Raw genomic sequence first — 1153433 nt, forward strand, 5'->3', positions numbered from 1 at the left:
GTTTGTGTTTTGTTTTTGGGTCACACCTGGCAGCACTCAGGAGGCACTCCTGGCTCTATGCTCATAAATTACTCCTGGCAGGCTTGGGGGACCATATGGGATGCCAGGATTTGAACCACGTCCTTCTGCATGCAAGGCAAATGCCTTACCTCCACGCTATCTCTCCAACCCCAGTCTAATTTATTTTTAATTTATTTTAATTTAAACATGGTGGTTACAAGATTGTTCATACTACAGGTTTTTCCCCCACAGATAAAATTGTTCATCATTGGGTTACAGTCATACAATGTACCACACCTTCACCAATGCAAGTTTTTCTACCATGTTTCCCAAAGTTCCCCTCTCAAGCTCTATCTGTCTCTCCTCTCTTCTCTTTCTCTCCTCTTCTATCCCCTCTTCCCTCTATTTCTCCTCTCTATTTCCTGAATCAAAGCCACTTGAAAAGTTTTGAGTACAGTTCCAGAATAGAATAATAACTTGATATATGGTCTTTAGAATATTGGGCTCCCTCTCTTCCATTATTGAAGAAATAAATAACACAATTTTTTCTGGATATATAAATTAGACTAGATAATCAGATTACTATAAATTAGTTTTCTCTCTTCTTTTATGACACTGTGGTTTACACTACTACTGTTAATGAAGGGGTCCCATACATGTCACTTTATACCCTTTTAGCAAATGGTTTTTGTCCAGTGTGATCAGTTCCAACTATCACTTTTATAATAGACCCTTCTCTACTTTTTTTTTTTTTTTGGTCACATCTGGCATCGCTCAGGGGTTCCTCCTGGCTCTATACTCAGAAATCACTCCTGGCAGGCTCTGGGGGACCATATGGGATGCCAGGATTCGAACCACCATCCTTCTGAATGCAAGGGAAACACCTTACCTCCATGCTATCTCTCTGGCCTTCTCTACTTTAACTGTACTCTCAGTCCTAAAAGTTCTGGCAAGCTTTTACCATGGAATGGTCCTCCTAATCCTCATCTCTATTTTCTCTGGATATCATCCCCAAACTGTCTTACTTTCCTTCTATCCCACTGATGAGTGAGATTATTCTGTTTATCCTTCTCCCTTCTCCCTCTGATAGTCTAATTTCTGTAGACTCCATTGATATCTTTTTTTCCCACAGAAATAATATAAATTTAACAGCATAATTACTATTAGAACATTATTTTTCTGTTTTCCATATGACTATAAATCACTGATGGTCAGAGAACATGTTTATTTGTATCTTCTACTATTATTTAAAATTGAGCTCTCTAAGTGGCATATTGATGAATTGTCTCCATAAGGAAATAAATAAATGATGGAATTATAGGTTTGTATATTATCAAGCCAGAAGCTGTTTTATTTCTTTGATGCAGATGAGAACACTAAAGCACAAAAATATTATTAATGATCCCTATTGTATATTCTGTTCAAGGAAGTGTTGGGGTTACTAATTAGATTTCATAGCAGTTTGTGATTCTTTTTATGGTGCCACACTCTTATTAGAGTTATAATCCATTCTTTTAGCCTTTTTGGTTCAAGGGAGTAATTGCGGAGGAAGTGAAAAACACCCTTTGTTTTGCCCTTAGGGGCCATAGCCAGTGTGTTCAGGGTATACTCCAGCCTTGGGAGACTATCAGGGTGACAGGAGACTGAACCCAGGTCTGCCTTGTGTAAGTTAAGCACTAATTCTGCTATACTAACACTCTGGCTCAGTTAAAAAACAAAAACAAAAAAAAAAAATCTTTTTACCCAACTTGGCAATTAAGACTTGTAGGCATGGTAGCAGCACCAGGTGGCTCCTCAAGAAGAATTTAGTTACTATTGGGATATTGAAATACCAGCCATCTCTATGATCTGAAATTCCTAGAAGCAAATCATAACCACATAAAGAAAGGGATTAAACGAGATGGACTCTTCTAGTCTAGGAGCTTCTGACTCAATACTGATGAATCATTCAGAATAGAAGTAACTTCTCATCTTCCTCTCGATCTGTTAAAGGTGCAGTTCTGACTGGATAAAAATCAGAACTACTGCTGTAAAATCAGGATGCTGGCAGAAAACACTGAAAGGTGTCTTTAAAGTTATGTAAGGATTTTTCCAAATGGTAGAGTTAAAGAAAATAATCATCAAATAATTTCCCATTCAGCTTTTCTTCCCAATCACAAATCCAAAGGAAATTAAAATGATAAAATTATAACCACAGTTAAAATTTTAGCTGCAAAAGCAACATTTAATGTCCAGTCTGTAGACTTAAACTGGGATTTTTCAAAGCAGGCTAACTATTAAAATCACCAGGAAAACTTGGTGTACCAGCCAGGAATTCTTATTTACTAATTTTAAGGCAGGACTCTAAAAATATTTTATAATAAAGACCGCTGGATTATTATGATGTTGTGTAATATAAAAATATATTTTGTAGCTCTTAACAACAGTATGGTTTCCCTTGCACGTTGCCCACTCAGGTTTGACTCCCAGCATCCCAAATGAAAACCCAAGACCAACAGGAGTAATTCTAAAATACGTAGCCAGGAGCAACCCCTAAGCATCATCAGGTATGCCCCCACACTACAAAAAGAAATACTATTTCTAGAAGATCTCACAGAACTTTGTATGACAAGTTCTACTTTTGAAACCACTATTATAAATCAAAGTCATGCTCTTAATTCTATTTTAAAAATAAAAATCCCACTTCTTTGTAGACTATTAGCAAAGTTCTCAAGAAAATATTCATCTTTGGGCCAGGGATGTAACTCAAGTGGTAGAGCATTTATAACATATATGTGAGACATTGAGTTTGATTGTTGGTTCTTGATTCCATGCACTTCTGGGTGTTATACTAAAGCTCAATATTTATTAAAGTGTATCTTTTAAATATTTTTCTGTTATCAGACCAATGTGGGATAAAATATTGTCTATATAGTAAGAGGAATCTTGGACACATTTGCAATTTTTTTTTTTGTGGTTTTTGGATCACACCCGGCAGTGCTCAGGGTTTTTTTCTGGCTCTATACTCAGAAATTGCTCCTGGAAGGCACGGGGGCCCATATGGGACGCCGGGATTTGAACCGATGACCTTCTGCATGAAAGGTAAACACCTTACCTCCATGCTATCTCTCCGGCCCCACATTTGCAATTTTTTAGCAGATTTTTATGATCTTGGAATTTCATTAGCTGTACTTAGACTACTCCTTTATGAAGAGAATGTCTGGAGTCAGGATCTTCAACTTTGTTTCAACAATGCTTTGATATTGTTTATATAATATTAACCTTTACTATAGACTAACATACCTGTAGAATCCATGACATGAAAACATACAGTATATTAAAACTGAACAAGGACCTGATGTAATATAATAATGTTTTTATTTCAGAAGCGGATTCTAGGAATGTGTTCAACCTTTCATGCCTACCCTTGTGTATTGACATAAACCAATACATCATAATTATATTGAGAGGAAAAAAAAGGTACTAGCTAGTTGGCTATGTAAGCCAACAAATAATAATTGGCTTAATAAAATTTTAATCTATTTTAGTGACAGTAGAAAGTTGTATAACTTGTGGTGTCCAGTAATAAAGATACTTTTATAGCTTTGGAATCTTGTAAACATTTTTAATTTTCTCATCTGGAAAATAAAAATCAAATTTGTATTTTTCTTCAAGGATTTCTTTATAAGCAAAGTGGTCTTAATGTTAAAACAACAAAAGTTAATGAATTCAGAGAGATAATAGAGGACATAGAAATTCATATGAAGTCAGTCTTAATTTACTCAGAAAGTTATGAAAGAAATGCTGGATTTTCATATTTCTTCATGCCAGGTATGGACATTGGCAGAAATACCCTGAATTGGTGCCAGATGACTGTGGAGTTTATGTTTAATGCTTTTTTTAAAGAATCATCTAAAAATATTATCACATGCTCAGATTTTTTTGCCATTTGAAGTGGAAATCATGCTAATCTTCAGCAATATTTCTATTTCTTTTTATAATTTTTATTGAGACCAATATGAATTACAAGTCTTTTACAGTTATATTTAAGATACGTAGTGACAATGAATTGAGGCCATTCCCACCATCAATGTTGAACTCCCTCTGCCACTGTTCCCAGCATGCATCCCATACCTCCACCCTTTGCCCTCTGGACTGCTAGTATAACAGGTCCTTTTTGTGTATAGCTTGTTGTAGTTTGGGTCTCTTGATTCTCTTGTCGTTGACTTTGGGTCTGATCAATTTTAATTTACACTTAGTGCTCATGATACTGCTTTGTTCCTGTTATCTTCCACTTTTTTTTTTCTCAATTTGTAGGAAGGTATAGAAATATGAGGCAGAACAGGGAGCCCCTGTCTAGAAGCTATAAATGTAAATTTAAAAGAAGAAAGAGAAAAAGAAAAAAAAGGTGGGTCTGATGTGACAAGATTTGGGGGGGGGGAGTGTTTTGTTTTTGCAGAGGCATAGTAAGTATTTGGGAAATAAAGAAGAAAATTTCCTTGGCCTAAGAGATAAAGGTTTTCTCCACCCTTGAAGCATATTGTCATGAGACAAACTACAGGCTCTGTACATGTTCATTGTCAAACCGCAAGTTCTTTCTTTATGGTGCCAGTAAAAATTCTGCTCATTTGTGGTTGTCAAAGTCAGTCCTCTGTAATTAGAGATCTTGGTTTTTGAATAAATCCTAGGACGAAGTCTAGGGTAGAGTCTTTTTTATGGTTCCAGAAGTTCTGCTCAGTCATGGTTGTTGTAGTCAGTCTTCTGTTATTAGTGATCTTAGTTTTTTACAGAAATCAAGGACAAAGTTTCTTCTGATTTCATCTCACTCTTAGGTGATGAGGTAGGCCAACATGCTCTTAGATCAAGTTATTGCTATTTCCTTGTCATCAGAATGTTGTATGAACCTACCCTGGTGCAAGTTGGTGCCAGAGTATTATTAGAGATTCCCCAAGGGAAATTTTGATTCCTAGTTTCCTAGGAAACTGTGCCAGTTCTAAGGTTGGGATCCAGGTTTTGGGGTTGGATGGTTGATATATGATAACATGAGGTCTAAGTTGAGTTCCCATGACAAATGTTCAGGGTGGAAGGTGGCCCTGTATTATAAAATTTATGGATTCTTATCTCTTGTAGATAAGAACTTTTTTCTATACATTTCTATATTTCTATACATGTATAACTCTCTCTTTAATACTCAAAGACATAATTTGTACCCTCTTGAAAAAATTCATAAATCAAATAATGTCATGGACATAAAGGAACAAAAATGTACACAGAAGTTATAAATGAAGAAAGGAAATCATTAGAAAAAAATCATAGGTCATAATCAGTGCAAAGACTTTACAATCTTAATTTTATATGGGTGGACAGAGGGCAGTTTTGTAATTTTATCATTAGAAACTATTTTAACATGGGTTTTCTGAAGACAGAACATTAGAGATAGAAATAAGTAGTAAGTTTGAAAGCAATCTCAAGAATTGATAGTTGAGAACAAGCAGTTCAAAAAAAGAAGGGGTTTGACTATTGATTTAGCCTATATTATTGAAAACAGGTTGCTAGTCTGACTGGAATCTTTTGTGAAAAGGAACTACATATTTCAGGATTTGGAGGACCAACACCAGCCCTATGTTATCAGCTTCCACATTTAGCTTTAGCATTATTGAAGCTCCAGAACAAAACACTGATGAAACAGTTTATCAAAAGAAAGAACTAGTGTGACTCATTGGTATATCTTTAATGAATAACACTTGCCCACTGAGTCAAATATAGCCAAAAATAATCCTTACACTGGATATTGAGAGTGTTTATTAGGGCAAGAAAGAAAAAAAACAACTTTACGAGGACCTGAATGTTACATCTACCTAGACTTTCCTTAGTGCTAGCCCTTCTACTTTTCACCATTTGTCCAAATGTTAATCAATCCAAAGCCACATCCTCTATTCTTTTTCAAGTGTTCCTTTTTTAAAAGTTGTATATATTTTATTACCATCAAAATATGTTACTAATTCTCTAGTTTTTAATACTTGATTCTTTTTTATATGTCTAAGCTTTTTTAATAATTTTTATTGTGACCAAAAGTGAATAACAAATCTTTCACAGTAATATTTGAGGTACATAGTGACAATTAAACAGAGTCATTCTCACCACCAGGGCTGTCCTCCCTCTGTCCCCCTTCCCAGCATGTGTCCCATATCTTCCTCCTTCCCACGTCCCGGAGTACTAATGTAACGTTTCCTTCTGTGTGTAGCTTGTTGTATATGGGGTATCGATTCTATTGTTGTTGACCTTGGGTTTGGTGTTTGAGTTTGATCATTTTTTATTTTCACTTAATGTTCATAGGACTGTTTGGTCCTGGTATCTTTTATTGTTATTTTCCCCCTCAATTCATGAGGCAGAACAAGAAGATTCAAGTTATGTGGTTCTGCTCAGAGAAGACAAAAAAAAAAAAAAGAAGAAGAAGAAAAGAAAAAAAGAAAAACATCACATAAAAAACAACAAACAACAGTAAAGAAAAAAAGACAGTAATTTCCCCCAACAATAAAAAACACCCAGAAACAACAACAAAAACCACCAAATAATAATCACAAGAGTGAAAAAAAAAAGAACAGAAAAGGAAAGAAGGAAAAAGAGAAAAAGAAAAAAGAAATGAAAAGAAAAACAAAACAGAACAAAAAAGTGTGCTGGTATGGCAAGGTTTTGTGCTTCTCTCCCCCATTCTTTTTTTTTTTTTTTTTTTTTTTTGCATAGGCACATTAAGTATTGGGGAAGTAATTTAATACTTGATTCTGTTATTTTTCTCATTGTAGAGAACTGTGACTCTTATAATAACACAAACTAAGTTTATTATTATTATTACAATTGATAGTGGTTATTTCATGTTGTCTTAGAAAAGTCATTTGATAACTTTATCAGCAAAAGTGATATAATAGTAATTACATAGAAGCCATAGAAATAATACAGCAGATAAAGTGCTTGCTTTATGTACAACCAACTCAGATTCAATTTCAGATTCCACTATGGTTCCCTAAACCCAGCCAGGATTGATCCCTGAGCACAGAGCCAGCAGGAACACATAACTGGGTATGACTCCAAAACCAAACAGTATTGAAAGAATTCACATGGGCTATATTAAAGTGAATTAATTACATAAGAAAAGTAACTGAGGGGCTGAGCAATAGTACATCAGATAAGGTGCCTTGTAAGCAGTCAATCCCATTCAAATCCCAGCATTCTATATGGTTACCTGGGTCCACCAATAGTGATCATTAAACATAACCAAGTTGAGGGGCAGGAGCAATATAGCACAGTGGTAGAATGTTTGCCTTGCATGCAGTCAATCTAGGATGGACCTTGGTTCGATCCTCCAGTGTCCCATATGGTCCCCTAAGCCAGGAGTGATTTCTGAGTGCATAACCAGGAGTCACTCCTGAGCATCATGGGGTGTGGCCCAAAAAGAAAAGAAAAATTAAGTTGAATCCACTGAGTTAGCTGTGTGCAAGGCTCTACCTGCTGTGCTATAGCTTCGATGCATGGGTGCTTTCTAATAAGGGATTACTAGCATAAATTCTAATCTCACATCTAGTTATGATGGAAAACTGGTCAGAAAGAGAAGAGGCAATTGACACAACATTAGCAGCAACCATCTAATTGATTTAAGTACTTTATATTTGAAGATACAGGAAATCAGATGCATTTTCCTAAAATATTAATTCATAATATAAAAATCAATGTTCATTTTCAGAGCACGACACATAATCAGTTTGAATGTGAATAGTCTAAAGATGAATAGCTCTAGTTAAATATTTTAAAATACCATTTTACCTGCTATTTTTTTCTTTTGCTCATTGGCTCTGGGTCCTCAAAGATGATATGAAGTGTAAATTAGAAATATAGAGAATAGCTTCATTATTAAGTAATGAAGGCACAAAAGGTAGCAAATAGGGATATCATGTTCTGTTTGATGACTTCTTTGCTATTGATATGTACTCAGGAAACTGAATAATGTGGTCAGTAGAAGCTGCAGTCTAAATTCACTGGCACGAGCCTTTCCGTTGTGAGAGCATCTGAGTTAAGTGAAATGATATTAAAAGTGCCTTAAGAGCTAAGAATGTATACTATATAATTGAAATTTTTCAATTATTTAAATGTCTCTTTTTCTGTAGTAATTAATTCCCAGTAAAAGATGAAAGAGAATCCTGACTTTTTATTTCATTCTAGACCCTGTTTTGTTTACACCAAATGTCAGAATGGAAGGACTCCATTGATAGTGCATTTTTATTCTGAGGAAATATTGTCAGGACTCAAAATCTTCTGATTAAAGTAAAGTTTAGCTTTATATCTGACTGGTTTCAAATAATGCATAGGCAATGAGGTTAGAAATTCCAGGAGTAAAATAAATGATGAAAGACCTTTCTAGTTTGATGTCTCCTGTTAGGCATAACACAAAATTGCTGTGTTGCTGCTTTGCTTTTTGGATTATTTTTTTCATTTGTTTTATCTTGAGTCAAATAGGCAAGAGACAGTTAGCTCTTGGATTGAGGCATAAATCTTCCCATTTCTAGACTCTGATAAATTGAATGCATATGTAAGATTACCTAGAAATATGATAAAGGAATACTGATGCCTTTAGTCATTGTGATGAATCATACCCATCATGTCTCTTTTGAAAGACAGGCTGAGATAGTGCTGTTTGGTCCAAATGCTTCCAGTGTTTATGTTAGATTACTTGAACCAACATTTTTGTACATCTGTTGAAAGCATGGATAAAACTCATTGTAGAAAATTTAAAAAATGTCACTGAGGAAGTCCAAACAAAGAAAAGTTATGATATGTAGGACAAAATACATGTAATATAGCATAAAAGGAGAGTTTGCCTTCTTTATTGATTCAGCACGTCTTCCTTTCTTTAGTACTTAATTTTTTTTTACCCACATACATTTGAAAACAAGAATAAAGGATCATAAGACCTAAGTTTGCTCTTAATATATGATGAGGCTAATGCTTATGTAAATAGCTTAACTGAAGTAAGTGCTTTCCCAAAAATTTTAGTCAAATTCTAGAGAAGCAGAAAGGACAATGTGTCTGAATATGTGTACAAATATAGTTATGTATAGTTATGAGTATATATATGCACATATCAGGAAAGTTGCAAGAGGAAAATATATTTATCTACCAACTAAAGAAAGATGTTTAGAAACTGATTTAGATTTCTGAATTTAAGTGGATTTAAATCTTTAATCCATTGCCAGTATGAGGATTCTAGAAAATTTGTGTTTAAATCCATAATCTGTTGCCAGTATCAAAGAGTCAGAAAAATTTGCTTACAAATCCTGAGCTCTGAGTTCTTTTGAAAAAATAAAATAAAAGACCTAATGTGTCCATCAATAGCCTCAGGTAGATAATAGACAGATGCTAAATAGTTAGAGATTTCTCCTCAAATAGAACTCAAAAAAAAGTACAGTAATTCAGAAAAGTAAGTAAAGTACAGGAAACTATAGTAAAATGTAGTTCTGATTTAATGTACTTGGTTATTTTAGGAGAAGAAAGTAATTTTGCCTAAACAAAGTCTGCTAAATCAGGCAAGAAGAGGAAACTGAGTTTACCTGTTTTCCAAATCTATTTTACCTATAGCCTCCTTTTCAGAAAAAGATTGGCTTATTACCCCCCTCAAAATGTACTTTCAGTAGAAATTGCTTCCCTGGATTATTTCAATACCCTCCAGCAGACAGTATTGTCTGCTTAAAGAAGCTCTGACTAGATCTTAAAATATGTACAGTTAAAGACTTAGTTGTTATAAGTCAGCAGTTTTTAAAGTTTAGTCTCCCCAAACACACACACACACACACACACACACACACACACACACACACTCACACTAACTCATTCATTCACTTTCTTTCTTATTCTCTAACTCACTCACACAAACACATAAGCTTTGTATTTTAAATAAGTTCATTTAGGAAAAATAAGCAGTATTGGTGGTATAGTGATGAGCATAGCTGCCTTCTATTTAGAAAAAAATAAGGAATATTAAAACATTATTCATAAAACCTAAAGATTGACAACCTCAAACTTTATGGGCTGTATAGTGGAAGAGAAACTTAAAAAAGATAGAATGAGTAATAATAAATTATGAAATAAAGTACTATAAAAATGCATGGAGATACTCAACATGTAATTATTTAGAAAAATAAAATGGAATTCCAGTGTTTTATAACAAGCTCATTTATTATGAAGCTCAAGGCATTAAAATTAAAGTTATAAATGAATGATATGAATTTGAAAGTAATGCTTCATACTATAATGTTATCAGCAGAATTTTAAAGTATATAAATTATGTATGTGTTACAAGTGTGCAATAACATACCAAAATTGAATTAATTTATTAACATTAGAGTTAGACCATTGACATCAAGAAACTATGGCTGACTATCACTGCTTAGAATGTTTTATGTTCTAATATTGCAATTGCATTTAGAAGTTTACTCAATTGAATTTCCCAGTGTGTATTGTATACACAAAGTAAAAATGAAGAAAAATAAATAAACTTGCTGCCAATTGTCATTTCAAATAAGAACATAACTAACAGCATTAGTACTAACAGTATGAGTCTTAAGAAAGATAAGTTGAAGAGAAATGTAGATAAAACATATCACATACTAAATATTGGAAAAAGATCAAGAGAGATAACGTTTTCATGAATACTGGTCTCATTACCATGATTTGAGTCCCTTACTACAAGCTTTCACAAGCCCCTCCCAGATTTTTACTCCTGATTTAACATCTGGCGATGGATCTAGCAATATATAAGTGCATTCCAAAGCATACTCTATGAAATAACTAAATAGAGAAAATTTCATTTTCAAGTCATGAGGATTAACCTGTGAGCCAGAACCAAGTCATCAAATGTGTTGTATATAGGACATTTTGTTTGCTTCATCTTTCAACATAGCATTGGGAATGCTAAGTTTTGTGGAACTTTATTAAAGGTACCATCAGTAAAGGGAGGGAATGCATTGAAAAAGGAATATTACTGCAATAAAAAGACCTTTCCATTAAAATCAAACAGTAATACAAGTTAATAAATAAAAATGAATTAATAAATAATCTTACAACTGAATTATTAGATATAACAATTAATAAATTGATAATCCTACCATAATTCTCAAACAATTGATTGTTAATTTTAGTATCTTTTGAAGGAGAGGGCAAATGAGGTATTTGAACATTACTATTATTGATAGGGCTTCAAAATAACCGACGGATGATAAAAATGTGAGTGTATATAGTGTGATTGGAAGAAGTGTGGAAAGAAGCAGAAAAGACAGGGTCCAAATTTTTCTGTTGTTGATGACTATCCATCCTACATTTTAAGGAAGATAGGGCATGGGTTGGAGGCCCAAAGATCTGGATCAGTATACTTCCATTTCTTTGATACAGGTTTTGACCAACACTATCTTTATTACAGTGATTTACCTCAATGGTTGTAGAAAAAATTAAATGAAATAATGAACAAAATGTATTGCTCATTACAGAGTATTATGCAAATACATTCACAATTTTATAGTTGTTGACTTGAATTTAACATTAGCTTGTTTGATACAGATTTTCTGTCTCCTTGCTCACAATAAATTGTTAAACTTGTTTCAGGACTCTTGAAGTTTTCATGTAAATACCAGATGGGTAAAGTCTGGTATGAGGAGGGTCTTTTTGGGAACGAGAAGCAATACTGAGTCAAGAGTGCCATTTTTCAGTCCTTTACATGGCACAGCTAAGCTGAAGTCCCCTAAATGTGTTCAATGGAATGCTCACAAAAAACTATGGTTATTAGAATCAAGAGATTGGATGATAAACTATTGGATTATAGTCATTGCTATCATAGCTGATGCATGACTCTGAAGGTAAACTAAATTATTTAATCAATTGAAAAAAAACTTACAAAAGCTTTTACATATTTAAACATTGTCATATAAATCAAGATAAAAACATACTACCTAAGAATAGAGGAGTACTGCCATGTACAATATTAATTTATCTTTTTAAGTCAGAACAAACATTTCATATAGAAGAATATTGTCTAGGAGATGAAAGAAATATTTTTTTAATTTTTTAACATTTTTCTTTATTTTAAATTATGTGAACAATGATGCAAAGAAAGAGTACAAGGTAAAGTTACAGTGGAAGGACAATCACCCAAAAACAGAGTTCTCAGAAGAAATCCCCCTGCTGACACCTTAATTTTGAACTTACAAAGAACATTAAGAAAAATAAAACAGAACCTATGTACAATTACTTTCTCCCTCAAGACCCCAAATTGTAGTACATTATAATATTTTAGCAGTACACAAAGCAATCTAAAACCATAAAATGTATGTAATTCCTTAAACTTGAAGGCATAGTAGTTTTTTACATTTCCATACACATGCATATTAGTTTAAGTTAACCTCAAAAGTTTAAGTGGCTTTTTTTTTCAGGTTAAGAGTCAAAGGAGCACAGTAAAAACAGTGTTAGAGTGGCAATTATCGTTTGCATAGGCCCACCAAAGTATGAGGGACATGGAAAGGAAATCCTTGGCCTAACCTTGACCCTAACCCTGAAGTTTCCTGGCATAAGACCAATTCTAGGCTCCAGGCAAACTAGTTTATCCAATCCAGGTCATTGTCTGTAGTGCCAATACAGTTGTATTTTTCACATAGTCTCTGTTGTTGGCATCAGGTTTCTGTATTAAAATCCTGGAATCTGCATATCCTACATTGAAGTCAGGATGGTGCGAAGCGTCCTCTAATTTCAACTCACAATTAAAGGGCAATGCAGAAAGCCTTGTCCAGTAAGCAGGTCGTTGTTGTTGTTAAGTCTTCTCAGTGTTAAGGGAAGACTCTTTTGACTAGATTGATGTCAGAGCAGCAGTAGGGTCTTCCCTAAAGAGACATTTTTAAATATAAAATAAACTCATTTTATTGATGTTGGATGCCCACTTAAGTTATCATGTCTTTGGGAATTTAATTCTAAAAACTAAGGGCTCATAAATGCTGACATGGAGATCCAGTACATTTATTTAAAGCTAATTTATTGTCTTTAATATATCTATCACAAAACTAATTCCAATTATTATAAACTCATCTAAAACTGAACAAGTGATTTAGTCTGAGTTTAGTATATATGTTCTTAGAATCACAGAGGAATTTTGTAATACTCTAATGAAGTAATATTGGACTTCAAATATAATTTTCAAAAATAATTAATAGTGAATTACAAAAGGGAAAAATATCAACTACATAGCCGTTTCTTCATTTTCTATAATATACATGCATCTGGAATAATACTGAAGCCAGCCTGGAAGACTGCCAGGAGGGAACTATATGATTAGCAAAGTTAAAATCTGATTTGCATCTAAAACTGTAGTGTGTGCTCATTTATGTGCAAATGTAATGGAAAAAGGCTGTAGGTAAAGTGGCTAAAGCCTAAACAAAATAAACACTTAATTTTCTTTTATTGTACCCTGTGACTATTAATAATATTATGGTACCACGTCAGAAATATTAAGTCTAGCAGGGGAGCAATAAATGTTTCTAGACTGTGCACCACTGTTGATATTAGCAACTAATCGCTCCAGAGTTCACATAAAATGCATATGGAAGAACAAAGAAGATATTCCATGAAGTCAGCAGTGGCAGTGAACTGTTCACAGGTGAAACCAATAACTAGAGGACCAGCTCAGCAGGAGTAGGGACTGTGAAAGATATCAAGAAAAGAGCTTTGGAATCATTGCTTTTAAACTTGACTGTTACATGTGTTCTTAGGCTTGTAAGATTCTGGGTCTAAATTCCAACTGGTAATATTGTATGAGAATTTGAAAAATTCTTTATCATCTAATTATCATCATAACTCACCAGAAAGGATAAAATGGCTAATTTCCTTTCCATTTTAAGATGAAAAATCAGAATTCTGAATATGATCACATAAAAGATAAGACTCAAACTTAAATTCTGTTTATTTCAAATCTAATCTATTTTATTATCTCTCAAATCATTCCGCACATATACATATTGGTATATTTATAAATACACACTCAAAATTATCTATTATACTTATATATATTATAAATTATAATCTATTTATGTAATGTCTCATAAAATGATTTTGGGACTATCACTTCGGCTAGAAACTCTGTCATCTTTCAAAAAAGAATATTAAAAAACACCTGTTAATAAATACAAAATATACAAAAACCTCATAATATTAAATGCACTGTAAAACTAACTACAAAAGCAAGGAATGTGTAGGAAACAAACATTAACAACAATAACCTAGAAGGTCATCAGGCATCAAGATGCCCGCAAAATCCATTGATTTTGATGACTTTTTAACATGATGTTACCCATGAACAGAGCCCAAGAACCACTCAAGAAGAATCCAAAAAAAGTGCAAAATCAGAGTTGAGAAAGCTGGTAATAGGTGCACTGCCTAGAGATGATTGATAACGAAACTCACCAGAAAGGGCCACCAGCATTTAAATAATTTCTTGTCCCAATGAAAATCTTGTTTTTTGTAAAATTCAATTTTATTTATGTGGATGTGGTCTCTATTAATTAAGGTAAAATATTTTATGTTACGACTTATAATTTGTAGGTGATAATTATAGGTAATGGGTAAGTGACTTTTCTCTCATACTTTCATGACATATACATTTGCTCATGATGAATATTATTCTAGTAAGTAGCTCAATAATTCTATATTTCAAAGTTAGAATTAAATTTTAAGTTCATTTAAAGTTGTGATATAAACTATTGGTAGAAATTTCTCAGCTCCCTTTGTGATTTATAGTAGTGATAGGATATTTGCAGAAAAACAAATTTTAGAATATATTGCTAAAATAGCAGTATAAGGACTTCCTTTTCATATTTATTCCACCTTTACTCATAAAATTGGTTAACTCAGTTAATCTTATGAAATATAATACCTATATACTCAACTATAAGTTGACCCCCTAATTTTACCCTAAAAACTGGGAAACTTAGTACTTGAGTATAACTTGAGGTGAAAAAATGTCTAAAGAAACTGTGGTACATATACACAATGGAATATTATGCAGCTGTCAGGAGAGATGAAGTCATGAAATTTTCCTATACATGGATGTACATGGAATCTATCATGCTGAGTGAAATAAGTCAGAGACAGAGAGAGAGAGAGAGAGAGAGAGAGAGAGAGAGAGAGAGAGACACGCAGAATAGTCTCACTCACCTATGAGTTTTAAGAAAAATAAAAGTCATTTTTGCAACAATCCTCAGAGACAATGAGAGGAGGGCTGGAACTTCCAGCTCACTTCATGAAGCTCACCACAAAGACTGGTGAGTGCAGTTATAGAAGTAACTACACAGAGAACTACCATAATCATGTGAATGAATGAGGGAACTGGAAAGCCTGTCTAGAGTACAGGTGGGGGTGGGGTGGGATGGAGGGAGATTTGGGACATTGGCGGTGGGAATGTTGCACTGGTGAAGGGGGTGTTCTTTACATGACTGAAACCTAATCACAATCATATATGTAATCAAGATGTTTAAATAAAGAAAAAAAAGTTTCAAAAAAAAAGAAAAGAAAAAATGCAGCAGCCATTGGCAAATTTCAAAAATAAAAATATATACCCAAAACAATTACAATAATTCAGGAATCAGTAAGTAAGTAAATAAATAAATACATAATTACATTTCCAAGACATGATTGTTTGTTATACTGTATACCATTAACATACTATATTAACACATAGTATTCAATGGCGACTTTAATAAAGTGATTAAACTATTTAAGACAGTAAAACATTGTAAATAAATGGTTAAGCATCCTGAATCCTTATACTATTAAACCCCTGATTATAAGAATTTATAAACATTTATTTACAATACTTTACTGCCTTAAATGGGTTCTTCACTTAATTAAATGTGCCATTGAATACTGTGGGATAAATAGTTCAATGGCATACAGTTCAGTTCAGCCACCTACCTTTTCAGTATAGCTGCAACTTGTGGACTGAGCTGATGCACAGCCCCCTCCAGCTGATGGCAGAAGACAACTGGAGACTCGTGCATTTGATTCAGCCTGCGTGCAACCAAATCCAATAACTTGTATGACTCGAGTATAAGCTGAGTTCGGATTTTCTGGCACAAATTTTGTGCTGGAAAAACTCAGCTTATGCTTGAGTATATACGGCAATTCAAGACAAATTTATTTGAGATTTATATTTGATTCATCTCAGTAAGTGAACAATTTAGTTCTTTTATTAAATACCAAGGCTTCTTTTATTAAATACCAAGGCTTATATTAGAAAAAATCTTAAGTTATTAATATGTGTGAGTTAATTTCCCTGTTAGTTTTGAAAAGGTAAAAACAGGAAATTTAGTTCATGAATTCTTATTTATCCATCCAATGGGGACAGAGAGAGTACACAATCTAAAATATATAAAAACTAAGAATTAACCAAAAATAACACATTTCCTAACAATTAACTGGTAATGTCAAAATGAACCAATGTTTTAGTTTTCCTTTTTTGAAGATTTTATTCATGGGCTATGAGGATTATTAATTACCAAATAAATATAAAAAATGAAGTCTGTATTTAAAATTTTAGTTTTTATGAACTTTATGTTATACAAACCTCTTGCAGTCAGCCCTTGATGGGGTTGACTGATGGAGGGATGGAGGATGAGGTCTTTCTCCTCCAGCTCCAACCACGTGTCTGCTACCCTGTTCTGAGGTGAATGTAGTAGGTATAAAGCTAACAAGGCAGTCAGACTTCTGAAGATATCATCTTTATTACATGTATAAGACTGAAGCCAAAAGCCCCAGAATCAGCCCCAGAAGGAAGCCCCTGCCTTCCACAGACCCTTGCTTTTATACCTCAGAATTGGGTACCATCCTAGGGTGGGTGGGAGCAGAATCAGGAGCTACCCTAGGATGGGAGCAGAATGCCAGGTCACACCCTAGGGTAGTGTACAATCACAGATAAGGGTAGGATCTGTAACATAATAATCCCATGGAAATGTTTACATATATAACACAAACCTATGTCTATTTTAGTAATATTTCATGTTTCCTGATTCAGGCATCAGCTTCACACTCCTCACCATACTAGTGAAATGCACATTACTCATGTTTTCATTCATCTTTAGACCTTGAGTGGGGCAACAAAATTTAGAATATTATAATTTCTAAGTCATATAAAATAACAGGAATTTTTAACAAAAAACTGTAACAAATGCTATCCTTGAACAAATGAAGCTAAATCATCACTCATTCTTTTAATTCTTAAAGTGTATCTCCCATTTTTAGCTAATTTTTCTTGGAGGTAACAACTAAATCTAGATTTGAGACTATTAGTGAACATTAGATCTATATGCAAGATGATCCCTCATCTCCCTTCTGATAAATCCCTGAGCGTAACAAACATAATCTGTTCACATAGGGCAGATAGAAATTTCAGTTAGCACTTATGGAGTCCTGAGATCCATCCCTGAAACTACATAGTTCACCAAACACTGCTGGGTATAACTATAATGGCCTCCAAATACTGTCAGGCCTGAACAGAGCAATGTCAAACCTGTATCACAAGGCAGAAAATCTCTGGTAATATCCACCTAGAGCATTCCTAGATGTGGAGCATTTCTGGATGTGACATATAAAAAAATTTAAAAAGAGTTTGATGTGTTTACATAAAAAAGAAATAGAAAAATATTAAAGAAAAATAAATTATTAATTGATAAACCTATAGACTTGTTTACAGACCTATCTCAATTTGTTAGTAACAGTGTTCAGGGGCTGTGGAGTGGTGGTGCAAGCGGTAGGGCGTTTGCCTTGCATGTGCTAACCTAGAACAGACCATGGTTTGATCCTCTAGCATCCTATATGGTCCCCCAATCCAGGAGCAATTTCTGAGCGCATAGCCAGGAGTAACATGAACACCACTGGATGTGGCTCAAGAAGAAGAGAAGAGAAGAGAAGAGAAGAGAAGAGAAGAGAAGAGAAGAGAAGAGAAGAGAAGAGAAGAGAAGAGAAGAGAAGAGAAAGAAAAGAAAAAGAAAAAGAAAGAAATTGTTCAACTGTTTATGGAGTCTAGGTTTTGTGTGGAAAAATATGAGAATTCTTTCTTAACCATATGTCAATGGCTATTGCTTATGTCAACTAGGGCTTTATGTTAGCTTTTCTCTTAAACTCAGTGTTAATGAGGCAAGAACCCAGGAGCAAGTTGGAGAGATCCTACAGCATGCATAGCACTTGCTTTGCACACACCTAACCTGGTTCGATCCCTAGCACTGTATATTATCACTTAGCACAACCAAAATTGATCCCTGATCAGAACCAGGAATAAGCACTAATCACAGCTGGAAATGGCTCAAAAGCAAAATAATAAATGAATAAATAAATAAACAACCCATGCTGTCTAGATTTCAACAAAACTGAAACATATATACAAAGCAAAGATGGAGCATATATTTATGACTCAGTTTTACCTTTGGAAAAGTTTATCATAGTTATGTGTTTATACATATTATACATATTTATACATAGTTGTATATATACAACTATATATCATAGTTGTATATTTATCATAGTGGTATTCCCCATTTGGTGGGGGGAATGTGGGATTGAGGCCATACCTGGAAATGCTCAGGGTTTACTGAGTAACTGGAAATATTCAAGGCTTACTCTAAGTAACCGGAATACTCGGATTTACTCTGAGTAACTCAGTAATTCTCTTAGTCCTGCCTTTGTACTCAGGAGATATTCCTGGCGGTGCTTTGGGTACCATACTGAGATGCAGGGTATCAAACTTGGGTAAATCATGTGGAAGGAAAGCACCTGACTTGCTTTATTATCACTCTAGGCCCCTAGAAAGCATTTTCAAGGTTTTTTTTTTAATTTGGCATCAATGTGAAGATGGAATTATGTATAGGCTAGTCAATAGTTTCAGTTTAATAACATGAGTGAACCATCTATTTTGAACACATGATATCCAAATTTTAAAATCCGGAAGATACTTTATCAGTTCTTTCTTGAACCTCCCCTTACAGTCATCTTAATTCAGGAGTTACCCATAAATGTTCCAAAGGAGTATGAAACAACAATGAAAAAGAATCTTTCTTGCTGTGGGTTTATTCCCAATAGTATTTGTGTGTGTGTGTGTGTGTGTGTGTGTGTGTTTTCAGTTTTTGGACGCTCAGGGATTATTCCTGGCTATCAGCTCAGAAATCGCTCCTGACTTGGGGGACCATATGGAATGCTGGGGTTCCATATGGGGTTCATCCATCCTAGGCTAGCGTGGGCAAGGCAGATGCCTTATTGCTTGTGCCACCTCTCTGGCCCCTCAATAGTATTTCTACCAAAACTAAATTTTAATAGAGTATAAAGAGTTTGAGGTCACATTGTGAATTTAGAAGGTATATGTGATAGTATATGTTAGTGTGTGGCTAAGGCATGATGACACTGCTCATTTCGTGTCTTCTAGGATTTTGTTTGGATGTTGGTTAAGGATATGATGTAGATCTTCACAGGTTTCACTGAATCTACACATCTAAAATATGTAGCTCCCTGATATATAATATCTCTTATGTTTTAAGGTCACCTTTGATGGTCCATGGGGGATAATATAGTGTGGTAAGATGCATGTTTTGCATGCAGCTGACCAGTGTTAAATCTTCAGCATCACATATGTTCTGCTGGACCCACCAGGAGTGATTCTTGAGCAAACAGTCAGGAGTAAACCCTGAGTTCTACTGGGTGAGGACCCAAAACAAACCAAAAAAATAGTCCTTTGGAAAGGGAGAATGCATAGAAGGGAGATCGGAACTTTCAAGGGAAGATTATTTTTCCTGGTTGAAAGAATTTACTTAGATTGAGTTCCTGTCACCTTCTCCCATGCCCTAGCAACTAATAGATTTTCATTAATCCAACAAATGTGATTTTAGCTAATACCTGTCAGTATCCATTCCAGTGGCAATGGGTTGACCCAAACTCAATAAAGTTCCTCTTTGACTCTAATTATTTGACATAGACTGAACGCATCTTTGTTGATGTTCAGGTTAGTCAGAATACTAAACATAACATTAGGCACTGTTGCATATGACAACTGAACTTAAAACAGACTTATTGGTTACAGTGTGAAGGAACAGAGTCCTGAGACTAAGCCTAAGCACAAGACATGGTAGAGAGATGTATGCTCAAAGCACACTAATGTAAGCAAAATAAATAGGAAATATCATGATTAGGGGCCGGAGAGATAGCACAGCGGCGTTTGATTTGCAAGCAGCCGATCCAGGACCTAAGATGGTTGGTTCAAATCCTAGCGTCCCATATGGTCCCCCGTGCCTACCAGGAATTATTTCTGAGCAGAGACCCTGAGCACTGCCGAATGTGGCCCAAAAATTAAAAAAAAAAAAAAGAAAAAAAAAGAAAGAAAGAAAAATAACATGATTAATAAATGTCACATTTGAATTGTCAGAAATTTCAAACTATATATATAACCTTATTGCTTTAACCAATTATTTTGTGTAGCATAAAAATTGGAAAAATAATTTAGATTTACTCTCTTAAAAAATAAAGCAGGAGGGGAATAAAATGCCTATTTAACTATAGATTTGTGTATTTTCCTTTTCAAATTACACTAATGAGTGCTATTAAACCTCTGCCTGCTTGGTATTTTATATGTGTTATTTTTGATGTATAGTATTGATTTTTGTGAATCAGATCATTTCCATAAGTTTTATTTCTTTAAGGTAACTAAAATAATTACTTTCAAATTTATCTTTGAACCTTAAATATTTTATACTTGTCTTTAAGACAACTGTCAGGTCTTTAGAGAACATCCTGTTTTAAATCTGAAAATTGAGGTTGCATTGACTGGGACATCCCACAAACTTTCCTGTATTTTTCTCTTCAGATCATAGGTCAAAAGATTCTCAATGATAGTATTTGAGATCTTAACCAGACACAGAGTGACTCTTGAAGGTCATATTTAACTTTGGCTGTACAGACCCAGGTGCTATTATCTTTAAATGATAAATTTAGTTACGAAATGGAAAGATTATTACATGATTAATGGAGGTTAATAAAGATCATTGAAATCTAAGCCAAAATTAGGCCATCAGAAGCTATTTAATCCAAATTCCCCTGAACCCAAATATGCTACATGGAAACTGCCTTCTCAGATAGAATCTCTCTCCTCCTACAATACCTCTCTAGGGAAGTCAAGTTCCCCTTTTGTATAAAATATGATGCATCCTTGCCCTGGCGAAATACCTACTCTTACCTAGAGCCTTTTTGCTATCACTGTATTCATTAAGCTTATGGCCAGGAAATAATTCGAGGAGGCAACTATTTTAGAGGATTAAGAATTGAAATATAAAGATAACATTACTCTAATTGCATGGTTAGCAGTTCCAAATATTTCTGTGACTGCTGAAAGTAAGATGGCTAATTGGTGAAAGTAAGATGGCTAATTTGTGAGAATAACATTGACTTGGGGTGGTAGTTGGTACTCTCAGAATATCTAGGAAATATGTACATCCTTTTAAAATAAAAGAGACCAATAGAAAAATTATATTTATAACTTAAGATTAATGCACTGTTGTAGTCAGTAACACCCTAAAAGTTCATTAACAATACTGCAAAGTCCATAAAGAATTGTATACCTATCCATTAGTCTTAGTCATTTTTGATTATTTGATTTACATAAAATTAAGTAAAAATATCTTTTTCCCAGATACAAGGCTGGGGGGGAAAAGTTATTTTGTGTTTTTGACTTGACTAATTTTTATGTTTATTTATATATGATCATGCTAGATATAAAATAATTATTTTGAAGTTTTAACTTGGCAGCTAGTTGATTGTCAGGATTTCAGAAATCACAAATTCAATCATATATTCAAAGACTCTGAATTTGGGGATGTGGCTCCATGGTAGAAGAGTTTCCTTGCATGTGAGGCTCTGAATTTTACCCTGGGCCCCACAAAAATATTTCAAAATAAAAAGAGGCTATGTTCTATTTATATCTAAGGAAAAACACTTAATTTCTCAAAGGACAAGGACTTTTTCCTTTAAGGTCATTTTAGCTTGTCTTTTTTTTTTTAAATGATGTTAGTAGGGGCCGGAGAGAGCATGGAGGTAAGGCGTTTGTCTTTCATGCAGAAGGTCATCGGTTCGAATCCCGGCGTCCCATATGGTCCCTCGTGCTTGCCAGGAGCAATTTCTGAGCATGGAGCCAGGAGTAACCCCTGAGCACAGCTGGGTGAGACCCCAAAAAACAAACAAACAAAAAAAAACAAAAAAAATGATGTTAGTAGTGATAGTGGGTACAATATTTGTATCTGAAGACATATTAACTTTTTATTAGAACTTAAACAAGTGGGAAAATTAATGAAATAAAAAAGAAACCAATTGAAATTAAAAATGGCTAATAATCATTGTATATCATGATATGTGTAAGATTTGATTGGTTAGAACAATGGGTATAATATAAACTTCAGTATAAAATGGTGAATTTGAAACAACAATGAAGACAGTGGAAATTTTGTTCTATGAATATGAGCTTTCCTAGAGAAGGAGAAACTAATTTAGTAATCCTAGGAAAATATAAAACAATACATCTTAAATTTAAAGAGATAAAAATTGTATGTACTAGAGTGGAATGTTATTTTAAAGTTTCAAAAAATATCCTGTCAAAATCATACCTGGAAAAATTGTGGTGTCTTTGCCTTTGGTCTATCTCCCTTAGAAGTACCCTGGATTTTGTTTTATTTTGCTTTGTTTTTCTATTTCTCAATAAGAATCAGCTTTATAATTTTGGGACCAGTAGAAATCTGAATTTCTTCCAGTACTGGTATAACTCATCATGAATAATTTGGGGCAGGAAGTTTGAAGTACACCCTGTGGTGGTCAGGATTTATTTCTAGCTCTGTGCTCAGTGATCACTTGCAGTAGTGCTCAGGGGAAGAATATGTGATACTGCAGATTGAACCAGGTTCATCTACATTCAAAGAAGTGCTTATCCTTAGTACTATCTTTTCAGTCCCACCAAATAAATTTTGAAAAAGACTTTAGAATTAACATAATTTGATCAGAAAAATGTCTTGAGAATAAAGTAACTACTGCTGTAACTTTGCTTTTGTAGTCACCTTAAAGACATGGTATTAGATTTATGACCTCAGTACCTCCTTTGATTGTTTTAAAGCATAGATGGTCTCCTTACCCAATGCAGGTCAATAGTCACAAGTATTTTAGTGATCATATTTTTCAAAGAAAACATACTTGCAACTATTTGAACATCTTAAAAATTATCCCTTTAAAATTAAAATTTAGCCTCTATCTTTCTAAATGGAAACTTTACTGCATTTCCAATCTGAAAGTATTTTCTCTATACTACATGTTTCCTACAATCTGAAATAAAATACATAAAAAAAACGATCTTGTATACAGATCTGTTGCCATCTTAACATATCTCATGTTTATGTGACAGGTAACATCCCTTTTTATTTTATATTGATCAGTAGAAACAAAATAGTATCTTGAGACCTATATTTCAAAATAGTATCTTGTAAATACTTTTAGAAATTCTAGATAAAATAACTTTATCTAATAAAAAAAGGAAAGAAAAAAATCTTGAAAACGTGTAGGTCCACATAACTTGTTTAGCCAGACACTCTTGAAAATTTAAATTATTAGACTGCAGAAATGTTTATACTTAACTTTATTGGAATGATAGGCGTGATTACTTAAAAATCTCAGCCATGTCAAAAGCACTTCAATGCCTGCAGTGGCTGAGAACTTAAATGCTGAAGAGACTGTTTTCTTGGGTAGAAGAGAACTTGAGTTTACAAGTGTGTGGCCTGATCTACATTGTTGATAGCCAGGGTTAATGCAAATAAATGTTAAATAAATACTACATGTTTTGATGTGATGGTACTGATATGTCCATCTCAAGGGCACATTCAAAGTGTTCCTCCACTTTTGAAATCCAGTCAAATGACTAAATTTAAGTAGCATAAAACTTACGAAGTTTTAATTTGCTGTATTCTAAACCAGTTACTGACTACAAAATAAGTCAATACCTCCAAAGTACCCTCCACAATTTTTTCTTTTTCCTTATTAATGTAGAAGTTTATTAACGTGAGAAATTTGAACATTATCAGTGTCATGTCTTGGTTTCTACTCAGATGTGCCTAACTTCTTAATTTTTATAATTTTATTTAAAATAAATATGCAATATATTTTGTATAGATAAAACTTCGAATTGACAAGTAAATTTAATGAAAAGAAAATGTTGCTGTTTTTCAGAATATTATTAAATCAAATTATAAATGTATGGCAAATTCTAGCATGTGTCAGTTTTGAGAGGAATTAGAGGTTGGTTTTCAAAACTTGACCTGTTCTCTGGTGTCACTTAAGTATTTTCAAATAAACTTGTCAACTAATAATTTTTATTAAAACTGATACATTTTTAATTTAAATTTTTATTGAAATCATTGTGAATTACAAGTTCTGGCATGTAGTGACAGTGAATTAGGGCCATTCCCACCACCAGTGTTGACCTCCCTCCACCAGAGTTCCCAGCATACTGTCACCCGTAAGCCCCTGGACTACTAGTGTAATAGGTCTATTTTGTATTTAGCTTGTTATATTTTGGGTCTCTTATTCTATTGGCATTGAACATTTAGATCTGACCATTTTTTCCCATTCAATGCTCCTGAGACCACTTGGCCCCTGGGTACAATCTACTTTTTCTTTTCTCAATTTATAAGAAGAAATAGAAATATGAGGCAGAACAAAATGATTCAAGTTCTAAGGTTCTATGAAAAAGGTGGAGGCCCCTATCTAGAAGATATAAGTAAAATTAAAATAAAAAAAAAAGAAAGTGCTGGAGAGATAACACAGCAATAGGGCATTTGTTTCGCACACAGCCGACCCTGACAGACCTGAGTTTGATTCTCAGCATCCCCTGAACCTGCCAGGAACGATTTCTAAGCAGAGAGCCAGGAGTAATTCCTCATCATTGCCGGGTGTGGCCCCCCCCAAACAAAAAACAAACAAAAAAACAAAATTTAAAAAAGAAAAAAAGGGGGGGTATAGATGTGGCAAGTTTTCTTAATTATTGAATTTTGTTTCAGAAACAAAATTTCTGGAAATGTGGTGGTGTAACTCCTGATGCTTAAGGATTTTTTAATTCAATATGTAGACTGATAGATTGATATCACATTGCTTCCTTTGATAGTTTATTTGGTCCTGGCATCTTGGCATTTTAATACTTGTTAAAGAACAAGGGACAGATAGAGAGAACACTCATTCAGGAAGTCTATCACATGGGCCCCTTATTTCCACCTCTCAGCCTCTGTAACTCTCAAATGCATGTGTATGACTATTTCCCTTTAAGTTTCAATGACAGTTTGCCCATTCTATATTATTAGTCATGGGTCTAAATTTATAGCATGTACACTCTGCAGAAATATATTTCTTCATGGGCACATACTCTTAATCAGAGCTTCCCCTGATCCCATATCACCCTTCACTGGCACTGCCTACAGAACTAGTGGTTGTTTTCTAAGCCTCTCCTCGTAGACTGCATTTCACGCTTTGGTTCGTCAAATGGTCCCTTGTCTTGGGAACAGGGATTCCCTTCAGTGTGCCCTTAACTTTCATAAATGGGAAACAGTTCTCTAAAGGAGAGGAGGTTGCATTTGACATGGTGTTGTTTTTGAGCCAAGCATTATTATTTTTGGCCAGTTAGTCATTTTCTTCTCCATCTCAGAGAATTGAAATACTAATGTAGTGGACTGAATTGAAGAGCTGTTTGCTAGATCACCTGTACTAAAGAATGTAAAATGGGATCCTTTCTTTTCTATGAAGTTTCTTCTATAATGTACTGTAGCATGAACATATTGTCTCCAAGGTCCAGTATGCATGCATTGTGTATGTATAGAGATATTGCAAATCTCTTTTAGAAGAGAAACATTTAAAGCTTCCCTTATCACTTCTTTTAGTTGTGGAGACATGTCCTTAAAATATCTCTAAGTCAAGTACCAATTGGAAAAATAATACAAATGTTTATATAAAAAGATTTATTTTTAGATTGGAATCTCTGAGTTTGTTGAATTACCTGGCATCATTCAACAAAACTAACTTGGTTATTTGTTGATAGTAACAAAAACGATCATTTTACATCCTGCTATGGAAAGCGAAGGTTTAGCTCAAAAATCAAGAGTACTGAGTCATGACTATTTTCTCGAAGTGGCAAAATAAATGTTCTTTTGAATTATTTAACCTTACCTGCCTATGTGACATTCCAGAGAAAAGATCCAGATGATAGATAATAATACCATCTTTCAATGATAAAGTTGAATGGCAAAATAGATACTTTTGTTCAATGAATGCGAAGCTTTATGATATCCACATTATGGACCCAGATCATAGAATTTTGGCTTTCATTTCACATGAATGTAGAAAAGATGAGCAAAGTGCTGGTTCTCAGAGTGCCATTTAATGTGTTCAATTGTGTTTAATGAATAAAGTGAAATGCAAAAGAAGCAGGGAAAGTCAGTGAGCAAGATATCACAATAATAAGGGTTTTTCTGTCCCCAAAATACGCTCTCTCTTTCAGGTCAGAGCTTCTGTAGGGTTATAAGGGATTTAGTGTGTAGAAAAAGCCTTTTTTTTATATAAAATCTAATTCAGCAATTGAATATAGACTAATTAGTCCTTGGGGCACCAAGAAGAGGGTCATAGAGGTACAAGAAGTTACTAATCAAGATCATGATAAAAATGTTTTTCTAAGGCATGCAAGCAAAAATATGTCAATAAGTTATTAAATATATTATCTTGTTAATATGGGGTATCATATGAACCCACTCTGGTGCAAGTCGATATCAGAGCAGTATTAAGGCCTTCCCTGGTAGAAGTCCAATTCCTGGTGCAGGTACAGAAAACTGTGCTGGTTCCGAAGATGAGATCCAAGGTTCAGGATGAATGGCCAATGTTCAATATTCTGAAGCCTAAGCCAAGTCACTATGACAAATGTTCAGCATGTAAGGCCCCAGTGCAATATAAAATTTATGTCTTCCTATACATAGTAGTTAAGAACTTGCTTGTACATGTAAAATTTCCTCATTTTAATGTACCTATGCATAAAGAAACAATACTGAATAGTACTATTGATATATACGGGGGTAAAAAAATAACAAGCTAAACCATCCTGATAACCTGTTTCTAACATGAACTCAGAACACTAGAGAAACTTATCTACTAGAATTTTCTACTAAATAGATCCAAAAAATGAAATGAGGAAAACTGCTGCTACATAAGAAGACAGAAAATCAGAGTTATACTTATTAAGGAATACATCTGAATAAATATTCAAAAGGAGATATACGTGTTCCCTTTAAGTCTTTTCATTTTTATTATTTTTTTTTGTTTGCTTGGGCCACACCAGCTGTGCTCAACCTGGGATTACTCCTGGCTTGGGGGACCTTAAGAAATGCTGGAGATCGATCCCATGTCCACTTGGGTCAGCTGCATGCAAGGCAGATGCCCTATCACTGTGCTATCACTAACCCTAACATTAAAACTTCTTATAGCAGGCACTGTAGTAAAAATTCATAGCTTCCAAACGCATTTTGCACCCATTTCTGTGGATAAAAGCATAAGAACATTATTAAAGGCATCTATAAAGAGTAGCTGATTGGACACCTGCTCAATCTAAATAGCTGTATCTGTTGCTGAAGGTCTATTTGAAATATAAAAGAGAATACAAGTTTCTGTGTTTCTCCTCTTCTATTCAGTTGCTTTTATTCTTCTTGCTATGCTCTGGGGATAATGCTGTTCAGGACAACTACCAATTAGATCCTTGTGTTGCTTCATGCAGTTATTCTAAATACCACACATAAGTGATATCATACTGTATTTACCCTCCTTTTTCTGGCTTACTTAATTTAGTATAATATCTTCAAGTTTTATCCATGTTGCTGCAAAGTGCATGTTTGCATCATTCCTTACAGTTATGTATTATCCCATTGTACATAGGTACCACATCTTCATGATCTACTCTTCTGTTGTTGGGCATCTAGGTTGATTGTAAGTCTTAGTTATTGTACTGAGTGCCGCTATGAATAGCAGTGCGCATGCATTCTTTTGGATAATTGTGGTTTTGTTTTGTTTTGTTTTGTTTTTGTCCTGAGAATAGATACCCAAAACAGGGATTGCTGGGTCTTATGGCAGATAGATTTTGTTTAGTGAGAACCCTCCATACTGTTTTCCATAAGGGTTGGAAGAGGCAGCATTCCTATCAGCAATGGAGGAGAGTTCCCTGTCACCACAACCTCGCTAGCAGAGACTGTTTTCAGTATTTTAAATATGTGCCACCCTCACTGGTGTAAAATGATATCTCATTGTTGTCTTGATTTGGATTTCCCTAAGGATAAGTGATGATAAACAATTTTTTGTGTGTGTGTTGGCCATCTGTTGGTCATCTTCAGAGAAGTGCCAGTTCATCTCCTCTCCCCACTTTTTTTTTAATGTTCGAGCAGGTGAATTGTTAGAATTTTTACTAGGTAAAAAATCAATAGCCATACAAGAAACTTGCCATTATTTGGGGCCAAAACACCTCGATAGGACTCTGCCCACTCACAATTGTCATGTTATTTTTTGTTGTTGTTGCAAGTGCTGTTTTTTTTTAATATATAATTTTTATTTTGGCTTACATATCTTTCACAGTGATATTTTGGGTACATATTAACATTGAGTCAGGGGGAATTCCCATCATCATATTTGTCCTCCCTCCACCCCCATTCCCATCCTGCATCCCATATCTCCCACTGTCACCCCCTGGGCTGCTAAAATAAGTGGTCCCTTCTGTATCTAGCTTCCTACTTAGTGATTGTATATTTGTTTGGTCCTGGCACCCTCCCTTATTGGCCCCTCTATTTGAGAGGCAGAATTAGTGCATTTAACTTTTGAAAGTACTTTGTTTATCCTAGAAATCAAACCTTTATACAGATAGATGTTTTGATATAATATTCATATACAGTTAAGATTAAGATAAAGCATCTTGGAAAGAGGAAATAAGAAAAATATCTGTAAGATTAGAGCAAGTGTTAAGAATAAAGTAATCACCTTACCAATGTTCTATACCTGGCACAACCCTGAGGTCTGCCATGATTACCTTTGAGCACGGAACCAAGAGTACCAACTTAGCAAAGCTCAGTTTAGCCAACAAAATTTCCTAAAAAAATTAAACTGCACTATATATTGTCTCCAATAAATGGGCTTAATTTTAAATGGTACCTTAGTGAAATTCTTTAAAATGTATAATTTCATTTCATTTCCCCTGTTTATTATTTTATTGTAATATATTTCTTATGGTACTATAAAAACTCGATTTTTACTAAGATAGACTTGCCTATAATTTTAACAGTTAGTTGTTCGACTGTTAGGTATATGTGTGCATTGAGGTAATTTGTATGGAGTCTGTGTTAAACTGAGTTTTGGTATTATAAGGTATTAAAAATATGCCATTCTTATTTTACTAACATTCTAATCTAATTGAAAGTATAAGCATTACTCAAGGAATAAAAACATTGCAATGATTTTATTATTAGGTACTAGTTGTGTAGTTGTTATAGCTGAAGTTCTTCATCTCATATTTTCCCTCCATGTCTATACTATTCAAATCTCTGCTTGTTTGTTAGGATCCCAGTCATGAAATCTAAGGCTAGTATGAATTTTTCTTATCTTGGTACATATGCAAAGGTCCTCTCTCTAAATAGCATTATGGTTTAGGTGAACGTGAATTTGAGAGAGACATAGGTTGAGTAATAAAATAATAACTTTTTCTCTGTCTTGTTTTTTGGCAAAACATTCTTTTGGTTTTAGCATGTGGAAACTGTTCACAAGGTTTCTCTTTCTTCCCTGTGGAAAAAGGTGGAGTAATGTGGTCTGGATGCTCATACCATGTGGTGGATTAGACCTTGTTTGAATTATTACTCCCAAATGGAGATTGATGTTAACCAGAAAAGATTTTTGTGGCAAGCTAATGCTTCTTTTCAAGGCCCTGCGGCTGTTAAAGTTTTGGGTTGGTGATGTGAATGAAGATAATAGTGGCTGTGTATGCCTCCTCTGAAGACATCACATGGTTGAATTTGGTTAAGTTTTAGTCAAAGAAGGATGTTAGCAGATAAAGAAATATGAAAGAAGATATTTGATCAAAATAAACATAAAGTTTGTCATGGTTATCAAAGAAGCACGCCCATTTGAGAAATAGGGAGGAGTCAGACTCAATAAATAAGCTTCTTTAATATATTAAGAGTTTGTGTGTGTATGTTTCAGCTCTTCCCTGTTACTCAGATTTATAGCCATCCTCAAATAATATTATGTGTGTATGTGCAAGAGAGAGAGACAGAATAAGAGAATAAGAAGTGTCAATTTAACCTGTATTGACAGATAGACTAGATATGAATAAATCAATTATTCTTTCTGGAGGGTATATTGTTGATATCTTACTCTTTTTATTTTCCTTTTTGGTTTTTGGATTTTGGCACACCTGCAGCGCTCAGGGGTTACTCCTGGGAGCTCCTCAGGGGTTACTCACTCAGAAATTGCTCCTGGCAGGATCATAAGGGTTGGTTATGTGCAAGGCAAGTGCCCTACTGTTGTGCTATCTCTCCAGCCCCTGATACCTTCCTTGCAGTTAGACTTCTTTGTAGAGACCCACAAAATTTATTTGTTGTCATTGTATTGGATTTTGTTTGTTTGGGAATAATACTTGTCAGTACTCAGGGGTTACTCTGGCTCTGCATCATGAATTACTCTGGCAGTGCTCAGAGACCAGTTAAGATGCCTTAGATCGAACCCAGGTCAACCACACACCTGGTGTACTATCTCTTGATCCTAGATCCAAAAATTTCTTGAAAGACAGTGAGTTACTGGATCTTGAACTGCTCATACAATTGCAGTATATTCATTTGAGAGAATTGTCACAGTGATTTAAGCAAGCAATGGGAAATTGTATATTCTGCCTCTAAGAGTCCTGTGTCTCTGAGGTTCATAATGTATGTTAGGAGAAAATTCTGTAAAAATCTGTTAGGCTTGGATGAGTTATAATCATTTTAATTATTTATGTAAAAGTAGGTGTGACAAGGTCATTGTATATGCATTTTTATGTATGTATTTGTATCCTTGAATGCATCACTCCTGGTGGTACTTGGAGCTTCTTCCAGCTCTGTTCTTGGGAATTGCTCCTAAATGTGCTTGGCAGTCAGTGAAGTAAAACAGTTTGATCCCTCTCTCCTGAGTGTATGATACTGCAACACTGTGCTCATTTCTACTGAACTAACTCTCTGACCCCTGATTATATACTTAGATGGTAAAAGCAAGATGATACAATATAATTTCAAATTTGACGTAAAGTCCAGTTCAGATGAACCTATGTCTTGGAAAAAAATATTTTGTTTTTATTTTATTTATATTAGTATTTTATTTTATTTATATTAGTATTTAGGGAAATACTCAGTAGTTCTCAGAGGCTGCTTGAAAGGACATTTTAAATTTTGAAAACACATATGATCCAAAGGTACTCCTATGCTTTAAGTCAAACTAATATTTTCTTGTTTAGATAATTCTTAAAACTGGAAATTATCAAAAAATCATATATTGGGGCCGGAGCAATAGCACAGTGGTAGGGTGTTTGCCTTGCACACAGCTGCCCTGGATGGACCTGGGTTCGATCCCGGCATCCCATTATGGTCCCCCAAGCCAGGAGCGATTTCTGAGTGCATAGCCAGGAGTAACTTCTGAGTATCACCAGGTGACCCAAAAAACAAAACAAAAAATAATTACCTCTTTCAAATTTAAGGAATATCTGAGTTTAGGATTTTTTTCAGGAAAATGTACATCTACTAAACATTACCATATTTTGATAATTTCTTACTATTACAATGTTTTATAAAATTCCTTTACATAGTTTAGCATTAAAATATATTAATTCTAATAATTTTTGTCCAGGACATGAGGGTTGAGTAAACAGAGTAAGGCTAAAAAAAAAAACAAGGGCAAGAATTAGTGTGCAAAATTTCAATTTTAATATACTAAGCAGTATATTAAAATGTTAACAACAATTTAAGGGACATTATTTTCTTTGCCAAAGATTTATTATTGTATATATGAAATTGGTCATTATTCTTCTAAATATATCATAAAAATGAATTTTATTAATGTTTTTATATTGCTAAATTAAAATTGAATTTTTACAAATAAATTCTTTAATTGAATACTGTGTGATACACAGTTACAAAGTTATTCATAGTTGTTTTTCAGTTATATAATGTACAACACCCTTCACCAGTTGCACATTTCCTACAACCAATATCCCCTGTTTTCCTCCTGCCTTCCCCACTATTCTCCTCCTGCATGACTCTATCTAGACATTTCTCTCTTTTTCTCTCTCTCCCTTTTTTATCTTAGACAATGAGGTTTGAAATATTGCTACTGAAAAGGCATCATGCATATCACCATATCTCCTTTCAGCATCTTTTTCTTTTTTTTTCTTTTTTTTTTTTTTTTTTTTTGGTTTTTGGGCCACACCCTGTGACGCTCAGGGGTTACTCCTGGCTATGTGCTCAGAAGTTGCTCCTGGCTTCTTGGGGGACCATATGGGACACCGGGGGATCGAACCGCGGTCCGTCCTAGGCTAGCGCAGGCAAGGCAGGCACCTTACCTCCAGCGCCACCGCCCGGCCCCTCCTTTCAGCATCTTATACTTGTCCAGAGTAATGATTTCCAACTATCATTGTCATATTTTAAGGAACATTCTTTCATTTATTAATTACTTGACTGATTGAGGACAGACAGACCAGCTATTCTGCAATAAGTAAGATGAATGTAAAGTGAAACAGAAGGCATTTTTTGATCTTACACTTTCAACCTAGTAAGGACAAATATATATATATATATATATATATATGTATATATGTATATATAATGTATATGTATATATATAATATATATGTATATATAAACACACACATACACAGAGCTCATTCCATTTTGTATATAGTTGCAGAAAATTGACAAAGAATTCCAGATCTTCTGTGGGAGAAAAGGCTACCTAAGAATAGACTATAAATGTGCTTATGTATCAGTGTCATTTATGTTCACATAGCATCTTACCTATTATCTTATACAAAGGAGAAATATAGCTGGGGATATTCAGAAGCATATGAATGAAAGAGTAAACCAGGTACTAAAATTTGGATTCCTGTTTTGTCAGTAGGCTTTCTTAGTGGATAAAACATGCTTAAAGAAAAAGCTGTCCAAACATGAATTCATAGATAAAGTTCAGTTTGTAACCTTTGAAGAAATCTTGACGGAAACTAAATCAAGTATTTTCATGTGCTACTTTTGTTTTTGATATAACAAGTTTTTCCTCTTGACTGCTCAAGATAAACAATTGAATTACTTGAAATGAATCTATACTGAAAGGATTAGATAAATTTGGGCTTGGGTTTTTTCTTCCAAATCAAAGAAACACATGCTCCTCCCCAGTGTCAGTGGGGTTCAAAGGTTTGATTTGTGGTGTCTACCAGAAGCTTACAAATTGTGACCTTTTATTTTTCCAGAGTAAATACCAAATTTTCCTATTGGTAATTATATAAGCAAATAGAAGCATAGTACTTTCATTCAGTAGAAACACACTGTTCTTGGGCACCAAGTTATGTGGCACAGGTGGAATTGCAAGATAAAACTCTTGGAGACTGTAAATTTTCCACCATTAAAAAACAAAAGTGTGCAAAATAGCTTATTAAGAAGATTAATTTGTTAATTTTGGCTATATTCTTTACATAAAACAAATTTTACTAAATAAATACTTGTTAATAAATAAATACTTGTCATATATTTGAATTTTTACATCAACTTCTCTTAAAGTTGCAAATTTAGTTTTTCTTGTAGTATTGCATCTTGTATTATTGGACTATTGGGCCTTAGAATGATTTATTTACATGCTAACTGCTTAACTGGAGGAAAAGCAGCAGGCATAAGGTAAGTGGAGCTGAGGTTTTGGAATGTGAGATTTGTCCATATCATACATTTTTGCCATGAAGCATGAACTTTAGTTATATCTGATGTAGAATTAGTAACACAGCCTTATTAGACCTTTACTTAGCTAGTCTTTTTCCTAGCCAAACTTCCAAGTTCTATATTACTGACATTGTATCCAACACTGACCTAGAGTTCTTCCTTCATTGATTAAACTCTTATGAGTTCCTTCTCTGGTTCTTTCTCATTTATTAGTGTGTACATCTCTAAGTAATATTTTTCATATTTTCCTTCTCCTGTTTTCCCTTTCTTCTGTAATCTTGGTTCTCACCCTCCTCCCTACCACTTGTCATCATTTCCTTCACAACTTTAGCTGCCATCTCCAGAGATAACTTCTAGATGTGTGCTCTTAATTTTAGTTAGTTTTCCAAGAGTTAGCCTGATTCTGGACGTTTTAAATGGTTGTTCCGGAACACTCAAGAACCAGCAATTGGAAAAACAATGCATCTCAATTAAGCCACTCAAATATGATGGTCAAGGGTACAGATTCAAAAGCCAGCTTTTCTGGGGTCACTTCCTTTCTGCATTGCTCATTTACTACATGATAACCTTGGATTGTTTCAATTTAATTTTCTCTGCTTTTTTTTGTCTTATCTTTGTCTTGAAAATAGGTGTCAAAATACCACCTAAAACAGTTGTAATGAAAATTAAATTAATTATTACATATAAAGGGTTAGAGATAATATATGTAAAGCATGGAAGTATATAAACTATCTTTATTTTTCTTTATCCTTAGAAACCTATGGGCTCCTAAATATTTCATTATCTTTATATATATATATATGTATATATACATATATATAAAGATATATATATATATAATTTTGGTTTTGGGGGTCACATTTTATGATTTCCAGGGTTTATTCCTGGATTTGACTTCTGAGATCACTCCTGGCAGTGCTCAGAGAATCATGTTGCATACCAGAAATTGAACTTAGATGAGCCACTTGCAATACAAGAACCCTACCTACTGTGCATATCTTTAGCCTTAGATTACTTTCTTTAAAGTCGTATATGTTTATGCACTCATCATTCTTTAGTGGGTCAAATGAAGCTATAAGATTTCCATTAAGTGGTGCTAGAGATAAGGTGTCTGCCTTGCAAGCACTAACCAAGGAAGGACCGCAGTTTGACACCCCCCCCCCTGTGTCCCTTATGATCCCCCCAAGCCAGGGGCAATTTCTGAGCGCTTAGCCAGGAGTACCCCTGAGCACCAAACGGGCGTGGCTGAAAAACAAAACAAAACAAAACAAAAAAGATTTCCTTTCACTCATCTCATTCTTCAATTAACAGACAAAAATTATATTTCATATTCTGTTTCTATATATCTGTTCTTTTCTTACTATCACTACATTCTTCTTTGGGTCATTAGTATAATTTATTTTCTGCATTTTTATAGTGGTTCAATCCTTTCTCTCTTTTTGCATGTTTTATATCTGAGGTTTATTTTCTTGATACACAGCATAAGCTTGTCATCTTCACAGAACAGTATCCTATCACATCACCTCCTCCCTCAGTCAGTAGACTCTGAAAGGTGTCTAAGTAACTTAGCTCAATGATATGGTCCTTCCCCTCCCCTTTTATTAGACTTCCTGCTCATTTATAGCTGTTGTTATTTTCTCCAGAGTTCCCACCTGATAGCAATCTGTTCCAATTGTTACTTTCCCAAATGAATTAGTCTTCCTTTTATTTCTTTGCTTTTGTTTACCCAACTCTTTTTTCTTTTTTTGTGAACTCTTTGGTCCTCACACTCACTATCCTGTCAAAATTCTGTTTTCACAAGGATCAACTTTGATAAAAAGCAAAACAAAACAAAACAAAAAAGCCACACCCCACTAACCCTTTTTCGTTTTTTTTTTTTTTTTTTTTTGTGGGTTTTGGGTCATACCCGGCGGTGCTCAGGGGTTATTCCTGGCTCCAGGCTCAGAAATTGCTCCTGGCAGGCATGGGGTACCATATGGGACGCCGGGATTCGAACCGATGACCTCCTGCATGAAAGGCAAACACCTTACCTCCATGCTATCTCTCCGGCCCCCCACTAACCCTTTTTCAATCACTCTGGCAAGAAATTATTCTGGAAAAAACAAGTAGCACTTTGTGTTTACTTCTCCAAAGGAAAACTATTTGCTGCAAACCAAAGCTAACAAAGATTTGTAGTGAGAAATTAGATGGTCTGAGACTAACCCAAGATCTGACTAAGAGAGTTTCATTTCTCATTATCTAATGAAGGGTTCAGAGGAGGTGTGTGAAATCCAACCCCATTGGGTCCAAGCTGTGGGGTGGTAAAAAGAATTTACCAAGAGTAAGACAGTTAAAGTAGAACACAGTCAGTTAGTTTATTGAAATAAAGAAATAACTGCATTGGTCAGCCTCACACAGGCTCCAAAAGAGAAAACCATCAAGCAACCTTAGGAACCCTTTTTATCAGAGCTGCTTCCAGTGGGAAATTTCTGCTTTCTATAGAATTAGGTAAACCTGGGGGGAGTTAAGAAGGAGACAAGTACCCAATTTGGGAGTATATTTTAAACATAACTATTCTAATCCAATCACATAAAAGGGATATGTAATATAAAATATAGTAATTTGGATCAACTATAAAATGTTTAAACAATTATATAAAGATAATAAAATAATTTAGCCTTTTCAAGGAAAGGGATAGTATGATCAATTCTAGGAATTTCATGACAAAGGCATAGAATATATTCTTGCTGGGCCATATTGGTAATGGTGGGGAGCTTAGGCCAAGCTATAAGAACCGTGGCATACATAGAATGGAGCAACGATGGGGACTTTAGAAGCTCCTGGTCATAATTGATTACTTAGCAGAGCGTCTCAGTCTGCCAGGCCTTTAAAATAGAACTTAAACTAGGCATCATTTTAAGGGGCTTTGGTAGACCACTTCAATAGCAAGCATTATTTTATAGATTTTTATGAAACTCAAGTCAAGTGCATATGAACAAATATTTAAATCCAGTACACCTTTTAACTTGTTTTAGTTTGGGGCTAAATCCAGCTATGTTCAGGGCTTACTTCTGGCTCTACACTCAGAGATCACTCCTTGCAAGTGCTCAAGGGACCATATGAGGTGTCAGGAATCAACTCGGGTCAGCTGCATGCAAGGCAAGTGCTCTACCCATTGTATTATCTCTGGCCTTAAGTGCACTTTTTGAAAATTCAGTTTTATTTAAAAACTCGTTTGTGTGTTTTATATTTAATATTTTATTCTCAAAAGACCTAATAACAGTTGCCTTTTCAGAATAGCATGTGATTAAATTCATGAAATTCTTGCAAAATAGTCTTAGCATGCCTTAAAAAGCATGCATTTGATGAAACTATTTCAAATCAATCAAATATAAAAGAGAAAGTTAATTATCTAACTTTTTTTAAACTTGGTTGATTGATTGGTTGATTGGTTGATTGATTGGTTTTGGGCCCACACCCAGCAGTGCTCATGGGTTACTCCTGGCTTTGCACTCAGAAATCGCCCCTGGCAGTCTGGGGGACCATATGTGAAGCCAGGAATTGAATTGGGTCCCTCTCCATTTGGGCACATGCAAGGCAAATGCTCTACTGCTGTGCTCTCTGGCCCCTATCTACCCTTTTTTTTTAACTTGCCTTCTTTAATGAGAGAATGGCCTCTTAGTGAATTATTTGTTTGCCAAAATGAATCATTGAAAATGCTTATGTCCTTGCATGAAAATTGCTTCGGTGATTTAAAAGATTCTTTATCATAAAATAGTATCAAGTATAGCCCTTCAACTGTCAAAAAACAAAGAGTTAGAGTTGATTGTGTTCTCCTCACTTAGTGAACACAATCCTGGGAGAATGGAGTGGGGATCATAATCAGGGAAGATTCAAGAAGTGAGATGAGCAGAGTACTTTGGAGAATAGCTGGATATAAAGGAGCAGTGAGGTCATCACCTTGTCAGGACATATTCTGAAAGGGAGATAAGTAATCAAGGGAGAGGGGATAATTCTGCCTCTTGTTTTACTTGAGCCAATAAAGCAGAGCAACAAAGTATAGAGCGCAATGAAGAAAAACACAAAACATAGCCAGTATTGTCAGGTAATACTCAGCAGGACTGATACTAATCTCCTGACTTTAGATTAGTATCTTATACCTATCGGTTATCTCACTTGATCCTTTAACACCCACAGGAATAAGAAGGGCAGGGTTCATCAGCCTGTTTGACAAGAAAGAGAAAGGACAATGAGTCTCAATTATCCTGGATTAAGGAGTTTTCAAGCAAGCTAAGTGATACTTAACTTGTATGAAAAACCTTTAATGTTTGCCTTTAAATGTTCCTTACATTTTAGTAAAAGTGGCATGCCCTTGTGTCCTTATGTTAGCATTTCTATTATGCTTAAACAGAGATTATTAATAATAATATATAACATAATAATAATAATAATTAATCCCAAAACAGTTGTGGAACCTTCTCTAAATCATGTGACCAAAACTGAAGTACTTTCCTCATCTGATGAACCAATAGATTCCTTGACACCAAGCCAATTTATTTCGAGTTCTTTTATAGGTCAATCATAAAGATGAGACAATTTTGGATAATAATGTAAAAAAAGTACATGACTATTCTCTTTTTTTTTCCTCCCTCCTTCCCTCTACATTATCTCTCTCCTCTCTCCTCTTTCTCTACCTCTCTGTCTTTCACTCTCTTTCAATCTCTCTAGTTGTCTGGAACATCTAATTCATAAGCTCACCAGAATCTAGAAGGTTGAAAAGTCAGCTGCCAAGGTAAAAGACAGGACCGATCACTAGGCAAATGGGAATAGACTCAATGGTCATCTGAAGTGCTTTTTCCCAAACTTCCTTCCTTGCCTTTTGGAATTGGGAGGAGTAGGAAACTTAAAGGTGAGGTGCTGCAGCAGATAAAGAAAGCATATTTTAAGTTTGGGGATTAGGAAAGATCTGTGGTTGGTTGAATAGGGTGCCTCTAGCATGGGCAGCAGCAACTTCAGGGTACATCTCAGGGAGGTGTCGTCGTACAATGCACAAGGTGATTCATGTTTCAGACGTGCCAAAAAGTTCTCGAAGAGTCCAGTGGGGAAATGGACAGTGAGAGAGTTTAAGAAAGAGGCTAGTTAATAGAGGTGCTTCAATTGATGTTACTGCTAAGAAAGACTGCATTGCTGTGTTTTATAACATGAGCTGGCTGGGAGCTCTGGGAACCTGCAGAGTAGCTATAGTCATCACTGGAGGAAGGCAGTTATTTGCTTTTTGTTCTAGTCCAAGGAAGAGATACATCTAGAATGAATAGTATCGAGTGGAGAAAGGGCTGAACTAGGTAGGCTGTGGACTCTATTTGTTGCTATCTCTAGTTACTTGTACAGTGCATTTTGAACTTAAGTAGTAGAGCAAGAGGAAACAAAGGAGAGCATTTTTTATTTTATTTTTGCTGGAGTGACACACTTAGTATGGCATAGTCTTACTCCTAGACCTGTGTTTTGTGAGCAATCCTGACAATACTCAGAGGATCATATGCTCTGACAGGAATCAAACCAGGGTTGTCCAGCCTGCAAAACAGTTAACCCAAACTTCTATGTAATATCTGTGATTCAATGGCAAGCATTTAAATGCTAAATGTGGAGGAGTGATAGAAAGTTAGGAAGGTATTGCCTAGCTAGTTTCTATCCCCAACATTCCATATGAAGCCCTGGGCAGTGCAGAGCCAGGAGTAAACCCCTGTGAGGTTTGCCAGATGTGATTCAGAATAAGCCCCCAACTTGCCCCCAAAATAATAAATAAATAAATAAATAAATAAATATTAAATATGGCAGTTCTTGAAATTTCCTCTCTGAGGAAAGTCTTTAAAAGTCTTCAATGACTAGCTTCCATTTATTTGTTGGCTGCTATCAGACTGACTAAATCGAGAAAGAAAATTTTTAGCTTGGCAATGTGAGATTGGTAGAATTCAATTCCTTTCACTTCAAACACTTAACATCTAGGAGTTAGGAGTATGATCAAAAAAATAGAATACATGTTTTGTCTGGGTAAGGGCTTCAGAGTGGCCCTGGGTTTAAAACCCTTCTTCATGTGGCCCCCAAAGCATCATTAGTGTAGACCAGTTGTGCCCATCATTAAGCACAAGAAGAAAAAATGACAGGGAAGGAAGGTACATTAAGTAGTAGAGATAATATGTGTCCAGCCTAGGTCTGACCACCAGTACCACATGTACCCTGCTAAAACCTTCAGGATATAAACCCAAAAACTGAAACGTAGGATCTAAGGACCCCTAGAATAGCATATATAGAAAAAAATCTAGAGGCAGCTTCAAATACCTTTCAACTTAATTAGAAATAAGCACTTACTTGGTTAACAGGAACATTTGAGATAAAAACTTTGTGGCTGCCTCTTTTCTCTAGGAAATGCCTTGGTCATTTGAGCAACTGAGACAGTCTTAGAGCAGATTTCTAAATTCTTGTGCTATGCTGGTTGAGAATTCTCTGACCCTCATTTAAAGGGTCACCAAACTTCTTTCAGTAGTTCAACCACATGTATTGAGCATGTGATAAATAGCATGGTCAGTAGAAAGTTTATAAAGCAGCAGTTTAACCTGAGGCCCATTGTGAGGAAAAGGCCAGTAACATGGATTGTTGGAAGATTGAAGGTAAAGCTGATACCTGTGCATTGACTAAGTTAATCATCTGTGCATTTCCTGTGCAGATTTGAAAGGAAAGAAGCATTCAGATCAGATCACATGGAGGAAGAAAGAGGAGAGCAGAATGAAAAGAGAGATGGAAGAGATAGAGGGAGTGAGACGATCCATCTTCTTTCTCTTCAGCAGGCATATCTACCAACAGTAGCACACAAAGAACCAGTAGTATGCAGCAGTACTGTGACTAAGCAAGTTTTACCTGCTTTATTTAGCATTTGCACTTTTCTCTAAAAAAAATCTTTTTTTTTTGTTTGTTTTTTTTTTGAGTCACATCCGGCAGTGCTCAGGGGTTACTCCTGGCAGGCACGGGCGACCATATGGAATGGTGGGATTTGAACCAATGACCTTCTGCATGAAAGGCAAATGACTCACCTCCATGCTATCTCTCTGGCCCTTCTCTAAAAAATCTTTAAAAGCAAGTGGGATTTAAAGGGTAAGCACACTCACACATGTGTGAGTGCTGTATTTGATCCTCAGAACCACACAGTCCCAGAAATATGGATGGAACCATCTCCCTATTATTAAAAGGTACAGCCTACAAACAAGCATGACACAAATAAAGACAAAATATCCATTTTTCATGGTTTTTTTTCCCTGGTTCTAGAATGTGCTGCTGCCCTCTCACATCACTATGCCCCTCTCATTCTTAGATGATTTCTTTCCAGTATCTTTCAGCTGAGCTGTTGCCACTTGCACTTGTTTAGCTGAGGCTGATGTTTTTCTGACTTGCTGTTCTTCCAGTTCAGACACACAGAAAAAAAATTCATATCGTGCCTTTCTCTTCTCTTTCTACTCTATCTCCTTACCACATGTGAGACAACCTATTAGACTTTGGAACTGTGACATTAAATGTTCCTTCAGTTCCACACCTTAGTGTGTTTAGAAGATGGACAGAGAAACAAAATACACAACCAGGAAAAGGAAATGACATTCAAAAAAGGGACATTGAAAACAGAATTGATGTCTATAACTTTGAGAATGAAATCTGGATTGCAGTGGTGCAGGCCTAGAGAATTTTTTATCAGATGTCAGGCCCTATGCACTTAGGATGTATATAGCAGCATCCCTGTTCCTCCTCCCTACATGTCAGGAGCACTATTTCAGCTTTAATAACCACACATGACTCTACTTTTGCTACATGTTCCCTGAAAGGAAAACTCCCCCTGTTGAGTTATACAAGTACCAACAGTGCATCCTATGACATAGGGCAGCTATTAGGTGACTTACAATGCAGTTTTCATAAGGTTGCAAGATTTAAGCAAATGATTTAATGATGAAGATTTTAATAGGTACACAGGATGGGGAGTCTTTCCAAGGAATTTCTCTTTACTATAACTTCACCTGCTTCCTCTTTTTGTACTTCTACATGTAGCCTCTCTGTATTTGAAGTCTCTCACCATACTCAGTCTTGAGGGTTTATTTGCCATCTTCCAGCAGAGAGCTGTGGTTCAGTTCTCTTAATCTGCTTTCCTCTGTTCTCCATTCAGCTTTTCCTATAAAATTGCTACCCATGTTTCTTGAGTAGGTTATTACCTTTTTTGCTATTACATTTTGTTCCATGCTGTATATGTGAGCATAGTTCTTATTTCCTCAACTTAAACTACACTGGGATCATATATAAATGTTATCACAACAAAAACTCTCCCAATTAACATTGTGGAAAAGGAAGAGAAAGAACGATAACTGGGAGAGTATTTCTTTAAATTGTTGCAAGATTAGCAGAGAGATGGAAAGAGCATAATTAATATGAAGATGCATAAGTTGAAAATCATATATAGAGTATTATTTTCTCTTGAGCTCACCTGGGAAATGCCATAGCAAACTAGAATATCTTATGGAAGGTACATTTACAAGAATAGGTGTATATAAGAAAAGGGGAGACAGTAACAACAACAACAAACTGTGTGAGTTGGTGGTTGCAGAAGAGGTCTGTCTTTAAATTTTTCAATACTTTTGTTTGTTTGGGGGCCACACCTGGCTATCTGTACACAGGGTTAACTACAGGCTCTGTACTTGAGGAACCATATGAAAAGCTGAGGATCAGAGCCTGGTCAGCTTCATGTAAGGTAAATTCCCCACCCCTTACACATATAAACACACACACACACATTGCTATTGATCTGCTTCTTCAATTTTAATACTAAGTAGGACACAAAAATTGAGAATCATGTGTTTTCTCAGTTCATTTTTCATTGTGATGTTGTGCTTATTCTAATATCCTCTTGGGGAACCCTACATTATTTTTCAAACTGCATATTCACCAGTGTGAGCTATTTGTACTTTGTCTATGTTGGCAAGTGTCTTTTATAGAAATCCTGTCAAGATTTCCAACTAGTTCAGTAATGTACTTAGTGCTGGCCAACCCCATCTGTTGGAAGAACCTTAATTTTAACATTTATTAATTTTAACATTTATCTGTTCAACTGAGAGGTCTGAATCCAGACATTTTTAGACATTTATTTCAAACAATTTCTTTATGGCTCTCCCCAATCAGAACATCTTTAAAGAAGACTGGTTTTCTAATAAACAATCTGTCAAACTGAATGTCAGGTTCGGCTTCAATTCCCTTTTCTAAGTCCAGCTTCCTGGGTAATTATGGCAGATTATAAATTGGTTGGGTTTTCAGATTCTGCAGGTAGCAGATGTGCAATCTATAGTAGTGGAAGAAAAACAATAAAACTTAGACCACTCTAGTGTAAGTGTACAGGAGTTGTGTTTAGGGAGAGTGGTAACTGTCTCAGTAAGAGAGCTACAGACTCTTTTTTTTTTTTTTTTTTTTTTTGGTTTTTGGGCCACACCCGGTGACGCTCAGGGGTTACTCCTGGCTATGCGCTCAGAAGTTGCTCCTGGCTTGGGGGACCATATGGGACACCGGGGGATCGAACCGCGGTCCGTCCAAGGCTAGCGCAGGGAAGGCAGGCACCTTACCTTTAGCGCCACCGCCCGGCCCCGAGCTACAGACTCTTTATATGGATATTTATTTTCCCCTTTTATATAAATATTTTAATATATATATGAATATTTATATGAATATATATACTTATATATGTTTTCACATTTATAAAATGTTTTATATATAAGCAGTTTTATATATAAATATATATATAACTTTATATATACTTTTATGTGAATATTTAAAATGAAAGAGCATATAATGTTTTCTTCTTAGAATTATAGGTCCAGAAATTAAGTGACCTTTAAAATCATCTATCTAGTTCTATAGATCTCATATATGTTCAATATCGCTCTATGTCAGGCACTCATACGGGATATACATATGTTATCTCCTATTTCTTAGATAGAAACCAGTAATGTGTCTATTTTGCAGATAGAAAAACTGATGAACATAATTGTTAAATTATTTAGTACAAATACTACAGCCAGAAGGTTTAGAAAGGGTTTGAAATTAGGAGGTGTAGTTTCAGAGTCCATGCTCATAAACATCAAATTCCATTCCTTCTCATATTCTGAAACCTCTTTTAAATCAGTGTTTCTGTAAAGCAAGGGGATCACAATGTGTTTAGTTTCTACCAGATGCCACATATGGTAAATATATCTTATCGTTATCTATTAACATGACCACTCTGAAGAAATTCTACAAATACTACCATTTAGGTGGAAAACTGGTTTCTGTCTCCAAATTTGAACTTGCTTATCCACCCAATAAGCAAAAGATCCCATGCTTGGTGCATTTAGAGACATATAAATTAAGCTTATGTTCATGTTTTATACTATGCATGCACCTGAGTAAAAAAAATCATACAGTTTGACCTATAAGCATTAGTATCAACATTTTAAAGGTAATATACAAATGGAGGCATAAGGCATTAACTGTTATGGTAAAATGCAGTTGTTTAATACATAGAACAATCTCCCATGCCCAGTGGTTCTCAAATAGTGGGGAACGCCCCCCCGGGGGGGCGAGGCTCCATAAAAAGGGGCATGTTTGACCTCGGCAAACACTGTCATAACAAGCTAAGCCCCATGTTTATGTCTCTGTATGTCTCTGGAGCTGAGAGTTGCTGTGTCCTGCTTCAAACCCTGCTTCGAAAAGCTATGCATTGCAAAATGTGCTCATTGTAGCCATTAATTCAGACATCACCTCTGATTAAAAAATCAGCTCAAATTATTTTATATATTTTTGTTTTGCAGATTAAATTTTTTTCTTAATAAAGATACTATTTACAGACATGCAGGGGGTGGCGCAAAAAATGTTTTCTTCTTCCTAGGGGAGCATGACAGAAAATAATTGAGAAGCACTGCCCTAGTCCTATATAAATACAACATGCAAAAATTTATAGAATAGGGGTCAGAGAGATAGCACAGCAATAAGGCATTTGCCTTACACACAGCCAATCCAGGAGATGGTGGTTCATGTTCCGGCATCCCATATGGTCCTCCGAGCCTGCCAAAGGCGATTTCTAAATGCAAAGCCAGAAATAACTCCTGAGCACTGCCAGGTGTGACCCACCCAAAATCTCCCCCAAAAAAACATTTATAGAAGGAAGTTTTATGGATAGTAATGTTTGAATTGTACTTCTGGGAAATCCCAATTTAAAAATATTGAGTATAGGGGCTGGAGAGATAGCATGGAGGTAAGGCATTTGCCTTTCATGCAGAAGGTCATTGGTTCGAATCCTGCCATCCCATATGGTCCCCCGAGCCTTCCAGGAGTGATTTCTGAGCATAGAGTTAGGAGTAACCCCTGAGCGCTGGCGGGTGTGATCCAAAAACCAAAAAAGATATTGATAATAATTTACTAATTTACTTACCATATATTTTCCACCTTTGTAAATCTTATTTGCTTCTGAAAAGAGTAACAGATCCAAGTACAATTGTTAATTGAATATTTTCAATCTGATCCCATTTTTAAGAGGAATCCAAAGAAGGAAATTAAATTATATTTACCCTTTTCATTTTAAGTCCTCCCCTTTCACAGTTCAAAATTATGAAAGATTATCTTCTTAGTTGAAGGCTACAGAAATATTTGGATGCCTGTCAAATATTTAGTGTAATATCCCAGGATAGGGATTAATAAAGCCTTTCAGCAGCTTGCTCTGAATTTCTGTAGATGCAATCTCTTCTTTGGAAGCTTTTGTATAAAAAGAATTCTATGTATGAGTCAAAGTATTCAGCAGAAATGGTAACAAGATCAAACAGTTTTAGGACAAGTTAATATGCCTTCTGGACATAAAAATGCAGACACCTCAATTCATTTTCATAGTTCAGTGTTGATCTGCTAACTCTTCAGACAAAATTAAAATCATCAGAGTCTGGAATTTAGTTGTATGAATATTTTGCAGCTAATCTAAAATCATAGAAACAGTAGCAGTGAAAAATATAGGAAACATACAACACAATCACTCTTCATAGATGATATCAAAGTCCCCTAGAGAATTGTATATTAATACTATTATTATTTCTATCAGAGCTAAACTTGACTGCATCTATTTTAAATTCTAGTCACTATAGGTGCTTGATTTTTTTTTCAGGTTAATGTTGTTCTGAGTCTAAAGGCCTTGACTGTAACCCCCAAATTCTGATACCTCCTCACATTAAGTTATACTGCTTTATTAGCCTAGATGATAGACCAATTTTTACCAACATGAAGGCTATTATTTAAATGTATCTATAAATTGAATTGAGAAACAGAATTATATGTAAATTACTAAGATCCTTTTGTCTTCCCCTGCTTTCTTTTGCAGTCTGATGGTAAAGAGTTGTACAAGTATAATCATGAACATGTTTATTTATAAAGAGCTTTCCATGTCATTTCAATGAGTTATGCCTCAAAGCACTATTCAAACAGAAACCCTAGTGTCCCCTGGTATTCCAGCTAAAAAGGTAAATATTTGTAATAGGTACAGTTATATTCCTAAAACTGGCAAGAGCGTTCATTTTTTTCTATGCCATGCTGCCAAAAGCTGGCACCCATCACCTGTGGCTCACACAGAAATTTGAGATCAGAGTTGGTGTTTTCTTTTCCACTAGTGGGTTCTAGTGAACAGGCAAGGTGTGGACTTCAGCATCTGAGTGGCAGAGTAAAGGCACACACAGCCTCCATTAGTAACTCAAGTTTCTAGGATCCTGGGCCTGTCCTGACTTGGCATCTCTTCAGGCTTAGTGTTCTAGAACAGTGCTTTCCCCCAAGTATTTTAAAATGAAAGCAAATTCCTTCTTCAAGTAAAGTATTATTTGTAAGTCCACAAGTTAAAAAAAATAATAAGATCTACTTTTTTAACTTGGGATTTGCTCTGCTATAGGTACTGCAGAAAAATTCCTGCATTTCTTATTTGATTCTCAGGACAACTATGCAAGGTCTGTAAACAATCTCCATTTATAAAGCAACTTTAGAGGATTTAACCAGCTTACCAAAGTCATGGATCCTAATGGTGTAGGAACACAATTCAAATGCTTGAAGTCGAACACCAGAGCATGAATCATTGACCACAAAAGTTTACCTGTCCTTGGGAGAACACACCTGCCTGAGGCTGTGGGTCTATTGACATTCCCCAAAACCACAGATGTACTCAACCCTCCGGTATAATTTTCTCATTCAACATTGTTTATCCTATTGATGTTATTGAACTAAAGAGCAGAGATCCTGACTTTCTTATATCATCTTGCATAAAGCTAAAATTTCAAGAACTCATCCATGTTCTTAAGTGGGAATTTACTGTACTTTTGTTTTCACCCACATCCGCACCCACGAGACTTTATTTTACCAGCATCTCAAAGGCCCCAGAGAATTACAGAAACTGCGACTGAACTGAGAGAGGTGCCAAAACTCACTCTCTAGAATCATAATTTTAGGAAATGACTATGTTCTGATTTGTTTTCTTTGCTTAGATTTTTAAATGATATTATTCAAATCCTATTTCAAGCAGTATTGAGAAATAATGGAGAAACACAAGTTGTGCCTATTTACTAAATATAGTGTGTTAATTTGTTATAAATATGCATTCTTAAATTCATGTGGATGCTTATGATGACATTTATTTGTCATAATATTTAGTTAATAGTTTTCAACTAAAATCCTCTAGTTTTGGTCAGGGGGAAGGTCAGACTTCCTTTGGCCAATCCTGGTTCAAAGTCTGATACTTCATAGGGTCCCTGCAGCAGCATCAGGATCGACACATGAGTACAGAGACATAAAGAAGTCATGAGCACTGCTAGGTATAGACCCCCCAAACAAATAAAAAACAACATAAAATTGTATAAGTCAACACCTCAAAATTTATTATTTTTTCATATTGAATCATTCACGCATTGTCTCATTCACTTACGTTTACTCTTACCCCGCTATTGTCTACCTGAAGAAACTGGTGATGCCACACTCAGAATATAGTGAATATGGGAGAGACTGGCTATGCTCTAACTTAGTAAAAACAGTTTGTCTCCAGTATATGAGCTATAGCTATCACACTATTATTTTGTGGTAGCTACTGAAAACATTTCTCTTTTTTTACTCTAGAAAAGAAAATGACATTCTAGTGGTAAGTGATGTTATTATTAAATATATAGATTTAGAAAAAAATTAAAATGAGCCTGAGATTTTTCCAGGATAAGATGCTGCTAGACATTGTGTTGTTTCAGATGTTTTGGAAATTAAATAGGCCTACGTAAGATTTTGAGCAGTTTATTAAAGAATCTGTGTCATTTTAATTTTTTCTCCTAAAACTTTCCCACCCACTCTCCAACCCCCACTTGAATAAAAGAGTAATTTGGAATGAGATCAGAATGTCTACTTCATCTTGACCCATCCCAGATGATCTAATAATAACAGTTTTATCAAAAAGAAGGGATGGGCAAGCTAGGGCTATGCCAAGAAACTTGTACCTGCCTTAATTCAGAATCCCGAGGATTTGTGTTAAGACTCTTCACTTTGATATAATATTGCTCATTGCTGTCTCATTCTGAATATGAATACAAGTACTCTGGATATCATCCCTACATTGTCCCTTAGTTTCCTTATATCCCACAGATGAGTGAGATTATTTTATGCTTACCCCTCTCCCTCTGACTCAATTCATTCTTTTATCCAGGTATAAGCAAATTCCATGGCTTCATTTTCCATAACAGCTGCATAGTATTCCATTGTGTGTGTATGTGTGTGTGTGTCTGTGTGTGTGTGTGTGTGTGTGTGTGTGTGTGTGTGTGTGTGTGTGTGTGTGTGTGTGTGTAAGATCACAGTTTCTTTACTCATTTATCTATTGTAGGGCACCTTGATTTGTTCCAGATTTTGGCTACTGTAAATAGTGCTGCAATGAATATAGTAGTGCGGAGAACATTTTTTTATCATTTTTTTTTGTTTGTTTGTTCCTAGGGTATTTCTCTAGTAGTGGTATTGCTGGCTTATAAGGAAGCTCAATTTTCTTTTTTTTTTTTTTTTTTAAGAAATATCCTTATTGTTTTCCAGAAAGGCTGGGTTAAATGGCATTCCCACCAGCAAAGAATGAGAGTTCCTTTCTCCCATTTCTAGGCCTGCAGTAGAGGTTCTTGTTCTTTGTGATGAGTGCCAGTTTCTGTGGTGTGAGATGTTTTGATTTGCATTTCCCTGATGATTAGTGATGTGAAACAATTTTTCATATGCTTTTGGCATCTGTATTTCTTCTTTGAGGAAGTGTCTGTTCATTTATTCTCCCCATATTTTGATGGGGTTAGATATTTGTTGTTTTTGTTAAGTTCTGCCAGAATCTTTCATTTCTGAGACAATATTAGCCCTTTATCAGATGGATATTGGGTGAACGGTTTCTCCCATTCATACTCTAACTCTGTGCCAGGGCTCTCTCTTCGCCTTTGGAGGAACCTGTGCTCTTCCTTGAGCATGTAACTTTCTTTCTTATCCTTTCCTTCCTCTTCTTCAGTCTCTTCAAATAGAAACTGTTTCTACTTCAAAAAAAGTAATTTTTAATAATATTAATTTTCCAAAGTTATAAGTAATGACTATCTAGAACAATGAGGGAATACCTTGTTCTGGAATTTATATATAAATACCAGTATTTTTAAAAATATTAATTTTCCAAAGTTATAAGTAATGACTATCTAGAACAATGAGGGAATACCTTGCTCTGGAATTTATATATAAATACCAGTATTTACACAATGACTACATAAAATAGGTTCCATCATGGGTTCCATTAAATTTTCCCAATTTGTCTATATATCTTTTAATTAGACCCATTATTATTACCAAACACCCTTGCTCCTTGGGAATATATAGAAATTAGATAGACCAGTAGCCCTGGAATATTTACTGAATATATTTTTAGAGTCGGGTTTCTGGGAAAGTTTTATTTTATCTTGAATCTACCATTCATTCAAAGGTTTTTGTTGACCTTAATTCAATTTTCTATAGCCGAGGCTATCAGTGTTCTGATAGCACTTTTCTACTCAGACAGATAACAGGATTTGGTGACAGCTTTCTATTGTATTGCCACTGAAATCTTTGTAAATTTAGTATTTCTTTGTGGTTCCTGATTATGATTCTCACAGGCTATTACTTCTTTGTCTATAAAATAGGCCTGACTTTGCCAAATCAGTGAGTAACTAACTGCCAGAGTGAAAACTGGTAAAGCTATTTATCAATATAAATGTAAATGATCTAGATAAACATCAGAGGGGCTCTTGGACTCCCACAAAGTCCACTTAATTAAGGAAGTACAGACAACATAAGTAACAACTAAACTCTAGTTTTGAAGCCTTCTATTACATTCTAAATCTAAAGCATGAGAATTCAAAGTAAAATGAATCACTTTGGCAGATAAGTGACGGTGCCCTTTTCATTAAATATCAGAAAGGTTTAGAATACAGAGTGGCTGGTTATTCCTTGGTTGATATATAGAGAAAAATATACAATTAATGACAAAAGTGGTCAATTTGATGAATTAATGTCACCCAGTTGTAGCAGATAATTTGATAGTATTCTACATTTTCTTTACTTTATCCAGTCTTCTAAAAGACTTTAATAGTTTATCTTCATGAACAAGAGATACCCCATTTTCCCCCCATAATTTATTGTTCATCCAAAAGTAATTTGGAAATACTTCAAGAGCCATAAATATATTCAGATACTTAAGTCTATTAGTTTTACTTTTGTGGGGGTAGAGAGATAGTACAGTAGACTATATACTTCCCTTGGAAGTAGCTTACCTGACTTCTATCTCTGATATCCCCTATGGCCCCCTGAGCCCTGCTAGATTACAGTGATCTTTAACTTTACAGAGCCAGGTGGAAGTCCTGAGCAGATAGATGTGACTTTCTTCTAGCAAAGAAAAAAATAAAATACTTTTTGGGACAACGAAATATAGACATTTTGAAGTAACAAAAGCATTTTATTAAAGATTACTACATAGGGGCTGGAGAGATGGCATGGAGGTAGGGTGTTTGCCTTGCATGCAGAAGGTTGGTGGTTCAAGTCCCTGCATCCCATATGGTCCCCTGAGCCTGCCATGAGCAATTTCTGAGCATAGAGCCAGGAGTGACCCCTAAGCACTACTGGGTGTGACCCCCCCAAAAAAGATTACTGCATAAAGAATAAAATAATAAATAAATAAAATAATAAATCCCAACAGTGTGTAATACACAATATAAGGAAGAATTGAAATGGATGCCATGTCATATTATATATAAATAAATGTAGAAGTTAAATGATATCCCCATTTTATAGATTTCTACAGTAGAGAGACTTTCATTATGTGAGCCGTTCAGTACACTCATATATTATCTGCTTTGTGCCAGGCACTGTTCTGGATTCCAAGACTACATTGATGAGAAAAGTAATTACCATTTGTTAGCAACTACATGGCATAACTTATAATTCATGAGGGAAATTAAAAATTAGTGAAAAATTATATGGTTGGGTATTTTTGAAAGCTAGTTTATGTCAAGATTGATTTTGAACATACTTCTTGGCAGATAGTATACACAAGATGGATAATTTAATAGTGCATTCAAATGTGACTTAATAAGAACAATAGGCTTAAGAATACTTGTAGGAAGGGAGATGTGAAATTCTTAAGTACTCAAGCAATTTATGCAAGTTGATCTGAAATTCAATGTTTTAGGCTCAGTTGAGTTCTCTTTCTACCTAAACAAATATTTAGGGTAGCAACACATTTTTTTCCTCTTAGATATTTTTCTCTTTAATCATATGTATTATAAAATATGAATAATTAATAAGACAATTGTATTGTATCTCATGCTATTTGCTTTTGAGGATTTTTTTTCAGTAAGCTGAGATCTTGTCAAATAATTTCATATTTGTTCCTATGGTATTTGGGCATTTTATCAGAGATGTATACCTGAATCTTTTCTAAAATAGTAACACCATATCCTATTTCCATCATGAATCTGAAACTTTATTGAGATAAGTTCTGTCTCCAACTCTCTCAAAAAATTTTAAATTATAAATTTACTTCTTATATCATAAACATATTTTATATTTATTTGATTTTCAGATGTCTTATTTTATACTTAAAATTTTTAAATCATTTGTTTATATTTGTAAACTATTAAATTACTATTTATTATTGTTCAATATGTTATCTATTTTAATTTTCATATCTTAGAATATCAGCTAGTTATTCTAAACAATGGGAAAAGTATGCCAAAACATAAAACATTCTTTCTTATTATTTTAATAGAAATATATACTGCTTGAGTTTCTAATAAATTTCTTCTTACACCTAGGAAACTTTGATGTTTATTTCATTAAAGTCAAGTTTTCACAAAAATTTTTAAATTTAACTTTATTATTATTTTGAGTTTTAAATCACACTAAGTCCTTAGGGCTTACTCTTGGTTCTGAAATCAGAGGTTACTCCTGATAGGCACAGAGACTATTTAAGGTACTAAGACTGAACCCATATTTGCATGTGCAAAGCAATTGCCCTATTTGTTGTAATAGCACAACTTCTCCAAGTTTTCATTAAATTTTAGCAAAAAGTTTTCAAGTTATAATGATATAATCATATTTTACTCTTGTGTGCTAATTATCCAAGTGAATTTTTAAAAATAGTATATATATATATATATATATGAAAACTATGCATGATTGGAGCTAATCTTGCAATTTTTCTCATATGTATTTAAGGTATTTGCATTTAATTTTATAAGTTGAACTGAATTTTCTTTTTCTTATCAGATTTAATACAATTAAAACCTTATCAGGCTTATCAGATTTAATACAATTTTAATAAAGTTATAATAAACCATTGTCTTCACTGGGGAAATTTAAATTATGAAAGAATTAGCTATTAAGTTACATAAAATTTTACTGTAATACAATAAACAGTAGCTCCACAGTATTATTTTTATTTTCTTTTATCTTCTTACCTTATATTTCTTGTATTAAGCACTTATATTTGTTTAAAAATATTCATGCCCTAATGCAATATCTGTGGATTATATACATAACCTCTTTTTCATTCTTTTGGTTTTTGGGCCACACCTGTGACACTCAGGGATTACTCCTGGCTATGCGCTCAGAAATCACTCCTAGCTTGGGGGACCATATGGGACACCCGGGAGATCGAACCGTGGTCTGTCCTAGGCTATTACACACAAGGCAGAAACCTTACTGCTTGCGCCACCGCTCCAGCCCTCAATTTTTAAATTCTTAAAATTAAAAACTTAATTATAATAGTTTTAGTTTGACAGAAAAAATAAAAGATAGTATGGAGAGTTACCATTTAGTTGATTTATAGGTTCCTCTAATTTTAGTGGCATATTTCATAGAGCACATTAGTAATAATGACTGATTAATAATTTTTTATTTGGGGTCACATTTACTAGTGTTCAGGGCATACTAATCCTGATTCTACTCAGGGATCACTTCTGGAAATGCTCGAGGATCATATGCAGTGTTTCCTGGAATCAAACTGGGCATCACATGGGTTTGTTCTTGTACATAGTAAGTGCCTTTACCTGTTGTACTATCTCTCTGGTCCCAGATACATTAGTATTAACTAAAGATATTTTCCATGATTATATGAAATGTCTGCATTATGAAAAATTGAACTTTTTCATTATGACAGTTTACTACATGTTGTTATTATTATCCATTTATATTTAGTTGTAACTATTAGTTATTTTTTTATATTTTTGTTATATTTCCTCCCTCCTTTTTGCTGTTGAATATTAATTATATTGTACGCTAGACTAAAAATAAGAAAATAAACCAAAACCCATATTCTCATTTGTTTGATACCATCCATATGCTGAGTAAATTATCAACTATTCTAAAAAAAGAAAATCATATTTATGATAATTTGTAATTTGCTTCTCTCCAGACCAGTATGCCCCTATATCTCCACAAGAATGTTTACTTCACACTTCACAGCTCTCCTTCTACATAGAGGTTGAAACTTGGCATTCCTCTATTTTATTCCTGCATAATGGTGGTTTCATTAAAAACACACAATCTAGGTGTCTTCTCAGGTTAGATGCCTTACTTAGGGCGCGGTCAGAAACAGAAGATGGAAACTGTGTCCACAGATGGGATCTCCAGTTCTTTAGATATGCACTTTGAAGTGGGTCCTGGCATCCTCAAGACTTCCTGTGGGAGAACCATCCAATTATGAGCCTCTATAAGAATTTATATTTTATGACTTCCTCATCTATGTGGTTAAAATTCACATGGTTCTCCAAACATAAATTACAATAATGCCTTTCATTTTCTTGGTCAAAATGCCTTGAATACCTGGAATTTTTAAATTATTTTTATTTAACCAACTTTATTACATACATGATTGTATTTGGGTTTCAGTCATGTAGAGAACACCACCCATCACCAGTGCAACATTCCCATCACCAATGTCCCAAATCTCCCTCCTCCCCACCCAAACCCCGCCTGTACTCTAGACAGGTTTTCTATTTCCCTCATACATTCTCATTATTAGGATAGTTCAAAACGTAGTTATTTCTCTAACTAAACTCACCTCTGTTCGCGGTAAGCTTCATGAGGTGAGCTGTAACTTCCAGCTCTTTTCTCTTTTGTGTCTGAAAATTATTATTGCAAGAATGACTTTCATTTTTCTTAAAACCCATAGATGAGTGAGACCATTCTGCATCTCTCTCTGACTTATTTCACTCAGCATAATAGATTCCATGAACATCCATTTTTGGAAAATTTCATGACTTCATCTCTCCTGACAGGAATTTTGAAATTTTTATAACTATCAAATGTTTTTATAAGAGTTTGTTCCCCCTTGCCTCAGGATTAAGCAAATTATTACATACAGCTTCTCAAACAGCCATGTGCCTCCTAGAAGACTCCCAGGTATTTTCTAGAACCCAGATTCTGATTCAGGAGTTCAAGGCTGAGTCAGATTTGTATATACTACCAAATTCTCTGAAATGCTAATATCACCGGCTCTTTTGATATTTTATTTCTATTTTGAATTTTTTGAGATTCTTCAGATTATAGTGTTATTAATTGTTATAGCAAGAGTTCAGTATGTTGCATGAGTATGTTTGTGTTTCAGTATCACCTATGCTACTCTTGCTTTGAAATTCAAGTACATGTGGAAAAAGCCTTTTTAAATGAAACTATATACTTGTACAAACAGTTAAGATTTGGTTTACTAAAAATCAGTTTTTGGAACCCCTAAAGTAAATATATTGTTGATAATAGTTAAATTTTTTACCCTCCTTGAAAAATTTTATTAATGCATCTTGCTATAATTAATATGTGGGTTTTGTTGTTGCTGCTGTTTTGAAGGAATAGATAGGGGCCATGCCTGGTGGTGCTCAGGTCTTAGTCCTGGCTCTTTGTGCAGAAATCCCTCCTAGAAGTTCTGGGGAGACCATACAGTTTAAGGGATTGAAATTATTCTCATAGAGGCATGTGCCTTAAACTCTATACTATCTCTCTAACATATAACATAAAATATTTGTCAATTTGTAATTTTAAGAACACAAATCTAAAGATCAAATTTGATTATCTGTATTTTTTGGTAGCTCACAAAATACAAAGTAGTTTATTAAATAATATGAAGTCATTTTCTAAGATAGTGTTCTAATCTTGCTATGTGAGTAATAAATAACAAGTTGAGGACCCAGTGATCAGCCTAGAACTAACCTGAGTTTACTACTAAAGAAATTCTTTGTCCTGGAACAACTGGGATGAATAGGAAGATTAGAAGGAGTTTTCTATGATCATGGATACATTTATGCCACCAAGTTTTCAACAGTTTCAATATATATAATATTGAAAAGGTATTGCAGCATATAAAGCTCTTTCCTGGCAAGCATCTAATATTTTGTGTTTGATACTCAGTATGTCATATGGTCCTCTGAGTCCCTGAAGTAATCTCTGCATGCAGAACAGGACGAAGACAAGTGTGGCCTTTAAACAAAACACAACAATTAAAAGTACATAGCTATGTGACACAGGAGAGCTTGGATGATACCCTTCACAATCCCTTTGCTTTTTCTTAATTGCTTCTTCTCTAAATTCATATACCCTATTTTCCAGCGTATAAGATGACTTTTGAAACCAAAAAAAAAAAAAAAAGTCAACCAAAAATCAGGTGTCATCTTATAGTTGTCTTATATGCCGAGTATATCCCGAAAAATGTTTCAATATGCCGCTAAACGAAACAAACAAACAAAAAAAAAATCAGGCTGCAGAGTTCCCAAATCTCTTTCTTGGGGGCTCCCAAATAGTACTCAGGAGATCTGGGGGCCACTTCTGGTAAAACCCAGCTAACTGTGTTGGTGGTTCAGTGCTAGGGTCCGAGGATGGGGTGTTGTTTGGTTCATGTAGCGGGGGAGACTGACGCCACCAGGGAATTGCCAGAAAAGGTGCCTATGATAAGGGACCAACCACTACAAGGCTGCTCCGAAGCCTCTCTAACTCAGCCAATCCAAGCAGGCTTTTTATGCATGCAAATTAGACAATAGACCCGAATCTACACTGTAAAAAGCCTGCTCAGATTGGCCAGAGTCAGAGAAGAAGTCTATTACAGTAGAACCTTTGAACCTTTGCTTGTTGTGATTGGCTCACTGTAGTACATACAGTTGCGACACAGGAACGTTCTGTCTGATACAGCGAATATAGGCCTAAATCTATGTTTTAACTGAAAAATTAGGGGTCGTCTTATACGCCCAGTCGTCTTAGATGCTGAAAAATATGGTAGATTAGTTTCTTTATGGGCAGAAAGTGACTTGAGCAGAGTCACAAAATAGTAACTGAGACTTCAAGTTCTTTAACTTTTCCCTTCATTACAAATATACAATGTCACTTGCTTTCTAAAATAAAAGAATGAGTCAATTGACTTTTTTGGCAGTTGATTCTGCTTCAAAATTTCTCTTTAAGATGACTTAAAAACAAACAAATAAGGGGTCACGACTTGATGACCAGATATACTAATAGACAGCAATTAGAGCACATGCTCACATGTCCCTGATCTAGATTTAATCTTAGCACCCAGAGTCACACACACATCTCCAGGTGTAACCCTGAGGCTCATATGTACCATTAAAGTTAATTGGTGTCCCAAGCACTGCAGGAAAAACTAACTTCACAGTCCCAGGCCCTTATATTAATCCACTGACCCAGTTATTCTAGAATCAATAACTAGTGCCAATGCCTTCTGAGTACCACTTAGGAGTAGCACTTAGGAGCCTTCAATAAAAGAATTTTAAAAACCTTTTATTTTTCTATTTTGTAAAGTTGGATACAGAGATAAGAGGCATATAGATTAAACTATCTTGAAAACTCATTTTTTATTGTTGTTGGGACACATCTAATGGTGTTGAAGGCTTACTCCTGACTCTGTGCTTTAGGATTTTTCCTGGCAAAGCTCAGAAACCATATGGAACAAGGCAAATGTTCTACCTACTGTAAGATAGCTGTGGTTTCAGAATACTAAAGTTCTTCATGGTTTGTGCCTGGAAATGTAAATCATAAATGCTAGTTACTTTCCCAATTTGTTAAGCTACTGCCATGATACTAAGAAGATTATTTGAAAATTTCACCTCAAATTGTCTAAAGTTTATTAATATTTTCCTTAAGGAAAAAGATAGAAGTTTCTGCACTATTTTATCTTTCTAGTAGGATTGCATGATAAATGATAAAAATTTATTCTAATTGGATTCATAAATCCCTGGGCATTTGGCAATCTGTACTAGCAATTGTTTCATTAATAATGTATACTATTTTTGCTGCTAATATGTTATAGATATTAAGCAAAAACACTTCTTCAGAAGTTTAAAGAGATCAAACTTGAATGATAAAATTTCTCTGCAGTTGAGTTTTGTGATGGGTTCTTAGGCAGGGCAGATTTTTAAAGACTGAAATCCAAGAGTGCTTCTAGGGTGATTCCAGGATAATACTGGCCGACTAAAATATGTCCTCAGCCACTGCCAAGTGGTAAGCATTAGACACGGGTCATCAGTTTTCTCTGGAATGGTGGCAATGTCAGTTAGTATTTGTCAAAACCCTAAATGCCTTGTAGTAAAACATTGCAGCAGACTATAAATGTTCACCTTAAAAATACTTGATGGTGTGTGCATGAAGAGCTGGAAAATTGCTTGAGAAACTAAAGCGGCTGCTTCCATGCAGAAATACTCTTGCTCTTGTAACATATCACAAATTAGATCCATTGTGATCCCTGGCCTGTGTTTTGCCATTCAGATATTCTAGCACTTTCCTTGACATTGGTGATGTCCACTGAATTGTCACACATAAGTGAGGGTCTTTGTTCTCAGTAGCATATGAAGTAAGCCTTGAGAGAAAGGGATTGAGTAGGCACAATGGAGAGCCAGGCTTGAGTGATAAACTCAAACTTAAAAAAAAAAAAATCCCAGAGGGAGTAGCTGTTGAATCCTCTGATCCCAGCTAGTGTTAATAACCAGAGTTCAATATTGCCCAGGGGTTCTGTATGACTGGCTATTATTATTCAAAAGAGACTTCAACCCTTCATTAAGGGCTAAGAAGTCAAGGAGACATCAACCTTTTATAATGGCTGGGACCCTTTATTAAGGGATAAAAAGTCCTGGAGAGGTTAAAAGGGCATGTCATTTAAAATTTACCAGGGACAAGTCATTTTGTTGCAAATTAATTCCTCTAACCTGGGTAGAAAGAACTTTACATGAATTTTCCCTTGGTCTTGAAAATGGTCTATAGCAATCTCTTACTCACCAAATTTATCTGTGATTTCATATATCAAAGAAGCACCAATATTTATAAACCCAAGAATTTATCATCTATACTCTAAAGTCAGCTTTCACTGATATCAGGAGAAATAGTCACCTTTGTTACAAAAAATTTTTCGTTAACCAGTGTCATTTACTTATGTAACCCTGCTGATGTATAGCCTGATAGAGAACCCTGAGGAGAGTTTTAAACTCTTGAAAATAGAGACCAGGTACCCACCATCCTTGAGTCTTCTCAGGATAGAGAAATCACCATGTTTGGGAACATTCCATCTCATTTGCAGAGACTTGTTGAGACTTATCTCATTTCCATCTCTCAGCAGTCAGCCAGGAATGGGGAACTCCCCTGCACCCTGCTCTAGCACCCTAGCACCCACATATTGCTTATCTCCATGGCCTCTGGGGAACAGCTTTTATTCCTCTAACATTGGTGCAAAATTTTCTGAGCTTGCTGAAAGAACCTGTATGAATGGAAGTCACTCCATAAGGCTAGTTGAGTTGAATTGAATAGAGCAGGCACACCCTTAAGCTATCACTGGGGTGGGATTTAGAGAAGGTGATGTAATGTCTCTTGACAGCGTAGTTAAATATTGACAGCAGAAGGAAACCTACTGGCCTTGTTCAGGAGGAAAGCAGAGTCTGACTGTGGCTGTCAGATCAGAAAGCTGAGATTGTCAGGGGCCAAACAGTGTCTGTCGTGGTTCTGATGACCCAGTAAGGTCATGAGTTGGTGCACTTGACTTCTACTTCAATAGAGGTAAGGTCTGGAGTCTGGGTGGGAAAATAATGGACTGTGATGAGAATAAATGCAGGCTCCTCCATGCCTGTGACTTGGAGATGGCTAGCATTATCAGACTCTGCTGGCTGTCCATTCAGATATAGCTCAGGCTGATTCTCATTTAAGGCAAGGATCCTGACTTCCATTTGAATCTGTCTTCCCTCCACATCATCTTGCCACACTCCCAAATGATTTGGTCTTTAATATAATCTCTGTAAGTGATTGTGTTTGGATGCTGGTACATGCAATTTAAATGCTAGTAGTGAGATGGTCTATATGAATTCATTTGTAAGTACTCTTTGATGCTAATGATTAGAGACAGGTTTTAAGCTAGAATTAGGAGGTTATAAACATGATCACTGTTACCTGGATGGTGCTTTCTTTAAGCAGGAGTGGAATAGGGAGGCAGAAGGACATTAGGCAGTTTCTCTAATTTAATATTAAATTGGAGAGCCAGCTGAGGTGAATTCAAGGAGAACATTGGGTAAGCAAGAAAATGCCGACAGACAGCAGACAGAAATGGTTCAGGCAGGTCTAGCTCTGAATTTAGAAAAGGAATCAATGTCATATTGAGGGGGAAACAGAAGGCACCATTTGACTTTAGAAAGACTTTTAATCTTTAAAGACAGTTTAATCAACTGACATATTTCAGATTAGCTTTAACGAGTCATATGCAACAATAAGAGACTGCCAAGGGAATGTAGTGTGTATATATCTTTTATTTATATTTTAAAGAGGAAGAAAATTTAGGTTGACTGAGTTGAAATGAATTTAAATCTTGCTTCCACAAGTTATCCATTAAAGCAGTATAATTTAAGAGTCAAAATTTCTTTATCTGAGAAATGGGCAGGAAGAAAACTACTGGCAGGTTGTCATGAGGTTGGGACACAATTACACATGTGTATGCATGCTCTCTCTCTTACACACACACACAAATAAGAATATCTTTCTTGTCTATATAAATTTCTCCAAAATGTACTCCCTCCCAAATTTAAAAAGTTTATTTATTTTGTTTTAAAAGCCTTTTAAAATATGTAATTTATATAGCCTGATAGCTATTCACTTAAAATGTACTATTCAAGTTTTTAGTTCGGTGAGAACTTAAGGAATATCCATGTTCTAAGCTGGAGAGTGACTTTGACTTTGAACTAAATATTTTTGGTTTGGGATTTTTTTTTTTGAGGGAGAGTTGGCATACCTAGTGGTACTCAGGGCTAACTCCTACTTTGTGCTCAGGAATCACTATTGGTGGTACTTGTTGTACCATATGGGATGCCAGGGATCGAACCCATGTTGACCTTGTGCAAGGTGAGCATCCTCCCCACTGTACTGTCACTCTGTCCCAGATTTGTTTTGTTCCTTTCACTTTTGTTGCCATGAAGGGCTTGAGCAGCCACAGAGTGATTCTTAGGCTACAGGAAAATAGAAATAACCAGATTGGTGGCCTTAATTTTCTGTCTATATCAGTGCCTTTGTGATGGCTAATAAACTTGCAAAGAACAAACTTGGTAGAGTTTTATCTTCTAACTCTCCTTCAAATGCTATTCATTTGATTGTTACAGCCATTAGTAGTGAAATCATCCAAAATATGTGAGATACAACTGATTTCTGACAGAAAATGTAATAATATTAGACCCTTCCTGTAACTAGTTGACTGCCAGCTTATAAACAATATTTTTATGAAAAGAATCAAGTTAAGGGAGCTGAAGTGATAGCACAGTAGGTAGGGTATTTGCACATGGATGACCCAGGTTCTATCTCTAGTATCTCATATGGTCCCCTAGGCCTGCCAAGAATAAATTTCTGAGCACAGAGCCAGAAGTAACCCCTGAGCACTGCCAAGTATGCCCCCCATAAAACAACAAAAAATAATAAAGATTGGTGGCTTCATTCTCAGTGGGTAAATATATATACATATGTACTTCATCTTTTCCCTAAAATCAATTGTGCTTGATGAAATGATAGGAGAAATGAATCACATGTATGAAATCAATATTCACAATTACTGGTTACCTTATTTATTTAAAAATAATTAAATCCCCTTTTCCAGCACTCATCATGTTTATGAACTAAGATGTCTTGCTTTCAACTCAATTTTCTGTTAAAAATAAATTTATTGGGGGCCGGGCGGTGGCGCTAAAGGTAAGGTGCCTGCCTTGCCTGCGCTAGCCTTGGACGGACCGCGGTTCGATCCCCCGGTGTCCCATATGGTCCCCCAAGCCAGGAGCAACTTCTGAGCACATAGCCAGGAGTAACCCCTGAGCGTTACCGGGTGTGGCCCAAAAACCAAAATAAATAAATAAATAAATAAATTTATTTCCCTTTTTTCTCAATTCAATTCTGTGGATATAGGTTAATAAGTTATACTCAACAACAAAAAAATAAAGCATGTTTTAGAGAAAAAAAATACTCTCCGTAATGTATGCATCAAATTTTGTTTTGAGGGTTCTTAGGGTCTAGTCATTTCTTCAGAAGTTGCTCCTAGTGGATACAGGATCAAGCCCAGGCCTTCGAAATATAAAGCTTGATAATCCTATGAGTATCTATCTAATTGAGCCAATAAGTATCAGTTTTTAAAACGTTTTAATTAATAGAAAAAGGAAACTTAAAAAGAAACATCATTTTCAAAGAAACATCATTTCCCTAAAAAATTATTTTCCTTTTCATCCAGTGTCCCAGTCAGAGGCAATATAAATTTACTTTACTTCAGCAGATATGCCTATTTTGTGTAGTTTATATTAATGTCATTTTGGGGCTGGAACCATAGCACAGCAATAGGGCATTTGCCTTGCACGCAGCTGATCCAGGATGAATCACAGTTCGATCCCCAGAGTCCCATAGGGTCCCCCAAGCCAGGAGCGATTTCTGAGTGCATAGTCAGGAGTAATCCCTGAGCTTCACCGGGTGTGGCCCCAAAATAGAAATATATATATATGTATGTATATATACATATATATACATACATATATATATACATACATATATATATATATATAATTTTGCAACATGTCATCTCTGGCAAATGCCTTCTTCATTTACCATATCGTTTATATGATCCTGTGTGTTCTAGTACTTCATCTTTTCTAGATGCCAAATAAAATATGAACAAAAATAATACAATACTTGATACAATAATACAAATATTTGATGCAAATTTAGGCTATTTTTTACTTTATGACTATTATGAATAAGACCAATTTGAAATTACATGCAAGTTTTCTTTCTTTCTTTCTTTCTTTTTTTTTTTGGTTTTTGGGTCACACCCGGCAGTGCTCAGGGGTTACTCCTGGCTGTCTGCTCAGAAATAGCTCCTGGCAGGCACGGGGGACCATATGGGACACCGGGATTCGAACCAACCACCTTTGGTCCTGGATCAGCTGCTTGCAAGGCAAACGCCACTGTGCTATCTCTCCGGCCCAAGTTTTCTTTATTTTATATTATTATTGTTATTATTATTATCATTATTCTTTGTTGCCACACCAGGCAGTGCTCTGGGATTACACCCAGCCCTCCACTCAAGGATCATTCCTGTCAGGTTCAGGAAACCGTATGAGGTGGGGGGTTACTGGGATTCAAACCCAGGTCTGCAGATTGATAGTCAAGTATCATACCTATTGAACTATCTCTCAGCCCTGTATACAAGGTTTATTTTTATTTTTTTACCACACCCAATGGTGCTTAGTGTTAACTCCTGCCTCTGCACTCAGGGATTAGTCCAGGCAGGTCTTGAGACACCATAGGGGATGCTAGGGATTGAACTTGGGTTGAGTGCATACAAGGCAAGTGTATGACCTGCTATACTATTGTTCCATCCAATCCCATATACAAGTTTTTATGTGGACAAGTGCTTGCCATATAATTTTAAAATCTAGAAAGCCATACATTTTTAATTCTATTGCCTTATAAAGTTATGGATGTACTAAGTGTAGAAAATTCTAGTCACTGTTTCGAAGCAGATACTGACAAAATGTAACCAAAAAATCACCTTTCTTCCTTATAATATTATGAAACAATGAGACCTCTGGCAATGTTGAAATTACTTTATGAAAGTGAATAAAATCAGCCTTCTACATTACTTCATAAATTAATATGTAACTTAAGCTCTTAGGTACATGATTTCTGTAGGATCCAGGTGTGTCTTGTAGATAAGTTGATACTATAGTGTATTTATATTTTTTTCAGAAATAATCATGGATGGTTTAACTAATGAATAAAATTGAAGCAGTATATAGAATGAAAAGAATTACAAAAGTGAATGTTCTTATACCTCAGGAAAATCATGATTAACAAAGTGTAAGAACATTGTGGAAATGTTCAATATCACCCTTTGCATTCTTGTACTGGAGACATTAGCAACAGGTGTTGACAATTGCAAACTAGAGAATACAATTCACATTTAAGATGGACAAAAATAAGCAAACCAAAAACATCACTGAGAACTTATTGTGGTCATAAGTGGTCATAACGTGGCAATGATAAATTTTTTCAAGGCAATTCATTTTGAATTAAGGAAACATCAACTTTTGGTGGATAAATAAAATATATCTCTTATCTCACTGGAAATCAGTTTGTAGGTTGTATGAAGGATAAATCCTATTACTTGAGGGCCAGAACAATTGGGGACACATTAAGATATAGTTTATAATCACATTATTCTTGATTTATACCCATTTCTCTCTCTCTCTCTCTCTCTCTCTCTCTCTCTCTCTCTCTCTCTCTCTCTCTCTCTTTTATGTGGGTCACACCTAGCAGTGCTCAGGGGTTACTCGTGGCTCAGAAATCGCTCCTGGCAGGCTCTAGGGACCATATGGGATGCCGGAATTCGAACCACCGTCCTTTTGCATGCAAAGCAAATGCCCTACCTCTATGCTATCTCTCTGGCCCCTATACTCATTTCTCAAATTCTTTTTCCTTTTTTAGGAAATAAGAGGAGCTGATGAAATGCATGTTTCATGTGTGTCCTTTTGTCTCTAACTTTCCAGAGTTGCATTTGGAGTGTCCAGTTCCCACTCTGAGAGCAGCAGTGTGGAATGCATTATGACAGAAACAGAATTTTTCAACCCATGATGTCCTCCAAAGGCAGTCTTGTTCACATTTGTTTACCAGCACAGATCTGCAAGTGACATAATTTCTGTTTTTGGGCCAAAAAGGTCTGTTATGCCTTCATTTTTTGTTTTATTTTTGTGCTAAACCCTGAAATACTCAGGGATTGTGTCTGGCTCTGAATTTATACTCCTGGTGTTACTTAAGGGATGAAATGAGATGCCAAGGTTCCAGGTCATCCCCATGCAAGGCAAGTGCCCTACCCACTGTACTATCTTTGTAGCTCCTCATCCTCATTTTTATAGGGTATGACTTCCATATATGTACTCTACATGTCACTCTACATGGACATGTTTCTTTTTTCCCTTTCATTGTGACTGAATATATTTTATTCAAAACCCTTCAAACTATCAACAAATAATAGAAAAAGATAAAATCAAACAACAAACACTACCATTACTTTATTGCTATGTTAAAATGCTTCTATTCTTATAACTTATAAAAGAAGATTATTTAAAGCTTACTTATGTTTAAGCATAGGCTATGTTTAATCAAATGTAAGCTTTTTTTTTTTTTTTTTTTTTTTTGGTTTTTGGACCTCACCCGGTAACACTCAGGGGTTACTCCTGGCTATGCGCTCAGAAGTTGCTCCTGGCTTGGGGGACCATATGGGACACCGGGGGATCGAACCGCGATCCGTCCAAGGCTAGCGCAGGCAAGGCAGGCGCACCTTACTTTTAGCACCACCGCCCGGCCCCTAATCAAATGTAAGCTTTACCATGGTTCATGATGTTCTCTAGTTTTGCTATTTGGGGATTTTTTCAGTTGTTCAAATGCAGCAGAGACCAAAGCCCCATAATAAAAGCACTGTATTTTCCTTCTAGCAGTGAGTTTGCCACCAACTTGTGCCCAATGTTGGGCAAGAAATCTAGGGGTTCTTTATTTATTATTTTTCTTTTGTTTTCCTTCCTGAGAGGCTGATTTAGGAGTAAACTCATCATAACAATATTCAGAGAACCACATATTTTTCTATTTGGGAATAGCCTTGGGGTCTGAACAGTTTAATTACTACATTGCATGGGTTGTGTATCCTTTTCATTCCACTTATAATTTGTTCCTCTAAGAAGTCATATGAGGTAGAACACAGCTATTGTCTCTGTCTGACAGCTAAGGAAATTGAGGTTCAGTGCTTGTTGAAATTCCAGGATTTCAGCACCACTGAAATCAGGATGCCTGTCACCCAAGGTCAATCACTTGGCCCCCAAGATGATTATCATGAAAGTAAGGTTTAAGAAATTCCGTGCAGCAGCTTCTACTCTATCCTCAAAGAAATTATCAACTGTAATAGACTGTAAACAAAGACTGAAATCTTACAGGGTACATATATAAGTAAAGTAGGACTCTAATTTCTTCTACTCTGCTCTGTATTCAGGCATGTTTGCTTGTAAAACTCTTGGCTGAAAAAAGGTCTCCATTTTAGAGTAAGATATATATTCCCCTGTCATCAATTTTAATGTTAAACAGTCTTCATTGTTCAAATTGGTTTACAAATTTCAAACAAATTTTTCACATTGCTGTTTACAATCATTTTCTCTTACCTCTTTTCTTCTCACTCCAAATGTTGAGCAGCTGGTTATATTCACAACAAAATGGCTCTTCTACAATTATGGTCTATGACCCCCTTCCACCTTCAGCTTTCCTTTCTCTCTGCAAAATAATACCAAGGCTATTAGCCTTTGCTCCCTGGTCCTATTTTGCTATCTTTTGATCTACATTGTGGTTCTCCTCTGAATTCTCCCTTGGAGGTCCAGGAGGCAATATCTCCATCCTATAAAACAGTGCACTGGTGTTAAAAAAAAAGAGGGGGGGGACCTCTCAAATGTGAGGTCACAAAGCCTGGGGCTCCACTTGCAACCTCTCAGATTAGCATATTTCCCACATTGTGCTGCCCTGTGAGCTCTTTGCTGGGAAGGACACCTGCTACTGCTCAGGCAGTTTGCCTTCTGGATGGCAGACTGACCTACTCTGCTCATAAAACCAACCTGAGAAAGTGGGTCAGAGGCAGATGAAGTGCTGCGATCTCTTTCGTTAGCAGTGCTGCAGGCTTATCTTATGGGTGAGAAGTGTGTGCCTTCAGGTGATGGTTAATGAGGTTGTTAATGGGAAACTTCCATTTGAGGGTGTCACATATCCGAGCTGGGAGAACTAACCCTTCTGGATCCCTGAAACTGATGTGAGCAAAGTGCCCAGAGATGGAGACCAAATGAGTCAAATGGAAGAAGTTGGCCATGTTAAAAGAAACAGATAGCCAAGATGTACATTTTCATCTTGAAATGTACCTTTTAAGAAAAAAAATAAGAACTGTGTGTTTCATTTTTAGTAATATTTAAACCTTTTTCTGATGCTCAGGATATAGTACTGATCTCTGGAATGACTTTGGCAGGGACTGGGGAAGCAAGGACCTTATTTATTGAACTGTTGCTCTGGTTACATTTAAGCATTTTTTGAAGGTGTAATAGTAAGCTTTATTAATTAATAAGTCATTTGTATCTAGTCAATTCAATACAATTAAAGCAACAAATATAACAACAGTTTTAGCATTCTAATGTAATCAAGCATCTTTTTACATTTAAGCATTTTTTTACACTTAGGGGATTAGGCAATTCAGTTTGAGGGCATGTATTCTTATTTTAGGTGCTGTGCCCTTGATGCATTGAAAAGCCAAATACTTGACATGGAAAGAAGTTTTAGAAATAAGCAGTTATATTTAGGCACATCTTTTTCTTAAACTTGAAATGCTTCACATTTAGCGAGGGAATATAGATTTCTCCATTTTAAAATTTTTGAACAGAGACTTCATTCAGTTCATTGCCACGTAAAATTTATTTATTTATCTATTTTAGTATTTTTATTTAAGCACCATGTTTACAAACATGTTTATAGTTGGGTCATGCAAAATTTAGAATGGTGAGACTGAGCTAAGATAAAAAAAATCATTGACTAATAATAGAAAAAATTGCCTAAATATTCTATAGGATGTGATCATTTAACTATAACATCAGCCTAATTTTTTGATAAGCACAAAAATTGCTTTTTAGGCTAAGCTGGATTTAGCCCACAAGTCCTCAGATATAGTAAAGGCATACTTAAGAAGCTCTTGAATTTCACTTGTCATGATCCTTCTTGCCAATACAGTAGGGAGAACAGCTCCTTTTATATTAAAGAGGACCTTAATGACAGAAATCATGAGACTTTTAAATGTGAAAAGTTATTTTATCCAATGAAAGAAGAACGCCAGTCTGGGCCTCTATCGGATGCACAATCCTGCAGGACTTAATTCTTTTTTATAGCATGGCAACCTGCCATAGTATGAAAAGTAGAAGTAACTTGAGGTTTATCATGGCCAGACAGAAACTTGAGATTACTTAGTCATAGATACAACAGGCATTAAATTAAATATTAAGATAAAATATCTCACTAAGTTTATCTGTTGGTCTGATTCACCTATTTTCTCAAAATCAAATCTGAAATTTACCGCTCATGATATTTTACTTTTTCTCAGATAAACTTATTTCTGGGATTAAAAACTGTATTTGATCCTTATACTTGAACACCCAACAAGTAATTAGGAATAAAGGGAAATAATATTTTAAAGCCTCAACAGGAGAATACTTTCTGTATATAGAGTTGTGATAAACATTAAATATTTGAATAAAAAATCAAAGTGTCAATGAAGGTGAAGCTCTTTTTTCAGGATTGGCATTTATCTTAATGAAGGAAGCTGCAAATTATTTGCTACCCAGTGGTCAATGGAACCCTAGTGACCAGACACACTTTTTCAAAGTGAGAGCACGGCCCCCTTTGACCTTCCAGTGTATTGTCTGAAGGAGCAATGGTCATCTGGCCCCCAAAATGAGTTGGGCCTGCAGCTGCTCTGCCAGCTGGCCATCATACACACACAGCAAAAAAAAAAAAAAAAAAAAAAAAAAAAAAAAAAAAACTGGAAAGGCCTCCTGGCCTCACCAGATGCCATATTGCAGAGTCCAGCTGATGCCCCACACAGCCATTTCATGTGTCATATAAAATGACTTGGATTTAAAACTAAGGTCCATTACATTCAATTCTCTAGAAGGTGCTTCTCATGTTTATAATTTCGTTTACTAAATATAAATACTCTGGTCAGCCCATTAGCCCATTAAGACAACCAAAGCAAAGATGGCGGGTATTTTGAACAATAAAGGAGCAAGTATATAATCTCTTTGACTATGACCCAGTGCCAATGGCAACATTAATGACCCAGTTCTGTCAATATGAACTGGCAAAACATCAGTGGAATTTATAGGGTTGAATGCAACTGTGTAACCAGATAATAAGTCCAAGAGCATAATAGAAAGAAGTAGCGTGGTGTGTGTTTACTGACTTGAAAAACAAGTAAGCAGAAAATGAGCATATTGGAGGTCAAAGTTCAGCAACAGAGAGGAAGGAGAATCTGGTGAATACAGGAAGGACACAAAGGGCCACTTAAGAGACCATTTGCCTGAACCTAAAACTGTCCCTGGAGTCTAAGTACAATTAATTGCTCTGATAAGTTAACATGTGTTAAAGAATATGCAAAATATCTCGCCTTCTTTTTGTTTAACTGTGTGATAATATTGCACTCCTAATAGAACATCATATGTGAGATTATCATTTTCATGGCTGAAACTATTTCAAAACATCAATTCTAGGATGTCTGAGCAGGATGTGCATTGTGATATAAAGGCAGCAGGTAGAGTAAATCTTATACTTCACAGGCTAAGGGTTGTACAAAGTATCTTCTAATAAACACAAAGATGAGCCGAAATACTTACGTTGATTTCCTGCAGTTTTGGTGCAACAAGGAATGACCCGACTCAGCTTGATTCTGTTTTCCAGGCTTTCTTGGTTTTCTGCTTAGTGGTCTTGGGCAAATTGCATTGCCGCTGGGGTAAAAGATTCCATTTGAACAGCGTTCCCTGAGGGAACCAAAGGGTAACTGTTTCTTAAAGTGGAAAATGTTTAAACCTGAGGGAACCAAAATGTGTGACTCTCTGGTTTTGAATCACAGAGTATGCAACTATGAAGTGTTCCAATCAATTTTGGTGAATTAGGACTTATATAAATATTTTATAAATAATTTTATAACGTTTGTGACTTTAAGGACTTGCTAAATATTATAGTATTCCCAAATTATGGTCAAATTTCTGTAGCCCAATATTTAGTATGTTATTGATTTTTCTTGGAAACTATCTTAAGTGGTTGTGAGAGTACAGAACACTATAATGAGATATATTATCTTCATAGCCATAAAGGGAACAGGGGAGATGTCTTTCTCTCTTCGCTTATGAAACTGCTAAATTCTAAATTGTGTGAAGTCTGGTAATCTCTTAGACAACCTTCAAATTCATTGTTCTCCAGAGAAAAATGGAAAAATCTAGTGTCCATTAAACCATAAAAATTACCTAAGTAATACTGACTGATTAAAGCATAACAGGTTAAATATTTTTATGTTTATTTCAGAAAATCCTCTCCCTCCTCTAATAAAATAGTATACAATTTTTGTGATGAATGCCTGAAAATAGCTGAGGGACACAAAAGGTTCCAGATCAGGTACCCATGGAGTAGAAAATCTGAGTAAACATGTCTACAATGCAATTTTATCATAGAAACAGCATATGGGTCCCTTGTCAAATGTCCCAAAATTTTAAAAGCAACTGGTACATATTACATATTTTTAAAAAAGAATAAATCTTCTGGGCCAGAGTGGTAGTTCAGTGGAAGGATGTTTGCCTTGCATACTGCCTACCCATGATGGACCCAGGTTTGATCCCCAGCATCCCCATGTGCTCTCCTGAGGCTGCCAGGAGCAATTTCTGAGTGCAGAGTCAGGAGTAACCCTTGAGTGCCGTTGGTGGTGGCTCAAACTATCCCCAACCCAAAATAAAGAATAAATCTTCTAATTTATAAAGTATATCTCATTTAAAACTTTTTTGTTTTGAAGTAATTACTGCTTTGTATGAAGTCTTGAAATATATTGAACCTATCTAAATATCCTTACTGATTTCCTTAATGTTGCATTTTGTATTGTGGTAGCATTGATAGCAGGAAATCCATGTTGATACAATACATTGACATTATTGAGACATTAGTCTTGTTTATATTTTGAGGAGGAAGCCCAGTGGTACTAGTATTGGGGAGGGGAACTGCTCAGTATTTGAGAGTTGCTCCCAGCAGTTTTTAGGAGACTATATGGTAATTATATATATACATATATATATGTATATATATATGTATATATATCCTATATATTCTATATATCTTATGTATATCCCATATATTATATATACACACACTATATATTATATATACTATATGGGTTGAATTCATACCTTTTCATGCAAAGTATACACTCAACCTTTTGAACTATATTCTTGTAGTCCATTATAGCATGTTCTTTGAAAACTCTGCATAATATCTTCTTACTTAATGACTAATTTTTTAGAAACTGTCTCTTAAAGCAAGCAACACACACACACACACACACACACACACACACACACATACACACACATAATGAGACCAGTTACTTGAAAAATGCTGTTCTGTTTAATGTCTGTTGGGAATCTCTTTTATCATGTAAGTCAGTTCTAATAACAAAATTTTGAATGAGATGTTATTCACCAATATGTTGTGCAGACTAATCATTGAAATATATTTTCCATTTCTGGATGGCCAGTGTGTCTTGACACTTCTGTTTGCAATCTCTGTGTCACCACCTTGCAACATATCATGACCTATCCGTGCCCTGGTTCTAATTACTAAAGCTAGAAAAACTGCTTAGAACTATGCTAGAAGATGGACCTCTCTTAATTCCTTTTTCCTGAATTCTTTTAAAGCCTCCTGCCCTGAATTCCATTCCTTCTTTTTTCTTAGTGTGTGAACAACATGAACTGTAGAGATATGTCCTCACCTTGCATTATCTCATGTTGATCATTGTTAAACAGATCTGCAGGAGTCCTTCAGCTAGGCCCACCCCCTAACACTCTGGCCTCAGATATGCTTTTTTGACTTACAGGCTTCTCATATTTGCTTTCTTCAAATTCCTCTGTCCCCACTGAAAGCAAGTACTTTAGGGTGATGGAAACCCAAAGTATTTATTTGTTTATACTTGCATTTTGAAATATCAAATATTTAGTAAGTAAAGCACATTATAACTTAGAAATTGAAAAAATGGAGCTGTTTTGTTTTTATGATCTCTATTATAAACAGGCATTTTCAACTATAAATTTCTTTAAATACCTACACCTGACAATTCTCAGGGGAAACTTTTTTTTTTTTGTATTAAGGAATTAGTACTGGTGTACTCTATGAATTATATAGGATTCAGGAATTGCACACAAATCTGCTGTGAACAGGGAATGTGCCATAACTACTGTGCCATTGCTCTAGTATATGATATTATTAGTTTATTTGTTTGCTTTTGGGCCAACATGGTGGTGCTTATAGCTTACTACTGGCTTTTCTCAGGGACCTCTCTTAGTAAACTTAGGGGACTATATGGGATGCCTGGGACTAAACCCTCTTTGTCTGTATGCGAAGCTAATATACCTGTTGAATATCTGCTCTGGTAATTGATTTTTAAAACCAGTAACATTTTTAATTGTTTGAGGGTAGAAATGTACTGCTATCTACCCTTCTGTTTTTCTGTCTTTTTTGTAGATTTCTTTGTTTTTTGGTTTGGGGGCCACATCTGGTGACTCTCAGGGATTACTCCTGCCTATGTACTCAGAAATCACCCCTGACTTGGGGGAACCACATGGGACACCAGGTGCTAAAACCGCTGTTTGGCCAAGGTTAGCCAAGTACAAGGCAAATGCCCTTCCACTTGAACTACAGCTCTAGCCCCTCTTTTTCTGTCTTAAATATAGAAATGAAAGATAATTTCTTGTCACAGTCTCATCATTGCTGCCATCATGACAGAGGAAGAGGGATTGAAGGAAGACCTAATCTTATTTAATATGCAGATCAATGTCATATTAAGAGCTTCAGAATCAAGAAGAAAATGTTAGAAAGGAAGCAAACAAAATCTTGTGTTCATAGCACCACTTGGAATCCTTATTAATACTGATTATAAGGTAAATGCTAAAAACCTAAACAAAGGTGTTTCCCTAATTACAGGACCTTCCCCCACCCTGGTGGACATGATTCCTGCTTTGGTGGTTTACAGAAAGAGCATATGGCAGAGAGGCCACGAGGCAAAAAGCAGGCTAACTCCCATGAATAACTTTCCTTACTGGCTTGGTATTATTTTTCCGCTGCTACCCTGCTTCATCAGACCTGTTCCCCTAAGGTGTTAGAAACATAGTACCTAGGGCAGTCTTACCTCTCATGGATATTTTTATTTTACAAGTGATCAGTATAATTTGAGATCAGTGATGGTCACACTCCAGAATCTGCTGTATACACACCATTGGTTTGTAATATTATGTTGATGTGCATGATAGAGAAAGAGCAGTTGATGAGCTCAGACAAAGACCCAAGAATGCAAAATACAGAGGCAGTTTATTTGCTTAGCTAGCTAAGTACTTCCACCTGAGAGCAGGTTTCCAGTCAAGGACCTCAAGTCACTATTCTACTCAGGTTATATAGATGTATATCATCAATCTAGACCCACTCAGTTACTTTCCAATTAGCATCTACACATTTCAAAGAATACATATTCTATTCCATTGTGTCCTACTTAATGTTAAAATTCAGACAGTCTGATTCTATGGTAATAGACAATGATGTAGGCATCCCTTTTTATCTATATCTCCCATCCTACTCCCACAAGGTACATCCTGGCCATCTGGACCTGACCTGTGGTCCCCCTTCATCTCCAACTCTTATTTGAAGATCACATTCCTATAGGCATACAAACTAACAAAGGGAGTATACAGAAGCTAATAAGCAGTTTTAAGCAGTTTAGCCAAACAGCAGAAACTTCTATGGGAAAAGGAGAAATCTCAGTGTCCCACAATGCGTGTACCAGAGATAGAACAGCAAAAGTTGGCATCAGGAAAAAACAAAACTTAGTTTTCATCTTGTTCTCTGATCACAGTATTTCACCTGCCAGAAATGGTGATTCTGTGTTTTGTTTTCTGGGTTGTTTTTTTTCTTTTTTCTTTTTTTGGATTACAACTAACTCTGTGCTGAACTTATCCGTGGCTCTGTGCTCGCCACAGTGTGTGTTTCACAGAGGTTGAAAAAAAGAGTGTCTGGGGTGATGTGGGGAGGAGAGATCATTGTTTCCATAACCTAAAGTTGAATTATACTAGAGTTAATTATCATATTTCTGGTCTACCAAGGTGTTAAATAAATCAACTGCTGCGATTTGGGGGTTTATATTTTCCTTACCAAGTAAGAAAAGTAGAATTTAGAAATGAGCTAGATGTCTTTGAGACACCCAAGTCCACAGAAAGATATTTTTCCATTCTCAATTCTCCTATCTTGCCCTCAAATTGACTATGAAATCCCAGTCTCTTGAGGTTCTAACCAAAGATACTTGCAATTCCACTCTCTGTGAAAATGAGTGTTGCATTCATTCTTTAAATACTGTTCCCTCCCTCTCTGGTGCTGAGTCCCCACACGTCACCCCATGCACACATATCTCTCAGAGAAAGTTCCATAGTTACTTTTCCTGGTGATTTACTTCCAAAAATAACTGGGTGCCTTCCTTTCAATGTTTAAACCAACACTATCATAGAGTCTACCCAAATCTTCTCTATGGGTATTTTCCTTCCCTACTCTATTGACATAAGCTTTTGGTTTAAGATAATGTAACAAAGGCTTTTCCCTTTGACTTTCAATTATACCAAATAAAGTGACAAAGTTTCACAATTTTTCACTTTTGAAAATAAACTGATGCTATTGAGATAGTTATTTATTTTTTAAGTGAAGAAACTGTAATTTTATAATCTCTGTGAAAAAAACTTACCCTAATTCCCATGGCTGGTAACAGTTGTGGTAGTTACATGAGGAGAGAAATTAGTATCAAGATGGTGTCAAGTATCTCAAGTTTCCAACCCAGACTGCCAAAGGAGAACTAGGAAGAGGCCCTTGACATCAAATCATTTAAATTCTAAAGGCTAAAACAAACTGTTGAATGGTCAATGCCTGAGATTCTGATTTGGCCTGAGGTAAATTTGAATAACCATGATTCTAAAATCATAGGCGTTTTAAATGTAGTGTCTTATGGTTAATACTTTATCTATAGCACCAGCATAATTATCTTTCAGAATAGAATGGAGGGTTTGGCAATACATTCTCCTTCTCCCAGTTTGACTATCTGTATATCTGAGTTGGTCTGATAATTTGCATTTCTAACAACTAGTCATTGTTATTGCTGTATTTGTACTTTGAACACAAATCCAGTATTACTGCTTGGGAGAGGAGCCAAACTTGTAAGGGGGGTATACAACTGCAAGAAAGGCTGGATTAGAGGAATCACTTACTAAAAACCGAAGAACCTGCTCGCTTCTAGGTAGAATGACTATATTGTTTGTTTTTGTTTTAGAGATACACCTGGCAGTGCTCAGGGGTTACTCCTGGCTCTATGCTCTGAAATCACTCCTGGAAGGCTCAGTAGACTATATGGGATGTGGGGATCGAACCCAGGTTGGCCACATGAATGACAATCACCCTACACACTGTGCTATCACTTCAGTCTCTAGAAGGACTATATTATATGATTTTGTCAGTAGTGACATTTAATCTTCCCAAGAAACTTTCAGTATAACTATATAACTACCATATAATATCTGCAACAAATATAACCCCAGAAAGATTAACTCTGTGCTTCTCAAACTGAAATATATGAGGATTTACCTGCATTATGAAAACTGTACATGAGTATCACCTAACTTTTTAGGTAATGAATCCCATTGATATCACTATGCTATTTGCTTAACTAACTTGAACAGTTGAAGTGGGGAAACATCCCAATTACCTAAGTATTGAATACCTTAAGTCTGATATATATATAAGTATATATATATTATATATCATAACCAGTGAAGCCAACAAGGAACAGTTGAGAATTAAATTATGGCTATAAATTCTCATTCCTTTTCATATATAGTATAAAGATTAATATAAGAAATAAGATTTGGGAGCTGTTACTTTTTTGGGGGGCCACACTCAGTGACACTCAGGGATTACTCTTGGCTATGCACTCAGAAATCATCCCTGGCTTGGGGGACCATATGGGATGCCAGGGGATTGAACCACAGTCCATCCTACGCTAGCATGCTCAAGGCAGATGCCTCATGCCCGGCCCCATGGGAGCTGTTACTTCTTACATGTGAGTATAATAATTTATCAAAGCAATCTTGACCTTACCTTACTGAGTCTATATCTGACTTATAGTGCAGAGGATGGATTTTCCTTCAGTATAACTCTCAAGTTCCATTTTACTTAGTACCATTTTATGTGCTATTAGTTCTTTGACATTGACTTTATTAGATATGATTTTTATTGTACCAATTATTATATTGAATGGTTCTTTGAACATTTTAACAAAAGACTTTTATATTTATTCTACATTTTTTTCTTCCATAGGATAATCTGAGTAAATATATTTACTCTAAAGTCTTCTCGTAGGTTTTCTCATAAATGCTCATTTATTTTTAAGTCAAGGCTTGTGTCTTGTCCAAATAGATAGCTTAAGAAGTGGATTTGAGGACTCTATTTAATGTAATGTAGGCTTAAATGTTGTGTTTATAATAAAGTGTCATAACATAACGGGTATGAAAGGACATTCTAGCACTTCTGTGGGCCACACAGCAGGTCTAGAGGGACCATCCCTTCTGAGGATGATTTTTGACGTTTTTACATGTTAAAGTTTTCTGGAGTCTGATACTGTTTGCACAATCTGAAGTATTGCCTTGTATTTCTTCTGCTAAATCAAGTTCTTCTAGCTTAGGATTTTGGAATAGGCTTGTAATATGTCATTTTTATTTTATGCTGTGTTGTGCTTTGCTTTTTACTTGCTTGAGTGAGTCTCTGAGCTCATATAGGTTACCATATTTAACCTATCATTGCTAAAGTAAATATCTTATCCTGCATAAATATGGCCAGGTATATTAGGGAATGACAAAGGAAGCAGCATTTTTCTTATTAAAAAGCCTAATATTTGTTTCAAAGTATTTGGGGGATATTGTGGTTTTAACTGAAACTTAAATTTTAATTTAGGGGACTATGAGATTCTTTAATAATCTCTTATTCAGGCCTAATCAACTCCAGTGGAAATTTGTACAAGTTTCTTTATCCATTAAAACGGCAAATCTCAAAGTCTTTGGTAGAGGCACTCATTAGGAATGGGAGGACAAGGAGAATTGTGAGCAGATAATATCTAATAAGGTTTTCCACTTAAATGACCAGTGTTTTATAATTTCAGTCAGCTCCTGAACTATTAACAAGTACTTGTTAAGGAGCTGGAGAGAATTCAGAAGGCTCTTGCCTTCCTGGAAGCTAATCCTAGTTCACTTCATGACTCCATCAGTATCTCCAGAACCAGTGATCACTTTGCACAGAGCCTGGTGATATCCCACACTCTGTCTGGTGTGGTCCTCAAACCAAAATAAATAATTAGCCAAGCATAAATATATATGCAATATATATATGCATATGAAATATATACATATACTATTTACAAAAAACTAAAGAGTACTTTGTACTATGTTGGAGAATGTGAATAAGTCACAAAAATAGAAGGTGTAAGTCAACTTTGAGTAGCTTAAATTTTAAGAGAAATTATTTTCACTCTAGTAAATATATAGCCTTATCATGGATAATATTTAGACAGAATTGGAAAAAAATTATCTACACACAAAAAAGATATACAAAAAACATAAAAGCATGCTATCTAAATGTCTATTTTATCATCAAAGATAATAGTTTGTTCATTGTTTTATGTTAGCACAGCAATGCTCTACAATTCTAGAATGGAGGTAATTGAACCGAAGGCTCAGAGAAATCTCACCTGCAATTGAATGTTTCTTGCCTACTCAGCAGTGAGAAGGGAGGATAATACATTAGAAGGACAGACTTAGATTCTAAACCCCAGTGGACTGTAAAATTCTAAGTTTTCAGTCTTCACATACATCATCTGTACAATAAAGTCTTCTTATGAAGACTTGAATGCTTAGAGAGTTATGATCTGCCTTTGGGTTCCCTTTACCTTAAGATCCTTCCCATTAGGGCACCTAAATATTCTGAGATTGTTACTAATAATATGGTAACTAATACAGGCTTACTCAGCCTTATTTTTTTTCCCCTTCCAAACCACAACTACAAAATCAGCCTCACTTTTGTATATTTGCAGTGTATTTGTATTAATTTATAGTCCAACAGCAGACTTGATCTTTATTGTTATGTTGATGAATTTTTCCCTTTATTTGTCAAGTTTTCTGTTTTAGGCTGTCAGGAATGACATTTACTTGGTATCTTGCTCAAAATAGTCATAAATATGACTCAGATTTTAAAGCAACCAGCTTGGGAGTTCATTCTTGATTCGTCTAAATAGTTCCAGGGGTTTTTAAGGCTAAGAGGATGGCCCAGAAATCTGGCTTTGTGGGTGGTGGGTGTAACAATGATTCATCTTCTCCCCACCTAAGCCCACCCAGTCACTGCTTTCACCAGTCCCCTAGCTCAGCCCTCTGCTAGTATACTGCAGCTTGCTAAATTATTTTGAATGCGTTAGTAAATTGATTACTCTTAAATAGAGATGGGGGAAATCTAGTTTGGAATGAAAACCAGTCAGTTTTTAAAGAAGTCAGGCAGAGAAGCTAAGATTAGTTTGGTTTCTCTGTTTTCATGGTGTACAGACAAGCCCTAAAAGAAAACAACATAGTTATCCTAGTTATCCCCAGAGCAAACACTCACGTTTCTAAGAAAACTTGAAAATCTACACTGATCAGCACAAAGGAATCTCCTATCCTACCTTGCAAGTTAAGACAAAATTCTTGGAGTCCTTATTTCATCTTTCACGGCTGGCAGATAAGCTTTTCTTATCACAGGCTCAGGCTCTTATGTGTTTCAGATGCTTAGGTATGAGTTCACTTTATTGACAAAACAAACATGGCTGTAGTCTAGTATAAACCCATGATACTGCAATGCCTTCCCTTTCCTATTTGAGGATATAGTCTTTAAGTGTTCTCTATGTTGGGTATGAGATACAGGAAATACAGAAATATTATATAGGGGTGCGGGGAAAAAAAAGAAATATTATGTAAAAATTTGAGCTCATTTTCTTAAAAAATTTGGGCTCATGTAAAAAGTATTTTTGTTAATTTGTTTTGTTTTTAAGAAATCGTGAGTTCATATAAAAGCTTAGGCCCAGAAGTCTGAAAGAAATATCTTCCCATTTCCAGAGGACAAAGAAGAGTTTGGACTGGCTTTGGAAATTAGAGCCAAGTGGAGTTTGATATGGATGGACTTTGCTGTTTACATTAAGGAACTACATTGAGACCTAGGTCATTGTCTTGGGATTGGAACAATGCAGTAAGTGTCTGCCCAAGTCAGAGTGTAGTGAGTTTACACAAAGGCCAGAGCTGCATTCCTGCCAAAAATAGATTCCTAACTTTGATCTCTTGCTAACATAATTAATCATTAAGCTTTTTTTTTCATTAAACTCCTTTTCTCTTTTGTCTTTTGTCTTCTGACCCCTGACCCCCCCACTTTTTTTCTGATTATTCTCAATAAGAGTTTTCTCTGTTTTAATTGATGTCATAACAAGATGAGTCCCAAGCTTGAACAAAATTATGAGATAGGCAGATGAAATTCTGAAGGCCTCTCCCTTCTTTTATCCAACTTTAGGTATTGTGTTTCTTTTTCTCTATAAGAACGCTGGGGCTTCATGCTAAATTCCAGTTTTTTGAAGTGACCCATCCCTACTCCTGTTTATTTTTTTCTCAAGTTTTGATTTCCTCCAAAAATATTACCTGAAAAAAATTTCCCCTCATTAGTGAAGTCACATTTTATTAATTTATTTGGAAAATAAAACACAATATATAATAATATTAAGGTTGACTAACCTAAAACCCTCTTCTTCCAACAACTTTAGGACTGCTTTTAATTGTGTTGCTCTTGATTTATTAATGACATGTAATTAAACAAAATCCCAACACAATGGAAAAAGCCTATTATATCTTTAAATGCAGGGAGGGGGCTACTTTTAGACTTGTATATTGTTTCTAATGTACTGGGCATTTATAAAACTGTCAACTGTTGTAGATACTGGAGATAGTCTATGAAGAACAGAGACAATTTCTTGCTGCCATGGATAGTAGTGGATGAGAACAAAGGTGGGCTATGAGGAAAAATTAAGAAGGGTCAAAGGAAAACTACAGATAGTAAGATGATTACCTGTACAAAGCTAACCAGGGTTGGATTCTTAGAATCCTATATGGTCTTCTAATCATGACAGAGTCAAGAGTAAGCCTAGATGAAGGTTGTTGTACATTGTTTGACTGTAACTCAATCATGAGACTAACTCAATCGTGAACAACTTTGTGAAAAAATAAAACAACAGTATTATGAACAACCTTGCAACCAGCCAAAAAAAAATTAAGAGTTAAAAGGAAGAAGGAGCGAGCAAGAGACAAGAAAAATGCCTCAGAGGCAGGCAGGGGAGAGAGCAGGGGATTAGGTCAGGAGGGTAACTGGGGATATTGATGGCAAGAAAAGTGCACTGATGTAGGAATGGGTGTTGGACATTGTATGACTGAAACATGAACAACTTTGTAATTGTGTAGCCCATGGTGATTATATTAAATTATTTATTTATTTTTCATTCATTTTTTGTTTGTTTGTTTTTTCGGGCCACACCCATTTGATGCTCAGGGGTTAGTCCTGGCTAAGCGTTCAGAAATTGTCCCTGGCTTGGGGGACCATATGGGATGCCGGGGAATCGAACTGTGGTCCTTCTTTGGCTAGCACTTGCAAGGCAGACACCTTATCTCTAGCGCCACCTCGGCCCCTAAATAATCTATTTATTAACATTTTTTAAAAAGGATAAAACCTGAACACTTTGGTTAGTGACTCAAAAGAAAGAAAAGTAAGGTAAGGGAAGAGAAGGAAAGGAAATTTTATTAAGTAAAGGAATAAAATTATGTTGGACCTAGGACCCTGAGAGATAGCACAGCGGTGTTTGCCTTGCAAGCAGCTGATCCAGGACCAAAGGTGGTTGGTTCTAATCCAGGTGTCCCATATGGTCCCCCGTGCCTGCAGGAGCTATTTCTGAGCAGACAGCTAGGAGTAACCCCTGAGCAACGCCAGGTGTGGCCCAAAAACCAAAAAAAAAAAAAAAAAGAAATTATGTTGGACCTGAAGAGCTCTGTTGATTTATATAGTAAGGCCATTATGGTATGTAGAAAAACAAAAGAAATAAAGAAATTCATGTAATAAGGACTTTCTTATATTTTATATAATAGTTTATGTAATAATAAATTATTAATACATAATAAAATTACGTGATAAGGACCTTCAAAGACTGGAAGGCACTATTTAGACTGAGGTAATAACAATAGCAAAGGACTTGCAATTACGCTTGACTGAAATATCATATATTACTATATATTACTATTTAATAATAATTACTTATGTAATCATAATAAATACTAATTTATTATTACATAATACATTTATGTAATAAAGAAATACTCTTCAGAATGACATAACAATAGAGAAAGCCTTAGATTTGGCTTGACTAAGAAACAGATATTAATATGGCTGGAGCATAACTAAATTCATAGATACTCATAGATAAAATATATAGGTGGTGTTCAGGTTGTATTTGGCCTTTTAGGACATACCAGATGTCAGATGTCAGAATCAAGTTGCTACCTACATGGGAAGCCTGGACATGTGATAAATCCCAAAATAATTTTATTCATATATTCTAATGATATATAAATTGATATATCTCAGGACCAGCAGTAAAACCTGAGTACTGCTACATATGGCTGTATTCCCCCCACCAAGTAAACAAAACAAAATCTATGTTATTTCTTAAAATAGAAGAATATTTTCTGACTAATTTTATGAGGTCAATATTATTTCAATATCAAAGCCAGACAAATATTACTAGGAAATAAAATTCTAAACCAATATCCTTAATATCCCTAGATGCCAAATATTTATCCTTGAAACAAGACATCATAGGATTTACTTTTAATAACTTTCAATATACTAGAGAGATAATGTTAGCCATAATCACCTGTGTATTTTATTCTCAGTACAGTCATGCTTCATTTGGAAATATTTCAGCCAACAAATAATCCTGTGGGCTTTGAAGTTCCCAATAGACTGCACCATATAGCTGAGGTGTGAAGAGGGTGTGCCATTTAGTTTTGTGGAATGACATTTACATAATTACATGATTATCTAATAAAACTTTTCTCAGAATGTGCCCTTCATCAATAAAGAGCACCTGGTTGTACATTTCTAATCAATTGTAAGTGTGTCCCTTTTGATCTCCTTTAATCATGCTATATTTCAGTTTAATTGTAAATTTGCCCCTTTTGATCTATTTTATTTAATCATGCTATATCTCATTCTTTTTATTAGCTAACTACAAATATGATCTCTCTGTATTTGATTGTTTTAAATTCTACAGAGTGAAGTCATATGAGTATTTTTTATAGTTTGACTTATTTCACTTAGTTCTAATACATCAAGTTCCATTTATATTGCCACAAGCAACAGGAAATTCATCTCTTATGATTGAATAATATTTATTGTCTGCGTGTTTATCATAACTTTTTATCCATTGTTGTACATGTAACTTTCCCCTATCTTTGCTGTTAGAAATAAAGCTGATATGAAGGGGTTTACTGATATATCTTTGACATAATATTTTCCTTTAAGAGAGGAGATAATAATATCACAGAAGTCAAAAGAAATGGATAGTTTTTTTGTAAGGTTAAAAAAAAAACTTTGGATCTGGACCGATAGAACAGAAGGTATAACATTTGCATTGTAAGAGGTTGACCTGGATTTGATCCCCTCATTCCATATGGTACTCTGAGCTTTCCAGGAGTGATTCCTGAGCACAGAGCTAGGGGTAACCCCTGAATACCATTGGGAGTTTACCAAAAAAAAAAAAAAAAAAAAGCAGAGGGGGATATAGACATTCATATTCCTCTTACTCACAGTTAAAATGTAGTTTCAGGGGTTGGAGAGATAGTACAGAAGATAGAGTCCCTTATCTTCCAGGCGGCCTATCCATGTCTGATACTCAACTGCCCATATGGTCCCCAAATCCTGCCTGGAGTAACTACTGAGCACTGCCAGATGTGTCCTCTATTCCAACCCAAGGTAATTAATTTCAGTTAAGTATATTGACAAAACTAAGTCATTTTCTAAATTTAATACTGAATATTTAGAAAAACTTGATGAAGAGAACTAAAATCAATAATAGAGGTAAGGTGTCTGCCTTGCAAGCGCTAGGCTAGTACAGACTGCAGTGGTTCAATCCCCTGGAATCCTATATGGTCCCTCCAAGCCAGGAGTAACCTCTGAGTGTCAAATGGATGTGGCCAAAAAAAAAAAAAAAATGGTGATTACTGAACCAGGAGAAAGTAAACAGCATACCTCTGGTGGTGCATAGCCAGGCCTGAGGAAATGAGGCCATGACTCAGTACAGGAGTAAACAGATTCCCACATCCCCTTACACACTGATCTGGCTCTTGGCCTACTGTGAAGCCCCGGGAATTGAGCTAAAATCGCCTCTAAGAACACCTTGTTGAAGTGTTTTTAGCCGAGGCACTCTCCGAAAGGTAGCTTCAGGGTGAACTGGAATGATGTGCATGTGTTCAAATGTTCCTTGTTAGTGAGATGAGAATCTGTGGCTGGGGGGTGGGGAGGGAATAAGGTTAAAGAGTATCAGCACACATGAAGAATACAGGGCAGTATTTTACAAAGAGGGGCAGGAAGGTCTGGGTGAAAAGCAGTTGCCTCTATCCACTGAGAACATAAATATCAGCCTAGAATACTTATAATGACACCAGTATGAACTCTGAAAATAAAACACATTTCACATGTATGTAAAATATAGCCATTGCTAACCAAGTGTTTGGCATTAAACACTACACATTCAGATTTTAAAAAATTCAATAAAATGCCAATGGCTAGACTAAATACTTAACAGCGATGCTATAAGAAGTAATTTACAGCACCATGTGGTCCTACATAGCCATCACTGGCCATTTACTTTTATTCTTATGAGGTGCCTGCTGAAATAAACTTTAATTAAATTAATTTATGTATTATTTAACACTGTAGAAATTTCAACTGTTTAATATTCAGTAATGTGCGGCATTTTAATGATCTGTTCATTATTTTCATGGTATAATAAAGTCTGAATGTTAATGTAATTGGATTTGTATTATTTGTCCTAGGAATGAAATTTTACAGATGTACCTTGCAAGTGCTAGCCTAGAACTTAGCTATGTGAAGTATATCCACAAATCTCATTGCTTTTTTTTCTTTCTGAGGGATAATTTTATTCTTTCAACTCTTAGAAGTTAATGATTGACCAATTTAGGCATGGAACTCTTTCTCTACTAAAATATAAAAAAATGTTAAATAATTACTCCACCATTAAAATAATTTTTTTATTGTTAAGCTCATTAGAAACTCTTGCACAGGGGCCATGCTAATCTTCTCTATATTGTTCCAATTTTAGTAGATGTGCTGCCGAAGCAAGCACTCTTTAGAAACTCTTAATAGGAAAATTTGTATGGCCAAGAAAATAAATGAGGAGACCTTGGAGAAAAGAGATTTGTCTTCTGTTTTTAAGTTGCTACTAAGTTATTCCAAGTTACCTCCAGCTCTTCTAGCATATTGTAGTTGTTCTCTGTCTATAACTTAAAAGTGATCCATTTTCTCCATCAGTTACCTCATTTAGCATTCTAATGCCTACATTTCCCACCCATGTTTCCTTTATAGTCTCCCACTTCTGAATAACCAGTAATTAAGGTCAACATCTCATAAGTTTTTTCTAGATCAGTTTTCCTTCTTGTTCTTTGTCAAAATTGTAGATGGGTCATTCTTCAGAACCAGGAGTTTCCATCTTGTCTACCTTCCTCCATTCATCAGAAATAAACACCTGTAACATATTCTAACCCAAATGTTTTCATATGATTTATTTGAAAGTTACAAGGCTTTAAAAGATCCTTTACAAATCATATTGGAGATAGACAGAATAGTATTCCTTGAAGGGTATAAATGATTTTAGTCTTATTCCGGTTACTCAATGAAAGAGCATAGAAAACAAGTCAGGAAGACACACAAAAATAAAACTGAAATATAAGAGAGTTAACAAGGCCTTTTCTGCCATGCTAAAACATTTAATAGCTCTGGACAATAGAAGTTAATAAAAGTGGAAAGGAAAGATCTCATAGGAACTCTGAAAAACTAACAAAATACACCAAAGGCAGGGAGTATCACTCTTACCACGCAAGAGTCCTCACTTTTTAAACAGAGAGCCTGTTCACTGTCCCCCAAACCATTGGACGGCCTAACTATACTTTAAAAAAAGCAAAAAGTTAACAAATTCCTATGCATATTAAACAAATTTTATTTTGAAATAAAAAAATGGGAACAAATCCAATATTTATAATACAGAACAAGTAAAGTTAAATAAACAAACTTAGCAGTATTTCAAAGGGAACTATGGGCCTACCTTTGACACGCTATAGTTTGAGGACCCCTGCCCCAGACTGAGAAGAGGAGTCGAGAGGCAGAGTGAAAGAGGGGAATCCGAGTGTGTAGCACACATCCCACACATGTGCTCTGAGTCAGCTGCTAAGCAGGACAGGCAGTGGTGACAAAAACAATGTGCCTGCTGGATAAATAAATGTCTTGGCAGGCTACATGTGGCCTGTGGGCCATAGTGTGAGGACCCTGGTTTATAGATTCAATGCAATGCTTCCTCTGCTCAGAGCTGCCTATTTCTTCCTTGAGAGAAATGTCTGCCAACTAATACTACTGTTCAATGTCTTCCCAGTCATTTGCCTCTTCAACTTGTGCCTTGTCAAATATTTATTTCCTAGTCTCCAATTTTCATTCTCAGTCCCCATCTCTTATTCTAGGCTGTATTTTCTAGAAAGTATTTTGGAGTGTATTCTGCACATAGATCAAATTCATTTTCAAATCATTTTGCTTTTCATAATTTTTATTACTTAGTTCTATATAGAGCAAGCAAATGGGTGTTTGTCTCACCTATTATACAGCTGTGTTACCCAAGTTCAAAATTAAGAAAGAGGTATCAAATGTTCAGATGTGCCAGAAGCAAACAAACAGAAATTGGGTTAAAAACTTGGTGGAACGCAACTGGTCAAGTCTATCACCTTCCAGATCAGAGGAACTCTCTAGTGCCTTTTTATTTTATTTGGAGACAAAGATTCAGCTCTAATAATGAAACATATGCATTTTAAAATAATATAACTAAAAGCTCAAGATATATTACTGTGGATATAGCTATATAACCTTTTTAGGATTCCCTTGCCTACCTATTATCCATCTCCTTTACTCCCTTTCTTTTTTAGGTGTACTGGAATTTAAACCAAGGGCCTCACACCTGGGAAACATGCATTGTACCAGTATCCCAAGCCTCTGTAATGTTTTTATTTGAAAAATCATAAAATATCATTATGTAAGAAGGTTGATATACAAAACAAAAAACAAATGAACCCTGGGGAGTGGGGCATATCTGACAATGCTCAGAACTTACTCCTACCTGGCTCTGCACTCAGAAATCACTATTGTGAGTTCTCTGGAGAATATAGAGATGATGTGGCTAAAATCCGGGTTGACTGCATGCAAGTCAAATGTCCTACCTACTGTGCTATCTCTTTAGTACTGATGGATTTTGAGAGCCTGAAAATTGTGATCTTTGGCAGACAAGGATGAAAAGTAAAAGTCAGATAAGGGTGGTAGAATGAGGGCATTGGGTCAGACTAAGATACTTAGAACTCAAAGTGATTTTAAAATATTTAAGAATAATACATGAGGAAGATTGAGATTAAAATGGAAAGACTTTTGTTTGCCAAAAACTTGTTTTTGCAGACATATAGCATTACAGACCTGCTTTATATATTTATATAGCAATTTAATAGGAGCCAAAAATGTGGTCAATATCAATGGACGTTTCTGTTGTAAATTGGCATGACTTTATGTGTAAACTGACCGGTTTTCACAGTTACTTAAGCATATTTAAATTGGGAGAACTACTGAGGCCCCTAAATCCCCCGCTGTTTTTTTTATTTTTTCATTAATTTTGATACACAAAAGTCTATCTGTAGTATGCTATATGGTCAGAAATGAAACCTGCACTGGTAACTTGAAAATGTGATGAATGAAGCAAGTTTGTTCTCCTGCAAGTATTTCTAAATATTATTGAAGGTTTCACACTGTCTCTTTTAATAATCTGAAATAAAGTGTTCTTATTGAAGGAGAGTCTATTCAGTAGAAACATTAAGGGAGGGAATTAAAAAACTCTTACAAAAATCTAAAAAATAAAACCTGATGTAAGCTTTCTCAGTTTGAATTTGTACCCAACAATTTGTGCAGAATCATAAAGAACATTTTCTCCTTGAGGGAGTCTCCTCAGCATCCGACCCCACCACCTTGCTCTACACTTGTTAGCTGGTGTTTCAATATTAGGGTAAATTAGTTGTTATTTGTGAAAAAATAAATACATTGAGCACATTACAATTTGGAATCATAGTACTCCAACTTGAGGTATGTAATTTTTTTCTATACTTAACAGGTTATCCTATTGTCTCACTCCTCTTTTTCATACTTTCTAAACAAAATAATTTTGCTTAGGAAAAATACTCTGGAAATAAGAAGAGACAGACTAGAAAGAACTGGAGGAAAGGGTCAAGGGCCTTGTCATATACTCGTGGAGAGCACTAGGTTAATTATATATCCAAGCTACAGTCAATGACACTGAAAGCAAGCCACTGCTACCAAATCACAGATACCAAATTTAAGAACATGCCCATCACAATTGGAAAACCATATGTAAGAAATTAAAGCTTGTATACATACCTCACACCTTACACAAAAGTCAACTGAAAGTGAATAAAAGACATTGAAATTAAACTTAAATACATAAAGTATATTGAGAAAAACAGGTAGACCACCCCTCAAAGGAGTTTTCAACAATAGGAAAGTAAGGCTATAGAACCAAACCTAAATAAATGGGACTACAACAAACAAAAAAAATTCTGTACAGCAAAAGAATCATAGGTTGAAACTAAGAAAGGAACTGACCAAGTGAGAGAAAATATTTTCACTCAACAAGTCAGATAAAGTTGATAAAATTGACAAAGTATGGAACCTGATCCCCACCACACACTTTTCAATATTACTACCCTCCAAAAATTACGGTTTTCAGTGCTGGAACCAACCCCTCCCAGGAGAGATGTGAAAGCCATGTCAATATAGGTAAGATAGCCATGAAAACAAAGGGTGAAGCCAGAGGAGTCAGGCTGCTCTGATTCACTCTGCTACCACACATATAAACTGGTCTATAAAGGTCTACTAACTCAAGCACAGCTTGCAGAAAATATCATACTGCAAGCAAAGCATTGGGGAAACAACACAGGCAAACACCATGCACAGAGAATGAACATGGCAGCTCTGATGACCTGAAAAGTGCCAAACCCGTTTCTAGACCCTAAGATAAAGAGTTTAGAGAAGAAATGTTGAGGATGTTCTTTGAACTCAGAAAACATGGATCGGGCTGAAGGAACCACAAATAAAAATCAAGAGCATATGAAAATAGAAATGAAAAACTCCAAACAAAAGTAACAGGACTGAAAAATTAGGTAGGTAAAATGAAAACATCACTGGAAAACCTCTCCAAAGCAGCTGAAGACCAAATCAGTGAACTGGAAGATGAGATGCATAATAACTCCATACAACAGAAGAGATTGGAAAAAAAACTAAAAACAAATGATTCATACAATGAAACAAATCCTCAAAGAATGTGAACAGATGAAAATAGAAGTCTTTTATAAAATAAACAGAAACAACATAAGACTCTTTGGAGTCCCAGAGACCAAGGAAGAAAACCGCCAGGAAGAATCAGCAATCAAGGACATCATTGCAGAGAAACTCCCAGAGCTAAAGAGTGCATGCAACCAAATCCTACATGCTCAAAGAGGACCAGAGAGATTGAATAAAAGCACCCAAGACACATCTTAGACACAATGACAAATTTCATAGATAGGGATAGAATACTGCAACATCAAAAAGCAGCAAGATCAAAAAGGGAAACTACATTCAAAGGAGTGTCCTTAAGATTTGAAGCAGGTATGTTCCAAGAGACCCTCTGTTGTATCAAATAATTATTTGATACAACAACCCTCAAGGTCAGAAAGCAGTGGTGGGATATAATGACAAAACTCGCCAAAATGTATGCTTTGTTTAAAAAATTTTACTCAGCCAGACTCACATTCAGGTTTGAAGGAAGCATACATAACTTCATGGATAAAAAACAGCTCAGAAATTTTACAGACTCAAAACCAGACTTAAAAGGCAAACTGAGGGGCCAGTGAGGTGGTGCTAGAGGTAAGATGTCTGCCTTGCAAGCACTAGCCAAAGAAGGACCGCAGTTTGATCCCCCAGTGACCCATATGGTCCCCCCAAGCCAGGGGCGATTTCTGAGTGCTTAGCCAAGAGTAAACCCTGAGCATCAAATAGGTGTGGCCCAAAAAACTAAAATATATATAAAATATATATAAAAAAGGCAAACTATTTTAAGACAAGACAGACCAACAAACACACCAAACTCCTACACAAAGAAGACACTAAATACCAACTACTCTCTATATTGTCAATGGACAAAATGCACCAGTTAAGAGACACCAAGTGGCAAAATAGATTAACATTCTGCAGCCTACAAGAGACACACATGAATAGTCAGAACAGACATAGACTCAAATTCAAAGGTTGGAGGACAATCATCCAACAAAACCATTTCCTTAAAAATGCTCGAGTGGCCATATTAATATGAGATGCCACAAACTTTAGACTTAAAAAAGTTATAAGGGACAAAGATGGACATTTTGTAATAATTAAGGGGTATGTTAACAGGAAGAAATCACACTCCTAAACATATACATACTCAATGAGGGACCAGCACAATATTAAAAAAATTATTGACAAATTTGAAAGAAGACATCAATAGCAACACAATAATAATGAGAGAATTCAACACTACCCTATTATCCCTTAACAGATCAACCATGATGAAACCTAACAAGAATATACTAGCTCTAAAACTCTCCATATTTTTTTTTATACAAGTTGGACCAGCCAGCATTTCTACCAGTAGTTGATGAAAGTTCCTCTTTCACCACATGCCTGTCAAAACGAATTGTTTCTAATATTTTCAATATGTGCCATCCTCACTGATGCAAGATGATATCTCACTATCTTGATTTGAATTTCCCTAATGATAAGTGATGATAAGCATTTTTTATTTTAGGTTTTGGGCCATGCCCAGTGATGCTCAAGGGTTACTTCTGGCTATGTGCTCAGGAATTTCTCCTGGCTTGGGGGACTATATAGGACACTGGGAATCAAATCAAGTTCTGTACTAGGTCAGATGCGTGCAAGGCAAATGTCCTACCACTACACAATCGCTCTGGCCCTAATGATGAATATTTTTTATGTGCTGTTGGCCATCTGTTTGTCTATGAATATTTCCTTCAAACTTGAACATGAGTCTGACTGGGTACAATATACTAGACAAAGCATTCTTTTCATTAAGTTTTGACGCTATAATCCACCACTGACTTCAGTTGTGAGGGTTTCCTGCGACAGGTCTGTTTTAAATCTTAAAGATGCTCCTTTGAATATAGTTTCCCTTTCTGACTTTGCTGCTTTCAGTGTTCTATCCCTAACTATGGGATTCATCATTGTGTCTAAGATGTGTCTTGGGGCGCTTTTATTCGATTTCTTTCAGCTGGTCCTCTTCGAGCATGCAGAATTTGCTTCATGCACTCTTTAGCTCTAGGAGTTTCTCTGCAATGATGTCCTTGATTGCTGATTCTTCCTGGTGATTTTCTTCCTTGTTCTGGGACTCCAATGAGTATTATGTCTATTTTCATTTGTTCACATTCTTTTTTTTTTTTTTTTTTTTTAGTTTTTGGGTCACACCCAGCGGTGCTCAGGGGTTACTCCTGGCTGTCTGCTCAGAAATAGCTCCTGGCAGGCACGGGGGACCATATGGGACACCGGGATTCGAACCAACCACCTTTGGTCCTGGATCGGCTGCTTGCAAGGCAAACGCCGCTGTGCTATCTCTCTGGGCCCTTCATTTGTTCACATTCTTTTAGAATTTGTTTTATTGTCTGATCATTTGTTTTAAGGCTTTTTTCCAATCTCCTCTGTTGTATGGAGTTTTATGCATCTCATCTTCCAGCTCACTGATTTGGTCTTCAGCTGCTGTTATTCCATTGAGAGGCTTTCCAGTGATGTTTTCATTTTGCCTATCAACTTTTTCAGTCCTGTTACTTTTGTTTGGAGTTTTTTTCATTTCTATTTTTATATCCTCTTGATTCTTATCAGCTCAATCCAAGCTTTCTTTGAGTTCTATGTGGATCATCCATTTTTCTTCTCTAAACTCTTTATCTGAGGATCTCAAGGGTGGTTGGCACTTTTTAGGCCATCAGAGGTGCCATGTTCATTCTTTATGCCTGGTGTTGGTCTGTGTTGTTTCCCCTCGTTGCACTTTAGTGTGATGTTTTCTGTGTGTTGTGCTAGGGTTCATTGAGTAGGGGATATGCAATGTTATGAAGTGAAGCTGAGTGGCCAGGCTCCTTTGGTTCAGCCTTTCTTGTTCAGGGCCAGCTCTTGTCCAATCATGCAGCTTCTCCAGTCTCCTTTAGGTAGGATTGATTCCAAAAAGGCAGCATCAGGTCTTGGACCACTGCTGCATTGAAAAGCATAAAGCAGCAATCAGGTTCCATAGTCTTGGGCCAGGCCAGCTGACCTTTGATCATGTGGCTTCCATAGTCTCCTATGGGCGGAGTTGGTCTGAGATGTTATTTTACCATAATTCCTAACAGGCAATGGAGCATAAGTCAAAAGAGGAAGGAAATGAAATAGAGAAATAGATTTAAGTAATATCATGTATGACCAAAGAGATAGTACCATAAATAGGTCTAATAACTTGCATGTAACAGACCTGGACTCGATCTTTGGCACCCATTATGTCTCTGTATTTACCAGACATAATCTATGAATGTAGAGATCACTGAATATCACAAAAAGTTACACAGGCATGGAGACACTTTTTTTTCTCATTTAACAGTTGTTTTTGGAGTTCTTTAGTTGTTTGTAGAAGATAACTTGATGAAAATAGGATCATTTTCATTCCTTCTGGACAAATAAGTTGCTATCTAGTTCCTTATTAATGATAGTACCCAAAATATAGTAGCTAATGAATATTTAGGCATTTTATCACATTTATTTTTTAAGGGGAAGAATGGAAATGAGGCCTTGCATTATTTAAATACTGGCCAAATAAAGTATATTCAATACTTCTGTCCACTATAGCACAATAGAGCCTAGTCATTTTAACCTATGATGTAAAGCCTTGATTCTATTACCCTCAACTTGCATTGGGGACTAAGTTTGATCTACTTTTATTTTTGTGTTTTTGTTTTGTTTTTGGCCACACCGGGTGACACTCAGGGGTTACTCCTGACTATGCCCTCAGAAGTGGTTCCTAACATGGGGGACCATATGGGACACTAGGGCATCGAACTACAGTCTTTCCTTGGCTAGAGCAGACACCTTACTACTTGTGCCACTGCTCAGGCCCCAAAGTTTGATCTACTTTTAACTTAAACCAGTCTTGTAATTATGAATTGAGTTGCCATTATAACTTTTATGAACTAATTCTAATATATATTTTTTGAGGTTTATTAGTCAAAATTGTGCTTCAGGCTTCTATCAAGGAGAGTTACCTTTAGTCACACTTGCAAATCTTGTTTTTATATAATTTTATTGTGACCAGTGTGAATTACAAATCTTTCAATTACATTTAAAGTAAATAGTGACATTGAATTAGGGCCATTCCTACCACCAGTGTTCCTCCACCCCTGTTCCCAGCATGAATCTAATACCTCCCCACTTTTCCCCCTGGACTGCTAGTGTAACAGGTCACCTTTGTGCATAGCTTATAGATTGGGAATCTTGATCCTATTGTCACTGACTTTGGGTTTGGTGATTAGTTCTGATCATATTTTATTTCCACTCAAATTTCAAATGACTGTTGATCCAGGTATCATCCACTTCTTATCTTCACTCAATTTATGAGGCAGAACAAGATGATTCAAGTTCTGTCATTTTGCTGGAAAACAAAACAACAACAAACTACCAGCAAAGGCAAAGAACACAACAGCAACAGAAAACAACAACAACAACAACAACAACAAAAAGACAATAATAAGAAAGAAAAAAAGAAAAAGTACAGAAAAGAAAAATAAAGGGAGGGCTAGTGTGGGCAAGCTTTTTTTTTTTTCTTTTTTTGCATAGGCACAGTAAGTATTGGGGATTTAGAAAGGAAATTCCGTTGGCCTAAGAGATACAGGGTTTCTCCACTCCTGAAACATACTGTCATGGGTACAACTACAGGCTCCAATATGCTCATTATCAAACCCCAAGGTTTTTTTATGGTGCCAGGAAACATTCTTCTCAGTTGTGTCTGACAAAATCAGTCCTCTGTAATTAGAGATCTTGGTATTTGCACAGGTTATAGGACAAAGTATAGGACAGAGTCTTTCTTTATGGTTCTAGAAGTTCTGCTCCATCATGGTTGTTGTAGTCAATCTTCTGTAATTAGTGATCTTGGTTTTACCCTTGCAAATTTTTATTTGCAAGATTTGGGGTAATACTTTACCAAGACCATTCTAAAAGTCCATCTTGTTTTCCTGGCAACCCAGAACTTTCTGAGATGTATACTATATTTCAAACTAAGTGTTTACACCATTATAATATCTGTCCTAGTTGATTTCCAGATCCCTTGCCTTGCATCTCTTAGACTCTGAATTACCTCCATTCCAGAAATTTATGTTTTTTCTTCCCTCTGACTTCATATTACGAGTGTATATTCATACTTTGTTTTGGATTGGGAGGTATCCAGGGACAAGAGAGATGAGGATTAGGAGGACCTGTCCATGGTCTGAAACTTGCCACAAAGAGTGAAGAGCGCAGTTGGAGTACAGAAGGAGCTATATGAAAGTTATATGCATGGTATCCCTTCATCAGAAGTAGTACAAACAACAGTGTTAAAAGAGAGAGACAGACAGAAAGAGGAATAAATAGAGAGTAATGGGGCTGGCGAGGTGGCGCTGGAGGTAAGGTGCCTTGTAAGCACTAGCCAAGGAACTGACCGCAGTTCAATCCCTGGGCGTCCCATATGGTCCCCCCAAGCCAGGAGTAACCCCTGGGCATCAATCAGATGAGGCCCCCCCCCAAAAAAAACCAACAAAAAAAGAGAGAGTGAAATAAAATGCCTGCCCCAGACGCAGGTGAGTGGGAGGAAGAAAGCAACAGGGAGGGTGAGAGGAAAACTATTATCATTGGGGGTGGGAAATGTGCACTGGTGAAGGTATGACTGTAACAAATTATGAACAACTTGATCTGTGGAAAAAAACTAGTATGTACAATCTTATAACCATGTGTTTAAATAAAAACGTTTTAAAAGACATTTCTTTTTATTTTCTAACACTTCTACTCATAAGTTAGGGAATCTTGTCAGATGCTTTCAGACCTCTGCTTACTATAGTAGTAAATTTACTGTGTGAACATGTACGAACAATTTATAAGCATTAAATGGACTTACTTAACTAGTGTTGAATGCAGTATCTGAGCTCTACTACTCAACACAGAACTTTTATTAAAATAATGAATTCATAATTTCTGTCTCTATCATCACATCTCTTTATGGCTTATAAAAATTATCCATTATATCGTTCATTTATCTGGAAGGCAGGGCTCACCTAACTTGTAATTGTAGCTGAGGACCCAGCTTGATAACAAATAAAGGAAAGATGAAGTAGTATGCAAATGGCACCTAACATACCTGGCAATACTTTCTTTCTTTATCTTTTCATTTCTTAGATATTTTGAGTTCTGAGTTGCTTCTTGAAATATTTCTAACATTAGTGATCTTTAAATAAAATATAACATCTCTTCCATCCCAATAGTCTTATCCCAAGATTCTTAGTAGTTATCTTATCCCAAGAGAAGCTAATGCCATAGATGTGTGTCTCCAGGAACTGGGGATTTACACTGGACAGCTCAATGACAGACATGCCCACTTCTCCATGAGTACCAGAACAAGCCAAAGCCTACTTTGTCAGTTGATGATGCACTTTTATGAATGTAGCTTCTATCACTGTTTTTGCCTTTTCATATCATTACATGTAAGGTCTTGTACTTGTACTTGTCTTGTACTTGTTAATTTACATCTCAGATCATACTTGATGATTTTATAAATATCAACTCTAGACTGTTATAGGTGATGGGTGCCTCTAGAGAAGAGAAAATGAAAGCAACTGGTTCATCCCAAGATTCCTAGTTGTTCGTTGTTTTATTTAAAGATAAAAATATTACTAGAGAATAAAAATTCCCTTTGAAAGAAAAGAAGCTAATAAAGTTATTTATTGGTTTAATTATTTGTTGGCTGAGTGACATAGGATTTCTGAAATGAATGATAGAACTAATATTTTTATAAATATTAGAGAAAACTGACTATGCACCTATCTGTGATGCTGCACTAATTGTGCATAAAAGATTAATGTAATTTATTTGTATTTATATACAGCAGCAGTTCTCTGTTTCATAAGTTAAAACACGTTAGTTTTTATTTATACTCAAGGTTTTAAGAATTTGTTAACTATTGCTCATTCTTAAATGGTTCTTTGAATAATTCCAGAACCTCTGGTGATGACTGCTAAGCAGGTGCCCATGAACATGAAGTAATGTGCATAAATAGGCAAATTTTTGATAAAATTTTTGTTCGCTCATTTAAAGTTCAAACAGCTTGGAATATTAAGGTGAGACCAGTAAGTTATCAGAATGCTGCTTGAAGGGAAGATTTTGGTAAGATCAAATTGTTGGTTTTCTTTTTTCTTTTTATTGTTTTTTGCTTTAGGCCATGCTTGGAAATGCTCAGGGATTACTTCTGGCTCTGTACTCAGGAATAACTCTTGAAAGGGTTCAAGGGACCATATGGGATGCCTGGGATTGAACCTAGGTTGGCCACATAAAAAATAGCTTCTTGACCTCTACTATCTCTTTGGAACCATTCAATTTCTAATAGTAGCTTCCTTTCAAATCTTTTTTGTTTGCTTTTGTTTATTGGGCCACACCTTACAATGCTCAGAACAGTCCTGGCCCCGTGCTCAGGGATTGTGGAACTTGGGGCCATATATGGTGTCAGGAATTGAACCTAGATAGGCCACATAAAAGGTAAGTACCCTACCCTGTTACTATACTGTTATATACTATACTGTTACTCTGGATTTCCTCTAAATAATAATAAATTAAGCATCATGCATAATTCCTATTATAGTAAATATGTCTCACACCCCCATATCTTTTGTATAGCATTAAAAAGTCTAGTAAACCAAGAGTAGACTGATTTAAATTGTGATATATAAAGTATATAAACTTTGAAGCCAGCAAATTATTATTGCTATTTATATGCTTAAATGATCTAATTTCTGTACTGAGATGAGTCTAGATTCAGTTGTTTACTGAATTTGTTTGGTTTTCACTTGAAAAATACATCTAGAATTGCTCAAGGTTTATACCTACTTGGTCCTCAAAGGTTGCTTATTGGAGACCAATTAAACCCTGGCCTCTTGCTTGCACATTCACTTATGAGTTATCTTCCTTGCATTGATCTTATTTTCCCCCATTTTTACTGAGGTAGTAGATCCACATTCCAGTTAATGATAGTTTCATGTATATATCAGAGTGCCAGATTCCTTCCACTAATGCTCTAGGAACAGTTTGCATTTGTATTGTCCTGTTGTTTCCCCACCAGGTAAACACATTTCTGTTGATCAACTCTCCAGTTCTATTGCCTTTTGCAATTTGTTGTTCCGTTGTGAGAACTTAAAAAATAAAACCAATCAAGTTATGGGAACTTTAAGGTTAAGTGATAGGTTTTGTAACTTTCTAAAACTGTCATTTTACTTTATCTCTACAATTCTTTTTTTGTGGGGGGACTGGGTAAACTATAATTTAATAATTTATATATTATTTTCATATATTTGGAACATGATAGTAAGTTAAGGTATCTTAATTCCTAATTAACTTGTTCTTATTTAAGAAAAATTTTGGGAAAATAACTATTTCTGGGTATTGATAAAATATATAAATACTAAAATAAACTAAATTTTAATTTTATTTAGAGGAAGTAATGGGGCTTCTGTTTATTCATGTCATTGAGATATAACCACCTTTGTGACAAGTTATAAAGAAAAACAACAGAAGTCAATAACAATGAGCCATAATAACTATTTTAGATAGTTCACCATTTAAAGGAGTAAACAAAGACAGATAGAAAAAACTGTACCTTTTTTGTCTGTGATAATACTTGCATTGTGCATTCAATATAATAACAACATACTTGTGTTTGCATGTGTATTGAGGGGCATGTTTTATGGGGAGAGAATGTGAACAAAGAATGCTATAAAAGAGAAGCTATAAAGTGTTCCATATGCTGTAAACTTAATAATGGGTTAATAATCCTTTGTAGTTAATGCTGAAGAGCTACTTAGGGTCAAATTTTAGACAGCATTGTGTTCTCAGTTAATGACCTTAAATTTTACTAGTAAGATAATGAAATGTAATGTCATGAGTCATTTTCTTCTTCAAACAACTTATTCTGACCTTTCTACAAAAGGAGGGACTATAGCTAACACAATTGAGGCATCGATACCCAACAGTAGCCTTACTAAGAAGTAATGAGGGCCTAAATTAAAGCATGGGACACTGACTGTGTTAATGGTTGCAATATTTTGGAAAACAACAGCATATTTTGAGATAATGATTAGAACTGCATGAGAGAAGGATATAAAGCAAGATTTCCAAGTTTGAAACCTGGATGATCATAGTTGATAGGGCTGCCTACTATGATGTTAGAGATAAAAAAACTAAGTAAATATCAGATAGTAGAAACTTTATTTTATATACATTTGATTTAACTTGTTCATTGGGTCACTAATGTGCCATATGTAATTAGATAAGCTAGACTACATAAAAGGATGACTATCTGGGCTGAATATTTAGTCTTGGAGGCTCTCCAGAAGTGGATGGTAGTTAGCACTACAATTGAGCAAAAGAATGATTTGGGAGAAGAAGATAGACAAAATGATGAGAATAAAATGAATAAATGAGAATCAATAAACGAGAATAAAGTATTCAGAACAGCAACCTAGGGGGCAGAATGATGATGCAGAGGTTAATATACATGTTGTGCACTGCATTGAACCTGGTTCAATTTCCTGGACTACAAGTAGTCCTCTGTAATTCACAAATCTAAAAGTATACACTGAACACTAATGGGTGTACCCCTAACCTCCCACCTCCCCAAAGAAACAGCAACAAAAACAACAAAACTCAGAACCTTATGTCAGGGAATCTTATGTCAGGGAATTCTCGGAATTCAACATAATTCTTGGTGCCTGTAAAATGTTCCATTGGTGAAAAGGAATAAAGTATATAAAACTCTTAACATTAAAGGCATTATTATAAAAGCAATTTCCACGATGATGGTCTTTAAGCTTGAGTCTATGCTGTCATCAGTGAAGAAATTTAAAATTGTGTCAGTGAATAAGACTTAATTTCTAGAAATTGGATCTGTGTATTTTTTGTTTGCTTATATTTGGGAGCCATAGCCAGAAATGCTCAGAAGTTGCTCTTGGTTCTGCAAGCAGGAATTACTCCTGGTCATGCTTGCAGGACTCTGGGAGGCCAGAGATAGAACCTAAGTCAGCCATGTGTAAGGAAAATGCCCTAACTGCTGTATTATTTTTTTCTTCCCCATGATCTGTTTTTTAAGTTGTAAAATATTCCAGTATGAAACAAGTTATGAACCACTATGCCCATAGAAATAATAGAAAGGATAACAAGGAGGTAGAAGACATTGCTAGAAGAATGAGAAAGAGGAAAAAACAAGGACTGTAGTTTTTGGAAAAATTATGACAAAATAGAATATTTTATTGAAAGCAGGTAAAATCCTTGGCCTAAGAAAGAATTTAGAGAACAAGAGAGCTTGATTTAAAAAAAAAAGGGACATACAGGGAAAGAAGTCCAGGTAACTACAATGATGGGGCTGAGTGTACAGACCTTATACCCTCTTTGTTAAAATCAAAAAAGTTTATTAAACCTGGAAATTAAGAAGCTAGCCATCTCTACATGTTACTTTCATCATTGGCAGCAGGCAGGCATGATAAGATAACCACAATTTGTAAAACAGAAGCCACTGCAAGTAGTGTTCCACACTTGTGTGCCTAAAGATTTCCAACAGAATTGCTCATGAGATACAGAAACCGTACATATTCAAAAACAGCAGAAAACCTAGAGTCTTGACTTGCTCACAGGAAGCAACTTGCTTCCTGCTTTCTCAACATGCTTTTCTTGACAAGTGCATGTGACTAGGTAACTATCTCTCTATTCTTAGACCTGGGCATTCTGGAGATCAGGGCAAGTGCAACTTCAGTGCTGATGAATTGATCATGATGCTTTATGTATTCATCAAACAAGAGAATGATCCAAATCAAATCATGACTCAGGTGATCCAGAAACCTTGCTGTTGGCTCAGTTTATTTTAAAGGCTCACCTTACTTTCTAAATTCTATAGTTAATGGAATAAAACTAGATGATCACTCTGAAAATAAGTGGTTTGGAGGTTTGGGGAAAATGCCTCATGGGGCTGAAGTGCATGGTTGACCATGAATTATCCAGTGTTGAATCTTGATATAATCTCAGTGGCCTCCTAGAAGCTCTAAGTCACCTAAGTCACTCTAAGCTTTGAACAATTCAGCTTGCCCAGTGGGGAAGATTATTGCAGAGTAGTTTCACACGCACTTATTCAGATACCCGAAACACTTTTGTGGGAAAATAATTTAATTCATGGCTTAAAGTTAAGTTTTGTAGTAATTGAGAGTGAAATGGAGAAAGATGGAAGGAGGAAAAAATATGAGGGAATGGGTTGGAGAGAGAATTTGCACAGGAATATATGAACTGGACTATACACTCTGCATATGATATGGTCATTTTAACTCCTTTAAAAACACTGTGATCCAGTTGGTTGAAGCTTACTTCAGAAATATGCATCATTCAATGTAGTTAATATCACAGCTTTGGATGTTAAAAACTGCTTCAAGGTTAAGATATGAGGCAGAAGAACCTTGTGATCTCTATTGTCCTTAATCTTGAATCTAATAAATACCAGAGCATAGGAGACTGCCTTCTGGTGTGTTCTATTGCCAACAGTTCTTCTATAATGACTATCCTATACCCAGGATTAATTTTGGTGTCTATGTAGTTGGCTTTTTATATCTAAATTATAAGACTGGTGTCTAGATGAGAGAAATAGCCTAGGATTATAAGACATAAGGCATCAGACTTATAAGTTTGAACTAAGGAATAACTTGGCTTACACATGCTTGACTTCCAAGAACAGGCCATTTTTTACAATGTGCTGTTGAACTTTATGAATGACTAATAGAGCTTTCTGTCAGAAGTGCTAAAACGCAGTACTCTCATATGTGCCTGGAAGTTATAAGTAATTATGATTCTAGTTACTTTACAAGAAGTGACATAAGCTTAAACATAGCCTTTTCCCCCCCTATCCTCCTTTCTTCCTTTTATAAGTATTAGATGTCTGTTGTGTGTCAGCTTTTGGTTTGTGAGTTAAAGCGCACTGGGTTTCTTTCTTGTGAAGTTTATACATCAGTGAGAGCAGGTCAGTGAGGTGATAGATATTCACCAAGAAATGCCCTCATAAATGCAAATTTATGCAGGTCTTCTGAAAGAAACAAATACTGATGACAGTAGGGTACACAAAAGATTCAGGGACCTGCACTGAAATATCTGAAAGACTTCTTTGAGGAAATTAATCCAGAGCTGAGAGAGGTTAAGGATGGAAAAGGATCCAGAAAAAAAAGAGGTCATATGGGTAAAAATCAAATGGAAGAAAGAATAATGAAGAGTCAGGGAGCTGAGAGAAAGCCAATGTTCTGGAGAGACAGGAGTAATGGATCAAATCAGATTTTTTAGAATTTGAGGTCTTGTTGCAATGTGAAACAAGGTGATGAAAGGTTTTAAATTGAAGTGATAATAACCACTATTTTAATCACAAAAGTCACCATATGTTGAAGACTGAAGATGGAGAAGTAGTAAATTTGAGGAAATCACTAAATTACTGCAGAAATATTGGCCAGAGATGACAATATTTAAGTTATGTATGGCAATGGGGAATATACAGAGAAGTGCATAATTCCCAAAGTATTGTGAAGGAAAGTGTCATATTGTTAATTAAAATATAGATTGAGAAAGTATGAGGAATGACTGCCTAAAACTCAGTTTTTTCTAAAGGTCTGATTTTATGTTAGAATTACTAGAAGAAAAGGATGAGGCTTATTGTGATTGTTTTCATGTGGGTGCAACGTAACTCATGAATTTAATTTTGAAGGAATATCTCTGGCAAATCTAAGACTATATTATCTAGGGCCGGAGACATAGCATGGTGGTGTTTGCCTTTCAAGCAGCCAATGAAGGACCTAAGGTGGTTGATTCAAATCCTGGTGTCCCATATGATCCCCCGTACCTGCCAGGAGCTATTTCTTAGCAGATAGCCAAGAGTAACCCCTGAGCACAGCCGGGTTTGGCCCAAAAAACAAAACAAACAAACAAACAAACAAAGACTATATTATCTGCAAATATAATTCAAAATTTTCCACTGATACCTTTTAACACAGACAACTGGAAGTAGCTGTACAGTGGCCATGGATAAACTTTCCCATTTGTAACTTACCTTCCATCTACCTAAGAACTGTGTATTATCTTGTACATAAACTGGAGGCATGCATTTTTTTTCTACAACTAGAGCTGTACGAGGTTTTTGTCTGCAAATTCATATGCATATATATTACCAGTTTATTCTACTAGTGCATTTTCTGCTTTAGAGAACATGTGGAACAGTGAAAGAAATCCTGTTTAGTCAGAATTTAATCCCAGGTCTCTATTATAACTAGCTGTGTGATTTGGCCATGGTCATTTTTCTAGCATAGTATTTTCTTCTATGTGAAGAATAACTACTTCTGGTTAAATAGAGAATATATGAGAATCTTCCCGCTAATGTTTAATTAATTATTCTAATTTCAAATCCCCTTCACTAATCAGATAGTTTGGAAAACTGTGATCATAATTTCTAGATCTAATGAGTAATTGTTGCTCATGTCAGAATAGCATTTTCTTTTCTCTCTCAATGGGGCCTTAATCAGGCTACTAATTTGAAATAGGAATAAAGAGGACTGGAGAGAAAGTACACTGGGTAAGTATATTTGTACTTATATACAATAAATGCATTTGTCTGGCTCATGGCTAAATCTTGTTCAACCCTTGACATTTCAAATGATATCCCAGACCCACCAGAAGTGATTCCTGTGTATAGTGTCAGGAGTAAGCTCTTAACACTGCTGCTTGTGTCCCTTCCACCAAGACATAGGTATTTATAAGCCTTCTTCTTAAACGTTAATATGGACTTGCAGGCCCTAGTTACCATTGTTGACCTATTGAAGATTCTGGTGCAGTGTCTTGTCTGGGTTAAGAAATAATTGATTGTTGATGTCACTTGTGAGAATAGGATGGGAAGTAGGAGCAACTTAGGTATCTTGTTCTGTACTTCTAAGATCTGATATTTGGTTTACCTTTTATGGAAAGAGCCATATTTAGTACTTAAAGCAATTAATTGAGAATCATACCTTCCCAAACTTCAAAGTTGAAATTCTCTACCATCTTTTGATATAGACATGATTTCTGATACCATTTTCAAAATTTTGTAGAATATTGACTACAAAAGAAATTGTTACAGGTCTAATTTGTTTACTGGTCAACACTATTCAGTGTTTCCTGCAGAAAATGCCAAATACCCACTTTCATTTTTTTCATAACGGCCTCCCCAGCAACACTGGAAAAGCAGAGAAGGGATAACTCCTGGTAATGTTGAGCCACTTTTCTGTTTTAAAAAGTCAATCTGTTATAATCTATTTCTTTGTAGGCTAAGAATCATGCTAGAATTCAGGGATAGAATTGTAAAGATGTGCTGCAATTTTAGTGTATGCATGTATTATCTGGGGATTTTGTTAAAACCTAGATTATTGTATTCCATAATATTCTTAACCGGGCCTGGGATTCTGCAAGATGCATATGTTTTAACTGAGATAGAATGGAAAATGTCTCAACAGCACTGATCGTACTATATAAACAAAAATGGAGGTGGGAAATTCAAATGGTTGGCAATTAGGCCATAGTCTAAAACATCTTACTTTTGTTACATAATAATGTTCTCTATGCCTGTGATATGAGTTTAATGTTATATGATTTGCTTTTTCTGGAGTAGAAAGTAGAACAAGAAGTGCTAGTTGATTGGGAACTTTGTTTAATTGCATTCCAGATAATTAAACTTTTATTGAGCTCCTGGAATGTTCAATCTAGTATAATGCAAAATGTAGTCACTTAATTATAACTTTCTTTTTAAAATTAGTTATTATTTGTTTTATTTGCAAAACCAATATTTGTTCTCTGTTAAAAATTCAGACAGTGCAGAAATGTGTAAAATGGAAAGTAAAAAAAAAAAAAAAACTTCTTTCTCCAAGCCCTACTCTTCTGATTTAATAACATTTTAAAACCATTTTAAAACCATTCTCCTGTGCTTGTATAAATCATCTCTGTCTGCTAGTTTATTTATTCACACAAATATGTAAGTAAACAGTTTGGAAAGAAAATTATGCTCCTAGCTTTTTTACTTTTCACTTAGCTATTTTAGTTTATAGTCTCACAGAGTGGTGAAAAAAGTTTTTCTACCCCTCATATTTCTGAACTTTGCATTGTGATATTTAATATATAGTTTTAAACATCATTCCAAACAAATACATTGGTTTATTTCCTGCCAATGATTCAGTTATATTAGGCTGATATTTTTCCTCTCACTATAAATCACTATAAATTTTTATCTTTTTTCAAAATCTATTTTACAGGGTTAGGTATACAAGGTCTCTGGTAAATAATGGCAGACACATTTGTTTTAAAATGGGCTGCTATCTGGGGCAGAGGGATAGCACAGCAATAGGGCATTAGTATTGCATGTGGCTGACCCGGAAGAGACCCAGTTCGATTCCTGGGATCCCATATGGTCCCCCAGCCTGACAGGAGCGATTTCTGAGTGCAGAGCTAGGAATGATCCCTGAGTGCCACTGAGTGTGGGCCCAAAACAAATTAATCAGCCAATAAATAACGTTTGAAAAAAAATGTCCTGCTATCATAGTGGGTCATTTCTCAGATCTTAATTACATAACTGAAATTTCTTATCTAGTCCCTTGGCATTCACTAAGCTCAGGGATGAGCTTCTACTTGTGCTATACATGGGGACAAAAATATATCCGTGAGTGGTCATGGTCTCTGAGCATAGAGTTGACAATGCAATAGAGATAAGAATTAGGGATTATTTCACCATTATTTTACTCGTAATTGGACTTTGTAGTTTGTGGGATTTGGAAGAGAATAAGAAATTATAGGTCATTTTCTTTTCTTCATTGAACTTAAAAGAAATGAAAGCATCACTAGCTCGGAGATTTCTTCCCCTCTTTGGCCAGAACCCATGTTTTGTGATACTGATATTCATCTGGAGATAAGATGTCAGGGTAGGTAGTTCAGAAAATAATTCTTTCACCAGGATAATGTAAAGGACATGAAAGAACAAAAACAAAGAATTTATTCTGATCTCATAGAGATACACACATTGGGATTTACAAGAAAAGTGATCAGCTTTATTAAGTCAGTGGCATGTAACATAATGTTTTTGGCATTAAAAGGGTGGAATGTGAATGCATTTGCATGCTGCAAATTCAACTACACTATAAAAAGATACAATTTGTCATTAGGTACCATTGATGTATGATGAAAATGGAGTTCTATCGGTATTCAAAGACAACCATACTGTTGTTGACGTGATAGCTCTTAATAGCCTAGTTACATTATCTGACTATTGATACCACTAGGATTTATTCTTCTGTGACATAAGTTACATTATTATTAGGATTCTTTATAATGCTCATTTGTTGAAATAATTAGAAACAAATTGCACACATCTACATTGATAGGATAAGCTCTTTAAATCACCATTCCACAATTATTCCAAATTGAGCTTCTGGATAAATAGCCTTACAACTTTTATCAGGATACATGAAGATTATATTATATAGGGTTTCAATTTAATACTTGATAATCTTCTGACAACAGTAGAGCAGCACTTAATGAGCTTAATTCTCTCACAATTAAGATGGTCTGAATTGGATGAGAGAGAATGCAGAGACGTTTGTTCTTTCCAATTAATTTCCTAGCTGGTACATGCAGTTTTCCCCCTGCACTTCTTCTGGGCTATGCTGTACTCTACATGGAAGAGGAGGCCTAGAAAGGAAGGTTGCATAGCTACTGATACCTTTTGTTCTTTATTTTATACTCTGAGCCTGTGATTTGCACAGGCTGAAAGCCTGTTGAAAGCCAACCGTTCCATTTTAACTTAAGGCAATTACTTGCAAACAAAATGACAGAATAGAGCTCAGAAGTTGGATCTAGAGTCTCCAGATTGGTTAGTTACGTGAAAAGCAGGAAAACAATCTCTTTGAGACTATTGTGTTAATGCTAGCACTTTTTGTTTTTCAATTTATTCGCATTCGTTATATTTTTTCCTACCTTAGATATTAAGGTACAATATTTATATCTTCAGTCATGTGTGTAACCATATTTTACATATCCTTAAGACCTACCTTATCATTTACTCATAATTTTTCTTCACATAACTAATATATTATTTTTATTGATTTATTGGTTTGGGGGCCACACCAGGTGGTTTTCAAGACTTAAACCTGACTCTATGTTCATGGCTCACTCCTGGCAGGCTCAGGGGCTGGCTGAGATTAAATCCAGCTCAGTCGCCTGCAAAGCAAGCACCCTATTCATTGTATTATTGCTCCAGACCTAATCTTTCCTTTTCAAGTTAGCAAAAACAGAACAAGATTGTAGATTAAAGTAAAGGGTTATTTTTATTATAGAAGTTAAGTTTTGGGTCCGAAGCGGTGGCACAAGTGGTAGGGCATTTGTCTTGCACACACTAATCTAGGATGGACCTTGGTTCGATCCCCCGGTGCCCCATCTGGTCCCCCAAGTCAGGAGCGATTTCTGAGCACATAGCCAGGAGTAACCCCTGAGTGTCACTGGGTGTGGCTCTTCCCCCCCCCCAAATAAGTTGTTTTAATTTTTTCAATGTATTGGAAAATGCTAAGCTATTAGGGTATATGCAAACATATGTTTCTCCCCTGTGAGATTTTAATAATCATTCCTTAAAATGTACACATACCAGACCTTTGAATACTTACTGTTATAAAGTCTTAGTCTTTCTTTGCTGACGATTCACTTAAACAGTGAAGGAAGCTTGACCCACTGACCAAAAACCCTACTCACTGCCCAGTTCAGAGCCTTCACTTAACTCTTGATATTAAGACCAAGTTGAGATGTACAACCTGGCTGACTCCACCTTCTTCTATTTGGTGTCATTTTCTATCTTACAATAGCTGAACTGTTCTCCTGTGTCATGATTAATAGAATACTGGAACAACTGCCTTTACTCTAAACTTCACAGTGCTTTATACTAATACTACATGGTCTGTAAATTATTTCTGGGTAAATCTGTGAGAGGTTGTGACCCAGATGCAGGAACTACCTGCTTCTATTTTCTTTTTCTTTCTTTCTTTCTCTTTCTTTCTTTCTTTCTTTCTTTCTTTCTTTCTTTCTTTCTTTCTTTCTTTCTTTCTTTCTTTCTTTCTTTCTTTCTTTCTTTCTTTCTTCTTTCTTTCTTTCTTTCTTTCTTTCTTTCTTTTTCTTTCTTTCTTTCTTTCTTCTTTCTTTCTTTTTCTTCTCTTCTTTCTTCTTTCTTTCTTTCTCTCTTTTCTTTCTTTCTTTCTTTCTTCTTCTTTCTTTCTTTTCTTTCTTCTTCCTTTTCTTTCTTTCTTTCTATCTTTCTTTTCTTTCTTTCTCTTTCTTTTTTCTTTCTTTCTTTCTTTCTTTCTTTCTTTCTTTCTTTCTTTCTTTATTTCTTTCTTTCTTTCTTTCTTTCTTTCTTCTTTCTTCCTTTCCTTTCTTCTTCTCTTCCTTCCTTCCTCTCCTTCCTTCCTTCCTTCCTTCCTTCCTTCCTTCCTTCCTTCCTTCTTCCTTCCTTCCTTCCTTCCTTCCTTCCTTCCTTCTTCCTTCCTTCCTTTCCTTCCTTCTTCCTTCCTTTCCTTCCTTCCTTCCTTTCTTTCTTTCCTTTTCTTTCTTTTTTTGCTTTTTGGGCTCTGCCCATATGGGATACCAGGGTATCCAACCTCGGTTCATCCTAGGTTAGCCTGTGCAAGGCAAATGCCTTACCGCTTGGGCCACCGCTTCAGCCCCAACCTGCTTCTATTTTCTAGCTTCATTTTGCTTTACCTAAGAAATTATTAAGTGAAAGTGAAATGGTTTTGATTTGGGATTGGAGCTATAGCACAGCGGTAGGGTGTTTTCCTCGCATGTGGCTGCCCAGGACAGACCTGGGTTTAATCCCCAGCATCCCATATGGTTCCCGGCCAGGAACTATTTGTCCGTGCATATCCAGGAATAACCCCTGAGTGTCACCAGGTGTGGCCAAAAAAAAAAATAAGAAAAAAAATTATTCAATGTTTTCTCTTCAGCTTTTGATCCCATCGAAGGATAGTAAAATAATGCTTAGAGAATTTTAAGTTGTGTAGTTAGTGGCAAAATTTACTACTAAAACATCGGGTAAGAATTTAATAAGATTTTGTATAATATTTTTACTGTATTTATTTGAATTTTTATACTCAATAATTTAAGTTTTGGCTAAACCAAACTAATTTATTTTGACTTTGAAATTTAGAGCCAGAGTGGTTTTATGTGGCAGATATTATACTTTGATTTTGTGTTATTTGACAGCATTACACTAAAGTGAGTATAATAAAGGTTTAGGGACTTCCAGTAGACAATAGTTTGTGAGTGGGAGAGGGCAATGAGTAAGAACATATTTTTATAAGTCTAAAATACAGAATAAGTCAATCAACTATAGGATTAAAATTTTTTCCAAAGGAGCAAGAAAGACAGAGAGAAAGAAAAATGTATGCCCCAGAGGCTGGCAGGGGGAAAATGTGCACTGGTAAAGAATGTTGTACACCTTTAGGTTGAAACTCAATCATGAGCAACTTTGTAATTATGGGAAAAAACTGTATTATGAACAACCTTGTGAACACAGTACTTAAATAAAGTTATCTTTAAAACTAAAAAACTTTTTCTTTTCATTGTTTTTCCTTTTATTCTTTTTTATTCTGGAACCTTTTAAAAATTACATTATATGCTAGGTAATTCTGCCAGTCCTACTAGGTAAACACTATCCCTAGAGCTGACAGTCCATGTGTGCTTTTCTAAAAAGAAATAAAAAAGAAATCTAAGTTTCTTTTTGAGAAGGATGTTTATAAATGACTTAACATTTTTTTTACATAAGTATCACCAGAAATATATTGCTGCTACCAATCAGTGCTTAACAGTTGTGTATTCTGTATTTGATATGTGTAGTTTTAGTGGGATCAAGATAGTATATGACAAAAGATGAAAGTAGAAATATACATATGCCCTAAACACTCCATACTTTATTTTGTAGACAGTGGGAAAACATTTGTAGTTTTAATAAGAAAGTAAGACAATCAATGGAGTCTTTGAGAAAGACCAGCAGTGTGGAAGTTGGTTGGGCAGAGTAATCAGATTGGCAGCCTCATTAGCACATCATTGAAGTAGTCTTGGTGAATCTTGATAAAATTGAATGACAGTGACTGTAAAGGTGGATATACTGAAAATGCATTTTAAATATAAAATCAAGAGAGCTTGGTGTCATCTTGTTTTGATAAATGGTGGAGCAGAAGGACTTAAGGATAGTTTCCAGTTTTCTGGTTTATGTAAGTATATGATGATGCCATGTCTCACATAGCTTGAGTCAATATTTGAACTGATTTTCATGTAAATGGCCTCTGATAAATTTTGTTTCTGATTGTCAAGTTCAATATCTTTATTAACCACCAGTGTCTCTATGTTTAAATTACTGAATTTAAGATATTACCTATTATGTAACAATGAATCATCTGATAACTGCCTATTTATGTATTCATTTATCTATTCATCAGATATGTGGTGACTGTGTATCAATGCAATGAACCAGACATGTTGAGAATAAGGTTATGACTTTTCTTTTCATTTCTTTCTATTCCGACTGGCTCCATTGCTACACATGCTTAGTGGAATCATCAAAATCCATGAATAACTAGCCAGGGAGTTGGTCTTGGGAAGCCAAAGTTCCTGACTTAGTCTAAAGGCCACACACAAAGCTCTGTTTTTTTTTATTTGTGCTGCTATTCAGGCAGTAGGTTGACCTATTTTCCTTTTCAGACTTCTTGTATCCTTGTATTTTTTTGTATATCTACTCTGAAAACTATTGGCTTTCATAGTATTATACAATTTCAGAGATATAAACATAGATTAAATTTATTTGATCTTGTAGATCTCACAGTTTCTAGTCAACTTTGATCTCCTTTTTGTTTTCTTATATTACTAATTCCCAAAAATAATGCCAATATGATTTTTGCAAAAGCAAAAATGATTATTGAATAAGCAAATACCCACTTCAAATGACATTGAAATATTTTTAGGGCAATATTCTACCTCAGAAGGGGTTCCTTGTAGGTATTTGTTTTGTTCTCATATACACAGCACCTCTCTCTTTCTTCAAGGGCTTTGGCAGTACATTGCTCTCCAATTATCAGTTGTAAGAATGGCAAAATATATGTCCTTAATTTATGAATTAGAGGCCTACCACTTAAGACAGTTTGAAATGTAATTGTTGGCCTTGGTAGTTTGTCCTTAAAAGAATTTCATGATCCCTCTGAATATTTCAGAGGAAAAACAGTTAATTTGGCCTTAAAGAGAAAGTTGAATGAGTGTTTTCCTGAGAATAATTGTTTCTCCAGTTGTGTAGCTCCTACTGTGATGTAGTATAGGAATTATTTTCCTTTCCAGAAAGACCCACAGCACAGACAAAATTAGGATTCATGTTTATTATGATTGGTTTACCATCTGTAATGGAGATAGGTAATGATGGTAGGAGGGAGCAAGAAATATGGCAAATAAAGAAAAAAGTGATCAACCATTGAAAAGCTACTGTAGTGCTCTCAGTGAGGAAAAGTTGAGTGTAGAGAAGCTCTTGAGAAGAATTGATCTAATTAGGAAGGATCTAAGAAAAACGGGAAGCTGAAAGAATTTTAGGATTGCTTCTCTATGAAGGTACAAATCTGTGTATTTTTTAAAGGAAATTTCATACTGCAACAGAAAAGGCAATGTATTTGTAATGTAGCAAAACATTTTCTTTTATTTATTTGTTTGTTTGTTTGTTTTGACCCCCTTTGGTAGTGCTCAGGGCTTACTCCTAGTTCTGCACATAAGAATTTCTCCTTGTGTAACATATGGATGTCAGGAGTTGAACCCAAGTTGGCCAAATGCAAAGCAAGCTTCCTACCCACAGTACCCTTGCTCCAGTTATAATAAAAACATTCTTATGCTACTCTGATTAAAGAAAAGTGAGAATATCATTCAAGATGATCTAAGTGGCCCTTTCTAGCATAATTAGCTCAAGTGGATATAGTTTGTAGAAGTAAATCTGTCTGGGAATAGGTTATGCTTAAAGGATTCCTCAATAGTGTTTGAAGAAAGGCATGCCAAAAAATGGGAAGGTGGAGCCAGAATGGTGGTGCAAGTGGTAGGGAGTTTGCCTGCACTCTCTAACCTAGGACAGACTGTGGTTAGATCTCTGGCATCCCATATGGTCCCCCAAGCCAGGAACAATTTCTAAGTGCATAGCCAGGAGTAACCCCTGAGTGTCACCGGCTGTGGCCCAAATCCCCCTCCCCAAAGAGGAAGGTATCACAAGAGAAAAATTAATATGTAACATAGAAAAGAAAAGAATAATCTCCTTTACTTAGGAAAGAAAAATGATAGCCACTAGGCAATCTTCTCCCTGACCATAGAAAGAAAAGGAGCAAACTGTCTCAAAACTCAATTCTTTTATTCCATATCTCTTGTCAGGATCATATCTGTACAGTAGTAATATAGAGGACAGTGAATGGGAAGATTGAGGTTTCCAAAAGAAATAAGGAGAAAATACAGCCAATAGTGCAAAAGGGCTAGTACTATATTTCAGTGATGCTTTTCAATCACCACTCCAGGAAATTGTGATAGTAAGATGTGTAGAAAGATGTGTTACAGTAGTCAGATCTTCTGATATGGAGTAAATCAGTCATTCTGGTTCATGTAGGTTGTTTACTCAATGTTACATCCACTGTCCTTTGCATTGGATGAGAAACTCCAAAATATTAACATTAAAAATATTAAGATTATTGGATTAGGCATTGATGCTCAGGTATGTCATCTGAATTCTTCCTTTTGATAAAAAAATAAGGACAAGAGGAGTCTTACAGTAATAAATTTCTATAATCTGATGAATCTAAGATTAAAGTAATTTCTTCTTAACATAGATCTCTTGTTTTTATAAAAGTAATGCTAGCACATGGGACTGGAGCAGTGGCATAAGTGATAAGGCATCTGCCTTGCCCACGCTAGCCTAGGATGAACCGCGGGTCAATCCCCCCAGTATCCCGTTTGGTCCCCCAAGCCAGGAGCGATTTCTGAATGCATAGCCAGGAGTAACCCCTGAGCTTCATCAGGTGTGGCCCCCAAACCAAAAGAAACAAACAACAGCAACAACAACAAAGTAATGCCAGCACATTTGCTAATCATAAGTGACTAGGAAGAAATATGTGCCAGTTAGTGGTATAATAGGGAGGAATAAAAGGATATTCAGGGGCTGGAGAAACAGCACAGTGGGTAGGGCATTTGCTTTACACACAACTCACCAAGTTTGATCCCCGGCACCCCAAATGGTCATCTGAGCCTGCCAGGAATGAGTCCTGAGTGCAGAGATAGGAGAAACCCCTAAGCACTGTAGTGTGTGGCCCCCAAACAAAAAAGGTTGTAAAAAGGGCAGCCAGTGCAAATAAAAGAAAGTTATCACTCGTTTTATTTGGAACTTTAAAAAGTTGCCTAATTTTTACTATTTACATGTATCTGATTATACTTTTACCTCATAGATACTATATCTTTTCAATATTTGAAACTTTGGTGGTTAATAATCAGTATATTAATTTTCATTATTTATCTACAAGGCAAAAGTGGCTTGACTAATTTTTCCTTTTTTAATGGGAGAGGCAGTTTTAGTCATGCACAGGTCTAACTTCTTGTTTTATACTCAGGGATCATTCCTGGCAGCACTTGGGAGCTTATATGGTACCAGAAATAAACCTAGGCCATCTACATTCAAGGCAATATCCTTACCTGCTGATTTTCTGTAAAATATTTAACCCTGCCTAGTTATGAGTTTCCCTCAACTTGGTGTTCTTCAGTTAATCTGTCTATAATACATACTGAATATAAACATTTTGTTTACTAATCTTTTGTATTATTTAGCTCCTTGATGATAAGTAATTAGTGGTATTGCTAAGTGCACTACATTTTGCAACTCCTACAATAATTCATAAGTTTTTTCTTAGGTTAAGGAGACAGCTCAGAGGGCTACATATTCTTTATGCAGGAACCTAAGTTTGGTTGTCTCTAACACCACACAATCATTAAAGTATAGTGGAGAGCTCCCCTGAATGTGACCATGTTTGAAGTATCTCCAAAGCATGGCCAAGAATTGACTACAGTCTGCACCCTCTTTGTATTCTATAAATAATGAAGAGATTCTAAAAATAATGAAGAGATTCTATGTTATCCAGAATAATTCTTAGACTGATACAGAAAAGCCTCCCCTGTCAGTATCTTCTCAACCTGACTGTATTACTCTTTCTCAGAAAGTTTGAACTTTTACTTTCCCTTTGTTTTATCCGATGTGCTGATTTGTAAACCCTTTCTCTTTCTCCCTCCCTCCTTCCCTCTCTTCTTCCCTCCCTTTCTCCCTTCCTCCCACCTTCCTGTGCTCCCTCCCTCCCTCCCTCCCTTTCTCCCTCCCTCCCTCCCTCCCTCCCTCCCTCCCTCCCTCCCTCCCTCCCTCCCTCCCTCCTCCCTTCCTTCCTTCCTTCCTTCCTTCCTTCCTTCCTTCCTGCCTTCCTTCCTTCCTTCCTTCCTTCCTTCCTTCTTCCTTCCTTCTTCCTTCCTAGTTGGCTTGTGTTTTGTCACATATTACTGCACCAAGGGCTTACTCTTGACTCTCTTTTCAGGGATTACACCTGGTGGACTTGTGGGAATAATATAGAATGTCAGGGATCAAACCAAGGCAACCACCCTACCCATTGTACAATTGCCCCTGACCCCTTTATAAATTTTCTTATCATACATTATCAATAACTAGGTTTACAATCATTTACGGTTTCTTGAGTGCCTTTATATAATCATGCCATCTGTTGTCTGTCTTTCACTTCATCTAATATCTTAACAATAAATTGTCAGTGGTCCTCTAGCACTAGTATATGTTAGGGCTAATCTATGAACAACTATCCAAAAGTGAACACTGCCAAGTACAGGTCAAAAATTACCTCCCCAAAAAGTGATTTACCATAATATATAAACATATATAAACCAAATAACTAGGGCTGGAACTTTCTATAAACTTTACTTTTAATTATAATATGAATAATATTATCTTAAAGCACTATGAAAAAGGTGCTTAGGTAAAGGAACTTCCTTTTGAGAGTTGTAGGCATATCTGTTAATGATCCCAATTCTGACTTCAGGTAGTATATAAGGCAAGCATCCTATCCACTGTAATGTCTCTCCAGCCCATAGTGAAAGCAACTTTTTATATCACTTGAAAAAATAGCTCACTTTGAGCTTGTAAGCACAGTACTTAAATAAAATTATCTTCGAAAGTAAAAAACTTTTTTCTTTTCATTGTTTTTTCTTCTTTTTATTCTTGAACCTTTTAAACATTATGTTATATGCTAGGTAATTCTGCCAATGCTACTAGGTAAACACTATCCCTAGAGATGACTTTAAATGATTGTGGCAGACCATATAGGTAGAAAGATTAAAAACCACTGTCTCCTACCTACCTTTATTATAACTGCTGCTCAGTGGATCAGTACTCATGAAAGGTAGGCATACAATTTCCCATCACCCCTCTCAACTTCCCTCCACCAATGTCTACAGATTCTCTCCCACTACTCCACCTACTTCCTTGACGGGTGCTAGTCCACAAATTAGGGCCATAGAAATAGCAGGGAGTTCACAATGCATGCTAGTTTGATCTCTGTTACCCCATATGGTCCACTGAGCATTCTAGGGGTAATTCCCAAATGCAGGGCAAAGAACCCCTAAGAACTTCTGCATCTGTCCCAAACACCATTAAAATGGTCTAATAGGATACAGTATTACATAATCATTTAAAACATCCCCGAGTTGATTTTGGTCATTGAATCTTCAAGTGGTATTACAGTTGGAGAAAAACAGCAAGGATATGGCATATCACTCTTTTCATTGAATAAAAAAATGCTGCCATTGATAGGAATGTTAACCTTTGACCATGCGGAAAGCATCATAAGGTTTATGGCAAAAACACTGAATGATAAGATTTTATGAAAATATCTTGTAGTTTATAGTAGTAGGAGCTACTATTATCTCTTACTTAAAATCCAATTTTAAGTTGGTATTTGAATGTAGCTTTCTGTCTGTGTCATAAATTCCTTTATTCCTATAGAAAAACGTTTGTGGCACAGTCAGCCATCTTCTCAGTGAGCCCACGCAGCTGCCTTTTCTTCCAACCTACCATCTTTGCTCCTTGTAGTTGATTCTTCAGACCATCCACTCCTTGAAGGACCACCTCAAATATTATTTCTATGACTATAAACATGATTTCCTTTTCTCTATAACATATGATTCTTCTAACTATGCTCACTAAGAGCATGACTTTAACCTTGGAAATCACACTTTAACCTTGAATGCATTCTTTTCTTACTAAATAGTATTATCAAGACCTCAGATCAATTTTTTTATTCCTTCTAGAACTTAGTCTGATTGCAAGTCTGTAAATATTTAACGTGAGAATTGCTTAGAGGCTTTAGTTGTAACTTGATAAATTTGGTGGAAATGAGCAACTGAATTGCTGAAAAGAGGGAACCCATTAAGAAGGTTTGGAGGCAAAACCAGGAGAGGGCAGTATATTAGCAGCCTAGAAGAAACATTTTTTTAGGTGAGATTGACTCAATCTTTATTGATGCAGAGTTGAAAGCAGATGTGTATGAGAACATATATTATTTTTATAGTGAGGAAATTAAAACTTTCTGTAGCAGATTGTATATAAAATATTTTATTCTTCTATTTATATTTAAAGAAGTATTTATTATTTACTATGTCAGTCACTATGCATATTAACTAATAATATTATTGGCAAGTTTTTCCTAACTTTTGATGTGAACATCATTGCAGCCAATTTTTTGCCCCTTGGTTCCATCGGAAAACTGTGAGTTATTTCATTATGAGTTAGGAGCACATGACATTTTTTTTTTTTCATGGAAATCTAACTAAGCACAGATGTCTAATTGTGCCTTTTCGCCTAGGGATTTAACTACAAAACAGAGGCTACCTTTTTTCTCATCTCCCACAAGCTTTGATTATAAGCATGAGTATTAAGATTCTTTTTTTAAGTTATCACTTAAATTAACCATAATGGCAAGGAGTGGCACACTGATTTCTAACTCACGACTGATGGTATATTATACAAATATTTATTGATACAAAACTAGTCATTATTTTTTTGGTGAAGGCTCAGAAGTCTTTCTTAGTTGACTAGAGACAGCCATTTATATTTTGAATCAAGTACCAATGTTTTCAGAGCTGGTCTCTAGTTCCCTATCTATTTTGAGACTTTATTGAGAAGAAAAAGACTTTTGTGTTATGAGTCTACTGTTGAGAATCTGTGTGCCAGTAGTTTCCATTTGGTTAAAAATGTTTTGTGACTTGGAAAATTCATTTGAATGAATCTCATTTGTTACTTTCAGGTCAACAAGCATCTTAAGCATGTTGCAACATTCTCTTTGTTGCATCTCTTCAATTTTAAGCAGGGATCTCCCTGGAGAAGAGTTCAGTGAAAGAAATGTAATTCATTCAGTTTTTAGACAGGACATACTTGAATAAAAATTGGAAGCAAAAGCCAAAGAATGAATTCATTTTGATGACTAGGCTTTTTTATGCTTAAAATACATTAGCCAAACTTTTTTAACTTGACTTCATTAACAACCTGAAATTGCCTGCACATTAATAGGATTTTTATTATTAATCCTTCTAATTTGTTTATGCTGGGTTCTCAAAGGGGTCTTATTATATTCTTGAGCCTAGCTATGCATTGATGAGACTCATTAAGCATAATGGAATCTGGCAATTTATCACCCAGATTAAAAGCCCTTTCCTGTAACCTCCATTCACCCTTTATATTTAGAGGCACCTTTTTGGCATCAATCAAGGGCTCAGTGTAATATCCAGATTTCTCAGTAACAGAATCTCTGTGGAGCAAGGCATGTTCTTCCTGTCCTGCACTGCCTTTCCTCTTACCCACATTTACAAGAAGACTCAATTCTTTTCATTCAAGTGAAATTGTAAAAAAGTAGACAGGAGTTAAGTTGTTTGGATAAATGCAATCTTGCCTTTTCTATCATTTCTTTCCCAAGCCTTCTCTGGTTCTATTTCTCCATGTGAGCCTTGTTCTTCTGGGAACTATCAGTAATCAGCGCCCTTTACAAATTCCAAATGTCTTTCTTGTTATGAATGGAACATTAACCACCTAACCACCTAAGGTCTCCCATCTTTCTTTCCCCTTTGTGACTAATAGGATTGTAATTTCATCAAGGGCTCTGATGACATCAGAACCATACTGGAGAAACATTAAATGGATTTGGATGTCACCTGATCTCTGAGATTTCAAAGCACTGTCTATTTAGTGTTTCAGAATCTGTAAGGTTTCAGCTCCACTGTGATGGGGTTGAGGTATCCCTAATGTGGGAATTCCATGAAGATAGCAAAAAATTTTTTGAAAAATATTTTTAGTGTAGTATAGATTAAGCAAGTACAGGGAAGACATGCCCACTAAGATTTTAGTCCATCTTTTCTCTTACAAATAAAACATTTATATACTATATAAGCCATATTAATTTTCTTTAAATATACAAAGTACCATTTATTTTATGTTTATATTTTGAGGATTTTTGTTGTATTTTTTAAATGAGTTTTTAGTTGGTATTGACTTGTTTATCTTCTATAATATTTTGCCTAGTTCTACATCTGTTATACTGTATACAATGAGTGTGATTAAAGATTTGGAGCAGAATAAAGCGATCTAGAAAAATGAAGCTCTAAACTGGTCTCTTGTTTTCAGTGCTCAGATCAACAAAGCTTAAATTTATAGTATAATTTATATATTCTTCAGATAAATGCCCAGAAATTTCCACTGAATTATATGCATTTTCCAATCCTGATTATCTTTCCCAAAAAATTGCAAGAAAATATTTTTCAAATGACCACACAGTATTCCAACTGACAGTTTTTAATGATTCCTGTTTGTCAACATCCTTACTAATGTTACTTGAACAATTTAATACAGCATAACTTTAAATAAAAAGGAGAGCTTCATTTTTTCCTCTATATTCCCCCTTTTGATATGCCTTGCTTAAGCCATCTGTTTCTGTTAAGGACTCACTTTTTAGTGGCATTCATTTATAAATTTGAGATTTTTTTGACTTATCTCTTTACTTCTGCTTGTAATTTTGATTTCATTTCAAGTTAGACATCCACCAGGCTTCCATAACCCTGGACCTGGCCTCTTGGACTTTAATCTCGAACTGTCAATCTATTCTACACAACTGGAAGTCTTACACCAATTAAGTGATTGTTGTCTTATGATTTCCTTGATTAAAGTTGTCCAAGTTTTCTTGGTGAAAGTTGCCTAAAAAGGGAAACACATTTTTCTTGTTTTAAAAGTCCTATATAATGTATCCTCACTACCATGTGTAGTCCCATTCCTTCCATTCTCCAGCTCAGACTATCAGTCATTGAATATGTCTTTGGAGATGTCTTTGAGGAAAGCATCACCTTATTCTTGGTATACATGTTTTTACTCTCCAGCTGTCTCCAATCCTTGTAAATCTTATCTTCTTTTCTTCCATACTCATAATGACTTATAATATGAATAGCTTCATGTTGTACTTTATTCTATTTTATTTGATGATTTAAATGAGTCCAGCTCTACTTCCAAAATAATTTGCAGCAATTAGTTAAAGCATCTTGTAATATATGACTATTGCATTCTACCATCATTACTTATCTTCTCAACTCAGTCATTAGTCCTTCCAAGGTAGGGACCATACCTCATCATTCATTTTGAAATATAGCATAGAAAAATAAAGAATACACAGGGTAAGGTATCAGAGGACTTGAGTAAAAATATAGTTTATCTACAAATTTTAGCACTATGACTAGAAATAAATTATTTGATTCCTGAGGCACTAAATTATATATAAACTGACGAGTGCTTTTAAGGTAAATATTTATGTTTATCAAACCAATAGTTTCTCATGTAAAATAAAAACAAATAAGAAATAAGATTCAAAATGAATTTTTACTATCCTGGGATAAATATTGTGGTATTCATCACTTCACATAGATCTTTCACAAATGAATTCATATAGTAAGAAAACTAATAATGAAAATGTTATCTCTTAGTGCTTTCCCCTTAGCAATATGAAGTGGAAACATTCTTAGCTCATCAGAATTGTCACAATCTCATAGGTATTTCAAAGTATATATATAACCTCTTAGAGCATATTTTAGAAAATGATTTATAGGTAGACATATATTTTAGATACTGTCAGAGGATATTGAATATACAATTTGTTATCTTTGATGAGCTAGTTTTATTTTTATAGAGGATCTGGTCTTTATATCATTCTTTCATGATTGAACATTCATTTATTGGTTTTGTCAATAAAAGGATCTCACAGTTAGGGTTTTTTATTTATTGCTCTAGATATGAGAGCCAAACTAAAATTTTTAAGTTTGCTTTATTTTTATGAGCCAAGGATATGCAAATAATTCCAACTGAACCATTAGTTCTAAAGTGGAATTTTCAAAAATAGTACCACTTCAAAGATTTATATCATCTCCTAATTCAAGATGATCCAGCATCAACATGACCTTAACGTGACATTTTCTGGTCCTATGGATTGAGCCCAAAGAGAAGATAGAGATTAATGGAAACAGTATAAGGTTGGGGACTTGTGAGAGTGGCTAACAATTTAAACACTTACCTTTCATCTTTGTCTGACACTAAAAATTGGCCTAAACTGGCAAGAAGTAATGAGAGTAGTACCTGTGTAACTATATAAGAAATATCAAAATATATTAACAACTGTAGCAAAAATAATGTAAGAAGTTGAAATAATATAATAATAATATTAATAATATTACCAGCTTGTTTAGTTGGTCAGAGACCTCCAATTCTACCTCTTCAAAACTCTGTAGGTTTTGTTTGTTTGGTGGGGCACACCTGGTGACAATCAGGAGTACTCCTGGCTTGGGGGACCATATGGGATGCTGGGGGATAGAACCACAGTCCGTCCTACATCCCTAGGTCAGCCACATGCAAGGCAAACACCCTACCACTGGCCACCGCTCTAGTGATAATAAACAGAAGGGAAATCTTTGTATGTTCTCTATAAATATATCAGTCTAAGTGGAGGGTTGGGTAGTCAGTGGGTTAAAAACAAGATTTTCTTGTATTTAGTTGAAGCTTTGAAGTTGACTCAGCTGAACAGGAGGTGAGAAAATAAAACTCCCTTTGTCTTCTACTGAATTATGTATTTCAATATAAAAATAAAACTTCTCTTTAGAACACCAAGTTTACTATATAGAGGATTCTGGAAAAATTCTTTCTAGTAATCATCATTCAATAAGCTTAGATCTTAAATGGGAGCGGCATCTAGGGGTGGCATTTCATAGACCAGGTATTGAATGGATATTTGGAGAATGGCCCATACCTGTCTCTGGGGTTCTAATATAGCAGGGCCCATTTTTGTCAGTCAACATATTTTGCCATGCGCTAGTAATACATTGAAGATTGTGAAATAAACCTGGATATTTGAAGTCTGTCACTCTAACACTAATCATGTGTTTATTATTAGAAGTTTAGAACTGATGGTACTTTTGTTGTGCCTTTTAAAAGAGGAAAATATTTCTCAAAAATAGGTTCTCTCACTCTTGTTTTATTTAATTTTGGAGCCACATCCAGAGGTTCTCATAGGTTTCTTCTGTCTCTTTGCTTAGAAATCACTTCTCACAGTGTTCAGAGGACCATATCGGTGCTAGAGATTAAATCCAGGCTCGTTGTATACAATACCTGCCCCATAATAGGTTCTTATAGTGTCCAGTATTACCGTGATGCTGTATGAGTATGTGAGTTTGTAGCAATATATTAGCTTAAGGAGATTGTAGCCTGTTGAAAGAAATAAAACATACTAACACTGTAAATATCCTACTTCTGACAATGAAAAGAAATATTATGCCTGTGGTATTATCCAAAATGCAAAGCCTGGGGCTAGAGAGATAGCACTGGGGTAAGACATTTGACAAGCATGCTGCAGACCTGGAATGGGCCCGGGTTTGCTTCCCTGCATCCAATATAGACCCCCAGCCTGCCAGGAGTGATTTTTGAGCACACGTACAGGAATAACTCCTGAGAGCCACTGGGTGTGCACCCCCGCCAAAAGAAAAAGAAAAAGAAAAAAAGAAATCCCAAAGCCTTAATCCAATCATGAGTAGGGAAACTTATACAAATACAAAATGGAAGGCAGGCAACAAAATAATATTTTTTTTTACAAAGTGCCCAGAAACTGAAAAACAGAGAAAGACTAAAAAACCTCTTACTTTCTGGAAAAGCTAAAGGTGTAACAGTTAATTGCAAAGTTCGATTCTAGATAGACCATTAGTAAAAGGACACTAGTGAGAAAACTCAAAAATTCAAGCAAACTCTTTATTGTACCCACGTTAATTTCCTGGTTCTCACAATTGTCCTATATTTATACATTATGTTAACGTGAGGGGAAGCTCCATAAGGGACATAATAGGGATTCTGTACTATTTTTGTAGTTTTTAAACTGGAAGTGTTCAAAGTAAGTTTTTTATAAAACATTTCTCACAGGGATTGATATTAGTTTCCTTCAGACCTTTCAGGCAGTTCATTTTCAGTTATTCTAATATGACTTACATGCATCCTTATTAAGTTTAGTTATACTTATTAAGTTATATATCAGTTGCTTTACTTTATGATCATTAGAAAAACAGTCAGGAATTTCCACTCTGCCACTGAACAGATATGTTCAGATATATGAAAAAAATACCTTGCTTTTTTTGGGTCTCAATTTCTAAACAAAAATAGTATATAGTGATTAGGAATGATGATGACAGTGATGATGATCATTTTGTTGATATTAATTATTATATTATTAATGAAACAATAAAAATCTTAATACAATGGTAATACCTAGTGTTTATTATGTACTAACTGTTATTTCTGATATTTTAATTGTTTTAATGTTTCCTTGTTCTATAGATGTTAAGTTTTATACAAGGATGAAATGTGCTATTACCTCTAAAATTATAGTACATTTTCTTTGGAAAACAAAGTGGAATTACTATCACTCCTCATATCCATTCATTTATTCACCTCTACATTCATTCATCCAAATGACCATGTAGCACACTTAAATTTCTTATTTATATGGGAGGTTGACAAACTTATAGCATAGAAAATGTTGCTATTAATTTTTGAGCAGATAGAGTGATATTTATAAAATATATATTATATGTGTACAGCACATTAAAATACATAAAGAGAATTATGACTTCATTTCATTTACGACTTTTTAAAACATTTACAATAGTACCTATTAATATGGATTATAAAAATGAGTATCGAAGAGGTTGAATTGCAGTTTACTCTAGTTAGACAATTTGTTTTTTGGTAAGATATCAAGTAGAATATTGTAACTTCATAGAATATTGTAGCTCAGTGGCAACTATTTAACTCTGATGCTGAAATATTAAAGCAGTCATGAACAATAATCAAATGTGAAGAACTATGTTTCAATAAAACTTGATTTACAGAAGCAAGCAGTGAGCTAGATTTGTGGAACATTTAATAATATAGTCAGTGGCAAAGCAATTACTCTGCTTTAAATTTTCAACGCTGAGTCCAGAAATCTCATGATCCTCTGTTCTTGGTCATCAGTAAAAGAGTAAAGAATGCTAACTACAAACATGCTTGTAATCATGATGCTTAAATAAAGATATTTACTAAAAAAATGTAAAGAATGCCTTTGCAATCTCACCTAAAATGATTTTCTAATTCATACTTTATATCCTTCTTCTTGGTTCTCAATAAATAATTTATCACTGTGAAACAAAAATCCAGAACTGAGTGAGTAAGAAATGGCTGACTGTGGGACTGCCAGGTGAAGTGCTGATTGCTTCACCTGCGGTGTCTCTGCCCTGCTGTGCTTCTTCTGAAGAAACTGAGGACCTCAAGGAAGCCCTGTCCTATGCTTCTCTGTCTTTTCTGAATCCTTGAAGCTCTCCTCAGAGCCCTGGGAAGCGAACCCCCCCCAAAAAAACTGCATTCTGAAGCTACATCGCAAGGAAGTAAGAAATGGCTGAGTGTGGGGACTGCCAAGTAAAGTGCTGATTGCTTCACTTGTGGAGGCTCTGCCCTGCTGTGCTTATTCTGAGGAAATTGAGGACCTCAAGGGAGCCCTGTCCTGTGCTCTCTCTTTTCTGAATCCTTGAAGCTCTCCTCAAAGCCCTGGAAGCAAACCTCCAAAAAACTGCATTCTGAAGCTACCCAGCAAGCGAGTGAGGGAGTAAGAAATAGCTGACTGTGAGGACTGCCAGGTGAAGTGCTGATTGCTTCACCTGTGGAGTCTCTGCCCTTCTTTGCTTCTTCTGAGGAAACTGAGGACCTCAAGGGAGCCCTGCTCTGTGCTTCTCCGTTTTTTCTGAATCCTTGAAGCTCTCCTCAGAGCCCTGGAAAGCGAACCCCCAAAAAACTACATTCTGAAGCTACACAGCAAGCAAGTGAGTGAGTAAGAAATGGCTGACTTTACAAGCCCAGAAAGGGGAAGTCACTGAACTCTGCTGGAACTCAAGTGCCAGCACCCCTATCTGCCTGTCTTCTCTGCTGTGCTTCATTTTTGGCCTGATTTCATCCTGTGTGTTGCTCATCTGCAGATGGCTCGCCTTCCCTGGAGCCTTCCCTGGAAGTGAGTTTGAAAGCCCAGAAGGGGGAAGCCAGTGAACTCTGCTGGAACTCAGATGCCAGCACCCCTATCTGCCTGTCTTCTGTACTGTGCTGCATCTTCGGCCTGATTTCATCCTGTGTTTGTCCCATCTGCGGACGGCTCGCCTTCCCTGGAGCCTTCCCTGGAGGTGAGCTTACACACCCAGAAAGGGGAAACCACTGAACTCTGCTGGAACTCAATGCCAGCACCCATATCTGCCTATCTTCTGTGCTGTGCTCCATTTTCTGCCTGATTTCATCCTGTGTGTGGCTCATCTGCCAACGGCTCGCCTTCCCTGGAGCCTTCCCTGGAGGTGAGTTAACAAGCCCAGAAAGGGTGGAGTCAGGGGAGCATGGATGCTCCACTTCGCTTCCCGGCCATGCACATCATTTAGCAAATGAATACAACCACAACACGTAGAAAAACCCACAATACAAGTGTGACAATGGGGAAACAACGCAGGCCAGCGCCAGACATAGAGAATGACGATGGCAACTCTGATGACTTGAACATGACCAACCAACTAGTCAGTCTCTCAGATAAGGAGTTTAGAGTTGCAATATGGAAGATGTTCAAAGAAATCAAAGAAAGTATAGAAGAGAACACTAATAAGAATCAAGAGAATATGAAGATAGAAATCAGAAAACTCCAAACTGAAATTTCAGGTCAAATAACAGGTCTGAAAAACTCAGTAGATGAATTGAAGAAAAACATGGTTGAGCTTTCCCAGGGGTTAACAGCAGATGAGGACAGAATTAGTACACTGGAAGATGAGATGAATAACAATTCCATACAGCAGAAGAAATTGGAAAAAAAATGATCAAACAATGAAAAAATTACTCAAAGAATGGGAACAGATGAATATAGAAGTCTATGATAAGCAAAACAGAAACAACTTAAGAATCATTGGAGTCCCAGAGACCCAGGAAGAAAATCTCCAGGAAGAATCAATGGTCAAGAACATCATTAAAGAGAAACTACCAGTGCTAATGAATACATGCAATCAAATCCTGCATGCCCGAAGAGTACCAACTAAAAGAGACCCCAGAAAAAACACACCACGGCACATCCTAGTCACAATGATGAATCCCACAGATAGAGACAGAATTCTGAAAGCAGCAAGATCAAAAAGAGAAATTACATTCAAGGGAACATCTTTGAGATTTACTGCAGAAATGTCACTGGAAACACTCAAGGCCAGAAGGCAATGGTGGGTCATAGTGACAAAACTCAATGAAATAAATGCTTCACCTAGAACACTGTACCCAGCAAAACTCACTTTCAGGTTTGAAGGAACAATACATGGTTTCACAGACAAACAACAGCTCAGAAACTTTACAGACTCAAAGCCATTCTTAAAAGAAAAACCTGAATGGCCTACTTTAAGATAAGACTGACCAACAGACACACCAAACTCTGATATAAAGATGGCACCAACTCCCAGGACAATTCTTTCTCTCAGTATCAATGGACTAAATGCACCAGTTAAGAGACACAGAGTGGCTAAATGGATCAAAAAACTCAATCCAACCTTCTGCTGCCTACAAGAAATGCACCTGAATAGTCAGAACAAACATAGACTCAAAATAAAAGGCTGGAGAAAATTATCCAAGCAAACAACACCCATAAAAAAGCTAGAGTGGCCATACTAATATCCGATGATGCAAACTTTATACTTAGGAAAGTTGTAAGGGACAAAGATGGACATTTTGTATTAATCAAGAGATATGTACAGCAGGAAAAAATCACTCTCCTAAACATATATGCACCAAATGAGGGGCCAGCAAAATTTTAAATAAAATTGTTGACAAATCTGAAAAGTAATATTAATAACAAAACAATAATTGTGGGAGACCTCAACATGGCATTGTCAACACTTGCAGGTCAACGAGACTGAAACCCAACAAGAATATACTAGACTTAAAAAGAGAAATGGAAGGAAGAGACCTAGTAGATATATACAGGACACTCCACCCCCAGAAGCCCGGATACACATTCTTCTCTAATGTACTTGGGACATTCTCCAGGATAGACTACATGCTAGCATATAAAACATACCTCCATAATATCAAGAGGATAGAAATTTTCAGGCTACCTTCGCTGACCACAAGGCCCTGAAATTATATGTAAACTACAAAGGGACACAGAAGAAAAACTTTAATACCTGGAAGTTAAACAGCATAATACTGAATAACCAGTGGGTCCGAGATGAAATCAAAGAGAAAATCAAAACCTTCCTAGAAACAAATGACAATGGAGACACAAAATAGCAGAACCTATGGGACACAGCAAAATCGTTACTGAGAGGAAAATTTATAGCTTTGCAAGCATACATCAGAAAAGAAGAAGGGGCATACCTGAACAGCTTAATGACGCAGCTCATAAAATTAGAAAGAACTCAACAAAAAGACCCAAAAATAGGGAGACAGAAGGAGATAACAAAGCTGAGAGCATAAATCAATGAAGTGGAAACATGAAAAACAATCCAAAATATCAACAAAAGTAGAAGTTGTTTCTTTGAAAATATAAACATGATTGATAGACCACTGGCAAAGTTAACAAAGAAAGAGAGAGAGAAACTTGATATCTCATATTAGGAATGAAAAAAGAGAGATCACTACTGATATGGTAGAGATCCAAAGGGTAATCAGAAACTACTTTGAGAAACTCTATGCCACTAAAAATGAAAACCTGAAAGAAATGGATAAATTTTTGGACTCCTATAATCTTCCATGGTTGAATGAAGAGGATGTAGCATATCTAAACACACCCATTACTATTAAGGAAATTAAGACAGTAATCAAATGTCTGCTCAAAAACAAAAGTTCAGGCCCAGATAGATTTACTAATGAATCCATTCAAATCTTTCAAGAGGAACTTCTACCAATCCTGGCAAGACTGTTTCATGAAAGTGAAAAAACAGGAACACTTCCAAATAACTTTTATGAAGCCAACATCATTAGGGAGATGCAAATCAAAACAACTATGAGGTACCACCTCACACCCCAGAGATTGGCACACATCCGAAAGGATGAGAACAAGCAGTGTTGGCGGAGATGTGGAGATAAAGGAACTCTTATTCACTGCTGGTGGGAATGCCTTCTAGTTCAATATTTATGGAAAGAAAGCACTATGGAGATTTCTCCAAAAACTGGAAATCGAGCTCCCATATGACCCAGCTATACCACTCCTAGGAATATACCTTAGGAACACAAAAATACAATACAAAAATCCCTTACTTACACCTATATTCATTGCAGCACTATTTACCATAGCAAGACTCTGGAAACAGCCAAGATACCCTCCAACAGATGAATGGCTAAAGAAACTGTGGTACATATACACATATTATGCTGAGTGAAATAAGTCAGAGAGAGAGAGAGAAAGACACAGAATGGTCTCACTCATCTATGGGTTTTAAGAAAAATGAAAGACATTCTTGCAATAATAACTTTCAGACACAAAAGATAAAAGAGCTGGAAGTTACAGCTCACCTCAGGAAGCTCACCACAAACAGGGATGAGTTTAGTTAGAGAAATAACTATATTTCGAACTATCCTAATAATGAGAATGTACGAGGGAAATAGAAAGCCTGTCTAGAGTACAGGCCGGGGGTTGGGTGGGGAGGAGGGAGATTTGGGACATTGGTGATGGGAATGTTGCACTGGTGATGGGTGGTATTCTTTACATGACTGAAACCCAAGCACAACCATGTATGTAACAAATTTGTTTAAATAAAAAATTTAAAAAAAAATTCAGACATGATTGATGCTACCTTGGTTTCAACTTGAGTTAGCTGTCACTGGTATAAGTACTTTATTTACTATATTAGCTTGGGTTCTTAAAACACACACATTCTCTAAGTATGCTAATGCTGTGATGCCAAGGACAGTAATAAATTAATATTTAAGAGAAAAAAAAAAGATCCAGAACCACTTGACCTTTGAGGCTAGTTACCTTTATCCTTTGTATTTTCTATCTGAATAGAAGTTATTGTTATCTTGTAATTTTTCTTTTTTTTTTTTGAAATTTTATTCCTAAAACTTTTCTAGCAACATTAATTTATATATAATTGTCATATACCCTAATAAAATAATACATTCTAAATTATTTTTGTTGCAGTTACTGCTGTTGTTTTGTTTTGCAATGGGCTGGGAAAAGATTGGCTTTAAAAACAGATTTTAGCTACAAACTAAAAATTTTTCTTTTTATTTTTATGTTTGATTTTGGGCCACACCTGGTGACACTCAAGGTGGCTATGAGCTCAGAAATCACTCCTGGCTTGGGGAGACCATATGGGATGCTGGGGAATCAAATCCAGGTCCATTCTCGGTCAATCGTGTGCAAGTCAAATGCCCTACAACTGTGCCATCACTCTGGCCCCAATTTTTTCATATTTCATATTACAAAATGTTCTTGAAAAAATTAATGCATTCTTCTGGTTTTAATATAGCCATCACTTTTATTCATCTGAATTTTATAAAGATTGATTTCACAGTCCTATCTGAAGACATTTTATTCCCAAAGGGTATTTTTCTTTCTTTCTTTCTTCCTTTCTTCCTTCCTTCCTTTCTTCCTTCCTTCCTTCCTTCCTTCCTTCCTTCCTTCCTTCCTTCCTTCCTTCCTTCCTTCCTTCCTTCCTTCCTTCCTTCCTTCCTCCTTCCTTCCTTCCTTCCTTCCTTCCTTCCTTCCTTCCTTCCTTCCTTCTTTCCTTCCTTCCTTCCTTCCTTCCTTCCTTCCTTCCTTCCTTCCTTCCTTCCTTCCTTCCTTCCTTCCTTCCTTCCTTCCTTTCTTCCTCCTTCCTTCCTTCCTTCCTTCCTTCCTTCCTTCCTTCCTTCCTTCCTTCCTTCCTTCCTTCCTTCCTTCCTTCCTTCCTTCCTTCCTTCCTTCCTTCCTTCCTTCCTTTCTTTTCTTTCTTTCTTTCGCTCAGGGTTTACTCCTGGCTCCATGCTCAGAAATCGCTCCTGGCATGCTCAGGGGACCATATGGGACATGGGATTCGAATCACTGACCTTCTACATGAAAGGCAAACGCCTTACCTTCATCTCTCCGGCCCCTCTTTTATTTCTTTTAACAGTTTTGTAAAAGCAAAACAACTTGTAGATATGTCTTGGAAGTTCTTTTCACTTATCTGGGACTCAATGTCTTCTTTATAACATAGAGATTGGTTGCCTTCATGATAAAGATAGTAGCATTCTAAAAATTGAATGGATTCAGCTTTCCTTTAGCTTCTATAAGCATCTGCATCATGCAAAAGTCAGTCTTAACCTTGTTTCAATCTAACCAATTTTAATCTAACTCCTTTGTAGGTTTCATCAGTTTTGTAAGTGTAGCTCAACATTTGGACACTATTATAGATTTATTTTTCTCTTTCTTCCACTTGATTTTTTGTTCTCTTCCCATCATACTACTGCTTATCATTCATAGTTACAGAAAAAATCAACTTATCAATTAAACATCATAAAAACATAAAATTTAAATATAATAAAAATGAATTAAGAGACAGTGATGTTTTGCTTGAAAATTTGTTAAACATGAAAATTTTAAGTGTGATATTCAAAAATCTTGTCTAATAGGGAGTAGGTCATGTTTAATTTGGCTGCTCACTACAGTCTTTCCAATAGTTGCCCTTCAAGTTGCACAATGTTAGTTTAGTATTTGAGTCTATCATTTTTGCCCTTATTTCTGGCAGGCATATATCATTTATCCATTAAGACTACCTCTGATCTCTTTTTATTAGCTTTTAACAAGAACATCATGAACAAGAGTACAAAAAGAACACTGGACCACGTGGTAGTATTTGGTTGAGAGTTATTCTTTTATACTTTCAGAATATACTTTTATACTTTCAGAATATACTTAATGTTCATTTTTATGCAACTGAAATGAAACTAAAAGTTTAAGGTACTTTTAAAATATTTTTAGATCCATAGATATCAAACTTTGCTATTGAAACAAAGTCTTGAGCTATATCTGCTTCTCTGCTATAGAAATATTAACTGAAATAACCAAATACTTTTGGCCTTTGCTATAAATCAACATAGGTTCATGAATTATCTTCCTTATTACTAGCAGCTTTAAAATTCTTGATGTTTTAGTGCATAATTTCAAAACTATTGAAATCCTCACATTCTCCCCTCAATTATATATGTATTCAATTTATGTCCTTTCTGAGATTTATAAGTTATCTCTGCGGCAGTGAGATGCAACTTTTCTATCTCAGAGACATGCGTCAAGAAAAGACCAAGCTCTCCGGTAATTCAATTGGTAGGATTTGATTTTCCATTATAGTCTACTCACTAGTTTTTCAATTCTAGTTTTATTTTCTATTCAAATCTTTACTAATTTATTCTCCAAGTTTCCTTAATGATCAAACTTCTTTTGTTTCTGTGAATACCCATCTTCATCAATTGGAGCATGAAGAACGATTCTCCAACACTCATAATCTGGTCTAATACTAGTCACAATATTGGGCATTCCTTATATACACCTTTCTCAGACCTGTAGGAAGGTATTTTATTGTATTGTCATCTGCACAATAAAAGGACTACCTTGTTGTGTTGATTTATGTACTTTTATGCAGATCTTGAAGGCACTTAAGTCATTTGTCAGTCTCCCTAGAATTCCTATGGAACTTTTGAGTATAGACTTCCTCTTTGGCCAATTCTTTGTGTGAGAACTTCCTTTATCACTAGCCTGGGAAGAGCTATTGTCATCATGTCTCTCCTTCCCTCTTTATTCCTGTCGCTTGTTTCTGTTCTTTCTCCTCTTTGCCTCAATTTTTTTTTTAAACAGGTTACTTGTTTATCTAAAGGAATTTTGGTTAAAATACCTACAATTATCCAGGAGAATTGTAGTTAAAAAGAAGCATACGTGTGTGTGTGGGGGGGGGGAGTAACAGAAAGAAACAGAAACAAAGACTGGTTTTTCTCTTTTTATGGGCCAGAATGAATAAGGATGGTGAGTAGGGTGTTTGCCTGTTATGTGAATGACCTGGGTTTGATCCCTGGCATTTCCTATGGCTCCTCATGTATTGCCATGTATAATTTCTAAGTGCAGAACCAGAATTAATTCCTGACCACTGATGGGTGTGGCCCCAAACAAAAAACAAACCAGAATCTTATTTACTCCTTTTCTACTCAACTTGCCTTTCTTTTTATTCACTATTAAGTTTGGATTCTTTCTTGAGTACCCACAATAACAAATCATCACGAGTGAAAAACATATACTAAGTCCAAAATTTGTTTTGGGAAAAAGACTAATTCACTATGTTTTCAAAGTTTTGTTTCTGATTTGAATGTATTTTCTACCTTTGATTGGTAATTTGACTTAACTTCTGTATTTATCTTTTGTGCCATACTCCTGATGACCACCTGTTGGATTCATGAAAATTCTCTTCTGTTTATAACTGATTTTAAAAACAAAGTATATTTCTCTCCAAATTTTCCAGTCATTATTCATGGTCTTAAAATCAGTTTTTGCAATCTAGGAGTCAAAAAATATCATGTAAATTATATCATGATGGATTTTCTAATTAATGTGAAATTGATGTCAAAATGTATAATTAGTGTTTCCCTATCTTACAAAGACTTTGGGGGGAGTCTAACAAGAACAATGGCCTTATTTGTGAGGTTTGCTTTTTCTTGTTCACTTCACTTTCTTTAGTGTAAACTACCTTTAAATAATACTAAATAATCAATCTCAACCTTAGTTTATACCTCTAAAATCTATATCCAGAAAAGAAAACAAATATATTTAATAGTGTTTACATATTTATCCTTAATTTTATGAAATAATCTGATGAAAATTACATTTCTAGTTTTCACAGTCAAAATAACCTATATTTATTTCATCATACATTCATCATAGACTATCTGGCAAAATTTTCACCAAAATATTATTATGTAAAGTTTTCCTTTTTTAAATTGTGTTTGCATTGTATTACTTTGAAAATAATTATTTCAAATGGCCTATAATTATTCAGTGGAGGATTCTTAGGGCAGGAAAAATAAAGGGTCTAATAATGATGAGGTATATGCCGGTATCAATCATATAATTGGTGGTAGAATTTTAAGAGTGTAATTGTAGAACCTTAAAGTCTATTGCTAAAGAATGTAGGCAAGAGTTCAGCTGGTATATTAAAAAGTGTTGCATTAGATTTTCTTTCTAAATCATAAGAAATTAAACTAGCCTCATTAAAGTGTTTTATCTTAGTGAAGAATTCAGCAACATGTTTTGTTGTGTTATAAAATTTTTTGCTTATATATATTCAAATATATGCAGTTGATTATAAACACAAAAAAAAATAAAGGGGAAGGGTAAATTCCTGAGTCATTAGTATGGAGAATTATCTCAAACACAATAGATTTTCCTCATGACAAATCACACAGAATCTCCATAGCAACTTCACATAATTATGCATAAGATTTCAGTGTAGTGACAAAAGTAAGCCCAGAAGAAATTGTAAAGAATAGTGATATAGGGTGAGACAGATGTGGGGGTAGGGAGCAAACAGGAAGATTGAAGGAGCACAGTTTTAAGATGTGAAACATTCACAAAAGACAAGAAAAGATGGCCAGCTTTGTGCTTTGGAAAGTATTGATTAAGTCACTGCATTGTCTAGGAACTGGAGACTGGGGGCTGTGATATCTTCGATAATATAGAAGTTCCTGACAGAACCCTTGTTGTTAAAGGAATGTCAGCATATATTATTTATTTTCCCTGACCTTATAGTAATTATATAAGAAAGTCCTTGTAAACAGGGAGTTTTCATACTGTTTTGAAAAAGGAATTATTTTCCTATTATTTTTGAATTTATATGACCTCTTAAATTTTAAAGAAACTTGCAAAAAAACTTTGTATAAATCGGATCCAGTTTTTTTTAGTATTGAACAGAACTAAGATGATTTAGCACATTCCTTGAAATTAAAATAATTGTTTATTTGAAAATATTAGCACACGAAGCTATTTGATGCTTGAGTGTCTTTCTCATATGAATTCCACGATAAATTAGTATTTTTTTCATGAATATAACAGTGTCAGTAATATGGCCTTTGTTAACAGCCATTTATAGAGTTTCTGCCATGTAATTATTGAAAATATTAGTAACTTAATTCAGCAAGAATTTTTCAAGTAAGAGGATAATGATTTTTATAAACTCTCAGACCAGAACATTGAGAGATTAGAAGGCTTTATGGATTAACACGATAACTTGACTCAATGCATAATAATTACATTGGTATTATTTCTCTGTTATTAAAATAAGTGCTACATGCCATAAAGACAACTTTGATATATTTTGTACAAATATATAGTGCATAGAATCTAGAGTAGGAAACAGATGTGTATGTAATTTTAAGGTACTAATTTAATTTTATAAGCATAGTAGAAACTGGAGTAGCTGGGTTTATATTTAACTATATATATACCATTATATAACCAAATACCTAGAGGAGATTTAGTAAACTTTAAGGGGCGGCAATGTCAACAAGGTGAAAGTGTAGAAGTTGCATACAAAGAAAAGATCATAGACAGATTTATTATTTTGTATAATGTGTTCATCAAGGTTATACTGATTTTTTGATATTTGAAGAGTTTCAGACAAAATTGGGAATTTATGGTAGGAAGAGTTCACTTTAGATTTTTTTATGCCAAATAGCTGACAAGAAATGTTGCTTCTAAGTGAAAGGAACTACAGAAATGCTTTAATGTTATAAGCAAGAAAACTGGAGAGAACTTCACTTTGTATAGGCTTAATTTTGGAGAGTGAAATTAGGATCAAGATTATAAACAAGGTGAGAAAGAGGTTACTCTTAAAACATAAAGCTTTCCAGTGGACAATTCCTTTGTATTAAATAATCCCTTTGTAAATACAAACTCCCTGCAAGTCCATCTCTTATCATAAAGATCTTTATTTAACTGAATTATTTCTAGAGTAGTCTTAGCTATTTCCTTTAACCATAAAATGTTAATTAAATTGTCTTAATTTTATCTTAAAGAAACTTCTCATTTTCAGGATGAATCCAGTTCATTTCTTTACTTCTAAGGACAGCTAAGTGATTATGAGCTCATAAGAATTTATTTTACAGACTATAAGAAAAAAGGTCTTTACACTTTAGTGTGTGTGTGTGTGTGTGTATGTGTGTGTATGTGTGTGTTAGTGGAGTGTTGCTGTATTTATCACCTAAAAATTTAGTAATAGGTGCGGGGTCATTATAATTTTAAAAAAATTGACAAGCAATAGTTTAATTTCTAAGACAGAAAATATATGCCCTTATTTATTATTCACCCTTGTACCTAGTAATTTTGTGGGTCTGCTAATTGACAGAAACTGTGCTGAACAAGAACAAAGCAGTGAAATGAAAAACAGACATGGCTTTGCCCTTGTGGAAATTACAGTCTAACAGAAAATTACAGTGTTGTAGGGATTCATTTACTTTAATAAAATAGATATGTGTTTCTTTAAATTATTAATGTAAATTAATCTCATGAACCTGTTCACTCCAGTATTGCTTTTCAAGTTGATTGAGAGTATACGCAGAATAGTTACCAGAGAAAAGAATCAGGGAGGTTACAGAGTCTTAGGAGGTCTGAGGTAGATATGCACTCACCTCAGTACCTCAAGAAATCTATGGGAGGACCCCAATACATTCCTGTTTAGCACATGCTATTCTCTGACAGACTCACAAATCTTCCAGCAGCACATATTTTTGTTTGCGTGGCCTGGGATGAACCTCTGCCAGGATAAATAATTAAGGGGGCAAAATAACTTAGGATAAGACTGAACTTTTTCCGGTTTAGAAGTTGATGGACAAGTGGCCTCTATCCCAAGAAATCAGTTTGTTTGTTTTTTGAAAGAAATATATTCTATCAGTAGACTAAATCTTGTCTCCATCAGAGCACTGAAAAATATTACTCAGATAAGCCATGCAGAGCAGAGCTTCTCTGTACTTTGATTTTTTGTGTTTGTGAAAGGAAGAATTCAAGGACTAGGTGGAGAACATAACAGTAGAGAGATCTATTAAGGAGATAGTGCCCCTCTAAGGCATGAGTGTGGTTCTTTCAAAGAAGAGTCTCAGACTTAAATTTGGGGTAAAATTTTTTTAAGAACTAAGCAAAGTAAGGGGAGGAATCTGCACTGAGAGTTGCACTAAGTAGTATGATTGGGCCATGTAAAGGTTGCACAGATCTATAAATACTATATGCTTGCTTATACACTGTATATGTCGTTGTCATCTAGCTATGCAGCTAAGGACTATGTAAATTAATATCAATTTGGAGATTAATGAGGAGGAAAGGAAATCAGGTTAGGATTCTGTTGTTCGAGAGTGTTCTAGGAGTTGCCTGGTATTTAGATTTTTTTCCTTTGTGTGTGTGTGTGAGGGTATCGTTATAAAGTTATACCCAGTTTTATCAGGAAATTTACATGCATATGACCATCTGGTTTGAAGTCCCCAAAATTTTGATTTTCTGTAGACACATGAGAGAGTCCTTTTTGTGTCATACAGTAGTTTTTTATATATTGCTCTACCAATATTATAGATTTCACATCTTTAAAAAATTATAGGAAAAAATATCTCTGGCATGTGATTGACATTGTCATTTTATAAAAAGAAAATGTTGACAACAAACCTATCACTGAATTTTCTTGAAACAGTTTTAAAATGTCCATATTTACTAATAACCTAATATAAATATTTACAATAATGCAAACATTAACCATATATTTATTATGCAATAAAGTCTAATTAAAATGTATAGTACTAAAACTCATGCTTAAATTATAGTGTTGTTTCTTCAAGATATTTTAATCTTTGGTATGACTCCTACCTGAATACTTCTAGTTCTTTGTGTTTTGGATATTTTGAAAATTTTAACCTAAAGAATTCAGTTTCCAAACTGCAATTATATATTCATGTATAGCCCAACTATGCCCTCACTTACTTCTTATACTTTAGTTTTCCGTCAGTTATACATTACTTTAATTCTGGAAATAAATGAAAGTCAGAGTTTGTCTTAAATATTCTAGTTTCAAACTCTCTTATTTTCCCCTAACAATTCCAAGTAAGGAAAACAAAACTTCAGGGATGAAAATATTTTGTTTCTTCATATATTAGCATGTATCACATTATTAACTCAACACAGATATAGACAAGTCATACAATTTTATTGAAGGAGTATGTTGGGGTAGGCTAGAATCATCTTGGCAGTACTTGAGACTTGTGGCTTTGTGCTCAGAGGTTGGGTGACTCTATGTGGAATCCTGAGATAGAACCAGAGTTTGCAGCTTGCAAGGCAATTGCCTTACCCCATGTAGTATCTATTTCCTATTATTTTTTGTTTGTTTGTTATTTGTGGGATATCCCTGGTAGTACTCAGGGGTTACTCCTGATTTTGCAATTAAAAATCACTTCTGGAGAAGCTGGATCAGTGGTTCAAGCAGTAGGACATGTGCCTTGCATGAGCTAACCTAAGAGTGTGTAGTTTGATCCCTGGCATTCCATATAGTCCCCCAGGCCAGGTGTGATTTCTGAGCACATAGCTAGGAGTAACCCATGAGTGTCAATGGGAGTGGCCCAAAAAGCAAAAAAAAAAAAAAGAATCCTGGAGAGCTTAGGGGAGACCATATGGTTACTGGGAATTGATCAAACCTAGATCAGTCTCATTCAAGGCAAATTGTACTCTCTGGCCCCTCCTATAGTATTTTTTAAAAATTATTTGTTTCAAAGTACCATGAGAGTTAAAAATGAAAGACATCTATCTGTCTTATATGGGTTTTGAGACATAGGAGCATTGCTTCTTCCAAAGAAAACTTAAAGACATGAGTGTATTAGTTTAGTACATTGACTTAAAGATAGGTAGACTATTCTGTTCAGTGAAATAAATCAGAGGGAGAGAGATAAATGCAGAATAGTCTCATTCATCTGTGGAATTTAGGGAAAATAAAATACAATATAGTAATAATACTCAGAGACAATGGAGATTAGGGCCAGAAAGACCAGCCCATGATTTGAAGCTTACTACAAAGAGTGATAATAGAGTTAGAGAAATAGCTACACTAACAACTACCATGATAATAATAGTGAGAGAGAGAACTAATAGAATACTTGTCTTGACAATAGGCAGGGGGAGGGGGCAGAGGGGTTTGGGGAGCATTGTTGGTGGGAAAGTTGCACTGGTGAAGGGGGGATGTGCATTTTTATGGCTGAAACCCAATTTCAGACATGTTTATTACCATGGTGCTTAAATAAAGAGATGGTTATTTTAAATAATAATAAAATATATTTTGCAATGAAAGAAAACGCAGATATGTGACATGTGATTGTGTTTCAAGTACATGTTTATGTAAGTCCTCTGCTATGTTAGGTGCCACTTAAGAACACTTCTCTTGGGAAGCTGGACTCTGAGTCTCTTGTATAGAGTATCTAGGAGGAACTAGAGATTTCCAGCTGTGTGGTATTATAGGAAGAACTTGAAGAAAGCATGCTAAGAAAGAAAAAACCATTCGATTATCCGTCCTCACAGTACGGTGAAATCTTCCAACTCAAAATTAACTCAGAATGCAAAGCTGTTATAATTATGTGAAAGAAATTTATTTTGTTGTGTATGGACATTTTGAAAATAAAACTTCAAGGAAAGAATTGACCCTCATGTGTACTATTAGTATCTCATATCTTGAAAAATTCTGTCCATTAATATGAATCATAATTAGATGATTTGATAGTAGAGATATACAGAACTTATTCAAATCTCAATACATTTTATTTGCATATAAAACGGCACATTTATACTCCACAATAACTAGCCCTGAAGAAATGATATTTAATAAGAGAATACAATTATCCTTGTCAGGCAATACACATTTTCTTTAGAGCAATTGCTGCAGTTTAAGATTGCCTCATAATCATTCATGTAAAGCATCAAGCTATTACCATCACTGAGCCTGAAAAACATGTAAACCACAAAAATATTGTGATTTCAATGAGCTGAAAGAAATGTTTCCACTAATCTACCATCTTAGGAGTTAAAAACATAAAGGTCAATGAACTGTTACATTTTTATTTTCAGTTATGGGTGAAAATAATTGTTGCAACAATTATTTTAAGCAAAAGTGTTAAAAACTAAAATTTATTTTCTTCTACACAATTTTTACTACATAAACTTAATTTTTCCAACTTAGATTTAGTGATGATACATAGAAACTAGTTAGCCTACATCTAGTCAATAGTTTTGGTCCTTTAAAGTGGTCTCTTAAGTTCTCTTTTCTCATCCTTCACCTATATTTCCAGAAGAAGGGTACAAAAGCAGGACTGAGGGTTCTGGAAATAATTTTCACAGTGATATTTGGCTGAAAGGTGTGGGTCTAAAGTTGCAGAGCTTAGCCTCACCCTGGTGGTACAGCAGTAATTGGTCTTGGGATTCTGGGGGTCACAGGACCATACCTGACAAATGTCAGGGAGTGATTAGTGTCAGAGATAAAGCTCAGAGCATGTAAGTCTTGTGCTCCAGGTGTTGGAGGTGTCTTTTCAGCCTCATTTAGCACTCTTCAGATTGTTTGCAGAATCTTAGGATTTTTGCTTCCTAAATAGCTCTATTTCAATATTTTAGAAGTTGCAAATGGCCTTACCCAGAGTCCATTGCTTTCAGCTGCTCCTGTCTGGCCAACTTGAGACATAGCATATTTAAAAGTCCAGAGAAAGGCTTTCCCTTAAAAACCTGTACCCAAAATTCTCTGATGACAGAAGAATGTAAATACTTTTCAGTCTGTCTTCTTTGTTAGGATACTAAGTAATAATTTGTAGGAACAATTTGTTCCTTCTGCATGTGTTTCCTGTCTTTTGATGAGTACAGTGCATACTTTGGGCTTCAAATTTCAGATTTTGTTACTTTTATGAGTACCTATTCTGCTGAGATAGTTTTCTTATCAAGGTTCACAATCTAGGAGCCAGAGAGTTAGTATAGAGGATAAGACACATGTCTTGCACATGACCAACCCAAGTTTGATCCTTGGCTCTCATCTCATTTTCTGTGCCCACCAGGAGTGATTTCTGAGTGCATAATCAGCAAAGAAAGTCTTGAAAACTGCCAGGTATGGCCCCAAAAGAAAAAAAATATTCATAGTCTATTCAAGTTCTGAATAACTACATTCTAAGCAAGAATCTCTAGTTTTTGCCCATATCAGGTATATTTATATAGATCCCCAAGGAATTCCCAGGCTCATTCTCTCAGAGCCTTAGCTCAGTCTTCAGCTTCTAACAAGACAAGTTTGTTTGGCACAAACATATAGTAAAATCCCAAGAGAGACAGCCAACTTTAAATAGTTCTTTCACTTTGCCAACATCTGGAAAAGAAATGGATCTAGAGCCTGTTTCCAGTATATGGTCTTCTGGAAATTTCATTCACATTGACAATGAGAAATGAATTTGGCTAATCTGAAAGCTGCCTCATTTTGGGCTCCACACCAGTGAAATTTCTGGTCAAAGTTGTCAGTCGCAGATATCACCTGAGCTTAGGCAGTCTGTGCACATCTTTGGCTGGCCAGCCCATGAGCTCATTCTCTGAATGTGAACACATGATCTCTTTTTATGTGCACAAAGAACACTCTCCATCATCCTGCCAGATACACAACAGTCATCAAGTTCTGAGACTACCACAAACAATACCAGGGTAGATTTAGTGTCTGCTAAGATAGATTGAGCTACAGGGAGGATACCTTGCTTGCATTAGCATGTGTGGGAGTTGTGCCCTAGTAAATCCTTCCTCCTCTTTCCAGGCACCTATCTAATACACTCCTGATGTAGGTTTGGTGCTACCACCCTTACCTTAGGAACTGTGGACTGTGCTGATTTAGTCATCCATGCATTCATTCAAGATATGTTTATTGAGCTCCTAATACATGTCAGATGCAGTTTCAGCTGTCTGGAGGACTGAAGTGACTCACACAATACATACCCATACATCCCTGCCCTCATAAAGCTTTTATTCTAATGGAGAAGACAAACTATAAGAAATATAATAAGTAAAACGTATAAAAGGTAAAGAGTGCCATGGACAAAGAAAGTTGAAAACGGTACAGAAGTTGAAATTAACAGTTTTAAACAAGGCTGAAGGAGGAAGTAACTCAATGGGGAGAAATCTAAAGGAAGAAAATGAACTAAGAGAATATGATTGTGAAAGGACGTTAGACTGTCACCATTTCAGAAGCTCACTAGATTTTGTTGGGTACAGTCAGCCTGGCAGAATTGAAAGAAAAAGCAATCTGACATGACATACATCTTCAGAGCATCCTTTCATTTACTACGAAGGCTAAGGCAGAAGCAGGGAGACATTTTAGAAAGCTAATACAATAACATGGATCAGGAAGGTCAAAGTGAATGGGGTGTGATGCCGCAAGATTCTAAATATAAGTTGCAGAGAAAAAGACAAGATTTCCTGAAGGACGTGATATGTGGTAGAAAAAAGGCAAAAACCAATGAGGAAATACAAGAGAAGGGGATGCATTGCAAGAAGAGCATTAAGTTGTCTCTGTTGTCTTCTATGAAACAAGAAAATTATTTCTCTGACAAAGGAAATCATACTTCTGGAGCACAAGTCAGATAAAAAATGAATATCCAACTGTGGGGTATAGATAACATATTTGTTAGCATTTATCATAATCTTATAAGGCAGTTGACTTTTGACTTTATTATGCGTTTGATCTCTAGTAAAAATATTTAGAATGAAAATATAAGAACTATTTAGGATCAGAGAAGTTAACTTACTGGTGTTAGATGTGCCAGGATTACTTTGCTCAAAGTTGGTTTTAAATTTGGGTTTATTATAAATATGATCTCTGGTAGAACTACATATGAAAAATATTTAGAATGAGAGAAGTTAAATTACAAATGTTATATGTGCCAGGTCTGTCTATCTCACTTAAAGTTGGGTTTTGAATGAGTGCATAACCCCCATAGACAGTGATCTGCAAAGGTTATGCAATAGAAGTTTTGCTTATGCTTTTTTTTTTAATGCTATTAGCCACTTTGCTCATGAAATTGTTACTCAATGAGCATTCTCTTCGATCTATTCATTACACCAGTCTAGAATAATGCTGTGTAGCCAGTATCCTGCTGACTCTGGGATTCTGATGCTATGAAAACATGAATATGTCCCCTTGTCTTCCAAAATCTTCCTCTTTATAACAACAGATATAAGTTTACAAATGTAAGAAACATATCAAGAAAGAGGTTCAGGGTATGGTAAAGAAATTTAATAAAGGACTGTGACTGAATTTGGGAAGAAATGGTGATCTAGCTAAACCCAGTGGGTACTAAGATGGCAAATGAGGATAAAGAGGACACTGGAGTAGGTAGTTAGGCAAAGGAGAAAAGGGAAGGCCAGTGTGTGTAGTAGGTAGTGTAAGAATGTGTAAAATGTGATTTGTATTGACCTAAAAAGAATGAGGATCACAAGATTTTAGGCTAGCTTAAATGATTTGGGTTCCATAAAGCTATTAACACATCTGAATAGAAGAGGAAGTTTATCTTGATCATATTTGTAGAGGGTACCTATGAGTTTATTTAACATCCATTTCCTACATGTTCTGCTTATAGTGAACATAAAATGTTTCCATTGAGATACTGCGTTAAAGGTTACAAAAAGAGCTCTCTGTTCTAAGTTTGCAATTTCTTGTGAAGATAAATTAATTTCTAATAAACCAAATTTTGATTTGGCTTTTGAGAATCCACATTAACTGAAGATATGAGAGGAACAGATGTAAGCTGAAAACACAAAATGACAAAACAGAAATAAACTGGAAACAGAATTTAGAGAGAAAGTAGACATTGCCAGAATTCAGACATTGCCAGAATTCAGGGCAAATAACAAAACCAACTCATAAGTATCAGGGATGGGGCACAAGGAGTAAGGCATATACTTTCCTCTCCCCTTTCAGTCTTTGGACCAATACAACATACCTCCATGTATATACCTGGCTCTGTGCGCAGGGTGCTGGTGCTGGAACCTGGATTGTCTATATGAAAGACAAGGACCTTACCTGTATTACCTGTTTGAGCCTCCAGTACACACACCTTCAGGCCCAGGGTTTGATCCCTAAAACCTTATGATTTCAAAGCACTGTCAGGAGTGACCTTAGCAACCTTATAGCAACAACAAAATAATAATTATGACACTTGAGTCTTTAAATGGATTTGATAGTTTGTTTTGGCCACACCCAGCAGTGCTCAGGAGTTACTCCTAACAAACTCAGGGGACTATAGGTTATGTTGGGGATTGAACTGGATCAGCCATAAGCAACACAAGCTCCCTACCTTTTGTGATATTGTTCCAGTCCCTTAAAATGGATTTTATGAAGATTCATAATTTGAAGTACAGTTTTCATATGTGTTTGAATTTTTCCATGGGAACATTGGGAACCACTCTCATAATCCTACCATTTGTAATAAACTTGGTGAACCATCTGTGTGTTGTGGGATATGTTGACAGTTTGGGATACTTTAGGCACAATTGCAAAAGCAGTAACCTAGTACTCTTTCCCCAAGGCTTGTTAAATGGTTGGGCTTCATTTTACAAGACAAAGTCACATTGTGGACTTGTCTATTCTATTCTGATACCTATTTCAGGCTTTATATTCTAGGAGTAAGATAATATATAATAATTGTTTTTGTTTGATTTGTGACCACACCTGGTGACACTCAGGAGTTACTTCTGGCTATGCACTCAGAAATCGCGCCTGGCTTGGGGGACCATATAGGACGCTGGGGGATCGAAACTTGGTCCGTCCTAGGCTAGTGCGTGCAAAGGCAGATAAATGCCTTACCGCTTGCACCACCACTTCAGCCCCATATATAATTATTTTTAATTATGATTGCCTGATATCTTTTATAGAATATGGACATAATATTTAGCCAATTCTTGTTGGAGAATAGAAAACAATTATGGATGAAATTGTGAATGAATATAGGTGTGAATTAATGAGCAACAGGTTTTTGCTCTTCTCCCTTTCTTCCTTTAATCCCTTTCTTTTTTCTTTTCTTCCATCATCCTTTCCTTTCATTCTTCCATTCTTTCTTCTGTCAATTCTTTCTATTTTTCTTTTTGTCTTTCTTTTTCTTTTGATTTTTTTGTACATGTTGTATTTAATATTTTCTGTTAATATTTTTTCTTTCAGGGATTTCTCTAAATCAAACTTATTTTTGTTGATAAATTTTTAAAATAAACTTAACATTTTCATGGCAACATTCAGGGTAGCCATGAAGTCTGGTAACCCCAGCAAACACACATAAGCAAAAACTTTTTGATATTATGTCACATTGCATGGGGTGTTCAGTGACATGACAAATGACTAATATACAGTCCCATATGAGCTATACCCAGTTGACATTTTGTGCAGATTGAAGGGTGTAGACATAATGCAGCATGTCCCTCAATTACCACACCAGCATTTGTGATGTGTCACCTCAGAGAGTTGTGTTCCTGAGTTTTTCTAAAGAAAGAATCACCTTTAGTATCCTGGAAGAGATGAAACAATCAGATTCAGATACGCTTAGCCTGTGGCTTGTTTCAGAGGGTCATGTCCTTCCATTTTGTTGTGAAGGTTGTTTCACATGGCCCTCACTGTTCTGACATGAAGAGGCAGTGTTTCATCCTGTGGGAACCACTTGGTGAACTCTGAGCCTGTCAGGTATGGGCTCTAATTAATCACAGCACAGTGAAATCTGTCAAGAAGACCCCTATGGTTCAGACTTTGAATTCACTTGCAGGAAGAATAGTGCTCTCTGGATGCTTTCGTCTCTAAGCATATTAGAGTATCCTTTCCAAGAAGGTAGATCATATACCTCCCCACTCTGCTTGTACAGGGCAGACTAGGAAAGGGGAGGACACAAATGAGAGCCACAAAATCAGCAAAGTTGCTAGGCAGTTTTTTGTTGTAGATTTTGGCACAGAGGGGCAGGAATAGTGGGGTTAAGGGTCGGTTGGATACACCTGGTTGTGCTCAGGATTACGCCTGGTGATACATAAAATTTGAGGTGCCAGAGATTGAATCCATCCGAGCTCCAACAGGAATGATCCCAGAGTGCAGAGCCAGTACTGAGTCCTGGACAACCCTGAGTATGGATCTAAACAAATAAAAAAAGAAAAATACTCAAACCCAAACACACACAACCCAAATTGATGAACAGAAAATATTTATTTTGAGACGTTCGATAAAGATAAAAATTTCAGGAGATAGGATAGAAATTGTCTTTCTAACTTCAGAGAGCTAACTAAAATACTCCATGGTTTGTCAGAAACAGTCATTAAATTAGTTCTGAAATCAAATATTTAAAACCAAAGACTACATCAAAATTTCTATATTCATAGTTGGTGTACACTGATACTTTGTTTTCTACAAAGTATGTGATCTACTTATGGATAGAAGAGAAATGACAAATGTCAGTGAAAAGCTAGTTTAAAGGAAATATTGGTGTTTTAATTAAATAGCTATCCCCTCAAAAATGCACAGCACTTTATTGTTAAATTTTGTGAGTATAAAACTGCATATTTCTTTCACTAAAACTTCATATTTTCCAAATATTTCCTTCCACAGATATCAAGTAGAAGTTCATCTGGTTTGCTTGAAATAATCAGTGGCTTCCACTGAACTTGTTATACTTTGTTAAAAAGCTATGCCACAATCACCCATTCTACTTGTTCTATTAGCTCTCTTTTACACACATATAGATTCTTAAATGTCAAAGGTCCATGCAGTCCATGTAATGCTTTATTCCTCTTTGTTCTGAAGTTCAGGCATTTAATTCTCTGTTTATATAGTTTATCAAAAATAGCCAAAGACATGGATTCACAGCCCAGGGGACCTGCTTTGTACAATTTCTTTTCCAATGACTTAACATTATGTTATTTTAGAAGAGTAAAGAGAAACATTTTTATAAGCTCATTTCTAGCAGACTTTTGGAAAGTCTTAGAAAGTAGGAATGTTTAGTTGAAGTAACACCGGCATTTTCTTGAAGTATAGTCTTCAAAGGCAACACTAATTTTTTAAATTAATAGTAACATATTTTTATTTTATGTTATAATTTTTATATAATTAATATAAACACTATGTTTTACAAGTTTCTTCACAATACACAATTTTTACCATTACTTAAGCTTTATTGTACTTACTAATTATCAAAATACTGTTAAATTTAAATATACCGATAGAATAAAAAGAAATCTTAAAACACTTAGCATAATACAAGTCACAGTATTCATATATAATCTGAAAAATAAATGACTAGATTTGGCAAAAATTAGTTTGCTGATAAAATTGCTTAAGCATGTAAATTTTTTGCTACTAATGAAATTCATCATAAAATGAATGAAATCCATCATAAAATGGTCTGTCTTATTCCTGAAGTTTGATAATTGGCACAATGAGTATATTAGTTTGATGGGATTATGATTTAGAGATAATTAAGCATTAATGTGCAATTCCAGTTCATTATTGATTCCCCTCACCTACATTTTTAGAAGCTGTCTAGCTTTGGGATATCCAACACATAAAAAAATATCATGCTAACTTCCAAGGCTAGAGAAGTTTTGATAATGTTCAAGAAGTATGATGGAACAGTGGCAGAACAAAGTCTCACTGTGAACTAAGTATGCCACATTAAAATATCAAAATAAATCTAAAATAATCACAGAGTTGTTGATTTATGACTGAAGCCTGTAAGTGTCCTTAAACGGATAATGTTAGTTGTTGACAATGTTAGTTGTTGGATATTTATTATAACAATAACAATAACAATGAAGTCTAATAGACACCTGGCTGATAGGAGCAAATCAAAATCACACTGTTTAATTAATGTTTGATCTATTTCCAAACCTGCAATATACAGTAGGATGACTATACCACTGCATAACAGTGTCATTAGAGAAAGAAATAAGAGAGATAGATCTCTGCCAGAGCTAGCAGTACTAGCAGTGCTACCATTCTTCTTTGTCCATAATGATATTGCTGTCCAGGAATGTCAGGACTCATAAAAGCCCACATAAGCCCCTACACGACTTGGACATCTACACAGGTTTCCCAAGATTATTGATCATTATTATTTTTTATATTTTTTATTTATTTAATCATCTTGATTACAAATATGATTATAATTAGGTTACAGTCATGAAAAGAGGGCCCGGAGAGATAGCACAGCGGTGTTTGCCTTGCAAGCAGCCGATCCAGAACCTAAGGTGGTTGCTTCGAATCCCGGTGTCCCATATGGTCCCCCATGCCTGCCAGGAGCTATTTCTGAGCAGATAGCCAGGAGTAACCCCTGAGCACCGCCGGCTGTGGCCCAAAAAACAAACAAAAAAAAAAAAAAAGAAAGAAAAGAACACCCCCCTTCACCAGTGCAACATTCCCACCACCAATGTCCCAAATCTCCATCCATCTCCATCCTATTGATCATTATTGTAGGAAAGAATTTCTAGGGAGAGCTGGAGTGGTGACACTAGAGGTAAGGTGTCTGCCTTGTCCGCGTAGCCTAGGATGGAGTGCGGTTCGACCCCCCTATATGGTCTCCCCAAGCCAGGAGTGTTTTCTGAGTGAATAGCCAGGAGTAACCCTGAGTGTCAACAGGTATGCCTCCCCCCAAAAAAAGAATTTCTAGGGAAACCATTTACATACAGTACTTTTATTTAGGAATATGAGTGAAGCAGTAGAGAACAGGAAACTCATAACAGAGAGAACATAGGCTTCCCTGAAGAGTAAGAGGGGGAAATTTCATAAAATAAACTAAATGCATTATACAGACTACAAGTTGGGATTCAGACAATCCTCCTAAATGATGTCCACCTCATAAAGTAAAAGGATATTGAACAACTTGACTAGAAGAAGTAAGCCTACTTGCTTTTACATAGCTAGTTATATAGAGTTTTCCAAGCTGGCCTATCCTGGGGTCTGTTGATAGAGCATTTTCAAAAAAGAGCTGCTGAATTGTCCCTCAATAGCTCCTGTCTGTGTACTGGCCTTAGACCCAGGGCTGCTGGTGAAGAAACTCTTTTCCAGATCACAGCTTGCTTTGACTTCCTGAAATTCACTGCCAAGCACACCTCACCCCCTCCTGCCTGCTTCAGAATCAAACTCATATAGCATTTCTCTTGGAAAAAAGAACTTGTTGCCTCAAAAAACATATGAATCACTCTGCAAATGAGAAATTTGAAGCTGAACTAATGGAATTCTTATTACGATCTCCCAATTTTGTTCTAGCTAATCTGGAATTACGATCAACATTCTGCCATTATAAGTGGCTCCCCCTTTCGCTTCAATTTCTAACTCCCACCTCTTCGATTTACTAAATTCATTGATACAAATTAAAATAGGTAGCTTTGTATCTTCATATAGTGTATCATCAATCCATATTTTTATGTGTTTTCATGTGTAATTAAACTGAGTAATTCACTTTAATTTGATATATTATTATGACAATTGTGCCAAAGGACAAAATCATCATGAAATTTATTATATCGGATATAATCAAATCAGGGCCCAGAGAGATAGAATGGTGGTAAGGTGTTTACCTTGGATGCAGAAGGAGCACTGCCAGGTGTGACCCAAAAGCAAAAAAAAAAAAAAAAAATCAAATCAACTATTTGCACTTACAGAAGTCCAAGGAAAGAAAGAAGTTTGGTCGCTTGTGCTAGGCTATCTGGCTTTGATTCTGAGCTCAATCTCATTTCAAAGAATACAACTACACTTTTGTCTGAGCCTATTTTCTTATCTGATAAAATAATAACTACAATAATAATGTAGCTAGACAATTTTAAGTAATAGTGAAAATGTGTTGTTTACTGAATTTAATGTTAGGCAATCAAGATTTTCAGTAAATGGTCTTTTTGTCTACTCTGCTTCCCTTTAAATTCTAAGTAATAATAGCTACAGAAGGTTTAGTTTTCTAACACTACATATTAGTTGAAAACCTTCGCCTCTTTATTCTTCATTCTTATTAAACACTTGAGGCTAGAAATAGAGAAATTTCCACCTAGTTCAGTGTCAGCAAATGCAATAATCAACAGTGTTTTCTCAAAAGCAAAATACCTTGAAAAACACCAAATACTATCTACGAAGTGTCAAATGAAAATCATGACCAACCATTCATTTTGCTCTATAGAAATTTATGTCCTAATTTTATATTCTCATTAGCATATAAAATCAATTTTTGGCACTCAAGTAGAAAATAAGATATCAGTTTTAATGACTTCACTTAGAAAGTACTTCTTAAAAACAGCAATAATTTTCAAAATAAGCGATTGATTGCAATACTAATGTGAAAGTGAATACTTACTTAACTCAGTTTTTAATAGATATTTTTATGACAATAAAGAATATATTTGTGTACAATCAGTATATCATTAGTCCAAAATTTGTCTTTAATTTTTTATGTTTTCTTATCTATGCATTTTTATAGAACTAGTGACAGATTTAAGATAAATAATATTTACAATATAGGAAAATATACACAGGACTTAGAAACTTTGGTAATTAATTTTCTTTTGGTGACATACCCAAATCCCAAACTAATTTCTCACTCCCCCATGCATGAATTAAAGTATCCAATTATTTTTTCAATGTCTTTGTTCAATTAAGGGTGGGGTGAATATGTATTCACCACAGTTGAAAAGAAAATAGTGGTTGAATAAAAGAAGTTACTTGCACTCTAGGAAATAGAGCTTGCCTTATATCTTTCATGGTGAAGCATAACAACTTTTGTTGGAAATTTTAGTTTTAAGAGTTAGAGGGGAAGGAACTAGAACTAAGTGGGTAATAGTATAGCAAATACTTTTCCTATGCTTGTATTCTCACTCTACTGCGATATTTGATAAAATAAAAGAGAAAGAAATAGTGATTTTTCTACTTTGCCTCTGTAAAATGATGACAACAAAACATACACTACTGGGCCATGTAAAAATAGTATGTTCAGATCATGTAACTGGTGATCATAAAATATTTGCCATTAATAAATATTTAGTAATCAGATAAGCATGTATTGAGATTTCTATATATCTGGAAATTTTTGTTTGTTTTTTGGACTCCACCTAAAGTGCTGAGGACTTACTCCTGGATTTGAGCACAGGTGTCACTCTTTGTGGGCTTAAGGGTTCATATGGGGTGCTGGGGTTAAACCTGGATTGGCCATGTACAATGCAAGCAATGTATTTATCACTCAGTCCCTAGAATTCTATACATCTGGAATTTTCGGTACAACCCAGTTAAGTTGGCATCTAAAGGAGCTGCTCCCTCTTATCAGGATAAAAAATCTAACACTAGTTAGTTCTTTTCTACACTGAGGGGTACCCTAATTCAGGAATTTTTCTAATTATGTTTTAGCATGGCATCTGGAGCTCCACACTTTAATTAGCCTCGCTGTTATTTTGCCTTTAAGACACACAGCAGCACTACTCTTGAAGAAGACAGTTATGAATAGGAGACAGCTTGAGAATAAAGCCAAATCTACAAGCACTCAAGTGAAAGAAATTCTTTTGTTTGGTTTAGTTTGACTTGGTTTAGGAGCCATACTTAGTGCTGCTCTGGGTTTAGGCCTGGTTATGTGTTCAAGGATAAGTTCTAGTAAGACTGGAGTATAATAGGTGGAATTGAGGATCAAAACCTTGTGGGCTGCAGGCAAGGCAAGCCCTTACCAGCTGTACTGACTGCAGGCTTGAGGAAATTCTTTTTATGTCTCTAGATGGAGAAATTTGAAAGGCAATGGAGACTTATAAAAAAAAAACAAACCTGGGGCATAGAACAGCTGCTGGCTTGAGTTGCTACTGTGCTGCTTACTATCTATGTTACCTAAAACAAGTTATTCAACTCAAATAAGTCATTATAAAATAAAGATAGTGAAACAGAAACAGTCACAGTATTTGCCTGAAAGTTTCAATAAAATAAAATAGTTAATCATATCTTATTGAAATTGGCTTTTGTTACATTTTATAACTGCCATGGCAAACACTTTTAACCACCACTTTTACTTTGAGAAATGCTGAGTAGGATGTGGTCATCAGGCAACTTGGTCATCAGAGGAATGGACAATCTTTATATCGAACCAGTTTTACAAAGATAAATTCATTTGAGCATCTGGAAAATCACATGAACTAAGAATCATTATTAGCGTTCTCCTTATTTTATAGATGAGGAATTAGAGACACAAAATTACTGAGAGAATTAGCCAAGGTCAATTGTAGTTGTATGACCAAACTAGAACCCCAAACAAGTAAATTCTCCATCTGTGTTTATTTCACTGAAATAAACTGTCTCTTAAAGGATTACCAGCTAGCTTTCCCATCTCAGGGTAAGTAGGCCCATTCTAGAGCACGACAACACAGCCTTGAGGAACACTTAAAATTGTCTCTGTCTGCTAGGACACAACAAGTTCTTTCCTTGCTTTTTAATGGCTTATAATTTCTTCATGTACCTCACTAAGCAGATGAGCAGGAAAGAATAAAAATTGAGGCTAAGAATTGAGAAGTTTTCTTTAATTGGACAGTTCTCTCTGTGATGTTTAGCAATGCTGTCCAGTGATACCAAGGTCTTTGTCCAATCAGATTATGGAAAGTCTTGAAGGAAATTTAGGAAGATGGTAGATTGACATTTCTGATTTTCTCAGTAGTCTCATGATGCTGGAAAGGTAACAGTATATGATTAATATGGATAGTCATCATAGAAATGAGTGCTGAATATTTTTGTGTGACATCACATCTTCACCCTGTTTTTTGAGTTAAGTCTATGTCTTTTTGTTAGTCATGATAGAAGGGGAGAACATTGGTACTCTCTGGCTAATAGAAGTTATTAGACTATGTAAGGGTATCAGGCTCAGACTGAGAGATTCTCTGGTCTCTGTTACTACAGAATGTCATATGCTCATGAACAACCACTTCAAACTCTAGGACCCAGGTTTTATTTTTATTTTTTTTCTAGAGTGAGTGGGATGTGTTGAGCCCATAGGCTACTCCTGGTGGTACTTGTCCAACTTGAACAGATGCTAGGATCGAGAATACAATACCAGGGTCCATGTTTTATCTAAGGAAAGATATATAACTAGAACCATGTGTTATCATCTCCTGCCTATATTTTTCTTGTCTGCAGCAACTCTAACTACTTATTGCCTTTAAAACTCTCAGAGCTTCTAGTCAGAGTAATAGAAATGGCACGTTTTGAACCAACTCCGGGAAAATTTAATTAGTAGAGACATGTGTTCATTGTGCCAGTGAACATTAAGGGAAAATTCAGAGAACCAGTGGCAAATTTTAGGTTCATAATTAAGTATTCCCACCCACTGCTGCCACCCAGAGCGAGTCTCATTTTTAGATAATAGAAACTCCATTTTTTGAAAATATATTTTTCTCTCAAAAGCAAACCCTTTGAGACATGCTGGTAAATAGCATGCCTCTACTGATGGATTTACTCATGAGATGCTCAGCCCCTGCTCAGGTGCACGAAGTATTGACATGCTGTATTACTCCAAATAAGTCATTTTGACTCCCCTCTTGATTCACCTATCAGTGAAAGAAAGGAAAGATTACAGCCTTCTCCCAGAAAAAAAAAGCCAAAATGATGGGGAACAAAAACACTTAAAATTCTGAACTATTAGAGTATGCAAAATAATTTCTATGTACCTTAGCATTAATCTTACATATTTCTAAAACAATACTTTTTAATGGCAGTAGCAAATTTCTTGAAATTGTTCAAATCTTAAACATAACATGCTGATTATCATCACTTTTCTGATAAAAAAGCATTTTCTCTTTCAATATTCTAATGCCCTTTCTGTTTCAAACTGTATGAAGATTGAACCACTGACCTCACTCCTGGAAAAGAACTAAAAATGTATTTCATTGATGAATTTGGCCAAACTTGGCTATACTCTGCTCTGTGCTCAGGGATCACTTTGGGTACCAAACAGGCAGTGCTCAGGGACCATAAGAGGTGGTAAGAGTCAAACCTGGGTGTTTGATGTGCACACTGGACCATATCTCTGTCTTAAAAATGTTTCCTTGAGCATTGCTTCTTCTCATAATAATGTATTATAACCTGATCCTGATTAATTGGTTACAACAGGTCATTAAACTCCAATTAATAGAGGCTTGGTATATTTATTAAGAATTAAATAGCTCATTTTTTACTTAGTAGTGATTACAAGATAATTTTCTTTTGGGGGGAGTGCGAGTGAGGAATAACTCCTGGAAGTGCTTGGGTGATCATATAAAATGTTGGGGACCAAACCCAGGTCAGCTGTGTGCAAGACAATTGCCTACCCTATTATACTATCTCTCCAGCCCCAACAGAAAATTGCTTTTTTGTTTGATTTGGGTTTGTGTGTTTATTTTCTTTCTTTGTTTTTCTTTTCCTTTTGTTCTTGTTGTGAAGAGGGGCACATGGAGAGGTGTTTAGGACTTACTGCTGTCCACTCAGGAATTACTCCTAGCAATGCTCAAGTGCCATATAGGATGCCAGGATCAAACTTGGGTCAGCCATATGCACAGCCACATGCACAGCTGTACAATCTCTTGAGCTCCATGGCAAATTCTTTAATCATAGAAAAAGAAAATTTAAAGACCGAATCAGGAGAAATTGTATTATTGGTCATGCTTGATAAAGGCATTTGTTCCTGGAACTTATAACAGTTTTCCCATTAGATGCAAAACTCTTAAAGTAACACTGAAGTTTCCCTTAAGGTACACATTTAAAAAAAAGCACCAGGGAACTGGGAGCTTATAGAAGTTGATACATATATTGAGAGGGGAGGGAGTAGAGATAGAAATAGAGAGATGATGAGCCAGAGAAGGGAGGAGAAGAGAAGGGAAAGGAAAGAAAGAAGAAGGTAGGAAAGGGAAGAGAATTAAGGGGCGGAGATGGAGGTGAGGGTGAAAGGAAGGAAAAGAAGGAAAAAAGAAAAGAAGGCAATGAAAAAAAGAGATCCTTTAGAGTTGTATAAATAACAATCACTCTCCCAAAAAATATAAAAAATAGAAATAAAACCATATGTGCTCACATAAATATATAAAAAATGAAATAACAAGGTAATTAAAGAAACAAAATGATGCAATAGGTTATCTTATATTTGGGGAAAAGCAGGTAAAAAGGTACTGTGTACAGGTCTTATACTTATGATGGAAGTATAGGTTTCCCATTGTCTTTTGGGTTTTTCTTGTGGTGTGTGGGTTCCCAAGCGCCTTTTCATCACTCACCCTGACCTTCTTCGGATTAGTAAGAAAATCGCGTCAGGAAGGTCTTGGGAAGAGTTCTTGCTTTGGGGGTACTTTTAGAGCTAAGTCCGTTTTCAAGTAACAGTCCATATTAGGAAGATTTGGTAAGGAGGGATGCACAGCATGAGTCAGCAAGGGGATTGTTTGGCTCTTCTTGCCTGGGATGAGGTGTGGATTTGACTGGGTGTCCCTTCATTTGGGTGCTGGGTCTTCTTCGTTGGTGTAGAAGGTCAGTCTTGATGCCTAATGGAATAAGAACTGAGGGTGAAGAGTTTTAATAAGGTGGGAAATCTGGATGGGGTTGAGGGGTGCAGGAATAGTCTGATATCCAAACTGGCAATATAATGTAGCACCATTTCCCCCTGCAAAGACACACTAAAAAAAGGAGAAATCTTACTTATAAAAACGAGCTCTTGGGGCCGGGCGGTGGCGCTAAAGGTAAGGTGCACCTGCCTTGCCTGTGCTAGCCTTGGACGGACCGCGGTTCGATCCCCCGGTGTCCCATATGGTCCCCCAAGCCAGGAGCAACTTCTGAGTGCATAGCCAGGAGTAACCCCTGAGCGTCACCGGGTGTGGCCCAAAAACCAAAAAAAAAAAAAAAAAAAAAAAAACGAGCTCTTATCTACTAGGGATAAGAACTCATACTTGTTTACAATACAAGGACATCTCCCACCCTAAAAATATGTCACGTGGACCCAACTTAGACTCCAGGTGATTAGACATCATCCGTCCAGCCTTGAACCCTGGATCCCAGACATAGAAATGACACAGTTCTTCACAATAGCTACAGGAAACAAATCCCGTCTGGGACATCCTTAATACTGTGGGACACCATCAAGTGCCAGCTCTAATATGATATCCTGACAATAAGGAAAATGAGAAAAACTTGACCTAAGAGCAGTTATCCTACCCCACCAGCTAACGGTAAGACAAAATCAGAAGACTTGTAACCCTTTGATCTGTCCAAAAGCCAAGATTGCAATCTACAGATGACTGGCTGATAGAACCATGACCAGACTGAATGTATCCTGGGACCAATAAAAAAGCCCTAGTCTAGACATTGAGCTATGGCCTTCACAACAACCATAATCTCCAGTTCCAAAGGTCTGTCTGAGACAATCGCAACAGAATGGGTCTTCTGAAAACATCCTAGGATCAACGCAAAGACCAAGACCACCAACCACAGAAGACGGATTAAAATGACACTGAGGAAGCAGAGAACTTCTAGAACCACAAAGAAAGACTTCATCATAAGTTCCACCCAGTGACTTGTGTAGATACCGAGACCCTTACATACAGAGGTCTGACTTTATCACCCAGGATGGAGCAGAAGTCTTCCAAACAGCACGAAAGCACCAAGGGGAGAGTAAATGAACCTGCACGAGTCTATAGTGGTGGAGAAACCCTGTATCTTTTAGGCCAAGGGAATTCCTTTTCGAATGACCCCAATATTTACTGTGCCTGTGCAGGAGGGGAAAAAAAAGCACAAAACAATTTTCTCCTTTTTTTTATTTATCTATCTAGTTTTTGTCGATTTCATTGTTTTGATGTGGTTATTGAAGTTGTTGTCTCCATTTATATTTATATATTTATTTTCTTCCTTTCTTTTCTTTCTTTATGTGCTCTGCCATGTTTTTATCTCAAGATTATGGCTTTTATGTGGTGCTTACCTTTATTGTCAGAGTGCTCACTGGATATTTTATTTGACACCTCTTTTTGTACTGTTGGGGTGATTCACCTTCTTCCCCTTTGTCTCTCAAACTGATGATGAGAGCCTCTAGAAGGACTCTGCTCATTTTCAGTGTATTTGATTTTTACCCCAGTTTATTACTTTTCTCTTCTTCAAACAAAACCATGTAACTTTATCTATCTAAGCCCACCTCCCAGTGGAAATAAGGGAGCTACCAAGACCAAACAGGTGTTAAGACCACTAAGTAGCAAGTTAGGCACAGAGGAGACCACATACGTATTCTGGCAGCCCCAGGGGTGAGGGAGGAAGACATTGGAGGTAGTAGGGAGAACAATTTGGTGATGGGAATCCCCCTGACATTAAGTTAACATGTACCTAAACTATTATTGTCGACATTATGTAAGCCACTATGATCAAAATAAAATTATATTATTAAAAAAATAAAAACTATATAGCAATCACTCCCAGTAGCTGGAAACCCATCTGATAAACAGCCCAACCCTTCACTCCAGAAGTTCTATTCTCAAACCAGAAGAATAAGAAAGGAGAATCAATATATTCTCCTTCCAATTACAGTTTACCACTTGGTGTGAAGAACTGTGGCTCTGGTGAGAGGTGAATGACAGTTCTTGGAAAGGTACTCTTGTTTGGCTGCTTTCCACACCCTTAATGTGCACCTCAGGTGACATAAACCTGCAGCCCAGCTGCCATGGTCAGATTCAGCCACTTATAATAGGCTGACTCTTTATGTGCTAAAGTGGGAAAGCAGGGCCCAAGTCTTCCCTGAGAGCCATGGAGAACACAGTAATTGCTTTCCTTTCAACAACAGGTGATGCATTTGCCACCATGGACCAGAACACGTGGCTGGTCTCAGTCATAACAGGAGCGATGGGAGAGAAACACAAGAGGAAATAGAAAATGTCAAAGAGCTTAGGGCTGGAATTGATTTTGTAGATGCCATTAAACTCCGTCAGGAGAAAAGATGAAAATGCTAATTGGCATATTTATTTATATTTTCTTGTCTGAGAGTTGCTGAGTAAGTCATCAGATGGTGCTGTTTAATCATTCATGTAAAACTTTAGGGAAAGCTGTCAATTGCTTACTATTTTATTTATATTTTACCCTCTGTATAAAAGGTCTACACCTTTCCAGCAAGAAAGGTAGAAAATACATATTGTTATATTTAGCCAAAAAACATATAAAAATTAATATGTCCATCACCAGAATATTAATTTTATTATAAAATTTGTTAGCACCCAAGGACCTTTAGATAGCATTTATATTTAATCTAAAACTACATATAAATCCAGAGAGTATATATCTGTAATATAGAAAATAAACCCCCTCCCCCAAAAAAACCCAATTTACACAGTGCCTTTGACACATCTTAGCCACTTCCTAAAGAACTATTAATTTCTTTAGAAAGGCTATATCTTCAGAAACATTACATTTTAATATGAGGATTAAGATTTCAATATGTGGATTTTTTAGGGATACAATTTAGCCCATAACTTCCCTATGTATTATTCTATGTTTTCAAATTTTGAAGTTTTCAGCAGGTACTAAAGGTAGATGATAAACTCTAGTATTAGTTCTGATTAAAAAATAGAGTAAGCATTTAATATCTCATATACAAATATTCTCCCTTTTCCCTAATCTAATTTTACTGTTCTTTCCCATTTCTTTCCAAATGCCTTGCTATCTCCCACCTTTTCTGTTACATTTGTTATTTTTTACTTTAATAAAAATTATTTAATTTTAAATTAAATTAATGTCTTTGGTAAATGAATTTTACCTTAAATTACTCTAAATACCTCTTAAATTTTTTATGGAAAGGTAGTTTTTATTAAATACAATTTACTTAGAAAGACATGAAAGAAACCCCAGAATAAAGGGAGAAAGACAGAGAGGAAAAAAAATAAGAAGAGGAGGAAAAATAAGTAATGGAAATAATTGGGGAACAGAGGTCAGAGCTTCAAGAATACTGATGATATGAGAATGTAGTATAGCTCTATACCTAAAGCCAAGACTCAGCAACACTGAAAACATGGTATTTTAGATGCAACTGCTATACTTTGTAATGTGCCTGTCATGGCTTGTTCCTGGAAGCAGAAGAACAGAGGCGAAGAGGTCATGGGAACACTCGTGGAAGAAAGTTGACACTACTGGTAGGATTGGTGTTGAAATATTGTATGTCTAAAACTCAACTATAAAATTTTTTTCATACTAGTCAGGTCAAATGAAAAACTGTAAGATTTGTGGCATATCTTAGACATCGTCTTTGTTGAATTTTTGGTTGTTTGTTGTGTTTTTTTTTTGTTGTTGTTGTTGTTGTTGGAGAGCTACACCAGAGGTGTTCAAGGCCTACCTTGGCAGTACTCAGGAACAATATGTCTATCAAAAATTAGAACTAGGGTTGGACACATGCAAGATAAGCACTTTACCTCCAGTTCTATCTCTCTTGTTCTATCTCTCACCCCATTTTTCTTTTGAAGTGTTGTGCCTGGACTCTTCCATTTTCATACTAGCTATATCCTTCCACCTGCCCACAATCCCCTGTTCTGGGCCTGGACCTGGGCCTAAACTATGAAGAGGGAGAAATGAATAGGCAAGGCAGGAAAGAAGATTTAGTCCCTGTCTCTCCAAAGTATCTAGTTTGGAACTGCTAAACAACATTCTTTGTGGGCTTTCTTATTTTTTTAGCAACAGCTTTGCAAAGAAGTGATTCTACTTTCTGAAAGTTTAATAAAGAAAATTTGGTACTTGATATATGTGAATATAAAAAACTCTAAATACTTCCCTAAAAATGATTCATTTTTATTGCCTTTGCTTTATAAGAGGTTCATAGTAGCCGCAGGGCATTTCCACATAAAGGCTATATTTAATCATTCATCCTAAGATTATGGATTCCCTAGGGGAATAAAATTCTAATATTATTATTGCTGTAAGTTATTTTGCCAGAAATGTTCCCAACATTTAATGACATTTCAGTTCTATACAAGAGTTTAAAATGCAAATTCATTTTAAGTTAGATATGGGGAGATGCATTTGCTACCCTTGAAATAAAAATCTGTATATAGACTTTTTTTCTATTTGTAGACAGATCTCTTGGTCTCTCTGAATATGTAGCTTGCTTTTACTCATTATTATCAGCATATTGCTATTGAGTTCACTGTATTTCATCTCCTCTATGTTTCTATGATGTGTTCTTTATTTAATGCCTTTAGATGTTCACACCTTGGTTATAAAAATATGCAAAGCACAGTTCAGACTATGGAGCTATAGAAGGAGGTATTTAGGTATAGAACCTGCATAGCAGTTATAATGTACATTTTGTATTGGAAACATTAATACATTAGCCAGCAATGCCACTGGGCTGTGGCTGTTATTTATTATTATCCCTTTTCCTAGAATTAAAATTTGCATGCTACTGAGGCTTCTTTTCATAATAATATAGAACACAGATTAAAAAAATAACTCCAACTACTAAAGATGCAACATTTTCTAGCAAGCCTTCAGGAAGTTAAATAAAAAAAAATAGCCCAAGTGAGAGTAGAAGAATATTTAGTCTGCTAAGGTAGGCAAGATTAGAACAAGCAGCTGAGGGAATGGTCTGAAACATGAAACTAAATTCCCAATGTTCTCATGTTTGCCTGCAATGAAAAATTAGTTGGGTTTCCTGATAGATACTCCAGTCTCTCTTGGAAATTCTGATTCAGATTGTAGTTGCTGTGCCCAGAAATGAGTACTTTGAAGCAACTCTCCAGGTGCACTTTATGACAAAGTAGGATAAGGAACAAACAAAATAAATGGATACAAGCTTCCCCACATAAATTTTAGACTATAATACAAATTAGTTGTTACTGGTGGGGGAAGGGGAGGTTTATAAAAGGAATGAATGAATGGGGACAGTCGCATGGTGAAAAATAGAATTCAATTTTCTTAGTGATGAATTTAAAGTTATATATGATTGTCATTTTATCATGATATAACTTAAAACTTGTATAGTATAAAATTACCTTAATAAATTTTGATAGAATAAAAAATGTGTAAACATAAATTATAACCTTGCAGCAATATTGTATTAATTACAATTTAAAAGTATTTTTAATCACACTGTTTCAAATTAGCTATAATTTAGTTAATGATGCATAAAAGATTACATCAAACTTGTAAATTTTATTTGGGAAAGTATTATAGTTAATTGAAAGTGAGGAAATGTAATTGAATTGTTATTCGATATTTAATGTTTTATTGCCTATCAAAATTAATGATGCCACAAACACAAAAATATAACAAGCTTTTCTAACTAAGTTGTGGCTCAATGACCAATACCAGTAGTAACAGGCAGTGAATTAGAATGAGATTCTTATTTCATAGGTTGAGATGCTTCTCTGCACTCTGAATTTCTTACAAGCCCCCAAAGGACACTAATTGCTCAGGTTTGTGCACTCCACTCAGAGCAATAAAAATTCTGGGATTTCAGACATGAAAAAGAATGAAGGATGATTCAGTGCTAAATCCTAGCCTATGGATTATACCACATTTGCCGAGGTTAGAAATGGGGTTTCTGGTTATGAAGATAGGGGCAGTGGAATGATAGGATTCTTTATATAAAATTCCAGATCTCCATTTTGAATGTATCTCAAATAAAGAGTTAGAAAATATTAAAAGAAAATAGAATTATTATCTTCCCTTCCCAGGAATTTTTTAAAATTCAGATTATCCAAATTATTCAGATTAGAGAAAAATTGATAGTTACCATAGCCTATCCTCAAGAACAAGGACAAATATGATCTACATAATAGTGTTTGTTTATTAATGATGAGTGCTCAGAGCTGGCACCATCACCAAGTTTCATAGGATCATTTCTCCTTTGTTCAGTCTAGTACACATCAGCAGCAGCTTCTTATTAATGAAACAGTTAAAAGTGACCATAGCAAGGGGCCAGAGCGATAACACAATGGGGAAGGCATTTTTCTTGCATGCAGCTAACCCAGGTCTAAACCCTGGCATCCTATATAGTTCTCTGAGCCTGCCAGGAGTAATTTCCGAGTGCAGAACAAGAAGTAACCCTTGAGCTCCACTAAATATGGCCCCAAAACCAACCAACCAAACAAAAACAAAAGGACATGACAGGTTATGTGAAAGGAAGAAGAAGGTAGCCAAAAGGCAAGATGTGTTAGGCCTTAATGGTACTGGTGGCTGGAAGAAATGCTGAAGCTGGACATGAGACTTCAAATAGAGAAGAAAGTGTTCTTTCTAGCAGAACCTTGATAGTTCAGATTGGTGATAGTGCCTATTTTCAAACCAACTTTAATGTTTAGGGGAGTTTGATTACCAACTCTATGTTTTTGGCACACGTTCCATACTGAGTAAAGGGATAGAAAGAGAAGGAGGACGATTTCCAAAGATGGTGTCTTCATGGTTTCCAAAATTACAGATGTCTTCTGCTTACACCTATACTAGCACTGATACAATGTCACTTAATTTAATGGAGAGATGAGTTTTAGAATACAGTAATACAAGTGCTTAGGGTATAGATTAAGGTGGGTTTTTTTGTTTGTTTGTTATGAAGAAGATTCATATCCTATAGTGCTCAGTTACTACCCTCAGCTTTGTACCTGTGGGTCACTTGGGGACCATTCAATAAAAGGATATAAATGGGTTTGCCTATCTGCAATGTGAGTGCCTTAAACCTGTACTATTTCTCCAGATCCTAAGGTTGAAATAATAAAAATTAATTGTAATCTGTAACAATCCCTCAGGAAACATCATCTCAAATGTTATTACTAAGAAAGCCAATTTGTGTTAGAAGAGTACCTTATTTTCAGGTTTATGTAGACTCACTGGGGATTATATAAATGTAATTTATGTAAATGTAGATGTATCATTTTTATAAAATGTTTGCATCCATTCTCCACAAAGGTTGAAGCACATACTTTGGAGACACAAAATTCCAACTTCAATTTCTTTGACCTTCTGTATATGATCAGAGACATGGTTTTAACATATTAAAGTTAGGGTTTATACGGAATCCTTTCTTTCTCTATCTCCCTGCTAGTTGTAAAGATTCTACCTGGGTTTGATTTGATTAAAGATTCTACCTGGGTTTGATTGTTCACAATCTATGTTTTTATTTGGACCATACTAGGCACTGATCAGAGCTTAATCCTAGCTCTACACTCAGGGACCACTCCTGGCAGTTTCTTGGCGAACCATATGGGGAACATAGGTTACTCCATATGGTCCATGTTAGTCACATGCAAGGCAAGTCCTGCATTTTAGTTCAGTCCTGTGGATTTTTTTCATTATATTTCATAGCAACTTCACTATAAAGAGCCAAATGAATTGAGGTAATGCATACATTTGTTTAGCAGTGCTTGACATAATATTGGGAACTATGATAGAGGGAGGTCAATACTGGTGGTGGGAATGGCCCTGATTCACCATCCCTATATGCCTAAAATACAACTATGAAGGACTTGTAATTCACAGTGGTCTCAATGAAAATTTTAAAAAAGCACTTTGCATACAGCATATGCTTTAATCTATGTATATTTATTTCATAATCAGTACTTCACTCGTGTGTGACTATAGAACACATTTCTTTTCCAAAACCTTCTTTGCTAATATCAAGTAAAAATCTTAAAATTTCTTCTTGCTTAAGAAGCACCTCTTCATGCCTGCATAAGAAAGGAAGTTAGAATGATCGAAAGTTCCCAAAAGTCTTTCTGGAAGGTCATTCTGACTCAGCAGCTATGAAACACAGTTTCCTACTCTGACAAAGTTTTCTTTTTTCCCCTTTGTAATGCCAAGTAAATATTTTTTAAAGGATATTCTAAGTGAGTCAGTTTTGCTGTCACAAATAAGCTCAGAGAAACTTGGCCCCTGAACTCTCCACCTCTTCGCGTAAAAAGTTTCTTTCATATTTTCCCAAAACTCCCTGAGGGTAGAATCAGTCTTTTTGGATAGTAGTTTAATTCATTCCTCACCCATTTTTGATTTGTGCAGAGATAGGCACATTTGATAAAATGCTCTTTGGCCTTTAAAAAGTTTTCATTTCAAACCTTGATTGTAGCTTCTGCCCTTAGAGGGTGAAGGATGTAGTCAAGGGATGCAAATTTGGAGTTAAATACTAGTTTCAGTGTGTGACACTCGGGGTCTAGCTCAAGGAAGACTGTTCCTCTCAGAGTCCTTGTTTCTTTTATCATAATTTCCAATTGCCTAGCCAGGCCTTGGCTAGGACATGTCTTTAGTAAGAGGTTATGAACAGGCTCAGGTTGTGTAGGTATGAGAAAGAAAAGAAAAAGAAATAAATAAAAGGAGTTTAAAGGACTGGAGAGATAGCATGGAGGTAAAGCATTTGCCTTGCATGCAGAAGGACAGTGGTTCAAATTCTGACATCCCATATGGTCCCCCGAGCCTGCCGGGGGCGATTCTTGAGGGTAGAGCCAGGAGAAACACCCCCCCCCAAGAATTTAATCATGTAGCTATAAAATTTCAACTCTTTAAAATATAAGCTGGGCCTGGATGAACATAACTGAAACAATTCATGACAGGAGAAGAAGGTGGCTTATTCACTGATGGGCTGAGGTGTCTGAGAATATCCCTAGAAATATCATTAGTGATAACATGTACCAACCATATTATAGGCCATTTCTACAAAGTCATCTTTGATTTTTTGCTCAGTATTACACAGTGTTAGCATTGTAGGGCTGTGCACCATGGCATCAAGTACAGCAAGGACATTGGGGCAGCAGCACAGAGAAAATCTAAGTACACTATGTTATTATATTTTTTTATTCTATAAGATGCACCTGACCATAAGATTTTTTTAATATAATTTTTATTTTGATCATAGTGGCTTACATATTGTTGACAATAATATTTTAGGTACATATTTACATAAAATCAGGGGGGATTCCCATCCCCAAATTGTCCTCCCTACACCCCCGTTTCTGTCTTACCTCCCATTTCCTCTTCCCTCACCCCCAGGGCGGCTAGAATATGTGGTCCCCTCTGTCTCTAACCAACTACTTAGTAGTCTTGCATCAGTTTGGTCTTGATGCCTCCCTTATTTCCCCCTCTAAGTAGGGGCAGGGGTAGCTAGTTCAAGTTGCGTGGTTTTGCCTGAAGAAGAGAAAATAAATAAACCGGGGTAAGAGTTTAATACCCCGAAAATGGGCAGAATCCTTCTAGAGGTTCTCATCATCGATTTGGGAAATGAAGGAGAAAAAGAAGTTGAAACACTCCACCAGTACCAAAAGAAGTGTCAAATATCCAGTGAGGACTCCAGCTATAACGATAAGCACCACAAAAAAACAGATAAAAAACAAACCAAAACAAACTAAAAACAAACACAAACAAACAAAAAACACGCCGTGGTCTTGAAATAAGAAACATGGCGTAGCACATAATGAAAGAAAAGAAAGGAAGAGAAAGAAAAGAAAAAAAAAAAAGAATAATTGGGGCCAACAATTTCAATAATCACATCCAAACTGAGGAATCGACCAAAATAGCTAGGTAAATAAAAATAATAATAACAATAATAAATGAAGGTAAGATATATATATATATATATATATATATATATATATATATATATATATATATACATAACCAAGGTTTTGTGTTTTTTGTATTTTTTTTTCCCTCCTGCCCTGGCACAGTAAATATTGGGGTCATTCGAAAAGGAATTCACTTGCCCTATAAGATATGGGGTTTCTCCATCCTTGGAGTATACTGTCATGGAATCAGCTCTAGTCTTTGCTCAGGATCATTACTCTCCAGGTTGTGGGTTTTTTTTTTTTTTTTTTTTTGGTGTGTGGAAGGCTTCTGCTCTGTCCAGTGTGATACCGTCAGAGCTCTGTGTTTAGCAGTCCCAGTATCTGTACATATCCTGAGGTGGGACTTATGGTGAAGTCAGTCTTTGTGAATCTAGAGGTTCTGTTACCTCAGTGCCATTTTAATCCATCTTCTGTGGTTGGTGATCTTGGTCTTTGCGCTGAACCTAGGAAGGCATCTAGGATAGCGTCTTTCTTTGTTCTTCCAGAAGCCCCTTTCCGTTACAATTGTCTCTGCCGGACCTTTGGGACTGGGGATCATGCTTATTGTGCAGGTCTTAGTTCAAACCCTAGACTAGGGCTTTTTTATTGGTCCCAAGATGTATACAGTCTGGTCGTGGTTCTAGTATCCAGTCATCTGTAAATCACGATCTTGGCTTTTGGACCTACCAAAGGGTGCCGCCTCTTCTGGTTTTGTCTTGTCGTTAGCTGGTGAGGTAGGCTAAACTGCTCTAAGGTCAAGTTGTTCACATTTTCCTCATTGTCGAGATATCATGTTAGAGCTGGCCCTTGTTGTTGACCCTGCAGTAATAAGGCTGTCCCAGATGGAGATTGTTTCTTACAGCTGTTGTGAGGAGCTGTGCCGTTTCTATGTCTGGGATCCAGGGTTCAAGGCTGGTTGAATGGTATCTAATCACCTGAGGTCTAAGTTGATTCCACTTGACATATTTTCAAGGTAGGAGATAACCCTGTATTGTAAACAACTATGAGTTCCTATCTCTAGTAGATAAGAGCTCTTTTTTTTTTTAAATATGTAAGATTTCCCCTTTATTTAGTGTGCCTTTGCAGGGGGAAGTGGTGCTCCATTATATGTCGGAGTATTTGGGGTGGACAGAGTGGGTAACAGAGATAGGTCACATACCCAAAGACGATAAAAAAAAAAAAAAAAAAAAAGGAAATAAAAGTGTATGTGCCCACAAATGTATATGTAAGGCAAACATTTAAATAAATAAGTTAATTAAAAAAATAAAAAAAATAAAATGAGTTAGCGAAGTTTTTAAAGGACCAACGTGGTGCAAAAGACTACTTTGCATTTGGGAGAGAACAGGTAAAGAGTTGGTGTATTACAGGTCTTATGCCTATGTTGGAAGTACAGTTTTCCCATTGTCTTTTGGATTTTTCTTGTGGTGTGTGGGTTCCCAGGCATCTTCCAATCACACACCCTGCCCCCCTTCAGTTTGGTAAAAATTTGCAGCTGGGAGGTCTTGGAAGAGTTCTTGCATTGGGGATACTATTGGACCTAAGTCCGGTTTCAAGAAACAGTCCATGTTAGGGGGAGTTGGTAGGGAGGGTCTCGCAGCATGTGTCCACAGGGGAGTTAGCTGTCTTTTCTTGCAGGAGACGATGTGTGGGTTCGGTTGGGTGTCCCCTCGCCTGGGTGCTGGGTACTGGTTCATTGGGTAGGAGGTCGATCTTGATGCCTAAAAGATTAAGGACTGAGGGTGGAGAGTTTTAATATGGTGGGAGATCTGGATGGGATTGAGGGGTGAAGGGATAGTTGGATTTCCGGGGGGGAGAAAGGGGAAGGTATATGGGAGGGGTATGAAGGAAGAGAAAAGAGAAAATACCGTAGAAAGGGAGAAGAGAAAGGGAAAAAAGTAAAGAGAAGAGTAGAAGAGAAAAAGAAAAGAGAAGAGAAAAAAAATAGAGAGAAGAAAGGAGAGAATAGCAAGGGAATGCTGGTTTGGTTGAATGTGTTCGATGACTAGAGCCTGTAGTTTAGGTCTGTACATCGCAGGTACTGCTTTGGTGGTCTGACTGGTCACGTGCTTCGATTCCTAAAAGAAGGTTTAACCTAGAGATAAAGTGTATGTTAAAGAGTTTTCTCGTGGCCGTCTCATAGTGCAAGCAAGGTATGGTATCTCGTGTGGTATCCCGAATTGCCATCTTAGTTTGTCCGCCCTTTGTATCTAAGGGCGCCTGTGGAAAGAAAAGCTGAGAGGTTATTTTTAAAATATAGTAAGGTAAAGGGATTAAAACGTAGTGTTATGGTATGTTGCCATTGCATTACGTGATTTCCCGCGGTGTTCTATACTTGTGTTCCTGTTTACGATCTCTAAGGGATTATTGTGGGCCTTTGTTGTAGGAGTCTGGTTACATACCTGTTCTCTCCATGTTGCTGTTTCTGTTGTTGCTGTTTTCCTTGTGGTATAATGTGCAGTCAAGAGTTTGCATTGTTCCTTTTTCATGTATTTTGGACACTGCTCCCACGTATATGTTGACTATTACAGTGATCGGAGTTTCTACCCTGTTAAACCCTGTTATATGATTGTTAGGTATTAGTTGTGTATAAAATATATGTTCTAGGTGTTTCACAATAGTGCTACCATTCTGTGTTTATCTTTTGTCTTCTGGCTTACTTCGTTTAACATAACATGATCTAGGTCCATCCACGTTGCTGCAAAGTCTGTGATTGTATCATTTCTAACTGCCATGTAATATTCCATTGTGTATATGTACCACATCTTAATGATCCATTCATCCATTGTTGGACACCTAGGTTGGTTCCAAGATTTGGCTATTATACTGAGTGCTGCGATAAATAGTGGGGTGCATACGTATTTTGGAATGAATGTCCTTCCATCTTGTGGGTATATGCCTAGGAGGGCAATTGCTGGGTCAAATGGCAGCTCAATTCTGAGTTCTTTGAGCACTCTCCAGACTTTTCTCCATAGGTGTTGGACTAGGGGACATTCCCACCAGCAGTGGATGAGAGTTCCTTTCATACCGCATCCCCGCCAACAAAGGTTGTTTCCATTATTTTTGATGTGGGCCATCCTCACTGGTGTAAGGTGGTATCTCATTGTTGTCTTGATTTGGATCTCCCTGATGATGAGTGAAGGTGAGCATGTTTTCATGTGTTTGTTGGCCATCCTTCTGTCTTCCTCAGAGAAGTGTCTATTCATTTCGTCTCCCCATTTTTTTATAGCTTTGTTTGGTTTTGGGGGGCTCAGCTTTCTGAGTGCTTTGTATGTTCTAGATATCAGCCCTTTATCTGATATGTCGAGTGAAAAGATATTTTCCCATTCTGTTAGCTGTCTTCTTGCGTTAAGCAGGGTTTCTTTTGCCATGCAGAAGCTTTTTAGTTTGATGTAGTCCCATTTGTTTATATTTGATGCTAACGTTCTTGCCATTGGTGCTCCATTCTCAAAGACCTTTTTGATATATAGGTCTTTGAGTGTTCTGCCTATTTTATTCTCAATAAACTTTATGGATTCGGGTCTGATTTCAAGGTCTTTGATCCACTTTGAGTTGATTTTTGTATAAGGAGTAAGGTATGGGTTGATTTTCACTTTCGTACATGTGGTTTTCCAGTTGTACCAACACCATTTGTTGAATAGGCTTTCTTTGTTCCATTTCAGATTCTTGCCTCTTTTATCAAATATTAGTTGGCTATATACCTGGGGGTTTATGTCTGGGAATTCTGTTCTGACCCACTGGTCTGATGTCCTGTCTCTGTTCCAGTACCATGCTGTTTTGATTACTATGGCTTTATAGTATAGTTTCAAGTTAGGTAAGGAGATGCCTCCCAGCTTCTTGTTTTTCAGTATTTGTTTGGCTATCCTGGGTCTTTTGTGGTTCCAGATGAATTTTGTGAATGCTTGTTCTAATTCTTTAAAGAATTGTGTCTGGATTTGGATAGGGATTGCATTAAATCTATATAGGAGTTTGGGTAGGATAGTCATTTTGATTATGTTAATTCTACCTATCCATGAGCATGGGATGTTCTTCCATTTCTTTAGATCATCTTCAATTTCTTTCTGGAGTGTTTTGAAGTTTCCCTGGTATAGGTCTTTCACTTCTCTTGTAAGGTTGATTCCTAGATACTTGATATTTTTTGATACTATCTTAAATGGAATTGTATTTTTAATCTCTCTCTCCTCAACTTCATTGTTTGTATATAGAAACACTACTGTCTTTTGTGTATTGACTTTGTAACCAGCCACTTTGCTGTATTGGTTAATTGTTTCTAGGAGTTTTACTGTGGACTCTTTAGGGTTTTCGATGTATATCATCATATCGTCGGCAAAGACAGATAGCTTGTGTTCCTCTTTCCCAATTTGAATTCCTTTGATTTCCTTCTCTTGTCGGATTGCTATTGCTAGGACTTCTAAGGTTATATTGAATAAGAGTGGAGAGAGTGGACAGCCTTGCCTAGTTCCTGATCTTAGTGGGAATGCTTCTAGTTTCTCACCATTGAGTATAATGTTGGCTGTAGGCTTTTCATAGATAGCTGTAACTATCTTGAGGAAGGTTCCTTCTAACCCTATTTTGCTGAGTGTCTTTAACATGAAAGGATGTTGGATTTTGTCAAATGCCTTCTCTGCATCGATTGATATGATCATGTGGTTTTTGTCTTTCATGTTGTTGATGTGGTGTATAATGTTGATTGATTTGCGTATGTTGAACCAACCTTGCATTCCTGGGATGAATCCCACTTGATCGTGATGTATGATCTTTTTGATGAAGTGCTGGATTCGGTTTGCTAATATTTTATTGAGTATCTTTGCATCTATGTTCATTAGTGAGATTGGTCTGTAGTTTTCTTTTTTGGTAGTGTCTTTGCCTTCTTTGGGAATGAGTGTGATATTAGCCTCATAAAAGGAGTTGGGGAGGATTCCTGTTTTTTCTATGGTTTGGAAGAGCCTATGGAAAAGTGGTAGTAAGTCTTCTTGAAATGTTTGATAGAATTCACCTGTAAATCCATCTGGGCCTGGGCTTTTGTTCTTAGGGAGTTTTTTAATTACATCTTCAATTTCCTCTGAGGTGATTGGTCTGTTTAGGATTTCTAGATCTTCCTTTTCCAGTCTTGGAAGAGGGTGTTTTTCCAAGAATCTATCGATTTCTACTGGGTTCTCTAGCCTAGTTGAGTATAGTTGTTCATAATATGATCTCATGATATGTTGTATTTCTTGGGGTTCTGTTGTAATCTCTCCCCTTTCATTTGTGATCCTACTGATTTGGGTGTTTTCTCTCTTTTTTTTTGGTGAGTTTTGCCAGTGGTTTGTCTATCTTGTTTATTTTTTCGAAAAACCAACTCCTGGTCTCATTGATTTTTTGTATTGTTTTCTTGGTTTCTATGTTGTTTATTTCTGCTCTGGTTTTTATTATTTCTTGCCTTCTGGATGTGGTTGGACTTCTCTGTTGCTGATGTTCCAATTCTTTGAGGTGATCTTTTAAACTGTTGGTTTTGTTATTTTCCTGATTCTTGACATAGGCCTGTATTGCTATGAGTTTCCCCCTAATTACTGCTTTTGCTGTGTCCCATAAATTTTGACATGTTGTCTCTTCATTGTCATTTGTCTCAAGGAATCTTTTTATTTCTTCCTTGAGTTGTTCTTTGATCCAGCTGTTGTTGAGCAGCATGTTGTTTAATCTCCAGGTATTAGTTTTTCTCCATTGCTTCTTCTTGACCTCAATTTTGAGCTCTGTGGCATAGTGATCTGAGAGGGTACTTCTAATGATCCTTACCTTTGTGGTCTTATATAGGTTGGCTTTGTATCCTAATATATGGTCTATTCTGGAGAAGGTTCCATGTGGGCTTGAGAAGAATGTGTATTCTGCTTTCTGGGGGTGGAGGGCTCTATATAAGTCTATTAGCCCTAAATCTTCTAATTTTTCATTCAGAGCTCTTATTTCTTTGCTATTTTTCTGTTTGGTGGATCTGTCCAGTGGTGATAGTGGAGTATTGAGGTCCCCTGCTATTATCACATTTCCCTTCATGTGTTTCTCCAGGTTTGCCAGTAGTTGCCTCACATATTTTGCTGGCTCTACATTAGGTGCATAGATATTGACCAGGGTTAGTGTTTCTTGATCTAATGTTCCCCTGATCAGTAAGTAGTGACCCTCTTTGTCTCTGATCACTTTCTTGAGGTTGAATGCAATTTGGTCTGATATAAGAATTGCTGTCCCTGCTCTTTTTTGTTTTCCATTGGCCTGAATAATTACTTTCCATCCTTTTATTCTAAGCCTGTGCTTATCCTGCATCTGTAGGTGTGTTTCTTGCAGACAGCAGAAGTCCGGTTTATTTTTCCTAATCCAGTTCTCTACTATGTGTCTTTTAATTGGAGAGTTTAGTCCGTTAACATTTAGGGAGATTATTGAGAGAGAGGATTGTTGTGTAGTTGTGTTGTGTAGGGTGGTTTTTGTTACAATCGGGGGTTTGGATTGTGTAATTCGTCTTTGAGTAAGTCGTTTAGGATCGGTTTTGTTTGCACAAATAGTTCAAATTCGTTCTTGTTTGAGAATGTTTTTAGTCTATCCTCCCATATGAATGTAAGTTTTGCTGGGTATTGGACCCTAGGTTGGAAATTTCTTTCATTCAGTCGTTTAAATATGTCATTCCATTGTCTTCTTGCTTGAATTATTTCAAATGGGAGATCTGGTTTGATTCTTATGTCCCTACCTTGGTACTTGAGGTTTCTTTTCTTCCTTATTGCTTTAAGGAGTTCTTCTTTCTCTTTGTTTTTTGCCAATTGGATTACCATGTGTCTTGGTGTTTGTTTATTGGGGTCTATCTTATTGGGAACTCTTTTTATTTCCTGTATTGGCATTGCAGTATCCTTCCAGAGGGTGGGGAAGTTCTCCGCTATTATCTCTCTGACTACTTGTTCTTCCCCTTTCCCTACTTCCTCCCCTTCTGGTATACCCACAATTCTTAGGTTGTTTCTTTTGTCCTTGTTCATTAGATATTGGACCTTTCCTTCCAGTGCTTTGCCTTTTATTTCTTTGTTGGTTTCTTGATCATTTTTTGTTTGCAGTTTTCCTTCGAGTTCTTCAATGTGTTTCTCCAATTCTGTGTTTCTGCTTGTAAGGCTTGTTACTTTGTCTGTTAATTCCTTCACTTCTTTTTGTATGGAATCTCTCATGTTCTTTAACATTTCTTCTTTAATTTGGCTGATTTGTTCATCCATAGATTTCTTATACTCGATAGCTAGGGTTTCTCTCATTCCTTTTATTAATTCTTGCATTTCCTTCCTCATGGCTGCTTTTAGGTCTTCATCGCGTGTATCTGTGCGTTTTGGTGGACTTGGAAGCTTGCAAGAGTTTGTCACCATATCTCCAGATATTAGTGATCTCCTTGATTTACGCATACTTCTTTGTATTTAATGGTGTGTTTTAGAGTGCTGTGCTTCTAATTTTCACCTGTTTTGATCCCCTGTGGTGTGGGAGTTGGTTCCCTCCCTGAGGGTGGTTCTAGAGGGACTTTTGGGTGAACTCGCTGAGGTTTTGATCCTCCTGTACTCTTTATGTGGCCTGGTTAGTTGTTTTCCCCTTTTGTTGGCAGCTAGTACTGGCCCTTTCCTGACCACAGTGGTGGGGGGCACTGTTTCTCCTCTCCTTTTTCTCCTCTCCTCTACTACTTGGAAGTCAGTCTTCCTCTTAATTTCTGTCAGCAGGTGTAGTTCCGCTTCTGGCCACACTGGTTGCGGGCGCTCTTGAGCCTGACTCTCTGTTCCCTCCCTTATCTGGGGGTCAATGAAGCTCTGCTCCTCCGAGTTACCGCGGAAGAAATTCCCCCAGTCAAGCCCTCCCGGTAGCTGCTCTCAGCCCTAGGGGGGGTCTCCGGTCCACTCTGGGGCTCGGGGCTAGGTTGCTCTAGGTTACCTAAAGGTCCAGGGGGCAGGCCCAAGCTCACCTAGTCTATTCATCCCACCTGTCCCAGCTGGGCAGGTGACTCCGGCCCACTAGGTACTAGGGAATGTCCTCCCCAGTCTACGCTCGGGTCAGGTGGGATGAACTCTGGGGCCTGGAAGTTGAGGCAACGGGTGGTGTGGTCTCTGTGCCAACCAGCTGGCCAGGGCTCAAACCTGAGTTGATTACATGCACGCTCTCCCTACTCTGCTATTGCTCTGGTTTCAAGACCATTTTTATTAATCACTGTTACTTTCCCTCTTTCTTTCGGTAGAGATAATAATGTAAGACTAATATTTGGAAGAACTGTCCTACTATCTTTATTTTCTGAAAGCAGTGAGTGACATATTGCCCAAATAGCAAGCGATTACTCTTAACTATCTAATGTCTTAGTTCATCCATGTATTTTCCTGATTATAAATAATTTTAGGAAAATGATAAATGTCAACCACAAGTTCATATGTGACAGTCATATACCAGTACTTTTTTTGATATAGAGAATCTTATTGAATTGCTGAAATAAATGTTCTTCACAAAGCAAAAGTTCTTTCTGTTGACTGACTTATTAAAGATGTTATGTGAGTTCAAGTATATTGAGCTCTAAGATTACCTAAACTGATAAAAATAACCCAGGGATTCTCAAAATACTTTAGAAGTCTCTCCAAGCTGACTGTCCAGACTGAGAGGACTATTCTACAGAGTTGAACTAAAAAGTATCCAATCAATTCCCTCCTTGGAACTACCATACCCAGACTGAAGCCAATACTCAAAATTTGGCCTTATGCTACCTCATCAAGTAAAATTATATTCAGTAGAGGAAGATTTTTTTTCATGTCCTGCATTCTGCTACTGACTTTTAGCACATGAGTGAGGAGAACACTGTGTATAAATTAGAATACTTTATTCTAGTACTGTCATATGACATAGAATACTGTGTTTGATTTAATTATGTAAACTGTGGCCCATGAGGCTGTTTGTATACTGTTTAATCTGAGACTAAAGTGATTATATCCTGGGAGTGTTAAGGACTATATTTTTGTATGATTTATCAATTATTTTAAAATTTTTGATTTCTAGAAACTCTCACAACTTTTTTGCTTTCTAATATTTTGCACTGGCTGTATAGCATTTGTGGGCAGGTGAATACAACCTCTGCAGAACTTGAAAAACGTGTTCATTGGGTACAGTATATAATTTCAGGATCGACAGCTTGAGAAGTTTGTTGGGGTATCATCAATATTCTCCCCTAAAATAACATTTGATAAATATAGAGAGAAAAAATTAAGGATATTAGAAAAACACAGTATTCAAGATCAGAAATCTATATGTTCTTATGCCTTTTTGTTTCTGAAAATGCAAAATACCAAACTACTATTTCTCTTTATCAAAGTAAGTATAACTGTCGAAATACATATATAAGATGATAACCTGAAGCTGGATGTGAGTGAGGAACATTCAAGATCAGGTCCATTACTTTCTACACTTTTACGGTGAAAATATAGATGTTAGTGTGCACTGGACCTCCGTGGTATATACCTTTACACTGAAGAATTAAGAGAGAGTTATTGAGACACCTTGCCCCAAGAGAAATACAGTCAGTCACCTGGTGTGCTTTGTGAGCATTACCCACAAATGAGAAATGAAGTTCAATAGGCAACACTCTCAATTCCTGGAATATACAAATCCTCTCAGGCTAAAAAAATAAAATCCAAACAAGGTTTATGTGTTAATGCATAAATGCATAATCTCTTTGCCCAGTAGGAAACAACAGGAAGCTTCCCTCAAGAAATAGGCCAAGGATGAATGTGAAACCAAATTATTTTTAATGCTCTCTTGTGTGGAAAAGGGGATATTCCTAGAAAAGGCAAGTCTGGTTCTGTCATAGAAAGGTGTATCTGTTCTTTGTGTAAAACATATTTATATTCAGTTGGATTCTCGAATAATGTGGGATTGTCAATAGATTCTGAGTCCCAAATTCAGCTTGTAATCTAGCTGATCTGGATGTTTTGGGGGGAAAACGTGTGGTTATTTGTTTGATTGTTGTTGCACTATTTTTTTTTTTTTTGGTTTTTTGGTCCACATCCATTTGATGCTCAGGGGTTACTTCTGGCTGAGCTCTCAGAAATTGCCCCTGGCTTGGGGGAACCTTATGGGATGCCGGGGGATCGAACCACGGTACTTCCTTGGCTAGCGCTTGCAAGGCAGACACCTTACCTCTAGCGACACCTCACCGGCCCCATAATTGTTGCACTATTTCTAATAGATTACTAAAAACATCCATTTGGTACATTATTCTTCAAAGATATGTAAGAATAACAGTTAATAATACTTCCTCCTGATAAAATTAGATCTCTGCACTTCAATGGAGTCTCAGATTTACAGAATCAAGATTTCTGTATAAAACCTGGAATACACCAATTTTTTCAAGTGCATCTAAGTTTATTAAAGGCACTTAACCTTAAGATCCACAAAATAGATTCTAGAAAGGTTTTATTTGTACTTGCCACTACAGAAATTGAATTTTCTCTTTTTTATCTCTCTACTGAAAAATTGGGTTCACCCACTTCAATAAAATTTGTCTTATCAGAACTATTTTTGGATCATGTTTTAGTTGCTCATTATATTTGGTGCTACCTTCTTGAAACTGTAATCTAAGGCACAAGTCTCTCCTTCCTCTCCACTATACACTTTTTCTTTCTTGGCTTATGCTCAACCCTATATAAAGAGAACTACAAAACACTGCATCAAGAAATAAAAGAGAACACAAGGAAATGGAGATACATACCTTGTTCATGTACTGGGAGGAATAACATAATTAAAATGGCAACACTCCCCAAAGCACTGTTTAGATTTAATGTAGTTCCTCTAAGGATACCCATGGCATCCTTCAAAGAAGTGGATCAAATACTCATGAAATTCATTTGGATCAATAAATACCCACGAATAGCTAAACTGACCCTTAGAGGAAAAAAAGGTGGAGGCATCACTTTACCCAAATTTAAACTGTACTACAAAGCAACAGTCATTAAAACATCATAGTATTGGAATAAAGAAAGACCTTCATATCAATGGAATAGACTTGAGTATTCACAGGATGACCACCATATATACAATCGATTAATCTTTGATAAATGGTCAAGAAAAGCAAAATGGAGCAAAAAAAGCCTCTTTAACAAGTGCTGTTTGGACAACTGGTCAGAGGGAACAATTGCTTTAAACATCAAAACTTCACTAAACCTCAAAATTTACCTTGTGTATTTGGCAGCTTCCATGCCTTCTCCCCCTGCCTGCCTCTTTGATGGGCATTTTCTTCTCTTTCTTTTATCCTTTAGATACTGTGGTTTTAACCCCCTTTTTAAAACAAATGCTATATCAGTTTGTTATATTATTGTAATTCAGTTATAATGAGCTTTACTTAGAAATTTAACTAGATCAAACGATAGGAGATTGACATTAAATAGGCATATGTTTTAGATACGCAGTTTTCAATATCTGTGAGTCTTTGATTGTCTTAAAAGTTTCATATTAATTGTCCTAAAATCATGCATTAAATAAGTGAAAGTCAAGTTCCCTTAAATCTCAAAAATGATATCTATTTGCAGAAATTTGGTCAAGAAACAGGGTCTTTTCAATGCTGAAACTTTGTAAAATTTTAAAAACACAAATATGTTTTTGTGTAACGATATGTTTTGGTTTACTGCGTCAGTTTTAACTTAAATTAAATGCTATTAACAAAACAAAAACAAATGAAAAAAGGTTAGGGAGGAAAAAATTAGGAGAGAAATAACTTTACCACAGCTCCAGTTTAACTTTAGAATTATATAAGGGCAAAAGGACCTCTTGCATTATATATAGTTTTTCAAAAACATAAATATAATTTTACTCTCTGGTCCTGAGCTTTTGTAGATAACCATCTTGAATTTGTAGGATTAGCATGAAGTATTAAAATTATGAAAGAAATATATATAGAAGAAATTAAAAACCCATAATATAGTAACAAACTCTTTTTACCTTTCTTGAGTTTTATATTTGCAAAAATATTTTAAAATATTATATAGTTTTATGTTTAACATTATAGTGTTTTCAAGTTTTATAGATCAATATGAAAAAAACAACTTCAGGGGCTGGAGCGATAGCTCAGCAGTAGGGCATTTGCCTTGCAGTGGCTGTTCCATGATGGAATTCGGTTGGATCCTGGGCGTCCCATATGGTCCCCCAAGCCAGGAGCGATTTCTGGTACATACCTAGGAGTAACCCCTGAGTGTCACTAGGTGTGGCTCAAAAACAAAACAAACAAAAAAAGCCAAACCAAAAACAACAGAATAAATTTATAAAGTGATTTATTTTAAATTTTTAAAGCTAATATATACCCTTTTACATATTATAATAAATATTTTTATTCATCACTTGCTTTTAATTTGATTTTTATCAGGAATGACACCTAAACATGGACTTTCTAGATCACTGATATTCCAAATTTTATGGCATTATAAAATTATTTACTTAAGCTTTAATATGGAAAATAATTTTTCTCCTTTGGTATAAATCATTTTTAATTTATTGATTTCCTTTTTTATTCCTTTCCTCTGTCAGCTACGAAGTTATGTAACACCCTCTGTATAAAATCAGCCTTCATAATTTTTATTTATAATCAACATATATATTTTAAAGAAAATTTCACACTTGTAAAGTATTTTAAATTTTATTACATAATATCGTGTGTGTAGTAATTATGAATAAAATCACATGCATATTTAATATATTATTCATCTTTATATATAAGCACATACATCTAGATACATTTATATTTTATGCATATGCTAAGTATTAAAACACATTTTAACATAACTAAATAATATTCTGAATTTAGTCATATCTGATAATGGTTTTCTGTTGCTCTGTTACATATCAGCTACTTGATAGGGATATTTATAGGTGAACAGTCAAATATCTGTCTATCTATGTCATCTCAATAGACATATGGGGAGGCTGGAAACTATAGAAGAACTATTTTTAGCTCTTTAGTAGGAAGCCTATTTGATTCTTTGGATGCTTGTAGTCTCACCCTTCCAATTCCCATACTATTTTTATTCTTTTCTATAACAGCAAGTTTATGAACAAATCTGAATAAACTTTCTCTGGAATATGATTAACCATTTAATGTGCATAAACAATTCTCCATTCTAAAATGTTTTAGAAATCATCTTTTCAATAATTGTATATATTTCAAATCTTGTCAAATACTCAAAGCTACAATCGTGAGACAGGCCTAAATATTTTAACCAAATATCCATCATGTGTGCTTTAAATTTTTTCTTAATTCTTTGTCTTCCACAGGCTAGTTTATGTGTTCATTATCACTTCTATTTTATCATCAGTTTGATTGAATGTAATGTGGTTATTGTCATAAGAAAACAAATTGTTCAACTTAATAACTTTTGTTTCAATAAAATCTTTGTGCTGAGTGATATGGAAAGTACATGCTGAGATAAGCAAGACCTGGGAACCTGACAGATTTAATAAATAATATGCTACAGTCAGTGAACATTAACACCAAGGGAAATGGAGATGTGGGTAGTTTTATAGGTTACAGCAGTTTTAGTCTTTACTAACTATATTGCATACACTAAATGAATCATACCAAAGAAATGACAAGACTACTGAATTTGTATCTGACAGGCTGGGAGAATTGTGTTTCTTGGTGTGATACTGAGAAGTAAACGTTAGTATGACAGATTCAATGGCAGTACACAAAATGCTATTGCTTGCTCTTCTTTAAAGCATTATTTCCTGAGAGGAAGTTATTGTACAATAAAGCTTAACATGTAGATATAAACAGTTTTCAACAGTGCTTTTGTATTTTATATTTTCCTGAAAAAAAATAATTTACCTGCTTACTTTTACTTAATTTCATAGACTATTCAGCCCACCCAGGTTATTCACTAAAACAAACAAACAAAAAACCCTGGTCACTTCATATTCTACTCACTTGTTAAATACATTCCAGAGAAACCCTGCACTAATGCCACTGAAAATGTCAAAGCTCATTCTAAAATGCCTTCATGTTTTCTTGTGAATCAGTCCAGAGTTCTCATGTCTCATCTAGTTTTATTCTTCCTTTTTTTGTTTTGTTCTGTTTTTGTTTTGTTTTGTTCTTTTTTTTTTTTTGGCTACACCTGGTGACTCCTGGCTAGGTGCTCAGAAATTGCTCCTGGCTTGGGGACCATTTGGGATGCCAGGATCCATCCTAGGCTAGAGTATGCAAGGCAGATGCCATATTGCTTGCACCACCGCTCTGGCCCCTATTGTTCCTTGTTTTATGTTTGCAATTTACTCAATTGCAATGGAGCCATCCATACTCTGCAGTAAGAAGTAAGCCATTGGTTCTACTGTCTATGCATTTACATTTGTAGAACTCAAGTTCTTCAAATAATTAGTGCCTTTAAGGTAATTTGCACTTAGGTGAAATCTTGCCATTCTTTTTTTTTTTTTGCCTGCATCTTTCATACTTTAGAATATTGACATACTTTTATAATGCCACCTATTGTCTTCATTATACCCAACAGAATAATCTAAAACTGTATTTTATTCTTTATTCTAATGCTTCTAGCAGCACTGGTGACACTGGTCACCTTTAGACAGTAAATATGAGTCCCATTGTAGATAGCTGTGAAAGTCAGTTATTTCTGTGAATAAATATATTTTATGTGGACTTTAGAGAAGCTCAGTTTTTATCACTGCTGTTTATAGAAAGATCACAGGAGATGAGGAAATTATTACTCACATTCAAATTGACTGCATGGAAGAATGAACTCTCTGAACAGGGAGGAGCTAAGGGATCATCCTTTCAAAAATCTTCCTTGTAGTCAGTCTTAACATTTTGGTCATTGTTGTAATGATTTCATTTGTCTTTGTTTCTTTATATGCAGGAACACATGGACTCTAATAAATATATTGAGCATCTGTTAACTCAACTCGAGGAGCAACACAAAAGTCTCTGGAGGTGAGTTAAATCCATGTACCTCACTACTAACAGCAACCTCTGTAGCTTTGGTCTTGATCACAGAAGCAGGGAGTTGGAAAATGATCTCTTCTTCACTTGGTGCCAAAAGCACCTTTGGGGGCAAATATTACCAGCAGTTAACCACAAAATTATGTTCATTTAATTAAAGTTTAGCAACAGTGTTGTAATTTGTCCTTGAGTCAAGGACCTGTGCTGAGCAAGAATAATAGAAATTGGGCTTTAATGCAAGGTCATGGAACTAATTGTCCAAGGCTACAAAGCAAACTTTAAGAAACTAAAACTGAAATTTTGAATAATTTAGAATAATCAGGCTTAGAACTCCTATTGTTTTAATAATAATATTATTATTGCACAATAATACCAAAGACTTTTATGCATTGCCTCGTTGAAGATCACATCTCTATAATTGTAGGCATAATGATGGTATGTTTTCTGTACGTAAAGAAACTGATGCATTGTGTTGCTTTATATTGGACAAAAATGTCTCCTTTTGACATCTTAGTACTCAATAATTTCCAGGATCAAAGTACAGTACATTGATAGAAATTAATTATAATTTATTTCCACAAATAGAAATATGAATGTGGTCTAAATAATTTAATTCTTAACTTCTCATAACACAGAGGAGAATATCCTCTGGATATAGGGCTAACAAGTGAGTATTTGCTGACACTGTAAATTTCTTCACTTCTCATCTATATTCATCACTACTGGTGTCTGAATCTACTTCTAATCTACCTTTATGCAGCCTTGTTGCAAATTATAATAATCTTGAGATTTGATTTCTTAATTATCATTATCAAATAAAGTATTCGATAGCTCTTGGTAGTGTTTTTCCTACTAGAAAATAAGTTTATGGTTATAGTAAAGAATAACAATCTATTTCATTACATAGAAAAATGGCTTCTAGGATATATTGAAAGTGCATTTGAGTCTGTCAGCTAACTTTCTAAATTTATTTCATGTTAATTTATTATAAGTCTTTCAGGTAATTTTTTAATACAGGAGTTTAGATTCATACATTTTTCACTAGGTAGGAAATTAATATATTCTGTATTGACTTAATTGAAATATTTTTAAACATACTAGTTATATAACTTGGTGAACATTTGTTAGATTTAAGGGCTCTAATCGGATATTGCTAATTGTTTTTGCTGATCAGTATAGTAAGTGACAGGAACCAGCTACAATACAGTTATGATTGTATCTGTCTTCAATTATATTATTCATAGGTCTATTATCAAGTATGTTGAAATGTTCATTTTAACATTTTGACTATTACTGTAGAATTTTTGTCTTTTATATCTCATGCATTAAAATATGCAAAAATGTTGAAAACCTTCTGATGAAAAAATGAAGAGATTAATTTGTATAGAAAGTTTATTATATGCATCTGAGAGAGTCATATGGTCTGAGGTCTTTTAACCAAAACCTGTGTAGAAAAGGATACTTTTCCTTTTTGTAAAAGTTGTAATCACAATCTTTTGGTCTCTTCTGTTATGATTAAATTAATATTCCTCTTGTGGCATAGACTTACAAGAGCTCAGAACTTTTTGTGAAGTCCCTTCCATTTCCTTCATAAATTGAATTATTGCTGAGGTGAAAAAACAAATTGCATCAAGTGTCAGTGGATCTACTAAAACTTCATTTAAATAACAATGGAAGGCAATAATAGCATTTGAATAGTCAGAGTAACTACCAGAAGAAAATGAAAATAGGTAGTATTGAAATGAAAATTCAAACCAATAATAGCAAATTTATATTCTATTTACTGAATAATGAAATTATACCTGATTATATTGTGCAAATAGATCTTCACTGCCTTAAAAGGATCAGCTTTTATAAAGGTTCTACAATATCATAACTGCAACTATAGTGAAATTGCTTTTGGCGACTGATATGTGAGTGACAGTGAACAGTGTGGGAACTTATTTCTGGTTATGATTAAATTTTTAAATGCTTTTTCTAGTTAGAAAAGAATATATGAGGTACAGAGGATCATGGGAATAGCATGTTATAAAATCAAGTACAACTGAATTGTCTGAAGTTAAACAGATATGCGCAATAAACTATATAAACTTTTCCTCTGGTCTCATAAAGTCTTTGTAGGTGCTACAGTTCTTTTTTTATTTATTTTTTTTTTTTTGGTTTTTGGGCCACACCCGGTAACGCTCAGGGGTTACTCCTGGCTATGCGCTCAGAAGTCGCTCCTGGCTTGGGGGACCATATGGGACGCTGGGGGATCGAACCGCGGTCCGTCTCCTAGGCTAGCGCAGGTAAGGCAGGCACCTTACCTCCAGCGCCACCGCCCGGCCCCAGGTGCTACAGTTCTTATGGAGTAAGTTATATGCCATTGCTGCCAATACCAACTCATGGTTTTTCATTTGAATATCTAGATGTTATGATTAATGTGATTATCACTAATTTATAGCCACAGACTTTGAGGACTGACTTAAAATTTTGGTAGACACATGTCATTCTGTTTTTGTTCTTAGTGAAGAATAAAATAATTGGACAGATAATAGCAAAAGAATGGGTAAAAAGCATTAAAATTTTATTTTTGTGCCGGAGAGATAGCACAGCGGTAAGGCATTTGCCTTGCTTGCAGTGGGATGGTGGTTCAAATCCTGGCATCCCATATGGTCCCCCGAGCCTGCCGGAGCCGATTTCTGAGCATAGAACCAGGAATAAACCCTGAGCATTGCCGGGTGTGACCCAAAAAACAAAAACAAAAAAATTATTTTTGTGAAATGGACTAGTGTTTTTATAAGTTTAATAATTTCATAGTGTACTATCTGCTTATTATAAATTGCTATATTCAGACTCCCAAGATAACTGGTTATTTGGGGAATCCTGTTTAATAATCTACAAAAATAGGCCTCTCATCTGATTTTTTAAATTACAAGGAAATTTATGAAGTTCCAGGATAGCTCTCTAGCAATGACAGCCAATGAACTTAACTGTTTTTTATTAACTCTAATAGAGAAAACTTTTGTGAAATAATTTGAATAGTAGTGTGCAATAAAGATTTATAACACAGTAAAATATTTAATATTAATACTGGAGAGTTTAATTTGCTCTATATTTTGTTTGATGTTTAAAATAAAGCAAAATAAACATGATGACAATATATTTATTATTTGATATAAAATAAAAACACATAAACAAAAAATAAAAACAAATGTCTACACATTGGTTTTAACATAGAGAGTTTAGACTATGAAAAAATATTCTACTTGATCTACATAGATTTTTTTGTCTGATTTCCAAGTGCATTACTTGTTCCCAGTGCATTTTTTTGTTATCAAATATATATATATATAAAAGTATACTTCTGAGCTATGATTATTTCTGATTTTACAAACTATATTTTTATTAGAATGATTGTAAGCAAATAATAAAAAGGCCAGTGAGATTATACAAGGGACAATTTATTTCCTTTGCATGTAACTTAGCCAAGTTTGATCCCTGGTACCACATATTATGTTCTAAGAACCCTTATTAGTATGATTAATTTCTGAGCACAGCTTAGTATGATCTAAAAACAAACAAAACACACGAAAAAGAAAAGCAAAGAAAAATTAAAATTACTGAAGGTATTTTCTCATTTTATTTCAAATCAATTTTGAACAAGTACAGATAATTGGAAAATACAATTTTGAATTCAGGAATATTTATAATGTAAATTACACTTCCACTTTACATATGTGAAATTATGTATAAAAATTGAAAACTGCAAATACTATTAGTACTGGATTAGAGATTTTAACATACTGTTACTTATTCTCTTTTTTATTTTTTATTTTTTTATTTTTTTTGGTTTTTTGGTCACACCCGTCAGTGCTCAGGGGTTATTCCTGGCTTTATGCTCAGAAATCACTCCTGGCAGGCTCAGTGGACCATATGGAATGCCGGGATTCGAACCACCAACCTTCTGCATGGAAGGCATATGCCTTACCTCCATGCTATCTCTCTGACCCCTCTTATTCTCTTTTAATCAAATTGGTTATTGGTTAATATTTCTGAAATTGAGATTCTTACCTGAAAAAGAATGTATTGCTTATATTTACTATTATGGGGTACATAAAGTATATGAAACCTAATCTCTAAAATATTTATAGAAAATAATTAATATTATAATATGTATACATTATAAGGCTAGGTTATATAGTATCTGTCATAGAAAATTGTAGCAGAACTATGTAAGAAGTTGAAATAACTAAATATAACAAAACCCAACTTCTAACATATAACAAAAATGTTACCAATAACTCAACCAGATGATGTCAAAGTATTTACTTTAGATTTTCATAACTCAGTTTGGAGACAGTGTTATCAATAGCCCTTAAGTTTGTATAGAACCAATGGTCTGTCTGTCTGGCAAAAACCAAATGACAAATTCTTGAAAGCACAAAGATGGCTATCTATTTACAGACTCTGATTCACAAAACTTTCATTATAATAAGTTTGATATAGCATAGTAGTTTTTAATTAAGGCACTCTTGGCATTTAGTAGATCATCCATTATTTTGTAGAGGGAGAAGGGACTGTACCAATGTATTGAAAAAGTTTAACATCATCTCTTACTACTGCTTACTAGATGCCACAATAATCCACCATCAAGACAACCCCAAAAACCACAGAAATCTGTCAGATATTTATTCTCCTCAAAAGAATTCCTATCCATTGAGAACTAGTAATCTAAAATTCAGCCACACAAACATTTTTCAAAGCAACACTAAAATTGTAGCTTATTATGTTACAGATCATTAAAGAAAATATAAAGGTTATTGTAGTGAAATTTAACTATACTAAAATTATGTCTTAAAGATCTGCTTTAAGAGTAATTATCTCATTAATTTCCCCTTCCTTTTCCCTTCTCTGTTGCTTCTCTGATGACCAAGGTTCAACACTCCTGATTATTTTTTAAACCCTGCCATAGACTCCTGATTACATGCTTGCTTATGTTGCCCACCAGTGGTTGCATACTTGATTGTGGTGCAACAGAGAGCAGGCACTTCATTAAGCCACTGGGGATTCCAAAGAGCTGGGACTGCTCTGGCATGTGAGACGGACAGTTCTTGGAAAGTAAGACAATCAAACTCATAGCCTCTTGTTTGTAAGAGAGGCACTCCTCTTCTGAATGGAATTCTACTATGCCTAAAAACTTTTAATGACAGAATTCCTCAACTATTTAAGTTACAAATATGTATTACATGTGACAACTATAGGCTACAGATATGATTATTTTAAAAGTTAAACCTCATTATTTGTGTGTTATGAATGATTAAGCTCCCAAAGACTGTGCTTTGGTAAATGGTGTCTCCACTTTCCATCACCTCACTTTGGGTTTCACTAATGCTGGAATTAATGAATTGGTGAGGAATGAAGAATCCAGATAATTGGTAAAACAGGAAAGTAGTTACATGGAAATAATAATTCAAAGTTAGTCACCATTGTCCTGAGGAGCAACCTCACTCAGATTCAAAAAATCTGAATTGTATTTTTTTTTTTGGTTTTTGGGTCACAGCTGGCAGTGCTCAGGGGTTACTCCTGGCTCCACGCTCAGAAATTGCTCCTGGCATGCTCAGGGCACCATATGGGATGCCAGGGTTTGAACCAATGACCTTCTGCATGAAAGGCAAACGCCTTACCTCTATGCTATCTCTCCGGCCCCCTGAATTATATTTTTATTTACTTCTCTGGAAGAGAATTTATGATTACTTTTGTTTTGTTTTGAGGCCACACCCGGCAGTTTTTAGGAGTTATTTCTGGCTCTGCACTCAGAAATCACTCTTGGAAAGCTGGGGGGAACCATATAGGATGCCAAGGATTGAATTTGGGCTGTCCTGGGTCATCCACATGCAAGGCAAGTCCCTGACCACTTTGCTATCGCTCCAGCCCTGAATTTATGATTTCTTTATATCATCAAGGTGACTAGAATAGTTAGTTGGAAAATTTATATTCCTAATTGAAATAAGGTTCACTAAGGCTCATTCTTTTCAATAAATTATGATAGTATATAAAACTTAAAGATGTTCAGTTTTACTTTCTGATTATGTATCTCATTCTAAAGAAAGATAGGGGAAGAAAATGGGGCAGACAAATTCCCCATAATTTTGCAAAGGGTTTAAATGAACTAATTATTGACTTTGAATATACCACATGACAAATACTTATATTATTCATAAATTGTATATATTTTAGATTTTGAGTACAGATAATAGGCACCAGTACCTAAAGCTTATTTGAGCTCTAATCTTATATGCTTATAAAAGATTAGTGATTTGAAAATTACATTATTTGGAAATTGTTATGCAATTAAATATAAAGGTTAAAAAAAACACCAAAACACAGGCACTCCACATCAAGCCCAGAAATGTCTATCCATCTTGGAACTTAGGATCAAATTATCCAGGCATCTTGCAAACTAGAACGTCTTGATCCTCATGGGGTTAATTTATGTAGACTAAAGAGATGCCAAGTATTAAACAGGTTGCCTTTACTGTAATCATAGATTTCCACTGGGAGATCTTAATTGGCAACTAGTAAAATGTCTCTGCATGAATTCTTAATGGTGGACACCAGATAAAATAAGAAATGTGATTTGTTTTGTAAATCCCTTCAAGAAAAAAAAGAGGCTATCTCAGGCGGGGGTGGGGTGAAATGTATAGCAAACAAAGAGTGTTTGGTGCTCTGTAATAGCAATAAAAGCTCTGAAAGCTAAACCTCATGCTATGCCAACTCAATAACGCAGCACATGGTTCTCTGCTCTGCTGAGGTCAAAGGAGATGAAGGCTCGCAAGCTTTCCATTATCTTCCCTTCCTCTCAACCCTTGGGATGGATTTCTGAATCATAGCTGTATTCTCAGGCAAGTGTAAACAGAAGGGCCACCCTGGATACCCATTAATGTCACTTCTCAATTACCCACCAGGGGTTATTTCAGAAAAGCAGACAGTCCCAGACCCCTGCCAAGATGAGAGTCTTGCCTCCAAGTCATGCCCTCTTCCAGCACAAGAGAGAATAAATCAGGGCTCTGGAAATTGGGTACTGCCACATGCTTCAATGGTTATGTCATCCCTGGTTGGTGGTAGGGAGGGCTGTGGGCTAAGCTGTTGCCCAAAGAAAACTTATTATAGACTGGGGTGTTGCTTTAGAGAAGTAAGAAAACTCTAAAGTTTCCTCTTGTAACTCTGATGTCTCTGTTGAAGAAACATCATTGTCTTTAGGTGACCTTGGTCAGCAACTGAGGGGCTAGTGAAACTAAATACAGAATAACTGATTTGACTTAACAATAGAATCTTCCTGCTTCATAGTTGATTTCATATACAAGGTTGATCAATTTTCTAGATTATATTGATGATTTATATGGTCATTATATTTATTTTTATTTATTTATTTATTTATTTATTTATTTATTTATTTGGGTAATTGTTTAATGCTTAAACCCAGGTCTTGCAGGAGAATAAAACCAAAATATCAATGAAACGTTCTACCTACTTTATATATTTACCTGTGATCAAACATTTCTACATTTTTCTTTGAAGATATATAATCTATTACATTAATCTAGATTTGTCTAGATTCTAGACAAATGTAACAATACTACATGTTTAGGTCAGTAGATTGTTTAAAGCTATATGGCTTTACCTCCTCTTTAAGTTATTGAATAAAGTTAGATACATTTATCAAAATAACTCCACCTGGGTTGAGTAGAAGAGTTTGTAAAGCACCATTTAGTTACCTGTCCTTTAGGAGCCCAAATGCTTCTTCTAGGAGATATTTTTATTTGAGTTCTCAATAGAAACTGACCTCAGAGTGTCTGGTCTGATCAGAGACAAATTATTGCATTTTATTTTCTTTAGTGAATTTTAGTATAGCTATTTGTGAAATAAAAAATTTACTTCTAGAGCTTCTTCAATAGTTAAATTAAGAAACCCACAAAATAATTATTGGACTGATGTACAAAGATATAGACCACTTTCTTCCAAGATAGCTGTAGCAATTCCCCCCTACTGATCAATGAGTTCACAGCAGCCATGTGAAGCTTAAATTGAATAAAGTAGTGCAAGGAGATCAATAGATGATTTCAAATTATTTGTACTTCCATTTAAACAGGTTTGTATTCTTCAAGAAATCCTCTCAAAGTACCAAAAAATGTATCAACATCAATAGGATTTGGAGGTCACCTAGAGAAAGTTACCACTGTTTAATCTGAAAACATGTGGCTTAAAACACATCTGTTATTTTTAGATCCATGCTTATCTTAATATGACAGCTTGGAACCTAATGTGATTTATTTTTTAGAAATTAAAATATAGAGCCTCAAGCAAAATGCATTCTGTAGATTTATTTGGAGTCATAAAGATCACAAATATTCCCTACTAAGTTGAAGGAAGAAAAACTCCAGTAGGCAATAATACAAATGACCCACTCAATATAAATGAGTGTGTTGAGACTGAAGTGTAACAACATTTGGAAATGACAAAATTTTCTTTTTTTCTGAAGGAGGAATGAAATGGGTAATTTATCATGGACCTTTAGCTAAAATTATTGTGTAATTTTTATTTTGGTTGAGGGCCACACCTGGCTAAACTTTGGGCTTGCTACTGTCTGTTCAGGGTGCAAAGAGTACTGAACAAAATAGACCCTAACAGGGTCAACACAAACACATATAGTAATCCAAAAGGCAAAAAACATTTCTTTTTGATTATGTCTTCTAATATGACCTAAATCTTATGACCATATAGACCACTGAAATAGGCAACTGTACACCACATATTTTTGTTACAGGACCCACTTGTTGAGTATGCTTGTGCAAATTACTGTTATCCTTTTTCTTTTGTTTTCCTTTCTCTTTTTTTTCATCTTTTTTTTTTTTTTTTTTGGTTTTTGGGTCATACCTGGTGGCACTCAGGGGTTACTCCTAGCTCTCTGCTCAGAAATTGCTCTTGGCAGACATGGGGGACCATATGGGATGCCAGGATTCGAACCACTGTTGGGCCTGAGTCTGGCACTTGCAAGGCAAATGCCCTGCTATCTCCCCGACCATTTTTTCATCTTTTTCAATTAAACCTATGTTACTATTATATGATAATGCCCAAACTGTCACTTTTCTTTCAGGAAAGGTAACTAGATTTAATAAGGTTAGTTGAGGTTGGTCACTATGGCTGAGAAGCACTTGTTATTTTATGGGAATAGGCTGACTCATTACTCAGGGTTTATTCTCTATTCACTAAGAATTCATCATAGATTATTTCAAAGAAATTTTTCTCAAGATACAGGTATAGCTACTGAAGCTCTCAAATCTATATTCTACATTAATCAAATCTTGCTGTTTTAGAAAATCTCTATTATAGACCCTCTGGATGCTCTGGTTCCTGTTGTATCTCTTCTCTATCCAGTTGAGGATAATACTACCACAAAATATTCTAACATATACATACAGTCAGTGGTTTTATCTTTTCTTTGAGTTGCCTACAACCAATTCTAATTATAGAGTTCTCAATCATGTATTAATTACTTGTTAATTATCTCATAAGAGCAGAATTATGTATCCTAGGATCTTGGACCTTTATGACCAATGATTGTCCACTTCCATTGCATTGTTTATATCTAAATGATTTAACCCATTAAGATGCTTAAGACAGATCTATTGAACTATAGGTTTGATGATAATTTTTTAAAAAGAAATTTATACGTACTCACTTGTTTAGGAATGAACCCATCTTTCTAAAAATATGCAAAAAACTCCAAAGTACAAGTAATTTGTTTCTGTGACATTTCATTATGGAAGGGATTCAAAATAGCAAGATAGTCTCTCTTAAAAAGTTAAAAATATGGACATTTAAAGAGGTTGTGAATAAGTTGTTAGTGATATATCAAGACAGAATGGATGTTAGTTTTATTGTATTTTATTTCACAATATTTTCAAAATTTTATCATAATTATTTAAAAACATGTTAGCAACATAAAAATTGCATGTTAAATGGACTTTTATTAGAGCTAGAAAGATATCTGCTGTAAGAAAGGTCTTGAGATCTGTCTTCTACACTGCATACCTTCCTTCCTAGCATCTTAGGTGTGGCCCTAGTATTCACTGGCATTCATTCCCAAGTTATGTCATTTCTGTGGTCTTAGTAAAGTAATTATTAAAACTGCACAGTTGGGCCAAGTATCACTTGGAGTCATTCTGGCAATAAAAATCAAATGTTATTTCTGCCTCCATTTTGTTCCATATGCTTTCAAATCTATCTTTTACTGTAAGCAATCTTGTGGGCTTAATCCCTGCACCATATAAGGTGCCTGAATCGCACCAATATCTGAGTACTGATAAGTATAACCCAGACTACTCTTCCTCTGGGAAAACTGTTAAAAATTAAGGTCTAGGGACCAGAGCAGTGGCACAAGTAGTAGGGCCTCTGCCTTGCATGCACTAACCTAGAATGGACTGCAGTTCACCCCCAGCGTCCCGTATAGTCCCCCAATGCAGGAGTGATTTCTGAGTACATAGCAAGGAGTAACCTCTGAAAGTCACCAGTGTGGTTCAAAAATAGACAAACAAAAACAAAAACAAAAAACAAAAATTAAGGTCTAAAATATTACATGATTTTAGTTTTTGTTTGTCTGGGGGCCACACCCAGTGGTTTTCTGAGATTATTCTTGGTTCTGCTCTCAAAAATCACTTCTGGCACATACCATGAGGACAATATGGTATGTCAGGAATAGAACCTGATCAGCTGAGTGAAAGGCAAATGTCCTACTGGTGTGCTATCACTCTGGTCCTAAAACATGACATTTGTGGTTCTTTTTTTATCTATCCAAAGTAAAAATAAAATTGTAGACTTACAGATAAAACTTAACAGCCAACAGAAAAAGGGATCAACTATAAAAGTTCAAAGAGGACAGACAAAAAAGACAGTTTTGAGAATTTGTTAAGATATGCATAGAACTGAAATCAGTATATGTCTATTCCTCTCCTTCTGACTCATTTGCTCAGTATCTTTCTGTTTTTTTGTTTTGTTTTGTTTTGTTTTGGCCATACCCGGCGTTGCTCAGGGGTTACTCCTGGCTGTCTGCTCAGAAATAGCTCCTGGCAGGCACGGGGGACCATATGGGACACCGGGATTCGAACCAACCACCTTTGGTCCTGGATCGGCTGCTTGCAAGGCAAACGCCGCTGTGCTATCTCTCCGGGCCCTGCTCGGTATCTTTCTATATCCATTTATGTATAAACAATTTACACGACTTCATTTTTCAAAACAGTTGCATAGTATTCCATTGTGTAGATGTTCCATAGTTTAGTAAGAGTATTGCAAACTACAGTGCCTAATAAAAGGAATATAAATATAAAGAGTAGAGAAAAATATCTCCCATATGGGCAGGTATAGGACAAGTCAGGTGGGAGAGTGGTAAAGATTTGGGGACATTGTTGTTAGGAAACATACATTAGTAAGGAATAGGTCTGCACATTGTATGACAAACTCAATTATGTAATACTTTGTAACTATATCTCATAGTGATTCAATTAAAGAGCTTATTTTATTAAAAATTGATATCAGGGGCTAGAGCCATAGCACAGTGGAAGGCATTTGTCTTGCACATGATCAACACAGGACGGACCAAGATTGCAGCATCCCATATGGTCCCCCGAGCCTGCCAGGAATGACTTCTGAGTGCAGAACCAGGAGTAAACCCTGAGCATCACTGGGTGTGACCCAACCTTTCACTCAAATAGATTCAAGTAAGAGTTCAACATGAATAATAATGACAAACACTACAAAAATGGAGAGTAAATTTTGGAAGGACTTTTAAAGTGGTTCCAATGCAAATAAACTAAAAACGATGGAAAAGAGAAAATAGAGAAGGAATATCTCATTAGCTAAAATTGCTTTTTATTTTGATCTTAGTGGCTTACATATCTTTCACATTAGTATTCTAGGTACATATTAACATTGAATCAGGGGAATACCCACCACCAAATTTGACCTCCCCCCTTCCCTGTTCCCTTTCTGCAACCCATATCCCCCACCATCAGCCCCACCCCCCAGGCTGCTAGATTAGATGGTACCCTTTGTCTAGCTTACTATCAGTGATCATACATCTGTTTGGTCCTGGTGCCCTCCCTTGTTTCTCCCTCTATTTGACTTTGCTTTATTGATTAAGTGTTTCTAGTAGTTATACTGTGGACTCTTTAGGGTTTTTTATGTATATCATCATATCGTCTGTAAAAAGAGATAGTTTGATTTCCTCTTTCCCAATTTGGATTCCTTTGATTCCCTTCTCTTGCCAGATTGCTATTGCTAGGACTTCTAAGATTATATTGAATAAGAGTGGAAAGAGTGGACAGCCTTGCCTAGTTCCTGCCTTAATGGAAATGCTTCTAGTTTTTCACCATTAAAGGAAGGTTCCTTCTAACCCTATTTTACTGAGTGTCTTCAACGTGAAAGGTATTGGATTTTGTCAAATGCCTTCTTTGCATCGATTGATATGATCATGTGGTTTTTGTCTTTCTTGTTGTTGATGTGATGTATGATGTTGATTGATTTGCATATGTTGAACCAACCTTGTATTCCTGGAATAAAACCCACTTGGTCATGGTGTATGATCTTTTTGATGAAGTGCTGGATTCAGTTTGCTAAGATTTTGTTGAGTATCTTTGCATCTATGTTCATTAGTGAGATTGCTCTGTAGTTTTCTTTCTTGGTGGTGTCTGTTCCATCTATGGGAATGAGTGTGATATTAGCCTCATAAAAGGAGCTGGGGAGAATTCCTGGTTTTTTTTTTTTTTTTTTTTGATGGTTTGGAAGAGCCTGTGGAAAAGTGGTAGTAAGTCTTCTTGGAATGTTTGATAGAATTCAACTGTAAATCCATCTGGGCCTGGACTTTTATTCTTAGGAAGTTTCTTAATTACATCTTCAATTTCCTCTGAAGTGATTGGTCTATTTAGGCTTTCTAAGTCTTCCTTTTCCAGTATCGGAAGATGGTATTTTTCCAAGAATCTGTTGATTTCTACTGGGTTCTCTAGTCTAACTGAGTATAGTTGTTCATAATATGATCTCATGATATGTTGTATTTCTTGGGATTCTGTTGTAATCTCTTCCCTTTTATTTGTGATCCTAGTGATTTGGGTGTTTTCCTTCTTTTTTTTTTTTGGTGAGTTTTGCCAGTAGTTTGTATATCTGTTAATTTTTTCGAAAAACCAACTCCTGCTCTCATTTATTTTTTTGTATTGTTTTCTTAGTTTCTATGTTGTTTATTTCTGCTCTGGTTTTTTATTATTTCTTGCCTTCTGGTTGTGGTTGGATTTCTTTGCTGCTGTTGTTCCAATTCCTTGAGATGATCCTTTAAACAGTTGATTTTGTCATTTTCCTCTTTCTTGATATAGGCCTGTATTGCTGTGAGTTTCCCCAATTACTACTTTTGCTGTGGCCCACAAATTTTGAAAAGTTGTCTCTTCATTATTGTTTGTCTCAAGGAATCTTTTAATTTTATCCTTGTGCTGCTCTTTGACCCAGCTGTTATTGAGCAGCATGTTGTTTAATCTTTGGGTAATAGTTTTTCTCCATTACTTCTTGCAATCAATTTTGACCTCTGTTGCATAGTGATCTGATAGGGTACTTCTAATGATCCTTACACTTGTGGTCTTATATAGGTTAGATTTGTATCCTAAGACATGGTCTATTCTGGAGAAGGTTCCATGTGGCCTTGAGAAGAATGTGTTCTGTTTTCTGGGGGTGGAGGGCCATATATAAGTCTATTAACTCTAGATTTTCTAATTTTTTATTTAGGGCTCTTATTTCTTTGCTACTGTTCTGTTTGGTGGATCTGTCCAGTGGTGACAGTGGATTATTGAGATTTCCTACTATTATCACATTTCCCTTCATGTGTTTCTCCAGGTTAGTGAGCAAGTGCCTCACATATTTTGCTGACTTTAGGTGCATAAATATTGATCAGGGACAGTATTTCTTGATCTAGTATTCCCCTGATTAGTATGTAATGACCCTCTTTGTCTCTGATCACTTTCTTGAGGTTGAATGGAATTTTGTCTGATATAAGAATGGCTGTCCCTGCTTTTTTGTTTTCCATTGGCCTGAAAGTTTGATTTTTATCCTTTTATTATAACCCTATGCCTGTCCTGTACTTGTAGGTGTGTTTCTTGCAAGCAGCAGAAGTCCAGTTTATGTTTTCTAATCCATTTCTCTACTATGTGTCTTTTAATGGGAAAGTTTAGTCCATTAACATTTAGGGAGATTATCGACAGAGAGGGCTGTTGTGCAATTGTGTTCTGTAGGGTGGTTGTTGTTACAATCGGGGGTTTGGACTGTGTAGTTCATCTCTGAGTAGGTCATTGAGAATCGGTTTTGTTTGCACAAATAATGTAAGATCATTTTTGTTTGAGACTGTTTTTAGGCTATCATCCCATACAAATGATAGTTTTGCTGGGTATTGTACCCTAGGCTGGAAATTTCATTCAGTCGTTTAAATATTTAATTCCACTGTCTTCTTGCTTGAATTGTTTCAAACGGGATATGGCTTGATTCTAATGTCCCTTCCTTTGTATTTGAGGGTTCCCCCCCTTATTGCTTTAAGGAGTTCATTTTTTTCTTTGATTTTTGCCATTTGGATTACTATATGTCTTGTTATTGATTTATTAGGGTTTATTTTATTGAGGACTCTTTTGACTTCCTGGATGTGCAGAGAGTCCTTTTTCCAAAGTGTGGGGAAGTTTTCTGCTATTATTTTCCTAACTACATGTTCTTCCCCTTTCCCTGTTTCCTCCCCTTCTGGTATATGTACAATTCTTAGATTATTCTTTTGCCTTTGTTCATTATGTACTGGACTTTTCCTTCCAGTACCTTGTCTCTTATTTTCTTGTAGGTTTCCTGATCGTTTTTTTGGTTTGCAATTTTCCTTCAAGTACTTCTATGTGCTTCTCCAACTTTGTGATTCTGTTCATATAGCTTTTAACTGTGTCTTTTAATTCCTTTTGTATGGAGTCTCTCATGTTCTGTATCAGATCTTCTTTAATTTGGCTAATTTTTTCCTCCATGGATTTCTTGTACTCAGTGGCTAGCGATTCTCTCATTGTCTTTACCATGGCTTGCATTTCCTTTCTCATGGCTGCTTTAAAATCTTCATCTCTTAGATCTGTGCATTTTTGTGGACTTGGGAACTTACTAGGACTTCTCTCAGTATCTCCAGCTGTTAAGGTCCTCCTCAGTCTACCCATGTTTTTTTGCATTTATTAGTGTGGTTTGGAGATCAGTGCCTTCTGATTTTGGCCTGCTTTTGCTCCCTGTGGTGTGGGGTTGGGTCCCTTCTCTGGATTGGTGGGACTGTTGGGTGGGCTGGCTGAGGTTTGGCCTCTAGAGTGTCCCCTTGTGGAGCCTGATTAGTTGCTACCCCCCTACCCCCTCTTGTTGCCAGCCAGTGCAGTACTGCTCCTGGCCACAATGGTGGAGGGTGCTGTTGAGCCAGTCTCCCTTGTCCTCCTCCCATATGTGGAAGTCTGCAGAGCTCCGCCCCATCCAGGCCTCTGCGGGAAGCCCCTCCAGTCTGTAGTTCCTATCCCATCCCAGGGATGCAGAGACGCAGTGGGGCCGGGGTAGAGACAGAGGAAGGTCCCTACTGTCTGCCAGCCCCAGAAGCCTCAGGATACGATGGCAGAGGGGCAGAGGCGGAAGAAGGTTCCCTACCTTCAGAAGACGCCAGAAGCCTCAGGACGCGATGGGGGAGGGGGGGGGGGGCGGAGGGGGGGAAGGTCCCCTACCATCTGCATGCACTGGAGGCCTCAGGGTCGTGATCGGGGGAGGGGCGTGGCCTACCGTCTGCACGCAAGCCTGGGAGACGCGATTGGGGGAGCAGGTGAAGGCAAGGCGAGGGAAGGTCCCTATTGTCTGCACATGCCAGAAGCCTCGGAGACGCAATTGGGGAAGGGGCAGAGGCAGCGAAAGTCCCCTACTGCCTGCACATGCCGGAAGCCTTGGAGACACAATCGCTAGCTAAACTTTTGATTAATAGCATAATGACAAATAAGAGTCACATTCTATCTTCTGAAATATTCTTCTTTCTTTTTGTTCAAGACTACTTGGTTAGTATTTGGTGGTGCATGAATAAAATCAGAGTCTTTGTTTTAATCGGTTGGTGACTCCACTGTACTATTTCCAAGTTTGAAGAATATTCCAGATTATTCATTTATTGAAATGTGGAACTCAGATCCTGACTTTGACACTCATTGTATGGTTTTGGAAATGTCATATAGACATTCTGGAACTCAATTTTCCCACTGTTAGGAGAAAGAGTCAGGAGATGTGATTTTAGCAGTACATTTTTTAAAGTAACCTATATAAATCTATGTGAGAATCAAAGGTTTTATAATTCGTACCAATTGTCTCATGCCCTAGTTGAATGATTGGGAGGTGAACATATAGAAGTGTGGAAAACTTATTATCTTTATATGTAAATATAATTTATTTAAGCACAAAATTATTCATAGCTGAGTTTCAGTCATAAAATAGACACCACTCCTTGGCAATGAACACTTCTGACACCAGTATCCCATTTTTTTCCTCTTCTAAACCATCCTTCCCCTCTTAGGCAGACATTTTACTTCTGTCTCTTTCTATCTTTCTCTTTCTTTCTTTCTTTCTTTCTTTCTTTCTTTCTTTCTTTCTTTCTTTCTTTCTTTCTTTCTTTCTTTCTTTCTTTCTTTCTTTCTTTCTTTCTTTCTTTCTTTCTTCTTCTTTCTTTCTTTCTTTCTTTCTTTTTCTTTCTTTCTTTCTTTCTCTTTGTTCTCATTTTCATATGTTTTATTTGTTTTCATTTTAATTACATTAAAAGCCTTTCAAAATTTACTGTTTCTCTCTCTCACTGATTTGCACTATTGCTAATGAAGGGGTACTGTGCCTTTTTTCAGCACCCAGTTCTTGTACAAAATTTCAACTACCATTGTCAGAGTAAACTGTTCACTGCCCCTAATTGCATTCATTCTCTGTGGCAAGCTTCCTACCATGAACTGATTCGTCTGGTAAAAAAATCAAAGAACAAAATTAGTTTGTGACCCTAATTTTCCTTAAGTTCTATTTGTTAATTTTTATCTTGGCTTTAAAACTTTAAAGAGGTAAAAACAGTATCCTGGCAGATTCAGTTATCAGAACTCAAATCAAGTTTGACCATCTTCAAAAGATTTTCCAGGAAATGTATTTATTGATTAGTATTTGTTTCAATAGAATGTTGAGCATAATATGCTATTAAACAGAAAAATATATCAGTTGCAGAAATATAATAATATAAAACTCTGGAGTCATGGCCCCTTTTAACATAAATTGCATCATCTCAAATTGCATTCCCAAACTCAGAGGTAATTAAAAGTCAAAAGTGAATGTACCTGAATTTATTCAGTTTTATTATAGCATTAATTTTTCCTTATCTCTGATTTAGAAATAAAGTTATGAATGTGATCAGTTTCAGGAAGTCATTCTAAGTGATCAATTCTCTTGAAACAGATATAAAATTAAAAAATTTAGCCTTTCACGACATTTATTTCTAAGATGATATGATCTGAAATGTTCTTAAAGTTGTATATATCCAAAAATACTTCTTCCACTTAAAACTGCCTTTAATTATCATGGTTGACATAAACTATATTGGATGTCAAGGGACCTGAGAAATAATAAAGCCTAGTACATGGCCATCTACAGGTTCAATTCGTGGCATTCCATAGAGTCCCTGGATTCATTTGATGCATAATAGACTAAAGAATAACCTGATAATTTGGCAGTTGGAGACTCTGAAATAGTGCTTGGAAATCCACTGTTTTTTAGTTTGACATTTCATTGCTCAGGGTCAGTGCTATTGGAAAAACATGTTTTGCTCAAGATTTGACATAGGTACTCATGTGCGCTTCTAACCTAATTTTTTTCTAACTCTTCATTCTCTGATAGTTATTTTTGTTTTGCATTGATATGTCTTTTAGTAGAATTCTAATACACTGATTAAGACATAATGAGGAATCAGTTATCTGACCCAGAATGTAAGAGATGGTAAATCACTACTTGAAAGGAATATTCTAACACTACCTTCTGATGTGAGGAGATTGTTCTAGTGTCAATGAGCTAATTTTCATTGCATTGTGAAAGCAAAATGTGGTGCCATCATTCAGATGTTGAAGAGGCATGCCCGTTATCATCAAACTTGCCTCCTCTAGGTCTAATTCTGCTATGAGTAGCTCTGCTTGCAAGAAATTTGACTACTTTCCTTTTAAATATGGGAGACAGTAACTGGATTGTTACCAGTCTTCACTTTTCTTAGGGAATCAATATAAGTTCTTCCAAAACTCTTTTTATAATATAATTATTTGATACTTTGACTCCTTTGTTACTTAATCATGACATATTTATTAAGATACCAATTAATCACGAATACCTACTAAACTTATCCTACCATGTCACTCTTCCTTTTAACACATGCACTCTAGTATAAACATATTTTATTATGACCAGTGTATAGTTCTAGTTTTAGTTAGCCATTGAGAAAGAGATGTTATTCTAACTTAATGATTTTTCCCTGAGTGGTACTTACTAATTGTTAATAATCTCCAGGCAAAATACCTAAAATTGAAGCATTGCATCATGCATATCCTGTTACTCTCTAGTATACTTGAAGAATATATATTATTTCAAGAAAAGGCCAGAATTATTTTCATTCAAAAGATTGGTTATCTTTTTATCTACTACTGAGTTATTCCTTGACTTCATACTTCATTTGCTTTTATTTCAATTTTATCTTTTTTATCCAATGTCAATATTCTATCAATCAGCAAGATTACAAGTAAATTAGGGAATTCTTGACTTTAGTAAAACATTGGATAATTTTGATAGAATTACTGGACAGTTTTCATCTTCAGAAGACAGTCAGTTTTGTACCATCATTGACTTGAATAATTAATATAACACAATTCTAAGGTCAAAGAATATTAGGGAGGTTAATGTTAGAATATAAAAACAGGTGAAAATTATTTAGAGTATTGCCAAAGTGAATGAAATGATTGAATATTATGCTGATGACAGATTAAATGTGGTCATCATAGTTGTTTATCATGATTTATTTTTCTTTTTTTTTTTTTTTTTTTTGTGGTTTTTGGGTCACACCCGGCAGTGCTCAGGGGTTACTCCTGGCTCCATGCTCAGAAATTGCTCCTGGCAGGCACGGGGGACCATATGGGACGCTGGGATTCGAACCGATGACCTCTTGCATGAAAGGCAAACGCCTTACCTCCATGCTATCTCTCCAGCCCCATGATTTATTTTTCAATTTTTATAATTTCACCATAATTTTAGAGGTATAGATTCATTTTACAAAAGATATCACTTTTGAAGATACACTATGTTAAGAGTTTTAGATTACTTATTTTTTAAAATTAAATTTTATTGTCCTTTCTCCAATGTCTGAGAGGATATTTTCTAACCCATTTACCAAATGTTAACAAGAAAGTTGATTTTTCTATCTCAGTGCTAAATCATTATGATATTTTAAAAGTTCTCTTTCAGCCAGTTTTATATTAGAATCATCTTCCTTGTAATTTTAAGTTAGCATTTGAAACTAAATTTCAACTTTAAATAACTGAAAAATGGTCCTGTGAAGTTTCCATTTATCTTTGTCACACTAGTGAAGATTCTACAATAAATATAGTATTATTTTTCCTGTCAAGTTACTGCTAGACTTGAAGTAAATTAATTAGCTGAGACAGTTGTCAGATGTGGATATCTTGATACTGTCATACAGAAGACATGAACTTAGAAGGACAAAAGGCAAAAACTGATTATTTGTCACTCAGAAGCATTCTCAGAGGGTCATTTAGAATGATTTTAGAAGATCATATTGAAGACCAGATAGATATCCCTGACAGTGGATTTCTGAAACTCCTCTGACAAGATCTGTTTTGATGAAGAGTGTACAATTACATTTATATTATAAAGTGAATTTAAAATGGGAATTCTCTCTATATAGGTATAAAACAAGATTATGGTATAATGCAGTGAGAAGAGAATTTTAAATTTCTACATGGATGTTTTGATATGCTGATGGGAAAACCACAAAAAGTTCAAAGGTTCAGGGTGTCTGGAAGGTTTCCTGCTTCTCATTTTAGCAAACGAAAGAAGAAAGTGTGAATAAATCTTTATAAAAATTTTCCCATGGGATTTGTATGACCAGATACTTTATGTAAAGTTACAATATGTATATTCCCTTATGTTTATGTTTGGAAATAAAAAATCTTAGATATAGTTGTCTTGATTAAAACGTGTGTATTCAGAGATTAGCTTATTAAATATCCATCTTCACAAATGCAGCAGATGAGCAGTTAGTTTCTCAAGGAATCAAAACTGCAGCATTTGTAGACATTTACAAATGGAAGCAATAACTTTTAGAGGATCCTAGTCTGCCATCCTTGCCCATGAGAATCTTGACAAGACAGTGCTCTAAAATTTTGTTCAAATATTCATAACATGACCCTGAAATGGTATCTTTTATTATTTACTGTGATGAATCTGTCACTAATTTATATAAGGCCTTCAAAATATAATTTCTATTATTTTTTTTGTTTGTTTTTTTGACCACACCCAGTAACGCTCAGGAGTTACTCCTAACTATGCACTTAGAAATCGCTTCTGGCTTGGGGGACCATATGGGACACCTGGGGATGGAACCAAGATCCCTTATAGGCTAGCTCTCGGAAGGCAGATGCCTTATTGCTTGCTCCACCATTTCAATTTCTAATTTTCATTTCTTATGTAACAAGTGCCTTGAACATAGGCTTAAGCTAGTCTATTCATATGAATTAGGCACTTACAGTATGATATTTTGCTTCCAACATAGGAAATGTACAGAAATAAAAAAACTACTTTCGATTGTTTTATTGTTTTCATTTTTAAAACAATATATGCACTCATTTTTATGATAGGTATTTTAGTTTTGAGTGACCATGGTTAATTAAGTTCTTTGGTAAATTGACCATACATGTATAAAACAAACATTTTAATTAAATCTTCTTTAAAATTTCTGACCATCTGGGAATATATCAGCTATGATGCTTACAGTTGGAATTAAAAAATCAAATAAAAAATCAAATCAAATGTCATTTAAAATAACGTTAAATATTTTAGAGTAAGAATTCCAAGGAGTTTTATAAATACAAATAAATTGTACACTAAGACAGCTGAATGTATATTGCTGAATTATATGAAGTACTAAAAAGAAAAATTTTGGCCTACCTTAAAAAATGGTAATCATCCAGTCATACCATTATTGAATCTTTTATCTTTCATCTAATACTGAGAGTAAGTTGTTATTCTCAAAAATAAATTTTCTTCTCCTTTGAAAATGAATCTCTATATAAACCCAGATTAAAAAAACAAAATTCTTCTTTAGGCCAATAAACTTTGGGATGTATATACAGTACAGATCTTATTCCATTGTGCTTTGTGTTGTAAATGGGATAACGGCTTCTCTTTTTCTCTAGTTAGCCTGTTAGTTGCAGTAAGAGAAAATCTCTCTGCTTATCTCCTCAGTCCCTTGCATGATGCATAATAGTCTATGGCTATTTGTAATTAATCAAAGTTATGTTGACACTTTAAGTTGAATTAATCATTAAGCAAAGCAACTTTATATAAAGTTTCAGAGTACAATCAAGTTCTTTTAGTTTCCTTAGTAATTTCTTTATTTAATCTTAATGGTTACAAACGTATTATAACTGGATTTCAGCCATAAAATGCACACCCTCCTTCACCAGTTCAATTTTCATGTCACCATCACCATTGTCTCCCCATTTCCTGCCTCCCCACAACCCTGCTTGTCTTCAACAGACATAGTATTTCTTTATCTTGGTCATATTAGCTGTTAGTGTCTTTTTTTATCTGACTGCACTCACCACTCTTTGTGGTAAGCCTGTTATCGTGGGCTGGTCCTTTCAGTCCTCATCTCTATTGTCTCTGGGTATTATTATTATACTATCTTTTATTTTTCTTAAACTCCACATACAAGTGAGACTAATCCGTGCTTATTTCTTTCCCTCTGACTTATTTCACTTAGCATAATAGTTTCAAAATTTATCTATTTATAAGCAAATTTTGTGACTTCATTTTTTCTAACAGCTGCATAGTATTCCATTGTATAGATGTGCAGTTTCTTTAGCCACACATCTGTTTTGGGGCATCAAATTTGTTTCAGATTCTGGCTATTATAAATAGTGCTATGAACATAGGAGTTCAGAGGGTATTTTTATATTGTGATTTTTGTGTTTTCCTAGTATATTTTTCTAGGAGTGGTATCACTGGATCATTTGGGAGCTCAACGTCCAGTTTTTTAAGGAATGTACATATTGTTTCCCAGAAAGGCTGGATTAGACTGCATTCCCACCAGCAATAAATAAGAGTTCCTTTCTCCCCACATCCATGCCAGCAGTGGTTGTTGTTGTTCTTTGTGATGTGTACCAGTCTCTGTGGATGGGGCAATATCTCATTCTTGTTTTCGTTCTCATATCCCTGATGACTAGTGATGTGGAGCATTTTTCATGTGTCTTTTGGCCGTCTATATTTCTTCTTTGAGGAAAGTTCTGTTCATTTCATCTCTCTATTTTTTAATGGGGTTAGATGATTTTTCTTGTTAAGTTCTGTCAGTACCTTGTAGATCTTATATATTAGCCCCTTAACTGATAGGTGGTGTGTGAATAGTTTACTTTATTCCATGGGTGACCTTTTTAGCCTAGTCACGAATTCCTTTGAATTGCAGAAGATTTTCAGTTTAATGTAATCCCATTTGTTTATTTCTGCTTCCACCTATTTGGAGAGTACTGTTTCTGCCTTGAAGATGCCTTTAGTTTCAATGTCATGGAGTGTTTTGCTTACTTTTTCTTCTATATACCCTATAGTTTCAGGTCTGATATCAAGGTCTGAAATCAATTTTGAACTGACCTTTGTGTGTGGTGTTAGGAAGAGGTCCGAGTTTACTTTATGTGCATGTGACTGACCAGTTGTCCCAACACTACTTGTTGAGTGGTTTTCCTTACTCCATTTTGTGTTCCTTGCCTCTTTATTTAAGATTAATTGACTGTATGTCCGAGGGCTATTCTCTGAATGAATATTCTATATATTCAAGTCTATTCCATTGGTCTGAGGATTTGCTTTTATTTCAGTATCATGCTGTTTTAATTATTATTGCTTTGTAGTACAATTTAAAGTTGGGGATAATATTTCCTCTCATCTTCTTTTTCTTGAGGGTAGCTTCAGATATTCTTGGCCATTTTTATAGCTACTTGAATATATGTAATGCATTGTGTTCATGGAAGTATGATCATGCATTCACAGTAATCAAATTTGCTACCAGTTCTTAAGCAACAGGAGACTAATGAGAATGAACAATGAGATCAGCTCACAACTTCAGGTGATTCTACAGAAAATCATTGAGTGTTCTTTTATAGTCTTTTATTTTTAGGTAATTGTCTCTTATTAGCATTTGCTTTCTCTCTTCTTTGAGTCTTTTACTTTTGCTCTCTTTATTTGTTTGTTTATTTACTTATAGTTTTGGTATTTGGATCATACCTGGTGGCTCTCAGGGATTATTCCTTGCTCAGACCTCAGAAATCACTCCTGGCAGGCTCAAGGAACCATGTGGAATGCTTGGGATTGAACCCGAGTCCATCCCTGGTCAGTCGCATGCAAGGCAAATGTCCTACCACTGTACTCTCACTCCGGCCCATGCCTTCTTTTTTTTTTTTTTTTTTTGGTTTTTGCGCCACACCTGGCTCAGGGGTTACTCCTGGCTGTCTGCTCAGAAATAGCTCCTGGTAGGCACAGGGGACCATATGGGACACCGGGATTCGAACCAACCACCTTTGGTCCTGGATTGGCTGCTTGCAAGGCAAACGCCGCTGTGCTATCTCTCTGGGCCCCCATGCTTTCTTTTTTAATCTTCCTATGTACATCATGTTTTAAGGAATTCATTTATATACTATATTTCCCCCATACATATAACATATACTAGTCCTACCTATCTTCCTCTTTCACTCTGAACATGTTATATGTTCATATCTTAAATTTAACCTCTGATTTTCATTTAATAAAAACAATTTTCAGTTTAATTACCCCCTTTGACCTCTTAGTTTCTGTTAAACTGGGTCATGACCCATTTCTTACAGGTGTATGTCTTGTCTCCTAAAACAATTTTATTTAGATGATTCTTTAATTTAGTCATAAATCTTTCCTTGAGATTATAGGTATTCCACTGAACTCTGTTTAGCTTTCTTAAACTATTACCCTCTCTGTTTTTTACACTGTAACATTACAATAATGAAGTTTGAAATGAAATAACATTTCTAGAACTCTACTAAGCACTTTACAAGTGTTAACTCATTTAATCCCACAATTAAATAGTTTGTTATTTTAGTTATGAATATATGAAAATAGACAGCTATATAGTTTGATAGATGCTATTAATATTTCCAGATCTGTTTTACACACACACACACACACACACTATTAAAACAATAGGATTCAGAGTCACTCCTTTTGGTTAAGATAGATCAAGTGATCATTCTGGTCAAATAGTTGTTTAGCAAAAATTATGTTTCTAATTGAAACATTTAACTTTTCAAGAATAAGCATTCACTTTTCTGACTTCTCTCACAAAGCAACTATCAATCCTCAAAACACTGATTTTTCTAAGATTAGAGTCACTGAGTAAGTACCATAGGCAAGGACTCTCCCAACATGTGTAGTGTAAAAAAAAAAAAAAAACAAAAAAACAAAAAAAACAATCAAACAAATTTAATAGAAAGCCTCGGTAACTGGGGCATTTTATTAACATAGTATAGCCTGATTTGCCCTAGCCCTATATTTAGGCTAAGATATTAACACAACAGATAGAAAATATTTAGTAAAATTTAATGTTACTAGATTGCTACCATATTACAAGCCATCAAAATGTATAGTTTTTTTTTTGGGGGGGGGGGTTCACAACCGGCAGCGCTCAGGGGTTACTCCTGACTCTATGCTCAGAAATCGCTCCTGGCAGGCCCGGGGACCATATGGGATGCCGGGATTTGAACCACCATCCTTCTGCATCAAAGGCAAATGTTTACTGTTGTGTTATATCTCTGGATCCAGTGTCTAGTTTTTTTAATGGTTAAATATAATTTTATTTTATTTATTTAAAATTGATTTTTCATTATTATTATTTTAAATATTAAGGAATTTTGGTCTTAAAATACAGTGGATATAATACTTGCCTCTGCACATAGCTGACCTGGTATCAATGTCCAGCAGCACAAATGGTCTTCCAAACCCCTATCAGTGATTGTTTAGCATAGAGAAACGAATAGGTCTGGAACAAAGCCAGGTGTGGTGCATGCGCACACCTGCGCGTGCATACACTCACACACCAAAAGAAACATTTATATTTAGCAAGTTAATTAAAACTTAAGTCAGTTAATAGAGTTAGTTTTATACCTCTATATATTAAAATTTCCTATGTTAGTGCTAGTTCCAACTTTAGTTTTACCTTTATTATCTTCCTACTGCATCTGTAAAACTTGTCTCAGTGTTGTTTTCTTAATAGGAAACTCTAGGCCTTTTCTTATCAGCATTTCTTTAAATGTACAATAGTAAACCAAATAATAGATTAGCAATTTAATATTTGTACAGATTATCTTATAAAATTAATATATATTTTATTCTTAATTAAAAAATAAATATTCTGAAATCACATGCTTTGGGAGAATATAAAAATCTTAAATGTACTAGGACAAAATGAAACTATTAGAAACTATAATTGTCTTTGTAAAGAAAGCAATAGTGAATATTTAATTATCTAGAAGAAATTAGCTACAATTATTGCTGGCTATAAAAAGTTAATTTAGGTTGGTTTAATTTTTAAAGTTAATTAGCTAAAATAACTTCTTATTTCTTACTGTTAAAAATATAATGTTTCTCACATTCTATAGGAGTTTATATGCTGTCAAGTAACATTTCTAAAACTGGAGGGCTTATTAAAATTTCTAACATGTATTTAATTATCATAGTTGTTTCAAAATGAATCCCAAATTATAATCATTAGTATTTTAAAAGTCTATTTAGGAATGTTTATAATAATTTGTATGAGAAAAATACCATGATGCAAGAATCACCAAACTTCTTCTGTTAATGGTCAGGTAGTACAAATTTTTTAAACTTTAGGATTGCTGTCATAACAATTCAGTTCTTTAACTGGAGACAGCCTATGTGTGGTCATACTGTATTCCAGAAAAATTTTATTTAGAAAAATGGGCAACTCCATTCCAAGTAAATTAGAAAGATAGGCAACATCCATTCCAAGTAAAGAATGAGGTCTTTTATTTTTAATTGTGGTGTTTTTTGGCAACTTCTTATGAATCAATTTCTGACTAAGTAAATTATCATTTGTATAATCACAAATGATTATCTGCCTCTGCATTCTACAATAGCATCTTATCTCTGTTCATCTCTGGGGCACTAAGCAGTCTTCCAGTTTTTGAGTCTAAAAGGCTGAAAAACAGATGATAAAATATGATTACCCTTTAACCCTCAGCATGCTATGAATTCCTTATGTAGACATAAATATTAATTATTATCAATTTGCCTATTTATAAAACAAGCAGGAAGAGTAATATTACATACCTTACAATGATCAGATTAATTCTGCCACTCTGTTGTTACCTAAAACATGTAAAATGTCCTGACAAGAGGACTGCAACATATTCCTTACATATATAAAATCCTGAGTTCAATTCCTGACAGCATGCTGAACACTTCCAGATGTAGCTTCAGGCATTGTTCAAGAGTATCTCCCAAAAGAAAACCAATGCAGAATTTAAATATCTAATTTTGCCAACAAGCATAGTGATTAAAGTTAAAGATAAAATCAGCGAGATCAAACAGATGAAAGAAAATTATAAAAAATTAGCAAATAGAATTTTAGAAAATAAATATAATTTTGACATTATGTAGAATATTATTCATATTAGTGGTTCCAGAAGGTCATTAGAAAGATATATGTGTATATATTTGTGTACCATACTCTGTAGTTCTCAGGTATGACTCATTGCTCTGCACTCAGGAATCACTCCTGGTCATGATCAAGGGACCATATAGGATATTGGCAATCAAACCTGGATCAGTTGCATGAAAGGCAAACATCTTACCTGCTGCACTGTCTTTTCAGCCACAGATTAAGAATTATCATTTGAAGAAATAATGCTTTATAATGTCTTCAATCTAATTAAGGAGACAGACAAGCAGATTCCAGGAGTTCAGAGTTCAAAAATAAATTAACTCAAATAAATCCACACCCGAACTCAAATTAAATGGAAATAATACCAAAGCTTGAGATACTCCAAAATGCATAAGAGGAAAGCAAAGAGTCACATAAAACAATTTCCTATAAGATAATTATAAGCAGATTTTATAAAATGCTATGTTATAGTCAGTGTTAAATAGAAAAACACTCTGTAACAGAAATTCTCTTAGCTCCAAACTTGAGATCTGCCTCACAAAGACCAGCAAAGACAAAGTAATTCAAAAGGAAAGGGAGTTTACGGTTACCAGCAAGCAGACCACACCTCTCATGAGAAGGGACCACGAATGGACTTGCAAGCCCTTTTTATAGGTTTGCTGGGACTTCAAGGTAGGGGTAAAACTATAGGTTCTTAGTCCATGTTGCATCAGCCAGGTTTAAACTGGTTGCTGAAGTAGTACAGGAGGGGCTTGGGCACCCACTGGATGCCCGGGACATTCAGATGTAGTTTGATAAGATTTATCACACACAGGCCCCTGGGTGTTGCTAATTGATCCAACTGTCCTGGTACATGCCCTTGAAGTTCCTGAAACTGGCTGCCTTTCTTGGTTTAGCTCCTTCTGTCACATATCTGAGAACTGTAATGGCAATGATTGTGTCTATAACAAAACTAAGTTACAGAAGCAAACCAAGAAATTATTATTCTAAACCTATATTCCCTTTTAACAGTTCTACCTATATACAAAATTGAAGAAATGGAAGAAAACAATAACAGTTGGAGTGATAGCACAGCAGTAGGGCATTTGCCATGTACGTGGACTATCTGGGTACAGTCCCTGGCATGCCATATGGTCCCCTGAACCTGCCAGGAGGGATTTCTGAGCAGAGAGTCAGGAGTAACTTCGAGAGCTGCCAGATGTGGTCCAAAAACAGAATAAAATAAAACAAAATTAAATAATGATTTAAAAAATTAGATAAATAGGGGCCGGGCAGTGGCGCTGGAGGTAAGGTGCCTGCCTTGCCTGCGCTAGCCTAGGACGGACCGCGGTTCGATCCCCCGGCGTCCCATATGGTCCCCCAAGAAGCCAGGAGCAACTTCTGAGCGCATAGCCAGGAGTAACCCCTGAGCGTCAAATGGGTGTGGCCCAAAAACCAAAAAAAAAAAAAAATTAGATAAATAAGTGTTAAAGGAATTGATTTCAGTTAAACACAAATTTATTTCAGTCCAACACAAAATGCTAATTATTTCTAGAAGGTAGACCAAACTATTTGGAAATTTCAAGGTACTTAACTGTGTCAGAGAAATCATATTAAATCTTAAAATTTTTCTATTTATAATCTATCTATAAGCTTAAAAATCTAAATGTAAATTCCATGGTAACTTCAAAATAATATTATATAGGAGATATAAAAAAGGAAAAGGCAAGTGGAATGCATTGGTATTTTAAAAAACTATATAGCAATTTGTAAACAGCAAGAACAGGAATGTAAGAGAGGTAGGAATTAAGGTGCTTGCTTTGCATAGAACTGACCCTGGTTGTATCCTGCTTATCACATTTGGTTCACTGAGGACTTCAGAAGTGATTTCTGTACACATAGGTAGGAGTAAGCCACTTTCAGTGGCTCACACAACGGAGAGTGATCAAAATGAAAACAAACTAAAGCAAAAACAACAATGGTGAAATAGAACAGGATTGACCTTTTAAATAGTCAAATTGTAATAAAAGCCAAAGCTCCTAAAAATAATGACAATACAGACTTTTACATAATCTATTTCCTGAAAATTATTGACCAGAACTCAAATTATATAATAGAATGGATCAAGAAACAAACACCAACTTCCTCCTAGTTTTATATCTATTTGAGCTCTTATAAAAAACTGGAAAAAATATAAAAAAACTGGAAAACAATCAAATTGGCAAATGGTATCCTATAAAAGGGAAAGAATAGTCATACTTGTATTGGAAAATTGGACTGTAAACAAAAATTGATAATAAAAATAGTTGAAGAGCTAGTTCCTGGGCTAAGGTACATGATTTGCATTGTTAGGTACATAAACATGCATGTATAGGCTTTTGTTTTCAATTTATTTGGATAAATATAAAGAATGCAATTTCTTGATTACACAGTAAAATCATGTTTAGTTTTATAAGATATTTTCCAGCTGTTTTTACAATGTGACTGTATAAATTTTAACTTCTGCTAGAAAGTATGTGAGTTTATTTTACCATCAGACCATATTCTGGATTTTTACAGTTTTCGCGAGATGTGCGATTGTTATTTTGCTATTTAATTTATAGTTCCTTGATGACAAAATGTAGATGACTTATTTGTACGTTTATCTGATGTGATGTAGATTAATTTTAGATGTTTAAGACTTATTTGTTTTGTGTAAAACTTATTTTAATTGATTTTCTTAATGTCAAGTTTTAAGAATTGTTTCTGTATTTTGGATAACAGTTTTTCATAGGCTGTCATCTATAACTTTATGCTCACAGTTTTTAGTTTGTTCTCTTGATACTGTTTTTCACAAGTAGGATTTGTTGTTGTTGTTGTTGTTGTTGTTTTGTGGGGGCGGGGGCAAACCCGGTGACGCTCAGGGGTTACTCCTGGCTATGAGCTCAGAAATCGCTCCTGGCTCAGGGGACCATATGGGACACCAGGAATCGAACCCAGGCCTGTCCTGGGCAGTTGTATGCAAGGCAAATGCCCTACTGCTGTGCTATTGCTCTATAGAAACTTTTTTCATAGTAAACAGCTTATCTTTTTTCATGGATAATGTCATTGGTGTTGTAACTAAAAAGGCATTACTATAGAATATTTCATATTGATATTCTGTGTTCTATCTTTTCAAAGTGTTATAGTTTATGTTTCATATGTCTATTACTCAGTTAGGTATAACTTTAGTGAAGGATTGAGGTCTATGTTTTAATTTTACTTTTGTAATTTTCTAAAAATTATGTGGCTCTCGAGTTATTGTTGTACCATTTGTTAAAGAGTTCATTTTTGTTCTATTGTATTGCTTTTGTCCCTTTTCTAAAGATCAGCTGATTGTATTTATAGGGTTTATTTCTGGTCTCTCCAGATGGTTTCAATACTTTAATGTCTTGATTATTGTAACTTTATAGAAAGTCTTCAAATTGAGTATTATTGGGCCTCTGTTTTGTTGTTCTTCAAATATTTATTGTTGAATTTGAGTTTATCTTAGAAGTAATCTGAAATAGTTTTCTCATGTGAATTTTTGAATTCAGATTGCTAGTAAACCTTTCTCCTTTTTTTAAATTGTCAGCCCTTTCCCCACAATTTATTGGTGCATTCTCATCCTATTACTTTATTCCAGAAACTAACCTCCATTTGTAGGCCCTCTTTTGGCATATGACTCATATGGTTAATTGTACATATTAATATTAAGGTGCTTGATACTTAGGAGGATACTAAAAGTTATCTTTTTCATAAGTAAGTTTTTCCTTTTTAATAAGAATTTCAATGTCATTTGATAAAGTTCAGCAAATGAAATATAATTTTATTTTTGTTTCACATTTAAAAATTAGTTGAGATTATTTGATTATAATTATCTGTTACATTTTTCTAATTAGCTAGCTATTATGCCCTTCAATAAATTAAGATTGAGACAGGTGTTTTACATCTTATACTGATTTCTTTATAACCTCTAATTATTTTGTTTTTACTTTTCTGAAAAACTTAATACCTTAAAATACTCATTTATTTTTTAATTTTTAATCACTCTAAATTATAAAGTTATTCATGATTTTGTTTCAGGCATACAGTGGTCCAGCAACATTTGTTTTCATCCTTGTTCCCTTCCCTCTACTATTATCCTAAGTTTCCCTCTCAACCAGTACCTGCTTTTATGACTGAAAATTAAACTTCTGGCACCACTATTTACAGAACTGTTCCTGATAGGGCTTCATGCACAACAACCTCATCTTTCAGCATTCCCTCAACCTCCTGATTGACCACTTCCCTCCATCATTGCTTGTAGTTTTTTTTGTTTGTTTTGTTTTGTTTTTCAGACCACACCCGTTTGATGCTCAGGGATTACTCTTGGCTAAGCACTCAGAAATTGCCCCTGGCTTGCGGGGGACCATATGGGATGCTGGGGGATCGAACTGCCGTCCTTCCTTGGCTAGCAATTATGAGGCAGACACCTTACCTCTAGTGCCACCTTGCCCGCCCCAGTTATTTTTTATTCTTTTTTAATTATTTTTTTACCTGCCCAATTCACCCCTATAGAACTTTCCAATTAAAGACCACTTAGTTTTTATGTTCTCGATTTCTGTTATCTGGGCCTTTTATATTCTGTATATCAGTATATGTAGATGTTATCTTATGGATGAATAACATTGTACTGTGTAAATGTACCATAGTATCTAGTCAAATGTTATGGTGCACTTCACTTATTTCCAGATTTTAGCTACCAGGAATAGTGTTGTGAAAAATTGAATGTCAATATTTTTTCTCCATTTTTTTGGACCCTTGTCTTATATTCCAAAAATTGTAACTGCTGGATAAAATGGGAATTTAATTTGTAATTTTCTGAGGAATGTACATATTATTTTTAGTAAGGCTGCACCAATCAACATTGCTACCAGCAATGACTAAGGGTCACCTTTCCCTGCATCCATACCAAAACTGGTTGTTTGTTTCTTTTTGATGTTCCAGTCTCTGTGATGTGAGATGATAATTCTTTGTTATTTTTTTTAATTTGAATTTCAATAATGAGGATATTTTTTTATTTTTAAATGGGCTTCTAAAAATGCTATGTTTTTGATTATTTGTTTTCTCTGACACTATCAGCTTTAGTGTGATGCTCAATTTTCTCTATTAAACACTCCATAATAAAATGGCCATCTCTCTCTATTTTAAATTTTCTATAGATATAATAATGCCATTAGTAAATAATCACCTTCATGAAAATTACTTTCTAGTTTTAGATATTTTTCTTTATTAAACAATGTCAATGAGAAAAATAATAAGAGCAGTTATAATAATACTATTTAATAATCACATAGTATGGCCAGTATTGTTTCCTGCAATTCATGATCCTTTGGTTCAAAAATATATTATTTACCTTCAAAAGTGATTTCTAAAATATAAAATTAAGTTGATAAATATTTTAATGCTGAAAATATTTTTAACATTCAATCATGATATTTAATGACATAAAAGGCTCTAGAGAAGTATATTTTAAATTCTAATACATATATGATTATTTCCTATCAAATTTTCTTGAACATGATCTAACAGAAATTTAGTGTGAGACCAGGTATTGGACTAGAATCTACTGTCAATTGACATAACTTAATTAAAAAAATCACATCAGACCTCCCAGTTGTATTGCCTATCATAAATTACTTCCAATCAGTATGTCTTGAATTTGAAAAAAAGACCTCTCAAAAATTATCCATAAGACATTTAGTCCTTTCACTATGCCCTAGTTCATTCTGCACAAATTAAAACCTATTATGAATTTGATCATCACTTTTGTGGCCAGTTATCCTAAATTTTATATTATAAAGAATCCATAGATAATTGAGCTGTATAGTAGCTTTGATAAACTCAACATTTTTCTCTATATTATCTTATAAGTTTTCTCTGGGTAATTTTTGGCAAGAGACAATTGTTAACTTATACTATTTGAAATACTGTGGTTTAATGGTGGCACCCACATTTCTGGATAATTTTCTCCCTCAATATCTGCCACTTAGGAGCTCATCTTTTTTTAATTTTACAGTTGTAGGGCCTTTTAAAATTCAGTCTTTAAATGTATTATTTAACTGTACTTACAACCTTTACCCACATAGACTTAATTTACTCATTATCCTCTATACAACTCCCAAATTTATATTTCTGGGGATAGTGATAGTCAGCAGGTAGAGCTCTAGACTTGCATGTAGCCAAGTTGGGTTTGATCCCAGGCACCATATCAATCCCCTGAGTCTGCCAGGAGTGCTCTCTGAGCACAAACCAGGAATAAGCCTTAAGCACTGCTGGGTGTGGCTTTAAGTCCCCCCCCCCCAATGTATATTTCTGCCAAGACTTGTGTTCAGAATACATGTTCATGCATTAATTTCCTTTTGACTTTTCATAAAGTCAAGGAAATTTATTTCCTGAAGTCATGACACAGGAAGTGGACTGGGCCACAGTGGCGCCCCTGTGTAGTATGGAGGCAGGCCTGGCAGACATGCTGGGTGGAACCAGTACCAAGAGGGCGTGTGTATGGTAGTATGGCCAGACCATTAGTGTTCACACAGCCAGTGCTGGCCTAGAGCCTGGCGGCTTCATATGAGACCTCGGGGAGAGACTTCAACAATTTTCAGGGGGCAGACTTATGGGGCTGTGTCAACAGCTGAGAAATCCACGTTCTAATCATTATCATGATTATTTTTCAATTTTTTACTCAGTATTTAATGTTGGTTGACAGAACAATCAGCAATGACAATAGCAATCACCAACACTAACCCTGATTACATGATTTCAACTACCACAGACATTTATATGATCTCTAATAACAAAAGTTTGAAAATATTCTAAAAGCTATACATACATTGACTTTATTTTTTTAAATATCTTTATTTAAACATATTGATTACAAATACAATTGTAGTTGGGTTTTAGTCATGTAAAGAACACCCTCCTTCACCAGTGCAACATTCCCATCACCAATGTCCCAAACCTCCCTTCTTCCCACCCCACCCCCATTTGCACTAGAGACAGTCTTTCTACTTCCCTCATTCATTCACATTGTTATGATAGTTCTTAGTGTAGTTATTTCTCTAACTGTACTCATCACTCTTTTTGGTGAGCATCATGTTGTGAGCTGGACCTTCCAACCCTCCTCTCTTTTGTCTCTGGGAATTATTGTAAGAAATGTCTTTTATTTTTCTTAAAACCCATTTATTTTTAAGGTTTAACTTAAGTCACTCTGATCTTAAATATCCAAAAACTAAATCCCCAGTCTTCCACCAAATTTGCTTGCCCATTTTCTTCCTTATTGCGATTACTACCAATTCCATCCATTGAGCAGTTAAATTCAAATACTTGGGAATGCCTTTTGTCCACTTATTTTTCTTTTTCTTTTTTCTTTGGGGGGGGCATACCTAGTGATGCTCAGGGATTACGTCTCCCGATGCACTCAGAAATTGCTCCTAGCTTGGGGGACCATATGGGATGCTGGGATCTAGCCAAGGTCCATCCTGGATCAGCGCATGTAAGGCAAATGCCCTTCCACACCCATTTATTTTTCATTTTTCATTGCACCTGTTCTGAGAAAAACTACTGGCTTTAAATTAAAAACAATATAATTTTCCAACAGTTTCTATTATATTTTTCTTATTATGTCTGCTCATTCTTGACCTTCTATGTCTTTCATTTCCTCCTTTAACTAAATGACACTGGTAGCTAGAATCACCACCAGGCAAAAGTTAAATCATAAAGCCCTGTGCATAAAACCCTTTGTCCTTTTGTCTCACTTAAAATACAAAGCAAAATTCTTAAATTTGTATGATAGGTCCCTCTTAGTAATCTCTCTCCTTTCACTCAATTATTTTACTGTTGCCCAGATCCCATAAGAAGGTCACCTTTAAAAGTCACTCAAATTACTTTTCCACTGTACTGGGACTATCCTCCCTCAAAGTCATTAATGTGCTTTCCTACTCAACACCTTCATTCACTTACTCATTCTTAAAATTTGTCTGAGTCTTTAGCCAGTCTCTATTTAAATTTGCAAGCTACATAGCCATGCCAACTTTATTTTTGTTCTTGACATGAACTGTCTCCTAAAAGTGATGATTTCTTTATGTATTTCTCTGATGGTTTCATTATGTATTCTTCAATGTCTGTCTTCCCTTCTAAGTTCTACAAGATTACAATTTTTATTTGAATGTTCATATATTTCACCACTGACAAATAGAAAGCAGTTGAAATAACGGAACAGGATATATTTTAAAGCTCCAATCAAGGATTTCATAAATTCATACTGGGATCACTATCTTAGCCTAACATTTGGCCTTGATCAATCTGAAACTGCCAAATGACAAAAGATTATAGTGGAAAACAGGATAATGCCTGAAGCTCAGTTGTAATTCATATTTTGCTCAAGGACAATCCCAATTTCCTAGACATGGTTCTTTACATTAGTCAGTAGCATGAGAATTCATTATGCTGAAGAGCGCCCATTTTAAAATATTAATTTCTAACTACCATGTCGCTGAAACTTTTGAGAAAAAATTATTTAATATTCATAAACATGTTAAGTAAATTGACAGTAAAATCCACATTCTTAAAATATTAATAGGCACAATGGTGGAGGGAAGCAGTTACTGATTGAGAGTATGGTGTTAGAATGTTTTGTGCATGAAACCCTATTATTAAGAGTACTGTATATTGTGGTGGCTCAGGCAAAATTAGTAAAAAAAATAATTAAAAATATTAGTATTGGATCAATAGTTGCTCTTTAGTTATATATTGACTGGGAAGACTAACATATGAATCTCAATTTATTTTCCCTATCAAGTCACAGCGATGTATATGATTATTAATATGTAAAATAAAAGTCTAAGCCATCAGTATTCACACAGTGCCCATAGTACTGTAAGCAGTTCTGGAAGCAGCACTGGGCTTACAATAAGTAGAAGGTAGTCTACAGTATCTGCCTACAATACTGGGTGTTTAATGTGGATTGTCCACATTTCTCAACTATAGCCAAAAGCAAAAGAATGATTTTGCACACTAACTTAAGACTATTCATTTTCAAACAAATAAAGTATATAAATAAATATATAAAGTATATTTATTTTTGCTTAGCTCATACTTTTCTGTTTTACTTTCAACTTTTTAACTGAAAGCCAACAAATTATTTCTCCAATAAATACTGTCATTAGGGGTGATTGAACTCTTCCCAACGTGCCTGAAAACTTTAGAAAATTAAGCATAATTCCGCTGGTTATATCTCTTATGCTTTAAAAGATAAGTTATGCCTATATAGGTCTTTTATTTTTATTATTATAAGAACATCTTTGCCATAATTTTTGTGTGTCACCATTAGATATATTTTTGCTTCAGAGCAGAGTGGCCCATTAACCTAGTTCACAGTATATAATTGAAAGAATCAACTTCTTTTGAAATATTTCTACCTAGAAAAATCTTAGTTTTAGAAGTTATTGTTTACTTATGAAATAACATTTCTTTAAAGAAGGATTTGCACAAGAATTTTTTGATGTAAAGTACAGTGTTAGAGGAAGACAGAATCCTTCAAAGGCAAAAATGAAGCCAAACTGAGCCAAACCTTTTCTTCTTATCCAAAGCAGGTTTTCCTTTCATCGTCCAAAATGCCAACAGGAGGCACTAAGCTGAGCTGCTTAGCCAGATGCAGCTGGCTCTGGGTCCACAAGACCATTTTCAAGTGTACTTGAGAACTAACTTCTGACCCCAGACAAATGACTGTTCGTTACAGCTCTTACCTACCAATTGTAATACTTGGGCTATCTCTGCCAGTCTCCTGGTCCTCTTTGATGATAAGAGTTAGGGACCTGCTTGTTTACTTCATTAGCCAAATTTCATTCCAACCCAGACACAGCAGGCTGCGAGCGGTCTGGGGCTGGGGTGGTTTCCCCCAGGCCTGCCAGGATAGATTGATTTTTTTTTTTTTTTCACTGCGATAGTAAAAAAAAAAAAAAGCACTATTTCCCCTTCGGGGATCCCCGTTTCCCTTTTCAGTTCTCTGTCTTTGGGGCAGACAATAGAAGCCTTTGGGCTCTCCTCTCCAGACTGTTCCTATCCCTGTCTCCCCCCCCCTCCCTCAAGCCTTCCCCCTCCTCCCACCTCCAACTCTCCAATCTCTCCACTCGGGCTCCCCGGCGCAGATTTGTCAGAACCGTTGGGTTGAGACTGATTGTGATTGCAGCAGATGGGCTGGATTTGACAGCTCGATCCTAAGCAGCTTCGGATCGAGAAGCAGCGGCTGGGGAGGAGAGGGGAGGAGAGGGGAGGCGGTAGGGGGCGGGAATCTAGGGTCTGAGCGCACCGCTCTGCCTGGGGCAGCTCTTTAACGTGCGCAATCCGGGAGGAAAGTGGCTCTCGGACCCGAGGGGTCGCCCGGGAGACGGGGGGGAGGAAAACATCCCAAGGAGGAGTGGGCTCTAAACCTCAGCGACTCTTGGGGAGGGAGGCCCGAGGAGCACAACAAAGCCGAAGAGTGTGAGAAGCGCTCCCTGCCCGGCGGTCCGGGGTTGTGCAGCACGCGCTTGGGGCCCGCGCGCAGCATTTGTGCGCTCCAAGACATGGCAAGTTTGTCAACTCCAGCCACTGCAGCCAAGGCTTGGCAGCCCCTCAAGTGACAGCCCTGCCTGCAGAATCTTTCCCCCGGGCGAGAGGGGGCCAGCAACCACCCTCTCCCGCCCCTGACCCCGCTGCAAAAATGTTCCATCGCAGGCCAGGTAAGGAGATACCAGCAGCTTCCCCAACCTGGGCAGGGTCCCCAGAGAAGAGACGCAGAGGGTTTGGGGGGGGGGAGCTCGGCCCTTGTCCTGAGGTTCCCAGGAGTTGCTGCCTGAGAATTCCCTGCTCCTAGGACTTCCCTAGCTGTGGCTGTGGTGTTTCTCTGCCCTCTACCGCCCTCCCTCCGGCAGTCTTCCCCTCCACCTTCCCAGAGCCCAACAGCAGGGGGAGAAGTTTGGAGAGGTGTTGGTGGGGTGGGGTGGAGTGGGGGACCTTTTCCTTCCATGGGCGTGGGGGGCAGGATCTTGGGGCCTCCAATGTGCTCCCACCCACCTTTGTGCACATACTCCCCTCGCCGAACAGGCCTGCGCGCCTTGCACCACGCCCCTGCACCCTATAAGCTTCCTTCCCACCTGTAGTGCCAGGCTTTTGTGCTGTGAGCATGGATGCAAACAAGCACACGTGCACGCGCAAATCCACGGTGTTGTCTACCAGTCTCATCATCCACTGACAGAATACCAGGCATGCAAAGGTTGTGGGGGCCAGAATGGCCCCAGACGGGGTGCTTCTTGAATCCTTGTTGGTGTTCTCCTTCCCCACTGGCAAGGACCTTCCCCAGGGAGCCTGGACCCTCCTGACTTTGGCACTGGCTTTGCTGTGCCACCAGAAATAAGACTATGTCTCACTTCCCGGTGGGGGGCCTTGGGGCCGGAGTCATTGCCTGGCTAGAGTCCAGAAGTGCTCTCCAGTCTTCACCACCACGTTGCCTCCCTAGAATCCACTTCATCAGGTTCCCTGACCCTGTCTATCCAGCAGCTCCTCCTACCAATCTCCTCAGGAGCAGAGTGTGTGCCCTGTTGCTACTGGCAACTGCCAGTGCCTAAAGCTCAGCCCCCAAAGTAGCTTAATGCAGATTGATGGGCAGAAAAACAGTATTTTCTGGAGCAACGGGGCAGCGGGCAGAGTAGCTCTTCTTGCCACTGGGACCCCCTGGACTGCCCAGATAGCGGCCAATCTGTCTGAGTTCATTTGTCTAAACCCCACCCTACCCAAGCCCTTAGAAAACCTCCTGGCTCTTAGCATATCTTCTTCCCCTAGGGTGAATGGGGTGCTAGTGTTTGCTTTGTCCTGCAACCAAGAGGACTTTCCAGTAGTTTGGAGCCTGCCATTGAAACAGGTTCCTGTTTGTAGGCACTGCCTTCTTTTTTTTTTTCTTCCCTTTTTTCATCCCTAGACTCCTCACCTCCCCCTTCTTACTCTTAGATGCTTAAAATAGATCATCCTTAATGACTGCAAGTATTTCTGCAAAAATAGCACAGGAAAGCATTTTCCAAACAGAATTCACTTCATATCAAAACCTCTTCCTCTGTTCATTCTTCCACTCTCAGCCTTTTGCCCTTTCCCCTGGTTATCTGACTATTTCCTACTGGAGTAAGCACAATCAGGTGAGGGCAAGGAGCTAGGTGTCTAGAATGCTTGTGCTGGGGATAATCTTGGTTGCTTTCTGGGCGTAATTATTTGGACCCCCTCAAAATCTTTCATTCCCTTCCCTTTTCCCTTTTCTTAACTTTATTCTTTAAGTCTTGATAAACTAAGACAAATTTTTCTGGACTAATTTTCTCTTCTAATGTCTTCCAAGGCCCAGATTTTAATTATCAAGGAAAAGTCTCTTTTTTTTATTTCTTAGTTTGTCATCTTAGCACCCCGGTATTTTCCAATGTGTGTTCGTTATTCCAATTGTGATTTCTAGAGTTTGTAGTGTTTTTATTTTTGTTTGTGTGTGGGGTTTACTTTGGAAAGCTTGTGTTATACTTACTCATTGATTTATGGCAAATGAAACTTTTCATTGGATCCCGCTGTATTGGTACCCTGTAGGTCCTGGTTTCAAATAGAGCAGAGATAGATCCTGCTGTTTATCTGCAGTTTAAGGCCCATATTATGACTGGATTGTGATTATTGCTATAATGTTATATATATATTAATATATATATTATTGCTATAATGTTATAATATTATAACAGCACACTACATTTGACCAGGACATTACAGTTTACAAAAGACATTATCTCCTTTAATCCCAACAGCAGTAATTTTAAATAGCAGAGATTCCACCAAAAGGCTCAATAATGCTCACCAATCCTTCTTAACCAAAAAGAAAAAGAATCCTTGCAAATTATCCAAACAGCTGATAGAGCTTTAAGACACAGAATAAACAATTCAGAAGCTTATGAAGCTTAGTTACTGGAATATAGCTTAGAGAAGATCAGTGAAATGCATGAAGCTTGCACATTACCAAGAATTCATCCTGGGAAGTGATACTTTGTCTAAAGACCCAGGTGGCTCTGGGAAGCCTTGGCTAAGGGAGGAGGAGAATTGGGATGGGGGATGGGAATGCTTTTAGGCTGATGCCTGATCCTAGGATCTTAAATGGGATCGAAAGTGTTACTCTTCTGTTGCTGGGAGACTAGCAAATTGAGGAGACCCTGATGTTACTTTGTTTAGCTAGAAGCTATTTTGAGTTAACCCAAGTTTCTAATATATATCTACTTTTGAAATGAGGCAGCTTTTTCTACTCAAGAGTTTGACAGTCTTTTTTGTAACTTTTTTTTGGTAAGAAGACAAAGTTCGATTGTTTATACTTATATCTTGAAAAACAGGAATATCTCAAGTGAACTAATGATACTTTCTGTTGAGAGAGGTGAGAGAAAGAGAGAGAGAGCATGTGCTGGGGTCTTCATATACATATACTGTTCTTTAAGTTGTAGAGAAGTTTCTTCTCATCTCAAAATATATATTATATATATATATCAATATAATTATTTTTATTCATAACTGATTTCTAGAGTACTAGCTGATAGTTAGCAAGATTGGAATTTGAGATATCATGCCAATACTAATGTTTATCATTTTGAAAAATTTTATTCAAATAAATTTAGCAGGTTATATATAGTAAGGAGTTTAACTACAGAGATGGCTGTAGGTAAGATGAGATAGTACATAAGCCAAGAAGTCAATCTCAGACCAAGTACTATTAAGAGGAAACATGTAGATACCAAAAGGCACTTTATGATTTAGTATCATGAGACTTTGTAAGAATTTCAGAATTTATTTTGTTTATTTAGAGGGCCTGGGAAATGTGATAAGTCAAGTCTATGATTATATACTTGACCTTTGTGTGTAATGTTTTCAATTTTTGACAGTGTAGTGTAATGATCCTCAAACTACAGTCCGAGGGCCACATATTGTATTTATTCCCATTTTGTTTTTTCACTTCTAAATAAGATATATGCAGTGTGCATAGAAATTTGTTCATAATTTTTGTTGTTACTATAATCTGGCCCTCCAACACTCTGAAGGACAGTGAACTGGCCCCCCTGTTTAAAAGTTTGAGAAGCGTATTAGTTTAGGGCTGAGTTTAGATCTTTAGGTTAGTGGATATGATAGTGAAAACATGCTGTTAGGAATATAAAGAGAGAGTCCCTATTATCTTCTTGGAGTCTCAGCAGTATCTGCTGGGATCCCCAAAAGTTTTTTTTTTGGGGGGATTGGGTCACACCCAGCTGCACTCAGGGGTTCTTCCTGACTCTTCTGCTCAGTATTGCTCCTGGGCAGGCTCAGGGTACCACATGGGATGCTGGGATTCGAACCACCTTCTTTCCTCATGCAAGGCAAAAACCCCACCTCCATGCCATTTCTCCGGCTCCTAGATCCCCAAAGTTTTTAAGTAAAGTTGAGAGATGCTATTGATTTTGACCTTAGAAATACTCCTTTAATTCTTCTAATTTATCAGGAAAGATTTAAGCAAAAGAAGTTGTGGGCTCTTTAATGCTGGCTAAATGCCATTCTGATCAGGATTGTCAGAGAGCCCCATGACTGTCTAATCCAGGATGCTATTATTTTCATCCTTTCAACAAATATTTACTAAGAAGTATTTTGAAAGAACAAGTCCTGAGCCCCAAAGCCTACTTTTTTCCTGGAAAACTTTGGCAGTTTTTGCTTAACCAAGGGCGTGGCTCATTTCAAATATCTCTTAGTTTCATCTTTGGGTTGTTTCTCCAGGCTTAGTTCAAAGGAAAAGCACACAAACAGTTAGGTTGCTTAGGGTGAGGATTGCTTTCAGGATTTGAAACTGTCCACCCTTTCTCTCTCCACCAACCACAGTAAACTCTGTGTGCCTCCTTACCAACCACAAACTCAAAGTGTTTTCAGCTCCAGTATTCTCAGAGTAGATAACAATGGATTAGGTAAGTAGTTTCTGGGAATATGTTACTCTTGTGAGAGAGCATATTACTTGATATTACTATACATGACCATAAATGACCAAAATGCCTTTGGAGGGCTGCAGCCAGATTCTCAGACATCTAGGGAGAGTAAGGAAAAGAAAGAAAGCCAATCATTTTATGTTGTGTTGGATATATTTTGAGGTAGATACAGATTTTCTTCTGTAGGGAAAGGCTGTTACCTCTCAGTAGATTGTAGATTCAGTGTTTCAAAACCGTGGTGTGTTACCCAGAAGGTGGATTGAGTTCAAACTTGCAAGTCTTAATAGAATTGGACTCAAACTCTACTATTTTTGTTTTAGTTGATATGATATGGAGCAAGGTTATTTACTCTTTAAGTACAGTTACCATAATTCTTTAAAACTAGATGAATAAATGCATTAAATTTATATGCATGGTTTAATTTACTGGGTGCAATTTAATGAGTATAAACTATGTTAAAGTCTAACTTTAACTATTCAGAATAATATCTAATACACAGCAAGATTAACTTATGAACTATGTTCTGCATTACATTTATTTTTGTATTACTTGGATCCTAATAAATATTTTTTTATTTTAACATTATTAAATTTAACCTTATTAACTATCTCCAGATCCACAGAGAATAACTAGTTTGAGAAAGTTACAGTTTAAAACAATTATAGCTACTTTTAGAAGGGAGCTTCTACAAAGTTTGAGGCAGGTGATATCTACTTGTAGTACAAATATTGTAGTCATTACATTTCATTCAACTGCACTAGACAGGACTAGGACTGCCAAGGATAAAGAGATGGAAAATACAGCTCGTTATTTCAAGCTGAGATGGATGGGTATGATAGAGAAATAATATTATGATAATGACAATATAAAGGAGCATTATCATCATAAAAACAGCTTTTACTTACTAAACCATGGCATGTGTTAGATTCCCTACTCAAGACAGCAGTACTTAATAACTGTGAGTTAGATGTAATTTTTCTCTATTATAGAGATACTAAATAATATGCTGAACTTTTAGTGTCATCAGTATTTAACAAAATTACTGTGAAGAGTGTTCTGCTGACTTTCAGGTGGTTTTTTTTTTTCTGGTGCTGGAAGATTGGGTTTTCAGATGTTGAATGTATTGTATTTAATAATTACAGTTTTTTGTTTTAATTTATTAATTTTCTTAGTTTTATAAACGAAAAAAACTAAGTGACTAGAATGATAGCTCCAGTTGCTGGAGCAAATGCTTTTGTACACCAAGAGGCTTGGATTTTATTCTTAGCATCCCTGAGCACTGCCAGTGGATTCAAGCATTAGAGTCAGAATGTAGACCCATAACACGTTTAAGTGTGACACAACCACAAAACAAAATTTTTTTAAAGTGGTTTCAAGTTCCAATAGTTGAAACATAGTGTGCCCTACAATTAATAATTTAACACGTAAAAGCTAACAATCTCTGATCCCCTATACTCAGTTCAAAATATTCTAGAAAAGAGAGAGAAGTTAGGTTTTATTAGCCAGCCCACAAGGAATGTATTCTCTTTTCTTCACTTATTTGTTCTTTTCATTGCAAATGCCTTCAGGGAAAATAGCTTATTCACCTCTCCTTGCAAGGTTCATCCTAAATATAAAAATCAATAATTTTATGTATTATTTGTATTTTTTACTTTCTTGAAAATTGGGTTACTAAAATTATCTGTATTTATTTTTTTGTGTCAAGTTTTATATACATGACACATGGCAAGTATTGCCATTGCAAAAATAACATAATAATCAGCCTATTGGCATCATTGTCGGATTATTATTCATGAATTCTCCAGACTCCTTCTTTTGATTTCCTCTATCACTTGTTTTATTTCTTTAATTATTTGATTTAAAAATTGTTTTATAGCTTTTTTTATTTGTTTGTTTGTTTGTTTGGTTGTTTTTGGGTCACACCCAGCAGCGCTCAGGGTTGCTCCTGGCTCTATGCTCACAAATCACTCCTGACAGTGTTGGGGGAACATATAGGATGCTGGAATTCAAACCACTGTCCTCTGCATGCCAAGCCAAATACCCTACCTTTATGCTATCTCTCTGCTCCTGTTTTATAGTGTTATTTTAAGTTCTCACCTCTTCTCATGAGACAAGTATATTCTAAATAAAATTGTCAGGTAGGAGCAGTATTACAATGGTTAGGGTACGTGGCCTTGCACATGACCAACCTAAGTTGGATCACTGGCAACCTATATGGGCCTTAAGCCACACAGGCACGAGCTCTGGGCACAGAGCCTGAATAAACTCAGCACCTCTATGTGAAGACCCTAAACAAAACAAAGAACAAACATTTAAGGTTGCACTCTTAATTTATTTTCCCGAAGAGACCTTATCAAATGGACAGTGTTAACAAGTTTCTGGAGTGGTTCTTTTTGTCTTAGAAACAAATATGTCTGTCACTATAAAGTGAAAATGAGACATTATTTTAGAATGCATACTTTTATTATATATGACTTCTGATATTTTTAAATATTTTAAAGAAACACATATGTACTCAAGACATATATTGGGCTTATTTTATTTATTCTCTTTTGGTATTGTAGCCATACTTGGTGTGTCTCAGGGATTATTCTGCCCTTTTGCTCAGGGATCACTGCTGGTAGTGCTCCCTAATACATGCCAAAAATCAAAGTTAGGTCAGTTGTGTGCAAGGCAGACACCGTATCTGCTATACTATCTTTCCGGCCATTGATTGACTTTAAAACTCACCACCTAATGTGTTGATGTGTAAAAGAATTAAAATTAAAATTAAAAACAACATTCCTGGAACAGGAGTTGGAGTTGAAGGAGGGAATGTACAGTGGAGTGCGGAGTATGAAGGCATGGTTAGTGATTTGTACTTTTTTTCTTTGGACTATCTTTTCTCAAGATATAGCTGCCTAGAAGAGTCATTTTTTTGTTTTTCCTGGATGTTTAAAGTATAAAAAAAGTAGAAAAATAAAAATACCCAGCAATAGGAATTTATGGAAGAAAGTTAACATTTCTTCTCTTGAGGGATACTCAGAAAATCTATCATACTTTATCTGCATTAATAGACTCTAGAATCTTCCCAAAATAATTTTGTTCACTGAATCCAATTTTAATGAAACATCTTAGGAAGGGGCAGTTGTTTGTGAGCCCTATTTAGGGAAAGTAATATTGAAAACTCTTTATGTTTTTGATTCAGAGACTATCTGGGTTAAAGGTAAACAAATATTTAGGAAGAGAAATTTGAAAATAACTCCTTATAGGAGTTAATGGGAGCTTTGAATGATTTAGAAAGTGACTTTAATAATTAAACATGATGATGGGCTGGATTTGATAGGAGTAACACGAGAATAAGAAGTAAGAATAAATTTTACAAGTTATCATTAAAATGTAACAACAAAGTTTTTTTTGTTTGTTTGATTTTTCTTGGAATTAGAAGACACCTAGAAAGGCTCATAAATTACTCCAAGACATTGCTCCAGGGTCACTTCTTGTAAATACACTATATTTCTTTGAGTTATCTTCTCAACCTCTGGTGCATTTTCTCTCTCTCTCACTTTCTCTCTCTCTCTCTATGTGATCTCTTTGTAATCTGAATGTTTTCTCAACTAAAAAACCACTTCTAATATAGCACCACTATTTTAAGACACATGCCAAGTATAATAATCCCTGACTTACAGAAATGACTCTGTAAGTCTTAGAGCTTCCTGCACTGAGATGTAGTCTGTATATGAGAAAGAATTATCTGTAGCAAAAGAGACACCTCACTATTGGGAATTTTGCTCTTCTGGCCTCATGGCTTCTTTGTTGGTTTTTCTTCATTATGGGGAATTTTATCAGAAACAACATTGCCACATAGTAGAAATTAGATAGAATAGAGGCTGTTGCCAGCTTAAAGGTACAGATTTTACTGTACAATATTGAGTCTCATCACTTATTTCATTTCAGGACTAAGTTTTTTCAACAGTTCACCATATTCAATGCTGTCTCTGTGAAAACAATTATGCCTCTGACTTTAGGCCTTTACATAGGGTTACACAAAATAATGATTTTTTCTTTTTCTATCATTTTTTGAGAAAATTTTTGAGAAATATTTTTAAAACTTTACAAAAATAATGCTAAGGCTTGATCTTTAAGTCCTCATTCTCCCTTGAACATGCATTTCATTTGCTTATCTCTAAGCAACTCTTTGCTTATTTGTTCTTTTGTACACACATTCCTTTCCTTCTCTCCCTCTCACATCATTCTATCTCATTCAGTAAAAGCTATCTTGATTCACTAAAAACGAAACAAAATAGGAGTATAAACCATAGCATAAAATGCAAACATTTTTGACCTTCCGCTAGACTTATTCATCAACATAGTTCATTCCTGAAAGCTCCAAATTTTTCTTACATATTTATAAAATAACTTGCATTTAAGTTTGTGACAACTCATTCATTCTCTTAGATTATTTCTTCCCTTTTAAACTCATTATAAATATGTTAATATATTTGAGAACATGAAATTTTGAGGTCTGGAAACAACTTCAAAGCAGTTGTAGGTCATTTAGTGAGAATATTTCTATTACTCTCTTTATTATTTAATATTACACAAACAAATCTTTTCATCTATCTGTCATCTTACTTATTTGTAAATTCTCCTGACTGAAAACCCTCAGTTTTATTTGAGGTGCTTTTGACTTGAAAGGTCTCTAGTCACCTGTGTTTGTATTGCTAAATTAATTTACCATATAGATAGTTCACTGTCCTTGGACATAGTAACAACTTCAGCTAAGTTGAATATTGACTTATTAATCATTTTAGCAGATTTTATTGAATAAATATACAACGTAATCTCCAATGTTCCTTTTTTACTTTTGTGAGTAGTGTTTATGTATTCTGCATAATAATGTTCATAGATTGAGGGACTATAGAGGGTAAAGATGCGGCTATAATGATATGTGCAGCCTTGTTCTTAATTAACATTGCTTTATATAGGAGAAAACTATCTGGCCAACGTTTCCTAATGTGCTAGATTTAAGTAGAAACCTTTTTTTTTTTTGACCGCAGAATAGGCTTTTACTTTCATTTCATGAGTTTAAATGATAATCAACATGAAATTATGCATAGCTATTGGTTCATGTGGTCACATTTAATTTCTAATTAGAAATTTAATGTCTAATTAGATGATTACCTTAGATGATTAGAATGTAATCAAGAATTTTAAGGTTGGAGCTAATCGTGCAGCAGGTAGGGCACATGCTGTGCAGAGTGCCATCTCTGGTTCCATCTCTAGCTCTCTGCCTTGCTGTGGGCAGTGAGCTGAACCAAGGACAAGCAGACTTGGATCTTCTGAAGCCAGTACTAGGAGAAGCAGGACTGCAGCTGTTGCTGAGCATGATCTGCTTGAGGGAAAAAGCCAAAATGGAGATGAATCTTGTAGATATTGTGCTGGCAGCGAGCAGAGAAAACTGGAAGACCAAGCCCATAACCAATGCTTCTCCTTCAGCTCCTCCTTGCTGCCATGTTGTCTTGCCAGGAGCTGGTGCCTTGTCACCTTTCACTTGTGGGCTGGCTCTGGACCCATGTTCCCTTAGTGACCTGGAGCATTATGACTTTAAAGACAGATCATGGCAGGAGGAGAAACAAGAGGAAGAAGAAGTGGAAAAGGAGGAAGATGATGAGGAAGATTGTGATAGCTATGTGTCCTTAGAGGACTCCACTTCTCAAACACAATCAAAAGGGCAGGCAACACAGAAAGCAGATAATTATGGCAAAGTAGGAAAAGATGAACAGTGAGGAGGACCGTATTGAGACCCCAAGGAAAAGAGTCTGTGAAAAAAAGAACAAAGCTCTGCTCGAGTCGAAAGAAGGCATCGGTTTAAAAAATGCGGAATTAGGAGTGACCTTCATATAGTCCCCATAGCCCATCATATAGTCCCCATAGCCCATCAGGAATAAGCTCTGAACATTGTCATGCATGTCCTCAAAATAAACAAACAAAATCCAGAAATAATTTTAAGTGTATCTTTAAAAAAAAACACACACAATTAAATGTTGTGTGACTCTAGATCTACATTTTTTAGATATATATTTACTAGGAGTTTTCAAATTTCATCAATGATACTTAATAAAAATGGTAAATATATATTAAATATTTGCACTTATAAAACAGGAACCCTCTGAACACAAACTAATGTCAATTTAAAAACAATTCTTCACATGATTTCTTTCTGTTTAGGTTTGCAAATTCCCCACAATAACTTTTATATATATATTTGTTTGTTTTTGGATCAATACCCAGCAGCGCTCAGGGGTTACTCCCTGGCTCTATGCTCAGAAATTGCTCCTGGCAGGCTCGGGGGATATATGGGATGCCAGGATTTGAACCACCACCATCCTTCTGCATGCAAGCAAACACCTTACCTCCATGCTATCTCTTCAGCCCCTAACGACTATTATTTTTTTAAAAAAGGGCTTTCTACTTGGGGTTACTCCAACACACCTCTACCTCCTTCCTCCGGAAGCTCCAGGGCTTCCCCTGGGCCACATGTCTGGGCAAGCCAGCAAAGTGGGTCCCTTAGAGGAGCTTATGGGGTACCCTAGGCTTTCCCCATTCCCAAGCCAGCCTCCAGAGGGGAGGCTTAGGGTTGCGGACTTTGAACTTCCAGCCTTCTGGCTCAGGAAGGATCTCCTTCCTTCCTGGGAGCCGGGAGTCTCTGCCAGCATGGGTTTTGGCAGACCTCCATTGTGCCAAATGAATTTTTTACACTTGTAGGAGCTTAACTGGGGGTAGTTGATAGTTGCTCGGCTGTACTAAGGCAGTCACTGGTAATTTCATCCAGTCTACATGTTCCAAACTGTGCAATATATATAATAGTACTCCATATCCTTAAGATGTGTTTTTATGTATTTCCAGTTTGTATTCTGCACTTTTATCACACCCCTACAAAACTCATTTTTTATTCTTTAACTCTCTCACCCCAAAACCATCATTATCCCACAATTTTACCCTTTTTAACTTTAGTTACTGCACCATCCAAAATCACAGACCTACATGGTGCACTGGATTTCACACCCACCCAATTATTTCAAAAGCATAAAAAACAAACAGTATGCCCTTTGAATATTTTCTATTTATTTTCTTTGACAGCTATATCTCTTACTAATTATTCTTTATTATAGTGACGATTTCCCTACTTTTTATCTTTTCTTCTCTTTGTTAAACTGATCAATAAGGAATTGGTGAAAGAATTCCCTCAGTTTATCGCTTCTGTATGAACCAAAGTCACGGGGATTGTTGGACCTATTCTTGCAGCCCCATATGTACCAATAATGCCATGTGGCATTATTCCTTGTTTGCATAAGCCCATTAAAATGGTGAAATTCTATACATACAAATAAGTTCTTATCTAATAGAGATGGGAACACACAAAACTTGTAGTGCAATTGGACCTTACACCCTGAACATTGACATAATGACGTGGCGCATGGCCTCAGAAGAATGGGCATTCTCATTCACCCTGAACTAGGGAAGCCACCTACGAAACATCCAACATTGTCTATATATTCAGCTGGAAGCAATCCTCTACCAGGGAAGGACCCTCCTCTGACATTCGACCTACTCAAAAGAGACTTCCCTTAACACTGAGAAGACAACAACAATAATGTCCTGCTTACTGGACAGGGCTCTCTGCATTGCCCTTTAATTGTGAGGTGAAACTGGAGGACGCTCGACACCAGTCTGACTTCAATGTAGAATATGCAAATTCCAGGATCTTTTTGCCAACAACAGCAGACTGTTTGAAAAATAAAACTGTATTGGCACTACAGACAAGGACTTGGATTAGACTAAGTATTTTGCCTGAACCTAGAGCTGGTCTTATGCCAGGAATCTTCAGGGGTAGGATCTCCTTGTATTTAGGCCAAGGCTTTTCCTTTCCATGTCACCATATTTTGGTGGGCCTGTTCGCAAACAATAATTGCCACTCTAAACATGTTTTACTTTTGCTCCATGACTCCTAAACCTTAAATAAAAAATAAAAAAAACCTTAAACTTTTGAGGTTACACATAAACTAATATGCATATGCATGGAAAATGTAAAAATAATACTATGCCTTCAATGTATTCAGGAGTTACACAAATATTATGGCTTTAAATTGCTTTGTATACAACTAAGAAATGTTATAATGTACATCTGGAGACTTGAGGGATAAAGTAATTGTACATGGGTTCAGTTTTATTTCTTCTTAATGTTCCTTGACTGTATGTTCAAATTAGGTGTCAGCAATGAGAACTCTGTTTATTGGTGATTATCCTTCAATGGTACTTTGCCTTGTCCTCTTCCTTTGCATCATTGTTTTCATAATTAAAAAAGAAAAAAAAATAAGTGCTTCTACACATTTCAGGGGGGAGGGTTTTTGTTTTCCTCTTGGGTTTTTTTTTTTATTTTTGGACTTAGGAGTGCCTAGGGCCTGCACCTGGCTTACACTCCAGGGTCAACTCCTTAGCATAGTTTGGCAAACTATTCTGGGCTTAATCCTAGGAAGGCAGGCAGCATGCAAAGCAAGCACCTTCACCACTCTACTATCTCTCTGGCTCTCAAAGGGATATTTTTTTGGGGGAAGATAATTTTAAAATAATAAAATTACTTATATAAATTTTACACAGCTAAAGATTAAATCAGATGTCAATTTCAAGTTTTCAGACTACTGATTGAAAGCTGTTACACTGTTATACTAACACAAGATTGCATTTATATACTTAAAATAAATGTCATAGTTAGCATTTTCAGCCAATTGTTCAGCAAATTTCTCCCAATTCTTTCTGAAAATGGTATAATTATGATACATTTTGTTTAAGTTCTCACATGAGTATTGCAATCACAGCTAGATTTTAAATCTAGGGTAGTATATCACTAAATTTACCCCATCCAGTTTCACATGTAAATTGGTATCATAATGGCAATTTCAAAATATTATAGTTATGATGTGATGATAGTGTATGTAAAGAATGGTGATATGTGATGTATAAAAAGGGTGAGGTAGCTAGGGAAAGTTAAGGTGATATAGCTTTCCCTTGTTTTTCCTCCTTGTTGTTGTCATTATCTGTTATGCATAACAATCATAAATTTAATCATTTACAGCAGGGGTCTCAAACTCAATTTACCTGGGGGTCTCAGGAGGCAAAGTCCGGGGTGAGGCAGGGCCACATAAGGATTTTGCTTACCAAATATTCGCAATAAAAATCGCATAGTAAAAAAAAAATTAGCATTAAACATTTGCATACCCTGAACGGAACTGCTTGGGGTTTGCGAATGTTTAATGCTATTTTTTTCTTACTAATGCGACTTTTTTTTTTATTTTTGGGCCACACCCATTTGACGCTCAGGGGTTACTCCTAGCTATGCGCTCAGAAATCGCTCCTGGCGTGGGGGACCATATGGGACACTGGGGGATCGAGCAGCTGTCTGTTCTATGCTAGTGCTTGCAAGGCAGACACCTTACCTCTAGCGCCACCTCTCTAGCCCCACTAATGCGATTTTTATTGTGATTATTCAGTAAGTGAATAATCGCGGAATACTGCAATATTTGAAGGCCGGCCTCTGGCCACAAAATGTTGTACCGAGAGCCACAAACGGCCTACGAGCTGCGAGTTTGAGACCCCTGATTTACAGCTACCATTGTGTCCTCTCACAATTATGTGAAATTAATGAGTTCACCAGTGTGGTTTAGCATTCATAATATTTTTCTTTTAAAGATCACTTTAAACTCCAGCATTTTTCTTTTGCCAAGGCATTGTCTTGTTAAAGGAAATGGTACAGTATCCCTGCTGTTATTTTGTGATAATACCACCTTACATTTTATTTTATCATTTTAAATGACTTCTGTGTTTTACTTCCATGAGTTTTTCTCTGTTATTCGTGCAGGTTTACTGTCCATCTCTGGTTTTATAGATGAAGAAACAAAAATAAGTTTAAGTGACCTTTTTAATCTCAGAATACTTCAAAGGTAAAAATAGATTTCCAACTTAGTTTCTTTTGGTTAGGATATTGTCTTCTCATTTGGGTATAACCTGGAAATAAAAATGATGAAACAGTGTCTGATAGTAGTGGGAAATTGACACGCATGAATGTCAAATTTTGTTAGAGTTTGAACGAATATCTGGGTAGTAATTAGGGAAGTGACTCAACAGATTTCCTCTTTCTGCCGTTTTCTATTTTGTGTGTTTCCAGACTTTTACTTCTCTGTTCTGTTGCCTTCATTTCCCTTATTTGTGGGATATATGGCATATTCCACAGAGTAAATACATTGCTTTTCTAACTTCTTTGTAATATGTGTTAAATGGAAAATCTCTCTCACATACACACAATCAGGAATGCTTAATTGATTCAACTTTATAAACATATTTCTTAAGGGATCTTCTTTCTAAAAACACAATTATGAATACTTATTATATTTTTAAATAGTGATCATGGTTAGTATATATTCATTTCATAAATAAATGGTAAATTTAGAATTGATTGCCTTTTGTTTCCCTTCAATAATTATCTTGTGCTTTTTCATTTAGAAAAAGGACAATTTTGGAAAAAAGCTAAATTACCCTGAAACACAGGAATGTATTTGGTGAGGGGATTGGTTATGTGAATATACCTTCTGTCCAGAACACAGAACACAAAGTATTTACTGCACTGGCTAAAGAATTTTATTTCTGTAGATCTGGTCTAAGCTCACCATTTCCTTACAGAGAATGATTAGTAAAGAGTTATGCCTTTTTTAAGTGACTTCTTCAAAAGATTATTTTGCATGGATTCTACCAAGTAGTAAATAAGAGATATATTAAAATTTGTGAGCCTAATTTTTAAGGACTTTTTTATTTGAGCCTTTCTTAGTTGCATTAAAGTGAAGCTTTCTTCACTTGTATGTGGGGATGCTCATGAGCAGTCTTACTCTGGCTTTAGGAGATTTGGGTTCATAAAGGGAAGGTTTGAACTCATCCCAGAGAATTAGGAAAATGTCAGTGTAAATTTATTTTCCTAAATCAGTGACAGGCTACAAGAAATGTCTCTTTGGATTTTAAAAGTGACTATTTCATTTGGCATTGCAGCTTAAAGATCTCATGGTCTGATCTCATAGTGCTCTATAGCAGGGAAAGAAACCTTCAGCCAGTTATCTGTGAGTTTTATTATTGTTGGGAAGTTGTGCATGCGTATGTCTTCTTGGCCATGACTAGAATGACAACCCTGGGCTGAGAATGGAAGCTCAAAGAGTCTTTTTGTCTTCAAGTACTTCTTAACGTTAGAGCAAGACCAACATGAAGAGAAGCATTTATTTCTTCTTTCTAAAGACTGTTGGAAAAAATGATTTTATAGTTTCATGAAGTAATCTTTACTGCCAAGAAGGCTCTCCTCTTTGCTAATAAACATCTCTCCAGTTTGAAAACCAAGCTTCTGTTCTCTTGTTTGTTTAGTCAGGAGATGTGGGAGTTATGCTGTCAACATTGTCTGAATAATGAGGTACACGTATTGGAAGGACATGAACACTTATTGCATCGACTTCCCTCTCCATCATAGTTCCAATTCTCCACATCTGAAATAAATTATTAAAAATAAAATAATATTTTACTGGATTATAACCAAGATCAGATGAGATTTTCTCATAATTTTTGGGCCTAAGTCTGCTTCAGAAAACCCCTAAAACATATTTGTTCACAGCAGAAATAGGCATCTGTGTCATGTCTGATCTTTTCTGCTATTAAAAATAAGCTTTGAAAGAAATTCACTTTCTTTGAAGACATGATTTTATTTCTTAAAGTTACATTTAAAGTATTGTTTTAGGCTAAAATTTGGATACAATGCCTTGGTTGTCAATAACAAATAATTTATGTGCTTTGTCTCAGGCATCTGTTATGCCCTAGGTGATGTGCTCATACTACCAAATAAGGGCTTACACAATGTGTTTAAGGTTTTACCTATCCTGGGAAAACCAGAGCAGTCTTTGTAATAGCATAATTACATTTTAGTCCCCACAACAATATTTGTGCATTCTTTTTTTCTGTTCTATTGCTCTTGATGGTGAATAACAACTGAATATCTTTATAAAGCATAAATATGAGAGAATTTATTTCCAATGCCGATTTTTTCTACAAGTTAATTTAGCAATAGTAATATACAGCTTCAGAAGCACAGAGCCTCCTCTCTGCTTCCTTCTAAGATTTTAGGAGTAAACTAGCATGGCTTTCTTGTGCCCTTTATAGGTGATTTATACCCAGGTTTCATTGTGCTGTTAGTCTGTAAACCTTAGTAAGGGTAATATGGTGTCCATTCCTGAAGTGAGAGATATAGATGACGGTGGTTGATTCTTCAACTATCTACTAAAGAAAAGGAAGTGGGGTTGGCTGAAATGTCTCATCCTGCTCCTCAGGACCAGGACAGGGACCCCCAAGATGCCCAATTGTAGATCAGGTTGGTCCACTCTGGGATCATCCTGAAGAAATTTATCTCCTCTCATTTCCATGAAGGGTAGTTTCTCTCTTTCTCCCACTTTCTTGAGACCCACATTTAATGGCAACACAAAAGAGGGAAAATGGAAGAGTGAGAAGCAAGACAGCAAAAAGAACGAGAGAGAGATGTTTCTGATAAAGATTCATCAGATGGCTGTCAATTAACCTATTTATAAACCTGGAAAATATTCCAAATTTTACCAAATTTCAAAGGTTCAGATACAGTGTATTTTCTTGTGGTTATTCAATTGATTCTATGGCATTCTGTTAGTAAACAGATGTTTTCAGAGTTTTTCTGTCATTCATATACTTATATTGAAGTAAAAAAGAAGGCAAAACATAAAGAAATTTGTTTTTCTGTGGTCTATCAATTGTGACTTACTTAACTAATCTCTTGGTTTTACCTGTGAAGTACATGCTCTTTGCCAATCTCCCTTTTCATTTCATCTTTTAGAACTTAACCAAAAACTTTCTCCATAGATTTGATTAGTGTCAGTTCTTTCACTATGCAGTTTCAAAGAAATTTTATATTGCATATATAAGACATCCAATAACACATACAACTCAATAAAATATGGGCAAAATACCTGGAGAGACATTTCTACAATGGGCCACAGATACATGACAAATTACTCAATATTATATATCAACTGGGAAAATCAAATTAAAACCATAATGCTATATTATCTCATACCCATGAAATGTCCTATCTAAAAAAAAATTAAAAACACTTCTGGCTTAGTGAGGTATGGATAGGACTTCTAGTATACAAGAATAGTATATAAATTTCATTTTTTGCTCACATTTGTCCCCACCCAGAAATTGTCTGCCTTTACACTTAGGAAGCAATACTTCTGGGGCTCCAGGCAATATATAATGTGACAGGTTAGCTGCATGCAAAGAACACTTTACAGTCTTTGATTTATATTTTAAAAAGAATATCTAAGAAGGTCAGAGGGATAGTAAAGCAGGCAGGATGCTTTTCAAGCACTTCACTGAACTAGGTTCAACACCCTGCACAGTATTATCCCTTTGTGTCCCAGAAGTAATGGCTCCTGAGTGGAGTCATAAGTTATCCCTATACATCAAAGTGTGGCCTCAAACTTCTCTCTACCAAAAAAAAAAAAAAAAGAAAGAAAGAAAGAAATAGGATATTTCATATGATCCAGTATTACCACTTTTTATTTCATTTATCTGAGGGTTAGTAGAAACACTAATTTGAAAAGTTACTTGCTCTTTTATGTTCTTAGCAGCATTATTTACAGAATCTAAAGCCTAATCCCTTAATCTGTCCACCAGAAATGTTTTTCTGATAGCTTTATTAGCAGATATGTGATGGATGCATTTTATTCCATTCTAATATTCCAATTAAATAACTGCCTTTATGCTTTTCTCTACATTAGTGTGAATATAAAATCTTAAACAGATCTCCTTTTCTAGCCAAGAGGAGAGTTGCTAGATGTACAGGTTGTGATAGGAAGATTGATATTATTTTCCTTTAGAGAATCAAAGATAAGGATTTTAATATTGACTCCTTTATTTGTTTCCTACTAGTAGTATAAAAATTTACTTTAAATTTAGGAATTTATACATACTTGTTATCCTTCAACTCTGAAAGTTAGAAGTCCATCATTGTAGCACTTTAGAAAAGCTACATTTGTTTTCTGGAGCATCTAGGGAAAATCTAGTTCTTGGCTATGAAATTCTAAAGGCTCACATATATTATGAATTATGTCCCTTGGCCATCCTTACCTCCCAGCATGATGGTCTCTCAGAACTCTGTTTTTGTTAGTCTCTGATTCAGAAAATTTTTCTTCATTTTAATCATTTTTTGTTATATTATCTTGGGATTATGACCACATCATGAGCTCAAGGATGCTCAAGAGATATTCGTGGTTCCATGGTCATGAAGTGCTTCCTATAGTGCTCATTTAGCCTACTGAACTATCTCTTTGCACTTTTTGTTTCACTTTTAAAAGAACTCTTATTTTTATATTGATTCTACCTCAATTATACTGATTGGTATTCTTGTTTCAAAATTTTTAGATTTTTAACTGTTAAATTGCTTTTGCATATGGATGATCAAATTCAAACAATTGATTATAAAGCTTGTATCTTAGGGGTGTAGGTAGAAGAATTATGCATATGCAAAGCATAATTACTTAAATAGAGATGAAAGCTTCAAGAATGTGATAGTTTGCACTTTGGGTAATAAAAACTTACTAAAGGAGCATCTGAAGTTCTGGACAAATGAATATAGGAACATCCAGGGAGAATCAGAGGAAGGAAAAGCAAGAAAAAGAAAAATACTGAGAAGTACTCTAGAGTAGTGTTGATTTAAAACAATAGTGAGGAGACAACTTTTGGAAGTGAGGATATACAAATTGAAATTTTGGAAGGAAAAATCAAACTTTTTTCAATAACCAGGTTGTTTGACCTAACAAACAACAAATTGGGAGTATTGTATACTTATTTATTGTATATTCTATATTGGGTCAGTCTTAGCAGAGGAATCCACTGTAAATGTGTGAACTGCTCAACTTTATAAAAGACTATTTTAACATGGAAATGTAGTTCAACATTGTTTAGTCTTACTCCTATAGTTTATGTTAGAAATTTGACAGGTTGGCCAATGACACATGGTATGTTGGTGTCAGAATTCGGCTTCCATCTGACACTTCTTCAGTGCAACAGTGAAGTGAAAGCCTCATTTCCCAAATCCAGGGCATTGAAGAGACACAGATCTGGAAGCAAATCATGACACAGGAAATAATCCACATAGGGGATAAAACAGGTTTAGAAACACACACACACCCTTCTGCTCCTAAGAAGTAGATAGCTCAGTAGTGGAAATCTGAAACTGCAAGCAGTTTTTCCCTGAGACTTTGGATCTTTATTAGGAAGAGCCAGACCACACCTTGGGTGGATAATAGGTAGTCTAAGGTGTCAATCCAAAGGATGATTCCATCAAAAGGTACTTCCAACCAATGAGTAACAAACATACCCTGAATACGATGAAACCAGGTTAATCCACATATCAGAACACTTCTCTTCTTATCACATAGGTTCTATGTAGCAGAGATACGTACTGTATAGGAAAGACATGGAGAGGGACTAGAACATATATCTACTATCTAAATTCAAAAATCAGGTTGCTTTGTTTTGATGGAATTTGAAGTGATTATATTCAGCAAAAGGAGACAATAGAGAATTCTTGTCTCAATAGCATATTAGAGGAGGTTGAATAATGCTTTGATGGGATTATGTACAGGGAGATGTAGAAATCTCAAAAAAAAGCAAGACAGATCAATGTATCACACCCACTCTGTCAACATAGCGTTATTATCTCATTTTTTTAAAATTTTTATTGAGACCGAAGGGAATTATAAGTCTTCCAAGTTATATTTCAGGTACATAGTGACAGTGAATTAGGGCCATTCCCACCACCAGTGTTTACCTCCCTCCTCCATAGTTCCCAGCATGCATCCCATATGTCCACCCTTGGCCCCCTGGACTTCTAGTGTAACATACACTTTTTGTGTATAGCTTGTTATAGTTTGGGTCTCTTGATTCTTTTGTCATAGACTCTGGTTTAGGTATATAGGTCTGATCATTTTTTATTTCCACTCAGTGCTTCTGAGACCCCTTGGCCCCTAGGTCGCATCACTTTTTTTTTTATAATTTATAAGAAGACATAGAAATATGAGGCAGAATATGATGATTTATATACTATGGTTCTGTAACAAATATGGGAGTTTTATCTAGAAACTATAAATATTAATAAAATTGAAACAAGAAAAAAAGAAAGAAAAATGGGGTGGCAGAGGTGTAAATTTTTTTATAGGTGCAGTGAATGTCTGAGAAATTAAGAAATTCTCTTGGTTCTAGAGAGATACCGGGTGTCTCTTCCTTGAAGCATACTGTCCATGAGACCTACTACAGGATTCAGACATGTTAGTTTTCAAATTCCAAGGTCTTTTTTTATGGTGCTAGGAATCATTCTGTTCAGTCACAGTTCTCAAAGGCAGTCCTCTGTAATTAGAGATCTTGGTTTTCTCACAGATCCTAGGACAAAGCCTAGGACAATCTTTTTTTATGATCCCAGGAAAATTTCTGCTCATTTATGGTTGTTGTAGACAGTTTTCTTTAATTAGTGATCTTGGTTTTTGAACAGATCCCAGGATGTTAGAGTCATATATTTCATCTATCCAGTGATGAAGTAGGGCAACCTTCCCTTAGATCAAGTTGTTTCTGTTTCCTCTTCATCAGGGTGTCATATGAACCAACCCTGGCTCAAGTTGGTGCCAGAGCTGCATTAGGGCCTCCCCCAGGGGGAGTTTGATTCCCTGGGGTGGTGGTGCAAAGAACTGGGGTTCAAGGTTGGATGGTTGTTGTTTGATCGTATGAGGTCTAAATCAAGTCCCCATATCAAATGTTTAGGGTGGAAGGCCCCCCTGCATTATAAAATTTTTGGATTCTTATCCCAATTAGATAAGAACTTGTTTCTATACATAAGATGTCTCCATTTTAGTATGTCTATACAAAAAGGAATGATGCCATAATATACTGTTGATGTATTTGGGGGTAAAAATAACAAGCTATACAATATCTGTGCCCTGATCTCTTATACTAAGCAAGACTTTTAAACTAGAATCTCTTTTGTTTGTTTTTTGTTTGTTTTTGTTTTGGGGCCACACCCTGCGGTGCTCAGGGGTTACTCCTGGCTGTCTGCTCAGAAATAGCTCCTGGCAGGCACGGAGGACCATATGGGACACCGGGATTTGAACCAACCACCTTAGGTCCTGGATCGGCCTCTTGCAAGGCAAACACTGCTGTGCTAAATCTCCGGGCCCCTAAACTAGAATATCTTATTAAGCAGAACCCAAAACAAGCAAAAACAAAAAGTAAGGATGGAGGAGGCTCCCTCTACATAAACACATTAAGAGTTATAACTATTTTACTTTTGGATCACACCTGGCAGCGCTCAGGGGTTACTTCTCACCGGGCTCTCAGAAGTCACTCCTGGCAGGCTCAGGAAACCATATGGGATGTCAGGATTTGAACCACCTTCTATCCTGAAGCAATTGGATGCAAGGCAAAAGTCCTACCATGTGCTATCCCTCTGGCCCAAGATTTATAACTATTAAGGAAATAAAAATACAAAGAAATTATAGATATCCCCATTAAGTCTTTTGAGATAGTCTGAGTGGGGGGTGTAAGGACCAGGGCACATTTTCATCCCATACTCTGGTCTTTTGGAGTTTGAGAAATAGTTTTCAATAAAAAGAGATTAGGTAGTGTCCTCGAGTAGGAGGTCCCTTTGGAGTTTCATCTGGTAGCAAGCAACAGTCCACAATGAGGAGAGGGCAGGAAAAGGGGCCACATAGAATGCATCAGCAGGAGCAGTAATTGCAGCTTCTTGCTTGGGTGAGATGGAGAGCTGAGAGCATGATCTTTCACTTTGGGAGCCGCATTGCAGCTTACTGGGGCAGGGAGATAGTCTCGGTTTTGAGGAGTTAAGAATTGAAGGAAAGTGGGTTAAATAGGGAGAGATAATGGTTCAGGATTGAGAGAGTAAAGCATAGAAGGCGTTTTGTAAGGTGATGAATTGATATGTATCATATATACAGAGGCTATATACAATATAAGCATGGATTGTTTGCAATACAGATTAGGCAAACATAGAGGAGTCCACTACATTCACACTCATTCCCACTTATAGACAAACATTAGAGATCTATTTTTAGGTTATAGTTAGAGGCCTGCCCCTTATGGGATGGGTCAGAGAGCTTAAAAAAATGGGGCCAGCACTTTGCAGGGGAAAGGTTTTCCAATTTCTAGGCATTTCAACAATGGCGGGGTGAACTTTGCTAAATGAAGCCTTTGGGGTTAGATTATGCATGTGGCATTTTTGGATAAACAAAATTTTCATATCAAGAGTATTAAGCAATATGGTAGTGAGAACCATAAGAGGAGTCTACCCCATGTAGTATCATCCACCATGTCTTGTACATCATGTTTTCTTTCTGAAAGGAAAATGTCAGCATGGGCATTATGATATAATTGTAATGTAGCTCTAATTGAAAAAAGAAGAAAAAAGGGGAAAGAAAAATGAATAGTATTTTGCAAAAAAATACTCAATGAATGGTGCCTGTAATAAAAGTCTATGATGTGTAGTCACCTATTTGGGTGGTCCCTATGGACATAAACATTAGATCATAATATCAGATGTAATCAAAAGGAATTGGATAAATTGAAATGTTTTGTCAAGATATTGACATAATGAGCACTGTATTTGAAATCTATTGATACAGCATGTAATTGAAAATGTAGAGTGTCCAACCCATATCTCCAAGAACCTCTGTGGACAACGAAGTTGAAAACTTACTTTATATATAATAAAATTGAGGCACTAAAACATACTGATAGTGAGCACTGCAGTGGGAGTCTCTGGCTTCCAATCATATTCTGCAACCTGTTTCTATGGATTAAAAGCATTAGCACATGTTTAAAGGCCTTTTTATTGAGAGGTTGATTGGACATCTGTTCAATATAAACAGCTGTTTTTATTGTTATATGTTTCTTTGTAGTATAAAGAGAGTAAAGGCTTTGTGTTTCTCTTCTTCCACTTGATTTGTTCCCTTCTCCTCAATATACCCTGGCACCTACAGTGTTTGTAGTATCTATTATTTAGACCACTGTGTTTCTTTCAAAGAATTATTCTATGAACCACATATAAGTGATATTATTCTGTTTCTAACCTTCTTCTGGCTTACTTCATTTAACATAGTAAATTTATTTTATTGCTGCAAATTGCATGATAGTATTATTTCTAACAACTATGTAGTATTTCATTGTGTATATGTACCACATTTTATGATCCACTCATTTGTTATTGGACTTCTAGGTTGATTCCTAGTCTTAACTATTGTACCGAGTGCTGCAATGAATAGTGGTGTGCATACATACTTTTGGATGAATGTCTTTTTATCCTGAGGATAGATACCCAAGAGAGGGATTTCTGGGTCTTATGGCAGCTCAATTTTGAGTTTACTGAGAACTCTCCATACTGTTTTCAATAGAGGTTGGACCAGGCAGCTTTTCCACCAGCAGTTGGATGAGAGTTCCTTCCTTACAACATCCTTGTTAACAGATATTGGTCAACAGATATTGTCAACAGATATTGGATGTGAGGATGTGCCATCCTCACTGGTGTAAAATGGTACCTCATTGTTGTCTTGATATGGATTTTCCTAATGATAAGTGACAATGACCATGTTTTCATGTGTCTGTTGGACATCGTTAATCTTGCTCAGATCCATTAATTTCTTCTTCCCGTTTTTTATTTTTTTAAGGTTTTGTGGAGCTAACCTTTGTGAGTGCTTTGTATATTCTAGATATCAAACTTTTATCTAATATGTTGAGTTAAATTTTCCCCCCATTTTGTTAGCCATTTTCTAGTTTTAGCCCATGTTTCTTTTGCCATACAGAAACCTTTTAATTTGATGTAGTCCCATTTAGTTAGGTGTGATGCTATAGCTCTTGCTATTGGCATCCTATCATCAAAGACTTTTTTTGAGATATAAGTCTTGGAGTGTTCTGCCTATGTTTTCCTCAGTAAACTTTTTAGTTTCAGGTCTGATTTCAAGGTTTTTAATCCATTTTGAGTTGACTTTGTTTAAGGTGTGAGATATGGATCAATCTTTAACTTATTACAGGTGGTTATCCAGTTGTTCCAACAGCTTTTGTTGAAGAGACTGTCTTTGTTCTATTTCAGGTTTTTGGCTCTTCTGTCAAATATTATTTGATTGTATATTTGGGGGTTATACTTCCATTCTTTGCTTAAACTGGCTTCAAAAATGTCAGGGGAGGTCCTATGACAGGTTGATATAAAAGCAAGTGCAAGATGATAAGTTCAATACTGTTTCTCCTTTTAGCATCTAGCCCATTTTCTTCCCCAAGCAGAAAGAGTAGTTTAACCAAAATATTCTTGCAACTTTGGGGAAAGAATTCTTCAATTGCTTTGAACACTTCATCAGTAATGCAATTGGTCAAATAGTAAGCAGTCAGCACATGGTCTTTATTGGCAGAGAAACTGCAGAAGTCTAACAGGACTTTAAAAGTTTCAATTCCCTTTTCCAAATATAGTAACATATTTAGAGATTTTTTTTTTAGAATAATTCTGGAACATGTAAAGTGAGACAAACATGACTTCAAGTAGCCTTAACAGAAAATAGGATGTGAGTGGGAAAAGAATCACAGCTCTATAGGACTTGGAGAACAACAGAACTGTGCAGAAGAGGAAGTGACTATGCAATTGAGATATTTCATACCTGCTTTTTCTAGGTCACCAGGTTTCAAAATGAATGAAGGCCTCTATACTTACTGTATTGTCTTCCCTAAAGAAAACATAGATTCGTGTATTGAAGTTGGTCTTTAATGATACTTGAGCATTGTTCCACAGTAAATGCTTTTTGCAGTTGATTGAAATGCTTTTATAGCATCAGACCTAGGGTTACTACTGATTATTTTTTTTAATTTAAAATGATGAGGGGTGATTGTCTGGGTGGAGGCTGATTATGGGATTTTAATTTAATGCTATAAAATTTGAGTGGGTTGGGAAAGTTTTATGTGATCCTAATTGAATACAGCAAAGTTTTAAGGGAGTAGAAAATTAATATAGATTAAAGTCTCTGTATGAAAAAATATTTTCATCATTTGTTACAGTTTATATCAACATCATTAATGGAATTATAAAACAACCATTAGCTTTGTTCTAGCTATATATATACACAAAATGATTTAGAAACATGATAATTATTAAGATATTATATGAGATAATAAGCTATATCCCTGCCTCAAATTGCAAGTCATTTAATCCTTCTTAAACTAGGCTAGTTATAGTAGATATTTCCAAGTGTATTCTAGGAATACAAGCCAAAATGATATTAAATAGTATTTTTTTTGTTTTTATTTTATTTAATTATTTTTTGGGGGGTCATACCCAGCAGCGCTCAGGGATTATGCCTGGGCTCTATTCTCAGAAATCGCTCCTGGCAGGATTGGGGGACCATATGGGATGCCGGGATTTGAACCACTGTCCTTCTGCATTGAAGGCAACCGTCTTACCTTCATGCTATCTCTCCAGCCCCAAATAGTATTTTTTATACAAATATTTTTACTCGTATGTTCTCAATGATTTTTCCTGTATCTTCAGGTGAGAAGAATTGAAAGTAGGATATAGCTAAATTTCAGATTTATTTGGGATTATTTTTCTTAAAGAGTGCTCATTTAAGAACTCCCATTATCTTCTCTTTTCTGCTGCCATGTCCCCCTGGCCACTTCGTTCCACAGAGAGGACTTACAGGAAGGAGTGAATAGACCTATACTCTAGGTTCTTTTTTATTTTTTCTTCAATACTATTTATTCTGACCAAAGTGAATTACAGATCTTTCACAGTAATGTTTTAGGTCATAGTGATATTGAATCAAGGAATTACCACCAGTGTAGCCCTCCCTCCACCCTTGTACTCTAGGTTCTTTTTAATATTCTTGCTTAACACTAACTACTCTTCCTTTTACAAGTATCACTTCATTAAAGTTATTTAGCTCAGATTACAGCCTTTCTCTGTTCATATTTTCTTACTTGGACCTCTATTTTAAAAGTAACTTTTCCAATATTTTTTACTATTTCAACACAGTACATATATGCATTTAATACATGTAAATTATCAGTGAAACAAATTTGACTGAGCAACTATATTCATCAAACCAAAATGAAGGGGAACTTGAGCCACTGCTATAGCCAACATGTAAAATTCATGTATTTTTATATCTTTATTTAAACATCTTGATTATAAATATGATTGTAGTTGGGTTTCAGTCATGTAAAGAATCTCCCCTTCACCAGTGCAACATTCCCAATCACCAATGTCCCAAATCTCCCTCCTCCCCACCCAACCCCTCACCCGCCCATACTTGAGACAGGATTTCTACTTCCCTCATTCATTCACATTGTTATGATAGTTCTCAATTTTAGTTATTTCTGTAACTGCACTTATCATTCTTTGTGGTGAGCTTCTTGTCATGAGCTGGACCTTCCAGCTCTCCTCTCTTTTTATCTCTAAGAATTATAGCAAAAATGACTTTTATTTTTTTTAAACCCATAGATAAGTGAGATTATTTTGTGTGTGTCTCTTTCCTGCTGACTTATTTCAGTCAGCATAATAGTTTTCATGTCCATCCATGTATAGGAAAATTTCATGACTTCATTTCTCCTGATGGCTGCATAATATTCCATTGTGTAAACGTACCACAGTTTCTTTAGCTATTCATCTGTTGAAGGGCATCTTGATTGTTTCCAGAGTCTGGCTATTGTAAATAACACTGCAATGAATATTGGTGTGAGGAGGAAGGAATTTTTGTATTGTATATTTGTGTTCCTGGGATATGTCCCTAGGAGTGGTATAGCTGGATCATATGGGAGCTCAATTTCCAGTTTTTGGAGGAATCTCCATATTGCTTTTTATAGTGATTGAACTAGATAGCATTCCCATCAGCAGTGCAAAAGAGTTCCTTGCTCTTCACATCCCCGCTAGCACTCCTTGTTCTCATTCTTTGTGATGTGCGCCAATGTCTGTGGCATGAGGTAATACCTCATAGTTGTTTTGATTTGCATCTCCCTGATGATTAGCGATGTGGAACATTTATTCATGTGCCTTTTGGTCATTTGTATTTCTACTTTGACAAAATGTCTGTTCATTTCTTCTTCTCATTTTTTTATGGGATTAGATTTTTTTTCTTGTTAAGTTCTGTCAGTGCCTTGTATATTTTGGATATTAGCCCCTTATCTGATGGGTATTGGGTGAATAGTTTCTCCTACTCAGTGGGTGGCTCTCGTATTTCCTTTGAGGTGCAGAGTTTCTCAGCTTAATATTGTCCCATCTGTTTATCTCTTTTTATACTTGTTTGGAAAGTGCTGTTTCCTCCTTGAAAATGCCTTTAGACTCAATTTCACATAGTGTTTTACCTACATGTTGCTCTATATACCTTCTGGCTTCAGATATAATATCAAGATCTTTAAACCATTTGGGTTTTACCTACATACATGGTGTTAGCTGGGTGTCTGAGGTCACTTTTTTGCAAGAGACCAACCAGTTGTGCCAACAACCACTTGTTGAAGATTTAAGATTTCTTGCTCCTTTATCAAAAATTAGGTGACTGTATATCTGGAGAACATTCTTTGAGTACTCAAGCATGTTCCACTGATCTGCAGGTCTGTCTTTATTCCAATACCATGCTTTTTTGATAATAGTTATTTATTATGCTTTGTAATACAGTTTAAAGTTGAAGAAATTAATGCTTCCCATATTCCTTTCCCCAAGGATTGCTTTAGCTATTTGAGGGTGTTCATTGTTCCAAATGAATTTCAAAAGTGTTTGATCCACGTCTATGAAAAATGGCATAGGTATCTTTAAAGGAATCACATCAAATATGTACAATGATATAGTGAGAATTTGACATTTTAATGATGTTAATCCTGCCAATCCATGATCAGGTATGTGTTTCCATTTTCACATATCCTCTCTTATTTCCAAGAGGAGCAGGGTTTTATAGTTTTTTTTTTTTTTATAGGTCCTTCACGTCTCTAGTCAAGTTGACTCTTTTAATTTCTAATCCAGGTTATTAGGTTTCTTTCTCTATTTCTTTGTGAGTTTTGCCAAAGGTCTAACAATCTTGTTTATTTTTTCAAAGAACCAACTTCTGCTTTCATTGATCTTTCAGATTGTTATTTTTGGGTTTCCACTTCATTGAATTCTGCTCTTAGCTTTGTTATTTCCTTCTGTCTCCCTATTTTTGGGTCCTTTTATTTTGATTATTATTTAATTTTATAAGCTGCATCATTAGGCTATTGAGGTATGCCCCTTCTTTCTTCTTGATGTGTGTTGCAAAGCTATAAATTTTTCTCTCAGTACCGCTTTTGCTGTGTCCCATAGGTTCTGATAGTTTATGTCTTCATTGTCATTTGTTTCCAGGAAAGTTTTGATTTCCTCTTTGATTTCATCTCAGACCCACTGGTTGTTCAGTAGCAGGCCGTTTAATTTTCAGTTGTTAAGGTTCTTCTTCTTTGTGCCTTTGTTAATCACATCTAATTTCAGAGCCTTGTGGTCAGTGAAGGTAGCCTGCAAAATTTCTATCCTCTTGATTTTATGGAGGTATGTTTTATGTGTTATCACATGGTCTATCCTGGAGAATGACCCATGTATATTGGATGTCATATACATGACATCTATCCCCAGAAACCAGGATACACATGAGTCATTCTCCAGGATACTAGGTCTCTAGTATCTATACTAGTATCTCTAGCATCTATACTATGTCTTTTTATTCCATTTCTCTTTTCAGGGCTAGTATATTTTTGTTGGGTTTCAGTCTGGTTGACCTAAGTGTTGACAGGGCCGTGTTGAGGTCGCCACAATTATTGTGTTACTATTAATATCCTCTTTCAAATTTGTCAATAATTGTATTAGATATTTTGCTGGTCTTTCATTGGGTGCATGTATGTTCGGTAGTGTGATTTCTTCCTGTTGCATATGTCTCTTGTTTGGTACAAAGTGCACTTCTTTGTTCCTTACAACTTTTCTGAATCTAAAGTTTGTGTTATCTGATATTGATATGGCCACCCAAGCTTTTTTAAGGATGTTGTTTGCTTGGATGACTTTCCTCCAGCATTTTATTTTGAGTCTATATTTGTTCTGAGCATTCAGCTGTGTTGCTTTTAGGCAGTAGAAGGTTGAATTCATCTTTTTGATCCATTTAGCCACTCTGTGTCTCTTAATTTAGTCCATTGACATTGAGGGAGATGATTGTAATGAGATTTAATGTCATCTTCGTGTATAAGTTTGGTGTGTCTGTTGGTCTGTCTTGTCTTAAAGTACACCTTTCAGTTTTTCCTTTAAGGATAGTTTTGCATCTGTGAAGTTTCTGAGCTGTTGCTTATCCATGATGCTATATAGTATCCTTCCTTCAAATCTGAACGTGAGTCGGGCTGGGTGCAGTATTCGGGTGACACATCCATTTCATTCAGTCTTGTCACAATATCCCACCACTGTCTTCTGTTCTTGAGAGTTTCTTGTAACATGTCTGCTGTAAATCTTAAAAATGCTCCTTTGGGGGCCGGGCGGTGGCGCTAAAGGTAAGGTGCCTGCCTTGCCTGCGCTAGCCTTGGACGGACCGCGGTTCAATCCCCCGGTGTCCCATATGGTCCCCCCAAGCCAGGAGCAACTTCTGAGCACATAGCCAGGAGTAACCCCTGAGCATTACCGGGTGTGGCCCAAAAATAAAAAAAAATAAAAATAAAAAGAATGCTCCTTTGAATGTAATTTCCCTTTTTTATTCTGCTGCTTTCAATATTCTATCTTTATCTGTGACTAGGATGTGTCTTGGGTGTTTTTCTTCAGGTCTCCTTTAGCTGGTACTCTTCGGACATGCAGGATTTGATTGTATGCAGTCTTTAGCTCTGGGAGTTTCTCTGTGATGATGTCTTTGATTGTTGATTCTTCCTTGGGATCCTTTTCCTGGGCCTCTGGGACTCTAAAGATTCTTATGTTGTTTCTGTTGAGTTTATCAAAGACTTCTATTTTCATCTGTTCAAATTCTTTGGGTACTTTTTCATTGTTTGATCATTTGCCTTAAGGTTCTTTTCCAGCCTCTTCTGCTGTATAGAGTCATTCTGCATTTCATCTTCCAGTTCACTGATTCTGTTCTTGGCTGCTGTTACTTTGTTGGAGAGGCTTTCCATTGAGGTTTTCAGTTCAGCTACCACGTTTTGAGATCTGTTATTTCAATTTGAAGTTTTCTGATTTCTATCTTTGTGTTCTGTTCAGCTAGAGATTTTTTTTATTTCAGTGAGGATCCTCCATATTTCTATTCTAAACTCCTTATCTGAGAGATTAATCAAATGGTTGGTATTTTTTGTGTCATCCAAGCTATCATCTTTATTCTCTGTGCATGGTTTTTGCCTGCAAGGTTTCCCCATTGTTACACTTGTAGTGTGGTTTTTTTCCTGCATGTTGTGGTGGTGTTCATTAGTTAGAAAGAGCATGTGGCTGTGAAGTGAAACAGGGTAGCTGTGCTCTTCTGGAACCTCTAGGAGAGAGACTTCGCTGGGCCCTTCTCGGCACTCTCAGGAGAGTTTCAGGAGACAGAAGAGTAAAGAAACATACAAAGGCAACAGGTCCCCTCCATCTCTCCCAGTTTGTAATTTCAGAGCAGGGGCAGACCCCTCCCACCTGCCTTCAAAGACAAAGGATCTGCCTTTCTGTCAGAGCAAACTTGGTAGCTGGTTTTCACTCACTCACTCACTCACTCACTCACTCACTCACTCACTCACTCACTCACTCACTCACTCAGTCTTTCTTGGCCTTTCAGCTTGGGTGCCTCTAAGAGAAAATTTTTGCTGGGCCCTTCTTGGCCCTCTAAAAAGAGGTTCAGGAGACAGAAGAGTAGAGAAACAGTAATAGGTGACAGGTCCCCTCAGTTTCTCCCAGTTGGTAATCTGACTGGTATCATTTCAATTCCATAGTGATCTCGCAATAAAAAACTGGAGAGCCTGGAGGCTGAAGATCTTATGTCTCAGTGTCACATTAGAAAATTACCTGACCTCATCCTATGAGGAAAGTTCTGGCTCAGGAGCCTCTCTGTGGGTGGGTGCTGGTGGAAAAATAAGTCAGGAATGGAAACTGCCATAGGAAGGAAGGGTTAATTCATGTCTTACCTATTGATATCAGGAGTTGGCAACAGGTTAATTTAACAATAAAATCATTGTTTACATTTATAAAAATATTTTGATCTTTTATCATTTTATTGTTAACTAATTAATGTTATTCAAAATTATATATGTAATTATAACTTAATTGTAACACAAAATTATGTTCTAGTAAAAACCTCATGAAATTTAGCAAATTGTCATTACTACATTTTTACATTTTTTTATATATGAACATGTGTTCTCAACTTTAAATAATAAAGCCATTATTAGTTTAATCACTGAAAATGCATATATTGCATTTTCTAAATAGTTGCTTCTGTTTAGAAAAATTCACACAACTTTAAAAATGGAACTGGTTATAGTTATTTTAATATTCTTACTAAGGATCTTTACATTGAGTGTAATGCTATTTATTAATTCATCCCAATTTTTTCCTTAAAAAATTAGTTGGGGCTAGAGCAGTAGTATGGTGTAAAGGTTGATTGCCTTCATGTGGATGACCCAGGTTTGAATCCTGACAACCTATATAGTCCCCTGAGCCAGCTAGCTGTGATTCCTGAGCTCAGAGCTAGATATAAACTAAATGTGAGCACCACTGGGTATGGACACACTCTTATGCCCCCAAATAAAATTATATAATAAAGAAAAATTATTTGATGCGACACACTTAAATATTTTATTTTTATTCACTATGTATTATAAACCACAATTTGAAATAATTCCTAGAAAATTGATTTACTATGTAAGTTTTGGTATTGATGGCCTTTCTTGCTATTTTATTTATGGTAACTATCCTAATTTTTTGTACAGCTATGAATTAATTTTGTTCCAGTGTATACTTAGATTAGTTGAAGACCCTAATTTATTTATGTATTGACTGTTAATGGATATTGGGGTTTTCTAAATTTGTTTAAAGTTTTCTAAATTTTTACAAAATTAGAACTGTCATTATTAATGGTCCCCCTACTTATTTTTAGTGAACACTGTTATTTATTTCCTAACAATAACTCTTTTTTGCAATCATTTGGCTGATTCCTTCTTTACTTTATTTCAAATTATTATCTTCTCTGTAGGTTAATAATAAATATTATTTTTACTTGCATTTCTTCATAACCTTTGAAGTTTAGTTGCTTTTCACAAATTTATTATTATTTAGTTATCCTCCTTTATAGTATGGTCTATTCAAGTCATTGGCTTAATTTTCTATTGAATATAGGTCATGCAAACAGATTTGTTACTCTACCTTTACTTTATGTTAAGTTGGTCTTGAAGAAGAATTCTATTTAATATCAATAAAGCCAGTTTATTAGCATCATCTTTATTCTTTGTTATTGTTAGAAAAAATTTCCTATTTCAAAGTCCTAAAATATGTTTCTTGGGTTTTGGTCTTTGTTTTTAAAGATAGTTTTTGAAATAGCTTTTATCTTTACTTTAGTTTTTGTCTTTATATGTATTTACTGTCCCTATAAACTGACAAGTTGATTTTAGTTTATGACACAAGTGAGTCTTTTTATATCCCTCTATGGATATTCAGCTTTTTAAGAATCATATAATAAGTAATACAAAATAATTTCTCTTGTCCTCTTTGCCATGTATCAAGTGACTCTTTATGTCTATTTCTTTCTCTTTTTCCTAATTCTGATGCTATTTTATACTATGGATATACCTGTTTGTTCATTAATTTGTTTTTTGTTTGTTTGTTTGTTTTTGGGGCCACACCTGTTTGATGCTCAGGGGTTAGTCCTGATTATGCACTCAGAAATCACTCCTGGCTTGGGGGGGGGGCCATATGGGACGTCAGGGTATCGAACCACGGTCTTCCTACGCTAGCGTTTGCAAGGCAGACACCTTACCTCTAGCACCACCTCTCCGGCCCCCATTTATTTGTTTTATTTTTTTGCTACATTCGCTATGCTCAGGACTTAACCTTGGCTCTCTGCTCACAGGTCACTTCCAAAGATGTTTGGGGCATTATGAGTCCTGGAGATGGAACTTGGGTCAGCTGCATGCAATGCAAGCACTCTAGCCACAATACTCTCTTTCCAGCTCTCTATTTTTATTCTTTACTTCTAGCACACAGTCATAGTTCTCAAGTTTATAATAGTTCTTAGTGCAATTTTAGTCCTCTAGCTTTGTTGCCATCCCTTAAAGTTGATTGTCATAGGTATAATACCCTTCTATATTTTAAGTATCATGCTAATTGAACAAGTAGGATTATACAATAGACTTTAAATGAATGTTATGGTAATGTTGGAGGTTAAATAGAAAGATAATGCTGAGGAGAGCCAATGAGAGAATTCCATGCCTACTGGACAATAATAGTTTCTCCTTTTTTGGTTTTGAAAATTTCAAAATTGAGATTGTTGTTAATGGCTTTATAAAGAAAGATAAATTATAGTGGATATGATTGAATAATACAGGGGCAATAAAGTTGAATTTGTATAACTCAAGGAATATACAGTTTGATAAATTTGTGCTCTAAATATGAATAAGATAACATAGGAAACCTAAATAAACTCAATAAATTAATATAGATACTGCTTTATGAAGAAAGTATCATTTTGAATATTTTTATGATTAAAATATATTTATGAAAAAACTTCAGGCTTGAAACTTTATTTTTTAGCATGTCATCATTTTCTTGCTGAGGAAGTCTCAAAAGAAAAATCTTAAATAGAAGGAAATTTTGACCTTGACTTGCCATTTTCAATCTAGGATGGTCTGTGTACCAGCATAGAAAATATAGTATGTGGACAGATGACATTAAAAGTGATGAGAATTTAAATGCATTTTTACCCCCAGGAAGATATAAAGAAGAGAAGTTAAAAGACTGAAATGCTTTATTTATTGGAGCATATCAAGTGTATTTAACAAATGTTTACTTCTTCTTATTTGGACATTATAACTCTTTGCAGTCTTATTTAGAAACGCCTTCATGGGTTTTCTAATTTAAATCTGTAGTATCAATCAAATATGATAGCTTCAGCTTGCAAGTACTTGAGCTAAAACTAGAAAGAGTTCAAATAAGTGGAACACATTGAAAAATGAAGCCTTAAACCATGGAATCAGTGAGGGTAAGAAACAGTTTTATTTTATATGATTTGCAGGGGAAAGAACCATTTGGCCTTTAAAAGATAGTTTCTATAGCTACTGGGCTGAATCAAAAGAATATGCTGTCACAGCATACCTCTACTTCCCCTTGATACCTCTACTGCTTTGTGGTACTTACCAAGGCAAAGAGTTTTCAGAAGCCTACTTACTTATTCTATAGCTGATGTGCTTCAGAAAACTGTAAGAAGTAGACTTGCCTTGTAAGAATCTCCTCACATTCCCAAGAGTTAAAAAGACTTACAGAAAGGGTTCTTGCCAGGTAGAACATGTTGAATAACATCAGCCTACAACTAAAATTTCATATGTGATTTTAAAAATTGAGGCTGACCTGAAATTGTAAAACATTCAGACTTTATACTTGATTTCTTTTTAAAAAAGATGGGCTAAAAGAATGATTTTAGAAATAATCCTGAAGTGATTGCTTTTAACTCGTATATAATGTCATCCAAATAGCACTAAGCAATTAAAATCTAAAAGAATCATGATGAAATTTTCATTTTTGGAACAATATATACATTTAAATGTTATTTTACTCTAGTTTTATTGTTATGCAACATTTGTACAAATGATACTCTGATTTTTTATACAAAATTCTCCATTGTATGGACTTTCTATAGCAATAGTCTCAAGTGGCAAGAGGGGAGAAATTCAGTCTTGCTTTAATATTTTATATATTAATTTTTTATTTCATAAATTTTTTTATTTCATAATTTTTTTATTTCATAAATAACTAATATATCCTATATAATTTCAGGATTATAATCGTGGGAGATCATCTCTCTAATAAAAACCCATTTCCAATATTAGAATAGTTCCCTGGTCAAAAAAGCCTAGATATTAGAATAATGTACCTAACAAATAATTGAAAATAAAAAACAGGGGCCAGAGCTTTATAGCAAGTAGGGTGTTTGTTTTGTACTTGACCGACCTGGTGTCCTATAATGTCCCCCCAAGCTTACATGGAGTGATTTCTGAGTGCAGAGCCAGGAGTAACCCTGAACACAGCCGAGTGTAGCCCCAAAACTAACAAACAACTAGAAGAACTGAATGAAACAGTCTAGGGTTTTATAGATGGAAAGGGCTGCATAGCGTGGGAATTGGAAATGCTCATAGCCTTATATTTTAAGGCTGCCTGCTGATATGCCAAGTCTCTGCTTTTAAAGTACCCATTGAACTCTATTGTTTGTTTGTTTGGGGAACACCTGGTTTTGCTCTAGGGTTATTTCTGGCTCTGCTCAGGAATCACTCCTGGTGGATGTGGGGGACCATATGGGATGTAAGCATTGAATCTGAGTATGCTGCATGCAAGGCAAGCATCTACTCATTGTACTATCTTTTTCTCAGGTCTACCTACTGAATATGTGTTTACTAACTATTCTTATTATCTCTGTCAATGTAAATAATGAATTACCTTTTCAGAACTAGGGTGGATGATCAACACTGTGGTAAATAAATGGCCAGCCTGTGAGCTCACTTGGTGCAGCCCAGGTGACTCTAAAGTTTGGACAATCTATCCAAGTATGTCCTTAGGCGACTGTTTAATTCTCTGTCCCTGACACCTAGCAGGACAGACTTCAATGTGCTAATCCAGTTGACTTTATATAGTATGATAGTTGCATTAAAATCTTTAAAAATGATATCTTCATTAGCCACCTACACTAACTACCTTCATGAACCACAATCAAAAAAGCACGAGCCAGCTCTGAAGCTATCTTTTCAGAATAAATATCTCAGATCCTCAAACAGGTTGTTTTATATTTGAAAATTCTTTTAGAAATTTTATTACCATGACTATATTTGAGTATTAGAATCAGCATAGTCTTACTTTTTTGTTTGTTTTGTTTTGTTCTTGGGTCACACCCAGCTCTATTCAGGTGTTACTCCTGTCCCTATGCTCAGAAATCATCCCTGGCAAGTACAAGGGACCTTATGAAATGCTGGGAATCTGTCCTGGGTTGGCAATATGCAAGGCAAATGTTCACAGAGATAACTCTGTGCTATCTCTCTTGACCCCAAAATGAGCATGTTTTCTTCAAGAAACATACACAAGATAATTTTCTTTTTCATAGTAAACTGATTACATGAAAAAGTCATGGTTGTTTTTTTCGCAATACACTACAAGTTTTTTTCATTATTTAAAAAGTAAAAGTAAGGATGGTAGCATGTATCTTAAGTTTGGTCTTAAGAGCAATGGTCATTTTAAAAAATGGCTGAGTACGACTCAGGGCGGATGATGGTTCAAATCCCGGCATACCATATGGCCCCCCATGCCTGTCAGAAGTGATTTCTGAGGGCAGAGCCAGGAGTAATCCCTGAGCATCTCTGGGTGTGACACAAAAACAAAAAACAAACAAAAACAAAAGAAAAATTTGGCTGAGTAATCCATGATAGAGATTCATATTTTCTTACTTGATTATGTTTATGTCTAATCATCAAAATATCCCTAATTTCTTTTCACTCATTTTACCCTGAAATTCAATTTTCTGCTAACAAGCCCAAGGAAGATCAATTGGACCAAAAATAAAAAATAAAAAAGGTTATTTCTGATACATCTCTAGGACAGAATGTTTTCAGCTCCTATGTAGATATGGGGAATAAACAAAGAATCTTGAGGCAAAATAGATAAAAGGAGATAAATGGGGGAAAAATCAATTAAAAGGAGTTTAAAAATACCTTATGAATAGTCATATCTTCTTTTTTTTCCAAAATTAGCATTGTTTTATTAAATCAATTTTAAAAATGTTCACTGTATAAAAGTCAACAAGGGTTTTAACAAAGGCAAAATATAAGTATTTTACAATATTTATATATTAGCAGAAAATTTTGTCTAAGATTAACTCTGATGTTCCTTTCGTTATATTAAAGAAAATAAAATAAAAGTATATTAGTATTGGAATGTCAGTTAATCCACTCTCTGTGATTTGGGCCATCCAGTACAATTGTAATTAATATTAAGAACCAGTTTGACTAAAAAGTAGAGAAACAGTGGCAATTAGAATGTCTTACTACTTCACAGTCACACTCCAATGAGCACCATAGAGAGGTATAGAATAGTCATATCTTCTATTTTGGGGAACTTCTATTAGAAATACATGTCAGCCCCAGGATATGACTTGTTGCCTTTAATGCTGAGTAGTGGACAGATGCCAATATTTATAAATATAAATTGTATTTTACAAATTTGAGTTAAATAAATCTTTTTAAGAAAAATCACAAAGCAGACTGGAGGGCTAGAAGTGATTTTGACATATTTGTAGAATACTTGGAGATCTTTGTATACAGTAAAAATATTAATGTATCTAAACATGTACTTTTGCTTATTGCTGAGTAATATTTGAATTGCTAATTCTGAAATAAAATGCACAAGAGGAAAGAGAAATAATTCTTTGACATTTGAAAGCAAGTGACTTTTAAGAATTTAATCTCAGAAAATATCAATAATTTTTATAGGCATGGTGTGAGAATGTTGTATAAAAACTTAGACCCCTATATTATTATTATCTAAAAGGCAGTTTTCTTTGCTAGCTGGTCATGGACTTGAAACAAAGTTAAGCTTATGATGAGAATTCAGTTCTATCATAAGAACATGATAGTAAGAAAGTTTAGAAAATTGTGACTGTTTCTAGACAAACCAACATTTTAGCTAGTGGTATTATTGGGAGAGTGGCTGCAAAAAAACAAAGCATAATATAACATTTCTATTTGTAGTAAGATTAATCTTCCACCCTGAGTGAAAGTAGAAGCAAGCAGCAGTCTTCCTCTGCATGCTTTGTAAATCACAGTAGAAGGGTTTGCTTAAAGCAGTCACCTAGTTTTCTCTATGGTGGTGGTTGGTAGGACCACCATATGCTGGCTTGGGCCTGAGCCAGGGCAACACAGGAAAGCTTTTGCATTCCAACTATCCACTCTTGCTTGGAAAAAAGCTTGTTTTGTATGTGGTGTGAGTGTCCAACTTATTTGTACACAAAGGGAAGCTGAAATTTCACTTCCACATGAAATTAGTGAATAATGGCTTTCAAGATTCACTGAATAAGCATGCCTAAAACACAGTCAGCATTTTAAATCTATATAGGATGCCAGCCATCTGGATGAAAAATAAATCAGTTATGCTTCTACTTAGTGAGCATCAGAGGTAAGGCAGGGTACAAGCAAAGTGGATGGATGTTACAATGAAGCTTTTGCTCTCACTGGACTTTTGGTATGATCTACTTTTGTCACTTCCATGAATGTATGTTACTGGCATAACTGATCAAGCCACAGTGTATATACCTTGTTGTCTAATTGTATTTCCTTATTGTATCTGTTTAATACTTGAAACCATTCTATTTTATTTTTATATTTTCTGCTCAAAATGTACCCATACATTTATCTTGGAGGTTAGATGTTAGGAAGTAGATGTCTGTATGACTAAGTTTATAACTATCTACAATACTAAAATAATATAATACTGGATAAAATAGGTTTACCTAGATGTTGTGATTATAAGATCTAATTTTATGTAATTTAAGATTAAGTCATTAATATATGATTTGATAAAATTTTATTTAATGTTTTTTAAATACTGTAATTAGAGCAATTAAGATGAAGTTTACTCTTTTTAGGTAGTAAGACAGTTCTTTCTGTGTAATTAGAGTTGAAATGTGAGAACTAAAATGAGGAAAACAGATGGAATCATACCCTAGGTAAGTATGAACATTTTTTAGAAAGTGGAACAAGTGCCAGCAAGGTATATAATAGGTTTTCCCTAATTATACCTCATTTTGTTCTGTAAAATGTTGGCAAAGCAGTATTTTAGCTTTTTGCCTAAGTTTTTTTTTTTTTTTTTTCAAAAAATGATTTGGAATTGAACTCAAGAGCAGTCTGTTTTAAAAGAAGTAATGTTAGAAGGAAATCAGTAAAGAACTACAAAATAACTTCATGGTTTGAGAATTTGGTGGCATATGAAAAAAGCACAATGTAATCGGTACAAACAAATATCTTAATTTTTACTATGTTTGATTCTTTAACTATGAAGGTAAGAGTATATGCAAAGAAATTAAGTATATATATATGTATGTAATATATATATATATATATTTTTTTTTTTACCTCAAATACTAGAGTTTCATGGTTTGGTATTTGAACAAAATATAGTATTTAAACATGCATCACAGGGATGTTTTTGATGCATATTTGAGTTTTCTTATGCTCTTGTAGATTTTTTATTCAAACAGATATAAACAAATGATCCATCAGATAGATTTTTACTACTTCGCATTTTGAGCTATCCACAAAAATTGTATTAGTTATAATAGGATTTGGCTTGTAACATTATGGTATGAACTGTACACATTAATTAAGTTTGAGACAGCTGCTCATTAAAAATTCTTTCTGGTAAACATAATATGTGAACATATTTTGGAAGATGCCAGAACATAACATATTAAATAGATTTTGATAAATGCACTTTATTGACTTGATTGGCAGCTATGGAAAAATACTATATATGAAATCAACATTTTTACTATAAAGTATTATTATAAAATAAGTTTTATATATAGACTATTAAATTAATATGTTTGAACTGGGTATTAACCACAACATAACAAAGTACTAAATAAATAGAGCTAGGTAGGAACTTAGAAAAACTCTTACTCATTTTTCTTGTTTTGTAGCGAAACTGTGACCAGAGAGTTTATAATTTATTTGGAATATACAAGTTGTATGACAGAAAAAACTAAAAGCAAAAGTTTTTCAACAAACATTTTTTTGTACCTAACATTTTAAATACTTTTCTAGTTTTTCTGGTCAACAAACTTACTATTAGAGAATCTTATAGAGATAAGAATGAAAGTTGGTAATGAGTTATAGAGAATAATTGTATTTCAAATAATATTTTTCTTTCTTGAGAGGAAACTTGGTTGAAATCTTAGAAAATCAATTTAGTGTCATGATTTGTCTTAGGAAAGGCTAAAAAAATAGCAGTATTTGATGGTAGAAATATTTGTATGACTGAAGGAAAAGGAATTTTTTGTGATACATTCTCAGCTTTACGAGTTCCAGATTACTTCATGTTACATAGTTGTTCCATCCAATTTGATGGACTATATAAAATTGCACATTAAATTATTTTTTCTGGAACCTGTGCTAAGCATGTTGCAGTAGTTATTTGAAGCACTCAGTTTTCTAGGCCTGTTTCTTCATTCACTGTCCATTCCCACTACCACCCCTCAGTGAGCAGAAGGAAGTGAAACACAATTACCTTAAGAGCGCTAGAAATAGTCTGGCTCATTGTTTTTGCTTTCTATTTTCTTTCTTTCTATTTATCATTTTATTTCATATGTAAAATAAGGGCATAATTATCTGAATCTATTTGGGAGAATTAAGAGTGTCAGTATTTTCACAGGAAAGGCAGATGCAATGCTAACAAAAGTCTTATCAAATTGCCTCAATGAACTCTTTTGGTCATATCTTTATAAAAAGAGAAAAAGACAGACAAGCACAGATATAAAATAGATGTGGATAGTGCTCGCTTCGGCAGCACATATACTAAAATTGGAACGATACAGAGAAGATTAGCATGGCCCCTGCGCAAGAATGACACGCAAATTCGTGAAGCGTTCCATATTTAAAAAAAAAATAGATGTGGATAAAGTGTACTGAAAACATGTTAGAATTTATTAAAGTGCTCTAATTTGAAAAGATGTTTTAATCCCTATATTTATGGATGCATGATACCTAATAGCAAAACCCTGGAATTGGCCTAATGCCCATTAGCAGATGACTGAATAAAGAAACTATGGTGTATATATAATCAATGTAATATTAAACTGTTAGGGGATAAAAAATTAAAACTTAAAGTTACTATGCTAAGAAAAATAAGCAATGATGTGAAAATTACATGGTTTCACTCCGCTGTGAAATATAAGCAATTAAAGCAAAATCATAAAAATTGACCAAAATCATAAAAATATTAATTTCTAAAATGGGTGAAAACTATGAATATTACCAGAGGTAAAGGAAATATGTGTGTGTGTGTGTGCACTTGAACGTGCATGCACACGTGTGAATAAAGAATGGTGAGAGACATCCCTTTAGTGGTGGAAGTCTCATTATAAATTGAGATTCATATCTGAGCTGATGCCCATAGCCAGTCCTGTAGTATTGCTTACTGATGATGAATTAATAAAAGAAATTTAGTAACAGTAAAATCCACCCTGCTGTTAGTCATGAAGTGAGGAACTTTAGCTTTAGGTTATAGAGAGGATAGTCTTAGCTATAAATAAACATTAATATCTTTATTTTTGGCTTCTGGCCCACACCCGGTGATGCTCAGGGGTCACTCCTGGCTATGTGCTCAGAAATCACTCCTGACTTGGGGGACCATGTGGGACACTGGGAGTTCGAACAGAGGTACGTCTTAGCAAGCATGGGCAAGGTAGATGCTATACGGCTTGCGCCACCACTCTAGCCCCCCTATTTGTAATTCAACAGAACCTGGTATTCAGATTAGTGGGAAATCCTCTTACATGATTGAGCCACTTAAGGGTACAAGCTGTGATTTCAAGGGGTTTCTATAGGTTCTACAGCCTGGAAGATTAATTGCATCGTATTTTAGAAATTTAGTTATTTCTGAGCCTAGGTGAAGAACAAGAGGATATGAGTATATAGTAATTATGGTTGTGTGTATGATATTAATAATATTGATTTTTATACTATGTTTAAATTACTTTCATAGTTAAGTATTATGGTTATATGTACACATTTGTGTTTTTGTAAGTGTGCTATATATTTTATATAATGTATATAATAGGTACAAAAATTAATATTTTGTTCTATCTATTGTTTATGCACTATATTCCCAATCTTTCTTTATTCAAGGATCACATGTGATGGTTCTCAGAGGTCTATATAAAGTGTCAGGGATTTAACCTGGTTCAGCTATCACAGCAAGAAATGTCCTTTAACCTCTGTATCATATCTTTGACCTCAACTTTTTTAAAATACAGCCTGAGAACGAATTTGTTTTCTGAGAGTTTCTTGCTGGTGATTGGCCTGAATGGGGGGTGGTGGGATTTGAGTTCTACTTATAATTTTCCAGCAGCCTCAAATAATTGAACTCTTTAGATCTACAATCTAGGAAAAAGACAAAACCACTTACATATTCTATCTAAAAAAATGGAGTTGAATTAAGATAGAATGCCAATCAATATGAGTCAGTTTTTAAAGTGACTCAAGCATTTTGTAAATGGCCTAGGATAGGTCTTTGCTAAGCCACTTAACTTCAAGATTGTATAAATCAAGTTCCCTCTTTCTCTTCAGTTCATGAAAAGTTTTTTATTGGCAAAAGAAGAGAGGGTTCCTGCCTTCCAGTTCTTCCAGCAAGAAATTCTCCAGCAAGACCAGAAACCCACCTTTAGCTAACATGGCATTTTTGATCAACTGTAGTCTGTTGATCTAAATAGCAAATGTGTCTTGAGAGTAAAGGTGAGAAGTGATAGTTTTAGCCTGGGTAAGTTTTACTTGTGAGTAGAGTGTAAAGTGCTAGTTTCAGCCTCCCCTACTCGAGTCACTGTGGGATTATATTTGCATGAGTTTTCAAGGATTTCTGTTGACTTGCTTGCACAGATAAAATGCCAATAAAGTGGTAACTGCTTTCATAGGTGACTACTCTTTTTTAAAAAAATTTGGTTTTCCAATGGTACTGAGGCATTACTCTTGGCTTTGTGATAAGGAATCACTTTCGGTAAGGCTCGGGGGATATCTGGTGCAGGGATCCAACCTGGGCTGGCTGTGTGCAAGGCAGCAAGCACCCTACCCACTGATCCCAATTTTTAAATGTGGAGTTGAGACATTTTATATGGACAGTTTTTGTAGAATTAGTTTCAAAGTACCACCCTCTGCTCAATAATATTCTTCTTTTAAAAATATACATTCAGGGGCTGGCCGAGGTGGCGCTAGAGGTAAGGTGTCTGCCTTGCAAGTGCTAGCCAAGGAAAGATTATGACCGCGGTTCGATCCCCCCTGCGTCCCATATGGTCCCCCAAGCCAGGGGCAATTTCTGAGCGCTTAGCCAGGAGTAACCCCTGAGCATCAAACGGGTGTGGCCCGAAAAAAAACACAAAAAAACAAAACAAAACAAAAAATATATACATTCAGTTATATCTACCAACATGCAATGAACTTGTTAATAATTGTCTCACCTACTATATTAGGAACTTCTAGAAGAGTGTGTTGTATTGTGCTATCCTGTTAGGTAGGTCAGGACTCAGAGTGTATAGAATTAAGTCATGTTGAATAAATAAATAGCTTGTATGTAAGAAGATGTTTTCAAAATCTTGAAACTTTGATAAAATTCCCTAGTATAGTATTCTGTATCTTTAGTCTAATTCAAGAAAAATTTATCATTTTTATCCATCTAACATTTTTACAGAACCAAGAAATACCTTCTTAGGCTCTTGATTCTGAGTTAATTAAATCTGAATTAATCTTACATCTAACAATTTTATGTATATTTGTGTGTTCTTTTTTTCGGTGTATTATCATTTGTTTCATTGTCATACTATCAGGATATTTTTGTATTTTACTAAAGAAAATATTTATGATTTAAAAGGTAAGCATTCTGAAAATTTGTTCAATATGAGCATTTCTTGTTGGCAATTTTTTGCTCTCTTATGAGTTTTGTTGAAACATGTTTGTTACTGTTATTGAAAAATACAGATACAAACTGATATGCTCAATTTTGAATTGTCATCTAATTGGACTTACTTGATAGTTTATATATCAATGGCTATTATTTTCTTTAAAAAGTAGCGTTGATACCACATTTCCTGAAAAATATACCTTAACCTAAAATTTAGAGGCCATTTTATTGATTTCATACATAAATTAATATATTACATATTAATAATACCTACTTATATTAATTTTTATATCAAATTTTTATCAATAAGATACAATACATCTAAGTTTTATTTTTCAATTGTGTTGTTTGTAGATTTCTAAGAAAATATTGGCTTTTGATATCACTATAAAAGCTCATTTTAAGTAGATAAAATTCTTTAAGTCAACTAATTGGTGGATCAAATATAGTTGCTTCTTACAATAGGCATTATTTATATTTATAAAGTTTATACAAAGCTAAATAAGTAGTGCTAAAACAGTGCTCCAGGGAAAATACAGAGCAAAGTTCTTATAAGCCTTTGGTTTTAATATTTTCATAAGCCAGTTACCTTACATAAATACAACTTCAAGAATGGCCAATAGCTAATTCGGCTTCATAGAACTCTTCTCTGGAGGTGATATGGCTAGGAGTAGAATACAGAGCTTTAAAGTGTAGACTGCTCATAGAGAAGATATAATTATTATCTGTGGAAAATATATAAAAATTCAATAAGGCATACATGCAGGAACATTTAACGTAGTAGTTTCCATATATGAATGCTTAATTAGTACAAACTGATTATATTATAGATATTTTTCTCTTTCTAAGCTCTAGTGAATTATCACAATGATCTGTAAGTTCATAATCAGATTGCACTTAGCTTATGGAATTGTCACATTTAATGTAGGAAAGTGTATATACACTCTGTATATAAAGTTATTGAAATAAGAAGAAAAACTTGCATTTAGGAAATTTGGGGAGGATTTATTGGGTCACACCGAGAGACGTTTAGGGGTTACTCCTGACTATGCATTCAGAAATCGCTCTTGACTTGAGGGACCATATAGGACATCGGAATCTGGGATCAAACAAAGGTCCATCTTGGATCTGCTGCATGCAAGGGAAATGCCCTACCACTGTGCTATTGCTGCGGCCCCTGCATTTAAGAAAATTTTATAGATATTTTTAAAAATAATTTATTTTTACTTGTGATTATAATATACTGTATCATCAAAGTAATACTAATATGGAGCCATGAAGATAGCGCAATGGTAGGGTGTCTGCCTTGCACACAACCAATCTAGGACAAACACTGGTTCGAATCCAGGCTTCCTTTATGGTCCCTCATGCCTGCCAGGAGTGATTTCTGAGCACAGAGCCAGAAGAAGTAACCCCTGAGCGATGCAGGTTGTGACCTAAAAATCAAAAACCAAACCAAACTAAAAGAAAATAACTATATGGAGATCTTGTAATATACTATTAAAAATAGCAATATATAGTTGTACACATTACTTGAAAGAAGTGGGCATTGGTAAGATCATAAGCCAAGCTAATAATTTGTAAACTCTGATTTGCAAGGCAAGGAATATATATATATATATATATATATATATGTATATATATGTACATATATATATATATATGTACATATATTTGTATATATACGGATATTGCATGCAGTTCAAAACCTCTTGTCATTACATTGACTTTTATGTAACAGGTCAATTAAAAAGATATTTCATGATGAGTCACATGGAGTTAGATTGTCAGCATTGACTTGGTTTTGTCCTTAAACATTTTTCTTTTTCTTTCCTGTAATATTTTCATCTCCCCAGCTGCCCTTGACACTTGGCATTGGTTGATTTTTACAGCACTGAAGATTTTCCTATTGAGTAGCAGTCATGCATTCTTGGACTCATGTAACAGAAAATCTGGTCTGTTGATTCAATGTGGCTCCTTCTGCTAGTGCTTATCAGGCTCACTGGCTGCTTTGTAATTGTTTTAAAAAAACCTTTCTATTTCATCTGCACTCATTACATAGGACACTTCTACTGTTGAGGTATATTCTTATCAGGATGCTTTTCTTCCATTTTATAAATAATAGTTTAAGACATAAGATGTGTTTGCTTATAGTCTGTGCCAAAGAAAACAACACAAAAGGCACATGCAGTGGGGGTTCAGCTAGATATAGTAGCTATCTTGTTTTCCTTGCTTGCCTTTTATCAATGCCTCTATTCTCCTAAAACTTTCTTATCCATCTCTTATGGGTACTGTTGTGAATTTCCTTCCTTTCTTCCTTTTCTCTTTGTGACAGTTTCTGTTTCCTTCATTTATCAAGGTGTCACATACAATAGTTTTATTGTTTAGTATCAAAGACATTCTCCATTTTCATGAGTCTTGTTTGTTGTGGGGTTTGCTTTTTTTTCTTTTGGGCTAACTGTAACATTGTTGGTTATTTTGTCTCAGATCTTTTCTATCTATTTCAGCTCCAAAGTTTGTCTTTCAGTAAATTGTTTTTAATAGATAGAGCCCTTCACCAAAGCAGATAGATTTTCACGGATTTAATAGAATTCCTGCCTATGACAATTTGTTTTTATTGTGATTTTTCAACTATTGCATCCTTCTTGTATAAGGCTGCTTTCCAAACTCTTTCTTGTCTCCTCTTTCATCTTTTAGACATTAGAACTAACTAGAGAATAGAGAAAACTCAAAAAGCTCTGGTGGTAAAGGATGTTTTTAGCCACAAATTATACTTTTATCATTATCTTTTGAAATATATATTTGCTCTACTTATTAGTGGTAGCCAGCATGCTTTTTTTCTTTTAGAAATTATACAAAGCTTTACAGAATAAGGAATGACTTCAGGCTTGGGAAAAGGACTAAAGTAAAAGTAAATTTACTTTGACCCTCAGAAATATAAATATTTTATTTTATTTTCAGAGAACTTTTTTCAGAGAAATATTTAGTCTACATTATATTTCTTTTAGAGAAGCACATTTAGAAATCATTTAAGTAACAAATGTTGTAAATAAATCTTATTTGAGGTTAGAACAATAGTAAATAGCATTTGTCTTGCCACAGAGTCAACCTTGGTTCCATCCCCAGGATCCCATATAATTAATTACCTGAGCATTGTCAGGATTAATTTTTGAGTGCAGAATCCCCAGAGCATCATTGAGTATGAACTCAAAACAAAACAAAAAAACAAAACAAAAATCAACATATAAATAAGTCTTGTTTTTATTTCCTAATCAGTGAGAGGTTGTTTCAGTATTTTTACTTTCTGAAGATTGATCCCTTCAGTATTGTCTGTTTCCCCCTTTTATTCTGGAGATGATAACCATTGTAATCAGTATCATTTCAGAGAAAAATAGGTGGTAACTTATAATAATCACAATGGCTATTTAATCAGATTTTTGATAAATGAATAACAATTTTTTTATATCTTAGTTTAGTTCAGATTTGATACAGACTCAATCTACTAACCTGCTTCACAACTGCACTTTGTGAAATGGACTTTGCATCTTTCTAAGAGAACTCTTTTTGCTGATTAAAATCCACTAAGATTTGGGGCTGGCGAGGTGGTGCTAGATGTAAGGTGTTTGCCTTGCAAGGGCTAGCCAAGGAAAGACCTCGGTTCCATCCCCCAGCGTCCCATATGGTCGCCCCAAGCCAGGGGCAATTTCTGAGTGCTTAGCCAGGAGTAACCCCTGAACATCAAATGGGTGTGGCCCGAAAAACCAAAAAAAAAAAAAAAAATCCACTAAGATTCTATGTGTCATGAAGTTGAAGATTCTGCTTTAGTTTTCAACATGATTTTTAGTCTATCCAGTTATACTCAGGTTTTCTTTCTTTCTTTCTTCTTTCTTTTCTTTTCTTTCTTTCTTTTTCTTTCTTTTCTTTCTTTCTTTCTTTCTTTCTTTCTTTTCTTTCTTTCTTTCTTTTCTTTCTTCTTTCTTCCTTCCTTCCTTCCTTCCTTCCTTCCTTCCTTCCTTCCTTCTTCCTTCCTTCCTTCCTTCCTTCCTTCCTTCCTCCTTTCTTCTTCCTTCCTTCCTTCCTTCCTCCCTCCCTCCCTTCCTTTTCCTTCCTTCCTTCCTTCCTTCCTTCTTTCTTTCTTTCTTTCTTTCTTTCTTTCTTTCTTTCTTTCTTTCTTTGTTTCTTTCTTTTTCTTTCTTTCTTCCTTCCTTCCTTCCTTCCTCTCTCTCTTTTTTCTCTTTCTTTCTCTCTTTCTTTCTTTCTTTCTTTCTTTCTTTCTTTCTTTCTTTCTTTCTTTCTTTCTTTCTTCTTTCTTTCTTTCTTTCTTTCTTTCTTTCTTTCTTTCGAATTGTTTTTTCTTTCTTTTTTTCTTCCTTCCTTCCTTTTCCTTCCTTCCCCTCCTTCCTTCCCTCTCCTTCCTTCCTTCCTTCCTTCCTTTCCTTCTTTCCTCCCTCTCTCCCTCCCCTCCCCTCCCCTCCCTCTCTCCCTCTTTCTTTCTTTCTTTCTTTCCTTTCTTTCATTCTTCTTTCTTTCATTCTTCTTTCTTTCTTTCTTTTCTTTCTTTCTTTCTTTCTTTCTTTCTTTCTTTCTTTCTTTCTTTCTTTCTTCCTTCCTTCCTTCCTTCCTTCCTCCTCCCTCCCTCCCCTCCCTCCCTCCCATCCCTCCCTCCCTCCCTCCCTCTCTCTCTCTCTCTCTCTCTTCTCCTCTTTCTTTCTTTCTTTCTTTCTTTCTTTCTTTCTTTCTTTCTTTCTTTCTTTCTTTCTTCCTTCCTTCCTTCTTTTCTTTCTTTCTTTCTTTCTTTCTTTCTTTCTTTCTTTCTTTCTTTCTTTCTTTCTTTCTTTCTTTCTTTCTTTCTTTCTTTCTTTCTTTCTTTCTTTCTTTCTTTCTTTCTTTCTTTCTTTCTTTCTTTCTTTCTTTTCTTTTCTTTTCTTTTCTTTCGGTTTTTGGGCCACACCTGGCATTGCTCAGGGGTTACTCCTGGCTCTCAGCTCAGAAAAAGCTCCTGGCAGGCACAGGGGATCATATGGGATGCCGGGATTCTAACCAACCACCTTAGGTCCTGGATTGGCTGCTTGCAAGGCAAACGCCCCTGTGCTATCACTCTGGCACCTATACTCAGGTTTTCAAGTTGTTTTCTTTTAAGTACATTCCTGAAAATAGCATGTCTAACCCTAGTGTAAAATATAACTTTATTGTAAAATTTTGCTTTTCAACTATTTTGGGGAGGTGCTCCTAATTAACATAAAGTTGGGGAGAGTTTACTTAGGCAAAGAGGCCAGGTGGCTTTAATGATTTGATTTAGTAGTAATGTGCATCACAAGGACAAGGATCAGGCCAAAAGTGTTTGTGGGCAATCAAAGTTACCTTTAAAAAGCTCAGGGATCACCATGGTCACAATTTTAGGTGTTCGGGGAGGAATGCAGTGTTGGGAACTGAATTTGGGGACTCAAGCATGTAAATCATATGTCCCATTCATTCGAGTTATCTTTCTTTAAAGCCCCTGATATATATTAGTGATTAACTTTTTAAATATTCATTTCTTCATACATAAAACTATGCAGTATAATTAGTGACCTTTTTGGGACCCCACCTTAGTAGTCATATATCTAGGATAGATAAGAGGAAACTTACAATGTATTTCTCCAAAGGTATAAAAGATCTCTATTATATGCTTATCATAACATCTTTAGGGGTCATTAAAGTGTTTCCTAAAAGCAAATTGAGTGGAATATTAATTGACCAGAGCTTTTCATAAAATTTTTATGTTGACTTGGGGCCGGAGTAGTGGCCTAGTGGTAAGGCATCTGCCTTGCAAGCACTAGCCTAAGACAGATGGGGTTCCATCCCCCAGCGTCCCATATGGTCTCCCCCAAGCCAGGAGTGATTTCTCAGTGCATAGCCAGGAGTAACCCTGAGTATCAAATGGGTGTACCCCCGAATTTTTTTATGTTGACAAACCAAAAACCTATTAAAACATAAAAGAAAAAAATACTTGTCCCAGTGGTTTAATTTTTCATCTTTAAAAACAAGAAAGAGCTATAATTATCTCACTAAATTTGTAATCAGCAAAAGAGAACACTAGTTAATATGTTTCAAAAGAGTTCTCTGTGAGGAATGGGAGAAATCAATCTTAAGACCAATATAACTTTTAAATATTGTAAAATAAAAAAGGTTTTTGGAGCCCTTGGGTCAACAATATTAAAGTCTTAAATTGTCTACAAATAGATGGTATTGCTAGGTTGATAAGAGAGCAAGAGGGAAAAAAGAGAAGTTTGCAAAAAGCCCAAAGGGCAGCCCTGATAACATTAGACTGAGTTAAAAGGATTTGAGAACCAGAAAAGCATTTGATTTGATTAGTAGCAAATCTGTTTCCTCTAGCATTCTTTGCCCTAGTTGTATTTTTTTCAGCTAAGTATCTAAACTAAATGAATATCTGTGAATTTTCTACAAGTGAATCATGTACCCGTTCATGTGTTATTGAAAAATACTGCTCTTTGGTGCTTTTTATGAGCCAGTAATCTATATGCTTTACACAAATACCTTCTTTAATAGCTATGATATAACTTTCGAATCTAGTAAATCATTGAGATTAAGAGTATATGAATCGAAATATGCTGTTTTGTCTTAGTTACAAACTTATCTGAATTCCAAGAAAGATTTAACCATTATTATCCCCAGTGTACAGATAATAAAATAAGGTAAAGAGAAATTAAATATTTTCCCTAAGGTTTCAGAACTAATAAGTGATGAGTTGAGGATTCAAATGTAGGTGTTTTGAGCTTTATGTTCCTTAATCCCAAAACTATGCCACATATGTGAGTCTAGCTAGAGCTATTATTTTTACATAATATGTAGTTTCTTAGTTATGTAGACACTGAAAACAATTATACATATTTTATTATTTATTCTTAACCCTTAGCTTTAGAGATGAAGTTAAGGTGAATGGAATAGCAGAATGAGCGGATATGTTTTTCCAACGCTTGTTAATGATTCAGTTGCGTAGAGACTTGAGTTAAAGAGGGGTTGGTGATGATTTCTGTCTCTAAAACCACCAGTTCCCAGACCATAGGTCATAACTTTTAAGTGGCTAGTACACATGCCCTGTCATGAGGATGAATGTGAGAGAGTTAAGTGTATTGCAAATCATCCTCACTCTGGAAAACCAAACTAAATCAATACTTTTGTAACAGCACCGAGGCAGCATCTGGTCTTATGTTTAGCATTACACTATGATTTGTAAAAGGAAGATAAAGATGTAAATGTAAAAAAAAACAAAAACAAAAACACAATGCTGCTGTAGATATGTGTACTTATAAGAAGTTTGTTGTTAAGTGATCTCTCAGAAACATCCCAGAGTCTTCTTAGATTCATGAGAAATGGCATATAAGTGAGTTACTTAGATTTAATCATAAAGATTTTTAGTAATTTAAATTCTTATTTGACTTTTGACTTTTTATAGGTAATAAATACAATTGCTTCTTTGTTAAATCTCTTTCTGTGGAACAAGAGTACTAGATTGCTTGCCTTGCATGAGGCTCTGGGTCCATCTCCAGTGAAACATGGCACCTTGAGGACCACTGAGTGTGGTGCCTCATCCCCAAGAGATTAAAAAAAACTTAAAATGGCTGTTTTTTTGGTTTTTTTTGCATCTCATGGTCAAATGTAAACATTCTTTCTGCTAAAAACATATTAAGATTTGTTTAGGGTTTTTCATTATGCATGTGTTTATATACAAAGAGGATGGCCATGACCAAATTTAGAGTTGATAGATTTCATACTATAATGTAAGCACGTGCTACTGGAGTGACAATATAGAAGGTAGGGTGCTTGGCTTACACATAGTTGATCCAGGTTCAATCTCGGGCCCCCCATATAAACCCCCTAAATGTACTAGGAGTGATTTGTGAAGTGCTGAGCCAGGAATAACCCTGAGTACTGCTGAGTGTGGCCTAAAACAAAAAACTAAAAACAGTAACAAAATAAATAAAATAAAATGTTCACTTGTTAGGGCTTCCGTAACAAAGTACTAATAACTGGGTAGTTTCAATAATGTAAATGGATTGTTTCATTATTTGGGGGCATATTTGTTATTTTATAGTTATAGAATACAGAAATCTAAGGTCTTTTGTTTATTATGCTTCCTTCTATAATCAGTTAGGAAATTTCTATTCCATATCTTTAGTCTGTGTGGCTGGGGAGTTTCTGGCAGTTTTTGCCATCATTTTGCCAATAAGAACTTTCTTCTAATAACTGCCTTCATTTTTACATGATTTTCTTTATATATGTTTGTCAGTTTTTAAACTTTACTTTTTTGTAAATAGTTTTTATTGTGACCAAAGTGGTTTACAAATCTTTCACAGTAATATTTAAGGTATAAAGTGACATGAATCAGGGACATTCCTACAACCAGTGTTGTCCTCCCTCCACCTCTGTTCCCAGCATGCATCCCATATCTCCCTCTGTTGCCCTCCCCCCCCTCTGCCACGGAATGCTAGTGTAACTGGTCTTTTCTTGTACAGCTTGTTGTAGATTGGGCATTTTGTTGTTGTTGCCTTTGGGTTTGGTGTTCAAGTCTGATTATTTTTATTTCCACTCAATGTTCATATTGTATACTTTTTAAAGTACTTCAGACATATATTATGTACCATAATAATGACTACATTTTAACTTTATCAAAAAGACTAACCCCAAATAAACATACATTCTAAAGTTCTAGGAGTTAAAAAATGAATCATAAGAGACATTTTCTGAGAGACAATATCTCCTGACTTTAGATAGTGAACATCAATGGCCATCTTTGATTTTTCGATAGAGCTTAGTGAAGTATGTCCAACAATAATGGACAATAATAGACAGTAGATAGCGTAATATTTATATTATGTGTAGAATTGATTGATTATATTGGCAATATAACTGAAAAGCCACCATTTTGTTAGTCAGAAGTTTCGTTATCTGTGACTTATTGCACAAAGGGGGCAGATAGAATACACACTGTGCTATCCTACAATTTTTCAAGGCTTTTTTTCATTACCTGTTTCAATATCTTTTAGGAAATCACAAATCTTATTTTTGGAAGCCTAGACAGATGGCTTGAATCTGCTCACAGATCCTATCTTGGGATCTTCATGAAAATAAAAACATAATGTGATATCAGGGCCAAGGGTAATTGAAAGTAATGGAAACTAAATTAATTGTCACATAAGGTCCATTGTTGCACAAACCTATAGGTATATAGTGCTCTTTAGGAGTTAGCATGTGCTTCTTTTCCTTTTGTATTCCTCCTACAAAAGGAATTATTTGTAGGCCATTGCTTTCTAAATTTACCAGAATTTATGTGAAAAATCAATAATGAATCATGAAATTAAAGTCTTTCACACTTTTATGTAATTGAGAACAATCTAACATTTAATCATGAGTTTTTTTGTAGGGCTTTACTACTAAAGACATATGGGGCAATGGATGGGAACATGAAGCATTACAAGTTTCTAAGAACACCGAAACATGGCAGTCATCATTCAAAAGTTTAGGTTATTTAGAAGTAAAAATAAGTTAAAGAAATTAAATTTTTCTTTACTCTATTAAAATTATGTTTCCAAAAGTATGTTAAAATCCTTGAAAGACATTTATGCTACAGAAGATGCAAAAATTGAGATTAGAAATCTGTATCACAGGTTAGAACTTATCTGCTTGAAAAGATTCTAGAAAAAAGAGGCGTTTAAGGGGTTTTCTTAACAGTATCATGTTAAATTTGTTAGTAGTGTCTGCATTTAATACCATTATAGTAATGGAACTTATTTTTCTAATGAAAAGTACAGTTCCTAGAAGAAACAAATGGAGGAAACAAAGAAAGACAAGTGTATTCTTTCACTGGCTTGTTAACTAATATGTGATGTAACACTTACTCATGCATAGAAAAACTTGCTACCTGTGTGAAAATAGTAGGAGTGATGCATTTGGCTTGATTTAATTGGTATGATTTGTTAAGCTTTGGTGAAAGGAGATACCCTCAAATATTAATATGGCTGAAAGAATTACGGTAGTTTGCAAAAAAGAACTTGATGCTCTTAAACATGATTCATTAAGGATGTGTTTTGCCCTGTACATGAGTTTTGTTTCAGAGGAAAGATCAAGGTAAAGAGGCAATTGCAGTATCATGGTCAGCATGAGTGGCTGTGGTTGACAATGAATCAATAAGACAAAATATGGGTGCACTTTAAAGTGCTGCTCTTGAGAGGGGAAAAGAATTTACTATAGGACAATTATAAAAAATAAATTATAGAATGTAAACAATCTTGGAATGCTTAGTAACAGTATCTTTAGACATTTCAGAAAACTGAATACCAAAAGAGATATTGGTAGAAAACTTTCTCCCCAAACAGGAAATTAAAACAAGGGTGGATGTTTATTTTTGACTAATTATATCTACATGTAAATATAACAAATTCTGAAAGTCCTGATTTTTAAAAATAATTGTGGGATTTGGGCTAAGGGGAGAGAGAAATTCTTTAATCAACTCAGTCCAAAATCTTTATTTTACTCCCTCTCTCCTAAAATTAGTACATGTGCATATTGACCCTGATGATTTCTTTTTGTTCTTTTCCCTAATTATTGCTACACACATTATGTTTAGGTCACTCATGTAGAATACTCTCAATTCACTGACTTTAAATTTGTGAATGCTATATCCCCCTAAAGTCGGATATATTGTGCATTGTGATGTATTGGAAAAGGCATTTGAAGACTTTTCTTTCCTCTTGCTTGTAGCTTTGAAAGTTCCTATCAAATCTGCTCCCACTCTGAATGTCTGAGTGGATGAGTAATTAAATGATCTGCTTTGGAAAGGCTAATTAATTTAGCCATTACTCAGAGACTTCGGCCATGGGTCTCCCCATCTGCCCACTCGACAGGCACACCTGGCACTCGACATTGTCATGCCTGCATGGCGGACTGCACCCCAGGAAGCTTCTGTGTGTGTAGAGAATGGTCATAGACCTCCTGGGGGAAGCCGACCTGCTCTTCTCAAATACATACCAGGTCGCCACCATGCGCTCACACTCCAGGGCAGGGAGGCCCAGAGATGGAAAATGCTCATGATTTATTGAAACTTTTCTTCAGGATTTTAAAGTGTGACACTCTGCCCCCAGGTATAAATGAGACCAATCTATCTCTCTGATTTGCTCTTATGTATTCAGTGATACTTTTGTAGGATAAAAGTATACAGATTGGTATTATTTGTAGTAGCATAGATTTGAATTGGGAGTTTTTAATAATTAATTTTCTTATTTTTAAACCTGGACAGAAATGTAGGTTGGAATTTATTGTTCTCCCAAAAAGTTATATAGATGATTTTCTAATGGTTTTGGCATTAAAATGGCTAAGAATGTGTTTTATCCTTAGATGAATTCATCCCCAATTATTTTCTTTCATTATTTCAGCTTATTTCCCTAGTAGCATAGATTTGTAACAAGTGATGGTAGATATTAAGGCATATTTTAGTCTAAATAAAACATTGGATTTTAAAATATATGTTTGTTGCAATTTTAAAAATTTGAAATAAAACATAATGGTTGTAAGTTAAGACCGATTTAGTTATGGGAAAAAAATTCAACCTTCATGACCTTCTGTTTCCCCTTAAAGAATAGGAATTAATGTACATCAACAGTGCTTAAACTGTGGATCAGAGGTCTGTAAGTGTCTGACCCTTTAGGAACTAAAAAGGTCAAGACTATTTGTTATAAGCTTATTGATATATTATATATTTTCTTTGTTCTCATTCTCTTATGGAACTCTAGTTTTTAGATGTGACAAAAGAAATCTTTTTCCAGTTTTGTTTTGGAATCTATGGTAAAAATGTTTAATGATATGTTGTTCATTTTAATGTGTAGGAAATTATTGTTTAGTTTTTATATGTTACATATAAGTAATATAAATATTGATAGACATTACCCTCATAATCAAAAGTTTTTGTGATTTTCCTCCCAGAATATACACAGGTTATGATTCCAAAATAGTTGATAACAATTGCAGAATATCAGGAATAAAGATAATAACACCAATTTCATTGGTATATTTAAGGTTTAAATATTTACATGTAAAACATTTAGGACAGTGTTTGACTTAACATTATTTCATAAATATTACCTATTACCATTATATTTTTAAATTTGCATGAAGTGATAATTGGTTCTTAAAAGGATAAAATTTGGTTGAAGAATCTCTGAAAGGGCAGACCTGAATAAACTCATCCAAAAAGGCAGAACATGGAGTTAAAGTCCAGAACTTGAAGAATATTTGAAGTAAAAGAATGCTAAGAACCATGACCTTTAAAAATAAATTTATCTTATAAATAGTAGAATATATTTTTCATTTAAAAGAAAATAAAATCCAATCTTTTGTTAAAACTGTCTTCTACTATTTATCCTAAGATCTAGCTTTGAATTTAGTGTACCTATTGTGCTTATTGCATTTTATGATAAGGTTTTATTTAGGTAAGCTCATGGTCTATGGGACTCTGGGTTCTTTGATATTGGAATCACTTATACCTTTATTACCTAGAGTTTAGATTTCGACCAAACTTAAATGGGTAAGCTTAGTCATCACTGATTTGCTAATTTATTTCTGGTAATAGATTACATCAAGCAATTTAAATATATATATATATATATATATATATATATATATATACACATACATAAACAATGAAATTTCCCCATAGTTTTAAATGTTTGACTATGGGAGGTTAAATTAATAACCAAACTTTACATGACTGTAGACTTTTGGTGAGGAAGCAATATCAGAAAATTTCTTAATACTGTAGTATCTTTATATCTATATGCAAGATTTAAAAATACATATGCTAACATGTGTGTCCTTTATGCTTATATTATTTTGTTTATTGTATTTTATTTATTTAATATTTTAGAAAAATCAAACAGATTATACAAAGAATTCAGCAGTTTCATCAAAGTCCAATATATTTACTCTACTGACAGCTTGCTTGTTATGTCTTGTTTGTGTACAGCAATTTTGGATAGTAAGACTCACAATAAGTAGAAATAATTCTTCACAGTATAAACAAATGAGTGCCAGTGCTCCTTGTCCTTCTGGGCATCCTAAAGGGGGCACCATCTGCCAGGTGGAGACCAGGGTTGCATACTGGTTTCCTTTTTATCCATTCAGTATGGGTGTTGGTCTTCTCTTAGAGTGGCAGTAGAACATTGATTTGTCACTAGATGAACCATTCTTCAACACTAATGCAACAGATGGCTCTGTACTGCCTTTAAGTTAAGGTTTCCACACATTACAACTGAATTTATTTACCCTTTTTAGACACTTGCTTTCTCATTGGGAATTGTTTTTCAGCACAAAAACCTTGTAGGTTTGTTTCGGGATTTTAAAATGCCAATATCCTATTGGTTTCACTGAAGATAATATCAGTACTTAAAATGCAATGGATCAGTTTTATTCTGAAGATCTATATTTATGTAAATTATATGTTTAGTGTTGATTATTTCTTTAGATTGGGACTATATTGAAGGACTTTGGAAATAGGGTGATGTTTCACTGCTTAAATTTTAACAATTGAGTCAGAAAAAATGTATTTTAAATCTGCCATGTTTGGAAAGATTCTTTTACATTTAATTGAAAAAGAGTATTGTGTTTTCTTTTGTTTTATTGTTTGTATGTTCTTTGTATTCACCTTTTATTTCTGTTCACTATATAAGAACCCTTACCTCTCTACAAAATATCTCTGGGAAATATTTCTTTGTAATAAAGTCAATTGCCCCTTCATAATAAGCTACTGGATATTGTACACATACAAAAAAACTGTGAAGCATTGCAGAAACGCAGTTGTTAGTTTTCAGCAGACAAGTAAAGGCTTTTAAATAGAAGCAAGCAAGAAGTCTGTGTGTGTGTGTGTGTGTGTGTGTGTGTGTGTGTGTATGTAATTTGCCTTTGGTTGCATGGATGTCAAAGATTCTTTATTTTTGACACAAAACCATTTTGAAAAATCCTGAATACTCATGAAAAAGATGTTGGTCTCAGTTAGTTTCACATATATTCTGAGTCATGGGAGTTTGAAGATACAGTTTGCCAAAGATCTAGAAAATCAAAGAGTAGATGACATGACTGTAAACACAAGAGCGCATGCACAAAAACACATACCTCTATTTATTTTGCTTACTTTGGTTGAGTTCTTCATTTGCGGCTCCAAATGTTAGCAGCTAGGAACCCTGAAGATTTTATTATATCTGTTTATCAGTCATTCAACAACTCCTTACTCATTCAACTTCCTAACTTTTAGTAAATAAAAACAACTCTTCTTTCATATACAAATAAAGTATAATTTTTAGTAAAAGGACACAAAGAAAATTGAATTCCTGGAATAAAATGGACTTGAACGATTTTGGAAATAGAAACATTTTTTATTTTAGAAAAGCTCTATTTTTGTAAACCAGCTTTGAGACATGCCCCCAATTTTTTTAAAGTAAAATAGGATTCATAATTCTACTAGTTAAAATAGCTCAAAATTGAATACGTGCCATAGTGAGGCTCTGGTCTTGAACATTTGCTCCACAAAAAGCCCTCGACCAATACTCAGAAACTTTAGGGGTCTTTACTTTATGATATTTTATATGTGCTAAATAAAATACCTAAAAGAATTATAGATTGTGGTCCCAAGGAATACACATTTATTCTTAAAATTAGTGCTGCTACTTAGATTCATTAGCCTCCCAAATAGCTTGACTTAAGCAAATTTCCATTTGAAAATGAGGACTAATTCGCAGAGTTAGGAATGGAGTTGTAATTTCTGTGACCTTGACTACTTGATATTCTATGTGTTTGCATCAGATAGTTCCACTGAAGTGTTAAAATTGTGGTAGGTCAAAAGCAATTTGTATTTCTGATTTCTACACATTTCAGTCTGTTTCATTTACCGAGTAAATCTCTATGTTTGATTCACTCATGCTTTTTTTTTTTTTTTTTTTGGTTTTACATTCACATCTGATCATGCTCAGGGGTTACTCCTAGCTATGTGCTCAGAAATCGCTCCTGGCTTGGGGGGACCATATGGGACTTTGGGGGATTGAACTGCTGTCTGTCTTAGACTAGCGCTGGCAAGGCAGATGCCTTACTGCTTGCACCGCTGCTCTGGCCCCTCCCTCATGCTTTCTTGAATGTTTTAAAATATAATTTGTGGGCAGACATTTAAGGTATGTTAATATTTTACTTTTAAAAACTAAAAGAATGGCTTAAATTTTAAAGTTTTTGTCAAACAATATTTAATAAATTTTGACAAGTATATACATCACAAGAATTCCCAATTTTATTATGAAGAAAAATTCTTTTAAGAATAAAATAGTTATAGTCTTGACTTTTTCACTGTGTTACAAGCTCATTTTTAGTAGGATGCTGTTTTAGATTTCCTATAGTTCCTTTTTATGCTAAACTGCTCTTGTAAAAAAAATTGACATGCAATTAGCATTTATATTAAATATTTCTCTGATAATTTAGCAGTCAAAAATGATGACTCCAGAAATATTGACCAGAGTGAACCTTCATTCTAGTTTTCAACAATTCTTCTCGGTGATGCATAAAAATAAACTCCAAAGATTATATCAAGAAATCTAAAAAGTCAAAACTACCATCATACTAACATTTATATGATTTTGTCTTTTTACTTATATTTTTTCCTGGGTGTAAGTGGAATTTCTTAAGAGCTATGTAATGTTTGCTATCCTGCATTAAGAAACAAATTACAGAATACAACTCTATCTTCTTAAGTTGGACATTAGACATTTTAATAAAATTTTAACATTGTCACTCTTCTCTAGAAGTTATATATTATTTGGTTAGTGTGCTTGGGTCATACCTCTTGATGCTTAGGGCTTGCTCAAGAATCACTTCTAATGACCTTGGAGACCACTTGGCTATGCAGAAATTGAACCCAGGTTCGCCAGGGAAGCACCCACCCATTGTACTATTTCTTCAGCCCCTTAAGTATCTTCCTTCCTTCCTTCCTTCCTTCCTTCCTTCCTTCCTTCCTTCCTTCCTTCCTTCCTTCCTTCCTTCCTTCCTTCCTTCTTGCCAATTTTATTTTAATCACTGTGATTTACAATACTACAAATTATAGTGTTTCATGCTTATAGTATTACAATCCCTTTCCCTATACCAGAATAACCGTTTTATTTTCATAGAGTCTATGCCCACCCATCTCCCCCCTTGCCTTAGTGAACTCCATTGTGTAGACTAGGTCTCAGGTTTTGTTATTTTACCACTTTTGTTATTTCTTCATTATGATTCTTTATGTGCCATATATGAGAGTGAGAAAGCTCATTATATATCTGCCCCCACATCTGGCTGACTTTACTCAGTTTTATAAACTTTCAGTTATATCCATGTGGCAGTAAATTGCATATTGATTTTTCTTATAGTAGAATAGTATGCCATTTTGTATTGTTTCATTATTCAATCATCTATTCTCTAACAATTTGGGTGTTGAATGGTGCTACAATGAACATAGAGTGTAAATGTTAGGGCCAGAGCGGTGGCACAAGCCGTAAGGTGTCTGCCTTGCCTGCTCTAGCCTAGTGCTTCGATTCCCTGGTATCCCATATGGTCCTCCAAGCCAGGAGCTATTTCTGAGCGCATAGCCAGGAGTACCAAAATAAACCAAAAAAAGGAGTGCAATGTCTTCTAATTGCAAATTTTAGTTTTTTGGAGTAGATAACCAGAAATAAGATTTATTTGTATTTACATAGATATAACATAAATTAGTAGATATTAAAAACTATTATCATATGTAGCAAATATTAGTCTGTATTTATAATTTGTATAAAATGAATTGAGGAATATTTCATGATATTTTTGAATGCAAAGTAGTTCTACAATACCAACTATTCTATTCCTTACTTCAGCACTGACAACTTTATTTAATTGTTTGATTTTGGGCTATGCCCAGCAATAGTCTGGTTACTCCTATTACCTTCAGGTGTATAAGAAACCCTATGGGATTTGGGGAATTGAACCTGGGTTTGTTGTGCGTCCTAACTGTTGTACTATCTTTCCAGCCCCAGTACTCAGAATTTTAATTTGCTGTTGCTTGCTTAGATAGTTATCTGCTGCTTTAATCATTTTGGAATGTGTATAAACAAGCTTTGTAGCTAACCAAAATCTGAAAGTGGACAATGGGAATCATTTTGTGTAAAAGTGTGTGTATTATATACTTATCAATGCAAATTGAGCCTTTATAGAAATTCTACTTAGGTATGTTAGTATTAAAGACTGATTCTTCAGTGAGTTGTCACTAACATTAATTTTGGTCTTACTCTTTGTTGGTAGGGATTAAATACAGATTATCTCAACATTTAGGAAATCCTATGGTATAGTGTTATCTATACTACAAATGGTCATCAATTAGCATTTTTGACAGCCACTATTTATAGGTAGGGAGGAATATTTGGTTTTGAAATTACATGTCTCCTTGTTCTGCATACAAAGAGAACAATGAGACAACTGAGTTCAGGAATGTGAACTATTAACTTAATTATCATCTTTAGCTACACAGTAGCTTCTAAGACTCTAGTATGGCATCATTTTATATAAATATTAGTAACAAGGATAGGCTCATTTGGTGACTAACAAATTACATAGGTCATGGATTCTTTATTTTTCTACATATACTATGCTTTATAAAAGCTAAGAATTTACATTCATATTATCTCTGCAAAACGTTAAATTTTTGCAGTATGTACTTTAAGAGATTTTATTCAGATATAAACCATATTTTTCCTTTCAAAGATTTTTAGTGTTCTTTTTCTAAAATATTGAGAGATAACACCATGTGTTATCATTAATGAAGCACAACAGCAAATCTTTCAAGAACACATATTTTTAAAAAGTTATCAATCAGATACTGAGAGATAGCTTTGTTTGCTGAGCACTAGAGTCCTAAATTCTGCCTTAAGAATCTCCCCAAGCCTTGCTGGGAGAGATTCTGAGCACAGAGCCTGGATTATATACAAATTAACTACAGGAGTGACCCCAAATGACAATCTATGCAAACAAAAAGTAATTAGAGAGCAAGTACAATTGTAAGTGCTTTAGATGCAAATCATAACAGCAGGTCTTACTGTTCTTATGGAGTCCTGTTATCTAAAGCAATGCTTTACTTCTATTTTACATCTATTGCAGCCTTCATAAATTGGCTCTCTATAATAGAAGGATTTTGTATTCTGATTCTGCATTCATAGTTTTATTTCTCCCAAACTTTTTACATTAAGATAAAAAGAGCAAATTTAAATATTGTCAACAGCAAAATTTAGAGGAGTTTTAGAATTGTAATCTAGAATAAATTAACTTTTTCTTGTAGTTAATAATTACTATTTCTGCAATTAGCTTAGTGTGCTAGTAACAAATTAATAAGCATTCAGCTAAAAATCCAAAATTCCTCTCATTATTTTCAGACACATAGGTAACTTTTTTTGGATCAATTTTGTGTTGATGTAAGTTTCAGAATCTCTCCATCCTCTTATAGCCTGAATTAATTGTTCTCTGGATTCTTACATGGCTGCTTTCTAAGGTTTTCTGTCTTTATAGGGGACACTTAATAAAAGCACTTGCTTTACTTGTGGCCAACCCAGGCTTGCTCCTTCCACCACATAAGGTCTCTTGAGCACTAATAAGACTGGTCACTGAACATAGAGCCAGGTGTAAGCACCAAAACACCACTGAATGTGCCTCTAAAACAAAGACAAACAAGGTAATCCCAGTGTTGCTTGAGAAAAGGGAGTCTGAGGCCACTCCCAGTTTTGCTTATACTCAGGTTGTGTGTGTCTGACAGTTTAGTGCTTGGGCATTTCAATGCTGTATTGTTCTGTCAAATGGCACAGGAGCTATCAGGAACACAGCTAAGAGTTAGGAACCATAAGTTTTAGGGGATCATATTCAAGCCTCTTCCATATTAGGCTTGTGATTTACCCCTTAATCTATTTCCCAAGAACCCAGAGTCTTTATTTAAAAAAAAAAAAAACTTATTTATTCCTGTTATTTCCTTTGTTCCTTTTTCTAGCTATTTCCTTCCTGCTATCTTTCCTCCTTTGTTTCCTGTTATTCAAATATTACTCATTAACAGTTTGTGAAGTTGTATATCCCAGTGAAAATTAATTTATAGATTAATTTTGTACAAATTTATATAGCCAATGAAACCGATAAAAACGTAAATGTGCATATTTGCATTCTTTACTTTTTTTAAACTGTGTTTTTTTTTGCTTTCAGTCTAGCAAATATTTAACTGTATTCCCTAAGTATTTTATGGGGTTTGTAGATGACATAGATTTTTGAAGTACTTCAAAGTTGCTTATGTTAGTACATTAAAATGCAATTGATTTTTAAATATTGTTTTGTAATCTTTGACCTTGCTAAACCTACTTATTAGTTATATACTTGTTTTACAAATTAATAAGGATCTTTGAGATTAGAAAAATGTCATGTGGGTAAATGGTGGTTTTTCTCTCATATTGCTATTGTATGACTTTCACACACTAGTACCTGTGTGCCACATGGTGCTCTGGATAGATTACAGGATTTTACATATTCAAAACATGTGCACTACTCTTGGCTTACTGGTCCCACCCTAATCAATATTCATACACCACACTATGGTGTGATCTGGTAATGGGGTTATTGGATTATGCCCTACTTTTTATTCTTCTCCCACCCTGGGGTGTGGCCTGGTTCTTGTCAATAAAAGCAAGGTTCTAAGGAAGGCACTCATTCTTTTATCTTTCTCCACCAAGCTGCATTCCTTCTTAGGAACTGAAAGCTTGTGTGGTTGAATTCCTTGCTTGAGTACTGCATTTCCTGAACCCGTTCTTGTACCTTTTCACTGTGTGTATTATTTTCTGTGTCAACAACTGCTTCCCAACCTCTATCTCACCAGATCCTTCTTTTGGAGCCCTGGGTTCCACTTGTACTCTACAACTTGAGCCATGTTCCCAGTCTATTCCCTTCTCTTTTTGCACTATTATTTAGATTTAATTTATTCTTTTCTCTTTTTTCTCGCCTCTTCTTTTTATTATTTTTTATTTCTAATATACTTTGTAATTTGGCAGAATTTATTCCTTTCTAGAATATTATTATATTTTATTGTAAGACTGAGAAGTTTACTTCATAGAGCTTTTGATTTAAATTCTTTTTCATTTTAAATCATTTAAATTTTGTTCCTATGAACATTCTATAAAATATCTTTAGTTAAATGTGCATATATGCATTTCTGATGAGTTTATTCACAGTAAATTTGTTGGATAATATAGTATAAAATATGTTGTCTTCCTGCTTGTTAATTTTTTGTATGCTTACTTGCTTGTTTTGGTCTTTCTGAGTAATTCAGATCCTTGAGTAAATTTATTTCATTCATTGTCATTTAAGATAACTGAAGAAGGGGCCGGGTAGGTGGCGCTGGAGGTAAGGTGTCTGCCTTGCAAGCGCTAGCCAAGGAAGGACCGCGGTTCGATCCCCCGGCGTCCCATATGGTCCCCCCATGCCAGGGGCGATTTCTGAGCACATAGCCAGGAATAACCCCTGAGCATCAAACGGGTGTGGCCCAAAAACCAAAAAAAAAAAAAAAAAAAGTGAAGAAAAAAGCCATTCTTGCAAAGATCAGTGTTTGGAATTTGCATGTTCTTTTGTGTCTATTTAGGTTTTCCTGGAGAAGTCTCTCATACAAAAGATGCAGACTTTATTTAGTCTGATGGAAGTGTGTGTGTGTGTGTGTGTGTGTGTGTGTGTGTGTGTGTGTGTGTGAGTAGGGGGTGTGGGAGAGACAGAGAGAGATACTGCAAAGGACTCTGAAAGAGTATACTGTGTTCAAGGTTTACTTCTTTCTTGTTTCCAAGTTGTAGGAACAAGCTCTAACCACCTACCATCCTGAACTGTCAATAAGACATGGAGGGCTAAGATATTGAATGAATGAATAAACAAAGACAATTGATTGTTTTCATTAAACTTATTTGGATATTTATTTAGAAATTTTATAATATTTCTGTGACCAGACATTCTATAGGGACCTAATTTTGTAATATTTAGCTAAGGTAAAAATTCTTTTCCTTATGCATTATTTTGTTCAAACTTACAGTTGGCAAGGATCTGTAACTAACAGAATTTTCAGTGCTGCTGGTTTAATTTGCATATTAAACCAAAGCCATTCACATTTTTCTCAATATTTTTATCCTTTCATTTGCTCATCAGGACTAGAGTCAAAGATTAAACAGACTCCCTTTCTTGCACTTAACTAAAAATGAAGTTCATTTTGAGGCACATTATGAATGAGATCTTACTTTTATTTCTCTCTTTTATGTTTCATTGTTTGCATATAGCAGTGTCATAAATTTCTGTGTGTTTATTTTGTAGCTCTCATCATTGCTTGTATAGCCTTTATTTTTCTATGAGTTTATTTAAAGAATTCTTAGGGTTTTGTAAGTTTAGTATTATTGACCATCAAATAGTGAAACAACTTTTTTTCCAATCTAGATGATCTTAACAATTTTTCTTACCAAATTTCTTAGATAGCAAGACTTAATATTGTCAAATGGTAATCCTACCCAAAGCAATTTGCAGATTCAATGCAGTTCCTATAAAAATACCAACAGCATTTTACAAACACATTGTGTCAATGCTGCTGAAATTTATATAGATTTAGAAAATCTCCAAATAGCCTAAGCAAGCCTATGAAAAGGTTGATTGAGATTTTTCTTTTTCAATTTTAAGTTATAATGTAAAGGTATAGTAACGACGACAGTGTGGTACTGGAATAAAGACAGACTCTCAGACCAATGGAATAAAATTGAGATCCCAGAAATTGATGTAGAGGTATATCAACTAGTGAAACTTTGTCAAAAGAGCTATATGGGTATGATGTAAAGCAATGAAAGCTGGGGCCACATGTAATAAAAGCTGGAACCAGAGTAATAGTATGAAGGGTAAAGCATTTACATTGCACTTGACAAACCAGAATTTGATACTCTGAATCCCATATTTTTCCCGAGCCCACATGGTGTAATTCTTAAACCTAAGCGCCAGTAGGTGTGGCCCAAAAGCATACAAGCAACAACAACAATAAGCCAACAAAACTCAAATTTAAAATGCATTAAAAAGGGGCCGGAGAGATAGCATGGAGATAAGGCATTTGCCTTGCATGCAGAAGGACAGTGGTTCAAATTCTGGCATCCCATATGGTCCCCGAGTCTGCCAGGAGCGATTTCTGAGCATGGAGCCAGGAGCAACCCCTGAGCGCTGCCAGGTGTGACTCAAAAACCAAAATATAAAAAAATAATAAAATAGGGGGCCGGAGAGATAGTATGGAGGTAAGGCGTTTCAAATCCTAGCATCCCATATGGTCCCCTAAGCCTGCCAGGAGCAATTTCTGAGCTTAGAGCCAGTAGTAACCCATGAGCGCTGCCGGGTGTGACCCAAAAACCAAAAATAAATAAATAAATAAATATATAAATAAATAAATAAATAAAATAATAATAATAAAATGAATTAGGAAACAGAATGTCAGTTCTAAATTGCTAATAATATTAAGTAAAAGATAGGCAGAACTCTTCATTACATTGAATCTAGAAACATCTTCAACAATTCAAAGCCATTTTGCAAGCAAATAGAAGCAAAGATAAACAAATGTGATTACATCAAATCAAAAGGCTTCCAAACCACTGAAGAAACAATTAGTATACCAGATGAGAATAAAAGTACATTCCATATATTTGGAGAAAATATTTGCCTGCCTTTCATTTGACAAAGGATAAAACACAAAGGAATATAAAGCACTTAATACAAAGCGTTGCAAAGCTTAATAACAACAAAACAGTCAACTCTATTGAAAAATGGGTAGAAAAGATGAATAAAAACTTCCTCAAGACAGATAAATGCAAATCAGAACAACAATGAGATAAAACTTCACATCAGTGATACTTATGCTCATCTCAAAGAACAAAACTACCCATATTAATGTCAAAGTTGGCAAAAGAAACCCAAGCCATTTGTGGAGGGAGGTAGTTTTACTCTGGTAGAAAATTAGATGCTTCCTTAATGCATATTTGGGATAAAGGTAGGGGGTGAAATGGGACTCAGATAGTTTACATATTTTTATTTTTTTGGCAGGGAGTTGGGCTATGCTCTGAGCTACTCAGAGCTTACTCTTACCTCTGACCTCAGGCAACACTTCTGATAGTGCTCAGGATATTATATGTGGTGCCAGGGATTGAGCCTATGCAAGTGCCTTAATTCCTGTACTATTTTCTAGTCCCTCAAAAATTTCACTTCTTAAGAGCAGTAAAAATCCTAAAAAAAATAATTCTTGCTAAAATTAAGATTTAGGTATTATTAGAAAAATGTATATAATCCTACTTATCAACCTTTAAATAATTATTACCCTATTATAGGAACTGAAAAATGTGGGGTAGATACTAAATTTTGTGGTATCTGTAATAAGAACTACAGTGATATAAAATAAGAATATTTATATAAATATCTGATTTTCAAACCTACATTTTTATATTTCTTAGACCCTAAACTATTCTGTTCAGAATTTTTGTTCTTGTTTTGGGATGCCACAGTAGTCAGTTCTCAGGAATCTCTCCTAGCAGTGCTTGGGGGACCACATGCAATTATGAGTTGAATCAAGATGGTCTCTATGCAATGCAAGTACCTTAACCACTGTACTATCTCTCTAACACCATAGAATATTTATTCAGGCTTTTGAAAAGGAGACTCTAAATTTTGATCATAATAATTCTGTAGATAGCTGACATTTTTATGTTACATTGCTTCTCTAAGCCTTAGTTACCCATCTATAAAATGAGGATATTGAAACATATTTTAGGAGATAAAGTGAATTGCTCAATATAGTTCCCATTATGTAGTATGCCTGTAAATTATTTTTTATTATTATTTTAGGAATTCTACTATTATTTCATTTGTGTAACAACATTCAGTGTTGTCAGAGCGCAATGAATTACATAAAATAAAAATTTATGCGAACACAATTGATATACAAAGGACAACTGAAATATTTTGGAAATTAACTTATAAGTAGTAAATATAATGAATTTAAAGTAAATCTGTCACTTAACTTTCAACATTTATTAAATATTTATTGTAATATCCATGGTAAGATATTTTTGATAGCTCTCAATGAAAATAACACAGTAATGATCAATGATTTTACATATTTATAGAAAGTTTAGTATAGGAAGTGAGCTAACCCAAGGAAGGATTTTCTCTGGAGTCCTCAAAAGAATGTTTTAGTTATGCCAGTGTACCTCGACCCTGGAAGAATGATCAACTAATCATGTGCTTTTGTTTTTTCAGGGAGAAGTTGGCAGTGGCCCGTCTGCAGCGTGAAGTTGCCCAAAGAAGGAATGAGGGGGCCATGGTAAGTCCTGACTATAAACTCTCCTGATGACAAATATCTCTTCTAGAGATTTCTGGTTTAGGGGACATTTTTGTCATTAATGATATTTAAGGAAAATATTTGTTTGCAGCAAACTTTATGATGAATTGGTACATAATACGTTATGTTGTGTTTATAATGCAGTTTACACTGTGAAGAGGAGACAGAAGGGAAAGAAAGGGAGATAGATATTTAAAAAATAATTATTTGTCCTTTGAAGAGGATGATCATATATATACTCATAGAATTAAAATATTTTATTTCTTAAAGATCCACTGGCTTTCCAGCTTCCAACTATTGCATACAGCAACAGCATTAAATTTTCAGATAAGAACAGTTCTACATAATTTAGCCACTCAATTCTTTGACAACCAAGAAGAACAACTTAAAATGTTAAAAGAATGGCCTAATAATTTGTCTTCTCTCCACTAGTTGCCATGTGTTTCTCATTGTATGCTGTGTAGAAAACTTATGTTTCTGTGTGTTTTGAATTGTTGTAAAGATCAATATGATTATTTGGATCCACACTAACTTCATTTTATATACCGTCTTTGCCATAATATCTGTCTATGTGTCCCTATACAATCAGAGACAGCTGTCTGGGGACTAAGCGAATGTGCATGTTTGGATTAACTGCTTTGTTAACTCCAAGAAGAAAATAATATACCAATTCTTTTTCTTGCTTATGACAAAACAATGACAATATGTGCAATTTTTCAGCAAAGTAATTGTTTTTTTTTGTTTTGAAAGAAAAGATATATGACACATCTCTAGGCCCTGAAGGTTGCTTTCCATTTGATTTCATGAGTATTAAATGACAATCCATCTCTTGTAAAGAATAAGAAATGTGCAAAACATATTGGCCTTGTATTTCTTTCAACAAGGAAATAAAAGGGCTAAAGTAAGAGGCTTTAATGTTGAGTGGATTCCGGAAGGTATAGTGGCACTTGAGCATACTAAAATATTCGGGAAGTCATCATATTATTTGTTCAGCCAGTGATCTTAATGAAAAGAGAATCTTGACTGTTCAAACAATCTAAAGTACCCAATCACAAGAATCTTGGTGTAATGAAATGGAAACAAGTTGGTGATCATGAAGGGATAGTCAAATGGTGAACTGAAAATATTCAGTCTGGACTTGCAAAATGTTGATTACAAAATGTTTATGTATAGAAGCAATTCCATAATTTATTTAATGTCTAATCTCTCATTTAACTCTTAATCATCTGTGGCCTGATTGAATGTGAAGTCACTTAAAGTTGTCTCGGTTGCTTCATCTTCTTATTAGCTTCTTTTTAAAATTTTTTTTTTTACTTTTCATTTTGGGGCCATGTCCACTGGTACTCTAGTCTTATTTCTGTCTTAGTGCTAAGGGTCATTCCAGGATTTCTACAAGTAAAGAATATGCTGCAGCCATTTGAACTCTCTCAGCCTAGAGTAAGTAAATTTACAATTTTATTAGCTTAGTGGATCAAGCTACTGAACCACTTTTCTTGTAATGCTGTTTTGAAGGAGAGAGATTTTTAGCAATAATGCATTGCTACTTAAATTTATCAGAAAAACAGGCCAGTGGAGAATTTTATTTTGTATATCGATATTAAATGATCAGCTGGCCATATCAGTAAATATTTGTTTTTGAAAACTTAATAGAAGCTATTTTATAGTACATAGAAAATACTCAGAAACACGGGATAGTATTGACTGCTTAGTATGCAATGACATATTTATCAGTATTTCAATACTTTTATTGATATTAATGAAAAAATCATAGATGATTTAGAATGACTACATGATAAATATTGATTGAACATCTATACTATGTGGCTAGTCACTATTCTTGTTAGTAGGAAAACATCAGTTAGTAGGAATACAAATAATAGAAAATATAGAAGCTTACATTAAAACAGGTAGGCAGCTTAAATTTTCTTAGGGTATATAAAATCAAGGCAGTAGATCTTGTAAATGGTAATAGAGTGTACAGAGTAGAAAGTCATTAAAAACATATTATTAGAGCAAACTTGGAAGAGAAGGATTGAACCATGGTGATATTGACCAAGGAGTGAGGAGATAAGCAAATACAAAAGCCTTTAAAAACTGAGGTTGAGTATGGAGATAGTGCCTACAGGGAGTGAGGAGAAGAGCTGAAGAAAAAAGTCAGAAGTGTAATGGGAGCAGAAACGTATGTCATCAAGTTCTTTAGAGACCTATAGTTTATATTCTGGGTGATAAAATCATTGAAGTCTTTCAGCTAGGTGGGGGAGTTGGATATGAATTAAATAATTTAAAATATTCTTTCCTTAAGGGGGAAGAGCAGAGGGAGGGGCTGGGCAGATAGCTGGCTTCTGGTGCCTTGATCCTGGAGGCCAGCTCTTCCCAGGTATGGGGTTAGGGGACACCCCATTCCAGAGGCTTACTTCCTAGCTTGGGGGGTGCAGGGAAGCTTGGCAGGCCCCCAGCCATTCCCCTATTTCTCCCCTACTCCAGGCCTTCCCTCGCCCAGGTGGACTCTATCGTGGTCCTCAGGCTTTCCCCTTTCTCTCCCGATACACATGGGGTGGATGGCAGGCCGATGCAGCACTGGTGTATGTTGGGACATTATGTCGTGACATTCACTGGTATTTTTTTTTTCCTCATTGGTCTCCATTTCAAAAACCGCACGGGGTTAGTGCCCCCGCGCGTACCATATACATTTAAAATAAAAATGGGAGAATGGACTCTCAGGTTGGGAAGAGACCAGTTTGGATGGGGGTTCCATATATTTTCAAAATAAAAATGAGAGGATGGACCCTCAGGCTGGGAAGAAGCCAGTACTCTTTACCTACTTGTTTACTCTCAGCGGCCTCTTGGCCTCTTCCTTCTTTCATTGTGTAACTGTGGTTGCTACCATACTAGGTTTCTGATTAGTTCCCATAAATGGTAACAATTGAGTCCACTGTCTTAAGTTAGATTGTTTATTTTCCCCACTTTTTATCTTTTCTCCTTTTTGTGAACTGTTAAATAGGGTATTTTGGTGAAAGAGTACCTCTCTATCTTTCCTTCCCTTTGTTATTTGTTAAATAAGGAAGTTTGTAGAAGTGTCCCTCCATTTAACGTTTATATAAGAACCAAGTCAATTGGATTGTTGGACTTGTTCTAGCATCCCCATAGGCACCAATCTCGCCATGTGATACTGTTCTTCCTTTGCATAGGCACATCAAAATGGGAAATTATATACAAATATGTTCTTATAGAGATGGGAACACACAAATTTTCTTAAACGGTGACAATTGTGTCCACTGTCTTAAATTAGATTGTTTATTTTCCCCACTTTCAATAAGGAATTTTGGTGAAAGAGTCCCTCAGTTTAATGCTTATGTTTGAACCAGGTCATAGGGATTGTTGGACTTGTTCTTCTGGCCCCCTTATGTGCTGATAATGCCAGGTGGCATTATTACTTGTTTGCATGGGCATATTAAAATGGAAAATACTATACATACAAATAAGTTCTTATCTAATAGAGATGGGAACACACAAATCTTGTGGTGCAATGGAACCTTACACCCTGAACATTGACATGATGACCTGGCACAGGCCTCAGAGGTTTGGGCATTCTCCATTCACCCCTAAACCAGGGAAGCCATCTATGAAACATCCAAAGTTGTCTATGACATCACCTGGAAGCAATCCTCTGCCAGGGAAGAACCTACTGCTGTTCTGACATTGATTTACTCAAAAGAGTCTTCCCTTAACACTGAGAAGATTTAAACAACAACAACAACAACAACAACAACAACAACTTGTGTACTGGACAGGGCTTTCTGCATTGCCCTTTAATTCTGAGTTAAAATTAGACGCTGCTCCACACCATCCTGACTTCAATGTAGGATATACAGATTCTAGGATCTTCAATACAGAAACATGATTCCAACAACAGAGACTGTGAAAAATATAACTGTATGGTCACTATAGACAATGACCTGGATTGGACAAACTAGTTTGCCAGGAGCCTAGAAATGGTCTTATCAGGAAACTTTAGGGGTAGGGTCTCCTTGTACTTAGGCCCAAGTTTTTCCTTTCCATGACCCCCATACTTTGGTGGGCCCATGCAAATGATAATTGTGCCACTCTAACATTGTTTTTACAGTGCTCCTTTGGCTCTAAACCTTTAAGAAACCACTAGTAAAAATATCTGGAACTGCAAAAAAAAAAAAAAAGGATTACATTAGTGTTAACATATATGATTTTAGTTACACTAGCATTCTGGGGGATAAAGGAAGGAGATAAGGGATATATGCTTGGGAACAGAGATGAAGGGAGGACAACACTGGTGGTAGAAAGGCCCTCATTTATTGTCACTGTGTACCTTAAATATCACTATGTAAGATTTGTAATTCACTTTGGCCACAATAAAAATTAAAAAAATATTCTCTCATTTTGTAATTTATTAGATGAGTTCCATAGAGATGTTATAAGCTCTAAATTTCAATAATGTCCCCTTTCTCTCTATATAATCATTTTTCGTTCTTTTCTGATGCACTCGTCTAGATTTTATTTAATTAAATGCTTCAACTTTCCTTATCCTATAATTCATTATATCCAAAGCACTGATTTTTTTCTGGATCTGTTGGCTTCTTAATGATAATGACAGAAATAACAACAACTTGTAACTTTTAAGTAAACACAAGATTTTGTGAGAATTCCATGCTTTTTCTAACATTTCCTTTTTGATCATGGTTTCATTCAAGCTGCTATGTCATGTTAACATGTGATGAGAGTTGTTATCAATGAATAATGGAAAAATATGTGTGAGCAAAAAAAATTTGAGCGTGAGAATGAGGTGGGAATGAATGGTTTCTAAGTTAATCTCTAGAAGAAGATAGCTGTGTAATCTTGGACACAATATTGTTTTTGTTTTCTTTTTAAAAATCTATTCCATTATTTTTTTCTCTGTTAATTCAAGCCTTTGAGAATACATTATGCCAGCCTATCAAATATTTTGTTTGTGTTCTTTTTATTCCTAATTCTTCTTCCATAACATAACTATTACTCTTTTTATACTTACCTTTAAAATTATTACAATGATTATTATACTATAAATTGGTAGATCATACACAGCTGTGCTCAGAGCTTACTTCAGACTCTGTGCTCAGGGCTAATTCTGGCAGGATTTGAGAGATAATATGTAGTGCTGAGGATAAAATCCAGATTATCCTCCATATAATCATTATTAGAAAGGAAATAGCAAAGTTTAACCCACATTTAAATCATGAAGAGTTTGTTTTCTCTCTGCGCTGTGAGTGCATGAGTTATTTTGAAATTTTTACTTCATCAGATAATTAACTCAGCATTCTCATTTATTCAGTTGTCTACTTATATACCAACGGATATAATGATATCTATTGTATACTTGAATTATACATTTATTTAAACGCCAAATTTGTTGCTTAGCTTTTTCCAGTTTTGTCTGATAGCAGCTCTTTTATGTTGACTCTCATAGTCCTCTAACTTATTCCCATCATTATTTGTTTCTTCCTTTTATTTATATTTTTCACAGTACTTTCTTACTTTGTAGAATTCAAAAATGTCTTAGGTTTATTTTGTACATTATTTTGCCACAATCAAAACATCCATCATTTTTTTAATCCATCATTTTTTAAGGATCCATAGTTTATTTATTTTACGTCTAAGAGTCTTTGAAATAAAGATTTCAGTGCTGAGTGTCAACATTTATGAGACACTGATATTATTCAGTACTTTTGGTAAACTTTTCAAAATTAGTTTTTGTCTACAGAAATAGTTTAAATAGATAAACTCAACAGAAAGAGGTATGGAATAAAATATTTTATGAAAAGTAATTTAACCATTTGAATTTAACATTCGTACATGATGTTAGCTGGGATCCAAGTTCAATTTTTTGCAAGTGGCTAGCCAGTTGTGCCAACACCACTTGTTGAAGAGGCTTTCTTTGCTCCATTTAGGATTTCTTGCTCCTTTATCAAAAATTAGGTGATTGTATGTCTGGGGAACATTCTCTGAGTATTCAAGCCTATTCCACTGATCTGAGGCCCTGTCTTTATTCCAATAGCATGCTGTTTTGATAACTATTGCTTTGTAGTAAAGTTTAAAGTTGGGGAAAGTAATTCCTCCCATATTCTTTTTCCCAATGATTGCTTTAGCTATTCGAGGGTGTTTATTGTTCCAAATAAATTTCAAAAGTGCCTGATCCACTTCTTTGAAGAATGTCATGATATCTTTAGAGGGATCACATTAAATCTGTACAATGCTTTGGGGAGTATTGCCATTTTGATGATGTTAATTCTGCCAATCCATGAGCAGGGTATGTGCTTCCATTTCTGCGTTTCCTCTCTTATTTCTTTGAGCAGAGTTTTATAGTTTTCTTTGTATAGGTCCTTCACATTATTAGTCAAGTTGATTCCAAGATATTTGAGTTTGTGTGGCATTGTGTGAATGGGGTTGTTTTCTTAATGTCTATTTCTTCCTTATTACTATTGGTGTATAGAAAGGCCATTGATTTTTGTGTGTTAATTTTGTAGCCTGCCACCTTGTTATATGAGTCTATTGTTTCTAGAAGCCTTTTCATAGAGACTTTAGGGTTTTCTAGGTAGAGTATCATGTCATCTGCAAACAGCGAGAGCTTGACGTCTTCCTTTCTTATCTGGATTCCCTTGATATCTTTTTCTTGCCTAATTGCTATAGCAAATACTTGTAGTGCTAAGTTGAATAGGAGTGGTGAGAGAGGACAGCCTTGTCTTGTGCCAGAATTTAGAGGAAAGGCTTTTAGTTTTTCTCCATTGAGAACAATATTTGCCTCTGGCTTGTGGTAGATGGCCTTAACTGTATTGAGAAAGGTTCCTTCCATTCCATTCTTGCTGAGAGTTTTGATCAAGAATGGGTGTTGGACCTTATCAAATGATTTCTCTGCATCTATTGATATAATCATGTGATTTTTATTTTTCTTGTTGTTGATGTTGTGTATTATGTTGATACATTTATGGATGTTAAATCATCCTTGCATTCCTGGGATGAAACCTACTTGATCGTAGTGGATAATCTTCTTAATGAGGCACTGAATCCTATTTTCCAGGATTTTGTTGAGGATCTTTGCATCTGCATTCATCAGGAATATTGGCCTGTAATTTTCTTTTTTGTAGCATCTCTGTCTGGTTTAGGTATCAAAGTGATGTTGGCTTCATAAAAGCTATTTGGAAGTGTTTCCATTTGTTCAGTTTCATGAAAGAGTCTTGCCAGGATTGGTAGTAGTTCCTCTTGGAAAGTTTGAAAGAATTCATTAGCGAATCCATCTGGGCCTGGGCTTTTGTTTTTGGGCAGACATTTGATTACCGTTTTAATTTCATCAATAGTGATGGGGTTGTTTAGATATGCTACATCCTCTTCATTCAACCCTGGAAGATTATAAGAGTTCAAAAATTTATCCATTTCTTCCAGGTTTTCATTTTTAGTGGCATAGAGTTTCTCAAAGTAGTTTCTGATTACCCTTTCAATCTCTGCCATCAGTATATCAGACCTGAAATCATAAAATATATAGAACAACATGTAGGTAAAACACTCCATGGCATTAAGACTAAAGGTATCCTCAAAGAGGAAACTGCATTCTCCAAGCAAGTGAAAGCAGAGATTAACAGATGGGAATATATTAAGCTGAGAAGCTTCTGCACCTCAAAGGAAATAGTGGCCAGGATACAAGAGCCCCCCACTGAGTGGGAGAAACTATTCACCCAATACCCATCAGACAAGGGGCTAATCTCCAAAATATACAGGCACTGACAGAAATTTACAAGAAAAAAACATCTAATCACATGAAAAAATGGGGAGAAGAAATGGACAGACACTTTGACAAAGAAGAAATACAAATGGCCAAAAGACACATGAAAAAATGCTCCACATCACTAATCATCAGAGAGATGCAAATCAAAACAATGATGAGATACCACCTCACACCCTAGAGATTGGCACACATCACAAAGATGAGAACAAGCAGTGTTTGCGGGAATGTGGAGAGAAAGGAACTCTTATCCACTGCTGGTGGGAATGCCGTCTAGTTCAACTTTATGGAAAGCAATATGGAGATTCCTCCAAAAACTGGAAATCGAGCTCCCATATGATCCAGCTATACCACTCCTAGGAATATACCCTAGGAACACAAACATACAATACAAAAACCCCTTCCTTACTCCTATATTCATTGCAGCACTATTTACTATAGCAAGACTCTGGAAACAGCCAAAATACCCTTCAACAGATGAATGACTAAGGAAACTGTGGTACATATACACAATGGATTATTATGCAGCCGTCAGGAGAGATGAAGTCATGAAATTTTCCTATACATGGATGTACATGAAATCTATTATGCTGAGTGAAATAAGTCAGAGAGAGAGAGAAAGACGCAGAATGGTCTCACTCATCTATGGGTTTTAAGAAAAATGAAAGACATTCTTGCAATAATAACTTTCAACACAAAAGAGAAAAGAGCTGGAAGTTACAGCTCACCTCATGAAGCTCACCACAAACAGGGATGAGTTTAGTTAGAGAAATAATTACGTTTTGAACTATCCTAATAAAGAGAATGTACAAGGCAATTAGAAAGCCTGTCTAGAGTACAGGCGGGGGTTGGGTGGGGAGGAGGGATATTTGGGACCTTGGTGATGGGAATGTTGCACTGGTGATGGGTGGTGTTCTTTACATGACTGAAACCCAAACACAATCATGTATGTAATAAAGTTGTTTAAATAAAAAAATAAATAAATAAAAGAAAAGTAATTTAACAATATATTTAAAACTGTATTTCTCCCATTCTAAAATCTTGAATACTTTTTTTCAATACTGTCTGCTTCTATTCACCATTATCTCTGGTTCCTCTTCCATTCACTAACCCTCAGTACTACCCCCTGTCTTTGGTAAGCTCTGTTCTGTAGGCCAGCTCTTAGATTCTATTTTCCTTTTTTTTTTTTCTATTTTGTTTTTTGTTATATCCCACATATGAGAAAGATCAAAGCATCTGGTTTTCTCTCAGCTTACTTCATTCAGGATGATACCCTCCACTTCCATTCAAGTAGTAGAAAGGCATGATTTCCGAATAGTATTATGAAATTTCCTAGTATTTCTATATCCAGTTCTTGAATTTTAAGTTTTTGTGAATAGTGCTACAATCAACAGAAGAATGCAAATGTCTTTTCAGAATAGCATTTTTGGACCCATGGGGTAGATGCTAAGAAGTGGATCTGCTGGGTTCTATGGAACCTGAATTCTTTCTTTTTTTTGGGCGGTGGTGTTGGGCCACATCTGGTTCCCAGGCATTAAACCAGGGGTTACTCATGGCTCTGATCTCAGAAGTGGTTCCCTGTGGCTCAGAGGACCATATAGGATGCTGAGAATTGAACCCAGGTTAGCTGCATGCAAGGCAAATGCCCTCCTCATTGTGCTATCATTTGGTCCCCTGGAAGTATAATTCTTAGATTTATTTTCAAAATTCCAAAATATTCCAATATTTTTCAAAGTAATTGAACAGTTCAAAGACAGGTAAACCTTTCTACCTAAAGGGGTTCAACATTTTTCCATACAGGTAAGATAGCCAACCTTATTTTTTTTTGTTAATATATTAAGCACCATGATTACAAACATGTTTGTAGTTGGGTATCAGTCATAAAAATGTACACCCCCCTTCACCAGTGCATCCTGCCCACCACCAATCCACTCATTTTCCTCCTCCCCTACCCTCTGCCAGTCTTTGAAACAGGCATTTCTCTCAGTCGCTACCATTATTATGATAGTTGTTGACATAATTATTTTTCTAATTGCACTCACCAAATCTTTGTGGTAAGCTTTATATCATAGCCTGGTCCTTTCAAACCTCATCTGTATTGTCTCTGGGTATTTTACCATACTACCTTTTATTTTTTTTTAATTTCCACAGATGACTGAGACTATGATGTGTCTATATTTCTCCCTCTGAGTCATTTCACTCAGCATAATGTTTCCATGTACATTCATGGATAGGAAAATTGTGTGACTTCATTTTTTCCTGAGAGCTGCATAGTATTCTGTTGTATAGATGTACCACAGTTTCATTTCATTTCTTTTCTTTATGTATTGGGCCAAAGCCAGCAGCACTCGGGGTGCTCTATTCTCTGGTTCTGGTTCTGGCTCTGGCTTTGGCTCTGTGCTCAGAACTCACTCTTGGCTCGAGGGACGATATGTGATATTGGGATGGAAACTGTGTCAGTCCTGAGACAGCGGCATACAAGGAAAATGCCCTACCAATGTGCTACCACTCCAGCCCCAAGTGCCAGCTTCTTTAGTCACTCATCTATTGTTGGGCATTTGGGTTGTTTTCATATATTGGCTATTGTAAATAGAACTACAATAGGCCTGCAGAGGGCATTTTTGTATTGTGTTCTTAGGGTATAACCCTAGGAGTGGTACAGCTGGATCACGTGGGAGCTCAATTTCCAGGGTTTTTTGAGGAATCTCCATATTGTTTTCCATAAAGTCTTGACTAGACGGCATTCCAATCAGCAATGAATGAGAGTTCCTTTCTCCCCACATCTCCACCAGCATTGATTGATATTGTTCTTTGTGATGAGCGCCACTCTCTGTGGCGAGATGGTACCTCATTGTTGTTTTGATTTGTATCTCCCCGATGATTAATTATATAGAGCATTTTTTTCATGTGCTTTTTTTGGCCATCTGTATTTCTTCTTTGAGGAAATGTCTTCTCATTTCTTCTCCCCATTTTTTTTTGATGGGATTAGGTATTTTTGTCCTTGTTATTAAGTTCTGTCATTACCTTGTGTATCTTAGAATTTAGCTCCTTATCTGATGGGTATTGGGTGAATAGTTTCTCCCATTCTGTGGGTGACCTTTAGTATTGTACTCATTGTTTCCTTTGAGGTTCAGAGGCTTCATTCAGAGGCTACATTAAACAGAGGTTTAATGTAGTCCCATTTGTTTATCTCTGCTTTCACTTGTTTCCTCCTTGAGATGCCTTCAGTCACAACACAGAATCTATGTGTTCTTCTATATACCTAATGGTTCAAAGTCTGATAGCAAGGTCTTTAATCCATTTGAGTTTTGGTCTTTTTAATACCACTCACTCATAAATGGCCTCTGTATCCCCAGAAGTCACTTACTTTCTACGTCTATTTCTTTTATTTTTGTCACACACTTGATTTTGGAGATTGTACACACTCTCTCTGGCAGTCTACCACTTTAGCTATGTACTGTTGCACATTTTGCACATTTTGATTGCAGTGTTTGCAGGAGGCATCACATTTTGTGTGACATCAAGTATTTGAAACAACCTTTCTATTTCTCTCACTTACTACCATTGTCATGATAGGATAACTGTCACTTTTGGTCAGTGTCATTTTGTTAAAATATTTATGAGAGGGAAAAAAGATCCTTGTGGAGACAACTATATTTATGGAAAAATGGAAGTTCTGCTTTCTCTGTAGTTTTTTTTTTTCCAATATTCATACCTTTCCTATCATAGCAGGTTCTTTGGCATGATGTAGTCTCCCCAGAAGAACATTCTGTTCAGAGATGGTTGACTTCTGTCCTGTACCTTGTGTAGCTGGAACAAGTTCTTGGTATTTGCACTCCTGGGCTGGAATACGAGGATTGGCAATTGAATGAATAAATATAAATTATTGCTTAATATTAAAAGTATTTGTAGATTTTATTTAAAACTTAGGTGATTTATCTTTGTGCTAAAAAGTGCTGTCTGTGGTAAGGCATTTGTCTTGCACATGGATGACCCAGGACAGACCTGGGTTCGATTTCCAGCATCCTATATGACCCCTGAGCCAGGAGCAATTTCTAGGTACAGAGCCAGGAGTAACCTTGAGCACCGCTGGCTATAGCCCCAAAACCAAAAATAAAATAAATAAAATAAAATAAAAATGTGCTGTCTGAAAGTATCCTCTTATTCAGAAGTATGATAAAACTGATGTTAGCCTATGATAAAACTGATGTTGTTTTGTGCCATTTCTGTAATAGTAACCGTATATTAAAATCTATCTTTGATGTTTAATATCAACTTGTTATATATAATAAATAGGAGCACACCAGGTATAAACTTTTAATAAATTCATTTTGCATTACTGAATAAAAATGACAGCCTGTAATATAGCAATTCTACTTCAATATTTTAATTTTATATAAATATCTATATATGTGTAGAACCTATGTAAAGGGGCTTATATAAAGAGATCACATTAGCATTATTTTGAATGTTAAAAAAGTTTAAGCAATCTCAAAGTGTTTTAGAGAATAGACAAATCAAATCATACCTTTCAAATACTAAAGACAAATTTGTCAAATATATAAGTAAAATGGCCAAAGCATTAAAAAAGCCTAATAATTGCATCTCACAAGAAACCATGGAAGCCAGAGAAATAGAAATACTGTTTTAAAACAATTAAAACAAATTAGAAGAGACATTATTATTTTCTTTAGTTTTCTCAAATGTAATTATGATGTTGTTGGAAATAAAATTCTTTGAAACAATCATGGTTGGGTGCAAGGATACTATTTATTAAATAAGTTTGTATATTTATACATTTTTGTGTCTTTATACAGACTTTCTATGACAATGAATGACAGTGATGACATTTGTTAATAGTATCACACAAGACACTGAATTTCATCCTTTTTACCGGATGATTTATATTAAGAAATTGTTAGATTCATTGGGTTTTTATATGCTATCTCTCTACTCTTCTTCATTAATGATAGAAAATTTTTAGTTTCCTATTTTTAAAATTTTCAACATTTTCTTTATCATTTGCAACTTTTATTTATTGTAATTTTCCTATGCCTCAAATTTGTCCTTTTTAATATATCAGTTATATCTTCTTCTTAAAGGTCTTTAAACACCATTATTACATCTAGTGTTTTGTTAGTATTTTATTCCTGAGTAGAAATTTTTCAAATTCTTTGTATGCCAAGTGTTTTTTATTGTCTCCTCAACATTTTGAATGTTATATAATGAGACTCCTGGGACTTGTTTTAATATAAAAGGAGATCATTGATGTTCTTGTACTTGACTTGGAAATTTCCCAGATTGGATTGAAGCCTCAAGGTCTGACCTGCCTTCTAAGGCTATGATTCTAATGTTAGTTCACTATTCATAGTGTTCCCAGTACTTGGCTGTGTTCCAGGCTTTTTCTGCCCAGAGGTCAATAATGCTTCATTTCTATTACAAAATATATTACTGAAATAGAATTGTGAAGCTCAAAGTTAGGCATAGGAATTATAAACAACTTGGTGAGTTTGTTCATTTTTCTTCCCTCTGTAATCTCCCTAATATAATTTTGCCTTCATGAAACCTTCATATGATCTTTCTTCCATAAGACAGATGTTTTTATTATCTGTCTTTGCTTTATGATTTGTATAATTTCATTTGTTTCTGGATTTAAGCAGTCTATATAGACAGAGGAATGCAACAGGAATTTCTCTCTTGTCATTATGGCTCCCCTGCAAAGAAAGACAATTCTCCTTCCTCATAGTTCAATATATTATTTTATCATCTGAGTGCTATCCATTGACACATCTGTGAATAATTGCCTTGGGTTGTGGAAATAAAGAAGATAAACTAGATTTTTTTCCTAATAGTATATATTTCTATTTTATCAAAATACTTATGAACTCCTTTTCTTGTTGGGGAACCCCCCCCCCAAATGACAGATATGCAGTTGGAACATTCACTATAGCCTTACATGCACATGTGTTTCTGACTTTTAGGTCATCTTTGAATACAGGTCAGATGACACCATCTGAGGTAGAAAATCTCATATAAACTCACTGCTGTTTTGGTAGACTAACTGAAATTCTAATTTCTTCCCACACACTTTTAGAGAAATGGCTAATTTTATGCATCATTTCAGGGTTTCCCATTAGTGGGAAAGATAGGTTGCCTTCTTTTTTTTTTTCTAGTTTTCTTGCTCCATATTTTCTGAAGCTAATGCTGGAGTGATTGGAGTGGGTAAGGGTGGAGGAGCAAAATCAGCAGGAATTGGAATATTCACATTATAGTACCCTGGGAATCTCAATTGTTCTGTTCCAACTATCAATGTTGGAGGGTGTGACTAGAGAAATAGGACCACTGGTAGAAAGTTTCCTTGCATGTGAACAACAAGGGTTCTAAATCCGGTACCTCATATGATTCCCAAGCCCCATCTGAAGTTAGTCAGGAGTAAGCTCTCAACCCAGGTGTGGCAAAAAAACGAAACTCAGTGTCTGGGACCATGGTTGAACTGAGATATCCCTTTCATAAACATACTGAAATTGTTTTGAAAATTGGAAGAATGCTCTTTGCTCCAATGTGCCATTTTACTGTATGGCACTATGTATGTGTATGTAGCCTTAATTGTTATTTTCTATTTTGCTGTCATGCATACCATATTTTCTTTATTTTTTATATTTAATTTTGTTGCTGTTTTGTTTTGTTATTGAGCCACACCCAGCGACATTCAGGCTCTTTTGCTCAGAAATTGCTCCTGGCAGGTTCGGGGACTATATGGAATACCAAGGATTGAACACGGATCAGTTCTGGGTTGGCTGAGTGCAAGATAAATGCCCTACCGCTGTGCTATCCATTGCTCCAGCCATAATAATCATTATGACAAGGCTAAGCAATATATTCATAAAAGCCTGAAAGGTCTGCTCATTTCCATTCTGGTGCTTTTATCCACAGTTGTAGAAATTTCTATACATATACTCCTCGGGAAATTAAAAAAGGATTGTGAAAGGGACGATGATGACATCTTTTTTTTGAGGATAATCATATTGTATTTTTATATTGTTTAATTCCTTTGTTGTTGTTCTTGAGCCACATATAGCAATGCTCATGGGTTACTCCTTTCTCTGCACTCAGGACTACTTACTTGTGTTTGGGAAGTCATATGGAAACTAATTTGGGTTGGTCATGTGCAAAGTGGCCAATAAGGATGACAAAGTACAAATGCAAGGTTACCCCTTACTTACTATCTCTCCAGCCCCATCACAGTGTTTCTTACAAATATTTTATTCATTTCTTAATAATCCAAATATGGAAAATAACATGTTATTGCTTTTGAAGAATTTTTATTTGAACATCTTTTTTGTAATTAATAGTAATTCAGATAGAAAGAAACACAAATTAAAAATGAAACAAGTTTATTTCACCTTTGTTTTATAATTTTTAAATTATAGTTTTGATAACAGTAGTGTTACAAGAGTGTTTTCACTGATGGTTAAAATAGCATTTACATGGTTTTGATGTGTGAGTTTACTATACCTCTCACTACCAAAATAATTAAGAGCATTCACCCTTTTCCTATATCACCTCTAATCTACCACTTCATTCTTCCTACTGCTTTCCACACTGCTTGCTAACCTGAGTTTTGTAACCCAAGATCAAGAGTGGTATCATTTTTTTATAGTTTTGGTTCATATCAGGTGAGCTCAGAAATTAGTCCTGGATCTGCACTCAGGAATCATTCTTGAAGGTACTCATGAGATCATATGGGATGCTGGGGATTGAATTGGTTTGGCTGCTTGTAAGGCAAAAGCTCTACCTACTGTACTTTTGCTCTAGCCTCAGGTTGGCACCTTTCAATGCTATTTATTACCTTATTTTGTGTCTATGCCACAGTTGAGTAACATCATCCAGTATTTGTCCTTATATTTCTGACTTATTTCATTTTATCTGGCACCTCTGAGGTCAACTGCATTGCAGCAAATGCTAATATTTTGGTTTCTTTTTTTTTTACAGAGCATCCCATTGCATATATTTACTACAGCTTCCCTATTATTCATATTATGCATATTTTGTTCCAAATCCTGTTTGTTGTACTAAGCATTGCAATGAACATAGATAGGTATGCAAAAATATTTTGAAAACATTTTTATGTTGTGAGTAGATGCCAATAAAATGAATAACTATCATATTGTAATTTTCTTCTTTGTTGAGAAATCTCCATACTATTTTCTATACATGCCCAACCAAAGGATATTACCAATAACAGTGAATGAGTGATCCTTTATCAACACATCTCTTCCAACACTTGTTCTTGTCAATCTTGTGTTATATATGTTTTTTACTGCTGTGAGAAGATACAACATATTTGTTTTGATTTGTATTTCTCTGACAATATGCCAGGGAACAACTTTCCAGATTCCCACTGGCCTTCCATATGTATTTTTTCAGACATGTTTCAATTAATATCATCACCTTTTGATAGGTCTATTATTTTCTTATTGCTCTTGATCTTAGAAAGTGCTGTGTGTATCTTGGATAATAGTCATTTATGTGAATGATAACTGTTTCTCTTATTCTACAAGGTATCTTTTAATTTAATCCTTACTATCTTTTAGTGTATCAAAACTTTTGATTTAGTTTCATTTGCTTGTTTATATTATTTTGTAATGGAGGCAAATCATTGAAGATATCTCTGAAATGTGTATACTGAGATTTCTAATTAAATTTTCCTTAATTCTAATTTAATATCAAGGTCTTTAATACATTTAATTAGCTTTTCTTAGTGGTGTGAGATATAGATTTGATATTATTTATTTATATTTTTATGCACCTATCTATTGTTTCCAGTATAATTTGTTGAAAAAGGTTTTCTTGTTTCTATTAGTAACCCATCTCCTCTGTTATAGATTAAGTACTGTAACCCTAAATCTAAGTTTATCTCTTGTCCATCAATTTTGATAAATTGGTCTTAGTTCTTTTATATAACAATGGATGTGAAAGAAGTATACATTCAAAACTGTAAATAACTATTGAAATAAATGAAGAGGATTCCAGAAATATGAAAATATTACATGTTCATGGAATGGATGAATTAGCAATGTCAGAATGACCATCAGTATTATACAGAAATCCCTATTAAAATACATATGACATTCTTCAAGAATTTAGAACAAATTTTACTAAAAATTGTACAAATTTATAAGATGCCCCTCAAATAGCCAAAGAAACTCTGTAAAACAAAATTGGGAGGTATTTCGTTTACTGGCCTTAAAATATAATGTAAAACTCTAATTACTTTTAGAATATTTCTGTACTATCATATTTTATACTAATTCTGTTGTCTTCAGTCACCAAGAAGGGGCAATATTGGATGATCATTAAAGTGAAGCTTAATTCCAAAATTCCAACTGCTCAGATTTCAGATAGAGGATGGCCATATTCAAGCTTTTTTCATAAAGCTAATGCTCTCATTAGTTCACATTAATTTTTTATGGAGATATGTTTTTAATTGGAAAATAAGTACATAATAATACCACCATATAAACATGATATAGACTTTAGAAAACTTTGTATTTGCATACATATAAAATTTAAAAGTAGTGAATATATTATGTTACAGTTAGCAACTTCGACCTAGAAATCTGGCTAATTTATAAAGTATCATATAGTCACTATATTTGTCTTTTAATTAGATTGATATTCTTTGGAAACTCTCCTAAGTATATTTTGGAATTAAATCATATGATTAATTTTATAATAAAGTACATTACCTACGTTTTACTCAAAGTTCACAAGTAATTGATTAACATATTTAATGTTCTTGTAAATGTTTAAAATTTAGAAAACCCTATCACTACAACATTAAATTACAGTGCTTGCAAAGAACATAAAGCATATTCATAGAAAACTTAATAATTTTTCTATGTGTATATTTGTGCAAGTGCCAGGGACATTCACGTTTATTTGGCTTCATTCTTGCATTTCCCACATCACAGCTGGTCAGCTTCTTGGCTTGTGTATCTTATTCTCCCTTATTTTATTTATTTTTTGTGTGTGGAAGTGTTGGGCTGCACAGTGGTGCTTGAGTCTACTTCTAGCTTGGTCATTTGGGGTTGTGCATAATGTTCTCAAGGAATGCTACAGATCTATTTCATTTAACCTTGCATAAACCTTGACCTGTTGCATTTAAAACATGTACTCGAACCTTATGAGAAAGCTGTGCACTCCTAATTATATTAAGTATTATTTTGGTAGAAAGTACAGAGTTGAGTCATCCAGTCTACAAATTTTTGTATTTTAACTGGTCTACTTCAACCTTTATGGTTGGTTCGTTGGTTGGTTGGCTTCATTTGATTGTGTTCAGGACACATTCTTAGCTCTGTGTTAGAGGTCATTCCTCCTTGGGTTGATAATTTTCTTTTAATGGAATTATTGAAATGTTATGTTTTAAATTTGCTTAGTTCTGATTTTATTTTTATTTCTTTAAATATTTGTACTTTGCCTCCTCTGAATTAGATATTTATAGAATTCTGGTTTATTTATTTATGGTTACTATATTAATATAATTTTATGAGTTAAGGTAAATTGCAAAATGTCTTTTACTTATGTCCTTTTACTATCAACCAAGTGTTTATAAAGTAATTTCTCAATATATACTTGAAACCACATTACAAAGTATTGTTATCTTTCCTTAATGTCAAACATTAATAGGAAAGTCATGAAAATATAGTATTTTATTAAATCACTGTTTCTTACATATTTTATTCCTTTTGATATTACTACATATTTAAAATTATATGTTTTATGTTTAGTACAATTAGTCATGTTTTTTAGTGTAGTCCTACTAGCAACACATTTTCTTTCATTTTTCTTCATCTTATATAGTGTTTAATTTCTTCTTCATCCCTGGAGATATTTTCAGCTGGTAGACTTTGGAGTTGAAATGTATTTTCTCTCACCACTCAAACCCTTATATTCACTGTGATTTCTGGTGAGAAAACTGCTGCAATCATAACCTTATTTCCCTATACATACCGTTAACATTCTATCTTTCTTACGATATCAAGATATTTTTTTCATGATTTTTATATGTATTTTAATGTAGAGTATATGGATTTATTTATTTCTGGTTGCTTAGCTTTAACAATCTATAGGGGAGCTGATAAAATAGTACAAAGGTTAAGTAAGTCAATTAACTTGTCAGCAAACAACCTCATTTTGAAACCTGGAACTGCATGGTCTCTTGGACTTCGTTCGCAGGGGTCTCAAACTCGCAGCCTGCCCTAGAGGAATCTTTTTTTATTTTGTTTTGTTTTAGTTGTTTGGGTCACACTCCCCAATGTTTAAGGCTTACTACTGACTTTGCACTCAAGGATCACCCCAACTTTGCCTCCTGTGCCCCCCAGGTAAATTGAGTTTGAGATCCCTGGTAGAGTGACCTCTATGTACAAAACGGGGTTAGTACCAGAAAAATTTTAGTGTGGACAGAAAAAGAAAAAGAAATATATAAATAATTATGGGGGAAATGAGGTGGAAAACACTTTTATGGAGTCAGAGAGATAGTATATGTATTATGGCCCTTTCATGGCATGCAGCCAATCCCAATTAGATCTCCAACATTTAATATGGTCCTAGGAGCACAACCACTGAACATAGTCTAGCAATGAATTCTGAGGAACTTATTCTACATGTGGTCTAAACATAAATTTATATATATATATATTATATATACATATATATAATAAAATTTAAGTAAATTCTACACATCATCTTTATTCTCAGTGCCCTAACTTCTCACTTCTTCCAGAGCACTCTAGACATTTGAAAAGCATACCTTGGTTAAAGTCTCATACATCCTTGTACCCCCTGTTCAATCAATTTTTTTCAGTTCATTTCTTTTATTAGTTTAATTTTCAATTTCTTTTCTGTAATCCTATGTTCAGATTCATTGACTATTTTCTCTGCTCTCCCTCAGTGTTGCTATATAGATTATTTGCTTATATTAATTTTCACTATTGAAGTTCTAAGTACCAAAAGTTTTGTTTATTTTTGAAGGGTGTATAGTCTCAAATCTGTGCTCATGGATCATTTCTAGAAGAAGTTGGAGAGGGGGCATGTGCACATCAGGAATAGAACTGGTGTCAGTTGTGTGCAAGGCAAATTTCTGTGCTCTATCTTTAGCTCCTAAAAGTTTCATTTGGTTTTTATTGGTTCTTATTTTTAATTTATTACAACTATTTTTCTTTTCTTTCTTCTTGTTTTTTTTGGGGGTGGGCCACACTGGTGATGCTCAGGGGTTACTCCTGGCTATGTGCTCAGAAATCGCTCCTGGCTTGAGGGGACCATATGGGACGACAGGGGATCAAACCGATGTTCGTCCTAGATTACTGCATGTAAGGCAAGTGCCCTACCGATTGCACCACTACTCGCGCCCCATCTTTTTCTTTTCTTTTCTTTTTCTTTTTCTTTCTTTTTTTTTTTTTTTTTTTTTTGCTAGTTTTTCATTGTTTCGAAACTCGTTGCTTTTTTGCCATTTGGATTATTATGTGTCTTGGTGTTGGCTTATTAGGGTCTTTTTTATTAGGGACTCTCTAGACTTCCTGTATTTGTCCTGAAGTGCCTTTCCAGAGGGTGGGGAAGTTCTCAGTTATTATCTCCCTAACTACCTGTTCTTCCCCCTTCCCTATTTCCTCCCCTTCTGGTATACCCACAATTCTTAGATTGTTTCTTTTGTCCTTGTTCATTAGATATTGGATTTTTCCTTCCAGTGCTTTGCCTTTTATTTCTTTGTTGGTTTCTTGATCATTTTTTGATTGTAGTTTTCCTTCGAGTTCTTCGATGTGCTTCTCCAACTCTGTGTTTCTGCTCGTAAGGCTTGTTACTTTGTCTTTTAAGTCCTTCACTTCTTTTTGTATGGAATCTCTCATGTTCTTTGACATTTCTTCTTTAATTTGGCTGATTCGTTCATCCATGGCTTTCTTATACTCGGTTGTTAGGGTTTCTTTCAAATCTTTTAGTAATTCTTGCACTTTCTTCCTCATGACCACTTTTAGGTTTTCTTCCCATGGATCTGTGCATTTTGCTGGACTTGGAAACTTGATAGGATTTGTCATGTTGTCTCCAGTTATTAGGGATCTCCTTGATTTACACATAATTCTTTGTTTTTAATGGTGTGTTTTGGAGTGCTGTGGTTTCTAATTTCGGCCTCCTTTGGTCTCCTTCCTGAAGGTGATTCTAGAGGGTGCTGTTGGGTGAGCTTGTTGAACCTAGCTCTTTCTCCTCCCCTTTGCTACCTAGAGTTCAGTCTTCCTGTAATAGGTATTGATGCTTTTCTATTCCTTATTTCTGTCAGCGGTGCAGTTCCTCTCCTGGCCACAATGGTTGCTGGCGCTGTTGAGCCTAGTTCTCAATCCCCCCTCCTTTCCCTGGGAGTCAGTGGAGCTCCGCCCCCTCCAAGCCTCTTGAAGGGGTTCCCTCAAACCGGCCCTTAAGGCTCTGCCCTCACCCTTGGGGAGTCCCTGGTCGGCTCCAGGGCCCAAGGGGGTGGACAGCTCTAGGTCACCTGAAGGTCCAGATGGCTGGCCCTACCTCCCTGGTCTATTCGGGTCACTCAACTTACCTTCCAGGCGTCCACCGGGGGGGAGGGACTCACCCGCTCTTGGCGGTGCGCAGGGGTCCTGACGCCGGGCAAAGAAAGAGACTCACCCGAGTCTCTCTTAATGGCAAGCAGGGGTCCTGACGCCGGGCAAAGAGGAGACTCACCCGAGTCTCTCTTAACAGCGCACAGGGGTCCTGACACCGGGCAAAGAAAGAGACTCACCCGAGTCTCTCTTAACGGCGCTGGGGTCCTGTCGCTGGGCAAAGAGAGAGACACACCCGAGTCTCTCGCTGGGGTCCTGTTGCCGGGCAGAGAGAGAGACTCACTCGGATCTCTCGCTGGGGTCCTGTTGCCGGGCAAAGAGAGAGACTCACTCAGGTCTCTCGCTGGGGTCCTGTTGCCGGGCAAAGAGAGAGACTCCTCTTATTTTACTGTTCTACTCACCATGTGGTAGAACAAATTTAAGGTTACAATTAATTTCATATACTTTGATACATAACTCTTTCTTTCTTTCTCTCTTTCTCCTTTCTTTCTCTTTTTCTTTCTTCTTTCTCTTTCTTTCTTCTTTCTTTCTTTCTCTTTCTTTTCTTTCTTTCTTTCTTTCTTTTCTTTCTTTTCTTTTCTTTTCTTTTCTTTCTTTCTTTCTTTCTTTCTTTCTTTCTTTCTTTCTTTCCTTCTTTCTTTCTTTCTTTCCTTCTTTCTTTCTCTTCCTCTCTTTTTCTCTCTTCCTCTCTCTTTCTCTCTCCTTCCTTCCTTTCGTCCTTCCTTCCTTCCTTCCTTCCTTCCTTTCGTCCTTCCTTCCTTCCTTCCTTCCTTCCTTCCTTCCTTCCTTCCTTCCTTCCTTCCTTCCTTCCTTCCTTCCTTTCCATGACAATGAGATATATAAAGACTGAATCATTGTCAATGTAACCGAATGCTATTATCATGTATAGGTAGAAAGCTTATTTAATAGAGACTGGTTTGATGTATATTTTTTATAAAGAAATGGAAAGCAAACGTTTATGCTAACAAAAATTTTCACAGATTGAATCCTTTGGCTCAAATTTAAAACATCTATAGTCTGAATTATTTAGCCTAATTCTACAATAAGTTTTCAGATTTTATTTTTACTGGGTGTTACTGATAATCATATATTTAACATACTATTTTATCACCTATTATTAAGAGCTATTTTTATCTGTACATGCTTTGATCTCCAAAATGTATTTAATGTAGAATATTTTTTATGTAGACAAATATATTTGCTTCAAGTATGAGGACTTCATATCCTTATGTTTGTGGAAAGAAAGTAGGGTCCAAACAATCTAGAAATATAAATAATAAATATAATGAAAACATAGTATAAATAAATATTTAAACAAAATTTAAATGTTTCTATACATATATTCATTGTTTTTAATCTAGATTTATTGCATATAGTTTTAAACATTGTGACAAATTAAACACAACTTACATGTTTACAAATGAATCTATATTAAAATATTTTTCATAAATATATCTCATATGTATATATCTTTGATTTGTCAAATGAGACACATCATTTAAAAGTGAACCTGAAATGCATGAGTTTTTCTAATTAAATAATATAAAAGATGTATTAAATTATATAAAAGATATATTAAATGATATATAAAAGATATGATATATAAAAAGATATGATATATAAAAGATATGATATATAAAATATATGATATAAAAGATATATTAAATGATATAAAAGTGACATTTTTCTCACTTTGAAATATTAAAATTAGAAAATTTTTGTCATACAATTTTTAAGTTGATACACAACCATATCCTTCATATTTTAACTCTGTATAAAACATCTATCTATGAACAGACTGTGAGAGCAAACCTTAATGTAAATATATTTAATAAAGGGCACTGGCAATTTTAAAGGTTTTTAAAGTGATGTTCAGTACATTAAAAGAAAAAGAAAACGGAAGAAAGAAGTGATGTGGTTCCATCTGTTACTTTCTATTCCTAACAAAGACGGGGGGATGGCAGTGGGAGGAGGGAGATCATTTTGATCAATGTCTTTTTAATTCTTGAACTTGATATCAAATAAATCACAGTGTTGTGGCAATTTATTTACAGAGGTTAAAGTGATATGATGGGGCTTTTCATGGTAACATGGGTTTCACTTGCTGAGCGCCTTGGACTTTGATTCACCATATTACCTGCTGTGGTTTAAGTGATGCAAAGTAATTATTGGGTCTTCCTTGTCACAGTGGCCTATTCCACACCTGCACCCTTTTGTTGGAATCCCGACAGGGATGCCAAATTTGAGGTCTCCACTGAATAGACATCCTCTTTCCCTAGTCCTCCTACACCAGATTGATTTATGGATGTATCAGGCTCTTTGTTAGCATGTAAACCCCTAATTAATTTAAAGCCCTCTGTAGAGAAATTAAAGTCCAAGTAAAGATTTTAACAGAGTCAGATGGTTCTAATAATGGGTAAGCAAGTCCCATTAATGGATTTACCATGGTCGTTGGCATTTATACTTCACAATGATGGTTGGTATATGGAGCTCAGATTGTACCCTCAAATAAAGAATGGGCTGTCAGGAAATCATTCCGTTGTTGTCCCTAACCCAATTAGGCTATCATTTGAGTCTTAGTTTTCCATCTGCAGGGTAAGGGAAGGGAGGGCAGCAGAGACAGACACAAACCATATGAGACAGGATAAGAGAAAGAGGAAAGCCAATTTGGATAACACTGAGTTTCGATAAAATGTTTTTCTCCTTCTAGTGACTCCAGGTTAAATACTACTGCTAGAAATTAACCTTATATGTCAAAGTAAAAAATCAAGACTATTCTCTGAGGTTATGTGACTAAACTTTAAATCAGATTTTTTTTAACTTATTCCTTTATTATGAACAAAAGTGAATTCTAAATGGATAATATATCCTAATGTGTAACAGATGACTATAAACTTTCTAAAAAATTATGTAGACTATTGTTTAATCTTGCTTTAAGGGAAGTCTAAATTATTCAAATTCTAAAAACAATTATTGAATATTTTACATAATTTCTTGCATGATCAACTATACTAAAAGAAAAACAAGCAGATACAAAATATTAGCAACATATATCATAGCAAAGGGCTAATAATACCTAACTTCCCAAGATTTTAAAACTTAATGTTAAAGGAAAATGACAGTCACTTATAGTCCATAAAATGTATAGAGAAATTTAATATTTAAAAATGCTTATATGCAATTTTAATTAGAGGAATGAAAACCAATCAGAATAGTAAAATCTAAATTCTTTGAAACTACTTTTGGTTGGTGATGCTTTGAAGGAAAAAACACACTGTTGTAAATTGCTAGTGAGAGTTCCATGGGATACTATCATCCAATGGGAAGCTTTGTTATCTAACAAAATCTCATAAAATTTTACCTTTACTTCCCATAGGGAGATATGGGATGCATGCTGGGAAGAGGGGTAGAGGGAAGACAACACTAGTGGTGGGAATGCCTCTCATTCATTGTCACTATGTGCCTTAAATATTTCTGTGAAATAATTGTAATTCATTTTGACCACAATAAAAATTAAAACAAAAACAAAAAACAAAATAAAACAAAAAAAGAGACTTTATCTATAGAACCGGCAGTCACATATATAGGAATTGACATTTATGATTTACCTGGAACAATATAAAACTACACAAACACAAGTTAGGAATTTCAGAATTTTTTCAATTGCTGATTTGAAATCGGAAACCATTTAATTGAAAGCCATTTAAATACCATCCTAGGAGATTGAAGAAACTTCAGTATAGCTACATGATAATAAAAATATGTAGCTGTGGTCGGAAAACAAGGAAGATAGATGACCTTGAAGTGGCTAGGAGTGAATATTAGGACATTCTTATAATAAAACCCGAAGGATAAATGAGTATCAGTAGCCTGATGAATGAAAAGTATATGGGTCCATAGAGATATAGCAGGTAAAGTGCTGGTTTTGCAGGGAACAAAGCCTGATTGATCCCCTCATGCATATGCCCCCCCAACTCGACCATGAGTGATCCCTAAGTACAGAGGAAGAAATAAGTCCAGAGAATTCCTGGGTGTGACTAAAAAACAGAACAAAAATTATACATATTTGTTTATTTTTTTAAATATATTAATATATAATAAACCAGAAGTAAGTTCTTCCTCTCTCCCTCCCTCTTTCCCTTTCTCTTTCGTTTTCTTTTTTCTTTTCGCTTTTGTTTTTCTCCTTCCCTCCCCTCGCACCCCTCCCCTCCTCTCTGCTCTTTTCCTCTCTTGGTTCGAACTCTTTAATAGCAAAACAGGATTTTGATCAGTTTGAGCCAGCTTTATCTTGTGACCCTTGGAGCGCATATAGGTTTTGTGTGGCATTCCACACATATAGCTGTGTGGCATTCCAGGGGCCTTGCCAAAATGTCTGTACACCTCCTGGTATTTGCGGGATCCTGAAAGAATGGTGCCGCAGCTTTTGGGGGAGTCTGGGGCCAGCTGGTCAAAGGTAAGGATTTTGCCTCTGGCCTTGAGAATGCGAGTGTGGGCACAGCTGGTCACATTCAGGGCACACACCTTCAGTTTGGGCACCTCCTGGACACGCACGTCGTCTGTAATGGTCCCCATCACCTCCGCAGTTTTGTCTTCCCGTCCGGGAAGCTTCATCTTGCGGATCATCCACCACCGGGACAGAGGGGGCCGGTTGGTTCAACTCTTGAACAGCCTCTTCAGCATGACTTGTTTGAACGTCGGAAGTTGGTGCATTTGTCCAGAAACTGGTGTAGCTTGACCAGCTTATTGAATGTAGTTTTTTATGAGTTTATTTTGATGGATACCTAAAAGCAATGGAAAGAAGTTTGGTGGAAGTAATTTCAAAGCTTATCATTCAGACTATATAATGAACAACATCAACAACAACAACAATAACAAAAAGGTCTTTATAGTTGAGAAACCTATAGATATCATCAACTTAGTAGACCTCAACTTAGGGATTGAAATAAAATCACCCTTTTAAGATAGAGGCTCCCTCTCCAGCAAGAAATATAGATGTATCCTGAACCTCTTGATATAATGCTTTGACATCCCATTGTTTGGGATGTGGGTAAAGTTTATTCATTACCTTAATATTCAGACTTAGTTCAATAATTGAAAAGCATGAGGGAATCTCATAAAATGATTCTCATTCTATAAAATAACTGTCTAATACCATGATTATCAAAGTTGCAAAAATCAAGGAAAGACTGAGGAATTTATAGTGATGTATAAGCTGAAAAGAACAAAGGGAAAATAATGATAAATGTTAACATGGGCTTCTGGGTAGTGTGATCTGAAAAGGAGAATTTTTAAAACTCATAACATTCATATATATTCTTCAATTAATGATTCTTTTCCAATATTAATCACATGCAATTTTGATCACTAAAGAAAAATATTCACCTTTTCTTCTTTTTTTGATTCCTTTTGTGGTTTCTAAATTTTTAATAAATATTTAATATAGGGGATATAAATGATACTTGCTACTTTGCTATCTATTTCCTTTCTTTCAGCTCCCCCCAGAGTTGCAGTACACTTCTTGAAAAGACTAAATAGAAAATCTGACATCTAGCCAAATTGTCTTTTGCAGTATCCTGTTCCTAAACTCCTGACATCCCCAGATAAAGTATTCTTTCTTTTTTTTTTGGGGGGGTGCACACCTGGTGTCACTCAGTAGTTATTTCTGGCTCAAGGGTAATTTATTATGAGTAATTTCTCAGAAATTAATCCTGGCAGGCTTGGGGGACCATATGAGAAGCCAGGGATCAAACCCAGGTTGGCCCCATGCAAGGCAAATACTCTACCTGCTGTGCTATCTCTCTGGCCCCAAATAAAGTTTTCTTAATCTTTATTGGAAATAGATGTAAAAGATAAGCTATCACCAATAAAAAAATAGAACCCAGGACATTGCAGTTGCCTCTTATGTGAAGATGTATCTCTTTACCCCTTTAAATTTGAGTCTTCTGCATGGAAGCACAGTTAATTCATTCCTACACTGAAACTCATTATAAAGATATGATAAATCTGGTTTGTACCCTCTAGAAAGTGTCAGAATTTATGACACAGAAATATTGGGATCATTCAAGGATAACTATAATTTAGTAACCAGTGAAGTGTTAAGTGTTTAGTTGTATGTGTGTGTATATGACAGAGGAGAGTCTAAATGAACTTACATTTTGAATGTAGCGTTATATTATTTTTGCTTTATTTTTATTTGTGATTAACCACATCCTGAGACTTCTCTAGTATTCAGATTATTAGGATTTATTTTGGAAATGGCATATTTATGTATTCTCAGTATATAATTCTAAATTGCTGGTAATGTTCTCAAGTATAGATAATTGATACCACTTTTAAGTAGACTTTCTATGTATTTATTAAAGAATTATGTAAGTTGGGCGTAAATATTTATTTAAAATATTTTATTTTTAAATCTGCTTAAAAGAATTAAATACAGATGCATTATGAAAAACTTTTTCAGTGTAAGATTGACCTCATGAAAAATCAAGATGTCAAATAGATACTTGGCCATTAATGCAATTATTTGACTCCCATAACATTCAGTGGTAATATTTCTGTATATTATTTAGATATCTCAACTTCCATATCTTCATATAGTTTTTATAAAAATTGGCTTTATTGATAAAATTAAAAATATAAAGCCTGGCTCTTATAAAGAAAAACACAGCTATTTTAATTCCAAATTTCCCCTTTACATAGCCCTTGGTGAATTTCTGTTAGTTCCTCATTTTGCTTTATTTCAGAGCAAGATTTTTTTTTCTTTTCTCTTTTATTAAATGAACATCTTTTTTGGATCATTGTGCCATATCATTTATCATTAATTTTAGGATCAAAGAACAATAATACGTTTATTTATTGTCATACCAAATGTTTATTAGGAGCATTGTGTTGACAAATATTTCTGTTTTTTTCCAGAGAAGAAACTCATTCTCTTTTTCAGATTATTATTGATTTAGGTTTTTTTGCCAGAAGAGGGAGCCACATTCATTTAAAACAGCCTCTATAATCCAAACGGAGTTCCTTTCCTCAAGTCAGTTGCAGATGGAGTGTATTTGCCATGACACAGAACATTATGACACCAGACCTAACCCTGTACTGTGGTAGAGTACTTTCATGGGCTCAATTTTACAGTGTGAAGAAGAGTTTTTGGCTTTATTATTTTATTTTACTTTGGCAGTGCCAGGATCAAGTTCAGGGATTGTTCATGCAAGGCAAATCCTCTACTACTTAGCTGTATCCTCACCTCCAAGATTGTTGCCTTTTTTGTATTATAAGGCATGCTTTCAAAATGCTTTACATCCAAATGTTTCCAATATCTCTCTACCAACCTGCTCAAGTACTAATATTCATGCATTATAAATTAATTTGTTTTGATGATTTCATTTTTCTGCATTGTTAAATTTATAAATATATTTAACTTGATAATATATTAATCTATTAAAGTATAATTTGACTTTTGCATACTAAATTTAGTTTGTTAGTCTTAGAAAGTTTTTTATATGAGAGACTAAACAAAGAGATATATGTGTGTGTGTTTTTAAAAAATTATCTATTTTTGCTAAAATCACTTAGATATCTATTATCCTATGAGTTTTTTTTAGGTATAATTAAATAATTAACTGTAGACACAATGTATTTTACATTTAACAGGAACATTAATCTCATTTGTTAGTAACTTTCTATTCTCCCTTGGCAACTACCAATCCATATTTTGATTCTATTAATTTGATTATTTTGATACTTAAAATAAGTAGAAAAATAATATGTGGAATATTTTTACTTAACATAGTTTAATGTACTCAAAGCTCTTTCTTATTTTAAGAATAAATTATTTTCAGTGCATTTATATAAATATTCTTTTTTTTTCGGCCACACCCATTTGACACTCAGGGTTTACTCCTGGCTAAGTGCTCAGAAATTGCCCCTGGCTTGGGGGGACCATATGGAACACCTGGGGATCGAACCGCAGTCCTTCCTTGGCTAGCACTTGCAAGGCAGACACCTTACCTCTAGTGCTACCTCACTGGCCCCTATAAATATTATGTATATATATATGTATATATATATATATATATAATATTCTTTACCCCATTTATAGGGAGATAGATATTGAAATTGTTCACCCATCCTTACTAATGTGAAAAGTATTAGAATAAACATCACTGTTAATGAAATAGTAAAATTTTGCATAATCTAACTAGAGACAGGCTCTTCCTATTTTAGGAAATGTCTCAGAGCCAAAATGAAAACAAAAACTAAAGTGAGACCTAAATAAAGACTATAAAGAAAAGAAGTTTAGAAGAGAAGATTACAGATGGCTTCAGAATACTCATTTACTTCATCATTGCCTGAGTGGTAACCTTTCAGTAGCCTTCAAAACCCTACTCTGAATATTCTCAAAGATATTAGAATATTAAGGGGATTGTTTTTAGATTGAGGCATTAGTTGTACTTTTTCTTTTATTCTTTCTATTGCAAAAATATGAACACAGCATTGAATAAGAGAGTTATAAAGGAACTAGTGATGTCTGAAGGCACTGGGAAAGGGTCTTTGTTATGTATATTTAGGGGTGCTCACAATGATAGAAAAAACAATATACAGTAGATAATGATTATAAGGCTAATTATAGATTACTTTTTCTGCATGAGTACTATACAAGGTTCATATCTATCAAGGTAACAATTATTGATATATCCTTGTTCTACTCAGACAAATTAAATAACTTTCTCAAGTTCTTCAGATAGGAAGTGGCAGAGCTGCCTTTCTTTTTTTAACGTTTTTTGACCCCAAAGCCCAAGTTTCAAACTACTGTTACACTCTACTTCTCTCTCTTTTTGTGAAAAGCTTCCAAAGGCAAATAAAATATATAGTTGACCTATGGTTTTTCTTTTGAAAATTCCCATTTTTGGGCTACTTTACAATGAGTTGTGTGAATCATCCAGAGTTATTGTGTGTTGTTATAGTCCAGACCATACTATAATAATTTAAAACAAAGAAAAAAATGTTCTAAAAACCCAGTGTCCAGTGATTGCAGATTCTTCGTACTATAAGTTGAGGATAATACAAAGATTATTGTGAATTTGTTAGTTTGTTCACTGCTTTACAAACAATCCTGAATTTCTGAGTAATACTTTATGTTTGGTAACCCCTGCAATGCCTCACTGTGTCAGCCACATCTAAGTATTAGCTATTACCTCTAAACCCTGCATGTCCATTTCATATCTGATTAGTTTTACAAAGGCTCCAAAGGGATCCTATTTTTTGAACTGGAAATAGATTTTTACCTCTTATGGTAGTACCCTTTGGTGAGATGAATAGATGCGTATGAGATATAGACTACACCACACTAACATACACACACCCCTACATATGCACTCATGCATGCAACACACATAAATAACTAAGTGGCAACTGCTTCAGGCTCAGCAGTCATAATAAACTTCTATCAGAAGTCCTGCAGGCAGCAAACACAGTGGATTCTTGCAGCAACAGTCCTGGGTTAATGTCACAAAAGGATAGCTGTGTATAACTGCAGATAAAAGATGGCAGAATGTGCCTCAGGAAGAAGAGATAGATTGTTAAATCTAGTTGTTAAGTCAGTAAACTCTATAATCCCCTGGGCAAGTCTTTTTGAAAAGCAAACAGATGCACTGCTTCATCTGTGCAATTGGACCTAATTGGGAAAGAAAAGATTTCCTTCTTGATTAGTGAGAATGAGATTTACTGGAACACATTTTGATGGAAGTTTCAAGATCAAAGCGGTGTTGGAATTTTAGAAACGGAACAGAATTCAGAGCATTTAACATGCTATGTTTCTGTTTATTGCAGTGAACCTTGACACTTAAAGTTCAGAGTAGTTACACAAGATGGCTAAAATTTGTTCAGAGGTCTTTGTCTCAATTTTATGCTGTTTAAACTATTGTATGCATGTACTGCTGTGACAGATGATGGTACATTTTTCTTATTTGCCAGGATACTGGTTCTAGAACTAGGTTCTATATATAGTTTTATGAGATTAACAATGAAGAACAGAAAGAAGAATTACTAGTATGGCTCTTTAGCTTCAGGGCTTCTGGGGGCAGCTTTCTCAGTTGTTGGACAATGTTTGATATATGTGACTACTCTGCAGGGGAAAAAACAGTATTGGTACTGAGTACAAATTTTTGACCCATACATTGAGAAATCCATTCTTTTGGAGGAGTGCCTCTTTGTTATGAAAGGAACAGATTATCAGCAAAACAAAGCTGCTATAAAAATGCAAATTAATAGCTCTGAGTGAATAGCTGAACATAGATATTTTAAAGGCATATATTAGGACTGGAGAGTAAGTATAAGGGCTAGGGTACTTGCTTGCAGTTGACCTTAATTATGTCCCTGATACACCACATGGTTCTCAAGAAATACTAGGAGTGATCCTGAGCACACGGATTAAATCAGGGATAAACTTTAAATATTGCCAGGGGTAGCCCCCGCAAAAAATAAAGATGGAAACTTCTAAGGAGTGAAATTGCTAGATCATATGATAGTTTTGTTTTTAATTTTTAGAGAACTCTCCATACATACATTTTCCATAATGTATGAACTAGTTTTGTTAAGTCCAGAATCAAGCTTCCCCCACATCATGAAACTCAAAAACCAACCTTGATAATTTAATTGCAATAGAAACTTTTAAATTTCAGCTAACTGGGATGCATGCCTGTCCAATGCAGTGGACCTTAGACAAGGACCTCAATCAAATATTCAAGATATATACCAAATTGATATTGATATCAAATATCAAATATTCAAGATGTATATATAATCAAAATATATATATATGATTACAGTCTTAACATTCTCTTAACATTTCAAGCAGCCTAAGAGATACAGGGTTTCTCTACCCTTGGTATATATTGTCATGGGATTATCTATAGACTCCTTTCACATTCATTTACTCGCCCCTTGGTGTTTTTGTGCCTTATGGAAGACTTCTGCTCCGATCTGGATGTTAAAAACAGACCTCTATCTAGAGTTCTCAGTCTGTGCACAGGTCAAGGAGTGGAACTTATGATGAAAACTTTCTTTTTAGATTTTTAGATTTTAGAAGTTCTGTTTCCTCAATGTCATATTAATCTGTCTTCTGTGGTTAGTGGTCTTGGTCCTTGCGCTAAAACTCAGATGGAACCTGGGATTCCCGTTTCGGATTACCCCAATATTTACTGTGCCTATGCAGAGGGCAGGGGAGAAGAGACAAAAAACACTAAATAATCCTTCTTTTTTTAATTTTTAATTTTTAAATTTATTATTATTTTTATCTAGTTTTTGTTGATTTCTTTGTTTTGGGGTAGATATTGAAGTAGTTGTCCTTTTTTTAGTTATATATTTACTTTTTCTTTCTTCTTTTCTTTTTTCCTCTTTGCGCCTTGTCATATTTTCTATCTCAAGACCATGACAACTATGTGGTGCATATTTTTATTGCTGCAGTGCTCACTGGATATCTTATTTGATTCCTCTTTTTGAACTGTTGTGGTGTTTCACCTTCTTTTCCCCTTCGTCCCTCAAACCAAGGATGAGAGCCTCTAGAATGACTCTGCTCATAGTCCGCGTAGTTGATTTTTACCCCATTATATTACCTTTCTCTTCCTCAAACAAAACCACATAACTTGAACTTTCTAGTCCCGCCTCCCAATTAGAGGGGGCAGTAATGGAGGCACCAAGACCAAACAGTTATAAGACCACTAAGTAATAAACTAGACACAGAAGGGACCATGCATTCTAGCACCCCCTCGGGGGGAGAGTGGAGGATATGGGAGGCAGGATGGGAGCGGTTGTGGGAGGACAATTCGGTGGTGGGAATTCCCCTGATTTAATGTAAATATGTACCTGGAATATTACTGTGAATGATATGTAAGCCACTATAATTAAAATAAAAATTATATTAAAAAAACATTGCAAGCAGCCACCTGGTATCTATTCTAAGCACACTTTGTAGTTTTTCTTCTAGAACCTAAGTCATGACCTTAACCTCTTATTGTTTAACTATTTTTGCCATCTCTGGCCATATTGGTGGGAACATCCTCCCCTAGGTGTTTCTGAGAGGCATTAGCCCACATCTTGGGCCCATCTTGATGAGAACATCCTGTGCTTATAGCCTTCTTCAAGGTGAGGGGGGTAGTTGACAACTGCTTATTCTTTTTTTTTTTTTTTTTTTTTGGTTTTTGGGCCACACCCGTTTGACGCTCAGGGGTTACTCCTGGCTATGCGCTCAGAAGTCGCTCCTGGCTTGGGGGACCATATGGGACACCGGGGGATCGAACCGCGGTCCGTCCTAGGCTAGTGCTGGCAAGGCAGACACCTTACCTTTAGCGCCACCGCCCGGCCCCGACAACTGCTTATTCTTATAGTTTAAAATCCCAGTGAAAGAAAAATGATCATTTTACTACTTATGATGTTTTTAATATGCTCATTGCCACTGGGAATAGGTGATGACTTATTGTACTTTTGATTTGCATTTCACTGATATAAGTGTCATATAACTATTTTTCTTTGCCACTTTGATCAGTTTATTCAATCAGTTAATTTTATTGTTGAATTTTAGAGGTGTTTTATACATATAAGATATTGGCAATTTGTCAGATATTTGGCATGCAAATATTTTTTTTCCAATTCAGTAGGATATCTTCTTATTTTAGCCATGTGTTTTTATCATAGTACAGACACATTTCAGTTTGATAGGGTCCCAGTAGTTGGTTTTGGCTTCTCTTGCAAATAAATCACTGAAGATACTGCTGAGTTTAAAATCACTGAGTTCCACTTATGCTCTCCTCAACTTAATTTTCAGGTTTAGAAGTACATCAAGATCAAGGCCTTTGGTTTTTTTTGAGTTATCATTTTGTATGATGATTCAATTTTAAATATATTTTAATATGATTTTTCCCTATATCATTTGTTGAAGAGCTCTTTATTTCTCCACTATATTCTCATAACTCCTTCATCAAAATTTAACTGCCATTAAATACCCCAGGGTTTACATATGGACTCTTAATCTAAATGATTATTCTGAGTGTCTGCTTTCTTTTAATTTGCTTTATGTTCTCTCTCATATGTTTTATCTTTTTCAGTCAGAGAATGTTATCTCTTACATCTTTGTCTTCCTTTAGATTTCTGTGGCTATTTGCAATGTTTTCAAGTTCCATACAAATTTTTGTAATATTTATTCTATGGCCTTGAAGAATTTTATTTGAGTGGCTGGAGCGATAGCGCAGCTTTAGGGCATTTGCCTTGCACACAGCTGACCCAGTATGGACCTGGGTTCAATCCCTGCCCTGGTGTACCATATGGTTCCCCCAAGCCAGGAGCTATTTCTGAGTGCATAACCAGGTCTAACTCCTGAGGGTCATCAGGTGTGGCCCCAAAACCAAAAAAAAATTTTTTTTGTATGAATTGTAGTGGGGATTGCATTAAATCTGAATTGCTTTGGATAAATATTTATTTTATAAATGCTAATCATTCTAAGTCATAACAGTGAAATTTTTTATATTTTTACATTTCTTTTTTTTTCAATTTTTCTTGATAGTGACTTACAGTTTTCATGTCTTTCATGAGTTTTATTAATTCGTTATCTTAATATTTATTTACTTTATGGCACAGATACATATTGAATAGTTTTTTAATCATTTTGTGTTGTTTTATTTTTTGTTTGTTTGTTTTGAGCCACACCTGGCTGTTCTCAGGAGTTACTTCTAGCTCTGCACTCAGAAATAGCTCCTCTCAGGCTCAGGGTAATATGGAACATTGGGAATCAAACCCAGCTCTGTCCTGGGTTAGTCACATGCAAGGCAAAGCCTATTGCTGTGCTATCACATATAAAATGCCACACAAATTTTTATCATCCAATGACTCGATTGCTTTTATGTATTTTCCCCTATATTGTTAAGATAATTATATCAACTTTAATTCTGTTATATCACTGTATAGTTTAAAAATAAATATCACTGCATAGTTTAAAAATAATGGTTTGACTTATGTATATTTTGAAATGATGCCCATAATAAGTTTATCAGTTTATCTTTTATCTTTAATAAATACAATAAAAGAAAAATGAAGGAAAGCTTCTTCCTCTAGATTAGGACATTTTAACAGATTTCACATGCCTTATAATAATAAGGCAGTGTTACATTGCATCTCTATTATGCAAGAGGATTTCTGAGAGAGGCCAGAGTTTAGGGTAGTTTGTTTTTTTGCTGAAACTTGAGGAACTCCTCCTGGCAATTCTTGTCAATAGGGCTAGTGGTTGAATGTGATGTTCCCCAAAATATAATACTACATGGCCATGTAGTACTGGGGAAAAAATCCTTGTGTTGTTCTGGGACATTCCTTGGCAGTACCTTGCTATTGATTCTCATAGGACCATATGGTGTTGGGAATTGGATAGGACCAATTATAAGCAAAGTAGGTGCCTAAAGTTTTGTGCTATCAATCCCCTGGGCAGTGTGGGTTCTCTCTATAATCTGTGACTTTCAAAACAGAGTAAAAGTTCTAGAGAGCCACCGAAAAAACTTTTGAAATAAAATTATGAGTTAGCTTATGACTCAAGTTATTCATATTTTATTTGCAGACATTTCCAGGTAATCTTGCTACATATAATATGACCTGGTGATTATAAACCCTTTCAGAAAGGATATATGAGAAATTGACTGGCAGAAGCCGCAAAATGAAAAAAAAACATATTTTATATCATAAGCTGGAGAAATGTCAGCTTCTTAAAACCAGATTTCAATTTTTAAAGTTTTCTGATAGCTGTAACTCAGTTCTTCAGGTTATATATGTGATGAATTTTGAAAAGGGTTCAAGGCTATGGTGACATAAAAGACATTTTTATATCTTGAGTAATGTGAGCTGTTTCGAAATGTAAAGATTTTAAATGTAAAAAGTGATTTCAATGAATGAATCAAAAATGAAACTGTCTTTAGTATCCTTGGATGAATATTTGTGTTTGATTTTAAGATATGGGAAATATACCTAGGACAATACATAATTCAAAGACCTAGGGAAAATTATGTAAGTTAATAATAATTTTGTAAGTCTAAATCAAGAAATCTAGATTGTATTATAATAATGCTTTTATTATATCATGTGCAATGAAATTCTGTATTTCTGTGTTCCTGTTTTCCCAGTGCTTGGCATGGTTATTGCCTTCTTTAATTATTATTTAATTATTGCTTTCTCAGCAAATCATTCTTGATGCAGACCATCTTATTACTTCTATTATGCAGCACCTTATTTAGTATTGCCAGAGAATACTCCTTAATTCATCAGACAGCCTAGAAAGCAAAGACCACAGTCCTTCTGTAGTTTTTTTTATAGCACCAAGCAAGGCATCCAGTCTAATGTAGACACTTGCATATGTGGTGAGTGATGAGTAAAAACAAAATTCAACCCCTAAATATGTAGTTTCAAATAAGTAGAACTGAAAAAAAAAGACTAAGAACCTAGTTTAAAAATCATTATAATGGAAAGACTTTCCTTTCTGGAAAAATAAATGGCTTTGAAATTCCTAATATGAGTTTGTCTCTTCAGGATGCAAAATGCAAAGCATATGAATATTAGTAATAGAAAGTAATTGAGGAAAGAAATTTGTTTTGAAGATGTTTATTATCTGATTGTTATTTCAATCTTTGTGACACAAGAGAGAAACCTTCTGTATTTTATGATCCAACCTCATATATATCATGTAATCTCTTTTTCTCTCTACCTATTTATCTGCAAGCAAGTAATCATTTCATCTTCACAGCTGTTTAATATCATTTGCTTACTTCATCTTATACATTCAACTACTGATAGAAATTTGATCAGCTGTATAAATAACATTGAATGTGAGTCCTATAAGTTTCTTGAAGGTATCTCTTAAAGTAGAATCTCTGAGTCATAGGCTATGAACAGATTGAATATTATCATATAAAATGCTAAATTGCCTTCCAAAAGTGTTGTGTAATATTAGTTTAATCAGCACTGCCTTAGAGTTACTGCTACTGTATATCATAAAGTTTTATTTCCTTTGCTATTATTGATATTTTGATTTTGATTTTGGGGGGACAGACTACATTGTATATTTTGAGGCACTTCATTTACTTCTTCGATGCATGTGTCACTCTTCAGCTGTGATAACCATATACATCTCTAGACTTTGCTTCTCCTAATGGATGGAAATAAAACCACAATAAATTGACAAATGTTGCTCTGTCCTTTCTAATACTTTGTATCATCTAGTTTTATTTTGTACCATTAATATCCAAGTCCTAGCATATTGATATAGACAATGTCTCAGAGAAAGATATTTTACACTCTTTCTTTGGGGCATTGTCTATATTATATATAAATATATAGTTATTTGATAAAAGGACATAAGATATAATGTATACATAATGATGTATTTATACATACATGTATAATAAATGCATATATATTTTTCAATTTTTACCTTTACAATTTTGTTCTTTTATTTTCAGCACCATGACTTGTAATTCCATTAATGGTTGGTTGTTATATATGGTAGCTTTTTTTTTTTTTTGGTTTTTGGGCCACACCCGGCGGTGCTCAGGGGTTACTCCTGGCTGTCTGCTCAGAAATAGCTCCTGACAGGCACGGGAGACCATGTGGGACACCGGAATTCGAACCAACCACCTCTGGTCCTGTATCGGCTGCTTGCAAAGGCAAACGCCGCTGTGCTATCTTTCCGGGCCCTATATATGGTAGCTTTTTATAAATTTCTCTATAATATCCTTCTCCCTGCCTGTTGTTTCACCTCTGACCTTCAGGTGGGGGCGCTATTGAGAGCCCAATAAATAGTTTTTGAGCGAGGTGCTCAGGGTCTTTTGGCCAGCTAACTGGCAGGCTCTGGAGTTTTGGAGCAGCTAGCAGACTGACAAAGGATTCTGCATCCGACTTCTTGCCTTTTTACCCTCCTGTCTTTGTGGATTAGTTGCCACGGATAAATATTACCAAGATCCCTTCCCCTTCCTAGGGGAATCAATTTTTTATTCTGGGAGCTCTTTGAGGATCCATAGATAACCAGTTTAAGAGTAAACCTGTCACAGCAGTTGGTCTCATACACAAAATGTCCCAGCACCACACCCTTTTCCAGAGTGTTCCTCCATCACTGTTCAGATGCTATCTTCCCATCCCCAAATCTCCCAGTCATTGTAAGCTTCCTACTGAACACCAAATTTCAGTTTCTACTGTCCTTGGGCTCTTGTTATTAAGCCATTATATTTCTTTATATCTTACATATGAGAGAGGTCATTCTGTCATTCTGTGTCTATCTGTCTTCTTATGAGTAACTTCACTCAGCATGATATTCCCTAGATCTATCCATGTAGCATCAAATTGAACTATTTCATCTTTTTTTTTCTGAGTAATAGTCCATTGCTTACATGTGTTATAGTTTCTTTATGAAGGCATCTGTTCTTAGACACTTGGGTTGATTACAAGACTTGGAATTGTGAATTGTGCTGATAAACCATGGGAAACCAGAGTAATGTATTTTCTGAATATAATTTTTTGGCTCTTTGTGTTTGTTTGGTCATATGAAAACTCAATTCCAAATTTTTGTAAAGTATCCTTTTTGAGGGAGGTGATACACCAAAGAGTGATTAAGGACTACCCTAAGCACATTGCTTGGGAGTTGTTCCTGTAATGTTCATAGGCCTGGTGGTGTCTGGTATCAGAGCTAGTAATCCTCTTCGCAAAGCATGCACTCCCAATTCTTTGAGCTATCTCAATAGGTCTAGGCACCAACCATTACATATTAAGTTATTTTCCCATAGTTTTCCTCTAAAAGAACTTAGTTAATTTCCAGTTGTCAATGCCACCCTGTTCTATAGCTCATGCTTTAAATTTTTATTTGGGCAAATTCATCAAAGTATTTATTCCACTGTTAATGCACCATCCAGATCAGTGCAGGCAGTAAAATAGACTGCAAGTCTTTGGGAACTTCAGAAACTTGCTAGGAATGGGCTTGATTTGCAGTGAGTATGGTAATAGAAAATATTAGAAGCAAACTCTGACTTAAACACTAACAACTCTATGCTTTGGTTTCTATATTATAAAGAATAATCATAATTTGGGTTTTCCTAGTGATTTATTATTATTCACTTTTTAGCACAGGCTAAAAAGGAGAGAACTTGCATGAAAAGGAAAAGACTTCTCATATCTTCCTTTTCCTATAGATATATTTAAAATGAAAAATAAAAATAAGGCAGCAGTTTAGAGGAAGTTTTAAACCCTTTAGCATTAGAGTTGTTTTTGTGGATAGGTGGCATATCTTGTTTTAAGGAATTAATTTATTCTTCATGAAAACATATTTACCTGCTTCCACAAATATCTTTTCCTAGCTTTGCTTTCTCACAGCTTTGATCTGTACACAATGAACCCCTTGAAATTGGATTTTTGCCTCCAGGCTGAGAATTGTTCTCTCTTTGTTTGTTCTACTTGACTTTCTTTATATTGTCTGTTTTCTTAGGCATCACTATGCTTAATGTAGGTGTTCAACTGATGCTTGTTTTGCTCAGTTGAGGTTTGTCTATATTCAAGGCATAAAAGTTTTGAGAATCCCAGTTTACAAAACAAATAAATTATTCAGTCTAGAAACATAAGAAAAGGTTCTACTTTTTAAGGCTGCTTCTAAATAACAGGTTCTTTCAAATTAAATTTATTGAATGTAATGACTACTTGAGGAAAAAAATGAAAATTCAAGGTATTTACGTAAGTGATAAATGATACTCACAATACCTTTGAAATAAAAATGAAGGTTAACAAAAATGTAAAATATTTAAATGAAACTAACAATGTTAACAAACTGCTCTTAAATCTTTTCAGGCACACATGGATAAATATCAAAGTTATCTCAGTATCACTATCAAAAATGTTTGCACAAATTTTATTCAAGCCAAAATACAAACTTGACTTAATGTTGATCAATAACTATTAGTATTAAGCAGATATACTAATACGTTTTTGAAAAATATATAAGAATTAAAAAACTGGGGTTGGGAGCCATCCATGACAATGCTCAGAGGTATCTCCTGGCTCAGGAACTACTCCTGGTAGTGCTCTGGAAATCATATGGAGTGCAGGAAATCAAGCCTGGATCACTGTACTACAAGGCAAGATCTATACATACTGTAATATTATTATAGCCCCAATATCTGAGAATTTTTGTTAAGTTATTTATTTGAGTCACTTTCTTCTGGATCTCTGTCATTGCTTACTTTCATGCTGCTCAGGTATACAGGAAATTCCTGTGAATTAAGACAGTTCAGAGTCTTTGAACTATGAGGATTTGGGCTCAGTTCCCCAGTGGCTCTGTTCACATTTAAAGTCAAAGTAACTGTTTTTGCTTTGAGGGCAACAATACATATATGACCATTAAGATCAAGGCAGGGGTAATGGAAATTCTGGACCTGGTCTTCTGGATAATTCCTCAACTCTCTTGAATTTTCAAAGTGCTGTTTGGGGTGCTTTCTTTTGAACTTTTAAGGGTTGTGAAACTTAATTTATGGCTTTTTTTTTTTTTAATGTAAGATAGTCGACCACTTTAGAAAATTTTCTGCTTCTCAGTGGTGCAGCAGTTGGGTGTTTGCCTTGCATGAGGCTGACCTAGGAAAGACCACTTTAGATCCTGGGCAACATATATAGCCCCCCAAGCCAGGAGTGATTTCTGAGAGCATAGCCAGGAGTAACACCTGAGTGTCACTGTTTGTGGCCCAAAACCAAAAAAAAAAAATGTTTTCTTCTGCTTCTGTTGAGATACAGCATAATAACCAAATTCCTAGGAAAGGAACTCTTTTTATATTTCTCCTTTTGTGGAGGTAAAAAAAAAATATCACCTTAGCTCTCTAGTAATGTCATTATTTCACAGTACCATCACAATAATGAATTTTCTTACATGGGAGCAATAATATATTACTGTTTGGGGCCTCATAATTATTGCAAAACCCTTGGTTTATATATATGTGTATATATATATATATGTATATATATGTATATATATACAGATATATATACATATATATATGTATGTATATATATATATAAAATAATTGTGTGTGTGTGTATATATATACACACACACACAATTATTTTAACTAAAGAAAATAATTTAAGGAGAACAGAGTGACTTTAAAGTTCTTGATTTCCTGGCTTGTCTTCTCAAAGACTTTATATTGTGAAGATATAATATTTCAATAGAATATTATTCCTAAACTGCTGAAAAATATTTCATCAAGAAAATCAATTTAACATTTTCTTAAGAGTAACATGGGTTATTTAATGGTGAATTTGATCAGTATTAAATTACAGCCCCTAAGGTGTTTAGACATAACTTAGGGCTTTTATAGATCATTTTGATACTTTTCTTCTCATAATAGCACTATATTTACAAAGATAAATAAATGTTCTACTTCTTTTTCAAAAATTGTGAATCTATGGCTTAAAGTATTATATTTATACTTCTACTTTCCATAGGGCAATTTCTTTTCAACATAGATGCCATAACTCTTGTAAATGTGGATACAGTGCTTTTTTAAATTCAAAATGTTTTCATACAGATCTTTAATCTTTAGCACAGTGCTTTATGTGAATTTTCAGTACAGTAATTAAATGACTTTTTTTTAAAAAAGTCTCTGTAAACAATAATTCTTGACTATGACAAAAGTAATATAAAACTTCAAAAATAAGTTTCTTGGAATTTTTTTTCTATTTCTGCAGAACATTGTTCTGCAAAAAAAATTAGTATTATAATGATGAGAAACATATACTTTTGAAAATAACAAATTCCTAATTATAATTTATGTATATGAGCTATGGAAAAAAGGACAAATTAAGTAGAAAAAGATACAGGTTAAAATCAGATCCAAGTCTTCCATTGGAGGAAGACTCCAATTGAAGGAAGACATTGGAGGAGACTGCCCTGGAAAGAACAGTGCATTTTTCTTAGCTGCTTCTTGGTACCTAAAACTGCCATATAAATTCTAGGTAGCAGTTTTCCAGTTTCTTTTGGTTGGAAGTCAGTTCTCAGAACATTAATTCAAGTTACGTGTTGTGTTCTCATGGTAGTTTTTAATGAGGTCTTTGGTGTGAACCCATTTCCTTAAATTAAAACGTACTAGAAATATAATTCTATGGAGATAAGTCTTCATTTAACTTTAAATTTACGGTTTTACTCAAATGGAGTTTTGAATTTTAGATATGCTAATATAGGTATTATCATGATGTGTGGTAGGTTTCTCCATTCACGATGATTAAGATGTGTCATGGATACTGGGTTCAAGCTCATACTGCTGTTAATACTGTTGTTACTAAGCAGTTTGATAACTACAACAAAAATGCCAATATAATATTTAATATATTAAAATCTGCTTACAAGAAATAGAGTGTCATATGGATTTTTCCTGAAGGAGGAAGAATTGTCAACCAAGTCTTATTAGGAAATTGTATGTATGGATTTAATGTGTGGACCCATTCAAAAAGGTAAGCTATTGATTTAATTTTCAGTGCAGATCAGAATTACTGTTTACTTCAATAAATCTTCAAACTTACATTTAGTATAGTAATGAATTTAATAATACTGTCCATGAATAAGTTGATGCTTTAAATATCAAGATGTGACCTTATTTAGGGGCTCGAGCGATAGCATTGCGGTAAGGCATTTGCCTTGCATGCAGCCTACCCTGGGATGGACCCAGGTTCGATCCCTGCCATCCCATATATTTCAGTGAGCCTTCCAAGAGCAATTTCTGAGTGCAGAGTCAGTAGAAAACCCTGAGCACTGCCGGGTTGTTGTTTAATTATAAAATATACAGTTCTAGGGTTAGTAGGGTGAGACCTATCTCCTGGGCACCTGTAGCCCCTAGCTGCCATGTGCATTTTCCTCAAATGACTTCTATGCTAAGCCTTTTCCCAGCAGCTTTTTTTCCTCTGTTCCCTCCATAATTCCTTGCTGCTTCTCCTTTTTCTCTCCCTTACCCCCAGGCAACACCTTAATTATCAACCACAGACCCCTCCCAGCTGTGGGTGGGTTTGACCATCCAGGTGAGATTAGCATATGGATCTGGGAAAGTGATAACACAGGGGATGACCTTCCCCTCAAATAAAGTGACTTTATATGAAAATACAGTCATTGAAGAAACATTTTGCTAAGGAGACATCATGCTGCAGTAGGTGAAGCTCTAATCTAAGAACTGGAATTGTTGGCAGAGGTCTTTGGATTGGTCCTCATATTGCCCTCTAATGAGATGTCTCTCAATTGGTTCCTTTAGTTTTCTTGTTAAAAAGATGTTTCCTCATTGCCTCCACATCTGGCTCTTTCCCCTCCCCTTGAGAGTGGGCTTTGTTCATCACAATAAAGGCTACTCAGGAGGCCTGGAGGAGGAGCTGACATCTTAGTTTTAGGTTCCAAGTGGTGGAGCAAGTAGCTTTGTGAATGAACACCTTGCTGTTAGTTTTCTGGCCTGCTGTCCCTTCCCAGCTGTGTGTGGATTATTTCCTGTGTTGGAATTGCTGCCAGAACTGCATCTCTTGTCCTACCCGGACAGGGGATATGGAAATCCCTTTTCCTCTCTGGAGATTGTGGAACACACAACCATTCATTTCACAGGAATTCTAAAGGGATTTGAGCATGGGCATGCACTAAACATATAACAACATATAGAGAATGGCAGTATGTTCTCATGTGCCAAAGCTCTATAATAGAAGTTAGGAGAGAAAATCTGAAAAGGATCTTTTCCTGGTCCTTTCAGAGGAACACAACTGTTACTACTTTTATTTCAGACCTCCAATCTTGAGAACTATACAAGGATAATATGTTGTTTTAAGTGATCAGTTTTGTTTTCTTTTGTTACACTCACTGTCATGGATTCTCAGTTCAGAAAAAATGCTTTACAGAACTTCAGTTTCTGAATTCAAACTATTAAATAGAAATGTTCTGATTAAAGAAGGGACATTGACCTGGCACTCTCCTCCTGTGCATATACACCTCTCTCTCTTTGCATATACATCTCTCTGCCCATCAAGTTTGTCTAAGAACACTTTCAAAACACAGTGTGGCATAAGCCTTATTAGTACTAACCAACATTCTTTGCTCTGTTCTTTTCACAGTGTCCTACCTGCCCCAGATGTGTTGTTTACCTTTTTTGAGATGTTAACATTGTCATTCAATTTTTATATAGACAATTCAAATTCAATTTTCTGCATAAAATGCCAGTAAGACTCTTAGGATTTCTGTAAGGTTCAGTCTTTTCTCCAAGTCTCTCAAAGACTCAATATCTTCTCTCTAAATTCTTTCAAAACTTTACCAAACTAGTCATTGTTTTCAGATACTGCCTCTCTTAATTATGAGATGTATTCCTTTACAGACTATATTACCCTCCATGGAAATCTATCATAGGCACATTGTCTTAACTTTTTTTTTGTTTGTTTTTTTGTTTTGTTTTGTTTTTGGGTCACATCTGGCAGTGCTCAAGTGTTACTTCTGGCTCTATGCTCAGAAATCACTCCTGGCAGGCTCAGGGGACCATATGGGATGCCGGGATTCGAACCACTGTCTTTCTGCATGCAAGGCAAATGCCTTACCTCCATGCTATCTCTCTGGCCCCACATTGTCTTACTTTTTACATAGTAAATTATATTAATTTAGTATATTCTAGCAACTCACATAGTATTTTCTATGGGTCAAGGAATCAAAAGTCCAAAGTTTTGATAAAGCCCAAATTTAATCAGCTTGACTCTTACTGGAGTCAAAAGGAACAATTCACTTTGAGACTTGTAAAAGTAATTGGCAGAATCTGGATTCTTTTAATTCTAGGATGAAAAGCTTCATTTTGACTTAACTGGGTACTACCCAAAATTCCTAGAGATCTCTTAATAGATTTAGGATATAAAATTATATATCTCAGAGCTGGCAGCGTTATATTGAAATATTTTCTCAGTTTAAATACCCTGACTTCTTCCTGTTGGAATAAAATCTGGTGGAAATTTCCTAGTGGAAAATATTTCTGTGCTTCCATCAAAGAGTAATTCTTTGAGTTTATGGAATTAGATCATTCCTCTTGTAATTCAGGATAATGTGCTATATTTAGAAAGATGAGCAGAGAGAGAATGAGAGAAGGTCTCTGTCTAATACAAACTTCTCCAGAGTGGAAATAAGCAAGCAAAAAAACACAGAGATGAGACAAACAAGCAAGATTCATATTCAAGAAGAGCAAGCCTAATCTACCTATTTTAACACCTGGACCTTATAATTTACATCTGCATAATCTCTTTTGCCAATCACAGATTCAAAGTATTAGGTTTTAGACATCTTTGAAGGCTCATTATCCAGTCTACAACAGTATTTAAGAGCCAAGTCATGTGTTTATATTTATTCTTTTTTGTTTCATATTACTTCTATCACCAATGCCTAAAAGAATAAAGCATTCTCATTGAGTTTAGTAGACTAATTTAATTAAATAACTCATATCTGAGAGGTATCATTTTGTCTTTGATGCAATGACTGGCATTCAAAATTGTATTTGGGAAGATGGTTTTGTTGATTGACTTTGACATGGATTGAGACCACAAAATTATGAAGAGATGTGGATTGGCTAGTGATAAACTTAATCAAGGAAAGAGATGATATGTTATCTAATAATGCATTGGTTATGAAAGTTGAGTAGTGATGCCACATATATCAGAGTTGTGACTAGAACACCTGACTTAAGTTATGGTTTTAGTAGGTGATTCAATAGCTTATTTTTATATGTATGGCAAAAAAATTTTAATGTTTGTAAGTGAGAAAATGAGTGAATACAGCACAATAAGTTTTATTAACTCATAATTTAAAGTAAGTTTAAAAGGCGAAGGAAACCTCCATTCAGAAGATTGAGTGCTTATTGCTATTCATGTTCTTAAAAAATAAATGAGGGAAAATGTGTAATCATCTTATATTTCCCTTAAAATACCAGGAAAAATTATCTTCAGGCAGCAGTTTGTTTTCTCTTGCTGTATTACCTATTTCTACAGAAGCGTCCAATATACTGAGATCAAAGAACACAATGATAGCAAATATACTCAGCACTTGCTTCAAATAGGTTCCACTGAAATCCTTCCTGAGAGCAACTAAAAAGATATGAAATATTTTAAAATTCCTAAAGGATAGCTAAAGTGATTTCTACTTCACTTTAAATTTACTGAGAAATATTCCTCTCTCTGGCTATCTATGCTCCTTTTTATTTACAGGAGCATCCACCTCTAGTTAAATTGTACAAAGTGTTTTATATCAATTATCAAAAAAATTACTAGCTCTCAGTGCTACATAAGAAAAAGAATTATTACCTAGAATATTTTGAGTTCGATGGGACAGTTTGTAAGATAAATGGATAATTGTTTGCTCAGCTGGAAAATGAATTACATACATGCATCTTTTAAGGAAAAAATCCTAGTTAATTGAATATACATTTTTATTAATGAACATATTTAATAGTGTTATTTATAACTGTTTCATTGGTGTGCACCGATTTCTCTCTTTTATTATTTTCTTATTTTATATTCTATCCGATTGCTAGGAAATGCATCTGATACTTCTTGAAGTGCATGCCTCCCCCAAAGGAAAAAGCATCAACAAGTAATAAACTAAATATTTTCAAACAAATCGCAAAGCTTGTAATATATTCGTCCTTTTTGAGGTTCTATAAACCCCTGTGGTTGGGAGTCCTTTTGCATATGTATTGTTAATTTTTCAAAGGGGGGGAAAAGTTCCTAGTAATTCTTTATAAGGCATATCTTTTAACAGGCAATGTGTTTGAATGTTTAAGAAAGATGAAGTAAATATCATCACATCATCATAATGATATGATTGAGGTTTCTGGTAATCTAACAAATAAGAATACCATTTTAAAGGCTCTATAGTTATAAGACCTATAATAAATTTAAAAGATTATGCATATATATATTTACAAGCAATGAAATTGGAAGGTTGAAGGTATGAGGTCTAGACAATAACTATTGAAAAAATTTAAAGTATGGTAAAATGGATAATGACTGGGACAGGACAAAACATATATTTGTTAGATGTACATGAATAGCAAATATTTTCAAGAGTTGAAGTTATTTTAAATGTGTTTATGATACAGTCTCAAGTGGAAATTCTTTAAAGAATGTTGAAATTAATTTTAATTTTTTCTGGGCCACCAATAGCTGTACATAGCGTTTACTCCTGGCCCTGTGCTCAATGTCATTCTTGGTGCATTTCAGAGAATCATATAGGGTTATTGGTATAGAGTCCAGGTTGGTTACATGAAAGACAAGTGCCCTATCATCTGTATTATTTTTTCATCCCATTACATTTATTTGAGTATTAAGTTTGGATCAGTTTATGAAGAACCATCTATATCCGAATTAAAAAGTGGATAACTTTAGTGGGGTAATACAATATTTTCATACACTGAAAAAAGCTATGATTACAGAGTTAAGATATAAAAGTTGATTATAAAAATATGAGATTGGAGGCAAGTTAAAAGACTAGTCAGGGCACAATAATTGAAACATCAAGCTATGATGTAGAAATGGTAAAGGAGAAAATATGGATATAATTGAGAAAGAAAAACCAATACTCTGTATGTTAATGATATATTTTAGTTATGGGAACAGTATATTGGAGATGAAAATTGGGATCTGAAGTATGGGAAAACATATTAAAGGCATATTCACTTGTAAACTTTTGTGTAATCTCAATGTAGTAATTTTATCACATAATTTCTGGATACCTGGAAGATGGCTGCTACACATTGTGTAGGGACTCTGACAATATGAAAAAAGACGTGGTTCTTCTAAGGGGCTTTTAATTTTAGAGAATGCACAAAGTTGAACCAAGAATGTTTGAAGTGAAAAATTGATACTGATTCTAAAACTTTGAGTGCCAGAGAGGAAATGAGCAGTGTTATTCATCCACAAAAATGGAACACAGTAGGAAAAGCAGACTTAAATAAAAACTGGTCAAGTTTTGACTTTTCTGTGTTTAGATTAAGATGAATTAGACCAATTGAGATTCTAGGAGCAAAGAAAGAGCACATTTGAAATTTGACAATTCAAGAAAGTTTCTTGGAAATCAAGAAACAGTAGACACATGAGATATTGAAGTTATTTTCAATCTGTCTGAATAGACAGTAGGAAACTGTAGAAAATGATGTCAAGAGCCTAGAGGAGATAGATTTCTTATAACCCCCCAAATACCCTAACCAACAAGATATTTGTGCTACGTGTGACTATAAATATGGGTATGTATATATATATATATATATATATATATGTGTGTATGTATTTGTATACACACACATATGTGTGTGTGTGTGTGTGTATTCATCCAGGTAGCCATCCACTTATCTATTCTCTTCTTTGTCTATTACCCTCTTATATAAATGAATGATCTATCCTCTTATATAATTGAACTGCATTTTCATGAATTGATCTACAGTATTATAGAGGCATAGCAAGTCTAAAATCTAAAGGGTAGACCAAAAGATTTGAGATCTGAAGACTTACCATTAGAATGCAAAGTTAGGCATGGGCTTTGTTGATAGAAAAGATTCATAGGCAATCATTTCATTTTGTTTTGGTTTGGTTTTGGTTTTTGGGCCACCTGGTATCATTCAGGGGTTATTCCTGGCTATGGGCTCAGAAATTGCTCCTGGCTTTGGGTACCATATGGTATGCTAGGGGATCAAACCACGGTCTTAGGTAAGCTGTGTGCAAAGCAAACACCCTACCGCTGCACCACTGCTCCGGCTCCAAATTTTTATATAAAATATATGTCTCTCCAACTTATTACACAGAGGTTTTCTATTATTGTAAAAAAAAATCAGAGAATTCCAGACTTTAACAAGTTTTAGGAGTCTACATTTTACAGGCTAATTTAAAGTCTATTGACTTAGTATTTACTTCTAAACACTAACTTCACATCACTCTATAATAATATTTCATACACTTACCTATGTAGGTTCAATGACGTAGGCAAGTTGACATAAGAGTTTTGCTAATATAGCAAAACTTTAAAAGAGCCATTTTGAGAGGAACACTTGTTGGAAGACCATTAATGGTTCAAAATTTACTGAGAGGTGGTCTAACCAGCAGCAAGAGCTTTACCTGGAAATTGTTTAATGAGATGGATGACATTTCAACACCACTAAATCAGAAGTATTAGGACTTGGACATAAGAGACTGCATGATTGAATAATTCCTCCTCTGTGTGACTTTATGTATTATCAACAAATTTTTGATCTTGGTAAATGAAGAAATTGTTCGACCCCCTTACTTCTTCCTTTTATCTCTTACTTGGGCATTTTGTGAGCTTGGCCTGCAGGATGCCAGAAAGAACAAAGCCATTAATGAGGAATGAAGAGCAATTCAGAATTTAGGGTATATGCAACTACCATAATGAAGATGTTTAAAGAAAGAACTATATCTTAAATGTAGATTTTAAGCCCAATATGCCTTGTGAATTAAAGGGAAAGTGTCTGTGACATTTTTTTTTCCCTAGAATTACATTTCACTTTGAATTCTCACTGCTGGACTGAATTGGGATTTTGCATAATCAAGCAATAATTCCTAATCCTTCATTTCTGAAACAAATACTATTTCTGACTTCTGCATGTCTGACTTGTAAAGTATATGCATCTCTAATACAGCACACATTGTCTGTTGTTGTGGTATTTGTCAAGTGAATTAAACACAAATTGAATGTAGGCCAGAACTTATGAAAGTCTTGCTTCAGAAACTTGTCTTTGAGATAATATATCTATCCTCTGGATAAGTCATTCTACTGTCACTCTTACATGTTGAGTTATATAATAGGAATGTCAGATACCTAGTTCATATTATTTTGGATCTTCTAGGAATTACTGTTCAGCTTATTTAATGTTATATATGCTCAGGGATTGAAGCAATAATATGAATAATTAAAAATACTTTAGAGTCATGTCTTAGTATATTAAATCTTATAACTAATCCTGATGTCAAAAATCCTAAACAAGAAAACAGTTAAGTTATATAAGAAACATTTGTTAATTGTCCAACTTGTTTAAAAATGTTTGTGACAAGGCCAGAGCGATAGTGCAGTGGTATGACATTTGCCTTGCATAATTCCCAGCATCCCATATGGTCCCCAAGCTAGGAGGAATTTCTGAGTGCAGAGTCAGAAGTAACCCCTGAGCGTCACCAGGTGTGGCCCCAAAACAAAACAATATAACAATAATAATCATAATTTTATGGACCTCTCACTGGATCACATTTATTAGAAGAGATCATTAAAAATGTTTGTGACAATATGCATTTTTACTGACAACAAATGATAGTTCTTATTGCTTTACATTTTCACCTGGATTTGGTGTTAATAGTGTGTTTTATTTTAGCCATTCTAAGGTGTGTACTGGTATCTCAGCACTTTTTTTTGATTTTCAGTTCCCAATGATACATAATGTTGAGCAACTTTTAGATAATTTTTCTCTTCTTATTCAGTGACATATCGAATTACATGGTTAAAACAGATTGTTTGCTTTCTTATTGCGGTTTTGAGTGTTCATTAAATAATTTGGATGCTACACCACAGTGCTTTAAATAATACTTGTTTTGCAGAGATTTCCCCCAGTTTTCCCAAACTTTAAACAGAGTCTCTCTTATAGCATTATTTTTAATGTTAATGGAGTTTAATTTTTTGACCTAATTTATTGAATAAAATTGATGGATACAGTTCTTTGTATTATATCTAAGATCTCTAGATTTTTCTCCTGTATTTTTCATGTATTATACCATGATATATATGAAACTATATATATGTATATATATAAATGGAAAGTGAACATAATTGTAGAGCTCACTAAATTTTCACATATAGGACCTCTGAATAAGTGCTCAAATCAACAAATAAAATATTATTGAAAGCTCAGTACTTAGGTGTTAAATAGTTAAGCAATTGTTAAAAAGCTAATTATTTGATAAAAGCTGCATGATATCAGCATTAAGAAAATAAATCAGAACAATCAGTGCTGGCAGGGATATGGAGAGAAAGGAATTCTCATCCATTGGTGGGAGTGCTATTTAGTTAAGCCTCTCTGGAAAACAATCTTTTTTTGTTTTGTTTTGTTTGTTTGTTGTTGTTGTTGTTGTTTGGGTCACACCTATATTCATTGAAGTGTATTTAAAATAGCCAGAATCAGGAAGTAATCCAAATGTCTGACAATATATGAGTAGATAAAGAAACTGTGGTAAATATACACAATGAAATACTATGCAGCTATCAGGAAAAATGAAGTAATAAAATTTTTCTATACATGGATGGACATGGAAACTATTATGCTGAGTGAAATAAGTCAGAGGGAGAGAGATAGACACAGAATAGTTTCACTCATCTGTGGGATTTAAGAAAAAATAAAAGACTGTATGGTAAATATACCCAGAGACAATAGAGACAAGGGCTGGAGGGACCAGCCCATGTTATGATGCTTACCACAACTAGTGATGAGTGCAGTTAGAGAAATAACTACTATCATGGCAATGATAGTGAGTGAGAGAAAAAGAATGCCTGTCTGGAAGGATAGCAGGGGGTAAGGGAGGAGGAAGATGTGGGGCACAATGGTGGTGAGAAAGTTGCACTGGTGAAGGGGGTGTACTTTTTTTTTAATTTAATTTTTATTTTGATCATAGTGGTTTACATCTTGTTGACAATAATATTTTAGGTACATATTTACTTAAAATCAGGGGGGATTTCCATCACCAATTTGTCCTCCCTACACCTCCGTTTTTGTCCTGCCTTCCATATGCTCTTCCCTCACCCCTAGGGCTGCCAGAATATGTTGTTCCCTCTGTATCTAGCCTAATACTTAGTAGTCTTGCACCTGTTTGGTCCTGTGCCTCCCTTATTTCCCCCTCTAACTGGGGGCAGGACTAGCTAGTTCAATTTACGTGGTTTTGTTTGAAGAAGGGAACAGTAGTAAACTGGGGTAAAGGTCTAATACTCAGAAAATGAGCGGAATTCTTCTAGAGGATCTCCTCCTCAGAGAGACGAAGGAGAAAAAGGTGAAACGCTCCACCAGTACAAAAAGAAGTGTCAAATATCCAGTGAGGACTCCAACAATAACGCTAAGAGGGTGTACTTTTTTATTACCAAAATTCAAATACAAACATGTTTGTAACCATAGTTCTTAAATAAATTATTTAAAACAAGAAAATACAATGACAACAGAATCGATATCCAATTTATAACAAGCTGTACAAGGGGGGAACAGTTGCACTAGCATTAGGTGGGGTAAAGGAGGGAGACGTGGGATGCATGCTGGGAATAGGGGTGGATGGAGGACAACACTGGTGGTGGGAAGTTCCCTCATTCATTGTCACTAGGTGCCTTAAATATTACTGTGAAGATTTGTAATTCACTTGGACCACAATAAAATTTTAAAAAAAAGGAAATACATCACCCAAAATAAATGGAATTGAAATCAGTGAAAAACAATAACTTGATAGTTTTACTTTTATTTTACATATGAATAACTAAAAAAAACTAACAGATAACAACAAAACTAGCTTTTAAGTAAGTGAAACCTGCAGTGAAGCTAGGAGAGGAATGAGTAGAGCTGTGGTTTGGGTAGTTAGAAGGCATTAACTTTGGTGATAGAAATGGTGAATATTATGCACATTTAGAAGTATGAAGGTAGATTGAAATTCAATAATATTAAAATTTCATGACCAGTAACTTAAAATTAACAAGACATAACAAGAAATAGTACTCTGAATATATCACATCTGGCAGCAACTTCTTGAGAAATTAATATTTGTATTTTTAAGTAAGTTTTTAACTTGAATCACTGTGACATGTAAAAATTGTTCTTGTTTGAGTTTCACTTGTACAATGTCCAACACCCTTCCCTTCACCAGTGCACATTTCCCACCACCAATATAATATCCCAGTTTCCCTCCCACTCCCTCCCTCCTTGCCTGCCTCTATCTATGGCAGACATTTTTCTTCTCTTTTTTCTCTCTAAATCTGTCTCTGTCTTGGTCTCTTTCTCAGAATTCCCCCCTCTTATTTTCTTTTTAGACACTGTGGTTTTCAATAATGTTATTGATGGAGTATTATAGTATCACTTTGCCTCCTTCAGCAGCCAATTCTTATTCAGAATGATCATTTCGAACAATTATTGTCATAGTAGTTCCTTTGTGAAGCTTCCTATCATGGATTAGTCCTCCTGGCTCTCATTTTTATTGTCTTTTGATATTATTAACATTTATTATCATACTATATTTTATATATTTATATATTTTATATCCCACAAATGAGTATAATCATCTTATATCTTTTTTCATCAGCTTACTTTGCTCAGCATATGTATATTCTCATATATAAGCACATTTTATGACTTCATTTTTCCTAAAGTTTAATATTATTTCATTTGTAGATATACCACTGTTGCTGTGATGCAATAATAAAATGTAATTTTTAAAATAACAGTTTATTGGTAATAAATAGGGATGTTTTTGGACCACATGATATATGAACTTAAACATGCAAAGAGAGGAGCTCTCATTAGAAAGGGACATTTTGTATTTCAGCTAGGGGCATTAATTGTATAGGGAAGTGACAGTATCAAGTATTGTTAATTGACTGAGTTTAATATTAACCTAACTTTAGCTACAAATTTGTATCTGATTTTAGTGACTTTAAAAATGGAATGTGAACTATTAATGTGCCCAAAAACAATTTAAAAAAATCTCAATTGATATAAACCACAGAATCCTATAATATGTAATAGCAGACAAACATTAAGATAAAAAGATAATAAGTTGAATATCTTATTAATATAATACTAAAATCTAACCTAATTATTTTTCTTGAGAACAACGCATTTATTATGAAGAGTTTCAAAACAAATTGCTTCTTAGCTTCTTACAAGTTACATTAAAAAAGAAATTAAATTAAGACAGAACGTTTTGATGAGACATAAAGGAAAGCTTCTTGACAACCAAGATGATAAACCGCTGTTAAAGGGAGACTGAATTTTTTTGTCAAAAGCCATAAAAAATGGGAAGCAGAGATTAATTTTAAACAGTTCATTTCTCTGATAGAAATGAGAATAAGCAAATGTGACAGTCAGTATGCCCCCCAAAATTCTATTTTCATTTGAGGAATGGACAAAAGTAATGTAGAAATGAAACATTGGTTGTGTGAAACACAGAAGTCTCACAGAGGGCATTCTGGCCACATTTAATTCCACAATAAACTCTTAAAGAAAGATGTTTTTATTTTACCCATTTTCATTGTGATCCCATGATTTATGAAGCTATTAATGATATGTTTCATGCATACACCATTTCAACAATACATCCACCACCAGCAGCCTATTTGCTTCCTCCACCAAAATCTCAAGGATGCTTTCTTTCTATCCCTCCACCAAACTACCACCAAGGTAAGCTCAGTTCTGTAGACCAGCTCTCCAGTTTTACTGTGTTTGGCCATTTCTCACTTACTTATTTTTTTCTTTATATCTGACATATGAGGGATCATTCTATTTCTGTTACTTTCCTTAAAAGAAAGAAATTTAATGTATCTATTTAATTTTCACAAACTGCAATGTGAAAGAGGTCAGTATGCAGCCTTTCTTATTGGTTGTCACGCAATGAAGATTATTTTGATATCATGGAAATGATATCCTCATTGCCCTTAACTTATATGGCATTGGCTTTTGTTGGCTATGGAAGTAAGTGTCACAGTAAACTTCAGAAAACTACTTTCAGAAACAAATTATATCATCCTAGTGACATTTTCTAGTTTTATTTGATCTTGAAAAACATTTCATTATGTTTAACTTAGGGAAATGAGATTTTCTTAATTACTATCAGTAGCAGCTATTAGAAACTCAATTACATTTGCAAAATTATCTTTAAAAGCTTTATGGTTTTCAGATAAAAATGTCCAGCTCTAACTGTGCCCACTAAAAGTTTCTCTCTGTGCCCATATTTTCAAGAGAAAAAAAAAAGATCCATTTTATATAGTTCACAATAAATTATGTAGGAAGCTAAGGATTACTTTAAATAGGATTAGAATTACTAATTTTGGTATTTCATTAAATAGATTGGATCACCAAATGTGTCAATAATATCACCTTCCATGTGGTTTCTGGAGTGTGAATGATCAGTGGCAGGAGAGTTTCATTACTAGCTGGGGAACTGGATGCTTCTCCACCATGCCTAATCCTACTTATTATCTCACTTTAAATTGTGTATCATCACTGGCACTTCCATGAAAGATTACAGAAGAGGGTTCATATAACCTCTGATTAGTGAGTTTGAAGTGATTCCAATTTTAAGTGTTCAGGAGCTTCTTGTTAATATTATTTAACAGCTATGACAGGTTATAGGAAGCTAAAATAGGTCTTGTTCTTGCTCTTAATCACAATAGATTTAGATGTAGATTATACAATGGATCAACAATTATTATATAAATAAAATAATTTATATACTGAGGGCTAGAGAAATTATACTTAAGCAACGTTTACATTATGGTTCTAGTGTACTCATTCATAACTAGGATATATTTCATCTGTATAAAATAATCTAGAATATATGGTTGTAGCATATATTTAGTAAATGCTAATGAATGTGATTTATCCAACTGGTCTGAAGTCAGAAGCTGCTATTTCCTGCATGGCTGCAGCCAGAACAACATTTGTATATCCACTTGGTGGCAATTTTGAGTTAGGGCAAAGAGGTTCTTTCTTAAAATAAGAAATTAGAAGAAAGAGAACTTTCAAGTTAGTTCATTGAATTACATCATTATAATGCAAAATTCATCTCTGTTGGCAAAAAAATCAACTGCTACTAATAGGAATTACCAATATTTTCACAGTTATTTATAAGATACAAGTAATTTAAAATGTTTTAAAACCACTGTTCCTTGAATTCTTTTTTTACTAATGAACATGAAGACAAACATGTACCTTATTTAAGTGGTCTGTATTTGAAGGTCTTATTTTTTCTGTCTATTGTTTTGATAAGTTCTTGGTGGTTTTTTTCCAACTGGTATTCCTTTTCCCACACTACTACAGTCTTATCAATTGAACATAGGACATAAGGTGTAGAAATTTACAGGGATTTATATTGGAGAAAGACATTTATATGAATTGTGTATCATTGGCATCTCACTCACTAAATATATTGCTTGCAACCTCACTCAATGTTGAATTAAAAGAGTAAATCATGGGATGAACAAATTATTGGAAATTGAACGTTTACTCTGTCAAACTGAACAGATTACAGTGTGTACAAGTCCTATATAAAATTGTACACTGGGTTCTAAGTATAAAACAAACTTATTGTTTTTGGTTGTTGCTGTTTGGGTCTTTTGTTTGTTTTTTGGGTCACACCCAGAATTGCTCAGGGGTTACTCTTGGCTCTATGCTCAGAAATCCTCACTCCTGGCAGGTACCAGGGACCATAGGTGATGCCAGAATTCAAACCACTGCCTGTCATGGATCAGCTGTGTGCAAAGCAAATGCCCTACCACTGTGCTATCTCTCTGGCCTCTTATTCTTTTTTAAAAATAATAATTTCATTTAGTATTATACTAGATCAGTAGTTTTAATAAAATTAAACCTATAGTTGTTTACATTTTGTACCACCATTTTATCTTACCTGCTACTATTCTGTATTATATTTGACACAAGAGAAAGTATAAAAATAAACAGGAGTTGTATGCTTGCAGTAGTTTGAAAAAGTAATAAAGGGCAAAGTCTTATTAATTGTTATTCTCAGAAACCTTACAATTCAATAGCTGTCTAATTTAATAAAGTCTTGTTACAGTGGAATGATCCAGCTATAAGAAACTTGTAAAAATTGTATTAAGCACTGGAGTCATTGCAATGTTTTTTAATTCTTGGGGGTAGTAGTTTTTCATGCTGTCTACTCACAGGAATGCTGCAATATGCTTCGGAGTTGTTTGTCAATGCCTAGCTCTATTTTTGTTAGAAAGTATTGATTACAGAGTGAAAAACATTTAGCTTAACAACAATCAATGGGTACAGACAAAAGAACGTTTGAAGTTTTGAAGTCTTTAAAATATGAACTAAACATACAATTCAAGGAGTTAAATTACTGGTGAAAAAGGCATGACCCAAGGGCTACACAAATTCTAGACTGGAAACTTGTTTTCTAAGCCAACTTAACTGTCGTGAAGTAAGAGACTGGAATATTTGCTATGCGGGCAAGTTCATTTATTTGGTCCATCTTGTAAATAAACCATTTTTGCACTCCACTTTTATAAGAAGAGGCAAGGAGAAAATAAAATTTTGTTGCTGCAACCTGTTATCTACAATAGTGCTTCTTAACATTTTTTTTTAAGACTGTACTCCTGCCTCTTGTTGATCTAGTTTCTTTCTTTCTTTCTTTCAGAACCCCTACTAGTTCACCTCTATTTTTGTGCCATGGCTCCCTTTTAGGAAAATTTTCTGTTGTGCTGCCTTAGAGTAGCTGGGAGACTCACAGGAAGCCACATAGCTGCATTTTTTTTTTTTTTTTTTTGGTTTTTGGGCCACACCTGGTGACACTCAGGGGTTACCCGGCTATGTGCTCTGAAATTGCTCCTGGCTTGGGAGACGATATGGGACTCCGGGAGATAGAACCACAGTCCATCCTAGGTGAGTGTGGACAAGGCAGAAGAAGCCTTACTGCTTGCGTCACCTCGCTCTGGCCCCCTGTAGCTGCATATTTTTTAAAAACTTTATCCACACACACGGGTTCTAACACTATTCGTTAACGTATTTGATTTTAATGAATGTTTAGAGTTAGATTTTTATTTCAATGTTCTAGAAGTGAAATAGAATTTCATTGCAGTACCTGAAGATATATGACAGAAATAATAAGAAAATATCACTCCTCTCAAAAATAAACCTACTGGTTTTTAGAATAAATACATGCAAGGTTTTCTTCTACAGTCTGGAGACACTTTCCTTCACTCTGCTCACCAGAGTTTGATCCCTAGAGCCCCATTAGGTAACCCCTAATCACTGGGAATTATCCCTGAGCACAGAGCAAGGAGTCAGTCTTAGCATAGTCAGGTATGGACCAACCATCTTCAAAGTATTTATCTGTATGACTAATCACTTACCTGAGTACATTTTATAACTATTCAATTTTTTATAACTCTAATATTAATTTGCTTTAAAGTAGGGTCGTTATATATTATAGTTTAATTAAAATAATTAAAATATTTTGTAACTTCAGAAAGTTACTAAAGATTATTTTCTCTCCAATGGGAGGCAATATCTATGCTTAATGGATGATTAGAACAGACATAGGCTAATGATGTGACACTAAATAGTAAGACATATTTTTGCATATAATATAAAATTGATCTCAGCAACAAAATGTGATTACAGAGTTATTTATAAATATTTTTCTAGGACATTGATAAGCATATATAACATCATTTTCAGAATTGCTAATATATTTTTATCCTTTTTGGAAAAAGCAAACAATACTTTTTGGAGACAGAAGCTATCATTTTATTAAATTTGGGCCAAAAATGCACCAAATTATGTCTTCAACAAGAAGACATAACCCACACCAAATGGTTTCTGGGAAACAGGAATTTTATAGTGAATAAATACTCCATTCTAAAATAATTAATGAATATAATTGATTCATTTTAAGATGGCAATCTTGGTTAAGAAGACACCACTATGGCTAACTTGGTCCACTTCTCAGCTATTTTTGTAAATAGTTCATTGAAGCATGTCCACTCCACTTTTACTAATATATTGTATTTTCCTAATTTTCTGATATAAGGGCAAACATTATTTGTAATAAAGACTACATAGACCATAAATATTAAAATAATAAGCTAGTTCTGTAAAGAAATCATTTGCCAACCCTTCTTTAGGCAATTCTGTTTTTGCTATTAGCTGTTCAAATTGTGATTATAATGGTCTTAAAGACCTCTGTTTTCAATACTGCCTCTTCAATCCTTTTGTATCCCACAGACAAACACTGATTCTGGAAGGAGAGTATTTTTATATTTGTTGTTTCATTGATTATGGTGGAAATTTACTAGACCATAAAAAATAACTCTTTGGTACTTCTAAGGCAAGGCAGCTAGACATCCTGTTCTGGCATGAGATGCTAAACTTAAACTCTATGTTGCTTTGCTTCCTATAGCCTTAACTTCTAGTTAAAAAAATTTGCTTTGAAAGATATCAAGATTTGATGCCTAGATTTAGTAATGGGTAGACACAATAAATGCTTAGAACACATAATCAGAATTCTTCACTAACATACTTTTTTTGGTGTGTTTAGAAATATCCCTTTAAAAATCCATTCTGCAATTAATTTGAAAATTTCTCCACGTCTGGGCACATGTCATTAAAATTTGGATGCATATTTCCTAGTCTTACACAATCTCTTTGATACTCCCAGTATTTATGGGTCACACTTAATGCCAGGGAACACAATCTTGTTGATGAGATAGGTGATTTTCACGATAATTAAAGTAAAATAAAGCCAGAGACTCATAGCAATTGTGCAGTTATGTTGTTAGTGCTTATAAGTAATGTATAGTTTTCTAAACTTTTGGTAACTAATTTCTTTTATTCTAAGATATGAAAGCTCCTGGTCAGGCATTGTAATAATGATAAAGCCATGTAATGACCAATGTGTTTTGCTTGACCCTAGTAATTGTAAAGTTGACTAATTTTTTCATTTGTTTGTTTTTGGGCTACACCTGGTAGCACTCAGGGGTTGCTTCTGTCTCTGTACTCAGGAATCACAAATGCCAGTGCACAGAGGACTATATAGGATGCCAAGATTCTAACCTGGGTTGGCTGTGCAAGGGAAACACTCTTATTATTGTGCTATCATTCTAGCCCCTGGTATTGTGTGTGTGTATTGTGTATATGTGTGTGTGTGTGTGTGTGTGTGTGTGTGTGTGTGTGTGTGAGAGAGAGAGAGAGAGAGAGAGAGAGAGAGAGAGAAAGGGGCTACATGTTAAATCTTTCCTTTAGCTAAATATTCTAGGAGTCCTAAAAAGTATTTTTAAAGCATGTCTATATACATCACCCTTCACCAGTACACATTTCTCATTTCTCTCCATCAATTTTCATAGATCCCTGCCTACCACTTGGAAAAACATTTTAACACCCCCTTACAGAGATTCTCTCTCTCCCTCTCCCTCTCCCTCTCCCTCTCCCTCTCCCTCCCTCTCTCTCTCTCTCTCTCTCTCTCTCTCTCTCTCTCTCTCTCTCTCTCTCTCTCTCTCTCTCTCACATACAGACACATACATACTCTCATTTTCCCTTTTTTTTTTTTTTGTTTTTGGGCCACACCCTGTGACGCTCAGGGGTTACTCCTGGCTATGCGCTCAGAAGTTGCTCCTGGCTTCTTGGGGGACCATATGGGATGCCGGGGGATCGAACCGCGGTCCATCCTTGGCTAGCGCAGGCAAGGCAGGCACCTTACCTCCAGCGCCACCGCCCGGCCCCCTCATTTTCCCTTTTTTAACATGGTGGTTTCACTATTGTTAATGCAGGGGTACCAATCATCTCACGCTCTATGACTGAATTAAAGCATGAATAATTTTGTAACCAAAGTAATTATTTTAAAAATAGTTATACTTCAACAAAAAATATACTTATAGAGTAATGTGCTAATATTTTCTGCTGTAAAAATGAAGGGACTATTTGATAACATTTAAGAACTAGTAAAAATCTCTTTTTAACATTGTTTTACTTAACGAATGAGAACATATTTCCTAATAGGGTTTTACATATACTTAGAAATATAAAATGCTTTATTATCATCTTAATTACTTTTCAGCTTAATATAGATTTTTTAATTTATTTTTTAAATTAACATCTTTAAGCATCATGATTACAAGCATGTTTGTAGTTGGGTTGCGGTTATAAATTCATATAGATTTTTATATTGAGTTTATAAGATTTTTATTGTAAAATAATATATTGATAAATATAAATAAAATGTTTAATTATAAATCCAAATATCCAAATGCAAATTTCTTCCCAGCACTTGGAAATTTGTTCTGCTCTCAACTACTTTGAAAGGAGGCTTTCTAATAACGCTTTCTGGCTCCTATGTATTAATAAAGATAGTGTGGATTATATCTATCACCCTGATGGTTAGCACACTTTTGGGCTTCTACTAGATTCTGCTATTTAAACTGCTCTTTTAATTAATAAACACTTTCTTTTTCCTTTTTTTCCTTTCCTTTTTTCCTTTGATAATAGGACTTAAAGAGGGGAAAGATAGTAATGTGTACCTGTAGAAACAGAGGAACAACTAGGCTATGTTCAATCTAATCTAAGACCTTGACCAGAGACCAGTTCAGAATGAGAGAGCACTAAACTTTGAAGCAAGAATCGAAACTGAAAAAAAAAAAAAAAAAAGAATCGAAACTGAGGTGAAGCCAGTGTTACTGTGCGGGCACATGGGATCACATTATCTGACATTTTATTATTTGCGCTATGTTAATGTCTTTGAAATTTCCACTGAGTTTTTCTATAGCCCAACAACTGTCATACCCATTTAGTTAGTGGCAATTAAAGTCTCTATCAGTGTTTCTCAGTCAAAGATCAGAAACAGAGATTATCTGCTATAGTCTTATCATCCAGGTGATTAGCCAAGAGATAAATGCATTTTCTATAGACATACTTACATTGCCTTTTAGGTATATGCTTATTTTCTAGTCTACAGATAAACTGTATTCAGTCCTCTCATGTATAGACTTTTAATAATTTCCTATAAAAATGGCATTTTGGGGCTAGAGAGGTGGCACTAGAGTTACACGCATTTGCCTTGCAAGCGCTAGCCTAGGATGGACTGTGTTTTGATCCCCAGACATCCCAAATTGTCCCCCCAAGCCAGGGGCGATTTCTGAGTGCATAGCCAGGAGTAACCCTGTCAAATGGGTGTGGCCCAAAAAAGCCAAACCAAACCAAAACAAAACAAATGGCATTTTAACTTAACCTAACAGTCACTGAACTCATATAGACTTTTAATCATTTTTATCAAAATGATATTTTAGTTTAATCTCACTTTTTGACATAATACAAAATCTATTTATTCAATATAGCATATTTTCAGTTTCTTCTAACTTTGGTAATTTTATGAAATTGAATATCAAAGCATTCAACCACAACTGGCGATTAATATTCCAGACTGATCTTTTAAATATCATATCTGAACTTTTAATGGAATGATATAATTTGAATATTTACATTTGTTAACCAGGACAAAGCAAACTTCTTTAAAATGTCAGATTTCTTATTTTGTCCAGTATCAAAGTGAAGGAAGCTTGCTATGTAGAAAACAATTCAGGTGTTCTTAAGGTCAACTTTTATTTAAGAAAACATCCATGAGGTTCCCCCACAATTAAATGGGAAGTTTGAGGGCATTCTATTGTTTTCAAAATGAGCAAACTCTATTTATGATAAATTAAAATTAATTTCTTAGGTTCCAGAGTTTTTTTCTCTGGCAGATTTAAAATGAAAACTCCACTAGTTCCTTCTATAGTTCATTGTTGACATTGTAATTATCCTCCTACTTGAGAGGAGTGAATAATTGTCAGTGAAAATATTCTAATTTCTCATACATATAATTATACCCATCACCAGAGAAAGTTAGGAATATAAGGATTTTGTTCATAGCTGAAAATTTATTCACCTGAATGGTTTTTTTTTTCTGCCTACAATTCTATAAAAATCTAGTAGGGTGAACAAAAAGAATAGTGAAATGTACTATCTTAAGCCAAAAATGAATTCAAATGCTTTTTGGAAAAAGCCCCTTGAAATTTTTTGAGAAAATTTTTACTTTACATTTTAGGAGAGGAGTGAAAATAATAAAGTGAATATTAACTTTGGGATTATGATTTTCTAGGCTATTGAAGGTTACAATGAATGGAAAGAGAAAGGACAAACAGTTGTATAAACCTATTTTATCTCTTTATCTTATTTCATTTGCTATTTTTGGAATTGTTAAGCAAAGGAAAATACTATCACTTTGTCCTCATAGACAAGGTCATAAAGAGACTGTGGTTACATATATAAACTTTGTAGACTTAGGGTTGTCAGTCCAAAAATAAAATGAAGTGGGGGGTTCAAGAGATTAATTTAACTCAACAAGAATATATCCATGGGCCCGGAGAGATAGTATAGCGGAGTTTGCCTTGCAAGCAGCCGATCCAAGGACCCAAAGTGGTTGGTTCGAATCCCAGTGTCCCATATGGTCCCCCGTGCCTGCCAGGAGCTATTTCTGAGCAGACAGCCAGGAGTGGCTCCTGAGCACCGCCAGGTGTGGCCCAAAAACCAAAAAAAAAAAAAAAAAAGAATATATCCAGCACTTTTGGAATGCTTTGTGATATGCTGTGATATGCTAATAATGCATGGCATTTCATTAACAAAAGCAAAACATCATCCAGCATAAAAATAAGAGCTTGCTAGTTTAAGAGATTGCAGTTAGCAGTTACACATGAATGGCTGGGAAGAAGATAATGACATCATACAAACTTAAAAAAAGTCAATTTAGGTATAAAGGATGTGATTCTGGTAGAGGTCATGCTAGGAAGGAAAGAAAGAAGGAAAGAAGAGATGAATGAAGGGAGGGATGGAATATAGGAGGGTGAAAAGGATTTTGGGGGGAAACTCACCAGAAATGATCCTTGAGCATGTCCACTGTGACTTACCCCCACAAGGAAGAAAGACAGAAAGGAAGAACAGAGAAAAAGGATGAATAGAGGGAAAGATGGAAGGCAGAAGGTTGGATATTAAGAACATTAGTGCTATATGGCAGGAAGATTATATTTGGTGGAAAGCACATACAGATAATATGTTCAGCTTTCTAGTCAATGGCGCTGATATTCAATATTGGAGTATAGGAGATTAAGAGAACTTGTAATACTCTGTAATAATGAGCAAGAGGGAAAATTAATGACTCACTTTTTTGGTGTTGTTCTGTTTTTTTTTTGGGGGGGGGCACACCCGGTGACCCTCAGGGCTACTCCTGGCTATGTACTCAGAAATCGTTCCTGGCCTGGGGGACCACATGGGATGCCAGGGGATCAAACCATGGTCCATCCTAGGCTAGTGTGCAAGGCAGACGCCCTATGCCCTGTGCCACCACTCGGGCTCCAATGACTCACCTTTTGAAATGGAAAAAATTAATTATTTGAAGAAATATCCAAATAATTATCCACTAAATATTATGAAGTAAAAAAAGAAAGGAACATGGTAGGCATAAAATGGGGAAATTTAAGCTAAGGCTATTTTAGGGTAGAAAATGAAGTAAAAATCACTGTAAGAATCTAGAATCGCTTAGTCTTTTTATGTCATACAATATACTTATAGAACAGAAAATAACATATAAGAAATTAATAAGGAAGATACTTGATCAAATTGACTTCTGAGAATGTCTATTGTATGTAGAATTATTAATAGATACTGTAATTATAATAAATTAACATTACAACATGGAAATATCTATTTTAATCAAGAAATATTAACTTTTTATAAAAGAATCTGATGGTTAAAAAGTAGTTTTTTATGAAATATTGAAATTTGAGTCTGACCAATTGATTTCAGGGATATATTGGAGAAATATGTATCAATTAAAAATTAATTGACTCTGGATACCAAGCAGTTTACCAAATTGGTTTATCACTCAATTACTTTCTTTGGTTGGCCCATAGTAATAGGGTATTCAAAGACTAGGAAATAAATGGCTTGGGGGGATACTTATTGAAGTAGGAGAGTCAGAAAATCAGATGAAAAGGCATTTTTTTCTACTCAGAGAAACATTGTTAATGAATGACAGTGATAAAAAGTAGTAACTACTACTTTTCCCTATTAAAGTAGTCTTTCACTTTTGGAGTCTACCCTGAGGAAGAATTATCTTTCTCAAACTGCTTAGATTCTGTCAGTCTTCTCAAAACCGCTAAAACTCTCAATTGTCTGCGAACCACATTAAAACCAATGCCTTTGGGGTCTCTGTTTTACCACTTCTGTTCCTAGTTGTGCAATGAGCAATTTTAACTTTAACATCACTTTCTTTTCTATACTAGCCAATAAAATCTTGCCTTAATCTCTGAAATCTGCAACTTCACTGTCCCTTTGTAACCTTCGCTCTGATCTACATCCTTCATCCTTCTTTCACTTACTGAAAAAATTTTGGTCTTGTATTACAAAAATCTTTGTCTTTTCAGTGGTAAAACTGAAGTTTAATCTCTACATTATTGTTTTCGGTGCCTTTTCCTTATTGATCTCCCTTACTGACATTTAGTTTTTTATATTGTCCTTGATTTCTATGTCGTTTGGGTATCCCAGAAATCATTAATAAATTTCTCAATGTTTTTCTTTTCTTTCTGGTTCATCTTTGATTGTTTGTATAGCTTCTGAATATCCCATAGAAATCCAGGGTGGGTTTTTTTTTTTTTTTTTTTTGTGGACAGACATTGGGATGGTTGCTAATCACCATTATGCTCAAATACAATTGTACTACTCACTCTGTTTATTTGTTAATATACATATTATACATTATATACATAAAATACCTCCACTTTTTGAATGTAAGTTTAGTCATTATAACTGTGATATCATTGGTGATTATGTTTTATTACATAATGAAAGTCACCAGAAAGGGAAAATTCTCCTCCCTCTTTGGGTCTCTGACTATAATTAAAATTAAATTATAGGGATGCCAATATGTCCTGGTAGTCTGGTTAAGGTAGATATTTCTGTGGCCATTTCAGAAAGGAGGGGATAGATTTCTCTTTTTTGCATGAACTGTAGCAGCCCAAGCCCCTCCTGACACACTCTGACAGAAAGAGCCTAGCTTCCAAGCCACCTACCTAATTTATTTTAGATCTCTAAATTCTGGACTATGCAGCTGATTGTGGCCATGAAACACCTCAATATCTTGTAGTGTCAGCCCCATAGTATTACAGAAAATATTATTGTAAAGTTTAATAGTAACCTATTAGCCTCAGTAAGCCTAACCAGTAGCACAGAAGGATCAATTAGAACCAAACTACAGCCCAGTAAATCTGTAGACACTGATTTTAATAATATCATGGAGAAATATAACAAGCATTTCAGATGGACATTTGTTGATCTAAAATATGATAATTCCAGTTGCCTTTATCTTGTAACAAGAAATATGAAGTAAATCTGTTCCTGCATAGTGGCAGACTATGGTAATTCGTGAGTGACTGGGGATACTGGTGAACGGATTGTCATAGTGTTGGCTGGATTGGTGTTTTAACATTTAATACCTGAAATGACAGCATAATTAACAACTTGATTGATAAATTATGGTGTTATAATAAAAACTAGAAAGAACAAAAACTAATTAAATTTAGGGAGGTTGAATTGATACTACAGAATTGATACTACAGCTTGCCTTCCAAGCTGTTGACCTGGGTTCAAGCCTGGGTATCCCAGATGTTCCCCAATCCCTGCCTTGAGTAAACCTTGAGCACATATTCAGAAATAAGTCCTAAACACTGCTAAAAGTGGCACAAAAAAACATAAAAATCCAAGAGAATTTAACTTGAAGGCTAAAGATGTACTATGGTAGGTAAGGTACTTTCCTTGCAAACACAGACTGAGGTTCATATGATCTTCCAAGCATCATCAGGCATAAATCCTGAGCACATAGCTAGAAATAAGCTCTAACTATATATATATATATATATATATATATCCATTCAGTTTATTTGTGTGAACTATCTCACAAGATAATGAAGAGATAAATAGCTAGAGCAGAAACTAATTTACTTTTGACAAAGAAATAATGAATTTTTACATAATTGATAATCTAAAAGGATTTGTCCTGTGAAGTGAATGGTGAGTGAGCAACTATGAAGCTAAAGATTGGTTTAACATGGTTTCTCTTTCTTCCTGACTTTCTGGTTATAAGAAACTTATGAGGTTATCTGGTGATACCTTTCCCCCTCACTATTGGAACACAGCTTTCACATAAGGATTTTTGGACTTATTTCAGGGAATGGAGAAGTGAGTCAGCATGATGTTTTTGCACTCACTGTTTTCTCCACTTCCTTTGTTTTAAAGTGATATATTCAATATGCCAAGGTGCCATATTTGACTTTAACCTCTCCTGAATCCCATGACTATGTTTGTGACAAATAATATGAATACCTAATATGTGAAAATATTTGAACAATTTTAGGAGATCAAAAAGGATAATCTTCCCATCAATGTTTTTAACAAGGAAATGGAAAGACCAAAGTAGTAAACTGTAGGACTATTAGCTATATGTATTCCTTATCACAGGAATATGCAGAAATTTATTTAAAATTATGGAACTTGGATCAGTGTATACAATGTTCATACTATTTTATTTATTTAATGTTACTTTTATAATTATATAAATATGTATATTGTTTTGTGTTGTGAACACAGTAATACTGATTGATTTTTCACTTAAATTCTAGTTGTAAAATATTAATATTATTAACAAAACAATATTAATTGAAATTTTCTAACATTATATGATGTGTAATTTTTAATAATTTTGAAGTGTCAGACCTTTTCTGTGTAATCATGAACTTAGTCCTCCCATAATGTTCATATTTTACGCATTTGCTAAGTAATAGCAGAATATATAACTTTTGTCTAAGATAATTTAGTTGTACAGGGCAACTCACCAATAGCAGCTTTCTAGTAGAATCCCATTCTAGAACTAATGATAATTTTAAGACTATTATAAGTGCTGATCTGTCCTTGAAAATTTGCCCTTTTTGTACTTTTTTATTTCTCAAACTTCTCTTTTCTTCTTCCTCCCATTTTTAAGAAGTAAGCTCTTCATCTCTGCTAGAATAAAAGCTTTTCCTCCCTTGGGTGATGTTATCAGCACTGCAAATGTAAACCAGGCCACTTCAATCTGAGCATCTCAAAATCTGATCCTGATTCTTCTGTTACAGCTAATAGTACAACATTACAAAATCAACTCTATAGTTCCTTATCTACTCAGCTTCTAGGATTACTATGTCTTTCATAAATAATGGGGACATTGAATTTAGTGAGTTTTATAGGGAAATATATATTGCAATTCATGTAAAGAGTGAAAATAAGGCTATAATTAGATGTCATAACAATACTTAATTTAAATCCACATTATATTAGCACGATACACATTAATAAAGTGTTATAAGCTAATTTTCTTAAACAATATTTTAATTTGGATGCTGTGATTAATTTTAGATTACAAACTTCTGAAAAATAGTACTTAGCAATATATGATTTTCAGTAAGTAAAAGGAGGATTAGGTTGGTTCTACTGTGTAATCTTAAAAATGTTAATTTTATGTAATTGCCTAGAGACTAATTATAAGCACTTCTCCACAAATCTTAAAATTCTGTTTCACAGCCATGTTTTCCTTCATTTCCAAAGCTGATGGAAAGTAACAGAAAGATGATTTTATTTTAATTTACTTCTTTTAAGTTCTATTAGTGGTGTCTGTGGTGGCTGAAATGAACCATTAAAGACAAGGAAAGAGATGCACAGGCATGACTTGGCAAATGGCAGACTTCGGAATCAACAAACTAATGTATATCTGATATTACTGTGTATTAATATGCTAATCACAGGATGCAGATACACTTTATACATACAGCAAATCTTAAGCAGGTGTTCATGTAGTTGGGAAATTGCAATAATGAATACAGAAAGTAATAAAGTGAAATAGGGATCCCATGAGTGAAAATGATAAAAAATACTGGTAGAAAGAAGGAAGAGAAGAGAATAATAATGTAATAATAAATTCTAGAGAATATTGTTAAATTTTTAATTTGGGAGGAATTAAGTAGATAGAACTATAAATAGAGAGGAACTTAGAACTCATTAATGAGAGCCCAGAGCATTTTTTAACTAGGAAGAACATGGGCAAAGATATAGAAATAAAGGGATATGTAAGTACATTGGAGGGATTTACTTCATTTATTCAATCATGATATAATGCCTCTTTCATGTTCCCTAAAAGGACTTTATACTTGCTGAGTCAGAATTAGAGAAATTCCATCTTTACAATGATCTCCTGAGAGTATGCTCTGTAAAATATATCCACTTTCATCCAGGGTAATTTATAGTAGAGTCATAGGGTCTTATTTATTTGCTAACAAGAGAACCAAGGTCTCTATTTCCCTTTTGTGCTCTTTAAGAATTCATGTTCAGGAAAAATAAAATAACCCTTTATAATCATGTATTAAGTCTTTGGTTTTCTTTACAGAACATGTATCTGAATGAACATAACCATAACAACATAACTTGCTGAAAAATAAATCAGTAAGAACAAAGCAAACACAGTATCAGTATGGCTGAGTCAATAATACAAGAATGAATTATCTGAGTTTGTGTGTTATTCTCTAGTTTTAGGAATGAGATTTTGCTGAACCATCTATTTTGGGTCATCTGGCTTCTCTATTAAAACCTATTGGTGAGACAAACTAGTTTTCTGGGATTATAAATATAATTGGTTTAGCTTACTTTTATCTGTAAAGACCTAATTGGACAAAATAAAAACTAATTATTTAATCTTATTCTCTTGTGCTTCATGGTCTAATTAAGTTGAAATGCCTTTTCCTTCTATAAAAAGCCCGTAATGTTCCTCCTAAAGCATATAACATAGATTGAAGAGATGAAGTAATTCTGAAAAGGCACTAATGATCTTACTCATTATTACTTGAGTTATTACGAATTCTATAGACTTACTGGGTCATAGTTCTTTATTTCTACATAGAGGCCACCTGGTTTAGTGAAAATTATTAAAACATTAGAGTCATATCAGCCAGGATTGAAGACCCTGTAACCTTCTGAATTTTATGATGAATTAATTTGGTGACTTTTTGGTTTATTATAAGAGATTAAAATAATAGAATTTAGTTGCCTTATAATCAGAATTTCATAGATACTTATATAGAGAGAAATTATATATACATATATAGATAAATTTTTGTTCTAATATTGAACAACAAATATCTTAAAAGTCTTCTCTTTGTGCCTTTTATAGCATGAGAAGCTGATACATGAATTGGAAGAGGAGAGACACTTACGTCTTCAGAGTGAGAAGCGTTTGCAAGAAGTGACATTGGAATCTGAGCGCAACAGAATTCAGATGCGTTGCCTGCAGCAGCAATTCTCCAGGTATTGTTCTAAACTGAGCATTTTGGTTCCTATTTATTTCTCCATTTGTAACACATTTATTTCCTTTATGAAAGTTTCTGTTGCATTGGAGAGATAAATATTTCAGTCTCTTCTGAGCCAACCCATCCTAATGCACTTGGACCTATTTTCTGAAATATTCCAATTCTGTCTCACATACTTTAGCGTTATTGAAGCTTGTTGTCTTTTCTTATTTTTCCTAATGACTTTCCAAGGAATCTTCCAGTGAGATGCATGGCTTTATGTCCTATGAACGACCTGCCAAAGGATGTAAATTCACTGGTCATCAAAATCTCATTTTACTGTAGAAAGAAAGTGTAAATCTAATCGGACTGTCAGCATGAACTCATTACTGGAAAGAAACATTTAGGAGTAGTAAAAATTTCTTTTAATAAAAATCAATGAGATTATTTTTCTTTTGAAAGGACTTAACTTGAAATTTAAAGTAGAGCTCTGGAAAAGTAATTCATTTTAGATTTAATTCCAACACAATTAGAATCTTTCAACTTCCACTTAGAGTTAAAATGGGGTTAGGTCAAGGTTCAATCAATGCAGTTAAAATCTACTAATTTCATATAAAAACACAAACTTAAATAACTATATTTCTGGACCAGATAGGAGCACCCTGTGATGGACAATATATTTTATTTACCATTTGCATAATTTTTGTTTTACTTATCCCTCATAAGATTTTCCTAGATATAATTAAATTTGAACTGTTACCCTAAAATTTTGTCAGAAAATGGTGCCTCTAATTTACTGTTGGGGTGAAATAACTATATGATGAATGATAAATAATAAAGTGTCTTGTTATGAGGTTTGAATAGTAGTGACTTAATTTCCAAATGTGTTGCCATGAGTGACCATAGTTGGGTCTCCTGATCATTAATCCCATTGTAGCTAAAACTATACCATGAATGATTGTGCCTGGCTGATTGACTTTTGGGGAAAACAAACTTGGAAGGATGTATAGATGTATAGTTATGCTCATTGGCATAACTTTATACCCTGTTAAGTTTTTCAAGTTTATGATAATATACATGTTCTGTAGAAAGACACCAAGTTTTGTTTGTTTTGCTTTGTTTTTGGTCTTTGAGTCACATCCAGTGGAGGGATTACTCCTGGATGTGTTCGGGTTACTACTAGTGGGACTCTGGGTATTATATTGAGTAACAAAAGTTGAACTCTAGTTAACAGCATTCAAGACAAACATATTGCTTGCTCTACTATCCCTAGTGTCCCTAATTGATATTTAAGATTCTTGTCTTACTGTTCACAGATGATTTCTAAAACAGTCTTATGTTGAGTTTTCCTTTTGGTGATAGTGACCCTCACTTTATGTGTCCCAACTTGAAATAATAGATCCCCTTTCACATCTGAAGAACTTTATAATTTATAAGTATTGCTTTGTGATTTTTGTCATTTTAGTGATCTAGATAAGGAGGAGGCATACTTTCTCTTCTTGCGCTTCCTAATTGAGATGTCTCTATATTAAAGCTATTGATTTATAGAGTATAAGACACATGGCTCAATAAATTATTTTCATATTCTGTCAGGTCATCTTCTATAAATCAAATGATAGTCTTATACAGATTTGATTTATATAAGGGCCATGATTGAATGCTAGATTAAGAAAAATAGACATATGTAAAGCAAAATTAATAGTATTTGACTTTACATACAGCTTTGTGAAGATGTTTCTCCTAAAAAATCAGTTTTATTAATAAAAACTGAAAAAGTTTAAGTCTAGTTACAACCAGATAACTACTTTAATTCAGCAAATGGTAGACAAAAATGCATGTGTAACAGATAAAGTATTTACACAATCACTTAAGTATAGCCATCTAAACTACTTCTGGTATCCATTCATATTTTATAAAAGCTTTGGTCTCTAAGATTATTTTTAGTTATGCTTATTTAGGCTATCTTGTTTCTATAACTGTGTAATAGAGTTCCCTTGGTCAGGATTAAAAAAACTCTAATTGCAACTAATGTGTTAGATTTAATATGTTTACATTAAGGGCAGGAGAGTTCAAGCAAGACTTAAATCACTTACTTTTTATGTGGCTTACCCTGGTTCCATCACTTGCATGACATATGAATCTCTGAGCACTGCCCAGAGAGAGTCTAAAATACAAAGGTAGGAGTAATCTCTCAGTGCTCCCAGTGTGATTATCCCATCAAAGAAAATTTTACATTAATTTTTTCTAAGTGGGCATTGATGAAGGGATGAGTGTTTGATATTGAATGACTGAAACTCAAATGTTGTAATTGTATCTCAGGGTGATTCAATTAATAATTTATTAAAAAATTAAGTTATTCTATTTTTTGCAGTGTGTAAAGTTAATGTCATAAAATAATCAAAATTAGTTTAAAATTTAAATTTAAAATTACAGTGTTATAACAAAAAAAATATAAAGACCATTAGAGTAAAATGTGTCAAGTAACCATCCTAACACAACCAGATTTCTGTTAATTTTGTTAAGGATTTTGGCAAACAAGATAAAAAGGAAAATTAAGTGGTTATGTAATTCTTAATTCACTAAGTCTACTACTCTTTAGAGAGAAGCCTTATCTTTGATAATAACTTTGTATTAAAATATATTTCAGAACCCCTTTTCTGATGATGACATTGACAGGATTACTAGACAGTGGTACAAGAATATATGAATAAGAAATAATTCTTAGAAGCAATAATTCTTTTGTATATGTACAGTTAAACAGTTTCATATTTTTATTATACAGAAAATGGAAAGTGCAGTTTCCATGCCTTATTTAAAGCAAATAAATTAGGGAGAGCTCCAACTGATAAAAATCTATAGAGGCATACACACACATGTGCATGCATGCACACATACAGATACATACATAGACACAAAGACAATGACATAGATATACACATAGACACACACTTACATGCATATACTTTATTATTATTATTATTATTATTATTTTGATTTTTGGGTCACACCCGGCAGTGCTCAGGGGTTACTCCTGGCTCTACACTCAGAAACCATTCCTGGCAGGCTCAGGGGAACATATGGGATGCTGGGATTTGAACCACTGTCCTTCTGCATGCAAGGCAAATGCCTTACCTCCATGTTATCTCTCCAGCCCTTATACTTTCTTCTTTCTAATATTATTCTTTCATGGACTGCCCATAGAAGCCTAGGATACTGACTCATAGGCTGAGTTTGGTGAAAAATTTTCCTAGCATATGTGATGGTATAGTAACTCTAGTACATCATTAGAGACGTTTCAGAGATTCTAGGAGTTAGATTCAAGGATGATAAGAAGCACTGGAAAGAAAAGTGAATAATAGACTTCAAAGCTAAGACAATTAGATGGATGTGGAAAGTAGAGTTCAGGTGTCAGAATGAGTAATTTGAGATAATTAGTCTGGAGATTGATATTATGCATTTTTAGCTCAGTGTTAAGCCTCCTGACTTTAAGGCACTGGCAAACCTTAGTGTTTGTGATTATCTGTGGAAATGAGTAATGGGAGCACTTAGGTTATAAAATCTATAAAATCATTTGAGTGTGTAGTTTACTTTTGTTACCACTAGACCTTTATCCATAATTCCTTTCTCCTTCTGGACTTCTGGGAGTATATAGTTATTCGAAATGGTCTAAATTTGTACAATAAAAAAGCTAAGAGAAATGTCCTACTGGTTAAAGAATCAACACTAAGTTTATAAATTTAATAGAGCAAATCAGAAGGCATAATAAATTTGATTCAGATAATATACTAAACATTTTCTTTTTAAAATTTATGTATTTTATTTGGGAAAGAGGGGTTGAGGCACCCAGCAGTATTCAGGGATTGCTTCTGGGTCTGTGCTCAGGGATCATTTGTAAAATACTGTGGGAACTATGTATAATCTTCAGGATTGTATACTGGACAGTTCCGTACAATGTGTTGAGTGCAAATATTTTTTTTGCATTTAATGTTGTTTTATATGTTAACCTAAATTTCTTTTAAAAAGAATTATGCTTTCCTACAAATAGAAAAAGAACAAACTAAGCTTTTGCTATGATGAGTGATAAAGTAGTTTTGATAGGCAGATGATAGTACTTGAGTATAAGGATTGTCCTTTTTTTGACTTAGTGTTAGGGGAAAAGTTTATAGATATTAGAATGATTGATTTGCCTATAATTTGAATTTTATATAAGGTGAACATATTTAATTAGCATTGTGAATTGTATTATTTCATGACTGTTTCTTCTAATTCCTTAACAATTTTAATTGTAATTTTCCAGTCAAAGTTAATGACGTGGTTTATATTTTCCTTGTATGTGAAAAAAATTATTCTTTGCAAACCTAGATGGAGAATTTGATTCAATTGAAGAAGCACTTCTAGGAGCATTGTCTCCACAATAGGTATACTGAATAAAAATGCCAAATTTTTATACCATAAGACACATTCTCCCCTCCCCAAATGCATCTTATGGAGAAAATGCTGCCTGGAGCTGAAGCCTGAGTGCAGGGGAGGAGAGACAGTCATAATGATTCTTGATGTCACATTGACTGCTGTTCAGTTAAAATGGTTGAAATATTAATCTGTTATAGTTTATTAAATATTTTGGCATACCATTTGCTTTAGAATATTTTCTTTTGTTTTCTCACTTAAAAACCATGTCTGTTGGGGCCAGAATGGTGGTGCTAGAGATGAGGCATCTGCCTTGCCAGTGCTAGCCTAGGTCAGACCTAGGTTTGATCCCTGCGTCCCATATGTTCCCCCAAGCCAGGAGCAATTTCTGAGTGCATAGCCAGGAGTAACACCTGAGCATTACCAGGTGTGGCCCAAGAAAAGAAAAAAAAACGAACAAAATTAATTAAAGAAATAAAAACTAAGTATGTCTTTTGGTACAGGTGTGTCTTTTTGTTTTTTTTTTGGTTTTAGGGCCACACCCTGTGACGCTCAGGGGTTACTCCTGGCTATGCGCTCAGAAGTTGCTCCTGGCTTCTTGGGGGACCATATGGGACGCCAGGGGATCGAACCGCGGTCCGTCCTAGGCTAGCGCAGGCAAGGCAGGAACCTTACCTCCAGCGCCACCGCCCGGCCCCGGTACAGGTGTGTCTTATCGCACAAAAAATATGGTAATACTTTTGCTTTAATGCTGGGCCACACCAGTCTGTGCTCAGGGCGTACTCTTGGCTCTGAGCTTAGGAATCACTCTTTGTGGGGCTCTGGGGATCATATGGTGTTCTAATGACTAAAACCAAGTTAGCTGCTTGCAATGCCAATGCTATATACATTGTACTAACTTTGGAGCAATGATTTTTAACTAACTTTTTAAAAATATGTTTCTATATAATCATAATTTTTGTAAACCATGCATGATTTCTATTATGAATTTTTGTTGATCACTTTGGAAACAATCTAATGTATAGATCATTACTAAATGTTACTAATTCTAACAGACACAGTGACATGTAATATTACTATTCTAGAATATTATCAGGTACATTAACAATAGAGAATGCATGATGTGTCTGCAAATAGTGTAGAATCTAAATAGTCTCATATCTGTAACAAAACAACACATTTATAGCTTAGCAGTTTAGTTCAAATTCACGGCAGTCAAATTTCATATCCACTAATGGCAGGCACACTGTCAATAAGTTTTGGAGAAAAATAGTAATTTCATGATATTAACAACAATAATATACATGCTTTGTTGTAATATGTTCAAAGTTATAAATTAAACTCAACCCAGTAGACTCACTTTTGGGTATTTTAACTATCTACAGTTGCAAACTATATACCCCAAGTATTTGTCATTAGCTAATGCTTTTCTGCAGCTATAAATACTCACATATACTTGTATGCACCACATAAACACTTGTGTCGATGTGTATCTGTATGTGCTTATGGCATGCAATGTAAATTTAAGGAAAAGAATACATTGAGCTTGTTCATAACTGATGCAGTTCAACATTATTCAAGTCAAGTCTAATAATTTCTTCCTTAACACAGAATTTCTTTTTACCTGTTTTAACCTGCACTCTTTGCATTTTTTATGTGCTGCCTTGAAACTGATTCTTTGCTTATTTTAACAGGAGTTTTTCCTGTCAGAGTTGATTGCTGTGCTTACGTGCTATCTGATGCACATTGAACTTCAAGGAAACATAACTGGAGATAGTTTTACTGCTTAGCAGGTTGCTGTTCACATTATCACTTCAGTATTTAAGGAATTCAAGTTTCATTTTCTGTTGCCCATTTGGAAGCTGTAGGTACATTGCATAGTAGTGCGTGTGCACTGGAGAGGATAATATGGTTTTAAATGTTCTGCCCACATATTCCCCTCCAGTCTCTATATCTGTTGTATATTAAAGAGCACATTTTCTCTCCTTATTTAGAAGGACTAAGACCCAGCTTTATGAGAAAAGCTGTCAATTGACCTTTGGACAAGCAACAAAGCTCTTCACTTGTCTTCTACAGTCTGTCAGCTTTAACCTATCATGGAAGTTGGCTTTGTTTGAAGTGCCTTTGTTACTCCTGAGGAGGAGAGAGGGCAATTGTCTATTGACTAAATGTTGCTATTTCTACTATCAGCTGTATTTCTAAATGAGATTTTTCATAAAGATAGAAACCTTTCCTCTGTTCCTCTATAAATCCACCAGAAATTTAAAGTGACAAAAGAAACAAACATTGGCCAGAGGAGAAATATTCCATTTACAACAGGTGAAGAAAGAATGGTAAAGGAAAATTTTTAGCATTGCCTGGTTAGCATAATACAGATCATTTATATAAATAAAATTTTTATATAAAAGCATATCTTAGTATATCTTGAACAAGGAAAAAAAGTGGCTAACCTCAACAATATAGGGAGTGGCAGGAAAATGGCTATTTTAAGCTCTGAATACCTACTGAGAGTTCAACAAATTTCTCAATTTACTTTGTTTTTCTGTTTCTTCAGAGGTATGATGACATTGTCACAGTATCTTCTTGACATCTTATCAGAGCTATATGTTATTAAGACTGTACCATGAGTTATATTGCCTATTCTTTTTCAATGGTAGTAAAAACAATATTAACCTAGAGTACAATTCCCAATTTAACTTCAAGGAATACTCCTTTATTAAATTGGTTTTTGAGGACCTGGCATTGGCTCTACTTCTAACTAGCTTAATAATGTTGTTTTAATCATTTGACCTTTCTGAATATCAATTTGCTCATTTGTAAAATGAGAAAGTTGAAACATATTATAGTGTTATAATTCTTTTTAAAAGCCAGCAAATTAGATATGGAATGCATTTCTTAGGTTAATTAAGTAAAATAAAATATATTTAAGCCTTTCTGAAGTTCTACCTGCTGTCCTGTTGGAAAAAGGAATGAACTGCCTTATTCTCCAAGTTACAGGCTAAGAGTAAAGCTCAGCAGGACTGTGCTTTCACCCAGTCTGTGTTGGTTACTTTACTCTAGAGACCCTGAAATTAGAAAACTGCCAAGGCCAGATGAAGTATTTCTATTGAGAACATACAAAATCCAATACTGAGAAACTTAACTGGAAAAGGCAGCTTAGATAGTCTGAAATAGACATTACCATTATTGCTTTTGGTCCTGATGTTGTCCAATTCAGGATTTATTTGAACTGGCTTTGATAAAAGGCCTGAGCAGAGACAACTTTATGACAAACAGAACATTTTTCGCTTCTAAACAATTTCTATGAAGAAATAGCTACCAATAAAAACATCAAGGATATAGTCTCTCCTTTGAGACTTTTTTTTCTCAATTATTTCTTACAACTCTTTGGAGAGTAACTTTCCATTGCACAATTCCTCATTTTTAATAAAATAAATGCATGCTTTAGAATATACATTTTATTTTAAAATTGGATACCAGGGGTCTAAGAGATAGCATGGAGGTGGGAGGGCATTTACCTTTTATGCAGAAGGACAGTGGTTCAAATCCTGGTATCCCATATGGTCCCCCGAGCCTGCCAGGAGTCATTTCTGAGTGCAGAGCCAGGAATAACCCCTGAGCGCTGCTGGGTTTGACCCAAAATACAAAAATAAAATAAAATAAAATAATAAAATAAAATAAATTGAATACCAAATGCAGCCCTACTCTCAATAATAAGCAGTCAGACTTAATTTCAGAAATAAATTAGTCAACTTTTTAAAATATCAACACTATGGATTCAACAAAAATGGGATAAGGAAATGCAAACTTTAACAACCAAACTTAAGAAGGTATTTATTAAACTGGCATCCTGGGGCAGGTGGTGGTGGTAGCATTGGATGGACTCTGGAAATATTGGTGAAGGGAGATTGACATTGGTGGACATTGGTGGAGGGATTGGTGCTGAAGCTCGATATAGCTAAAACTCAATTATGAATAACTTTGAAAATCAGAATTTTTCAAATTAAAAAAAGGATTAGGTCTTTCCATTGTGACCAGGTTAAGGGTATCATGATTTTTTAATTTAATAAAAATATAAAGTATCTTTTATAAAAATGATTTATCTTTTAACCAGTTTGGTCAAGTACATACCATTAGATAATCACCAGTGTGCTTGAAATGCAGGGCTGCAGATTATTTTCATGCCCTTGAAAATTTTTCCCTCCTTTGTTGTCAGTTCTCTTTTCATACTTTAAGTTCCTTGCAATGGCTCATCTGATTGTTCTCCCTGTGAAAGAAGGAAGTAAAATTAAAACTATAAAGTATTTAATTATTTGTCTGAGTTAACTTATGAAGTGTGTCTTTTTATATGCATCTTGTAATTGGATAAATCAGTACCTAGTTTCCTCTTTCTACTTGTTTTATAGTATAGATGCAACAACATCCATTTAGTAGATGATGCTTTACTTCCATATTGGCCAAATAACTAAAAATGTCACTGTTAACTAAGTTAATAAGCATTATTTTGCTTCCTAATAAAGCATTTTTTAAAGTGCTGTTCTTAAGATAGTTCATCATATTTCTCTGCCCTGGACATTTCTGCATTATGGCAGAAGTTTTTCCCTAACAATGATCTAATAAATAGATAAAAGCTTGTATTGCATTTCTAAGGTGCAAAGAGCATTTTTTAATATCCCTATATATTTTTTGTTAGTTTGTTTTTCGGCCACACCCAGTGACACTCAGAGGTTACTCCTGACTATGCACTAAGAAATTGCTCCTGGCTTGGGGGACCATATGGGACGCCGGTGGATGGAATTGCGGTCCGTCCTAGGCTAGTGTGCGCAAGGCAGATGCCTTACCACTTGCACCACTGCTCCAGACCCCCTATATATATTTTTATGATACTAACATATATATATATATATATTCATCAAAAATTTTGTTAAGATTGAGTATGTTAATAAGTAAATATAAGAATGAAAAATATCTTCATGACAGCACAAGAATTTATAAATACTATGAAAAACTTAAAACATATGAAAGAATTTTAGAGACAATATTTTTATGATAGAATTTGGTTCCAAGAGATTTTATAGAATGGTCATTTCTAAGAATCCTTAAAATTTTGATAATAGTCATAATTCTTTGAGTTATAAACTATTATGGCCTGGGAGGATGAAGACCCAATTCCCTATCCCTAGCCGTCTATGATAAAGTGTTCACCTATAAAAGATGAGCTGCCAGTTTCAGAATATTCTTTGCAGAATTCTTGTCTTCAGGGCAGTAAACAGAATTTGGTGCATTGAAAGTTTGCTTCCCACAGGGTAAAGTTTACTTTCAGAGGATGCTTTATGACCCTCTGAGAACATTTATACCAGTCTGTCTACCTAATGCCTGGGAAAAAATGCAAAGGCAGCTATCTCAGTGAGGATTGTTGTTCTGATTACATAGGCAGTGCATTCAATAAAGACCCACATTGTATTCTCTGAGTGCTGATTGTAAATACAACTGTTCTTTGGGATCCTTTGTTTAATTTGTGGAAAATAATTCCGTTAAGATGGTCCTTGCTTATAAAAGTCTACATCTGTTGCTAACAAACTGCCTTGAGAATGTTTTCTGAAAATAAAGTAGGAAATTAACTATGCCGAAGATGTAGGATTCTGACGAAGAAAATGTGTTGTAGTTTAATTAAATTATTTTTAGAATTCTTTTCACTTCCTTTCTGATCAATGCTTTTTCTCCTGTTGTATAAGGTAAGAGAAAGTTACCAAAAAACACAGCATTATGTATTTACATATTTAGTTCATGCAACATTAAAACAATTACAACTTATACAGTTCCTATTAATGTTGATTTTTTTTTTTTGGCTATATGTGTTGATGCTTAGGGATTATTATTGGCTCTGAACTCAGGGATCACATCTGACTGGACTTGGGGGCCCATATATATAGTTCAGGGAATTGAACCTGGATTGTCTGTGTGCAAATCAAGCTCCTTACTTCAGTACTTTCACTCTGGCCACTTAAAAATATTTTTTTAAACTTTAATTTGGGGGGGGGGGGGTTTGGGTCACACCAGGCAGTGCTCAGTGGTTACTTCTGGCTCTAAACTCAGAAATCTCTCCTGGCAAGCTCAGGGGACCATATGGGATGCTGGGTTTCGAACCACCATCCTTCTGCATGCCAGGCATACGCCCTACCGCCATGCTATCTCTTTGGCCTCTAAACTTTAATTTTTTACTGTTTTGAAAATTCATTCCAAGTATTATTTTTATTTCTCATTATAACAATGTGTGTTAAGCAGGAATATTGTAGTACCATAATTTGAACAAATATAACATTGTGCCTTAAAAAAATAAGGAAATGGCTCATGTTTATATTATCAGGGAGAGCTCATTTAGAACCCAAACTTCAGGCTTCTGGTCAAATATCTGTAGCATCTTTTATATTTGATATTAAGTGAAGTATTATATAATGTTAAAAGTAATTGTATTTCATACATATTTGACCCTTGATTAAAAACAATCTACATTTTCTGCCAATGATACTGTTCCTTAAAAATGCTAATTATAAACTGAATGAGGTTATATCAAATTACATGCCAAAGGGAATAAAGGAAACTATCATATTAAATGAAAAACTTAATTTGTAAATTACCATATTCCCACTTATAGAAAGAATGTCTGATCATTGTGCCCTCAGTTAATCTTTCATGGTTTTTACTTTCCTAGTATATATTATAAAACTGTATCAGACCAGGTAGGCTGGTGATTACATTGACATTTCTAAGCATCTGCATAGTCTTTATGTTACAACCATATTTATTATGATTTTTTAAATTTAAATTTATAGTAATTGAATTTAAACTATCTAAATTTTCTCTTTTTCTTGGTTTGGGAGATATTTATTCTGTTTGGTTTGAGGCCACACTTGGTGGTGTTTACATCTGGCTTTGCACTCAGGGATTACTCCCAATGGGTTTGGTGTGAATAAGTAGTACTGGGGTGTTAACCTGGGTTGATCATATGGTATGCAAGAGCTCTACCTGATCTACTATTTATCCAGTTGTAGGAAATGTAAACTTAACTAACAACACCCAATCCTAGATTTATCTTTTGATAACTTTTAACATTCCACTTTCCTGATTTGATTTATGCATATTTTAAAATATGATATTTTCTGCTTAATATGTTGGAATATTAATATGATATGTTTTTATCCTGTAGAAAGTGTTGTATATTAATGCCCCAGCATATATATTATATTTTCTCAATAAATGATAAATATATGAATAGTATATAGTATTTTCAATAGATAAGTTGCTGTTTTAAGCTACTTTTATTGAACCCTCACAGAGACTTCAGGATCTTTCCTGAAGTTCATGAAGTATAGGATTAAATTTAATTGTATAAAAGAAAACTTAGATATGAAAAAGCAATAAAGATGTTTGCTTCAAAATGATATGATGGCTCCTTAAATATATGATATATATGTTTGTAAATAATTTTTATTGAGACCAATGTGAAATACAGGTCTTTTATAATCTTAAGCCAGGTATATAGTGACAGTGAATTAGGGCCCATCCCACCACCAGTGTTGACCTCCCTCCACCGAAGTTCCCAGTACGCATCCCATACCTCTACCCTTAGTCCCATGACTGCTAGTGTAACAGGTTCTTTTTGCAGATAGCTTGTTGTATTTTGAGCTTAAATAAAAAATGATCAGACCTAAATCAGAATCAAGTCTGATCATTTTTTATTTAAGCTCAATGCATATTAGACCGATTTGCTCCTGCTACTATCCACTGTTCTTTTTTTTCTCAATTGGTAGGAAACCATAGAATATGAGGCAGAACAAGATGATTCATGTTCTATGGTTCTGTTGGGGGAAAAAAAGAGAAAAAAAGGTGGGCAGAACTCCTATTGGAAGCTATAAATTTAAAAGAAGAACAAAAAAAAAAAGTAAAAAGGGCGGGCTGATTGTGATGTGGCAAGGTTTGTTTGTTTGGATTTTGTTTGTTTGTTTTCTGCATAAACACAGTAAATATTGGGAGAAATTGGAAAAGAAATTCCTTTGGCCTAAGAGATACAGGGTGTCTCCACCCTTGAAGCATATTGTCATGAGACTGATTACAGGCTCTGGACATGCTCATTGTCAAACCCCAAGATCTTTCTTTATATATATATAATTTAAACACCTTGATTACATACATGATTGTGTTTGGGTTTCAGTCATCTAAAGAATACCACCCATCACCAGTGCAACATTCCCTTCACCAATGTTCCAAATCTCCCTCCTCCTCACCCAACCCCCGCCTGTACTCTAGACAGGCTTTCTATTTCCCTCATACATTCTCATTATTAGGATATTTCAAAATGTACTTATTCCTCTAACTAAACTTATCTCTATTTGTGGTGAGCTTCATAAGGTGAGCTGTAACTTTCAGCCTTTCTCTCTTTTGTGTCTGAAAATTATTATTGCAAGAATGTCTTTCATTTTTCTTAAAACCCATAGATGAGTGAGACCATTCTGCATCTTTCTCTTTATGACTTATTTCACTCAGCATAATAGATTCCATGTACATCCATGTATAGGAAAATTTCATGACTTCATCTCTCCTGACAGCTGCATAATATTTCATTGTATATATGTACCACAGTTTCTTTAGCCAATCGCCTGTTGATGGGCATTTTGGTTGTTTCCAAAGTCTTGCTATGATAAATAGTGCTGCAATGAATATAGGTGTAAGGAAGGGATTTTTGTATTGTATTTTTGTGTTCCTAGGGTATATTCCTAGGAGTGGTATAGCTGGATAATATGGGAGCTCGATTTCCAGTTTTTGGAGGAATTTCCATCTTTCTTTATGGTTCCAGGAAATAGTCTGCTCAGTCATAGTCATCAAAGCCAGTCCTCTGTAATTAGAGATCTTGGCTTTTGCACAGATCCTAGGACAAAGTCTTTTACTATGGTCCCAGGAAAAGTTCTGTTCAATAGTAGATGTTGTAGTCAGTCTTCTGTAATTAGTGATCTTGGTTTTTGCACAGAACCTAGGACACAATGTCTTTTGATTTCATCTCACTGTTATATTTAACTTATTTTTAAATGAACATTTAAGGAGAATTAGCATCTCATACATACTATTCCATGTACCAAGGATATAGTAGGAAAATAAGTTAGGAAAACAAATGTCCATTCCTCACAGAAGAAGCAAAATACAATATGTATTTTATTTTTGTAACAATATTTTATTGAAAATATTTTCATTCTTTTTCAAAAGAGAAAATTGAGATTATTATAAATAATATAATCACTGCCACAGATCTTAAATACATTATAGTAAGGATTTGAACTTAAACGTTTTTCTTTTTCTTTTTTTTTTAATTTTTCTTTGTTTGGGGATCACTCCTGGTTACTCCTGGCTTATTTTCGTAGATCATTTCTGAAGGAGACTCTATGAAATGCCAGGGATTAAACCTAGGCCAGCCAAAAACAAATTTTCTATCTGCATTAGTATCTGGGTCTGAATTAATTATATTTAGTGTTAGTTTATACCAGTTTTGGTATCTGGTATGCACAAAAGAGCAAAACACTAAAAATACAATTCATTTTTAGCAAAGTATTTAACATATGTTCTTATTACTTGTTATCCTATATGAAAGACACTCCAGAAAAAGTTAAACAATTTGCACCAGGTCACACCCAATAAACAACTGAACCAGGATATAGCTCAGGAATATCTATTGCATAGCAAATAATCTATTCCTGTTGTATTCTACAAAAATTAATAAATACTAAACTTCAACAAAAATTAGTATGTTATGCAACTTTTATCTGTGTAGCAAATAAATATAAGTATTTTGGGTATATGCTAATATATTGATATTTTTCTTCCATTGTCTTTGTGAGTATAAGTTTATTCATTGCTAAGAATATATTATAGATGACTGACAAGTTTTTCTCTAAAGCTACGATACAAATTATGTGTTTTATGCTTCTTTTAAAGTAGACTTCTAAAATTATAAAATCTGATGTGCTAAGTTCAAATGGTAGTATTTCTTTCATATAATAACTTGATTAATGAGGCTTAAACAATTTGAGAAATTGATGCTTAGTTAAATCTAAAGAGAATGCTTTATATAAAAGTGGGGATTTATGAAGTTCAACATTCTTTTTACCATATTATTTCTCAAAGAATTGCTCTTCTGGGTTTCCTCCTTCTTTCAGTATATCAATAAACCTTTTATTTTTTACTTTTATATATATAATCAAATAACAAAAATACAGGGAAAAGCTACCATAGAGAAAAAATATTTGTTGTAGATAATTTATCTAAGAAAGTAATAAGATTTGTATATATGAGTACCATGCCCATGTATAAACAAATGTCTGGGAAGAAAATATTTGAAAGGATAATTTATAAAGTTTAAATATTTGTTGGCTATAGAAATAGGGAGTAGAAAAGGAGACAAGAATAGTATAGAAGATATATTTTTCTGAGAAAACTGCTTTGGACTTACAAATATAGGATTTGATCTTAGAAATTAGGTATCTAATATAATTTCAATGTAGTTATGTGTGATTTAAATATTTCATGAACCTTCATACCTCTAAAATTTAAGTGATAAAAATGACACAGAGAAAATTATTTGAAATGACTTTGAGGTGTAGAAGTTTCTACCTTTATCATAGAATATACTAAGAAGACATACTTTACCTTGTACGCTAAAACTAATACAATACTGCATGTCAAATCAATAGAAATAAAATTAAAAAATGCATCAAGTTATTGGGGCAAAGATTATTTTATAATTATTTATAGTAATAATATTTTTATTCTAACACTAGAAATTTAGGCACCATGGTTTTCAATATGTTAATGGTGTGGTTTCTTGCATAAATCTTACCTGTACCACACCGTCTAGCAAAGTACTCATTTCCCTTAACCACTATCCTAATACTATCCCAATACTATCCTTCACCACAATTGTCAACAGCTGCTTTGTTCTGTAGTAAGCTCTCTATCAATATCATTTCTCAGTTTCTGTTTGCTTAGGCCATTTGTATCTTGATATCTTTATATCTTACATGTTTTAGAGATAATTCTATGTCTGTCACTCTCTAACTTTATCTGTATGATACTCTGTAAACTCATTCATGTAGTAACAAATTGCACAATTTTATCTTTTCTTATAACTAAGTATTATTCCATTGTATATATGTACCATAGTCTATTTATCCAACCATCTTAAACTCGTAGTTGTTTTCAAATTTGGCTATTGTGAATAGTTCTGCAATTAACATACAGTGTACATGACTTTTATTAACAAAGTTTTGGGGCCTTTATTTTCCTCAGAAGTGTCCATATTTTTTTCCAAATAGACTAAATCAGTGTACCTAGTCACCAGCAGTGAATTAAGGCCATTTCTCCACATCCCTGCCCAAACTGATTGTTTTGTTCTTGGTGATGTGTACTAATCTCAGTAGTGTAAGATTATACATCATTGTTGTTTTGATTTTTATTTCCCTAATGATTAGTTACATAGAATATTTTTCATACACTTATTGGTCATCCATCTGTTTGTCTTTCTTGAGAAAATGTTTGTTAATCTTATACTATTATTAAAAAGACTTGTTCCAATTTGTAAGGCTTTCAGTACCTCAAAAGTTACACACTAATAATAATAATAATAGCATATTGAAATGCATCACATTTTGCTTTATAGTATCAACTAGGTTTAAATTCTTTAAAATTAGTCAAAACAATATTAACAAATCCAGGAAACAAATTCACCATATAAAACTGATAAAGTAAAATAATTAGCATTTATCTTTTCCGTCTTTTTTTTGTGTGTGTTTTTGGGCCACACCCAGTGATGCTCAGGAATTACTCTCAGCTATGTGCTCAGAAATCGCTCCTGGTGTAGGGGACCATGTGGGATGCCAGCGATCGAATTGTAGTCAGTCCTAGGCTAGTGTGGGAAAGGCAGATGCCTTGCCACTTGCGCCACTGCCCCAGCCCTTTTCCTGTCTTTTTAAGACCAATAGCTAAAGTGCTGTAAAGAGAAAGGATTTTCTTTATATGATGTTTCAGCTGATATATGAACCAAGTATAATATCAGAAAATGTAAGAATATATTTTGTAAATTATAATAAAATGTTGAATGTAGGTGGTGATCATTATTACACAGAAAGATAGTTATTTAATATTTTCTTGATGAAATAACCAGCAGTACCTATGAAATTAAGTTGTTGCACAACCTAACAAAAAATTTCATGGCATCTCATCAGTATATCATGCCTAATGACATATTTACAGAGAACATTATGAAAATATAATATGAAAAATCAAAACAAAGAAAAATTCTAAAAGTAGAAACAAGGATTTTCTTTAACAAAGAAATTACAAACTGGAAAAAGACAGGGAAAAATATACACAGAATCTCAAAGGCAATTTGTGGGTTGTACTTGTATTCTATCATTAGCAGATGAAAAAAAAGCAAAGAACTGAGAGTATTGGAAGACCATACACTTCTTGGATATTTAATATATTTCATATTCTTTAGTGTATCAAAATATAGTTACTTTATTAAAAGAATTTCTTTACTTTTCAGTAAGCTTGTTATAGACGTCCACAATCTCAGGAAATAGAACTTTTTTTTAAATACTAACTTTTTATTTTTATTTAATTTTTAAGAATATTAATATTACATTATATTCAGGAAAGAAATAAAACTTTAAAACAATCCAAAACAATTGCCAAAAACTGAGGGAATAAGCTGTGGAAGGAAAGGGGAAGAAACTTTGAGCACAAAAAAAGTAAGCTACTCAGGATAGATTTTCATGAAAGTATGATGGAAGTATGGTTAGGGGGGTTATACTCTAGTGGTGCCAGTGCACAGGATTCAAAAAGCATCTGTTCAATTCCATTATATCCTTTTTCATTGCCAAGAAATGAAATGCCAGACTGATTTCTCCTCCAAAAATTTCCTAGGCCCTGTGGATATGTGCATGCCTAATTGGGGCTTGTTAAGGCAGAAAGCCATATGCTGCTGATCAACACTAGGGATATATGGCCTATAGTTTCTTCTTGGGAATGTCATGACATGGACATGCTGCTGTATATTGTATAAGTACCAGATCTACAATTTTTTTCTGATTAATTTAATTAGGGGAGTTTCTAGTTAAAAGCCTGATTAACTTACACTGAATAATTTGTAGGCTGGACAGCAGGTGTTCTGCCTCAATGTAAGTTCTCTCTAGGGATTTACTGGTTAAGCTTCTTGATCAGTTCAATGGCCAAATCTATCTTCATTCTATTTCCTACAAACTGATATAAATATGGGATTTGCTTTAAATAATATGAATTGAAAATAGTGAAAATATATTGGTCTCAAGATTATTATAATTAAGCTATGTGAAGAAAATTTGTGATATATTTGTGTATCTGAATTTCTTATGCTATATTATGTATCTTTCACAAGAAATGCAATAAAAAAATCTCAGAAGTATGACATTTCTCTTTATTATCTATAGCCTAGGTAGTGCTAAAAATAGAACTTAATGCAACTCCTCTTTGTGTTTTTATTTGTTGTTGTTTGTGTTTGTTTTGGGGATATATCCTTTGGTGATCAGGGCTTACTTCTGGCTCTGCAGTCAGGAATTACTCAAGGGAGTGATTGGGCCACCTTATGAATGTTGGGATCAAACCTGGTTTGGCCATGTGCTGTACTGTTGCTCTGGCCCCAAGGAAATTTCTCTTATTTGTATAATTTTTTTTGGGGGGGGCTACACCTGGTGATGCTTAGGGGTTATTCCTGGCCATGCACTGATAAATCCCTACTGGCTTGGGGGACCATATGGGATGACTGGGTCAGCTGCATGCAAGGCAAACGCCTTACCACTGCACTATTGCTCTGGCCCCTGTATAAGTTAGACCCTGAACAACCCCATCTATAACATATGAGGCTTAAGGTAGTATTCCAAGAATAACCACATTTTACATATTTACATATGTATAAATTATACATATATATACATATATATAAATTATAAAATATAAATATGTATAAATTAGCAAACTGGCAAATAAAATATTATTATTCACTGTATAAATATATCTTCTTATATATAGTATACATTCTTTAATCTATATTCAATCTATACACTACAATGTATATATCTTTCTTCAATTTTCCTAAAAGATCACATAGAGTTTTTCTTTGGCCACACCCAGCAATTTTCATAGGATATTGATGGCTCTGCACTTATAAATTACTCCTAGATATACTTGAATGACCATATGGAATGACAGGGATAAAAAACTGGGTAGGTCCTGTGCAAGATAAATGTCTTACCTGCTGTGTTTTGAATTTTAAAGTTTTAAAGGTTTAGATTCTGTGGTGTTTAGTGCTAAATCTTGGTAGTTAGAAGACAACCAAATACAGACCTTAGTTGCCTTCCATTTTGTGGAATTGATAATAGCTTACAACATATAGAAGAAAAATGTATCCTGATTTCTAAACCTTTCTTACATGATGAGAAGCTATTGTGTGGGTATCTTCCAAGGTTGAGACACTGGACTCCAGCCAGAAAATTTAAGACAGATGTTACTGTGAACTGTGATGGAGTAATAGTTGAAAACAAACTTTCCCAGAAATTTAATCAGAATCTATGGGGCATCTTGAAACAGAGTTCAACAAGGACAATTGTCCTCCTTGCCCTATGCCCTGTTATATGGGGGCATGTTTCATTATATAATATCTGAAACTACATGGTCAGCATAGATTCCTAACGAACATCTGGCTTGACTCAATTATAGAAGATGTAAGAATATTGTAATGGGATAGTCTGCTCCACGTTGCTAACCTTGGACAATTTAATTGCATCTGGACATTTGAAAGAGCCAAATTATAGGACAGTTTTGACAATAATTTTATAGTAAACCAATGACAGTTACTCATCTGTGTGCACAATGCTTGCTTGGAAAGGATTTAAACATTTTTGTGTCTTGCTGCAGATGGCACTGCATTATTGTGTGTGGTGTTTGTATAATGTGTGTGCATATGTATTTTAAGTATTTTCAGTGAGCCATTGAAAAATATGACTTTACTAGGACTTTGGTAGGACTTTTGTGGTAAAACTACACATATATGAATTTGAAAGTATATTATACATGTTTTATCAGTCAATAGTAGATCAAGAAATTTGCTGAAGAATAAAGATTACTAAACAGCACCAAAGGTTTGTCATCAAACTACTAATAAAACTTATTTGTTATATATAACATATATTTAAGCTTCCAAAGTTTTGAGAATTTCATATTATGTTGAATTAATACTTTCTCTTGTATAAATACTATTTTACTACGTTATCCTTGCCATGATTAATTCTCCTGAATTATGTATAATTTAAAAAACTTTACAGCATATCTTATACATTGTACCTTTTTCCTAGAACTAGATGGTCTTGTAATTTTATCAAAATTTATTTATTGTATAATCTCCGTTTTTATATTTTCATTTAAGCATTTGTTGCCAAAATTTTTGTACAGTGCAGTATAGATTTAACTCTTTTGTGAAATTGGAACTTATTAATACAGAAATAAAAAATTGTACTAAGATTGTTTGTTGCTTTTCTAAAAATGATTGCTCCATATCTACTTTTGGTAATGACATTGTTAAGGAAAATCTTATTTTAATAGAAATAATAAAAGTATATTTAGTCTAGTCACAGTAGTATTTGTAGAATGATATTCTACCTTTATAATTTTTATATGATTGTCAAGAAGAATAATCCACAATGATTGATTGGAATTGTTTTGATCTTATTCATTTTCTGATTCATAGACACAATATTTTCTCAAAGTTATTGGAAGTTACACATTTTGTATAATTTCTCTTGTCTGGGAATACAGTTTGGTATCACATGTAATATGGGATTTTATTATTGATAATTCTGATACATAGTGACAATAATTATGTATGATTTTAGTCAAAGTTAGGTGCACTTTATGATTTACAGTGAGGATGAGTACATGGGCCAGTATCAATACAGCATTGATATGCATTAAATGGGATCTTTACCTGCATCTATAATTCTGATTTCATATATACTTAACTTTTTCAGGGTCATGAATATGTAGAAGTAATCCTTTCTCATTTGATATGTGTTTTTTATTAGAACCCTGATAAGTGTTTTCAATTGAATTTTATTCCTTCAAAACTTGTATGTTGACACTCTAATTCAGGGATGAAGTACATCTTCTCTGCAAGCAGGACTGAAAATTTAGTATATCGAATAACTTTATCATAACACCAAACTTTATGTTTTATATATATTTTGCACATTTTATATATAGACATTTGTATATATAGCTGCCATTTTACCATCTGTATTCTCCAGTCAATCAATCTTACTTTTTAAGTTCACAATTTGTATGTCCCAGGAATGATGTCATAAATAATCAAAATGGTCCTTAGCAGGCAAAAAGTCGCCCCATTCATGATTTAATCACAGTGTAACTGGATTTACTTTTTGAGTTTAGAGAGATTAAATGAGGCAATAAACTAGGACCTTAGTTCTACGATATCATTTCCTATGAGAAGAGGAAGAGGCTCTAGAACTATTTCTATTTTTATGAGATTACAGGAGAAAAGTCAAGCTAGTGTTTTAGAAATGTGCTCAACTACGACACAGGAAGATAAACTACAATCAACTCTGATAATCCTTTGATTATGGATTTATAGTCTTCTTTATTGTGAGAAAACAAGTTTATGTTGTATAAACCACACAAACTAATGTATTGTTATGCCAGCCCTAGAAGATTAATACAGTGTGTACTCTGTGTGAGAGTAGAAGTGCAGAGTTATAACCTGACTTATTTTTGTGTTTGACATTATTCCTTTGGTTTATATATGAAAGTAAAATCTATAGATTATGTTCATTTCTGGGTATAACACTCTACCTCCTTCCCACTTTTAGGAAAAATAGGAGAAAGTGTGTGATGAATGCTACTATAACGATCAAAAATGGCAATTATTTTCTCACAAGACTGTGTTATAGTATCAAAATAATTCTCCCACACCTCCTGATTAATAAAAGATCAGGCTTCCTAAATTGCCATCCTCTCTATGTCCATTGTATTAATACTTTTTTTTCTCTATAGCTATGTCTCATCTTACCTTTTCAGTACCCACAGCACTTTCTCACAAGCCCCTTAATTCTTTCTAGTCTGCTTGTATTTAGGTAATTCTAGTAATAACTATATAACTATGGCTATAAACCTGAGTCAGTTTATTAAAGTATGTCATTTACTTCAGTAATACTTCAGTATTTTTTGACAGATAACAAGAGATGCATTGGAATTGCTTTCATCCTACAATGCCACTTTTGAGAATTTTCAGGATCATACACTAGGCAATTATGTCTGTAAATGAGATCATTTAAGTATAGGAGACTTGCTCATGGACATTCCCTGAAATTCCATAGTGAATGAGGGATGATAATAAATCCCAGTTACTGAAATGCTGGCAGTTAATTTGAAATATGCTTTTATTTGCTATTTGATTGCATTTTTTCTTTTGCTGTAAGGTTTTCTTGGGTCAGGTTCAATGAAATGAATAACTCGTGTCAACTAGCAGAAAAATTGGAATAATTTATTATTTTGATTATGTTTCTCATTTTTGTTTACTTGATCAAATAATCAAATTTATGTTGCTGTTATATTCTGAGCCTCATTTTAGAACTTTTCTAACATCTTTAATATTTACTTTTTCTTGCTTTGTTTTTATTTTAGTAAGTACTTTTCCTCGAAAACCTTATTCCATTCATGTTATCTAATGGAATAAGTTATTGATAGTTGATTTTAATCCTTAAACCACTTGCATTTCAAATAATGTTTAATTTTGTAACATTTTAAAAGATCCTCAAGAATTTAAAACTCTAAGTTTTTACATTACATGGCATATTAACATATCACATATCATTTCATATCAATTTAAATGTCAAAATAAACAATCCTTAAATTAATTATAGCCAATAAAATGGACTCTGAATTCCATAAAACTTTTCATCTAGCTTGAAATGCTCTGGAGTCTACTTTATTTGAATAATGTTTGTGTCCTTAGTGGCCCTCTGATTCATTATTAAAGAATTTTTTACAATCAAAAGAAGGAGTTGTTAGAATTACTTTTATAACAAATCAATGAAGATATATAAAGGGAAGAAGCAATGAATTTAGATTTGCTAAAAAAACTGTATATATTATGCCACCAATTTACTCAAAAGTTAAATGAATTTTTTATAAAGTTAAATATATTCATTATAATAAGATTGAAAAACCTTTCATAAATTATTCATTAAAAAGTTGATTAAAAACTTCAGATATGTTTGTGACATTGTAGATTTCTTAGAAAGAAAGACTAAATAAATATGATTTTGGTGCTTAGTTTCTTTAGGGGTTTTCAGACGGACGATTCTAAATATGAGAAAGGCTAGCCTAGAGTACTGTCATGTAAACATAGTTAATATCTTCTGTAGTTGGTGTCTTTTTCTTAGTGCTTCTCAAGTCCTGGTCAGAATATTTGTTTTCTTGGCAAATACTTCTCAGTGTTTGCTTTGCTAATTTAGAGGGTTCACTGATTAAAATGCACACAGAGGAGAAATATTCACACTGCTTAATTACTATTTTTTACACTTTTTAATTATAAGTTAAATCTATGGAATTTAGAAGAAAGCAAAGTAAGAAGATTTTCCATCTGAATTAGTAAATTACAAAAGGTCCATAATGTTTTCTAAAATGCCATTAAAAGCAAGAAAACTTGAATTATAGCATTTGATATGTTAGACTAGAAATAATATAGTATGTCCTAATAGGAAAGATATTAATATTAAGACTGTTAAGGATAAAGTTCTTTAAAATAGTACAAACAAAAAAGAGGTGATTAAATCATTTTTCAGCATAGGGCCACATAAGTGGTGGCAGTCATATTTAAAGATGGTCTTTTACTTTAGAAGATTAAGCCATGAGGATGTTGAATGTGATCTTTTTTAAAACACCCCAAATAAAAGAAAAACATGGAAATAATCTCAGCAAATTTGTTTAGATGAGGCCTACACTTTATTTTTAAGGTCTGCTTTCTATTCAGAGATAGGACCTTTCTCAAGGCCTTGGAGTTTATCCATTAATTTATACTTATAGCAGAGTGCATAGACTTTGTCTGTAGGCTTTAAGTAAATGTCTGACTAGATATACTCACCATAAACACGACTCCTTGGCTGATAATGTGGTGGTCCATACTATAAGGATATTTTGTTCTACTTACAGATGGTGCACTTCTTCACAAAGCTCTAAATATGAACACTCAGCAAATGCACATATGGATTGGCTAACATTAAATTACCATGTGTGATTTTCATTGTGTGAAATTTTATTTCAAAGCTTTTTTAAAAAGCCATATATTTGATGCACGTAAACTAAATTTTTTTTATTTCCAAACTGTTACTTGTTCAACATTTTATAATCCTAAAATAATACATCTATTATACAAAACAAGAGTACTAGGGTACAAAGTCTGTGATTTAATTTAGAGCCACAGTCAGTACACATACAATCAATCAATTGGATTCCATCAGCAACATCCTCTGAGTCAGTTAAGTTAGGTGATTATAAGGAGGCCTTGAGAAACTGCTGTGGGTCTTCTATTTTGTAGGACTTTATAGAGTGAGGGATAGAGGTTTGGTGTACATATATACCGAGATAGTAGGAGCCTTTACATAATCATGACCCAACTTTTATGAATAGAAAATTAGTTGCTTTTGAAATTCAAAGATGGTACTGGGGATTAAAGCAAATATTTAAATTGTGACTAACCTGGATTTGATTCTTGATACCACATGCCTCCTAGAAAATTGTCGGTGCAGACCTAGAGACTGCCGAACACTGACATGTGTGACTCTGGAGGCCCCTAAAGCACAAAGTGTGTGACTTGAGTGATCCCTGGCATGGCAGGCCTCTACAGCAAAACTGAGTACTCAAGCACGTTGAACCTCTAGAGAATTGTTGGTTACTAGGGGGGTACATAACAGGGAAGAATCTGAACCTTCTAAGAAATGTTTAGGAGGCCCTTAAATAAAATTAATTAAAGCATGAAAAACACATTTTTATATATCATATTGCACTTAGTAGATTAAGTAACTCACTCTCATTTAAAAAAACATATTAGTAAAGATGAACATATGAAAAGGAAGAAACAAGACAGTGTCCTGCACAGGAAAACCCACTGGGCACTTTTTACTTTAGTTTATATTTCATGAATGACCTTGATTACAATTCCCATAATTTTCTGTGGACCTCTTTTTTCTCATTCATAAAAAATGAATTCTTTATTACTATAATATTGTATGAATCAATATTTTTTTAAATTTTAAAAGCAGCTGGTTTGATAATTTTATTACATTCTTAATGGTCTCCATATTTTAAAAATTATTATTTTTACAACCATTTTTAATTTTTACAACAATTTCTACCTCACCACTTTCCACTAGTGTTTCAGAAGTTACTACTTCAAAATGACTGAATTCAAATATCATTCTTCACATATTTTTGAAATCTTTATTTAATATCTACATGGACGGGTAAAAATTATTTATCCCTCCTCTGGAGGGATAATAGTTAAAATATCAAATAGTTAAAATATCACCGAACAGATGCCTCATAATTGTTCCTTAAATAATTGTCTAATAAGCAGAGCATTGATGTTCCCAATGACTCTTAAAAGACAGAGAGAGGATGGCTCCTCTTTTCAGTAGCTCCTAGTCATTATTACTTGGTTTAGCTCATATTATGTTTTCTTCTCTAATACAATCATCCTCCTTTTTTTTTTCCCTCTCTTACTAGGGAGGACAACTGTGAAGGGAGAGAAAGAATAAAATATGAGGGTGTGGGTAGGTGATAGAGTAGATATGGCATTATTTTGACTTTAATCAAAAGATTTGTGTATTATTTTCATAGAAAAATTGAAGCAAAAAGCATGAGCAATAAGTTTAAATTTTTCACAAAAATTAGTTTTTATGTAGATTTTTCAGTCTCTCTGCTCATTTATTTCTTTTCTTTGCCTGTTAGCCCTAAGTTTTATACACAATTTGGGGTTCATTTGATGAAATGATGATGACCAGCATGAAGAGTTTAGTAGTGCCCTGGTCAGTATAGTGGAATGGCTAGTGGACTGGATATATGTCTGAGTTGATTGAATGAAATTTTGCTGATGCAAATAAGATGGCTAAAGAAAAGTGGCCATTTTTGAGAGGAGCCTACAGTGAAGAAAAGTACATAAAGGAGATGTTTCCAGATTTACTAATGCTTTACAAAAATTAGATTTTAATGAAATTTTTTAATTCTATTACAGATAAAAATATTTACAATTTCCCAAACTAAGACCAGAAAATATGGAACAAATGCCCAGACAATGTACTTATCATTTTTAATCAGCAAGTACATAAAAAGTATTTTTCTACATCCCTCAGTGAGTCAAACCTCTACATGTATTATTTGAAGAACAAAGTTAAAGTACTGAATATATATTTATTCTTACAAATTTTAATGAATAAGTGCTTGTATTGGATGATATTAGTAGAAAGATTTCAAAGACATCTATAAAAATACAAAGCATTAAAGGTATAGAGCAGAAAGATATTGAGAAGATAAAACGTAAGTTTCATAGAAAATTAAGTGAAACATAATAGTTACTGTAACCATAAGACAAAAGAGAATTTTCCCAGAGGAGAAGGCCTGCTGCTAAATCAAGAATTTGAGTGAGAGGGACTCCTGATAGAAGAACTGTGAAATCATTAACAGCTCTGCCCAATTAGTCAAAGGATGTTACTATAGTACCCGAGAATGAGCAAGTGGGTGAGTTCTCATGTGGAGCTAGCAGGTTAAGACATACTTCAGTAATTGAGTTGAAATCATGAGTTTGATGAAGTTCACTTTAAGAGTCCTGTAGAAAACACAAATGTGAGTTAAAATGATCATTGAATATATAAGAAGGAATTATGGGGGCCAGAGTATTGCAAGGTAGGGCATTTGCCTTGCACATAGGTGACCCGGATTTGATCCTCAGTATCACATATGGCCCCCTGAGCTCTCCATGAGTAATTCCTGAGTGCAGGGCTAGAAGTAACCTCTGAGCACTGCCAGTGTAGTCCCATCCCCCCCCCAAAAAAAAACAAAAACAAAACCAGAATGAATTATATGAAGGCAAAGGTAAATTTGTTGGTGGATAAAAAGATAGACATATAAAGACTCAGGAAAGAGTAAATTGGGACAGACGTTTAAAGATCTAATAGCTTATGTCCTTCATGTAATTATGGAAGAAAAAAACATCAGAAATTGGGTCCAAATGAAAAGCTTGGTCATTAGTAACACATTCTGTAAAACCTTGATTTTATGCATAATGATATCTTTATTTAAGCACCATGTTTACATACATGTTTGTACTTGGGTTTCAGTTATAGGAAAGAACACCCCCATTCACCAGTGCAACATTCTCACCACCAAGGACTTCCATTTTACTCTTCTCCCACTCCCTGCCTGTATTTGAGACAGGCATTCTATTTCTCTCACTCATTACCATTTTCATGCTAATAGTTAGTGTAATTATTTTTCTAATTGCACTCAACACTATTTGTGTAAGCTTCATTCCATGGGCCAGTCCTTCCAGCTCTCATCTCTATTGTCTATAATTAATTAGTTCATTATTAATTATTAACATTAATTAATATTAATAATAATGTTATAATAATGTGTTATTACAATACTTTTTATTTTTCTTAAATATCACAGATGAGTGAGACTATTCTGTGTCTATCTCTATCCCTCTGACTTATTTCACTCAGTATAATAGCTTCCATGTCCATCCATATAGAGGAAAATTTCTTGATTTCATTTCTCCTTATGGCTGCATAATATTCCATTGTGTATATATACCACAGTTTCTTTTTTTTGTTTGTTTTTTTTTTTTGTTTTGTTTTTTTTCAGCCACACGCCTTTGATCTCGGGTTACTCCTGGCTAAGCGCTCAGAAATTGCCCCTGGCTTGGGGGGACCATATAGGACCTTACCTCTAGTGCCACCTCACCGGCCCCAAGTACCACAGTTTCTTTAGCCACTCATCTGTTGTCAGGAATCTGGGTTGTTTCCAGATTCTGGCTATTTTGCATAGCACTGCATTGAATATAGGTGTGTGCAGAAGGTATATTTGTACTGAGTTTCTGTGTTCCTACGATATGTCCCTAGGAGTGGTATACGTGGATAGTATGGGAGCTCAATTTCCAGTTTTTTATGGAATATCCATATTGTTTTCTTTTTGATTTTTGGGCCACACCCGTTTGACGCTGAGGGGGTTACTCCTGGCTATGCGCTCAGAAATCACTCCTGGCTTGGGGGGACCATATGGAACACCGGGGGATTGAACCGCGGTCAGTCCTACACTAGCGCTTGCAACGCAGACACCTTACCTCTAACGCTACCTTCTATAAAGACTGCAGTAGACATCATTCCCACAGGTAGTGAATGAGAGTTCCTTTCTCCCCACATCTCCTCCAGCACCGATTGTTCATGTTTTTTGTGATGTGTGCCAGTCTCTGTAGCATGAGATGGTACTTTATTGTTTTGATTTGTATATCCATGATGATTAGTGATATAGAGCACTTTTTATATGCCTTTTGGCCATTTGTATTTCTTCTTTGAGGAAGTGTCTCTTCATTTCTTTTCCCAATTCTTGATGAGGGTCAAGGGTTTTTTCTTATTAAGCTTTGTCAGTACCTTGTATATCTTTTTTTGTTTTTGTTTTTGTTTATTTTGGGCCACACCCATTTGATGCTCAGGGGTTACTCCTGGCTAAGCGCTCAGAAATTGCCCCTGGCTTGGGGGGACCATATGGGATGCCGGGTTTCCTTGGCTAGTGCTGCCAGGCAGACACCTTAGCTCTAGCGCCACCTCACCGGCCACATATATCTTAACTATTAGCCCCTGATCTGTTGGTTATTGGGTGAATAGCTTCTTCCATTTTGTGGTTGGCCTTTGTATTCTAGTCACTATTTTCTTTGAGGTAGAGAAGCTTTTCAGTTTAACATAGTCTCATCTGTTAATCTCTGATTCCACTTGTCTGGACAGTGCTATTTCCTCTTTGAAGATACCTTTAGTCTTAATGTCATGGAGTGTTTTACCTATATGTTCTTCTACATACATTATGGTTCTGGGTCTGATATCAAAGTCTTTAGTCGAATTGGATTTGAACTTTGTGCGTGGTGTTAGATGGAGATCTGAGTTCTCTTTTCTGCATGTGACTGACCAGTATTCCCAATACCTCTTGTTGAAGAGGTTTTCCTTGCTCCTTTTTGATGTCAGTCCTGGTACACTTTTGTATATTCAAAAAAACTCACCCCATTCTGATTTAACCAGAAAAAATTATGATCCTAAAATCAGAAGCAATAAATTTCTGATTTATCAATAATTTCCATTTACTAAAAAGCAATGGTGGTATAATGAATATATATGTAAATATTTGTCACAATATTATATTGTAAAATATAACTTGTTTTAGCTAAATATGTTGGATATATAGACATATCTTTCTATTTCTTTGTTCAGTGTCCAAAACAAGGCAGCTCTGGAATTGACTTCTTTAGGTAATTAAGAAGAAATCACTTTTTCTTCAATCATTGGTTACTTAGGAGTAGATCAATTATGTCTCGTGTATAAAATATATGAAATTTACAGTTGTACCACATATTAGGTCCATTTTATCTTTATATTTTAGTTAATGTTGTTTCAGTTAAAAAAAAACGAGAGTCATCTTTCCACTTAGGAAGTTAAATTTTAATCAGTTAATCATGTTAATTTGTCCAAAATTTACAATGAACAGTTTGTATTTCTTGCTGTACTTGCTTTGAGGCAAGCAAATTATTTTGTTTTTATAAATGCCACTTTTTAATATGCAACTTCTGAAGATGGCAAATAGAAATATCGACAAACTTTAAAGATAACTTCACTGTAACATGGATAGAAACAAACTGTGCTTGGAGACCATATGAGGTGCTTTGAATAAAACCAGACTGGCTGTTTGCAAGGTGAGCAGCCAACCCACTGAACTATTGTTCTGACCCCACTAAATCTACTGTTTTATAAAAAGTATTTATTATTGTTGAAGCAATATTATTTGTAATAATGTTAATGTTTATAGTGTTGGCATACGAAGTTACACCACAAAAAAGGTCCATAATCCTTCACAACTCCGTGTAAGTCATATCTGTAGTATCTCATTCACCTTCAGTCTCACCTTTCTCCCCACAATCTACTCCACTTGATCATTACAGTTTTGTTTTCAAAATTCAAGACTCTTTTTCTTACTGGATACTGATGCCTACCCTTGCTTTGTTTCTTTCTGTAACACATATCTATGATATCTTCAAGTATTTGTCCTTTACCTTTAGACTTACTTGGCTTAACATGGTTTTCTCTAGCTTGATCTGTGTTGTAGCTGAGGAAGAGGCTTCATTTTTCTTAGTAGTGTCATAGTGTCTAGTGTCATGTATCTATATAAATATATATTACATAATTTCTTATTTACTTACATGTCCTTGAGCATCATGTTTCTTCACAGATGATTGTTAAAATAAAAAGTACTGCAACTGCAGTGAATATAAATCTTTTAAATACCTCAAATATATATATACATATATATACATATATATGTATATATATATATATATATCTTGGCTATTAGGGACACAACTGTTTGATGCTCAGGGGTTACTCCTGGCTAGGCGCTCAGAAATTGCCCCTGGTTTGGGGGACCATATGGGACACCAGGGGATCGAACTGTGGTCCTTCCTTGGCAGGTGCTTGCAAGGGAGACACCTTACCTCTAGCATCACTTCGCTGGCCCCAGCCTCAAATATATTTTAAGTCACTGCTTTTGTGCTTCTGGGATAGAAACAAATGAATATATGTATATATATATATATGTGTGTGTGTTTGTATATATATGTGTGTATGTATATATATACATATATATATATATACATATATATATATATTCAGTTTTGGGTCACACCTGGTGATACTCTGGGGTTACTCGTGGCTATTTGCTCAGAAATTGCTCCTGGCTTGGAGGACCTTATGGAACTCTGGGGGATTGAACTGGGATCTGTCCTAGGCTAGCGTGCCCAAGGCTTACCACTTGCACCACTGCTCCGGCCCCACAAATGAAAATATTATCTCATAAGTTAGTAATATTTTATAATTTTTGAGAAGTGTTTATATTTTTTCCTTAGGGGTTTAACTACATGATGGTTCCACCATCAGTGATTCCTGCCAATACTTGCTATTTATATACTTTTTGATAGTCTCACTAGTGTGAAGTGATAAGCACTTTTTCATATGCAAGTGAGTCATCTGAGTGTCTTTTTTGAATCAAAGCTCTCTTCATTATTTGATAGATATTTAGTTTTTTTTTCCCCACAATGGTGGTGCTCAGGACTCCTGGTTCTGTGCTTAGAAATTATTGCTGACAGGCTCAGGGGACAATACGTGATGCCGGGGATTGAACCATAGTTAGCTGTATGCAAGGTAATTACCCTCTGTGTTGTACTATTGCTCTGGCTCCTTTGATAAGTTTTTTAAATTAAATTTTGTTTTATATATTCTAGATTCAAAATGAGTTGTAGCAAATTTTTCATTAGTGTGTCTTTTTATTTTAGCCATATTACTTAGTATAGACCTTAATATTTTAATGAAATCCTATTTGTTAGTTTGTCCTTTGTTTCCATTGCCATAGAATCTGAATCATGATGTTTCTTTTGAAGTCAATGTCTTGGAGCCTTTTGTGTATTTTTTTACAATGTATTTTATGGGCTTGAGTCTGATATTTAAATTTCAAACATTAATTCTGAGTTAAATTGCATGAAAGGTATGAAATAAAGCTTGATTTTTACTATAGTAAATATAATATTTAATATGTAACACATAATATATAACATGCATAAATAAACATAATATTCAATGTGTATTATATCATTTTCAGAGTACTGAAATTTTAATTTCGTCTCCAATTTTTTTGTTTATTTTTGGGTTTTTTTTGGGGGGGCACATCCATTTGATACTCAGGGGTTACTCCTGGCTAAGCACTCAGAAATTGCTCCTGGCTTGCGGGGACCATATGGGAGGTCGGGGGATCGAACCAAGGTCCTTCCTTGGCTAGTGCTTGCAAGGCAGACACCTTACCTCTAGCGCTACCTTACCGGCCCTATTGTCTCCAATTTAACTTCCTTTTATTTCTATTTCTTTCCTAATTGCTATACCTAGAACTTCCAATATCTCATTGAATAATAGTGAAAAGAGTTGTCATTCTGACATCATACCTGATCTTAGAGAAAGGCTTTCTTCTAATTTCTATATCTAGAACTTCTAATATCTCATTGAATAATAGTGAAAAGAGTGGTCATTCTGACTTCATGCCTGATCTTAGAGAAAGGCTTTCAGTCTTTAGTGTTAAGTACAATATACTTGTGGGTTTGTAATATATGTCTTTTACTCTACTAGCCAAGTTCCTTTATTACTTTCTCAGGTGAGAATTTTTCATCTTTTTTTAAAAATATATTCCCCATCCATAATTTCCAGACAGGCTTGTAGTAGAATTTAAGACATGAGATGTTCTAACACTAATCCCACCACTGCTGTCAACTTTTCTTCATTCAAGTTCCCATATTTTTTTACAGCCTGACTCTTTAACAGGGTACTTTTAACAGGGTACTTTTAAAAAAATATTTTAGCAGTACTCTTACCTCTGCACTCAGGAATCACCCCTGGTGGGCTCAGGGAACCATATGGGATGTCAGAGGTTGAACCCAGGTCAGACATGTGCAAGGCAAGTGCCTTACTCACTGTATTCTGGCTCCAGCCCCCCAAAAATACATTTTTAAGTTTGATTATTGTAGTTTGTATCTCATTCTTACAAACTTCTTAGCTCTATAGCTTAGATATGTGTATAGTTCACACTCATATACACTACTAATGTACAAAGTCCCCTCACACTTTTTCTTGGTAACTCCTCTGGCATTTTTACTTCTATCATTTCAGACAGGATTTTTCCACCTTTGATACTTGGAATTTCTTTGTAACATTATTCTGTATACCACATATAAATTTGATAATCTATAGTTGCCCATTGTCTACTTAAAATGATAACCTCCTGTACTATCCAAATTGCATCTAATTTTGTGATATCATTACACAGTACAGCTGAATAGTATCCAATACCTTCATTATCTGCTTCCCTCTCAACTGGGTTGATTCCATATCCTCACTATTGTACTAAGTTCAGTCATGAACAATGGTGTACAAAGTGTATTTTCAAATAACTTTTTGGTCTATTGGGGTGATACCAAGAAGTGGTATTGCTGGATTTTTTTCCATTTTTCATTATTTTGAAAATTTTTCATATTTCTCTCAATGGGCTTGAAAAGGAAAACAATTCCCACATAAGAGTTTCTTTTCAACTACATCCCACCAAGCCAAGTTTTTTCCAGTCACTTTGAAATGTGCCATGATCACTGGTGTGAGGTAGTATCTCCCTGATAATAAATGATGATGAACATTTTCATATGCTTATTGGTCATTGACATATTTTTCTAGATGGAAGTATTTGTTCATTTTCTCTTCCCATGTTTTGGATATTTTATATATCTTTGTGTTTTATATATTGTAGATATTGTAGTTTCCCTTTATCTAATATGTTGAACTCACTATTTTCTCCCATTCACTGGGTGCCTTTCAATTTTAACATACATTTATTTTTCATGCAGACTCGAATGTGGTCATTGCTAATAGAATCATAATGAAAACACTTTTGATGTTCAAATTCTGAAGACTTTTTTGCTTATGTTTTTCTCAGAGCATTTAATCTTGTCAAAAATGTTCTCTGTATTTATTGATGTGATCAATTTTATCTTTCCTTTTGTTGAGTAGATATATCACAGTAATTCACAAATGAATTATTGCATTGCTTCAGTGGACTTCACTTGATCATGATGTATGATCCTTTTGATATGTTATTGAATTCAATTTCCAAAACATTTGTTGACAATCTTTGCAGAGGTTTATCAGGAATACTGGACTACAATATAATTTTCAGTAATATCTGATCTGTTTTAGGTATTATGACAATATTAGACTCTTAGAAAATAGGAATAACATCTACAGCTTCAATTTTCTGGGTGGACTGGAGTAGAATCCTTTAGGAAGTATTAATGGAACTCACTAGTAAGCCTTAGTAAACTTGTCTGAACCTAAATTTTTGTTTTGGAGAGGTTTGGAGGGGTTCTTTTAATTTCCATGCTACTTATAATTGTATTAAAGATTTCAATTTCTTCTGATTCATTTTAGGATATGGTATAAATTTAGAAGGCTATCCAGTCAAAAATATTTTCAGAGTTGGCACTTATACTTTTTATTTATGTAGTATCTCTCAAAACTTCTTCCTTTTGATTTCTATTATTAGTCATTTGCTTGTTGGTTTACAAAGGTTTTGTTAACCTTGATTTTATTCATTTTTTTTTGGTTGGTTTTGTTTTAGGCCATATTGAATTGTTTTCAGGACTAATTCTGTGGTCCAGGATTATTACTATTTGTGCTTGGGTGACTCTACCTAGTTCCAGTGAGCAAAATGTTGTTAGCCATATATAAGATGTTTAGCATCTTAACTCCTATACTATCTCTTCTACCATTCTTTATTCTTAAATAAAGAGTTCTTTACTTAATTGACCTTTTATGTTGCAAGACAGCCCCTGAAGAGGTTGATTGATGGAGGGATGGAGGATGAGGTCTTTCCCCTCCAGCTCGGAGCACGCATCTGCCACCCTGTTCAGCCGGCGGTTCTGAGGTGAAGAGGCGGGTAAACAGCTCGCAGACAGTCAGGCTTGTGGAAATATTAGCTTTATTCGGTGGACAAGACTGAAGTCCAAAGCCTCAGTATAAGTTCTAGCCAAAAGCCCCTCGCCTTCCACAGACCCTTGTTTTTATCCCCCAGAATCAGGTACCACCCATGGTGGGAACAGATACCACCCAATGGTGGAAGCAGAATCAGGTACCAACCTAGGGTGGGGGCAGAATGCCAGTTCACACCCTAGGGTAGGGCACAATCACTGTTCAGGATAGGGTCAGTAACATAATAATCCCATAAAATGTTTATATACACAATACTTTTATGCTGATTTTTGTTCTTTGTGTGTTAATACAGCCTATGTAGATAGGTAATATGTTGTGATGAGGTAGCTGGTTCCTCTCTCACTATTTTCCTTCTAGAGTTCATTGTATACGTCAGGAAACTTGGGTTTCTGGATTGTTGAGAAAGCTCTGCTTGCTAGACAATATTTAGAGTCCAGAAATAGCTGAGTGTGTTGGCTAAGAAAGTGTCCCTCAATATCAACCTTGTATTGCTATTGAACTAAAAGATCTGGGGCCCCTCTTTAGAATGATGGCCCCAGTTACAGATAAGTGGTGCTGTGCATCTACAAGAGGGAAAAGCCATGAAAATTTTCACTACCTGTAATGAAATAGTGTCTTAAGAAGTCAGAAGGAAAATACTAGACACAGAATTATCTTTCACATATGTAGGACCTAAAGACACATAGTCAGAAAAAAAAAAAAGCCAAATATCAACATACCTGGAGAGTTAGTCCCATAATTTAGCTTTGGAGAGGTTGACATTTGGGACCTTGGAGGAGAGAAGTTGGTTCCCTGGTCGTGGGTGCATTGATGAAATGATATATACATGAGACCATGAAACTATAATTTATAGTACTGTAAATTACAATATCTCAATAAAGGTTAAAAAACCATTGACAACCTATGCCAAACCATAAGTAGCAACATAGAAATTACTTGAACTAATTCTGACTTAAGTTTCTAGTAATTACTCTTTCCCTCACATTTCTCTCATTCAATTATATCAGTGGACAATTTACTTTGAGCCTTGATGCAGGACTCTTGAATATCAATAAAGAATTAGATACTTCTTCAACTCAGTCTTCAACTCAGAAGTTTTAAATATCCTTTTCACCAGATTTTTCTTAGTGAAAAGTATTAAATATGGGAAATAATGAGGTAGTAAGAGGCTTATATAGTGATAGAAGAATTATTTACAGACATCACTATAAGTTATGTCATGTATATGTATGAATATTGTGTAATACTTAAAAGGATGAATTAATTTGCTTAGGTTTATGAAATTTTGAATAAAAACAAACTGTAAAATCATAGCTGTTATCAGTTTCTATGGCTACATAAGTAATATTTACTTTGTGCTTTTAATACAACCCTTTTATTATTTCACACTTTGTGGCACAGGAACCTAGTAGACTTTGCAGAGTCCCTATTTATCATCTCATCATACTGATATCAAGACTTTAATCTAATTAGCCAGCCTGACTTCTTACCTGTTGACACTGGATGAATGATGTTATTTTATTCATAATTCAAGTATTTGGTAGTTTTGATGCCTTGCATTTGTAAAACAGAGGCCCATTTTTCTTCTGGCTAACAGTGGAGGCCATTCTGTGCTATTAGAGCCACCAACACAACTCAGAATGTGGTCCCTTTCATTTCAAAAGCTGAATCAAATTTTTTATATGTTTCAAGTTTCTCTGAATTTCTTTATGCTATTATCAGGAAAATAAAAATTTCTGCTTTTAAGGAGCATGGATAATCATATTCTATCTGTTTTTGATTAGTTCAATGTCACTTTATTGCTAACTGAGTTAGTTTTGTAAATTTTATTCTGGCACATATCATAATCAGAGTGTTATATCTTATTTTATTAAGTTTTAGGAATACACAGAAAATATTAGGGGAACCATTCAGGGTTCTCTTTGTGATACTGATTGCAAGACATTATCAATGAATATATATATATATAAATGATATATGCATATAGTGAATATATGCAAGAAAGTACCTGACATAATGATATTAACTTAATCATAGTAATTAAGTTCCCTTTGTGGAGTAGATAAATATTTGAAAGACAGTGTGTATTTAGACTTCATACAGATATATAAATCATTTTCAGAGAAATTCTGTCCCATATTAATAATTAGAAATTAAATAACCACACATAAGTTGATGGATCAAACTATTCACCTCTCTACCTCTAAAGAATAAGCTATGCCTGCACCAGTATACAGAGTATTCCCCAGTGCTTCTTAGAGACCCTTTTATTAGATTAGCACCCCAGAAGTCAATACCTGATACCCCTATGCCAATCTTAATCATAACAGATTTGTCAAATGCCACACAAATCAGTTATGTCATTACAGATCTATATTAATATAAATTAATTGCCTTCAGTTGAAAAAATACCCATTGTCCTAAAGTCTCCAACTGACGAGTAACAAACAGGAATCTCTTCAAATTACTAAAAGTTGCTACAAACTGTGCATTCCTGACCAATTCAGACCTGTGAAATCAAAGTTTGTTACCTGATATGGCAGGTCCCCAAAGATTTTTTAGTGCTCAAACACTGACCTTTCTACATGAACAATACTATTGCACTATTAGTCTCTCTTTCATATGGGAATATTTCTCTTTACCTACTGTTGGTTATAAAGTTTAGGTAAAGGTGATGCCTTTGAATACACACATCTCTTCTCCAATTTCAAATAGTAAATGAGCAGAAACCATAACCATTTTATTTTTAAATACTGTTATGTTTTCTGTTCATTTAAACTATCTGTACCTAAAATCACAAGTATGAAATCACAATTTTTATATGTTCTTTATTTTAACACTTAAAACTAAGAACACTAACATTGTATTTCTATTTTTAAAAAAGAGTATGAATTAGGTGGAGAGGTTAAGCACATAGTTAGATGTCATAGTTTTAGCTATAAAAACAAAATTTTTTTAGAAAGAAGTATTTGTTTCCCTTTACCTATGTTCAGAAATTATTTCTGGATGTCAAGTTTCATAATAGTAATTCAGACAAGTTCAGGCAACGGTTGGGAGTAAGCAAGATTTTATGTTTGAAAATTTATTTTTACATTAGAAATAACCCAAGAAGAGGCTGGAAAGATAGTACATCTGATAGAGTGTATCCCTTGGAGGCTTGATGTTTGAGATCAAAATGTTTACCATGTCTCATTTCATTTGAGGACTTAAGAAATAATTATTTTGGTTTATCCTGACTAGTAGCGGTTGCTAGAAATTCTTGGCATTCTTGATTTACACATGTTCATGTGTGGGATTGCAAATAATTTTGGTTGCTCCATAAATAAGAACTTATTGTATGACAAGAACTTACTGAAAATTATTTATTTGGATTTTCTATATTTTTTCTATAGCATCTGACTATTTTTAACTTATTAAGCTAGATTTTGGGCTGGATATGTAGTTCAGTGATATAGCACTTCTCTTTCATGTTTGAGGTTCTGTGTTCGATCTTCAGCACTGAAAAAATATAATGTAAAGTTAAATGTGTCTTTATTTCCCAAACTTTACTTAAAAGGTCATTAATTAAAACTATTAAGTACAGAGATGAAATGCATATTTTATAGAATTTTTGGGATAAGGAGAGATATTTTATATGGTTTTAAATTTTCATGATCCTGTCATGTGACCTAATAAAAAGGTTGACATTTAAGAATGTAGTAAATAAATGAATATGATATTTGAATATCATATTTTCCTATTTCTATTTTTGGGTGGCCTATGTCCTCATTTCTTCAAGGTTTCTTCTTTCTATTCCTTATAATAGAAACTAATTTTAATCTACTTTTGTTTAACAAACTTTCATTTTTATTTTTATGTAACTTCTATCAGTGTTGTATTTCTTTTTTTGGGGGGGATGCATCTGGCGATGCTCATGGGTTATTCCTGGCTCTGTATTAAGAATCACTCCTGGGACCATAAGAAATGCCAGGGATCAAATGCAGTTTGGCTGCATGCAAAGCAAACACCTTACCTACTGTACTACCACTCCATCCCTATTAGTCCTCTTTATATTGTTGCTTTTTTAATTAATAATTTTAATTGAATCAGCATGAGCTATACAGCTACAAAGTTGTTCATGATTGAGTTTCTGTCATGCAATGTTCTAACATATATACCTTCACCAATGCACATTTCTCATCACCAATGGCTCATCACCCTAGTTCTCCTCTCACTCTCCTTAACCTTACATCCTGCTGCCTCTATGGCAGACATTTATCTTCTCTCTGTCTTTGTCTTCCTTTTTCATTTTAGGCACTGTAGTTTTCAAGACTGTCACTGAAGAAGTATCATGCATATTATTTTATATCCTTTCAATACCCAGGGCAGAGAAAGAAACCATTATGATAATAATTGTTGGAATTATTGCTCTTTATATTCTTCTACTCACTAGATAAAGCTTAAAGAATATTCTTTGATCTTTTTTTAACAGTGATTATTCATTATACATGTAGCTAAATGCATACTTCCACTGAATTCATTATGTATTTTAGGATACATTTTATCAATAAATATTATTTTATTACAAATTGCTTCTCTTTTTTCCTCTTAGTATTTAAGTTAGAGCACCATATTTTTTCTTGAAATAATGTTGTAGGTAAGTTATCTGTTAATTTCACTTTAGTATTGTAAAGAGAATGTTACATAACATTTATTAAAAAATGCAACATTGCATCTGATAGGTTTTTAACAATTAGCATAAATAATATGACACCATTTAAAAATGAGTGCTCACATATGTTAAATGAAAGGCAGAAGAGAAAGAACCTGTTTTTTATTAACTTAGTGAGGAAGAGAGATACCAGCTTCTCTTGAAAAGAAAAGTTAATGGGTATTGGTAATATGGAGGAAAATTATTTTCTACATTTGATGAGGCAAATGAAGCACTATTAGAAGTACTAGAAGTACCTGATAAACTATGAATGAGGTGTGCCGTAAGAGCTGACTCTTGTGAGACAGTGATCCCATGACACAGAGAAAGTGGCATGGCTTTATTGAAATTATAGAAGATAATCTAGAATTCATCATTAAGCTTTAAGCTTTGTTCAGGTCCTTTGATAACTCTAAAGTATGAACTTTAGATAACTTTATTTATAACCATGCATTTGGGTTTTGTTGTTGTTGTTGTTGTTGTTTTGTTTTTGGGCCACATCTGTTGATGCTCAGGGATTACTTCTGGCTATGCGCTCAAAAATCTCTCCTGGCATGAGGGACTATATAGGACCCTGGGGGATCGAACCTCAGTTCATCCTAGGTCAGTGGCGTGCAAGGCAAACACCCTACAGCTGCTCCACAGCTCTGGCCCCTGCATTTGAAATTCTAAGAACCAAAGTTTAATGTTTCTTTGTAAGATTATGGCAAATGATTTATAGTAAACTTTTGAACTGGGGAAGAAAATAAGGGACAGCAGAACTTTCTTACAAGTGCATTTTAGAAGAGAAATGTGTGTGTATTTAAGGGTGTCTATTGGGAATATAATATTTATTCCAATTTATAAGCAGATATATACTTGCTTCTTAAACTCAGTTTTCTCTTTTTTCCCACTAAAATGGTATTTCCATGAGTAAAAGTATCATCTCTGTTTATCAAAATATATACAAATACCACAGTGCCTGCATCAGAGTTGTCTCTCACTAAATATTTACTGTCAGAAAAAATAATTTGGCTAGGAGTAGTTGAACATCTATATTAAAATCTTTGTATTACCATTTGGGCTTAATCATCTTCTGTTGCTGAAAGAATTATTAATATGAAAAATAATGAGATTAGTTCCAGTTGTATGGTATTTTCATTGTAAAATGTTTGCAAAACTTAACAGCAGAGATGTGCATCAAACCTTACTGTCAAAATAAATGTCTCAACACTCCAAAGCATAAATGTTTGGGGGAAATAGCTAAGCTAAATGTTTGTGTAGCAGTGCCTACATCCTGTTAGAATACAGATTAGATCATTAAGAAGCTACACATTTCATCCACTTATCATTGTTTGCATACAGTGAAGTCTATTAATTGAATGAGTATTGAGAACACTAATACACCATCTCACTCCATCAGAGATTACTTCTCTGTATTTATCAATAAGTTCTTTCTTTAATCCTGAGGATTGATCGAACAAGAGAAACGACAATATTTTCAGACTGCTGTTTTTGGTGTTTGCATTGCTTTGTTTTTTTTTTTTTTTTTTTTTTTTTTGGTTTTTGGGCCACACCCGGTTGACGCTCAGGGGTTACTCCTGGCTATGTGCTCAGAAATCGCCCCTGGTTTGGGGGGGACCATATGGGACGCCGGGGGATCGAACCACGGTCCTTCCTTGGCTAGCGCTTGCAAGGCAGACACCTTACCTCCAGCGCCACCTACCCGGCCCCTTGCATTGCTTTGTTGTAATTTCACCAGTAACTTAGTTAAGTTATAGAATGCCCCAGGGGGTTACATATTAGGTCTGAACTCATTTACTGGAGTAAGTGAAAGTAAATAGGTAAGAAAGTACAGTTAACTCTCATGGTATTAGAAGGAAGACCCAATGGAACTAGGCTTCAGATAAAAGGCTTTTAATTAAACCTAGAGATTCACAGATCTCAAGATGAAGTGTTTTTAACAAACTATCTGGTTGAGAATTCTTCTTAGCAGAGAAGAAAATTGTCTGACACAAAGGCAAGCAAGGAAACTTGGTGTTGGGAAATGTGCACTGGTGAAGGGTGTTGCACATTGTGTGACTGGGGCTCAATCATGAACAATTTTGTAATTGTGTACCTTTTGGTGTAAATTAAAGAATTTATATTTATAAAAATAATTATAATAAGTATTAGTAACCAATTATAACTTAAATAAAGAATTCTTTTTGGTTTCTTTCACCTCTTTATATCTCAATATTTTGGAGTCGCTTATAATCATACAATCAACATGGAGTTTACAGACCTAAAATAGATCTTATTAACTCTAAATATCAATGATCAACGTATTTCCATTCTGGGATTTGCTTGCATCTCAGTTTAAAGAAGCAAGGCAAATCTCCTGTTTCTCTGCAAAATCCCAGATACTGTTTTTAATTTTTAACATTCTCCCTCCCATTCGCTGTCTCTTATCATCTTGTAATGCAGTGCTTAGGATGTCTAGGGCTCCACCCATTGTGATTCTCAGATGGCTACAAAGGTTCTGAGGCCTCCCAGAATATGTCCTATAAGGGTCAAGGCACCAAATGATGCCTGAGATTGAACCTATCTTGTGTCCCTACTAATATGGTGTCTCCTGGCCCTGACATATTTTTCTTAACACCATTTACAGTTATAATTAGGGAAACAGAAATTTAATAGGTATTCTGAGACTATTTCCCCCATTAAATATCTCTGTGATATCTATACTAACCCTAATCTGCTTTAGTTGGCAGAATTCAAGAAGAGATGTTGGCCCTAGTGTAGGGTAAGCTATCTGAGTGATAATTCAGTTCAACTAAGCCCATATAAATTTTGCATAGTTTTAAATTTTCATAAACTGTAATCCATAATGGCTCCCAAAACACCAACTATTTTATTTACCTCGCATATCATGCATTTTAACTGTCTATAATTATACAATTAAACAGTAGGCATTTGGGAGTCTCTGGAGTCATTAGCTCAGTCAGTTTTGACTTGCATAACTTGGTATCAGGGATATTTCATGAGTGAGGCAATCTTGAGTCTATTCATATATGTGACAAAGAAAACATCATCATCAGACTGTGTTCCAAGTTATTTGAATACCTAACTGAACTTGCACCTGGCAGCAGGGAGTAAGAGATATGGAGGGAGCAAAGGGCCTCAAATATACCAGTAATGTTGAGGAGTGTTATACCTCTAGATGCAAACCACAGAATTAACAACAGTAATATTATAAGATTCAAACTACACCCAAACTTAAAAATGTCCCGGTTAAAGCAGGTGGGGGAGAATGGAGAACAGAAAGAAATCAAGGAACACTGGTGTAAGAAGTTGACGGTGGTGGTGGGATTGGCGATGGACTTTGTATGTATAAAATCCAACTGTCAATAAGTTTATAAATAATGATTCTTTAATAAAACTAAAATAAAAATTTAGAATCAAAAACCAGGGAATGGAAAGGATTCCCAGACTAGAAGATGGAGTTAATTGTAATTCTCCATTTCCTTCATAACTACCTATGAATACTCTTTTAATGAAAGAGCTGGGGTAGAGGGAGGTCAACATTTGTGGTGGGAATTGCCCTAATTCACTGTCACTACGTACCTTAAATATAATTGTAAAAGACTTGTAATTCATATTGGTCTCAACAAAATTATAAAAAAAAATTAAAAAATGAAAGAGCACTAAAGATGTTTCTATTTGGCACACTGAATCATTTAATTGAGTCTTTACCCCTGTGCATTTTGCAATTGTTAATAAAACTTTCATTAATGCATATTATTTTTATATGTCATAGATTATTTAGATTAAAAACAGAGGAAAATACTAAAACAATTTGTGTTGGGAATGACACTTTTGCCAGTTTATTTATAGGTACAAAATAGTGTGGCTGCATTTTTGGTACATTGTTCACGAATTTTTCCTTCAAGAAAATAATCTTTAGATGATGATATTCTTGTGCCTTAATAGATAAGACATTAGAAAAATAATGTATTCAATATAATATTTATCTTTATCTACCCAGAACACAGAATATTCTGGTTTGCAGTAAAGATTTGTTAAATAATGATGACTGTGCTACTAATATTATCTTACTTTAGAAGTTGTGAAAGCATTTTAAACCTTAAAGTTTATAACCAACTGAAATCAAAACATTGATTTTATGATTTATTCATACTATCATGGATAAAAGAGTCTGGAACATAAGCAGATATCCTATTTTGTCAGACTCAAAAATGCATTCAGAAGAGCTTTGGTAAATATTGAGTTATGGATATCAATTTGTCCTTTTTATGTTTTTGGCCACACCAGATGACACTCAGGGGTTACTCCTAGCAGGGTCAGGGGACCGTTTGGGATGCTCAGAATTGAATATTGTCCATCCTGGGTCAGCTACTTGCTAGGCAAATGCTCTGCCAGTGTGCTATCGCTCTGGGCCCCAGATTGTCCTTTACTATTACTTTTATTGCATTCATATCCTTTTTCTAATCTTCTGATATTTAACTATAATGTTTTCAGTGATATTCAAGCTTGGGTGGAAATAAACTCAATTGCAATTCATAGGATGATAATTAGATTTTTAGAGCTTCATGGAAGGACTGCACAGTAAAAGTTTACCTTATAAAGCAATTTATTTGCTGGAATAAAAGAAATATTTAATAGTTCTTCTAAACTGAAATGAGTATCTTTGAAAATCATAGACCTAGTTTACATTTACACCTTTCCACATGCACCTCTGGTCCACCCATTCTCTTGATAAAATTCTTTGAAGGCTTCACTGTGTGAAATTTCCCATCACAGTTTCTGTAGAGGCTCCTGATTCTAGAATTTTTCTATTTTTTTCTGAAACATAGATTTTTCATTTATAACCTAATTTCAAATTCTTAGTGAATTTTATCATATTTTTCATCACCCAATTTTTTCCTACTAGAACATTTATTGAATTTATATTCCTCAGTCCAGGTCTGTCTCCCAATGCTCAAATATGCCTCTTTGATGCAAATTCTTACATGATAAATTGCTACATCTCCATGATAATATAATCATTTAATAGTAAATAACATACCTAATAGTACTCAAAAATACTTGTCATTTTTTTTTTAATTAATGTTCTGTGACCAGAGAGATAGTATAGTCATTTGCGCTCTTGCCTTGCACACAGCCAATTAGATTTGTTCTCTAGTAATGATTTTTGAGTGCAGACCCAGAAGTAAACACTGAACATTTATGGGTATGGGTAAAAGGCAAATAAGAAAAATATTGTTATTAGACAAATCTACAGATTTAAAGATGGAGTCAACACATATTTTCTAAATGATCAGATAGTGAAGACTGCATATCAGTGTTTCTGTTATAGTTACTTGACTCTACTATCACATCATGAAAAATACCAGTAGACAGTAAAAGAGCTGTTATTAATAATACAATATTAAATATTATTTACAAAGTAGTAGCCGGAGAGGAAAAAGAAGTGTTTCGGCACTTGTTTTATATGGAGACAACCCACTTTGATCTCCAGCACCTCATACAATCTTCCAAACACATTATGATCCCTGAGCAAAGTCAGGAATAAACATGAGCACTTTTAGTTGTGATCCTAATCATCGCTGCCTAAAGTTTATTTAAGAAATAATATATATATGAGATATTTGTCTACCCTTAACTTTAGAGTAGTTTGGAATGGTGTAAATTATGTAAGAAATGAATTAGCTTCAATTGTCCAACGAAAGAATTTCTTTTTAGTTTCTCATACATGTACCCAAAGCATCTTAATTAATATTTACTGTTTAATCAAAAGTTCATTTATTAAATAATGGCTTACTTTTGTTTGCTAAAATTGTTTTAAATAAAAGTTATTATAACACAGTGATTTAACACAATCTACATAATAGAGATTTTAGGCTTTAAATAATCAAACACCAATCACACAGTGTGATATTTCCATCACCAGTGACCCCAATTTTCCATGCACCAGTATAGTTTACCCCCATGTAGGTATAAATTTACTTAATTTTGTCGATCAAAATACAAAGACAAATAGAATTATTAAAACTTTGATAATAAGAGTCAGTTTGAAATACTTGTTATTATCTTTTCCATGCTTTTTCCAGTCTTACTTAAATCATTGTCAAAGAATTTACCAGTCTGTGTTTGGTGCTAGGTGAGTCTTTGTTGCTGTTAGGTTGAGTCTAGTACATTGCTATATAAGGCTTTACTGAGCTGTAGTTGAGCCTTCTGTGTTATTATTTTGTCTCACTGAGTATAGTAAATTTCTATGTAACTTCCCAATAAGATTTCATGTAATACTAAGAGGCTGACACTACTTTAAAAATTTAAGGTGGTCCATGGTCTATAGATATGAAACAAATTTGGTAGGTTGGCAATTTGATTAGGTTAAGTTGTGGAGCTGGTATGACTATATTGGAGATGTAAAGTGTGCAATGGGACTGTGGTGCATACAGAAATGGTAATTTGTTCCCATCCTTTCTGAAAATGTCCCTGAGGTATTAACCAGGATCAGATTATCTGGAAAAAAAATTGGCAGCCAATAATTTGTTTTGGCACTTGGTAAAGGGGCTTGACTATTTTGTTGTTGGGTAAATGGTTGGTTTTATATTGAGGCCACTGGGTTTTCTGGTGGCAAGGTGTGTATGGGGTTAAAATTAATATTATCATGGACAGCCCCTCATAGTGTTGTAGAAAATTTAATTTGGCCCAAAATTGTTGAAAGCTCTTTGACATATCTGATCAAAGCTCTAGTCAGCTTTATACTGATGTATTAGTTTGGTTCTGGAAGAATTGTTGCAAAAACCATTTATTGACTATATATACATACATATATATATATACATGAAAGGCTTATAATACACAAACATTGTGTTAGTTGCTGGATCTTTGTAGATGTGAACAAAGACTGAGTTACAGAATGTCAATTACTAGATTTTTTTTGTCACAATGAAAAATCAATGACAAATCTTGCTTTAAAAATTGGGAGCAGGGCCCGGAAAGATAGCACAGCGGCATTTGCCTTGCAAGCAGCCGATCCAGGACCAAAGGTGTTTGGTTCGAATCCCGATGTTCCATATGGTCTCCCGTGCCTGCCAGGAGCTATTTCTGAGCGACAGCCAGGAGTAACCCCTGAGCACCGCCGGATGTGACCCAAAAACAAAAAACAAAAACAAAAAAAAAATTGGAAGCAGGAAACGTAAACTTAAAAATTGGTTTTGAGAAAGTTGCACTGGTGAAGGAGGGAGCGTGCATTTTATGTCTGAAACCCAATTTAGAACATGTTTGTAACCATGGTGCTTAAATGAAGAAATTATTTTTCAAAAATAGTCCCCCATAAGTCAGGAACGATGTCTGAGTGCATAGCCAGGAGTAACCCCTGAGCATCAATGGGTGTGGCCCAAAAACGAGACAAAACAAAAAAATAAAGTATATTTACATGTAATATTAAGTGGAAAGAGTAGATTCAGTGAATTTATTAAAATCTTTAGTACATAAATATGATAAATATGAAATTATGATTGAACTTGATAATGATATTTACTAAGTTTGTCAAGCCAACTTTATAGTATGGTGAGATTCCAAATATTTCCCCATAATTTTGTTTATATATTTCTTTGACTTTTTTATATTACATCTACAATATATAATTTATTTTAAAGCAGAAAATAAACCTAGAATGTGTTTCTATTTATTCTGGTATTACTAACAATAAAGTATGGCTCATGAAGAATATTTTTTGTTGTCATTTTTCCTAAAAAAAAATAGAAAATCTTATAACAAGAAAATTGCTGATGAGCTCTGATGATATCATAATATTGATATTTATATTTATTCTAATAATAAATTATTTCTCTATCAGCCAGAATATTGTGTAAATTTGAATTTTTTCATTTCAGTTTGACTTACCCTGAGTTAACTTTATCTCAACTCAAAGTTGCCTTTGCTACTGTGGCATATTGAGTCTTATGAGTATAATTGAATCTCCCTTTGATATTCAGTGTGCTGCTGAACCTTAGGGCTGTAATACTGACCATCAATTATCATTGGATAGAACAAAAGATATAGATGTGGAAGTTACAGAATATTGAGCTGAATGTAAAATGATTCTTGGATGGCCTCTGGAAATTGCTTTGTTGAATAAATCCCTGATGTCAGATAGTTTTTGTTGTGTGCCTTTTTTCTTTTTCCTCTTAAAGCTTGCTCAGTATAGAAAAGTTGGGGGAGGGGAAATAATCTCAATGATTTTAATTTTTGAATTGCTAAATTTGGTTTTCCAGATTATTATTTCATGCCAACCATATTTCTTTTTCAATCTTGCATAAAGTATGGAAGAATGCTGTTTTTATCCTACCATCTTTGTGCCCTTCCAGGAACATATATTTATCCTCTAACAAGGCTCCTGAATCTTGGAGCAATGACTCAAACATTCAAAAATGTTTGATCAGCTAAAATCCTTACCTGAGTAATATTAGATTGAGGCAAAGAGCAAAAACTTTTTAGGGCAGTCTTTCAAATATTTCCACAACCATGTCCCTATTTGTTGTTTTCATTCTGTTCTCCAGTTCTCCTATTGGTAGGCCTTGCCTCCATATTGCCCTATTTGTATGTTTTTTTTACTGGTGGCTCTCTTGGAATTCTGGGACCCATCAGGGACTATATGACCCCAGAATGATAAATGCTTGTTTGGGGAAAAAGATGTAAAAAGACAGACCTTTATAATGACATCTACATTTATTTATTTATTTATTTATTTATTTATTTATTTATTTATTTATTTATCTAAATTTACTTAAAAGGGATGTTGTTTTGTAGCATCTCATAAATTGGGTGGTACTGGAATGATTCAGAGGGAGCTGTAATAGCTTCCTGTGCAATTGGGGTTTCTTTCTCTTTGTTAACTTCAAGAAGGTAGATTTTTCAGTGCAGCTCTGCATATTGTTGAGTTTTTATGGGCAATACGTAGGCCCAATTAATTTGGAAGACTCTTTGGTTTAGTGTTCAGTATTTAGTATAGTAATGCTGACCTCCCCTTTATGCAGGGGAGAAATGGACAGGTGAGGGCTAATTTTACTTCCTTTATCTTGATAATAGAAAACAGTTTTTATGCCTGACTCTCACTGGTTGAAGTCTCTAATTCTAGGATTACCATATTTAATCTAACCTCTTATTTCTCCAGTTTACCATGCAGAAACACAGGTACTGAGGGGAATTTTACCCTACAACAACTGCCTTCATTAGAATTATAGAACACTGTTTCCAAAATGCTATGCAATTTATTACTAACATTACATAGCTTTAGTCTCAAGCATTCATTATATGGTAGCTGCCATTACAGATGTGCTATTTAGGCCCCAAATTCCCCCCTGTAACTTTAGTTCTTGTCCTATTAACCTTCATTTAGGCCAGAATAGAGCAATATTGTCTTTATATTCTATATTTTCTGATTAGAAAAGTTAAATAGCAAATATATGATTTTACTGAAGTTGATTTTAGAATAGTTCACTGCTGTGACATAATGCATGTGATGCATGTGGCAATAGCAAAAATATCAAATATATCCACTGAGTCTGATAATAAAGGGTCTCACTACTATATTGGGAAGTGACGATCAAAATTTTTCAGAGGGGGAGTGGGTTAAAATTTCCTGATGTTAAGTGGGCAGCATTTATAGAGCACTGAGTGGGCGGGTTGCTGGAAGAATTCTATAGCATTAGAACATGTTCTTTAGAAGTTTATTGCAATGATTTTGCGGAATGATATAAGGATTCTGTAGCACGTTTTCATAGTGTGGATGTTCTGAAAACAGTTGTTCTAGGGCTGTACAGTTTGCACAGTTTTGTTCTAAATATTTCATAGCACACAGCAATGTAAGTACTCTCTCTAATCTAGTACGACCTTTGCATTTTACTGCTGAAAAACATGAGCAGAAGTTTCCATAGCGCATGGCACTGATCTCTTACCTCAACTTTTGTTCTTTTTCTGAACAATAACTCAATATACCAGTGAAAAACATGAATTTAAGTATTTAAGTAATTGGTGAAACTTCCCTCTCTCTTGGAAGTATCAGATTTACTAAGTTCATAATGTTTCTGACTCCTGGACGAACAGTAAATTCTAGTTTTCTTTCTTCAGAAGAAGACATTGAACATTTTTCTAAAGTATTCCGAAGGTTATCCAGGTTAGCAGAATCTAGAAGAAAACAAAGTGTCTAAGTTTAATAGTGACAACGCTCAATGTTTCTTCTCTTTCTTTCTTTCTTTCTTTCTTTCGTTCTTTCTTTCTTTCTTTCTTTCTTTCTTTCTTTCTTTCTTTCTTACTTTCTTTCTTTCTTTCTTTCTTTCTTTCTTTCTTTCTTTTCTTTCTCTCACTTTCTCTTTCTCTTCTTTCTTTTTCTTTCTTCTTTCTTTCTTCTTTCTTTCTTCTTTCTTTCTTTCTTTCTTTCTTCTTTCTTTCTTTCTTTCTTTCTTTCTTTCTTTCTTTCTTTCTTTTTTCTTTCTTTCTTTCTCTTTTCTTTCTTTCTTTCTTTCTTTCTTTCTTTCTTTCTTCTTTCTTTCTTTCTTTCTTTCTTTCTTTCTTTCTTTCTTTCTTTCTTTCTTTCTTTCTTTCTTTCCTTCTTTCTTTCTTTCTCTTCCTCACTCCCTCCCTTTCCCTCCCTTCCTTCCTTCTTCTTTCCTTTCTCCTTTTTCCATTCCCTCCCTCACTTTCTTCCTTCCTTCCTCCATCTCTCTCTTCCTCAGTCTCTCTCTTCCTCCCTCCCTCCTTCCCAACCTCTCTCCCTCTCTCCTCCCTTCATTCCTCCTTTCCTTCCTTCCTTCTTCCTTCCTTCCTTCCTTCTTCCTTCCTTCCTTCCTTCCTTCCTTCCTTCCTTCCTTCCTTCCTTCCTTCCTTCCTTCCTTCCTTCCTTCCTTTTCTTTTCCTTCCCTTTTCTTTCTTTCTTAGAATAGAATGCCTCTCCTGAAGACAGGCAAGACTTGGGGAGGAGGGAAATGATGGACTTTTATGGCAGGAAACTTGCACTGGTGAAGAAGGGTGTGGCTGAATTTTATGACTGAAACCCAACTACTAACATGTTTGTAGTCGTGGTGCTTAAATATATTATTTTAAAATATCAGCCTGAAAGTACATGGTTATATCTAAGAAGTACAATCCAACATGTAGTATATGCGTGAGTTATTGATGTTATAATATATCATTGCCAGTCGAGAAGGTATTGGACTACCTAATCTTGATCTTTTTAAGATAAATGCATATATCTCATAATTTGTGAAATTCATTGTTAATTGGAATCATATGGGCAACTTAACAATTTTCCTAGATAAGATGGTAGTCATTTAGGTAGAATTTCACTGTTACACGTTGACTTTTATTCTTATTTTGATTTAATAATATATAAAATACATTGAAGTAAATTAAAAAAGAAAATTTGTTTTAAAATTGAGTTTATGCATTAAATATCATATGTATAGTAAGTTTAGTTTTATTATATGTAAACTTATGTAAATATCACCAGAATTGATATACAAGCATTTCCCTCAATACCCCCTTATATTTTTTTCTTTTTGGGTCACACCCAGCAGTGCTCAGGTGTTACTCCTGGCTCCATGCTCAGAAATCGCTCCAGGCAGGCTCGGGGGATCATAGGGGATGCTGGCATTCAAACCAATGACCTTCTGCATGAAAGACAAACACCTTACCTCCATGCTATCTCTTCGATCCCATTACCCCCATATATTTATATATGTTATCCTTTTCTAGTCATTTCATTTTATGGGTTCATTTGGGAGGTTGCTAGCAAATGATGCTCGGTATTAAGGCCATACTCTACAGTATTCAGCTATCTGGGCTAGTAGTTTAGTGCTCAGGCCCTGAACACAGTGTGCTGCTAGGGGTCCTGAAGTGCAGTATTTGAGAATCAAACATTCTATCTGTAAGTATATTAATAGAGTTTTACATTTCGTTTTATACTGAGGGTTCATCTAATGTTGCTGGGGGACCATATGTTGTACTGGGAATCCAAACCTCATCAGCAACACCCTACCCACTGTACTATAGCTTTAGTCCCATGATTGTCTTGTTTACAGTAGTGTTTAGTGACTCTTAAAATTGGGCAGCCTGAATATTATCTGATTATTTGACTTTCTATAAAAGTTAAATCATGTTCTTAATATCCTTTATTTTAGGAGTAAATGTGAATACTTATAGAATAATATCTGAAAAATGTCAGTTTTTACTTTTATATTGCTATTGAATACAAATAGGGCTAATTTTTAGAAAAGGAACTTGTATCTGCAACTTTATTTTCATAAGTTTTAAGCATTTGGAGGGCCCATCATTTTCTTTGATAAAAATAGGGTTGTTTGCATAAATCCAGATTATTTATTCCTTTAAAATCTATTTTTCTTGACTTATTTACTTAGCCATGTAGTTAAATAACAGTGTTGAGAACTCTTATTCATTTCAAATATTCTTTCTTGCTTTCAGAGCTTAAAAAGAAATAATTAAGTTTTCTGTAATCCTAAATAAGATGTTAGTAATAAATTATATTTTTGCAGAAGTCATTTATCCTTTATTTACTGAGATTTTTATATGAATGAATATATAATTTTGAAACATCTTGTTAGTATTTGTAGAGATGATCATATTTTTTGTCCTTAGTCTGTTAATATGGTGAATTAACTTGATTTTGAATGTTGAATCAATCCAGCATTCCTATGATGAACTTCACTTGATTAGAATGTATTATCCTTTTTATATATTACTGTAATCTGTTGAATAATATTTTTCTCAGGAGTGTGAGATCTATGTGTAGCTTTTATAGAGTTTTTTTCTATCTTTAAAATTTTTTTATTTAATCAAAGAACTGTTATTTACAACGATATTTGAGTCTTAGGCCTATAATATTTCAACATCCATTCCACCACCAGTGTCAATTCTCATCACCAAGTGCTCTCACACTCATCATTCCCCAACCCCAAACCAACCTCTCCCACTCCCGTTTTGTCATCTTGATAGGCACATTAAAGGTCTGTGATTTCAGCTTACATCTTATGTTTTCAGTGTTTTCATATATAGCTATGCCTTTCTCTCACATCCCCAATATATGTAATGCCCAGAATTCTGTTTCACCACTAATTCCTTATCTTTTCTTCCTTGCCCTCTTAATTTATTTTCTTCTTTCTTTTTACTTTTTTAGGCTATGGGGTCAAGTGTGATCTAAGCATCCCGTCCTTACTATATTTCCTAGTACAGTTATTATTATTATTAATTATTATTATAAAATAGCTTTTAAAAAAGAGTTTCTCAATAAAAATTTTCCAAAGAATTAAAAAATGGCATTTTAGGAATCCAGAGAGACAGTGCAGTGATAGGATGCTTGCCTTACATGTGGATTACCCTTTTTCACTCCCTGGTGCCACATATGGTGCAATGAGCACTGACAGGAGTGATTTTTAAATAGGGTAAGCAGTAAACTGTGAGTACTACTGGTTTTGTCCACCTTCCCAAAACAAACAAAAAATTAAAAAAAAATTTGTGTACCATAATGAAACAAGAACTACAGAATTTGAAATAAATTAAATGTTTATTTTCTTAAAAATAAATATTTGGGGCCAAGCAATAGTACAGTGCATTGGGTGCTTGCCTTGCATATAGCCAATCTTGTCACCATATATGACTTCCACAAACACTTCTACTGTCAGAAGTGATTACTGAGCACAAATCAAGGAGTAAACATTTAGCACTTTTGAGTATTTAAGATTATACAGGGACTAAGCTGTTTACCTTACCTATGCAGCCTACCTAGTTTGATTACATTATCCCCTGAGTACCATCTGAGGTTGATTTATAAGCACAGAGCTGGAAGCAACTAGGGTATTGTCTGAAGTAACCACGAAATCTATGCTGCCTAAAAAAAGAATGTGGTCTCCCATGGATCTTTACTGCTAGAAATTTTACTGCCAGAGGTCCCTCCAGCCCCATGAATTTCCCTAACTTTATTAAGTAGAATTTGACTAGCAAGATAATTAAAGGCTAAATTTTATTCTAGAGCTGTTTAACCAAACCTGTCCCATATGCTCCACAGTAATTCTCCTGAGTCTTTTTATTCTCACCATTTCTATTTTCTATTCTAACCTTGTTATGACCTTCTCTAATTGTAACACAAAGGTTTTAATTTTTCTTTTGCTTCATATAAATATAATTGTTCATCTAAATGAAAAGTTATATTTCTCTACTTCTTTAAAGTCTTCTTTAGTCTCTATTTTTTCCATGGAATGATTTAACTAGTTAGAGTGATCTTTCTTGTACAGTTAAACCACAAAATTGTACAGATTAATCAATATGTCTAAGGATGAAAGCTCACATAATTTCTAAAAATACAAGTTTGGGGGGCATACATGATACTGATAAGGGCTTCCTCCTGGCTGTAAACTCAGAGATCGCTCCTGTTGGGAATCAGTGTTCTTGGTTCAGCTGTGTGCAAGGCAAGCACTCTACCCACTGTACTATCTGTCTGGCCCCTAAAGGTGCAAGTTTTTTTTTTTGGAAAAAAAGTATTCATTGGAAATGCATGCATATATATTTTGTAAACTATTCTACTTCTACATATACAGGAGAATGCATATATACACAAGCAAAGCATACAACTCTATTATCACTACTCCATAACATGTGTGAATTTGATGGATAGTACATGACATTTTCTTTACTTTATTATTGTGAGGACTCTTTTCTTAGGAGCTAGGTTTCCTTTAGAGTTAAGGAATAGATGAAAAACAATATACCTCCTTTGTACTGGGATGGGTAAATATTTGTACTTTCTAGTAAATAAGTAGTAAGTACCCTTACATAGCCTGAAATATATATGTATATATATTAATTACTGTTTATTCTTCAGGCTAGAGAGGTAGTATATTTTGTATGGCACTAGTATGTAGTCAACTTGTATTCAATATTCAGCACCACATACGGTGCTTCAAGCACACCAGTAGTGTTCCCTGAGCACAGAGGCAAGAATTAATACTGGATATAACTTGGCCCAAACAAACCAAACCAAAAAAAAAAAGCTATCCTCTTCCTTGATTATAGACAGGATATCTTTTCAGGATAGTGTGTATTCATATTTCTTCTCAGAAATAACTGCACCCTAATTTTTCCCCTGGATCTGGAATAAAAAATCATTGATGATGATCCTCTAGTGCAGTGGTCCTTCTAGTGGGAAAAGCTTATCTCATTAGACATGTCATAATTTCATGGGTTTGCCTGTGTTTTTAAACATTTATATGATACTTCTCACAGTCCTTTGTATTCTAATTGAACTTCTCATTATATAAAGATATAATGTTCTTATAACATCTTTATCAAAAAGAAAAACAATAAACTTACACTAAAATTAAACTTTTTCTTTGTCATTTTTCACTCTTAAGATCCTTCTCTGCAATCCAAATTCAACACTAATAGAATTTGAACTTAATCCATTTTAAGAATCCTTATAAGAATATCAATTTTATAAATTTCCAAAATGATTTAGCTCTAATTCAAATTATTATCATATATACAGTATTATAATAATGCTTCTCAAAGGTTTGTTTATTTAAATATTATTCCTTACATTGCTGCCTTAACTATTGAAATTCCACTGTAAGTTAATAGTTCAGAGTAAATAATTATTTGAACCTATTGGACAGAAAATACTAGATTAGGATATAGAGTACATCTGTTAAAGAACTTGGTATATTTTAACTATTTATCAGATGACTTCTATAATTATGAGCTGTTGGAGTTTTGATCCTTTCAGAGATCTGAATAATTAATCTGTTTTCTATGAATCATCTGTACTTTATTATGTTCTAATTCATATTTTCACTTTCCAGCAACAGCTTTGTAAACTCTGCCTATTTTACAAGTCTATAGCAACTTTACTCTCATGGAAGCAATAACTACTTCTATTATTATACCAATCTTTTTATTATCTGCTAGAAATTAATTAGAATCAAAAAGATGTTAAATAAAATTTTAGTATCTTTCTCTGAGACATAATATGTATGACTATACCATTTTCTAATTGCTAGGAGATTTCTTAATTTGTTGAATATTCTGATTAAATCTAAGTCAAAGAGAGAACAGTGAATAAGTCATTCACCTTCCAAGAGGGAAAACTTGGATTTTGTCCGTAGCACCAGATAGGGTTCTGCTCTCCACACAAGGATTGGCCTTTAAGACAAGCAAGAGATTGACCCATATTCCCGTCCCTACAAAAAATCTAGAGGAAAGTGTTAGCAGCATGGCTTTTTGCCCACATGTTCTCTCTTTCCTTACCACTCTCTCCGTTGCTGAGAAACAAAGTAGATTTGGGATCTGAAAGGGATTAATGTACCCCAATGAAGAAAAAAATATGGAAGAGTTTGTGTCATAATGCCATATTTTGCATTAATCAACAGAATAAGCAAAAGTAAATTACAATCCCAAGTCATAGAATTTCTGATTTCAAATTTAAAAAGTATATGCTTTAAGATTTCCTTGTTTCACATTTTAAATGTAAAATCATATTTAGATCTAGCTTATTTTTAACTAATTTATGCTGCATTTTTGCTGACCATAAAATTGGCTGAACCTCAAAGAAAAGATTTTTCCTAGTTATTTATATTTATATTCTGATATCTTCAACTATGACAAAATTAGATGCAAATGTATTGTAAAAATAGGGACATTACCAATGATCAAGAGACCACTGTATAATAGGGTGCTTTCCCCTGCAAGGCTTACTGTTTTAGGTCTCAGCAAGTTAGCATTTAACTTTATGGAGTGAAACCATATCACTAAGGCTTTACATTTTCATAACTTGACTTGTGGCTTTTTGAATAAAATAAAAATCGTGACTGTGAAGAAGTTTTACTGGAACCAAAGAAAGACTTTGAGGTTAGACAATTTAGTATGCCTGGAGCCTTTAGTTGGTCTTATGCTAGGATGATTCAGGGTATTGTCTCCCTGTTTTTAGGTCAAAGGTTTTTTTTCTATCTATCTCCTTTATATGTTGCTGTGCCTATGCAAACATACAAACAAACAAACAAATCTGTCACACACACACCTATTTTATTAATTAGATTTTTTAAATCTCTTATTTTTTAAATTGGGGGTCCTGCGTTTTTCATAGAACCTTGGGACACAGAAAGGCCAAGTGGTCTCGGATGCACTGGTAGGGATATAAATAAGGACAGAACTAAATATCTAAGCCAAAGTCAACAATAATAGAATTAAGGGACCTAAATTTTAACAGTCTAAACTCAATTTGGCCTGCCTGTTACACTGGCAAGACAGGGGAGCAGAGGGTGGTGGGATAGGATGCACTCTGGAGGGAAGGTTGATGCTAGTGGTAGAAAGGGCCTTGACTCATTGTATATCTCAAATTCAACTTGAAGGATTTTGTTGATCACGATTGTTTTTAATAAAATAAAAATTAAAATAGTCAAAAGAAATATAATGAAGCTATTTCCATAGTGAATTTTTCAAACATGAATCTTAGGTTTTAAACAGATCATACAGTTTGGTAATTAAACATTTGATTTTTATTTCACTGTTTTATTGCACTAAAGATTCAGGTTTTTCTTGGTTTGTTCCTATGAAATTTTCAAATCATGAATTGTCTTTCCTTAGGCTTGAATGATCTTACTGAAACGGCTGAGGGAAATACCTACCTATGTAACTATACTTACATTTGTGGCATCTCATTGTCTTTTTATTGAATGAATAGAGCTTTTTAAGTTCATATTAAGATTTATGGGCAAAATCAAACAATGGAAAAATCAACAGTATTTTATCTTATACATAAATCATACTTAGTAGATATTTGTTACAACATACATTATTTTGCATTGATACCTAGCATAACAGAAATATCAAGCAGCTATATGCAGGTTATTTATCTTTTGAGTGTTTTTGCTAAACTCATGAGCAACCAGAATATTTAGACAACTGTCCCTATGCAAGGCAGTTAGCCTTTTATCATGCCATTTTTATTTGAAGTTCAATTTCTAATATTCTTCTTCTGTGATTGATTTATAAGCCTACATTCCATTAAAGAAAAAGTGTCTTTCTCACAGCTGCTTTAAACCATTTGATATTTTAAAAAGTTATAATTATTACTATTAATATGAAGAGTTGTGCAATATTTTCCTTTCAATTACTTTCGAAGCTGGAAATGCATTTCTCTAATATCTTTCCAGAATATAATACTGCACAAGACTGGCCATGGTTTGACATTTTATTTACATTTATATAAATATATATACATTTGTAAAGTATTGCTCTCAGTTCTTATTGGATTACTCTGACTATCATATATGAAGAAAATTTAAACATAGTATATATTCCAACAGACCTGTTCTTTTACTTTAATAAATGTTAAGGTTCAAGTAGAATTTTAATATAACAAATACAGTGGCTGTTGTTACTAAATAGCTTTGCCAGATGCTTAGAAATAATTCTATTGGGGCCAGAGTGATAGCACAGTGGTAGGGCATTTGCCTTGTACGTGGTTGACCTGTGATGGACCCAGGTTTGATCAGGCACCCCATATAGTCTCCCAAGCCTCCCAGAGTGATTTCTGACCACAGATTCAGGAATAACTCCTGAGCACCACCAGGTGTGGCTCAAAAAAAAAAAAAAAGGAAAGAAAAAATAAATAATTCTTTCTTTTGCAAAACAACATGGAAATTTGTCAGAACTGTTGGAGGTGTTTTTTGCTTTTAGTATCTATATGTTTATCATGCAAAGCATATCCCACCCAAAGCACTGATAGGCAGTCACATTTAATGTAAGCTGTAATTTAAAACTTCCTTACTTTCCAAGATTTATTTTTTTATTACATTTACAAATAGTTCTTTGAGTTTATCTTTTCTTCAAACTGATTTTGCTCATTTAAAAAAAAACTCTTCAACCATTTTTTTTTCGTAATCTGATTTTTCCCAATTGTATAATCAAAGAAAAGTGGCATTATCTACTTGGAAGAAAAATTGCTTTTCAGTTTAGCATTACTTCTGGCACATATGTGAGTTTTATATTGCTAGAATACACTTTCAAAAGATTTCTTCTCATAGGCAAAGCTGTAATGAAACTAAATGCTGTAGTTAAAATACCAAGGTTTTCAAAGCTCTATCTTTCTGTTTTAATCACTTTTGCATGGCAGGGTAAAAACATTAAAAACAACTTTATAAAATAATGCCAAGTTGGTTTTCTGATGTCATTTTATTCATAGTTTTCTAACTAGTAATGAAACTCCAAGAGGAAGACAATGGGAAATAGGGCAGCATAGGGGAATGTCAGCATTTTCCTCCCCCTTGTCCACAGCATATCTGATAAGAGAGAGCATGAATAGGAATTCAGGCTCTGTGGCCTTGGAGGCTGAGGCTGAGGCTGAGGCTGACTTGTGTTGCTCCTGATGCCTGGAAAGGGCATGCATGGATTTAAGGTAGTTAGCTGTCTATAGTTTGGTTGAGTATATCCAGTTCTTAATATATTTAGCCAGATAAAATAGCCAGTTATTCCCCGTTATACTCACCAAATAGATATCATATATATGTACATATATACATATATAAACTATATATATAGTCTAGGTTTTCCTACTTTTAAATAAATTGATAACATATATCTTGGGTAGGGAAGTAAAATTTGTAGCAACAGCTCAAATAATATTCTATACTAAGAACAGTAAGGAGAGAGAAAATTAAGCTGCAGAGGTTTTTCTGTGAATAAGAGCAAATGTGAATTAAAATTATAGAAAAAGCCTGTTAGGTGCTCGCTTCGGCAGCACATATACTAAAATTGGAACGATACAGAGAAGATTAGCATGGCTCCTAGGCAAGGATGACATGCAAATTCGTGAAGCGTTCCATAAAGAAAAAGGAAAAGCCTGTTAGTGGTGGTTGTGCACTGTAGAACAAAGAAGCTGGCAATTGATGGGGAGAAAATGTGATAGTTTTCATTTGTGCTAGTCATAGAGCTCCTCCAATCTTTGTCACATAAAAGCGTTAGAGGAAACTCATATTCACTTATCAGAAATTGCTTCCCCTTGATTTATGATCTGGTCAGGCTCCTTGGTAAGCTGTGTGAACTCTTCTTACCAAAAAAAGAAGAAACTGCAGATAGATTCAGCTCAAATAAATGCATGTGGGCAGTATATATTGAATTCCTTGTCAAAGTCAGTTGAATAAACACATTCATTGTAAATGATCTGACAATAGAATTATTGATTATAGATCCAAAATTTGACACTTGTAATAATATCTTTATTTAAACTCTAAGAGAGGGAGGGAATCTTTCTTTATTCTAAGGGGACAGATTAGTAACAACTCTGACAAGAAAGCTTCTTCCAGCTGTGATCAATTAATATACAGTCACTCTGATGTCTTCCATAAGGAAATTGTGTTAACCTCTCTTTGCTTGTCTGGAATAATATATACAACTAATTTTTTTTCACAAGAATTGGGTTTCTTCCACTTTTTTTCTAAAATTCCTACTTTAAGTACTGAAGAGAAGAAAAGCTGGAAGAGATTGGATCAATCAGAGATGTCTTGTATATTCAAACTATGCGTATTATTTAGGTACAAATATATGGATGATATGGTTTCATTCTTTTTTCTCTCAATGAGTGAAAATATGGGTTCCTTTTCTAAATCTCTTTTCGAATTTATAAAGATTCCTAGGTAAAGCTTTCAAGCAATTGAACTATGAAGATTGAATCACTAAATATATTTTACAGATTATCTTAGCCATCCATCTTTGCAAATCATTAATCACAAATTAAATATGATCTCAATTTCAAATGTTTATCTTGCTTTTAAATTATCTCAAGTAGATTACATGCCTTTACGTCTCTGCAAAAAGAATCAGAATGATTTGTGAACTACTCCTTAGTTTGATTTTCACAAAGTTCATTATTAAGACAGATAATGCAAAGTCTTCATAGTCAAAGTGTGTTTTTGTATTTATTTCTTCAATGAAACTTTAGTCATAGTCACTGTCCTATCATTTTGAAAATTATATCAATATTTTATGCAAATCTGCATAAAATACTTAACTAACCTGCCATTTGTTTCCAAAGAGCGTTTTTTCATCTCTTGTGTAATAGAAGATAGAGAACAGATACCTTTTAAATCAACACCAACTGTGAATTGTTAGTTCCAGTCTCTTTACAGATATTGAAGTTGCACATTCTATTTATTTACAAAGCATAATATTCAAGATTCTTTTATAAAAATTGAGTTTCTTTATATTTAAGATTACTTTTATTCTGATCTTAATTCATCAGCAGATATTCAGAAAATAAAAACACAGGGGTTGAAGAGATAGTAGAGCTAGACTGTTTGCCTTACACGTGGCCGATCCAGAACAGACCTGGGTTCAATTCCCAGCTTCCCTGAGCCAGGAGTGATTTCTGAATGCAAAGCCAAGAGTAACCCCTAAGTGCCACTGGGTGTGGCCCCAATATCAACAACAACAAAAAGAAAGAAAAGAAAAAAGAAAAAAATAGAATCATCGCCAGATATGATTTTTTTTTTTAAATCATCTCAGGGCCAAACAGATTCCTGCTGAATCTGTACTCAAAGATCAATTGTGATGGGTTTAGGGAACAATAAGTGCCACTAAGATCAACTTGGGTTAGCTTGTGCAAGACAAATTTCTGCTGCTGTACTATCATGTAGGCTAAGACTTGGTTGTTTGTATGATAGATGGAAGGTATTACTTATTTCAGAGCAGTTTAGCCAAGAACCTTAGGACATGATATACTAGTTTGTCAGGCTACAGGTCAAAGGAAATGAGGTAGTGAAGGAGGTATCTCAGTTTAAATTATAATAGCCCTTGTGTCCCAGTAGCAAACCAATTACTCAGAGTAGCTGATTAGGAATAAAAGAAAATATAAGAGTTGATAAATTGTTCATATATTTACTTTATTCCTACGAGAATATAATTTTTTCATTCCTTTCATTTTCACCAACATAGTAAGGAAATTTTTGACAGGTCCAGCAGTTAATTATTCCTATAAATCTTCTAAATTTTCTATATTGTGTGTATAAATGAATGTGCTATTCATATGCTTATGTTCTCTATTAATAGTTAAAATCTGAGTCCAAATCCTATCTTTGTTCTTCTAGTTTTCTAATTTTGGTGTAATTATTTGATTCTTTGAGTAGCAGTATCTTTATTTTTTCTCAATTAAAAATGTTATAGCTTAGGAAGTTACAATAGTGTTAAATAAGTGTATTGATATATAAACTTATACTCTGCCACAACAAAATGCACACACTTTCTACCCATGGCCCTAACTCTCTTATAGTTTTGTTATTGCATATTAGTCTTTTGTCTAATGCATTGTTTGAAAATATTTCCTTCTACTTAGTAGACTGTATTTTATTTTATTTTACTTTTTTTATTTGGGGCTACACTTGGAAGTCCTCAGGGTTTATTCCTGGATCTGAGCTCAGGGATTATTTTTGGCAGTCTTAGGGACCATATGAGGTGCTGGGGATCAAACCTAGGTTGGCGGAGTTCAAGGTAGATGCCCTACTATTGTATTATTACTCTGGATTATAGTGTCTTTTATTTTAAACTACATTTCTTTTGATATTCAAAATGTTTTTAACTTATATATTGTTCTGCTCATTTTTTTGTCTTTGCCCCTGATTCAAATCATTGAAAACTTCCTTGTAGTCTTCAGAGAGGTCTTCCTATTCAATGTATTTTATGAAATCTGCTCTAATCTTATTTTGTTTGTTTATTGTGCCACATACAGTGTACTCACAGGTTACACCTCCTTGATCTACTTTTAGGAATTATGCCTGATAAAGCGCAAAAGACGATATGGGATGTCTGGGATGATACCCAGGTTGGGTCTTTATATCCAGTGTATAAAGTTAGCGCCCTATCCAGTGAACTTGACTTTAGCCCGTGTGGTCTATATTGAGATATTTGTCAACTTCTCTTTAACTTTTTTTGAACTGTGTGGATTCATTTCTTTTTGCTCTAACCAAATGTTTTTCTATCCAAACTATCCAAATGTTTTGCTCTATCCAAATGTTTTTCTAACATCTGTATATCTTCTCTTGCTGGTCCATTTTATACAGTTATCTCTTTTTTTGATTAACTGTCCATAATTTGAGGGTCTGTCTCTCAGGTAAGTCTCAGTATTTTAAACCATAAATAAGAGATAAAATATTTTCTCTTAAGGTATTGAGAATTAATTGAGATAATACAAAACTATACTTCATGTTTGTGACTTGTATAGGGTGTAGATTAGTGTTTGGATTTGAATTCAAACCGATATAAAATATAATTTTACACCATATATTATTACAGGAGAAATCTGAAATATTTTTGTTGCATTTTGGCATTGCTGAAGATAAAAACAAGTTTTGCCATTGCCCTTTTCAGTGGATAGTATAATATAGTTCTTTTATTGAGTTTCTCTTTTGCAAGTAATAATGGAGGCATTCCCCATAGTTTTCTGAGGATGAATTAGTCAATAGGATGATGAGAAATCTTTAGAATTCATCAAGAAGAATGGATAGAAACCTGAATAATAATGCCACTTGAGCTGTGGGGGCCAGAGGTAATCTTGCAAAAGAAAGTTATAAGATATTTGGAAGGTTGTCCATTGTGCTGTTTCTCTATAAATAGCATAGCCTCCCCCCCAATAAAAGAATATCTCTTTGTTCTATGGACAAATATTAATTTTATTACCTTTATACACATTTATCTTCATAAATCATAAAAAAGGAAAAGTGTCCAACATTTGAAATCTTTATTCAATTTTACTACGATAAACCCTAAATGGTATTTAAGTAAAAATGAGGAAAGGATTGCAGTTGACAGCAAAGTTGGATTTCAAGAACAGGTAGAAAATAGGAGGGAAGACAGCCCCTTATATTTTGATCAGTCTAGTCCATGAAAATGTACAGATGAAAATGCTGCTATAAAATATACTGACACTGAACACTCTTCTTCAGTACTTTTTATATTTGGTGATATCTGAAATTTTGAATAAGCTACATATTTGCTCTACCTGTAATGATAGGCATATTCTCTAAGGCATTTTTACTGATAGCACTTTTCCTTTTGAAATCAACTATTCCCAAAAGGCCTCTCCATAAAAATTTGATATTTTCTTTATATATATAATTTCTTTATTTAAACACCTTGATTACAAACATGATTGCAATTGGGTTTCAGTCATGAAAAGAACAGCCCCCCCTTCACCAGTGCAACATTCCCATGACTAATGTCCCGCATATTCTTCCTTCCCCCTAACCATGCCTCGAGACAGACATTCTATGTTTCTCACTAATTGACATTTCATTATTAGAACATAGTACAACCTATACTTTTGTATATTTTATTTATGAAAGAAAGTAACCTTTATTATATTGCTAATATAATCACAATATTATTATGACTTTTAAACTTCACACTTTTAAGTGCCATGCTTTACCTTTTATTTTATTTATTTATTTATTTTGGATTTTTGGATCACAGCCAGTAATGCTCAGGGATTACTCCTGGCTCTTTGCTCAGAAATCGCCCTTTGTGGGCACAGGGAACCATAAAAGAAGCCAGGAATTGAACCACCATCTGTCCTGGTTGGCCATGTTCAAGGCAAACGCTCTCCCACTGTGCTATCTCTCCAGCCCTTTATCTTTTCTTTTAAAAATTAGATATATACCAGCTATTATTTTGGGGTTCAGAGCTACTCCTAATGGAGCTAGGGGTCTTAAAGGGCTCTACCAAGTGGTATGGGGGCTAAGGAACCTTGAGGTGCTGAAAAGTAGACTCAAGGCCTTTGTACTCAAGATCTATGCTCCCCCACCTGAAGTATTGCTGTCCTTATCTTTAGTAGCTTTAAGTTCTCCTCTTTGACTTATTCTCTTTTTAGTTTCTTTACAGTACCACAAGTAATTGATATGCTCTGTGATACATTAACGAGTTAACTTATTTTTGACACTATCTTCTTTTTTCTTCTGGGCCACACCCAATTGATGCTCAGGGATTACTCCTGGCTAAGCGCTCAGAAATTGTCCCTGCTTGGGGGGACCATATGGGATGCCAGGGGATCGAACCGCGGTCCTTCCTTGGCTAGCACTTGCAAGGCAGACACCTTACCTCTAGCGCCACCTTGCAGGTCCCAACACTATCTTTTTAATCCCTACACTTTTGCATGGGAGTGTATGCTTTTGGGCTATAAATTTTGTTAGTTTTATTGGGAGTGACTCAATTATGTTGATATTTTGTGTGTGTTTGTTCTTAGAGTCAATGCTTCTTTTTATTTTTAATGAAATATTGATACACAATAGTTATCAAATGTTCATAGTTGGATTTCAATTATAAAATAAATGTACAACTCCCTTCACCCTTTCCCATTACCAATATCCCCATTTCCTTCCTTCCCATCCCCTGCCTTTCATTCTAGACAAGCATTTATTTCTATCTCTCACTATCGTTGTCATGATAGTTACTAGTGTAGTAACTACACACACCACTCTTTATGATAAGTTTCATATCTTTGCCCAGTCTTTATAGCCTTCATCTCTGATATATCTGTGTATTATTATCATACTGTCTTTTATTTTTCTTAAATCTCATAGATGAGTAAGACATACTGTGTCTCTCTCTATCTTACTCATTTCACTCAGCATAAGAGTTTCCTTGTTCTTCTATGCATAAGAAAATTTCATGACTTATCTTACCCTGACAGCTGCATAGTATTCTATTGTGTATATGTACTACAGTTTCTTTAGCTACTCATTTGTTGTCAGCACCTGGGTTGTTTCTAGATTCTGGCTATTATAAATAGTGCTGCAAAAAGCATAGAAGCGAAAAGGGCTTCTTTGTATTGTGTTTTTGTGTTCCTAGGGTGTATCTTTAGAAGTGGTATTGCTTGATCAGATAGGGATTTTCTATTCCATTTCATTATATTCTATTCTATTTCAATTTCTAGGTTTTATTTATTTATTTATTTATTTATTTATTTATTTGGTTTTTTCAGGCCACACCAGTTTGATGCTCAGGGGTTACTCCTGGCTAAGCGCTCAGAAATTGCATCTGTCTTGGGGGGACCATATGGGATGCCAGGGGATCGAACCGTGGTCCTTCCTTGGCTAGCACTTGCAAGGCAGACACCTTACCTCTAGCGCCACCTAGCCGGCCCCTATTTTTTTTAAGGAATATCTATATTGTTTCCTAGAAAGGCTGGACTATATGGCATTCCCAACAGCAGTGAATAAGAGTTCCTTTCTCCCCACATTCCCAACAGCCCTTATCTTGTTCTTTGTGATGTGTACCAGTCTCTGTGACATGAAATGTTACCTTATATTGTTTTGTTATGGATCGTCATGATAATTAGTAATATAGAGCATTTTTATGTGCTTTTTTGGCCATCTGTGTTTCTTCTTTGAGGAAATGCCTGAGGTTCATCCTAGGTTAACGCTGTGCTACCATTCTGGCCTCTCTGATGGTATTTTCTTTTAGATTTTTCAACAATGTCTTAAATATTTTGCTGGTCCCTCACTGGGTACATATATGTTTAGGTGTGTGATTTCTTCCTGTTGTACAAATCTCTTGATTATATATGAATGTCTATCTCTGTTTCTTATAACATTTTAAATATTCATCTATTCTTTCTCTTGAATAGCTCATTAAGATTCTACTCTTTTAAAGGGGTGAGGAGGAGGGACACTTGGGATATTGGTGATGGGAATGTTGCACTGGTGAAGGGTTTTATTATATATAAAAAAAAAAGAGAAAAAAAAAAGCCAAAAAAAAATTTTTTTTTTTTGGTTTTTGAGCCACACCTGGTGTTGCTCAGGGGTTACTCCTGGCTGTCTGCTCAGAAGTAGCTCCTGGCAGGCACGGGGACCATATGTGACACCGGGATTTGAACCAACCACCTTTGGTCCTGGATCGGCTGCTTACAAGGCAAACGCCACTGTGCTATCTCTCTGGGCCCCCAAAATTTTTTTAAAAAAAAAGTATCAAAAAAAAATTAAAGGATTGGTCTTAAATTCATCCTTTGTACCAGAATCAGTATACTGTTTGATTTACTATGAACTCTGGAATCTTTAATAAGTAGTACTTTATTTTTTATAGACTTAACTTGAACACCATGATTTATTCAGTTGTCTTTAATGCAATTGTTTTTCAACATTAAGTTAAACAACACCAATCCCAGCACCAGCGTGACCTTCCCTCCACCATTGTCATCAGTTTCCTACTCTTTCCCAAGTCTAACTCCTTGGCAGTCACAAAATAATTTATATTGCTTGTGACAACCAAATGGCTAATGAATTTACTGAAAATAATTTAATATAAAATTTTGAGAACTGTAAATCTTACTATACTGTTTGTTACTAGTAGCAGTTCTGTTTTATTATTTTTATTTGTTGAGTTAGTTGATTTCTATGCCACTCTCCCATCTAACTCAGTGTGATTCTACTGAGCTGATAGTATTGTGGAATTTGGAGGTATTTAGTAAGTAGTGGGTCTTGCTCTAGGAATATTAAGATATGTACATTGGGTCAATGAATTTTACATGGTTTGGGATGTAGGTGAGGCTGCTGAGGCTTTCTGCAGTAACAAGCTTTTGGGAGGAGGCTGCATACCAACACTCTGAGAAGATCTCCAAGTTTTCAACTCAAAAACTAATGTCCCTAGGACTTGCATCAGTTAGGAGTCTCTGCAGAGAAGCAGTAACATTGGGCCTCTACATGGAGGTGACAAAGGCTGTGTGGTGTGGGTGTGTTTGCCAGACATTTGGTATGGCAGTGCCTTAGCCATCCCATTTCTGAGGGAGCCCCAGAGTTGTCAGCATGAAAGACCAGTGTACCTGTGAATTTTGCTGCTTGGCTTGTGTCCCTTCTGAAATTAGTGCTGAATATATGAAGCTAGGCTGATGAGTTTAAATGGCGGTGGCTACAAATTGTGGCCATTTCTTTATGGTCATTCATGAAAATACCACTGGTGAAGTGGGGTGTCTTTTTATGACTGAAACCCAACTACAAACATGTTTGTAATTATAGTATAAAGATATTATTTAAAAAAGAATAAAAATAGAAACAGAAAAAATACCATTCATCTGTATATCTTTCAATTTGATTCTATTTTAATATTAGACTTTAGAGGAAGGAAATTTTTTAAAAACAGACTTTTAGAAGATATCCCAGCACTAATGATTTCCTTATATGAAAATTTTTCCCAGCTCCACAAAGTCATTAGTGCCATTTATTTAGTGCCATTGTATTCATCTGGCTTTGGCTTTAAGTTACAATTAAAGAGGTGTGTGTGTGTGTGTGTGTGTGTGTGTGTTCTACAACATAAATCCTTTAATTCCTCTTCTTAATTTTTAAGTAATCTATTTAAATTTCAAAGAAAATACCATGAGGGACGGGAGTCACAATACAGGCATAGAATTTGCCTTATACATGGCCAATGAACAAGGGTTCAATCCCCAGTACCATATATGGTTTCCAGGAGTGATACCTTAACTCAGAAGCAGTAGTAAGCCCTGAGTTCCACTGAATATACCCTCAAGACCCAAAAATAAAAGAACACAAAGAATTACATGAAGCATACAGCATGCAATCCAATATAAAAGAAATCACTCATCCATATTATATTATAATTTAACCTCAAAATTAGTATTCATTTCCAAAATATTAAAATTCAAGTATTTTAAGCAGTCAATCAATAAATATTTGTAGTGTATCACAACTAAAACTAGTACATGTCTTATAATTCTATACTTCCCTTCAAAATTATTGTATTATAATATATAATATATATTATAGATTATATAAACATTAATTATAAATATTATATAGTATATCTTTTTATATACTTACATATAAATATTATATATTTTATAAATGCATATGTATATGAAACAAGTTATACTGGCATATTACTTAAGGTTGAAATTCTGAACTTGTAAAAATTAAGTGATATTTAATTATAGATTAATTAAAAATATTTCAAAATGCCCAGAGATAATAGAGATGAGGGCCAGAAGAACCAGCTCACAATGTGAAGCTCACCACAGAGAATGGTGTGTGCAGTTAGGGAAATAACTACACTCAAAACTATCATGGAAACATAGATGAGTGAGAGAAGTAGAATGCCTGTCTCAAATACAGGTAGGGGTTGGAAAGGAGGGAGGGGGGCATAGGTGGTGGGAATGTTGCACTGGTGAACGGGAGGTGTTCTGTTTATGACTGAACCCCAACTACAATCATGCTTGTAATCATGGTGCTTAAATAAATATTTTATTAAAAATTTTTAAAATATTTTCTTAAAAATTCAGTTATTCTTTTCATAAACATTGATTAAATTCCTCTTTTATCAATAAAATACCATGCTTCAGAAAGTAGAAACCAAATAAATAAATAAATAACCACAGAGTAAAGCAAAATGCATAAATAGCTAAAAAAAAGAATTCCAAACAGAATATCCAACCACTCAGTCTAGGAAGAAGAGGAAACATCAATAGTAGTCTCCTGATTTTGTTATAATCTCTCTGCTTTGACATTTTACCCTGTAAGAAACAAGACTTAGAAAATCAGATGAAAATTTTCCCAAAACAATAGAAATCATAAGGGATACAGATTAGACTAGTGTTGATTTGCATGGCCATCCATGGCACAGTAGTATTAAGAGAGTAAAGAAAGTTAATCTTTTATTGTTAAAGCTCATTTGCACATTTATTTAATAAAAAGTTTATTCCCATAGCCAATATGTTTTACAGAAAGAAAATGTTATTGAAAAATGAAAAGTCTAAAAGAAATTCTTAGATTAGGTTAGTTGGCAAGTAGGTATCAGGCACTTTTCTAGAATAAAAGTTGCCACTTGACCAAAAACAGTTTTTTTTGTTTTTGTTTTTTTTTTTTTGTGGTTTTTGGGTCACACCAGGCAGTGATCAGGAATTATTTCTGGCTTAAGGCTCAGAAATTGCTCCTTGGCAGGCAGTGATCAGGGATTATTTCTGGCTTAAGGCTCAGAAATTGCTCCTTGGCAGGCACGGGGACCATATGGGGCACCGGGATTTGAACCAATGACCTCCTGCATGAAAGGCAAACGCCTTACTTCCATGCTATCTCTCCTGCCCCTGACCAAAAACATTTAATGTCTTTAAGTGTTTTGAATAATTTGACAAAAGATGGCAAAATACTGGCTTGTATTAAAATCTCTCCAAAAGAAAATGATATATTGCTTTCTGAACAGTATTTTTTGGTCATGGAAAACTAAAGCTTATGGAGGAATGGATTAAGTCTAGTTGCTCTGAAATAAAACCTTTGTGTAAGATTGGGTTAGAGAAAAGGCTCTAAATTCACCAGCTAACCAAATAAAGTCAAGAGCAGCAGGTAATTGGTTTGATCATTTGGACATGAGAGCTCCATGAATAGGAACTTAAATTTTTCTCCTGACTAACTGGGTTTCCTCCTCCATATATCTCCACTTGCATTTATTTTTTTCTATTATTTCCAACCACTCAGTGCAGGAAGAATAGAAAACGTCAATAGCAGTCTCCTGCTTTTTTTATATTCTCTCTGACATTTTGTTTAATCACTATAGCAATGCTCTTCTACTTTTTTTAAAAGACCCAACTCAACAAAATATTGACTTTTCAATAATATTTGTGCATATATTTTTCCTTAGGTGAAATATAATTTTTATTAGAAAACCTTTCATTTTTCATTCCATTTCCCTAGATTCTACTTCATCTCAATCCCCTTTTCTTGAATAGTGAAAAGTCAACTCTCTGTCCCTAGATTTATTTGCTCACCATCACATTTGAAGTGAGAATTTCCTAATAATTGTAGCTTGGTACCAGAGGGAGGGTACACAATTAGTTTACAAAATTCTAGTTTCTTCTTGTGGAAGCTCTGAGAAAAAGGCTTGACTTTGCCTAACTATTTACACTACCAGTGAACAATAGCAAAAGTAAGGTTTTCTGAGTCTTTGACTTATGAAAATTGGAAAACACCATATCTGAGGAAACTCTAAGATGATTTTAATGTGAAATTTGTAGGAGATGAGTCTGAGAGATAGTAAAATAGATAGAGTGCTTGCCTTGCACATGCTGACTACAGTTAAATTTCTGGCACCACTTATATTCTCGCAGGCCTGGCCAGGAATGATCCCTGAACACAGAGCCAGAAATAAGCCCTGAACTTTGCCTGCTATGTCCCAATAATAAATATTTTAGTAGAACTACACTTATTGCAAGGGGTAAGGAGTGATGTTGTTGTTGTTGTTGTTGTTGTTAAGAAAAATACCAACAAAGAAGACTACCTTCATTCATCTGTTTTGATCATGGTTGGTTGTTTTATTGTTGATGGAAAACAAACAAAACCTTTTGGGCTTACCATTTACTCAGTCTCTCTTGACCTCGTCTTTTTCGTATATCAAAACGTAGCTACTGAATCAAGTCAATAAAAATCTGTTAGCTTTTTCATTCTTCTGTTCTATTATATTTATGTATGAAGAATTTTGTTTACCATTTTCTAGGCCCCTGCTCAAAGTATTTCTATGACAATTTAGGGAAGAGATACTTGAATACTTAAAAATGCAATTAAGCCCTCCCTAGTTCAGCAGATTTTATTTTATTTTATCCTAATGAATTTGTTACTCTATGAAATAATGAACTGACTGTCTTATCATGAGTTTGAATCCACACATTCAGTCTTTTTTTGACCTGGTTTAGCAAATTCTCAGTGCTAACATAACATTCCCTCTTAGGTTCTCAGGGCATGCAGAACCCAGAACTTAAATAATTTTGCTTTTCTTTTATCTTCATAACTATCTTTACTAAAGGCATTTCTTAACATCTATTTGTTGATAACTCACTTATTCTATTAAATATAAGAAAAAATTTTGACAGAAGTGAAGGAAACTGTAAAGAAAGATGTTAGGGCTATTAATTTTAAGAAAAATAGTTTAGTTAGTTAAATATAAGTTTAACCCCAGATCATTTGTATTCTCAATAGACCACACAGAGGAAATAATTAGAAAATAGACTTTCATTCCTGAGAGTCTCAAGTCTGGGTTTATTTCCTTTTTTTCTAGCAAAGAAGTAGAAAACATTTGATCCTTAAGCAACCCAGACTCTTGACAAGATTAACTAAGAGAAGAAAAATTCATTAATCTGATTATCTTTAGAGCTTTAAAAGATTGGAACTCTCAACGTTTCCTAAATTTTAATGATTGCAATAGCATTTGTATCTGAAAATTTTAAAGAATTTACCCAAATGTGTTTAGTCACACATACACTTCAAAAGAAAATGCTTTTTATTCTTTACATTGTAATTGAAATGAAAGGTTAACAACTATTTTTCATTGTAAAAATCTGCCTAGTGATAAAATATAGAAGTTCATCACTAAAACAGTCAACATTCTAAGAGATATACATAAATTCTCTGGATAATGTATGTATAATTCTCAGGGACATATTTTAATATAAAATATAGTATAATATATAGAGATTACTGTTTCACAAAATAAACAGAAGCATAGGCAGTGTACTCTGAATTACAATTTTGTGCATTATATACCAAATTTAATAGAGGAAATGGAGAAAAATTTTGTTGTTCTTTCTCAAAATAGATTTAGTACAAAATGTGTTATTATCTTTGTACAGTATTCATTTTACAAATAGAAATTATTACTTTACATTAGCCAATGGAATGCATATTTCAACTGGTGCAAAGGTTTACAATTTATTTTTTCTACATATATCAACTCCCAGACAGAAAACTATATATCTTTTTCTCTTATTAGTATGTCATTCTTATTCATTCTTGTTTTTACAAAAAAAAACTTCCAAAAAAGTTTTCACCCAGTCCTTTTTAAACATTTTCTCTTTTGTGTACATTGAACTTTCTACAGTATTTCAGTATTTATCAATAGGAACTGAGTTCTATAACTAAGATATAACAAATAATATATAACAAATATATTAATATTAATATATATAATATATAACAAATAATGTGAGAATTCTTGGGGGAAAAAGAACAAGAACTTTGGAGAAATAAAATAATTTGACAGTAAAAATTGTAAATGACCAGTAAAAGCAAAGGGTCGGCAAAGACAAAAGCTAAAACTACAAAAAAATTTCTCTCTACTCACTGAAATGCATTGTTTTTATTATTTTTCTATAATTATTTTTAATAATACTTTATTTAAATAATGTGATTACAAACATGGTTGTAGTTGGGTTTCAGTCATAAAAAAGAATTCACACCCCCTTCACCAGTGCAACCTTCGCATCACCAATGCCCCATCTCCTCCTTCCCTTAACCCCCACCTGTATTCAAGACAGGTTTCCTACATCCCTCACTCACTGACATTGTTATGATAGTTCTCAGCGTAGTTACTTCTCTAACTGCACTCACCAATCTTTGTGGTGAGCTTCATATATTGAGCAGGTCCTTCTGGCCCTCATCTCTGGGAATTATGTTTCATTCTTAAAACCCATAGATGAGTGAGACCAGTGTCTATCTCTCTCCCTCTTGACTTATTTCACTCAGCACAATAGATTCCATGTACATCCATGTATAGGAGAATTTCATGACTTCATCTCTCATGACAGCTGCATAATATTCCATTGTGTATATATACCATAGTTTCTTTAGCCATTTATCTGTTGAAGGGCATCTGGGTTGTTTCCAGAGTCTGGCTATTGTAAATAATGCTGCATTGAATATAGGTATTGTGTTTTTGAGTTTCTAGGGTATATCCCTAGGAGTGGTATAGCTGGATCAAATGGGAGCTCAATTTCCAGTTTTTGAGGAATCTCAATATTGTTTTCCATAAAGGCTGGACTAAAGGGCATTGCCACCAGCAGTGAATGAGTTCCTTTCTCCCCACATCTCCTCCAGCACTGATTGTTCTTGTTCTTGTGATGCGTGCCAGTCTCTATGTGCATTATGTTTTTAATTTTATCACATCCCAGAACTTAGAAGTAAATTGATTGTTAGCTACTTATGAATGAAATATGCTTCTCTTCCATTCTGTTCTATCTGCTAGAGGCCAGTTTTCTTATATGCATAATTCTTCTCTTTAGCATCAGCTTAGGAAATTGGGTATGGTGTTTTTTAGTGTTAATTTCTTAGTTTTTTTTCCACATGAACTATTAAAAGATTTTAACTAAGAATAGCTGTTATCCATTCAATACTTCAAATTGAAAGAAGCATGCAAGAGCCCCAGAGTGACAAACACAAAACTTGAAACAGCTGAGTAGAATGAGTGTCTGTATGAAGGAAAGAAATACACTATTTCAGTGCATTTTCTTGATTTAGTAATTCTGTCTTAAATTTTTTCTGCCAAAATACATTTAAATATTAATAGAATCATTCAAAAGGCATACAATACAGCAGACTGGCTACAAACAACTGATGAGAAACATATATGTCTGACTGTTAATGAGAGGTGTCAAATAACATGATTTCATGTGCTCTATACCACCACTGGCACACTTGACATGCCATTTACCTGTGTATAACAAATGCTTATATAAAAAATCTACTAGCTATTTGGGAGCAAACTGGAGAATACATTTTAAAATTATTTTAAAAATCAAAATAAACTTTATAAATGTGAAGTATAATAATGCTTATTTTAATATTCTGTCACTAGCCAGGTCTTTGCACGAAGTGCCATGACAACTTTGGAAAATAGATGATAAGAGATCTGGTAGATATGACAAAATAAATGTTTTATCTTCAGATGGCATGTTAATTGATTCAGTAAATATTTTCATTTAGAATTCCTGGTATTTCCCAGCAGATATGATATATAGGTTCTATTAGATGTCTTTGTATGATATCCATAGCTTTATACACTATAGAACTCTCAACATTTAAATAAAGCAACGATGATGGTTTCTGAAAATGTTATTTTGTTGTTTAGGAAAGCCATTTCTTTTAGTGCTCAAAGCTTCCTCCTAACCAGGAGGGTTGCAAGGTTAGCACCATAAGTTCAAGGCAAGTACTCTACCGTGTTGTCTCTCAGACCCAAGCTTCAGAATAGTTTTTAAAATATATTCAGACACAAATCATTGGCATATACTGTGGAGCTGTGGAGTAAAAACTAAAAGTTGACCCTGTTTTTCAGCATATTAAGCACTATGAAGTACTTGTATTTTATACTATTCCTGTCAGTCATGTTTATTCTTTTCAAAAACCCTGCAGATTAGTTATTAATGGTTTTACTAGTGAAAGGAGACATACTCAAAAGGCTAGAAGTCCTGTCTCAAATGACATATACGTCAGGTATCCCTGGGTACTATTCAATGCACTTTCCACTACTGCATTACAAGGTACTTTCATCATCAATACAAGAGTTGCTCAGGAATTTAGTTGATACTTTTTTTTTTGAAAGGGGTCACACCCATTTGACACTCGGGGATTACTCCTGGCTATGTGATCAGAAATTGCTCCTGGCTTGGGGAGACTCTATGGGATGCTAGAGGATTGAACCTCGGTCCATCCTTGGTTAGCGCTTACAAGGCAGATGCCTTACCTCTAGCAGCACCACTCCGGCTCTTAGTTCATACTTCTTGAAGATGAAGCAGTGTGACTGAGGAAAATGTGTGAAATTTATAATCCCACTGTAAATTACACTTAACTTTGAATTGTATAAACTCTTTTTTTTGAATTATATAAACTCTTAAGATGTCAATTTTGCAAATAAATATTTTCAAATACAGATATTTTGTTAAGATCTTTTCCTCTTCATTGTGGATGTGGGCCAAGGTTTTTCTGGCTTTTGAATCTAAAGGGTATTTTTATACATTATATACATAAGTTTGCAAACCATTTTTTTAATTTGTAACTAGCGTTGACAGTGATACTTTAAATGAATATGATTACTGTTTAATCAAATGGTTAGTGAGAGTGAATTGATGTTGTAATGTGTAATGAGTAATCATAAATGTTTGGACCCTTTTGCAAACAAGCTGTCTCAGCCAGCTTAATTAGGTATTCCTGGAGTGTTTACACATTTTGAATAATTAAAATTAAATTGCATTAAAGTTTTTTGTAATTATAATTTCAATTACATCATTATAAAACAAACATTGGAATGGGTGGGGCAGATGCATTTATTCATATATAAAGTCAAAAAAATATTTTGACAAATGGTTCCAGTTATCTTGTCCAGTTTCTTATTTTAGTCAGCCAAAAAAAGATACACTTGTAGGGTTCTTATTCAACACATTTTTTATTGTCTTTTTCAAACATATACAAATTGGATTCATTTCATAAGTATGTTTGTAAGGATCATCACTCTTGGGCACCTTAATGAATATTAAAAGCCCATGAGAAAGGAATTGTTTGAGCATTGAACAGGTACTAGATTTTATGCAAGTTCAGTGTAGGGGACTGCTGAGACTGCTAATAGAGAAGATATTATAAAGTGCTTTGCACAGCAGTATTTATAACTTTGTACTTTGACTTGAAAAAAGTGTACTCGAGAAGTTTTCATTGTAGGAATGACAAATAGCAAAGATGAGGGTACAATTTACAGTCGTCATGGCCAGCTGAGGAAGCCAGAAACAAACATAATTGAATTTACCAGAACAAGTGCAGACTATTAGAGATTCAGTTAGTCTCTTTGACCAAAGAAGGGGAAGAAGGACAAGTCTCTGAAATTTTTATTTTTGGCAAGAGTGATTTTGATATGCTAATGAGTCATTTTGCTTAGATTTTGAGTTGGAGCTAACAATAGATACAAGGATATTTGGTGATAATTCTTAACACAAGTATGAGACGCTCACAGTCCTTACAATGTCAACTCATGCTGATATTTTCTTTTCCAGAAATTCTTCCTTACTTTCTTTTTCTAGTCAAGTAAATGAATTTGGTTCTCTTTCTCATTCAACATATGCAATTTTTAAATGATTCAAAGAAACTAAGTAGATTTCCTCACTACAGTAAATTTTCAGACTCCATTGGTGTTGTTAACTTTTGAATCATTTATTTGTTATAAGACTTTTACTATGAAGGATATTTTTAGGCTTTAAAAATATTTTAGAAAGTAATTGATATTATCATTTAGTTTTTTTTCAGCAATGACTGCTGTGAATTTTCTTCAGCATATGTCCTTGAAAATTTGTGCCTGAGCTGCTTAATGATCATAAAAATAGGAAATTTTTGGGTTATTTGATATTCTTATTCATGCTTTAACTTAATTAATTAAGATTAGAGTTTATTTTGTTGCTCATGGTTTACTCCTTTCTTTGTTTTATATGCTTACTCCTTTTTTCTTCCAAATATACTCCTTGTAGTCTCAGGGGACCTTATTGGTTCTGGGGTTTGAACCCAGGTCAGAAGTTAGAAGTTCTACCTTCTGTATTATCTCTCTGCTTCCTGATGTTAATATTTATGCAACAATTAGAGATTATTACCTTCAACCACTTTTTATTATATTTTATAGTCTATACATAATAGAAAAGTTGAATTAAATGTCTGAAACTACACTATTATTTTTTAAAAAGTAAATTTTGTTATGGAATAAACTGATATCAACATCTGTTTTTATCATAGTGCAGATTTACACTTTAGTTTTTCTTTTGATGGGGGTTGGGCCACACACAGTGATGCTCAGGAGTTACTCCTGGCTATGAGGTCAGAAACTGCTCCTGGTTTGGGGGACAAAATGGGATGGCCAGGGGATCGAACCATGGTCTATCCTAAGTCAGCCACGTGTAAGGCATACGTCCTACCGCTGCGCCACCACCCTCTCCTCATACTTCAGTCTATTTTAAACTCTTTTCGGCTATTTCTTTGTTTAAAGTTACTTCTATAGAAAAGTGTTCCTACTGGTTTCTATGGGCTCTTATAAAAATTACATGTGCAATTCATAATAAACATATCAAGAATATTTAATCTTTTAATCCTATTCCATGAAGCTCAAGTGAGAAAGCTTACTTACTGAAGGCTAGCCTTTCCATATAATTACCATAGAACCTACAACTTATTCCTATTTCTGAAACAAGTCTGGATATTGCCACTGAAATTCATGAAGGTCTTCTCTTAATATAGGAATGTTGAATCTCTTGCTTCTTATAGTTGAGTTTCTCATGCACTGTTATATTTAATTATCTAACTAAAATCATGTTATAGAATATGTCTATTTGTTTCAGCCAATTGTGAAAGACATCAGCCACAGAAATTAATGTTATATTGGAAAAAGGTTATGCTAAAAATTATCTAGAGTAGGATGCATGTCACATGAAGGTTGTACTTAATCATTTTAGGTGACTGGTAAGACTATGTTGAGTCCATGAAATAAAGAAAAATTACTTCTGCTACTGCTAACATTCTCATCATCTGAATTACAGCTGAGTTAGGCAGACTTTGTTTATCAAAATATCAAAACAAAATAATCTCTATAATAGTTACTAGCTCCTGATTTTTATATTACTATTTATAGGGGAATTATTATTATATGTTACAAGTCAGATTATATATAAAAGATATCTTACTAAGACCTCAATAATCTTTATATTTATGTGCTTTGCCTTTCTCTTCCAACTTTTGTTCAAAGTAAATTTATAGAAAGATATGGAGCATTATATAATTTTGCTATTTTCACTGACTTTGTAAAGGATGTGTATTTGTACTTCAGTAAGGAATCTGAAATATTTAACATTTCTTTGAGGTAACATATAAAATCATAATTTATCTCAGAATGAAGATTTTGTATTATTTAACATTTGTCATTTCAGTCAGACCACTCAGAATCTCTTTTCTATTCTAAACTTGGATTAATAGTAACAAATTATCTAGGAAAATTTCAATAACCTTAATTATCTATTGTATAGAAAAATAGTGAAATTTCATGTAACCAATAATGTTGGCTAGGTACAATAGATAGATAGGGAATACCAATCCAATTATTTGTAGACTCCAGAAATTTTAACAAAATCTATTCCTTTTATACAGACTCTCATCTTAATCTTTGCTATCTAATTACCCCTGAATGCCTCAGATAAGATACCTTTCATATTAGCCTTTCTTATTTTTTAAATGACAATAATTTGAGTGCATTATGTTTACTCACTTCTTCATAAAGCAGTTTCTTTCTAGAACAAATTCATAGATCATTAAAATGACACACCGTATATAAGCATCTTAATTGATCATTGACATCCCAGCTTCCCAATTATGAAAGATTCTAATCTCTTGTATTTTGTCTTAGCAACTTAAGCTACGGCAGGCTATAAAAGATGCATAGGAACTTCAGTCAAGTATGCTGCTGTCCAATTAGCCTTTCTTTGAGAAAAGTTTTTCTGTTTCCCATACAGTTGCAGCAATATTTGTATTACACTTATTTGGACTATTTTTGGTTTAAATATCACTCTACCATGTTTTAGCAGATATGTGGCATATTCTTCTGCCTCTGTAATTTGACATCAATAGTATTCAAGTGGGGACAATATCAGAATGTTGTTACAATTGGGTGTCATAATACATGTTACAAACTTAATACAGTTTCTGACCAAAGAATACCGAGAAGTCTCATCACTGTAGTTATTGTTATGATAATTTCCTTTCTATAAAATGTTCATAAAATACACTTATATGGTGATCTCAATAGATGAATATAAAGTGATAAAAATTTTCATGTAGTAATTAAAAGAAATTCTTTAAGATCGTTTATGCAAAATCACACTTTAATTTTCTCATGTGCTTCTAACAAGTATACTTCCACTTTATAAATATTATATAACTACTTTTATAAAGTTTCAAATGTCATGGCAATTAAATGTAAAATGAATAAACTTTATATATGCTTAAGATAATATTAATAAATGTGTAAGAAGTAAAAAATGGGGCAAGATATATGTATTTATTTTACTTTTACATTTTATTTTATATTATGAAATAGTATTTTATAATGTATAATTAAATATTACATAACTATTAGTACATTATTTCTATTCATACTCAATAATTGATTATAGTGGTTGTTCTAAATGAACTCTGATAAGTTATTATTTTCAGATTATAATAAGAAATTAAAAATACATGATGCATTTTAGGAAAACATGTATCAAAATATTATTTTTAATTTGCTTGATTGACCAGGTAATTAATAATAACATAAAAATTTCACTAATGTAAAATACTTCATTACATTTTATTCCTGTAAGAATAGAAGTGTTGACAGTAATAACAATTTATATTATAATGTTTTCTGGTTTCACACAAAGACATTATTAATGACATTAAATAATTCCCTCCAGGAATTTTTTGTGACAGAAATACATTTAACATGCAAGTAAATATTTAGTGTAATTCTGTATATGTATTGGCTTATGAAAAAAGCAATTGAACAAAATATAATTAAAATTAAGGAAGTTAATTATTATTTTTACATAAAATATGTTGCTATAACATAAAATATGTACTCTTTTGAAGAGAATAAACAAAGAAAAACTTCTTAAGACCACATAATGATTAAAGATTTTTGATTTGCTGTCTCAAACTAAGAGTTCCATATAGCTCTGTATATAGAAGTAGGGCAGCAAAGCAATTTGATCACTAGATATGAGAGTCATATTGTCTGAGAAAGCCATTCTACCACTCATAATCTTCATGACCTTAAGTAAGTCACAACTTTTTGTCTCATTTTCTTTGTGTAATTAACGGGGAAAATATGATTAAAAGTTTCTGATTAAATGGAAAATTACACAAATGAATATATACAAAACCCTTATAAATAAGGGTCAGTTTATTGTTTTAGTCACTGGTTTGTTTTCCATAATACTTTAGGCATTGTACCAAGTGAAAAAAAAGTTCAAGAATGTTTGCCATGTTTTATTAAAGTGCTACAATGTGCAGATAGATTGTAAACTAATTTGGCTTAGTAGAGTCATCAGGTGTCCATGTTTATGAGAGTTTTGATGTGAGCCATTTTTCATGGTTACCAGCTAAAACGATAAGTAAACATAGGTGTTACCATCATTCCTAAAAAGGAGAATATTTGTCTGTCAATAAATATTTTTCCATCCAAACTCATTTAGTTTTAAGTGTGTGAGTGAGTCTCTTTACTCACTCACCAGTTTTATTTACAGGTATCTGTAAGAGTATATTGGAATGAGTTCAGTAGTAGTTACTGTATGTGGTGAATAGGTCAGGAACAGGTCAGGAATAGTTCAGGGCAGTGGAAAAAGTATTGAGCCTTGATTCCCAGTTGGAAGATACCTTAAAATAGTTATCAGAAGGTCATTATATTTTAAAGGAGCACAGTGAATTGGAATAACTGACTCTCTTGAATAAATAACTTTTTGTGGAAAGATTAGAATAAAATAATTCAAAAGATATAAGAAGAAAAAAATATAGTCAGAAACAAAGACAGATCATACAAGCCTCAGCTACACTGAACTCAACCTTCATTTAGCCTGAGATATCTAAAATGCCGGTACCATTCTGAAACAAAATTATGAACATATTTGTAACCATGTTGCTTAAATAAACTGATTTAAAAATAATGAAATAAAATGTCTGGGCCATTAAGTGAAACTGACAAAAGCAAATTTAAATTATTTTGAAGAAAACTACATTTTTAAAAAAAAATTTGGGCCACACCAGTGTGAGTTACTCCAGGCTCTGTGCTCAGAAATCATTCCTGACTTGGGGGACCATATGGGATGCCAGGGGAGAGGGATCTAACTGTGGTCCTACTCTGAGTCAGCCACATGCAAGGAAAACTCCCTACCTCTGCTCCATAGTTTTGCCCCCAGAAAACTACATTCTTTTACAGCCAAAAATAGTTTGTTCAAAATACCAGGAAAAATTCTTGAAATTTAAAAAAATGTTGATTATCAAAATTCTAAAAGTTGTCATCTTCTTCTGAATGCCAATTCTCTTTAGCAAGGCCAAAGAATTTTCTGAAAAATAAGTCTACAGTGGTCTCTTGAATGTGTCCTTCAATATAATTATTATATATGTATTTTTCTGTAAATTGAAAGTTCACAGTGAGGGGCCGGGTAGGTGGCGCTGGAGGTAAGGTGTCTGCCTTGCAAGCGCTAGCCAAGGAAGGACCGCGGTTCGATCCCCCGGCGTCCCATATGGTCCCCCCAAGCCAGGGGCGATTTCTGAGCGCATAGCCAGGAGTAACCCCTGAGCGTCAAATGGGTGTGGCCCAAAAACCAAAAAAAAAAAAAAAAAAGAAAGTTCACAGTGAAAAAATGTGCTATTCCAAATGTGCAGTCACATCTATGGGAAGACCCATGGCATTACTAAATTAAGACATTACTAATTAAGATCACCATTGCTAAAGCTCAAGAATGAAACTTTGGTCTTTTATGACTCCATTTATATATATATATATATATATATATATATATATATATATATATATATATATATATATATATAATAGATTTTGCTTCAAATCCTTTTATATCCATTATTCTCAGAGAATGGCTAGTCACTAAGTTCAGCATTCACATGTCTTGGTTTTTTCTTTCTCTATGCCTGCTATTTGCTAACATTTATTAGTATTAATATCATAAAGTATAAAATATTTGGTTCTCCTTCAAAACCTCTAACCCAACAGTATATGCTGACAACCTGTAGTAGTAAAACCCTTTTATTTTGGAGTGTGTGTGTGTTTGTCTATATTTTATGCCACATTCAGCTGTCCTTAGGGCTTACTCCTGAGACTCAAAAATCATTCTAACAGAGCTCATGGGAGCATATGGGATGCTGAATTTAAAACCCAAGTTGGTTGTATACAACCAAAGTACCCTACTCTCCATTATTGATTCATCTCTAAAACCCTGTTTGATGCCACTCTGCTTATTCAATGTGCCATAAAATCTTTGAATAAAATTGAACAGTGTTATCTTAGTTTTCTGGTCCTTTCATTGTGAAAGGGAAAAATGTTTATTTTTTCAAAACTATTATTCACATTAGAAGAAAAAACTCAAATAAATATAGATCGCATACTAGTTGATATATAGATTTACACTATAGCTATTAGACAATTCTAATCATCGTTAGAGATTCCAGACCTGAAAACTACTTTACCCAATATAGGAGAATGTTTTGAATATTTGCCTGTTTCTAAAATTTTTTTACAGTATTTATTTCAAGTAAAAAAGGCAACGGGGAGGAGGAAGAAGTTGGAGAAAATTAGATAGAGTAAGGTGAATGGAAGAAACTAATTTTCTTTGCCCCATTCTCAAAGGTTGTAATTGGACTAATTTACTCAACATTATCATTCATTGAAAAAGCATTCTCATAAAAGCATACTCAGAAATAGCAGGGAAGTATAAGACTTTCTTATCTACAAGACCCATCATCATATTTTCTGTGACGTATATTCAGAAAAATGCATTATCACTCCAGGTAGGAATGCCCTACATAAGATTGTAAGTATGGTGTGTGGATCTATACTCAGACAAAAAAGTTTTGTCAGCCTCTAAGAATTAAATTACAAAATTGAAGGAAATATCTAACCAATTTTTTCTCATAACTTAAAAAAACTATTAATTATGCACAGTTGATAAATAAGAGACAATTGAGAAACAAATTTTCCTCTGAGTTTAGACAATAAATTTAATTTTGTTTCTATATTTCAAAATAATATAGAATGATCATATAGTTAATTATGTTAATTATTTTTTACAGAGCTGCTGTTTTCAATATGAAGAAATTTTAAAAACAATTATAATAATTAAAATAATAACATGCCCTTTTCTCATTTTGTATACTAAGTACAAGTAAATAAGGATTTTTAAAGCATTAAAATGATTTGCTTCTTATAAAATAAATATTTACTTTAAATTTTTAGAAGTTATATTTGGTAGTTTATGATTTACTATATTACAAACATTATATCTACTTTTTATTTTAATTTTATTTTTATTTGTGGTTTATCAAACTATTAACACAAGATTTCATGTATAAAACATTCCAGTACCACACAGTCTACTATTGTCCCAACATTTTTATTACTTAATAATATTCCTACTAAAGATCAGTTCTCAGTTTCACTTGCCTTGAGTATTTGTTATTTCTCTGCCATTTTTTAGATATCACTTATAATAGAAATTATTCTGCATCTATCCTTCTTCATACAAAATTCACTCAGCAGTAACTATATATATTCAAATAGCAGAAAATTGCATGTTTGGGGATTGTAATGATATTACAGTAGGTAAAACACTTGCCTTACATATATCCAACCTAAAATTCATCCTTGGCACATTTTATGCTACCTTGAGCATGAAAAAATGAGCCCAAAGGAGAACCAGAAGTAAGGTCTGAGCATCATTGGGTATGACACCAAAATATGAAAAACAAAACAAAAAGAAAAATTTTATGTCTTTAACTTTTCTTAAAGAATAATATTCAATGTGCATATTACTATTCTTTATCCAATTATCTGTTCTTGGATACTTATATTGTTACTTGATCTTGCCTATTGTGAATAGTTCTGAAATGGATTAAGGGGTGTAAATGTCCCCTTAAAATAGTTTGTGCCCTTGGAATAAATGTTAAAAAGGAAAGCACTATATTTTGGGTAACCCTAAAGGTTACTTATTAGTGAATAGCTGAAATTAACCATGAATACTCTATAATAAAAGATTTTAATCAATCACAGTTAACATATAATATAACAGATAATATAATATTAATAGAGTTAATAGTTATTTCAATAAATATACTGCATATGCATAGAAAGAATACAGATTGTAAATATTAAAGAGAACTTAACTTTGGTAAAAGATCTGTATTGAAAACAGTCTTCTCACTAAGTATAAAAGAATATTTTATGTTTTCAACCAGCATTAATAATAGGTAAAACCAAGAGCAACACAAACAGGATAGGGAAATATAAATTATACAGTAACTTATACATACACATATATAAGTATATTAAAGAACATTCACAGTTCTAGGAAATAATACATAAGTCGATGTTTTTCACTCATATGATATATAATGAAACAAAGCCAGAGGAGAGATAATGAAAATCAGTTCTTATACTCTTACCATAGAATTGAGCTTACTAAGGGGATAGATAGGTAGAAAAGGTCTAATGGACCATGGAGGAGAAATACTGCCACTTTAGCAGCGGGCACATAGTGTTAACATTTTACTCCTAAGACATACAGTCATACTGTGTATGTACTAAGCCAATGCTATTTCAATGAAAGGGAAATTTGAAAATTAATATTGAAAAATATATCATTTTCTTTTTTGAATAGAAAAAATGTTTACCTTGGGTGTTCATTAGGGGATACCCAAGCAGTCCTTTGGGGACCCATGAAAATTCTAGGTGATATCTGACCAATGTGCAGCTTGTAATTGAAGCTTTGCTCTGGCCCTGTCCTGCTAGAAATAAGCAAGATCACCTCAGGACTGTCGAGGAGATTCCAGATTATATGCAATAATATTGTGGTCAGATATGAGGTATATTTATTAGAAGTGGGAATGTGCAATCTATACAGGGAAATCCAAATTTCTTCACCCAAGAGGTGATATGCTTTAATTGTTGATCATTTTATTAGTTGTCTATTTTTATGTAACAAATCAACTCAAAGTGAAAGTTTATTAAAGCACATGTTTTTGTTACTTCATAGTTTTATGAGTATAGAATCCAGATCAGTTTAATTACATTCTCTCATTTAGGTCTTACCTGACTTTGTTGAGAGTATCTACAGTGTCTGCAGCCACTTTCATTAGGGCAACACTGTCAATCAACTATACTTGTTTATAGTTTTCACTCCCTGAAAGGATAATAGCCATCGGCAGCTCTAAACTCCTTGTCACATGAACCTTTCTAATATTAAAAATTGCTTCATTAAAGCATGCAAGCAAAGAAAGTAATTTTTCTACTTTGCTAGTAAGATGACAAAAAAAATCACAATTTGTTATATAATCATAAAAGTGACACGCCATCAAATTTGCTGTATAGTTTTGGTTAAAAGCAAGTCATTAAGTTCATCCCAGACTGAAGAGAAGTATCTATCAAACACATATAAATATCAGGAGAATTATTGAGTATGCATGCCATTGCAATTCATCATGTTTACAAACTAGAATTTTCACAAGAAATAAACCCATATATTAAGTATCATATACACAAGCACGTAGAGAGACCCATACAACTGTGTAGCTACATATCAACATATATTTATATTTTTAAATAGAGATAAATGTATTAAGTTTTATATTTATCAAGGCAGTAGAAAGAAACATTTTAACATATTTGTAACTAAGAAAAATGTGAGGTCGATAGATAATATATTCCTACTTTCTCCCCTCCATTTCTAGGAAATGTCATTGTTCCTCGAAACTTCTATTGCCCCAGACCTACCACATCTAATTATATACATCTACTACCACATATGCATCTACTACATCTACTATAATTCCCAAGATTTATATTCTACCAGGGACCCCAAATTTTACTTCTTTCCAGCAATATTGTGAAATGCTAGTCATTAATGATTTCATTTAAAGATAAAAATTTCCCTTGAATTACTATAGCTGAAAATCTTTGTTATTTTTTTTCTCTAGGTACACCCCCATACCACTCCACCACAAAACATCTAACTAGAAAGAGTTCTTAAGGACCTGTCTTAAGGACCAAAAGGGATTTGCCCATTATACCTAGACATTTGAGCCAAGATAATTACATTTTGTTGCAGGGTGGTGAGCTGGAGCACAAGTTGTGAAAAGTTCCACTGAATTGCAGTCATAATAAAAATATATTAGGACAATAATGTGCTTGTAAAGTAAGGGAGAGTAGGCGTTTACTCCAGAGCAATAGACATAGTATTGTCTTTCATACAGGTTTATGTATACTCTTTCTTGGATGTGTAGTCTCTGTACCCACGGGAGATCTTCACTTGACTTATGTTTGGGAGTATGACTTTGACCTAGGAGTCAGGCCTGAGATAATTATCTCTTAATACTCAGATGCAATGTGCATCCATGATATCTGGCATTAAAATATAAATCAATTGAAACCTCCTACAAAACCAATTACAGGGACTTATCTCCTCATTTTATTGCCTGAAACATTTGCTTATATTTCTCATAGCGGGTCCTATGCTGGCTTCCTAATTCTGGTTTGTGCCTACAAACAAATACTTTGTGAAACAGTCTATTTTATAACCTTGTCAATCCTAAGTCTCAAAATGAAGGTTTTGCTATCTAATACTCAACTAATTTTTTCCCATGTTAACAGCAGGATCTCTAGCGTTATATTTCTAAGTGTTATGAATCATTTAAATTCTTCTTGTACTCATCTCCCTTAATAAGTGCTAAGTATACTTGTTCCTGTTCGAGGAGGTGAGAAAATTGAGACATGGAAACAATAAAAGGAACAAAAATATATTCTAAAATAGAGTTTTGGGGATCCAGATCTATCCCCCCTATGGATCCTGTTCTTCGTTCTATGTCAAGAATGCTTTGGCCATAGGGGAAAATAATTCTCTAAAACCAATATGCAAATTGGTTTAATATTTTCTATGATGAAAATTAAGGCATTAAGGGTCTGGATAATTTCCTGTGGAAATATGGGTTTAAATTAGAGGACTTTGGGGATGAATTAATTATCCCCTTGCCCCTCTTTCCTCACATTAAGAGCTTTGATTTTCTGCTTTTTTCAATTTGTACAAGTTTTTTTGAACCTAATAAATAAAGTCAAAAGTAAGAAGTGATACACATTATATGTTATAATTATGGTAATAAAGTTATATCCTGGGTACTCTGCTTATATCCATGGATATTCAATCTCCTAGCCCTCATTTATGGAAGAGATGGAGAGATGGGATAAGAGATAGGGGACATTTGGACTAAGTGGACTGAGTCTATAGTTAAATAGGAAGATAAAAATGTTAGATTTTTCTTAAGAATAAACACAGGAATGTTCTGACTTTCACTATTCTTTGCTAATCAGGCACCTTCAGTTATATTTCCTATCAAAAAAATTGTGAGGATTTGAAAATATGGTAATCATTGCATATATAACAGTTTGAATTCGGAATAATTCACTTGAACTAAATGGCAAAATGAAATATTGTATTTGTTTATAGGCCTCTGATTCTACATTAGGACAGAAAATGTATGTACACTTACAAACTAACCTCCTTTGGTTTTAGGAATTTCTAGTGAATCTAAATACCCAGGGGGTTCCCTAAGTAAGGTAAATGCCAGAATACATAAATGCCTCAAAAGTGGCCAGGATTAATTTAAAGATAAAAGTTTGCCTTCATAAAACATAAGAAAACAAATATGTTTTGACATGAGGCATTAGCAGGTTTTATATAGCCATATTAGCATGGTGTTAGCACTTATTAATAAAATTTCTATAGACATTGTTCATATTATATTTGTCAAAATGATCATATAAATAAAATAGAAGATTGTTAAGGAAAGACTATAAATATAGAACACATTTTATGCTGCATATCAATCAGATAACAATGGAGTAGTTTTCATGCCATGAGTCATTATTCAATGCAAATTTTTGAAATGTAAACATTATGAATATATTGTGTCATCCAGTTACATATTTAAAGTGTTTACACTTGCAATTTATAAATATTGCATTACTACATAACCTAGTTTCCTGTCAAGAAACATTTATTTTCTTAGGTGAACAGATACCTTGTTTGTGAAACTGTTTATCTTAGATGTGGTCATCAGCTCTCTTATACTATATTCTACTATACTATAAGGAATACTATACTACAAATACTATACTATATTATACTATACTTCAGCTATATTTTTCTAAATCTTTAAGAAAAATAATCTTCCATAAGAAATACAGTGTAATCTTTCCTTATACTGAATGTCAAACAGCATGCCCATGTGAAAGATGTCTTCTTTATTATGATTAATTTTGGGTAACCATTAACCACACTTTCTTCTATATCTTTAATACTGTTTAAGTAGCAATTTCAAAAGTCTACTTTCTGTATTATTTAGTATTTATACAAAATACATGTCAAGTCTCATAGGATGGTGTTAAATTATTTCTTTCTTTTTTCTTTATTTTGGTTTTTGGGTCATACCTAGCACCACTCAGGGATTACTCCTGGCTCTATGCTCAGAAATCGCCCCTGACAGGTACAACTCAAAAGGCCTCTGAATATTTGTTTAAACCAGTTTTTGTTGAAATATGCCATTTGTTTTTCAAAAGTTTCTATTACCATGCACGTAGAAAATGAATCATCTTTATTTTCATCATCTTTTCAAACTTCTCAATTCAGTTTAAATAATTAGATTTTATGTGATGGTGACATTTACACCATTCCCTTATCAACATCTCTATTTTTGTGTATTGAGACCTTAGGGCATATGAGTATTGGACAATAATTCTGAGTCTATCAAGTTTTATTAGTGGCACGGAGACAATGCTTTTACTTTTATTTGATTATTAATGATTTTGAAAAATGCACTTTCTTTTCTTTTATTTGCATTCTTTGTTTCCATTTCTTCTTTAGCTCCTCCCCCAATTTCTTGGATCCTATAAATAACCGGGCAAATTAGTGACTCAAATATTCTAGTATCTTTTGTGCATTAATATATATATATATGTATATATATATATGTCTTTTATTTGTTCTCATACCTTTCTTGAGTGTTTCTATGTTATTCTCACTTGCTTTTTTATGTTCCTCCTACCAACACTATTAATTCTTTGAACTTTAAATATTGCTTTTAAAATACCCACCCCATTCTGAGACAAAATTGCTGTCATTTGTGGTCATCTCTTTTCATTACATTATTTGTGTGGACGCTTTGGTTCACATTCCTATTAATTAATAGTAGATTTATCTAAAGAAGATTCTGGGGCTTTAATTGAGATTATTGCACCCAGCTATGTTAAAAATCCCATAATATAGGCATTAAATCTTTATTAGAGGTAGATTACTGAATTATAATTCAATGGAAATATATGCCTGCTTCTTTCTATTGGAAATTCAATGCATTAGACATGCTTATACATTTTCTTTCTGAGCACTAGAATTTAACTAGGAATTTTATTCTATTGTTTTTGTTTTTGGACTGTAACCAATGGTGCTCAGATCTTACTTCTGGCTCTGCACTCAGGTATGATCAATCTTAGAATGTCTATCGGAAGCTTTTGGGGTGTCAGGGGATGAACCTGGGTTGGCCCTGTGCAAGACATGTGCTATTTAATGAGGACTTCCAAAAACCTAGACTCAACTGCCCTAATTGGGTATTAAAAGCATGCATGTTTTGCAAAAAGCTAAAGCTATATATGCTATACAAAAGTGAAATAAGGTGAAAATTATGTAGGACTATAGATTAATATAAAAATTGATCAGAATCTCAGCAGTCAAAGAAGATTTCAAGGAGAAAGTGGCATTGAACTGGTCTAGGAGTTCTTTTTTCATTATTCGCCCCCCCAAGCTTATTAGAAGATCAATAAACAGAAGAAATTAAAAAAGAACCCAGAATAAAATGGATACATATTCTTAATGTTATAAAAGTTTCAACTCAGGATTAAATTTTATTGCAAACTCTTGTTACTTTTTACAAGTTACATAGCCATTTAAAACACTATTGATTGTGAATTAAACTGAAATTATGACAAGGAAAAGGTAAAATTTTTACTATTATTATTAAAACTCAGTAGTTTCCCATAGAGATTATTCTGCTTTTGTTTCATATTTTTACTGTACTATTTTTTTCTTTTTTTTTTCTTTTTTTTGGTTTTTGGTTTTTGGGCCACACACAGCGTTACTCAGGGGTTACTCCTGGCTATCTGCTCAGAAATAGCTCCTGGCAGGCACGGGGGACCATATGGGACACTGGGATTCGAACCGACCACCTTTGGTCCTAGATCGGCTGCTTGCAAGGCAAACGTTGCTGTGCTATCTCTCCGGGCCCTTTACTGTACTATTAACACCATGGAAGTTCCCAAACCATTGATCATGGCTCCTAGTTCCTTTTTCTTCCATTCCATTCTCCTCATGCTATAAAACATTTTATTAATCTGATAAGCATATAGTAACAACTCAATTAATATTTTGTCTTTATTATTATTGTCATTAAAGTCAAGAAACTTACTTGTTTTTACGTGTATTTTCTTTGAACCTTATTTTGTATTTTAAAGTTTTAAAAAGGCATAGAATAATATTTTGATGGTTTTTTTCTTTTTTTTTTCTTTTTTTTCTTTTTTTTTATTTTTTTATTTTTTGGTTTTTGGGCCACACCCAGCGGTGCTCAGGGGTTACTCCTGGCTGTCTGCTCAGAAATAGCTCCTGGCAGGCACGGGGGACCATATGGGACACCGGGATTCAAACCAACCACCTTTGGTCCTGGATCGGCTGCTTGCAAGGCAAACGCCGCTGTGCTATCTCTCCGGGCCCTGATGGTTTTTTTCAATTGAATTCATAAAAATCATCATTTTATTAGATAAAAAAATGTTAGCAGTACCAGTCATCTCATATATTTCAACTTACTATGCATGTATATACTCATTTAGAATCATATCTTTCTCATAAATTGAAAAGACTTGAGCTGGAAAAATATACATGGAAAAGTTTCTAATCTCATGATCCACTAACTTTAGTGTCAGATTTTTTAAAATCATAGTTTAGTAGAGATTTTAACAGATGTTTATTATTGACTAAGTTGGGATTAAATTGTTTTAAGATGTTCCTACTCATGTCTTACTTAGATTAAGATATAGTACAGGTCTAGTATGAATTAGGGAGTATAGTATCACATACAGATAAAATAATCCAGTACCATATTTTTTTTCATTTTCACAATTTAACAAGCCATAAATTAAATTAATTCGGGGCCGGGCGGTGGCGCTAAAGGTAAGGTGCCTGCCTTGCCTGCGCTAGCCTTGGATGGACCGCGGTTCGATTCCCCGGTGTCCCATATGGTCCCCCAAGCCAGGAGCGACTTCTGAGCTCATAGCCAGGAGTAACCCCTGAGTATCAAACGGGTGTGGCCCAAAAACCAAAAAAAAAAAAAAAATTAAATTAATTCACAGAGAATATAGTTAACATAAGTTATGTGGCATTAATATTCCATTATAGGGAAAATATATTTATTGTATTAAAACAGAAAAATAACAATGAGTTTTAAATATTAGAACCAGAATGCTAGAGAAATTCATTTTGATGCAGTTATTTTTAGTGACATTTGTATTTTTGTTTTGTTCTATATATTTGTTTTGGAGCCATATCCAGCTGATTTAAGGTCTTATTCTTGGCTTTGTTCTCTGGAATCTCTACTGATATTGTTCAGAGAACAATATACCAGGTTTTGAAGTGGGATCTGCCACAGCCAAGATAAGTATGTTATACACTACACTATCTCTCAAGCCCCTTGAGAATATTTTAAAAGAAAGTGAGCAATGCTTCAGCAGATGCAAGTGATGAGAGGAGGGTTAGTCATTGTATGAATTAATTCTAGGTCATCAAACTTTTAAACAGGGGGCCAGTTCACTGTCCCTTAGACCATTGGAGGGCTAGACTATAGTAAAAACATAAACTATGAACAAATTCCTATGCACACTGCATATATCTTATTTTAAAATGAAAAATATATAATGAGAACAAGTACAATATGTGGCCCACAGGCCATAGTTTGAGGCCCACTGAAATATATGGTATATGAGGAGGAAGAGATAAATAATATATTAGGAAGAAAGAAATTTTTAAATGTCATATTATAGTTCATTCTTTCTCTTTTGGGCATTAAGTCTGTTTTTTATCAGATATTTAAAATTTAGTAATTATTTATATTTTATAATCATTACTTTTTGGGTTTTGGTCCACACAGCACTGCTCATAATTTTCTGCTGGCTTCAAACTCAGGGACAAATCCTTGTGATGCTCAGGAGCCTGTAAGTGAAGCTATAGGTGCAAGAAAAGTGCCCTACCCAACCACTGTTTTATCACTACATCCCATCAGAATTATTTTTATTTTTAAAATTAATTTATAGTCTTTTATTTATGATATTGTTAATGTTAGTTTCTCATGTATATGAATCTAACACTACAAACTACTTTGGTGTACAAGTCTTCCTTTGATAAGGCCTCAAATCCCTCCTTCTCCTATTGATTTCCCGAACTCAGTTTTCCCATTAAGTTTTCTTTGGACATTTGTTGCTACCTTGCTATGCATCTTTAAGTTCCATAATAAAAGTGATCAGAATGTTTTCATTCCTATACTTCTGAATGACTTCACCTATGAATGGCCTAATGGCAGTGAAGGTGAAGTAACAAATTAATTAGAACTAATTAGAAGAGTTCAGTCTGAAAGGACTGAGAGCACCAAACTAAGTAGAGTCATTGTTCAGGGAGAAAGAAAGTCATTGAAAGTGAAGGAATGAAAGTTCTTGGAAAATAGCATCACATTGGTAGCAAAGAGGAAGTTAGTAAAAGCTAGAGAGAAGCTCAAGTAGTATAACATGATCCTCATAGGTACAGTACCTTGAGTTTGATACCTGGTGACTCTGAGACTATGATGACTTTGACCTCAGGCCTACATAGTCCAGCTTAACTAACTGTTATGAGGTGTAATTTTAGGCAGCTCCAGCACCACTCTTTAGAGCTCCTATTTTTTTAAAAGGAGGAGAATGGAGTGGTTGAAAAGGTTCTATAAACCATTAGGCCCAAGTGACAGAGGTTGGTGGTATTAGCATGCCCCTGGAAACTCAAGGGCTATCTAAATGCTTGCAATGTAGAGAGATTGAATATAGGACGCAAGATCCTAAAAACAGAAAGAAAAAATATTAAGGAACAAGTCAGTCAAATACAGGCTGTCAAGTTCAATTTGAGCATTAGTCTAGAACTGAGACGATAATGCCGCTGCTAAAAACATAACTGCCCAAAGAGCAGAAACTGTTACAGAATAGCAACAACCTTCCTGTCGGGAATGTTAGAAGTAAGGGGATTGCATAGTGCAGTCAAATGGGATTGAATTAAAATTATCAAAGCCTACAAATTGGCAAGGGAGGAAAATATGTTTCTTTCAGCCTTCAAAATATTGGGAGGGCACTTCATTAAAATTGAGAAGTTTATATTGAATCCTGAGAAAATTTAGTGCCCAGACTTTTTGCTCCCAATTCATCTGAGTAAGTATAACATGAAGTTGGAGGAATGCCTGGACCACACAGATACTTTCCATGAAAACAGAGAAGGCATACCTTCTGGAGAAGATATCAGGACTAATGTACATATGGTGAGAGTCAGGTTCTGCTAAGGCTGTGAGGTGAACATGTCCCATGGGTCACTGTGTTGCCAAATATGGTTCTCAGTATTTATATTTGGAAATCTGAAGCAATGGAGATGGTAGATGCAATTAGTTAATATCCTATCTTTAGGTGGCAGAAAAGAAAACCTGTGAGTAAAACAAGAGTTCATATTGGAGAGAGAAGCTAAATGTATAACAAGAAGAAAGGAAGAGTGAAATTTCAGGAGAAATCACAGCACTATTCACAATAGCCAGAAGCAATCCATATGAGTGGCTAAAGAAACTATGGTATATGTACAAAATGGAACGTTATGCAGTCATTAGGAAAATTAAGTCATAAAATCTGCTTATACATAGTTGGTCTGGAGTTCTTATGGTGAATAAAATGAGTCAGAGGGAAAGAGACAATCTCTCTTTTCTGTGGTATGTAAGGAAAATAAAAGGATGGATATGGAATCCAGAGACAATAGAGATGATTAGGAGAATCAGTCCTGGTAGAAAGCTTACCACAAAGAATAGAGTGCAGTTAGAGTATAGAATAGTCCACTATGGAAGGGACATGCTTGACCCCTTCATTAAATTTAATGTCAACCATGATGTCAAAAAGAAAATTAAGAGAGAGAAGTAAAATGCTTGCCCTACTGCCCTAGAGGCTGGCAGGAAAGGGTGGGTGGAAAGGAAGAAGGCATCAAAGAGGCTTAGAAAGAAACTGTTGACATTAGTGGTGGGAAATGAGCACTGGTGATGATTGTTATACATTATAGGATTGTAACTCAATCGTGAACAACCTGTAGAAAAAAAATAGTAATTCAAACAACCTTCTAACTATAGTGTTTAAATTTAAAAAAAAAATGGCAGCGTAAGTAAATGTTTAATTTCAAAAGCAAGAAATTATTATCAGGATCCAGAGCAATAGCACAGCAATAGGGTGTTTGCCTTACATGCAGCCAACCTGGCTTCAATTCCCAGCATCCTGTGTAGTCCCCTGAAGCTGCCAGGGTTTATTTCTGAGCACAGAGCCAGGAATAACCCCTGCATTCCACTAGATGTGGCCTATAAAACAAATTATTATCAAAAGTAGTGGCTGACGGTCCTCTGATTGTGAGCTCATAACTCAGTGATGAGAGCAATATAAAATTAAACAGCATTATTGAAAGCATTATTTGTGGATAAAATATAAGAAGACATGTAAACTATTTTTTCATAAAAATGAGGTATGAATTGCAAAGAAAGGTGGGATATTCCAGTAGTGTACAGTTTTTTACTTTTTTAAATCTATCAAATTTATTAGATGTGAAAATAAAACATATTTTTTTGCACTTTTGAGAGATCAGCAGCTGTCAAAACGATAAGAGGTTCAAAGACAAAGGAGGGAAGGCAATCCAAAGTTCTGGTAGTCGCTTGACAAAGAGTGATGAGGGACTTGTGCATCTGTAATACTTTTTAATTGGCATTACTATTGAAATTATCATGGATATATTGAACTCCCCCTCAGAGAGTACTATGTCAAATCAAGGACACCAGCAATGCATTTCACAGAAAGATAATCATCTAATCTGTCCAAATAGCAAACTTGGAAATGGATACCACCTAAGGCACTGCCAGTCAATGTAGAAACAAATTCCCTCTTGTGTATTAATGTGCTTTCTGCCTCAAATAGCTATACTTATTAACTGTTGCATGATGATGACAGATCCCTATTGTAGGCTGAAGTTGCCATCTATACTAATCCATAAGAAGGGCATTGACATTTGATTTGCTCAATGTCACTAATCAATTTCTTCGCTGTAGACTAACTGCAATATCATTTTAGAGCCCTTTATTATAGTCTTAACAAGAGAGAGATAATTATGTCCTAGGGGACCCATGTTTTAACCAATTATTTCAGGTAGGCTCTTTCCATCTCTTTCTCAATCTGGAAGAGGCTTCTACACTTTACAAGTAAAGGCCTCTTCTTTGCCTAGGGAAGGCAAAGATGATTGTAGGAAAGTTGAATGATTTTGCTCATTTGAGTAGAGCAGGTCTGGAGGCTTTATCATATTACAATAAATTCTCATAAATGGAAGGAAATCAGATGTCTGCACATGTTGGCAGAAGGGCAGGAAGAGAGAGCAAGAGAGAGACGGAGCACACTTCTAACCAGGAATCTGGAAATCCTAAAATGGCACATCTTTAAAATAAAGAAAACATATGTTATATTTATATATGTGTATATAGTATCCAAAATAATACTTTCTAATTGTATAATCATCATATACATTATTACTGATTATATCAATTTTTAAAAATTCTAATATTTTTAAAATTTAAAAAAATAAAAATTTTAATCTCAACAGATTAGGTTTGTTTATAAATGCTTTATTCCTTATCATATATTTTACAAAAAATGACTCTTACACATCAAAGAAAATTTTTCTGCAAAATACTTTTTCTATAAGTTATTTGTGCTCTTCTTCACCCAGACATCCTTACTGCCTTTTTTTTTTTTGGTGATTTTTACTATTCAAAGGGTTGATGATTGCTTTCTTGATTTAAAGTCATTGTATTTATATCTTCTATTTTATTGGGTATGAATTGCAATAAATTTTCTATATAAAAATTTTTAATCCTGTATATTTTGGATATTAGCCCCTTATCTGATGGGTTGGGTGAATTGTTTCTCCCACACGGTGCATGGCTCTTATATCCTGGGCACTATTTTTTTTGAGGTTCAGAAGCTTCTCAGCTTAATGTATTCCCATCTGTTGATCTCTGCTTCCACTTGTTTGGAAAGTGCAGTTTCCTCCTTGAAGATACCGTTAGTCTCAATGTCATGGAGTGTTTTACCTACGTGTTGGTCTATATACCTTATGGTATCAGGTCTGATATCAAGGTCTTTAATCCATTTGGATTTTACCTTTGTACATGATGTTAACTGGGGGTCTATGTTCGCTTTTTTGCAAGTGGCTAACCAGTTCTGCCAGCACCACTTGTTGAAGAGGTTTTCCCTGCTCCACCTAGGATTTCTTTCTCCTTTGTCAAAAATTGGGTGATTGTCTGAGGAACATCGTCTGAGAACTCAAGCCTATTCCACTGATCTGAGGGTCTGTGTTTATTCCAATACCATGCTATTTTGATAACTATTGCTTTGTAGTACAGTTTAAAGTTGGGGAAAGTAATGCCTCCCATTTTCCTTTTCCCTAGGAGTGTTTTAGCTATTCTAGGAGGGTTATTGTTTCAGATGAATTTTATAAGTGTTTGATCCACTTCTTTGAAGAATGTCATGGATATTTTTAAGGGGATCGCATTAAATCTGTATAATGCTTTGGGGAGTATTGCCATTTTAATAATGTTTATCCTGCCAATCCATGAGCAGGGTATGTGTTTCCATTTCTGTGTGTCCTCTCTTATTTCTTGGAGCAGGGCTTTATAGTTTTCTTTGTATAGGTCCTTCACTTCTTTTGTCAAGTTGACTCCAACCTATTTGAGTTTGTGTGGCACTAATGTGAATGGGATTGCCTTCTTTACGTCCATCTCTTTCCTATCATTATTGGTGTATAAAAAGGCCATTGATTTTTGTGTGTTAATTTTGTAGCCTGCCACCTTGCTATATGAATCTATTGTTTCTAGAAGTTTCTGGTAGAGTCTTTGGGGTTTTCTAAGTTGAGTATCATGTCATCTGTAAACAATGAGAGCTTGACTTCTTCCTTTCCTATCTGGATTCCTTTGATATCTTTTTCTTGCCTGATAGCTAGAGCAAGCACTTCCAGTACTATGTTGAAGAGGAGTGGTGAGAGCGGACAGCCCTGTCTTGTACCTGAATTTAGAGGGAAGGCTTTTAGTTTTTCTCCATTGAGGATAATATTTGCCATAGGCTTGGGTAGATGGCTTCAACTAGATTGAGAAAGGTTCCTTTCATTCTCATTTTGCTGAGAGTTTTTATCAAGAATGGGTGTTGGACCTTATCAAATGCTTTCTCTGAGTCTATTGATATGAGAACTTTACAAGAAAAAAAATCTAATCCCATAAAAAAATGGGGAGAGAAATGAATAGACACTTCGATAAAAAAAGAAATACAAATGGCCAAAAGACACATGAAAAAATGCTCCTCATCACTAATCATCAGGGAGATGCAAATCAAAACAACGATGAGATATCATCTCACAGCACAGAGATTGGCATACACCACAAAGAATGAGAACAATCAGTTCTGGTGGGGATATGGAGAGAAAGGAACTCTTATCCACTGCTGGTAGGAATGCCGTCTAGTCCAACCTCTATGGAAAGCGATATGGAGATTCCTCCAAAATCTGAAAATTGAGCTCCCATTTCGACCCAGCTATTCCACTCCGAGGGATATACCCTAGGAACACAAGAACACAACACAAAAAAACCTTCCTCACACCTATATTTATTGCAGCACTAGTCACAATAGCCAGGCTCTGGAAACAACCAAGATGCCCTTCAATGGACAAATAGCTAAAGAAACTGTGGTACATATACACGATGGAATATTATGCAGCCGTGAAGTCATGAAATTTTCCTATACATGGATGTACATAGAATCTATCATGCTGAGTGAAATAAGTCAGAGGGAGAGAGAGAGAGATGCAGAATAGTCTCACTCATCTACGGGTTTTAAGAAAAATAAATGTCATTTTTTGCAACAATCCTCAGAGACAATGAGAGGAGGGCTGGAACTTCAAGCTCACTTCATGAAGCTCACCACAAGGAGTGGTGAGTGCAGTTTTAGAAATAACTACACTGAGAACTGCCATAAGCATGTGAATGAATGAAGGAACTGGAAAGGCTGTCTGGAGTACAGGAGGGGTGGGGTGGGATGGAGGGAGATTTGGGACATTGGTGGTGGGAATGTTGCACTGGTGAAGGGGGTGTTCTTTACATGACTGAAGCCTAATCACAATCATATTTGTAATTAGGATGTTTAAATAAGGAAAAAAATTTAAAAAAAGTTTTTAATCCATGATAATATATATTTGAAGACAATTGACATTTAATGTAAATTTTCTGGCTGGGAAATTTTGCCATTATTAATACTAGTTTATATCAAAGCTGTTTTTTTATCAGTGAAAGATTCTGACATAGTTGTTCTTTACTTATTCATAAACAGTCAAGATTAAGAAAGACACATTCTAGGTATTTAATAAAATTGAGTATTCCAAATAACTGGCGATAAGTACTCATGTATTGATAATATTAAAAAGATGTTTACAAATGAATCTGTACCCACTAGGCATTATATAGTGTCTCTAGTTGGCATTATTTGAACTTGAAAGTTAATAAACATGCAAGAAACAGGTATATAACTTCAACTGTATTTGTAATTCAGCTGGAAGAAACTTAACTAGATTATATTGCAATTATTTAAAATCATTTGCATTTGATTCAAATGTCAACACCTGTGCATAACTAGCATGAAGTGTTTCTTACTTTTAATAGCTACCCATCCTGGAATGAACAGAATTAAATTTTTTTCTCATGAAAAAAATGTTATAACAAGCAATTTAAAATTTACAAGCAAAGCAGGTAGGTTTGAAAATTCATTTTCCATCAAGCTAAATCATCCTTATTTAAAAAATAATCTCAGTGTATGTCAATATCTCCAAATAGTCTCCTGCAACCTCCAGCAGCTATAGATTGCTTGGTCTTCCTGGCATCATCTAGCAGTTAGAAAAGTTTAGGGAAACTGTCAGTATACTTTTCACCACACTGGAGGTTTTTTTATTACTTGAGTTTCTGGGTAGATAATACAGCATATAGTAGGCAGTCAATAAAAGATTATCAACAAACTAAAAAAGAATGAGATTAATTAGTAAAAATTAGGTAAAGTTTATAAAGCAGTATATATTTTTTAAGTTTGACTCAACTCCAGTGAAGAATATCAGTTTATATCTCTATAAATTTGAGTTATTCCACCAATCCAAGTTAAGGTAATACACTGATTGTTGTGGTTATAAAAATAAGGACCTCCAACACTGACATTCTTTTATAAATGTAGTATATTTGGTTTATTACTTTAATAAATAAATCTTGAATTGGTTCACTGTGAGATAGTTACAAAGTTGTTTATGATTGCATTTCAGTCATACATACCCTTCACGAGTGTTCATTTCCTACCAGCAACATGCTTAGTTTCTCTCCCTGCCTCTCCTCTGACCTCTTCCTGCCTGCCTGTGGCAGACGTTTTTCTTCTCTCCATCTCTCTCTTCCATTCTTTTAAAAACTGTGATTTCAATATTGTTACTAAAGAAGTATAAATGAAACAGCTTTACCTTTTTCAGTACCCAGTTTTTATCCAGAGTGACCATTTGCAACTATCATTATCATAGAGGTTCCTTCTCTTCAATAACTATATTCCCCTGCTATTTGGTTCTCCTGGGTTCATCTCCATTGTTCCTAGATATCTATACAACACTATTTTTTTCTTTATATCACACCAATGAGTGCATATATTTTATATTTATCACTCTCCTTCTGACTCTTTTCATTCATGTTACTCTCCATATGCATCACTGTATAAGCACATTGAAATGAAATGTGACTTAATTTTTCCTAACAGTTGCATAATAGTATTCTATTGTGTAGATGTACCATTCTTTATAAATGGATTTATTCTTGAGCATGTTGGTTGTTTCCAGAAACTTGCTATAATGAATAATCCTGTAGTGAACATAAGAGTGTAGAGATTTTTATGCATTGTGAATTTGGTTTCTGAAGGTATATTCCTAAGAGTAGTATTGCTGTGTCGTATGGAAGCTCATTTGCTAGTATTTTGAGGAAGATTCATATTGTTTTCCAAAAAGGCTGGGCCAGTCAACATTCCCACCAGTAGTGGATGAGAGTTCCTTTCTTTCCATACTAAACCAGCAATGGTTTTTACTTGTTCTTTTAATGGGTGCAAGTCTTGGAGGTATGAGATGTTATCTTATTGTTTTGATTCGTATATCCTTGATGATTAATTATGTGGAACTTTTTTTATGTGTCTTTTGACCACTTGTATTTCTTTTTTGAGGAAATGTCTGTTCATTTCTTCTTCCCATTTTTGGATAGGGTTAGATGTTTTTTCTTGTTAAGATCTACCAATGCCTTATATATTTTTGATAGTAAGTCCTTATCAGATGGGCATTGGGTAAATGATTTCTCTCATTCCATGGTCAGTTGTTGTATCCTAATCATTTTTTTTTGAGGTGCAGGAACTTCTTATGGTAATGTAGTCCCACCTTTTTATCTTTACTTCCACTTGCTTGGGCAGTGGTGTTTCATCCTGGAAGATGCTTCAGTGGCATAGAGTGTTCTGCTATGTTTTACTTTATGTACCGTATGTTTTCATGACTTTATCAAGGTCTTTATTCCAATATGATTTGACTTTAGTGTATGGCATTAGAGAAGCATGTAGTTGATAAGTTTTCTCAACATCACTTGTTATAGAAGCTTTCCTTGCTTTACTTCATATGTTTTGCCCCTTTATCAAAGATTAATTTATCATATACCTAAGGATCAGTCTTAGGATATTCAAGTTTATTACTATTCTGAGAATACCTAAGATACTATCTGGGGCCCAGACAAAACTTTAAAATAGTTGCAAATGTAAGAAAATGTGCACATAAGTTTTTTGATAATACTTTTTTTGAATCAGGGAGTTTAGTAAAAAGTATTTTAGAGTATATAACATAAAAGGATATTCTTTGGGGTGGAAACAGTGGTGCAGGAGTAGAGCATTTGCCTTGCATGCAGCTGACCTAGGATGAACCAATTTGATTCTGTGGTGTCCCATATGGTCCCCCAAGCTAGGAGCAATTTCTGAGTGCATATCGAAGAGTAATCCCTGAGTGTCACCGGGTGTGGTCCAAAAAAATTGGGTATTTTTCTTTTAATTTAAAGGGCAATATTATACTGTTAATAAGTAAAGATTTGTGTGCTCAATTCCCCTGTAATACCAAGTCAGTAAGTTTTATATAGATTTGGGCATCTGAATTTTTAGTGAGAACCTTCAAGCAACTTTTGTGAATTTTCTTGGGAAAGCACTTTTTAATTAACTCAGGAGAAACTCTTATAGGCTGAAATTATCAAGAATCCCTCAAATTTCTTCCCCCTTCTTGTATGTTGGAAGGCCTGACAGCCAAAAATATGTTCCATGAAAACAGTCATCATGTCTGCATGAAGCCAGCTGCAGACTAAGTCTATTTTAAAAAGAGATGTAAAGAAAGTAATAAAAAATCATAGATACACAGGCTACAAAGCTGAAAGCTGGCCTTGTGGAGAGGAGATTTCAAATCTAGTTCCTGTCAAAGCCTTCCCAGATTCTATTACCCACAATCACCACTTAGCTAGTGGCTCTACTTCACTACTCCTATGGCTCTCTGCAGAGACACCAATCTCATCACAACTCTAGGAATATCGATATTTGGACTGACTTCACCAGGACTTTTTTTTTAAATGACTGAAAGCACCCTTCCCCCTACTTCTCCTTACTTCCATAAGGTCTGGCCATCAATAACACACCCCACAAATATCAACCACAGTACTTGGAATTTAAGGTCTGCCAACTGCATAACAGTTCCAAAATTTTTAATATTGTCATGCCAGTAGGAACACACCGATTTAGATGTCAGTGAGTATTTGAACCGACATATTGCTCAGATAGGAAAGTAACAGAAAGATCAACTAGCAACAAGAGTTTACTAAACCTGACAATCATTCAATGACCCCTAGCAAAATAATCTTACTAAACTTTCTGACAATGACTTAATGACCACATTGCAAGATGCAATAGTTTTCATAAATTTTTTTTTGCTATATTCTCTTTCTTTCTTTCTTTCTTTCTTTCTTTCTTTCTTTCTTTCTTTCTTTCTTTCTTTCTTTCTTTCTTTCTTTCTTTCTTTCTTTCTTTCTTTCTGTTTCTTTCTTTCTTTCTTTCTTTCTTTCTTTCTTTCTTTCTTTCTTTCTTTCTTTCTTTCTTTCTTTCTTTCTTTCTTTCTTTCTTTTTCTTTCTTCTTTCTCTTTCCTTCTGTTCTTCCTTTTCCTTTTTTCTTTTCTTCTTTTTTTCTTGCTTTCTCTCTCTCTTTTTTTTTTGCTTCATTTTTTCTTTTCCTTTTATAAAAATAATTTTGCTCTACTTACCTGGAAACAAATGTATCATGCTCAACTATGCAATACACAGTCTTTAAAAAATGATATACAAGTAGTCAAATATTGACATGATCTAAAAAATGATAAACACAAAAGACACTTTTGCATTTTATATAACTTCTAGCACCCCACTCATAATAAAATTTCTATAACATGGAATTCAGAATTGATCTTACTGTTTTAATATTTTAAATAACTAAAAAAATGATCCAGTGACTGCCTTTGGAAAATAAAATGCTTACCAAAGGTTATTTAATTCTTAGCTTCTTAAACCATGGGTTACAGGCCCATGTGGATAAATGAATATGGGGATAATCTTAAAATAAATTTTTGATTAATTATTATTTATTTTTATTTATTTTGGATTCATTATTATTTAAAAAATAATGCCCCAAAATGCAAGTAGGTATCAAAACCTTCAAATTGCATATATTTATATCAGCAATGGAAAAAGAGAAGTAATCAACTTGGTCTTTTGGTAATTTATGGAACAGCTGTATACATATATCAGATGATCATAATGACTGACAAAATTCATTATACTGACAACCTAGTGTAAGACATTTTACTGTAAGGCTTCCCTTTTGTTTTTAATCTAACATAGAAGCAAGATTTAAAATGAACATTTTTTCACTGGTTTTACTTTCACCTTTTAAATCTTGACAAGTTTCTATATTCAGACATTTGAAGGACCAAGCATTCTAGCTGTTGTCACATCTTTAGTCATGATGATATTTTGAACAATGTCAGATGGGGGAATAATAGTGGGACTTTAAAATCTAATAATAATACATGTCTTTGCTACTTCTTGCCAATAAAATTTTGAAGAATACTGGTATTATGTGGAAGCACGGTTTTTTTTTTTCATGTTTACAGATATTTACTACAAAAGAAGTGTTGAAAAAATTGTATGACAGCTGAACACTTGAGAGTGCATTTTTCAAGTGAGAGAAGACACTAAAGGTGTTGAAAGATTTCCCATCAGAGGGAACACTTTTTTGGGAAACTCAAATATCACAGAAATGAATTGTGTAGGATGGCAATCAATCTGGCATGTTAAGGTAAGGATGCCAATCAACAGTTAGTTGAAATGGGAGAGATATCTTAGTAGTGACAGTTCTGTCATTCTGCATAGGGAAATAAGTAACACAAAATAGCAAAAGGGCAGCAAAACCAGCTTCTACTTATCAGTTTGGAGTTTCAGCTCTAAGAAATAACTGAATATACTCAGACCAGTGGGGCTAGTTACTGGAAGTATTTTCATTTAAGTCTTCAATTCTGACAGTGAAGATATGAAATACCTATAGTAGTACAAATCTCTGGTTTGTTTTCCTTGCTGTGTATGCAGAAAACTAAATTTGCAAGTGATTCCTCTCAGTTAAGTCATATGACTGGTTTTGGTTTAAAGAACATTTTAAGCCATAATGATAGTTTGTAAATGAAACAGTGAAATTCCTAATGACTTTCTCCAATTTTTCTTCACCCAGCCATATTAATAGCCTCATACTTAGTGGATAGAGTTCTGAACCTTTGAATAATGAATATATAATATTCTACTGACAGGAATGTGATATGTATTATCCAGTTGGAATTTATCTAATGGAAAATTATCTTAATATCTTGTCAAAATAGTAGACAAATAACTTGTTCAGTAAAGCCAGGACCTGGAATAATCCTATATATATGGGAAAATTGACTTTAAAGTGATCAGATACTGTATTGATAAGAAATGTGTTTATGGGGCCAGAGCAATAGCACAGCAGTAGGTTGTTTGCCTTGCATGAGGCTGACCCAGGACTGATCTCGGTTAGATACCTATTTTCCCATATTGTCCCCCAAGGCAGGATCAATTTTTGAGCGCAAAATCAGGAGTAATCCCTGAATGTCACTGGGTGTGGCCCAAACAAACAAAAGAAAAAGAAATGTGTTTATTTTTTAAATCACTAAAATATCCTTGTCATTTATTACTTTAATATTATCTATCTTTACTTAGCAAAAAATGTTATTCTCCAGGCCTATTTTGTAAAATTTGGGGGAAAGTAGAACTTTAGTACTTTCTTTTCTACTCTTCGAAAAAAATGCGAAAAAAATTCTGTATCTCCATAAAGTGTTGTTTGATTAGTTGATATGTCCAAAGGTTCTGTTGTCTGCCCTTCTCATATTCCCTTCAAATAATCTGTATATTGAACAACCAGGACCTTTCAAAGAGCTGTTTTTTAAAAAGTATAATAAAAATACATACTAGAGAGTTAGATAGCTAAATTTTTATAGCATTTTGTCATATATTCCCATAGCATCTCTCTGAACTATGTAGCACTGGTTCTATACATTTAATTATAAAATTATCAAAAGTGAGGTTTAGAATGATGAAGAATATTAAAGTCACACCAGCCTAGGTATCTAAGAAGCATTAGCTAGTTGTACTAACTTCTAAGTGGGCTCAATTTTTAAAGATACACACTGACACAGTTGGGCAGAACTTAGTTCTAAACTAGCAAAGTTTCCATGTGAACAGCTTTCTCTTAGAATTGAAAAGTATTCAGCTTATCTTCCCTGTCGAGAACTAAGGGAATCTTGTTTTGTAAATATAATACACTAAGCATGGGTCATTGAGAAAAGCAATGAATTAGAATGGAAAGAAACATAAAAGCAAATGATATGTAAGGACATTCAAACTTTTCTCATTTAAGATCATTCTCCATTTTGCTTACCTTCAGCTGTAGATTGCACTATTTTGCAGATATGTCTTCACCAGGAATCAATAGATGGTAAAGGATGTTACTGTTTGCTAGGTAAAATTCTGGAAAAGGACAGTATCTCTGTATGGTTCCACACTAATAGCCTATATTCTTTTGTTTGTTCATGCAAAAATGACCTTGAGTTTTGCCTTTCCAGGCTACTCTTAGATTCTGTATGTGTAGAAGCTATTTTGAAAGCTTATGTAGCAACATTGAGGCAACAACTGGACATGCCCAAGACATTCTATTATCATCTTTGGACATACACTACCATATTATCACTCTGAGTAGATTTGACAATCAAGATCCCAAGGCTGTCAACAGTAGATGCTAAGTTATTCAAAATGCTACTTAGACAACAGAGTCTCACCAAGAAGAACAAATGGCCTTAGAACCTTTAGGCACAAAGCTATAAGGACAAACAACAATGCTGGAACTGGGCTTTGTTCCCAAATGTATTGGATTTCAATACTTGTGAATTGGCATTGCTAGGCATCAAAGGTTGAAAAGCAGTTTACTAGGAATAATGTGGTCCACCCACTCAGATTTACATACACCTAAGAACTACCTGTGGAAGTGAAATTTCATAGTTTTTATTTTTAATCTAAACATTTTTTTGTGTGTCTGGGCACACCCAGTGGTGCTCAGAGTTATACCTAGCTCTGAGTTGAAGAATCGCTCCTGGCAAGTGCAGGACACAATGTAAGATGCTATGAGGATTGAACTGGGTGCCATCAACCTCAACAAGGCAAATGCCATACCTACATACTATTTCTTCAGCTTTCAAAGTATAAATATTTTAATTCAACATAGTCTACATCTTAGCTTCCCATACACATCCAAGATCTAAATATTTGAAGAAACCAGAAGGTCCCAAATAATTGGTATTGCATAGCTTTAATTTTGTTTTAAAATAATTTATTTATTAAGATTTGCGGGATGCATCAACAAACGATGCAACTGGAAGATTTTATTTTCAATGAAGTAAGCCAAAGAAGAACAAATATAGGATGAAATCACCTATTGTGGTATTTAGAATAATGTATAATTGGATTGAATGGGAATTGTTGAGAAAATGCTGGGCCCCAGATTATATAGTGAAAAGGAAAGAAATTGAATGAAAAAGAAGAAAGATTGTAATTGTAAAAATTGTAATTGTAAAATAACAGGGTGCAAGTGCCAGAGGGACTAGGGTGTATTTGTGGGGCTAAAAGAAAATGACAAAACTAAATTTCTAAGTCACAAAGTCAACAACAATGAAATCATGAGACCCAAACTTTATAACAACCAAACTTAAAATGGTGCCTGGTAGGATGGCAGGCTGTGGTGGAGGTGGTACCATGGGATGGACTCTGAGAACATTTGTGGAGGGAAGTTTATACTGTTGGTGGGATTGATACTGAAACATTTATTGTATGTCTAAAACCCAACTGTGAGTAACTTTGTAATTCACAATGATTTAAAGATATTAAAAACATTTTAAACTTATAGAAAAAAATGAAATAATTTTAGAGGAATCACCAACTACATTCTTTCACTCTAATATATTAAACTAACTTTGCTTTAACCACTCATTTTTTATTGTTTTTTGTTTGTTTTATGTTGTTTTATATATACCTGGCAGTATTTAGGGCATACTCTGGCTCTGTATTTTGGAAGACGCCAGGGAGCACACGTGGTATAGGGATCAGAGCCTAGACTATTGCATGCAAGGCAAGCAATATATACACTATCATATCTCTCCAACTCCCATTCACCTACTTTTTATGCTTATCAAGAAGAATCAGTAAAATTCACCAAAAATTATGTATATGTACTATTAATTATGTCTTTACAGTCCTTTTTATTTTTTCATCATTTTTATATAATGAAATTTATACATCTTAAATGCAGTATTAGATTAATTCTAACAGAGTTTTATGCTCCTGTGCATTCTAAACTCCCAAGAAGATTCATTAATATTATACCATTAATTTTGTCTAGTCTTTCCTTATTAATCTCTACTTTCTCAGGGTCAGAGAGGTAGCATGGAGGTAGAGTATTTGCTTTGCATGCAGGACAGTAGTTCTAATCCCGGCATCCCATATGGTCCCCCAAGCCTGCCAGGAATGATTTCTGAGTGTAGAGCTAGGAGTGACCCGAGTATTACCTATTGCCGGATATGACCCAAAAAACGAAAACAAAACTAAAAAAGAAACAACAACAACAAAAAAAACCCCTCTACCTTCTCTACAACTGCTCCCCAGATTATCATTCTTCTCAAAATTATCCAACAGATTATTTTTTATGTTAAAATCACTTATGCATAGTATTTTGCATGTTACTTCTTTTGCTCACTGTAATGGTTTCTGAGTTTCTTCATAATGTTGCAGGTTTCCCTTTGATTTTAGAATATAATTGCAGTATAGATAAAGATGGGATAACATAGTTGTTTATATTCTCTTGTTGATGTATACCTGTTACTCAATGAATTTAGATATTCATTTGTAAAAATCCATTCTTTTAGGCTGATCTATAAATTTAAATTTGATTTAAAATAAAAAAAACTTAATGCTAGTTATCCTCTGATTGTTCAAAAGAAAATCTAGTTCTGATACAAAACGAATAAATTACACATATTTTAATATTCAAATTATAGTAGTTACTGATTTTTTCCAAACCCACTAACAGTGAAACACTCAGTCTTTTACTGTACTTCTCTGTATTTCTGGCAGATATCATGCTGAATAAATGCTTTTTCTCTTCATAGAGCCATGTGCTGATATGATTCATAAGGAGAAAGCTTAGGAAAAGTTGAAGCCATCTCCAGTAACCTTCCATTTTCTTTCTTTCTTAACCCCCAGCCCTATCTCTGTCATTAAAATTAAGTTCAGCAGACTGGTAGGACACTTGCTTAAATCAACACTCTTTCTCAGAGTGAGAAGACTGGAAGTCAAATATAGTGAAAGATAAGGAAAATCAATTTGCAAGTCACAGTAGTAGCTGTTGGCGAAATTCATGATTTAAGAGAATCAAAGAGAAGCAGATGCACACTTTAGCCAAAGTAAATGGGCTGTGGTCTTGCAGTGACTCATATAAAAGATGGTGAAGGAAAATGCAATCATTTAATGATAAATTTATGATATGACTTATCAGAAAATGCACATCTTAAATTTGTGTATTTATTATTTATTTATTTTGTTTTATTGAAAACAGTGGTACTCAGGATTTATTCCTGATTTTGAACTTCAGAATTATTCCTGATAGATTTGGGGGAACCATATGATGTACTGGAGATTGAATTGAAGACAACTGTTTAAGACAAGTGTTCTATCAGCTGAACAATTGCAACATTTTCCAAATTTCTTTTCCTTTTTTTTTTTTTCGCTTTTGGTTTTTGGGTCACTTCCGGCAGTGCTCAGGAGTTACTCCTGGCTCTATGCTCAATTATTTCCCCTGGCAGGCACGGGGTACTGTATGGGATGTTGGGATTCGAACTACCATCCTTCTGCATGAAAGGCAAATGCCTTACCTCCATGCTATCTCTCCGGCCCCGCCACTGTGAAATTTCTTTATATTGATGGTGAGAAGTATACCGAATGTTATACAGAAACTGATCCTAGAGTGATGCTCAGGAGCATCACTTAGTTGTGCCTTGGACTTACGTAATTAGGAATAAAATTTGGGACCTATACTTGTACAGCATGTGTTCTAACCCTGTCCCCAAATAATTCACTTTAATTAAATTTATGCTCACCTTACATTGCTTTTATTATTAGTTTACAATGTTATAGAGTTTCAAGTCTGCCATACTAGCTCTACAAAGTATTCACTCTACCTACCATCAAATTGCCAGTTCTATCCTATGACCAACCAAATGGGTGCATCTTCTCATTTTTCACCACTCTTATCTCCTGGACATCTAGTAACCTTAACAATTGTACTATAAATTAATTTTGTTTATTGCTGATTGTTTTGCTTGCTTTATTCCATGTATAGATGAAATTATTTACAATTATCTCCCACTTCCTTAGTTATATCAATTAGTAAAACCACCTCGAATTTAATCTATTTTATCGAAAAGACACAATTACATTGTTTACATTAATTACAGTAGTTACAATAATTACATTATTACATATAAAGGTATATTATTGATTATTAATACTGTATTTTCTTATTTTGTCATCTGTTGCTGGGCATTTAGGTTCATTTTGTCTTACCTCTTAGCTGTTATAAATTGTGGTGTAATACAACAATGGCAAAAATACAATTTTGATCTTGCTGCTTTCAGTATTCCAACTATCTCTGAGGTTTGTCATTGTGAATAGGATGTTTCTTATGATGTTTTTCTTTGGATCTTTTTTTGTTGGTACTTTTAGGACAAGTAGGATTTTGTTGCATACACTCTTAAGCTGGGAGTTTCTCCACAATGATATCCTTGATTATTAAAACTTCATGGGGGTTTTCTTTCTCATCTCTGGGACTCCAATGATTCTCATGTTGTTTCTGTTGACTTTATCAAAGACTTCTATTTTTGTCTGTTCACATTCTTTGAGGACTTGTCGCATTGTCTGATAATGAGTTTTAAGTTTCTTTTCCAGATCCTTCTATTGTACACAGTTGTTTATGCATCTCATCTTCCAGCTTACTGATTCTGTCTTCCACTGCTGTTATTCTGTTGAAGAAGATTTCTAGTGAGGTTTTAATTTAGCCTACCAAGTTTTTCAGCTCTGTTCTTTTAGTTTAAAGTTTTATTATTTCTACTCTCAGGTCCTCTTGATTTTTATTTGTGACATGTTCTGTTCATTCCATGCTTACTTTGAGTTTTTTGAACATCTTTTATATATCTTCTCTAAATTCTGTATCTAAGAGGGTAAATAGATAAGTGGTATTTATTGAGTCATCAAAGCTACCATCTTCATTTGCTATGCATGTTGGGGCCCTGTGTTATTTCACATAGTTGTGGTTGTAGTGTAACGTTTTTCGTTTATTTTTTGCGGCCACACCTAGTGATTCTCAGGGGTTATTCTGGCTATGCGCTTAGAAAATGATTCTGGCTTGGGGGACCATATGGGACATTGGGGGATCAAACGTGGTCGGTTCTAGACTAGTGCTTGCAAGGCAGACACCTTACATCTAGTGCCATCACTCCAGCCCTTGTAGTATGATGTTTTCTATAGCCTGTGCAGGCATTCCTTGATTAGGAAGAGTGTATGACCATGAAGCAAAGTGGAGACACTTTAGGCAGACTTTTTTTTTTTTTTTTTTGGTTTTTGGGCCACACCCGGTGACGCTCAGGGGTTACTCCTGGCTATGTGCTCAGAAGTCGCTCCTGGCTTGGGGGACCATATGGGACGCCGGGGGATCGAACTGCGGTCCTGTCCAAGGCTAGCGCAGGTAAGGCAGGCACCTTACCTCTTGCGCCACCGCCCGGCCCTAGGCAGACATTTTATGGCAGACAATTTCATGGCAGACAATTTCACCTCTGTCTCTCTCTTTCTCTCTCTCTCACACACATACCCTGTCTCTTTCTGTCTCTCTGTCTCTCTCTTTTTTTCTTATTTCTCCCCCTCTTTTTTTTCTATTAGGAACTGTGGGGTGCAATGTTGTTACTAAAAGGATATCATGCATTATCACTTTACCTCCTTTCAGCACCCAATTTTTGTCCAAAGTCATCATTTCCAACTATCATTGTCATAGTGGTCTTATCATTGTTTATATTGTCTTTGGGTATTATTCTCATACATTTTATGACTACAAAGGAGTATAATTTTTCTATCTATTCCTCTCCTTCTGAATCACTTCAATCAACATAATACTTACCATGTTTATCCATATAGAAACAAATTTAATGACTTAGCACTGCTTGGCAACTCAGCCCTAAATATTACACTAATATCTATTATATATGCTATTTTACTTTTAGCTTATTTTTTAAAAAATTTGTATCTGCAATATTACTAAAATGTCTAGTTACTATGTAATTATTATATATTATAAAGTATAATATTTGTGTTTTAATTATGACATTATTTGATTAATAATTAGGAAAATATTTAGTCTTAAATTAGACAAAATGGAATAAAGTAACTAAAAGAAACTGAGTAAGGTCAATGTTTAGTGACAGGTTTCACTAATTGAAAAAAAAATAGTAATAAAATTTAGAATAATATTATACCAAGAAAAAAAAACAACAAAACATGAGGCCAGAATGGCAGCACAGTGGTAGGGTGTTAGCCTTTTGAGTGACTGACCCAGGATTTGATCCCCATGATCCCTTAGGGTCCTCTGAGCCAGGAGCGATTTCTGAGCCCTGAGCCAGGAGTAACAACTGATGTGGCCCTAAAACCAAAAAACAGAACAAGAGGAGAGAAAAACAACAACAACAAAACATCTATCCATTCTGGACCAGAGAAAGGAACTGGATTATTTTCAGTCACATTTGAGAAATACATTATTGAATTGTTCCAGTTAACAATCTAATAAGTCTCATAACAGCTGTCAAAATTATAAAAGTTGAGTATGAGACAATGAAGGTGCTTCAAAATCTTTCATTTTGAGCAAATAAATACAGAAGCTTGCTAAGAGAGGTTTTTTAAATAAGTCAAAAGTAACAAAATAATGATATATTCTCATCTGCTTCAAAACATCACTGTGGCCAAATTTATAAAGGTTATGAAGACACAACTACTAAATTTTTTACCAAGAGTTGGCTTATTCCCTGAAACTCTGCTTCAAGCTGTAGCTTGGAAATATAATTGCTTTTAATTAGTTATGAAACAGTGCCAAAGAAGTATTCACACTGTTACTGTAGTTCTGAGCTGCTTGACTTCAATTTTAACAACTTATTGTCCACCCTTTTTCTCCTTTTTTATTTGCTATATTACTATTTTTAAATATGAATAATGGGGGAAGGTGGATAGATATTTTCTTTTTGATCCAGCAACTTATGATTTGAGCTTTTAATTATACTCCAAAGATAATTTAGGAAGATATTCACTGAGAAAGAATTGTATTTAACTTATTAAAAATAAAACATGATTTTGCTTTTACAGAGTTCTAACTCCTGGTGTACATTTACACGAAATGTTTTTAAATGATAAAAGTAAGAATTAAAATGAGAAAGACCTGGAGACTCTGTGCAAAGAATTATTAACATTTAGAAAACTATTCTCGTCTCTTTTCTGTCAATCTCAAGCTGAGTGATCTTATTTGCATTACTTTTTTATTACAGATTTGGCAATTATGAAAAATCCGCTATCCTTCAAGAAATTGCTGAAATGAAATAGAATCTGATTTATTGTCTCTGGTCACTATTTTAGAATTTGTAGCTTCATTGCATCTACTATTTTTTCATATAAGTTTATTTTATCTCTTCAAGTTATATGAAGTTTTCTTAAGGTCAGAAGTATATAGTTATGGGATCGGTACGGTGCAGCTAGAGGTAAGGTGCCTGCCTTGCCTGCACTAGCCTGGGATGGACCCCAGTGTCCCATATGGTCCCCCAAGCCTGGAGCGACTTCTGAGCGCATAGCCAGGAGTAACCTCTGAGCGTCACCAGGTGTGGCCCAAAAACCAAAAAAAAAAAAAAAAAAAAAGAAGTATATAGTTTTGTAGAATCCATATCTACACTATTACATGTTCACCTTACTAGAAGCTGAAAATATTCTTTCACTCTTCTTTCAGGGAGGGGAGATTAAATGGAAAGTAATAAATGTCTGGCATACCATTGACCCCAGTACATCCCTGCCACCAAGTGGTCCCATAGGAATCTCCACTAAGTCTCTGAACATGGAAGGCACCAAATCCTTGAGCTTTTCATTAAAGCACCAAAGCTTTTCTCTGAAAATCATTGTGAGTGACACCTAGATACTATTTTGGCACAGCCTGAAAGACTACTCACAATATATGTATAAAGCCTAGTACATAAAAAGATACTACTTTTAAAGAGCCATTAGGAATTATTGAATCCAAACTCTCAATGCAACTGTGATCCTTTACGTATGCTAAGTACTCTTTTAGTGACTATGATTTTTGTCCATCAAATAGATATAAAGATATTTTACATGTTATGGTGGAGTACATTGCAGATTTTAAAAGTAAATTATTATTTATAAGAGTCCTTGACAAGGTTAAAAATATTTAACTTTAAGTTATCATTTATGGCATAAAATCTGTGAAAATATAAAGGACAGCTATTAAGGTTGAATATATAAAGTGATAGGTTGTATAAATATATGGTCACTGTTCATTTTGAGCATTCATTTGTGGCATCTAATGTCTTCATAAAATCCTAAACAGTTTCTGGTATCTTTCTCTGCAAAAGTATAATTTTCCAAATTATAATCCAATTTTGGTCTAGCGTAGTTCATCTGTAATTTTCTTTTCTGGCAGTATATAAAAATATCCCATCAAAGAAGGCCACTATTTGAACAACACTACCTTGATTAATATAATTTGCCCCTTCAGGGAATCCATAGATCTCTTACAACCTTTAATCTTTCACTCCAGATGACCTCAGTAAGAGAGAGAAGGAAAGGCAACCTCTTTACCCCATAATATTCTTAAAATAGTATTATACTTAATTGCTCAAAAGTATGGACAGAACCAGAAGACACAATCATCTTAGCATCTGTGAAAGAAAAAGGCAAATTGGTACATTTACTGGAAGATTACACTACTTACAGAGTATTATTGGTAGGTTTAAGGACAAGGTCATTCAAACATTTGAATGTACAAATTAAGAGCCTCACACGGAGTAAGACCTTGATAAATTTTAAAATTAATTAACAAAGTATTCATGCATTACCTATCAAATATCTATTTTATATATAATTGGACAAACAAAATACATAGCATGAGTCTATATTACACACTATAATTTTGCTTAAAATATAGATATGCATTTGTAAAATATTTGTAAAATATTTGAACATTAGGAATTTTTTGTTTGCCTTCACTTTCCACCTGTGATATTTCAGAAGTTTCTCCTAGCTCATTATTCAAGAATTTCTATAGTAATGCTTAGGGAGCATATGGGGTGTCAAGGAATCAAACCCTAGTCTTCCAGGTCCAAGCCAAGTGTCTTATTTCCTATACTATTGCTCCAGCCCTTTAATTTAGGAAATTTAAGTATGAGAATGAGCATTTAAAAGTATAGTTTAGAGATTCAAAGTGGGAGACCAATTAAGAATTCTTTCAGGCAGTGAAATTTAAGATAGATATAGAATGATGGTCGAAATGAGTAGGTGAAAGTGTTTTTGGCATTTCTAAAAAATGGTAACAGTATGAGATAATGGTTGAAAATGTAAATGGATATCTATGTTTTACTTACTTTTTCTGTACAGACAATGGGAGGATCTGAAGTGAATATTTAAAACAAAGTAAAATTAGAGGCCGAAGTGATAGCACAGTGGTAAGTCATTTGCTTGGCATGTAGCCAACTCAAGACGAATCTCAGTATCCCATAAGGTCTCCGTGCCTGCCAGGAGCAACTTCTGAGCACAGAGCCAGGAGTAATCCCTGAACACTGCCAGGTGTGACACCCCTAAAAAAAAAAAAAAATATATATATATATATATATATATATATATATATATAATTAAATTGAAATTTATTTTTAAAATATAAAAAAGATTTTAATTTAATCTTTATTTTAATAAAATATTTTATTGTATTTATTTTAATAAAATTTTGGGGGGGGTTTGGGTCACACCCAGCATCGCTCAGGGGTTACTCCTGGCTCTATGCTCAGAAATCATACTGGCAGGCTCGGGGGACCATATGGGACGCTGGGATTTGAACCGATGACCTTCTGCATGAAAGGCAAATGCCTTACCCTCCATGCTATCTCTCCAGCCCCTATTTTAATAAAATTTTTAAATAAATAAAATTTATTTTAAGTAAATTAAAAATAGAATACCCATAAATGCTAAGGTGTATGTGTAAATATGTTTATTTTCTTAAATGGCAAACTTTGAAGTAAATTAAATTCCATTTTTCAGAGCATTAGTAGTAAAATGGCATACTCAGTTCATGAAATATTAAAAAGTTGTTGAAAAAGGAAAAATATATGTTTACTCCAATTTAGAAAGACCAGCATTGAAAGACATGACTATGTATAAGATTGAAAGTATGTGCCTATGTAATGGTTGTTGACTTTGAAAGCTGACTATAAGTGGATAAAGTGGCATTTCAGGAATATTAATGAGACAACGTTATACCAAATTAAAATGGAACAAATGAAAATAAAAGGGATAGTAGATGATATTTTTTAGAATATACATGTGAGAGGCCAAGGTAGAGAACAGAAAGGGAAGAAGGAAGAAAACCCAGTGTGAAGGGTTTAAATGATTTTGTGACAGATCACTAATAATAATAGATAAAAGATAATAGGAATGTCTAATAAAAGCTTATAAATATACACTTCAGGGGCCAGAGCAGTGGTGCTTCGCAAGCACTAGCCTAGGACAAACTGCAATTCTATCCCCCGCACGTTCCATAGGGTTCCCCCAAGCCAGCAGCGATTTCTGAGCACATAGCCAGGAGTAACCCCTGAGTATCAATGGGTGTGGCCCCAAAACAAAAACAAAGAAAAAAAAAGAAATATACACTGAAGAATGACTATTACAAAATGTAGCAAACCTGCAATTTTTGAAAACTGTCTTTAAAGAAATTATATATTTTTTCTTGTTTATTTTTCAGGATGGAAGAAACAGTGCGGAATCTATTGCAGAGTCAAGGCCCTCCAGAACAGAAAAAAGGAGAAACTGTTAATATAATGGTCTACCAGGTACACCATGTTTTATTTTGTTTTGTTTTGTTTTTCCTTTTGACTGGATTCCAGTTGGCTTGTTTTTATTTGATTTTCTTACTCTGTTCCCTGATCTGAAAATAAATAAGCAAGTATGATCCAACCCTGCTGTTGGGAGCGATATATATCACTCTGTCTAAAGAATCATACAAAGTTTATTTAACTCATTCAATTCTTGAATTCCTACTGTGGAACAAATAATACATTTGATTTTATGAAAGTACAAAAATACGCATGTATTTAAAAAGGTTTTAGATCTTTTTGTTTATAACAGATCTATTTACAGTGAACTGAGATAAATAGAACTAGATATAGAGTATTTCAGCCTAGATAAAGAACTTATGGCAAGTTCTTGTAGAATAAGAAGGTTGAGGTATCTCAATAATAGCCAAGTACAAAAAAAAGTGTGATAGTGAAACAGGATACAGAATACCTAGACAAGATTATTTGTTATGCTGTGTTCATGAGAATGGCCTATTACCCTGGGAGTGTGAAATATAAAAGAAGTCTAAGGGAACCAAAGTGTCATTGATCTGTCTTTTTCTAATAGAATCTCCATAGTGCTTTAACACATTCAAAATCACCAGGTTGGGAAGCACAATGCCTAAACCGAATATAGTCCCACTTATCCAGACAAATAAGATTCTGGTAGAAAAAGTAAAGAAGATCCAAAAAGGAAACACAGGCATTGGGGCCAGAGAGCATATACACTAAGAAATATTCTAGCCTTGCACATGGCTAACCTAGGCTCCATCTTTCTTTTACTACATATAATCCCTTGAACACTGCCAGTAGTAAGGCTAGAACGGATGAGGTGAGGCCGAAGTCCACTGCTTATCCACCCAAAGTAACACAGAAACAGTATATATAAATTCAGAACTTTAATTAAAATAACAAATAAAGCCCCAAAATTTATTGCAAAACTGAACACAGAGAACTTAAAAGAACATATACTGAAGGGAGTGGTCATGCTTACTGTCTGGTTTTGGCACTGTCATAGGACACCGTGCTGCAGAAAGGAAGACACACTAAGAATGGTAGAGCTTTTGTCAAGAATGGTGGCTTTGAATCCATATTGATATTGTAATTGCTATGTTTCTACTGGTATGACAGTACTGAAAAAAATTGGGCCATGGGTCCAGGAATTTCAGGCTCTGTGGCTAATATTATAGCTTCTGTGGTGCATGGTTTCGGCTTCTGGAGGTGCAAGAGTGAGAGCATTGGGTAGGGTGATTCCTGCACTAACTTCTGAGGGTCTTGGAGATGTCAGCTCAAGTGCTGGCAAGACTAGAGCATCTTCAGAGCTATGTGGTTGAGTGGTGGAGCTGAACCATTGGCAGGGCAATGGATGTGGGTGATGGGTGCAGCTGGTTTGGCCTCAGTGGGGTAGGAAATTGGTCACATAAATGTTTTTCGAATTATTTCAACTTAGATTTACTAGCATAAGAGGTACCATTTGCAAACTGTCTTTAAAAACAGAAATTGTCTTTAATTTATCAGCATAAATGTGTGTGACGTGTATATTAAAAATGTAGATGATTTTGTGTTGCTATATATAAAATATGTGATTATTACATACTATATTAAAACAAACTGAAAAGGAAAGAACATGAAGATAATTTAAGTAATTGCTAGGAAAACTAAAGTTTTGCTATCTAAAAAATTTGAGATTTAAAAGGAAAGCAAGAATCTAGTTGATAAGTATACCAAACATCCTGGTTCAGGACTCTACAACTTGATTTGTTATTGTGAAGATTGGAAGAAATTGTACAAAGTTAAGAAGTTAAGAACTTAAGAAGAAGGATCAAAGTATTGACACAGCAGTAGGGTGTATGCCTTGCATGATGCTGACCAAGGACTGACAGAGGTTCGATATCTGGCATCCCATATGGTTCCCCAAGCCAGTAGTGATTTCTGAGCACATAGTCAGCAGTAACCCCTGAGCATCACCAGATGTGGCCCAAAAACCAAAACCAAAAGAAAGTTAAGTAGTACATGAAGGGGGCTGAAGCAGTGGCACAGCTATAGGGCATTTACCTTGCACAAGGACAGACATGGTTCAATCTCCTCAAGGTTCGATCCCCCTTTTGTGTCCCATATAGTCCTCCAAGCCAGGAGTTGTCTGAGCTCAGAGCCAGGAGTAACCCCTGAGTGTCACTGGGTATGGCCCCAAAACAAACAAAACAAAACAAAAGAAGAAGTAGAGGAAGATCTAAGCTTAAAAGATCTATGTCTTTAATAATTCACTATTGAACCATATATTGGACTATTTTATTAAGATGGGACTACTCTCCTCTGCCCCAAGTGCCATAGTGCTGGGAGTGGGCATGTTTGCTTAAAGCAAATAAAATTTATCTCCACGAAGGAGATATTAAAATCATTTGAAATATATTTCTAAAGAAAGGTTAAGAATTTCCTCCAGTCAATGCAGATGTTTACCTATAGAATATCCTAAGCTTTTCCTATGTGTAGTTGCCTAAGGTGATAATAAGGACTTATGTTTCCCTAGTCCTTAATGCATAGGTTTATATCTGTATTGGTAGAGAGTAAAGATATCTATATTTTTAATGGGATTTGATTCTTTTTTAAGTGGCTCTTTGCAGCCTACAAGAGCCACATGAACCTGAAATGTTAGTCATTTGTTCTCCCTTGAAAGTAACACCAGACTCCAATTAGAACTAAATAATTCAGCATGGCTCCCTTACTTTTCATGCTCTTCTTGCTGAGGCTCTATTTCATCCAGGTTCTTGTTTCCTTTTGATCATTCTTTTCTAATCTCTACAAGTTATCAGCCAAGACTATTGTGCAGGCACTTCGACAGTATTACCATAGGAATATGTGGAATTGGAAGTGATTTAGAAATATGTATGCACATTTTAAGAAGTGTTTTAAAGCTATTTATTCTTCCCTTGTTGAAGGTAGTTATTAACTTGAAGCAAATCTACATAGAAGGTATTTTCAGTCATTGATCTCAACCTCATTATATGGAAAATGAAGAAACATGAGTCATATAGTCCATAAAGTTCATTTATCTATTTGCTAAATATTTCATAAGTTTTAACTTGTTTTATTTTTATTTTTAAATACCTTTATTTAAGCACTAAGATTAAAAACATGTTCCTGGTTGGGTTTCAGTCATAAAAAGAACACCATCCCCACCCCTTCACCAGTGCAACATTCCCACATTTCATGAGTTTTAAGATGAACTAGTCACAGTTTGTTCCCTGGGGATTTTAGAAATTAAATTAGAGTTAAAAACAATGGTCTCACTAGTTTCAGGGAGTTTCCCTTAATTTCACAATTTTCAATATTGTAACTGTGAATCATAGTAGTAAATAGTCTCTGTGAAATGTGGGTGGTGGTACTAGTAGAACATATAGTAAATGACATTTGGAAGTGCTTCAGGTAAGAGTTGGAAAATTTATTGCTTATAATATGGGATTCCATTAGCATACCTCACTGATTTTCTAAATCTTTTTCTTTCTTTTCTTTTTTTGTTTTTTTGTTTTGTTTTTTTCGGGCCACACCCATTTGATGCTTAGGGGTTACTCCTGGCTAAGCACTCAGAAATTGCCCCTGGCTTGCGGGGGGGACCAGATGGGACGCCAGGGGATCGAACTGTGATCCTTCCTTGGCTAGCGCTTGCAAGGCAGACACCTTACCTCTAGCGCCACCTTGCTAATTTTTAAATTAATTTAAAATTAATTTAATTTTTTAAATCTTACATGGGCTTCAGGATACTGATTTTCCAGTGCAACTATCTCTTACAGTATCCTGAAGCCCATGTAAGATTTAGAAACTATGGAAAAGCTGGAGTTTCTGTCATTTTTCATTGTGATTGTTTACTCTGAGTCTTTTGTTTTTTTACTATGTGACAACAGCACAGTGATAGTTTTGCATGTTCTAGGTCCATGATAATTGCTTTGAGTACTTTAAAGGATGGTTATTTTTTGTTCAATGAGTCTATTCCTAAAGAACTCTCATAACTTGTTACTTGCATAATTTATAACTTGCATAATTTAACACGAATTCTCTCAAAGGACTGAGTGGTAGCATTCATACTGAAGTTGACCTTCACAGTCAGTGAATATTTCAATTAGCAAGTTTTGCAGTTTTTTATTCCTTGACTTGATTTAATAAAAAGTTTGCATTGTAAGTTTCATGCATGTTTTTGGTGATATTGTTCTTAGTTTTAAAAATACCTCGCTCAGGTTCCTATAGAGTCTTAGTTGACTGTAGCTTATTCAGCACAATTCAAATGTACACTATGTGCTTGTCATCCTATCACTAGTTCCATTTTAGATAGATCCTGTTAATTAAGTAGTTGCCCAAGAATGCACAGCCTGGCAGTAGTCTAGAAGGAAATTAAACCTCTGTCAATGTTAGCTCTCTATTCAGATGCATTTTGAACAGATTAATTGATGGAGCCTGAGTTAGTATGAACTTCTGTGGAGTCCTTTTATGTAGACATTAATGTAGGTCTTTCTTATTCCTATCTGGAGAGTTATGAATTCATTTACTATTCATTTATTTGCTTGTCATAATTGTCAGATTTTTCCTTCATTTTCTTTTTAAAATATTTTGAAAATGAAAATAAATTAAGCAGCATGGTTTGCAAAACTGCTAATAGTATAATTTAATATATAAAACTTTCTATTAACACATCCTCTTTTCTTCACTATTAGCCAGTGTGTTCCCCTTCTCACTCCCTCTTCCATAATTTTTGTTATTTGGGGGCATTTTTTATTCCCCTATGATATTTCTTTATACTTTCATATGACTGAGATCATTTTCTGTCCTTTTTCTCTGACATACTTCACTCATCATCATATTCTTCAGATGCTTCTTTGTTGCAGAAAATTAAGTTACTTCATATTTTCTTAAATATTTTCTTGTATCATAGCTGCTTTGTCCTGTCATTTGTTCATGGACACCGGGGTTGTTTGTATGTTTTTGGCAATTTGAATTGGCTGCAATGACAATAGGTAGGCCCTTGGGATAAATGCCATGTATCGGAAATATTGGTTCATATAGGAGATCTATTCCATGTTTTTTGGATATGTCTGCAATGTTTTCCAAAAAGGGTAAACAATTCTAGATTCCCTCTACCAGCAAATGAAGAGCTAGCTTCTTTTCCCTATATTGATGACAACATTGATTCTTTGTACCAATCTCACTAATGTGAAATGATATAACATTTTTTAAATTTAATTACTTTGATGATGTATAATGGCAGATATTTCATTCATATCCTTTTCACCAGCTGTCCTTGATATATTAGATTTTTTATTCCTGATCTAATGAAATTAGTGGTAGAGAACATAATGAATGTATTCTTAAATTCTGAAGTTTAAAGTCTAAACCCCATGACAATGATAATGCTTTATACTTTGTGGAGTTTTTAAGACTGACTCAGTCCTTTACCTTCTTCAGATTACCTTTCTTGGGTTTGTGATGTTTCTTCCATTATACACTACTCCAGTATCTTAGCCCATCACATTTTTTAATTTTAGTGTGTCCCATCTATTCTGTAAATCAAATAATCTGGGATAATTTTACCATTTTGTAATCATTCATTTGATTATATGTGCAGTTTCTTCTGTGAGGTAAAGGAACATATTCTTGGGTTTCACAGATGAGAATGTAGGCATCTTTGAATGTTTATTCTCAATAAATATATATCAGTAAAATATGATGAGCTAATAAACCACTTAATGTTTTTTACCTGCCATATTCCTTCTTACCTTCAAGCACATGAGTAAGAAAAATGTCATTATATAAAGGTAAAGTGCCATATATAGCAATTAGCATTGATTCATTTTATTAGAGGGAAATCAAAGGTATAAAACATATTGTATGTAGAAGAATCTGAATATGGAAGAAATAAAAATCATTTCCCTTATGTTTTTTTTCTTTCTATCAGTCATTCTCAAGCTTTTGCAAACCTTAGTTCCCATCTGACCTGCTTCCTCTGTTTTCTATGGCCCTTTACTCTCCTATCACTTGACCCTCTAACCTTATGCCATGGTTCCTTACTAACATTATTTTTTTACATATGGTCCTCTTGGATATCCTGGGGGACATGACAATAAACTGTACTAACTTCACCCTCTTTATATATTTGAATGTTATCCATTTATCAAGTTATATCTTCGCACCCACATCACCATTTCAGTTTAGATAGGAAATGAGTGAAATCAATAGACTTGAAATAGCATAATGGAGTGCTGTGCATGGTTGGAAAGGATATCATTTCTTCAGCTTGATGTGTCAGAATGTGGAAATACAATTTGACTAGGAAATGAAGTACTACCTCAATAATGATAGATTACCCCACTAATATTCCTCTTATTTCTGTAGTAATCACCAGGGCTTCTTTATTGAAGGTGATACACACTTCATCTTTTTTTCCAGCATAATTATTTTATTTAATTTTTATACTGATTGAAATTCTGATTTATATACTACTAATGATGATTTCTCCTGAACGTAGTTCCAACACCACACACCTCACTACTCAACTTGTTGCCCAAAAGACCTTAATAATTTCCCTTTCCAATCCACCCCAAAACTCAGTTGTCTGGATCAGTTCTTCTTTTTTGTTGCCTTGATCTTTGTTGTGGTACACTTCCACTAAATTTTTCTTTTTTGGAGTATGAATTAATTCAACATTAATTAACTCATTTCAAAAGTATATGTATGGTAAAGTGCATGTATAAATAGAAAAAAAAACATATAGAGAAAATAAACATGGAAAAAACCCTATATATGTTAATAGTTTATGCCAATTAGAAGACTTATGATATCAGACAGTTTCCTACACTTTGCTGTCATGTTTTTTCTCATTTTTATAAACAGGCTTGGGATAGATGAGGGATAAGAAGCCACATACCTACAGTTACCAAATTAAACTTTGGTATATATTAAAATATATATTATAATTAGACAGGTAAATTTAAAACATTTAACATGTGTTAATATAATATGAACAAAAGTTATTTTCTTATTTATTGAAGGAATAACAAACTTGTTTTTGAAAGCCATATTATAGCATTCTACAAATAGTTTAATGCCATAGAACGTTATATGGAGTGTGTGGGGAACAGATAGAACATCTCCGTGATTTAAAAACATCAGTCTCAGTTTAATTGCAGCAAATTTAAATGACTCAATAATGCAAACCAGTATACACAGATGACATGATTGTTTCAAAAGAAGATGAAATTCGTGTTTCATAACACATGTCACTCTGCACCCAAATGATGGGTTTGAAGTGTAGTTAAAAACTCAATGTATGCAATTCAGTCTATTGTGTATTGTATGTACCTATAGAGATTATTTTGGGGGGAGACATCCAATGGCTGTCAGGTGTTATTACCAGAAATTACTTCTGGCAGGTTTGGGGAAATATAAGATGTCAGGGATCAGACCCTGATCAGCCATATGCAAGATAAATGCCCTATCTACTGTGCTCTCTTTGGTCCCACCTATTCTTAACACTCCTAAATATACTGCATCTTAATAAAATGGTCAGTTTTTCATAGATACTTAAATATTATAATGCACAATATTAATGTAAAATACATTTTTTGTGTACTAACATTTATGATTGTGGCCTGTAATCTCAAGAAGTCTCAAGTATCTTTGAGTCATATTTAAGAAACTGGCCCTTTCTTTGAATTCCTCTGAACTTTGAATAGCTGCCAGAATAGGTAATAAAAAAATGGAGTATTTTTGTATTGTGTCAACTTTAAAGGCTGGAAACTGTTCCTTGAGAAAGTAAGTTTCTTCCTTAATTTTAAAGAACATATTTTACTGGTATATTTAAAATAAAGAGGCAGTATTTTTTCAACAATTTCAGAGTATCTGAGACAAGAAAAACATTAATTTTCATACAAATAGATTTATTTAAAAATCATTTTATAATGATTACTGTTATTTTATGTCCTGCATAAATACTCTCCAAAATTTTAGAACTTTTTCTAATAATTTATATTAAAGCATCTATTTTCTGGCTTGCATAGTGATTCTAATGAGCATTCCTTCTATATTTCCAAAGGTCTATTAAATACTTTGCAATAAATAGATGATATTTAAATAATATCACTCACTTCAGTGATTATCCATTTTGTCCTGATATAATGAATTAGAACTTAAGTTTATGAGTCTCAATTTTTTTTCTAAACTTTTTGCTCAAACATGGATATATATTTTCAGACAGATTTTTTTGAACCGAAACTGAACTCTTACCAAAGAAAAACAAAACATAATCTCTCTCCTAAAACAAAATGTAACCTGTGAATAAAATAGTGACCTGAAAAAGCATCTTCTTTTTAGGTAGGTGTGCTGGTTATTACCAGTACACATGAGTAACTTCTCTCAGAAGAGTATCAGACTTGATTATAAGAATATCTAGTAAGAGTCTCAGGTCAGGAGGTTCTGTGGATAGAATCCAAAAGATGATAGAGTTTAGTAGGTATTCAGCTTGGGTAAATACTTTGGTCATTTCCGTTTATTAACGATGTTTATCCGTTTCTTCGTCTTAGAAAACAAATGGATTTGAACAGAAGATATAAAAATGATATCTGGCTTTGAACTTTGATCTTATTTCTTAAGTTACCTGAGTCTACAAACATCATTTTCTTTTTTTTTCCCCCCAAACTTAGCTTATCAATCCTTTATGAGATGGAGATAAAATAGTTCATGGGAAGAATAAAGTACAAGTTTGGAACTAGGAAATAGTTAAGAAAGAAGTGGAAAGTGCCTGCTAAAAAATATATAGTTTCATTACTGAGATCTCTGCTATACAGTAACCTTTGAGGATTTTTTTTTGTCCTTATTGATTTTGTTTGCACCGTGCACACAGCATGGCAATGAAGAAGAATCACAGGAGAAGGGTGAGTGGAAAATCACCTGGCTAAAAGTCATCAAGGGGTCTGCTATCTGCCTTTTAGCAGGAGTCATGTGTTAATTGGTCTGACAGACATAATTGACAGACCATAAGTATTAGTAGAATTGAAGCATATACCTGAGTTCTGTAAAAGCAGTTTGTAGGTTACAGAGAACCAATAATCTGCGAGAAGAAAGTGTCCTGTGACTCAATTGTAATATTAAATTTTGTATTGCCTGTGTACTAACCTAGAACAATTCCATAGTCTCCAGAAGTGGAACCTGTATCTTGGGATGGTTACAAATCTTCCCCAAGGTTTTCTATGCTATATTTAATCTGTATCTGTGAATCCCACCACCTTGAAGGTCTCTTCTACTTAGCTCAGTTTAGTGAGGCAGAGTGTATGAAGAAAATTCACTAGGAAGCTTTGTATACCAGGAGTAGGGGAATGGAGAAGGTCAGTGGAATAATTGTTTTCCTTCCCACAAACAATTTTCTTACTGCCTGGAAGAAGAGCTTTTATAAACTTAGGTTATTTAAAATTTTGGTCACATGTGTTAGTGTCTGAAAGTTTAGGGTTTGCTGTTCATGCACTGGCATTGTAAACTCCTTGTATTTTGAAAGGTGGACATGGCCAAAAACCTTTTCCCTCTATCCCAGAAAATATTCTAGTCACCCATTAATAGAGTGCAGTATGTATTTTGAAATATGTATTCTTTTTACTAAGTAAATTTTCATTTAAGATAACAGAAAGAAATAATGAGAAAAGAGAAGCTATTATTCATAAAATAAATTGCTGCAAACTCTCAGTAGCACTGACTTCCCATACACCATACATGTAAGAAATAGTGGTTTATGAAGGTAAATTTAAATATAAAATAATAAAAATTCAAGATCACATAGACCTAGAGTAAGAGTTCATTTTTTTTCTCAGTAATTGTTTTCATTTTGGAAAGCTCCATCAACTTGTCTCACTTTTTCTCTCCTCCACTGGACATAAAAAAGATAAGTGAAAAGGCTGCCATTGCCAAAGTACTTCCCCAGCCATGCTGTCATCTAACAATTGAATAATATATGCTATCATGCATTTCCCATGTCAGATAGTAATAAATGGTAAATAGTAGAAGCAAAGCAGCAGCAGCAGTTGTAGTAATAGTAATAGTTGTAGTAGTAGTAGCAGCAGCAGCAGCAGCAGCAGCAGCACTAGTATCTTCCTGTTCTATCCTTAATTGTTTGTTTTTCATTACCAAGACAAGCTCTTCCTCTTCTCCTCTTCTACCCTAAATTGGAGATTCCCTTTAAAGAAGCTATTGAAAGTTTTAATGTTAAGTAATGGAGAAATTATGAGATTAGGATCTAGATGGGCATGACTTGTGTACTGATCTCAGGTTATGGTTTTGTTATGTTTTCCTTTTAATTTTATTTTATTGAAATCATTGTGATTTACAATGCCCTTCATAGTTGAATTTAAGGTATACTGTGAATCAGGGCCATTCCCACCACCAGTGTGGACCTCCCTCCACCAAAAATCCCAGAGTGCATTCTTCTATACCAACACCCTTTGTCTCCTGGTCTGCAAGTATAACAGGCTCATTTAAATTTTGATTGTTAATGTTTAGGTCTCTTGATTCTATTGTCACTGACTTTGGCTTGGATATTTACTTCTGTTCTTTCTTTCTCCACCAAAGCACCTGAGACCACATGGCCCTTGATCCCCTATCCTTTTACTTTTCTTTTTTTTTTTTCTTAATTTTATAGAAAAATGCAGAAATATGAGGTAAAACAAAGTAATCCAAGTCCCAAGGTTTTCTGAAAATAGCAGGATTTAAAAGATAAAAAAAAAAGATTTTAAAAAGTAGAAAACAAAAGAAAAATAGGGTATATGTGTCCATTTTTGTTTGTGTAGTTTTGATTTTTGTTTTTGCATATGTGCAGCAAAATTTTGGAAAATTAGAAAGGCCTATAAACATGGAGAACCTACCCATGAAGCATCCTGCCATAAGACCAACTATAGGCTCTGGGAATACTAATTTGTCTTACCCCAAAGTTTTTTTTTTGTGGTTCCAGTAAAACTTAATTATAGCTGTCGCAGTGAGACTTCTGTAATTAGAGACCTTGGATTTTCCACAGATCCTATGTCTAAGTCAGGGTGTCATGGAGTATCTTCTAGTTTCATCTGATTGATAGGTGGTGATGCAGGAACCCTGCCATGAAAGCAAGTTGTTGCTGCTTCCAAGGTTATGGTTTTTAAAACAGACTGGTATCTTGTGGTATCTTTTCTTCCATTAAAAACTGTCCCTTGCAGACCCCCATTCTAAGATATGGTTTTCTAAAATTATATCTATTCAAGTATCATCCCAAGTTAAAAAGAATCAAGTTGATAAATACTTAAGGGAAAGCCATTCCCATGTTAGTGTAAACCAGCTAATTCTGAAGGCTTTACTCTATCAACTTTCTCAGGGAATTGAAATTTAGAAGATGAAATTAGGAGGAAAGGATACAGAAAACTAATCTTACGAAGTATTTTAGAAGTCTTTCTGCTATTTGTGCATAGATGAGTTTTACTCTTGAACCAGTGTACCAAAATATAGAGGTAGTTATATAAGTTGTGAAAAATGAAGAGAATACTAGCACATGCAACTTAATAATTACAACCATCCTTTCTATGCTTTTCTTTCTGCCATAAATGCCCCAAACAGAGAGACTGTTGCTCTTCTTTACCATCCTTTTTCTCATTCCCCCAGGAAACAGATCTTTGCCTGGTATTATCAGAAGTAAAATCCCTGATCAACTGTCTGAAGTTTAGTTTTACTATGGAATTTTAGTCTTCCCAATGGACACAGTTAAAGAAAACTTTGGAGCAAGATCATTGACCTGTAGTTGTATACTTTCCTTATATGTTTAAAGGAACAGTCAACAATAGAGCATCACTCATAATAATGTCACTATTTTATATACAGCTTAACATATGTTTTATTTTTTGTTTGTTTGTTTTGAGGCCACACTTAGTGACAATCAGGGGTTGCTCCTGGCTATATGCTCAGAAATCGCTCCTGGCTTGGGGAACCATATGGGACACTGGGGGGTCGAACCTTGGTCCATCCTAGGCTAAGGCAGACAAGGCAGATGCCTTACCGCTCCGTGCCACCACTCTGGCTCCACATTAACATATATGCTTTAAAATATACTTTATTTGTAAAATTTTCTTCTCCACAATCTAATACCTTTTGATTCAAAGTTTATAACTTAGTATGAATTAGTAGACTTCTGCCATCTATTTGTGATGATATGAAAACAATGTAATTATTCTCTCACAATCTCTAAATTTTATTTACTAAACAACATATATTTTAAGGTTCTTTTTTAAAAAAATTATTTCTTTATTTATTTAAGCACTGTGGTCACAGAAATATTCATAGTTGGGTTTTAGTCACAGAATGTGCAGTCTTTCACCAGTGCAACTTCTGGCACCAACATCCCCTCTTTCCCTTCCATTCCCTGCTTGTTTCTAGGGCAGTCATTGTGCTTTATGTCTCTCATTTACTGTTTCCTTTTTGACATCTTAGTTTGTGGTGGGGTGCCATGCATATCTCTTAATCCTCTTTCAGAACTCAGTTATTAATCAGAGTGATCAGTTCCAATAATCTTTGTCAAGGTATTTGTCAGTGCAGTTATTACTATATATTTTATGAATTTATTACCTTTTACCCTCCTATTTGTTTGAAGATAATCATTGAAAAGCCATATATAGAATTGCTGCAATGATAATTGTTTTATAATTTTCAGCTTTACATCTTCTTTGTTGAGCTTATTAATATTTCAAAATAAAAAGAGCAGAAAAGTATCTTATACTTTACACATTAAGAGACTGAGTTTCATTGGGACAGTTGACTTTCTAAGGTTCATTCAATGACATAATAAACAATGCTAATAACCATTAGTATCATACCAATAATGCTCAAATTTGGCTTAGTAGCATCTAGAGAGTTTAATAAATTAATTATAGACTATATTCAGTATCCTAGTGATTCTGATTCAGTTGATCTGAAGTATAAGGTTTTTTTTTTTATAGCTTCACAGATATAATCGGTACCACATATGCTTATCTGAGCACCTCAAAGTTTGACCTTTGAGCTCAGAACCAGGAGTAACCCTGAACAGTCAAGTATGGACCAAACCCCATTCTCCATGTACACTGCCAATCCTTGGGGGCAAAAAAATTTCTTCACAATTAAATTCAATTTGCAGCACTGGATGGAAAGTCAACACTGCTGTACATTAGATTCCAGTGCATATATTTTTCCTGATTATTCCACAGTACTCAACATCAGCTGTAAGTAACTGAATTAATAAAAATATAGTAAAAGTTAGAGAAATGAAAAATCTTTTGGTCCTATGAGTACACACATAAGAGATAGAGAGGATTAGGTATCTCAGTGTGATCCATACAGCAGCTGAGGATGGATATTCAGGTGAGGTGTAGCAGAAGATTATGAGAATCTCAGTGACCTACAACAGGATTATGGGTGCTTCAGTGAGAGGCAGTAAATGATTATGGGTATTCTAATGAAAAATTATAGGATTATGGATAAGCTTAAATCCTTGAAAGGCCAACAGACTGGTTTCAGATCCTGACTAAGTCATTTAAAAGCTGAGCAATGTTTGAAGATTTATTTAATCTTTTAGTTCCCTGGGATCTTAATCCTAGTCACATTCAGTTCAGGGGCTTTTAGTGAGTTTATTACTAGGGAGACCTGAGACTTATTTAACTCTTTAATAAGAATTTTAGAAACAATATTGATAAAGATGTTGAAGGAATTCAAAGAAACCATGGTATGAACAGCTAATAAGACTCTTGAGAGGATATGGAAGCAGAAATAAAAACAATTTAAACAGAAATTACAATACTGAAAAAACTTGGTATGTGAAATGAAAAACGTAGTGGACGACCTCACCATCAGAATAACAGCTTCTGCGGACAAAATTCAATGAGCTTGAAAATGACCTATATCATACATACAGAAAACAGCATAAAATGAAAAGGAGTCTTTAAATAAATGAATAATTGATGAGAACTTTGGGATGAATTTAAGAGAAACAACATAAGAAATATCAGCATCTTAGAGGACCAGGAAGAAAAGTCCTATGAAGAAGTATCAGACAAAGTTATCATTGCTGAGAAGTTCCCAGAACTGGAGGGCATTCACATTCCGGAAAAAATAAAAATACTCCATGATAACTCCTAGTCAGAATGATGAAAACCACCAATGCAGAGTACTGAATGCAGCAATATCAAAGCATGAAATTATATACAAATAGATTAATTTAAGAATCATAGCAGATTTACCAAATGAAACCTCCAGACCCAAATGCAGTGTTGGGATATAGTGGGGGGAAAAGGCAAGAAAATGAACATCTTAACAAGAATACTTGATACAGCAGACTCTCATTCATATTTGAAGGCATGATACAATATCTCAACAACTTCATAACTCAAAACCAAAGAGGATACCTTAAGACAATACAACCCCCATAACACACTAAGCTTCTATAAAAAGATGGCACAAAATTCCATGACAATCTCTGAATGCCAGTGGATAAAATGCACCAAAGAAAGACAGTGTAACAAAATTAGATTAGATAATTGAATTCAATCTTCTGCTTTCTGCAAGAAACACAGTTGAATAGTCAGAGCAAAATTCAAAAGTCAAAGGTTGGAAGACAACCTTCAGAAATATCAAACTAATATCACACAAGGACTTCAGGCTCAAAAATGAGCCTTATGAGACAGAGAATGTTATTTCTTAACAATCCAGGAATATTATCAGGATGAAATAACATATATGCACCCAATAAAGGGCCAGAAAAATACATAAAACATCTGCTAATAGACTAACAGTGGTCCTCAAACTTTTTAAACAGGGGGCCAGTTCACTGTCCCTCAGACCGTTGAAGGACCGGACTATAGTGAAAATAAAAACTATGAACAAATTCCTATGCACACTGCATATATCTTATTTTGAAGTGAAGAAACAAAACGGGAACAAATACAATATGTGGCCTGCGGGCCGTAGTTTGAAGACCCCTGGTAGGAGATATGCATTGATAGCAACACAATATTAGTTGGAGACTTCAAAACCACTCTTATTACCTCTTGATAGATCAACCAAGCTAAAGCACACAATAAAATATAGTTTTGAAAAAATGGTAAAAAAGAGGGTGTTAGAAGATATATATATGAAACAAAAATCCCTGTACATATATATGTGTATATATATATGTATGTATGTATGTATGTGTATATATATATATATATATATATATATATATATATTGTCCTCAAAAGCCAAACATGCATTCTTCTCCTATGCACATGAAATATTCTCAAAAAGAGACCACATGGTGGCCCACAAAGAATTTCAAGAAGGGAAGAGTAGTAAAGTTAAAACTAGTTTTATTTGGAAGTCCTGAGAAAAGGAAGGAAGAGAATCAGAGAGAAAGCAATCTGCTCAGGGAGAAAATGGGCTTCTTCAAAGACTGAGAAATCTAGTGCCTATCCCAGAGTTAAGTATGAAAGTGTAGATCCCAACAGTGGAGACATGGATAACATATACATGCAGACACTGTGTGTGGGCTAGCAACATGCATTTGTGCTTTATTTTTTCACTACTTTGTTCATAAAAGTTGACTTTCATTGTGTTTCTTTTAAGCTGCCCCTCATGGGGATTTTTGCATAAGTGAGGGTACATTGCTAAGTGATTACTAGTGTGGTTGCCAGTGGGAAGTGTTGGCCGGTAATTTCAATTTCTTTTGATATTCTATTCCTGGCCTGTGTTCCTGCTGGAACTTCTCTAGGAAGGGTTCCAGGCTTCTGGGCTACAGTGGTGACTGGTGATACTGTTATCAGTGACAAACTGACTTCTCCAATTCCTTCTCTTGGATTTATGACATCCCCAGAACTTTTACTACCTCTCAAGAATTTCTTGCTACCTCAATAATTCATTGCTATTTGGGGCCCTTCCGGCCTGCCTCAGTCTGTTATCTTGGATATCAGAGCTGCTGGGAAGTGCTTGGGTAATATTATATTTTGGAAGGATAGTTAAGAATTCAGATATGTTACCAGCCATTTATGTTCATGATGCTTTTTTGAAGGGGGCTAGCTCCTAGTATCCATACTTTTCTTCAGGAAGAATTGTAGTTTGACAAACAAAAGTCTGATTAGGTAGAGAAAGATAGATTCTTAGCACGTTTTAGGTGCTCAGAAAAAGAAACTTATCCCAAATATCAACCAACCTTATTTTGCTTGAAAAACAATGCCATAGGCAATGAAGACACTTCTAAAGCCATGCTGCCTATTGGTGGCAAAAATAGAAGGCAAATCCAGGTCAGGAGCTGATTTTATGTTCTCTTCCATCCCTGTGACTTAGAACTTTTCTTTTTCTTTGAAGGGCCATAGATGTAGATTACTTGTGGGAACAATACCTCTGGCAGAATTTTCTCAGTAAAACAAAAACTGCCTATTTTTTAATTAAAAAAGCAGAAGTTTTGCATACACTTTGGTCGTTACTCGAATGTTTGATGCAAATTTATATTGCATTTCAAATATACGTACATATATTTGCTTGAATTGCCTTTAGTGTTGCATTAAATAATTAACGATGGAGGTGGATTGAGGTGAATGGATGGTGAGATCTTTCTCTGCCACCCCAGGCCACGTGGTTCTGCAACCCCCATCCAGCTGGCGGGTCCCAGGTTTAGGTGACCGCGGAATCAGACTCATCCAGAGATAGGCATCAGGAAGCATCAACTTTATTCATGCCCTATTCACATGTGTGTGGCCTATATCATAACCTTTTAAGCACAGCCATTCTTTGCTAGCCCTGCATCTTAACTCATTTCAGCCATCTTCCCTTAAACCTCCATGCTGGTCAAAGACCAAAAGGGCAGAGACCCAAAAAGGGCCTGAATCCCCTGGGTCAAAGGCTTTATCTACCTTTTCCAAGGTAAGGTCAAGTTACCTAGGGAGAAAGGGTGGGGAATGAGGCTTCACTTTAGTAATTATTTCTTTTTTTATTTACTTCTATTTCTTGCTAAATTGAATTCCCTTCTCTTTCTTACCAAGATAAGAACTATAGGTGTCTTTCCAAACAACTCTTTTACCTTTTTAGCTCCTACAGTGATGATGAGTAATTGGTCAGAATATATATCCCATGCCATTACAAAGAAGTAGTACATCAAGTGATTGTTTCCTGCTACTTTCAGGAATTTGGGGTAACAATAATTTTTTCTATTAAAAATCACACCAGAAAAATATTTCTGGCATTATTTTCTGAGTAAAATCCTAAAAAAAAAACTGAGGTTTGCTCCCTTCATTGATTTTGTCTAACTAGAGAGAGTAGGTATTATGGAAATTTTTCTAGGAAAAAAAAAAAAACTTCATTCTTGCTTTAGCCTTAAATTCTATTTAGGTTCAAATAGATCAGCATTCTCTTTGCTGACAAAATCCCTGAAGAGAATTAACTAGATAATCCATCTCTTGACTTCCAAAAGTACAACTAATGCACCTCATTAGAGATTTTCTTTTAGGTAACCCCAGGAAGCAGAAGGAGGGAGGAAGATAATACCCTGATTAGGAGTGGGCCTGTAAGGCTCCAGAAATTCTCAGGGCATCTTGGGACAGGCAACTTAATGACTTAAAACTTTTGTTGTGTTTCTGGATGGGGAGGGAAATGCGGGCATATGGTGGTCTTTCAAAGAGTAAGCATACCAAGCCTCATTTTCTAGAAGTAGACATCAATTTTAAATGCCGTTTATTTTTTATGCAAACATTCTTTCAGTCCTTACTGACATTAGAGTACTTGCTTCAAAATAGCGTCCATTTGAAAGTATTTAAAATGTTTTAAATAGTTTAACTTTAAACCTATAGTTTTTTCCTTTGGTAAAACTAAGTGCCCTTGCTCCTTGTTTAGCACTATTGTATTCAACAAGATTAGACATTCACTGAGTGCCTCTGTTTTGTGCAGGGTGTGGTGATAAGAATATAATAGATATATTCCATTATGCAGCTATTTGACAAAATAAAGTCGTGAAATTTCATTGGTTGGATATGGAGAGTATTATGCTGACTTAAATGAGTCAGGGAGAGGGATAGACAGATTGATCACTCATTTGTGGAATATGACAATAATACCCAGAGACAGTAGAGAAACAAGGGCCAGGAAGACTGTTCCATGATAGGAAAATTGCTGTAAAAAGTAGGGGACTATGATCAAAATAAAAATTATATTAAAAAAAAAAAGTAGGGGAGTGAAGTTCGGGCAGAGAAGGGACCACTATGATACTGAGACTTGAAAATGATCACTCTGGACAAAAACTAGGTGCTGAAAGAAGGTAAAGTGATATGCATGATAACAATATGCAAACCACAATGTCTAAATGGAAAATGGAGGAGAGAGACAGAAAGAGAGAGGGAGTGAGAAAGAGAGGGAGTGAAAGAGAGAGGTAGAGAGAGAAGAATATCTGCTATAGAGGTGATATGCTGTGGGGAGAGCAGAAAGGAGGGGAGGGAACATTATTGGTAGGAAATGTACACTAGTGAAGGGATCAGTGTTGGACATTATATGAATGAATTCAATCATAAACTATTTCGTTACTGTGGATCTTATGGTGATACAATTATTTAATTTTAAAATAATGTGATAGATAAAATGTTACTGTTGTTCCTTAATCTTTTGCATCATAGTTAGGACTTGACAAATAATGTATTTTTCCTGAATTTGACATTTTCAAGTTCCCTTCTCCTAGTGAACTATTTAATATTAATTTTTAGCAAACTAGAATATATAGTAATTCTTGACTGCAAGTAGTTGCCAAAATATATGTAACCATGCAATAATAATATTTTCTGAAAGAAACAATTGATCACTTTAGTCATCTAATAGTCTGGGTATAGTGGAATAGAAAAATTACAAGTGGCTTAAATATGCTTTATATTTCCCTGGAATGTACAAATTATTTTTGAAGATAGCTAAAACATATTAGTGTAGTCTGGTTCTCGCTAAACAAAAACAAAATAGCAAGGAAGGATATCATTAATGTAGTCATATGTCTACCTCTGATTGGTTCCTTTCTACATTATCAATCATATTGAGATGGCAAAAAAGTCCTTCCATAAACTCAATTTTTCTCTATAAGCTTCCTGATACCCTTCTCTGAAAATTCTTGAAGAAAACGAAGATAAGTGTAGAGGGTATGAAGAGGTTGAATTTAAATGCAGAATTTAGGTTCTGAGTTGTTTTGTTTTTATTTTTCACTGACCTCTGTATATTTAAGTATAAAATGTAACCATTGAAATTCCCTATCTGTGTTACATCATTTACATGTTTTTGTTTCTTTCTGCTCAGGTTGCAATCTTCATCAGTTAGCCTCTGACCATAATTTTTGTTTGTTTAGGAACTCATCCAGTGGCACTCAGGGCTTTCTCCTCTCCCTGTGTTTAGGTGTTATTCTGATGATGCCTGGAGGATATATGTAGTATTGGGATTTAAACCAGGATTAACTAATTGCAAGACAAGTGACCTATCCACTGTACTATCTCCCTAGTCTCAGCTACATCATTTTTATTGCTAATATTCTTAGATTGTTTAGCCACTCGAAGTATACCTTTAATGAAAATTACATCTAATGTTTGCATATCTTTCTATTCTATGGTATAATTTTCCCTTATGTAAAGTGCTTTTGGAATTGAGCTTTTCTCTTTTAAAAGAAAATAGATGTTGCTGATGGGTGGAATGGGCAATAAAAGCATCATCTTAAAATTTATTAATGTAACTTCACAAAACTGTCCAATATGGAAGATAGTTGGCAATATTGAGCAGTACTTTGAGTGAAAAATAATATGGATTAGATATGAATTGATATGCCCATGGTTGTGGACTCATATTAGAAACATAAAGAAAATACTTTGTTCTCTTATCCATCATCCACATTTAATCCTGGAGATTTTACTATGTTCTTAGTTCACTTTGTAAGTCAGATCCAGGGATGAAAAAGAAGAGTTTTATATGTTTTGCCTGTCAGTAGTAATGTTAAACCACAAACGAATTGGGGTATTCTTTTAAAATCCTGTGATTTATCTGACACTTATTTTTCCCCTTTAAAATTTAGTATGCTGGTGCTGAACAAAAGCTGCTAGTGATCTCTAGGAACATTGTTGTGGTATTTGCCGGAGTGCTATCTAAAGTGACAATATATTCTGTGCACCCTCCCCATCACCAGAAAACAAATGAGTAAATAAATCACAGAAGCTGAAGCAACCAGGGCTCACAGGGATGCCTGTCAGCCAGACAGCTGGCCTCTACATTTCCATTTAGCTTGTATTATGGTCTGCACTTATGTTTGGAGCTAATAGAAACGTCATTAAATGTGGAAGTGGTGGTGGTTTGTTAAACCTACTCCCCTGATAGTCATCGGAGTCCAGATCTGACATCTCAGATAAAATCACCCACTCCGTGGAGTCATGGCCTGGGAAAATAGGCAAAAGGCTGCCAGCAGCATTGTTCATGGTTGAATAAAGACCACAGATTCTCAGATTTAATTAGCATTAAGGATAGGTCTAAAGATGCATGGGAAAGTCCTAAAGAGGTAACTGAATCCATGAAAAGAGCATGACATTTGAAATGAGAACTGCATTTAAATCACAGCTTTACTGCTTATTGTTAAACAGGTTGCTTAATAGCCTATCAAAACATCTTGCATGTAAAGGGGATTCAAAATATTTTTTCTTTTCTCTCCCTTGCGTTAGTATGAAGTTAAGTTTACTTTGATATTAGACAAATATATATGTACATATATATATTCCTTAATTGAGTCATCATGAGATACACAGTTACAGAGTTGTTCATGAATTAGTGTCATACAAAGTCCAACACCTTTCACCAGTGCCATCTCTCTCTCTTCCTCTCCCCTCTCATTTTCCTTTTAGACACAAGGATTTGCAATATTGGTACTGAAGTGTTATCATGCATATCACTTTATCACCTTTTAGTACCCACTTCTGATCCAGAGTGATGATTTCCAAGTATCAGTATAATAGTGGGCCCTTCTTAGTCCTAACTGCATTCACCACTCTTTATGACATACTTCCTACCATAGACTAATCCTCCTGGCCTTCATCTCTATTATTTCTGGATAGTAATAACATACTATAATTTTTCTTAGACAATTTTTTTTTGGTTTCTGGGCCACATGCAGCAGTGTTCAGGGGTTACTAATGGATCTGCACTCAGAATTAGCTCCCGGCAGGCTCAGAAGACCATATGGGATGCTGGGAATTGAACCTGGGGTAAAGTACTAGGTAGGCTGTGTTCAAAGTAAATGCCCTGCTGTTGTGCTATCGCTTCAAGTTTTAGAAGCTACTAATTATGATGTCTGAGAGCTGAAAAGAATTTATTCAGCTAACGAATGACTCTCAATCTTTATCTTTTGTGATCATATCAAAATTATAACTATATGTTTGGTGGGAGGCTCCTTCCATGCAGTGCTCAGGGACTACTTATGATGATATTCATTTCAGGTATTAGGCCCCAAATAGTTCAATACTTGGGCCCAGAGATACTGTGCTGCTTAGGTCCAGTGTTGCTGGGATCACCAAGAACACTGTGGCAGTATTTAGGGAAACCTAAAGTATCAGGGATTAAATTTAATTTTTAATTCCTGCAAGACAAGTGCTTCAGCATATTCTGTTCTATGCCAAGCCTCTACATTTTCATATTTTTACATAAACCAAAAAGAAAATTTAAATCACAATTGGATATTCAAAGTGAGACAATTTAAATTAAATTCACAGTTGACTAACTTTATAAAGTTGGGTGTTTCTTTACATTCCTGTGATCTAATTTCATCACATTCAAGTTACAAAAGTCTCATGTGCTTGAGATAGGCTTCATTTCTGAGCAGTGCTCAAAGACAGAGGTATGTCTTTTTAGGAAAGAATAGAATCAGAAAGGAGTATAACTATTGTTATCATCAGCATACATCAGTATCTACAGATAGGCTTTGTGTCTTTTCTCAAAGGTAAAAAATATATTTTTTAAAATGTTCTAAAGGCTTGACACTAGGAAAATTTGAAAATATTGCCCCCAAATGCAAAGCCCTTCAGAAAGTACTTAAAATTGAATTGGAATGTATAAAATAAAAAAAGAATTGTTAAGTTTGATATCAACACTCAAAAAATGAATAACAAAATAAGAGAAATGCTGTTTTGAGGAAGAAAGACAAACTAACAATGGTAAAGAACCACCAAAATTTTATTAGGCAAGATACTTTCTAGACATGGTTAAACTATTTAATTTTATATTGAAATCAAGAGCACTATAAATACATTTCTCAAGCAGAGTTTTTAACCAATGATCTAAATCATTGGAATGCAAATTTAGAATAGACCTTTAAAACAGTTTCTTTCTGGCCACTTCTTTACTAACGAAGAAACTGAAGGACAGAGAAGTTTTGTGACTTTGATTAAAATCACTCAGTTGGGTTAATGTATAGGAAAAAATGTTTTAAATTGTTTTAAATTAATCTAAAATTTGATGAGAATGGGTCTGTATTACCACCCAAAATATAATTAAATCACAATGATAACACAAAGATAAACCTCAAGAAATGCCCTCCATCATTTCCTTCCTCCATCCTAATTTGGGATACTACAATTTTTCTACATAGTCCTGAATGCACAATAATTTATTAATCCCTTAACAACATGTGTAAGTCAAAATCAATAGTTGATTGAGAATATGCCTTTGCATAAACTATTGACAATCACTTACCCAATGGGTCTATATAAATTGTGAGCCCATTGAGATAACCAGTTGAAATTTTCCTCTTTTCTTTAAAGCACTGACCTATTTCACATTTAGAAAAGGAACAAACATTATTTTTAAATTGAGAAGGTTTCCAAGCAGGACAGCAATTTTTCCCTTCCTTGTTATTCAAATAGAACCTAAATTAAGGCACTTCAGTGCCCCTTGTTAGAGAAACCACTGAAAGTAGTCACAGACTATTGTCTATCCATGAAAAGGAACAATTTTAATATGTAAGTACTGGAATCTCAAACTGAAATGAAATATTTTGTTCCCAGTGGTCTCTCGTCATGCTAAAATAGTTTCTTCTGTAGTTTAAAATTGGTCTTAGATTACTGAAATAGGATTTAGAAAACTGGAGTAAATATATTCTGATTTTCTTGGATTAGATCTAATATCTAATATAAATGAATAGCCTTTCTCTATATTTTCCAATAGGTTATTATTTATTTTACATATTAATTAAAAATGGAATCAAATGTTTTTGTCCAGTGTCTCATAAAATTTATTATAGATTATACTTACCTGCAGCTTTCTGTAAATTAAAGAATCTTGGCATCACTCTCATATATTGTGATTCTTTGAAAAATTCAGCCAACCAAGAATTTTAAACAAGCTATGCTCTAACAATCTCCCTTCTCCCTATTACATTGACTCTGCTATTAGTGGCTGGTGTACCACCCTTTGGACAAAGTTTTAATAAAATATTCACTATTATTCATTGTTGGAGGGACTGCATACTAAAGAATGAAAATTATAGGATGATTTAAAAGCTATGAGGTCTCATTTAGTGAGATGATCATTTTAATCATAACTCAGTCAAGTCCTGCTTAGACCATTATTCTGCATCTTTATTAATCTTTCTGTACTATCCCCACATTGACTTGGAGAGTTACTTCAGAACAAAGATATGCCTACTTCCCTTTCTTTCCTTTCACACAGTTGAAATAGTCAGTTCTTTGACTTTTGGTATAGCTGCATGCATTCATCCAGGTTCATTTTTCTCCCCATCTGAAGTATTCTCTATTTAAACTATTTAAATTACCTTCCCTTCCTTGCTTTATGTGGACATTTCCTGGTTAGTGCTTAAAGTAATGTTCAGTTTGAAGGATAAAGTCATTTTTTTAAATAGGTATAATGTATTATGTACAATGTTCAGTTTGACAATTTAGTTCTTCCAGCCAATGACCATAAGTATCTTTTTTCTAGTATCTCCCATTTCTTCTTACAAGATTATATACATTTTTAAAAATAATATATTTATTTTAGTACCAGGATGATAATCATGTTTGTAGTTGGATTTCAGTTATAAAAAATCACACCCCTTCTACAGTGCAACCTTCCCACCACCAATGCCCACTAAATCCCTCCTGTCCCACCCCCGCTGATATTTGAGATAGGCATTTTATTTATCTCACTCACTATCATCTCATGATAGTGGTTAGTGTAGTTGTTTCTCTAATTGAACTCACCACTCTTGAAAAGCTTCAAATCATGGGTTGGTCCTTCCAGCTCTCATCTATTTTTTCTGGATATTAATACCATAATGTCTTTTATTTTTCTTAAATCCTACAGATGAGTAATATTATTCTGTGTCTATCTCTCTCCCTCTGACTTATTTCACTCAGTATAATAGTTTCCATGTCCAACCATGTATAAGAAAATTTTATGACTTCATTTTTCCTGATGGCTGCCTAGTATTCCATTGTGTATATGTATCATGGTTTAGCCACTCATCTCTTGAAGGGCATCTGGGTTGTTTACATATTCTGGCTATTGTCAATAGCAGTGCAATAAATAGATGAAGGTTAAAGTTCACTATTTTGCATATGGCTAGCCAGCACCACTTGTTGAGAGGCTTTCCTTGATTGATTTTGTGTTTCTTTCTTCTTTATCAAAAATTAACTGATTTTATGTCTGAGGAACATTTTCTGAATACTCAAGTCTAATCTATTGATCTCAGAGTCTGTATTTATTCTAATACCATGCTGTTTTAATGTCTTTGTAGTACAATTTAAAGTTGGGGAAAGTGATAACCTTTTTCCTAAGGGTTATTTTAGCTAAAGTTGGGGAAAGTGATAACCTTTTTCCTAAGGGTTATTTTAGCTATTTGTGGTTTGTTCAGCTTGATCTATGCTCTCTTTGAATTCTATAAGGATCCTTTCTATTTCTTCTCTAAACTCCTTATCATAGAGGTTAAATAGATCATTGGCACTTTTTAAATCACCAGAGCTGCCATTTTTATTCTCTATGCATGGTGTTGGCCTGCACTGTTTCTCCATTGTCATGTTTGTAGTGTGGTATTTTCTATGTGTTGTGCTAGGGTACATTGGCTAGAAGATGTGTGTAACTATGAAGTGAAGCCAAGCTCCTTTGGCTCTGCTGTGGTGGGTGGAAACAGTTCACCTCTGTTGATGTGCTCCCAGGAGATGCTTTCTGTTGTTGTGCCCTTAGGAGCTCTTCTGAATGGGTTGGTTTATGGCTGCCTCATGGAGCAGAGCAGAGGTCATTTAAAATGTCTTCCAGTGCCAAAATGATAACACAGTGGTTTTATAGATTTTATAGAATTTGTTGATGACTAAATCCTATAAAGAAATGAAACAGAAAAACATATACGTCTAAAATCATCTCACTCTCCTTACAATTTGGGATCCACAAGAATGAACATGAATTACTTTTCTTATTTGTCTCTTGGAGCTTCATGAAAGTATAACTTATTTAGAACCATTTTTATGAATTCTGTTTTAATATTGTTTTTCCCCATATATAATTGGTAGCAAATGAACATTTTTCTGAAATAATTCCTTTAGATTTTTGAATATGATACAGTTCTTTACATTAAAAAATATTGTCATGTTGTCATGTATACAGAATTTTACTGTCCTGTTTTGAAACAGAATTGTAATATGTCAGTAAAGTAGAGTTAAATTTCCAACTTTCATAAATCTCTTTTTATTCATTTTGTTCATTTTTTAACTATTTGTCCAATAATTTTTTCTTTATTTTTTCTTGATCATTGTTACATTATGCTTTAATTGTCACATTGGTGAGTGAATAAGAAGAAAGGAGTAGAGAAAGGAATAGATTTATAACTTCACATTCTAGATTTGTTTCAGAAAACAGAATAAGGAAGTATGCTTTTAATGACTAGTTTGAGCATCATATACACATGATTTACTTACTTAGGTAACCCATCAGAACTGTCCCAAGTATCTTTATTATATTGCCATTTCTCTGTCCATACCAAGAAACTATAGAGACAGATAGTCTTTTTCTTCCACATATCAGTGTCAAGATAAGAAGGAACCATTATGTGAAAAGTAGGTAGTATCTCACTTCCTTTGGCCAGCTTGAAGCACCACAACATACATAGATTACCTAGAAACTGCCCTTAGCTATGCTTCTTATAAATTGGTGCATAAGTATCCAAACTCACTCCCAGAAAGGATGATTTGGTCTGTTTGCCTGAGTTTCCTAAGGAGTCAGCTTCATATACTTTGTGCTATGCTCTCTCTGCTGGTATTTATCAACTGACTCAAAATAGCCACTTACATTCAAATTCTTGCTTTAAAAATTCAACATTGGTGGTGGGAACGCCCCTGATTCAATATCACTATGTACCTAAGATATTACTGTGAAAAATTTGTAATCCACTTTGATTAAAAAAAATCAAACCTCAAAGTTGAATGTTGCTGATATATTAGTGAAAAGATCTTCCTTTTAAGAATTCAAAATTGGCACTAATGAGTTATAAATGTTAACTAAGAAATTAAGTTATAAAGTGGCAAATTTCAGGGAACTACATTTTTAAAGCATTGACTTTTTCCTATCATTGTACTTCATCCTTGTATGCTTTGAGCTAGGCTATTCATAAGTTTCTACATTTACTGCCTTCTTCGGTAGTTCTTTTCTCTTTAGTTCTTCAAACAGCTCTGTGTTCTCTATTTTGAAAAAGATTTCCACTTGTCTCTGCAATACCCTTTGGCTACTGTCCATTATATGTCCTTCATTTCCCAGCCAAACTTTCAAATAAGCATCTAAGAAAATTGCCTCTATTTTCTCTTTTCAATTTTTGCTTAACCACTGACAATTTGGGCACCATCATCACACTTATGTCAAATAGCTCTCAAGTCCTCACTAACAACCTTATTACAAAATGTAGAGGTCCTTTTACTCATCTCTTATAATCTGTTACCATTGAATATATTGACATTTTATTTTTGAAAATTGTCTTGAAGAATTGAATTCTTCAAATTTAGTATTGGAAGGGGCATGTGGTCTAACCCTTTCTTTTTAAAATATGTGGGAAACTAAGAACTAAAAAGTGTAATAATTTTCCCAGCAAAGTGCAAAAGTGTTAAAGGTTGAGAATTTTTAGTACAGAGCATCTGACCTATTATTTAGTTGGAATGCTAATTTTAAAGGTGTTTAACCCAAACTTCCCAAGTGTTTTAAATTTCCCTGCTTTTTCTAAAAAGGGATTTTTATCTGTTCTCCCCAGGTTTTTCCCTCAAGAGAACATTTTAATTTTATACCCTTTTTAAAGCACTCATTGGGCCATTTACTAGTGACCCATTGAGACATCAAGAAAGGGCAAAATAAAGACATCATTTTTGGGTGAAGCAGCAGTGTGTTGTGTTGTTCAGTTTCAATCAGTGGTGCACAAGGGAATAAAAATAAAGCACCAATTTAGAAACCCTCTCTGTCTAACCATCATGATCAATCTTCAGGTACAAAGGTCAATACTAATCCCTCATTGAGGGAGATGAGGGGCATTGGTGGCAGGAAGGTTGCACTGGTAAAGGGAGGTATACTTTTATGACTGAAACCCAACTATAAACATGTTTGTAAACATGGAGCTTAAATAAAGAAATTAAAAATGAAAAAAAAGTAAAATAAAGCACCAATATTTATTTAAAAAAGTTTCAGTGATATTTCTAAAATATAAACTATAGAAAGAGGTGGGGCCAGGATAGACAAATATAGAAATAATTGCATTTACTTTTTCCTATAATCATAGCAAATCTACATCAAAACTTTGATTGAAATATATATATATATATATACATATATATGTATATATATATGGTAAACTCAAAGTTTAATCTCTGGTACTCCCATATGATCCCCTAAATCCCACCACAAGTGATCACCAAAAAACAAAAAAATAAAAGAATCCTTCCATTACATGTACCAAGTTCCCTGGAAAGAAAATAATAAAATGTACAATGTACAATAGGGTTTCTGTTTTTAAATTTATCAATTCTTCCTTTTATCACTTCTCTGTCCAGAAAATTTTAGATTTTTTTTTTTGGATTTGGGTCACACCCGGTAGTGTTCAGGGGTTACTCCTGGCTCTATGTTCAGAAATCGCTCCTGGCAGGCTCATGGGACCATATGGGATGCCGGGATTCGAATCACAGTCCTGCATGCAAGGCAAATACCTTACCTCCATGCTATCTCTCCAGCCCAAAATTTTAGATTTTTAAAAATATTTATCAGGTAAAAATTTACATTTTGTTATTAATGTAAATAATTTATTTTGAGATTTTGTATTAGTAGTAAACTATCACTGAAGGTAATTATTATTGATATGTGATACGATTTTATTCAATTAGACATTCTGCAAATATCAGCTTTAATTTATAATGATTTTTTCCTTATTGGAGTCCTGTTGTCCTAATCATGTAATTCTTCTTTTGTTTAATAACTTTGAATTGCGTTCCAGATGTATTATTTGTTCTGTTTGATTTATTTATTATTTTTTCTGTTTTATTTAATATTTGTTTCTTATAGGCGCAAAATGTTGTATTCAACGTTTTGATCCAATTTGCCACTCTGTGTCTCTTAACAGGTGCATTTAGTCCATTGATTTTGAGAGAGATAATTGCCATAGAATTTCGTGTCATCTTTATGTAGAAGTTTGGTGTGTCTGCTGGTCTGAAAATAGACCTTTCAGTTTTTCTATTAAGGTTGGTTTGAGTCTGTAAAGTTTCTGAGCTGTTGTTTATCTGTGAAGCTATGTATACTTCCTTAAAACCTGAAAGTGAGTCTGGCTGTGTACAGTATGATAGGTGAAGCATTCATTTCATTGAGTTTTGTCCCTATATCCCACTACTGCCTTCTGGCCTTGAGAGTTTCTTGTGACAGATCTGCTGTAAATCTTAAGGATGCTCATTTGAATGTAATTTATCTTTATGATATTGCTGCTTTCAATATTCTATCCCTATACCATTGTTACTAGGATGTGTCTTGGGGTGCTTTTCTTCTGGTCTCTTTTAGCTGGTACTCTGGGTATGCAGGATTTGGTTTCATGCAGTCTTTAGCTCTGGGAGTTTCTCTGTAATGATATCCTTGATTGTTGATTATCTTCCTGGGGATTATGTTCCTGGGTCTTTGGGACTCCAGTGATTCTTATGTTTCTGTTGAGTTTAACAAAGACTTTCATTTTCATCTGTTCACATTCTTGGAGTAATTTTTCCATTGTCTGATCATTTGCTTTATGGTTCTTTTTCAATCTCTTCTGCTGTATAAAGTTATTTTGAATCTCATCTTCCAGCTCAATGATTCTCTCCTCAGCTGCTGTCACTCTGTTGAAGAGGCTTTGTATTGAGGAAAATCATTTAATCTATCGAGATCTCAATCCTGTTATTTCAGTTTGGAATTTTTAAATTTCTATCTTTGTGGTCTAGCCAGCATGATCTTTGCTTTCTTTGAGTTCTATGAATATCCTCTATATTTCTACTCTAAACTCCTTATTTGAGAGTCTATCTAGGTGGTTGGTACTTTTCGGGTCATTAGGGCTGCCATCTTCATTCTCTATGCATGAGGTTGTTGTGCATTGCTTCCCCATTAACACTCTGGTAGTGTGGATTTTACTATGCTTTGTGGTGGGGTTCATGGGCCAGAGGAAGAGTGTGGCTGTGAATTCAAGTAGAGCAAAGCAAGAAACAAGGCAGGGAGCAAAGAAGGACATCAGGCAGGGAGCAAAGCTGTGGCCTTTTATGTCTTATTTTGTGCCCAGATACATAGCAGGAATCAGTCTCCACCTTTCTGGGTAAAGTCAGCCTACTTTGTTCAGAGCCTTGAAGAGATTATTGTCCACTGGGGTCTTTCTTGGCTTGTGTTGAGTCTTAAAGAGCTTATCTCTGCTGCTGCCTTTCTTGGCTGCCTCACACAGAAAAGCGGGAAACCAGACAGGGAGCAAAGCTCTTAATTTATTCTAAATGAATAAATTGTTCTAAATTAAAATGAATGTAACATGAATTTACTTCCTCATAAAATTGGCTTTCCTAAATAAATTACAAATTCCTTATAAGGTTAAACAGATTGACTCATGTGTACTTCCCATATCTAGACTTGCTTCATTTTCCCATTGTTTCACAGTTTATCAGCCATAATTGCTTTCCATGAACATTGAAAACTATTTCTACTTTATAATCTTTTTGGTTTTTTATTATCTGATGTTTGTGATCCCAACGGTTCACTTATAATTAATTTTTATTAAATTATCATTTTATGTGTCAAAAATAAAATAAAAGAATAAAATGTAAACCAGAACATATGTTAGCTCCTTATTTAACCTCACTTTTTACTGTCCATAAAATAAAATATAAACTTATTATTGTGCCTTTCATGACTCTTCATGGCCCAATTCTCTTTTTAAAATCCCTTTTTTTTTTTTTACTTTTACTCTGATGTTCCATAATAGTCCTCTCTCTGAGCTGTCTAGCAAGCTAGCTTACCCTCACTGTGGGACATTTATTTTATCTTATTTTATTTTATTTTGGTTTGGAAAGTTTTTCTCCTAGGCTATTGCAATGCTGCCTCCTACTTATCATTTGTTATTTTTAAAAATGAATATCTCCTTGTACAACCATAGACTGATATCACCATATATAACAATCACTATAAGTCTACCTCTTTTTATGGTATATTCTGATATCACATATTCCTATTTTACATTTTTACATATAACTTACTAGAACATAGCACTTATTGATACATTTTGGAATTTTTTATTTAACAAGGAAATTAGGCTTTTGATTTTGACTCTTAATTGTAAACAAAATCTCATTTTTGTGATTCATTCAGTCATACTGTAATATTCAATGTTTATAAGATTTCACTGTTCAAATGCAACACCCATTGAAATTGATGGTTGTATATGAACAGTGGTGAAGGCTGTTGTGCATTGTATGACTGTAATGCAATCATGAACTTTTCTCTGGGAAACTAACTATTATGAACAATCTCATTACCATGGTGTTTAAATAAAATAATTTAAAGGTACCACCACACTGTCTAGTATTAATGTATCATGTCTTCAATTGTTTTTAGACATGAGGATGTACAACTGAAGCTTGGGTGGGATTTATCAGAACCAACACCTGCTATGAGAGTGAACACACCTGTACGTGGTGTGTGGTTTCATGCTCAGGTCTCATTTTACAAAGAGAGATCATGTTCCTAAACCATTGTGTGTTTATGTAAAGTAATGACAAGACAAATTATATCCTGATCTTTATACAAGAGATTAGCATGGGTCAAGTTGCTAAGTGATCTCCAATGTTTTACTTCTTTATGTCTCTACAGAGAAATGTGTACTACCTATGGACATAGATATTAAGACCTTTAAAAATGCTTTACAACTTATTTTAAAAAATATATAGAATCAAGCATTTTTTAAAAATTTCCAGAGTATTTTTATGTACATAGTTAGAAGGGTTGCCACCTCATACTGTTCTTTGTTTGTAGATCATAAATTGCATAGGGTTAAGTATAATAGCTTTTGCACTTCTTAACTTGCAAATAATCTTAGATTAGTGTTAATATGAAGAAGTCTCTCATTACTGATCACTTTGTTTAGCTCACTTGGTAGAATAATAACTGTTCTGCTTCTTTTGTTCACTCGGTTTTGAGTGAGTATAAATCTTTTCTATGTTCTCTCAAAGTAATATAATCTATCTAGCATTTCCTTTTGTAATCCATTGTCTGTGATCAGCAAAATGTTAAAATTTGTACCACTGAAGGTTTTGACCTCGTGACTATTATTGTATCAAGAAAGATCTCCATCGCATTTTACTTTGAATAAGCTACTTTGGTAGAATGATATCACCTGGTTTCTGTAGTAAAAGGGTATTCACAGGAAATAATAAAAGTTTCCCAAAAGAATATTACCTTGAAATTTATTTTTCCCTTGAAAACAACATTTGTGAGGTTCATATTAATATTTAATTAAATTCTCCAAAGCAGCTACAGATAAGGTAGAGTAAGGAGCCTGCCAGGACCAATTTCTGAGAGCAGAACTAAGAGTAAAACCTGAGTTTTCAAGTTCCTTACCAAAGAGAGACGAGCAAATTCTGCTAACATTGTATGTCTCCCTAAGGCCAAGCTACAAATACTGAAGTGATATAAAAGGAACCAAAAGCTTCAATTCTGAAATCAATCTTATTTCAGTATTTTGGTTTATATTTTTTCCCTTTAAAATATTAAATGGTTCCATGTTTAGTGATTTCATTAATTTAATTTTAGTAGCTAAGCTTTCATAATCAAAGGATCGAGACAGCTTTACTTTTCTCATTTTTAGAGAGAGGCTGAATTCCACATAGATAAATCTGGATAGTCTGCATGACTCCACCTTAGGCATGTTGGCTTGGTCACTCCTCCAGCTAGTCACATGACATCTGCTTTCAAGGGTGGTGACCCAGTAACTTTCTCCTGATAGGAATATTTAAAAGTATTTACAGAGTTTACAAATCAGAATCTGTGTGCAAAACCTCTACTTCTACCAGAGGAAGAATGTTAAATGCAAAAGGGAGATTCCAAACTTTTCAGATGTAGACCTTTGCTTATTTTTCAGTGGATATTATTGAAAATAATAATTCTTTCTGCTTCAGGAAAAACTATTAGAGGAAGAAAAGAAGCACAAGGAGGTTTTAGAAGATCTTCGCATGGTAGTAGATGAGGATTCGAAGAGCGATAGCAGCAGTACAGATGAGGGAAAAGAAAAGACCAAATTGCTGTTAGAAAGATTGAAAGCTCTTGAGGTAAGAAACGAAACAACTCTTATAAGTGTAAAGAAAAAAATAACTGTTCCGCTTTTTTTGTTCACCCAGTTTTGAGTGAATATAAATCTTCTTTTCTATGTTCTCTCCAAGTAATATAATCTATCTAGCATTTCCTTTTGTAATCCATTGTCTGTGATCAGCAAAATGTTAAAATTTGTACCACTGAAAGTTTTGACCTGGTGACTATTATTGTATTGCCTTAAAAAGAGTAGATAGGACAATAATTCACTTTAAGCTCAGTTCAGCAACCAAAATGGTCATTTCTTAAAATCGTAAATATTTTGAGGAAAGGGTTGTGACATATCTACCATGTTACCATAATACCAATCATCCTGGTTGAATGAATGAGTATGCTATACTGGGTTAGGATCTTTTTAAGTAGAAAGATTATGTTTTCTAATGAAATCAATTCCAAAGTTGAACATGTAAAACAAATAAAAGTAGAGATGGAACTAAGTAATTTTCTGTAAAGAAATTTTGGAATGATATCAGACATCTAGTACTCAATTTGGAATCACTAGTCTATTAGTGGCATTTGCTATAACCTCACGTGTTAATTCCTGGATTTGTTTTTGTTTGTTTTGGGGTTGCTACATCTGGTAGATCTTGGGGCTTACTGCTTGCTCTGCACATAAGAATCACTCCTGTTTGTCCTCTGGGGACCATATGAAGTTCTGGAGATCAAACTTTGGTCAAGATTGAGCATGGTAGTGCCCTAACTGCTGTAAATCTCTTAAATCCCTAATTCCCCAATGTTTAAAGCCCCTAAAATCATTTCTTTTTAATTGCAAGTACAATTTTAATATCTCTACTTAGGAATTACATATTTGAGGCTATGGGTTAGCACTGGAGGATGAATTAAAAAAATTACCACTTCAAATTCAAAAAGAAAATCTGCAGTCTTCAGAATGCATTCCCTTTCTTTCCATTAAGTCTGTCACAAGGACTTAACCTCTTACTGGAATATTGTAGTTAGTGAACACTACTTTGTCATTATGAAGGAAGAAATTATGATCAAAGATCATAATGTAGTTCTGGTAGACTACACATGCTTTCAACTATACACAGTATATAATAAATGGTATATTTTGTATGGAAATAAGCAGCATGCAAAACAACTGGTTTATTGAACTGTTAATGTAGTTCGTTACATCAGAATTCTATGTAGATGCTTACAGTTTGGGGATCATAGGATTTAATGCTTACACAGTAGACACAACTCAATGCACAATAAACAGTACTACTAGATATTAACAAGAAATTTACAAATAAAAAATTAAAAAAAGAAGAACTACATAACCTAAGTGTAATGATGGACTTTATTTAAAAAAAAAGTCTTTTAAGGACTACAAGTTACAAAGGAAAAGCAGATCACTATGTAGAAAGCTAGTTAATACATTTGCCTGTGCAGAAAACTTTATCAAAGTTATTCATTTGACAATTTCATTCAGTTCACAATAGTATTCATTTTATTTTTCTCCATAATGTTACTATGCCTTTAATTCACATTATATTCATGTTACACCCTTAAGATAAACTTTTTAAAACACCAAACTCCTGGCTTTTAACAATGGCACTTTTGAAAGGGGCATTTCTACTAAGTCGGCTGGTGGCATTATTCCCCCTAAAATCATTTTAATTATTACTTTCTGTTTGGTTTTATGAGCTGAAAGATTCAGCAGAGGGTCATTTTTCTATGAGCTACTTACTTACTTTTAGTAAATTCTCTGTTAACATATGTAGAGTTAAGGACATAATTACCTGTCAGTTTAATATGATGTGAGTTAATATCAGAAAGTGATATTAAAAAAAAAAAGCATAGGGTAAAAGTGAGGTCATATTAAGGGACCTTTGGGTCAAGGCACCAAGAATCTCTTCTCCAAAGGTTCTCAATGTTTTGTTATTTTAAAGATAGTAATTGTAAGGTGGGAGAGGGAGATTAATATTACTATTTGATAGTTTTGGGAAACTCATACCTTTATCCTTGCTAACATACCTCATCCTAATAAACTAGTTCCAAGGGACCTTAATCCAAAATGTCAAAATATATTTCTACTCTAGGGTCTAAGAATCCTGAAAAATATTGTGAATGTAGTCACAAGATCTGGAAAGTTTGTTTCTTTGCTTGGTTCCTGCAATTCTGGCTCTAATCCACCATGTTGTCCCTAATGAACGTACCCATTTGTCATCTCTTCAGCAATATTAAAGATAAAGTAGGATTATGGACTTTGTGGTCAGATTCTCCGGATTTGGTTTAAATCCCAGATGTACTACTTTCTAGTTTTGAGGCTTTAAGCAAGATCTTCAGGCTTTCTGTGTGTTCCTGCAACTACAAAATTTAGTGACTTTATATTACAAAAACTTGAGAATGAATGAGTTCATGCTTGTACAATGGTTTCAACCAGATTGTCTCCCTTATCTGCACACTCTGTGTTCTGCCTTTTCTCAAATCAATATAAAAACAATAAATTTTTAAAATTTCAGTAACTCACACAGAAACATTTGAAATACATTAGATCCAGCAAGTGATATAAAAACAAAGCAAAAAACAAAAGCATAGGTTAAAAAAAAAGATTGTATTAGGAAACTTTGGGCCAACATGCCAAGATTATCTTCTCCAAAGGTTCTAAATGTTTTTTTATTTTAGTGTTAAGATAGTCATTCTAAGGTGGGAAAGAAGATTAATATTTCTGTTTGAGAGTTTTAGGAAATCCATACATTTATCTTCAGGTTCTAGTAACTTCACTTAATGATAAAAATGCGTTGATATTATACTTTCATTAGTATCATGTGCTTGAATACTTATTTATGATTAAGTGGTGAAATTGTTCTTCAATTAATTAGCACTAATAAAAGTTTGTGAAGGATATTTTCTTCAATGAAACTAAAAAAAATTTAAAAAACCTTTGGCAGAGAATTTTTCTTAAACCTTCACAAAGTAAAATAAAACAGTATTTTTTACATTGATATTTACATTCAGACAACTCTACATCCAGCATTATTTTTGTTTTCCATTAAACTACAGTCTAATTTGCAGTATTGTATGTTGTAAAATAATTTCTTATAGTTACAGTGTCACTACTCATTAACTAAAATTCCTTATCAGTTTAAGGGAACTCCTCATCTCCTTACATCCTCAAATCTCATATTAACTGTTGTCTACTTAAAAAGATAATATAATATTTTATGTAAAATGGACACTTAAAAAACAGAAAATTCCACACATCATACATTCATATGTGTATCTAACACACATGTTTATTTGATATCTTCTTTCCATATGAATTTTGTTAAATATTTTTTATATTTTAATTAATATGTGTTTGGTGTGTAGGATTCTTAAGTTAGCAGTTGTAAGAAAACTTAGACTCTTTATAACAGACTGAAATCACAGTTGGCCAGAGAACCCACACAAATTTATGTACTAGAACAAGGCACTGTTTTGAAAGATTGCTGAGGAATTTTGCGAATATTTGGAGTTAAGGCCTTGATGGTCTATAAGGACCATGCTACTGCCCAACTGTGACCCTCCTAGGTATCATTGGTGAGTGCCTTTGGACTTGTAAAGATCTACAGTCTAAATACTACTATTTTTCCAGCTTGATAACATATCTACCTAATGCTGTGTAGCTATCCTGAGTTCTACTTGATCAGCACAGTTTAGGAATTGATCCTTACCACCAAGTTTTCAGGTAGTCATAACTTCAGGCTGGAGCAAGGGATTGCTCCCTGCAGATAAAGTGAAGTCAATGGACCTTAACCCAGGTATTCTCATTTCTCATTTCCCCTTACAGAAAAAAATTTTAATATTAGGAAAAACATTTATTTTATATATGAAGTATAAGAATTAATATGAGAAAAAAAACATAGAACATGGACTTTTCTTTAGAAGGAAGAGAACAGAAATTGTGTATCCCATTGTAGTCATGACAAATATTCCAAAGGCTAAATTGGGCTTTGGATATCTATTTTTTCTACATTTTTCAGCATTAGGGCATTTGTTGCCAGCTCCTTCCTTAAATCACCGCCTTCTCTACAAACTATCTTCTCTTTCCTACTCATTCTTCCTACAGTAAAATTTTAAAATATTGAACTGTTCATTTTTTAACATTACTATTTTTCATAGTAATATACATACCCTCTGGTGCTTAGTAGATCCTAAAACCACTCCCTGCAATGCTTGCCAACACTAGAGCCCAAGGGTGTTTAGGAGATATGTGTTTTTGGGATTGAACTCAGGGCCTTACAGATAGTACGCATGCACTTAACCACTTGAGCTATCTCCATTTTCATGAGAAAACTTCTGATCTCAGCATTCTACTCCTGATCACACCCCAACCCTTCCCCAGATTTCTGCAAAATAATTTTGGAGGAAACTTTCAAAGACATACACTAATGTGCTTTTTACTTTTAGCTTTGTTGTACTTTATTCACTCCCTTAAGAATTTTTTTTGATTAGTAGACTATATGTCCTCACTCTCTAGAAGTTACTTTCCTTGGGCCCAAATTTATATTTAGTTTCTTGATTTATCTGATCCAGAAATAACTTGATCTAGTGTACTATAAAGACCACAAAGGCAATAAAAATGCTTAATACTCATTCTGTGACTTTTTGTTTGTTTGTTTTTTTGGTTTTTGTTTGTTTGTTTTGGGGCAGTGCTCAGGGGTTACTCCTGGCTCTACACTCAGAAATCACTCCAGGCAGGCTCGGGGGACCATATGGGACTCAGGGATTTGAACCACTATCCTTCTGCATACAAGGCAAATGCCATATATCCATGCTGTCTCTCTGGCCGCTCATTCTGTGACTTTTAAAATCTTATCTCCAAAGATATCACAGAAGGTTTGATTGAGATAGGGTAAGAATTTCAAAGTTGACTTCTCATGTTGTATTTTATTTGGCCAAGTGGTTAGATGCTCCAGACTAGCAATGCTGAGGCTACTATAGTTACCACTCAGAATTCTAAGTGTATATGATGATAGGGATTTAATCTTTGGCCCTTCACACTCAAGACATATATATTCCCTACTCTTCCCTTCCTATGTCATTTTGTTTATGTTTAGATTTCAAGGCTGCTACTTTAAATACTGCTTGTTTAATGTATAGTAAATCACGTCATTTTAGCTGCACTGCCATCTACTGGGTCCCATCTAACAATAAACTACTCCTTTTGTGTGTGTGTGTGGAGGAGGATGCACACCTGATGATGCTCAGGGGTTATTACTGGTTCCACACTCAAGAATTTTTCCTCACTAAGTCAGGAATCATGGAATTCTGAGGCTTGAACCTGGGTAAGCCTCTTACAAGCCAATACCCTATTCACTATATATAGCTCTGGACCCACTATTCATATTTTTTGTTCCACTCTAGACTGCTGATTCAAGTTTCTTCAGATTTCACCTGCATGATCCATTGACTTTATTGAGGGCTGTTGTGTAGGTGTGTAGTTTTATGTTATAATTCACTGAGAGAATTATAGGCAGGAAGAAATTTTATGATTAGAAAATGACACTTGCAAGGAGGGGACAAGAAAATTAGTAAAAGGCCATTACATTAGTAAAAGATTACACTAATAAAAGATCAAGTAGCAGTCCTTTGTTTGGGTTTATGTTCCCTTTGTGGGTCTCCATCTACATGACAATGCCTGGGAATGTGATTGAAGAATGGAAGTCAGGCTTGATTGGCCTTTTCTCACTGCTCAGAGACTCCCTGTATCCTACTAATTAGTGTATTGCTGAGTTCCTTTAAGTTAGATCTATGGTATTTAATACCTTTAAGTTAGGTACATGATATATTCCCAGGTATGGGAACAGAAATCTGCTGAGACTTCCAGAAGGAGTAATTGCAGGAACCCAACTCCCCAGTGAGTTGGCCAGAGATTCTTCACTTGTATCTCCTTGTGGGTTCTATGCTGGCTTCTGAATATGTCAGAAGAACTCGGCTTGTATTTTATAAATATGTCACTCAGTGCTCAAAATGGAGATTCTGCTATTGGTATTCCTCAACTTGTTCTTGTCTTCCTGCTATTCACCCATGGCTTTGGCCTTAATTTGAGATTTGTTACTAAGTTCCTTGTAGTGCCTTCAGCACTGCTTCCGAACATCTTTGCCACCACTTTCTTTTCATTCATTGACCAACTTTATGCTTTATCCATAGCCTCAAGGTCAAAAGAACTTGTCTTCTTATATAAATGTTTTATCATGTATCCCCAAACTATGGCAATTAAAAGGTTAAGGTAAATAATGACTATTCCTTACACAATCATACTTTCAAAGTATGACAAATAAAGAACTAAGCCTAAGCTTTTTCTTAATTCTATTCCATGTTTAAATAGAGGTAGTTTAAAATAGGAGTTTTCAAGTTTGGCTTTACATTACAATTATGTACTGAATTTGTATAGCTAAAATATATTTTTTGAATACCTTCTAAGAGTCAAATGTTTGACTACTGGATCTAGATCAGTTTTTATTGTCCTTGAACATAGGAAGTGCACTCTTTTTCTTTTCTTTTCTTTTTTCAAATATGAGCCTTTCCAGCAGAGGTGCATACCCAGGACTCTAAAGCTTATGTTTGACCTGGGTTTGTGAGTCTGTCTGTTCAGTTTTGTGGTCAGCTACTAGACTGAGCAGTACCTGCAGGCCACAGGGTTTCACTGTATGTTGATATGGTGCTAGCCTCATATTTGGATACTTGAGCATGGCAGAATATGCTTCTCTTCTTTAAACAATTTTCCCAGTTCTAGAAAGTACATCCCTATGTAAAATATTAAATTTGATAAATGAAATATAGATAGATAATTTCCTCTTATTAAGAAAATATAGGTGATATAGTAGAAAAGGGGTAGAATAGGTATTTATCTAAGTTAGCCACTGATTCTGGATTTAACATAAATAATGTAAAGTACATTGTGTGTGAAGATATGGAAGAACAAAAAGAAACTTCTGTCTACTACCGAGATAGTAGAAAGCTCTGTAAGTTAGAACAGAAGTAAGAACTCTGTTTTGAGACAGAAAGTATAGGAAGAACACTGAGAGTTCATAAATGCAGAGATTTTTGAGGTGAGCCAAATATTGCAAAATTCTGTAGGCCTTAGTATGATAGTTTTTGTTTGTTTGTCTTTTTGTTTTGTTTTGTTTTGGGGCCACACCCGGTGACACTCAGGGGTTACTCCTGGTATACTCTCAGAAATCACCCCTGGCTTGGAGGACATATGGTGCGCCAGGGGATTGAACCATGGTCTGTCCTAGGCTAGTGCGCACAAGGCAGATGCCTTATGCCCTGTGCCTCTGCTCAGGCCCCAACAAAAAGTTCCTTACTATGATAGTTTTTAACCATAATTATACATTTAAAGGGAACCCAGGAGATAAATAACATGACCTGAGTACTTCTGTATAAAGAATTCTTATAATGCTGTTTGGGCTAATAGAAGATCAAAGGCAAATGCAAAAAGACCAGGTAGGAGGGGCCATAGAGATAGCACAGTGACTAGGGCACTAGGGCATTTGCCTTGCACTAAGCCAACCTGAGTTTGATCACTGGCATCCCATATAGTCCCCTGAGCCTTCCAGAAGTAATTTATGAGCACAGAACAAGGAGTTATCCCTAAGGAACACCAAGTGTTCCCACCAAAATAAGAAAAAACAAAAACAAGAAGCAAAAAAAACACAAAATAATAAAAACATGTATGACATTTTTAAAGATTCCTTATATAATATTTTATCAGATTAGTATTGGGTATTTTAGTATGGAGTATCTAAAATTAATGAGAATAAAACTATCACATAATATTGGACTAGTATAAGTAATAAAGATTGCTAACAGTAAATCATTATATGCAGCTAATTTGCATCATTCTAAATATTCTTGCTACCAACTCTCACATGGTTTTATTTTTTATAAAAACATTATTAGGTAAGGAATATATGACTGCCATTATCCCATTTTATAGGTGAGGAAAACAAACCCACAAAGACTGTACAGACTTATATAGTCAGTAGGTACGGCCATCGGAATTTTTACTCCTGTATTTTGATGTTACATTACCTTGCTTTTGAGAAATGATCAAGTAGCAATATATTTTAGAACTAAGACCTACTGGAATTATTGACAGACTTTATGTGGCAAAGAAATCATTTCATTTTTAATCTGATCAACTGAGTATGGTATTTTATCAAATTTCTAAGAGGAAAATTTTGGAGAAGAGATGCTTTTGGGAAAGGAGCACAGAGTCATTCAGTGTTTTGTTCATGTTAAGTTTCAATGTCTTTTAAGCATTGGGTAGGGCATTGGATACCTGGGGTCAAGATCAGGATTAGTGATATGGACTAAACATGTATTCAACTTTCACAGCTACCTTGTTACTTACTAAAATCACATTAAAAGTGAATGTAAACATGGGACTTGAGAGGGCAAAGGGCAGAGCTTGCTACAGGGCCCCCTTTTTAGAGGTCTCGCAGTGGAAGATCTATGCAATAAGACTTGAAAACATGAGTTAGAAGAAAATCAAAGATAGCAAGCTCTATTGCTATCCTGGAAGAAACTATTTCAAGGCAGATTTATTGAAATGGAGCACAGAGTTGACTGTTGGTTCTGGAACCGGATGGATTGGCCAAAAGTTCAATAACAAAGTTCTTATTGGAATAGGTAGAAAGATAAAGCTATATATATTGGTGAATAAAATCAGCTCTTTCAGAAAGTTTGCTTTGAATAAGCTATAGAGAAGTCATACCTGAAGAGAAATACAAGTTTTCTTTTAAAAGGCTGCTGATTAGGGTTTGCTAATGTGCTAATAGAAATGGGTCAATGGAAAGAGAAAATTCTGTGAAGGAAAAGAAAGAAAAGTAAGTGTAGAAATGGAATCTGAAAGCAACCATTGATGAAACACATATAAAGAGAAATTCTGAAAATGTCAAAGGTCTAGAAAATAATCCTGGATATTCAACTCTTTAGTCTAAAAGAGACACTGAAAGTCTGTTCTTTAATAACTCCCTGCAAGACAATCCATTGTACAGCCTGGATTAAGAACCCTGCACTCTTGCTTTTATAGTGATATTTTAAGCACTTCAAACACCTTAGGTATAGTTCAGGACCAAATCAATAAAATTCTATTAGTTGGTTTCAGTCAGTTGTTACTGTAATTTTTTTTTTCCCAGCCTTGAGTTGAACTTTTCTCCCAAATCTTCACACTTACTTACAAAAGTCTTTCCAATTGCCAGTGCTCAAAGATTGGGAACCTGGGGAAACACTTGTAATCAAAAGTACTCAGAACTGGCTTCCTACTTGTCTGTTGATGGCTCCCCTGAGGTGACTGTGGAGATGATATGCCCAGGTTGGATTTGACTTCTTACTGAGAAGCACAGTCTAATTTCTTATCATGCCTAATTGACTTTAAATTCTTACCTCCTCCTTCTTCTTTTATTCTCTCTTATCTAAGATAGTGGGATAAGAAAACTTTAAAGTTAAAAAGTAGCTGGTTTCTTCTAACTTTAGATTGTAGGCCAGTTTGCTAACAACAGGTAACTCTAGATGTCTATAAAGATATCTGAGTTTATCTTTTCCTTATTAATTTTTATCCCATTGGGTCACCTAGCAATAACTACTATAGGACTGGAGAGAAAGCATTTTCTTAGGTAAAAAGCTTGAAGTTAAAATAAAAGTTGGGGAGCCAGAGAGATAGCACAGCAGTTAGGTGTTTACCTTGCACACAGCTGACCCAAGACAGACCTAGGTTTGAATCCTTGGTATCCCATATGTTCTCCCAAGCTTGCCAGAAGCGATTTCTGAGCGCAGAGCCAGGAGTAACCCCTCAATGCTGCTGTGTGTGGCCCAAAATAAAAAAATATATATAAATAAAAATTGGTAGCATTCAAGTTGTAAATATCAAAACTATTTCCCACATTACTTAGTATTTTCTAAAATCTATATAGAAATTTATCAAATACATGAACCTATGTAACAGTTTGTCTTCTATTTCTTTTTGCTAGTTAAGCAATTGATATTTTTAATGTGCTATGTTAAGCACCTGGATATATGAACCTTTATCTTTACATTTCACAGGAATATTTAATATGCTACCTTTCTTTTAAAATAAGCTACACCTTATATCATTTAAGAATCAATGCCTCTCCAAAGGTAAGAATCCCAGCGATGTATGTAGGAGCCACCTCTGCTGTTCCTTGTAAGATAACAATCACTGGAGAGTTTATTTCTACTGAATCAATTTCCAAGAGTTAAGTTCCTTGAAAAACCAATAATATAAGCAGTTCTCTTAGCTTTCTAGGTTCTTTATTGGTGATCACTCTTTCTATCCAAGACACAGTGTTTTGATCTCTGTGACCAGAATTTGAAATGTTCTGGTGAAGCAAAGCATGGGTCTATATCAGAAAAGTTTGTCCAAGTCATAACACTGCATGTCTCTATAATGATTTTACTCTTAGGCAGGCAATTGAGCAGCCAGAAACTTCCAAGCTTCTAGTACACTAATCAACAACACCAATGTATGGGTTGATTTGCTTTCTTTGTTGTTTCATCAAAACCCCTAGGCATATGTCTATCAATTCTTCTTTAGAGAGTAGACATTCTCAAACCAAAGTCCTATCAATTTTATTACTTGAAAACGGTAAAGTGATTTTGTTATTTTAAGTGTTAAAATTTTTAATTAAATAATTAAATCACCATGAGATTATTTTAATACGCCTTAGAACATTAGGTAGTTCTGTGTTTCTTTGTTCTCCTCTGTGTCCTTCCCCACTCCACCTCCTCCTCATTTGGCATATCTAGGCCTGAACTTCTGCTGAATGCTGGAATTACAAATATTTATAGACTATTTCTCTTTGGACACTCACATTGTTGGAAGGTAGACCAAAGTGTTAACTTAAAAAAGGAAAGTAAATATAAAAATATACTTAGAGAACTAAGATAAAAGTACCTAATTGGAATCCTTTAGGAAAGGACAGAGGGAATTGAGTAAGTGAATCCCATAAAATCTTAAAGAGAAGCCACATGAGTGATTAGGCTGTAGGATTAAAATCTTGAATACAGGAATTTAATGATACCTGTGATGTCCTCCATTATCCCTCACATCTTTAATAAGCCAATGTTGTTTATTTAGAACTCATGGATGTCTTAACTAAACCTCTATCTGCTTAGCACTATTCCTAATGAATAGTTGCCTGAATTTCCTCCGTGTGCCTTCAAACTCCAGATTCTCAAGTAAGCTTCAGCTCTCCTTTGCATCATGAAATAGCTTGGCCAAATACTCTCAAGGCAAACAGACCTGACTCATGTAAAGAATCATGCTTTAAATCTTAGGCTCCCACTGACTTTGAAAGAAAAGTGCAAAAAAAAAAAAAAAAACAAACAAACTATATGTGTATTCTATAAACTGAACTTGAACCAATTTCCCAAAGCTTTGATCTCTGCTCATTGTCTTTCTGAATATATCTTCAGTATTGACATGAGGGAACTGAACTTGTCTGCAATTTATTCTACAAAAAAATAGGCTGTGGAGGCTGTTTCTTACCGTGGGTTTTGTTACTCTCTGCATTGCAGTTTTAAAGAAACCTTTTTGGCCTTCCATCTTTCAGAAGCTTGTTCAATCAAGACATCACCTTTTATCAATTAGGGCTGCAATAGAGGGACCAAAGAAACAAAACACAGTCTCAGTATATGGTAATAGGCTAAATGTTCAGTGACCTGTGACTGCATTGCATTTCCAAGGCCAGAATTAGGTGGAAACTTGTTAGCAACATCTCAGAAGTTGGAAAAAGCCAATATGTCAAGAATTAATCTGCATAAATATGTTCTTTTTCCCAGCTTAGATTTGTGTGGGAGCTTGTAAGAAAAACCCAGATCTTAGAGAAGGCCAATACATCAAGGAGTAATCTCCATAAATATTCTAAGTGCTATCAAAGAAGAAAAATGAACCATAGGGCCAACATTAATTGTGCTCAGAGATAATTAGAACAAAGTGTTGTTAATTGTGTGTTGGTTTAATGCTATGTATCCATGGCCTAGACTTTTTTTCTTTCCCCACAGGGCATATAAATTTTGATGTCAGAAACTGAGAGTTGTCTGGCTTGATTAATCAAAATCATCAGTTTTCTTAGTTACAGCCAATTATGCATTTTAATCCTTATTCCACACATTATAATAAGTCTAGTATGTCATGAGTCTAATTCAAAAAAACTTTCATTTTTACAGTGTATGTCTGAGTTGTCCTAGATCTGATGCTTTTAAGTAACTTACCTAAGTGTCATGAATAAAAATCACAAGCTGCAATTCAAAAAGCAGTATGATTGATGAGCAGTGCCAGTTACAGAACCAGAGCATTCAATAAACTTTAATAGTTTTCCAGGAGAAAATGGCACATAGCCTTGAGAAAAATATGGTGGCTACAGAATGGGGGTCTAGAGAAGAGCCCCTTGCTATAGAATTATTTACTCTACGTGAGAGTTATATAGTTCACTTGAAGCTATAAAGTATTGGAATGAACCCGCTTACCTTGTTTTCTGATGGCAACATTTTTGGATAATCTATCTCATTAGCATTCAAATCAGTACTGGCACTAGGGCCTTACTACTAAGGGAATGGAAAACACACAGTTTTACTTTATAATCAAAGCAGTGTGACCAAAGTACTATGACAGATCAGGGATTTTAAGATTTGAACTTTATAACTACAGGCTGTCGAGGGTGTAAAAATCTCAATCAAATTAGTTTGGCTAACTAGTTCTGTTTCAATACTTTCAAAATATTTATATATATATATATATATATATATATATATATATATATATATATATATATATATATATATAGTCAATTTAACTTTCTAAAAGGGCATTTACATGGTATGCAAAAATAACATTCCTGGTTTTCTAACTGGAGTTTTGTTTGTGAATGAAGGTATACTGGAAGTGAACTTTATAAGATTAGAACTATTTTCATAAGTTCAATGTTTATAGGTATTCAAATAATTTCCTGCTATAGGGATCTTCTCATAAACCATTTTTATTCTGCTTTTATAGAAAACATATCTTGTAAAATGTTCTGTGTTTATTTTATTTTATTTTATTGAGACCATTGTGAATTACAAGTTTTTCACAGTTATATTTCAGGCCTATAGTGACAGTGAATTAGGGTCATTCCCATCACCACTGCTGACCTTCCTCCACCATGGTTCCCAGCATGCATCCCATTCCTCTAGCCTTAGCCCCATGGGCTATTACTGTAGCAGGTTCATTTTGTATTTAGCTTGTTATAGTTTGGGTCTCGATTCTATTGTTGTTGACTTTGGCTTGGGTATTTAGATCTAACTCTTTTTTTTTTACTCAGTGATCCTGAGACCACTTGACTCCTGGGTCTCATCCATATTTTTTTGTTAATTGTAGAAGGATATAGAAATATGAGACTGAACAAAGTGATTCAAGTTCTAAGGTTCTATAAAAAAGGCAGGAACCCCTATCTAGAAGATATAAAAAAAAGTGGTGGAGCAAGTGTGGCAAGATTCTTTTGTTGTTGTTGCATAGATGCAGTAAACTTTGGGGAAATTAGAAAGGATATTTCTTTGGCCTAAGAGATACATGGTGTCTCCACCCATGAAGCATACTGTCATAAGAGCGACTATAGACTCCAGGCATATTGTTTTTCCAACCCCAAAATCTTTATTTATGGTCCCAGGAGAAGTTCTGTTCAGTTGTGGTTGTCAAAGCCAGTCTTCTGTAATTAGAGATCTTGGTTTTTGCGTAGGTCCTAGATTGAAACCTATGGTTTCTTATGGCCCGAGGAAAAGTTCTGCTTTTGCAGTTGTCATAGTCAGTCTTCTGTAAGTAGAGATATTGGTTTTTGTACAGATATTGGGACTGAGAGTCTTCTGATTTCATCTTACTGTTAGGTAGTGAGGAAGGGCAACATGCCTTTAGATTGAGTTGTTGTTTCCTCATCATCAGGGTGTCATATGAACCTACTCTGAATCAAGTTAGTATGAGGTTTGTTTACTTGTTTGGTTGGAAGCACAGTATCTGAACATAGCAAAGAAAATAAAAACACTTTTGCAATTACAACAGAAACCCGAACAGTTTGGATAATTTGGATTTTATTTCTCAAGGCACAGACTATTTTTCTTTCATTAGTATCTCATTTGCAGTCACATTCAGTGGGGTTTTCTTGGAAATATAAAAAGCACCTTTGTCTGTGACATCATGATTTGCTCATTTTGCTTTTTATGTGCTTAGGGCTAAAGACAAATTGGTTTTTGTAATCTCTTAAAATACCAAGATGATCCTGAATACATTTAGGAAAACTATCTTCTACTTAGTGTAAGAATTTGGGAGGAATAACTGTAAAGTAATTCCAGCTTTATCTGAGCAGGGACTACAGGCAAACAGCATATATGATATGCAGCTATTCTTAAATCCATATGATAAAATGGCACCTCAGAAATCCAAATATCCAAATATCTTCCTGTTGTCTAGCCTTATGAAAAATTACAAGAAAACAAATAGATTTTATGCACCCTGGCCCAAAGCAGTGTCAGGATCTTCCTAGGCTTTAATATGAATATTTGAATGCAGACTTATTTCTTATTTTCTATAATCCTTAGTTCCAAAAAGCTGTACCAAAGAATTCATTGCAAACGTATAAGAATTTTTTATTTATCAAAGTTTAAAGCATGCTAATTAGCAAATAATGATCAGAATAGTCATAAAAATTATACATTAATTATACCAATCATATGTTATTGATGCCAACCAGTTAAAAATTAGCTATATTCAATAGTAAAGTAGTAAAATATTCTGGGTAGGCAATAGGAGAGCAATTTTGCCTGGTAAGTTATTTTTTTCTTGGAATTGACCAATTCAGAATTTCAAAAATGTAAAGGGATATAAAAATATAGTATCTTAACTAAGACATTTTTGAAGTAAATGTAGTTATATTATAGTTATATTTATTTGGAGGTAGAGAGGTTAAGACATTTGCTTTGGAGTCAGAGACCCTGGTTCTGTCTGTAATATTACATATGGTTCATTGAGATACTATTATTTCTGAGTACAAAGCCAGAACTTAGCCCCAAGTATAATGGGTTACCCCAAAGCAAAAGTGAAATAATTAACAACTTTATCTTATAGTCACCAGTAAAAGAATCACAATTTTCAAAGTGATAGACATTGGCATTGAATATTTTGTTCTTTAATTCTACTTGTACCATGTATTACCCACTTAATAATAAGCAGGAAGGTAGACATTAAGGAATGTGTACACACACTCACTCACACACATATTGTCTGTCTCTTTCTCACACATACATGCATCCATCCACACACACATATCCAATGTATATACTCTTATTCCACCACCATCCCAGCACATGCTGCAGGGATTTCTGAGAGTGGGCTTTCTTTCTATTGTTTTTTGTTTGTTTGCTTGTTTTTGGTGGTGGTTTTTTGTTTTGTTTTGTTGTGGAGCTATATCCAGAGGCACTCAGGGTTTATTCTTAGCTTTTTGCTCAGAAATTGCTTCTGGTAGGCTTGGGGACCATATGGAATGCCTGGGATAGAACCTGGGTCTGTCCAGGGTCATTCTCATGCAAGTCAAATGCCTTACCACTGTTCTATAGCTCTGGCCCATGTTGGTGTGTTTTTGTTTGTTTGTTTGTTTGTAACAGGGAACATTCCTGGTAATAGTTTGCCTACAATGTTTCCATGATGGTTTGAGGCTCAAACCAGAGATTTGGTGTTGCTTGGACGGAGCTGAGGTCTACCATGGCTACTCCAGGCACAGCTCAGTCAGAACCACATGAGGCCCATGTAAAACTTGGTGCTTGGCTCTTTGAATTGTCTCTGGCTCAGAAGTTTCACTGGAACCATTCTTGTTTTTATATTTTACTTTTTTTTTGTGTGTGGGGGGGCACACCTGTTGATGTTCAAGTGTTACTCCAGGCTATGCACTCAGAAATAGCTCCTGGCTTGGGGGACCATATGGAACTCAGGGGAACGCCGGGGGATCAAATTGCAGTTTGTCCTCGGGCTAGTGATGCAAGGCAGATTACTGCTCTGTGCCTCTGCTCGGGCCCCATCACTGTGCACATTTTGGGAGTCACACAATTGTTCTTACTGAGAGCTCTTTTGTTTTCAGTCTCCTAGCAGTTTTTATCACCATCCTCATCCTTCATTTCTTTACACTTCTTGGCTTTTGTTTTGTTTTTCTTGTTGGTTAGGAGATGATGAAAGAGTATGATTCTGTCTCTCTTGCTCACCAGGTTTCTCAATTCTGAGTTCTCTGGATTTCAGCCGGTTGTGGAGTAGAATACCAAAACTTCTTTTTAGCCTTTTCAATTTATTTCCATTTTTTCTTACATAAAATTAATTGTTATAATACATTTTCCAGACACCAGAAGGGTTAAAATGTTCTTCATGTGTCTGTTAGTTATTTTAAATGAGAGTTCTCCCAGGAGGCCAGGTTTCCATTGGCCATGTTTACTTTTGTTTCTGTGCCTTTTATATTTTACCTCTACTAAAAGAGAGGAATGATCTTTTTTCACAAAAATAAAAAAACTGTCCAAATGTACTGTCACTATTTGCTGTATCACCTTTTAGACTTAAATTGATTCCCCAGACCTTTACATTGAACAACTTTATATAAGTTTTCTCAATTGCTTGACTGCAAGGTAGTCAACTGTGCTATGCCACTCAACTAGGCTGTGTCTCTCTCTTCTGCCAATGCCCCATCACTGCTGGAGGCTGTGCTTTGGGGAATCTAAAGAAATTCTTCTATCCCAGCAGGCAATTGCCCCTTTTAACATCTCTTTGCAGCTATTAGAGTACCTGCTGCCAACTGCTTTCTATATATAAACAACTGAGATGAATCGTGTAGGAATGAGCTACAAACCTGTATGTAGCCAAACTACTGCTCCAAACTAGACATTTATAAAGAACCCCAATCTTCTCCAGAAATCTCACTTGAAGGAAATAGTTAATGAACTGGGATTAGTTTTGGTGACATGAAAATAACTAAGCTTCATTAGGGTCTATCATTATCTAAGACAGGGATATAACCATATTCCTTTCTTTCCTTTCCTTTCCTTTCCTGCAAACCTTGGGCATTCATTCAGGAAGCTCTAGAGCTAAGGTGCCAGTAATTGGTAAAATACTTCCGAAACTCTTTTATATTCCAGATCAGGGTAATCTCAGTTTTATATCTCAATACTGGCATATTTTTGTAGGGCAGAAAGTCTATATAAATAATTCTTGAAGAATAAGAAGCAATTCTCAAAGGCAAGTGCATGGGTCACCTGGGGCAGTTGATAATAAAAGCTTGAGAAAGAATGCAAAGGATGTTATGAGTTTCTTTTTTTTTCTTTCTTGCATTTAAATTTCAAAAGAGAGCAAGTGGCCAGTTATTTCTTACCTCAAAAAAGTGTGGGCTTCTGGAGGACTAGGACTCTGAATGGCAATCTCATAGAGTGCCTATAGGAAATAACTCATTGGATTGGTGCAGTCTTCACTTAAGACTTCAGGGCAGTGGAATTATCCTATGAATATAGTAGTTAGAAGGAATAACTGGCCTTGCTGAAGTGATGATCTCACGCTGATTATTGTAGTATGATGAGATAGTACAATGATCAGATATCTCTTTTCTATTTTTCTGCTGCTACAGGGAATTGTACCCTATGTGATGAGGGAATTTTATTTGAAAGTTAAACTTTATATAGTCTCACCTATTCACATAATTTCTGTTTTTTATTTTTTCTACTCTCGGTACATAAATTAGCATATCTGATTTTTAAATCTGCATTGCTGTGGAAATCCATGGGGTTTCTTTTTTTTCTTTAGCACTCAACATAAGAGCTTTTCAAAAAAATCCAATAACAGCTGGAAAGTTTATAATTTTTGTAGTTCTCCTGTTTGGTTTAAAAGGCAAGCATATTTCATTTTCTTAATTTAGGGATTGTCACCTGTATCTAAATTATCATAAACATGTGAAAAATAGTACACTGTGAAACACATGCTGGACCTCTAGAGAGATGTTTCTAGAAGATTGAAATAAAATCTAAAAACTGAAAATTGTATCATCTGCATAGTGGACAACAGTTTCCTTTTTGACCAAATGATTTAGAGCTCTATCCAAAGCAAAACTTGCAATAATTTGGCCTCATACAGCAACTTTTCAAGGTGAGGAGACACTCCTCAATGGATCTTCCAACTTGGTTTTTAAAATTTTTTACTTGTTCAATGTTCAACAGAAATTAGAGATGTTTAGTGGACATGGGTGGCAATGAGAGTTTAGTCAGCAACATCAGGATAGTCGATATTTCAGTGCAACTATCCCTCGCAAGGTCATTATAAATTCCAAAGACCAGGAAAATATTGCCATTACTCATAATCACTGAACTAAATAAGGTGCCTATCCTGAAGAGAGTTTTAGAACAGTATCAATTGCTTTTGCACTCTGGATGCCTGGAAATATCATCTCGTAAAACTCTGCCAGAGGACTACCAATTTCTTAACTAATCTCAACCTGAGCTTATTTTACACATGTTTGTTTGGAAGTTGGTTATCAAACAATCGGGGGATCATTGTTGACCCGGTATACTTGCTCTATCACTCCATCTTGAATTCGGACAATATCAGTAAAGCTCCCATTTCAATTAATAGTCTCTCACTTTAGTTTCATTGACCACCTCAAGTTATTGATATGGCAATACTTTGGGGTAACAGTATATGTTTTTAATTTTTCTCTTAAAAACTAGATAAGCCTGCCTTTCATGTACACCTTACAGAAGAAAGCATTTTAGATAGGAAACTTTTTTTTTTTGAGGTTTCTTAATGATAGTAGTGTTAGACTCTATTCCTCCATTTATCAGAGAACATAAATACAAATCCAGGCTGTCAAGTTAACCAAGTAATTGTGCTACTTTGGACAAGTTATTGGAGTATTTCAAGCTAGGTTTTCTATACTTATATTGAAAAGAATAATGCACCACTGCTGAGAGTAAAATAAATAACAATTAAAAAATTCTAAGCATAGAAGTTAATATACATTGGGGCTGGAGAGTTAGCATGGAGGCAAGGTGTTTGCCTTGCATGCAGAAGGTTGGTGGTTCAAATCCTGGCATCCCATATGGTTGCCTGAGCCTGCCAGGAGCAATTTCTGAACATAGAGCCAGGAGTAACCCCTGGGCACTGCCGGGTGTGACCCCCCCAAAAAAAAAACAATAAAAGAAGTTAATATACATTAAGGATGCAGTAAATTAAGAGATAAAATTTTATTTAAACATATTGTCTGTCTTTGAATGGCGTCCTCTTTTAGAATGTCTCAAATTGGATATCTCAAATTAGTCTCTGAAAATTTGTTCCCAAACATCCTAGTTTTTCCTCCAAAGGCCGTGAAAAAAAATTTCATTCTTTTCTGTGACAATGTGTTGAGTTCAGGGACAACTAACTCCCCATTCAAGACTTTCCTCCTTTGAACTAAGTAGAGCATGTTCTGCTGTTGCTTTATGTGACATTGCTTAAGTCAGCTCACCATTCTAATTCTTCTTCCTGATTGATCTCTTTTTACCATATGCTTATGAAATTCAAAAACAAATCAATGTCTGTCCTGTGTCATTAAGAATAAAGCAAAATCTCTCTTTTCCCTTTGCACCTGTTGCACACCTGTTAAACCAGAAAAGCTATGTGGTCTTACTCTTGGCTCATGACAATGCTTCCTGCTATGTCTGCACTCCCTGAATCCTCTTTACTGTGTATTGCTACAATATCTTTTCCTCTACATTATTGCAGCATGGTTACTTTTCAGTAGTGTTTAGAGAAGTATTTTGCTTGTGCTGAGTTTACCTAGTAGGATAGGTTCCACTGTAATCCAATGCTCCAGATTTTCACGGTATTCTGGGTGCAATTCTCTCACTACATAGGAATTTACCAACCTGTTTTGGGTCATGTGAAGATATAATGAAAAGGCAGTTGTTTCCACTGTGAAAATAAAAACTTGATTACAAGTAACTTCTTTTTACAGTAAAATTAGCTTGCCTAGAAATTGTCCTTTTCTGTACTTGATTTTCCTCATTTTTATCTGGAGTAGTCTGGACAGATGGTCTGTAAGATTTTCTTAGGTACTAAGTGTTCATGTTGTAGCACCTCCTCCTATAAAGAAATAAATATGCTTATTTTCAACTGTAATTTACCAGTCTTCAAGCCAACATTAATTTATTTGTCCCTTTAAAAAAAACATCTATTTTAAGCTTTTCCTTTTGATGAGATATGCGATATGCAACAGTATTCATATTGTTATCTAGACAGAGAAGATACTGTACAATGGTTTATAATGATGTGTTTCAGTCACAATCTAATATTAGTGGTTAAATATATAAGTATAAATATATAAATATAAATATGTCCTGAGCCAGAGTTTGAGTACATATGGCCAACTTGCTTTCTGCCCCATTATCTCATATGGCACTTTAAGCATCACCAGAAGTGCTATCTGAGCACAAAGCACAAAGCTTGACTAAGCCTTGAGCACCCCCAGGTATGGCCCCCAAAATATGTATGATTATATATAATGTACTTGATTTTCTTTGATGGGTATATGTAAATAAATGAGAATACAGGAAAAATGTAATTGAAAAAAACCCTTTTGGGTCAGTCTAATGGTTTTGTGCCTTAGCACTAAGAAACTGAATTTAGATTTTTTCAGATTTTGTTTTCATAACTTTATTGAACTATAACTAATATAAAGAATTCAATAAAAGTACAGTCTATAGTAAAATGCCTTATATATCCTTATATATGTCATGAAATGATTCTGCATTAACTTAGTTAAGTTTTATTATTTCTTCTTTCCTGTTAGTAGGAAATAATTATTTTCTTAGGATGACAATTAGGATTTGTTAGCATTTAGATATATTTACAGTAGTGCTAACTTTTAGTTTGCCTGTGGTACTTTTCCAGTACTCTAAACTGAACTGTAATTTTTTTAATCTATTTGCCTCTGATTCTTTCTTTCTTTTTTGTAGACATTGCTTTTATATATATATATTTTATAATAAAATATTTTAGTAGAGAAGGGCCTATTACAACAATGATAGTAGGAACTGATAACACTGGACAAGAACTGGATGCTGAATTGGGATAAAGTGACATGCAAGGCACACCTTCATTAACAACAGTGCAAACCACAGTGTCAAAATGGAAAGAGAGAGAGAGAGAGAGAGAGAGAGAGAGAGAGAGAGAGAGAGAGAGAGGAAAAATGCCTTAAAAAGGCAAGGCAGGGGGAGTTCAGAGGGAAATTGGGGACATTGGTGGTGGGAAAGGGTGGTGTACATTCTATAACTGAAACCCAACTATAAACAATTCTGTAACCATAATGATTAAATAAAGCAATTTTATTTAAAATTAAAAATAAAATAGTCTTAAAGCATAGTTACAAAGTTGTTTATGATTTAGTTTAAGTCATACAATGTCAAAACCCTTCAGAGTGCACATTTTTTTGCCACCAGTGTCCAAGTTTCCCTCCTGCTCTTCCTTCTGCTTGCATCTATAGCAGGTATTTTCTTTTTCTCTATATTTATTTTTCCTTCTACACACAGGTCTGAAATATTGTTACTGAAGGAGTAACATGCATATCACTTTATCTCTTTTCAATATTCCCAAACTGGGATTTTTGTAGCTTCTAACCACTTTTATTTAATCATCTCTCATCCATTTAATCTATAATGATTACAGATATGATGATTTTTTACCTGAAGAATATTTTTTAAATTCCACATAGAGGTGAGATTATATGGTATTTGTCTCGATTTCACCAATTTTTCATAACATAATGCCTTCTTTCACCAACTATGTTGTCACAAATACAGGGTTTTCTCTCTTTATAACTGAATAATACAACTATTTTAGCTTTAAAGTCATAGGAACTACTAAAAGAAAATACACTGTCATTAAGCCATCATGGTATGATTATTAACTCTTTTTATTATTAAATATTAAATCATGAAGCACGATGCCTAGAAATTTGCACGTTTTAATTATGTGACACAATTAAACTTGATTTTGCTAAACAGTCTATTTGTTCTTTCCATGAGTCCTATTGGAAAATAAGTAGTTACTTGGATATAATAACAAAACATAGAAAGCATCTTGGGTGCTTGAAGTAAACTTGATTATGTTTTTGTCATGAACTTCACTAACAAATACCTCAGGGCAACATTTAAAGCTGACTTTTGCTGCAATTGATCTGTGAGAGTAAAAGACATAATATTTTACTTCTTATTTAATTTTAACATGGTCTTATAGGAACCTAATACAATGAAACATTCTTTCCATAGCTATCTTTTTTTCTTTGTTTTTCTTTTGGGGCTGTATCTGGCAATGTTCAGGGCTTACTTTGGCTCTATTGCTTGGGGATCTATTGCTTTTGGCTGTGGTTGGGGGAAACAATACCTAGGCTCATACAAGGTTGGCATGTGCAATGCAAGTTACCCTATGCTATCTCATGCTCCTATAACTATAATTTTAGTTACATACTATCCTTTAAATGATAGGTCATTATTGTACTGTTTATTTTTATATTATATTTTTGTTAAATGACTGTGCTATAATTTTTCAGTTACTTGATTTCTATATCATTTTCTGCTCCTAGAAGATGAATTTAGTGACAATTTCAGTTCATAAATGCATGTTTTTCTATATAAGTAACCATGTGAGATTATTCCTAGTACATTAGACAAATAATAAGTAAAAATGTGTCCTTTCAAACAGTTGTATGAACAATTCCATGTGTTAATGATCAGTATTGCTATAGAGATTTCAAAGAAGAGATGCAACGACTTCCATGTTCTTCCTAATGTTACTACCCTACATTTTTCTCCTTCTACAAATATCAGCCTAATTAGATTAATTTCCTGTCAAAAGATATTGCCAAAGTTGCAATTTTGACATTTTTTCAAACCTAATTCATTAGCATCACTTCTGTTACTTCAATGAGGCTACATAAAATTCTCAATAAACTTCAGATTATAGTTGTACTTATCTATTCAATATAATGCCTAATTCATGCATTTAATTATAATGTACTTCTCTCTCATCTTTCTAATTTATAATGTCAAGACATTATATTTTAATAAAATGAGCTTGGGAGAAGATATAGGATCAAAAGCTAAATATTTGGTCTTTTTAGATCATTTCCCCATATTATTATTATTATTAAACAAATTAGGCTGCTTGAAAAATTCTTCCTTTTTATATTTTATCATTCATTATAAAATATTGGTTTCTGGGCCACAGAAATAGCATGGAGGTAGGGCATTTGCCTTGCATACAGAAGGACGGTGATTCATCCCAGCATCCCATACGATCCATGAGCCTACCAGGAGCAATTTCTGAGCATAGAGCCAGGAGTAACCCCTGAGTGCTACCAGGTGTGACCAAAATATAAAAAAAAAGAAAAGAAAAATATTGGTTTCAGTATTTAATATGTAAAAATAAAAGAATTGCCATGTGTATATAATACCTCTACTGCTTACTTAGTTTAAATTAATGCCTTTTAAACATAAGTTTTCCTAATGAATGGTACCAGGTCCAGACACTCACATGAACATTTAGTGGAAATAAAAAATGATCAGACCTGAACATCAAATCCAAAGTCAATGACAACAGAATTTATACCTAATCCACAGCAAGCTGTACAAGTGGGGACCAGTTACACTAGTAGTCTGTGGGGTAAAGGAGGGAGATATGGGCTATATGATGGGAACAGGGGTGGAGGGAGGACATCACTGATGGTGGGAATGCCCCTGATTAATTGTCATGATGTACTTTAAATATTAATGCGAAAAATTTGTAATTCACTTCTACCATAACAAAAATTAAAAAAATAAGTTTTCCCAAAAAATTAACTTCTGTAATATTAGAATTGAGAAGGAATAAGAATAAGGGCCTAGTCCTACAACCTTTTTTTTTTTTTGTCCATAGAGACATCTGTACCACTGAAAATAATTTATCTATTTTTCTTGCTTCTCGGGTCTTGGCATCTTTCTCTCTCTCCTTCTCCTGTATCATCTATGCCCTAACCACACTCCAAATACAGCTTTTTTTAAAAAAAATCTTTTTAATTAACCAAGGTCCAAAGCAATAGCATAGCAGGTTGAGTGGGTGCTCATTCTGCAAGGGATAAAACTAGGCTTTATCCCCAGCACATATGTTCCCTGGAGCTTTTCCATGAATGATTTCTTTCTTTTTTTTCATGAGTGATTTTTGAGTGCAGAGTCAGGAGTAAGCCCTGGGCCTTGCTGGCTGTGGTATAAAAGCAAAGAGAAATATAAAAATATTACTTTAGGCATTGAAAAGATCCATAAACAAAAGTGTTTAGGGCACTTTTCCCTGAATGTGTCTGTTCTGGGTTTGATCCCAAGCATCCCATATGGTCTAACAATTGCCAGGAGAGCACTCATGTGTATATGTGTACTATTTATAATTTTATGGAGTCCTAGAATTCATAAAGTCTAGACATAGTTTTTATATATGAAATATCTTCATACATTTTTGTTCTCTACTATTTTTCTCAATTGTGAAATTCCCTTCTAATTCTCCAACTGAGAAGTAGAACAGATGAAAGCTATTGGGGGATCAACGAACTTTTCTAATACACTTGAAATTGTGCCATTCAAGAGTCAATCTAAAAAGACCTATTGTTGAATTTGGGATTTGAGAAGGATGCCTTTCTAAATGTTTAGTACTTAAGCCAGTTTTTGAATGCAAAAGGGAGCAGACTGGAGTGATAATACAGATGGAAGGGCATTTTTCTTGCCAAGTCATGTTCAATTCCCGGCATCATGTATGATCCTCTGAATATCACCAGGAGTAATTCCTGAATATAGTAACCCATTAACAATGCTGGGTGAGCCCTAATTCCCTCACAAAAATAAAAACATTTAAAATAGGAAAAAAATGTGGGAGAAGGAGTTTTACATTTTACCAAATGAATAGTCTAGCTAGCCCAATCTATACTGAAAACAGCAAGAAGCTTAAGGTTTATATATCATATAATGCACCATTATGTCTTTAAATTTGTATTAGAAACTATGGCGCAGCAAACTATGGCACTGAAGTTGGTGCTGGGGCCAATTTAACTTTACTTTTTGTTAGTTTTATTTATTTATTTGTTTTTTTTTGGAGGGGAGTCACACCCAAAAGCCCTCAGGCATTACTCCTGACTCTATGCTCCTAGCAGACTCAGGGGACCATATGGGATGCCAGGATTCGAACCACCATCCTTCTGCATGCAAGGCAAATGTCTTATCTCCATATGGTATCACTCCAGCCCTATTGGTTTTATTTTTATATATTTTCCTCTTTATAAAAATTTTACAAGTAGGGTGTCAGTGGCAACTTCAAATCTTTGGGGCTGATGATTTGTATTACATACTAGTTCACTGAACTTAAAGAATAATTTTTTATATTCTTAAGTATCAAGCATGTTGTTGCAGGAATAGACATTCATCTTCTTAATTAATTTATCTTAGTTCTATAACAGAAATTTAGCCATCAACATTAGGTGTCCCTAGATATCACTAAGTTTTATACCTAGTGATATTTATTACTGCTATATTCATTTTAGAATAAGATTTTTCTATTCTCCCTTCCTAGTCAAAAGTGATTGGGCAATAATACAATATTATCCAGTCTTTTTTATGAAGATAACATTATTTAATATGAATATAGTGGAAAAGTTTTATTGTGAATTAAATAAAAAAGGCAAAGAGTTTATATAATGAATATTAGCAGCAGATTCAGTCTGTGGTACATACATGTTCTCTAAGTCCAAGTTCTTGAGTACAATTAACAGAAAGTACTTGACTCCTTGTGGGAAATCTGCTGTTAAGTTTCTTACCTGTAAAGAGAACAAGTCACATCTCTATAGGGAAAATACTTGACTATTGAAGGAGAAGAATCAGTAATGTCTCCAGCCTCTTTGACCATAACGAACATATCACACCATTCTTCTTGGTACTGTACCTAATATGAACACCTTTGCTTGGATGTCTTCCTCACTGTCCCCACACCCTTGCTTACCTGTTATTAATTCTAAAAACGTTTTCAATTAAATCACCTCCATGCAAATCGTTTTCCTTTGTACTTCCAGAGAACCATACATAGATAAACAATGCCCTTTAAAAGTTATAAAATTAGGGCCTGGAGAGATAGCACAGTGGCGTTTGCCTTGCAAGCAGCCGATCCAGGACCAAAGGTGGTTGGTTCGAATCCCGGTGTCCCTATGGTCCCCTGTGCCTGCCAGGAGCTATTTCTGAGCAGACAGCCAGGAGTAACCCCTGAGCACCGCCGGGTGTGGCCCCCCAAAAAACAAAACAAACAAACAAAAAGTTATAGAATTAGTATATGTTCATTTTAGGAGGAAATATAAACTATAAAGATGTCAATAAAAATATTGAGTATTACCACCCAAAATTTGTTAATTAAAACCACATTGGCATACATATTTTATTCTATGTATATATTTTTTCTAAATTTTAAAACCATCAAAACAGTTCTACTTCTATTTATTTTCCCCAAAACTAAAATTTTCTTAGCATTCTCTTACATAGAGACTCTCAACTGTAGTGTCCCAGGGGCTCTATTAGTTGCAGAAAAAGAATTGAAGATGCATCTCACTATGTTGACTGCCTTCTGAGAGAATGAGAAACCTTTATTATGGAGATATAACTTACATGGAAATATTATCAAATTGGTGAAATGTTTGAAAGTCAAGTTACTCTATATCATATTAAGCTCATTTAGTAAAATGTGCTATTTTTTATCTGCGTTTCTGATAAGTTAGATTTAAGTGTTTCTATGACTACCTTTAAAAAATAAGAAGACATATAGGATATATTACAATTTTTAAAAAATATGTTTAAACTCTTCTGCCCAAATTCATATTTCTGACTAATGGAAAGGCAGGAGACTTACATATGTCTCAAGATTGAAACTTCATTGGAACCATTTCTTTGCTATTATTGTTGCTGCTGTGATGGTGCATGTTGGTGTTAGGGACCATGCACTGCTTAGAATTGAACCCAGAAACTCATGTTTCTGAGACATGTGCTCTATCAATTAAGCCACATCTTTAGCTCCCACACATCATGTTTTTTCATTTAATCTTGAGGTATGGCATCAAATAGTTCTTTGTTTTGTTGTTGAAATGCCCAATAATTCACCTTCTCTTCTCCATCCTTACAAAATTAAAAAAAAAAACACAAGCATTTTTTATTTCTCTTACCCTAGATAACTATTAACAGAAACTTGAATTTACTTTTTCTCCTCATATTTGTTCTTTGTTTTGGTTTAGTTTTTTGTTTTTTGGTTTTGAGGGCTATTTTTTATTTTGGTGTCACATCTGGAAGTGCTCAAAATCTATGCCTACCTCTGTTTTCAGGGATCACTGACAATGATCAGGAAACCACATGTGATGCTGGCATTTGAACCCCAATTTGGAGTAAGGTTAGCACCTTACTCTGCTGTATTATATTTGGTCCTTACCTTTTCTTCTAGTTTAATCTTCACCTGCCATCAGACAGAGCGTTTTGCAAGAGTTAGTAAAGGCTCCTTATTTTCCTACTTTTTTATTTTCACAGTCCACTTCATCTTTCATATTATGTAACTTTGATGCATTTTGTGTTCTCATTTAGTTTTGCTTTTGCTCCTATAAATTTCTGATCATGAATAGGAAGCCCAAAACTTTCTTCCCTTCCACTTATTTAAAAATATATATTGTAACAGGAAGATAGCTCTGAAACATTGGTTCCTGTAATATTTATAGTAATTATAATTTACTTTAAGTAACAGAAGATTCATTTCAAGCAATCATCAGTTTTATTATTACTTTTGGAGGGGTTGTTTATTTGACAACACCTGGTGCACTGAGAGCTTACTCCTGGCTTTGCACTTCTGGCTCAAGTATTCAAGTGTCAGCTGCATGAAAGATAGTTGCCTTAATTGCTGTACTTTCAAACACCCATTTCCACATTTCTAATGAAATCAGAAATAGGCTTTCTTCTCTCATGATTTGGTACAGCTTTATACTCCATCTTATATATAATTTTATTTTCTTTGACCTTTTCATATATCCTCATCATTCTTTAAGATGAATAAGTGGTTGTAGCAGATCTAGGCTTCATACTCTCTTTATACATTACTTAAGTTATTTTTCAGCAGAGGAAAATATATCTTTTAGAAAAGTACCAGTAATTCTCTTCCTGGATCTCAAACAAATAACATATTCATTTCTGAACCTTGTGCTTTTGGCTAGAGTAATAAAACATACTGATTTGTCTATTCCTGGACTATTTTAACCAATATTTTGACAAGGAGGATGACATAACCCAAATAAAGAGGAAAACTAGCTAGAAAATATGAAACTTTATTAGCCAGCTCTATGAGTCACTATAGTCAAACTCTAGAGTCACATAAGAGTTGTAATCTATGAGATTGTGTAGATATTCTCCACACCAGAATAGGTCCCAGAAAGGTTTAAAGAGGATATGCTGCATTTTCTATTATGACTAACTCCTTGTTAGGTCCTTTTCAAATAGCCATACTTCTCTGAAACCAAGTAGCAATTATGAGTATGAGTAGACTCATTTCTGAGAAAAATTTAATTTATACTTTTAATTTTTTAATTTCTTTTTTTTTTTTTTAGTTTTTGGTTTTGGGGCCACACCTGATGACACTCAGGGGTAACTCCTGGCTATGCACTCAGAAATCACTCCTAGGTTTGGGGTTCATAATGGACACCAGGGATTGAACCCAGTTCCATCCTGGGTCAGCCGTGTACAAGGCAAATGCCCTATCGTTCTAGCCCCTAAACTTTACTTTTGATTTGAGGTTATTTATCGTTTGAAAGGGGAGCTTTCTCATATAGTTTGTTACAAATTTCAACTGGCCTTTACTTACATATGTTCTACCTGGCATTACCAAGGACAACTAGTCAATGACCATACCTTTGTCTATTTTCTATTGTTAAATAGCCGGTGATCTTAAGAATTTTAAGTCACACTTAAAATTATAATGAAATTTCAGTTTATATATTTTAATTACAGTAAACATTAATATCTGTCCAAAATAAATTTCAAAGATCTCAAGAGAAATATCATGTCGTAAAGAGGTCAGATTCCACTAGGCTAAAGTCCTCTTTCATGCTAATATGCGAAATGAATAGACAGTCTGCTGGCGCTTTCAACATTTATCTTACTCTTTGGAGACTGTGCAGTGATTGTATCTGGTTAAATTAGAGTTATTGTTGTCGCTATTCTCCTCTTCTAAAAATACATTTTTCTGAAAGTACATTTAATGTGCAAAACTCCCTGGCTTCTAGTACAATAATCAAAATGAGCTTGGACTTCACATGTTTATTTAAATCCTAAATAACAGTTTTCTTTCCATGAATTATGTTGACAAAAAAAGAAACTCATACATTTTGATCAGATCAAAGTTCTTTCTTTGAGAATGAAGAATTTTAATTGGTACCAAAGCCATAGTGAAGGCTTTTGTCATTGTTTTGTGATACTTAAAGTGTAAATATTACCTTTTAGAATATACTTAAAGGCAATTTTTTTCAACCTCAGAGAAGCATAATATCCACTTGGATTCCTACCTGAAATTTATGTTTTGAGTGCTGTAACAAGATTCTTTGAATTTTATTCTCCTACTCACTGAGGATATCCTATATGTATGGCTCTAAGCTAGATATTAGTACTGATTGATGAATGAGACTAAGACCCTCTCAAACAGTTTAATGTCAAAGAAAGATATGTATAGTACATTTGCAGTGTGGTACAAGAACTCATAGAAAAAGTATGGAAACCTAAATGTGAGCATGATGCAGCTTGTCATTGAAGATAGAGCGGAGAATAATTAAGAGTTGACAGAAGTGATAGTGTTGGGCCATGCAGTTAGCCATTAATCCTTTTTGATCACATCAGACTCCCATCAAGGTTGCCACCAGAGGGCAGCAGCTAAGAGTGAATTATGGAAACTTTTCAGGAATAAATGTCATGACCTTTTCTTGACTATTTGTCCTTTAAGCTGTCGAGTTTAGCAGTAGCATATCACGTGAATGATGTCATGCCTCTTCCTATCTTAGAAAAGTGACCCATTCTTATCTTAAGACCAGAAAATAAATAGCACAGTTGCCGTTCTTGTGCTATGCATCTTTCTTTAGCAAATGGTTTCAATTCCAGGAGTTTCTTGATCTTTCTGGTGAGGACTAATTTTCCTATAAAATCAGTGATTTATGTAGGCTTAATCACATACCTGAAAATCACTAATTGTGACTGTGCCTTATAAAGTGAATGATGGCTGCTCTTCCTGAACAAATTAGCCTTTTTTTTTTAATTGCTGTTATATCCTAAGTTATATCCTTGTGTTTGACTTGATGGCTCTTTACTTTTGTTTCTTGAAAGGAACATGTAAAGATGTTGAAGACCAAATCAAAAAGGGGGGAGGACTTATTTTGGGAGCTGGAGAGTGGTGCAGTGGGTGGGGCATTTTACTTGCATGTGACCAACCTGGGTTCAATCCCTAGCATTCTATTTGGTTTCCCCAAGTCCTCTAGAAATAATTACTAAGTACAGAGCCATGAGTAACCAAGTGCTGTCAGGTGTGGTCCAGAAACTAAAACAAACAAAAAATACTTTTTTCATATACTCATAAAAGCTCTCTGAGTTTAAAAATTACAGTAAAAACAACCATCATAAATAGTAGGCCAGTATGTCTAAAAATAATAAAACTGACATATAAAACTCTCTGGTTTATTTGCTATTTGAAATTTATTTCATGAGAATAGTTACACTTGTAAAATGAGTTGAATAAATTTAAAATAAATAAGAAAGAGTGAGGAGCTCACCAAAATTTTCCTGTATATACCAGAAATCCAGGGGGAATAAAGGATAGCTTCAAGAATTCCATAATAGATAAAACCATAAATACCTGCCTATAGAGTGCATATGTGCTGCTGTTTTTAAATTCTTCAGCTATTCTCATGATAATAAAATTCAACTTTACTTAAAAGCTGTTGCAATAATGTTGCAACATTTCATCATTTTTCTTCTAATCAACTGATAGTCAAGGAGTAGTTATTTATTTTGTTTGTTTTTTGTTTGTTTGTTTTTGGGCCACACCTGGCAGTATTCCTGGCTCATGACTGTTGGACCATGTGGAATGCCAGGGATCGAACCTGTGTCTGTACTGGGTCAGCATGTGTAAGGCAAATGTCCTTACACTGTGCTACCACACTGACCACAAGGAGAAGCTATTTCTTAAAAGAATACACACAACTGTGTTTAACAGAATTCCACCCCCCCTTCCAAAAAAAAAAAAAGCCTAAAAATTACTATTGTGCAGACATAAAGAATCAAAGTAATTTTAGACATGGGAAGGAGAGAAAAGTCAGTTCAAGGAAGTCAAGTGCATAGTTGCAGGTTTCATTACCTGAATTTATTATGTGCAGCAGTTTGCTTTCAAAGATCTTACAGCAGCATCCTCAGAATTTTAATACTGTTTTTTGAGAACTTTAATAGCTGACAAAATACACTGAGGTATTTTAACAAATAAGGATGTTAACAAGATAGACCTAAAATACAGAATTATAGGGTGATACAATCAGGCCTAAGCTGCAGTCTCCTAAATTATTAGTATGAGTTAGCTTTCCACTATGAACTGAAGAGTAGCTGGAAGATAGATTAGTTGATTGGACTCTTACAATAGAACATGAGAGTAAGTAGCACAGAGGTAGTCAAATACCTGAAATTAATTCTTGAATATGCCACTTAATAGAACATTATTTAACCTCTTTTTTTTTAAGTATACATGAAAATAAAATAGCATTATCTGTCACTTAGGGCTGATGACATAATAAAATCTGCTTGTAGTATTGGAATCATTGATGTGCTATGTGTTAATAGTTACCTTTCTATAATCCTTATGTCCACCTCATTATTTATCACTTCTCAATTTCTGAATCACTTCTCTAGCATCTTAGAGACTGACTGATTTGTTTACTCCGGATCTGGAGAATCTATGAACACTAGACTACAGATACACAAGTGTTATCATGATCAATAGAATGATTATGCTAATCAAGGTTCAACAAGAGAAGGAAAACTAGTGTAAATGTTAAAGGAATTTGCCAATATTATAAGGCTATGGCCTCTGCATCTGATCTCGGAGCTTGATGTCAGTGGACTAAGCAGTCAGAAAAGGAGGAACCCAAACGAACACCCACAAATGTGAGCTGGAATCCCATAGCAATGAATGAAACACCCTTTCCTCTAACCTTGGTTACAAAGCTCTTTACAAAAGCCCTTTGCCATACACCAAAGTTTATGAGAACAGGTTATGAGAACACACCTGGCTCAGGAGTGAGGAAAAGTAGAGTCCTATGGAATGTAGTTCATTACAGGCTCAGTTGCTGCTTCATGCAGTGTTTGTTGCTTCATGCAGTGCAGGGGAATTATCTGAGGAGCAATGGCCTGTGTGAGTTTCACATGGTGCTTCCCTCTCCCTATATATTTCAGTCATTTTCCAGGAACTTTAAAATCAGTACAAAAAATTGTCCGGAAACTGTTGTTCGCCCTAGTCAAGTTGTCACATCACGAAACTCTCACAGTCCAATAGTGAAAAGAAGTGTAACTATAGAGTGAGCAGAAATGAGGAAAATAGAGGAAATAAGATAAACAAATTGCATTAAATTCATCTGTGTTCTGTATGGAGTGTATCCGTGAAGTGAAGTTTCACAGAAATCTACATGTTCTAGTTCCCTGTCCCCAGTGAATTGTATTCAACAAAGTAAAGGAGGCACCTGTGGGTTTTTTTTTTCCGGAGTGAATATGTACCTATTTTCATAACGATGACAAATCTTATGCATTTCAGCATTTCAAAATGTGATTCCAGAATACTTTCTAAAATTTGAAATATAAATCACATAATATATTTTATCTTTTATCTAATTATTAGCTCAGATAACATAGTCAAGCAAAACTAATCACACCTGCCTGGAGAGTTAGGAATTCTCTATTTTTATTATAAAAATTTTAAGTATTCTATATAAAACCACTGTTGCTTAGAAACAATGGAATAATTTTGTTTTTTTTCTCCTTCATCTTATTTTGAATCTTATAAATCCTTACAATTTCCTATTTTAAGAGCTTTGAAGAACACATACATAGGGGGCTGGAGTGATAGCACAGCAGCAGTGTCTTTGCTTTGCACACGGTTGACACAGGACAGACCCAGGTTTGGTTCCCGCCATCCTATATGGTCCCCAGAGCCAGCCACAAGTGATTTCTGAGTGCCGTGCCAGGAGTAGTTAACCCCTGAGCACCACTGAGTGTGGCCCCCAAACAAAACAAAACAAAAAACTCAAAAATACTTATATAAGTTATCAATTACAGTAAAAACACCACATAAATAAATAAATAAAAATAGTTTTGAAGCACCATAAAAGATTTATATATGTATCATTTACTTGATTCTTTTCCAACTTATCTCAAATAATGAGATAGACTTGTTCAGTGTTTTGAAAATCTTTTAGTTTTGTTTGGTGGCACTCAGGTTTTATTCCTGGCCCTATACTCAGAAATTGCTTCTGGTAGGCTCTAGGAACCATATGGGATACCGGGTTCAAACCAGTTTCATACTGTGTTGGACATGTGCAAGGCAAATGCTCTATCACTGTGCTATCACTCTGGCCCCTGAAAAATCTTCAAACTATATGCATAGGAAAACTCATCAATTGCTAATTAATATTAATTAGAATAGCTGCAAAGAAATAATTGGTTTATTCAACAAGCATTTTTTTTTCTCTCTTAGCTTAGGTATAGCTTAAGAAAAATAGGGAGGGAGAGCAAAAGATAAGAGAGGAGAACAGAAAAATGGGAAAATATAGTAAAAATAAAGTAAAAAAAATAATAAATCAAGTAAAAGAGCTTGGGTTGGTGTATTGCAGTTGAGAGGTTTTCCCAGTTTCTAGGCATTTCATCAGTGATGGGTTTGGGCCTTGCTAAATGAAGGTTTCAGAGTTAGATAATGGTTGAAGTACATCAGGATATACATAGATTTCGCGTCTCTAGTACTAAACAATGTGTTAATAAGACCTACTTATGTAGATGGCAACCCTATGTCGTATTGGCCACTGAATCTTATGTATTGAAGTTCCTTTCCTAAAAAAAAAAAAAACCTAATAGTGTGGGTTTTATTTGATATAGATTGAATTGTTGATGAGGAAGAAGAGGTAGAAGAAGCAAGGGGAGAAGGAAAGAAGTAGAGAGAAGAGAGAAGAAAAGAGAGAGAAAGGAACTGTTCATTTGCCCAAACATGTTCGATGAGTAGGTCCTGTAATATAAGTCTGTGGTTCACAGTTGACTGTTTCAGTGGTTTGAATGGTCATATGCTTCAGGTCCTAATAGAGGCCATAAACCAGAGAAAAGGAAATATTGGAGTGTTTTATCAAGACATTTTTATAATGCAAACTGAATATGGTATCTAGTATGACTGAGCATCGAGGTGTCAAATTAGGGTGTCCACCCTATGTATCCAAGAATCTCTGTGGACAGAGAAGCTGAGAGGTTATTTTGGATCTAGTAAGAATAAGGCATTAAAACACATTGTTAGAAAATGCTTCCGCTGGAGTCTCCAGCTTCCAATCATATTTTTCACCTGTATCTCTGTGTATATAAGCTCCCTAAGACATTATTATAGGCCTTTGTAGTAAAAGGCTGAACTCATACCCATTCGTGCTAAGCCACTGTTTCTGTTGTTGCTGGTTTCTTTATGGTATAATGGATAGTTGAGGCTTTGTGTTGTTCCTCTTCCACTTTCAACAAGCATTTTATCTTAATTTATCTTTATTTAATGTCAAGCATTGCTCTAAGAATGCAATGAATTAACTGAGTAGCCATATGATTTAATATTTATTATTTTATAGGTGGATATAGCAAATATTTTATTTTATTTATATTATTTATTTTATTTACTCAAATTTATTCCTTACAAAATAAGTGATGATGCTGAAATTGGATTCCCAATCCCAAAGCTCCATGTTGCTTTTCACTCACTGTTAAGAAGCCACATGTGAAGCACCATGGAATACATTATAGATGTACAAGAAAAGGTTAAGCAATTCTGGCTCTGCTTTATGGGACATTGATATATAGAAGTGAAACTGGAAGACAGTTATGCATCAACAAACAGAACTTCCTTTGCCTCTTTGATGCTTCTCCTTAAGAAAGAACAGAAGGAACATAGATGGATTTGTTTAGGTGAACCTGTTTTTACTTTTAACATGCAATTATATGGATACTCATAGCAATATAAAACAGGTTCTAGTAAGTCATGATTTTAGAATATTTTATCCCCTACTAGCAGTTATTTTCTCAACTTTAAAAGACAACCTTTAAGGTGCAAATTAACTAGCCCTGCCCAAAGATGAAATTACTACTATGCCTAAGACACAACTACTTTTTTTGGATCTATAAGATGAAAAACATAATTGTTTTATTTGATTTAGGGTCCATATCTAGCCATTCTCAAGGTTCTGAGCAAGGAACCTAGCTTGGCAGCATGAAATGTAAGTCTCTTACCCACTCTCCATAGAGCATAATTATGAATTTCTTAATTAAAATAATAAGTACATAATTATGAATTTCAAATTAACAACTTACTTCTATTTTCAGTTAAAATATCCAAGCCTCTCTTAGCTTGTAAAAATCTTCCATTGGACCAGGGAGGCAACTCAATGATTAACAAAACATGGCCTGAATTTGAACCCCAGTACTATATGACCTGAGCATCACCAGATATAGCCCTGGATGTCCCCAGCACTGCTAGCTATGCCCCTGGTGAAACCCCACTCCACAAAGTCACTTACTCCCAGGCCTTAGCAGTAAACTACCCAGCCTGATTGTGTCTTTGTTGCCCTGGGATCCCTGAGCACTGTTTGGGAGCCTTACTCCACCAATAAAAAATAACTTCCCTGATATATTTAATATTATTTTAATTTTTATTTTAAAGTTGGGTTTCAGACATATAATGAATCAGGGCCAATGCCACTACCAGTGTCCACCTACCTCCATTATGTTCCCAAAGTGTATCCCAACCATCACCCTTTGTCTCCAAGCTTGCTAGTATAACCCACACATTTAAAGTTTAGATTGTTAGAGTGTGGGTCATTGATTTTATTGTTGTTGCGTTTGACTTGGATATTTAGTTCTGTCCAATTATTTTTTTCATCTCCACCAATGTATCTGAGACTGCTTGTTCTCTGATATCCATCCTTTGATATTTGTGTCTCTCTTCTACTGAATTTTTTTCCTTCTCCTTGCTATATACTCTAGGGCCAAGTGTGCTCGATGCAAATCCTATTGAACCATTGTGTTTTTTCATGTAGTTATTCTAAATACCATATATAAGTGATAATATTTTGTATTTATCCTTCTTCTTCTGGATTACTTTATTTAACATAATATCTTCCAGTTCTCTCCATGTTGCTGCAAAATGCATGTTTGCATCATTCCTTATAGCTATGTAGTATTCCATTGTATATATGTACCACATCTTCATGATCCACTCATCAATTGTTGGACATTAAGGTTGATTCCAAGTCTTATTTATTGTACTTAGTGCTACAATAAATAGCACTGTACTTTTGGATCAATGTTTGTTTGAACTTTGGGATCAGTGTTTTTTTTTTTTTCTGTCTTGGGGACAGATACCCAAAAGCAGGATTGCTGGGTCATATAGAAGACCGATTCTTAGTTTTCTGAGAACCCTCCATACTGTTTTCCACAGAGGTTAGACCAGGCAGCATGCCCATCAGAAGTGGATGAAAGTTCCTTTCTCACCAAATCCCTGACAACAGATACATTTAATTTATAAAATATTTAATATATTTAATATTCTTAAGAAACATTTTCTAGAATGTTTCTTTTTGTTTCTGTTTTTTTGGGCCAAACCCAGTGGCGCTCAGGGGTTACTCCTGGCTCTCTGCTCAGAAATCGCTCCTTGCAGGCACAGGGAACTATATGGAATGCCGGTATTTGAACCACCACTGTTGGTCCTAGATCGGCCTTTTGCAAGGCAAATGCCCTACTGCTGTGCTATATCTCTGGCCCCTCTAGAATGTTTCACTTTATAAACATGTTTATATTTTATATTCATTCTTTAGGTTTACAGTTTTGTTATTTAACAAGATTTTTATGTGTTTTCTTGCCTTTTAGATCACTTTGTTAACAGTAACTAAGCTCTAAGCTCAGTCAAATAAAGTTATATATATATATATGTTCTTAATATAATGTAAGCACTTAGTATTCATTGTCACTTAAACCTTTCATAATTCATTCCATCCAAAGGATTATCCTGTATTAACTGTTATGCATTGTCTTCTACCAATCATGCCTGTTTATATTTAATTGGTATGTGTTGATAAGAGGAAATTTTAGGTAATTGTAAAGGAATTAAGAATAATAGCTTAGTATTTAACATGCTGTATTTAAAGTATGACTTTCTGAATAAATATCATTAATATACAACACAAAAAATGAATTCTGTATCAGTAGCATTTTATATTTTAAATTTTTATATATGGTGCCTTTAAATTTCTTGATCTCTTATTAGTCACCCTCACCCTGAGCTGGTTGCTTGTGACAAAATTTCTAACTATAATACAGTCTTTTTGATATCCTGAAGTATTTTATGGATTGAGAACCTAGCTTAAAAGTGATGTGTCTATTTTTGATAGCCTCTGCATTTATATATAAAAAAAAACCCATAATGGTCCTATTCCAGGGTGAAATCATGGCTTTTATCTGCTTTATAGAATGTCTTCTTCCTAGCATGACATTTTTAGGGCAGGATAAAGTTCCAACTAGTAGAAACAGAGGTGCCTGGAGGTCACCTACTTGGGCATTTTTGTGGGACATTATATGCACTGTCCTCTGCAGAACCCAAAGGATAGAGTATAATACTCACTAACCCACCATTTAAGGGACTTTTGCACAGTACCTCCTGTGACTGTTTCTTTTTTACTCTAACTGACAGCCCTCTAGTTTTTGTATCTCTCAGGGCCATTCAGCTCTATTACGGGGACTGCTTCTTTTCGTTGTTTTTTTCTTTTTTTAAAATGTGTGCTTTGGAGTGCTAAGTACCCTTGAACATCTTTGTATCCCCGAGTATTTTTTTTTTTACTGTGGGAGACATTCAGTTTTTGTTTCTCAACAATCTTTTGTTATTTTCATTATATTTGAGGGGATAGGAAAGTTAGGCCACACCTGACAAAGCTTAGGGCTTATTCCTTCCCCTCTGTACTTAAGAATTACTCTTAGTAGTGTGTGGGATACCATATAGAATACCAGTGATCAATCCTGGGTGGGCCACATGCAAGACAAGTCTTTTTCTTGCTGTACTATCACACTGGCCCCAATTTTTATTATACTTTTTCTTTTTCTTTTCTTTTTTTTGGGGGGGGGGCACACCCGTTTGATGCTCAGGTGTTACTCCTGGCTACGTACTCAGAAATTGCCCCTGGCTTGCGGGGACCATATGGGATGCTGGGGGATCGAACTGTTGTCCTTTCCTTGGCTAGCACCACCTTGCCTGTCCCTATTATACTTTTTCTATTATAATTCCATTAGGCTTATCTACTTATTATAACTGGATTTTCTAACAATAGCTTTGAAGGTTTGGTCTTAAAACCTAAAAAAACTGTTCGTATTCTCATGAAATTGTTTCTGTCTATTTTAAGGTATGTATTCTTTCTTTCTTAATTCTTACATTTTTTTTCTCTCCAAAGGCCCTTGTGAGTAATACTTAGTTTTGTTGCAATTAGAAGAAAAGAAAACACACTTAGCTTGTGATCCTGTAGAATTGGTACCATTAAGAAATGCTGTTCACTTTGTTGCAAAATAGAGTATAAATAAGGCAGTGAAATTTCTCATGTCATTAAATCAGTGATTTGCCCTGTTTGTGACCTCTCCAAGCATACTGCTTAGCAATTCAGAGCTTCATTGAGTGAGCTGTAACACAATTGATCCCTATTATAGAAGACATAGTGCTATTTTCTTCATTGATTTATTCCCAGTCTGTTTTTTATTTTATCCCATTTAGATGATCAATTAATTTATTATAACTCATGGCATAGCCATCAGTTGGAAATAGTATAGGTGATATTTCCTCTGCAGCAGAAGTGATAGAGTTCCATATATGTACGAAAACAAAAGGCAAGTATCCACATATGTAACTGATAAGCTTCTCAATTGCTGCCAGGTTTAAGGAGAACTTCACTGTGAATGCTGTGAAGGGAAGTGTTGTGGATGGCTTTATTTGTCATGATAGCATCATCATCATGTGGCTCACTAAGTGGCAAGTAGAGGCACACAAGCAATGTGTAGAGAAAGAAAACATAAATAATTTTAGCACATATCCTTCTGTTGCTCAGGAACTTGAAATAACTGATGAACATCTCTCCAGCCCCCACCTTGTATTATTATTTTATTTTTATATTAAATTATTAACGTCAATAGAAGAGAAGTAAAAATAACTGGAATGTGATATGGCAGATGACTGAGGGATAATGAGAAATTAGATATCCTCTTGTGTTCAGATCAAAGCTCTTCTTTCAATTAACAATATGGCATTTGATGGTCCTCAAATTCACTTATCTTGTTTTTCCCCAATTGGAAAATCAGAATAATTTTATCCATCTCATATGAACTCCTTTGAGGATTAAGTGATATGCCCTCATGCAATAAGAGGACACAAAGGCATGAAGACAATGCCTTTTTAGACAACAAATCCAATACAGCTTAGGATGCTAATAGGAGCACTTTGTGAGACAAAACAACAGAAAGAAAAAATAGGCAGATTATCAAGAGTCTTAGGTGACAAACTAATGGATTTTAACTTTATCGTAAAAACTTTGGGATGTCATTAAACTATTTTAAGCAAGGAAGAGAAGCATTATTATTAAATATGCATTATATTATGACTGGCCAATAAAACAAAAATGTTTGGGTTTTCAATGTCTCCAAATTTCCTCCAAATTTCCTCTGGTTTCAGAACTGTGTAGAGAGAATTGGCTATGGTTTCTCAACCACTGTCCTTTTTAATATACAATTGTTTTCTCATTTAATCTGCTTTAATTCCAAAGTATGCTCTCAGTTATAAAGAATATAATATTAACTCAGACTTGCTCTAGACTTCAGAATTGTGTATTTTCTCAGCAAAATTCCTGACTTCAGCGGTGTAATAACATTGAACTCATCTGTCAACAAAGATCTTGGTTAGAAATATAATTCTATAAACCAACATATCAGTGTTATATTTCACCTCAAAAATTGTATGTGTATAAGGAGGAAGGAGTGTGAGAATGTTGCCATCACATAGTCATCTCTATCCAGTTTACTAGAGCAGAGACTAATCAGGGAAAGATATTGAAATTAGGGGGGTTGGGCCACACCTGGAGGTGATCAGGGTTACTCCTGGCTCTGCATTTAAAACTTGCTCCTGGCAGGCTTGGGGGACCATATGGGATGCCGGTAATCATACCCAGTTCAGCAACATGCAAGGCAAAAGCCCTACTGCTGTGTTTTCACTCTAGCCCCTAAATCAGAATTTAATCAAAGTATTTTTCTTAAGAAAAAGAACATGGGCATTGGCATAAGAAATATCAACATATTTGCCTAATATTGCACTCAATTCTTCTAAGATATTTTATATACTTTGCCAGGAGAAGGCTAGGACTGTGTGAGCTGCTTGTCTTTTGCATTCCCAATAATACCATATTGTCACATTGATGTTAGTATTGCAGTGACTAGTTCACTTATATATAGAGAGATATCTACACACTTATATTGATACTTATAGATCAATACATATATATTCTCATTTCAGTGAATATAACTCTTATAAAGTGATGATTTTGTATTTTGAAAATCGCAGGATGCTAAAAGTTAATGATATTTATCAAATTATATAATAAGGCCTCAATCATAAGATCCTTTCCTCAGTCAAACAGAGTGGCCAATTTATTGTAATTTAAAATAATGAGAAGTCGGTCCAAGTGTTTAAGCTCATTGTCAATCTCTAGCAAGGTTCTCAAACTCATTTACCTGGGGGCTGCAGGAGGCAAAGTCGGGGCGATCCTTGAGTGCAAAGTCAGTAGTAAGCCTTGAACATTGGGGTGTGTACCCAAACAACTAAAACAAAACAAAACAAAAAAAAAAAGATTCCTCTAGGGCAGGGCCACAAAATGTTGTACATAGGGCCGCAAACGGCCCGCGGGCCACGAGTTTGAGACGCCTGCAGCACTACATATAATTCCAGACTCTGTTCAGTAGCAACCTTTGAGTTCATAACTAAGAGTATGCTTTGAGCATAGCTGGGTGTGCCCTCCCAATAAAAATAAATAAATAAAACAAATACCTTACTATAGCAAGAGGAGAGATGTGGGAAATGGAAAATGGTGAATCACTTGATGAGCCGAAACAAGGAACAGTTTCCATATATTTCTATTTAAAATGAACTCCAAAAAGGTACACTGTTCAAAATTTCACTGCTATGACACCAGGTCAACAGGTGGAGGACATGAAGACACAAAAGCATGAAGACAATGCCTGATAAACAACAAATCCAATACTTCTTAGGGTGCTAATAGGAATACTTTGAGATGGAACAACAGAAAGAAAAAATAGTCAGATTATCAAGTCTTAGGTGACAAGTTAATGTACTTTAACTTTATCTTTTTTGGGGGGGGGTTTGGGCCACACCCAGCGGTGCTCAGGAGTTACCCCTGGCTGTCTGCTCAGAAATAGTTCCTGGCAGGCACAGGGGACCATATGGGACACCGGGATTCAAACCAACCACCTTTGGTCCTGGATCGGCTGCTTGCAAGGCAAACGCTGTTGTGCTATCTCTCCGGGCCCATTTTAACTTTATCTTAAATCTTTGATATATCATATTTTAAGCAAGGAAGAGGAGTATTTTTATTCAATTTGCATTATCTTATGACTGGTCAAAAGAAAATGTTTTTTTCTACCCTACTCCCTTTCCTATACTACCCTATTCCCTAAGTATAGAGATACAAGTATGAATATGAATTATTATACCATATTCCATGAGGACCATTAATGGTGAATAAACAAGACAAATTTCAGTGATCTGAGACAACCTTCTAAACATCACATAAGCATAAAATTTTCAAGAACTGGTACATACATAATACAACATATCTGCTAGATATGCTAGATAGCATACAACATATCTGCTAGAAAACATGTTTTCTTCCCTACATTAATTTATTTGTGTTATCTTCTTTATTATCTTTCTTTCTCCTTTCCTTTCATCTGCCTTTGATTTCTTCTTTTTTGTAGGGGAGTTTCTCCTTAATCTCATTTGTTTAAGGCCAAATATACTTGTTTTTAAGAGCTATATCTTTATCTCCTTGTTTATTATCTTCTCGTTATGTGCCCACATTTAGTGGTTTATTGTACCACTCTGCATAGACACATTCAAAATATCACAGGCATATGCATTCTCTACCAGGGCCTCTGTGACTCAGATGCTCTGATGACATGTTTTGTTAAAGACTTGCAATTCTCACTGGCATGAACACCTGTGAATTTTTACTAGAAATAAACCTAATCCGTGTGTTCTGTCCCAAGGAAATGAAAGTGATGATAACATCCAACCATGCATGTCAGTCTCTGTTTCCTCTTGTCACTGTAAATCCACTTTTTCATATGGATGGTGATACTGCATAAGTTAAAATAACAGGTACTTGTCTATTTCTATTTTTGAATTTAAGTTGTAGGCCTATAAAATGAAATAATAGATCATATAACTGTTAGAAAAGAAGTTGGCACATTGTTACAATAGCAGTTCAGGGGGCTAGCAGGTCATATGTAATGCATGCTGGGAACAGGGGTGGAGGAAGGACAACACTGGTGGTGGGAATGACCCTAATTCGCTGTCACTATGTACCTTAAATATAACTATGAAAGACTTGTAATTCTCATTGGTCCAGCACTTAAACTTATGTTGATTCACACTTGTCTAAAAATGGTACTAATTCCTTGGTTGATTTGGACATAAGTGTTAGAAATTACATGTTTGGAACATGATATTTTTAAAATCTTCTTTGACTTTAAATACTAATATTGAAAATTATGCACAATTTTCATTGTAAAGGACCTTAAGTATGAGATTATGATGTGCAACAATGAGACAACTATTTCAACGACATTTTCTAAACTCTGAATCTTCAGAAGACACTGTTATTTACATTATGGACTTATGGAATACATTACATTATGGAATCAATTTTATTTTATCATTATTTTCTTAATTGCCTTATGTATAAAAAATAAGATAATATTTTTAAAAATAACCAAAAATTAAGTCAGTGATTTTATTTTATTTTTTTTTAATTTTTATTTTGATCATAGTGGTTTACATAGTGTTGACAATAATATTTTAGGTACATATTTACATAAAATCAGGGGGGATTCCCATCACCAAATTGTCTACCCTACACCTCCGTTTCTGTCCTACCTCCCATTTCCTCTTCCCTCACCCCAGGTCGGCTAGAATATGTGGTCCCCTCTGTATCTAACCCACAACTTAGTAGTCTTCACCTGTTTGGTCTTGATGCCTCCCTTAGTTCCCCCTCTAACTGGAGGCAGGACTAGCTAGTTCAAGTTGCGTGGTTTTGTTTGAAAAAGAGAAAAGTAATAAACTGGGGTAAGGGTCTAATACCCCGAAACTGGGCGGAATCCTTCTAGAGGCTCTCATCAACGATTAGAGAGATGGAGAAAAAGAAGGTGAAATACTCCACCAGTACCAAAAGAAGTGTCAAATATCCAGTGAGGGCTCGAGCTATATCGATAAGCACCACACAAAAAAAAAAAAACAAAAACAAAAACAAAAAAAAAACAGGCAAACCAACAAACAACAAAAAGCAAAACAAACAAAAAACAAACAAAAACAAACAAACAAAAAAAACACGCCATGGTCTTGAAATGAGAAACATGGCATAGCACATAATGAAAGAAAAGAAAGGAAGAGAAAATATAAGTATGATTGGGGACAATTTCAATACTCATTCCCAAACAGAGAAATCGACCAAAATTGAATAAAAATAATAATAACAATAATAAATGGAGGTAAAAAATTATATAGATAATAACCAAGGTTTTGTGCTTTTTGCATTTTTATTTTTTCCCTCCTGCCCTGGCACAGTAAATATTGGGGTCATTCGAAAAGGAATTCACTTGGCCTAAGAGATATGGGGTTTCTCTGTCCTTGGAGCATACTGTCATGGGATCAACACTAGACTTTGCTCAGAAACCTTTACTCTCCCGGTGGTGTTTTTTTTTTTTTTTTTTTTTTTCTTGGTGTGTGGAAGACTTCTGTTCTGTGTTTAGAGGTCTCAGTATCTGCACAGATCCTGAGGTGGGACTTATGATGGAGTCAGTCTTTGTGGTTCTAGAGGTTCTGTTACCTCCGTGTCATTTTAATCCATTTTCTGTGGTTGGTGATCTTGGTCTTTGCACTGATCCTAGGGTGGCACCTAGGATAGCGTCTTTCTTTGTGCTTCCAAAAGCCCCGTTCCGTTACAATTTTCTCTGCTGGACCTTTGGGACTGGGGATCCTGACTATTGTGCAGGTCATAGTTCAAACCCTAAACTAGGGCTTTTTTTTTTTTTTTTTTTTTTTGGTCCCAAGATGTATACCGTCTGGTCGTAGTTCTAGCAGCCTATAAATCACGATCTTGGCTTTTGGACCTACCAAAGGGTGCCAAGACTTCTGGTTTTGTCTTGTCGTTAGCTGGTAAGGTAGGTTAATCTGCTCTAAGGTTAGGATGTTCGTATTTTCCTCATTGTCAGGATATCATGTTAGAGTTGGCCCTTGTTGTTGACCCCGCAGTATTAAGGCTGTCCTGGCTGGGATTTGTTTCTTGCCGCTGTTGTGAAGAACTGTGCTGTTTCTATGTCTGGGATCCAGGGTTCAAGGCTGGATGAATGGTATCTAATCACCTGAGGTCTAAGTTGATTCCACATGACATATTTTCAAGGTAGGAGATATCCCTGTATTGTAAACAACTATGAGTTCCCATCTCTAGTAGATAAGAGCTCTTTTTTTTATATATATGTAAGATTTCCCCTTTATTTGGTGTGCCTTTGCAGGGGGAAGTGGTGCTACATTATAATGTTGGTGTATTTGTGGGTGGACAGAGGGGATAACAGAAACAGGTCACATACCCAAAAGCGAGGAAAAAAAAAAAGGAAATAAAAATGTATGCGCTCACAAATGTATATGTAGGACAAACATTTAAAAAATAAATAAATTAATTAAAAAAAATAAAAAAAAATTTAAGGTGAGTTAGTGAGGTTTTTAAAGGACCAAAGTGGTGCAAAAGACTACCTTACATTTGGGGGAGAGCAGGTAAATAGGTGGTGTATTACCAGTCTTATGCCTATGTTGGAGGTACAGTTTTTCCCATTGTCTTTTGGGTTTTTCTTGTGGTGTGTGGGTTCCCAGGCATCTTCCTATCACACCCCCTGACCTTCTTCAGATTGGTAAAAATTTGCGGCAGGGAGGTAGTGATTTTATTTTTAAAATATTACTAATGCGATTATCTTTATTGATGCTGTATCAACATTATTATTAGTGTTATATTTTAAGAAGAGGGAAGTGATCCAATAAAAGAATTATACTACTAGTGTTTAACTATTATGAAAAATATTAAAATATATGCTGAATGTATCAGATAGATTAAAAAAACATTTTAGAGAAAGAAAAAATAAAAAACAAAGAAATTCCCAAGAAATATGTGACTCTGAAATATCTAAGGACAAATCTTTTATAGGAGTGCTTAAATAGCTGATAGCATCTATAGAGGGAAATAAAATGAAATTACTTTAGTACTACCTTTAAGAAATAAACTAGTCTTTCCTGTGGCTAAAACATCAGAAGGAAATTGAACAAGCTCTAATTTCATGGCAACATTAGGGTGTTTTATATCAAAGGAATCTGATTTATAGTGATGAACTATTAAGGAGGAATTGAAATTTTCAAATTCTGGGGGGGTTAAATGCAAGATTTAAGGAACCCATTATAACCCATTAGTTTAAAAGGTAAACTTATTAAAATTCTTCAGGATAAAAGAGCTATATGCTATTTTATGGCAAAACTAAAAAGACATGGACAGCATTTTAAGATTTGGTACTTTTTTTTTCTTTGCTCCCCTTGCTGCCAGTGATAGCTTATGTCTAATGTGATGATTGAAGGGTGATTTAAATTTATTCTCTTGCCAAGGGGGAAAAAGGTCCCCAGAGAAAATAAAGTTATGAAATAATGGAAGTAGGATTTAGAGTGAAATGAAAGATTGTAGGGAACTTATAGTTGTAGCATAATAAAACATATTTTAATATGTAATGCATATTAAAATCAATGTTGTAGTCCTAGGCTTCTGATAGCCTCAGTAAAGAGCTCATGGATTGGGATTTTAAGTACCACAGCTTATGATGATGACAAAATCATCCTGAGGCTCTGATTTCTTCAGTCTGTAACCAATGAAGTCCACTAATGTTACTTAATGTTGGCATAGTTTGTCTGTTTTAGGTTACTCAGTAAATGTAAACAACTGTAGAATTATGAATTATACAGCAGAAATACAGTCCTTATGAAATCATCATGAACATGTGGTAACAAAGGAGCACTCCAGTAGATGAAAAGGCTGATTAAGAACTGCCTATACTGGCAGTTCCAGCAATTGCCCTGAGCTTGTGACAATCATTGTCCTTTTCTTGGAAGCAGCAAAATGCACTTATAACATGAATTATTTATAACAAATAAAAATATGTATTTTAAAAATGAGTTACAAAATGCATGTGCTAAAGTTTAAAACACAGCTGTTAATTAAAATCTTAACATAACATTGAAAGGCCACCATAAATCCTTTTCTTTCCTGACTTTAAGTATAGTTAATTAATCTCATAAAGCCTACAATACATTAAGGATATATTATGCACTTTACCTTGAACAAATCACTAAGCATCTGTCTATTGTAGCTTTCACATCAATAAAAGAGTTCTGAGAGAAATAACTTTCTCATAGGGTACTTTGAGGATTAAATTAAGCCTGTAAAGAAAAAAGGACAGGTACTGGCATAGAAGCACGGGGAAACCATTCCATCAATCTTTGCTGTCATTATTAGCAAATCTAATCCACTCTCATAGTACATAGATCTTGAATATGAAAAATAAGACCTAAATTATGTTTCAGTTAGATTTGGTTAGAAAGGAGACCATATAGTAATATATGTAATTCTGAAATAGGTTCCTCAACACTTTAAATAATTAAGAGATGAAATATTAAAAAATAATACCCTTGAAAAATAGTTGGGTTTATTAAGAAATAGTAATTTATTTCAAATGCAGTCTAGAAGTTGGAGTTTAGAATTAATCCCCCTCTCTTGAGTGACTTGTAAATCATAGTTTTGGTTCAAAGCTAATTTAGTTTGTTTTACATGTATATGTATGTGATAAATGTTCTTTAATAAAACAGTTGAAAACTCTAGAATTGTAATATCTTTTTATCCAATTATCCAGAAATAGTTATTCATAAAATCATGCAGATACCGATACATTCAATTCTATGTATATCCCTATGTTGATGGTAGTATAGATATTATGTAAACATGAATTTTATTATTTTAGTATATTTTTATTTATATTGAGACCTTGCATTATTAATGATAGTTTCATGCATGTATTGTTCCAACTCCACAAAAATCACCAGAGTTTCCACTACCCTCCAGAAAATGTATGAGAAATTTTGCTGCTGAAGAAAATGGAGAGATATTAGGAGGTGCTATTATATGACCTCACACAGATGAAATTCTTAAAACTTGGGTAAATTGTATCAAGGCCTCTTTATAATGCCTCCTTTCATCCATAGTGCTGATAGAAAAAAGAGCAGTCTCTGTAAATATTAATATTTGTCTTTAGTTAGCAATCAATTTCCCAGAGATTTGTCTCTGCTCAGAAAGATCTCAAGATGCTCCTGGGGTAACAGCAAGAGAGCATATATAGTGACTGTAAAATACATTGAAAATATCCACACTGATACTCTTTTCATAACCATTCCTGGTAATGTGTGGCTCTGTGATAATTCACTTAACTGACCTATTGTCTGATACTTTCAAACTTAAACTTTAGAAATATAGCCCTCAAATATTACCATCTCATGGACTTAGTTGACATTAAAAATCTAAACATTAGGGCCCTGAGAGATAGCATGGAAGTAAGGCATTTGCTTGCATGCAGAAGGTTGGTGATTTGAATCCCAGCATCCCATATGGTCCCCTGAGCATGCCAGGAGCGATTTCTGAGCACAGAGCCAGGAGTAACCCCTGAGCACTACTGGGTGTGACTCAAAAACACAAACAAACAAACAAAAATCAAAAAAAAAGAGAAAGAAATGAAAATATTGTGTGACTGTTTGTATGGTTCCTCCCATCTTCTCTCATCCCCAGTTGATACAGAAGTTAAGGACACTTTCTTCAACTCTCTCCCTACTCTCTATTTCTCTATTTCTCTTTGTTTTTCTCTGTCTCATCTCTATCTCTCTATCTGTCTCTCTCATTCCTTTTATTTCTTTTAGGGACTATGATTTATAATACTATTACTGAAAGGTCATTATTAATCACTTTCCCTCCTATCAGCATGCAGTTCTACATAGGGCATTTTAATAGTTCTTCTAGAAATCACTGGGATAGGGAAAGGTACTTACTTGGAATTTCCTTTTGTATGTTTTTAGGCCACATCCATTTGTGCTCAGGGTTTACTCCTGCCTCTATGTTTAAAGGATCACTCATAGCAGGGCGGGAGTGGGTCTGTATAGAGTGGCACAGATCAAATTCAGGCTGATTGCAAGCAAGACAAGCCCACTACCAACTATACTATCTCTAACCAGACCTGTCTTGAATTTTCCTTATCACATTCTGGCATAAAATGTTGATACAGTGTATAAAAATGCATTTTAATATGTTTAATAATATTATTAACATATTATATTATTTTATAAAGACAGAAAGAATTATATTTCTCAAATGTACTTCAGATAAAATTGGATGAATGTCAATCAGTGCTGGGAGTTCTATTTTTTTAATATACAGGAAGCATCTGAGAAGTGCTCCTAGTAATATTCAGACAACTGGCATTGCTCAGGATACCATGAGGTGTCAGGGATCAAACTGGAAATGGAGTTGTCTTAACCCCTGAAATAACTCTCCAAACCCCTAATGTTAATATCATTCCATGAAATTATTGGTGAGGAAGGGACAAAGGAAAAGCAGAGCTATGTCAGGCTTTACAAAATTTTACCTGTGAAAAGAAAATTTATTTAACCACCCACAAGTTTTCTCTCCTATATTATTTTTTTATTCTTCATTAAAATTTTTATATAATAAAGACTACATAATGAGTCATTAGCATAAGATTTTTCTGTTTTGACGTATGTGGAAAGGTTTTGTATTAATTTAAAAAAGGCATTCCTATGCCTTTTTAGTCTGTTTGGGTATTGGGCATTTTCAATTTTATTAAAATGTTTCTTTTCACTGAAATGTTTCAGCCTCCTGGATTTTAAGAAATATAATGGGCAGCTAGTATTCACACAGATGTGCTATTTCAAAGGAATTTAGCTTACTGCTGTTATGCAGTGCTGCATTTTTATGTAAAGAAATTGATGTATGCCAAGAAAAAAGCAATTAAGGCTCTTATGCTTATTTTAAGGTGTATTAAATTGGTTAGAATATTAACTATATGTTTATTCTAAAAGTCTTAAAGGACCCCTTGGGAAATATTACTAACTGGGCCTACTGGCCTAAATGAAGAATCAGATTAATTTTCATGAATAAACCTGAATCCCATTATTTTTCCAAATGTATGTGTAGATTAATAAAGAGGATAAATATGATAATAGAGAGAATGGAAATTATGACAAGAATTTTCTCTATATAGTCAATACCAGTCCTGACCTTTATGGTTATTTTCTTAAAAAAGGAACTTACTTATTCAAACTTTCACCCATGCTTATTATGTAAAAAGCACTGTCTGAAACATTTTGGTCATCCGCAATTTCACATAACTCAGTAGAAAGCCTCAATAGATCTCTATCCCCCAAAATGACTGTTTTTAATAATGCTTAGAACAACCTTATAGAAAAATTAGCTTTATAAATTTTCAAACCACTAAGTGGCCAAATATAGTCTGATCTGTGTTTATATAATTTCATTAATTCTTATTTTGTTTCATTTGTAAGCTATATTGATGATTTCCACAATTATTTTTAGGCTCAAGGTATTTTGTGGGTCCCACAGATATAATGGGTTCTCAGTGAGAAAGCATTGTCCCCACTTTAGGCTCCAGTGTGCAGCTTGGTTTTAGGGAGAAAGTCTAAAAAATTCCAAGTTTCTTCCTTCATATTCAATTATTAGACTTGGAAAATTGAGTTATTGTGTTATCTGAATTGTTTTAAGTATAAAATTTAAATTTGTCAAAAATTGGTAAAGCTGCACTTAAAAATCAGCTGCACAGAAAATATATGAAGGGAAGAGGAATAAAGTTTAAGGCAGAGCCTGCAGGTGGAGGATGACTAACTTTCTTGATTTGAAAGGAAACATCAATGGAAGTACTGATATGGGATTTCCAGGATTTAAACATCAGCTAAAAGACTCGGACGGCAAGATATATTGTATCTGATTTATTTCTGATATGTTCTCAAGGTCCTTTGGCTTCTCTGGAAGCTGAGGGAGTCCTTGGGTTCAGTTGTTGTTCCTAATTCTGAATATCTGGCAGTATTGTAAGTTAAGTGAGGGAAAACTTAAGGAAGTAAATTAACATCAATGGAGCCAAGAGAAACAAGGCAATAGTTAAATATTTATATTCTACCCAGTCTTCATAAAAATATTGAAATATTCATTGACAAATAACTATGGAAATCATGGACATTCACTGGCTGAAAACACAGTCCAGGAAGGATTCAAGGCTCCAAAACTGAAATGCTGAGCCCAGCTTTTCTGAGAACCTCAGCTATGAGTATCCAAAATCTTAGGATGAATTCCTTATTTATATGTATTGTCTCACTCTCATATTTGGCTGAAATGCAGTTGCATGCTAGCTAAAATCAGATGCATTTCTTCCCTCTCAGCTCTGTGTTGACCTTTTCCAAAGGGCAATGTTCAACCAAGGGAGAGGTTGAGTGATGGCAGGCTAGAGAGCTTGACTGACTGCAGGGCATTGTTCCATCAAGGAAGACTTGCTGACTGGACTCAATGTTACCCTGTAGGAGGTCCCATAATCTGTAATGTTTCTGTTACCACCATATTGTCACCTCAGGCCTAAATCTTGGTGAGAAATATAAAATAAATATAAAATAAAATATAACTTCGGTCAAAAATATTTGAGGGTTAGATCTTTGCTGAATAAGTCACTGTGGTGAGCTCTTTCCTAATATGGCTGTTTTATCAGTTGCCTTATAGAAAATTCTATTTGTTCATTTCTGCAAATAGCCCCACTCACCCCTAACTACCTGCAAAAAACCAAAGGGGGAAAAATAACAGTGACTAGAGTCTACAGGGTCTGGGAGCTCTCATAAGCAAATAAAAGTTTAAGGAAAACAACAGGGAATTGAAACAGGTTTGAGTAATAAATATCCAGGAATGATGCATCTTTCAACCTTTTGTGCTATAGAGACATTGTTCCATTACAGAGATGATTCTCTATGTTCTCAGTTAGGATAAAAGGCAGAGATCTAAGTTGCTTGTGAGAGATGCTTAGAAAATAAAGGGAATTTTTGTGTGTAGGAAAACACAGAGACAAACCTCTGGAAGCACAATGTGACAAAAGAAAATGTCAATCTTGTTCTGCCTCATATTTCTATGTCTTTCTACAAATTGATAAAAGAAAAAGAATTGGATGGGACCCAGGGGTCAAGCGGTCTCAGGAGCATTGAGTGTAAATAAAAAATATGGACAGAACTAAATACCCAAACTAAAGTCAATGACAACAGCATCAAGAGACCCAAGCTATAATAAGCTATATACTAAAGGGATCTGTTACACTAGCAATCCAGGAGGCTAAGGGTGGAGGTATAGAATGCATGCTGGGAACTATGGCTGAAGGAGGTCAATACTGGTGGCGGAAATGGCCCTAATTCACTGTCAGTATGTACCTGAAATACAACTGTGAAAGACATATAATTCACTTTGGTCTCGATAAAAATTAAAAAAAGAAAATATAAAAAAGGATAGATATTCATATTAAATAATAACATGTCAAAGTTCAACTGTAAAATTAACTTTTTCAAAGCTACTTTTGAAAATTGTGTTTTTCATTAGAATGAGACTATTAAAAATTAGAAGTGAAAATTTCTGGAAGTAGACTATATTTTACCAATATTACTCAGTCTGTACAGCTTTCAACCAAATTTATATTTTCAGAATGAAATTTCACTGTCTCCTAATAGTTGTTACTATGGATCTTCTATCATATATACATATATATATATATGTAATTTTGAACACTGAGTCACATTATACTGTATATACAAGTAAGATGGTTAGCTGCTCTAATTGTAAACTTTTCATCTGTAAATTGGAATAAAAATGGAACTTTTGTCATAGGTTTATGTTTAATAATTGATGACTTATCAATGAACAATCAATGAATATTTTATTTAAACCATTCCACAAGACCTAGCACATGACAAGCATAGAATCTTTGTTATCTGTCATTCCTCAGCCACTTGCATATTTTTTCAACAACATGAAAATAGTAGCACTTGTAGAATAAGTATTACTAAGTGGCAAAACCAGTCACATCCAGTTTTCTTTCTTTTTTATTTTATTTTTTAAATAATTTTTATTGTGACCAAAAATGAATAACAGATATTTCATAGTAATATTAAGGTACATAGTGACAATGAATCAGGGCCATTCCCTCCACCAGGGTTGTCCTCCCTCCACCCCTTTTTCCAGCATGTGTTCCATATCTCCCTCCTTTGCCTGTGGAGTGCTAGTGTAACTATTCCCTTCTATGTATAGCTTGTTGTAGATAGGGTATCAATTCTGTTGTTGACTTTGGGTTTGGTGTTTAAGTCTGATCATTTTTTATTTCCACTCAATGTTCATACGGCTGTTTGGTCCTGGTACCATTCACTCCAGTCTTCTGTCTATAAATGTGTTAGTGTCACTAAAGAGGATGGAGTAATATATTCTAAGGAGTAGACTGATGCTCAGGATTTGTGAGGTACTATAGACAGTTAGCCATTCTAAATAAGTTATCATTTTCTATGGACCAGAAATGAAAAGTTAAGGACCTTTTTTTAAACAGTAATAAATGAAGACAATAGAATGCAAGTCTGGCATTGCAGATTGTGAACTTTCTAGAAAGAAGCAAATGAGAAAGGCATGATCACTAAAATGTAGTTTGTACTCACAAAAGAACCCCTATTTTCTTTTTATAGATAAATAAAATCACTTAGTCATGAGTTTGCCATAATCTATTTGAACAATACATCTATTTTCTTGACTGATGATACTATTCAGAGAAGAAAAATATTATTTCAGAGCAATTTAGAGAAAAATATGTACATTGGCTGACTGTTCAATTGGATTGATCCACTCTTGAGTTGTCCCATTATAAATAAATATCACTGATTAGCTTGGATAAATATTGCCAGTATTCAGCCAGAGAGCAATACTTTTAGAATAACATCATCCATAATAATTTTCTAATAACATGAGACTAGATGCCCTGTTTTAATTTTAGATAATATAAACTGAGAAGGAAGAATAACTGATTTTGACATAGTCAGAATTTAAAATAACTTGTGGTATCTGAATATCTCCTAAGATCTCTGAATATCTCCAGAGAGGGTTATAATAAAAAGCTAAAATTTAATAGGAGCAAATGTTAATTTTTGAATTTTGTTTATAAAATGAACTTATTACACCATGAAACTTAAAAGTATGTAGTTCCAATAGCATCACAGATAAGCTTAGTAAAATAAAGTCTGCTAAAATATAGGGAAATTTCACAATTACATAATTTTTCCCAAAGTATATTCTTAGTCCTTTCATTCTCTATCCAATTTATACCACATGTTAAATCATATTCTGCATAGTCTCTTTTCAAAAGAGAAGTTAATTAATTGAAAAAGTTGGCCTGGGGTTTTGATTCAGACTGACTGTCTTGCATGTATGAGGCCCTTAGTTCAGTTCCTTAAAAGCATTTGTTCTTCCAAATAACAAAAGTGAATTTCCACGATGAGCAGGGAACAACTCCTAAGCATAGCCAGGTGTGAAACAAACTCCAAATTATAAAAAAGGCAAGATATTTAAAAGTAAGAAACTATATAGGAAAAAGGAAAAATTCAAGCCACTCTTTTACATAAAACGAGAAAATTGAAGAAGCTATTATTTAGGTATGCAAGAAATAATTAATAAATTTATTAATTAACTATAGATATGTAGATTTAATATATCAAGGCCAAAAGAGTTGACTAACGGCTATAAATGTGTAACAATTAAAGTGTCTCTATATCAAATAAATATTTATGAAGCTAATAGGCTTTTCTACATACAAAGTACTATTAAGGGACATAATAAACTTTGTAATGTAGTCTTTATAAAGATTTATTACATTAACAGAAATTTGTACTTGATGGATCTTGAGTATATGACCAGAAAGCTATTTTGGTACATTTATTCTGCCCTTTAATTAGGTTAGCATGCTACTGATAGTTTCAAGCATGTGAAATGGTGGTACATGATTTCTTACAAAGAATTTAAACATAGAATGTGAAAATAGAACACAGATCTCATTAGAGTAAATTAGTTACCTGAAATTTAGGGTTTACATAGCCCTACTCTAAACTAGAGATGCTTATCTCATTTTTATTAATAATTTTTATTTTGACCAAAGTATATTACAAATCATTCACATTAGTATTTTAAGTACATAATGACATTGAATCAGGGCATTCCCACCACCAATATTGTCCTCCCTCCACCCCTGTTCCCAGCATGCATCCCATATCATCCCTCCTCTGCCCCACCCCCATGCTGCTTATCTAATTTTTTATCAGAAAAATTCGCTGCTTTGCATCCATGTATTGCTCAACTTCTTGTTTTTTTAGGGACCACATAAGGCTTTGCTAATTCCAGGCTCTGCATATGGAGATCACTCCTGACAATCACATGATATCTTATAGGGTACTGGGAAATCAAACTCTGGGTCAGCTGTGTGCAAGGCAAGTGACTTTCCTGCTATACAACCTTTCCAGCCCTACCAGGATAGATTCCTGAAAATCATCAGTTGTGACACAAAAACAACCCCCAAATATTAGCTAAGTTAATTCAACAATATATTAAAACAATCTTATATCATGATTGAGTAGGGTTTATTCCAGATATGTAAGGGAATTTTAGTGTATCAAAATCAACTTATGTAATATACTATATCAACAAAAAGAAACATAAAAATCATATTGTAGTCATATTAATTGATGCTGAGAAAGCTTTCTCAGGACTCAACAATCATTCATGAAAAACATTCTTAACAAAATACAGATAGGATAAACTTTAATGTATTGATGTCTATAAACAAATACACAGTCAGCACCATACTCAGTGGCAAAGATTATCTTCCCTCTGAGATTAAGAACAAGAGAAGGATGTTCGCTTTCTCCACTATTATTTAATATAGTTTTGGTTGTCCTTGCAATAGCAATTAAGCAAGAAAAAGAAATCAATGATACTCAAACTAGAAAAATAAGTCCAATTGTCATTATTTGAATATGTTATAATAATTTTCATAGAAAAATTTAAGTAGTCCACTGGGGAAAAAAAAAGCAATAAATAAGGCTTGAAGACTCTGTCACTCCCTGATTTCCCATGTTGTACCTCAATATTTAATTCTTCTTTGGACTTTGAGATTGTACTTACAGTATGGCAAAAAAAATGTCATTTATACTCTGAGCACTGGTGAGATAGGATTTAGTTAAAAATATGCCTGCTTTCACAAAATTGCCTCTGGATTTATATCTGCCAACATAATGATTTCACTTGTCATAGTGGTACCAGCAGCAAGTTCATCTCTAGAGAGAAATTTAGTGATAAGAATTTCATTGTTCACTATTCAAGTCCTGGCATCTTGTTCATGGCAAATACTAGATCAAAAACAAACAGTACCAAGTTGTCATCTGCGCTGCCAAGACTGACTGCTTGAATGACAATTGTATTTTAAACATATTAAACTACAGAAATTCTGACAATCTTTTAAAAATAATTTTCTTTACAATAGAAATAAAAACTTTTAGGAATAATCTGAATGTACATCATCATGTGAAATGTTGGTAAATGGTACATAGAATAGTACATAACTATTAAAAGAACAATTTTAGGATCAATATACTATTTTTATGTATCTGAAAGATAAAATATTGAGTCTCAAAACAATATTTATAACATGTTGCTCTTATGTTGATAATGTGATGTTGGCGATGTAAAATTTGTCATGAATATTATAAAAACCATGAGAAAAGAATGGGAAGACCAACAAAAATATAATTATTTCAGAATGTATAGAAATCAAATAAATATGTTTTGTCTTTTAGGAGAGCACTCTATCTCTTGCATTTATAATATACTGTAATCCTTGTGCACTCCCTGCAGTTATTAAATTTCATATTTTCCTATTCCCCACCAAATATAAATCGAGAAATTGCTACACGTTATAGAGTTTCTTAAGATTATAAAATAAACAATAAACCAATATAGCAAGCTACCAAACTAAAAGTCAAAACATAAAATTTAACTGAATTTCTATATTAAAATAATGAACTAAAGGCAGCCAAATTTAAAATTCTAAAATACTGAACAATGAGGGAAAAGTTATGATTATGATTTAGAAAAATAAACATTGTCAAAATGACTTCCCTACTCCAAGCATTATAGATATTGTATTCAACTCTCATCAAAATTCTCAGGACATTATTCAGGGATTAGAACAAACTCTACTCAATGTGCATAGAATCATAAAATTCTCTAAAGAGCCAGAATTATTCTACAACAAAAAATATGGGAGTCAATGCATTTCCTTACTTTAAATTATAATATAAAACTATGTAATCAAAATGGCGTGGTACTGGAAAAATATGAAATTTCAAACAAATGGAATAGTACTGATTCCAAAAGGTAAGCAATAGATATTTGATGGTTAAATTTGGTGAATGAAGTAGAGTAAGGAAAGGGTATTAGGAACTTGCTAACTACATGCAAAAATAAAGTAGAATTGAATCCCTGTCTCAAACCATATAAAAATTTAACTCAAGGTAGTTTAAAGACGGTGAGAGAAGGGTAGATTTCATAAAATATATTAAAGAAGATTTCTGCAAAATTATCCATAATAGGGGCCTCAGTGGTGTTTTGAATGAATGATGTGATTCTTTTTGGCAAAGATAACAAAACCTGTAGAGAGAAAATAAAACGGATTCAAATTTAAAAGGCTGTACATTACAAAAGAAGTTTGGGTTAAAACTAAAAGAAAACCTACTGAGTGGAAGAAAATACTTATAAAACATACATCAGATAAAGGACTAATTTCCAAGATATTTAAAGCATTTGCAAAGCTCAACAACAGACACTAACTTGAGATGAAACATTGAGAATACATGAATGAATGAATGAAAACATGAAAAGAGATGAATGAATACATTCTAAAGTAAGATATGCAGATGGCCAGTTGGCAAATAAAACAATTGCTCTATGTATTCCTAGGACAAAAATTGAAATATGAAATAATATAATGCTTGCTAGACATAATTATTAATTTATATTTGTGACTGTTTAAAATAATCTTCAAACTTTTAATAACATATTTTGTTTGTTAAAGCATAATATAGTAACTATAGAGTACCAAATTTATTAAATTTTCTTCAAAATAATAAATTTTTAAGTAATCCCTGTCAAGGAAAATAAATCAATTTTTTACTTTAGATTTCTTATCTATCTCAGTTTTGAACAGTGCATTGTTGCTAACTGCCTTTCAAATTCAAAAAAATACTTGCCATCAATGTATATGTCTGTCCTATTTACTATCAGATCACTGATCCTCTGCTCCTCCTTTCAACCTGTACTATAATAAAGAGTTAATTCCAGTTTGAGTTTTGCTAACAACTTTTAAATTTTACCCTGATACTTTTCACTGTATCAGACATCTGAACAAGTTAACAAAGCTCAGTTCTTATAAGTAGATAGGGATGTTCAAACCATGCAAGTTTCAAGTCCTTTTCAGAATTATTAGGGAGTCTTCACTCAAAGAACCTGCTTATGTGAGTACAAAAACTCTGTACCTTCCTGGACCTTTGTAATGAATATTTAGTAATACTGGTTGCACATTCAAACCAGTTTTGGGGGAATGGGAGGGAATAATGAGCCCCTATCTATTTTTGGTTATGCCATAATTTTGTTGGATCTGTTTTTGTAGTTAAATTATTCATCAGCTAGTTAAATAAATACATAGTCAACTTAGTTAGATGATCTGTGGAGAAATCCTGTAAATTTTAAAAATTCAAAAATTCTTTTGTTGATTAGTTCAGAAATTATAATAAGGTATTAAAAAATCCCAAATCTGATAAAGAAATTCAATTCCACCCTCAAGTAAATGATAGAGGAAAAGTATTTTGTTCAGTTTCAAGCTGATGTATTTAAAATACTAAAATATTAAAACTAAGTGTATAATTATTTGACATGATGAAATAAAAACTGTAACCTGGTAGCCAATGTCATTATAAAGCTAATCCATAGATGATGGAGGAGGCACTGGTGAAGGGATTGGTGTTGGAATTATTTTAAGACTGAAACACAATTATTATTATTATTATTTTTATTTACCTACCTATCTTTGGTAGATTTCTCTGTTTGGGTGTGATTATTGAAATTGTTGTCCCCAGTTATACTTATTTTTTTTCTCTTCTTTTCTTTCCTTTCTTTATGTGCTATGCCATGTTTCTTATTTCAAGACCATAGAGGTTTTCATTTTGATTTGTTTTTGTTTGTTTCTTTTTTGTTTTTGTTTTTGTTTGTCTGTTTTTCTTTGTTTTGGTTTGGTTTTTTTCGCTTGCTTGTTTCTTTGTGGTGCTAATCGATATAGCCGGAATTCTCACTGGATATTTGACACTTCTTTTGGTACTGGGGGAGTGTTTCACCTTCTTTATCTCCTTCATCTCTCAAAGCGTTGATGAGAGCCCCTAGAAGGATTCTGCCCATTTTCAACATATTAGTCTCTTACCCCAGCTTATTTCTTTTCTCTTTTTCAAACAAAACCATGCATCTTGAACTAACTAGTCCTACCTCCAGTTAGAGGGGGAAATAAGGGAGACATCAAGACCAAACAGGTGCAAGACTACTAAGTAGTAGGTCAGATACAGAGGGGACCACATATTCTAGCCGCCCTGAGGGTGAGGGAAGAGGAAATGGGAGGGAGGACAAAAATGGAGGTATAGGTAAAGACAATCTGGTGATGGGAATCCCCCTTGCTTTTATGTAAATATGTACCTAAAATAATATTGTCAACAATATGTAAGCCACGATGATCAAAATAAAAATCATAATAAAAAAAAAAGACTGAAACACAATCAATTGCTTTGTAGCTTTGTAATTCATGGTGATTAAATAACAATTTTTAAATATGCCATAGAGAATTAAATTTAGTCAGGAACTATATTTGCATATTTAGCATTATTTAAGACTTTCTGACATATTCCATAATATGTGAATCATGAGAAAGAAAACTATATTTTGGAGAATCAAAAATTATTTTCAAGTAGTATCATTCACAATGCAAATATGATAAAGCCAACTAGAAACCTTATAATTAATTAAGAAATTAATGAAGTAGATAAAATATAATATTTGGAGAGAAATAATATTTTAAAATATTTACTGGAAAAAACTCAGTATATAATTGTAATGAAATTCATAAAATACCAATCGCTTAAAATATCTATAAAATCCATTTTTTCTTTTGGGAGTCTATATCTGTTGGTGCTTTGAGGCTAGATAGATTCAAACTGATAGATTATTATTTTATTGATAATTTTATTAAGGGATTATGAATGAGGTATTGGAATTGAATTTAGACCTCCTATACACAGAGCATGAACTTAGCCTTTTAATCTTTCTAGTGTGAAAACTATAAAATTTATAGATAAAATGTAATAAATATATATGCAATATTCCTGATTGGTAATAATAAATATTTCAAGTTGAATCTTCTTCTGAAAGTAATTCAAATGTTTAATTTTAGTTTAAATGTAATATATGTATTTTACATAAAAAATATATATGGATTATAGATGAGATTGGGGAACACTGTAAAATGGTTCTAGGGTCTAGAGAGATAGTACAGCTTGTATTGCCCTTTGCTAGCACATGGCTGACTTATTTTAGATCCTATTTTAATAAGCACTGCCAGGAGAAATTCCTAAGCATTAACAGGTGTGGTGCGGACAGAACAAAACACAGGAATTTAACAGATCAGACATATAGCAAAACAAAAATATAAATGATGGATTACAATTAAGATATTAAGAGTATAAATTTAATCGTTATTCAATAGTAATTAAAGCAATTCAGTGATAACTACAAATCAGGTAGATCAATTTATAAATCATCTGGCAATAGATTTTGCCATATTTCAGTATTTCATATTTGCAAAAGATTAAATATCAACAGGGAGAAATAAAGGTCATCTAAAATATTCTGGAAAAATTTTCTCACTATTTTGAAAATATAAGCTATTTGTGGGAGAGCATAATATAAATTCTGTATAAATTAAATATAAATACAAAAGAAGGTGGATTGAAGTATTGTTATACTTAAGAAAAGCAGTGACTATAAATTGCAATAAAATCAATGATGGTCTTATGAAGAAAGGAGACTGTTGTGACTTTATAAACATTAAATAATTAAAATGAATATCTTGAACAAAATGAGAAGAAAGAAAAATAGGAAAACAGCAAAGCTGAAAAATAATTTGATCTACATAAGAAAGTTGGATAAATTGACAATGGTTTAATAATGGTGAAGGGAATGTTTCCAAAATATATGAAGAGAAAATTCACAGAATAGAAAATATCTAATAAACATGGGAAGAAATATTTAATAACATTATTTAAGTCAAAGAAATAAAATGCGAAATATTTCACTTATAACATTGGCAGAATATTTAGATTGTACTAATCAGGATTGGGAAAGCACAATAATATAAATACTTCTGTGAAATTGAACTTTAGTGTTGCCCCATTTGTTGGGTTCCGTTTACACCTTTGTCGATTGTTCGAGTATCCGCAAAGAGCTCCCAGAATGAGAAATTGGTTCCCATCCCCTTGTCCCCTTTTGGGGGGGGGGGAGATCTTGGTAATATTTATCCGCAGCAAATAATCAACATAGATAAGAACATTAAGGGTTAAAAGGTTGGGTGATGGAGTCCTTTGTCAGCCTGCTGCTAGTCCCAAAAACCTGGAGCCAGCCAGCCAACTCTGACCAAAAGATGCCAGGAACCTAAGCTATTTATTTGGCTCTCAACAACGTCCCCACCTGGAGGGTCAAGGTGGGACAACAGGCAAAGGATAATCTTATGGAAATACTTGCATATACAACACTTCAGTACATATTTTTACAAATGTTCTAGAAAGTTACCAAGTTTAAAGAATCCCTGGCAACATTCTAGGACTCTCAAACAACAATAATACTACTTCCAAATTCTAACTGCAAAAGATGACTGATGATTTCAAATGAGTTTTCTATCTATACAAAGTTAGTTGCAGAATTATTTTAAATAATGAAAGTAGAAGACAGGCACATGTGCTTCTTGCCTCTCCACTCCGGAGATGTGGACTTTCCACTTTTATACTGGGTTGTGCACCAGGATTCTCCACATTTGATGAAGCCCATGTTCTCTTTTAAGTAAGTTTCTCTCGTTCTTATCCACCCCAACTCCATCCTCAGAATTTCCAAATAAAACCTGTTCTTACTTTTAAAAAAAAAAGGTAAAAAAAGGTTCTAAAAAGAAGAAAGAAGAAAAATAGTTAAGTAATTCATAGGCTAATTCTACTTAAACAATCTTATATGATCATTACATATGCTGCAAATGTTTTTAAATTATTTGGAAAATATGTATTTTAATTGAAAAAATTCATCAACAAATATACATGTAAATATTATATAGTTGACACTTCTAAATATGATACTTCTATAATGTTATGTTGTAGAATTTTATTTTATATATACTTTTGGGTATTTCTTTATGCTTTAGTCAATAAGATACTTTGTCTATACAATTTAAATTAAAAAAAAATAGTACCTCTATTCCTTAAACAAATTCTCATTTCTTATTCACAACTCCAGAAATATTATTTGCACACAGAATATAGATAGTGTGCAGGCTTCTATCTCCTTACAAGATGGAAAAAATAGCTCCTGACATATTGGCCTCAAAAGGATATTGTGAAAATAAATTTAAATAAATATAAAATATAGTTTGGGATGAAAATTTAATAGAAACAGAATTAATTGAGATCTGCCAACTTGTATTTTTCAAGTTATCACATTGGATAGTTTTTAAGAATTATTAAACTCTGGACTGTGCCTCATATTAAATAATAGTGCCTATAAAGTTAGTTAATAAATTAAAATATATATGTCTACTACTATGATCCTTGTTCTTATAAAACTTTCTGTGGTGTTAAAAAGGATTCTCTTCTTTCCTTGTTACATTAGAAATGTTTCTGATGTGATTAAGAAATTGCACGTTGTATTTTGGTGGTTGGAGAATGGATTGGGCCCACATCTGGTGGTGCTCTGGTTACCATATGTGTTACTAAGTATTGAACTGGGGATGACATGGGGCCAGAGCAATAGTACAGTGGGTAGGGTGTAGCCTTGTATATTGCTGACCTGAGTTCTATTCCCAGCACCCCATATGGTCCCATGAGCCCATCTGTGTGCCCCCAAACAAATAAAATTAATAAATAAATTGGGGTGTACTGAAGACAACTGTCAACTTTCCAGTCACTATATTTCTCATTTTAAATGATTTAAATCTATTTACAAATAATCGCATTGCCAAGAGCCTCAACAATATAGTATTACTTCGAATTAGGCTTCTCCAGTACTTTTCATTAACCTCATGATAACCAGTGATCCAGTTGTTTGTCATGTTCTCATTTGATTGATGAGGAAACTGAATGGTACAGAAGCTGAGTGACTTGTCCATAGTGGAAACGCTAGTCAGTTATGAAAACAGAGTCCATACTCAACTGAAAATATAGTAAAGGGATTTAAGGCATGTCTCATATCTGTGGCCAAACTGTGATTGATCCCTGGCACAATCCTTGGTCTCAAAATTTTTCCAGAAGTGATTCCTGACCAGAATCAGGAGTAAGCTCTGAGCTGAATGAGTTACAATATCAAACCAAACAAACAAAACAAAACAAACAAACAAACAAAAAAACAGAAATAGAATTCATTTGGGGCCGGAGAGAGTATGGAAGTATGGCATTTGCCTTGCATGCAGAAGAATGGTGGTTCAAATCCCACCATCCCATATGGTCCCTCGAGCCTGCCAGGAGCAATTTCTGAGTGTAGAGCCAGTAGTAAGCCCTGAGCACTGCCGGATGTGACCCCAAAACCAAAAAGAAAAAAAAAAAAGAAAATAGAATCCACATTAATATTGGTGTATGCCAGATTCACCCTTCCTGTCCATATTTTTTCCACATATAATGCAGAGCCTGGCATCGAGTAGTTACCACAGGTTGAAATGTCAAGCTACAAAGAAAACTGGGGACTTTTGAAGGAATGGGCAAGACAAAGATTATGTCGTCTTCTTCCTCTGTGAATCTGACTTCCCATTCATAACCATCAACTAAGAGCCATCAGGGAGGAATCAATAAATGTTGTCACTTTTCTGGATTTTTCTTCTCTCAAGCCTTTCATATCATAAACATTATAGTTAAGATCCCAGAAATCAGACAGATAAGAAGGCAAATTTGTCGAGTACATTTGAAATACTTGGGAAGCTTTTAATGTACTCTATAGGATGTGACAAATGAGTGTCTGTGTAAATCAATAAACGTTTCTTTGAAGGGACTAATGGTTTTATGTGAATAGCAAGGCAACAAGTACTCTTGTTTCCTGTCAGTGTTTTTAAAGTTCACTGTCATAACTCTGTTTCCCTTGACCTTTATCAGTGATACCTACCAGAGATTTGTGTTGCAAGTTGAGTTCTAGCTGGACATCTCACCAATCAACCCTCACTTATGTTTTCCTCAGCTCTTGATTAATTTCTTCTTTACAGTTTCCCTCTCAGATAGCTCTTTTGTTTTATTTGTTTGTTTGTCTGTGTTGTTTGTTTGTCTTGGGCCATATTCAGTGGTACTCAGGGCTTACTCCTACCTCTGTACTCAATAAGCAATTCTGTTCAACCTGGGTGGATGGGTACAACAGTACTGCTATTCCAGCCTATTTCTTAACCACGTAATATCTGATTTTGGAAGAATTTATTTGCTCCAATTTGCTAATATCCATCTTAGACACATATCCCCCCGCCCCCAGCAAACCCCCTCACACATAGCTTAGTGCTTTTAAATTGAGGCTTAACATTGAATATTACTGTGCTATACAGTAATAAATGCTGATAAGTAAACCATTAAAAGGCACAGGAAGTTGGGGGTCAGTCCTCAAATGCCATAAAATTAATAGTTCAAATGCTTCTAGGAAATGAGAACCGATTTTTAAAAGTAAAGTGCATGTCATTTTAGAAATATGACTTAGTCATCTCTGCCCTCAACTATAAAATAGAGGAACTCAGTGTGACTGGACTCTGTACTTGCATTTTCTTTCTTTTTCCTTCTTTCTTTTGTACTGTTTTTTTTTTTTTGGGGGGGGGGGGATGTTATACAGCTGATGCTCAAGGGTAACTCTTAGCTCTACACTCAGAAATCACTCCTGGTAGTGAAAGGGGACAATTTGGGTTACCAACCAGGCATCAATTCAGGTCAGCTATGTGTAAGGCCACACCAACTGTACTATTTCTCTAGCATACTATCATTTTATTATTGTAACTAGTCCCCTTTACAATCTTGACAGATATTCACTGTTAAAGTTAGAATTAAAGTTAGAGTTACCCATTGCCCCAAAGCCCAGAGAGACAGAGACTGCCAATTTGTGATGCATGTTACATCAGGATTTTTATTTATTAATATTTTTACCTGGGCGCCCAGGGATCTGACAGTTTCCTGATGAAGTGCATGTTTGTTGACCCTGAGCATTCATAGTGTGTAGCTTTTATAGTATTTTAGAAATATTCCATACAGCCATCATTAAATCATTCAGAAGACAATGTGACAATCTTACTTGACATGTGAGACAATAGTTTCTTCTAACTTTTAACCACAGATGTCTCTTTCCATTCCCTTTGCATCTTATGTGGGCAATTTTAACAGTCTTACTTCACATGTGAGACAATGGTCATTTTAACTTTTGGGGGGGGGGTTTGGGTTTTGGGTTTTGGGTTACACCTGGCAGGGCTCAGGGGTTACTCCTGGCTCTATACTCAGAAATCACTCCTGGCAGGCTCAGGGGACCATATGGGATGCTGGGATTTGAACCACCAACCTTCTGCATGCAAGGCAAACACCTTACCTCCATGCTATCTCTCTGGCCCCAAAAAAGCTTTTTTTGTTTGTTTTATGTTTGTTTTATTTTTGGGTCACACCCAGCAGTGCTCAGGGGTTACTCCTGGCTCTACACTCAGAAATAGCTCCTACCAGGCTTGGGGGACCATATAGGATGCCAGGATTCTAACCACCGTCCTTCTGCATGCAAGGCAAACTCCATGCTATCTTTACCTCCATGCTATCTCTCCGGCCTTTCTAACCTTAACTACAGATACTGTTCCTTATTCCACCGTTATCCTGTGTGAACAAACCATAGCCTCCTCTTGTCTTCTCATACTTTACCTATATTATACTCATGTCAGAGCTTGGTTCAATGTATAGCATATATAAGGATATGGGTAAGGTTGCACATAATGCTAGTGCCAAAATAGTAGGGGTGGACTTCCTGGTTAATCAGAAGGCCACCTTTCTTTTAGGCTCAGAGGCCTAGACTGCTTAAAAGCCTGAATTGTCATACCTACAATTAACCTTAACTAGGTGAATTAAGCAAATTTTATAATAATGTTATAAAATCAAATTAGTGTATTAGTATAATACATTTCAGACTTTAACATTCACAAGCTTTTGCTCATTAAAAATAGTGCTTTATATAGGTTTGTCTTGAAATTGCCCTAAAATTTTGTTTTTAAAGATAGGAATTTTAGGTCAACCTTTGAAATTTAGGTGTGTTTTTAAATAGTGTAAGTATTTTTTCTTATAGCAGATATAGTATAATGATACTATCCTATTTCATTTAATTTTTTTACTGATGGCCTCTTCAACCTGAGGTGAAACATTTATGAAGAATTGTATTGTGGGTATTGTTTTGTTAATTAGCAGTTAAATGTGGGACTTAGATTATGTCAATAGAGCTCAACTTTAATGTGAACAGTGTTTCCTGGGGCTAAAAAAGACAGTTCCAGGTCTGTGAAGTGTTAACTGCCATCTCACTAGAACAGTTGTCTGATTAATTACGATGGTGTGAACCTGGTCATGTTTTTGAGATGATAGTCCCTCCAGAGCAATTGACTAGCTAATTGTACTCTTGCCTCCATGGGACCTAAGTGGAACTCAGCAGGTGTGAGACCTGAGCCTGGAGCTGTATCAACCTGTCACCACTTAGTTGATCAAAGGGAACATGCTCTGTGAAGATGTCTTTTCAAGTAAATTAGGCACAAATTTCACCAACTTGAAGAATAAAATTAAGATTTATGCAGTGTACCATCTGTCATCACAAGTAATCCAAACCATCAGTGTAATGGGTAGAAAGAAAATAAAAAAGAATGCAGTTCTGATCTTGTCTGCAGAATAGACTGGAATTTTTGAGGTTATATAGTTTTGTAGGTCTTGTCTAATTGTTGCTGAGAACAGAAAGATAATTACAAAGGCAGAGGGGACTGTTGTTTTATGTCTCTGAATGTTCCTTCATCAACGAAAGTAGGTGATTAGATTCAATATCCCAGTCTGTTCTAACCCTACATGTCTTTGAAATTCGTGTTGGGTAGATAGTTCAAAAAATTGGAGTTCATGCTCACATGCAGGTGCTCAATGTTTTGTCTCTGGTACTGAACAGCACTAAACCAGGTGTGTACCACTGTATATGATCCTACAGGAAAAGTTTATACAATATGTTAATAAACTTGTAGATAGCATGCAAGCACAGTTGTGATGTGATTGATACATCATCCATTGACCCAAATTACCAATATTACAGAGGTTGAGAAATTCCTTAATGTATGCATATATAAATAGACTTTATATATTTTATATATTTATGTCATAACACATGGTTAAATTCAGTTTAACTACACAACTGTCCTCTCATTATATAGAACAATTCTGAGGCTGGAACCATAGCACAGTGGTATGGTGTTTGCCTTGCATGCAGCCAACTGTGATCGATCCAGGTTCGATCTCCTGCATCCCTATGGTATCCTGAGTCTGCCAGGGTAATTTCTGAGAGCAGAGCCACTTCTATATCAATAGAAGTGTTTTCTACCCAGTTTTGAATCTTGGGAATAAACTTAGCTGCCAATATTAAGATTTCACACAGTTGGGGCCAGAGAGATAACACAGCTATAGGGCGTTTGCCTTGCACACAGCTGATCCAGGATGAATGGTGGTTTGAATCCCGGCATTCTATATAGTACCCTGTGCCTACCAGGAACGATTTATGAGTGCAAAGCCAGGAGAAACCCCTGGTTTTCTCACACCGCTGGGTGTAACCCAAAAACTAACCAACCAAACAAACAAACAAAAATAAAGATTTTACAGTTGAGGCCACTACATAATTATTACACCTAGTTTCTAAGAAATTTCAGCCTAATGTTAATTTTATGTTGTTTGGGCCATACCTTGTACTGCTCAGGGCAAACACCTTGCTCTATGCTCAGGGAGTTTTCCAGTTAGAACTCATGAACCAAATTGAGTGTCAGGGATCAAATGGATTGGTCATTTGTGAGTCTAGTGCCTTCTTCCTGTTTATCCAGCTTAGCTTAATTTTTTAAAGCATCACAATATGATCACAACCCGCATAAAAATCTACAATAATTGTGCAGTGAAATATGATAGCTTGGCATTTTATTCATATTTGTCTTAATATGGCTTCATTTAGGTTTTATTACCTATAATAACAGATTTCCTCAAACTCTGGCTTAGAGAATAGAGGCCACATAGATTCTTAGTTCTAGAGGAAATTAGTTGATCTTCTTTGGTATTAAAAGATGAGAACAGGGAGCCAGAGAGATAGCATGGAGTTAAGGCATTTGCCTTGCATGCAGAAGGTCAGTGGTTTGAATCTCGGCATCCCATATGGTCCCCGAGCCTGCCAGGAGCGATTTCTGAACATAGAGCCAGGAGTAACCTTGAGCACTGCTGGGTGTGACCCAAAAACCAAAAAAGAAAAAAAAATGAGAACAAGTGCATACTACATACATTCAGAATTTTATGAAAGATCATTCTTTGCAAAAAATGAAAGAAAAGTCCTAACTAGTTTGAAAATTTATTATTTTTAATTACTCTTAAATTTAATAATTTTATTTAATTTAATAAGCTAATAAATACTTTTACTTTTTTAAATTTGGAATTTTTCTTTATTTTTCTGTTTGTCTCTTTCCTTCCTTCCTCTCTCCCTCCCTCCCTTCTTTCTTTCTTTCTTTCTTTCCTTTCTTCCTTCCCTTCTTTCTCTTCTCTTTCTCCCTCCTTCTCTTCCTTTCTCTCTCCCCTCTCTCCCTCCCTTCCTCCCTTTTTTCCTCCCTCCGTCCTTCCCTTCCCTTCCTCCCTTTTTCCCTCCCTCCCTCCTTCCCTTCCTTCCTTCCTTCTTCCCACCTTCCCTCCTTCCCTTCCTTCCTTCCTTCCTTCCTTCCTTCCTTCCTTCCTTCCTTCCTTCCTTCCTTCCTTCTTCCCTCCTTCCCTCCTTCCTTCTTCCCTCCTTCCCTCCTTCCCTCCTTCCCTCCTTCCCTCCTTCCCTCCTTCCTTCCTTCCTTCCTTCCTTCCTTCCTTCCTTCCTTCCTTCCTTCCTTCCTTCCTTCCTTCCTTCCTTCCTTCCTTCCTTCCTTCCTTCCTTCCTTCCTTCCTTCCTTCCTTCCATTTGTTTTGTTTTGATGGCACACTGCACTGCTCAGGGTTACTCCTTAATCTGTGCTTAGAAACTACTCCTGGCAAAGTTGGATCACCATATAGGATGCTAAAAATTAAGCCCAGGTTGGCTGCATGTGAGGCAAATGCCCTCCCCACTGTGCTGTCGCTCCGGTCCATGGAGTTTTATTTTTATAAAAGATACTGTAGATTAGTTAGCCTTATAGATTATAACAAAAATGCCAAGAGAAGACAAGGGATTTTTAAATCCTTTTATTATTTTTACAAACGGCTCCAGAGATAAGGGAACCGGGGAAGGGGGCCCCTCCCCACCCACAACAAGTGATTTTTAAATAACTAATTATTTAATTGAATTTCTGTGAGATCTACAGTTACAAACTTATTCATGATTGAGTTTCAGTGATACAATGATCAATGCCCTTCACCAGAGCACATTTCCCACCACCAATGTTCCCAGTTTTCCTTCCACCCCCCCCCACCTCTTCTCTACCTGTCTCTTTGGCAAAAATTTTTTTACTCTGTCCTTTTAGATACTGTAATATTGTTACTGAAGGGGTATCACTTTATCTCCTTTCAGCACCCAGTTCCTCTCCACAGTGATCATTTTAAACTATCATAGTCATATTGGTTCCCTCTCTTCACTATCTCTCACTATTGTGGCAAGTTTACTAATATGGATTTGTCTCTCTATTGTCTTTGAATATTAATACCATACAAGAAAATAAGTGATTTTATTGATGGTGTCAGAGCTTTAAATCATATGTTATGGATATTTTCTATGCTAAATAATACCAATGAAAATTATGTTTTTAATCATCAAACTTCACAATAAAGGCCAGGTCTTTCAATAGCACACTCTGCTCAGATTAAAAAATATATACCGCTAGGAGATATTATCTACATATAAATATTCCTTCTTAGTAGCATCACTGGGAGTACAGATGATTCAATATTATTTTAGTAGAATTATGTGAATTTAATGAGAAAAATTTTTAATAAAATTGGTGGCTGTCATCATCTCAGTCTACATGTGTTTTATTGCATTTGACCTGAGCTGTAAGCTGTGGTGTTTACTCTTCTTCTTGTCAGTCCTCAATAAAGAATTCTATTCCACTTCCTTTCAGTTCAAACTGACTGTTTAAACATATCTGCCAACTCCCACCCACTCACCCTCTCAAAGCAGTCAGGAAGTTTTGAAAGGTAGAAGGAAAAGAATCAGGTTGCTATCTAATTGTTAGCTCTCTTTTCTTAAGTTTTCAAAGTAAATCTTGATTTTTGTCAATTCCCTAAAGAGAAATGGATAACCATCCATCCTATTGTAACACTTAGTCTTGCATACAGAGAATGTAGTTCCTAAAGTGGGGCTCAAATTTGCATAATCCCATTAAAGTGAAACAATTAGAGCTCAAGATAGGGAGAATTTTTTTTGTGATGACTCAGAGAACTCCTGATTCACTTCTGAAGGTCCACAAAATTTCTTTAGATCTTGGGTTGCTTATCCATAAAATGGAGATCATAACAGTATCTCTAATGTTTTTGTAAGAATTGTGTAAAGTCAAGTATGTTAATTGTGAACCACACAGTAATAATTAATACCCAATAAATCTCATCATCTTTATCATTGTTAGCCATTATACTATACCCTAATTCACCTCTCATTACTTTAGTGAGGACTCCAGCCATAGCTTTGATCTTAAATTAGATCCATCCTGCCTAAATCTCTTTTACAATCCTTGATAAAAATCTTCCACAATCCTAAACAAATCTCTTCCACATCTCAAATATACAAACTCGATGATTTCTTCAAAACATTATGTTTAGGGGTTGGAGAGATAGCACAAAGGTAGGACATTTGCTTTGCACGTGACTGACTCAGGACAGACTTTGGTTAGATCCCCGGGGTCCCATATGGTCCCCCAAGCCAGGAGCTATTTCTGAAAGCATAGCCAGGAGTAACCCCTGAGCATCACTGGGTGTGCGCCCCAAAATAAATAAAATTAAATTAAAAATTCGTTTTAATTCTTGCACAAATCCATGGGTTACTTGTTTCAGTGTGTGGTCTTGTTCCCCAGTGAGGAAGTTCTGAACACCAAATAATAGAAATAAGTGAAGATGTTTCACATGTATAGCAGGATCAATTGAATGCAACATCCAACCTGCATTCTACTTAGATATCATGTGAACCTTTTTGCACTCCAAGCTTTCAAGAGGCAAAAAGCTTTGATTGTTGCATGTTCCTAAGCAGTCTTCATGGTATTCAGCTATATAACAGAGAAAACTGTCTCTATCTAGTGTTGCTGTAAGAATGATAAGAGATCAAGTTAAGTGCTGAGTTGTTGATTCCATTCCCACTTTGATGTGGGAAATAGGTCTGAAGATAAATAGGGGCCTGTGGATTCACTACTGCCCATTTACTTGCCTTTTGAAAAAAGCAGCTGTCTTGAGCAGAAATTTCAACCAAAGGGTTTTATTTCATTATTTGTTTCTTTATTATCATTTTTTGTCCATACCAAGTAATGCTTAGGAGTTAGTCCTAATTCAGCACTCAGAAATCATTCTTGGTTTTACTCAGAAATGCTGGAAAGCAAGTGTCTTTTCTGCCAAACTATTACTCTGGCCCATCAGATTTAAGTGCCAGTGACTAGATTGAATCTGTTTCAGCCTACCTTCACTATTTTCAACTTTTTTATTTGGTATTAAAAGCATCTTAAAAGTGAGCTGCATTTGCACATAGTAAAGGTATATTGTATATATCTATAGCATTTGCATATGATAAAGATTTGCAAAGTAAGTTGGAGTAGAATCAAGAAACAAAAATTTGAAAGCACAAAGTAGAAGCTAACTAGAGCAGAAACAAATTAGTACAACAGGTAAGGCAGTTGCCTTGCATGAGGCCAACCTAGGTTTGATCCGCTATAACTTATCTGGTTCTCTAAGCCCAACAAGAATGACGCTAGGGCACAGGAACAGGAGTAAACCCTGAACATAGCTGGCTGTGTTCCAAAACAAAATCTACAAATTCAAAATTATTTTTATTTTTTCAATTTATGTTTTATGAAATACAAATGTTTATATACTTTAGAAGTAGGTTATACCCCATATCCACCATCAAAAACCCTCTTCTATCTGTAATATATTTATTTTCTATTTCCTTTTCTTATTATGTAATTTCAGTTCTGAGGTCAGAGTCTATGGGTTTGTTTTCATTGGAAGTTGTCTATTCTCATGCTCTGTATCATCATATGAATAAGACTCATGCGATATATTTTTAATTTTATTATTTCATTTAATATTATCCCCTCAAGTTTAGTCCCTTGTGTACCAGAAGCCTGATGTTTTTATTCTTTTCTTAAAAGCCTGCCTACCTTTGAACTACATTGTTATATAGACGTCAACTTCTTCATCTCTCATCTATCTTTGGATACTTGAAATATTGCAAGATTTTGTCTGTTATAAACAGCACTGTAGTGAACATAAGTGTGCATATATCTTTTTAACTTAGATTTGTATTTATTCTTTGGATACCTAGTATTGTAATTGCTGGATCACATGTAATTATATTTTAATGTCTTGAGAAATCTCCATATTGTTTTTAATATAGATAAACAAGTTCACATTCCCACCAGCAGTGAACGAGGATTGTTTTTTCTCAACATCTGTATCAGAATGACTTTTTAAAAGAGATTTTTGAATAAAGACTATTTTCACTCATATGAGGTGATATTACATTGTCATTTTGACTTGTACTTATTTGACAATCATTGATGATTAATGTTTTTCATATACTTGCTAGCATTTGCATATCTTTTGGGGGGTTTGTTGTTTTTTGTTAATAAGTATTTTTAGTATTTTTATATCGACTATTAGCTCTTTGTGAGATGTGTGAATGTTTTCTCCCATTTAGTAAGCTTTTATTTTAGTGAGTTTCTTTCCAAGTGCTGAATATTTTAAGTTGAAATGATCCCATCTGTTTATTTTTTCATTTGTTTTTCTTGCCAAAGAAGTTCAATCACTGAAGATATCACTGAAGCCAATATAATGGAATGTTATATCTATGCTTTTTTGTGTAAAATATTTTATGGGATTTAATTTAATATCTAAGTTTTTAATCCTCTTGTGTTAATTTTGTGCATGGTGTAAAAGAGTGATCCAATTTAATTCAATGCAAGTAGATAAAGAATTTTTCTAGTACCATTTGTTGCAGAGGCCTTCCTTACAGCATTTTATTAGGGATTTCTTTGTCAAGTTATTATGCAAGGCTTAATAACTTTGTGCTTAATTTTACTCCATTGAGCTATGGCTACTTTTATTCCAGTTTCATAATTTTTATTACTATAGTTTATAATATTGATCAAAATTGAGGAAATAATCCCTTCCATTTTTTTGTATTGTTTATTTGGCTATTTGTGGTTATATTTAGGATCATGATTCCATATAAACATTCTGTGTCCTAGTTCAATGTCAATTTAATTTGATGAATATTGTACTGACTGTATAAAATGTTTTGGGTAGAGTACCATCTCATGTATATAGAATGCTTTTTCTTTATGCTTGTATATTTTTGTTCCTTCTAAGGCTAAATCTCTTTTATCTTCTTTATTAAGTTAATAACAAGATACTCATTTTTATTTATTTATTTTAATAGAAGCTACACACAATAGGAATTTGGAAACGTTGGGTGGGGAGATACCTCCAGAATTCTTGGACTGGTAGTATGGGCTGGCCATATTCTAAGGTCACCTGAGTATTTCATGTGCTGCTTTTCCTCCTTGCAGTTTGGAGGAATGTAATGCTTTACGAAAGTTAGACCTCAACCATTTTGCCCCCTCTTTATGGTGTCCCCTGTCCACTTTGTTGGTGAATTTACAAATATTTTTTCCTCTTTTAGTCAGTGGTGCACATATAGAAATATGTACCAATTTCAGTGCATTTATTTTTGTGCCTAAAATTGTTCTGTATTGGTTAGTAGTATTTTCAGAGGAAATCTTTAGGATTGTCTATGTATATTATCACAGTGTATACACATAATGCTTGTTTTGCTTATTCTTTCCCAGTTTGAATCTTTTTAATTTTTATTTATTTATTTTGGTTTTGGGGCCACACCCAATGGTGCTCAGGGGTTACTTCTGACTCTGAGTTCAGAAATTGCTCCTGGCAGGCTCGGGGGACCATATGGGATGCTGGTGATCGAACCCAGGTTGGCTCTGGGTCAGCTGCATGCAAGGCAAACATCCTACTGCTTTTTTATTTCTTTTGTTGTACCTACTTTCTATGGCTAAGACTTAAATATTATTGAACAATAATGATATGGACATCCTTTTCTGGTACTTAGAGAAAAACCTTGATCATTATGTGTGATATTTGTGTGGGTTTTTTGTGCTTAGACAACAAATTTTATATAACTTTATTTTATAGAAGATCCTTCTATCACCATTTAACTGATTTTTTTCCTTCATGTATATTAAATTTTATTGAAATTTGTGTTCATGTATTAATATTATCATATGAGTAGTATCTATTATTTTTTCACATAAATTATTGTGCATAAATTAAACTATCCTTGTATTCTTGGAGTAAATTCAGTTTCGTCATAATTTTTGATCCTTTGAAATGTATTGCTGAATTAGGTTTATTAAGATTTTTTTTGAGGGGCCAGAGAGATAGCCTGGAGGTAGAGCCATTTGCCTTACATCCAGAAGGTTGGTGGTTCAAATCCCGGCATCCTATATGGTCCCCTGTGCCTGCCAGGGGCAATTTCTGAGCATAGAGCCAGGAATAACCCCTGAGCACTGCCAGGTGTGACCCAAAAAATAAATAAAAAAGATTTTTTTTTTTGAGGAGGGCTGGATAAAGAGCTCAGGTTGGGTGTTTGCCTTTTATGATGACAGACCTGGGTCAACCTGGGTTCAATTCCCAGCACCCATATGGTCCCCTGAGTTCACCAGGATCAATTTCTGACCATAGAGCCAGGAGTGACCCCTGAACCCCTCCCCACAAAGATTTTGTTGAAGAATTTTAGATCTGTGTTAACCAGCAATTGTTAAATTGTTAAATTTTATGGTTATAGTGTCTTGGTCTATTTTAGCATCAGAGTAATGGTGGCCTCCTAGATACTGGAATACTTCATGCCTCATCATTTTTGTGGGGATAGCTTGAATAAGAACTGTTTAGTATGTCATACTTAATGGTTTTGAGGAGTTTATAGAACCAAGTAGACTTAGATAGGCCCAAATTAATTCATTTGGACCTAGGTTTTGCTTTGGGGATATTTTTCACTTCTTAATTCCCTTACTGTTATTAATATATTCAGATAGACTACTTTCTGAAATAATATTCAGAGTTTTATAAAGTTTATCCTTTCTTTTAACTTAGTTATGCTACTTTTGTTTTAGAGTCAGACCCAGCTATACTCAGGTTTTACTCCTGATACTGAAAACAGATCACTCCTGCAAACAGATCACTGGTGATACATGGAAGACTACTTGCAGTACTAGGGATTGAACTGCAGTCTATCATGTGTAATTAAGGCCCTACATTTCTATATTATCTTTGAGACCTTACCATTAATTTCTTTTAAGTTTACTAAGTTAGCAGCTCAATGTGAAGTCTCTTATAATGATACTCTATTTCTGCAATATCTATTACAATATTTCCCCTACTTTTTATCTGACTTACTAGGGTCTGCGCTCTTTTTTAGTTCATGAGTTTAGATAAAGGCTTTTAATATTTAAAAGAAAAGCTTTTGAAGTTATTACTTTTTGTCTTTGCACAGTATTTGTATTACACTATTTTTATACTATTATTTTACTGTATATTTTTATTTTTTTATTTCTGACATTACAGTTTCCTGATGTAAGCTGTTTTTTGATGTGTTGTTATGAACTTCGCTCTTAGTACTGTTTTTGAAGAGATCCACATATTCTGATAGCTTATGTCTTCTATCTCATTAATTTCTAGGAAATTTTTTCCTTATTTTAAACATTTACTCATTGATTCAATGGTTTTTTAGTATTATGTTGTTTAATATCAAAATGTTTGAGTTTCTCTCAGCTTTTTAATGGGTAGTTTCTATTATTTTAGCTTTGTGCTATGAAAGGTTACTTGATATGACTCCAATCTCTGTCATGACTGATGCTTATTTTGTGTCCCTTAAGGTAAGTATTCTGTCCTGAAGAATGTCGTATACATTTGAGAACAATGAATGTTCAGAGGAAATTGTTCCGTAAATAATTTATTATGTCTTCTTTTGCAAATTCTCATTTGAACTATTTTTTTCTAATTGATTTGTTTTTCTTCTTTTCTGTTTGTGCCACACTGGGCAATGCTCAGGGCTTACTCCTCTCAGGGATTACTCTTGACAATGCATTCAGAAATTACTCCTGGAAGTACACATAGGGCCATATGGTATGCTGGGGCTCAAAGCTAGGTTGGTCATATGCAAAGCAAATTCCCTATTCCCTGTACTATCATTCCACCATCTTATTGATTTTTTTTCTATGGTTAATTTATTCAATGGTGAAAGTGTGGTACTAAAACTGATACATCTATGTAGATCTATGAGGAATTGTTTTGTATTTTTGATGCCCCTTTATTACCAAATCAAATATTATATATTAATGAATATTAACTTTCTGATATATTGATCCCTTGAACATTATAAAATTAATACTTTTTGTAATCAAAGTTGTAGAAATCCTGACAGGCAATAATTTTCTATGTAAATGTTCAAAATTGTATGAGTGCCTTTTATGTTCTGAGCACATACAAAAAAGTGTGGGAAAATAGCAATGTCTATTGTTTTTATTGTTTTTTGTTTGTTTGTTTTGGGGCCACACCTGGTGGCACTCAGGGGTTACTCCTGACTGCACTCAGAAATCACTCCTGGCAGGTTCAGGGGATCATATAGGAAGGATGCTGAGGATCAAAAACGGCATACAAGGCAACAAATATCCTACTCAATTGTGCTATCAGGGGTCTCAAACTCACGGCCCTTGGTACATTCTGTGGCCCTGCCCTAGAGGAATCTTTTTTTTGTTTTGTTTTGTTTTAGTGAAATCTTATCCTTTGCTGCAATGCAGATAGTTAAGTTAAATGGAAAAAGTTAGAGTAAGTAGGGTAAATAACTGATGGTCTCTCTCATATGTGCTATATAAAGAAACGAGGCAAGAAAATGAGTAGTATCTGATGAAAACAAACCTTGACTACATAACTGAAGTTACCAAGCAGTTTGGAAGTGGGTGGGAGGTAAGTAAGGAAAAGACAAAGTGAAAAAAAGACAAGAGTGAATTGTCTTAGGTGCTTTGTTGAGGTTGATACATTAATTTTTTATACCACAAACATTAACAGTAACACTGTAACCAATTTACAACAAATACCATTTTTAAAAGGTAGTAGGTGATTGATCCCTTTGTTCCCTTGATACAATTTCCAGATAAATTTTATGCACTAACCCCAAACCATCTAAACTCCTACATATCCACTCACTATCTAAATCCTAAAATGCAACAATTAAAGAATCATCATTCTTTAATCCTCTTTTTTAAAAAAACAATATAAATCCTCTTAATACTTTATCAGCTTTGAATCTTAATATGAATACAGTTTTGCATATCTCTGACAGCAGGGTTTTCTGTAGGGAGTGATAGTTTATAAGTAATCACCTGGAAATTGAAGTGAAAAAATAAAGGAGAATTTATAGAAAAGGAGAGAAAAGGGAGATTGCATAAAGAAAGAACTAGCTTCTGGACTAAATCTGTATGAGGTTGTTTAAAGTTTACAGTTTTTTAGGCCCAGATTAAATCTCCCTTGTCAATAAGCACACATATCTTTGCTGGCTCCCTCTCCCTGTTGAAGCTGGTGAACTTCCAAGGGTTTCAGATGAGAGTTGATTTATAAAACACAAATGAAAGAACATTTACCAAAGTCTACAATGGACCAGATTATGTGTCAGATAACCTTTGCATTCAGCCTCTCATTCAACAGCAAATAGTGCATTTCTCCATTTATCAAGGAGGAAGTAGACTCAAAGAGTAAGGTAATGGTAGCCAAGAGACAGCACCAAGATCTTAATAATTATTTGCTTGACTTCAAAGGCCAATGCTCATTTTATTATAAAAAATATAAAGGAAAGGGAAATAAAAAAAGCCCTTTGTGACCTCCCATTAGAATCTCTTATTTTCCTCCTAGGATGTTGTATTCTCCTTACCGCTTCTGCTGCCTTCCAACTGCAGGCAGCAGATTTCTTCCCTAAATATCCCTCTAGTCAAGAAAATTATTAAACTTAATTTTCTGTTTATATTAGAAAAGTGTCACCTTTTATATTGTTATAAGAGACCTTCAGATATTACTTTTGCAAATTAAGCACATTATTTTGTTTGACACATAGACATATACATGAGTTTGCAGTATACAGGGAACCACACACATTTACACATACATTCTCTTAGCAGATATTTACCTCCCCCTTGAGAATCACAAATGGTGGGTGTGAGAAGCAGACTCATCGGAGGAATAAGAGTAATTTTCACTGTTTTTGTTTGTTTAAAGTGAAAAATCACAATGGTAGATTTCTAAGAATATGCAGATGGTACCTTGTGGAAGCCCAAATTGTGGACACGTCTAAATCATGAAATTTGTAAGAACTTCCTGATGAAGCTGATAAGCACAGCAACCACCCCTAATTCTAATGAAACAGGAAATCAGTTCTGAAGAGATTGCTGAACAGTGCAACAAAATGTAGACCTGGGCTCTAAAAGAAGATAGCAGTGATATTCATGATACCCTTTCAGTAACAGTATTGCAAACTACATTGCCTAAAAGGAAAAGGAGAAAAGGAAAGGGAAAGAAGAAAATTTCCAAGATAGAGATAGACTGGGGTGGGAGAGGAAAACAGGAGCAATACTGGGGACATTGATGGTGGGAACTGTGCACTGATGAAGGGATGAATGTTGGAACATTGTATGATTGCCACTCAGCCATCAACAATTTAAAAACTTAAAAACTGTGTATCTCACAATGTTTCTATTTTTTTAAATCATATTCAAAAATTGTAGTAGAAGGACCAGAGCGATAGTACATGCCTTGCACAAGGCCAACCTGGGTTCAATTCCCAGCATTCCAAATGGTCTCCTGAGCATCACCAGAAATTATTCCTCAACACAAAGCCAAGAATAACCCCTGAGTGCCCCTGGGTATGGCCCCCAAACAAACAAACAAACAAACAAAAAGTGTAGCAGAGAGGAATGGCTGTCTTCATTCTGTACCTTATTCATTAAGATGATGACCCTCAAATGTGATCTTAATACCAGCAGCAACAGTAGTACTACCTGGAAATTTATCAGAGAAGCAAAGTATCAGACCATTCTCTACATACATAGAATTCAGACAGCAGGATTTTCAATTACCTATGATCCAACAAACATACCTAATAATAATTCTGATGGATGCATAGATATATACACGCAAGTAAAAGTTCCATTGAAGGCTTTGAAGCATGAAAATATTTGCAGATGCTGTCCTGTGAAGTGTCTCCTACTTAATTTTCAAGAATTAACCGCAGGACAAGCTCTGCACAATGTGTTTTCCTAGCAGAGGATTCCTGAATTTATTGAGATAAGGATGCACTTTTAGTTGAATTAAAAAACTTAGCAGGGGCCTACTAAGTGGTGCTAGAGTAAGGTGTTTGCCTTGCAAGCGCTAGCCCAGGAAAGGACCGCATCCCATATGGAAATTGCCAGGGGCAATTTCTGAGCTAGCCAGGAGTAACCCCAGAGCATCAAAAGTGTGTGGCCCTAAAACAAACAAACAAAAAAAAAAAACAGCGCTTTGTATGGGACCTAAATTTCTCTAAGTTAAATTTCACTAACTCTCCTTAGAGTTCTAGAGCAAGGGCATTTTGATGCATATATAGACATACATATGCATATTTTTTTCTATGGGTTCATTGTAAATGCAAATAGCAAGTAATCTTAAAGGTGCCTTTCCACTGACTCTCTAAGCCTATCAGTTGAATTACTTGCTTTGAGCATATTGGAAGGTTGTAGACTCCCATCCTGTAACCATCTTGTCTGTAGTCATAAAGAGGTTTTTAAAGAAAACAAAAACAAAAATATAGCAACAGGAACGCATATTTTTTAGAAAGGGTGCACTGCAGACTGGCATGTAATAGAATGAGCAATAAATTACTTCCTGGGATGATTCCCTGGGCACACTCCATTTTATCTCTAAGCCTACTTCTGAGTAAGGACTCATACTATCTTGCCCTTATCTTCTGCATTTAAGAAAATTACAAGATGACAGTTGTTCCTTTCCAGAAGGCTTTGATGGTACTTTAAGTTTTGAATTCAACACTTAGATTTCAGGACACCTCTTTCAGGCACTGCTCAAAACTATTTTCTAAAACTTTTTTAGTACAAGAAAATTGACTTTCCTGACATTCTCTGGGTATGAATACTACAAGTCTCTAACAGTATGTGGGACACCCTCTTGGTCAGTTCCTCTAATGTGGTCACTACAGTGTCCATACTCAATAAGATGAATAACCCATGACTTCATTTTTCTTAATAGTTGAGTAGTATTCTATTGCACAGATGTACTACTTTTTCTTTATTTACTCATCTGTTCTTGAGCAATTGAGCTATTTCTGTAAATAGTGCTTCAAAAAACATAGGAATGCAGAAAGCTTTTCTATATTGTGTTTTTGGGGTCTTAGGGTATATTCCTAGTATTATTGCTTGGTCAAATGGAATCTCAATCACTAGTTGTTTTGAAGAATATCCATATTGCTTTTCAAAAAGGCTGGATCAGTCCACATTCCCACCAGTATTGAATGAAAGTCCCTTTCTCTCACATCAATACCAGCATTGGCTGTTCTTTGTCTTTTAAATATGTGTCAGGTTTATTTTTGTTTTGTTTTATATTTTGCCAAAGTGGATTAAAAATATTTCACAGTAATTTTTTAGGTACATAGTGATATTGAATCAGGGGCACTCCCACCACCAATATTGTCCTCCCTCCACTGCTGTTCCGAGCATGCATCTCACATCCCCCTCCTTTACCACCCGGGTTGCTAGTATAAGTGGTCCCCTCTATGTCTAGCATGTCTGATCATTATTTTTTATTTCTACTTAATGTTCATACGACTGTCTGGTCTTAGTACCCTCCATTATTTTCACCTCAATTTGTGAGGCGAGATACAATGGTTTAAATTATGTGGTTCTGTTTGAAGAGAAGAAAAAAAAATAAATAAAATGGGACAAAATTAGACAAGTAAAAAATAGGAGAACTCCTTCAAGAGGGTGTAAATATCAGTTTAAGAGAAGAAAGGGAAAAAGGGCGAAACTTACCAACAATACTAAAAAAATTTAAAAAATTTCAAAAAGCACCACAGCAATAAAGATACCAACCATACAATAATCATGGTCCTGAAATAAAAAAAAAAAAAGAAAACAAAGCTCACACACAAAAAGAAAACTCTTGGGGGTGGGGGCAAGCAACAAATAACAATAATAGCCAACAAAAAGTTAATTTGTGCTTCCTCTTTTTTTCTTCTTGCATAGCCACAATAAATATTGGGGAAATTAGAAAGGGAATTACCTTGGCCTAAGAGATACAGGGTTCCTCCAACCTTGAAGTATACTGTCATGGGAATAACTACGGGCTCCATACTATTCTTTTACTCTCCCCTTAGTCCTTTGGTGGTGTCTGGAAACTTTCTGCTCCATCATGGATGATAAAATCTTGCCTCTGTAGCTAGAGATCTTGGAATTTGCACAGGTCCAAGGATGGAGCCTAGGATGAAGTCTTTCTTTATAGTTCTAGGAGTTCTGTTCCATCATTGTTGTTTTAATCAGTCTTCTGTTTTTGGTTTTTGCCCTGATCCTAGGATGAAGCATAGAATAGAGTCTTTCCTTATATATCCAGAAGATCTGCTCGGTTGCAGTTGTCTCATTCAGACCTCTGGAGTCAGAGATCTAAGTTATTGTACGGCTCATGGGCCAAGGCCTAGATTGGGGTCCTTTTTTATTGGGCTCAGAATAAGTTCTGCCTAGTCATGGTTATCACAGTCAGTCTTCTGTAGATATCAAAGTCGTCTTTTGTGCCAATCAAAGGATGACATATTTCTGCATTCATCTTTGTGTCAGTTTTTGTGTGTGAGATAATATCTCATTGTTCTTTTGACTTGCATCTCCCTGATAATGAATAATGTAGAACATTTTTTAATTACTTTATTTAAACACCATGGCTATAAGATTGTTCATAATACATTTGTTGTTTTTTCCACAGTTAAAGTCATACAATATATAATACCCTTTACCAGTGTGTAGAACATTTTTTTATGTCCTCTTTGGCCATCTGTATTTCTCTTCTGAGGAAATGTTTGTTCGTCTCTTCTTTCCATTTTTGGATCTGGTTATATATTTTTTCTTTTTTAAAAACAATATCTTTATTTAAGCAGCATGATTAGAAACATGTTTGTAGTTGGCTTCAATCATAAAAAAGAACACCCCTCCCACCAGTGTATATATATATATATATATTTCTTTTTCAAGCTCTACCAATGTCTTATATATCTTAGGTAGTAAATGAATAATTTCTCAATTCTGTGTTTTTCTATCCTAATCATCATTTCCTTTGAGGTGCAGAACCTTTTTAGTTTAATGTAGTTCTGTTTGTTTACCTTTGCTTCTACTTGCTTGGTCAGTGGTGTTTTCTCCCATAAGATAACTTTAGCTTAAATGTCTGCTATGTTTCCCTCTATGTATCTTATGAATTCAGTTCTGATATCAAAGTCTAATGAATTGTGATTTGGCTTTTGTGTATAGTGTTAAACAGAGGTTTGAGTTCACTGTTTTGCATGTAGTTAACCAGTTTTCCTCAAACCAGTTGTTGAACACAGAGAAAGAAAGCAAGAGAGGGAGGTAGGGAGGGAGAGAGGAAGGAAGAGCAAGAAAGAAAGAAAAGAGAGAGAAGGAAAGAAAGCAGAAAAGAAAGAAGAAAGAAAGCAGAAAAGAAAGAAAGAAAGAAAGAAAGAAAGAAAGAAAGAAAGAAAGAAAGAAAGAAAGAAAGAAAGAAAGAAAGAAAGAAGAAAGAAAGAAAGAAAGAAAGAAAGAAAGAAAGAAAGAAAGAAAGAAAGAAAGAAAGAAAGAAAGAAAGAAAGAAAGAAAGAGAAAGAAAGCAGAAAAGAAAGAGAGAGAAAGAAAGAAAGGAAAGAAAGAAAGAAAGAAAGAAAGAAAGAAAGAAAGAAAGAAAGAAAGAAAGAAAGAAAGAAAGAAAGAAAGAAAGAAAGAAAGAAAGAAAGAAAGAAAGAAAGAAAGAAAGAAAGAAAGAAGAAAGAAAAGAAGAAAGAAAGAAAGAAGAAAAGGAAGAAAGAAGAAAGAGAAAGAAGAAAGAAGAAGAAGGAAGGAAGGAAGGAAGGAAGAAGGAAGGAAGGAGGAAGAAGGAAGGAAGGAAGGAAGGAAGGAAGGAAGGAAGGAAGGAAGGAAGGAAGGAAGGAAGGAAGGAAGGAAGGAAGGAAGGAAGGAAGGAAGGAAGGAAGGAAGGAAGGAAGGAAGGAAGGAAGGAAGGAAGGAAGGAAGAAATGACATGAGGCAGCCAAAGGATCGGACTGGGGGAAGAACAGAAGGGAAAGTGGTAAAATGTGTACAGTGAAGGGTATTGTATAGTATATAACTGAAACTCAGTCATGAACAACTACAGAACTCTGGGAAAAAGCCAACTGTATTGTATGAACAACCTTGTAAAACCATGGTGTTTAAATTTGGGGGGGGGGTTTGGGCGGGCACACTGAGTGGTGTTCAGAATACTCCTGGCTCTGTGCTCAGAAATCGCTCCTGGCAGGCTCTGGGGACCATATGGGATGCCAGGGACCGAACCCGGGTTGGTCGCAGGTTGGCAGTATGGCAGGCAAATGCCCTACCGTTGTGTTATCACTAATACATTTTTAAAAATAATTTTCAAAGGTGAATGATCCAGAAATCCCCACATTTTTACTGATGATAATTAAGAGAAGAAGGAGCTAGAGCGATGGCACAAGCAGTAAGGCATCTATCTGCCTTGTGTTTGCTAGCCTACAACAGACCATGGTATGATCTCATGGCGTCCCATATGGTCCCCCAAGTTAGGACCGATTTCTGAGCGCATAGCCAGGAGTAACCCCTGAGCATCACTGGTGTAGCCGAAAAGCCAAATAAAATAAAATAATGTAAAATAAAGTAAAATAAAGAGAAGAAGTTTAAATATCCATATCAAGTTATTTGGTGGTTTTTTTATATTATGTTTTTTTTATTATTCTGTTAGATTAAGATGTGCATTTTTAGTAACATGCATGTTGGCATATGTAGCCTATCTTTTGGCCTTGTCTCCTTAAAATGTATTTAGAAGGCTTTCAGAATAGAGCAGACAGCACTTTTTTCAGAAATATTTAATCCCTGTTTTCCCTGTATTTTGTTTAGACTGTTGAATCTGACATTTCTTGGCCATACATTTAACTGGTTTGAATAGCTTTATATTCAGCAATTGTTCCATTTAACTAGAATGTCACAGGTCTGTGATTCAGGTAGTAATCAACAAAAAATATACTTGCCCAACTTTCAGCCAAAACTTTTATTTTTTAAAGAAACACACTCCCCACTGACATTTTGTTGATCTATTTGCCTTTCTGAATTAAAGGATTTTAAGCACACTGGGGAGATTTTGACAAAAATGTCTAGTACTGTAGCAGGGCGACAAACAATTATGTTTTTCATTTGCTATGAATTAGGCTTTTTCTTTTATCTCCTTTTCTCTTCTGAGTATATCTTCCTCTTTCCTCCCTCTTTTCCCAACATTTTCTAGACCTGCTTGATTCCTCCCATCATTTGCATATTGTTGTTTTGTTCTATTTTATCATTCTTGAACTTAAGATTTTCTCTACAATATATGTTAATGGCTATCACTTCCATCATAAAATTACATGATCTGCATTAATAATTTTAACTTGCTGAATAATTTATGTCTTATGGCTAAAGTTAAAGTAAGTCAGATATTATTTCCTAGTTTTTCCATTAAAGTTCTAATGTTTTCATTCATTCCACTAGGACTCATTGTTTTTATGCCAGTTGAATAAGCTTAAGCAAAGAATTGTTGAAGTAGTCTTTTCTTTATTTTTCCTCGTGTTATACCTCATTATTTATTTATTTTTATGTGTTGACATAAGTTTAAAATGATGATAAAAACAAAGCTAGGGTAGTATTGTGCACTATAAATATGATAGTCATTATTGCTATCACACAAGAAATGAATCAATTTAATCTTTAAAGGATAAAGAAAGAGCTCAAGCTCATTCAGAATTGGAGCTCAGAACTATCCAAACCTTAAGACATTTTCAGTGTACCATTGTGAATCTTTTCAGTGGACAAGATTATGTTGTTCACTGTCAGAGTCCCTTGGGTCCTGATATTTTAATTCCCTTCCACTCTTTTCAATACATATCTTTATTTCTTTATTCAAAACTAGTTGGTTTTGCTAATTTTGAACTCACTTCAGCTCTTAATATAAGAAATTAGTTTGCTAGCCTATTTTCTTCATTATGATAAGTCCTGTTTGTTTTTATTTTCATTTTTACTATTTGTATATTGCATAGAATATATCTTGGATAATAAAAACAAGAAATCAATAATTGGATGCATGATTGGAAGAACTGGTATTCTGTCATTCCCAAATCTAAGATTGTATAACAAAATTCTTCAAATATTGATTCTGAAATGATTATTTTTTCTCATAATTTTGTGGGCTATACGTTTTAAAAGAACAGTTTAATATTTTTCTTTCTAGTCCTAATAGTATCAGCTAGAATTCAATAACTTTTCCAAGATGCATCTTTGCTAACCTGTCCAGAATCTCAGAATTTCTTCATCTCTCTCTTTCTACAAGTCATGCTCTAGGGACTTGCCTTCCCTTATTACTTAACCATCCAATCCCATGAAAATATCATACTTCTTATGTGATCATTCATGAACATACCATGAACTAGTTCAGTGCATTAAAATGCTGAGTTGGAAATGAAAATCACATTGGTCTAGCTTTAAAAGTCCCAGAATGACACTCCAGACACTTACATTGAACAGCCAAATAAATCAACAATTCCAATCTTGATTCAAAGGAAGCATCACAATATTATTCAGTTCACCATAATGATTCAACTGGTAATTAGTGCAATTCAGCATTTTTTTTTCAGTTTCATAAGTTTATTTATTTTTTTAATTTAATTTTTATTTTTATTATAGTGGTTTACATATTGTTGACAAAAATATTTTAGATACATATTTACATAAAATCAGAGGGGATTTCCATCACCAATTTGTCCTCCCTACACCTCCGTTTTTGTCCTGCCTCCCATATGCTCTTCCCTCACCCCTAGGGCTGCCAGAATATGTTGTTCCCTCTGTATCTAGCCTAATACTTAGTAGTCTTGCACCTGTTTGGTCATAGTGCCTCCCTTATTTCCCCCTCTAACTGGGGGGCAGGACTAGCTAGTTCAATTTACGTGGTTTTGTTGGAAGAAGAGAATAGTAGTAAACTGGGGTAAAGTTCTAATACACAGAAAATAAGCGGAATTCTTCTAGAGGGTCTCCTCCTCAGAGAGACAAAGAAGAAAAAGGTGAAACACTCCACCAGTACAAAAAGAAGTGTCAAATATCCAGTGAGGACTCCAACAATAACGCTAAGCACCACAAAAAAAGAAAAAAAAAAAGCCATGGTCTTGAGACAAGAAACATGGCAGAGCATATAATGAAAGAAAATAAAAGAAAAAAAAGTGTAAATGGGGGCAACAGCTTCAATAACCACACCAAAACAAAGAAGTCAACCAAAAATAGATAGGTAAATATAATAATAATGATAATAAATGAAGATAAAAAATAATATATATAAAATGATAAATAATATTTTGTGTTTTGTTTCTCTCCCTCCTGCCTTGGCACAGTAAATATTGGGGTCATTCCAAAAGGAATTCACTTGGCCTAAGAGATATGGGGTTTCTCCGCCCTTGGCGTATATTGTCACGGGATCAACTATAGCCTCTGTTTAGGATCCTTTACTCTCCCGGTGGTGTTTTTGTGTTGTTTGGAAGACTTCTGTTCCATCCTAGGTGATACAATCAGACCTCTGTATCTATCGATCTCAGTATCTGCATAGTTCCAGGGATGGGACTTATGATGGAGTCAGTCTTTGTGGTTCTAGAAGTTTCGTTCCCTCAGTGTCATTTTAATCCATCTTCTGTGGTTGGTGATCTTGGTCTTGGCACCTAGGATAACGCCTTTTCTTGTGTTTCCAGAAGCCCCATTCCATTACAGTGCAATTCAGCATTTTTAAGTGAGGAGAAAAAAAACTAATTTTCTAAACTCTTATGTATTGAGAATTAGAGATATTAAATATTCTGCCAGTTGGTCAAATGTTTCAAATAATGTTGATAAGTTGTTTGGAAAATATAGGCATCATCATATTAAATGAAATATGAATTGACATACTCATAATAAAATTTGGTTTTGATTGTTAATTTCTCATTTTTATTATCAAAGAAAGATATTTAATATGATATAAGTATGTGTATGACCACCTTTGAAAGAATGGAAGATTTCTGACATACTAATTACAAAAAAATCAATGAATGTTAAGTAAATTTAAATATAAATATGAGTCTTAAATTTCATCTGTAAATATAGTAAAACAAAGAACTGATTGACAAAGAGTATATAAAGCATGATTTCTATCTGTAAAAGGCTTACAGTCTAGCTGAGAAGATAATAACATTCATCAAATTATTCATTGACATTATAATTAACTGTTAAAATCATGTCCCTGTCTAATGTTAGAGTTCAAATTAGTGAATGCAGGAGAAATGTTGGAAATTAAAATGATTATTGACCATCTTTTATTATAATAAATTTTAAGCAAAAATATCAATGGGTAATAAATTAAGGAGAAAGTTATGGATATTTATTTAGTTGTCCAGTCTCAATAATCTGGATAGTTACATAATCTAATAGTACCCTTGAAATACATACTTATATATTATAAAGAAATATTTTTTTTCTGAAAATATCATGCAGATACCAAATTAACCAGGAGATCTAATTATCATTGATTAAATAATTAGTTGGTATCACAGAACTTTAAATATGATGTACTGAAGAACATAGTATCATTGCTGTGATATTTTTGCTAAAATAAACATAAAGAACAGCAAATAATATAGTGGACTTTTACTCTGGAATATTGTTGCTACTGTGATAAACATATAACAGAAGATTAAGATAAATGCTAACTGGATACTACTTTTGCATCCTGGAACATCTTTAAAGGGATAATTGAAGAAATTAGAACATGGATCTTAGATAGGCATTTGGTAATATCAGTTACCTAAATTTTATTAAAGTGATTATATAAAAAACATTTTATGTGTATAATTGTATGTTTTTATAAATATATCAGTTTAAAGATGTAACGGGACCTCATCTCTGTCCATTATTTTCAAAAATTTTTAAGTCTCTAGTCATAACTAGATATAAAACAACTGATAAAGTATAATAGACAGAACTGCAGTCCATTTAATTAGTTGTAAACTCAAGCTAGTCTATCTATACCAGGAAACATTTTTAAGTAAATATTAATTTCAACCCATGTTCATAGTAAATAAAAACAAAAAGCTCTAGGAAGAGCTTTAGTTTTATAAAACATTTGGCATCAGAGATGAAGCCAGTAACATGTTTAGATCTCTGTAAATTGGAGCCCAGAGAAAATCATTTTGAGTAGAACTCTACTAAAGCAGGTATCCTAAGCCTGACAAAACTGTTTATTGCTGAGACAAAGATGAACACAAAGCCATTTACTAGTGTGCTCTAATTATATCCTTAGGGTATACTTATCTAATAACCTACTTATTTAAAGTGGAAAGGCCTGTACTATCATTTCTATAAATCTCCATTGTGTCTTTATTTTCTTTTTCTCTCTGTCAGCATTATACTTTCCCATGTCTTCCTTAAAAGTATTCACTGTTTCTTTAAGTCACATTTAATTAAAGTTGTTCTTCCCTGATTTTTCTCTCTATTGTCTCATGTTGACACAGGTTGATCCTGCATTTCTAATAAAAGCAAATGGATTAAAAAATTACAAGTTCAAAATGATTTTAATGTCACTGGAATAATTATTAATATTTCCCTTGTCCCCTGGGACTTGTAGATTATATCAATTAAATTAGTCTCTGTAAGTGAATACATTAACTCTAAATGGGATATAGTGTTTTTACCAGCACCCTTTAGGTATTTACTTGCCTGTAATAGATTTTCAGAGCAGTAAACATGAAGCAAGTAATGTGAACTGTGTAACGACAGTAATTATCTGAATGGATCAATTGTAGTGTTATTGCAACTTGATATCGTGAGTAGGAGCAAGATGCAGAGATCTCATCTAAATTCCTGTTTTCAGTTTTATTTTCTTATACATTTTTGGCCAGACGTTTAAAGTAGGAAACAGTATAAATTGCTATTGCTATTCTCTCCTTTATTTATCCATGTTAGCCTCTGTTTTAGCCTTCCTCAACTAGCAGAGCCTACTAAAATTAAATTTCTTGAAGGGAGCAGAGATATCATGGAATAAAAATCCCATCGTTTTCCTATGATTTATGGTATCTGACTATTTAAACTGAAACCATATTATAGATTGTCTATTTTATTCTGTGCATTTATTATCTAATGACCTTAAACTCCATGGATACATGACTAGCTAAAGATGATCCAATATTGCCAGGTAAATTGCGAGAAATTGGAACTGGAACCTGGAACCCCCTCTATCCTGGGTTGGGCAAAGAATAGCAATTATACCAGTGGGAGAAACAGAGGAAATCAACAGGGAGTCAGTAAGAACATTAGTCTTACTGGGAAATGAAAAGAAAAAATAGTCTAGGGATGAGCATTACATAAAAAGTCTAAATCTATAACCAGTGTAGAATTAGAAAGATTGAAGTGTGGTTGGAGATGTCAGTTCAGGATGAGCATAGAAAAAATATTCAATGTTGCTGCCTCAGAGGAGTGATCGGATATGGTAGGTATACTTGAACAGAATTTTCTACCAGAAATAAAGTATCTATTGCCAATTAGCAGTTAGAGCAAGCCTGTAGAAGAAACATTGCTTGGATTCTGAGACTTGAACTATAGCTTAGTTAGGGTGCTCTGATATGACCTTTCAACTCATCCTCCCCTGCCCCAATTTCACACTTTGTTGTTTCATTCTCATTTTTTCACTTTGCTTATTTTACACACTGGCCTGAACTGAAATAAAAACATTGCAGGCATCTATCTGCCAAAAGGAAAATTTTAAATCAGAAGTTCATCTATGACCACATAATACCAAACTCTTCTATATTGCAAAAAAAGACAAAGAAAATAGTCACATGTGTTACCTGGGTACATGGTACCTGAGCACCTGTTGCCCGAATCTCTCCTCTTGAGATGAATACTTTCCTCCTTTCATATTGAGTTGTGTGGTAGGGCACTCTCTACCTTTAGAGAAGCCTGAGCTCTCTCTTGAACATGTTATGTGTTACTGTCTCACTGTTTTCTTTTTCTGTCTCTCTCTGTGTATGTCACTCTCTGTTTCTCTCTTATCCACTCTCTCCCCTTCTGCAATACCTCCAAATAAAATGTTTTTACTTAACAAAAAAAAAAATAGAACACTAAGAATTATCTATTACTATTAGTGGAAAATTAAGCCACAGGTGTCTACATAACCTTGACTGAAAACTTGTAAGTACTTGGGAGGAGAATGTAGAGTAGAAGTTGTGAGGAAAGCAATTCCAGAATAAGATTCAATAACCCAGGTTTAGTACAGACATTGTGAACAGTAATATTTCCATCATGTCAATGCTGATGGAGGAGCAGAATCTGTGGTACCTGAAGTTGTGCAGAGAGGAAATATATTTGGGGAGAAGGAGGCCAAGAGGAAAAGAGTAATACCATTTGGCAATATTTTGGGGTATTGTTTGTTTTGAGGCTACACTCAGCTGTGCTCAGGGTTTGCTTCTTGCTTTGCACTCAGGAATCATTTCTGACATTGCTCAGGTCCCTATGGGGTGAAGGGTTCAACCCCAGGTTGGCTGCATGCAAAGCAGTCACTTTTATTGCTGTACTAGTTCTCTGGCCCTTGCAATGTGGTTTTATGGGGATAATGGAGGATAGAAAATTTCAAAGTAATAAAATAAAATAAAATAAATTTTAGCCTCCCCAGACATAGCCTATTAAAAATACTCAAATAAGGATAAGATCAATTGAAAAACATGAAATTCTCTAATAAAGTAGAAGGCAAACAAGAAGAAAATTGGTAGGAAAGGGAAAGACAAAAGGGAAAAGTTGATTGTTGCATGTGTAATTTGAGGTAATAAAGAGATGTGATTAAAACTGTTATAATAAATAAGACACAAAAGGCAATGATGAACAGAGAAATATTGCTAAAAAGAGAAAGTAAGATTCAGACAAAAGGAGTTTGTGGTGTTTTGATTTGTTTTGTTTGTTTTTGTTTCTGTGGAGGATGCACACTTAGCGGTGTTGAGGGATTATTCCTGAGTCTGTACTTGGGAATTATTCTCAGCAAACTTGGAGGGCAATATGGGAGTTCAGGGATTGAACCCAGCTACTATGTGTGCAATGCAAACACCCTACATACTGTACTATCACTCCTGCAATATATGAAAAAATGGAGAAGAAGGAGCAGTTAGGTAATATACCTACCCAGGAGCACTCTTTAGTATAGATATTATTTTCATAATAATATGAATTTTTGACATATTCAAAAGATAATATTAAATGGAGAAAAATTAAATTTAAAAATCAGAAGTTCAGTAGTTCAAACTAATAGTAGAATTACACTAATGTTCATAGGGAGGAGAAATCAACTAGTACTTTGAACAGCATTTTTTATTCTATACAAAGAAATATTTACTTTTTTTTTTTCAGAAAAAGGAATTTTTCTATCAGAACTTTTTCAGTAACGTTTGACAATTTTGCATACATTTTAGGTCTAAATAATTTAGCATGTAAGATGTATTGATAGTCCATGTTCTATCAGTCATAAAAAATATATATAAATTTGAAGATAACACACAGCATAAAGAGTGAAAATTAGGAAAGAACCTTCAATGATAAATGACTAGAAACTGTGACTTCTGAGATCTAATTAACACATTAACAACTAGATTTTAGTATCCACCCATAATTTTTCCCACTAACAGAAGCAGGAATCTTTGGGGGTAAATGCTTAATTTCAGAAATATGTCAAAGAAAAAATAAATTGTATCGAGATAATTTTCCATGCAAATACATTTTAAAAGTCTTTCTAAAGATGATATAGTAGGTCAAAGAGACACTCTTCCAAAGGTAATGCAGTTTGAGATTCAAGTATGAATATAAATAATGTAAACCTCATACAATAATATAAGAATCTTTGTATTCATACTAACAAATTGTAAAAGCATTTTATTATGATAGGAAGTAAACCTATAAATATAGTTAGAATTATGGGACTAGAAATAACCATATATAACCTAAGTAATTATTATTTCAGATAAGCTTAATTGATGATTGCTAAAATGAGATAAAAGTTTGATAGAATATTCCTATAGTATCAGGATCTCATAATTGTCTTTGATAATTACAAGATTAAGGATAGTAAATTTGCAGTGGAGAGAATTTTCTGGTATCACCTTAGCCAAATGAAAGAAATTGAACATGTCCATTAATGGTACATATATGAACCATTCCATTTTAAGATGCTCAGAAGATCCACTATCACTTTGTGCTATTCTGCTGATTAAACTTAAGAAGTGTCATCCTACAAGTGATCACAATAGAGCTTAAAGCAGTGAATGTGGGGCAGGAGAGATAGCATGGAGGTAAGGCATTTGCCCTACATGCAGAAGGACGGTAGATCAAATCCCAGCAACCCATATGGTCCCTCAAGCCGGCTAGGTGCGATTTCTGAGTGTAGAGTCAAGAGTAACCCCTGAGCGCTGCCAGGTGTGACTCCCACCCCCCCAAAGGAAAAAAAAAACTAGTGGGTGTAAAAAAGAATTAGCAGCATAATAAGAAAAATAGCTCTTTTTGATTAAAAATAAATGACAGATATAATGCACTATCTTGGATTGGACAAGATTCTGGCTGGAAAAACTTCTACAGTAACATAGTTGATAAAATGGATATAATTCGTATAAGGACATAAGTAAGAACATGATATATCAACATTTCATTTCTTCAATTTGATAAGTATACACTGGCTGTCTAAAGAATTATCTTTGTAATTAGGCAAATATGCCAAAGTATTTACCTATAGTAAACATCTTTCATTTCCTCTCAAGTTGTAGAAAAAAATTCATAAAAAGAAAATCTTTATGTATATATTTAAAAAGTTGCTGCTTCCTAATATTCAGAACCATGTAGGTATTTGGATTTAAAATAGGTAACTGTTGATAAAATTTAACAATAATGAACCTGGCAAAGGGTTTTTTTATATTTAGTTATAGTTTTTAATATAATTTAGTTATTTATATTTATATTTAATTATAGTTACCCAGTGATAGTTCTTTATATTCTTCCAGTAAAACATGTATATATATATATATGTATATTGAAGTTATTTCAAGATTAAAAGGTATTTCTAAAACCTGATGTGAATAACCTATAAAAGAAAGTTGCTGATTTCTCTACCTAAAAAATCATGTCATGCTTATCAAGAAGCTGTGTCAGAAGGGACTAGAAAGGTAGAGGGTTGTCTTTAGCTAACCCTGGTTCAATTCCCCAGTGCACATGGTCCCCCAACCACATTAGAATTGATCCCTGAGTGCAGAGCAGGAGTAAGCCTTGAGCCCTGCTGTGCGCTGTCTGTGACAGAAAAAGAAACAAAACTGTCAGAATCTCCCTCTTCCAACATTAAAGAAGAAAATTAGTACAGAAAGAGTAGATGAAACATTTTCTAACTTATTGGGGTCTGTGGGATGTGGATATGGTTATGCTCACTGCCACAACAATTAAAGGAATAATTTGGACAGATCAGGATGTTGGCTGGGGTCAAACGATCTGGTATAGACTCTGGTTACCAGATGGGATACAGACCCAGACTGAATCTTATTTTGCTTCTAAAATCTTATATATTTTATTTGCTTGTTTTATATAAGTATTTATTTATTTACTTATTTTTGCTTTTTGGGCCACACCTGGTGATGCTCAGGGGTTACTCCTGGCTCTGCACTCAGAAATCGCTCCTGGCTTGGGGGACCATATGGAACTCCAGGATCAAATTGCCATTTGTCCTAGGTCAACCACGTGCAAGGCAAACTCCCTACCGCTGCACCATTGCTCTGGTCCCTAATATCTTATATACTTTTACTGGTTACTTTTTATCCTTATTAGTCTACTCGTTATCTAGTAAAAGTTTAAGAATTAGCATTCAGTAGTAACCTATTTTAAATTCAAATACCCACATGGTTCTGAAGATTAGGAAGCAGCAATTTTTAATAGATAAGAAAGAGAAAATAGCATTACCATTTTAACTATTTTGTGTTTATCTGTTTTCTTTCTTTATCCATTTATATTTTGCAGTACTAAAGATTGAATTCAGGATTACATGTGAAACCCTGAGGTCACAGGCTCTACCACTAAGTATGTCCCAAGAAAGCAGTATTTTTTTTTCCCAAGGGAGGAACTTTTAAGTAAATGAGACTCCAATTCTTAAATTTTTCATTTATTATGTTCAAAATTCATCGAGTTTGCATGTGTAATTATTCTTTCATGAATTTATCTCAAATTCCTTTCTATGGCCTGAGCAAATATTGGACTTTGAAACCTGACAGGTCTTAATGAAGTGGATTTAAGCATTTCTTACATTTACATTTTCATATAAGGAAAGGAAATAAACATTGTAATCTTTTTACAGAGCACTCACATCAGGTTTTGATTTGGTTTTTTGTACCTGTTCAGAATATCAAATTTTACATTTCTTTGAATGGGAATGTATTTTTCTGAACAAGTTGATAAGACAGAAGTCATCCCTGAGATATTTATATAGTACTTATAGCACATTTTTCAGTCTTCTTAAAATTTGTTTTTGGTCCTGAGGAGATCTGTTTAACTAAGTATTGAACAAGTTGTCACAGAACAACGTTTCATTGATTTATTTGTATTATTTTGTATCTTACTACAGGCAGAAAATTCAGCACTGGTGTTGGAAAATGAAAGTCAAAGGGAAGAGTATGAGAGGTGTCTGGATGAGGTAAGATGGAGGAAGGTTGTGATAAAAGGATTTTCTTAGCTAAAACTTAATATCTATTTATTTTTATTCACTTCCAAATATTAGTATTTTCTTCTTCACTCATTATAACCCTGCATGTATGTATTAAGAGAAAAGATAAAAAAAAGAGGAAAGATCATCACTACCCTCCTGAAGTCCTTCTTCCTTTGCTTATTTCTGTCCTTCCTCTTTCCACCTATTTGCCTTTTTTTCATCCTTTTTTTGCATCACCCTGCAAACCAAAAAAAAAAAACTGAATGTTTCTATTTGAAAAATGACATTTGAATCTAGAGCTGTTATTATCATTAGTATATGTAGAAAAAACATTTTTGAGTTTTCTCAGACCCTCGAAATAATCTAACAAATGATGTCATATAGGGAATTCAGTGTTCAGAGGTGATGAAAATTGGTTCAATCACCTGTAAATTTTTTTTGGTTATTGTATGATATTTTGAGGACTCAGTTGAAATATGTTTCAAAGAGAGATAAATTTCTTTTGTCAGATAAGTATGATTCCAGCCTGTAAATAAAAGGTGCATCAGTGGGGCATACAGCATAAAATGGATGCCATTTTTGAACAAGGAAGTTTCATATAGAGAGGGTAGAAATAATGCTTATAGTCCAACCACAGGCAAACAGTCAGTAGATTGAGAGCAAAGCAATAAGCAATAAGAGTATGAGGAAGAAAATTTGAGCAGAATGAAAGGAAAAAGAGTGACACACATGAGTGAACTTGAGAAATATGATTTGCTGTTAATGAAGAGATAAAAGCAGAAATGGTGGGTATATCAGAGTTTCTGAGAGGCAAGGGGAGAAGATAAAAGGCTATGCTGGGCCTTACCTCACTCAATAATTCAACTCACACTGTCAGAAATTCACCATGTCATTTTTCTAGGCCAGATATCTCATAGAGATACTTTCACTCAGATTTTATGATAGGAATCATTTAATAGTCTGACTTTTCTAGTCATATCCATAGCAGCCTAAATCTTGCTTATATCTGTATATTAGTTCAATTTTAGACTTGATACAGTGAAGCAGATACAGTTTAGGCAAATACAAAATGCTACATTTAATTGGGTAGCATTACACTATGGTGAAAATCAGCACGATAGATGTAGTTTTATCACCTCAATAACAGTTAGGGTCAGGGAGAATACTAGATTTCTCTTGATGTTTCTTACCTATTTATTCTCTTCCCTGAGTCCCCCTCCAATGACCTTAGAGGTGACCAGTCAGAATACAAAGAACATGGACTCATCCCAGTTCTGACAGTCTTGTCACCATCAGAAACCTCTTTTCTTTCTTTATACTTGTAGTCATCTACCTTCTCAGATTTCTACCAATGTTTGTATTTTTCTCCACTAGTGTTGTAAAAATGGGACCTCTGGATAATAGCAACCACTATCTCCTTTGGTCATGTGGGGAAACTGCAGGACTCAAGCCTCTCTCAGATGTATAAAATCAGAGATTCCAAGCTGGGCCTGGCAATCTGTGCTTCCACCATGTAGATGATAGTGTGAAGGTCATTATCACCACAACACAGACCACTTCATATGATAATTGTACATAGTGCAAGAATCTCAATAATAATGACCATAAAATAATAATAATAATAATAATAATAAAATAATAATAACCAAAAATAATGACCATAAAATATGTAATTTGGGGGGCCGGAGTGATAGTGCAGTGCTAGGGCACTTACCTTGCATGCAGCTGCCCTGAACAGACCTTAGTTCGATCTCCAACATTCCATATGGTCCCCCAAGCCAGGAGTGATTTCTGAGCACATAGCCATGAGTAACCCTAAGCATCACTGGATGTGGACCAAAAAACAAACAAAAAAATCTATAATATTTGCAGCTTATATATTACTAAAGCAAAATGGGGTTTTCAGTTCTCTGGTCTATGAGGACTGGAAACAAACTTTACAGTGTCCAAAATTTCCAATAAGTTAGCATACAAGGAGGAAATGATGACTCAGAATCTAGTGATGAGGTTCAGCAAGTGTCACCTTTGGTCCCCAAGCTCTTGGTTCAATCAAAGTTTAGGGCAAGAGAGACGAAATAGATCCAAGGATATTTAGAAGAATAAATAAATATTGCCCTTGGGTCATATGTATTGATCAACAAACTTTCTTAACATTCTGCACAGAAATTTCCAATGAGACTTAATCTGTATTCAGGAGTCAAATGCATACCACAGGATATTTTTGTGTGTGAGAATTCTCCCACAAGTTGTACCTCCCCACCCACCAAAAAGCTCACAATTTGCCTTATGAAAACATCAGACCGCATTGGTCAACACATAAGTGTGCACCCAGGAGATCAATTCATGTTAAATTGATATCAAAGGCAAACTTTTTAAAAAATATTTTAATAATATAGTTTTAATTTTGATTATAGTGGCTTACATATTGCTGACAATAATATTTTAGGTACATGTTAACTTAATATCAGGAGGATTCCCATCACCAAATTGTTCTCCCTACACCTCCATTCCCATCCTACCTCCCATATCTTCCTTCCTCACCCCCGGGGCTGCAAGAATACATGGTCTCCTCTGTGCCTAACTTGCTACTTAGTGCTCTTACACCTGTTTGGTCTTGGTAGTTCCCTTACTTCCTCCTGTAACTGGAAGGTGGGACTAGATAGATAAAGTTACATGGTTTTGTTTGAAGAAGAGAAAAGTAATAAACTGGGGTCAAAATCAAATACGCCAAAAATGGGCGGAGTCCTCTAGAGGCTCTCATCATCAGTTTGAGAGATGAAGGGGAAGAAGGTGAATCACCCCAACAGTACAAAAAGAAGTGTCAAATAAAATATCCAGTGAGCACTCCAACAATAAATGTAAGCACCACATAAAAGCCATTATCTTGAGATAAAAACATGGCAGAGCACATAAAGAAAGGAAAGAAAGGAAGAAAATAAATATATAAATATAAATGGAGACAACAACTTCAATAACCACATCAAAACAATGAAATTGACAAAAACTAGATAGATAAATAAAAAAAGGAGAAAAATTGTTTTGTGCTTTTCTTTTTCCCTCCTGCACAGGCACAGTAAATATTGGGGTCATTCGAATAGGAATTCCCTTGGCCTAAGAGCTACGGGGTTTCTCCACCCTTGAAGTATATTGTCATGGGATTAACTATAGACTCTGTACAGGTTCATTTACTCTCCCCTTGGTGCTTTCGTGATGTTTGGAAGACTTCTGCTCCGCCCTGGGTGATAAAGTCAGACCTCTGTATCTAAAGATCTCGGTATCTACACAAGTCAAGGGGTGGAACTTATGATGAAGTCTTCCTTTGTGGTTCTAGAAGTTCTGCTCCCTCAGTGTCATTTTAATCCGTCTTCTGTGGTTGGTGGTCTTGGTCTTTGCGTTGATCCTAGGATGTTTCCAGAAGACCCATTCTGTTGCAATTGTCTCAAACAGACCTTTTGAACTAGGGATCATGGTTGTTGTGCAGGCCATAGCTCAAACTCTAGACTAGGGCTTTTTTATTGGTCCCAGGATACATACAGTTCGGTCATGGTTCTATCAGCCAGTCATCTGTAGATTGCAATCTTGCCTTTTGAACAGACCAAAGGGTGACAAGTCTTCTGATTTTTCTTATCGTTAGCTGGTGGTGTAGGATAACCTGCTCTTAGGTCAAGTTGTTCCCATTTTCCTTGTTGTCAGGATATCAAATTAGAGCTGGCACTTGATGGTGTTGCAGCAGTATTAAGGATGTCCCAGATGGGATTTGTTTCCTGTAGCTGTTGTGAAGAACTGTGTCATTTCTATGTCTGGGATCCAGGGTTCAAGGCTGGACGAATGATGTCTAATCACCTGGGGTCTAAATTGGGTCCACGTGATATATTTTCAGGGTGGGAGATGTCCCTGTATTGTAAACAAGTATGAATTCTTATCCCTAGTAGATAAGAGCTCATTTTTATAAATAAGATTTCCCCCTTTTTTAGTGTGTCTTTGCAGGGGGAAATGGTGCTACATTATATTGCCAGTGCATTTGGGGGTAGAAAGAGAAGATAACAGAACAGGTCACACTCCCCAAAATATAAAAAATAGAAATAAACTATATGTGCTCACATAAATATATAAAAATGAAATAAAAAGGTAATTATAGGAACAAAATGATGCAATAGACTATCTTACATTTGGGGAAAAAGCAGGTAAAGAGGTACTGTGTACAGGTCTTATACTTATGATGGAAGTATAGGTTTCCCCATTGTCTTTTGGGATTTTCTTGTGGTGTGTGGATTCCCGAGGCCTTTTCATCATGCTCCCTGACCTTCTTCAGATTGGTAAGAGAATCGCGGCAGGAAGGTCTTGGGAAGAGTTCTTGCTTTGGGGGTACTTTTAGAGCTAAGTCTGTTTTCAAGTAACAGTCCATATTAGGAAGAGTTATAAGGAAGGGAGGGACTTCAGAGCATAAAAGCCGGCTATCCTTTGCAAAAGCTGGCTCCCTGTGTGTGACACCAGGCGGGGAAAATCCGCGAAAGTACACCGGCCCAGTGGGGCTCAGCTGTGAAAGACTGTGAGTGTGACCTGTCTATGTCTGTCTACTGTCCTCTTGCGTGAAACTCTTGCGAGTGGGGCAAAAAGAGCCTCCAGAAACCTCGCTCGCCCAGACGCCATTTTCAGGGAGGGACTTCAGAGCATAAAAACCGGCTATCCTTTGCAAAAGCTGGCTCCCTGTGTGTGACACCAGGCGGGGAAAATCCGCGAAAGTACACCGGCCCAGTGGGGCTCAGCTGTGAAAGACTGTGAGTGTGACCTGTCTATGTCTGTTTACTGTCCTCTTGCGTGAAACTCTTGCGAGTGGGGCAAAAAGAGGCTCAGAGGAGCACGGCCGCTCCGCTTCGCTACGCGGCCGTGCACTCTTTCTAAGGAAAGAACTCCATTGCAACAAGAAGGAAAAATCACACTAAGAACGGCGCTATATCACAGAAGCAAACATTTCTCTCTGGACTGTCTTCTCTGTTACATGCTCGGGCCTAAGATTTGACCCAGTGTGAGGCTTCATCCACGGAGGACTCCCCTCCCTTAGAGGCAAGTCAGCCCATCCAGAAAGGGAGGAGCCAGAGGAGTGTGCTGCCTACATCATATAGACAATGAATACCACTACAACACGTAGAAAAACCCACAATACAAATGTGACAATGGGGAAACAGCGCAGGCCAGCATCAGATATAGAGAATGAAGATGACAATTCTGAGGACCAGATAATGACTGAACAACTAATCAACCTCTCAGATAAGGACTTTAGACTAGCAATATGGAAGGTGCTCAACAGACTCCAAGAAACCATGGATCGAGTTGAACAGAACACTAATAAGAACCAAGAAAATATGAAGGCAGAAATGACAAAACTCCAAACTGAAATAACATGTCAACTAACAGGCCTGAAAAACTCAGTAAACGAAGTGAATGACAAAATGGATAAGCTCTGGGACAGGGTATCAGAAGCTGAGAATAGACTTGGTGCTGTGGAAGATGAGATACATAACAATTCCATACAGCAGGAGAGATTGGACAAAAAACTTAAAGCAAATGAGCAGACAATGGAAAAATTAGTCAAAGAATGGGAACAGACGAAAATAGAAGTCTATGATAAGATCAACAGAAACAACTTAAGAATCATTGGAGTCCCAGAGACCCAGGAAGAAAATTTCCAGGAAGAATCAATGGTCAAGAACATCATTAAAGAGAAACTTCCAGAGCTAAAGAATATATGTGATCAAATCCTGCATGCCCGAAGAGTACCAACCAAAAGAGACCCCAGAAAAACCACCCCAAGACACATCCTAGTCACAATGACAAATCCCACAGATAGAGACAGAATTCTGAAAACAGCAAGATCAAAAGGGGAAATCATGTTCAAGCAAGCTTCCCTGAGATTTACAGCAGACCTGTCACCAGAAACGCTCAATGCCAGAAAGCAGTGGTGGGATATTGTGACAAGACTGAATGAAATGAATGCTTCACCCAGAATACTATACCCAGCAAAACTCACTTTCCGGTTTGATGGAAGAATACATGGTTTCACAGACAAAAAACAGCTCAGAAACTTCACAGACACAAAACCAGTCTTAAGAGAAAAACTGAAAGACCTAATCTAAGACAAGACTACCCAAAAGACACACCAAATTTTGAAATAAAGATGGCGTTAAATCCCAGGACAATTCTTTCTCTCAACGTCAATGGACTAAATGCACCAGTTAAGAGACACAGAGTGGCTAAATGGATCAAAAAACTCAATCCAACCTTCTGCTGCCTACAAGAAACGCACCTGAATAGTCAGAACAAACATAGACTCAAAATAAAAGGCTGGAGAAAAGTTATCCAAGCAAACAACACCCATAAAAAAGCTGGAGTGGCCATACTAATATCAGATAATGCAAACTTTATACTCAGGAAGGTTGTAAGGGACAAAGACGGACATTTTATATTAATCAAGGGGTACGTAGAGCAGGAAGAATTCACTCTCCTAAACATATATGCACCGAATGAGGGGCCAGCAAAATATTTAATACAACTGCTGACAAATCTGAAAAATAATATCAACAACAACACAATAATTGTGGGGGACCTAAACACGGCTTTGTCAACACTGGACAGGTCAACCAGACTGAAACCCAACAAGAATATACTAGACCTGAGGAGAGAAATGGAAGAAAGAGGCCTAGTGGATATATATAGGACACTCCATCCCCAGAAACCTGGATACACATTCTTCTCCAATGTACATGGGACATTCTCCAGGATAGACTACATGCTGGCACATAAAACATACCTCCATAAGATCAAGAGGATAGAAATTTTGCAGACTACCTTCGCTGACCACAAGGCTCTGAAATTATTTGTGAACTCCAAAGGGACTCAGAAGAAACACTTTAACACCTGGAAGTTAAACAGCCTCATGCTCAATAACCAGTGGGTCCGAGATGAAATCAAGGAGGAAATAAAAAGGTTCCTGGAAACAAATGACAATAAAGACACAAACTCTCAGAACTTATGGGACACAGCAAAAGCAGTACTGAGAGGAAAATTTATAGCTTTGCAAGCACACATCAGGAAGGAAGAAGGAGCTTACCTGAGTAGCTTAATGACACAGCTAATAGAACTAGAAAATGCTCAACAAAAGGACCCAAGAACAGGAAGACAGAAGGAAATAACAAAGCTGAGAGCAGAAATCAACGAAGTGGAAACTCAAAAAACAATCCGAAAGATCAACGAAAGCAGAAGTTGGTTCTTTGAAAAAATAAACAAGATTGATAGACCACTGGCAAACCTAACAAAGAAAGAGAGAGAGAGAAACTTGATAACTCGTATCAGGAATGAAAAAGGAGAGATCACTACTGATATGACAGAGATTCAAAGGGTAATCAGAAACTACTTTGAAAAACTCTACGCCACTAAAAATGAGAACCTGGAAGAAATGGATAAATTCTTGGACTCTTATAATCTTCCACGGTTGAAGGAAGAGGATGTAGCATATCTAAACACCCCCATCACCATTGATGAAATTAAAACAGTAATCAAATGTCTGCCGAAAAACAAAAGCCCAGGTCCAGATGGATTCACTAATGAATTCTATCAAACTTTCCAAGAGGAACTACTGCCAATCTTGGCAAGACTCTTTCATGAAATTGAACAAACAGAAACACTTCCAAATAGCTTTTATGAAGCCAACATCACCTTGATACCTAAACCAGACAGAGACGCTACCAAAAAAGAAAATTACAGACCAATATCACTGATGAATGCAGATGCAAAGATCCTCAACAAAATCCTGGCAAATAGGATTCAATGCCTCATTAAGAAGATCATCCACTACGATCAAGTAGGTTTCATCCCAGGAATGCAAGGCTGGTTTAACATCCGTAAATCTATCAACATAATACACAACATCAATAACAAGAAAAATAAAAACCACATGATCATATCAATAGATGCAGAGAAAGCATTTGATAAGGTCCAACACCCATTCTTGATCAAAACTCTCAGCAAGATGGGAATGGAGGGAACCTTTCTCAATATAGTGAAGGCCATCTACCACAAGCCAGTGGCAAATATTATCCTCAATGGAGAAAAACTGAAAGCCTTCCCTCTAAATTCTGGCACAAGACAAGGCTGTCCTCTCTCACCACTCCTATTCAACATAGCACTGGAAGTACTTGCTATAGCGATTAGGCAAGAAAAGGATATCAAGGGAATCCAGATAGGAAAGGAAGAAGTCAAGCTCTCACTGTTTGCAGATGACATGATACTCTACTTAGAAAACCCTAAAGACTCTATCAAAAAGCTTCTAGAAACAATAGACTCATATAGCAAGGTGGCAGGCTACAAAATTAACACACAAAAATCAATGGCCTTTCTATACACCAACAGTAATAAAGAAGAAATGGACATTAAGAAAACAACCCCATTCACAATAGTACCACACAAACTCAAATATCTTGGAATCAACTTGACTAAATATGTGAAGGACCTATACAAAGAAAACTATAAAACTCTGCTCCAAGAAATAAGAGAGGACACACGGAAATGGAAACACATACCCTGCTCATGGATTGGCAGGATTAACATCATCAAAATGTCAATACTCCCCAAGGCATTATACAGATTTAATGCCATCCCTCTAAAGATACCCATGACATTCTTCAAAGAAGTGGATCAGACACTTTTGAAATTCATTTGGAACAATAAACACCCTCGAATAGCTAAAGCAATCATTGGGAAAAAGAATATGGGAGGAATTACTTTTCCCAACTTTAAACTGTACTACAAAGCAACAGTTATCAAAACAGCATGGTATTGGAATAAGGATAGGTCCTCAGATCAGTGGAATAGGCTTGAATACTCAGAAAATGTTCCCCAGAGATACAACCATCTAATTTTTGATAAAGGAGCAGGAAATCCTAAATGGAGCAGGGAAAGCCTCTTCAACAAGTGGTGTTGGCACAATTGGATAGCCACTTGCAAAAAATTAAACTTAGACCCCCAGCTAACATCATGTACAAAGGTAAAATCCAAATGGATTAAAGACCTCGATATCAGCCCCAAAACCATAAGATATATAGAACAGCACATAGGCAAAACACTACAGGACATTACAGGCATCTTCAAGGAGGAAACTGCACTCTCCAAGCAAGTGAAAGCAGAGATTAACAGATGGGAATATATTAAGCTGAGAAGCTTCTGCACCTCAAAGGAAATAGTGCCCAGGATACAAGAGCCACCCACTGAGTGGGAGAAACTATTCACCCAATACCCATCAGATAAGGGGCTAATCTCCAAAATATACAAGGCACTGACAGAACTTTACAAGAAAAAAACATCTAACCCCATCAAAAAATGGGGAGAAGAAATGAACAGACACTTTGACAAAGAAGAAATACGCATGGCCAAAAGACACATGAAAAAATGTTCCACATCACTAATCATCAGGGAGATGCAAATCAAAACAACGATGAGATACCACCTCACACCCCAGAGAATGGCACACATCACAAAGAATGAGAATAAACAGTGTTGGCGGGGATGTGGAGAGAAAGGAACTCTTATCCACTGCTGGTGGGAATGCTGTCTAGTTCAACCTTTATGGAAAGCGATATGGAGATTCCTCCAAAAACTGGAAATCGAGCTCCCATACGATCCAGCTATACCACTCCTAGGAATATACCCTAGGAACACAAAAATACAATACAAAAACCCCTTCCTTACACCTATATTCATTGCAGCTCTATTTACCATAGCAAGACTCTGGAAACAACCAAGATGCCCTTCAACAGATGAATGGCTAAAGAAACTGTGGTACATATACACAATGGAATATTATGCAGCTGTCAGGAGAGATGAAGTCATGAAATTTTCCTATACATGGATGTACATGGAATCTATTATGCTGAGTGAAATAAGTCAGAGAGAGAGAGAAAAACGCAGAATGGTCTCACTCATCTATGGGTTTTAAGAAAAATGAAAGACACCCTTGTAATAATAATTTTCAGACACAAAAGAGAAAAGAGCTGGAAGTTCCAGCTCACCTCAGGAAGCTCACCACAAAGAGTGATGAGTTTAGTTAGAGAAATAACTACATTTTGAACTGTCCTAATATTGAGAATGTATGAGGGAAATGTAGAGCCTGTTTAGGGTACAGGCGGGGGTTGGGTGGGGAGGAGGGTGATTTGGGACTTGGGTGATGGGAATGTTGCACTGGTGATGGGTGGTGTTCCTTTTATGACTGAAACCCAAACACAATCATGTATGTAATCAAGGTGTTTAAATAAAAAAAAAATTAAAAAAAAATATAGGATAATGCCAAATATCAGAGAACAATCTCTTTATATAGAGTAAATTCTATGCATTTTATATAATTTCTCATTTACTAGTTAGGGAACTAAAAAAAAAAAAAAAAAAGAGTTATAAGGAGGGACACGCGGCATGAGTCAGCAGGGGAGTTGTTGGCTCTTCTTGCCGGGGATGAGGTGTGTGTTTGACTGGGTGTCCCTTCACTTGGGTGCTGGGTACTGGTTCATTTGGGTAGAAGGTCAGTCTTGATGCCAAATGGATTAAGAACTGAGGGTGGAGAATTTTAATAAGGTGGGAACTCTGGATGGGGGTGCAGGGATAATCAGACATCCAAAGGGGGGAAAGGGGAAAGTATATAAAAGGGGCAGGAAAGAAGAAAAGAGAAAATACATTAAAAAGAAAAAGAGAAAAGAAAAAAAAGAAGAAAGTAGTGAGAAGAGAGGAGAAAAGAGCAATTCTAGTTTGCTTGAATGTGTTCAATGAATAGGCCCTGTAGTATAAGTCTGTAGGTTACTGTTGCTGCTTCGGTGGTCTGGCTCGTCATGTGCTTCAAGTCCTAAAAGAATGTATAACCTAGAGATAAAGTGTATGTTAAAGAGTTTTCTTGGGACATTCTCGTAGTGCAAGCCGGGTATGATATCTTGTGTGACTGAGCCCTGAGATGTCAAAGGCAAACTTTTCTAAAGGGAGTATTTCAGTGTCCTTTATTGAAAAAGTTGAGTTGCCAAAGAGTTGATTTGCAACAAAAAGCTGCCTCTGAGAAGAATAAAGTTTTGTATTCATGAATACTACCCCCTGATTACACATGTCAGTTGTTTTGTAATTAATTACATGAGGGTAGATAATTCATTTCCATGCATTATAAGAGAATGCTCTCAAAGGGGTAGTTGAATATCGTAATTATGCAACTGGAAATTCTTTTTAAGGCTTTTTATACTAATTAGACAAATGAACAAGTTTAGACCTCATTTAAGTTATGTCCATGCTAGTGGGTTTCATAAAACATACAAAAGTAGATAAAATGTAAACTTAAAATGGTTTTCAATCAATTTCACAGATTGTTATTTTCTAGGAACTAAAGAAATATTGAGGATTTGAGGAAAACCCTTGTGAGTCCAAAATTCCGTTTTTATATTCTAAGAAAGGATTTTTTGAAGAAAAATATTTATGTACAATAGTCCATATACATACACTCAGCATTTGAGATACGCATATACATATTCACCTTGAAAATTGTACAGCATATTTCATAACTTCACTCTTCTTTCCACTGCTACTTTTATCCTCATTCCTTGCATTTAGTCAAGGGAAAAGTCTTGCTTTCCCTTGGGATTGGAGGGTTTCATGTTTAAGACTAGTTTCTTCATCAAGGTGCTGCCAGTCTGTCAGCAAGCAACTATAGTTCCCTTAAGATAATAAAATATTTCCATGCATAGAATTATGATGATCCACATAACATAAGTAAAGTAGCATCTTCTCAAATTGCTGTTTTGCACTTAGATTTATGTAGTTTGCTTCTTTTCTCCTTAAGATGAAATGTGTATTCAGGGGAGCTTTCAACCTCATGGAGTGATTGCACTGCCCACCAAAACCACAGTCTTTATTAAGCATAATACCATGGGGTGGGAGGTTTGGCAAGAGGCTTATCTAGAATTAGTCCTGACTAATGTGAGTCTCTTTGTAAAGATCAGAGAAAAGGCAGCAACAAGCTTTGTTTACAATGAAACAAGTTAAAAAACCAACAATATGCCCCTTTTCTGTTTACTGAGCACAAAAATGAGATGAGCCAGTAGATCCTGTTTTATTTTTCTTTGCAACAGGATGGAATCCTCAAATAGGAGCTTAAAAAAGTTATTTTGCATAGACACAGTAAAAGCTGAGGAAATTAAAAAAAAGTTTTTAGGCTAAGTAAGAGCAAGGCGGACTCCCCCAGGAAGTATTTGGTCATACATTCGAACTGTAAGCTTTAGAGCAATTTATAGTCTGCCTAACCTCAGAGGCTTTTCTAGGTTGGGAAAAATATAAGATTTTTCTTTCCTTCGTCTTCTTCTCATTGGTAGTTTTTAAAGTCAGGCATTGCACTAGTCCTTCTGCACTCATATGTTCTATATAATTGCCAGGGCATCATGAAGCCCCAGTTGCAAGATGTTGCCAGTGTAACGCAAAGCTTGCTTCTGCTTTCCTCATTGCCCAGTTGGCTTGGAATCTACCCCTTTCTCCAGGAACCAAAGTTTGGGGGGTATATGGCCAATCTCAAAGCAACTGAAGCTTAAATCAAGTCATATAACAATTGTTCAGAGTTTAGGGCCCACCTGCAACAAATAAATCTTGGGGTTCATATGCCTCTTGTACAGGAACTCCTCTCTTTCTTAATAATTCCCCATTTTACTGGGTTTATGCAAAAAAAGGAGAAAAGGATATTTCCACAAGGTTAATCTTGGGGCACCAGTGTACTTTGGTTAGTTTGTAGAATCTATCCTCCAGAAGATATCATACTTTATAATCCCTGATACGCAGGTATAAAGTATTGTTCCCCACGAAATACATATGAAGAAATACACATATCCCCCTTTTTCTGCTGAACAAGTCCAAAACAACAGCAATGTTACTCAATAAAGCGATACTCATATCCATCCTAGTCTGTTGATCAAGTCCAAGGTGGGTAGAATCTGTAATGTAGCTTCAGCTAATGAGGTGATCTGTTGGTTGATGGCAGTCATGGAGGCAGAGAGATTGTCATGCAGCTGCTGAGTGGAGACACAGGCCGAGATCAGTCCCTGAGTCAGGGCCCACTCGAAAAGCTGATTCTGGTTGTGAGCAGCAGTGATCCATGGTGATGCAAGGTTAAAAGGTGGGGAACATGTGGGAGTGGGGAGTGGTGCTCAATGATTATTCAGCTGTAGGGGAAATGGGGTTTAATAGAGACAGTAACAAATCTAAGATAGGTGAGGCTAGGGAGACAGTAGAAAGATTTATCCAAGTAGCAGGATGAAAGCAGGAAGTTAGAAGGGCTATACACAACACAGACGTAAGAATAACTTAAAGAATAACCACCACACATACACACATGCACACACATACATAGCTTATCTATCAATATTTTACAGCTGCATAGCTGACCTATCTAGAGTGGTAAATGGGAATGGATCAAAGAGTTTCATAAAATATAAGCTGGCAAATAAGGTGGTGAGAAAACTTTAATCCAGTTACTGTAATAGTTAATTCCTAGGAATCACTGCTAGTTAGGGTAGACTTTGTGTAGAAGTGTCGTGTCACTGGTTAGATTGTGCATACATCATTATCAAACCAATTGGCTTTTTATATTTTGTCTTAAAATATCGTAAAAGTTCCTTCATAAGTTTCAAAACATTTTTATATTGAGCACTGTAATAAGAATCTAGAGCACTAAGCACTGTTTTGTGAGTCTAAAGCATCCAACTTCCTTTTCCATAGACTTAATGTGAGAGAAAAACATTAGTACACAGTTGTAGACATATTTAAATTAAAAATAAGTTGTTGACACATTCTTATCATTAACACTGTAATACGAGTTTAGAACACTAAGCACTGCAATGTGATTCCAAGGCATTCAGGTTTATTTCTCATAGACTTCTGTGAACAAAAATAATTGGACATAATTGCAGGTATACGTAAATTGAAAATAAGTTTCCAAAACAGTCTTTCAATGAGTACTGTCATAAGAGTCTGTAGGACCTAAATTTATTCTTCATAGACTTGTGTAGACAAAAATATTAGAACATTTTTACAGGCCTATTTTAATTGAGAATAAGTTGTTAAAACATTCTTATAATGAGCACTGTGATAAGTCTAGCATCCAAGTTTCTTTTTCACAGACTTCAGTGAACAAAAAACATTAGAATCTTTTAAAAGAATCTTTTAAACAAAACCTTTGTTCCACAACAGAGGCATTTCAGGCCTGCAAGACAAGAGTATTATTATTTAGGGGTGGTTCAGGTGCAGAGGTTCTGAAAGCAGCTTCTCTGTGTTATTTGGTTCTATACATTTTACTTGGTTGAATGTCAGTATCATTCTGACTTTAGAAACTTGGGGTACTCCAGCCTAGCAAAATGAATGAAGGACAAGTAGTCACAGAGAAGTGAAGTGAAAAAACTGGAGAAAATTACCTCTATGTGGGGCTGGAGGGATAGCATGGAGGCAAGGCTTTTGCCTTTCATGCAGAAGGTCATTGGTTTGAATCCCGGCATCCCATATGGTCCCCCAAGCCTGCCAAGAGCAAGTTCTGAGCGTGGAGCCAGGAGTAACCCCTGAGCACTGCTCGGTGTGATCCAAAAACAGAAACAAAATTACCTCTATGTCCTTCTAGAATGTAAGGAAGAGTTGCCCCAAGGGCAGTAGAAACAATAAATAGTATGAGTTAGGTGCTAAATGGGCAAGATTAAAGAACCTTTTTTAACAAGAGCTGAAGCAGTGACATTTGAGTTGTAGGATTACAAGTATTTTATAGTACATGGAAGTGGGCCTACTCAGAGATGTTTAAATGTAATTCTAGTCAAGAATAAAGACTGAATGTAGAAATGTTTTGAAAGTGTCCAGAGAGTAATACTTAGTATTATTTATCTAGTATTGATAAACATAGTCCTTAGTTTCTCTAAATGCTGGGCTTTATGGAATATTTTCAGTAACATGGTTACAGGAGAAGAGTTTGGTATTGTGACAAAATTGGATACCAAGACAGAAGAGCTTCAAACAATCCTCTATCCCAGTGTTTCCCTCTGTTTTTTAGCTCCTTTTATATAAGAAAGATATGTGGTTATTACAGAGAATATAGATTCTCTTACCTCTTTCAGCTCTTTTGATTGAAAAGGACAGGTACAGACACTGCAATTTAATAGCTTCCTAAGAGAAGTTTTTGTACAGAGAAGTTGAAGAATTTGCACTCCCTTTAACTATTGAGCTGGACAAGAGAGTTCTTTGGAATTGACAAAGATGCTATATTTTGATTCCTCTTTATCTTTTCTAAACTCGGTAATTCAGAGCACAAGGACAAGGAAAACTAGAACTTCAGTTGGAGTTCAGAAAAAAAAAACTTTCTCTTAAGGTTGAAGTTTAATAAGGTGGTAGAATTGGGATGTTAAGAGTAGCTTTTATCTTTTTCTGATTCCTATATTCTATACTAATACCAGATCATGTTCTCATAATTAGTACATTCTTTTATGTTTCCCATACTGGATATTTTTTGTTTGTTTTTGTTTTTTGTTTTTTTTTTTTTTTTTTTTTTTTTTGGTTTTTGGTTCACACCTGGCGCTCAGGGGCTACTCCTCGCTCTAAGCTCAGAAATCGCTCCTGGCAGGCTTGGGGGACCATATGGAATGCCGTGATTCAAAACACCATCCTTCTGCATGCAAAGCAAACATCCTACCTCCATGCTATCTCTTCAGCTCCTGAAATAATTTTTTAAATCAATTTTTATCAGTATAAATTGAAGAGGTTATGGCATATGGTTAAAATGTCCTTTTAGTGGAGGCATCATGAAAGCACAAAAGAGATAATCTATATCTTTTTGCTTGTCCTCCATTCTTATTACCTGAGGTAGCACATATGTTTTATTTACTATTATTTCTACAAGTTCCAGTACACATTTGTCCTCTACTGGGTTTTAATATATATATTTGCTTAGTGCTGGAATGATGGCACAGTGATAGGACGTTTGCCTTGCACATAGTTGACCCAGGATGGACCTGGGTTCAGTCCTCAGTGTCCTATATGGTCCCACAATATGAGTAAGGAGCTATTGTTGAGTGCAAAGCCAGGAATAACCCCTGAACATCATTGGATATGACTCACAACCAACCACCAACCAACTAACTAACTAACTAACTAACTAACTAACTAACTATTTATATATATATGCTTGATGAATAAAACATTGAATAAATACGATCAGCATCATATTTGCTTCCACAACGAATTTTCCTGAATGACAAATGCATGTTTAGATGAAATTCTCTCACTTATAGAATTTAACAGGAGTTGTCTTATAAAGTAAATGCAGAAGATGCTTAGGTATTGATATATATAAACATCATATATATTCATCAATTTACAAATAAAATTCTTTATAGAATTCTTTAAAAAAATTTTCTTAGCTAGTTATCTGGAGATGTTTTATATTCTCTAAAGTTTGTTATCAAATTTAGCTTTAATATTCACAGGATTAAAGAATCATATAAGGGGGCCGGAGAGATAGCATGGAGGTAAGGTGTTTGCCTCTCATGCAGAAGGTCATCGGTTCAAATCCCGGCGTCCCATATGGTCCCCCGTGCCTGCCAGGAGCAATTTCTGAGCATGAAGCCAGGAATAACCCCTGAGCACTGCCGGGTGTGACCCAAAAACCACAAAAAAAAAAAAAAAAAAAAAAAGAATCATATAAGGAAATGACCAAAGTAATTTCTCTGGTTCTATCTGTCATCTCATGCATTTCTTAAAACACCTTTAGAGGTAGGTTTTCTTTTATTATTGATGTGATATTCCCTTCCTCTCATACATCTCAGTGTATATTAGCATGGCTAGTACTTAAATCTCTCTTAGGATTTTGCCCTCTCATTCATCCTGCTTGTCCCTGAGGTAAAATAGACTAACTTCTGAATATTACAGAACTCCTACAAAGCACATTTTTAAAACTTGTCCTTTGATTTTATTTTAACAAACTTTTATTTAGTTTTCAACTTGTCAGTTATTTTTGTTCAGTAATATTGACTTACATGAGTGTAAGTATTTTTATGTGTTAAGTATTTAAAGTATACCATACTCAAAAGTACACCATATGCACAACCAAAGTATCAGTATCTCTCCAACAATGTCTGTTAAAGTTTTTCATCCATTTCCCTTTTAGGAACTTCAATTTTTTGCCTAGAGTCTAAGGACTTGTTTTTCCTAGGCATTGTTTATTCATTTGCCATATTTTAAGTTTGTCACATGTTAGATTAGCTGACTTTTCTATTTCACCTTTTCACTATTTCACTTAGCATAACTCCCTCATGTTGTAGCAAAGTGTAGAATTCATCTTTCCTTTAAGCTGAGGTTTATTTCATTAAAAATATTTGTCACATATTTATCTATTTGTTTGCCTTTGGGCACTTGGGTTGTTCCCAGATCTTAGCTCTCATAAATGGTGCTATAGTAATTAGCCAGCCTTTGAAATTACCACGTTAACCTGCAGCTTTGTTTAATAATTTTTTTTTCTGAATGGATGATACAAGATTACCAGGTAGGTACATTGGAAAGTCAAAGTATTACATTTTTGAGTTCCTCTCTACTCTGCTCTTGAATGTGTTTGTCTTTTGAATGTTATAGGAATGGTCTGACAAGCTCTCAATGGCTTCTTCTTTAGCCACAGAAACTGTTGTTGTTGTTGTTTGAGAGAGAGGGAAGGTTCAACTTCTGATTTCTTCCTTTGCTTACTCCCTTCCTGGAGAACTTAGCAAAGGATGCTCACTTCTGCAGCCTAACAGGGAAGACCAAAAAACTTGTATTGATTGAATCTGATAAAGAGTTAGATGTTAGAAGAGCTGACTGATATAAGAGAATTCTTAGAGCAAATGAGAGATGGATCTGGATTCCAATCAGTTCCTAGAGTGAAGTAGGAACACCCCACAGAAAGGCTCAGGGGCTTTGAGAATAAATCAGGATTTAAAGAATGTCTCATTGGCTGTGTGTCTCAAGTCCTCCTAGCCTAGCCCACACAGTAATCTTTTTTCCTCTGGCGAGGAAAGCTGTTAAGTCTCCAGGTATCAGATTATTTGCAACTCAAGGGCTAAGGCCATAATGCTTAAAAAAGAGTCAAGGGCTGATTTTCAGGAATCATGTTGTGAACCATTAGAAGATGCAGATGCAAACTCCAAACCACAGGACAGAGCAATAGTTCTGTGACAAAAGTGTTTCGTCAGCATCCCATATAGTCCTCCAAGCCTGCAAGGAATAATTCCTGAGCTCAAAGCCAGGTGTGACCCAAAATCAAAACAAAGACAAGAAAACAAACAGACAAATACTTCAAACAGCTGTTGTATTGGGTATCAGGAAAACCTAGCTATTAAAAGAAGTAGCAAATCCAGGAAATTTTCTTATAGACAGTATTAAGAAAATCAGTACACTCAGACAGTTTTTCTCTAGATAGCTTATGAATTCTTCTGGGTAATATAAGCCCATTTTAGTTGATAAGGAAATAATGTAGCCCATAACTGTATTCAATTTTCAGGTGAAGCAAAGTATTGTCCAATGAATATGCCAGAAGGAACTGCGTCAGAGACTATAGCCCTATTGGCAGCATACTTGGATTGCAAAGAAATAATATATTTATTCCTACAGGCTGTTATAGTTAGGATATTTGCTTATGTCTCCTATTAAATTATGTTTAGAGCTATTTTTTTGGAAGTACTTACTGTCACACAAACTGGTTTTAGTGAGGTCTGGTTTGGAAGAAAAGAATATTGATATTAGGTATATTTTTAGTATTGGAAGTAAAATCTAATGTTTGAGTTCCAAAATAATGAAATTATTAATTACAGAGATTGTTTTTTATGTTGTGCCTAAACAGGCATGCTTTTTTTTTTTAATTTTCAAGGTAAAATATCTATTATATAGTTTGACTTTAAGGTCTCTAATTTGTACTGGATGATTATATAAAATACAATATCTTCAGGATTATGCTATCAGTCATTTGTGCAAACTGAATTATATATATATACATAATCTGCATATATCACTGTTTGGATCATGTGTTAACAAATTGACGAAGAAAGAAAATTTTATTATTAAAAGAAAATATGATTATTTTTTATCTCAGACAGTTCTTATATGTGATTTTTATTTGAACTGATATAAAAATACTTGTGTCCCCTTTAAATATGTAATAAACTAATTATATATGATATACTTTAGTTTATATAATGAACTTATTATTATATATGATATATATTAGTTAGTTATATATTAGTTTTAAATATATATTAGTTTAATTAACTTTCATTAAATTACTAGAAATTCAAGTTCTGAAAATATTATGATGGATCAAAGAAAAATTTCTTGATATGCAATTCAACTAATTAAACAATTCTAGGTTATCTGATCATAGTCAATTTCTGATTGAAGTTTAAATGATTCTAAGCATGAGTTGATGAGTTGATGATAGCCTATATATAAAACTTCTGAGGCTTATTGGTAGCCAGATGTTAAGTATATGTTGTTTCATACTTATTGAGTCAAGACACAATTAAACTCTGTGAAAACATATCTACTATAATTTGTTCCTTATACCTGACAGAGAAATAAGAATACATGGTATATAAGTTCACAAACAAGAAGTTGTTTTCAAGAGAAAAGAAAGATGAAATATATTATCATCCTTCAGTTGGATGTGAGAATTACCAAGATACTTACATACTTTCATACATACTTACACTGTGTCATAGTTGCATTACTGCCAATATCCTATCACCTTTGCTCTCTCTGATACCAAGGAATCATCTAGCATTTCAAACTATACAAATTTACATTGAAAAATATTAAAGATAAAGTGATTGAACAAAAGCCCTGTGTTTGTAATGCTCTCAATTTCCATGATCACATTTATATATTGTATTGTTTACTAATATCAATATTAACTCAGTAATTATACTGGTACTAATTTAAAATTGAACATTAATTTTATGTTAAAATTTTGTAATTTAGCTATCCACTTTAATTTTATCAGTAGCAATCATACTGGTACATACTTTCAGTGATATAGCAACATTAAATAATTGGCTTCTTTAAAGTTTTGTAATTAGTAAAAAGAATCTTAGGATAAATTCATAAAGCAAGGATAAATGGTTATCTGGAAAAATGCCAGATCCTTAAAATACTTGGAACATATTATTGATTTATATTTGTTCTTGAACTAAAAAGGTACAACACCTGAGCTAGTCACAGAAAGAGATCAGAATTTCTTTCTTTTTTTCTTTTTTTGGTTTATGGGCCCCACCCAGTAATGTTTAAGGGTTACTTCTGGTTATTCGCTCAGAAATTGCTCTTGCTCAGGGGACCATATGGGATGCCGGGGGTCTAACCACAGTCCTAGGTCAGCCATGTGCAAGGCAAATGCCCTACTGCTGTGCCACTGCTCCGGCCACAACCAGGAGCGATTTCTGAACATAGCCAGCAGTAACCCCTGAGTGTTACCAGGTGTGGCCCTCCCCATATATACATGGATATATGTATATATGTATGTATATATGTTTGATGGTTTATAGCCACACATATTAGGGTTCAAGAGGATTTCAATGTTTGCATAAACAGTGATTAAACTGTTAAAAAAATAGCATTGTGACAAGTGAGTGGTTTGAAAGAAGAGATGATCTCAGTGTGGTTATTTCTCTAACTGCACTCACCACTCTTTGTGGTGAGCTTCATGTCATGAGCTGGGCCTTCCAGCTCTCCTCTCTTTGTCTCTGAGGATTATTGTACAAATGTCTTTTATAACAACGTGAATGAAGGAAGGAAGTAGAAAGCCTGTCTAGAGTACAAGTGGGGTGGGGTGAGGAGGAGGGAGATTTGAGACATTGGTGAGGGAATGTTGCACTGGAGAAGGGGGGTGTTCTTTACATGACTTAAACCCAACTACAATCATATTTGTATCAAGGTGTTTAAATAAAGATACATATAAAAAATAAAAAAGAAACAAAGAAGAGACAGAGGAGAAAGCATAACATACTGGAAAAAGAGTTCTTTTCTTTTTCCACTATTCACCTGACTTACTGAAAGTAATTTTAAGCTGTGAAATAGTCACAGCACAAAAAATAAGAAGAAGCAAATAACATTATAAATCAGTTAAGTGAAGAAACTATATACAGATAATTAGGATTGTTTTCTTACACTACTTGGAGTACTTTACATATAAAAGAATATTGTTATTTCAAGTGTAGAAGTTTGGAACTCAAGGAATGAATCTTTCCAGCCTAAACATATTAATTAACATCAAGGTCATCTTTGGAAAATAAAATATTATATATTATTATAACTGTGGGCTGATTATGAAAAGAATCAGGTTCTCTAGATGTAGAGGGAAAGAAACAATGGATGAACTAATTAACGAAAGTAAAATGTGATCAATGTATTGGCAAACTCCAGTCTGTTTTTATAAAATCTTATCATTACTAACAACAATTCTTTTTTTCTTTTTAAAGGTAGCCAACCAGGTTGTTCAAGCTCTACTAACTCAAAAGGTAGGTCACTTTCTGTTTTGATTCTTTTTCTAGATATTTATGTGTATAGGTTTGAACTCATATTGTCAAAGTAGAAAATTGTGATTGATATATGCAGTACTTTTCTATTTATGCACTTAAAGTTAAATTGTGTGTTTTAGATGACATATGAAGTAACATCAGTGGCCTATAATAGAATTGTTAAATTCAAACTCTTTATAAAGTAACAAAGCCACTTGAAGAGAAAGACTTTTATGTACGCAGATGAATAGCAAATCTATCATTTTTATTTAGTAAATGTAAACATAATAAATGAGTTAAATAAGATTAACTGCTATGCTTTGAAGTGAATGCCTTTTTATGGATAACATTCAAAGGAACTGCAATGCAGAAAGAACTCTTTGAGGTGAGGGAAGCTATTTATTTTTCCATACCTTAGTTCTGCAAAATGTGGGTACTGTGGTCTTTTTAGTGAGATTAAATAGATTGGGAGGTTTCTGTAAGAATCAGTAATAGCCATAGTAATAGCCTCTGGAATTAGGCCTACAGAACTGAGATTGCCAACGGGTAAAATTGGGGGAATGGAAGAGGACTTATGGACATTGGTCCAAGGATGCTGACACTTTAGTGGCATGTTTGGTATTAGAACTTAGTCTGCCATGTTCTGTCTGGTAAAATCATGGTCTATCCTATAAAACATAACTGTTCCCAGTAATGCAAATCATGGTGCCTATATAAAAAATTCAAAGAAAAATAAAATCATCTTTCAAAATGATAAATCAGTTTCTAGTAAATATAACCATGGCAGTGTATATACTTGAGAGCACATTATAATAATTCTTACACCATAGAAATACACTTGAATTACTCTGGATGCATTCTTATCATAAACTCAGTAATCATTCCACAGTATATTGCATATCAAATCATCTTTCTTACACTTTAAATAGAAACAATTATATGTTACCTCTTCCTAAATGATGTGATAAAGCAAATGGAAATTTCTGAGCATAGAATTTTTATATCTAACTCTTTGCTATCTCTTTATTCTTTATTAGATAACATAAGATCACATCAGATATAGTAAATAGATGCAGGTATTCAACAGATTTCATTGGTTGAAATATCCCCATCTTTTTTCATGACATTTTTGGGGATGCTATACCTGACAGTGCTCAGATTTTACTCCTGAATCTGTACCATTCTGGAGGTACCAATGATCAAACCCTCAAAGGCTGTGTTTGAACTAAGCCCCTTATTGGCTGCACTATCTATCTGACTTCATCAGCTATCTTTTTGTTTTGGTTTTGTTTTAGGGTCACTTAGTAGAGCTCAAGTATGCAGGGTTTACTCTTAACTTTGTGTTTAGCAACCACTCCTGGTGAATATAGGGTGGAAAGAATGGGATCCTGATTAGCTGCACAAGGCAAGTGCCCTACTTGCTGTAAAATCTTTCTTCTCCCCCATTCCCCACTGCCAGCTATCTTTTAACATGGACATCCCAAAGCTATTCTGTTTATTCACTTCTTCATCTCCCTAAGCAGATCTTAGTCACACCAAAGGAAGCTTACAAAGAAGCCTTTGTTCTGGATATGTGTCTGACTGAAACTAACTCATATAATTGTGAAAAGAAAGAAATAGGTTGAAGATCAACTTAAAGTTTCTATCATAACCTATTTTCTTTATCAAAGACTTAAATTTTGTTCAGATTTTCCTCCTATTGAAAACTTTATGCTCCTTTAATGACAAAATCTAAGAATGAAAGAAGCATTGTTGCTGCTATATGTGTAGGTATTGAAATGAAAGACTTTTCAAGGTAGTCCCTTTTCATGTGCCTCAGGAAAGAGACAATGAAATCATCTGGTACAATATAAAGAAAAATAGGACCCTTCAGGTCAGCCATACAAAAAATTGCTACACAAATATAAGTTATAACTAGTAAACAGATAAATCTACCTTGGTATATACAGTTAAGCAGTAAGATACATAAGAAGACAAGCAACTCTGAGCTAGCATACCCCAGGGACACTCTGAGGCTGGAAGAGATGCCAGGACTTTGAGAGATTCCCAAAGAATCATGTTCTATGCAAACACATGCCTCCCAGTTTTATAGGTACTCAAAATAGCTGTAAAAAGACAAAAATTTCTTTTTAATTAAGAATTTAATATTGTAAATAAAATACACTCTAAAGGCAGAAGTGAAAAACTAATTCTAAAGCAGTATATTGTTGGCACAGAAATCTCAAGTGTTTTATATATATAATCTGAAGGCAAATTTATAGACTTAACCATACAGTTCTGGTATATGTCATTTGTTTCCACAGTAAAGAAATAAATCTGCCATGGCTAGAGCTCTTCATTGGCTAACCTAGTCTTTTTCACAGTAAAACATGATTGTTCCTAGAGAGACATCTCAAGGCAGAATATGCTTCTTTTTTTTAATACTGGAAGAAAAAGATTTTTTCATAAACATATCCATTTTCTCAAATGTATATACACCATGTCCTATTTAGTTTATTCAATTTGTTTCAAAAGCCCAGCATTTCCTTAAGACAACAGACTGAGGCCAGACGTTATCACAGTGGTAGGCCTTTTGCCTTGCATGCAGCCAACCCCAGATGGACTCCAGTTCAATTCCCTGCATCTCATATGGTTCCCCCACCCCCACCCTAAGCCTGCCAGGAGCGACTTCTGAGTGCAGAGCCAGGATTAAACCTTGTGCACTGCCAGGTGTTAACCAAAAACCAAACCAAACCAAAACAAAACAAAACAAAACAAAAATAAAACAAAAAGACAATACACTCCTTCAAATCAGTAAAGCTACTATGACAATATTGAACCCAGATAACTACTATTTAGGTCTCCAAATCATAGGTCTAATCTGCAAATGTGAGTGAAATCAATAATTCAGGATTAACTCTTTTTTTTTCTTGAACTGAATTTTGTCTTCATTAGCTCCATTATACTCATTGAAAATGTAACTTTCCTAGGTTCTGTATTCTTTTTGGGCAACTAACACAAAAGTTGAACAAAAAAATTTATCTTTTGAAATAATATGTTACAAACTTAACCTTATTGGTACATTCTTTAGACTAACCAAATATATTTAGAAATTATTTTATATATTTTAAATATATTCCAAATATATTCCAACATGAAATTATATATATGTGGAATATATTCCAAATATAATTCAACATAGAATTGTATTCATTAAATGCTGAAATTAAGCAATGTTACCATTTAGAGAGAAGCAGAACCTATTTCAGAGCCAGAAACAGAAAGAACTGCAGGTCTCTACATATTTCCCTACTAGGAGGGAGAGCTGGCCATCTCTCTTTTCTAGCAGTGGTCTGTCTATGTTCTCTGAAAAGGGTCTTTCTGTATTCACTGTGCTTAACAAGAGTCAAGCCTCACATAAACCACACAAAGTGCAAAAAGTCATATTTTTATCATTTCAACTGAAAAATTATAATTTCCCCCTAATTTCAATATGTAGAAGTGGCAAAGCCCATATATTACATTCAGGAAACTGCAACTCAAACTCCATGATTTTTTATTTTTTGCACCATTTGCCCTTTATGGTCTCATCCATTCATCTACTGTTTTTTTTTCCACTATTATTCATCAGGAAGAAGAGGCCCTATTAAAATCAACAGATGGATTGAAATACAAATCTTACTTATGATGATATGGAAATAAAAGGGCAAGGCAGCCAAGGAAGACAATAGTCAGATTAAAGATTGTGAACCTACCTTTGTATAAGGGTATTTTAAATCTCCTGGAAGCACTGCCAGTCCTGACTAGATCTGACATATGAGATGTCAAAAGTTTTTGGAGTCAAATTATCTCAGAATCAATTTTACTTTGAACCTCAGATTTTCAGAGTTATCAGGAGACTCATAATTTAAAGAGTTTGTAAATTAATTTCGGAAATGACTCAGACCTAATTTTCTCTGAGAAAAGAGCTCTGTTGCCACCTAGAAGAAATGTGAATAGGAGAGACTGGAATTGTGGTATCTGTTTAACTTACTGTGGGAGTGAGTTATACTTAATACAGCATCTCATGAGGCAGCTGACTTCCCTGTTCTTTGAAAGCCCAGTTGGGTGTAGCAGAGAAATTTGCATAGTAGTCTAATTAGAATCACTTGCTTCTTTAAAGACATGAATATTGATTGAGGATCAAAGCTTAGGCCCCCAAACTTCTAATTTCATTGATATACTATGGCTCTGAAATAAGTATATTGCTACAATAATTTTATATGGAAAAATAATATTTAATTATTAGTCAGCAGTGTTTCAGTTGTATCATCAGTAACACAATGTTTTCTGAAGTTTACTTCAGGTCAGATAATGCAATTTTTTTAATAAAAATTACTGTGTTCTCTAATATTACATATCAGGGAACCTAGAATAGTCGTAAGATTCAAATACGTTATAATATATGGGTCACCCATAGAAATACTCTTTTAGATAATTAAGATGGGCAGGGCCCTTTAGGCTCTATATGTCCTCACTTTATGCTATAAATTCTTATATTTTATTTATGATCAATGGTGACTTGAAGATCACTGAGAAAAACAAGTCTGGTTTGTTTGGTGGGTTTTTATTTGTTTTGTTCTGTTTTTGAACTCCAAGAGCACTACACTTTCTTACATGAGACTGACTGTAGTTAAATCTTTACTTTTCTTTTTTTTTTTTTTTTTTTTTTTTTTTTGGTTTTTGGGCCACGCCCTTTTGACGCTCAGGGGTTACTCCTGGCTATGTGCTCAGAAATCGCCCCTGGCTTGGGGGGACCATATGGGACGCCGGGGGATCGAACCACGGTCCGTTCCTTGGTAGCGCTTACAAGGCAGACACCTTATCTCTAGCGCCACCTTCCCGGCCCCCTAATCTTTACTTTTCTATGGTAAAATTAAATTTATGCTCTTTAATGTTACTTCTGAAGATGCACCCCAAATTTTATGTGGATTTTTCTTTCTTCTAATGTAGGCTGGACAGTCATAGAAAAATGGTATCAAAGATGAAAAATGGTCAGCTTTCTACTGGGAGCTGTGATCCTAGACCATGGCATCTTGGGAAAAGAGAGTTATTCTTCTCTTAATACATTACCTGAAAAGAATAGTATAGATTATTACTGACTTGGTAAGAATACTAGCCTTTCAACAAGAAACAAAATAAACTAGACACAGAACAAATTATATTGTTTACTGGAGAGACAGGGTACATGGACTGAGGATATGAATAGAAGAATCTTTTAGCAATGATATCCCACTAAAATTTTGGTGGTAGAAAAGAGGAAATTCATATACATAGAGAAGTTTGACACTAAGCATTGAAATTTCATAGTATTATAAAACACGAAGAAATCAATTAGATTAAAAGATAAATACTACTGAATTGTGAATATCATTCAAATTAACAGTTGCTTGTGAATAATATATATATGTGTGTATATATATGTATATATATTTATACATACATACATATATATATATATATATGTTGGTTTGGGGACCACACCAATTGACACTCAGGGGTTACTCCTGGCTATGTACTCAGAAATTGCTCCTGGCTTGGGGGAACCATATGGGAAGCCGGGAATAGAACTCAGGTCCATCCTGGGTCAGACACGTGCAAGACAAATGCCCTACTGCTATGCAATCGCTCTGATCCTGGATAATAATATTTTAAATGTTATAATGAAAGGAACTCATACAAAAAGTTTTATAGAAAATGATATTTTAGAATAAATACAAAATATGTTTTAAGAAAATAGCCTAAACATGGCATAAGCTTCTTATTGTCTGTAGCTTCCCATTAGGAAAGCAGAAGAAGCAAAGATAACTAGTTTCTACCTTCTGCCAATGTTTCACTGAGTAGTCAGGGAAAGGATTGCTTTTTCCCTTCTCGCTTTCTATTTATTTAGCCCTGTGTGCACATAGGTCCTCAGGACGGGTTTTAATTAAAATTCTTGGTAATGACACCTATCTGGCATAAGTACATTAATAGTTTGATTAAAGGGAAAAATATGCAAACAACACAAGCAGATATCGTGTGTTCAACCCATTGCTACTTGTCATTGATTATATAACTTCACATTCGTGAAGTCTTCCATTTTCTCCTCTACTTTGAGCTCACCTGGGTGAGCCAAGAATAATGGCCATTTCTTAAGGTCAATAAATTGTGTTCCTGTTAATGAAATTTTACCACCTTAGGAAACTAAGTCCTTTGAACATTTGGATTTTGTATAGAAACCTCTGTGCAGAGCATATTGATTATTTTATTTTATTCTTATTTTGTTTTTACTATTTATGCATCTGAGAAATTCAACCTATTCTCAGTTTGCTGCTAATAATTATTGATGCTGTTGCTTAAAGGTCTCCATTTTCCTTACATATTCATACTTATATGCTTCTGTTTCCAAAACTGCTCTTGCAAATGAAAATAATTGTGTTTTCCCACTGAAGAAGTACTTCTAATATTTATTTACCTCACAGTTTTTATTAATTACTCAATTAGAAGTAGTGAAAAGAATTTGTATTTAGGAGCAAGGAGTGTTATGCACGTTTTAAGAACAAAAATAGACATGAATAAACCACAAATCTGTTGCATTCCAAATAAATTTTTAAAAATACAGCCTTTTACTTCAAGCAGAGTCTAGGGACCCCAATGGTGTGTAGTCTCATGTGTATATACATACACATATATGAATATACTCTTGTGCTACCTCTGATGTTTGCCACTCTTAGATCTTGGATCCAGATGTCTCCTATACATATTATTTATTTTCTATAGAAGTTCTGAATCTGTTGAGGCAAAAATCAGTTGAAAACTGTGCATGAATTTCATTCATTTAACTTAAAAGATAAGGAAAGTATATCCTATACAGTGACTCATATTTTGCACTATTTCTTTGCCCACCCCTAGATATAAGCCTAGGTATGATGATGCATGCTTACATAAAGTCTCAGAAGCCAGAAATCTCTAGTTTCGTGGTTATGTTGCTACAAATTTGTGAAACAGGTCCATTTATCTAAGTGACTCTTTTAGACCAGTAATAAAAGTTGACAGCTGTTTACTCTTACAATAGTACCATAGGTAAGGACTGCAAAGCATCCTCCTAGCAGGGATCCTCAAACTTTTTAAACAGAGGGCCAGTTCACTGTCTCTCAGACCATTTACTATAGTAAAAACAAAACTTATGAACGTATTCTTATGCACACTGCATATATCTTATTTTGCAATGAAGAAACAAAACAGATACAAATACCATATGTGGCCCGTGGGCCATAGTTTGAGGACCATTGATAGCTCTGCATACCAGAAGTGTTGGGAAATGAAACTGTTTTTATCATAGAAAAGTAAATTTTAGAGAGTACATTTTATCATCATTATTATCACTATTATTACAGTATCTTCTTATACTTTAAAAATATTTTATATAATGGGTAAAAAAATCTAGAGTTGGAAAGATAAAATCCACAAATCTCAGTATAAGCCAGATATCTCACAAGAGGTATGAAAACTGGCTAGAGTTTAGAAAAGGACAGATTATTTGGAGGTTAACAGGTAAAATATCAAAGCCAGATAAAAATTAGTTTAAATGAAAGTAAAAGGTCTAAATATGAACTCAAAAAGTAGATGAGTTAGAAGGAAAAGTGAGGGTGAAGCTGTAGGAGTATGGCAGGAATGGAGATATTATAACATTAAGCAGAAGTGGATTCTTTGCCTGGTGAACATAAAAATGTTTTTTAAATAGCTCGTTTTTTTTTTTTAAAAAATAACATTGCCTTATAAAAGTTTGTTTCAGGTATGCATCATTAAAAGTCAAATACACTTAAGTTTAACTCTAAAAGTTGAGTTCTATTCTTCTACATATAGTTGACCTCCTTGTTGAATTTAACCAGCCTCTCTTCCCTCTTCCCTTCTGAAGGATAACTAATTAGTGATTAGTCTTATAGTTCCAAAGATTTTTTGCCTCACTTGATAAACTCTTCTGTGTCAACTTTTTTCTTGAAATTCGGGGAAAAATTTATAGGTGTTTGAACTATTCAGAAGAACTACTTCCTTAGGATGCCAGGTAGAGTAAATACTTCCCAAATACTAGGATCAAAATATGCTCAGAAGATAGATACATTCAGAAGTTTAGAAGATAACAAGTTTCTAGGAGTCTTTTGTTCATTTATTTTTCTATGCCTTTTAGCCTTCAGAGATGATTTCCTTGTCCAAAATTCATCATTGACTTTAGAAGCCACAGCACTTATTGTTCTGAAAATTTTACATAATCTTTATAAATGAGAAGGAAAGGTTCTATCAAATGTAATAGTTTCTTTAGTTGATAAAATATCTATTCACTGCAAAAACACATTGTCCTTTACTTTTATGAAGATAGTAAAAAGGCAGAAAATATATGTGAAGCCTAAATTGACTTTATATCACTAAGATTTACCATTTCCAAAAATAGCATGAAAGATTAATGAATTTAAGATGTTAAGGTGCTTAAAATAGGTCTTTCCTGCACATCAGAATTTTTGCATACAATGGAGAAGAAAATATTGTGTATAATTTATTTCTGGTGGCTTTGAAGAATAAGAATACTATTTTTTGCTAATGTATCTGAATTATCAGATAAAATAGAATTGTAGTATGTAAAAATATGTTTGCATTGTAATGTTTTGATTCTTTCATTGCTTTCCTTGTAGGATCTAAGGGAAGAATGTGTAAAATTAAAAACAAGAGTCTTTGATTTGGAACAACAGAATCGGACATTAAGTATACTATTTCAACAGCGTATCAGGCCAACTTCTGATCTTCTTTTCCAGGTATGTGTATATGCAGAAGATATTATTTGCAACTGAAATGATATTGATGTTTTCCAGAAGTTCAAAAGTTGCTAGTATCAACATGAACACAATATAACGATAGCATCAGAACTCCAGTTATTTCTCTTCTCAAGGGATGTCATTAAAATTGTTCATCTCACATTGGTGATGGGAATGTTACACTGGTGATGGGGGGGGTGTCATCTTATATGACTGAAACCCAACCACAATCATGTTGGTAACCAAGGTGTTCAAATAAAAAATATTAATTAAAAATAAATAAAAATTGCTCATCTCTTAAATATCTGACATTTTAGATCTATATGTGGGTAAAAATGTACCAACAAAAAAATTGGTAAAAGGAACAATCAGAAGATGCCCTCTAATAAGCTAAGTGAAATCATGGAGTCAAGTCAACAGGTTTATATTGTTTTAAAATCAGTATTAGTATTGTATTTTGTGATAATCAAGGTAGAGTTTTTATGTAATGCCAAAGTTTTTTCTTCATTAAAGCTCTTTGTTGGGATTTGCTTTTATATCTTTGTTTATGCAGTGGTCTTCATATGATACTATACTTTCTGTATTTTGCCTCTGATTTTTTAAGTTCTTTCTGTCTGGATTCACAGACCACTTTTAGACTTGTCTTCATAACTTTGAAAGTTGTGAAAGTCAAGCCTTTTGAATAACTTTGAAGTTATTTTTATATAGCACTACAAAACTGTCCAATGGCAGGGAAACTCATCAATTAGTAAAGGAGATGGAAGACTGAACTTAGCTGTTTCTCACTTTTAAAAATCCTCTTAATGTGTATATCTGCTCAGACAAGCTCCTATGAAACTTTGCAAGAGATCTGAACCAAAGAGGCATGGGGTATTTGATGCTTCACAACAGGAATGCATGATTTTCTAGTGACTAGCACTAAGTTGTCTAAATAGCTAAGAGAAAAGGGGAAAAAAGGGAAATTATTCAGACTAATAGTTTTTAACAACTGGTCTATAGACTAAAGTTGGCATTAAAAGACTGAAAAACACCCGAACTGATCTAGCCACAGTCAACTGTTTAAATCAAAACTTAAAGAAAATTATGTTTCTATGTCAAATTCACCAAACTTCAAGTGTTCAAAAGCCACTTATGGCAGTTGAATTCATAGAAGAATATGCATGTATAAAATATGACCAGCACTTTAAACTTTCTGTAGGAACTTTTAAAAGATAGCCACTTTCTGGGAGAATGAGACAATATTGTTCAGTAACTATATAAGCTTTAGCATAAACATCTTTTCCTATCCTCTTAAGGGAAAATAGAAGAAATTTTACTTCATTTCAGAGAAAAAAAAGATGTTTGGTAAAGCTGAACATCAAAATGTAATCCCCCCAAATTAAAGTAAAACAGCACTCTGAATTGTAAATTAGATCTTATCTCTTAAACTAATTTCCTTTCTGCTACATCTGTTAGAAAATAATTAATAATTTGTAATTCAAAAATTGTGCAGAATAAATAGTCTCTCCTATCTGTTTTCTGGTTTCAACCACAATAAATGTTTCTCATAGAGAATCTTGCATCTGTAGAAAGTCAAATTTCCTCTGCTCATAATCAAGATCCAAAATTATAACTTCTTGTAACAGATGTTGCATATTATGAATTTTTTTCATTTTGCCTATTTCATCTTGAAACATACTTAGGAATGATTTTGAAGGAGCTATAATTCCTATTTATGAATTCTAATGGTTTATTTTCACAATAAGCCAGTTATCAATAATATTTAAATGCTTTCATTTAATTTTTAAGATTTCTAATATTTGTGGCTAAATCTCAGAATTTGGTATAAATGTTAACATTACTTTGAATTTAAATGATACCTTAAGATAACACACTATATACTTGTCTTTAAATAAATGTTTCTTCCCCCAAAATTCCAGAAGTCATTATGTTTTAAATTATTTTTATATAAATGGATCTTTATAGTTATATAAAGAAGAATGATAGAAAGAAAGATACCTTCCCTCTAATACTTAAAAAACATACAAACACATACAAGTTTTCTGGATTCTTCAGCAATCTAATTATTTGATTCATGGCAAAAACCATTTTATTTTCTGTCAGCATAAATACATACCATAGAATACTAGCTAAAATAAATTTAGTTTTGTATTTGTTAAGTGAAATAATAATGAAAAATACAAATTCATTGGGCCAGAGCAATAGCTCAGTGGTAGGGCATTTGCCTTGCATGTGGCTGACCCCGGACGGACCTGGGTTCTATCCAAAGCATCCCATATGGTCCCCCAAGCCAGGAGCCATTTCTGAGCTGAGCACATAGTCAGGAATAACCCTTGAGTGCCAACAGGTGTGGCCCAAAACAAAAACAAAAACAAACAGCAACAGCAACAAAACCCACATATTCTTTTTTAGTTATAACCCAGCTCATTTTCTGTTTTTTTTTTTTTTCTGTCTTATTTTAATGTTTCAGAAATAATTTTCACCTCTGGCCCATCAGATTATAATGCTATGGTTAGCAGATATAGAAAACACAACCAATAGTCTCAAATATTCAACTTAAATGTTATAAACTAGAGAACCTCTTCCTATATCTGGATATTTAGCATAGTAGATTTCTAATTGATTTCTGAAGATAAGAGAAAACTGTATTATCAGCTGATTTTTCAGTTCTCACCTGAAAAATAACAAATTATTCTTTACATCAAATGTAAATGCAAGCTAGTAAAATCAAGCTAGTATGAATTTTAATGTTTGTAGTTTTAGTTATTTATAGCTAGAAGACAATTTATAAAAATTATATTTTGTTTGCTTATATTTTATTGAGATAGTTTACAAAACTGTATATGTTCTAGAGGTACAATGTTCTTTGTCACATCTAGCATCCAAGTGCCAGTATTACTCCACTATTGGATCTCTTGGATCCTCTCCACCATTTAAAAATACCCCCTTATATCTGGTAATTTTAAATCTGACATCATCCCTCAGAAATAAGAGAATACATAGTCAATTCTTGGACAGGGATTTATTGACATGTTTTAAAAATTCACTAAGGGAACCAGATTTATAATGGGGACAATAGAAAAAAAACTAGCATGAGAATTTAAATCATAACAATAGCAACAAACTTCTCTATTGATTTAAATTTCTAGCATGGCATTTCTGGGACAATGGGACAATTCTGGGACAAATAAGAATTTCTACCATATTAAAACCTACCATTTGAGCTGAATTATTTTTAAAAAATAAGAAACCAGTATAGAAAATGAAATTCTTATTCTTATTAGATTGACTTCTATAAATATATGACCTTATTTAAACTTACTGGTCTTGACAAATATGTGCTTGTTATCTTCTCTTATAAGAGAATTACTGTCTTCTTTTAAATTCCTAAGCAACAGGAAGCTAGTAGAAAATACTTTTCTGATTCTATTCACTTCTCTATCAATCGAACAGAATTCTCATTGTTCATGAGTTAGGAGTGACTCCATATGTCTATTAACATAGCACATGTACTAGTAATTATGTACTTTTAAAAAATTGTGCAAAAGGCTCTTTACCAATAGTACAGCAATTAGAGAACTTTCCTTGTGCACAACCAACCTCAATTCCATATGGAGTAAGCTCTAAACACCAACCAGTATCCCCCCAAATTATGTCAGATATTAAATATAGAAACAACTGTTTCTATAAAATAAAGTATTTTAATAGCAATTCTGAAGGCAAATTTTCCAAAGGAAGGTTTGCAGTCAAGTGAAGAATAAGGATTTTACTAGAAATACATTTGGGTGATATGGAATTGTATTGACTATAGAGGTATTCTGAATTCATTTTTTTTTTCAAATGATTTTAAGTTTATATTCTTTAGTTAGAAAATAAAAACTTGGGGCTGGAGAGGTGGTGCTAGAGGTAAGGTGTCTGCCTTGCAAGCACTAGAGTAGGACGGACCGTGGTTCGATCCCCCAGCATCCCATATGGTTCCCCAAGCCAGGGGCAATTTCTGAGCGTTTAGCCAGGAGTAACCCCTGAGCATCAAATGGGTGTGGCCCAAAATATCAATATATATATATATATTGATGGAAGGATTCTAATGATTGTCTATTGGCAAAGTCATGGCCTACTTTGGCCTATAAACTCTACTAAAAAATGTTTTCTCCACTTCCCTTTATTGTCATTTGTGCAGTAGCCAGGGGCTTGTATATACTTGTTTTGGTTCCCCACACTTGATTTATGGTGATTTAAACTCATTTTGGTTAAAATATTCTCTAGGGGTCTCAAACATGGGCACTAGGCTTGCTCCTCATATTATCAGTGCTTACACATATTTGGTTGTCTTTTGTACACTTTGTTGTGATGCTGGTGATCTCAAACTATAGAGCCCTGGGGATTATACTTTGCATGTGAGTTATTGCTAAAGATAGAACTCAGAAGCTTCACTAAGGGCTGGGTGTGTGTATGCCTTATGTGCTCTAACACCAAGTTACCACCAAGTCTCTCTAGGTTTTTTTGTTATTGCATAGTTCATATCAATATATGCCATGTATTATTATTAATATTCATATGTAGTTGACCTAGGAATGATTCCTAGAACTGCTTGTTGTTCCTCAAGCACCAGAGCTAGGAGTAATCCCTAAGAACCACTGAATATGTCATTAATAAAAATCAAACTACAGCATATTTTTCTACTCTACAATGTTTGACAATTTAATTAATGTTATAACACAATGAGGTACAAACATTTTTTTCTATTTTGGATCATACCTGGTGGTGTTCAGGGTTGAATTACTACTTTGATTACATCTGTAAGATCACAGTAAAAATCTCTATATATAGTCTTATGTCTAAAACTTTTTTTATTTGTATATCTAAGATTTTACCTTCTTTGTTTTGTTTGTTTTTTGGTGTTCTGTTTTTTTCTTATTTTAGGTACTTGTGTTAATCCTCCTATATTTTATCCAACATATTTGTGTTTTCTTTTTCTTTTTTTAATCTAATATACCAAATGGTCCTAGAACTTATGTTCCTAGGCAAAAATAGAAAGAAAATAATTTATAGTATAGACTTTTCATATCAGCAGTTGAGAATTTGGCAGTTGTCTGTCGCTTCTTGGAGTGCTGACTTCTGTTTACTTTCTTTGATAATAATTTATATTATATTACCTTAGACGGGAGGGCTTTAAAATTTCACTTGCAATTCAGGTTTTTCATCTCTGAATCTTAATTTTTATAGCAAATCAAGAATTATTTTGAGGGGCCAGAGCGGTGGCATGGAGCTATAAGGCTTGCAGGTGCTAGCCTATGACAAACTGTGGCTCTATCCCCTGGCATCCCATATGGTCCCCCAAGCTAGGAGCAATTTCTGAGCACATAGCCAGGAGTAACCCCTATTCATCACCGGATATGGCCCCCCCAAAAAAAAACAAGAAAAAGAATTATTTTGACAAGACACTATACTGTACACCTAATTCTGCCTTTCCACAAGTTATGAAACCTGCTATTTTGCCTAGACTCAGCGAATCCTTCCACAGTCACTGGGGTTCTCATCAAGTTCCCCCCTTCCTGAACCTCTGTTGTTTTGATGACAGATTCCACAAAATTTAGTGCCTTAAGGCTTTGTATAAAATTAAGGATGCTAATTTCAGGATAGTGACAATGGATGAAGTATGCGCATTGTGACCTGCAGTAACTAGGACTTCATCCAATCTTTTCATTTCATCTAACTAATACTCTTGAGATCATGCACTGCACTGAATATTGAGTTTTACTTTACCAAAGATATTACTACTATGCATAATCCATATTTACTGTGTAGCTGTTAATAACTTAACATTTAATTACAAATGTTTTTATGAAATTAAATTTTATTTGTTAATAGCAGAATGTTTCTTTTGTTTGTATTAGGTTTGTTGTTCTGCCTGTATTCAAGCAACCTTATTACATTAGCTTTTTTCTCTTATATTTATATATAATTCACTTAGAAGCTTAACTATGATTGCCCACAATAGTCAATATGCTATTACTTCTCTAGAATAATGTATCATGTAACTGGAATTTGTGCCTTTTCACGTTAATCAGATCACATCCCCACTTGCTCTATCTGGAAATGACCATTCTAATTTTTTTCAGTAAGCATAGTTTTTTCTATTTCTTCTAGATTATCTAATTTGTTGGTGTTGAATTTTTCAAACTAACCTTTTATGAGCTTGTTCCTATGGTATCATTTATTTAGAATGTGTGCATCTTTTGATTCCTTCTCTATTGTATTGATTAGTCAAGCTGCAGGTTTGTAAATTTTGCTTCTATTTTCAAAAAAAACCAATTCTTAGTTTTTACATCTTTTGGTTGTCTTATTTTCTTATTTCTACTGTTATTTTGGTTTCTTCCTTCCTCTATCTTTGGATCTAGTTTATTCTATAGTATTTTCAGGTGTGAGCTTAGGTTATTTGAGAATTTTCTTATTTTGTTATGTTAAAAATGTACTTCTTTGATATGTATTTGTTATATCTCATAATTTCTAGAACTAGTTCCAAATTACTCTTTAGATTGTTATTTCATACATTTTTATTCAGTAGTTTGTATTTTAATTTTCTGTAGTCTATAATTTTTCTCTTTCTGGTATTGCTAATTAGGGTCAAACTATTGTAATTAGGGCAGAAACATTTTACAATTAAATTTTCTTAAATTTTGGGATCAGACAGATAATACAGTAAATAAGATTTTGATCTTACACCTGGCTGACTCTAGATTAACCCTTGGCACACCATATAGTTCTCTGAGTCTACCAGGAGTGATCACTGAGTGCTATGTCAGGACTAAGTCCTAACACTGCTGAGTAGGACCCCAAAACAAACAAAAAACTTATGAAGACTCATTTATTTTCTGGCTCAGAAAATATGCCATATGTTCTTAGGAGCAAGCCTATTCTGCTGCTGTCAGAGGATATATATATTTACATATATGATTATACAGTCCACTTGACCTTTAATATTCATATGTACTATTTAATTATTATCTGATTTATTCATTGTTGAGAACATAGTATTAATAATCATATTTATTACTCTGATATTTATTTCCAATCTTAGTTTTTGCTTTATATATTTAGGTGTTATAATATTGAATGCATAAATATTTATAGCTTTTACATAGGCTTGGGAGAGTGAACACTTTATCATTATATAATTACCTTCTTTGTTATTATAGGATACTTTAACATTAAGTCTCTTTCATTTGGCATATGTTTTTTTAAATATAATTTTTATTTTGATCATAGTGGCTTACATATTGTTGACAATAATATTTTAGGTACATATTTACATAAAATCAGGGGGGATTCCCATCACCAAAATGTCCTCCCTACACCTCCGTTTTTGTCCTACTTCCCATATCCTCTTCCCTCACCCCCAGGGTTGCTAGAATATGTGGTCCCCTCTGTATCTAGCCTACTACTTAGTAGTCTTGCACCTGTTTGGTCTGGTGCCTCCCTTATTTCCCCCTCTAACTGGGGGGCAGGACTAGCTAGTTCAAGTTACGTGGTTTTGTTTGAAGAAGAGAAAGTAATGAACTGGGGTAAAAGTCTAATACACCGAAAATAAGCGGAATTCTTCTAGAGGCTCTCATCATTGGTTTGAGAGACGAAGGAGAAAAAGAAGGTGAAACACTCCACCAGTACATAAAGAAGTGTCAAATATCCAGTGAGGACTCCAACAATAACGATAAGTACCACAAAAACAAAACAAAACAAAACAAAACAAAACAAAAAACGCGCCATGGTCTTGATATAAGAAACATGGCATAGCACATAAAGAAAGAACAGAAAGGAAGAAGGAAGAGAAAATAAGTATAACTGGGGACAACAACTTCAATAATCACACCCAAACAGAGAAATTGACCAAAAATAGATAGGTAAATAAAAATAATAATAATAAATGAAGATAAAATAATATATAAAAAATAAACAATGTTTTGTGCTTTTTGTTTTTGTTTTTTCCCTCCTGCCCTGGCACAGTAAATATTGGGGTCATTCGAAAAGGAATTCACTTGGCCTAAGAGATATGGGATTTCTCCGTCCTTAGAGTATATTGACATGGGATTAACTATAGACTCTGTTCAGGATCATTTCCTCTCCCGGTGGTGCTTTTGTGGTGTTTGGAAGACTTCTGCTCTGTCCTGGGTGATACTATCAGGCCTCTGTGTCTAGAGATCTCAGTATCTGCACAGATCCAGGGGTGGGACATATGATGAAGTCAGTCTTCGTGGTTCTAGAAGTTCTGTTCACTCAGTGTCATTTTTTTTTTTTTTTTTGGCTTTTTGGGCCACACCCGGCGGTGCTCAGGGGTTACTCCTGGCTGTCTGCTCAGAAATAACTCCTGGCAGGCACGGGGGGACCATATGGGACACAGGGACTCGAACCAACCACCTTTGGTCCTGGATCGGCTGCTTGCAAGGCAAACACCGCTGTGCTATCTCTCCGGGCCCTCACTCAGTGTCATTTTAATCCATCTTCTGTGGTTGGTGATCTTGGTCTTTGCACTGAACCTAGGATGGCATCTAGGATAGTGTCTTTTTTTTTTTTGTGCTTCCAGAAGCCCCATTCCGTTACAATGGTCTCTGCCAGACCTTTGGAGCTGGGGATCATGTTTATTGTGCAGGTCGTTGTTCAAACCCTAGACTAGGGCTTTTTTATTGGTCCCAGACTGTGTACAGTCTGGTCATGGTTCTAGCAGCCAGTCATCTATAACTCGCGATCTTGGCTTTTGGACCTACCAAATGGTGACAAGTCTTCTGATTTTGTCTTGTCGTTAGCTGGTAACGATAACCTGCACTTAGGTCAAGTTGTTCCCATTTTCCTCGTTGTCTTTTTCCAAAGTAGACAATACTGAACCCAGAGGGTGAGAGGGATGCTTAAGGGGTTAATACCTTCAAGTGTACTTTCTATTTGTAAGTTAAAGATGGTAGATTTTTGGAGGTACTCTAAGTTAAAGAGAGTACAATTTAGAAATTTCTAGAAAACCTCTTTCTTGAGTTTTCCGGAACAGAGGTGGTAGGCCTAATAAGTCTGGGAAACTAAAGATAGATGGATAGATACTCCTGCTTTCTTCTGATTATCATTTTCTTGAAATATTTTTTCAATTTGATCTATTTGGAATTATTTATTGGACCATTCTATGTGCATCTTTAGAATAAAAATGAGTCTTTTTTTAGGCATATCTTTTAACCTTTTTTCCTTTCATCCAGTCATTTTGATCAGAGAGCTTAATCTATTGATATATAAATAAGTTACTGAAGATCAATAGATTTTTAAATTGTTTTGTAGGTTCTTTTTCCTTGATTTTGTTTGTGTTTGTTTTGGGGACACCTGTAGCTGTGTTCAAGAGAAAATAGGCAGTGCCATTGACCAAGCAGTGTCCTCTGTATGCCATACCAGCATCTTACCACTGTAGTTTCTCACTAGCTCCCTACTAGCTTTGACCTGGTATTTTTTTTTTTTTTTCATCTAGTGACTTAACTTACTAGTGTTTTACTATTTTATTATAAACTTTACATGATTACTATGATTTTTTTCTTTGCAGTTACTATGAGGCTCACATTAAATATCTGTTATTGATGACATCAAGCACTTTAAACTATCCCGTCAATTTGCTTTTTTGGCTATGTGGAGTGAGTGATACAACAGGGCTCACGGTCAAAGCCTGCCATTACTTGGGGAACTCAATCAGTCAGAGCTTCTAGGTAATACCCTTACCAAGTGGGAAGGTGAACAGAGACTGCATCTCTCTTTAGGTGCTAGTAAAACATAATCTACCCAGATATAAACAGTGGATTCTGTAGGTTTACCTATTATCTCCATCACATTTTGATCTTCAGTGTTTAAGCTCTGCATATTTTCTTTGCCATCTATGTAGGGTTGTAAGTAGGAAGTTACATAGTAGAAAAATTTCAAACCTTTAGAGGTCAGGGAATCTGAGAGAAGGTACAGATAGTAAACCAAAGGCTCTTAACACAAGTTATTGGAATGGCAACACCACTCAGGGAATGCCTGGGGGCAGGAGCCCTGTATACAGTCTCCTATCTGTCACCCTTTCCCAGGGAAGACAACTTTCAGAAATTATACCTATAACCTCTTCATTCCTCACATTCTCTTATGAAATTGTAAACCCCCTTAGGTTTAGTTAGTATCGATTGAGAATCTGTTTGTCATCTTCCCTTCTTTCTGTAACTGATTATATCTGAACAATAAATATCCAATGGAGAGGAGAGATGGACTCTGTCCATGAGGCAGTTAACCCCTTGACCCCCATGCTTTCTCTCTAATGTCTGCCTTATTTTCTTAATTCTCATGGCAACTCTACTTCAAATCCATTCAGTCGGGCTCTGACATAGAGTAACCTAAGTGAGTCCCCTCAGAAATAATCCACAATACAGAGGCTATTGGATGTCAACCAGGGACCTGTTGGGAAAGCACCTTAGTGATGACAGACACTGTGTCCCTGTTCCTTTTGCCCTCTGAGTGCTGGCACATATGCCAACCTTCATCTGTGTTCTAAGATTATTGAAGTTGTAACTTCTCTATAGATAACTGAGTTCATCTAAGTAAAACAGAATCAGTTATAACCTATATCATCATCTTCTTACTATTGAAGGAATCTTGGTATAATTGCAAAAAGATTGTAATCTTTTTTTTCTAAAATGAGCATAGCTTTCCCTACCAGTTTATTTGTATTTTGTAAAATATATCCCATGCTCCTAGGTGTTCATCCTGTATTTTTAATCCTATAGTATATTTATGGGATGTAGAAATCTATAGACATTTGTAATCTTGCTACCTGAGGATGTGCCATTACAAATGAACATAGGTACATAGATCTACACAGAAGAAATCAATAAATTTTACAATATAAATTTGTTTTCACCAAGATACTTGGTAACTCAGAGAAAGTATGAAATATTAGCCATACTAAATATATATTTTAATTATTTTATTTGACACCAGGATGAGTAGGATGTTACATTGCACCGCAGATAAGGCATTTTCATTGCAAATTGCTGTCCCTGGATCAATCCGCAGCATCCTATATGGCTCTCTACTCTACCAGGAGTAATTTCTGAGCACAGAATCAGAAGTGATACTAAACATCACCAAGTGTACTCCAAAACCAAAATAATTACTTTATTGTAAACATATGATTTTTTTTCCTTTAAAAAAAGATTATCTGGGGCAGAAGCAATAGCACAGCATTAGGGCATTTGCTTTGCACACAGCTGACTCAGGACAGACCTTGATTCGATCCCTGGAGTCTCATATGGTACCCCAAGCCAGGAGCGATTTCTGAGCACAGAGCCAGGAGTAACCACTAAGCATCACTGAATGTGGCTCAAAATCCAAAAACAAATTTAAATAAAAAGGAATTTCCTGGGGCCGACGTGGTGGCGCTAGAGGTAAGGGATAGCCTAGGATGGACCGAAGTTCGATCCCCCGGCGTCCTATATGGTCCCCCAAACCAGGCGTGATTTCTAAGCTCATAGCCAGGAGTAACCCCTGAGTGTCACCAGGTGTGGCCCAAAAACCAGGAAAAAAAAAAGGAATTTCCTTTAAAAGGAAATCATTATTCCTTTTTTCGTTTTCAACTTTTGGTACTTTTCACGTGTACTCTTGAGAATAAAAGATAATGAAATTATTCAGAATATGTCAGAATAATATGGATAATATGAATAATAAGTGAGTGAATGAAAGATTAGGTAAAGGACAGGATAGTGGTTCCTGAGTTCTGGTAATAGAAGCTTTTTATTGTTACCAATTACCTCTCTAGACCAAGATGGAGTAAAAAAAAAAAAATACAAGAGCGTTTCTTAGTTTTCCCATATTTATAGGACTTAAGTTTGCCTTCTGAGTTTCTAAAATTTATTAGCTCTATCTACCCATGGGCTGCTTGTGCCTAAAGTAGTCTCTGGTCCAGCCCTGAAGACCTGGTATCTAATTTAGAAAGGCTCACAGATGCCAGGAAAAGAACTCCAGTAATGTTTCAGGGATGCTGAGTTACAGCAGGGCCCAGATGGTGAGTACCCACCGGCCATGATCTGTCGTCCCCTATGATTGGAAGATGTTAGTGGCTTCATTACAGGCATCTGTCAGGCAGGAAAGCATATGGAGAATGTGCAGCAGGAAGTGTCTCTTATGGAATTACCCTTACAAAGGACATTAATTTATCTAAGGTACAGAAAATAGCTTCTAGAGTGGACAAGAATGCTTGAAAAGATCCCATGAATTTTAAGGATTGTATTGATGATGCAATGCTTATGTGAGGTTTGTTTATCATCAAGTAAGAAATAATCTTCATGCTTATGCTAAGTTGATATTTTCCCTTCATAATTCATACAATCCATTAGCTTCCAGAATTTAGTGTCATGCTCAGTGGACTCCAATCAGTATTGATAATGTTACTTTGTAAGTATGCTACATTCCTTTATAGACAAATGTTTGCTTTTTATTCACAGATCAACTAGGAAGTGTCTTTAGAAAAATACCCTTGGTACAATATAATATGTTTTGTTATGATATGCTTTCTGTCAGCATTATTATGAGAAAATAAGTAACCTAGTATATATAAGTAGGATAAGATTCCTATCTTTAGCTGCCCATTTTTTGACTCTTATTTTTGTAGTTCAAGGGTCTTACCATATCTACATTTGAATGCTCCAGATATTTAACTAAAATAAAATTGAATCTTTAGGCTACAATGTTAGGACAGCAAGTAAAGTTCTTGCCTTTATGCTTACCCTGTTTCTCATGAGTGCCACCAGGAGTGATCCCAAAACAGAAAATGAGGATGGGAAAGGTAAGGGATGGAGCAAAGGGAAGGGAAGGATAGGGAAGCTTCCATAAAAGTTAGCTGAATTGGGGCTGGAGAGATAGCATGGAGCTAAGGCACTTGCCTTTCATGCAGAAGGAAAGTGGTTCGAATCCCAGCATCCCAAATGGTCCCCTGTGCCTGCCAGGGGCGATTTCTGAGCATAGAGCCAGGAGTAACTCCTGAGCGCTGCCGGGTATGACCCAACCCCCCCCCAAGTTAGCTGAATTAATGATTAATATCTGAAACCATGATCACCATTGGGAGTGATCCCAAAACAGAGAAAGAGAGAAAAAATTGAAAGATGAGGGGGAATTGGGGAGAGGGGCAAAGGGAAGGGAAAAGAACTGAAGAGGAGTAGAGAGGGGGAGAAAGGAAGGGAAGAGAGGAAAGAGAAAAAATATAGGGCACTTTTTACATAGTACAGAAAAAGGTAGGTGGAAATACTACCTTCAGATAAGCCAGTGCTGTGAGGACAAGGAACACTTACCTTTAAAACATTTTACCATCCAGTTGTTTTGTTGTGTGGATTTTGCTTTTAATTTTTTATCTCTTCCTGTTTCCAATGAAAATTTATATGTGAAACTTCATATGTGATTCCTTCTTGGCATCATTCCTTTAGCTATAGAAAGCTGTATTGCTAAACTGAAAGACCTAATTTAAGACAAGACTAACCAAAAGACACACCAAATTTCGATATAAAGATGGCATTAAATCCCAGGACAATTCTTTCTCTCAACATCAATGGACTAAATGCACCAGTCAAGAGACACGGAGTGGCTAAATAGATCAAAAAAAATCCAACCTTCTGCTGCCTACAAGAAACGCACCTGAATAGTCAGAACAAACATAGAAAGCTGTATTGAAGCACGTTTTTGGCAAAGGGATGGATGTTTTCTAGGTTTCATCCGGAGGTCTGAGTGTTTATCCCTCCCATCCTGACCTGCTACCCCAATTTTAAATTACTCAATAGAAGACTCCTGCTTTTACATTCTTTGTATTTTACCAAATCCATTTATGTAGAAAATAGCAATTGTTTCCAAAAGAACATGGCTATTCCAGAGTAAGGAGATAACTCTTGCTTTGTATGTGGCTGACTCCAGTTTGATTTCTGCACTGCCTATGGTTCCTTGAGCACTGTGACCCCCAAACCTATCAAGCAAGCAAGCAACTAAATAAATTTTTTTTAAAGAACAAGAATATATCTGGTTCTATATTAAGGATTTTGTCACTGAAACTATGAAAACCTATATGTCCTAAGATGAACTAATATGCCTAAGGGCAGGCAGTCTTATTGAAGAGCCTATGTCCTTTTCTGCTAACTCTAGCCAATTGGTTCATGTGAAAATGCTAGTCTGGTGTTAGGATAGGTTTAGATACTTTAAGAAACTAAAAACAAAGTAGTTTTATTTATAACTATTTTACTCTTTAAGTATTGGCATTAATTCAAATATGTGATACCACTAGAGAAATACAATAAACCATCTTTGAGTCAAACTTGACCTGTCAGGTTGCCTTTGCTTTATTTACTCATATATGATGGTGGATTTTAATTAAAATAAGATACATAATGCCAGGGACCTCTGAACCTCAAGCTTAACAATCATATTTTATTGCAGCCTCAATACATTACTTTATTATTTGAACAACAATATTCTGAGTGCCTGTTAAGCACTCAGAGGTTGTAATTTAATAAGGGAATAGAAAATAGGAACACTTATGCATTTATAATAGTAAAGGAAGCCACAATGTTTAACAACAAATTGTTAAAGTAAAAAAGTGATTAGGAGTAGAATGTCTGGGAATCCTAATTAGAGTAAATGACAATCAATCTGTACTTTGGAGGACAAAGATGAGTTCATGTTCATGCTTCTTAAATTTAGGATTTAGATCAATACTGATACTATATTTAGATTAATGCCAGATCTGACTTTAAGCAAAACTATAAAATTATAAAATTTGACTTAATCTCAATAGACTTAACTTCTTTATTCTTCTTAACCCCTCCCAGCCACATCAGATTAACTAGATGAGCTCTGTAGAAAGAAAGTCAAGCCTCTGAGCACTCCGATGCTACTTGAATTCTGTCACTTTGATCTTCAACAATAATTTTAGTCAAATTTTGAAGATGAATCTATTATTAAGCTAATAACAGGAATCATGAAAATGAAAGTTTATGTGTGAAAGTTTGTTTTAATAATTTTAACATTAAATGTAGGCTTAAACCCTAAAATAAATCAACATCTTAAAATGGAGGAAATTTCAAGGAGGAAATTTCTAGTAGCATGCAACCTTCAGGCTATACTGTGGGGTGTGTGTGTGTGTGTGTGTGTGTGTGTGTGTGTAGGTTTTGGGGCCATACCTGGTGGCATGTAAGGGTTATTTTTGGCTCTACACTTAGAAATTACTCTTGGCAAACCTGAGGACCATATGGGATACTAGGGATTAAACCTAGATTGGCTGTATGGAAGACAAACTCTTTACCCATTGTGTTATAATTTTCATGTTGTAAATGTAAATGGAATGTAAATAAGAAGACCTGAAAATTCTGGATTTAGTCAATTTCATGCAATAAATAAATATTTATCAAAATAACCTTAATAGCTCCCCTCAGTAAAATTTGTTATTAAACATATTTTATGAACATTAAATAAATGTAAATATTTCAAAGTGTAAGGTATAAAAAACACTGAGAAATGAATAGTAATGTTTTTATTTACCTGGGGATTCTGACTATGCAGAGTGGAGCATTAATTTCTTGGCACCTGACAATGGAATGTCCATTGCTAACAGTGTATGTCACACAAGGGAAATCTTATTTGGGCACAGAAAGATTAAGAGACACAGACTCTGACATGAAAGACCACTGTTTCCAGCAGTGAAAAACACTTTGGTTTTGTTCTTTCACGCCTCTTACTACAAGATTGCATGTGGCTGAAACCTGGATGACACTTTCTGGAATGTGGCAGCAATTTACAATCTGCTACAGGCACCTAGGAAACTTTGGAACATTCTTTTACATATCAAGAATTATGCTTTATCAAGAATCTAGTGTATCAAAGATATAGCTGCAGTGGTCATGGAAAAGAGAATAATATGGGGTAGACAATAGCAGGGAAAATAGAGTTTTTTGAATTGCTCAGCTGAACCTGCCCAGAATTGACTGGGCTTTTGTGAGAGTTAGGTCTGACATCCAGTATACTTTGGATAGTCAGAATCCAGAAAGAAATGGAATTGACCTTCACCTGTGTTGCCTAGTCTTCATTCCTATGCTAAGAAGTATGGCAGAACTAGGCTCATATCCATTCATTTACTGTTATTGAGATAGAGATAAAGATTATCAGGGCAAGAATTTACAGACCTTGATGCCTTTTAAATATGACTCTACTGTAATAATGAAACAGCTTCATGATCAGGAAAGCATGCCCTATCTCACCTACTACCATTTAATTATAAATGTTATCACACAAGTTCAGATCAAATTTTCCTGAAAGCCCTGATGAAAATATCCTTATGGCTGAAGGTTCAGGGTACCTATGAGAAGTTGGAAAACCAGGAAAATGTTATGTCTACTGTTCTTACAATTATCTTCATGGTTGAGTAGCAAACCTTTTAGTCTCCATAATAGCTTGCATCCATTAAACTGTGTCAATTTCTATCACACATTGCAGGCCTCATAACTCAGAATCGTGAACTTAAGTAATACATGATCTTTCTGCAAAAAAAACAGTATCACCACTATCTCACTGGTGAGTTAAGAGCAAACGCATCAATACAACCTCCATCCTGATAATTATTGTTAATAAATTTCTGCATATTTCACAAGAAAACAACTAGATGAGCCTTAAAACACAAATCTGGGGCCAGAGAGATAGCACAGTGGTAATCTTGCTGACCCAGAACCAGCATTGGTTTGAACCCTGGCATCCCATATGGTCCCCCATGCCTGCCAGGAGTGAGTTCTAAGCACAGAGCCAAGATTAACCCATCAGCACTGCCGGGTGTGACCCCAAAACAAACAAACAAACAAACAAACAAGCACATATCTGTATTGTAATGGAATGTGGAAGATACAGGGATATTAACAGTAACAGTAGCAGGTCACATTGAGATATGAGTTACATTTCTAAAACTAAAATATAAAGACAGTGATAGTCAAAAGTGATAGACTTTTCAGATATTCTGTAGCTATAATACTTGAGATCATGAAGTGAATTATTGCAAATATATATTATTCCACTTATTTCCTACCTTATCACCAGAGTTTGGCCATTTAGGGTTATTTGTGTTTTATTGTTTTTTACAAAAAAGAAAATGAAGCTCGTAAAGATTTCTTATTTCTTGGGTTGTTATCTTGACTAAAAACTTTCTGCAGAGGTAGAGAACTTGTCTTTCATGGGGCAAAGCCAGATGTGATCCTCAGCATTTCATATGTTTCCCCAAACCCACCAGGAGTGATTCCTGCAGGCAGAACCAGAAGAAATTCCTGAACACCATTCTGTGTGGCAAAAAGAAAAAAGAAAAAAATGAATAAGCAAAAAAGCCTTCCTGCACTACAAAGCGCTCGCTAACTACAAAAAATTCTCATCTTCAGTTATCATCTCCTTTGTTTCCCCAAGCCTGCAGAAGGAAGGGATATTGTAATAGCTTTCAGAAAATTAGCCCATTAAAGAGCATTTAAAAGTGTGTTTGGACTTGACTAAGTACCTCAGTTTGGACAAATCAAGTTAAATACATTTTGGTGGTGTCCTAATCACCTGAGTTAAGGGCACCACCATTGTGAGCATAATTTCTATTTCCCTGAATAAGAATGTGAATCTAATAACCTAGTAACATAATCAAGTTATTTCCCCTAGAGACATAGTTATGCCAAGGAGCAACGGAGTCAAAATAGTTCGATATAGCTTCTGAAATTATGTAACCTACTTCTCTTTTCTGACACTGATTGGTGTCTTCCAAGTGCAAGGTCACACAGTCTGCTTAGTCAACTAGACTCAAAGAGTCTTGATTCTTATCGTTGTGCCTTTTACATAATGTATAAAGTTTATCTGAATTCAACAGGAAGAGAATGATTTGCAAATCTTGATTTTAGCCTTATGGAACACTTCATGCCATGGTCTTGAAGACTTACAGAAAGCTTTCAAAGAAGCATATTAGAAAAGAGATGTTGAAGGGGAGAAAAAAATGTCGATTAGGTAATAAAAGAGACTATTAAGAGTTAAACAATCTTGAATTCATGATTCAATTGTAGCACAATTTGAGTATTCATTGTCAGGTCTCTGAAATTATAACTATTATGAATTTATCAAAATAAAGTATATCTCAAAAATATCACATACTCAAAGTTGGACAATGTTATAATTCTTCCCTTTGTCTTTCTGAGAGGTTATTGCCCTATCATTGAGTGACAAAGGAGTGAGTAAATTGCAAAATATGTGTCTATACTGTAAGAATATTTTGGAAAATATTTTGAGAGTAAGGTACTAGATCCAAATTATAGTACATAAATCAGTTTTTATTATTAACTTTTGTTGTATTTGGAATTCTTTGAGACTATATTTCTGGAGATGTTTGTGGATATTCAGCTCTTAGATTCTTATAGGTTCTAAAATCAATGGCTCAAAGTCATTATACAATAATATTTTTGTATATATGCTAGATATGAATTAATCTTTTTATTTAATCTGATACTCAGAGGGAAAGTATGACTTGGGAAATATGCTTCTTACCTATTGGGACGCTTTGTAGCATTGTCTTGAAGACTCATGTAAAGGCTCATGTTAGAAAGGACCAGAGAATTAGAAATGGAGAAGAAACCTCTTCTTTTATAGTGTGGTTGTTGGTTGGATCAGAGAATCCTTTAGGAATAGGTTCAGTTTGTGCCCATATAGAAAAAGAGTTGCTTACAATATCCCAATGTTTAGGAACCCTATGAAACCTATTAGCTTAATTAAGAAATTAACCCTAAATTAAGATTATATCCATGGTGATGACCCTAACCATACCTTAATTTTTGACTAGTTGACCTTGTGATAGTACTTTTAATTTTATAACTTTTAAAATATGTCCTTCAGGCATATTTTGATATCCTTAGTAAGACAGCTAAGTTTCTAAATGTTCATCTTTATAAATTCAAAGTACAAATTCCACTACGAAAGGTAATTATTTTAGCTTTTCCATTTTATGATTGCTTTTCCAAGTAGTAAATACAGATTGGAAATGGATAATGACTAAAAAAAATATGTCATAGAAATCATATTGTATTTCAAGGCCATTCTAATGTCAAAGTCAGAATTTCATAATAGATCAGAGTATTTATGTATTGACATGAGATGAATACAACTGTTTTCCTAAAGCCTTGCTCATATTTTATTGTTACATTTGTCACTGTTTGAACAGGTACTGAGATCCTTGGATAAACGTAAAGATAATTTAATAATATGTGTTTAAAAGCCATTAACCATTATAATTGTTGTGGAATTTGTTGTAAAAATGAGAAAAGCTAAAGTGAAACATATTCTGCAAGCTGTTAATTCTAGTGCAAAATTATTTTCTTCTTAAAAGCTATGCCCACTGAATAAAAAAGATTAACTTAGCATTAATTCCATATCAAAACACACATTTGAGATATTTATGCTTGCCCTTTGTACAGCTGGATGGATTACCACAATTGATTGTTCACTAACCTTTCAGATTGTTTACTTAGTAGTTAAATTTGCTGGGTTTTTTTTTCAATCATATTGCTGAAATTCTGAAGAACCAAAAAACATAGTTTTAATTTGTTTTAATTTTAATTTTAATTTTAATCTTCAAAATCTATTTTCATTTAATAATGTCTGATATAATTATTACCCTAAAAAGAAAAACTTCTAAAACCACCCTAACAATGCTATGAACAGTTTCTTAGGAATATTTGTATCAGCTATCATCCACCTCCAAAAGAATGTTTTGTTTCTTTCTCAGTCAGTTCTATGAATCTTCAGCCTCAGGCAACTACTATCAGTTTTTTGTCACCATGGATTTGTTTTGCCTAAGAAATTAATGTAAATGAAATCATATAATGCATATTACTTTATATCTAATTTGTTTTGTCGGGCATCTGTTCGGTATTCGTTCCTGTGGTAGGTTAGGTCAGAAGTTATTCCATAGCTTTCAGCTTTTGGTGTGTTTTTGATGAGATTGTTTAGGAGTTCTTCCTTGAAGGTATTGGTGAAAATATACAGAAAGCAATATTACCAGCTTTTATGTAGTAGATGCATGTTTATCCATTGATAGTTTAAAATGTTCCCTGGACTTGATGTAATGTCATCAAATGGCACTATGCAGTGTCATTAAATAGAACTGTGTGTGTGTGTGTGTGTTTTTAACTGTATTCTAAAGAAAATAAAGGAAATAGTTTAATGAATATATAATTTAGAACAAGTAAAGCAAACCTTATTACCAGCTTAATCTTTACTACTCATGTTATGACTTTGAAAAAGTAATTTTTCCCTTCTATAGAATATGTAATTCTCATGTAAAATGAAAAATAATTGGACCATTTGATTACACAATGTTTGTGTTCTAGAATTAAGTGAGTTAGCATATGTAAACTATGTAGTATGGTAGATTAAAATGTCAATAATAGCTCTTTAACTATATTCCTTTTCTATTAATATTTTGCACATCTCATGAGATGTATTGCATCTCATACAATGATTAGTACATTTTGGAATTTAGATGTTCATAGTCATATATTCTGATGCATTTTATTGTTTTGGTAGTTTGGGATTTTATTGGGGGGGTTTGGCAACCCCAACTGTGTTCAAGGGTGACTCCTAGCAGTGTTTAGGGATTGTTTGTAGTGTAGGAAATTTGACTCCAGGTCAATGAGAAATAATGCAAGTGACTGCTACTATACTATCTCTTTGTCCCTCTCAAACATTTCATAGTATTGCATATTGTATAATATTAATCACTTGTAAGTTATACATATAACCAATTTTTAATTTAAAATTATATCCTAAAATATAGCAGTCATTTACAAGTATGGATATTTACTTCATATGGAAATTGTCCTTTCCATATTTCCATTTATCTAATTTTGCACAAATTCCATGGAATAATTTAATGGATAAAGCAGTGTATAAGATCTAAGGAAGATTCCTCAGTGTAAGCTTTTGAAAATGGGGGAATATTAGGGGATATTTATAAAATAGATATTATAATAACTTAGATATGTGATAGATGCCTGTTAAGCCCTTCTCCACCCCCACCTTGACCAGATATGCCCCTTACACCTTTATCTCCCTTCTTGATCTCCCTTGATCAGGTATTTCACCTTGAAGCATCAACAGACTGCTGCCATCAGCCAACGCCCCTCCTAAGAGGAGCTAGACCAGGGGTGGCGAACAAGTTCGACACAAACAGCCAAAATTTTAAACTGTGAGAGTTAGAGAGCCACACCACGCAGTGACCTGCTAAAACAAACACTCACAAAAAAGCATCTAATTTTAACAATAATATATGAAACACATATTGCATTTTGACATTTTGAGTGAGGGTAAAAATCTTACAGTGATGGTGGGGATGTGCTGCATCCTCCACACTCAGAACTAATGGCAAGATGTGACCCAACATGTGACACACGGGTCCTCCCGCCTGCTGGCCCATGCAGTTGTTTCAGAGAGATGGGAGACGGAGGACGCTCGGAGATCTCTCCTCAGAGGTCCCTCCTCAGAAGCAGCAGAACAAAATCCAAACTTGGCAAAGAGCCAAGGTATACAAAAGAATGATAAGAGGCAAAGAGCCACATTCATTTTGGCCGGGAGCTGCATGCGGCTCGAGAGCCAGCCGTGTGTTTACCACCCCTGAGCAAGACAAATTTGGGCCTTATTTGGGAAAGGACAGGCTTGCCATCTGATTGGACATTGTGTTTAAACCTGGAATAGGGATAGGCTTAAGGTTCCTTGAATCTATAAAAGATATTTTCCTAGACTACCCAGGGCTTCCAGTTTCAGTCTACATGGCTGTCCCTGGAGCCCCAATGCTTTTGCACTCTCTGAGGTATATTTCTTGGTCTTTATTGAGGTAATGGGATTTTCCTGGATACTGGCTTACCCCTTGGGCCCTGGGGCTGTCCCGACCTTGGGCCTCCCCAGGCCCTAGGCTTTTATGGTCCCCTTTTAACCTTGGGCCCATGGGCTATCTTGAACCACGAGCCTTCATTTGGGCCTTAGGCTTTCTCTGCCCTTTAAACAAAGGTACATACAATTTTAAAAGTGTTAAGGTAAGTCACATTTATATTATGTTAGAAATAGCAATAAACTTTCTAGAAATTAGTCTATATTATAACCTTAGACAAGTCACTTACATTTCTTAGATTTCATCAGGTCCAATTAGAGATTTATCAAGGAAACAACTAATTGATCTAATTTTCTGCTGAATTAAAAAAAAAAAGATAAGCAGGAGGGTTGTATGTAGAAAAATCACTTGATACTGATCACTGCACACTTAAGTTTGATTCCAATTCTGAAACATAAACTATAAATCAATAACATAAAATTGAGTACTTAATCATAGAAATTAAGCTTTTGTCATCAGTAATAAAATATTGATAAACTTTAAAAATGTGAGAGCTGGCAAATTCACCAAAAAACACTGCTAACCGAAAGCCCATATAATATGCAGAATTTTAATTACACGTAATTAAAAATATGTTATTAATAACAAATAAAAATATGAATTGCCTGTCATTAAATGTATTAAGATATTTTTAGAATATAAGTGAATGTAAAAGAAAAATTTAACAAGAAAGGGAGACAAAGTTATTAAAATGTTAATTCTTCCAGAACCAATAAAAAATTGAATGTATTTCAATCAAAATCTTATATATTTTTATGAGCTGTCTCAAACTGATTATAAAATACACCAAGATACTAAATATACTCTCATATAGTCAACAGATTTTTGAAAATAAACAGGAGTATGAAATAAAAATATTTTTTAGTATACAAAAAAATTATAGTAACACTAGAAAGATATTTAAGGCACTTGCCTTTTGAATGTTCACCCTGATTTGAATCTTAGAACTAGAAGAAAGTCCTGAGTACCACAGAATGTGACCTCAAACAACTCTGCTGGAAAATTTTGAGTAATTATAACTCTGTTATAGGTAGAATCAGGTATTGATACATACATTAATATGTAAGGAGTTATATGTGTTTCATGTGTTAGAAGTTATATATGTTCTTCTTGAACTTTGTGAGCTATCTTTGTGTGTCTTTTTCCACATGGGGAAGCCCATTATTCTCTCTTCAATTTATGTTCCTCTCTCTTCTCTCATGACTTTCTAAGAAATTTCACTGAATAAAAACTACCTTGTTTACTTTAAAAAGTTACATGATAAAAGATAGAGGGAAATGATAAACGAGGCATATATGGCTGAGGACATTTGGCAATTCACTTGAAAAATATAATTAGATTCATGCCATATTTTAAAAGTGTTTTACATGGGATAATATCTAAATGTGTAGAAGATGTATAATTACTAAAATTTATAGTTTTCCATCTTAGTTCGTTGGATACCTTCTCATATAAGTCATAACACTAAGGAATCATAATGAAAGAATTGTCAAATTTGGCCACTTCAAATATTAGTTATATTTGACCAAATACTCCATAAACTAAGCAGAGCTAAGTAACACACTGGGGAAAAGCTTTTTTAATATATATTACAATAAATATTCCAAATATAAAGCAGATAAATAAATCCCAAATTAGAGTTCATATTCATTATCACAAAAGATGGGGAACAAATTAGGTCATTGACAAGTAATGTAACAGTTAATAAAGTTATATAAAGATACTCCTAGCACTATTAAAACAAAAGGTACCATTGTTTTTCTCTAGTATGCTAATTAAATATAATTATAATGTTATTTGTGTTCTAAAGGTACAAAAGAGCTTTGTACATGATTAGTAGTGTCATTACAGAGAATAGATATGATAGCTATTCTGTAACTCATATATAATTTAATGTTTAAAGATACCTGCGTCCAGCCCTGTGTGAATGGGCCTGAAACAGGGGTACCAGGAGGATTAAGAAAATAATAAAGATATTAGATAGAAAAACATGGGGTCAGGATCTCCCAGCCTCATGGACTATTGTCCTCCACATAAAATATGTATTACTGAAGGCCATTTAACATGGAAAAAAAGGCAGATATTAACAGGTAAATACCTATCTAATGCTAATCAAACCTCTTAAGTGGGTCTTTACAACTCAAAAAAGGAATATGTAGGGAAGAGGAAGTGATTGAAAAGTAAAGTCTTTGTGGATTGTCTTCCTTCAGAGAAGTAGCAGGACAAAAGAATGAATACAGAAACCCCACTGACAGGGCCTTCCAGTAATTTAGAAATTAAGAGCCCTAAAAATTACTAAAAGAGAGGAGTAGCCCTCTCTTCAGACTATAAACTCTAACTAAACTTATTTGTTTCTTGGATGTCTTATAGATCGGACATAAAGACACACAAATAAAAGATATTTGCACGTGTGTATCAGTTTCTATATTGAAAACTGTGATATTTCATTCCACTCAATGGATACAGTAGTGATTGAATCTTTCTTAAAAATAATTTTTTAAGTAAGAGATAAACAAAAATCTCATGCATTTTAGTTGGAAATATAAAATGCATTTATGGCATCTTCTATTTTTATGACATCTGAAAGTAGCATCCTCTATTCTGGAGTTGCCCACTCATGATTTGGGGTCTTTCTTTCCCTTTCTCCATTACACTATCTCCTCTTTCTCTGTCCATCCCTCTCATCCTCTCTCATCACTCACATTTCTTAAATGAAACTTTACTTCACACATATAAAGAAAAAGGTCTATAAAACAATACAAAAGTCCTTGGTTGTACAGTTCATATAAAAAACAACTTCCATATTTTCTCTACAAATATCCTTAGTCATATAAAAATTAATATTTTAAGTAGCTAATTAATAGGAACAAACTAAATACTCTTTAAAACTATATTATAAAAATTCAAAAATAAAATAAATCATGTTATACTCATGGTATATAATAATTTTTTAATTAAGTTAAATTGCATTTCTTCATCTAGAAGATATCTAAAATATATGAATTAGAAAAATAAAGTTAGAAATGGGACCAGAATATTAGTACAGCAGATAGAGCACTTGCTTTGCATATAATTAATGATGGTTTGTTCTCCGGCACCACTTATGTTCTTCTAAGCCCTGCCAGGAGTTATCCTTGAGTGAAAAAATAAGTAAGAAAATATTATTGCATTAAGCTAGCAAGACATATGTATTTATAGATGAATATGTGTGCATATACACACATAAATGAAAAATATTCTATAAAATATGCATACCATACTGATAATAGTGGCTGTGTAAGAAATAGATGGCCAGGTGAGTTTTTTTTGTAGTAATTAAATTATTTACTGTGAGAAATTTGTCATATAATGTTTACATAACTGAAAATTTTATGTTATCAAAAGTAAATCAAATGATAATAGCTAAATTATAAATGAGATACATAAAATAAGACTTACTATAAACAAGAACACTCATATAAATTTCTGATAATGTATAAATATGTTTGGTTAAAATAAATGTTGAGTTAAGATCCCAGGAAAACATATGGGGTTAAATTGAGATTCATTATCTAAATTATAAAAAATATAATACTAATATATGTATCATTGCAATCCATATGAAATATAAAATTATCAAAACTTTAATAGCAAAATAAGGTAAATGATGTTCATGTAGGAAAGTAGAGCAATCTTCTGACAACTGTGCATTAGAAATAAACGTGGGGCAGGGCGGTGGCGCTGGAGGTAAGGTGCCTGCCTTGCCTGCACTAGCCTAGGACAGACCGCGGTTCGATCCCCCGGTGTCCCATATCGTCCCCCAAGAAGCCAGGAGCAACTTCTGAGCACATAGCCAGGAGTAACCCCTGAGCGTCACAGGGTGTGGCCCAAAAACCAAAAAAAAAAAAAAAAAGAAATAAACGTCACAGTCCTAGACATAGTAAAATCAATGGTGGCTACTGGAGGGAAAGGAGGTGGGAAGAATGACTAATAGGCCTTTTATGAAGATGTGATAGCACTGAAACTTTAGTGGCAGGCATAATGTTTCAAATGAGAAATAAGTCAGGAAAAACTGGAAAACTGCACAGAAGATGAAACAAAGGGAGATGAATGGTTTCTATAAATTTTTAGAAAAAAGAAAGCAACTAAAACAGTTGATGAATTCTGAAATGAGAATGGTGCAAACTGCATATTGACAAAGGAAACAAGGAAATGATAATAAAGGGAATTGAGTTCCTTGCAGACTTCTTGAGGAGTACCACTCAGAGATCTCAGAAACAGAGATTTTATCTGTGTCTAGATACTCGTATTTGCTTTTCCCATCACCACCCACAGAAATGCACAAAGAAATAAAGGGTTAATCTTATTAAAAAAAAAAAAGACCAGAAAAGATTATGCTCAGAAATACTCAGGTAACCAAAAGCTGGAGTGAGTAATAGGTTTTAAAACAGGATCAAGTCAAAGTCTGCCTGTTGCCCTATGCAGTGGTCAGCAACCTGCGGCTTGCAAGCCACATGTGGCTCTTTACACTTTTAATTTGGCTCTTCTGTGTGCCAGGCGGCCACTCCAGGAGTCAGGACTCTGCTCCTAGCCTCTGTCAGTGCGTGCCCTGTGTGGCTCTCAAAATAAATTTCAATCGTGGTTTTGGCGAGATTTGGTTCAGTTGAATAGAAAGGTTGCCGACCACTGCTAGGAATCTCACAGCCCTGTTTCCATTGCCGTCCAGCTGCTAAATACACTGATATTAGTGTATTATTGTATAAAGGTAAATTAGTGTTGACAGCTAAATACACTGCCCTCCACCAAGCCCAGGAGAGAGCCAGGACTGTTCATCAATGAGAAACAAAAGATCCTGAAATTCTTACCACAGGGAGTATTCCTCCATAGGAAATTTATCACATTCCAATAAAACTATATCAAGAACATTTCTAATCAACTATTATGAATTCATCTTTTATATTGTTTTAATGAAGTGTCATTGCATTATCCTATATGAATATCATTCAAGCCTGACCAGATATTTGATGATATATTCCAAATTGGTAAAAATTTTGGTAAACAATATTTGATAAACAAAATGATAAACAAATGGAAAGAATAGATTCAGAGATAACAGAATTAACTCAATAGGAAAATAAATAAATATAAGAAATAATGCAAGTATATTCATACAAAAATTCTTACTATGAAAAGAAGCTAGAAAAATAGAAGAATTCTCAGGGATTATTTTGGAAAAATTAGTGTAGGTATCCTCCTAGAAAGTCAAGAAAATTAGAGATAAAAAATTAGAGTCCAGAGTACAGCAGGTAGGGCACTTGCCTTGCATAAGATCTACCTGGGCTTTATTCTTGGCATCTCATATGGCCTCATGAGCCTTCCAATAGTGATTTTAAGTGCACAGAGCCAGGAGAGTGAATGTGAATAAAAAAAAAAATTAGGGGAAGAGCGATGGCATAAGCAGTGAGGCCTCTGCCTTGCCTGTGCTAGCCTAGGAGGATTGTGGTTCAATCCCTGGCATCCCATATGGTACCCAAGCCAGGAGTGATTTCTGAGTAACCCCTGAGCATCACTGGGTGTGGCCCAAAAAACAGCAACAACAACAAAATTAAATTTCTCAAAATATAAGAAAATATAAGATCAGGCCCGTAGAGATAGCACAGCGGCGTTTGCCTTGCTAGCAGCCAATCCAGGACCTAAGGTGGTTGGTTCAAATCCCGGTGTCCCATATGGTCCCCCGTGCCTGCCAGGAGCTATTTCTGAGCAGACAGCCATGAGTAAACCCTGAGCACCGCCAGGTGTGGCCCAAAAAACAAAAAAAAAAAAAAAAAAAAAAAAAGAAAAAAAAAGAAAAAAATATAAGATCAATGTAGGATTAAAATCAGTGGCAGTATCAGAAAGAGAAAAAATAAAAGGCAAGTGTGGAGTGAAAGATACCATTTCCAAGCGTGGAAAGGCACAGGCCTTCAGATCTAAAGGGTAGCCAGTTCAGTAATTTAAGAAATACAGAAGATTTGTGACCTACAAAGTTTGACATACCCTTTCTTTTTTCAACTATATGATAGTGTAAAAACAATATACCTTCAGTAGAAAACATTTTGCGTTTTGAACACTGATTTTTCCCAAGCTAGTAATACATACTTTGATTCTGGGTAAAAGCAGTGAGCTGCAATTCTTGGGCAGTCAGTGAGTACACTAGGAGGAAAAACAACAATTCCATTTCTCCCTTAACAGTATAGTACTCAGTGACTTAACTAATATGCCCAACATTTTATAAGGAAATAGATTTTGAATGAGATGATTTTGACTTGGTACAGACTAACATAAACTAGAAATGTCTTTAAGGTAAAATACACTATAGTGTTCAGTAAGTTTGGTATATTAAATGCATTTTCTGTCTTGATATTTTCAACTTATGATAGGTTTGTCAGGATATTTCCATCATGAGTCTTTGAATACCTGTAGCTATTTAGGTATATCCTTGTTATTTTTGAAGAAGAGAAGCTTTGGAAGAAGTCATGTTCCGAAAGGTCAGGGGAAGGAAAAAATAGCAAGATAACTACAGATCACAAGATATAAAATATAGGATGAATGGTGATCATATTTCTCAATTACCTAAGAATGTGAAATGTTATGTTCAGATTACTACAATCAAATATTAATCATTAATGTTATAGACAGAGCTATTTTCCAATGTATAAGAGCTCAAATAAATAGACTAGTATGCATCTCAGTATTAGAAACTACTGGAGTGTGGTAAAAGGGAAGTTGTGCAGTTCAGCTAATCAAGGATTTGACCTGGGACACATGCAAATTAGAATGATGTAAATAGCAACTGCTTCCAGATATGCACAAATTAAATATAAAAGGACTTGGGTAAGCAACTCAGCCAGATAAAGCTGTAGAGAGAGGGCTCAGGAAAATAAAGGAAATTTTAGGTCTATAAATGTGACATATTGTTAATAGTCAAATGGAAGTTAAAGAGGGAAATACATACTTTCAGATCAAAACAGAATTTAAAAACTCTAATTCATGGAAAATATTAGAAAGAAAGGAAAGGAGGTAAGGATGTGCAATGGAAGAGCTTAGTTTTTATTTGTTCTGATAGTATCTCAGTTGATGATGTCTATAGTTGAAAATTAATAACCATATAAAATAGTAACATCTTAAGATGCTGTATTTTAGCAGTATATATAGCAGAATGTAAAAAATTAAAAACACAACTGTCTCTATTTGGAGTCTAGCTCTATTATGTACTCGTGTGACATTTTAATGATTATTAATTGCAGTTGTCCATTGTAAGACAGTATAGCAAAAATCATATGGCTTAGTACATATTTTATTGTTAATAACTTTACTGTAGGGCCAGAAATACATAGTATCTGTGTAGGGCATTTACTTTTCACATAGTTAATCCAGGCTTGATCTCCATAACCCCATAATTGCCCTGAGCCCCACATGAGTGGATCCCTGAACATAAAGCCAGAGTAAACTCTGAACATTATAAGGTAGATCAAAAATAAACAAAATTATTTGTTACTAACTGGAAGTTAGTTTTTTATTTATAACTAAGTGGAAGGTAGTTTTGACTTAATCCTTTTCTCCCATTTTCCACCAATCTGTTCTGTTTCTTTGAGTTCAGACTTCTATATTTCATACTAATAAAATAATAATTTGTCTTTTTTTGACTGACTTCACTTAGTATAATGCTCTCAAAATTCATCCATATTGTCACAGATATAGGAATTTCTACCTCTTATGCATGAATAATGTTCTATTATATGTGTATTTATATGCATAGATTTACATGAGATTCTTTTCTATGGACTTGCTGATGGGTTCTGTCTATCCATATATACTTGTTATCTATCTAAATTGTTTCTTTGTTTCAACTATTGTAAATAATTCAGCCATTTACAGGGGATATAAACATGTCTTCAAGATTGTATTATTTTCCTTGTGGATACATAAACCAAAATAGAATTTCTGCATCATATGATAGTTTTATTTTTTGTGGGATATTCATACTGCTTTTCATATTATCTGACACAATTTAGATTCTTAATAATAATAGTGTATGAAAATCCCCCATTTTCACTCCCTTTTCAATCCTTCATCACTTGTCATACGATGATCAATATTCTAACCAGTATGAAGTTATATAATTGTTGTTTATGGCATTTTTATTATAATTAGTGATGAAGAGCACTTCATTAATCTTAGTCATCTTAATTAATTTTTAAATAACTTTATTTTTAATTTTTTTTGGGGGGGCCATACCTGGTAGTGTTCAGGTGTTGCTCCTGGTTCTGAGTTCAGGAATTATTTCTGGATGTGATCAAGGGACCATCATATGGGATGCTAAAAATGGAAACAGATTCTCTTGCATGCAAGGTGAACACCCTGCCTACTAGACTGTTGCCCTAGCCCCTGCATTATTTATTTATAAAAATATCTGTTGAGTTTCTTTGTCCACTTTTAGGGGTCTTTCCACTTTTAAATCATGTTTCAGTATTTAGTAATACAGACTTAATTTATTTTATATTAACCTGTTGTCAGAAATGTGATTTTAAAATACTTTGATTTCCTGTACCACAATAAATAAATAACCAGAGGTAGTAAAGTACAGATTCAAGAGCTAAATAAGAGTCCAATAAAATATTTTTTATTGCCGGAGAGATAGCATGGAGGTAAGCGTTTGCCTTTCAAGCAGAAGGTCTTTGGTTTAAATCTCGGCATCCCATATGGTCCTCGTGCCTGCCAGGAGCAATTTCTGAGCATGGAGCAAGGAGTAACCTCTGAGCACTGCCGGGTGTGACCCCCCCCCAATTTTTTTTATTTTGTTTTAATTATAACCTAATAGTATTTTTAAATATTTTACTTAAATAAAATAATAAAATATATTAATTAATTAATTAATATATTTAGCAGTTAAATATTAAGGGATAAACTATGAGAATAGGTTCATTACTATTATAGTAACTAGTAATTATATCTAGTAATAATAATAAAAGTATCAATAATTACTTAAAATGAAGTCATTAAGTCATTGTCAAAAGGTTTGCTAAGCAATTTGTTGCTAGCCGTTTTTCTGTTCTTTCTTTTGTTTCTGAACATTAGCTGGCTTTGAATCCTTATTGATGTCTAAATTGGTGTGTTCCTACTGCAATGACACTGTTGAAAAGAATTGGAGTTGTCTTAAGGCCATGTATAAAGCTCTGTGTCTCAGTAATTCCAGATTCTGTGGCTGATAATGTGGCTTTTGTGGGGTGAGGTTTTAGCTATTAGGACATCTAGAAGTACAAGAAGGCAGGGGAGATGAGTAGTGCCTGTATTCACTCCAAAAAAGTCCAGATGTTGTTAGCCTAAATATGGCATACTTGGAGTTTTTTTCTTTTTGGTATTTCTGTAGAGCTTCGTGGTTGAGTGAAGCTGGACCACTGGTGAAGCACAGTTGGGGGTAGTGGATTTAACTCATGTGGCTTTCTTTGGCTCTGTGGAATTTTGGCTCGCCCTCTTCTCCTGAGACTGCAATTTTCAGCTGAGTATTATCTGGTGTATTCATGATTTTTCATGGCTTACTATATACCTCTCTTTTAAGAATAGAGTGAGTCAGTGGGGCTGGCCAATACAGACATGGCAACTGGTTTGTGGGACTCCTTATTTTACATTTTTGAAAAGAGCTAAAAATAAACCCAAGTTTCCTTGACAATTTGTCGATTTTATTAATTCTTATGAGACAAAAAATTTATATGGTTTTTATTCTATTCATTGTAACATTGTAGATTTTATTTTTAAAAAGATATTTGAACTCTTCATATGTAGTGATATTTTTACCAATTCAAACACAAGCAAATAAAAGGCTACCCTTTTTCTGTGGATAACAAAGCAAGTTTTGGTGCACATGGGAAACAGCTGCAGAGAGGATATAATCAGTATTACTGAAAACATAGTAATTTTGATGGCTAAGGATCAGTAGTGTGTGTTTCCCAGTTCCTGAATGGTGAGGACAAATGTGTTTTTGGAATGCAGTTATAATAAAATTTATTATATTTCTTTTTAAGATTTAAAATGGAATTAAAAGATAAATATTCTGCTTGGTACAAAAATCTACAAGAAAAAGTCTTGCCTGGGATAAAAGCTCAGATTAAAACCAGGGCACAGAGGTGATGGATCCTGACACTGTCACCCCAAATGCACCAACAATATAGTATAGCATCATTTCTTTTTGTAAAGGCATACTAAAAAAAAAAAAATTTTATGTATAGAAACAAGCTCTTATCTAATGGGGATAAGAACTCATACATTTTACAATACAGGGGCACCTCCCACCTTGAACATATGTCATGTGGTCCTAACTTAGACTCCATGTATTTAGACAGTGACCATCCAACATTGAATCCTAGATCTCAGATATAGATCTAACACAGTTCTCTGCAACAGCTCCAGGAACCAAAATCCCTCAGGGACATTCTTAATACTGCTCTGAAACCAACATGTGCCAGTTTTGATATGACATCCTGACAATGAGGAAATAGCAACAACTTGGTCTAAGAACAGGTTGTCTTACCTCACCAACCTAAAAATAAGATGAAATCAGAAGACATGTCATCCTTTGATCTGTGCAAAAGCCATATTGCTAACTACAGAAGACTGAATGTGACAACCATGACTGGGCAGAACTTATCCTGGGACCAATGAAAAAGATTAGGGTCTACGCTTTGGCCTATGATCTGTACAACAACCAAGATCTCTAATACCAGGGGTCTGGCTGAGACAACTGCAACTGAGCAGAACTTCTGGAAACATAATGAAAGACTCTATCCTAGGCTTCATACTAGGTTTAGTGCAAAAACCAAGACCACCACTACAGAAGGCTGATTAAAACTACAGTAATGGAAAATAACTTCTAGAAATGTAAAGAAATGCTTCATTCTAGTCTCCATCCTATGACTTGTGCAAATACCAAGGTCTCTAGTTACAGAGGCCTGATTTTATCATCCACAACTGAACGGAAAATTTTTAGACATCACAAAAAGACCTATGGGAGACTAAAAGACCATGTATGGAGCCTATAGTTATTCCCATGACAGTATGCTTAAAGGGCAGAGAAACCCTGTATCTCTTAGGCTGAGGGAATTCCCTTTCTAATCTTCCCAAAATTTACTGTGCCTATGCAAAAGAAAAAAAGAAGCACAAATTAATATTTTTGTTATTGCTGTTGTTGGTTGTTTTTTCTCTTTTTTTTTTGTGCTTTGTTTTGTTTTTATTTCAGGACCATAGTTATTGTTTAGTTGCTGTCTTTATTGGCTATAGTACTTTTCAGATTCTTTTGTTTGATTTTTTTGTATTGCTTTTATGTTTTTCTTCACTCTTCTCCTCTTCTCTTAAATTGATATTTATAGCCTCTAGAAGGACTCCTCCCATTTTTTGCTTGTTTGATTTTTTTCCCACCCTTTTCTTTTCTTTCTTTTTTCTTTCCTCCAAACAGAACCACATAATTTGAACCATCTTGTTCTGCCTCACAAATTGAGGGAGAAATAATGGAGGGTACCACGACCAAAGAGGTGTATGAACATTGAGTAGAAATAGAAAATAATCAGACTTAAACACCAAATCCAAAGCCAATGACAGCAGAATTGAAACCGAATCTACAACAAGCTAGACACAGAGGGGACCACTTATACAAGCTAGTTCAGGGGTCAAAGGAGGGGGATATGGGACACATGCTAAAAACAGGGGTAGAGGGAAGACAACACTGGTGCTGGGAATGCCCCTGATTCAATGTCATTATGTACCTAAATTATTACTGAGAAAGATTTGTAATACACTTTGGTCAAAATAAAAATTATTTACTTATAAAAACTAAAGAAAAAATACAAAAATAGCAGAAACACTGAAAAAAAATAGTTATAACTATTGCCTGTAAAGTTTATTCCAATGAAGTTAAGGTCTAACTTTAATGATCCATTAACATATCACTCTACATTAAAACATCAAGGTAAAATATTCCTGTGATTATGAAATAACTGCAGGTAATTATTTTCATTGCCAAGTTGAAGAGAAAAATTAACTGTTAATGAGATAGAAAAAATACTTGATAATAGTTGATAACAGTTGTCTATTTGACAACTTAAAACATTTTTAAATTTAAAATATTAAGACATTTAAATTAGAATCACAAAAATATGAATATGTTTAGAACTGACTACTTTTTAATATTTACAAATTAATCCTAGTAAGAAGAGCAAATAAGTGGCATATATACTGATGAAAACAACATATAGATGTCATTATTTCTGAACAATGTGATCTATGAATTCTAAGACTTATTATAAAACTTTAACTGTTAATACAAATTTTAGGGCTGGAGAGAGAGTCTGGTGGGTTGCTTTGCATGCAGCCAATGTAGATTCCCTGGTCACTACATACTATTCCTTGAGCATAAACAGGAGAGAAACTTGATCATAATAGATCCAGGAGTAAGTCTAAAGCAACCTTGAATGTGGCCCACAAAACAAAAAAGTTTAATGTGCAATCAAAGTACACACAAACACACACACACACACACACACACACACACACACACACACACACAAACCCTATGTTCTAGAAATAAAGATGCTTCCATGAAAAAGTCTCATATTTGCTTCCTGCACTGCTTTGTCCCCCAGAATGAATGACCCTGCAAGAATCACTAGATTTAAGTCCTGAGCACAGAGATCATAGTAGCCTTTAAGTTCAGAACAATGACTTTACAATGTTATTTTTGTATATAAGTTATTAACCTAGAGATCATAAACAAAATTAATTAGGAGCAAAAATTAATAAATTAATAAGGATATACAAACACTAGAGACCATAAACAAAATTCCTATGAAAGACATAAAATCTAAAAATCATACAACTTCAGGAAGAAAATTGTCAGATGATGAATGTATCATTCCCATTGTCAGTCTCAATGAGAGAAAAGTTGCTTTGTATTTCTGTTTTGCTTAAGGCAATATTAAGAATCTTAAAATTCTCCATAAATAGGTAAAATATGCTCATTTGTAATGTGGCATGATATTAGCAGTGACTCGTGCCTTTCAAATGTCTTTTACCCACATTCCACCTTGGTTTTAGTTTCTTAGATAGCAATGCTGTCATAACTCTCCTGAGTTTCTGGTAGCAGCACAGAGAGAAAAACTGCACAATTTTCTATCCTTACTACTCTATAATAATTACTACAAGCATCAATTAGCCAATTTACTCTCTTAAATACTCCCTACCATCTTTTCTAAGGAAAATGAGACTAGGAGCCCCACTTATAGGAACCCTCTGTTGTTACTTTTCCTCATACACATCTTGTTGAAGGTAAATTTTAAAATTTAAAAATAAGTTGGAAAGTCTCCTTTACTGGCAGAAAATCAAGTTGTAGGTTTATATAGTGAGTCTCTAGTTTCAGTCTCAGGCATACAAGATAATGCAGACTATAAAATAACAAGTACAACACTGAGTAAAGGAAGAATGAAGACACTGGTGTAGAAATGGATATTTAAAGAAAGACTTAGGGAGGAGTGAGGAAAGTTAATGGAAAGTGAGATCCAAATATTAGCAAGCTCATGGGCTTCCATGGACAGCACAGTCACAATACTTCACTTGGATTAGGAATATTAGGAATATTTTACCCATTGTGTCTATGCAGTTTAATCAAAATGAGGAAGGTGAAATTCAACATTGCTGGTCATGAAAACTGAAATCCTGATTGTTGCACCAAATAGAATAAAGAAAGGCCAATTTTATGTAGCTCAGTAGCCACAAAGAGAACCTAATTATGTGAGTATTCTTTGAAAATTATTAAAATTAGTGCTTTGAATGTTGATCCAGATTAGTGTTTCTCCAGAATAGACCTCTATACTTGCAGCATCAGCATAAGCATCAGCTAGCGATGAACTAGAAATGAATTTGAAGTATCATATTTATCTTCCAGTTTACTCAATAAGAGAAGTTTGGGTCTAACTGTTTGGATTTTATCAAGTCCTCCAGGTGCCTCAGATTCCCACTGCAGTTTAAATTTTCCTACTCTAGATTAGGATTTGGAAATTTATTTACTGTAAAGTTACATACAGTCTCTGCAGGTTCTCTTTGGATCTATGTGACCCACTCTGGCACAATAAAATCCTAAACAATAATATAAACAAAAGACTGTGGCTGAACTGCAATAACTTTGTATTTGTTAAAAAATAATAATAATTTAGTTCATACACTGTGGTTTGGTCTATAAATCCCTGCTAAATAATATTTATGAGACTTTATTGGGAATTTCGTGTAGGGCATATCTGACTTTATAGAATTATTTCCTTTTTCACATCCGTAACTCTCTAAGGTAGGTATTGTTTGTTGGCTGCATTTGGTAGATAATGAAATTCTCTTCAAATTTCTTCAAAGGCATTCTGTTAGCAAGCCTTGAATCAAAGTCTTTATTTTACTACAAAGGTCATATTCTATACTATGTTGCTTGAATAAATGGAAACTAACTGCAATGGTTCTATGATTACTTGATATTTTTTGAAACTATTTTAAATGGAATTGTATTTTTAATCTCTCTCTCCTCAGCTTTGTTATTTGTATAGAGAAACACTACTGTCTTTTGTGTATTGACTTTGTAAACAGCCACATTGCTGTAATGGTTAATTGTTTCTAGGAGTTTTATTGTGGACGTTTTAGGGTTTTCAGTGTATATCATCATATCGTCTGCAAAAAGAGATTGAGCTCCTCTTTCCCAATTTGGATCCCTTTGATTCCCTTCTTTTGTCTGATTGCTATTGCAAGGACTTCTAAGATTATATTGAATAAGAGTGGAGAAAGTGGACAGCCTTGCCTAGTTCCTGCCTTAATGAAATGCTTCTAGTTTTTTGCCATTAAGGATAATGTTGGCTGTGGGCTTTTAATAGATTGCTGTAACTATCTTGAGGAAGGTTCCTTCTAACCCTATTTTGCTGAGTGTCTTCAACATGAAAGGGTGTTGGATTTTGTCAAACTCCTTCTCTGCATTGATTGATATGATCATGTGGTTTTTGTCTTTCTTGTTGTTGATGTGATGTATGGTGTTGACTGATTTGCATATGTTGAACCAACCTTGCATTCCTGGGATAAAACCCACTTGGTCATGGTGTATGATCTTTTTGATGAAGTGCTGGATTCGGTTTGCTAAGATTTTGTTGAGTATCTTTGCACCCATGTTCATTAGCGAGATTGGTCTGTAGTTTTTCTCGTGGTGTCATTGCCATCTTTGGGAATGAGTGTGATATTAACCTCATAAAAGAAGTTGGGGAGAATTCCGGTTTTTTTTGTTTTTTTTTTGTTTTTGTTTTGTTTTTTTTTTTTGATGGTTTGGAAGAGCCTGTGGAAAAGTGGCAGTAAGTCTTCTCGGAATGTTTGATAGAATTTACCTGTACAAGTCCATCTGGGCCTGTACTTTTGTTCTTAGGGAGTTTCTTAATTACATCGTCAATTTCCTCTGAAGTGATTGGGCTGTTTAGGCATTCTAGGTCTTCCTTTTTGAGTCTAGGGAGATGGTATTTTTCCAGGAATTTGTCGATTTCTACTGGGTTCTCTAGCCTAACTGAGTATAGTTGTTCATAATATAATCTCATGATTTGTTGAATTTCTTGGGGTTCTGTTGTAATCTTTCTCCTTTTTTTATGATCCTACTGTTTGGATGTTTTCCCTCTTTTTTTTTTGTGAGTTTTGACAGTGGTTTGTCTATCTTGTTTATTTTTTCGAAAAACCAACTCTTGGTGTCATTGATTTTTTGTATTGTTTTCTTAGTTTCTATGTTGTTTATTTCTGCTCTGGTTTTTACTATTTCTTGTCTTCTGTTTGTGGTTGAATTTCTTTGCTGCTGTTTTTCCAATTTCTTGAGATGATCCTTTAAACTGTTGATTTTGTCATTTTCCTCCTTCTTGACATAGGCCTGTATTGCTGAGTTTCCCTCTAATTACTGCTTTTGCTGTGTCCCACAAGTTTTGACAAGTTGTCTCTCATTATCATTTGTCTCAAGGAATCTTTTTATTTCTTCCTTGATTTGCTCTTTGATCCAACTGTTGTTGAGCAGCGTGTTGTTTAATCTCCAGGTGTTAATTTTTTTCCATTGCTTCTTCTTGCAATTAATTTTGACCTCTGTTGCATAGTGATCTGATAGGGTGCTTCTAATGATCCTTACATTTGTGGTCTTATATAGGTTAGATTTGTATCCTAAGACATGGTCATTCTGGAGAGGGTTTCATGAGGGCTTGAGAAGAATGTGTATTCTGTTTTCTGGGGGTGGAGGGCCCTATATAAGTCTATTAGCCCTAGAGCTTCTAATTTTTCATTTAGGGCTCTTATTTTTTTTTGCTATTTTTCTGTCTGCTGGATCTGTCCAGTGGTGATAGTGGAATATTGACATCTTCTACTATTATCACATTTCCCTTCATGTGTTTCTCCAGGTTAGTGAGGAGCTGCCTCACATATTTTGCTGACTCTACATTAGGTGCATAAATATTGATCAGGGTTAGTACCTCTTGATTTATTGCTCCCCTGATTAGTATGTACTGACCCTCTTTGACTGATCACTTTCTCGAGGATGTATGGAATTTGGTCTGATATAAGAATGGCTGTCCCTGCTCTTTTTTGTTTTTCATTGACTTGAAAGATTGATTTCTATCCTTTTATTCTAAGCCTATGCATGTCCTATACTTGTAGGTGTGTTTCTTGCAGGCAACAGAAGTCTGATTTATGTTTTTAATTCAGTTCCCTACTATATGTCTTTTAATAGGAGAGTTTAGTCCGTTAACATTTAGGGAGATTATTGACAGAGAGGACTGTTGTGCAGTTGTGTTGTGTAGGGTGGTTGTTGTTACAATCGGGGGTTTGGATTGAGTAGGTCATTTAGGATCGGTTTTGTTTGCACAAATACTGCAAGTTCATTTTTGTTTGAGAATGTTTATAGGCTACCATCCATATGAATGACAGTTTTGCTGGGTATTGTACCCTAGGCAGGAAATTTCTTTCATTCAGTCGTTTAAATATTTCATTCCACTGTCTTCTTGCTTGAATTGTTTCAAATGGGAGATCTGGTTTAATTCTTATGTTCTTTCCTTTGTACTTGAGGTTCTTTTAAGGAGTTCATCTTTCTCTTTCTTTTTTTTGCCATTTGGATTATTATATGTCTTGGTGTTGGTTTATTAGGGTGTATTTTATTAGGGACTCTTTTCACTTCCTGGATTTGCTCGGAGTCCTCTTTTCAAAGAGTGGGGAAGTTTTCTGTTTTTATTTCCCTAACTACTTGTTCTTTCCCTTTCCCTGTTTTCTTTCCTTCTGGTATACCTACAATTATCAGATTATTTCTTTTGACTTTGTTCATTAAGTACTGGACTTTTGCTTCCAGTCCCTTGTCTCTTAATTCCTTGTTGATTTCCTGGTCATTTTTGGTTTGCAGTTTTTCTTCAAGTACTACTATGTGCTTTTCCATCTCTGTGATTCTGCTCATCTGGCTTTTTACGGTGTCTGTTAATTCCTTTAATTGCTTTTGTATGGAGTCTCTCATATTCTGTATCAGATCTTCTTTAATTTGGCTAATTTGTTCTTCCATGGATTTCTTGTACTCAGTGGCTAGCAATTCTTTCATTTTCTGTACCATGGCTTGCATTTCCTTTCTCATGGCTGCTTTTAAATTTTCATCTCTTGGATCTCTGCATTTGGTGGACTTGGGAACTTAGTAAGAGTTCTCTCTATATTTCTAGCTGTTAGGGTCCTCCTCAGTTTACCCATGTTTTTAATGCACTTATTGGTGTGGCTTGGAGAGCAGTGCCTTCTGATTTCGGCCTGCTTTTGCTCCCTGAGATGTGGGACTGTGTCCCTTCTCTGGATTGCAGCTCTGGGTGGGACTGTTGGCTGGGCTGGCTGAAGTTTGGCCTCTGGCATGCCCTCTAGTGGGAGCCTGGATAGTGTTCCCCACTCTTGCTGCCAGCCAGTGCAGTACCACTCCTGGCCACAATGGTGAAGGACGCTGTTGAGCTGGGCTCCTTTGCCCTCTCCCCTACTGGAAGTCAGCTGAGCTCCTCCTCTTCCAGACCTCTGTCGGAAAACCCTCTCATCTATGGTTCCTAGCCCGTCTCAGCTGGGCGTGCTAGAGACCTCGCAGATACGGTCAGGGATGGGGTGGAGGCAGTGGAAATTCCCTTGGCGAATGCCACCCCGGGAAATGTCACAGGCAACCAGGGGGAAGGGTGGAGGTTTTGGAAGGTCTCCCACCTGGTGCCGCCCTGGGAAACCTCACAGACCCGACGGGGAACAGTAGTGGAAGGAAAGGACAGTCTCCCACATGGTACCACCTCTGGAAACCTCACAGACGCGATGGGGGGAAAGAGCAGAGGGAAAGGACAGTATCCCACCTGATGCTGCCTTTGGAAACCTCACAGACGCGATGGGGGGAAAGGGCGGAGGGAAAGGACGGTTTCCCACTTGGTGCCACCTCTGGAAGCCTCACAGACACAACCTGGGAGAATGTAGAGGAAAAGGATCGAATGACCTATTTTTCTTCATTTCTCTATCAACTCTGTTTACGCTGGGCATAATAGATAAGGAATGGCAACTGCCCCAACTTCTATTCTGCACTAGTCATTCCTTCTGAGACACATCCAAACTTGAATTTTTCTATTAAAATGGAAAATCTCACTGATTGGCATCGGTATACACATGATTTTGAGTTGAATAGCTTTGTGTCATTTTCACAAAACACCAAAGCTGTAAGACATGTAATACACATAAAATTGAAATCCAGTGTTATCAGTTCACCTCTGAGAGTCCCAGAGTTGACACCATGCTGTTGTATAAGCTTATAATTCCACCAAGCTCTTCCTGAATACAATATATATAAACAACAGGTGTGCAAGTTAATTGTTTTCGCATCATGGTGCATATTTCACACCCCATAACTCCCAAATGAAATACCAAAAGAATACATAAAATTAAATGATTCTAAGATTTAAAGAGTTTATACTTCTTATGGCTAGTGAGAATCTATTGAAATCTTTAAAAGGAACTGTAACTATAATAACCATTATTATTAAATATGTCCCTAAATAGTATTTTATTTCAGTTTAAAAATTGATACATGGAATGAAAATGTAATATATAAAACAGTGAAATATGTTTGCATGCATCCAGTGATAGTAAAGAAATTCATATTTGCATTTTACAAAAGGATTTGATTAATGATCTCTTACAGACTTTTAAATAAGCATTAGAAAACTCATCAGAAATGATCTTCCATGATGATGGCCTTCTGTTTATCTATTACTATTCTCAAACTAGTTTTGACCTTTGTAGGAATTATTTTATAATAACCTAGAAAGGACTCAATCAGGGGCCCAGAGAAATAGCATGGAGGTAAGGCATTTGCTTTTCATGCAGAAGGATGTTGGTTCGAATCCCGGCATCCCATATAGTTCCCCGTGCCTGACAGGGGTGATTTTCTGAGCATAGAGCCAGGAGTAACCCTGAGTGCTGTCGGTGTGACCCCCTCCCCCCAAAAAAGAAAGGGCCCAATCAGCAATTATAATTGGGGCCATTTAGTAGCATCTTAGCAGTACACTTCATTCAACATGTATTTGAAGTGATATAAACTTAACTAAACTTAGGTTACCTGGTGTGGATCACATAAGTTTGATTAACATTCTTTGTAACCTTCTATTGTAAGCCAGATTTTGCTAGGATATATCTATGATGATTGGTTGCTCTCATTATGTAATAAAACCAAGAATGGTAGTTAAAAAAAATGTGAGGCCATTGTTAGGGGCACCTGAGTGTCTCCCTGGAGGAAATCAGAGATTGAGGTGACTAGGGCAACTCTAGCAGGTTGAATTCTTATCACCGATGACATTGCTGGGGCACCTGTGCGCTGCAGCTTTAAGAGTCTCCCTGAAGGAAGCTCAGAAATTGAGGTGACTTGGGCAACCCAAGCAGGTTGAATTCTAGTCCCCACCACTGATGCCATTGCTAGAGTAACAGAAGCTGAGAACAGATCAGTGAGCTGGAAGATGAGATACATAACAACTCCATACAGCAGAAGAAATTGGAAAATAACCTTAAAGCAAATGATCAGACAATGGAAAAAATACTCAAGGAATGTGAGCAGATGAAAATTGAAGTCTTTGATAAATTCAGCAGAAACAACATAAGAATCATTGGAGTCCCAGAGATACCCAGGAAGAATCAACAGTTAATCATTACTGAGAATGATTACTGAGACATCATTACTGAGAAACTCCCAGAGTTAAAGACAGCATGCAACCAAATCCTACATGCCTGAAGATTACCAGCTAAAAGAGATCCAAAGAAAATCATCTAAAATTATCTAATCAAATCAAAAAATGGGGAGAAGAAATGAACAATTTCTCAAAGAAGGAATACATGTGGCCAAAATGCACATAAAAAACTGCACCTCATGAAGCTCACCACAAACAGGGATGAGTTTAGTTAGAGAAATAACTAAGTTTCGAACTATCCTAATAATGAGAATGTACGAGGGAAATAGAAAGCCTGTCTAGAGTACAGGCGGGGGTTGGGTGGGGAGGAGGGAGATTTGGGACATTGGTGATGGGAATGTTGCACTGGTGATGGGTGGTGTTCTTTACATGACTGAAACCCAAACACAACCATGTATGTAATAAATTTGTTTAAATAAAAAAAATTTTAACAAAAAGAAAGAAAAATGCTCCACATCACTAATCATCAGGGAGATGCAAATCAAAACAATTATGAGGTACCATCTCACACCACAGATACTGGCACATATCACAAAGAACAAGAACAGTCAATTCTGGAGAGGCTGTGGAGAGAGAGGAACTCTCATGCACTGCTGGTAGGAATCCTGTCTAGTCCAGCCTTTATAGAAAGTAATATGGAGATTTCTCAAAAAACTAGAGAGATGAAGTCATAAAATTTTCCTGTACATGGATGTATATGGAATCTATTATGCTGAGTGAAATAAGTCAGAGGAAGAGAGATAGACACAGAATACTATCAGTCGTCTATGAGTTTTAAGAAAAATAAGACATTTTTGTAATAATTCTTATAGACAATAGAGATGAGGGCTGCAAGGGCCAGCTCATGATATGAAGCTCACCACAAAGAGTGGTGAGTGCAGTTAAAGAAATAACTACACTGACAACTATTATAACAATGTGAATGAATGAAGTAGAAAGCCTGTCTCAATTACAGGCGGGGTAGGATGGGGAGGAGAGAGATTTGGGGCATTGGTGATGGAAATGTTGCATTGGTGAAGGTGGGTGTTCTTTGTATAACTGAATCCCAACTACAATCTTGTTTGTAATTAAGATGTCTAAATGAACATATATATATATATATATATATATAAAAAAGAAATGTGAACAAAAGTGAAACATGAACAAGCTAATCAAGCAATCTACCTCCCTTTTTATTGAATTCTACCAACATACCCTTTTCTCTCCTATAAAATTTAATACCAGTAACTCTGGGATCTCATGGAAAAGTCATGTCATTACTTAATGAGTTTCTGTTGATTTTGCTTATGGTGTGAAATACTATAACTATAGATAAAATCAGATGTGTAATGTAACTGAAGAAGCTGTTAATGGTCTAGCTCTTTGTCAGTTTTCCTTTCTCCACCACCTAGTTTTTTGTCTTTCTTTTAAGGTCATGCTCAGTAATAGAGACATGCCAAATATATCATTAACTAGATACATTATAAACTATATGCTATCCCTCATTACCGTGCACTAAATTTTTGTGGACGGTCATCTTAGAAGTTCATATTAGATTTAGTAGCTTACCTTGAACATGCTATGTTTCATTAGCCACTTGCCTATATTGAAATACAGGAGAGATGGATAATTTGTCTATGTCCTGTGAGTAGTACAAAGACAGATATAACATTATGAATTAAGGTCCACTTAATTTCACTTGAATTAGAGAATGTTGGTGATGAAATATCATCTCACTGAAACCAATATTGGATGCTGCCTGGGACTACTTCTGCTTCTCTATTTTGTTCTTCTGGCTGGAATTTTAAGTTGCCTTATTTAATCATTTGGAATAGTTACAAAATTTCTAGGACTTTAAAAATAAATATTTATTTTTACTTGTGTTACATGACTCTTAGTAGGGAATCTCTGCACATTTTAGATGCTCAAGATACCTGGTTAATGAGGTTTTTATTATCCCCAAATTTGCCAGCCACTCAACCAAAAAAGAAAACCCTAGAAGGTCCCAAACTACTATTAAAGTGCTCTGATTTGGAGCATTCCAGAAAAGTCTCATTGGCCATGGACAGTTGCATGATCATACACACCTGAAAGGGATCAAGAGGTACCAGCAGAATTGTTGCCAAGAGAGAATTAGACATATTTGAAAAGCAGCACTCATGACATCTATTTTTACTCAATATCCCTCTTTTTTTCTCTACTTTATGACCTACCACGCAAAACGTCTTACTTACTAGCTTCCCTTTCACATAGGATCAACATATGGATCTGGCTCTGCTTGCCTGAGGGAGCAAAATGGAAGTTAGTTGTCTGTGGGAATTGGGGGATAAGTATTTAGTTTCCTACAGCTAATATGTTCTTCAAGCACTTCTTCCTTATCTGAAAATTGGAGATAATGCCAGGTTATATATGACACCTTTGTAAAGCTCTTGTATCTCATTTCCAAAATAATAGTAGATAAGAATAGGAAGATGGGAATAATTTGTTAATATATAACTACACCAGCCCTTTACTTCTTACCTCTAGACATCTTGGTATAAGAGAAATATACATCACTATAAGCTTAAGACATATCAATTTAAGTTAACCTTTTTATATTTTGTATTTGAATGTAATCTTTATATTTTTATTTTCAAGGTAAATATACATCCTTTTCATGAGGATGTATTATATATATGTTCTTTAAAATAATATGTGACTATTATTGCTTCTTGGTTTATTTGGCTAACATTGCCTGGTGTATCACTTTAACATTTGGGGTAAGAGGTGACAAAACATCCTCCCAAACTTTAGCAATTCCCTCCAAATTTCTATTTGAGAAAATAGATCTGCATATTTAATCTCCGCAAGTCAGACTTTTATTTCTTACAGTAGTAGTCTTACAGTACAGTAATCTTGTTTATTTTTGGTTTTCAAATAATTAGTTATTCACAATCTGGATATTTTGAGCTTTCTTCAAGGAACTTATCTCTTATGATGGTTTTCTAATATGATTCATATAATATTCTGTTAAGGATTTCCAAGTAATTTTCTATGACAGGCTCTATTCATATATTGTTTTTGGGTCACACCTGGCAGCAATCAGAAGTTACTCCTGGCTCTATGCTCAGAAATCGCCCCTGGCAGGCTCGGGGGACCATATGGGATGCCGGGATTCAAACCACTGTCCTTCTGCATGAAAGGCAAACCCATTACCTCCATGCTATCTCTCTGGCCCCTATTCATATATATTTTTTAAATATGGTAAATTGTGTTTTGTTTTGTTTCTGTTGTCATTAGCTATGCACATGGACTACTCCTGGTTCCATATTCAGTGATCATTGCTGGTGATATTTGGGGACCATATGTGATACTGGGAATCCAGTCCAGATTGACTGTGTAAAAGGCAAACAGCTATCTCTCCAACACCTAAAATATATTTTGTAATTTTCTCCTTTCTCCATCCTAATTCAAAATTCTAAAATGTATGATTTTATTAAATATGTAAAATTTCCATTGTGTAATTTTAAAAATATAGTCTTTTTATGCACTATTGGTATTCCTAGGACACCATTCCTAGGACACCTAGGATGCTGGAGTGAAAACTGCCTTCTTGCAATAAAGGAAGGCAAGGCAATATAATGCAGCCCCAAAGCTTTATATAAGACTTGAGTCTTCCTTGAAGAATTCCTCCCTATCATGCTAATTTCTTTTTCTATATTTTTTCACTTCTTGGGCTACACTGAATCTCAGGATTTACACTGGTTCTACGCTTCAGAATTAATTACTTCTAATGGTGTTCTCAGGACTACATGGGATGCCAAGTATCAAACTCACTCCAGCCTTGTTAAAAGCAAGCACTTTATCCACTATACTAGTGCTCAGACCCCAGAATAATTTCTTTAATAAATTAAAGATACCTCAAAATAGAAACCTTAACTTATCATTAACAAATTGAGGTTTTGACATGGGAATGAATGAATGCCTTCACTCGTGAATATCCAGGACCTTGAATAATCAAAATGAAGTAGAATAGAAAAAAATTATCCTTATATCTATTCTTTTTCCTTTCATTTTTCATTCTACTCCTATTTGTCCTTTAATTTCTCAGTAAGTGAATGACTTTGACCAAAGCATGGAGAAGGGAAGGAGAGAGAGAGAGAAAAAAGAGAAGAAATCTCTTTTTCAAAAGTGCACTTTGATTTGTTGCTCATCTCCAGAAAGCCAGCACTTTTCTTTATGACCATGTATTGATCTCTAATATCTTTATTGAGTCTTAACTCTTCTTTGCTTCCTAGAGGCAAAAAATAAGGATTAGATAAAGTATTAATTTTCCAGGCATCTGCACATGTTTTAATAGCCTTTCTAAGTTTGGAAATAGTTTCTCTGTGGGCCAACCACAGGACTAAATGTCATTAAAGTTTAGATTGCAGCAGTACATAACAACCATAGTGTTAGAAATAGGCCTGGCAATGACAAGAATGCTCATTTATTTTAGAGGAGATTCAAAGTAATCTAAACTTCTATCTAAAACAGGGCCAGTACCACATTGTTCTGAAGCTAACTGGCAGGTTTGGAGTGACAACATTTCCCTTTTATTATTCATATCTGGAAAGGCAGAGCTATGACATATCTACAGGTCACACAGAACATGAGATGGACAGTTGTAGTCAGTGTGATAATTGGACTTCAAATTTATTTCTTTAGTCATGGGCCACTTTTCTGATAAGAGAGTCCTATGACTCCATACTTGGCACAATGCTTTTAAATGTAAAAAGATATAGGATTATAATGTAAATCAATTGTGTTGCGGTCTAATTATCAAAATCTAATTTATGAGTGTCTGATAGAAAGATACTAGTACTGTTTCATATCTAAAGCAAGAAATAACTCAAATGAAAAGATAAGTACTCTTAAATAGTGATACATGTACATAATATTTAAATATATATATATTTTTGTTTTGGGGCCACACCCAGTGTTTCCTGGCTATGCACTCAGAAATCACTCCTGGATAGGGGGGCCATATGGGATGCCGGGGGGATCGAACCGTGCTCTGTCCTAGGCTAGTGCAGGCAAGGCAACTGCCTTACCGCTTGCACCACCCCTCCAGCCCCATATTTAAAGAATTCTTAACAATAGTAACATGACATGAATATATCTCTGATTATGGTTAATGGCAATAAGTAAACTTTACACTACTAAACAATACATTCATAACTGAAAGTTTCAAAACCAAATATTAGTTCAAAGAAATTTAATGAAGCTAAATATACTTTTCCTTCCTCCAGTTTTTTAAATATATTGAACATTCTGGATTAACAAACTAACAAACTCTAAAGCCTCTTATATTTACTATTTTCTAGGAATTATAAATATATATAGACATAAAGCCTAGATTTTTATTATATCATCAATGTAGAACCGAATATTAGTCACTGAATATTTGGCTTTGCCTCCTATTTTTTTTAAATCACTCCTTACTATTTCTTAGTGAAGTATATAGCCCTTAGTTAAGTTTTCTAGAGTAGAAATGGGTCTCTTTTCACAACCAAAAGTGTTTTTCCTTAATTTGCAATTAAAGATAAAAAGTGGGTCTGAAACAGTTTTGAAGCAGTTGTTCTTCTCTTAATGAAGAGCTACCTGGACAGTATATTAAGCTGCTTCCAAAGTTATAGATATTACTGCCTACTGTGCCTATTTGGCCAAGGTCATTGGTTTTATCATCTGTCATGTGAAATTTCTGAAAGGAAAGGGAAAAATTATGTTTAGAAGTATTGTATATAATTTCCTTAATATTCAACATTAGTTTATTTAATAAAACTTCTTGAAGGGAAAATAAGATACACATGAAATTATTGAGAGAATCCCTTAAAATTTGAAAAAAGTAACATTTAAAACCAGACAGGAAAAATGTTGTAACATTCTCGAGCAACTGATTCAGTTTGTCCCATTACATTGTGATAAAGCAGCAATTGATAGCAGCAGCCTGTGTGATAAAATGATTATGGCAGCAGTGAGAAAGAATCTAGTAAAGGAATTGATTTGCAGATTCCAATTCTGTAAGAGCCAACATTGATCAGCATAAATGTCAATAGTGAGATTATATGGATAGCAGCCTAATTCCTTTAGATGATTCTGGCACTAGTGACAGGTTCAAGAACTAAATGGGAAAAGGAATTTAAGACTCTTACAATTACTCAATTATCCATTGACCAACACCAAACCACATGGTCCTTTGTTGGCTCATGGCAGAGTCTGTCTTTGTCCAGACACAAATTAATTCAAAGTTATTTAAATCTTTTTCATATTGCCAAATGTGTAGTACCAGCACCACATATAAAAACTCATATAGTTATAATAGTAATTAAAATATATTCTAATTAGATGTGGCCATTTTAGGAGGGAGTTCAAGAGAAAATGTATTGCTCTTATGTATTTGGGGCATTTATATGCCAAAGAAAATGTCAGTTCTAAGAATGGTCAGGAAAAAAATCATATAAGGTAGTCATGAAGTCATTGTTTGTCATTTTATGAATTTCTTTTACTGATCCAGGATTTTGCTAAAACTGATGGTCCTCAAAAACAATATATTAGAGACCAGGGGTAGCAGCAGCACGTGTGCTAGCAAGTAAATTTCAGAATCAGAAAAAAAGCAAAAAGTGTGAAGGTCTGTGGAATTATAGCAGTATAGGGCATGACATTCAGGTAGGCGGGTACAGAATGAATGTGACCATAAACTTTCTGCTTTTATCCACCTGGAACCCAGCATCTTTTGGTTTAAATGAGACATCAGTTCCATATTTCCTATTCACACAGCCCAAAACATCCAGGACATGAATATCACTCCTTTCTGTGAGAACAGGCAAAGCCTAGGAACTTCAAAGAAGCATCTCATAATGTTTAAGTTAAAAAACAACTTGGATTCACAGTTAACTAAAGAAACTCTATAAATTGTTATTTCTCTTTCTCTTGCTGTTTGTATGTATTCTCCTTTGGCTACATATCCTGCTGTCAATTCTCTAAAGTTCTGTGTCATCAATTGTCATCACAGTTTGCCTGCTTTCAAAAGGGAAGGTCAACTATCTTAGGAAGCTATTTGAGGATTTAGTTTTTGTTTGCAATGAACTCAGTGGCAAAGCAGAAGCTTCATCACTAACTGAGGTAATGTGACATTGGTGTGAGGGAAAGCCTAGTATTGCCAATTGAAAACTTGTATTAAAATCCAAAGTAAAATTTTATTTTTGGAGATATTCATGAGGAGAATATAATTGGTTCATTTTGGATTGTACAGAATCTTTGAGTCCAATGCCGATTAAAGAATGGTTATGATCCATTGGAATGTCATACTAGGATGACTTCTGTTCTGTCTTGTTGCCATCTTGAAATTTTCAATTGATTTTTTTTATGAAGAGCTCTCTGTCTTGGCCACAAAAGAAATGCTATAAAATAACATTTTGTGGCCTTCAAAATAACAGTTATTTAACATGTAATAATTCCCAGCCATCTTAATAAATAACATTGCCATCACAACTCTTAAAATAAAGGAATTTATCTCTTCCGTTAGCTTCCATGAGTTACTTTTGTTGTTATATCCTTAAATTAATTATTTTTTCTACCACAGGGTAAAGAAACTAAGTCACACCAAGCCAGCATTTTAATTCAAATATTAATTCTAATATCTCAGGCCTTGTGCTAGTCTTTCTGTCTGACAGATGACATAAATGCTAACTGTAGCTTATTATAAAATTCAATACAAAATTCATATTGAATGTTTAAAGCTTTATTTTACATTCTTCATTAGCATGCAAGTTAATAAGGGACTCTGGCCTATTGGATGGTAAACTGTCCTGAATGACATATTTTACAACTAGATCACTAGCTTTTGGAATAACTGTTCTCATTTTACACAGTTTATGAGTTAAGTCAGCTTATTTTATTATTTTACACAATGACTTGAATATTTTGTGATACTAAAGTTAGAGGGCAATTTATTACTTAAATTTTATGTCAGTAGGAAAGTGTTTAAGAAATAAACTTTTTATATCAAAAGCATCAATGTTGGGGGTGAAGCAGTATTACAAGGGTTAGGGCATGTGCTTTGCATGCAGTTGATCCAGTTTTGATCTCAGCATTCCATATGCTCCTCTGTGAACCATCATGAATAATTCTTGAGTGTAAAGCCAGAATACTCTTGAGCATCTCAGGGTGTACTCCAAAAACAAAGCATTAATGTTAACACTATTGTAGCCATGTTAACTAAAAATTAGAATAAATATATTTTTACATTTAAATAGAAAATAAAAACAATTCTTTCACATGACATAATTGTTTAAAAAGTAGATATTTGAACGTAACAAATGTTTTTATTCCCCAAAGTTGTTGACATTGACCACTTGGAGAGGAACATATTTTTTTGTCTTCTATTCGTAGTCTTTATAAAACTATGCATTAATATTCTGTGGTTTACAATTCTGTTATAATGGTCTCTCAGATACATAATTCCCATACCCATCACCAGTGTTCAACTCATAGTCATAAGGAAAAAAATATATATTGTCTTGAAGAGCAACATGGTTCTAACACTTGTTCAAAGTAGTCCCTTAATTTATATCAATAATTACTTTTAGGAATTTAATTCTCCCACTTTGTAAAATGATTCTGTGAACAGTTTCTTTATTCTATAATGCTGATTCCTTAGTAATATCTTCAGATCTATAACTAATTCCTCTGAAAAAGAAGTCACTTTCTGTATTCAGAAATTGGAAATGCTGCACATAATATAACATGAAAGGAAAGCTCAGAGAAAGATTATTTTGCATCTTTAAAGGAAATTTTCCTTAGAACAGTCTTTAAGAAAATTAATACATCTTTAGGGATTTGAGAAGACAGAATAATTTTAGGATTATGGTAACTGGTGAGTGTCTCAAAAGAAAATAGAGAGATTATGTTATTTGTATTTATGCATCAAATACTCATTTAATACTTCACAATTTCCACCCTAGGAAATTAGGAATTTTTCCAATTTTTTTCTTGGTACCTGCTTCATAAATTTATAGTGTTTATGGAATATGTTTGATTAGAACAGAGTGTTTTGTGCTTGTAGAATCTGAAGCAGAAATACAGATAGAAGCAGTGTTATATTTCTTGTGGAAGATATGCCTTTTGCTGACTTTTCTGACACAGTTGTAATTTCCCAAGCTATCATACAAATGTTTGTAATACTGTATCTACTGTACTGTTCTCTCTCATGCCAAAATTGAGTCTTCAGTTATCTCACTAGAATATTTTCTGTGGGAAGCAAGGAAAAATTTGACTTAAGCATCTTGCTTGTCATTTCAGTTGTAGATTCTGTTTTTAAGAGCTTGTATTGGTATGTTTGAAAAAAATTTAAATTTAAATATGGACTATATTTAACAAACTAATAAAAAAATAAAAATAAATCCACTTGACTTGATAAATTCTACTTAACAGCTGAAAACTGCCATTTGCCAAGAAATGATTTAGTTTGGTAAAATGCATTTCAAAGCTAATCCTTTAATGTCTGTTTTACATATTACCCTTCCCACTGTTAATATTGAGCAATATAGTAAGCTAGTAATTGTATGCCCTATATTTCAAATTGCTACTAGGAAGCCACATAAATAACAAGTTTGAACTGCTTATTTATAATGCCAAGAGGCATTCCTTACCATGGAGTGATGTAACATGGATTTAAAAAACTGCTATAGGGATAAAGCTGTGTAGAAACTGATGCAGATCTGTAACAATACAGCCTATAAAATAAAATGAAGTAGTAAATCTAAACTGATGATTCAGCCTTAATGTTTACTATAAGGGGAGGTGATGCTATGGACCTTTGTTGAGCATCTAGTCAGAAATTGCACTTGTGCACTATGTCTTCACAAATAGTATAAAATGAACAAAACTTTAACAACTTGTCCTATTAAAACCAAGTTTTTAATATGCTGTAAAGTGCATCTGAAGGCATACTACAAAATCATTTTCTTTAACACTCTGATATATTCTTACCCTGTCTGTTACAAGATAGTGTCAGAAAAGAGAATCCTGAAGTTTTTATTTTAATATACATTTTATTTAAACACCTTGATTACATACATGATTGTGTTTGGTTTTGAGCCATGTAAAGAACACCACCCAGCACCAGTGCATTCCCATCACCAATGTCCCAAATCTTCCTCCTCCCCACTCAATCCCCGCCTGTACTCTAGACAGGCTTTTTATTTCCCTCATACATTCTCATTGTTAGGATAGTTCACAATGTAGTTATTTCTCTAACTAAACTCATCCCTGTTTGTGGTGAGCTTCATGAGGTGAGCTGTAACTTCCATCCCTCCTCTCTTTTGTGTCTGAAAATTATTATTGCAAGAATGTCTTTCATTTTTCTTAAAACCCATAGATGAGTGAGACCATTCTGCATCTTTCTCTCTCTGACTTATTTCACTTAGCATAATAGATTCCATGTACATCCATGGTAGGAAAATTTCATGACTTCATCTCTCCTGACAGCTGCATAATATTCCATTGTGTATATGTACCACAGTTTCTTTAGCCATTCATTTGTTGAAGGGTATCTTGGTTGTTTCCAGAGTCTTGCTATGGTAAGTAGTACTGCAATGAATATAGGTGTAAGGAAAGGATTTTGTTGGTTTCTTTTTTTTTTTTTTTTTTTTTTTATGGTTTTTGGGCTACACCCGGTGGTGCTCAGGGGTTACTCCTGGCTGTCTGCTCAGAAATAGCTTCTGGCAGGCACGGGGAACCATAAGGGACACCGGGATTCGAACCAACCACCTTTGGTCCTGGATCGACTGCTTGCAAGTCAAACGCCACTATGCTATCTCTCCAGGCCGGGATTTTGTTTCTTAAGGGCCCAGTAGTAATGTAATTTCCTAAACTCTGCATTTTCTTTATTCTCATCTTTCTTTTATTCTTTTTGTTTTTGTTTTTGGGTCACAGCCAGCAGTGCTTGGGGTTATTTCTGGCTCTTCGCTCAGAAATCACTCCTGGCCAGGAATCGAACCACCGTCCTTCTGCATGCAAGGCAAACTGCCCTACCTCCATGTTATCTCTCCGGCCCCATCTCATCTTTATTTTTAAATTTCATATGGAAGCACTCATCTCAATAATTTTACCTGACTTTGTGGGTTCTTCAAAACACTGGCAGCACATTTTACCTTACTCTGCTGCTAAGCAAAAATCTCATTGTATAATTTTAAGAACAGAGCTCTGCTCAGTGCAACAATGTTCTATATGGAAGTCACTCTGTGCCTGTTTGGATAAGTGATTAGAGATCTCTGGAATGCTGGCAACTATCCACACAGTTGCAGCATACATCAGGCAAGTGCTCTGATTCCAAACTGCTGTCCCTACTACATCCTCAAGGAAGAAGCATGCTGAGAAAGTATGGAAGCTGATGTATATGCCCAGAGTGGGCAATGCTTCCCAAAACCCATCTACTCTTCTTCTAGATCTCTTTTTGTTAACATAGAATGAAGCTCTTAAGTGAGGGCTCACAGCCAAGTTTAGCATTAGAAAAGGAAAAATGTAGGTTAGGAAATGCATACAGAAAAAAATATAAAGCAGGTATTTTGCAGAGTGATAGATCCCAGCCCGGAAACTTATTCACTAGGTATCTTGTGGTAAGTTCTTTATTGCTGAGAATCTTTCCTCCTCTTTTGCCTCAAATTCACTTCTGTGGTCTTAGTAAATTATTTGTAAACATATAATACATTCTATTTTACTCTGAACCTTAGCACATGCTCTGCCCAGAGATCTTTTTAAAAGTTTTCCTTTCTTGGCTTTTACTGAAGTCGTCATTTCTTGTTTTTAAAATCTTGGCTATTGCTTCTTATGAAAAAACACTGCTGAGTGCCCTGTTGTGAGCTACATCGCACAAGATATTGGTGGTTTGTCTTTCTATAAGCACCTTGATGGTAGGCATTGTGTTTGTTCTTCATTTATGATACAATAATTTAGGGGAAGAGAATGAGGTGTTCTAAGGGGAAGCCCCAAAGTCTGTTCAATCAAATCCCTGATTTTTTTTTTTTTTTGGTTTTTGGGCCACACCCGTTTGATGCTCAGGGGTTACTCCTGGCTATGTGCTCAGAAATCGCCCCTGGCTTGGGGGGACCATATGGGACGCCGAGGGATCGAACCGCGGTCCTTCCTTGGCTAGCGCTTGCAAGGCAGACACCTTACCTCCAGCGCCACCTACCCGGCCCCTCAAATCCCTGATTTAAAGAACTCATCTTGTTATTCAATTTTCTAATCTGTAGAATGGCAAAGATTAAATAAGAATAACATAATGGATGAGTGGACTGAATAATTGAGTTAGTGTACATGTAGGAAACCCAGGTAAAATCCTGACACCTATGGTACCCCCAAACTCTGCTGCTAGGTTTATCTATAGCCTGTAAAAGCCCAAAAGCAAAAGGAAGAAAAACATTAAAAATAGTACAAGTAGGGGCTGGAGCAGTAGTGCAAGCAGTAGGACATTTGCTTACTGTTGACCTAGGATGGACCATGGTTGGATCCCTGGCATCCCATATGGCCCCCCAAGTCAGTAGTGATTTCTGAGTCCATAGCCAGGAGTAACCCCTGAGCATCACCAGGTGTGGTCCAAAAAACCCCAAAAATAAAAAAGTGTAAGTACTTAACAAATACCTGTTATAGGGAGCATGCTATTTCTCCGTAGGTTCCCCCTTGTCATTGATTTATAAACCAAGTTTATAGACAGAGCTATATTTACCTGGAAGGAATGTAGAATTCAAATCAGCCAGAGATGGTAGAGTAGAAATAGTGCTTAGCTTGCATGTAATAGAGCAGTTTCAATTCCCTTACTCCAGGTCAGTCAGGAGCAAGTCCTGAGCCCAGTCACATGTGGCCAAAAAACAAAGCAAAACAAGAAAAAATAAGATAGGAACTTATAAAAAGACTATCTCAGTACTCATAATATTGCCAATGTAACAAAACTGACTGTAATAATAACAGTAACAGTAAGAAAGAAATTTTTGAATAATAAAGGAATTATGTTTGGGTGTAGAAATGAAGATATTATATAATATATTATAACTTACTTACTGAGGTTATAATATAAGTTATTTAAAACTAACTAAAGGATTTTTAACAACTTGGGTTATTTTTCTTAGCTTTAGTTGAGTTCTTCAGCTCTAAAAAATTATGTAATAACTTCTACCATGGAAAAGACTGAAATTCATAAATAAGAGGAGGGAATTAAGGAATGTTTATACAGTGCATCCTTCCCCCACAAGGAGGAGGTAATTCATTGCTTTCGAATAAATGCCCATTGACTCTCATTTAGTGACCACCCATGCAAATTTTAATATGTTGTATAAAAGTAGAGGATATTGGCAAATAATGAAGAACATTATGGTATCTTTTGTCCCAATTGCTTTAGATAGTCTCTAAAATCAGACATAATATATTTCCTACATGTTATAATGTGAAAACCTTCAAAAATTCAGAAGACTTTCTGAAAATAAAACCTGATTTAAAAATGTAAAATGTACTGTTGATAATTTTACAAAACAGCAGGGGCAATTGGATAACACTTTGTAAAGTACCTGTTAAAATAATTAGTGATAAAAATGGAAATTTCAAGGTACTTCTGTATCTCTTTGAACAAGAATAGACTCTGGCTGTGCTGAATCATTTCCTATCTCAGTTCAGGGCAAACAAAATGAAGCTTCAGTCTTAGAATTGGCATGCAAGTGTGACTCACACTTAAGAACTGGTTCTCAGGTTTAAATAACTTACATGGAAAACCCTAACTTTATATCTTGTTTCCCAACAATCTAGCACTTGGTTGTTTTGCAGTCCATATTTCAGATTCTTCCTAATGTTTCCTGTAAAGAGACCAAAAGATTTAGGTGTTAATAATTAAGATCTTGCTGCCAGAATAGTTCGTACAGATTATCACCTTGAACAATTATAGTACAATTGTGGGTTAACACAATTGTTCATGATAATAATTCTGACCACACTATTCTGACCTGACCCTATTTTAACTGTACTGTGATTTCTTTTGCATATTCTGCTCTTAAATTTTAGTAAGTAGGGTGAGGGATAGATAGTTCATAGGGCTGGAGCTCTGACTTGAACGCTCAGACTTGAGTTAGATAATTGCTTCAACATAGCACCCCTCAAACTAGAGCACAGCCTTGTCTAAGGCTAGTGAACTCTGAACACCTCAAAGGATGACCCTAAGTAACACCACTTTGCTCGAACCAAGTATTTATTAGTCAGCATTACTATGAAAATGACCCCCTTGTCTCCAAGCATTGCTGAGGAGACCCTCCTCCCACTCTCCTGTATACAATCAGGAATAATTATGTTTCTAGTATCTGTGCATCTGCACTTACCTTTGGTATAGAGACTCCAATAATGAGCTTCCTCAAGTCTGTTTATAGTCAGAACTCTGTACATGGTAGATGTTTCATAAATGTGTCTGGTCGGGCTAATTAGAGTGAAGACTCCCAAGGGGAAGGTCTGCTGTTTGCATCCCATCTGTCTTTTCTTTGATTCTCTGCCCTTAGGCGCATAGGGTACTGTTAATGGAATTTCAGAAGACCTGACAGATTTGGTATATTTTAGTAATCAGTCCAAATTGCAGAAGCCCCAGTAAACTTCCTAGTCACCAAACCAAATACTGCTCCCTTCGGCAGAAAATAATCAGGTTGTCATGGTAGTAGTGACCCTTGCAGAAGATTTTGAATATAGCTGTGGAATAATTGTTTCAAAAGTAGTTTATAACCATAGATTGTGGAAAAGGAGAAAAGAGGATGTAGGTAGAACCATGTCGTTTTTGCAGAGGCACCATCCAGAGCAAAACAGAATTCATTTGGGACACCTAAGGATTGATATGCAAGACAATTGTACACATTGTCAGGGAAAATAATCATTTCAGCAAGGACTGTTGTAGAGAGCATTAAAAAATAGCTATAAGAAGTTCAGCTGCTGAAGTACGATCAAATGTTAAAAGGTACATTTTTTAAGGGCCCTCAAGGAGAGCATCTGAAACGCAGATTGTAGGGCATCAGCAGGTATTATGTTTTATCTCTATCTAAAAATGGAAATAATGGCATAATTAATAAAACATCAGCTTTGGGTCAAAAAGATTTTGTCTTAGTCTCAAATTGATATGAATATAGGAAGTGACCATATAATACTCAATTATGTAATGTGAAATTATATAATATTCAGTTTTATAATAAATTCTTAATGAAACAAAATGCAGCCTGTGAAATGTGAGATGGGGGGATCTAACATAGGATCACTGTGTAGAATTTGGAAAGGAGAGGGGAAAACACCATTTCTGAGTACAGCAAAATTATAAGAAGAATTTATAAATCTCAGATGTCAATTAGATAAAACATGAGGGCTTAGGGCAGGGGTCCTCAAACTTTTTAAACAGGGGGCCAGTTCACTGTCCTTCAGACTGTTGGAGGGCCAGATTATAGTAAAAACAAAAATTATGAACAAATTTCTATGCACACTGCATATATTTTATTTAGAAGTGAAGAAACAAAATGGGAATATGTGGCCCGCGGGCTGTAGTTTGAAGATCCCTGGAGGGTGAGGAAATCTGGTAAAAAAAATCTTTCACCAAAATATTTTAGCCAGGCATTAAGTTATTTTAAGCTTTTTACATAAAATTTCATTTATGACCTTACCCAGACCTCTGAAATTGACCTTATTAGCCAACAAGATATACCAGACTAATTAATCTGGCTGTATAGTTTCTCATTCAGGGTCATATTTAATTTTACTTCACACATTTGCATGTCAGTGTCTCTTAAAGTATCTCTCAATATCCACAAATGTTTTCCTTCCTTGTAAGAAAGGTTAAATACAGAAAGGTAAACAAACAGGAAGTATTGAAATTGAGTAATTACAAAGATTTTCAGACAATTTCTTAATAACCTATTCTCTCCCTGGGGAGAGATTAAAGAGATAAAACACGGGTCGAGATTGTGCTGAGTTGAAAGAGCAGGAGTGAGCCCCAGAAAGGTTTTCCAGAAGCAGAAAAGTGAAATTAGTTCTCCAAACTGGATAAAGAACAATTTGAAAGCAAAACTGAAGAAGCAGTAGTTTTTTTCCTGCAAGTTATCAGTCCACAGTACATGGCCCTGGATTTGTGAGAAGGTGATTCTCTAAATGAGATCATTGCAAACAGCAGACAGGCAAGAGAACAAGAGTTAGCAACTCTCAGCTGGAAATAAGGAAGAGAATAATAGATAAACAATTTTTCAGGTTTTATTCCTTAAAATTCTTTAAATTAATTTTCCTTCTCAAATTTTGGTAAGAACATCAGTAAGTAGAAAAGCAGCTCATAAGCCTCTTTTACTCTATTTGTTTAGCATAGTGCCTACATTTTACTCATCATGATAAGATTTTTAATCTTACCTTTGCCAACTAAATTGGGTCTCAATGTATTCTTGGCCTAACAAGTTAAGACATCACTCTGGAGAGGTCAGAGATACAGGAAAGGTGGTAAAGTGCCTTTGCATAGTATAGGCCCAAGTTTGATCCCGGACTGCAAAGCCAGGAGTAAGATTTGAGCCCAGCAGATATGTCCCAGGAGATTTGTCTCTCTTGCCATACCCCCCCCCCCAAAAAAAAGATGACACCTAGAAAATGGAATAAAAAAAAAACAGTTGTAATACTATTAAATACAGGCAAGCCTTCACTAAGCAGCCAAAAAATTGTGTTTCCATTAGTAAAAGAGAAACAAAAAATGGCAAATAGATCAACTATAAAAGACCCAACTACATCTTAGTCTGTGCTCTGCTGCATCATTAACTGCAGAATCCCAGAATCAGGAATGACTACTCTGAAGGGGATCACAATTCTAGTTTCATTCCCCACTGCACCTCACCCTCAGATACAGCACAGTCTTTTTAATGGTTCGAGGGTATGTTTCTAGTTCTGGATTAGAAATAAGGAACTGCAGAGCAGAAATTTGATTGACCAAAAATAGGATCATGCACTACAGATTCATTACTTGGCTTGTCTTTCAGGGACCAGCTACCTGACATCTCCAGGTCCCCAACTTGAGTGGTTTTTTTTTTGGGGGGGGGAATCTGATTTGTAGTATGTCCTCACTGTGAATGATAATCCACCTTAACTCATCACACAAATCCCCTCCACAAGGAAAGAAAGTTGACTTCTTTCCTGTGAAACAGAAAATCCTCAGTGAGGATTTTTTTCACCTTGGTTTGCTGCCATAAATATGTGTTAATGTATGTATGAATATATGCATACTTTAATGACATATATAGCTTATCTGTCATTATTCCAGAGGAGACTAATGATAATCTGCTGGCCCCTAATTAATAATATCTCAAATCTTGTGCCAGTTTTTTTTTCCTCCTTACAGAAAGTCCAGAGAAATTCTAAGGCAGTTCTTCCTCCAGTTAAGCAGTTTATATCCCTTTCACCAAATATTTCCATTTTCAACATTTGGCTTCCCAGATTACTGTACTGAAGGGGCTGCATCAAGGAGATTTATAGAGGGAGAAAAAAACCCAGAGAAGTAGTATCTCATATGGAAGATATTCCTGGTCCTGAGCTGACAACACTCCATAGACTAGAACTCACAATGTCACCTAGACACACTTAGCTATACAAGAGGCTGGGAAAGAAAATCTAGTTGTGTAACCAGAAAGGAGGAGAAGTATATTCATTTAGAGTGTCTATGCCACAAAACCAAACCAAAATATTTTGGCCTGTGTTCTCATAGTGCTGATCACCCTATTAGGAAAATAAAATATATACACAGGAACAATTCAGCTATTTTAGGTGGGAGTAATATTATCTATACCAACAATAATCAGATTGTGTTCTTGGTATAGGTCTTAGAGTTCTGCAGCTCTTGAAAAATGGGCAGGAGCAGGGAGAGTGTGCCAATGAGAGACTGACAAAAGCATCAACTCAAGAGTAAGGAGGACTTACAATAGAGAAAATAGAAGCAGTCTAACAGGAAAAGCAGCATAGATATTTACCTTCCAAAAAGGCATTTACATGAAAAGAACTCAGTTACTTCAACTTTGGTATAAGTGAAACTAGGTAGAATCTGTTACTGAGATAAAGTAAGAGATGATGTCACGTTAATTTCAAGCCTATACTACATAGTTATGCTTATTTCCGTGTCTAAGATATTAGCTTTTAAACATATAAACCCAGTCTTCTTGTGAATGTATAATTTTGAAGTATTTCAGTTAAAATAAATTTTTGAAGACACTGCCAATAAAGGTGAGCTGTAGATTGGTATGTGAGGGTGTTTTGTCCTCTGAATAAGCAGCAGGACTTTTTTTAAAGAGGTTTTGTTATTTTTCAGTCAGTTATATTGTTTCTGACTATAAGTGTAATTGAATTTTCTGTATATTCATTCTCCCTAGTTTTCACTATGACCTGAATGAAGTACCAATAACATAATACCATTTTAAAAAGTGATATATTCTTTGTCTTTGTGTATCTCTCTATCTTTTGCTCAGGTATATTATAATATCATATATACACATGTATATGTGAAAAATGCAATTTGTTGATGAAGTTTAATTAAGAAAAGTAATAACTTCAGATTTGTAAGCTTTCATGGTTTGATTATAAGAAATATTGTGCATGGATGATACCTACCAACAGTTTCTTACTTAGAGTTTTGCCATGATAGTTTTTTTGGTCCAAAATAATTTTTACTCTGATTATACATTTAGAAATTAATACCTAACACAAGTAATTACTTTATTATTGTTGTTGTTCTTGTTTGGGCCATGACTGGCAGTACTCAGGGCTATCTCTAGATCTGTACTCAGGAGATCACTCCTGGAAGTACTCAAGGAACCATCCTGAAAATACTCAAAGGACCATATGGGATACTGGGGATAAAACTCAAATTATCCGGGGCCAGGAAGGTGGCGCTAGAGGTAAGGTGTCTGCCTTGCAAGCGCTAGCCAAGGAACGGACTGCGGTTCAAACCCCTGTGTCCCATATGGTCCCCCGAAGCCAGGGGCGATTTCTGAGCACATAGCCAGGAGTAACCCCTGAGCATCAAATGGGTGTGGCCCAAAAACAAAAACAAAAACAAAAAAAACAACTCAAATTATTCATATCAACATGTGCCCTACCCACTGTTCTATCTCTATAGACCCATAATTTCATTTTTTTAAAACAGCAAATAAGTCATTTGTACCTTAGTGTTTGAAAATTTATTGCAAGCTCTGTTATGATAATTGGTATAAGAGTGTATGGATTTTTACTATCCCTCTGAATAGAGAAATGTTTTATCCTACCTATGAGGTAAGTTTAAGTTGTCCCTTTTTTCCCACTCTGTCACAAAAGATGAATCTGAGATAGAGAGGTTCAATTATGTTCCAAAGAGCTATTAACCTATACATTAAAAAAGACCAGTACTAAGGTCTACTGGCTGCTTGCCCTAGGACTTGTCCCCTCTCCCACAGAACCTTAACATCTTCAATGTGGGGAAATGACCATTTGGACTAAAGCCACTGATGTATCCTACCATTTAGGAGAATGGCTTTAAATGCACACACATAATCATGCAGAAAGCAAATGGATGACATCATATATCTGATAAGAAGAAATGAAGAATAACCATAAGCTGAATGAGAAGCTAGGTATCTAATCTTTAAGAACTTTTCTCAAAAATCACATGACATACCACTTAAAATCATCACTCTTTTGTTGAATGTCATTTCCCATAACTCCCTAGACTTTGCATATTGATAAATACATTTTCAAAAGTTACTTGTTTGGCGTTTTCTCAATTTTAGAACTTAATTTCTAAAGAAGGAAATATGATGTAACTATGATATATATTTAAATATATATTCAACAAATATGCTCAGCTATTTAAAAACTAAAATAATGCAATTGGCTGTTAAGTGGATGAATATTGTGTTGAATGAGTTTAGTCAGAATGCCAGGGGAACACAAGAATAATCTCTCTAATATGTGGGTTGTAAAGAAACAAAATAGATATATAACAATTATACAAAGGCAACAGAAACTAAAACTGGTTTTCAGTAGAAAGCTTATGGGTGCCTGGGCAAAAGGGATGATGTAAAGACACTGGCACAATGATAGAGAAATGTGAATACTCAAAGGAGAGAGTGGTGCTGGACTGTGTTGTACACAAAAACCTATCATTAGGGGCCGGAGAGATAGCACAGCAGCATTTGCCTTGCAAGCAGCCGACCCAGGACCTAAGGTGGTTGGTTCGAATCCTGGCGTCCCATATGATCCCCATGCCTGCCAGGAGCTATTTCTGAGCAGATAGCCAGGAATAACCCCTGAGCACTGCTCAATGTGCCCCCCCCCCAAAAAAAAAAACGAAAAACAAAACCCATCATTAGCAATATTGTAAATCACTGTGCTCAAGAGAAGAAAAGGAAAGGAAATAGAGGAAAGAAGGAGGGAACAACCTATTCACTCACAGATGAACTGAGCATTTATGAGCTGAAAGAGAATTCCAAGTATTTCAAGATCCTCCTCCAGTTACTCTGGGGGAGAAAATGGAATGGGAAAGAATATGTTTCAAAGGTAAAGAAGAAATGCTTGACTACATTACTTATTTGATTCAATATTTTGCTAGCCAAAATCATAGAAATTGTGACCAAGTCACAGGAACCACTTTCTTAATACAAAATAACTTTATTTAAAGACAAATACTTGGCATATAGTTGATCATAACACATTTATTTCCAGGCAAGTAGGAGCAAAATTATTTAAAAATAAAAGACAAGAGGAAAGAAAGAAAAATTACAGCAACAAGAAATTTTTTTAAGTAATTGTATCTCATAATGCATTTATTGCCAGTCATTGTCAGAAGGTTTAGTAAGCTCATTTTACTGGTTGATCATACTGTTACTTCTTTTCTGAACAGTAAGTAGCTTCAGATACATATTTGCATCTAAGTTGATGTGTTTCTACTCTAGTATTAACAATATTAGAGTTGTCTAGATATTGCAACTTTTATGGGGCATGATTTCTTTCTTGCAGATATATAGGAAGGTAGGGGGAGGGTGCCAGCACTCATTCCAAAAGAATTCCAAATGCTGGCATAACTGAAGTTTTGGTCTGATTGATAGCTCTGCAGAGAGTCTTAGAAGAGTGGTGAAACAGGGTTACTGGAATAGTGTCAATTGTGAGTGATGGGTACAGAAGGTATTGCCTTCAGCAGTGTGGGGCCTGCCCTCTCCTCCCAAGATTGCTAGTGTTCGCTGTGTAGGTGTACCCATGATTTTTCACTCCTTGGTTTACATCTCCTTTGAGAACAGAGTGAGTCTTTAAAGCTAGCTGAATGCAGGTATGGCAACTGTGTTTGTTAAAACCATTTTTAAAATGGCACCAGCCTTATAGAAACATTTGTCATAAATCACGAGTTTTATTGTATTTGCAATTAAACAGATCAAATTTAATGTCTACAGGAAAGCCTTAATAATTAGTATAGAGATTAATAAGTGAAATGTACTGGATTTAGCAGGCCTCCTAAGCAAAGCTGAAATAAAGAATTGACTATATAATCGAATAGCATGTGAATATTAATGCACAAAAATCCTCCAAGTCCTCAAATCCCTGATGCAATTATTTTCCATTCACATTAATTGTTCCTAACAGATGACATTAACGACTTTGAGTTAAAATGTGTCCAAGGGAAGATTTCACAAGATCAATGCTGTTAAGAAATAAGGTCACTTTTATAATTATTTGCTCAGATTTTAAATACTACTCAACATAATAAGGTTAATATGCTGATTATTTTTAAGGTGAATTCTAAGAAGTTAATTGTAATGCTAGCCAATAAATGGTCTGGGATATTCATTTTTTCTTAGTAATTGTTTTTTTTTCAACTACTTAGTTTTACCCCTTCTTATCTACCACAGATATATAGATGATGAAAATGGGATTATTTATTATCATTACTACACAGACCATATGAACTTTCGATAAATTCGAGTCAACTTTCTTGAGTGATCATGTTGTTGTCCAATGTAGAAATGTCAACATTTTAGCTGACCAGCTGTGGTAGGGCTCTGAGTGATGGTAAAGGTGCAGCTAACTTTGCATACCAAAAGTAAAGATAAACTGTGGTAAAACATCAGTAGTTACCTAAATAATCCTAACTTTTGAAATTAGTCGGTTAAGAGAGGATCTTGAAATTAATAAGTAGCCATTACTATTTGTTTCTGCTTGTTTTTCCCTAGAAACTTCACTCACGAATCTTAGATCTCTCTTCTGGAGATATGCTTTCAGAGGTGGAAAGAAGCCGAAGTTTAACACAGTCATGGACCGATGTTAGGATGCACGTAAGTCTCCCTGTAGCCTTCAGAACACTTGTTTAAATTGTTATTTTCCTTCCATCAAAGACAATGTCACAAGCGAACCATAAAGCGCAACCTTGAAGTGCTGTCAAATAGATAAAAAATACTTTTCTTTCTTGTGTTCTCAAAATTCAATATCATGTCCCCCAGCTGATAAAGGAAGCAAAAAGTGTCACTCTTGACAAAAATATCATAAATCTTGGTGTTGTACCCAAGATACCATTTTTGGTATTGATTACATCTCAGTTCTCTGAGAAATGGTCAAGGAACTTTTTATTAAAGCCCATGTCCCATATTATTCATCCTACTTTTATGATATATTATGTATGAACTTTTAAAAATTCATGAACTGTGCATTTTTTTTCTTTTGCTAGGGTTTGCTTTGTGCTTATTTGGCAAAAATTTAACCAACATGGCACTTAACTTTCATTGACATAAAAAAAGTTGAAAAACACAAGAGCCAAATAAATATGTAATGAGAAATCTTAGACTTAAAATGATAGGTGAATACTTGTGATAATGGACATTTTATTGTATTGTATATTTTTGTCAGTAGAGATGGATATTTAATATCAAAAGTAAATGTTCTAACGTTAGATTGAAATAAAATTTGAGTGGAATGTTGTCACTTTAAACATTCATAAAACCTTAATGACATTCCATCTATAATATGGCCTTAAGTAAGAAATTTTTTTAAATAATATATTTAAGCACCATGATTACAAACATGTTTGTAGTTTGGTATAAGTTAGAGAAAAGAGTAAGGAATATTTTAAGAGGGACAGTTTTATCCAAATTTTAAAAATATTTCTTCCCTTCATTTCCATTCTTTATTGAAATGTAAAATTATGGGGTTTCTATTGTATTCCTTGTGTCAAAGATGATAAATCTTTATAAATCATTCAGGGTGGTAATCTACAGTATACTATGAGAAAAATTCATTTGTGTAGTGCAAACAGATTTTCCTTTAGTGAAGTTCACATAATTAAAATAATAATGCAATGGAAATAAAATACATTGTTTTGGGAAAAGAGGAATTTTAATAATTATTATTATTATGTTACTAGTTGCAACTCTTTTCTTACAAAGGATTTTTTTTTCTTTCTTTGGTTTTTTTTTTTTCAGGGCATACCTATTCATGCCCAGAGCCTATTTTCAGCTCAGGAGTTGGGACTGTTCTGAGTTCTTTCATAAGTTAGACATGATTGTGACTGTTAGGTACCAGGGACAGAACTCAGACCTCCTTCGTGCAAATATTAATATCTAACCATTGAGTTATCTCTCTAGTCCATTGTTTTTTTAATATGTTAATGGTTTCTGATATTCTCAAGGATTCTCTGGGTTCCACTGCATAGTGTCTCGAACTTGGGTTGAAAATCATTGACTGGGGCCGGGCAGTGGCGCTCGAGGTAAGGTGCCTGCCTTACCTGCGCTAGCTTAGGAGACGGACCGCGGTTCGATCCCCCGGCGTCCCATATGGTCCCCCAAGCCAGGAGCGACTTCTGAGCGCATAGCCAGGAGTAACCCCTGAGTGTCACCGGGTGTGGCCCAAAAACCAAAAAAAAAAAAAAAAAAAAAAAAAGAAAATCATTGACTGATTTTCCTTTTAACATCTTCATGCCTTTGCATCCCTATTGCAAAAGTGATGAACAGTAATTTTTTTTTAAATATTTATGTTGAGAATTAAGTGAGAGTGGCTAGAAAGATAGTACAGCAGATAATATTGCTTTAAAAGTCACTGAACTGAGTTCAGCTGAGTTATACACACCATATAGCTTCCAAGCCCTGCTAGGAGTCATCTCTGAGTGCAACTCAGAAGTAAGTCCTGAGTTCTTCCAACATTGGATTTTTGGTCCAAAAACAACAACAAAACAGTTAATAATTACATAAGAATGTAGTTCAGTAGTCAAGTGCTTGTTTTGCATGCAGTAGCATTGCATTAAATGTATGCAGCCTATGACCCATAAAAATATTGGGACAATAGTATTTGTAGTATTAGATATCTTGATTTCTGTAAACCTGTGACATAACATCATAGTCATAAAAATGCATAGCAAATACAGAATTATTACATAAAAAGGTATCCACTGACGTGTCTCACCATAACCTCATAGCACTAGTGAATAGGAACTTTTTATTATTCCACATAGCAAATCCAACGTGCAAGGCATCAGACAATGGTATAGGTATAATATAGGAACCAATAGGAAACCATAAACTTATTATTTAGTTGAAGAGATAAGAAATAAGTACATAAAACATTTCTAAAAATAGATTAAAAAAACTATTGCAATATGCTAAGAGCTGTTCAGTGTTTGCAATCATCCTATGTGTAACTGCTTTTCTTATCTTCATTTTCAAAGAAGCAGGCAGGGAGTGTCATAATTTCCCCAAGTTCAAATGGTTGTCAAATGGTAGATAAAAAGGTTTCCTTCTCCTTATATTTAAACACTGTGGTTACAAAGTTGTTCATGATTGGGTTTCAGTCTACCCTTCACTAGTGCACATTTCCTGTTACCAGTGATTCCAGTTTTCTTCCTACTCTCCCCAACCCTGCCTCCCTCTAGGGAAAGCATTTTACTTCCCTTTTTCTTTTCTTTTTTTTCTTTTTTAATAATATTTTTTATAGGGGCCGGCACGGTGGTGCTAGAGGTAAGGTGTCTGCCTTGCCAGTGCGCTAGCCTAGGGCGGACCGCGGTTCGATCCCCCGGCGTCCCATATAGTCCCCCAAGCCAGGAGCGACTTCTGAGCACATAACCAGGAGTAACTCCTGAGCGTCACTGGGTGTGGCCAAACAAACAAACAAACAAACAAAATAATATTTTTTTATTTAAACACCTTGGTTACAAACATGATTGTGGTTGGGTTTCAGTCATATCAGAAGACACCCCCCATCACCAGTGCAACATCCCCACCACCAATGTCCCAAATATACTTCCTTTTTTCTTTTCCTTTCTTTCTCTCTATTCCTTTACTCTTTCCCCCCTTTTAAGCACCGTGGTTTGCACTATTGTTGATAAAGGAGTACTATGCCTATATCTCTTTTCAGCAATTGTCTTATTGACAATTATCATTGTCTTAGTGATCCCTTTTTTACCCTAACTGCACTTCTCCACTACTTTTGGAGAGCTTTCTAGTATAGACTGGTCTTCCTGGACCTCATCTCTATTGTCTCTAGGTATTATTACCATACTGTCATTTTTTGGTCTTATATCACACAAATGAATGAGGGATTATTGTCTATCCCTTTCCCTCTCACTCCTTTCACTCAGCATAATACACTATATATCCATTCATGTATAAAATTTTCATGACTTCATTTTTCCTTATAGCTGGAAAGTTTTTCATTGTGTAGATGTACCACAATTTCTTTATCCACTTATCTGTTTGTACTTGGGTTGTTTCCAGATTCTGGCTGTTGTATTAATAATAAGTAAAAAATTGATTAATGATAATTAATATTAATTAACATTAACTATTAAGTGCTACAGTAAACATAGGAATGTAGAGGACTTTTCTGTATTGCGTTATTGGGTTCCTAGTATATGTCTTTGGAAATGTAATTGCTGGATCATATGGAAAGTCAATCTAGTTATCCATCTTGTTTTCCAAAATGGCTGGACCAGTCAGCATTTAGGGACAGGATTAGATCTTATAAATGACCTTTGAGTTCTAGTGCTCAACCAAAGAAAAGTCACTTAATATTGTCAAAAATTCTACCAAAGTCACATATGGCTGAAATATACTGTAGCAAAGGGAATTCACTTCATATTATTATATCAGAATTCTTGTCCCCTTTTCAAAAAGTATCAATATTGATGGTTCAATGAGGGAAGAAAGATGGGAAGAATTATGCTTAAGAGAGAACTGTTTTCTTCCTCTTATTTTCAATGAACTCTATATTTATCCATTCCCCCAAGACACATATATTTGCCCAAGCAGGTAGACTCAGATCCCTCTTCGTTTTGCTCTCCACAGCCCATGCGAGCCTGAAAAGACAAAACAAGATATGAAATTATCCACATAAGAAGAAGATTTTCTTTTCATGGGCTTCCAACTAATCTCAGATCCTAGACCTGTAGTATCAAAGTACTATCAAATATCACATCTCAAGTCTCACCTTAAAATGAACTGAATCACAGGCATTATTTACTAATACCTCAGATGATTCTACATAAGTATATAAAAACATGGTTTAGAGAAAACTTCACTCCTTAACACCAGTCACAGCTGGGTGTTTTTTTTCTGTGAAAGTGACATATATTACCATTTTTCTGAAGTGTCCTCTCCCACATATAAGATTCTCAAGATAGAAATCAAGAGATAAAAGGCCAGAGTGATGTCACAGTGGTTAGGGTGTTTGTCTTGCATGTGCCAACCCAGATTCATTTTCCAGCATCCCAGATGATTCTCTGAGCCTGCTACGAGTCATTTCTGAGCACAGAACTAGGAGTAACCCCTGAGTACAACTAGGTGTAGCCCCAAAGCAAAATAAATAAATAAATAAATAAATAAATAAATAAATAAATAAATAAATGAATAAGTCAAGACATATACAGCAGTGATTTCATCTCCATCTCATCTTCTGAGTTCAGGTTTTCTATTATTTTAACTCAACACATATATAGGAAGGACACATATGGGCAATAGTTATTTTTATTAAAGATGACCAGAAAATTGGATTGAATTGAAAAATGGGGAGTAATGGTGACAAGTACGGGAAGAAAATAAAAGATTAGAAAAACAGACTTAAATCACACAGAACATTCAATACCCTGAGAAAAGCTAGAATAAAAACTATATATAAAATTTGTATAGAGTGTTTAAAGAACTATTGGAGAGGTTTGAATCTGATAACCTTAAAGATATAATTGATATATCTGTCAGAGCAGATATAAACCTAAATTATATATATATATATATATATATATATATATATATAAACTACCCTGTTTACTCCAGCAGTAAAATATGAGAATGAAATGGAGAAAATGTAAAGAACTCAAGGAGATGTGGGACATAATGTGAATTTTCTGGAAATGTATTCAAGTTCATTTCAGACATATATGACAACTGGAATAGGACTACAAGGTGGCTTCATGCATTAGGACCAATGGTTGTAAGCATTGGTTTAAAAGCAAACTATGAATTCTACTTAAATAATTTGCATCCAACAACAAACAAGGTTATAAATAAATAAATATTGTCAAAAATAGCTGTATTATAAGTTGAAATTCTGCTTTTAATAATATTAAAAGCCACATTTCAGGGTCAGGGGAAAAAAGTTATTCGAGTGATAAGATTTCTGTTATTGGGGCTGGATAAATTAGCACAGTGGTAGGGGCATTTGCCTTGCAAGCAGCTGACCCAGGACTAACAGTGTTTCAAATCCTGGCATCTCATATGGTCCCCCATGACTGCCAGGAGTGATTTCTGAGAAGAAAGCCAGGAGTAAACCCTGGGCATTACCAGTGTGTCCCAAAACCCCCCCCAAAATTTCTGTTATTGCTTTCCATAGCCAAAATGAAGTATTGATAGGCTAGATTATTGATGCTGAAAATTGAGCAGTATTAAGCATTATGGTTATTGATTATACAATTATTGAATATTCTATCTGTACCTGGTATGATTTACCATATGTAAATAATCCTAGAATGATATTGTTTTTCTTTCTCAAACTGCTGTTTAGTCATCATCAGTTGGAGTTACATTTGAAGAACTATGATAAGTATACAGGAACTAAAGACACCCATAAATGTCAATGAATTGCAGGAGTAGGAAGTTTTGCCATTTTGCAAGTGACATAGAGACAGATGGTTCCATGTCAAAAAGGTTCTGAGACAAAGCATTGTAGAGATAGGAAACTGAAATGAGACAGTAATGGAAAGATTTCTCTCTGCTGGTATGAAATCTAAATTAATTTAGTCTGTTCAGTCTTTGGAGCTTCATCTTTTACCCTAGTAATGCAACTGCAGGATGTGCTGGTGCTCTTACCATGCCTTATATGCAAACATGGTAAAAACAATTCTATTTTAACTACTTGAATATTCAGTTTTGAACTCTATCTGTTTGATGTAAACATTTTTGCTATTGGACAGCTAACTGGTATGAGAAATTCTCATCCTGTTTTATTTTACAGCAGCAATGCATGATGTCTGAATATGATGTTCCAGTAATCATGACATTTACTTCCTGATATAAAATGATTCTATGAAAGCTATAAGGGATATAAAAATGATCCTTTTGCAATGCCTTACCTTCAGATAAAGACATTAACATCTATGAAAGTTAAACAAATTCTTTCTTTGTTCAAGAGCTATTTTGTGACAGTGTGAAGCCAGATATGCAGGTTCTTAGACTCCGGAACATTGCTCATGTTCGTGGTCCTGTCAGTCAAAACTGCTTTTCTCTCATTACTCTTTTATTGGATCAAAGTCATACTTTTAATTATGATCTAAATCTTTAGCTAACATCTATGACTAAAATAGAAAACAACCACTGTGCCAGTTCTGCCTATGATAGTAGCTTGTAATAATTGAGTACTGTTTAGGCAGTGTACTGTATTGCATGATTTACCTCTTTTTTGATCCTGGAAATGACCATATAAGTTAGAAAATATTTTTCCTTATTCCCCTTTAGAAAGGAAATAGAAGCTCTACAAGAAAACCATTTACCCCCAGGAAGTTAGAGGCAGAGCCAAGATTTGAAGCTAGCATCTGTCTAACTCTAAAGTCAACGCTTCTAATCACCAGCCTCCTTTATCTTCTTCCTCAATAAGAAACTAAGCTGGTATTTCTATCTTCTAAGTAAATCAAAGCCTTAACTCCAAACTGTCCTGTTTTTATAGGAATGCCAACTGAATGCAAAATTAGGAGCCCCTACTTTGAGATGTCATGGTTTAGGGATTGTTATCCCTAGTCATCTCTGTCCCCGAAATAGCTGCAGTAGCAGTGATCTGTCCCTTTCAAGTACCTGCAGTGAGTACTCCAGTGGTTCCTCCAACACATGGCATGACAACAAGAGCCTCAGGAAATGGGTAAGGCCTACTTTAAGGTACTTTAGCTTCAAAGTGAACTAGAAAAGGTTCTCCTATTTGGAAATTCAAGGGTGGAATGGGAGAAAATAACCATATCTGACAATCTACATACATATTATGTACTAATACTATGAAGGGAGATGGAGATCTTTCCATCATATAGATATGATAAGATGGTATAAAAAGGTCAAATTACTAGTCAGACATCACATGGCAATTAAAGAGCATCAGGATGATTTGACCCAAACAAGCTGGACATCGTGGGAGGACTTGTAGAGAGAAAGATTGTTCCATTATATGCTTCAGAGGATTCACTAAGATTCTAGATTTATATAAAACTGTAACTTGTAGCCCTGGCCTAATGAAACTGAGCACACTTCAGGACAACTCAGACATTTCCAATTAGTTTTATAGACTTTCTCTATCACTATGATGCTCTGGGAGACTTGTTAATTCCAGACTTGCCAAACAATTCCAGACTGAGTGTCCCAGGAGAACTCAAAAAATGTTTTTCTCTCTAGTAATAGGGCAGAGTAGTATATTTCAAAATAAATAAACAAAAAAATTAGAAGCATCATTAGCTATATACAAGCTTGTTGCTCAAAGGGAACACATATTGATCTCTTTTATTCAACACTATAATCTGATAAGACACTAATGCATTGACTATAAATTAGAGAATCACATAAATTAAAGAGAGAAAATACTATAGTATATTAGATATACCCCAGCTTTAGTGAAGTAGTTCTATTCTTACTTATGTGCCAGGAATTTCTTTACTCCTGGTTTTTATTTTGTATCTATTTATTTGTTTGTTTTGGGGGCCACACCTGTTGTGCTCAGGGGTTACTCCTGGCTATGCTCTCAAAAATCACTCCTGGTTTGGGGGAACCATATGGGACCCTGAGGGATCAAACCACAGTCCATCCTAGGCTAACACTTCCAAGGCAGATGCCTTACCTCTAGTGCCACCGCTCCAGCCCCAACTCCTGGTTTTTAAGTAGCCCACACTTCCATCTACAAATTGGGTTCATACAAGAAGATTCTTCTGTGCTTTGAAAATAAATTTTTGTTTATGGTTGTAAAACAAGCATTTGGAATAACAGTTATTGCAATTCTTAACGATTGAAGTAGAACAGATTACATTAGAAAGAAAGAAACTATAAATTAGAATATTTAGAGCTACTTTTCCCATCCCTTTTTTTTAAATAAAGTTAATGATTTTGGAAGCATAAAAATGCATAAAACTCTATACAGCCATTCTATAGTGCTGAGAGTGTTGCACTTTGAGCAATAACCCAGAAAATGATTTCTAGCTAGTATTTAATATGTATTTCCTTGGTCTCAGATGTCTAATGCAAAGTATGGGTTCAGGTGCATTATCCAAATTGCTCCTTATAAGATAATGTTCATTTTGAATAATGACTATCAGGGACCTGGCTTTTAACAGGAAAGATGGTTAGGAATGTCCCTTCTCATTGAGATTATCATTGACTGCTATTTTCTCTCTCACACCTCTTTGTCTCCTCCCTTTCTCTCATTTTCTTTCTTTGGTGAAATACTTTCAATTATAATAATCTTTGTACCTCTTCCTTGAAAATTGAGACAAAGGGCCTTAAGATACTTCATCAGGACCCATCATCTATAGATTTAAGAGTGCTTTCTTACAATGGTAATGGAACTAGCGCACTTAGTCATATATTAAAGAGAAAAGGTTCTGCTGTATAAGAACCAGCAAACTTGACATTCAAAAGTTATTTAATTCAAGACTGAGATTTTAAAGTCAGGGATCTTACACTATTCCAGATGTAACCTCTTATCACCTCAGTATATGAAACAGATACACAATCATATACTTACTGATAGTAAATAATAAAGAAATTTATTTTGAAATAGTTTTTAAATTATGTGACTTCAGGGGCTCAAAATATTGTGTAGCACATAAGGTGTCAATCTTAGTAGCAGCCACTTTGGGTCAACAACACTATTCCCCAAAATAACTATCTTCCAGTATTTTCAGTGAGAGGAAAAATGCCCTACAGGAAATGCCAACATGTATATCTCTGGCACATATTTTGAGCTAACAGTATGCAGGGAGTCATGTTTCTATTTTTCCAAATTAAAAGAATGATTTGAACTTTTTCCAAATCAGTGAACATTTTAACCTCCTATAGAAAGCTGATAAATGTGGCTAATCTCTACAGAACAGAAAGCCTGAGCCCTCAAGGGTCCATTCTGTTGGTTCTGGAAAGTATGAAAGCCAAGTCAAATTTTGGAGATGCATAAAGAGGTAGTGTGCAAAGCTAGAACATAGCCTATGTGGATTGAACAAATCTGCCTTTTCAAGCCATTGAGAAGTATTTGGCCTATCTTCTTTTCTTTGTTGTGACCATGACTATCAGTATCATGGAAATACTTGGAAATCCAAGCTATGACAGCCTGTTCACAGTTGGTTTATAAGCTCTAGGCTGACTAATAGGATTGCTTCTGATTCTGGAAGGAATTTTTAATCAGGTAGAGATGGGGGAATGTGAGGCATCACCACATAGTATCTGTCAGTAGCAATTCTATTTTTCTAAAAAATAATTTGATTTTAAATGAAATAAAATGTTTATAGCCAAAGTAACTTTTATGAAAGCATCTTAGGCATAGTAACAAACAGAGATTCAAATAGAAATTTCGGCACTTCTCCCTGCTTTGCTTATGAGCACATGATTTCAGCACAGTTATTGTGAAGGGGTGTTATTAGTACAGAGGTACCAATGGAAGCTGTACTCTTAGTTAAGATTAGTACAGGATGCTCATCAAAAATTACCACATCCATTCAATAAAGTTCACCTCTAGCCTTATGATTATGATATTAATCCCACCAACAACAATTTCTTGAGTCCTTATTTGTGCTTAAAATTCTACGTGTTTTATTCCAGGGAGGGGAGTTGTGATAACATATACACTCATTAACTAATATAAAGAAAAACTAGATTCTTAGCATGTCTCCTAAAGTGAAGCATGGAGATTCAGTGCATTAGCTATGTAGCCAATGTGGCTGTGTTTAAATCCCTACAGGCAACTTAGTACCTGGGATATAGAATGAGCCCTGGAAACCAGACGGCAGACCTCTCCTTCAGCTTTTCCTTAAATTTGTTGTAACAATTTATTGTTTTTGCCAAATCTGTTTCCTTCCTACTAAATAGAACCAGCAATATTTATCTCATGAGATAGACCTAAAAATTAACCCCAACTCTGTTATTGAATTTGTACAATAGGTGTACATTCAACTACAATCCCTTCTCATAGCACCAAGAAAATATGATAGATGTATAGAATATAGTGTCTTTTCTATGCCATCTTTGACCACTTATCCAAAACTAACACTAGGATTTGCTGATTAGAGGAAACTGACCTTTCTAAGTTGTTAGGTGAAATATTGCTATGGTTTCTAACAGATTTGAGGTTCCCCTTTGAATTTTTAAGTGCTTATTTTGTACTTCTCACTTCTCTTACTTAATGTTATATGTGACTGAATATCCTCTCCTCTACTGAGCTACATGCTCCATGAGTGCAGAGTCCTCATCTTCTTAATTATATCCTGTGCTACTGAACACAGCTGTGTGGGTATATGCTGCCTTATTAATGAATTGATGCACTTCAATTAGTTTATATATACATTTGTAGGTAAATGCTTAGCCACTAGAACAAATTAAGTTCAGCAATGAACTTTTCCTTTTATATTTTATTCAACAAGCATTACTGAAATGTCTTTCTCTCCCAGAAAACTTCACACAACTGGGATAAAAGACTAAGTATAGACTCATCGCTCCCAAGCGGCTTCACCAGTCCTACAGATGAACTACCTCTAACCCGTATCAAGGAAAGCCACATTCTGGAAGGACTAAGAAAGCTACAGAGGCGAAAAGTGTTACTTGAACCCCCATCAGTTATAACGAAATGGGGCTATAAAGATTGCATGAACTCAAATGAAGGAATCTATTCTCCAGGTATCAAGAGTTGTAGCCTCCAAGAGCATTCAGCTCACCAATCAACAGACATGGAGAACCCCTGCCAGGAATCCCATAAAACATTTGTTTATGACACAGATTCCCATGATGATACAGAAGAGGATGTTTCTTCCTTAGCACTGCCCTCAAGTCAGACCTTCAGGCCTCATGCTTGTAAACTAACCCACAGTTTTTCTGACAGTCTTTTTGGCTGGGACCCAAAAGGAAAATATGTTTCAGAAGCTATGCCCTCTGTTTACCCAAGGGAAAGGGAAAAAAAACTGACCAGTTATGCCAGCAACTGTCCCTTGGATAAGAAGTTATGCCCAGTGGTTCAGGCAGCTCAGTTAGAGAGAGAACAGGGTCCACATAGTCACTGTTGTGTGGCTCTCAATCCTCAGCTTTCTGATACTGATGACAATGAAACTTTTGATGAATTGCATATAGGAAGCAGTGATGAGAAAAGCCCTTCAGAACTATCCTTGACTGCTGACACTGACAAGTCCACAGAAAACCTGGATACTCTCCTGGAACTCAGAAAATCTCAGTTTGGGTCTCCTGCTCAGGAGGAAACAGAAACGACCCTCCAATTTGATAGTAGGCCAAAAACATTTGGTTTTATTAAGCAACAAAGTGTTGTAAAAAGGACTTCTTCAGAGGAATGTATAACTGTAATATTTGATGCAGAAGATGGTGAACCCATTGAATTCAGCTCTCACCAGACTGGCATTTTAACTGTTACCAGAAATGAAATTTCTATCAATCAAGCCACCGTTGGACCTAAGTCAGAACACATTGAACATTTACCTCAGGGAATTGCTCATTCACAGCCAGAAGCTGCTACAAGAGACTACGCATTCTTAAAGAGAAATGAAGAGGAAAATGAGAAAAACATTCCAAAAAGTAATGTGGAGAAAGTCACTGCCATATCCACCAAGTCTTTCAGTCCCAGGACAATAGTACAAAATGCTCCACGACAAAAACTGAACAAACTAACACACAATGTGTCATGCCAGAATGATTCTAAGTCTTTGGTAGCCATGGGACTCTGTCAGAAGCAAAATCTGTCAAAAATACCTGCCAGAGGTAAGACTTCACCTCAGAAATCAAAACTAATGGAGTCTGAAGCTACTACTAGAATTCCCTCATCTATCCCTGTGACTCTTGAAAAATCAGTAGCTTTAATTCCTGGAAAGCTCTCACACAAAAAGATGGAGGGTTTGGCACCCTTCTTTGATTTAGGGTCAGATTCACACATTCCAAAGCACCCCACCCAACACCCTCATGGTTCTAAAATGTCCAGCAGAAGGGAGTGGTCCCAGTACTCCAAGAGTCAGATTCCAGCATCACAGATGTTGTCAAGGTCTCTCAATGAACCCAGTGAAAATGGAGAACCTCCCACAAGGGATAAACACTGTGGCCCAGGGCCAGAGGGAGGCCTGAAATCCTCTCCACCGCCTCTTCCCCCAGGAAGGTCAGTCTCCCTCCTCATCAGGCCCAGCTGTGACTATCTATCTCCACCTTCATCTGGGAAGCTTGAAGCTAGGATCCCTAATGAAACCATGAAAACTGGATTCAAATCACCCCTTCTGAAAGTATCTTCTCCTGTTATTTCTTCCAATCAGACCATGAAAGAAATTCAGGTAAAGAAGCCCTCCCTGGCCTTCAGAAAGCCTCTGTTTACTCATCCTCTGCCCTCTACAGAAACAGGGATTCAAACCAGGTGCTCTGCACATACCTCCACTGGCTCATTTGGTCTGAATACTGCAGCACCCTCAAAAGTTTCTCCTAGGAGAAGTGTCGCCAAAACCCCAACACAGTATATACCAGGGACCACACAGACAGACAATACAGGGTCACAGCTTCCCAAGAATTTCCCTTCAGCCCATGAACCACTAGGAACACCATCTTCCAAAAGCATGCCTCAAGGAAAAAAAGGTCAATTGAATGACAACACCTCCATGTCACCCACGCCTTCCTTCTCAGGGACAAATGAGTCTCCATCATTTCAGGGAAACTGTCCCTCCACATCAATATCCTCTAAAAGTCACAACACCCCACGGGGTAATCAAAGTACTCATGAGAAAGGGCTAAAAACTCGCCTTCCAGTTGGACTTAAAGTTCTCATGAAGTCTCCCCACTTGCTCAGGAAAAGTTCCACAGTACCAGGGAAACATGAAAAAGACAGTCTAAATGAAGCCTCTAAAAGTTCTGTAGTTGTGAGCAAGCTGAACACCAAGGACTCCATGAGGTTATCGAGCCCTGATGAAACAGGGCCTGAAAGAAATGGTTCTTCACTCAGTTTACAAACACAAGATGGTTTGCCTGACAGTCTTTCCCTAGAAACATCTATGCCAGAGACACCAATAAATAGCATCATGGGGGGTGATGAAAAAGATGTGATAGAAAATAGGTCAGTGAAAAGATCTCTTTCTTCTCACAAACCACACTTAAAACCAGCTTTAGGCATGAATGGAGCCAAAGCCCGAAGTCAGAGCTTCAGCACCCATTTAGGAGATAAACATCCTGCACCACCCATGGAAGGAGGGTCAGGCAAAGTCAGAACTCAGATTATTACTAACACTGCTGATAGAGGTAACTCTCTCACTCGGCAGAGCTCTTCCACAGAAGGCTCTCCCAGCAAGAACCCTGCAGCTTCTGTGTCTGACAGTCTCCCTATTGCTGGAAGGTCTCTGGGGCATCCTCCCTGCAGGCAAGGCTCCCTAGGGAGCACTACTATCTCCAGCAATCAGCAAGAGAGTCCAAGCAAGCTGCCACTGAGGATTGTTCCAAACTTGGAAGGATTCATCACCCCACCTAAAATAGAAGAGCTGCAAGCCTTCTCACTGAACAGAAGCCCCAATATGGCTGTTGCTGAGGGACCAGTGGGCAGCTACTGCAGATGTCCATCAACCACAGCAGACTGCCCACATGCTCTGCACGGTGTAGGAAAGACACAGCAGGCAGAAAATTTTGAAACAAGCAGAACCTCCAAGATAGAAAGTTCTGGAAGGTATCCAGATACTTCTACCACCAGGACTAGTGCTGTGAGCCCAGAAACCCCCCTTTCACCCACAATTGAAGAAAAGGTCATGTTGTGCATTCAGGAAAATGTGGAAAAAGGCCAAGTACAAACAAAGTCCACCTCTGTGGAAGCGAAGTCGAAGCCTGGGCCTTCTTTTGCCAGCTGGTTTGGTTTTCGCAGGAGTAGACTCCCAGCACTCAGTAGCAGGAAAATAGATGTCTCCAAAACCAAACTGGAGAAGAAAGATGCAAAAGGTTTGGGGTTTGGAAGCAAACAGTTAAAATCTGAGAGGAAAAAAAAGAAGTCTGAGCTACAGTGTGAGACAGACAATGAGCTTAACAGGGACAGTGAGTTGGCAAATAATCATGACAGTGGTTTCCAGTGCAAGAGTAAAATGAAAACACCACAAGACATTTACAACCAAATGACGTTTGAACCGAGAGACAGAAGCAGCCCTGTTGTGTGTTCAACAAAAGATACCTTTATAACAGAACTTTTGAACAGGTAACATTGGCAAGGGTTGTGGAAATATATAGCCCCCTCCCCACCTCACTAAGAGAGGTGTTTTCTTCCTACACATTAAATGCCAGTCATGTGCATCTTTCATACAAGCAGAAATGTATAATCACAGTCTTTTTATACGTTAGCCAGAATTTAAGCAATGAAATAAAAAGTTAGCAATAAAATGATAATTTAGTTCATGTTACTTTGTTAGCCAAACCAATGGTCTTTGAAATTAAAGAATGGTAAGTTTTATCAAGGTTGATAGAAATTCAACCTACACTTAGAACCATAAATGTAACCACATGGCATGAAATGGAAGAAAATTACAAATACATTTTAAAGTATGCCCATCTCATTGATTGTACCAAACAAATGTATACTTAGAAACCTCATAGAGGTAATTGCATTTCCTGCTGATCTCAAGCCAGAAATGTATTTAGCAATCATTCTTGGGTGGCTTTTATTTTGCTCCCTCCCTTAGTACAAGCAGTCCTAAAAATAAAAAAAAATAAATTGCTATATTATTAAATCTAAGTGGACACACTCCTGGAATATCAGATGAAGATTTGATTGGGACCAGTGAGAAACACTTGTCACTGAAAGGTTTAAAGACAAAGGGATGTAGGGGGTTACTTTAAACATTAAAGAATTGGGAAAAGTAGAATGATTGAAGAAGAGCAATGTAATTTATCAGACGAATCACTTTCTACCTGCAGAGTTGATAAGAAAGCAGCTCAACAGACAGAAAGTGGATCAAATAATGTTTCCTGCAGGAGTATGTTAAAGGGCAGCTCCCAGGGCTCCGCTCTCTCTGGCAGTGCTGTCAGCACTCAAGGAAGCTACAAGAAAAGCATCAAGACCAAAGCTGATATGGAAATCCCCAAAGACTCCATGGTAAGTGCTCCCCTATTCTGGTATCAAATGTGAAGTACTGATATGGGCTAGTTGGGGGTCTTTTTACCATTTGCTGATGAAAACGTGTGGGCAAATGATTATGGAGGCTGAGTAAAAAGTTAAAAAGAAAAAAATGACAAAATACTGGTAGCAGTAGTAGCAGAGACCGCAACAAATTTGCTACTGAGCATAGCTGGCTGTTCTTCCAACTCTTTTGAGAACCAGAATGTTATGTGTTATCTCAGTCCCGGAAGTGGTGTCATCCTCAGATTATATAGCCCACTGCTGAAATCTGTTTACTATGATTATTTCCAACAATGGTAAAAAAAATTAATGTGGTTATGAAAAATAAAATCGATAGGGAATTTAAAAGAATATTTATTATTTTATTATTGGGGCAGAGGACTGCCCTGGTATTGGGAAGAGCTAATTTCCGGTTCAGTGCTCAGAGATCACTCCTGACACTTCTAAGGGGATCACCATCAACTGGACCAGTATCAAACTGGGCTTAGAGAAACACGCAACACATATACTTTTAATATTTAAATAGAAGTAATTTGGGTCAAATTACTTAAACTAGTTAATGATTTAATGTAAGTATTTTACTTTTCTTTTAGAATGTTGTATGTAGCAGTTCAATTTGGAATTAGACATCCTATCATTTAAACTTTTTAATTTTGAAGCCCAAACCTCAGAACTCTTAGAACATAATAAAAGGACTTTTCTGTAAGATTTTTCCCAGGGTATTTTAATTTCAATTTTTTAAATCTTAAAATGACTTTTTATTGCACTAACTCTTACATTCATAATTGTTTTATGAATGTACATAAGACATAATTGTTTTAACGATGGCCATTGTTCCATTTTGTAACTATTACAGCACTTAAAGTTATCTTTACAAAAATTATCATCTCTATATTTTATATTTTAATAAAGGAGATTATAAAACATATTCCATGCTACTGAGTTTTAGGAAAAACTTGAAATATTAGCTAATTATAGTACATATATCAAGTGGAGTAGCACTTGATTTGAGAGAAAAAAAAGGAGAGATTTGAGAAATAATCCTAATTGGTATTATTAGTTGTTAGCTTAATGATTTACTGATGCTTAGGTTTCTTAATAGATTCACAGACCTACTTTAATTTGAGACAAAAAAAAACCCAATTTTCAAATAGGTCTTTCCACTGAAGATCTTTTGTTTAAACTCAAATATTATGTGGACTATGCTTTCTGCTCTGCAGAAATTTTTTTAACCTCCCAGTTTTGTTCTTAATGCCCATAGTTTCATCCCTTCCTTGAAAATGTGGATGCCTGCTGCATTATAAAACCACAAATGATAAGCATATGTAAGGCTGTCCTTGTAGTGTCACTGAAAGGAAAGAGAAGGAGTGTGTGAAGATGTGCAATATGCTGGAAATTCAATCCCACTGATCTAAAACTTTGATAGCCTTGCTGAGCCCCTTATCAGAGGCACTCAATTTAACTATGCCCCATTAAATATGGTCCTGACAGCTTAGGGTATATTATATCTTCACTGAACAGAAATACCAGAAAACAAAAAGACCCTCTCTTTAGTTGGTGCAATTTTATTTTTACTTCCTTATTATTTCCTACTGCTAAAATGTTGTATTTGTCCTGCTTTTCCTCTCTTCATCTGTAGTCTTTAATAGTGTTAAATATTTGGGTTTTATTTTATTTTTTTTGGTTCTTCCAGAATATCTGAAATAGTCTTCTTATTTTCTGTAATGTATAGTTTTTCTCACAAAATACATATACATAATATATATATATACATAATCATAGGAATATGTTAATTTTTCAGATCAACTGCAAAAGCACAAAAGTTATAGTGTGGAGTTTCCATACAGAGGGACATTATTGACCTTGATGGTTGACCAAATAATCAGTTATTTTTAGTGTAAATGCAGTGTTATTGGTTTATCAATGTACATTCTGCCCAAATTACTAATTTCAGAAAAGCATTACTATAGTCTCTTTTGGGACAAATACAAGAATAACCCTGAAAACTTATTTTTTATAGATTACCAGTGTATATAAGATTAGATAAAAAAATGAAATGTATTCCAATACCATGGAATATTATTAGGAATACCCATTAATCTTTAAAAATTCAGAGTTTAAGGGATTTTTCTCCTACTAAGTCACAAGGCAAATTTTCTATTTATTTTTATTCTGGCAAAGAATTTTCCTTATATTGTTTTATATGAAACAATAACTACATATCAAACTTGAAAAATGATCTTTTAAAATGCTTTATAAATTAAGACTTAAAATAATAGTTCTAAGGTATTTATACATTTTAATTTATTTATGGTGATTATAACTGTTGTTTTTATCATACATCTGACAAATCCAAATATGTAGCAAACAACCACTTAGTTCACTAGAATCTACATATCCATTTTCAGGATTACTAGATGCTGTCTAAAATATGTGCTTTGCTGAATTAAATAATTTTCTTTAATTAAAGACTTCTGAGCCCATATATGCCATTTTACAGAGCACTTAGCTCAACTGTGTAATTTAGACAAGGGTTATTTTGCTTTGTACTTTTATTTAAATTATATATATATATATATATATATCATTCTAAGAGAATGGAAGTAAAACTACATTGCATTTGTATTAAATAACAAATCAAAAATATAAATTAATCTTATTTACTGTATACCTCCTATATGTGATATAGTGATAAACCTTTCCTCCTTCTATGAAGCTAGAAAGTTCACTGGTGAGAAAACTCAAAGTTAAGGAGAGCTCCAGACTCCTATTAACTAAGACTGGACAAAATCAAAATCATTAACAAAATTAACAAGATCATATATCTTCATCAAGGAGTGGAAATAAATGGCCATTTTAATACCAAGGATATTTTACTTTAGATCATGAATATTCTCTTTACTCAGTGTCACATAATCTAAAGGAAAAAAATAACATATGTTAATAAAAAGCATTAAATTCTATTAAAGTCTATCCCATTAAATTGGTACTGTGCTGGTATAAAATGACATAAAATTATACAATCATTGTAATAACTGTCATAATCTTATCAAATTATGCAAAATGTTATAATTTCAGAATCCTAATTGAATAAATGTGCTCGAAATACTATGTTTATTCTAAGAAATATGTACATTCTTCTTTCTCCTGAATAGTTTTTCAAATGAAAAACTTTGGACACGTTATGCCTCCTGGGAGTTTCGCTTTCAAAATCAAGCCTCATTAAGCTCATTTCACTAAATTTTGGGAAAAAACTATTGATATGGGTACCAGAAAGCTAGAACAGTGGGTAAGACACTTTGCTTGAACATGGCCAACCTGTGATCTATTCTTGGCACTTCATATGTAGCAAGACTATACGATCACTCCAGCCCCTATGTTTTATAACTACACCTAATATTTGAAGGTCTCACTTTCTTTCATGGGGAACACTTTTCTCTATTTTTCTTCCTGTGTGCTTTATAAGTTCTTTTATAATGGTAGGAGTTAACAGATTTTAATGGGCACAGTGATGTTAATGGTTATCTGTTATACAATTTTATTCTTTATTATATTTATATATTATATATATTAATATATTATATATATTCTTATATATATTTAGGTCTTTATTATAACTGTATTATCCAATAGAAGGGCAAGAGTTAGAATTGAAGGATGCCCATTTGAAAGATGTCCCATATATTTATAAAATTAAATAGAAAACTACTCATTGCCTGAGAGTCACCTCTACTTCTTATGAAGTGGACATGGCCAACATTCATTTGTGTCTCTTGGTAGGGCAAAAACAGAAAATCTTACATTTTTAGCAATTCTTTGTCCCTGAGTCAAACTCTTTTCAGACTTTCTGGTTGTATGGCTACCCCTTTCATAGCATGATACAGTTCCACCGCTGCCCAGCTTTGGCAAATTCTTTATCTTGAGTGACAGCCCCTTAACTTTTAGAAGATTATTTTCACCTCACACCTACACCCTACCACTCTATGATGGAGAATAAAAAATTAATTTTAATTTAAGCCCATAAAAAATAATTAACAAGGAGAATCTGCTGCCAAAATTAATTATGCTCCTCATTTCCATTGGCAAATGGATTTTTTAATCACTTACCAATCTACACTGAAGTCAATTTATATAGATAATTAGAGCTGACAAGTGTGCCATTTTAAAACATTGCCAACTTTTCTATTCCTTTTGCTGATTCTTTATTCTATTCCCTTCAAATTTAAAATTTATTCTCAAGACTCAGTTGCTCATTAGCCCAGGATTACTGAAAAAATGTGTGGTCTTGCCTACAAGCCTAGTTGTTTGGATAGATCCTCAGATGCCACGTTTTCACTTACATAAGGCATAGCATAGAAAGGCTCTGATAAGTAGCTTACAGGTAAGACTGTAAAATGGCTTTATTTTCTTTCTTAAATACAGTATGTACAGAAAAATTGTATTGAAGTTCCACAAAGGAGGCCACAGAGACAGTACAAGAAGCTGGGGGTCAAACTCAGTTAATATCTCTGACACCACATATAGTCCCCTGAGCACTGCCAGGGTCCTTCCAGAGTACTGAGCCATTAGCTGGGCATGCCCTCTCTTCCAAAATGATAAACCAGGAAAGGGGAAGAAATAGATAGTTTTAGATACAAATGCACTCAAATATTTTGTTGCTCTTTATATATAAACTTGAGTTTTTTGTGAATACTTGGAATAACATCTACCTAACTGCTATCAAGGCAATTTAGAAGTTTGGGGGACATCTTGCAAGAATGATTTTAACTATTGGTGCATAGAGAGAAATTAAATCACTGCAATTAATTGAATTCGGAAAAGACTGAAATCCTGGGTAACCTTAACCAAAATGCTAAACCTCTTTGAGCCTCTTTCTCTCTATTTATAAGATGAGAATCTTCTCATTAATGAATTTTTTAGTTTAGAATTCCATGGGCTAATAGAAACTGTGATTCACCCAAATTCCAACAGATTATCAGGGCACTTCTCCAGTTAAATATGGCTAATTTTAGAAAAAAAGTAAAAGAAATACTATTTTTATAAACCAGTTCTTGAATATAACGGCAGTGCTAAAAATATAGGCAAGATATAAATGGGCATTATTAATGGTTAGAACCTGCCACAAATAGTAGGGGTGTGAGAAGGGACCACTTCTCTGAAAATATTTGGAAATGAGCACTCTGAACAAGAACTGGATGCTGAACGGAAGTAAAGTGATATAAGTAACAGTATTTCAAACCACAGTGTCTAAAGGACTATAAAGAGTGAGAAAGAGAGGAGGAAAAATGTCAGTGATAGAGGATGGCAGGAGGAGGCTGAGAGGGAAAATGTAAACATTGGTGGCAGGAAATGTGCAATTGTAAAGAAGGATATTACCAAAAGAACAAATATAGATTGAAAATTGTTTTCTTCGATATTTCTGTAAATGTGATTAAATGGTTCCTATTGGATTCCTAAATAAATCAAGGCATTTGAAATTAATGAAGCAAGAAATCAAGACTCTTCTTGTGATAGACTTGTCATTACTAGATCATTGAGCTAAGGGAATCTTCAAAGGTAATAATAAGAGGTTAGGGAAGAAGAGATAATACAGGAATTTTACGTTCAGTTGGAGTGGTCATGACCCTGCTTTGACTTTTGACACTACATACATCTCCTTAAGCACTATTAGAGGTCACTCCTGAGCCCATAGCTAGGAATTTTCCCTAAGTACTATCCAGTAATCTTACAACCCCCACCCATCTTTTTCAAAAGTAAAATTGTTACTAAGAGTTGTTAGTGCTCAGAGCATCTTCTCTACTATACATAGATGTGCATCTCTGGTGATTGAGCTTGTTGATGACGCCTTTCCCATATTTCCTAATTTTATTATGCTGGAAATGCTCACAAATTCAGGGAGAGAAAGAGAAAGAGAGAGAGAAAGAGAGAGAGAGAGAGAAAGAGAGAGAGGAGAGAAGAGAGCTGATGAGGAATATCAACCATTAATCATTATCTCTGTGTAGTCTTTTTTAAAAAATTATTATAGTACATGTGATGTATTTACAATAGTATTTAATTCCGTGTTCTTGTTGTACACAATTACCTCATCTCACAATGAGTACAACTCTCCCCTGTAATTCCCAGTCCCTGTATCATTTCTCATTTACCTACTTCCTGCTAATCTAGTGTGACAATTTGTACTTTAATACCCGGGATATTTCATCAGTAAAAGAAGTCCATATTTTGTTTCTGTAAACACCACAAATGAGTGAGATCATCCAGGGCCTGTCCTTCTCCTTCTAGCTGATTTTACTCACAAAAACAATGATCAGAAAGGATATATGCATACCCTATAAAGTACCATAGCCATATTATGGAAACAATACAATTATCAGTGGTAGGTAAATGAAAAAAGAAATTTTGGTAGTATACGTGTATAATGGAATGCTATGCAGCCACAAGAAAAAATAAAACCATGAAGTTAGTTGCAAACTGGATGGCCTGATATATTCATTCCTTATTACTCTATCTGAAGATTCAGGAAGCTATATACATATTCCTTTGAACTAGCTCTCCTCTGGATATCAGCATCTACAGATTAAATACCAACTATATGCTAATTTAGGATTGCAGTCATAAAATATAAATTTGTCTTATTCCATAATACATGAAAAAGGAGAATAAGGGGCCGGGAAGTGGTGCTAGAGGTAAGGTGTCTGCCTTGCAAGCGCTAGCCAATGAAGGACCGTGGTTGGATCCCCGGGCGTCCCATATGGCCCCCCAAGCCAGGGGCGATTTCTAAGTGCATAGCCAGGAGTAACCCCTGAGCATCAAACGGGTGTAGCCCAAAAACCAAAAAAAAAAAAAAAAAAAAAGAACCAAAAAGAAAAAAAAAAACGAAAGAAAAAGGAGAATAAAATGGAAAGTTAAATATCAACCAAGGTCACTATGTGACCAAATATTTTTCTACGCTATGAGTGTATTGTTTTATAATAAGGGGTTCTTGGCATTAAACTCAAGCTCCAGAGCAAATCTGCTGGCAGCCTCTAGTATGTGTACCTCAACAGATACCCATTGCATTCATTGCACAGTTCACGTTATCATCATTGGCTGCCCAGGCAACTGAGTGAGATGTGTTTTAAAAGAGCTATTTAGAGTAGTTCTGCCAAAGACCACAAGCTGTTTTGATTTCGAGGCCAATTCATACCAGCATAATGAAATGAAATTGAAAAATTAACAAAATTCTCCCAAATGAACACAAATTTTAATTCAGGTCTGCTCTGTTTGAATCTTGGTTCTGCCTTTTATATGATTACTTACATATCTCACGAGTCTGTATCTCTAAAATGGAGCATTCTAAGAATAGTGCCTACCTCCATGTATTTTATTGTGAAGATTAAGAGATATTATATTAAAAAATGAAACTAATGAAAATTTATCTTCTCACCCAGAAAGCCTATGACTGACCTATTCTTAGAACATAAACAGAATGCCAAAATTACAAATAAAAAAAAGGAGATCACACGTGAGATGTACTTAAAAATCCTTTGCAAAGAAGTATTTAAGTTTATTGATGGTAGTATTATTTATTCTATTTTAAATACTATGACTACCAGATTGGGAAGAATGAAATCTGAGATTTAACTACTTGTTGCCATTAACTGTCTTGAGAAAATATTTTTTTCAGAATCTGAATTTGTAGGGGTTATAAGAATATTATAGAGGGTAGGGTGATTACCTTACATGCATCAAACAAGTTTATTCCTCAGCATCCCATGTAGTCTCCTAAGAACTGCTAGGATTGAAAACTGATTTCAAAAAATATTTTTGAAAAGAAAAGCAAAAGAAAACTGAGCTCAGAGTTAGGAGTAATACCTGAGCAGAGCCAGATGTGGCTCAAAAAAATAAAAATAAAAGAATGTTTATTTGTAGCATACTGTGTCTATTAGATTATTTTGTGAGTTCTATTAGCTACTTTATTTTTCAGTATTTGACTATACCAACTGAAGTATATATGGACATTTTGACCTAAAAATAATTCTAGATAAATCTGTCATTAGTCTTTTTTTTCTGAACACATATAAAAACCACCTTGTGTTTTAATTCTGAAAAGAGAAACAAGGTTATTTTCTTCTTAGATAGTTAGAATCAAGGCAATGATCAGATATACAACTGTTTTCCCTTGAAGTAAAATAATTTGTGAAGGGCTGGAGTGATAGCACAGCGATAGGGTGTTTGCCTTACACGTAGATTATCCTGGACAAACCCAGGTTATATCCCCTGCTTCCCATCTGGTCCCCCAGCCTGCCAGGAACGATTTCTGAGGGCAGAGTCAGAAGTAAACCCTGAGCGCTGCCAGGTGTGGCCCCAAAACAAAACAATTTGTAAAAATCACTTATCCAGAGGTATTATATTTTCCTATACTTTAATTTCTCCCAACAGCTCTATGTTTCTGATTTTAGTAAGTCCTAAAAATCAGATATAATATTGCTAAATTATTTGGAGGAATCTATCTAATAGTATTCAGGGTCTATTGCAAGCCCTATGCTTAGGAATGATCCCAGTAATATTCAGGACACTCTATGCAAAACTGTTTTACAAACCCAGGTCAGCCTCATACAGGGACATGCATCTTATCCCTATACAATCTCTCATTCTATGTCAAATTTTTATGTAAGGCTAAGTGCTAATTAAGTTCATGCTTTCATTTTATTTTTGAAAATATGCTCCTGTTATTAAAATATGTTCAAACGATGGTGTAAAAGACAATGAAGAGAATGTGTACTTTTGCATACATGCTGTGTTTAATATATTTACTATGAAAGATTATAGCATAATCATATTGTTGCAGGTAAAAGAAGCAAAGGAAAACATTCAAGAGGATGAAGAAAACACAATTGCAGATTCCTCATTTCAGAGCCACATTATAGGTAAAATGCATGTCTGGGCACCTTTTTAACTGGCATATTTTCTATATGCTTCCCCTTTTCAGAAGCATTATCTTAGAGACCAAGTTCTGTGCCTTCCAGATACAGAACTATGTTTTAGTTGCTTGCTATTGTCTGTATCTTCATAGACATCAGAAGTTGTCATGTAAGAAGTAAGTCATAGCAACCCCTACAAAGAAATTGAGAAGAGTGCTTGTGTCAGCACAAAATGGAAATGATACAGAATGTAAATAAAATCTCTTGGGCAGATAAAGTTGACTGTTAATTGATCCACAGTCCATAATTAAGGAATCACCTTGCAGAATTTCTATTGTTTAGAAATATGGAATGATTGCCTTCTTATACTTCTTACATAACTTTTAATTGAATTACTGTGAGATACAGTTACAAAGTTATTCATGATTGAGTTTCAGTCATACAATGTCCAGCACCAGTGGCTTCACCAGTGCAGCACATTTTCCTCCACAGTGTCCCGTTTCCTTCCTACTCTCTTTCTTATCCTGTTCCTGCCTGCCTTTTTGGCAGACCTCTCTCTCCCCTATCTTTTCTTCTTTTTTACTCCTTCTCCTCCCCTATCTCTAGCAGAACTGCTAATCCACAGAAAGAGAGCTGAAGAGAAGTTCCAAGTTCTGTTTTCTGCCAAACTGATGGCAACAGATCCCAAACTCTGTATCCACAGTAAAATTCATAATGCATAATGAAGCTGAAATCCCAATTCTTCTTACTTCAGGCTTGGGACTTTTCCCAAACTTGCATCATCCTAAAGTCTAAAGACCTCCATGGTGGTATTTTGTTATTGGTCGTGGTTTTTCTTTTTCTAATTTCTTTTCTTTTGGGGGGCAGGCAGACCACACCCAATTGTCCTCAGGATTTACCTCTGGCAATACTCAAGAGACAATATGTAATGCCAGGATTTGAACCAAGTTGGCTGGTTACAGGAAAATTATCTTAGCTCCAGTGCTATTTCTTTGACTTTTCATGGAAGTTTTGAGTTGGCCACAAAAAAAAAAGATAGAAAAGATATAGGGACCCCAATCATGGCAAAGGCTTGAGATTATCAGGGAAAGATTACCTGCAAACACACTTTGAACCAAATAGTCTACCCATGTATTGCAGAAGGAGATAAAACTAGTTCCCCATGCCCACGCAGGGTATTCTAGTCATCACAGCCAGTTTCTGTGAGGTATTTCTCCTTCATGCCTTTCGATAAACTTTATTCAGTGTTTGGAAATGACTGAAAATTTCATTTTTAAAAAAATTTTATGTAGAGCCTATTCCAATCCCAACAAACATCTGAATATTTACCATAGTTATTCTGCAAGTTCTTGTAATAGACTTAAGTTTAAGCATGATGCTTATTTTGTTTTGAACTTGAGGCCAAGGCATGATGGAATGATTTATTCTAATTTGCTGTGTATATAGTAGACAGTAATGAATACCATGAAACTCCACAGATTTTTTTGGTTTCTAGTATAATCAATAGTCACTGCTCCTCTCTCTTCTCTGATTCAGGATACTTGGAACTTCGAGCTCTCAGCATTTTCCACATTTAATACCAAGTTGGTGCATTTTATGGCTGATTTTGTAATATGCCCCTAAATAGTCTATAAATGTAATTTATAGTAAACCTTGGATTTAAGATTATACCCCCCATCTTAATAAGATGACATATTGGTCATTTTATTTGTAATTGGGACTACAAATGTCTTAGAAAACAGCTGAATAAGCATAGTTTGAATAATAATATTATTCCAAAAGAAGCATCTTTTATTGTAGTTGGCAATGTAAAATGCTTAAGTTGGTATCAGTTCTGCATAGTTAGATAATATGCAAGTTAAACATTGTTTAACAACCTTCAAAACATGACACCAAGTTAAAACCCTGATGAGTCATCATTTTTCTATAATTAGATGTTCTTGGGTCTGTAAAATAATATGTATAAAATTAGAAGGTGAACTTTTCCAAAGGAACTAACATAATTTATGCATCCTATTATAGATGATCAAATATGAATATTAATATCTACACTATTCAACATAGTGCTAGTTGCCACTTGGGGCTATTTTATGTTCAATTCATATTAATTATAATCACATAAAATTAAAACTTTATTGTCTCTATTGTACTAGTCACATCTGAAAAGTTCAACAGGCAAATATTCTCTAGCTCACATGAATATTTCTATCATCATACAAGTGCTATTGGAAAGTGATGTCATCAGTATTCTCATTGTGAATAAATTTGTATCATTCATAACAGCTGATTCAGTTTTCCAACACTTATTTATTGTTTGTGTGTTTTGTTTTGTTTTTGGGCCACACCCAGTGACACTCAGTGGTTACTCCTGGTTATATTCTCAGAAATCACTTCTGGCTTGGGGGACCATATATGATGTTGGGGATTGAACCCAGGTCTTTACTGGGTCAGTTGCATACAAGGCAAAGTGTGTGTTTTTTTTTTTTTTTGTATGTTTGTTTTTTGGGCCACGCCTGGCAGTGCTCAAAGGTTATTCCTGGCTTTGTGCTCAGAAATTGCTCCTGACTCAGGACCATATGGGATGCTGGGACTTGAACCCATGTCAGTCCTGGGTCAGCCGCATGCAAGGCTAATGCCTTACCACTGTGCTACTACTCCAGCTTTCCAACACTTATTGACTCACTTTTCAAAATTATGCAGAATTATATTTAACTATGCCATTGAATGCTTGAGAGATAGTTTAATGTCTTACATGCAGCTCAGTTCTATCCCTAGCAGCATGTAGTCTTTTGAGCACTGTGCAAAGTATCTGCTTAAGCAGAGTTCTGGGAGAAGCCCCTGAGCATTACTGAGAATGATGCATCAGTCCCTCACCCAAATACATGAAAAAAAAATCTGTTGGTTGTAAGTAACATAAGCTGTTGGATGCTAGTAACATAATGGCTATCCATTTTTAAATAATTTAATCATCATATATCATTAAAAGTCTAGATGGAGATAGGCATGAAAGAGGTATAGCAGCTCAAGAATATTATACAATTTCATGACATTTTTCCATTGTATTAGTTGCCTTTTATTGCAAATATCAGCATCCACAATACATTCAAAGTACTCAAGAAAGAAAAAGAAAACAAAACAGGGAGAAGGAGGGTGGGAGGGAGGGAGAGAGAAGAGAATTGAGAGTATTTTATAAGTTAACCAATCAGGAAAATAACCATGAACATTTTAAAATGTTGATCCATCTCAAGACTAAATGAGATTCTATAGTTCAAATAGTTATTTCTCTTTTTCCCAAATAAAAAACTAGAACATCATTGTTGATATCCTGATAAGTCCAATGTTCTTCATTTTGTCTAAATTAAATCACCTATCTTCAGTATTTTATAATCATAGAATACTTTTAATCATGGTAAGTGAGAAAATCTAAATATGTTCTCTTTAATTCAATATCATAAAATTATCATAAAATGTTTTTGACAATAAAGAACAATCAGGAATTGTATAAATCAGATACTTCCTTGGTTTAATCAAAATGTTATGAGTTGATTACATGATGAGATATTGTTAAATATACCTGTTGTATTTGAAATTAAAACTTTATAAATTAAGCTAAATAATACAACTCAATCTTTTAAAACTTTTTAATAATTATTGGGCTTTATATTAAAAAGCAATAGGCAGATAACTGACTTAACCATCAGGAGTATGCTATTAATCATAACCACTTTATTTCTTGTGGTTTTCCTATTATAATAAATTCATCCTACATATTATGCTAGCTAATAGGATTAAATTCAAATAAAATGAACTCATATTTAAAACATCTGTTACTAATAATCATAAAAATGATCACTTTCATAGAGAAAGGGATTGAGATTTGTAAATTCTTTTATAGAGGAAAAAATGTCCTTTAAGAAATTTGAAGAAGAATCCAAACAGAATTATATGATAGTTAAGAAAATAATGCATGGCTGGAGCAATAGCATAGCAGTAAGGCATGTGGCTAACCCAGGATGGACCTTGGTTCAATTCTCAGTGTCCCATATGGTCCCACAAGCCAAGAGCAATTTCTGAGCTTAGAGCCAGGAGTAACCCCTGAGCATTACTGGGTGTGGCCCAAAACAAACAAACAAACAAAACCAAAAAAAGAAAAGAATGCATGATAGACTTTAACTAAAGGAAAGTTATTTCCCATGCTCTAAGTATTATACAGTATAACAAGTCCAATAACCCAATAGGTAAATGTCCTAGGGCTCTACCATTGAATTAAATTCCTTTATTTTCCTTTGTTGGACAGTAGGTGTTACGAGTCTCTACTCACTAAAGTAATCTGGTTTTCAGCATCAGAGGAGACCATGAAAAGGGAATAGACTAGCTCTGCAGGTACAACTATTTTAGTTCCTAGGGCTCTCCTCTCCACTTCAGGAATTGGCTTGATGTAATCATTCTATCAGTCTCTTTAAATGGGTCTTTATCAGTAGCTAAGATATAACACAGAAAGATAATTGGTGTTTCATTTTTTATCTAGTCACTATGAAATTACAAGTTATTCATGATTGGGTTTCAGGCATATAATATTTCAAAACAATCCCTTTACCACTTTCCTTAATCAGTGCCTTGCCTCTCCCATATCCCACTCAACAATCAGCGTCTACAAGAGGCACTTTTTTGTTGTAATGTTTTGCACTATGGTATATAATACTGCTGCTGATAAGGTCTCATACATAATACTTTACCACCTTTTCGGCACCACTTTCTTTGGATTGAACACTTCTCTCTGCCATAAACATTGCCCCCTCCCTAACCTATCTCCCAGCCCTTTCTACTGAATACTAGTTCTCATGTTCTTTTTTCCATTGTCTTGTTATATTCATTATTCCACCATTGTTTCTTTATATACCATATTTAAAATAAATTATTCCATGTCAGTATCTCTCTCTGTTTCTCTCTCTCTCTAATTAACCACTCAGAATGATGCTCTCCAGGTCCTTCAATGTAGCAGAAAATTTCATGACTATTCTTTGTTATGGCTGAATAATATTTCATTTTGTGTAGTGTACCAAACATTTTTGTTTGTTTGTTTTTGGGTTTTGGGCCATACCTGACAGTGCTCAGGGATTATTCCTGGATCTACACTCAGAAATCTCTCCTGGCAGGCTCAGGGCATCATATGGAATGCCGGGATTCGAACCACCATCCTTCTGCACGCAAGGCAAATGCCCTACCTTCATGCTATTTCTCCAATTTATCTATCTATTCCTAGACATTTGAATTATTTTCAGATTTTGGCTGTTGTGACTAGTACTGTAAGGAGCATGGGCATACAACTGTTTTCTGCATTTTGGGAGGGGAACTGTTGGCATATATTGCAAGAAGTGGAATTGCTAGGTCATTTGGAAGCTCAATTTCTAGATCTTTTAGGAATGTTCATATTGTTTTTCTGAATGACTAAAGAAGTCAACATTCCCACCAGCAGTGAATGACAATAGGTATTTAATAAGTATTATTTAACTTAACTGAATATATACCAGTTTACCATAATATTTACATTGCATTTTTAACTCTATTCTATTCTAGAGTTTAACTGCCTAACTTGATAAACTATGCTAGAAGCAGTAAAGAATTAATCAATTGCCATTGCGATTCTACATGTGAATCATAACAGGACTGAAGAAGAAGGGTACCTCTACTATATATGTTTAACTCATTTATAGTATGTAAGCAATAAAATCAGGGAATGGTATCAAACGATGACAAAATTTTGGCCTTGGAATACAAAGTAGTGGAGAGGAGGAGATAGAGGAAAAAGAGATGAAATAGTAGTGATATAGGACATAGGCAAAAGGTCTTGACACTTTGGTAGTAGTGAATATGTAGTAGTTGTATAGGCCAAATATATATGTTAACACTGCTGTAATCGTGTTACCTAAAGTTCAGTTCTTTTAAAAAAAGATATAAAGCAGGCATACTGGGCCAAATGTATAACAAGAAAGGTACTTGCATTGCATGAGGCCAACCAAGGTTTTATCCCTGATATCGCATATGGTCCCTAAAGCACTACCTGGAGTAATTCCTGAGTGGAGAGCCAAGAATTATTCCTGAGCTGGGTTGCCACCCCTCCCAATAAAACAGATAATCAAACACAGTGCTTGACACATTAAATGTTGGGTAGCTTGTGTGAAGTGGGAAGAAAAGACACCTTAGAGAGGGGAGTCACCATCTACTACTTTTACTTTTCTTCTAGCTTCTGCTCTAGGGGAATACCTGGGAAAGTTTAGGAATTATGAAAATTTGCTTTTAGCATATTCAAGGCTCAAAATGGGCAGCTGTGAGATGAAGCCTTCCTTCAGTGAATATGTAATGATATTTTTATTCCTTTCTGAATGAAGGGGCAGAATCTTTGATTCAAGAGTTAGGCAGAAGATGTTCGGTATCTAAAAGTTTTATCTGGAATTGAGTCTCCTCATTTTTCTATTATCTTTCACAACCAACTTTGAAATATAATGGCAGTCTTCAGGTTTGTACTGGCAAACGTCTTTCTAGTTTGAAGATAAGGGGAATTGAGGTAAATCAGTGTCACCATGGGTTACTAATTATATTATGCCCCAGGGAGTTAGGATTATCATCTTGGCAAAAGACATGGAAACTTAATAATTTTTATCTGCATGTTGATAGTCTTGATGGACAGAGATTGAGGCTTCTCTATCCCTAAATGCTTGCTGCTTCTTTGTTTTTCATGGTCAAGTCTTCTTAAAAGGATCCATTTTCTGCTTCTATTACACATAGAATTGTTTTTACAACTTCTTATAATCTAAACATATCGTCTATAATCCACAGTAGTAATGTTCTTGGACTGTAGTGAAGGCAAAGGAATAAAAAAAAAAGAAAAATGTGTGCTAGAGGCCAGCAGGAGGCAGGACAGGAGAGAAACTGGGGACATTGGTGGTAGGAAATGTTCACTTGTGAAGAGTATTTTGTACATTGTATGACTGAAACTCAATCATGAACAATTTGTTACTTATTCTGTAAACTACAGGCCATATTCAAGTGAAAATTAGCTGCACAGCAGTTCCTTCACCTAAAAGTTGACCAAATGGTTAGACTGATTTCAAAATAGCTGTGGTTATTTTTTCATCAGGAGATAAAGAGAAGGCTTTGTCGACTTGAGTTAATTGCCTATGTGACATGGACAGAAACAGCTATCATCTAGGTACTTACCTTCTCTGAATATAATCTACTTTATTAAAGTAGGTTCCAGAACTGCTGGAACCTACTTTATAAAAGGCCTGACATAATATTATCAGCAGTTATTATCCATATATGTATAGGCTTTAATTATCTGGATAATTGTTTTTAAGTGCAAGAACAGTTTTTATAATAGTTAATAGGATCAAGTTCAAATGGAAGTGAAAGAAATCCTAAAATACAGTGCTTTATGTATGAAAAGATGTCTTTCTACTACAAATGATTATTAAATAGGGCATGGTCCAGCTGATAGAACTAGGTTCAGGCTCCTGCTTTGGAGGTCTCTCTGTCTCCTGTCTCTCTGCTGTAGATGGTTTCTATTTCTTATGTCACTTTATGACCCAAGAGAGTAATTAGAAAGTCATAATCCCTAAATAAACACAACCCCTATGTTTACTTTTCCACCAGTAAAAGTGAAAATGAGATATAGAAGAAGGTGGCTCATTCTTTTCTTAGATTGATGTACTCCCATTTGCTTAACTTGGCTTCCATTTGCTTGGCTAATGGCATTCCATCATTAAAGATAATTCTGGACTCGATATCATGGAGTGGCTTCTTTCTTAATTCTAATATAAAATTAAGTAAATATCAGAGGACAGATAGATATCTTAGCTTGTTGTGCATTCCCTACAAATATTATTGCCTTGTTAAAAGCAAACAAAACTCTACTGCCATTTAAGAAAACAGGAAAATGCTTTTGGAAAATTGTTGCAAAAGAAAGAATTAGTTCGGTATTTTCTGTCTGGTTTCAGATTTGTATAATCGAAGATTACTGTTATTATTTTTACAAATAAATTAGCATTTTTTCAAAAATATTGGCCTTAGATTTTATTTGACACTGAAGCCTATGGAAGACACATTGGGAGCAAAGGAAGTGTTAACCTTGATAGAAAGTACTACCAGTCTCCTGCTTGGCCCATCTCAGTCTCCCTGTTGTTGTAAGTGACTTATGGGAAGTGCTCCAAAGATGGTTAGCTCCTTTGAGAGGGGGTCTATTGCCTTTCTCTCTCTCCCCACATCCGTAAGCACCAACAACAGTAACACCTATGGATTAAGCCAGGAGTAAACCCTGAGCACTATGAAATGGGACTCAAGCCCTCTCTTCCAACACTCCCAAAACTAAAAGTCTAAGAAATAAGATGACTAAAATCCACAAAATATTATATAACTTCATTTCTCTCTTCACCTTTCTCTCTAATTTATTAAATGATTTGCTTTTAATAAACCAGCTAGTTATTTTGCTCAAGCACAATTAACTAGTTATTTTATACTCAATTCTTAGTCTGGAAAATAAGTTATTTTGAATAATATATTGTTGCTATCTCATTCTGGATCATATCATTTATTTAGAAGTGAATACAGAAGTAAAATTTTATTTAGGAACTAGAAGGTGGGAGAGGGAAAGAACAACACATTTAAGAGAGAAAAGAAAAGAGTTTTTTTTCAGAGGTGAGAGATCCCAGTGAAGTAAAATAATGAATCACAAATCCCAGGCTGATTCAGGTGACTCTAGAGTGGAGAATGTATGCCAAGTAGAATTCTTGCCTTGCATACAGCTGACCTGTGTCCCATTCCCAGCATCCCATATTGCCCCCCCACAAGCTCTACCAGTAGTGATCCTTGAACACAGAACCAGGAAGAGATCCTTAGCACTGCTTAGATAGGATCAAAACAAACAAATAAACAAACAAAAATGTTTAAAAGGCAGACACTAGAATAAGCCCTGAAAATATATATCACAGTGATCAATAGCAAAAAAATGAGAATGAAAAACCACCTAAATATACATCAATGTTTAAAGTGTAATTTTAAAATATTTATACTATAGAATAGCATACAAAAGTAAAAATATTAATGACTTCAAATTCATATATTATCATAAACCTATCTCAAAGCAATGTTTGTTAAAGAAGGATATTACAGTGGAATATTTAGAGTGTGCTTTTGTATAAAGAGCAAAACTAACTAGAATGTTACAAAAAGCAAGTTTTTGAGTAACATGAAATTCAACAGTGCATTTATAAAAGAATAATAGTAGGAGAATGACGTGATCAGAAAGGTAAGAGAATGGTTGAAAACATTTTCAGTATTGTTTTGGTTATAGGTATTTTTATGAGGATACATGTTTTAATTAATCATTTTAATTGAATCACTGTGAGATATACAGTTATAAAGTTGTTGTTGACTGAACGTCAGTTATACAATGCCCCAACACCTGTCTTCCTTTACCAGTGCACATTTCCTGACCCAATGTCCCCAGTTTCCCTTCACCCTTCCCTCATCTGCCTCTATGGGAGATGTTTTTCTTCTGTCTGCTTTCTGTCTTTCTGTTTGTCTGTCTTCCTCTCTTTGTCTCTCAAATATGTCTTTTTCTCTCTTTTTCTTTTCCTTTTGTTTTAGGCACTATGATTTGAAATATTGTTACTGACAAGGAAGCATGTATATCACTTTACATCCTTCAGAAACCAATTCCTATGTAGAATGTATAAAGAAACTATAGTATACAATAGAATCTATGCAATGGAATACTACACAGAAGTTAGGAAAAAATAAAATATTGAAATGTGTTTTACATGGATAGATATGGTTTATTTAATGTAATTGTTTGAGTACATATACTTCCCATTGATAACCTATTTTACAATTTTTTTCTGTTGTTTGTGGGCCACACCTGATGCTCAAGGATCACTCTTGACACCACTCAAGGGACCATCTGCTGTGCTAGAGATGGAACCTGAGTTGGCCACATGCAAGGCAAGCACCTTATTGTTTATCCTATCTCTCTGACCCTCAGAATTCCTTTCTTAAGAAAAACATTTAGGGGTTGAATAAGCTTCAGTTTACCTTTTTAATTAAGCTACACAGCCATACACTCCCATTTTCTTTCTTCTTACTCTTTGATCATACATAGCATTCCTTTGCCCAGAAAAAATTCAGCACAGGAAATGAAGAAAAAAAAAACAGCAAAGCCTAGACTACCAATATAAAATTATCATCAGTTCCAAGCATATCAGATATTGAAGGAATACATTATAAGGAGAGGTTTGTGAGTTTGTGGACAGCTCTTAAATTTTGACATTGCCCTCTTTGTTACCATGTATAATTTCAAATTGCCCAGATATTATATTTAGACTGAACTCTTTGTGCCTTAAGAACTGGTCAAGTTGCTATTTTTTATTGCTTTTAGGTATGAAAAGCAGAGTGATTAAAAAGGAAAAATGGATGACTTATCATAAATAAAATGATCTAGTCACTTTTCACAATTCCTGAAAGCTTATTACTGGAAGACATTGTCCCTACAGTAAAAGCTCAATCATATAAACTTAATGAAAAAATACAATTAAGGTGATAAACACACTCAGTCTACATGGTTTCTCCATGATATGCTCATTAAGTCTGGTGAGTTTGAGTAAATACTTTAACTTGAGAGTGATGTAAAGAGCTAGAATAATAGATTAGGTGAGGGCTAGTGCAAATTGAGTTGTGTAATGAAATATGCAGTTAAAGAAAAAAAGGTAATATTGGGAAAGTGTATCCTAGACTATTCAACCAAGGTTAAACTCTTTCAAAAGAGAAATCTTACATTTTAAAAATGATCATTTTGAGAACATGTTCAGTGCTTGCCTAAATTTTTACTAGACAATTGATAGAATTTAAGAATGTCACTTAGTGAACTTATCTATGGCAAGTGTCTGATCTAACGTTTTGCAAACAATCAGATAAAAGGGTGTTGTTTGTTTTATCTTCATATTGTCATCCTTGTGTATCTAAAAACTGTTCAGGAAGAGAAAGAAACAACTGAAAGGTTACTAGGTTATGAAACATTGTCACAGCCAAAGCAGAAGCATTGAATCAATTTCCAATATGTTCCTTATGTAGCTAAACTTATACTCTGGAGATGTTATTGTTTGATTATAAAAGCAGGAAGAATTTGAAGAGAAACTTTCATGCCACTGTGATAAACAGTCTCTGCCTGTAATTCGATTGTGTCAACTCCCAAACGGAGGTGAAATATACTTTAAGGTTGTTTTCTGCCCATTTGAAGCTCAGCTACGTGTTTTATGTTCTACCTACAAAGCTCATTTGGAAAGACTCTGTGTCCAAGAAAACATTCGATGTAAGCATCTGGTGCCATGCTTCTGAATGAGCAGTCTGCATTTCCAAAGATATTTTTCTCTAAACATGGACTCATTCACTAAAATATCAAAAGCATTTATGTAAAACTCTACTTAAAAATGTGTCTCTTTATTTATAACATGTGCCATGAATGTACACAGTTACTACACCCCGCAATCACTAGAGTGTCTAAGAACCTCCACCACTGCCCCTAGGTCCCACGTACTGCTTAGTCATCTGAGTTTTGTAATCCAAAAGCAAGGCTTTCATCATTCAAGACTATCAATTCTTATATTTAGTCTCTCTGTATATAACAGATGAGTCGGGTCAACTAGAGTTGTCCTTTTCTCTCTGACTTATTTTGTTTAGCATGTCTCTTTCCTATATTATTTATGATTTAAACATAAATGTACTTCCCATATGCTATATTACAGTTTACTAATAAGGTTCAGTTTACCTTTTTAATTAAGCTGCACAGCCATACATTCCCATTCTCTTTCTCTTTATCCTTTGATCATACATAGCATTCCTTTGCCCAGAAAAGAATCCAGCACAGGAAATTAAGAAGAAAAACTAACATTGCTTTTTAAACATTATATATATATATATATATATATATATATATATATATATATATATATATATATATATGTTTTTGGGCCATACACGGTGACATTCAGAAGTTTCTATGACTATGTGCTCAGAAATCGCTCCTGGCTTGGGGGATCATATGGGATGCTGGGGGATCGAACCGCTGTCCGTCCTAGGTCAGACGTGTTCAAGGCAAATGCCCTACCACTGCACCACTGCTCCAGCCCCAAACCCATTGTTTTTAATAGTTATAAGAATGAGACTGTATTTTGAGGAAGTGAATGAGGTTGGGTGAACAAAGTTCAGTTTTGAATATTAGGACTTGATACAAAAATGCTTTATGTCTCTTTCCTCAATCCTCATTTAAAAGGACTATGGCTAAATACTCGGTTATGTTTTTCATAGCCCAAACCTCTTAACACTCTCTGAGGATGTAGGGTATATGTGAGCTTAACTATAATTGCCTTGCTTAACTTCCACTTTCCAGGAATCTGGAAGAAGGTAGCTCCTTTAATCAAATACCTGAGTAAATGAGAAAACTTGCAAAAACACAATCGAATATTTGGGGCAAGATTTGGACATAATTTCTTTTTTTTTTTTTTTTTTTTTTTGGTTTTTGGGTCACACCCGGCAGTGCTCAGGGGTTACTCCTGGCTTCATGCTCAGAAATTGCTCCTGGCAGGCTCGGGGGACCATATGGGACGCCGGGATTCGAACCGATGACCTTCTGTATGAAAGACAAACGCCTTACCTCCATGTTATCTCTCCGGCCCCTGGACATAATTTCTTACAGTAGTTTTATAACCATGTATTTGTTCAGAGTTTTGCATTTTTGAAAGAGGTTCTGTTTATTTCCTTATCTGAGATTCTCAACCCAGGGGTTGCTGCAGATAGGCATGATCTTCAGGTCTTCCCTTGCTACCAGATGTAAGGCATGTCCATGACTTTTTTTTTTATACTATTCATTCCTCTCTTTCGAGAGTTAGATGACTCTATGGCATTGGTGATGGCGTTTTAAATCAGAAAGCAAATCAAGCTTCAAGGAAGTGTTTTGAAAACAAATCTCGAGCTGGAGAGATAGCATGGAGGTAAGGCATTTGCCTTGCTTGCAGAAGGATGGAGGTTCGAATCTCCGCATCCCACGTGGTCTCCCATGCCAGCCAGGGGCAATTTTTGAGCATGGAGCAAGGAATAATCCCTGAGCACTGCCGGGTGTGACCCAAAAACCAAAAGAAAAGAAGACAAATCTCATTAGTTTCTTTTTTTTTCCTCTGCCACAATCTATGTATAAAATTAGTGTGTTCCATTCCATAATTAAAATTTTATTAAAAAACAAATTTTTACAGGGGTCAGAGCAATAGCACAGCAGGTAAGGCATTTGTCTTGCATGTTACCATCCGGATTTAATCCCTGGCATTCTGTATGGTTCCTCGGGCTTGCCAGGAGTAATTGCTGAGTATAGAGCTAAGAGTAACCCCTGAGTACCACCAGATATGACCCCAAAACAAACAAAAAAGAGTCTATATATTTTTAAGGTCACGAATTTTCACCTAGAGCTTCTGTCTGAGAAGGCTGTCTAAAGATGGGCAAAAAAGACCTGCTATGTATAGGAATTTATCAGAATAAAATTCTGAATTTCATAAGGTTTTAAACATATATTTACATAACATAACCTTTTCTTCCTTTTGTTTTGATCATTTCCCAGAGTAGCCTAAAGAGCATAACCTTACAGGGACTACTGCATTTGCCACCAAGCTATCCTAGATTTTGTCTGCCATAAGAAAGATCACAAGAGTGTATAAAGGCTGTGAGTCCATTATTTCAAAATATAAGTAATTTAGAAGCTGGAGTGAAAGCACAGAGAGTAGGGCATTTGCCTTGCATGTGGTTGCCTTGGGTTCAATCACCCCAATCCTTCCAGGAGTGATTATGGAATACAGAATCAGAAGTAACCCCTGAGTGCCATGTGATGTGGACTAAAAGCAAAAAGAAAACAAAAACAGATATAAGTAATTTGGATATTGTAAATGAAAGTTAGACACCCAAAAGTTTTAAGCCCATCATTTAACCTCAAGGTGATTATAAAGATACATATTGAAGACTAACATAAATAAAAGATGTATAGATTTGGTCTTATAGGATTGTAAGTCTCTCACATTTAAAAAATGGCTTAATCTGGCTTTTAATATTTCCAGCCTCAAGGATATAAATCTAAAGAATTGCCTCCCCTGTGTGCTTCAAATGGGCCTACAACTCAATTTATGAGCTATGTGCAGTATCCCACTCACTACCTACACACTGCCTTTCATGCTCTTTTAGACAAATCCCATGCCTTAGGGTTATATTCATTTGATAAATCTAAAAAGAGGCCAATGTGGGGGGCTTTCTCATTCACAGACAGGTATGAGAGCCAGTTTCATTTTCTGCTACTCAAACTTAAGGCACAGTCAAAAGAGTTTAGTCAGTTGCTAAATATGTATTAGGCATTGGCTCAATTGCAGGCATTGTGCCGAGCCTTAGGGCTTTAAAAAAACGGAGGGTATGAAGGCTCTGGGTTTGATGACCTGAGTTTATCTTATTCTGAATCAGAATTCTCATTTCTATCTTGTTCTTACACTATAGTTGAAGATTGAACCACTATAATATCTTGCCTCATTGCAAAAACTCTACAACATGGCTAGTTTCTTTTTTTTTTTTTTTTTGCTTTTGGTTCTTTTGTTTTGAGTGCAACACATGACTGAACTTGGGGTTGCTCATTGTTAGGTGGCCACTCAAAAGTAATAGGGAGGTGTCAGGGATTGAACAATGGCCTTCCACATACAAACCTGGCATTCTAGCGTTTTTGGGTTATATTTCCAGTGCTCTGACCTGGGTTTTTTTTGGATTTTTTTTTGTTTTTGTTAAAGAAAAATTAAAACTTTGTAGAACATCGTTAGAAGTTGTGATGGCTATAATCCTGTCCTTGAAAATAATCAAGAGTTTACATGCCTTGATAGTTCCTAAATTATGTGAACTTAATCTTCTTGAGATGCTGGCAAAGGCAAATACTTCTTTAAAACAGATGGCACGCAGAGCTCTTGTTTAAATGTCAGCTCTTCTGTTTGTTGCCCTACTTCTTCAGGGAGATATTTGCATGCTGGATTCACCTGGGCACTTGGTCTGTGATGCAGAAAAGTTGGGAAGCTTAGTTGAGGATTACTTCCTAATAAAACTTCTTAGATATTACCATATGGTATGATAATCACAGATGATGCAGCCAGGACTTTTAGTGACTATTAAATGCATGTGGTTTATTGTTTTATTATAACAAATTTGGAAGACTTCCATTAATTTTTAACAGTGTGTTTTAGGATCATAGTGACATTTGCAATAATCTAATTTAAGTGTCCCTAAAGTAGACCTGTGAAAGAATTCAGAATAAGAAAATTATTGGAAGTACAGCAAAAATTATAGAAGAAGTCAGGAGAAAAAGGAAAGCAAACTGTAGTTATGAAATCCTTTCAGTTACCACTGGAACAGCTAATAAATATAGCCCAATACACACACACACACACACACACACACACAAACAAATAGTTGTTGGGTTGTAATAGGCATCATTTCTTTTTGCATAGGCACACTAAAATGAGGAAATCTTATGTATGGATACAAGTTCTTATCTACTAGGGATAAGAACCCATAAATTTTATAATTCACAGAGCTTCCATCCTGAACATATGTTAAGGGACTTGACTTAGACCTCATGTGATCGAACATTGACTGATCAACCACAAATCCTGGATCCCAACCTTAGAACTGGCATAGTTCCCTACAGCAGTACCAGGAATTAAACATCTCCCAGGAGAGTTCCTAATACCCCTCTGGCACCAACTTGCCCAGGGTAGGTTTATATGGCATCCTGTCAACAAGGAAAGAGCAACAACTTGGTCTAAGAACAGGTTGCCCTACCTCATCACCTAAAGTTGAGATAAAATCAGAAGACACTCCATTCTTTTATCTCTGCAAAATCCAAGATCGCTAAATATAGAAGACTGTCTACAACAGCCATGACTTAGCACAACATCTGGAGCCATAAAAAAAGACTTTATCCGGGGCCGGGCGGTGGCGCTAGAGGTAAGGTGCCTGCCTTGCCTGCGCTAGCCTTGGACGGACCGTGGTTCGATCCCCTGGCGTCCCATATGGCCCCCCAAGCCAGGAGCAACTTCTGAGCGCATAGCCAGGAGTAACCCCTGAGCGTCACAGGGTGTGGCCCAAAAACAAAAAAAAAAGAAAAAAAGAGACTTTATCCTAGATTTTATCTGAGAATCTAAACAAAAAACAAGATTTCCAATTACAGAGGACTCACATATACAACCACAACTGAGCAGAACATTTCCTGGTACCATAAAGAAATACCTTGGGTTTGACAATGAACATGTATGGAGCCTGTAGTTGGTCTCATGACAGTATACTTCAAGGGTGGAGGCACAATTTCTTTTCTAACTTCCCCAATACTTACTGTGCCTATACAACAACAGCAACAACAACAACAACAACAAAAACCTTGCCACATCACCCCCCTTGTATTTTCTTTTTCTTTCTTTTTTTCTCCTTTTAAATTTATATAGCTTCTAGACGGGATCCTGCCACTTTCTTTTTTTTTTTTTTGTAAAAAGAACCATAGAACATGAATCATCTTGTCCTGCCTCATATTTTTATGTCTTCATACAAATTGAGGGAGGAAAGGTAGATCAGGGCAAAGCAGTCTCATGAGCACTGAAGACCTAAATACCCAAATCAAAGTCAATGACAACAGAATTGAGAGACCCAAACTACAACAAGCTATACACAAAAGGAACCTGTTACATTAGCAGCCCAGGAGGCTAAGTGTGGAACTATGGAATCCATGCTGGAAACAGTAGTGAAGAGGTGGTGGGAATTGCTCAAATTCACTGTCACTATGTATCATAAATATATCTGTGAAAGATTTGTAATTCACATTGTTCTCAATAAAAATGATTTCAAACTAATTTAAAAAATCAATAAAGGGGGTGGAGCAGTAGCACCAGCTTAGGACAGACCGAAGTTTGATCTCCCAGCATCCCATATGGTCCCCCAAGCCAGGAGCAATTTCTGAGAGCATAGCCAAGAGTAACCCCTGAGTGTCACTGGGTGTGGCCCTAAAAACCAAAATAAAATAAATAAAATTTAAAAAGTCAATAAAAAATGTTGTTTGGGTTGGAAGCCCTTTTTCTAAACATACAAAGAATGTGAGACAGTGACAGATGAGCATTTGTACTCTTCACAGACCACACATATCTGCCCACCCGACACCACTGTGATTGGCAGAACATTCTAGCACAGGAATCGTCTAGGAAAACAAATTTATTTGGCTTACAGTCCCTGTTCAGGATTAAAAAAATGAATCGCTCCCAAAATCTCCCTTTTTAAGTGAACGAGCAAAGAGAACCTCACATAGGTGTTTTCTTTTATAAATAAATTATTTAATTGGATCACCATAAGATACATAGTTGCAAAGTTGTTCATTATTGTCAGTCATACAATGTCCAATAACCTTCACCAGTACACATTTTTCACCAGCAGTGTATTCAGTTTCCCTCTTAACCTTTCCCCTGGCCTAACTCTGTGTCAAATTTTTCTTCTCTCTTTCTTTTTTTCCTTTTAGATGCTGTGGTTAACAATATTGTTACTGAAAGAGTGCTACGATATTATCCATATCACTTTGTCTCCTTCAACACCCAATTCTTGTCCAGAGTGATCTTTTATAACTCTCATTGTAGTTCTCCCTTCTCTGCCAATAACTGCACTCCCCTGTTATTTGTGGCAAGTGTCTTATATTGACTGGTACTCCTGGTCTTTGTTTGTATTGTTGGATATTAATACCATACTATCTTTGTTTTTTTTTATCCCACAAATGAATGCAAGCATTCTATGCCTATCCTTCTTCTTCTGACACATTTCACTCAGCATAATACTCTCCATATCCATCCATGTATATTTTATGACTTCATTTTTTTCTAACAGCTGCCTAGTATTCTATTGTATAGATGTACCATAGGTTCTTTATCCATGTATATGTTCTTGAGTACTAGGGTTGTTTCCTATTCTGCCTATTGTGAATAGGCTGCAGTAAATATAGGAGTATGGGGTCCCCATAATTGTACTGAGGCTACCATCCCATCTCTTTTATTCCTTTTCCCATTGTGGGAGGATATCCCACTTTGGAAAAGACTGCAAAGAATCTGTCACAGTTTTCTCACCTAAGAAGTGACAGATGAATATGCATTTCCTCTACTCACTGATGAATCAGAAGAGATTCTGGGATTGTTCAGACATAGAAAGACTGCTGCTAGCTATTACAAGTTTAAAAGGCATCACAGATCAGTATTGAGGTCATTTTATGGCCCAGCAATCCTGTTCAGGACTCTACCTAAATTGGTGCCCCCAGGCCAACATCAGATTTACCAAAAAGTGTCCTACCTATTTGGAGGAAACTACTGAAGTGCTCCATTTAAAATTAATACCCTTTAACCCTTTTCTTTCTATCTACTTTCTATCATCTTTCTATCTACTTCTTAGCCACTAATAAACAGATTATCATTTTATACACATGGGAGATATACCCCATTCTTTTATAAAAGGGACAGAAACTACAACCCTGCACCGTGAAAATTCATTCATTTTCCAAATACTATCATGTTTAATAAGCTATTACTTCCCCCCAGGAACCTCATTTATTTATTTGATAAAAGGTCTTAACATTATTCTCAGTATGGGAATAATACAGTGAATAGAGCACTGTATGTGGCCAACCTGAGTTTAATTTCAGCAACCCTTATTGTCAGCCAAACACAATCAGGAATGATCCTTGAGCTCAGAGCCAGGAGAAGCACCTGAGGATCTTTGGGTGTGGCCAAAAGAGAAAAGAAAAACAATAGTCTCAGTATCTTTCCATAAGTCTTGTGAAGCATATATCAGAAAAATATTGCAGAAAATGGTATTTAAAACACTTATCTCATTGTTGTATAATGAAATGCAAAGTCTGTTAAACCTCTGGAACGGCTTCAGACAAACGGTTTTCTGTTGAGCTCATCTTTAATTAGACCATCTTGCATGTATTTATTTGAAAAAATATAAAAACTATGTTTTAATTAGATTCTATACCCACCTCCACATATCATTTTGGCTATTTAATTTTCTCTGTGTGCCATGAACAACAGCTTCTTAATTATTGGAGATAGTAAATTTTAGATGTCAACTGGACTGGACCACATGGTGCTCAGATATTTTATCAAACATTATGCTGCATGCTTGTGAGAGTTTTGGAATGAGGTTGACATTTAAAGACAGGCTGAAAGGAGTAGATTGCCATATTTCATGGCAATCTTTTCTCTTACCAATCAGGTAAGGTCAGAACACAATAGAAAGACAAACTCTCAATTGAAAAACATTTCGTCTTGCTTGACTGTGTGGGGTGTCTGTTTTTTTCCTCTTTCTGTTCTAGAATTGAAACATTAACATTTCCTGAATATAGAATCTGGAGACTTTCAGGATCACTTCTGATTCCCAGGCATAGGACTTAGATTAGAACTAAATCTTCTGCTCTCCTGAGTCTTGTCTTAAAACAACACACCTGGGAATTTACTAGTCTCCATCACAGTATCAGTCACTATTCTTTTCTCTCTCCTCTCTCTCACTCGCTCTCTCCTCTCTCTCTTCTCTCTTTCTTCTCTCTCTCCCCCTCTCTCTTTCTCTCTCTTTTTCTCTTTCTCACACACAACACACACACACACACACACACACAATGTTCACATTTGTGCACTGGCATTCCTACCTTATTGTTTCTGTTTTCTTGTAGAATAGAACAGTTTACATATTTTTATATTATTTCAATGTACTTTATCCACTGAGCTAAAAAAAAAACCTATCATCCTATAATCTTATCAGGGAGTAGAGAGACTACGGATATTAGAATTCAAATATGGTAGTCATAATCTCTGTTTATGTAAAACAGTGAAGAAGGTAGCACTAGTCACAATCCTGCTGATATTTTTTTAAAATTTTAGGCATCATGTTCTACAACACTGCTATTTGGAGAGTTTCATATGTAAAACATTTCAGGATATATAATCTAGTAAAGTTTCTCTCCACCATTGATTGCCTCAATGCACCCACTATGTGCTATATTTATCAATGTTGTTTCCTACTGAATACCAGTTCTCAGTTTAGATTGCCTTTGTATATTTATTATTCCTCTACCATGTTTCATTAGGTCCTACATATGAGAGAAATTATTCTGTGTCTGTTCCTTTCCTTTTAATTTCACTCAGCATGATACTCTATGGATACATCTGCATACTAGTAAATTGAATGATTCCATCTTTTCTTTTTTTTAAATATAATTTTTATTTTGATTATAGTGGCTTACATATTGTTGACAATAATATTTTAGGTACATATTAACATAATATCAGGGGGATTCCCATCACCAAATAATCCTCCCTACACCTGTGTTCCCATCCTACCTCCCCTATCCTCCTCCCTCACCCCCGGGGCTGCTAGAATACGTGGTCCCCTCTGAGCCTAGCTAACTACTTAGTGGTCCTACACCTGTTTTCGTCTTGGTACCTCCCTTCTTTCCTCCTATAACTGGGAGGCAGTACTAGATATTTCCAGTTATGTGGTTTTGTTTGAAGAAGAGAAAAGTGATAAACTGGGGTAAAAATCAAATACACCAAAAATGGGCGGAGTCCTTCTAGAGACTCTCATCTTTGGTTTGAGAGACAAAGGGGAAAAAGAAGGTGAATCACCTCAACAGTACAAAAAGAAGTGTCAAATAAAATATCCAGTGAGCACTCCCACATTAAAGATAAGCACCACATAAAAGCCATGGTCTTGAGATAAAAACATGGCAGAGCACACTTTGGTATATACTATAGTATCTTTATCTAGTCACTGTTCTTAGACACTTAGTGTTTCCTGATTTTGGCTACTGTGATCAGTTCTGCAATGAAGATAGGAGTTCAATTGTCTTTTTCAAATAGAGTTTTTAGACTCTTCGACTCAATGCCCAGAAATGGAAATGCTGAGTCATTTGGAAGCTCAATTCCTATTTCTTTGAAAAGTGGCCTTGTTGTTTGCCATAAAGACTGAATCAGTTGACATTTCCATGAGCAGTGAATGGGGGTTTCTTTTTTCTCACATTCACAACAAAATTGGTTGGTTTTTGTTTGTTTGTGATGTGTGCCAATCTCATTTTATGAAATGATATCTCACTGTTATTTTGATTTGTATATCCATGATAGTGATGCATATCATTTTCTTTCTTATACCTTTTGACTATCTGTATGTCTTCTTTGAAGAAATATTTGTTCATATCTTTTTATAAGTTGTTGATGGGACTAGTGTTTTTTTCATGTAAATTAATATCAATGGTGCATGCATATTGAATATCAATTCTTGATAATGGGTTTGGGGCATATATTCTGACCCATTGTGGAGTATATTTTCAGTCTAGTCATCATTTCCTTTGTAGTACAGAAGCTTCTTAGTTTGATATAGTCTCATTTGCTTATCTTTACTTCTGTTTAGTTGATCCCACTAATTAGTTACTTCTAGTTTTATGTGACCACTCATTTCTTGTGAACAATCCTAGACATTTTTACTTCAAGTAAATATAATTCAAAACTCATTCAGATATCTATAAAATGTGGATTTCTTCATGGACATATGTGCCCTCTGCAATGTGCCCCTTTTACCACAAGCAGAACAATGATTCTAGAGAGGCTTGTACAAAATGAAAGGGTCTGATGCCCATGGAAACCTGTATGCTTGTGCATGCATAATTATCTATTACATAGTAATGTGTCTCCATTAAGGAGACAATTTTTGTTTCATAGAAGGTTTTTCTAATGGCAAAAATGATAGTTTCAGGTGTTTCTGAGATGCTCCTGCTGAAATCAGTGGGAATTGCTTTCCATGTAGATAATTATATTACCTAGTCAGAATTGTAGATGACAATTAGTATGCTGTTATTTTTGCTTTGCAAAAAAATTTTGGCATGTTATTCTGCTTTGCCTAAAGACTGGACTACTAGAGATCTCCAGCTCAATAACATTTTCACCTCAAGTCAGCATGTTTCTAATTTCACAGTGAGTGAATGTTGTGCTGGAATTTGTACCTGTTCTTAATTTGTATATATAGCTTGTATAGGCTATTATTGTAAGAATGACAGAAGGGAGAAGCCACTGGTCAGAGACTGAGAAATCCATATTGTTTATTACTCCCTACATAAGAGAATGGCACCTTAGTGTCACATACACAAAACTATTTTTATGCCCTTAGTTTTTACAAGGTTTCTTAAATATAGAGGGACTATGCAATAAGTTCATGTACCCTGACAATTGGTATAAAGTATTCAAAGGTGAAAAATCTTGTACTGAAGGCAGACATTCCTTGATGCACAATAAACCATATGCATTTGTGAGGTCATATTTGTTGGTAAAGGTCTTTGAATTGTTCCTCATATTGCCTTCTGATTGGTTTCTTTGGTTTTCATGTAAAAATATTTCCCCATTGCCTCCTCATCTGGCTTTTTCCCCTTCCCCTGGGGGTTAGCATTGTTTTTCTCAATAAAGGCTGCTTTGGAAGCCTGGATGAGGAGCTTTGTTCTTGGCTCAAGGTTACATGTGGTGGAGCAACTGGCTTGAGGGTGACCAGCTCTCAGTGTGAGGTTATGGCCTGATATTCCTTCTCAACTGTTAAAATGTTGCAACTAATCATTAGATTTTTCTCTTAATTACTATTCTTCAACACCAAAAAGGACAAAAATATTTGTAGTTCACTTTCTAAAATTTCATAAAATAGGGCTGAACCAATTCCTGAGCCTTCATACACCCTCCCTAAATCTTCAGCAATCAAAATAATGTAACATAAGTTTGAAACCAATATACCTAAATTTATTTCATTTGTGTCATTTTTTGAGTGAAATTTTCTCTAGCTTCTACATATGTTTACTCAATGTACTAGTTTCTGCCTTCCCAAAACATCTCATGATTGTTAGGAAAATTGAAAGAGCTAAAGTTCATGGCCACACTTTTTAAATGTCATGTGCATCCTAAGCGCAACCCACAGACTCCTTCATGGACTCTGGGATTCTGCAGCCACAATCATTTCCCAACCTATTCTCTAGTTGTCTTTCTGTAGGAACTCAAGTTGAAGCAATATATCATGCACTAAACTGAGATTTGATGGAGTTTTTCAGGTAATTGATGCATATTTTAAGAAAAGAAGTGATGTTACTTTTACATCACATATGCTTTAAAGTTCTAAAGGCCAGAACCTTCTCCTTGATCCCATTTTGAGACTTGAATATAGGTAGTGAGAGTCAATGGCTTGGAGCTATAGTTTGACCTTGAATTGATGGGCAATGTGGAGAAAAAAAATTGAAAAGATCAGTTAATTTCAAACATGAGATTAGATTGGAAGACTAAAGAGGAAAAAAGAGAGGAAAGTTTCTATTAAACTATGTAGGTTTTCAGATGATTTTAAATGATGGCTATAAAATTTTATTAAAAGAAAGTAGAGGAAAAGACCTGATTTAGTTACAGTGGTCTCTAGAATCCATAGTAGGTTATTAATTTAGAAAAATGTGAGAAATACCAAAGGAGTGAGTATAGAAGTATCTTGATGAATTCTTATATATTCTTAATAATATATTGAAATCTTGTCTAAGGAGAAAGCAGGTCTGTAAAGTTGTAGTAGTTGCCAGGTAGCAGTGCCAAGAATTCAGGATTGTAAGTTAAATGGCCTGACTAATTTTTGGCTACTGCATATGTACTTGTGTTCTTAAGAGGAATACACATTACCTGTGCATTTGTTTCCTTCTTTGTAGATGGATTCACTGGATACTAGTGTTGCACTAAATTCAGCTGATAAAATTGCTAACAAATAATGGAGCAGACATTTATTTAACTTGGATTCTCCATTCCAGTGATTCAAGTGATTAGAGAAGTTAGGACCATCTATCTCTTTGCCAGGCTCAGAAACCCAGGACTGAGGCAGTCAGTGAATGGCTTTTTCCCAATGACACAGATTGGTCAATGAGCTTGTCTTCTCAATTCACTAATTTTCAGGAGCTAGGGTGAAAAAGAGGTACAAAAGCATAAAGACTAGTATGGGAATGTTAATCCACTAGTTACCAATAGGAACATAAAGCCAAGAGCAGGCCTGCAATAACTATAGGAAGAAAAAGATGTGGCCCTGGGTAAAGGGAGCCCTGAAGCCCAATCTGATTCTGGACTGAGTACTACATAAAATCCCCAACTTTTATTTTTTCTCTCTCTTTTTTTTGTTTTGTTTTGTTTTGTTTTGTTTTGGTATTTGGGCCACACCCAGCGGTGCTCAGGGGTTACTCCTGGCTGTCTGCTCAGAAATAGCTCCTGGCAGGCACGGGGGACCATATGGGACACCGGGATTGGAACCAACCACCTTTGGTCCTGGATCAGCTGCTTGCAAGGCAAACGCCGCTGTGCTATCTCTCCGGGCCCTTATTTTTTCTCTTACACCAAAACCATCCCTACTGATTGAGGATATTTGTTGAAATGAATGCAAGACTACCTGGATCTATGTCACACCACCGTCAACTTTGCTGCCCCACATCTTGGTCCAAATTCTACTTTCTCTACTTCAAATTATATGACTATAGCCAATTTCATTAACCTCTGTAAGCCTTAGTTTTTCATATATAAAATGTATTTACAGGAGTGATAGCACAGTGTAGGACATTTGCCTTGCACGTGGCTGATCCAGGACAGACCTGAGTTCGATCCCCAATGTCCCATATGGTCCCCCAACCCAGGAGCGATTTCTGAGTGCAGAGCCAGAAGTAACCCCTGAGCATCGCTGGGTGTGGCCAAAAATAAATAAATAAAATATATTTACTGCTTATTACATAATGACTTGAGACAAGTAAAACAATTGTCCAGTAGTAAAAGTAAGAAATGCCATACATTTGCACAGCTCATGTCTAGTAGCTTGAATAGTCAGAAATTAGTAATTCTGACCTTTAAGGATCCTTAAGGATTCTCTAAGGTGCATCACCAGAGAATTCAGTGATTCACAACTCTCATCTGCTCAAGCTAGAGAAGCATTCATCTAAGGGCTAAAGGACTGGTTGATGAAGAGAGTTTCAGCTATGGAATAAACTTGGAATCTGTCAAATGTCCATCTTCACTTCTCATAGTTTTACTTTCTTTCAATAATAAAACAGGATAATTGTTGTTACTTCTCAAAATTGCTAAATAGAGTATCATATGTGCACTGCCAGGATTGGAGAATCCAGAAATAAGCCTAACTTTATTCATCAGTGACCTCTAAGGAATTTGCTCAACCATCTTCATATTCAGATGTATTTTAGTTTCAAATATACTTGGGAAGCCCACTTGGCTCTCTTCAACTTTGTTCAACAGGGTTTTGCTTTTGCATTTCATAACAGCTTTAGTGGAAAATTAATCTTATATTCAAATATATTGTATGATTATAGACATTAAAAGTAATCTAGTCTAAATATGGAGTTAGGTTTATTATTAATAATCAAGATATAAAACAGTTTCAATACCCCTAAAATTTATTTATGTATTATTTCCAATAATCTAATATCAGTGGTCCCAGAAAACTATTAGATTAGAAAACTACTAGCATTGAGCACTTGATTTTTCTGTAAATTGTATTAATGGAATCAATAACACAATATTTAGTATTTGTTCTCATTAAGGTAATGCTTAGAGAACCAAATGCAGTTTGATTAATTTATTTCTGATTATCTCAGTTAATAGATAATTAATTTCTAATTTATACTACTATGCATAAATACTATAAAATTCCATTATGTTTAAGTAGAAAAATATTTATGTTTTTCTTTGGTGAAAGAAGATTGCTGCTGGATAAGACATGGAGTGCATTTAATGTCACAAAAATTTATCAAACTCTTTTAAAACTAGTTTTCTTACTCTGTGTCAATAATACATAAGATCCACTTCAGATATTTAGCAACATTTAAAAAAGTTAGATTATGATTGAGATATAGATTAGTGGACATAAACAGATATTCCAGAAATACATATACTGTGCAGTTAGTCTTTATAATTTAAATCATTTAAATAAAATATTACTGTGTTTTATATTTACTCAAATTATGATGTTGAACATCTTTTCCTGTGCCATTTATCTTTAATAATAATAGATGCATTCATGCATTTTCTCAATTCACTATTTAATTGCTTGTACTCGTATTTTATCAATTATTTTGACTCTGTATCCAAACCCATATTGTGTACAGTTTCTGGTCTTCCTATTGTTTGCCTTTTAATGTCCTGAACAGTTTTGAAGATTTTTTTAAAATCAAAACTAATATTCTCATGATTAAATTTGTGGATATAGAGTCACACTTGGTAATGCTTAGGGGTTGATCCTGGCTCTGCCTAAGAGTGAAACCTGGTGGTGCTCAGGGAACTATATAGTACAAGGGATTCAAATCAGAGTCTGGATCAATGCAACTGCACACAAGGAAAGTGCTCTACCTCTTGTACTATCTCTCCAGCCTATGTTTCATAATTTTGCATTCTAAAAATTAGTTGCATAATCTAAAATCATGCAATTCTGTTTTCTCCTAGGATTTTTATAGTTTTAGCTATTTTGTTTATCCATTAATATTTGTATACTGTGTATGATAAGAGAAGAGGTCTGTTTGTCTTCACGTATAGTACCTTTTGTTGAAACACTATCTTCCTCATTAAATTGCCTTTTCATCATTGTCAGGAAGCAACTCATATTATATGTATTTCTTGAATATATTTTATGTCCACTGATCTATATGTCAATCATTACCTAATAGCATATGCTCTTACTTATGGTAACCAAATAGAAATTAGGTTTTATTTCTTCTGAAATAGTTTTAATTTTTAAATAATTCTAGATGTCAGAGCACTAGTACAAAGGGTTGGGCACTTGCCTTGCAGGCAACCAACATCAGTTTAATCTCCAGCATCCCATACAATTCCCAAAGCACCATTAGGAGTGATCCTTGAATGAAAGCTAGGAAACACACTGCACGTAGCTGAGTGTAGCATTGATTCTAAGTGAATACATTTTGTTTCTTATTTTCAATTATTCTGAACAGAAGAAATGGTACAAAAGGTAAGGATTTTTGCCTTGCATGTGGCCAGCCCCAGTACCATATCTAGGCCCCTAAGTTCTGCCAGATGTCATATCTGAGCATAGAGCCTAAATAGCTCCTGAGTACCCCTGGGTATTAGTCAAAACCAGAACAAGTAAATAAGACAATTTATGAAAGCATATATAAAAATACTGCAATATTTCTAACATGCCAAAGTAAAACATTTGCATTAAAATTATATAATTAAATTACATTATATAGAGACAGGGATAGAACTTTAATCAATTAAAATGTATTATTTAAATGTACTTGTTAAAATATTATAATCTGAAAACAAAAATGAATTTATAATGTTATAAGTGGAGATAAAGTAAAATGATAAAAATATTTAATTCAAAAAGGTAGTAAAGGGATAATAAATACAGAACAAATGGTACATTTTAGGAATGTGAACCTGACAATTAGAATTTTACAGTCCAATATTTTAAATTTTAAAAGAGAATAGGTGGGCCCTACAAAAAATAAACAGCAAGATAGTAAATTTAAACCCTATATAATTGCATTAAATATAAAATTGTGGGGAAGGCTTATACCGATTGTTGCTCAGAACTCATGCCTGCTTCTGTGATTAGGGATCTCTCCTGGCAGGGCTTAGAGTCCTATTTGGGATACCTACCAAACTCAGGTCACCCTCATGCAAGATCAGCACCCTATCAGCTAAACTATTGCTTCAGCCCCTAATGTAAATTTTATTTTTTATAATACCTTTATTTAAGCTCCATATTTACAAACATGTTTGTAGTTTGCTTTCAGTTATAAAAAAAGAACCTATTCACCAGTGCAACCTTCCCACCACAATGCCCCCTATCTCTTTCCTCCCCCACACCCTGCCTGTATTAAAGATAAGCATTCTATTTCTCTCACATACTACCATTATCATGATAGTTCTTAGTGAAGTTATTTCTCTAACTTACCACACTTCGTGGTAAGTTTCATATTTTGGGCTGGTTCTTCCAGCCCTCATCCCTATTTTTTCTGGGTATTATTACAATACTGTCTTTTATTTTTCTTCAATCCACAGATAAGTGAGACCATTCTGGGTCTGTCTCTATCCCTCTGTCTTATTTCACTCAGCATAATAGTTTCCATGGCCATGCATATATAGGAAAATTTCATGACTTCTTTTTTCCTGATAGTTGCATAGTATTCCATTGTATATATGTACCACAGTTTTTTTAGCCACTCATCTGTTGTCGGCTTCTGAGTTGTTTCCAGATTATGACTATTGTAAATTTCTTAAACACACTAAAAGGAGGCTGATGCTATTTAATTTGAAACTATTAAGAATAATTTAGAGAAGAATAAAAACCCATCAATAATTAAGCAGTTAATTACATGTGATTAACATTTTAATTAATTTGAAAATAAGGAGATGATGAAATTATAATTGGAAACTGTATATATAAAACTCTGTCGTGAACAATTTTTTAAGTCATGGTTTCTAAATTTTAAAACATAGTTGTTGTTGTTTTTTTAAATGTTGGGCACTGTGGTTTACAAATTCTTATTAGTAGGGTTTCATGCATGAATTATTCCAGCATCAAATCTCCTCTCATATTTCTTCCTTCTTTCACCATTATCCCAGTATCTGTCACTACCACTAACACCAACATCCTCACTGTGGTAAGCTTCTTACCAAAGACAAGTTCTTAAAGTATTTTTTTTTGCTTTTATATTTATATATCTATAAGACAGATCTATGTCTTCTCCCCCCTTTTACTTTTGAACATTTGGGCCATACCCAGCAGTTGGTTATAACCAGCGGTGTTCAGGGGCTATTTAGTTCTTATTGTTCTATATGGATTTTTAATGAAATATGTAAAGTTATTCATATAAACATACTATTATGTAGGTTACATTTGTTAGTGTATATATGTTTTTATTTTAAGAAAAAGTAATGCTAGAATGATTTATCTTTTATAAACATCATTTAAAATTCTTTTTTGATGCTAAATTGATATGTCTGAAATATGATACCTGCTTTTTTTCTTGTCAAATTAAACAGTTTTGAAAATTTCCTACAACTTGTTAACATCATATTATCTTTCTTTCTTTCACTCACTCTATCCAAACAGATGTTATCCAAGGAGATGAATTAAAGAGTAGTGGTAGTTGTCATATAATTACATGGGCCCGATATGGAGTAAAATAGATTTAGAGAGACAAAATTACCCATAATAGTGATCAGTGTTTCAGACTTACTAGAAAATAATTCATCTTCTCATTTTATTCTACCAAGATAGAGGTGGAAAAAATCCACTGGAGAGGGCAGATTATTGAATAAAAGTACAACTTTTTTTTTTATATTACAACTTTTAAGGATAGATATGTTATACCTACCTAAGGGGAAATTGTGATGTTAATTTGGGAATGTGAGCTGAGAATGTATTGATTTAATTACAAAGAAGAAACTATAACAGGATTTTTTTAGCTCTTTAATATGCTATAATAATCATTAACCCAATGGTGGGTTAAAATGAGATCTAAGAAACTAAATTATAATTAAATTGGGGAAAAACTAAAGATAATATGTTTTATGATTGGGGGCTACACCTGGTGGTTCTCAGGGTTTTTACTTGCTTTAGCACTCAGGAATCACTCTTGGTTGTGCTCAGGGATTGAACTAAGGATGACCACATGCAAGGCAAACTCCCTAGCTTCTGTATTATCACTTTGACCCCAGATAGAGTAATCTTGTCATGAATAGAAAATGAGCAAAAGGGCCCGGAGAGATAGCACAGCAGCGTTTGCCTTACAAGCAGCCGATCCAGGACCTACGGTGGTTGGTTCGAATCTCGGTGTCCCAATTGGTCCCCCGTGCCTGCCAGGAGCTATTTCTGAACAGTCAGCCAGGAGTAACCCCTGAGTACTGTCGGGTGTGGCCCCAAAACCCCCCACCCCCAAAAAAAGAAAGAAAATGAGCAAAAAATAGCCGAAACCAAAAACTAAAACTAAGCTGATATTTATTTGACTACAAGAATCTTGATCACCAATCAGGGCTGTATTAGTTTTGGTTCTACATTTTGATATTAATTCTGGAAAGTTTTGTAATTAAATTAGGAACTTTCTTTTCATTCAAAGTAAAAATCAGGAGAAACAGATATACAGTTAGTAAGGCAACTGTCTTTCAAGTGTTACACCTGGGCTAGACCCAGCATTTCATATGGCATATCAAGCACCACCAGGAAAGATTCCTGAATGCAAAGCCAGAAATAATCCCTGAGAATTTCTGGATGTGGCCCAAAAACAAAAAACAAAAAGGAGAAATTCAGAGACAGAACAATGGTACATCATTTACAGGTTTAATCCCATGAACCCCATATGAACCCCCAAGCACCTACTAGGAGTGATTGCTTAGTACCAGAAGTAAGACCTCAGAACCACAAGATATGCTCAAATAAAGAGGGAAAATAATTTCTTAACTAGGAAGGACAAAACTTGACATGTGGATATGAAAGTGACCAAGGTTGATTACTGCTTTGTAGGGAAAGAGGAGGAACTTGTGATGTGTCTTATAAATAAAAACAGACCTGAAACAATGGCTGTCAAAACAGGAATGTGAGTCTGGGTCACTAGGTGATTCCTAAGTTAGTAGGTTATTTCAAACTCTAGTACTCACATTAGCCTATTCTTTTATTATATATTATATTACATATTACATCACAGTAAATACAGACATATCTATATATTGTTTATAGAAAGGTATAATCACATAGCAAAACATAAAGAAATTATGTGAAGAAATAAGTCAATACTTTTTCAATCTAGACAGATAAGAGAATTAATATAATATGACAATTTCCATAATCAAGATGGATCAGAAAGTTAGTAAAAATATTGCTGGACCAATAACCATTCTGAGAATTTTAGAAGAGATTCTTTTAATATCACTAACAAGAAGAAACATATAACAAATTTAAGGATTGTTCTTCCTCAGAGACGATGCTTAATAAATATATAGATAAATTCAAGTTCATCTATAAATTTGTGGTTTAATCAGTTATTCAAGATTCATTTCCAACATTCTCTAGCATATATCTTTGAATCAGATTTCTCCCAAATATTTTATGTAGTGTTGCCATCACACAGAATAATATTCGATTTGCTGAATACTATAACATCCTGAGGTGATGGTTTATGTTATTTTAAATAACATCCCTTTTCTTTGCAAAGGATTTTTATGTTCTGAACTCTTTCTATTTAAATCTATTATATTAATTTTCCATTTTCCATTATATTCATTTCCTATTTAGTAATATGTTATAATTCCAAAGTTGTCTTCATTCAAAGAAAGCACAAATATTTGGAAAATGCATTTGCACATATATCTATATATACTTTTCAAAATATTAAAAAGCTTAAATTCAGTTTGAAATTAGAGACTGACAATTTTCATGTATTCCAAAGCCATCAAATTGAATATAATTGTATGGGAGGTCATTATAATACCACAGTTGAAGTTTTTATTGGTTTTGAATAAATAGCCAGTATTTACGCTTTCCTACTTTGAAAAAATCATGGACATAAGCTTGGAATAAATAACCTATATTTAATTAATGCAAGTTTGGCAACAGTATTCTATTTTTTTAAATCTTGTTTCAGCAATATAGTTCAAGAGAAAGATGTGCAAGTAAAGAGATCTGCTCTGCCATCTGTACTTAAAGTTACTGTTCCCAACATCAAATATAGTTTAGAAATGTTTAGGAACTTATAATTCTACAAAGATTTAAATGTATGATCCTTGCATTATGAGGATCATGCCGGCTCATGATAAGTGATGAATATTGAGCACCAGTAAGCCTCTGTTGAATTGTACTTGGGTCTACTATTTGACTGTAAATTTGGAAGCCATGTTAAAAATCATCAAAATAGAAAATAATTTCTTATTTAAAGATGCCCCGATGTATTAGTATTATAGAGAAAAAAATGATAGGAGTTAGTAAAGTCGTTTGTTCAAATACATATGTGAAGAAAGATAGTTGCACAAAACATTTTTAACTTCTTATGTACAGCAGTCTGCCTTCATAAACTGAAAATTATGACTTACTAAATTTGAGTTTTTCCTGCAAATTTATAATTCAGTAAATACAAGAGAATCAAAAATCAGAAATTTAGTTTTTAATAGATATCTTTTAGAGTACCAACTCCAAAATGGACTGTAAAATAAAATGACTCTCATTTTCCGAGACTTCAGGTAGCCTACAACCAATTCCAAGTACTATGCACAATGCTCATAATATTTTTGATTAACCTGCTTCCCAAAGAAATAGTTGTAAAAAAGCAGTAGTTTAGAAAATTATCCTAGATACTATTTTACAATACTGACCAAACAGGTAAAAAATTGGGATAGACTGTATTATCATGTCAGAGTATATGTTATATACTCTGTGAGGACCTGTTAGAGTACTCACTTCTTTCTACAAAAGCTTAACTTCATACTTTGTTCCAATCTTTGTTACAAACAAGGGATAATAAGGTCAGAATAGTTTTAAATCCTTGTCATGATTAGACCCATCTTTTTAAATCTAAAGTCTGGGGTATTTTTTTACAACTTTCATATGAATATTCAGAGTGATCAGAATAAATTCCATGTTTCTTAAGTCTCCACTAACTATGTAATAATTTCTTTGAGCCTATATCAGAGGTTTGTTTTATACTTTTCACTGAGTACTTTGTGAATTTTTTGTTTGTTTGTTTTTTTGTTTTTGGGCCACACCAGTGAGCTCAGGAGTTACTCCTTGGCTATACACTCAGTAATCGATCCTGGCTTGGGGACCAGATAGAATTCCGGGGGATCAAACTGTGGTCCATCTTAGGCTGGCGTGGGCAAGGCAGATACCTTACCACTTGCGCCACCACTCTGGCCCCGTGAAATGATACTTATAAGGAAACCTTGAACTGTGGAATACTGAAAAACAGACGAATTTGTTTATTTCAAAAATATCAGTGGGGCCAGAGCAGCAGCATCAAGCAGTAAGGCGTTTTCTTTGCACGCCTATCCCCCAGCATCCCATATGGGCCCCCTAGTCAGGAGCGATTTCTGAGCGCATAGCCAGGAGTAACCCTTGAGTATCACTGGTGTGGCCCAAAAACAAAAAACAAACAAACAAACAAAAAATTCACAGGGCGTAACTCAAAAAGCAAAAAAAAAAAAAAAAAAAAAAAAAAGCCCCAAATTACCATATTTTCCGGCGTATAAAACAGCTTTTGAAACAGAAAAAGTCAACCGAAAATCAGGGGTCGTCTTATATACCAAGTATATCCCAAAAAAACCGTTTTCATATGCTTCTAAACAAAAATCGTCTGGATATTGCCACGAAACGAATTTTCCAACTCGATCCTGCAACAATCACTACAAGGCTGCTCGGACAATCTCTCTAACTCAGCCAATCCAAGCAGGCTTTTGATGCATGCAAATTAGACAATGCTCTGCACCAATCACTGCAAGGCTGCTCAGACCGCCTCTCTGACTCAGCCAAATCAAGCAGGCTTCATATACATGCAAATTATACCCGAATCTACACTGTAGAATCTACACTGCTCAGATTGGCCAGAGTCAGAGAGAAAGTCTCTTACAGTATAACCTTTGAACCTTTGCTTGTTGTTATTGGCTCACTGTGGTACATACAGTTGCAGCACAGGAACGTTCTGTCAGCGAATATAGGCCTAAACCTATGTTTTAACTGTAAATTTAGGGGGTCATCTTATACGCCAGTCGTCTTATATGCCGGAAAATATGGTATTGCTAATTCAGATTCCACTAGCTTGATTTTTATATAAATTGATTTCATTGTACATTAACTAAAACAGCGCTGCAAATGAACTTTTCCCTTTGCAATTAGTTTTAAAGATAATGTTATTAAGGAAAAGTGCAAAACAATATAAAAGAATGGGAGCCAGAGCAATAGTGCATTCGCAGGGCATTTGCTTTGCAGGAGGCTGACTCAGGACGAACCTCAGTTCGATCCCCAGTGTCCCATATGGTCCCCAAAGCCAGGAACAATTTCTGAGTGCATAGCCAGGAGCAACCCCTGAGCATCACTGGGTGTGGCCCAAAAACAAATAAATAAATAAATAAATAAATAAATAAATAAATAAATAAATAAATAAATAAATAAATAAATAAATAAATGAAAGAAATATCAATGAACTAATTAAGGGAATAACTTCTTTTAAAATAAAGAAGCTCAGTTTTATTTAAGTTCATTTATTAAATCAGTGAGTAATCTCATCTACTCAAAGAAAGTGGTTTCTAAAATCTTTTTTTTTTTGGTTTCTAAAATCTTAAAGTTCTTTGTTATCTTATTTTTTTCAAATTTCTTTTTTTTTGAGGTACAAATAGTTTACAATAATACTGATAATATTATTGTATACTTTCTGCACTGTCATACCATGCTTCCTTCCAGATCTCACCTTCCCATTCCTTTAGACTTTAATTTATAGTTTAATTGATCATAATATGAATGTGAATGTTAAATGGGATACCAGTACTCAGCATGGTATGAATGAATATATATTCTTTAGAATTCTTGAGGCCAAAGGTGAGGTAATGAACACCCCAGCTGTTGCTAGACCAGTGATGTGTTAAGGTGTATCCCACATCTTTTTTATCCTCATGGTCATTCACCTTTGTCCCAAGTGTATTTCTAAGGAAAAATTTAAGAAATCTTTTTTTTTTTTTTTTGGTTTTGGGTCACACCCAGCAGCGCTCAGGCGTTACTCCTGGCTCTACGCTCAGAAATCGTGCCCGGCAGGCTCAGGGGACCAAATGGGATGCCGGGATTCAAACCACCGTCCTGCTGCATGCAAGGCAAACACCTTACCTCCATGCTATCTCTCCGGCCCCGTTAACAAATATTTCTTTAAAATATTTAAGAATCCTGAACGATTTTATCCCTCTGAATATTTAAATAATGAATTCTATATGTATGTGAAAATAGCTATTTAGAAAAGAAGAAGTTGGCTTTTTTTCTTTGGTTGCTTTAATCAGAGCAAAAATAAGTAGGTTATAATTTCAAACAGAAATATTTATATTATATTTAAGGAGGAATTTTAAAGATTAGAATTGATTTTATATGGGAAATTTATTTACTTATTTATAGTTTTGGGGCTACATCAATGATGCTCAGAGCTTACTCCTGGCTCCTGCACTCAAGGATCACTCTTGGCAATATCAGGGGACCATCCTGGGTGTCAGTGATGGAACGTATATTGGCCACATGCAAGGAAAATGCTCTACTCAATGTAGTATTGATGCAGTCACCTTGAATTGCTTTTTCATTCACATGTTGTTTTCATTGCACAACAGTGGACTATTTTTCTATACTTTATGAAGCTTAGTAGAAACTCTATGAGTCTATAACTAAAGGCAAAATAAAATCAGAAATATAAATGGGAATATTGAGACAAATAACTTTTGTTCTTTTTTTTTTCCTGGATGTTTTCTATCTAGTAACACCTGCTTGGAGAGTTTGTGTTTTGGTATCATTTTCTAAATAGTACCTATGTGGCTACTCTAAGCAACATACTATATCTGTAATTTTCTTGATTTCTAGGTTGCAAAGCACCTCTCTTATGAAGGTATTATAAGCAGACATTCAGAACTTACAGTTAACTGCTCTAGTACTTGAGACACACTGTCGAGTGGCTAATGTTCATTGGTGAAATCAGTGAGGAAATGTAATGTGTCCAAATCTGTGTACTGTGTACACTCTATTAATAGGGATAGTTTCTAATGTAAATATCCCTTTCCCAGTTTTTTCTCTGCCATCATCCCAAGCAGAACTTCACAGCTGCTCATCACCAAACATTCACATCTTGTTTAGGCTCAATAATGTACTCCTTTACAGCGGAAAAAATATTCTTAATAAAGAGCTAATATTTCTTTACTCTTACTCAATTAGCACTCTCAGTATTATAGTTGGTTCCTAAACACTCTCAACAGTGTTCCCAACATTTACATATAGAACATATTTTCCATTACAAATTACTTGAAATTTCCGAATTCCTCTCCTTGCCTGACAGTGAGATACACAAGATAATTTATGCAGACTGTATGTAAAAGAAGATTATGAATCTATTGTATAATAAGAGATCCCTTCCCACCCACTTCTATTCTGCTGCTAACATATCTGTTTGTTTTCAACTCAGGCCAGTGGTCCTGAGGAGGTTTTCCCCTAAATTATCTATTTTCTATGTGTCATTACTAAAAATGCTTCTGTAAGTCATCCTGTGAAATAACTGGGCCTTACTGGTAGAGATAAGTAAGAGGACTTACCTTGAAGTTTGGGTAGACAGAGAAACAAAAGGAAGTTCATGGAGCACCTGACCAGAATCAGAAACATAATTAACAACCTTGGAACTATGAAGCTTTCTGTCCCGGCCAGCCATTTAATGCTTGAACTCATTAGCAAGGCCCTATTGTCAGCTGCACTCCCAGCCCAAACTGACACTTGTCCAGATCAACATAGACTACACAGTTTGAAGATACCAGAATTGTTTGTCATCTTTAAACTTGGTCCTTATCATGATCATTTAATTGTTTTGTTAGTTCTTACCATTCTTAAGGCACAAAAACTAACTTCAGAAATACAATGTATTTTGAACTGCAAGACTTTTCTAGTGCTTTAAAGAAACTATAAAGATGAAAGTGTCAGCATTTTTAATGTAAATTTCATTTCCAAAGGTTTATACATCCTGAAGAAATTTGCTTGAAGGAAAACCTGGCATAGGGTGTCTTAGCCCCTGATTGTCCACACCTCATTTTTTAGGTACTTATAAATGAGTCCTTTACATTCACTACATTTTGGCATCTGTGATTTTCTGAAATAAAAAATGGCCTACCAAACCCAAAGTCAACAACAATATAATCAAGAGACCCAAACTACAACAAGCTATATCCAAGGGATCTGTTAGACTAGTAGTCCAGGGAGCAAAGGGTGGAGATATGGGGTGTATGCTGGGAACAGAGAGAGGGAGGTCAACGCTGGTGGTGGGAATAGCCCTAATTCACTGTCACTATGTACCTTAAAGATAACTGTGAAATATAACTATAAAAAAATATAACTGTGAAATATTTGTAATTCAGTAAAAACCTCAGCAGAATAAAAACAAATATTATAAAACAAAATGGCCTTAATAGAAAATAATTTCTGAGCTTACTGTCATTGCATACAATTCTTCGAAAATCATAAGACTTGGAAATACCAAAAAGCCCCTTTTTATATATTTTGGCATGACAAAATTGGGAAGGCAAATGAAAATAAAATTAATTTAAAGGCACCAATAACAGAAAATATTGGTGTCTTCCAAAGAACATTAAACTTAGATTTCTGTTATCATCATTCTGACCCCATATCCCTCCTCTGCTCTATGTCCTGCCTTGTGTTACATGACAAGTAAAAATACAATGGCATTTGTATCTGAGGCTTCTTCCCAGATATCATTATAAGGGAGTCAGTTCTCCCTTTGCTTTGTGAAGGGACTGGATTAAGCACTCTATGAGCCATGAAATGCTTAGGAGGGAGGAGTTATTAAACAAAGTAGAGACCCATAATAACCATAATTAAACACAATGCCTACCTTCAAGTTCAGAGGCAAGATATGTGACTGAGAACCCTAGCTGAAAGACTGTAGATGCAACTTCCCTCAAGGGCAAAGTTGTTAGAAGTTATTATTTTGCTGTGTTTCTCAGAGCTGTGTAGATAGGACACCTGCTAACCAGTTCAGGATCAACAATTGTTCTGATTCCCAATATCAATGGTAGACTCCATCTTTATAATGAAATACATAGTAATTAAGATAGGATTGAAGGAACTATACTAATTCCCTCAAACCATAGACTTTCACCTAGGACAGAGCTACTCTTTAATATTCTGCTGTTCAGGCTGCGTCAATGACTGCAAATTGAATATATGTCATTTCTGAGCTTACATGGACTATGGAGGACTATCAGTACAGTTGTATGGTTAAGAGCCTGATCTATGCAGTCAGGCGAGACTAGATTCAAATCCAGTCTTTTGTGTGTGTGTGTGTGTGTGTGTGTGTGTGTTTGTTTTTGTTTTAGGCCACACCCAGTGATGCTCAGGGGTTACTCCTGGCTATGTGCTCAGAAATTGCTCCTGGCTTGGGGGACCATATGGGACACTGGAGGATTGAACTGCCATCTGTCCTAGGTTAGCACATGCAAGGCAGACATATCCTACTGTTTGTACCACTGCTCCAACCCCTCAAATCCAGTCTTTTTATTTATAGAAGATAGAAAGTCACTGAACTGTTTTGTCAGAGTTCCTCAGTTATATAAATAGTGACAATACTTCTTATATATGAGATTGTGATATAAGAAATGGGAGTAAGTGTTCAAATTGGTGATCTATCTAAGTGAAAGACAGCTCTTGTGTACACTGACCATCCTGAGCACTCTTTAATTCAGGGTAGCAGCCATGAAGATAATCAGTGTAAATTACTTTCATGCAGCATCTTGTATATAGAAAATTAATATTTTTGGTTATTACTTCTTATGAATCTGCTTCCCAATCCTAGAGCCTGGTTATTTTTGATGAAGAATCTTTAACTACTTTGTGAAACTGAAATAAATTATTTATGATTCTACCCAACGTACATGTGAACATGCTAGATCTGAAAATGTTGTATAACTGGGTTAAAATTAAGTTCTGTGAATTCTGAAAAGTAGGGTATTTCATTTTAGGAACTCTCTGAAATACTTCCGCAAACAAAAATCTAGTCATTTCTCTAAATGCCCATTCTAAAATAATTAAGTTCCCTTACTTCAGGAGAAAATGAATTAAAAGACAATGATAATCTATAAATCTGAAAATAACGTTGTCTGTAGAATGCCTTGAAATAAATGAGACTATGACTTAGGCCCTGGGAAAGAAAAATACCTTTCAGATCAAATGCATCGATTCAGGTTTCCACAGTCCATGACTTGTCTCGTGTCCTTTGGTAGATGAGAGAGCTAAATAGCACCACTGCTGAAAGAGGCTATTTGTATCTTCCTTCTAGCTATTTCTTAAAGATAAAAACTTCTTGACAAAACTTCCATTTTCCTAGTGCTACCAGAATCAAGCACCCAAATTTACTAAAGTTTATAAAATCTAATTTATCACCTATCCACACTTCATTTTTTTTTGTTTTTTTTGGGGGGCCATACCCTGTGATGCTCAGTGGTTACGCCTGGCTATGTGCTCAGAAATTGCTCCTGGCTTGGGGGACCATATGGGATGTCAGGGGATCAAAATGCGGTTCATCCTAGGCTAGTGCTGGCAAGGCAGATGCCTTACCACTCCACGCCACTGCTCCGGCCCCAACACTTCATTTTTTTTTTTACCTTTGTTTAGGAAATTCTCAGCCGAAAAGTTTTAAGATCATACTACTGAAACTCTGTCATGAACAACTTTGTAACTGCATTTAATTAACTATTTTATTGGTGCTTCAATTAAAATTGTATTAATTAATAAAGAGAAAGATTTTAAGGAAAAAGATTGCCAAGTTCAGATATTTGCTCTTTATCAAAGTAGATTGTGAAGGAAAAGTAAGCTATTTACCTCACAATATCTATGATTATCTAATGCATATACTAAATATTATGAATGTGTCACCATAGTCATTAATCCTGATATCTAAGGGCATGCTAGCTCTGTCTCCAAAGTCTAATAATGTCATGGTGACCATATTTGTGTTTCCAAAGGATCCCTGTAAGGAATGGGAAATCTCAAAATGTTAGGAAGCATGTGCAAGGAATCACAAATTATTTATTGATTGTTCTATAAAGTCCCAATGTTTAGGTATTGAGTTTATTGCTATAAAACACATTAAATTTTACTGTATTTCCCTCCATGCCTAACATGCTACTAACTTGTGTCTCCACCCAATCCTAGACCATTCTGGAAGGGTTTGGTCCCAGCACCAGCATCTTTGGATTTTGGACAGTAGCCGGGTTGAAAAGCATGCCACGGGAATCAGTTGATATTAGACTTTTAGAAGGTTCTAAACAATAAATTTTACTAAGCTTGTTTCATTGTGATAATATCATTCACTGGAGACTTTTTTATATGACCACCATATTGTGGCTTATTTAACTTATAACAAATGAAATAAATCAAATTCAGATAAAACCTACCTGACATATGATGCAAGACACCTTTAGGGATGACCTTCAGAGCATGTCAATTAGTTGTCTTCATAATAAAATTAAGAGACCAAATACTTAGATAATTATCAAGTTAGATAATTCACATAAGAAATACACAATTATCTTTTTTTTTAAATACATCTTCAATTTTGGGGGCATGCTGCTTAATCATATTAATTCAGTAAGTAAACCTCACCCATTTGTCTTAGGATTCCCAATTTAAAAAAGGCTATCAAAAGTAATGTTTTTGTCACTAATGATCATACTTTCCATAACAATGCTAAAGAACTTTTAAAACATTATGTATATGTAACTCTTGCTACCAGTATCGACTTTATTATCTCATATAACATGAAGGGAAGATTATATTTTCATGTTCCATTAAATATTCATTTAATGACATTAACTAGAAATTATTAGCTAGTAATTAGTATTTTTTCCTTCTAGATGATCCTTTGCTTCCAAATCAGATTTAATGCCAAACTATTCTTTTATCCATTATGTTAGACATTACTGATTCTTACTACTATTCTGTCTAGAATCAAACTGCCAGATGAGGACACTGGACAGTGGTATTGGAACTTTCCCTCTCCCGGACTCAGGAAATCGTTCAACAGGACGGTACATATGCCAACCAGGTTCCCTGGAGGATATTGAACCCACTCTGTGTCTCCAGCCAGCCCTTTATACAGCTTCTTCCACAAGAGCCCAGACCCTTGAACGAGAAGTGCCTTTCTCTGCTGATAGCCGGGGCTCAGAGGATAACATAATTGTTCATTCCATATCCGATCCCATCATGTCGACCAGTGGCATGCAACCACTTCAAAGTCGTCTCCCCAAACCAGCCTCCTCAGGTAAAATGCCTATTACTTTCTAAATTAGATTGTTTTTTCGTTATCATAATGTACTTCCTGACAAAATGGAAAATAGGCAGGATGAAAGTTTTTCCAGCAGGAACCAAGGATGTCACTATGTCAACACGATAGGAATGTGGGTGTTAAAAATCCTCGCATGTCCTCAACCAAAAAATAAAACAACAGATGCAAAATTGTTGAAATTTTGTCTGTTAGTGTTCTATTAATGGTAGGTACACAGATATAAAGTAAGCAATCACAAATAAATATAATGCATATAGAGAAAAGTTTTGTTTATACTCCCCCCCCCAATCAGTTCCGGGTCCATCCCTGCCTCTCTTCCCAAGAGATTTTTTTAAAAAATACACACCCTATTTTTATTTTAAAACTTAGTTTTGATTGTAGATCCATTTAAGCCCATTTTTTATTTGTAAACAGATTAATATATTTTTATATATCCCTATCCTGGTATACATATATAGATATATATGTATAGATATATATACACACACATCTATATACTTACATATGTGCCAAACTGTAAAACCCTGAGTTTGCTACATCAGCAGTAGTGGGCATGCTAACTTCAGTAGAGCAGTGTGAGTCTTCCCATTGAAAACTTCATTTTTGTAGCTAACAATTGAAATGCGTTTTTATGATTAAAGATAGAACCAGGTTAAAAGTTGAAGTTTTTCACTGTTCCTCAAGATTAAAAATGTTTATCTCTGCCCACGATGACACTAGATAATTTTTAACTTGCATGATTTATGTTACATTTATGATATGCATTAGCTTATCAAATCAAACTCTGAACACCTTCATATAAAGACTTGGTGGCTAGTAAGGAGACACAGCCACAATTAAAGATTATATTTTGCGTTTCTGGGAAATTATAAAAGATATTAGTTAAATATCTTTGAATAAATCTAAATAGGCCAAATCCATAGTTTAGTTCTTCCTTTATTCTCACTGCCGTGAAAGTTTCATCACACTTCCATAAATTCCAAGTCAGATACACTTTACAGAGCTGTAATGCATATTGTTTTTTAAAACAAATGCATTGATAATTAATGGCACAGCCTCCAGAGATTCAGGAGTGAAATCTTATTATAGATTATGTGTTCCATGCCTGAATGGTCACATGTATGACCTCAATTCAGCAGTGGCTGCTGAGTAGACTTCATGATTAAACACTGTCATTATAACAAATTGAATCGAAACCACAAGCCTTGAATTGCTTCATAAGAAGGGGATTGGAAGGAGATTGTTCTGATCTTGCTGCTAATATTCACTGCACCAGTTTTCTAAGGTTTGTGTCTTAATTAAATTGTCATGAAGAATTGTGGAAATGGAGTAGGGAGTGAGGTCAATACCCTGTGGGACATTTTGTGTGGCCCGGTCTAAAGCTTCCTGTCCACTAAGTTGTATTGTCATTGTGACCTAGAGGCAAAGCCAGTTTTCCAGGGTTTCTCATTTCTCTGGTCATTGATTATTCACTTTAAATGCAGGAGCAGCTGGAACATAGGAAAGTGATTTTATTTTTCCCCGCATAAGTCTATCTTTTCCTGTTAATGTGCTCATTTAAATTCATTTTCCTGTTATTCCCTGTATCCAGAATGGAAGTAACTACAATTCTCACAGTGCTGATGAAAATGCCATTACTTTGCTTCTGTTCACTATCACAGCATGTTCCTTTCCTAATTATTGAGGCTAATAATAGTGATCCTCCTTTCTGCAGTGAGGAAGGAATATACTATGCAGGTTAGTTTACTGTTAGGGGTAAGGGAGGAGCTTTCTTTAATCATCCTTGCTAATTGCATCCATGGGTCAGCATTATCCACACCATCAGGGAATTTGTCTGAAATGCATCCCACAGACAATCTGAATCAGAATCTACACTAGAACAAAGCTTGGCTGATGCTTGAAAAGTATAGTCCTGCAAAAGAGGCTTTTCAGTGACACCATTCCTTCAAAACGTATTATTCAATACCTTTCTATGGAAAGTGTTTCTGCCAAAACATGTTTGGAAAAAGCTGTAACGCCAGATCTTTTCTTTGGAAATTATGTCAGTTTGCGTTAGCAACTCAAAACTCTGAGAAGGCTCCAACAAGGAGCTTGTTTGTTGTTTGATAAATGAGATTATTTGGGGAGTAACCCATGTTCCCCAAATGACTTGCCCGTTAAAAGACATTAACAAAATGAGATGTTCACATTTGATGACAGAGTGGCCCAAGGACAGTTTGCCTCTGAGACTTCAAAATGGCTATCCTGAATAGATACGTATAGTTAGAGTGAGCACAGATTTACAAGAGATGGAATGGTGAGAAATGTAGCTTTCATTATATTTGGGCCTTTTTTTGTTATTTCAGAATATTTCCCCACTTCTCTCTCTAATATTATTTTGAAAAGCAAGTTGTCATTTCTTATCTATTTTCTCATTTAGGAAAAATCACATCCCCAAAGCAGACTGAAGCAGAACTCAGACCTCCTACCTGCTCTTCATTTGAATATGCTGAAAATGCAATGGGCACTGAACCTCTTCCAGACTGGTTAGGTGAAGAGAGGATCACAGAGACCCAGGTGAGGGAAGGCTAACAGGAGGGACTGATCCCCCTGCTGACCCTGATTGTAAAATCTATCTCCAACACTTTCAAGACAGACTTCATCTTAAGTCAAATTTGTTGGCACATCAGTAGATAAAAACTAGTCTCCTTGAATTATTACAATGTACCAGGAGTTATTGGTAGAAATTCAAACACGTCTGCACTCAGACTCTTGGGTTATGGATGTTGTATCCTGATTAGTAGTGGAACAGATATTTACTTCCCCGAGTCATAGAAACACTACTTACAAGTGTCTGAATACTTTTTTTCATTACCTCACAGTTACATTAACCCCTAATTTGCTCCTATGGGACAGTTAAATTTGGTATATTATATATAATATATATTTTATAGAGAGAGAGAGAGATGAAGTTTTAAAGGTCTAGCACATGATTTGAAGCCCATGATACTAATCACAATGATTGGTGAGTGTAATTAGAGAAATAACTACACCAATAACTATCATGATAATGGTAGTAAAGTGAGAGAAATAGAATGCCTGTCTCAAAGACAGGCAGGGGGTGGGGGAGTTGGGAGATAAGGGGCAGTAGTGGTGGGAAGGTTTCACTGGTAAAGGGGGTATACATTTTTATGATTGAAACCCAACTATAAACATGTTTGTATTCATGGTGCTTAAATAAATATATTGATTTTTAAGAAAGGCTGCATTGGGACCCAATATAAAGATTATCATGGGAATCTAGGGGAGAAACCAGAGTAGCCTTAGAGAGATAGAAGGAGCCCACTAAGGGTAGATAAGTAAAATAAAAAATTAGTATATTAGATTTATTTAGAGTAATAAACTGAGGCATGGAATGGTCCAGTGATGATATGTCAGAGTTGGAAATCTGTGTTTCCCTAGTTTTCATTTTTTTTTGCTGTAGCACCTCTTCTGATATGGTATATGAGCCTCTTGGCATAGAGATGCACTTGGGACTAGCTTTTGGCTCATCAGTCAGGGCTCAGTGATATTTGTTAGAATTACTTGGTCACTAATGCTCTCATCTGTTGACCCCTTTCTAGTAGTTAGACCATATTCAACCTGCCCATTTCTCAACTTGGTGAGGCTGGTACACCTTGGTGTTTGTTGATGCACAGAACAGAGAAAGTCAGTAGGAAGGACATGCATCAATTGCTAGAGCTTCCAGTACTTTCCTTAACTTTTCTTCTGTTCCTTGACACTCTCACTATGGCATAAGGATGCCCATGAATATTTATTTCTTCTAGAGTTTTCCCAACTGTGATGAAGAAATACTCAGATTAGTTCACATCTGTAATCAACCAAAGCCTATCTTTGCTTTTAGTTGTCACCACTTTTGGACTTTAGGCAAGAATGGGAAAAGAGATATTTGGTTCCATAGACTAAATTTACAGGAAAGAACAACAATTTTAGAGAGATTCTGAACTTCATAAGAGTCCATGAAAAAAATCACTAGGGTGTTGAGACTGGGACTCTAATTTCCATGCCTTACACTCATTATGTCTTTCTGAATGAGTGCTGATTTGAGCGGCATGAAAGGAAATTGGTGTTTTCTATCATGCCTATATTTAAACACAGACATATTAGGACTTGTTCAATCAGAGGTTCCTAAACTTGTCTGGCTTTAAAATCACCTAGAGGACCACTTCCCATCACCCACAGGCAGCCACTGTCTGCATTGGTATAGTTAGGGTGGGTTCCTCACCTTCCTAGTGATACTAATTCTGATGATTCAGGAAAAAAATTCTGACTGGCCCCAAGGACTCTGTGCTTGGTGTGTGTATATGTGTGTGTATGTGTTGTGTGTGTGTGTGTGTGTGTGTGTGTGTAAAGAGAGAGAGAGACAGAAAGAGAGGAGAGTTTGAGAAGAAAGGAGAAGGGGATAAAAGGGAAGGGAGGGGAGGAGTGGGAAAAAAGAGAGATGGAGGAGAGGAGAGGATAAAGAAGGGAATGAACATAAAGATATCACTAAGAGTTGTAGGGTAATTAATCAGGTAAAATAGATGGGGACATTAACTGGTATTTGGACAATCCCAAAGGTGGGGACATTACTCAATGCTGGTCAGTGCAAAATCGTCCACTGAATGACTGGACAGATTATCCTTATTCAATACCCACCAAGATGCACAGATCTATAGAACTCTCATCCATATTATGCTACTATGAGTCCACCCACTGTAAATTTTGAACTTAGAATTGCTTTCCTGACTTCAAGAGATAAAAAGTTTTGAGCAAAACTTAGCTTCATATTTCTAATACCCAGTATGGCATCCAGGTTCCAGTAGAGTTTGCAAAATGAGGGATAAAAATGCTCTCCTCATTTCCAAATATTTACTTGGGTTCTGCTAAAGCTCTATTCATGTGAATACCCTGGAATCATACTAGTAGATTTGTTATCATCTATGGAAGTCATCCTGATAGACTACCTGTAATTCTATATAGCGCATCTTACACACTGCCTGGTTACAGTGTTGACCTTCATAAATATCTGTTTACATAATAATAAATCAATAAATATTTGTTTTGAACATGTGGATGAATTGAGTAAATAAAAGAATAAGGAAAGTTAGAAATGTATATAACTTATAACTTCAGCTAAGGAGACTTATATCCTAAAATCTAATTAAGTTTTCTAATTAATAGCCAAATGACATCCTCATAGGCAGACTTCTTAAAGCCACCTTATACACCTATACCTGGACTACCTGGAATGGATAGATTTCAATAGCTTAGTTGGCTGTAATGGCAAACAGTTTCAAACACCTTTAAGAATACACAGGATACAGACAATGACTTGGATTGAACAAACTAGTTTGCCTAGAGCCTAGAGTTGGTCTTATGCCAGAAAACTTCAGGGGTAGGGTCTCCTTGTATTTAGGCCAAGGCTTTTCCTTTCCATGTCCCCCATATTTAGGTGGGCCTATGGAAACAATATTTGCCACTCTAACACCATTTTTATGGTGCTCCTTTGACTCTAAACATTAAAAAAAAAAACACTTAAACTTTTGATGTTTACTTAAACTAATATGCATGTGCATGAAAATGTAAAAAAATACTATGCCTTCAATGTTTAAGGAGTCACATAAATTTCATGGCTTTAGACTGCTTTGTGTACTGCTAAGAAATGTTATAATGTACTACAATCTGGGGACTTGTGGACAAGTAATTGAACATGGGTTCTGTTTTATTTTTCTTAATGTTCTTTGTAAGTTCAAAATTTAGGCGTCAGCAAGGGGATTTCTTCTGAGAACTCTGTTTATGGGTGATTGTCCTTCCACTGTAACTTTACCTTGTCCTCTTTCTTTGCATCATTGTTCTTATAATTAAAAATAAAAAATTAAAAAAAAAAAGAATACACAGGAGTAGGGGCCAGAGCTGTGGTGCAAGTAGTAAGACATCTGCCTTAAGCGCACTAGCCTAGAACAGACCTTAGTCTGATACCCCAGCATCCCATATGGTCCTCCAAGCCAGGAGTGATTTCTGAGAGCATAGCCAGGAGTAACCTCTGAACATCACTGGTTGTGGCCCCAAAACCAAAAAAAATAAATAAATAAAAAATACACAGGAGTTTTAGTCATGATCTAGTATTCTGCCTATGCGAGTAGAGTCAAACCTAGTCACACTGAATCAGCTCCTCAGCAATTCAGAATATCGCTTTATCACCACACCATTGGCATCTTTGAGGGTCAGGCTGTGTGTGCAAGTTGAACAATAGGGATGTCTGCATCGCCTACCAGGGGTCTCAAACTCGCTGGGCATTTGCGGCCCTCCGTACAACATTTTGTGGCCCTGCCCTAGAGGAATCTTTTTTTTGTTTTGTTTCGTTTTAGTTGTTTGGGTCACACCCCCCTATGTTCAAGGCTTACTACTGACTTTGCACTCAAGGATCACCCCGACTTTGCCTCCTGAGGCCCCCAGGTAAATTGAGTTTGAGACCCCTGCATGGTTTAGGCTTTAGGGTGTTAGTGTGAGAATGAAACTGGGCTAGAATTTGCAACATTTCCTAAAGGGTGTTATCCTTTCAAGGGTATTAAAAAGTTATAAATTAGACAAAAATGCATCCTTTTGTTCACATGATTAAATTTGTTAACACTCTTTGATGCTTGAAAGCCAATGAAGAAACCAGTTAAAAATATGCTCACAATAGACACTTGAGGAAAAACTAAACCCCATAAAAAACATGGACAAAATATAAATAGGTAACTGGGTATTTCCAGTGCCTGGAACATTGATAAGTGTGGGCACCAACTCTCATATAGACCCTATTTCAGCATCAGTCTCATGGGAGGCAGCTTCACAGACAAAGGAGAGTAATTTTTAGGCTGGGGCAGTGAGAATGGAATTCTGCTTCCTACCCACACTGATGTTCTCTTATTCTCTTGTGTGACTAATCTTAATGGTGTCATATTACTCATTTAGGACAAGATACCCCAAATATGTGCATATTCTGCCAGTGGTGGCAGTGATATTGACAGGAACCCGGACTATGGAAATAATGATTTTGGAGCTGGAAGGGGCAAGTTAGTGAAAGCAATGAAGAGCACCACTCCAGGTAAAGCATGCTTGCAGGAGCACACTGGCCATGTGGGACTCCTCTGTTTCTTGTGAACTACTGACTACACCTTTTACTATGCTCTGCCTCCTGTCCTCCTCTTTATTGATTCTTTGTCCAAGTTTTATATCTCTCCTGAGATCTAATTTTCTAGTATGTACAGAGGATCGTCTATGTGTATATTTGTTTTCTTGTATAATCTCCATGACATCGCATTGTAGTCTATGAGGAATTTATTTTCAATTTAGGTATTTCACCAAAAGTTGTCTCAGTAATAAAGGAATGACTATATTGATACCTTTTTTCATAATTACTTGGGGAAATTTAAACCATTTAGTGAATCATGGATGGAGTTTCCCAGGCATCACACTAACTATACTAGCAATACACTGTGTAGCTCTGAGCCTGTTAGCTATGCCTTTATGAACAGGTCTGCCTATGAGATTGAAATTTCCTTACTGCTGTATTTTTGATATTAGAATTGGCAACTAAAAATTCATCTGCCCTTGACATTAAAAAATTGTATATTCAGTTGTCATCTCCTTAAAGATACAAGAAAATATGTAATCTGGAGAGTTTTTTACTTCTGGATATCAGAAATATTTTAGTGATGCAAATCAATTTTCTCTTTTTTTTTCTTTGAATAATATCTTTATTTAAGCACCATAATTACAAACATTTGTAGAAGGGCATCTTTCCTCAAGTAGTAATTTAGCAATTGAATAATGAAACTTTGACTTTCTTTTTCTAAATAACACTGATATGTTGCTTTAGAGGGAAAAGGAAATTTAATATTAGCATGTAAGAAAATAGCTTTTAGGGATAGTTATATGGCTAAAGTTCTATGTGTATAGGCTCTGAATTTAATACCAGACACCCATAATTCTAGAGTTCTGATGGGTGAACTCCTAGCACCAAAAAACAAACAAACAAACAAACAAACAAACACCAAAAGAATAGATATGAACCTGAACTTGAACTCTCTTCCTTGCTTGCTACCATTTATCAAAGAACCATAAACAAAGCTTGAATTCTGATAATGCTTATTTAAAAGGAAAGCATCAAGTACTCATGGCATTTTAGTTAGGTGATTGAGCCTGTTGATGCTCTGTGGTTTGTCAGTGTCTCTATGACTGTGATATAGGGAAATAAAATTCTCTTAATTATCATAGACTTGATTGGTGAATATACCTTGGACCAGGCCAATCCCTACTTCAGATTCTTCCCTCATTTTTATTAGGGATCCACATTGAACTACTTCACTTGTTTGTTGTGTTCTTGGATGCTTGTTCATCCAAGAATGATGGAAAAATTCCTTCCAGTTCTAAAAATGTATTCATTTATTGAAAGTTTTCATGGTTGCAGTTTTCTAGCTATAAGTAAATGGACCAATATCTCTGCTGGGCAATAAATAGATGCAATAAACAAGTGCAATTAAACTTATACAGTTCAAGGAGTTAGAAATTCCAGCCCCATCTACTGTCAGAGATCCATGCACAAACTTTACTTTATTGCTATTGTCTTAAGTAACACAAATTTATTAACAATAAATTAACACATTATATGCTGTATTATTATATATAGTATCTGACAATAAGATAGAGAAAGGATGCTAGTAAGAGAACCACAAGGAAGAGAAAATACATTATAGTAATACACAGTTTTGACTGAGATAAATCCACATTTTAGGGATTCACAACATTCAAAGCTTTGTTGATCACAGCCAAATTGTAAAGGTAAATGGTTTTTTAAAGGGAGACAACTGTTATAGGAAATGACAATGTAAAGGCAGTTTAGGACCAAGAGAACAGAGCTTCTGGGAGTTGTAGGGAGATATTAAAATTTATATTGCGTTCAGAGCAATATTCATTGGTGTTCCATAATTTAAAGAGATCTTGTCCTTATTCAAAAGGCTTACCTTTAAGAGACATTCTTGGGTAGCATCAACAAATTTGAGCAGGTATTATCTGAAATTTTTCCAAGAGATTTCTCTGACTATAGTAGTGTGAAGATGAAAGAAGCAAAAATCTAGAGCCAATGGCAGCCATTTAGATAGATAATAGTACCTGGAATCTAGCAGCCTTGTAGACAGCAGTGAGTTGCACAGGCTGCTTGAATTCTGTGGTGATGAAATATGGAGTATCTGCACATCCCATACCAGAGCCACTTGGCACAGAGGAAGGAATTGAAGCTTCACATTTCATTTTTATAGTAGTTTTCCAACCCTGTTCTGAATTGTTCCTTTTTTCTCTATTCATTTTTCCTGAATTTTAGTTAACTCTATAGTAGTTTTCCTAAGCATCTTCTCTTGGATTGTTTCTTTTTCCCTCTAATTTTTAAAAATTCTAATTAACTACATGTAATTAATGGCAGTTACCTATGGATCATCACACAATTCAGAGAATGAAAACTAACTGGTACCAGTTCTAATTAATTATACAACCCAATTCACTGATCAGTTGAGATAGGGTTGAAAGATAAATCAGAATCAAAGATGACTTAAGAGTTTTGCTCCTAGAAAGGATCAAGTTATTCCCAGTGAAATGAAGAAGTCTGAGGTTTGAACATGAGATGAGAAATCCAAGGCTTATATTGCACATGCTAAGTTTGAAACACCTGATAGATTAGTGGAGGTGTTATGTAGGCAATGGATAGGGGTTGAACATATCAGAATTGTCTGGAGATGTCAATGTGAGTTTCAGAAAGTAGGTGGCATAGAAGGCAGTGGGTTCCAAGGAGATAAAGAGTGGAAGGTAAACTGTGTTAAAGAGAACTGTTTCCTCCCAAATTGAGAAGATGAAGAATCCACCAAGACAATCTGCTGGAGTTAACAGGAGAAACAGTAAGAGAGCCAGTGAGAGTCTTGAAGTGAAGTGAGAGGTCTTGAAATGTGCCAGGGAAAAATTCTGTGGTTCTGTTTGTAGCATCTTTCCCTATGATAGTGGGGTTCTAATGTGGAGTGGAGAAGAGGAAAAGTAGATGGGGAAGAGATTTAGCCTACAGGCAACTTGAACATCTTTAAGAAAGGCGGCATTATTTTGACAATTTTTTCCCAATGAATATAACTAACCTTTGTAAAGGTTAGTAAAGAAAATTAAGTAAAATTTTATTGCACTGTTTAAATGAGTTATACAAAGCAAAAATAAAAGTTCCAATGATAGTAATAGGGGTAAAAAATTTGCTTTGCATACAGCTGCCAATGTTATACATACCCAGTATTTCCTGAGTCACTCTAAAAGGTCACTCCTGAGCACAGATCCAGGAATAGCCTCTGAGTTCTGCCAGGTTTTATCCAACGTCCTAACCTATAAAAAAAAAATAAACTTATAGTAGGTGATACACATCCTGTTGAGCAGTGAACCTGCTCTTTTCACATTCTTTTCTTATTGTTCAACAAAGGGAAATGAGTCTCACCTGAAAGTTAGTTGTCCCTAAGTTCATTTTGCTCATGAAATTTACCACCAGCTCAAACCCTTACTTGAAAAGAATGGCTTTTTGCCATTTCTTTTGCCAGAGACTTGAACCTCTGAACAAAAGATGATTCATAGAATAAAACCCTCTGAAAAGTAGGGACAAGAAGATCATGCCAGAGGAACTACCAGCAAAATATTTTCCTCCATTACTATCCACCTTTTAAAAGTGCCAGGACTTGTCATCTGTATATCCCAACCCAGGAAGCCTTTGCTCAGTCCTAATTGGGAGATGGAGGGAGAATGTATGGGAAATAAAATGACTCTGAGTGTGCTGTGCTCAATGCAACCCTGGAAAAGACATTTAGGGCTCATGTCTATCATTATCTTTGTAGATGTTGTCAAATTGATATGAAAGAAAATAGAAACAGCAAAGAGAAAAGCACACAAAAAAGTGTGTGCTTAAGGTATGGTGAGAGGTGATTCCTCACTTTAGTGCTCCCTTCCTTCCTTCCTTCCTTCCTTCCTTCCTTCCTTCCTTCCTTCCTTCCTTCCTTCCTTCCTTCCTTTCTCTCTTCCTCTCTTTTTCTTTCTTTCTTTTTCTTTCTTTCTTTCTTTCTTTCTTTCTTTCTTTCTTTCTTTCTTTTTCTTTCTTTCTTTCTTTCTCTCTCTTTCTTTCTTTTTCTTTCTTTCTTTCTTTCTTTCTTTCTTTCTTTCTTTCTTTCTTTCTTTCTTTCTTCCTTCCTTCCTTCCTTCCTTCCTTCCTTCCTTCCTTCCTTCCTTCCTTCCTTCCTTCCTTCCTTCCTTCCTTCCTTCCTTCCTTCCTTCCTTCCTTCCTTCCTTCTTTCTTTCTTTCTTTCTTTCTTTCTTTCTTTCTTTCTTTCTTTCTTTCTTTCTTTCTTTTCTTTCTCTCTCTCTCTCTCTCTCTCTCTCACACACACACACACACATATACACACATGTACACACCTCCCCTCAGGCTCTAAGGAACTAAGGAACAAGGTTTTGTATTAGTGCTGCCAGTGTGCAGAATAGAATTTGCTAATAGACCTTGAAGCACTCCTTTTATATTCTCCAAGAGAATTGCCTTTTCTGAATTCCATTTTTTTTCTTTTCCTGACATTTTTCACAGGTAACAGAGAAGCATTTTGCAGAAATATTCACAGAAATATTCTAGGACTTCTAAATAATGTACTATCCAGAACCTTTCTCTGTCACCCCCATCTACAGGCTGCTGCTTAGGCATTGCCATTTCACCCTCTCCTCACTGCATGCTGAGTGAGGGGGTTCCCTTTCAGAGCACTTGAGTCCCCACATGCCCTGATTCTCAGCTTGCTAATTTGAATGCCAGAGAAAGTGACAAAGGAAACCAGCTTTCTCAAGGCCTGCCTATAAGCCCATTAAACACAAGATTAGAAATATGTCTTAAGGTCCAGGTTGTTAGCATAGAGGCAGCTGCAGAAACAAGGGTATAGAAGTACAGCAGATGAAGGATCAGGCAGCGGAGATTGTGTAGGATTGTTTTCACAGAGCTCCCCCATTCTAATTTGCCAAGATGGACATTAATGCAGACTTGAGCAAGGTAAAGAGTTAGAAAGATGAAGAAGAAAATGAGACTAAACCAGCTGCAAAATATAGATGGCAGAGAATACTGCAGTAGAATTCTTGAGGCAATGAATCTCCAGCTCGAACTGAAGGCTAACATGAAGATCTTAGACCTAGCTAAGTGATAAAAATTAAAAGAACAATCTTTTGAATTGAGTGCCACCATAAGTTTGATCCCCTTCATTCACTACCTTGCTCCATAACCCCAGTGACCAGTGACCTTGGTAACCCCCAGTATTCATTCAAAAAAGGCACTGCATCCAGGTTCAAGCAGAGGACAGGACCACAGTGACCAATTTTGCATTTGAAGTCACCCTCAGCTCCCTGAGCACTGCTAGGGTCTTCTCAAAAAAATAAATAAAAAGAAAGAAAGAAAGAAAATTAAAATCAACATCATCTCATTACCAAGTTCCCCCCCAAAAAACACTTGTAATTTTTCTCTTTGGCTACCCACTAGTATTATAAACTCTGTCAAAACCCTCAAGGGTAAAAGTTCAAATGGAAATATCTTTCACTCACTAGAAATCTCTGCCTTAGGACTCTCTCTTAATTATCTTGCCAGCATTTTAGCAACACAAGGAATGATAGTAGGAGTGTGCCTTGTACTTTCAAACCACAGGGCCTCAGCTGACCTGCATTACACTGCCTCTCCTGTGCCCCTCACCCTGGGCACCTCCTTCGAGACTTTAGCATCTGCCTTACAGCATAAGATGCCCTCAAGCATCTGCCTCATTCTATTGAAGTGAAAAATCCAACCATATTCTACCAACATTCTTCTAGGACTCTCCATTAGCCATGGACAAAATACATTCTCCTGGGGCCAGAGCGATAGTACAGTAGATAAAGCAATAGACTTGTATGTAGGCAATCTGGGTTTGATTCGCAGCATCCTATACTGAAAGAACCAGCAGATGACATGCTGCTTGGGTCATAGGTAGTTGGGCATTACCATGTCACACACAGTGCTGCTCAGGGGATTACAGGGTACCAGAAATCCAACATGGTCAGGCCCCTCGTAGGCATGCACTCATCACCAATACTGGCTTCTGGCCTTAGGAGCTTCTGTGGCCTTTGTTCTCATGGCCTTGCTCTTGGAATGGCTTCATATCTATATTCTTCTATTCACACCCTTACATAAATCCTACTCAGACTTCCTGATTTAATTCAGTTTGGACTTTTTTCTCCAGGAAGTCTTCTCATTATTTCTTTATCTTTTCACTTCTTTCTTAAATTTTGTCTGTGATACTTTGCATTTATTTGTGTCACTTATAATTTGAGATTATTTATTCCTTTGCACGTTAGTCTAAAGATTGCTTCTCATGGGGCCGGGCGGTGGCGCTAAAGGTAAGGTGCCTGCCTTACCTGCACTAGCCTAGGACGGACCGCGGTTCGATCCCCCGGCGTCCCATATGGTCCCCCAAGCCAGGAGCGACTTCTGAGCGCATAGCCAGGAGTAACCCCTGAGCGTCACCGGGTGTGGCCCAAAAACCAAAAAAAAAAAAAAAAAAAAAAAAGATTGCTTCTCATTCATTCACAGGGCCTGGTGGATCATAGATACTTAGAAATATTGTTAGGTTTTTTTTTATTGAAACCCTTATGATCTACAAAGTCCTTCATAGTTGAAGTTCAGGTATACAGTGAGTCAGGGCCATTCCCACCACCAGTGTCGACAGTAAATGTTTTTTTAGTTGTAAAACATACAACTAACTCACAGGAATGTTAAGGGCCCTGAGTATCTCCTCTTGAAAAACACACTTGCCATCTGTGTAGTCTTTTCTTTTCCAGTGAAAAACTCAAGATATTCACCTACAAAAAGAAGCTGACTAGTATATTTCTCCTTTGAGGACCATGCTAGAGAAAGTAATGCAAACGTTTCCCCCAATTTATCTCAAAAATGTAGCACTTTAGCTTATTCTTTATGGATGAATCTTCATGGGACTATTAGAATCATTTTAAAAACCTCTCTTTTGTTTGGTTTCCTTAATTTTTTCCCAAATACACACTCTTTGCCTTTTATATATTGATTTGTTTTTGAGCCACATATAGAAGTACTCAGGGGGGCTATTCCTGGCTCAGTAATCAGAGGTTATTTCTGAAAATACTCAAGGGATCTGCAGCGCTGGTCCAACAAATCCTCAAAATATGAACTCATCTCTTTGAATTCTTTCTTCAAACCTGTTTTGTTTCTTCTATGAATAGAAAACTTCTACTGTACAACTAGACTATCTTGTTTTGTTTCTTGTAAATGATCCCAAGTCCATGGTTTGATTTTCATAATTGCTGTCCCAATTTGGAATCGTTGCCAAACAATCACTTTTAATGATGAAATTATAGATCAACCCCCTGAGATATGACAGAGAAGTAAAGGTTGAAGAGTTTGTACTCTGATATCTTTTGCCTTGAAAATCTCAAGGCTGACCTGGCTAATAGGTAAGCAAGATAATAATAATAATAATAATAATAATAATAATAATAAAAGCAAAGAAGATAATTGGCACCTACATTTTATTTCATTTTTCTCTGAACTATGTGTAACTAGGCCAGTGCCAGGCCTAACTACATCTCATCAGATACACAGACATTAAGTAAGTATCTTGAAGAGAGAAAATCTAATACCCCAAACTGTTGTATTCAACAGCCCAGAACCTTACTATAGGCTCCTCAGCATATGGAACCAAGTTACTTATTCTTTTTGGTTACTTTTCCAAATAAAATCCAAGTATCAGGTCCCAGCTTGAGCACTTTACCTTCAAAATAAACCAAGCTCAGAAATAGGCCATAAGTCATTCAAAAATGCTCATCTCATCAAACCCCAATTTTCTGACTATGTTTTTTTCCCTTTTGGGTGATTACATTCAACAAATTACAAAAAGCCAAGGCAGTTGAGTTAAAACACAATTGGCTTTGAACTAATTATGAAAACACAGATAAATGATGACTATGGAACAATATTAAAAGGGACACTGAAGGATTACAGCTCCAGTTTCTGGTTAATTCCTCAGCTTGGATATTTAGAAATTCACAACTAATTATGCAGAAATGATGAATCTTTTAAAACACTGTCACCCCGCCTTCCCAAGGCCAAAGACATTGGCTATTAATAGAGCAATCAAAATTTTCCACATTATGTAGAATTCACATACAGTTGGTCTATTTTTAAGTATTCATCCAGCGTGTTTCTTAAAGATGACAAATCTCTTTAATATGCAAAATCAGCATTAGGTTAAATGAAATCCAAACTCATTAAAGTCACTCCAATTTCCTTCAGATAAATCAATTGTTTAAAACACACACATTGCAGGTAAAGTTATGTTTAGTCTTTCCTGGAACTTCTCTCTTATTAGATCATTTTAAAGATTTGTTTTATTTCTGACAGCCCATTCCAACTTGAGATGAATGGACATGATCATTAAAACAAAGGGTACTCATTTACCAATGTTATATTGTCCCAAAGGACAATTGGATCATACTGACCAGGATATAAAGGCTACTCTGAGATCCTTACCAGAAGCAGAGCCTCAAATTTTATTTGTCACAATTTTCCACAGCTGAAAAACCCTAGCCTTTCCAACTGTCCAGTTCTGCTGAAGTTTAGTATTTATTTTAATGTGGTGTCATGCACAACAGCAAAACCATAGTTTCAACCGTAATGGCTTCTAAAACCAGGTGGTCTAAGTTAATCATCAGGAAGAACTCAATGTGTCCTCAGACAGGCTTGAACTGGGAGGCTTGAGGTGACCTGCATTTAATTATCGAAACCTGTAGTGTGGGATCGTTAAGACAGCAAATACCACGATGGACAGAATTAGTTTACTCTCCTGTTAAAGGACCAGTGTATCATGGTGAGGCCTGTGCTCAATTAACTTAGATTGCAGGAGGCAAAAGGTAGGAAGGCCAAGTCTGGGGAACCTAATGAGACATTTTGGAGGAAAATGATGCCTGCTAGAGTTTGTAAGCACTTGATGGACATTCTGTGTTGCCCTCTACCATTGTCACACATTCCTCAAATTTAAATCTGTTATCACTAGAAACATTTCAATACAAACCAAAGTAGAATTTCTATGAAAAAAAAGGTAAATATTATTCTTGATTGAAAAGGAATAAGTAAAAGGAGCAAATAATGCTTGATGCTGTGCAATTACCAATATCTGGCTGCCAGGACTGAGTTAAAAAAAAAACGGGGCAGTGAATCCAGAACTAAACAAGCAATGAACTAAATGCCTCTGGGAGTGATGGGTACAATAGGACAGACTGTCCAATATTTGTGGCAAACTCTTATAGTGGCCAAATTCATCGTTAATATACACTTTCTCCATGGGGTTGTGAAAATGGAAATTCATGTTCCAATCTGTGCCTTTTTACACTTGGCAGTTCAGACTGTTTCAGGTCCATTATCAGGGTATATGAGAGAGACACTGAAATTACAGAACAGAGCACAGATTATTTGAATCTGTACCACATTAGGTCTCTTATTAGCATTTCATTTTTGTCTCTCTTCAATAACATGTGTCCTGAGGAGGTGAAAATTCTTTCCAGACTCAATAGTTACTAGAGGACAGTTAATTCTCTCACTGTTCTAGTGTGGGATGTAAATCACAATTAGATGGACAATAAAGAAAAAAGCGTAGTTAACAGGTGTTTGGTTTTCCCAGGGGCTACAGAGTTTCATATTTGGCTCAAAACCACACTGACATTTGAAAGGGCCCTTGCCAAAACTTTGGCTTAAGAACAAGAAGATGAAAATAAATCTCAGAAATAAAAAGCTGAGGTAAATAGAAGGGGCTCTGATTTTTATTCCTGAAATTTACATTAATCCACTATGCCTACCTTTTAAGAAGTCATTCAGGTGTGACAATAGTTCCAGAAAGGCTTATAACCTACTGAATTCTAAAAATGATTATTATTATAATGCTGATTATTAATTGTTTTTAATCTAGGTCTAGCTATAGTTCAGTAAGTAAGGCACTTGCCTTGCACACAGCTGACCTAGATTTGATCTTTACACTGTAAATTAACATCTGAATCCTGTTAGGAGTGACCCCTGAGTTTAGAATTAGCACCAGGTGTGGCCTCAAAAAATATTATGATAATTATAACATGTGCATTATTATGTAAAATAGACTAAGAGAAAGAACATTCTTGGGATTGTATAATTGAGAATTAGATCACAGAGACCTTACCAAGTGTGAGCCAAAATGAAAGGAAGCCAAAGTCACACTGTTGCCAAAAGTCTCCCTCAGACACTAACCAGATTTACAGAAGTTCATTTAGAGAAATATCATATCTTTATCCACAGTTAAATTCAGTCTAAAGTTAAATCTTCAGTTTGAAGATTTAAATTTCCCCCAAAACAAGCCCAGCAGCATTCTCCTCCCTTATTTATTTTTTTTAGTAAGTAGTAATAGCCCAAACTATCACTCAGCATCATTGTTTTGAGATTCAATTATTTGGGAGCCAGAAATATGGAAGGCTAGATTAGGTGGGGGAAATTCTATTTCCAATTAGATTAGGAATTTCATTATAATAAATAAATCAGCCCACTGGTTAAGGAAGTTAATTATAAAAAGATCCTGCCAACTTCCTGTGGCAATGGCCAAGATTATTTCTCACTGTGTACAAGCAGAGAACGTTCATTGTGGGTGGGTGCCCCACTTGTCTTTCATTATCATCATACTTACTTGAGACATCATAAAGTCTATTTTCAGAGGGACCAAGAGAGTGTAATGTTTAGGGAACATTCTTGGCATATACCAGACTATGGCTCAATTTCTGGCACCACATGATCCCACAGCACTGCCAGGTGAAACCACCAAAGTCTCCTACAATTCTTGGGTGGCCTGAGTATCCACAGCATTGCAGGGTCTGTGCAGCATGATGCCCTCAAGCCCTTACATTGAGCCATTGGCCTGGTTGGCCAAAACTCACCCTATGGGGTCCTCACATACTTTTTAAGTACTGCTTAGGAACCAAATACACTCTCCAAAAATGGCTTTTTTTCTTCCAAAAATTTTCATGTATTTTATTTTTTAATAAAAACAAATGATGTTTTGGGGCTGGAGCAGTGACACATGTGGTAAGGCATCTCTGCCTTGCGCATGCTAGCTTAGGACACACCACAGTTCAATCCACTGGCGTCCCATATGGTCCCAAAGCCAGGAGCGATTTCTGAGTGCATAGCCAGGAGTAATCCCTGAGCATCACTGGGTGTGTCCCAAACACCCCACCAAAAAAGAATGGCTTGACACATCCTATGCTATATTATGTCAAGTTGATCCTTTTCATCCTGTCCAGAAGCATCCTTATTTCTGCCTAAAATTTTTTTAGCATTTCATGTAATCAAATGCTACATGTTAAAATATTTTGAGGGAAGACCCAAAGTTATGCCAATATTTTTCATGGCCACACAGTGTATAGGCAATCTTTACATAAAGAGAAGGTCTTAAACATCTTTAAGTTGAATATCTTAGATTTAGATTTATTACTGATCTAAAATATATTTAGTTGCCTTGACTGAGCATCTTTCCTCCTCTCCCCCCACATGTCCACTGGCAGGGAAAGCAGATCTTTTGGGCTTGAGCTTCTCTAATGTTCTGGGCCACATGTTCTATCACTGTAAATGAAATATTGCTAACTAGCACCATTATGACCCATCATAGTGTCTTATTTGCACATACTTAATGAAGACTTGGAGTCAGCACTTTATCCTCTGAACTCTGAATCTAGTCTAAAGTCCCTCTTCTGTGATTCAACAAAAACCTCATCTTTTCATGACCATCAAATTGCTATTATCCTGTTCTATAAATAAATTTCTTTTTTTTTTTTTTTGGGTTTTTGGGCCACACCCTGTGACGCTCAGGGGTTACTCCTGGCTATGCGCTCAGAAGTTGCTCCTGGCTTCTTGGGGGACCATATGGGACGCCGGGGGATCGAACCGCGGTCCGTCCTAGGCTAGCGCAGGCAAGGCAGGCACCTTACCTCCAGCGCCACCGCCCGGCCCCATAAATAAATTTCTAACTCTGAATGTTAGTAGGGTATCAACAAAAAGGAAAAGATCATCAGGATGCCTTTCTGAAAACATTTCTGAGATGTGTTTTAATAAATCAACTTTTGGTGACCAATAGAGAAACCAATATTGTATCGATGTGAAGGAAATTAGGGACTGAATAATGTCAATATTGAGCAGTAATATGAATTGGCTGGTCTTCCTCCATAGTAGTTAGCAGAATAGAGATTTCTGTGATCTTATGAAGGTTATTGGTATCTAAGATGGTGCCAACTTGCAGTGATTGTGTTCTATGTGCCAAAGTTTGAGAGTGGAAAACAAGCACAGAACACAAATGATAAACAAAGTTGGATCTGTAGCCTTTGTTCCCAGAATCTACCCTGAAACTTGAATCTGTCCTAATAACTTGATCAAAAACCAAACAAAAGCTCGACTATCTTTCTTTCTCTCTCCTTTCTGTCTCTAACTCTCTTTATTTTTTCCCCTTTTCTAATATAGTAGAGATTTTGTCTGGAATTTAGAAGTTAGAATTTAGAAGTTGCTTTGTCTATCTTCTTTCTCACAGGAATATAAATTTTGTGAAGGCAGTTTTATTGTCTCATAATCCCAAATATCAGCATTTGATAAATGAATCAGTCCTCCATCTTATCCTCATTAAGCTTCTGCTTGGGCTTTTGCGTCAGAAGTTAAGAGATATCCACTTTTTAAGTCAACTTATTCCATTGAAAATAAATATAATTTTTCTTTTTTTTTTTTTTACCAAACTGGTGAGGGAAGTGCATACTGTCTGTCATGTGGATTTCCCTGTGTTACATAGTTGTGGAAAATATAGTATTGATGAGTTGTAGTTAATAAGATCCTAAATGCTCTTTGATATATAATTTATTGTTTATTCAACTAGTCATGAAACAATGCACACATGCATAAGTGATTACATGCATAAATAGGTCATTCATATAAATTTTAAAATATTCATTAAAATGATGGAATCAGAAAAATTAAATTAATAACAATATGTATGATATGCAGAGCTTTACTGACTTTTATCTATTAGATGAGAATAATAATAATACCTAATTCACAATGTAACTGAGATTGTCTATGTGACTTGTCTTTTAAAAAGCCTTTCCATGCTGACTATTATTATAATAAATTAATTTATTCAGAAAATCTCAAAGGGTTATAGTCTGATGTAATGAAATACAAAAAGTATAGAAATTATCAACTTTTTCACATAATGGAGCAATGGAAGATTTTCAGAGGAAAGAAAAGTATAAAATGATATAAACCATTCTTAGTCTAGACCTAATGGACTCTTGCTTGTCTTCTTCTGTTTCTTAAGAAGATTCACTTATTCCTGGACATTTATTCAACACAATGACACACTCTCTTGTTTCACTCACTATCACATAATAAGAGTTTCTTATAGTACACAACAAACAGTATAATAAAAATTTGTCAAGTGAATGAAAGATATTGGTCCTGATATATTCTCCACTAAAAGTTCACCTAGATTTTCAATGCAGACCATTAATGAACTAGAATTTCTGGTACCTTTCTAAAGTAAAAAAAAATATATATATATAATATGTATAATCATTACAGTGGCATATGATATCTCTTTAGTTCTCCATGGAGTGCAAAGTTCATATATATTGGGGTCTATATATATAGTTAAATTAAAAATATTATTTTAGGGGCCAGACTGATAACACAGCAGTAAGGCCTTGCATGCGGCCAACACAGGACAGACCCCAGTTCAAATCCCAGCATCCCACATAGTCCCCCAAACCTACCAGGAGCAACTTCTGAGCGCAGAGCCAGGAGTGACCCGAGTGCCGCTGGCTGTGACCCTAAAAACAAACAAAAAATGTTATTTTATATGATGTCACTTGGATCATAAGATGAATGAAATTATGGTTTAAAACAGCTCCATAAATTTCGCATTTATTAAAAAAGAAAAAGCAAAATGAGCCTACTCCCTTGGTCCCGCAGTGAAATGATATCTAGACTGTATAGAATTCATAGGTTTAAAGCTAGCTGTATCAAATTTTGCATTTTTAAATGCTCAAATATGCTTGAATGCTGAACACAATTTTTAAAGGAAAGTTTATAATATTAGGATATAACAATTTTTTTCTCTTTACCAAATACTATACCTAATGTCTAAGAATACCTGCTTTTAGAAATATATTTGAGAAAGGTTAGTATGAGAGTCTAGGAAAAGTATGTTTATTGTGATAATTTCAAATATTGAAGTAAAGTTCTGATGACCATGTTGTTTTATTACTGATATTAAGAAATGCTTTAAATTTTACTTTTTATTTGAATTATACTAGTTTATGATATTCTTAATCCTGTAACATTGATAATTGTTAATGACAGGTTTTCATGCATACATTGGGTCAAACAGTCCACAAAAATGCTCTCTGGCTTCCACCAGTATCCAACTGACCCATACATTCTCCCTCTCACAGGTAAATTCAGTCCTGTAGTCTAGGTCTTTAGTTCTGTTGCCTTTGGTTATTTGCTTCTTTCTTTCACCCATTTTTCTTTAGTTCCATTTCTGAAAAAGAACATATTTATCTGTCCCTTTTTTCCTCATTGACTTTATTCATCATAATATCCAGTAATATGAACATAACAGAAATTGCATGCTTTCACTTTTTCTTATAGATAAGTAGTACAGCATTGCGAATATAAACACAACACTAATACATACTCATATCTCACACTTTCTTTGTCAAGGCATTTATTCTTGATTAATCAGGTTGTTTTCAGATCTTGTCTATAGTGAATAGTTCTGCAATGAACATTCTTTTCCAAATAGTGTTTTTGAGGTCCTTACATTAGGTGCCAAGAAATGTAATTTCTGGGCCATATGAAAATTCAATTCTCCATTTTTTAGAAGTATCCATATTGTTACTCAAAGATATTGACACAACTTCATAGCAACATAGGGTGAAGGTTCCTTTTATCCACCTATTTTTACATTTATTTCACTATATCATATCTATGCCCCCAATGGTAGATTTTGTTCTTTACATATGCCAGTCTCACTGGTGTGAGATTATATTATTGTTGTTGTATTTGCATATCCCAGATGATAAGTGATAGAGTTGGCTTTAAAGAAAATAATACCTATGTTTCTCTGTGATGATTAGGTTTATTATAACATTTTTAAATTAACTTATCAGGGTGATAACATCATTTTAAACTTTAGTTAGCTAAAGTTTTACTATGGTTATTTAGTCTTGATTGTTTCAAAAGTCTGAGTATTAAAATGATCATAGTTTTTAATTTTAAACTTTTAATGAAGAAAAATTATTTTACCTATAAAATATTGTATATGTATTTAAATAGAGTCTAAGGGGGTAAAAGAGGGGGATATAGGATGTATGCTGGGAACAGGGTTGGAGGGAAGACAACATTGGTGGTGGGAATGCCCCTGATTCAATATCACTATGTACCTAAAATATTACTGTGAAAGATAATGTAACCCAGTTTGATTAAAATAAAATTACAAAACAATAATTATACAAAAATTCCAAAAAAAATCCTGTGATAAACAACCTATAAAGTATATATTATATAATTGATAATTTTATAAATTGGTAGATTTTAACCAATTTAATAAAATGCTTGCTAATTAAATAACAAAATGGGATATATATCAATTATAGCTGCAGAACTCTTAAGCAAAATATTAGCTAACATACTATTTCTGTTATTTCTATAAAATTTTCATCTTTTCTGTATCTTACCATAATCTTTTTTTGTTTTGTTTTGTGTCACACCCATGATGCTCAGGGGTTTCTCTTAGCTATGCACTCAGAAATCGCTCTTGGCTTGGGGTTCATATGGGGTGTCAGGGTATTGAATCACAGTCAGTCCTAGGTCAGCCTCATGCAAGGCAAACACCTTACCGCTGCCCCACTGCTCCGGCCCCCGTATTTTACTATAATCTTTTTTTTTTTTTTTTTTTTTTGTGGTTTTTGGGTCACACCCGGCAGTGCTCAGGGGTTATTCCTGGCTCCAGGCTCAGAAATTGCTCCTGGCAGGCACGGGAGGACCATATATGGGACGCTGGGATTCGAACCGATGACCTCCTGCATGAGAGGCAAACGCCTTACCTCCATGCTATCTCTCCGGCCCACTATAATCTTAATCTTAAAAAAAATGAGTTGGGAGTAATCTTTTTTGTGTCTCTTCAAAGAAATTGTTAGAATGTTCATTTCTTGAACGAGAACACTGACTCATAACAGGATTGCTAGTTTTTGTTTTTTTTTTAATGTGAATATTTTCTCTTTTGTTTGGAGGGCAGTTTCCTAGTTGGTGTTCCATGTTCCAGAAGGCATAGTTTCTTATGGACAATTCTCAGCCAGGGTTCAGTGCAAGCTCCAAAGAGCTCAGAACCCTTCAGAACTCTGCCAGGTAGTGCTCAAGGGACCATGTATCATCTGATAAAAAACCTCAATGGCCAAACTAGCTTAAACATGGATTAGAAGATCTTTAGTGTGAGAATATTAATTAGCTTAATTAGTAGTTATGTGTATTTTAAAGTTACAACTGTGTAATCTATCTAGTAAGTCAATAAAAGTAATGAGATTACATTTTATATGACTAAGTGTCCATATTTATGGATATAAAACAGCTCACAGTTTGTTATTTTTCTATCTCTACTCAGTTTGCAGTTATACTAATTTTATTAATATTATTTAGACTTACACTGCGTAAATATCTTGTGATTTTTCCATAATAATTTTTAACTTTACTGAACCTATTATATAGCTTTTAATTTCTACTGTTATTTTTCATATTTTTACCTTTGTTTTATGCAATTCACTTACTTTTCAACAAATTTCACATGGAGACTTGGTGTGTTCATGTTCATGTTCATATATATTATTTCATATTTGTAATCAAGTTTTTTCTATTTTGGAGCTATTTCTGTTTTTCTTTCTTTTTACCTCTTCTATTAGTTTAGATATATGGATATATTCACCAAAAAGATTTCTTAAAATACTAGTAGAAACAATAGAAAAAATTGCACAGAGACTGGATATATATAACACATTATTATATATAGTAGTAACAGGTAAGAAATATAACTAAGAAATTCTTGACATGAAGGATGAGAAATAATCCTATACAAATGGTTTGAAGTAAATATGTAAAAATCACAAATTCTATTTATTTATTAATAGGAACCTTAGATAATATAAGTCAAGATATAAACTGATAAAAGAAGCTGGCATCATGCAAGCATGATCAAGCATTTCTTTGTGTGTTTATTACTTACATTTGTGTTTTTCTTAAATATGCATCTTTTGGTTGATTATTTTCTATATAATTTTATTATAAATTTATAATAGATCCTTATAGTCATGTTGCTAATATTTATAAAATATGTAACAATGAGAAAATATGTATGCAACACCATAAAATTATTTTAATAATATAGTGAAAGAATGAAGAAATTATCAGTTATGTACACAAAATACTATACCCTTTCATAAAGTCTAGTTCAAGAAAACTAAATAGTATATAGCTTAATGACAACTATATTTGAAAGTTAAATATAAAAAGCAAGATTTAATACAATAGTTTATCACACATGTCACTTCCTTGGGAAGGTGTTGAATGAAATATAGAGTAGACAGTTGTGAAATTAAAAATATGACCTTAAGAGTTATCTACTTTTTTCATTTATCCTGCTGATAGGCTGATGGAGTTGAGACAGCAAGTACATCTCTTCTACTGAGTTCCTTAAATGTAGAATCTATATTTTCTTATATGTAATTTGTGATCTTGGATCTTAATTTCCAAGTATATAATCCAAATTGTGTTAATTATATATGTATATAAGTATGTATTTCATATCAGTTTGGTTTGGTTTAGTTTGGGCCACACCCTACTGTGCTCAGGGATCAAACCCAACTTAGCCATATGCAACTGAGATGCCTTACCCACTATACTTTCTCTTTTGCCATTAATATATATGGTTTTTAATAATCTAGTTTTGTCTATACTTTTTTGGAGGGATGTGGCTGGCCAGTATGCCTAGTATCACTTGTTGGGATTTTCCTTTCTCCTTTGATTCCTTTGCCATAGATGAGAGGTCCATATGTTATTTCTGACCTCATGAATTCAGTGAATATGGTTATTGAAAGGAAATATTGTAGAATGTAAGAAATGGATGGAGAAAACTTTTTGGTGATCAGATGCCACTGGATTAGAGATTGGCACAGTAAATCCTATACATATATTTTGGTGTTAAGCTACTAAACCTGACATTCTATAATCTGTAAGGTAATGACAAAATCAATAAGGGTAAAAAAAAAGTATTAAATGATGTGAAGATATTTAATGGGTGATCTAGTTTGAAAATTGAAAGGATTAAGATTTTGGTTCAACCACTATTATAATGAAATGGCACCATGCGTAGAGTATAATAGGGATGTGTCGTGGATATTAGATTGAAGAATTAGAAAATAAATTTTAATAATAGTTGAGATAATATACTTTAAAATGTTCAAGATTAGGGCCCGGAGAGATAGCACAGCGGCGTTTGCCTTGCAAGCAGCCGATCCAGGACCTAAGGTGGTTGGTTCAAATCCCGGTGTCCCATATGGTCCCCCCCGCCCCGTGCCTGCCAGGAGCTATTTCTGAGCAGACAGCCAGGAGTAACCCCTGAACACCACCGGGTGTGGCCCAAAAACCAAAAAAAAAAAAAAGTTCAAGATTATTCTTCTGGGGTACAAACTTAAACTTTCATTAACACCAAAATTCCAAAGATACCCAAAACTCTTCTTAAGTCTAGCCACCCTCTTTGAAAAATTAAATAGCCTTGCCACACCATCTCATTTTAGAGTCAAAATATTAATATTTGTAAAATTGAATGACTAAAATGTCCATTTCCTGCTATGTTTCTATATGTAACATGAGTTAGAAAAAAATCATTTATTTTTGTTTTGTTTTGTTTTGTTTTTTGATCCACACCTAGTGACGTTCAGGGGTTACTCCTGACTATGTTCTCAGATATCGCTCCTGGCTTTGGGGGAACTTATGGGACGCCGGGGATAGAACACAAGTTAGTCCTGGACCAGTCATGTGAAAGGCAAATTCCCTACCACTGTGCTATCGCTCCAGCCCCGAATCTTCTAAACTCTATGTGGTGTACCCCAAGACCCACCCATATCTGGAAGGAGTTTTGGGAACCGGATAATAGGTGTAACTACCTGCAAGACCTCCCATTTCTGGGAGGGGTCTGGAAAAGGATAGATAAACCTCTGAGCCAGGGGATTCGGCCCTTTTGCCGTTTTTGCCGTTTCTCTCTTGGCCCGGCTTGGCTTCCTGGCTTTTGGATCTTTGGGCTGCATGGAGCCCAAAGGGAAGATGGCTAACAGGAGATAAGATGCAGGGCTAGCAAAATATAGCTGAATGCTTAAAAGGTTGACATAGGCCACACACCTGTGGTGGCTAGGGCATAAATAAAGATGATTCTTCCTGAAGCCTGCGTGTGAGTGATTTCACCTGGGCCTGGAATTCGCCGGCTGCATGGAGGTTGCAGAGCCATGTGGGCTGGATGGCATCATCCACCATCCAGCCCCATCGTTATTTATTTAACACAACATCTGGTGCCCGAACAGGGACCTAAATCCTGGACCCAAGAAACCAGCAACAATGGTAACATTTCTGCTTTTCAGTTTAATTTTGGCTCTTGTCGGGTGCACTAAGCCCAAAACCCTGGGCCACGTGCAACCATTTTTAAAAATGGCCGACACCCCATCTGGGGGTTCAAAGGCCATTAAAACAAGAAAGGTTAAAGCTTGCATCACCTCCAGCCCAGGCCCAAAACTAAAACTTTGTTACAAGAAACAAAAACCTGGGCCTCTTCAAAGACTTATTAAAAGTCTAAATTGGAAACGGAGGAGAAAAAAGACTGTATTGAAAATGGACTGATTTTCTGAGAATGACCTTTGGCTTGAATTTGAATTTCGACTTTGGAAATTTCGGACTGAACTTTTCCCTGTGAAAATGTGGGCCATAAGCTGCTTCCAAAGTGCGCCCGGAGGGAAAAATAAGGCAGCGGTGAAGCCCCTCCAGCATCAGAAAAGTGGCCGAAAACTTGCTTGCAAAGTGTGCCCAAAGAAAAAAAAAAAAGCTGCGAAAAGCTCCAAGCGGCTGGGCTCGGCTCGGCTGAAATCTCGGCTGGGATCGGCTTGGCTGGGCTCAGCTTTGCCCGGAAAAGCGAAAAACCTGGAATCCACGCTCCAGATCACAAACCGGCAGCGGAGCCTGGAACTACGGAAGAAAGCCACGTGGTAAGATCAGCGTGGGACAAACCAACATCTGAACTTTAAAAGTTTACAGAAGCCACGTGGTGAAATCAGCGTGGGACAAAACAACATCTGAACTTTAAAAGTTTATAGAAGCCACGTGGTGAGATCAGCGTGGAACAAATTAATCATCTGAACTATGGTTTTAGGTGTAGAAAATTAGTGGGTCGTTATATTTTACTCATAGTTGGTAATGGAATAAGTTTTACTTAGTTAATAGTTAAAAAATAAAAATAAAAGGGAAGTAATTCAGTTTAGCTCATTTAAACATCTAATTTCTAACCACCTGCATCTTTGTCTTAAGTCATTTTCTTTATAATTTAAATGTGTTTTGTTGTCTTTCAAAGTTAATATTTGTTATTGCAAAATGTTTTACTGTGTATTTTAATGTACTTAGCCTGTTTTTAAAATGTATGTTATGCATGTATGCTGAAGTACTTGTGTATAGGAAAAATATAGGAACAGTGAAGTTCCCCCAATATAGTTTAAAAATATAGGAACATGAAAGTTCCAAAATAGTGCTTGGTAAAAAAGCATTAATAGAATTTTAGGTTACAGGTGTAAAGTATATTTTGCAAATGATATGTTTTTGAAAAGGGCTGGTATATTAATTTTCACTTTATTACGTTGGCGCATGAAAATATTTAAAAAAGGGGGAAATGTGGTGTACCCCAAGACCCACCCATATCTGGAAGGAGTTTTGGGAACCGGATAATAGGTGTAACTACCTGCAAGACCTCCCATTTCTGGGAGGGGTCTGGAAAAGGATAGATAAACCTCTGAGCCAGGGGATTCGGCCCTTTTGCGCTTTTGCCGTTTCTCTCTTGGCCCGGCTTGGCTTCCTGGCTTTTGGATCTTTGGGCCGCATGGAGCCCAAAGGGAAGATGGCTAACAGGAGATAAGATGCAGAGCTAGCAAAATATAGCTGAATGCTTAAAAGGTTGACATAGGCCACACACCTGTGGTGGCTAGGGCATAAATAAAGATGATTCTTCCTGAAGGCTGCGTGTGAGTGAGTGATTTCACCTGGGCCTGGAACTCGCCGGCTGCATGGAGGTTGCAGAGCCATGTGGGCTGGATGGCATCATCCACCATCCAGCCCCATCGTTAATTATTTAATGCAACACTCTATATCTCACTTTACATGATACAACCCAGCTACTACTAACCACTATAGGAAAGTACTAGATTCTTATTTTTAATGCTGCCTAGTATTTTGCTATGTATTAAATAATATTTACTCTATCAATTCATCTGAAAATTTTAAAAACATATAAATAAATTTATTTCTCCTTTTTCTTCTCTTTTATATGTCTTTTGGTATTACACCATTTTCTTTCCCTTTAACATAGGCCTTGCATTGTACCCAGGGACACTGGTTCTAAAAGACTGAGGGAACCACATATAAAACAAGAAACCAAAAGAGTCCACAGAGTGCCTCCTTTTCCTGATATTTGAATTATGATCAGTCAATAAATGTTCCAATTTGTTTTATTTGACAATTTGAGGGATTAATACAAAGTTTTCCATGGCAAAAAGCTCTCTTGCAGAGCAATATCATGACTTTTAGTATTTTGAGATACTAAATATGTTGAACAGAACATATCATTTTCCTGAAATCTTCATTTTTCTTGTGACGACACAGTTTTGCAAGACATTCTGCTAAGATGAGTTTGCAGGGTGGGGCTCTCCTTTTTTGATCAGGAGCTCAAGGGCACAAAAGTGCCAGGCAGGTCCCTAGAAGTCAATGGACAAAGACATTGATATCTGGAGATATCTGAGAAAAATAAGATTGAGTCCAATTACCTATATGGATGTTTTTTGCTGTTTGAGTTTTTTTTTTTAAATGGTAATCACTGGTTACTAGAGATCATGTAGTCAGGGATTAATCCTGGACAGAAAGTTGGAGAGGATGGGGGTATTACTGGATGCCAGAGAAGGTCACAAGTAGGACCCTTTCCTCTCTAATATCTGTGCAGCCCTTTGTAAAAATCGTAAGTGCCTGGAGTATCCTCCCACACCCCACCTGTGCACTCCTCTTTACCTAGATCCTGTGGCTATAATTTAACTATTTGTGCCTAATGTATGCACACTTACCACCCCTCACACCTCACTAACTCTTGGACCTGTGTCTTCTGTGGACACCACAGAGTGCACATCACAGCTACGAGAACCATTTTCACAGACTCCTGAAAGAGGAACGATTCAGGTTCAAATTCAAACTGACTCAAGAGTTTTCTGGTATCTGTAGTAGCTATAGCTGAAAAGGAAGAGCAGACATAGAAAGGAGAGTGGGATAATCTAGTTATATGGCCAGTCATACCATAAGGTTCTTGTCAGCTGCAGAACCTGATTGCCATCAGATTTACTCCTATTGTTGCCCATAGGAACTCATGGGATTCCAGGGATACCTGAAGTAGACAAAGAAATTCTCAATCCTCTCCAATATTTCTAGGTCTCTCTCTGGTCACTTCAGAGTTCATTTCGTCTTGTCCTACATTTACCTATGTCAGGTGTCTAGGAATTACCTTGATTTGTCTATAATAAATGCACGCTTCCCCACCTGGCATGTATCAATGAGTATGATCCAAGTTCAGTGATGAACTGGCTGACAATTTTGGTTGATTTAGGAGGTGTTTCAGTTGCTGAGAAGAACAGAGAAAGGAAAAAGTGTGAGATTAAAAGAAAAAATGGGATAGTCAGTCATAACAATAGAATCCTGTAATCTGTAGTGTTTACTCTGCGATGGTGACTCAACCTGCTTCCTTAGACCTAGACCACCAGTGTCATAAAGACTTGGCTCCAAAAGTCCTGGCAGTTCCAACCTCCAACTGACTGTCCCTTTAGAGTAATTGCCCTCTAGGCTACCATTTGCCATCCTTGTCTGGTTGTGGCAATGATGTAGCAAAGGGAGCCAGAGGTGGAGGAACTAGAGAGGAGGAGGAGGCTGGAGTTTGATGGTGAACAATCCCTACTTCCTGCAATATTTTACCCAGATTATTTGGTTAGGACTTACCCTCCAAATGTGCAGATAAGGTACTTGCTGTCCACCTCACATACAATGCTCTTACATGTCTTGTAGTCCAACAGCAGAGCAAGAAGTACATAGGGGACAAAAGTCCATAGAGTGGGGCTCCTATAATACGGCAAAGGAGAGCCTCTCCAAATGTGCAGATAAGGTAGTTGATATCCACCTCACATACAACACTATCACAGGTCTTGTAGTTCAACAGCATAGAGCACGGAGTGCATAGGGGACAGGAGTCCATACAGTGGGGCTCCTAAAATAGGGCAAAGGAGAAGACTCAATGGAAAAATGGCCCTGCATACACTCTGGCAACTGGGACATCTAAAAGAATTGAGAAGGAAAAATAAGAGCAGAAAGGAGAGAGATATAAAGACCTGGCATAGTCAGGGTCCTACAATGGTCCTACAAACTGCAGTGTTTACTTACTCTGATGGGCTCGACCTACTCCATCAGAATACTAGCTCAAAAAACGCTTGGCTCCACTAAGCCCTGCCAACACTTACCACTACCCAGCTGTTTAGGGGTGATGCTCCCTCCCAGGCTGCAGATCTACTTACCTCTGTCCAACTGTCCGGCAGTGTATCCAGGAGAGGCCAAGTTAAAGGAATTATTGGGGAGAAGGGGGAGGACGAGGTCTGGGGTATGGGGTTAGACCACGGGGAAAGTGTCTTTTGGATGGGTCAGAAGAGATTTTGGGAGGTGGTCTGGGGACAAAGGTAAAGTAAGGAAACTGGGGAGGGGGTCTTACGGGAAGCTGAGGAGGAGGTTTAGGCTGGACAGGTGGTGGTTTGGGACAATGGGAGTTTCTAGGCTGGGAAGTGTTTGGTTTGGCTTTATGGGTGGCAGGACGAGGGGGTTGAGGAGGTGGTTTGGGTAAATGAGAGAAGGTTCTGGGAGTGAAAACTTCGTATCTGGAGGAATTGGGTAGATAATACACGATAGTAGGAAGATGTGTGGGTCTGGGAGGAGGAGGACGTTTGGGAGGTGGAGGAGGATTAGAAGGGGGGACAGGAGGGAAGCAAGCTCGACGAGAATCTTTCTTGGGCATACTCAAAATCGCCTAGATTAGCGCAAATGAGTATGTGCTAGAGCTGTCCCTGCACCTGCTTTATATACCTGTCTCTCCTTGTGATATCATCCTGTGATGTTGTGATGTTAAGGCCCATTATGACAGCCCCTCCACTTCCCAAAGGCGGGGAGGAGTTTAACGCTTCAAAGTCATGTAGCACTAGGCTGAATTGTCCCAGTATCCTGAAGCACTGCCTTCATGTGCCATCACAAGTTTATATCTCAACCCCAGATTATCCATTCTAATTCTACCCTACCTGAACTCAAATATGAGCATTTTTATTTTTTTTCTCATAACAGTAATATTTTAAAGTGTATATAATATGTCTGCGCATCTGAGAAATACATTTTTTATAAAATATTTGAGCGAAGGGACAAAAGGACCACTAAAAGCAGTATGTTCTGAGATGTTTAGAATTATTGGAGCTCTAGGAATATGACAGCTGAATGTGCAGGGGAAATTTTTTTAAGCTATCACAAGTTTATACCTTTCTCTGCCTTCTTAGATATCAGAAACTTTAAATGTTGTACTTGTAATCATGCCCCATGTGATAAATAAACTTCCTATAATTGCTATACAGTTTTATCACAGAATTGTCAGGTAATGGAGTTCAACTGTTCTTCTTTTTCCTGCTTTTGTATATTATTTGTTGTGTCCTAATCCAACTTCACACCTGCAAACTGCTTCACCATAACTTATTCATTTTCATGTCATATCAGACAATTGATCATAGTAAACTGGAGTTGAAATCAATAATCTTTTTTTTTTTTTTTTTTTTTTTTGGTTTTTGGGCCACACCCTGTGACGCTCAGGGGTTACTCCTGGCTATGCGCTCAGAAGTTGCTCCTGGCTTCTTGGGGGACCATATGGGACGCCGGGGGATCGAACCGCGGTCCATCCTAGGCTAGCGCAGGCAAGGCAGGCACCTTACCTCCAGCGCCACCGCCCGGCCCCGAAATCAATAATCTTACCAGAAAGGAAGGGACATGGAATAAAAAACACACCAGAAATTTCCATAATCCCAGCTATAGAGGTCAGCTAAAAAGACAAATATAAAAGTATATACCATATATACAGCTAGGGAGGTACAAATCTCAGTGATAAGAAAGCAAAAGCTCTTGAGAAAGGCTAATGGCTTCTAGAAAAGATCATAAGATGCCAGCTAAATACAAGGAAACAATAAAAATCAGCTTGAGTTACTCTAAGTTAATTTGGAAAAATACATTTACCCAATCCAGCCCCTCTGTTTCTGAGCAAGAACACACTCAAGATCACCCTTTGAGTTAGCCAAGATGAAAACATAATCTTCCTGATCCCAATATACATCCATTATCTTTTCTTTTACCAAATAAAAACATTGATGAGGAACAGAATACTGGATTTATCCTTGGCTTTATAACGTAAGTCTTACTGTGAATATTATTTTTCTTTTGTGTTCTCTCTGCCTTAGTAAAAGTTTAATCCCCAGGAAGCCCAGGAGAAATACATTAGCTCTTTCTAAAATTTCCTTAGTTTGGGGAAATATTTTCGGATTGGGTCTAAGGCATTATTAAAAGGCACTTAATACTAATTGTAGGCCATGTGCTCCTGGATACCTCCTGGTAATGCTCATTAAGCCTTAAGTTACTGAATTTTTCTGTTCTCTAATATGTAAATTAGGATCAGATAGTCACAACTCATGTTCTAATTTTATTCTCTAGTGCAGAAGCAATCAATTCTAAGATTTCAACCACATTAAAAACTAGCACACTGTTGTTGAGCTCCATCCCTAAACTGTTTAGAGTTAGAGATTACATTGAATCTATGAATGAGCTAGAGGTGAAAACTTTTCCTGAAATACCCAGCCTCATTTCTTTGGATTACAACACATAGGAAATGTATAACTTCTCCTCTTTAAACTTTTTACTCTGATAAAGGTTCCCATATTGAACATTTCAAAATAGAACTAACCTTAAGAGCTTGACTGGGACAAAAAAAGGAGGGCCTGTACCTATCTAAGTAGGATCCTCAGTTGCACTAAACTTTCCAGGCAAGTTCATTAAAGACAAGAAACAGAAAGTGGAATCTTTGGGGAAACAGAGAAAACAAAGGATTGAGTCTTATATCATTCAGGATGTTGGGTTTTTCCAAGTTTTTTTTTCACACCCCAAATTCTCTGGTCAGACTCTTCTATCAGGAATAACTTCTGGCTATGTTATCAAGCTATATGGATACCAGAGATAAAGCGTGTATTGATTGTTTGCAAAGAAAGCCACGTTTCTTGGCACCTAGCCATTCTAGAATGCCTCTCTGGCCCTTTCTCTGGTTCAAGGGGGTTTAGGGGATGGTTTGGGTAAATGATAGAAGGTTTTGGATGGGGCAACTGTATATATGGAGGTAAGGGGTAGAGACCAACCACACAATTTTAGGAAGGTATGTGGGTCGGGGATGAGAAGTATGTTTGGGGTCAGAGAGGAAGTGTAGAAGAGGGGACAGGAGGGAAATGGGCTCGACAAAGAATTTTCCTAAACATTCTCAAAATGACTAGAATAATTTCTAGTGTAAGTGAGTATAGCAAAAGCTAGATCTGTACCTGCGCCAGCTTAGCTGTCTCCTTGTGATATTATCCTGTGATGTTAAGGCCCATTGTGACAGCCCCTTCACTTCCCAAAGGCTGGTGGGGGTAGGGGGTTGCTTCAAAATCTTTATAGGAAATAGCACTAGGCTGAACTGTTACTGTAAAACTTATCCTTATATCTTGAAGTACCTCCCAAATGGGCCCATCACAGTTTTATAGCTCAACCCCAGATTATCCATTCTAATTCTACCCTACCTGAACACAACTCTGAGCTTTTATTTTTCTCATAGCTTAGTAATATTTTAAAATGTTATATAATATGTTTGAGCATTTGAGAAACAGATTTTTGTAAAATATTTGAGTGAAGGGAACAAAAGGACTACTAAAAGCAGTATGATCTGAGGTGTTTAGAATTCTTCGAGTTCTAAAAATATTACACTTGAGTGTGAAGAGGAAAAAATTTCAAGCTATCACAAGTTTATACCTTTTTCTGCCTCAGATATTAGAAACTTTAAATGTTGTACTTGTAATCATGCCCCATGTGATAAGTTAATTCCCTATCATTGCTATACAGGTTTATCTCAGGGAGTTCTACTATTCTTTCTTCTCTTTCCTGCTATTGTATATTATTTGTTGTGTTCCTTATCCAACTTCATATTTGCAAACTCCTTCACCATAATTTATTCATTTTCATGTCATATCAGACAGTTGAACATAGTAAATTGGAGTTAAAATCAGTATTACCAGAAAGGACGGGGCATGGGAAAAAAAAAAACACACTAGAGATTTCATAATCCCAGCTAGAGAGGTCAGCTAAAAAGACCATGATATAAAAGCAGATTTCACACGTGCAGTTAGGGAGGCACAAATCTCAGTGATAAGAATGCAAAAGCTCTTGAGAAAGGCTAATGGCCTCTAGAAAAGATCATAAGATGCCAGAAAGTCAGCTAAATACAGGAAAGAATAAAAGTCAGGTTGAGTTGCTATAAGCTAAATAAAAACCTATAGACTTTACCCAATCAAGGCCCTAATGTTTCTGAGCAAGACTACACATATCACCCTTTGAGTTAGCCAGGATCAAAATATAATTTTTCTTATCCTTTAACATATATGTTATCTTATAAAAAATAGTCGTGCAGAACAGAGAAAGCTAGATTCATTCTTAGCCTGGTAACATAAGGCTTACTGTGAATATTATTTTCTTTTTGTTTCTGCCTTATTAACAGTTTAATCCCTTGGAAGATCTGGAGAAAGACGTTAACTTTTCCTAAAACTTCTTTTATTTGGTGTATATTTTTGAAGGAATGAGAGGTAAATAATTGTTTAAGGGCACTTGATCTTTCTTGCTGGGTCTGTGCTTCTGGATCTCTCATGGTAATGCTGTGAAACATATGTTAAGTTACTGAATGTCTCTTCCCTAATATGTAAATTAGAATTAGGTGGTCACAACTTAAGTTATAATTTTATTTTCCAGTGCTGGCAAACAAATCATAGATTTAACCCATGTTAAGCTAGTGCTCTATTACTGAGCTCCACCCTCACACTGTTTATATTTTGGAATTACTTTGAATCTATGAATGAGGTAGAGTTGTTAACATTTTCTGTAATTCAACCTCATTTCATTAGATGACATCACATAAGAAAAACATGACCTATCCTCCATAGCCTTTTGACTATGTTAATGTGTTCTCTACAGATAGGGAACATTTCAAAATAGGCTTAACCTTCAGAGCTTGACTGGGTTCAAAAAAGAAGGATGTTCCTCTCTTGTATCCTCAATTGCACAAACAATCTAGGCAAGTTCATTGACGATGAGGAACAGAAAGTGGAATCTTTTCAGAAACAGAAAACAAAAGATTGAGTCCTATGTAACTCAAAATATTGCGTGTTTTTTCCAAGTTTTTTTGTCCATATACCAAAACTCTTAGGAGATTCTCTAGACTCTGCCATCAGGAATAACTCCTGGGTGTGTTGCCCTTCAAATGTGCAGATGAGGTACCGATGTCCACTCACATACATAACTGTCACTGTCTTATAGTCCCACAATGGACAGTGTTCCCCTGCGTGGGGGAACAAAATCAACAAAGGGGAGATCTAAAAATCGAGCCATGGCTCGGGGCTCAATGAAAAACTGGCCCTGTGTAATCTAAAAACTAGATCAGTTTAAAGAGCTGAGAAGGAAACACAAGCCCAGAAATGAGAGACATATAAAAAAGTGACATAGACAGGGCACAAGAGTGCTATATACTGCTGTGTGTACTCTGTGATGGTGGGTTCAACCTGCTCCATCGACCACTAGCTCAAAAAACTCTTAGTTCATTAAGTTCCGGAAATACCACCTCTACCCAGATATCTAGAGGTGAAACCACCTCCCCAGGCTGCAGATTGGCTTACCTCTATCTCAGTGAACTTACTCTATTTCAGAGTAGCTGGTTGTAGCTGGGAGAAGGGGGAGGACAAGGAGGTCATTGGCACTGGGTTAAGCCTCTGGGGAAAACGGATTATGAGAGATCTTGTGGGGTGGTTTGGGGACAAAAGTATGGCATCTCGGGTGGAACGGATCTTACAGGAAGACTGGAGAGTTGCGGGGCAGTTCAGAGGGTGCTCTGAGACAATGGAGATTCCAGGCTGGGAAGCGCCTGGTTTGGCAGTAAGGGAGGCAGTTCAAGGCAATTGAGTGGGAAGTTTGGGAAGTAAGGTTTTGAGCTTGGCAGCTGCATTTTTGGAGTTCTGGGAAGGAGGACACACAATATTAGGAAAGTGGATGCAGTGAGAAACAGAAGGTTTCAAGGTTGTGGCAGGATGTTTAGAATTGGGGGATAGGAGGAAAGTGAGTTTGAGGAGGACTTTTTTAGACATTCTCAAAAACTAAAATACTTTTAGTGTAAGTGAGAGAATGAGCCTGAGCTGGACCTGCACCTGCTTGATGTACCTCTCTGTGACATCATCCTGTGATGTCAAGCACCATTATGACAGCCCCCACTTCCCAAAGGCTGGCAGGGGTTTCTGCTTCAAAGTCATCATGGGAAGAAGCAAGAAAATTGTGACTATAACACCTACCCCTGTGTTTTGAAAGCAGGTCAGAGCTGTGAACCTCAGGGTTTCCTAGCTATCCCTCTCTTTTTGCCTTCTATTCTGCCTTTCTATATAAAATTAGAGAAAGTATTTTTCTCAGAGCTGACTGGTCTCCTGTTGTATGTTATAGAAGACTGTGTCCATTCATTTGGGAAACAATATTTTATAAAATGTTTGAGCTGAAAATTATCTCAGGGCAAAATGACCACTAAATAGCACCAGGATCTGAGATGTCTTGAGTTTTAGGAGCTGTAGAACCGTTTTACTTCTACGCATGCGTGATGAAAATGTTTATCACTAGTTCATACCTATTTTTCTGCCCTTCATTATAGGGTCCTTAACTATTGAATATCACATTCATATGTTATGTACCATGTAAGAAATTTTCTTATATGTTTATGCCAGAATTAATGGTTAAGCATTGGTATTAAACTTTTCTATTTTTTTGTCTACATTTTTCTTCTCTTCTGCATTTTATTTTATGCTCTTTTCCTTTTCTTTCATTTTTCTGTAAGAAAGCTAGGACAGATCCAATATCTCACTTATCTCTAGATACATCAATTTTTCTTCAGCAAAACAGTGTAGAGATCATACTAGATTGATCCATCATTTTTTCCATATTGAGGGAGCATGTTGAGGTGGAGTTTACTCAACTATACTCATGGCTTATTCTTTGCTATTTGCTCCTATCGTTTACTCATGCTAAGGCAACCATATGGGTAACCAGGCATAGAACTTTATTTTACTGAATGCCTCATTTTCCTAGTATTTAAATAATAATCACTAGGTCACAACATATGTTATGCTTTGTTTTACTTTCCAGTGCTGAGGATAAAATTGATTTCACCCATGCAATATTAGTGCTTCATTTTTTAACAGTTCTTCAAACTGTTAGAAGTTTGACATAGCTTTGAATCTATACATCAGGTAGAAGAAAGGATTTTTCTGAAATATACACCCTAATTTTATCAGATGATATTATATAGTCACTGCCTGATAAGTCCTTCTTGATCTTTACATTCTAATAAAGTCTTCATTCAAAGTGTTGATCATTGCAAAGTACTCTGGACCCTTCAGAGCTTGGATGAGTTCACAATGCATGGACCTTTCTCTCTAAGCATGAGTCTTAAGTGTACAAATTATTGAGGCAAGTTCCTTGAAGTCAAGGTGCAAAAAATGGAATCTGATAAGCCACCCTCTCCTTTTAATATTTGGGGCCACACAGAGGGATGCTCAGGGATTACTTCTGATTCTGCTTTCAGGAATACTTCTAATTTTGCTCAGGACCATATGTCATGCCAGGAATAGTTAATACTTAGATTGGTCACTTATAAATTAAGTCCCCTACCACTATAATGTCTCTCAGGGTTTCTCTCTAGCATCTTGAGTGCCAGGTTATCCTTCCATACCCAACCTATATACTCTCTTGACCTGGATCATGTGTTTAGAAATTACCCTCTGTGCATATTAAATGCTTCTCTCCAACTCTTCCTTCTGTCTATTGGTCCTGCTGCTGCATGGCATACATTGACAAATGCAGTGAAGAGTGAAGTCAATGTGGTTTCACTCTCAAATAAGAGAATGAGACTGAGCTGGGCTTGCTTCTATTTTATGTTATTTTCTCCTATGCTCTCATTTCCTATGATTATTTTATGTAATCTTTATTAATATAATTGTTTCTGAGGCCTCTGACATTACTCCCTCCTTTGTTCCATTCTGAAATACTTTAAAATAATCTATTTTTGTTATATTTGTATGTCTGTATATATACTTCTATACATATCATTTTTGATATTGTGTTCATTTGACATACATTTTTGTGAGGGTCAACATAACTCCCAGTCAAAATCTACAGATAGCTTTTGAGTAATTTAAAATTGAATTTGATGTTGGTTGAAACATTTGCCTTTAATATAACTATTAATTTATAATATTTACTGGAAGTAATTTTTTAAAAATTCATAATGCAGGTTATTATATAACTCATATATACTACTTTATTACAAAATTGAAACTAGAGGTCAAACATGATTTAGAAAACAATAAGAAAAAATATTTACTATACTGCATTTATTTATTTTTTATTATAATAATAATTTTTAGTTTGACCAAAGTAGATTACATATCTTTCACAGTAATATTTTAGATACATATTAATATTGAATCAGGGGATTCCCATCACCAAAGTTGTCCTCCTTCCACTCCTGTTCCCAGATTGCATCCCATATTCCCCTTCCTTACCCCCGAGGCTGCTAATATAAGTGGTCCCCTCTGTGTCTAGCTTGTTGTAGATTCTTTTGTCATTGGCTTTGGGTTTGGTGTTTAAGTCTGATCATTTTACTACTACTTAGTGATCATACAACTCTTTGGTCTTGATACCCTCCATTATTTCCCCCTCAATTTGAGATATACTGCATTTATAAACACTATAACTTTGTGGATATTCTCTAATCCTACTATATTTATTTTGGTTATCAAAGAAAAAGAAAATTGATTTGATCATGACTGAAACCTAATGACAATCATGTTTGTAATCAAGGTGTTTAAAGTTATAAAAAAAAATAATAATAAGTGACCATTGTTAAATTTTTATCATCTATTTAATTTTTAATTTATTGTAAAAAATAAAGAAAAAAGATAATTGATTTGAATCACCAATTCAAGAAGGCAACAGGTCATAGAAATTTGTGGCATTATTTTTTTGTAGGTGCACTATTATTTAGTGCATGTAATAGTCTATAGTCTTTGTATAACTTTAGGATCTTGCAGTTTTATCCAGTGTCTTTGAAAAAAAGTTCTTAATACATTCTATTCCTGAAAAAAATAAACGAGGTCTTTGTGCAACAATTGATAGAGCCAGAGTGATAAACCTAATGTTTAGTTTTGCAATTGATTCATATTCAGAGCAAAGCTCAGACTCATCTTTTCTGGGTCTTCAGTTTTCTTATATGGAAACAGATTGGATTAGATAAGAGCTTTAGATACATTTTTAGTCATAGCAGAACCTCATTGTCAAGTAAAATATTACATAGATACCCAATATAAAATGGCAACATTATCTGTGATGTAAAAAAAAAGTAAACTTTTCAAAATTTTAAAAATGTAAAAGATTTTAAATAGGTGTGATAAGCACAGCTCCCATCCTCAACCCTCAATCCTGGGTCATTATAAAGAGGATATGTAGTGTCTCAGTGCAAACTGTGCAGGATTGTTTCTCAGCTGTGAGCTAGACCTTAGCAATCTCAGCATATTTAACAAATAGAAATACAAGATATCCAGCTAAATTAGGATTTAAGATAATTAATGGAATAATTCTTTGTAGTATTTACGAAAGTGTGCAAGATTTTTTGTTTTGTTTTGTTTATTTGGGTGGCCCATACCTAGTGGTGGTCAGGGGTGACTCATAGCTCTATACTCAGTAATAACTTCTGTCATGCTTGAGGCACCATATGTAATGCTGAGAATCAAAATGGTCAGCTGCATGCAAGGCAAGTTCATACCCAATGTGTCATCTATCTGACTCCCATAGATGTGCAAGTTTAATTTGTGTTTTTTTTTAAATCTGGAATCCTAACTAAGTAACTTTTAATCAATTTATACAATTATTTAATCTCAACTTTTTTGTGTGTTTACATTATATAAATGTACATCTTACATACATACATATATATACATATGTTTCAATCCTTAAGAAAAATCTCAGAAAGAAATAGACAAGCATCTAAGAGGAGATTCAAAGAAAGCATTGATTTTACACTTTTAATGAATGATTTCTAAAATTAAATCCAGCATTCAAAAGATAGTACAGGAACTAAGATACTTGCTTTGCTTGCTGCTTAACCCTAGCTCAATCCCCTTTATGGAGCACTGCAAGGAGTAAGCAAGAAATGGCCTCTGAACACTTCCAGGTTTGCTATCAACTTCCCCAAATAAATTATTTTTAAATAAATTACATTGATTTTTTAATTTTATTTAGTCATCGAAATTACAAAGTTATTTATGATTGGGTTTCAGGCATACATGGTTCAACCCAAGACCTCTTACCTCTCTCCACCAATGTCCCTTCTGCCCCATTTGCCTCCAACTTACCAGTTTTCTTCTACAATAGGCTATATATATATTTCTTGAATTCTTTCACTTTTTCCCAAAGGGTTCTGATTTTATATTTAAATAAAAAGCCACTTCCCAGTCTTCTTTTTACATCTTAAAAAATACATCAATTATATTGAAATTTAAAAATGTCACTCTAGAGGCCAGAGCAATAGCACAGTGGTAAGGCATTTGCTTTGTATATGGCTGTCCCAAAACGAATGTCAGTTTGAATCCTGACAGCCCATATGGTCCCCTGAGCCAGGAGCAATTTCTGAATGCATAGCCAGGAGTAACCCTTGAGTGTCACTAGGTGTGGACCAGAAATCAAAATTAAATTAAATTAAAATATCACTATAAATACATTTAGTTTCCTTTGGAAAAATGATGGTACATCAATCTGATCCATGGAAACCTCTAGAAAATTCAAAGGCTCAGAAGAAATCAATGGAGCCATTATTCTTCCTACTTTTGTTTCTGTTCCCATGTTACATTCACTTCTTGAGAGACCTCCCAGTTTTCAGAGTAGAAAATACGATGTCATGTAACACAATTTTATAAGTTCAGTATTCCTAATAACAAAAATCACAAAGATGATTTGGAATGTTGTCAGTCATAACTCTACCTCTTCAATGCAAATATCCAAAGTAAAATAAAACACATGCAAAGAAAGTAAACTAAAAGTGCAAATAAATTAAACTAAAATAAATGCAAAATAAAGTAGATGCCAATATCCAAAGTTAACTGAAATTCATCACAGTACTTGGTTTAAATTGAACCGCATGCATACTTGGAGTACATTCTGACAGATATCCCATGTTGCAACACCTCCAATGGACTGCTTTCTCAGAAACCATTATTAGAACCATGGAGACATAAAATCATTAGTCAGACTGAAATGCTTTTGTGGTTGTGGTTTCATGCTACAAACCTGTAGCACTTTTATGTTATTACTGGCTTGGTTTTCAGGAGTCACTCTTAGTGGAGCTTTGTCCACTGCGGGACTCATGCAGTGCTGGGGGGAAACTCGAATCTACATGTAAAGCATGTACTCATGCCTGTAGAATTATCTCTGCTCCTATTCTGAAAGCTGCTATCTACACTTTAAATTACAGAGTATGTCCTCACTACATAACCAATAGTTTATATTGGTTAACTGGGGACATAATCAACAGTTAATAATATGTTTGTTTAAAGAATTGGCAAATATGAACCTGGGAGACTTTCTCCCTAGTGTTGATGTTCCTTTTTGATTCAGAGAGCTTGTTTTTCAAAATCTATCCTGACCGTAAAATTACCAAACTCACTGGTAATAATCCTAATAAAGTCCTTAAATTTGTGTCTATGTCTATTCATTATCTTGTATTTATAATAGGTAAAAAAGAATCTGTCATTTCTCCACAAATCTGTGGAAAATAAAAGGAAAGTATCATTCACACTTCTCCCAATAAAATGCCTTGAAAACTGGAAGTATTCAATATGTGATAATATGATCTTAACTCCTTATAGTCTGGTGCTTTTTATAAGTTCTAACAAAAACTGGATCATCATAATGCTATCAAGCCTCTTAAGGTGTTAATCCTTGCTCATAAAGAGAACTAAATTCTATTAATGGATCAAATAACAAAAATTGATACTCAGGACTGAAAAATAAAAGTCAGAAAATATGTCCTTCTTTGGAAATTTGATGTCCTCATTTTGATATATATTGTTGATGCATTTTATTTGCTTGTGTTATATTCATATACATAAATATTTGCTATATTAAAACAAATGCATGAATGAGCATTGCATGTTGTAAAATTCCCCCGACACTGAACTTTTAGTACAGACAAGGATTTATTAGCTGTGGCTAGGGTGGGGAAAATATATTCTCATGCAAGTTAGCTACTAGAGCTACTAGGAAACCTTTTTAATTTTCAACGGAAAAGATTGATTGAATTGCCATTTCATTCAAATAAGTTAGGAGTAAGGGTGCATATCTCAGAAATGAGATGCTTCTAAATATTTTTGAGTAATAGAAACAGAAAATAATAATTGTTCCCATGATAGATCATTGGGTTAGAGAGAAATGGTATGTAAAAGTTAAAAAATCAAATGAAGGATGGAAGGAGAGAAGGAAGGGGGAGGGAAGAAAGGAAAGGGAAGGAAGGAAGGGAGGAAGGGAGTGTGGGTGGGAAGGAGGGTGGAGTGTTTTTAGATCTTTATTTATATCCCAGGCTTAGAGGATGGATTTTGAATGCAAGGAGAAAGGGTGGAGAATGGGAAAGTTGAGGTATTCTTCCTGGTTTCCTTAGAGTGTTTGGTAGGACTTTGCAGAAACCAGGATCTCATGTTGGCACCCTGGCACTGCTGACATATGACTGTGACCCTGTTTTTGTAAATAGAACTTTATTGTTTTTGTGTTTGTTTTGGGGATACACCAAGCAGCGCTCAGGGGTTCCTCCAGGCTCTGTGCTCAGAAGCCGCTCCTGGCAAGCTTGGGGGATCATATGGGATGTCGGGATTCCAACCACCGTCTGTCCGGATTGGCTGTGTGCAAGGCAAACACCCTACAGCTGTGCTATCTCTCATGCTCCTTTAAATATAATTTTATATAAAGTCAGTTTCAGGGTGGGGAAGAAAAAAGAAAAGTCAGTTTTATGCCCCCATTTCCCCATTGTCTAAGCAACTTGAGTTGCCACAACAGCAGAGTGGGGTGGTTTCCACAGAGACTGTGGCCCGAAGAACCTAAAATTGGTTTTCTGGGACTCTCTGGAAAGTGTTACTGCTCTTTGACAGAAGATATTTTTATTTCTTGATACTTTTCATGAAAATACTTTATATGTCACTTAATCAGGTTTTGCTCACAGGATCATGCTAGTTTATTGATTGAAGTAAACTAGGACAAGTATGTGAAGAAAGGGAGTTATTCTTAAACATCCTATAAATTTCTGATCAGCTTCATTTCTTAGACCCTCTACTTCTTATTTATTAGGTAAATGTTGGCAAACAAAACAATAATTTGAAGTCTATTGATGAGTGTAGTCAACAATAAGATCTAAAATGGTCTGTGATATATAATTTACTGTTTGCTGAGCTAGTAATGAAAGAATGCATGCATGCATAAATGATTACATGCATAAATAGGTCATTTATATAAATTTTAAAATATTCATTAAGACATTGCAGTCAGAAAAAATTGAATTAATAACATTATGTATGATATGCTGAACTTTACTTGAATCTGTTTCTCTTCCATCAGATGAGAATAATAATAATACCTTACCCACAATGTAACTGAGATTGCCCATGTGACTTGCCTCTTAAAAAGCCTTTCCATGCTATTATTATAATAAATTAATTTATTAAGAAAAAATCTCAAAAGGTAGTAAGTCTGGTGTAAATAAATACAAGAATTATGGAAATAATCAACCTGAATACTTTCACATACAATTGAGCAATGGAAGATTTTCAAAGAAGAAAGAAAAGTATATAGTGATATAGTGATATATAAACCATCTTAGTCTAGACCACTGGACTCTATTTAACACAATGACACATTTTCTTGTTTCACTCACTATCACATCATCAGTGTTTCCAATAGCACACAGCACACAATCTAATACTAATAAAAATTTGTCAAATGAATGGAAGATATTGGTCCTAAATATTTGCCAAAAAAAAATATTCACTTTGGTTTTCAGTACAAACCATGAATGAACTAGAATTTCTAGTACCTTTCTAAAAATATATATAATCGTTGCAGTTGCATATAATGTCTCTTTAATTCTCCATGGAATGCAAAGTTCACATATATAATACAAATAAATTAGAAATATTTTTCCATATAATGCATTTAGATCATAAGAAGAATTAATTTATAGCTAAAATAGCTCCATAATTTTGCACTTATTAAGAAGACAAAGCAAAATAAGCCTATTTCCTTGGTCCCACAGTGAAATTAAATATAGACTGAATAGTATTCATAGATTTAAAAGTAGCTGTGTCAAATTGTACTTTTTCGTTTTCCTTTAAATTCTCAAATATGCTGGAATGCTGAACATGATTTTTAAAGGAAAGTTGATGGTATTAAGATGTAAAAAGTTTTCTCTTTACAAAATACTATACCCAATGTCTAAGAGCACCTGCTTTTAGAGATCCATTTGAGAAAAGTTATTATGAAGCATGTTTACTGTGATAATTTCAAATATTGAGGTAAAATTCTGATGAATGACCATCTTGTTATATTACTAATTTGAATTATATTAGTTTATGGGATTATTAATTTTGTAACCGTGATAATTGTTAGTGACAGCTTTTTATGCAAACATTGGACCAAACTATTCACCAAGTGTCCTCTTGCTTCGACCACTTGACTCATACCACTCTCTCTCACACACAGACTTATAGGCCAAGTCTCTAGTTCTATTGCTTTGGCTATATTTTTTTTTTTGCTTTCTTACCATTTTTCTTTAGCCCCACTTCTGAGAAAGCACACTTTTATCTGTCCCTCTTTTTCTCATTGACTTTACTCATCATAATATTCAGTACTATGCACATAACAGATATTATATGCTTTCACTTTTTCTTATAGCTAAGTAATATAGCATTGTTAATATACACACACTCTCATACATACTTATATCTCACACTTCCTTTGTCCAAGTATTTTGTTCTTGAATAATCAGTTTTTTTCCAGATTTTGTCTATAATGAATAGTTCTGCCATGAACAGTCTTTTCAAAATAGTGTTTTTGAGGTCCTTATATTAGATCCCAAGAAATGTAATTGCTGGGTCAAGTGAAAATTCAATTCTCAGTTTTTTTTTAGAAATATCTATATTTTTAGCCAAAGAGATTGACACAACCAACTTCATAGCAATAAAGGGCAAAGGTCCCTTTCATCCACCGATTTTCACTTCTATTTCACCATATTATATCTATGCTTCCCAAGGTCGATTTTGTTCTTTACATACGCCAGTCTCACTGGTGTGAGATTATATCATTGTTGTTATAGTTGTATATCTCAGATGATAAGTGATGGAGTTGGCTTTAAAGAAAATAATGCCAGTGTTTCTCTACTTGTGGTAATTAGGTTTGTTATAGCATTTTTTAATTTAATTTATCAGGTTGATGACATTTTAAATTCTAGTTAACTGAAATTTTACTATGGTCATTTAGTCTTGATTGTTTCAAAAGTCAGTATTAGAATTATCAGATGGTTTTTAATTTTAAACTTTTAATAAAAGAAAAAACCAAATGTATCTATAAAATATTGTATACATATTTAATCAGATAAACATCCCAAATAAAATAACCTATATTTAGTATATATTATGTATATTGATAAATTCATACATTGGTATATTTAACCAATTAAATAAAGTAGTGTAATAATAAATTAAATAACAAAGATGGATATATATGAATACAGTTGCAGAAATCTTAAACAAAATATTAGTTAACATGCCAATTTTGTTATTTTTTGTGTATTTTTCATCTTTATTATATTTTACTTTAATCTTAATCTTATAAAAGAAGTTGAGAGTAGTCCTTTTTATGTCTTTTCAAAGAAATTATTAGAATAATCTATTTTTGAATGAGTGAGAACATTGACAGATAAATATATATATATATACATATATTTAGGATTGCTAGTTTTTAAAACATGAGAATATTTTTTTGTTTTGTGTGGCCAGCTTTCTAGTTGGTGTTCCAGAGGGTAGAGGATCCTTTGAACAATTTTCAACCTGAAAGATCCAAAGAGCTCAGGGCCCTTCAGACTCCATCAGATAATGTTCAGGGGACCATGTGGTGTCTGATGAAGACACTGGATAATGGCACAAACTTAAGCATGCACCAGAAGATCATCAGTATGAAAAAATTATTACCACTCAATATAATTGGAAGTTATGTTTATTTCAGAGTTACAATTGTGTATTCTATCTGGTAAATCAGATAAAAATAAGGAGAATATTTTCTATTTGATTACATTCCATGTTTATAAACATAAACCAGCTTACTGAGTTTATTATTTTTAGTCTCTACTCAGTTTGCAGTTGTATTCTGCTTTATTAATATTAAATATTTAGTCTTATGCTGCTTAAATGCCTTGCAACTAATTTTTCCATAATTATTTTAACTTAGCTGAGTCTTTTTGGTTTTCTTTTAAATTTCAACTGCTATTTATCATAGTTCACATGTTTTTGATGCAACTCACATATTTTCCAATGATTTTCACATGGAAATTTGATTTGTCCATGTTTCATATTCATATTTTTTATTTCTTTCATATTTGTAACTAAGTATTTTTCTAATTTTTGAAGCTATTTCCATTTTTCTTTTTTTTAACCTCTTCTATTAGTTTAGATATATGAGTATATTCACCAAAAAACAAAAAGATTTTTAGAAAAACTAGTAGAAACTATAGGAAAAATATTGCACAGTAACTGAATATAGGATCAATACTTTTGTATAGTAGTAACATGTCTGAAATATAACTAAGAAGGCCAGAGAGATAGCATAGCATTAGGGTGTTTGCTTTGCATGCAGTTGATCCAGGATAGACAGTGGTTCAAATCCTGGCATCCCATGTGGGCCCCTCTCACCCCCTCGTGCCTGCCAGGAGCAACTTATGAGCATAGAACCAGGAAGAACTCCTGAGCATTGTCGGGTGTGACCCAAAAACCAGAATTTAAAAAAAATATATATATATATATAATATATATATATATATATATATATATAAAACTAAGAAATTCTAGGCATGAGAAAAGAGAAATAATCTTAGATGAATGATATGAAAAATCACAACTTCTGTTTATTAATAGACAGACAATTTAAGTTCAAATATAAACTGAGAAAAGAAGCTAGCATTATATAGTCTAATCAAGCATTTTTGTATGCTTATTAGTTATATTTGTGTTTTTCTTAAATATATATCTTAAATCTTAGATTGTTTTTATAAAGTTTTTATTATGAATCTGTAATAGGTACTATCTTATAAATTCATGTTGCAAATTCTTATAAATTTCAGAATAATATACCCATTTTATAAAGTCCAGTTGAAGAAAATTAAATAATATATAGCTTAGTAATACCTATATCTGAAAACTAAGTATAAAAAGCAAGATTTAATATAATGGTTTATCATACTTGTCATTCCTTGAGAAGTTGTTGACTGAAATATAGAGTAAGCAGTTGTGAAATTAAAAATATTTTAATTTCATGAGTTTAGTTATCCACTTTTTTCCTTTACATTACTGATAGGCTTATGAAGCTGAGACTGCAAGTTCATCTCTACTACTGAGTTCCTGAAATGTAGAGTCTGTATTTTCTTATATGTAATTTGTGATCTTGGATCTAATTTCTAAGTATATAATTCAAATTGTGTTAATTATAGATGTGTATATATATATATATATGTATTTTGTATCAGTTTGGTTTGGTTTAGTTTGGGCCACATCCAACTGTGTTCAGGGATCAAACCCAACTTAGCTATATGCAAAGGAGATGTCATACCCACTGTACTGTCTCTTTTGTCATAAATATGTATGGTTTTAGCTAATAATCTAGTTTTGCCTATACTTTTTTTTTTTTTGAAGAAATGTGGCTGGCCAGTTTGCCTAGTATCACTTGTTGGGATTTTCCTTCTCCTTAGTGTATATTTGATTCCTTTGCCATAGATGAGATATCCATATATGTGCATTTATTTCTGAGTTTAATTTCTGATCTCATGAATTTGGTGAATATGGTTATTGAAAGGAAATATTGTAGAATGTAATGAATGGTGATCTTATCAGATGATATTATATATCATTAGAGATTGGCATAATAAATCCTATACATATATTTTGGTGTTAAGCTACTAAAACTGACATTTTATAATACTGTAAGATGACAAAATCAACAAAAAGGGGAAAAAAGGTAATAAATGACATGAAGATATTTGATGAATGATCTAGTTTGAAACAGAAAAGATTAAGATTTTGGTTCAACCACTATTATAATGAAGAGGCACCATGCATAGAGTATAGTGATAGGGATGTGTCATGGATATTAGATTATGAGAATTAGAGACAATAAAATTTTTAACAGTAATTGAGGTAATACAGTTTAAAATGTTCAAGTTTATTCTTCTGGGATACAAACTTACACTTTCATCAACACCAAAATACCAGATGCTCAACTCTTCTTAAGTCTAGTCAACTTCTACACACTAAAACAAACTGGTCACATCACCTCATTCTAGAATTAAAATATTAAGATTTGTAAAATTGGATGACTGTAAACTGTCTATCCCCTGCTGTTTCTGTACATATAGATGAATTAGAAAAAAGTCCATTCATTAAAGAAACGAGTTTTTTAAAATCTTATTCTTCCTATCTAGATGCACTATACTACTCAGCTACTACTACCTAGTATAGGAAAATGCTATTTTGATTATTTTATTTTTTATTTAATTTTAATGAGGAAAATACTTCACTATATATTATATAACATTAACTCTGTATCAATTTCTCTGAAGAACAAAATTTAAAAACAAAATAGTTTCAAGGGGAAAATGACCACTTAAGAGCAGCATGATCTGTAATATCTTTAATTCTAGGTAAAAAAAAAATATTGTTCTGTCCATTAAGGAAATGATGCTAGTTACACCACCACTTTTTACCCTTTTCATGCTATTTTAGATGTGAGGACTTTTATCTGTTACATATAAAACTTATGAGCATCATGTCACATATAAGTCTGCTTCTTACCAGGTTTTTTGTTGTTGTTGTTGTTGTTGTTTTATTTTGGTTGTTTGGCCACACCGGTGACGCTCAGAAATCATTACTGGCTTGGGGTACCATATGGGATGCAGGGGGATTGAACCGTGGTCTGTCCTAGGCTAACATGTGCAAGGCAGACACTTTACGGCTTACACCACCACTTACGCACCATGCTTCTTACCATTAGTATAATAATATTCTATTTATATTCTTCATTTTTCCTCTTCTCTTTCTTTAATGTGTCTATTTGTTGTTGTACTACCTTTCTTTCCTCAATTCTAGGAGCTTTCTTAATCACAGGCCTTGGATTATACCCCAGGGACATTCATACTTTTAGACTGAGGGAACCATATGATGTCAAGAAACAAATGGGTCCATAGAGTGCCTCCTTTTCTTGATATTTAAAGTATGATCAGTCAATAAGGATGTTCCAATTTGGTTTATTTTTACAGTTTGAGAGATTAATTCAACATTTTGACCCAAGGTAACAACATTATTGCAGAGCACAATCACCAAACTTTTAGAATTTTGAGACTGCTTTGTTTTTATTGAGGTAAAGAAGAATACTTTTCCTGAAATGTTCATCCACATTTCCCATATGACAACAGATAGGAAACCGCCTACGCGTCCTCTTGACCTTGAGACTCTGATCATACTTGATCTACAGAGACTCAACTTTGCAAGAAGTTCTGAACCTTCAGAGTTAAGATGAGGTCACAATGCATCACAATGTCCTCCGTTGAGCAGGAGCCTCAAGGGCACACAAAGTGTGAGTCAGGTCCTCGAAAGTCAATGGAAAGACAGTGAAATTCTGGAGGAATCTGAGAAAATAAATAAGATTGAGTCCAATTACCCATATGGAAGTTTTTTGATTGTTTTGTGTATATTTTTCCTTAAGGTTGGGGACAAACAGAGTAGTGATAACTGGTTTCTAGAAATCATGCAATCAGGAGCTAATCCTGGACATAATGGTGGAGGATGAAGGTGATATAGGATTCCAGAGAAGGGCACAAATAGAACCCCCTCAGATAAAGTATCTTTCCTCTCTAATGTCTGTGCAGCCCTTTCTAAAAATCATAAGTGCCTGGAGCATCTTCCCTCACCATACCTGGGCGCTCTTTCTTTACCTAGATCCTGTGACTAAAATTTAACTATATTTGTGGGTAATAGATGCATGCTTACCACTCATCACACCTTGCTGTAACTCTTGGACATGTTTTCTTCTGTTGTCACCACCGAGTGCAGGTCACAGGCTAGGAGAGACATTTTTACTGTGACTCCTGAAAGAGAGGGAAGCTTCCAGGTTCAAATTCAAACTAACTCAAGGGTTTTCTGGTATCTGGAGTAGCGATAGCTGAGAAGGAAAAACAAACATGGAAAGCCGAATAGCATAATCAAATTAGATGGTCAGTCACAGCATAAGGTTTTTGTCAGCTGCAGTAGCAATTCTCATTGTTTACATTCAATTGTCATCAGATTTACTCCTATTGTTGTTCTTATAACCATCAGGGATTCCAGGGATAGGTCCTTAATCAGACATGTGCAAAGAACGTACTCTATCCTCTCCAATATTTCTGGTTCTCATCCTCTGGTGACTTGAGAGATCATTTCAACCTCCCAGTCCCCAAGTGTGCCTGACCTTTATCCACATCAGATGGCTAGGCTTTACCTCCATTTGTGCATAGTTAATGCACACTTTCCCCTTTTGGTATCCCCTGGCATCCCATATGGTCCCCAAAGCCTGCCAGGAGTGATTTCTGAGCACAGAGCAAGGAGTAACCCCTAATTTCAGCTGGATGTGGCCCCAAAAGCAAAAAAAGAAAAATATAACAGGCACCTAGCAAAACAAACAACATTTCTCTACTAATGTTGCTGACCATTGTGGACATGACCAATGTAGGTAGGGCAAATGTATCAATATGCATATTCTGAATAGGATGGAACCTGGTTAATCCAACAATGATCAATATTATAAATTGCCGTCATAGAATTTTAAAAAGTCACTCTCAGAATGAGGTAAGCATTTAGTTTTATACTGTCATTCTATTCTTTTCTTTCTCATATATGTGTCCGCTCCCTTTCCTAATTTCTGCAAATACCTCACTATCATTTATTCATTCTTTCATGTCTCTCAAAAAGTGGAAAGTTGCAATCTAATTCTAAATCATTGGTTTTAAAAGATAACAGGCAAGGGCCAGAGTGATAATATGTCTCCAGCACAGGGCTGAAGACATAACACAGAGGTAGGGCATTTGTCTTGCACACGGACAACCCAGGACAGACCCAAGTTCTAACCCCGGCCTCCCATATGGTCCCCCGAGCCTGCCAGGAGTGATTTCTGAGAACAGAGCAAGGAGTAACTCCTGATTGCTGCTGAATGTGGCCCCAAAACCAAAAAAGGAAAAAATAGATAACAGGCACTTAGAAAAACAAACAAAACAAAAAGGACAGATATCAGAAACTCTAGTAATCCCAGCTAGAGATGTTAGCTTAGAAATACATGATCTATAAGCATATCACATACATTCAGCTAGGGAGGCACAAATCTCATTAATAAGAATGCAAAAGTTCTAGATAAGGGCCAGTGATCACTAACAAAGACCTGAGAATCGTGAAATAAAACAAATTAAATGGAGTTGCTATATGCTAAATTGGAAATATATAGACATTACCATGTCAAGCCTCTCTGAGTAAGAACATACAAAAGACCAGCCTGTGATTTATCCAAGATTAAAATATAATTTTTGTTATCACTAAATCCATCCATTATCTTTTCTTTAGCAAATCAAAAACTGTGGTGCAAAGAGGAGAACATTATGATCATCCTTGCATGCTAACATATGGCTTAATGAATTTTTTTTTTCATTTTGGTTCTACTCTGCCTTAGTCAAAGATTAATCCAATGGAAGCCCAGGAGGAAAACTTTAGCTCTCAATAAAACTTCCTTAGTTCAGGATAAATATTTTTAGAGGATTAAGGGGTAAATCTTTGTTTAAATGCACTTAATCCTTATTGATGGCCTAGTACTTCTGGATTTTTCATAGTAATGATCAGGGAACCATATGTTAAGTTACTGAGTGCCACTGTTCTCTAATATGTGAAATAGGATCAGATGGTCAAAACTTATGTTATAATTTTATTTTTTTAGTGCTGGCAATCAAACTTAGAATTTCACCCATGTTAAGCTAGTTCTTTATAGCTGAACTCCCATCCACAGACTTTCAGATTTTGAGGTTGATTACTTTGCTTTATTTTTTACCTTTTTTTTTTTCTTTCTTGGGCCACATCCTTTGACGCTCAGGGGTCATTCCTGGTTATGCACTCAGAAGTCGCACCTGGCTTGGGGGACCATATGGGATGCCTGGGATTGAACCCAGGTCGGTCCTGGATTGGCCGCATGCAAGGCAAAGGCCCTACCACAGCTCAGGCCCCTTGAGATCACTTTGAATCTATGAATTAGGTAGAGGAGAGAACTTTTTCTGAAATACTCCACCTCATTTCATCAGATCTTATCACATAGGAAAAGTGTGACCTGTCCTCCTTAATCTGGTAATAGGTTACCTTCATGTTTTTTTGTTTGATTGTTTGATTGATTTTGGAGTTTCACATCCGGTGGTACACAGGGGTTTCTCCCGGCTATGCACTCAGAAATCATTCCTGGCTTGGGGGACCATATGGGAGGCGGGGGGATCAAGCCGTGGTCTGTCCTAAATCAGCTGTGTGCAAGGCAAATGTCCTACTGCTGCGCCACCACTCCGCCCCCTCCTTCATAGTTTTAACATTTCAAAATAGACTTAACCTTCAGAATTTGATTGGGCCAACATGGTGGACCTGTAACTCTCTAAGTAGGATCCTCAATTGTATAAACATTCCAAGCAAATTCACTAAAGACAAGAAACATAAAGCGAATATTTGGGGAAACAGAAGAAACAAAGGATTGAGTCCTTTATCACTTAGGATGTTGGTTTTTCCCAAGGTTTTTTCACCACACCCCAAAATTCTCAGGGAATACTTTAGACATTGCCATTTGATATAACTCCTGGCTGTGTTGTGGTATCTATATGGGATACCAGAGATAGTAAGTTGTTACTCTGTTCGCAATGAAAACCACTGAAGTCTCTGGAGATTTGAGTGCCAGGAACACCCTCCACACCCCACCTTGTGAGCTTTTTTTTTTTTTTTTTACCAAGATTATATGGCTTGGATTTACACTTCAAATGTGCAGATTAGGTATTCTCTGACTCCACATATATCACTGCTGCTAGTTGTGAGTCCCCATGGCATTTAGTGACGAGAGCTTGGAGATCAGGAGTTTAAGCAAAGGGGTTTTCTCCAAAACAACAAAGTCTAAGGCTCCTTGGAAAATTGGACCTTGTTACTCTAGCAGCTAGATAATCTTAAAGAGCTGAGAAAAAAGAACCAGCCCAGAAAGGAGAGAGATATAAGGAAGTGACATAGTCAGGGCACAAGTTTCCAGTAAGCTGCAGTAATTACTCTGTGACAGTGACCTCAACCTGCTCCGAAAGACAACCAGCTCAATAAACACTTGATTCCACTAAATCATGGCAATACCATTCTTCCCCCATCTCTCAAGCAATGAAATCACCTACCCTGACTGAAGTTTGACTTACCCTCTCTCACTGATGCAGCAGAGAAGCAAGGAGAGCCAAAGCTGGGAAATTAGTTGGGAGAAGGGGGAACAAGGAGGTTGGGCTACAAGGTTAAGGCACTGGGGAGGGACTGGACTGATAGCATAGCAGTAGAGAATTTGCCTTGTATTTGGCTGATCCAGGATGTACCTCGGTTCCATCCCCAGCGTTCCATATAGTCCGCTAAGCCAGGAGCGATTTCTGAGTGCATAGCCAGGAGTAACCCCTGAGCGCCACCGGTGAGCCCCCCACCCCACCCGCCCAAAAAAGACACTGAGTAAGTATCTCTCTGAAGACTGACTAGGAGTTTTCTGGGAAGATGGTCTGGGGACAAAGCTGAAGAAAGGAATCAGGTGAGGGAATATTCCAGGAAGCCATAGGGAGGTTAGAGACAGAAAAAGGGTAGTCTGGGAAGAGAGCAGATGATTGTGACTTGTAATGTGTTGTTTGACAATAGAGGTGGTTGTTGTAGGGTAGTGAGTGACCTGTTTGGAAAAATAAGTGGAGGTTTTGTAGACCGCAATTTTTCCCCTCTAATTCTACCCAACTGAACGCAACATCAGCCTATAACTTTTTCTCATAGCTTCCTAATATTTTAATGTGTTACCTAATATTTTGTCGGCACATGTGAGAAACACAATTTTGTTTGATATTTGAGCTGAAAGTATATCACGGACAAAATGACCACTAAAAAGCAATATGATCTGAGATGTTTAGAATATTAGGAGTTCTAGAAATATTATGATTTAGTTGTGCAGGACAAAAACTTTTCTTTTCTGGATTTTTGGAGGGGACCACCACATCCAGTGATGCTCAGGTGTTACTCCTGGCTATGCGCTCAGAACTCTGGCTTGGGAGACCATATGGAACATTGGGGATCCAACTGCAGTCCATCCTGGGTCAGCAGTGTGCAAGGCAAATGCCCTACTGCTGCGCCATAGCTCCAGTCCCAGGACAAAAACTTTCAAGCTATCACAAGTTCATATCTGATTTCTTAGATATCAGAAAAATTCACTATTAAATCTTGCTCTTCTGAATTCTGCCCCAGGTGATAAGTTGACTTACTACCATTTTAAACCACTTAATCTCAAAATTGTCAAACATTGGTGTTTTATATTTTTTCTTTCCTACTTCTGTATGTTTTTTATTGTCCTCCTTATCTCATTCTTCTCTTCTGTAAACTCCTTCACCGTAACTTATTCATTCCTTCATGTCATATTAAAGTATTTCACATAGCAAACTAGAGTAAATCAATAATATTACAAGAGACCTGGCCAAAAAAATAAAATAAAGCAGAACAGAGATTCCCATAATCCCAGCTAGAGAAGTCAGCTAAGATATGATATTAAAGCAGATTGCACACATGCAGGTAAAGGACACAAATCTCAGTGATAAGATCCAAAAGTTCAGGAGAAGGAGTAATAGCCAAGTAGCAAAGCAGGGGGTCAGTACAGATACAAAACAACTAGAAAAAGTATTAGCCTTAGGTATTATAAGGTGAATGTAGTACTTCAGACTTTACCTAACAGAGCTTCTTATGGTATGGAGTAGGGAAACACATAGGGTCAATTTTGAGTTAATATCTAAGTGCTTGAGGAAAACACATAGAATCAATTTTGAGTTAATATCTAAGTGCGTGATCCCTAGATCCATCAACCTCTTTTATAAAACAAAGTGGGTAGTACAGAGCAGTGCCTTCAAAATTAATACCTGGCCTGCTAACAGGAGGCTTCCTAAAGTCGGGACATTTCACTCTTTATGTTGAGCAGAGAAGAAACTCATGTGCTCTCCCTAACACAGGCTTTAATCCAGGTATCATAGTTTAGGGAATTTCAGATTTGTCCTGCTTAAGCTTAGAAAATCTTAAAGCAATAATTCAAGGAATTGAACAAAACAAGGTAGGCTTAACCTTTAGAATATAGATGAGGTGACAATGAGGTTGCTATCTCTCTGGACAGCTGACTCCAGGGTACAAAATACTGAGGCAAGGTTATTGAAGTCAAAGTGCAAAAAGTGGAATCTTTGTGAAAGCAGAAGCTAATTGAGTCACTTTCTCAGAAGTTATTTTCCCCCCAAATATAAAGCCACACACAGATGCTCCAAAGTGATTCCTGACTGCATTTAGGAAATAATTCTGAAGTCACTTTGGGATCTAATGTGATGCCAGAGTTAGGAACAGGATAAGTGACTTGGAAAGAAAATCCACTATCCTTTTTAATGTCACTCAGGCCACCTCTATCTCTGGTCTTGAGTATTAGGATAAATGTTAAATGTTAGCCTTTTGTGTACCATGTAACCAGATCAGTTGTATAGGGCTTAACCTGCAAATGTGCAGCTTAGTGCTCAATGTCCATTCCACAAACTTCTCTGTTCACTTGCCCTATAGTGTCATGGTGGTCAGTGAGGAGAGCAAGGAGGACAGAAGTCCACACAATAGTCTACACAATATTGTCCATAGAAAATAGAACAAAGGCTCAGGCTCAATGGAAAACTGGCCATGTATACTCTGACAGCTAGATCAGCTTAAACAGCTAAGAAGGAAAAAAAGCAAGAAAGGAGAGTGATATAAAGAAGTGACATTGTCAGTCACCGCTACAAACTGCAGTATGTACTCTGATAGTGGGTCAACCTGCTCCATCAGACCACTAGCTCAATAAACACTTAGCTCCACTACATTCTGGGAATACCAAACTCTACCCAGATGTCTAGGGGTGAAACGACTTCCCCAGGCTCATTGATGCATCAGAGTAGCTGGTAGAGTCCAAGTTGGAGCAACTATTTGGGAGAACGGGGAGGACAAGGTCTGAGGTATTGGGTTAAACCTCTGGGGAAGTGTCTCTGAAGACTGATTAGGAAGGTTCTTGGGGGATGTTTTGGGAACAAAGGTGAAGTATGGCAACTTGGGGTGGGGGAGGTCTTACAGGAAGACTGGAGAGAGTTGCAGGGCAGTCAGAGGGACTCTGGGTCAATGAGAGATTCTGGGCTGGAAAATGCCTGCTTTGGCAGTATGGGAGGAAGTTCAAGACAGTTGAGTGTGAAATTTGGGGAAATTAGAGAAGGTTTTGGGCAGAGCAGCTGCATTTTTGGAATTCTGGAAGGAGGACACACAATATTAGGAAAGTGGATGCAGTGGGAAACAGGAGGAGGTTTGAGGGTTGGGGCAGAAAGAGGTTTAAAACAGGGATAGGAGGAAAGTGGGTTTGAGGAGGACATTTCTTTCTGTTTTTTCTTTTTGTTTTTGTTTTGTTTTTTGTTGTTTTTTGGGTGGTCAGACCTGGCAGTTCTCTCAGGGGTTACTTCTGGCTCTACGCTCAGAATTTGCTCCTGGCAGGCTCGGGGGAACCAAATGGGATGCCGGGATTCGATTTGAATCACCGTCCTTCTGCATGTAAGGCAAACAAACACCTTACCTCCATTATATCTCTAGCCCGAGGAGGACTTAGACATTCTTAAAATGACTAGAAAATCTTCTAGTGTAAGAGAATGAGCCTGGGCTGGACCTGCACCTGCTTGTTGTACCTGTCTCTGTGACATCATCTGTGATGTTAAGGACCATTATGACAGTCCCCCCTTCCCTATGGCTGGCAAGGGGTTTTGCTTCAAAGCTATCATGGGAAGTAACACAGAGAAAAAATATGACTCTAATACTTGCCCCTGTGTCTTGAAAGCAGGTCAGAGCTGTGAACCTCAGGTATTCATAGCTATACCCTTCCTTGCCTTCTATTCTGCCTTTCAGTATAAAATAAGATTACGTATTTTTCTCATAGCTGATTAGTCTCCTGTTGTGTGTTATAGAAGACTGTATTCATTCATTTAGGAAACAATATCTTATGAAAAATTTAGCTGAAATTATCGCAGGGTAAAATGACCACTAAATAGCAACACAATCTGAGATGTCTAGAATTCTAGGAGTTGTAAAAACATTTTACTTCTTTGAATGCATGAGGAAAATGTATGATCTATATCTAGTTCATACCTAATTCCTGCCTTCCATTATGAGGGTGCTTAACTATTGAACATCACATTTCAGTACTATGTCCCATGTAAGAAATTGGCTTCTTACATTGTTTATAGCAGAGTTAATGGATAAGCATTGTTGTTATACTGTTCTATTTTCCTTCTTCTCTTTCCTTCTCTGATTCTTTCATTATGCTCCTTTTCCCTTTCCTTCACTTCACTGTGAGTTAGCTAGGACCAATCCAAAGTCAACCCGATCTGCAAACCCATCCTCTTTTCTTCAGCAAAACACAGCAGAGCAGTTCAAACTAGAAGGATCCTAATCAGGTTATGTTAGGTTCCTGTGATTTTGTTCTCTCATTTTTGGGAGCATGTTGGGGTGGACTTTAAATAACCATGCTGATGCTTTATTCTTTGCTGTTTGCTCCTACTTCTATCATGGTAAGGCAATCATATGTTAAACTAGGTGTTGAACCTTAGTCCACTTAGTGTATCTTTTCCTTATTACTTAAATAATAATCACTAGGTCACAAAATATGTTACACTTTATTTTACTTTCCAGTACTTGGTTTCACCCATGCAATGCTAGTGCTCCATTGCTTAGCTCTATCTCCATCTGGTTAGAAATTTGACATAGCTTTGAATCTATGCATCAGGTAGAACAGAGGGTTTTCCTAAAATATTCACCCTCAATTTTTCAGATGATGTCATATAGACACTGCCAATAAGTCCTTCTTGATATTTAGCTCTAATAAAATCTTTTCTTAAAATAATATTTTTATTTAAGCACCATGATTACAAACATGTTTGTAGTTGGATTTCAGTCATAAAAAGAACACCTTCCTTCACCAATGCAACAGTTTCACCACCAATATCTCCTATCCTCTCCTCCCCCAACCCCTGCCTGCATTCAAGAAGAATTCTACTCTTACTCATTACCATTGTCATAATAGTTGTTAGTGTAGTTATTTCTCTAACTGCGCTCACCACTCTGTGGTAAGCTTCATATCTTGAGCCCGTTTTTCCAGCTTTCTTCTCTATTATCTCTGGCTATTATTACAATAATGTCTTTTATTTTTCTTAAACCCCATAGAAGAGTGAGCCTATACTGTGTCTATCTCTCTCCCTTTGACTTCTTTCACTCAGCATAATGGTTTCCATGTCCATCCATGTATAGGAAAATTTCAGGACTTCATCTCTCCTGGCAGCTACATAATATTCTATTGTGTATAACTATCACAATTTCTTTACCCATTCATCTATTGAAGGGCATCTGGGATGTTTCCAGATTCTGACTATTGTAAATAGCACTTCAAAAAATATAGGTGTACAGAAGTCATTTTTTGTGTTGTGTTTTTGTATTCCTAGAGTATATCCCTAAGAGTGATATAGCTGTAATCTAAATTTTCAGTTTTTGAGGAATCTCCATATAGTTTTCCATAAAGGCTGGACTAGATGGCATTCCCACCAGCAGTGAATCAGAGTTCCTTTCTCCCTACATCTTCACCAGCACTGATTGTTCTTATTCTTTGTGATATGTGCCAATCTCTGGTGTGAGATGGTACCTTATTGTTGCTTTGATTTGCATCTCCCTGATGATTAGTGATGTGAAGCACTTTTCATGTGTCTTTTGGCCATTTGTATTTCTTCTTTGAGTAAGTGTTTGTTAATTTTTTTTCTTCTCCCATTTTTTGGGGAGGCTATACCTGGTGATGCTCAGGGGTTACTCCTGGCTATATGCTAAGAAATCGCTCCTGGCTTGGAGGACCATATGGGATGCTGGGGATCAAATTGAGATCTGTCCTGGGTCAGCCACTTGCAAGGTTAGATAATTTTTCTTATTAAATCATGTCAGTACTTTGTATATCTTAGATATTAACCCCTTATCTGATGGGTATTGAGAGAATAGTTTCACCCATTATGTGGGTGGCTTTTATATCCTAGGAACTATTTCCTTTGAGGTGCAAAAGCTTCTCAACTTAATATAGTCCTAGCTGTTTATTTCCGCTTTCACTTGTTTGAAGAGTGGTGTTTCCTCCTTAAAGATGACTTTAGTCTCAATGTCATGGAGTCTTTTCCCTATGTTTTCTCCTATATACCATATTCTCTAGCATATAAGATGACTGAGATTATAAGAAGACACCCTATTTTTCCTGTTAAAATATAGGGTTTGGTCTATATTTGCCATATAATACTACCTCTCTTTTAATGCACACCAAAGGGAAATTAAAAAACATAAGAGAAAAAGAGTAGAACCCTCCAAGGTTAACAGTATATGTTTAATAAAGCTAGACTTCAAAGTGCTAAAAATAATTTACATTTGTCATTTGTAGTGAGTGACTGTGATTTTTTAATTGTGATCTACATTGAAAGCAGAGAGAGGGAGCTCCTCCAAGATTAGCTGGCTGGGGTGCAGTGATATATAGGACAGCAAGAGAAAGACAGAACACCTCCTCTGTGTCCCATAAAAGCTGAACAGAGAACTGAGCATGGTAAAGCCGCATACCTGGCAGCTGGTTGAGATGCAGCACTGGGTAACTCGGCTCCTCTGTGTGCCCTGAAAGATGAGTCAGGACAAGAAGAGGACTAAGTGATGATGCCTGGCAACTTGATGGGATACAGTGGTAAGAGGGGTGGTGGATCACTCGTCCCTGAAACTGGAGTAAGTTTCAGCATGCCATATACCAGCATATAAGATGACCCCTGACTTTTAAGTTTTTCATGGGTTAAAAAGTTGTCTTATACGCTGGAAAATATGGTACCTTATGGTTCTGGATCTGATATGAAGGTGTTTAATACATGTAGATTTGACCTTTGTGATGGTGTTAGGTAGAAATCCGAGTTCGCTTTTCTGCATGTGGCTGACCAGTTGTCCCAACAACACTTGTTGAAGAGGCTTTCCTTGCTCCATTTTACATTTCTTGCTTCTTTATCAAAGATTAATTGATTGTATATCCGGGGAAGATTCTCGGAATACTCAAATCTATTCCACTGATCTGAGGGTCTGTATTTATTCCAATACCATGCTGTTTTAATAATTATTGCTTTGTAATACAATTTAAAATTGGGAAAAGTGATGCCTTCTATATTCCTTTTCCCAAGGGTTGCTTTAGCTATTTGTGGGTGTTTATTGTTCCAAATAAATTTCAGAAGTGTTTGATCCACTTTTTTGAAGAATGTCATGGGTATCTTTAGAGGGATTGCATTAAATCTGTTTAATGCTTTGGGAAGTATTTCCCAAAGTAATTGGGAGGATGTTAATCCTACCAATCCATGAGCACGGTATGTGTCTCCATTTTCATGTGTCCTCTTATTTCTTGTAGCAGTGTTTTGGGAGGATATCAATCCTCTCAATCCATGAGCAGGGTAGGTATGTGTCTCCATTTCCTTGTGTCCTCTTATTTCTTGTAGCAGTGTTGTGTAGTTTTCTTTGTATAGATCCTTCATATCTTTAGTTAAGTTGACTCCAAGATATTTGAGTTTGACACTAATATGTATGGGATTGTGTTTTTAATGCCCACTTCTTCTCTATAATTATTAGTGTGTGAGAAGGATATTGGTTTCTGTGTGTTAATTTTGTAGCCTGTAACTTTGTTATATGAATCTATAGTCTCTAAAAGCTTTTTTTCCAAATATAGTATCATGTCATCTGCAAACAATGAGAGCTTAATTTTTTCCTTTCCTATCTGGATGTCCTTGATATCTTTTTCTTGCCTAATTGCTATGACAAGAACTTCCAGCACTATGTTGAATAGGAGTTGTGAGAGGGGTCAGCCTTGTCTTGTACCAGATTTTAGAGGAAAGGTTTATAGTTTATTTCTATTGAGAATAATATATGCCATTGGCTTGTGATAGGTGGACTTGTCTATATTGAGAAAAGTTCCTTTTGGACCTAATCAAATGCTTTCTCTGCATTTATTGATATGATCATATGTTTTGGGGGGGTCACACCCATCAGCACTCAGAGGTTACTCCTGGTTCTATGCTCAAAAATTGCTCCTGGCAGGCTCAGGGGACCATAGGGGATGCCAAGATTCAAACCACAGTCCTTCTGCATGCAAGGCAAAGACCTTACCTCCATGCTATCTCTCCGGCCCCTCTTTTTTCTTTTTTTGATATGGTTTATTATGTTACTTGATTTACATATGTTAAACCATCCTTGCATTCTGGAATGAAACCTACTTGATCATGGTATATTACCTCCTTGATAAGGCATTGCATTTTATTTACCAGAATTTTTTTTGAGGATCTTTACATCTGTCTTCAGCAGGATATTGGTTTGTAGTTTTCTTTTTTACAGTATTTCTGTCTGGTTTTGATATAAGGGTTATTTTAGCTTCATTAAAAACTATCTGGGAGTGTTTCTGTTTCTTCAATTTCATGAAAGAGACTGAAAAGGATTGATAGTAGTTCCTCTTGAAAAGTTTGAAAGAATTCATTAGTGAATCCACCATCTGGCCCTGAGCTTTTGGTTTTTTGTTTCTTTCTTTTTGATTACCATTTTTATTTCCTCAGTACTAATGTGTCTGTCCAGGTTCAATCATGGAATATTATGAGTCCAAGAATGTATCCATTTCTTACAGGTTCTCATGTTTTGTAGCATAGAGTTTCTCAAAGTAGTCTCTGATTACCCTTTGAATCTCTGTAGTATCTGTAGTGATCTCCTCCTTTTCATGTCTAATCAGTTTATTAAGTTTTCTCTCTTCCTTTCTTAATGAGTTTTGCTTGTGGTTTATCAATCTTTATTTTTTCAAACCAACTTTTGCTTTCATTGATCTTTCAGGTAGTTTTTAGGATTTCCACTTGAGTGATTTATGCTCTAAGTATTGCTATTTTCTTCTGCCTACCTATTTTTGGTTCTTTTTGTTGATTTTTTTCTAATTTTATAAGCTGTGTCATTAAGCTATTTATGTAGGCCCCTTATCTTCCTTCCTGTTGTATGCTTGCAAAGCTATATAAATTTTCCTCTTAGTACCACTTTTGCTGTGTTCCACAAATTATGATTATTTGTGTCTTCATTTGCATTTGTTTCCAGGAATATTTTTATTTCCTCTTTGATTTCATCTCTAATCCATTAGTTGTTCAATGGTGATCTGTTTAATTTCCAGGTGTTAAAGTTTTTCTTCTGTGTCCCTTTGTAGTTCACTTCTAATTCAGTGCATTGTGATCTGAGAAGGTAGTCTATACAATTTCTATCCTTTGATTTTATAGAGGTATGTTTTATGAGCTTTTCTAACACCATAACTTTGTTGATGTACTCTAATCCTACTATTTTTATTTAGGTTATCAATAAAAAAGAAAATTGATTTCAATCACCAAATCAAGAAGGCAACAGGTCATAAAAATTTGTGGCAATATTTTTTTTTGTAGCTGTACAATTTTTTAGTGCTTCTCTTCCTGTATTAGTCCCTATGAACTAAAGTCACATCTTTACCCCCATGTGTTGCATCTAATACAGCCTTTGCATAACATTAGTGTCTTGCACTTTTTATCCATTGCCTTTGCATACAAGACTTAATACCATCTATTCCTAAAAAGAAAAAGAAGAAAGAAAAGAAAACATGGTATTTGTACAATACCTCATAGAGCATGAGTACCAAACCTAATATTCAGTTTTACAGTTGATTATTTTTCAGAGCTAAGCTAAGAGCTATCTTTACTGGGTCTTCAGTTTGCTGATCTAGAAACAGAGACCTGTTTAGTCATAGCAGATCCTCTTTGTCACACAAAATATTACTCAGAAACCCAATATATAAAATTGAAACATTTTCTGCAACATAAATATAAACTTTAAAATTTTTTTAAATGGAAATAAATAAAAGTAAAGAGATAAAAAAATTTTTAAATGAACATGTTTTTTAATAGGTTTGATAGGCACAGCTGGCATCCTCAACCCTCATTCTTCGATCATTATAAGACATTGCAGTATCTCAGTCCAAACTATGCAGAATTGTTTCTCAGCTGTGAATTAGACCTTAAAAATCTCAGCAAAGGCTTGCATATTTAACAAATTGAAATACAAGGAATCCAGCTAAATTAGGATTAAGATAAATAATGCAATAATTCTTTTTTTAATATTTACCAAAATGTACAATTTTTTTGTTTAGTTGTTCTGTTTTTTTGACTATTTGGGGGATCCACACTGAGTTGTGATCAAGGATGGACTCCTAGTTCTATACTCAGAAATAACTTCTGCAATGCTTGGACAACCATATGGGAGGCTGGGTATCGAAACAGTCAGATGCATCCAAGACAAAGTCCTAATCAATGAGAAATCATCTGCCTTCCATGGATGCACAAGTCTAACTATTGTATTTTTATCTGGGCCACTAACTGAGGAACTTTTAACCAACTTGTATACCAACTCAAACAGAATTTATGAATTGGGTATTTACACACACACACACACACACACACACACACACACACGTTTTAGTTCTTAAGGAATCATGGAAAAAATTGACAAGCATCTAGGAAGAGACTCAATGCTCTCAAAATAAGCATAGATTTTACACTTTTACAGATCATTTGTAAAATTAAAACCAGCACCAAAAAGAAAGTACAGGAGCTAAGACACTTGCCTTGCATGCTGCTTAACCCTAGCTCAATACCTGTATGGATCACTGCAAGGAGTAACAAAGTAATGACCTCTGAGCACTTCCATGTATGCTAACAACCACTCAAATAAATTAATTTTTAAAAATAAATTACATTTATTTTAATTATTATTTTTATTTATTATTTTAATTATTTTAAATTCACTGGATTTACAAAATTATTTATGATTGACTTTCTCACATACAGTGGTTCAGCCCCAGTCCCTTCAGCCAGTGTATGCTTCCTTCCACCAATGTCCCTTCCACCCCATTTGCTTCCAACTTACTAGTTTGCATCTACAAGAGGCTATATATATTTCTTGAAATTTTCACTTTTGCCAAGGTTTCTTTTTTTTATATTTAAATAAAAAGTCATGGGAATGGAGCGGTGGCCTGGAGTGGTAAGGCATCTGCCTGCAGGCGCTAGCCTAGAATGAACCACGGTTTGATCCTCGGAATCCCATATGGTCCCCCCAAGCCAGGAGCAATTTCTGAGCACATAGCCAGGAGTTAACCCTAAGCATCACTGGGTGTGCCCCCCCCCAAAAAAAAGTCATTCCCCAGTCTTCTACATTTTAGAACATAGACCAACTATATCAAAATTAAAAAATATCACTATATGGGACCGGAGCGGTGGCACTAGAAGTAAGGCGTATCGTGCAAGTGCTAGCCTAGGATGGACCACGGTTCAATCCCCGAGCATCGCATATGGTTCCCCCAAGCCAGGACTGATTTCTAAGCACAAAGCCAGGAGTAACCCCTGAGCGTCAAATGGGTGTACTCCCCCCCAAAAAAAAATTACTATATAACATTTAGCTTCCTTAAGTCATGGGAAAAAGAAGGTACAACATCTAGAAATCTCTAGAAAACAAAACGTTCAGAAAACAATGGTGCCATTTTTCTCCTTTTGTTCCTGTTCCCATGTTACTTTCATTTCTTGAGAAACATCCCAGTTTTCAGAGTAGAAAATATGATGTCACAGGACAAATTTTATAGGGTCCAGCATACCTAGTTAAAATATGACACAAAGATGGTTTGGAATGTTGTAAGTCATAACTGCCTCTTCAATGCAAATATCAAAAGTAAACTACAACAAATGCAAATAAAAGTAAAATAAAAATGCAAATAAATGAAACTAAAATAAATACAAAATAAAGTAAATGTCAATATCCAAAGTAAGCTAAAATGTATCATAGTACTTGGTTTTAAGTGAACTGCATGCATACTTTAAGCATATTCAGACAGATATCCCAAATCCCAATTCCACAATGAACAACTCTCTCAGAAACCATTATTAGAATCATGGAGACGTAAAATCATTAGTCATACTGGAATGCCTTTATGATTCTGGGGACAAATCCTGCAGCACTTTCATGTTATTACTGGCTTGGTTTTCAAGAGTCCGTCCTAATGGAGCTGCATCCACTGAGGGAACTCATCAGTGCTAGGGGAAGAACCCAAATCTACATGTAAAGCATGTGCTCATTCCTGTTGAGCTATCTCTGCACCTATTCTGAAAGCTGCTATCTGCACTTTAAATTACAGAGTATGGGCCCGGAAAGAGCACAGCGGCGTTTGCCTTGCAAGCAGCTGATCCAGGACCAAAGGTGGTTGGTTTGAAACCCGATGTCCCATATGGTCCCCCGTGCCTGCCAGGGACGATTTCTGAGCATAGAGCCAGGAGTAAACCCTGAGCACTGCCAGGTGTGACACAAAACCCAAAAGCAAAAAAAAAAAAAAAAAAAAAAAAAAAAAGATTGAATTGCCATTTCATTCAAGTAAGTTAGGAGTACGAGTGCATATCTCTGATATAAAATACTTCTAAATATTTTTGAGTAATTGAAATGGAAAATAATAATTTTTCTCATCATAGATCATCAAGGAAGATAGAAAAGGTATGTAAAAGTTAAAAACTTAAAGAGGAATATGCAAACGTGCATTATAATACACCTGGAAGTAATAAAATGTCAAAAAAAGTCTTAGTATAGTATATTTCAAAAACATTTTTTTGTAATTATGAGGCTCTAGATCTTCCTTTTGGTTTCATTCCCACCTTGGATATCAAAGGATAATATGACCAATACAATTCAGACTGCCTTATTTTCTCCTAAAAGAGGCAATTCCACTGAGAATTCTTTGTAATCTATCATTTATTTAAGGACTATGGGGGACAAAGTAGGAACTGTAACCAAAAATCAAGGAAAAAAATAAAAAGCAACTTTAGGATCAAAAGACCACTCCTCTTAGAAATAGTCAGCAGACTCTGACATTTCCATCCTCCCAGATTATTTTTTCTATCATGAAACCAGATGTCACTTCCCACAGACCTTCAAAAAACAGAGATGCTGCTACTCACATTGATGCCTTTTGCTCTTTACCAGGAAAATAAATGAATGTTTCCAGTAAAAGAAAATATCTCCCCCTTCTACAAAATTACAGATATAAACCACAGTGGGCCCACACAACACTGCGGATCACCCTGGACAAAAAGTACACTGATAAGTGTATCAGAAAATGTTAATTATTGGACATTTTATATTTTTGTGACATAATAGAGATGCTATAGAGAGCCAATTCATATTTCACTTGATTTTAGGAAATAAAACGAATGAGAGTACTCCATTATGAAAATTGTGCCAGTTGGCCCCCAGTCGGCAAGCGTTAATTCAACCATAACACACTTACTAGTTTGGTTATTCTTTACCAAAGAAAGGAAGCTAAACCAGTCTATGAACAGGTGCATACTCCAAGCATATTATTAGAAGAAATACTAGCAGGGAGAAGGTCTGGGCTCTAAAAGCAGGATTTTAATTTTTAAAGGAGCACAGAATTTCTTTTTAAAGTAAGAAAAATCTTGAAACTAAATGTTAAAGAATTTAAACTAACAGTTTTTAGGTCTAGTATAGGTATGCAATAACATGTGGGTTACAATTTTTCATCATTTAGGGAATGTATCAAAATAGAAGCAGTGCATTAGGACAATTAGTGTTCCTATGTGTGTGCACCCAAAGAAACTTTTATGGAAAGTATTCCTTCCCTTCTTGATATTCTGAATATAATTTAATTTGCTTTTTGTCATTTTTATTTTCAAATAAAGTATGATCTTTTAGAATTAGTGTAATTATAATTTACATGGCATTGAGTTAAACAACAAAAAGAAAGAGGAGGGAGGGAGGAGGAAGGAAGGAAGGGAGAAAGGGAGGGAGGGAGGGAGGAAGGGAGTGAGGGAGGGGAGGGATGAAGGGGAGGGAGGAGAAGGGAGGGAGGGGAGTGAGGGGAGGGAGGGGAGGGGTGGGGGAGTGTTACTAAATAACCTGTCACAGATACTGAGGACAACCAGTGAGCAGAGATTGTTTGAAATATGTGCTAAGGAGAATTCTGAAACTCTATCTGTGTTCCAGTGGATTTAGGTACTCTGTAGACTGGTAAATAGTCCTGATGGGCATGAGAAGCACCACGTGCACAAGAGCCAAATATTTTCTGCTTGTACCAAAGCAGTGAATGCTCTATCATGTGTGCAGTGTGAGCCTCATTACTCACATGGTGTACAGTAAGAAGGAATTTCTGAAACTTAAAGATAATGGCAACACCCTGTTAAAAATTTTCTGTGGAAAGAAAGCATCATTTAGCTGAAGTTCAGGGAGAAAATGATCACTTATTTTTCTTCCTTTCCAAGAATATAAAAAAAAACACCTCCTGCTCTGCATTATTCATTAGAACTGTAAACACACAGAGCAGAGGTCCACATTATCTCTCTTCCCTTTGATCCTTTGACCCTTTTGTGTTTCTGTCTATGAATCCAGGTAGTCCATTTCTTGGGGCCAGACAGTTGCACTGATGATTAGGAAGTCAATTAGGAAGTGACTCAGGAAAAAACAGTAGTGTCCATTCAAATATAGTGTGACATAACCCCAGGTCTTTCCAATTTTTTTCTATGAGGCTCAGTAATCAACCACTGAGCAGCCCATGGTAACAATACAGACATCTGAGTGTTCTCTAAACCTTCCATCCCTCAATGTGAAATTCAGCTATTAAATAGGTTTTGAGAAGTCAAGTCAAGGATCTCTTTAAAAGGGCATTTAAAATGAAGCCAAGTGCTTCAGGAAACAAGCCTAGACTCCCCTGCCTGCCCTTCTGTGGTTGCCCTGCCTCAGATGTGCATCCTGTAGGGAAGTGCTCTGATCCTCAATCCAGTTGTCTATCTTTTCATGGTTTTTATATGCAGTGAGACTTGTTTCATCTCCCCAGTGTGAAGATGTGGGGGATTATCTTTAATACACGGCTGATACCTCTGGAGAATATAAATTCTTTGTTTAACTAATTCAGATAGCAATTTGTGTGATTATTCCAAATAAAAATTTTTTAATTTTGTTTTTATCTTCAATAGTATGAGTTCCTTTACTATTCAAATGGGTCTCGCTTCCTGCTGTTTTCAATATGATTTTTAATAAATATGTAAATTTTAAAATTAATTTACAGCATATATTGGGAGGCATGATTTTGGAAATAACAAAAAATTGATGAATTGTAAATTTCCCCCCCTTGAAATAATCAGTCACCATGAACAAATATACCAACCTCTTATATTTTTACAGCTCTTTCTTAATCTTATTTTCTGTTAGGGATCCACTAATAATTGATTATAAAACAGTATATTTCTTTGGCTATAATTCATTCACAGATTAGATTTTCAGTTAATGTCTCATTGTATGGATGGGGAGCCAATGATGTTTTGTTGTCATTCAGAGTTGCAGGAGAGAAATAAACCTACCAGCACTAGTCACTAATCACATTCAGGCCACAAATACGTTAGATCTTTCCCCACATTTCCAACTGACTTGAAGCAAGAGATCTTTCTATGTCCTGATCAAGAGACCAGTTGTCATTTAAATCTGTTTGTGAAGAGTACTAAGAATTTTCTTCTTGCATATAAAAGTACCCCCTGAAATATCAGAAGGGAATGTCTATTATATGTATGTGCATGAGCAGATAGCTGCACTTAGCAGGCTTTGACTTTTGTATAGTTTTCTTAGCCTTTTTCCAGTGGGAAGAGGCCTTCTTTTTTGGTGATCGTAAGCAAATCTTTTTTATTACACAATAGAAATATTTAAGATACAGGATGTTAGTAACTTCTCTAACACTAGTTTTAAGAAAATGTTTTTTACTACCGCCACTGAAGGGAATTGTAAACATAACTGACCTGTTGTTCCAGCAAAGAGAAATAGCAGTCCACACATATTTAACTAGTGGAATTATGGTTTTTCACAGAGTTGAAGTAAAGATAATTGTTCACACCCCCTTCTACTCCCAATGCTGTAGCTGATTCTAGTCCCTATTTAGCTTCTTACTTATCTATTTATTAACTTGTTTTCAAATTGAACAGTTTAAAGTTTCTCTCTAAAACCCATAGTATTTTTGTGTACATTTTTATTTTTATAAAGTCATTAATCAGAGATATCCAGTCAAAAATGTGTTCATGATTGAATTTCAGTCATATACTGTACAACACACTTCACCAGTACACATTTCCCACTACCAACAGCCCATTTCCCTCTCACCCTCTCCTCTGCCCTCTCTGTTACCTGCCTCTATGACTGATATCTTTCTTCCTCCACCTCTCTTTCATTTTTGCCTTTTAGGCACTACAATATTGTTACTGATTTGCAATACTGTTATTGTTTAGACACTGTAGTTTGCATTATTGTTGTATATCACTTTTTCCCCAGAGCATTATTTATTTGGATTATATGAAGAATTTGCTTTTTCTTTAGCTTCTTACTATTTTGATGTCGAATAATTGTCTCTTGGGCTCCCTCAATTTTCCCAATGTAGTATTATACTGAATCCAGAGTATCAGAGATGAAAAGTCAATGCTTTACAATTGAGGTCTGGGATTCATTCTTGAATTTACCTTGGTATAATAGGGAACTTTTCTGTCTATTTTTTTTTTACTCTTTCCACGGAGGTTCTTGTATCTTTGAAGTATATGTGCATATCTTACTTGATTTTTATTTTGACACAGGGTAAAGTTAAGACCTGTTGTCTTCCTAGAGAGTGACCTAAGTCCATAGTTAAGCGATGAGAGAAATATATTCTTTTTTATGTAATTCAATTTTGATTATTCTTTATTATACATGTAAACAGTAAATTCAGAAGCTCTTACTAATCACACTAATCTTACTAATCTTACTATCTAAAATTTGTAACCTCCAATATCACTACCACCTTTTTTGGAAAAATATCCCAAAGTAAGTGGTATGTTCATGTTGCTTCAAAGGGCATTAGACATATTCTTCTCCATTACTTTCAGTCAAGAAAGGAGAAAAATTTTCACATAATATTAGGAATAAAAACCATCTGCTGTCTACCTATTTTGTTAATGTGGTAAAGACCAGAAAGTAATCCATGTATTGTGAAATGTGAACTTATAGACAATTCTGCTCTTTCCCATGCTTAGTGGCTGATTTTTAAGTGTTATTGTGGGTTGGTTTTAACTTTTGCAGGCTTTGTTGCTATTATCGTTGTTGTTATTGCTTATGATGTTTTTTTGTTTGAAAGGAAAAACAAAGTAACTTAGAATATCATGAGGGTGTTTACTGTCTCTGTAAAACTCACTTGCCCCAGAGCAGGTAGTGTGTTTAACCATTATATTTACAGTGCTTCAGGCAACTCCTCATTGAACATCAGTAGATTTTCAGAGACTAGAAGGAAGTGCTATCACTGTTCTGATAGGCTCTCCTAGAATCCTAATGGTATGACAAGTTTTATCTACATGCTAGTTTAAAAGAAACTCTGGGAAAGTTCATATAAAATTCCAGACATTATAACTTTTTAAAATCAGAAACTATGGCAGTTGTGAGCCTACATCCTCAAAGAATGAAACTTAACTAGTTTCCACTCAGGCACCTGGAATGGAAATTGCAGGTGGGGACTCTGGAGCTGAACTGAACTTGAATCCTACCTCATGCAGATGTGGAATCTGGGGCATAACACTTTCTGTGTCTTTTTGTCCTCATGAATTAAAGGCTGTAACTTAATGACAAGGCATCCCTGCTTTTAGAGTTTTTTCAGAATTTTCTGTCCAATCTCAAGGCAATAATAAGTGAGGTATAGCTATTAGTTCAATAAACAGTAGTGTCCCTATAAATGAGAGAAGTATACAGTGCACAACAGTTTATATATTTGCTCATATATACCACACAGTTCCATCATCCTTGCATTTATGCAAATATAAAAGTTCTTCCCAGTACCTAATGTGGGCAAGGAATTTTCTTCCTCTAGTCTAAAATAAAGCTATCTATCTATATCTGAGGAAGGGCAGTATTCAACAATGAAAAGATGGAGGCTGAAGGGGCATACTGGGAATGATCTTGTAGCTGTCTCTGAAGTAAAAATCTCTGTCTTCATGGTCCATGGAGACTTTAGTTACAAGAATCATATATAACAGATCAATAACTCTAGTCCTAAAGAGCTACATACTCCCAATCATCCCCCAAAGTGTTTGAATACTCAATGATGCCTAACCTTGGTTTCCAGTGGGGGAGAACAAGAAAAAGTCCCCTTTTAGCTTCTAAGTGTCAACTGCTGGAAACTGAAGGAAACTTACTATGATTCTTCTTTATTCCTGGGAGCTAAATCAAAGAGATGCTTTTCTAGATGATTGCAAGGTGGCATGAGCCAGAGTTTCTCTCTTTTAGCCGTTTACAAATCAAGAGATTCAAAGCATGCTCTGTCTGCTGTGAGCAAAACATTCATTGTTAAGATCCCTGGGCAAAGAGTTCTCCCCGAAGATCATTTCAAGGACATGCCCCAAGCCCCAGGACTCACATCAAGTGGAGCTGCTGGTCACATAAAAACACACATTTCACTGCTGCTGCTCATCCTGGAATTAACTTGTTGACACTTTTATATTTTACCCTCTGTGCAAGTTTCTTGCTTGAGGCAGGGGAAGAGGACCCTCTCATTAGTTATCTTGAACATCCGATAGGCCTCCTTTGAGAAGGTCACTGTCTGCAATGGAAAAATAACCATAGGATTTCTGGACAGGCTGGCAAAAGAAAAATGAATCATTATTTGAAGAATTATTTTCTCTTCAGTCTCTCAAGTGGATGAAGGTTTCTAACAATATGGAAGGGAAAGCAAAGTTTAACTTACTATATGAAAGGTTATTCTTGAAAAGGAAACAAAGTTCAAACATTATATTTTTAGCTCTACTGTAATGGAAGTAAGGTCAAGAGAGTCCATCTGTTACCCTCCATCCCCATCCCATGGACTTCTCGCGGTTATTATGCTCCCTTTGCAAAGAAGACATTCCTTCCCTCCCTTTCTCAGCCATTTGGGCTACTGAGATTGGTAGTGTATTATTTAGATATTATTCAAGTATCTGCCTTCAGTCTATTCCCTATAAGAATATGGGCCAGAGCAGTGGTGCAAGCTACTGCGGTTCGATCTTCCAGCATCCCTTATTTTCCCCAGGAGTGATTTCTGAGTACATAGCCAGGATACCCAGGAGTAAATCTCTGAGCATCACCAGGTGTAGCCAAAAATAAGAGAGAGAGAGAGAATGTTAGGGGCTGTCTGGGCCAGAGATATAGCACATAGCACAGTGGTAGGGCATTTGCTTTGTACATAGCCATCCAGGATGAATGGTGGTTCGAATCCCAGCATTCCATATGGTCCTCCAAGCCTGCCAGGAGCGATTTCTGAGTGCAGAGCCAGGAGTAAGCCCTGAGTGCTGCCAGGTGTGACCCAAACAAACAAACAAACAAAAAGAATGTTCGGGGCTGGAAAGAGAGTACATCAGGCAAAGTGCTTACCTTGCACACCTATCTCCCAGGGTTTGATCACCATACCACATATAGTCCCCTAAGTCCCTCTACAAGTGATCCCTGAGCACAGAGATATGAGTAAGTCTTGAGCACAGCTGGATGTGGCCAACCTACAAGGTCCAATTTAGAATATGAGCTAGCTTGTCTCTCCATGTACAGGTTCAACTCACAGGTGCTTGCCACCGCACACAATATGATGCCTCTTCCTATTCCCATGTATGGAATTGGTGTATGGTGGTCACTGTTTACCTTCTATGGAAAAATCAACCAAAATGTCATTAAAGGGTGAGATAAGAGTGAAAAAAATAGAGACAGTTTATAATACCACGAATATACCCATGAATGATACTAAAAAGTGCATTGTACTGAGTGATTTTTGCAATAAGCTTTGTTGGTTCAAAAGCAAGCCAGATTTTCAGATTTAGTAACGTTAAGTGATAAAGATACTGAGGTTAAAAATGGAGACTGGAGGGGCCGGCAAGGTGGCGCTAGAGGTAAGGTGTCTGCCTTGCAAACGCTAGCCAAGGAAGGACAGCGGTTCAATTCCCTGGTGTCCCATATGGTCCACCCAAGCCAGGGCGATTTCTGAGCACTTAGCCAGGAGTAACTCCTGAGCATCAAATGGGTGTGGCCCGAAAAACCAAAAAAAAAACAAAAAGCAAAAAAACAAAAAGGAGACTGGAGAGGCTGAATGATCAATATGACAAGGCAAATAACTTATGAAAAGGCTCTATGAACTTTTTTGCCTGACAGAAAGATTATAAGTAATATTTTAAGAAAATCAAAGCATTCCCTGAACCTTCTGTGCAGATGAGTTCTAGAATGAAAGACCAATTATCTATTGATTTTGTTGATCTGTGCTTAATTTCATAGCAATCAAGTTGTGTTTGTAAAGTCATGTGGGACAAACATGCAGAGCAAGGCATCTTTGCCTTTTATATTAATTTAAAATCAAATTGTTCTATTCATGTGATACAGAAAAGAAAGTATTTTTTTGTTGTAACAGGTGGCCAACTGAACCTCATTCCATGGCATTTAGCCAGCTCAGGCAGCTCGTGAAGTGAATACCTTTTATAAAGCAAGAGTAATTGTGCCAATGTTTATTTTAGATAATAGTGAATATAAAGTATCCACATGCTGTCTGGCACTAGAATTTTATAATAAGGCAACATTAATTAAATCTAACAGATTAATTTTATAAATTGATATACTCAGTAATATTTGAGTTCTCAGTCTTATAATATTTAAATAATCTATCTTGTTTTGAGCACCAAGTTTCACTTTGCCACAAAAAGATAGAAATCTGAGTTTTGAAATGATAGGAATCTGACTTTGGGCAAATTTTCTGAGGATATACATTAACCATCTGCTTGTTGAAGAAAGCATTTAAGAAAGCAGTACAGACCATGTCTATAGCATCTATCCTGGGTTTGAAATTTGCAATACCATTTTCTGACCTGTAAAACTCCTCTAAATTATTGCTACTGTGTTTCTAGTAGCAAGGACAACTGCTTCCTTACCCCCACCACAGGATTCAAGGAAGATCCCAGATGCTCATAGTAGAGCTTCCTGACCATGGTTTCCATGGGATGGCAGTCCATATGCCTCTGCTCTTGGGTCTGAAGAGAAGGTACAGTAGTTAGGATGCTTGAATACACACAGCTAACTTTGTTTTGTATTTTAATATAACATATATTTATATGTATAAATACATATGGTCAGTCCCCTGAGCAACAAAAGGCATGATCACAGATCAGGAGTAAGCCCTGAACAATGTCAGTTGTGATTAAAAAAATAAAATAAAACTATATGCTTGTGCTCTTGGGAGAAATCACTATTGCCCAAATGAGTTCTAGGCAGATATCCATTAAACCTTGGATTTTATTGGATCTTGATACTAATTCAGAATCTGAGAAACTATGACAATGCTTGGGTGTGTACAGCCTGGAAAGCAACAAAGTCATAAATTATTTGGTATTGATAAACATATCATGTAAAACCAGGCATTATAGAACAACATGGTCAGGTCTATGGCTTCAGATAAATGATGGAGTGAAAACATGTCTAATAAGGACTAAATTTGTTGACACAGGCAAGGATTATTAACCTTGTGAGATACAATACATAGTTTTAGGATTTGAAAAGAAATCAGAATAAAATCTACTCAGTACAAAAGAGAATTGTAAAGTAGGTCATTGATACAAAAAGCCTATTATTATAGAATAAACACATATTTGGGTTAAAATGGGTAATTTAATCATTTATAAGGAGGAAATTTATAAGGAGGAAAAAAATCACTAGATATGAGCTTTCCTAGAAATAGAACCAGATCAATTACCTAAAGCGGAAAAGTTAAGTTCTATATTTGGTTATTATTGACAATGATATGAATTTAGAAAATAAATTTATTTAAAAAATAAATTATAGTGTTATCATGGAAATTTAGAAGATAACTAGACCAAGACAGTTTAAGAAAGGCAAACATTAATAGTAATTAGTGAACCTATGAATAACTGCCCAAATATTACAGACTGAAAATAGAAGATAAAAAATAAAAGAATAGGGAGTTTTTTTTTAAGACTAAACTAAAGAGAAGCCTCTATAACATTTTTTACTTGGCCAGTTATTTGAATTTTTGATGCCAGACTAAACAGCAAGCTAGATACCTGCATCTAATTCATTTCTCATAGATTCTCCTAATAGAACTGAAACTTTTTATATACTGACATCTTATTAAAGAACATGTTAAATGATTCTTATTAAATAATAACTTAACATGTTATTAAATGAAACAATGACTTTGTCTCTCTCTTCTATTTTTAGTGTCTAGACTAGTGTCAAAACTTCTAAAATTGGATCAAAATCCCCATACAAGGTCATATAACTGAATATAGGATTCATGGATAAAATGGCAACAATAAAATATTTTAAAATATAAACTTACCAAAATTAATTCCAAATTAATCATATATTTTTATTAAATATAATTTTTATTTTAATCATTGTGGCTTACATATTATTGACAATATTTTGGTACAGATTAACATAAAATCAGGGGAATTCCCATCACCGAATTGTCCTCTCTCCACCTCCGTTCCCGTCCTTCTTCCCATATCCTCTTTTTTTTTGGGGGGGGGGGGGGCTCACACCCGGCAGTTACTCCTGGCTGTCTGCTCAGAAATAGCTCCTGGCAGGCACGGGGGACCATATGGGACACCAGGATTCGAACCAACCACCTTTGGTCCTGGATAGGCTGCTTGCAAGGCAAAAGCCGCTGTGCTATCTCTCCGGGCCCCTTCCCATAACCTCTTCCCTTACCCCCGGGGCTGCTAGAATAAGTGGTCCCCTCTGTGCCTAGCTTACTACTTAGTGGTCTTACACCTATTTGGTCTTGGTACCTCCCTTATTCCCCCACCCCAATTGGGAGGCGGGACTAGATAGTTCAAGTAATGTGGTTTTTTTGAAGAAGAGAAAAGTAATAACCTGGAGAAAAAAAAAGAAAAAAAGAATCAGATACTCCGGAAATGGCAGAACACATAAGAAAAGAAAAGAAGAAAATAAATAAATAAATATAAATGGAGACATCCACTTTAATAGCCAAACCACAACAATGAAATCAACAAAAAAATAGATAAGTAAATAATAATTAAAAAATTGTTTTGTGCTTTTATTTTTCCCTCCTGCAGATGCACAGTAAATATTGGGGTCATTCGAAAAGGAATTTCCTTTGCCTAAGAGATACAGGGTTTCTCCACCCTTGAAGTATATTGTCATGGGATTAACTATAGACTCTTTTCAGGTTCATTTACTCTCCCCTTGGTACTTTTGTGGTGGGAAGACTTCTACTCAGTCCTGGGTGATAACATCAGACCTCTGTATCTAGAGGTCTCAGTATCTGCACGAGTCAAGGAGTTGAACTTATGATTATGTCTTTCTTTGTTGATCTAGAAGTTCTGTTCCCTCAGTGTCATTTTAATCCGTCTTCTGTGGTTGGCGGTCCTGGTCTTTGCGCTGATCCTAGGAAGGGGCCTGGGATAGCATCTTCCCTGTTTCCAGAGGTCCCCTTCCGTTGCAATAGTCTCAGACAGACCTCTGGAACTAGGGATCATAGTTGTTATTCAGGTCGTAGTTCACACCCTAGACTAGGGCTTTCAAATTAATCATATAATTAATCAATTAGTTTTTACAGTGCTTATCACTATTGTATATCTCAGGCAAAAAACAGTTTGTAAGTAGAAAAGTTTAAGAAGTGCTGATTTAGTATGCAATAGATGCTTGTTAAACATCCATTGAATAAATAAGTTGTAAAAGGAACAGAAAAATATATATGTATATTTAAATGGTCATCAAAGTCCAGATACTGGGTTGTGATAAAGATTGCCATTGTCATAGTGTGCCAAATAAAGAGATGGAACTCAGAATGAAAGCTAGTTTCCATTGCCATTCTTCCAAATGGTTCATACTCCTTTATTCAGCACTGCTGTGCTTACTGGTAATGAGGAATAAGAAAATAATTCCACAACTACCATAAACTATGGTTATATTAAATGCAACCTAAGCTACAATATAGAATGTAAAGCTTAAGACTAATTCCCACCAAGTCACTTTCCTCATTTAACAATAATAAATTAGTACAACAAAGATTCCCTTGCTCTTAAGATTCAGAATATCAAATATTCTTTGGAAATACCTTTATCCAAAAGCAAGACAGACTGAACTTTGATATATGAATTTCATTAGGAGGTGAATAACTTAAATAGATATAAAATAAACATTCTTCCATCTACAAGTATCTCTGGGTCTCCAAATGAATCTTACTTGATTCCGTGGCTCATGTGAAAGGGCCTAACAGATTTTTGCCATCATATACTGTAGATCTAACTGGACTTCTGGGGTTAACTGCAGTCCAAATTTACTAGTTATTTATGTTAGTGAATGATATAGTCTTTTTCTCCTTGACTCACAGATACGTCATAATAGAAACAGCATTTTCAGTTATGCTTATCTGTCAGTACAATGGTATTGGAAATGTCCTTTAGAAGCAGAACTTTCATGAAATAATGATTGAACTTTCTTTCACATTCACTTGATCCCCCCTATAAAAAGCATGTTTTATTTTTTAAATAAAAATAACCAAAATGTACCACTCCAAAGTGAAAACATAGCTATGTGGTTCTAGAATAGATGTTCTATTGTTCTATATATTCCTCTGAAAAAGTATATCCATGGGCTCTTTGTGCTATAATCTGTAATTTATAAGCCAGATATAGTTAATCTGAGTATAATACCAGGTATTATATACATCACATACTTACTATGTGAAATTATTAATAATATATATTTTATATGTCTTTAAATTCAAAGCAAAAAGGTTATATCTATCCTAGCTCTCATTCATTAGAATCATTAACCTGATACTGAAATAAGTAGATATCAAAGTTATTTGTCCAGAATTTGTTTAATTCTTATCCCTGGACAAGGAATGGTATTAATATTATAGTGCTAAAAGAAGAAAAAAGAACCTGTAATTTAAATAAGCATGCTTTGTTTAACTAAGCCAATGATACAAGCTAATAGCAATAAGCTAGTTTGTTTTCCCTAATTCCAGAATACTATGAAATAGTACAGGGTTTATTTTCAGAGAAGTTGACAAATATTGATTAACCTAAAATAGTGATTAATTTATATTTTAAATTAAAATTTTGCATCACTCCACCACCTACAAAATAAATATCCAAAACCCCCACACATTTTCAAATGGCTATTTCAAGTGATGACATTAAATTTTCAAGTTGAGAAAGATCATAACCTATTGTTGCATGATCATATAAGTTTCACCCTGTCATATATGCATTTCCTATTCCTAAATGCTTTTCCCTGTCATGAACCAGTTTTGTGATTGTCTCTTTGTTTTTAACTCTTCCCACTGAGGTATTTGAGCCCTCGGATCCTCTATTTTCCATATAGAAACATTCCCATATCTTTTTGGTAACAAACTTCTTCCTTCATGGATTTAGTTTTTAAATATGCTTTAATCATTGTCTCATGCTGAATTATTTTACTTATATTAAGGATGTTATTCTAGCAACCTGAAATTGCCTATTGACCACCTCTCTATCAGCATTTTTTCTTCCCCCCAAAAATGCGTTAATTTTTCCCTTTTAAGTTCAGGGTTTCCAACAAAGGTCATTGAAAGGCATTGATTATGGTAAAGGACAAAGTATAGTTAATAATATAGTCATAAAGGACTTCTCAATTAAAAATTACTCTTTCATCCAATAAAACCAGATACCCTAAAGATACTGAAGAAACTTTACAACTGCCAAAAAGGAAACAGTTCCTCCAGGTGCCAAATCACATTTCCTGACATGACTGAATCAAAAGAACAGGCATTTATTACCCGTGTGTCACATTAATTTTTCAGAGGGGCAAGTGAGGAGTAATATGTCCAGGTAAGGTCATACAGAGAACTGAACATGGGGAGAAAATCATTTTTTAAGTTGGTATTTGACCAGTTTAACAAGGTTAACACCACAAGTCTGAGAAAAGTCTGGAGGGTCTCGAGTGTTCATCAAAGGCCATTCTATCTATTTTTATGTCTCATTCAAAAAGTAGCTCCACCAGGAATATAGTAAGAGGTGACATTAAAGTAAAGATTAACTAATGCCTCTGAGAAAGAAAAAATGATTTCAGAGGCACCTCTTCCCTGTAAGTTGGCCTGCTACCAGATAATATCATTTAATGTAGCCTTTGCAGTGTGCACAGATCTTCAACTAAGAGACCCTGGATTAAAATAACTCCCACTCTATAACAAAGAAATAGTACAACTCTATCCTTGTCCCCATATTCTCAGTGCTTTATATTTGCTGACCAAAAATGGGATGCTGCCAATCACATCTTCAACCCAAAATCTGGGATTATCCAGAGCGTTTCTAATATTTTAAATGCTTCCAAATTTTACAACTGAATCACCCTCATCCCATTTGTTTGTCTATGAAGAGATTTCTCAATTTAACTCACTCCAGTTTCTGAACTTTGCCAATCTTTTTGGCATTAAAAGCACATGTGATCATTAAAATCTGCATTATTGTTATATGATGATTCTACCCAACTTGTAATGTTTCTCTTCCTGTGGAGGGATCTTCCTAAGATACTATTCCATTACCCTTCAGTTCTCCTCAAAAGAAAAGTAAGTTTATTTACCTACCAAGTTTAAGCAGAAGACTAGGAACACTAGGGCTTACCTCTTGGCAGCCCACACTCTTCTCTGACATCAACCTGGTCTCAGTAGCACACATTCTGTTCCAGTCATTTGTGCTCTGAGAAGACACTTATGAAATTTTTGGATGCCAATGAGGCACGTCAATTACCACACCTGTCCTATATCCAGGGACCCATGTTAAAAAAGCATTTCTTTGCAAATAGAAACATTTTCCAATATGTATTCTCAGTAGCAAAGTTCAAGTTTTAGCCTTTCATATGAACTTTCTTTAAATCTTAGTCTTCATTTCATTCAGAACTAAGTTAGGGAAGAGAGTTTTAAATTTCCATAACAAATGCAAAAAGACATCCAATTAAGACTACATTAGAGTCACCGAGTTTAATAACGCTGGAAGAGGGGCCGGGCGGTGGCGCTGGAGGTAAGGTGCCTGCCTTGCCTGCCTGCGCTAGCCTAGGACGGACCGCGGTTCGATCCCCCGGCGTCCCATATGGTCCCCCAAGAAGCCAGGAGCAACTTCTGAGCGCATAGCCAGGAGTAACCCCTGAGCGTCACAGGGTGTGGCCCAAAAACCAAAAAAAAAAAAAAAAAAAATAACGCTGGAAGAATCTATAAAACTTCAATGTAAAGAAAGTAAGGTTCCAAGAGGTTCCACAGATAATTAGCACACTGACAGGAACTGCACACTAGTTTCCAGATACCTGATCTGGAGTTTGGCAGATTATTTAGCTAGGAAACTAAATTTTGATTCCCTAACTTATTAGTAATGTATCTGTGACCTAATTTTAAGACTACTCTTCTCTATATTTTTTCCATTAGTGTAACGGGCATCACTACTTTGTCATAGTACTGTTCTAAGGATTAAATAGATCATTCATGTGATATATTCAAAACAATAACTTATACATAGTAAAAGTTTTCTGTAAATGTCACTGTTATTTTTCTGTAATACATCGTTTTGAACTGATTGGTAATTGCAAATCTCTATTGTAATAGAGAAATAAGAAAATTATGTTGATTAAAATACTATTTACATTAATTTGTACTAAAAGTTCTAGTCCTCTTGTACATATCAATGCTCAGCAGAGGGAGGATGCTGTATTTGAATTTCATAAACAGATCTGCATACTCCTTTATATTTTATAGTATACATAAAAATCAATATTTTCAAAATATAAGCAGCAGGTGGCAACTTCTTTAAAATAATGAGAGTTGCCTTCATCCTAAAGCAGTAATTCATTTAATTATTTCTTGACTTTGCTATTTCTAACTTACTGTGCAGAAATTTCATACTTTGAGGCTGTTATCATAACACTTCATCATTTTATAGTTTATCACTTGAGTTTTTTTCTCTATCACCTTGTTGATTCTCCCCGTTTTTTCCATATGACCTATTTCCATAATACCCATTTCATCCCTTTAGTATTGAGGGTAATGGTTTAAGCAGAATCTCTACTCTGGAATTATTGTTGACTTGAAAAAAAATAGCATGTTTTTTGTTAACATCAGAAATACCAATTTCTGAGTCTAATTTACCTGAATGTAAATTTGTGCGGGGCCCAAATTCCATAAATACTCCATATAAAATACAGATGATACTAACTTCCTGTACATTTAGACTGCTCTAAGAACAGAATGAGATCATAGATAGAAAAGCTCTCCAGAAATAAAAGCAATTTATAATTTATAACCCAGACACTGGGGCAATAATTTCCTGTGTCTGCTTGAGGTTCTTAGAATCCCTTGGGATAGGTATATATCTGTGTATTTCTCTCTTCACAGTCATTTTGCTCATTGCAGAATCTAATAAAGCAAAAAATAGAACATCTGGAATATCTACTATCTCTATGGAAGATTACAGAAAGTTTTAGGCAATATTAAATAATGATTTCCCCAAATGTCCTCCCTCTTTCTTTCTGTATATTTTATTCTTTATTTAAAGATAATGTATCACATACTTGACCATAATACATTTGTTTCCAGATAAATGATATTAAGTTATTTAAAGAAAATACAAATAAAATATAAAGAAGAGAATACATAAAGTTAAAAAGAAAGAAAAAGAACATAAGCACATTTTAAAAAATTATTGTATTTCCAATTAAGTGATTGATACAATGGCAGAAGGTTTAGTAAACTCTTGTTGTTAGCTGTCTATTCAATATAGGGATGGCAGCATCAAACAAATGATGTTGTCTGTGTACAGAGCTGCCAGGCCTCCTGGAAGAAGGAATATAAGGGGTGGAGAGGAGAAAGCTCTGGCAATATCAGCCTAACGACTGGCTTACCTGGTTTGGTCAGATAGGTATCTCTGAAGAATATATTGATAAAGGGTCAGTGATGAAGCAGGACCATCAGAAAAATAGTGATTCTGGGTAATAAAGGCAGCAGGATTGGCGTTGGCAAGGCTGGGGCCTGGCATACCCTCTCCTCCCAAGATAAGCTAGCTTTCTGCTATGTGAGCCAGTGTGCCCATGATCTTTCACATCTTGGTTTACATCTTGTTTGAGAAGAGTGAGTCTATAGAGCTGGCCTAGTTCAAACATGGCAAACCCTATCTCAGTCTTATTAACTGTTCAAAATCATTCAAAGAGCTTCCTCGTCCATGAAACTTTTCCTGAAGTCAAGACCACAAATTATTCACACAAATCATGCTATATCATGCTATAGATTGGTTTGACTGATTTTTTTTTTTGACTACCAAGAATTAAATTTGTTCAGGTACAATTGTCAAGCTATTTCTTGATAATTGTTACTTTTGGAGCCAGAAAGATAGCATGGAGATAGTGCATTTGCCTTGAATGCAGAGGGACAGTGGTTCGAATCCCAGCATCCCATATGGTTCTCCAAGCCTGCCAGAAGTGATTTCTGAGCGTAAAGCCAGGAGTAACCCCTGAGCACTGCCTGCCGGGTGTGAGCGCCTTCAAAAAAAAAAAATGTTACTAGTTGTTACTTGCTGAAATTATTACTAATATGCAATGCTTATGGTAAACACAAGCAAATATTTTAAGAATATTTCAACTTAAAAAGACATTGCAGCTTATTTTAAGAATATTTCAATTTAAAAAGACACTGTAGCTTACCCTGTTTAACCCTTTTTTTGTTCTTAAAATGCAATTAAAATAAAAAAAGCTCCATCGAAAAGTGATCTGTACAACTGTTGCCACCTATAGGCGACAAATATAGTATATTAATATCATCCTAATTCTGATGAAGCACAGCAAGCAGATGAAGGAAATAGTTTCTGCAACAAAATTAGTCTTCATCAGCATTAATCTTTATTTGGTTTGTCAGTACCAATACTGATTAATATTCTGTAATACTTATTTCAGATCCTTTCTTCAAAAACAATATTGGCTGATTATTTGTAAAGTTCTTTTCCAAAACAGAGGGTGAGTCTGGGCTTTGTAGACTGACCTTATGTGGTTCCAAATCCTGACTCCTCATGAACTACTCCATGACTTGAATCACATTACTTAACTTCCTCAAGTCACAACTGCTTGTAAATGTAGTTGCAAAATGACATTAGCCCATAAAACTGATGGGAGGGTATAACCAGATAATTGACGCAATGTGCTTCACAGAATGTCTGCACAGAAAAGACACCCTGTTAAATGCTGTTTTACCTTGATTAGTTTGCAAAGTGCCTTCACATGCAGTTGTTGTAAACTAATGTGCACTGTTTGTTTCCATTTGACAAATATATCATTAACACATAGCTGTTTGAACATAAACCTTCTTTCTGTTTTAAATTGAAATGTTATGGGACAGTTTAAAACAGTTTAAAAACACCTGAGATCTGGTAACACAATGTTGGTGCTATTTCAGTATGCTTCTAATTGAACTCTGGAAAATGAACTTTCCTAGTGTTTTTCTTAGCTGGCATGAGAAAGCAAGGGTGATACTAGGGGGAAAAATGAACCCATCACCAAGTTCCCATTGAAAATCTACTCATCATTTAGCCATGGTCTTGGGGTAAAGCAAGTGGAGAAAGGAAAATGAGTGGTGAAGAAGGACATTAAAGGAAGTATAAAATATGATTTCTAGGATTCAGGAAGATAGCTTAAAGAGTAGGCATAAATTCAATCCCCAGCACCTCCCTCACCAGTGCACCACCAGATAGGATCCCCAAATGACACCAGACCTGAGCAGCACCACATCACAGGTCCTGAACACCCCTGAACCCTCAACTACCATTAAGGAAACAAACCCCTAGTTCATGATCTACAGCTCAAAAATGGAAACTGCAACAATGTGTTCTGATATATTAAGTGGAGTTTGCTTGTTCAAATAGCTCTGCTTCTCAATAAAACAAATGGTTAAAATCAGGGGCTTTCAATTAAAAGCAGATATTGTTCTAAACATATGACTTAATCCTTAAAATCAGCAGATTTGCACCCAAATTTTTCCTTAGCAGCAATGAGATAGCTGCTGCTCCTGACTTTCGACAAAGCCCAAATGAACTGACTAAAATCCTCACCAATGACTACTCAGCAATAAGCCCTCACACTTACTTGTTCCCTGGTTTTGCTCTTATAATATATATAAAAAAGAAAAGAAGAAGTTCCAACCTCTTTTCAAAACTGTGCCTATGGAAGGAAGACTGTGCCAGTGGTTTTTCTTAAAACTGGCCATTCCTTCATTTCTGTCACTTCCCTGCATGATATTGGCCTTCACTAATTTAAGTAAATCTACATTTAGAAAATACTACAAAGCAAAGGAAGTGGCTGCCCCTCAGGCTTTGAATACTTAATTAAGGTAACCAAGGGATGGGAGAGGGGTGAGCAGGGGAGGAAACTGAACTAGAAGTAACTAGAAGTATGGAGGGCCTTGTGCAGTCTGGCTGTGTAGAGGTAATTTTGTGCACCATAGGCGTGAATTTAGATACTGTTGTAACTTTGTACCTCAGGTATATTAAAAAAGAAAACATGCATTTGGTATGTTCCAAAGTCTGTATGTAATTTAATGGTAAAAAACTCTTTCCTTAATATACCGAGTTATATTTTTCACACTCTATTTTCCACCCAGACTACAAGTTCTCTGGGACACTGTTTCTCAATCTTTTCAGACTGTGCCTACCTTGTTTCCCTCCTGTACCTTACTTCCACTCCCCATTTATATAATTTTCATCTACTGTGGCCTATCGGAATATCCTGGGGACCAATAGGGGATCATCTCACTCTATTTGCAAGATGCTGCTATAGACTAGCAAGTCTTCAAATTTAACAGATATCAAGAGTCCCCTGGAAGGTATATTAAAAAATATTGGCTGGACTTCAGAGTTCCTGATGTAGTAGGCCCAAGTGGAACTAAAGAAATTGCATTATTACTATTATGTATTTATTGTATTGAACCTAGACTTTGGGGCCTTAGGTGTTTTGGTTTCTAACACAGTTATGAAAAACAAGTATGTCATCTATTATTCACCACAAAAGAGTGGTTACTCATACAGAGAAGAAAAGGTCGAAGTTCAGGGTTAAACTCAGGTGTTTGCTTCCAGATTTTAACTGCCCAATCACAGGCATATTTCCATTCACCTTTGTATTCTCAACACCCATACTTTCCACCTGCCTCATGCAAGTGTCTCTAATAAATATTTGCTGAGTGAATTTGAGATCTACATTGATTAGAAATAGATGTAGGAAAAATTCCAGTAGATCTTAATTAAAAGAAAAGTAAGAAGATAGTAAGGTGAGGGGAAAATTGTGTCTAATTCTGTTAACTTAGCTATTTTTGGTAGAAACAATACATTCCCTACTCTATATATTTTAGTATATACACATGTATGTCTAAACATTAGAATGACATGTAAAGGGTTCTGTCATAAAATTTTTCGCAATTATGCAGGCACTTTTCTGTGATGAGCTAGGAATCTGTTGCTCAGTCTATTACTCGTTTTAAGAAGCTCATTTGGGACTAAGTTCTCAATAATGACATATATTAATAGTATAATAAGATAAATACTACCTCGAGTGATTTTTAAATAATTTTGTAAAATTACACTTTTTTTCTCATAACAAAGAAACTGTATTTTAGTCTATTGGGACATCCAAGTTGTGAATAAAATTATCTTTTTTGGTCTGTGTTAATACAGCATATGAGACTCCTAAATCAGCTGGATCTACTTCCCTATTTCTGAGTCCATCAAAATGTACTTTATTCATTACTGCATCATCACACAGCCATAATAAAGTGGGATAAGCTGGGAAATGAAACCACATATGTTAAAATCTTAGACAACAACAGCAGTGATGAAGTGGCATGTTTATTTAAGTGGAATAGTCTGAGTGAAACATGAAAAACATATAAACACAGCTATTTAGTAAGAATAAGAACATGGGAGACAGCCAGAAAAAAAATTTCCAAATCTTGTTCTCTGTTACTTATTGAAGTGCTTGAATCTCAGGTAAATAGTCCTGACACTCAGAGCTTGCTCATTCTCTCAAATGGGGGCAAGTAATTTGCAAGTTTTTGAAAGTTTCTACACAAAATATTTTCAGTGTCTTTTACAGGGTACATTTCTCTGACTCTGTCCCTTTTTTCTTTGTGTTGGAAAATTTTTGGGGAGAAAAGAAAATGGAAAATATTTCTTTTAGTTTGGTATCTTTGCACTTCTCATTGGTCTTTATATCTGTATCTTTCCCTTTTGCCTCAGACCTTGGGAATGTCTTGAGTAACTTGAGCCTATTGAATTGATGTTTACAGTGTTTGCCTACAATAATTATTGACTAATTACTGCAGTGTTTAATGATAACTCTAGAGAGTAAGTATACATATGTATATATATAAATATATATACATATGTATATATATATATATATATATAGAGAGAGAGAGAGAGAGAGAGAGAAATTCCTGTGTAAATTGATTAGAACTTCCGTGAGGGAGAAATTATTCAGGTATAATGCTGACATGATGATTTTTAAGCCCGTGGGCCATCTAGAATCTACATCCTCAGACCTAGAGATAAATTTCTAATATCTTAGTCTTAGAGAAACAAAAATATGTCTGGTATATTTAAAAAGTGTTTAAATTTTATAGTAATTTAAAGGCTTTGTATCTTTTAAAAATATCTAACAGTTACTTCAGACTGAAATTCACTCCTTGGCTATACTCAGAAACAGAACAACTAATAATATTTAGCAAGAGAGGAGTTTGAAACTTTGATTAAGAAAAATATGGTACTTTACCTGAACAAATCGTAAATGGATCCATTTAAAATGAAATTAAGTGGTGCTTAGCTGGTTTGCAAATTGGGACCTATTTATCTCAGTAAAAGGATTCAAATCTTGATTTACTCCTAAGATTGACTTCATTATTACATTTAATAATACTAGAATTTTGTTAACAACTTGTAAATTCTCTCTATCCCTTTAAATGGCAGTTTGTACAGACAATAATTGAATATTGGGTAGAATAACTTGATTTCCCAGAGAATTATGTTTCTAATATTTTCTTCTTTCTGTTGCAGAAATTGAAACAAGTTGAAGAAACAAAAGATCCTGAGAAGAGATTAACTAATATTTCCCTGGAGTCATTCAATAAATATAACGGCAATACTGTGATTTTATTAGTAAAAGAGAACTCTCTGAGCAAGGTTGAACAACAAAAGGAAGAAAATGAAGAAAAATGAAGAGTCATCTTTGAATAGCTCAGATAGGCCTGGGGTAGACAACTTGGAATCTTTGAGCGACTCTTTATATGATAGCTTTTCATCCTGTGCAAGCCAGGGTTTAAATGATGTATAAAGGACTATTTTTTCCCATAGTGAGCTGAAAATTGAGCACTTAAGAAAGAGGTGTGGGGAAGGCAGAGATGACAATAAACTATTGCAAAAGCAGAGCCTCTGTTGTCAGATTCACAGCGCTTGCTACTCTGACAGGGCAATAAAAATAACTCCATTTGCTGTGTTTAGTGAATGAAAAGTCCAAGAAAACATATGATGCAGACGTCTTAATTTTGCACTTTTTTTTGAATACTTGTACAGATGTTGTAAATTTTTTTGAAAATAAATTATATTTGTAGCAAAAAAAGAGACAGCAATAAGTGGAATCAGTGCCATGCCTTTGATGTATGAAGTCTTAGAAGTTAATAATATATATTTTTTAATTCCAAGGAAAGTTATTTTTTAGGTCATTGTCTGAGTTTTCCAACAAATGGTGGTGGATAGACATTATAAACCTAAATCAGGCCTGCCCCCACCCCAGATTTGAGCAATCCCAATGTAATCTCCATCTCAATCTCAACTTGGTATAATTTTGAATTACAACTACAAAATTGTTAAGAGTTCGGGTTGTAATGATAAATGTCATTTAGCTTCTAACTTAAAATGTAAAGGTACTTGTGCCTAACACTGATGAGAAGGGATGTGTATCAGAAGTGACCTAATTCCAATTGCTATTGCAAGGTTTTCCCTCCAAATATTCCCTGGCATTCTTTTTTTGCTTAGTGCTTCTCTCTTGCTCTCATCACTATCCAATTGATTTTCATCTTCTTGCTCATTAGTAAAACCGGAATAATTTAGAAATGAAAGCAAATTCCTGTCTGCAATGTTCACTTTTTAAAAAATAAAATGGTGCTATGAAAAATTCCTCTTTGATATCCTTTTTATCCTAAAGATCTGTTTATATGTAAGGATAAATTCTATTTTAAAGGTTACATGTATTTTTTCTAGATGTGAACTATTTATAATTGCTTTTGTACAGGAGCTTGTAAATTAGGCATAATAGAAATATTTTTAGGATTTATATGGTTACTTTAGTACACATTTATTTCTTTAAAAATATTGTATGATCAGTGTTATTTGGTTAATTCGTGCAATTGGTTCTATTTGAAATTTGTTATCCTAAAAATAATGTAAAATGTCATTGTCTTTTAAGACTTTTTTATAACTCTCATTTCGTTTCTGAATAAAAGTTCTATCATACTTTGAAAGTGTAAATAACTCATTCAAAATCTCCTTGGCCCAACCAGTGATTTGAATCTCACATTTGAAAAATGAACGAATTTCGGAAGCAATAAATAAACTAGTCTATTTACTCCAGAGACAGCAATTCAGCCTATTGTAAGATAAGTCTGCAGGCTGGTAATGGTGGAAGCATTTGGATCTCCCTATGGGTTAACCAGCTAGAATCAAAGAATGGGGCAATGGACAAGAGAAGGAATCAGAGGAGTATATGGAAAGATCTCCACGGGGAATTACTAAAAAGTCATTTTAACCCATTTCCAAGCCTGCCTCACTGACAGGTGGGAAGGATAAATGACCTGGGTCTAGTTCTAAGAGCTTTACTCCAAGAGGTGACAGGAAGAGAAGGCGGGTGGCAAAGCATCTGAGGCTATTTCCACCGAAATGGATGCTCCCTGGGGAGTGGAGGGATCTGGGTGGAGGCGTTGTGGGGTGGGGCGCCAAACAGGCAAGTGGGCTCCGCAACACCTGCTGCAGGGCTCGGCGGGGAGGAAAGTGCAAGGCGGTCGGTGGCGTAGGATGAAGAATCCAGGTGAGTCACTGGACCAAGAGGGGGCTTGGGGATGGGCTACAGCCGAAGGCAGGGTTCTAGGGGCCAGGCGGGCGTCAGGGAGGGAGTGGACCCGGGTAGAATACAATAATTACCCGTGGCTTTGGCGGGGAGGGTGCTACCGCCTGGCCTTGTACAGGAAAGACAGCAACTTCCTTCATCCCAGATTGCAGATCCTATAAGAATTCTTCATAGCTGTACCCGGGGTAGCCCTCTCTCCAGGAGACCAAACTGGCCAGAGGAAGGAAGCCCGGCGGCTCTCTGTGATCTAGAGGTTCTGCAAGGTGGCCACACCATCCACCTTGCATCAATCACAGCCCACCCCCCCTCCCCCAGGGCAACTTGCTACTAAAGCTCGGGGAGCTTTAGCAGGGAACAAGGCTGCTCGGGACACCCAGGAGGGAATGCGGGGGCTGCAGCAGGGCAAGTTTGTCAACGCACGAAGCTGCATATCTCCTCCCTCCACCGCGCCCAGTTCGATGGCCCCGGGAACTCCGCTGCGCGAATACCTGGCTAGCTCTTGTGACCAAAGAGGACGACGAAGGGGAAGGGGGGCGTCCAACCGTGGAGGTCTTTCGCACCTCGGAAGTGCAGACACTCCGAAGTGCGCCCCACCTCCTCCGCTTTGGCACCTGCTGCGTCTTCGGCACCCCCTCCCGGGACCTCGGATGTGAGCGCGCGGCCGATCCTCGGGGCGGCCGCTGCCCGGGGACGTGCGGTGGCAGTGGGTGGGAGCGTGGCAGGAGCGTGCCGGCCCTCCCCGCCCTCCGCCGTCACCATCACCCCCTCTGCCAGTCGGCAGCCGTCACGTGGTGCCCGGAGTGGGCGGTGGTGGGGAGACTTTTTGAGTGCTCGGGATCGCCCCGACTTCTTCAGTCTGCCTACTTGGTGCCTTCAGGAGTTGCTCCGCGGGCTGGGCTGGTTCGGGGACCTGCATTCGGGGACGCCGGCGCGGGCGATGCGGGCGCCGCCAGTGGCACCTGAAGCTTCTTTGGGCAGCGGCTCGGGCCCCAGCAGCCTGGGCTGTAGCCACAGCCGCCGCGGCCACCGCAGCCTCTGATGCTCCTGCCCGCGGCTCCGGGAGGATGTGGCTCCTCGGCCTCGCAGCAACTTTTTGCGGATTGTTCTGGCGTCCAGGTAAGAGGAACCAGGCAGGACCCGGGTGCACCCGGCGGGGCGCGCATACACCCTTATTCTTTCCCCCCCCCTCCCTACTTCCAGGATGCCCATCTCGGGAATCGCACTAGGCAGGGGATTGATTACTCTGCGAGTTTTTTTGGCCACCGAGCCTGGTGCCTAGGCGCGCACCTAGGAAATTGACTAAGTCCCGCACCGCTGGAGGAGAGGTTGGAACGCGCCTTCGCTGGATTTGGGGTGCTAATATCATTGCTTTATGCTCCAAGAAACAAAAACGATGCTGGCTGGGAAAGTGCGTGGGTTCTTGTGATGCGTTAGCCTTTGAGAGGAGAAGGGAGCCAGAACCTCTGTGCTCTTATTTCAAGTTGCCAGGTGTCTTTAGCTACCCGGTGTAGCGGTGCCGCGGTGCCACCGTCCGGGTAAGCAGCGGAGCGCTGGACAGCCTGTGTCCAGAGGCGCCTAGCTAGGCAGGATGGTTGTGCTCCACACGCGGGGCGGCGTGGGCCACCCCCGAATCGGTGCTCATCTTTCCGGGAGCTGATGCTGGAGCTCCTGGATCGAGTCTAACTGAAGCTATGAGTATTGCAAAAAACGCATCTGGCGCCTTCTCTCTTATATGCTGACCTGCAGAGCCAACCAATCTAGATTAGAAATCACACACACACACACACACACACACACACACACACACACACACACACACACACACACACACACACACACACACACACACACACACACACACCTCCTGGCACTTCCTCACTGGTTGGGTTCCTTACACAAGACTGCTGAATTTAAAAAATTACATTAAATGATCTGTGTGCAAATACAGTCATGAGAGGTGCCTGGCATAGTAACTAAGTAGGCATATTTTTTGGCTTAGGGTGAAGCTGACACTTGACCCTGAAGCTCCTTCACTCGCTCACTGCATCTTTTAAACTTCCTTGGGGTATGGAAAGAGGAAGCCAGATGTGGTGTTGGACTGGTACTTTCTATCAGCCTTGGGCTCCAGGGGAGAGTTCTGCTTTACCAGACAGGAACCTGGGTGGTCGCGCCGCCCCCTGCCGGCTGCAGCCACTTGCGTGTCTTTCTTGCAAACCCAAAAGTACTGAGCATCCAGAGTTCCCGAGTAGCCCCAGGGACATACTTTCCCTGGATGGTCCGTTGCCCGTGACTGCATGTAACCCCAGCCACCTCTGCTCCACAGGCTTTGCTCTACAAATCCAGTGTTATCAATGTGAAGAATTCCAGCTAAACAACGACTGTTCCTCCCCGGAGTTCATCGTTAATTGCACGGTGAATGTTCAAGACATGTGTCAGAAAGAAGTGATGGAGCAAAGCACAGGTAAGAGACACAGGGCAGCCCTCCCACTTCCCTCTCTATCCTGAATCCTGGAGGGAGTGAAAGGGTAGCTAGATTACAGGAAAGGGGATTAAGTAATTCAATCCATCTCTGACTAGTTATCACAATTTTACATTTACAGTACTTGGAAAAGGAAGAGTTCCACCTTACTTCAGTCTCATTAAAGTTAATTACCAGGGATTCTTCCCAAAGGAGTTAGGAGAAGTGCATTTAAATTGGTGGCTCTCCTCTTTATTTACTCCCCGCACTTCCCTCTACTGAAAAGCTAATCTAGATGCTGCAAAGTATATATGGATTACAGACTCTCCTTAGGCAACTAGACAGTAGTCCGCAAGGAGTGTCAGCCTGAAATATGAAGCTAGTTTTAGTTCCCAGAGGTCAGAACTTGAAAAATGTATTTTGTCATAAAGCCACACCATATTTCTTTGAGGAACACTGCAGGATCTTTATTTAATTTTAGAACTAATGCATCAAATTCCAGGAACAAATTGCCAAGCTCTTTCAAGGAGTATAGTTTCTTGCCTGGCAAGCTTAACCACAGGCTGGTGGATGGGGAGAAGGGTTGAAGGGGCTTGGCTTTTTTGTAAGAAAAAAGATCTTGTTAGAGCAAATTGGGCTTGCTCCAGTTGTTAAGTTTCCTGAGATGTACTTCCTCAGAACCCTCACCCCCTTTAGACTTGTTTGAACTCAAAATCCCCTGAAAGTATATCTACAAATAAAGAAGAAATTGGTTTCAATTCCTTATGTTAAATCTGCAAACAGGGGCTGGAGCAATCTTACAGGGGTAAGGCATTTGCCTTGCATGTAGTCCATCTAGTTTCGATTTGCACATCCCATATGATGCCCTACATGCTGCCAGAACTAATTCCTAAATTCAGAGCCAGGAGTAACCCCTGAACATCATTGGGTGTGCCCACACCCCAAAATAAACCTGAAGAGATTTGATGATTTTATTTAGTTGGTTTTTGGACCACACCTAGTGTTCAGAGAGGCCTTTCCCAGCTCTGCTCCAGTTTACACCCAGTGGTGCTCAGAGATAATACCGTTTTGGTAAAGGACCCAATCTGAGATTTGGATACTTTAAGACATCGAAAAGATGGGCAATAGTGTTATGTGGCAAGTGAAACTAAATAACTCAAAGTTGTTCTTTAGTTTTGAGAACCATAAAGCCCCGGCCATATGCATTAAAACTAAATGGTTCCTTGAAGTCATTAATACAAAGGTTGTTGTGTTATTTTCAAGGCAGTACCTCAGGTCATTAGAATAGGAGCCTGGAAATACCTTATCAATAATGACAAGATTGGGATTGGCGAAGAAGTTAGTTCCTATGTGTTGTGTGGTGCTCTATGTGTGGGCTCTTTTTTAAGGCTTTTCTTTGAACAGAAGCAGCAGCAAAGTTGTCGATTCCTTCTCCCAAAAGCGCTCTTCTGGGAAGTCTGAGTTTTAATTACTCTCAATAATTTCTCCCAAGGAGAGCAGCATGCCGTGTTTTGCCATATCAGCTTGAGGCTGCTAAAAAGACATCAGAATTTAGTGGCATAATCAGGTTTGATAGGGGTGATTTTGACAAGTTCTTTTCTTCTTACTTGTGTTTTATTTCTGAGAGTTTTTGTATAAACTGTTAAATGTCCTTTTACCAGAGTGACTGCTGTGATTTAAGTTAGAAACACTTTATTTACTGTTAAAAAATTGACGCTTTCGGGGCCAGAACAGTGGCGCAAGGAGTAGGGTGTTTGCTTTGCACATGCTAACCTAGGGCAGACCTTGGTTCAATCTCCTAGCATTCCATATGGTCCCCCAAGACAGGAGCGATTTCTGAGCACAAAGCCAGGAGTAACCCCTGAGGGTCACCAGGTGTGGCCCATCCCCCCCATTTTTTTTTTGAAGTTTTCTTCAAGGTAGCTGTTTAAAATAGAGGTAAAGGAGGATTATAAAGACACATTAAGAACTTCTTTTAAACACTCTGGGCAACTGCCTACTTGGGCCTTTGCCTACTTTATAACCTGAGATGTGGGTGAGACCAGGAGAAGATGGTATAGGAACTAAATTGCAAACCAAGGAAAAGTATCTTTGCTTCTATTGTATTTTGGTTTGGGGGGCTACTAGTGCTTTGGTACTACCCAGCTCTGTGCTTGAAAACTGCCTCACGGTGTTTCAAAGGGGATCAGTCAGTGTTGGGATTTCTCACATACAAAGTTTTCTTTGTATAAACTAATCCTATTGAGTTATATCTCTGGTCTGGCATCACATTTCTTCCTTTCTAAAAGTGGATCTAAAATAATTTCCACAGTTTTTGTTCAAGTGCTGTTTTCATCTTGCTCTAGGTCCCCTTCCAAATAAGATTGCTCTGGTCACGTGATATTTTTCTAAGGAAAATTCAAGAAACAAATTGTAGCTATTCTCCATACAAACTTTAGCCCAGAGTGCACTAAGCCAAGTATTGGTATTAGCTGGGCCAGATTAGACACCTTTTATTCGGCAAAAGATTCCTCTAGTCACATGTAATAAACTGAAGGAATGAAGTACTGAAAACTGAGATTGAAATACCAATGAAGTCTGAGAAACAAACTTGATGTTCTCTAAGGAAAATTCAGTAATGAAGTGAAGAAGTCCAGTGCACATTGATACAGAACATCCTGGGTCTAAAGTCAGTAGAGATCATTCAAATTTATGTTCCTATGTGAAAACAAGTGATATTTAGGCAGGACTGATACTTTTAAGGCTCTTCTATTTTTATCTCTGTGTGATAGAAGGAAATCAGTCAGTTTAGGGGTATGAAAACCTTGCTTTTGTTAGTAAACAGAGAGTCTTAAGCTCTGATCTTTAAATGACTACAGTATATAATTCAGTAACTACTATAATAGTATTAATAGCTATAACAAGACTAGTAAGTACTAAGAACTGACTTTTGTGTGTGCCCATGCTACAGTTTCTTTCCTTAGCACTGCACACTGACCAGCTAGTGTGCTCTGGTGTCTACTAGTCCCCTTTGAAACCTTGTTTCCCTAGACCACAATTGGTAATATGTAATTCCCTTATAAAGGCATCTTTCCCGCTGAGAGATTTTTTAAAAATTATATGATAGCTTTAGAAATCAAATTCAGGGGGACCGGAGAGATAGCATGGAGGTAAGGCATTTGCCTTTCATGCAGAAGGACTGAGGTTCGAATCCTGGCATCCCATATGATTCCTCATGCCTGCCGGGGAAGATTTTCGGAGCATGGAGCCAGGAGTAACCCTTAAGAGCTTCTGGGTATGACCCAAAAACCAGAAATCAAAGTCAGGGACTGGAGCGATAGCATAACAGCTAAGATAGCGGTCTTGCACACAGCTCACCCGATTTCTGTCACCAGCCCTCCATAAATTCTTTTGAGCATTCCCAGAAGTGTCTGAGTATAGGGCAAGAAATAAGTACTGAGCACTGCCGTGTAACCTAACCACAAAGATACCTCTCTTTGGATTGTAATTTGATTCCTAAATTTTCCTTTAAAAAATGTCATGTGACCAGGGGAATCTTGTTTGGAGATGCCTTTTTTTAAGATGTGCTTTCTTTAAAACACCCCCACCCAAATATAATTTACATTCTGTTATTTGGTCAATAATAATATGCTGTTATGAGAATCTTAAGAGTTATAGCTGAAAGGATATACATCTGAGTCTTACTAGGAGTTTTGTTCAAATCATCATCTAGCTACTTTCACAGAAGGCAGTTCTTTAAGTATACATACATGGTATACCTAGCCATGGATCATTCATAAACTTCCAATGAAACTCTGGGGTACCTAAGATAAATTCTGATCTGGATATACCTTTATATGTGGCAGAGGAAAAGAGTAAAACTATTAGATACTTGGCCCAACTCCACCTTCTATCTATTACTAAGAGGCACATGTTTCTTGTAGCAGTATGTTCTGTAGTAAAATATAAAACCAGACGTGCCTGAAAAGATAATCCAGACAAAGAATTAAAGACTGGGAAAATGTTCGTGTCTGCCAAACTCACTTAGCATGCTCAATTAGCTGGTTGAGTGCAGAGTCTCCAAAATAGTTTTTGAAAACTACTTGGAGAATGAAAACTAATTGAAAGGATTTGTTTTACAATTTGACAGTTGTATCAAATTGGCCATTTTCATAGATAGAGACAAGCCATGGTTTTAAGCAGATTTAAGAGATTTTTAATGAAGCAACTAAGTTGGACATTAAGCAATATTTAAGGAGTTTTCTTCCCTCCAAATACTAGGAATGCAAATATGCCCTGACCTTTCATTAGTCCTTTCTAGAATAAGTCTGCAAACTCAGCTATTACAAAATTTGAAGCAGGTACATTTAATGTTCAACTGGGAAATATATATAAAATGAACCTTTTCTTATTCCCTGGAGTGGTTTTCCTATTAGATGCTAGGATTATTTTCTTTTTGTTCTGTCCTTTTCTTTTTGATCATTTCTGGAGTAACAAGGCATAAATGGTGGGAAAGGAAAGGTTGGCTGGTTCTTTTCTTTGTCTTTCCTAATTGATATTTAAGTGTTTTCATAAAGAATGGCTTGTCCTTTACTTGTCTGGTCTTATGAATTGGCATCTCTTCACCAGCATTCTTGATAATGACATTTCCCCCTGTTTCTTATCTCACCTGCAAAATATTTTGAATATTAATTTTTATTTCAGAATAGAATTCCCCCCACGAATTTTTAACGAGGGTATGAAGAATGTAAATTTGCATTTGTTTGACAGCGCAATCTTGTAATTAGAGTTTTTCCTCTTGACTAGATACAGTGAAAGGGCATAATTTAATTTTTATAGACTAGCCAATTTCTTTCCTTAGTAAAATATAGTTCTGTCAGTGAGCAAAATGTTACAGGTTCTCTTAAACCTTATTTAAAAGTTAAATGCAGTATATTGAAAGAAAGTTCATGGTCTGAATCAGTAACCTAATCGATCTCTTCACCCATCCTTTGCAGCATGCATTGATCTATTTGTCTCTTTTGCAATATAAAAGTTAGTGATTTAGATGCCATCTTGCATTTACATTATGGTGTATAAGTAATGGCTATATTCCTTTTGGAATTGTTAGTTGCTCATTAAAGAATGGGACCATACCTCTGTTCAATTAACTTTTTACCTTACTTTTTCATGGACTAAATAAGAGATAGCAAATGAAAATCCACTATCTTTAAAGTAGTCATTGACTGAGAATTTGGATTTATATAAATGTCAGATGATATGCCTTATATTTTGGAGACCTTGGATTTCACATATATATGCATACATATAAATGTGTGCATAAGTACATGTATGCATATTACATAATTACATGCATAATTTGTATATTTATATAATAATTGTTTACTCTTAGTAGAAAGAAATTGGAAGCTAACTATGACTTGTGTTTTCTTAGGTCTATGCTCTGCTTGGTTACACCAGGATTTAAAATAATAGGTTCTAATTTGTCTTTGTAGTGGATTTGACAGGAAACAGGGCCAGTTCTACTAATCAGTATTCTCTAACCATCTCTCTTCCTACCTGAATTCTTTTGTTTAAAATATATGCCTGAAAACAAACCTATAGACTGTATCTGTGTGTATACTTTTACATTTTCACATACAAAATTTCTATAATAAAAATGAAAGTTTTTCTTCTTTGCAGATGCTCATGTCATAAATTAATCAGTCACACTATAGCATGAAGATGTTTTCTAACATTTTGCCAGTACTCATTTGTTAGCAGTAGCAGCGATTGCTGTTAATATTTTACTGTCCCCTGTCTCCTGCTTATCTTTGCTTCTGCAAGCAGTCCTTGCCTATTATTTCTCTTTTAGATATTCAAACTGCAGTTCTTATTTTCCCATCCTCTGTTCCATTTTGAATCAATCAGATGGTCAATAGACTATGCTTTGAGAATGAAGTGAAAACCATTTCTGTTTAGATTTTGCACTACAACTGGCTTTACTCAGGGCTTACTTCTGGCTCTCTGCTCAGGGATCTCTTCTGGCAGAGCTTGAAGGACCATGTGAGGGGCCGGTGATGTGGCACTAGAGGTAAGGTGTCTGCTTGGCAAGCGCTAGCCAAGGAAGGACCGTGGTTCGATCCCCCGGCGTCCCATATGGTCCCCCCAAGCCAGGGGCAATTTCTGAGCGCTTAACTAGAGCATCAAACGGGTGTGGTCGAAAAACCAAAAAAAAAAAAAAAAAAAAAGGACCATGTGAGGTTCTGGGGATCAAATGTGGGTTAGCCAAGTGCAAGGTACGCATCATGCCAACAGTATACACTTTCCATCCCAGAAAACCATTTAAACCACAAATTTTTAATCATGTCCTTCAAAACTTCAATGAGTATAAAAACTTTAAAATAAAAATATTTTATTTTAATAAAATAAATGTAAAGAAAGATATCCTTATTAACACCAGTCCTGCTAGAAAGGTTTCTGTATCAACTTTAGTCAAGTTATGAATTACAGAGGAAAAGACTGCAGTGACTGATCATATCACTGCTTCCATTTGGACAGAGACTAAGGGAACACCTTCCTCTTCCTGACAGTTTGTCAATCACTGTGTTCTCTTAGTTCTCAAAAAGCATCCATCTACTGCGCTAGGCAGAGTGACATCTAAAACGTCTTTAGAGGGCTAAGAGCAAATGTCTTTAGTCTGTCGGATTCTCCAGCTATTGAAGCATTTGTTTATGTTAACTTTCCAGCTGAAGGAGCAGCCAATACTCACCTCCCATCTCCATAGATGAAACGTTTGAAGATTGATCCTGCTCTCCCTTAACACTGATTCCTCCCACGATGATTTCATGAAAGCTTCCATCATTGATGGTTATTTTAATGAGTTTAAACGGAGAGAGGCTTCAAAGCGGTTTCTTTTTTTTTTTTCCTTAGTGAAAATGGAAAAGAAGTATGAAAACAAACCACCATTTACTTTGTACTTTGAAAAACAAGTCTGCTTCCCATCCATCTTTATCTCTGAAATAGCAACAGGAATCTATAGTTTTACTTCCTCACTCCCTTTCTCTCTTCCTCTTCCTTCCTTTCTCTCTCTGGCTCTTTTAGTTTTAGTTTTATTTCCAGAGTAACAGACTGGGATTCTAATTGCCAAAATCTGACTAAGGTTTATTAGCATGTGGGGGAAAGTTTGTTTTATGACCCTCAGGAGAGTTCACAGATTATCTTGGCTTGGTATCCCGGTGTTTCTTACAGAAGTGCTAACAAGCCCATGAAAGTTCTAAGTATGTTTCATGTCCCTAAGTCTACCATATGCAGAGCATGTACACTTGCCCTGTGATCTATCTTTCTGGCCATGTTGAACCTCTGTTTCTTTTATTTGTTAAATGGGAAGGGTCTACGCAAAACAGGAGAAAGAGAGTGAGAGAGAGAGAGTGAGAGAGAGAGAGAGATGACAGAGATGAGAGAGACTTTGTATTCCAACATCTAGCCCCTGATTCTCAGCAGTCCTCAGAAGTATAGAACTGTTAAGTTGAAAACTATCTTCCTCTTTTTTTTTAATTTAATCACCATGAAAGTGGGAAAAGGTGTTTTTCCTGCCATTTTCTTAATAACAAAGGGAACTATTAAGCTGAATTCTTTATAGTTTTCACTGTGAGGAAAGTAGCTGGGTCTTTTACTGAGGAGTGTTTGCCCAAAGATGCTAGTAGAAAACATGGACACAAGGGCATCACTATAATCTGGGAACAACAGTCAAATCTGTGATGACTCAATCTGGAAATAAGAACTGTTGTATTTACATCTTTAATTCTCCCTATCCATGGTCAACACTGAATTGTTGTTACATTGTGATTCAGAAACTGTTTTCACAGGCCAGAGCTATAGGGCATAGTTTCTTATTAATAAATTGCATCCAATCTTCTGATTGCCTTCAACAGTTTAAAGCAAATAGGAGATGAACTGAATTAAGTGTTTTAGCTAAGGTGAAACCATAGAGAGTTTGTAATAAATTGCTTTTTCAAAAAATAAAGAATGCATTTAAATAGAATAAAGCAGCAATGGTACAAGACATTGATTTTGAGCTTTATGACTTTTCAAACCATGAGAGGAATCCAGAAACAAAAGTGATGACGTATTGTATTGTTTTAAGGAAGTTGTGATACTTGGTCCAGTGCATTTCATATCTCACTGGACATGGACAATAGCTTTTTATGTTTTTCTGTTTCTTAGACTTGTTCTCTAGAATGGAAGAAAGACTGAAGTCAGTGCCAGAGGCGGGTGATGCCAGGCTCACAGTTATTCAGTCCTCCTTAGTCTTAGCAATCTGTACTCTGCAAGAATATCTAATACATGTAGAAGTTTATGATGCTCGCCTCAGAGGCTCCTTCAAAGAGCCTCTGTGGAAGCAGGTATATTAAGTGATGCTGGACCATGATTTTTATGCACTGTTTTATGGGCTTATGCAAAATCTTGCAAACCACTTGGGTCTCCAGTAACTTTGGAGAAACCTGTCAGAAATAACAAGAGGCAAGGCTGATGGAGCAGTTTCCCACCCAGTAAAGATATGCTAAGTGGCTGTGTGAAGGGATCTTGGCTTCAAAGCCAGCATGAGCTTCTTTCCAGAAAGGACTTGCTTTCAGAGAGAGGCAGTGAGAGGAAGAAAGCTACACTTGGACAGTGAAGGGTAGGTTAACTTTCTTTGGAAGATGGAACTACTGTCATTGACTGTTGAAAGGGAAAATAGAATAAAATGAATAAGTTGCAGACATTTTACATAAAAAAAAAATTGCTGGGTCCGGGAAGGTGGCGCTAAAGGTAAGGTGTCTGCCTTGCAAGCGCTAGCGTAGGACGGACAGCGATTCGATCCCCCGGCGTCCCATATGGTCCCCCCAAGCCAGGAGCGACTTCTGAGCGCATAGCCAGGAGTAACCCTTGAGCATCAAACGGGTGTGGCCCAAAAACTAAAAAAAAAAAAAAAAAAAAATTGCTCGCACCTTTAAGCCTAGACACCATGCTTTCCGGAAGGGAAACATTCCTAGAATTGTCTTTAATGGTAGGTGATGACAGGAGATGACAGAGGTTTTCTGACAAATTCATCTTTGTTCACTAGCCTCCATTCGTTTGTTTGGAGACAGATCCTGCTGGGGTTTTGGAGGATTTTCCTAATGAAACTGAACTAAAAACTTCTTTCACCAGATCCATCTATGGTTTTTATTTTTACGTTAGTGATCTTAAAGGATACTGTGGCCTGTCTCTTGACAGTGCTCCCTCTGTTTTCTTATATGCACATATGCTCACACCATGCAAACACACTTACTGATACACAGACAGTCCCATACACTGTTCTGCTAATAACTAGTGCTCATGCAATAAATATACTTAAAGAATTCCTGTTTCAAATTAAAATAGATTTATCAGCCTTAAAAAAAAATACTAAGCCAGAAATGAAAGAGCCAAAATCTCTAACCTAAGAAAAAGAATAGCCTAAAGATAAGTTTAATCGACTCTTTGCATTTTAGTTAAACTAGAAATAGTCAACAAAAAACTCTTCATTTGTTAGCAGCTATTAAGAATTCCTAAGTGTTGGGGCTAGAAGAATAGCACAGTAGGTAGGGTGTTTGCCCCTACATGCAGCCAATCCTGGTTCCAAAACAGAGCATCCCATAAGGACCCCCTGAGCCTGCCAGGAGAAATTTCTGAGCAAAGATCCAGGTGTAAAACTTGAGCACAGCTAGCTGGGTGTGTCCCATAATCTCAAAAAAAGAATTCTTAAATGTAAACTACCCTAGTTTTTCTTCTTTGTCAAAGTTCTTTCCAGGCTGATCTGGCTGTATTTTGAGTAGGTATTTTCAGAAACATAGCTTGAATACAAATTATATACATCCATTACCTCATAATCACCCTACGTAAACAAATAGCACCCAGATGAACACAGACAAGCCTCTTGGAAGCAAGTCTTAACCTTCCAGTGCTATCAGGAAAAAAAAAAAAAGCAAATGTCCCTTCTTTCCATGTAGTGTCATTCTGCCTGTCTCCCATACAGAAGATGCAAGCCAAATATATAGATATATTTGTTTTGTACCACAAAAGCAGGTTTTTGAGTTGGGAGGAATATATTGGTAATACATTTACTTTGGGTAAATTAAATCATGGAAGGAAACCAAACACCAAAAAGGACCTTTTTTTTTTTTTACTCTCTTTCTATTGGTCTTACACTTATACCATTTCAATGAGTTCTAATAATCCAACTAAGTATGTGTAATCTTGCCCTTTTATTGACTGTCTTTAATATCTTTGTCACAGAAAGTTCCACTTGTCTTGAAGTCCAAGGAAACTCAAACTGTAATAGCTATTAGGTACCAAGAAGCATCTTGGCTTATCTCCTTCATTTGTCTTTGAGGCCTGACTTCCAAAAAGAATTAATCAGTTCTTTCTATTAAAAGAAAATTTCTTTATATCTTGCCTTTGCCCTAACCCTCACTTTTTGGATACCTTATGCATGTGTTTGGTTATGAGTAAGAGAAAATTTTTTTTTGGTTTTTGGTTCACACCCGGCAGCGCTCAGGGGTTACTCCTGGCTCTATGCTCAGAAATCGCTCCTGGTAGGCTCAGGGGACCATATGGGATGCTGGATTTGAACCACCAACCTTCTGCATGCAAGGCAAATGCTTTTACCTCCATGCTATCTCTCCAGCCCCCAAGTAAGAGAAATTTAAGCTACAACAACATTGTTCACCTCACAAGGTATCCTTGGAATTGTTCCCATAACTCAGTGAAATCATCACAGATATGTTCTCCTCTATAATCCTGTTCATTTTTCTAAGCACGTTTGATTTCTGTCCTCAGACATGTTGCCTTTTAGTCAAAGGTAACTTCCATATTCTAATTAAAAGGAAGATATAGTATCATGAAACTTTAATTTTACTAGGAAAATAATTTCTTTCTCTGTCTTCCCATGTAAATTCTTTCACTGATTAGAAACTGGTCTCATGGCCACTGTAAAAAAGAAGACAGGAAGCTGAATATTTGGTGGTGGCTGTCAGTGGCTGTCAAATCACTCATAGAGAGATTTCCACATACAAAATTAGAAAATCTCAAGCATAGTTTCCCTGGGGACTCTGGGGAAAGAGATGAGTCCCTCTCCTAAACATTCATACTTTTGCCTATTATAGACATAGAAATGTAGATCAGAATCTTTACTCGATATCACTTACCCATTTTTTTCAGGGAAAGATGTACAAATACTAGCAAGTGATGCCCTGAAGTTTAATTCAAGATGTACATGACAGCAGAGGAGAATAAGAGAGGATGGGAGGGAAACTGGAGATATTGTTGGTGGGAAATGTTCACTGGTGAAGGGTGTGACCGAAACTCAATCATGAACAATTTTGTAACCATGGTGCTTAAAGTAATCCTATATATAATAAAGGACGTACATAACACTTCACTGAGATGCAGGTTGTAACAGTTAATTTAACTAAGTTTTAATATGAATGTTTTCTAAAGAAGAGCATATTTGTGTGTCCACATCAATAAATCCAAGGGTGGCTTGGGATAAATATTTTCATGTTCTTGACTCATCTGAAGCCAGTTATGACACCAAGGGTTTCATTTTTCTTCCTCTTTTTCACAAAACTATTTATTAATCTTTGGGCCCTGCATGCTAATCTTTTCACTTCAGAACAATAATCAGAGGACTGCAAGGTTAAAACTGTAAGAGCACAGCCTCATAAATCATTGAAGGGCACTGCTAATACTGAGGTAATAAGTCATAAATATCTATTCCCTCAGTCCCCCATGGCAAACTGGAAAACAAAGACACTAGCTAGGGAAAAGCAAGAGACTATGCAGAAACTGTCCTGGCACAAAGTTATAAATGAGCAGAGAAGTCCAATGTGAAAGAAGTCTAATGTGAAATTAAAGTTAAACTAACAATTGGCATCATACATTATAGGTTGGTTGTTTGCTTGCTATAATTAAGTTGGCATCAGTGGTTAACAGCCTTGAAAATTAAACTTGCCAAAAAAGAACTTTGAAAAGGGTAATCAAAGGCTTCTGAATAATGAAGTTAACGCATCCCTATTATAGAAAAAGAATGCTCTTTTGGTCTTTTGTTTGATGTCTATTTTGTTGTCTAGTGGTGACTGCTGTTTTATCAAATATTAATTTTTACTCCTGGGATTGTTGTTCTCTGTACTATTCTCAATTCCAGTTCTCTGTACTTAGCCAGGTTGAACTGATGTAAGCTCAGCATCCATGTCAATGAGTTGGATGTAAATTGACTCTTGTATGCATTTGTGTGTGAGAGGTTTTTTTGGGGGGGATTTAAATAAATGGGGGATTAACATTTTAGTTTGGCTCCTGTGACCCCTGTAACTCAATAGGTTTCTTTGGCTTTTAAAGAATCACATTTATGACAGAGGAAGAGCATTTAAGGGCCAGACACAAAACTGTCCTGAAAAGAATTCCCTTCTACTTCTCTCTTTATGGCTGATAAATGGTGCCCAGCATGGCAATAATAAGCACAAGTATAGATAATCCTCTTCTTTCCCAGATGTTCCTATTAGAATGCAGAGACTGTCAAAATTCCGTGCATGATGTTCTGTAAAAGAGCAAAAAATATTAGAAACAGATCGAAGATCTTTTCTTCTTGCAGTTTCTTTCAGAGTTCAGAGAAAATGCATATAGTTCATTCCAATTACCTGTTTCCAAGCATTTTTTCTTTTGAAAAGTTATTCCTATTCCTGCATAGAATATTTATTGTTATGTAATCAAACTCTGGTGCAATAAGTATTGGTTATTTTTTTAGTAGAGGAAGATTAGTTTCACTCCCAGATGGCCATTCACACAAGTAGCAGTTTACCAGAGAAGTTCGACTTTAAAACTAAATTGCATAACATGGGGTGAAAAGTAATGGACTATTAAAGGCTCTGTTTAGAAATTACCATCTTTGCAATAGCAAAGAGAGCACAGGCAAAGGAAATGATTGGAAAAGATAAATGTATGATGGTTCATAAAGAGAAGCAAGCTCATGTTTTATTCCTCTATTTTAATTGATCACTGGAGCAGAGACTAAAATGAGAAAACTAGGGAAATAACTTATTTAAAAGCATACCTCTACAAAGTAGGTTGTAATACAATTGCAGCCTCAATGCTGACAGAAGACAATGTGTTTCCTCCCCAGAGTTGTGGACAAAAGGTGACATGTTGCCACAACTTAGGAGTTTTAGTCAAATTTGTGACTCAAAGGTGAATGTACATCCATGAATGTTGGGGAGGATGGAGGATGGAAGTGAGAGAAGCATTCTCTAGAATTTCTCTTTCTACCTCAACACAGCTCAGCTTACTCAAGAGGAAATGGAAATATTAAATGATACTGTTTATGACTGTCAAAGTACAGAGGCTATTTGGAGTTAAAGAGTCATTGAAACATGCTTCTAAACTCCACACTGGGTCCTAGATCATGCTGCTGCTGTGGGAGAAATGGATTTTGGTTGAATCCAGAGAGTATCAATGGTTATTAACTTCTTAGTCAAATTATGAGCAAATTGAGAAAACAAACAGGACTGATGGAGAAAATTTTTCTCTATTGTATAGAGAAAGGCTACGCTTGAGAGAGTAACTTGGGGTAGTCAAATGGGCCCTTTTATGAACACTAACATATCTAGTTTGCCTAATCATGGACAAGACTAGATCTGGGTAGATTCCTTCCCTGTGAAATAGAATTGAACATAAATTTTCTCTGAGTCACTTACCCACAGTAGGAGAAAAAATGATTCATGCCTGATTTATCCTACTAATTTGTCAGTCAGATGTGTCCCTTCACCTCCCTTGGGAAATAAGTAAGAAAAGTAGAGAAGGGCTACTAGTTTAGTTTTCCTTTTGTTTATGGAGTATTTGAGGCATCGTTCCTGGGATCAGTCAGGGATTATTCCTGGCCAGGCTCTGAAGACCATATTAGTTGCTAGTAGTCAAACCTGTATCAGCTTCTTGCTAGCCTAATGCCTTACTTGTACTATATTTCTGACCCCAGAATCTTTTATGTAATAAGACATCTACATTAGAGGAAATTATTTTCCCCCTATAGTGTTCCCTCAAATTCATGATACTGAAAATCATTTCATAGTTAATACATGAAGTCAAGTGCACATTTACATTTCAGTATGAAATTTTTGAGGCACAAGTGTAATTCCATAGCATTAACATTGGTCCTGTGTCTGTCACATACATAGTCATGCGCCTGTGTGTACATTATTGGCTACCACCTTGAGTAGCAGCCAGACTATGGAAGGATTACCCTATGTGGAACAAGAAAAATGAGAAAGATTTTTCTCCCACCAAAATTGGTTATTTTTACTAAACTTTGTGTATGGCTGGTTATCCTTATTCTTATTCCTTATTCTGATATTATTTCAGACGTATAGTAAGAGTTTACATTAATCCCTAATCCTGTTTCCTGCTAATTTAATAAATATTAACTGTTACTGACTGAGATTATATGGACATTGTATATTGCTGAGACAGAATTCATGAGAACCACCATCATTCAGGTACAAACAAGAATAATGCAGTTTAATTGATAAGAGACAGTAGAGAGAATACTTTTACCCTCAGAGTGGGATGTCCAAGGGATTTGTACCATTCCCTGCACTCAGGTCACTTTAGTGTCTCCTTGGGGCCTCTATATTTGACCCCCTCTATCTTACTTCACCTTATAAACTAGGACTAACACAAATAGGCTTGGTATTGACTTTCCCAGGATTGAGTGGACATTTTCTGTGTCTCTTCAGTACCCAGAACTTCCCAAGCTTACCCACTATGAGATGGGGTGATCTCTGTGCTAATTAGCTTACAGTCTAGTCTAGGTCAAAATCAGAACTAGGTCCCTTGCCCCAGCACCTGTTATAACCAGTTCTTTTGGTAGTCAGATAACAAAAACATGGACTTCAGCAAATATCTAAAAAACAATGTCATTCACAATTACGCCTCAGAAAAATCAAGTAGTGGGCCAGAGCAATAGCACAACAGTAGGGAATTTGCCTTGCATATGATCAACCAGGCCCAGGCCCAGGTTCAATCTTTGGGATCCCATAAGATCCCCCAAGCCTACTAGGAGCAATTTCTGAGTGCTGAGCCAGGAGTAACTCCTGAGCACTGCTGGGTGTGAACTCCCCAAAAATAAAACAATAAAATAAATTACTTTGGAGTTAACTAAAAAAGTGAAAGACTTATACAACAAATAGCACATAAAGTCAAGAAATAAAAGAAGACATAAGAAAATGGAAACATATGAAACATCCCCTGCTTGTGAATTGGAAGATTAACATAATTAAAATGGCAATATTCCCCCAAAGCATTTTAATATAGTTTTTATTTTGATCACAGTGGCTTACATATTGTTGACAATAATATTTTAGGTACATATTTACATAAATCAGGGGGGATTTCCGTCACCAATTTGTCCTCCCTACACCTCCATTTTTGTTCTACCTCCTATATCCTCTTCCCTCACCCCAGGGCTGCTAGAATATGTAGTACCCTCTGTACCTAGCCTACTAGTTAGCAGTCTTGCACCTGTTTGGTCTTGGTGCTCTCTTATTTTCCCCTCTAACTGGGAGGCAGGACAAGCTAGTTCAAGTTACATAGTTTTGTTTGATGAAGAGAAAAGTAATAAACTGGGGTAAAAGTCTAATATGCTGAAAATGGGCGGAATCCTTAAATCTAGAGGCTCTCATCATCGGTTTGAGAGACAAAGGAGAAAAAGAAGGTGAAACACTCCACCAAGTACAAAAAGAAGTGTCAAATATCCAGTGAGGACTCCAACAATAACAATTAGCATCACTAAAAAAAAATCCATGGTCTTGATATAAGAAACATGGCAGAGCACATAAAGAAAGAAAAGAAAAGAAGAGAAAAAGAAATAAGTATAAATGGGGCAACAACTTCAATAACCACACCAAAACAAAGAAATCAACCAAAAATAGATAGGCAAATAAAATTAATAATAATAAATGAAGATAAAAAATAATATATAAAAAATAAACAATGTTTTGTGCTTTTTCCTTTTTTTCCCCTCCTGCCCTGGCACAGTAAATATTGGGGTCATTCAAAAAGGAATTCACTTGGCCTAAGAGATATGGGGTTTCCTCCACCCTTGGAGTGTATTGTCAAGGGATTAACTATAGACTCTGTTCAAGATCATTTACTCTCCCGGTGGTGCTTTCATGGTATTTGGGAGACTGCTGCTCTGTCCTGGGTGATAAAATCAGACCTCTGTATCTAGAGATCTCAGTATCTGCACAGGTCCAGGAGTGAGAATTATGATGAAGTCTTTCTTTGTAGTTCTAGAAGTTCTGTTCCCTCAGTGTCATTTTAATCCATCTTCTGTGGTTGGTGGTCTTGGTCTTTGCACTGAACCTAGGATGGCACCTAGGATAACGTCTTTCTTTGTGTTTCCAGAAGCCCCATTCTATTGCAATTGTCTCTGCCAGATCTTTGGAACTGGGGATCATGGTTATTATGCAGGTCGTAGTTCAAACCCTAGACTAGGGTTTTTTTTTTTTGTTGGTCCCAAGATATATATATATAGTCTGGTCATGGTTCTAGCAGCCAGTCATCTGTAAATCACGATCTTGGCTTTTGGACCTACCAAAGAGTGACAAGTCTTCTGATTTTGTCTTATCGTTAGCTGGTAAGGTAGGATAACCTGCTCTTAGGTTAAGTTGTTCCCATTTTCCTCGTTGTCAGGATATCATATTAGAGCTGGTACTTGTTGGTGACCCAGCAGTATTAAGGCTGTCCTGGATGGGATTTGTTTCCTGCAGCTGTTGTGAAGAACTGTGTCGTTTCTATGTCTGGATCCAGGGTTCAAGGCTGGACGGATGGTGTCTAGTCACCTGAGGTCTAAGTTGAGTCCACGTGACATATTTTCAAGGTGGGAGATATCCCTGCATTGTAAACAACTATGAGTTCCTATCCCTAGTAGATAAGAGCTCTTTTTTATATGTAAGATTTCCCCTCTTTTTAGTGTGCCTTTGCAGGGAGAAATGGTACTACATTATATTGTCAGTGTATTTGGGGGTGGACAGAGAGGAAAACAGAAACAGGTCATACACCCAAAAAAGATAAAAATAGGAATAAAAATGTATGTGCTCACACACACACACACACACACACACACACACACACACACACATATATATATACATATATATATATATGTAGAACAGACATTTTTTTAAAAAATGAATTAACAAAGTATTTAAAGGACCAAAGTGATGCAAAAGACTACCTTACATTTGGGGAAAAGCAGGTAAAGAGGTGATGTAATACAGGTCTTATGCTTATATTGGAAGTACAGGTTTTCCCATTGCCTTTTGGGTTTTTCTTGTGGTGTGTGGTTCCCAGGCACATTTCCATCACACCCCCTGACCTTCTTCAATTTGGCAAAAGATTAAAAGATTTGCGGCAGGGAGGTCTTGGAAGAGTTCTTGCATTGGGGATACTTTTGGAACTAAGTCTGGTTTCAAGTAACAGTCCACATTAGGGGGAGTTGGTAGGGAGGGCCACACAGCATGAGTCCGCAGGGGAATTGGCTGCCTTTTCTTGCAGGGGACGAGGTGTGGGTTTGACTGGGTGTCCCTTCGCTTGGGTGCTGGGTACTGGTTCATTGGGGTAGGAGGTCAATCTTGATGCCTAATAGATTAAGGACTGAGGGTGAAGAGTTTTGATCCATTTTGAGTTGACTTTTGTATAAGGAGTGAGATATGGGTCAATTTTCACTTTCGTACATGTGGTTTTCCAGTTGTACCAACACCATTTGTTGGATAGACTTTCTTTGTTCCATTTCAAGTTCTTGCCTCTTTTATCAAATATTAGTTGGCTGTATATCTGGGGGTTTATGTCTGGGAATTCTGTTCTGACCCACTGGTCTGAGGTCCTGTCTCTGTTCCAGTACCATGCTGTTTTGATTACTATGGCTTTATAGTATAGTTTCAAGTTAGGTAAGGAGATGCCACCCAGCTTCTTGTTTTTCAGTATGTGTTTGGCTATCCTGGGTCTTTTGTGGTTCCAGATGAATTTTGTGATTGATTGTTCTAATTCTTTAAAGAATGATGTCTGAATTTGGATAGGGCTTGCATTAAATCTATATAGTAGTTTGGGTAGGATAGTCATTTTAACTATATTAATTCTACCTATCCATGAGCATGGGGTGTTCTTCCATTTCTTTAGATCCTCTTCATTTTCTTTCTGAAGTGTTTTGAAGTTTCCCTGGTATAGGTCTTTCACTTCCCTTGTAAGGTTGATTCCTAGGTACCTGATATTTTTTGATACTATTTTAAATGGAATTGTATTTTTTTTAATCTCTCTCTCCTTGACTTCGTTGTTTGTATATAGAAACGCTATTGTCTTTTGTGTATTGACTTTGTATTTAGCCACTTTGCTGTATTGGTTAATTGTTTTTAGGAGTTTTACTGTGGACTCTTTAGGGTTTTCGATGTATATCATCATATCATCTGCAAATAGAGATAGTTTGAATTTCTCTTTCCCAATTTGGATTCCTTTGATTCCCTTCTCTTGTCAGATTGCTATTGCTAGGACTTCTAAGGTTATATTGAATAAGAGTGGAGAAAGTGGACAGCCTTGCCTAGTTCCTGACCTTAGTGGGAATGCTTCTAGTTTCTCGCCATTAAGTATAATGTTGGCTGAAGGCTTTTCATAGATAGCTGTGACTATCTTGAGGAAGGGTCCTTCTAACCCTATTTTGCTGAGTGTCTTTAACACGAAAGGGTTTTGGATTTTTTCAAATGCCTTCTCTGCATCAATTGATATGATCATATGGTTTTTGTCTTTCATGTTGTTGATGTGATGTATAATGTTGATTGATTTGCGTATGTTGAACCAACCTTGCGTTCCTGGTATAAAACCCACTTGGTCATGATGTATGATCTTTTTGATGAAGTGTTGGATTTGGTTTACTAAGATTTTGTTGAGTATCTTTGCATCTATGTTCATTAGTGAGATTGGTCTGTAGTTTTCTTTCTTGGTGGTGTCTTTGTCATCTTTGGGAATGAGTGTGATATTAGCCTCATAAAAGGAGTTGGGGAGGATTCCTGTTTTTTCTATGGTTTGGAAGAGCCTATGGAAAAGTGGTAGTAAGTCTTCTTGGAATGTTTGATAGAATTCACCTGTAAATCCACCTGGGCCTGGACTTTTGTTCTTAGGGAGTTTTTAAATTACATCTTCAATTTCCTCTGAGGTGATTGGTCTGTTTAGGCTTTCTAGTTCTTCCTTTTCCAGTTTTGGAAGAGGGTGTTTTTCCAAGAATCTGTCTATTTCTACTGGGTTCTCTAGCCTACCTGAGTATAGTTGTTCATAATATGATCCTATGATATGTTGTATTTCTTGGGGTTCTGTTGTAATCTCTCCCCTTTCATTTGTGATCCTACTAATTTGGGTGTTTTCCCTTTTTTTTGGTGAGTTTTGCCAGTGGTTTGTTTATCTCATTTATTTTTTCAAAAAAACCCCACTCCTGGTCTCATTGATTTTTTTGTATTGTTTTCTTAGTTTCTATGTTGTTTATTTCTTCTCTGGTTTTTATTATTTCTTGCCTTCTGGTTGTGTTGGATTTCTCTGTTGCTGTTGCTCCAATTCCTTGAGGTGATCCTTTAAACTGTTGATTTTTTCATTGTCCTGTTTCTTGACATAGGCCTGTATTGCTATGAGTTTCCCCCTAATTACTGCTTTTGCTGTGTCCCACAAATTTTGACATGTTGTCTCTTCATTATCATTGTCTCAAGGAATCTTTTTATTTCTTCCTTGAGTTGTTCTTTGATCCAGCTGTTGTTGAGCAGCATGTTGTTTAATCTCCAGGTATTAGTTTTTCTCCATTGCTTCTTCTTGAAGTCAATTTTGACCTCTGTTGCATAGTGATCTGATAGGGTACTTCTAATGATCCTTACATTTGTGGTCTTATATAGGTTGGCTTTGTATCCTAAGACATGGTCTATTCTGGAAAAGGTTCCATGTGGGCTTGAGAAGAATGTGTATTCTGCTTTCTGGGAATGGAGGGTCCTATATAAGTCTATTAGCCCTAGATCTTCTAATTTTTCACTTAGATATCTTATTTCTTTGCTATTTTTCTGTTTGGTGGATCTTTCCAGTGGTGATAGTGGAGTATTGAGGTCCCCTACTATTATCACATTTCCCTTCATGTGTTTCTCCAGGTTTGCGAGTAGATGCCTCACATATTTTGCTAGCTCTACGTTAGGTGCATAGATATTGACCAGGGTTAGTACTTCTTGATCTAATTCCCCAAAGCATTTTATAGATTTAATGCAATCTCTATCAGGATATTCATGACATATTTCAAAGAACTCTAAATCAAACACTTCGAAAATTCATATGGAACAATAAACCTCCACAGATAGCTAAAGCCATACTTGTGAAGATGGGAGGCATTACTTTCCCCAACTTTAAATTATAGTATAGTACTAATAAAAAGAGTATAGTATTGGAATAAAGACAGATCCTCAGATACAGTGCCATATATTTAATATTCTGAGACAAATTTTCATGTATATGATAAAGGAGCAAGAAATATGAAATGTTGCAAGGAAAGACTCTTAATTTGTGCTGGGAAAACTGATCAAACATGTCAAACATGTCAAAAAGGAACTCAGACATCTTTTTAATACCATGCAAAAAAGTCATATCAAAATTGTTTAAAGACATACTAGACCTAAAACCATAGACACATAAAGGAAAATATGGAAAGAACTCTCCATGATATTGAAGCTAAAGACTTCAAGTATGAAACACCACTGACCAAACAAGTTGAATCAAAGATAAGCAACTGGGACTACATTAAATGAAGAAACTGCTCTACCTCAAAGAAAACAGTGACTAGGATACAAAGACTGCCCCCATATGGAAAGAAACTGCTCACTCAATTCTTATCTGATAAGGATTAATATTTAAGATATATAAAACAGTAATAGACAGATCCTAACAAGAAAAAAATCATCCAACCCTATCAAAAATTAAGAGAAAAGATGAAGAGAAACTTCCTTAAGAAGAAACATCTAATCCCATCAAAAAATGGGGAGAAGAAATGGACAGACACTTTGACAAAGAAGAAATGCAAATGACCAAAAGGCACATGAAAAGATGCTCAACATCACTAATCATCAGGGAGATGCAAATCAAAACTACTATGAGGTACCACCTAATTCCACTGAGATTGGTACACATCATAAAGAAGGAAAACAAGCAGTGCTGAGTCGGGGTGGGGGGGGATGTGGAGAGAAAGGAACTCTTTTTCACTGCTGGTGGGAATGTCATCTAGTCCAACCTTTATGGAAAGCAATATGGAGATTCCTCCAAAAACTGGAAATATGAGCTCCCATAAGACCCAGCTATACCACTCCTAGCAATATACCCTAGGAACACAAAAATACAATACAAAAATCCCTTCCTTACATCTATATTCATTGCAGCACTATTTACCATAGCAAAATTCTGGAAACAGCCAAGATACCCTTCACTACATGAATGGTTAAAGAAACTGTGGTACATATACACAATGGAATATTTGCAGCTGTTAGGAGAGATCAAGTCGTGAAATTTTCCTATACATGGATGTACATGGAATCTATTATGCTGAGTGAAATAAGTCAGAGAGAGAGAGAAAGAGAGAGAGAAAGAGAGAAAGAGAAAGAATGGTCTCACTCATCTATGGGTTTTAAGAAAAATGAAAGACATTCTTGCAATAATAATTTTCAGACACAAAAGAGAAAAGAGCTGGAAGTTACAGCTCACCTCATGAAGCTCACCACAAACAGGGATGAGTTTAGTTAGAGAAATAACTACGTTTTGAACTATCCTAATAATGAGAATGTACGAGGGAAATAGAAAGCCTGTCTAAAGTACAGGCAGGGGTTGTGTGGGGAGGAGGGAGATTTGGGACATTGGTGATGGGAATGTTGCACTGGTGATGGGTGGTGTTCTTTACATGACTGAAACCCAAACATAATCATGTAGGTAATAAAGTTGGTTAAATAAAAAAATAAATTTAAAAAAAGAAGAAATAAAGATGGCCAAAAGGCACATTAAAGAAAACACTCCACACCATTAATTATCAGGGAGATGCAAATCAAAATAATAATTAGATATCATCTCTACACAAATAATACTGGCCCACACCAAAAAGAATAAGAACAACCAGTGCTGGCATGGATGTAAAGAGAAACAAACTCTCGTTCACTACTGGTGGGAATATAGACTGTATCCAATCTTTTTGGAAAACAGTAGGTCATTCTTCAAACAAAACTAGAAATTTGCTTCTATATGACCCAGAAATACCACTCCTGGGTATTTACTCTATGAACTCAAAAACACAATGCAGAAAAGGCACCTGCACTCCTATATTTATTGCAGTATTCTTCTTAATAGCCAGAATCTGGGAGCAACCTAAGTGCCTGAGGATAGATGTGTAGATAAAGAAAGTTTAGTACATCTATAAAATGGAATACCATCCAGCTGTTAGAAAAAAATAAAGTCATTACATTTGCTTATACATGGATGTGTATGAGAGTATTATTTTGAGTGAAATGAGTAAGAGAGAGAGGGTTTGCACTCATATGTGAAATTATAAAAAAGATGATATGGTATTAATACCCATAGACAAGAGAGGCAAGGTCCACAAGGATTAATCCATGATAAGAAGCTTGCCACAAAGAGCAGGTGAGTGCAGTTCAGGCAGAGAAGAGACCACTATGTTACTGATAGTGGAAATGATCACTCTGTACAAAAACTGAGAGCTGAAAGGAGTTAAAAGTGATATACAAAATACACTGTCAGTAACGATATTGCAAACCAGTGTCTAAATCAAAAATAAAAAGAAAGACAGAGAGTGGGTGGATGGAGAGAGGAAGGAAAGGAGGGAGGGAGGAAAGATTTCTACTGTAGAGGTATGCAGGGGGAAGGGAAGGAGAGAAAGTGTGTGTGTGGTATAAAAACTGGGAACAATGGTCTTAGGAAATGTGCATTGATGAAGGGATGAGTGTCAGACATAAGACTGGAACTTAATCATTATAGGACTGGAACTTAAACAACTTTGTAATGGTATCTCATGGTATCTCATGTAATGGTATCTCATAAAAACATTATTAAAAAAAAGAGAGACTTTAGACATGATCAGCTTCTGCTTTCTGTTGGTCCATTGGGCCCATCCTCTTTCCCTACAGGGGTTAGAGTGAAATCACATTTCCTCTCCCTCTGCCACCACCTGCTCATCTCTGTCTGAACAATGTTGATAATTGAGTTTCTCTGGTTCTTTCCTTTTCTCATCGAGAATTCTATCCAGGATCTGATACTGCGTTCTATTGTCATTTATTCTGATTCTCCTCAGGTTTCTGACACTCATTCTTTACTTGGCTTTTAAGATCTTAACACTTTTGAAGAACACTAGTCAGTTTTCTGAACACTGTCAGTTTGGGTTGGTGTGATGTTTTCTCATGGTCAATTTAGTTCCAAGTCCTAAGTGCTGTTACTTTTCAGAAGATTGTCGTAATGGGGAACAGTGATATCAGTGTCATGTGACTGTGGATGATAACTTTAATCACTTATTAAGATGGTGTTTTTCCACTCACTGATGTTTTTCCAACGTAGTGTTTTTCCTCCACTTGAATATACTTGTTTTCCTTTAGAAAATAAAAAAAATTCGAAAGTGACACTTTCAAATTATAATGAAATTATAAAAGATATTGTTTCTTAAATTCACTAGTTATTAAGCACCTATTATTGAATTTATTGTTTCCCATTTTTTGTTTGTTTTTGTTTTTGATTCACACCAGCACTCAGAGCTTACTCCTGACTACGCACTCAGAAGTTGCTCCTGGCAGGCTCAGGGAACCATATGGGATGCCAGGATCCTCTGACGTTAGCTGCATGCAAGGCAAATCCCCTACCGTTGTTCTATTGCTCTTGCCCCATATTTTCATTTGTTTTAAGTGCCCAAACTCAGCATTGCTCAGTGTTAATTTCTGACTTGTGTAGGAATAACTAACTTGGGGCATGAGGTACCACACAGATGTCTGGGAGCAAAATGGGTCAGCTGCCTGCAATGCAAGAGCCTTATCCACTGTACTATCTCTTCAGCTCCATCCTTTATCAATTGCTACTGTGATGCTAATTTAATTTTTATTTCTTACATTTCTCTGCATTTATTACTTGAAATTCTTCCTTACGGAAGAGTTCTACCACGATTTAATTATTAATGTAAATATGAACTCATGGTTATTTACTTAATGAGTTCTGTTTTATTTTGCTACTCACATTGCTCCAGCTGTCACATAAAAGGCTGACTTCTGTGTCATGTTAACATGTCCTATTCTTTTCAAACAATGCATTATTTTTGGTACCTCAAGATAAGGTACTTCAGGCTCCTGGGAATTTTCCCCTCTCCCAGTCTCATTTGTCTATCATTTCTGCACAGAAGTTGCCTCCTTTTATCATTTAAAATAATGATCAACATTTCAAGTCAAGGAAGCTGGTGCTTCATAGACACAAGCTTTGTCTAACACATTCATAGCTACTTCACCTTCATTGTCATCATAGTCCTCACACTCTTGATTCTGTTAAATCATTACCATTTTTTCTCTTTCTCAAGGAATAAATGGAGACTTAAGATCAGTGAATTAGCCAGTTCTCTCCAGTGCAAACTCCAGGTCTGTTGCATGGTCCACTTCAGTTTCCTTCATCCCATTTCATAGATGAGGAAACAGAAGACAAAAATGAGAGAACCAAAACTCCAGGTCTGTTGCATGGTCCACTTCAGTTTCCTTCATCCCATTTTATAGATGAGGAAACAGAAGACAAAAATGAGAGAACCAAAACTTCCAGATCCAGAATTTGGAAGGGCTTAATGGAAAACCCTAATATGGCTAGTAGTTATACTTTGTCTTTATACTTTACCTTCACCTTTGACAGTACTTTTTTTTTTTTTGGTTTTTGGGTTACACCCAGCAGCAGTCAGGAGTTACTCCTAGCTCTACACTCAGAAATCACTCCTGGCAGGCTCCAGGGACTATATGGGATGCCGGGATTTGAACCACCATCCTTCTGCATGCAAGACAAATGCCTTGCCTCCATGCTATCTCTCTAGCCCACAAACAGCAAGGTTTGTTTTGGTTTTGGTTTTTGGGTCACACCCGGCAGCGCTCAGGGGTTACTCCTGGTTCTATGCTCAGAAATTGCTCTTGGCAGGCTTGGGGGATCATATGGGATGTCAGGAGTCAAACCACCATCCTTCTGTATGCAAGGCAAATGCCTTACCTCCATGCTATCTCTCTGGCTGACAGTACTTTTTACAGGTAACTTTTGACATTTCCTTTACTTATGATGAGATATTATGCTAGCAACTATCAATATTAGCTCACAACTATGGTCTAGTCAGCAATTATGAATGCAGGAGAATTAGTCTAAGTGATCATTTTGACTGGGTATAAAAGATGGGCCGGAGAGAGATAGTACAGATAGTATAATAACCAGTATGGGTGCTGTCTTGCAAGCCAGGAGTAATCCCTGAGCACTGCCAAGCACTGTCAGATGTGGTCCAAAAACCAAGTCAAAAAGGAAAAAAAAAGGAACTGAAACTCCTCAGACTTTCTAATATTTATATGATGGCTTGCCCCCTTTAACTGCTCTTTTTACTATAGCAGTATACACTTATTTGAAAATAATATGTTCTAAAGAAACAGTCCTTGCTTTTCAAACATGATTTCATGTCTGGTGGTTCTTGGAGAATCATGGGATTCTGACCCAAGTAGGGTTCATTCAAGGCAAGAAACGCTACCCATTTTTCTCTGGCTCTAGTCCCACAAACATGATATTTTTTTAGGGTCTATTTTATTAGGGACTATTTTCACCTTCTTGATTTGCACCGAAGCCTCTTTCCAGAGGGTGGGAAAGTTTTCTGCTATTATTTCCCTAACCACTGTTCTCCCCCTTTCCCTATTTCCTCCCCTTCCTGTATTTCTACAATTCATAGATTATTTCTTTTGTCTTTGTTCATTAAATACCTAACTTTTTCTTCCAGTTCTTTACCTTTTATTACCTTGTGGCTTCTTTGTCATTTTTTGATTTGTAGTTTTTCTTCAAGTTCTTCTATGTGGTTCTCCAACTCCAAATGTGTAATTCTGCTACTAGGCTTGCTAAACCATTTTTTATTTCCTTTAATTCCATTTGTATGGATTCTCTCATATTCTGTAAAAGTTCTTCTTTGAGTTTGTTGATTTTTTCATCTATGTACTACTTGAGCTTGCTGGCTAGTGATTCCCTGATTTCTTTTGCCCTGGCTTGCAATGTTGCTTTTAGGTCTTCATCTATTGGGCCCATGCAATTTGGTGGATTTGGCAACTTGCTCGGATTTTTCTCTATATCCCCAGTTGTTAGTGTCTTCCTTAGTTTGCCCATATTTCTTTGCATTTGATGGTTTGGGTTGAAGTGACTGAACTCCATAGGTCTGCCTGGATCAACCTCCCCTCCCCCTACCTGGCAGACAGCCCAAACATGATATTTTTAAGAAGATGTTTAAGAAGTCACAAATTCTACTGAAAGTGATCTGAAAAAAAAATAATATCAGTATTTATGCTGGTTTTTTTAAGGCCTTCTTTGTGAAAGCATCAGAATAGTAGAGCCAGAGCCACAATCCTGTTAGAACATAGTCATGGTCTCTTCTCTGGGTTCTCAGCCACTTAGAAGGATTTTCATTTGCTTTGAAGAATATGCTCTCTACTGAGATAGTTCAATTAAATACCAGATTTTAACTGGAATATAAAATTCTACAAACTCTGCAAAAGTTAGTGAAGATCTTTAAAGGTAAGTAATTCTAACTGTCCCTGGAACTCTGAGACCCTTTTTGATTTTTCAAAAATCTGCATTTTAGGGGTCTAAGTGATAGCACAATGGTAGGTTATTTACCTTGCGTATGACTAACCTGGGACAGATCCAGGTTTGATCCTCAGTATCCCATGATTCCCAAGCATGCCAGGAGAGATTTCTGAGTGCAGATCCAGGAGTAACCCATGAGCACCCACAGGTGTGGCCCAACATATAGCCCAAAAAACTAGCAACTGCTGTATCACTTCAAGGAGACTTCTGTACTTCTTTGCATACTATTGAGCTAAATTATTGACAGTGATTATTTCCCACCATTAATAATTGGCAGCTTTGGAGGGCCAGTAGATGGTAGAGAACCTGTTCCCTCCTGATGCTTATAGTATAAATCAGTCATAAAGTTGAGTAGTGAAAAAACAAATGTGGCCACAAAAGAGGACTGAAAGCAGGGAAGAAGTGCTGGCTTGTTTTTCCCACTCTAGGGTGATGAGTGGTCAGGGATGATTCAGGCCTCCATGAAGTCCTGCTGCAGAGCAGAATGGAAGCCAATGATGTCTTTGCAAGTAGTGAAAAGACTTCTCCTCAGGAAATTTAAGTGGGGGCCGGAGAGATAGCATGATGTAAGGCATTTGCCTTGCATGCAGAAGGTTGGTGGTTCGAATCCCAGCATCCCATATGGTCCCCTAATCCTGCCAGGGACAACTTCTGCGCGTAGAGCCAGGAGTAACCCCTGAGCACTGCTGGGTGTGACCCTCCCCCAAAAAAACAAAATTTAAGTGCATTTAGTTAGTTGCAGACGTGCTTAACATCTGATACCAGGCCTATAAGGTCTGCAAAGTCATCAGCTCTGACTCTGATGCATTCTGATACATCACTAAACAGTCACAGATACTTCTTATCAGCTGCCTGTGGTGGTCCATCTGTCTGTATTGTATGGCTAAAAATTGATGTGAGCATAATATTCATACACACACATATAAATTTATAAATGATATATCATATAAGTTTATACATAAAATTTTATTCATGATATATATGTGTATGTGTGTGTGTGTGTGTGTGTGTGATTATATATATAACAAGAGGAAAAAAGATGGTCCCCTCTCCCTGCTTTAGAGTCTTTAGAATTTTTAGATGCTCAATCTCTTCCCACAATATTTGTTGGGAAAATGTAACAATGTCAAAATTCTCTGGAGTTGGTTCTGGGAATTAGTTTTTGAAGGAATGACTTGGTAATTCTTATGTTCATGGAGGTCTGAGTGTCTGCTAAATGTCTACCTAGTACTATACTGGAGCCTGGAGGCAGGGAAGTGATTGTGGAGTGGTAGAGGGTGGGGGTAAATGTACCTGTGCCCAGCCTTTTAACAGGTTAATCAGTAAAAGGATCGATGAAGGAGACTTGGATCAAAGGGATGATACCACCCCAGCAATTCAGTACTTTGAAGAATTTGTGTGTGAGGGCTCTGGAGACTGCTTAAAGGGCTGGAGTACAGACTCTGTACGCTGGAACTTTCACTAGCTTTGATCTCTGGCCTTGCATGTCCCCACCCAACCCCAGCAACAGGGTGGAAGTATTGTGGACCCTCAAATTAATCAAAAAAATCACCAGCTATGGGCTCCTGAGCCAAATCTGGCAGGCAAGGAACCTCATTAATGTGTAGGTAACATGGAATTCTAAAGACAAGAATGCTGGGCTGGGCTGACAGTCAGCAGTGTTGTAGGTGACTCAGAGTCTGCCAATCTGTGGTGGCCCAGTTGTGCTGGGAACAAGTGAAAAAAAAACAAGGCCTTGACTTAAAGAGAAATTGAAATCTTTCTTCTCTCCACATAATCAATAATTCAGACCTACAAAGTCAGGCAACCTCTGATGGAGTATGTGCTTCAAAGGAGAAGACAAGAGCCATCTAGCATCCACAGTAACTTCTCCCACTCCTCTCCTTTTCTTTCCCTCCTTTCTGTTTCTTGCTTGCCTTCTTCCTTCTCTTCCTCTCTCTTTCCTTCTTTTTTAGTGTTTTTCCTTTCTTTTCTCTTTTTAATTTTCTTTCCTCTTTTTTTCCTTCCTTCCAACCTCTTTCTTCACCTAAAAGCAAGTTAAATCTGGCATTGAATTCCATATAACTGCATATAACTCAGGAGAAAAGAGATAAAGTATGTAAAAAAAAATTTGAAAAGGTTATGATGAGCTTGACTCTAAACAAATAATTTGTTATGGGTATAACTCTTCTCTCACCATGCCTAGCATGTTGATTAAGGAGCAGTGATGTCAGATCTCTGTGGTTGTCCATGATTCTTATGTTCTTCAATATTTTCAAGGATGATAATATTGAGTAGTAATGATGATCAGAGTTAAAATATAGAAAGGTTTAGTGAGACTAAAGGAGAAGGAAAGGAGCGCCCTATGTAGAGAGAAACTTAATGTGTACTAAGTTAATGTGACTCATTTTATAGGGGTTTTATAGGAAAACTCAGCCTTTAGTATAGGCTCTTTGCATTTTTTTTTTTTTTTTTTTTGGTTTTTGGGCCACACCCGGTGACGCTCAGGGGTTACTCCTGGCTATGAGCTCAGAAATCGCGCCTGGCTTGGGGGACCATATGGGACACCGGGGGATCGAACCCAGGTCCGTCCTAGGCTAGCGCAGGCAAAGCAGGCACCTTACCTCTAGCGCCACCACGCCAGCCCCGCATATTTTTTTTTTTTTTACAAAGAATGCAATGGTTTCTCTGTAGGAAACCATTTCTACAGAGTGGTCCTTCTAATCTTGAGTGATTTGGATTTGGCCATTTGCCTTAGTCATTGTCCATTATCTTATCTTCTTTGGTGAGGAAGAATTTTTTGTCTATGCTCCTGAGAAGAAACTGCATGAAATGTGTATAGGATTAATAGGATTAATGCTTGGAAATAAAATGTATATTGGGTCAATGGGGACTGATGGAACTGTTGATAAGAATTGGGGCTTCCTCTTTCAATGTGAGCAAAAATGCAGCACTGTATATTAATAACATGAATTAAAATTAAAAGTAAGCTCAGGCAGATACTAACAATAATGGAGGTGGCATCTTTGTGCCAGATGTTTCTCATTTGGAAGCTTTTTTGGAGCAGGGGAGCGCAGCCACCTCTATATCCTCAACCAACCTTATATCTTTGACCAAAGAAAGACCAATCTCTATTCTCAAAGGCCAACCACTTCAACAGTTTTGCAACTTTGGGACAGATGCACCTGGAGCAGTGAGGGAGGAAGGGGGACACCTATTTAGCTAGTCAAATCAACCCTGGTGATCGATGGGGTGACAGATGTGGCAATCAGGAAACCCCTGCATGTGGAAAGCTCATTGATAGTATTTGTAAAACAGGAAAAAATACAGTGTTACAGATAAATGCCTTTATAGGCCATTTATTTGCATGCATTTCAACTCAAGTAGACAATGTTTTATGTAGGATACAGAAAATCAAACCCTTTCTCTGTATTTCTCTGTTCTGTATTTTTAAGTTTAACTGATAGAAGCCTACTTTTCATGCCACTTCTAGTTTCTTGAGCCTAGGGAACAGGTATGATTGCTATAGTAGAGTGAATTCTTAAGCAACTTCAGGCTTTTATTTTACTCTTTGCTCTATTCCTTGGCATGCCCATAATTTGCATCCAAAATTAGAACGATTAAATAAAAATGTCTTCCTTAGGGAGAACACTGCAGTATTTTTAAAGTAACATGGCCACTATCTAAGTCCAGGTGCCTGTAGGAGACCTTTACCTCTCCAAAGGCTCAAAGAGGATTAAAGTTTTAAAAACTGGATTTATTGATTAATTTGATGATAGTGAGTGTTGTGATCCACAAGCACACTTCTGTTCTGCAGATTAGAGCAGTGAGACATGTTTTAGCATTAGTAGAATGCATTTCTGTGCTCAGGCAAAAGGGAGCACTAAGCTGATCCAGCATGGGATTAGCTCAGCCACATTTGATGGACAGCCTTTTAGCAGCTTGCCACACCTGCTAACTCTAGTCTGCATTGCTGTTTACAAGGCAAAGCTTCTCACATCCCTGCCTGCATCATCCAGGCTATAACCTTTTATCTAAACCCATCCATCCTTAAAAAAATGATTTCGTCACAAGTTGTGAAAAGTTCCCTTTACCATGGGACTTCTGGATGCCCTGCACTGACTCTTCTTTTTATCTTCTGCCTTCTTTCATTTACTCATTCATTCAGTAAATATTCATTGAGTCCACAAGTATTTCTCTGGTTTGCTGGAGGCTGCATGAATAAAATATAGTAGTAAACTACACAGTGTACTAGAAGATATATGAGAAATATTGGGCAGGAAAGTGACATTTCCTTACTATTTGGAAAAGTCTCTAAAAATTGTGTCCTTTAGAGTCTATAGTTAATCCCATAACAATATACTTTAAGGGTAGAGAAGCCCTGTATCTCTCTTTTTTTTGGGGGGGCCACACCCGTTTGATGCTCAGGGGCTACTCCTGGCTATGCGCTCAGAAATCGCCCCTGGCTTGGGGGGACCATATGGGACTCCAGGGGATCGAACCGCGGTCTGTCCTATGCTAGCTCTTGCAAGGCAGACACCTTACCTCTAGTACCACCTTCCTGGCCTCAAGCCCTGTATCTCTTAGGCCAAGGGAATTCCTTTTCGAATGACCCCAAAATTTACTGTGCCTGTGCAGAAGGGAAAATAAAAGCAAAAAGCACAAAACATTTTTTATTTTATTATAATTTTTATATATTTATTTATCTAGTTTTTGTCAATTTCTTTGTTTTGGTGTGGATATTGAAGCAGTTGTCTCCATTTTGTTTTTTTTTTCTTCTTTTCTTTTCTTCCTTTATGCGCTCTGCCATGTTTTTCATCTCAAGACCATGACTTTTATGTGGTGCTTACCTTTATTGTTGGAGTGTTCACTGGATATTTTATTTGACACTTCTTTTTTGTACTGTTGTAGTGTTTCACCTTCTTTTTCCCCTTTGTCTTTCAAACCAGGAGGAGAGCCTCTTGAAGGACTCCGCCCATTTTCGACATTTTTGGTTTTTACCCGTTTATTACTTTTCCTTTCTTCAAACAAAACCACATAACTTAAACTATCTAGTCCCTCCTCCCAATTAGAGGGGGAAATAAGGGAAGTACCAAGACCAAACAGGTGTAAGATCACTAAGTAGTAAGCTAGGGACAGAGAGGATCACTCATGCTAGCAGCTCCGGGGGTGAGGGAGGAGGTTATGGGAGGCAGGATGGGAATGGAGGTGGAGTGAAGACAATCCGTGATGGAAATTCCCCTGATTTTATGTTAATATGTTCCTAAAATATTATTGTCAACTATATGTAAGCCACTATGTTTAAAATAAAAATGTATTAAAAAAAAGTTGTGTCCTTTAGATATTGCCTTGTTAGAACAAGTCTTACAGACTTGGAATGCCCCTAAAGGTGCAGGAAAAACACTCTACTTACTATGGCCAAACCACTTCCTTCCCATGTTGCTGCTAAATCATGCAAAAACCACCATGGTATCTTCTGGCTGAGCCTAACTGAAGTTCTAAGCACACCCTGTTGTTGTGAAGCAGGAGTCTGGCTGAGATGGCCCTCTGACCATCTGTAAAACTGCCATGCAGTGTGTCCCAAATCTCAGATCAGTAAAGCATCTCACTTCATTTGTGCTTTTTGTTTTATGGCTACACCCTGCATACCTAGGAATTATTCCTGGCGCTGTGCTCAGAGATCACTTCTGACAGTGCTCAGGGGACCATAAATGATGTTTGAACTTTGTCAGTAATGTGATAAGCAAGTCCCTGATTACTAACCTATCTCTCCAACCTAGTTTGTTTTTTTTAACCAGATCAATTTGCAATCAGGATGAAATCCATGAATGTGTTACCACTATAAAATAACCTGGAGAGATAGCATGGAGGTAGGGCATTTGCCTTCCATGCAGAATGATGGTGGTTTGAATCCTGGCATCTCATATGGTACCCCGAGCCTGCCAGGAGTGATTCCTGAGCGTAGAGCCAGGAGTGGCACCTGAGCGCTACTGGGTATTACCCAAAAATCAAAATAAAATGAAAAAAAAAATAACCTATTACAGATAGAAAGTGGCACTTCTTTTTTTTTTTTTTTTTTTTGGTTTTTTGGGTCACACCCGGCTGCGCTCAGGGGTTACTCCTGGCTGTCTGCTCAGAAATAGCTCCTGGCAGGCACGGGGGACCATATGGGACACCGGGATTCGAACCAACCACCTTTGGTCCTGGATCGGCTGCTTGCAAGGCAAACACCTCTGTGCTATCTCTCCGGGCCCGAAAGTGGCACTTCTTGACTGCTGCCTGTTTGTAAAGGTAATACCACTGCTCACAGATTGTGGGCCTCACTAGTCTTAATGAGTGCTATCAGTTTATATAATTATCTGTGTGCATATATATGGACTCATACCAGTACACAAAGAGGATAACACATAGCATCACTGTCATTTTCCTCTTAATATTATTTATATAACATAATGGAACTTTTTTCCCTACTTACTGAGCATTCATAAACTCAACAATCAATATAAGGCTCTGCACACTGAACTTACTTAACATGCCATAGAACAAATAGGCCTTTTTTTCTTCTACAAAAGTGTGTTTCATTTTGAAGGGTACATGCCCAGAAGTAGGTTTTGTGCATTGGAATTAACTGCATTTTACCATAATGCTCTTAGACTTTCCCCACAGACCCTTAGTTTTATATATAGTTTCTCCTCACTCAGGCCTGGACTCACAGAGCTTGTGTTAAAAGAAAAACAAACAAGAACTATACTCCTGCCCTGTGACTGTGGGGTGACTCTTAGTGGCTATCTAACTGAGGGGATATGATTATTCTCAGGAGTTTCTGGTGGATAAGAGGGGAAGGAAACAGCCATTCTGTAAAACATCCTTGGATGAAATAGGTTTTTGAGAACAATGCTTATATTTAGACTGAAAAGTGTATTTTAAGGGTCAGAAAAATAGTAGAGTGGGGTAATATGCAAGATTTGCATGTGATAATTATGGATTTGATCCCTGAGATTAAATATGATTTCCTCAAGTTCTTCCAGGAGTGATTGCTTAGCCAAAAGTGGGAGTAAGCCCTGAGCACAGCTGGAAGTGACCCTCAATAAAAAGCAAGCAACCAAAAAATGCATTTTAAATGGTGCAGCCTACTTTATTCCCCCACTTTTTACTCTATGACCTCTTAGTACCCTTTCCCAGAGACAACCAAGATTATGTATGTTATAGGGTTGAGTGCATGCTTCACATATAGAAAGACTAGGTTAGATTCCCCATTGCTGCATGATTTTACAAGCACCACAGGATTAGCATTCAAGCACAGAGCCAAAAGAAGGCCCTGAGCACTAAAAGGAGACCTAGAGAACTTCTAGGCGGAACCCAAAACAGAACAAAATAATGTACATGGATTTCTTCCATTTTTGGTCAATACAATATTGTAGACAACGAATTTGAGTGATGAAGACCTTGGGTTCTAAAGCTAGATTAGACTTCCATGGATCAAAAGCTAGCTCTAGCATATCATTGGCTACATGACTTCTAAGATACTTATTTAATCTTGATGTCAATTGACCAATCTGGAAAATAAGGATAATTGCTAGAGTTACTACAAAAATTGAGTTGTTGCTTTTAAAGCTCTTAAAGCTTTCTGAAATATAATAAGTAAGCATGGATTCCATTGATTAAAATGTTTTTTTTTAAGGAAGAAAAAAGATTGTTCTCAAAACACACCTCAGAAAAAGTATCTTGAAAGTTATTCCATTGTGTGGATGATGAACCTTAGTGTGTTTTTCCATTTCCTGGGGTTTATTCCCCAGCTATGATTATTCATTGTTTGCTATTATAAATGTTTCCAGTAATGAATAACAATAGTGACTTTTACCATGTGTGAAAATTATGTGCAGGATAAATTTATAAAAACAGAATTTCTGGCCAAATTTATAATTTCTGAATTTGTTATTCAGAATTTATAATCCTGATAACTATTGCTATATTGTTTTCCTGATTTGATACTTTAATTAACATTGTGGGAAAGGAAATTATTTCCCAAGATTAATAGAGTCTTGAGAAATTGTCCAGGTATAATAAATACAGTATCTCGGTATAACATTAATTTGTATTTTCTTTGAGTATCATATAATGTGTTTCAAAGCCCTTTTTATTTTTGTTTCTGTTAAACCATTTGTTTCTCTAGCATTCATATGGGTTATTATTTATTCATTACTGACTTTTAAGACCCTTTTCAATATTTAAGAGGCATAATGTTTGTGATTTAGTTATTTCCCCAATAATTGCACTAGCCGTTTTACATGTCATTTTTATTAAGAACTTTTACATTTTTTTCAAAATTTTTAATTTTATCAATGTTTAATCTTCATTGACTTCTGGGTATTGTATCATAGAATAACCTGTCCTACTCTTAAATGGGGTCCAGGCCCCCAAATATTTTGGTACATTTATAACATTTTTCCCAACATTTAAATCTTGGTGCCCCTTGCAACTTAGCCTGTTTAGCATGTAAGTAATGAATGTAAGTGATGAATTCTAATCCCATCTGGCCCACTCCCATGTGGCATCCACTTTCTCTCACCTGAATTCATCCCACATGTATCTGTGTCTACTGTGCTATGTCACCTTTTCTCCTGTGACTTTCTTCCCTTTAGCCACCTCAAGAGCTATGCAGTTCAATGACTGACATTCTTTTGCGGCTCTTGCCTAAATATAGGAACATTTCTTTTAAGCTTCTTTGCTGCCTGTGAGGTGTTCGCTCTCACATTCCTTTCAGGACAATTCTTAGAACGTCCCTGTAACCCTTCCCCTAATGCCCTTTTATCTAAACTTCCTTTTGAGATGTTAATCTCACCTGGATGATCAGATCCGCCCACACCTGGAATGGTGCAGGCTGTTTTAAATAAAGAATAAAAATGTCTGGCTGGGAGAGGTGAGAAGAGAAGCAGAAAAAAGGCAGAGAGAGGGGCCAGCAAAAAGCTTAGCAGAGAAAGCATATGTGAGGAAAAGCATATGGCGACAGGACCATGGAATAAAAGCAAGCTGACTCTGATGATGAAACTTTAAATGACTGCTTTTGAATTATTTCTCCACTGTTACCCTGCACCTTCAGACTCATCAGTCAAAAGTGTTAGAGGCGGGCCTGGAGAGATAGCACAGCGGTGTTTGCCTTGCAAGCAGCCGATCCAGGACCAAAGGAGGTTGGTTTGAATCCCGGTGTCCCATATGGTCCCCCGTGCCTGCCAGGAGCTATTTCTGAGCAGACAGCCAGGAGTAACCCCTGAGCAACACCGGGTGTGGCCCCCCCCCCAAAAAAAAAAAAGTGTTAGAGGCACCATGCTGTGGGAGAACTCCCCCAACATGTGGACCTTTACTTTATATATTTTTATTTCTATTCTACACTTCCCAGATATTTTATTTGCCTTGAACCTCCTCCCCTGTCCCAAGAGTGAACTGGAAGTATTTTCTTTCTTCATCCACAACTGAAGATATTTTTACTTCTTTTGATTACAATGATTTTTTTTTTCCTGTCCAAGCCTTCTAGCCCCTTCCTCTACCCTCACCTCACCCTCACTTCACATGTATCAGCACTTTTTATCTGCACAGCTCTCCCACTTTGATTTCAAGAAAAGGGAAGAATAAAATGTCTTTGTTTTCTCAAAGTCATTTTTTAGTTTTTGGGCTGCACCAGAGGATGCTGGGGGGGTGGGGTTAATCCTATCTCTAAACTTGGAAATTTTCCTGAGAATATTCAGAGGACCTTATGGGATGCCAGGGATAGAACCTGAGTTGGCCATATGCAAGGCGAGCACCCTTCCTGCTTTGTCTCTGACCCTCAAGTCGCCATCATGTGTTTTGTTTAGTTTCTTAAGTTAAAACAGGTTTTATTTGGAAATTCTGAAGAATGGGAGGGAAAGTATAAAAAAAAAAAAAAAGAGAGAGAATAACACTGTCAGCAGAGAATTCAGGCTTCTTAAAAGGTGGAGCGAGCCCAGGTACATACATGTCCCAGAGGTTCAAGTAGGAAAGTCCACATCTCAAGAGGGGAGATGCAGCAACATATGTTTGGGTACCATGTACCCAGGAAATACATGTGCCCAGAGAGCATATGTGCACTTCAAAATTCTTTTGAATCTCCTACCTCCTCTTTCTTTACAAAGACATGTCCTTTTATTGATAGGGATTGGGAAAGGAAGAAAGCTCTAGAAAAAGGAAATTCCCCAAGAGGCCTTCATTAGCTAGGGCCCACTGCAGTGAATATTCTTAGACAGAGCCCAGGTGGGAATTTTACCCTCCCTGCTGGTTCTTTCAGGCTGTGAGGATGGTTAACTAGAATCTTTATCAGACCCCTAATGAATGGCTCAGATGTTTCTTGCTCTCAAATGACTTCCTCATCTTTAGCCTAGTCTTCACATCAAGAAATTTCTTGGAAGAGGGAGGGTGACTTGTTCTAAATTTACAGGCTAGATTTGGGAAATGTTAGGAACCACATTATGTAAAATCATTCACTAAGTCTCTACTTAGGCATTTCATTACTGATGGCAATGAAAGTATAAGAAGATAGTCATCTACCTCCATCAGCCAGGACCTCAGCTTGTCATCTGTATATTATAGTCATCACATTTAGTATTCTTCATTATACATCTCCAGTCCCACAGCCTTCAGTCATTGCATTTTGTCTAACAGCTTGGATTTGTGACTCCAAAACCTTGTTTTCCGTTGGCATTTTGGGCTTAGGCACACACCAGGTAGAGCTACAAAGTCATGGTCTCCTTAACCTGACTCTTTGTGGTTGAATCTCTGAATGGCAGCACTGGTGATGTGAAAAAACATGTTTCCAGCTCATTGGCACTTGTTTTACTATGCAAAAGCAGAAAATTTGGAGTTGATGCTTGTAGCAACACAGCTGGAAGTAAGCAAACACTAGAGTCAACAAGTTCAAGTTGAGCTTCCTTCCTCTGATTAGTATCAAGTAATTAACAGAGAACCATCACTGTCAGCTTCCTTGAAAGACAGTGGCACAGATGCTATTTTGTTGTAGCAAAAATTCACTTTTTTGATTTGTGGTAGGTTGTTGGCCAGAAACTCTTTCCCTGAGCATCACTGGCTGTAACTCAAAAATGAAAAGCAAAACAAGAATACAAACTTAGGAAGTCAAACTTAAGTTCCTATAAATTAGCAACAGACAATGTGGAAATTATGGTAAATCTATTCTGGAAATGTCATGTAGCATGGTCCTTAGAAATCTAATAGCACCTCTTCTTCACCTCTCGGCCCTATTCTTTGTCCACAGGCAGCATTTTCCCTGAGCAACTCCCTTCCAGGACTTTCTGTTAGAAAAATCAATCTTCTAAACAAGCCTTTGTAGAACTATAGCCATACAATTACACAGTTTAATTAACTCAACTATTTCTTTACTTCTCACTTGGAAGTTTTAGCTCCATTTACTATTTTTCCAGCTCTCTAGGTAGCAATCCCCAAAGGGTGGTGGGGGCATGGTGTTTAGAGGACCCAAACAATACCTGCAAATAACACCTGCAAACACCTGCTACAGGGAATTTGGTGCCCTTAGTAGGATGTATTGTATTCTTTGTATTAATTTACATATTCATTTCATATTCATTCACCCATTCACTTACATCCAGATTCACTTCTAGTTTGATGTATTTTTCCAAAAGTAAAACACTGATACCAAAGGATTACACACTCCAAAAGCTATTCTCAAGCATAAAACCTTCATCTACCCAACATACATTTTCATGGTTAACTGGCTAACAGTTTTTGCAATATGGTGATATAGATTTGACAGTAAGGCTCTAGGAAGCTAGTTTTAAATTTTTAAATTTCATTTTCTGTCACTGTGACTTAGAACATGTTCCTAGACAGCTTTTTCCAACACTCTTCATCTGTGAAAATGGGAGTTACTAGGCGAGTCTTTTTTAAGTGGAAAATTATTGCTTACACTATGACCATCAGAATTGTACCGGGCTTGGGAAAAGCACTTAAATAAGCTTTACTGCTACTAAAGAGACTGTACAGTGGGTAAGGCTTTTGACTTGCATATAGCTAACCTGGACTCAACTTCCTGGCACTACATGCAACCCTCTAAGTATCTCCAAATTAAAAATACTATTTTGCCATTCTTTGATTTTGCTAAATTTCCAGCATTAAATCAAGTAATTTGACTAAAGACAGCCACATTTGATGGTCTTAATACAATTCAGATATGTCTCTTAGACTCCCTCAGTACATGGCTAGGCACTGAATGGATGTATGTATAATAAGCATATAGCAGGGGCAACATTATCTAACAGAAAGTCTGTTCCGAGCACATACTCATGGAGGTCATCTCTACAATGATTTATTCCCACTGGTATAAAATCACTCCACGTGCTGTACCTCCAACCCCAGATGAAAGAGTTTGAATTAGGGTCGCGCATGAAATAATCCAAACCAGACTGAGAGTGAAACATGTAATCTAGCAGTCTTCTACCTCATATGGAGAGCCAGCTGCCTGCCAGAAATGCCATTTTTATTGAGTACAGAGACCATCCCTGGGTGAAGCAGTAGATAGCTCAGACTATCCTGAGCCAGTCCCATCCAGGTTTACAAATAAGACAGTCACTGTTTTGGGGTAAATCTAAGTTGTAAACAAACATACAAAGGAACCAGGGATGATCTTTGTTTTAGGTAAAATAAGGTGTATTTTAACACACAGGGATTTGATTCTTATGCAAATCCCAGGGTTGAAAAGTAGTTTAGAGCATTCATTGTAAGGTTGTTTATAAAGAGCTTGTAGCATAAGAGATTGCGCCTTCATCCCAAAACCCATCCATACACACTGAGAAACTATAACTTTGAAAACTGAACAAAGGCTTTATCCCCTTTTCTTGGGAGTAAGGTGGAGAGGCACACCCAGCAGTGCTCAGGGGTTACACCTGGCTATGCCCTCAGAAATTTCCCCTAGAAGGCTTGGGGGACAAGACGGAATGCCAGCAATCGAACCCAGGTTGGCTGTATGCAAGGCAAACGTCCTCTGGCCCCCTGTGTTCTTTCTTGAACATTCATTTCTTTCCACACATTTCTAAATTGCATTCAATAAAAATTGGTCTGATTTAATAAAAAAAATAAAAATTAAAAAAAACAAAATTTCTGTTTAACAGGACTTTTTATTCATTGGCATCTCAGATAGCTTTGAAAACAAAAGTGTGAAAAGTTAAAGAAATAATGGTTACCATTTTACTTTGTAGCATGTGTATTTGAGGGGCTCTGTGACATAACCTGAAGCACCTCCTTGGACCCCTAAAGTAATGGGGTTGCAGCAGAGGAGGTAGAGCTTCCTTCGGCTGGTTCTGATTAACCCAACTCCTTTGGCTCTATCTTGCAGGAATCATGTACCGCAAGTCATGTGCATCATCAGCAGCCTGCCTCATCGCCTCTGCTGGGTACCAATCCTTCTGCTCCCCTGGGAAACTGAACTCAGTGTGCATCAGCTGCTGCAATACTCCACTTTGCAATGGGCCACGACCCAAGAAAAGAAGTAGTTCGGCCTCTGCCCTGCAACCAGGACACCTGCTCCTGATCCTACTCCTCAAATCAGCACTCTTCTTAGTGCACTGCTGAAGCTGATGGGGATAGCAGCCCTCCCCCACATTTTTCTTTTTCTGGCTCCCCATTGTCCAAGATTTCTTGGGATTCTGAGGAGTCTGTGGTCCCACACCTTTAGTTCCTTTGCAAATACTGAAAGAGCTCCGTGTGTGCAGAAATACTGTGTAAGCTGAGTTCAGGCAAAGGGCATCTTCAGGGTTTACTTACAAAATGAGGCTAAAGTTAACCCCACTCTCTGTGACCAGAGGTAAGGCCAAGCTGGCAGACTCAGCTTTTAGAAGACCCTGAAGTGAACCTTTGCCTAGGCCCCTTACTCCTACCATGACTATTTTGCTAATGAGTTTTGCCATTTGTTTTGTCTCTGCTGTGTGAAGCATTATAACGCTGCTTCCATAGAGGTGTTGGAGGATGGAAGCCTCAGTTAACTCTCACACTTCATGCTCCTGAAACCCATTCTCAGAAGCAGAATTGGCTGGTTTTGTCTCCAAGTTGGGCTCAGACGACTCAGTTTTCAATGGTGGGGGTTGACAGTCGGGAGTCAGTGGCCGGGGCTTTGGAGGCTCACTCTGAAAAGTGCTTAAGACAACCTTGTTAGTTCTCCTTGCAGAGGAATTGTTCTTGGAAGTCAGGAAGATGAGTGGGCGTCGTACTGAGCGGGCACTGGAAGAGGTGGAAGTTGATAGGCCACGCAGATGCTTCTCGTGGTTGGCATGCTGCAGCGTCAGATGGCAGCGTAGCACCTGCATGAACACCCTGCGGAACTGCTGTGAGGACACATTGTATAGGAGTGGGTTGATGACCGAGCTGAGGTAGAAGAAGGTGTCAGAGAAGGGCAGGAGGATCATGTATGCCCTGAAGTAGGACATAGTCCAGTCATGCTTGGGCTTGGCTGCAGCCATGATCCTCCGAATCTGGTTAGGCATCCAGCAGACGGCCAAGGTCACAACAATCAGCCCTGAACAGAAGGAGGGAGAGAGACAATGTGAGCAAACACAAGATGCTTATCATCTTTAGAACCTTGACTAGATGATGGGCTAGGGAATGGCACTAAATTTTGTGCTTGACAGCTGCCTTTGCCACTCGTGTAAAAAGAATTCAGCTGTATCTGCGGGCCACAGGAACTGACTCTGAAAGACCATGAAATGCTTTAGACAGTATATTTATACCTGTTGATACCCATTATTTTTTTAATGTTTTCCTTGTTGATTGTGTATCCAGAAAGCATTTTATGAAGTCTGTAAATCTTGTTTTGTTTTTTAAAGAAATAGAGGTATACAGTATAGCCATATGAGATGAAACAGATTCTGTATTTTGAAGACTGTGTCCTCCTCCCCCTCCCCACCTAATGATATTTTCAAGTGAAATGAAAGTGATGTCTGCTTGATAATGAAGCATCTTTAATAACACTGATTTTTCAATTTGGGAGAAACAATCAGGACTCATCACTGAGAATGCTTTGGACTAGATATGCACACCTCTTAATTGTAGCAGCACTTATGTTCCTTTTCAAATGTTTTTCAATATATCGTCTCTTTTGCCATCAGGAAGGAAAAATAATGTTTTCCGTTTCGATAGAACACCTCCAGTTAAGTCAGTAAAATTTTTTACCCTTACAGCATTTGAGAGAATCTTCCAAAATCAAGTTCTAACGAGTCAAAGCTCCCTGATTCCCTCTATAGATCAAAAGTTGACTGCAGAAAATTATTTTTGCACGCACATATTTATATCATCTGTGTGTGTGTTTCTATGCCCTCTGTGAGAGATGCTGTATAGATGACAAACAACTGTTTCACAGTAAGCAAAAAGAGAGAAAAAAGGAAAAATCCTAAAAAACAGAATCTATAGAGCTTTTGTTCTTATCATTACAAGAACCAAAACACTAAGAAGTCCCATATGAAGAACTGATACTTTTTGTATTTTTTGGGGGGGGGTGGGGCCCACCCGGTGACACCCAGGGTTTATTCCTGGCTCTGTGCTCAGAAATCGCTCCTGACTTGGGGGACCATATGGGACGTCAGCGGATCGAACTGCTGTCTGTCCTAGGCTAGCACAGGCAAGGCAGACACCTTACCCTTTGTGCCATCACTCTGGCTGAAAGAACTGATCTTGAAGCCCTGTTTAGGATTTTTCTTCTATACTTCTTCCCTCTCCTAATTTGATAAGAAAAACTGATCGACATTTTCAATCCTTTAGATTTTCTAGGAAACCACAGAAATTATTGTTAGCAATTACTCTTCCTGCTTCTGATCAATGTCTAATATAATTGCTCCAGAAAAAAAGTCCATGTTTATGCATCCAGGGTTGGGTCCCTGCATGTATTTCCTAGATCCTCTCTTCCCTGATGGGAAAGGAGAAGATACATGTGCTCCCTGACAATGAAGTAGCTCACTTCATCAAGTCCTCCATAAATCCTACCTGTCTACCAAGAGAGCCTGGAAAGCTGTCCCTGTTAAATTTCTTCCTGCAAATCTCAGCCAAAGCTTATAATACAAACAACTTTGCATAATTCTTTCCTTTATTTTCACTACTGAGAACACTTCCTACATCTAAAACTAGGCAAATTAAAGCAGTGAGCTGATGAAAAGGTTAACAAAAAATCTTTTTTTTTTTTTTTTTTTTGGTTTTTGGGCCACACCCGGTGACGCTCAAGGGTTACTCCTGGCTATGCGCTCAGAAGTCGCTCCTGGCTTGGGGGACCATATGGGATGCCGGGGGATCGAACCGTGGTCCGTCTCCTAGGCTAGCGCAGGTAAGGCAGGCACCTTACCTCGAGCGCCACCGCCCGGCCCCAACAAAAAATCTTAACTCAAAAGAATGAATAGAATCACCTAGCTACTGCTACAGGAAAGGAGCAACTGAAATCAACATTTTCTGTTTTTTAAAAAAATACACAGGAAGTTAGGGACTTTCTCATCCCACCCATTGTTTATTTTTACAAACACCAGCATTTCTGGTCACATGTACTATTGCAAAGGTGTTGTTAAGTATCCTTGTTTTCATTGCTTGCAACTTTGACTAAAACGTTCTTCTCATTATCTATGAAGAAACTGGTATTCTCCACATAAGTAGGGAGGCTACCTGTCGCCACAGCTTTCTTTCTTTTTCTGGCACTGAGGGAACAGGAAAACCATGCTCAACAGAAGATTTTTTTACCTTATAATTTGCAAATTGAACACATGATTTCAGTTGTGTGCTGTGTTTCACCATAGGAGGTTGTGCTTTAGGCAGCAGAAATGTAGGAAGGCAACAGGAACTGCCTTTTCCATACCATGCATTGAACAAAGCCTATCATTTCAAGCCAATGGAAAAAAAGGCAATCATTTGAAGGTATTGTGATGGGCAAGAGGATAAAAGTTATAAAATTATTCTTCCATCTTTGTTCCTGTTCTATTGGTCTTTATTTGCAATAGCTCTTATACTTTTATCATCGGTCTTTTATTGCTCTTAATGTTACCATCATCTCTACACGTAGTACCAATTACCCTCATCAGTCATCCCATCAAAGGCAGAAGAATTTAGCAAAGAGCAAGGCCTGGCATCACAAATCTAAGACAATGAATGGGTAAACACCTTGAGCTTCGTTTGCAGTTCTAATTAGAATAGAATTCTTGCTATAAAATCAAAATGAGTTAAAGCAAATTAATATGTGGTATATTAGTCTGAACAAGTAGCAGAATGTGATAACTAAACCCAAAATTATTCAATAACAATAAAAAGAAGTGGAATCTTGACTTTTGAAGCTTTTTGGAAGCAAAAATATCTGACCAAACATACATACTTAGAGACTTAGATGAAGAGCGGGGTTAGAAATGGATAAAAATGAAATAATTGGGATTAATAGTTGGGATCTCTCTCTCTCTTTTTTTTTTTTTTTGTTTTTGTTTTTGTGCCACACCAATGATGCTCAGGGGTTACTCCTGGCTATGTGCACAGAAATCGCTCCTGGCTTGGAGGACCATATTGGACACCAGGGGATCAAACTGCTGTCTGTCCTAGGCTAGTGTGGGCAAGGCAGACACCTTACCACTTGTGCCACTGCTCTGGCACCGTTGGGATCTCATTATAATAAAGAATACTAAATGTTATGAGTTCACTTTCAAGAATCATTTGTAATGCATTCTAATTTCCTCTGAATGTCTCATTTCTGAAAAGTTGGTGAGAACAATGCTTTTATCTTCAGGTAACAAATGATGAAGTTGAGTCTCAGAAGAGGTTAGTTAGCTAAGTGATAATCTATGCTCTCCTGAATCCAAAAATCCATAATATGCCATGTTCTTCAATGATATAATGTGATACATTTCATATTTTCAGTTCTGAAAATACAAAATAGGGACATAATCTACCATATAAATGGATATAAAACAGTGCAATGCACTAGAAATACAATGTAGACTGTAATATAATTAAATTGGACATCCATATACAAGAGCAAAAATGGAAATAAATTGTAATTTGTCCCATAATCTTCTAGATTCTAAAATCTTACAGAAGTTGTCACATGTAATCAATCTAATATTGAAGTGACTTAAAAATCTCATACTATATTTTAAATGCAGTGTGGCTTCTTACTCCTACAACATATTTCAGTTGGGATCAGTCACTTTTGCCTAATGGTGTGGGTTAAAGTAAACCTTGATGGTTCCACTCTGCTCATTCCTGAGTTACAAATTTCCTTCCTTCCTCTACTTCCCATATCAGTGATTCCCTTCTCAGCCAATTCCCTCAAAGAATCACCTATTTAACCCGATCATCCTAAGATTCTTCTCATGCAATGCATCCTAAGAGTATTTCTGAGGACACATTCTAAGATCAAATGTTAAGCAAATTTATTTGGTTTATTTGGCCTTTTCCTTTAAAACCTTTCACATGTATAAAAGGACAATTTTTTGAAAGCATAGGCAATTTGGATAATAAAAATATACTTTGCATTTCTCTTTTAGTACCTTGCCTAATTATTCTGGAATAGCAGAGATTGTGCCAAGTATGTGGCAGAGCTGTTGGAATGCACTGCTTCCAACTCAGCTGGAGGTAGAGAAAAGGACAGGTACCTTTCCTTCTAAAGATAGTTTTCAAAGAAATTGGAAAGCATAGAATTATAGCCAATGTGAAATCCAAAGAATGTGTAATAGAGGTACAATGGGACTATGGGGGAGGAGAGTGGGACTAATTTTCCCTCATAAAATTTGTCCTTTTATAATGACAACCAAATAATTTTATATGGGGGAGATATTATTATTTCAGCTGATTCATTGTTGATATTGAATCTCCTGTCCAACGACAACATTTTGTTCTAGCTGTTCACAACTGCTTCAGCATTTGGCCCTGCTCCTCTATGGCAAAGACAGTGCTTTCTTGTTTTATTCATGCCTTAATAAAGTATATTAAACATTTGACTAAATTTATGTTTGGCTAGAATCAATTTGCACTTGCTTATTACATTTGAAAAAAATCTATAATGTTTCAGTCTCTGTGGTGTAATGTGCAGCCCGCAGTTAAATAACTTTCATGTGAACTTGACTGAAGAGCAGTGAACTGAGCCTTGGTCATGTAAGGCAGGTAAATGGCTTTAACGGAATTATTGATAGATCTGTGTTGTTCTCCAGACAGCCTTGCACTCTGGGCTAAGAAATATCTGCCTATCTTATCTGCTTTTGCACATAAAGTACTCCTATTTTTCCTCCTTTGATCACTGTGTGAAAATGACAAAAGCCATTAGATAACGACAGATTTGTTCTTGGCAGAGTGATGGTGCTTTACAGACAGAAGTGGTGCTGATGACCAACAGCATCCCACACTGCAGCTTGCCATCACAGCAGCATCTGGCTCAGTTCTGCTAGGTCCTGTCTTCAGAACAGCATGAAGCTGGACATCCGAGGATCTAGTCACTTTTCAGCTATAGGAAGCAGAGCTGTTTCCTCTAAATCTCTAAACCAAGGAATCGACTGCGTGTCCCCTGAATTTATCAGAGAGTGGAAGAAGTCAGAGAGACCAGGGTCAAAACTGCCATATCCTCCACATGAGACTGGATTAAGTGACTCTGCTAGGATTTCACTGGTTCAGTGACACCACGAACAAGCCTATCACTCCAGTTATACAAAGGGCTTTTGTTTACCGTGTCAAGAGCAGATATTTACAGGATGGGATGCTGTGAAAGGCAAGTCCATCTCAAATATCAAATGCCAGCTCCATCCCTTTTCAAAATAGTAGATTCAGATTTAAAGCAAAGGTCCTCAAGGTTAAGTTTCAGAATACATAATTACGCCCCCTTTTTTGATGGAAGGTAAAGTGCTGCCCAAAAGAAGTGAAAAAGTGTTTAGTATAGGACATAACCTGATCATTAAACCTATTAAAAACTCTAGACATTTCTAATATCTCTACCTTAATTAATTACCAGCTAGAAAAGAATGTTTAGTTCACACTAAGCAAAAAAGATCTGAACAGTTGGTCTTTCTCTAGAGGTAGTTCATGTGATTTTAAGAAATAGATTATTTTGAGGGCTGGAGCAATAGCACAGCTGAGGGTGTTTGCCTTGCATGCAGCTGATCCAAGACAGACCCAGGTTTGATCCCCAGCATCCCATATGGTCTAGCAAGCCTGTCAGAAACCCAAGCCTACCAGGAGCAATTTTTGGGTACAGAGCTAGCAGTAACCCCTGAGCACTGTCATGTGTGGCCCCAAAACAATAAAAATTATTTTATAATAAAAAATAATTTATTTTTCTAAATCTTTGAAGCCTCAGAGGTTCATGAGGGGTGTGGAGATTGATTTAGGATTCATGATTCATTTACTCTCCATCCTATTCTTGCCCCAATTTTCCCATTTCTTGCTACTCAATAGCACAATGAGCAGAAATTAAAATCTCTTCCCTTTCTTCACCACACTCCACATTCAGTTTTATGCATTCTGGTCATTTAATTTACAATCTCATGGCTAGGGTCTATCACAAGCCCTGGACTAGACTCCATGAGAAACTGAGAAGGACAGAAAAGCTACGCACTAATGAGTGGGAGGGCCAGAGATATGTGTGCACCACTTTGGTGCAGTACAAAAACTTCCCAGGCTCTGAAATATTTCATAAAATCAAGGAAAAGTGACAGCCTGAATAAAAAGGGTAATTAGGAAAACAGCCTGAGCAGAGGCCAGAGAGCTACCATGCAGCTTCCCTTCTGAGAGCTACCAGTGTGGCCAGAACAAAGGGCCTGGAGAGAACAGTTAGACAAAAAGACAATTGGGTTTTGTGAACAATTAATTCTAAAGTAGGGGGAGGAACATCTGCTTGTCAAGTGACATTTAAATAGTACTTGCTAGTGGAAAGTAAGCATATGGTTAGTTGATTGAAGAGCCTGGGAGAGAAAAATACAGCCAATAAAAGAGGGAGTGCTTTCTCAATTTATATCTTTGTGATTGCCAATGCCTCTATCAGCCAGGGAAATGCTGACTTCACTCACAGATTTGGTCCAACTGAGCAGCCACCCACCTTGGTTGGCTCTTTGTTCTCTAAGACAGCAGTTCTCTATGGGGGTGCTTGGAACAACAGCATCCATACCATCTAGGAACTTGATAGAAATGCACACCGGAGGGTCAGGGTATTAGCTTAGCAATAAAGTTTTGGCCTTTCCCAAGGCCTTGAGTTCTACCTCCAGCACCACCAAAAACAAAGCACAAAGCAAAACATTTTAGACTCCCACCTAGACTTATAGATTCAGAGATTCTGAGGTGGTATCCCTTTGAGGTGAACCACCAGTGGATTCTGATTTTGAGAAGTGCTGGTGAAAGATAATACAAATGGAGATGGCTCAATGTTCCTGGTTCTATGGCTGTCACCTGTTTGTCTCTTTTAGTGAGTCTGAAGTAACAGAATTAAGAGCCTACTTAGAACCATTCAGCCAGTCCTTCCTCAGCAGAGCTCTACCCCTGGTACTATTGTCCACCTTATTTTACTTCTTTCTTCCTCAATATTTCTTTCCCTTCCTTTTCTTTCTCCCCAGACCTTCTCTTCCTTTGTGTCTTCTCTTTCTTTACATGTTTCTCTAGAAATGAACCACTTCACCTTTCTCTTCTGCTTTCCTCTCTTCCTCCTTTCTTATGCAAGATCACCATATATATGCTTTACATATCTTGTTAGCACATACTCTACCCTACACAGTCCAGCCCTTTCCCAGATTATCAGGTCTCAGAAAGTCATGAGGTCTGCACACAAGTTCCTTAATAACTACACTGTGGCTGCTTGGAGTAATGTCACCTCTCACCACTAAGTTTGCCAAAAGAAAGCAGAGACTTGGGAAAAGGCATAGGTGGGTTGCATGAAATCTGAGACTCTGGTCACTGCAGTCTACTCATTCAGAGCCAGTCTCCTGCCTTCTTATGCAGCCAACACTCTCCTAAACACCTTACTGTCACTTTCCTAATGACCTGTTGGCTTTATGACCTCTTCTTTTTTTTTAACCACTTGCCTTCTTCTTTTCATTCCTATTGAAAAAATGTTCTTTAGAAGACAGATGAGCTGTTGGGATTTGGTTTTCAGAGAAGGGCAGAGGCCACAGCTATAAAATTATATAAAGGCCACAGATGGCTGCTCTGTCCATGAAGACAGATGGTTGAATGTCCTGTTCTTGCCACCTGGCTATTTAATAGAGCCTAGGAAAGGGCTTTCTCTTCCATCTAGCTCCATGCACCATGTTAGGGCTAGACAACTCTGCTATGGGCCTCAAAAGCAGATTACAGATGGCCTACAATTGGCTAAACATTACATCTTTCTCATTCAAAGCTTTGTACAAAATGAAAAGCTAGATACTACTTAAAAAGCAAATACATATTTCGAAAATAAGCCCTCCTATCAGGGAACTATAGGACAAACACTTGCACTCAAAAGCAGGCTGCAATTAGGGTCCTCATTGTGGTTCAGTGACTTCTTGTCCCTTTATGAATGCTTGATAAATAATTATATGGAGCCCATTAAATAAATATTTTTCTATGTGGCTCTCAATTGAATGCAGTTTTGTGACTTTCTCTGTGCACAGTCTATATCACTCCACTAATGATCAGATCCATTCTCTAGTCCATAGCTGTTCTCAGCAAGCCAGAGGAAACTGGGTGGTTCCTCTCTCTTTAGTCACACAGCCAGCACAAGGGTATGTGCTTGGGGGTGGACAAAAGGTCACTTGCCCTTAATATCTGAGGAATTTAAGGGAGAATTGCAGACAGTGAGGGACAAGGCATTCTCTCTAGAGGACAAGCTAACCTTAGAAGCACTGAAGATTGGGAAAGGATGAAGTTTCTATAAAATATGCTCTTCTAAAAGGGCTAAAATTAATACCTAAGAATTTATTAACATTTTTTAACATTGACATTCATAGGTGTTAATATACCTATATAAATTTACTACGGAGCTAGTAAGATTTCCAGAAAACTGGAGAAAGATGTTCCAAGTTACTCAGACCAAGGGACCAAACTTCAACCTCTGTTCTGGTGCGCTTTGAGAATTGTACTAGTTGAGAACCCCCTTTAAACTCAGCCAAACCCAGCCCAGACCTCTGATGAGGGCCATGTCTAGCTATGCTCAAAGAGTGATCACAACCTGTGCATTTACTGAGTGAGGGGACAATGGAAGGTATCTCTGCTTACTCTTTCCACACCACTGCTAGCAACCTATCTGGGCAGACGGATGACATGGGACCCTGGGATATTAGTTTCGTAGCCCCTCTAACTGCAGGTCAGGCCTAGATGGGCGAGCTGTGCTTTGTCCATCAGTCTTCTGAGCCATAGAGAACTCAATTGTTGAAAAAGTGCTGGAGGTATTGCACACCTATATCCTCTGAAAGATAAAGCTGTACTCTAGCTAACACTGCCTGTGATTACTTTAGAAGGGAAATAAGGATCAAACACTGCCCACTTTAGTCCACTTTTGTATAGAGGCTGAATAGCTTCCTCTTACCTCCTGCTTAGCCTAATAACACAGACCTGGGCTTTAACAATACAAACATATTTCTCATTTCTGGAATGTGGGCAACCCAAAATCATTGTACTGATGATTATTTTTTTTTTACTGTCCACTTGCTTTATAACTTGCAACTAGCCACCTTTATTATTTAGTAAATGGAGATTCCAAATCAGTGTTAAGGAAGTAGATGACCAGCTCTCAGATTCTCAGCGAATGAGACTGAGTGCTATGGTACTACTTCAGTGCAGGGTTGCTTAGAATCCTAGAACCACCTGCCTCAAATTACCTATCACATAACATCAGGATCTATCCCAGGATGAAAGTATTAGTGGCAAATACTATACCATATACATATAATTCAGATGTGCTTTTAAGCACTTAATTTACATTTATTATTTTAATTTGGGAGTTTGGGGTTATACCCAGTAGTGCTCTGGGCCTACTCCTGTCTCTGTGCTCAGAGATCACTTTTATTTTTTTTTATTTTGGGGGCTTTTTTTTTTTTTTGTCACACCCAGCAGTGCTCAGGGGTTACTCCTGGCTCTATGCTCAGAAACCACTCCTGGCAGGCTCAGGGGACTGTATGGAATGCCAGAATTTGAACCACTGTCCTTCTGATGCAAGGCAAACTCCCTACCTTCATGCTATCTCTCCAGCCCCCAGAGGTCACTTGTAGCAGACTCAAAGACCATATGGGGTATCAGGGTTCAAATTTAGATAGGTTGTATGCAAGGCAAGTAACCCTACCCTATGTACCAGGACCAGATTTGCTTATTTTAGCCTAAAAATAAGCTCCATGAGATGGTCTCTTTTTTTTGGGGGGGGGGGGGCCACACCCGGTGACGCTCAGGGGTTACTCCTGGCTGTGCGCTCAGAAGTCGCTCCTGGCTTGGGGGACCATATGGGACGCTGGGGGATCGAACCGCGGTCCGTCCTAGGCGCAGGCAAGACAGGCACCTTACCTCTAGCGCCACCGCCCGGCCCCCGAGATGGTCTCTTTTTAATTTCATTGCTGCCTTTCATAGAAGACTGATACCTCACTAAATCAAATGGCTGCCCCAATTCACACAGATGGCAAGGACTGGGCAAGGCTTTCTAGTCTGGGGTTCAACCTCTACAATGCACTCCTTACACCCCACTCCACCACCCCACCCCCAAGCTGGGAACTTCTCCAAGGATGAAAGATCAAAAGCTTTCCTAGGCCTGTATTCACATCAAGGTATTTCAAACTCTTAAATGACCAGATTCAGAAATAAATGTCTTCTAATCTGTTTCATGATGAAAATGACATGGCATCTGGTCTGTCAAGAAATAAAGATGCCCTTTAACACGTGTCTATGACAAGGAAAGGAATCATCTTGAAAGGATTTTTTCACATTTAAGGGAAATGTAATAAAACTTACCTATTATGATGAGAGGAGCCTGATGAAATTCAAAGAAGCAAACTAGCTTTGAATAGAAGTCTGGGAAACTAGACTCCTGCAGAATATTTAGCTTTTGATTGGGTTTATTTTGTGGCCAGCAGAAATTCTCACCCTACCCTACTGCCACTTTCATGCCCAGGAAGATTTGCAGGATAGAGGATACTTTCCTATGATAGTCAATTTAAATTCAGAAATGAGACTAATACCTCCCAATCACGGGCTAGCTCTTCCTCTGCCTAGAAATAATCTAAGTTGAAATTTGAAGGAAATAAAATTCAGCACTCCAGTATCTGCTCCAACATGTAAGTTAGCAATAAAATTCTTGGAAGAATCTGTAGCCAAATGCCCAAACGGTGGCAAAAATTGAAACCAGCTGATGGGAAAGATACCAAGGAAGGAGGGTCACAGAGGAAAGGGGCTCATTTAGTGTTTTGCTTAGATCACAGGATATCAAATGAATCCCTAATACAGCTCTCAGGGAAAGTTGGGAAGATGATATCATGTTTCTAAGTCAGGGAGATCAGATGAAGAAAGCATTCCTGCTAATGACTTGGAAATTAAGTTACTGTTGCATGGCACTGTAAGAATAACTCCCTCCTTCTAGGTGGGTTTTGCAACTTCAGAGGACTGAAAAGAGCTTTGCAGACATAGAGCTGCTTGTACATAGTGTTGTTGTTCAGTTTCTCCCATCCAAGTGCAGCAGTAACCACCAGAGATATATTGTAAATCTAATTCTGTCCAACAACCAACCACCATCATTATTTATTTATTTATTTATTTATTTATTTATTTATTTATTGGTTTTGGGGGATACACCAGTTGATGCTCAGGGGTTACTCCTGGCTATTTGCTCAGAAATCGCTACTGGCTTGGGGGACCATATGGGACGGCCAGGGATAGAAACAAGGTCCGGCCTGGGTCAGCTGTGTGCAAGGCAAACACCCTAGCGCTGCGCTACCGCTCTGGCCCAACCTGCATTCATTTTTTTCTTTTTTTCTTTAATTTTTATTGTGACCAAAGTGAGTTACACATCTTTCAGAGTAATATTTAAGGTACAAAGTGAAAATGAATAAGGGGAATTCCCATCACCAGTGTTGTTCTCGCTCCATCCCTTTTCCCAGCATGCTTCCCACTTTTCCCTTCATTACCCCCCAAGATGCTAGTGTAACTGGTCCCCACTTGTACAGCTTGCTGTGCAGATTGGATATCAATTCTGTTGTTGACTTTGGGTTTAGTGTTCAAGTCTGATCAATTTTTATTTCCACTAAATGTTCATATGACTGTCTAGTCCTGATACCATCCATTTTTTCCCTTCAAATTATGAAAACACTGAAAGACTCTGTCCGAGAATCTGAGCAAAAACCAAGACCACTAACTGCAGAAGACCAATTGCATGATGGAACAGAACCTCTAGAACCGTAAAGAAAATCTCTGTCTTAGCCTTCGTCCTATGACCTACACAAATACCAAGCTCTCTAGCTAGAGGCCTGATGTTATTATCCACAACTGAGCGGAAAGTTTCCTGGCACCATAGAAAGAGTTCAAGATGTGAAAATGAATGTGTATGGAGCCTGTAGTAGTTCCCATGGCAGTATGCTTCAAGGGCGAAGAAACCCTGTATCTCCCAGTGGTCTGCAACCTGTGGCTCACGAGCCGCATGTGGCTCTTTACACTTTTAATTCGGCTCTTCTGTGTGCCGGGCTGCCGCTCCTTGAGTCAGGACTCTGCTCCTAGCCTCTGTCAGTGCGCGCCCTATGTGGCTCTCAAAATAAATTTCAACCGTGTTTTTGGCAAGATTTGACTCAGTTGAAAAAAAAGGTTGCCGATCACTGTTTAGGCCAAGGGAATATCTTCTCCAATTTCCCCAATACTTGCTGTGCATATGCAAAAAGGAGGAGGAGGAGGAGGAGGAGGAGGAGGAGGAGGAAAAGGTGGAAGAGGAGGAGGAAGAGGAGGAGGAAAAGGAGAAAGAGGAAGAAGAGGAGGAGAAAGAGGAGGAGGAGGAAGAGGAGGAGGAAGAGGAGGAGGAGGAGGAAGAAGAAACACAAACCTTTTTAAGTAGTTGTTGGTTTGGTTTTTATTTTTATTTTTTTGTTCTTTTCTCTCTCTCGTATGTATGGGTGTTTGTGTTTTTTTCTCTTGTTCTTTTGTCTTGTTTTTTTTGGGGGGGAGGGGAGCTGCTCTTTTGTAGTATTTGGTTTTGGTGTCATTCCTCACTTGTTACTTTCCTTGTTTCCAGTACCTAATCAAAAGGTAAAGAACTTCCTGTGCTGTCCTCTCAGACCTTGCCTTGCCAGTCACTCCCTATCCTTGGTCACCTCTGTCATGCCTCTGACTTGAAGTATCATCTCTAGGGATATATTATTCCCAAATAAGGGTTGCCAGCCCCAGTAGACAGAACGGAAGTCTGCCTCTTAATGAGCTACTCAGTTGTAAATCTATATTTTGGAGTCTGAGGTTCAACCAGACCTATCCATATTTCACCTATCTGAAGTTTCAGGGACTCCTGTCTTTTTTCTTCTTTAATTGACTTTATTTAAACATCATAGTTTCAAAGTTGTTTATAATCCAGTTGGGTTCCCCCCACAATTACAAAGATGTTCATGACTAAGTTTCTGTCATACAATGTATGCAAATGTGTTCATGATTAATTTCACTAATACAATGGATAACACCCTATACCACTGCACATTTTCCAACACCAGTGTCCCCAGTTTTCCTCCTGCCCACCACCTGCCTTCCTCCAAAGTAGAAGTTTTACTTTTCTTCTCTGTTTTTCTCTTCTCTTTTTCTTTTCTGTTTAGACACTATGGTTTGCAATATTGTTGCTGAAGGGTATCATGCTTATTTATCACTTTATGTCCTTTCCACAACCAATTCTTGACCAGAATAATAATTTCCAAATAGCATTGTTCTAGTGGTTCCTTTTTTTCCTTCTCTCTTTTTTTTTTTTTGAGGGGGGGAATGTGGGAGGCACACCTGGCAGCGATCAGGAGTTACTCCTGACTCTGCACTTAGAAGTCGATCCTGGCAGACTCAGGGGACCATATGAGATAGCAGGATTTGAACCAGGGTCCGTCCTGTGTTGGCCATGTGCAAGGCAAACACCTTACCGCTGTGCTATTGGCCCGTCCCCCTCTGGTCCCTTTTCTGCCCTAACTGCACTCCCCTGCTGTTGGAGTAACTGGTTTATACATGATTCAGAATAATTCTTTTTTGCTGTGTGTGTCTCTCCTGAGCGGGAAGTACCACTGGGTTGGTCCCCCACCCCTACCTGTTCTCCATCCATGGGGGGTGGTCATTCTATTCCCAGTAAAGATCTTGGGTCAGAGAGACTTCTTTTGGTTTTGGTCCAATAGTTAGCCTTTCTGCCTGCTGGTCTATTTTTCCTGCTTGCAGATAGCTTGTGGTGGAAGTTCTTGAACCTGTTGTATCTCCCTCACTTTGTGTGGATTATTTCCTGTGTCAGTATTGCTTCCAGATCTGCATTCCCCAATTCCCCAGGACTGAGGCATGAGACTTTTACTACATCCCACTATTTATGGCAAGCTTCCTATCATGGACTGGTCCTCCTGGCCCTCCATCCCTTTTTCCTCAGGATATTATTACCATATTATCTTTTTTTTAAATAGTCCACAATTGAGTACAATTATTCTGTCTCTCTCTCTCTCCCCCTGACTCACCCTCTCTTTTGGAAAGAACTCCATTATCATTTAAAAGAATTTTCCCAGACATCATCCTAGCTTCTATGACCACCACACTATTAAACAAAGAAATTTCTATACCTGATCCCTGAATTTTGGAGGGAAAAAACTCATTTCTAAGTCAGCAACTCATTCAATAGGGTCTCAAAATATGATTGCTGAAAATATAATTATTTTATCTCATTAAACTATGTATCAGGTTCCCATTCTGAACTCTTAACCAATCTGGAAGCCTATTGCTCTATTGATATATCTATATGTCTATATGTGCATGCTTACATATACTTAGATATAATGTCATGGCCTTTTTGAACAATAGTACCTAAAAGAGGAGAAATAGTCATAAAGTGAATAGAGAGACTGGTTCAGTCATGTGCATAGGACCCAGACCAAGCCAATGGATTGTTTGCTAAAAGAACTAGAACTCTTCTAGGAGGGATAGAGACCAACACTAAATTATCTCTCTCATATATGGAAATAAAGAAAAATAGTGGTAGAATAAAGAATGGAAACAAAAAACACAAAAACTGGTATTCAGTAGGAAAGATGCTGCCTAGTTGATAGGAAAGGGTGGGAAAGGCAATGACTATGGAGGAAAATGTTCAATTGGGAGGAGATAGTGCTGAATGGTGATAATGTGTTAAGTATGAAACCCTCAGCAATAGTACAGTAAACCACAGAACAACTTTTTATACACATGTACTTCTATGATATATATATATATATATATATATATATATATGTATATTGGTTTTTGGACCATACCTGGTGATACTCAGGGGTTACTCCTGAGTATGCACTCAGAAATCACTCCTGGTTTGGGGAAACCATATGGGACACTGGGGATCGAACCGAGGTCTGTCCTGGATCAGCCACATGAAAGACATACGTGCTACCGCTGCACTATAGCTTCAGCCTGGTGTGTGTGTGTGTGTGTGTGTATGTGTATACACACATACATACATATATATACATACATATATATGTATATATATAGAGAGAGAGAGTGGGGATAATGGATATACAAAGGGGAAGAGAAAGATGAGGAGAGAAAAAAGAAAAAAGAAAAGGGACAGAGAGAAGAAATCTCTAACATTATTTAAGATTTGTTCCTACATAACTGTAAACTTTTTGATTAATAAACTAATGTAGAGAAACAGCCCTTACGATGGCCTTGGATGGTAGATGGAGGTCTTTGTTCTTTTTTGTTTTTTGTTTTTTTTTGTTTTTTGGGTCACACCCAGCAGTGCTCAGGGGTTATTCCTGGCTCCAGGCTCAGAAATTGTTCCTGGCAAGCATGGGGGACCATATGGGACTCCGGGATTCGAACCGATGACCTCCTGTATGAAAGGCAAATGCCTTACCTCCATGCTATCTCTCCGGCCCCGAGGTCTTTGTTCTTAGGCCCCAGCCACGTGGCTTTATCCCCCATTAACCGGGGGATCTGGGTCCAAGAAAGCAACGGGTATTGAACTCACTCACAGGCAGGCTCCCAGAGAGATAACATCTTTATTGGCCTTGGCCCATGTGTGTGGCCTATATCATAAACCTATTTAAGCATTCAGCCATTCTTAGCTTGCCCTGCATCGTAATTCCTTTCAGCCATCTTCCCTCTCACCTCCATGCTGGCAAAGACCAAAAGCCCTTTTCCCTCAGCCCAAAAGCCTTATCTAACCTTCACAAGACCACTCCCAGGAATGGGTGGGGTCTTGCAGGTAAAGATAATGTAATATCTGCTTCCCAAGACCCCTCCCAGAAATGGGCAGGTCTCAGGTAGATACACCTAAATCCAGGGTGGAGTCACAACTAATACTTAATCTTTTTTGCTTCAGGCAATTTGAGTATGGTTTTGACTCATTTCTAACCATAACAGTTCTATTTATAGAAATTACTGATTTCTGTGAGATTTTTTTCTTTAGCTTCTTTAAGTTTAATATGGAAGGGGGGCTATAGTTAGAACCTTCCTTTAAAAAATTATCTCCCCCTCCCAATTTGGAGTAAATGAGAGAGACAAAAGAATCTGTTATCTAAGACTCACAGCACTGGTTTATTTGAAGCCTCATTTTTCTCCTTTATCTATTAAAGAAATCCAATCTTTTCTTTCTTATAGGGAATCTATACTTATTTCCTGAATTCTTATTGTGTGTGCAAAATACTTTTGCATGTAGAATTCAGAGCTAAAAGGGATGGCATAGGGCATTTTAGAGGAGCTTTGATATTTGCTAACATAAAAAACGTGAACTAACGCCATTCATTTCTGATCTCTCACTATCTTTGACAACTACCTTCTTATTACACACACATATATTTCAATATTTTTTAGTGCCTAGCAATTACTGTGTACACATACAAGGTATTCTAGGATTATTAAATATTTCCTTAATTCCTTTGAAGAAAGCACTACTACCTTGGATTCCAGTCCTGGTTTTGAAGTACTCACTGTACCACCTGAGAGATGTCAATTTAACAATTTCAGATTTGTTTCTTTATTAATAAAGTTCAGAGGCTAGACTAAAAATCATAAATTTTCAGACATTTAATGAATGTAAGGCAGATATTGGACAGATAGAAAGCTGAGTGTTGTATCAAATGGTAATAAACTCTTCTCAAAAGTAAGGGAGAGAAGGAGAGAAGGAGAGAGGGAGAGAGAGAAATGAAAAATGCTTGCTTCAGAGGCAGACAGACTCTAGAGGATGGGAGGGAAACTGGGAACACTGGAATTGTTCGCTGGTTAAAGGTGTTATACATTATATGAATGAAATGCAATCATGAACAATTTTGAGGGGGGTTGGGCCATACCTGGCAGTGCTCAGGGATTACTCCTGGCTCTGCACTCAGAAGTTGCTCCTAGCAGGCTCAGGGGACCAAATGGGATGCTGAAAATTAAACCTGGGTCTGTCCTGGGTCAGCTGTGTGCAAGATAAACGCCCTGCCATTGTGATATCTCTCCAGCCCATAAACAACCTTTTATCTGTATAAAACCTTTTATCTGTATTATGAACAACATTGTAACCACAGTGTTTGAATAAAGTAATTTTTAAATGAGGATAATAACATTTAAAAAATAATAGAGTATATTAAATAACTGATTAATAGAAAAAATGATAAAGAAAACAATATTTCCAATACTAGATAGACCCTGACAGTGAATATCTTTGGGAAGACTCAGTGAAAGATTGATGTAAAAATCCTGAAAATCCATGTTAGTTTTTTTAGTTGTATTACATGACCTCTTCATTCCCATAAAGTTGCCTTTGTAAAATATTGTTAAAATTTGTTATTACTGAAACAGAGTGTGTGCTAATCATCTAAGTTAGATGGTGTTGGTTTATATTAGTTGCCAATGTTTGCCATTAGCTTTCTCCTTTGACTCTTGAAATTGTTCCAGAATCATCATAGAACTTGTATAGACTTAAAGCATCCCTATAAAACTAAATGAAACAAAGGCAAAGTAAAAACTAACAAGGCAGCAAAACACAAATTGAAAAAAAATAAAGATGTGGGGCTAGAATGATAGCTCAGTGGGTAGGACATTTGCCTTGCACATGGCCAATCCATGTTTTAGATAGGGCAACCTATCTGGTCCCCAGAGCCTGCCAGGAGTGAATCTGAGCTCAGAGCCAGGAATAACCTTGAGTGCCACTGGGTGTGGTCCAAAAAAATAATAATAGGGATGAGGTTAAAGCATTAGAACAGCAAGTAAGTGTAAACCCAGTTTCAATACCTGCTATTTTTTATTGACCCCAAGCAGAAGTAATTCTTGAATGGAGAACCAAAAGTAATCCCTGAGCATCAAACCAAATCCCTGGCCCCAAACACAAAAATTGGTGTTTGTGTGTGTATGTGTCTGTGTGTGTGTTTGAAGAGACATTTTAGAAAAAGGGTTGTATAAATTACCAATAAACAAATGCAAAAGATTTTCTACATCATGGTTTATCATTAAAATTCCATTAAAACAATTGTGTGATTATACCATATATTTTAAAAAAATAAGAAAAAATGATCAGACTTAAACACCAAATCCAAAGCCAACAACAACAGAATCAATATCCAATCTACAAAAAGCTAGACACAGAGAGGACCACTTATTCTAGCAGCCCGGAGAGTAAAGAAGGGGGATATGAGATGTATGTTGGGAACAGGGATGGAGGGAGGACAACACTGGTGGTGGGAATGCCCCTGTTTCAAGTTATGTACCTAAAATATTACTGTGAAAGATTTGTAATTCACTTTTTTTAAAATAATTTTTATTTTGACCAAATAGGCTCAAGTGGCCTGAGCATATGACAGGTAGAGTCCTTGTTTTGCACATGATTGACCCAGGTTTGATCCTTAGCATCCCATAAAAGTACCCTAAGGCAAGCACAGGAGTGAGCCCTGAGTGCAGAGTGGGGAGTAAGCCTGGAACACAGCCTGGGTGTGTCCCCCACCCCTCCAAATAAAACCTAAAACCAAACCAAACCAACAAACAAACAAAACCGAAACTCAAAAACTCACACAAAAAAAAAAACCCTAAAAATTAGTAGGAAAAGATATGGAGTAACTAGATACAGAGTTGTTGGCGTTATCATTTGGAACATTGGTGTACTGAAATTTGGAAACTAACTGGAGGCACCTGCTAAAATTACACATATGCAGCAACTACACTTCCAGATATATACCAACAGCAATGTATAAAATGCTGTCAACCTAGTGACGTATACAAGAGGGTATATAGCAACCAATCTACAATGGTCCCAAATAAAAGCTCAGCAAAAGTTCATGGTGGTTGTATATAGGCATGTCATAGAATACTTGTACCAAATAGGATATATATACACACCAGCGAAATCATACTATAACTATACTTCTACAATGTGGGTAAAATCTCATGATACTGGGTAAAAGAGTTGGAAGCAAATGATTAATATTATAAGTGTTTGCATATATCACATGTCTCTTTCACACACACACACATATAAGGTACAAAAACAGAAAAACTAATATATGGTTTATTATTACGAATAATGGTTACCTTTGGGATGTATAGGGAAGCTTCCCAGTACTGTCAACACTTTGTTTACATTTAAATTACCAGTATTTGGCTTTTATGAATATCATTAAGCTGGCATGAGTGTCATTAAGCTGTAAATGTATATGTTATTCAATATATAAGTGATGTTTCATAGAAAATTCAAGTACACTTTTAAAAATATTTCATCAGAAAAAATACCAGGATCACCATTATTGGTTGAGTTGTGTGGCCAAATTCCTATGTGGAATTTGTCACCGTACCCCCATCTGATATCTTAGAATGTGCCTGGATTTAGAGACTGCATTTGAGATTAATAGAGATCTCTTTAAATTAAAACAGGGTCATTTTAATGGGCCCTAATCTAATCTGACCAAGTATCCTTATAATAAAAAATTCAGACACAGGAGAGATTACATGAGGAAGCTGGCAACAAACAAGTAGTTGTCTGCAATACAAGGGCAGAGGCCTCTGAAGAAACCAAACCTACTAACATCATGACATTGGATTTCTAGATCCTAGAATTTGTGAGAAAATAAATGTTTAAACTCCATAGTGTGTTGTGTTTCATTATGTTAGCCTGTAGACTCATTTTACTAAGACTTCTTTTTACTAAGGGTAATGAGAGCTGGATTTAGCAGTTTCCAAAAAGGCATACATGAATTGGGTACTGGTGAATTGATGGGGGGAGGGAGACAGATGAAGTATGTTATTTCTCTCAGCAGTAGGGATAGCAAAGCAACCTCATTTGAATGATTTAACTAGAAAACAAGCAGTACTTACCACAAAACAAAACATGTGGCTGCCCCTCTCTGTTGGTGTCCTCAGATCTAGGGCTTTAGCAGCTGCAGACACCCACACAGGGAGCTCTAAGTGCCAAGTCATCTACATCTACAGTAGTAACACCAATGACATACCTCCAGATAATCTGTCCTTTGAGAGACACTTCAGTAATGACCTAAGGGAATTAGCCTGAGCTCAGAGACCAGTGTTCAGCATCTAGAGCTGGACATGAGGCAGCAATTTGGAAATCTTCCAATCACAGCTCAGACAGTGGCTGTTGTAAATGGGGGCTGAGGCCAGAACTGCAATGGTGACCCAAGGAAAACATTTAGACAGATTAGATGAGGGTAGGCCTTTCTGTAATTCTTTATAAAATAAACATACAGAAAATATCAAAGCTATGATTTGATTATTTAAAAAAGGAGCCACTATTGATGAAGATAGAAAGAGAGGGCTCGGGGAGGATTATGGGCATGGGTGAAGTAAACTCAGCCCCAAGAGATACTGGAGAGTCAGCACGGACAACTTTTTGTAGTGACAGGAATCTTCATCCAAATAATTGCTCCCATGGTGTGTGAGGGTAAGGACTTCTGAGTTATTTGGGCCCACCAAAAGGTAAGTTCTGAACATTGGAAGACAACAAGCCTTGGGGCAGAGCAGATACTCTGCTTCAGGTCCCAGAACACTGCAGTAGATAGAGGGAAGTGTAAGCATGGGGAGAGGAAGTAATTGAGTAGGCAAATATCACCACCAGTCTCTGATATGACCATGTCACAAACCAAATGTTTGAGAGGCCTTGGCCTGAAGCAGGAAGAAGAAAGGATGGGGCCTTCCCAGGACAATAGTTCCTTACTCTCCAGCATTTGGGAAGCTTTGTTGGAAAACCTACAGCTGTACAGTGGCTGCTGGACTCCAATTGTTCAATGTTGTCTAAGAACCAAGAAATAGATGGGTTAATTCAGATGACCAAATATCAGGGAACTTCCAGGTATCCCACCCTGGTATCAAATCCAGAAGACAATTGTACTGAGATGGTAGACTCAGCAGAGGTTCCTAAATTTATTTGAACTACCACCCCTTTTTTCAGAAAAATAAAAATAACTCCCTTGTGGAAATCTTCATTAAGCAACAGAGTCTACTAACATTCATTTTAGACCACTTTTGTGCCCCATGGTGGAATTGCATAGAGGTGTGTTAACTATTTTGGGAAATCACAGCCTCAGGTGAGCAGAACTTGTCCTTGTCCTAAAGGTTAAGAAACACAAGATACCAGAAGGAAATAGTCAGCCTATTATAGAAGCAAAGCTGCTCCACTGGCTTCAATGAGTTTGATCTCCCTCTCACTTTCCCTGAGAATTTCCATGTCCAGTTGCAGAGATAGCTCCCAGTGAAACTGGATCTAAAAGCTAAGTGAGAGTTGTCGAGGGTGACACCAATGACAAAATTAAGGGTAGAAGAGGATAGGAATGAGAGGTTATTTGATTTTAAAAAATATCTCTTAAGACCATTGGGATGCTCGTATCCCACAGTCACTCCAGTAGGGTCATTCAGGTGGATAGTAGGGGTTTTGGTTTTATTCCAGGGCCAGAGCATTCCCTTTCCTAGTGCTTTAGTCCAATTCAATGCTCTAACCTACAGAGGCAGAATTGACTTCCCTACATATTTTTGCACTCACATGCACTGGCTATGTACTTAACACTTCTTTACTCTTTATCCCCATTTAGTCATAATAGAAGCTGTGTTCTCAAACTATTGTCACATTTATGATCCAGAAAGCTCTAATTTCCTGCAATAATCATAAGTGACAATTCAAAGCTAAATGTACTTTAATGTTTTATAATGTTTCTAAAGCAACATCTTGAAACTATAATACAGCCCCTGAAATTACTAGTCTGAGTGAAACAGAAAATGAATAACTTGAAAACTAAATGCAAGTCTAAAAAACTGATGTAAGACTAGAATGATGAGGTTCAGTAAGTTTCAGTAATATAAGTGAGAGGAACTGGAATGACCCTTGTCAGGTGTCCAGATGGATTGGCTGGTGGAACAGACATTTTTTATTCAGTGAACAGTCTTGTTTTTCCATCTTCCCATTTAATCAGAAAGGAAGAAACCAGAATATTTTTACCTGAATTCTCTCTTGATGGGAAAGGGCAGATAGATTTGAGGGATAATTCCCAGATCATGTTTTAAAAAATGTATCATTATGGGGGCAAAAAGGGAAAGTGGGCCAGAGAACCAACTAGGACCATCTAGAGGTGGCTTTCTGCTAATTTCTTCCATTTATAGTTGTAACTATTTTTTTAAATGGTTCATTTTTTTTTACAATATCTCATCAATCACAGATGAAAACCCTAAAGCTCAGTGAGGTTGAAGGGACTTATGCACATCCACAGGGCAAAGTGTGTTGCCTGTGTTTGCACTCAGATCAAAGTTCAAAACTTATGCTTCCTTGGTTTAAAAAGAAAATCTAAAATAAAATCAAGTATTAAATGAGTTTTATTTTTTAAAATGAAAAGATAAACTGACAGATATATGACAGATAGATGCCTTTTGAAAAGCTGTAATATGACAATAGTTATAATTACCTTTAACATATATGAAAACATAGTTAGAAGATAAATTAAGTCTCATTTTCATCTTTAAAAATGCAAGCTTTAAAGGCAATATGCAGTGTTATTGAGATTCACCTATAGAATCTGGGGAGAGGTATTCCCTTTTGCTTTTAAAAGAGAAAACCTGAAACCACAGAGACAGTTTATCAGGTAGGGCCCATGCTTTGAACATGGTCAACATGGGTTCAATCCTCCATCCTTATCCCTTGGGTTCCCTGAGCACTGTCAGGACTGATCCTTGAGCTCAGAACCAAAAGTAAGCCCTGAATACATTAGGGTGTATCAGTATCCTCGAAGACAATGTTACATGATCTTCTAAAATCCAAAGGCACAAACTCTTTCCCCTAGAAATTCTGTCTCTAAGACATAGTCATAAAAATACCTACTGAACCTAGAATATTACTGTGAAAGATTTGTAATCACTTTGGTCAAGATAAAAATTATTTAATTAAAAAAATAAAAAATACCTACTGAGATGTGCAAATATTTAAGAGTTTCACCTCCAGAAAAAACCTGCAACCCAAATATCCTTTAAAAGAAGATAAATAATCATTATGGTATGTCTACATTAGCTATTGAATAAACGAGACAATTCTGTGCGCATTTAAATGGACCAAAGTACGTACACACACGTATAAACAGAGAAAAAATCTGTAAAATTTGTGCTATGGGAAAAGTAAATATATCTATCAATAACTATGTTCATGCGTTTGTCTCTGCATAGAGATATCTTTGAAAGAAGGGTCATCCATCTTTTAAAAGAATGTACATACATCATTATTCATTGCAGCATTCAGTATACTAGCTAATATTTGGAATTAATCACGATGCCAATAACCAATAAGTAGATCATGAAGATGTGTCATATATACACAAATGAAATACTGCACAGCTATAAAGAAAAATAAAATCATGCAATTTTCTGCAATATGAATGAACTGGAAGATACCACGTTAAGTGAAATAAGCCAGAAGAAGGATAAACACAGGATGATTTCACTTTATGTGTGTTATTTAGGATAACTGGATTAATAAATGCAATGGTTTAAAAGAGGAATATCTAAATAATACTTGGGAAATGAAGAAAAGAATGAAAGGAACAGAAGGGAGGAGAAAGGCAGATGGGGAACTGTGGGAATTAGGTGTCAAAGTGTGTTAAGTGATGATAGTCCTAAATATACAAACCACAGAGTAAGCAAGACTGTAATCATGAGCTCCAAATTTTAACAACAAAAATATTTGGGGGGGGGGCACACCCAGCAGTGCTCAGGGCTTACTCCTGGCTATCTGCTCAGAAATAGCGCCTGGCAGGCACAGGGGACCATAAGGGACACCAGGATTTGATCCAACCACTTTAGGTCCTGGGTGGGCTGTTTGCAAGGCAAATGCTGCTGCTCTATCTCTCCGGCCCCTTAACAATGGAATTTAAAACATCACCTGCCAAGATAGCAGGAGGTAAGAATTGTGGGTGGGGAGTGCAAAAGAATGGGATAGCATGGAGGTAAGGGCCTTTGCCTTTCATGCAGAAGGTCATCGGTTCAAATTACACATACACACACACACACACACACACACACACACACACAGTGGGAGTAATTGGGGTAGAAGGATGAGTAGTATTGCAGAAAACTTCAGAACACTGGTGGAAGAAATTTGACATTGGTGGTGGAACTGGTGCTAAAACCATTGTATGTTTAAGCCTCAACTATGAATAACTTTGTAATACACATTACTTTTGTAAAATAATTTTTAAAAGAATCATCAAATATAATAGAATATTTTATTGAATAAAATTAAGAAAGAGAAGAAAAAGGTTCCAATTCAACTTTTATGTGCTGTGATTCTTTAAAATAAGTTAATAGGGAGAACACATTCTCCAGCAAGGTGATAAAAAAAATCCTAGATTTTTGCATAGTATGACAGACATACTGCAGAGAAGCACTGAAGCAAGTTCAGTCTGCCCTCAAGGAACTCACCCTGGATCAGAAGAAACTGACCTGTGTTCAGAGGTTCAGGATCAGAGAGAACCAGTTCATTCTGAAGACCAGGAAACAAGAAAAGCAGAAGAGCTTCTTTAATTCATGTAAGTGCCTTGAGGAATTTTCTGGTTGAAAAGGAAAGGATTAGGTCCAGGACTAGAGGATATGAGAAAGGCACAAAGAGAACATGGAGTGACATATTATTAAACAAGCCAAAGGACACCACTGTTTTGCTGGCCCAGATGCTCGAATCTGGATATGAATATCAGAGCTTAGTCAGCACCAAAAAGGACAGGGCTGCAATGCTGACAGGAAGATCAGATGGAGAGGTGACATATCAAAGAATTCCTGGATACTCAGCTGGGCTCTGCACCACTTCTTTTGCTCACATTTAGAGCAGTGTCATTCTTTAACCCATTGAGAGCACTTCAGTCTAGAGAGTGGGCATTGAATGCCTGCCTTTTGCATCATCTCCTTTCTATACTGCCTTCTTTGAGCCCTAACCATTCTTTCTCCTTGATCTCTACCTATCTTAAGCTTTTGCCATTGAGAACAATAATAGTTTTTATCTTGAGCTGTATGGGAGACCTTCTAATGGGTAAGCACTCAGGGAGGACAGAAGAAGCATTAAAATACCACCACCAATCTCTGAGGACTATGGGAGAATAATAACTAATAATCATGAGCAGACCTAGCTCACAACTGTCATATAAACAACTAAATAAATGGCAGTCCTCATCTAAAGAGAAAGGGGAAAGTAAGCTTCTAAAACTTAAAAAGCGGAGTGAGTAAGAAATGGCTGCATGTGGGGGTTTCCAGGCAGAATGCTGATTGCTCTACCTGCAGAGTCTCCACCCAGCTGTGCTTCTTCTGAGGAAACTGAGGACCTGAAGGGAGCCCTGTCCTACGCTTCTCTGTCTTTCCTGAACTCTGGAAGCTCTCCTCAGAGCCCTGGGAAGCGAACTCCAAAAAAACTGAAGCTACCCAGCAAGTGAGTGAGTAAGAAATGGCTGGATGTGGGGGTTTCCAGGCAGAGTGCTGATTGCTCTACCTGCAGAGTCTCCACCTGGCTGTGCTCCTTCTGAGGAAACTGAGGACCTGAAGGGAGCCCTGTTCTACTCTTCTCTGTCTTTCCTGAACTCTGGAAGCTCACCTCAGAGCCCTGGGAAGCAAACCCCCCAAAAACTGAAGCTACCCAGAAACTCTCCTCAGAGTCTTGGGAAGCGACCCCAAAAATACAGCATTCTGAAGCTGCCAAGCAGGCGAGTGAAAACTACGCCTGTCCAGTGGGGCCCGACTGTGAAAAACTGTGAGTGCTGCCTGTGTGTGTCTCTCTACTATCCTGCTGCGTGAACCTCCTGAGAGTGGGCTGAAAAGAGGCTCCAGAAGGCACTTAGCTCCACTTCGCTACGCAGCCGTGCGCTCTTTCTAAAAAAAATAACACCATCACAAGAAGAAAAAAAACACACTAAGAACTGTGTTGGATCACAGAAGCAAGAACTTCTCTCCAGACTGTCTTCTCTGCTGTGTGCTCGGGCCTAAGATTTGATCCTGTGTGAGGCTTCATCCACGGAGGACTCCCCTCCCTTAGAGGCAAGTCAGCCCATCCAGAAAGGGAGGAGCCAGAGGAGTGTGCTGCCTGCATCATATAACCAATGAATACCACCACAACACGTAGAAAAACCCACAATACAAGTGTGACAATGGGGAAACAACGCAGGCCAGCATCAGACATAGAGAATGAAGATGACAATTCTGATGACCAGTTAATGAGCAACCAACTAATCAACCTCTCAGATAAGGACTTTAGAGTAGCAATATGGAAGATGCTCAAAGACCTCCAAAAAACCATGGATAGAGTGGAACAGAACACTAATAATAATCAAGAAAATATGAAGACAGAAATCACAAAACTCCAAACTGAAATAACATGTCAACTAACAGGCCTGAAAAAATCACTAAACGAAGTGAATGACAAAATGGATAAGCTCTGGGACAGGGTATCAGAAGCTGAGAATAGACTTGGTGCTGTGGAAGATGAGATACATAACAATTCCATACAGCAGGAGAGATTGGACAAAAAACTTAAAGCAAATGAGCAGACAATGGAAAAATTAGTCAAAGAATGGGAACAGATGAAAATAGAAGTCTATGATAAGATCAACAGAAACAACTTAAGAATCATTGGAGTCCCAGAGACCCAGGAAGAAAATTTCCAGGAAGAATCAACAGTCAAGAACATCATTAAAGAGAAACTTCCAGAGCTAAAGAATATATGTGATCAAATCCTGCATGACCGAAGAGTACCAACCAAAAGAGACCCAAGAAAAACCACCCCAAGACACATCCTAGTCACAATGACAAATCCCACAGATAGAGACAGAATTCTGAAAACAGCAAGATCAAAAGGGGAAATTACATTCAAGCAAGCATCCTTGAGATTTACAGCAGACCTGTCACCAGAAACACTCAATGCCAGAAAGCAGTGGTGGGATATTGTGACAAGACTGAATGAAATGAATGCTTCACCTAGAATACTGTACCCAGCAAAACTCACTTTCTGGTTTGACGGAAGAATACATGGTTTCACAGACAAAAAACAGCTCAGAAACTTTATTGACTCAAAACCAGTCTTAAGAGAAAAACTGAAAGACCTAATTTAAAACAAGACTAACCAAAAGACACACCAAATTTCGATATAAAGATGGCATTAAATCCCAGGACAATTCTTTCTCTCAACGTCAATGGACTAAATGCACCAGTTAAGATACACAGAGTGGCTAAATGGATCAAAAAACTCAATCCAACCTTCTGCTGCCTACAAGAAACGCACCTGAATAGTCAGAACAAACATAGACTCAAAATAAAAGGCTGGAGAAAAATTATCCAAGCAAACAACACCCATAAAAAAGCTGGAGTGGCCATACTAATATCAGATAATGCAAACTTTATACTCAGGAAGGTTGTAAGGGACAAAGATGGACATTTTATATTAATCAAGGGGTATGTAGAGCAGGAAGAAATAACTCCCCTAAACATATATGCACCAAATGAGGGACCAGCAAAATATTTAAAACAACTGTTGACAAATCTGAAAAACAATATCAATAACAACACAATAATTGTGGGGGACCTCAACACTGCTTTGTCAACATTGGATAGGTCAACCAGACTGAAACCCAACAAGAATATACTAGACCTGAGGAGAGAAATGGAAGAAAGAGGCCTACTGGATATATATAGGACACTCATCCCCAGAAACCTGGATACACATTCTTCTCCAATGTACATGGGACATTCTCCAGGATAGACTACATGCTGGCACATAAAATATACCTCCATAAGATCAAGAGGATAGAAATTTTGCAGACTACCTTCGCTGACCACAAGGCTCTGAAATTATTTGTGAATTCCAAAGGGACTCAGAAAAAAACTTTAACACCTGGAAGTTAAACAACCTCATACTCAATAACCAGTGGGTCCAAGATGAAATCAAGGAGGAAATCAAAAGGTTCCTGGAAACAAATGACAATAAAGACACAAACTATCAGAACTTATGGGACACAGCAAAAGCAGTACTGAGAGGAAAATTTATAGCTTTGCAAGCACACATCAGGAAGGAAGAAGGAGCTTACCCGAGTAGCTTAATGACACAGCTAATAGAACTAGAAAGTACTCAACAAAAGGACCCAAAAATAGGAAGACAGAAGGAAATAACAAAGCTGAGAGCAGAAATCAACGAAGTGGAAACCCAAAAAACAGTCCGAAAGATCAACGAAAGCAGAAGTTGGTTCTTTGAAAAAACAAACAAGATTGATAGACCACTGGCAAACCTAACAAAGAAAGAGAGAGAGAGAGAGAAACTTGATAACTCGTATTAGGAATGAAAAAGGAGAGATCACTACTGATATGACAGAGATTCAAAGGGTAATCAGAAACTACTTTGAAAAACTCTACGCCACTAAAAATGAGAACCTGGAAGAAATGGATAAATTCTTGGACTCTTATAATCTTCTACGGTTGAAAGAAGAGGATGTAGCATATCTAAACACCCCCATCACCATTGATGAAATAAAAATGGTAATCAAAAGTCTGCCCAAAAACAAAAGCCCAGGCCCAGATTGATTCACTAATGAATTCTATCAAACTTTTCAAGAGGAACTACTACCAATCCTGGCAAGACTCTTTTATGAAATTGAAAAAATGGAAACACTCCCAAATAGCTTTTATGAAGCCAACATCACCTTGATACCTAAACCAGACAGAGATGCTACGAAAAAAGAAAATTACAGACCAATATCGCTGATGAATGCAGATGCAAAGATCCTCAACAAAATCCTGGCAAATAGGATTCAATACCTCATTAAGAAGATCATCCACTACGATCAAGTAGGTTTCATCCCAGGAATGCAAGGATGGTTTAACATCCGTAAGTCTATCAACATAATACACAACATCAACAATGAGAAAAATAAAAACCACATGATCATATCAATAGATGCAGAGAAAGCATTTGATAAGGTCCAACACCCATCCTTGATCAAAACTCTCAGCAAGATGGGAATGGAAGGAACCTTTCTCAATATAGTTAAGGCCATCTACCACAAGCCAGTGGCAAAGATTATCCTCAATGGAGAAAAACTAAAAGCCTTCCCTCTAAATTCTGGCACAAGACAAGGCTGTCCTCTCTCACCACTCCTATTCAACATAGCACTGGAAGTACTTGCTATAGCGATTAGGCAAGAAAAAGATATCAAGGGAATCCAGATAGGAAAGGAAGAAGTCAAGCTCTCACTGTTTGCAGATGACATGATGCTCTATTTAGAAAACCCTAAAGACTCTACCAAAAAGCTTCTAGAAACAATAGACTCATATAGCAAGGTGGCAGGCTACAAAATCAACGCACAAAAATCAATGGCCTTTCTATACACCAATAGTAATAAGGAAGAAATGGACATTAAGAAAACAACCCCATTCACAATAGTGCCACACAAACTCAAATATCTTGGAATCAACTTGACTAAAAATGTGAAGGACCTATACAAAGAAAACTATAAAACTCTGCTCCAAGAAATAAGAGAGGACACGCGGAAATGGAAACACATACCCTGCTCATGGATTGGCAGGATTAACATCATCAAAATGGCAATACTACCCAAGGCATTATACAGATTCAACGCTATCCCTCTAAAGAAACCCATGACATTCTTCAACGAAGTGGATCAGGCACTTTTGAAATTTGTTTGGAACAATAAACACCCTAGAATAGCTAAAGCAGTCATTGGGAAAAAGAATATGGGAGGAATTACTTTCCCCAACTTTAAACTTTACTACAAAGCAATAGTTATCAAAACAGCATGGTATTGGAATAAGGACAGACCCTCAGATCAGTGGAATAGGCTTGAATACTCAGAAAATGTTCCCCAGACATACAATCACCTAATTTTTGATAAAGGAGCAGGAAATCCTAAATGGAGCAAAGAAAGCCTCTTCAACAAGTGGTGTTGGCACAACTGGCTAGCCACTTGCAAAAAATTAAACTTAGACCCCCAGCTAACATCATGTATGAAGGTAAAATCCAAATGGATTAAAGACCTCGATATCAGACCCCAAACCATAAGATATATAGAACAACACATAGGCAAAACTCTCCAGGACATTGAGACTACAGGCATCTTCAAGGAGGAAACTACACTCTCCAAGCAAGTGAAAGCAGAGATTAACAGATGGGAATATATTAAGTTGAGAAGCTTCTGCACCTCAAAGGAAATAGTGCCCAGGATACAAGAGCCACCCACTGAGTGGGAGAAACTATTCACCCAATACCCATCAGATAAGGGGCTGATCTCTAAAATATACAAGGCACTGACAGAAATTTACAAGAAAAAAACATCAAATCCCATCAAAAAATGGGGAGAAGAAATGAACAGACACTTTGACAAAGAAGAAATACAAATGGCCAAAAGACACATGAAGAAATGCTCCACATCACTAATCATCAGGGAGATGCAAATCAAAACAACAATGAGATACCACCTCACACCACAGAGAATGGCACACATCACAAAGAATGAGAACAAACAGTGTTGGCGGGGATGTGGAGAAAAAGGAACCCTTATCCACTGCTGGTGGGAATGCCATCTAGTTCAACCTTTATGGAAAGCAATATGGAGATTCCTCCAAAAACTGGAAATCGAGCTCCCATACGATCCAGCTATACCACTCCTAGGAATATACCCTAAGAACACAAAAATACAACACAAAAATCCCTTCCTTACACCTATATTCATTGCAGCACTATTTACCATAGCAAGACTCTGGAAACAACCAAGATGCCCTTCAACAGACGAATGGCTAAAGAAACTGTGGTACATATACACAATGGAATATTATGCAGCTGTCAGGAGAGATGAAGTCATGAAATTTTCCTATACATGGATGTACACAGAATCTATTATGCTGAGTGAAATAAGTCAGAGAGAGAGAGAAAAACGCAGAATGGTCTCACTCATCTATGGGTTTTAAGAAAAATGAAAGACATTCTTGCAATAATAAATTTCAGACACAAAAGAGAAAAGAGCTGGAAGTTTCAGCTCACCTCAGGAAGCTCACCACAAAGAGTGATGAGTTTAGTTTGAGAAATAACTACATTTTGAACTGTCCTAATATTGAGAATGTATGAGGGAAATGCAGAGCCTGTTTAGAGTATAGGCAGGGGTCGGGTGGGGAGGAGGGAGATTTGGGACATGGGTGATGGGAATGTTGCACTGGTGATGGGTGGTGTTCCTTTTATGACTGAAACCCAAACACAATCATGTATGTAATCAAGGTGTTTAAATAAAAAAAAAAAGAAGTTTACTGTAGAGAACAATATAAAAAAAAAAAAGCTCTGAGCAGAAAGATTATAGGAAAAGTTTTTATAGGGGAAGGATGTGGAGATTCCTAACAATCCTGCAACTATTACCATGATTACTTAATCTGAAGTAATTACACGCTGAAGGATTGCTCTTTATTAAAGCATTAAAGGCTCAACCAGGGCTGAAACTGGGCTGAAACACATGAGATGTGTAAATCATATAATCTGAGGAGGCTCTCAGACAAGCAAGCACAGGGAAATACTGACATTGAGAGTCACCTTATTTTTCCAGGCCTAATACCTAACTTCTGGGTCTCAGCCCTGATCCAAGTCAAAGCTGTGACTCATTCATTTATGAATCTTTAAAAACAAAATTCTAACAAGTTTACTTATTTGGATATCTTTTATGGAGAAGCAAACAACAGCTCTCTCTCTCTCTCTGACTAGATAGGAGAGAGGAATGGGATTTGTAAAAATAGTAAAAATTGTTGATTTACCAGGCCTGGGGCAGGTAAGCCTTGCCTTTACAATACCCACGTCTCACCTATGTCCCTGTTAATTGGCACTATGTCCCTCCCTACTATTCTTTAGTCCTTCAGCATATACATGCCAGCTTTTCTGTAAAGCAAACTCTGTCAGATGCTGCCTTACTGTCTGACTATCTTAGCAGGAAGCAATTGAGTTTTTGATGGAAACAATGAGCAATAATGCCTTCAGGAAAGGCATGCTGTTGAAGAAATCACTAAAGGAAGGGGTATGCCTGCAGGTGAGATTGAGAAAAGGAATCAGCCACCTGGCTCTTAAGAGAAGAGGGATTATAGAGAAATGCCCTGTAGGGTGTTATTCTGTGTTCAAATGTGTGCAGTGCAGGCCTCTGGACAGCAAAGTCATAGTTATCACAGCTTCTGATCACAGATATTAAAAAAAGAATAGTTCTTTCTAAGTCTTTACTGGATCCCTGAGAATGTGATTAAATCCTGATATCTGAGAACAAGAATGTGCCTCTATCATTTCAAAATAGCAATAAGATCATGGTGATTGGGGGCATAATGAGAAGAGGGAGAAAAGGAGAAGAGAGTCAGGGGAGGTTTCAATATGGAAAGTATAAAAGAACAAGTGGTCTTGATTCTTTGACTAATATATTTAACTTGAGTTTTTGTAGCTTAAAACTTAAGCCAAGTATCCATCTTCATCTTGAATTTGCTGGTACTCGGTGCTTAAAATTATGATTTTAGAAGGTTGCCTACAATTTTGGATGGTGGAAAAAAAGTCACATGAATTGGCAGCAAGAGTAGGTTTTGGGCAAAGGATACATCTCAGTGCCCACTTCGGCAGTACATATACTAAAATTGGAACAATACAGAGATTAGCATGGCCCCTGCGCAAGGATGACACGCAAATTAGTGAAGTGTTCCAAATTAAAAAAAATAAATAAAAATAAAAAGGGCACCCCCAAAAAACTGTGAACTAGAGGCAGCAAAAGAGCTCCGCTTTGCTTCGTGGCTGTACACTCTTTCTAACCAATGAACCCCACCACAACACGCAGGAAAAATCACACTACAGGCGTGACAATGGGGAAACCTGGCAGGCAAACACCGTGCACAAAGAATGAAGATCATAGTTCAGATGACCTAAAAAATTCCAACCATCTGATTAACCTCTCAAATAAGGAACTTAAAATAGAAATGTGGAAGATGTTTGTAGAACTCAAAAAAGCATAGATCAATCTGAACAGAACACAAAGACAGAAATCAGAAAACTCCAAACTGAAATAACAGATTTGAAAAACATGGTAGCTCAACTGAAAACTTCAATGGATAGCCTTGCCAGCAGAGTAACAGCAGCTGAGTAGAGATTCGAAGTACTAGAAGATGAGATGCAGAAAAACTTAACACAGCAGAAGAAATTGGAAAAGAACCTTAAGACAAATGATCAGGCAATGGAAAAATACTCAAGGAACAGATGAAAATAGAAGTCTTTGATAAACTCAACAGAAACAACATAAGAATTATTGGAGTCCCAGAGACCCAGGTAGGAGATCTCCAGGAAGAATCAACTGTCAAAGACATCATCAAAGAGATACTCCCAGAGTTAAAGACTACATGCAATCAAATCCTGCATGCCTGAAGAGTACCAGCTAAAAGAGACCCAAAGAAAAACACCCCAAGACACATCCTTCTTACAATGACAAGTCCCACAGATATAGAATACTGAAAGCAGCAAGATCAAAAAGGAAACTTACATTCAAAGGAGCATCCCTAAGACATACAGCAGACATGTCACAAGAAAATCTCAAGGCCAGAAGACAGTGTGGGATATTGTGACAAGACTGAATAAAATGAATGCCTCATCAAGAATACTGCACCCAGCCCGATTCACATTCAGGATTGAAGAAGAATACATGGCTTCATGGATAAACAACAGCTCAGAACTTCACAGATGAAAAACCAGCCTTAAAGAAAAAACTAACAGGTCTACTTTAAGACAAGAGAGACCAACAAACACAGCAAACTTATCTACAAAGGTGACATTAAATCCTATGACAAACATCTCCCTCAATGTCAATGGACTAAATTCACCAATTAAAAGACACAGAGTGGCAAAATGGGTCAAAAAGATGAATCCAACCTTCTCCTCCCTACAAGAAACATACCTAAATAGTCAGAACAAACATAGACTCAAAATCAAAGGCCAGAGAGAAATCATCCAAGCAAACAACACCCTTAAAAAAGCTGGGGTGGCCACATTAATATCTGATGACTACAACTTTATACTCAGAAAAGTGGTAAGGGACAAAGATGGACACTATGTACTAATCAAGGGATATGTGCAACAGGAAGAAATCAGACTATTAAAAATATATGCACCCAATGAGAGACCAGCAGATTATCTAATATAGTTACTGACAAATCTGAAAGAAGACATCAATAATAACACAATAATTGTGGGAGAGCTTAACATGGCCCTATCAACACTTGATAGGTCAACCAGACTGAAACCCAACAAAAACATACTAGCCCAGAAAAGTGTAATGGAAGAAAGAAGACTAGTGGATATATATAGGACATTCCATCCCAAAAAATCCTGGATAAACATTCTTCTCTAATGTACATGGGTCATTCTCCAGGATAGACTACATGCTAAAACATGAAACATACCTCCATAAAATCAAGAGGATATAAATCTGGCAGGCTACCCTTGCTGACCACAAGGCTCTGAAATTAGATGTGAACTATAAAGGCACACAAAAGAAAAACTTTAACAATTGGAAATTAAACACCACGCTACTGAACAACCAGTGGTTCCGAGATGAAATCAAAGAGGAAATCAAAACTTTCCTGGAAACAAATGATGATGAAGACACAAACTGCCAGAATCTATGGGACACAGCAAAAGCAGTCCTTTAGAGGAAAATTTATAGCTCTATAAGCACACATCAGGAAGGAAGAAGGGGCATACCTGAATAACTTAATGATGCAGCACATAAAATTAGAAAATTACCAACAAAAAGAACCAAAAATAGGGAGACAGAAGGAAATAACAAAGCTAAAAGCAGAAATCAATGAAGTGGAAAACCAAAAAACAATCCGAAAGATCAACAAAAGCAGAAGTTGGTTCTTTGAAAAAAAAAATAAACAAGATTGATAGACAATTGGCAAAACTCACAAAGAAAGAGAGAGAGAAACTTGATAACCTATATTAGAAATAAAAAGTGGGAGATCACAACAGATATTGCAGAGATCCAAAGGGTAATCAGAGACTTCTTTGAGAAACTTTATGCTACTAAACATGAGAACCTAGAAGAAATGGATAAATTCCTGGACACTTATAACTTTATACACAGTTAAGTAAGGAGGATGTAGCATATCTAAACACCCCCATAACTATTGAGGAAATTGAAACTGTAATCAAACATCTGTCCAAAAAGAAAAGCCCAGGCCCAGATGGATTTCCTAATGAATTCTTTTCAAACCTTTCAAGAGGAGCTACTACCAATCCTAGCCAGGCTCTTCCATGAAATGAAAAAAAACGGGAACACTCCCAAACAGCTTTATGAAGCCAACATCACCTTGATACCAAAACCAGACAGAGATGCTTCCAAAAAAAGAAAATTACAGACCAATATCCCTGATAAATACAGATGCAAAGATCTTCAACAAGATCCTGGCAAATAGGATCCAATACATCATTAAGAAGATCATATACTACGACCAAGTAGGTTTCATCCCAGAAATGCAAGGATGGTTTAACATCCATATATATATCAACATCATAAAAACATCAACAAGAAGAAAAATAAAAATGATATGATCATATCAATAGACGCAGAGAAAGCATTTGATAAGGTCCAACACCCATTCTTTTTTTTTTTTTTTTTTTTTTTTTTTTTTTTTTTTTTTTTTTTTTTGGTTTTTGGGCCACACCCGGTGACGCTCAGGGGTTACTCCTGGCTATGCGCAGAAGTCGCTCCTGGCTTGGGGGACCATATGGGACGCCGGGGGATCGAACCGCGGTCCGTCCGAGGCTAGCGCAGGCAAGGCAGGCACCTTACCTTTAGCGCCACCGCCCGGCCCCAACACCCATTCTTTATCAAAACTCTCAGCAAGATGGGAATGAAAGGAACCTCTCTCAACTTAGTTGAAGCCATCTACCAAAAGCCAATGCAAATGTTATCCTCAATGGAAAAAAAACTAAAAGCCTTTCCTCTAAAGTCTGGTACAAGACAAGGCTGTGCACTCTCACCACTCCTCTTCAACATAGTACTGGAAGTACTTGCTATAGCAATCAGGCAAGAAAACGATATCAAGGGAATCCAGATAGGAAAGGAAGAAGTTAAGCTCTCATTGTCTGCAGATGACATGATACTCTACTTAAAAAACCCTAAAGACTCTACCAAAAAGCTTCTAGAAACAATAGACTCATATAGCAAGGTGGCAGGCTACAAAATTAACACATAGAAATCAATGGATTTTTTTTTATCTTTATTTAAACACCGTGATTACAAACATGATTATAGTTGTATGATTACAGTCATGTAAAGAGCACCCCCCTTCACCGGTGCAACATTCCCACCACCAATTTCCCAGATCTCCCTCCTCCCTACCCCCCTACACCTGTACTCGAGACAGGCTTTCTACTTCCCTCATTCATTCACATTGTTATGATAGTTTTCAGTGTAGTCATCTCTCCAACTGCACTCATCACTCTATGTGATGAGCTTCATGTCATGAGCTGCACCTACCAGCCCTCATCTCTCTTGTCTCTGAGATACTGATAAAAATGTCTTTCATTTTTCTTAAAGCCCATAGATGAGTTGAAACCATTCTGCGTCTTTCTCTCTCCCTCTGACTTACTTCACTCAGCATAATAGATTCCATGTACATCCATGTATTGGAAAATTTCATGACTTCATCTCTCCTGATGGCTGCATAGTATTCCATTGTGTATATGTACCACGGTTTCTTCAGCCACTCATCTGTTGAAGGGCATCTTGGTTGTTTCCAGAGTCTGGCTATTGTAAATAGTGCTGCAATGAATATAGGAGTAAGGAAGGGATTTTTGTATTGTATTTTTGTGTTTCTTGGGTATATTCCTAGGAGTGGTATAGCTGGATCGTATGGAAGCTCAATTTCCAGTTTGTGAAGGAATCTCCATATCGCTTTCCATAAAGGTTGTACTAGACAGCATTCCCACCAGCAGTGAAAAAGAGTTCCTTTCTCTCCACATCCCCGCCAGCACTGCTTGTTTTCCTTTTTTGTGATGTGTGCCAATCTCAGTGGCGTGAGGTGGTACCTCATATAGTTTTGATTTGCATCTCCCTGACGATTAGTGATGTTGAACATCTTTTCATGTGCCTTTTGGCCATTTGCCTTTCTTCTTTTTCAAAGTGTCTGTTCATTTCTTCTCCCCATTTTTTGATGGGGTTAGTTGTTTTTTTCTTGTATAGTTCTGTCAGTACCTTGTAAATTTTGGATATTAGCCCTTTATCTGATGTGTATTGGGTGAATAATTTCTCCCACTCAGTGGGTGGCCTTTGTATTCTGGGCACTATTTCCTTTGAGATGCAGAAGCTTTTCAGCTTAATATAGTCCCATCTGTTTATCTCTGCTTCCACTTGCTTGGAAAGTGCCGTCTCCTCCTTAAAGATGCCTTTAGTCTCAATGTCCTGGAGTGTTTCACCTACATGTTGTTCTATATACCTTATAGTTTCAGTTCTGATATCAAGGTCTTTAATCCATTTGGATTTTACCTTTGTACATGGTGTTAGCTGTGGGTCTGAGTTCGCTTTTTTGCAAGTGGCTAACCAGTTGTGCCAACACCACTTGTTGAATAGGCTTTCCCTGCTCCATTTAGGATTTCTTGCTCCTTTATCAAAAACAAGGTGGTTATATGTCTGAGGAACCTTCTCTGACTACTCAAGCCTATTCCACTGATCTGAGGGTCTGTTTTTATTCCAATACCATGCTGTTTTTATAACTGTTGCTTTGTAATACAACTTAAAATTGGGGAAAGTAATGCCTCCCATATTCCTTTTCCCAAGGAGTGCTTTAGCTATTCGAGGTTGTTTGTTGTTCCAGATGAATTTCAGAAGTATTTGATCCACTTCTTTGAAAAATGTCATGGGTATCTTTAGAGGAATCGCGTTAAATCTGTACAATGCTTTTGGAAGTATTGCCATTTTAATGATGTTGATCCTGCCAATCCATGAGCATGGTATGTGTTTCCATTTCCGCGTGTCCTCTCTTATTTCTTGGAGCAGTGTTTTGTAGTTTTCTTTGTATAGATCCTTCACATCTTTAGTCAGGTTGACTCCAAGATATTTGAGTTTGTGTGGAACTAATGTGAATGGGATTGTTCTCTTAATGTCCATTTCTTCCCTATCATTATTAGTGTATAAAAAGGCCATTGATTTTTGTGTGTTAATTTTGTATCCTGCCACTTTGCTATACAAATCTATTATTTCTAGAAGCTTTTTGGTAGAGTCTTTAGGGTTTTCTAAGTAGAGTATCATGTCATCTGCAAACAGTGAGAGCTTGACTTCTTCCTTTCCTATCTGGATTCCCTTGATATCTTTTTCTTGCCTAATCGCTATAGCAAGTACTTCCAGTGCTATGTTGAATAGGAGTGGTGAGAGAGGACAGCCTTGTCTTGTACCAGAATTTAGAGGAAAGGATTTTAGTTTTTCTCCATTGAGGATAATATTTGCCACTGGCTTCTGGTAGATGGCTTTGACTATATTGAGAAAGGTTCCTTTTATTCCTATCTTGCTGAGAGTTTTCATCAAGAATGGGTGTTGAACCTTATCAAATGCTTTTTCTGCATCTATTGATATGACCATGTGATTTTTATTTTTGTTGTTGTTTATGTTGTGTATTATATTGATAGATTTACGGATGTTAAACCATCCTTGCATTCCTGGGATGAAACCTACTTGATCAAAGTGAATGATCTACTTGATGAGGCACTGGATCCTGTTCGCCAGGATTTTGTTGAGGATCTTTGCATCTGTGTTCATCAGGGATATTGGTCTGTAATTTTCTTTTTTGGCAGCATCTCTATCAGGTTTTGGTATTAAGGTGATGTTGGCTTCATAAAAGCTATTTGGAAGTATTCCTGTTTTTTCGATTTCATAAAAGAGCCTGGCCAGAATTGGTAGTAGTTCCTCTTGAAAGGTCTGAAAGAATTCATTCGTGAATCCATCAGGGCCTGGGCTTTTGTTTTTGGGTAAATTTTTGATTACAGTTTTAATTTCCTCAATAGTGATGGGGGTGTTTAGATATGCTACCTCTTCTTTATTCAACCGTGGAAGGTTATATGAGTTCAGAAATTTATCCATTTCTTCCAGGTTCTCATATTTAGTGGCATAGAGTTTCTCAAAGTATTCTCTGAATACCCTTTGAATCTCTGCAGTATCTGTAGTGATCTCCCCCTTTTCATTTCTAATACGCGTTATCAAGTTTCTCTCTTTCTTTTGTTTTGTGAGTTTTGCCAATGGTCTATCAATCTTGTTTATTTTTTCAAAGAACCAACTTCTGCTTTCGTTGATCTTTCGGATTGTTTTTTGGGTTTCCACTTCGTTGATTTCTGCTCTCAGCTTTGTTATTTCCTTCTGTCTCCCTATTTTTGGGTCCTTTTGTTGAGCACTTTCTAGTTCTATTAGCTGTGTCATTAAGCTACTCAGGTAAGCTCCTTCTTCCTTCCTGATGTGTGCTTGCAAAGCTATAAATTTTCCTCTCAGTACTGCTTTTGCTGTGTCCCATAAGTTCTGATAGTTTGTGTCTTTATTGTCATTTGTTTCCAGGAACCTTTTGATTTCCTCCTTGATTTCATCTCGGACCCACTGGTTATTGAGTATGAGGCTGTTTAACTTCCAGGTGTTAAATTTTTTCTTCTGTGTCCCTTTGCAGTTCACATCTAACTTCAGAGCCTTGTGGTCAGCAAAGGCAGCCTGCAAAATGTCTATCTTTTGTATTTTATGGAGGTATGTTTTATGTGCCAGCACGTGATCTATCCTGGAGAATGATCCATGTACATTGGAAAAGAATGTGTATCCAGGTTTCTGAGGATAGAGTGCCCTATATATATCTACTAGTCCTCTTTCATCCATTTCTCTTTGCAGGTCTAGTATATTTTTGTTGGGTTTCCATTTGGTTGACCTATCAAGTGTTGACAAGCCTGTGTTGAGGTCTCCCACAATTATTGTGTTATTATTGATATCCTTCTTCAGATTTGTCAACAATTGTATTAAATACTTTGCTGGACCCTCATTCGGTGCGTATATGTTTAGGAGAGTGATTTCTTCTTGCTGTACAAATCCCTTGATTAGTACATAATATCCATCTTTGTCCCTTACAACTTTTATGAGTATAAAGTTTGTGTCATCTGATATTAGTATGGCCACCCCCGCTTTTTTAAGGGTGTTGTTTGCTTGAATGATTTTCCTCCAGCCTTTGATTTTGAGTCTATGTTTATTCTGACTATTCAGGTGTGTTTCTTGTAGACAGCAGAAGGTTGGCTTCAGTTTTTTGATCCATTTCGCCACTCTGTGCCTCTTAACTGGTGCATTTAGTCCATTGACATTGAGAGAAATAATTGTCATGAGATTTATTGCCATCTTTGTGTAGAAGTTTGGTGTGTTTTTTGTTCTGTCTTGTTTTTAGAGTAGATCTTTCAGTTTTTCTTTTAAGGCTGGTTTTGAGTCTGCAAAGATTTTGAGCTGTTGTTTATCTGTGAAGCCGTGTATACATCCGTCAAACCTGAAACTTAGTTTTGCTGGGTGCAATATTCTTGGCGAAGCATTTATTTCATTGAGTTTTGCCACTACGTCCCACCACTGCCTTCTGGCCTTGAGTGTTTCTGGTGACAGGTCTGCTGTAAATTTCAAGGATGCTCCCTGGAATGTAATTTCCCTTTTCGATCTTGCTGCTTGCAGTATTCTATCTCTATCGGTGGGTTTCATCATGGTGACTATGATGTGTCTTGGGGTGTTTCTACTGGGGTCTTTTTTAGCTGGTACTCTTCGGGCATGCAGGATTTGGTCACATGTTTTCTTTAGCTCTGGTAGTTTCTCTGTGATGATGTTCTTAACCATTGATTCTTCCTGAAGATTTTCTTCTTGGGTCTCTGGAACTCCAATGATTCTAAAGTTGTTTCTGTTGAGCTTATCAAAGACTTCTATTTTCATCTTCTCATATTCTTTGAGTAAATTTTCCATTGTCTGATCATTTGATTTGAGGCTTTTTTCCAATCTCTTCTGCTGTGTAAAGTTGTTATGCATCTCGTCTTCTAAAGCACTAATTCTATCCTCAGCTGCTATTAACCTGTTGGAAAGCTCATCCATTATGTTCTTCAATTCGTCTACTGAGTTTTTCAGACCTGTTATCTGATCTGATATTTCAGTTTGGAGTTTTCTGATTTCTATCTTCATATTCTCTTGATTTTTATTAGTGTTCTGATTTATACTTTCTTTGATATCTGTTAGCAACCTCCATATTTCGTCTCTAAACTCCATTTCTGAAAGACTGCTTAGGTAGTTGGTCGTTGTTGGGTCATCAGAGTTTCCATCTTCATTCTCTATGGTTGAAGTTGGTCTGCATAGTCTCCCCATTGTCACGCTTACGCTGTGGGTTTTTCTACGTGTTGTGGTGGTACTCATTGGCTAGGTGGAGTGCGCGGCTGCGAAGCGCATCGGAGCGGCCGCGCTTCGTTCCCCAAACACTCACCTCAGCCGAGGCAAGCCATCAGGGGATGCCAGGAGAAGTCCCCAAATGTCCACAATCCACAACTCCAACAGAAAACACACGCCTCAGGAGACACGCCTTGAAGAGATTAATGCTGAAGGAGGTCAAAGTTCCCAGGTTGATGCAGGCTGGGCGAGGTCCCAAAATGTCTGCCGGGCCTAGGGGTCCAGCAGTCAGCCTGATCCGCAACTCCGGCCCCCAAACACTCACCTCAGCCGAGGCAAGCCATCCTCAATGGCTTTTTTATACACCAATAATGATAGGGAAGAGATGGACGTCAAGAAGGCAACCCCATTCACATTAGTGCCACACAATCTCAAATACCTTGGAGTCAACTTGACCAAAGACGTAAAGGACCTATACAAAGAAAACTATAAAGCCCTTCTCCAAAAAATAGAGGACACATGGAAATAAAAACACATACCCTGCTCTTGGATTGGCAGGATTAACATAATTAAATGGCAATACTCCCCAAAGCATTATACAGATTTAATGTGATCCCCTTAAAAATACCCATGACATTCTTCAAAGAAGTGGATCAAACACTTATGAAGTTCATCTGGAACAATAAACACCCTCGAATAGCTAAAGCATTCCTAGGCAAAAGGAAAATGGGGGCATTACTTTTCCCAACTTTAAACTGTACTACAAAGCAATAGTTATAAAAACAGCAGGGTATTGGAATAAAGACAGACCCTCAGATCAGTGGAATAGGCTTGAATTCTCAGTGTTCCCTAGACATACAATCAACTAATTTTTGACAAAGGAGCAAGAAATCCTAAATGGAGCAGGGAAAACCTCTTTAACAAGTGGTGCTGGCAGAACTGGTTAGCCACTTGCAAAAAAGCAAACATAGACCCCCCCAGTTAACATCATGTATGAAGGTAAAATCCCAATGGATTAAAGACTTTAATATCAGACCTGATACCATAAGGTATATAGAACAACACATTGGTAAAACACTCCAGGACATTGAGACTAAAGGCATCTTCAAGGAGAAAACTGCACTTTCCAAACAAGTGGAAGTAGAGATCAACAGATGAGAGTACATTAAGCTGAGAAGCTTCTGCACCTCAAAAGAAATAGTGCCCAGGATACAAGAGCCACCCACCATGTGGGAGAAACTATTCACCCAATACCCATCAGATAAGGGGTAATATCAAAAATATACAGGGCACTGACAGAACTTTATAAGAATAAAACATCTAATCCCATCAAAAAATGGGGAGAAGAAATCAACAGACATTTTGATAAAAAAGAAATACAAACGGGGCCTGGAGAGATAGCATAGCGGCGTTTGCCTTGCAAGCAGATACCGACCATAGGTGGTTGGTTCGAATCCCGGTGTCCCATATAGTTCCCCATGCCTGCCAGGAGCTATTTCTGAGCAGACAGCCAGGAGTAACCCCTGAGCACCACCGGGTGTGGCCCCAAAACAAAACAAAAAGAAATTCAAATGGCCATAAGGCACATGAAAAAATGCTCCACATCACTAATCATCAGGGAGATGCAAATCAAAACAATGATGAGATATCATCTCACACCACAGAGATTGGCATACATCACAAAGAATGAGAACAATCAGTGCTGGTGAGGATGTGGAGAAAAAGGAACTCTTACCAACTTCTGGTGGGAATGCTGTCTAGTCCAACCTCTATGGAAAGCGATATGGAGATTTCTCCAAAATCTGGAAATTGAGCTCCCATTTGACCCAGCTATTTCACTCCTAGGGATATACCCTATGAACACAAAAATACAAAACAAAAACCCCTTCCTCACATCTATATTTATTGAAGCACTATTCACAATAGCCAGGCTCTGGAAGCAACCAAGATGCCCTTCACCAGACGAATGGCTAAAGAAACTGTGGTACATATACGCAATGGAATATTATGCAGCCATCAGGAGAGATGAAGTCATGAAATTTTTCTATACATGGATGTACATTAAATCTATCATGCTGAGTGAAATAAGTCAGAGAGAGAGAGAGAGAGAGAGAGAGATGCAGAATAGTCTCACTCATCTATGGGTTTTAAGAAAAATAAAAGTCATTTTTGCAACAATCCTCAGAGACAATGAGAGGAGGGCTGGAACTTCCAGCTTCACTTCATGAACCTCACCACAAAGAGTGGTGAGTACAGTTATAGAAATAACTACACAGAGAACTACCATAATCATATGAATGAATGAGGGAACTGGAAAGCCTGTCTGGAGTACAGTTGGGGGTGGGGTGGGATGGAGGGAGATTTGGGACATTGGTGGTGGGAATGTTGCACTAGTGAAGGGGGGTGTTCTTTACATTACTGAAACCTAATCACAATCAAGATGTTTAAATAAAGAAAAAAAGAAAATTTAGCAGAAATTTGTGATCTTAGATATCTTGTAAGAGACACTAAATGTGTAAAATTAAATGTAGTATGTATATCTTTAAAAAATAAATAAAAAGGGTGAGTCAGTGAATAAAAGGCCTTTCATGGGCATATACTAGGAATAAACATCTTTCATTCTCATACAAGCTCTTGTCTATGTAGACCATATATGACAGCACTAGAGTAGTTAGACTGTGTAGCAAAAGTAATGAAAAGCAAAGTGACTGAAGAAGAAATTATTCACAGACTACATGAATGTTCACCAAAAAAAACTAAAACATTTGAGAGAAAGCATAAAAATTCGCTCAATTTCAAAAAATAATTTTTAAAAAGTTCATTTTACAAAGAAACAAGAACAATTTATAAGTAAAAAATTTTCATTAGCTTTATGAAATTAATAAATAGGAATAAATCTACATGTTACCAGAAAGATCTATTTATACCCCCAAAAGTGCAAATCATTAACACTAAATTAAAGAAGTTTAAATTTTAAAGAGGCCTACGTCCATGTTTGTGGATTAAGAAACAACATTGTAAGAATATAGATTTCTTCCTAATAAATTTTAGACTAAACAAAATGCAAGTAGATATTTTGTAGAAACTATAGAAGATATAAATTTCTTTTTTTTTCTTTTCTTTCTTTTTTTTTTTTTTTTTTTTTGGATTTTGGGCCACACCTGGCGGTGCTCAGGGGTTACTCCTAGCTGTCTGCTCAGAAATACTCCTGGCAGGCGTAGGGGACCATATGGGACACCGGGATTCGAACCAACCACCTTTGGTCCTAGATCGGCTGCTTGCAAGGCAAACACCGCTGTGCTATCTCTCCGGGCCCGAAGATATAAATTTCTATAGAAATGCAAAGGACTGAGAATATCAAGTAATCTTGAAGATGAGGAGTAAAGGTAAAAGATTTACAACACTAATTGTCATGTACTTTATAATACACAAAACTGTAATAATAGCATAGAAATAGACACACTGATCAACAAAATATATATTTACTTTCACCTAAGTATGGTGAAGAATAGACTTTTCAACATAAGTACTTGATGAACTAGATCTCCAAATGGCAAAAATATATCTTGTTCTGTATCTAAAACCATTTTCAAAGTAAATTTCATAAGGATTAAAGATCTAAAGTCAAAAGGTAGCTTTTATGAGGGAGATTAGAACACCTGGTACTTTGGAGAACTAAATTTCTTTTGCAGTTGATTAAAATAGGGTTCAATTAAACTACCAGGTCAGAAAATAAAAAATAACATCCTCATGTCAGCAAATGTGAAGCCAAACAAGAGAATAAACCAGAAAGAAAAGTGATGTTAAAAGAAGAAACCAGTAAGGGAAAAAATGTGTATGTCCAGGGGACATTTCTAAGATGGAAAGCAAACATTAATGTAACTTGAGGAAGGTAAGAACGCTGAGGGCAGTGATAAGATTGTATGGTCTTGCTTCTTGGAGCAAAATATAAGCCGTCATGAGCTTAAAATGGTGATTTAAGAAAGTCAATGCAGGGCACTGTAATACTGGATGGATGAAGAAAGATAGGGCCAGAAAAAGCTATGACCAGAAACAGCTTTTGAGTAAGGGGAAATGCACACTGAACTCATGATTTTCTTGCTTTTAAGCTTTAATTCTCCAATATATGTGTAGATGAGAAGTTCAGTTTTGGCATCTAATTGATTTCAGCATGAAAAAGCTAATGCCTCAAATTAAACACTTCACTGATAGCTTTTGAGGAAGGAAAATGTAAGATGTTTACTCCTAGTATATGCCCATGAAAGAAAATTACTTTAGAGCAAATTCAAGTTAATTTCAATAATTTATTCTGTATAACTTATGTCCTTCAATCTTAAGGCCCAGGGATCCTGTATATTCAAAGGACAAAATGGAATTATCAGGTATTTTTTGGAGGAGAGATGTCTTTGAGCCATGTTGTGGAGGAAATTTTTGTTTACAAATCAGTATCTTTGGTCTTCATGCAGACATCAGAAAAAAATTTTAGAAGAAAATTGGCCACATCGATGACAAAAGATGGAGGAAGAAGCTCAGTTAAGCCAAGCTGAGATAAGCAAATGTCTTAGCCTCTCCCCGGTGTTTTGAGGTCTACTGATTTCTCACCTAAGCTTGCACTGGTTCTGTCACTTGAAATACAAATTAAATCAACTGAGAGCTCAATCATGGACTATAGAAAAGGGATTGCAGTGGGAAAATAGTGCATTACCTGAGTTACTTTCAGATTGCCAATTTGCTCACCTATTGTCACCAGGTGGCATGGATGGAAATCGTTGATAGTCAAGTAAAAGAATCTACTATAGCCCTTTAGGTTATAATTAAAGGAAAGTTTTGAAACACATCCTCTGATAGACCAAGCTGGAAGTGAAAACTGTTCTTAAACCATATTTTTCCATAGGCAACTAAGAAAGGGCACATTGTCCATATTTGAAATATAGCAAGTTGGGAGCTTCAAAAAATTTAAGACTGTACAATGATGAAATATACAGTGAGCCAAAGATCATCCAATTCCTCAGCTTCCCTAGTGATCAGATATGGCCATCTATATAGATAATAGAGTATAGGCAGAAGTAACTGCAATCCTGCTACTGCTAGCTTTAGAGCTTCCCATATACTTTTTTTTTTTTTTTTTTTTTTTGTTTTTTTTTTTTTTGGTTTTTGGGCCACACCCGTTTGACGCTCAGGGGTTACTCCTGGCTATGTGCTCAGAAATCGCCCCTGGCTTGGGGGGACCATATGGGACGCCGGGGGATCGAACCGCGGTCCTTCCTTGGCTAGCGCTTGCAAGGCAGACACCTTACCTCCAGCGCCACCTACCTGGCCCCGCTTCCCATATACTTATGCATTTTTCTTTAGCTGTCCTGATTCAGATTAGCTCAGCAATCGTAGGAGTCACAGAATGATTGTGGCAGAACCCTAATGTAGAAAATCATGGCTTTCTTAATCATCACTTGAAAGTAAGTATATGATAATCAGAAAAATCCACCCTGGGTTTCATATGAGGGAAACATAAACTTCTAGGAAGCCATCACAAGATAAATTGGAGATGTTTGTTATAGCAGTTAATGTTATCATAACTAGTACAGAGGGATGAAGAATGTCCCTGCATGGTGACTATGTCTCCAATGCTTGGGTGATCTGACAACATCGGTACTGAAGACAAGGACATACTGATTCAGTGCATATAGAACAACAAAAGCAAAAAACATAAAACAGGACAAACCACAAGGATCATACAAGAGTTAAAGATCTTTGTGTGAATCTCACAGAGGGACTAGAAGCTAAGGATAAAAGCATTCAATAATTCAGTGAGGAAAGGAGGCATGTAAATGAAAAAACAGAATCACCAAAAGAGGCTGGCAAAATCAGGGAAGATGTTATAAGTAAGGAATCTTCAAAAGAACGAATGGACAGATAGTAGTTAGAGATGAGTGTTCAATGGGGAAAAGACATACATCATAGAATAAAAAACAAAAATCGCTCTAACTTTCAAGGCTGGAGCATCAATCAGGCCAGCATAGCCAGAGATTCTAGAAAGGTTCTCTAAATCAAGGAGGGATTCAAAAGAAGTGTTCTACAGCAGGTTAAAAGATCTGACCCTCTTCTTCCTCCAGTCAAGACTGTAGGAGAGAATTGCAACCTGGTAGCATTGTTTTGAGTGTGTCTAGGACAGAATGAGAGCAGTGGGTATACTGAAAGCAGCAAGAGTTTAGGTACAAGTGGACTGCAGTGAGTCTGACCACAGATGATGAACAGAAGTAATTCAATTCACTCTGAGCCACCAGAACTTGACAATCAATGCACCAGAAGCGCCCCCTGTTGGGAGGAGGTTGTATTTCTGCCCCAGGAACTTCTAAAAACCTGACTGTGACAACTAAGAATGAAAACTTTTACTGGGACCATGAAGAAAGACTTTGGGGTTAGACAATTTAGTATGCCCAGAGCCTGAAGCTGGTCTTACGGCAGGATGCTTCATGGGTAGGGTCTCCCTCTTTAAGGTCAAAGGGAAAACCCTTTCTATTTTCTCAATTTTTGCTAAGCCTTTTCAAAAAACTGTCACCTCTTTCCCCCCCTTTTTAATCTTCTATTTTAATTTTTTTTTAATTTTTGAGTCACACCCAGCAGTGGTCAGGAGTTACTCCTGGCTCTGCGCTCAGAAATCGCTTCTGGCAGGCTCAGGGATGCCAGGGATCAAACCCAGCTCGGTCCTGGGTCAGCAGCTTACAGGGCAAACGTCCTACCACTGTGCTATTACTCCAGCTCTCTTTTTTATCTTCGAAATAGGGGCTCCTGTCTTTTTCACAGAACCTTGGTTTACAGATTCCTTTGTTATACTTCATAATTCTCCTCCCTCTCTCCCTTTCTTTTTTTTGTTGTTTTTGGGGCCACACCTGGTGACACTCAGGGGTTAGGGATTACTCCTGGCTATGCACTCAGAAATCGCTCCTGGCTTGGGGGAACCATATGGGATGCCAGGGAATCAACCACAGTCTTCCTAGGTCAGTGCATGCAAGGCAAACACCCTACTGCTGTAACACTGCTCTGACCCCTATAGTATACCTCATATTTTTGCAATTTTCTATAAAATTAAGAAGGAATAAAAAAGAAAGTCTAAGGGCCAGGGGCCAATTGGTCTCAGGTGCATTGGGGGAGAAATCTCATGCAAATAAACTCCATATGAAAGACCCTGAGAACATTTGTATAACAGTTATACACTGGAAGATATCTTCTCTTTCTCTACAATAGCCCCCTACCTTGACTTGTTTATCTATTTATTTGTCTCTATTTTGAAGACCTCTATGATCTCAAGGTGCTGGGAGCTTCCTGAAAACCCACAGAGAGCTCAATTATGAAAAAATAGCCCTGCACCAAACATGCCAGGAAAGGCCATCTAAAGCACTCACTGATTTCACTGCTTTCCAGCCCAAATTAGCACCCAGGGAGCTTTTGAATGAGAGGGAGTTGACCCCAGATGCTCTACTGCCCAGGGTGCCCAAATAGTTAAGTGGCCGAGAAAAGACTAAATGCACTGTTTCTGGTTAAGCTGCCTCTGTGTGAGATGAGTTTCTGGTATATGTACCTGTTCAGCAGTGGTCAATGTGCCCGAATACCAGCCAGAGAGACATGGCCACTCAGCAGGCAGGCATTTGAACTATAAACAGCCACCAGACAAATAACAGAACTTTCCAGAGCTGAGTCCAAAAGGAAACAATGAGACTGAGACCTACAGAAGAGAAATCCTGTCAGCAAGAAATAGACCAAATTGAGCTTCAAAGTGACAGAAGCCAAGGGCTATATGTTCAGATGAGATGTGCCAGGGCTCTCCTGACAGCTGGAATTTGTGCAGATCACACAATAAATTTGTTCCACAATTTAGCTGGTAGAACATGTGCCTCCAATATGACCCAAATCTATGACCTTCTCTCTCAGAAACTGATTTAATGGAGCAGGTGTTTCATTTTGCCACTTCTGATGTTATAATTAATAGTTTAAGTATAATAACAACTCAACGGTTAAAAATCAAACTGATTAAAGTATATTCTTGTTGACAAAGGTTTTTCACTTATTATTTTTCGACAATGGGCATTTCCTCCTTAAAATGGCTGATCTAAAGTAGAGAAAGTAGGTTTAATTGCATGGATCTGTGTATCATATATTTCCTCCCTAGAGGTTTCATTAAAATGCCCCAAGCCAGAGAATTGCTGTGCCACCTCTTGCCTCCTCTTCCAGCTATGTCTGAGTTTTAATAATTATTCATTAATTGCAAACTATGATAAGATCCTCACTGTTTTGAAACATTCTCCCTCTGGCCTCTATACTATTAAAGACCCTGATTGCCTGCCAACAGTGTAAAATTAAAAATCAAAGCACTACCTCTGAAAGGTTTAATATGTGCCATATTGAAAGAGTTTTTACAGCTTAAAGTCATTTTACTGCATCAGCAACCCGAGGGAAATGCAGCTCCATGTTGAAATTGTTATCCATTGAAACGTAAGTCAACAGGACCTGTATTGGGGGAATTTTTCTCACAGCTGTTATCTCCTTTGGATAAGCAGCTTGTTTCCCCAGCTAAAACTTGCTTCTTACTATGGCAGACCTTAGACTGCAAGAAAGAACTTCCCTCAGGGTTCTCTAAATTATAGACAAGCATCAATTTAAAAGCGCAAATCTCACTCAGAGGGTTTCACAGTGCCCTTGAGGCCATGGGAAATAGAATCCCAGTCATTTTCTTGGGTTATTCAGTCTGCTCTTCCCCTCTCACTCTAGATTTCAAATATCCTTCCAGGCCAAGCAAGAGCCTAACTTAATGATCAACCCAATACATTTTAAACCATCTTCATCCCACAGTGGTAGGATTAAGGCATATATGAATTTAGCCCCTTAAAATGATGAGCTAAAATTTCTTTTAAATGAAAAAGCAAAAACAAGATAAAAACAAAAACCAGAAAAATGAAAATTTTGTCATTACTGTCACCCAATGAAATCTATAACTGAGAGGAAATAATTCTTGAAGCTATAAAAAATGAGTCTCAAATCACATATTTTCCACATATATTCCCTATTTTCTTTCCATTCCCATGGTGGAAGCTCTCATCCACATCAATTCCAGCTGTTAAGGAACTTCCTTGGGTAAGGAGCTTGTGGGTGAATTATATACATCAAAGCCAGAACAAGGTCCCACCAACTGTCTTAACTAGATGATGACAAACTGTTGTCTTTGAATGGGAGTGGCATCATCATCTGCCCAAAAAAGATGATATATTTTAAGGCCCAAGAACAATCCATATTCTAGAAAGAGAGATAGTTCTAGATCCCAATAATGAGTTGATAAAACCCAGATAATCATTTAGGCAGATGAAGAAAAAAATATATGACAGGATAATCTGGATCATAAGAATAGAAAAGGAATGGACAGCAGTTAGTATAGCAGTTAGGGAGCATGTAGAGCACATGCCTGAACCGGGTTCAATTTCCAGTATTATAAAATCTTTTAGGCTTCTCGACATGTGGCCCAAGAGGTATCTAACACTTCAGAACTCGGATCAGCACTGCATCCTTGGTCCTTAACACTGAACTTCTACTAGCCCAGGTATCAGCAGGAATGGCCCTCATATTCTCTGATGACCCCTTTTTTCCCTCCTTTAAAACTAGAAGTAAAAATAAAAACAAAACAAAACAAAAAAACTAGAAGTAGAGGGGCTGGAGCAGTAGCACAAGTGGTAGGGCATTTGCCTTGCATGTATTAACTGTGGTTCGATCCCCCAGTGTCCCATATAGTCCCCCAAGCCAGGAGAAATGTATGAGTGCATACCCAAGAGTAACCCCTGAGCATCACTGGATGTGGACCAAAAAAAAAAAGTAGAAACTGGGAATTCTATGAATATTTTCATTATATGAGAACTATTCACACTTTCCATTCTTCCACTATTTAAAACAAACAAACTTGAATCTCTGACAATTAACACCCTTATGATCTTCCCCTTGAAAACTCTTTATTAGCCAACACAGTCCTCCTTTTCCATAAGGAGATCACAGAATTTTATTGGGCTTGCCAATGGTGGGTGAATTTGCTCATAGTACTCCCCCTATTAGTAAAACCTCCACTGTGGTATTACTCATAAATCTACAGAAAAGAACAATTAATATGAAAATAGATCTATACAAAGAGATTTCTCTTAAACAAAACTGACTCATGTAATTGTAGAAGTTCAAGGTGTTCAAAACTTGATGATGGAGGTGAGCAGACAGAGAGACTCAGGTAAGATCTGTAGGTCAAGTTCAAAGGCAGTCTACTACACAACTAAGGAGAGGAAATGTTGAAAATGAAGTCTGAAGACAGACTTCCAGAGAATTTGGTTCTTGCTTAGGAGAGGTCAACTGTTTATTCTATACAGGCCTTCAACTGCTGTTGCCTGTACACCAAAGATGACAATTTGCTTTATTCAAGGCCATTAACAGTCACTCTTGGAAGAAGTCCAGAGGTTTCTGCCACTAAAAATGATGGCTGTGAAGCACTGTTGTCTATTTCCCCTGATATCTCCAACATTTTCACTCAAGGTCATTCCTGAACATCTTTTCCCTGATAACTATCTTCCAAGGCCTACAACTGCATCACACAATAATCTGCAGTGCTTTCTCCTACTGAAAACCTCACACACCCACAATATGCCCTCATGATTCCTAGTTCTTACCTACCAAACCTTACAACAATCTCCATCAGATTCTTTCATCCTGAGCTTTATCATCACAGAATTACAAAATCTGCTCCTTTTCCCAGCTATACACAACTCTTCTGGCCTTCCTAATGCATGTGCTTTCCATATCTCATCCACCATGGCATATTCTTGTTATTTCTGACTCACTTTTCTTTACAAGTATATGTGACTTTTAAAGTTCAAAGGCAGGCAATAGATAAGTGGGTAGGTAAATGAGTGGATAGATAGATAGATGGATGGATGGATGGATGGATGGATGGATGGATGGATGGATGGATGGATGGGTGGATAGATGAAAGGAAAGAATAGGATTTAAGCACTTTCCTTCCACACAGCCAACTCCAGTTCAATATCCAGCATTGATCCTCCAAGTAGTCCCAGGGAGAATCTCTGAATATAGAGCTAGAAATATGTCACGAGGATACTGGATGCGACCTCAAAACAAAGAATCATAAAACAACAAAAAGTAAAACTACTCAAAGGCAGTGACTAAGGATGAGGAATGCATTCCACAGAGTGAAATATCAGAAGTGGTAGCATTAAGATATTATGGAGGATAAGAGCTTTGCTAGTCGTCAATCTTACGCAGGACCTGTTTATCATCTATAACTTTTTGTTTGCTTGTTTGAGGAGGCAATACCTGGAAGGCCTCAGAACTTATTCCTGGATCTGAGTGCCATATCTGGGAATTGAGGTAAGTACGTGGCATGTTTTGTTTAATAAACCCTAATCATGAATCAAAAGAGTGCCATTGTTTACAAAATCTCAGAATATAAATGAAGAAACTGAGGTACAGAGAGGCTTACTTCTGAGACTCACCTGTGTTCATCTAGGTATTAATTAGCCTTAACCTGGACTTCACCCTTTATCTGTGAGACTAGAATCTTTTTTCTTCATTATCATGTTGTAATTTTGATATATATATATATATATATATATATATATATATATATATATATATATATATATATATAATGTTGTAATTCCTAGTTCCTTGGCCAGGCTGGTGAGAGATGATAGCTTGCAGGTAAAACAGCAGGTTGCACTCAACCCTCTTCTTGCTTGTTTCCCCTCATCTCATCCCCTTCTAGCCTGGGATTCCAGGTCCTCAGGGTGAGGCTTTGCATATTCAGGAAGCAAGGCTTTGGCTTGGCCAGCCTGCCACAGCTCAAAGGACAAGGCCACTAAATGAAAGTGACAGAAAAACCCATGAATATGTTTGTAAAAAGACAACTCAGCAACTCAATTTAACTCCAGCAAAATTCAATTTCACTTGGGGAGCAATCTCCCTTTGGCCTCTGCTACCCTGTCCTGATGTCTCTCTTATTTAAATGTGTGCAGCTGGAACCTTCCACTGCTCAGCTGACTGAACACCCCTCAGGGATTTGTAATGGGGAGCATGGCACTGCTGGATTCATTAAATCCCACTGTCAAATAGTGCCAGTCCTCTCCCAGTTATACTAAGTAGAAGACACATCTCAAATACTACATATGATAGGGAAAAGATTAGCCTGTGAATTTCCCATGGGCATGTCTTCGTTCATAAAGCCCCTTTTCCCATCCATTCCTTTCCCTTCCCTATGTTCACTCCCTCTCTCCTTCTTTCTCCCCGCACTCTGTCTATGTTTCTTACTGTCTGTGTTTCTCTTTCTCCCCTCCTCCCACCTTGTGAAAAGCAGGAAAGAAAGAAGGCTCTAGAAAAACACTGAACAAACCATAGTTTCCTGGAACTGTCCAACAGTGTTGTTCTGGGGACTTACAATGAGATTTTCATTTGGACCAGAACCAGGTCAATGTCCAAAGGAGCCAGCCAGTATCTCCTGGACATACTTATTCCTGCATCATTCCCTGATCACAGCTTCCTTTTATCTGGATTGTTCTCTCATCTCCTTTTACTCCACTATCACTTAACTGTTGTCTTTACTCCCTTCTAATGCCCTTTTCTCTTAATGTTGTGACTTGCCAACCTGTCATTGAGAAGCTTCAAAACTTTTGAAATATTCATAAGCTAATAGCACAGCAATGAAAGTCACAATGTCAAATGTCAGGCTATCTGGAATAATATTCCAGGTCTATCATTTATTACTTGGGAAAGTCTTTTCCCAAGTATGTATTTATCTCAAATGTCCCCCAAATAAAATGAGGCAAAAATTCCATGGGTATGTTTTAAAGATTAATTGAATGACTTGTAAAAACGTATGATGATATGTGATAAAAAGTAAGACTCACATGATTTATTATTAAATAATTATATTTCTTATCCTCTTCTTTATATTCTAGGATTCAATTAATTATGCCGTTCTATACTTTTCAAATATTTTTAAGAATTTGGATTTCTTTTAGATCACTCTGTCTAAACTTCTCTTTCACTCTTTCGCTGCGTAATACTCCAAATCAGTGTCCTCTCTTCTTCTGAGATTTCTTCCTTGTGCAGCCTTAGATAGACCTTGTTCCTTCTCTAAGCAGTGACAAAACCTTTTAGATAATCTTGTACACAAAATATCTTAACCTCCTATTTTCTTTTTTCTTCTTTTTTTTTATTCTTTAAAAGTCTTTCTTGAGACCCGATCAAACTACAAACTGGGAAAAAGACATCTTTATGTCTGCATCACCAAGCTCAGGGCTGTATGCTGAGTTTAATTGGATCCTTCTGTGTATGAGATATATTCTCTCTCCAGGATTTTAGGCTCAGTTTCTTCTAATGCCAAGACCAGGCCTCTTTTATGTCTTTGTAGCTCAGAATTCAAAGTATTTTGTTGGTGGTAATGAAAGCCCATAACAACCATAGCTTCTGATAAGCAGTTCTTAGAGTTACAGTAGTTCAAAGAAACTGCTCCCTTCCCCTTTTAAAATTATTCCAGTAGAAAATAATGGGACATCTATCCTGCGCCTGGATTGCCACAGAAGGAGAGGGGGGACCAATTGATGAGACCAGTTTCCTGATGAGTAGAAAGCCAGACGACAGAGCAGTGAATGGATATTCTAATATGTGATGTGCTATTTTGTATACTCAGAGTAAAAGCAAAATCACACTTTCTCTGAAACTCCTTTTGGACTCAGAGTGAGGCTAGGTATAGAAAGAGATTCATCCTGTCAAGTAACAAGTCCTAAACTGGTTTTTGAGGTACTTTCAGTTTAACCTTCAAAGTCATCACAAGCTAACACTTGAACCTGCACACACCCACAGGAATGCATTTATCTGTCTCTCTCGCTTCTTAAGTTCTCCACTGCAATGCACAGTTTAAACATCAGGTCTAAATTCTAGTGTCCTGTCTTAGCATGAATCAATAAGCCCTGACTGCTTAAAAAAGCTGTCATTTTTTTTTTTGGTAGGTGAATGGTGTTGTACATTGTGTTACTGAAAATCATGAACCATATGCAAATGTGAAAAAATGAGATCTCTCACAAAAAAAGATAACACTATTAAGGAAAAAATGAGTGTCAACTTTTCTAATATTTGATAAATTATCATTGACTTTGGTGGATTTCAGAAACCCATTGTTCACATACACATATATCACCAAATGCTCACCTTTCAGAATTACCTTTTAAAGATCTTTTGCTTAGTTCAAAAAGTAGAAGCCCCCTACCTATGCAGGAGTATGAAAGGATATGGCCTAGTTTGCTGAGAAGGTTACCCAATGTGGGAAGATGGCATCTGTTGACAGACATGACCAAAATCTAAGAAAAGATGATTGTATATACAGTTCATCCCATTCATTTACATTTCATGGCTAGACACAAAGTGTTAACAGTTAGCTCAAATGTCACTTCCTCTGGGAGATTGTCTCAGGTATACCTAACTTAACAAGTGAAAGTAGGGTATAGTGGGGTTGGGTGGGGTGATAAAAATTTCTCTTTAACCTGCCTTAAATCCCCCCTTGACTGAGCCCCCTTGATAGAGCTATATCTGACATACATATATGAATCTGGAATCTTGATCCATTAGGAAACCAGGAAGGGGCAGATAATTCATCAGTACCACCACCCCTTCCTTGCTCCATATATAATTTCACGACAGAGCACCAACTTCCAACTTCACCCTATAAATAGTTTGCTTTTGTCTGAGCAAGGCCATGCCAGAGCTACAAGAGAGCTCAGGAGCCACTGAAAATAGCTCCTTTGAATCTTTGGTGCTGACTGAGAACATTCAAGGGACAGGTGAATTTCCTCTAGTCCACAGTTAAATTTGTGATGCTGAGTTCAGAATGGTTCTATTATCTAAAGAGGTGGAAAAGTCTATACTTTAGACCAGAATGGAAAGACAACCATGGGTAAATTCTCATGATAAATCATGCACCAAGTTCCTCTGATGGCACTGCAGAAGCATTTCACATAGGAAGGAAAAGAGCTGCTTTTTTTTTTTTCTAAGTTTTGTTTCTAGCTCCCATAGGAAGAAACCCTTTGGAAGGCAATTAACATAGTCTTCTCTTGGCTGTCATATCTGTGTAGCAGAGCTTCTTCTTCAATTTTCCCTACAAGTATGACCCAGAAGAGCTTTCCACAGAAATGACTTGTGCTATCAGGAAAATAGTGTGTTCATTCCCCAGACTCCCTGCCTTCTTATGATGGATGTTCCCGGGCTGGTTTCTAGTTTGTATTGATTTAACATCAGCTTTTAGCTGCATAATTTCTCTCGATCCAAATGCTCTCCATGTGGCCCACCTTTGCTAATTCTGAACTAATTCTTCAGTGACAGGGACTTTACTAATTCTCTGGATCTACCACATAAAGCAAGATGACATGAACCCTAGACTTTTTACCTTCCAGAGACCTCCTTTATGTCTTTTCCAATGGTTCTCAAAGGCTCCTATCTATACCTACTAAGACTGACTTCAGTCTGAGCTCAAGTTGGAGTCTAAGCTTCAGCTTTAATCCCCAGGTCCCTTGAAGCTTTATCTCTAGACCATCAACCTTGACCAAACAGAGGAAAAACTAGGTTATGTGATAGTTCTAAATAAAACTTAAACTCTGCTCTGGCTTTTCTCCATTCATGTGGGTTCCATCATATTAATGTCCTTATTCCTAATTCACACTATGACAAATTGCTTTAGAAACAAATCACCTACCTCAGATTAACCAAATCAGAAAAAAAATCTTTGGGTATTTGGGAATTTATGCATATTTTTTATTTTTACCCTTTCCTACTTTGTTAATCTAATAATATTCAGCTAAATCGAGAGTCATTAGGCTTTACCAGGTATCCTAAGAAAAACTAATGGAATGAATTTTTGTAAGAAAATGCCTTAAGTGATATATAAACCATGAACCAATCTATCTCCATCAACCCTATGTCTAGGTACTAATAAAGTTAAGGTTGAATTCTGCAAAGAGAGTGGCTAAGCCTTGAAAGGGGCTGCCACCAATGCATCCTTCTGCCTTTAACCTGAAGACTAAAATACAACAAAGAAAAGTATTGAGCTCTTATAATTCCAGGCTCACTTCCATCCTATCTTGTTTGTGGCCTTAACTTACTGCTTCATCTCTAGTCTCATAAACTGCTACTGGCAGATTAGCTGAATCTAGCAGAGCTGTCCCAGCTCAACACACTCAGCGCAGAACAATGAAGTCAAAGGAGTTAATGCTATGTACTGTGCCTGGCTGCTGAGCCTCAGTCATGGGAATCCTCTGAGTCACTAAAGGGCAGGCTCAGTTTCTCTCTTCAACTGTAAATTGGAGCACATTTTTACCCAATGGGCCCAAATACAATATTTAGAACTCAATCTCATTGTAATCTGGTAAAGAAAATTTCACCTTCATTTTCACATTATTCCTTTTACCAGAGTTCCCCCCATGTAAGTAGCAGCTGTTTTCTCAACTAATTTTTTTATTTGTTTGTTTTATTTTTGTTTTTGGGCCACACCCAAAATGCTCAGGAATTACTCCTGGCTACACACTCAGAAATCGCTCCTGGCTTGGGCACACCAGGCGATAGAACTGAGGTCCATCCTGAGGCAGCTGTATGCAAGGCAAACACCCTACCACTGCGCTATCACTCTGGCACTTAACTTTTAAATGGTTAATAAAACATATTTTATAGGGAAAGTTACACCTTAAATATGTATCCACTGAGACAGAGATAAAAATTTAAACTCAGCCTGGTAACTTCCAGAGTATCAGTCTACCAGGGGAGTTTTCCAAGGGATTTTTAATTCAAGTGCTCAGAAACTAGAAGTTCTATTCCAGCAGTCTACAGACTGGTACTAGTCTATAGGTATATAGAGGTTGAATGACAGTGTTCTAGACCATGATATGCCTTGACAATCTATATTTAGGCATACTATTTAATAAGGCCAAGAGTTCAGTTTCTGCTGGTGCCACTGTTTTTTCTTTCCTGGCCAAAGCCTGGTCTCCACTTTTTATTTTCAATCTGGACCATTTATGTCCTTGTAGGAAGGTCAAAGGCCACACTGGTCTACACAGGGACAAACATAAGAGGAGATATATTCCACTAAATCCAAGACTGAGGCATATCAAGTAAACCACCTGGAGACATTCTTAATAAACTCTAGCAATATAAAGCTGGCTTTGCACAATAAACATGTTCCAATCTGAAGCAAAAGCAATGCTTCTCAGCCTGGGCTATGCATAGGAATCAACTGGGGAGTGTTTAAAAAACACTGATGTCTGAGTTTTGTTCCCATAAACCCCTATTTAATTGGTCTGGTTTTCCTCCTGGTCATTAGGGTGTTATTTTTTTTTTAAAGCTTCACAGGTGATTATAATATGTCAAGGTCAAGAAGCACTGAGGCAAAAGAACACTAAAAATTCAGAAGTAAAACATAAGCAAAAGCAAGGAAAAGCAAATAAGTGAGGTGGGAGGAGAAGGAGGGTGATGGGAAATAAAAGGAAAGGAAAAAAGAGAAGAGGTAAGAGATGCTAAGGGGAGGAGGTGGAGAGGGCAGGGCCAAGGGAGCAGACTGAAAGACAGCACAGATGGTGGTGGAGAGGGAAGGTAGGGCAAAGGGGAAAACAAAAGGAAAGAAAACAAATGAGCTAAGAATACTTCAGATGGCAGGGCAGGCAGAAAAATATTTATTAAAACATACTGTGTACTATATCTAGACCCAAGCCCACAGTGCAGAGGCTTTACAACCCAGGAAGAGGAACCTAATAAGGGATAAAAGAAAATTTTTCTTTGAGGGAGGATATACCCAGCTGTGTTCAGAGTTCACTCCTGGCTCTGTGCTGAGAGATATCTTCTGGTGTTTCTCAGAGACCATAACAAGGTTCTAGGGATTTAGCTAAAGTTAGCTATGTTCAAGGCCAACTCTGAGGCCCCTGTACTCTCTACTCCAATAAAAGAAAAAATAAAAAATAAAAAGAAAGCCCTGGTTACTAGCAACAGAAAAGAATTTGCATTTAAAAACTAGGAAAATAGAACAAATACTATGCAAACGGCCCCCACAAACACCCAATCAACAGCACTTTTTAATTAATGTCTATAAAATTTGAATTAAGGCAATAAATGCGAGTTTCTTTTTATTTTCCCTTAAACTCAAATTGGTGTTTCTCCTTTTTGTATGCTTTTAGTTTCTAGTGCCTTAAATGTTCTGCCTTGCACTATGTGCGGTGCAGATCCACTGGGAGAGTGAGAAGTCCCCTTCTCTAACTGGAGGAATTATTTCTGCTTCTTGATGGGGATTGCATTGAAAAGATCCAAGTTCACTGAGGCTCCTAAAATGAACTCTTAACAGTAGCTCTATCTTTTTCCTTTCCTAAAAGCAATCAAAAATAAGAGAGAAGACTCTGCCAAGGGAGGCCAAGAGCACAGTTATAATTAAAGATTCCTCAGCATTTTCATTAGAAACTATTTTAGTGGTTTACACCTCGGCAGTAAAACTGAAGGTGCTGCACTGCTTCTCTTGGCTCCAGGTCTCAGTAGGAATAGAAATTTGCTTTGATCACAACAAAAAATTGTACATTGTGATAATTGGGTCATAATGAGGGGTAAATGGTTTTGAATACTAAGTTGGGCCCCCACTCACCACACCTGTTTATTTTATACAAATAGAATGAGCTTTCCTTTGCTTTTGTGCTAAAAGAAATTGATCTGACCCACTATTAGTAGGATGTGCCTTTGAAGTCATTTTCAGTGAGAAAGGAGGAAGTTCTTAGGAGTTCTTTGTCCCCACAGGTCACCCCATATCAGTACAGAAACCTGAGCTTGCTGCTATGAAAAAAACAGAAAAATCAAAGACCACAGTTAAGGCCTTAGGTCCCTAGTGCTGGGGATATTGACTAATGGTATGAGGCTTACTCCTTTTGTGTATCTGGCTGATACTGACTTCCATTCAGTTCAAAAAGCAAAAGTATTCACCTCTGAACAACTTCAGGACCACTTCTTTATGGTCTTCCCAAGAGGCCTTGCAACATTGTCAGCACGTCCAAGGCTTTATCATTAATTAGTATCTGGTATAATTAACATAGCACAGCTCTATGAGATGAGGAAGCAAAGCAAAGGTGTTAAGGTAATTTTCCAAAGAGAATTAGTAGGTAGTAGTGTTGCAGCAAAGAACCTTTCCAAAGACACTAGAGGACACTTGGGGGAAATGGAAGGAGAATGGTCTTATTTTATGCTGGTAGGGTCAACTGGGTTTATACTAAAAAGGCTAAGTATTTTTTCATGCTTTTGCCACACTTCAAGCTGGAGTGAGGAACCTGCAAGTTCAGCAATTACATATTACAAGCTGAGTGATATATTACGAAAACACATCAGGGTGAGACAACCCATAAATTTGGCAAGCACAAGATCTGGTAAACATGACTGGGAGACAGTCTTGCCTTGATTGTAATGATAATCAAAGGGGGACAGATAACCAGATTTCCATTCATATTGTTGTGGGTTTGATTATCTACTCTCTCTCTTTTTGGTTTTTGGTTTTTTGGTGCTCAGGGGTTACTCCTGGCTCTATGTTCAGAAGTCGCCCATGGCAGGTACAGGGGACCATATGGGATGCCGGGATTCAAATCACCGTCCTTCTTCATGAAAGGCAAAAGCCTTACCTCCATGCTATTTCTCCAGCCCCTACTCTCTCTTCTAACCTGTATCCTTTACCACTACAAAACTAGTGTGATGAGTGAGTTCTATATTTCTAGAAAATTATCAATCTTGAAAATGGTTATGGGACTCCTAAATTCATAAAAGAAAAAGGATGACCCCAAGTTTTCAATTTGTCTTATGAAGACTCTACCCTTGAGCTGAAAATTCTGATCCAATTCCAGCTACCTTTAATACTCTTACATTTCCCTTTTGATCTGATAAGAAATTTTATTGGTTTAGTCAAATTCTTCATACTTGCATATTTGCATTACTCTTACATGCCTTTTCTAAACTACCAAGAAATATTATTGGTTCCTGTCTCCTCTTTCTCTCTTTTTATCTCTTACATCCTATCCCTTCCTCCTTCCACAAGGCTTCTTTCAAACTCTGTACTCATGGATCACTCTGGTTTCATTTTTTAAAAATTTATATTATTATTACATCTTCAAATCGCCACTATTTCTACCTTGGTCTAAGCATAAGTCTCACTCATATTTCTACTTTAACTTCTTTTTTTTTTATGGAGTGGAGGGCTTTGCTAGGTAATCTAGTTAATTTAATTAGTCACTTTCATTTTTAATATATTTAAACACCTTGATTACAAATATGATTGTAGTTGGGTTTCAGTCATGTAAAGAACACCCCCCCTTTACCAGTGCAACATTCCCACCACCAATGTCCCAAATCTCCCTCCATCCTACCCCACCCCCACCTGTACTCCAAACAGACTTTCCAGTTCCCTCATTCATTCACATGGTTTTGGTAGTTCTCAGTGTAGTTATTTCTCTAACTGCACTCATCACTATGTGGTGAGCTTCATGTCATGAACTGGACCTCCCAACCCGCCTCTCTTTTGACTCTGATAATTATTGCAAACATGTCATTTATTTTTCTTAAAACCCATAGATGAGTGAAACTATTCTTCATCTATCTCTCTCCCTCTGGCTTATTTCACTCAGCATAATAATTTCCATGTACATCCATGTATAGGAAAATTTTATGATTTCATCTCTCCTCATGGCTGCGTAGTATTACATTAAATTTCTAACCAACTTTGATTCCCTTGACCCATTGATAGTCTCAACATACCAGGATGAAAGACTCTTGTAAAACCTTAAGTCAGAGTGCTTCACTCCTTATCTCATTTCTCCACTGACTCCCATCTCACTCCAAGAAAAATAAAGTTCTTTGCCCTATTTCTTTAGAAAATGCTAATGTCTTTGCTAACTTCAAATACATTTCTTGAACAATCACTCTAGCCAAACTGAATATATCAGGTCTATTTTCATCATAAGATCTTTGTACTTTCCAATCCCTCTATCTGACATCTTTTTATCTAGATACTCATAGGACTTTTGATTTTTCAATTCTTTGCAATATCACTCTTTAATTTTTTTCTTTGGCAAAAATTCACAAATACTAGGCATTTTTTTCTTGTGGTCTAACTAATGATAAACATCATAAGAAGAAAACTTATTTTTCCCATTGCCCAGAAAATTTATTTTTTGTCTCTAGATTACAACTTGGCAATGAGGGAGCCCTTAGCAAATATTACATAAATACATTTCTCTTTATCATTTAAATTTATGAATAAATTTTCAGTTCTCATTTATTTCTGATAAAAATATAAAGTGATATCCAACAATTAGGAAAAAGTATTTGGCCACCAACAAATTATATAGTGGTATATACCCATTATTTTATAGCAATCCCAATACTAGCTTCAAAATCATGTGATTGACAATATCTATTCAAATAAATTTTGTGTGTGAATGTTTGTAGCAGCCTTATTCATAATCTTTCCAAACTGAAGATGGTCAAGATAATCTTCAACAGGTTAATGTATAAATGTATGCTTACTTTTTTTTTTAATCAAAATTGCTTAACTGTGGATACTAACACTAGGATCTACCTCACAGATAACTTTTTCATTCTGCATTAATGTTATAATTAATAAAATTGGTATTTTTTTACATCTCTCAAATCTACATCTCACTGTGCTAATACTAAGAGTAAATAACAGTACTTGGAATTGGGTGTCACTATCAAAGAACATTATGCTTTTCCTTGCAGGCAAGGAGACAGAGACCCTGGTAAAGTGAACTAGGGAAGTACACTGTCTGGAACTCAAAAAAGTCCAAAATCATGGAGGCCTTTGAAGTATATAACCTATTTGAAGAGTCCAGAAAGCCTTTGAGAAACAGAATTCTAAGAACCAGAGCACTGGACCTCCTGAGAGAAAACCAAAGTCCAAGCAAAGAACAGCAAAGAAAATCATTAACAATTCCAAACTCTCTTGACAACACTGTAGCAACAGATTTTGGCATTGGAGGCAGTTTGGGAAAACTCTATATAAACTAATGGTATGTATTTCCCCAATCTCTGCCCACATCTCTTCCTGAACTGAATACTGAACTGAGTACTCTTGGGGCAACACCCCATTCTAAAAGGTCACCGCCAGCAGCTGTACCCAAAATGTATGCTTGATTTTTCTACTTTTGAGAAGCCAGCATTCTCTCTGAAAACTTAACTCTTTCTCTCTATATACATTTCCCATAAACTGATATTACTTCACTGTTCCCCTCATTCCTGAAATTCTTTTCTGCAAGATAATGTTCTGGAGAAGAAGAAAAAGACACACACACACACACAAATACAACCTTGGGCTGGAATAGTATTAATTTTCTTTTTCCTGCCAAAAACAAATTTGTCACTCTAGCCTGAGGTCACAATTCTCCCAGAACTCAGTTGATGAGAAATAATCCCTATGCTGTAAACATCAGGTAAGGCTCAGACACAGTTGGACAACTGCTGCTAGATCTAGACTGCTTAGGTGCTCATAAATGACTATCGGATTTCACCCTAAATGGTCCTTCCTAGGTGACCAAGGAGGGTAAAGCAAAGGCTGTAAACTTCCCTCTGGAAGCTACACCTCTCCCTCTTTAACAGAGATTGTATTACCTACATTTCTACAAACTCTGAACCTCTGATCAGTGCCTAATTCAGTGTCTGCCCTTGCAGTTCCAAGTCAATACCGAGTCACAAGACTTTTAATTTGACTTGAAGATATACCAATGACATATAGAGCCGCCAGTCTCGTTCACTCACTCCTCTTTTTCCCTGTGTAGGAATCAGAGCTAAACAGTGATAATCTGGTCCAGAACCCTATTGTTCTTCTAGACACTTTACCCATATGTGTAGAAATAAAGGAGCTTGGAGGGGAGAATAAAAGGACGAGGAGACACAGAAACAAAAGGACAGACAGAAGGTCACGGGGGGTGGGGGGACACAGAAACAAAAGGACAGACAGAAGGTCACGGGGGGGGGGACACAGAAATAAAAGGACAGACAGAAGGACACAGGGGGGACACAGAAACTAAAGGACAGACAGAAGGACACAAGGGGGGGGACACAGAAACAAAAGCACAGACAGGGGGAGACACAGAAACAGAAAAGGGGACACGGGACACACAGAAACAAAGGAACAGAGAGAGAAGAGAAAGACAGAAAGAGACAGAGACATAGAGAAAGAAATAGAGAAAAAAGAGAAACGAGGGGACACAGAAACAAAAGGACAGACAGAAGGACACACGGGGAGACACAGAAACAGAAGTGAAAGGGAGACACACAGAAGAAGAAGAGAGACACACGGAGGGAGCAGAGAGAGAGAGAGAGAAAAAAAGAGACACAAAGGAAGAGAGATAGAGGAGAAAGACAGAAGAGAAGACAGACACAGAGAGAAGGACACAGAGAAAGACAGAGACACAGAGAGAGACAGAGAGGGAGAAGACAGGAGAGACAGGAGAGAAAGACAGAGAGAGACAGAGAGAGACAGAGACAGAGAGAAAGACAGAGAGGAGAGACAGGAGAGGAGAGGAGAGGAGAGAGATCGAACCAGGGAGGATTAGGCTCTTTTGGCCAAACCTTTTGTCCCCCAAAACCTCTTTGTTTGGATCATTTATTGTGGACGATTATTGCCAAGGTCTCTCAATTTGGGAGATATTTGGGGACCCTGGATATATCAGCAGTGGACTCAACTTCATGCCACAATATGTGTGTGAGAGAGAAAGACACAGAGAGAGAGAGAGAGAAAGAGAGAGAGAGAGAAAGAGAGAGAGAGAGAGAGACTTTGTGCATGTGTCTTTAACCTCCTAGTTATCTTTCTTCCTGCTGCCTAAATTTGTGGAATAAGATTGGGCAAGGAGGAATTAAATTGCAAAGGTATTTGAATAATAAATTGAGGAGGGGTCTTAGGTATTTTGGCAGTGAAAAGCTCTATGGTTCTCAGCTAATCTAGGTTACATACACACACACCATCCTGCAGGTACATATAGAAATTAGACCCAGCACCATGTTTGTAAAGACCTGGGCCCAGAGTGAATGTCTAATCACAAATACACTTTTTTTTCCTCTTTCTTTCTCTTTGTCTGTTCATCCTTCTCTGCTCAGTACTTAATCCTATCTCTGCTCAGAAACCATTCCTGGGGAAAATTGGAGGAGTGCTTGGTTTCAAATTCTCACCAATTGTAAAGTACCTTATCAGCTGTACCATCTATCCATTCTCAACAAATTTCTTAATTTGCATTTTCTCACACCTAGAATTAGTCTGCTTCTAAAATAACAATCTCCAGTTCAAAATATGCATATTCTTAATTTGCAAGATGCTAGGAGTACCATATACATATCAAACTCTGTTACTCCAATGCCATTTAATGCTGGACCTAAGAGACAGAAGGGCAGGGACACACCTAATCAGAGCTCTATATTAGCCTTTTCATCCAGGTAGTTCTCAAACTGAATCTCCCACTCCTTTCCTTCATACACTAGTGACCTTTTACTTAACAGGCCATTCTTTTTCTTTCTGACTCCTTAGGTTTCTCTTTCTACTCTGGTAAAAAAAAATTTTTTTTAATTTATCAGTTAGAAAATGCTAACAATGAAAACCAAAAATGGACCAACGTGTGTGCTTCAACCATTCTTTCAATGTTTTTGCATTTGACTATCTGTTCCTTGACAGTTTCCAATTTGTTTTTGAGTAAGCATGATGTAACACCAAGTTAAAGAATTAATTATCAACTTAGTTTGTGGTTTGATCCTACCTTTGGGGAAGGGGTATCACCAGCAAGTGTGCACAGGGCTCTAATCTCAGGGATCACTCCTGGCAGAAATCAGGAGACACTTATGTGACTCAAGGAATCAAAGTTGGGTCACTTGCATACAAGACAGGCAACTTACATGCTGTATTATCTTTATAGCACATGTATATTTGAATTACATAGAAGACCTCAGTACTTTCCAAGTATAAGAATACAATTGGCCCTCTCTACCTTCCCATCTTTCTTTAATGCAACAAAAGCTCAACTCAACACTGAGATAAAGCTGCCCAATATCCTATAGCAGTAGAAGAAAAGGAAAAACTCTTTCAAGTTAAGAGTAATTTTTTAGGGGTGGGAGAGACACTATTAGCACAGCCTGTCAAAGTTGTGCTAATATTTTAGCTCCACCCTAAATTTTTAACTTTTATAGGTCTATACTTAAAATAAGTAATAACTTTTTGTGAATTACCAATACAAATACGTTTTAAGTATAATTTTGCAAATAAAAAAAAAAACCTAAAGAGGGACTGGAGTGATAGCACAGCAGTAGAGCATTTGCCTTGCACATGGCTGACCTGGGATGGACCTTGGTTCGATTCCTGGCATCTCATATGGTCCCCAAGGCAGGGGCGATTTCTGAGCACATTGTCAGGAGTAACCCCTGAGCATCACTAGGTGTGCACCCCCCACCCCCCCAAAAGAAAACCTTAAGGTAGGGTCAGAGTGATAGTAGAGAGGGCACTTGCCTTGCATATGGCCAACCCAAGTTCCATCTCTCTGGTATCCCAAATGGTACCCTGAGTCATTCAGGAGTAATCCCTGAGAGGAGAGTCAGGAATAAGCTCTGTGCACACAGCCAGGTATGGCCCAAAAATTCAAAAAACAAAGAAGCATCCCTAGAGACTAGCTCAGACCAGCAAGAGAATTCACATCTCAAAGACACTTCTGCATGCACAGCACAAATGCTCTGTGATGAGACAGAATTTGCAAGAAATATCTACTTGGAATAAGATATCCAGGCTGGAACTCAGAAAGAAGCAAGGGTATCTATTAGATCAAACAAAATAGCTTAAAGGATATGAAAAATTTATCGGATAAGCAAAATTAATTGAAATTACATCTTAGCCTAGAAGATATGCACATAGGGAAAAAAAAGAGTAGATACTATGTGACAATTAAAATCTCATTATGGATCCTGTTCCCAGTGATCCATGGGAGACTTGAATGCTGTGGGAAGGATGCTGAGCCTCCTGGCTCTTCAGCCATGGAAGAAACATGGTTGCCAGGTAACCAGTAGTAACTAAGGAGGGTGTGAGGAGTGCCAGAAAAGCTGCCTTTAGGCTGTGATTTCAGACACTGCCTGAGATTTTACATACTAATAACCTATGGTCATTACTAAGGTAAACAGCTCTGTTTGCCATTGGTTCATATAATCCCAAATGAATAAGCAATATGTTTGTTTGTTTGTTTGTTTTAGTACAGTGGGTAGGCCATTTGCCTTGCACACAGCCAATCTGGGTTTCATTCTTGGTATCCCATATGGTTCCTGAGGTTGCCAGGAGTAATCCCTGAGTGCAGAATCAGGTGTAAGCCCTGAGCACTGCTGGATGTGACTTAAAAAAAACAAATAATCCCCACCCAAAAAAATGGCTTTTAGGGGCTGGCGAGGTGGCGCTACAGGTAAGGTGTCTGCCTTTCAAGTGCTAGCCAAGGAAGGACCAGGGTTCGATCCCCCAGCGTCCCATATGGTCCCCCCAAGCCAGGGGCATTTTCTGAGCACTTAGCCAGGAGTAACCCCTGAGCATCAAATGGGTGTAGCCCCAAAAACCAAAGATATATATATATATATATATATATATATACACACATATATATATATAAAATAAAAAAGAATGACTTTTACTTCTTCTCTTTGCGCTCCCTGTTTTCCACCTAAAGATTGTTGTATTTTTCAAAGTGTGCTACTATAAAACTTGCTATTCCCTTTCTGTTCTGCAGTTTGACTGCCATAGCCATCAAGATTGAGTTCATTATCTTCTCCTCCACTGTGATTTTTCTGCCATGCTCCTAAGATTGATTCTATCATTTTTGTATGGCTCCAACAACATGGGCACTATTTAAGACCACTCATGAAAGGTATTTAAATTTATATCTTGTACATATGGATCATTTAAGCTTAAGCGCCAAACATTGATGTAAGAAGATTTAAAGCTAATTCTTTCCACCATATTGTAAAAAAATAAAAAAGTAATAAGCCAGACACCAAATAATGCTTCTTCCTCTTCAAGGCATTTCAGCTTCTGGACATCAGACCATTGAATGTAGGAACCTTTAGAAAATGTCCAGCTTCCAGTTTTCAAGTTACTCCTCAACATCGATGATTCCCGTGCTAAGATTTCAAACACTGTGGAACAGCAATTATGCATTTTCATGGTGCCTATACTGACCCACAGAAGTTGAAGCATGATAAATTTGCTATTGTACTACTATGCAGTTCTAAGCAAAACAAAATCACACAATTTGCAGCAACATGGATGGAACTAAAGAATATTATGCTGAGTAAAGTCAGTCAGAGGAAAGGGATCTTTCAAATAAGTGGGACTTCAAGGTACAAAATAAGATAACAACAAAGGTGCAAATGCAACATAACAAGAGAAATATCCACACAATTGAGTTGGTTGTCCGGTGGTTCTTAAAAGGGAAGAGCATTATAGTGTTAAAATTATATATGAGAAACCATTTTTAACACTATGTGATCCAGAGGTTCCTAATAAAACATTTTTAAACTGTATATATTAATTGATTGGTCTCTGGCCCACATCCAATGGTTCTCAGGACCACTCCTGGTTCTGCACTAAAAAATCGCCCCTGGCAGGCTGGGGGACCATACGAGATGCTGGAAATCTAGCTGGGTCCTTTCTGGGTCAGTTGCATGCAAGGCAAACACCCTACCACTGTACTCTCTCTCTCTGGCTCCATAATAAAATATTTTTAAACTGTATTATGATATTTTAAACATCATAAAATGTATTAACATTGTCCACTGAATTATTTTATATAAATAATAATAACTTGTTTATAGGTTTAACCCAGAGAATTGTGTAGTTTATCTAGTAACAATGACAACTGAAATCAAATTCTTGACCACTGTTATGCTATGATACAGTAAACAAACATTTGTTTCTGTCCTAACTCCTGGCACAGAGCTCCTAAATCCCTTGAATGATGGGTGAGATAAAAATCTTTTGTCTTTCACAATAAGTTCCTCTCAACCACTCTTGAGCTTGTGCTGATGTGGTGACTGGAGAGGATGGGGACTGGTTGTTAGTGTTTAGAGGGTTGGATCTCTCAGACCCTTCTCACTCCAGATCTCTTTGAAGGATAGAAAAGTAGTTGTCAACTGCTGGTTCATAGCCAGTGTTGATATGCAGAAGTAGAACAAGTGAAAAAACAATGGTCTATTGCAGTGGTTAAACTGCTAGTTCATGGAGTTAGACAGGTGGCAGTTGACAGGTGCAAAAATGTTGAAGTGGGGTCAGGGATATAATAGAACAGGAATGATAATTGCACTGTATGCAGAAAGCCTGGGCAAAATCCCTAGCACTCCACATGTTACCTCAAGTCCTCCCAGGAATGATCTCTGAGTGCAGAGCCAGGAGTGAGCACTTAACATTGCCAGGTGTGGCTCCAATCAAAGAACTTTGGAATTGGAGACTTGTGAAGAGTATTAATTAATGATTTTTATCATTTACAAAACCTACAAATGTTAGAGATCAGAGACTGTAAGGCTCGGTAGTCAAGTGGGGGCTGGTGTTACTAGTTGTTGACTTCCCTTTTCAAGGCCTTTCAGTTGATAAATACATTAATGTGCATGAGGGTGCACACGCAGCAAGAGGCTTCTGTATTCAGAGACCTTCCAGAGTTTGCCCTACATACCTCTTCATCTGGCTGCTTGTCTTTGTATTTTATAGCATGCTTCATGATGAACCTATAAGTGTAATGTGTTTCCTGAGTTCTATGAAGTTTTAAAAAAATATATAACCTGAGGACAGAGTTGTAGAAAAGCCTGATTTGCAGGCAAGTCAGAGATGTGTAGGCAACCAGGGAATCTGCTGCTTGCAACTGATGTCAGAAGTGCAGGCATTCCTGTGGGACTAAGTCTTTAAATTGTGGGATTTGTGCTAACTCTGTGTAGTGTCAGGACTGAAACAAATTGTAGGCCACCTAGTTGGTGTCTTCAGGAAACTAAAGAATTGTTTTGTGTGGAAACCCATTCATTTGCTGTCAGAAGTGTTAGGAGTTGAGAAATAGTTTTTCTGCAGCCACCTTTGCCTCCCACCAGAGAACACACAGCTCAGCTGAGGAAGAACTGCATGATCAAGAGAACTCCATGCAAAGGGGTTCTGAAGATAGCAAGGCCAGTTTCCTAAGACCTTCAATACAACTACTGCTTTCCCGTAGCATATCAAACTGTACCATTTACCTTAGCATTTCTCCTCCTCTTCCTCCTTTTAAGCCAACAGGTCTACTTTCCTAGGCTCAATTATAAAGTTTGCCATAGAATGGCCACTTCTATACTCATGAGCTATGCTGTAAATCAAATGCCACATAAGACTCTGGTACCACTAGCCTAAAAAACATCAACCTAAAGAAAGCTAGCTTTCACTCATTATTGTTGTCACAACTTATTAGGCTCATAATTACATACTTTTTCCTTAACCAGGAAGTTTACAGCCAAGATAAAAATCATTTATGAACATTTAATGAAAAACATAAACAGGAAATCAAAGATGTCATCACTTTTTAAATATTTTATTCTAGCTCAAAGCCAAATAACAAACATAAGCACTTTCTGAAAAATAGTAACCCTTAATACCAGTTACAATAGTAACCTGGTTTTTGGCCTAATAGAGCAAAATTAGCTGCCAAAATAAAATAGTTGAAGAAGTGGCCATAACTCCACTGGTTTCTCTGCTTTTGTTTGGGGATATTTTTTAATATAATACAGCTTCTTTGAAACACTTGACAGATTCTACTCTCATCAAGTGTAGGACTGGTAAAATGCTACCTTGATCTACTCAAATTAGAATAGCCTTGGAATACCCCTAATTGTATCAGGATTAAAGCTGTTATCCCCAACTGAAGAAATTTAAACATTTTAATCTGTGTGGTTCTACTTCAACATCTGAGCACTACCAGTCCAAAAATAAAATTCAATACACAGACCTTCTCTTAAAATTTTAATATCTTATTCTGCATTGAAGCCAACATTAACCATGTCAAATATTTTGTGTCCTAATGGGCAATCTAAAGACAATACTAACCACTATTTCCTCAAAGATCTGGGAGTATAGATGAGCATCAATTAAAGTTAGGTGGAGGAAGAAATGAATGTCTTAAAATCTCATCCTGTGGAAACACATGTACAATCAAGCATCATCATCTTCATTCTAAGACAAAGAAAGAACCCTAAAATATCTCTACCTGAAAACTATCATCCTTTGGTTGAATATGAGAAGTGATATTAGTCTATTTGTCAAGCCAATATCAGTTCAGATGCTGTGGAAATGACTAGGTGTATCTTTAGCTAAAAAAAGCAGAAAATCATTGAAGTTGCTACAGTGTTTGATGCCACAGAAGAAGTCCTGAAGGATAACACAGATGTTTGCCTCTCAAATATGCCACTAACTAGAGGGGGCGATAGAAAATACAGTAGATGAGATAAAGGACAAAAAGAATCCTTTTGCAAATCAAACCTGATTGCTATTCCAAACTCATATGCAAGAGTCTATTAAAGATCAGATGACTCTTGCAGTGGGGTTTCACTGAGTACCTTAGGGTGCAGGGTCTGCATGCTGCCCTGGTGTGGTAGGAATCAACAATACATCTTGATTTTTATAAACACTAACCAGAAATGTTAAAAGTTTTGTCGTCGGGCCCGGAGAGATAGCACAGTGGCGAGATGCGGTGTTTGCCTTGCAAGCAACTGATTCAGGACCAAAGGTGGTTGGTTCGAATCCCGGTGTCCCATATGGTCCCCCATGCCTGCCAGGAGCTATTTCTGAGGAGACAGCCAGGAGTAACCCCTGAGCACCGCTGGGTGTGACCCAAAAACAAAAACAAAAAAAAAAGTTTTGTGGTCGTCGTCGTTGTTGTTGTTGAAACTACTGGTGGCGACAATCTTTTGGACTTGAGAGTCCATTTATTGAAAGTGTTGGTGCAGACCTCACTGATATTTTACAGCCTTTCTTTGAGGAGCACCAAATGTTGCAACATTCATGTTAACATATGTAATAGCTCTAGCTGATTTGCTCTCAGCTTTTCACCAACCACAGTAGCTGAGGTTCTGAGCACACTAATGTGTGTGTTAATGAAATTTCATGGTGATATTGGTCTACTCTGAGAGAGGCTTAAAAAAATTCCATCTCCTCTCTCTTTCTCTCTCTCCCCCCCCCCTTTCTACCCTCCAAATATAAACCAAAACTAAACAAGAAAACTCCCCTAGTGCAGTACACCAAAGTCCTGAGAAAATGGTGTAATCAACACCCAGAATTGTTTCCAAATCAGAAGTAGAAGATTAATTAGAAACCATCTACTTAGCCTCTGAATATGTGGGCACTGCTGAAATCCGCCACCCCCACTCCCTCTCCTATACTTCAGCTTGCGCCAGCCTTAATGAGGCTGCAGAATCCATGTTGTGAAGAGTGGAAGAAATGGGAAGTAAGAGAATGGGCTGCTTCCCAAAGTGAGAGTGCTCAGAATTTGCTTCCCAAAGTGAGAGTGCTCAGAATTGTAGGGAGAAAGTCCTGGTGGGCAGCCCTGCTGAATGATCTAGTAGCTCCTATGGATCTGGGAAGTGTTTGCATGTTACATCCATCACTTTGGTCCAGTGGGGGGAAAAAATCCCTGTGCTTTGATGAATGTGGCCATCAGGTTCTGTCTCAGCTTGATAAGGGCTGCTGGCTCAAGACCAGGGTATCCTGTGCATCCTCTCCAAAATCCAGAGTAGAGCCCTGAAGTTCCTGAAGGAGAGGGGAAAGGAGAGAGGGACAAGAGGAGGTGAGAAGATTCAGTCACAAGGAGACAGACCGCTCTTCCAGTTTCACTTCCAGGCCACTGGCAGGGAGGTGGCGGACACCAATTTTCTGATTCCTATGCATGTGTCCTAAGAAAACCAAAGTAGATGGGGGAAAGTGGTAAAAGGTAGGGTACCAGCATAATAAGGGTAATCCTGGTCTTAATCTCTCAAACTGGAGCAGAACATGAGTTATTTATTTCCATGAGTTCCTGGTATATAGTTTCTGGTATATTCCTAAAAGAATATAAGATTGTCAAAATACTAACACAGTGTGCAGTGTATTTTGTATGTGTTACATCTTCTCTAAGCCTCAGTGACAAGCTTTCTGGGCCCTCCCCAGGGTATAGATGATCAGAGACTAAAGAGTCTAGCCTCTTAATAGCAACCTCTTATCTCAAGTATAAGTTGTTGAGGTTTTCAGATCTGTGGAAATCAGTCTCCTGGAATTCTCATTTCTTTTTTTTTGGGGGGGGGGTTACACCCATCAGTGCTCAGGGGTTACTTTTGGCTCTATGCTCAGAAATCACTCCTGGCAGGCTTGGGGGACCACTTTGGGATGCCGAGATTTGAACCATCGACCTTCTGAACGCAAGGCAAACGCCTTACCTCCATGCTATCTCTCTGGCCCCTGGAACTCTCATTTCTATTGTTACAAATCTATCAACATGATTTTCCAGGTATCCAAATGAATGCTGTCAGATTAAAAGGATTATTAAAGGTTGGGAAGCTCATCATGTAGCAGGCATCCTATTTCCTGCAAAATAGCTTCTTAAAGCTTTATTTATATCAGAGCCTATCTGCTTTCAAAACAGCCTTGTTGACACTCTTAGAAGTCTATACGCATAGGTGAATCCCAGAATCCTTTAATCTCTTTTGAAGAGTCACTATTTCCCCCATCTTCCACCTCAGTAAAACGAACTTGTCCAGCCTTGTCTCAGAGACCCAACTAAGGGACTTTGAGAAAGAAGCAGAACCTCAAATGGAAGCTTCTCTGGATTCTTCCATATTCACCCCTCACCACAAGATTTTTCCTGGGAAGATGATTAAGCCCAAGAGATTGTGTACACCAATAGTTTCAACCTTTTCTTAATACAGTCCACATCACCCACCAAGTAGTTGAAAAACAGTCCACTGAGAAGGAATAAATTTCCCAGGGGACAGGAAGGAAATGCATGTGAACTAGAAAAGGAAAACCTCTCACTTTCAGCTCCAAAAACTTTCAACAGAGCGTATTCATTGTTTTGTCTAACAGTGAACTAATTACTAGCTAATAATAGTTCATTTGCCTAGTTATTAGCTAATGCTTTCTGACAGCCTGTTTCCTTTAAACAGAAATGTTCAGTCAGACCTTTTAGGGGATGCTTTCCCTCTAACATTTTGAGAATAGTTGTGTTTTGATACCAGTTATCTACTTGGCTCCAGCATAGAGCCAATGAACTTTCCTATCTTGTCCTGCAGGGCACTGCCCCTCACATTTAAGTTTATTTCAGAGGCCACAGAGATTCATTCTCTTTCAAAAAAAGTTAATTTTTTTCATTACTACAGGAACTTAAACAAATTCTTGTACACCCCCCCCCCCACCCAATTCTGTCTCTGAAAGACATAAGCTATGTCTTTTCCTCTGGATAACCTGCTGGCAACTTTAAGAATATAAATTAAGCAACTCCAGAGACTAAGATGCTACTATTGTTTCTATTTATTTATTTTTGGTTTTTCAGCCACACCCAGTGACACTCAGGGGTTACTCCTGGCTATCCACTCAGAAATCACTCCTGACTTGGGGGACCATATGGGATGCCGGGGGATCAAACCAAGATCCCTTCTAGGCTAGCACGCACAAGGCAGACACCTTATGGCTTGCACCACTGCTAGGGCCCCAAGTAGTTTGCACATCAGCTTGTCTTGGAACAACTGCTCAGATATGTGGATGTCTGCCTGGAGAACCCATTGCAATGCATTGGTTTACAACCTCTGAAGATTTCCTTATTAAAGAATCTAACTGCTAGATGGAGTGAAGATACTTCCAGATGATTCTAACTCTCAAGGGTCAGATCATCTCCTGCCATTTAGCCACTTTGCCTAAGGCCTCTGGCAAGAGGGAGCAGCAGTGAGTAAGTTTGTGGGGGCATATCCTGATTCTTAATCCACTTTATTCATCAGACTATAATGCCCCATGTACAGTTGCCAGTAAGGTTTGGTGTGATTTGTTCCCCAAAAAGGTCTGAAGTCTTCCCAAACTCTCTCTCTCTCAATATTGTCTTCTTCAGACACATACAGCCTTCCTGAAGTCAGTTGACTATTATTAGTAAATTTCTTTTAAATATGGATGAAATGTGCCCAATGTTGGGTACTGACAATACCTTTGGGGAATGTGTTATATGCTGAAGGCATCACATGCTGAAGAAATAACTGTAAAAAAAAAGTCCAGTATCTTTAACACTTTGGCCGAAGGTAAGGAATATCTTTTACACTACATAGTGCATGGCAAATTTGCAACTCACAGCCATACACTACTCAGAGAATTTTGATCCTCTTTTTAATTTCATTTCTTTTTCCAAATACTATCAATTAAAAAATTAATAATACAATTCACTAATGGATCATAACCCATACTTGGGAAAGTCACAGTTGTCAGTAGAAGTTTGAGAACCAGGTATAGTTAGGAAGAGTCAGGAAGTTTTCTTGGCAGTCACATCACTCCTGTTCCTGCGAGTCTCAGCCTCCTGTACTCCAAGCTTCAGAGATGTACATGTTGGACTGAACTTGACCTTCACCATTGATGATACTCTTTAGTGCGGCTCCAAAGGTAGGTTGGCCCACTCCTGCCACTTGGTCTCCATTCTCTTTCACAGCTCTAGTCTAAGGTGAACAACAAAGCTAGACTATACTCACTGATTCCCAAGAACAGATCTAAGACAGGAAAGCCTTAGCCACAGAATTAAAGTAGAGCCTGTCTGCAAAACGAATTGCAAATCACTTCTGAATTGTGCTGTGCAATTACCTTCTCATAGAAACATACCATAGAAACATAAAAGTCTTTTAGAATCTTTTAACGCTTCAGACTGTTACTTAGGTTGGAATTGGCTTATGCTCAGAATCTCTAGTTTCTTTACTACTCATTTCTTCCACCAAGAAATCATTGGAGATTATTGAAAGGAGCCAAACCAGCATCCTCTTCCTCTTCTTTCTCCCTCTTAGTCCTCCTCCATGTTCTTCTTCATCACCTGTAATTTGCACCCAGTTGGTAGTAGAGGTGTGCAGATGGTAACAAGCCCTGAGGAGAGATGCCTGGCCAAGTCCCCAGCACACCTGTCACTTAATCACTGACTTATGTCATATTGCCAGATGACTCCAGTACCAGCAGGCAAAACCAATCAGCATTTTATCTCCCAACTACCTAGCCATCTGCCTTAGCTTGTTTGAATCCTTTTGTTTTGTGAAACACCTGCAATAAATAATGCCATAGGCATAAAAATTCAGTAAAACAGGAGTTCATACCATCCACATTCTTATTTCGAGAACTAGTTTTTAAAAATAAATCATTCACAGAAAGATAGGCCCTGAGAAGAGCATGCTTCATTAGGCACTTAATACAAGCTTCTTGATGGTGATAATTCCTTCCCTAAAGAGGGTGACTGTGAAAATTTCACAGTTTATTTCTTTGCAGATTTTTATCCTCCTCTATTTTCTTTAGGACTCAATCTGTATTGCCCAGGAATTTAGGGTCTGGTGATCCAAAATTGTGTTTTCCCTATGAATATTGGGACCGAAGCCCTGTGGATTCTGGTATTAGTGTCCTCATCTACACTTTATTGTAGTTTCTTCAGTTTTAATATGACAAGCAGTAGAGATATAGGGGGAGAAGCTTGAGAAGATTTACAGGGACTAGTCAAAAAGAGCATTGTTGTCCCAAATAATACTTAAATGCATCTACAAAGTCTTTAAAAACCTTCATGTGATTCCTAGAACACTCTGAGCTTATTAGATATTTTGCTAAATTTAACAAAAATCTTCTCCCCCTTATAAAAAGATAGCTATGTTCCTATAAACCTATGAAAACTAAACAGAGCACAGTGTCAGATATAAACAAATACCAGAGAATTTTGAGATTTTATGCCAACTGGTCTTTCTTGCTCTGGTCTCCCGTTAAATCAAAATTATTTAACAAAATAAAAAGCAAAGAGATAGTCACTGCAAAACTTAATTTATTCTAATTAAAAAGTTCTATCTCGAGGTGCTAGAGTGCTAGCATAGTGGGTAGAGCATTTGTCTTGTATGCAGCTGACCTGGGTTTGAGCTTCAGCTTTCCATATGGTCCCACAAGCCTGTAATTTCTGAGCTCAGTACCATTTGTAACACCTGAGCAGCACTGGGTATGGCCTCAAATTTGAAAAATAAAAAATCCTGCTATTTCTCAGTAGTTTCCCCAAACACTACCATTTTGACCTCTTCTAAAGCAATAGCATGATAATTATTTTAAAAAGAAATCATATGTAGAGGGCTGGAGCGACAGTGCAGCATTAGGGCAGCTGATCCAGGATGGATCTCGGTTTGATCCCCAGCATCCCATATAGACCCCCAAGCAAGGAGTGATTTATTTTTTGGGGGGGTATACCCGTTTGACACTCAGGGGTTACTTCTGACTATGCACTCAGAAATCGCTCCTGGCTTGGGGTTACCATATGGGATGCTGGGGGATCGAACCACAGTCTGTCCTAGGCTAGGGCTTGCAAGGCAGGCACCTTACCTCTAGTGTCACTGCTCTGTCCCAGGAGTGATTTCTGAGCTCATAGCCAGGAGTAACCCTGAGCCTCACCAAGTTTGGCCCATAAACCAAGTTTAGCCCATATATATATGTATGTATGTATGTATGTATGTATGTGTATATATGTATATATATATATATATATATATATATATATATATATATAAATGTCTCTGGTTAGATAAAATAATTACTAATCTGGGGCCAGAACAGTGATGCAAGCGGTAAGGCATCTATCTGTTTTGCCTGCACTAGCCTAGGACAGGCCATGGTTCGATTTCCCGGAGTACCAGATGGTCCACCAAGCCAGGAGCGATTTCTGAGCACACAGCCAAGAGTAACCCCGGAGCGTCACCAGATGTAGAATAAAAACCAAAAATAATAATAATAATGATGATGATAACAATTACAAATATTGATTTGGATATTTCTCACTGCACTTGGTTTAATACATGATTTGAATTAGCCAACCTATAATTGAGGCATATTCAGTAAAAGTTCAGATTCTCTGCGCCATGACCTGATAAATCAAACACAGAATATGATTTCTCCAGAATATGTCTTTAAACATGCTTCTAAGATGTTATTTCTGACATACAATATAAACAGGTAAAAAAAAATCAAGATTTCTTCTCACTTTTGCTCCTAAGTCTTCCTTCATGAACAGGAAGCATTTGTGTTAACTAGAAGGAAATTTTCCATTGTGGAAAAAATACAAGACCAGAAGTAAACCACTATGGGAAAAAGATGAAATTCTATATTTTACTTGAAAATGGAAGGAATTTAGAGAATGTCAGCTTAAGTGAACTAAATTAGGAGAAAGGCAAATGCAGGATAATCACACTCATGAGGTTTATAAAGAAACAAAACAAGTTCAGCAGAAACAAACTCTGACAACAAAATTGAGATTGCAAAGTGGATGAATGACATAGAGATCCAGTGAACTGTAATGGAATTAGCACTTCTGTGGTAGACCTGGTGTGCTAAACTTGTACCCTTAAAACAAACATTTACACTCTTGAAAGCCATTGTTTATTACTTCAAAACAAAAACAATCGAAAGACTCAAAAGACTGGAAGTAAATCCAACCTCAATTTTTAATTTTTCCTTTTCCATCTAAGGCAATACAAATATTTAACAAGTAATGGGCTCTAAATTATTGAATCCTTAAAACAAATCAAAGAAGCTTCATTCCCATTTCATAGATAAAACAAATATCAGTCTCCAAATTTCTTCTAAAAACTATCCTTAATTATTTTGTTAATGTTGTTTTTGTGTAACTTGCAAATTCCCAAAACATATTCTGAAATCTGTTTGCTTTTCCCTAAGATGAATGAAGCCAAAATTTTAGGAACAAATCGCTCTTTTCAGGCATTTTGAACATTTATCAACAATTTGATCACTACCATTTAACCCTTATGGTTTTTTCTTAAAGAAAGAACTTTCTTTAAAGAACTACTTCTTTCTCATCTTAGAATTTGAATATTAAAACAATTAAAAATATATTCATACTGAGGATGCTTTATTTTATGATTAGTCAAAATAGAATACATAGTTTCTCATCAGGCTTCAAATTTTTATTCTCTGAAATACAATAAAAATTCAGGGGTCGGAGAGAGAGTACAGCAGTAGAGCATTTGCCTTGCAAATGGCCAACCCAGAACAAATGGTGGATTGAGTTCTGGCCTTCTATATGGTCCCCTGAGCCTGCCAGGAGCGATTTCTGAGCACAAAGCCAGGAGTAATCCCCGAGCACTGCTGGAATTGACCCCAAAAACAAAATAAAACAAAACAACAACAACAACAACAAATTCAGAGTCAGGGCCTAAGAGATTGTGCATGGGTTAAGGCACTTGCCTTCCATATGGTCAAACCGAGTTTGATCTGAGGCATACATGTGCTCTCCTAAGTACTGCCAGGAGGAACAAACGAACACCTGAGCAAAGAATGAGGAGTAAACTCTAAATATCATGAAGTGGGGGTGGGGGGAGTGTGTGGACCCATTTCCCCAAACTAAAGAAAAAAGTACTTTAAATTTTAATAAGTTAGACAGTGTACTTTAAAAAATAATTAATATATATGTTGAAGACTAGCAACTAATGGCAAAATATAAGAAGCAAAAGCTAGTAATAGTACAAGGATAAATAAACAAGTCACAATAAGAGTTAGTCTTTATGCCTCTCTCAAGAGAACTAAAGAGAAAATTAACAAGAACATAGAAAACCTAATTATCATTCTAAAGAATCTAATAAAAATTTGAGGAACTCTCCAACTATAAATAACAATATATTTTCTTTTCAAGTTTTCACTAAAATATGCAAAAATAACCAATATCATGGCCCCCAAGTAAAGTTCAACCATTTAAAATAGTTTTTCTGGTTCTAATAAAATCAATCTAGGAATCAGTAACAGAAAGATAAGAACTCTTCATAAACTTGGAAACTAAACAACACACATTTAATTTTTCCAATTTTAATTTGTAATTTATTTATCATGATGTATAATATTGTTAGTAATAGTTTCATGCATACAATTCTAATTCCACATCCACTACCAGTGTCAGCATTTCTCTACCACTATGTCAAGGTCCACTTCCAATGCCACATTCCAACATCTTGGCAAACTCATTTTTAAATTCTAATCATTAAAATTTCAGTCAAATGCTTATAGTTATGTTAATTTTATGATTATAATGAACATAGTTAACTTACATAGTTAACTCATAGTGTCCAAAACCTTCAGTCTTTACGTTTTATCCAGTTTCCACTTCACTTGCCATTTTCAGTTCTTTGATCTAAGGTCATCATTCATGCCCCCTTTCCATTGTTTTGATTTTCTATCTACTAAATCACAGATGATTGAGGTCATCCAGTTATTGTACATATTCTTCTGACGTATTTCTCTTACAGTGATATCTTCTACTCTATTCCTAAGTTGCAGAAAATTGCTTGATTTCATCTTTGCTTTTAATTTCATAATATCCCATTGTGTATGCATATCCCCTACTTCTTTAACTATTTAGTTATCATCAGATACCTGGGTTGTTTCCATAACCTGGGGATGGTACTAAGTACTGCTGTAAACATAAGTGTGCATACAGCTTTTTTAATTAATATTCTTGTGTTTGGAGAATAAAGACAAAAAATAGAATCAATGGTCATACTATTTTTTTTTTTGCTTTTGGTTTTTTGGGCTATACCCCATGATACTCAGGGGTTACTCCTAGTTATCACTCAGAAATCATCACTCCTGGCTTGAGGAACCATATGGGACACTGGGAATCGATCAGGATCCTTCCTAGGTCAGCCATGTGCAAGGCAAATGCCCTACTGCTTAGCCACCACTCTGACCCCTGGTCATACTTTTCTAAGAATTTTCCATTCTGTTTTCCATAGAAGCTAAACCAGATTATACTCCCACCAACAGTGAATGAAGGAATCTTTTTCAGCATATCACCACCAACAGTGATTGTTTCTATTCTTTTTTTATATGTATTCTTCTTACTGGTGTGAGATAATATTTTGATTTGAAAATAATTGATGATGAATGTTTTTTCTTATACCTATTGGCCATTTGATTGTCCTCATTATGGAATTTCCTGTCTCCCTTTATTTGATGTTTTTGTATTTCTTTTTTTAAGTTTAGTAAGTACTTTATTTTGGATATTGCTCCTTTATCTGATATACTGTGTGCAAATATTTTCTCCTACTCTGATTAGTATCTTTTTTATTTGGCCCTAGGTACACATAGATGAACCATGAAAACCTCTTCAATAAATGGTGCTGGAAAATTGGATAGTGACATGTAATTAAAAAATATAAATTGGATCCATATCTCACATTACATATAAAAGTGAAATCGGAGTAGATTAAGGGTATTGAGATTAGACCAGAATCCATAAGCCAGGATATGAATCTCAGAGGTGTTTTCAATTATTTGATTCCATTGGCAAAGATAACAACAACAAAATGGGACTGTATCAAATTAAAAGGGTTTTACCTGGTAAAAGGAACATCTTTATATAATCTCTGGAGCTAAGAGAGAATCTCCAGAGGAACTGAAATAAAGTATACCGGAAATTATGTCATTAAGAGCACACATTAGAAAGAGAATCAGTCTCCATTTGGTCATCGAGCGTTCTACTTCAAGAAGTAGAGAACTAATCATGCTGAAGGTAAGAAATAAAGATAATGCATAAATAAGCAATTTAAAATAAACACAATGTAGTAGATAAGACAAAATAGATGGTTCTATAAAAATACCAATAAAATAAAAAAACTACCAAAAAACTAAAGGAGAAAAAGGGGGAGAAACACCAATTACCAACTTCTTATTTTAGTGAAGCAAGATAGTTTATTTTATACATAATAAAATTTTCTTAGAAAGATGTGAGAGAGAAAAACAAAGTACATGTTTATGAGAGAACATGAACTTCTCCAGAGTGAGGAAAAAAAAAAAAAAGCATAGAGACAAGCAAGCAAGATCTCTGTTCTCCCTGAAAGAGTAAGTCAATTACCAATGTTAAGAATAAAGCAGGAGAAGGACCCAGAGAGATAGCACATCGGTGTTTGCCTTGCAAGCTGCCGATTCAGGACCTAAGGTGGTTGGTTCGAATCCCAGTGTCCCATATGGTCCCCCGTGTCTGCCAGGAGCTATTTCTGAGCAGACAGCCAGGAGTAACCCCTGAGCACCACCAGGTGTGGCCCAAAAACCAAAAAAAAAAAAAAAAAAAAAAAAAAAAAGAATAAAGCAGGAGATAATACTATAGACATTACATAAATTTTAAGACAATCTAAAAACAATTATACAAAACTTAACTAAGTTTGCCACTTCATAGGCAGAATTTAAGAAATGCAAGAAATTTGAAGTACCACAACTCACCAAGATAAAAGAGAAGCTTTATTATTAATTATGCTGATGTAAAAATCAAAGGTCATATAGAAAAAAAAATCTGAATACCAATGGTTGTTATAAAATGTTGATGTAAAGATCTTTCACAAAATATTAAAAGATGAAATTGAATAATGTATATTCCATGAACAGTAATTTTTATTGTAGTGATGGGAAGGCTAATGAAATATATAAAATCAATCAGTATAGCAAATCATATAAATAGACAGTAAAAAGAAAATGATATTGTAGTTATATCATTTGATGTAGAAAAAGCATTTGACAAAAATACAAAGCATTTATGATTACAAGTCATCTGAGATAAAGGTAAGTCTTGGTAAATAAGTACAAAAATATATACAGTTATCCGATAGCACAGCGGTAGGGCATTTGCCATGCATGCGGCTGACCCAGGGCAGACCTGGTTCGATCTCTGGCATTCCATATGGTCCCCCAAACCAGGAGCTATTTTTGAGCTCATAGACAGAGCTAACCCCTGAGCCTCGCCAGGTGTGACCCAAAACCCAATATATGTATCATGACTCATGGTCAATGACCAAATGCCTTCTCAGTAAAGTGAGCAACAAGACAAAGATGTCTGTTCTCACTACCCTTTCTCAACAGAGTCAGAAGTTCTTTTCAAAACAATAAAATAAAAAATTAAAGAAAAGACATACTAATTGGAAGTGAAGATGGCTCACATTTGAAGATGATGCATTTATTTAAGTAGAAATTTCAAGGAAGTGGGGTGAAAAAAGACAATAAAAAACCCGAACAACCCTAAAATAAGTGAGCCCAACATGATCACAAGAAGAGCAACACAAAAAAATTAATCAAACATAGAGAAATAGCTCAAAGAGCACATGCCTGGCATGCATACACTCTCAGTTTCAACCCTTAGAACCACATGACCTACCAAGGACTGCCAGCTTGGATCCTGAAGCAAAACAAAACAAAATAAATCCATTATACTTTTACATATTAATAGGAATATATAGAAGCCAAAATGTAAAATACAACTTAAAATAATTAAAAATGTACCAATAACTCATATAATTAACAAGTTTAAATCTAGTATGCTGAAAACTATATAATACTGATTTTAAGAATTAAATAAAATCTAAACAAGTGGAGAGACTTGTATTTATAAATTGGAATACTTAACATAATACAGATGACAAATTTCCTCAAATAGAATTCTTTTTAAAATATCCCTAAAAATTGTTGATATAGACAAGGTTATCTGATGTTAATCTGGAGAGACAAAGGGCCTACAATATCTGAAAACAATCTTGAAAATCTGAGAATACATTGGCCTGATATTAAGATACATGCAGTAACAATAATCAAAACTGGTATTGGCAGAGGTACAATCACATAGATCAACAGAATAGAACAGAGAAAACTGACATAGACCCACAAAAATATTCCTAACCGGTTTTTGGCAAATATGCAAAAACAACTCAGTTAAAAACAAAGCCTTTTCAACAAATATGCTGCAGCAATTGAATATCACTAAATATCCCAGCCTAAGCCATATTCCTCACATAAGATCAAAATGGATCACAGATTTAAAGGTAAAACTATAGAATCTTTTAAAGTATAGAAGAAAACATTTAAATTCTAAAGCTAGGCTTTGTCCTAAACATAAAAGCATACTCAATATAGAAAAATGAATACATTTTTTACTTTATAGAAAATTAAGAATTTTCTTTATCAAAAGTTACAAAATTAGGAATATAGCTCAATGGTAGAACACTTGCTATGCATGTGAGGAAATTTAGGATTAACACATGACACCATAGGAAAAAAATGAAAGAAAGAGAGACCAAAATACCATATAGAAAAGACCAGCTGCAGGCTGGAGAAAAGAAATTTACAAACAACACATTTAACAAAGAATTAGTATTTAGAATATATAAAGAACTCTTAAACCTCGAGAGTAGGGACAATACACTTAGAAAAATAGCAAAATATTTGAGTACTAGCTGGCAAGTAAATATCTGGGAAAAAAATTGGGTGTTATTATCACATAAAGAAATACAAATTAAAGCCTTAATGAGATATCTCTACATATCTACACATAAATATAAAGTAAAAGAGCGATGACTTCAATTGCTAATGAAGATACAGAAAACATCATTATACATTGCTGGTTAAAATAACACAGCAACTGTGGTAAATTTGGTATTTTCTTAAAGTGAACACAACTATATTACAATACTGCTACTGCAATTGTACTGTTGTACATTTCTTTCAGAAAAGTGAAAACCTTTGCTAACAGAAAAACCTAAGTTAAAGGATGTTGTAAGAACTGTTTTATTCAAAATACTCCCAAACTGGAAATAATACCACAAAAAAAGGCAAGCTGATGAAACACTTGCTTGGTATTTGATACTGGGTTTGATACCTGGCAATCTGCCCGGTACGCCTAGCCCCACCAGGTGTGATCCCTTTTTGCATGTGAGGAAATGCACATGGCAGGTAGGGCTGTGAAATAAAGCTGGCTGATTCCTAAAACTTCAACTGAATGCTTGTGAAATTATTTCGCGCCTACTACTATATTCCAGACCCACTGGTGAAAGGTGTAAAGGCGCTGTGCCAAAAAAGGCCACACTCCAACACTAGGATTTTAGACTTATTATTTTATTTTAAAACAACACTGCACTAGTGATTACTCCTGGTGGGCTTGGAGAGCATAATGGGTACTAGCAATTGAACAACTATATTATAATTATCTTCACATATAAGTACCTTAATAATAAAATGAGTATCTTAATAAAGTATATAAATATCCTGTTCGTTATTATGAAAAATAAACAAAGATAAAAAGGCCATTTTCAGACGTTCAAAATACAAATGACCAAAACATGCCAGACAATATTTATTCTGATTAATAAAAGATAGTAATATCTAGTGAGGCCATTTTGCCTGTTAAATTAGCAACTAAGTTTTAAAATATTGTCAAGAGCTGCGAGGAATAAATTAACACCCTATACAATGATGAAAGTTGAAGACAAAACATTTTGAGATGTCTTTGGAAACAACTAAAATCACCAAAGCAATATTGAAATTCAGTAGGCATATCCTTCTCATGGAATAGTATATAGTCATTTATAATGACTTCTTAAAATAGCATAGTTTTGCATTGTGTTTGTTCATGTTGTAATAAAAATATCATCCTGTAAAATTGATTGTAAAAAAGTCATAGCAATTGGGGGGTGAAATAAATCATAGCAATTTAAATTTTATAGCTCTTTGATTTTGAATTTCATGATTACAGAAAAGCAATAAATAATTAAAAAAATCATTAAACCTTATGTTTAATTTACACTTGCTGAGACTTCCAAAGATGCAGAATTGAAATTAAGAGATTGGGGGGGGGGGGCTTTTGAAAGTTTCCTTGCTAAATGTAGTTCTTTTCTTTCCTTGTTGCCACTATCAGTGGCAGCTGACAGTGGCATTCAATTAACTTCTGAGAATTCTTGAACACAGCATAGATTTTAAGATACAGAATCCTCTCCTTGCCTTTGTGCTTGTCAATCAATCCATCAAATGGGAGGAACTCAGAGGAATGAATCTTGAAGTTTATAGGATGAGCAAAAAACAATTCATCATCCAGATTGCTACCACCTTGGCTCCTGTGTCAGCCTCAATGGAAAGTGGCAAATGGTTCTGATTACCTTCTTCTTGTCACTATCCCTTCCAGAAGATCTGTCTGCCAACACCACTAGGGGGGTTGGCATTCTGTCCTTGTGAAAATGTTCTGTTTGAAAAAGGCTGGCCTTTTCTCTTTTCCCATCTCTCCCACATCACTCTGAAACCTTCTTGATTGCTTTTCTTATTTGGAAATCCAAGGTGTCGCTCAACAAAATGAGAAACAACCAGTGAACTGATAATCCCAAAGCTTTTCTGGGTTAGTATCTGCTACCAGAAAGGGAAAAATCATCAAAGAGGAGGAAGTGGAGGCTTTCAAGTATTCTCTAAAACTTTTTAAAATATTATTTTTTAAATTCCTCAATATAGCCTGCCTATATGTCTTAGCTATGAGTCTTAGTTTTCTATTTGGTTACCCGAGATTTACCTCTAAATATTTGTGAAGAGTGAATTAATCTGTTGGAGAACTAGCTTTCAATGTGGACAGTAGAGAAGCAATCACCTGACATCATAGGTGGTGTCCATCAGGAAAATGAGTGGACATCTCACTTCTATATTGGGCACCATTCTTTTGGGATCAAAACCCATAACTTGCATTTAGAGAAATAGCAAGTCTTGGGTTTACCTTTACTGAGCACATGAGGAAAATCAGTCATATTTCTCATCATATTGTATGTTTCTCAGTGTTTTTCTTTCTGTGGCCAAAATGACCCAAGATAGGGTAGATGAACCAAGCAAATGAAAAAAATTTTATTGTCCTTAGAATTATGAAAATGAGAACGCTTTAAGCAGGATAATCGACTGGCAGAAAGCAAATCTGTCATTGATGGCCATTTTGGGTACTCCTTGGGGGAAGTAAAGCACTGCTGGAAAGATTTGTGCCTGCGATAATATAACAGCCTCCTACACACCTCTGGATCACGATGATGCAGCTGTAACTGAATTCTTTAAATTCAACCTTTTGGTTTCATGAATCAACAAGTGCATTTCATTTTTTGTAAGTGCATTTACTTTTAAAACTGTAACTTAGAGTGATTTCGGTTTCTACCTATCCATAGATTGTTAACTAGTAAAAAGCTCTCAAGAGAAATAGGTGAAGATTGTGGTACTCTATTTGGACAGTTAGACTTGATAGTCAGAGAGGAGGAAGATGCCTTAAGCAGTTTTTTTTTTTTTTTTTTTTTTTTTTTACCCAAGATTATCTGCTTACTATTCTGAGATACAGCCTACAATCCCTCACTTGTTTTTTGTTTGTTTTTGACTTGTCCCTCAGCAGTAGGAGAGTAGCTCATTACAGGAGTCTCAGTTGGAGTTCCTCATCTTTCTTATAAGTTGTAAGCTGTTCTGGAACTCATAGATCTTATCTGGTTAGTTAACTCTTAGCATCTGTGCCACAATTTAATAATTAAACATCTGTGCAGCACATGCTCTGCTTTTTTTTTTTCCTTTCCATTTTTGGGATACATCCATTAGTGCTCAGAAATTACTCCTGGTGGACAGCCATATAAGATTCTTGGGGCTTTAAGTCCAGATCAGTTACATGCAAGGTAAGTGCCCTCCCTACCTGCTGTACTATTGCTCCAGCCCTACACACAGCTCTACTTTATTATGGGATAAATTTAATCTTCTCGAAGAGATTGAAAATTGTTTGGAGATCACTTTGCCTCCTGCATGCTCCCTACCACCATTCATGCACCTAGTAGGCCTCTTGCAACTCCTATAATCCAGTGGTTAATATCTGTTTCTATAATCTAGTCTTTAATTTCAAAGAAATAACAATGAAACTTAGTTTAGTTCTAATTATTCAGCCAACTACTTAACTCTATAGAATAGTAATCCTTCCGGGGCCGGGCGGTGGCGCTAAAGGTAAGGTGCCTGCCTTGCCAGCGCTAGCCTTGGACGGACCGCGGTTCCATCCCCCGGTGTCCCATATGGTCCCCCAAGCCAGGAGCAACTTCTGAGCGCATAGCCAGGAGTAACCCCTGAGCGTTACCGGGTGTGGCCCAAATACCAAAAAAAAAAAAAAAAAAAAAAAAAAGAATAGTAATCCTTCCTATGGAAAGAACATTCTAGTCTTGAGATAGTTTTATCCTCCTGTTTTCTTCTTCTTTATTTCTTTTTTTGTTTTGTTTTATGGAACAGATTGAACCCAAGGTGAAATAAAACAAAAATTTTAAACCCTGAATTTTAAGATTTCAGAAAGGGACTCAGGTTATGAGTCAAAATCAATTTTTCACCTTATCCCAAACAAAATGAACTAATATAATTTGGCAGTGGAAATTAGACCAAAAATCCAGAATTTGAATAGCAAATCAAGATGTCAATTTCTTCTGAATAAACACTTCTAAAGGTACACCTCCTGCCCAATAACAGGATAGATTCAAACTTTCATGTAAGATATCAATTCAGAAGAAAGTTCAACCTTAGACACTACAAAGGCTAGGAAGCCAGCTCAATAGGTTGAATAAAGTACATGGAGAAGCCCAGATACAATCCCCAGGACCAGGGAAGAGTGCTGGGGCATGACCTCTAATCCCTGAATAGAGAATCAGGAATAATTTTTAAGGAATGAAGCCATACATACCCATATTTAGACATTAGATAGCCTCTATTTTTTTGTTTATTTTTTCAGAGCCCAAAACTAAACCCAGGGCATCACAAAAATACAAGTGTTTTACTATTTAGTCGCCAGACTCCAAATGTTGTTCATCAGAATATCAATTTGGGGAAGAAATGGAGTAGACTTGAATTCAAGCCCTCCTAATAAGTACTTTGGAGCTTCACTTATTCTTCAGGTGTACCAAATATAGATACCAAGTATATCAAATATAGATATTGTTGGGATAAAAGCCTTTCTACTATTCTTCCAAGTTCAAGTTGATATAATCTTATATATAAAGCTCAGATTAACAAAAAAGAAAAAACTTTTAAACTGTTGCAAAGGGAACTTTAGAAAGAAGTGCAAAGATATGACCAAAAAGGCTCCTTTGCATATCCTTGAGACATTTTTTTCTCAGTTTTATTTCCACCATGATTTCCTTCCAAACTTATCTCTTTCCTAAATTGTCTCTGTCACACCAGTTCACCCACTAGCCTCATCCAGTGACCGCCACTTATACACTTTTCATCTATGATCCTCTAGAATGTAATTTAAAAATGGATGAAAATGAGTAAGTAATAAAAAAAATAGGCTGAAAGTTTAGAGAGAATAATATGGTTAATTGAGTGATATGTAGCATGACTTTTGGAAAGACCAGGAGGGGAGAATATAAGAACTAAACATATACCTAATGAACAGTTATTTGAGAAACTAGGATAGTACAAGGATGACAAAAACAAATGAATGTGGCAGTATTGCTGTAGGAGTGGAGGACGTACAAATTGGGCCCACAACCAGCACTGCTTGAGTCTAAAGAAGACATTCTCTCTCAGCCTTGTGTGTTGGCATCAGGAGGAGGGAGAATTCCAGATAGGAAGCCAGAAAACTATGGTGCCAGAGGTACCAGAAAAAGACAGCATGCCAACAGGAGCAAGGAAGACATGAGGGAAAGGTAGAAGAGTACTAGCATCTGGAAAGAGGTGGAAAGCAGTGACTTCTCAGAGCAAAGCCATTAGAAATCAGGGGGAAGGGCATATGACCAAACCACAGAGACTAAGGGAAGGTTAGGTTGAGCAAGGACATGGACACTAAGGCTTGGTGCAATCCATTCAAATGTTGTTTTAAATTTATTTATTCTGTCTTTGGGCCACACCTGGTGATACTCAGGAATCACTACTGGTGGTGTTTAGGCAATCATATATGGTGCCAGGAATAGAACCCAAGTTGACTGCTTGCAAGGTAAGAACACTACTCACTCTACTATTGTTCCATTCCCAAGTGAATCCCTTTAAAACACTGTAGAGAGCCCAACAGGCTGAGCAAATACAATGATGCAAGAGGTCTGGATATAATCCTTGACTTTGCACAGTTCCTTGAGTACTAACTACCAGGAGCAACCCTCAATAACAGAGCTGGCAGTAGCACCCAAGAACTACAACCTGTGGTCCACTACCTGTTCTGCAAATATCCCAGCTTAAGGACCAAGTCTGATTCTTATCCTCAGTCCTGCTTTGAGTTATGAGGAGGGACCTATAGCAAACCCTAGGGGAGGGTGTGATGAATACCATATAGTTAGTAATATGGTCTAGGACACATGAGACTTCAAGGTTCTATTCTCCATTTCTGATGGACTACTCAAGGTCCTCTATTTTCATGGTTCCTGTCCCAAGTGGGATGCTGCCTGTGGAAGGTTGTGACCCTATCACTCTGTGACTGCCTATGTAGAACCAGCAGCGGCAGTTAATAAGCTTCAAGTGTCAATCAAGTCCCTCAGCTGGCTGAGCTGGAAATAGAGCCTAGTTATACTAGACCCACGTCTTTGCTGACTTAGCAAATCATGCTCAAATTATTTTGATAGATTCCAGGCAGAGAGGACTAGGCGAAAAACTTATTCCATCTTTCGAAACTGTTAAAGCAATAATCAGTCCTACAAAAATCAACCATCTCTCTTCTCATTCTTTTCAATTATTTCACCTCTTGCTCACTGCAGCAGAAAGATGAGAATATATCACAAGTAGAGTAAAATCAGCCACTTGCTCATAGTAAAAATATATAACATGCCAGGAACTGTGCTAAATCTATTAAATGAGCTATAGCAACAAGCCTTAGAGTTCCCAGTTAGCCTTGTTGTAGAGATAAAGCTGAGACATGGCATTTGGCTTATTCAATTCACACAAAACCCAGAATTCAAGCCCAGATTTGCCCAATTCCAGCAAGACTTGCCTTGTCTGTGACTACACAAATCACTCAGCAGCAGGCACATCCGTCCAGTGCTTCTCATAAAGGAGCACCCAGCAGCATCATAGTTCTTATAAGCACCTCTTTGGTGAGTGTCATCAGATCTCAGGGAGCTGAACACCCAGAAGAGGTGATGTACATATCTGGGAGGGAGAGCTCCTAGAGGCTTTCCTGGAATCTGGAATCCAGACCCACTGCTGTCTTGGATCTGCTGCAAGGCTGAGGAGAGAAGGCAGCAAACTGCTTTTGCAAGACAAGAAGCAGTGAGTATGGGGTCTTCTTAAACTGTATAGTGTGGATCACTGACCACATGAAGCACAAGGTTCTCATAACATTGTCCTCTGTGTCCCCAGCAAAAATCATGTTTTCTGGCATATATATTCATTACCCTGAGTTTTCATGTTTTGTAGACCCAAATGCCATCTCATTCCTAATTATAAATCAACCACTAACAGGTGGGGTTTAAATTCAGTTATTTTTCCTACTAGGTACAGCCTGTCTCAACCTCACCTATATATTTTAATCACCTAGGGGCTTCAAATACCCTCTCCAAATCAGCTAAATCAGAATTTCTCGAGGGGGTGCATAAATGTAAGCCCTTTGGAAAAGAAGTGCTCAAGTATTTCAAATTCAGTAAAGGTAGATTTATGTTACAAAAGGAACTGTTTGGATTAAACAAGATTTTCCAATTGATGCTGGGTAAGAAGGTTGAGGTAACTTCAGGTTCTGCCAGCAGGAAAGAAGGTGGATGGAGATGAGCCTTGGAAGGTCACAGATTGGGGCTGCCCCAGAGAGTCCCAGTAGCATGAATCTGAAGATTTAACACACAAGACAGAAAATGTTTATGGAAAGGAAAATAGAGATCGGAGCAGCAAGCCTGGCTGGGGATCATCATAGCTGTACTCTCCATCTCTCTCCTACGCTCCATCTGGTGGGTCAAATGGCGCCCTATAGTAACCCAGTGTCCACAAGCAGAGGACTAATAAAGAAACTGAAATACACAATAAAATACTACTTGTTATAAGACAAAATATGTGATTGGCTGCTACATAAATGGAACTGAATGGTGCCAGTCAGGAAAGAGGCAGATACAGAATGATCATACATACTGGAGCAATAGTACACTGAGTAGGACACTTGCCTGGCTGACTTGGATTCTACCCCTGGCATCTCAAATGGTCTCCTGAGCACTGCCAGGAATGATCCCTGAGTGCAGGGGCAGGAAAAGCCTTTAGTGTGGCCCAGTGGTTTCCTCCCCCCAAAAAATCTCTATTATATGAAATTTAAAGAAATATAGTGAAGAAATAACAAATGGCAAAAGGCAATAGAACTAACCTACAGATCTGACCACCATGTTGGTGGTAGAAGGGGGGAAATTTGTTGGAAGAAGGGTTTACTAGTGGAGGGTATGGTGTTAGAACACTGTATAAATGAAACCATATATTAACAGTATCATAAATCATGGTGCCTAAAATTTTAAAATATTAAATAACTTAGGCTATTTTTAAAGAAAGTTTGCCAAAACAAACAACAAATAACATCATGTAAATTTTAACTAATCACTTTAAGCACATACCCTGTTTAAACATCCAGAGCATACACCCTGATTTCCCTAATCTCCTGACCCTAGGTTCCTTAAACACAGAAGCACACACCCTGTTTTAATCCCCTCTCACATCCTACCTGATTGGCTGACACGGAGTCCACACCTTACTCTTTCCTATTATAAATATCCATTTCCCACCTACAATAAACTGAGTTACTCTCCTGAAATGGCTGGTGGATGCTACTTTGTGATCGTTCTACTCTCCTGAGTCTCACCAGTGACTTCTACATCCAGTAGCCCTACCTCACCAGAGACTAAGCTCATCAGTGACTTCTACATCTTGGGATCTTACCTTACCAACTTCATTTACAAAAAGTTACCTATTCCTCCACAGCCTTCCCCACCAGGGTACTAAGATTCTTTTACTGCATCCAGGATACCCACACAATACAGCAAAAAAAGATTGACAGATCACACTAGGAGGAGCTTAGCAAGTGGCACAGGGAGAAACACCTAGAGAGATGAAAGCCAGGGAAAGGAACTTCTAGTTTGGAGATTTTTCTTTATCCTAACCCTGTTTCTGTCTCCAAGGAAACACATTCAGCCAGATGTGCTAAGAAAGAATCTAAATGGAATAAATGCCTTTGCTAGCTCATGGGGAGAGTCTTTAGAAAGACTGCCACTAAGAGACATTTCTCTGTGGGTAATCTTCTGCTTCTCTTTTCTCAGTTCTTATTGATGAGTATCAGTGTGACATCTACCTTGGCCAAACACTAGAATAATCACCTGGAAAGCTTTAAGAAACTCCTTTTGCCTTAGGTTGATATCTTAGTTGGAATCTCTGGAAGCCAGTCATAGTAATCAATATTTTTAAAAGTTACCCTGGTGATTCTGATATGTAGACAAAGTTAAGAATCAGTATTTTAAAGTTAAAAGTCCATATGTATCTTTATTCATGATCAAGAGAATCCTCACTGACAAATCATATAAGGTACCCCTCCCCCCAAAAAAAGCATTGTGTTCATGTGACTGCATGGACAACCACACCTCCTGGACCTTTCTGCATTAACCAATCTGACACATGTTACAAAAAGAGAGGAGATGAAGGAAAGGGACTGTGTTCTCCTTACCCAAAACACCCTGAGCTGGCACTGAGGTTTGATAAGTGTTCAAAGGGAAGGTCAAAGAGAAAACTGTTTTAAACACAGGATGAAGGAAGGAAGGAAAATACAATTAGCAATGACCCAAAAATGTGCAGTAATTGGGTCCATTAGTGGCATTAGTGGTTTATGATTTATAATGATCATTCTAAGGTTTTTTGGGGATGAATGGCCACCTGTCAAAACAACTGGGGCCGTGCAGCCAACAGGATGCTCAGTCAGTGGCATGGGCAGCTAAGCCCTCAATGTCAAGAGTTTAATCTGTAAATGAATCGAAGCTAGTATTTTTTTTCTCCCCTTCAACAGAGGTGAGTTTATTTAGGAGTAACTTCTACCTTAATCCCTTTAGGTTAGCCCAGAGGACCAAAAAACAGCCATTATAGTTCAGTTTTAGAACTATAATTCTATAATTCATTTCTTATTATAGAAATAAAAAAAATTTGGGACAAAAAATTTTTAGGGAACTGAAGTACACCTTACAGTAAGGCTCTTGCCTTGCACCTTCCTAACCCAGGCATTCCATATGATTCCTTTAGCACCACCAGGAGTAATTTCATAGTGCAGACTCAGGTGTAACCTTTGAGCACTGCCTGATGTGACCCAAAAGCTAAAAGAGCAATAAAAGCTTTATTAGGGTCCAAGAGGATAAGCTTCCACTGTGGTTCTGACATATTGCTACTTATTAGAGTTATAGGAAGTTTTGACAAATCCTGATGTGACTGTGGAGCTAACCCTCCAGGTGAATTTCCCCAGCCAAGTTTCAAAATCAGTAAGTTAGGGGAGGTTCTATTAGGAAACCTGGAGAGCTTTTGAAACTCCAGGTTAACAGACAGTGCTCATTAACCTGAGGAAAGGCCAATACTGGAATTTTTGAAGCTGACCCCTAGGGTATTCCATGCAGTCAGGCTAGAGAAGTGTTGAGCTGGATGGGATTCTCTTTCAGTTATCTTGGTTGGGATTCTTAGGGAACTTGGGAAGATAGTCCATGACATTCTGGACCAAACCTAAGCCATGCCTGCTTTATTGGTTGTCTTTTCTAATCTTTTTCTGTTTTTCTCTATGTTTAATTTTTCTCTCTGTCTTTATATTTTTCTTTCTGTCTCCCTCTCTTTCACCCTAAACTTCTGGTAAGCTAGATGATATTAAAAGTAGTCAAAGGACACAGTGTTTGAAAAAAAAAAAAAAGCAGCACAGCAGATAAATACAGGAGAGAAGCAGTATAATAAACATCTTATTATAGGCATAAGCAATCCCTCCCTACATTTGCCTGTTCTCAAATTTCATGAGCTGAAACAGTGATATTGGTGGATCTCTCCTAGTATGAAAGCGGATTCCTCAGAATTCCTTGTCAGTTGTCAGGAGACACTTCATCTTAAAACACTTTACAGACTCCAACACTCTGCGACCTTCAAACTAATAAACTCATCAAATTTCTCCTCAGTGATATTGTTTAGAATTCTCCCCTGGTGAAGGCAAAATGTAAACAGTTTTCCTCACCAGAAAACATAAACAGTGCTGTGGACTACAAAAGTATTAACAACTTTCAAGGTCTCTGAGCCACTAACAGAGTTTGAAGCTTTCAAAAGACTTGACTAAAATAAAATAGGCCAAAATAGGCCAAACATTGATGACCAGTGAAATGTCAGACGCTTCTTTTAAAACTCTATCTGGAGATGTCAGGGTATTCTAACTCGGCTGGCAACAAGGAAACCCCCCCCCCCAAAAAAAAACAAAAACAAAAACAAAAACAAAACCAGAGCTTCCTAAGTCACAGAGTTCTCTCTCAGTATGTCAATCACTCTCTCCTCTCTCTCTCTCTTTCTCTCTCTCTCTTTCTCATGTCCCCCCCCCATGAGGGGATCCTTTATCTTTACTCTCAATAAACATTTTTTCTTTGCAACTTGAATTTTTCATCTAGTAGGAAATCTTTTGTGAGCTTGGATAAAGTTGTGGCCATTTAACACCATTCATACTGCAGAGACTTATACCTGTCCTTATCTACAAAAATAGTTTAACTTCTACTTTGAAGACCACAATAAGTATGACCTTATGCTCAACTCTGCCATGAGAGTAAACACGGGCACTTACTATCACAGAGCTCACTTTATAATGTCCCAGACAGAAAGAGGACACCTTACACCTGGCAGCACTCACAATTTAGCTGAACCTTTCTAAAATAAAGCTGGTGCTTTTATTATCACTGATTATTTCATATTTGTGTAATGATAAGAAATGTTCTAACAACAAAGATTTTGGATTTAAGTATTTTTCCTAATAACTAAATGACCTTTTAACTTTCCATCAGTTCTGCTATATGAACTTGTTCTGGTATTAGACACAAGGGAAAAGGTGGATTGATGGATTCATTTTATACACACTGAGTGCCTATCATGAGCTGGGACTGACTGCTATGATGGAAGATTGTCACTGTTATCAAATGAGTCCTTTCCCACTGGTACCAGAGATAGAGGATACTGTGAAGGAGGACTGTGTACTAGGAAACTCAGAATGATGATTTGTCTAGTCTACAGGCACTTACAAGACTCTGCAAGTGATGTCCTTGGGTTGTTTTTTTTTATTTTGGTTTCTGGGTCACAACCACATGTATTCAGGGCTTACTCTTAGCTCTGTGCTCAAGGATCATTCCTGGTGGGTAACTCAAGGGGACATATTTGGTGCCAAAGATTGGTGCCAGGTTGGCCACATGCAAGACAAGAGCCTTACCTACCATACTAGCATTCCAGTCCTTTGAATAGGATTTAAAAGACAGGAGAAAAGGGCCCAGAGAGATAGCACAGTGGTGTTTGCCTTGCAAGCAGCTGATCCAGGACCAAAGGTGGTTGGTTCGAATCCCAGTGTCCCATATGGTCCCCCGTGCCTGCCAGGAGCTATTTCTGAGCAGACAGCCAGGAGTGACCCCTGAGCACCGCCGGGTGTGACCCCTCCCCCCAAAAAAAAGAAAAGACAGGAGAAAGGCATTAAATGGGCAACAAAAGCTGGGTCTGTGAACACAGACAGCATTGGTAAGGGACCAGTATCTTCTTAATTGAGTGAAGTGCATTTGATGTTAAAATGTGACAGCCAGAGAGCATTCATGAAGTTTTCATTTAACACACAGAAGAATTTTTTCAAAAGCTAAAAGGCCTTATGGATTTTTATGAGACCAGTTTGAGTTTTAATGGAAAAAAATGCTACTGGCAGGGTTGAACAATAATTCTTGACCCTTTCACATATAGGGATTGGTACCTGTGTGCACACTAATTCACATATTAGCAGTTAATAATCATTGCTATAGTCAAGTAGTGTTGTTTGAAAAGCCATTGACCAGCAAGGTCTGTGGATTGATGGCAAAAAATCATTGGTGTAGGGCCCAGGAGAATGGTGCAGGGACTTAGTGTACCTGCTTTGCGAATGCATGTTTACATGCCTAAGTTTTTGGTATCCCACATGTACCAAGAACCATCCAGACAGCTCTTGTATGTGAGACAAGCAGTTCTATTGTTTGTGATCCTTGAAACCACAAAGGAAATCCTATTGCACCAAGAAGTATGTAAGAATCATAAAAGAACAAGGGTGGACTGGAGTTATAGTACAGCAGGCAAAGGTGCTTACTTGGAACATGGCCAGCATTGTCTGATTTAGCCCCCAGAAACTCATATGGTCTTACCAGTCCTTTTAGGAGTAACCACTGAAAATAAAACCACCTCCCTTCACTGGGTACCTGTGCTTGCTACCATAATCAGTTTCCAAGAAGCCCCCACTCAAAGACATTTCCTGATATGGGACTGCTGGGAGTTCTTTACAGACTCCAGATGGCCAAATCACAGACCAAAGTGCTGTCCCAGAAACAACACCCTCCCCACCCCGACTATTTCTAAAACATAAAAGGGACATGTGGATCTCCTTTGTATGTCTTAGATGTATTCCCTTAACATCTATAACTCTTTTTGAATATCCTCTTATATAGTGACAATTTTGCCCACTAGTTTTTTGTTTGTTTGTTTGCTTGCTTGCTTGCTTTTTCCCCTTTGGGATCTATATAATAAGCAATGCTGATAGAAGAGTATTATTGTATAGAATTCATGTTAGAACCAAGTTACAGGGAATGTTGAACTTGTTCCCTCGGCCTCCAGATGCACCAACAATACCTTGTGGCATTCTTTCTCTTTTGTATAGGCATATTAAAATGGGAAAATATTACATATGCAAACAAGTTCTTATCTCATAAATATGGGTACACAAATTTTGTAATGCAGTTAGGCCTTATACCCTGAACATTGGCATAATGATTTGGCTTAGGCCACATAAGAATGGACATTGCTCATACACCCATGAACAATAGATACCATCTATGAAAACAACCATAATTGTCTATAACATTATCAGGACACAAACCACTATCAGGGAAGACACTACCACTGCTCTGGCATTGACTTACTCCAAAGAGTGCTCTCAACACCCAGACGACTTAGCAGGGCAGGTCTCTCTACATCTAATGGTGAGGTGAAACTAGAGGATGCGCCACATCAGCCTGACTTGATGAAGGAAATGCACAGAATCCATAATTTTTAAATACAACCTGACACCAACAACAGCTAAAGTGCAAAAAAGTTTCACCGGGACCATGGAGAATGACTCAGGGGTTGGACAGACTGGTATGCCTGGAGCCCAGAGTCAGTCTTATGCCAATAAACTTCAGGAGTGAGGCCTTCTTGTAATCAGGCCAACAATTTTGTTTTCTGTTTTTCCCATATTTTGCTGGGCCTATGCAAACAACAGTGATTGCCACTTTCACACCTTTACTACTGTATTTTTTAACACTTATCCTTTAAGAAAAAACAGCTTACTGAACTTAAAAAAAATAGCTGTAGTAGAATGCCTGTCTCGAATACAGGCAGGGCATGGAAAGGAGGGAAGGGGCATCGGGGATGAAAATGTTGCACTGATGAAGGGGGGTGTTCTGTTTATGATTGGAACCCAACTATAATCATATTTGTAATCATGGTGCTTAAAGAATTTAATACAAAAAGATTTTCTAAAAAAATAAGAAAATAAATTCATTTTAAAGAGGTAATGATGAAAGAGGTAGAAGAGACATTTAGCTTTGGTTTCTCATTTCTATGTTGCTAGAAAAATCTTTAAAACAAATAGAAAAGTAACACATGGATTTAGAAGAGATATTTAAGGTAAGAGATATTTAAGATATTAAGAAGAGATATTAAAGCCATGGATCTTAATTTTGGCTGAACATTGGAATTAAATTGGTCTTTTCTTCCTGCACTTCTAATGGAATCGATTAAGGGTGTGTCTCTGACATAGAATCATTAAATTATTAGTGTCTAAAGATCAAGATGAAAGCCAAAGTACTTGCATAGAGATCATATATAAGTGGATTAATCTGGGAGATGAAATGAAGGTCTTTCATGCGCTAAGAAAGAAGCTGATGAGCAGAGAACAGGAACATTGTTGAAGGCAGGTGAAGTAGGTAGCGGGGGGGGGGGAGGATTTTGGGATTTGTAAGAAGAAAAAATGCGGGCCACTTTTCGATGTATGACCAATAATAGATCATAATGGGTGGGCTGAGTCTGGACAATTAGCATGAAGTAATTCAAGTTCCAGCTGTGGGTAATACTACAAACTAGTATATTTAGCATTACAAGAAGCTGAGACAAGAACTCTTGAAAATAACTTAGATTCAAGAAGAAGCAGGGAGAAGGTTTGAGAAGGGTTAAAATATAAAATCAGATGAGGAGACAAGATATGGCAATTCATGAAGAGACAGCTTTTTTGATGTAATCTGCTGCTGTAAAGAACAAATAGGAATGATCAGGACTTCAAGGGTTTGGTTTGGACAACTGGAAGGTCATAGTCGACTTCTGACAAGCCATTTCAATGGAGTTGGGAAAACAAAAGTCAACTGGTGTTAGCTTGCATAGAAGAGATCAAAAGGAATGGAGAAACTACAAATGTGGACTTGCTCTTTGAGACAAGTCATGAGGGAAGAGTTAGAGGTCAGACAGAAGCAAGAGAGGGACTCAGGATCAAGGCTATTTCTCAGGGGGGATAGAAATAAGAAGAATCCTAAGCTGGTTTATAGTAGAGGAAAAAGAGTTGGGAAAGAAAAGTTGGAAAGAAAATGGAGATGAATGAGAATGAGATGAGGACACATGGAAGAAGAAATACCTCTCAAAAATGAATAAATATCGCTTTCCAAGAGTCCAGAGGAGAAGGAAAAATGGTGGAAGAGATGTATTACTCTGAGTATCCAAATAACCTCTTCTCTGGGACCAGTTAGATAGTACACTTGCCTGGTAATGATCAATTCCCTGATACTGATTATAGTTCTCAATAACTACCAGGACTAATCTCTGAGCACAGAGCCAGGAGTAAGTCCTGACTACCACTGGGGATGGCCCCAAAATTAACCAAACAAACGACCTCTTCTTTCTCTATTAGGAGGAAAACCTCTCTGATAAGGTCATGATTGTGGATTTGAGGAAAGTAAAGCTTAATGATTACTGTTAAGATTAGAAGAGAGCTGAAGAGATAGCATGGAGGTAGGGAGTTTGCCTTGCATACAGAAGGACGGAGGTTTGAATCCTGGCATTCCATATGATCCCCCAAACTTGCCAGGAGTAATTTCTGAGCGTAGAGCCAGGAGGAACCCCTGAGCACTGCTGGGTGAGGCCCAAAAAAAAACAAAAAACAACACAAACAAAAAAAACAAGCGAGAGAGAGAGAGAGAGAGAGAGAGAGAGAGAGAGAGAGAGAGAGAGATTGGGAGAAAGACCAGATTGAAAGTTGCAGGCAGCACTGAGCAAAAATTGTGATTGGTATGTACATGATAATAAATATAAAGGCAAGGACAGCTAAATCATAATTAGGTCTCCATCAAGATTGTCTACTTTCTAATTTCTTCCAAGATTCTGCGGAAAAGAATCGTTTGCTGACTTGATTATATACCATATACTATCCAGGTTAACAGGTTGCTTTCATTCATCCTCAGCACCCAATATTATGACTGGTATAGGGTCAGTATATCGGGCTTTTTTTATTTTGTTTGTTTGTTTTCGGTTTTTTTTTGGGTCACACCTGGTGGTGCTCAGGGGTTACCCCTGGCTCTGCACTCAGAAATCGTTCCTGGCAGGCTCTGGGGTCCATATGGGATACCGGGATTCAAACCACTGTTCATCCTTGGTCTGCTGCATGCAAAGCAAATGCCCTATAGCTGTGCTATCTCTCCTGCCCAGTATATTGGACTTTCTAAATAAAACACATATCCTTGATTACCATCTCAGTGTTTTAATCCACACTTGAAATTATTTTCTGAACATTGAGTGCTATGTCTATTTAAAAAAATTAATGGTGCCATAAATTAAGCCCAAAATTTACAAAAGTACTGGATTTTATTGTGTCTTGTAAAGAACAATTAGTCCCCAGGCCCCATCCAAGGATCAGTGCAAAGACCAGGACCACCAACCACAGAAGACGAATTACAACAACACGAGGGAACAGAACCTCTAGAACCACAAAGAAAGACTTCATAAGTTCCACTCCCTGACCTGTGTAGATACCGAGATCTCTAGATACCGAGGTCTGATTTTATCACCCAGTATGGAACAGAAGTCTTCCATACACCACAAAAGCATCAAGGGGAGAGTAAATGAACCTGAAGGGAGTCTATAGTTAATCCCATGACAATATACTTCAAGGGTGGAGAATCCCTGGATCTCTTAGGCCAAGGGAATTCCTTTTCAAATGACCCCAATATTTACTGTGCATATACAGGAAGAAAAAAAAAAGGCAAAAAGCACATCACAACTTTTTTTTTATAGTTTTTGTCGACTTCTTTGTTTTGGTTTGGCTATTGAAGTCGTTGTCTCCATTTATACTTATTTTTCTTCTTTTCTTCCTTTATGTGCTCTGCCACATTTTTTATTTCAATACCATGGCTTTTATGTGATGTTTATCTTTTTTCCCCCTCTGGAGTGCTCACTGGATACTTTATTTGACACTTGTTTTTGTACTGTTGTAGTGTTTCACCCTCTTTTTCCCCTTCAACTCTCAAACCTAGAATGAGAGCCTCTAGAAGGCCTCTGCCCATGTTCAGAGTATTTGATCTTTTCCCCCAGTTTATTACTTTTCTCTTCTTCAAACAAAACCACATAACTTGAACTATATAGACATGCCTCTCAATTAGAGAGGGAAATAAGGGAGGTACCAAAACCAAACAGGGGTAAGCCCACTTAGTAGTAAGGTAGGCACAGAGGGGATACTTATTCTAGCAGTTCCGTGGGTGAGGGAAGAGGATATGGGAGGTAGGACAGGAACGGAGGTGGAGGGAGGACAATTCGGTGGTGGGAATTCCCCTGATTTTATGATAATATGTACCTAAAATATTACTGTCAATGATATGTAACCCACTATGATTAAAATAAAAATTATATTAAAATTAAAAAAGATCAATTAGTCCATATATCATTATTTCAAATTCTTCTATATGCCCCCTAACTTTCAGCTCTCAACTTTGAACAGGCTTTTTCTAAGAGACTATAAAGAAATGTACTATTCAAAAACAGTAAATATGCATATCACTTAATTTTCCAAGTATGTAACATTCTATTTATTTCTGAGCTGCAACCCTGTTTTCTCATGTAATAAGAAGGGGAAACTCAATTACTTGTTCAGCCTTTTAATCTACTTTAAGTAGAAAAATTAGGTCCTCTACCTTTCTGGAACTTGGCATATAATTGGTGCTCAAAAAATAAAAAGTGTTTCTGATCAATTGAAGAGAAACTACTTCCCTATTCCTCAGGTAAATTGAACAAAAAATATTTTTAACTATGAGATAATTTGCTATACACCTCTTTAAATGTTTACTTTTTCCCTCTAGGTTTGACCTTCTCTTTGAAGTTGTCCTTTCCACACCTGGGATTGATTACTACTCTTAATACCTGTATACTTTAATAATTACTTGGGAGTCCAGGTGACAGAATCTCAGAGATAGAGAAAAGAGAAAATTCCACTGCAAACAATCTCAAAACCATCACCTTATTAATCATATTAGGCTCTGAAAAATAATTTATTTCCTCTCCCAAAACATTTCCTGAAATGCTGATAATCCTGACGAACTCCTCCAACCCTCGCTCATTAGGACTTGTCAGTCAGGCTCTGTGGGAAAGTATCTTCATATGTGCATCACTAATGTTGCCTTAGTAATTGCAAAACTGTAAAAATTCACAGCAGAGAGAGGGAGTACATGTGTTTGTTTGTTAGGAGATTTGGAGTCTTAGAATCTATGGTGCATCCAGAACCAAGCTAGGCAGACTATTTGGAATAAAAGGAAGAGTGTGTGTGTGTTCCTCCCCATTGGCTCCATTCTAACACTTTCACAATTAATCGCACTTCATCTACACAAAAGACCTTCAAAGCAGCTTTTGTATGTTTCAGTTACCTCAGACCTGGTAACTGAGGCTCAGAGAAACTAAAATTTTAACCAAAACATGATAAATATTGTTAAGGTTTGTATTCCTTCTACTCGAAAAGGTATGCTTTACTGTAAGTTGCATGAGCTCTATTTTTCTAAGAACATATTCTATTTATAACCCTCAAAAAGCATCATTATAGGGTACTAAAAAGATAACAAAATTTTTTTTGTTATTTTTGAGAGTATACCTGGCAATGCTCAGGAGTTATTTCTGGTTCTGCACTCAGCCAGTGCTTGGGGGTCATATGTGATGTAAATGACTGAACCTGGGTTTATCACATGCAAAACAAATGTCATGTCTGCTGAACTATCACTCCAGTCTCCCATAAAAATTATATTTCACTTATCTCTCATGGTAATTGAAATTCTCAGATAACTCACTCTTTGGTATTAAGGCAACTTTGTTAGAATGACAGTGCTTCTGCAATGGAGAGAATGTCTAATTAGAACTCATTAAATGTTTATTAAGGGCTGATTTTTCCCAAGGCCCCATAGGAGATGCTTCAGGGAACACAAACACACACACACACACACACACACACACACACACACACATATTCATGCCTTCAATAAGCTTAGAAGTTACAGTCTAAAGATTGATTAAAAAAATAAAGCTTACAAGTTAAATAGCAATTTCTGTTCTAAACAACAGTTCAGGATGATAAATAGAAAAGATGTCACCTCACGTATGGTACCCCCTCATTAAAAATAGTGCAAACTACAGTGTCAGAAAATGGAGAGAGAGAGGAGAGAGAGAGGAGAGAGGAGAGAGAGGAGAGAGGAGAGAGAGAGGAGAGAGAGGAGAGAGAGAGGAGAGAGAGGAGAGAGAGGAGAGAGAGAGGAGAGAGAGGAGAGAGAGGAGAGAGAGGAGAGAGAGGAGAGAGAGGAGAGAGAGAGGAGAGAGAGGAGAGAGAGAGAGAGAGGAGAGAGAGGAGAGAGAGGAGAGAGAGAGGAGAGAGAGGAGAGAGAGAGGAGAGAGAGGGGAGAGAGAGGAGAGAGAGGGGAGAGAGAGGAGAGAGAGAGGAGAGAGAAGAGAGAGAGGAGAGAGAAGAGAGAGGAGAGAGAGGAGAGAGAGAAGAGAGAGAGAGAAGCAAAATGCCTGCCCCAGAGGGAGGTGGTGGTGGTGGTGGTGGTGGTGATGGTGGTGGTGGTGGTGGTGGTGGTGGTGGTGGTGGTGGTGGTGGTAGGGAAATAGGGATATTGGTGGCAGGAAAGGTGTACTGGTGAAGGTTGGTGTACATTCCATAACTGAAACCAATATTATGAACATTTCTGTAATGATGGTGCTTAAATAAAGCAATTAAAAAAAGAAAAGAAAAGACATCACTAGTTACCTACAGGCTGAATTTTCTACTCACTTTCTAAACACTGTCAAATGTAATAGCCTTAACAGGTATCCTGGCAGCTCCAAGAATGAATTTTCCTAAAGTAGCTCACACTGTCCACCCTGAGGGAATGTCTTCAAGAAGAGAGTTTACCAAGGGAAAGAAAGCCACCAAAGCGGATGAGAGCTTTGATGAGAGTCTCTGAGGATGTGCTTGATTAAAACAAAAGGCTGTGAGCAGGGCTTAGACTTAAGTGGGAGATACTATGGCTAAAATGGAAAATTTTGAAAAAAAAAAAAAAAAAAACCCGAAAACCTCTCATGTTGTTTTTGCCTGTTTCACATAGAATTGTACTCACAATTATATCCTGCCACTTCAGTCCCTCTAGAAGTACTATTTCAGGTAAAGAGAAGAAATCAAATCTGGTGCTTGATAGCTTTCACATAGGGAGCACTGGATATTAAAATGAAGACTACTCACCCTCACCTAGATTATAATTTACTCAGTATTGTACATGGCAAAGAAAGAACTGGTTATGCCAAGGCTTATGTAAACTAGTCAAGGAGAGTCAGCTGGAAAACTCAGAAACTGCTGATAATTAATCATGGCAGAACAACTCACCTAAAGAAATTGGTACACAGTTTTGAGCTGGAGGAGATGAATCAAAGGGTTTGAGTATATGTTTTGCATGAAAGAGCCTCAGATTCCATTTCTGATAACATATGGTTCCCAAGTACTGCTAGGTGTGGCACCAGATAAAAATGTGAAAAAGAAAAAAAAATGAAATTGGTAAAAGAGTTACAAATCAAAGCCTTTTCTTCTTATAAAATTTTTTTGAAGAACCAGATAGCCAGCACATCACTGCTCAGAGCTATTCATATATGTCCTTTCTCTTACATTAATTAACTTTATCATTCAGCAAACCTCAGGTTTAAGATAATTCACTTAATGAATTTGACCACTTGATATTCAGCTCTAAGATACCAAGGCTGTATTTGTCTTCTGAGTGGCTTATCTCACTTAGCATATTGTCCTCAAGCTTCCTTCCTTCATGCTGCACATACTGCAGAATTCCCCTCCGTGCTAATTTACTAAATTAAATTACATTTTGTTTTGACTGGGGAGTCACGCCAGAAGTGCTCAAGGGCCACTTTCAGCTCTATGACTGGGGGCTCCCAGTGGCAGTTAGGGGACTAGGTAGTCCAGGGATTAACTCAACCAGAAACTGAACCTAGGCCTCCTCCTGCAAAGGATTGCTGAGGTCAAAATCCATAGCAAAAAATTTAAGCACTCTAAAATGCAAAAGTATCTATAATTTCCCTCTTTAACACATACCAGTGAATATTTAAATAACATTTCTGTTCAGTATATACTTATTTGTTCTAAGATAATGCATTTATGATGCTCTAATCACTGTTGGATAAATTTATAAAATATCATTGATCTGTTACTAATACTTGAATTGGAATTGTAGGCCCAAGTTACACTGAAAATGTATGCACTTTATATATTGTGAGGTTTAGAGACCTCTCTAGTATTTACTTTTGTTTTGGTTTTGGTTTTTGGTTTTTCAGCCACACCCGGTGATGCTCAGCAAGACAGATGCCTTACCGCTTAGCACCACCACTCCAGCCCCTCTAGTATTTACTTTTATAAACTTTTCATAAATGTCCCCTTTAACCAGGTTTAGATATTGAATGCCACCCTAGTTAAAAAGTGTTCCTGACATTAGCTCCACAGGTTAAACTTTATAAATGTCTGGCAAAGGCATTGCTCTGTTATCCTCATATAAAACTTTGATAGGAAAATAATCATCTATTAACAGTATAAAAATTGTGAAATCAAAACACTAAAACATAAAACTGCCCATTCTTGTTTCAAGTTTACAATCTGAAATTATTTTACATATTAGAGAATCCTGACCATTCTAGGGTCACATGACACAGTCACAGATAATTTCCTCTTCCTTCTTTTTTTTTTTTTTTTTTTTTGGTTTTTGGGCCACACCCACGGTGCTCAGGGGTTACTCCTGGCTGTCTGCTCAGAAATAGCTCCTGGCAGGCACGGGGGACCATATGGGACACTGGGATTCGAACCAACCACCTTTGGTCCTGGATCGGCTGCTTGCAAGGCAAATGCCGCTGTGCTATCTCCCCGGGCCCTCCTCTTCCTTCTTAGTATAAAAATATATCTAGCCGCAAGGATGAATCTTTATTGGCTTAAGTCGATTAGAGTCATTCTGCTTCACACTCCTCTAACTTTTCAGTTCAGTAAGATCTTAAAAAAAAAAAAAAAAGAAAACACAAAACAAAACAAAAAATAAACTTCTGGGGCATTTCTCTGACAATGTTTTCTTTTTTGTTTTGTTCTGTATTTGCACCATTCCCAGTGATGCTCAGGGGTTATTCTTGGCACTGCACTCAGAAGTTATACCTAGTGGTGCTAAGGGGACTAGATGGGATGCTGGGAATCAAAACCAGGTCAACCAAGTGCCTACCCACTGTAATATCACTCTGGCAATGGGGACAATGTTTTCTTCTAGAGTAATAAGGAAGATACACTTGAATACTCTTTTTCCTCTTTCTGCATTCAATGTTGATATGATGGCTAGAATGGCAGCAGTCATCATACAACAATGAGGGAAAAGCCTGAGAATCAGACAATAGACCTGGCATCACTGTCTTGCTAGGCCAAAGCCAAATCTTTGTACATCCTGACTTCTCAGTCAGATGATATTTCTTGCATCCAAAAATGAAAGTTGTCAAATTAAATTGATGACAGTATATTTCAACTGAGTATGCTTATTATAAATCTTGACACTTTGATAAAATGTTAAAAAATAAAAATAAATAAAAATGAACATGTGTCTGGAGCTCATCCCCTTCCTAAATCAGAGAAAATTACTACTGTAGATCTTGATATGGGTGTTTTGTTTGTTTTTTGGGTCACACCTGGCAGCACTCAGGGTCTACTCCTGGCTCTATGCTCAGAAATCGCCCCCAGCAGGCTCGAGGGACCACATGGGATGCCGAGATTTAAACCACTGTTCTTCTGCATGCAAGGCAAACAAATGCCGTACCGCTTGCTATGTCTCCGGCCCTCTTGATATGTTTTTTAAAGTTTGTTTGTTTGTTTGGGGGTCACACCCGGTGATGCTCAGGTATTACTCTTGGCTCTGTGATCAGAAATTGCTCCTGGCAAGCTCGGGGAACCATATGGGATGCCAGGAATCAAACTGGGTCTGTCCAGGGAAATGCCTTATCGCTGTGCTATCTCTCCAGCCTTCTTGAAATGTTTTAATTAAGCATCTTTCTAAGGTTTATACCTGGCTGGTAAAATCTAGTCAATATTGGCAAGTTTGACCAAAGTAATACAGCATAGGGATCAGAGCAGTACCACAATAAATAGAGAGCTTGCCTTATACTCAGAAGGCTGAGGTTTGATCCCTGGTGCTGTATGTATTTCCCCAATCCATCTAGGAGTCATCCCTGAGTATAGAGCCAGGAGTAAGCCCTGAGCACTGTCTAGTGTGGCCCCCAAGCAAACAACAACCACCATCATAATAAGCACTATAAAAAAGTTTTGTATGAAAATGCAGTAAGATATGATGGAGTAATCACTAATACATGATTTAGAAATAAGATACTCAAGCTCTATTACATTGCTATTTAGATGAGTCAGTATTCTATAAACCTTATTTCTCATCTACTGAATGAAGAAGTTAATCAGGGTAGTCCTAGGTTTCCTTCAGATTTAGCATTCTATATAAACTTTGAACTAAAATAAGGTGTCTAAAATTCAAGTCTTATATGACTTTTTTATTTGAGACTGATTTCTAGTCACAATAAAGTTTTCATGCCTTAAGTTTGAAAGGTCAAATAAATCCATATTTGCTCTTTTATTCTGCCTTTTCAAAATATATTAGAATAAAAATAGCAATGATTTCACACCATGAAACCATAGATGCAAATGTGCTTTTTATGAGAGCTAATCCAAACCTTTCCCAACTTATAAACAGGGCTAGGTCCCAATAAACCCATCATAGCTTGTTCTAACCTACCTCAAATATACTCAGCATATTCATCTTAGCCTACAGCTAAGAAATCATCTAATAAAAATCCTGTATTATAACAAATATTGAAAGTAATGTTTCAGTATTGACTATTGAACTAGAAGTAAAAACAATTTCTAATTTACAATTCAAAGTATGGTCCCTACAAAATGTTTATCACTTTTATGCCATCACCAAGTCTAAATCTGGATATTGTGAAGTTTAGCAATAGGCAATGATTCAATTCTATAATGTTCCAGAAATGTTCAACCCATGGATACACAAAGTCAACATATTCATGTTAGCTACTTATCTACTTTGGCTTTTTGAAATTAGGACACTCTCAGCTTTTGTCTTGATCTTTTATGGCAGGCTAATAAAACTACTTATAATAGATGATTCTTCCAGTTCATCATTCTGTCACACTGCTTGTATATTCATTATTGTCCTGGCCACATTGTTTTCCTTTGTCATAATTTAGCTTGTTTTCTGCTGTTTGGTGAATTCTGAACTAGACAACTGGGCTGGACAACTCCCTGGTCTTTCAGAAAGGAAACTAGAAGCCTCTCCCAAAACAACTTATACAGACCACTCAAAGGTTCAAAGATGTCAAGAACCCTCCTGCAGAGAGGCAGACCTTGTACCAGGCATAGTGTGAGGCGCAGATAATCACAGATTAAAGGTACCTCCTGATCCCAGGAGCCTATGGGGGAAAGGCAGGTAATGTGAATACTGTACTAATGAGTCACACTGGAGTTACAGATATTTCTGGCAACACAAGCCCAGAAGAAGGCTAGTTAGCTTACTATAGGAGAGAGGGAAGAGAGTGGTGAGGATAGATCTTGTCTTACAAAGGGCAAATCATCATTTGTAGAATTTGGATACTCTAAGTTGGCAAATTCCAGATACGTCTACAAAGAGGTGTTGCGGATACTTCATTACCACTTCTGGCTTTATCTTCCAACCGCTCCTCTCAACTTTCCCACCTGCTCTCACTTCTTAAATAGTATCAGGTGATTGCAGAAAGTTATCCCTCTATAAACACCATCTCCAACATTCTCTGCCTCACCCCAAGCCCTCTGACCCCTCATCTTTTTTTTCTCACACTCCTCTAACCTCTCATCTTGACTCTACTTCCAGATGCTACTTCCAGTGGTTCTTGAAAAAGACTGAGATTTCTTTCTTTCTTTTTTTTTTTTTCTCTTTTTGTTTTTTGGGTCATACCCGGCAGTGCTCAGGGGTTCCTCCTAGCTCTATGCTCAGAAATCACTCCTGGCAGGCACGGGAGACCATATGGGATGCCGGACGAGTGTCCTTCTGCATACAAGACAAGCGCCTTACCTCCATGCTATCTCTCTGGCCCGAGATTTATTTCTTATGTTTATCTATGTGCTTATTCTCTGGATGATTTCACAACACTGGGTCCTATAAATATGGGATCCAAAGTCCCAAGACCTGGCAGAGTCTCAGCAGATACGAAAAGAGCAGAATTAATGTTGATTGTTCAAAAAATCACAGGAAGACTAGAAAGAGCCTGGTGGTCAAGGTGGTGATTAATACCTGTCTTCTGAGAAGTGAAGGGCTATTTGAGATAGAGGTATCCAGCCCTTCATGATTGACAGGGTAAAATGGAAAAGGTTTGTTGTATTACCTGGTGTTTCAAAAATAATTCCCTGTCAGAGAGCTTTCTGGGTACTAAAGAGGTAAAGTGTCCTCCTTTCTAGAAGATTTTAAAGGGATGATCTATTCTCACTGTTAGAAGTATTATTGTAGTCCTTCTCAACCTTTTTTTTAAGACTGGGGTCCCCTTGCAACCTGTTGTAGTCCTGGTGACACCCCTAGTCTCATGCTGTGGCCTCCCCTTCCTATCTCAAAAGACTGGCATTAATCACTTGCACTTGACATTCCTAGGAATCACTAGGGATGATTCCTGAGCTCAGAGCTAGAAGTAAGCTGTAGCACAGTCAGGAGTGTCTCAAAACCAAAAAAAAAAAAAAAAAAAAAAATGAAACACCAGGGAAGTTCCCAGAAGAATGTTAAATAAGAATCAAATCCACAGACCCTCTGGCTGACAGGCATAGATGAAACTGGTCAAGGGATGATGATACAGTGACATCATTGACTTGATTGGCTGAGAGAAATTAACAGTTGCTGGCTTCTGCCAGGATCCCCCCTTGTGATGGCAGGGAAAAATAGCTTGAGCCCCACTTACCATATGTGTTCATAGGGAAGGACCCAGATTGTAGCATGCTTGGAAAGCCAGTCTGATAACACCTGAAGAAGCTATCCTTCCTCTACCTCTCTCCCAACATATCATTTTTTCCTTTTTTTTGGATTTATTTTATTTTTTTAATATCTGTTTTTTTTTTTTTTTTGGTTTTTCGGGCCACACCCATTTAATGCTCAGGGGTTACTCCTGGCTAAGCACTCAGAAATTGCCCCTGGCTTGGGGGGACTATATGGGATGCTGGGGGATCGAACTGCGGTCCTTCCTTGGCTAGCGCTTGCAAGCCAGACACCTTACCTCTAGCGCCACCTCGTTGGCCCCTAATATCTTAATATCTTTATTTAAACATCTTGATTACAAATATGATTGTAATTAGGTTTCAGTCATGTAAAGAACACCCACCTTCACCAGTACAACATTCCCACCACCAATGTCCGAAATCTCCCTCCATCCCATCCCACCCCCATCTGTACTCTAGACAATTTCTCCCACATACAGAGAAACACCATCATATTAATTTATTTTCCCATTTCTCACACAAGCCTATTCAGAGAGAAAATTAATACCATGTTTGGTTACACAGTCATCATTGTCTTAGCAGCTACTTGTGGAAGACTGTATGCATACTTCGTTCCAGCCACCACTGAGCAGTAATTGGAATTTTCTACTTACAAAAAAAATGTAATTCTGACCATACTAAACTTTGAATTAAGACAGATGAAAATATCAAAGATTGGCAAACTTGGAAGAAAGCAAAAACGCTATAAAGGATTCCCTCTATTCAACCCAAGTACTTTTATAGGGGAAGTGCATCTGGCAGTGCTTTGAAGCCCAGTGTTTTCTCCAGAATTGCTGGGCCCTGAAAGTTCTTGGTGGGAGTGGGGGAGCACATTGCTGATTCAGAAGATCATGTAAAACAAGGGACCAAAACCAAAACCTCATACATGCAAAGCATGTGCTCTACTTGAACCTCTTTACTTCAGGTGTTTAAAAGGCAAGACCAAAGAAAAGAAACATTCAAAACAGGGTGAATTTTTTAAAGTTGCCAAGGTTATTTAAGAATTAGATCCAAGACTGATTAAAATAACAGTGTTGGAACAGAACTTCTAGAAATGTAAAGCAAGACCTCACTCTAGTCTTTATCCTATGCAAATACCTGTGCAAATACCAATATCTCTAGTTATAGAGGCCTGATTTTATCATCCACGACTGATCGGAAAGCTTCCAGACAGCACAAAAGAACCTAGGGAAGAGAAAAAGAGCATGTACGGAGCCTATAGTTATTCCCATGATAGTATGCTTCAAGGGCGGAGAAACCCTTTATCTCTTAGGCCAAGGGAATTCCCTTTCTAATCTCCCTCAATATTTACTGTGCCTATGCAAAAAAAAAAAAAAAAAAAAAAAGCACAAATTAATGTTTTTTATTGTTTTTGTTATTATTGTTGTTGTTTTTCTTTTTTTGTGTGCTTTGTTTTGTTTTTATTTCAGGACTGTGGTTATTGTTTGGTTGTTGATTTATTGCTGTGGTGCTTTTCGGGTTCTTTTGCTTGATATTTTTTGTATGTTTTTTTATGGTTTTCTTCCTTTTCCCCTTTCTTCTCTTAAACTGATATTTATAGCCTCTAGAAGGACTCCTCCCATTCCTTTCTTGTTTGATTTTTACCCCCCCCCACTTTTTTATCTTTCTTTTTTCTTCCCTCCAAACAGAACCACATAACTTGAACCATGTTGTTCTGCCACACAAATTGAAGGGGAAATTATGGAGGGTACAAGACCAGACAGGTGTATGAATATTGAGTAGGAATAAAAATTGATCATATTTAAACACCAAAGCCAAAGCCAACAACAATTGAATCAAAATCCAATCTACAACAAGCTAGACACAGAAGGGACCACTTATACTAGCAGCCTGGGGGTCAAAGGAGGGGGATATGGGATGTATGCTGAGAACAGGGGTGGAGGGAAGACAACACTGGTGGTGGGAATGCCCCTGATTCAATGTCACTATGTACCTAAAATATTACTGTGAAAGAGTTGTAATCCACTTTGGTTGAAATAAAAATTATTTAATTAAAGAAAATAAATAGATCGAACTATAGTCATGCTTGTAATCATGGTGTTTAAATAAAGATTTATTAAAAAAAAGATGAAATCCAAAATTTGGTTGGGTTTGTGAGTAATGAAGAAATGAGTTTTAAAATGATATCTGAAGTAAACAGAACAAAGGAGCTGACCCATGGATTAGCAAAAGGTATGGAAAAATTAATAGGTGACACAGAAAATAGTGTTAATATTTCAGATGGGCTAGATTGTTAAGATTCTCTTTTCTAGCAAAGAGAAGATTCTACAAATTGAATAGAATTGAGTTAGTGTTCTTGAAAGTAACTGAAATCATCTAGCCAAGAGAGAGGAGAAAATCATCACATTATAGTAACATTATCAGGTATTAGTTTAGCAAACTTACATCTGGGCTGCGGGCAAATATTTAAGAACACCTTTATAGAATCACTCCCACAGGTTCCCAGAGAAGACAGGAAATGAGTTGAGCAAATGTTTCACTTTCAGAAAGAAAGAAAGGCTGACTTCGGAATGTGTAGGCAGTTTATCCTGACCTTGGTCATCCTTAAAAGGTAAAAGTGTAAAACTGATTTTTAAACATGTTATTTGTGAGCATGACAAAAAAAAAAAAAAAAAAAAAAAAACTCTGATCTCTTGAAAACAAACAAAAAAAATTAACTAAAAAGAAGTCATGCACAAAAGAGAAAAAAGCTGGAAGTTACAGCTCACCTCATGAAGCTCACTGCAAACAGGGATGAGTTTAGTTAGAGAAATAACTACATTTTGAACTATCCTAATAATAAGAATGTATGAGGGAAATAGAAAGGGAAATACAGGCAGGGGTTGGATGGGGAGGAGGGAGATTTTGGACATTGGTGATGGGAATGTTGCACTGGTGATGGGTAGTGTTCTTTACATGAATGAAACCCAAATACAATAATGTATGTAATAAAGTTGGTTAATAAAAAAAAAAAAAGAAAAGAAAAAAGAAAAAGAAAAAAAATCACATCGAACTAAAAAAAAAAAAAAAAAAGAAGTCATGTTCTGGACCATTTCTTACATGAGCTTCTTAGGGCAAAAATCTTCGAAAGGTATTCTGAAGCACATAAAGAAATTATCCATGGCCAGAGTTAGATGACATAGTAACCAGGTAGGGATTTGGTCTTGTTTTACATTTGTGTTAAATAGAAAAAGAGAGAGGGATTTTACACAGAATGGAGGGGCAAAGTATGATAAATACATAGTTTAAATAAACAGCAAATCTCTACTGAGCACCTATCATGCAGACAGTCCAAATGGGTACCCCTGAGCCCTACTGATCAACAAGCTTTCTTGTTTCTTTCAAAAACTAAACAAACAAACAAACAAAAACCTTGACACACCAGCCCTCCTTTCTTTTCTCTTTTCTTTCATTTTTTTTTCTTTTGATCTTGTGGTTATTGTTTGGTTGTTGTATTTGTTGCTGTGGTGTTTTTTGTTGTTGTTGGGTTTTTTTTTTTTTTTTGTAATTGCTGATTTTGGTCTTTTGTTTGATTTTTGTTTGTGTCCTTTTTTATTGTTGTTGATTTTGTTTTTGTGTTTTTTTTAATTTTTTCTTCTTTTTTCCCTTTCTTCTTTTTAAATTGATATTTATCATCTCTATACAATCTCCTCCCAGGTTTCTGTTTGTTTGTTTTGTTTTGTTTTTTCTTTTCTCATTTTCTTCTTTTTTTTTTCAAACAGAACCACATAATTTGAATCATCTTGTTCTGCCTCATAAATTTAGGGAAAAATAGATGGTACCAGAATCAGACAGTCCTATGAACATTGAGTACAAATAAAAAATGATAAGACTTAAACACCAAACCCAAAGTCAACGACAACAGGATCAGTGCCCAATCTTTAAAAAGCTATACACAGAGGGGACCAGTTATACTAGCAGTCTCGGGGGCAAAGGAGGGGATGCTGGGAATAGGGATGGAGGGAGGACAACACTGGTGGTGAGAATGCCCTTGATTCAATGTCACAATGTACCTTAAATATTACTGTGAAAGACTTATAATTCACGTTGGTCACAATAAAAATTATTAAACAAAAAAGGAAAAACCTTTTGTTTTTAATAAAAACAAACACTGTCTGATAACCCCATAATATGTCAGGCATGCTCATTTCTACAGTGGTGATCATCACTGATTCCTGACCAGTCTATAAAATCCCAGTGGACTAATAAATACATGTGACATGAGGAGGGGAAAGGTTGAGGGGAGATAAATCACAAATTATTTACTTTGGTGTTTTTTTTAATGGTAGTTCAGAGGTTAAATTAAAGAGGAAATCAAAAGTTTCCTGGAAACAAATGAGAATAAGGACACAAATTACCAGAATCTGTGGGAGACAGCAAAAGCTGCACTAAGAGGAAAGTTTATAGCCTTGCAAACATCCATCAGGAAGGAAGAAGGGCCTATATAAATAACTTAATATCACAGCTTTCAAAACTGGAAAGCGAAAAACAAAACAAACCAAAAATAGGGAGACAGAAGGAAATAATAAAGCTTTGAGCTGAAATCAATGAATAGGAAATCCAACAAACAATTTGAAAGATCAATAAAAGCAAGAGTTGGTTCTTTGGAAAAAATAAACAAGATCAATAAACCAATAGCAAACCTCACAAAGAAGAGAAAAACTTAAATCAAATCAGAAATGAAAATGAGCAGATTACTACAGTTACTACAGAAATTCAAAGGAGAATCAGAGACTACTTTGATAAGCTCTATGCCACAAAACATGAGAATCTGGAAGAAATGAATAGATTCTTAGACTCATAACTTTCCAAGGTTGAACCACAGACCCATCGCTATTGAGGAAATTAAAATGGTAATCAAAGTCTTCCCCTAAAAGCCCCAGCCTATTGGTTTGACTAATAAATTCTTCCAAGAGAATCTACTGCCTATGCTTTTCAGGTTTTTCCAGGAAATTGAAGAAACAGAAACACTCCCAAATAGGTTTTATGAAGATAACCAAAAGTAGACAGAGATCCACCAAAAAAAGAGAACTACTGACCAATATCCCTGATAAACACAGATGCAAAAATCCTTAACAAAATCAAGCAAATAGGATCCAATTCCTCATCAAGAAAGTCATAAACTGAGACCAGAGTGGTGGTGCAAGTGGTAGGGCGCCTGCCTTGCACATGCTAACTAGAACGGACCGTGGTTCAATTACCCAGCGTCTTATATGGTCCCCCAAGTCAGAAGCGATTTCTGAGCACATAGCCAGGAGTACTCCTGAGCATCACCAGGTGTGTGGTGGTGGTGGTGGCGGCGGTGGTAGTGAAGAAGAAGAAGAAGAAGAAGAAGAAGAAGAAGAAGAAGAAGAAGAAGAAGAAGAAGAAGAAGAAGAAGAAGAAGAAGAAGAAGAAGAAGAAGAAGAAGAAGGAGAAGGAGAAGGAGAAGGAGGAGGAGGAGGAGGAGGAGGAGGAGGAGGAGAAGGAGAAGAAGGAGAAGGAGAAGAAGAAGAAGAAGAAGAAGAAGAAGAAGAAGAAGAAGAAGAAGAAGAAGAAGAAGAAGAAGAAGAAGAAGAAGAAGAAGAAGAAGAAGAAGAAGAAGAAGAAGAAGAAGAAGAAGAAGAAAAAGAAGGAGAAGAAGAAGGAGGAGGAGGAGGAAGAGAAGGAGGAGAAGGAGGAGGGAGAAGGAAGAGGAGGAAGAGGGGGAGGGGGTGGAGATGGGGGGTCATAAACCATGACCAAGTAGCATTCGTTCTGAAGATGCAAGGATGTTTCAACACACTCAAATCAATCAACTTACATTACACTACATCAAGAAAAGGAGAATTAAAAGCCATATAATTATATCAATAGATGCAAAGGAAGCATCTGATAAGGTTCAACACCCATTCATAATAAAAAAAATCTCTTGGGGCCAGAGCAGTGGCTCAGAGTAGTAAGGCATCTGCCTTGCAGGTGCTAGCCTAGGATGGACCGCAGTTTGATCCCCCAGTGTCCCGTATGGTCCCCCAAATCAGGAGCCATTTATGAACACATAGCCTGAGCATCACTGGGTGTGACCCAAAAAAACAAACCAAAAATATCTCAATAAAATGGATATGATATTCCAGTAACATAAGTGGATAAGGCCTCCCAATTCTTACCACAGGCTGTGTTCTTTACACTGACTCTATAGAAAGAGGAGGTACAATAAATGCACCCCATATACACCTCAACCCAGGTCCTTTGCCTGGTCTGTATTGTGAACTGGGGGACAAAAAAAAAATAATCCCATTTACAATATGAACACAGAAATTCAAATACCTTGGAATCAACTTAACTAAAAAAGTGAAGAACCTATACAAAGAAAACTATAAAATGTTAATTCAGGGCCCGGAGAGATAGCACAGCGGCATTTGCCTTGCAAAAAGCCGATCCAGGACCAAAGGTGGTTGGTTCGAATCCCGGTGTCCCATATGGTCCCCCGGGCCTGCCAGGAGCTATTTCTGAGCAGACAGCCAGGAGTAACCTCTGAGCACCGCCGGGTGTGACCCAAAAACCAAAAAAAAAAAAATGTTAATTCAAAAAATAAAAGAGGACACAAAGAAATGGAGACATATATACTGCTCATGGATTGGGAGGATTAGCATCCTTAAAATGGCAATACTTCCCAAAGTGTTGTACAGATTTAATGCAATTCCTCTAAGAATACCCATCACATTCTTCAAAGAAGTGGATCAAAAACTACTGATATTCATTTGGAATAATAAATTCCCAATAATACTAGAGCAACCCTGGTGAAAAAGAAGATGGGAGGCATTTCTTTCCCCAACTTTAAATTGTATTACAAAACAATAATCATTAAAACAGCATGGCATTGGAATAAAGACAAGCCCTCATACCAATGGAATAGATGTGAATATTCGGATAAAGACACACAGACTTTCAATCAATTAATCTTTGATAAAGGGTCAAGAAACATAAAATGTAACAAGGCAAGTCTCTTCAACAAATGGCGTTGAAACAACTGGTCAACCACATGCAAGAACGCATACTCGGACCTCTATCTAACATCATACACAAAGGTCAAATCCAAGTGGATTAAAGACTTGAATATCATACCTGAAACTATAGGGTATATAGAAGAAAACATAAGTGGAAACACTTTATGACATTGAAACTAAAGGCATCTTCCAGGAGGAAACAGCACTGTCCAAACAAGTGAAAGCAGAGATAAACAAATGGGATTACATTAAACTGAGAAGCTTCTGCACAACCACTACTGGCAGGTATGTGGGGAGAAAGGAACTCTCATTTACTGTTGGGAATGTCACCTAATCCAACCTTTCAGGAAAACAGTATGAATATTTCTTAAAAGACTACATTAAGCTGTCATATGATCCAGCAATACCACTCCTAGAGATATACCCTAAAACCACAAAAACACAATACAATAATGCCTTCAGCACTTCTTTGCTCATAGCAGTACTATTTATAATAGCCAGAATCTGGAAGTATTCCAGATGCCCAACAATGAATGAGTGGCTAAAGAAAGTGTGGTACATACAATGGAATATTCTTCAGCTGTTAGAAGAAATGAAGTCACAAAATTTGTTTATATTTGGATGGATTTAGAGAAATGTTGAGTGAAATGAGTCAGAGGAGAGAGGTAAGCACAAAATAGTCTCACCCAGAGACTAATAATAAATAATAAAAATAATAAATATAAATAAATAATAAAATAATAAATAATAAAAATAATAAAACATCAGAGACAATAGAGATGAGATCTAGAAGGACCAGCACATGATAACAAGCTAATCACAATGAGTGGTAAGTGCAGATAAATAACTACACTAACGCCTATGGATGACGATAGAGAAATACAATGTCTGTCTTGAAGACAGGCAGATGGTAGGTGCAGGTAGGAAATGAGGGGACAATGTGGTGGAAAAGTTGCAATGGTAAAGGGAGATGTGTATTTTATGGCTGAACTCAATTATGAAAATGTGTGTAAACATGGTGTTTAAATGAAGAAATTATAAAAGCAAAAATATCATATCTGGAGGGATATGAGGAACCATAGAGGGTGCCAGAAATTAAACCTGTGTTACGTGCATCAAAGCAAGTGCTCTATCCATTATACTATCTACCACTATGAGACAAAAAGTAGCTGCTTTAAGATTTGAGTAATGACTAGGAAGGAAAAAAAAACTTTGATTTAGGATAGTGGTATAGGAGAAACGTAGAACTTTACATACTTATCAGAGGGTGAATGACCAAAATGACGTACCTTCCCTCCCTCCCCTCTCTCCTTCCATTTCTTCCCTCCCTCTCTCCTACCGTTCCTCCCTCTCTTCCTCCCTCTTTCCTTCCCTCATTCTGGTCATTTATCCTTCACTCTCTAATAAGCATGTTAAGTTCTACCTTTATCCTATATCACTGTCTTAAATCAAAGATTCTTTTTCTCTCCCCTCCCCCCTTCTTCCCTTTCTCTTTCCTTCCTTCCTTTCTTCATTTATTCAGCTGTTTATTCTAGCACTTAACTAATGGCAGGACTCCATTTTAAGCTTTGCGACTACAGAGATAAATACAACAGACTCAGTTTCTAATATTATTATATTCACATTCCCAGGATGCAGATCATAAACAAGTATATAACCCATGTATCTGTTGCCTTTGTTATAATTTTAAATTATCATTTTATATAAAGATAAACAATTCATAATTGGAATTTATAGAGTATCAAATAAATCCCTGGGAAATTATACAATTAAAAACTAGAATATCACAAATTATTCAAGGTATATTTATGTAAAATCTACAATTTGTGTTTGGAACAAGTGCTTAAAACAACTATATATAAAACAAACATTTAGATATATAAAAATATTATACAATAATAACAGTCATATGATTCACAGGAAATGTGACCTATGCTGACATGAGCTGAGGACCAGGGAATTACAGTGAAGTCTTCCCTAAGAAATGAGGTTGTAGAGACAGAGGATGACTTTCAAAGATAGACAGGCTAGGATTTAGATTTTATAATGATAGGAATAGTAGTAATAACAATAGTCACTATAACAAATGTCACTATGTCCTTGGGACTTACATGTTATGTTCTATTAAATACTGCACACCATTTTTGTCCTCACAACTAATCTATATAGTGGATCTTGGTTTCTCTATTTTGCAATTGAGTAAACAGATTCAGCAAGAGGAGTAGATGCAAGGTCAAAGAGTTTGTAGATCGAGGAGCTAATATATCAAAATAGAGTAATAAGTGAAAATAAAATACTGCATTTGCTGACTGGCAGAATAAAAATTTTTAATCTGTTTTCTAAATGTTGCTTTTACAAACACATATGTATTCATTATATTCAGTCATTAAGCTTCTATTATGAGACTCTTCTCTAAGTTCAGAGAAGATGGTCTAAGTCTCAAGGCAGATGGACCTTTAGTTAAATTTATAGCCAATTAAAGTTAGAGCCAATAACATTTCCTCCTATGGAAAGTTGGGATAGTTTCCATCAAAATATTATTTAATGGCAAAGTCCCAAGTAGTGTTCTAGAAGACCTTTAGCAAGTTGTGCATTGCATGTTATTTAAACTAAAAACAATGCTGTGAAAAATTGCAGTTCAGCATAAGCTGCAGAGAGCACACCAAATGGAATTGGCCGGCTGAAAAAGAGACATGATGATTGAAATATTTTCCAGACTATTACATCCTTGAAAGGTTTAAACAGTAAGGAGAAAGACAGGGAAAGGGAGCAGGATGATTTAGAGTGTTTCATTTAAAAACAACAGGATTAAATTAACCTTGGGGAGGGGTGGTAATGGCAGAAGGAGGTGGGGAGAAAGAAATATGCAAGATGCAAGAAGCTTCCCAATGGAGAAGTGTGCTAGACTGCAGAATTTCCCAGCCTAGCAAAGCAGGCAAAGTCATCTATCATTAAAGTCATTTACAAGCAAACTTGACAAATTGCTGAGGAAATATATTATGGGTCATATAGTCCTCATCTTAGGAATGGATAAACTAATAGGTCTTTTCTATACCTAAATTGGGAAAAACTGACTCTTCTCTGAAATTTGTTTCCTTGCATTTTGCTAGCTTCATTTTTTTTTCCATTTTAGAATGGATATCAACAAATAAGTTACCCAACGTAGAATATGAGTGTCACATCAATTACAGCTCTAATAAAATTCAAGTCCAGGAAAAGAGATGGATTGCATTATAATTTTCAAATGCCTATTAACTGAAATATCATATTAATAAAGTTGACTTCTTAATCCTAGTTTACTTATAACTTTCAGTCAAGCTGAAGAAATTCTAAATTACACAAAGCTGCCAAAGATTAAAAGAAAATTTCCAGAATTAAAACCCAGCAGACCTAAACACTTATTGACTTCTCAGCACAAGAAAAAAAAAAATCAAAGATTTGCTGGTGGGGGGAAGAGTGGGTGTGACAGACGCAGCTTGCCAGCTCTGGAAATCATCTATTATCTGCCTCAGCCATCTTTACTTCTTTGCTATTTCAGAAACAATTCCAATTTTTGGATTCACATGACCAGAATTAATATTTGTGCATTGCTGCCCCCTACTGGAAGGATGATCCCATTTTGATTGAGGGCTCAAGGAGTCAAGGCCATTTACAAAAGTCAATTACTTTTCAATTCCTTTGCTAGCATCCCCCATCAGAAATAGCTCTCTCCCCTAAGGACTGTGTAGGAGACAATTCCATCTGAGCTAATGGGCAAATGGTCCTTCTAATACAATTAGTGGGGTTCCTCATATTGTGACCCAAATGACTCTCTTCAATATGACTTGCCAGAGGCAGAGAAAAAGATGAAATACGTTGCCTTGTGCTCCAAGGATCACTTTATGAAAATTTTCCATTGAATTAACATTCATTCAAGCACTAGTGGTTTTTCTTCCCAGAGGATCCTGGGGCAGCAAAATGTCAGCCAGTCCCTCTAGTTCCCCCTCCCTTGCCTTTGGTATTTGTATATGAAACTTCTTTCTTGCTGATGAGACTTCTGTATCTTGGTAGCAAATTCATCTGAAAGCCAGACAGGTTCTGCCCAAGTTCCAAAGCTCCTAGAGTTGTCAGCAATCTCCCCCAGGAGACAAAATTTAGTCAGATCTGTTATAAACATGTTTTCTAGCCAGGTTCCTCCCTAAAGGTGTTTTGTTATAGAAGAAGGAAGAAAGAAAATAACTATTTTTGGAGGGGATGGTCACATCTGAAAGTGGTCAGGGAACATTCCTGGTGATACCCATAGAGACAACTATGTCTGAGGTAAGTGTCTAACATCCTGTACTATCTCTCTGTCCCAGCACAGTGAAGTCTCTGTGACTTCACTGACAGGAATGGAAATACCCCACAAACTACTTTTAGGAAGTTTACACCTCAGTTCTTAAATTTTGATTATATCAGCTAAGTTAGTCTAAGGTTCATCATCTCAGATTTTAACAAACCACTCCATCTAGCACCCCATTCCAAAATATTTCTCTATCAGAGTTTCTCTGTCCACTCTGTTATACTCTGTAATCATTCTTACTTGAATGATTACTGGTGGTTCCCTACCACCACAAGCTCTAGCTTGTGTGATTTCAGGGTTTCCTATAAATCAGTGGTTCTCAAAATTCATCCAGGACTTACCTGAATTGTGAGTTCACAGATCTCGTGTAACATTGAAACTCTAGCATGGAAGCCAGCAACTTAGCTTCTACAAGCCCTGTGATATTAGGTTTGAAAAAAATCCTTCTTTTATTGTCTTCCCATTTTTCTCCACAGATAAAGTCCTACCCAAAATCTTTTTTCTTGGCTATTAATTAATTCTGATGGTAATAAGATATCCTGATAATTATGTTTTTATTTTTGCCATTTATATCATGCTAGTGGAATATTCATCCTCAGGTCTAGATGAATGAGAAACTTTTTTGGTCCTAAACCCTCTAGTCTGGCAGGACAGCTCAATGCCACCTCCCTGTGAACCTTTCTGTGAACCATTATCCCTGTGATGAGTCATAATGGACTCGAATTATCTCCTGTTATTCAGTGTGTGGCCCTAGCTAAGCCCCATCTTCTTCCTCTTTGATATTCACAGAATTCCAGGTCCTACCCTGTGAATCTGAATTTTTTAACTCATTGTGGAATGTGAATTATCAGAACGGAATCTTTTTTGCTCACATTCACACATACACATCATAGATATTGAAGTGATTTCAGAATATCCAAGGCCTTATTCAGCTCTAGGTCTCTGGTGTCTAAAGTAGAGCAAGATATGTTCACTTACAGCATTAATATGTGTTTGATGAATAAATGATAGACATCAGTAAAGCTTTATTTTTTAATGAGGGAAAAGACTAGGGTGACTAAATCCATGAATAAACTCTAAAGAGTGTTTACAAGACCCGAGGTTTACAAAGGAATTTGGGAGTCTGTAGACAGAGGCCCTTCAATCACATCACATTCTCAATTACAAGTGACAGGCTACTCAGTTTGTAAAGCAGCAGCTTCGCCTGGACGGCCTGGTTAATATCTCAACCTCTCAGGGAAAGTGAATGAAGGGCTGTCAACTCAATAATGGATGGTGTAGAATCAGAACAGTTCCAGTTCATAGAGGCAAAGAGAGTAGATACTAGAGACCAGGCCTGAGAGATACCAGAGCTGAATGATCATTGCTGACCTTCAACCTAGTCTGCCTTGGCTGAAAGAACCTAGCCTGTGGGCTATGCTACATTTTCACAAGTCAACATTATCTCAAAACTCATCAAAAATTTCCCTTGTTCTCTATCAATCCTATGTTAGCAATGCTATTACTTACTCTATATTTCTGACATAAAAAAAGACTGAGTAGGTAGGTAGGTGATCCCAATATTATACTGGCCCTATGGCATCACTCAGATGCACCAACCTATGTGAGGTTATTTTATGTACTGGAGGGAGGGAGAATGGACTCGACCTCCATGCTGGGATTCTAGCTTTTGGAACAAAGAAGAATGAAGAGCAAGGCAAAATAGCAAGCACTTAAGGATGGGCTTTGAATTGCACACATTCTTCTGGTTAGGACTCAGTCACTTGTCTCACTGAGTTGCAAGGAAAATTGGGAAATGACGATTCCAATCAACTGAGCAGTCAGAGCCCAAATCAAACAAAGGAGAGTCTCTCAGTATAAGGTAGGCATAGGAATAGTTGTTGAGGAACAATTTTTATCTTTAGTCCGTAATCCTCTGTTAGTTGAGGCCACCAGGAAGCTTGGCATCTCTAGAGTTGTGGTTATTGTTCTTGTTACTTTGTTTTAGTTTTTTTAAGCTACAATGGTGAGAAGACAAGAAAAATGGGACAAGGACAAGGACAGAATAACAAATCATTCTAAATGCATAAATCACCATCCCCTGGTGAATATTAAACTTTGTAGCTCCCAAATCCATTGTATCTACCAACACACATACATATGCAAGCGAACTAGCACAATATACACACACATGCACTACACATACCTTAGAACATGTTTATTTCTGCAGTGCCTTCACCTGGGAATTCAGGGCCACCAATTGGATTCAACACAGCTAGGCTGAGGGGGGGGGGTAGATAAGTCTCTTGGCATAAAGCCTTTCTCCTTAATCAATAGTCCGTTCTAGAATAAACTGCTATCATTGTCCACAAAATACCCATCTTAAATACAACCTCAATGAAATTTCCAAGACATCTCCCCTTCATTGCCCCATGCCCCACTGCTCATAATCTCTCTTTGAACCTCTCAGATAGAGGAAGAATATCATCTCATCTCTCAAAGGTCCTGAAGGAAGGACTTGAGTTTCAACAGCACTCAGTGTTTAATGAGGAGGAGACAAGCTGACCAGATGAATCAATGTTTCAAAAGCCTTTTTGCACACGTACCTAGACTGTGAAGTAAGAGATTCAACTCTAGGACATTTCTCAGCATGTATAACATATCCTTCTTTGGACTCTTCCATACACATTCTTGCTAAAGCCACCATCAGCTCCATCCACTCCCATAAATTTCTGGAAGTTATACAGACTGAAAACCCTCTACCAACAGCTCCATCCTTACCAATATCTTTCTTTGCCTCCCAGGGTTGCAATTGGAAGTCCACTTGATTTTTCATTTTTCAAAGAAGGTTTATAATGTTTCTAGCAGAAACAGAACTTTACTTGGTCTTTTAGTTTTTCTTTGAGGAGTGAGAGCATGTGTCATGTAGTGATTACTAATAGGTTTAAGATACAACCTAGTTGTCACATCCATCATTTTTTTATGCTCCCTCTCCCATTCATTTCACCATTCTTATGTAATCCTCTATCACAAAGTAATAATGGCAGAAGTGGTAGAAATTTTTATTTCCTTCCTTTGCAGCACTTCTAAGGGCTTTACAATCATGGTCTCACAGAATCTTTCAAGCTATCCTATAGAGGTGACATTTTCCTTAACTCCATCTTGCTGATAAGAACAACATAGTTTCAAGTAGAATAAAATCTTGGCGGTATCTGTCTGCTTCAGAAATATCATGCCAAACCCATAAAAACTTTCAAACTCTCTTCCCATTCTCACCTCAAATAACCCTACCACCATTGCCTATTTTTCTTCCAGAGTTACCCATACTCTTCTCCCCTGCTCCTCGAGTTCTCAATCACAGAACTGGTCACCCCACAACCTTTTCCATGCTGTGGTATGTCATCAGTGATGAATGAGAGAGTTAGTGGTGTGGATAATAGAAAACCACAGAATAGCAAATATATGTTTCTTTTGCCCCAGGAATTTGGACTATGATCTTAATTTTCCTATAGGTCTATTATCCCAACTCAGGCTTGTCATAGAAAACAATCAAATGTCCTTGTTAGATGACCCCAGTTCAGAGGAAAAGGATTCAGGAGAGGCTGAAAATCTGTGTAGTCTTGGGAGTGCAGTTATTCCAGAAAGCCTTCTCCCCCCAGAAAGATAACCCCAGGAAGCCCAGAGTCCTGACTACCTGCATCAGAGAACATCAGCAATTGAACCTTGTCTTAGATTCTTTTCACTTTAAAGGCAACTCATTTGAAGAAAAAAAAAATCCAGTCAGCCCCAACCAATTTCAATTTCACACCACATTCTGGAGTGAAAGTTTGCAGGAGCCCCAGCCGACACCCAGGAAACTGGTCATTCTCAGGTGGCATTTCACAGATGGCAGCTAGATTGCCTTTAATAGCACACTTGCAACTGATGGGCAGCTGTAAGATAAAATTACAAACCCCTGTGCCCAGAAGGCCACATGAGAGCTGCTTTAACATGGAATGAAAAGTGCTCCTCTGTGGATTTCTTCCATCTGTCAATCCAGCTCAGTTTCTGGAATGAACTATTCTAGCCTCTAGCTCACAAATGCTTGCGATGCCAAAGCCTATGTGGCATCTGGATTGGGGTGGGAGCTTCCTCAGGAGGCTGTTGACAATGTGCAAAGAAGCTGGCAGATTCAGCAATACCCCGTGAATGTCCTGAGAGGGAGACAGCTGGGATCTTCCCTTTCTGGCCACCTCTTTATTTTTTCCCTTCATTCTCCAGGAAGCTCATGTGGCTTCCTGAGCTAGCAGTGTCTCCTAGCTAAGAGTTGGTCGTCAACTGGAAGAAAAGTTCTTAATCTATGTTCTAACCCTCAAATTCTGGAGTGAAAGGAGGAGTTTCTATACAGACTTGGGGCTTGGTTTCTTATTAGATGGTTAATGCAAGACTTATTCCTAAAGAAAGTAAAAATAAATAAATAAATAAATAAATAAATAAATAAATAAATAAATAAATAAATAATAGAAAGTAAAAAAATAAAGGCTAGACAAATAGAATTTTTCAGTCCCACTAACTTCCTTTTTTTTGTCCATAGATGGATAGATAGGTAGTTACAGATAAAGACCACAGCTGACAAAACTTATGGCAATAGGGAGGAACTGAACCAGGGTTGGCCTCAATGCAGAGTATGTACCTTAACCCTTGTACTATCTCTTGCCCACCCCAGAAAACAAAGTAACAACAACAAAGCCCTCCTACTTTATCCACCTAACTCTTTGATTGGCACTTCTAGATTCTTCCACAGGGGCATCTTGTCTACCTGGCAGCCTCCCATACCAACTGCATTGTTCATGAGTAGTTGATCACCTCTCTTCCCAAATATTCTAACAGTGTTCTTGCTGTGTCCCATCAAAAGCTGGGGTTTATTTTCCTTTTCCTAGGATATGGACAGACTCTATGGCTACTTTGACCAGCTGAATATGAATGGAATGAATGCTCTAGATACCCCTAAGCTTAAATGGATCAGTAAGAGCACACCCAACCAAATGCTCGCTCAATTCCTAACCCTCCCTCAAGTTGTGAGAATGTATGGTTGTGGTAAAATTTGGGTCTAATGGTTATTTACTAAGTAGTGCTCAGTAATCAGAAAATATTCTCTACCTGAGACTACTTCCCTGAAGGGTCTAGCATGTCATTTGAAAACCCTTTATGACTTGTGTTTCTGGGTGAGTCTTGAGAGTCATATCTGAGATCACTTTGTGGCTCCACCACTACATCATACCTCTATATCATACCGTGTCTGGCATTGTGAACACTTGCTCCTTGTCTACATTCCAGGGAATGTCCATTTACTTAATGGAATAAGATCAGGCAGAAACAATCTTTATATTTGTAACCCCATTCACTCCTCAATTTTTACTTGGATAAAGCACCAAGATGTGTAGATCATAGAAGATGAGTCGACAAGACTCATTCTACCTTCAGGAAGCTTGGTGGTGTCTATACAGCATCATATGTGGTGACAAAAGGTAGAGAATGATTGTCACTTCTCTGAAACACAGAATCCAAGATTTCAGAATAAGTATGGGGATGATCAATCTAGGTGTTGTAGGTGTTAAAGAGACCTTTTACCATTTATTAATTACCTAAGGGAAAAATTCAGGCTATTACCCAGATTTAGGGTCAATTCCAAATTCCCATTTCTGCAAAGATTTACTTACAGAGCATCTGGTTTGTGTAAGAGTCCAAAATTTCTTATCATGCTAAAGTACTTGAAGCCTCAGGCCCCTGTTCCATTTCTTAGCTCAGGATATAAACCCTGGTTGGTCCCATTTACTTGAAAATTTATATCCTAGTGGACTCTTCATACATATATAATTAGATTTGCTCTTTTCTCCTACTTATCTTTATGATGTTAATTTGATTGTTCAACTAGTCTGGGTGGAACCCAGAGAGGTAAGAGGAAATAATATCTCCATCCTTCCATCAACACATTTAACAGATATAAATGATTCCTTACCTATAATTATATATAAACTTCTTTGCATTTATAATCCTTACTACTGTCCTGCCCACTCTCTTTAAATAAGTCTGCAAAGAAAATCTGATGCTCCCCAGTTTGCAGATGAAGCCACTGCATCTGTTACTGACGCCACTCTTAGTTTATCGCTGAGCTGAGTCTTCAGCCCCATGCTCTGAGCTCATCTTGGGCTCTGAACTTAATGTGGAGATGGGGTGAGACAGATGGACCTGGCGGCTTTGTGGAAGATATTTGCATTGATGCCTGAATGGAAAACAGGAGCAAAACCAGAACAGGGTTACTGAGGGAGAAAGCATTCCAGTTAGAGGTCTGTGGCAAACACAGGGAGTTTGGAACACCAATTCTACTGTGAATTCCCTGTGCCAGTGAGCTCAGATTTAGGCTGTATGAAAGTGACTTGCTGAAAGGAACACCCTAAAGTGGCTTGAAGAATTTTACTCTAATAATATCTTTATTATGGTGAAGGGGGTAAAGAATTTTAGAAGGTGACAACATATCAACATGTATCACTTTGTTTGTTTGGTGAGTCACACCTGCAGTGCTCAGGGCACCAGCATTGCTCAAAAAGTGCTGCCCTCTATGCTTTCCCTTTGCCAGGATCTGAGCTTGGCTACCCATTGCATGTGGTCATTGGCTTCGCTTGCTTCTCTCATGGCCAACTTTGGAAGATGTTTCTAGGTGGATATTCCTCTGTGGCTCTTCCTTTTTAGCTATACAACTTTATTTTCTTGTCTAGGATGTTGTCAGAATTCTCATATTTGTCTTGAAGTATTATCTCAATTGAGGCACACTCCCAATATCTTTGGTTCCTCACAACCACCCACAGAATACATATAATAATCTCTAGTCAGAAACACAGCCTTCTCTGAGATTACATACTGTTGAGTATATTTCTTTGCGGTCTTTTCCCATCTTCCCTTCCCTTGTTGATGCCCAGGGTTTGCATGTGCTTGTCTGTGTTGCTCCCCAGGCATTGCTTTCATTTGGTTCTCTTGCTTGCACACATTCTGATTATGGTGCTCACTGGGGAACACTATGCTGTTGCCCATGTACTTTATGGGGAAGGTCTTGCACCCCTGGCTCCACTGCTCATACATATTTAGTTGAAGTGTTATTAGCACACACTTGGCTGAACACTGGAACTCATACACTGAGTGGTGGCTGTTACAACTTTAAAACTACACTTGATAAGCTTACCAATAAAGGCTCAAACAGGAATGAACAAGTGGTTTACCCAATTGACACATTCAGGCCAAGCCTAATCAGTGAGTGATGGATGAGTGAAGAAGTGTAGTTTTAACTGGGCAATTAGCTAAGTTCTCTGCATTTCATCTTTATAGGCACTATGATAGTTCAACAGACCCAACAATCTATTTATTTTCCCAGCAATCCTTTTAAAGTTGTAATAGCAGCTGGGGTTCTCCAACTAAAGCATGAACTAGAACCTCCTGAGAGTTGTTAAAATGAAGACAGTTGGGCTCTGCCTCTGCAGGCGCTGACAGAGCAGGTGTGACTGGAAAGTTCCCAGGTGGTGCTGATATTCTTTTTTTGTTTGTTTGTTTTTGTTTTTGTTTTTGTTTTTTGGGCCACACCCGGTGGTGCTCAGGGGTTACTCCCAGCTGTCTGCTCAGAAATAGCTCCTGGCAGGCACAGGGGACCATATGGGACACCGGGATTCGAACCAACCACCTTTGGTCCTGGATTGGCTGCTTGCAAGGCAAACACCACTGTGCTATCTCTCCGGGCCCGGTGCTGATATTCTTTATGAAGCTCCCTCTTCTGATAATCACTACTCAAAAAACTCTAAACATGATTGAACACCCCTAAAGCAGATACTTTACCATCCACCTCCCATAATCTTTACAAGTTCCCTAAAGAGCAGCCCTCAATTCAAAGATAAAACCATGAGCAAAAGTGATATATATATATATGTTACCTAAATTCGGATCAGCAATGGTAGCAAGCCTGAGATCATACTTTCCTTGTTTTATTTCTTTTTGCCCAAAACTGACCCTCCAAACTGACTACAAGAATTTTCACAGGTCCAAAATAGATTGAACCAAACAATACATTTCTTTTCATGTGTTAACCATTGTGAAATGGATTTTTGTTTTCTCACAAGGTAAGCCCACTGATTTTAGGGAAGTAACATGTTTTTATCAATCAGTGATGAGAAGCTGGTAAGAGACATTATTTTTTCCCTGTACCCTGGTTTAATGTTGGGAGTTGGCAACACAAGTAAGCAAAAGCTCATTTTAGTTTCTTGTCCTCATGTTTGATATTTCTTAGCCTGTCATATACTGCTGAGTATGCTTGGCCATTTTCTACATAAGCAGGTAACTGCTGTCTTAACAGTGACAATGGTGCAAATGAATGTAACATCAGGGTTAGATTTCCCCACATGCCTTACAGGCTAGTCCTCCAGCAACCAGTTCTGTTGTGGGTTCCTCAAGAGTCAGAACCAACTGGAGATGAGTCTCCTATTCCAGAACACATGGTAGCAACAAATACAGACCTGGGGCAGAATGAGCAGGTGACTACCTGACCTGCTTTCTAACCCTGTACCATCCACCTAACCCCGATACCACATGGCTCTGTGGTGGTTTCCACAGATAAAGCACAAAAAAAAAAGCATGGTGAAGGCAGCAAGATGATGTCACATCTCTGTGGCCAATTTTCCTTTCTTTAGTGTTAACCAAATACCCTGAAGCAGGCTGCTCAGTTTTGCTCCCTGGCTGGCCCACTGCCTCATTCATTTAATCATATCAGCACCTACCTCATGGGGCATGGCTGTAAACACTATAAAGGTATTAATATATTTCAAGCAATATTGACTTATATTTGTACTTAGTTTCTTCATAATCATGAATTGATGTCAGCCACTCTTTCTAGAAAAAAAAAGGAATATAGATCTATACAAGATAGTACTGGATGTACTTGCAATAGCAATTAGGCAAGGAAAAAGATATCCAGGGCATCCAGATAGGAAGGGAAGAATTCTTACTGTTTGCAGATGATATGACACTATATTTAGAAAATCCTAAAGACTTTATTAAAAAGCTTATATAGATTCATATAGCAAGGAGGTAGGCTATTACCCCACCCCCCATTCTTCCTGTGTAACCTTACCTACAAGAAAGATCTGCCCATGTCTGGGTGAGTTCTTTAGTAGGTAACAAAAAGGTTTGACCTGAGGGGCAAAGGGATTTGCATGAATGGAGGATGGAGAAGTAGCAGGAGGAGAGATGGCTGAAAGACAAGTTAGAATGCAGGGCTGGATAGGATCCAGCATAAATGGTTATGATAGGCCACACATGTGGTGGCTAGGGCATGAATAAAGATGATATAACCTGAAGCCTGCTTGTGAGTTTTCTACCCAACACTATTCTGATACCTGCTGACCCACTGGCTGCAGGCAATTGGACACACGTGGTCCTGGGTTGGAGGAGAAAGGCCTCCATCACCATCCACCACCATCCAAGCCCATCTCAAGGGCTTTAATGCAACAGTAGACTATAAAATCAATTCACAAAAATAAATGGCTTTCTATACACAAAAAATAATACAGAAAAAAATAGACATTAAAAAATCTCATTCACAAGAACAACACAGAAATTCAAATACCTTGGAGTCAACTTAACTAAAAAAGTGAAGGACCTACACAAAGAAAACTATAAAACATTGCTTCAAGAATTAAAAGAAGATAAAATAAAGGGAGGCATCACTTTCCCCAACTTTAAATTGTACTACAAAACAATAATCATTAAAACAGTATAGCATTGGAATAAAGGCAGACCCTCAGACTAATGGATAGATGTAAATATTCAAAGAAAGATCCAAAGACTTTCAATCAATTAATCTTTGAGAAAGGGGCAAGAAATGCAAAATGGAGCAAGGAAAGCCTCTTCAACAAGTGGTGTTGGGACAACTGGTCAGCACATGCAAAAAAAGCAAACTCGGACCTCTATCTAACATCATGCACAAAGGTCAAATCAAAATGGACTAAAGACCTTAATATCAGACCCAGAACTATAAGGTATGTAGAAGAAAATGTAGGCAAAAACACTTCATGACATTGAAACTAAAGGCATCTTTAAGGAGGAAACAGCACTGTCCAAATAAATGAAAGCAGAGATAAACAAATGGAATTACATTAAACTGAGAAGCTTCTTAACTTCAAAGTAAACAGTGATTAGGGTAAAAAGATCACCCACAGAGTGGGAAAAACTATTCACACAAGGCCCACCAGATAAGGACTAATATAATATCTAAGATATACAAGGTGCTGACAAAACTTAAGAAAAAAAAATCTAACCCCATCAAAAAAGTGGAGAAGGAATGAACAGACACTTGTTCAAAGTGACCAAAGGCACATAAAAAAATGCTCTACCTCACTAATGATCTGGGAAATCAAAACAATAATGAGATATCATCTCATGCCACAGAGACTGGCACACATCACAAAGAATGAGAACAACCACTGCTGGTGTGGATGTAGGGTGAAAGAAATTCTCATTCACTGCTGGTGGGAATGCCATCTAGTCTAGCCTTTTGAAAAAAAAATATGGATATTCCTTAAAAAAACTGAACATCAGGTCAGAGAGATAGCATGGAAGTAGGGCATTTGCTTTGCATGCAGAAGGACAGTGGTCCGAATCCCAGCATCATGTATGGTCCCCTGAGCCTGCCAGTGGTGATTTCTGAGCACAGAGTCAGGAGTAACCCCTGAGCACTGCTGATTGTGACCCCCCCCCCAAAAAAAAAAACCTGGACATTGACCTCCCAAATGATCCAGCTATACTACTCCTAGGGATATACCCTAGGACCACAAAAATACAATAATACTCTCTGCACTCCTATGTTCATATCAACACTATTTATAATAGTCAGAATCTGTCAATAGTCAGAAACAACTCAGATGCCCAACGATAGATGAATGACTAAACAAACTTTGGTATATCTATACAATAGAATACTATGCAGCTTTTAGAAATACAAAGTCATGAAATTCGCTTATACATGCATGGATTTGGAGACTATTATATTGTGTGAAATAAGTCAGAGGGAGAGAGGTAGCACAGAATAGTCTCACTCATATGTGGGATTTAAGAAAATAAATGACAGTATTATAATAATACCCAGAGACAATAGAGATGAGGGCTAGAAAAAACAGTCCATGATAATAAGCTTATCACAAAGAGTGGTAAGTGCAGTTAGATAAATAATTATACTAACAGCTACCTTGACAACAATAGAGAGAAAAATACAATGCCTGTCTTGAAGACAGGCAGGGTGTGTGTTGGGGGTAGAAAATGGGGGACAGTGGTGGTGGGAAAATTGTACTGGTGAAGGGTGTGTGTGTATATTATGGCTGAAACCCAATTATGAGCATGTTTGTAAACATGGTGCTTAAATAAAGAAATTATAAAAAAAAAGACAAAGGAGTATAGAGTAAAGCTCAATTTCTTCAGGTTCATCAGGTTTCATCATCATTGGGGAAAATAAAAGTTTTGGAAGTTGTGTAGAACAACTGAAAATCTGTGAGGATGGTGGGCACAGTTGGAGACATCTTAGTGGTGGAGATATCTGTTCTAACCATATACTTTATAGTCTAAAACAGACTGAAAGGCAAAATATGATATCCACATGGTATACAAACATGCAACCCCCAGCACATGAGGTGCCAATGACTGTGAAAGTATAAGAAGCCCAATGCCAATTTTGAACCACATTTACATAAGTAACTATCACTTTGGTATAAAGGGAATCAGGAAAAGACATAAATATTCTTAGCTTCAATTATCCAGTGACTAAATAATTTGAGTAGCTTTTCAACATTTATAATTATTTGGGAGGGAGAACTCTTTGTTTGATTAGTCAGAGCAAATGAGGAGACCTGTCTTATAAAAGAAGACACAGTACATTAAAAATGTAAATTAAAAATAATTGAAGAGCAAAACAATGGAATTCTGCCAATTAAAAAAATCTCACTGTATAAATTGCTAATCAGTACCTACTGTCACCTTGGCTGATTTATAATAATAACAGAAGTAAAAACCCAGAGCTGCATATGAAGTAACCAGCTTAGTGAAATCTATTAAGTACAGAATGTCAACAACAACAAATGCCTGTCCATTCATGAGACTGCCAAATATTCCTCCTTGGAATCAAGTTAAAGACTCCTTTTGGATCTAGAGTTGCAAAAGGCATGGATCTGTGGAAATAAGAGGCAAAACAGATAGGGACCAATAAGGCTGGCAAGGATCCTTTTTTTCAAGCACATATTCTCCTGGTAGCTACAGCCACAAATAACAGAAATAACAAGGGAGTTCCAGAGTATACTGAGGAATTAAAATATGGACCTAACAAGAATAAATTGAAAAGTCAGGCTATGAAGGTGAAGTTGCCAACGCCACGTTCAATCTTTACTTCTTTTATTACTAGAACATGAATTTTCTTGGCAACATTTCCCAAATGGCAAACATTTCCTTTGTAGCTAATGATGGGTCCTGTAATGTGCCATGCGATTACAGTTAAGACAGGGAGAGGCACACTGAGGTCAAAGGGAAGCTGTCCAAATTAGAAATTCAGCAACTGTTCTCGTTGCCCTTTGTCACTCATCTTTCTACTTTGCTCTTGCAGGAGAAGTGAAGCCATTCTGTGACCTTAAGCACAAAAATTTATTGTACTGAAGACGCAGAGTGAAAAGACAAACTAGTAACATGGTGGCCCTGATGCTAATTCCCAGTATGGATTAAGCCACTGTTCTTTGACTTTAATTTCCACATGTTGATATTGCAATTCTTTTTTTTTTGTTTTGTTTTTTTTTTGGTTTTTTTTTTGGGGGGGAGTCACACCTGGCGAGTCAGGGGTTACTCCTGGCTCCACACTCGGAAATCACTCCTGGCAGGCTCAGGGAACCATATGAGATGCCGGGAGTCGAACCACTGTCCTTCTACATGCAAGGCAAATGCCTTACCTCCATGCTATCTCTCCAGCCCCGATATTGCAATTCTAAACTAACAAGCGACCCTCACTCTGACCCTAATTTCAAATTTTCTTTTCTAGAAACTGCCAAAAATATGTACAACATATATTTGCTGTGAATGGCAGAAACTAAAACTCTTGCTATAGTAAGCATTGCCCTCCCACTCTGTGTTCAATGACTCCTATTGCCATCAAGATGAAGATTAAACTTCTCCAACATCACCTCGACAAGGCCTGTTTCCTTACCAATTCACTCCTGAAAGGGACATCTCCTCTAAAACTGAATAAATCTTCCATCAACTCAACAAGAAAGGCCTAAGCTTCTGCTTCACAAGACTGAGCCAGCCCATTAGCAGCACCATTAAGCCTCAGTGCTAAGACTGGCAAACATAAATGAGAAAATATCTGATTTAGACAGTATACAGTCTACAAACAAATAATGACAGACACATATTCATCTTACTGAGACTGAGAAACCTGCAGAGCAGAGACTCTATGTGCAGTGGCTGGAGAAGACTCTTTCATGGTTACCAGAAGGAGCAGGTACTGCACAGAAGCTAAAATAGGAAGATGAAATTTTTTGATTAAAAAAAAAAAAAGGCCAGAGAAAGGCAAAGGAAAAAGCATTTGACTAGAGAAACTGCGGAGATAATGCAGCATAAATTAATTCTAAATAAGAAGGAGGCAAGAAAATAAGGAAAGAGGGATGCAAGAAGAAAAAAAAAAGGGAGAAAAGTTAGCAGAGGCAGAAAACAGGAAGATATCCTGAACAACACTATGGAGCACAGTATGGTCACTCTTTGCTCCAGGGAAAAGGCAAGTTCATGAAGTGATTTAGTATTGAAGGGATTCCCTTTGCACTATAGACAGATAATCTCTGAAGGCCATGTGTAGTGGAAGGATTTGAGGAGGAATCAGTGAATCCAGTCAGGAATCTGAATGCTGCTCATGTAAGAGGGACAGGTTGTGATGAGTTGCTGGTGAGGATCCTAGCTGATGACTGTAAACTTCCAGTGGAACCACCATCATGTGGGCTTTTCTCCCTCATTCAAACATCCCCACCTTCCCATTTCATGAGAGGATAACTATTTCCATGTAATAGAGGCCCCAGAGCATCAGTGACTCATTATGTATCTCTGGGTTTGCAGTAATCAAACTGTAACAAATGGTTTCTTTTGAGTATGCTTTGGAATTCCTATGAAACTTTTATAATATGGAACAATTAAAATACTCTCCTAGATTTAAGGTTGCACTTTGCTCAGGAACATTGCCTGTATGATAAACTACACAACAGCTCCTTATTCCCCAAACATATATTTGACAATATGTTTCATGGTCTGTTAGTTATCAAAACAACAGCACCAGAGTCAGGCTGCAGGAAAAAGAAAAAGGTGCATTTTTCATAGCAACAAATAATAATAATATTTTTAAACTTCTTTTTATGAGGCCACAATTGGTGAAGCCAAACTCTGATAATGAGGAAATGGAATATTTACAAGTATCTATTCTGTCTTTAATAGTGAGGAAGGCATATAGTGACAGCAGCCGTAAGCCAATTCATGAAGACTGTAAATTTGCCAATGACTTACGGGACTTGCAGTAAAAATAAAAATGTAGCATCTTCTCCTGCTTGTATTTTTTTGTGCTTTCTTCATTGCCATTAAGCACCCAATGCCTGTGCTTACCTATCCCCAAGCTGCAAATCTTAAAGACAAAGGTGAAATCTTATTTCATGGGAAGAAATTTAGTTGCATTACAGTTGCTGCATGTGACAAATACTCACTGGAAGGAGGATGAGACTGAGTTGACAAATGCTGCAAGTGTAAAATGCACACCACATGGTGAAGCCAACATAAAGATGTAAACTTAAATAATATTTTCTACCTCTTAGGTATTGAAATAATCATATTCTGGACCTACTGAGTTAACTAGAGATATAATAAATTTCACCGTTTCTTTTACCACTTAAAAATGTGGTTATTTAAAATTCTTAATTATAGCAGTGTCATTTATGTTTATATCAAATAAAAATCCAAACCACAGAGTTCATCAAAAGGTAGCTGTCAAAGATGATTTGACAGAGAAGTTCAGCTCCACAGTCCTCTACCAAGTCACTAGGCATTATCTCAGCAAAGAACAGAAATGTCAAAAAAACCTGTGGAGGGGGGAAGATCCCCAAGGTTCCTCCGCTCCAGTCTTAAAACAAGCATTTACCTCCCATCACATGGAGGTACATCAAGGGAAAGGAAATAAAATTCAATAACAATTTTTATACTGAGTAGATTTTGCTGTTGCTCATTAGTACCTGTGAGCTAAATTAATTTAAGCTTGATTGCCCCCTAATTGGAGAGGGACATAAATCCTGCTGAAAGTGCTATAACAAATGACACCTTGGTCCTGCACAATCTCTCACTAATGTAATCACATGGCTCCATAGAAGAGAAGAAAACAGCTTTCATTACAGTAAAAATTATGGGTATTGACCAAGAACTCTATATTAGATGGAATGAGCTAGATCATATTTTCTCATAAAGACATTAAGTCTTTACAAACTTAATATGCTAACATTTGATTATAATGATCCAGGAAATTACCAATTATTATTAAAGTTAAGTTGATAATCCACTTATGCCAATACATTTCCAGCACAATAGTAATTAATTATTAACTCCCAAATATGGCAGTAAACAAATGACTCTGTGAAGCTGTCAATATCTGCATATATGCCCAAATGTTCTGATATTCTGTATTAACCCATTACAAGGAAATGAAGAGTTGAAATGAGACAGTCTCATTGCTACTTGCCATCTCAGCAGAAAGTATAGCAATGATTTCTCTACTTAATTTTTACAAGTTCTTTCCAAAGATATGAACATTTCCTCACAAAACTGAATGTTTTTCAAGTAAAGAGTTCCACAAATTTTGAGAACAATCATATAATTCATCTCAACTGAGATGTAAGAGAGATATATCAGTATTTAAGCATTTTCTTCAAACTAAACCTTTCTCATTTTGCTCTCTTATAACTGCAAGGCAACAATTCAGATGAGAGATTTGGCCAGAATGAGAATGATCAGATTCTATTATGAAATCAATTTTGTCATGTTTGAGGGAAAGCTCCAGTCACATGCTAAGCTGAGAATTAGATAAAAGAAGTTCTATGAGAAGGGGAGAGATAGATATAGAGATGACAGGTAGATGGGAACACAGGTGTAGGAAGGAAGGGAGGTGTGTAGGTGTGTGTGTGTGTGTGTGTGTGTGTGTGTGTGTGTGTGTGTGTAACCTGTAACCTATATGTAGGTATGTAGATAGGTAGGTTGTGAAATTTTCTAGTAGATATGCTGTAAATTGTTCTTTCCTGTTTCCTCTCCTTTCCATGCCCAAGGTTAATATTTTGGTGGAGTGAGGTATTGTGTAAACTGCCATAGTTTCTTTTACTAAGATAACACATAAAATATACATTATTTTCTCTTCTATCCCACCCCATGAAAGTCATGTAGAATAGTTCCCCAACCTTTTTTTGACTGTGATTCCCTAACAATTTTTTTTCTTCCTGTACTAATCTTGTCCTATTGATTTGTCCACTAATCTCATTTTTATGCTACCTCATTTATGTAAATTTATCTTTGGTACCCTTAAAATGTCCTGGGTAACCATAGGAACTATCTGTACCCTGGTTGAGATAAACTAGTCTAGAGAACACATACATATGTCTTTATGTATTACATGGATCATTTTGAACAAGTTCTTATAACAGAGAATACAGTTTTAAGTTGCTGTACAACTAATCAGAGACCTAAAGATGGTCTTTAGCTTGTTTTCAATTTTGCTATCACAAATATGTAATATATTCTAAACTAGCACTGACAGGAAATACAGAAAATAATCATCTTTGCTTACTCTACTTCCTTTCACCCACTCATTGTACAAGCATTGACTATTGCATGTGTACCTGTGCCAGGTACTGATGTGAGTGTAAAGGGCATGGCACACTGACACATCACAGGTTAGTGGGAAGAATGAAGATGTGGCTAGAGACCATACGGTTTTGTTCTAGAAAATAACTGTAGGTCTAGATGAGAGATCACTTGGGCAGGAGGTGACCAAAGTATGATCAGCTAAAAAATTAGTAGAATTCCTCATCTAATTTTTCACTAAATATAGCTGCCATGAGACAGTTATCATTGTCAGGATCCAGCAAAAACTGAATTCTGTTCCAATGGACCAAAAGACTGAGAAGCAGAGTAGAATCACACATAAGAAATAGTTGAAGAAGTATTAATAAATTGAGCTCAGTGTCACTATTATTGTCTGCTCTTGTATGTATCCCATGGCATGGGAGGAGCCCAACCAAAAAGTGAGATAAAAGGCATATCCCCTAAAGTTTTCACTTCTTGCTTAACCAATTTAGCAGAAATGATGTTGCCTGCCTTCCAAAGATGAATCCTAGGAAATCTTGTAGCTTCCACCTGGGATTATTGGAATATTCATTCTGGAATAGTTATTTTGGAAACATGTTACATGGAGGGCATATCTAGTTATAAATATATAATGGTGCCTTATTGGACAGAACTAGTCCTTGAGTCCCCTTGATTGATTTTATGTGGATAAGCAGAACTGTTCAGCTGAGCCCAGTCAAATTTCAGCATTGTGAGAAAGAATAAAATTTCAGTTGTTTTACACCATAATATTTGTTTTATGTGATAAATATTTAATTTACATAATTATAAATGTAACAACAAATGCCAGCCACTAGTTGGCAAGTCCAAATGGCCCCAGTACATGGATGAACAGATAAATGCATGTTTGTGTGTATTAGAGAAGAGACAATGAGCAGCCAAGTGAAATTCACATAAATATGTAACTGTGTTGTATGTAATTACTCTGGACTAGATAACAATAGTAGATAATAGTAGGAAAGATAACTCCACTACAATCCTATTAATCTTAGAGAAGCAGAGAAGTAAGATGACATGGAAAGTCTTGTAACTTACATGGCCAAAAAAGAGATTCCAACCTAATTCCCAAGTTAGTCTCTAACCTGTGTTTTATTAAGATATTTACCCAAAGACAAACAGCAACCACCAATGAAAGCCAGGACAACTCCATGAGAGAGGACAGGGGATGATGGTAAAAAGGCATTACAGAATTTCAGGCAAGAATAGACAATCTCCTACTCTCATCCTTGCACTGTCCTTATTTCTATATGAAAATCTTTTCCAGCACCCCTGAAACATTCCTTTGCTGTTGCCTTGGGTAGATGAATCTGCTTCAGCTAACTTAAACCTATTTTTCTAGAAAAATTTCTATACTTTTCCTCGTATGTGTATGCTTGAAATTTACTTACAGCATCCCTGCAAAGCTTACATAAACTATTGGGACAAGAATGAGGAAAAACTAATCTCGCTGGAGTCATACACACAGCCCTGGAGTAACAAAAAGCCAGCTTATATCTCAATTCTATGAGGAGAAAAAACAGAAAGCCCAAAGTAACAGAATCAGCTGCATGCATCTGCTAAGAAGAAAGTGTTGGATTTGGGGCTGGGAGAGAGTTGAAGATGAGAGAAAATGACAAGCTATACCACAAGCTACCCACCAGGAGTTTGTTTGCTCTGTGATGAGCATGCTGGTTCAATGCATGGAGTCTGGATCAGAGTCCTTGCTTTACTTCCTTATCAATAAATTGAGAATGACATCAGCAAAGGTATCATCTGTCTTGGAGAGTGGTTAGAAAAATGAAATAGCAAATTTTAAGAGATGCATAAGTACTGATTTCTTTGCATGGAGAAAACACTAAAAATGAACTCACTATTTGTCATGATAGGAAATGGCCTCAGACCTAACATGCTACTTTAGGAAAAATTTCCCACTGCCCTCTTCCACAGAGGATACAGCTGCAATTGACCATGTACAAACTTGTTAGAGATGATCAGAACCCTCCTTCTGTCAGAAACTCATATTTTGACTTGTAAACCCTGTTTATGATATATTATCTTCAAAATTTTAAAATCCATATTTCATTTTTGCTTACATTAGATAGTGAAATGATTTTTAAGTTTAAAACACTTTATTCAGATTGGTGTGATATTAAAGAATGCTTTCTAAATTTTGTTTTAATTTCATTTGATAATATTCATAATATGTACTCAAATTTGTACTTATTTTCATTTGCCAAGTGATGCACACAGTTTAATTTACTCTAGATTAATTATGTAAGAAATGTGATTTGTTGACAACAAATTCTGAAGTATTAGAATATATCAGTTTTCATTTGGGGGAATAAATACACATTGAAAGGCAGATGAAGTTTAAATATGTTGCCAGCCCAGAAACAGATAAAACCCAGTTTTCTGAGGTTCCATAGGAAACTCTTGTAATTTGCGCTCTAAAACTAAACTCAATCATTTTTATAACTTTTATGTTGTTCATCTAGATCACAGAGGCTTACTTTTTAGGGCTTTATGTAAGCTTGTCTCTGAAATAAAGCATCTGGGGATAAAGAAATATTATTTTGAATAAGATGCCAAATTGCATATAATCAGTATTCCCATTTTCTCTTTAACAATTTTCTTTTTCTCTTTAACAATGACTTTTGAGTTCAGGAGATACCCTGATGTGTTATGCACACATGGTGAGTAAGTGCAAGCAAATAAAAATCATCAGAGGCACATTTGAAGAATCATAGACTCAACATCAATGTTCCTCTCTATTCTAGCAGAGTCATCATGGGAGCAGGTAAGCAAAGAACAAAACTATTAAATGCCGTAGAGCAATCAGGGCCATTTCAGCAGCTAGCTAATGAGTCAAAATTCAAGTAACCCATCAATACCATCATGACCAATGACCTTCACCATTACTCCACTTATTTGACCCCCTTAAATGATCATTCAGGGTTTCATAATCAGTAATAAAGAACACAATGATTTAAAAACAGGCAAAGAAACAAAAATTACCACTTTCTTATTGAGAACAGCTTCTCTCCTACCCTCTTAGATGTCCTTTTAGGACATAGGACAGCCTACTGAGTGCTTCTTTCTCCAGCCATACTGGGTTTCTCTCTTTGAAATTTTTTTTGGTATGATAGCTGCAAGCCTCAGAACCTGGAAAGCATCTGCAGTCATTTGAGTTAAGGCAAGACTAGTAGAGAGTATCCAAGCAGATAGAGGCAGAGGCAGAAAGAAAAACAAAAGTCTCAGGGCACCTACCCACATAGCTAGCACCTTCTCAGATTTACTTGAAGCCTTTTCAGTAGTCAGTTTGCTCCCTACTTATAGATGAATAACCCTACATAAGAGCAGTTAAAGGATTTTGCACATGTTCATGACTTACCAAAAATATTTCAGATAAGAACAAAGAGTGTAAGCATACTTACATGATGAATAAAATACTTCAAATATTACATAGAAATATGTCTCGATGTCTGAATCTCTTTGGTTCCTGATTTCAGATGATAAATAATCAAAAAGCAGGGGACACACTTGAGTGTCTTTACATATTAGTAGGGCCACACACAATATATGGATACATATGAGTATATGTGCCGGCATGAGGATGTGGGGTATGCCCCTAAGTATGTACACATTCTCTATATGTATAAATGTGCAGATGCATGTCTCTATATGTAAGTAAGGTATATGGTTAGTTTGCTTTAATAACTCTAATAACATTTTTCTAAGTAAAAATTTTTATTTAGGCACTGTGTTTCAAAACTATGTAAATAGTAGAGTTATAGGTATACTATGCTCCAACACCAAGTCCCACCATCAGTGTCTTTAGATGAAAAAAGGCCAAATTTTATTGTGTGGTTATCTTTGAGTTAAATAATGGGCACTAGTTAGAGTATATTTTTTCTGCATTTTATTTCTATTTCTATATTATTTTAACATTCAGAAAGTTAGAGCTTTCTTTAAATAACTATGCAACACATATTATTAATCTACTCATTAGCCACATCCTTTCACAATCAGGCAAGACACAGCCTGTCCCCTGGGTGGAAGTCTGTAGGGCAGAGAGTAGAAATAACAAGAAAAGTTGAATCTAAAAGAACAGAACAGGTAGGGATAGGGGTTCGGAAGAGGCCCATAGATCAGGGCAAACAGTCCCTTCTGGTTTTCTAGTTCTCTGTCTCTCCCCATTATTTTCTGATACCCAACTTGCTTTGCATTACCAGGTCACTCTGAATTTCTCAGGAGGTTCCGCACTATGTATGTCCCTAATCTTTCCCTAAGATGCTAAGGAGCCTGTGAATGTAAGGGCAAACCTGAACACCCTGAATTTTGTACCCTAGTAGCTCCAAATTCCAAGAGACAAGGCATATGAGCTGGTGAACATGTTAGAAAATAAAATTAAAGCAGATATTTCTCTGTTCCAGGCCATCTGTGACCCCCAGGTTCACCCACTAACATTTCTGTCAATACAAAAAGCAAAACCAAGGGAGTTTCCTTGGCTTTACTTCCTGGCAGCAAGTGATAGCCAACATAGGCTCATCATAGTCAAAGGCATAGAAACCAGATTTTTACTGCACTTAACAAGCTGCTATGCAAGGTCTCCAGGAAGAGTCCCTCTGGCTTGTGGATTTCATCTAAATGTGTGAAAATATTTACTGTACAAATGGATGGTCTCCTATTTTTGCTGAGGAAATCTGAACCTATTCATTAGGAAATGCAATAAGGCCCTCTACATTCAGCCAGATTCCCAGTAAAGAGCTCTTGTTTACCTGCCTAGTAATGAAAGAAAACTTCCACTGAGGGACATTTTGTTGTCACTCAGAGTCACATGAAATGTATATGGAGAAGCCATGGCATGAGGAAATTAATGACTGTACACTTTCAATTACTAATAAAACACATACACAAAGTCTAATGTTTAAAATTAAACAAAATTGCCCCCTGCAATTGAAGAGAGAACATAAGCAGCCTCCAAAGATCATCAAGTTGGAGCTTGGCAGGACCTCAGAATATAGGCTGTCATCCAGAAACAGCTCTGTATTTCAAAGGACCATAGATGAATAGGAATTCTTACCAATATATCCCCTAGCTACCACAGAGTCCTTCAAATTACTCCCCTTTCTTCCAGTCACTTACAGAGTGTCTGCTTCTCCATAATCATTAAGTTGTTAGGCAGACACTCCAAATGCAGGGGTTAGGATTTGTTTGAGCAGCTTTTTCCTTGAGCAGCTTCAGATAAGTAGAAGCAGGAATTTATTCATGTGCACTCCAAATATCGACATAATAAGCAGGTTGTTAGAAAGAGCTTTGTTCCAAAGTGAAAAATAATTGTGACTCTTCATTAGTTATGACAATTCCATAAAAGTCTTAGATGAATGCAACTTTCATCTTTTTACTGGTTGCTTGGCATCATATGGGGAATCCTCCATTTTCACTTGGGAATTAAGAAGAGTTCAAGGAGTGGTTTAAGGCATGTTATATTTAATGTGGTCTTAAAAGTCCCTTGGTCAGAAATGTGGTAGAAGTATGTGTCATATGTGTGTGGCCCCAAATTCAATCCCTACTACTGCAAATCAAAAACAAAGATGATAAAAAATAAAGATGATAAGCTTCCACATGCTCATACCTTTTTCTCTTGGCTTCTTTCATTCAAACAAACCCAAGCTTTTGCTCTCACATTCCTTCTCTCACATTCAGCCTACAATGAGATAGATGAATAGGGAGAAAAAGACCTCAAAGGAATGAAGAGGAGGACTCATATAAAATCAAGGAAGTTAAGACTTGTATCCAATTGCTTGAATATGTGCCTTTTGGTTTATCATAATAGTTATTGGGGATTCTTTGCACATGACAATGACACTCCATGTAATACAGGTTTCCACACATCTAACCACACATGCCCTCTAGAAACCTTCAGCAATGATAACAAGCTTGTAAAATTAGATTTGAGAAAGACACGGGAGTAAAAAAATATCACTGAATAATTGTTTCCTTCAGGGTAGCAAATTCTATTGTGGCTGCATAAAAATGAACATAAAAACAAACAAACAAAAAATACAACACACAGTTCAAATATCAGTGGGAGTTAGTTTTTCGCCTCCAGCTTTTGGGATTACCTTGTACTAGTCAAAACTCTAGAAAACCTCACCCTCTACCTCCATTACTTATGGACATTGGAGGCAGTAGAGCTGCCTAATTCAGTCTATCAAGGCTGAATGGTTCCTGGCACTGGGCATACAGGCCATATTGCTGTGATTCTAGGAGGCTAACTGCCCGAAGACAGCCCAGTCACAATGGGAAAAGTAGAGTTGACTAGAATTCACAATAAATTTGCATATATTTGCACAGCTTGTCAGAAATACTTCTCAACTCAAATAGGTTGGGGACTAAGGAGTTATTGGAGAAAAGACAAAAAAGGATCTTGGTCGGTCAAGAGAATGATTAAGCTTGGCAAAGGCCTACAATCTCCTCCCTCCATGAACTCTATAATTCTATTTGACTTACCTTATTGGTAATCAGTAATAAAATTACGACCATGTTATTTTTTCAAACTGCTATCTATATGTGATGCTAACTGATTTATTTTAGACTGTGTACTTCCTGCAGAAGCAAAGAAAGTGTAGATGAACAAAGTTTTCTGCTGAAAGCTTACATGTGTCTTCATATGCCTGGGTAAATAACAAGTAACTATAGGTTCCATATATGAAATTTATGATACTGCACTCTGATATTAACCTGTCTAGCAGGAAAGATTAGTAAACATGGTGACCTAGCCTATACCTGTGTTTTGTAAAATAAAGAGGCATAAACCAAAATATTTCATTGGGGTGAGGGAACATTAAAAAAAATCGAGTATAAAACCACATTAGGAGCCTGCATGCCATCTGTATTTCCACAGAGCAGTAATTGGAATAATTATATTGCTCCTGCAGCCCACTAGCTGGAAGCCTCTGGAAGTGAGACTTGTTTCTCCTGCCTTTCTGGTGTCTGTTGTCTGGCAGGGGTGAAAATTGGAAATCCAATACTGAAAGGACCCATTGAAAGAAACTTAAAAAGGAAGGTAGTTCTTTGAATATTAATGGAATGAGTAACTCAGCGGGTTATGCAGATAAAGCTTTCCATTGTCCCTAAATTAATTTTGTGGCTATGGACTGAAGAAAAGCAAATGCCTGAAAAGGAAGACAGATGAAATAATAAAACTGTAGGAAGGAGAGGAGAAGGTGAAGAGAGGAGGGGAGGAGAAGAAAGAAAAATGCATTCTCTAGTCAGATACTGATAAAACTTCTCCAAAACTACTACTCCTGAGGAATACTCACCAGCTGCTCTATGACAAGAAATTTAAAACTGTCATGAAGTTCCATTTATTGCTGGCTGATTTGTTGACAAGGATGGCAATCCTCTCTGATTTAAGTAGAATTGCAAACCAAGTTGGGAGCTTTGCTGCCACAGAGGTCAGCATTGAAAGTTAGTCAGTCTAGGCAGAAATGTACATGCTATTCTAATGGTAAAAACTTGTTTGGGACTGACAGGTCAAGCAACCAGACAAGAGAAAACAGCTCCTGTCCTGCCTTGATGTTAACTGAAATACCACATCCAGTACTGTGTTTCCAAACTAAGATCCACAAAATGACTAACAAAGACCACAGCAGTCTGTCTTAACTCCAGCTGCTGATGCCTTCCTAGCATGGGTTGATCCAGATGTCCAGCTACCTACCCCAGGGGCCACTGATATTTTCAGTTCTTTCTCATCAAATGGGAGGTTTATTTGTACTTGTTAGATCCATGTTTATTCTCCAATACTGAATTTGTCCCAAGCCTTCTACAACATACAAATGATAAACATAACTTTCCCAAAATAACATTATTTTTCCTAGCATAAATTATTTATGAAGACATATTCTTTTTCTTTATTGGGGTGTGTTGTTTTCGGTGTGGGTGGGCCACATCTAATGATGCACAGGGGTTTATTCTTGGATCTTTGCTCTGGACTGACCCCCAGTGGTGCTCAAGGAGCATTTTGTGGTACTGGAGAGTCAAATCAGGTGTATGTCTGTAAGTGCCTTCCCTTCTATATTCTCTGGCCCTAATTGCACACACTTTTTTTTAAAAGAGTTAATAAAGTAGAACTGGCTTGTATTGCATGCTAAAGGATTTTAAATCAACATCTGCCTACACTATTTTATACTAGTCACAAAAAGCCTATTTTTCATTTTTACCATACAATAGACTTAATTTTCCCAATTTATACACTCCTCTCTTCCTTACCATTTGGTTAGCATCATTTTATTTTTGTAACAAACAAGAATTTGTTTTTGTCTTATTGTTTATGTTATTTTTAAGTTCCATTCAAGAAAACATGTACTAAAAAGTCATTGTTTATAGTTGACTAGTTTTCTAAATAGTATCCCATTATGTACAGATAACACATCTTTCTCTTTTCATCTACTATGAACACTTAGATTGTTCCCAACTCTCAGATATTGTGAATAATGCTATTAGGGATAATGGGCTGGAAGATAACTCCTTAAATCAGTGATGCTGGGCAGAAAAAGGTGAGGAAGGTTGATTGTAGGTAGGGGATGACAGAGTATGGGAGCATTAGTGATGGGATTTGACATTGGTGGTAGGATTGGTGTTCAGGAAAGAAACTGAGTAGAGGAGAAAAACAAGTACGAAAGGATGAGGGTTTAGGTGGTCTCAGGTGCATGGGTGGTATTAAAACAAATAATTTGAGAAGCCAGAGTGATAGCACAGTGGTAGGGTGTTTGCCTTGCACGCAAATGACCTCAGACAGACCCAGTTTCAATCCCAGGCATCCCATATGGTCCCCAGAGCCTGCCAGGTGCAATTTCTGAGTGCAGATCAAGGAATGACCCTTGAGTGCTGCTAAGTGTGCCCCCCAAAAAAACAACAATTAATAAATAAATAAAAATCAACATAAAATACTTTGAAACCTATTTATGAAAAGCACATGTCTGAGGGTAGGACAATAATAATAAAAACAACATACCTATATTTGACCCTGCCTCTTCCTGAACAAAAGTCTTGAAAGATGTGCCTATAAATACTCTCCCCATCCCATAACCTCTACATTCTGTATTTTCTTTCTCCCACAGCTAAAAAAAAACAACCAAAAACAAAACACACTCTACTTATGAACTAATGAAGTCATAATACCTCTAAAATATTTCAAGTATTAATTTATGGAAGAGCTTATATATTTACTAAGCTAAATATTCCCTACATGGAATTTTCTCCTTAGGCTTCCATGACCTAAGACATCAATCTGCCCCAAATGTTCTCTTTACTCTGCACTTTCTTAATTAAGTCAACACGTCCAATGTCTCTGCAATTGATTCCTAGATCTATTTACCTGTCATTAACATATTCTATGTTACATGCCCAGAATTTTTCTATTTTGTTTGTTCATTTTAGGGTCATACCCAGTCTGCTCAGGGTTTACTTCTGGCTCTAAGCTAAGGCATCACTCTTGGCTATGATTGGTGGACCATATGTGGTGTCAAGGATTGACTCCAGATCAGCTGTATGCAAGTTAAGCACCTTACCCATTATACAATCTCTCCCCCCTGTATTTATTTTTTCACTGGCACTTTCCAACTTCCTCCAATTAACCATCTATTTATCTACCATTTCAGTAACTACAAATGTGATTAATTTTTCTGTAAATTTGGAATTTCTTAGATTATATATTAGGTTATATATATACACATATGAGACATATGTAGATATATAATAGACATAGATTTCAACTCTTTCCCTACATAGATCCACATATATAGATTATATATATGTATATATATACGTATGAGACATATGTAGATATATAATAGACATAGATTTCAACTCTTTCCCCACATAGATCCAATATTCTTCATTCTTCCCATTCCTATTAATGAAAATTGAACACATCATCAGATACCCTTCTAAATTTCAAGTACTCTATGCTTTCTGCAAAATGTGTTAAGTAAACTTCACACATATGATGTAATAGGCATTGTTAGTCTCCATCATACATGGTAGAGGAAATTGAGGCTGAAAAATTCTGTGACTAATTACAGGTCAAGCAGTCAAAAAACATGAACCCAATTTTCTTGTTCAGACAATACCACACATAACTACAAAGTATTGTAGTTTGTTGTAGTTGTTTATAATCACTTCTTGGCCAGATTACTGCTTTCTACTTAACCAAGCTCTGTGTTCCTCTCCACCCCATCCCTGCCTATTTCTCCATATTTCTGCTCTACAAGTGGATCAATGATAAATGCAAATCTGAGTTTGCCATGGATCCCTTGTTAAAACCCTTTCTCTGATTTGCAGAATAAATGTCAAGCTCTTGGTTATTTCATGGTAACCTCACCCTTCATCCCTCATTCTTTAATATATACATCCATATCCACACAACTATTACATGTGTACAATGGTGATAACATCTCTGAATAATAAAAAATATGGCTCCTATTATCAAGAAAACATAAAATGAATAGAATTGAAAAGTTAAACATGGCGATTAGGCCCCTTATTATAGAAAATAAAGGAAAAAAAAGAGGGAGTGTAAATTCTTGGTCAAGAGGGCAGACTCTAAAACTGGATACTTATTATTCTCAGAATTATTGTTCCAAAATGATATTCTTTCTATCTGAAGCCAGACATTTGTGAATGATCAGTTCAATTCTGATTTAGTCCAAAAGATACTTTAATATTCCCATATTGCTCCAGTTCAATACTTGTAGAAAATGAATGGGCTTGGTTCTGGTTCAAGTTGGCTTACTAGGTGTTGCAGTTTTGAAAAATCTTTGGTTCAGTGTTCAGCCCAGTGAGGAAAAAAATAAAGATTAATTTGGACTCAGCTTGGTTCGAGGTTCACAATTAGAGCAGTTCCTTCCATTTCTCATTCACACTTGAGTTGGCACCCTGTTGTTATGAATTCAGTTAGAAGGCACAGTGTACGTGGTCTGGATCCTCCACTGAGCACTTCCAGCCTGACAGCCTGGAAATACTTATGTTTACTCTCTCTAGGAACAAATGAGGATAGACTCCTAAAGTATAGTAGTAATTCCCCAGATTAAAGACCTACCTTCAGAGCATCTCCTCCAAGACAGGGAAAGCATTCTGCAAAGAAAACCCCTTCCTTGTTGATAAGAGAACACTCACTTGAAAACTCATTGTTTGGACTTGGAAAATATTGGACGCCAGGGGCTCAAACCACCGACTGTCCTAGGTCAGCAGCATGCAAGGCAAATGCCCTATAGTTGCGCCATCGCTCTGGCCCCAAGATACAGCATCCTGTACATGGCAAAATGTCTTACACATATAGGAGAAAAGAAGGTAAAAAACTAGTATGACTATTTGATCTCAGAAACTGTACTATTATATAATGATTATAAATCAAATAGTGTCCTATTCCTATTTATTTATTTTTATTTTTATTTGGGGGGGGGTTTGGATCACACTTGGCAGCACTCGGGGCCACTTCTGGCAGGCACTGGGACCATATGGGATGCCAGGATTCAAACTACCATCTGTCCTGAATCAGCTGAATGAAAGGCAAAAGCCATACCACTGCGCTATCTGTCCAGCTCTGTTCCTTATGTCCATTCTTCCACATATGAACTCCACCATACTTGATGTTTGCCTCATTCATCACAAACAATGCACAGCCTTTGACCAACATAATGTCAAAGGATCTTTCTATAATGTTCATTACTCTTGAGTACTGCTAGAGTGATAGGAGTTCTTACCACTATAGACCAAAGCAGCAGTACTGCATCCTCAGTCCTGAGCATTCAATCAAGACAGGGTAGATTAGAAATCCTTATAAGCAGCACCTCTGGGCCCTAAGTACTACTTGGAATGTCCTTCCAAATAAGTTAAATGTTTATTCAAAAGTCTTCTGGAAAATTCAGACTATAATCACACCATCAAGAATGTACAGACGGGCTTAACATTATTGTTTTGTTTTAGAGTCATGCCTGACAGTGCTTAGGGATTACTCAGGGCATTAAACACAGGGATAATTACTGGAGGGGCTTGGTGGTATACCATATGTTGTGCTGGGTATGAAACTTGAGTTGGTCGAGAGCAAGGAAAGCACCTACTTACTATACCAAAGCTATGATTCTGGTAATTAGGGCTTAACTTATCTTCTTATCATTCAGTTTCCCTGCTGGAATGAATGTGAGAAAAAAGTACATGGGCTGTGTTTTACTTTGGAAATTTACATATATTTTCTCGCATCTGTTTTATATTTGTCTTTGATATTGCATTTTCACAGGGATCTGTGGTTGAGCCTTTTTCTATAATTTGCTTCAGATTTGATGGATTTCCTGAATCTATGACTTACTTGAGATTTGATGGTTTTCATGAATCTATTTAGTTTTACTGGTTTTAGGAAAGTTTCAACCATTATCTCCTTAATAATACCTCTTTTTCAATATTTCCCTTTCTACTTCCCAAGAGCTCTGTGATTTTCTCTTTTTTTCATTTCTTTGCTTCTTTGAGTCACATTATGAGTAATTTCTCTAAATTTATTCCAACTGACTAATCTTCTTTCAGCTATGTCTAACTGGCTGTTAAATCTGTTAAATATAATTGTTAAACTTGAACTATCATAATTTTTACCTCAAAAATGTCCAACTAGTTATTTATCAAAATCATTTAAAACCCCCATTTCCTTCTTATTTTATAAATTAGAAAATATATAAAAACTCAATTTGTAACTTTATTACTTGAATAAAGACTTATGCTAAGTGGATCTGACATGACTCTGGACATGCTTTAGCTATCTAATTCTAGCCTCTCACATTTTTATTTGTTTTGGGGCTACATCTGGCAGTGCTCATGAATTAAACCCAGGACAGAGGCCATATGAAAGGAAGGACCCTATGTGCTATATTCTTTTTTGTTTTGTTTTGTTTTGTTGGGCCACACCCAGCAATGCTCAGGGGTTACTCCCAGCTCTAAGCTCAGAAATCACTCCTGGCAGGCTCGGAGGACTATATGGGATGCTGGGATTCAAACCACTGCCCTTCTGTATGCAAGGTAAATGCCCTACTTCATGCTATCTCTCCTACTATATTCTTGGTCCAACCCATCTAGACTGACTCTCTCTCTCTCTCTCTCTCTCTCTCTCTCTCTCTCTCTCTCTCTCTCTCTCTCTCTCTCTCTCTCTCAATGCTTTACTTCCACATGCAGTTGGTTATCTTTCTTACTAGACCATTACCTGAAAATTGTTTAAGGTCTGAGTTAGAGTTGAGTTCTTCTAGAGACATTTCCTCCTGCCAGCTATCTGAGGTACAACCAATCTGAACTTTACCTAAAACTCAGTTTTTTACCAGATTTTTAAAACACTGGCAGTGTGATTTTTCCATACCACTTGCAATATGTACTTTGTTCACTGGAAACCTATATGGGATATTTAGATATATGAATAAATGTGTGAGACCAATACTCTCCCAATAAAATCAGGTGTTGACATAATCAAGATTCCTTGCTATCTCTTGAGGCTTATTTCTACTCCCTCTTTTCTTTGCACTATTATTCCTTGGGCTATGGGCATGATTTAATGTAGATATGGATAGGAGAAGCTCTAATTAGACTTCCCAAAGAGGTGTTGTGACCAACTGGGTACTTGCCAGATCAATTAAATTTCTCCTATGGGACCTTTTGTATGATTCCCATTGCTATACTCACTTATGGCCAACTTCATCTGGCAAGTACCTCCTTAATCACAACACCTCTTTGTCACCTACTTTCATTTAATCTGGTCTGTGAGCTACTTTACTTTTTTTTTTTTTTTTTTGCCAACTTCTAATACTTTTTGAAATACTTTTAAATGGTTTGGCCAACTGATTTTTTTTTTCACTTTCTTTAAATAAGAAATTTTTCGTCAGGGTTTCTGGTCTGCTAAATAGCAGGCTAAGGAAGACACAGAATTCTCTTCATTATGTAGCCCCAGGGATGTTTTAACACATCCTGCAATTGGCCATAGGCATCTTTATTGGAACAGTGGCCTCTGGAGTTGGCTATATGCCTGCAGCTAGTACAACACAACAGTGATCATGAGTGAAGGTGAAACTATACTAAAAAGTACACTTTTATCTTTATAGAGTTGCCTAAGGGAATGAGAATGGGTCATTAACCAAGGCAGGAACCAGGGTCTGTATTATGCATTCAGTTCCTTAGATTTGAGAGTATAGGGCCAGAATGGAGACATTCCCATCAAGGTCAGGAAAAACTTTTACATATTGAATCCTCATCTAGTAAAAAGACAGCTAGTAAACTAGTGGGATGTTCAGGACAGCATGTTAGTGAGCACATACAATCTAAAATTTGTAGCTTTATCCAAAGCACCCATGATGGCTATTATTCTTGCTCTGGGAAACAGTTCCACAGACATAGCAGGCATCTTTGTGGCATGTACAATAAGCCCTGAGACAGAATTTGGGGCTAGAATTTTTTTTCTATGATCTATTTTTAGAAAGTTGCCTCCCAAACAGCACTCAACAGGCCAGGACCCATTTTAATGATTCTTGGACAACCAAGTCAGCAAGTCAATGCTGGAGTCCATCATGCAGTGCTACTCAGACTCTGCATTTCTGGGGATTACCCCAGAGTTCTGGCCTTTCAGCTCTGTATACCTGCTTACTGCTCAGAAGACCTGGTGGTATTGGGATTGAAGTAGGGTCAGCCACATACAAGATATGTGCCTTAATCTCTATGCTATATCTCCAAAAGGGCTAAAAAATTTTGTGGTAAACTTGGATGTCATTTGGAACCTTTGACAAAAACCCCTGTGGAAAGTAATTGAAAAGCAATTAAGTTCTAGAGTAAAAAATTCCAGCCAATGACTGAGATTAAATATTTTCTGAGAGACAGTTGTTCATCTGTGATTGTGTTGGGACCTGAATTCTGAATAAGGAGGAACGCCATTTTGTAAAAGCCACATGGCAGGCTTCTTCTTAGGTTCTGAGCAGGGAGAAACACCATTTTGTAAGGACTACTTGGTGTGAGCCTTTTTTCATAGACTCCGCCTCAGTCTACCGGCCATACTAGGTAGTCTATCAGGGAAGAACAAGGGAGAAATAGGAAGGTACCCCTGACAAGAGCCAATTATTTTGAAGATCATCAGAAAGCTAGAACCTCTCTATATCTCAATCCTATATAATCTCATTTGTGACCTTGGGTGGGGTATTTTCATCCCTCATGGGAGAGAACCCTGACTGGTCAGTTAGGATCTGTTGGCAGGCGGAATAAAGTTTAAACTTTATTCCAGTTTGTGTGGTCTTGTCCTTCGATTTCTGGACCCTAACAATTGGGCTTGTATAATACTAAAAGCCTGATATTGAATGACTTACTGGCTCCAATGATTCTCAAGCTAATACGAAGAAAGAATCTAGAATAGTAAAATTTGAAACCTTATAAATGCAGATTCACTTATAAAGGTTTACCTAATCACATAGAAAAAGACAATGAGTTCTGAGTGGTGACTCCAGCCTCTACCACTAAGTAATCAAACTACAGTTATCTGCAGGATAAGCCTTGTCCAAGCTATAAAAGCATAGGAAAAAACAAATCATGGCTATTTAAACATCTTGAGTTTTAGGATTGTCTGGTATATAATAATAGATAACTGAATACATATATTAATATGATAATATGTAGTATAACTTGTCAACTTTGTTATACATGAATAACAGGGAAAAGCTGTTATTACAAAGGTAGAATAAAAATTGAACTGCTAGATCAGTCACTTAGTAAAATAATAACTATATCAAAAACATAAAAATGAAAGAAAGTTATGCATTAAATATCCTGCCCCACAATGAAACGTATTTCTGTTATCTCTGGAGCTCCCTACCTTCTTCTCACAGCAAATGCCAAGTACCTGGGCAATAGCAGATCTATTACTCACCAAAGAAAAACCCAATGACTTCTTTTTTAACCAAAGAATCAAGTGGTTTTTTTTAGATCTTAAGGAGGGAAAGACAACACAGAGACACCTAATAAATGATGCGTTTAGAGATACCAAATGAGAGAGATTAAGACATTAATAAAGACCTGTAAATATTGGGATAAGATGAATGAATAAAAATTTTCTTGAGTTCTTAACTCCTTGAAAATGATTTTCCAGTGCTGGAGTGATAGTACAGCATAGGGTATTTGTCTTGCACACGGCCTCCAGATCAACCTTGGTTTGATCCCTGGTGTCCAATATGGTCCCCTGAGCCAGGAGCGATTTCTGAGTGCAGAGCCAGGAGTAACCCCTTATCATCACAGGTGTGGTCCAAAAAGGAAAAAAAAAGTTTAAAAAGAAAAAAGAAAAGAATTTTCCTTTATTTCACATAAAGAAGTGAGGTCACACAATGACAGTGATAGAGAAATACAATGCCTGTCTTGAAGACAGGAGGGGTTAGGTTGAGGTAAGTATGGGGGGAGAGTGGTGTTGGTAAAGTTGCACTAGTAAAGGAAGGGTGTGAATTTTATGACTGAAACCCAATTATGAACATGTTTGTAAGCATTGTGCTTAAAGAATTTTTTTTAATTAAGAAAAATAAAATGTGCTTGTAAAAAGGCAGTATTGGGGCCACAATGATAGCATAGTGCATTTGCCTTGCACGCAGCTAACCCAAGTTTGATCCCTGCCATCCCAAGGCAGAAGCCTGGGCACAAACCTGCCAATGGCAATTTCTGAGTGCAAAACCAGGAGTAACCCCTGGCAACAGTGGATGTGTTCCCCCTCCCTCTGGAAAAAAAATAAAAAGAAGTGAGGCTGCATAGTGAGGTCTAAGCCAAATTTGTTAATAGCCAGACTGTAAATAGCAGATGGACTGTTGAGCACTGGCTCCAATTGAGGAGTCTGAGCTCACAACAGATCCACTATTTAGGGAAAATCAACACCACTGAGAAAAAAATCTGCAAATCACTGTCCAATCCAGAGGCTTGTTTGGCATCCCTCTCTGAGGTGCTGCTGTTTAGCATGTAAATAATGTGAACTTGAAAAAGGCAGTTTATCTTGGACCAAACTCTGTAATTACAGCTTAATTTGCATGGAAGCACAAGCTGACAAGGTTATATGGAAGACCTGTGAGGTTGAGATATGCAGGGACATTGGTTTGAGAATGAGATTCCTCTTCTAGGTTAAGTAATTGTATGAAGGAAGTTGGTTGAGAACTGCCTCCAAAGATAATCTCATTTTTATTTTAGTGCTTTCCTTCAAACTTTCCCCATTTCAGGGTCCCATTTCATTAATTTTCTCTAAATCATAGCTCAATGGCTCCTTTTTAACACAATATTGAACTTCATAATGGCTTTAAATGGAGGATAATTTTCCATGGGAGATTCCATCAAAACACAATGAAATAAGTCAATGTCATATCACTCCTTACACAAATGTATTTCTACTACCTAATTGATGCCCTGCTTCAAAATCTTAAGCCTGTTGGAAGTATAAGTTAAATAAATGCTTGCTTGTGATTGTCAAGGGCATGTCTAATTTTTTTTTAATTTAGTGACATCTGTTCTGTCTGGTCTACCATTATTTTTTAATATCTGGTTATCAAAGAAGCAGAGAATCTTGATTTGCCCTCTAACAAATAGAAAATGAACTACTTAAGAAAGAGAGCCAAATGATGGGCATGAGCATTCTCTCCCATCAGCTTGCCATTTTTAACGTGAAATCAAATGGGTTTTATGACACTGAATTTCAGATAATATAGGATAATGACCTTAGAAATGAAGAACCAAAAGTTATATTTTATGTATGTTCTGGATTACTTTTTATCTTTTTTGGTATGTTGGGGTTGGGGCACAACCAGCAGCAATACTTAGATTACTCCTGCTCAGATCCTGGGGGGTCATTCCCTGTAGTGCCAGGGGCTTCTGCATGCAAAGCATTCACTCAAGCCCACTGAATATTCTCACTGGCTCAAAGATTCATTTCTTTTCTTCTTTAAACATCTCTTCCTAAATAGTTCTTTTTTTATTATAACATGGTTTGATAGTATTAAATTATAACATATTGATGTAGAAATTTATTGTACCCAACCACCATCAAAATGTCCAGAATTCTTTATCCCTATCTGTCACTTCTGGTCTGATTTTTATTTCTCCCTTTCTCTCTCTCTGTTGCTTGATAATTAGTTGTGTGTGTGTGTGTGTGTGTGTGTGTGTTTAATTCAAAATTTGCCATCTTGTCCCTTTGTTAGACTACTAAAGAATTAACAAAAATAAAAAGTGTTAAAGGCCAGCAATCTGTAAGACAATTTAGGTAGCCCTTACATGTGAAATGGATTTTTTGACTTTACTTAAAGAGAAATGACAACAGCAATTTTTTAGCATACAATGTTCAGGGCCATGTAATCTCTTTATTAATCCCTTCTATTGTTTTTGCTTGTTTGTTTTTTGTTGTTGTTGTTTTTCATTACCATCTTTGATGGCAAAGAAGATAGATGTGGAAGGAAATGAAGAGGTGCCTTAGTTAAGAAAACCAAGAGAACAAATGAGGACAAAGGGAAAAATTTAGATATCAAAGGTGAACATTTCCATGTCAAGATTCCAGTTCCAGGGCGGAGAAGGCTAGAGGTAAGGTGTCTGCCTTGCAAGCACTAGCCAAGGAAGGACCGCAGTTCGATACCCTGTCGTCCCATATGGTCCCCCCAAGCCAGGGGTGATTTCTGAGCACTTAGCCAGGAATAACCCCTGAGCATCAAATGGGTGTGGCCCAAAAACCAAAAAAAAAAAAAAAGATTCCAGTTCCATAGTTTACTAGGTATGATACTTAATCAACATCTCTAAGCTTGGATTCTCTCTTCAGTACAGTAATTGAGTTTAGGTTAATTTGAGGTGAGAAATCTTTATTAAAAGATAGACACATTCATCCTGATATAAATGAAGCTGCTATATTATAATAATAATGACTGCTTTCAAGACCTTGATGTATTCTGTTTATTATGAAGTATCTGTAGGTTTATAACCTATCTAAACTGTATCTCCAATGTTTTATATAATTTTCCCTTTCTCCCTTAATTGCCTAGCCCCACATTCTTTATTCTTTACAATATCTATGCTTATTTTTTCACTTGTTAAAGAGCAAAATGACTTTGAACAAAATCAACAAAAATCACATACTAGAAACCTAGATTTAATGGGAAGACTGGTATTAGCCAAAGATAGAGTCTTCCTATAACACTTCTCAAGGACAATTTGTTGATGTGCCTTTAAAAGTATATGCCATCTGTCAGACATTCTGTGTTAAGGGGTTTAAGTTAGGGTTTGTGCATGTATTGATATATGTGCAACAAAAAATTAAGTGATAATACTGTCTTTGCAGTTTTTCTTAATGATTGGGTTAAAAGTAATCTCTATTTCTAAACCAAAACACTATTGAGATATAAAGATTTGCTATTATTAATCATTAAGGCAGAGAATAGCAACTGAAAACCCATACAATAGTGGAAAAAGAAAGCAATCTCAGTTCAGCAGGGAGGACTGGTATAACATTAAAAAAAAACTCTTTTAAAAAGATATTAAAAGGGAAAGCTTAGTCACATGGAGATTATGCCTGATATATAATTGGAAAAAAACAGATTTCAGAATATGGAAGCATGGTCACATTAAAACTACACACGCATTGATAATAAGCATGAAGTCCCCCTTCCACAGTACTAAGAAGATGATACATGGGAGTTTGAGCCATTTCTAAAATGTCTATAATAAATATTAAATGTGCAATTAAAAAACCTACAACTCCTTACAATGATTATTTTGAAAATCTCTTGCCTTCAAGAGTAACCTGTTTTCTAAAGACTAAAGTGAATTTTCTCCAAATTTGAGCCTTTCACAACTGAATTATTTATACAACATAGTTAGCAAAACTCAAGCCCAGTTCAACATTCACAATCACGTGCTCACAAATATCAGTGATAGAAATTCTTTTGTAACATAGGTGACAGAATAAAAGCACATAATACTACAACTATTATTATCCTAGATTCAGGCTTTGGAAATAGTCCCAAATGTTTCTTTCACCTCTTGTTCCTGCAAACATTAAAAAGACACTTTGCAGTAGTCAAATAGATGATTATCTTTGCACACCAAACTAGACTGGGGTGAAATCAGGCGATTTTATTGCTCTCCTTTTTCATCCTCAACAGAATTCTCTTTACTGTAAAAACATAGGTTTGGAATTACAAATCTGCTGCTGCTACCACTCCAGGAAGCTAGAGGTGATGACCTTATAAAGCAGTGACATGAATACATTTGTAAACCTCTGGTCACTGTAAAAGTAAAGAAATCAGCTCAGACCTACTTGGCTGCTTCCATTTTAAATGAATGAGATGCCAGGAAGCAAAGGAAAGGCCACAGCATCCATTTGGCCAGTCTGGAAGGCAAGTTTCTAACAAAAATGATGGGCTGTGGGGGCGTGGGAAGGGGAACATTTCAGATTAAAAAACTTGGTTTTTAGGGTAAGCATGGCAGTGGGTAGGGCATTAGCCTTGCACATAGCTTACCCAAGTTCTATCTGGCATCCCATATCATAGTCTCCTCTGATCACAGGCCCCTCTGATCTGTGCCCTTCTGGAGTAATTCTTGAGCCCAGAGCTAGGAGTAACCACTGAGCATTATTTGGTGCGGTTTCCCAAAATAGTTTTCTCTATAAAGAAAGTTTAACAGTGGACTAATTTTTTTAATTCCTGTGGAACATTAAATTATTTATTTATATATGTTTGGGTTTGGGGCCAAACCCAGTGGTGATACTCAGAGTTACTCTTGACTTTGCACTCAGAAATTACTCTTGCCAGAACTTCTGGAAACATAATGTAGGACTCTATCCTAGACTCGTCCTAGGATCTGTGCAAAAACCAAGACCACCAATTACAGAAGACTGATTACAACAACAGTGATAGAACAGAACTGCTAGAACCGTAAAGAAAAACACTATCCTAGGCTTCATCCTATGACTTGTACAAATACCAAGACCTCTAGTTAGAGGCCTGATCTATCAGCCACAGGTTAGCAGAAAGTTTCCAGACACCACAAAAAGCCTTGGAAGAGCAAAAGAGCATGTAAGGAGGAGCCTGTATCAAGGGTCCTCAAACTTTTTAAACAGGGGGCCAGTTCACTGTCCTTCAGATTGTTGAAGGGCCAGATTATAGTAAAAACAAAAATTATGAACAAATTTCTATGCACACTGCATATATCTTATTTAGAAGTGAAGAAACAAAATGGGAATAAATACAATATGTGGCCCGTGGGCCGTAGTTTGAGGACCATTGCGTAGTTATTCCCCTGACAGTATGCTTCAAGGGCAGAGAAACCCTGTATCTTTTAGGCCAAGGGTCTTACAAACAAACAAACAAACAAACATTGCCACACCAGCCCTCCTTCCCTTTTTCATTTCTTTCTTCCTTCCTTTCTTTTCCTTCCTTCCTTCCTTCCTTCCTTCCTTCCTTCCTTCCTTCCTTCCTTCCTTCCTCCCTCCCCCCTCCCTCCCTTCCTTCCTTCCTTCTTCCCTCCCTCCCCCTTCCTTCCTTCCTTCCTTCCTTCCTCCCTCCCTCCCTCCCTCCCTCCCTCCCCCACTCCTTCCTTCCTCCCTTCCTTCCTCCCTTCCTCCCTCCCTTCCTTCCTTCCTTCCTTTCTTCCTTCCTTCCTTCCCAGTAGTACAAGTTGGGAACCTCCAAGACATCTCTGATTCCTGCTTCCTCAATACAAAAGCCAAGAAATGCCAACTCTAAGTTGATAACTCTAAGTTGATAACTCTTTCTCCAGTCTCCTGTCTCTGTCCCAGTCCTCTCACAGGCCTAACACAATGGCCTCTAAACTAACTTCTGTTTTATTCTCACCAATCTAATTCATAGAGCCTTCCATTCTGTTTCATATGGGTTTTTTCTTTGCTAATAAAATACATAATATAAAATTTACCTTTTATACTTTTTTAAACAAGTTTACATGTCAATAATGTGAAGTATAATCACATTGTTGTATAATAGCTCCAGGAATTTTTCACCTTGTAAATCTGAAACTTTATACCCATTAAACAATTGTTTTCCTCTTCCTCCTAATATCTGGCAATCATAATTCAGCTTTATATTTCTATTAATTTGACTTTAAATATCTACACAAATGGAGTCATGTAGTATTTGTCTTCCAGTCTAGCCTCTCTCATTTAGCATTATGTCTTTAAGCTTCGATTGTGATGTAAGTAATGTATTTTATTCACCTGTTTAGCCATTCAGTATACATTAGAGTTACTTCTCATCCTTGGCTATTATATATATAAAATTGATATTTTAAAGATGAGTATGTAAATATCTATTTGAGATTTCTCATAAAAATATTTTGAATACAAACCCAAAAATGAAATTGCCATATCATAGGGTAATTCTGTTTTTTGTTTATGAATAATATCATAACATTTTCTACAATGGTTTCTCTGTGGAGCCATTCAACTTTGTCATATCCCTTCTAATAATTGTTTGTTTTCTGCTTTTTTGTTATTAAAAGTGAGATATCATATCTCATTTTAGTTGTGATTTGCTTTTTTTGATGAGTAGTATTACATCTATCTTCTGGTTTATTCTTTACCGCCAGTCTTTATTCTCTATTTCTTTTTCTCTATTTTATTCTCTTTATTCTCTCCCTCTAGTCAAACTCCTTTCCCACGTAAAGATCGCCAAGATCATATAATCTCCATCTTATTTTATACTCTATAATTCCACAAATCCTCAACCTCTGCCCCATTTAATTCTCCATCATTTTTGAAACAAGTTTCTTGATTTGTTTTCTATCTGAAAATATTTATCATTCAAATACCATATCCTCAAAGAAGAACCTTTTGTTTTCACAGTCAGAACTTGACAACCTTTATTATGGAGTACTTGCTTTTTGTTTGTTTGTTAATTTTTGGTTTTGGGCCACACCCAGTGATGCTCAGGGGTTACCCCTGGCAGAAATGACATATGGGACACCATGGAATGGAACTGCAGTCTATCCTAGGTTAGTGCAGCACCCTACCGCTTGTGCCACCTCTCTAGCCCCTAAAGTGCTTGCTTTTATGGTAAGTACATATCACATTTAACTTTCTAAATTGAGTTTCTCTGGTCTGATCTCACTAACTGAACAAAAATTTTCTTAAGATTATAGACTGAATTCTGTTCTGTCATCTATCTCTCACAATGTTTGGAATACTGTATGCCTTCAATACACAGTAAGAAATGACACATTTTAATGTGTAATTTGTTGGTTACACCATCAAAAGCACTTACAATGTCAAATCAAGTGCATGTGTGTGTGTTCATGGGAGGCAGGGAGGGAGAGAGAGAAAGGGGAGGGAGGGAAAGAGGAGGTATAGAGGAAGAGAGAATAAGTGAGGGAGGAAGAAAGGAAAGGGAGGAAGGGAGCAAGTGAGTGAGAGGAAGGAATTGAGGGAGTGAGAGATGGAAGGAGGGAGAGAGGAGAGGGAAGGAGGGAGTGTGAGGGAATGTGTGAGGGTGTGTGTGTGTTAGGGATAGAAAGCAATGAAAGTAAAGAAAATTTTATTTTTGTTTTCCAGTTTTGCAGGCTTATTCTTGACCACTTATTTAACTTGCAACTTAAAATTTTATTTTTGAATGCCAGAGTAAAGCCCTGTCTAGTAATTGAACACTAGGCTATTGCATTTACCCCCTCTAGTGACTACAAGTGAACATTTAAATACTCCTTCCTTTCCAAATATTAACTACGTGCAGCTGGCCATTTGGATTCTGAAACGACATTTGATTGAATACATTTCAAATACAGTTCTGAAAAAGAATATTCAATTACTTCGCTTCCATTTCACTCACTAAATGGTAGCTTCTCTCTCAAGTTCAATTAAATTTACTTGAAATTAGAATTCACAAGAATGCATTTCATTTAGATATAATAGAAGATGTCAGACACCACTTAATTGGCCTTCAAATACCACAGCCATGAGGACCTTTTCAGCTGAGTCCTCCAAACAGCCATTCTTGTTAGATAGCGTTGACTGGTAGCTCATCCAGCTTTGGGGGCAATTAATGGCCACACAATATTCTCACCAGTAAATTATATCTATATATAAAATTATCTGTGCATTCCCTACAGAGAAATTTAGTCTGATTTTAGCAAGAAACTGTGTTCTATCCCCTAAAAATATCTCCTTCATTTGTATAAGTGAGTAATGTTGCTGGATAATTTAACCAATATTTACTAAGAATCTACCCTAAATCTGGCATGAAGTGTCATTTATTTGGCAAATATTATTAAATTCCTTATATTTGCCAGGCATTTTGCCCAGAATCTGGCAATCCAAGTCACATAAGACATAATAACTACTCTCAAGGAATATAGATGCTTCAGAGAGTGCTTAGTGTCATAAAAAGTTATCTTGCTCTGTCATTTTTGTCTGTTTTTGTTACTATTTTTGTGTTTTTGTTGCTATTGTTGATTTTGTAGTATTGGGGATTGAACTCAGATCTCATGTATGTATGGCATGTGTTTTTACCACAGAACCACATATTTGGTCCAAGTTTTTGTGTTTTGTTTTTTTTTAAGATTCCATGTAAACTTGAGTGATTTTGTCAGGTTTTTTGAACCATATTTCAAATGGTTATTACTACATCTAATTATGTATGAAACAGTTTCAATTGCTTAATGTTGTTAATGCAAAGAGGGTAGAATAAATTACTTTCATTTTTTGTAAATTAAATCATTAATCTTAAATTTCTAAACTCGTTGGGATTAACTATCTGGTAAATCAGAGTATCAAATATCTTTCTAAAGTGTGAGTCTGCTGATAGTAATTATAAAGTTGCTATTATAAAATTAATTCTTTACAAGGAAAATGAAAGGAAAATGTTCATTTATTAATTTACCATATAATGGGGGCCGGAGAGATAGCATGGAGGTAAGGTGTTTGCCTTTCATGCAGAAGGTCATTGGTTCGAATCCCAGCATCCCATATGGCCCCCTAAGCCTGCCAGGAGCGATTTCTGAAAATAGAGCCAGGAGTAACTCCTGAGGGCTGCTGGGTGTGACCCAAAAAACAAAAACCAAAACAAAACAAAACATTAATTTACCATAAAATATCCCAAAGTATTGAACAGATTTAATGCAATCCCTCTAAGGATACCCATCTCATATTTCAAAGAAGTGGATCAAACACTCCTGAAATTCATCTGGAACAATTAATGCCAATGAATAGCTAAAGCAATCCTTAGAAAAAAGAAGGTGGGAGACATTACTTTCCCTGACTTTCAATTATACTACAAAGCAATAGTCATTAAAACAGCATAGTATTGGAATAAAGACAGTTCCTCAGATCAATGAAATAAACTTGAGTATTCAGAGAATGACCTCCAGGCATACCAGCAATTAATCTTTTATAAAGAGGCAAGAAATGAAAAATGGAGCATGGAATGCCTCTTAAACAAATGATGTTGGGATAATTGGTCAGCCACATGCAAAAAAGTGAACTCAGACCTTTATTTAACGCCATGCACAAATGTCAAATCAAAATGGATTAAAGAACTGGATATGAGGGGCCAGAATGATAGCACAGCATTTGCCCTGCATGCAGATGACCCAGAACGGACCTGAGTTCGATCTCCAGCATCCCATATAGTTCCTCAAGCAAGCAGCGATTTTTTGAGCACATAGCCAGAAGTAAATGCTGTGCATCACCAAGTATGCTCCCAAAAAATGGGAAAAAAAGAACTCTATATCAGGATATCAGACCTAAAACTATACAGTTTATAGAAGAAAATGTAGGCAAAATATGACATTGAGACTAAAGGCATCTTCGAGGAGGAAACTCCACTGTACAAGCAAGTAGGACCAAAGATAAACAAATGAGTCTACATTACATTAAGAAGCTTCTGCACTTCAAAGGAAACAGTGACTAGAATACAAAGACTACCCATCAAATGGAATAACTATTCACCCAACACCCATTTGATAGGGGCTAATATCTAAGATATACAATGTAATGACAGAACTCAACAAGAAAAAAAGTATACCATCAAAAAATGGGGAGAAGAAATGAATAGACATTTCTTCAAAGAAAAAATACAGATGGCCAAAAGCACATGAAAAATTGTTCCACATCACTAATCAGGAAGATGGAAATCAAGACAACTATGAGATATCATCTTACACAACAGAAATTGGCACAGATCACAAAGAACAAGAACTACCACTGCTGGCATGGATGTGGATAGAATGAAACTCTCATTCACTGCTGGTGGGACTGCCATCTTGTTCAGCCTTTCTGGAAAACAATATTGATGTTCCTTAAAAATCTGGAAATTAAGCTCCCATATAATCCAGCAATACCACTCCTAGGGATATACCCTAGGAACACAAAAACACAATACAAAAATGTCCTCTACATGTACCCTATGTTCATTGCAGCACTATTTACAATAGCCAGAATCTGGAAACAACCCAAGTGCCCAACAACAGATGAGTGGCTAAAGAAACTGTGGCACATCTACACAATGGAATACTCAGAAGCCATTAGGAAAAATAAAGTCATCAAATTTTCCTATACATGAAAGACATTATGCTGAGTGAAATGAGTCAGAGGGAGAGGGATAGACATAGAATAGTCTCACTCTTCTGTGGAATATAAGAAAAATAAAAGACAGTGTGTCATAATATCCAGAGACAATAGAGGTGAGGGCTGGGAGCATCAGACCATGATATGAAGCATGCCATAAAGAGTGGTGAGTGCAATTAGAGCACCAACTGCACTGACAACTACCATGACAATTATAGTGAGAGAAAGAAGTAGAATGCCCATCTCAGAGATAGGCAGGGTGTGGAGATTGAGGAGGAAACTGGGGGACATTGTTGGTGGGAAAATTGAACTGGTGAAGGGTGGTATACATTCTATGAAAGAAACCCAACCACAAACATGTCTATAACCACAGTGCTAAATAAAATTTTATTTTAATAAAAACATATAATAGTATATTAGCCTTATTATGTGATTTTTTTTACTTCAAAAGTCTGTAAGAAAATAGCTAATACATTTTTTTGGCTTTATATACCCTCCCTATTATCTCTATTACAACTACTCAGTTCTGCCATCATAATAGAAAAACACCTAAAGACATTTCTTTTAAAAAATGAGTGTAAAATGTTCCAATAAAATGTCATTACAAAAAAGGGTAGATAGCTACATTTGATTCAAGGCCACGTCTGACCAACAGCTCTTTCATAACTGCTCTCATTTCTATCTTTTGCTTTTTGTTCAGTGCTCAGAAATAACATTCCCATGTCCTCATCTGTGTGCTTTTGACCTATACATCAAAGTTCTGTTCATATCTTCCCTCTTTCATATTTCCCTCTTCTAATTCAAATTTAAGAAATCTTCTAATAAAAATAAGTAACTATTCACTTAAACTTTCTCAAAACATTTTTTAAAACAATCTTCCAAGATAGGTAGGCAATGCTGTTGTTTTTATTTCTATTGAGTTAATAAGAAACTTAGTAGATTTTGAGAAGAAAAACAAGAAGAAAAAGAACCAGGTAGATTTTGAGAATAAAAACAAGAAGAAAAAGAACTAGATTGGGATTCAAAGTATAGCATTAAATTCTCTTGCCCAGAGGCTAGGCATGAGGCTGGTTGTTACAAAGGAAGGTGAGATAGCAAAAATCACAGTAAAAAAAACTGACCTCAAGGTCAACCTTTTAATTGCCCCTCAGAAAGGATTGCTATAAGGCATGCTCTATACAAATTTAAAATGACTACTTTAGGGGCATGAAAGGTAACTAGAGTTCATGTACTGCATGCAGAAGTCATGAATTAAAATTCCAACATCACATACCTGCTCTGCATAACAGGGAATGGCCTGGTGGTCCTCAGTACCACCTTTAGACCTGCACAGTTGGGTTGAGTATCACTGGTAGAGACATCTGGTTCCTAGAGCATATTTTGGGAGTGCCTCTGCCTGTTCTCTCAAAATAGAACTATTTTATATTAATTTTGTTTGTAATCTTGTGACCAACTTGATAGTACATATATACTTTCCCTCCAGTTCGAGCTCTCTCCTTCCCCCTCTATACTCTCAGAGCCATGGGATTATTCTTCAATAAAACACATTACGGCATAAATTTTGCATCAGCCTTCATTTATAGTAAAAAAGTAAGTAAAAAAAGTATAGGAGAAGAAAACCTCAGTCTAAGACTTTGGAGTTAGGCAACAATTCTCCATGATTCTCTGACAGATGACATGTTCTTAATTGAGTCAGAGAAAAAGAACTCTCTCTTCTCTAGAAATTCATAAAATTATCTGATTACACTAGAATATAATATAAGCCTTTATAGACTCCTACATATCTGGAAGGAGAGAAAAAAAAATCCCAGAAAATAGTGACATCATAATTATAAAGCTTTTATCTGCAGTAGATTGAGCTGAAGTGCAGGTGAAGGGTGAGACTTAGGCCAAATGACTGCATTATTTCATTGACAGAGAATAAAGTTAATGACAAAATGGTGGTTTCAGTTAGTTATTTTGAAAGTTACTTGAGGCCTTTGCAAAAAAGAAATAAATAAAATAAAATAAATTAATCCAGGCAGCATGCCCTAAAAGTGTTAAAACTATCATTAAAAAAAAAAAAGATTTTTATCTGCAACAACTGCAAGGCAAACTGTGCTGAAAATTAGGTTTAGGATGTGACTTTACAAATGACTGACTTGCAAAGGAAATTAAATGCACAACCTTATCACATATCCTATGTCAAAAATCAAAGCCCCAGTGATAAAGAATAGAACTATGTCACCTAATATAACAATATTTGCATATTCAAGCCTGAGAATGATAGAAACACTATTCCAACAGAAGAAGCAACCTCTCCTTACTTCCAAAGGAAAATTATTTTCTTACTTCCCTTTTCTCTAAGTCAATTTTGCTTCTTTCTTTTTCCTATTTTGGTTTTGGGTCACTCCCTGATCCCTGCCAGTGCTTGGGGAACTATATGTGGTACCACAGGTTCAAATTGGGGTCAGTAATGCAAGGCAAGTGCATTAGACCCTGTACTATCTTCCTGCCTTTTCTCCCTGTCAATTTTCCTAGTTTAGTACACATGGTCTGAAGGAGGCACATATTGAAATGGTATATATTCTCAGGACCTTTCTTCTCTATCTTCATGGTCTTAAATCCAATAGCAGTATCAGCACTGAACACAAAGCAAACAGAAATATGCAGGCCCTACTTTAGTCAAGAGAATTCTCTACACAAAAGAATTTTCATGGATTATGTGCATAAGTGAGTCTTGAAGATGAAAGTTCATAGAGGAAAATCAAGACAGGGCACTCAACTGAAACATAATACTCAGTGAACTCTTAAGGACAGTTGGTAACAGTCCTAATATATTTCTGGGATGACTCCTAGAAACATAGACATACAATAGCCTAGAGTAAGTAGAGTAAGGTCATTGAAATTTTATTGGCACAGTTCTGAAGAAGGGGCTAGAGGCCAAGAGACATAAAACTGTTAGAATGAAGTGACCATGCAAAATCTGAAACTCCACTACAAGATTAAAAACTCTGAGAAAGCGAAAATAAAAGACATTTAATAAAAGACATTTATTATTTTTAATTATTTATTATGTATTTGTTTATTTTCCCAGTGACTAGGTGTATAATTGGGAGAGATAAACTTAACAGCTAGTAGGATGGATACTCACATTTTCTTCTTGACTTATGAAGTGAATAATTATGGTGATATGGACCAAATGCAGTCCCTTCCCTCCTTTTCTGCCAAAGTAACAAATTGTATTTGAAGTAAATTATATGTAGTAATATATATAATTAATTATTATATGTAGTGTTTCATTTCAATGAAACATGGGGATACTTTATAGTAGCTGTCCTCTATAGACAGGAGTTGCTATAAATTTGCTACTATGAAACCTGGATCCAAATAACAAAGGGTTATTGAGATCCCAGAATGACAAAGGTCAATAAGAAGCATTTGACTACCAGAGAAAAGCTGGATATAATTACCATAATACATAACAAAACTGGAGTAGAATTTGGTGATGTCCCTGATGAGTCTGTTTCATATCCCAAGTATATATTATTAGTTAAGTTTTACTTTTTTTTTTTCCGTGTAATGTTTCATTCTCTAGAACAAGACCTAAATATCTTATTCAATCTGTGGTAAGTCATTACCAGAGATTAGTTACTGGGCTGGCAGCCTGGAAGGGGTAGTGAGAGGCATATTGAAATAAAGGTGGGATCTCCTAGAGGATGTGTCTGTAACACCAGTGGAAATGTAGAAAATATACTTATCACCCTGAATACAAAAGGGCTTGGAACATTTCTCCAGAGTAAATTAGCTTTGAGAAAAGGGAGTCCAAAAATTTGAAGAACTACTAAATATAGAGTCTGAGCTAACAGTCATCTTAAAAGACAAAAGAAAAAATTCTATTTGTTCCTTTGGTTAGAATAAGAACATATTGGATCCATGAGAAATGTATAGTTGTATAGTTGTTGATTGGTTGGTTAGTTGGTGTGGGGACCACACTTGGCTCAGGTTTATTACTGGCTCTGTGCTTAGGGATCAGGAATGCTCAGGGATCATTCCTGCAGTCCCTGGTGACTATATGTATATACAGTATAGGTATGGAATATAGGTTAGTTGCAAATAGGGCCAATACTTTACCCACTATGCTCTCTCTAAACCAACATAAGCATAATTTTAATCTAAGTCACATTGAAGTGAGTGACTCCATTGACCTATTCTGTGTTTATTTTCCCAGTGACTAGATGTATAATTGGGAGAGATAAACTTAACAGCTAGTAGGATGGATACTCACATTTTCTTCCTGACTTATGAAGTGAATAATTATGGTGATATGGACCAAATGCAGTTCCTTCCCTCCTTTTCTGCCAAAGTAACAAATTGTATTTGAAGTAAATTATTATATATAGTAATAATTATACATTAATAGCAATAAAAAACTGTATAAATTGAGAAAGTTGACTACTGGATTCCTAAAGACAAAATATTTTATACCACAACATAAGACCAATTGTGGAAACAACTTTCCCAATTCACCTGTCTAGCATTGCAGAATTCAGATGGATGATGAAAGCTTATTATAGGCTGGCTACTAGAAAATTAGACAAATAGTATTCCCAACATTAAGTGATGAATTAGGTATAATAATATCATTACTAAAACAGATCAAAATAGAGCTCTTGCATTTAGGATGTTACAGCTGAGTAAATGCTTTCCTTCCTCATCTAAGATGAATCAAAAGTAAATATGAGAACAGTAATATCTCATTCTAATAGCTTTAGATCTCTTAACTCTCTTCTCAAAATCTTAACCTCAGGGAACTTGACTTTCTAAAGAATGTTTTAGCATTCTTAAGAACAACTTTCTGGTCCATTATTTTGATGAGATCACACTATAGCTTCTAGTGGCTTGGGGCATTCTTGGACATTCCTTTAAACTACAGAACTGGCTAATACAAAAGCAGCACAATTCTCTTGGGATTCTTTGAATATTAAGGTAGCAGTTAATACACTTTGAAATGTCCACATATTTATCTGGTAAATTGGAAGCTAGAAGAAGAGAAGATCCATTAACCTATTCAGACTTGGTAGAAGCTGTCCCAACACTTGAATTGTATGTAACAGAAAACTGGATGATGCAGGAGTGATTTTTGGTGGAAAAGATTGCTGGATCAGTCCTAATATGATAATTGCAAAGCAGAATATGAAGATTTTAAGTCCTCTGGAGCAAAGAAATACCTTGTTTATAAATAACTCCTTAAGGGTCCGGAGACAGCACAGAGATAAGGCATTTGCCTTGCATGTGGGACCCGGTTTGAATCCAATCCCAGCATTCCATATGGTGCCACCCAACCCCAGCCTGCCAGAAGCGACTTCTGAGTACACAGCCAGGAGTAACCCCTGAGCACCACCGGGTGTGACTTAAAAATAAAAACAGAAGAAAAATAAAGAAAAAGAAAAGAAATAACTCCTTAAGTGCTAGTGATATTTTTGTCAAAGTGAGCTGTACAAATAAAGCCTCTTCTTATGTAAAGGTAGCTTCTCCCATAAATTCAAAATAGAAAAGATTAAGTTCTTAAATAAAGGAGATAAAAAAAACCCACAAAAGAATTTGTAAAGTTTGCTTTGTTTGTTTGATTCAGGGCCACACCCAGTGTCACTCAGGGGTTACTCATGGCTCTGTATTTGGAAATTGCTCCTGATAGGCTGTGGGGGGGGTGTTGCATATGGGATGCCAGGAATCAAACCTGGGTCCATCCCGGGTCTGTCATATGCAAGGCATATGCCTTACCATGGTGCCTTCTTCTAGTCCACAATTTATAAAGTTTTGGAACTCTTTTCATCTCATGGGTTATCTTTCCATGAGGAATAATCAAAAGAGAAAGTTTTTAAGAGACACTTTAGACAAGATGATGCTATTGAGCTTTTCTCTTTAGTCCCCTAATACTGTCCAGAGATGAAAAGATACATGGGTTCAATATGACAAGTATGTCTCACCAAAGCTCTGCCATTATTTAACTCCCAATTTGTCAGCAACATGTGCTAATATTGAATTTTTAATATAATAGGATTTCTTGAAAAGGTCAACTGAAAGCCAGCTGATTTTGCTGAACTCATTCGCAGTCAAAGAAGCATCAGTTAATCATTTGCATACTGAATACCACCAGCCACTGCAATGATTCTATAAAAAAAATCCCAAGCAAAGGCATATAAATTTCCCAATCTGTTGATAGTTATCCAAATATTACTTTGTCTCATTTCAGAAAAGTAAAACAATATTTTGGGATTAACTAATCTTTCAGGCAACTGACCTGACAGAATGGCATCAAAACCAGTTGAAAGTTCTATTAAGGCAACAAACCCTTAAAAATTACAGCAATGGAGCTATGAGACAGTAAAATGGTTAGGTCTGATCCCTAGCACCAGATGGCTTTCTGAGTATCTCTAACACCAAGCCCAGGTCACTACTAGAGTGACCTTGGAGTCTTCTCAATATACTGGAGTGACCCATGTAACATCCACCACAATAGAAATTAAGTAGCATGCATCTTTGGGCTCTTGTAATAAATTGACTGCCCACTTAGTCAAAAGTCCCCCAATTCCTGAAAGCCCCCATCCCACAAAAAATTTTTAGTGCTTTGAAGGGGTGGTTTATTTATTGAACCAATAAATGGTATTTGCTACCATATCCCCCAAAGCTAGAATATACTAAAGCTAATAAATTCTCACTTTCTCTGCCATTGTGATATACCAATTCTAAGGCAACAGGGCCTGTCCAGAGAAATATTATGTGACCAAGAGATGGCCTGACTTGATGATGTTGAACAACAATTGTAGCTCCTGATTTTATTTATAGTACATGCCAGTGTTCTTACAGTGGTCAATAGAGCACTTTGTAATCTGTGCCCAACTCCTCATTTCCTCATTCCCTGTACATCCTATTTCAGGTCTAGTTGCTATTCCTCATCATGAGGTACATTCTTTTTACAGCAAGTGCTCTTAACCCACAAAGTTAGGTACAGTCTAGATCAATCCTTCTCAAGTCATATTTGACATTCCCTTACTGCCATTATATCAATGTCATCTTTTCAAGGAGGCTTCCCCAAATTTCAAATCTAGTATTGTTACCTTTCATCTTCCACATCTCAATTCTCATAGTTGAAAAGATGATAGCCCCATACCTCTCCTCTATAGAAATATTGTCCAACTGGGTGCTGAAAGGAGATAGTGATATGCATGATACCCCTTTAGCAAATCACAGTGTCTAAAGAGGAAAAAAGGAAGAGAGAAAGAGTAAGTGAGAGAGAAAAGAAAAATGTCTGCCACAGAAGCAGGCAGTGGAGCAGTAGGTCAGAGGAGGGCAGGAGAGAAACTGGGGACATTAGTAGTGGGAAATATACACTGGTGAAGGGTGTTGGATATTGTATAACTGAAATTCAATCACAAGAAACTTTATAATTATGTATCTGAAAGTGATTCAATTAAAGAATTTATTTATTAAAAAGAGGGGCTGGAGAGATAGCATGGAGGTAAGGCATTTGCCTTTCATGCAGAAGGTCATTGGTTCGAATCCCGGCATCCCATATGATTCCCCGGGACTGCCAGGAGTGATTTCTGAGCATAGAGCCAGGAGGAATCCCTGAGCACTGCCAGGTGTGACCCAAAAAGAAAAAAAAAAACAAACAAAAAAACCCCCAAGAATTTATTTATTAAAAAGAGAAAAAGTATTCTCCAAAGATGAGGAACATGGAAAACAAAGGGATTACTACAGAATCACTAAATCTTAGACTATAAGCAGCCAGGGATTCCAGTCTATACCCCATAAAGGTGAGTGCCCTATGTAGTCTAAGAAGTCATACTGTACATGTAACCACTATTTGCTTTAATTCTCATTTGCTTTTGTTTCTTTCCTAGCAACAATAATAATAATAAAATAAACTTTGCATTTTCAATACTTCAATACTTTATAGATATCTGTATCTACTCTTAGAGAAGACATTTCCTTTAACAGCACCTAGTGTTCATCATGTAAAAGAACTCTGGGAGTTGTAACCAAGTCTGAGGAGAAAATTAGAAAGGGAAGTTTCACAGGCTAACTTTTCTCTAATCAGCATGGAAGTGGGGCTTGTCTTTAGTTAGTGCTGAAAAGAGGTTGTCATTGACAATAATGGACTCTCTGAACATTCCAAAGGGAGTACCAGCTCATAGGCTCAAATACTCCTGATGGGCTGAAGGCTGCTGAACTGGATGTGTAGGGTGAAGAAAACATTACCCTTTGATTCAGTGCTCTACCCTCCAACCTCCTGTACAACAAGAGGGACTCTTTTATATATTGCATGTATATTATACATGCACACACTTACACTCACACACACACACACACACACACACACACACACACACACTCTTATTAAAGCTACTGGAAGCATAAACCTCAGTCTCTTCATCTGATTCTAAAATGTGTTATTTGCAATTCAATTTCACATGGCCTGCAGAGGCAATAAAGGGCAAAGGGAATTACCCTGTAATGTATTCCTGCACACCCACACTCCGGAGGATAACAATTTGCCAATATAACCTTTAATTAAATGAACAGAAATCATGCAGACCCCATGGTGTAGGAAGTCACTAAATAGAGGAAAATTATGTATGCATTGCCCCTAGCCACTCATTTTAGATTGAATGGGATCTGCCAGTAGGGGCTCTAAAGTGCTCAAAGATAAAAATGGGAGACTACTCTTTCCTTTGCTTCTGAAGGGGCAGTCTGCCAGCAAATGTAATAGACTCGTGGCCACATATACTGGAGCAGGATGGCAAAAACCATTGAGAGGGGGCTCATAGGGAGAACTGAGCAGTTCATAGGGAGCTCCAGGTCAAGGCCTTCCAGTCAACTGACCAACATCCCAACAAGATAAACTTTTGCCCTTACTGTGCCAAATTTTAGAAGTAAAAATCATATAGGGAAAAACATTAGAGTCCTGCAACTTTGAAATGATTGATAATGTCATGACAATGAGGTCTTATCTAAGAAGGAAAAGGTAAGCAAGAGATTACCTATCCTCTCTATAACCTCTGTCTATTCCCTATTAGAACATTGCTGATTAATTGCTACTGCCCTTCTTTTGCCTCATTATTCCTTGCCCAGATCACTGCCAGATGAAACCTGCCCCTGATAATGGTCACCTCCACTTCAGTTCACAACTTTGCCCTATTCACGCCATACACATGCCCAGTACAGGTGGGAGCACACAACATAAAGTCTATGTCTAGGTGTTTGGGTTTTTGTTTTTTTGGCCCAAAATTCTACCAGCAATAATTTATGCTCCAAAAATAGGCTATAAAAAAAGACAAAAATAGGCTATAACCTCATCATTTCAAAATTAATAAGTCAGGACTCCCATTTGTTTCTCTAAAAATCAGCAAACAATACCCTATTCTCTCCACTCAATCACGTTTTATACTCTGAAGAGAATGTCAGACACCATTTCTGCCATCACCTTTCATTTTCAATAATTAGAATATTTCATGTATCACTTATAGACTATTCCCAATCTTTCAATCTGTCTGAAGCCTTCCCTCACTGGGATTCATCTCATTCTTTTTCATTAGAACTTTCCTCACATTTCATCTTGTAAAACAGTTGTTTTCTCTCCTGATCTAGAAAACTAATTCTTTCTGTTGGCATTCCTATTATTAAGGGACTACACTATTTGGTGTTCAGGAGGTAATCAGAACCCAAGGGAAAGGCAGACAGGCTGTGGTTCTAACTTGGGGTCATGGTACATGCAAAACACATGCTTCTTTACATGCACTCCATTTCTGGTCCATAGAAAGTAAACTCTTCTGGGGACAAGAATCTATTCATTGCTACCTAAGTTCCAAAAAGCCCTGGTTACTTGATAAATATTTAATTCTTAGAAATAATTTTGAATATTGTTTACTTTGTGTGGTTTTCACAAAAATGAAACTTATTTTTAAGCTTGATAAAGTAAAGGTAATCTTCCATCATGCCCATCCTTGGCTAGAGTGTTGAAGGACAGAACTGTTGAAGGGAGAGTGTATCAGGAGTTGTGTCTAGAAAAATAGAAGCAGTGCTCGCTTCGGCAGCACATGTACTAAAATTGGAATGATACAGAGAAGATTAGCATGGCCCCTGCACAAGGATGACATGCAAATTCGTGAAGCGTTCCATATTAAAAAAAAAAGAAGAAGAAGAAGAAAAATAGAAGCAGTACTTCAAAGTACTTGGAGACCAATAGAAAGCAGTAAAATTTAACAACTACATTTTATTTGCTCAAAGATACTTTAATCATTTTATTTCTCCTGGGGAAATCTCTGAGGTTTAAAATCAGTGGGAGCTGATTTATTCTCCCTGGGGCTTAGACCTTATCAAAGTAGATACCTTCTGACTTGCAGAGCCTAGTTTCATTCTAGGTTCAGTTTGATCTACAGGATATTTTCCTAACTTTTCTGGACTTTATAGCCATATTATACATTCCCTTTATTTTCCATATGTTTTCCAGGTAGTCTGTAAGAGAATGCTAGAGGAGAGGAACTAATTTACATTAAATTAATTTATACACAGTAGAAATACTCTCTTATATCACTCCATTTTGTGCTATTTTCCTAAAAGAGTCCAGGACCTGGTATCATGATGCCTATTAGCATTTAACTTGAAAGAGAGATGTAGACACAAAGCCTGAACTGCAGAGATTATCTCAGCAGACTCCATAGAACTCAGTTAATTCAGGTTCCATGAACAGTCCTAGGAACAACAAACTTGCTGGAGTTCTCTCTGACCTTTTCTGCAAAGAACATTTCATTGCTAGCTGGAAAGAAAGCAAAAACTTAATCACAAGGAAAATAAAGTTGGGAGGAGAATTCTATCAAATAAGAAGTATTTTCTTTTTCTTTCATAGAAACTATTCTGGTAGTGATGAAACTAAGAGAAACTGAATCTGGATGAAAAGTCAATTTATATTATAAACACTGAAAAATTGGTAAAATAATTGAGGTATTTACCTATCTAAGTGACAAATAGTTCTTTGGCCAATGTAGAGAAATAGGCCCTTAAAAGCCTCAGTTGATGTTAAGATAGAGCAATTGCTTAGAGAGACCCGAGGAGATTGTGTTAAGCATGAGTGACTCAAGAAAGGCTCAAGACACAACACATGAGGCATGACCAGGAAATGAATTTTAAGCTAAGAGCTTTTATATCCTCTACTTCTTTTCCGCTACAAAGTATATGCTCATTACAGAAAACTTGGCCAATGTTATACACCAAAGAAAAAAATATAACTTCTCAATTTCTATCTCATGAAAAGGACTTAAACTGAAGAAGCATTGACCTTATGCTAGACACCAATTTAGATGCAAAACACATACTCACTCTCACTCTACCTGCACAATTGCTCTACACTTATAGCATTAAGCATCAGAGAAGTCCTGATCCTGAGGTCACACAGCTATTAAAAGAGAAGTAGAAAGAAAAAAAGAACCTCTACCTCTACTAAATTCAAATACCTTCCTCTTGATTTTTACTAAAATCTCTTTCCATTCTCAAACCTAGTAGTGTTTCTTTAAAAGCTGTAACTACCCTAGTTTGTTGGGGGGACTCCACTTTAAACCTGTTAAAGAAGATACATATGTCTCCTTCATAGCCACCAGAGACTTTACATGCAGGAAAAAGCAATCATTGCAAAAGATGATCTGTTAAACTTCAGCTAAAATGAAAAGATACCCACAGAGTGGTAAAAATTACACACAATGCATCAGATAAAGAGCTAATATCCAGGTTATATATTAAAGCTCTCTCAAAGATCAACAACAAAGTAACCAAAACCTCTATCTAAAAAATAGGAAAAAGAGATGAATAGATACTTTCACAAAAAGAACATGCAGATAAACAATAAATATATGAAAAGATATTAATCACTCATTATCAGGGAAAAGCACAAGGAGATATCTCATATCAGTGGAAAAAGTATATATCAAAAAGACTACAAATATCCAGTGTTGGTGGAAATTGGTTAAAAATAAAGGAACCATGGGGCTGTAGCGGTGGCGCAAGTGGTAAGGTGTCTGCCTTCCCCGCACTAGCCTAGAATGGAGAATTCTGAGAATTTTGTGGTTTGATCCCCCAGTGTCCTTTATGGTCCCCAAGCCAGGAGTGATTTCTGAGCACATAGCCAGGATTAACCCCCGAGCATCACTGGGAGTGGCCCAAAAACCAAAATAAAATAAAATAAAATAAAATAAAGGAACCAGGACTTTGAAGATAGTACAGTGAGTTAGGTATTTGACATGCATGTAGTCAACTGAGGTTTGATTGCCAACATGGCATATGATTTCGTTCCCAAGCATTAACAGAAGTGTTTTCTGAGCACAAAGATAGAAGTAAGCCCTGAACATATGGGAGTGGCTCTGTAAATAAAATGAACTCTCATTAACTTCTGGTGGGAATGTCTGATTTGGCCTGTATGAAAATCAGTATGGAGAATTCTCAAAAAAGAATAGAGTTCCCTTTTGACCCAGCTATTCTATTTCTTGGCATTTAGTCTTGGAACAGAAAAGTACTAATTTTAGAAGATACATGCACATCACTACAGAACTTTGTACAATAGTCAGGATATGAAACAACCCAAATGTACAAGGACAAATGAATGGATAAAAACGTGTCTATTTAAAAAAAAACGACATATATGTATACACATGAAATACCATGCAGTCACAAGAAAAAGGAAATATTGTGTAGTTTGGAAAGAACCCAAGAGTCATATTAAGTTACATAATTCAGGGAGACAAATTCTATAGGTACTTGTGGTATATAGAATAGAGTAGCATGACAAGAAAGTGAAAGGTATGAATGCTGGCACACACCCTGCATTAAACAAATGAGAATGTCAAGAAACAGAAAGAAGGACTAAAGTGATGGAGTGCCACGACATGCATACAACTTTTGGAGGGGCTCAACCCACCAGATGTATTCTTAGATTTTCTTGGTTGGGAGAACTAAAATAACCCCCATGGGATTCCTCACAAGGCCTGCCGTGGATGCCTTTTTTTCCCTGCATGGATGGTTGAAGAATTTCCAAAGAGATGATAGGTATTACATTTTCAGTCAGTATTTGACTATCTCTCCTTTGTAAATATCAGGAAAATTATGGCCTCTATCAAATAATTTGGCTCAGAAATTCCAGCACCAAAGATTATTTGAGAACCCCTTTTCTGGATAATAGCCAGCCCTAAAAGCAAAGACAATACTTTTTCTCTTTTTTTCAAATATGTCCTTGCAGCTGCAGTTTCTGATAATCAAGGGCGAAGCCAGAAAGCAGACCCTGGGCTATTGACTCTCCTTAGAAAAGGGGAACCACACCTAACCACAATTTAGGGGATTTGGCTTCTTTCTTTACTTGACCCCTAAAACAAATGAGTTCAGCCTGTAAAGATCAAGTTCCTAGATATTTTCTACTTCCTCCTAATCCTAATTTTGCATTTAATGTAAGCTTGCAAAGAGTTGCCTTGAGATGTAACCTCCTTTGTAACCTAGAATTTTTACAGTCACACCCATAGCTTAGGTATTGTTACTGTTGTACTATGCTTTGTGATTATAATTATTCTTTACCTCTGGCTAATTTTACCCCTATAAATTCCCCTGCTCAAAAAATTAAACTTGTCGCACTCCTGCCAGAAGATGTGTTGACCCCACATACTCTCTGTGTGGTTTCATTATTTCATATTTTATATTCGACCGCTCGTGTTACCCGTTTTCCTCTCGTTGAAGGATTTGCTCCCCACTAGAGATGCTGAGATGCAAGACGCCTGCAGCAATGGAAGGTAGAAGGAGACAGACTGGTGGTAACGTGAGAGCATTGATCAGTGGACTTGGAGACTGGCAGTGAGAGGTCAGGTAATTATATGCGTCAAAACTGTACAAACTAATACTATTCAAAACATCTGTCTCAAGCTGTAAGAATTACATTTTTAAAACTCAGTTTGATAAGTAGGCAGGATGGGGTGTGTGTGACTGGGAGCAAACCCTGAATCATAGGTGAAGAGACACTGACACTTTTGTTGAGTTTGGAATAGGAAATAGTATGCCTGAAATCCCACTATTAACAGCCTCTTATTAACTCACAAAGCCTAAAAAAAATTTTTATTTAAAAGAAAAGCACTGCCAATGACCAGTAATATAGCTATTCACATAGCCACCTTCATTTCCAATACTATAAGGATGATAGGCTAGAGTCCAAAGACGAGTTCTGTGGTAGATTTTCCCTGTTTCATGCTTAGCAGTCACAAGAGTCTTGGGGACTTAGTGATAGCCATCACCTGTTTTAGAGCCTGGGGACAAAGACATCTTTACAGACAGGCTCAGTAATTCATCTTAACAAATGTATCCCAAGTGATTGTCCAATTCTGGTCAGGAAAAAGTAGCTTATTTTAGATTGTGTCTTTTTTTTTTTTTTCTCAACCAATGTCTTCACCCTTAAAGAATGCATATAAGGAAACCAGTCACTTTCATATATCCCACCTGCTTATTCAAATTAAATGGCCCAATCCTGCTAATAAGGAAGCCAAATCATCATTGTAAACATTGTTCTATAGGAATGGGCTGGCCAGATCCTCCTGGTTCTTGGGAAATGTGGCATCACTTCCATTCTGGTCATAAAAGCCCATACATTGATTTCTGCTACTGCCCATGGCAACTGGGAATTGGAATTCATTCTTTTAGATATAAAAAAAAATATAAGAAACAGAATTAATGTGCCAGGATGCCTAAGACCATCCCACAATTGGGGAACTGCTTGCAATACTCTGCAGTTGACATAGTGTTGTACTTAAGGCTGTGATTTAGTACAGCAGAGTGGGAAGGACACACTACCAGATTATAAGGGGAAAAGGCACAGATGGAGTCTGAACACTTCCTTCTGTTCTCTCCCCTCCACAAGGGGTCACACAGAGCCCATTCTTCCTCCTGCAACGAAAGCAGCAGCATGTGCTACATGGTTCTTTCCAGGCAAGCTAATTAGAGGTTTACTATCCAACATTTGTAGTGGGGCTAGCTCATGGGCACCCCGCCTAAAATATAATAAAATTCCAGACACCCACAAATAAAGCAGGTGTTTAGCATCAACCATCTTGTTTGCACAAATAGTCCAAACATAGTAAAAAAAAAATTACATCAGTGAGGAACAGTGGGATCTCTCCTGAAATCCAAGTTTCCAGATGCTAGCCAAAAGACCAACTTGTAAAAAGGCCTTTCTGTGCTTCTGAAATATTAGATCTGCTAAGTTAAACATTTTCTGCTCAACTAAACCCAAAAGCCTTGTCTCTACATAAGTGGCCTCAATCAAAAAGAAGAAAATCAATCCAATTGATGGCTTGGCACTAGACATGTCACTCCTGATAGATATGCTCACTAAGCACTTTTTAAACTCACTTAGAAATGCAATAGCAATAACTATATGATCTTTTTTATTCTATATCTATATCACTGACTAGAAGCTGGGCTGACCTTGTGAGTTTGCTTGACCAATGAAATGAGGCAACAGTTACATCATATGGTTCCAGAAGTTAGGAATCAACAGACCTTGCAATTGCTGTCTTCAGAGTCTTGAAATCCTACCAAAAATAAGAAGGTATTTCTAAAGAAGGAGCAAATTAAAACGCTCCAGACTGCAACTAGCACCAATTTCCAGAGCTCATTTGGAATTCTCCATCCTTGACTGTCTTAGAATTAAATAATGGAACCAAGAAAAAAATAATTGTCAAGGAATTAGCTAGCAAATGTTAGGAGCAAGAGAAAATAATAAGTGATTATTCTGTCAAACAGTATTCAGTATTTTTGGTGATAATTTCAGAGATTTGGGCCACTCAAACCAGTTGTTTGAACACAAGGGTTGCTTGGCACCAGCAGTACTCTGTGGTCATCAGGACCATTACCAGGAAAATAGGGTATACAGTGCTGGGATTGAACTTGATGTGTCCTGACATAAGGCACGTGCTCCATCCCTTTGAAATATTTCCCCATCCCCTTAATTTATTGTAACTCCATGAAATTTGTAAATTAGACCCATGTAATAATGAAAAATTATCTCATACAAAGCATGTTTTCAGTATTGTTTTGAAAGTTTTATACATCCATATATCCACATTTTAAAAGATTTAGTTCTGCCATTTCACTTTTATGAAAGATCTATATTAAGAACTGTTTGTGACTTTAAAGAAACCTACAGAAGATTGTTAATGATATAACAAAAGAGAAATAATATAACAAAAAATATTTTTTCCCACAGACCTTTACACCAAAAATGGAAGTGGCAACAGCAAGCTCCTTACCTGAAACTACTCTCTCCCCAAGTGTGTGTATGTGTGTGTGGAACGAGAGAGGGAAAGAGAGAGAAAAAGAGAGAGAGAACATTTAGCTCTTGCTTTTTATAGTAGGTTAGTATATGCTAGTTTTTATAGATTATTTGGTATAATCTCATTAGGAACTCTTAAAGTGCTAAAAATGTTTCTCAGTAATTTAGTGGTAATTGCTTCTTCACTTTATACCATGTCAGCACAGAAAGGTGCATGAGGAAACCTATAATAGAGATTATGATTTGCCACTCAACAGTACATGGCTAATCCAGACTTGAACCAAGACTATGTGCTATTAAACTCTATACTACTATTGAATGACACATGATATAGCCTCTTAAAGATTAAATCAAAAAGCATAGGTAATAAAAATAAACTGAGATGGAAAGAGCTGGAGAAACCTGAGGACAAAGGAGAAAGCAATGAATTATGTCATTGGGTTAGAAAACTTCAAATGAAGGGACTGGAGAGAGTAGAGTGGGTTGGGCACTTGCTGGTACGCACTGACCCAAGTTTGATCCCTAGTACCTCATGTGGTCCCCAAGGACTGAAGAAATAGTCGCTAAGCACTGATGGGTATGGTCCAAAAAAGAAAACAAAACAAGATAAATATTTCAACTGTAGCTCAATACTAAGTGCTGCTTTGGCACATAGTAGCTTCCAATAGCCTAGCAGCATATCATCTCCCACTCTGTTCCTGCAGATAAGATTCTCTCCCTCAATCCTCTTTATCAAATGAACCAGTGGCAGTCCCTGCTTATCCTTGAGTCATGGCTCTCATCTTTGTGCCAACTTGCAAGGTTATTCAAATAAGCAATCATGTTCTCCCACAAAAATCAAGGTATATTTCACTCATAGTTCTATGAATTCTATCCCCTACACCCAACCATTTATTTTTCCTTCTGTTCCCTGAGAACCCCCAAGTGAGACACTGTCCACCTCCCCCAGGTTATGAATGTAATTATGAACCACTGTTGATCTCATTTGTGTAACATTAGATACTGTGTGTGTGATCGTGCCCATAGTCCTAGGACAATAATCCTTTTCTCATCAATGAAATGAACAGATGGTGATAAAAAGCCACAAGGATGATTAGAGATAGAAATAGTGGTGGAGGGACCTATGATTACATACTGGGCCCTGCCAGCCTGAATGAATGTGTTTGTCCCTTTCTATGTCCTACCAAAGTAGGGAAGTGAGGAAAAAAGTCTGGAGCTCCCAATTCCTTGGGAGAGTTCCCATTAACATGGGTCAGGATGTCCCACTTCTCTGGATACATCAAGGTGACTATTGCTAGAGTAGTGGCTGCCAGGAGAGTCTAGGTACTAGGTGCCAAACAGTCATTTATTGAATGACTAACAATAAAATTCTTCAATATTAAGGCAAGTAAGTGCATTGTGCTTAAGATCTGCAGAGATCCCACTTCCATTAAAGTGTTTACAGAGGAAACTACTTATGACAAAAACTATACAAAATAGCAAGAAATGAAATTATATGTGCAATCTGGTTTTCACTCAATTTTTTAAAGTTTATATGTATGAGGAAAATGACCAGAAGGCCATAGACCAACATGATTATAGCAATTGTGTTAGCAGGCTGAGATTAATTTAAATATTTCTTGTTTTGTTATTTGCCAGATTTTCTGAACTGTGGCATGTCACTATCAAATTTGAAAATGTACTCAATAATGGATCTAAATAAGCCCCCTAGACTAAAATTAATGTTGTAGCAACTTTTAACCTGGCTCTCTAGCATAAAGCTAGGTATTTAGCAAATATCTGGGAAATATCTACTAATGGTAATTCAAAAGTAAGGAAGAATGCTGTGAAATACTTTGAGAAGTTCATGAGGTCTAAGCCCAGAATCTATGTATCAAAACTAAGTTCTGTCAGACACTTATTTTTTATGACAAGAAAATCATCTCATTTATCACTATTTTATTTTTTAATTTGTAGAATAAAAATAATAGTGATTAGTATCCTTCATAATTATATAAGGCAAGAGTTAGCAAATGAGCCAAAAGTTTTAGATTTTTTGGGTAGTGCCTGCATGCACTATTCCTCATACATCTTATCTTGGCTTTACTTTCCAAACCTCAGACCTAGGCCAAACAACTCTGATGCCCAGCCCTTCTCCCAGCCTTGTCTTCAGCCAGGAAAGTTTTGATGAGTTCCAGGAGGTAGCTGGCAACCTATTCTTGGCTGTGCTGGTGCAACATCCAAAGCTTTACCAAGAACAAGTCCTGTTTCTTGCAGACTGTGCTCTGTACTAAACTCTTTCCCATCTAGGATTATAATGGTAAGTACCTTATTGATGATAAAATTTGAAAGGTTGACATTTTAGTAACAGAGAAGTCAAGGGAAAGAAAGGAAGAAAAGTCAGAAAAAGCAAAATTGTTAGCTTTCAAATCCATGCTATTTTAAGTATATTTATCCAGAAACTGAAAATTAACCTTTCCCTTCTCCTTTTTCTTATTCAGAGAGGCAATGGTTGTTTCATTGTGTGGCGTTCTAGCTGAGATCAGATGATGCTTTGGTTTGAATGGCATTTTAACTTTCTATCCCTTTATCTTACGGAACCACTAAACTTCAGGGCAGGCCTATTGAGCAGATTCAATGTACATTTTCCACTTTCTGCTGACTTCTTTTTTGGCCTAAAATAGTGTCTAATCCCTCCACACAGTCCATCTCAGACACCAACCTGGCCTGACCTTCATATACATCAGATCCATACAATAGAGAAAAGAGCTATTTGTGGTTTGAAGATTATCTTATGAAAGGCCAGAGTGGCAAGGTCAGTTAGAAGTATAAGAAATAAACAAGACTGCCAAAGAGATTCGATCAAAGGGCTAGAGTGCATGTCTGGCAAACTTAATTCCCTGAATTGAATCCCCAACACCTCAAAGCTCTCAGAACTTCTCAAGTAGCTCTGATGTTGCGATCAAGAGCCCAAACTGGGCTTCAGCCATACCACAGTGTGGACCACAAATCTGGTCTAAGTACCACCAAATGAACCTGGGCTCCCTGAGCACTGCTTGGGAACATCCATACTTAGAAAAACAAAATACAAAAGAAACATGCTACCTTGAACATGTCCCTTTTCTCTGGGCCTGCTTCTTATAAGACATGTGTGTGTAAAGTAAATATGTATGGCTTATAAACAATGTTGCTACAGCACCACTGCAGTGCCAATATCTAACACCACTTTCTCCAGGTCACTTTTTATGCATTTTCTCCTTCTTCAATGCACTCCACTAAACCACTCCCTTCTTGATAATATTTGTTTCTACTGGCCATTGTCTATTCCCTATTATTCTGATTCTTTATAGTCCATATATTAGTGAAACTATCCATTATTTTTCTTTCTCCTCTGACTTATGTTGCTGAACCTGACTCTCTATTTCTATCCAATTTATACAAAACCTATGTAAATATATTATCTTTAGTACTTAAGAGTAGACATAAAGAATCCTATTCTTATAAGCTTTATTGGAATCACATGGAGTTTTTTGGTTGCTTTTCAAACTCTGAATTTACCTATCCCAGTTTTGTATTTGGGCTACAGCCTATGATGTTTAGGGATTATTCCTAGCTCTATGCTCAGAGATCACACCTGGCAATGCTTCGGGAACCACAGAAGGTGCTAGGAACTGAATCCAAGTCGACTGCATGCAAGACAAATACCCTACCCACTGTTCTATCACTCCAGCCCCAACAATTCTGGTTTTAAAATGCCTTGACTTATTAAGGCAGAAAATTCCTCTGAGAACTTCTGGAATACTAAGCTCTTTATTTTTAGGTATGCCACTTTAAAACATAACTATTGTTACTAAGATTTAATCTATAAGAAACATCATAACATGATGATGAAAAACTCCTTTACTTGTGTCTTGTGGCTTTCAAAGGAACACTTACCTTCATAATCTTCTAAACCACTAAAATCGAAAGCTTTTTCTGATGACATTGACAATGTCATCTAAGATGAAGGAGGGTTCTTACCGATTTTTCTTTATCAAACACAATCTTTATCAAGATTATAAAATCTCCTAATATTATATATCATACCTACTTCAAAACAGAGCTCTCTAATTTAGTAAGAAAAATTACTGAGAAGAGTATACACAGACTCAGAATACATAAAGCACAAGGAAAGTATTTCTAAAGCCAGAGCAAAACATTAGTTTAAGGAACTAATCCATAAGCATGAATGAAACACCAATCAAACAGAATGACTTCTGTTAGTACTAGAGAGGACATAAAACACTCATATCTAAGACTTTGCTTTCAAACACTGTAATTTAATTAAAGAAACTAAAGATACTTGTAAACTGATGGTGCAATGCAAAGCCTGTACATGTTACACTAAGTAGACTTGCAAAGCTGTACATGTTACATTAAGAACAGTGAGTATTCAGAAACTGATCATCAACATAACACTTTATGAAGCAAAGAATCAGACTTTTAAACCTGGAAAAAAAAAAGAAAGTTATTTTTGGAGAATGAGAAATATAGGAGGAAATAGGCTTTAAGATAAAACGTTTTCTCAAAAATGATGTTTGCAGGTCATAGTACAGCATCCATTCTTTATTTTCAAAGAGTCCTTAAACACACACACACACACACACACACACACACACACACACACACACACACACAGAGAGAGAGAGAGAGAGAGAGAGAGAGAGAGAGAGAGAGAGAGAAATCCCACCTTTGATAAAGCCAAAAAATGAGGGACTGTATATGCAATATGGATAAAATGGAGAGAAGGAGAAGCAGAAAATATATCCGGGTGGCCAATTTAAGGAGTGAGAAAGCTGCACTGTAATATAAGGAACCCACCAAGAGGTAAAGAACTGAAATCCCTTATTTTGAAAAAAAATATATAATAAAAATAAGTTGCAAAATGCTGTCAGCTTGGGCTTCCCTGGGCCAGTTTTGATTTGAGGCAGATAAGGATGTGTTAAATAAGATGCCACATAAATATGCTATATACTCAGAAAGCAGCCTAGCTTTCTAGGGGAAAGGAGGAGAGGAGGGAAGGAGAGAGAACTGGCACTGGATCAGTGCTATAATTATGGGTCTTTATTGAGACAGAGTAAAGAACTCAAAAATCAAACAAAGACAAAACCCCTGAAAATAAGATTTTTCTCCTTAAATATGATCTCTATACAAATTTACAGAGTATAAATAGCGACTGGTTCAGGTAGAATTCAACTTACTCAAAACTACCTCATAAAAAGATTAAAAATATTAATATTATACTGAAATATAAAAATAAAGACAAAATATATTTGCTAGGAAAAAATATTGCCATGGGACAAATAGATACACACACACACACACACACACACACACACACACACACAAACAACTTTGCCATAGTTTTTTTAGTTTTTAGCCAGATAGGGCAGACAGTGTTCAGGGTCTATTCATGATTCTATGATTAGGTTCTTACAGGGGTCTCAAACTCAATTTACCTGTGGGCCGCAGGAGGCAAAGTCGGGGTGATCCTTGAGTGAAATGTCAGTAGTAAGCCTTGAACACTGGGGGGTGTGACCCAAACAACTAAAACAAAACAAAAAAAAAAAACAAAACAAAAAGATTCCTCTAGGGCAGGGCCACAAAATGTTGTACAGAGGGCCACAAACGGCCTGTGGGTCGCGAGTTTGAGACCCCTGTACCCTGGCATTTTTTTCTACCCCACCCCTCCCTGGCATTTTCAAGCTTTAAATGAGGGTCACCCAAAAAGTCTACATATCCGGCAAGTACCATACCTCTTGTACTATATCATAATCTTTAATGTAATGAAGCAATCACACATATGATGAGGGAGATATATAAGATATATATATTTATAAATATAAATATTTATATTTATTTGTTTGGGGTCCATACCTGAAATATTCAATGGTTACTCTTGGTTTCACACAAAAGAATTATTCTTTTTTATTTTTAGCTGTACTTCTTCAACTTTTATCCTTTTTAGGAATTATTCTTTATGAGGTTTGGAGGACCATATGGAAGCTCGGGATAGAACCTGGTTGGCCACATGCAAGGCAAATGCTCTACTCATTTATATCTCAAGCCCCAAAATCTCTTTAAACTGTATTATTTAAACTTATGTATAAAATCATAAGAATTTGAGAAAAACAAGCTTGCAGAATACTAACAATAAGTAAAATTCTAAAGGTAAAAAAATTATAAAAATAAATGAAAGCTAAACACAAGGAAAAAAAGAACTTATAAAAATAGAGAAAGGAAGAATCAGTGTCCAAAATAGTACAAAACTAATAATATGTGAGTAAATAAAGAAATTCAAGGCATTAAGGAAATGAATGATAAGAATATTGGCATATATTATAAAATAAAGATATGATTCAATAAATTTTTTACTATTAAAGAAGATTTGAATGCATTGTTAGTCACAGACTATTTTGGGAAATAAAAGGCAAACCAAACAGAGCATACTTATAAAACTTCAAAAAATAAAGGAAAACTCTTTCGGTATGTAAGCAACCATTGTGATGATGGAGGTAAAAAGAAATCAGCCTCAGATATTTCTTCATTTATTTTTAGAGAAAGTAGGGTGATGCTTTTGTCACTAGGGCTTAAGAAAACAAAGTATGACTCAAAGCTTTTATACCTAGAAAAACCATCTGACATAAAAAAGTGAGGGGAAGAAGTTACAGCATTTATTATTTTTGATAGGGATAAGCGAATATCTCTAAAAAGTTTATCATAAAAGTAACTCCTAAGAAAAACATTATGACCACTGAAGTAGAGGTACAAAAAAAATGTGGAGGAGGGGAATAATATAGTAAGAGAAGTTTAATTTGACAACCTTTCTCTCTGTTCAGCTTTGCTGTCAAGTCTATTTTATATAGTAATTTATCACGTTGCTGATTGCTGCCTAACACTGAAAACATTCACCTATCTATAATGGGGGAGACATATTACAAACCAACAACTATGAAATAAAATGCTAAATAAAAGTGAAAACCTACAAATAACAATAAAGAAGAATGGACTGAGGATAACAAGTAATGAGAGAGGACTGAAAGGAAGATATTAGAGGCCCAAGAATGGTTTGAATATAAAAAGGCAAAGCATTCTCTGGATGCTTTGGAATACCAAGAATCGAGATACTACAGAGCATAAGAACCTGGCTGGTGCCTGAACTTGTCAGGATCAGAATTTGGGGAGCCTGTTTTACCTTCTCACATTTATAAAATATTTCACTTACCTCTGGGCATTTGTATATTTCCCATCACATACACACAAACATACACTCATAAATGTACTCTCACTATTCACACATTCTCTCTCTATACACACATTATGGCATATCTTCCATGTACACACATGCTCTCTCTAACTTACACACATGCCTCCCATCTCACCATGATCCCACTCTTTGATAAGACATTTTCCTCCTATGTCTATTTTAGTACTATTCAGAATAACCAAAATGCGAAATAACCTTTAAGTGTTCAAGAACAGATGACTGGATAAAGTAAAAGTGGTATATATACACAATGGAATACTATTGAGCTATAAGAAGAAATGAAACTAAGCAATATGCTGCTACATGAATAACACTATAAGATATGAGTGAAGTGAGCCAGAAAAGGTACAAGTATAGAACAGCATCTCTTATATATGAGAAATTTAAAAAATAGTAAGAAAATAAATTCCTCAAGGTAAACAAAACCTGAGATCTAGTTTATAGAACTGAGCTTCCCAACGGCAGTGTAGGGGTGGAGAAGCAAAAGTGAAATGGAGGGGACCTTGAGAAATAGTGGAGAAAAGCAAACATTCTGGTGGAGGTGTGGTATTAAAAAAAATGCATGCATGAAATCTTATCATTAATCAATATTATCAATATAATAAATCACTATGCCTCAAAGTAAAATTTTAATAATATCTTTATTTAAGCACTGTGATTACAAATATGTTTGTACTGTAGTTGGTTTTGAATTATAAAAAAGAGCACCCCTCTTCACCAGTGCAACCTTCCCTCTACCAATGCTCCCTCTCGCCCTCCTCCCCTACCAATTGCCTGTATCCAAGACAGGCATTCTATTTCTCTTACTCACTACCACTGTCATGATAGTTGTTAGTTTAGTTATTTCTCTAACTGGACACACCACTCTTTGTGGTAAGCTTCATATCATGGGCTGGTCCTTCTGGCCCTCATCTCTATTGACTCTGTGTATTATTACAATATTGTCTTTTATTTTTCTTAAATCTCACACATGAGTGAGACTATTGTGTGTCTATTTCTCTCCCTCTGACTTATTTCAATAAATATTTTTAAAAAGTTGAAGGATATAATCTTGTTGGAATGCAATGCAGCCATTAACAGAATAATACTAGGCCAGGAGGGACAAAATGGATGGAACTTAACATGATTGCCCTAAGTGAAAATAAATAAAAGATGATTAATGAGTAGTTTTACCCCTGTATAAAATATAAATAACTAAAAAAATGAATTGGTTAAAGCACACACAATCCTATGTGAAGAATATGGTGAAGGATTTTGCAGAGAAAAGGATCTGGGAGGTGTAGATGGAGGTATCTTTTTGGTGGTGGGGCAGCAATTGAAATTTGGCGAGTTTGGGGGCTGGAGCAATATCACAGCAGTAGGGCATTTGTCTTGCATGAGACTGACCTGTGACAGACACGGGTTTAATCCCTGACATCCCATCTGGTCACCCAAGCCAACCTGGAGCAATTTCTAAGCACAGAGCCAGGAGTAACTCCTGAACACTGCTGGGCGTGGCCCAAAAATCAAAACAGAAAAGGAAATGAAATTTGGTGAGTTTTATGGTAAAATGAGTTTTATGCAATAAAGATGTGTAAAGCTATACCCCTAAAATTATTCAATAGATATAAATCATTTTGTTAAAAATAGGTGGCCCCAAAAAGATGTAAACCCTCTCAGAGATTCTAGAAGCACAACCATGAAAAAAATGATAGCAGAAAACACTTTATCAGCTGAATAAATTACCTGCTCATCAGCCCTATTCACAAAGGGAATCTCAGAACAGTTCCAAAGTAGAGAGTGAGGAGCTCCATCCAAACACCTTTGGAAACTTGCTAGTATCACATTTCTGCACATTGTCACACAAGGCCTTCCTTACCTATAATAAAACCTGGGTCATGGTCAAAAGATATAAAACTGATAAAGCAATTAGAGCCTGATTACTTCAAATTACATAAACATGTACAGCAAGTCAACAGACTAAATTTTCTACTGGTCATCTTTGACTATTCTTACTTTTCTGGTTATCTGAGTCAGTTTAGCCATATCTACCCTAAAAATAAGAAAGCACTTAAAGGGTTATACTAGGGAATATTACAAAGTTGGTGGGGGGAAGTGTGGTGTTAGAATGGAAGAAAATATATGAAACCACCTTTTACCTCTAGAAAAAAAAAAGAAAATAATTTTAAAGTCCCTTTATATTCTAGGTAGAGGTAGACAGAAACAATAATAAATGTCAATCATCTAGGCCCATTGAAAAACACTTTTAGAAAAGTAAAAGAATTGCCACTTTTATTAAAAAATGCACTGCTCTCAAATGCAACTGAGGAACAAAGATGATGAGAATTGAAATGAAATGCTTTTGAAAAGTAAAAAGAGCCTCCAAAATAAAACAAACAAAAAAATGAGAAAATATCAAACCAAGGAAACCAAGAGACAATTATCTGGTTGAGAAGAAAGGAGGTTGACTGTTAAAGCAATAGTTAAATAGTTCAGTATTCACCTTCCATTTCAGAAACTCAGTCCTTCATTTTAACTATTCAGTGCTCAGTTTGGTTTGCCACAGAGGGCTTAAAACCCTCTGTGGAGGTGTTTGGAAAGCTGCAATTTGTAAACACTATGTAGAGACTGTAGATAGACAGTATGGCTGGGAGAGGTGAGGTTCTTTTTCCTGAAATTTGCATCACTAACCCATAACTAGAGATTGATCTTCCATTTCATCAAGGAGGTACAAAAGTAAAACCCTCTTACCTGGGATCTGAACAGCGCCCCACTGGAAGCAGGCAGTGAAACTGCTAATGAGATATTTATTATAAACGCCTTCTTATATTTAACAATTCCCCCTTCTTTCATCATTTCTCTAGCTTGACTAACAAGTGAGATATAAATCTATCTTCTCTCCACATAGTTCATCTTCATAAAAAAGTACATTTTCCATTGTCATGGTTAGAATTTTCCTATAAAAGTCTCTTGTCAATGGCTGGCAAGATGGCACAGAGGGTAGGATGTTTGCCTTGCATACCACCAACACAGATTTCAGTCTTGGCATCCACATGTTCTACTGGGCATATAATCCACTAGGGATAATTCCTGAGTTAGAGCCTGGCTAACTGAACATTCCTAGGTGTTGCCCCACAACAAAAAATAAAATTAAATTAAAAATTTAAGAAATAAATAAAAGACTCTTGCTTTGATTGATAAGATTTTACGTCTATTATTGAAAATTCTTGAAGATTAAAACTCCCAAACTCCCAAAATGGTGTCAAATATAACCTAACTTTTTATTATAAGCTGTTTTTCAAAACCAGGGTACTATGTCTGATAATGGAATTTTGTTGAAAGGGGCTGTTGAGAATAGTTGCTTGTCTTAGTAACTGTTGATATTGTCAAGAAGCTAGGACTATGACCACACCAGAGTATACTTAAGTGATAAGTCCCTAAAGAAGATATATTAATTTGCCTTAGAGATGATCTGTCTACAAACCCACCAATCAACTTCAAATCACTCTTTTCTCATATTTGCTCATATTTATATCAGGCTCTAGCATTATAAACAGTATCTATTCTCTATGCTGGAGAGGTGGATTTGAGATGGTTCTACTGTTTCCTGGCCATAATATAGTCTCTTTCTTTTCTCAAAAACCAGTGTCATAGTATCGTGGACTTATAAGCCTATTTTTGACATCTAAGCTTATCAGTAATATCCATAGACAAAAATCAATAGACAAATTTTATAGATCACCTTTTTCAATGTCCCTGCTGTTTCCACCAACTCTAAGCTGTCAGCAATCTTAAACATTATCTACCCTATTCACGTTCCCCACAATTAGGATCTGCCTTAAATGAAACGTCAAAATGCATTCTTGATCTGAGACAACAGCAAAGATAGTCAAGGTATTTTTCTCCTTGACCCCCCCACATCTATGATTAAACCCAAGTCAACTTTATTTTATTAATATGTTGCATTTTCTTGGTAGTACTTAATAAAACATCTACTCTTTGAAGAGGAAAATGTAGTTAGGGCAGAAAAAGGACCACTATGACAATGGTAGCTGGAAATATGCACTTTGGACAAGAACTGGGTGCTGAAAGGAGGTAAAGAAAGTATACCTCTTCATTAACAATATTGCAAACCACAATGTTCCTAAAAATGAAAGCGAGACATATATAGAAGGGGGGAGGCAGAGAGAGAAAAAAAATGTCTGCCATAGAAGCAGGTGATAGGGAAGGGTAGGGAGGAGAGAATTTGGAGCATTGGTGATGGAAAATATGAACTGAAGAAGGAATGGCTGTTATACACTGTATGACTGAGACTCAATCATGAGCAGCACTGAAACTTTTTTAATTATTAAAGGATTAATAGTTTTGTTTTTAAATATTATTTTCTGACTCTTACTGCCTAAGTATTTTTGCATGATGTTTCTCAAATAACCACAATTCCTCAAAATATTTAAAACATTTACAATGTGTTCAATTAAGGCTCTCAAAGACTTGTCCTTAAGCAACATGCAGTCTAATTGGAACACATATGCAGCCAATTACTATAATACCAACCGTGTAAGAAGTTCATGAACCTGGACTTCAGTCAGAACAACATATGTGGATCTCCACAAGCAAAATCTAGACAGCAGGTTTCAGCTAAAGGGACAATGAATGATGAAGTAATTATTAAAAAGAATTAATAAGGGGTCCGGCGAGGTGGCACTAGAGGTAAGGTGTCTGCCTTGCAAGCGCTAGCCAAGGAAGGACTGCGGTTTGACCCCCTGGCATCCCATATGGTCCCCCCAAGCCAGGGGCAATTTCTGAGCGCTTAGCCAGGAGTAACCCCTGAGCATCAAATGGGTGTGGCCTGAAAAACCAAAAAAAAAAAAAGAATTAATAATAATAAAATGAAATGTTATTACTTGGATCAAAGCAATAAGATCAAAGAGATAAGTGAATAAGTTCTTGCCTTGTGTACAGCTGACCTGAGTTAGATACACTGCATTGCATATGGCCTTCCAAGCACTTCTCAATGATATCCCTGAGCACAGAGCCAGGAGTAAACCCTGAACACCACCAGGTTTACCCACCAAAAAATGTATACTATTATTAAAAAAAAAAAAGCCCAACTGAAATACTGACAAGCTCATCTATGTTCCACTCACATTTGGTTTCTTATCCTGAAAAATTTCCCCATTTCTTGATATCAAGAAGGTATAAACAATATCTGTTCTAATATCTATAAAGCCTTTGACTATGTCCAGAACTTAGGAAGTACTACTAAATTAAAAATTAATAAATGATGCACAGGTGAACAAAGAAATGGAAAAAGCAAATTTAGACTAGTGAAACAAGCTATTTGAATTGTGATGAAAAATTGAAAACCAAAGCTGCAAAATTTAGCATCTTCACAATCTAGTGATTTGTATGTTTCTCTCTGTATCTGTCTCTTACACACACACACACACACACACACACACACACACACACACAGACCATCATATCTACCCAACACCATTATATATTCCGAATTAGTGCAAAGGTTGGGTTATCACTTTTCTTAAAAATGAAATATAAGGCCAGAGCGATAGCACAATGGTAAGGCGTTTGCTTGTCAATACTCGGTTCAAATCGCTGCATCCCATATGGTCCCCTGAACCTGCCAGGAGTGACTTCTATTTTTTTTTTAGTATATTTTTTTATTTAAGTAACATGATCATAGTTGGGTTACAGTCATAACCAAAACACCTCCCCCTTCACCAGTGTAACATTACCCCCTTCCCCTTCCCATCCCCTGCCTGTATTCAAGACAGGCATTCTACTACAGTTATTTGTTTTTAAGTTCAGTAAGTTGTATTTTTTTTCCTTAAAGGATAAGAGTAAAAAAATATAATAAAGGTGTGATAGTGGCAATTGCCATTGTTTGCATAGGTCCAGAAAAATGGGAAAACGGAAAAAAATCCTTGACCTGATTACAAAAAGGCCTCACCACAGAAGTTTATTGGCATAAGAACAACTCTGGGTTCCAGGCATACCAGTCTGTCCAACTCGAGTCATTCGCCAAGAGTGACTTCTAAGCACAGAGCCAGGAGTATTCCCTGAGCACCTGAGGGTGTAACCCAAACGCCAAAAATAAAATAAAATAAAATAAAATAAAATAAAATAAAATAAAAAATAGAAATATAAGTAGAGTTTTACCACACTGCTTCCCAGGTTGGCTCAGTACATACAATGGATTGGAAAAATATCCATCCCTTGCCCTGCATTTCTTTCACTGCTTCCCATTCTACTTTTACTCACAATTCTACATCCATCTGGCTTCTATTTACACCTCTATTCCTCATCTCCTCTGTCTCAGTACTTTATTGTATCCACTCTATTTCCATTTTTTTCTCTTCCATTTCTCACCCTATACCATTTCAATTCCCACCTTAGTTATTCTTTTTTTTTATTCTTTTTAAATTTTTTTTTATTTAAGCACCTTGACTATAGACATGATTGTAGTTGGGTTTCAGTCATATAAAGAACATTCCCCCAGGACCGGAGAGGTGGTGCTAGAGGTTAGGCATCTGCCTTACAAGCACTAGCCTAGGAAGGACCACAGTTTGAACACCCCAGCATCCCATATGGTCTCCCCCCAAGCCAGGGGCAATATCTGTGGATGCCTTTTCCCCTGTGTGGATAGTTGAGAAATTCCCAAAGAGAAAAATTGCTTGGTATTACATTTTCTGTCATTACTTGGTTATCTTTCCTTTGTAAAATCTCAAGCAATATCATGACCTATCAAATAATTTGGCTCAGAAATTCCAGCACGAAAGATTACTAAAAGAACCCCTTTTCTGGATAATGTTTAGCACCTAAAGGCAAAGACAATATTTTTTCTCTTTTTCAAATATATCCTTGCAGCTACAGTTTCTGGTAATCAAGGACATAGCCAGAATGCAGATCCTGGGCTATTGACTCTTCGAAAAAGGGAACCACATTTTAGGGGGATTTGGCTCCTTCCTTTACTTGACCTCTCAAACAATAGAGCCCAGCTCAGAAAAGACCATGTTCCTAGATATTTTCTACTACCTAATCCCTGATTTTGCATTTGAAGTAAGCTTGCAAAGAGCTGCCTTGAGTTATAACCTTCTCTTGAGTTATAACCTTCTCAGAATCCTTATGGCTCATACCCATAGCTCAAATATTGTTTACTGTTAAACTTTGCTTTGTGATTGTAAACATTCTTCTCTATACCTATGACTGGTTTATCCCCTTATAAAGCCCCTGATTAAAGATTAAACTTGTCGCACTTCTGCCAGAAGATGTGTTGACCTCACATACTCTGTGTGTAGTTTTATTATTTCATATATTGCTGCCCATGCAACCCACTATCCCTGAAGTGGATTCATTGAAAATCCCACTGATGGCTATAGGACACAAGCTGCCTCCAGCAGGTATTATCTACAAATTCCCAATAAAAAAGTATATACTACTCTGAACTAGAAGTCTATACAATATCAAAATAATCTTAAAATATAAATTTAAAATTTTGGTTTATTATTCTAACTTCCCTTTCCCATTCTCTTAAACTTGTACACGTAGTTCTTTGATGACTTAGAGCTGTGCACTTTATTCTGTTTCTCAAAGAACTCATATTGCTCTAGTTTTCCATACCTTACCTAAAATGTCCCAGGTTGAGTCCTACAAATAAATGAATGCATGCAAGTCTGTCTCCTTCTGAAGCCCTCACTCAACTACTAAGTTTTCCCTGTCACCAGTGCAGGGGACATAGCCTTATTTGGCATATCACACAAATTATAAAATTAGTTACTTTTTATTAAAGACTTAATATTCATGAGAAGGCAATGTAGATCATTTCCCAAGAACCAAATAGTTGCATAGTTCTTATGTCATAACTCAGTCAACTAATATCTCTATTAACTATCCTCACATCTGTCCCCTTCCCCATCTTTTTCTTTTAAGGTTTCTTGGCACATGCACCTGTGCTCAGGATTTACTCCTGGCTCTGTGATAAATTATGAACCCTGGTGGTGCTCAGAGGACCATATGGATAACAAATATGAATTTGGGTCAGATATATATATATATATACACAAGTATATTTGCTCAAGTATCCCTCCTGGTGGGCTCAAGAACTATATGGAGTGCTGGGAAATAAACCTAGTTTGACAGTGGATTTACTGTCTCTCTATCTCTGTATAGTTTTATTAATCATAAAATAGTCACTTAAAATCACTTACAATCAATCATCTTAAAAGAGCTGCATTCATTGTGACATTTTTAAAATACACCTTATTGCATATTTCTAATCAACATATATATATCAGCCCTAATTTTTTTATTTTAAATGTTATGTATAATATTTTTTTATTTTTCGGGCCACACACAGTGACATTCAAAGGTTACTCCTGGCTATGCTCTCTGAAATCGCTCCTGACTTGGAGACCTTATGGGATGCCAGTGATTGAACCCAGGTTCATCCTGGGTCAGCTACATGCAATACAAATGCCCTACTGCTGCTGTGCTATCACTCCAAACCCTATGTCTATAATTTTTAAGTATTCCCTGAGTTCCTGCAATATTCTTTTTTTTTTTTTTTTTTTTTTTTTTTGGTTTTTGATTTTTGGGTCACATCCAGAGGTGCCCAGGGATTACTTACTCCTAGCTCTGCACTCAGAAATCATTCCTGGCAGGCATGGAGGATCATGTGAATACTGGGATTCAAAATATCATCTGTCCGGGATCAGCTGCACACAAGGCAAATGTCCTGCTGCTGTGCAATTTCTGCGGCCCTGCAGTATTCATTTTTATAGTCTTCCTAATACACTGAGATGGGTTTAAGTGCTCTTTTTTTTATTATTACATGGGCACTTAGAGTCCATGTAGATCCTCATCCCCACCACACATTTTTCTTTTCTTTTTTCTTTTTATTTAAACAACTTTATTACATACATGATTGTGTTTGGGTTTCAGTCATGTAAAGAACACCACCCATCACCAGTGCAACATTCCCATCACCAATGTCCCAAATCTCTCTCTCTTCCACACCTAACCCCCACCTTACCACACATTTTTCAACATGGCTGCCATCCAAGACCTGAAGCTACTGGTACTGGGACCAATCTCACCAGAAAAGTCTGAAGAATCCACGTGAATGGAGGTGAGCTGGGCCAATCCACAGAGGGTAGAGACACGTGATCCTGACTGTTCTGCTTCACTCTGTGGCCACAGACATCTCCAAGTCAATGAACCCTAACACAATATGCAGAAAACATACTACAAGTGTGACAATGAGGAATCTACGTAGCCTAATGCCATGCATAGAGAATGAAGATGGCAGCTCTGATGATCAGAAAAGTGTCAACTACCTGGTTAACCTCCCAAATAAGGAGTTTAGAGAAGAAATATGGAGGATCCTCTAAAACTTAAAGAAAGCATGGATTAAGCTGAATGAACCATAAATAAGAATCAAGAGGATATGAAAATAGAAATGAGAAAACTCCAAACTGAAATAACAGGACTAAAGAACTTGATAGGCTAAATGAAAACCTCACAGGAAAGCCTCTGCAGCTGAGGACTGAATCAGTGAGCTAGAAGATGAGATGCATAAAACTCCATAAAACAGAAGAAATTGGAAAAGAGCCTTAAAGCAAATAACCAGGAAAAGGAAAAAGTCCTCAAAGAATGTGACAAAAATAAAAATCTTTGATAAACTTAACAGAAATAATGTAAGAATCACTGGAGTTCCAGAGACCCAGGAAGAAAATCCCTGTAAATAATCAATAGTCAAGGATATCACTGCAAGAAGCTCATGGACTAAAGAGTGCATGTATCCAAATTCTGCATGAAAGTACCACGTAAAAGAGATCCTAAGAAAAGCACCCCAAGATACATCCTAGTCACAATGACAAATCCCTCAAATAGAAATAGAATACTTAAAACAGCAAAAGCAAAAAAGAGAAATTACAAAGAGCATCCTTAAGATTTATAGCAGATCTGTCACAAGAAATCCTCAAAGCCAGAAGGCAGTGGTGGGACATAGTGACAACACTCAATGAAATTAACATTTTGCCAGAATACTTCACATTCAGGTTTGAAGGAAGTATACCTAGCTTCACAGATAAACAAAGCTCAGAAATTTTAGTTTATTTAGGTTTTTTTGTGGGTGCCACACTTGGTGATGCTCTGGGGTTACTCCTGGTTATGTACTCAAAAAATCACTCCTGGCTTGGGGGACCATATGGGATGCTGGGGGAATCGAACCATGGTCCATCCTAGGCTAGTGAGAGCAAGATGCCTTACCATTTGCACCACCACTCCAGTCCCCACACTCCAGTCCCCAAAGCTCAGAAACGTTATAGACATAAAACCAGCCTTAAAAGACAAACTGAACGGTCTATTTTAAGATAAGACAGACCAACAGACAAACCAAAGTTTTACAGAAAGATAACACTAAACACCACGACAATTATCTCTCTCAATGTCAATGAATTAAATTCACCTGTAAAGAGACACAGAATAGCAAAATAGATAAAAAAAAAAAGCTGAATCCAACATTCTTTTTTTTTTTTTTGGTTTTTGGGCCACACCCGGCAGTGCTCAGGGGTTACTCCTGGCTGTCTGCTCAGAAACAGCTCCTGGCAGGCACGGGGGACCATATGGGACACCGGGATTCGAACCAACCACCTTTGGTCCTGGATCGGCTGCTTGCAAGGCAAACACCGCTGTGCTATCTCTCCGGGCCCTGAATCCAACATTCTATAGCCTACCAAAAACGCATTGAAATAGCCAGAACAGACTCACAACAAAAGTCTGGAGGGCAATTATTCAAGCAAACAACTCCCTTAAAAAGGCTGGAGTGGCTATATTAATACCGAGTAACACAAACTTTGGAATTAAAAAAAGTTAGAAGGAACAAAGATGGACATTTTGTTATAATCAAGGGATATGTACGTCAGATAGAAATCACACTCCTAAACATAAATGAACCTAATTAGGGACATGCAGAATATTTAAAACAATTGTTAACAAATCTGAAAGAAAACATCAATAGCAACGCAATAATAGTGAAAGACCTTAAAACCAGGATGAAACCCAACAAGAATATACTAGCTCTAAAAAAAGAAATGAAATAAAGTGGACTAACAGATATCTATAGGGCTCTCCATCCCTATAAAACTGAATACAAATTCTTCTCCAATACACATGGTCATTATCCTGTATAGACCACATGCATAACATAGCTTAAAGAAGAAATCAATGAATGGAAATCCAAAAAACAATTAAAAAAATCAATGAAAGCAAAAGTTGGTTCCTTGAAAAAAATCAACACATCAATAAACTACTAGCAAAACTCACAAAGAAAGGGGGAGAGAGAAACTTAATAAATGGGATTGGAAATGAAAACAGGGAGATCAGTATAGATACCATGGAGATTCAATGGGTAATCAAAGACTACTTTATGAAACTATGCCACAAAACATGAGAATTTGGAAGAAACAGATAAATTCTTGGAGTCTTATAATAATCAACAGTTGAATCAGAATGATTTAACATATCTAAACAAACTCACCACTACATAAGAAATTAAAATGGTAATAAATAGTCTTCCCAAAAACAAAGGCCCAGATGAATTCATAAACAAATTCTTTCAAACATTTCAAGAGACCTATTACCAATCCTTTTCATGCTCTTTCAAGAAATTGAAGAAACAGAAAGACTAGCAAATAGCTTTTATGTAGCTAACATCATCCTGATACCAAAACCAGACAAAAATGCTGCAAAAAAAGAAAACTACAAACCAATATCCCTGATGAACACAGAAGTATAGATCTTCAAAAAAATCCTGGCAAATAGGATCCAATGCCTCATCAAGAAGGTCATACACCATGACCAAGTAAGTTTCATTCCAGGAATGCAGGAGTGTTTAACACACATAAATCAATCAACATAATATACCATATCAGCAAAAATAAAAATTAAAAACCATATGATGATATCAATAAAAGCAGAGAAAGCTTTTGATAAAGTTCAACACCCATTCATGACAAAAGCTCTCAACAAGATGGAATGGAAAGAACTTTTCTCAATATAGTCATGGATATTTACCACAAGCCAATGATAAATATTATTCTCAATGGAGATAAACTAAAAGCCTTTCCTCTAAAATCTGTTACAAGACAAGAATGCACCCTCTCACAACTCCTATTTAACATAGTACTGGAAGTAGTTGTTATAGCAATTAGGCAAGAAAAGACTATCAAGGGCATTCAGATAGGAAAGGAAAAAGTCAAGCTATCACTATTTGCAGATGGCATGCTACTATATTTAGAAAATCCTAAAGACTCTACCAAAAATCTTCTTAGATTCATAGAGCAAAATAACTCAAAAATCAATGGCCTTCTTATATACCAATAATGATAGAGAAAAAAATGAACATTTAAAAACAATTCCATAAACATTAGCGCCACACAAACTCAAATATCTTGGAGTCAACTTAGCAAGAGGTGAAGGACCTATACAAAGAAAACTACAAAACCCTGCTTCAAGAAATAAAAGAGGACACAGGGAAATGGAGACACATATCCTATTCATAGATTGGGAGGATTAACATCATTAAAATGGCAATACTCCCCAAAGCTTTGTACAGATTTAATACAATTTATTTAAGGATACCCATGACATTCTTCAAAGAAGTCACTCAAACACTCTGGAAATTCATTTAAAACAATAAATATCCATGAACAGCTAAAGCAACCTTTAGAAAAAGCAGATGGGAGGCATCACTTTCCCCAACTTTAAGTTGTACTACAAAGCAATAGTCATTTAAGCAGCATGATATTGAGATAAAGACAGACCCTCAGATCAATGAAATAGACAAAAAAAAAAAAAAGTGGTGTTGGGGGGCCAGAGAGATAGCATGGAGGTAAGATCATTGGTTCAAATCCCGGCATTCCATATGGTCCCCTGAGCCTGCCAGGAGCGATTTCTGAGCATGGAGCGAGGAGTAGCCCCTGAGAACTTGCCGGGTGTGACCCAAACACCAAAAAAAAAAAAAAAAAAAAATCAGACCTCCATCTAACACTATGCACAAAGGTCAAGTCAAAATGGATTAAAGACCTTAATATCAGACTTGGAACCATAAGGTACATAGAAGAACACATAGCTAAAACACTCCATGACATTGAAACTAAAGGCATCTTCAAAGAAGAAACACTACTGTCCAAACAAATGGAAGCAGAGATAAATAAATGAAACTATATTAAACTAAGCAGCTTCTGCACCTCAAAGAAAATAGTGTCTAGGATACAAAGGTAACCCACACAATGGGAGAAACTATTCACCCAATACCCAATAGATAAGGGGCTTATATATAAGATATACAAGGTACTGACAGAAAAAATATTTAACCCCATCAAAATATGAGAAGGAATGAGCAGATAGTTGTTCAAAGAAGAAATACAGATGGTCAAAAGGCACATGAAAAAAATGCTCCACATCTGTAATCATTAGTCAGATGCTAATCAAAACAACAATGAGGTACCTTCTCATGCCAGAGAGACTGGCACACATCACAAAAATCAAGAACAATCAGTGCTGGTGGGGATGTGGGGAGAAAGGGACTCACATTCACTGCAGGTGGAAATGCCATCTAGTCCAGCCTTTATAGATACAATATGGAGATTCCTCAAAAAAAAAAAAAAAGAGTAAAAACCTGGAAATTGAGCTCCCATATGATCCAGCTATACTTCTCCTAGTGATATACCCTAGGAACTAAAAAATATAATACAAAAATGCCTTCTGCACACCTATATTCATTGCAGCACTGTTTATAATAGCCAGAATCTAGAAACAACCAAGATGCCAGACAACAGAATAATGGCTAAAAGAAATTCTGTTACTTTATGCACAATAGAAAACTATGCAGTGGTCACGAAAATAGAGTCATGAAATTTTCCTGTACATTGATAGACCTGGAAACTATTATGCTGAGTGAAATAAGTCAGAGGGAGAGAGATAGATACAAAATAGTCTCACTCATCTGTGAGATTTAAGAAAAATAAAAGTATTGTAATAATACCCAAAGATAAGAGAGATGAGGGCTAGAAGAACTGGCCCAAGGTATGAAGCTTAACATAGAGTGGTGAGTTATAAACAAAAATAACTACACTAACAACTATCATGAAAATGGTAGTGAGTGAGAGAAATAAAGACAGGCAGGGAGTGGGCAAGGAGGGTGATGAGCAGCATTGATGGTGGGAAGGTTGCACTGATGAAGGGGATCTTCTTTTTTATGACTGAAAATCACTACAATCATGTTCGCGATTATGGTGCTTAAGTAAAGATAAAATTAAAAAAGAAGATGCAACATTTGTTCATTGGATTCTTTCCTATTTACCCAGTCTATTCTAATCTGCTACTCTGAACTAATTTATAGCAGAGTTTAAAGAAGCAGGAGATATTAAAGCATTCTCTCCTCCTTCAAAGCATGCTCAACTGATGCCTCTGGGCACTTTATCAACAATGAGCTTTGAAACAATAATCAAGTTTTAACAAGTTCTCGAAAGTAGCTGCCAACTATCCTTTCTCTGAATTCCACAAGAAGGGAAATAACTCTGACAGGTGGATAAAGTTAATAAAGTTAGAAACATAAACAAAGTATAGTGGGACAGCATAATGCTAGTGACTAACAGAATTCCACTCTGTGTTGGTGAGATTCAATGATTCTGACTTGGTAGCAGCACCAAAGAACAAATGAAGGTCCAAATATATATATTTAAAAGTAACAAACATAATTAACAAATCACCCAATAAAATGTTTTTTTATCTTCTTAGGTGACAAATAAACCTTCACAGGGACAAAATTTTAAATTTGGTTAAAGTTATAAGTTTTAAGTTATAAGTTTTTGTAAAAACATTGCAAAATATCAAAGATAAAAAATTATTGCTAAGTCTGGTGTTCTAGTAATATTGAATTAGTGTTTGGTAAAAAAATACACATTGTTCATAAGTAAACATTTATTTCATAAAAATTATCTATATTTTCTTTATTTCAAAAACTGCTAGTTATGCTACTTAAAAGTCACATGTTTTATTAAGTGCATCTTATAAATAGTAATATAAATTATTTAAGATAAAAAATATCATTTTATATTATGAATAAAACTGAACATATTTTCCATTAAAAATTGAAAATTCAGGGGCCGGAGTGGTAGAGCAAGCCGTAAGGCATCTGTTTTCCTTGCGCACGCTAGCCTAGGACGGACTGGGGTTCGATCCCCTGGAGTCCCATATGGTCCCCCAAGCCAGGAGAGCCAGGAGTGATTTCTGAGCACATAGCTAGGAGTAACCCCTGAGTATCACCGGGTGTGGCGGGGGGGGGGGGAGCGTGACCTGAAAATTCAGGGCTGGCAATGTGGCTGGAATGGAGAATATATGCCTCAAATATAAAACCCTAGTTTTAATTCTGGCAACATCAAGAAATTTTAAATTTTTCTATTGAAAACAAGGAAGTCTAAAAAAAAAATGGAGACTAGCCACCAACTCTAGCTAGGTAATCTGGTCATCACAGGAAATCTGATTGGAAAGTTATGCAGAAATCTACCATGATCAGTAAACCTAAATAGTATGAAAAGCTCAACTAGTAAATCCTTATGCTCTGACTTTAGTAACATATAAAAAGATATAATAATTATTTCAAATTGACCCTTTATACTCATTCCTATGTCCACAGCAATATTGAACATATTACCCAAAATGTGAAGCCAACGTAAATTCCTGTAACAGATGACTGCACACAAAAAACTATAATTTACTATTTTGCCATTTTAAAAGACAACATCTTTTCTTTTGCAACAGTATGGTTGGAATCTGATGTAGCTATACTAAATTAGTCATAAAATGGAAGACAATCGCCAGATGTTTATTAGTCATACATGGAATAGGAGTAACCCAAACAAATAGAAAACACAATAAAATTGTCTCAGATTCAGCACAGCAATATGGTAATTTCTGGAGTAGCTAAAGCAGGAGATGTGAGAAATGAGTAGAAGAGCTTAATTTGTTAATGTGTTGGCACTAGACTTTGGTGAAGCATATTATGTATCTAAGAGTTGATATGTACTCCCTATAGATTATAAATTAGTGATAACTCAAAAAAATTGCTTAGTGCAAAAATATTAAGGTGCAAATATTAACCAATTAACTACATGCAAGCAATTTTAGTCAGGGTTTTTAAAAATAAAACTGCTTTTAATTGTTTTTATTTTTGTTTTTTGAGGTGAAGGGGTTGTCTCACCCAAAAGTACTCTAGGCTTATTCCAATAAAATGTTTTTTTTACCTTCTTAGGTGACATATGAACTTTCACAGGGACAAAATTGTGCTTAAGGAATCAATCCTGGAAGGCTTAGGGAGGCATATGGGATACAAAGATCAAACCTGGCTTGGCCATGTGCAAATGTACTATTATTCCAACTCTAAAACTGCTTTTAATTGTTTTAAAGTTAAATCTTATGAAATATAATTGTAGCAGTCAATGCCTTTCATTTGCTATGTAAAGAACCAATTATCACCTAAAAATCTACAAAGTTCAGCATGATATGAAATGTTTAATATTAAAAAAGATTCTTTAATTACCATGTGCAACTGTTGTGAATCCATAAGTAACCTGGGAACCACAAATTGGAACAAGAAAACATCAGAAGCAAAAATATGAGTACTCAACACTACTGAGAAATCTCACTTCATTATATAAGAATCTCTTTCATCTCTGCTATTTGAAAGGAAGGGTTTGACAAGGTAATTAATTTGTTTTTTTCCTCTTCCCTAAGCACTTCTGTCACTCAGATATCTACATTCTAAAGCAGGTCTGACTGCCCTTTGCAGAGGTAAAACCCAAAACCTCAGAGCTTTCATCTTTGGTTTCAGAGACACATGACAAGAGACATGTAGAAATATTTTTGGGAGCCTGAAAGTATTTATTAAACTCAAGCAGGTGTTTAAAGTCCTGAGTCAGGAATCAGAAGCTGAATAGCAGAGTATACACAAAGTCTATAAACTAACTTTTGAGAAGTATGTGCATGATTGTGAATGTTATGCAGAGGCTTCCAAAGTACAGGCTTAGAAATGATTCAAGGTAACTCAGTAGAGAATGGGTCAGCACAATTGAGTTGGGGTTGAGAGGGTTTGGGGATTCTTAGATGAGGGAGACGTGTTTATTGGTAATGGTTATGATATTAGAATTTTGTGCATGAGAAACCATCATTAGCAGTATTCAAATTCACAGAATCTCTTATCAATAATAAAAAAAAGAGTACAAGCTTAGAACCAGAGATCCTTGAGCTGAGACAAAATGAGCAAATATTAGAATCTCCAAGCCACGAGACCTCAAATGAGTCTGGAATGGAACAAGAAATCCTCAGTTGTTTCAGCACATTTATTGCCACCACATATCTCAAAGGTGTAGGCCGTCACCATACTGAATGCTCAAGATTTGTATTTTCTGTCTCTATTTTACCCATCTAGGACTGGTCAATAGTATATAGTAGGTAAGGTGTGTGTTGCATTGTGGCTGACCTTTGTGGGTTTGATCCTTGAACACCACCAGAAGTAAGCCATGAGAATAGAGGCAGGAGGAAACACAGAGAACTTCTGGGTGTGATGCTCTCACCCAAACTTCAGAACTTGATCCTCAAATACAGGCAACTCTTCTAAGGAGAAACATCCTGGGAGTACATGTGAAGAGGATTAAAATAGGCTAATCTTAAGAAACTGGTAAAATTCATAAATTTGAGCCTGAGTATACTTTAAGAAGGATGATTCTCTTTTCTAAGAATCTCCTTCCAGAGCCAAACCTTGCCAAATCTGAGACTTAGACCACTAAGACTTTGGCCAAAAGAGAGCTACTGGCCATCTCCTTTCCCCATAAGTCCTAGTCACATGTAAACAAATCCCATTCCTACCAACACATAGCACAATCACTGGATTAAAGAAATAGATGCATGGATCTGAAGAAGACAGAAAATTATATCATGTTCACTGACCCATCTGCAAGGGTCCTTTCTGTGCCTCCTAGCTAGCTCCTTCCAAGATACAACACCAACCCAACATTTCATGACATTGGTTTGTTAAGTACAAATGTCTCCTCTAGATAATAAGAGCCAAAGTCTTGTTTTTCCTGATACTGTTAGTTCTTTCTATAGTAGGCATCCAATAAACACTTTTTATCTGGAAGGGAATGTGTGCATGCACAAAAAGAGCTTTTTATTGAAAAATTAATCCATCTGTAAACCAAGAGTTTATAAACTATGCTTTGGAATAAAAACTATTTGTAAGCAGAAAATTGCTTGACCTGACCACCAGGCCTCACAGGAATTTGCATTCTCTTTCTTATGTACACTCTCATTTGGAAGACTGGAAGTTCCTCAGGAACAAAAAGTAGAGGAGGAACTTGCCCTTGCTTTGGCCTAGAGCAGCATTTAGCCTGAATACTAAACATCTGGAGAAGGACTCAAGGAATGAAGAACAGTAAACAGTCACTTAAGGCAGGATCCTCATGAGTCACAGTTCAACCTTTTATTCAGAGAGCAGAGTGTCCTTCAGGACAATAAATAAGAGCTGGTCAGAGAGAATTCTAGTCTAGATTAGTCCAGTCTCTCTGGAGTTGCAAAAGGTATGCCCTCCAGAGGGATATCTCTCCTCTTTATGCCAGCTGAAAAAAATAAAATAAAATAAAACAAAATAAAACAAACACTTTTGTCTTTTTTAAAGATGATTTTTAAAATAACATTCTTTTAAAATTGTTATTTCATTTCAATGACTGAAAAGGTTTCAAACCAAGTACTTCTACTGTACTCACCATTATAAATCCCTTCCCACTGATCTTGATCTCAGTGACTGCTCAACTTTGTTAACTGATGGGTCTTTTCTTAGTGTCCATCAATTCCTTCATCCCCCCACTGGGTTACTTGACCACTTCTAAAACTTAAAAAAATGTTAAAGGCATCTCCTGTAGCCATTCTCCTTTCTTTTCAGAACCTAATGTGTCCCTCTAATAGGAAGCTTCCCAGGTGTCTTAGTCACACCTCAAGAAAAATCAAAAGGAAATTTGGAGATATTAGTTCAGCCATGCCCTTAATGCAGCACCTCTTTCATCAATCTAATAAAGAATCAGGCTCAAATGGAGCTCAGGCTCTCATGTAGTAGCAGGAAGGAATGCTTCAGATTCTTCAGTCACAACAGTACTCATTCCAATTAATGACTGTCACAAAACTGTCCCCTAGAGGTCTGAGAGAGTGGATAGGGCAGTTGCCTTGCATGTAGCAGACTGGGTTTGATTCCCCGAACTCCATATGATCCCCAGAGTTTTCCAGGAGTGACCTGGAATAAACCCTGAAAACCACTGGGTGTAGAGGAGAAAGGAAAGAGTATGGTAAGAGGAGAGAGAGGAGAGAGGAGAGTGGAGGGGAGAGGGGAGAAGTGGAGAGTGGAGAGGGGAGAGGGGAGAAGTGGAGAGTGGAGAGTGGAGAGGGGAGAGAGTGGAGAGGGGAGAGGGGAGGAGGAGAGAGGAGAGAGGGGAGAGGGGAGAGGGGAGGAGGACAGAGGAGAGAGGGGAGAGGGGAGAGGGGGGAGGGGAGAGGGGAGAGGGGGAGGGGAGAGGGGAGAGGGGGGAGGGAGAGGGGGGAGGGGGGAGGGGAGAGGAGAGAGGGGAGCGGGGAGAGGGGGGAGGGGAGAGGAGAGAGAGGGGGGAGGGGGGAGGGGGGAGGGGAGAGGGGAGAGTGGGAGGGGAGAGGGGAGAGGGGGGAGGGAGAGGGGGGAGGGGGGAGGGGAGAGGAGAGAGGGGGGAGGGGGGAGGGGAGAGGGGGGAGGGGGGAGGGGAGAGGGGAGAGACGGGAGAGGAGAGAGGGGAGAGGGGAGAGAGGGGAGAGGAGAGAGGGGGGAGGGGAGAGAGGGGAGAGGGGAGAGAGGGGAGAGGGGAGAGACGGGAGAGGGGAGAGGGGAGAGAGGTGAGGGGAGAGAGGTGAGGGGAGAGAGGGGAGAGGGGTGAGGGGAGAGAGGTGAGGGGAGAGAGGGGAGAGGGGAAGAGAGAAAGAAAGGGGGAGAGAGAAAGAGAAATGATCACTGATCCTTTGCCTAACAATTCTAGTGGTGGCAGTGGCTAGAAAAAGGACTAGGCTGATCCTTGGGAGAGGTTAGGATTTGTGGGCATTTATCCATTCAGTGGAAATTTGCTATGTCTCTTGAAGTGGGGCTGAGTTGAGTTCTTTGTGGTGGCTGATGTTCAGTGGTCACAAGACACCAAGTAGATAGAACAAGTATAAGCAAGTGCTGTCTTTGGGGGCATCTGATAAACCCTATCTCAACCTATCCCATGACCTTTGCAGACACATTTGTGACAAGGCCCAGAGTTACCCCACAGGAAGTACAGACAATAGTGCTATCTAACGGTAATCAAATTCTTTCAAAAAGTAAACTGGTCAAGCAAACAAAACTTAGCCAAGCTACTTTGATTTCCAAAGGCTGTGCATTGTGAATTCTACAGAGAGAACTCAGGGAAATAAAGACTCGGCATTTTCTAGGATCTTAACAACAACAACAACAACAACAACAACAACTACAAATCAGTTCTCTCTTTAAAGCCATCAAAACCTATATCAGAATAGAACCACTTTGGGAATGAGTACATATCTCTCCCTGTAGCATTCTTAACCCCCCTCAATCTGAAGCAAATTAAAGGTTTCTTCCCAATATCTTTTTCCTAAAAAAATATTCAATCAGAAGGCCCCTTTAGCTTTCTGGTCCTTTTCTAACTAGCAGTGTTTTTAGCTCTATGGAAAAGATGAAGATGATTTCAAAGCTATCCTAAGGCACTTAATTTTTCTGTATCAAACAAAGCACCTCACCATTGTCAATGAGTGTCATGCCTGAGCTCCTAGTACAGGACAATTCTATTTTCAACGGAGATGTTCATCTATCTTCCTGCAGAACTGTTTGCCGAGAGCCTCTTGGCATATTGCCTCCCTAATATCTGAAGACTATTTCGACCCACAATTTCTTTAAGTTGCATATTAGGTTGTCATTAAGATACTTGTACTAAAAGAAAGGGAAAAAAGAAAGCAGACATCTTTGGTTTACTCCTAATGTAGAAAATAAGTGATAGTCTTGACCACACCATGGTTTTCCAGGTTGAGCTGCTTCTCCAGATTAAATTTTACATCACACTCTTATTACAAATGACCAGGTGGAACATGAAGAGAAATAATATTTGCAATTTTGGCCTCCAAGGTTATTTATGTTGGGAAAATAGAAAGCTGCATCATAGGGGAATATTGTTATGAATGTTATTATAAATGGCATCGTGGTTCTAGCCCAGGATTCTGGCATTTGACACTAATCAGCGATGTGACACATGTCAAAACAACTGAACATATACATGCTCTGTGTTACATATTAATATGCTTGTGAGATGAAGCCAAGGGAATTCCTGACAGCTATGTCAAGGAAATGAGCAAGTGTGTGCATTTTCTTCCTTTCTCTCTCATGTATAGGTATCTGAGGAGGTGAGAGGAAGAAAGTAGAAAGACTGGAGAGTGACTCATAACTCACCATGCCCTTCAACCCTGAAATAATAAACAACACCTTGGGACTGGAGGCACAGGTTGGGAAACTTCCTCTTTACAGGACCAGATGGTCAATATTTTTGGCTTTTGGGAGCCACATAGATACAAATTCTTTTTTGTCTGGCGATTTTCTGAAAAAGGAAATTTCATGCCTTGGGATTCATATGGTGTTTGGATATGTTTTGGGACATAGAATGGGTATAGTAGCTGCAGAAAATCAGGCTTCTTCTAGGTGTAATTTTCTGAGCCCTGGTCTCAGCAAATTAATTAATTACCTGCCAGTGACCTTGGGTCCACAGGGCATGTAAAACTAAAAAAAAAACACTCTGGATCCTTCTGTGTGAGTCAGAACTGTGACCTAATTATACATCATCAAAGATCACATAGGAGTGGTTAGACCAACCTTAACCTCCACTCTTTGAACACAACTATGCTCCTTCAGATTTAAAACTAAACAAGCTGTCTCAGAACAATCTCAAATGCAACTTCCTACAAGAAATCTCCACTAACTACTTCAGAAGTCATCTCTTTCCTGACCCTATAGATATTTTTTCTGAACATTATTTAGAATAACCGAGTTCTCATTCCATGTAGAACTGCTTAAAACAACAGCTATCTTCTCCTCCTAACACTTTTATGGGTTTTTGGTCTTGCTAAAATAACACTTTTACTAGATTAGCTCATCATGCTTCCATTGCAGTCAGAGAAAAATGCTCTAAGAAATCTATGTTATTCAAGGTCATATTACTAGGAGGAGGCAAATAAGACTTGACTCTGCAAGCTGTTTGGCTCCTTGAACTATTCAGCTATTACAACCAGCGTTCCTTTCACCTGTCTGTTTTCCCTGTCTGTTTTCCTTCCCTGAGGATTTATTGTTCCCTGACAGCAATACCCATTTTCTATAGCCCTCCCATGCAGGGCTCAATAACTAAATCATATAATAATTCTTTCAAAAGACCTGGTTTGACATAGGGCTCCAACATACTGATACAGGCCAGACTGGGGAGAGAATGTAGTCCACTCTTGTACAAAGTAAAATGGGAGACAAGCAAGGAGAAAAGGACTAATCTAGGAACAATCTGTTAAAACGTGACACAGTCAAGGGGCAGCTGAGGGAGTTCAGGGGACAAGTGTTTATTGGAGAGAGATAGACAGAGGACTGTTCCCCATATCACACTCTCTTGAATTTCTCTTTCTCAAGTCCAACCACATGAGCAAGCAAAGAGTTATGAATGAGGGCAAAGCTTTCTAAATTTTGGACCAAGACTTATTTATGATGATAATAATTATGATATGTTATATTATGATAATAATTATGATAATAAAGTCAATGACTCAAGATAGATATTTGGAAAAATGACAGGAATAGAGAATCTAAAAGTGATTTGCACTCTGAGTGTCGCACCAGAATGCAGGACATTTTAGACTGTGGCCCACCCACTCACTTAGGAGTCTACACACCTGACATTCTCTCCATGCTTTTCAGTGAAGACACCTCACATGAGTTTCTTCAGGGAGGGCTCAGATGATATTTATCTAAGGTAAGGATGGTGGATATTAATAATCAAACTTTTGCTTAAACATATGTGCAGGGTTATACTGTAACACACAACAAAAGTATCAGCACACTAAGTAGTAAAACCACCAATGTGGAACAAACCCAACTGGATTTAGACCCACCAGTGTCAATTCATTGCAGTACACTGTATATACTTGAGTATAAGCCGGCCTGAGTATAAGCCAACCCCCCTCATTTTACCCTAAAAAAACTGGGAAAACTTAGTGACTCAAATATAAGCCGAGATGGAAAATGTAGCAGCCACTGGTAAATTTCAAAAGTAAAAATATATACCCAAAACAATTACAATAATTGAGGAATCAATAAATAAGTAAATAAATAAATGCATGACTACATTTACAATACATGATTGTTTGATAGACTGTATACCATTAACATACAACATTAACCCATAATATTCAATGGCAACTTTAATAAAGTGAATAAACCAATTGAGACAGTAAAACATTGTAAATAAATGGTTAAAAATCCTGAATTTTTATACTCCAAAACCTTTGATTATAAGGATTTAGGATTTATAAACATTTATTTATATGACTTTACTGCCTTAAATGGGTTTTTCACTTAATTTAATGTGCCATTGAATATTGTGGGTTAAGTAGTTCAGTGGCATACAGTTCAGTTCAGCCACCTACCTCTTCAGCTCAGCTGCGACTTGTGATTGAGCTGAAGTGCTGCCTCCTTCAGCAAATGACAGAAGATGACTGAAGACCACGTGCATTTGATTTAGAGTGGGCGAACTGAATCAAATAACCTCTATGACCTGAGTATAAGCCAAGGTTGGGCTTTTTGGCACAATTTTGTGCTGGAAAAACTCTGCTTATACTTGAGTATATGTGGTACTTTAGGCAAGATCTTAACACATTAGCACTGCAATTTGAGTTAATTAATTAGCATCCAAGTGTGAGACAACAGTGGTGCATGCCATTGTCAACCATATCAAACTCTATATTTCAGTTTGCTTATCTGTAGACCAAATAACCATATCAACCTCATAGGGTTTGGGGGGAACATATCATGTAGTAGTACTCAAAAACTCTAAAGGTCATTGATGATGGGAATGCTGCACTGGTGATGGGGGCGTGTTCTTTACATGACAGAAACCCAACCACAATCATGTTTGTAATCAAGGTGTTTAAATATAATATTATTTTAAAAAAAAAAACACCCTAAAGGTAGCTAACAAAATTCTCTACATAAAAAAAAAAATGCAGGGTAAGGAGTTATACCACTGCTGTCCCATTTGAAAGATGAAAACTGAGACAGAGAGAGAGAGAAACAAAGTAGAGAAATAAACTAGAAGCCCAAAGAATTCTGCTTTTCTTCCCACAAGGCAACACGGCCCGTGACAGCAAAATTCCAACCCACAGGGCTCTTTACTAAGCGCGATATAATTACAAATATTACCTGCTACTAGCATTTTACCATTTTTTGATGAGGATTGATGAGAAACTGTCTGTAAAGTGCTTAGAGCACCATGCAGACAAGTGCAATATAAATTCAATATTCCATTTTGACGTTCTCATTATTAGTATTAAAATGGACAAAATGAAGAGAACATGATTTCAGCAATGTGAGTTTTAATAGGCCTCGGAAATGTGAATTCTGGGAACAATTGGTTACCACGGAGCCTACATCTCCCATCTGACTAGTGTGGCATAAGTAATGTCTAAGCTATCAACTGTTTATTTCACGATGAAAGTCATCTTTCTTTTCCCCGAGGCAGGGTTTTTGCGATTTTGGAAATAAAGCTCGACTTGATGACACTCTTCTGAAAATTCATTTTGATATATTGATTGCCTCAGCCAATAATGTCCTGGCCTTAGAGGTGCGTGAAGAGAACATCAACATGCTCATTTATCAAGAGCTCCCACCTAGAAGAAGTTGTAAGGACCTAAAACTGCCCCTGCTCAGCAACTTCTTATAGATTAAAGGTAAAGGGCAAGCAATTTCAGAACTGAAAGGACCTCAAGGAGTTTGAGTTTGAACCTCTCCTTCGAGGATGAATATTCAGGGGAGGGCCACTTCAAAGTATTTCAGTGCTTCATCCAACCCTCAATATGCGCCTATAAACACTATTCTGGCTGCCACATTTACACTGCAAATTAGGAACTTCTAATGCATTTTTTTTGTTGTTGCATCAGGCAGTGTCATAATCAAATGGCATGCAAATATTCACCCACCTTGAAAATCAACAGGAGACATCACAGAAGTTCTATTCCAGGGTATGCTAGAGACTAGAACTGGGATTCTCCTATTGTGTTATTTCCGTGAAGATTTTTGAGCTGAATCTAAGTTCACTCTTCTTTTATATAAATTTTTAAACTAAATCACTGTGAGATTCACAGTTACAAAGTTGTTCATGATTGAGTTTTACTCATACAATGTCCAATGCTCTTTCCATCTTCAGTGCATATTTTCCACCACCCATGTCACCAGTTTCTCCGAACCCCTTACTTTCTCCTATCTGTCCCCTGCCTGCATCTATGGCAGACATTCTCTTTATCTCTCTCTCTTACTCACACACATTCACACTTCCTTTCTTTTTAGACACTGTGGTTTACAATATTTTAGTGAAGGGGTATTATGCATATCACTTTACCGCCTTTCACCATCCAGTTTTTGTCCAGAGTGATAATTTCCAACTATCATTGCTCACTCCTTTCTTATATCTAGAACTAAGAAAGCTGAAGTTGTCTTCATATACATTAATATTTCAATATGGCTTAAAACACAATTATTCAGAGTTTTCAACAAGAATATTGCCTTGCATGCAGTTAACCTGGGTTTGATCCCTGGCACCTATAATGTCCCCTAGCATAGCTAGGAATGATCCCTGAGAACAAGCCAGAAGTAAACCTTGAGGATTTATAAGTGTACTTCCCAAAATATCAAAGATTAATCAGCATTGCAATCTAAAACAAACAAAAAATGCTTCCCTCACAAATTACCAGTTTTAAGTTATTAAAAAATTTTAATTTCCAGAAGGCGCCTTATTTGTTTCCTATGTTTTGCAGTAAATATACGTTAAATCAAAGATGAACATTTATATCTGAAACAGGGGAACCTGGCTAAAGACCAACATACTGAATATTCAATATCCATATTCAGGAACATGACCTGAGAAGCAGAGCTTGTATCTATGAGACATGGCAGAAGACCTTTGTCCTCCGGGCCCAGGCTTAAACAGAAACTGATTTTGTGGTGATAAAAAATAAATAAATAAATTCATAATCCAATAAGCGGTCAGTGACCTAAATGAATGAGTCAGGTTTACAGACAGGAAATTCCCCACACACACACATACACTCCTGCATATTTTGACTTAATCAGCCTCCTAATAACTGCATTTCAAAATCCAAAGGTCCTGCAGCATCGCTCTTCTCTCTATGGCTCTGACTCTCAAATACTAAGACAGTGAAACATTACCAGGGACTCAGAATGGAAGGAAGATGACACAGAGAGAAGCACACAAGAACTGGGTGATTCATGGGGTGAAAAAGTCAGCACAGCCTGAAGAAACCACAAAGATTATGATGATCCACAGCCTTGCTAAAGTTTCTATAGCAATTTCTGCTGTTTCTGTTCTGTGCTTTGTCACCAGTTCTCCTAGGTCCAATATCAATTCTCATGAGACCCAGGTCAAATGCTGCATGCAGTTTTGCTGCCACTGTCCATCTGCAGTCCTTTTTTCAGTCTTTGCAGGGAGTGGACATGCAACTCTCACAGTTGAGTCTCATCCTAAGAATTTTGCATGGGAATAGAATAACAACAAAGATGGAAGTGTACCTGAAGCATTTCCTTAATGGTGGGGCTCAAGTCTTCCAACCCTCATGCCCCCTAGTTCCTGAATATTCTGGTTCCTTAGCTTTTTTGTTAACTTTGTGAGTATCTCCTTGTACTTCCAGCAAATTCTCTTTTTCTCCTTAGTAAGTAAAGATCTAGTTTTGTGACTTGCAATAAAAGAATCTTGGTATAGCCATCAAATTCCAGGTCAGGTCCAGCCTGCCTTTCCTAATCCCTCTTTCTCCACACTCCACCCTATTACCCCAGTGAAATCACCTAGACCTGAAATAATACTGATGCCCAGAAGCCCACCCTCAAAATGTGTTTTTAAATGGAGAGGGGCTTATTTAAGGATCCTCAGGTAATTCCACAGTGCAGCAATGTTGACCATTGTCATTGCTTATGATGTTTCATTGCTAAATATGTCCATTCATCATCCAAAAAGTAGGAACTAGATGCTAGGGCCTCACACCAGCTTCCTCTCCTAAAACAGAGTGTAGCCATTTTACTGTTTGTGCTCCTTCCTGCCATTTCTCTTCAAGAAAACTTACCATGGTTTCCCATGATCTCCTATATGTAGTCCAAATCCTTTAGATTGACCACCAAATTCCTCCATTTTTTTTTTGGTTTGTTCGTTTTTTGGGTCACACCTAGATATGCTCAGAGATTACTCCTGGTTTTGCACTCAGGTATCACTTGTGGTAGTACTCAGGGGATGATTTGAGATGCCACCGATCAAACTCAGATTGGATGCATGCAAAGCAAATGCCTTAACTCCTGTACTATCACTCTAGCCCTTGCTTCATCTTTACCAACTATGTTTATGTTTTATTTGAGAGTCACTATTTAATGCTGCTCACTAAGCCTCCCACTTCCAGTTAGAAGTGTTATTAGTATTAGTATTATTAGTATTCAATGTTCTGTCATTTATAATCTAGACATAGAGTTCTTATTGCAAATAGTTCTTCCTTCCAGAGTTTCTGTCACAGGGTATGGAACAGCATAGCCACTAAACTGGGAACTTATGAACTGAGTGGAAGCAGTCATTCTCTGGCATTACAGGTTCTGAAAGCAACAAATTTTAGGGAAGCCAAAAGTCAACACTGGTGACAAGGAGAGCTAGTGGCACAACAGCTCTCTAAGAATTGTGTCCCAATTAGTGGTTGTTTCTTTTTCATTTCCAGTAACTAGAAATAAATTACTCATTTTTTACATAATTTCTTGTAGAGCCAGAAAATTACACATAGAATCATATGAAATTATTCACCACACTGTACCATAGGGGCATCATTGCCACCAATGCCACAGAGACAGTGCTTCATCCTACGCTCTTTCTAAAAATCACTTTGCTCTCCCAGTACAACTTGGTGCACCATGTTCCCAAGGAGACTCCATGAAGCTGCTTCTCCTCCTCCCATCACTTTCTTTCAAATAAAAATCTCATGCCAGGGCAGATGATTGTTATAGCTTCAGTCACATGTTGCACACTAACTTCAGGGATTCTAAACATTTCTGACCACTTCGTTGGGAGAGGTCAGGCTCAAGGAAAAAAAGAAATTCTTCAAATACAATAAGGGAACTGGATAACTGCTTGGTAGTTTAAAAGTAATACATAGAGACACATGATTTAATATAGGGTTTCGTTCCTTTGTATCCTGCCCCACCTATAACAAATCCCCAGCCAGCTGGTACACATCTTCTCTCAAGAGTGAAAAAAACTCATGGCCTTTGGTGTCATGTCCCAGCTCACATACTGTGTACTGGGAATAATAACACCCTAATTATGATGGTGTAAGAGAATAGAGATGAACTATGCAGGCTGATCTTTTGGCTAGCTGGTTCCACAGTAATCTGGCTTGCCCTAGCAGCAAAATCATATAGTAGCTGATCCAACAGGAAGTACTTTAAACAAAACAATTACTTTGAATGAAAATAAAATTGCCTCATTTTCTAGGCACCTCATGATTCCCCTTCAATTGAATTTTTATTCAATGAAAAGGGAAGTCTCACCCCAAACAATATTGAAACTGAATTTTTCTACCTTGCAAATGAGTGCTTCAAAATGAATTATTTTTAATTAAAAAACGTTTAGTCTTTAGTGAAGTACTGTGATTTACTTTACTGTTAATAATGCTCTCATGCACATATCATTCCAACACAATAGCCATCGCAAGGGTACTCACTTCCCTCCATCAAGTTCCCAAAGATCCCTCCCTTTCAATGACCCCTAGCAAACTCAGTTCTGTGAACCCACTCTCTAGATCCATGGCATTTGGTTCTTTGTTGCTTATTATGCATCTTTAAAGCCCTTATCTACCCCTTTCCTTCTGACTTTATTCAGCATGATAGCCTCTAGTTCCATCCATATCATAGCACATTACATGATTTTTATTCTTACTAGAATTGGAATTTAATTTACTTTTTTTAAAAATAAAGTGATGGAACTTTCTTGTAACCAAGTGGCATAGAGCATAGTCCCACCTGTTCCAACTACACAGTAAGCTATTCATAGTTTTTATTACATATGGTGAGTTTAGTCATCTCCATGTGTTCGTTTCTATTCTTTTTTAGTTAAAGAACCCTTTCCAAGGACTCAGCAAGAGTTCATCTTCACTTGCAATGTGAAATTACACAGGAATAAGATGGGCCTGCTTAAAAGGCAGATTTTAAATCAGTAGGTATAGAATATGGTCCAGTCTTCTACATCATATAATTTTCCAAATGATGTTAATACTGCTGCTTTATTTTAATATAAACTTACACAAAGCATCTTTGGGGCAAATTAGATCAACTAACAAGTCTATTAAAAATTCTGGAGCCCAGGGCCTGGAGAGATAGCACAGTGGCATTTGCCTTGCAAGCAGTCAATCCAGGACCAAAGGTGGTTGGTTCGAATCCTGGTGTCCCATATGGTCCCCCGTGCCTACCAGGAGCTATTTCTGAGCAGACAGCCAGGAGTAACCCCTGAGCACCGCCTGGTGTGGCCCCAAAAAAACAAAACAAAACAAAAAATTCTGGAGCCTAGAACCAAGTCACCTCATAAACAGTCACAACACAGCACCTTGATCAAGAATTGATATTTGTTCAAGTCTCCTTCTCTGTACCTTGAAGTCCTTGCTATAGAAATGAAGCTCCTTGGGGCTGGAGCAGTAACACAATGGTAGGGCATTTGCCTTGTACGTAGAGGACCTAGGTTGGATCCCTGGCATCCCATATGGTCCCTTGAGCCTGCCAGGAGTGATTTCTGAGTGCTGAGACAGGAGTATCCCCTGAACACCACCAACTTTGGCCCAAAAACCAAATCAAACAAACAAAAATATGAAACTCCTTGATGTGGAAGAGCAGAATTTTGTTCTTTATAGACCAAATGATGTCAGGAAATTTTTAGGCTTTCATATCCTCAATGAGTGAACACCAAAATGAATAAAAAAGACCTGCTGAAGTAACTGGAGCAGGGTGAAGTTAATTCAAGAAGGAAATGTAACTTCAAGAAAGTCAAGGAAAATCATAGGCCCAAGAAAAAGCAGTCTAGATATCTTCATTCACTAGAAACCTTCAGTCACCAAGGCCTTCCATTTGCTCCCCTGTCAAAACAAACTTGAACTTGAAAAACAGTGACAACCCATCAACTGTTCTTTGAATCCATAATATTGCAGCTGTCATTTCAACATGATATTTAATCCTTCAGAACTATGCCATCTAGACCCATAAATTCTAAGAAAGCAGTAACTTCTGAGTATATCGTGTCTTCCAGAGAATAATAACACATAAAGTCAGAGATTGAATGACTTCATTTCTGTCCCAAAATTTTGAGTATGTATAGTGCTTTTTTTCTCAAATACTCTGGATTTGTTCCCCTTCACTTGAGAAAGAGGAAGACTTTCTCTACCCAATGAATCTTAGCACTCCAAAGTAGGCTGGACTTCCATTTGTTTGTGCTTTTGTTTACATATTTGGTCATACATTTCACAAATATAATAGCAATTAATGTTGCAGCCTTTCTTCCTGATCTCTGTCAGATTCTGTCACTGCTCTCCAACCACCTACTCACCCTTGAGGTAGATAAAGCAGTATGAGGAGCTGTCTAAACATCCTGTGGCTACCAGTGTGATTCTTACAAAAAGTTAGTACAAACAGAAAATGTTTGTCAAGTTTCTAAGTTGAAAGAAACCCTCCTATTAAAAATTAGTTCAGTTTGTTAGTTGGGACATCACTTGATCAGAATTAATTTTGGAACAGGGGTTGGCTGTCTTCCAATCCCTTTTTCCACTAAATGGTAAATTATATAGAGACTATTTCCACAGCCCAAGAAGGTTTAAGGAAGTAAAAATGCTGCCTAGACATTCAGGGATCCATCAAAGACTTTTCAACACCTACTAAGTGCTAAACAATGAGCAAAAAGAGCTGATTAAAAAAAGGTAACTCAAAGATGAATCCATTAAGGACTTCACTGATAAACAGGATTTCAAAAATCTGACTGGTACTACTCAAGAGAGCAAACTTTGAATTCTCCAAAGCAAAAATTTAAAAGTCCAGTGAAAATGTCATGGTGTCCTGATTTGAGTAAACCTTCAAATCATTGAACATAGCGGATGTTCAATAAATAGTAATGAATCAAGAAATGGAAGGGTCATGAATAAAGTTCTGGAAAGATCAGAGAGAATGGTCCTATGATAGAAGATATATCAACATAGAACATTTCTTGGAATCCACTTATCTTATACTTCAAGGCAGGTATTAGTTTTCTAATGTTAAATAAAACACTAATGTAAATTCAGTGGGTTAAAATATCTACTTATTAGATCACAGATATGTAACCAGAATTCCAAGCTTCCTCCCTTCCCTGGGATCTCTACTCAGGGTCTCAAGGTGTTAGCCCTTGAAAGATTAGAGGGAAATCCATCTCTTATCTCATTCAAAATCCTCATATCCTTGCTGGCTCTTGGGACTATGGGCTAACTAACATTTCCTACTGTACCCTCTCAATCTTCAAGACCAGCAATAGAGAAATTTCCATACATTAAAACCTTTGTATATTATGAATCTCTTATTTCTCCTTTCTCTGGCCTCTTGGTTCAAGTTAAAGAACTATGTAACACCAAAATTTTTCCTTATTTTAAGGTTAATTATTTTGGAATCTTTGATACTTTGTAATATTGCTTCACTGCAATGTCTGTATTTGTATTCAGAACCACTGGAAACCATTTTTCCTACCATGGGTAAGAAAAGAAAAGGCAGGCAGGCTGAGGATCATACTTTTGTGTGATTTTCCTTATTTCCAAGATCAGCAGTCACTATCAGATTTTCATCCATAAACCTACTCAACAGAGCATAGCTTCTTTGCCTTCAGCTCAGCCAAGAAGGATTAATAAATATGAATGTGGATGCCAGAAAGATGGCTTGGAGGTAAGGCATTTGCCTTGCATGCAGAAGGACAGTGGTTCCAATCCCGGCATCCCATATGGTTCCCCAAGCCTGCCAGGAGAGATTTCTGAGCATAGAGCCAGAAGTAACCCCTAAGCACTGCCGGGTGTGACGAAAGAAAGAAAGAAAGAAAGGAAGGAAGGAAGGAAGGAAGGAAGGAAGGAAGGAAGGAAGGAAGGAAGGAAGGAAGGAAGGAAGGAAGGAAGGAAGGAAGGAAGGAAGGAAGGAAGGAAGGAAGGAAGGAAGGAAGGAAGGAAGGAAGGAAGGAAGGAAGGAAGGAAGGAAGGAAGGAAGGAAGGAAGGAAGGAAGGAAGGAAGGAAGGAAGGAAGGAAGGAAGGAAGGAAGGAAGGAAGGAAAGAAGAAGGAAGGAAAGAAAGAAAGAAAGAAAGAAAGAAAGAAAGAAAGAAAGAAAGAAAGAAAGAAAGAAAGAAAGAAAGAAAGAATGAATGATAGGAAAGAAAGAAAGAAAGAAAGAAAGAAAGAAAGAAAGAAAGAAAGAAAGAAAGAAAGAAAGAAGAAGAAAGAAAGAAGAAAGAAAGAAGAAGAAGAAAGAAAGAAAGAAAGAAAGAAAGAAAGAAAGAAAGAAAGAAAGAAAGAAAGAAAGAAAGAAAGAAAGAAAGAAAGAAAGAAAGAAAGAAAGAAAGAAAGAAAGAAAGAAAGAAAAGAAAGAGAAACATGAGTGTGCAGGGTAAAAAATTTCTTAGAATGCTTTGGGAGACAACAACCCACATCTATTTGAAAAACATGTATGTGACAACTAATCATTTCTAGGAAGATCAGTGAAAGAAGTGAGATTTGAAGTTGCTAAAGGCTCAGGCTATTGCACAGAGTTACTTTGATCATGCTCAGTTCTTGAACTATCTCTTCTAGGATCCTATGCAATAGGGGATGGAGAAGAGGAGTCCCAGGCTGAGTGAAAGAAGCAGTCATTCTCTGGCAATGTAGGCTGTGAAAGCAACAAGTCTTGTGAAAACCAAAAGTCAGAGTTCTGGCTGATGGCAAGGTCTAAATGACATCTGCAACTCTACCAGAATTGTATCCAAATAAATAATTGTTGCTTTTTTTCATTTTTTTTCATTCTGGAAACATGCATTTTGACTCAAATTGCAATGCAAAAATTGCCATCATAGCAGATGTAGTGACACAAATTTAACTGTCCCTTTTCTTTTTCATGACTTTCAACAAGAAATGCAAAAACTCTTAGCTATGGTTGTTCTCTGGAAGTGACTAGATGGTGACTAATCAAGCTTACCAGGCTATTCTCAGGATATGTTACAGGGAGAACTCTGAGCTGAGCAATCTTTTTTTTTTTTTTTTTTTGTCTTTATTTCTTTTTTTTAAATAATATTTATTGTGACCAAAAGTGAATAACAAATCTTTCACAGTAATTTTAAAGGTACATAGTGACAATGAAACAGGGCCATTCCCAATACCAGGATTGTCCTCCCTCAACCCCTTTTCCCAGCATGTGTCCCAAATTTCCCTCCTTTGCCCCCCGGAGTACTAGCAACTGTTCCCCTCTGTGTATAGCTTGTTGTAGATAGGGTATTGATTCTGTTGTTGTTGTTGTTGCTGTTGACTCGGGGTTTTGTGTTTAAGTCTGATCATTCAATGTTCATCCTTCACAAGTCTGGTTTTCAGGACAAGTGCCTAGAAGCAATCCAGCAACTGAACTCAGCACTGGTCAACACTACCCTTGTACAAGGCAGTACCTGCTTTTCCTTTCCTGGGATGATAAGTCTCATGACTCACACCGAAGAAAATGTAATAAATGATACACTTTATAGGAGAGAAATTTAAACAAAGATACAGAACATTTTCAAAATATTGCCCCTCCTATATCATTTTTTCCATTACTGAGTTTCTCTCCTACTATCAAATGGTGAAAAGCATGGCAAGAACTCATTTTCAGAGTGTTTCATGGCATTAACATCTTATTAAGCACAACTCAGCAAGGACTGTTAAACACCAACCTAATCACTTTCATTTCATGGTAACTTCTGGCAGGTACACATGGTGAAAGCTGATATTCAGAACCTGATTACATAGACTGTTCCTTTGCCAAGAGGAGAAAAACATGTATCTGCTATAATAACTTCACCTTTAGAAGACCCAAGAGAAATCCAATCCCTTTTAGAAGAGAAATTTTTAAGGTTTGTATTAGACAGAAAATTTCTGAAAATTATCAACTGCTCTAGGAATGCAGGTTCAAAAGAAAATGGAGTATTGTTTCCCAATTCTAAGCAGAAGCTCAATCATTGATTTATTTATTCATACTACAAATATTCATTAACGATTTTCTATGTTCCAGGCACTATGCTAGCCAGGAGGTATAGTGAGGAGCCAATAACAAATAGTTTCTTCCCTCAAGGAATTAGAAGGAAGGCACAAAAACCAGTGGATCAGACAATTAAATGTAAAATGTAAATTATTTGCCAAGAAGGTTTCTAAGCTAGGGAATAGGTTCAGGCATTCTGAGTTTGTTAATTTGGTGAAGGTGAAGGACAGGCAGAGCATGAAGTAAGATTTAAAAAGTATTTCAGAATGTCAGAGGAAACAGCAGATGCCAAGGCATCTGTGTAATAGGAGAGAGTCTGGTCATTGTCTGTTTCAGGGATTGAGGGGATGCCAGTGGAGTAGAACCATAAGGGATGTTTTAGAGAGAACTGATATCATTTCACAATTTCTACCATGTAAACTTACTTGGAAGTAGCTAAAGTTCACAAGTTCATGATCTTGGGAATCCTCTGGAGGAGGACAGGCAGAGTTTCTGCATCCACCCCTCAGCCACCGCCAAGACAGCAGCCCAAATTCCCTGCTTTATAATTAATCTCTGTAGATACCTAACCAACAAAAACTCCAGGTGCTACAGGTTTGGAGGCTGAAAATTCTGGGGTTTTTTTGAAATGGGGCTGGGCAGGCTCCCCAACTCTTCATACTTCCAGAAGCCCTAGCAGCCACTCCCACCCCCCACATCCAATCCAAGGACATGTAAGTTTATAAGTCTAGTTCTACAGATACTAGAGTTCCTGGAGCATGACACATCTAAATTCCCCAATATTAATATCACAGTAGGAACTCACCAAATTCTATGGAAAAGTAGCACAGAAGCCTACTAAGTTCAATAAACAAAAACAACATAGAAAGTTCAATTCACAAGAAACAGCTTAGTAAACCCTCAGACAATAATTTAGTGACCCCCATTATGAGATATAGAAATTTTCACAAATTGTTTTACTGAAGTATCTTTTGATAATTCCATTAGCAATTTAGTTGTAACAAGCAATATAAAATAATTATTTGTGCCTGCCAATGAGGCAGGCTTGGGAGGGAAGTGGAAAACTGGGAGAAATGATATAAAAAAAAAAAGTTACTCTGGTAGTGGAATTGGTTTTGGAACCAATTATGTACCATAAATAACTACTATGAACCACTTTATAGCCACAGTGTTTAAAGTGAGAGGCATTAAGGCGAGAGGATTGTGATATTCCAAAAGTTGTGTGCTGAAGTCTTTACCCACAATGTAGTCACATGTGCAGATAGAAAGAATTTTTGTGGAGTGATTAAGTAAGGCCATAAGGGTGTGGTACTAATTTGATAGAACAGACATCCTTCAAAGTGAAGGAACAGCTCAAGGATCTTTTCTTCTCATGTGCCCCAAGTAAAGTCCATGCTGGGACTTATAAAGCAGGTGATTATTTGTGGACCAAGGAAGAAGCCTCACCAGAGACTTAATTAAACTTGCAAGTACATTGGACTTAGGTTCCTGGACTCTAGAACTGACAGAAGACAAAATGTCAACTGCTAAAGTCACTAAATCTGTGGTGCTTATCTATTTGGGGTGGGATTTGGCTACTCTTGGCAATGTTCAGAGCTTCTGTGCTCTGGGGTTACTGCTGTCATTGCTCAAGAGACCACATGTAGTGCTAGGTATGAATTGAGATTCGTAAAGACTGAACTGAGTGAGATTCGTTGCATACAAGGCATGCACCTGAAACCCTGTGCTATATTTCCAGCTCTAGAGTATTTTGTTAGAATCCTAATCCAGAGGAATGACTGCACTCAACAAACTTCAAGACCCATCCCACCATAAGTGGGCTTATATTAAAAATTATTTGGACAAAAGCAAGAGTAAATGCAGCCATGCTTCTTGTGATATTTCATGTGAAAGTTCCTTACGTAGAAAATAAATATTAGAAGTAAAGCAAAAAACAAACTCAAGAAACTTGAGCTCTTTGAGGAACTTGCAAAAGAAGGTGCATACCAGAGGCCAAGAGTCCAGGGGAGACTGTAAGAGTACTTTGATAAGACTGATATTATGAAGATCAGTCTTTCTCTCCAGATCACTGTAGGAGCTAAAGAATAATTGAAGCAGTTAGTGAGCATTCTTCAACCTTTTTACACATTCAGGCCTATACTTCACTGCATAACTACCCATGAGCCAGCAGTTATAACAAAGGCATTAGACCAGTAGTTTTCTATCTTTTTAAACTGGTCGAGGACCAGAATTTGTAGACCACTGATTGTGACCAGGATTGCAGCTGAATAAGGAAGGTGTGCAGAAGAAAAGATGGTACTGTCATCTAAGCCAATATGTCATCTAGTATAATAAAACGGGGCTCTTTGAATTCCACTTCAGTATTTTCTCTCAGCACTATTTCTACTCATAAATGACTGTTATTCTAAGTGGATTTTTATCATTAAAAAGTTGAATGTTTTGCTCAACTGAGGCTACTGCTGCCTTATTATACTTTGGCAGCCCCCATGAGGCATGCAACTAAGACAGATGAACAGGTTTGCTAATGAATGGAAAGTAGGATTCCAAAATTGCTTTCCATAGAAACTATGTATCTCTCCTACAGCGAAATGAAATCTTTGAGACAGTCTGATTATAAAAAATAAAGCAGCATTATTATATTTGTCTGCTAGGCTGATCACAGGACACTTGCAATTGATGACAGATACCACAAATTGAAAAATAAACATCAAATGTCGCTTACTACAGTCCCATCTATACAAAGACAGAAAAAGATAACTTGAATTCTTGAGGCAAGAGTTTTCTGAAAATATCCAAACACTTGATCCAAAATAATACCTTATACATATAAAGTCACTAATTTAATTTTGGTGATATTTCCCTGAGACATTGTGTTGACATATCCCTTAAAACCACACAAAAAAGCATTGTCTTGCATGTAGGAGATTCTGTGTTTGCTTTCTGGTACTACCAAAACAAACAAACAAAAAAAATCTATTAAAAATTCTTTTTGAGTTTCAGAAACATCTTAAGACATTCATTTTCATGTAGCCACTGATTGATAGGTGCTAAGCAATAAGGGTTAATTTTCAATTTTTTATTTTTTATTTGTTTTGCTTTGTTTTGTAGGGGGTTTTTTTGGTCACACCCAGCTATACTCAGACTTACTGCTGGCTCTGATCACTACTGGTCTCAAAGGATTATATAGTATCTAGGAATGAAACTGGGTCAACAGCATGGAAAGCAAGTACCTTACCCACAATGCTATTTGTTCTGGCCCCTCAAATTGTAAGTAAGATCTACACACAGAGTATGCAGAACTTCATGAAGTAAATGAAAAGGGAGCTGAAGAAACATGAATTAAATGTAAAAACACTGATAAATGAAGGTCTGGTCTAACTAAGCCAGTTAATCTTAAAATAATGGAAAATTGACAAAGATGAAGTCAGGATAGGTTCTTCAATAAGGTTGCTTTAAATAGCAAAAAATTAAGAAAAGCCTTTAGAATTTTGTGGAAAAAAATAAAAATTAACACAAAGGTCATATGGTATTGTCAGAAAAAATGTGTCCACTACAAAACACATATTACTTTTTTGGGGGGTGTCACACCCGGCAGTGCTCAGGGGTTATTCCAGGCTTTGTGCTCAGAAATCATCCCTGGGAGGCTCGGGGTACCATATGGGTTGCCAGGAATCAAACAGAGGTCCGTAGGGGTTGGCCAAGTGCAAGACAAACCCTCTACCGAGTGTGCTATCATTCTGGCCCCAACTTTTGTTCTGAAAAAATTATTTAAAAAAACTTATAGTATAATTATAATTATATTTTGATAAAATATAAAATATAAGATAATATATAAAAGATAATGGGGCTGGAGTAATGGTAAAATAATTAAGGCACTTGTCTTGCATACTGCTGGCCTGAGTTCAATCCCTGACACCCATTATGGTCCTCCAAACACCATCAGGAACAATTCTTTTTTAAAAAAATAATAAGTTCTTAAATTGAATCACTGAGATACACAGTTACAAAGTTGTTCATGGTTGAGATAAAGTCATACAAAGTTCAATATCCTTTACCAGTGCATACTTCTTGCCATCATTACAACAAGTTTGATAGAATATAAGACAGCAGAGCTGGTGGGTAGAGCAATTACCTTGCATACTGCTGGCCTGAGTTCAATCCTCCAAACACCATTAAAAATAATTCTTTTTTAAAAATAAATTCTTTAGTTTAGAATCACTATGAATACAGTTACAAAGTTGTTTATGGTTGAGATAAAGTCATACAATGCTCAACATCCTTTAGCAGTGCACATTTTCTATCACCAATAATCCCAGAGCCCCTCTCCTCTGCCCTTCTCATTCTCTACCTCTATGATAGATACTTTTCTTCATTCCAGGAGCAATTCTTGAGTACAGAGGCAGGAGTAAGCCTAAACACTGACAGGTGTGGCCCCCAAACAGAAAATAAATAAAAAGAAAGTAAACATTTTATCAAAATACTAATAAAATATAAAATAAATTATCTTTCCTAAAATTCACCTGGATTTTCACAGTGGGGTCCCAATCACTTCACATGAACTTTGGATTTTGTTCTGTCACATAAAGATGTACCTCAACTTTCTTTTTCTCTCAAGAAACTATAACCTTTAAATCTGGATTCTGATAGCCCAGAGGATGTGATTCTGATCTTTTCTCTGCTTTTCCTAATTCCATAAATATTTAAATAAGGATTAATCTTCTTTGTAGAATTAACCATGAAATAAGTAACTTTCTTTTTTTGCATTCAAATACATCTGATAGTTGATGTCCATATTCAAGATATTCTTCCACAAGCAGTCCAAAAGTTGGTACAAAGTTGGAATAATTTCTATCACTACATGAATTCCTTCCCTTTCATGTACTTCTTAGAACTCAAAAGAGCAATTAGAATTTTAAATAGTAGTTATTATTTTGTAACAGTTCAAAATAGTATAATAATCAGTCCTTAACATATATATATAATATTTTTATAATTTTCATTTATTGGTAAATTTTTTTTCATTACTGGGGTTGGAAAGATAGAACAGAAAGTCTTGCACATGGCCAACCTGGATTCTATCACTTGTACACTATTTGGTCCCCAAAACCCAGCCACTTAGTGATCCCTAAATCTAGAATCACGAAGCACCACTAGATATCCCTCCCCCTTAAAAAGAAAAAAATTCAAAGTAAAAGATGAATACATAGTCCAGTGGTTAGGACACTTGCCTTGCATACAACTGACCAGGGTTCAATCCCTGGCATCCCATATTGTTCCAAGTACTGCCAGAAGTAATTTCTGAGCATAAAGCCAGGATTAACCCCAGACCATAGCCCATTATGGCCCCTCAAAATTACTTTCTCCGGATTAATTCTGGGTAGTTGCTGTAACCTAGTCTTAATTATTTTAAGCTCCTGAATGTTACAAATTAAAACTATAAGTTTTTTTTCCAAAAAAATTCTTCTGTTTATATTTTGAGTGCATAATATATTACAGTAAGCCACATGTGTAATAGACAAAAACATCAGAATACATAATTTGGAAGACACTTGCCTCAAGAATAACTCCAAATAAGAGTTCAAAAGAAAATATCATGCCCTCACCCTCTAAAGAAAAAGTGATCAAATGCACCAGTAACCTTCCTCCAAAAAAAAAAAAAAAAAAAAAAAAGGCAGGAATCCTGACAAACAACCTCTCCCCCGGTATTTGACAAATATTACAACCTGGTCACAATAACTAGTTTTATAACAGGAAATTCATCTAGTACTGACTTCTTACTGAGTCAACAAGAGGCAAGAAGAGACATTTATGTTAGTTGCTTCAAAGGTAGTAGGAATCCCAGCATCTCTTTCTCTCCCAGCGGTCCCAATTTACTTTCATTATTCACTGGCCTCGCACCTTCATTAGTCTGACACACAAGAGCATAAAATGGAGAAAGGAAAATTAGTTATTTTCTACACAAGCCTCCTGATCTTGTGTAGATTTATGAATTTTTGTTTCTGCTTTGCAGAAGTTAGCATTTTTAACAAGAAGGGAGGGAACCTCTTAATTGTTTATTCATTGCCTCAAGAGGTCCAAAGACTTTTTGTGCTGTTGTCATTTACATTTCATGTTTAATGCAAAATAGGTTTGAAACAAGGAAATATTTGCTTTAATTTGATGCATCTGTTAACTGAAATACTGAAAAGAGAGAGAAGTCACTATATTAAATTTAGCAATTTGTAAACAATTTATATATTCATTTATCCTGGGTTAAAAATGCCCCAAAGCAAGATTTTTATGAAACCCACAAAGTAAATTGCATTGTATTACTCTGATGGATGCAGGCCATGATTTCCTCTTCTTCACTCCATTAATTTATTTCCTAACTTGAGTTAATTAGCAAGCTTCCTATTTTTAAATGCTCTTGAAAGTCATTGGAAGAGAGGAACATTTGCAGGAAGTGCTTTGAAAACCTACTGCAGAGGGAATGGGCTAAACACAAATGGTAAATTCCCCCAAGACATTATCACATATTGGGCACCTGATTGCCATTCAGCAATCTTTGTGCCTGAACACAGTGGGTGATTAATACTACTTGTTATAAGAAAGGGGACACGAACAAGGAGGATAGAATGTGAACAGCAGTAAGAACAAACACATTCCAGATTACTAATTGGGAGATAATCTCCAAGGTCCAATCCAACTCTAAATTTAAATATGTGGTATTTTGATTTTATGAAAATTGACTTTAACTTGGAACAATGCCCACTGGTAGGAGATATACCTATGTAAAAAAATTTTTTTAATTAAACACACAAATAGAGCCGTAACCAAAACTCAGTCACCACGTTTAAACCAAACTAGCACCAGAGATATACTCTTTTCTCAAAGAAATGTAAACTGACACATGAAAGATTACATCAGCCCATGAAGCACAAAGTTTGCCATCTCAGGAGGAGAGGGTGGGCCAAGCCCCTACCCTGCTGAAGCCATGCCTACTGCATCAATCATCCACAATCACCATTTTCAAGATGGCCTGCCTCATCATTGACCCTCTACAATTTCCTTTGGAACACGGATCTGACCATACTTCAGGTACACCAGGCCTTCTTCTAGAGAGTAAGGGCACCTTCTCCTTGTATCTTCCTTCTTCAGCCTGGCAGCTGAGTATATGCCCCAAAAGTTGTAGTATCAGTAACAGTGCTTTGAATTTCTGGACAACTTCATTGATTTGATGCTGTCATCCCTAAAGGAACACCCCAAATGATCAGAATGGAGAGCTAAAACAAGAGCTTACTAAATCTTCTGATACTGGATTAATGACTATTGTTCACAAGGTTAGAGTATTAGCACAGAGGTGGGGCATTTGCCTTGCACCTTACCAACATGGGACAGAACCAGGTTTTTCCCCCAGCACCTTATATGGTCCCCCGAGACTGCCAGGACTGATTTCTCAGTGCAGAGCCAGGAGTAACCCTTGAATGCTGGTGAGGTCCCAAAGCAAAACAAAAAAAAAACAAAAACAAACAAACAAAAAAAAAACACAGTATTGTTCATAACTGTGCTACTGTATTTTGTCTATTTCCTTTTTTCTTTCTTTTTCATTTTACTTTTTAATTTCTTATTTCTATTTTTCAATATCTTTGCTTTCACTTATCTGGAAACAAATGTATTATGATCAACCATGTCAACTATATATAATGCATTTTCTTGAAATAAATTAAATAATTTTTTAAAACCCAGAAATATAACCAGATATTGTTGACCTTATAGAGATCCAGGATAAACCAGTTCTTTTCCTTTGATCAAAATATGGAACAAAATAAAAAAAGCTAAGCAGGCTGGGACTGAGTGAATGTGCAGTCCTTGTAGCTACTGAGTACCAGTGAACCCAGGTACTCAGCACCATAGCACTGACCCTTCATCCCTGCTATCCCAATGGGAAATGTCTTCCTGAGTACTAACTAAAAAGTTCCTTAGCACCTCAAAAAATAAAGAGTTAGCCTTATTTGCTGCCCTTAGAGAGATAGCATGGAGGTAAGGCATTTGCCTTTCATGCAGGAGGTCATCGGTTCAAATCCCGGCGCCCCATATGGTCCCCCGTGCCTGCCAGGAGCAATTTCTGAGCCTGGAGCCAGGAATAACTCCTGAGCACTGCCGGGTGTGACCCAAAAACCACAAAAAAAATTAGTTTTATTTCTTGAATTATAGTGGGAGATAGTTGGAGATTATTTCTTAATTCTTGTCAATTTTCTCTTGTTTGTCCACTCAGACCAATGTGCTATATTAAAGGGAATAAATGGCTTGTTCTTCAAGCTATCTCGCTTCAAAAAATGAAAGGAAAGAAAAGAACAGAAAGAAGAGAGAAGGGGACAGAGGGCTGAAAGCAAAGAAGGGGGATGGGGCTGGAGAGATAGCACAGTGGGTAGGTGCTTGCATTGCATGTGATCAAAAAGAACCTGGCATCCATGTGGTGCCTGGAATAGGAGAAATTTTTAAGTGCAAAGCCAGAAATAACCTTAGAGCATCACTGGGTTGCCAGTCTCCCAAAAAAGAAATAAAAATGTAAAAGGAGAAAGGAAGGAAAGCTGAGAAAATTGGAACAAGGAAGAAAGGAAAGATGGAAGGAATTAATTTACACTGAAGTATAAATTGCTGCTAAGCTTTCAAGCTATGTCTAAATATAGAAGAGGAAGGGAACATCCATTCCTTCCTGAAACATTTTGAGCAGCTAACGGTGGTTTTGTGTGTTCTTCCCAAAGACCTATATGTTAGCTGCTGCAGACTCATGACTCCAACTTCCAAGGCTCACCATCAGAGCAACAACACCTGTCTAGCCGAGGACTTTTTATCAGAGACCTGATCTAATTCATTTTCCATTCAACATGAGCCTGTGATAGTCACAGACAGTAGCTCATCTCCCTGGCCTGGGCAGCAATCTGAGAGCTGCACTTGAGGTGGATTTGCACTTGAATTCTCCTCCTTAACTCTCAAGTCCCTCCGCTATGAAATAGAAATAGAAATAATAGAAATCATTTCACAGGATGCTTAATGTAAAGCAGGCATCCAGATTCCCTTTTTTCACTGTACTCTAGCAGGGTGTTAAATCAAGTCAGCTGTACCTACCCAAAACCCAGGTGCAGGGCTGGGAACACACCCTGTTCTACCCATTCCCCTTCAAGTGCCTTCACATTTTCCCCATTCTGACACTGGGCTCTGAACCTGTTGCTCAGGTTTCACACACTTAAACAAACAGCATCATGACTTACTACTTCTCCTGAGTCCACACCACGCAGGGAGAGTGCAGAAGGGCAAACATTTGCTATAACAGGTTTCTCTTGACTCATACCTTCATCATACCTTCCTCCCACCATACCTTCCTTTGACTAAAAATGCTTTTACAAATTCCTTGATTATACACACCTTATAATGTAGTCTTCATTAAAGTCTCTTTTCCCAGAAGGCAGCTATCTGGTCTCCCTTTTGCAAGATTTGGGTTTTTCCCTGTCTTTCTAATACCCAGAAGGATCTGACTTTAAATCTCACATCACAACCAGAGTTTGGAAGGCAAACAGCTTCCTCTGCCTAGAGGTGGGGGGTATATTAGGCAATTGGGATGATCAATTAAGTCAAGTCATCAGTGAAAGCAGATTTTCAGACCAACTGATCAGCTGACCCTGCCACATTTCTCTGCTCAGATAGGAAACAAATAGACCCACATCAGAAGAAAAGTCAGCACTACCCTGGGCAACTTACATTAGTACTCCAATTTTTTTTCTTAATGGGATAGGAGACCCCAGTGAGGGATAAAATTGCCACCTGGCGATGGTGTGTTCTGCAGTCTCACTTCTCCAAAGGAGGAAAAAGATTGGAACAAAGTCCAATCATCTGAAGAGTTGTGTAGAATAAAGAGGGCTCCAGATAAGAATGCTCCTGTTTGAAGCCTAAGAATGCCTAAAGGTTAGTATAGCCTCTGCCACCTCCCACTAGAGTTAAATCCCCAGCACTAATATTGTGTCTGGAGTCCCCCATTCTGAGTAATCCCTCAGATCAGAGTCAAGAGCAAGCCCTGAGCACAGCCCAGGTATGGCCTAAACAAACAAAAACAAAATAGAATGCTCCCTTTCCTCTTCACAACTCTTGGTCCTTCTCAAGAAATTGTGTATTTGCATCCTTCACAGAGCTGCAGGTTCCAAACTATTCCTGCTCTAGTGTTTTTTGCATCATTATCAGCATGACCCCTAACAGAGGAACAAACATCCAGACCCTCTCAGGCTCAATGAAGTTTTTCATTTTCAAGGCACAAGTTGTGATGAACCAGTATCGCGCTGGGGCCAGTGGGGAAACCCCAGTTTTCCCCTCCCACAGAACTCACTGAGGAAGATGATGGTCTGCCTCCTGGCCGTCCTGCTCTCCTCACTCTCCGACTTCCTCATCTGCTGTCCCTTCCAGACCAACGTGCCCTGTTTGTTCCCCTTTAGCACCTGCATCATATTCCAGCACATGAAGGCTACTGACACCAGGACCACCAGGTAAATGATGAAGGCTCCAAAGATGCTGGACTGGAACACGGTCCAGCGGCTGGAGAGACTGGTGCAGATGGACATGTTGGATTGCTCAGGTTGTTCGTGGTGGCGAGTGCGGGAGCGGTTGCAAGCCAAACCTCTGTGGCTAGGTACATGCAACAGGGGGTACTCCACTCCCATGGCGAACAGCAAAGGCAAAGCCACCAGGACTGAAGTGATCCAGACGAAACCGATCAGCAGCTTCACCTGGAAGGGCCCAGACATGGCCTTGTACCGGAACGGGTGGCAGATGGCCACGTAGCGCTCGAAGCTGAGTGTCAGCACATGTAGCAGCGTGGCATAGCTGCAGGCCTCGAAGAGGAAAGTATGAAGCTTACAGGAAACGGTGTAGCTAGGCGTGGTCAGCGGGTTCCAAATGATGCTGTAGAACTCCACGGGCATGCCAATGATGAAGACCAAGATGTCCGAGCAAGCCAGGCTCACCATGTGGTCTGTGACCTCCTTCTGCAAGTAGCCTTTCTTCTGCAGCACCCGGGTCACTCGAATGGTGACACTGTTCCCCAGAATGCCCATCACGAAGATAAACAGGTAGACGAGAATGAGGGTGATTTTGATCCACGTGGCCACCTCAAATTGAGGGACATGACTGTGATCGATGACAGAAGAGCAGTCAGGGCCTGCAGCGCCTGGGGCAGCCATGAGGAAGAGAGCCACACCACCACTAGGCCCAAAGACCGGCTCACCTTCCCCTTGCCTCTTGCCACAGGAACTCAAAAGCCTTCCAGCCACTTACCAAGCCAGCGAGCGCTGCACTTTCTCTGCCACTGCCCTGCAAACACCAAGTTTCATGAAAACTTCCTGGAGAGGCCCAACCTCTTGGAACAAACCCAGCCCAGGCTCCAGGCTTTTTGAGAATTGTTTAAGAAGCAGTTAGAGAGTAGAGAAAGAAGTTCCAAGCACAGACCAGCAGGGAGCCAGTCTGTTGCAGCCAGTCCCCTTCACCTCAAAGCACTGGGCCAGAGCAGCCTTCCAGCTGAATAAGCGTCCCTCAGCAGCCTGGCTTGTTCAGCCTCCCGCACCCCCAGGTGCACCCTGTCTTAATTGCTGGAGGCGGGGTGAGCTGTGATAAATCATTAACCGTTGCCTCCAGCTCAGTGGCCTGGCCACAAACCCAGCCCAGGGGCGGATTTAAAGTCCGCGCTCTCGCACGGTGCAGAGAATCAGAAGTTGGCTCCAACGGCCTCTGGGACTGGTAACCCCACTTTGGCCGCCGCTCGCGAGGCAGAGCCAGAGATCGCTGTCTATAGGTCAGATGGACGGCAGGAAGCGGGGGCGCGCTCGTGGACTTGAAAACCAACCAGGCTGGGGCCGAAGAGTTAGCACAGAGAGATAGCACAGAGAGACAGCACAGAGAGATAGCACAGCGGTAGGGCATTTGCCTGGCAAGCGGCCCACTCGGGATGGACCCGGGTTCGATTCCAGACATTGCACATGATCCCCCGAGCACAAAACCAGAAGTAACCCCTGAGCACCGCCGGATGTGGCCCCAAAAACCACACACACACACACACACACACACACACACACACACACACACACACACACACACACACACACAACCAGGCTGACTTAGGCTTTTTTTTTTTTTTTCTACCGAACCTCAGCCCTCTATCCCCACTCTCACAGCTGCTCCAGTTTGGGAAAGGCTGGGGACATCACCCGCCTTCTTAGTGGCCCAAACTTGCCCTGAAGCAGCCAACATGTTTGCTTCTTTAGGAGTCTGCCTCGGGGTCGACTGCGGTATTTGCAAGAAAGAGAACGTGTGTGCTAGCCTGGGGCCGCTGCTCAGGAAGTCTATCCCCAAACAAACAAGTCGACCCCCATGAAAGAATGAGGTGTCTGTCTTGGAGGCCCCGCGGAGCGTTTGATGTTCTGCATCAAGTCTACGTGGCTCACAGCCTAAAGAAGGACCCCTGCAGTGAGCGCTCCTGCTCTTACTCCAGGCAACCACAGAAATGGTTCTTTGGGATGTACATATATATGGATAAAGATGCTAAAGATACACAGTCCCTGGTGGGGCCCGGGGGGTTGCTTCCAGGTCAGGCTGAGCTGAGGACAGCATCCCAGACATTTCTGGCCCAGCCATAGTAAACCAGGTGTTGCAGATCAGAGGACAGAGGGGTGGGAGAGAGAGGAGAGAGAAAGGAAGTGGAGAGGAGAGAGGAAGTGGAGAGAGAACAGAGGAAGAAGAGAGGAAGAGGAGAGAGAGAGAAGGGAGAAGAGTTGGTTTTTGGGTCACACCCTGCAGCGCTCAGGGGTCACTCCTGGCTCTACGCTCAGAAATCGCTCTTGGCAGGCTCGGGGGACCATTGGAATGCCGGGATTCGAACCACAGTCCTTCTGCATGCAAGGCAAACACCATGCTATCTCTCCGGCCATCTTTAAAAATCCAAACCCAAGGGAAAGAGGAAAGGGGTCAGGCTGGAGGCATCCTCTGTTTCCAAGGATGTTTACACTCCCTACTCTATAGAGGAGCCAAACTGTCTCAGATTTTGCCAAATGTCCTTTGAATCTGGGCCCCAAACAGGGTCCAATTCTGGAAGCACAACAGGCTTTCAGAAAAATGAGTTCAGTATAAACAAATTTCATGGCTTCATTTTTCTTAAGAGCTGTGTAGTGTTCCATTGTGTAGATGATGTAGTGACACATTTTTATCCACTCATCTGTTCTCAGTCACTTGGGTTATTTCCAGATTCTAACAAAATGAGTCAGAGCGGTAAGAATAGCTATAGAATGATTGCACTCATTTGTGGAATACTAATACAAACAATAATAGTATGGCAATAACATCCAAAGACAATAGGGAGGAGGACCAGGAAAACCAGTCCATGATAGAAAGCTTGCCACAAATAGCAGAGGAGTGTAATTAGGGCAAAGAAGGGACCATTATTACAATAATTGGAAATGATCACTCTGGACAAGAACTGGGTACTGAGAGGAGATAAAGAAATATGCAAGATACCCCTTGAGTAACCATTTTGCAAACCACAGTGTCTAAAAGAAAAAGTGGAAGAGAAAGGGGGAGGGAGAAAAATGTGTCTCACAGAGGCGGGGAGGAGAGCAGTAAAAAGGTAGGAAGAAAGGGAAACTGGTGAGTTTGGTGGCCAGAAACAACTGGTGAAAGTTGTTATACACTGTAGGACTGAAACTCAGTCATGAACAATTTTGTAACTGGTTCAACTAAATAATTTATGTATAAAAAGAAAAAAAAGAAAAAAGAAAATGAGTTGACTGTTACATTCAGGTGTGGGTACTAAAATGTCTCTGAGCTAAACACTGCACCTATGATTTTGAGAATTTAAGGGAATCTAGTTTTGACTGTGTTGAGCAGGGACTACTGTATAATCCCTGGAACCATTAGCAATGTATGTAGTTCTTTTCTCTGTTACATCATAAACTTTCTAGGCTATAAATGCTTTCTTCCTGTCCATAACACCCTAAATAGTCAGTCCACCACTGCCTCCCCACTTCCCCTTGTCTACTATTTGACCTAGTTGTTGCAGAGAAATGAACTTGTTTTCTTATAGGTCTACTGCACTTTGAAAGCTTCTTAGTGCTCAGAGATCACCAGATATCTTCCCTGTGTGCTCTGGGGACTCAGCCCTGCTAGAGTTCAAACTCAGAACCTCACACTAGATAGGTTTGTGCTCTACCACTTGAGCTATTTCCTGTCTCACCCAAAGCACTTTCCACTCTGAGATGATTTATCTGGCAGATTAAGACTGTGCTGGGTTCAATGCTGACATTTTACCGAGTCATCAGTCTTTCCAGTTGTCTGCCCTGATGCTTCTCCTCCCCAGCTCTGCATGTCAGTCATCCTGTAATATATTTGATAACACCAATTTGTTCTGCTCAGACAAGATTTCCATTATTGTTCAATTCTTTTCATCAAATTTTTCTTTCCCAAAGTGTGAACAAAGATTACAATTGCATGACCAAACAGTGGGAATCAAGCTAATTAAAATTTGCTTCTTACAGTAAAGATGGAAAAAAAATGCATTTTGAACAAAGGTCCGGGAGAGCTAAAAACATATTTCACCCTTTGCATTTCCTAAGACCAATTAAAAACTATTTAATGTGTTCTCATTTGCTGATAAGACACTAATAGGCACCAGATTGGGTAGTCAATATTTTTTATTAGCAAATTATATATATGGGAGGTGGGGGAGGAAGGGATGAAAGTAAAGGGAAAGGGTACTTTAGTAATTTTGATACTGACCCCTGATATTCAGAGATTATTCTGTATTCATATTTTATACATTCTAGGTGACCTTTGAGGTTGTCTTAGCTAGTCTTTATCATTTTTTTCACTTAGTGTTTTACACAAAAATCTCAATTTTAGGAGAAAATTTTATACCAATATTTAGAGTAAACACACATAGAGATGCTCAGGGGCTACTCCTAGATCTGTGGTACAGAAAGAGGAATCCAAATTTCTTCATCTTGCTAAAATAATCTTACAGACTGAATATCTGAGGCTGAGGTTGCTGGACTTTACAGAGCAAAATCCCGAAAAGGAATTACTCATATCTTCAGAAATCTAGGTAAAAGGGGCTGGAGAGATAGAATGGAGAAGTGGTTTTTGCCTTTCGTGCAGAAGGTTGGTGGTTTGAATCCTGGCATTCCATATGGTCCTTTGAGCCTGCCAGGAGCAATTTCTGAGCACAGAGCCAGGAGTAAACCCTGTGTACTGCCGTGTGTAACCCAAACCGCCCCCCAAAAAAAGAAAAAGAAAAAGAAATCCAGGTAAAGGTTCTTGAGTGACAGACTGAATTTTTTTGATATAGAGGTGAGACTCCAAAGTCTACAACCATGGGAAGTTTTGTTGAGGGCTATCAGCTACATGTCTCAGAGTCCCACAGATCTGGGAGATGCTGAAGTTCTAACAGTGAAACAATAGGCCTCACTGAGTCAATCCTAAAAAGACAGTCCTAAGAGTATGACTAAACTTAGAATTTATAACAGTCAGGGCAACTCAAAACGTGCCTTAATAAAGATATTCATCTAAATAATTTAAAATGGCAACCACAAGTGAAGTCAGTGTGAAAGTGAAAGATAATTACTGAATGACTCTTTCTCTCAGGTGTGAAATAAAAGTAACCAGAGCAAATGGACTAACAAAACACACTAAATAAATAAATAACCAGAGCAAATGACTAACAAAACACACTAAATATAAATGTGTCATTGTAAAGAAAAATTAATGAAATAAAATTGTAAAAATAAATGTGTCATTGTAAAAATAAATATGTGTACATAGTGATTACAGGGGTGCAGGGAGAGGGTGGAAAGAGGGGAAGTGTAGGGTAACTTGGAATAGGAAGTAAGAACACTGGACTGGAGCAATAGTATAGCAGGTAGGTTGTTTTCCTTGCATCCCATCGGGAGAACACCACCAGGAGAAATTCCTGAATGCAGAGCCAGGAGTAGCCCCTGAGTGTCATCATTTATGGCCCTAAAACAAACAAACAGAAAGTTAATTTAGGAATGGTTATGGTGAGGCATATTCACATGTGTTGGTATGAAGCTATAATCCCCAAATTTAAATATTATGTGTCAATGATAAATAGAATTTCATTTTAAAATTAATAAAAACTTTAAAAATAGTAGAAGATTTGAGGCACTAGTGCCTTACATTTGAGGCACATATGGCTGGCCCTACTTTGATTCCTAACACCATAGTTGATTCCCTGAATACCACTGAGGTATTGTCCTATGCACAATCGGGAGAATCCCCTGAGAATTGCTGGAACTGACCCAAGACAAACTAAAATTAAATAAATAATACATATGATGGTCACTAAACATATATAAAAACTTGAATTACAACAAGTCTAAATTAGCATGTGTTATAAGTATAAAATTTCACTTTTCAACAAAGAATAAAAATATAAATTATATTTTATATTTTGGTTTTATATTGCATTGTTTATATAAAAAGAGTGAAGAAGATACACTATTAAAGTATTTTATTTCTACTTTTAAAAAGTTTTATTTTAGAGGATGAAATGATAGCATAGTGGATAGGTGTTTGCCTTGTACACAGCCTACCTGGATTCAATCCACAGCAACCCATATGGTCCTCTGAGGCCACAAAGAGTGAGTCCTGAGTGCACAGCCAAGAGTAAGCCCTGAGCACTGCCAGGTATGGCCCGAAATTTAAAAAGGTTTTATTTTAGGCACTTTGTTTTACAATATTGTTGTTAATGGTAGTTTCATGCGTAACATATTCTCAAGCCACACCCTCCACCAGATTGTCCATTTCCCTCTATCACTATCCCAGTGTTCCCCACCTGTACCTATTCTTACTCCGGTTCCCTCCTCTATAGTACACCTCCTGCAGTTTCTGTTGCCTTGGGATATTTTTTATATTCTTATTTTGTTTCTTTACATTCCAGAATAACATCCTGTCGTATGTTCCTTTTCTTCTGATTAACTTCCCCAGCATGATAGATTCCATTCATAGAACAACAAATGTCATGATTTTATCTTTTCTCAAATGAGTAAAGTAAAATTTCATTTTCACCAATACTTTTTGGGTTTTTTTTTGGTTTTTTTTTGGGGGGGCCACACCCTGTGATGCTCAGGGGTTACTCCTGGCTATGTGCTCAGAAATTGCTCCTGGCTTGGGGGACCTTATGGGATGCCAGGGATGGAACCAATGTCTATCCTGGATTGACTGCATGCAAGGCAAATGCCCTACTGCTGTGCTATCGAGCCAGCCCCTTCACCACTATTTTTTTCCTCCCCTCTCACCACTACTTTTTGAAAACTTTTTTAACATGACTAGTATGAAGATATTTTTAATTACATGTGGCTTGCATTTGCGGCTTACATGGTATTTCAATAGAACAGTGTCTCTATCAATAGATACTAAAACAAGTCAAAAGTCTAATTAGAGTCAGTTAAGGAAATTTCTTTTTCTAATAATGGTTACATTTTAAATCAATAGAAAAAACATGGACTGTTCAATAATTGCTATTGGAGCAATAAAATAATCCTTCTAAATAAGCAAACACAACAAAGTCAATGACAATAAAATGAAGAGACCCAAACTATAACAGTCTAAACTTAAAATGAACCTGTAACACTGGCAATCCCAAGTTACTGTTCGTTTAATTGACTTTCTTTCAGTTGGAGTGGCCATATTAATATCAGATAACACAAACTTTAGACTTAAAAAAGTTGTAAGAGATAAAGATGACCATCTCATAATAAACTAGGAATATGTTCATCAGAAAGAAATCACACTCCTAAATATAAACAAACCCAATGAGAGAAATATATATATTTATATATATATATAATACAAGTGTTGACAAATCTGAAACAAAACATGAATAACAACACATAATAGTAGGAGACCTCAAAACCATCCTGTCACTGCTTGATAGGTCCACCAGTATGAAACCTAACAAAATATACTAGCTCTAAAAGGAGAAATGGAAGAAAGTAGACTAGTAGATATCTATATGGCTCTCCACCACCAGAAAACTAAAAACACATTCTTCTCTAATGGGCATGGGTCAGTCTCCATGATAGACCACATGCTTGCCCATAAAACATATCTCCATAAAATTAAGAGGATAGAAATTGTGCAGACTACCTTTTCAGATCACAAGTCACTGAAATTAGAAGAAATACAGAAGAAAAAAATTAATATCTGGAAATTAAACAACTCACTACTGAACAACCAGTGTGTCTCAGATGAAATCAAAGAAGAAATCAGAAGATTCCTGATCTCAAATGCAACTAAAGATACAAATTATCAGAATTTGTGGAACATAGCAAAAGTGGTACTAAGAGAAAAATTTATAGCTTTGCTCGCACACATCAAGAGTAAAGAAGGGGTCTGCATAAATACTTTAATGACACAGCTTATAACATTAGAAAAGGATTGGGGCTGGAGAGATAGCACTGTTGTAAGGCATTTGCCTTGTATGCAGACACCCGGGACAGACTGGTTCAATTCCTGGCACCCCATATGGTTCCCCGAGTTTGCCAAGAGTGATTTCTGAGCAAAGTCAGGAGTAACACCTGAGCATCACTGAGTGTGGCCCCCAAACCAATAACTTAATAAATAAATAAATAAATAAACTGAAAAATATATAATTAGAAAAAGATAAATAAAATAAACCAAAAATAGGCAGGCAGAAGGAAATAACAAAGCTCAGAGTAGAGATCAATGAAGTAGAAATCCAAAAATAATACAAAAGATCAACAAAAGCAAAAGTTTGACTCTTTAAAAAATATATACAAAATTGATAAACCACTAGCAACACTCACAAAGAAAGGAAGAGAGAGAAACTTAATAAACCAGATTAAGAATGAAAAATGGAAATACTACACAGATTCAAAAGGTAATCAGAGACTACTTTGAGAAACTCTTTACCACAAAACATGAGAACCTGGAAGAAATGGATAAATTCTTGGACTCTTAAAACTTTTCATGGTAAAATTCGGATGATCTAACATATCTAAACAGACCCATCACTATTGAGAAAATTAAAATTGTAATCAAAAGTCTTCATAAAAACGAAGTCCAGGCCCATATGGATTCACTAATTAATTCTTTCAAACTTTTCAAGAGAAAATACAACAGATCCTTTTAGGCTCTTTCAGGAAAATAAAAAACAGAAACACTTCCAAATAGTTTTTATGTAGATAATATTACCATAACACCAAAACCAGACAGAGTTGCTGCAAAAATGAAGATTTGGGCCACACCAATTTGATGCTCAGGAGTTACTCCTGGATAAGTGCTCAGAAATTGCCCCTGGCTTGGGGGGACCATATGGGATGCCAGAGGATCAAACCACGATTCTTCCTTGGCTAGCGCTTGCAAGGCAGACACCTTACCTCTAGTGCCTCCTCACCGGCCCCAACATAATATTTTAAATTTTTCCTAAAACCAAAAATCAGTGGGACCATTCCATGTCTATCTCTCTCCCTCTGACATATTTCACTCAGCATATTTAATAGATTTCATGTACATTCATGTATAGGAAAATTTCATGACTTCATCTCTCCTGACAGCTGCATAATATTCCATTATGTATATGTGCCACAGTTTCTTGAGCCATTCTTTTGTTGAAGGGCATCCAGAGTCTGGCTATTGTAAATATCACTGCAATGCATATAGGTGTGAGGAAGGGATTTTTGAATTGTATTTTTGTGTTTCTAGGGTATATCCCTAAAAGTGGAGTAGCTGGATCATATGTGAGCTCAATTTCCAGTTTTTTGAGAAATCTCCATATTTTTTTTCGTAAAGGCTGGACTAGATGGCATTCCCATCAGCAGTAAATGAGTTTCTTTCTCTCCACATCCCCACCATCATTGATTGTTCCTGTTCTTAAAGATGTATGCCAATCACTGTGGTGTGAGATGGTACCTCATTGTTGTTTTGATTTGCAATTCCCTGATGATTAGTGATATGGAGTATTTTTTTTCATGTGTCTTTTGGTTATTTGTATTTCTTCTTTGAGAAAGTGTCTGATCATTTCTTCTCCCCATTGTTTGATGGAGTTATTTGATGTTATTATTAGATTTTTTTTTCTTGTTAAGCTCTGTCAGTACCTTATATATTTTAGCCCCTTACATGATTAAAAAAAAAAAAAAACTCTTAACAAGATGGGAGTGGAAGGAACTTTTCTCAATATAGTCAAGGCCATCTACCACAAGCCAATGGAAAATATTATTATCAATGGAGATATACTAAAAGCCTTTCCTCTAATATCTGGTACAAGACAAGGCTGATTCCTCTAACCTCTCCAATTTAACATAGTACTGGTATTACTTGTCTTAGCAATTAGGCAAGAAAAATATATACAAGACATCCAGACTGAAAAGGAAAAAGTCAAGCTCTGATTGTTTGCAGATGACATGATTCTATATTTAGAAAACCCTAAATACTCTACCAAAAATTTTCTAAAAACAATAGATTTATAGAGCAAAGTGGCAGGCTACAAAAATAACACAAAAATCAATGGCCTTCTTGGGGCTGGAGAGATAGGATAAAGGTAGGGCGTTTGCCTTGCATGCAGAAGGATGGTGGTTCGAAGCCCAGCATCCCATATGGTCCCCTGAGCCTGCCAGAAGAGATTTCTGAGCATAGAACCAGAAGTAACCCCTGAGCACTGCCAGGTGTAACCCAAAAACAAAATAAAAAAAAAATCAATGGCCTTCTTAATCACAAATAATGACAAAGAAGAAATGGACATTAAAAAATAATCCCATTCACATTAGTGCCTCAGAAACTCAAATACCTTGGAGTCAACTTAACTAAAGATGTGAAAGACCTATACAAAGAAAATTACAAAACCATGCTTCAAGAAATAAAAGAGGACAAAAGGAAATGGAGACACATCCTGTTCATGGATTGGCTAGATTACATAATTAAAATGGTGATACTCCCCAAAGCTTTGTACAGATTTAATGCAATTCCTCTAAAGATACCCATGACAGTCTTCAAAGAAGTGGATCAACCACTCATGAAATTTATTTTGGAATAATAAACACCCAAGAAAGCTACAGCAACTCTAAGGAAAAAGATAATGTGCAGCATCACTTTCCCCAACTTTAAATTGTACAGATCAATTGTCATTAAAACAGCATAATATTGGAATAAAGACAATCCTTAGATCAGAGGAATAGACATGAGTATTCAGAAATTGTTCCCCAGACATACAATCAATTAATATTTGATAAAGGAGCAAGAAAAGCAAAAATGGAGCATGGAAAACTTCTTCAACAAATAATATTGGACATTAGTCAGCCATATGCAAAAAAGCAAACTTGGGCCTCCATCTAATACCATGCACAAAGGTCAAATTCAAATGGATTAAATATCTTGATATCAGACCAGGAACCATAAGGTATATAGAAGAACACGTAGGTAAAACACTCCATGATATTGAGACCAAAGCCATCTTAAAGGAGGAAACAGCATTGTCTGAACAAGTGGAAACAGAGGTAAACAGATGGGACTATACAAAGCTGAGAAGCTTCTGCACCTCAAAGGAAAGAGTGACTAGGATACAAAGACCACCCACAGAATGTGAGAAATTATTCACCCAATACCATCAAGTAAGGAGTTAATATCTAAATATACAAGGTACTGAATGAACTTACCAAGAAAAAAACATCTTAGTCCTTCAAAAAATGTAGAGAAGAAATGAACGAACAATTCCTCAAAGAAGAAATACAAATAACCAAAAGACACATGAAAAAATGCTCCAGATCACTAATCATCAGGGAGATGCAAATCAAAACAACAATGAGGTACCATTTCACACCATAGAGACTGACACACATCACAAAGTACAAGAACTCAGTGCTGGCGGGGATGTAGAGAAAAAGGAACTCTCATTCACTGTTGGTGGGATTGCTGTCTAGTCTAGTCTTTATGAAAAACAATATGGAGATTCCGCAGAAACTGGAAATTGAGCTCCCATATGATCCAGCTATACCACTCCCAGGGATATACCCTAGAACAGGGGCGGTGAACATGCGGCTCTCGGCCAAAATGAATGCAGCTCTTTGCCTCATCATTATTTTGTAGACTGTGGCTCTTTGTCAAGTTTGGATTTTGCTCTTCTGCTTCCGTGGAGGGACCTCTGAGGAGAGATCTCCGAGTGCGGACTCCCGCCCCCAGGTTGCCATCCCTCGGAAACAACTGCTTGGGCAAGCGAGTGGGGGACCCGTGTGTCACATGTTGGGTCACATCTGGCCGTTAGTTCTTAGTGTAGAGGACGCAGCACACCTTCACCATCACTGCAGGATTTTTACCTTCACTCAAAATGGAAAAATGCAATGTGTGTTTCATATATTATTGTTAAAATTATATGCTTTTGAGTGAGTGTGTGTCTGTTTTGGCAGGTCACTGCGTGGTGTGGCTCTCTGACTCTCACAGTTTAAAATTTTGGATCTTTGTGTCCAACTTGATTGCCACCCCAGTCCTAGGAACACAAAAACACAATATAAAAATGCCTCTACATACCTATATTCATTGCAGTTCTATTTACAGTTATCAGAATCTGGAAACAACCCAGATGCCTGACAACAAATAAGTGGCTCAAGGAACTGTGGTACATATACACAATGGAGTACGATGCAACTATCAGGAAAAAAAAGTCATGAAATTTTACTATATATGTATAGTCATGGAAATTATTGTGCTGAATGAACTAATACAGGGGGAGAGAGATAAACTCAGAATAGTCTCACTCATCTGTGGGATTTAAGAAAAATAAAAATAGCATTGTACCAATACCCAAAGACAATAGAGATGAGGGCTCGAAGGATCAGCCCATGGTATGAAACTCACCACAAAGATTGTTGACTTCAGTTAAAGAAATAACACACTGACAACTATCATGACAATGGTAGTGAGTGATAACAAACAAGATCTCTAATGCCAGAGATCTGACTGAGACAATCGCAACTAAATGGGTCTTCTGGGAACATAACATAACTGGCTCTATCCTAGGAGCTGTGCAATGACCATGACCACCAACTACAGAAGGCAGATTAAAACGACACAGAAGGAACAAACTCCTAGAACCACAAAGAAAGGCTTCATCATAAGCTCCACTCCTTGACCTGTGCAGCTACCAAGATCTCTAGATACAGAGGTCTGATTTTATCGCCCATGACGAAGCAGAAGTCTTCCATACACCACAAAAGCACCGAGGGGAGAATAAATGAACAGACAAGGAGTCTACAGTCAATCCCATGACACTATACTTCAAGGGTGGAGAGATCCTGTATCCCCTAGGCCAAGGGAATTCCCTCTCTAATGCCCCCAATTTTTACTATGCCTATGCGGGAAGAAAAAAGAAAACAGGGCGGGGCACAAAATAGTTTTTTTTTTTTTAATCTATTTATCTACTTATTTTTTTTTTACTTCTTTGTTTTGGCGTAGATATTGAAGTTGATGTCCCCAATCTTACTTTATATTATTTTTATCTTTCTCTTTCATTTTGCGCTCTGGCATGGTTTTATTCCAGGACTGAGACTATTAAGTGGCGCTTGCCTTTAGTGCTATAGTGCTCACTGGATATTTTATTCGATATTTCTTTTTGTATTGTTATTTCAATTCTTTTTTTCCTGTCTTCTCTCAAACTGAGGTTGAGAGCCTCTAGAAGGACTACACCCATTTTCGGCTTATTTGATTTTTACCCCACTTTATTGTTTTTTCTTTCTTTAAATAAAACCATGTAACTTGAACTATCTGGTTCTGCCTCTCAAACAGAGGGGGAAATAAGGGAGGGTGCCAGGACCAACCAGATATATGATCACTAAATAGTAAGCTAGACACACTTATTCTAGCAGCCCAGGAGTTGAGGGTGGGTGATATGTGATGCAGAGGGGAACAGGGGTGGAGGGAGGGCAAGTTTGGTGATGGGAATTCCCCTGATTCAATGTTAATATGTACCTAAAATACTAGTGTGAAAGATATGTAAGCCAATATGGTCAAAATAAAAATTATAAAAAATCAAAAATAGAATGCCTATCTTGAAGACAGGCAGGGTATAGGGGAGGAGGGAGATGGAGGGCTTTGGTGGTAGGAATGTTGCTCTATGGAAGAGGGATGTTCTATTTTATAACTGAAACCGAACTATAAACATGTTTGTAACCATGGTGCTTAAATAAAGATATTAATTTTAAATAAATGTTATGGCCATCATTATCTACATGCCAACATGGAGGGATAACAGACAATTATTAGCATTTATAAGGTGATACCTTGACAAAAATATGACCATTAGACAAATCTCAATACACTATGTACAGAAATAAATATTGTAGGGAAAATTAATTAGGAAATAATAACATTAATTAAGAATGAATGAATAAGAATAATGAACTTAAGAAATATATAAAGAAACTTCTATATCTCAAATAATGATATATTCTTTTCCAGAAACACAATCAAATATAGATATATTGGTGCAGAACAGTTGCAACTGTGGGTAGGTTTTGTACCTTGGATATAACTAATTCAGGTTCAATCCCCAGCATCCCCAGTGGTCCCCCAAATCTGCCAGGAGTAAATTCTGAACACAGAGCCAGGAGTAATCTTTGAATGCCACTGAGTGAGGTACAAAATCTAAAAACAAGAACAAAGATAGATAGATAGATATTGGTTATAAAAAGGTCAATAAATACCTGAAGATTTAAATTATATTAAGTATTTCTTGAACACAATGGTATATAAATCAACAATAACCAGGAAGGGGAAAACCTCAAATCTGTAAAGACTAAAAACACAAATATTTATTTAAATTTTTTATTTAAACATTGTGATTTACAAAGTTATTCATAGTTGGGTTTTAGACATACAATGTTTCAGGACCAATCCCACCACCAGTGTCAACCTCCCTCCACCAATGTTCCCAGAGTCTATTCCATGCCACCCACCATCCACCCCAATCAGTCATCATAACAAGAATCTTTTAAAGTTTGATTGTCAAAGTTTGAGTTTCATAATTTTATTGTTATTAAATCTGAATTTGGTATTTATTTAGTTCTGTCCTTTCCTACTACCAACAATACACCTGAGACACTTTGCTCCTGACTCCCATTATTTCATATGTATATTTCTTCTTCCCTACTCAATTTTTTCCTTTTCCTCATTATATTCTGGGGCCTAGGGTATTCTTGAAAACACCAATTTAAGTCATTGCATTTCTTCATACACCTATTATAATAACACCTGTAAGTAGTATCATCTTATATTTATCTTCTTTTGGCTTACTTTATTTAGCAATATCTTCCACTTCCATATAGCAGCAAATAGCATGATAGCAAAATTCTTTTCTTCTATGTAATATCCCATTGTATCCACTGCATTCATCTATTGTAATTTATCCATTGTAATATTCATGTATTCATTGTATTTATGATCCACTTGTCCGTTGTTGAACATAGAAGTTGATTCCAACTCTTAGCTAATGTACTAAGTGCTGTGATGAATAGTGTGATATATTCATTTGGATGAGTATAAAAACACAGTTCTTAATAACTTTTTCTGAAGATCAAAACAAAAGAAAAATCCCATGGGATACAGCCAAACTTTGTTCATTGTGATACATACAAAGGACATGAATGAACACCTTTAAACCTAACACTTAAATGGATGTGAAAAAGAAAGAACAAACAGAACCAAACATTAGAAGAGGAAGGAAAATAATAAAAATTAGACTGTAAATAAATTAATTGGAAAACAAAATGACAAGGTCAATTCAATGAGAGATGGCTAAATGAACTGAGTGCTACTACAAAAGCACACTTTCAGGAAGCCAAGGAGGACCTGGCTTTGCCTTAGCACTACTGAGTGTATATCAAAATAAATACAAAAAAAAGATAGTGTAAAATATCAATGAACCCACAATGTGGTTCTTGGAAAGAATCAATGAATCAATAAACCACTGACTAGGCTAAATAGTAACAAAGAGAGAAATTTCTGACAAAAAGACCAGAAATCAAAAAGAAAAAGTTACAACTGATTCTGCAGGAGTACAAAGGAACATAGAAATCATTAAAAAATATTGACACAAAAACAAACATGACAACTCGGAGAAAAGGACAAAAAATGTATAAAACATCCCATGAATTAATCAGATAGAAATAACATTAGAAAACCAATGAATAAAAAATATCACTACAAAGATCCAGACGCAAATTACTTCACCAATGGATTCTCAATAATGTCAACTAACAAATATCCATTGTGACCACATACTTTAAAAGTAATAAGGAGGTGTACATTCTTAAATATAATCTATGAGGCTGATTCCAAAACCAGACAAGGATTTACTGTGCATATATACATGAATACACACACACACACACACACACAAACACACACAACTGATGAACAGATGCAAATAAATGTAAATAACATTTATAAATTATTATAATTATTATAAGTATAATATAATATATATTATATTAATATAATATATATTATAATTATTATAAATAAACAGATGTAAATAAAACCCAAAAACACAGTAAGTGAATTATTTACTCCCAAGGATTCAAGATGGTTAAACATATGCAAGTAAATTAATGTAATAAACCACATTAACAAAAAGAAAGATAAAAAATCACATGATCACAGTAGATACTGAAAAGATATTTGACAGCAGCATCTCTATTTTTTAGTTACTGGATTTCTGGCCACCCCAGCAGTGCTCAAAGTTTTTTCCTAGCTTGCACTAAGGAATATCTCCTGGTGGACTCAGGGATCTTATGATATGTTGCATTGAACCTGCATTGGCTGTGTGCATTGCAAATGTCTTACCTACTGTAAGATCACCCCAGGCCTCAACATCATCTTTGATATAAACATTTAATCCATGAATTGAAAATGAAAGAAAAATGAAGTCCATACATATTAGAAAAACAGCTAATAGTGTTAAAGAGTGGTAAATGCAATTAGGGCAAAGAATAGTCCGCTGTGACAATGATAGTTGGAATTGATTACTGTGGGCAAGAACTGGGTGCTGAAAGGGAATAAAGTGATATTGCATTAGCAATAGCACCAAGCACAGTGTCAAAAGAAAAGAGAGGGAGAGAGAGCGCACGCGCGAGAGAGAAGTAAAATGCCTGCCCCAAAGGCAGATTAGAAGATGGGTGGGAGGGAAACTGAGGACATTGATAGTGGGAAATGTGCACCGGTGAAGGGCGGTGCACATTCTATGACGGAAACTCGATCAATCATGAACAATTTTGTATCCATGATGCTTAAATAAAGTAATTACAATTTTTTTTTTTGGGTCACACCTGGCAGTGCTCAGGGGTTATTCCTGGCTCCAGGCTCAGAAATTGCTCCTGGCAGGCACAGGGGACCATATGGGGCACCGGGATTCGAACCGATGACCTCCTGCATGAAAGGCAAACGCCTTACCTCCATGCTATCTCTCCGGTCCCAGTAATTACAATTTTTAAAACTAAAACCTGAAAGTTTATCCCCCAAAACATAAAATAAGACAAGGATTCCACTCTCCTTACTATTTTTCATCATATATTTGGAAGTCCTAGCAGAGCAATCAAGCAAAAAAGTGTTGAGGAGGCATGTGAAGGGGTCAGTAGACCTGGGGTCTCCGACAGACCAGTGACTCCCTCTTGAAAACTTTTTCCTAAAGAGTACGGGGTTAGGAAAAAAAGAAGCGCCGCTGAAAGAAAAACATACAAACGTAGTGGGAAATCTGTCAGAGTAGAGTTCATTTTACTGAAGCCAAGCATGAGATATTTATACAGTAGAAGGGAAGGGAGAACTTTATGGTTTACGGTTTATCAATTAAGGACATACAAGAGCGCATTCCCACCATACCAGTGCTTCAGATGTTATGCCAGATATAGAATGTTTAATAGTTGATTGCTGGCACTCTTTGTTCAAGCTTTATATCAGACTTTGCTAACTATGCCTGGCCTGGCAGAGATACAGTATAGCAGACATGAATGGTGACTGGGAGCATGGGAGAGAAGCCACATAAGCAAGATAGAATGTCAGCTAATTATGGCCCTACAAGAAAAGACTAAAAAAAAAATGCACCCGAAACCTCAATAGCATTGATTCGATGTCTGTGAATCTTTGATCCTCATGAGAAGTTTACCTCAATCTAAAAACAGCTACAATTGAACCAAGCTTGTGGTTCATTAATGTTTCCTGAACAATCAATTAAAATTTTCCTTCACCAATTAATGATTATTTCTTCTCCACTTAATTTACCAATTACATAATTGACAATTGTTAACCAAGATGCATAACACATTGGAAAGTTGCTAAGATCCTAAAAAAGAGTCTCATCGTTGACATAAGCCAAAAATACCTTTATTATAAAAATATTATGACTATGTAGTAATATGTGATAGCTAACTATGTAATCATTTTATAATATATAGAACTTTATGTTGTAAACCTGAGGGTGTAAATATGTGTATTTATCTACATCTATATCTATATCTACCTACATATATATGTATATATATACTATGTATTTTTGTTTGGTTTTTGGGTCACACCCAGTGGTTCTAATGGTCTACTCATAGTTCTGTGCTCAAGCATCACTCCTGTCTGGGCTTGGGGCATCATGTGTGGGGCCAAGGATCAAACTTGGGTGTGCCAGGGGCAAAGCAAGCACCTTAACCCCTTTATTATCTCTAAGCTCTCACTATGTTTTTCATTTTAAAACATTATTTATATAAATTGTCTTAAAATATATTGGTATGTAATAATTTTATTATAACTAATAAAATCATTGCTCACTGTACTAATAGCCACCACCAAATACTGATTAAAGAAGTATTAAAAAAAAGGTTAAACTAACAATCCACTGTATTAGGATAAAATAGAGATAAAACAGCAAAGTCTGTGCTCACTTCGGCAGCACATATACTAAAATTGGAACGATACAGAGAAGATGAGCATGGCCCCTGCAGAAGGACGACACACAAATTCGTGAAGCTTTCCATATTTTTGGGACCACCTACTCTAGCAGTTCGTGCGGTGATGGTGGGGTATATGGGTTGCAGAAGGAGAACTGGGATGGGGGAAGGACAAATTTGGTGATGGGTATTCCCCTGATTCAATGTTGATATGTACCTAAAATACTACTGTGAAAGATATGTAAGCCATTCTGATTAAAATAAAAATAAAAAAATAAAATAAACAGCAAAGTCTAAGCAGCTAAAAAGATCTTGCATTTGGTAGAGCAATAGTCTCCTAGTATTAGGATTTTTAGTAGATATGAATAAGAAAGGTTGCCTGACATATAAGCCAAATATGTGTTAAAACTTGAAAGAGGGAAATATCATGACAGGGGGAAAAGCACAGCCTTCAGTCACATGCAGGACTTGAACTTACTGCTCCCTGGCTTTTATCTAACCACAGGCACCTTTCTTATCTCACTTAGACTTAGGTTCTTCGTGTTTCAACTTCAAAACTGGCATCTAGTAATGCAGAGACCAATAATTTTCTGGTCCACTCTGACTATATGTATCATCCTTTTAACAGTACTCACCTCAAAGAAAGATTTGTTAGACCAATGGCATAATATAGGTAAAAAATTGGCAAAACTTAGAAATTGTCATTAATGTCATGTCCAAAGTCTACTAGCAGTTCACTGATGAACTGAGGCACTTTAGATATCATATGGAATAAGCTTGAATTGTTTGAATGTGAAGTACATCTTACTGAATTCCAATCAAACTAAATAACAGACACCATTTCAGCATAGCCCTTCTGGAAAGTACTGTGGGGAATATAAGCCTCTAAGCAGGCAATAACTTCTCTAAAGGGAACTTGTCTGCAAGTTTAAGGCAGAGCATATAAATTGTTAGATATCATGAGACAGCAATGGCTACATTTGTAGGGCAGCAGTCAGTGCTACAAATACTTGTTCTCACAGGAGAAACAGGATTCCTACTCTCAGAAATTTAGGAGATATATACATGACCCTCAAGGAATCTTTTTAATAACCTAAGGTCTCATCTTTCAAAAAAGTGTTTCCAATAGACCTCACAACACTCTTTACCTGCCTCAACTTTATCTTCGCTAAATATGAGCTCTAAGAAGTTTTCAGAGCTATGGCAATCAATTGACAATAAGCCAGTATAAACTTGTATTTTGTGACCTCATTATACTGTTTCTAAAGTAAGTACAATCTCAGTGGCATTAGCATCCCATATGTGCTGGCAGACTTAGTCTTTTATTAATTTTTATAATGACAAATAATTTTTAGACATTTTAATTGAATCACCATGAATAGAGGTAAAAAGCTGTTAATGGCCGAGTTTATTTCATACAATTCCAGTATGTTCCAGTATTCATCCCTTCACCAGTGTTCATTTCCCACCGCTAATTTTCCCAATCTCTCACTCCCATGAGTGTCTCTATGAAGGACACTTTTCTTCTCTTACCTTTTTTTATCCCTTTTTCCTTTAAGGCACTGTGGTTTACAATACTGATACTGAAAGGGTATCATGCATATCTATTTACCTCCTTTCAGCACTCAGTTCTTGTTCAGAGTAATCATTTCCAACTATTATTTTCATAGAAATAGCACCATATTTTTATTTTAGACTTGCAGGGTTGCTATGTATATCCACCAGCAGAGTGGCAGGATCTCCCAACCATTATCCTAAGTGTTAGTCTGACAAATTGCAGGACAAGCAACATTACTCTTGCCACCCCACCCACAATCCCACCAACTCTGTCACTCACTAATCATATATGTAGGCTTCATTGTGAAATATGTTGGTAAATTTTCAATTAAAAATTGTGTTTTAAGCTTACACAAAGGGGACCTGTTACACTAGCAGCCCAGGGGACTTTGGGGGAGGTATGGGTTGAATGCTGGGAACAGGGGTGGTGGGAGGACAACACTGTTGGTGGGAATGGCCCTAATTCACTGTCAATATCTACTTTAAATATAACCGTGAAAGACTTGTAATTCACATTGGTCACAAGAAAAATTAAAAATTATTTTTAAAATATTTTGATATGAGGCCACACGAAGCAGTTCTCAGAGCTTCTTTCTGGCTCTGCGTTCAGGAATCATTCCTGTAGGCAGTAGGAGATCATATGACAAATTAAAAGAGTCAAACAAGCAAAAAAAAAAAAAAAGAAAAAAAAGAAAATATAGCAAGAACTTAGGGTCAGATACTTTAAATTCATGGTTCCTTATTTTTTAAAGTACAAACAAGGGCTAGGGTAGATCTCAGTGGCAGAACAATTGCTATGCATGTGTGATGCTCCAGGCTCAATCACTGGCACTGCATAAATAAAGTAATTAATAAGCTGATCCTGAATGACCCAACTTCCTCCATGCTTCCAACTGTCAAATGCCCATCATCTTTGCTGTTAGTGTTTGTAGCTTATATGGAATCAGAAGTTGGGTTCAAGAACACAGAAGAGAAAAATAAAAGCAATGGAGGTCAGAGCCTGCATAAGGTAGCTGCCTTGATTATGTAACCTGGGCTAACCAAACTGCCAGGTGATATTTGTCTTCCTCCCCTCACTTTAGATAATAATGAAATGTTCTTTCTTGGTCCAGCACTGTTTTATGGAATATTTATTCTAAGTTTCAAATGTCTAATCATATCAGTTTAAAGTTGAGAACAAAAAGAATTTTATGTTTTTCTCCTACTCTTCCTTCTCTCTACTGGGAAATATTTGCAGTTTGATGAATATAAGGAAGAAAAATTCTTTTATGATTCTTTCCAATGACTGTCTTACACAATAAATAAATTTCCAGTTTTGCCAAGGGAGATGGAAAATAAATGGGAGCCAGGGATGAACACCAGTCCAAAATTCAAAATGATAGGTCCTTCCAGTCTCTGTCTCAGACAAAGTAACTGAAACCAATTATCTCCTCACCTTTCACTCACCTTTCACATGAACTATATAGAGACTATTCAGAGAGGCAGTGCTTAGAACTGGAAGCAACTAGTGGCTTAGCATCCATACTATAAAAATTTACTAGGTCTGGATCTATTATCTCCTACCAGGTAAAATTAGCATTTGATATTAAATATTTTGCAAGAATCAATATTGTTTGGCTTCTTCTTTGAATTCTTGGACAATAAACCCAATCTATATGTGTTTTTGGCAACTTTGACCCTCAATATCAAAGTTTTATGATCAACATTACCACCATGAAATACCTCATTATTACCATTTAAATGGGATAGAACAAGTGGGTTTATGTCATCTGGGAGACAAGCAGGATTTGTCACCATTGTTCACTTAGACAAAAAGATACTTAAAATACCATCAAATGCAAACCATGAGAATATTTTTTAAAGTATAAAGTAGACACAACTACTGCTGCCTGTCAGTTTCTGGAAATGCTTTCTGGAAATGATGATCCAAAGACATGAAACCTTGGGACATAATAAACAATTACTATTTAACCTGGAGGTTAAAGAAAAAAAATCCTTGGTGTGACCCTTAAAACTATTCACAGGATAAAACAGCACTGACCAGGCAAGAAGAAGAAGAAGAAATGGAACTACATTAAAGTAAGAAGCTCTGTGCCTCAAAGGAAATGATCAGCAGAATACAAAGACTATCCAGAGATCAGAAGAAATTATTTACTCAAAAGTCACTTGATAAGGCCAGAGCGGTGGCGCAGTAGTAGGGCATTTGCCTTTACCTTGCACGTGACTGACCTAGGATGGACCGAGGTTCAATCCCCTGGTGTCCCATATGGTCCCCCAAGCCAGGAGCGATTTCTGAGTGCATAGCCAGGAGTAACCCCTGAGCATCACAGGGTGTGGCCCAACCCCCCCAAAAGTCACTTGATAAGGCATTAATATCAAAGATATATAAGGCACCAATTGAATTTTACATAAAAAGCATCCAATCCAAAAAATTTAAAAAAATGGGGAGAAGAATTGAACAGAAAATTCCTCAAATAAGAAATTACAAATGGACAAAGGCACATGGAAAAAAAAAGTTCATATTACTAATCATCAGGGAGATGCAAATCAAAAAAATAAAATATAAAATCACAATATAGGAACTAACTGTAAAGATCATGCTAGTTGCTCATGTATAAATCTATCTTCTCATTTTCCTTCCCAACAATTATGTAGGTCAACAGTATTGACTTTCCCTTCCACAGAGAATATGGGATGGTGGAAAAAAGTTGAATAATAACTGAATTTCTCCACCAGGTGCAATTTTCCTTGCTGAAAAACCTTACAAGAAAGTGCTCAAAGTTCTACTTCTAAAAGATTTAATTTTTATTGTAGGCATGTTGGGAAGTTTGGTTCAAAGGCTCCATATAGTTACAATTGTCTGTGAAATGGTTTTGGACAAGCAAGACAAGGAAATCATGGGGCATGCCCACCTTGGGCTGTTTAAAGTTAACTTCTCCTCATTACTCAGTAGTGATCCCCCACTGGTTGATGGTGATGCTATTTTCTGGCCATCTAAAAGGCCAAATGCTAAAAAAGACAGCTTTTCTATAGCTGCCTCAGCAGGTGAACAACTCTACCTTCAATCTTTTTTCTTCTACCCACCTTATTCTATTTTACTTTTAAATTGTTCTCTACTAGAAAAGTCCCATAATTGAAAACTGTTTTTAAAAAGTCATTGATAAGAAAGATAGAGATGTTTTAACATTGTCATAAATGTGACCACAAGGGTTTCCTGGGGGTAGGAAAAAGGCAGATTTGAGAGTAAGACTACTTTTGATTTTGAATTCAGCCCCACAATCATATTTTGGGTTCATATCCATTGTGATCTTTAATTTTATTAAATATAAATTGGGAGTAATATTTACCTCAGAGAAATAATATAAGAACACAGTAAAAAAAAGATATCATAACCTTGTGCCTCAAAATTTCACTATGAACATTTTCACTGGAAATACTTTCAAAACATAGCTAATTGCCAATACAGCAATTTTCCCATAAAACATAAACATAATTTATTTTCATTTGTTTTCATTTCTCCATTGACAAAATAAAAAAACTCTTAGAAAAAGATATATTAAAATGTTCTATTAAT

At 35.9% G+C, this 1153433-nt stretch overlaps 4 protein-coding genes, 8 non-coding genes and 1 pseudogene across 12 annotated transcripts; 10 read left to right on the forward strand and 3 right to left on the reverse strand.

The window, feature by feature from the left end:
- Positions 1 to 84412: 84412 nt before the first annotated feature.
- LOC126009815 (U6 spliceosomal RNA) lies at positions 84413 to 84519 on the reverse strand. Its single transcript, XR_007496012.1, has one exon. It is a non-coding gene; the product is annotated as a U6 spliceosomal RNA (small nuclear RNA).
- Positions 84520 to 225256: 140737 nt separating this feature from the next.
- LOC126008594 (nucleoplasmin-2-like) lies at positions 225257 to 225796 on the forward strand. Its single transcript, XM_049772856.1, has one exon. The coding sequence runs from the start codon at positions 225257 to 225259 to the stop codon at positions 225794 to 225796; it is 540 nt and encodes a 179-aa protein (XP_049628813.1).
- A 31087-nt stretch (positions 225797 to 256883) lies between these two features.
- Positions 256884 to 256990, forward strand: LOC126010502 (U6 spliceosomal RNA). The gene has a single exon (XR_007496528.1). It is a non-coding gene; the product is annotated as a U6 spliceosomal RNA (small nuclear RNA).
- Positions 256991 to 284382: 27392 nt separating this feature from the next.
- Positions 284383 to 849339, forward strand: NCKAP5 (NCK associated protein 5). The gene is made up of 16 exons (XM_049773574.1): positions 284383 to 284434; positions 354935 to 355068; positions 470935 to 471022; positions 503692 to 503841; positions 599508 to 599576; positions 621116 to 621154; positions 629839 to 629958; positions 694419 to 694520; positions 701383 to 701571; positions 705344 to 709098; positions 709815 to 709992; positions 718847 to 718925; positions 759799 to 760113; positions 762557 to 762693; positions 767116 to 767248; positions 848898 to 849339. The coding sequence occupies exons 1-16, from the start codon at positions 284432 to 284434 to the stop codon at positions 848912 to 848914; spliced, it is 5508 nt and encodes a 1835-aa protein (XP_049629531.1). The 5' UTR covers positions 284383 to 284431; the 3' UTR covers positions 848915 to 849339.
- On the reverse strand, positions 284717 to 313133 carry LOC126009360 (60S ribosomal protein L18-like; annotated as a pseudogene).
- On the forward strand, positions 413910 to 414016 carry LOC126010725 (U6 spliceosomal RNA). The gene has a single exon (XR_007496737.1). It is a non-coding gene; the product is annotated as a U6 spliceosomal RNA (small nuclear RNA).
- Positions 498326 to 498460, forward strand: LOC126009976 (small nucleolar RNA SNORA21). The gene has a single exon (XR_007496123.1). It is a non-coding gene; the product is annotated as a small nucleolar RNA SNORA21 (small nucleolar RNA).
- A 2408-nt stretch (positions 849340 to 851747) lies between the features above and the next one.
- On the forward strand, positions 851748 to 894227 carry LYPD1 (LY6/PLAUR domain containing 1). Its single transcript, XM_049773578.1, has 3 exons — positions 851748 to 852078; positions 853286 to 853423; positions 893682 to 894227. The coding sequence occupies exons 1-3, from the start codon at positions 852027 to 852029 to the stop codon at positions 893915 to 893917; spliced, it is 426 nt and encodes a 141-aa protein (XP_049629535.1). The 5' UTR covers positions 851748 to 852026; the 3' UTR covers positions 893918 to 894227.
- A 33305-nt stretch (positions 894228 to 927532) lies between these two features.
- LOC126009694 (U6 spliceosomal RNA) lies at positions 927533 to 927636 on the forward strand. Its single transcript, XR_007495912.1, has one exon. It is a non-coding gene; the product is annotated as a U6 spliceosomal RNA (small nuclear RNA).
- An 84743-nt stretch (positions 927637 to 1012379) lies between these two features.
- On the forward strand, positions 1012380 to 1012512 carry LOC126010073 (small nucleolar RNA SNORA51). Its single transcript, XR_007496211.1, has one exon. It is a non-coding gene; the product is annotated as a small nucleolar RNA SNORA51 (small nucleolar RNA).
- A 58615-nt stretch (positions 1012513 to 1071127) lies between these two features.
- Positions 1071128 to 1071234, forward strand: LOC126010548 (U6 spliceosomal RNA). Its single transcript, XR_007496572.1, has one exon. It is a non-coding gene; the product is annotated as a U6 spliceosomal RNA (small nuclear RNA).
- Positions 1071235 to 1129615: 58381 nt separating this feature from the next.
- On the reverse strand, positions 1129616 to 1130545 carry GPR39 (G protein-coupled receptor 39). Its single transcript, XM_049772857.1, has one exon. It carries the CDS (start codon positions 1130543 to 1130545, stop codon positions 1129616 to 1129618), a length of 930 nt encoding a protein of 309 aa, XP_049628814.1.
- Positions 1130546 to 1148288: 17743 nt separating this feature from the next.
- On the forward strand, positions 1148289 to 1148395 carry LOC126010518 (U6 spliceosomal RNA). Its single transcript, XR_007496543.1, has one exon. It is a non-coding gene; the product is annotated as a U6 spliceosomal RNA (small nuclear RNA).
- Positions 1148396 to 1153433: the final 5038 nt, after the last annotated feature.

This window comes from Suncus etruscus, chromosome 5, assembly GCF_024139225.1.
Source record: "Suncus etruscus isolate mSunEtr1 chromosome 5, mSunEtr1.pri.cur, whole genome shotgun sequence".
NCBI lineage: Eukaryota > Metazoa > Chordata > Mammalia > Eulipotyphla > Soricidae > Suncus > Suncus etruscus.

What these genes read in the sequence shown, in the direction of transcription:
- LOC126008594 (XM_049772856.1), top strand. Translation starts at nt 225,257, where the DNA reads ATGCTGTGCAGAGTGCCATCTCTGGTTCCATCTCTAGCTCTCTGCCTT.
- NCKAP5 (XM_049773574.1), top strand. An exon ending in AAAGATTGAAAGCTCTTGAG is followed by an intron (nt 503,842 to 599,507) that starts GTAAGAAACGAA and finishes ATCTTACTACAG; the next exon opens with GCAGAAAATTCAGCACTGGT. An exon ending in CTTCTGATCTTCTTTTCCAG is followed by an intron (nt 629,959 to 694,418) that starts GTATGTGTATAT and finishes GTTTTTCCCTAG; the next exon opens with AAACTTCACTCACGAATCTT.
- LYPD1 (XM_049773578.1), top strand. Translation starts at nt 852,027, where the DNA reads ATGTGGCTCCTCGGCCTCGCAGCAACTTTTTGCGGATTGTTCTGGCGT. An exon ending in CGGATTGTTCTGGCGTCCAG is followed by an intron (nt 852,079 to 853,285) that starts GTAAGAGGAACC and finishes TCTGCTCCACAG; the next exon opens with GCTTTGCTCTACAAATCCAG. An exon ending in AGTGATGGAGCAAAGCACAG is followed by an intron (nt 853,424 to 893,681) that starts GTAAGAGACACA and finishes TCTATCTTGCAG; the next exon opens with GAATCATGTACCGCAAGTCA.
- GPR39 (XM_049772857.1), bottom strand. Translation starts at nt 1,130,545, where the DNA reads ATGGCTGCCCCAGGCGCTGCAGGCCCTGACTGCTCTTCTGTCATCGAT.